This window comes from Stenella coeruleoalba (assembly GCF_951394435.1).
Source record: "Stenella coeruleoalba genome assembly, chromosome: 4".
NCBI lineage: Eukaryota > Metazoa > Chordata > Mammalia > Artiodactyla > Delphinidae > Stenella > Stenella coeruleoalba.
The window spans coordinates 143,558,864-144,712,296 of record NC_137149.1 but is presented as its reverse complement, the minus strand read 5'-3'; the positions used below and the strand labels follow the sequence as shown (position 1 = coordinate 144,712,296).

Sequence of the window (1,153,433 nt, the reverse complement as noted above, 5' to 3'; positions counted from 1 at the left end):
AATCTAGGCTGTTATTTTCAAGAAACAGAAGACTCAGGACGTTTTTCTTGTCATCTTCCCCTTTTTCTGTCTAAAAAAGAATTATCACCAGAGATAACTGCAGAGAACTTGGCTAGGCAGGTGTGGTGGGGAAGCAGGGCCTAGACATCAGAGTCCACTCTGCGTCCCATTGTGAACTGCATGGCCCAGCAAACATTTGTTTACCAAACTTTTGCTTTCCCATCTCCAGGTGAATTGCCTTCCTCCCCTTTGAAATCCCAAACCACTATCCCCAACATCCTCTTTTATCTTTAGCTGAAGATGGTCCTTAAGGTGAGGATTTCATGTATTTGGGGGAGCTACTCAGTTTTTCTAGGTATCTCCCATGCATACATATTGTTAAACTTTGTTTCGCTTTCTCCTGTCAATCTGTCTCATGTCAATTGATTTCTTAGACCAGCCAGAAGAACCTAAAAGGTAGAGGAAAGTTTCTTTCTCTCTCGAAAAAAAAATATATATATATATGTATATCTATCATGTATTTATCTATCTATCTATCTATCTATCATCTGTCCATCACCTATCTATCTATTTATCTTGATATAGTTACATCCTGTTACTCAGTAATGACTAGGCTGCTTTTAACACTTAAATTCAATAAGCTCCTCAGAATAAGAGTCTGTGTCTGATTCATCTGCATGATCTCTCCAGCCTGGTGAAGGTGCATATAAATTTCCCCCACTTCTTTTTCACACATAGTAGCATATAGACCCACTCTGCACTATAATTTGTTTTTGGCTTCTATATAACATCATTTCTTGTAGTGAATTCTATATCAGTATCTAAAGCACTTTCTTATCCCTCTGGCTGATGGTATAACATTCTATGTATTTTTTTCTACCAATCTCCTCTAGATGCATACTTAGGTTTGTCCCTATTGTTTACCATCATAATATACGTGTGGTCATCAAAAAACATTTTATTGTCTTTCCTTTATTTATTAACAGCTAACAGCAGGTGAGTACTTAGAATGATTTTGGTACCATGTGAAGTGTTTGACAGACATGACCTCTTTCAATTCTCATGCTAACTCTCTGAGGGTAGCATTGTTTTCATTACTTCTTCAGAGATGACAAAAATAAGAGGTTGACTAATTTGTCTAAAGTGAGAAAATGAGTAAGTGGAAAATTCAGCATTGGATTGCTAGTCTGTGTGTCTCCAAATATCTGATAACAGAAAATAATTATGTGTTTACTTGATATCCTCTGTGTATGCAACCTGCTAGGGAAATCATGCAGATGAATCAGACACAGACCCACAGTCTGAGGCGTTTATTGTCTGTAAGTGTTAAAAAACAGCCTGATCATTTCAGCGTAAGAGTAAATCAATTAATAATAGCTGATTTCAGTAAAAGTGATTGGTCAGTAGCAAAGATATTCTGTGTATACCAAAATTACAGTTTAAAATCATATTCTCAAGTTCACGTTTTATAATTTTACCTAAAGAGTACCACACTTATAAAGAAGTAATTACAACATTTAATCAAAACTACAAATCTGCTTTTGATATAATCACAGTAGGGTATAAACTTGAGAGCTAAATTTCAAAGATGAACACTTTTTAGAGGTGACCTAGGAAACAGCTCTAAATCATTAATTACTGCTAGAAATAAACTGTCCAACAGAGGAGAAGTTTAAACAAATATTAAGAAAATAAATGGCTTGGGAAGAATTCTGAACATGGCTTGTCTGTTTCTAGGACAGAAGTTAAGCTTCATTTGATTATCAGATTTTGGAAATTTCCATGTCATTTTTTTTTCACTGCCGATTTCCTTCATGTACAAAGAGTAGAAATATCAAAAATGACATATCACAGACATTCCTTCCAAATGTTGGGGTTTGTGTGGGGATGGAAAGTGTTATGAAGAAAACTGCTTTCAAATTTCCAGCTCAGTTTGGAAGGTTAAAAAGGAAAAAAAACAGTTGTAGTAAGAGCAAAAATCATAGTTTGTAGAGAAACATTTACATCTGAAATGTGGTTTTAGCAATTAGATTATTCTTCTCACTCTAGTTCTGCAGCTGCCCTTGAATTTACCCTAAGATATCAATGCTTGGCTGTCATATTTCGTATCTAATGATTCCTGTAATTTGCCTAAATGAAATTTTAAAAATAAGGTAGAATTAGAACATAGGAAAAATTTTAATTTTGGCCTTTGAACCATCAGTTGAAACAGCAGATATGATTATCAAAATGCAGATTCCTTTGCCCCAATCCTGACTTTTAGGACAAGGTATCCTGGAATCTGCATTTTGATCATTCTTGTGCACACAAGTTTTCCAAATGTAACTGAGCAGGACCCTATGGGGTCTTCCTGGGACAGACCCCTCCTCCCATGTCCTCTGTCTGCCTCTTGTTTGTAGGAATGCTGCAGTCTCTCACGCATCCTTGAGTCACAAAAGCCTGGCTTAAGAATTAGGGATTGAAAGGATGTGAACATGTAGTGACAAAGGTAGCAGTTGGGCCAGGAGAACTGGTAACAGTTTAAACAGTAAATTGGCCATATGGCAGCCACAGAATCTTTAGTTCCTCCCTGAAGTACCTAGGTAATGGTATCTGATGTACATTTCCTGAGCTGTTTTACAGTTGCTAAAACCCCCACCAAATGGAAGGAGTTAACTACTTGATGACTGTGAGCATGTAGTCCCCAGACCTACTGGAGACTGACGTCAAGCTCTGTGACCCTGTCCTGTTACCTCACCATCAACCAATCAGAGAATTGTGTGTGAGCTGATCACACACCCTGTGACTCCCCTCCCTCACCTTGCCTTTAAAACTTCTTCCCTAAAATCCATCAGGGAGTTTTGAGCATGAGCCACACTGTTCTCCTTGCATGGCCCTTGCAATCAACCTTTCTCTGCTCCAAACTCTGACATTTCGTCTTGTTTGGCCTCACTCTGCATCAGGCACACGAACTTGGGTTCAACAACAGAACCACTGCATTGAGAGATATGAAGGGATTGCCTATGACTTCTCCTCACACATTTAGAGACAAGCCAATGGGTAGAAAGTGCACCAACCCAAGAGTCTGGAGAAGTGTGTTCTATACACGACTCTGAAACTTCCTAGCAGACTAACCTTGCATGGGTCACTGAACATCTATGACCCCCCCAGAGTCCTCCTGTTCCTTGGGGTGATGGGGGGGCGGTTAAAATAACATATGTGCAGGCTCTTTCTCTCCTGCCATAAAAATGTGTGATATTCATAGTGTTAATCTTCTCAGAATAGGTTAAAGAATAATATGTTTTAAAAATATATACATTTCTATTTCCAACAAAAAAGAAAAGAATAAAAACCAAGGAAGAAATATTTTTAACTATTTGTACATTTATGACAGTATTAAATAAAATTTTCCCTAATTATTATTATTCGTAATTTAATAGCTGTTACTTGTGTTACTTTTTCACATGGAATCAAAAAGCACATTTGCTTCCGCTGATTAAAAATAGACAAGTTTCACTGTATAAAGCATTGTCTACTTTTTGATACAATTGCATTTCCACAAGTTCCTGAAAATCTTTTTTTGTTGTTGAAGCATGTATGCATTGGGGATTATAATATCTTTTGCTTTTTATTTCAGAAAAGAAGCATGACTTATTTTGACATGTGTGACTAATATGATCACAACCCTAGGGAAATTAAATTGTTTTCTGGAGACATCAGTAAGGAATACTGACTGGAACTATTCCTGTCTGACATATGGATTGTAGCACACCAAGGCTACAAACTGTCAGCATGAACAAATACTAAAAGGAATATATTTAGCTAGTTGCTCAAACTGGTCAAGTCACTGATGAGTCAGTAGACTCATTGGCCAGTTGCACAAGCTTCTCACCATTTTGGAACCTCAGGAGCCAGGTGGAAAATGAAGAAACAGGATCAGAAAATGAAGGCACCATCCAGGATCAGGGTTCTGTGATGTACCTGATATCAACATGATCTGAAAATAGGGATGCTGCAGCTAACAATAAAGGGTGGAGAGGAAAATTAGAAAGGAAAAGTCTAAAACTACAGAGAAATGAAAGTAAATTGTAAAGACAAAGTGCTATGTACTGCTATAACTGAAGAGAGAGGGTGAGGGAGAGGAAGGAGGAGAAGGAGAAGAGGAAGAAGAAGAAGAAGAAGGAGGGGGAGGGGAGGAGGAGGAGGGGGAGGGGGAGGAGGGGGAGGGGGAGGGGGAGGGGGAGGGGGAGGGGGAGGGGGAGGGGGAGGGGGAGGGGAGGGGGAGGGGGAGGAGGAGGGGAGGGGGAGGGGGAGGGGGAGGGGGAGGGGGAGGGGGAGGGGGAGGAGATGAAGAGGAAGAAAAGGAAGAAGAAAACAGAAAATGCAGCAGAAGGTTTAGTTTAAGGGAAGAATGGCCAGATGGCCTTGTGGTGAAGCATGAAGTCTTCAGAGACAGGCTGCCTCTGTTAGAATCACAGCTCTGCATTTCTAGCTGTGTGACCTTGGGCAAGTGACTTAGCCTCTCTGTGTTTCATATCTGTAAAATGGGAATAGTGCTAAAGAGTGCGCAAAGGTTCATTTTATCACTCAGTGAGAAAGCTCTCAAATGTTAATTTTATCAATGTTATTAAATGGATCATACAGTTAATATTCAAAGTTACCCATGAATAGTATCTGACATATAGGCACTTGGCAAATAAATATTGATTTAGTTATTATTATTTTTAATTTGAAGTCTCAGCTCTTCTAAGTTTTGTTCTGGAAGTTAATCTACTAAAAATTTGAAAATAAATTTTCTTTTGATTTTTTTAATGTACCTAGAATAGGAAGAAAGACATTTTCCCCTTATTAATCTGCTTTATTTTTACTCAGAATTAAATTATACAGATGTTTCAGTATAATTACTATCAACCTTATTCTAAGATTGCATAAATAAAAATCAAAAGACATGTTTTTAAAAATGTCAAAGGCCTATTTTAAAATTCTGATGGGTTGTTGATTATATTATTCCATTTAACTTAGATTTTTAAGGCCAAAATCACAATTCAAATGCTTCTGGGTGGATATATGACATTTAAAAAGTACTAATTAAATGAATCGATGTGAGCTATGCAGACTTGTGATTAACCAGGCAGATTTTAAAAGAAAATAAATGAGACAGTATTGTGAGTCCTACCTTGTAATTTTATGGCTGAAATATCTCATCAGTCTGATTCCGACAGGGGATTCTTAGTGGCCCTAGGAGAAGGATGAGTAGCCCTGTTGCTGCCTGTGGCTGGATTTTATAGATGTGCTGTGCAATTTAGAAGGGAAGCAAGGAGACTCGAGCTTGTTGCCATTTGGTTCACTGTTGCTGCTCTGGTCTGTGAACACTGCAGTAACTGCTCGTACATGTCACAGTATTATTTAATGGCCATGGGCTGAATTCATCAGTATTAAGAGATGAGACTGACAGAAATTCAAAACGTGATCTGTCTGGCATTAAAAGAATACCAAAGGAACATTGGCATGGCACCCACAACTCCTTTCCAAGGACATAATCGAAAGATAGTTGGACAGCCCACACCACCCACAGTTCCCAGGTGGCTAACAAATCAGCGGATCATTACTGAGCAGCAGAGCTCCATGATATTTGCAACAAACTGTCCATGACTATTTTTCAAGTTTAGAAACAACTAGGAATTCATTCTTTGACATATAAAGAAAAGCCTTCATTATTTTCAAAGGAAGAAAGTAATCTAATGTGAGGTGAGGATAAAATAATTTCTATTGCTTTGTGCTGCTACAGTTTTTCTCTTACTCCAGGCAAAGCAAATGACTTATTTGGAAATTTAGAGTGTTTGTATTCTATTTTACATAAGTTATATAATTTGATTAATATACCTCTAACCTTAACAGAATTGTGGCTCCAGGAATTAATAGGAATTTGTTGCACTTTTGCTAAAGTTAATATATTTCAATCTGTTTACACATGTAACAGATGTCATAGTTCAAGAGGCACGACTGGTTTTGATACAACAGAATTAAGAGAATGAATTAAATTATTTTAAAGTCACCTAGGCATAATTATATGGGCAAGCAATGGTTGGAATAATCTGTAATGGCTAAATGTTTGGCAACTTAAAAGTTTAAAAGTATATGGTATTAAGGAACAAAAATTTTTTTTTGAGGGGGTGGCTGTGTTGAGTCTTCATTACTGTGTGCGGACTTTTCTCTAGTTACTGTGAGCAGGGGCTACTCTTCGTTGTGGTACACAGGCTTCTCATTGTGGTGGCTTCTCTTGTTGTGGAGCATGGGCTCTAGGCACATGGGCTTCAGTAGCTGTGGCACATGGGCTCAGTAGTTGTGGCTCGCAGGCTCTAGAACGCAGGCTCAGTAGTTGTGGTGTGTGGGCTTAGTTGCTCCGCGGCATGTGGGATCTTCCTGGACCAGGGCTTGGTCCCATGTTCCCTGCATTGGCAGGCGGATTCTTAACCACCACACCACCAGGGAAGCCCCGTGGAACAAAAATTTTTTACATAGATATAAAAGTTGCCCTTCCTCTTTAGGTCCATTCTACATTCTACAATTCAATTGCTTTTTTTAAATAACAGCTTTATTGCAGCATGTATTATGTCAGTACTTCATTCTTTTTTTATCACCAAATGATTCCTTTGTTGACAAAAATACTGCCATGTAGGTACAGACCACATTTTGTTTATTCATTCATCAGTTGATGGACATTTGGTTTGTTTCCACCACTGGGCTATTGTGAACAGTGCTGCTATGAACATGATGCCCAAGTTTTTGTGTGGCATGTGTTTCTGTTTTCTCAACATATACCTACAAGTGGGTCTTGTTGGATCTTGTGGTAAATCGATGTTTAACATTTTGAGGAACCTGTAAAGTATTTTTCAATATGGTCCCGCTATTTCACACTTCTACCAGCAATGTATGAGGATTCCATTTTCCACATTCTTATCAACACCTATTATTGTCTTTTTAATTTGAACCACCCTAGGGTGTGGTGTAGTATCTCATTGTGGTTTTGATTTGCACTTCCTCTGTAATTAATAATGCTGAGTATCTTTTTGTGTACTTATTGGACATTTGTGTATCTTTTTTTTAATGCCTATTCAATTCCTTTGCCAATTTTTAAATTGGTTTGTCTTTTTTAAATTGATTTTTAAAAAACTTTTTTATGTTTCATAGCAAAATTGAGGCGATGACACAGAGGTATGCTATAGATCTATGCCCTGACACAGGCATCACCTCCCCCATTATCAACACCCCCATCAGAGTGGTACATTTGTTAAAACTGATGAACCTACATTGACACATCATAATCACCCAAAGTCCATAGTTTACATTTTAGTTCAGTCTTGGTGTTATATATTCTGTGGGTCTGGACAATAATGACATGTGTTCATCATCATGGTATCATACAGAATATTTTCACTCTCTGAAAACTCACTCTGAAAATTGTCTGTGCTCCACCTATTCATCTCCCACCAACACCACAACCCAACCCCTGGCAACTGCTTATCTTTTTACTGTCTCCATAGTTTTGCCTTTTCCAAAATGTCATATAATTGGAATCACACAGTATATATAGCCTTTTCAGATTGGCTTCTTTCACTTAGTGATGTGCATTTAAGGTTGTCCCATGTCTTTTCATGGCTTGATAGCTCATTTACTTTTAGCACTGAACAATATTCTATTTTCTGGATGTAACACAGTCATTTATTCATTTACCTACTGAAGGACATCTTAGTTGCTTCCAAGTTTTGGAAATTATGAAAAAAGCTGTTATAAATATCTATGTGCAGGTTTTCGTGTGGACCTAAGTTTTCAGTCTTCACAATCTATGAAGTAGGTACTCTTATTATCTTCATTTGTCTCTCCATTTTACATAGTTAAAAAGAAATATACACAAATAAGTGATTTATATTGGTAGCTAGGCTCTTAGATGGTCTTCTATAAAACCCTACCTCCTGTTATGAGCATGGTGGGACCTGTGATTTGTTTCTTACCAATAGAGTATGGCCTGGTGTTGGTATATCACTTCTGTGTTAGGATACATGAGATTGTAAATCTCATCTTATTACCAAACTCTCCCTATTGATTCTTTCTTGTCCTGGCTTTGGTGAAGTAAAGCTGCCATATAAAGAGGCCCATGTCACAAGGAACTAAAGGTGGCCTCCAGCTAACAGCTAGATGCTGGTGTCCTAAGTCCAATAACCTGTAAGGAACTGAATCCTACTAACAATCATGTGAACTTGGAAGTGTGTCTTTCCCCAGTCTAGCCTGATATGAGACCCCAGTCTTGGCTGACACCTTGAATTTCAGCCTTGTGAAATACCCTGGAGCAGGGAACCCAGTCAAGTCCTGCCCAGATTTCCAACCCAGAGAAACTATGGGATAATAAGTACATGACTTTTTAAGGTGCTAATTTTGTGGTTATTTGTCATACAGCAATAAATAAGTAACACTTGCCCAAGGTCATACATGTAGTAAATTGGTGAGTAAGGATATAAAACTTGGTAGTCAAGCTCTGATTTGGGAAGTTTATGCTGACTGCTGTAATTTTAGAGCTTTTTACATTCGGATTTTTTTCCTGTATTTCAGTGGTCATTTCTCTAATACTAGTTATAAAATGTCTCATTACAAAAGCCTAAATTAAGGGGTTAGATCTAGGAGTCAGATGACTCTCTCTGGTGGAGGTACTGGATATCTATTTACATCCATTGATGAATAGAGATTTTGAAGGTTTTCCTGGGTTGGGGCAAGACTTGGACTTCACCCATAACTAGTATTCAGATAAACGCGAGTTTAACAGAGGCTCCAGCAGCTGTCATTGCGCATGGGAGGTGATGGGGTTTCTGATACTGAACTAGCTATAAGACAGGATAGCATCTAGAACAATCGCCCACCACTCGGAGGCAGGTTCTAATGGCATCTATGTGCTTTGTGAAGAAGAGGACCCTGTGGGAGTTGAAAGAGCTGCTTCCCTTGACTCCACAAAGCGCTGGCACTTATGCAAACTTACTGTGGGACCCAACTGACCGTAAGACAGAGGATAGGATTTTTCTCACTTGACAAGTGTGTCAAGAGAGTTGCAGCTCCACAGAGCCGAGGCTCAGATAATTCTTCCCCCAGTGGCATCTTCACTGAGCACCCGGTCCCGCTCAGTGGTCCCACTTGTGGTGCAATGTCTGTGGGCTGCCTGTGCCCGAGGCAGGGGACCCCATCCCAGTGACTTTTGGCAAAGACCAGCAAACAGTACCCATAAATATTTGAGTGGAGGTGGTGATGGGGAACTTGGCAGTCAAGCAGATGAGAGTTTAAGGAATTCAAGTTTAATATAGTTGTAAGGACATTTTCTGTGTAGGCTGATGAAGCTGGGAGAAAATTAACCTATCGAATGCCACAGAACAATGACTCACTTGCCTGTGCATGATGGTGCCTGTGTACAATTGTTGATCATTTTCTGAAGAAAGTTGTTCCTGAATATTTTATGCTGACTTGGAGTTATCTGAAAGGACTAAACAAAACCATGTAAATTATCTTTGAAAATGAAAGTTTTTTACGTCAGTCTCCAGTCACTACTGATTAAGTGCCTGTTTGCTGAAGAGAGAGAGAGAGACAGAGACAGAGACAGAGAGAGACTTGGGAAGGTTGAGTAGATAAGGAAATATCTCCAGTAAGAAGTTTCCAACCCACTGAACCAGACTGAAACTGATGACTTGATCATGATATTTATCAAGTTAATGTCTAAAGACTGTAGTCTGTGAAAGATAGTGAAGCAGTTATGCAAATTTATGCATAAAAATATAAATCCCATATGTGCCTAGAGGGAGTGGTTTCCAGCCAAAATGCTAATGATATGAGATAACAATACTCAGCATCTCTACAGATTTTAGTTCACAGAGCTCAAAATGTATTACAAATTTATTATCTGCTAAATGAGAGTAAGTGATGTTATTTTCCTCTGTTATAAATTTCAAAAATGACTACATTTTAATTGGACAAAAATATACACATAGTAATAAAATCTTTGAAAGGAAAAACACCAGAAGACACATAAAATCAAATTTTTAGGATACAGAAAATCTCGGTGACCCAACTGAATCGAATACATGAACAAAACTGCATGCAAATTTTAACATTTAAAGATTATTCCATTCCACAGCATTTACATTTTTACCATAGAAGCTATAAAAAAATTTTAAATAGTGTGAACTGTAGGTTATGTGAACAAAATATAGTGGCTGTCTTAAGGTATTTACAAGCTAATGGAGAGAAGCGAATGAACATCTCTAAACTTAATCAGATGTTATGTGCTAAAAAGTTCTAAGGAGTCACCTTAAGGGAACTGAAAAGGAAATAATTATCTGTGCTTGGCAATGTAAAGGGCAATTGAGCCAGATTCTGGACTATGTAGAGCATTTCCCAGGTCTATATTGGAGGAAGTAAATTTGAGGAGAATAAAATAATGTTAACAAACTCCCAGAATGTGAAGTGTGATCAGTGGATGGTGGGGATCAGTGGATGGTGGGGGTGAGACTGAAGAGGGAGGTCAAGGTCAGACAATTTTGCTTTCTTTTCACTATGGAGAAACATAACATTCAGTTTGTTGGTTTTTGTATAAAATAAAATTTGATGACGTTAGAAATTATTATGTTTCACTTCTGTATTATGGGCAGAAAAATAAGCAGGAATAAAACGAAGCATGAGGAAAATAAAGACAAAAGAAAAGGAGAATTAGAAAAATAGAAATAGGAAAACAATTGAGAGGAAACAAGACACGTAAGGGGAAATTTGTAAATGAAAATGCATTGAACTTCTCCTCTGTATCAGGTATCCCGCATATGGTGACAGCATGTATTGGTTTTCCCACTCAAAACCAGCCCCCTCTTTCCCCACTGTCACAGCCCACCCCTACGACAGACATGAAAATTGCCAGATACTCACTTTTCCAAGTACCCTGACAGCTGTGGTTCGAAGGCTAGGACATAAAGAGATATATGAAGAGAAACCAGTCTTTGCTTGGTTGCCGTTGTGTGGGCAATCGGGCCTGGCATTTTGGCAGCCACCAGGCAGGTTCAAATCAAAGGATGACGCCTTCAAGATGGTGGAGGAGTAAGACGTGGAGATCACCTTCCTCCCCGCAAATACATCAGAAATACATGGAACAAACCCTACAGAACACCTACTGAACGCTGGCAGAAGACCTCAGATCCCCCAAAAGGCAAGAAACTCCCCAAGTACCTGGGTAGGGCAAAAGAAAACAGAAACAACAGAGACAAAAGAATAGGGACGGGACCTGCACCTCTGGCAGGGAGCTGAGAAGGAGGAAAGGTTTCCACACGCTAGGAGCCCCTTCGTGGGCGGAGACTGCGGATGGCGGAGAGGGGGAGCTTCAGGGCCGCGGAGGAGAGCGCAGCCACAGGGGTGCGGAGGGCAAAGCGGAGAGGTTCCTGCACAGAGGATCGGTGCCGACCGGCACTCAGCCCGAGAGGCTCGTCTGCTCACCCGCCGGGGCGGGCGGGTCTGGGAGCTGAGGCTCGGGGCTATGGTCGGATCCCAGGGAGAGGACTGGGGTTGGCAGCGTGAACACTGCCTGAAGGGGGTTAGTGCGCCACGGCTAGCCAGGAGGGAGTCTGGGAAAATTCGGACCTGCCTAAGAGGCAAGAGACCATTGTTTCAGGGTGTGTGAAGAGAGGGATTAAGAGCACCACCTAAATGAGCTCCAGAGAAATGCGTGAGCCACGGCTATCAGCACAGACCTCAGAGACGGGCATGAGACGCTAAGGCTGCTGCTGCTGCCACCAAGAAGCCTGTGTGCGAGCACAGGTCACTATCCACACCCCGCTTCCTGGGAGCCTGTGCCTCCCGCCACTGCCAAGTTCCCGGGATCCAGGGACAACTCCCTCGGGAGAACGCATGGAGCGCCTCAGGCTGGTGCAACGTCACGCCGGCCTCTACCGCCGCAGGCCCGCCCCGCATCCGTGCCCCTCCTTCCCCCCAGCCTGAGTGAGCCAGAGCCCCCGAATCCGCTGCTCCTTTAACCTCGTCCTGTCTGAGTGAAGAAAAGACACCCTCAGGCGACCTACACGCAGAAGCGGGGCCAAATCCAAAGCTGAGCCCCGGGAGCTGTGCGAACAAAGAAGAGAAAGGGAAATCGCTCCCAGCAGCCTCAGGAGCAGCGGATTAAATCCCCACAATCAACTTGACGTACGCTGCATCTGTGGAATACCTGAATAGGCAACGAATCAGCCCAAAATTGAGGCCGTGGGCTTTGGGGGCAACTGTACACTTGGGGTTTGCTTTCTGCATCTAATTTGTATCTTGTTTTATGTTTATCTTAGTTTAGTATTCAGAGCTTATTATCATTGGTAGATTTGTTTATTGATTTGGTTGCTCTCTTCCTTTATAATTTTTTTTCCTTTTTCTCTTTTTGTGAGTGTTTGTGTATGCTTCTTTGCATTTTTAATAATTTACTAAATTTGTTTTTAACAATTTTAAATATTTATTTTAATATTTTTATTTTTAAAATTTAATAATTTAATGATTATTAATTTATTTTTAATAAAAATTATTTACTTTTATTTTAGTAACTTTATTTTATTTTATTTTTCTTTCTTTCTTTTTTTTGCTCCCTTTTCTTCTGAGAAGTGTGGCTGACATTGTCTTGGTGCTCTGGCTGTGTGTCAAGCCTGAGCCTCTGAAGTGGGAGAGCTGAGTTCAGGACATTGGTCCACCAGAGACCTCCCTGCCCCACTCAATATCAAAAGGCAACAGCTCTCACAGAGATCTCCATCTCAACGTTAAGACCCAGCTCCACTCAATGACCAGCAAGCTCCAGTGCTGGACACACTATGCCAAACAACTAGCAAGACAGGAACACAACCCCACCCATTAGCAGAGAGGCTGCCTAAAATCATAATAAGTTCACAGACACCCAAAACACACCACTGGAAGTGGTCCTGCCCAGCAGAAAGACAAGATCCAGCCTCATCCACCAGACCACAGGCACCAGTCCCCTGCACCACGAAGCCTACACAACCCACTGAACCAACCTTACTCACTGGGGTCAGACACCAAAATCAATGGGAACTACAAACATGCAGTCTGTGAAAAGGAGACCACAAACACAGTAAGTTAAGCAAAATGAGAAGACACAGAAATACACAGCAGATGAAGGAGCAAGGTAACAACCCACCAGACCAAACAAATGAAGAGGAAATAGTCTAACAGAAAAATAATTCAGAATGATAGTAAAATCTTGGAAATAGAATGGAGAAAATACAAGAAATGTTTAACAAGGACCTAGAAGAACTAAAGAGCAAACAAACAATGATGAACAACACAATAAATGAAATTTAAAATTCTCAAGAAGGAACCAATAGCAGAATAACTGAGGCAGAAGAATGGAGAAGTGACCTGGAAGATAAAATAGTGGAAATAACTAATGCACAGCAGAATAAAGAAAAAAGAATGAAAAGAATTCAGGACAATCTCAGAGAACTCTGGGACACAATAACGCAACAACATTCGAATTATAGGGGTCCCAGAGAAGAAGAGGAAAAGAAAGGACTGAGAAAATATTAGAAGAGATTATAGTTGAAAACTTCCCTAATATGGGTAAGGAAATAGTCAATCAAGTCCAGGAGTGCAGAGAGTTCCATTCAGGATAAACCTAAGGAGAAACACGCCAAGACACATATTAAGCTATCAAAAATTAAAAACAAAGAAAAAATATTAAAAGCAACAAGGGTAAAGCAACAAATAACATATAAGGGACACCCCATAATATTAACAGCTAATTGTACAGCAGAAACTCTGCAAGCCAGAGGGGAGTGGCAGGACATATTTAAAGTGATGAAAGGGAAAAACCTACAACCAAGATTACTCTACCCAGCAGGGATATCATTCAGATTCAATGGAGAAACTAAAACGTTTATAGACAAGCAAAACATAAGAGAATTCAGTACCACCATACCAGCTATACAACAAATGCTAAAGGAACTTCTCTAGGCAGGAAACACAGGAGAAGGAAAAGACCTACAATTACAAACCCAAACAATTAAGAAAGTGGTAACAGGAACATGCATATCGATAATCACCTTAAATGTAAATGGATTAAAAAGTGCTCCAACCAAAAGACATAGACTGGGTGAATGGACACAAAAACAAGACCTGTATATATGCTGTCTACAAGAGATCCACTTCAGACCTACGGACACAAACAGAATGAAAGCAAGGGGATGGAAAAAGATATTCCATGCAAATGGAAATCAAAAGAAAGCTGGAGTACTAATTCTTATATAAGACAAATAGACTTTAAAATAAAAACTATTACGAGAGACAAATAAGGACACTACATAATGATCAAGGGATCAATCCAAGAAGAAGATATAAGAAATGTAAATATTTATGCACCCAACATAGGAGCACCTCAATACATAATGCAAATGCTAACAGCCATAAGAGGGGAAATCGACAGTAACACAATCATAGTAGGGGACTTTAACACCCTGGTTTCCGCAATTGTCAGCTCATCCAAAAAGAAAGTAAATAAGGAAACACACGCTTCAAATGATATATTAAACAAGATAACTTAATTGATATTCATAGGACATTCCATCCAAAACCAAGAGAATACACTTTCTTCTCAAGTGCTCATGAAACATTCTCCAGGATAGATCATATCTTGGATCACAAAACAAGCCTTGGTAAATTTAAGGAAATTGAAATCATATCAAGTATCTTTTCCGACCAGAACGCTATGAAACTAAATATCAATTACAGGAAGGATTCTGTAAAAAATACAAACTCATGGAGGCTAAACAATACACTACTAAATAATGAAGAGTTCACTGAAGAAATCAAGGGGGAAATCAAAGATACCTAGAAACAAACGACAATGAAAACACGAAGACCCAAAATCTATGGGACGCAGCAAAAGCGGTTCAAAGAGGGAAGTTTATAGCAATATAATCCTACCTCAAGAAACAAGAAATATCTCAAATAAACAACCTAACATTACACATAACGCAATTAGAGAAAAAAGAACAAAAAACCCCAAGTTAGCAGAAGGAAAGAAATCATAAAAATCAGATCAGAAATAAATGAAAATGAAATGAAGGAAATGACAGCAAAGATCAATAAAACTAAAAGCTGGTTCTTTGAGAAGGTAAACAGAATTGATAAACCATTAGCCAGTCTCACCAAGAAAAATAGGGAGAAGACTCAAATCAACAGAATTAGAAATGAAAAAGGAGAAGTAACAACTGACACTGCAGAAATGCAAAGGATCATGAGAGATTACTACAAGCAACTATATGCCAATAAAATGGACAACCTGGAAGAAACAGACAAATTCTTAGAAAAGCACAACCTTCTGAGACTGAAACAGGAAGAAATAGAAAATATAAACAGACCAATCACAAGCACTGAAATTGAAACTGTGATTAAAAATCTTCCAACAAACAAAAGCCCAGGAGCAGATGGCTTCACAGGCGAATTCTATCAAACATTTACAGAAGAGCTAACACTTATCTTTCTCAAACTCTTCCAAAATATAGCAGAGGGAGGAACACTCCCAAACTCATTCTATGAGGCCACCATCACCCTGACACCAAAACCAGACAAAGATGTTACAAAAAAAGAAAATTACAAGTCAATATCACTGATGAACACAGAGGCAAAAATCCTCAATGAAATACCAGCAAACAGAATCCAGGAGCACATTAAAATGATCACACAACATGATCAGTGGGGTTTATCCCAGGAGTGCAAGGATTCTTTAATATACGCAAATCAATCAATGTGACACATCATATTAACAAATTGAAGGAGAAAAAACATATGATCATCTCAATAGATGCAGAAAAAGCTTACAACAAGATTCAACACCCATTTATTTAAAAAACCCTCCAGAAAGTAGGCATAGAGGAAAGTTACTCAAACATAATAAAAGCCATATATGAAAAACCCACAGCCAACATCATTCTCAATGGTGAAAAACTAAAACCATTTCCACTAAGATCAGGAACAAGACAAGGTTGCCCACTCTCACCACTATTATTCAACATAGTTTTGGAAGTTTTGGCCAAGGCAATCAGAGGGGAAAAAAAAGGAATAAAAAGAATCCAAATCAGAAAAGAAGAAGTAAAACTGTCACAGTTTGCAGATGACATGATACTATACATAGAGAATCCTAAAGACGCTACCAAAAAACTACTAGAGGTAATCAATGAATTTGATAAAGTAGCAGGATACAAAGATAATGCATGAAATCTCTTGCATTCCTATACACTAACATGAAAAATCTGAAAGAGAAATTAAGGAAACAGTCCCATTTACCATTGCAGAAAAAAGAAAAAAATACCTAGAGATAAACCTACCTAAGGACAAAAGACCTGTATGCAGAAAACTATAAGACACTGGTGAAAGAAATTAAAGATGATACAAACAGATGGAGAGATATACCATGTTCTTGGATTGGAAGAATCAACACTGCGAAAATGACTATACTACCCAAAGCAATCTACAGATTCAATGCAATCCCTATCAATCTACCAATGGCATTTTTCACAGGACTAGAACAAAACATGCACAATTTGTATGGAAACACAAAAGACCCCAGAAAACCAAAGCAATCTTGAGAGGGGTAAAAGGAGCTGGAGGAATCATGCTCCCTGACTTCAGACTATACTACAAAGCTACAGTAATCAAGACAATATGGTACTAGCACAAAAACAGAAATATAGATCAATGGAACAGATAGAAAGCCCAGAGATAAACCCATGCACATATGGTCACCTTATCTTTGATAAAGGAGGCAAGAATATACAATGTAGAAAAGACAGCATCTTCAAGAAATGGTGCTGGGAAAACTGGACAGCTACATGTCAAAGAATGAAATTAGAACACTCCCTAACACCATTCACAAAAATAAACTCAAAATGTATTAAAGACCTAAATGTAAGACCAGACACTATAAAACTCTTAGAGGAAAACGTAGGCAGAACACTCTATGACATAAATCACAGCAAGATCATTTCTGACCCACCTCCTAGAGAAATGGAAATAAAAACAGAAATAAACAGCTGGGATCTAATGAAACTTAAAAGCTTTTGCACAGCAAAGGAAACCATAAACAAGACGAAAGACAACACTCAGAATGGGAGAAAATATTTGCAAATGAAGCAACTGACAAAGGATTAATCTCTAAAATTTACAAGCAGCTCATGCAGCTCAGTATGAAAATAACAAAGCAACTCAATCCAAAAATGGGCAGAAGACCTAAAGAGACATTTCTCCAAAGAAGATATGCAGATTACCAACAAACACATGAAAGAATGCTCAACATCACTAATCATTGGAGAAATGCAAATCAAAACTACAGTGAGGTACCACCCCACACTGGCCAGAATGGCCATCATCAAAATATCTACAAACAGTAAATGCTGGGGAGGGTGTGGATAAAAGGGAACCCTCTTGCACTGTTCGTGGGAATGTAAATTGATACAGCTACTATGGAGGACAGTATGGAGGTTCCTTAAAAAACTAAAAATAGAACTACCGTATGACCCAGCAATCCCACTACGGGGTATATACCCTGAGAAAACCATAATTCTCAAAGAGTCATGCACCACAATGTTCATTGCAGCTCTATTTACAATATCGAGGACATGGAAGAAACCAAGGTGTCCATCAACAGATGAATGGATAAAGAAGATGTGGCACATATATACAATGGAATATTGCTCAGCCATAAAATGAAATGAAATTGAGTTATGTGTAGTGAGGTGGATGGACCTAGAGTCTGTCATACAGAGTGAAATAAGTCAGAAAGAGAAAAACAAATACCGTATGCTAACACATATATATATATGGAATCTAAAAAAAAAAAAAAGGTTCTAAAGAACATAGGGCAGGACAGGAATAAATACGCAGACATAGAGAATGGACTTGAGGACTCGGAGATGGGGAATGGTAAGCTTGGACGAAGTGAGAGAGTGGCATGGACATATATATACTACCAAGTGTAAAATAGATAACTAGTGAGAAGCAGCCAACCTTGCCCGGTACTAGGTTGGCAACCTCGAACAACTTATATTTAATACCTCTATGGCTTAGTTTTTGACCTGCTCTTATGACTATGAAATGAAATTTTTGTGAAGTGCTTAGGAGTGCCTGGCACATGGTAGATGCTGTATAAATCTTCTTAACTCAGTCAAGTAAATACAAAGACACAGGTTGTGTACAAGGGTTCTGGCTTTTCTGATGTGTAGCTGGTGGACGATCATGCACTCACTGAGCTGAAGAATGGGGCTGAGAATCTTCTGGTTTTGTTTCTAGGAGGTTGGAGGAGTGGATAGGGTCATAGGCCCACAAGTGTTTCATTGAAGAAACGCTAGAGAGATGAAGTTCCAACGTGGAACTTGAACTTCTCAAAACACCTGAGAAGGCAGGTAAGATGACCGGAGAAATGAGGTCACTTTTAAAAAGCACATCCTGGGCTTCCCTTGTGGCGCAGTGGTTGAGAGTCCGCCTGCCGATGCAGGGGACGCGGGTTCGTGCCCCGGTCTGGGAGGATCCCACGTGCCGCGGAGCGGCTGGTCCCGTGAGCCATGGCCGCTGAGCCTGCGCGTCCGGAGCCTGTGCTTCGCGGCGGGAGAGGCCACAGCAGTGGGAGGTCCGCGTACCGCAGAAAAAAAAAAAAAAAAAAAAAAAGCACATCCTGACTATATTCTAAAAAAAAGTGAGGTCTTGTACTAAACAAATTGCTTTGCTATAAACCAGGAACTTCCAGTAAACATTGCCTACTCATCCTTGCACTGAAACAAATAAGATGCTGTAGGCTTGATTTCCCTTCTTCCCAGCAATGAGCTAATGTTAATTCAATTACCTTTTATCACTTTGTGACCTTAACTCTTACTATTTTACATGATGAAACAAACGAAAGAAATTCTACCAACAATATAACCAAAATTCCATGAATGCTAAAGACAAAGTCTCCATGTTAATAATGAACTTACCCTTATTTAAAACAAGTGTTAATTTCCCCTTTCCTTCAGATATATAACTACCTTCCACTGTGCAGGATCAGGATTGTAACAGAGTAAATTAAAAAAAATAATATTGTTTTTATATAATATTAATGTATATTATTATTATTAAAAAATAATAAAATTGTATTTCACCTGGGTGCTTGGAAGAAAATTTAACGTTTCATAGAGACATGAAAGAAAGATATATTTGAGGCACAATTATCCAAAATTATTATGTTAAGGGCTATAGAAACCAGCCTGAAATTTCTTAGCACAAATTGCTAAGAATCTTTGTTTTTGTCCAGTTGTTTATTTAGAACATGTTTTTTTGATAAAAGAGGAAAGATATGTGGGAGCATTGTCTCTGGCAAAATGTTCTGTCTCTACTTCAACAAACACATTTGGTTAATTGCATGGATCATTGATATGAATATTTTAGAAAAAAAGAAAGTCACATAGGGCTTGGGGAGCTTGTTTTATGTACTGCAATCCTGGAATGGAAAAAAAAGAAAGTCCAGCGATAAATTTTAACTGGTAATTGCATAGAAGAGAGTAGAAATTGTTTTAATTGTGTAAAGAGTCTAATTCCAGAATTCTGTGAATTTACACAGGATGAGAAAAGAGAAAATTGCATCTTATCTTCCCTTGAGCATAAAGTAGATCATCATTGCACAGGCCACTTTATTTACTCCTTATATTTCACATAGATTTTGAAGTCTAACAAGTGTCGTTAAAAATATTATTTTACTTGGTTCTCAAAAGAACCCCATGATGTAGATACAGCAAGGCATTATGGCTATTTTATAAGTGCATAACCAGGAATTAGATGTGAGGTCACATAGCGAATAATAGGAATAGCACACATCTGACATGAAATCTTCTGATTCCAGGACCACAGCTATTTTACTCCACACTGATTTACATATGTGTGTTTTCTTCATTGGATTCAAAAAGCTTGGACATTCTAGGAGAAACCCGAGGGCCTGATTAAATCACCAACAGCTTCACTGACAGTTTTGAAAACATCTTAGAACTAAATGTAATGATCCAGAGCCAGTTAAAGTCTTTATCATTCTACTTTTGGATAACCCTTGTTTTTAAAGCATCAAAGATTTTGTTTGCATTTTAATTGACTGTCCAGAAACAGGTACCCACACTGTACATTGTATGAGCCTGTCGTGCAGTTCATGAAACATGGTAGCAAAATATTTCCTTACTAACTGCATGAGTTGAAACACCTGTGCCTCAGGTATGGGCAGGTTACAGGCCTGCCACTTGTAGCCCAAAATCCCAGGGGTGAGACAGTGACTATGCAGGACTGAAGACATTCTTATTTTAGGGTCATTTCAAAATCTGTCTATTGAGAGCAGGGGACATATCTGGTTCAACATTGCACATCCAAACTGACTACAATGTCTGAGACATAACATGCAGTTAGTAAATATTTGTTGAACAAATGAATAAATGGGTTTAATCATTTTTGGCAGGTCTCTGACACCCATAAAAGACCACACACCCCTTAACATCCAATTCAGCAATCATCCATTCAATCAGTCAAAAGATATTGTGTACCTTTTACATGTCAGACTATTCTAAGTGCTGGAGATACATAAGTGAAAAAGCTCATTGAATTTATAGTCTAGTGACAAGAAGCAGAAATAAATAAGACAACATTTAAAATGGTAGTTGGTCATAAGAGCTAAAGAAAAATATACATCAAAAGATGGAGAGAGAAAAATATACATCAAAAGATGGAGAGAGTGTTGGATTGGTTTACATATTACAGTCAGAGTAGGCAAGAACCTCTTTTATCTATGGAAACTTGTTATCTCCATTTCCTGGCTCTAGCCACTAAACTGAATGTCTTGAAATTCACATCATTTTATAATTTGCAGGCTTCTAATGGAATGCTGATTTTTTTCTAGGCCCTTTACACATTCTTAAATGTCATGGAACTTGTCATCAGAGAACTTCCATTTTGAACGTTGTCCCCTAACAATGGCCCAGTATGACACCTGGTGTCCTAACATATCAGACTCCTGGTGTTGGGATGGTGTCCAGATTAAGCTTAAGCAGCTCACATTCTCAAACAGACAAATCAAACCTTCTGACAATGAAATTCTCAGATTTTATTTTTGAATAATTGTTTCATTCTTTTGAAGAGTTAAAATACTTATAAAAAATTCAGAATTTAAAATTTTGAAGTTTCTCCCTCACCATTATAATTCACAATTATTATTCAGTTTATTGTGTCCCTTCTACTTCCTAAGTATGTTAGCTCAGGCTGCCATAACAAAATGCCATAGACTGGGTGGCTTAAATAACAGAAGTTAAGAAAGTACAAAGTCATAGTGCCAGCAGAGTCAGGGTCTGGTGAGGACTCTCTATGGGCTGCAGATGGCCCCTCTCGTGTCTTCACGTGACCTTTCCTCAGTACACACACCTGGAGAGAGAGAGAGATCTCCCTTCCTATCCTTGTAAGGCCACCAATCCTATTGGATTTGGATCCAACCTTTATGAACCTCGTTTAACCTTAATTATATCCTAAAAACACTACTTCCAAATACAATTACATTAGAGACTAGGTCTCCAAAATATGAATTTTGTGGGGACACAATTCAGACCACAGCAAAGAGAAAACAATTTCTGAACATACAGTAAGTCCCCTACATAAAAACCTTCAAGTTGCGAACTTTCAAAGATACAATCATGCGTTCACATGTCCAATCACGTAAGTTAGTTCACGTGTCTGGCGTACATTATCACGTGCATGCACTTGCTACAAGTGGTCGTGCTTTTGTGTACTTTATTCTACAGTACTGAGAGTACAGTAGTATAGTATCTTTATTTCAAGCCCAGGATGTCTGGAAGCAAACATAAAAGCAGTGGTGATGTAGCTGGTACTGCTAAGAAGCGCCAAGTTATAATGATGGAAACATTGTTTTTGAGGCACAGGACCCAAACGTAGAACGGTACACGAAGGTTGTAGCTGCCGTTCAGAATGCAATCCAGTGCTACCGTGTCATCTATGACAAGAAAAACAGAGCTACTACACAGACATCACTGGATCGCTCCATCACTCCCACCTCCACTCCCCCCTCCAGTCAGTAACTCTTCTTGCCTGTTCACTTGATGCCAGCCCCTGTATGCCAGCTGTTGTACTGTACTACTGTACTTTTCAAGGTACTGTACTTTAAGATTAAAAATGTTTTCTTTATTTTTTGTGTTTGTTTCTTATGTGTTATTTGTGTGAAAAGTATTATAAACCTATTAGAGTACAGTATTACATAGCCAATTGTGTTAGTTGGGTACCTAGGCTAAATTTGTTGGACTTACAAACAAACTGGACTTATAAATGTGCTCTCACAATGGAACTCATATGTATGTAGAGGACTTCTTGTACTATTTTTAAAAGAATGCATACAATTTATTGAACCAATATTTATTGCGCCTCTCCTCTGTGCCAAACACTATTCTAGGCATTTAAGTTATATAGATGAACAAAGCAAAGATCCCTGCCCTCATGGAATGTATATTTTGTCAGGCAATGTTATTAAATGGATTTTAGTAATCTAAGTTATTTAATACCAGATGATATTTTTAATCTCTTATGGAAGTCTTGCTTGATAATAAATAATTTTTGAAATACCAGCAAAAGGGAAAAATCAGACACCTTGCAAAAAGCCAGACGTCGTTAAAAGTACCATACTAGATACGATGATAAAATATAACAAAAATCTGCTAAATATTGAAACTTGAGTCACAGAACTTCACTAAAATAAGCTGAGTTTATGGAGTCATAAGTAAAGAAAAAAATGTTTTTTCTTAGTGAAGAACTGAACAGTATTTCAGAGCATTTTTCCAGCAGGCACAAATAGTATTAGAAAGTCTTGGTAGAAACAAGAAATAAATAGCAATGAAACATTACATTTGGAAATCAGTGACCAGCCCAAGAATAACAGTGAAATAGCAAGGAAGCCTTTAAAGTATTACTTATTAGGGATTAAAAACTTTCTAAATGCTTATCTTATTATGTCACACAGGCTCTAACAAGGCATTTAATCTGAGAGACATAAAATCAGAAAGTATAAATTTCTTAAGACGTTTTAAAAAATCAAGCTGTATCACTAATTACATAGCATTTAACAAACAATAGTTGACAATATATTTAAACGTCATAACATTGTATCAAATCCATTTCTAAACATGTTTGGTTAAACAAAAGGAAAACTAATTTTGTCAAATGTGTTCATAGCTAATAACGTGATTTAAAATTTTCAGAGTTCAACTGACAGCCAGTCATATCTCTTTACTGGGAGAGCTCCTTCTAAGGCATAAGACGTGCTCCTATGTGTCTGAAGATCTAACTCTGCTCAGAAGACCCACAGCACTAGGTGAAACTCATTGGGAAAGGAAGGAAGAAGGAAGGAAAGGAGGGAGGGATGGAGGAAAGAAAAGAAAAGAAAAGGAAGGAAAAAAAGCTGTAAAGTATCCTCTAAGTCACCTTTCTTTCCCCTACCCCCATGACTTTGACACCATCAAAGCTATTCAAAGACACGTAATATGTGACCAGCTGTACTGAACACTGTGAAAAAAATGTTTTCATATTTTATTATTTCCACATTAAGGACCACTGTAGGGATGGTGGTTTTTGTGGTTTTTATCTCCTCCAATTCCAGCTGGTACAGAATGGTTGTCTTATTTTATTTGGAAGGTTATTAAAGCCTCCCCATCTTCCTTTCCAACCCCCAGCATCTGTTTTTAGAGTAAATTCCAGGGTCTGTAACTTTTCATTATTTAAGGAATTTTTTTTAAGTTATGGTTCATTACATCTTCTGTATTTTCTCTTAAATCCTTCTACATCACACATATTGCAGTCCATCTTCTGAATGGAAAAAAAAACTTAAGTGTATTATAAAGGAAAAACTTGGAGCATGCTATGTCAAACTTTGTATTCTTTCAATTATGCATTCTTAAATAAAATTTAAATTGCAGCTGTGAAATGATTGAGAATTTTTGTTCAATGGAATGTACCTTACTTCTGAGACCATTTCTTTCCCCCCAGCTTTATTGAAATATAATTGACATATAAGTTTAAGGTTTACAATATGATGATTTGATATATATTGTGAAATGATTACCATAATAAAATTAACACATCCATCAACTTCCATATTACAAGTTTTTGAAACCATTTAAAAATTTTATTTTTTCCCCCAATTTTTTATTGAAGTACAGTAAGTCCCCTGCATATGAACAAGCTCCATTCTGAGAGCATGTTTGTAAGTCCACTTTGTTCATAAGTCCAACAAATTTAGCCTAGGTACCCAACTAACACAACCAGCTATATACCGCTGCTTTTATGCTTGCTTCCAGACATCCTGGGCTTGAAATAAAGAATCTGTACTCTAGACAGTACTGTACAGTAAAGTACACAGAAGCACAACCACTTGTGGAGGATACATGCATGTGACAATGTACGCCAGACATGTGAACTAAGTTGCATGATTTGACATGTGAACGCACACTCGCATCTTTGAAAGTTCACAACTTGAAGGTTCATTTGTAGGAGATTTACAGTATAGTTGATTTACAATGTTTCAGGTGTACAGCAAAACGATTCAGCTAAATATAAATACATATATATATATATATATATATATATATATATATATATACACTTTTTCAGATTCTTTTCCGTTATAGGTTATTACAAGATTTTGAATATAATTTCCTGTGCTATAGAGTAGGTCCCTGTTGTTCATCACTTTTATATATAGTAGTGTGTATTTGTTAATCCCAAACTCCTAATTTATTCCCTCACCCCACTATCCCCTTTGGTAACCATAAGTTTGTCTTCTATGTCTGTGAGTCTACTTCTCTTTTGTAAATAAGTTCATTTGTATCATTTTTCTAGATTCCACTCTAAGGGATATCATATGATATTTGTCTTTCTCTGTCTGACTTACTTCATTTAGTATGACAATCTCTAGGTCCATCCATGTTGCTGCAAATGGAATTATTTTGTTCTTTTTTATGGATGAGTAATATTCCATTTTTTATATATATATATATATATATATATATATGCCACATATTCTTTATCCAGTCATCTGTTCATAGACATTTAGGTTGCTTCCATGTCCTCACTATTGTAAATAGTGTGGCAATGAACATTGGGGTGCATGCATCTTTTTGAATTAGAGTTTTCATCTTTTCCAGATATATGCCCAGGAGTGGGATGGCTGGATCATATGGTAGCTTTATTTTTAGTTTTTTAAGGAACCTCCATAGTGGCTGCACCAATTTATATTCCCACCAACAATGTAGGAAGGTTCCCTTTTCTCCACACCCTCTCCAGGATTTATTGTTTGTAGATTTTTTGATTGTTATTCTGACTGGTGTGAGGTGATACCTCATTGTAGTCTTGATTTGCATTTCTCTAATAATTAGCAACGTTGAACATCTTTTCATGTACCTATTGGCTATCAGTACGTTTTCTTTGAAGAAATGTGTATTTAGGTCCTCTGCCCATTTTTTGATTGAGTTTGTTTTTATGATATGAGCTGTATGAACTATTTGTATATTTTGGAAATTAGTTGCCTGATGGTTGCATCATTCACAAATATTTTCACCCAGTCCATAGGTTGTCTTTTTATTTTGTTTATGGTTTCCTTTGCTGTGCAAAAGCTTTTAAGCTTAATTAGGTTCCACTCATTTATTTTTGCTTTCATTTCCATTACTCTAGGAGACAGATCCAAAAAAAATATTGCTGTGATTTACATCAAAGAGTGTTCTGCCTATGTTTTTCTCTAGAATTTTATAGTATCTGGTATTACATTTAGGTGTTTCATCCATTTTGAGTTTATTTTTGTATATGGTGTTAGAGAATGTTCTAATTTCATTCTTTTATAAGTAGCTGTCCAATTTTCCCAGCACCACTTATTGAAGAGACTGTTTTTTCTCCATTGTATATTCTTGTAGATTAACTGACCATAAGTGCATCGATTTATTTCTGGGCTTTCTATCCTGTTCCACTAATCTATGTGTCTGTTTTTGTGCCAGTACCATACTGTTTTGATGACTTTAGCTTTGTAGTATAGTCTGAAGTCAGTTAGCATGATCTTCCAGATTCATTCTTCTTTCTCAAGGTTGTTTTGGCTATTTGGGTTCTTTTGTGTTTCCATGCAAATTTTAAAATTATTTGCTCCAGTTCTGTGAAAAATGTCATTGGTATTTCGATAGGGATTGCATTAAATCTGTAGATTGCCTTGGGTAGTATGGTTATTTTTAAAATATTCATTCTTCCAGTCCAAGAACAAAGATGCCCACTCTTGCCACTTTTATTCAACATAGTTTTGGAAGTCCTAGCCATAACAAACAGAGAAGGAAAATAAATAAAAGGAATCCAAATTGGAAAGGAAGAAGTAAAACTGTCACTGTTTTCAGATGACATGATACTATACACAGAAAATCCTAAAGACTCTCCCAGAAAACTACTAGGACTCATAAATGAATTTGTTAAAGTTTCAGGGTACAAAATTAATATACAGAAGTCTTTTGCATTCCTTTCTGTAAAATTTAGTTTTATTGATGTATAGCTGATTTACAATGTTGTGTTAATTTCTGCTGAACAGCAAAGTAACTCAGTTATACACATATATACATTCTTTTTTATGTTCTTTTCCATTATGGTTTATGCCAGGATATTAAATATAGTTCCTTGTGCTATACAGTAGAACCTTGTTGTTTATCCATTCTATATGTAATAGTTTGCATCTACTAACCCCAAATTCCCAGTTCTTTGCTCCCTCAACCCCCTGGTTTGCATTTCTATTTACCAACAATGAAAGATCATAAAGAGAAATTAAGGAAACAATCCTATTAACCATTGAATCAAAAAGAACAAAATACCTAGGAATAAACCTACCTAAGGAGGTGAAAGACCTGTACTCTGAAAACTATAAGAAACTGATGAAAGAAGTTGAAGACAACACAAACTGATGGAAAGATATACCATGTTCTTGGATTGAAAGTTTTATTTTTTAAATATAAAATTGAATATGAAAATTATGATACACAAAATTTAACTCAGTTCTATCTTATTAAAAGTAAATCCCTTGGGAATTAGCAAAGAGATAAATCACAGCTTCTGAAGTATCTGTTAATCAGTTGCAGTGATATTTTCTAGTGAATGACTATTTCAGTCTCAGATCATGAAAAACTGGCAGAAAACCATGAATGAATTAATAAAGAGAGCCTTCAAAAGAAAATATTGTACTTATTAAAAGTTGAAGTTTCGGGCTTCCCTCGTGGCACAGTGGTTGAGAGTCCGCCTGCCGATGCAGGGGACACGGGTTTGTGCCCTGGTCTGGGAAGATCCCTCGTGTCGCGGAGCGGCTGGGCCCGTGAGCCATGGCTGCTGAGCCTGCGCGTCTGGAGCCTGTGCTCCGCAGCGGGAGAGGCCACAACAGTGAGAGGCCCGCGTACCGGAAAAAAAAAAAAAAAAAAAAAATTGAAGTTTCACTGAAACTTCAGCCAAGACAGTGCCCAGATTCCTACTCACGTTAGATGACCTTGGCTCCAGAAGTCACGTGCCCTCTGGTGCTAGGGCTAAACCTAATAATGGCTTGTTTGTTGTAGCTCAGAAACAGAATGCTTCTGAATGTGCTGTGTCATCTTCCTTTATAAATTTATTTTGAGTTTACTGTTTAATGGCATTTCCTCAACATATTTTATTTATAGACTAGCAGACCTTATATCTTTTTAATTGAATTGTTTTGCTTATAAATATCACCCATGCTTTTTCAGTCTACAGGATGTTATTAAACTGCAAACAGTCACTTAAGAGGAGTAGGATGACGTGAGTTTTGTTGCAATCCATGCTTCCTAAATTTCCCTTACACTTTTTCCTAAAATTTTGTTCTTTTTTGCTTACAAAGAATTCCTCCAGGTTCTCATTCCTAAAGCTAATTCACAAACACTGGAAATACTTGGGTGATTGATGGAGTTTAATTTCACCCATGGAGGAAAAAACCAACCTGAAGCAACAGTACTGATGACTGGTGTGGAAGAACCAGTCAGAACATGCAGCAGTCTGGGACGTGCTTAGTGCAGAAAAGAGCAGATGCTCTCTACAGGGAGAAGGGTCACAGCTGCAAAGAGCAAGAACATGCACAAAATAGGGCCTCAGCGTCTGCACTATGAGGGGGAAATATGCTGGCCCATCCAGGACATCTTTGTTCCCACAGGGCAGCAATTTCAATCAGCAGGGTTATTTCTAGATTAAAAAAAAAAAAGCAATGGATAAAGCAATGGATAAGCAATGGATAAAGAAATGGATAAATTATATACATATTCATTTTTATTTCTGCCTAGTCAATAATAGTTTATTTTCCTGAGAAAAATCAAAGCCAAGGTTTTTCTTCCTCTTATTTGTCTTTGAAGAAAGTAGGGGAAGTGAGCAGTGTGTAATTTAGTTGGATTGCTGAATGGAACAATAACCTTCTACCCTGACCATTCTTAGATTCACATTTTATGATATTTATCAACTTAGGCTCATCGTAACGTCTGCCACTCTGTGGAAAGTTAGAGATGGAGTAGTCAATTTGCTTTACAAATATCCCAGGCCACTCTAAGGCAGTTTATCCTACAAACTAAATCTCCAGCTTTTAACAAAATGAAACAATACTGGCAAAATATGGCCCCCAAATAAAATTCCTAAACTTTGACTCTTCCCCTCGTCTCCATTCTTCCCTATATTCGTGTTCCTATTTAAATACTCAACCCATCCAGCAATCCCACTCCTGGGCATATCTCTGGAAAAGACAAAACCTCTAATTCTAAAAGATACATGCACCCCAATAGCAGTACTATTTACAATAGTCGAAATGAGGAAGCCACCTAAATGTCCATTGACAAATGAATGGATAAAGAAGATGTATTTATATACACAGTGGATTATTACTCATCCATAAAAAAATGAAAAATGCCATTTGCAACAACTTGGATGGACCTAGAGATTATCATACTAAGTGAAGTAAGCCAGATAGAGAAAGACAAACATCATATGGTATTGCTTATACATGGAATCTCAAAAAATTATACTGTTACAAATGAAATTATTCACTAAACATAAATAGACTCACAGATATAGAAAACAAACTTATAGTTACCAAAGGGGAAAGGAGGGAGGGATACATTAGGAGTTTGGGATTAACAGATACACATTACTGTATATAAAATAGATAAACAATAAGGATTCACTGTATAGCACAGAGAACTATATTCAATATCTTGTAATAATCTATAATGGAGAAGAATCTGAAAAAGAATACATTTATTAATATATATCAATATATGTATAACTGAATCACTTTGCTGTACACCTGAAACACTGTAAATCAACTATATTCTAATTAATAAATAAATCAATAAATACTCAACCTAAATACTTCCTCCTTGTAGTCTTCCCAAATTTCCCCAATCAGGATTATCCCGTTCTCCACAGTGTTCCTACAACACTTTGCATATGTTTCTATTATGATGTTTATTTCATTCTGTCTTAACTCTACCATATTATAAGAAATCTACTCTTACAAAAGTAACCAATGTCTTCTCTGTGATGATACCCTTGGACATCTTCATGCTCATCGAGCTAAGGATATTTCTCAGGACTTGATTTTCATTGTCATTTTCTTTGTTCTCCATTTAACTTACCTGGCTATAGTACCCAACAAATATGCATTTGGAATAAGTGATTCTGGGGGCCATTATGTGATAATTCTTTGCACATATATTACATTCAAAATTCAAAATTAGGAGTCCTGAGGTGTAAAATTTCCCTTGGCTAAAGAAGAATATACAAAATAAAGCATTGAATGTCTACTGGAATTTCATAGACAGTCTCCTAGAAGTGCAGCAACTGTAAAACTAATATCAGATTCTAAAAGAACAAAATTGGAAACTCAAACAGTCCTACCCAGCAAATAATTATCTGATCTGTAAGAGCAAAAGAAAGAAAGAAAAATGAATACTTTAAGGGAAGTCAATATTTCCACATAGTCTCATCCCTGTATAATGTTAGTGAAACCATAGAAGCTGCTTTTTCATATTACAGGCAACAGTCTATAACCCTGAGAGGCTGTGCTGAGACAGAAAGGAGAGAGAGAAAGAAGGAAAGAAGGAAAGAAGGAAAGAAAGAAAGAAAGGAAAGAAAGAAAGAAAGAAAGAAAGAAAGAAAGAAAGAAAGAAAGAAAGAAAGAAAGAAAGAAAGAAAGAAAGAAAGAAAGAAGGAAAGAGAGAAAGGAAGGAAGGAAGGAAGGAAGGAAGGAAGGAAGAGGGAGGGAGGAAGGAAGGAAGGAAGACTTCTTATATTTTTCCAATTGGCATAAATATTGACTAAAGGGAGTTTTGGAAGATGTTTTTATTCTATCTCCATGAATATCATAGGTAATGGTTTTATATTTTGATGCCAACAGTATCATCTGGAAATAATGGTGCTCTATAACTGAACAGTCCACATGTGATTACAACACAAGTGATTTGCAGAAGTGTTGTGACAGCTAACACATCCTGCAAACTTTGTTATTCTTTCATCAAACGTTTATTGTTTCCTTTGTATCTAGAACTGAGGGCACCAAGTTGCACACAATGCAAACAAACACATATATCCACATGCTCTTAGAAGACATCGTAGCAGAAGTGATTGATTTTGCTTCTAAGTATAGAGGAAAGTCTGGGAAAATAGGAGCAGCCTGACCTAGTTTCAAGAATGATTAGTTTGCCATGTAGGTGGAGATGTAGAGATGGGTGGGGAAAGAGATTTTCCAGACAGAGGGGATGAATACAAAGGCCCAGAGAGGTGAAAGGACAGGTGTGGTCAGAGAGCTCTGACTAGAAAGATTTTGCTGGAGCACAAAGTCCAATGGAAAGAATTGCAATTCAGGGAAGTTTGAGATGTAGGCCAAACATAGAGGGGCTTTCGTTTGAAGCTAAGGAGTTGGTCTTCAACCCGCTGGCTAGTGGTTCTCTTCAGTGTGTCAGAGTCACCTGGGGATTTTGTTAAAATGTCCAACCCCTAACACTTCTCATTCAGCAGGTCCAGGGTGTGGTCCAGAAAACCATTTTTAGCAAAAATCCTCAGTGACGCTTTTGAAGGTAGTTTTTGTTTGTACCTTGAAAAAATAGCAACAGTGATTGCAGGAATTTGAGGTATTCTAACCAGAAGCATGGCGTTCTGAAGGGTAATTTGGGGTGACGAGGAGGAAACTGGGCACACTTGGTAAGACTGACATCACAATTGTTTGTAAAACACTTGGTCTGGGATTGAGGAGACCTGGAATCCTACTTTAGCTCCATCACTGACTAGATGTGCTTCTTCCAGGCAGTTTTCTAATTTGTCTTTCACTTGCATTTTTCATTAAAGAGTGTAATATTATGAACCCTCCTTCTAAGTACATAAGTAATTAAGCTAAAATTACTTTTTAAATGCTTACACTCCATGCAACTGGAGTGGAAATATTTTTTTTAATTGAAGTATATTTGATTTACAATGTTGTATTAATTTCTGCTGTACAGCTAAGTGATTCAGCTATACATATATATATGCATTCTTTTTCATATTATTTTCCATTATGATTTATCAGAAGATATTGAATACAGTTCCCTGTGCTTGAATGTAAGTTTTATGATTGTAAACTATGCACACGTTACAGACTGATAAAATCAAGAATCTGACCCTGATTAGAGAATATGCAGTAATAATGCATACCAGCTAACACATAAATTTGTTTTTTTAAAAAATAATATCATTTCTTTTTACCCTTTTAAAAAAATTTTATTTATTTTTTTAACATTGCTTTACAATGTTGTGTTAGTTTCTACTATATAACACAGTGAATCAGCTATACATATACATATATCCCCATATCTCCTCCCTCTTGAATCTCCCTCCCAACTTCCCTATCCCACCTCTCTAGGTGGACACAAAGCACTGAGCAGATCTCCCTGTGCTGAGACTCCTTCCCACTAGCTATCTATTTTACATTTGGTAGTGTATATATGCCCATGCCCTTTCTGACTACGTCCCAGCTTACCCTTCCCCCTCCCTGTGTCCTCAAGGCCATTCTCTACGTCTACGACTTTATTCCTGTCCTGCCCCTAGGTTCTTCAGAATCTTTTTTTTTTTTTTTAGATTCCATATATATGTGTTAACATATTGGTATTTGTTTTTCCCTTTCTGACTTACTTCACTCTGTATGACAATCTCTAGGTCCATCCATCTCACTACAAATAACTCAATTTCATTTCTTTTTATGGCTGAGTAATATTCCATTGTATATATGTGCCATATCTTCTCTATCCATTCATCTGTCGATAGACACTTGGGTTGCTTCCATGTCCTGGCTATTGTAAATGGTGCTGCAATGAATATTGTGGTACATGACTCTTTTTGAATTATGGATTTCTCAGGGTATATGCCCAATAGTGGGATTGCTGGGTTGTATGGTAGTTCCCACCAAGAGTGCAAGAGGGATCCTTTTTCTCCACACCCTCTGCAGCATTTATTGCTTGTAGATTTTTTGATGATGGCCATTCTGACTGGTATGAGGTGATACCTCATTGTAGTTTTGATTTGCATTTCTCTAATGATTAGTGATGTTGAGCATCCTTTCATGTGTTTGTTGGCAATCTGTATATCTTCTTTGGAGAAATGTCTGTTTAGGTCTTCTGCCCATTTTTGGATTGATTTGTTTGCTTTTTTGATATTGAGCTGCATGAGTTGTTTATACATTTTGGAGATTAATCCTTTGTCAGCTGATTGGTTTGCAAATACTTTCTCCCATTCTGAGGGTTGCCTTTTCATCTTGTTTATGGTTTCCTTTGCTGTGCAAAAGCTTTTAAGTTTCATTAGTTGCCATTTGTTTATTTTTGTTTTTATCCATTTCTCTACGACGTGGGTCAAAAAGGATCTCGCTGTGATTTATGTCATGGAACGTTCTGCCTATGTTTTCCTCTAAGAGATTTAAAGTGTCTGGCCATACATGTAGGTCTTTAATCCATTTTGAGTTTATTTTGGGGTATGGTGTTAGGGAGTGTTTGAATTTCATTCTTCTACATGTAGCTGTCCAGTTTTTCCAGCACCACTTATTGAAGGTGCTGTCTTTACTCCATTGTATATTCTTGCCTCCTTTATCAAAGATAAGGTGACCAGATGTGCGTGGGTTTTTCTCTGGACTTTCTATCTGTTCCATTGATCTATATTTCTGTTTTTGTGCCAGTACCATACTGTCTAGATTACTGTAGCTTTGTAGTATAATCTGAAGTCAAGGAGCCTGATTCTTCCAACTCCTTTTTTCTTTCTCAAGATTGCTTTGGCTATTCGGGGTCTTTTGTGTTTCCATACAAATTGTGAAATTTTTTGTTCTAATTCTGTGAAAAATGCCATTGGTAGTTTGATATGGATTGCATTTAATCTGTAGATTGCTTTGGGTAGTAGAGTCATTTTTTACAATGTTGATTCTTCCAATCCAAGAACATGGTATATCTCTCCATCTGTTTGTATCATCTTTAATTTCTTTCATCAGTGTCTTATAGTTTTCTGCATACAGGTCTTTCATCTCCTTCGGTAGGTTTATTCCTAGTTATATTATTCTTTTTGTTTCAATGGTAAATGGGTGTGTTTCCTTAATATCTATTTCAGATATTTCATCATTAGTGTATAGGAATGCAAGAGATTTCTGTGCATTAATTTTGTATCCTGCTACTTTACCAAATTCACTGTTTAGCTCTAGTAGTTTTCTGGTAGCATCTTTAGGATTCTCTATATATAGTATCATGTCATCCGCAAATAGTGAGTTTTACTTCTTTTCCAATTTAGATTCCTTTCATTTCTTTTTCTTCTCTGATTGCTGTGGCTAAAACTTCCAAAATTTTGTTGAACAAAAGTGGTGAGAGTGAGCGACCTTGTCTTGTTCCTGATCTTACTGGAAATGGTTTCAGTTTTTCACCATTGAGAACGATGTTGGCTGTGACTTTGTCATATATGGCTTTTATTATGTTGAGGTAACTTCCTTCTATGCCTACTTTCTGGAGGGGGGGGTTATCATAAATTGGTGTTGAATTTTGTTGTAAGCTTTTACTGCATCTATTGAGATGGTCATATGGTTTTTCTCCTTCAATTTGTTAATATGGTTTATCACATTGATTGATTTGTATATACTGAAGAATCCTTGCATTCCTGCAATAAATCCCAGTTGATCATGGTGTATGATCCTTTTAATGTGCTGTTGGATTCTGTTTGCTAGTATTTTGTTGAGGATTTTTGCATCTATGTTCATCACTGATATTGGCTTGTAGTTTTCTTTTTTTGTGACATCTTTGGTTTTGATATCAGGCTGATCGTGGTCTCGTAAAATGAGTTTGGGAGTGTTCCTCCCTCTGCTATATTTTGGAAGAGTTTGAGAAGGATAGGTGTTAGCTCTTCTGCAAATGTTTGATAGAATTCACCTGTGAAGCCATCGGGTCCTAGGCTTTTGTTTGTTGGAAGATTTTTAATCACAGTCTCAATTTCAGTGCTTGTGATTGGCCTGTTTATATTTTCTATTTCTTCCTGGTTCAGTCTCGGAAGGTTGTGCTTTTCTATGAATTTGTCCATTTCTTCTAGGTTGTCCATTTTATTGGCATATAGTTGCTTATAGTAATCTCTCATGATCCTTTGTATTTCTGCAGTGTCAGTTGTTACTTCTCCTTTTTCATTTCTAATTCTATTGATTGAGTCTTCTTCCTTTTTTTCTTGATGAGTCTGGCTAATGGTTTATCAATTTTGTTTATCTTCTCAGAGAACCAGCTTTTAGTTTTATTGATCTTTGCTATCATTTCTTTCATTTTGTTTTCATTTATTTCTAATCTGATCCTTATGATTTCTTTCCCTCTGCTAACTTTAGGGGTTTTTGTTCTTCTTTCTCTATTTGCATTAAGTGTAAGTTTAGATTGTTTATTTGAGATGTTTCTTGTTTCTTGAGGTAGGATTGTATTGCTATAAACTTCCCTCTTAGACTGCTTTTCCTGAACCCTGTAGGTTTTGGGTCGTCATGTTTTCATTGTCTTTTGTTTCTAGGTATTTTTTCATTTCTCTTTGATTTCTTCCGTGATCTCTTGGTTATTTCGTAGTGTATGGTGTAGTCTCCATGTGTTTGCATTTTTTACAGATTTTTTCCTGTAATTGATATCTAGTCTCACAACGTTGTGCTCAGAAAAGATACTTGATATGATTTCAATTTTCTTAAATTCACCAAGGATTGATTTGTGACCCAAGATATAATCTATCCTGGAGAATGTTCCATAAGCACTTGAGAAGAAAGTATAATCTGCTGCTTTTTTATAGAATGTCCTATAAATATCAATTAAATCCATCTTTTTAAATGTTTCATTTAATGCTTGTGTTTCCTTATTTATTTTCCTTTTGGATGATCTGTCCATTGCTGAAAGTGGGGGGTTAAAGTCCCCTAATATTATTCTTTTACTGTCGATTTCCCCTTTATGGCTCTTAGCGTTTGCCTTATGTATTGAGGTGCTCCTATGTTGGGTGCATATATATTTATAATTGTTATATCTTCTTCTTGGAATTATCCCTTGATCATTATATAGTGTCCTTCTTTGTCTCTTGTAATAGTCTTTATTTTAATATCTATTTTGTCTGATGTGAGAATTGCTCCTCCAGCTTTCTTTTGATTTCCATTTGCATGGAATATCATTTTCCATCCCCTCATTTTCAGTCTGTATATTTCCCTAAGTCTGAAATGGGTCTCTTGTAGACAGCATGTGTACGGGTCTTGATGTTGTATCCATTCAGCCAGTCTATGTCTTTTGGTTGGAGCATTTAATCCATTTACATTTAAGGTAGTTATTGATATGTATGTTCCTATTACTATTTTCTTAATTGTTTCAGGTTTGTTATTGTAGCTCTTTTCCTTCTTTTGTGTTTCCTGCCTAGAGAAGTTCCTTTAGCATTTGTTGTAGAGCTGGTTTTGTGGTGCTGAATTCTCTTAGCTGTTGCTTGTCTGTAAAGAATTTAATTTCTCCGTTGAATCGGACTGAGATCTTTGCTGGGTAATGTAATCTTGGTTGTAGGTTTTTCCCTTTCATCTCTTTAAATATGTCTTGTCACTGCCTTTTGGCTTGCAGAGTTTCTGGTGAAAGATCAGCTGTTAACCTTATGGGGATTCCCTTGTATGTTATTTGTTGCTTTTCCTTTGCTGCTTTTAATATGTTATCTTTTTATTTAATTTTTGATAGTTTGATTAATATGTGTCTTGGCGTGTTCCTCCTTGGATTTACCCTGTATGGGACTCTCTGTGCTTCCTGGGCTTGATTGTCTATTTCCTTACCTATATTAGGGAATTTTTCAACTATAGTCTCTCCAAATATTTTCTCTGTCTTTTTTTTTTCTCTTCTTTTTCTGGGACCCCTATTATTCTAATGTTGGTGCATTAATGTTGTTCCAGAAGTCTCTGAGATTGTCCTCAATTCTTTTCATTCTGTTTTCTTTGTTCTGCTGTGCATTAGTTATTTCCACTATTTTATCTTCCAGGTCACTTATCCGTTCTTCTGTCTCAGTTATTCTGCTATTGATTCCTTCTAGAGAATTTTTAATTTCATTTATTGTGCTGTTCATCATTGTTTGCTCTTTAGTTCTTCTAGGTCCTTGTTAAACTTTCCTTGTATTTTCTCCATTCTATTTCCAAGATTTAGGATCATCTTTACTATCATTACTATGAATTCTTTTTCAGGTAGACTGCCTATTTCCTCTTCATTTGTTTCATCTGATGGGTTGATACATTGCTCCTTCATCTGCTGTGTATTTCTCTGTCTTCTCATTTTGCTTAATTTATGGTGTTTGGGGTCTCCTTGTCGCAGACTGCAGGTTTATAGTTCTAGTTGTTTTTGGTGTCTGCTCTCTGTGGGTAACATTTGTTCAGTGGGTTGTGTAGACTTCCTGGTGGAGGGGACTTGTGCCTTTGTTCTGGTGGATGAGGCTGGATCTTGCCTTTCTGGTGGGAAGGACCATGTCCTCTGTGTGTTTTGGGGTGTCTGTGAACTTATTATGATTTTAGGCAGCCTCTCTGCTAATGTGTGGGGTTGTGTTCCTGTCTTGCTAGTTGTTTGGCATAGGGTGTCCAGCACTGTAGCTTGCTGGTCGTTGAGTGGAGCTGGGTCTTAGCGTTGAGATGGAGATCTCTGGGAGAACTTTCACTGTTTGATATTACATGGAGCTGGGAGGTCTCTGGTGGAAAATGTCCTGAACTTGGCTCTCCCACTGCAGAGGCTCAGGCCTCACACATGGTCAGAGCACCAAGACCCTGTCAACCACAAGGCCTGGTACGTGGGGAGTTTCTTGCCTTTTGGGAAGTCTGAGGTCTTCTGCCAGGGTTCAGTAGGTGTTCTGTAGGAGTTGTTCCACGTGTAGATGTAGTTTTGATGTATTTGTGGGGAGGAAGGTGATCTTAAATTTGAATATAGGTTCTCAGACCAAAGCAGAAAGTTGTGGTCAGAACTTAAAGTTTTGTCCTCCTAATAACTTCCTTACCATTACTAATTAAAATAGCTAACAGATATTTATGTGCTATTTGCCAGGAACTATTATAAGCACTTTGAATAAACTACCTGATTGATCTTAAAACCCCTATAAATATGAATTTATCTCCAATTTTTCAGTTGGACACTGATGCACAGAGACATCAAGCAACTTTCCCAAGGTAAATTTAGTTGTTAGAAAGCAGAGCTGGGATTCGTACTGAAGGAGTCCAACTCTATATACACTTGTAACATTTCACTAAATGGGTAAGTCTCTCTTAATTTGGATGTGCAGGTGCAAATAGACTTTGCTGTTGATCACAAGTAATCACTTAGATTTTTACTAATATGTGATGTTCTCTGCCAAGGTAATAATTGTGGGCTGTGAATTATGTAAAATGAAATTACCATCTCTTTATTTTTTGCACAAAAAATCTATATTCATATATTTGAATGAATTCATTCCGAAGCCTATTTTAGAAGTGAAAACTTAAATGGATCCATGTGGAATAAAGACCAGATAGCTCTTCTCATACAAAGGTACTGGAGTTACTGGACTAAAAGTCAGGAAACCTAATTTCTTAAACCAGCTCTGCTACCAAGCAGCTGTGTGCTTTGAAGAAATCGAGTTATCTTTCTTTTCCTTCATTTTTTTTTTCTCCCATTATAATGTCACAGGACTGGACTAGGTAGCCTCCAATACCCCTTTTGGCACAAACATTTTATGATTCTGTAATTAGAAATAAAGAGTGTTGCCCATCCCTTGGGTTTAACATGAATAATGGATCATTTCGGATCTGAAAAATATGCCTTTAATCTCATGTGACACCTCAGCGTCTTGGGTATCACAGGAGAGCCAAACCAATCACATTTGGTTGCTTTGCTTCAATAGTTTATGGCCAGAATTGGTTTGCTTTAGATAACACACTCTTGTGCTGTGTCACTGTTGCTAAGATACAGTTTAGTAACTAAAAGTTATTTTAAATATATATCCTGATATGAGGAGGAAAAAACATGGAAAATTTTTGACCAAAGATTTAAACTACTTTTTTGAGAGGCTGGAGACAATGCTTTAGATAAACCTTTAAAAGGCCCATTTTCATGTGCATCCTAAAATTATTTTGCTTTACTCTGAAACTGAGTAAAGAGAGGCTAAGGACCCAGAGCAGGAGAGGTCCATCAACGGTTAGTAACTATGATGAATTGTTTTGCAGCAGTGTTTTGGCCAGTTTGAAAAGACACTGATATTGTTGCATCATGGTCTATCTGTAAAGATAATTTTTCCTTGATATTTATGCCTTTATTTTCATCAAAAAAAAGAGGGATTTGATTGTCATTATCTACAATAGATCAAAAAAGCCCTAATCTTAGAAATCCCTCTTGAAGGCTGAAGGGATTCCAACTGGACAGCCCTGTCCCAAAAGCAGGGGACATGCATGCTCCCTGATAGAGGTGGTAGGGCCACTTGTTCCCCAAGTGCTGGGCGTGGACAGGCACAAAAGCCGGTGCCTCCAGAACCTCCTCCACATGACCCACAATCCCACCATCAGTGGGGCATGTTTTAGAGCCCCAGCGATCTCATTTTTCAGGGACCCCTTGGATGTGTGAATGATGGGTGCTGAGGAAGGGGCATGTCACACTGCAGCTTAGGCTTTACAGGGGGATTTCTGTGCAGTCAGCTGTCAACAGGATAAGAGGGCGGTTAGACACAAGGGATCTAGAGGGTACCTTGGTTACCAGGCAAGGGAGAAAAGGAGCTGGCAACATACCGCAGGGTTTCGAAGTCAGATCTTGCCTGCTTTGCCCATTTCACCAAGGGTCAAGCCAGCTTCTCTAGCTTATATTTGGCTCTTTGAATGAGGCCTGTTCCCTCCACCTATTTCATTTGCTTTGTGATTCTAGGCAACATTCTTATCAGCCACATCTAAACTACCAGGCTTTGCATAATTCACTCCCAGTCTGAGCAGACCTGTCCTGTCTTTTCAGCCTGTGTATATTCAAGAAACGTAACTTGATCTTAAGTTGGTTCATCAAAAGTCTTTTAGCCTCCGATAAGCTTCTGAGGGGGGATTGAAAGCATAACCCCTGCTCCTAGGCCTTGCTAGGTCTCTGTGACATTGAGTAGTTCCACCCTGAGAAAACACCCCGTCACCCAGCAGCAAACAAGTCAGGAACTCTTCCACAATCTGTCACCAGAAGCAGCTCTTTGTTACCACCCCAGGGTCTCTGTTTTCTGTTACCATTACCATTATTACTATTATCATCATTACTATTATTACTACTATTATTATTACTATTATTATTGTTAATACTATGACTATTATCATTATTGCTATTAACATTTTCATGATTACCATTATTACTATGATCATTGCTATTATTACTATTATCATTACTACTGTTATTATTTCTATTCTCATTACTATTATTAATACTATTACCTTTATCGTTATTACTGTTGTTAATACTATTATCGTTGTTACTATGATTGCTACTACTATTATCATTATTGCTATTATTACTACTATTATCATTATTACTATTATTACTACTATTGCTATTATCATTACTGTTATTGTTACTATTATCATTATTACTATTATTATTGTTTCATGCCCAACTTCTTCACCAGAATCTAAGGCTCTCCAGTCATAGACTGGACACCACATGCCTTAGTACCCTTCCCTCTCCCCACCCCGCTCTCCTCTCCCAACCCCACTCCCCTGCCCAACCCCATCCAGTGTCAGCCTTAGTACTTGGCTCAGGGTTACCTTCTGGTAAACGTCTTCTAAGTAAATGAAAATGATAAGAGCAGCATATCATTTCACTGTTATTTGAAATAATGTCTGAAGGCAAGGGCCATTCTTAGTATTTCTCTCAGTTTCTTAGAAGGGAAAACAGGGCTGAAACCTTCAATCACAGTTTGGCTGATTCTGTATGTGCTGCTCTGAGTAATAAGGAGCTTAGATCCCATCACAGGAGGTGGAGCTCAAAATGGAAGGTGATGAGTGTTACTCAAACCCACAGGGTTTTACCACCCTTTGCTACCCTGGTTTTGCCCCAAGCTGTCCTTTTTGATTGTTTTCGTCCCATCTGACTCAGGATCACTCACCCTCTTGTCCTGTGTCTCTCCCTTGTCCAGGTAGTAAAAAAAAAAAAAAAGAGAGAACAGTAAAGAAATTACTCTTCTAGTAAATAAAATGTTAACATGGAAATCACTGACATCTGGACTGCTTACAAATCGTGTACTTCTCCTATATGTGCCCCTGGGAAAATCCCAGAGGAAAGTGTTGGACTATGGGATTCAGACTGTTTCACAGAAATGGAACTAAAACCAAAACAAGCCGCTCTCACTGCCAAAGAAGAATGTGGAATATAAACCTTGCCAAAAGGGACATTAAAAAAGTAGAACATAATAACAAACTCAGGAGTTCAAACTTACTGACTTAAAATAATTTTATGATTCTAAAGATGTGGATATGTTATATATAGCCATTTCCTAGAATTTTCAATAAGCCACACTCTATGGGGATGTGTATTTAAAATACAAGGTACTTGCAGTCAGCCGTACCTATGACTGAGAGTTGAGAATTTCCACAACGTACTAGTCTCATAGCCTTGGGTTTCTGAGCTCTTTAGCATCTGTTGAACATGAAATAAAGGACAGTTGTATTCTGTACAATAGAATTAAATGCTAATTGAGCCCTACGTGTGCTGGGCTCGATCCCACTCACATAAACTGCATTTATTCCTCATCGGGACCATCCTTTACACATTTTATGGTGCCATAGCTGAGATAAATAAAAGGTAAGTCACTTGTCCAAGGTTACACAGATGGTAATTAGGAGAACTGAGACTCAAGCCCAAGCTAAGGGCTGAGAACCCACTCTCTTAACTACTATTCTTTCAATCAATATGTTTGCAAAATCTTAGAAAGGGAAGACACATTATAAAGAGTCCAGTACAAGCTATCATTTACATGTGAGGAACCTGGGCCTCGGAGATTGGGTCATAGTCACCAGAGAGTGACAGACCCAGGAGAAGGTCTCTGCATCCACATGCGATCCTCACTCTGCATGGAGAAGGATGTCTTACACACAAGAGACACACCATGGGTAGTCTGAGCAGGTTCAAGAGAGCAGACAAAAGAGTATTTGTTTTGAGAAAAGGTTTTTAAATGGTTTAGATATTTTATATAAACTAGTAAAATAAGTTAGACCTGGCCTGCAGGAATTTCATGTCATCTGCAGCATCAGAATAAAAGAGTTGATAAAGCAGAAGGGGTCAGAGAAGAGTGGAAATGAACAGACATAGAGCTGTTTTATTTTTTTTATCTCGATAACTTTATTTATTTATTTTTAACTGGAGTATAATTGCTTTACAATGTTGTGTTAGTTTATGCTGTACAACGAAGTGAATCAGTTATACGTATACATATATCTCCTCCCTTTTGTCTCTCCCTCCCTCCCCACCACCGTCCCACCCATCTAGGTCATCACAGAGCACCGAGCTGAGCTCCCTGTGCTATACAGCAGGTTCCCAGTCGCTATCTATTTTACACATGGTAGTTTATTTACGTCAAACCTAATCTCCCAATTCATCCCACCCTCCCCTTCCCCCAAGAGAAAAACAAATATCATACATTAATGCATGTATGTGGAATCTAGAAAAATGGTACAGATGAACCTAGTTCCAGGACAGGGATAGAGACGTAGACGTAGAGCTGGTTTGAGTATTCATTGTATCTCCAAACATGAGAAGGTGTGGCCATTGGATTTTTCATCCTCAGTCCATCACATACTTACTAGAACTTTATCTATATATTAAAAAAAAATGAAAAGCTACAAAAGCCTTTACAGTTTTTCAACGCTTTTTTTCTGTGTGCAGGTTGAGGGATGTGTGTTCATTTTCCTCAGTTACCCCTGGTCTCCTGCTGGATGTGTAAGAACAGTTACGAGGATCTTTCACTAGAGTAGCTCAGGACCATTCACACTGTGTAATTTCTTCCTCACAACTCTTCTGGGACACGTGCAATGGAGATTCAATTGTCTCCTTTAGTCCAAGAGGAAAGTGAGAGCTCAGAGAAGTTAAATGCCATACATGATCTCTTGGAGGACACTTTCATTGACCACACCTCTATTTCTTTCTCCCAAGTGTTGTGGCCTAAGGCCCAGGAATGTACTGTAATTTACATCTGTATCTATCCCTGTATATTACTTTATAGTGTTTGTTTCCATCTTACTGATGATAAAGATAGAAAAATAATAGAGACAACCGTCATCACAAGTAGAGTTGGAACACACAGTTACTGCAGACCTTGTCACAACAAAGGCTAATCAACGTTATATTTACCCACAGACTCAGAGGCAAACTCAGAGGCAAGCGGTCATTTAATGCCTATAGAAATATGTACTGGCCAGAGATAAACGTTAACAGGAAAGTTTTCAATCACAAGTTTATTAGGTAGGTGTACATCATAAACTAGACTTAACTCAAACCTAATGCACCCTCAGACCTCTGAGCAGCAAGTTATAAGGGAAAGGAAAGAAGATACAAGTATGAATGACATCAGCCCAGCCAATCAGAAGAATTCCCACAGTACAATATCAGAGGGTCCAGTTTCAGAGCAGTGTCCATTTTCCTCCAGAGATCTGAAGACTTTTTGATAGAAATGCCCTGGTCTGCTTGTTGCTTAAGTAAATAGGCAAACAATTGCTATCTGACATAGTATTAATATTCAGGATTGTGTTGGGCTCTTAAAATAGTCTTTTTTTGGTTTGACATATTAATTATTGAGATATTTTTTGATTGGCATCATTTGCATTATTTAGGGTACAGGCCACGTTGGTTTATTTTTAATTAGGACATCACAAAATATTTAGAGCACTTTATTATGCTCACAGATACTATGGGTCAGGAATTGGGAAAGGACAGAGCAGAGATGGCTTGCTTTGTTCAAAGATGTCCAGTGTCCTGGCTGGGACACCGTGAAGATTCCGTGGTTGATGCAAATGAGTAGGAACAGGAATTGTCTGGAGGCTTCTTTACTGACATGTCTGTACCTCTGCCGGGAGGACTGGAGGGCTGGGAGGACCGGAAGACTGGGCTCAGCTGGGTTGTCAACCAGGCATCTACACAGGACCTCTCCATGGGGCTTGGGCCTAACACAGCAGGGCAGCTGGGTCCCACCAGCATCCTAGACTGAGCATTCTGGGAGAACTAGGTGGAGGTCACATGGTCTCCTCTTGCCAAGCCTCGGAAGGCACACAGTGTCACTTTTGCCATGCTTCCTCGATTGAAGAAGTCACAAGTCCTTCAGTGGGAGGGGACAGAGACTCCATCTTTTTATGCCATGTTTTAAAAACTGTCACAAGGGCTTCCCTGGTGGTGCAGTGGTTGAGAATCTGCCTGCTAATGCAGGGGACACAGGTTCGAGCCCTGGTCTGGGAGGATCCCACATGCCACAGAGCAACTAGGCCCGTGAGCCACAACTACTGAGCCTGCGCATCTGGAGCCTGTGCTCCGCAACAAGAGAGGCCGCGACAGTGAAAGGCCCATGCACCACAATGAAGAATGGTCCCCACTTGCCACAACTAGAGAAAGCCCTCGCACGGAAATGAAGACCCAACAGAGCAAAAATAAATAAATAAATTAAAAACTGTCACAAGGTACTTAAATAAATAAACACTCTAAAGGTGAACATTTGAGAGCTGGGGTTGGCTCTTCTGCATTCAACCTATGGTTTCCAAGGTTTCTCCAATTGTCACCATTTTCTTTCTTTTTTTCATATTAATTTTATCGAAATATAGTTGATTTAGGACATTTTGTTATTTTCAGATGTATAACATAGTAATCTGTTATTTTTATAGATTATACTCCATTTAAAGTTATAAAATATTGGTTATGTTCCCTGTGCTTTACCTTACATTCTTTCTTTCTTATTTATTTTATACCTAGTAGTTTATACCTCTTAATCTCCTACCCCTATCTTGCCCCTTCCCTCAGGCCTCACCCCACTGGTAACCACTAGTTTGTTCTCTATTAGTCTGTTACCATGTTGTTATAATCATTCTTTTGTTTTATTTTGTTTTTGATTCCACATGTAAGTGATAATAACAGAGTATTTGTCTTTCTCTGGCTGACTTACTTCAATAAGCATAATACCCTTCAGATCCATCCATGTCATTACAAAATTTCACTTTTTTATAGCTGAGTAATATTCCATTGTATATATATATGTACCACATTTTGTGGATCCATTCATCTGTTGGTGGGCACTTGTGTTGTTTCCATATCTTGGCTACTGTAAATAATGCTGCTATGAACATTGGAGTATCTTTTTGAATTAGTGTTTTCAATTTTTTTTTTTAGTGTTTTCAAATTTTTATGGATATATACCTAGGAGTACAATTGCTGGATCATGTGGTAATTCTATTTTTAACTTTTTGAGGAAACTTCATGTTATTTTCTACACTGGCTGCACCAATTTACATTTCCTCAAACAATGTATTAGGGTTCCCTTTTCTCCACAACCTCACAACATTTGTCATTTGTAGATTTTTTTGATGATAGCCATTCTCACAGGTGTGACTGTGATGTGATATCTCATTGTGATTCTGATTTGCATTTCACTGATGATTAGTGATGTTGAGCATCTTTTCATATGCCTGTTGTCTATTTTTGGAATAATGTCTATTCAGATCTTCTGTCCATTTTTTAACCAGGTGTGGGGTTTTATTATATTGAGTTGTGTGAACTGTTTATATATGTTGGCTATTAACCCCTTATCAGTCATATCATTTGCAAATATCTTCCCCCATTCAGTAAGTTGTCTTTTCATTTTGTTGATGGTTTCCTTTGCTGTGCAAAAGCTTTTGAGCTTGATTAGGTCCAATTTATTTATTTTAACTTTTGGTTCCCTTGCCTGAGGAGACAGATCCAAAAAACTATTGCTAAAACTTATGTCGAAGAATGTTCTGCCTATGTTCTCTTCTGGGATTTTTATGGTTTTTGGTCTTAAATTTAAGTCTCTAATCCATTTTGAGTTTATTTTTGTATACAGTGTGATAACAAGTTCTAACTTTTTTCTTTTACATGTAGCCGTCCAGTTTTCTTAGCACCAGTTATTAAATAGACTCTTTTTTCCATTGTATATTTTTGCCTCCTTTGTCACAGAGTAATTAACCATATAAGCATGGGTTTATTTCTGGGCTTTCTATTCTGTTCCATTGATCTCTGTGTCTCTTTTTGTATCAGTACCATACTGTTTTGATACTGTAGCCTTGTAAAGTATATAGGCTGAAGTCAGGGAATGTGATTCCTCCAGCTTTCTTCCTTTTTCTCAAAATTGCTTTTGCACTTTGGCAGTCTTTTGTGGTTCCATAAAAATTTACAGATGATTTGTTCTAGTTCTGTGAAAAATGTCATGGGTATTTTGATAGGGATTGCATTAAATCTGTATGTTGCATTAGGTAGTATGGACATTTCTACAATGCTAATTCTTCCAATCCATGAACATGGGATAGCTTTCCATTTATTTGCATTGTCTTCAACTTCCTTCATAGATGTCTTATAGTTTTCAGAGTATTGGTTTCTCACCTTCTTGGTTAAGTTTATTCCTAGGTATTTTATTATTTTTCATGTGATTATAAATGGGATTTTTTTAATCCAATAAGCCACCCTATGTCTTTTTTTTAATTTCATAAGTAATAGTTATTTCTTTAAACTTCTTTATGCTTTTATTTTTTATTTATTTTTTTGAATTTTATTTTATTTATATTTTTTATACAGCAGGGTCTTATTAGTTATCTATTTTATACATATTAGTGTATATATGTCAATCCCAATCTCCCAATTCATCCCACCACCACCCCACTTGCCGCTTCCCCCCCTTGGTGTCCATACGTTTGTTCTCTACATCTGTGTCTCAATTTCTGCCCTGCAAACCCGTTCATCTTTACCATTTTTCTAGGTTCCACATATATGCCTTAATATACGATAGTTGTTTTCTCTTTCTGACTTACATAACTCTGTATGACAGTCCTTAGGTCCATCCACTTCTCTACAAATGACTCAATTTCATTCCTTTTTATGGTTGAGTAATACTCCATTGTATATATGTACCACATCTTCTTTATCCATTCGTCTGTGGATGGGCATTTAGGTTGCTTCCATGACCTGGCTATTGTAAATAGTGCTGCAATGAATATTGGGGTGCATGTGTCTTTCTGAATTATGGTTTTCTCTGGGTATATGCCCAATAGTGGGATTGCTGAGTCATACAGTAATTCTATTTTTAGCTTTTTGAGGAACCTCCATACTGTTCTCCATAAAGGCTGTGTCAATATACATTTCCACCAACAGTGCAAGAGGGTTCCCTTTGCTCCACACACTCACCAGCATTGGTTGTTTGTAGATTTTCTGATGATGCCCATTCTAACTGGCATGAGGTGATACCTCATTGCAGTTTTAATTTGCATTTCTCTAATAATTGGTGACATTGAGCACCTTTTTATGTGCTTCTTGGCCATCTGTATGTCTTCTTTGGAGAAATGTCTATTTAGGTCTTCTGCCCATTTTTGCATTGGGTTGTTTGTTTTTTAATATTGAGCTGCATGAGCTGTTTATATATTTTGGAGATTAATGCTTTGTCAGTTGATTCGTTTGCAAATATTTTCTCCCATTCTGAGGGTTGTCTTTTCATCTTGTTTATAGTTTCCTTTGCTGTGCAAAAGCTTTTAAGTTTCATTAGGTCCCAGCTGTTCATTTTTGTTTTTATTTCCATTACTCTAGAAGGTAGATCAAAAACAATCTTGCAAAAAAAAAAAATCTTGCTATGATTTATGTCAAAGAGTGTTCTTCCTATGTTTTCCTCTAAAGTTTTATAGTGTCCAGTCTCACATTTAGGTCTCTAATCCACTTTGAGTTTATCTTTTTGTATGGTATTAGGGAGTGTTCTAATTTCATTCTTTTACATGTATCTGTCCAGTTTTCCCAGCACCACTTACTGAAGAGACTGTCTTTACTCCATTGTATATCCGTGCCTCCTTTGTCATAGATTAGTTGACCATAGGTGCGTAGGTTTATCTCTGAGCCTTCTATCCTGTTCCATTGATCTATATTTCTGTTTTTGTGCCAACACCATATTGTCTTGATTACTGAAGACATTCAGAAGATTACTGAAGTATAGTCTGAAGTCAGGGAGTCTGATGCCTCCAGCTCCGTCTTTTTCCTCTCAAGACTGCTTTGGCTATTCAGGGTCTTTGCTTTCTCCATACAAGATTTTTTGTTCTAGTTCTGTAAAAAATGCCATTGGTAATTTGATAGGGATTGCATTGAATCTGTAGATTGCTTTGGAGAGTATAGTCATTTTCACAATACTGATTCTTCCAATCCCAGAACATGGTATATCTCTCCATCTGTTTGTGTCATCTTTAATTTCTTTCACCGGTGTCTTATAGTTTTCTGCATACAGGTCTTTTGTCTCCCTAGGTAGGTTTATTCATAGGTATTTTATTATTTTTGTTGCAGTGGTAAATGGGAGTGTTTTATTAACTTCTCTTTCAGATTTTTCATCATTAGTGTATAGGAATGCAATAGATTTCTGTGCATTAATTTTGTATCCTGCAACTTTACCAAATTCATTGATTAGCTCTAGTAGTTTTCTGGTGGCATCTTTAGGATTCTCTATGTATAGTATCATGTCATCTGCAAATAGTGACCGTTTTACCTCTTCTTTTCCAATTTCTTTCCTTTCATTTCTTTTTCTTCTCTGATTGCCATGGCTAGGACTTCCAAAACTATGTTGAATAATAGTGGTGAGAGTGGACATCCTTGTCTTGTTCTTGATCTTAGAGGAAATGCTTTCAGGTTTTCACCATTGAGAATGATGTTTGCTGTGGGTTTGTCACATATGGCCTTCATTATGTTGAGGTAGGTTCCCTCTATGCCCACTCTCTGGAGAGTTTTTATCATAAATGGGTGTTGAATTTTGTCAAAAGCTTTTTCTGCATCTATTGAGATTATCATATGGTTTTTATTCTTCAGTTTGTTAATATGGTGTATCACGTTGAATGATTTGCATATATTGAAGAATCCTTGCATCCCTGGGATAAATCCCACTTGATCATGGTGTATGATCCTTTTAATGTGTTGTTGGATTCTGTTTGCTAGTATTTTGTTGAGGATTTTTGCATCTATATTCATCGGTGATATTGGTCTGTAATTTTCTTTTTTTGTAGTATCTTTGTCTTGTTTTGGTATCAAGATGATGGTGGCCTCATAGAATGAGTTTGGGAGTGTTTCTTCCTCTGCAATTTTCTGGAAGAGTTTGAGAAGGATGAGTGTTAGCTCTTCTCTAAATGTTTGATAGAATTCACCTGTGAAGCCATCTGGTCCTGGACTTTTGTTTGTTGGAAGATTTTTAATCACAGTTTCAATTTCATTACTTGTGATTTGTCTGTTCATATTTTCTATTTCTTCCTGGTTCAGTCTTGGAAGGTTATACCTTTCTACGAATTTGTCTATTTCTTCTAGGTTGTCCATTTTATTGGCGTAGAGTTGCTTGTAGTAGTCTCTCACTTTGTATTTCTGCAGTGTCCGCTATAACATCTCCTTTTTCATTTCTAATTTTATTGATTTGAGTCCTCTCCGTATTTTTCTTGATGAGTCTGGCTAATGGTTTATCAATTTTGTTTATCTTCTCAAATAACCAGCTTTTAATTTTTTTGATCTTTGCTATTGTTTTCTTTGTTTCTACTTCATTTATTTCTGCTCTGATGTTTATGATTTCTTTCCTTCTGCTAACTTTGGGGTTTTTTTTGTTCTTCTTTCTCTGATTGCTTTAGGTGTAAGGTTAGGTTGTTTATTTGAGATTTTTCTTGCTTCTTGAGGTAGGATTGTATTGCTATAACTTCCCTCTTAGAACTGCGTTTGCTGCATCCCATGGGTTTTGGATCGTTGTGTTTTCATTGTCATTTGTCTCTAGGTATTTTTTGATTTTCTCTTTGATGTCTTCAGTGATCTCTTGGTTATTTAGTAATATATTGTTTAGCCTCCATGTTTTTGTATTTTTTTTACGTTTTTTTCTCTGTAATTTATTTCTAATCTCATAACGTTGTGGTCAGAAAAGATGCTTGATATGATTTCAATTTTCTTAAATGTACTGAGGCTTGATTTGTGACCCATGATGTGATCTATCCTGGGGAATGTTCCATGCACACTTGAGAAGAAAGTATAATCTGCTGTTTTTGGATGGAATGTTCTATAAATATCAATTAAATCTATCTGGCCTATTGTGTAATTTAAAGCTTGTGTTTCCTTATTAATTTTCTGTTTGGATGATCTGTCCATTGGTGTAAGTGAGTTGTTAAAGTTCCCCACTATTTTTGTGCTACTGTGTCAATTTCCTCTTTTATAGCTGTTAGCTGTTGCCTTATGTATTGAGGTGCTCCTATGTTGGGTGCATATATATTTATGGTTGTTACCTCTTGTTCTTGGATTGATCCCTTGATCATTATGTAGTGTCCTTCCTTGTTGCTTGTAACATTCTTTATTTTAAATTCTGTTTTATCTGATATGAGTATTGCTACTCCAGCTTTTGATTTCCATTTGCATGGAATATCTTTTTCTATCCCCTCACTTTCAGTCTGTATGTGTTCCTAGGTCTGAAGTGGGTCTCTTGTAGACAGCATATATTTGGGTCTTGTTTTTGTATCCATTCAGCAAGCCTGCGTCTTTTTGTTGGAGCATTTAATCCATTCACATTTAAGGTAATTATTGATACGTATGTTCCTTTTACCATTTTCTTAATTGTTTTGGGTTTGTTTTTGTAGGTCCTTTTCTTCTCTTGTGTTTCTCACTTAGAGAAGTTCCTGTAACATTTGTTGTAGAGCTGGTTTGGTGGTGCTGAATTATCTTAGCTTTTGGTTGTGTGTAAAGCTTTTGATTTCTGCATCGAATCTGAATGAGATCCTTGCCGGGTAGAGTAATCTTGGTTGTAGATTCTTCCATTTCATCACTTTAAATATGTCATGCCACTCCCTTATGGCTTGTAGAGCTTCTGCTGAGAAATCAGCTGTTAACTTTATGGGATTTCCCTTGTATGTTATTTGTCATTTTTCCCTTGCTGCTTTCAATAATTTTTCTTTGTGTTTAATTTTTCCCAGTTTGATTACTATGTGTCTCAGTGTGTTTCTCCTTGGGTTTATCGCTTATGGGACTCTCTGCACTTCCTGGACTTGGGGGGCTATTTCCTTTCCCATGTTAGGGAAGTTTTTGACTATAATCTCTTCAAATATTTTCTCGGGTTCTTTCTCTCTCTCTTCTCCTTCTGGGACCCCTATAATGCGAATGTTATTGTGTTTAATGTTGTCCCAGAGGTCTCTTAGGCTGTCTTCATTTCTTTCATTCTTTTTTCTTTATTCTGTTCTGCAGCAGTGAATTCCACTATTCTGTCTTCCAGGTCACTTATCCATTCTTCTGCCTCAGTTATTCTGCTATTGATTCCTTCTAGTATATTTTTCATTTCAGTTATTGCATTGTTCATTTCTGTTTGTTTGTTCTTTAATTCTTCTAGATCGTTGTTAAACATTTCTTGCATCTTCTCGATCTTTGCCTCCATTCTTTTTCCAAGGTCCTGGATCATACTCACTATAGTTTTTCTAAATTCTTTTTCTGGAAGGTTGCCTATCTCCAGGTCATTTAGTTGTTTTTCTGGGGTTACATCTTGTTCCTTCATCTGGTATATAGCCCTCTGACTTTTCATATTGTCTGTCTTTCTGTGAATGTGATTTTTTTCCCACAGTCTGCAGGATTATAGTTCTTCTTGCTTCTGCTGTCTGCCCTCTCTACCCTATGTCTTTTGATTGGAGCATTTAGTCCATTGACATTTAAAGTGATTATTTATAGGCACGTACTTATTGCTATATTGTTACTTGTTTTCTGGTTGTTTTTGCAGTTCTTCTTTGAACTTTTCTTCTTCTTTTAGTCTTTTCCCTTATGGTTTAATGATTTTCTTTAATGGTAGGCTTGTAGTTCTTTCTCTCTAGTTTTTGTGTGTCTATTGCAGGCTTTTGATTTGTGGTTACCATGGGGTTTATATATGTTGACCTATATCTACTTGTTTTAAACATGTAGTCCTTTAAGTTCGATCACATTCTAAAAGATCTACATTTTTTACACTCTCCCACATGTTTTGTGTGTTTGATATCATATTTTACACCTTCATATCTATCTATCCCTTAACTGTTTATTGTAGGTATAGGAGACTTTACAATTTTTGTCTTTTAACTTTCATACCAGTTTATGTGAGTGGTTGATCCGCAGCCTTTTTATATATTTGCCTTTACCCAAGGGATTTTCCCCTTCCTCTAATTTTTTATTTCTTGCGGTAGCCTTTGCTTTTTCACTTAAAGAAGACTCTTTAACACTTCTTGTAGGATCAGTTTAGCATTGATGAATTCCTTTAGTTTTTGCTTGTCTGAGGAGTTCTTTATCTCTCCTTCAATTCTGAATGATAAAATTGCTGGGTAGAGTTTACCCTGTGCTAAGTTATAGATTTTTTTCTTTCAGCATATTAAATGTATCATGACACTTCTATCTAACCTGCAAAGTCTCTGCAGAAAAATCAGCTGATAGCCTTATGGGGGTTCATTTCTATATGGCTTTTTGCTTTACTCTAGCTGTCTTTAAAATTCTCTTCTTAAACTTAACTTCTGTCATTTTAATTATATGTCTTGGTGTGGGTCTGTTTGGGTTCATCTTATCTGGGATGCTCTGTGTTTCCTGTACCTGCATATTTGTTTCTTTCTTCAGGTTTAGGAAGTTTTCAGCCATAATTTCACCATATACAATTTCTACCCTTTTGTTTTCTCTTCTCCTCTAGGACTCTTATAATGGGAATGTTAGTATGCTTGATATTTTTGCAGAGTTTCCTTAAACTATTCTCATTTTTTACAATTTATTTTTCTTCTTGCTCTTCTGATTGGGTGTTTTCCATTATTCTATATTCCAGATCACTTATGTGTTCTTCTGTATCACCTAACCTGCTATTAATTCCTTCTAAGTTTATTTTTCATTTCAGTTATCTTATTCTTCAGGTCTGATTGATACTTTTTTATATTTTATAGTTCTTTGTTAAAATTCTCACTGTGTTCATCTAATCTTTTCCCACGTTCAGTTACTATTCTTATTACTATTGCTTTGAACTCTTTATCAGGTAAATTATTTGTTTCATTAAGGTTTTTTTGCAGGGTTTTTTTTTCCTTTTCTTTTGTTTGAAACATACTCCTCTGTCTTCTCACTTTGTTTAACTTTCTCTGTCTCTATGAAATTAGGTGAAACAGTTACTTGTCCCTGTCTTGAAGACATGTCTTGTGTAAGAGTGTCCCTATGCAGTCTGTGTGTGCCTAGTAGGTGGGAGAGCTGGATCTGAAGTCAGGAGTGGCTGTGTCTTCCCCTGGGATGTGCTGGCAGCTATCACCTTGGAATGAAGTGGAGATGGAGGGGCTAGAGCCAGAGCCAGGTGTGAGCTGCGGTTTCTCCTCTGCTCAATGGCAGTCACTGCCCTATTGGGGGTAGAAGCAGGGCCCAAGGGGATGGAGCATAAGCCCTGGGGGAGCTGGGTTTCTCAAGGGTGTGAAGGCAGTCTCTGCCTTGGTTGGGGGTTTGGCTAGGATCCAAGGGCTTGGTGTTGCACTTCATGCTGCTTTTGCTTTTTCCTCCATGTGCGTGACTTGGTTAGAGGTTTGGCTGGGGCTGGAGGGGTTGAAGCTGCACCATTGAGCTAGTTTTGTTCTCTCCCAAGTGTATGCATGCATTGGCAATGGTTGCCTCCACCCTGGTCAGGGGCAGGGCTGGGGTCTGAGTTGGCTCAGTTTCCTCCAAGTGTGCACCCTCTTGTTGGCAATAGCAGCCTCCGCCGTGGTGGAGAGCAGCATTAGAGCAAGAGGGGCCGGCGGGGGACCCCAGTGTGGGCTGAGGTGTGTGTGCTGGGGTGATCCTGGCAAGCCATCTAGAGCCCCAGCCAGTTTGCACTCTGCTTCCTCAGCGCTGGGACTGAGAGTGAACAAGCATGTGTCTGCAGTCTTCATAAGTGGAATCTTAGTTTCCTACAGCCCTCTGGTAAGCCTCACTGGTTTTCAAAACAGCCAAGGGGGCTCTTCTTCCTGGTTTTGGACGCCAGACCTGGGGTTCCTAATATGTGGCTCGAACACCTCACTTCCCAGGGAGGATCCCTGAGCCTGTGACATCCCCCTCCTGCTATGGGTGCAGGTTCTGCCCAAATCACTTCTCTTCCCCTCCTACCAGACTCTGTGAGGATCTTTCTTTACAGCTTTGGTTGTAGAAGAGCCATCCTGCTAATCTGCAGGTCAATTTCAGAGAGAGTTTTTCTATATGTAGTTGACGTTTTAATGTGTTTATGAGAGGAGGTGATCTCAGCATCCTCCTACTCTGTCATCTTGATCCCACCTCAACTGTCACCATTTTCTAGGCAACAGAAAGGGGAGCAGACAGAGTAAGTATCTGTGAGATGACCCAGAAATGGCCTGACTCAGATTCTTTCCTATCCCATCGGCTTGAACACAGTCAGATAGCCTCACATGACTGTAAAACTGCCTGGGAGAATACAATAAGTCCCCTACATGTGAACGAGTTTCATTCCAAAAGTGTGTTGGTAAGTCCAATTTGTTCGTAAGTCCAACAAAGTTAGCCTAGGTACTCAACTAACACAGTCGGCTATACAGTACTGTACTGTAATAGGTTTATAATACTTTTCACACAAAGAATACATAAAAAACAAAGAATAAAGAAAACATTTTCAATCTTACAGTACAGTACCTTGAAAAGTACAGTAGTACAGTACAACAGCTGGCATACAGGGGCTGGCATCGAGTGAACAGACAAGAAGAGTTACTGACTGGAGGAGGGAGAGGAGGTGGGAGATGGTAGAGCTGAAGGATCGTCAGCAATAGGAGACGGAGGGCCAGCTGCCATTTCACTCATGCCTGACGCTGACAGCACAGGTTCTGGTTCCTTGCTGGATTCAGTTCTATCTACCCTCTTGAAAAAACGATCCAGTGATGTCTGGGTAGTACTGTACCAGCTATATCACTGCTGCTTTTATGCTTGCTTGGACATCCTGGGCTCGAAATAAAGATATTGTACTACTATATTCTATACAGTACTACACAGTAAAGTACACAGAAGCACAACCACTTGTAGAGGATGCACACGTGTGACAATGTATGCCAGACATGTGAACTAACTTATGTGATTGGACATGTGAATGCACATTTGCATCTCTGAAAGTTCTAAACTTGAAGGTTTGTATGTAGGGAACTTACTGTAGTGTGTATTTTGCAGCTGTGAAGGGATCTGTGTACCCAAGTAAAGACTGGGGGACCCTATTACTAAACATAAAAAGGAGAGAAGGCTACTGGGAGACTGGCCATCAGTCTGCCCCTCCGTAAGTCCTTCCTCCCCTAGATTCTACATACTTTTTTCTTTCTATTAATACAACTCTCCCTCTCCCCACAAAAGACAAGTCAAATCTCATCCTGTTTCTTCATTCAGCTCACAGTTAGGATTTCTGGGTGATATTCTGTCTTCTCCATCAGATCTGGCTATGGCCCACCTAGTCTGGCAGACATCAAACAGGAAGATAGCAAAACATGCAGATGCTGAGACCCTGGTGGCTCTGGACACCTCACCTCTGGCTATTATGTGATAGAGGAATAAATGATCTTTTATTTTAACCCACTGTATTTTTCTCCTTCTGTCACAGCAGCTTAGTTTTTACCCAAACCAATAGAGGATCTATTACAAAATCACTTGAATTTCCTATATTTATTTCAGTTTTATACTTCCCAATGACTTCTCAAACAAGACTATGTATTTTAGCAACTTAAGATTCAGTGAAGTGGAATCTATTTTGCTTAATCTCAGTTATCTTGTTCAATGATCCCAGCAGACTCTATCATACAGAGCACAAAGAGAAGAGCAGATGGCCTGGAAAATGAATCAAAGGGAATTTGGCTCTCACTGTCACTGTCATTGCCACTTCTTTTGCTTTTAAATGAGAAAAATCATTACAGTTTTTGAAAACTTCCCTACAGACTCAGTGAAACCTGGGGATGTTCTGAGGTAAGGATTAGAGGGAAATCCTCTCATCCTTGCCCACTTCTTGTCCAATCCAGTGATGAGGTCACCTGAATATTGGGTGTGGAATAATTAGGTGAGGACTGTGTATGCCTCCGTTGACTTCTGCAGCTCCCACTCAACCCCTGACTCTCTAGGGACAGTTCAGACATGGGAAGTACATGATTTGTGTTGAAATAACTTTCTAGGCCTAAGATGCAGCCATCTCCACCCTGGGTGCCTCATTAGCAAACTGAAACTTAGGTGACTTTCATTTCCCTTTAGATGCTCTTCTTGACCAGAAACACAGTACATCCAGTCAGCAAATCCCCGAATGCCAAGCCAACTGTGAGTTCTATAGTTATTTCCTTGTTTCCTGTTCTTTACCCTATAAAAAGCTCCTGTCTTCTGCCCCTGCAGTGATCTGGATGCCTGGGGATGGAGACAGTCTGCTTCATGAAGTGTTAAGTAAAATTTGTTTGTATCACCTGCCTTGTCTCCTTTAATCATTCTTAGCAAAAGTTATGTTATTTTTTAGAAGAGTTTGTGTTTCTTGTTTCTTTGAAAGCCCTCAAATGTCTATTTTAAAATTCAGAGATCAAAATGATACAGTGAAAATTCAGTTCATCAGATTGCCTGCCTAAGGAATAGTCTTGTAACTAGAGTTTGATAAAATAAAACAAGTTATTTTTCATTTCAAAAATTGTCACAGAAAAAATGTTTATAAATTTATTAGTGAACCAGCATTTCCATACAGAATCTAGCTCCCATGACCCTCGCATTAAACCCACCTGGAGTGGCAAGGATGGAGGGAGCATCTATCCAGAGTCTAGTTAGAAAGCACCAAGATTCCTCTCCACGAGCAAGAAAAATCCCAAGAGAAAAAGGCCATCAAGAGCATGGACCAAAGTCTGAGAAGAATACTGAATACTGTTCTCAGAATCTCCTTTAGTTCAATCTCCATGAACCCACACCTCAGTCCTACATCAAGGGAGTTGCAATAAAAATAGACGAAAAAGAAAAAAAAAAGATCTGGGAAATAAATATCAAGCAAGTGTTTGGGCTTCAAATATGAGATAGGGCCAGTAGCATAGACATTGGCACCCTTCCCACCGGGCAGTGGCACCTGCTGACTGGACATCAGTGGACGTTAGTGACAATGAGGGCTGCCTTAAGATTTCTAGAGGGCCTGAGACTCAAAAGATTATGATAATTCTCCCACATAGACATGAAATAATAATAACTCCGAACTGTTAAGTAAATGTAAGAAAATTTAAATAAATTATGACTTTGCTCTGAAAACTAAATCAATGAATTTTTGAATAGCCAATGATTTACAAAAGTTTTCCTGATGCCTATATTTTGTTAGTGCTCTAAGCATATGCTTGCCCAGCCCATTGGGTAAACCAGGCTGGCTTCAATAGCAGTCTCTCTGGAGGGAGAGGGCTGGACATTAGTACTCTTGGCACAGATACCATGTTGTTCAACACAAAGACCCATAAAACACAGAAGGCATCAGTGGAGACAGAGGCACAGCCAGGGCAAGCTGGGCAGGAGAGGAGAAGTCTGGCAGGTACCTCCGGTGGTCAAGAGTACTAGTTTACCCAGCACACTTGGGAACCTACCTGAGGTCTCCCAGAACTATTCGGGAGGAATTTGTGAGGAGTCTAGAGTTTCTGCAGAGCAGTTAAAAGAAGAGAGGAAAATGGGTTTATAACAATTGTGATTCTATTTTTTACCTCTAGGTTGATGGGATTTGGGTTGCATTCATATTTATACATACATATATACACACACACACACACACACACACACACGATATGTATGTGTGATAGAAGACAAAGTATATTGCAATAATTGAATCTTGGTGATACAAAGTCTTGAGGTACCATAATCAGACATCTTTGAGCATTGCTTGTACTACAAATTAGCACAGATGTATAAAAAGAATATGGAGACAATTAGCTTTAATGTGCAAAGTGCCGTAACATGCCCTGAATGTTATTTTCTGTTATATTCAATTTTCTATCATCTCACTTTTGTTCTTATTGCTCAGGGTAGCCAACAATATTTCTGTTCATTGTTAATCACAATTTTAGGGCATGTGCTAAAATTTCAGTTCAATTCAACAATCATACATTGAGCACTTACCACGTGCCAGGTTCAAGGTGCCAGGATCCAGAGATGACGAACACATAAGTCTCTGTCTTCCTCAGCCTCACACTAAGAAGATACACCAAAAAAACACGATGATTAGAGACAGTGTGGTTAAATCTCATCACATATAAATGAGGTAAATAGAAGTGCAGCAGTAAAGTAGCCGCACATGGAGAGAATACGTAATTTAGTTGGGGGATATGGAGTTTTGCTAAGAAAATGTTTCTAAAAGGAGGTAGTAATTGATCTGTTCTGGAGGAAGAACAGAAGTCACCAGGCAGTTAAGTAGGAGCTGGGAACCACAGGGTTATAACAAAATCACAGAACGTTTGGCCTGGTGAGAAACTGAATGTGCTTTGGTGAAATTGAAGCGGAAGCTTCAACGTTTGGACATTTAGGGAGGTAAGCCTGGAAGAGTATCAGACATTTGAACTAATTCTGTAGGTCTGAGGAGCAAGCTAGGAAATGAAGGGAATGAATAGCATAATGGGATCTGCATGTGAGGAACTTCACCTGGTAGGTGTTTGGAAGGTACTAGGAACGGACTAAGATGCTAGTCAACACATGGCAGGGTTTCGAGGAAGGTTTTGACACTGAGGTAAGAAGATAGGAAAGACGGGGCTTCCGGGAAGATGGCGGAAGAGTGAGACGCGGAGATCACCTTCCTCCCACAGATACACCAGAAATACATCTACACGTGGAACAACTCCTACAGAACACCTACTGAATGCTGGCAGAAGACCTCAGACCTCCCAAAAGGCAAGAAAGCCCCCACGTACCTGGGTAGGGCAAAAGAAAAAACAGAGACAAAAGAATAGGGATGGGGCCTGCACCAGTGGGAGGGAGCCGCGAAGGAGGAAAGGTTTCCCACACACTAGGAAGCCCCTTCGCAGGCGGAGACTGCGGGAGGCGGAGCGGGGAAGCTTCGGAGCCGAGGAGGAGACCGCAGCCACAGGGGTGCGGAGGGCAAAGCGGAGAGATTCCCGCACAGAGAATCAGGGCCGACCAGCACTCACCAGCCCAAGAGGCTTGTCTGCTCACCCGCCGCGGCGGGCGGGGCTGGGAGCTGAGGCTTGGGCTTCGGTCTGAGCGCAGGGAAAGGACTGGGGTTGGCGGCGTGAACACAGCCTGCAGGGCGCTAGTGCGCCACAGCTAGCCGGGAGGGAGTCCGGGGAAAAGTCTGCACCTGCTGAAGAGGCAAGAGACTTTTCCTTCCCTCTTTGTTTCCTGGTGCGAGAGGAGAGGGGATTAAGACCGCCTCTTAAAGGAGCTCCAGAGACGGGCGCGAGCCGCGGCTAAAAGCGCGGACCCCAGAGACGGGCATGAGACGCTAAGGCTGCTGCTGCCGCCACCAAGAAGCCTGTATGCGAGCACAGGTCACTATCCACACCCCCCTTCTGGGGAGCCTGTGCAGCCCGCCACTGCCAGGGTCCCGGGATCCAGGGACAACTTCCCCAGGAGAACGCCCGGCGCGCCTCACGCTGGTGCAACGTCATGCCGGCCTCTGCCGCCGCAGGCCCGCCCCGCACTCCGTGCCCCTCCCTTCCCCTCCCCCCACCGGCCTGAGTGAGCCAGAGCCCCCGCCTCAGCGGCTCCTTTAACCCCGTCGTGTCTGAGAGAAGAACAGACGCCCTCAGGCGACCTACACGCAGAGGCGGGGCCAAATCCAAAGCTGAGCCCCGGGAGCTGTGAGAACAAAGAAGAGAAAGGGAAATCTCTCCCAACAGCCTCAGGAGCAGCGGATTAAATCTCCACAATCAACTTGATGCACCCTGCATCTGTGGAATACCTGAATAGACAACGAATCATCCCAAATTGAGGAGGTGGACTTTGAGACCAAGATTTATGATTTTTTCCCCTTTTCCTCTTTTTGTGAGTGTGTATGTGTATGCTTCTGTGTGAGATTTTGTCTGTATAGCTTTGCTTCCACCATTTGTCTTAGGGTTCTATCCGTCCGTTTTTGTTTTTTCTTAATAATTCTTTTTACATTTTAATAACTTTATTATATTTTATCTTACTTTATTTTATTTTATCTTCTTTCTTTCTTCTTTTCCTTCCTTCCCTCCTTCCTTCCTTCCTTCCTACTTCCCTCCCTCCCTCCCCCCTTTCTTTCTTTCTTTCTTTCTACTTCTACTAATTCTTTCTTTCTACTTTTTCTCCCTTTTATTCTGAGCCGTGTGGATGAACGGCTCTTGGTGCTGCAGTCAGGAGTCAGTGCTGTGCCTCTGAGGTGGGAGAGCCAACTTCAGGACACTGGTCCACAAGAGTCCTTCCAGCTCCACATAATAACAAATGGCGAAAATCTCCCAGAGATCTCCATCTCAACACCAGCACCCAGCTTCACTCAACGACCAGCAAGCTACAGTGCTGGAAACCCTATGCCAAACAACTAGCAAGACAGGAACACAACCCCACCCATTAGCAGAGAGGCTGCCTAAAATCATAATAAGGCCACAGACACCCCAAAACACACCACCGGACACAGTCCTGCCCACCAGAAAGACAAGATCCAGCCTCATCCACCAGAACACAGGCACTAGTCCCCTCTACCAGGAAGCCTACACAACCCACTGAACCAACCTTAGCCACTGAGGACAGACACCAAAAACAACGGGAACTACAAACCTGCAGCCTGCAAAAAGGAGACCCCAAACACAGTAAGAAAAGAAAAATGAGAAGACAGAAAAACACACAGCAGATGAAGGAGCAAGATGAAAACCCACCAGACCTAATACATGAAGGGGAAATAGGCAGTCTACCTGAAAAAGAATTCAGAATAATGATAGTAAAGATGATCCAAAATCTTGGAAACAGAATGGACAAAATGCAAGAAACATTTAACAAGGACCTAGAAGAACTAAAGATGAAACAAACAACGATGAACAACACAATAAATGAAATGAAAAATACTCTAGATGGGATCAATAGCAGAATGACTGAGGCAGAAGAACGGATAAGTGACCTGGAAGATAAAATAGTGGAAATAACTACTGCAGAGCAGAATAAAGAAAAAAGAATGAAAAGAACTGAGGACAGTCTCAGAGACCTCTGGGACAATATTAAACGCACCAGTATTCGAATTATAGCGGTTCCAGAAGAAGAAGAGAAAAAGAAAGGGACTGAGAAAATATTTGAAGAGATTATAGTTGAAAACTTCCCTAATATGGGAAAGGAAATAGTTAATCAAGTCCAGGAAGCACCGAGAGTCCCATACAGGATAAATCCAAGGAGAAATATGCCAAGACACATATTACTCAAACTGTCAAAAATTAAATACAAAGAAAACATATTAAAAGCAGCAATGGAAAAACAACAAATAACACACAAGGGTATCCCCATAAAGTTAACAGCTGATCTTTCAGCAGAAACTCTGCAAGCCAGAAGGGACTGGCAGGACATATTTAAAGTGATGAAGGAGAAAAACATGCAACCAAGATTACTCTACCCAGCAAGGATCTCATTTAGACATGATGGAGAAATTAAAACCTTTACAGACAAGCAAAAGCTGAGAGAGTTTAGCACCACCAAACCAGCTTTACAACAAATGCTAAAGGAACTTCTTTAGGCAAGAAACACAAGAGAAGGAAAAGACCTACAATAATGAACCCAAAACAATTAAGAAAATGGGAATAGGAACATACATATCGATAATTACCTTAAATGTAAATGGACTAAAGGCTCCCACCAAAAGACACAGATTGGCTGAATGGATGCAACAACAAGACCCATATATTTGCTGTCTACAAGAGACCCACTTCAGACCTAGAGACACATACAGACTGAAAGTAAGGGGATGGGAAAAGATATTTCATGCAAATGGAAACCAAAAGAAAGCTGGAGTAGCAATTCTCATATCAGACAAAATAGACTTTAAAATAAAGACTATTAGAAGACACAAATAAGGACACTACATAATGATCAAGGGATCGATCCAAGAAGAAGATATAACAATTGTAAATATTTATGCACCCAACATAGGAGCACCTCAATATATAAGGCAAATACTAACAGCCATATAAGGGGAAATCAACAGTAACACATTCATAGAAGGGGACTTTAACACCCCACTTTCACCAATGGACAGATCATCCAAAATGAAAATAAATAAGGAAACACAAGCTTTAAATAATACATTAAACAAGATGGACTTAATTGATATTTATAGGACATTCCATCCAAAACCAACAGAATACACATTTTTCTCTAGTGCTCATGGAACATTCTCCAGGATAGATCATATCTTGGGTCACAAGTCAAGCCTTGGTAAATTTAAGAAAATTGAAATTGTTTCAAGTATCTTTTCTGACCACAACGCCATGAGACTAGATATCGATTACAGGAAAAGATCTGTAAAAAATACAAACACATGGAGGCTAAACAATACACTACTTAATAACGAAGTGATCACTGAAGAAATCAAAGAGGAAATCAGAAAATACCTAGAAACAAATGACAATGGAAACATGATGACCCAAAAAATATGGGATTCAGCAAAAGCAGTTCTAAGAGGGAAGTTTATAGCAATACAATCCTACCTTATGAAACAGGAAACATCTTGAATAAACAACCTAACCTTGCACCTAAAGCAATTAGAGAAAGAAGAACAAAAAAACCCCAAAGTTAGCAGAAGGAAAGAAATCATAAAAATCAGATCAGAAATAAAAAGAAATGAAGGAAACAATAGCAAAGAGCAATAAAACTAAAAGCTGGTTCTTTGAGAAGATAAACAAAATTGATAAACCATTAGCCAGACTCATCAGGAAAAAAAGGGAGAAGACTCAAATCAATAGAATTAGAAATGAAAAGGAGAAGTAACAACTGACACTGCAGAAATACAAAAGATCATGAGAGATTACTACAAGCAACTCTATGCCAATAAAATGGACAACCTGGAAGAAATGGACAAATTCTTAGAAATGCACAACCTGCCAAGACTGAATCAGGAAGAAATAGAAAATATGAACAGAACAATCACAAGCACTGAAATTGAAACTGTGATTAAAAATCTTCCAACAAACAAAAGCCCAGGACCAGATGGCTTCACAGGCGAATTCTATCAAACATTTAGAGTAGAGCTAACACCTATCTTTCTCAAACTCTTCCAAAATATAGCAGAGGGAGGAACACTCCCAAACTCATTCTACAAGGCCACCATCACCTTGATACCAAAACCAGACAAGGATGTCACAAAGAAAGAAAACTACAGGCCAATATCACGGTTGAACGTAGATGAAAAAATCCTCAACAAAATACTAGCAAACAGAATCCAACAGCTCATTAAAAGAATCATACACCATGATCAAGTGGGGTTTATTCCAGGAATGCAAGGATTCTTCAATATACGCAAATGAATCAATGTGATACACCATATTAACAAATTGAAGGAGAAAAACCATATGATCATCTCAATAGATGCAGAGAAAGCTTTCAACAAAATTCAACACCCATTTATGATAAAAACCCTGCAGAAAGTAGGCATAGAGGGAACTTTCCTCAACATAATAAAGGCCATAAATAAAGGCCACAGCCAACATCATCCTCAATGGTGAAAAACTGAAAGCATTTCCACTAAGATCAGGAAAAAGACAAGGTTGCCCACTCTCCCCACTCTTATTCAACATAGTTTTGGAAGTTTTAGCCACAGCAATCAGAGAAGAAAAGGAAATAAAAGGAATCCAAATTGGAAAAGAAGAAGTAAAGCTGTCACTGTTTGCAGGTGACATGATACTATACATAGAGAATCCTAAAGATGCCACCAGAAAACTACTAGAGCTAATCAATGAATTTGGTAAAGTTGCAGGATACAAAATTAATGCACAGAAATCTCTGGCATTCCTATACACTAATGATGAAAAATCTGAAAGTGAAATCAAGAAAACACTCCCATTTACCATTGTAACAAAAGAATAAAATATCTAGGAATAAACCTACCTAAGGAGACAAAAGACCTGTATGCAGAAAATTATAAGACACTGATGAAAGAAATTAAAGGTGACACAAATAGATGAGAGATATACCATGTTCTTGGATTGGAAGAATCAACATTGTGAAAATGACTCTACTACCCAAAGCAATCTACAGATTCAATGCAATCCCTATCAAACTACCACTGTTTTTTTTTTTTCACAGAACTAGGGCAACAAATTTCACAATTTGTATGGAAACACAAAAGACCCTTAATAGCCAAAGCAATCTTGAGAATGATAAACGGAGCTGGAGGAATCAGGATCCCTGATTTCAGACTATACTACAAGGCTACAGTAATCAAGACAGTATGGTACTGGCACAAAAACAGAAATATAGATCAATGGAACCGGATAGAAAGCCCAGAGATAAACCCACACACATATGGTCACCTTATCTTTCATAAAGGAGGCAGGAAGGTACAGTGGAGAAAGGACAGCCTCTTCAATAAATGGTGCTGGGAAAACTCGACAGGTACATGTAAAAGTATGAGATTAGATCACTCCCTAACACCATACACAAAAATAAGCTCAAAATGGATTAAGGACCTAAATGTAAGGCCAGAAACTATCAAACTCTTAGAGGAAAACATAGGCAGAACACTCTATGACATAAATCACAGCAAGATCCTTTCTGACCCACCTCCCAGACTAATGGAAATAAAAACAAACATAAACAAATGGGACCTAATGAAATGTGAAAGCTTTTGCACAGCAAAGGAAACCATAAACAAGACCAAAAGACTAACCTCAGAATGGGAGAAAATATTTGCAAATGAAGCAACTGACAAAGGATTAATCTCCAAAATTTATAAGCAGCACATGCAGCTCAATAACGAAAAGACAAACAACCCAATCCAAAAATGGGCAGAAGACCTAAATAGACATTTCTCCAAAGAAGATATACAGACTGCCAACAAACACATGAAAGAATGCTCAACTTCATTAATCATTAGAGAAATACAAATCAAAACTACAATGAGATATCATCTCACACCAGTCAGAATGGCCATCATCAAAAAAATCTAGAAACAATAAATGCTGGAGAGGGTGTGGAGAAAAGGGAACCCTCTTGCACTGTTGGTGGGAATGTAAATTGATACAGCCACTGTGGAGAACAGTATGGACGTTCCTTAAAAAACTACAAATATCGCTACCATATGACCCAGCAATCCCACTACTGGGCATATTCCCTGAGAAAACCATAATTCAAAAAGGGTCATGTACCAAAATGTTCATTGCAGCTCTATTTCCAGTAGCCCGGAGATGGAAACAACCTAAGTGTCCATCATCGGATGAATGGATAAAGAAGATGTGGCACATATATACAATGGAATATTACTCAGCCATAAAAAGAAACGAAATTGAGCTATTTGTAGTGAGGTGGATAGACCTAGAGTCTTTCATACAGAGTGAAGTAAGTCAGAAAGAGAGAGACAAATACCATATGCTAACACATATATACGGAATTTTAGAAGAAAAGAAGTCATGAAGAACCTAGGGGTAAGACAGGAATAAAGATACAGACCTACTAGAGAATGGATTTGAGGTTATGGGGAGAGGGAAGGGTAAGCTGTGACAAAGGGAGAGAGAGGCATGGACATATATACACTACAAAACGTAAGGTAGATAGATAGTGGGAAGCAGCCGCATAGTACAGGGAGATCAGCTCGGTGCTTTGTGACCGCCTGGAGGGGTGGGATAGGGAGGGTGGGAGGGAGGGAGACGCAAGAGGGAAGAGATATGCGAACATATGTATATGTATAACTGATTCACTTTGTTAAAAAGCAGAAACTAACACACCATTGTAAAGCAATTATAGTCCAATAAAGATGCAAAAAAAAGAAGATAGGAAAGACATCTTTCAGAGGTAATCTTTGGGGGAAAGGGGCAAATTAAGATAATGCTCATTTTTTTAGTAACTGGTGGTTCCACTTCCTGATACAAGGAAAACTCAAAGAAAAAGATTTGGATTTGTGTTCAAGGCGAATGCAGGGGTAGCTGTCATGGAATGTGGAATTGCAATGATGTGAGAGGGCCATGTTGAGGTGCCGTGAGGCTCTTACAAAGGGGACTAAAGAGGAGAAGTCCAGGATGGAGAGAGAGATGTTATAACTGACCTTGTTGTATTTCACGTAGATTATCTTACATGAAACACCTTATCATGCTTTTATAACACGTAATGTAAGTAATTTACATGTAAGCAAGGACCATGTAAATGGGTTCATGATAAAAGAGACAGTTTTATCTAACTCAAAAAGAAACATGTGCCCCAATGTTTATAGCAGCACTAGTTACAATATCCAAGACATGGAAGCAACCTAAATGTCCATCGACAGAGGAATGGATAAAGCAGATGTGGTCCATATACAAAATGGAATACTACTCTGCCATAAAAAAGAAGGAAATAATGTCATTTGCAGAACATGGATGGACCTAGAGATTATCATATTAAGCAAAGTAAGTCAGACACAGAAAGACAAATATCATATGATATCACTTATATGTGGAATCTAAAAAAATGATACAAATGAACTTATTTACAAAACAGAAATAGACTCACAGACATACAAAACAAAGTTATGGTTACCAAAGGGAATAGTAGGAGGAGGGGAAAGAGATAAATTAGGAGTTGGGGATTAATGTATACACACTATTATATATAAAATAGATAAAAAACAAGGACCTTCTGCATAGCACAAGGAACTATACTCAATATCTTATAATAACCCACAGTGGAAAACAATCTAAAAAAGAATATGTACATGTGCATATATGTGTATATACACATATATAACCAAATCACTTTGCTGTACACTTGAAAATAACACAACATTGTAAATTAACTATACTTCAATTTAAAAAAATGAGAAAAGTACAGACACAAAGAGATCAAAAAAAAGGAGTCAGTTTTAGAAGTTAAAACTGCAAAGGCAGGGCTTCCCTGGTGGCGCAGTGGTTGAGAGTCCGCCTGCCGATGCAGGGGACACGGGTTCGTGCCCCGGTCCGGGAGGATCCCACATGCCGCGGAGCAGCTGGGCCCGTGAGCCATGGCCGCTGAGCCTGCGCGTCCGGAGCCTGTGCTCCACAACGGGAGAGGCCACAACAGTGAGAGGCCCGCGTACCGCAAAAAATAAATAAATAAATAATTTTAAAAAATGCAAAGGCGATGGCTGAGAATGAATCCTCCAATATATGTATAAATATATATAATCCTCCATGTGTAAACACAATATTTTCTTTAAAAAATAGTTTGAATTTTTCTATGCATTTCTCACATTGAAAGGCAGTGTGGGATTGAGGCTAAGGGCATATTTTCTGGAATGATCTGTGTGTTTAACTCCTAGTTCTGCCTCTCCTGAGCTGTGTGATCTTGAATACTTCACTTAAGCTCTCTGGGCTTCTGCAATCTCATATAGAATGAAGGTGATAACTTGGAGATAACATACCACACAGGATTTTTGTAAGAACTAAATGGGATATTACAGGGTATGACTTTTTTTTTTTTTTTTTGCGGTACGCGGGCCTCTCACTGTTGTGGCCTCTCCCGTTGCGGAGCACAGGCTCCGGACGCGCAGGCTCAGCGGCCATGGCTCACGGACCCAGCCGCTCCGCGGCATGTGGGATCTTCCCGGACCAGGGCACGAACCCGTGTCCCCTGCATCGGCAGGCGGACTCTCAACCACTGCGCCACCAGGGAAGCCCTAGGGTATGACTTTTAAAGGAGAGCCTGGCATATAAGAGTGTTCAATAAGCATTGTCTATTATTATCTTAGATGAAAGTATTTGTTGTTATTCTTTCAACATAAATTTACCCAGAATGGTGAAGAATGGTCTCAAACTTCTATTTATATCTATATCAAACGAACCCAAAGTTGGTACATGACCTAAGTAGAAATTGTGCTCCTTTGAAAAGGGGTTGGATACAAGGTGAATGCACAGGTCTTTCTTCAAAGGAAAATTAAAGCTCATTTAATATTTTTAAAAATATATGTAGTTTGGAGGAAATTTAACTGTTTGACATTGTTTACAATAATCAACCAGTTAATAGCTTCATCATAATAATGCAGATGCAATCCTAGTTTTAGTAAACCGACTGTGCAAAGGACAAAAGGGGGAAATTATAAAAGCTGGAAACCGAAACAAATGCAAGTAATAAGACATAACTGTAAAAAACAGAGGGCTCTATCTTCTGGGGGCCTTTCCTGTGATGATTCTGAGGCACAGCAACCTAGCTTGGAGGGTCAGCTGCCCAAGCAGAGGAAAGGATGCAGGAAGAAACCTGCAGCATCAGACGGAAGGGAAATTTCAGGAAAAGAGAGGATTCAAAAATAAAGTATGTCAAATCAGAAGTTTCAAATCGAAACCAGAGAAAGAGTACCCTTGCCCCTTCTCCCCCACCAAAAAAAAATTCCCATTTGTGTATCTTCTGTTAAAGGAAAGAAATAAGAGCTGTGCAGAGATGATTAAGAAGCTATGTCACCCCCTGTTAGGTGATGCTCAGTTCAGCTTCTGGACTGTAAAAGTGACCTAATTCTTTCTCTTAACTTTCTAGATGTTTATACGACTTCTTCTGAATAGTCAACAATTCTTTCTTCAAGTTTATGTCTTAGATTATAATTTTCTTGATATAGACACTTTGTTGAATATTATGTATAACAAGTGCAACAAAGCAGCCTCTGACAGTTTTTCTTCCTTCATACACAGATAGTATGCATTTGGTAATTCATTCCTGAGGAAGCTTTACTAAAAATAGTATGAAAGATAAAAGGGACAAGTTACAGTGTGGAGGATATGGAAGGGTGAAAACCTAAGAGGACACTAAAAGCATATTTCAATCTATTTAATATAGCTTCCTATATAAGACACAACAATTAGATACATCTTTTGCAGAAAACAAACAAAAAAAAATTCCACCATGTAGTACACTTAGCTCCCAGAAAACCACCCACAGTTCTCAATTTGGAAATTTATCCTTAGGGTTTTTTGCCAGAAATAATTTATCCTTTTCCATGGTCATGTTTTCAAAGAAATCTTTCTCTTTTTTCCCCTCTACTTTAGAGGCAGTTTAATGCTTATGAGCCCTAGCCCTGACCTAGCCTATGTTCTGATGCATTTTTCCAATGGCAAAATTCAAACTTGGCATTCACTATCTTTGGCCTCACAGAAAATTGGTCCAAGTGGATTCCAGGAATGTTGGCTGAAGAGGACTTTGACACGGAGACAGCCTCTCTGCCAGGTGTATGCCATCAGGATGACAGACACGGTCTAATTCAGATTCCAAACTTGCAGGAGAGACAAGAGATTAAGAAGAGCTGAGGTCACACATCCATCTCTGGTCCATCCAACTGTGGCCAGGCTTGGGGCTGGAGGGAGAACAGGGTGACATACTAAAAACACAGTAGCTTTCAGGGAAGCATGGCAGTGGGCTGAGGGGAAACTCCAGCATTATCCACTCCAGGTTCTAATCAGGGCCTATTCACCAACAGGATTAAAAGCAATCAGGGCAAGAAATTGTTTGGAAGAGATATCCATGGGATATGATCTTAAAAAAAAAAAAGAAAAAGAGTAGTCGAGTTGATCTCCAGGCTGGAGGGTTTAGTATTGTGACAATGACAAAAGAGAAAACCCAAAGATATCTTGGCTACAACTAGAAAGCTTAATCTTTTTTTAAAAAAAAAACATCTTTATTGCAGTATAATTGCTTTACAATGTTGTGTTCGTTTCTGCAGTATAACAAAGTTAATCAGCTATATGTATACATATAACCCGATATACCCTCTCTCTTGCGGTCTCCCTCCCACCCTCCCTATCCCACCCCTCTAGGTGGTCACAAAGCACGGAGCTGATCTCCCTGTGCTATGTGGCTGCTTCCCACTAGCTATCTATTTTACATTTGGTAGTGTGTATATGTCAGTGCTACTCTCTCACTTCGTCGCAGCTTAGCCTTCTCCCTCCCCGTGTCCTCAAGTCCATTCTCTATGTCTGTGTCCTTATTCCTGTCCTGCCCCTAGGTTCATCAGAACCCTTTTATTTTTTTTAGCTTGCATATATATATGTTAGCATATGGTATATGTTTTTCTCTTTCTGACTTACTTCATTCTGTATGAGAGTCTCTAGATCTATCCACAGCTCTACAAATGACCCAATTTCATTCCTTTTTATGGCTGAGTAATATTCCATTGTATATATGTACCACATCTTCTTTATCCATTCATCTGTTGATGGGCATTTAGGTTACTTCCATGTCCTGGCTATTGTAAATAGTGCTGCAATGAACATTGGGGTGCATGTGTCTTTTTGAATTATGGTTTTCCCTGGGTATATGCCCAGTAGTGGGATTGCTGGGTCATATAGTAATTCTCTTTTTAGTTTTTTAAGGAACCTCCATACTGTTCTCCATAGTAGCTGTATCAATTTACATTCCCACCAACAGTGCAAGAGGGTTCCCTTTTCTCCACACCCTCACCAGCACTTGTTGTTTATAGATTTTCTGATGATGCCCTTTCTAACTGGTGTGAGATGATACCTCAGGTTGTCCATTTTTTTGGCATATAGTTACTGGTAGTCATCTCTCATGGTCCTTTGTATTTGTGCAGTGTCAGTTGTTACTTCTTTTTCACTTCTCATTCTGTTGATTTGACTCTTCTCCCTTTTTTTTCTTGATGAGTCTGGCTACTGGTTTACCAAGTTTGTTTATCTTCTCAAAGAACCAGCTTTCAGTTTTATTGATCTTTGCTATCATTTCCTTCATTTCTTTTTCATTTATTTCTTATCTGATCTTTATGACTTCTTTCCTTCTGCTAACTTTCGGGGTTTTTTTGTTCTTCTTTCTCTAATTGCTTTAGCTGTAAGGTTAGATTGTTCATTTGAGATGTTTCTTGTTTCTTGACTTAGGACTGTATTGCTATAAACTTCCCTCTTAGAACTGCTTTTGCTGAATCCCATAGGTTTTGGGTCATTGTGTTTTCATTGTCATTTGTTTCTAGGTATTTTTTGATTTCCTCCTTGATTTCTTCAGTGATCTCTTGGTTATTTAGTAGTGTATTGTTTAGCCTCCATGTGTCTCTATTTTTTACAGATTTTTTTCCTGTAATTGATATCTAGTCTCATAGCATTGTGGTAGGAAAAGATACTGATACAATTTCAGTTTTCTTATATTTACCAAGGCTTGATTTGTGACCCAAGATATGATCTATCCTGGAGAACGTTCCATGAGCACTTGAGAAGAAAGTGTATTCTGTTGTTTTCGGATGGAATGCCCTATAAGTATCAATTAAGTCCATCTTGTTTAATGTGTCATTTAAAGCTTGTGTTTCCTTATTTATTTTCATTTTTGTTGATCTGTCCATTGGTGAAAGTGTGGTGTTAAAGTCCCCTACTCTTATTGTGTTACTGTCAATTTCCCCTTTTATGGCTGTTAGCATTTGCCTTATGTATTGAGGTCCTCCTATGTTGGGTGCATAAATGTTTACAATTGTTGTATCTTCTTCTTGGATTGATCCCATGATTATTATGTAGTGTCCTTCTTTGTCTCTCATAATAGTCTTTATTTTAAAGTCTGTTTTGTCTGATATGAGAATTGCTACTCCAGCTTTCTTTTGATTTCCATTTGTACGGAATATGTTTTTCCATGCCTTCACTTTTAGTCTGTATGTGTCCCTAGGTCTGAAGTGGGTCTCTTGTAGACAGCATATATATGGGTCTTGTTTTTTTTATCCATTCAGCCAGTCTATGCCTTTTGGTTGGAGCATTTATTCCATTTACATTTAAGGTAGCTATTGATATGTGTGTTCCTATTACCATTTTCTTAATTGATCAGATCAATACAACATTTCTAAAATATGTCTTCTGTGAGTGAGAAAGCAGGCTTCGTGTCTAATATCCACACCTAGGAAAACCAAGGGAAGATTTGGTTTTACTAATTCAAATCCCCTTAGTGGAAAATAAACAATTCCCGAAAACCTACAAGAGCTAAATACACTTCAGAATGGAAATCTGAAGCACTGCACTTCTTTGTTTGTAAACCTGCTCTTTGGATCCATTGATCTAGGTATTAGAAAAATAACCTGGGTGTATGAGTGGAGAACAGGCATTTGTATATGCCCTTTAAGAAGCAGTTTATGTTAAAGGTATGCAACAAAATTTATAGATCTCAATAAGGTCAAAGGGAGGTTGGTTTAAAAGGGTGAGGGGTTATATTTAATTCACTGCATGTGAATGCTTAGCCTTAGATTCAAAAGCTAGGATCAGTGAGAAGGAGAAAAATACTCCCTTCTGAATGGAAAAGAATGCATATAAATGATACACCCTGGGACTGCATTCATTGAATGTCCTTTTTTAACTGTAGCTAATTTGGGTTGAATGTCTTACTCTACCAAATGATTCAGACAAAGCAGCAAAGACAAATGAAAGCCGTGGATAAGTATTTCCAAGTTGTCCCAGAAAAGAAAACTAGGGTAAGCCAGCCTCCTTAAAATTTTCATATTCAAGACTCCGTTGAGATTTCTGATAAGAGCTATGGACTCTCTTTCTTGAAAATTGTGCTGCACTAAAATATTTACATATGAGGGGCCAGGGGCTTCTGAATCCCTGGAGATATTTCTGTGGACTTTACCATTTCAAGACCAGCTTGAAACTTCTAGTCATCCATTATTTTCCATTCCCAGTGTCACCATCCTAATTCAAGCCAATTTTATAACACTCCTGTTCTATGTTATTCTCTCCCCTGTGGAGTTCACACTTCCTGTTGAATATATCACTATCCAAAATAAAATTGCAAAGAGTTTTGCCTCAAGTGCAACCCCCTCAGTGTTTTGATCAGAGTTTACCTTATCTCCCTATAAATCCTACTGTTCTACCTGCTTTATTTCTTGTATATACCTAATAGAATTTTTTTCATCTCCATGTTTTTACTTTGAAAGTTATTTTTTGCTTTTAAATGCCTTCATCTGTTTCTCAGCCTATCAAGCTTAAGATTCAACACAAACATCAAACAGTCTTTAAAAAATGTTGCCCTCATAGCTTTCCATACTCTGTTTATAGTCCCATGACATTTAGCTTATGTCCTTCATATGGTATTGGGTACTTATTTATTTATACTACAATCATTTATATATATATGATTTCTCTCCTTTTAAGATAGTCAATATTGGAAACTCAGATCAAGATGGTGGAGTAGGAGGCCATGGAACTCACCTCCCCCCCGCAACACATCAAAAATACATCTACATGTGGAACAATTCTCACTGAAAACTAACTGGAGACTGGCAGGAAGTCTTCTGTACAACCAAGGCTACAAGCAAGACACACACATAATCATGTAGGAAGGGAAGAGAAGAGATCAGGTCGGGACCCGTGCCGCTGGGAAGGGACTCAGAGGAAAAGGGAGATCACATGGGCAGAGAGCCTCCCTGGGGAGAGAGTGGTTCAAGCCACACATTGGGTGTCACAGCCCTGGGGTCTGACACAAGGAAGATGAGCCCCCTTGGCTGGTGGGACTAACAGGAGGGCTGTGGGAAGCCTGGACTCTGCACGTGAGGGGCACAGGCTTGCTTGCTTGCTGCTGAGGGAGGGCAAAGAGGGCAGGCTGAAACCACATGTGGGTGGCTGGCTGGTTTCCCACAACTGCCCCAGCGTGTGCCCCAGCCTGAGCTGAGGGAACGCCCCAGCCCTGCTCGCCCCGCATCACAGCGCCACACTGGAGCGAGGGCTGCCGAGGACAGAACCCCGCTGCAAGACAGAGGTGGCTCAAACCCAAGTGGAGGCTGAGCAGGGGGGTGACAGCCACTATTGGCACTTACACAGGCGGCACATCCAGGGCAGACTGCCACACCTCACACCCCAGCCCTTGCCAAACACCCACACCAGTCCCTCGTGTTGCAGTACTGCTCCCCTCTAGGGATGAGGCTGGGGGTCCTGGGAGAGGGGAGAACACACACCTAAAGGGAATGGGCCAGCTTGGACCTGAACCTCAGGGCTTCTGCTTCAACAACTTCGGACCCACCCTCACCCCTGATAGTGTGGTGATGAGCACTGAGCAGAGGAGAAGCCCTGCCTCACAGCTGGCTCCAGCCCCAACCTCTCCATCTCCAGCCTCACCTCCTACCAAGGCGATAGCTGTCAGCACACCCCGGGAAAAGCTGTGACTTGTGTTCACGTCAGATCCAGCTCTCCCACCAAAACCACTGGGCACATGCAGTCTGTACAGGGATGCTCCTACAGAAGGACACCCATTTAAGACCACCATGGGAAACTATTTTACCTAATTTCACAGAGACAGAGAAAGATAAACAAAATGAGAAGACAGAGGAATTAGTCTCAATTGAAAGAGCAAGAGAAAACTAAAAAAAAAAAAAAAACTAGTGAAATAAAAATAAGCAGTTTATCAGATAAAGAATTCAAAGCATTAGCAATAAGAGTAATAAGTAAATCAGGGAAAAGAATAGATGAATGTAGAATTTTAACAAAGAACTAGAAAATATAAAAAAGAACAAGTCAGAACTGAAGAATGTAATAACTGAAATGAAAAACACACTAGAAGGAATTAATAGCACACTAAGCAATACAGAGGAACACATAGTGGAAGATAGAATAATGGTGATACTCAATCAGAACAATAAAAAGAAAAACAAATTTAAAAATGAGAATAGTAAAAGTGACCCCTGGGATAACATCAAGCATACCAACATTCACATTGGAGGGGGTCTCAGAAGAAGAGAGAGAGAAAGGGGTTGAAAATATATTTAATGAAATTATTGCTGCCAGTCAATGCTTTGGGTTTGGTATGTGTCTTCTATATCTTTTTTACCCACATTTACTTATTTAATAAATCTTTATTAATACTAATCTTGTGCTTGGTAGCAAAACATACATGGTACTTGCTATCATAGAACATACAGGTAAACAAACAAAACACATACAATAAGCTAACAAAGAAATAACTAATCACAAAATGTAAAATTCTATGAAAGAAAGAAATAGCTTGGTCAAAACTTAACAGAAAGGGACCAATTAAGAATGACCAGGAAAAGCCTCCCCAGGTAAGAGACATTGAATAGAGAGCTGTGGAGGAGCAGGGAGCTGGTCTAACCACAGCCCGGGGAAGAACATTTCAGAAGGAAGGAACAGCATGAGCAGAAACCCTAAGATGAGAAAAAGAAAACCTTTGGAATGTTCTAGAAACTGAAAGGGTTCATGTGAATAAAGCATAGTGAGAGAGAGGAGGAATTGCACCACATGTCCAGATGTAGTTGTAGAGAAGCAGGGGCTAAGTGTGAGCTTTTTACGTAAAAATGCACACAAGCTCTTATGTGGAGAATAAATTGAAGGTGCCAGAGCAGCAAAGAATCAGGGAAACTCAGAAGGCTGTTCTGAGTACATGTGTTTTGAATGAATAATATCAGGCAAAGTAAAAGAAGAACCCAATGTGGAGGTTTAGGTACCTAAATGGTACCAAAAATGGCCTGAATTAATGAAGAAAATATATTTGACATTTATTTAATTCACTTGTTTATGATGCCTCTATTGGAAATGAGCCTACATTGGATTTCAGATAGTGCTAAAAAATAACAATGTAACAGCAGAAGCAAAAGACCAACTGACACTAACATAAGAGCAATTGATTATGATATTAGTAGGTCATGAAATGATGTGTAATGAGTGTACATTAGTTAACTTCCTCAAGAGTTAGTTTTATTTTAACTTTTTATTTGGAAATAATTATAGATTCATAGGAAGTTGCCTTTCACCAAGTTTTCTCCAATGGCTTATATAATTATTATACTATTTCAAAATTAGGAATTTGATGTTGGTAGAATGTGTGTGTATAGTTCTACATCATAAAATTTCATTTTAAACCCTAGAAAAGAATGCCTTTACTTCTTCATAATTAAGATGCCTTTCCACCTATGCTGTTGGCTGAAATTTTCACAGGATAAAGCTGTTTTTGAATAATGGGCTTACTTCATGCCCTTGGTGTCATATTTCGCACCACTTAAGGTATTTCCAGCATTAGCTAAATTATATCCTCATCTGTCCAACAGACAGATTTTCTCCTATTTTTATACATAAAGTTGCTACAAAGAAAAGAAGCATTTGAGAAGTCCACTAAAACATTTTTTTGGGTGCTCTAAAGAATTTATTCAGACAGTATTCTTATATCGTGTATAATAGTTATCAATGTTAAGTAACAACTATTTATAAGCTCTTAAACTCACTTCTGTGTGTCACAATACAATTAATTATGGTAACAGGCCAGGAAAATAGCAGAACTATTTGTGTCACATTTAGATGGCAGTGCTAATTTGACTTAGAAATTACTACATAATATTATAGCCTAAACAGTCATTGACATTAATTTCAGATTATGCTTCAAATGAAGAATAGAAAAATTAAATAGTTATAAAATAATAATTAGAAAACAGGTTAGCACGTCATTTAAGACACGTTTTTTCCAGTTTTACATATGAAACTTTTTTTTTTTTTTTTTTTTTTTTTTTGCTGTACTTGGGCCTCTCACTGTTGTGGCCTCTCCTGTTGCGGAGCACAAGCTCCGGACGCGCAGGCTCAGCGGCCATGGCCCACGGGCCGAGTCGCTCCGCGGCATGTGGGATCTTCCCGGACCGGGGCACGAACCCATGTCCCCTGCATTGGCAGGCGGACCCTCAACCACTGCACCACCAGGGAAGCCCCATGAAACATTTTTTTAATGGTAAAATTAGTCCTGGAGCATGTTTCTATCTGAAGTCAGAACAGGTGTTTCAAATTCTATACACTATCAATTTAAAATTCCCTTTTCCTCCAGCTGCTCTGAGATCTTATCTGCTGCGGGATTGTTCATAGCACTTTCCTCTGCCACCCCTACTCTTGTGAAAATTCATTTTATTGTAATTGTTGGAAAAAGCAATGCCTGAGTTCCCATCAACACACAGAGAGGGTTACTGACCCTCAGCCTGCCTCCACAGCCTGGTGTGAAGGAAGAGCCCATGGCAGCCCTAAACCCAACCCAAACCCAACCCAGCCTCCGTTTACCCATCTCTAAAGTGTAAGTTATAAGTACAAGATCTTCCAAGATACTTTCTCTCTTTAATTCAATAATTCTGTGATGTCTCCAATTCAGGTGGCACATGCAAATTCAATTCCATAGCCAGCATCCCCTCGTGTAGGATATTATCAGCAGAAATGCAGTTTCATTTCTTTGAAAGGATACAGTTGATACTCTCAAGGCATCCACGGTAGCTTGGATGATGGGCCAGAGAATCTTTTTGGCTCTGACAGTCTGGCTTGGCCATGGCCTTGACTTTTGTACCCTGTAACCTTCAAGCTGTGCCAGGACACGAGCAGCAACAAATTGAGATTCCACTGCTCAACTGTTGAAAACCTAGGATAATGGTTGATTTGGGCCAGCCTTTCTATTGAATCCCAGCCCACCTCTCACCAGCTGTGTCCTCTAGGCAGAGATGTGGATCAGGAAGGAAGGAGGACCAGGGTAGGCCAACCCTGGACAAGCACAGAGATGGTTTTACCCTCTGCCCCATTTCAAACACCTTCTGGACAGAGCTGCTCCTGGACCCAGCAGTGTGATTTCCAGACAGGTAGGGGTCAAAGACCTGAGAGTGGATCCTGCCCTTAAAAGATGAAGTCGAGGGTGGGTAGGAGGACCTCACAGCAGGAGGGCACAAGCTAGGAGTACAAATGAACACGAGAATCATAGAGCTTCAGATTTGGGAAAAGGCTGTAACTAGAACTTAGTCCTTGACCTCCTGCTATCTCCTGACCAGTGGCAGTTGGTATTCTGCTTCAGTATCCCCAGTGGTAGGTAATTCACCACCTAGCAATGTAAATGGTTTACTTTTTACCTACTTAATTCAATCCTTCCCAATTATGGACTGTCTTTAATTTTATTCTATTTTCTTGCACAGTTGTTTGAATGGGAAGTAAAAGGGAGAATGGAAGGAAAAACAATAGCAGCCCTTGCTGAATCTTGGCCTCGTAGTTTGACAGCATCACAGTTTCACTGGTTTTATTTGCAGGAATAATTGCACCTCACAATCCTTAAATTGCTATGGATACGCAATTATTGGTGAGCATTTCCTTTGGACTGTTTTTGAATTGTATCACTTTAGAGAAAGCTATTTTGTATTTCTAAAAAATTTCACATTATTGTGACAAATTTTGAAAAAATTCCAGAACAAGTGGTTTCTTTTTTGTGTGTGTATCTATTTCAAATACGTGGCTTGACGTTTTCCCCAAGGTCTTGCTTGAAGTGTGAAATTGTTCCTCCAGCTCTGGTAATGCTCCTTAAGTTTCTCATTAGCAAAAGATAGAAAGCATATTGTCTAGAAAAAAATTAACTTTAATAAAAATGGTCAGTCTTAAATGGAACCAGACCACAATGTCTGTACCATATTCCAGATGGTTAATGGGAAGGATTTTATTCTTTCCTCAACTTGGAGTCTTCTTTGCATTATTCTCTATTTCCTTAGATAAGTGCAGATTGTATTTGAAGACAATCAGAACTGTTAAAAGCTAAGCGACTGCATTTCAGAAGAATAATTTGTGTTTTCTGTCACCCAGTGCCATTGTATTCTGATATCTAATATGCAGTCAGCAAGGATGTGCATTCACCATTCGGCTCTTCAATCTTTGCCCTCCAGAGAGGAGAAGCATTACTCATTTCTCTCCCCATGCACTTCTGGAGCAGGGTTACAACAAGGTTGAAGGGTCTAACTCTTAAGGAATCATCCATCCAGGAAATTAAAGGTATTTCAGGAGGCATTTTTATAAATACTAACCTACACAGTGAGGATTAGCATAAAGTCATATAAAAAAGAGAGCCGACCAGTTAAACATGACTTTTTCTAATAAAAGTTATTCATTTTAAGACACGAGAACAGGGCAGTGCAGAGTTTGAGAGGGAAGGCTCCAGAATCAGACAGTCCTGAGTTTGAATTCTGGTTTCACCGTTACTAACTATATGACCCTGAGCAAGTTTTTCATAGTTAAACCTAAGCCTATAATTTTATGCTTAAAGATAAAGCTAACGTGAGACGTCCACCCCATTGAATTCTGTGAGGAGTAAATGAGATAACACACAAGAACATCTCCTGTAGCACCTACCTACCACACAGTAGTGCCTAGTAAGTACAAGCACTGTTACTATATTATTGCTTAATCCAGGTTCTAGAAATATTTATCATGTCTGCTATATTCCAGATCCTGGGCCAGGTACTGAGGACACAAGAATTTGAAGTTTGTTCTTTAATTGTTTTCAAGATCTAGTAGAGACAAGCAAAAGGTAAACAAATGACAGGATAACGTAAGAAGTGCAGTGACGAGGGACATGGGAACACAGCTGGGGGCGGGGGGGGGTGTTAACTGATAAGACAGCATGAAGCTTTTGACAGGTTTACAGATGAAAGTCTTTCTGTTGGTGCAGAAATGTCTCTGGTTCTTTATCACCCATGCTAGACTCCCCATGGATAAAATTTCTGGGAGTAAATTATGTGCTTCTAAAATCTGCCATCATTACTTGAGGCTGTTAAGGATGCTGTCTGGGCACCATCCTAAGTGGCTGTCTTCAAGGTGCAGCCTCTGGAATCTTCAAGGTGTGGCCTCTGGAATCAGGCTCTTGGGATTAATTTCCGACTTCCCTGAGCCCTGGTTTGCTGTGTGCAAAATTCTCGATCTCTAAGTCTCAGTTTCTTCCCCTGTAGAGTGGGAGCGTAATGTTGCTTACTTTACGAAATTTTGTGAGGATTAAAGGAAATAATATATATAAGGCACTTGACAGATGCCAAGCGACAAGTGGATGTTGACTGCTGCACTTGGTTAAATAAGAGCTAAAAACTGCTCTCATTTCAGAAAAGTCATCATTTTCTGGTTGGTTTGTTAGGACCATGACCCATGAGTCAGAATTAAAAAGGGAGTAGTACATCTCTTGGCCAAAAGGAAAAATCTAGACATGATGGAAAGAACACCCCTATTTGTCTGTAATTTAGTTCTTTTCTATTTCCCTGGATGGTGAAGGGGGAAGGATCCTGGAAGTGTCAAATTAGATAAGGGCTGGTTTCCATTTACATTGCCGTGCTAAGCTCTATTTTCTGTGTGCGTGTTCATAATGTTCTCATTTAATGTGTAAATATGTTTTAGTCCTGACACCGTGTGCTCCTGGTTTTATGACCAAATCTGTTGCCACGCCGCCCATAGTTTTATTTTTTATACTTTAATAAAAATCCGTTGTTTGATCCTTTTTATCAGACTCTTGTGAAAAGATTCATGTGAGAATCACCCAGTGGTAAATCACAGCCCTTTCCTAAATACCCAGGACAACAAAAAAGAAAGGAAAGGCCTTGGAAGGAAGATATGTTACCCACAGAAGTATTAATAATACACTCTGGACACAGGAAGTAGTGGGAGTATCGTTCATACCAAGGTAAACATGCTGATTAAAATCTCCCTCACCGTGCCTCGCCTACAGGAGTCTCATTGTTACTTTCACCAGCAGCAATGCTGTACTGTCACTTTCTGATTTCTAGAGATTATTGTCTAAACTGTGTATTTTAGCTGAAAAAGCAGCCCCAGAATCCCCAACCACTCCCTACCACATGGCAATACAAAGGCAACCCAGTTGATGGGTGCTAATAATTATACATATATATAATATTTCACCAGTAAACCAGGCATAAGATTTATCCTTACCCCAAATTCTAATTATACTCAGATTTGATGGTATTTATGTGAGGTTTTTCTGCTTAAGCAGTCTTTTGAAAGCCATTTCAAAATTGCGAAACAGAACACACATACAGCATAATTGCTCATATAAGGTGTGATTGAAGAGCATAATGAATAATTATAAAGAGAACACCCAGAATGAGAACTGAAATAAGCTGCCCTCCAAGGAGTCCTCTGCCCCACTGTGTGCCTCTGCCGGATCCCGTTCCTTTCCTGCCGTTTGAGGTAACAATTGCCCTGATTTGACAGTAACACTTTAGCTATAGTTTTCCCAAATATGTGTGCATCCCTAAAAATGAGGTTTAGTTTTGTGTTTTTTTGAAATTCATATGAGTGAAATCATACAAAAGGTATGATTTCTTGTCTAGTTTCAGTTATTAAATATTATCTGTGGAAGATTTGGAAAGGAAACAGGGTTTATTTAGTTTTGTTGCTAGAAGATATCCTGATCTATGAATATATTATGATTATCCATTCTAATCGGACATTCGGATTGCTTCTAGTTTGGATAATTAAGGGCAGTGATGCTACAGAGAGTTTTTACATCAAATGTATTCTGTTCCACATGGGCAAGAGATTTTACAAGTTCTATCCTAGGGTTAAAACTGTAGGATGATCAGATATGCATTTTTTCAACTTTGCTAGCTAACCCCAAATTGTTTTCCAAAGTGGTTGTACCCACTTACACTCCCGCCAGCAGTGTAAGCAACTCATACCATTCCCATTTTGGCCAACTTTATGGGTGTGCGATGGTATTTTATTGTAGTTTTAATTCACCTTTTCCTGACTACTAATGATATTGAACACTTTTTATATGTTTAGCAACAAACTGAATTCCCTTTTTGTGAATTTCAAATATTTTGTCAATTTTTCTAGAGTTTTTCCTTTTTCTTAACAGTATTTTAAATGAAATATGGATATCAGTACATTGTTGTCCCCCCAGCTTTATTGCGGTATAATTGAAAAATAAAATTGTAAGATATTTAAAGTGTACAGGATGATGATTTGATACATGTATACACTGTGAAAGGATTCCGCAAAGAATTAATTCACACATCCATCACCTCACATATTTGTCTTTCTTCTTTTTTTCTTGTCAGAACATTGAAGTTCTCCTTTCTCAGTAAATTTCAGTTATTCGCTACAGTGTTATCAACTATAGTCATTAGATCCTCAGACTTAATTCACCTTAGAACTGGAAGTTTGTGCCCCATTACTGACCTCTTCCTGAATTTCCTCATGTGAGAACTACACTGAAAGACCTCACTCCCTGCTCTGTAGAAACACTTCTGTCAACAACAACAATAATGATCCTGAATTGGGTACTCGTTTTATATACCCATATATATACTCATATAGTTAAAAATGTGGACGTCTCCATTGGTGTATTGTCTATGTGTTTTACTGATTTATTTCTGTACCAATATTGTCTTAACTGTTAAATTTTGTGCTTAAGATGTTTTAAGTCATTATAATACAAAAACATATCTAGGGTATTACAGGCTAGTAAAAACCTGGATATCTTTCAGTCAAGTTTCATAATGATTAATGATCAAATTGATGATCAGAATTCCATGTAAGATGTTTAAATGTAGTTAAATTAAGAAGTCATTTTTAAAAGATGATTAATGATTCTTGATGATCTAAGTCTAGTTTGAGAAGATAATTTATAATAAAGAAGCAAATGGGGAAGCAGTGGGTCATAACCAGTGGAGCACATTAGAATAAATTGCAGAAGCTTTCAAAATTCACATATGATTGCTTAGTCCCAAGGAAGTCTGGGATATAAGCCAGACACATGAATTTTAATTTAAAAATATGTGATTCCAATCATCTATCATGTTGATAATTACTCCAGACTCAAAAAGTTGATTTCAAGTGCCAGGTCCACCATTTACTAGCTTTGTGACCTTAAATATGTTAACTTAAATTTCCAGTTTTTTCACCTATAAAATGAGGGACAGGTGTCCCCCTAAAACCTAAAAAGGCTTTTAAAGACTGGTAGGCATAAATACAACTTATTTCTCTTCCTCTTTTAATCTCGGTTTCCTCATCTGTAAAGTGGAGCTAATAATTATCTAGTGTGAAGAGTTGAAAATATCTAAATAAAGCAAACTATGTAGAAATGGTATATGAACTGCAAAACATTATTTAAGTACGAAGTATTTTCATCTAAAAAGTTAACAGGTCAAGGAAGAGCTAGGGAACAAGGGGTAGTGGATTTACTTAATACAAGGTATGAATGCAAATTTTAAGGGATTTAGTGTCAGACTTTAAGCAACACTGAAAATGGCCTTTCGTGCGTCTTCTGAGGCTTCATCTTCTTTTGTGTATGGCCATTTGTCAGTTAATATAACAGCAGTGACAGCAGTGGGCAATGCTCCTTCTTTAGCCCTAATATCAAGACAGCCATACTACTGGGTCTCCCTGGTGCAACTCACCTACAGGCTATGCCCCTTGATCTCCACTTAGTTTACTATTATAAAGAGACTTGGACAGCAAATTGGAATGAAATACCTTTGTCACATAAGTCAAGATAATTAGAAATAATAATAGCTGCATAGCCACAGAGAACCCCAAGATTACCGTAACTAGGAAAATTGCTTCTGTTCCCAAAACTGATTGTTTGAATAAAAAAGAATTTCCACTTAAAGCAAGGAACTTCCCTGGCGGTCCAGTCCAGTGGTTAAGACTCTGCCCTTCCACTGCAGAGGGTATGGGTTTGAAGGTTAAAAAAAAAAAAAAGAAAGAAGCAAATGAATGTGCCCTGAGTGTCACATGTACCTACCCCCTTTAAATTTCCAACTTATACCACAGATGCCCAGATAATACCACATCTTCCTCAATCAACCTAAATGTATTTAATCACCTCCTGATCCCATCAGTGACTGGACTTGGAACCAACATGTTCAAAAGAAGCAGGATTCTTGGATGTGTTAATTATTTTTCCAGTACTATGAACATCAGCTTCATTTACATTTGTCTTTTGATTAATGTTAGCTCCTTTCTCCACTAAAATAATTCTTGTTCTTATTAAATGTTTAAAGATAACTTTTGATTTGAATGCATAAATTTGTATAACATAGGAAAAGCAAAAGAATTCTGATAATTTTGTTGTATGCTCTATTACCTGGCCAAGTGAAGATCCTCCGTAATTCTTGTCACACAGTAGACAGACTCGTGCTGCTAATACTCTTACTCAGGTCCAAGGCTTGATTCAGGTGCCTTCAAGAAACTTCCTTCAGTTTTGAGTTAAGTACCTCCCAGAAAACTGTGACTATACATCTGGGGTTACGCTCACCATCTGCTACATGTTAAAAAGATGCATTTCTGTGTAGGTTTCCCATGGAACTTAACGCCTGTCAAGAGGGAGGACTGTCTTGTTTTACTGCCAGCATCTTCCACAGAACTTGGCTGGTACCATTTGGGCTACTCATTAAGTGTTAGTTGAATGGAACTGAACGGCTACTACCTTTTGCTGAGATCCATTCTTCAACTTCTCAGATAAACTGATAGTGAGATGAGCATATTCTGCTCAACAAAGGTTGAATAAAAATTCTTCACTTTATAGTCTGCTGTTTCTTCCTCACCCAGTCTCCAGCCAAGACCACTGTGTCAAATTGTTCAGACAAAGCTAGCTGGAAAGGGAATATGATGTCCAAACTACAGGAAGCATGAAAAATAAACAAAAGAAGTGTTAAGATGACTTAGAAACCGGGAGCAATTGAAATATTTCCAAAGTGCCAACTTTGTGATTTCCTCAAAAGGAAAATATGTGAATAAAGCTCTTAACTGAACCCTAGTATACAGCTTCTAGCATTTTAGCTTACTTTATTTTCCCCCTATTTTTCTTATTTGGGTGACTTTTTTCTAATACACTCTAGTAATACTGAGGTTTTTAGAGTCTTAATCATGGCTATTTAATTATAAATTCTCACTTTATTTGAAATGTGATTTTTAAAGTTTTAACACGTTATTTAATTATATTCAGGTGCAATTTTCCCTAACGAGACACTTAAATGGGAAGATGATATTTCCTTGAAAGAATTTGCACTTTTTTTTCAAAATTGTCTTGTGTTCTTTTTTTTTAAATTTATTTTATTGAAGTTTAGTTGATTTACAATGTTGTGTTAGTTTCTGGTGCATATAGCAAAGTGAATCCGTTGTACATATATATATATTCTTCTTCATATTCTTTTCCATTCTGGCTTATTATGGGGTATTGAATATATTTTCCTGTGCTATACAGTAGGACCATATTGTTTATCCATTCCATATATAATAGTTCACATCTGCTAATCCCACACTCCCAGTCCATCCCTCCCCCACCTCCCATCCCACTTGGCAACCACAAGTCTTTTCTCTATGTCTGTGAGTCTATTTCTGTTTTGTAGATAAGTTCATTTGTGTCATATTTTAGATTCCACATATAAGTGATATCATATGGTATTTGTCTTTCTCTTTCTGAATTGTCTTTTGTTCTTATTTAGCATTAAATATAGGCTAACCATAATATCTTGAGATTAAAAAAATAAGACTTACTGTATGCAGGTGCTCAAGCTGAAAGTCAAGTATACAACTTTAAAGACTTCCATTTGGCTTTGAGTGGGAAGTATAGTAATTCAGTGTTTAGGTAGGCATGCTGTGGAGTCGCTCAGATGTAGGATTAAATTTGCCTTTTGCAAATTGCTGTGACTTTGGGGGAATGTTCTATAGTCTCTGTGAGCTGCAGCATTCTCATCTGTAAAATAATAACATTATCCAACTTATAGCTTATTGTGAGGCACTAAATGCTCAATCGGTAACTATTGGTATAGCCTCTATGAAACAATTAGTCAATTGATAACCCCTTTACTCCATTCAGAATGAGATGGTTTTATTGCATTTGTTATTTGTTGTCATTTTGCATCAGTACTTTCTAACCGAATGTTTTCAAATTCCAAGACTTTGATTGGAAGACAGATCACAGTCTTCCTTTTAATACTCACTGCAGGTGTTCTCGATTTCCCTGAGCCATACCACAAGCCCTGGCCTCTATGACCCTACGCTTAGTATAACCCACATCAATTCTGAATTCCATTTTGTGTATAGTCTGTTAGTTTGGTCCATTTCCTTTCCTCTCCACAACCTCATTCATACCCAAATATATTTCTAAATATTTTGTTCTGTTCCAAGTTGCAAAATATCCTTTATATGACCTTTAAAAATATTGTCTATTTTGAAAACTAGGTGCATTTTCCTCATCAGCTCCCCTACACCTCCTGCAGTCTACCTCAGCCTTATGTTGGCATCTTCCCCGGTCTGCTCATGTACGGCACAGCCGTCTCTCTTACTTTGCTAAACCATGTCTCTATTTTACATGATACCTCCTCTTAAAGGATTTGTTATCTGTAGAATATTGTATAGCAAACAGTCCCTAACTAGGTCTCCCCTTTCTATTAACTCATTCCTAGATTTAATTAAATGGGATCACATAATTTGGGCACTTATATCTATCTTAGATATTATTTAGTCTAATCTCCTCATTTTGCAAATGAGAGCACTGAGGCCCAGAGAGATCGGTGCACAGAAAGTATTGCCTGTCTTTTCTTTCAATTAAATTAAATTTCATTTAAAATTACCCCTTGAAAGCAAAGATTACATTTTATGCATATCCCATGTGTCTATACAATCTAAGTTGCTTTGGTGCTAATAAAACAATTCAACACTATAAAAGATTTTGATGTAATTTTCATGCCTAATTATCAAAACAGTATGCCTATAACAGGTGATGCTTGTTTCAATGGATAATGGCAACAGCAGAAGGTTACCTGGAACTTTTCCTGAGCCATATTTCTATGGTTGTCCCCTGCCCTCTGTTAGGCCTTTGGATAAACTCTATGCCCATAAAGGGCAGTGTGTTATGTGATAGAACAGAGTTCATGTGCTTTGAAGCTGGATCTATCTGAATCAGAATTTGCCACTTGCTACCTCACGGCCTTGGTTAAGTCATAGTACCTCTATGAGCCTTAATGGGAACAATAATACAAACCTGAAGTGGGAATTAGAGATGAATTATAATAAGCCCCCAACAGATAAGTGTTCCATACCTGGCAACTCTTATTATTAAAGTTTATTTGCTATTACCTAGGGGGAATGCATGCAAAGGAGAGATACAGCAGTCTTCAGAATAGTCTTCCAAAAGGAAGGAAGAGAGAAAACAAAACTGATGGGACTAGAGAAAATGTCTGATACGGATGCTCACTCATTTCATTAATTTTTTTAAAAGCCATAAAATATTAAGGCTCAAGATGAATACATATCTACATACATAAAGGAGTGGGGACCACAACAACCTGTAAAATATAGTTTAGAAATAAAAACAGAAACAAGAAAAATCAGTCAGTCACACCTTTTTTTTCCCCCTTGTTATTTGGGAAAAGCACAATATTTTGCTTGATTGCTTTTACTACTCACTTTTCAACCAGTCGTATGGATTATACGGACCATAGGCAAAATAAGGCAACTGTATTATGTTTTTTAAAAACAATATTTCTTTATTTATTTTGGCTGTGCTTAATAGCTGGGGGTGATGGGTAAAAGGAACTGTGTTCAATAGGTTTTTAGGGACGCAGTGGTGAAGTGTGGGCGGAGAGCGGGTGTTCTACAGTCCTAAGGTTAGGTCTCAGTCTTTGAGTGAGTCTCTGAACTGTGAACTTTACAAGTGCTTCTCAGTTTGTTCTCCCCCCTTGGGAGGGGTAGGGTGCTTACATTCGGCTGGAGTTGGGTATTTCCCTTCTCTTATATGGAAGGCTAGAGGTAGCTGCAGTAGGGTGTTTTCCTTCCCCCAGGCCAGTTAGACTCTGATAAAAATCCAGCAGGTGAGGCTCTGATAAAATAATTCCCCTCAAGGGCAGGCCTTGTTATGAAGCACAGAATGTTCTGGCATATTTTAAAATGGCTCCTTTTCCCCTCGTCCTGCCAGAAGCACAAGAGGATTTTTTTCCAATATTCACGGTGGAAATGCGGTCAAGCTCCTGAAGGGAAAAAACACGAAGTGTGCTCTGCCCCCCACCCGGGACTGGTTCCCTTGGAGTTTTTAACTCTCCCATTTGTCCATTCTAAGCCTCTGCCACTTCACGTATCAGAGTTCAAGGTTTTCTGCCCCAGCACTTATTCCCGTGGAAGCTTCTGCTCCAGTAAGTTGTGAGTCTCTGTATCTGCTTGTCTCTCCAATTTGGGGCCAGCGTTAGTTGAAAACACTTCTAAAAAGTGAATTTTGGGCTTCCCCGGTGGCGCAGTGGTTGAGAGTCTGCCTGCCAATGCAGGGGACACGGGTTCGTGCCCCGGTCTGGGAAGATCCCACATGCCGCGGAGCGGCTGGGCCCCTGAGCCATGGCTGCTGAGCCTGTGCGTCTGGAGCCTGGGCTCTGCAACGGGAGAGGCCACAACAGTGAGAGGCCCGTGTACCGCAAACAAACAACAACAAAAATATATATGTATTCACATCCATACAATGTGTTGCGTGTACGCACGCACAAATACATTAATAAAGGAATCATTAAATGAAAGAAATTTGAGAAATCTTACTCATTTGCCCTAGAAAGCTATGCTCTCCTTCTCATAGGCTCCAACTCTTAAGTCTGACATTGTTGTTTGATGGCCCACAGGGATAAGTAGACAAAGAAAAGAGGGAGACGATGAAAGAATTCATGCTCACTGAGAAACTACATTCTAGAAGAATCCCTGATTGCTGAGAAAGCAATCCCAGCTGTGAGGAAAGACCTAGTAGTGCCCAGGAACTCTCTGAACAAGGCTAGCATTATCCCTGGAGTTTCAGCTTAACTTGGCCTCTTTCCACCACTTTCACTGTTGTGGAGGAATACTTTGTCAAAATACACATTTCCTTGGCTGTCAAATTTTGAAGATATAGTATAATGTGCATGTGTATATCCTTGGAAATTTGTGGACGAGAATATCCAGTTAACAGGAAAGAAATAAAGGTGGTATGAATAATCAAATACTATTTTAAGTGGAATTATCTGAAAAGGGAATTCTTGTAATCATCATGGCCATTTTCCCTCCACTCTTCCACTTCAGTCTTTTCTGCAGCTGAAATCAGAATGAAGGTGAATGGTATTATGTCCTAATAACGTCCCTTGTAAGGAAAGAAAGATAAATGATCTCCTAAAACTCTATCATAAGTTCGGCACACTGATGGGCTTGGTGTCACTGGCCAGACCTTAGTTTTGTTCCTGCTGCACCTGCTACGCAGGGAGGGGCTCAAATTTTTCAACTTGAGTTTCGGTTGTCTCTTCTGTAATGTGGTCACATCAGTCATGCATCCTCCCAGGTACTTAAGCCCTTGACATAGTACATGCACAGGTGTTTTAAAATGCTGGCTATTATCTTCTTCTAAATTTGTATAAGCTACATTATAATTATGCTCTTGTACTAAGCCAACAATTGAGTTTTATTCTAAAGAAAACCCAATGGTTTGTTTGTATTTATTTATTTTTTAAATAAATTTATTTATTTATTTATTTTTGGCTGTGTTGGGTCTTCATTGCTGCGCACGGGCTTTTTCTAGTTGCGGTGAGCGGGGGCTACTCTTCCTTGCAGTGCGTGGGCTTCTCATTGCAGTAGTTGTGGCTCGCGGGCTCTAGAGCGCAGGCTCAGTAGTTGTGCAGGGGCTTAGCTGCTCTGCGCCGTGTGGGATCTTCCCTGACCAGGGATCGAACCCGTGTTCCCTGCATTGGCAGGTGGATTCTTAACCACTGCGCCACCAGGGAAGTCCTGGTTTGTTTGTATTTAACATGCATGTTTATTTCTTCTTGAATCACAGTGGATCTGTGGTCGACCCTAGACTTTACCACTAGTTCATCGAAGTCTTTGGATAAAAGAGAAGAATTTGGTATTCAGGTCATTATTTATGAAAAGCTAAGGAATCAGCAGCCTACATGGCTAAATGAAGATTTTAGAAATGGTATCTCAGCAAATGTGCTATCAAGAATGCACCTGCATTTTCAGGCTGTTCTCAAGCAGCAGTTTGTTTCCATAGCACCTAAGTAGAGAAAGACAAAATCTCCCATTCATCCCCCAAAGCAGAAAACACCAGGTAGTTTCAAATTCCAGGTTTTGGTAAGGAAAGATGATGATATTTTCCAATACACATTAAAGGTTGGTTTTAGAATTTTTTTTCCTTTGTTAACTAAAAGTCATTCTTAGGCTATAATTTGAACTCATATTAACATTCAATGCAAAAGACTAATACTTGTCTTACAAGACAAATCGTGCAAGTTTCTAAAATCTAAAATGTCATTTTGCTTAGTTTAGAAAGTGACATAATAAAAGAGAAAACACCTCCTTGCTAAAGATGAACCTAGGAGGAGGAGTCCAAGAAAATTTCAGAATGTAAAGTCAGTACGATCAATAATAAGAGGGAAGGATTTGTGTCATTATTTATTCATTCAATTGTTTAAAAATTTTTTTTAAAAAAAAAACCTTCTAGGTACTTGGCACTTTGCTAAATGCACTGAGACACAGAATCATGTAAAACAGTCTCTTCATGAAGCTTCAGGAAGCCAAGGAGAGAGGCTGGACCATCAAGGGTTATACCACAGGGTAGAAAATGCTTCATCAGCAAGCAGACAGAGGATGCTGCAGAACTTCATGGGAGGGAAGACAAGAGGCTAAAAAAGGAAAAAAAAAAAAAGAAGAAGCTAAAGAGAGTCACAAAAGAGACTATTCAGAAAAAGCAGAAACAATTTTAATAAAGAAAATGTCTGCCCTTCTAAAATCAAACACATTTAATACTATGTCTGTATAATACATCAAAGATATGTCTTGTTCTTTAAAATATCTTCCCTCCCAATGATTCTGAGGCTCAATCATGATTACAGGTACATGAAATGAAGTATATTAACACGACACAACCCCTCAGTACATAGTGCATGATAGGTAAGATTCCACAGGCACACAGTTCACACAAGTTAAGATGAGCTACGTGAGGTGTCCTCAGTTTTCCTGTATTTACCCCTGCTACCCAGAGTGGACATTCTTTCAACACTGTACCTTGGTGTCCTTTGAAAGATGGACATTGAAAGTTAAAAATGAGTTAGTATATAGGCACTGATGTATAGAAAATACACTTTGTGGTTATATATATTGTAAGCTGGAAATAAATGCCTCTGAATTACGTGTGTATTTATGCTAGGAAGCTTGACAAACACTGTCTGTGAAGAATGGAAAGCCTCTTGACCATCAATTCAAATAAATATAATCCAACCATATGCAGCAATACTAATTTACTTGTTAAACGAACTGCTCTGAAATCATTTGGTTGTCAGGTACCAAAATAGTTTTAAAGTTAGGGAACTGCTGTCCCACTTAATCTTTGTGGGTGGCCCAATTCCCCAAGATATTCACAGCTGAGAAGTATTTTTAAATGTATTTTTTATCTTACGTGATAATCAATTAGGAGCAAATGAAATCCTGTCTTAAACTTTCAAAATAATGCAAATCACTTTTGAATGACTTCAGACTAGGCATAGAGGACACAGACTCTCTTTTAGCTCACACCCTGAATGCTGCTTTTGCATGCCATCACCTCTGTAACAGGCTGAAGCTTGACGCCTAGCCTTACACAGGACTGCCCAATCTACTGACGATCTCATCGAACAAGGATGGCCCAATCAAGCGAGAGCATCAGGTGTAGTGCTTCTGAAGTCAGTGAACAGTAATACTTTAAAGAAATTTCCTTCTAATAAATACAATATAAAAGCCTTTCTATTCTATGCATAAGTTTACAAAAAAGCACTTCAAAGATGTCTGGTCAAAACCATCACCAGAAGATTCCAAAGCCCACACGTTTTGTTGCAAATATAATTATGACAGCTACTACAAAAGCAGTAAAAAGCAAGACAAGAAAATCTTGATCTTTCTTCAATGATTTCAACCCTATTCCTTGGGAGAACAGGGAATTAAAGTCTTTGCAGGTTGTGCTTGGTTTTAAGCAGATGTCACCTGGGACCAAATGCTACGGCAGGTTCAGATTGTTTCATTATCATCACTGTGGATCTTTTTAAGCATGACTGGGCTTGGTTGCTTCAGAGACGTCTTAGAAACATCCGTGTGAATGGTGGACATGGCGATGGTCTCGTAGTCGTCATCCTGAGACCGGAAATCACAAAAGTTAAAGAAGAACTGCAGGTCTCTCTGGAAGTTTTTGTTCAGGAAGCCATAAAATATGGGGTTGACACAGGTGGAGATCATGGCTGTGAGGTGGCAGAGCAGGAATAACAGATTATGGTTGCACGTAGCAATGATCTGATGATTCCAGTCGAACACAGTGTTGAAGATGGTGAGCGGCAGCCAGCAGACCGCAAACGCCACCACGATGGACAGCAGCATGACGTTGATTCTTTTGGTTTCGCTGGACCTGTACTTACTGTCTCTCATCTTGTCCATCATGTTGTTTCTTCTTTTTAAGCGTATATATATCTACAGGAGGGAAAAAATAAAGAGTTCAAATAGAATCACTCATTGAATGAGGACTCTTGGAGAAAGAAGGTAAAAATGGAAATGGTGGCGGGGGGGGTGGGAGTTTTCTTACCTTGAAGTAGCAAATAAATATAAAACAGAGTGGGCCAAAATACTGCAGCACCAAGAGAAGAGTGGTGTAAGACAACCGGTGAGAGTCTGATGGAAATTTATCAAAGCAGACGTACTTGTCCTTGAACGCATCAAGGGTCACATTCTGGAACGGTTCATCCGTCAATACTTGGTAGATCAGGAAGGGCAGAGAAGAAGCCACAGCAAGGACCCAGATGACAGCAATGCCTACATAAGCATGTCTATTACTTGGTCTCCAGCCCCGTGGATTGATGATCAGCTGATGCCGTTCCACGGCAATGAGGACCAGAGAGAAGATAGACACAGTGATGGAAACACACTGTACGAAAGGGTTCAACTTGCACATTGCCTCACCAAAAACCCAGTGGTCCATCAACGTGTAGACAAACGTGAAGGGGAGACACATGATAGCAACAAGCAAGTCTGAGAAGGAAAGGTTCACAATCAGGATGTTGGTGACATTTCTCAACTCCTTTTGTTTCAAGATGATGATGATCAAGGCCAGGTTTCCAGAGACCCCAAGAATGATCACAGCTCCATAGGCAAGAGCTAACGTGAATATCATGGCCAAGGGCAGATGACAATCGTCATTTTCGAAAGCCAAAAACTGGGAATTCTTCTCTGAAAAATTATAATAGATTGAATGATTTTCTACCTGGGAAAATAACGTTGAATTCATTTTGACTGGTTTGGCTATTACAGATGACTTTAGACAAATGGACAATATGTTTCCTCAAAGCAGATCAAAGACTCAACTTATTTTTATTCTCCATATTGGAATCCATTTCTCAAAATTATTCTGAATTCTTCATTCCCTTGAACTGAACAACCTGTAAAGAGAAAATGACCAATTGCATTACTAATTCTATTGACGGCAGTCAAAACGAATTCTGATTCATAGTACTGTTTAAAGGGAAGACACTGAAATAAACAAAATGTATTCTATATATACATCTTCTTTTAAATAGTAGAAACAGTGCAAACAATTTGAAAAAACAACTTTAGTAATATTTTTAACTTGATGTTGCTTTCACATTGAGTTTCAGCAAAATGCAGTGGTCTGTACATTAGTAAGGTGTGTATAAATCTCATGCCCAAAGTCTTACATAAACGACCATCAGCACATTCCTAAACACTGTAGGAATATGAAGGTATAAAAAAAAAAGGACAGATTAAAACATATGAAAAAGATATGACACCAACAAAGGAAAACAAAAAAAAAATTTACCTAATTCTTCCTCTTACGATAAAAAAGAAAGAATTTATCACGTTGTAGTAACAGCCCCACCAACACTGAACTGCTCTTTAAGGAGATGATCGATACAGTGAAACATCAAGAAACTTTGTCCTGTGAAGGACTGCTGATGGAAAAGAAGACGTTTAATCCAGAAAAGACTCACTAGGAAGGGTACAAACATCTTCTCACATTGGAATGGGTAGCATGTGGTCCCTGGCTTGTGGCTCAGAATCTTATGTCCTCTCAAGTTAGAAGTAGGACCAAGGGAAGTGGATTACGTTAAAAATATTTCACGTCATTATGAAGAACAAAAGTTTAATCAAATGGAATGAACTGCCTGTAAACCAGAAAGTTCTCCACAAGCAACAGTTTGTAAGTACTACTCGAAAGGCTTGGGGAAGTTCTCACATTGTGTGGGAGATTCAACTGGGTAACTCTGAAGCTCTTTCTGACTTTAAGATTCTATAATATTACTAACATGTCAGAAGCTTTCAAAGGATTTCTAAGGTTTTCTTCATGGAAATATCCTCCCTCCCCACTAGACTGCATACAGATACAATGCAGGGATCTAAATTTTAGTCATACTTTTGATCTTTCACAGCATTTTGTGATAGGAATACTCTTTTCTTACCAACAAAACAAATCACAGACAACAGTCCTGTAGAGCTTAAAAGCTCCTTTAAAAAAAAATCTCTGATTTCCTTTACGTTATTAAGTAAATATATGAGATGGGGTTTCTTATGTTAATTAACAGGCCATTGTGCTTGCGTTAAGAAACAGAATCGCACTTCTTTCTTCTGTGAGAACAATAAAGAAAATCATGCAGAATTACTTCCATTGAAAAGGAGACAAGAACTTTAATGAACAAAATATGCTTTTGCCTTTTAAGTGATGCCACTATTGAACCTTTCCTTTTTGCTTTTGCTTTCTAGAATATGGGTACTTTTGCTCTCTAGAATATGGGGTGTTTTTATTATAAAACTACAACTTATAAAACTGAAGAATAAAAAGAAAGGTTGCTACCACTTAGTAAGAATGAAAGCATCTGGACTAGGAAAGGTATCAAGTGTGAACGTTATAGAAACGTTCTCCCCTCTTCTTGTCAACAGCCTGGAAAGACTCCTGAACCTCCCTGGTAACACACTTTTCTCTCAAGAATACCAAAGAGAGAGAATATCTGTGTCTCTCAGTGTCTGAGAACAAACCTGGAGCAAGCAAGCGCTAATCTAAAAATTCTTTGGAAATTTCGCACTAAAGAATTCAAGAAAATTTCGCATCATACGTCCTAGTCAGGTTGCTGGCAAGATAGTTAACGTCACTGCACAGGTATCTGAGTTTTTCTTCATTAGTAGAACTAGCATGACAGGAAAATGCATCCTCTAACGCCCTACCCACTGCTCCCCCTCTGCACACAGTGCCAGGTGAGACACACAAGGTAGGGACCACTGAGCCTCCTGGACCTGACACTTGAGGACCGCTACTCTGCCTTACACTCCCAGTCTAACAACCCCATGGGGCATGTTCTGTACCAGGTGGGCAGGTCCCTGCACAGTCACTAAGTGCCCTGGCCCGTTTTAGCTTCTGCATCTTCGCCTCTGCAACACCTCATCACGCATCCAAATTCTACCCATCTTTCAAAGCACCATTTAGTCCCTTAGATCCTTAATTGGCTCTTCACAACTGTAATATTGCCTCTTGAAGGTAGGTACTACGTATATTTCATACTACTTTGTGAATATTAGATTTAGAATAAAAGTGTGTTGATGACACAGTAGGTGCACAGATGGAATAATAGGTTCTTGTGTGATTGCTATTAACATCAATAGCTGAATTTTATTGTCAACTGAAAAAAATCCACAATCTAAAAGCTGAGAGTTATGTTTTATTCGGTGGACTTGCTGAGGACTCAAGCCCGGGAGGCAGCCTCTCAGATGCTCTGAGGGACGGCTCAGAAGAGGTCAGGGCGCAGCCAGGATATACAGGAGTTTTTGCAAGAAAAGGCAGGTAGCTGGAACTTCAAAAGATTGCTGTTAATTAAAGCAAACCAGACATCTCAAGTTAATGAATTTAGCACTTTTCTATGTATGGGAAGATACAAGAGTCTGGGCTCCACTGAAATATTATCTGGAGCCAGTATCCTGTTCTCTCCTATCCAGAATCCCCTCAGGTACACCGTCCAGGGTGACTGCAGGGGCTGATGGCTTGATGCCCACAACATCCTTTGTTTACTGATACGGCAGGCGGCAGGGGACATTCTTGTCCACACTATCATAGTCCTTTGACATGCCAAATGGATGTTAATTATAAGAGCCATTTTACTAGGTCAGGTACATGGTGTGTGGGGAGGGGAATGTTCCACTTTGTGCAAAAAAAAAAAAAAAAAAAGGAATTGTTTCTGAAAGAGAATTCATTCATCCAATAAATATTTATTGAACACTATTTTGTGTCAGGCAGGGTTTTAGTGGAGACAACAGTGAGGTTCCCACTGAGTTTCTAGTTTTGTGTGCAGAAGCAGACAAGAAAAAAGAAATCAGTAAAAGAGACAGGACACAAGACGGTAGTAAGTACCATGGAGAAAAATAAAGCAAGGAAGGGGACCTGGGACTGTTGTGGGGGGGGGGGGGGCGGGAAGGCCTCTGACTGCCGGAGAAGATGGCGCATGAGTTAAGACCCGACAGTGAGGGAGGAAGCCAGGCAGATGCCGCAGGGATGCATCCCCTGTGGAAATAGCAAACATGAAATCTTTACGACTGGAGTGTGCTTCGTGTGCTGAACAGATGAGAAGCGAAATAAATGAGGGAGAGACTATAGGGAAGTAGCAGGGAGGGTAAGCAGGGGAGAAACAGACGCTGCAGGGCCTTACTCCGTGGGACAGTCTTCGACTTTTTCTCTGAGAAAGACGAGGACTCCCTGGAGAGTCTTTGGTAAAGGCATGAATTTCTATGACTTGTTTTAAAATTATTGCTCTAGCTGTTGTTTGCAAGGACTTAAGACAGGAGAGAGAAGTAGGGAGATTCATTTAGAGGCTAGTGGAATAATCCAGGTGAGAGATAATGGAGGCACGGACCAAGGCGTTTGCAGTGAAAAGGAAGAAAGAAAGTTTACATCTACCAACTGACTTTGACAAAATTCACTGCATATGGGACTTAACGCAAACACTTATTAAATTATTACAATGTATGGGCTACAAAGTTTTCTTGCAGATGAATTTAGGTTAAATATACTGAAACTCTACTCTGATCCCTTTGAAATTATATTTGCTAGACATATCCTGTGAGAAATAGCAGTTTTCTTACTAAGTAGAAGTTAACTTAGCTATACAGAAAATGCAAACTTCACATTTTCTTAATGTATTTGAAATCAGACTCCTTTGCTAAGTGCATGTCATTCCAGTTGGGTAAAACAGTTCTGCATTGGATAAAATGTGTATTTCCAGCCTACCTTAGTATAATCTCAAGGATGAATAATTGTCGGAAAATAATATTGAGAAAGAATTTACATACATCATCTTTGACAAGGAAAATGATTTGATATTTACTATTCCAATATATATTTCTAAAGTAAGGTATGCAACTACAGGCACTGCAAAAATGAAAGGTTGCTGCATCTCACTATAGCTGCCATGTGCTTTTAGAGACAAAACAGAGACACTACATACATCCAGTTGGCAAATTAGCCCCCTTCCAAAGGGAAATTTGCTTCTCCGTTCCAATTTGAACGCTGGCCTTTACTGCCTGCTGTTCTTAGAGCTGTTACTGCCTGAGAATACAGCTCTCTGGTCATAACGTGCTGCAGATAAATTTTGTCATATACTCAGAACCGGCTACTTAACTCCCTTGTTTTTGGAAAAGAAATCAGCCTTGCTACCTGCATCCTCCCAAAGTTACTGCTAGTTTATTCACATGAGTTACATAATTCTCTGTTCCTTTCCCTTCCAGGAGGTCTTGCTCAACTGACAGCTGCCTTAAAACAATAAGGAAAGACTAATAAAGCAGTAGTCACCCACCGAAAAGCGCTCAGTCTTTGGTCATGGGTGAGGAACCCGGCCGACAGCTTTCTGCTCTCACCGGGGAAGCAGCCTGCAGTCCAGGGACTGACAGCCGCTGTTGCTGGGACTCCCCTTCAGGCAGAGCCAGGCAAGCTCCGTGCTCCCCGGCCCCCGCCTGTGTGCCACCCGACAAGTTATGCTCTCCCATAGGGTCCTGGTGGGCACGGCAAATCTGAGAACTCTTTAAAAAAAAAAAAAAAAGGAATGTCAAGACACACTTGCTCACTCTCCCCTCCCCTCCCCTAGGTTTTTCCTGAGTTACCAAACTCAGGAAATGGGATGTGTTAAATCAAAATTCCTGTCGGCACGCTTATGCGCCCACCCTTTTCATATCGTGTAACTAGATGAATTGCCCCAAACTGTCCTCATTCCTAACACTCCCTCCCTCCCCGCCCCCGCCATACACACACATTTGCCACCCATTTGTCAGATGTCTCTACCCATGATGATGAGACTGGCAAAGCAGAAAACATCTACAACAACCAGAACCAAACGAGCATAGCCCAAACTTAGTTGACTCTGGCCCAGCATCAGTCCTTAGAACATTCGCCTCTCTCCAATCTACCTGGAGACCACCGGGCCACTCTTAGGCCACTTCCCTCTCCAGTCCATCCACAATCTCCTACCCAGCCGCGCTCCACCACCACCGGTGTAAAGGAGCTGAAGAGGTGGACGATGGAAACTCGGAAGTAGGGGACAGTACGATGTCTCCTGGGGACGCAGAGCCAGGCTGGAGAGGCCAGCACCGGGGGGCAGGGCTCGAGGCAGCCCGCGCGCGGGGCGCCCACGGGGGCCCCGGGCCGCTCCCCGCGCACAAGTGCGGAGCGCAGGGCGAAGGCCGACCCGTGAGCCCTCCTCCCCCTGCCGTCCCAGCCGCGCGTTCCTCCGCAAAAGCTCAGCGCGGCCGCGCCGCAGAGGCTCGGGAAAGATGCCAAAGGTAGCGAAGGAGGGAGGACGACGTCTCACCAGAGCCAGAGGAGGGGGACTCGGACCCCGTAGGGAACCCCCGTAGAGAGGCGTCGGCCCCGCACCGCAGGCGGTCCTGGGTGGCCGGTGGTTTGGAGCACCTCGCGACCCGCCCGCGCGGGGACCGAACCGAAGGCTGCCTGCGCCCCCGCCGCTCCCCAGAGCTCGTTTCGGGACTCGCGTGCCCTTTCTTCCTCTCTCATCCTTCACCCCATCGGTGACAGATTCCTCTAAAGTCAGTCCTTTCAAAGGTGTACTCTTGGAACTTACCCTCTCTGCCGGATCCGTCTTTTAGCCCGATGATTAAAGCGGGAAGGGCGGTCGTGGAAGGGAGCGGAGCGGGAAGGAAAGCTCGCGGGTGTTTCTCCGGCTCAAAGCCTAAAGGTTGGTGGGGAGGGGAAGAGCCGCCCTTGAAGCGGAGCTCCACCTCGTCTCGGCCACGTGACAACCCCCGGGCGGCGCCGCAGACCCCCGCACTCCTTCCCGGGAATTCGGTGGGCAGCGCGGGAGCCGCGCGCGCTGTCGGACCGCGCGCCCGGGGCGGTGGTGCGCGCTCTGCGCTCGGCGGGGCCAGGAGGGAGGCGCTGCGCCGGGCTGAGGTCGCGCCCGCGCGCCGTCGCTGGCTGTCGGTGCCACCTCGCGGCGGAGGCTGAGCCGGCGGTGCGGGCAGCGGCGCGAAACCCAGCTCCGGGGAAGGGGACGCGAAGCCCACCGCGACTGCGCCGCTCGTGCGTGCCTAGCCTCTCCTGTGACGTCCGGAGGTTTCTCACGCCGGAGCCAGAAGTTTTTCCTTTTTAGCAGTGAACAAAGAGAAGACCTTAAAGAAGCAAAAGTAGCGAATCTCCGATAAGATGGAAGGGGCTTTTTTTTTTTTAAGTCCTTCTTTCTCTCCGCTAGAAAAATGCGTTGAGGCAGATTTGTTCCCGGCACCGAGCTGCTCCTTTCAGGAAAGCACGAGGAGAGGAACATTTTCTTGCGGGTCAGGAAGAGTCAGTGCCATTTCCTCGGTACTTAATCTGCTACCGTACGGAGCAATATGAAGGAATAAAAGAACAGAATGTACACAGAGCACGTTGACGGTGCAAAGCCATCCTGGTGCTTGATGGTTCAAGCTAATTGCTGATACACTGCCCTCAGGTGTTTTACATACTTCTACTCTACTTCGAAAAGCCAAAGTTGTGTAACACACACACACACACACACACACACACACACACAGAGTGATTACTGATGTAGATGAATACAGCTTCTTCCAAATCAAACTTTCAAGTAATAAAGAGTCTTCCTAATAAAGATACAGGACACTGCCTACGAGATGCATACAAGTTTCATTACATAACAACCATGATGGCAATCTGTCTTCAAACTAAAAGCAGAACAAAATTCTGAGACAAATGGAATTACTTGAACTTCGTTGAAAAATGTTTTATTTTTCTAGTTATTAGACTGAATAAATACTATTTAAAGCTCAGTAGAAACTCTAACTCATTCATTTATATAAATTATGAGGTACACAATCTCTGTTGTCCCCCCCCCGCCGGGAAAGGTTTCTAAAATATTTGTAATTAGGTATATTTTTATAAAGTTGGAAAGGGATTATGACCAAGAATCGGTATATCACAGTCAGGTAATAAATGCACTCTAACAATATATATGAGTGTATATTTTTTAAAAGCCCACTAGTGATTAAGGAATAGTAAAATGGCACATATATTTTCTTTCTTTTTCTTTTTTTAACCAAGGATGGAAATATAAAACATAATTTAGGAATTTCAGTTATTTAAAGAGCAATAACTCATTTAGGTTTCTATTCACTCTCTGTTTATCCCTTAAGTCACATTCTGTTCATAGAAGCAAATTTACCCCAAAGTCTTCATCATCTAATTGGCTCTTTTTAGTCTGCTGCAAGAATTACAAATGAAATAATTTAATTCTCTGAAAAGAATACATTTTTAGGTAAACATTTTTGCTATATCAGCAAATATTTTGGACTTAAGAATATAATTTGGACTCATTAAAAGACACTTTCCTTTCTGTGTTTTCCAAAAATACTAATAAAAGCATGTCTGCAAGAATACCTGAATTACTGTGGCCATTGTATTTTGTCATCTTATTAATTTTTATAAAGTACCCCCCAAGTCCAATTTACAAAGCTGTATTCTTTTTTTTTTTTAATTAATTTATTTTTGGCTGCGTTGGGTCTTCCTTGCTGTGCGTGGCCTTTCTCTAGTTGCGGCGAGCGGGGGCTACTTTTCCTTGTGGTGCGCGGGCTTCTCATTGTGGTGGCTTCTCTTGTTGAGGAGCACGGGCTCTAGGCGCACGGGCTTCAGTAGCTGTGGCACACGGGCTCAGTAGTTGTAGCTTGCAGACTCTAGAGCGCAGGCTCAGTAGTTGTGGTGCACGAGCTTAGTTGCTCCGCGGCATGTGGGATCTTCCCGGACCAGGGATCGAACCCCTGTCCCCTGCATTGGCAGATGGATTCTTAACCAGTGTACCACCAGGGAAGTCCCTAAAGCTGTATTCCTGAGACATTAATAACAAATACCAATCTTTGAAAGATCATTGCTCTCAAAGACTTTTTTTCTGTGTCAAATTTTGTGATATAAAGGGAAGTTTTGAAATGCTGAACAAAAACAGCAAATTTATACAATTCTCTAGGACTATCATTTACTAAAGACTCTTTCCAATGTGTAAACTAGAAAACTTAAGCATAGTATAATAACCAAATACAACATAAGATCCTTGTATAATGTAATCTAATGGAAGATTTGAAATAAACAAAGTAACATGAGTTGCTCAGAAAATATGTGTTAAAGAATAATCTGAATTCCTCAGAAGATGTGTTTAAAAGAATATGTGTGTTAAAGATCTTTTTTTTTCTACTCTTAAGAGAACAGTCAGTTGCATACTTTCCTATTTGGGATTCAAGCTAGATAAAACCTCACCTTTGTTAGAGAGAGAGAATTTTTTTGCATCTTGTGTATTTCCTTCTGAAATTTCACAGCAGCCAGAGAATTAAACTAAAGACTTATTCTCATGTTCTGATGGGCAATAGGTTTGTTCTGTCATTTAAACAAAGGAATAGGATCTACTCCTTAACTCTCTGTAGATCTTAGTTTTATCATATAAAAAATGGGACAACTTTATGGTCTGGCCCTTTAAATTCCATGATTCAATAATTGGCTAGATAAAATTATTTATCACTATATTTACTGCTGGAATTTATCCGCTGTAATTAACTTACTGGTCTCCTGATGAATTTCTGCTGCAAGGGTTAAAGTTCCTGAAATGCTGTTAGGCCTTGATTCATGAAAATTATCATAAATTATCATTCAGAAAAACCCTGATAGTCATTAACACATGTGAAAACTAAAATGTAGCTGATATTGATTAGGAGGAAATTCCATCAAGGTAGAACTTACTACGAAGTATGTTATTCTAGGAATTAATGAAGTGCCAATTTTCCCCTCTTTCAGTGACTTACCTATGGCATTTCTTTGAATCTACGATGCCATAGAATGTAAGCTGCAATGTTATTTTATGGACCACCAACAAAGAGAAAATCCTTCCAGTAGAGCAATGACTTACAGTCAACTGTAAATGAATCTTAAAGTTAGAGAATTTAAATGTTTTTAAAAGCCCTCATCTTAGGACCAATAAAATACAGTAGGTAAAGAGCTTTGACTAAATTGGTTAGTACAATCAAATAGTCAATACGATCACTTTATTCAACTGTCTTTTTGAAAGAATTAACTTAGCAGAAAAAAGTGACAATTAATTTAATTAAAATGTTAGTATACAAGTATATAGACAATTCAATTATCTTCCTTGTGTAGAAGACACCAAATACTATTTATGGATTCGCTCTTGATTTAAAATGGGAATGCACTTCAAGAAAGTTCTCATTTGGTTACATAGGCTACAAATTTAGAGCTTTTGTTATACAACTCTGTCAGAACAGATTCCATACGACCAGGATCTTAAAATTACTTAGTAAATATTCAAAAATTTTCCTGCAGATTTCATCCTGTTTGACACCCTTTAGACATTCAACAAATGTGTAATGTTATGTATTTCTTGCATGGTATAATGGAAAGACCTTTGCTATTATTATTTCTGACTATAATTATTATCACTCCCTTCTTAGGTGTAGGCATAGCTAGCTGGTGAGAAGGGCAAGTATGAATGCCATCACTGACCTTCCTTCATCCATGACAAACATCCTGCCCACCTCCACCCACCTCCACCCCAGCCCTGAAATCTCAGGGTTGACATTAGACCCCATCTCAACATCAACAGATCAGACTTGGCCCCATGATGTAAAGCTATTTCCCATCCTGAGATAGGACAATATTTCCCAAAGACAGGAGAAAGATTCCTTATGTGCACCTAAATAATATGACAGATGGGCACAGAGGTGGTGAGAAGTGTTGCCGGGTATCACTTTGCTTAGGTAACTATCCCTTATTCATCCCTTTATTTAAGGTCTAGCTGTTGCTTTTCTTTCCCCAGATACATATAAGTCTAGAAAGAGGTTATATAGCCAAATATGGTCTGTGGTATAACCCGATCCTTCTCATCCTAAGAGACTGCTTAGCTGCCACTCTCTGCTAGTATAGTATGTTGGTGGAAATTACTCAACTGTGCAGATTATTGCAACTACAAATTCAAACCCTCAGTTGAGCCTTCAATGTCACTCAGAAATTCTCAGGCTTGGATGACTCCCAATTCCTTTCCTCTTAGAAGATATTTCAAATAGCCACCCCTCTCCCCAGCCTCCCACCTCATACCCTCAGCCTCAGTGGACTCCTCCTTCCTTCTGAAGGGAGTAAAAGCCATAGGGTATTTTTTTTTTTACTGAAATATAGTTGATTTACAATGTTATGTTAGTTTCAGGTATACAGCAAAGTGATTCAGAGAGATATATATATATGTTTTCAGAATACTTTCCCTTACAGGTTATTACAAAATGTTGAGCATCATTCCCTGTGCTACATAGTAGGTCCTTGTTGATTATCTGTTTTATCTATTTTATATACAGTAGTATGCATGTGTTAACCCCAAACTCCTAATTTATCCCTAACCCCCTTTCCCCTTTGGGAAATTTGTTTTCTATGTCTGTGGGCCAATTTCTGTTGTGTAAATAGGTTCAGTTGTATCATTCTTTTTTTTAGATTCCACATATAAGTGATATCATATGATATTTGTCTTTCTCTGTGTGGCTTACTTCACTTAGTGTGATAATCTCTAGGTCCATCTGCATTGCAAAAATAGAGCTACCATATGATCCTGCAATCCCACTCCTGGGCATATAACCAGAGAAAACCATAATTTCAAAAGATACATGCATCCCAGTGTGATAGCAGCACTATTTACAATAACCAAGACATGGAAGCAACCTAAATGTTCACAGACAGATATAAGGATAAAGAAGATGTGGTACATATATGCGGTGGAATACTACTCAGCCGTAAAAAAGAATGAAATAATGCCATTAGCCATAGGGTATTTGTTCCCTTTCATGTCCCTCAGTTTGGCAACGGATCCTCCAGCCCAGCTGACCCAGTCTCCAGGCACTGAGTTGCACCAGCCCACTGAGTTTTCCCAGCTGATGCCCCAAATGTCATGTGACAGAGACAAACCATCGTCGTCGTGCTCTCCTGAGGTGCTGACCCACTCAATCCATGAGCATAGAGTCCATGAGTTTTTGGTTTTCCATTAAGTTCTGGGAAGTTTTTTACACAACGATACCATAACAAAAATACCTGTTTATTTGACAATTCATTTTTCTTGGCCCAACACTGAAAACAAAAACAGCAAGACAAAATTGCTCACTCTTCCTCACTGTAACTCCCTCACCCTTGTCACAGCTTCTCTAGCTGCCTTCTCTGTCCTGGTCTCTCCTCCAAGAATAAGGCACATTCCCTGTCCTCTCATTGCTTCTCATATGGCCCACTGGAACCTGCTTCTGCCGGGGAAAACAATGACTAAACCGGTGGATACAATTCAGACTTTAATTCTTCATGTTGCATTTGACTCTCTTGACCATCCTCTCCTGGAACCTTCTTTTCCTTTGACCTCACTAACTACATTTCAGATGGTTTTCTTTCCTTACTGGCTGTTTCTGTCTTCTTCCCAAGGATCTGCTGTCTCCATCTCCTCCCTAGGTGATTTGCTTCCTAGGATACTGTTATAATCAATCGGCCAGAGGTAGTCCCTGTGTATTAGCCTAAAATGTTCCCCATATTGTTTACCTCTTCACATTTGGCAGGACACAAATGCCAGACTGCATCAACCTCAAATTCTCACAAATCTAATTGCTTTATATGCAATCCAAATAAATACAGTTTTAGTTATTTAGAGCCTACCTACTTTATACACTCTGAGAAACTGCGCCAAACATCTGCTAACCGTGGATAAGACAAATCCTGTAGCCATAAAAGACGCCTACCTGACGCTGCCCTTCAGAGCTCTCTGACCCAAGTCTCCCCACCTTGCCACTGAGTGGTGTCCCCTAGACACTAAGACTCCCTCTGTTTTCTCCTCCCCGGGGATTCCCTTGTCCCATCCCCCTTCTGAATGGTAGCTCATACTACTGTCTCTGGAAGGTCTCTTTCTGGGAGAAACTTCCCTGTCATGCAAGCCTGTCCAGGACCACCCAAATAAAACTTGTGTGTCCTGCCTTTCGTGATCCTGTCTCTTCCCTGATCAGCCCTGAAATTCCCAAGTTTACCAGAGACCTCATTCTTAATCTTCTCCCTTTTTTCACTTTCAAACATAATCATACCCTCTGCCATCACTGACACGCTTGTACATTTGTAACCTTAAATCTCCATGTAGAGTGCGGACCTCTCCTGGGTTTCCTTGGCAAAGGTGCTTCACAGCTGGTGGAACCAATACAAACCAGTGTCGTCATCTCTACCCCTCAAGCCGGAACCTGAGAATCAGCCCAGTATTTCCCTCTCTCACACTCTCAAATTCAACTGGTCTCAAATTCATTGGGTCAGTTGGGAATCGGTCACACATTCCCACTGAATTCACAGCATAATATCTCTCAAATGTGTTCTTTTATATCCATCAAGCTCTAGCTAATTCTCTTCTCAATGGTCTCTCTGCCACCAACTGCTATCACGGTCAGCCAGTGATGTCACCGCCCAGCTTAAATCATCTAGTTGCTCTCCACATCTAGTTGCACTCTTCAGGAAGAGTGCAAACAATGTCCTTGTGAACCAACCTTTTCAGTAGCATCCTCTACCCATTTCCACATGGACTTCAATCAAACTGAACTACCTGCAGGTCTCTGAATATTACTCTCTATCACCTTCATGTTTCCCCCCACTTCTTACTTGCCCATCCCCTCCATCTGCTGGTTTAACTTTCACCAATTCTTCAAACTTCAGTTCAAGTATCTTCTCAACTACAAAGCCCTCTCTAATGTCTATCTGTCCATCTCCCCAGATCACCCCACAGGCTGAGTTTCTATTTATATTCCTATTTTTATTCCTACTGGTCTCTGAGTTTATTTCTAACACAGAATTTGTCACACTATATTGCAGTCAGTTATGTATCTGCACAGCTACACTGGGATCTCTGGAAGGCAGTGATTATTTTTTTTTACCTCTTAAAGCTTAGAGCCTAGAATAATATCTGGCATATCATAAGATACTGAAAACAGTTTTGTTGAGGGATTGAAGAAAAAGAAATAGGATAGGACTATATAAATTATAAACATCACAAATCAAGCCCATTTGTTCATCTCAAACATTAAAAAATATCTTTAGCACTTGTAGCTATGATGGATTATTGTTATTTTTATACATATGCATAACACATGTACATATTTATACATATTACTATTATACTTCTCTTGATTCTTATATTTTTGGATTTTCTTATGTGTTGAATTCTGCTTTCCCCATTCAGTGTAAGCTTGAGTAATGGACTTCACTGCCTATGAAAATGCATGTAATGTCTAGTAGAGAATACGTCTCATATATTTTCTACCTGCTGAATAACATACTTTTAAAACGTGAATTACCTATGAGCATAAGAGTAAGAATATGGTAACAGATGCAGTTTTAAGGAGTATATTATTCAACCATATCCGCTTTTGATTCTGAACTTATGCTTTGAACAGTTCTCTAAACATCCTTTTTAAAGACTATTAAAAACAAACTGACCTACCAAAAATAAATAAACTGTTTCCCTTTCATTTCCACTTAAATATAGCAAAGCTATATTTAGCTTTATAACTAGATTTAATTTTTTAACCTTGAAAAATTAGCTAAGAAATGGAAATTTATCTTAAGATGATATTGAGGCGATACTTATCAACTATACTTTTTGTGTGGAGTTTTAACCTACAGAAGGGAAGAATATATGACCTATGTATGAAATTGTATGATAGAATATTGTGTCTCCAAAGGAATCCATGTTCTCTTCCTTTATATATTTTGTAATAAAAATTTAAAATAATGTAATTAGATATAGAATGATTTGCTTTAAGACACCCACAGCTTTTAAAAAGAATGAATTAAATATCATTATATAGCTACTACTAGCTTCAGGGAAAAGAATGTACACTAATAGTGGGAAACTTTATCAACAATATTTCTTTCTTCTTTTTTCCCCCCTAATATGGAGGGGCAACAAACAATGTTTGTCACCATCAAATTTTTCTGAAGATCCAAAAAAGTTATTTTTCTGCCCATATATCTGTAATATGTGCTTGTTAATGGCATAAAGTCATAGGTTTTCAGAGCTAAAAGGGAGTTTCAGATCTGCTAGTCAAAATATTTTGTTTTATAGACAAAGAAAGTAAGGACTAAAAAGATCAAGTGCTTTGTCTAAAGACACACCATTAATTTGGGATAAAACCTGGCTGCAATCCAGATGTTTTGACAAACGACCATTATACAAATACGTATGTGATATGTGATTATATAACTATATACGTGGGTATCACACATAAATGTGTATATATTTTTAACGTGAAAAATTACTTTAGAAAAAGAACTGGAATCAGTCACTGCTTTATAGTGAATGCTTTAATCATTAGGGCATCAAAGAGAAAGATAAAAGTTTGCTTAAGTACCACAGTGTTGGTCAGAAGAAGACAATGAAATGTTTATAGTTCTCCCTTAGCACTTCAAAATTATGATTGAATTCCCTGGAAAAAATGACTCTATGCACGCAAATACTTTAGGTTAACTTATTTTTTAAAAATATCTTCTGTTACTTAAAAAACTGCTTGTATTTCACAATTATAAGTTAGTTCCTTGTTTTAAGTCCCGAATATTGATTATATAACAAATTATTATGATTCCAAAGAAATCAATGCAGCAATGAGTATCATAAAAATATTTGTAACACACAGAGATGGCCCTTTCCATACCTTTTAAGAATTAAAGATTTAAATCTATCATGGTAGAAACAACGGACAAAGAAATGTTTACTCTTCGTGAATATAACAAAAATCTTCAGAGGAAAAGAATGCAACAACTAAAATAATATTTTCTTTAGTTTATTCACTCCCACTATAACTAATATTCGAGATCACATATCATTTGAGATTACATCAAAGCACTTTAGTAACTGGCCTCCACAAATGGTAGCTGTTATTAAAATGCAGTAATAACTTTGATAAAAACAACAGACATTCCTCAGAGAAATGTTACCCCAGGCAGTGTCTGGAGAGTGTTTTATTAGTCAATAATTTGTCTTAGGAGTTACCTAGCAATTTTTAGTTTTACCTTTATAGATATGCTTCCTTCCATAATTGATAAAGAACTATGAGAACTGGAAAATAGCCAGTTTAATTTTGTAACACACATAAAACCCAACTTAATTTCCCAAATGAGCATTTTGCAAATAGTGAGAGGGAAAAGTACATAGAGCAGAGGTGGACGTTACTATTTTTGTTCCCGTGGTGGTACTTCCTCTGTTTGAATGTCACTCCATCAACTAGAAACGAAATTATTATGTTCTATAAAGAGTGATGATGAGTCTTGAATCCCTCCTGGGAAATTTGAAGATAAAAGCACAGTTATCTTCATATTTTCTTCTTTATGTAGCATATTGTTGGAATTTTTCAACTTGACAATTTTTTCAAAAAAAAAAAAATCCTAACAATGTGTTCACTCCATGTATAGCAAGCGTGTATTTAAAGAAGAAATCCGGACTGCCCTTTTGAGGCTTGCGTGGTTGTGTGTGTGGTGAGAAGAGAAATGGTGGGTTAACCAAAATCTTCATCTCAAAAACATGCTGGCCTTTTACTTTTACTCTAATAATGATAGTTACTTCAAACCTAAATCCACATCATCGAAAGAAAAAACCCAAATTGGCGGAAAAGAAAAAAATACAATTCATCTTGTATTTTTAATATACAAAAGCTTGTAGCATAGCCTAGTTGTATTTGTTTTTGGAAGCTAGTGTTAGGGCTCAGAGTGGGCCACCCCAAAATATGCCATTGGTTACTTCGAATTAAAGCTACTTAAGAAATAGGGGCTTCCCTGGTGGTGCAGTGGTTGAGAGTCCGCCTGCCGATGCAGGGGACACGGGTTCGTGCTCTGGTCTGGGAAAATCCCACATGCCGCGGAGCGGCTGGGCCCGTGAGCCATGGCCGCTGAGCCTGCGCGTCCAGAGCCTGTGCTCCGCAACGGGAGAGGCCACAACAGTGAGAGGCCCGCGTACCGCAAAAAAGAAAAAAAAAAAAGAAAGAAATGACCAGTGCAATAGGGACACTCTGACCCTCCGTTCTGTCTCTCTGAAGGCAGCAAAGAAATATGCCATGTGAAAGGGGCTGTCCGTGCATCTGGAGGTGGAAGGACACCCTCACTACCAGAGATCCGGAATTTGGCCGAGAAGCCTGTATAAACAAAGCGTTTTACTTCTTTACTTTACTACCCCAAGCCCAAACTCTGTTGAGATTCCTTACTTATTCAGCACCCAAAGCCTAAATTCCCTTGTCCTGTCAATTCCTCACAAATTTATTGTTTCTTTGTCTAAAAACTGTAAAAGCTGCTTGCTTTGGCCACTTCTTAGGTCTCATTTCTATCAGACCTCCATGCATATGAATTAAAATTTGTTTATTTTTCTCCTGTTAATCTGTCTTGTGTTCGTTTTATTATTAGTCCAGCCACAAGAACTCCGGGAGGGGACAGGGGGAAATTTCCCCCTCCCAAACAATAGTCACAATGGGGTTCGTTTGGAAGTTTTTTAAAGCCAATATGTCCTAGAAGTAGGCGTGTATTGTAACTGTACAGGGTATGGGAGGGTAGAAATTTATGTGGTAGGTGTGGTGCTTTACTGTACAGATGCTGGAGTTAAGAAAGTCTAAGAACCAAGCTTTCTTTTCTCCCCAGGCACTGCTTCTTGACACTTCCATCTTTCCCTTCACCCACTGCAGAATCCCAGGGCCTTCTCAAAATGTCTATTGTGCTGAAACAGCAATGAATGAAATAGGAAGTTTATATACTTGGGTATTTAAAGCTCTTGGATGACTCTGGCTGATACAACAACAATCTATCCAGGTCCCCTGAGTATCAAATACTAAAATTCAGCAGAAAAGGGCCACAGGAATTTTTTCTCTGGCTTCTGGGGTAACAGCTAGCATTTACTGCCCCCAGAAATTAGATTTACTAGTAGTATCACTCCCAAGGGATACAGTCCTCTGTAGTTTAGAGAGGGCTAGTCTCACAGGATTGCACTCATCACCACACACACGATGCTGTGACTGTCACATAGCCGTCTTTAGTTTTAAAGTGTACAATAAACACACCCCTTCTCAGTCTCGGCTATAAGCCAGTCTACTGACACTGGGCTGTGGTGAAGGAAACTGCAGCGTTTACTGCAGGCGCCAAGCAAGGGGAACAGGCAGCTCATGCTCAGAAGACCCCAACTCCCCGATGGCTTTCGGGGAAGGGGTTTCAACGCAGTGTGAAGGAGAGGGCGGCAGGGTATATGCTCAGCTCATGCACAGTTCTTGGATTGGTTAGCATCAAGGTGAGGTTTCAAGCATCATCAACCTTCTGGTTTCAACCGGTCTAGGGTCTAAGGGCTTGTGCTCAGCAGTTTTCATCTGGGGATCTGCTTCCTGTAAAAACAACTGAGGAATGTGTGCGGAGCCTTTATCTGTATCTTTCAGGAAACTGCGAGTTTGGTGATTTTGCTGTGGCTGGTTTATGGTCTAAATTGTCACCAGTTTCTCCACCCAACAGCTGTTCTTTGTTTCTGCATGTTCACGTTCCCAATCATTAACTCTGGAGCAGCCTTTAGAGATTCAAGGGAGGCTCCAGAGACTAAAGCAAAAGCCTTTTACTTCAAAAGACAGGGACCCAGGGGCTTGTACACGGTTTCATCCCAATCTCTCTTGCCTCTTCTCTCTTCTTTTTTCTCTCTCCCTGCCTCCCTCTCTCACGCGCGCGCGCGCGCGCACGCAACACACACACACACACACACACACACACACACACACACACACACACACACACACACACACTCACTCACTCACACACACAGAAAAGCATTAAGCACCTGACAACTAATAACTAAAAATAAGGCAAACCTGCGCGATACAGATTTGGACGCCCTGGGGATGGAAATCACGTTGCGCAGAAAATGAGGACAAGTTCTCTTTGCTTGGGACTTTTTTAACCTATGACAACTCTTTTCATCCCAGCCTTCTTCAGCTGCCACGCGCAGCCTGGGAAGCGTGGGCTCGCTCCAGCCTCCCGGGCCCCGGGCCCCACGCCCACGCCTGGTCCCCGCGGCTCCCGCAGAACCCCGTGCCTACTGCGCCCGAGCGCCTCCGCCACCCCGCGTCCCAGCGTCCCCGCAGGTCAGGCGGCCCCCCGCCGCCCTCCGGAAGGTGCGAGAAAGACCAGCGCGCTGCTTTGGTTTGGTTTTTATTATTATTTTTCGAACAAAGAGAAAACCTGGGCCTTGCGGCGTTCCCCGGGCGCCCACGCCGGCCGCGGACCCCGACTTCCCTGCGCGGCCTCGGCGGGCCCGGCCCGGGAGACGGGGTGCTGGGGGCTGCCGCCTCTCCCCGGCCCACGCGAAGGTAGGGGGCGCCCTGGGCGGACTCGGGGAGCAGTCGTGTGCCCGGGCGCAGCCTGCCCCCGTCCCCGCCGCCACCGGGCGCAGGAGCGGCCGCGATCCCGGGAGCCGGGGCGCCCCGAGGTACGGGAAGGGCCGGGGCTGGAAGCGGGGGTCCGGGCGACTTCGGGGCGCGGAGGGAGAGCGGAGGGACCCGGCGGGGCTCCCTGCGGCGCAGGAGCTCCCCGGGTGGGCGCGCGGAGCTGAGCCGGAGGAGAGTGTCGGGGGTCCCGCCGGAGCCGGGGCGGGGAAGACGCAGCCTCCGGGAGGGCGAGCCCGCGGCGGCCCGGCGGCGTCCGAGTCTGGGGTCCCGGGGCGTCGAGCACCTGCCCCGCCGCCCGCTGATGCCCGGGACCCCGAGGCAGCGCGCCCCGGTCTGCGCTCCGCGGACACATCCCTGCGCCTCGACTTCCGACCCCGGGAATTCATCCCCGAGCTTGCGGACCTTTCGGTTACCTTTTAAAGGGACCGAACGACCGCGTTGGATCGAAGCCCAGAGACTTTATGACAGACCGTGGAAATTGCCTAAGGCGCTCTCAGCGGAATTTGCAGCCCGAATGAAATTTTAAATTTCAGATTTCTCAAGGGAAGAGAAACTAGTGTTAGAAATGGGAAGAGAGGGTGGCTGTGCCTGCGTGTTTATCAGCTGAGCGGAGCAGTATTTCTTTCCGATTTGAATTTTGCCAGATTCTGGCTTTAAAAATAAATCGTGGGAATATTTTCGAACGTGGAATCTCGCCATTGTTCCAGGATCACAGCAAAGTAGGCAATAGTTGATATGTTATCATTGCCGGAGGGGAAAAAAATTACATGGATTTTATTCTTTTGTGTGATTGGCATCTTTTTTGAGATGAAAGATGTGCATTTACATTAAGGCAGGTAAAGAGCCTAACAAAGGGACCTTACTTAAATGTATACGCGCAATCCTTCATTGTCCTCTGAGTTCATGCAGTTCTTTTTGAAGAACTATCTATTCAACATACTTAAAGTCTATTCACGAGATTTCATTTCTGTTGGTGTCACATATAGATCAATTTTTATAAACAATTACAGTATAGCAAAGTTGCAATGTCTTTACAAGACATTGCTTTTTTAAAAACAGTCACCACAGTTTAACCAGGAAATTTTTTTTTTCACTTTTACTCTGAGGATTAAAGTTTGGTGTTTCAGCCTAGGAATTCTGAGGGTAGAGGGGTTAAAACTAGATATAAAAGAGAAAAACGAAATCTCGTAATTAGGCACCACAAAGGTTTCACACAGTCAGTATCAGATTTCTTCTAAAATAATATTTCATTTTAAAAACATTCTCTGTTTCATAATTTCTCTGGTGAGCTGAGCTGAAGTTCACATTTAACATTATTTTTTATTATGTATAAAATATTTATGTTGCATAAAATTGTACAACGTTCATTATGGCACTTGTTGCAAAACAGATCATTATTAAAGAGATTTTACATTTCCATTATAGGCTTCCTTATTGTACTTTTCAGGAAAAAAGGACGTGAAGGCCTAAGTTGAAGGAAAGAAATCCTGTGTGCTTTTTCTCCTTTTCTTAAACTTCTGTTGTCATTTCAGCAATCTTCACAGCATTTCTACCATCTCAAGATGGATCTTCTTGAGAAGATTCCATCTCAAGAAACCACTTTCTAAGTTCATCCATAAGAAGCAACTCCTCACCCGTTAAAATTTTATCATGAGATTGCAGCAGTTCAGTCCCATCTTCAGGCTCCATGTCTAATTCTAGTTCTCTTGCTGTTTCCACCACATCTGCAGTTCCTTCCTCCTCTGAAGTCTTGACCCCTCAAAGTCATCCATGAGGGTTGAAATCAACTTCTTCCAAACCCGTGGTCATGCTGATATGTTGACCTGTTCTCATGAATCACAAATATTCTTAATGGCATCTAGAATGGTGAATCCTTTCCAGAAGTTTTTCAATTGACTCTGCCCAAATCCTTCAGAAGAATCGCTGTCTATGGCAGCTCAAGCCTTACAAAAATGTGTTTCTTAAATATTAAGACTTGAAAGTCGAAATTACTCCTTGATCTATGGGCTGCAGAATGGATGTTGTGTTAGCGGGCAAGAAAACAACATTAATTTCTTACATCTTCGTCAGAGTTTTTGGTTGACCAGGTGCACTGTCAAGGAGCAGTACTATTTTGAAAGGAATCCTTTTTTCTGAGCAGTAGGTCTCAACAGTGAGCTTAAAATATTCAGTAAACCCTATTGTCAATAGATGTGCTATTATCCAGGCTTTGTTGTTCTATATATAGAGCACAGGTAGAGTAGATTGAGCATAATTCTTAAAGGCCTTAGGATTTTTGGAATAGTAAATGAGCTTTGGCTCAACGTAAAGTCACTGGCTGCATTAGCCCCTAACAACAGGATCAGCCTGTCCTTTGAAGCTTTGAAGCCAGTTATCAACTTCTCCTCTCTAGCTATGAAAGTCCTAGATGGCATCTTCCAATATAAGACTGTTTAGTCTACATTGAAAATCTGTTCTTTTGTGTATCCACCTTCAGAAATACCTTAGCTAGAGTTTCTGGATAACTTAATGTAGCTTGTATATCAGCACTTGCTGCTTCACCTTGCACTTTTCTGTTACGGAAACGGCTTCTTTCCTTAAATCTCATGAACCTCTGCTAGCGTCAGACTTTTCTTCTACAGCTTCCTCACCTCTCTCAGCCTTTACAGAATTGAAGAGAGTTGGGGTCTGGCTCTGGATAAGGCTTTGGATTAAGGGAATGTTGTCACTTTGATCTTTTATCCAGACCACTAAAACTTCCTCCGTATCAGCAATAAGGCTGTTGCTCTTTCTTATCACTCATGTATTCACTGGAGTAGCACTTTTAATTTCCTTCAAGAACTGTTCCTTTGCATTCACAACTTGGCTAACTGTTTGGTGCAAGAGGCTTAGCTTTCAGCCTATCTCGGCTTCTGACGTGCCTTGCTTACTGAGCTAAATCATTTCTAGCTTTTGATTTAAAGTGAGAGATGTGAAACTCTTCCTTTCATTTCAACACTTAGAGGCCATTGTAGGATTAACAACTGGCCTGACTGCAATATTGTTTGTCTCGGTGGGGGGGGCGGGGGGGAACAGGGAGGCTCAAGGAGAGGGAGAGAGATGGGGGCATGGCCAGTCAGTGGAGCAGTCATAACACACACAACGTTTACGGGTTAAGTTGTCATCTTACGTGGGGAAGTTTGTGGTGCCCCAAACATTACAATAGTACTATTACAATAGTACTATTACAATAGTACTATTACAATAGTACAATAGTACATCAGAGATCACTGATCACATATCAACATAACAAATAAAATAATAATGAAAAATTTGAAATATCGAGAGAATTACTGAAGTGTGACACAGAGACATGAAGTGAGCAAATGCTGTTAGAAAAATGGTGCTGATATACTTGCTCTACACAGGATTGCCCCAAACCTTCAATTGGTAAAAAACACAATAAGTGAAATAAAGTGAAGAACTATAAAATGAGGCCTGCTTGTAATTTAAAATTGTAAAGTGGTAAATCATCACAGTTGTTTATATAGGTACTCTTCATTTCATTTTGGGACCATCTGAAAGCTTGTCTACTTTCAGTGGTTCTAGTATATGTATATATGTACAGACATACACACACACACACACACACATATATATATATATATACCCATATATATACATATATACACATATAGTTATACTTTACCCTGAATTTGCCCATATTCCCAGGATGATTCATTTCTGTTATTTTAAAGCTGGAAAAATTAAACTACTTTTCTAAAATTATTAAGTAACAGATACTTACTTAGCATCCACTATGTGCAACATACTCTATTAAGCATCATTAAAATTATGAACATAATTAAAACATTTTTCCTTCTCTCCATTAGAGTCCAGCAGAGAGAACTGACCATGCATTTGAGGCACTCTGAGTTTTAGACTCAAAACCACATTCTTTCTATTACCATCAATTGTGCTGCATATCCTCTTACTTCAAATTGAGAACAGTGGGCTTCTCTGGTGGCGAAGTGGTTGAGAGTCCACCTGCCGATGCAGGGAACACGGGTTCGTGCCCCGGCCCGGGAAGATCCCACATGCCGCGGAGCAACTAGGCCCGTGAGCCATGGCCGCTGAGCCTGCGCGTCTGGAGCCTGTTCTCCGCAACGGGAGAGGCCACAACAGTGAGAGACTCGCGTACCGCAAAAACAAAAACAAAACAAAAAATAAACAAATTGGGAACAGTAATATTTTACTCTCGGGAATGTCATCCGATAGTTACATGTCCCAAGAAAGCACAAAACCATTATAGAATCGACTGCCCAGTTTCTACCTTGTCCTTGCCTTGGTCGTAGGGGAGGCAATCAGTAACTACTGAAGTATAACAAAAAAGGACTGTTTCCAAAAAGTGAGTCCAGAGAAGAATAAGATATATATATGTATACAAGGATCATGGTAACAAACAGCTTGTACAGATTATGAGTGTAAAGAGGGTTATGAACAAGCGAGATGGAGCCAGGGGGTTATCGGATCTCAGGAAATGAGACAAGAAAGCCAGTCTGGGCTTCCCTGATTAGGAGCTCACTGAGCTGTCCAGGGGAGCAGCAGGAAGGCCATTGACTGGGAATATGATGAGTGGGATGAATCAGTAACCCTGGTGAGTCAGTTTGGTACCAGTTATCTTTTTCAACTTGAGGCAACATCAATGTAAATTGTTGGTTAGAGCCTAAGAATAAGTCAATAAGATCCTGAGCTTTTGAATTCATTTATCTTTAAAGGAATATATTGATAATTAGCTTTCAGAAATTCAATCAATATAAAATCAGTTATAGAAATTGTGAAAAACTTACACTTCTAAATTTTCTTATAGCACAAAAATGCTTATATCATCCTATTTGAAAATTGCTATATATAAACTTAAAGTTATTTATGATGAATGTGTGTATACAGTAACATTTTCTACTTGGAAATTTGTTGGACCAGGACCTATACTTCCCTTATAAATTGAAGATAATAAGGTTTACTATTAATTTAAATATATATGTATTTTTATAGTTTTAAGTATAATTACCCAACTATAGATCTAAAAACAGGTTGATAAACCTACATTGATATGTAGTGAAAATGCCTTTTTAAGATATATATATATATATCAGGATCTCTATAACAAGGTATACTCATCAGAATTAACAAACTGTTGTTGTCCTGAGTATGCTGTAGGATATTCTTGTTTAAAAAAATGTAAGTGCTGGGTGTCCCTGGTGGCGCAGTGGTTGAGAGTCTGCCTGCCGATGCAGGGGACACGGGTTCGTGCCTCGTTTCGGGAAGATCCCACATGCCGTGGAGCGGCTGGGCCCATGAGCCATGGCCACTGAGCCTGCACGTCCGGAGCCTGTGCTCCGCAACGGGAGAGGTCACAACAGTGAGAGGCCCGCGTACCGCAAAAAAAAAAAACTGGAGGTGCTTGCTTTTTTTAAAGGGGAGAAAGCATTCCTTTTGCCTCTTCTTGATATATGATAGGCAGTTGTGTACTTCATTAGGCAATACTGTCAAATCTCTAATATATACCAGTAAATAAGTAATATCAGCAGAGTCAAGAGAGTGGACTGAGGGGATGCAGAGTTCATGTCTCCGCACAACTAGGGCACCTACCAGGCCCTGGTGGGGGACCACAGACACCTAAGGGGACGGGAGGACCCCCCGAGCGACTGGGTAGGATGAGGTGGGGAGGGAGGGGGGAGGAGAACTTGAGGCAGGATGGGACCGGCACCCTTGAGGGGCAGCTGGGGGAGGGGAGGGGTTCCCACGCCCAGAGGGGAACGGGGGAGACCCTCGGGAGGGCAGAAGATCGGAAGGGCATGCGGCCAGTTCCCCCTGCCCACTTGGGCCCCAGGGAGCTTGCTGAGGTCCCGAGCCTGATCTGCCCACTGGAACCCCTCGAGCCGCGTGGGTCCTGTGGGAGTGGGAGCGAGCGGGGAGGAAAAGTAAAGGCCGGATGGACAGGACTGGTGCCCCTGAGGGGCGGCTAGGGGCGGGAAGGGGTTGCCACGCCCAGAAGGGCCCACCCACAGTCAGGGGATGAATGGGGATGGGGGAGACCCTTGGAAGAGCGGAGGAACAGAAGGGAGTGCCTGGGCCCCGGAAAGCCTGCTGAGGTCCCGGGACTAAACCTCTGCCCTCTGAGGCTCACTCCCGCCACGCTGAGCCTAAGCCCCGCCTCCGCACCCCGAGCCCAGTGCCTTACCTCGGAACTCTGCAATCCAAAGCACACCTTTCCCAGCAGCCCAGGTCCTGAGCCTCCGCCCTAACCCCCCCGGCCCCCGCCTAAGCTCCACCCCGAACCTAAGCTCCACCCCACACAGCCCAAGCTTTTTCTGGCCTTTTTTTTTTTTTAGGTTGTGGTTCTGTTTTACCTTGTTGTTAATTCGTTTATATTTTTATTTTTTCTGATAAGTTTTTTATTTTTCTAATTTTATTTTACTCTTTATAATTTGTTACTGTTCTGCTCCTTTGGGCTTGTTCCCCCCACTTTTTTTTTTTTTTTTTCTGTTGTTCTGTTTTACCTTGGTGTAGTTGTTTCACTTATATTTTTATTTTTCCTAATATATTTTTTATTTTTCTAATTTTATTTTATTTTTTATTCTTTGTTATTGTACTGCTTCTTTTTTCTTTTCTTTTCTTTTCTTTTGCTATGCTGCATGACTTGTGGTAGCTTGGTTCCCAGGCCGAGGATAGGGCCTGAATTCCTGTGATGGGAGCACTGAGTTCAAACTGCTGGACTAACAGAGAACCTCAGATCCCAGGGAATATTAATCAGACTGAGGTCTCCCAGAGGTCCTCATATCGGCACCAACCCGGCTCTGCCCAACTGCTTGTAAATTATAGTGCTGCATGCTTCAGGCCAAACAACCAGTAAGACAGGTATACAGCCCTACCCATCAAAAAAAAAAAAAAAATGAAACGACAAAAAAATATGTTACAGACGAAGGAGCAAGGTAAAAAGCTACAAGAAAAAATAAATGAAGAGGAAATAGGCAACCTACCTGAAAAAGAATTCGGAGTAATGATAGTAAAAATGACACAAAATCTTGGAAATAGAATGGAGGCACGCATTGAGAAAATACAAGAAATGTTTAACAAGGACCTAGAAGAACTAAAGAACAAACAAAAAGTGATGAACAACACAATAACTGAAGTGAAAAATACACTAGAAGGAATCAATAGTAGAATAACTGAGGGAGAAGAGCAAATAAGTGAGCTGGAATGTAGACTGGTGGAAATAACTGCAGAGGAGCAGAATAAAGAAAAAAGAATGGAAAGAATTGAGGACAGTCTCAGAGACCTCTGGGAAAACATTAAATGCACCAACACTCAAATTATTAGGGTCCCAGAAGAAGAAGAGAAAGAGAAAGGGTCTGAGAAAATATTTGAAGAGATTATAGTCGAAACTTCCCTAACCTGGGATAGGAAATCGCCACCCAAGTCCAGGAAGTGCAGAGAGTCCCATACAGGATAAACCCTAGCAGAAACACACCAAGACACATATTAATCAAACTAACAAAATTTAAATTCAAAGAAAATATATAAAAAGCACCAAGGGGAAAGCAACAAATAACATACAAGGGAATCCCCATAAGGTTATCAGCTGATTTTTCAGCAAAAACTCTTCAGGCCAGAAGGGAGTGGCAGGATATATTTAAAGTGATGAAAGGGAAAAATCTACAACCAAGATTACTCTACCAGCATGCATCTCATTCAGATTTGATGGAGAAATCAAAAGCTTTACAGACAAGCAAAAGCTAGGAGAATTCAGCACCACCAAACCAGCTTTATAACAAATGCTAAAGGAATTTCTCTAGGCGGGAAACACAAAAGAAGAAAAAGACCCACAAAAACAAACACAAATCAATAAAGAAAACGGTAATAGGGACATACATATCAATAATCATCTTCAATGTAGAACGTTTAATGCTCCAACCAAAAGACATAGACTGGCTGAAAGGGTAGAAAAACAAGACCCATATATATGCTGTCTACAAGAGACCCACTTCAGACCTAAGGACACATACAGACTGAAAGTGAGGGGATGGTAAAAAATATTCCATGCAAATGGAAATAACAATAAAGCTGGAGTAGTAATACTCATATCAGATAAAATAGACTATAAGATAAAGACTGTTACAAGAGATAAGGAAAAACCCAAAATTAGTAGAAGGAAAGAAATCATAAAGATCAGAGCAGAAATAAATGAAATAGAAATGAAGAGACAATAGCAAAGATCAATAAAACTAAAAGTTGGTTCTTCAAGAAGATAACATAATTGATAAACTTTTAGCCAGAATCATCAAGAAAAAAAGAGAGAGAAGTCAAATCAATAAAATTAGAAATGAAAAAAGAGAAGTTACAACTGACACCACAGAAATACAAAGGGTCATAAGAGCTACTACAAGCAACTACATGCCAATAAAATGGACAGTCTGGAAGAAATGGACAAATTCTTGGAAAGGTACAACTTTCCAAGACTGAACCAGGAAGAATTAGAAAATACAAACAGACTGATCGCAAGTAATGAAAGTGAAACTGTAATTAAAAATCAACAAACAAAAGTCAAGGACCAGATGGCTTCACAGGCAAATTCTATCAAACATTTAGAGAAGAGATAACACCTAACCTACTCAAACTCTTCCAAAAAATTGCAGACTCTCAAACTCATTCTACAAGGCCACCATCACCCTGATACGAAAACCAGACAAAGATATCACACAAAAAAGAAAATTACAGGCCAATATCACTGATGAACATAGATGCAAACTTCCTCAACAAGATACTAGCAAACAGATTCCAACACCACATTAAAAGGATCATACATCATGATCAAGTGGGATTTATCCCAGCGATGCAAGGATTCTTCAATATATAGAAATCAATCAATGTGATACACCACATAAACAAAGAATAAAAACCATATGATCATCTCAATAGATGCAGAAAAAGCTTTTGACAAAAATCAACAAACATTTATGATAAAAACTCTACAGAAAGTGGGCATAGAGGGAACCTACCTCAACATAATAAAAGCCATAAATGACAAACCCACAGCAAACATCATTCTCAACGATGAAAAACTGAAAGTATTTCCTCTAAGATAAGGAACAAGTCAAGGATTTCCACTCTTGCCACTATTATTCAACATACTTTTGGAAGTCTTAGCCACAGCAATCAGAGAAGAAAAAGAAATAAAAGGAATACAAATTGGAAAAAAAGAAGTAAAACTGTCACTATTTGCCGATGACAAGATACTATACATAGAAGATCCTAAAGATGTCACCAGAAAACTACTAGAACTAATCAATGAATTTGGTAAGGTTGCAGGAATACAAAATTAATGCACAGAAATCTCTTGCATTCCTATACACTAACAGTGAAAGATCAAAAAGAGAAATTAAGGAAACACTCCCATTTACCACTGCAACAAAAAGAATAAAATACCTGGGAATAAACCTACTTAAGGAAGCAAAATACCTGTACTCAGAAAACTATAAAACACTGATGACACAAATCAAAGATGACACTAACAGATGGAGATAGATACCATGCTCCTGGATGGAAGAATCAATATTGTGAAAACGACTATACTACCCAAAGCAATCTACAGGTTCAGTGCAATCCCTATCAAATTACCAGTGGCATTTTTCACAGAATTAGAACAAAAAATTTTACAATCTGTGTGGAAACACAAAAGACCCCGAATAGACAAAACAGTGTTGAGAAAGAAAAACAGAGCTGGAGGAATCAGGCTCCCTGGCTTCAGACTATACTACAAAGCTACAGTAATCAAGACAATATGGTACTGGCACAAAAACAGAAATATAGATCAATGGTACAGGATAGAAAGCCCAGAGATAAACCCACACACCTATGGTCACCTAATCTATGACAAAGAAGGCAAGAATATACAACGGAAAAAAGACAGCCTCTTTAATAAATGGTGCTGTAAGTCAGTAAGTCAGAAAGAGAAAAACAAATATTGTGTCTTAATGCATATATGTGGAATCTTGAAAAATAGTACAGATGAACCTATTTGCAGGGCAGGAATCGAAACACAGAGGTAGAGAACAGCCATGTGGACACAGAGGGGGAAGGGGAGAGTGGGATGAATTGGGAGATTAGGTTTGACATAAATACACTTCCATGTGTAAACTAGATAGCTAGTGGGAAACTGCTGTATAGCACAGGGAGCTCAGCTCGGTGCTCTGTGATGACCTGGTTGGGTGGGATGGGGGGGGTGGGAGGGAGGTCCAAGAGGGAGGGGATATATGTATACATATATCTGATTCACTTCACTGTACAGCAGAAAGTAACCCAACATTGTAAAGCAATTATACTCCAATTAAAAAAGAGTAAAAATAAAAGTAATATCATTGTGGTATTAATATTACATTATTAATTTCCTTGAGGTGAAAAAACTTATTATGGGATGTTATATTAGTATCACTTCTACATTTAACTTTATGCCGTGTTATCTTCCTTAAAAAATATGAATTTATTTAATCTTTTTAATGCTGAAATCTACTTTCAATTTTTAAATTAAAAAATAAACAGATAAATTTTGTTTTTAAAAACACCAGTAGCCAGCTGCTTAGTGGTTTAATTCATGGTAATCTGCACCTCTCAGAGGACTGAGAATTAGTCATGAAATGATTTTGCCATCCAATTGTGTTCACATAGTCAACAGTACCATGTGGTAAACATTTATTGAGTGCCTACTCTATACATGTAGGTCATGGAATAGTGTTTCTACACTTGAGAAGCTCAAATCTGAAGATTATATGAACTGGATATATTTAGGATATTAGCTTTTTGTTTGAATTTCTCATTTCCCCATAAATATTTATTTTTGTTTGAATTTTTCATTTTCCCACATATATTTATTTAACACTTTCCATGGTGAAGTTACTGTGCCATGTTTTATGGTAGATACCACAGTGAGTAAAACACAGTTTCACTTTTCCATTGCTTATACATAAATAAGGTATACTGATTTTTATTATAATTGCAGTGCAAAGCAAATTGTGTCATGTAGCATCAGACAGCTATAAACAGAAATACATGGAGGTTCCAAAAGGTTCCAGTTGAACAGATGAAGGAACACTTTAGGGCAGGTGACTTTTAAGTTTGACCTTGATTGATGTAAGAGAGGAAGGAATGTTTAAGGTAAGATTATATGACTACAACATGTATCAGGTACCTTGACTGGGGAACAATATTAATTAGCTATTATAATCTTGAAGTTCTTATCCACATTTGTCTTTTCTGTCCCTTACATTATTTATACATAAATTAAAAAAAAAAAGTTCTGCTATTTTAACACGAGTCAACACACCATAGAAGTGATGATAGATTTACACTTACTGTAATTGTTATTGGTTGACATTTACACTGTACTTGTTGCCAGTTAAAGACTTCCCTAAACTTTTTAGTAAATGAATAAGGTAATGGGAACACATGGTATAATGTTTCCTTCTCAATGGATTAATTTATAGTAGTCATGGAGTTTTTTTTCGAGTTGCTAACTAATGTCTTTTTATTCCAAGCAGGAGAATAATATGGCTTCAGAGCTCAAGGATTATTATAACAAGACATTTGCTGCAGAGAACAATACTGCTGCCACTCGGAATTCTGACTTCCCAGTCTGGGATGACTACAAAAGCAGTGTCGATGACTTGCAGTATTTTCTGATTGGACTCTATACGTTTGTAAGTCTTCTTGGTTTTATGGGGAATCTACTTATTTTAATGGCTCTCATGAGGAAGCGAAATCAGAAGACAACGGTCAACTTCCTCATTGGGAATCTGGCCTTCTCCGATATCTTGGTTGTGCTGTTTTGCTCACCTTTCACACTGACCTCTGTCTTGCTGGATCAGTGGATGTTTGGCAGGGTCATGTGTCATATTATGCCTTTCCTTCAATGTGTGACAGTTCTGGTTTCCACTTTAATTTTAATATCTATCGCCATCGTCAGGTATCATATGATAAAGCATCCTGTATCTAATCATTTAACAGCAAATCATGGCTATTTCCTGATCGCTACTGTCTGGACACTAGGCTTTGCAATGTGTTCTCCCCTCCCAGTGTTTCACAGCCTTGTGGAACTTCAGGAGACATTTGGTTCAGCGTTGCTCAGCAGCAGGTATTTATGTGTCGAGTCATGGCCATCCGATGCATACCGAATTGCTTTCACTATCTCTTTATTGCTCGTTCAGTATATTCTGCCCTTAGTTTGTCTAACTGTAAGTCATACCAGTGTCTGCAGGAGTATAAGCTGTGGATTGTCCAACCAAGAAAACCAACTAGAAGAAAATGAGATGATCAACTTAACTCTCCATCCTTCCAAAAAGAGTGGGCCTCAGGTGAGGGTCTCCAGCAGCCGGAAATGGAGCTATTCGTTCATCAGAAAGCACAGAAGGAGGTACAGCAAGAAGACAGCATGTGTGCTGCCTGCTCCGGCGAGACCTCCTCCAGAGAACCGCTCAAGAAGGCTTCCAGAACACTCGGGCTCTGGGAAAAGTCAGCCCCCTTCATCCCGTAAGTTTATACCAGGGGTCCCCACTTGCTTTGAGGTGAAAGCGGAAGAAAACTCAGATGTTCATGAGATGAGAGTAAACTGTTCTATCATGAGATTAAAAAAAAGATCTCGAAGTGTGTTCTACAGACTGACCATCTTGATACTAGTGTTTGCAGTGAGCTGGATGCCTCTGCACCTTTTCCATGTGGTGACCGATTTTAACGATAGCCTGATTTCAAACAGGCATTTCAAGTTGGTGTATTGCATCTGTCACTTGCTAGGCATGATGTCCTGCTGTCTTAATCCAATTCTATATGGATTTCTTAATAATGGGATCAAAGCCGACTTAAGGTCCCTTATACGCTGTCTTCATATGTCATAATTCTCAATGTTTTCCAAGGAAAGTACAAGTATGGGGATCATCTAAAATATATTCACAGTGACTGTATATGTATAATCAACAAATTTTGTTAACTTACAGAATTTAATTTATGTGTAAGAACGCTGGATTTGGATATCAGTTCCTAATATATGGAAGATAACTTTAACATGTTATAATATGATAAATTCATTTAGTTGTATAAAGTCATTGTCAATCCAATCTGTAATTTCATTTTAAAGAGTAGTTATATTACCTTCCATTTCAGCTTGTCCTGTAAACCGATGAATTGTAAGTTCTTGTTTAAAATAAAAGTTATATTTAACCATCTCAGTATTTTTTGTTCAAAATTATAAGCAAAACCATTTCTCCTAAGACATTTAATTTCAGGTATGAGGAACATCTAATAATCTTCATTTTTACTTCACAGATTTCTTAATAGTTAGTTTCTGACAATACAGAAAACTTTAATATGACCAGCAAACCATAACTAAGTGACAGATATATGCCTAAGTCATAAATTAAATGTCAACATTGGGTACAGTTTTAGAACCTCTAAAGGAAAATTTTTATATCCTATTATTGATGATTGGTCAAATTGTCAATTTATTCCCCACTATCCTAGTAATACACAGTTAATTTATCCAATAAAAATAGATTTTAAATCTTTTCTAGACTTATACCATGACATTAAGCTATCAAACAAAGATTGTTTCATATACATCTTTTATATTCTAAAATTTGAAATATAAATGGAATCTATATTTCCAAGTATTAAATAATTGTAAAGAATACTTGAAGTGTCTACAGGGGGAAAAAAGTTTAGTTAATGTTTTTGGCCAAGATGAAGAATGATTAATATACTTTATGCCATTTCAGTACTGAGGTCTCATATGCTATCTTACTAGATTGAAGTCAGTCTTTTCAAGTGGAGCTTTTTATTTGTTTTAGTCAGTTTTTTATAGAACTAAGTCCCTGAAAATAATGAATGTTTTCACATGAGGCTCAGATGTGCAAAATAATAATGCTGTCTTCAGTTCCTTTCTCTGATTTAACCGTCTCCTGTATGGATTCCTGTTCATAAGGGAAAACAACTGAGCAAAACAAGAAACCGTTTAAGTTTTCAAACAGTAGGTAACTCTGGTCATTGTTTAGTCAATTGAAAGTCCAGACTCTCTACGGGGGCTTTTTTTCGGGCCTCTCCTGCTTCCCTAGGCAAGGCCTACACATAGGGGAAGCAGAAGATGGTGCTGGTCCCCACATGTCCTCTGCTGGCTCCTGCCCAGCTCCAGGTGAGAGGTAACTGTCTTGCCTGGTCTCTCTGTTCCATCAGCTTCTCCGTGTGTTGTAGAATGTATGGTCTATTCTCAGCAGGGTCCAGGCCTGAGGGTTCAGCCCCCGCGTTCTCCACCCCTGCTGATGTAAACTCACTGGCTGTAAGGTCCCTCTGAATCTCCACCACGTTTCCCAGTTTGTCCTGAGCCTGGGCTGTCTGCTCTGTGGGGTCTTGTCCCTGCCAAGGCCGGGGACACTTCAGGAACTTTATCACCAAGAACTCTTCAGAAAGGTATTGTCGACTATAAAGATATTCACAACCTGAGAGTTGAGAGTTCTGTTTTATTCGACGGGAAGTTTTAGGACTTCAAGCCCGGGAGGCAGACTCTCAAGTAACCCTGAGAGAACCGCTCTCAGGAGGCGGTGGGCAAAGAGTGAGGATATAGAGAAGGTTTGCAGCAAAGGGCAAAGGGAGCATAAAAATATTCTTGTTAATTAAAGAAAACCAGAAATCTCAAGTTAAGGAATTTAGCACTTTTCTATATATGGGAACATGCAAGAGTCTGTGCTCACCGAAATCATTCCTTTGAGATGCACCTCAGCTCTCTGGGGCCGTATCCTGTGTTTTCACATCCTGAGTTTCCTCGGGGCTCACAGTGGCTGCAGTCTGATGGCTGCTACCTGGCAGGTATTCTTTCCTTGGGAGTCCCCTCAGGGCTCGCTGTAGGAAGTGGCTGCAATCACTGACGACGGTGACATCTTTTGTTTATTGATACGGCAGGAAATATTCCGCATCATTCCAGTATGAATGCTTACGGCTCACGTAGCTCACCTAGAACTGAGGCAGCATGGACTTCCCCAGGCCTTCTCTGCCCAAACGCTACAAGCCACCCTGTCCACAGTGTTGTTCACCTCATGTTGCTGCCAAAGCATCTGCTTTCCAGTTCCTTTCTCGATTTTCAAACATGAAACTAGGTAAAGCCACCACTGCTTTTAGCTTCCCTCTAATCTACCTGGGGTTATATGAGTGTCCTCCCCAAGTTTTGATAGGAGAGCAGAAAAAAAAAGCGAAGAAACTTTGGTTCACTTTTGCTTTTCTCTTTCTTTCCTTCTTCTTATTCTAAGGGCTTCTGCTGCTTTCTGCCGACTAAGAATGTCCCTTGCTAATAAAATCTTTATATTTCTCTGCACTACGGCTTGGCTTACGGTAAAACTGTGTTCAGAATATCAAGGTTTGTATTTGGAAAAGGAAGCTTTTGTGATTTAAAACCCTTTTCCCCTTTAAATGCTTGGATTTAAGACTATTGTCTCACCTCAGACCCAAAACAAAAAAGTCTAAGTTGAAGAATGACTTCTTATTTAAAAGAAATTTTAAATTTTTCACTAGGGCAGTGACTTCAAGGTTTAACTTCAGTGGCCAAAGGGGGAAAACCCACCGACAAGGGCAAATATAAACACATAAAGAGGTATTTTATCCTGTTAGAGTAACTTACACTAGCAAATGTACAATAAGTGTCAAACTCCACAGATTTTATGGTTGCTGATAAATGAGTTTAGTTAAACTGGATAAACTAATTTGGGGCTCTTAAACTATTGAACTGAAAGGTAGCCATTTATCTTCCCTAACCAGAAATGACTGAATGTTCTTAATAATTAAGAAGAATAATTAATAATTAATTAATAACTAAGTAAGTAGAGAAGTTTAAATGGATTGGTGAATAGAAGTCATTAAGAGGGGGATTAATTGTTTTAGAAGGTTATTATGAATAATAATTTCTTCCATGGATACAGTTGCTCCAAACAGCACAGGTTTGAACTAAGCAGATCCACTTATATGTGGACTTTTTCAGTAAATATATTGCAAAAATTTTTGGAGATCCACTTATATGTAGATGTTTTTCAATAAATATATTGGAAAAAATTTTGTGACAATTTGAATAAAGTCGCAGATGAACTGCACATCCTAGATAGAAATAGCAAAAAAAGAAAAGAAAAAAATTAAGAAAAAGTTAGGTGTCATGAATGCATAAAATATATGTAGATACTAGTCTATTTTATCATTTGCTACCATAAAATACACACAAATCTATTAGAGTTAAAATTTAACAAAACCTATGCACACAAATGCAGACTGTACATGGCACTATTCATAGTCGAGAGAAATGTAAACGAAGGTAAAGATGCAGTTTTATATCATAACTGCATAAAATTAACCATAGTGCATATGTAGCAATTTTGCAGCCACCGTCCTCTTAACCATGTGACACTCATTATCTCCATGTGAGCAGTTCTTTTGTCCGGTAAATTGCATATCACAGTAAAAAGTGATCAGTCACACTTCTCGCATGTTTTTCACCTTGCTTAGTGCGATAGCATAAACCATGAATAACCGTAAATCCATAAGAAGTACCACTAGTGTTATTGGAAGTGCTCCCAAGAGGCAGAGAAAAGTCATGACACTATAAGAAAAAGTTGAATTACTTGATATGTACCATAGATTGAGGTCTGCAGCTGTGGTTGCCCACCACTTCAAGATAAATGAATCCAGTTTAAGGACCTTTTAAACAAAGAAAAGGAAATTCATGAGGCTGTTGCTACAGCTATGTCAACAGGCACACAAAACTTGCACTTCTTGTGAAGTATCTTTTTATCTCATGTTAAAATTACAGCTTTTTTGTGTAAAGATTGTAAGATTGCTATAAGAAAGGCACACCTGCGCTTCCCTGGTGCCGCGGTGGTTGGGAGTCCGCCTGCCAATGCAGGGGACACGGGTTCGAGCCGTGATCCGGGAAGATCCCGCATACCATGGAACAACCAAGCCCTGCGCCAGAACGACTGAGCCTGTGCTCTGGAGCCCGCGAGCCACAACAATTGAGCCCACGTGCCACAACTGCTGAGGCCCGCACGCCTGGAGTCCGTGCTCCGTGGCAGGAGAGACCACTGCTGTGAGAGGCCCCATGCACCACAGCAAAGAGTAGCCCCTACTCGCCACAACTAGAGAAAGCCTGCGGGCAGCAACGAAGACCCAACGCAGCCAAAAATAAATAATAACAATAAATAAATAAATAAAAAGAAAGGCACAGCTATAGACTGACATGAAGTCATTGTATGAAAAGTTAAAGCCAAAGGAAGGTGAAGCGTCTAAAACTGGAGAAGTTAATGCCAGGAAAGGATGGCTTGATAATTTTAGAAAGAGGTTTGGCTTTAAAAATGTCAAGATAACAGGAGAAGAAACTTCTGCTGACCAAGAGGCAGCAGATGAGTTCCAAGACATCATTAAGAAAATCACTGAGGAGAAAGAGTATCTGCCTAAACAGGTTTTTAATGCAGATAACAGTGTCCTAATCTGGAAAAAAAAAATGCCATAAAGGATATTCATTACTAAGGAAGAGAAGTGAGCACAAGGATTTGAGGCAGAAAGGGATAGGCTAAGTCTATTGTTTTGTGCAAATGCATTCAGGTTTATGATCAAGACGCCCCTTATCTATAAAGCTGCTAACTCCAGAGCCTTGAAGGGAAAAGACAAACACCAGTTACCCCTCTTTAGGTTGGACGACAAGAAGGCCTGGACAATTAGAACAGTTTTTCTGGATTGGTTCCATTGATGCTTTGTCTCTGATATATATATAAAATTTTATTTTTGTTTCAATAAATATCATGTTTGGCAAAAAATTGTGAAACAAATATTTAATTTATCAATATTTTATAATAATATAAACTATATTATTAATATATTAATTAATTAATTAGTTGTAATACTTTTCATAATTTTTTATAATGTGCTACCTTAGGTTGTATAAAACCTTACATCCATCTAGACCCAGAACCCTTGAAGGGGTTGCTTTTTTGCCCTTGAAGGAGTTAATTTTCTACAAACTTTCATATTTTTTCTGGTTTTAGACTATTCAGATTTTCTCTCGATCACATTTTTTTAAAAAGATATCTAGTTTAAAAAATATTCAAACTAATTTATATATATTTTTTCTTACAATTAAAACTTTTTTTTCTGAGTCTGATTACACTATCTCCTTACCTAATGTTGTACAGGTACCTTATCTAGTTTATTGTACATCAAACATTCCACAGGATTTTCCATCTTAAAAGACCAAACTCTTGGTTTTGTTTGTTTCCATTGACTTATTTTTTGCTGAAGTCTAGCATTCATATATAAATCATGGGTGTACAGTTCAATTAATTTTCACAAAAGGAGCACATCCGTAGGATCACCACTCAGATCAAGTGAGAGTAGCTTTCTGGCACCCAGAAGCTTACCTTATCCTTGTTACAACACCTGCCTTCTCCTCCAAGGTATCACTCTTCTGACTCCTATTACTGTAGATTATTTTTACTCATTTTTGAACTTTGCAAAATGAAATCATATAGTTTCTCTTTTGTGTCTACTTCTTTGTTCACATTATACATGTGAGATTCATTCATCTCACTGTGTGTATTAGGAGTTTATTTTCAATGTTGTTGTATCTCATTGGTTGACTATAGGGCAATTTATTTATTCATTCTAGAACTGATGGATATTCAGCTTGTTTCCGGTTTGGACTATTCCAAATAGCACTGCTAGGAATATTTTTGCACCTGAATGTATCTTACACATTTTGATTGAGTATATACTCAGCAATAGAATTGCTGGATCTTAGGCTGTACACATGATCAGCTTTGGTTGATACTGCTAAAGAGTTTTCCAAAGTGATTGTACAGGTGTACCTTCCCACCAGCCCTGCAGCATCTGAGAGTTCTATTTGCTCCAGATCATTGCCTGCACTGGGTATTGTCAGACTTTTCATTTTTATGTTTTTATTTTAAATTTTAGCCATTCCTGAAAGTGTCTAGTGTTATTACATTGTAGTTTTAATCTGCAGTTCTTTGATTATTAGTAGAGTAACACATTTTTCATGTTTGTCAGTTATTTAGATATTCTTTTTTGTGAAAAGCCTGTCCAGGTTTTTTCCATTTCTACATTGGGTGGTCTGTCTTTATTTATTGAGTTATTGCTCTTTATACATTCTTCCTATGAATATGTACCTTCCTTGGTTTCTCATTTTGTGGTTTGTCTTTTCACGCTTTTATTTAATAGAAGTTCTTAATTTAGTTAATTTGAATTGATCGCTCTTCTCCTTTATGGTAAGTTGCTTTTATGGTCTGATTGAGAAATTTTGCCTTAAGGTCACAAAGATCTTATATGTTTTCATCTAAAAGCTTTATTGATTTGCCTTTCACTTGTACAACCACAATTCACCTGGAATTATTTTTGAGTATGGCCTGAGATTTATTTTTCCCCATATGGGTATTCCATTGACCCAACACTATTGAAAAGGCCATACTTTCCCCATAGATTTGATAAGAGTTGATGTTTTGTCGGTAAGTTCTTCAGATTTGTTCTTCACCTTGATTTGTCTTTGCCCTTTGTATTTCTATAATAAATTTTAGAACTTCCACACCAGAATACAATAATAAAGTAATATATTTTATTATGTTATTATGAATAATGAGTAGGATTGCAATAGATCTATAAATCAGTTTAGTGGAATTATCATCATTACAATATTAAATTTTCAAATTCATATTTACTTAAGTAGTCTAAATTCTCTCAGCTACGTGTTGTAGTTCTCAGTATAGAAGTTTTGCATGATTTCCTTTAGATTTATTCCTAAGTATTTGGTGTTTTTGAAAGTTATTTTCAGTGTTAATTATAAAATTGTAAACATTTCATTTTTGAACTGTTTATTGCTGGTATATAAAGATATCGTTTTTATACTGATTTTCTAACCAGTCAATGTACTAATTTTGCTTATAAATTCTAATGATTTATATGTGGATTATTTTGGATTTTCTAGAGATACCATAATGTTGTCTGCAAATACTGACAGTTTTATTTCTTCCTTTCCCATCCTCATACATTTTGTTTACTGTCCTTGACACATGACACTAGCTTGTCCTCCAGTGTAATGTTAATAGATTTGACAATTGCAAGCATCCTTGTCTTTTTGCCAATCTCAGGGGGAAAGTATTCATATTTATTTTCTATGCACACAACCAAACCTATCTTTGGTATGCAAAACCTAAAATTAGGTAAATAAATGACTTGTCATGTCACCCCTGTAACACTACATACAGTGTCTAAGTTATCATTCCAACAAAATACAATATATGTCTTATTCACTTCACCTGAATTTATGAGGTGAAATTTGAGGGGTGGGTATTTTAAACATAATCAGACAGAGGTTTTAATGATTAGTGGCAACTAAATAGGGCAGGATTGAAAAGATAGTGCCAGCATTTGGGAATTTGCTTTCTCTTTGTATGTCAGTGCAGCTCAATGATTTCACAATTAATATGACATATTAGTTTTAGAGATTTACCAAACAGTTATTTTAACTATGTTACTAGATATCTTATACCTAAAGAAGGATGCAGTCACCATTATTTTTTTTTCCCTAGGTTGTTTAGCAGTCAAGTTTGGTGGAAAGGACATAGACTATGGACCAACACAGGTCTGGATCAGTATCTCACAAGAGTCATTCAACTAATGTGTAAACTTGCCCTGAGGACCCCATTTTTCTGAAACTCAGTATCCTGATCTATTAAATAGGGATAAAAGCAATAATATAGGTAAGTGTGAGCAGTAATCAAGATAACATAATAAAGCATCTAGTAATATGCTTGCTACAATGAGTAGAACCTAAATAAAAAGTATGTTATTAATGACAAAGGCAATAATAAAATATGTCTGAATTACGCAGTATAACATAATGACGAAAACCAGGCTCAGGCTGTGTGTTCACATGGATATGCATTTAAATTTCAGCTGCACCAATGACAAACTGTGTAAATACACAGAATACGTTCACACCTCTGGTGAGTTACTTACATTGTTAGCACCTCTGAAAGTAAGTTTCTGCATCTGTAAAGTAGAAAATGATACTCACCTTACAGAATTCAAATGAAAATTAAAGGAGATTGTGTGTAGAAGAAACTTAGAAGAGTTTCTGTACATAAGAAGCCTACAATCTATGGTAGCTATTGTCTTATCGCTGCTGTTAAGCATTGTAAAGATTAAATATGTGAGGGTATGGAAAGTTCTGGATAGGGTGCCTGGGTTAGGAAATGATAACACTATTGCAGTCACCTCCACCTCGACCTCCACCTCTACTCTTACAGAAAATTGACTCTGCAATTCCAAACTTCTAAAGGTCAGCATTGAACAAATGAGCACAATGCATGGAGGATGTCTAAAGGACAAAAGAATTCCGGAAAGTGTCTGCAGTCTCTGTACACTCACCTTGATCCTGTGGATTAACTTCTTATTGATAAACTTATATTCTCAAAATGCATTCTGTGGTTGTAGTTGTGACTTTTAAGTCCATATATAGAAACAAGGTCTCATGTGCTTGTCATCACAAAAATACCACTTGGAGTTTTCTACAAAAAGCTGTTCAAAACTGGCTACATGGGTGTCCTCACCAGAACCCAGCAAGACTATGAATTTTACTGTTCAGAAATATGGAAACCCTGGATTTTCTCCTCTTCAGCATCTTTAACCTGCTGGTAATCAGACTGTCCTGACCCTGGTAAGCTTCCCTGCTTCTCATTTAATGATCTGGGACCTTCCTTTCCTGAGGACTAGACACACATGAATGAATTTTACCTGTTAGGACACATTGAATTATTTTTCTAAGAAACCGCTGGGTTCACTACCTGGGCAAGCCACAGAAGATTTCTTCCTCTTTCATGCTGTGAAGCTAAAAGCAGTCTTTTTCACCAGTAAGTTAGAAGAGAACCTACTCTTAAGAGTGACTGAAGGAGAGTGAAAGGACCCTTAAAATAAATAATATACCTCAGAGGATAGAGAAATGGACAGGGAGGTTGGGAGACATAGTTTATTTTTCCAGTCGTACCTAACCATCTGGGTAATCTGACCCAACTTTCTCAACGGAGATATGTCATATTATGTTCTTGCAGTATAATGGCATTAATCAGAAATCTGAAACAAGGGAAAGAGATTAAGATGAACTATAGGGATATTAACACTTGTTGAAATTAAACTGAATTTTAACGTTTGTTGCTCTAGTTAATTGTGACAACAACTTAATGAGATGTTATCCTCATTTTATTTATTTTTTATTGAAGTATAGTTAATTTACAATGTTGTGTTAGTTTCTGCTGTATAGCAAAGTGATCCAGTTTTTTATATATATATATATATATATATATATATATACATTCTTTTTTTATATCCTTTTCCATTATGGTTTATCATAGGTTATTGAATATAGTTCCCTGCGCTATACAGTAGGACCTTGTTGTTTATCTATTGCATATATAATAGCTTATTATATATAAGCTCATTCCAACCTCTCACTCCACCACTCCCGCATCCCCTCCCCCTTGGCAACCACAAGTCTGTTCTCTATATCTGCAAGTCTGTTTCTTGTTCATGGGTAGGTTCATTTGTGTCATATTTTAGATTCCACATATAAGTGATATCATATGATATTTGTCTTTTCTCTTTCTGACTTACTTCACTTAGTATGGTAATCTCTAGGTCCATCCATGTTGCTGTAAATGGCATTATTTCATTCTTTTTTATGGCTGAGTAGTATTCCATTTTATATATGTACCACATCTTCTTTATCCATTCATCTGTCATCAGACACTTAGGTTATTTCCATGCCTTGGCTATTGTGAATAGTGCTGCTATGAACATAGGGGTGCATGTATCATTTTGAATTATAGTTTTGTCTGGATATATGCCCAGGAGCAGAATTACTGGATCATATGATAATTCTATTTTTAGTTTTTTGAGTAACTTCCATACAGTTTTCCATAAAGGCTGCACCAACTTACATTCCCACCAAAAATGTAGGAGGGTTCTCTTTTTTCTAGACCCTCTCCAGCATTTATTGTTTGTGGATTTTTTTGATCATGGCCATTCTGACTGGTGTGAGGTGACACCTCATCATAGTTTTGATTTACATTTCTCTAATAATTAGCAATGTTGAGCATCTTTTCATGTGCCTATTGGCCATCTGTATTTCTTCTTTGGAGCTATTTAGGTGTTCTGCCCATTTTTTGATTGTAGCACAACTTAATGAGATGTTATCCTCATTTTAGAGATGAAGAAGCTGAGACTTAGAAGACTAAATTGCTTACACATGTCAACAGCTGGCTAATAGCAGTGATGGGATTTGAGACTCAGCAGTCTAAGTTCAAGACCCCTGCTCTCTCTTGGTTGCATCCTATGTTTACTTTTTAAGAAAAATCTGGTACCTCCTTGTCCTAAATAAAACAACTGAGTTGATCCCCATCTAATTTACTATTGCATATATAGGGGGGGTAATTAAACTCCATAAGGATTATGGGCAGGTGGAAAATTATTCACCCCACGGGCAGGGAGAACATGCTGGAAGAGGTACAGCACCCAGACCACAGGGGGCCAGCTCAAGCTCCATGTTGTAAGGGCTGCAGTTCTGCTTGTTTGCTGATTCCTGGGCTCGAGGATATTGACCTCTACTCTCATTTGGAGCCTATGCCTTCTTCATTCTGGAAGCCTTCCTTATTTTGGAGTCTGACACTAACAACCTAAAAACTTTATTGAGATGAGCTGGGTACCAGACTGTAAGCTTACAGCCCATAGCTCTGATTTTATTTGATGCTCACAGAGAGACGATGACCCTTCTTACACGACAGTCTGTGATAGAAGTTTATTACCTTGTAGTCCAGGTAAGACCACTAGGATACATCTATTGCAGGTAGCTTTTTCTTTATGAGGATGGTATTTAAAAATCTTTTTGTTACTTGAAATATAAAGTCCCTGGTATTGGATAGAGAGAAGTGTGGAATACTGTTCAGTCAACATTTATCTCAGTTGTTTGTATCTAGGTGTGAAGATTTTACTCTCTTCTCTTGTCTTTCTGTACTACTCTCATTCTTCATAATGAGTGTGTGTTGTTTACATAACCAATTGAAGGTAAATCCTACCATAATAGTATAAATGGGGTCCACAAAATTCAATTTCTTAAAATGTATGTCATGTTAGTGAAATGGTAAGTAAAAAAAACCCCACTATTTTTCAGTTGGATTGCCTGGTCATAAATGTGCAAAGTAAAGACAGTAAAACCTTTAGTGACCCCAAATGACCTCACCTTGAATTGAGAAAGTCCCACCCCAAATAACCACAAGGCAGTCACTTCCAAGCAACCCCATATGCCAGCCTATCCCCATTTGAGCATGGATGTGGGGTAAGAATGTGCTCTAAACGACAGTCCCGTGATATCCAAATCTGCGTCACAGCAAAACGCTACTGAAGCGTTGTACTGTATTTACTTCCCTAAAATAACAACTTTTAGATGACAGAGGGTAAATGATGTATTAATTCAATTTAGAGTGTCTTTGTTAACTCATATTGTATGCCCTAATCTCTAACTCAAGTAATATTCTGTGTTTTGCCTGGTTTTGTTTGTGATGCAGAACCTATACAACAAAGAGAGCTAAGGGATAATTAAGAAGTAAGTCTAACAGGTTAAGTTGACCTCAGAGGGAGAAGAAGAATGAGAGACAGAAAACTGTACAGGTGGGTTTAGGTGAACATTGGGGGGTTAACCTCTGAAAGTCTCCAGACTACATTATGTATGAAATGGATGAGGCTAGAAAGGTATTGTTGGTTACAAATTAATTGCCATTAGTGCTCTAAGTTACTTGTGTTAAGTGTTAGTTTTCTTTTTTCTTACCCTTGGATTTCTGGACTGTGCCTGTTTGCACTTCACTGAGGAAAGACTGAGATATGTGGACTCAGGCTCATATTTGGTTTAAAATTCAACAACAATAAAAAGCACTTCTCTGGTATTAGCAATAAACCTTGTTTAAAAGAGAAATAGTGACACAGTTAGGAGTATCAAACTAGGAAATACCTCTACTCTGGTTTCTTTCAGATCCTTTATCTTATTTGTTCATCTGTTTTGCTAAAATTCCATGATGACTGCAATTCTTCATCAGGAGAGTTAATTCCTTCATTAGAATTTTTGGCTAATTCCAGAGGCTCTGAAATTTCTCTCTTCATCTCTTAGAATAGAGAAGATGTATAAGCTACCCCTCTGTAACTCTAATTGTTGTTTATAATTTGCTGCTGCAATGATCAGTTCAGGACTGAGAAAGCCATTCAGGTTTAAAGAAAAGGGCAGAAAATGTTGAGGAGACCAGTGACGCTAGGGATTACCGACCAGGACTACAAAAGCATGATGTCATCAAGACATGATGGCTGGTCCTTGCATCAGGACAGAGATGCCAGAGGATGGCTTCCCAGATGGTTTTCATAAAAAACTGAAATAAATAAATGAATAAATAATTTACTTATCAGTCTTTTTTTAATTAATTAATTAATTATATTTTTGGCTGCATTGTGTCTTTGTTGCTGTATGCTGGCTTTCTCTAGTTGCGGCGAGCGGGGGCTTCTCACTGTGGTGGCTTCTCCTATTGCAGAGCACGGGCTCTAGGCACGTGGGCTTCAGTAGTTGTGGCACACAGGCTTAGCTGCTCCATGGCATGTGGGATCTTCCCACACCAGGGCTCGAACCTGTGTCCCCTGCATTGGCAGGCAGATTCTTAACCACTGTGCCACCAGGGAAGCCCCTTATTGGTCTTTTTAAAAGAAGTACTCTTAATGCTGTGTTTCTCTAGAATTACCAACTTTTCTCTCCAATTAATTTCCAAGTACAGATGGCCATGTGGAAAATTTTGACTGAAAATCTACATTTTCATGTTTGGGAATTGTCATATTTTTGGTTTTTTCAAATTACTTTTTATTGGAGTATAGCTGCTTGACAATGTTGTATTAGTTTCTACTGTACAGCAAAGTGAATCAGCTATACATATACATATATCCCCTCTTTTTTAGACTTCCTTCCCATTCATGTCACCACAGTGCATTAAGTAGAGTTCCCTGTGCTATACAGTATGTTCACACTGTTTTTAATAGACTAATCAAAGCTATTTTAATAGATGGTTCTTTCTTTAAGAAAAGTAGAAAAAAAAAAAAGTAGAAGTACAGATATATTGAATTTTTTATTCTTTTATTTTTTTTTAATAAAAACTTGACTTGGAGAATATGAAGTTTTCATTAAAAATAAAAATAAATTTCACAGTTCCTTTACTATTGTTATCAGTTGATTTTCTCGGCAGTGAACTTCATTTTAATGTTTCAGAATAAATATCACATCACCTTTATTACATTATTTTATTATTTTTCTTTTGAGGCAAATGCATAGGGTTTTGAAAGTGCATACACACAAATGAGTAATATGTCTAACGTTTCAATTAAATATATAATGGCTTAAAATTAAGAATCTATTCAAAAGTTCAAGAGGACACAAATCACTTGCTTATCACAAGACCTCTTATTCACTGTAGGTGTTTTTATCTATTTGGGAAAAGAGAGCATCAGCTGTACTCCATTAGAGTTTTCTTGTTTCTCTTGCACACTTCATTTCAAATTCTTCTTGTGCTTTTACTCTTCTAAAAAGAGTCTTGCTGGCTTTAGTTCACTTTTTAAAGAAAGAGGTCACATATCACCCTAGCAACCTTGTGTGAGGGAAGGGATGTATCTTAAAACATAGTAAAGCAAAGCCAGCACCTGGAAGATTTATTATCGCTAGCCACTTCTTCTTAACTTGTCATGTTGTCCTGGTGAAAAGTGAAGAATGCCAGGTCCTGAAGAAAGGTGCTAGAAGTGTTTCCCAAAAGCACTACATGCAACAGCAAGATCAGCTAATTATTCTCAGAAGAGTACAAGTAGCTACTAGAATAGCATAAACTATCATTTTATTTAAGAAATGGAGTAACTGTCAAATGACATCAGGATGAATATAAGTAGGCACAGCCTGAGAACTTATAAAACTATGGATGTGACCTAGAAAGCAGTTACAAAGTGAATGATGCTCATGCAGTCTCAGAGTGCACACATTGTCTCTTTATTAAAGAAAACAAGAGCTCACATAAGGTGGCTATACATAGACATACTCACAAATAATACAGACATCCGATGCTAGTGCACCCTCAGAGTACACACATTGTCTCTTTATTAAAGAAAACAAGAGCTCACATAAGGTGGCTACATATAGACATACTTACAAATAACACTGACATCCGTTCTCCTCTCTCCTGTACTTCATTTTGTGGTACTGTGTCCCAGACATGTGTGAGTTTTCCCATCAGCCAAGGGTTTCCAATCATGGATTAATACTTTTGTTTTTCTTTTTTTTTCTTTACCTTTCTTCTGCAATTTCCAGATCAAGGTTAGAGCCAAAAATGTTTACACACTTCTGCACCAAACATGGAACAAAAAATGAGAAAGACTAAACAGAGCTATTGATTAAAAAGCAGAAACATTCCTCAGCGTTGTATATTATTCCCATTAATATTTTCTTTTTCTCTTTAGCATACAATTTCAGCGTGGTCCAAGAGAAAGAAAAAGAAAAACAAAGAAAATTCCAGGTAGATGAAAGAGGCACTTGGGCTCGTGATAGCCATATTATTGCAAAGCTGGCAGGCACCTGCTCTCTGGCAGCTCTCTGTAAAATCATCCCAAAGTGATAATTGTCCAATTTTCCCTACACTAAGGAAAAGACTATGTTATAGCAGAATCTCTGCTGAATTCCAACAGCAAATTACTTTTGGCCTAAAGCTAAATGGACTCTTAACCATCATCTTATCTGAATAGTTTCAATAATGATGGAGTAGATTAGAAAAGAGGACTCTCATAGTTTGGTTTATTAAGAGTAAAATTATAGAGTGAGTGCTCATGTCCTTTGTTTCCAGGATGATGTCATTGTGATTTTCATGATGTTACAGGGTAGGAATGTTAGGAGAAAAAGATTTTCACAAGAATCCAAGAACACAATAAATTCGTAAAAATATGCATGGCCTGTGTTCTCTGCAATCTGAAGACCAGTTTCATGTCCTAAGGCTTAGATTCACTGCCCACCTTCCTTCCAACCCAACTGTTTCATCTACCATATGGTGGCGCCTTTCCTGTGTCTAATCCTAGGAATCCCTAAAAGGTAGTAAGTGATGGTTTAAATATTGTCTGCTAACTCTGTGCATTTCTCAAAGGTCTATAAATCCATGCAGGATTTCAGGAGTATAATTTGGAAATACATTTCAAAAACTTTAGAAATGTTTATATTTTTTAATCCAGAAAATTTATTCCAGGAAATTCTAGTAAAGAAATAAACAGGAATGTACACAAAACTAATAATAAGATATTCATGGAAAGTTGTATATAACTTAAAAATGCAAATGATCAAAATGCCCATTAATAGAAGCTTGTTAAAATTAATTTTGGGGAGGAGATGATATCAGCAAAATGGCAAAATAGAAAGCCCTGAACTTTTCCTTCCCCCCGACCAACACACAGATTCAAGAACAATATAAGTACCAGTTCCCTTTATGAGGAATCCAGATATGAGTTGAGAGCCTCCTGTAGCCCAGGTGAGTATGAAACCAGCCCCAATCAGAGCTGGTAGGAAATTCTGAGACACTCTCTCACCATAGTCCCTCCCCTTGGCATGGAGTCATAGGATTGGGAGGAAATCCCCCAGTTCCCAGCTTCCCTCTGGGGAAGGAAGGAAAGGACTAGACAACATCTAACATATGGATTTTCCTGGGGGCTGCCCAAGGAACTGGCTTCTGTCTTGCCTGAATCTGAGCACTGACTGGAACTCTCGGAGCTCTCAGGTTGGGAGAACAAAGATGGTGATTTGGACCACTGTGCAAGCAGTCACCTTAGCTCCTCCCCACAGCTCAGGGTAGAGTGAGCAGGTGATCAACTCCAAATCCCAGCTTCACCCTTGGAAGGGAAAGAGACCACACATCAAAATTCCCTTTTCAAGGGCTGCCCAGGGGACTGGCTTCTGTCGTGTCTGTCTCGGAGAATTGCCAGGACTTGGTATACTCTAGCCACCTGAGAACCACTGAAAACAAAGATGGCAGTTTGGACCAGCAGGGAAGCATTTCCCATAGCTCCTCTTCCTGGCTCAGCACAGTGAAAGTTGCTGAAAAGCCTCAGATCCTAGCTTCTCCCTGGAGAGGAAAGATTTGGACCATGTGCTCACTATTCTATCTTTTCCAGTGGCTACCCAAGAGAATGGATTCTGTCTCACCTATCTTGCAGTGCTGAGGGGACATGGCATACTCCAGATGCCTGGGGATCACTGAGAATAATGGTGCTTTGGACCAGTATGCAATCATCTACCAGAGATCCACCTCCAGCAAGACTCCAAGCTCCTGGCTTTTCTCTGGGGAGGAAAAGAGAAGACTGAAATATACATCCAATATTTAGACTTTTCAGGTGACCATCCAAGGCACTGGCTTCAGTCTCTGCTATCTCAGGACCCAGCATACTCTAGATGCCTGGGGGCCACTGAGAACGGAAAAAGGGTTTGGAGAGTGCTGCTGCACCAGAGGATCCACAGTACCGCAGATAAACACAAGAGGAAGAAAGAGAGTACAAACTCTTGGAAATAAGAAATAAATAAACCAGCAAATTCCTCTAGTTGGGAATTTACACACACAAGTCCAGAGAATATACCTACACAGAGAAGGTCTGAGAGGCAACCTGAATCTCTTGCCACGCTGATTGTTGATGGTTCTATCCTGTATGGGACCAGTCCATGAAGACTGGTAGAGGTGTCTGCTTTTTCTAATGCATAGAGGCCAACACAGAGTCAAGGAAAACAAGAAACAGGGAAATATGGTCCCCAAAATGGAACATGATAAAGCTCCAGTAACCAACCCTAATGAAACAGTGATATAAGAATTACCTGACAGAGAATTCAAAATAACCACTGTAAAGATGCCCAATGAACTCAGGAGAAAAATGTGAACAATGTGAGCATTTCAACAAAGAGATAGAAAATATAAGAAGAACCAAATAGAAACCTTGGAACTGAAGAGTTCAATAACAACTGAAAAATTCACTAGAGGGGTTCAATACAGACTAAATCAAACAGAAGGAAGAATCAGAAGACTTAAAGACAAGTCACTTGAAACAATCCAGTCCAAGGAACAAAAACAACAACAAAAAGAATTAAAAAGAGAGAAGATATCTTAAGGGTCTTAAGAGATACCATCAGCAGAACAATATACACACCATGGGAGTCTCAGAAATTGAGGAGAGAAAGGGAGGGGGGACTAAAAGATTATTCAAAGAAATAATGACCAGAAAACTCCCAAATTTGGGAAAGAAAATAGACATCCAGATTCAGGAAGCCTAATAGTTCCTATGGACAGAAAGTATCTTTCCATTTATTTGTGTCTTCTTCAATTTTTTTCATCAGTGTTTTACAGTGTTCAGTGTTCAGATCTTTCACTGCCCTGGTTAAATTTATTCCTAAGCTTTTTATGTTTTTGATGCTTTTGTAAATAGGATTATTTTCTTGATTTCTCTTTCCAATAGTTTGTTGTTAGTGTACAGAAACACAAATGATTTTTGTATATTGATTTTGCATCTGCACTGTTAATACATTGGTTTATTAGGTATTTTTCTACCAGGTTTTTTTTGGTGAAGTGTTTAGGATTTTCCATATATAATATTATGTCCTCTGCAACCAGAGATAATTTTACTTCTTTTCTGATTTTGATGCCTTCATTTCTTCTTCTTGTCTAATTGCTCTGAGTAGGAGTTCTAATACAATGGTGAACAAGAAATGGCAAAAGCTCTTATTCTTATCTTGTTTCTGAACTTAAAGGAAAAGCTTTCATCTTTTCACCATTGAGTATGACATTAGCTGTAGGCTTGTCATATATGGCCTTCATTACGTTGAGTCATGTTCCATCTATACCCAATTTGTTGAGAGCTTTTATCTTGAAAGGAAGTTAAATTTTGTCAAATGCTTTTTTTCTGTAATTGTTAAGATAATTATGTTTGCTCTTCGTTGTTACCATAGGGTGTCATAATTATTCTTTGCATATGGTGAAATGTCCTTGCTGGTGATAAATCCTACTTGATCATGCAGTTAATCCTTTTAATATGCTGTTGAATTCAGTTTGCTAGTGTTTCATTGAGAATTTTTTCATCTATGTTCGTCAGATGCTTCAGTCTGTAATTTTCTATTCTTGTACTGTCTCTGGTTTTGCTATCAAGGTAATGCTCATCGCATAAAGTGAGCTTGGAAGTGTTCCCTCTTCTACAAATTTTTGAGGAGTTTGAGGAGAATTGGCATTAATTCTACTTTGAATGTTTGGTAGAAGTCACCAGTGAAGCCATCTGGTCCTGAGCTTTTCTTTGTTGGGATGCTTTTGATTACTGCTTCAACCTCCTTACTAGGGATTGGTCTATTTCAGATTTTCAATTTCCTTATGATTCAGTCTTGGTAGGATGTATATTTCTATTAGAATTTTTTTTTATTTCTTCTTGGTTATCCAATTTGTTGGTGTATAATTGTTCATAGAACAGAAACAGCAGACTTGAACAACACTATAGATCAATGGACCTAACAGACATATTAAGAACATTCCATGCAACAGCAGCAGATTATACATTCTTCTCAAATGTATACGTAATATATTTCCCAAGAAAGATCATATGTTAGGCCACAAAACAATTCTTAACAAATTTAAGAACACTGAAATCATACAAACTATCTTTTCTGAGCACAATAGAATGAAACCAGAAAACAAAAGCAGAATGGATATTGGAAAATTAATGACTATTTGGATATTAAATAATACATTCTTGAACAATAAATGGGTCAAAGAAGACAAAAAAGAGAAATTAAGAAATGTTTTGAGGCAAGCAAAAACACAGCATACTAAAATTTATGAGATGAAACAAAAGCAGTACTAAGATGGAATTTTATAGTAATAAACATCTTTATTATAAAAGAATAAAGATCTCAAACATCCTAACTCATACCTAAACTAAAAAGAAAGAACAAGCTAAATTCAAAGTTAGCAGAAAGAAATAATATGGATTAGAGTAGAAATAATTAAAATAGAAAATGGAAAAACAAGAGGAAAAAATCAACAAAAGTAAGAGTTAATTTCTTGAAAAGATTAACAAAATTTACAAGCCTTTAGAAGACTAAGAAAAGAGAGTAGACTCAAGTAAATGAAATCAGAAACAAAAGAGGAGATATTACAACTGATGCCACAGAAATAAAAAGGTCTGTAAGAGACTAGTATTAACAACTATACATCAACAAATTGGATCCTTAGAAATTAGATAAATTCCCAGAAACATATGACCTAACAAGACTGAATGGTGAAGAAATAGAAAATATAAACAAACTAGTAAGGAGATTGAATCAGTAATCAAAAATGCCCCAACAAAGAAAAACCTAGGAATGGATGGCTTTACTGCTGAATTCTATCAAACAGCTAAAGATAATACTAATTCTCAAACTTTTCAAAACAAATTGGAATTCCTCCCAAATTTATTTCATGAAGCCAGCATTACCTTGACGAAGACACTACAAGAAAAGAAAACTACAGCCTCACTTCCCTGATGAATAAACATGCAGAAGTCCTCAACAAGTTACTAGGAAACTGAATTCAACAACACATTAAAAAGATCACTCATCATGACTAGATGAGATTTATCCCTGAGATGCAAGAATGCTTCAACATATGAAAATCTGTTAATGTGATACTCCACATTAACAGAACATAAGACAAAAATCATATGATTATCTCAATAGAGGCAGAAAAAGCATTTGAAAAAATTCAATAACCTTTCATGCTAAACTCTCAACAAACTAAGAATAGAAGGATATTACCTTCAATGGTTTTCATATTTTAATATGAAAGACGATTTATGAAAAGTTCACAATCAGTATCATAGTCAATGGTGAAAAACTGAAAGCCTTTTCTTTAAGAACAAAACAAGTATTTCTCCTCTTGCCACTTCTATTTAACATAGTACTGGAAGTCCTGTCTAAAGCCATTAGGAAAAAAATATATATAAATGACATCTAAGGAAGAAATAATATTATTGCTGTTTTAGATGACATGTTCATACCCTAAAGACTTCACACCCAGCAAAACTGTTAGAATTAATAAATTTATTCAGTAAAGTTGCAGGATACAAAATAACATACAAGAATCAGTTACTTTTCTATACACTAACAATGAACTATCAGAAAAAGAAATTAAGAAAAGTCCCATTTATAATAGCATCAAAAATAATAAAATACTTAGGAATAAATTTAAATAAGGAGCAGAAAGACTTATACCCTGAAAACTACAAAATATTGATGAAAGACATTAAAGAAGACACAAATAAATGAGAAGATATCCCATGTTCATGAATTAGAAGACCTAATATTGCTAAAATGCCATGCTACCCAACGTGTTCTACAGATTCAATGCAATTCCTATCAAAATCCCAATGGTATTTTTTATAGAAATTGAAAAAACAATCCTAAACTTTATGTGGAACCACAAAGGACCCCAAATAGCCAAAACAGTCTTTGGAAAATAGTACAAAGCTGGAGACACCACACTTCTTGATTTTAAGATATATTACAAATCTAAGCAATTATAACAGTGTGATACTGGCATAAAGGTAGACACATATAGACCTGTGGAACAGAATGAAGGGCCCAGAAATAAAACTGTGCACATGCAGTCAACTGATCTCTGACAAGAGTGCCAAGAATACACAATGGAGAAACAATAGTGTCTTCAACAAATGGTGTTGGAAAAACTGGATATCTGCCTGCAAAAGAATGAAATTGGACTTTTATACCATACACAGAAAGCAACTCAAAATGGAAGAAAGTCTTACATGTAAGACCTGAAACTGTAACAGCCTTAGAAGAAAACACAGGAGAAAGCTTCATGACATTGGTCTTGGCAATGACTTCTTGTATATAACATCAAGAGCACAGGCAACAAAAGGAAAAATAGACAAGTGGGACAACATCAAACTAAAAAGCTTTTGCTCAGGAAAGAAAACGATCAGGAGAGTAAAGACTGGGAAGAAATATGGGCACACTGTATGAAATATGAAACTACTTCACAGAGGTTGCCAAATCTAATAAGAGAACATGTGGATGAGATCTGCGGCATCCTTCACTGGGGATGATATATGTTACATCCTGGTCAATGTACTAGTCAGAGTAGGTTTGTGTATATGTATGTATGGCGCTGAGAGTTATATTTGGAGGAATAAAAGGCCCAAATAGAGAAGGAAAAAAGCATAAGAGAGAAATCAAACCAGAGCAATTAAACTTTTTCTATTCCCAAGAGGTAATTGCCTAATACCAGTCAATTAAATTATAAAACTATAAAAAGTGAATTACATGCACTTATTAGGATGGCTAAAACCTGAAGGAGTAACACCAAATGCTGGCAGCCATGTAGAGAAAGAGTAACTCTCATTTATTGCTGGTGGGAATGCAAAATGGTACAGCCACTTTGGAAGACAGTGTGGCAAGTTCTCACAAAACTAAACATATTCTTATCATATGATCCAGCAATCACACTCCTTGATATTTACCCAAATGAGGTGAAAACTTATACCCATACAAAAACTTGCACGTAGATAATTATAGCAGCTTTGTTCATAATTGCCAACACTTGGAAGCAGCCAAGATGTCCTTCCGTCAGCAAAATGGATAAACTTTGCTACAACCAGACAATGAAATATTATTTAGCACTAAAAAATGGGCTATGAAGTCGTGAAAAGATAGGGAGGAGCCTTAAATGCACATCACTAAGTGAAAGAAGCCAATCTGGAAAGACTAAATACAGTCTGCTTCCAGCTATAAGAGATTCTGGAAAAGGTCAGACAGTAAAATGATCAGTGGTTGCCAGGGTTGGGGTTGGGGAGAGACAGCACAGAGAACGTTAAGGCCGTGAAACTATTCTGCATGATCTATAACAGTAGATATATGTCGCCGTACACTTGCCAAAACCCATAGCATATAAAACACCAAGAGTGAACCCTAATGTAATGAGGTGTCAGTGAAGGGTCATCAATCATAACAAATGTGTGTTTCTGACAGGGGATGTCAATGGTGAGGAGTTTGTATCTGTGTGGGCCCAGGGGGTACAAGGGAAATCTCAGTACCCGCTACTCAGTTCTGCTGAGAATCTAAAATCTATTTATATAGGTATACATGAGTGTTACAGAATGTTGAGAATAAGATGTTAAATCATCAAATTTAAAGGAAAGAACAACATAATCAGAAAGAGGGAACGTCTTCAGATACAGCGACATAGAGAAGAAAGAAAGGAGCAGGAATTTCCCCCCCAAAATGTTCCATAACTGATTGTTATCAAATATTTACTTGCCCTTTGAGGCCAAGTGCATATTTGTCTGCAGCAGATTTTACGTTGCTGGATCACTGTTGCTCATTGCCTCATCTCCTTTCATGCACTCCTGTAGTTTTCCAAGTATTCATCCTGCTTTTAGCTCGGTTTGTCTCATGTCTTTGTACTTGCATTGTCTCTATTCTCCAGCAGAAAAGAAATGGCAAGTGTAAACTCTAAACCCTGAAGATTCGGGGCATGTGGCTCCCAGGAATAAATGCTTCATGACAAAACACCCGTTAACAAGTCTCCAGTCCAAAATCAGTTACAGCTTTAGGTCTCTTAACTCACAAAACAGTATAGAAAACTGACATCCCCTTGAACGACAAAAGTGCAAACATTACTTATTCTGGAGGCTGCTGCTGTAGTCATCTCAAAGGAAAGATACATTTATTTAACAGGCTATTCTTTTCAGAAAGCACTGAAATGCCAGCTGAACAGAGATCCACATGGGATGCTATTCACGACAGACATAGGGACCGACTTACTTCTCCTTTGCCTCATAAAATAAAGAAAATGAAGATCTGATATTCTACACTGCCTTAGAAAAGTTGCCAAATTCTGATATAAGATATGTAGGTGGGGTATGCTATGAGCTTGGCTAGGGCTTATACTTGCTGTCTTCCTGTCAATGTGCTCCCTGTGCAGTTGGTATTTGTAGAATATTCCGTGCCACCCTCTGTTCTTACGCACTGCCTCTCACTGCCTTGGGACGGCACATGCAGAAGGTCAAGAGGCAAGTTGAAACAAGGTGATGGCCATCGGCATCTGGTTGCTGTAGGACTTCTCTGATACTTCAGAGGCCAGCAGAGTAACTAATCCTGTGCCAGCCAGCTAATTCTAGACTAAGGGAAGGATTGGCACAGCCAGTATGAATGCTCCAATTGAGAAGCTATGGTCTAAAGGACAGGGAGGAATAAGGTGTGGCTGAAGAAATATATGAAATCAGAAGAGGAAGTTTTCCAAAGGTGAAGGAAATCACAGCAAGTTGGCATGATGACGGGATGATTCAGGAGGAGGAAAATTACACAGGAGAGGGTGGAAAGTATGTTGAAGCCACATCCTTGAGAAGATGAAATACAGTGAGGTCTAGTGCATAAGCAGAGTGGTGACCCTTAGAGGAAAATTCATCTCTAGAAACAAGAAAAAAGGCAGAAAATATAATGGCCAGGTCATGGCTGGCTACATACCTTGTGGCCCAAGTGAAAAATGAAAATGCAGGGCTCTGGCCAAGGACAGAGAAGTCCATCTCCCCTTACCAGAAGCTGACGGCTCCAGCCCATGGTGAGTAAGCATAGTAGTCAGGATTCTCCAGAGAGACAGACCCAGTAGGGTGTTTACATGTATGCGTGCACATACATAGAATCATAAAGAGATTTATTTTAAGGGACAGGCTCACATGATTATGGAGTCTGGTAAATTCAAAATCTGTAGAGTAACCCAGCTGAGAGGCTGAAGACCCCTAAACAGCCAATGTTTCAGTTCAAGTCTGAGATGGTTAATTTAAAGTGTCAACTTCACTGGGTTAGGGGATGCTTAGATAGCTGGTGGAACATACTTCTGGGTGTGTCTGTGAGGTGTCTCTGGAAGAGATTAGCATTTGAATCAGTCAACTGAGTAAACAAGATCGCCTTCGCCAATGTAGGCCAGTAGCATCCCACCCGCTGAGGACTGAATAGAATAAAAAGGCAGAGGAAGGTGAATTCTCCTTCTCTTCTCGAGCTGGGACCCATATCTTCTCCTGCCTGCAGACACTGGACATCGGAGCTGATTCTTGGGCCTTCAGCCCCCTGGGTCTTCAGAACTGTGCTTTGGACCACCGTCTTTCATGGGGCTCCAGCAACATGGGACTTCTCAGCCTCCATAATCATGTGAGCCGATTCCCATAATAAATCTCCTCATATATCTTCATATATCCTATTCGTTCTGTTCCTCTGGAAAACCCTGACTAATACAAAGCCTGAAGCTCTTCTGCTGGCAGAACTCCCTCTTGCTTGGAGGAAGTCAGTCTTTTGTTCTCGTCAGGACTTCAACTGACAGAAACAGGCCCATCCACATTAAGGAAGGCAATCTACTTTACTCAAAGTCCACCCACTTAAATGTTAATCTCATCTAAACACATTCTCACAGAAACATCCAGAATGATGTTTGACTGCACCGTGGCCCAGCCAAGTTGACACGTAAATTAAACCATCATATGGGTGACTCCTAAGAGATCAGTCTCCCCGAGCTGTGCTCAGTCTTGGGATCAGGAATGGGATAGAGGGCTCCTGCTTGTTCACCTGCTGAAGGAGCTGCCAGACCAGCCATTGCCTCACTTTACCCCAAGATGTCACAGGTGTGAGCCCAGCCCTGACCCACATTGACCCAATGTCAGGTGTTCTGCCTGGGGCAGAGGCTGATGGTGGATTGCAGACTGCCAGCTCAACACAACTTGCAGCCCTAGCTTGAGGATGGCAGCAGTGGTGGCAGCAGGATGATAGGGGAGCAGGAGGGGTAATGAGAGACTGGGGGCAGGACTGAGAGATCAGGAACCATTTGGAGGAGATAGAAAGGCCATGAGAGTCAGGACCCAGGTTCTGAGCCCCTGAAGTGTGCTCAATTATCTTTTTGAAGTTGACTTACAAAACACAAATTCAAAGATGAAAATTATTAAGAACTACGTCTTAAGACAGGTATCACAGAACATGAAAGTCCCAGAGCAGGACCCTTCTGAGTGTGGGTCCCTGTGTGACTGCATTGGCCTCACACCCATGAAGGATGTTCTTGCCCAGATGGAGACAGATGAGCAGATGTCTTAGTGGAGTTTGTGGAATTCTTCTGATTACTTTTATTTTCTCAATAAATTAAGGTTTTTGAATTAGAGGCAGAAGGGGGAAGAGATGGTGGTGGTTTCAGGAGAGAGAAGAAATTTCAAAATCATTTAGGGAGAGTAGAAGGAGAGAAAATAAACCAGGAGATGTGAATGGATTGCTGGGCAGCTCCAGGGCCCTACTTGAGTTTAAGTCATGAATTTAGAGAGAGATCAAGTAGTCCTGAGGTGTGATTCTCTCCAGCAACACTCAGATGTGTGGGTGCAGCAGGGAAGAGTTGGATTTAACTCGTGCTGGAATTTTTCCAAGAAGCATGATGAAGCAAAAAAGGGTAAGGAAGTTGAGCTTGTAGGTAAAGAAGCTGTTAGAGTGTTGGAACATAGAAATAAATAAATAGATAAAAATTAGCTAAATAGATAAATAAATGAATAAATTAGTAAATTATTGCTTAGTAAGTTTCAAACATTTTGTGCCTGATAGATTTCTTTCATTATTTCATTTAATTTTCAAAACATTATGTGATATGATATTCACTTATTTTATCCAACAAATTTTTTTTGAGCACTATTCTGTGCCAAACACTTTTCTGTAGCTATGGCTTATTCATAGAGATGAAGTGTGCACCTATGGAGCAGGAAAATGAAAATAAACATAAATGCATGAACAGGATAATTTCAGGTAGTGGACAGTGTTTTGAAGGCAATAGAATTGGGTGAGAAAGTGGAGCTTGGCTGAGGTTGGAGAGGATATTCAATCAAGTAGTGAGAGAAAGTCTTTCTGAGATGATAACTGACTGAAGCAAGGATAAGAAGGTGCACACACACCACACACACATAAAGCTAATATGAGCAGAGGATCAAGAGGTAAGTCTTGCTGTACAAGAGCAGCTGTAAAGCAGTTAAGCAAGTGCATTCACAACTGAGTCTCAGTACAGTCTGTGTAAATGGAGCTCCCTAGAGACGAGCAGGGCACAGCCTGCACACCAACACTAAAGCGAGAGCTCATCTGTTATAGAACCAAACTTACATCCACCTTCCCACATGCAGTATGGCCAATTTACTGACTCCAGTTTGTGGTGAAGGAAAGTGCAGCATTTATTGCAGGTGCCAAGCAAGGAGTCTAGGTAGCTAGTGCTTAAAAGGCCCCCAAATCCCTGAAGGTTTTCAGGGAAAGGTTTTAAACACAGGATAAGGAGTGGGGTTGTGGGGTGTGTGATCAGCTCGTGGAAGTTCTTCTGATTGGTTGGTGGTGAGATAATCGGGAGTCAACATCATCAACCTTCTGGTTCCAATCAGTCTGGGGTCTACATGCTTGTGGGCAGCACACAGTTAACTTCTTCCTGCCGGGGGTTTCAGTATCTGCAAAACAGCTCAGAGGACGTGGCTCAGAATATTATCTACAGCCCTTGAGGAGGAAGTAAAAGTCCTTGACTTTGTTTAATGGCTCAACTATTATTATTTTGTCTTGCTTGACTGTTTTCCTTTCTTTCTGCATTTTCTCACATCTCTGGTTAAATTTATTCTTTGGAACTCAGGGAAGGCCTAGGAGGCTAAAGTTTTTCTACAGACAAGAGGCAGGCAGAGGACACTGGGGGATGGCAGGGTCTGTCCCAGGAAGGGCCCATAGGGTCCTACTCGGTTACACATCCTCGGCTGACTTCTTTCTTCCAATTGAGAACACATGATTGGTACTCATGTCAAAATCACTACAAAATACATATAATGACCATGAAATGCTGATTTCTAGTTCTCTAGGAATTTGAGAAAACCCTTAATCAAGTGAGGTTATGATAATCGCTTCTGCTTCTATCTAGTACCTATTTTCCTTCCTTTGTTGCTGAGCCCCACTGATTCTTGTGGGTGCTTTCCACATTTCTTCTCTCATACCTGTCTGTGCTTGAGTGCCATTTCCTTTTAGAGAAAGCTTATTTAAGTCTCTGCAGAAAATGACTGGTTTATAATCCTGCAACGACACACAGTTCATTTAAAGTACAGTCATTACCTATTGTATTGTTGGTGAGGCTTCCATTTTCTCCACTATGCTCTGCAAATACCTCTTGCCAGCCTTACAGGTGGGCTGTCTGCAAGCAACTCTGACTGGCTGGTTTTCTCTCTTCTAGTGCTTTCTACTCTTTGGCCAGATGCCCCAGTGTTCTCTGTTTGTTCTGTGCTGCTGCCATGAGAAGACATTTTATCCTCCCTTCCATTATGTCAAAGTTTGGCATAGGAGTAACTTTCTGATTGGGTATGAATTGAAAAGGAATCTCTACTGGGAAAAACATAATAGTTACAATGTAATACAGTTTATATCCTAAATTATATCTTCTCATGGATTTTTCTGGCTAACCATTGAATGGCCATTTTATCGCAGAATGAACTAAGAATCAAAAGGTCTGGACTCCAGTTCTATTGCTGACACTTATTAGCAAGCTACTAAACACTGTTGACTCTCATATCTTCTCTATAAATAGGTATGGGTCTAGCTTAGAGTGTTACTCTGAACTCCAAAGAGAATGTAGGTGGAAATGATTTGTACATGAGAAAAATGCTTTATAGCCCTAAAGCATTATTGTGCAGATAATTTTTCTGTTTGCTTCCCTATACTACTTTTCTTTTAAGATTATAATTAAGATAGGTCATAAAAGGGTACAAGTGCAATGATATCTCTACATGAAGATAACATTATGGGTTGTTTAAATATAACAGTGTCAGATTCCAGAAAAAAGATTTTGTCCTGGGAAACTCACTGGGAGACAGGGTTAAAGATATTCACAGTAATTGTGAACATGAATCATGAGAAATTGAATTGCCTTAATGTACTAATGGCTTAAAAGCCTATTAAGTGACCAACACACAGACTTGCACATGGGAAGAACATTATGGCCTTATAAAGTACTGAGGCCACATCCTTGAAAAACACAAAACTGGAAGAGATCCTACTGTCCTTTTTTTCCCTATTTATTGGAGGTTCTCTGAACAAATTAATTCTAAAATTAAAAACTAAAATGAAAAATGGATATGAAGGAAGATATTTAAAGGGTCACGGATATGACAAGAGTTCAAGAAAAATAAAGAAGAGTTGATTTTAGAAGTGAAATGACCCCTTTAAGTAAAATGAAACTCAGAACTTCCAACAGCTGGCATTGATTGGAGAATCAGCAGATTCTGAACCAAGGGGCACCAATTATGTCCTCTTGATTTTTGCCTTCTCTCTTTGGTTCTCTTTGATTCCACTGCCATGAATATGCTGGTTCCCAGAGCTTCCACTTAGCATACAAACACCTTTGCCATGATTCTCAGCCTAAATCTAAATCTGTGGAGCTTTTGTTTAAACTGACATCTGAGTTAAATTTGGAGTCTCAGAAGTAGCTACTCCCACCATGTTTCACATTCTTGACATCACTTGTTACAACCCAAGTACAGACTCCTAATATCTTCCCCAACTCATCTATTATTTCTACTCTGCCTGACAGATCATTTGTTTACATCCTGAGGCTCTTCATGGAATACTTCTTTTGCTGTCTAGAAAATTTTCCTTTCCAAGACTACCACTTTCCCTATAATCATCTCAAGTGGAGGCTCTTCCTCCTCTTAGAGTCAATACACCAAATATACCCAAGGACCAAAGAATGAATTTTTAGCCTGAGTCATATTAGAAGCCAGAGGGTTTTGGACAGAGAGGTGATATGACCTGTTGAATATTTTGGAAACACTCTGGATGTTGTAAGGGGGCAAGAGTGAAAGCACATGGAAGTTATGCCAATAATCTAATTGGTTGATAATGGTGTCTTGGACTAGAATGTTAATGATAGAGGTGATGAAAAGTGGTGAAACACTGAATATTTTTCAAAGTAATGCTGTCAGTAGTTGGTGTTGAATTGGATGAAGATGTGAGAGGAGTCAAGTATGTCTCCAAGTTTTTATGTGCATGTGTGTGTGCACATGTCTGTGTGAGTTCACGTTTAGCTGGGTGAAAGAGAGTGTCATTTGTTGAGATGGGGAGGACTGGGGTGGGGGGGATTGTTTGGTAGGAGTGTTGGATAGAAATTCAAAGGTGTCACTTTGGATATTTAACTTTGAAATGCCAACTAGACATTCATATAAGAATGTCAAAAAGGCAGCTAAATTTTCAAGTCTGAAATTAAAGGGAGGGTTAGAGCTAAACACATAAATTCAGGACTTTTCTACTCATAGATGGTGTAAAGCCATGAGATTGGAGATTATCCAGATAGCGAATAAATACATCTAGGGGGATTAGCAATGTAAGAACTGTACATACGCATGGAGAGGGGATGTGATAAAATGACAAAGGAGACTGAGAAGGAGCTGTTGGTGAAGTAGGAAAACCAAAGGAGAATGGCACTTTGGGGACAAGAGAAAAACTTTCAAGCCAGAGGAAATAAGTAATGCTGACAGAGCTGTATGAAGATGGAATGATAGATATTTTCAGGAAATATTTTCTTGGATTTTAGGAGTGTTCTGTGCAAACAGCTCGTTTCTTGCATTTAATTGAGAATCTTTATAGAATCCTGTCATTGAAGAAAGTCACGTTTTCCCAGCTACCAAAGACCCCATGTTAGATGAAAATCTAAGTATAAACAATAGTCAGCAACAATAGCAAAAATGATAACATAACTGGAAATAAAATAAGAAGAGGACAGGACCTGAATGAAAACAATGTAAAAGCTTTACTGAGAGATTTTATTTTGGGAAGAATAAGACCCCACCCCAAATTGTTTCTGTCCTATTTCTCAAACCCATGAAAAAATGATCTTGCATGACAAGAGGGACTTTACAGATTTGATCATGCCAAGGATCTTGAGAAGGGGAGATCGTTCTGGATTATCCAGGAGGGCCCAGTGCAATCATAGCACCCTTAAGAGAGGAAGCCAGAGGAGTCAGGGTCAGAGAAGGAGGTATTATGACGGGGACAAAGGTCAGAGAGAAATGGGGCCACTTTGCAAGGAATGCAGGCAGCCTCTAGGAGCTGGAAAAGGTCAGGACATGGTTTTCCCTCTAGTCTTGCAGAAGGAACACAGCCTTGCCAGTCCATTTTAGACTTATGACCTCAAGAACTGTAAAATAAATTTGTATTGGTTTAATCCACCATGTCTTTGGTAATGTGTTGCAACAACTATAGAAAAACAATATAGTACAGAGATTTTAAAAGATTTGAACCAATGGGAAGAAACCACTTATCATACATACATAGAGATAAATCTGTATAGCCTGGAAAGTTTCTTGAAGGACTCTTAATTGGGAAAGTAAGACTTGGAATAAGCTTAGGGAAGAACATTTTACTACATCTTTTATCCTACTGTGCTATTGGAATCTCTTTTTGAAAAATTAACTATACACATGTATTACTTTCTATATTTTTTTTGGAAAATACACAGATCAGATGAAATTAAGCCAATTCACTTTCAGTCACTGCAGAAGGTGATTTCTCTCAACATGGTCAGATTGCCTCTGTCACTGGGATGGACAAGAAGGCTTGAGCAAGAAATATGTGAACAGCTGGTTTGTACTGATGCTCCTAAAGGTAAGCAGTCATGCCTTACACCTTGGCATAGAAATATATAGAACATAGAATCACAGAAAATAAAAGAACTAAGGTTTTCAAGCTTTTGCCAGATATTCTGCATCCCAAATAATGAGGAATCATCAAATAATAGTGTTCCTTTACACTTAGAAATGGTAATGGCTTTGAAGCAAATTTCATATGCCTACCTCTTAGTATTTACTTTATCCTAGGGAAAAAAAATTGATATTTGGGGAAAAAGAGAGAATGGTATAAGGGTTTATGAATAATAGCTCAGTGGCTATGATAGAATTGGCATTTTGGTAGAGACCTGCCGTTATTCAGTGTATCGTATTTGCCTGAATGATAAGTCAGTGATTTGGAAAGGGTATAAATGTGGTTGCTTAGCAAGCAACATGCTTTTGCTTAATGCAAATCACTATGATGTAAATCTTTTTTGTAAACCTTCAACATATCCATTTTATTAAAAAATGACACCACTGACCATGATCAAAGCAATAACTGTGTGTACAACTAAAAATAAGAAGGTTCAATCAACAAGGCTTTCCTATTTGGAGACAATAAAATCATTTACAAAACTAATATTTGCTTATTCTGATAGAGGGCTGTTTCTTGCTTTTCTCAACCATAAATTATTCTGATTGCTGCACATTCACTATTAGGATAAACATTGCCATCCTTTCTCAGCAGGCTACACATATATCCACTGAAATAAATACACAACTGAAGAGTTGTGAGTTGAGTTTTATTCAGTGGCTTACTGAGGACTATAGCTCAGGAGACAGCCTCTCAGACAGCTCTGAAAAACTGCTCCCAAGAGGCCAGGGAATATGTGCAGTCAAACACATCTCAATAAAATTACTGCTAGTCACAAGGAACTGCTATTTCTGTTAATGATGTTAGTGCTTTTCTGGGTACAGGAAGGTGCAAGAATCTGGGTTCATTCATTTTTTTTTCCCAAGGTATCTTTAACTTTCTAAGAGGCTGGTTTTTTTCCAAAGCACAGAGTGTCTTATCCTGGTTTTTGTCCTGAATTTTTTTCAGGGTGCACTGGCGGTAAGTGACTGCAATGCTAATGACTTTATCCTTGTAGAACTGGATGGTGAGCAACATTCTTTGTTTTACAATTTCCCCCTTTGGTCACAAATTTGACAGAGGTTTGGGAGGCACTTCATGACCATTTTCTCCCATGGTGCTAGCAAGGCTCATTCCTACATCAGGGGAGGATTTCATTGATTGGCCACTCAATGTGCTATTACTAGACATGGTCATGTTAATGGTAGCATAAAAATCTCTGGACCACCTGTCTTACTAGTTTGTTGTGGTCCAGGAGAAGATTCTCCCTTGTTGCTTCTTCCCATATACAGAGTAAAACTATTACAACCATTTTAATCTTATACAAAACTAGATATTTCATCAACCGCTTCAAGCTGCTTAGTCATTATTTTTGTCTTAGGCTCAGTTACATATTGGGCAATGCAAGGAACAACAATCTTGCAGAATAAGGAGAATACAAGTAATAAAGGTAGTACCATTAATAAAGTCATAAGTAAGAATTTAAGCCACGACTTCCATTAGGTGCAACCCAGTATATCCTTGGTCATTTGACCCAGCCTGTTCCACGTTAATCGCTATCTTTAAGTGTAATGATATATTTCCCTTGTTCATAAGGCATCCAGTCTAATTTCCTAGTGTTATTAGACTGATTATCCTTGGTACGATTTAATTATACCCAACATAAGGGGGCCTTTTTTTTTTTTACATCTTTATTGGAGTATAATTGCTTTACAATGGTGTGTTAGTTTCTGCTTTTTAACAAAGTGAATCAGTTATACATATACATATCTTCCCATATCTCTTCCCTCTTGCATCTCCCTCCCTCCCACCCTCCCTATCTCACCCCTCCAGGCGGTAACAAAGCACCAAGCTGATCTCCCTGTGCTATGCGGCCGCTTCCCGCTAGCTATCTACCTTACGTTTGGTAGTGTATATATGTCCATGCATCTCTCTCTCGCTTTGTCACAGCTTACCATTCCCCCTCCCCATATCCTCAAGTCCATTCTCTAGTAGGTCTGTGTCTTTATTCCTGTGTTACCCCTAGGTTCTTCATGACATTTTTCTCCCCTTAAATTCCATATATATGTGTTAGCATACGGTATTTGTCTTTCTCTTTCTGACTTACTTCACTCTGTATGACAGACTCTAGGTCTATCCACCTCATTACAAATAGCTCAATTTTGTTTCTTTTTATGGCTGAGTAATATTCCATTGTATATATGTGCCACATCTTCTTTATCCATTCATCCGATGATGGACATTTAGGTTGTTTCCATCTCTGGGCTATTGTAAATAGAGCTGCAATGAACATTTTGGTACATGACTCTTTTTGAATTATGGTTTTCTCAGGGTATATGCCCAGTAGTGGGATTGCTGGGTCATATGGTAGTTCTATTTGTAGTTTTTTAAGGAACCTCCATACTGTTCTCCATAGTGGCTGAACCAATTCACATTCCCACCAGCAGTGCAAGAGGGTTCCCTTTTCTCCACACACTCTCCAGCATTTATTGTTTCTAGATTTTTTGATGATGGCCATTCTGACTTGTGTGAGATGATATCTCATTGTAGTTTTGATTTGCATTTCTCTAATGATTAATGATGTTGAGCATTCTTTCATGTGTTTGTTGGCAGTCTGCATATCTTTTTGGAAAAACGTCTATTTAGGTCTTCTGCCCATTTTTGGATTGGGTTGTTTGATTTTTTGTTATTGAGCTGCATGAGCTGCTTGTAAATTTTGGAGATTAATCCTGTGTCAGTTGCTTCATTTGCAAATATTTTCTCCCATTCTGAGGGTTGTCTTTTGGTCTTGTTTATGGTTTCCTTTGCTGTGCAAAAGCTTTGACGTTTCATTAGGTCCCATTTGTTTATTTTTGTTTTTATTTCCATTTCTCTAGGAGGTGGGTCTAAAAGGATCTTGCTGTGATTTATGTCATAGAGTGTTCTGCCTATGTTTTCCTCTAAGAGTTTGATAGTTTCTGGCCTTACATTTAGGTCTTTAATCCATTTTGAGCTTATTTTTGTGTATGGTGTTAGGGAGTGATCTAATCTCATACTTTTACATGTACCTGTCCAGTTTTCCCAGCACCACTTATTGAAGAGGCTGTCCTTTCTCCACTGTACATTCCTGCCTCCTTTATCAAAGATAAGGTGACCATGTGTGCGTGGGTTTATCTCTGGGATTTCTATCCTGTTCCATTTATCTATATTTCTGTTTTTGTGCCAGTACCGTACTGTCTTGATTACTGTAGCCTTGTAGTATAGTCTGAAATCAGGGAGCCTGATTCCTCCAGTTCCGTTTTTCATTCTCAAGATTGCTTTGGCTATTTGGGGTCTTTTGTGTTTCCATACAAATTGTGGAATTTTTTGTTCTAGTTCTGTGAAGAATGCCAGTGGTAGTTTGATAGGGATTGCATTGAATCTGTAGATTGCTTTGGGTAGTAGAGTTATTTTCACAATGTTGATTCTTCCAATCCAAGAACATGGTATATCTCTCCATCTATTTGTATCATCTTTAACTTCTTTCATCAGTGTCTTATAATTTTCTGCATACAGGTCTTTTGTCTCCTTAGGTAGGTTTATTCCTAGGTATTTTATTCTTTTTGTTGCAATGGTAAATGGGAGTGTTTTCTTGATTTCACTTTCAGATTTTTCATCATTAGTGTATAGGAATGCAAGAGATTTCTGTGCATTAATTTTGTATCCTGCTACCTTACCAAATTCATTGATTAGCTCTAGTAGTTTTCTGGTAGCATCTTTAGGATTCTCTATGTATAGGATCATATCATCTGCAAACAGTGACAGCTTTACTTCTTCTTTTCTGATTTGGATTCCTTTTATTTCCTTTTCTTCTCTGATTGCTGTGGCTAAATCTTCCAAAACCATGTTGAATAAGAGTGGTAAGAGTGGGCAACCTTGTCTTGTTCCTGATCTTTGTGGAAATGGTTTCAGTTTTTCACCATTGAGGATGATGTTGGCTGTGGGTTTGTCATATATGGCCTTTATTATGTTGAGGAAAGTTCCCTCTATGCCTACTTTCTGCAAGGTTTTTTCATAAATGGGTGTTGAATTTTGTCAAAAGCTTTCTCTGCATCTATTGAGATGATCATATGGTTTTTCTCCTTAAATTTTTTAATATGGTGTATCACGTTGATTGATTTTTGCGTATATTGAAGAATCCTTGCATTCCTGGAATAAACCCCACTTGGTCATGGCGTATGATCCATTTAATGTGCTGTTGGATTCTGTTTGCTAGTATTTTGTTGAGGATTTTTGCATCTATGCTCATCAGTGATATTGGTCTTTAGTTTTCTTTCTTTGTGACATCCTTATCTGGTTTTGGTATCAGGGTGATGGTGGCCTCGTAGAATGAGTTTGGGAGTGTTCCTCCCTCTGCTATATTTTGGAAGAGTTTGAGAAGGATATGTATTACCTCTTCTCTAAATGTTTGATAGAATTCGCCTGTGAAGCCATCTGGTCCTGGGCTTTTGTTTGTTGGAAGATTTTTAATCACAGTTTCAATTTCAGTGCTTGTGATTGGTCTGTTCATATTTTCTATTTCTTCCTGATTCAGTCTTGGCAGTTTGTGCATTTCTAAGAATTTGTCCATTTCTTCCAGGTTGTCCATTATATTGGCATAGAGTTGCTTGTAGTAATTTCTCATGATCTTTTGTATTTCTGCAGTGTCAGTTGTTACTTCTCCTTTTCCATTTCTAATTCTATTGATTTGAGTCTTCTCTATTTTTTTCTTGATGAGTCTGGCTAGTGGTTTATCTATTTTGTTTATCTGCTCAAAGAACCAGCTTTTAGTTTTATTGATCTTTGCTATTGTTTCCTTTATTTCTTTTTCATTTATTTCTGATCTTATCTTTATGATTTTTTTCCTTCTGCTAACTTTTGGGTATTTTTGTTCTTCTTTCTCTAATTGCTTTAGGTGCAAGGTTAGGTTGTTTATTCGAGATGTTTCCTATTTCTTAAGGTAGGATTGTATTGCTATAAACTTCCCTCTTAGAACTGCTTTTGCTGCATCCCATAGATTTTGGGTCGTCGTGTCTTCATTGTCATTTGTTTCTAGGTATTTTTTGATTTCCTCTTTGATTTCTTCAGTGATCACTTCGTTATTAAGTAGTGTATTGTTTAGCCTCCATGTGTTTGTATTTTTTACAGATCTTTTCCTGTAATTGATATCTAGTCTCATAGCATTGTGGTCAGAAAAGATATTTGATACAATTTCAATTTTCTTAAATTTACCAAGGCTTGATTTGTGACCCAAGATATGATCTATCCTGGAGAATGTTCCATGAGCACTTGAGAAAAATGTGTATTCTGTTGGTTTTGGATGGAATGTCCTATAATTATCAATTAAGTCCTTCTTGTTTAATGTATCATTTAAAGCTTGTGTTTCCTTATTTATTTTCATTTTGGATGATCTGTCCATTGGTGAAAGTGGGGTGTTAAAGTCCCCTACTATGAATGTGTTACTGTCGATTTCCCCTTTGATGGCTGTTAGTATTTGCCTTATGTATTGAGGTGCTCCTATGTTGGGTGCATAAATATTTACAATTGTTATATCTTCTTCTTGGATCGATCCCTTGATCATTATGTAGTGTCCTTATTTGTGTCTTCTAATAGTCTTTATTTTAAAGTCTATTTTGTCTGATATGAGAATTGCTACTCCAGCTTTCTTTTGGTTTCCATTTGCATGAAACATCTTTTTCCATCCCCTTACTTTCAGTCTGTATGTGTCTCTAGATTTGAAGTGGGTCTCTTGTAGACAGCAAATATATGGGTCTTGTTTTGGTATCCATTCAGCCAATCTGTGTCTTTTGGTGGGAGCACTTAGTCCATTTACATTTAAGGTAATTATCAATATGTATGTTCCTATTCCCATTTTCTTAATTGTTTTGGGTTCGTTATTGTAGGTCTTTTCCTTCTCTTGTGTTTCTTGCCTAGAGAAGTTCCTTTAGCATTTGTTGTAAAGCTGGTTTGGTGGTGCTGAACTCTCTCAGCTTTAGCTTGTCTGTAAAGATATTAATTTCTCCATCAAATCTGAATGAGATCTTTGCTGGGTAGAGTAATCTTGGTTGCAGGTTTTTCTCCTTCATCACTTTAAATATGTCCTGCCAGTCCCTTCTGGCTTGCAGAGCTTCTGCTGAAAGATCAGCTGTTAACCTTATGGGGATTCCCTTGTGTGTTATTTGTTGGTTTTCCCTTGCTGCTTTTAATATGTTTTCTTTGTATTTAATTTTTGACAGTTTGATTAATATGTGTCTTGGCATATTTCTCCTTGGATTTATCCTGTATGGGACTATCTGTGCTTCCTGGACTTGATTAACTATTTCCTTTTCCATATTAGGGAAGTTTTCAACTATAATCTCTTCAAATATTTTCTCAGTCCCTTTCTTTTCCTCTTCTTCTTCTGGAACCCCTATAATTCGAATGTTGGTGCGTTTAATGTTGTCCCAGAGGTCTCTGAGACTGTCCTCAGTTCTTTTCTTTCTTTATTCTGCTCTGCAGTAGTTATTTCCACTATTTTATCTTCCAGGTCACTTATCCGTTCTTCTGCCTCAGTCATTCTGCTATTGATCCCATCTAGAGTATTTTTAAGTTCATTTATTGTGTTGTTCATCATTGTATGTTTCATCTTTAGTTCTTCTAGGTCCTTGTTAAATGTTTCTTGCATTTTGTCTATTCTATTTCCAAGATTTTGGATCATCTTTAGTATCATTATCCTGAATTCTTTTTCACATAGACTGCCTATTTCCTCTTCATTTGTTAGGTCTGGTGGGTTTTTATCTTGCTCCTTCATCTGCTGTGCGTTTTTCTGTCTTCTCATTTTGCTTATCTTACTGTGTTTGGGGTCTCCTTTTTGCAGGCTGCAGGTTCGTAGTTCCCGTTGTTTTTGGTGTCTGTCTCCAGTGGCTAAGGTTGGTTCAGTGGGTTGTGTAGGCTTCCTGGTGGAGGGGAGTAGTGCCTGTGTTCTGGTGGTTGAGGCTGGATCTTTTCTTTCTGGTGGGCAGGTCCCCGTCTGGTGGTGTGTTTTGGGGTGTCTGTGGACTTATGATGATTTTAGGCAGCCTCTTTGCTAATGGGTGGGGTTGTGTTCCTGTCTTGCTAGTTGTTTGGCATAGGGTGTCCAGCACTGTAGCTTGCTGGTCGTTGAGTGAAGCTGGGTGCTGGTGTTGAGATGGAGATCTCTGAGAGATTTTCACCATTTGCTATTATGTGGAGCTGGGAGGACTCTTGTGGACCAGTGTCCTGAAGTTGGCTCTCCCACCTCAGAGGTACAGCACTGACTCCTGGCTGCAGCACCAAGAGCCTTTCATCCACACGGCTCAGAATAAAAGGGAGAAAAAGTAGAAGGAAAGAAGTAGTAGAAGAAGAAAGAAAGAAAGGAAGAAAGAAAGAAAGAAAGAAAGAAAGGAGGGAGGGAGGGAGGAAGGGAGGAAGGAAGGAGGGAAGGAGGAAAAAAAGAAAGAAGATAAAGTAAAATAAAATAAAGTAAGATAAATATAATGAAGTTATTAGAATAAAAAATAATTGTTAAGAAATAAAAGAAAAAATTTAAAAAAAAACAACGGACGGATATAACCCTAGGACAAATGGTGGAAACAAAGCTATACAGACAAAATCTCACACAGAAGCATACACATACACACTCTCAAAAAGAGGAAAAGGGGAAAAATTCATAAATCTTGGTCTCTAAGTCCACCTCCTCAATTTGGGATGATTCTTTGTCTATTCATGTATTCCACACATGCAGGGTACATCAAGTTGATTGTGGAGATTTAATCCGCTTCTTCTGAGGCTGCTGGGAGAAATTTCCCTTTCTTTTCTTTGTTCTCACAGCTCCCGGGGCTCAGCTCTGGATTTGGCCCCGCCTCTGCGTGTAGGTCACCTGAGGGTGTCTGTTCTTCACTCCTCACTCAGGCGGGGGGCGGGGGGGGCGGGGCACGGCGTGCGGGGCGGGCCTGCGGCGGCAGAGGCCGGCGTGACGTTGCACGAGCGTGAGGCGGCGGCCGGCGTGACGTTGCAGCAGCCTGAGGCGCGCCGTGCGTTCTACCGGGGAAGCTGTTCCTGGATCCCGGGACCCTGGCACTCGCGGGCTGCACAGGCTCCCCGGAAGCGGGGTGTGGAGAGTGACCTGTGCTCGCACACAGGCTTTTTGGCGGCGGCAGCAGCCTTAGCGTCTCCCGCCCGTCTCTGGGGTTCGCGCTTTTAGCCGCGGCTCGCGCCCGTCTCTGGAGCTCCTTTAAGCAGCGCTCTGAATCCCCTCTCCTCGCACACCAGGAAACAAAGAGGTAAGAAAAAGTCTCTTGCCTCTTCGGCAGGTCCAGACTTTTCCCCGGACTCCCTCCCGGCTAACCGTGGTTCACTAACCCCTGCAGGCTGTGTTCACGCCGCCAACCCCAGTCCTCTCCCGGCGCTCCGACCGAAGCCCGAGCCTCAGCTGCCAGCCCCGCCCGCCCCGGCGGGTGAGCAGACAAACCTCTCGGGCTGGTGAGTGCTGGTCGGCACATATCCTCTGTGCGGGAATCTCTCCGCTTTGCCCTCCGCACCCCTGTTGCTGTGCTCTCGTCCGCGGCTCCAAAGCTCCCCCCGGCCGCCACCCGCAGTCTCCGCCCGCGAAGGGGCTCCTAGTGTGTGGAAACTTTTCCTGCTTCACAGCGCCCTCCCACTGGTGGAGGCCCGTCCCTATTCTTTTGTCTCTGTTTATTCTTTTTTCTTTTGCCCTACCCAGGTACGTGGGGGGGGGGGGGGGTTTCCTTGCCTTTTGGGAGGTCTGAGGTCTTCTGCCAGCGTTCAGTAGGTGTTCTGTAGGAGTTGTTCCATGTGTAGATGTATTTCTGATGTATCTGTGGGGAGGAAGGTGATCTCCGCGTCTTACTCTTCCGCCATCTTCCCAAACTGTTTTTATGGGGGCCTTTAAACTTAAATAACCATAACCTGGTATTACCCATATAAATCAATCCCATAACTGAAGGATAGTCCCTCCTAATAATCAGGAGGTTATGGTTTTTGACTGAAATTTAGATCGTTGCTCTGATTGAGCTTGAGTACTTTTAAAGAAACTTTATATTTATGGCCAAGGTCAAAGCAAATATTATTGATTGACCAAGTGAGGGACTCCCATATAGTAATATTAATAGTCACCCCCAAAGAATTGTAACTTCTTTCCTCAAGAATAAATTTCCTAAGGGCAATCCAATCAGCGCCTTGGAGTGGATAAATCCACCAAAGTAAACCAAAGTACTGCACATAGGTAATCATGCATAATCCCAAAAATTGGATTGATTTTTAAACTCTGCATAGGATTGTGCCCATTATAGAAAAACATTTAACATGAAAAAGTCCAAGAAATCAAGAAAACACTATAAATAATCATAAGGGGCAGGTCCAGCATCTTAGGATAGCTGTCGACTTCCAATGTCAGATTCTTCCCACCCTGGTGCTGGTGTTATTTCTTCTCTGTTTGAATGTTGTTTTAAGGTGAACTTGAAGTCAACAGTCCTCTCTATAAACCATTCCCATTCAGGGCCCCTTTTTGAGTGGGAAATATAAATCCAAGAATCAGTTCCCTTCAGTTTTGCTGCCCATGAGCTAGTTTACAGTACCTGATAAGGGTCCTTCTATCTAGGTTGGAGAGAGTCCTTTAAATGATTTCTTTTCCAGTATGCATAATCTCCTGGTTTCATGTCATGGGGCATCTGATCTTCATTCAAAAATAGATTACTGTGATAAGCTTCAGAACAAGCTTAGAATGTCCTTTTAATAATTCAATTAAACCTTACAATAATGCAACATAGTAACATGGAACCATCTGGGAAGTGAGTCTCAGGCAGTAAATACAAAACCTCAAAGACCATTAGCAACACTAGAATTTAATATCCACTGGAACATATTTTTTTTTCTCTAAAATTACGCTCATTTCTACCAACTATAGCCAAATTGAGACTAATTTGCTTGCAAAATAAGTCTGGTTTCAATAAACTTGGCCTGATTATTTACATAGTGTAAATATGATCACATAGGCCCTTTCAAATTGTTTTGCTGTAACTTTTCATAAGGAATCTCAGGCTGAACTTTTAAAAGACCTCTTAAGGCCCAAAAAAGTCACACCAAGTACTTGCCATCAGATTCACCTGTAATACCTATAAATTTGGGTAAATTCTTCTCTTCTTGAGGTTCAAAATATCTTGAGGTTCCTGTACCTGCCAGGAAGTGGCCTTCTTTATTCACCTGATAATGTTACTGGGAACCCCGTAACAAGGTACCAGGATGTTTTTCCAGTGAGCATTCTGGGTCCATAAAGTCCACCTTAGTTCTTTAAAGCTGTCTGCTCATATCTGAGTCTATGCATATTCTCAATATTGATATTCCAGTCAAAGCCATGGTAATGTAACCAGTGTTTCCAATTATGTTTTGTATAAGGAGAACAGATTCTTTTGAATTTATGCAAATATATATATTGCCATGAAAACAAGAATACTCACGAAGAGTTTCCAAATTCTGGAGGGATCAGGTAGAGAGAAAAGGTAAATGTTTCAATTCTGCTTACAAAGGCATAATTTACCAAAATGCTGTAAGTCATTGATAGCTTAAGGGGAAATGTTTCCCTACGTCTGGAAAACAAAGATTAAAAACCAGTAGTGTTTTAGACAAAAAGTCATAAAAAATGTCATTCACCCCTATGCAACTAATTCTTGTTGATCTTGATCTTCTGTTAACAGTTTTACAAAGCTATCAGATTTTCAATTAGAATTTTTCAATTTTTTTACCCAGCTCAGTGGCATGATCTGAAAGTTATCAGAAATCTGTACTTGTCATAAAGTCCCTTCTATGAAACTTCTTGAAGATGAAGCACATTTTATAAAAGCATCAGAGTAAAATAATAACTGTCTATAAATAACAAATAACTAGAAAGGTACAGCTAAAGACCTAGTTACAATGCAATTGTCAAAGAAGTTTGTTTATTTAGTGACATAAAATATTTTAAAATAATAACTAGAATTATGACTGATAACATACCAGGACATATTCAAATTTTAGAACTTTCATATAATTTTCAAAACATTTATATTAATAACATTTACCCATACACTATAAACTAATAAGGTTTATTACCACTCATTTAACAATGCTTCACATGTAATTTAACATACCAAATAAGCCTAATTAGTCTAGTATGTCTCTTCGAGATATTTCAGGCCCTCTGAAACATCTCAAAGTTCCCCAGAGGTCAATAGAACTTTATTTAGAATTTGATTTGAAGAAGTTCATCAGAGATTCAAAAGGGTTGAAAACACTTGGTCAAAGGATCCATAGGTCACTGTGAAGCAATACTATTCACTTAACCAAGTCACAATAAAATATTTCAAAGGAAAATGCAGAAAGTTACAACAGGTTACTTAAAAGATAAAGACACTTTACAATCTGTTATCAAAAGCAGATCAAAATTCCCAGAAAACTTTGCCCACTTAACAGAGAAAAGCAAATTCCATTTTTGCACCAGCTTACTTTTAATATTAAAATTCATTCACTCAATTAAATTCATTCCAGTCTTTGCCCATCCTGAGTGTGGTGCTTCAAGGACAAAGGACGACCCTGCCTGAAAAACTTGCAGCATTACACCCCCTACCAGGCTCTTACTGGCCCTCCCTGCCATGTTGCGATAGTTACGAAATTCCTGAGCCTGGGGATGGGACCTGTCCCAAATAAGGAAAGGCATCTGCCCAGTCCCACTCCCACCCTATAGAAGGAAGGTATATGTGCCTTGACCAATCAGTAAACGAAATTTTCACCTCGGACCATTCCTTTGTTTTCTGTCTATAAAAACTGATCAATAGCACATGTTCGGGCTCGACTCTCCCAGACTACTAGGAAGTCAGCCCGCTGTTCTGGCAGCCACCCTTCCCTCTAATAAATTCTATCTTCTCTACACTCTGCCTTAGGTCTGGAAATTCTTTTCCAACTGGCGTTTGGACCACTGATCACATAAAAAACTCTTTCCTCAGGGTTTCATTTCCACAAACATTCTATAACTTCCTTTTTTACCTTCAGATTTTGTTCTATGCTTTCTCTCTCTTTTAAACTCTCTGTAGGATAAATTTATTTTCTTTTCCCTTAACAAAATGCATTTCCATTCCTTACACCTTCTTTTTTCTTGCATAAAAGATATTTTCCTTATTAATTTCAGTAGTTTTAATTTTAATTACATATACTACTTAGAATTCTCAACTCTCAAAAAATCTTAATTTCTAGTGAAAACTAAGTAAGCAGTTACAAACTCTTTTACTTTAGCATTCTGTAGATTGGCAAACTTATAAATACATTTATAATTCCTAAAAATGTGTGCTTTCTTATAGAAAATGTCTCATTGTGGCACCAAACATATTTATTAATAGTCTTAAATATCTTTAACTTCTCTGTACAAGAAAATCTATGTTCAGTAATTAATGTTTTGGTATATTATTTTATTTGGGAATGATCTAGATAGTCAATAAACTTCCATCATTTAACTTAATTTAGAAAAACTCTAAAGTTTCAAGTTAAAAAAATATGGAGAAACTATTTTTAAGTAGACATACCATAAAACATAATTATCCTAGAGTTCACCTAAAACTCTTATTTCATTTACATTTAATTTACTTACGAAAATTTTGTCATATTAAGCTACTTTTTTTGCTGACAAATTTTGTAACAGAGATAACATGAACTTATTTGACTTTTATTAAACCTAAGTACAATGAAAGTATTATACTTAATGTTGATGACCCTAAAAACATGTCTGTACTAATTAAACCAAACTTTATCTTTAACACTGAATATTAATTTAATACTATTTCCCAGATCATGTGAACCTGAAATCATTAGGGTTATTTTCTTTTATATTTTCTGAGAATTTATATAAGTGCTTAATTTCCTTTAAGCCAATTAAATATATTTATTCATTGTAAATAATTTACAAATTAATTTTGGCAATGTCATCTGAAGGTAGCAACATATATTTACAATGTTCGTACATAGACACATATATCCAGATAGACTCAGACAGAGATCTCATAGTTTAAGTTTAAAACTTAATCATGAATCAGGTATTAAAATATAAAACTCACTGGTTTATAAATACCAGTTGGAATAAGTTAAGTTTATGCTAGAACTTTAAAAGGCCTCTTTTTTTTTTTTTGTTAGTCTCAGGAATTGGTCTAGATAAGAGTTCTCTGACCTAGTAGAACATTTACATCTCAAAGGCACAGGCAGAGAAATGCAAACTGCTCCTAGAGGGACTTTTGTTCCCATAGGATCAGAATTTTGAAAAGATGTTTTGTCAAGCTGGCTTTTTCTAACTGCAAATGCAAAACCCAGTTTTGGAATGTCAGAAGATCCCTATCTTGGCCATTTCAGGGCGAGATTTCCTTAGTCCCCAGTTAAATAAGTACTTACAAGTATAAGTTTGTATGAACATAAATCCAGCAGGGGTATTAGCTGGCGGTTATTTGGTGCCTCTTCTTCTTCTGTTTTGATGGCTTTGTTTCCCATTTCAGGGTCAGTTTTTTGGCGTAAAATTAGTATTGAAAACTGTGTGGTGGGCTGGTGTGCTGCTTGTGAGCTTACTTCCTCTAGGTGTCACCCTAGAGTCGTTTCGGCTCTTTTAGGTGTCTCAGTTTCTCTGTCTGGCAGTCTAAAACTGCTGTGGGTGCTGGGAGGACTGGATGGCCAATCCTTATGTGTGCATCCCCAGATGAGCGAATTTTTTAATTAATGAGTGGGTTTCCCTATGAGACTGCTGCACAGTATGAGGACTCACTTCCACTACTCCTGTAAGTTTCTCAGTTGCCCGAGAAAGTTGTAGCTGGTTGGAAGGAGTTGTATCCCTTACCTTCAGAGCTGAAAACTCTCGTATGGCATCTCCACTTTTATTCTGACAAAACCCTGTTACGATAGCCAATTCGAGGAAAGACGTCAGGTCAGCCTTTTACGTAATTACCCAGTCCAAATGTCCTCAGTGTCTTTTAACTGAGCAAAGTCTTTCCAGTGCTTTTCATCTGGGGAATCCAGGTGCCTCTTCTTAAACTTAAGTTCAAGGAAAACCTACTCCTCATAGAGAGAAGTTTAACAACCATTGAATAAAACTAAGGATCATCAACCAAGACGGGAGATCCAAGACCAGGAGAGACTCACCCAACTTCGTCTGGATTCACCAAGGTGATGGACGGGCACGAGGGCCCTTGCTGGTACCAAGGCTCTGGATCTTTGTAGAGTTCAGGCAAAAGAGAGAAGGATGCTCTTCATGTCACTAGAACTGTCAGCTGAAGGAAATGCACAACTTAAGAGCTGTGAGTTGAGTTTCCTTTAGGGTCTTACTGAGGACTCTAGCCAGGGAGACAGCCTCCTAGATAGCCCAGAGGATCTGCTCCCAAGAGGTAGGGAAGTGACCAGCCTGTGTATGGTTTTGCTTAGGGAATACATGCAAACACATCTCAGTAAAAGTTACTGCTAGTCAAAGGATCAGATATCTCAGTTAATTATGTTAGTGCTTTTCTATGTATAGGAAAATACAAGAATCTGGGTTCATTAATTTTTTTTCCTGAGATATTTCTAACTATCTAAAGGGTTGTTTTTTCCCAAGGCACAGAGGGCCTTATCCCGGTTTACATCCTGAATTCATTTCAGGGTGCACTTTTTGTCAGTGACTGTAGTGGCTAATGATTTAATCCTTGTAGAACCAGATGGTGAACAACATTCTTTGTTTTACACATACTTTGCTGTTGCAGGCCCATGTTTTCCTCTGGTTACCTCACTTTGGTTCCATATCAAATTATATAGGATGGTGCAAGACTTCAGTTTTATTTGAGGACATTCAAAATTTATAACAGTTCATCAACCTGTATTCTCTAATCACCATTTCTTACAAAATTCCAAAGACTAACAATAGTTCTAATAAACAAACATAATTTTAGCATTTTACCCTTACACATTAACCTTTTATTCTGAACAAAGAAGTTTCATGATATTTTATAAAATTGACCTAAAAGACTAGACACACTTATTTTTAAATATGGAGAATTCACTCGAATCAAAAGTACTGTGTGCTTCACTACCCTTTCACAGAATTTAAATATAAAAAATACGCTTTTTGGAAACATGATGTATGTATCACAACCAAAGAATATCTTCTTTTTTTTCCCCATTGACATTAATCTTTATATTTCCAAAAGTTTTCATTTAAAGATAGGAATTTTAAAAGCTATGAAATAGCATTTAAGTGTTATTAGATAATAATAGAATTTAGGAATGCAAATTCGGAAGATAAATATTGCATAAAGATAGTGTTCTGGGTCCTTAACAGAATGCATTTTCTTCTCTTTCTACATTGCTATTCCAAAAGGAAATACATAATTAAATTGGTGCTATGCTCACTTGGCAGGGGTTTTTCCATAATATTCATTTTTCTTTATGAATTTGAGTTTCCAAAAATTTTCAAAAAAAAGCCCTTAGTTCTTTGCCTGTAATTGATGTGCTGCCATCAGGAGGACTGAAGCTGTGCCTTCACTGTAATCCACTGACAGCACCACCATAAGAATTTTACATGCTTCCCACTCAAGAATATTAATAAGCAAAAACATAAAGCATATAACAGTACCCAAATATATCATTTATTCATAAAACAATACTAAAATATGGAAGTTTCTAAACACACATGATTTCTAATTTAGTATTTTTCTCAATATTACCAATCTTTGCTAATATAATATTAAATTTTCCAAGCAGAAATAAATCTTACTAATGCAGCATTCTGCAAAGGGTGATATTGTCTTGTTCTGCCCACTTTAAACAAACATGATTGACTGCAACAGCCATTGACATGTGTCCCTGTCTCTGTATTTATGAGATGAGAACCCTATGCTGTGTAGAGTATAATTCACAAGCATAATTGAATATCAAACAATACAGAGTGGGGCTGACATTATCTAGAATTCTCCACACTAAGCAAATGATAAAAACTCTAAGATATAATGACTTTCATTCTGGCCTACCTTTATTTTCTGTTTTGTTCTCATTTTGGCTGATTCCTAGTTTCTGGGTATAATCTGTTCTTTTGGTGGTTCTCAGAAGAAATTGGGAAACTCCAATTTAAATGGAGAGCAGGTGTTACAGTGACCTAGGCACATTCAATAAGCTTTCTGGGACTGAGAGTTCTGTCCTTCAATGTGAAAAGGAGAGAAAAAAAAGTCTTGCCACACAGCTCCAAATATGTGGTCTTGAATGAAGCATAACCATTTCCTTTCTTCAGTCAGAGAGACACATTGAAGCTACTTTTTTTTTTTTAAGAAAGAAAATGGAAAATTTTATTCAAGCCAAATTTGAGGATTTTATAAAACCCGGGAGGAGCATCTCAGAAAGCTCTGAGAACAATTCTGTCCATTAGAAGTCAAGGCACAGGTATATGAGTTGAGACAAGAGAGCTGTACATTTAATGACGTATTGTTGACAGTTTACACAATCCATCATGGCGGTGGGTCATGTGGCCTCTTACAAGATAAAGATGGAATGTTATCTTTTAAGGAATTGCCTTGTTGATGCTAGGAGAATGCTGCTTTTTTTCATTGAGCAGTTATTTCTGCTGCTGGGGGAGGTTTGCTTGATGCCTAATGCAGATACACAATGCACAATCGTGGTGAGAGAGGAGGCCCAAGGGCAGAGGAAATTTTTTATGTTTAAATTTTTCTTGTCTTGCCATAAAATATGAATTTTATTTCACAGTTGCATTTCCTTGATGATATATGATGTGGAACATCTTTTTATGTGCTTATTTGCCATCTGTATACCTTCATTGCTGAGGTGTCTGTTAAATTCCTTGTTCTTTTTATATTTTGGATAACAGTCCTTTATCAGATGGCATTGAAGCTACTTGACCTTTATTTTAACTTCAGATCTTTGTCTTGACTTTTAGTAAAATGTTGTTTCCAATCTATATCATTTTTTTAAATGCAAAATTTTGTTATGCCTCAGTCTTTTTATTAAAAAAAGCCATATTGATATTTATTAATGAATTCATTTACACATTCTATCAACAAACATTTATTTAATGTCTACTACATGAAAGTATTGTGCTAGACACTAGGGATATAGAGGATAAGGCTGACCTGGTTCCTTTTCTCATAGAGTTTTTTATTCTAATTATTTATAGACATGAAACAACTCTGCTTTGCCGGCCTCAGTGATTCTCTCTGCTAGAGATTGCCTTCAGCACTTGAGATGCCAAATCTTAACAACCAGGGGGGAAAAGAAATCCCCTTTTTTCTCTTAGCATTACTCTTTGTTAAAAGGCTCCCAAAGTAGTGTTGCTTGGGTCCCCAAGTGTCATACAGGTACTTCAGTACAGGTAGTCTTCTCTTTGCATGGTTCTGTTACATGCAAATTTCAGTTATCATAATTTTTTTTAAATTAATTAATTAATTTATTTTTTTTGTGGTACGCGGGCCTCTCACTGCTGTGGCCTCTCCCGTTGCGGAGCACAGGCTCACGGGCCCAGCCGCTCCACGGCATGTGGGATCTTCCCGGACCGGGGCACGAACCCGTGTCCCCTGCATCGGCAGGCGGACTCTCAACCACTTGCCACCAGGGAAGCCCAGTTATCATAATTTAATTAAATAATAGTAGTTCCCCAAAAGCACAGTTCAAATATCAGTTACCAGGGTATAGTAACTTTGAGTAATTGCATAAAATACAAACTTCACTGCCAGCTCTTCAGACCACAGATTGCTATGTAGATAGCAGATGTGCATCATGATTAGCAATTGTGATGGATCAGTCACATCACTTCTTTCAAAGCCTGTTGGTGTTGGGTCACTGCACGTCTGTTATTCACTTGGTGCTCAGACAGCAAAGCATGTAGTTGTGTTGCCTCCTTGCCTCATAGTGATAAACCTACCTGACAGTTTACAAAAGTGGATAATTAAAAGAGGAAATTAGCCAATATAAGAAGAAACAGCTAATTATGGGAATGTTAACACTCCTGCTGTTTGAGGAGCTCTAGGTGTGTAGCCAGTGGGACTGATGAGGGTGAACTTCCCAACAAAAAAGAAGAAAATGATTGTGAGGAAAAGTACCAGTGAAAGTGATGCTAACAACAAAATTCACAGTAAAGAAACTCTCAGAGATATCTCATGACATTGAAAGCACTAAGGATAAAACATTGAAGTGGATCCATATGTAGAAAGAAATATGAAAACTAGCAAATCACAGAAAAGTAAATGCTTTGTGTCATTATACAATAAGAAGTTATAAAACAAGTAGGAGGCATCACTTTTCAAGCTACTCTGGATAAGTTTTTCCAAAGAAATGAAACATGTTCATTCTCAGTGTTTCTAATGCTTTACATTTCAGTGTACCAAATATGTAAATAAGTAAATAATCATTGACTTTACTATTTTTTATTTTTTTACATTTTTATAACCAATGGTAAAAAAATCTTTGATATTTTAACAAAAATATTTAAAGATCACAGAACAATTGTTATTTTTACCATTAATTTAAAAGAATTCTTTGCATGATTTCAGCTTGAAGTTTTTTATGGGCCTGCACTACAGAGAAGTGCAAAGCAGCACCTATCTGTATATATTACATCCCACTCTCTTCATAGGACCCATAATGCATGTGGGGATTTATCCAAGAGTGGTTTAAGTACTGACTGTCAGACTCAGAGCTCATATTCCTCTCCAATGACTAAGCACGAACAATGCTTCTCAGCTCTTCTGCAAAGATACTTTCATTGGACAATCTCACACTTTCGTAGGTATGACAAAATATGCCTGAAATGTGGAAGGACATACAGTTTAAATTATTTTTCCAGGCAATGCCTCAGCTCCTGTATAGACATAGCAGACGATTCTGATAGGCTTATCTCAGCAGGGTCTACACATTTCCAGTCATGACTAAATCCACAGTGGTGGACACTGCCCATCTGAGACTGTACCTGTTCCATGAGAAAAATGAACGTAAAAGAAAAAAAATATTGAAATAACATAAAGAATCCCAGTGTTGGAATCCCAGTGATCATTGCAGAAGTATTCCAATAGTGTTTATTTTGAGAAGAGTAGAAATATATATTTATTTTAGGACTTAGGGAAAAATGATCTTGATTTTTTTAATGTAGTATAATTAAATAGAACATATTATCTCTTAGAAAGAGATAGTCTTTTCATATTTTCTCATGAGTCGAATACAAATTTGTATCACACTGAATATTTTTTATCTTCTCAGTCACCACTTGAATAAAGTTTCTCATTTCCCAATGCCAAACCACTGAAAAAAAAGAGAAACTGTAATATCTTTTTATCTACTTTTTTGGGGGTTTATCCTTCATAAAATGGAGGAAAATCGATGTCTTTCTCTTCTCTAGCTAAAATATATTCACGTAATTCAACTTTTGACATTTCCAGAGATACAGCATTAGTCACTGCTTGACTGAGTCCCATTTGCTTGATTTTGAATATGTATCTGGGTATGCAGCCTTGAAAGAGATTACATACAAAACAATTTCCAATTGCGATTTGATAATGGAGGTCACATACTTTAAATTATGAGTTTTGTGGCTCATGGCTATAGTTTGAGAGGCTTGGAAATGAGTTGTGCCAGTTGATGGTTGTGTAAGTGGATAAACAAGGCTGGATGAGCTCGGCAGAGCGCCAAATCACCAGGGAAAGGATAACAAAAACAGCTTCAACCATCCAGCTCCTATTTAGCAGCTAGAAAGAGCATAAGACCTCAGGTTCACTCCCATTAAATACGGGCTACGTCTTTTTTATAGCAAATATTCTTTACCTTTCATCATAGGTAACAAAACGTGAATCCAAACATATGAGCTGTCCTTTAGATCGTCTTTTTAATGCTAATACTCTTCCAGAAGAGTAAAAAGGATTTTGGATTAAACTGTGAAACAGCAGCTGAAGCACATCAGCTGAAAACAATATGTTGAAAATTCGGAGGCAATATGCAGATTAAATAACTTTGCTATTTTTAACCAAAATTAAGATAAATTAAAATAAAAATCTTTGTTTAGCCAAATTCATAAAATTCTGCAACTCCCTTTATCAACAACAGTATATAACTTAAATTAGAGGAAGGACTTTGGGACTAGGGAACAAGGAGAAGATGCAAAATCTAGTCTCACTTTTGCCACTAATTAGAATTCTTGGAAATGAAACCAAGTCCCCGCCAAACCAAGTTCCCCTGCCAAGTTTATAGTTAACCTCTCTCTTCAAAACTTTATCCCCTTTCTTGTCCCCTCTCACCTCAGTCCTGTGCTAACTGACCACCAATCAACCAGAGTCAGATGACAACAATTGCTGTTGTCCGTAACATCATTAATGTACTAAAATTGCTGCTGGAGATATCACCATAATGTACAAACTCAGGCTGTTTCTCCAGGACAAGATGAACACAGGTCACAGGGTCATGGACCAACAGACCAGAGACTCATAAAACGTAGGCATCCTGATTCCTGAAACTACAATTAAGAAATGTCACCGACATGTCACAAGATGATGATTAATCCCAGCTTCTTCATTCTTCCCCTTTAAAACACCCTCAAGTCAAAGACCAAGTGGGAGTGGATCTGAGGCTTGTCTCCCACGCCCTTGCTTGGTGTCCTGCAATGAACCCTTACTTTGCTGAAAAATCCAACTGCCGGCGTTTGGCTTTCTGCACTGCAGGCACACGAGGCCTTGTACTCAGTTACAAAAGGAAAAAAGAAAAAGGAATTATCTTTCAGTGAGGATTTACTCTGAGTCGGGAAGTCAGACCTTTGGTTCATGCATCTCCTTTAGTTCTCTCAATAATCCTGTGAGAAGGGAATCTTTATCTTTATGTTACAATGATCAAGCAAAAACGCAGGACTTCCCATAGCAAGCAGGCAGCTAGTAAGGGGCAAACCCAAAATTAAAACTCAGATTCGTTACACTCTAAAATCTGTGCCCTTCCCAATAGGCTAAATCTCATTTCCTCTCAAATAATCTAAAATACAATGGATTCCTTTGTGCCATGAAATCGGTTTCAAATATAAATCAAATCTGAAATTTCTTTTGGCTTTGAGAGCTCCCAAATCCCACTCATGCTCTTCCCACCACATTATGCTGTCAGCAATATTTTATAATCTTAGTTATATTTAAATCATTGCATTTCATATTTTAATTTTTACCCTAAGTAAAAAAGGGCATCAGTATTTGCCTCTGAGTAGTAAAAAGGTCAATTGAAATAATGAGCATAAAAGTGTTTCAAAGATATAAAGGTAGTAGACAAACTGAGGTCATGATTATGCTTCCATTATGGAACAACAAAAAATTTGCTTTCCAAACTTAAAAATACCTTAGAAGCATGTACAGCAATATCCTTTATTCAATACCAAGAAAAACCATTAGAAAGACCATATTTATATGGTAAGAAACAGGAAGTCATCTGAGAGTGTAAGGGAAAATACAAATCAAAAATAAGAGGCTTAAAAAAAAAATAGGAGACAGTTCTCCCTGATGAAAATAAGAAAAGAACCCTTCCCTCCCAAAACATTTACTTTAGAAAACCTGCAACTGTGAGTTCTTTCTCTGTCCCTTTGAAATAAATGTGAATCTCTTTAAAGCTAAATAAGCCTCTCACCAGCTTTATGGCCCAGAAGTGTCTTTCTTAAGGACTAGGAAACATCTCTTTGAAATGTAATCACTCAAGGAGAGAGAGCCCCTATCTCCTGTGTCTGAGGGAGGGAGGAGCCCCAGTTTAGCACTAGCACTTTTTGCTCCCAATTGCAAAACTACGCCCAGTCACAAAAATATGAGACATTTTTGGGATAAAGCCAATTAGATAGCATAGATGGTCCCCCAACTACCAAGTGAATTTAGGGTGAACTATGAGACAAATCAAATGGCTTTACTTGAAGACTAATTATTGTTTATTTAGAGAACGTGTGTGTAGTGAGTTGTATCTCCTTCACTACACAAAAAGTGAGATTTCATTCTATCTTTGTAATCCGTTAGCTGATTTCCTGTGATATTTCTCACATTCTTAATGTATATTCAATAATAAAATTGTTTTCTTTCTTTTATGGAGAGATTTTCTGAATTGGGAAGAGATTTTGTTATTAATTATATTGCCCAATGAGAGAAAATATATCCTCAGAGAATCAGAAGTCCTTAGAAAATCTGAGTCTTGAATGCAGTCAGAAAATGGGAAATACTAGGATAAAAGCAGTGACCATTTATTTCATCAGAGGACATTTGAAAAGGTATATGTGACTGGCTGGTAAGAGGAACCCACACTGAATTTTTTTTTTTTTTGGTATTAGAGAGGTGTGCTTCATGCCCTTTCAGAAGAACACCAGTTAGTCCAATTTTCTATAAAAGATTTGATGAAATAAAATTCATATTTTATGCTAAGACTCTTGCCAAGGCTGTTGCCCTAGAATCCTACCCCTGCCCCTCCCTCGAATGGAAGGTCAATTATTCTTATCTAAGTTTGAGGAGGAAGCAGCAAAGAGAAGAAAAACAAGAACTGGTTAGAACCAACTAGGCCCAAGATGGCAGAAGATCTGACTTCCAGTGGACCCTGAGCCTCATTACATGCTCACTGTAATACATTACCTGCTAAATGACGCACCCACCAGTGCCATGACAGTTGAGATTGCCACGATGAAACTGAGCAGGACCCGGTGGGGCTCCTGGGCACAAAAGACTTTCTGGGTCCCCTGTTTCTTGTTTGTAAGGAAATGAGCTTTATTCAGCCTCAGTGACCTTCCCTGAGTTCCACAGGGCAGATCGAACAGTTGCTAATCAGGGAAGGGAGGGATGCAGAGACAAGGGAGAAGCAGCCACAAAACAATAGTGCAGCCTTGGGGCAGGGTCCTGGTTCCTGCTCAGGGATATACACAATATCTTTGAGCTGTTTTGCAGATACTGAAACTCCCACCAGGTGGGAGAAGTTAACTGTATGCTGCCCACAAGCACATAGACCCCAGACCTGTTGGAACCAGGTTAGTGACGCTGACTCCCAATTACCTCACCACCAGCCAATCAGAAGGATGTCCATGAGCTGACCACGCCCTGCTCCTCGAACACTATAAGACTCCTCACTACCCCGTCCAGGTCAGGACACACAGTTTTGAGGGCACTAACCCACTGTGTCCCCCTTTGCCTGGCAAAGCAATAAAGTTATCCTTTTCTACTTCACCCAAAACTCTTGTCTCCGAGATTCAACTCAGTACCGGTGTACAGATGCTGAATTTCGGCTACTATGACAAGAACCAGAAAAGCCCATAGAAGGACTGAAAAGGAGTATTGCATGAGTTCTGGGTCCACACCACAGCCTTGTTCTAGATAACTCACGAATATTCCTACCACTCTTTCCTATTCCCTCCCTTTTACCTCGGTCCTCCTATATATTTGGTGTCTCCACCTGAACTGGGCTGTGAACTAGGTTCCTGCTTCCCCATTCTTTGGCTGTGGAATAAAGCTTGTGCTGTTCTAGTCTCAGCACCAGTTTCATTACTGGCTGTGTGAATCTGAGCAGAAAAAGAACTTCCCTCTCTGAGACAAAGGATCTCTGTCCAGGCTAGGAACCCAGTAGGTCCAATTCGGTAACAAGACAAATATTTAAACAAAAATTTTTTCTTTGCTCTTTCGTGCCTCCTTCCTCCCCTTTAGTGTGTATTGAGCACCTGCATTAACCAGACCTCCTTAGGAGATAACCTTCCTTCCTAATCTTGTAGGAGCCACGATGACCCATGACCCACTCACTTTGTAGATCTGGATGTGTAAACTGTCAATAATACATCATTTAATGTACAGCCGTCTGTCTCAAAAAACTTATATAACTGTGCTTTAACTTCTAATGGGTGCCACAGTTCTCAGAGCTTTCTGAGAGGCTCTTCCCAGATTATAATCCTTAATTTGGCTGGAATTTAAAATTTTCCATTTTTTTTCTTAGATTGACTGATTGATTTTTTCGTTGATAGATTTGAATTACATTAATAGATGTATTGGGTATGGGAATGTGAAGGGTTACATATTTAAGTACAAAAGAGGGAAGAAAAGTGGTGGTTGGCGGATATACTAAACTAAGGCAGTGTTCACCAGTATTCATTCTCTTGTTGGGAACGAACAACGTCTAGCCCTTAGGATGTTCTGGGGGAAGAAGTTTTAGAGACGGCACGCCCTGTTTTAAACGTTCACAACATCCATGAGCTTATTTAAAGTTCTGAGATAACTTACAGTTAAGAAATTTGTCTCACTTTATTTGATCTAATTTTCTCTAAATATATTTGACCTTTTGTAATCAGATAGATTAGGGGGTCCCTGGAGGGAGATGACCAGGCATGACTTTCTTGACACAAGAAAAGCCATTTTGACTTAAGCCATTTTGTGAGCTAAGCCTGGTCTCAGTGCTTGCCCTTGGACAGGTCTCAGTAATTAATGATCTTGAGGGAACAAAAGAATGCAGGAATAAACGACTGTTATCAGGCAAGAGAAGTGACAACAGCAAAGATAATACATCAGTTGTAAGACTCTCAGTTCTGTTTCAGTGGCAGAGATTAGCCCAAAGCACTTTCTTGAGCTGTTTTGCAAAATTCAAACCCCTTTGAGCACTCAACCACCAGATGGACTAGAACCTAAGGGATGCTGCTGCCCGCATCAATCAGCTAAAACTTCGACCCTGTCGGCCTTTGCCCCAATTCCATGCAGCATTCTCCTTTGCTCAAGCCCCTTCATGAATACGCATGTACCCTTAGCTTAACACTTCCCCAATATTGCTGTTCAGGGCAACACTACTTTGGGAAAGATCCCCAGAGTTCTTACTACAAGGAGTAAATCCTTCCTTCTCCATCTTTAGCTTGGTTGTATCTTTTGGCTTGACACCCACCAAGAGGCAAACCCAGTTTTTAGGGAACTCTTTGAGAACACTTTATAAACTAGTTGTTAATATCCCCAATGAGGTAGTGTTCCACAGAATAGATGTGAGGAGTCACTGAAGATTTTTTTTTTTTAATATTGAAACTGACTACATCAGTGGAACATATTTTGGGAAATGCTGATTGAAGGCCAGCACTGAAAATTCAGATTTTCCAATTCCCATTAATTGGAAGAGAGAAAAGAGACACACATTTGATCAATCACGAAATGATGCTCTAAAGGTGTTTGCTTCAGAGTTTAGCATATGGCAACAGCCACAATTCAAGGCTTTTGGTTAATGGGAATTAACAAACAGAGCTGGAAGCCTCTGTTAATCACTCAGAAAGTAATTTGTCTAAGCAGCTTTAAAAGTGTTTCTTTTCTTGAATTTCTGGATTGTGCCTACTCTAATGGAAATGGATTTCATGTTAATTCTTGGGGGGTAAAATTGATATGATCCTTTTCTATCATTACAGGAATTATTTTAAATACAATCTGCTGACACAAGCGTTTTCCCAAGTTAAATAGAAAAAAATAAATAAATTCCCTTTGTGCTCTGGTGGTTGTTTCCCTGCAGTGTAGCCTTCAGAGTGAGGACTGAAGGCAACTGCCCATATTCCCTCTGACACTGAGGACTGAAACTGTTACCGAATTAGGTCGTATGGACCCCCCCACTTGGACACTAGCCTGGCTGAGACCCCTGCTTTAGTGACAGGGTGACAAGGAAGGTTCTTTTTCCGTTCAGATTCACACAGCCACAAACAAAACTGAAGCTGAGATTGAGGCAGCACAAGCTTATTCAGAGACCAGAGAATGGAGAAGTGAGAATTTAGCTCACAGATCAACTCCTTGCCTTAATGGCGACAGGGATTTGCTTTTTTTTTTTTTGAGGTACGCGGGCCTTTCACTGTTGTGGCCTCTCCCGTTGCGGAGCACAGTCTCCGGACGTGCAGGCTCAGCGGCATGGCTCACGTGCCCAGCCGCTCCATGGCATGTGGGATCTTCCCGGACCGGGGCACGAACCCGTGTCCCCTGCATCGGCAGGCGGACTCTCAACCACTGCGCCACCAGGGAAGCCCTGAACCACATTTTTGAAGTGGAGGTGTTGTCCCATGAAAAGCTTATTCATTTCCATTACCATGGTGACCCAAGAGGACATGAAATTGCCCGTGTTAATGGTTTCACTTAGGGGTCAATTTTTAGATTAATAGATGTGTTCCTTTTTGTCCCTACTCTTCTTAGCATTTACCCATGGTCTTAATATCAAGTTTTAGGGTAGATTGTCTCATTTTTTATCAGAAGGTGACATGTCTAGGAAACGGAAGCAGAGAAAATTGTATGACTCTGACAAATCTCCCAAAAGTAGTGAGTGAATACAGAAACCATTTCCACTAAGTGCATTTGCCTTGACATTGAAAAATGTGTCAGAGGCTGCCAGGGGTTCGTTAAAATCTGTTGTCCTCTTCTTTCCTGGCATAGGACAAGATTTCACTTCCCTGAAGTCAGATTTGGCTACGTGAGCTGGGTTCTACCCCATGAAACATGATTGGAGGTCACACGTGCCTTATTCAGAGAGGGCTCACAAAGTCTCCTGCGTAGCCATGTCCCTTTCCCCTCTGACTGACTAGGATGGCAACACCCTGTGTGACCTTGGATGCAACATTTCAAAGGTGGCAGAGAAGCTGTCAGCCAGTCAGTGAATGATCACATAAAGAAAAGCACTCTGCTGACCTTGGTATCTGCCTGTACAGTTACAGAGGACAGTAACTGTCTTCTTATTCTCTAAACCACTAATTTTTAGGGGTCTGTTATTTGCAGCCTAGCCTACCCTAATTCTGACCTCAGTCTTGGTGTGAGAGAAATGTGTCTATGTGTGTCTCATGTAGTCATAATCATAAATTGAGAAGAAATCTAATTATTAGGAACTTAAATTGGAAGATCCAAAAAAGGGAAATACTTTTGCACAAATTGCTTGGCCTTGCATAAAAATTAGAAATAACGAAAAGTGTATTTTTTGCTTGTATCTTTTGCTTAGCATAAACTAATCTAACATAGGTCTCAATTAAAGGATTTAGCAATTTAATCACAATTTCTCTAAACTGTATCTGTACATTTCCATGAAATCTCAGGTTTTTGTCGTTATTTGGAGTTCTCTATTTTCTTACTAATATGGGTCCATCAAAATGTGGCAACTGGCCAATATTTGATTATCATGACTATATCTCACAAGGCTCAACTGACACCATTTTGATATACTATCAATTCCAAACGAGCATATTTGCCATCAGGTAATAATACTAGTGATAATGATAACATTTAGAGCAACTGTCTCCACTCATTACATGCTACGATATTAATTTAATCTTCACACTAGATTTGAGGTTGGTATTATTATCCACATGTTACTGATGAAGAGCTGAGGTTCAGAGAGAGTTAAATAACTTGCCCAAAGCTCTGAGAAAAGCAAGTTGCTGGAACTAGGATCTGGACCCAGGTCTTGACTCAAGCGTCTGTGCTTTTAGTTCCCCACTGTACCATCTTAGAGAGCAGAGTACTCAGCACAGTCACTTTCCGATTTTCCTCGGGTGTTACGTTTTACAGACTATTTCATATACTAGCAGGACACTGAGACAACTCTGTATTGTAGCTCAGAACTGGGTCCTTAAATCCTTAGCTTTGTAGAATAGCTCTTTCGGATCAAGCACTGAATCACATAGTTTAAAAACAATGGAAAAAATTGTCTTCAAAACTAAAATAATTACACCTCTCAAAGTGTTAGAATTGTATAGTAACACCTTTGGTCCTTCTACAAACTACAGCAGACACCACATCTGATATCACACCCATTTTTATTTGTACAAAAACAGTCTGAACCTTAATCTTCAACTCCTTCTTCTAACTTGGGTTTCATAACATAATTTCAAGTATTTATAAGACAGTTCCCCCTGGACGTTATAGAGAAATCTTTAACTCAGCAGCTCATTAAACACAGCACACAATTGCCCTCAGAACTTGACTTCCCATCCTACCTTCCTGTTTATGTCTCCAATAAAGGAATTAATTTCTCAGGGCTTCGGGCTTCCATGTTACTTAGTTTGCACTGTATGTATAGCACTTACCAAATTCATGAATTGTAACTATTTTTATACAGGATCTACCTGCCCTGACTGCTTGTAATACATGCCATTTTTATGGATAGATCATTTGTTTAGAAGAAATTGACAAGTTCAGTGATTTATTTATTCAGCCACAGATTTACTTTAAGAGATAGTGTCATTTGAACTAGGTGGGAATTATAGCATTGTAGTCATCTTTATGCTTCCAAAAAGATCTGTTGTAATGCCCTGATTTTGACTTATCGTGGCAAATACCTGTTGAGTGATAAATCACATATAAATACATTAATACAGAACTTTAGTACTAATAGATAAGATAAATTCTAAAACATGAAAGGGCAATTATCTGAGACTAAAGCACACATGAGTCAATGCCCACTGGGCAGGGGGTAAGTGAAATCCAACTTATGATTCAGAGAAATCTCTACTTATATTATTAAGGTGATGAATAAGCATCTAACAAAAACATAACTAATGTACACAAAGCTGCAATCTTGGAAACTGTAACATTCTACAAACATGATATTTTGTAACGACAGGAGTTTGGGGAAGTTAATAAAGAACAGTGAAAATAAGAACAATCGAAGAAGAATTTGTTGATGTTTATCCAGAGGTAGGGACGACAGATACTCTGACTTATTTGACAGACGTGAGTATTCAAGTCATTTTTAGAAAAATATTCTCTAAAAAGGAGCAAGGGCAATTCTCCAGACTCAGGTCAGATTACTCACATCCTTTAGCCCACCTCTCTCATCCTATCTTTCATTTACCAGGTACATTCATGTTGAGAATTAGGTATAGCAGTCGGTGGATTTGAATATTAAGATCACTGAAAGCATAACAGTTATCTTTTATTGTAATAAATTTATTATTGTGAAAAAAGGCACAGTTTATGTGAAATCCTGATTTTATCACTAAGAAACTATATAATTTTAAGCAAGTTACTTAATCTCTCTGGTTTCCACTTTTCCAAACATCCACAAAGTGAAGACATGGGGCTGATAATGTCCTTTATTGCTTTAAAAAAAATCTGTGATTAGAGAAGTCTGTGTCCTTAAGTACTACCATTACCCCTGCCAGTCGAGATCTCTTCTGGCAAACCACATCTAGGACATCCCAAGGGAAAACTGAACATTTCTTAAGAGGAACTTGCCCTTAAAAGATTTGAACCCATTTGTCTCTTGTTTACATGGACTTAATTTGCTGCTTATAATCAGGGAACATATCTCCTCAACTTAAGTTTTAATTCAAAATATTAATCTATCTGCTTCTAATAACACAGCAAATGTCCGTTTGATTTTAAACACAAATGGTGGTTATAAGGAACTGTTAACAGCTGTGATCTTGTCTCCTTTCCACATACTTCTCTTGAACACAAACCAAGAAGATCCCATTCATTTTGAATGGAGTCAAGAAATCTGGTTCTGAATCTGACTTGGTGTAAAACCCAGCTCTATTCTAGTGTTCCCCTTGAGTTTAGTGTATTCCAGAGTCAGTTGTAGGACTTTTGGATCTATCAGACTTTAAAAAAACCCTGAATTTCCGGCAATTCCTAAACTAAGAACCAGATGAAATTGAATTATGCTGTATGGATTTCCCTATTTTTCAGGCCACTTCTCAACTAAGTTTGCTGCTATAGACTTCATACCTGAATAGCTTTCACTAGGCTATTCCATCAATTATCAGAGTAAAATAAGGAACAGCAAGCTTAAATATGAATAAAGGGGAAGCTCAGGGCAATTATAAACAACCTAAAAAGTCCCCTAAAGAGGAAACTTCCTAATCATTGTTTCTTTTTGATGACCAAAGGCAATTTGACTGTGTTCATAAACATTAGAACTGGCAAGCACAGTCCTCTGTATCTTTCTCTACTTTTGGCTGAGATCAACGTTACCTTTCATGCTAGTTTACCCCCAAACATAATAACATCATTATGAATCCAGCAAAATTTAGCCCCTATGTTATGAGCCAAATATGTCTCAACACAGTTGAAAGTCCCCAAATCTGTTAGCTACATATAGCTGGGTTTTCATGAAGCTGTGTAGGTGAAAATGACAAAAGTAAGTAACTTAAGGAAGCCATCCATCAACTAAGATTAAGAACTGGCACCATTAAATTATTCCTTTGTTAGTGAAGACTCTTTTAGGGGACACTTAAATTAGAATTTCCTGTAGTGAATCATAGGCATAGGGAGTGTTTGAACAAAAATGTCTGTGCTTTAATATCCATTCAACACAATTTAAAAACTATTTTTATGAATATATATTTTGTAAGTACCCTGTATATATATGACTTATGCTAATAATAGCAAATGCTGTTAGAGAATATTTCATCAAAATCAACTTAGAATCATTGCTTCTCTTCCTTCAGTCATAAACTTATACACTTTGAGGGCTCTGCTTTCCACTGTCCTCATAAAGGGACAAGATATAAAGATGCAAATAAAGATAAAGAAAGAGATACATAAAGACTTTTCCTTTAGAGTCAGTCCACTTTCTGGGTTACAGACATACTCAAAACTCCACTCTTTGTTTCTCAGTTCTTCAGCGTAGGCCTCAGCTTTGGTGGCAGGGTGAGATAGGGCCAGGGTCAAGGAGGTCTGGTCTCTGCGTTTTCCATCTCCAAAACTCAAGTTTAAGTGCTCACTCCAAGATTCTGAATCACATTACTATGTGCAGAGCCCCTGACCACAACATGACTTATAAACTGAATTCCAATTTATTTATTTCAAATGGAGGGGAAGCTAATACTGTCCTGGTCTAATAATTGGAGTCTATTATCTAGAGGTCAGTCCTTCCCTGATAGTTCTGGAAACTAAATGTTAGAGAAAAATGCTGTTTATTGAGCTTATTATTATAACCCATAGAGGCTCCTAAGGCACATCTGCTAAGCTTTGGTTCTCTCATAAATTGACTTTATGGAATTTAGAAATTTTCTGTATTTTGGTTATATCTGCACAACCAGGGCCAACTGTCTAGGATCAGAGCCTCTTTCCATTGTCACACACCGACCTGCACTCTCCCCACTGCCTTTTTGATCTTCCTTATCAGTTACTAACATTTCTGTCATTATAACACTCTCTCAAGAACAGGCTAGAGTTTCTAAGATGATACTTTATCTTCAGTTTCCAGGATTTGTGTCCCCCTGGCTTGTTGATTTAATCAATGAACTATCTCACAAGCATGGTCCAGGAAGAGTTAATATTTCTGGGAAGTTTCCTAAAAATAATTAAATCTGTGTGTAGTTTTATGGCTCTGGTGTTTTCTACGGAGAGTACATATTTTCTTTTATCCATTTACTACAGCTTCCATCTGTGTTTTTAACCAACACTTTTGATGTTAACAAAATACAAAATAATCTAGATTCATAAATATCTATGTGTAGTATGAAGTAACCATTCTATTATCCAATATTTTAGAAATTTTCACATTAGCATCTAAGAAAAAGACAAGCTTTTTATGTTGTGTTAGATGAAAGAATTACTTTAAGATGAAAATAATTTCAGCAGACTAGTATTATTTCAGTGAAAGATGGACATGATTTTCTTTCAAAGTGCCTGTATTACATTCTTTCCTATCTAGCTCATTTTCCCACCAATTTTAAAACATCATCATAAAGTTTAATAGACATAATATAGAAGGTACAGCAAAAGAACCAAAATATTTAACCTCAACTGCTGTCTTCCTCTACACTATATCAGGAAAAAAAGGACCTATTGATTATGTTTAATATATATTTGTATATATTAAATATATATAATATATTAATATATGATTATTTAATATAGTTTTAAATTGCATAAAATAAACATGAAGAAAGAGTGGCATGGAGGAAATATTAGAGACTTTGAAATCACACCCCACTAGTTTCCAATAGTAACTTCTGTCCTTACTGGGGTAGTCTTTGACAAATCCCTCATAGCCTTAATACTTGGCTTCCATACAAATAGTGGCTGTATTGATAAGTTGTTCAGGGATTTGAGAGGATATACATAGAATGAAGTAATTCCAATTTATTTGAGATTTGATGAGATTAAATTTTAATAACATCTAGCATATTATGGGTATTTAATGGGCAGCATCAGTCATTATTGTTGAGAGAAACTTACCTGAAAGCCTATAGACATGCAGACTCTTATTGTAGACCAACAGTCACCAATAAAGACCATGGTTTTGGAAATATAACTGAAAGAGAACAAAGTATTGCAGAAAATAATACTGGATAAAGAGAAATGAAGACCAAAATTTGGAAGTTATATTAACATATGCTTGTGTCATGTTTCTAACTTTTCAAATAACTTGCAGATCAACTGTAAAAAGGAATTTAGTCAGTAGGAACTAAGCTTTCATTTCATATCCAGCATCAAATAATGATGGAGTGTGACTGAAAAGACATATATGGTATAATTCCTGCCATGAATTACTTGCAGATGCACTAGGAGATAATGGAGACTTTTTTCTGAATGGAGACATCTTACACTCTAAGGAGAAAATACAATAAAGAACCAAAATGATGATAAAGATAGTAGATGTGAAAGGAATTCAGGAAAGCACATATCACGGGGTAGCCAGAGAAAGAGGTGGGGAGAAATGGCCATGAAGATAGGTGAGATATGGCTGTGGATACAGCGGGGGAGGAAAACCCTGAGTGAAACCACTGTGGCAGGAAGGAGCACTGTAGGTGTAGGAAAGATGATAAGATTAAATGTAGCAGAAAGGGGATGAGTGGAGAAGATCAGGGTCAGAATTAACATCATGGAGGAACCAGATGGTGGAGCTTCAGTGTTAATAGGACATGTCTGTTGTAGATCTGATAAGCAGTTAAAAACAACAATCTGGAATCAGATCTGAGTTCAGATGCTTGCTCTGACATTTCTTGGCTGTGTGACTTTTGGAATGCAGACAGACCTCTCTGACCTTCTGTTTCTTCATTCGTCACATGTGGAAAGGAATTCTTAAGTCAGAGGATTGTTGTATATATGATGCCAGTATAAATCTCAGAAGATTTTGGTCCACAAAAACAGTTCTTAAAAGGAGGCCAAGGACCAAAAACTTTAAATCATAAGCCTCATTTCACAAAGCAGACTTGAAAAATCAAGAAGGCAAATTGAAACGGAGAAGGACCCTATGGTCCTTCCCCTCCACATCTTCTGCCTGCCTTTTGCCTATAAAAAAAACTTTAGCCAAACAATAAGTTTAATCAGAGAAGTGAGAAAATACAGAAACAAAGAAAAACAGTCCAACAAGACTAAATAATAATGGTTTAGTCATTAAGCATAGTCAAGGGCTTTTAGTTCCTCCTCAAGGGCTATAGATAATATTCTGAGCCATGTCCTGTGAGCTGTCATGTAGATACTGAAACCCCTGCTAGGTGGAAGAAGTTAACAACATGATGAGCAGACTGTAGCCATGACATAAGCTGCCACAATTCTGAGAACTGGCCTCAAGCAAATGGGAAACTGACCCTGGAACTGAAGATTAACTGTACTTAGAAAAATCAAGATGACACTGATCAGACAACCAATGATCAATTTCAAGATGACTGTCAGAGCTGACTGTGCTGTTTCTGCATGTAGCCCCCTCCATCCGTCTCTTGCAACTGGCTGTGGGCAGGAGGAGGGGAGTCGGCCTTTGAACAGGAGTCCACCCTCCCCCACAGTTGCCGGCATCCAAAACAAAGCAAACTTTCCTTTCCACCAACCTTGCCTCTTTATTGCCTTTTGAGTGGTGAGCAGCCGGACCCCACTTTCAGTTACAAAATGACTCTCAAGAAATTCTTAAAGCTGAGTGATTGTCCCTGGTTCTCTGAACTCTCAGACCTGTGTTCCTTCCATTAAATCACATTTATTTTCCAATATGCAAAATTCCAAGTATACATGGAGCAACTTAGAAATCACTGAGCTAGTAGGAAATTACATTAAAAATAGTTAAAACTTTTATTATCTCTTATTTAATATACTATGATTATATTATACATTATTAATAACGTATATAAAGAGTCACAAACCAAAATAAGGATTTGAGCATTTGAACAGTAAATTAGATAAGAGCATTACTTCAATGTTCCATTTACTGAAGTTGGAAACTGTCCTGGGGTTATGTAAGAAAAATACCTTATTCTTAGGAAATCACACTGAAATATGTAGAGGTAAAGGAAGACAATGATATCTGCAACTTACTCTCAAGAGATTCTGCAAAAAGAATAAATATATATATTAATTCTCTTTCTCCCTCTACAATATATGTGTGTGTATGTAAATATATACAAAAGTGTAAGTATATATAGTATTTGGGTGTACTAACCTTGCACCTTTTATGTAATTTAAATTTCCAGATAAAGAGTTTAAGGAAAAAAAGCAGGGGAAAGATAAACACAAAATCCAGCCAGTGTGAGCCAGGTAGAGGGATCGGGTCAGGGAGGAGGGCCCAGAGTGCTGTGACGGGTTCATGTTGGCATGGCTGTTCCTCTAGTCACCCTGCTTTTGAGCTACGTATATGTTACCGACACTCTTGTGTGTGTACCATAGTACATGAGAAAGGAGATGAAAGGAAAAATAACTCTCTCTAAAAAATAAGGACTCGATCAAGAAAAATTACAAAATAATTCTGCCTGTAATCTTGTGGAAATGATGTAATGATATATAAGGAATATACTTAGAAAAGCTGAGACAGTTTATGGCAGATAATTGAATATCTGAGAGAGAACTTTCATGCTACCTGAGCTGTAAACAGACTTTCAAGGTTAAGGATGTAAGGGAACTGAGGAACTCATTTGCTTCACAATGACGAATTTGAAGACCTTGAAAGATATGCTTTGCTCAGCTGAGATTTGCACTGTTCTGAGAAAAATAACTTTCAGGAGATAAAGGCTTTCATGTTCATCTGATTCTCACATTAAATAAAACACAACAAAACAAAATATAGATTGACCAGCATTCACAGAATGATTACTTTATGGAAAGATCTGTATTAGAAATAAATAAAGGTAAAACCAGCATGATTTCTACCTTAGGGAACTTATGTCATAAACAGAAACAACTGTGTCATGAGGGAAAACGTGAGATGTCATAAAGGAACAAAGATTCGTGAAGGAATTCTTAGGAGGAAAAAGTATTTGAGGGTTCTAAAAAAGTCAGCGGGTCAAGAAAGGATGATGAAGAGAGTTGCTTATGAGTAGAGCTTGAAGGTTGGGTAGGATTGCGTACAGGTACATTTTACTGGAAGAACCATAGCAAGAAGTTCATAGCAAGCAGCAGGGTCAACGTGAGAAAGGTGAAGTTAACACACAGATGGATGAGGAATTGTCCAGCTGATTTAGAAAAGCCATGGACATCATGTAGACCAGGCTGGAAAGGGGGGTTAGAGCCGGATTTGCCAGGCATTGCCGGTGGGTCGAGTAAGGAGTATTTCCCAAACGTGGTGGGCACATACTCCAGCAGGACAGGCAGACCACTCAATGGTGAGATGCTAAGTGCTCTCCTTCTGCACGACCTGAATAGCCCCTTCTACACTGAAGAAACAGATGCCAAGCAGAGGTTCTCCATGGCCCAGTCACACTCACACCCACAACCCAGATGCCTTCAAGTAGGGCTCTCAGCAGGGTCTTTCTGAACTTCTTCATTCCTGGCTTATTGCTCTAGACTCAGAATTAGAGATACGTATTGTATCTCAAAGTTGTTTTTCAATTTGGTCTTAATTATTCTGTATGAGGCAGACATTATTTAACATGTTCGTATGAAATTGTAGTTCTTCCTTAAATTTCAGTATAGAAAATGTTTCTTCTCCAGTTCTCTTTTTCTTTTCTTTTCTTTTTTTTTTTGGTTTTGTTTTATTTTATTTATTTGTCCATAGGATTTTTATTTCCATTTAAATTCAGGTAAGAGAGTTAAACAAACGTGCCTGCACTACTTTGCCATCTTACCTGGAAGTCACATATCTTCTTCTTTGATTACATGCCATAGGAGACTGAGAAACATTCTTAGTAAGCCCCTGGCAAAAATTTAATTTTATTAGCTCCAGAGCATTAAAGAGAATTTCCTTCTGAGTGTGTTACTGTGTGTGGAATGAAGCATTCCCAGAGTTTCTATGTTAAATCAAGCTTTCCTTTTTCCCTCTGAATCAGGTTAAGGGTTTTGTAATAGATTGCTTGGTTGGTGCAGACAGGAATTGCTCCGACAGTTATAAAGATTAGTTGAACAGCCTTAAGTTATCCAAGTCTTACCCTCACAATTTAGAATACCCTAATTTCCATCAAAAGTGCAGGGCTTAACAGAACATCTCAATTTAAGGTAGCGCTCTCCTTTAAAGAAGAGGAAGTGATATTTCATTAGACCTGGCACCATTTTCCAAGGATTTTGTGATTTCCCCAGTGTGAAAACCTCTTGGTAGAAACCTCAGTAACTGGGTAAAGAGAAAATACTCTGACTAATCAGAATTGCTTAAAGTAAATTTCCTGCTGGAGTAGAACCCGGACACCATTACTAAAACTGTTGCTGAGTTATGATCATAAAATGCTAAGAGGGGCCATACAGATAATCATCTGGTTAAACTTTTGTATTGTAGCTTAAATCAGAGAAATTGAATAAACAGACCAAGGTTGACCAGAGCTAAATTAGGTAAGATTCAGAGTCAGTTTTCCTAACTATGCTCATTTTACTTCACCATCACAACTCCTGAGAGTAAAAGAATGCACCTACCGTTTGAATCTCCTGTTCCCTGGTGAATTCTTAAAAAAGACTAAACACCAATTTTTAAAAAATGTTATTGGAGTAGAGTTGATTTACAATGTTGTGCTAATTTCAGATGGACAGCAAAGTGATTCAGCTATACATATACATATATTCATTCTTTTTTAGATTCTTTTCTCATATAGGTCATTACAGAGTGTTGAGCAGAGTTCCCTGTGCTGCAGTAGGTCCTTGTTTGTTGTCTATCTTATATAGAGTAGTGTGTATATGTTCATCCCAAGCTCCTGATTTATCCCTCAGCAACGTTTCAAACACTAATTTTTTTTCAAACTAATTTTTTTTTTCAAACACTAATTTTTTGAAGTATAGTTGTTTTACAATGTTGTGTTAGTTTCAGGTGTACAGTAAAGTGATTCAGTTATACATATATATATATATATTTTTCAGATTCTGTTTCCTTACAGGTTATTCCAAAATATTGGTAGAGTTCCCTGTGCTATACAGTAGGTCCTTGTTGATTATCTATTTTGTATATAGTGGTGTGTATATGTTAATCCCAAACTCCTAATTTATCCCTACCTTCCACCTTGAAAAGCCAAACACTTAAAAACATTTGAAGTAGCCCCCAAACCATGTAAACAATGTGAAACTGGTAACAGTGGCTCTTGCCTCTAACGAAGAGAACTTATTGGTTGGGCAAGGAAGAGATAGGAGGGAAATTTATGTTTATTATATGCTCATTTTATGTCTTTTAAATTGTTTTTTCTTAAGTAATTCTTCACTAAACTAGATAAGTTGAAAGTCTGATAGGGAGAGAAACTTGTGTTTCTAAGGATTAAGGGTGCTAAACTGAAAGGGATGGGCTTGTGATAGTTACATTTATGTGGCAAGCTCACTGGGTGCCCAGATATTTGGCTAAACATTATTTCTGGGTGTGTCTGTTAGGGTGTTTCCTGAGGAGGTTAGTATTTCAACTGGTGGACTCTTTAAAGCAGATGCCTTGTCCTATGTTGGTGTCCATAATCCGATCCACTGGATGGAACAGAACAAAAGATGGAGGAAGGGCAAATTCAGGTCTTCTGCTGCTGTTGAGCTGGGACATGGGTTTCCTCCTGCCCCTGGAGTAAGACTGGCACCACTGGCTCCCCTGGTTCTCAGGCCTTTGCATCTGGACTGACGACACCACCAGCTCTCCTGGGCCTCCAGCTTGCAAGCACACATCGTGGGGCTTCTCAGCCTTCACGATTGTGGAGCTAATTCCTCATGCAAACTCTCTCTCTCTCTCTCTTTCTCTCTCTGTATTTTTCTTTCTCCCTCCCCATATACGTATTCTATTGGTTCTGCTTCTCTGGGAAGCACTGACTAAATAGAGTGTATTTACTATGCCAGCACATTATATGCACGATCTCATCAATCCTCGCAGGAACACTGGAAGATTTCTGTGTTACAAGGTAGAAGTTAGAGCATTGGTCTGTAATCCTTTCTTCCCCCCATAATTAACTGGGAACAACTCGAGGGAAATGTAAAAAAGGCAGGTGATCCAGTGTAATCTGCTTGTCAGCATGTTAATGGAACCTCTGAGTAAATACACTAAAAATATTTGCCAGGAGGGGATATTTATGTGTAGAATGTTTTTAACAGGATGAGCCTGGTTAAGTATAACATGTAGGAAATAAACCCCAAATCTGTGGTTTTATAGGCATGGCTCTGGGGAAAATGTCACATAAACTGAAACAGAAGTGGAGATATCCCATGTGCAGTAAACCTGTAGTAGTTGCTTTGAAACCTGTTTTTTTTTAAAAAAAATTTCCAAAGTACAGTTGTTTTACAGTGTTGTGTTAATTTCTGCTGTACAGCAAGTGATTCAGTTGTACATATATATGTATATACGTTTTTAATATCCTTTTCCGTTATGGTTTATCATAGGATATTGAATATAGTTCCCTGTGCTATACAGTAGAACCTTGCTCTGTTTATCTATTCTGTATGTAATAGTTTCCATCTGCTAACCTCAGCCTCCCACTCCATCCTTCCCCAGCCTCTCCCTCTTGGCAACCACAGGTCTGTTCTCTATATCAGTGAGACTGTTTCTGTTTCATGGGTAAGTTCCTTTGTGCCATGTTTTGGATTCAACCTATAAATGACATCATGATATTTGTCTTTCTCTTTTAGTTCACTTAGTATGATCATCTCTACTTGCATGAAACCTCTTGTGTCGTCAGGGGCCAGAGAGCATGTGTCTGATGCAAGAGGCAGGAACTTGAGCCACCTCAGCGTTCTAGAATTTTCTTTGCACTGCCTTGGGTCTGTCTTCCTGCAAAGCCTTTCTCACTTTAGGGCCTCTCAGGAGAAACTTCCTCACTCCTAGGCCACTCTTTTATGATGATTTGCAAGTAGAAATGTTGTTAGAGAGACCTACCTGCAAATGGGCACTCCTCTGGTTGTCTGTGTGAGAGAGAGAAAGGCAGTAAAAAGAGGTGGGGAGAGACTGGAAGGAAATGTATAAATAGGCTCCTAACGAAAGCTGACCGTTAACATCATTGCAAGGTATTACGTGGTCTTTTAAAGTGGAAAAAGAGTCCTATTTACTTGACTTGTGAAATCCAAGTGTTGAATTAAGATAGATACATCATCATCACAATCTCTAGAAGCTATAGCGTGTTCTAGTTACGAGCTTTGCCTCTAGAGCCAGATGGACTAGAGTTGAATCCCTGCTCTGCTACGCATTAGCTATGAGCTTGGCGGGTTACTTCATTCTCGGTGCCTCATTTTTCTCATCTGTGAAATGGGAACAATGTTACTAGTACTTAGCTCATAGGGTTGTTGTAAGGATTAAGTGAGATAATACATAGAAAGGGTTTAGAACAATGCCTGGTACATAGTAAGTGCTATTAGCTATTATTATTATTCTGTTACATCTGAGGTTCAGAAAAATCAAACATCTTTCACAAGCTCAGTCAGTGACAGGGTCAGAATTCCAATCTTGCTATGTGCTTCAATGAAATACAATTCTCTCTTGAAAGGTTTTGTAAATATTTTAAAATTAAAACTGTGCTTCATTCTCTGATCCCCGAGCACTTTGTGTGTGTATCTATTTTGCCACTTCATGGAAGGTATTGTGGTTTTGGTTGGTTCTTTTGCAGCCTTCTCTGCCAAACTGTGAATTCGGAGCAGAATTGTGGAGCATACATCTTTGTCTTACCCGTGCCCAGCATAATAAATATTTGGTAAATGAACACTAAATGCAACAAGTAATAATAAATATACTGTCAGGCTTGTAATTTTTTTTTTTTTTTTTTTTTTTTTTTTTTGCGGTACGCGGGCCTCTCACCGCTGTGGCCTCTCCCGTTGCGGAGCACAGGCTCCGGCCGCGCAGGCTCAGCGTCCATGGCTCACGGGCCCAGCCGCTCCGCGGCATGTGGGATCTTCCCGGATCGGAGCACGAAGCTGTGTCCCCTGCATGGGCAGGCGGACTCCCAACCACTGCGCCACCAGGGAAGCACCAGGCTTGTAATATCTTTAGGTCTGTAACTTTTTGACTCTTCAAATCATATTACTCAATTTTTTTACTTTATTATATGCAGTCACACTTGAGGATATCTTTGGCAGATCATTTTCAAAAACTTTAATGATACTTAGTGGCAAATAAAAGAAGACATTTCTCAAGTTGTGCTCACTTCCTTGATTCTCACCCTAACATTCCACTTAGCAAATGTCACTATGACTCCCAGAGTAGGGACTCAGATTTATCTCATTCCCTGATCAAAGGGACATATTATGTCATGTCCTATAAGGACATCTTCCCAGAAGTTGAGATCTTGAATGCTTCAGCTATGCTACAATAATTTAATTAAGGCTGTGACTGTCCTCAAAAATAACGAAATAAAAATAAACATGTATAGAAAATGCGTCAAACAAGAAAAAATAAAACGTTAATATAGTTGATCTTGTTAGAATTTTTCAAATGTTTTCAAGCTTGCCCACCATGGCAGCTTTCTGTTTTATGTAAATTGTACACACACACACACACACACACACACACACACACACACACACACACACACAAAACTCAGGTACACCCAAAATTATAGAATTTGAAACTATGAAAAATGAAAGAGTGCTGACTCCCTGATTATTGGAGGAATGAAGTGGGGACCATGTCAGTGAAGACTTACACGTTAGTATGAAATGTTTCAGGGCTGCAGTTTCTTATTGTGACTACTGCAGAACCTTTCTTTTTCTCAAGTCATTCACCAGGTCCACAGATGTAGTAAAGCTATACTAGTGTCTGGGGGCTTGGACACGCAGAATCTATCCCCATGTGACCCTTTCTGCCTGTGAATCTGCTTTCTTGGTTAAACAGTTGCACTTGGCCTACAGTTTCCCACTAACCAGAAAGATGTGCTCATTGGATAATCAAAACATGAGCAGAATTTGTGATTAGAAATGGTAAGCAGGCTCCACAACTAAGTGGAACACACTGATTATTTTAAAGTGAAGCTATAAAGAACGTTTAAAAGCACTACAAACCCAACTCTCAAATGTCTCCCTATTAAGGTAAGGCTTGGTATTTTGGCCTAAATTTCTGAGATACCAGGTGCTGGAAGTATTAAAACAAACCAAAATGGAAAGGACTATGAAAATGAATATAAATATATATGTATAACTGAATCACTTTGCTGTACAGCAGAAGCACACTTTACAACACTGTAAATCACTTTACAGTAAAAGTGCAAATCACTTTACAACACTGTAAATCAACTAGACTTCAATAAAATAAAATTTCTAAAGACACATTTCAGTCTTTCTCTAGTTAGTCAAACATATATGTTTAGTGTATGTGTGTAACTGTGTAATTGATTATATTATATGTGTATATTAGGACTTACTGAAAATGGGCTATTAAGAAATAAAATCAAGTAAAAAAAATGAAAGACTCTGTCTTATTGGGCCAATCCTTTGAGAATAAAAATGTCATTGAAGGTAAATTTTCAGCCTCCCATAAGCTTTATAGTGTATAACTCTTTTGTTTTGAATTATGAGGACATAAGCTTGGTTATTATATAAAAATGTAAAGAAAATTTTATCTAATAAAAGCCATAAATGATTAAATCACAATGTGCATTTAGATGGTTTTCACGTAGCAGAATATGTACATCTCATTATGCTAAATTGAATGCAAGCTCCTAGACAACACAGAGATCCCATTGCTTCATAAATATTAAAATTAATCAGGATGATATGTTGAACCTTGAATACATACAGAAGTATCTGTCATGTGTTTATGAATATCTCGGTGTCTAATGTTGAGCACAATGAGAATCTCATAATATAGTTTCTGATAAAGAATTGTCCATAATTAGTTTATTTATTTTTCCATTAGTAGGTAAATGATAAGAAAAAGCGAAGGCAGTTGAAAAAACATTGAACGATAGTAAGTTTCTTCACTCATATTTGACAGTGGGAGAAACACACACATGCACACACACTGACAAGTCATAAATCTTTTCTTTCTGCCATGTGTGTACAGTGGAGGTTCTTAACCTGCAGTACAAGATCATGCATAGAAATAAAAATTACAATTTTTTGCCTTAACCTCTAATTAAAGTTTGCATTTCCTCCAATTATTAGTGTACAGGAAAAAAAACACCACCACACCATTAGCAGTACAATAGAAATCAGGTATTTTCATATCACATAATAGTGGTTGCAAATATGTCTGTTACTACTTTGAAATTATTATAGTTATGATGAGTGGTTGCAATTATTATTTAAGCAATAATTTTTTTTTTTTTTTGGTGGTACGCAGGCCTCTCACTGTTTTGGCCTCTCCCGTTGCAGAGCACAGGCTCCGGACGCGCAGGCTCAGTGGCCATGGCTCACGGGCCCAGTCGCTCCGCGGCATGCGGGATCCTCCCGGACCGGGGCACGAACCCGCGTCCCCTGCATTGGCAGGCGGACTCTCAACCACTGCGCCACCAGGGAAGCCTAATTTAAGCAATAATTTTAAAAGTACACTTATTACTATAGCACACATTTTTTAAAACATTTTGATTATTGCACTTTAGTACAATTTTTTTCCATTGTACACTTATGAATTTTACTTTATGCACTTAAAAACATTATTCTGAGAAGGAAACCATAGACTTCAACAAAATACAAAGGAGTCTGTGTCAAAAACAGAAAAATGTCCCCTCAAACATCTCATGTCCTAATCCCCAGAATCTGTGCGTGTGTTACGTCACATGTAGAAGGGACTTTGCAATGTGATAGAGGTAAGGGTACTGAGATGGGGAGATTATGCTGGAGTATGTATCTAAGTGAGCTCAGTGTAATCGCAGTGTCCTTATAACAGGAAAGCAGGAGTGAAAGTCAGAGAAAGGAGGTGAGAAGCTGTCACCAGAGGTTGCAGTTATGCACTTTGAAGACAGAGGAAAGAGCCCTGAGCCAAAGAATGCAGGCAGCTCCTGGGAGTTGGAAAAGGCGAAGAAAACCAATTCTCTCCAGCCTTCGAAGGAATGAAGCCTGATGACAACTTGACTTTGGCTCAGCGAGACTCATTTTGGACTTCTGACGTCTACAACTGTAAGAATAGAATTGGTGTTGTTTCAAGCCACCATGTTTGTGAGAATTTGTTACAGCAGCAGTGGGACACTAATGAATCATGGCACCAGTCAGGAACTCCTGAGGGTCATGTTGGCCACTTGTTCCCATGTTCCTATGACTTAGGGGAAGTGCTTTCCCTGTTTCATATAGGAACATGGTCTTGGTCAAACAGACTATCACTAAGAACAAGTGCTTTGTTTTCCTGGAAACATTCCAGTATTAAAATATTTTTAAGGTTTTGGCACATTTACGTTGGCCTTACACCAAAAATTAAAAAGTAGACATGTTTTGTTTTGTTTTTAAATTCATTCATTTATTTATGGCTGTGTTGGGTCTTCGTTGCTGTGTGCAGGCTTTCTCTAGTTGCGGCGAGCGGGGGCTACTCTTTGTTGTGGTGCGCGGGCTTCTCATTACGGTGGCTTCTCTTGTTGTGGAGCATGGGCTCTAGGTGCACAGGCTTCAGTAGTAGTGGCGCGTGGGCTCAGTAGCTGTGGCTCGCAGGCTCTAGAGCGCAGGCTCAGTAGTCGTGGCGCACAGGCTTAGTTGCTCCGCAGCATGTGGGATATTCCTGGACCAGGGCTCAAACCTGTGTCCCCTTCATTGGCAGGTGGATTCTTAACCACTGTGCCACCAGGGAAGACCTATTTTCTGTTATTTGGGAATAATCATTGCTTTTCAAATCTCAAACTGAATATATGTCAGGCCTACTACTGACACAAATGGCATTCTTTACTCAAAGGCAATTTATTTTTTTTTTACAGAAAGTAATTTTAAAAGCCTTGATAGCCATTTGAATATAATCATAGCAATTTTTTTCAGCTGGGAAAATTCCACAGTGTTTTGATGCTTTATACATTCCACACAGAATTGCAATAACTTATTGAAGACCATGACCTGAACTGCCCTTGCCTCTCTTCAGAACACATTAACCAATACATTGACCATTACCTAAGACTATATAATAAATATAAGTCTGCAGACACCCCCTGGAATGACATATTCCTTGCCCTCATCGCCTTGATATACATGAGATAAATCCATACTGGTTGCTAAAATTTAACATTATTTGTATTTATAGATTATTTTGCATTAAATGATACTGTTTCTTATCTACCTACAAGTATCAAAAAATCACCTATCTCTTTTACAAAAGCAACTGGAGAAAACAGCATAATTTTGATAATGGAAAGGTCCTTGTTTTATGCGTTAGTGTAGCTCTTTGTGGAAACAGTTCAAAGGCAATTCAGTCATTTGTAAACAACATCCTTATAATGCTAGAGCTACTATTGCTTATTTAATTCATTTGAAATCACATTGTTATGATAACTGGTTCCTGGCAGTCAAAGTTTTTTTATACAATATGTTGGAAGGAAATTATTCTTTAATGACATGGGTTAATTGTATGTGTAAAAGCTTTGAAATCCTCCCAATAAATCACAGGTTCCGAATTGGCCTAGTGATGTAAACCTTTTTGTATTCAAGGTAATTCTATAGACCCCAAGTTCATGGCATGAATTCTACATAGATAAAAGCTTTATAAATTATATTCCTGTTTGTTTTCAAGTCAGTATGAGAGAGATCTGGTAGCTTTGGGAAATGTTCAAGTGCTCAAGGCCAGATTTCCTAGTTAGCCCTTAGTTCTTGAGCAAAAGCCTTATTATCGATGAACACATTGACCTTCTTTGCCTAGGAACGCTCACCACTCCTCATACAAATTACGAAAACTCTGCTAAAAAGGTCAAGCATGAGGCATGTCAGTCTGAATCACTGAGTAGTGATGCTGAAAATGATGTTAGAGATTCAGCCAATACATTCAATTTACACTTTAAGAAATGAAAATGTACAGAGGTTAAGAGACTTGTGTGAATGAACATAGTTAGCATAGGCGAATCTAGGAAGGAGGGGTTTCTGCCTTCTGATGCCATATTCATTCCATTAGATCATATTAGTTTATCTTCAGAGCAACTCAGTCTAATGTATTTGACTCAGTATAATTAAACACCTTTATGTGTCAGGAATTGTGCTGCATGATACAGACAAAAGAATAAAAGATATTACGTACTCTTAAGGAGAAAGGAATATGTAAATAAATAGATGGTATTAATTAGAAATCAGTGCTGTAATAAAAATAGGAGTTCAAAGAAAAAAGAAGTCAGCTAAATTCAGGAGTCAGTGAAGCCTTCACAGAAGAGTTAATTCCTGAAATGACTTTGAAGGTAGGTCAGTTACTTGTCAAACCAAATGGGAGGGTATTCCCAGGAGAAAGAAAGAGCAAAAGTAAAAGCAAGAAAGAACACATCCTTTTCTGTGAGCTTCCCCAGGCCACCACACACCCAGCAGGAGAAATTACAAAAGGAAAACAGGAACTTCCTGTACTCTAGGTGAGACGGCCCCTCCCCAGCCCCCATGACTCAGTCGGCAGGAATTGAGTGGGTACCACAGTGTCTCCTGTTGTGGAGTTAGGAGAGAGACCCACAGAGAGGAGAGTTCCAGGTAAGACTGCCCCTGCCCTGGCATCCACCTCGGTGTTAGAGGAAGTGAACATTACTCGGCATGCTTCTGGCAGGAGGTGCCCTGGCCCCAAATCTCATAGCCTTACTGCCACATTCCGCTTGAGACAGTTAGGGTTGATCATGTCACAAATGTCATGTATTTTATCCCTGATCACCTCACTCACTATACGAAGCCCAAGACTTCCAAATCTACCCTCATCCCTCAGCTTCTCATCCTAATAGAATTCTGTACATTTCCTTCTGGAACTCGTGCTGAGTCTACAGCAAAATCTTCCTTGGCCTCAAGAGTGCCATAGCTAAGTCACACTATGCTGCCACGCAGTTTTGAAAGGTACTCCTCCCTCCCAGTGTGACAGCTTCACATCAAGGCATGCAGGTTGGCTAGAGGGACCCAGTCTGGATTTTAGATTCCCCTGCTTCCTGTGCGTAACCCCTGGGGCAGAATACAACCTACACAGCTGTAAGTGGTGGTTTGGACCTTCAGTCGTTTCTCCGAAAGTCCCCTTTACCCTCTCCCTTTTTTTTAATAAACTTTAATAATTATTTTCAACATGCTCCAAAAGATAAAAAACTATATGAGCAAAAACAAAACAAAACAAAACAAAACTATATGAGCAGAAAACTGAACATTACAAATATCAAATGGAAATTCTAGGACTGAAAATAAAAATGGAAAGAAGTGAATATTCATGGGTAGATTTAACAGCACATTTTTTTTTAATTGGAGTATAGTTGATTTACAATGCTGTGTTAGTTTCAGGTGTACTGAAGTGAATCAGTCATACATACCTGGAGAAAACCATAATTCAAAAAGATACATGCACCCCAATGTCCATTGCAGCACTATTTACAATAGCCAAGACATGGAAGCAACTTGAATGTCCATCGACAGAGGAATGGATAAAGAAGATGTGGTACATATATACAATATACATATATATATGTATACATATATACAAGGGTATATTACCTTCTCCCTCTAAGGATTGCTTCTTTTGCATCCCTTTTAGAAGAATCTGTTTTTCTCTCCACTCTCTGTTTAATAATTGCCATAAAGGACTGCAGATGCTCACCAGCCAAAGACCATGAGAAAGAGGAGAATCAGAATTGGGCTTATTACTCGTTGCAAGAGAGACCAATGCCATGGGAAACAATGGGGTATCTCAGTAAGAGAATATTATGATGGGATTGTTATAGGATTGAGTTACGTCATTTTGAAGAGGAACAGAGAAGTGCGTTTAGCTCTGGATTCTATGATTTTTGTATCTTCATTTTTATCTAGTAGGTAGGTGGATTGGAGTGAGTTAAAGCTGTAATTGATCCTAGAAATAGTCATTCATCTGTGTAGCGCACAGAGGGGAATGCTTGGTTGTTTTCGCTATTTGCAGTGTTCTTCTATTTTCCTAAGATCAGAAATGATTAAGGAATAGTCGGTTTTGCTCACTCTATCACAGTCATTCACAGAGGGACCTTGGCTGACGTGGGTGTTCTATGAAGTTGTTTGTATTAAGGAAGAAAGAGCATAGCCTTGCCACGAGCAACAGGTCAGCACACAGCTAACAGTTGTCAGGATTTCTTCTTTGCTTTCTCAGTAGGCATCCTTGTCAGATCTTTTTTTCCTCCCATAATGGAAATACTTTAATGTTTCATGACTAAGTATGATATGTGCTGTAATTTTTAAGAAGGTTAAGAAATTTGACTTCTATTCTTACTAAGAATTTTTATCATAGATGGCTGTTAAGCTAACCCATTACAGAACAATGGCTGATGAACAGAAACATAAGACTGACGTGAAGGCCTGGATGACTATCTCTAATTTGTCCTATTTCCTAGGCCTCCTTAATCTTCAGACTCTCCATCCTCTAAACCATCCTCAACTTAACATTTTAATCACGTTTCTAAAATATAAATCATCACATTACTTTACATCTTATTCAATATAATTCCCTGCTACTTACATAATAAATTTCAAAATCCTCTCCATAAAAGTGTCTTTGAGTTATGATCCCCTATTTATATCTTTAACTGCACCCCTTGTAATCTCCTCATACACCTTTCAATTTATTTATATCTAAATATTCATTAATTTAACACATATTTGATCAAGTGCCAAGCAGGGTTCTAAGTATGATGAATACAGCAGTGAATGAAATAAATAAAATTCTTTGCCATTACAGACCTTATAACCCCCAGAGAGGGGGAGACTAAAAAATAACATCTATCATATCTCTCTTTAATGTTTCTTGTAGCCAATGTGAAAAACCTTTGAGTACTGGAGAATGACAGTGGATATAATGAGCTTAATGGGACGGTCACACTCCAATTGTTGCTGTCTTTACTGGGGCACATCATCAGAGCCCTTCACACCTCTTACAAATGATTTTCTTTTAACTAAGAAGTGGAGAACTCTAGAAGCAATTGGCTTTTACCTGGAAGGAACAGCAGGACTTCATAGCATTTTACGTCAGAACTATGTCAATTCTGACTCTTTGCTGTCATTTAATAAGCAGAAACGTGGATCACCTCACCATCCTAAGGACATCTTACTGTACTGGTGACATCATGCTAATTGGGCCTGGAAAGAAAACAATGTAAACATCCTACAATAGATACTTTAGTAAGATAGAGAGGATAAATCCCTGGTAAACACAGGAGTCTTTCACCTCATTGAAGTGTCTGGGGAGGAGGTGGTATAAGGGTCTTCAACTTATCACTTTATATCAAATGAAGTACATGTTTCTACTTGACTAAAAGACCACAATGCTTAGTATCATATTTACTAAATAATCTAAAGACTTGTCAGCTTTTAGTGGAGTCTAGATGAGAAAAGACTCTCCAGACGATACAGGCTGAAGTTTAAGCAGTTCTTCATTTTTGCCTCTATGATCCAACAGATCCAGTGATGATTCGATGCACTACGAAGACCGTGGCTGACTTTGTTAGGAAAATCACAACAAAGTCTCAGAATTCTGGAGGAAAGCCAAGCCATTTTGGGAATGTAATTCTCCTTCAATCCTTCTTGGATTGAACATCTGATCACTGGACACTGGGAGACATTAAGAACTGAGAAACTCATTATGAGCTGAGCTTTATGAGAGCAACTCAAACTGTAGATTATACACAGTAGCATTTCAGTGTTCACCTAGAATATACTTATCGGAGTATGTCCTGAAAGCTCAAGGAAGTTGCATCAACAGAATGTTCACACTTCTGTTGGTCTTGCTCTTTCCTTATATCCAAGCCTTCATGGGAAGTTCCTATGACCAAGTTTTACTGGAGAGTAAGTAATTGGAGTCTGGCTTACAAATAATTTCGCATGATGTGCTGGCATTAATTAGCAGTGGACAATGGCAGGAAAGTGAAGATATAGAAGATATGAATAACACTATCGACAAGTGTGAACTAATAGACATCTATAGAATGCTGTACCCAACAACAGAAAATAAATTCTTTTCAATTGTACATGCAGGAATCATCTGGTTAGACCATAATAGGGAGGGTTATTCAAAATACCTCAATAGATACTATAAAGCACAAAGAATTAAAATCACATGTGGTATATCTCACACCAGACACGAAAACTATTTTGATAGGGATCAGGTACCAAAGCATTAAACCCAGAGCCATAAGTCTTCTAGAAAACAGGAGATTATCTTTGAGAACCTGGCCTCAGCAAAATTTCTTGGAGAGAACATATAGAGCACTGACCAAAACCTTGAAAATTAATTAATTACATTCCATAAATATTTAAAATTTCTGCTCCTCAAGATACCACTAATAAAATAAATAAACGAGCCACAGACTGAGGAAAAATATTTATAACACATATGACAAATGATTTGTACCCATAAAGAACACCTACAAATCAACAGTAAAAATATGAACATCCCAACTTTTTAAATGAGCCAAAGGTTTGGACACTTTGCCACAGAAGATGTATTAATGCTCAATAAACACACGAAAGAATACTTAACATCTTTAGTCTTTGGGAGTTTGCAAATTAAAACCATAAATGAACTACCATCCCATACCCACTAGAGTAACTAAAATCAAAAGGACTAACTTCACTGCCTGTTGGTAAAGATGTGGAACCATTGGTAATGGCTCCTTGGATTTCCTTGGAGAACTAGTGCCCTGCACTCTCAGGCCATGTGTTTCGGGTAGAGTGGAATCTACCTGTACTTTAGGACAGGCAGATCTGAGCCTGGCCAACCAGGATCGCAGGAGATAATCAAGAAATATTACCAGATCTAAGCAGGCTCAACTAAAGTAAGTCGGCCTCGGATCTTTGTAGTTCTTGGGAAAGAAATGTGTTTGGGTTTTTGTTTTGTTTTGTTTTGGTTTTGGTTTTGGTTTTTGTATTGTCACCAGATCTGGCTGCTTATAAACCTGGTACAATTGGTGGCCATTGTGATCATCATCCTAGGAGCATCTTTGTAAAAAGAAAGCTAACAGTTATATGGCACCGTGAGGGAAAGACAGATTATTTAGGTACCAAATCCAGCATGCTCTAACCCTGGACTTGTCAGTTAGGAAAGTCAATAAATTCCCTTTTCCCTCAAGTGTATTTGAATTCTATATTTCATTTGCAACATAAAAAAAAAAACTTCATTAAAACAGAAATAAACTAGATTTCATATTTTATTTGCCATTAAGCAAAATCAATCTAGAATATATGTTAGAAATCCACCTGTGTATTATATTCTTTTTGATGCAAGATGGGGGATCATTAATTTTTTTTCTTTGCCTTATAATTAAAATACTTCAAAAAGTATAAAATACTTCTTCTAAAATGACATGATATACTATACTATGCTATACCAATTTTAAGCTGAGACTTCACTTCTGGGAAAAAAAAAATAGTAGTTAAAATGAATGTGCCCGCTTGATTAAACTACAAAGGAACCAGCAGTGCCACAAAAAAATGAAAATCCATTATCTAAAATGATTAGGGGCTTCCCTGGTGGCGCAGTGGTTGTGAGTCCGCCTGCCGATTCAGGGGACATGGGTTCGTGCCCCGGTCCGGGAAGATCCCACTTGCTGTGGAGTGGCTGGGCCCGTGAGCCATGGCTGCTGAGCCTGCGCATCCAGAGCCTGTGCTCCGCAGCGGGAGAGGCCACAACAGTGAGAGGCCTGCGTACTGCAAAAAAATAAATAAATAAAATAAAATAAAAATGATTAGGATGGAGAATGAACAGGATATAGTGGTGTGCATTACTTTTCAGGCAGAAAAAGTCAAAGTATAATCAAGTTATTCTATCCACTGGTCAAATGAAATCACTGGATTTAGAAAAATTCAATTCTAGAAAAGTCTGAAAATGTCTGCAGATGAAAAACTGATATAGGGCCCATGCAGAAATGTTACAGGGAACGTTCATCAAGAAAATATTTCCTTAAAATCATGTAATAGTTGTATTTACAATCTACTATAAATACATTTTCAAAGTAAAAATGCGTGACAGTCAGCCTATCAAATAACTCAATCAGTCAACTGAGTATAGTCCAAAATCCACAACAATCAGACCTAAAATATAATAAATAAATATAATCAATGATGTTATTTTGAAAAAAATTTAAAGGAGAAAACAAATTAGGCTGAAATTTTAATACTAAAGCACAGTAATAGTCTTCTGTTCATAGTATATCATCCTTGTATACATATCATCCTTGAATCTGAAATTTCTCTTGTTTGGGTTCTAAATCAGGCATCCATCCCAGAAAATAAAAAAAATTCTTTTAATTAGATTTTAATAATAATACCTGCTTTTGTTAGAAGGTTACTATTATTAAGCACTATGCTATTTCTTTGAATGCATTATTATATTTAATCCTTACAATAACCCCATGTTATAGATTTCATTAAGGTCATTGTAAATCTGAGGAAACTAAAAATTACTAAAGTCAAATCAAAACAAACAAATAGCACACATGGCATTTGGTCTGTCTCATTTCAGACCCCACATACAAGCCAAATAGCAGAAAAAAAAATTTTGAAATGAATTCAGACCCAAAGAGTGAAGTAAATGATTCCTAAATTTAGGAACTACAGAAATAAAGCTATACTGGTTAAAAGAAAGCCCCTTTCTCAAGTTTATGTAACTGGTGTTAGCTCAGTTTTAACAGATTTCTCTCTTGGGAAATGTAATCTGTATATATAAAATCCTTAAAAAATCAAGTGCTGATATTTCTTGCAACTCCTTTGGGAGAAATGAAGCTCAAATCCCAGTTTAAACAGAATTTTTGAAAATCCAGGGGGAGATCAAGATGCAGAGTAGAAGGACATGGAGCTCACCTCCCTCCACGAACACATCAGAAATACTCTACATATGGAATAATTATCACTGAAAACTAATTGGAAACTGGCAGAGGACTCCTGTACAACCAAGGCTGCAAGGAAGATCCACACGTAATAAGGTAGGAAGGAAAGAAAAGTAATCAACTCGAGACCTGTACCCCTGGGAGGGAACTCAGAAGAGGAGGGGGATGACACGGGGAGAGATCCTCTCTGGGAAGTGAGCAGTTCAAGCCACATGTTGGGTGCCCCAGCCCTGGGGTCTGACACCAAGAAGATGAGTCCACTTAGCTGGTTAGAGAACCAGTGGGACTGACAGCATGGCTAAAAGAAACCTAGACTCCACTTGAGAATAGCACACATGCTTGCTTACTGAAACAAGGCTGAGGAAACAGATTGAAACTGCCTGGGACTCTGGCTAGTTTTCCACAGTCACCCCGGCATGAGCCCCAGTTTGAGCGGAGTGCACACTCTGACCCCACTTGCTTCTTAAAGCAGCATATTTTTCAGCAGAAACTTTACAGGCCAGAAAGGAGTGGCATGGTATATTTAAAGTGCTGAAAGAGAAAAGCTGTTTAAAGTGCTGAAAGGGAAAAGCCTGCAAACTAGGATACTATACCCAACAAGGTTATCACTCAGAATTGCAGGAGAGATAAAGAACTTCTCAGACAAGCAAAAACTAAAAAAGTTCATAAGTACTAAATTACCCTAGAAGAAATATTAAAGGGTCTTCTCTATGTGGAAAAGAAGTAAGTATCTATAGGCAAGGAAAAATCCCACTAGTAAAGGAAAATATGTAGTAAAGCCTGAGTATCAACCATTTAAATAAGCTGGTATGATGATTAAAAGATTAAAAAGTATAAAATAAACTATAACTACAATAAACAGTGATTGATGGAATAAACATGAAGATGTAAAATATGACATCAAAAACACAAAATGTGGGTGATGGGATTTTAAAAATGTAGATATTTTAGACTGTACTTAAATGACTGCCAGTTTAAAATAAGTAGATATAGTTATAGGTCACTATATATGAACCCCATGGTAACCACAAATCAAAAACCTACAATAGATACACAAAAACTAGAGAGAAAGGAATATAAGCACACCACTAAAGAAAATCCACAAACCATAAGGGAAGAAGCCAAAAGAAGAAAAAAAGAATAGGGAAGAAATACAAAAACAACTAGAAAACAAGTAGCAAAATGGCAATAAGTACATATCTATCAATAATCACTTTAAGTGTCAATGGACTAAATACTCCAATCAAAAGGCATAGGGTGGCTGATTGGAAAAAAAAAAGACCCATCTGTGTGCTGCTTACAAGAGACTCACTTCAGAGCTAAAGACATACACAGATTGAAAGTGAGGGGATGGAAAAAGATATATTATGCAAACAGAAATGACAAGAAAAGGAGGGGTAGCAGTACTTACATCAGACAAAATAGACTTTGAAATGAACTATATAACAAAGACAAAGAAGGTCATTGTATAATTATAAAGGGATCAGTGCAAGAAGGGGTTATAACATTCATTAACATAGATGCACCTAATACAAGAGCACCTAAATATATAAAGCAAATATTAATAGACATAAAGGGAGAATTGACAAGAAAACAATCCCATTTAAAATTTCATCAAAAACAATAAAATACCTAGGAATAAACTTACCAAGGAGTTTAAAGACTTATACTCTGGAAACTATAAAACATTGATGAAGGAAATTGGAGATGATACAAAGAAATGGAAAGATATCCAATGTTCTTGGATTGGAACAATTAATATTTTTAAAATGTCTATACTACCTAAAGCAATCTACAGATTTAATGCAATCTCTATCAAAATACCCATGGCATTTTTCACAGATCTAGAACAAATACTTCTAAAATTTATATGGAATCACAAAAGACTCTGAATTGCCAAAGCAATCTTGAGAAAAAAGAACAAAGCTGGAGGTATCATGAGCCCTGACTTCAAACTATACCACAAAGCTATAGTAATCAAAACAGCATGGTAAGGGCACAAAAACAGACACACAGATCAATGGAACAGAATAGAAGAGCCCAAAAATTAAATCCACATGCCTATGGTCAACTAATCTACAACAAAGGAGGTAAGAATAATCAATGGAGAAAAGATAGTCTCTTCAATAGTGGTGTTGGGAAAGCTGGACAGCTACATGTAAAGAATAAAATTACAACACTCCCTCACACCATATACAAAAATAAACTCAAAATGAATTAAAGACCTAAGTGTAAGACCAGAATTCATAAATCTCCTAGCAGAAAACAAAGGCAGAACACTCTTTGACCTACATCATAGCAATATTTTCGAATATGTCTCCTAAGGCAAAAGAAACAAAAGCAAAAATAAACAAATGGGACCTAATTAAATTTAAAAGCTTTTATATAACAAAACCATCAACAAAATGAAAAGACAGCAAATAAGAAAATAAGAAGTAGATAAACAATTCAGAGAAGGTGAAGTTTAAACATTGACAAGCATTTGAAACGATCTTCAATGTCTCCAGTAGTAATGGAAATGCGAAATAAAACCATAATGAGATGGTACTTTTAACTCATCAGATTGGCAAAAATTAAGAGTGAAAACATCTCCTGCTGACGATGTTCCAGATAAATAAGAGGGAGACTTGATGAATTGTTTTTGGAAAGTACTCTGTCAATAATGCTAATGTAAAAGGACTCGTAATCTGTGACTCAGCAGCCCCATTTAAAAAAATCTCACCCTCTGAAGTTAAAAAAACACGTTTACATTAAAAAATGTATGTAAAAGCTGTTTTTGTAGCATGGAAGCAACTGAATGTCTACCAGTTGGGGAATGCTGAATAAATTATGTTACACCCATGCCTTGAAGCTGTAAAAAGTGTAAGCTATTTCTATTTCCATTGCCCTGAAGAGATGTTTATAGTATACTGTTAGTGAAAAAAGAAAGTTTGAGAGTATTGGGTAGAAAATAGCTGCATTTTAGTTAAAACCAAATTTTAAAATTTACATGTGTTATATATCCAAATGAGAGTACCCTGGGAAAGGCCATTTGTCTGTGGGTAGAGAAGGGCTGAAGGAATGAGAGGATGTATGTGGGGCTCTTACCACTGGTTACCTCAGGGGGCGAGAAAAGAGATGGGTTGACAAGTGTGAGATCATTCATTTTTTACCAAACTCTGGATGATTTTTCCCATGAAAATAAGTATCCATTATCTTTTGTAGTTTAAAATCTCAAAGACAAAGACTTTTGAAAAATGAAGCAGTAATAATGATATAAGGCTGAGGTCATGTCGAAAAACCCAAACATGATGTGAAGCCATTACGGTGAGTGAAATGTAACTTCAGGGTGAGACACAGAAGAGGCTCCGGGCCCTGCAATGCTGCCCTGTGGCTGGGCCCATGGCAACTGCACAGCATTCAGATTTGACAACCTTGAAGTGGAACTCTGTGTCAGCTCATCTCCAGCTGGAGTCAGCACAGAAGAGAGTTTTGGTTTCCTTAGCAAGAGTCAGAAGAACCTTGAAAGAGAGACAGTTGATGGAGCCAAGTTGTGGAGAGTTACGTCAGGTGGTGATGCGATCAGACACTTCGGAAACGGAGCGGGACCCTATGGTCTATGCCCTCTGTGTCCTCAGCCTTCCTTTTGTCTGTGGAAAAATTTAGCCAAAGAATAAGTTTAATCAGAGAAGTGAGAAAATGCAGAAACAAAGGAAAACCGTCAAAGGAGACCAAATAATAATAGTTTAGTCACTGAGCCTAGTCAAGGACCTTTAGTTCCTTCCCAAGGATAATATTCTGAGCCATATCCTGAGAGCTGTGTTGTAGATACTGAAGCCGCCGCCAGGTGGAAGAAGTTAACTACATGATGATCAGACTGTAGCTGTGACATAAGCTGCTGCAGTTCCGAGAACTGGCTGCAAGGAAATGGGAGCACACCGACCCTGGAATTGAAGACTAACTGTACTTAAAACAATCAAGGGACTTCCCTGGTGGTCCAGTGGGTAAGACTCCATGCTCTCAATGCAGGGGACCCGGTTCGATCCATGGTCAGGGAAATAGATTCCACATGCGTGCCGCAAGGAAGATCCCTAGTGCCCCAACTAACACCTGGAACAGCCAAATAAATAAATATTGAAAAAAAAAACCCAACAGTCAAGATGACCTTGATGAGACCAATTTCAAGATGACGGTCAGAGCTGACTGTGCTGTTTCTGCATGTATCACCCTCCCTCTGTCTATGAAAGTTCTTGCCCACTGATTGTGTGGGTGAGGGAGTCTGCCTGGAGTCCGCCCTCCCCCCAGGTTACTGGTATCCGAAATAAAGCAAACTTTCCTTTCCACCAACCTTGCCTCTCTGTTGGCTTTGGAGTGGCGAGCAGCCAGACCCCACTTTCAGTTACACTGCCTGCAGGGAGAGCCTTAGACAGGGGCTGGGACAGAGCTTCAGGAACGCAAGTCAAGGAGAGGAGGGCTCTTCAATCTTAATCCTTCAACAGTAACAAGTGACACGGACAGAGGGCTTCCTGTTGCCAGACGCCATCCAGAGAGCCTTAAACATTTAACTCATTTAATCCTCCAACAACTGAATGAAGTTGGTCCTATTATTATCTTCATTCTCCAGATGAAATAACTGAGGGACAGAGAAATTAATAGCCTACGGTCTTCCAGCAAGTCAGTGGTGGAATGAAATTTAAACCCAGACAGTCTGGCTACTTAGATTCTAAACAACTGGCTTCCTGTGCTTCCTGGAATATGTTAAGTTACTTGATACTTTCAAGTCTAAGAGTTTTCCCTTTGTGTGGAATATACTCTTTTCCTCATCCAGTATTAACATCTCCTTCCCCAATTTCTTTACTGCCTGACACCTGACACCTCTCATTTTTCACAATACCTTAAGCAACGCTTTCAAACTCTGCATCAGCACATTATAGTATTAGCTTAAAGATGACCAATTTGGACCTACAAAAATGACAGTATCATATGTTTTGATGTAATATCTACCTGTGTTTTATGAATATTACTTATGGATATTTCTTTCCCATTAAGGAGGAACCCACCTCAGAGTCCAAACTTTTTAAAATCACTGTTACTCGAAAGACTATCAGAGTATATGCCACATACTATATATTTATTAAATGATTACGGAATATAATAGTAAATGATGATGTAAAGAAATTCTGAAGTAAAAAGGCAGATGAGATGATGAAAAGGAGATGACAAAGCAAAAGACTTTGAGGACATTAAATCGATGATGCAGAAATCATAATTTAGCTAACTTCTTAAGGATAGGTATCAACATTGCTCATAAAATGTATAATATCTTTCTATTTCACTCTTAGGGTTAAGTCACTCCCAAGTCTGTTGATTAATTGACATATTTCCTATTTCAGTTCCACAGTATATAGTCATGTTGAAGGATACAAGTCCAACAGAAGCAGAAATCCTAAGTGGTTGGGAAATATGTTACCATACAATCTGAGTCAAGTAATTCTTTAAAAATGGAAGATAATGTGGGTCAGTATTATGACTGATTGGAAAGTGCACTTAAGATTAAAGAGATGATAGCAAATGGAAGCTTTCCGCAGAAGTGCTCAGCATGAAGACAGTGCTGTAGAGCACTGTTCTTTCCCCACTGAATACACGTGGGCAGAGAAACAGACTTTGAAAATAAGGGATGTGGCTAAACTACATAGAAGTTTTAAAGATAAATGTAAGTATAAGCCAACACCAACAGCTATAACCTATTTGTTTTATGAGGGAAGAAATGAATTTTTAAGATATACTAAGTGCAAATCTGCAAAGGGTCTAAAATAAAGATGACTGATATCATGGACATAGGTGACATTATGAGTTCTTGGGATTGGGATTTGTAGATTCTATAGTTCATGAACAAAATCTATATGGTCTGTTACAGACTCAGTGGATAACCTAGTCTCTTATATATCTGAGATCAATACTACCTTATATCTTCTTCTACTGTTGCTTTCTTTTTTTAAACTCAAATATCATTATCACTTCTCTCCTCACTACCTCAAAGCTTCTGTGAAGTTCATCCTTTACTTCTTAATTCAAAGACGCTCCTTCCTTGTGTGCTCTGGACTTACTGTATTTCTGCCTTGATTTTTAAAATTTTACAGTATTCTTTCTCCATTGATTTCTAAGCTGATCCGTATGTCTGTCTCCTCTAATCTTAAAACCCATGAACCTGTAACCTCTTTCAATACTGTACTACTAGTGGTAAGAATTCTCAAAAGGCTGGTCTTATCTCAGCGGCTTAATTTTCTCACCACTTACTCCATTCTTACCTATTTTCATCTGGCTTCAACCATCCTCCTCATACTGCATCTGCTCTCTCCAAGGTTTCAGGGAAAAAGAAAGGATCGTTCATGGAGTAGGTCTCAGAGAACATGAGAAGTGATGAGAGCAAAGGAACGAGGTGTAAGTAAGCCCTGGAAAGGGGAGACGCAGTCAAATTTATGGGAAATTGCCTGGAGAACAGCATGGAGAGAAGGGCTTAGTCAAGCCACGTCCACAAAGCAGTGATACAGTCAGCCTGTGGTGACACCACATTGGGACACTGCACAGTAGAAGGATCTGATCTTCATGAGACCCAGCATAGGAAAGACCGAAGAGTCAATGACTTGACTGGAAATTCACGAACCACTTTCATGACCAATAAAGAGATGTCAATACCACAGTAACGGAAAGTGTGGTATCTGTACAACAAAGTCTGCATCTGGTAGGGGCTGTGCCTTTACTGTACAATTTCAGATACTGTGGTTGTGATGACTGAAGGGAGCATAGAAAAGAGAGAAGGGTGAGTGAGGCCCACGAGCAGTATGTAAACTGGATGAGAGCCAGTGGTCTGAAGGCTCTGTGTGTTTAAGAATCCTCTACGATTTGCTATACTGAGGCCAAGAATCCAAGTCCAAAAAATTCTCTCTGTTAGTTTTCACCATAATATCTAAAAACTGGGATGAATTCTTCTTTTCTCCAAGATTCTGTATTTAGTAAGGCTCATTAACTGCCCTTCTGCTCATCCCAGGCCAGTGTTCTCAGAGGCCTTTGTGGGCACTGGTCCTGCAGTGCATCAGAATTTGTTGCTTGGAATAGCTTATCACACCCACCTTAATGACCACCATTCTCAAAGAAGACTCTCCAGGTAAAGGTCTGGCTGCACAGTGTAACCAATTAAAACTTGGTAAGAAGGAGGACAGTTTCTTACAGAAATAACTATCCCAAGATAAGTTGCCACAAAAAAATAGGCATATCTTATAACCTTTTCAATTCTGAGGAGAAGGGGGTCATGAGAATCAGACATTATTTAAAATTTTTTCACTTTAGTTTACAAAAGCAGAACTTATGAAATCATTTTTGGTTAAGAAATAGCTTCCTTATATATCCAGAAAAATAGGGTTAGGGTTAGGGTTAGAGTTAAAAAAGACAAAATCATAAATATTTCAAAAATGTAACCACAATAAATTTCCCCTCATCAGTTAATTCAGTGATTAATTGCTGTCCTTCTGGATCTGGTTACTAGTCAGAACTAAAACTGAGTTCTGGATATCCTGACTCAGTGTTATGGTCTGAAAGTTGTTGAAATGATGTCTTCTCAGAAGCCTGGACTCCGAGTCTATTCTCTGAATTGTCAACATCAGTCCAAGGGTTTTTTTCTTTTTTAATGTTTATTTATTTATTTATTTATTGGCTGCATCGTGTCTTAGTCGTGGCACGCGGGATCTTCACCGCGTCCTGCAGGATCTTTTTGTTGCGGCGCACGGGCTCTGTAGTTGCGGCGTGGGGGCTTAGTTACCCTGCGGCATTTGGGACCCCATTTCCCCAACCAGGGATCAAACCTGTGTCCCCTGAATTGGAAGGCGGATTCTTAACCACTGGACCACCAGGGAAGTCCCATTCCAAGGTTTTAAGTTACCTAAATATCTTGGAAATTATCCTCAAGCTGACATATGACAAAACATGATTAGTCTTTAAAAAAAGCTAATCAGAAAAATGATTCAATTAAGATGAATAAAATCTAATCTTTTATAATCATAAATATTATGTAACAGTAAAGTTAGCCTATTTGATCAGTAAACCTATTTAAGTTTAAAAAAAGCAAACTCAAATAGAATAAAACATAAGCTTGTTTTATACTTAACCGTGATGAATCAGAAGACATAGCTTTTTTTTTTTTTACTAAACTAAAATTATTAAACTGGTCTTGTTTGCCACAGAGTTATCTTAATTATGTTAGCCTGGAATCTCAAAACATTTTTGAGATAGTTTTTGTAGGAAAACACATTTTAGATTTATTCCGACCTTGGACTGGAATAGGATGACCTTTGCGGGCTCGAGTCATTCCTCAGACCAGCAGTTTGTCATGTCTGCCTGGTACGAATGAGTCCCCATTAATTAAAGCCAGTGATCTTGAATTTTTTTCCTCACCTTCTACCAGAAAATTAAGGTTACACCAAATTTTTTTTATTAATTTAAGGATGTAACTTCTGTCATATATTAATATTGCCTTTTAAATAGAAATTGTTATTTCGTGTTTGTAATATATCCATTGGAATTAGAATGACATATCAAACCTGAAAGGAACAAAGTAATTCTGACTAAATGAAGTGGGTTCTCTAAAGTTCAGGGCACCATGCCCTAGATTGTCCTAGATTGCAACAGGGGGACATTTAGCTCTGCATCTGCATTTAATATGTTCTGCTATCAAGAGAGAAGTTTTTATTTAATTTGTGGAAATAAACATCAAAAATAAAAGAAGTAAAAGTAAACGTAAGGTTTATAACAGATATATTTATTATTGTCTCTTAAATGAACACTTTAGAGAGTAGAATCCACAATATACCAAATTTAGGTTAATTCAAATCTAGTAAGTACATGGTAGAAATGGGCACCATCAGAGATAACAGAAATATTAAAGATGAAAAAGCAGAGAAATGGTCTACCAGTGACAACAAGCAGGAATCTTACCCCCAAAGGAAACAATGCATTCGTCTGTGCATTATCCAGGAATCTTGTCACAAGTCAAAGAAAACATGTCACCTGTGAGTCTAAACAAATAGCGCCGAAATATTAAACCATATTTTGGTCTATCAGAAATAAACATGGAACTTTTCACATCATCTGCCTTGAAATCATGCAGAGTATCATTTCATACTATAGACACAAGGGGATGAGAGTCTTTACCTTTTCTTTAATGAGGAGACTGGAAATGCTCTTCATAAAGTTTGAATATTCCATTTCTAAAATTCATAGATAAGGTATAGCGACTTGTCAGGATGTTTTAGGCTGGATGAAATAAAATGCTTCCATCTTCAGTATTTCTTACTGTTGTTTGGTTTTGCTTTCCTGAGATTCTAAGTATCAATGCTTTGACAATAGCTGAGAGATGGGAGGAAAGGACTTGTCAAAAAAATGTCATCATTGCCACCACTCCAACCTATAATGTATCTTGAATTCAAAACATACTCGCACGGGTTAAAATAACTTTCTGATTCCGGGATTTACCTTTACCAGAATTACCAGTAAGGCAAGGAAAGGCACAGTAACTCACTGCTGGCTCATGGTGACTTCAGTAATGGAGGCTTTGCCAGAATCAATATTTTGAAATGTTTCATTGTTTGGCCCTCTGAAGATGTCACAGCTGGCAGTGAATGAGAGCAGTAAGGATAGGTGAAAAAATGGACTTCTTCTGAAAAGTAGAAGAGAGGCAATTAGGAAAGAGAATACTGGAAAAATCACAGGGGTATTCTCAGGCCGATCAATTTTAGGAACAACGACATGGATTTAAGGATCTGGAAATAGATTTGCTCAAACTTGTCCATGCTTACATACCCACTTGCAAAGTCCTCAGGACCCCCTCCCCGCCCCGCCCAAGGTACATCAGAGTTTGAAGACTGTAAACCTAACTTGCTAAAATTACTTTAATGAGATCTCTTTAACTTCCTAAAGGACCTTTAATAATGTGATCTCTTTAAAAGGGAATATAATCCAGATATATTGATAATTGCATCAAGATGCAATTGAAATTTTGTGAAAATTGACAGCTTGTTTCTAAAATGTATATGGAAATTTAAAGGACCAAGAAGAGCCAAGGCAAACTTGAAAGCAAAAAGTAGAGGAAATAGAGAACTTAAAGTATTGAATTAAGACTTATGAAAAGGCAACAATAATTAAGACAGTGTAGCAAGGGCACAAGAATAAACAGACCGATGGGTTGGAAACAAATCTATACATGTACAGTTGCCTGATGTTAAAGAAAGATAACAATCTGGTACAGTGAGGAAAAGGATGGGTTTTTTGAAATGATGCTGTGCAATTGTGTCAGTAAGGACAAAACAAACATTGCATCTTGACCCCCAACCTCACACCACACACAACAGTCAATTCTGGATGAAAATGAAAGATATAAAGTTTGCAGAATGAAACACAGGAGAATATCTTCAGTAACCTTGGGGAAGGCAAAGATTTTTTAAACACAATACCAAAAGTGCTAACTCAAGAGGAAAAACCACTTCTGTTTTGACCATTTCTGTTGGTCAAAAGAATTCTTGAGGGAGGGAAATGGCAGTGCACAGAGTGTGCCCAACAAATGTGTGTATGCAAAATATGTAAAGTGCCCCAAAAAACAACAATATAAAAGCAAACAACCTATAGGGAAAAGAATTGAATAAGCACTTTCATGCGACCAGTGAACATAAGAAGATGCCCAACTTCATTAGTCATTAAGGAGATGCAAGTTATAACCATGATGCAATGCCACTTAAACAACAAACTCCAAGAAGACTAAAATAAAAAATATAGACAGAATCACAGACATAGAGAACAGACTGTTGGTTGCCAGAGGAGGGGACTGTTGGGGGAGGGATGCAGTGAGAGGCTGGGATTAGCAGATATAAACTTCTATGTATAGAATGGATAAAGAGCAAGGTCCTACTGTACAGCACAGAGAACTATAGTCAATATTATGTGAGAAAACATGTGGAAAAGAATATTAAAAGAAGAATGTATATATATGTATAATCGAATCGTTTTGCTGTACAGCAGTAATTAACACAATATTGTAAATCAACTGTACTTCAGTAAAAAGAAATATAGACAAAACCAGATGTTGACGAGAATGGGAGGCAACCTGAACTTTCATACTCTGATGTGAGTGTATAAATTAGTATAATCACTATGGAGGGGTTGCAAGACTTAGCAAATAAAAATACAGAATACCCATTTATGGAATAATACTTGGTAGTTTATACTAAAGGTGGACATACGTATGGCCAAGTGACAAAGCAATTACTCCTGATTTCTATAACCAATAGAAATAAACCCCTGTGTTCATCATAATACTGTATAGTAATGTTCATAGCAGCACTATTTGTTATAGCCCCAAACTGAAAACAAACCTAATGTTCGTCAGTAATTTAAATGGATAAATACGTTGTGCTATATTCACGATCTGAAATACTATACAGCAGAGAAATTTAATGACCATCGAATTTTTCATATCTACTGGTAGATATGAAAAATTCCATAAACACAATGTCTAGTAAATGAAGCCAGGTACAAAACCGTACACACTGTATTATTCCATTTATATAAAGTTCAAAACCAGGTAAAGGTAATCTATGGATTTAGGAGGTAAAATAATGGTTACTTTGAGGAAGAACTAGGAAACGATCCATGGGAGGGGGCAAGAAAGCAGCTTCTGGAGTGCTGTTATAATTCTGGCTTCAATATGAGTTTAGATGAGTGTTTCCACTTCATGAAAACTCACTGAGCTGTGAGCTTGTGCACTTTTTTGTGTGAATGATATACATCAAAATAATCTGTTAGTTTTTAAAATATACATGTGTATGGAAGGATTTAAAATACATGAAAACAATAGCATTTATGTGAGGGGTGGGTTGGTATAAACAGAGGTAAAGTATTCTAACATCCTTGCATTCCCCAGAAAGAGTAAAACTACCAATGAACCAAACCAACCTATTTCTAATAAATAGACTTGACTTGTACAGCTGGTTGAGTTAGGTGACTTTTTATTGTAATTACTATCTATTATATATTCAGCATTAATCTGTCACCTAGAGGGTAGATGCTATCAGAACAAATAGTTCAGGGAAGGGTGTTTAGTGTAGGTGAAAAGATGAAATAAAAATATACCTTTTAGGGTTCTAGGAATAGATTACCTAGTAATTTTCAGAAGACAGCTAACTTGGGCCAAAGGTAATTTTCCCATTCCTTTTTTTAAGCCTTCTGTGTATAAGTGGAGCTTTAACGCTCTGGTAAGTGCCCCAGGAGCAGAGCAGCAGACCTCATCCTAAAGGGGCAAACCTATAAGGCCAAGGACAGAAAGACGAGAGACATCGGTTTAGTAGCATCCAGGTGCCGAGGGAAGTTTATATGAATATTTCTCAGGTGTACGGTGGCCCATCTCCTGACAGGGAGGAAAGTCAGGCGTTGGCTTAGCGCAGGCCCAGGTGGTAGAATAAACGTGAGTTTGCTTCCCTCTGCTTCTTACCCTCCCAGAAACTGGTCACACTGATTAAGATGGGACCACACAATTGCTACTTGTTTTATTTTTATAAAATTAGTGTTTATACTGAAGAAAAAAATCTATTTGAATCAGAAACATAATTTGGGGGAAAAATCAAATATAAGTGAGATGAAGTATAATGGAATTTAATTTAGGAACAACTTGTTTAGAAACTTGTGTATTTAGAAATTGACAAGGAACATTTTTCTTTCTGGGACTAGGTTTCCTCATCCGTGAAATGGGGATAATAATAATATACATATTTCAAGATTATTGTGAGAATTATATGAGATACATAACTTTAACTTCAGGCTCCAGGACACGTTAGTTATGTGAACTTAGGCAAGTTATGAACACGTAATCTCTCTGCATTTTAGCTTTTTCATCTGTAAAATGAGAATATAGTAGCACTCATCATTCATATAGATATTTTCTTTTAAACATGTGGTATAAATAGTGTGATGTACACACACACATGAACATACAGGTCTGTATATGTGTGCGTCAGTTAATTTTCATGCTTAGTCTGCTTTTGAAATACACCAATCTATTAATCAGATGATTAATACACTAATGATAAATACACTAATCTATTAATCTATTAAATACACTAATCTATTAAGCAGATGATTGTTAAAATAACTTTTCATTGGGGAAATATATTGTGTCCAAGAAATTTTATGCACATTGTTCTCCCTTTGAAGGTATGAGAGGTAAGAAACTGGAAAACTCAGCAGTTTGCCTTTTGGAGGAAAACACTCCAACTCCAGAGCTCTGTGTGATTCTGTGTCTTCCACTCCACAGAGCCCTTCAGCCCAACTAAATGGTTGGTCACCTCTCCGTTGGGAATGCCAGTGAGTCTACGGTACAGTCCTCCTGGCAGCGTACCTTCTGATAGATCAGCTTCCTTCTTGGTAGGAGGTGCCCCTGCCAAGCTGGCTTTTGATTTTGAGCTTTACTCCTACCTATGCCCACCTTGGAGCAAACATCCCTCCACGGTGCTTGTAAAAGTGCCTGACAGTGGAGTGGGGACTTGGCTAAGCTTACAGCACACTGCATGACTGCCTTTTTGCCTTCGTGGAAATAAACACGTATTTGTTATATTTTGGTCTAACTGCCTGTATCCATTCCAGTGTATGACACGGTGATGAAGTTCTCTACATTTCAGAAATATTTGCACAAGTGAAATAAAGTTGCAGGCACAGAGATGCATCCGCTTTACCCACCTTCCAAACTATGGAAACAGAGTCTTCCAGTCAAACAAGAGCTACTTCTCCTCCCACCCTTCTATGGTCTAAAACTCTAGCTGCAAGTTGGAGAGGCTGGGAGAAGGGAAACCTAACCAGGCAGCCACCCACCCTTCCCTGCAGACGGGCACCCTTCCCTGCCAATTGCAGCCATTTGCTTGGGTAAAGTGAAGCAAAATCTCACTTTTAACGAAGACTAAAGCATTGCTTATAAATTAAGCTGAACATATTGTAGTCTCTGAGTCCAGATTGGATTTTCTTTTTTAACCTCTTTATTGGAGTATAATTGCATAACAATGTTGTGTTAATTTGTGCTGTATAACAAAGTGAATCAGCTATACAGTATACATATATCCCCATATCCCCACCCTCTGTGTCTCCCTCCCACCCTCCCTATCCTACCCCTCTAGGTGGTCACAAAGCCCCGAGCTGATCTCCCTGTGCTATGTGGCTGCTTCCCACTAGCTATCTCTTTTACATTTGGTAGTGTATATATGTCAATGCTACTCTTTCACTTCGTCCCAGTTTACCCTTCCCCCTTCCCGTGTCCTCAAGTCCATTCTCTACCTCTGTATCTTTATTCCTGTCCTGCCCCATACAGATTGGATTTTTATGATTTAAAATAGCCCTAGGGTCGGCTATCCCCTAAGGATGGATGGGAAAGTCAGGGGATCTGTCCAACTTTCCACTTAGAGCCATGCTGAAGACATTTGAAAGGAAGAGAAGGAAACAAAAAGTTTTGTTTTAATTTCATCATAAATCATTTTTATTCGATGTGCTTATAAAAATAATTCAATGTCATATTGAATTTATATTATATAAAAATATTGAGAATGATATTCTACTTCTTGGTATAACCGGTTTGACTGATGGGACACAATTTCTGTGTGTACTATCACAAAATGGTTTTATTTTTCCATTAGCTGTCATCATCTGTATTCTTTTGAAAATCCCTCTTTCTCTTTCCATTATATATAAGCATCTTTAATGTTGTCCCTAACTCATAGCACTTTCAGTCATTTTCAGTTATTAAAACAGCTTTATTAGGGAATTCCCTGGTGGTCCAGTGGTTCAGAGTCCAAGCTTCCATTACAGGGGGCACGGGTTCGATCCCTGGTGGGGGATCTAAGGTCCCACAGGCTACATACGGTGGCCATAAAACACAACTTGGTTATATTTTTAAAATTTAACTACACATCTTTAAAGCTAAAATCTTCAGCTCTCCCTGTCTCCCCAGTTCCTTCAGTGGGAGTTGAATAAAAGGGAGGTTTCTTCTCTTACACTTTTCCTCCATCCGACTTCCCAGTGGTTTCTCCAAATACATCTTTGTCTCCTCTCGGTTGAAAACCACTACCCATTCAGCCTATCTACGTAAACACAGCAACACTGGGGCCAACAGACCCTGGATTTAACAGCAAGTAGGTACTCTAAGCAGTGGTGGTCCCTTTCTAGGTGAGATCACACCTTCCTATTGTTCCCAAATTGCAGGCAGCACACAGAACTGCTCTGATGCGTGTGCCTCTTTACTCCTCAACATGGTGGCCTGTGACAAGCCTGCAACCTCCAATCCTTCCAACACTTTATAGTCAAAGATAGAGGTGGCTGTAAAGCCTGAACCTTAAGAGGCCATCCTTATCCCCTCCACCTGCATATGGTCACCCTCATCTGGCTCCAATGCTCTACCCCAGGATTTGCAAACTTCAGTTGTAAGAATCCAGAGAGTAAGTCCTTTGGCTTTGCAGACCATAAAGTGTGTGTCACAACTATGACTGATGTCAACAACTAACGTCAATGCTGCCTAGGTAGCTCCAAAGGTGCCACAGATAATAGGTAAACGAAGGAATATGGCTGTATTACAATACAATTTTATTCATGGAGATTTGAATTTCATACAATTTCCACGTGTCATGAAATACCACCCTTTAAAAATTTTTTTCAACCATTTACAACTGTGAAGTCATTCGTCGCTTGCAGTCACACAAAATCAGAAGGCTAATGGATTTTGCCTGCTGGTGTTTGCTATCCCCTGCTCTTCTCCATCCCTGCATCTCTAAGGTCAGGGAAGCAAGCCCATGTCTAAACCAACATCCAGTCTTGCAAGGAAATACTCCTGGGAATTAACCCCAAACCTTGTAAGCAATTCTCTCAGGGAAACTCTCCCCCACCCCCATCAGTGAAAGGACCGGGAAAGTTGGAGGAGATGATAGTTTCTAAGAACAATACACTCCTATCACAACAATGTCCCAGAACCTCCCTTACATATCACCATAGTAATGGCCACCAAAACAGCTCAATACTTCTCATGGGCTCCCCACCACACCCCCGACTGGGCCCTGGAGTATGTAGTAATTCCTGCAGAGTTCAGTAAACTTGGGGGATGTTAAATCTCTATCAATACCTCACATTATTGTTACATAATTTAGACATCAGAAACATTGAACAATTTACTTTTTTAAAAAAATTATTTTCCCAAATGGGTCCCTCAATTGACCTTCCAGGTGGCTTAAGAGCCACTGATGTATTTAGATAAAGTAAAATAAAAGTTTAATGTCCTGATTTCTTCTTTTGCTATCTCTAAGAGTCATAGAAATCAGGGAGTAACCTGAGAGCCATTCACCATCTGAATGATCAGTGACACTCTCGATGACTGATTGCTGGTCTTCGCTAGCAAAAGCATAAGCAAGGCAGCCGTTGGAGTCATAGCTGTCCCTGGAATGTCATCAAGCTTTCTTGATAATCTAGATGACATTCTTCTAGGCAAAACAATGAATAGGAGACCTGAGTTAACCCAGGGACAAGGTGTTCATCCAAATCAAAACTGCATCTTCACAAGCTTTAGTGGTCAAGGATTAGTGTCAGTCAGGACGACTCTCTGATTTCCATGGACACTTACAAGATCTACAGACTGATTCAAAGCTAGAGAATATTCAATACAACACAACTGGATCTGACTCCATCTTACTTGAAGAAGTGTAGACACAAGGTAAGAAGTCTCACCTCCTATTTCTTTTCTCTGCACCTGATAGCCACGGATTGACGCCCCATGGAACAACCTTTACAGGAGAGATTAAGGGCTTCCCCACCCTCCTACAAAAAACATTTTTGTTCCTCTCTGAGATTCCATTAGTCATTAAAAAGAAAAACCAAACCCTGATCTGCTGTTATTATTAAAGGTGTGTTTATGCATGTTTGATTGCAAACAGACCATCTTGCACCCCACATTCAAGTTACAAGCCATAAAAGCTGAAGCCCTTTCCTAGTATACACACTCAAGTTAGGACAAGTACTTTTGTGCTGGTATTTTATCTATTTATTTTACCCTGTTTCTGCATCAGTACTAGGGTTTGAAAACTTTAAGGATGAAGAACTGTTATTCAGTAGCAACCCACTCACAGATATATTTGATTGATGTTACTAGATGGGAATGACCATATTGGAAGATCTACAGTTAGAGATCACAGGCTGTAAGTGGATTTTTTTGTGTATCTGTGACAAATGAGGTAAATTTTTTGGTGCATTTGTATTTTCTGAATTTCTACAGTAATCCTATAGCAACTGTTTTAATTTTTACAAATAATTTTTAAATCTTAGGAAATAAACAGAGCAATTATCATGATGAATTTTCAAAAGGAGAAACCAGAACTGGCTCAGAGAAAAAGGACAGACAGCACTACTACCATCCTGAGCAGGCCCCAACTTCTCTGATTCCCCGGTTGGCAATTTCTGGTCTCTGCAATACCTTCTAGAACAAAGACCCAGAGACAAATTGGTTATGTCTCCAAAGAATTTAAAGAGGGCACTTAGTGAAGGTAATAAAACTAAGGAGCTAATTACCTGACAAAAAGTAATTTTAAACTTACTTTTGAACCTTGGGTCTGTGTTTGATTTTCCTGACTGGTACTTTGTTCTTGTATTCCAGTCACATAATCTATGTACTCACAGTGAAAAGCAAGGGGCCTGCTTCAGCCCACACGTTGTTTTCCAGTGATTTGTCTGCAGCTCGGACCTTTTCCCAGGATTACTGTTGGGGGACATGACTCTTTCTGCTTCTGGTTTAGACAGAAGGTTTTTCCTTATCAGAGAGAAACCAAGTCACACGTACATGGCATAAACTGAATAAAGCTATTGGTTTTTAAATACTTTATTACACTGACTCTAGTGTCCTTAGTAGATGAATATAATCAAGTTAGCAACGTGGTTTGGTCACTGAGAAAATGAAACATTTCTGAAACCTCACGAAACAGTGTAGTGTGCAAACTAGAACTAATCAGGCTTTCACTTCTTTACAGAACAGTCACTGCAAGCAGCACGGTACATCATAAGAGCTTTCACTGCTGTCCTTCAGCCTCTAAACTGCAGAGGAGAGATGAAGGCAAACTTCCAAGGAAATGCCCAGGGAACTGCAGTCAAACATTACCCAGGAAGCTGCAGGTAGGATGGCATTACATGAAAGCTCCAACTTGCTTCAAAACCTAGGCTACTGAAGTCTACAATGAAATTCACATTTTCTTTACATACAAAGAAATTACACACATTTAAAGAACTGTTACCCTATGTTAATTCCCAACCTGGTCGATTATTTGTAGTCTTATCATCAAACTTTGTATGAGGTGGTTGTTTTGTTTACTATTCTGTTACTTCAACTATTATAACTTGCTTTAATGATTCAGAAATGAGAGTGACATTTGTATATATAGTCACAGTTTAAGAGGTAGTTGACCTGAATTTCTGAATTAGGAATGAGGAAAGGTGTTAAATGGCTTTGTTTAAAAAACAAAAAAAGGCCCAACACTATAGATATAAATGATAGCTTTGTCACTACAAGCATGAATGTAATATAAAGAGACCAATGTTTTAAAACCAATGTGAACAGACTGACTTTTTAAGAAATCAGCTATTTTAGTTCATTAAAGTGGATTTCACAGCTGCTATGATGTGTCTAGCACTGATTCCAAACATATCCAGCAATTCGCTAGGTTTCCCGCTTTTTTTAGGCACTCCTGACACTGCCAGCTGATGAACGTGGATGCCAGGCTCCCCAGAGATGGCTGCACATATGGCTTCTCCAATGCCACCTTCTCAGTAGTGATCCTCCACCGTGATAACCCGGCCGCCTGTAGCTTTTGCACTGGATATGATGGTGGCAGCATCCAGGGGGTTAATGGTAAACAGGTCAATGACACAGATAGAAATACCCTGTTGAGAAAGAGCATCGGCAGCTGCTAAGGCTTCGGGCAGAGTAACTCCAGCTCCAATAACTGTGACTTTGTCATTAACAATGTGGTGGATGACCGTGGCCCGTCCCATCTCAATATTTTCTTGGGGGGTATAGATAACTGCAGTTTCTGACCAGCTGGTCCGAACGAAGCACAACCCCTTTGGGGTTGGCAGCCAGATAAACAGCACGCTCTGTCGAGACGGCATCACTTGGATTAAACACAGTGCAATTGGGGATGCTTCGGAACATGTCTAGATCTTCCAGGGCCATCTGGGAGGGGCCATCTTCACCAACGGACACCCCGCAGTGGGAACCACTAAGACTGACACTGGTTTGAGATATGGCTCCCTTCCGGATCTGATCAAACGCTCTGGTCAAAAAGGCAGCTGAAGTCCTAACAAAAGCAACGGTTCGACCACGTGTGGCACAGGCCAGTTCTGTTCCGCAGTAAAACAATAAGACGCTCAGAGTGATCTTTCTTGAATATCTCAGAAAAGATGGACTTCTTTGGGTCGCCATGCAGGACAATGGCTCTTTCATTTGCATGGCCCAGTTCAGCTAGAGCCAAACTATATGCTTTCTGAGTAGCTATCTTGTCACCTGCTTTATAATCAGGCAGGCAGGTCATTTTTATATCTGTGACGCTGACTGGAGGTGAGCCTTCAACAGGGGGTTTGGGTATGAGATTCATGTTGGTCCGTATCTGACTCTGTTAGTCTGATGACTTCATTTGCTCTTTCTTTTGGCACCGGCTTTCCATGCCAGTTCTCCGCATCCTCAACGTCTGGAATACGCTGGCCCCTGAAGGTCTTCGCAACTACGGCAGCGGGCTTGCTCTTCACTCGAGTCGCTTGGCAAAACGCGTGGCACAAGGCCTCCACGTCCTGGCCATCCACTCCCTACCCGAGTGTTCCACCCACAGGCTTCGCGGCGACGCCGACAGATGTCTGCGCGGTGCTTTGGGGGCGCCACGCCACTCTGTCCCAAGCGGTTCACGTGGAAGACTGCCACGAGGTTATCCAAACTGTAGTGGGAAGCAGAGCCCTCCGAGGCCTCGCCGTCGCCCAGGAGGCAGAACACCCGGTAGCTGGCTCTGGTCCAGTACTCGCCAGCATAAACCGTTCCACACGCGGCGCCCAACCCAGCCATCCTGTCGCCACATCGACAGACGACAGTCTCGGGGTGGGATGTCCCTCCGGGGCACAGTGAATTGTCCTCAAGTTCAGCAGGTTAGGTTCACTGGTGCCGCCCGCCTCCGCCCAGGCGGCACAGAGCAGTGGAGCCGCATGGCCCTATGGAGAGGACGAACCTGTCGCTGTCCGGCGGCTCCGGCTCTGTCTGTAGCTCATCGCGTGGAAGAAGAGCACCGACACGACCTCGGCCGCGCTGCACCACGACGTGGGGTGGCCCTGATGGAACGGATGCGCAGGTGGTTGGCCAAGTCCTGCAGGACCAGCACGGTGGTCGCGTCCTCGGGGGGTGGGGGTCGGTGTCTGCCACGTTGCCGTCTTCCCCGGTTTCTGAGGAGCGAAAGGGGCGGTGCTACGGCGGTTCCGTCACGTAACAGCGCGCCCGGGCCCCGCCTCCGGGGAACGAGCCGGGCAGCGCCGTCACGTGACCGCTGCCGTGGCTTCGTCAGGTGACGTCGCTCGCTGGGCCCGCCTCCCTGAGGAAACGGCTCGCCAAGCCGCCTTGGGTTCTCGCCCTGCTACGCCTTCTTCTTACGGTGAGTGGGTTTTTTACTACTTTGTCACTGCCATGTTCAACATTATGAAAAGTAATTAAATGTCTTTATACCCTAACTCGTGGTATAAATTCAGAAGGGGGCATTCTTCTGTCCGTGTGTTATGGGAAGCTGTTTGTTGAAGTCGTGCTGCTTTTCATTCCTCGAAGTCACGTCCGAGACATTTTCACGGTTCTGTAGCCGAGCATTAATAGGAATTATCCAAAGTCACTTTCAATCTAACCGATATGGCAGCTCTGTGTCAACGAGACTTTTCAGAGCAGCTGAAAATCCTGTCTGTGACTTGTAGATAGAAGTACCAAAAGGTGCAGGAAAGGTCAAATCTAGACCCGCTGAATGGTGGCATATCTAGAACTGCAATTTCCCAAGTATACCCTAAAATACTGTTAGTAATAATAGCTTTTAAATAAAATGAATTTATTTGCTTCAGTTATAAAACTAAACTTGTGCCATGGAACACTTCTGGTGGGCAAGGGTTATAGCTTATTGTCTAAAAAAACAAAAGCACAATGACAGCACTATATCCTCTCCCACTCTGCGGTGTTGAGCAGCTTGATTCTTGAGTAATTATAAGTTAATAATGATTATTAACTTCACATTAAAATCATCACACTGGACACAAAAAACAAGCAAAACGCCTGGACTCCACCTTAGGCAAGCCGAATTTTAATCTATGGAACTAGAAGTCTCGGACGCTATAGTTTTAATGCACCTTTCGATTCTCTGGGAGGAAAATCAAATGGTGTTGCTAAGAGAACTCTCCAAAATGGAGCTGGGAGGCCACTGAAGAAGTGATTCCGAACTTTTGGCCGCTGGTTGTCTGAACACCAGAACACCTGCCCAATGTTCCAGAAACTTAAGATGCTTGTTGGACCGTTACCCTAAGTAACGCTCATAGCCTATCACTTAAGGACAAATATCTCCTTCCTGCATGAGTGTCAGTCATAATTCTTGCCAGACAACTTTAACAACCTTGTGGCTTTTGTCTGTATAAGCCCCTGACTCTTTCTCTTCCCTGCACACTCTCTCAGTTTTACCCCAATCTGTGTCTCCAGAATTGCAATTCCTAAGACCTCAGTAAAGCTCTTTGTTCTTGGCAGCCTTGATACTGATTATTGTTTCACAGTTCTGATGTTTAGTCAAGGTTAAGAATCAGTCATCTGCAGATAGGCTTACACCAGTGGTTCTCAATGTTGGTAGTACTTGAGAATCATCTGAGGAGTTAAAAAAACAAATCTCATGTCCAGGCTGCACTCCAAAGCAATTAAATCAGAATTTCTGGGTAAAGGATCTAGGCATCGGTAATTTTTAAAACTCCCCAGATAATCTCAATGTTCAGTTGGGTTGTAAACAGCTAACTCAGGGGTCTTGCTACTCTTTATATATCTCTTATATCTCAGAAAAAATTTTAAATATTATTTGCCACTTTAATTGTACCGTTTTTATTTTTAAGAATACATATTAGAATAAACCATAATGGTATGACACTGACAAGATTTTAAGACTTGCTGAAGGAATGTTGGAGTCGGAAAAATTCTTAGAAGGTCATCTTGTATTACTCTGCATGCCCTTTACAAATTAGTGCTTGCTTACTAGATTAAAAAAGGAAGAGAAAATAAAAACATACCAAACTAGGACTGGGAGTACAGATGGAAATTAAAGAAAAAAATATTCGTAGTATCATAATAGCAAACTATTAGGGGCTGACAGGAAGGCAGTGAATATAAACATAGGCAACTCACTATTATTTTGGCTAAGGAGAGCTCTAATAAACCCAAACAATTGGTAAACGTGATAGTATAAAAATGGTCTATGAGGCAGTGTTTACCTGAAGAAAATGGGAGAAATAAGAGGTACTTAACATTTCTTTTAAAGTTCCCCAATTCTTCCATTCGTTTAAAGTATTGCACAACTATTTCCAAAAGTATTAAATGGAAAGTTCTTAACATTAGTAAAGATCAATTTTTTTAAGAAAAGAATGTAGTCTTGAAGATTTAATACCCTAGATAGTGAGTGTGAATTTCCCTCTGTTGTTCTGTGAGACCGTGTGGATTTCTTTTTTAACTACATAAAAAAAGAATGTTTTGTAAATTATCTATAAAATATTTTAAAGTGTTCTGAGATTTTTTAAACGAAGGAATGGAAATTTATATATAAATTATTAATATTCCTTGTAGGCATTTTAGTCTTTTAAAATATATTTTCAAATATGCAGCTGAAAGTAACCATATAAGTATAAAGTATGCATAATTTGATAATGCAGATCACCCAGTGTGGCCATGAACACAGCTTAGTCAAGTAAATCAGAGACATGACACCACATTCTATTTTCTCCATTTAGAAGAGACTATTACTGACAAAAGGCCAGCCCCCAAGTTTTAAGCCAACATGGCAAATTTTTAATTGTCTTGGAGAAAAGTCCATTACTCATTTTAGAAGTCATTTTGGAAGATAGTCAGAAGTTTTCTGCAAATAGGAAGAAATTATTCATTTGTTAATTTTGGTTTATACACCTAAAGTAGGGATTGGCAAACTCAAGTACCTACTGGAGTAGGGAGTTAAATGCGTAAATGAATGTAGGATATAATGTAAGAGGATTGGAGGGGCCTGTGACAAACTGGAGGATACAAGCCCACCTAAAGGCATTCAACATTGAAAAATTTGTGAACATTTTGTTGGGGGAAGAAGCCGTATCTTCAGGCTGCCAGTTTTTACCCCTGATTTAAGGCATGTTGTAAATAAATAAATATTTTGTTTTACCTTTGTTTAAATTTTTCACTATAATTTTTTCTCATAGTATGAAAAAGAATTTATTGTGTGTGTACTTCAAATGAAAATAAAACCCAGCCAGAGCACTAATACAGATAGCTATGGAGGAAAAAATATAAATAGCAAGAATTGGTAAGTGCAGTTTCTGAGGAAACAAAACACACCTACTGATTACTCAGGAGGTCTACACCAATTTGTGAAAATATACATTTCCACTGTTTGGGAGTGAGTTATATTTAGATCGGGAACACTGACATTTCGCTGATATCTGAACTGTTGAGTTTTGTTAAAATGGAATTTTATCAATGAAAGACACAAATGATGAATTCATCCTTTTTGTTCCTTTATTTGAATTTGGTTAGTTTAGTGGGCTGAGTATGGAGTGAGCGAGGGTAAGATTCTTGTGTAGGGCAGTAAGTTTCTTGGGGGAAGAAAGGTGCTCTACTTTCTTGAATTATTACTTTGAAATTTATGGCAGATGCTATCACTGATGGTTCTACTTTTTCCATAGTTTATAGAGTCCTTATTTTTTTGGTAGGAGAGAGGTAGACAGTAATGTATTAAAGAAGGTAGACCTACTTCTTAAAGTGCTTCTCAGATGAAGAAGTCTTGGGAATGTAATATACAGCATAGTGACTACAGTTCAAAATACTATATTGTGTATTTGAAAGTTGCTAGGAGGGTAGATTTTAAATGTTCTCACCACAGACACAAACACACACGCACAAATGATAACTGAGGAGATGGCTGTGTTAAATAACCTTATTGTGGTAATCATCTTGCAATATAAATGTGTATCAAATCATCACATTTTATACCTTAAACTTACACAATATTATAGGTCAGTTATACCTCAGTAAAGCTGAGAAAAAAAATAAAGTGCTTCTCTGCTAAGTCAGTTATTTCTAAATCTGCTCCTATTGCCTGTTTTCTCTTCGGACAGTGAGTTACCCTGTTCTGCTTTTTGAAATAGCTAGTAATTTAAAAATTAAATGATGGACATTGTTTGGGGGTGCTATATTTTATTTCATTAAATTCTTTTAAAGTGTTGGATTTCATTCTAGCAGACAGCTTGGTGCTTTACATTTTTTGAAGTTTGTTAAGACCGATACAAGGTATGCTTCACTCTGGTATTACTGCAAAAGCATAACCTCCCCTGGGGTCTCCAATGAAGGTCCCAGGTATTCAGCAAGGACCCTCTTCTCTTGGCCGGTCAAGTTTCAGTTGTGTCAGTCAGCGCTTTGTGAGCTCTGGGAACTGTTTCATTTACTGCCCTGAAGTTACGCTTTGCCTGGCCTAGTAGAGACCTCCAGAATTCTGCTGTGCCCTGTGTGAGACAGCCTTCCCTGCAGCGCTGTCTGCAAAGTGTCTCCAGGAAGATGATGTGGCTTACCTTGTTTGTTTTTATTCTCTAGGGATCACGGTTCTGCCCTGCTTGTTTTCCAACATATGAACACTATTGCTTTCTATAGTGTCTCTAGTTTTGTTGTTGTTTATGGCTAAAGGGTAAGTCTCATTCTAGTTATCCTATCGTAGTCTCAGAACAACACTTTAAAATATTTTGAACCATAATACCTTCCATGGGGCATATACTCTCCAGGTAACCTAGGTTTTGTAGAATGGGTATGATTTTGGTTACTGTAACCTTGATAGGAAGTCAAGAGCAAGGTTACAAAAGTAGAAAAAGAGAATTTCTAATCTGACAGGAAGGGAAGATTCATGCTGAGAACAGTGAGGGGAAAGCAGGAAGCCAGATTTTGAAAAGGCCTTGAAATAGAGCCAAGTGGGTTGTTTTTGAGTGTTCTTTTGTTCTCTTGCTTTTGGGTTGAGGGTGAAGTGCAGTGGAATGGGTTTTATCATCTGAACATCTTGATCACGGCAGTGTTTGGGAAAATTGTTCTGATAGTGTTAGGGGAGATAAAATGAACGTGGGGAAGGCAAGGCTTTGCAATGGTGCCAAAGTCAGACTAGGGAGTTCTTCGTCTTGTTACCTCCATGAAAATCTGTCCTAGTATGAATCTAGGCACCCCAGTCCTCCGGAGAATCCTGAGCAAGGAAAATGAAACTCTGACTACAGAAACGTTGATAGAAAATGCCCCTGCACACATAGCTGTAGTTAGGAACTTTTCTGTTTGCTACATGTATGGTACAAAAGTGTAGCAGAAAATTATAAGACAATTCGTGAATCAGAAACACAAATTATAATAGGGAAAATTACATTTCCAGAGTTAATTAGTGTCATGGTTTCCTTTGGGACTTATTTATTTCTGTTCCATTTATTATGTTCTTTCTTTCAGATCAATTTCCAAATGTTCTAAGTTCCTGTAAGTTTAACTTGGTGTGTAATAAACAAAAGTTTATTTGTTAACTCCAAAAAAATATATATATATATATAGTTCTGAACATTAAATTTAATGCAAGTAAGTAGAATTATCTGACAAAATTGAGAACAAGAAGTGGAGAAAGCAGTAGGTCTGCGGTAACAAAGGACCACACACTGGGGTTTGGGGGTGGGAGCTAAAACAACAGTGATGATCTCACAGCCATGGAGGCTGGAGGTCCAAAATCGAGGTGTCAAAAAGATTGTCCTTCTGAGGACCATGAGGAAAGGATCCACTCCTGGCCTCTCTCCTTGGCTCGTAGATGGCTGTCTTCTCCCTGTGGCTCCCTCCCCTCTATGCATGTCTCTATGCAAATCTCCCCGTTTTATAAGGACATCAGTTATTTTGGATTAGGGCCCACCTTAACAACCTCCTTTTAATTTGACTACTTCAGGAAAGACTCTCCAAACAAGGTCACGCTCTGTGGTAGGGCTTAGGACTCCAAGGCATCTTTTGGGGGAGGGAGGGGAGCAGTTCAAATGGTAACACTTGTCTTGTGGTCGTATAACTCCAGTATTCACACGACCTTCTCCTTCATGTGTGTCTATGTCCAAATTTCTTCTTTTTATCAGGACACTAGTCGTACTGAATTAGGGGCCCACCCTTCTCCAGTAATGACCTCATCTTAACTAATTACATCTGCAATGACCCTGTTTCTAAATAAGGTCACGTTCTGAGGTGCTACAGGCTAGGACTTGTGCACTTGAACCCTAAGCTTGATCACCAGCCCTTATGTTTCTGTTTGTATTAACACATCTCTGATGACACCACAGTCTTTGACCACGTTAATCATCAAATTCAGCTTTTCTCAATCTTCCTTTTTTTAATTGGAAAAGTTTTAAAAATATTGCTTTAAAAAATTCAAACACTAGAGAAGAAGAGTGAAGAGTTATTTTCCGAGCTCCCCCCACCTCAAGCCTCATCTCGTAAACTATTAACAGTTGATTGTTATCCTTGCTGATATTTTCTATACTGTCTTCCTTCCACAGTTTGTTCTAAGTGGGATTTCTTATGCACACTGTCTTATAGCTCACTTTTTCAACTTAACAAGTCTATAAAATTGCCCACATCAGTAAAACTGATTTAAATCATTTTTTAAAGCAGCAGCAAATAATCTTGACTTGTTAACTAGAGTAGCGAGATCTCGAGGATGTGACCACGAGATGGCACTAGCGCACAACCACCTTTTTGGGAGTCACTCCGACAGATTTGCACGGGGGCGGGGAAAGCCTCTCAGCGCTGACCCCTCCCAAAGGCAGGGTGGAGCCACTCTCCTGCAGGGTAGTGGTGTGGGCATCAGAGAGGGGAGACCCTAGGCCCAGGTAACTCCGACGAGCCGCAGTGGCTTGGGGTCTTTCACAGCCCCAGGGTTGATCTCGCCTACGGGTAGCTTATGCTGGGTGATGTTTCACAGGGTGTGCAAAGCAGGGAGACTCTAAATGGCAAAACATCTGCTCTTTGGGGCTATATTTCAAATAATCGGATGTGTAAAAGTTTGATTTTGGCACCAATCAGGCTTTTGAGTTGCTGGGTCCCAGCCTGCTGTGAGGAAGAAAACACGATACAACTCTATAGGGCGCCACCTTTAACTCTTCTGTATAACAACTAGCTCCCTACTGAAGGACATTTTACAGTTTCTCCGCCGCAAAAAAATGGTCACAGATCGTTCAAAAGAAAACTTACTAACCAATTTACATCATATATGACAAAAGGCTAATTTTATTCATGTAATCAGGATGCCTAACAATAAGTAGGATAAAATGGTAAAGAAGCACAGGCTCCTCAAAAACAACCCTGAAAAATGACAGCAGCAGGAAGGAATTGGCTGTTGGAAGTGAGATTACAACTGTGAACCCCCTAGGAAGATGGGAACTGGTGAGTCATGGTGGGAGGCAGTGGCCTGGGAGGAGGATGTCTGTCTGAGGATCTGGAGAGGTTGTTAACTTGAGCTCTTGTCTCTCTTCCTCACCTTAGGGATGGGGAGTATCACTGGTGTCCCAGTGGTGTGAGGCACTAGCAGAGGAGATGGGGCCCAGCTAAATAAGGAGAGACGGAAACAGGCACAGGATGACAGCTGCCCTCGGGCCCTCAGCCTCCTGCTCTCCTGTCAGCAGAAATACTCTGGTCCCTGGAGTCTCTCCTCTGTGATTTCACCCTCCGTGTTCTCAAACTTTCCAAGACTGACACAGTTGAGGGTGTGACTTTCGGCATGTCCCCAGTACACATTACAGGACAAGAGAGCTGACTCCGTCAGTGAAATGTGATGCTACAGGTTCAAGGAAAATACACACCTGAGGAGTACGACTCCTCGAACAGAAAGTTAAAAAATAATGAAATTGAACAACACATGCCACCTTAAGCAGAGTTATTGGAACAGATGAACCAATAGTTTCACATGAGTACAATACATGTTCAAGAGTTGAAGAAGAATATGGTAATAAAGCAAAGTGATAAACTCTTTTAGAAACAAGTGATATATGATATATATCTGTTAAAAGTAAGGTAGTTAAAATGAAGACACAAGGAATATCTAGCAGGATGATTACATGAAAGAATAAAAGGATAAACTGGGAGATGAAATTAGGAGTAATCTAAGGGGCAGCAGAAATAAAGAGACAGAAAATACAGGAGAAGGGCTAAAAGATTGGGAGAACAGAATTATCAATACCCAGATAATACAAATCCCCAAAAGGAATTGAGAGGCCGTGAGTATCAGGACACGTAAGGAAATACCAATACCTAGACACGCGATAGTAAAACTGCAGAAGAGCAAAGGCAAGAGAAATTTTATGAAAAGATTCCACACAAAAAGTAAACCACCCATAAAGGAACAACAATTAGCCCAAAGTGAGACTTCTCAACAGTAAAACTGGATGCAAAAGATAATGGAGTAATAACATTTGTGCTAAAACTTTTTTAACACTTCTTCCTGTGAAGTATAGCCTACAAACATAGAAGTGCATAAACCATAAGTGTGACACATGAAGAAAAATTATAAAGTAAACAGCAAGGTAACCACCACTCAGGTTAAGAATATCGCTGGCCACTTAAGAAAGTATATCTAGAAAATGTAGCTCATTTTGTCTGTTTTTGAACATTATAAATGAACTTTACAAATGAGCTTATACTGTATGCATCCTTTTGTCTATTCTTTTATATTACGATTAAAAATTAATGTTTACCATCACTGTAGTTTGTTAATTTCATTGCTGTATAGAATTTATCACACTTATTTTTCTATTTTTGTTGATGAACAATTAGGTTTTCTCTAGTTTGGGCTATTACAAACAGTACTGTTAGGAATGTTTTCGTATATGTATCCTGAGAGACATGGGCTGGAGTTCCTAGGGTATGTGTCCGGGAATGCCACTGCTGGATTAGAGGATGTACACCTTTCAACTTTTCAGATAATGCCAGAATGGTTTCCCAAAGTGGATAAACAAACAGAAGCTTGCTCTTTGAGGTCAGGAATAAGACAATGATATCTACTATCACTAGTACCGATCCACATTTTTATCATATTAAAGAGTAGTGTTCTATTCCTATTTACATGTATTTATAAAATCTAAAAAATCTGTGTTTGTAATTTTAACGTGGGAAGATATCTGAGTAGCATTTTTAGAGATGATGGAAATATTCAAGTTTTCTATTCCTCAGTTGTATAGGTTATATTTTTTTTAAGAATTTGGCTATTTTATTTAAATTTATTTGGTCATAATATCCTCTTAACGCTTGCATCATCTGGAGTGATATCACCTGTTTCAATTCCACTATTGGTTAATTGGGTCTACTCTAAAGTTTTTGAGTGGTCCTGCAGGAATGTATCAATTTTATCATTCTTTAAAAGGAACCAAATTTTTACTTTCCTGTTCTCAATTATGTATTTTTTCAATCTCAATAATTTCTGGTCTTCACTCTCTTCCACCTTCTGTTCTGAATTTCCCTTATTATTCCTTTCCCGGACTCTCAGTGCGGATTAGCTCATTAATATTCAGCTGTTCCTCTTTCCTAACATTTATGTTGAGGCGCCAATACATACACTAAAGGACCCAATTGCTGCCTCGGATGTATCTCACAAATCTGGATATGTAGTAGTTTTGTTATCATTTCAGCCCCAAATATTTTCCAATTCCCGTATGATTTCTTCTTTAACTCACGACTTATTTGAAAGTGTAATTCTTAATTTCTAATTATGTGGGAATTGTCCAGCTATCTTCTTCTTGTTGATTTCTAGTCTAACTGCACAGTGGTTAGAGAACACATTCTGTAGGATTTCAGTCCTTTCACATTTGTCTGGATTTGCTTTCTGGCCCAAAATATGATCATTTTTGATAACTATTCCATATATGTTGGAAAACACATGTATTCTTTCTTGCAAGCACTGGAAGCAGCGTTCTATGAGACCCATTAGGTCAAATTGTGTTGGTGGTCTAGTCTTCCAAATCATTGTAAATATTTTATCAGCTTGTTCTATTAATTACTGAAAAAGGTAATTTTCCTCCAAAGCTGTTTGTTTTCTACCATTATTTGAAATTTTATCAGTTTTTCCACTGTATACTTGGGGCTATATTACTACGTGAATATAAGTATATAAATTTAAAATGGAACCTTTTTATCTTTATGAAGTGACCTCTTCTAACTACCATAATACTTTTTGACTTACAGTCTATCTTCTATAACATTAATATGTCTGTACTTTTGGTATTTGTTTAGTATACCTCTTTCCATCTTTGACTTTTAATTTTCCTGTTTCCTTATGTTTCAGATGTGTCTCAATAAACAGAACACAGTTGTATGTTTTAAATCCAATGTAAAATATTCATTTTTTAAATTGCAGGCAGTTAGTCCATAATTATTGTTATATGGATTTAAATCTACCACCATATTTTTAAAATTTTCCCTACAGTCCTATGTTTCTTTTTTTTTATTTCATTGCTTTGAGTTATCTGAATATTTTATCATTTCATTTTCTCTACTTGTTTGTATCCTATTCAAAGTCATATACCCTGTTTTCTGTTCTTTTAGTGGTTACCCTAGAAAGTATTCCTGTATTATTATATCAGTATCTAATGTGAATCAATACTTTACCCCTACACATGCACATACACACACACACACACACACACACACACACACACACACACATGCCTTAGTACGTTTGTGAAAGCACAGGGAAACATCTCTAAAGATATCTCCCAACTCTCTACTGCGTGGCAGGGTGCAGGGGTGTGATATTGGGGGGGAGAAGTAGGAGGCTTCATTCTGCTTTTCACTGTGGTACATGTACACACTAAATTATGACCAAATATTAGTCTTCACTATTGTACTTTATATATATATAGTGCATTACTGTACTCTTACTTTGTATAACTCATTCTTGCATTTGCTACAGTGTATTTTGAACATGGTGTCTTGCCCATAATCAATATTATTTAGGGGTTAAATCTGAATGGGGAAAATAAAAAATCTTTTATTTTCAAACCCAAATTAAAATGAAAAAAAAATGAAGATACATGGTTTGTTGGATTGTTGGCAATTTGAAATTAAGAATGGGGTAGGAGCAGGTAGGGAATTTTGTGATCGGTAGAGCAATTAGTAACAGCTGAAATAGCCAGAACAAGAATTTAATGCTTACTGGATTTGCAGTAACATAGAACTCAGGATGATGACTTGCAGTGGGCCGGATTTCGGAAACTGGGTGGAGTGGGTGTTAAGTTGGCTTCACAGGAAGCGGTTATTGTATAGAAGTAGGGTGCGAATGTTATGGATTAACCAGAGTTCTCAATAGAGTAGTGCCTCCAGAGTAGATACTACAAGGGTGCCCCCCTTCATTGTGTAGATTCACACAGAATGCGCTGTCACACACTTAAAAGCCTTGCCCCTAGATTCAGGGATCTTGTGGTTACCCATTCTTGTTTACAATTTAATCTAGTTTTCAGTGGCTACAGTTGTTGATTAAATTCATGCACCTGCACGCATATACCCCACTTCTCCCCACCTGTAGCTCCTTGTCATGCCAGGTTTTCTCCTTTCATTCAGGTGACAAGATTCTCTCCTTGACCAAACTCTACTCAGGTTCCTCTGAACTCTTTTTTCAACTAGGCCTGGAATTTTGGATTGCCTGTTCGTATCTGATTGTTCAATTTTAGCAGGAAAGTCGGTTTAGCCAGAGTCCCCCATCTTCCACATCTGGTCAACCTCCATGTCTGTAACTCATCAGATTCCGGATCATTCACCATCTTCCAGGTGATGTCTGATCACACCAGCCTGCCTATTTCGAGAGTCCTGTTAGGTTGCTGTAGCCAGAATGCCCCGTTATCCCTAATGTTTCCTCTTAGTAATTTCCATCCACTACCCGCCACCCTGCTCCTGGGCTATAAATTCCCTCTTGTCCCCGTATATTCCGAGTGGAGCCCCGTATCTCTCCCCACTGCGGTGATCCTTATACAGATTGAGGAGGAGCCCCTTGAATAAAGCCTGCCTTACCTTTCCTTCAATTTTTTGCCTTTAACGTAGGTCTCTGCTCAACTCTTAACTTTCAAAAGCGGATTCAGAGACCAGCACGTGTGAAACAGCTTTCCTCCCTACCCTTTCAGCTTTATGTTTTTCAGAACAGTATGGTACTGGAAACAATATTAATTAGGTGTTTTTTTTTCACATGTCGCCTTGGAATATGAGCTGAGCTAGGGCAGGAATATCGTCGGCGTATTCCCAAGGCCTGGCACACAGTAGGAGATCATTCAGTGTTTGCTGAACGAATATATTGTCCACGGAATCCTCCCAAGTACAGATGGAACGAAGACTCACACATCGTGAGAACAACACAGAAAAACCGGGTGGGAAGGAGCCTCGAGTGGGCAGAGGGGGGCTTCACGGGTGAGGAAACAGCCTCGGGGGAACTTCGCTCAGGCAGCCCGGAGGCGCGGAGGGCAGGCCTGCGCCCGGGGGACGCGGCGGCCCTGGGCGCCACCGGCAGCGGGCGGCGTGCGCGAGGCCGGAGCCCGGTGCCGCCACGTCCGAAGGGGCTGCGCGGCCCGGGAGCTGCGCGCCGGGCAGACGCCCGAGACCCCGCGGGGCCGGGCCGCCACCGCCGGGAGCGCCGAGCCCAGGTCGCTGCCTCACGCCCGGCGCCGCCCCGTTCACCCTTAGCCCGGAGCTCCGCCACCCCGCCCACGGCGCCCGGCGAGCACGCGGGGAGCCTGTCTGCGCGGCGGGGTCGTGAGAGTCCGCCACGGCCCACAAAGGTGAGGTCTTGTTTCCGGGGACGTTTTAGGGAAGAACACTCGTCCCTCCCCCTGCCGGTCAGGTGAGCCCGGCTTCTTCCGCTCCTCGTGGATTTGGCCGGAGTCGCCTCGTGAGCTGTTGCCGCCGCCGACTCTGAGGTCTCGCCGTGTGGACTCGGGGGTCCGGAGGTCCCAGGCCGCGAGAACGTCACCATGGTGAGTCCCACCCGTTTCTGGAAGGCTCCGGTTGGCGGCGGGGAGGGCGGGCCGGCGTCGGGCCGCTGGGAGCGGGGTGCGGAGGGAGAACGGTGGGCGGTGCGCGGGCTGCGGTGCAGGCACGGGTTCCGGGCCGGGTCCTGCAGGGGTCTTAGGGCGCCTGCCGCTGCCCCCAGCCCGCGGGGAATCCGCGGGTTTCCGTGTACTCGCTCCTCAGCGGTGTAGGAGCGGGGGGCGGACGGGGCGCGTCGGGGACGGCGTAGTCGCCGGTCCTCGCGGCCGCTCACCACCCCTCAGTGTCCTACTCCCGCCCCAGACCTTGCCTCCACGCCCCTCATCCCCTCCGTCGCACTGACACTTGGTTTTTATTAAAAATGCAGTGGATGCAGAAGAGCGCTTATGTAGCACGTTTAAGTATAAACCGTATAAGGAACTCTCGTTTATCCGTTTTTCACTTTAAGAACACGTCTGTGTTCTCCTTGAACCTATATTTCCAGGAGCCACTCAGAGGTAAACAGTATCTAAATTATGCTTGCTTGTTTTTATGTTTACTCCTTATGTTTATATTACAAAACTGCTATTTTTTTCCTTTTTGCTTCTGTTGTTGAGAATAATTCTTGAATGGGAACATGTTTTGTAAATAGTCACTTTTCAATTAGTTTCTAACGAAAACAACAGCATAAAAAAGTTTATAATCTGGTAATAAGTTGTGATACTCTGGTCTCAGTGCCATTAGTCCCCTTTCTCTGTCACTTTCCATTTTCTCTTTTTCCTTTTCATTGTATTTTTATTTTTCATGTCTGTCTACAGTCTTTTTGCTTTAGATTATATACACGTTTGTGTAAATTAAGTCTTTTTATTTATCAGTATGTGCGGTGGCCAGCTGTTTATAATTTTCTTTTCTAGGCTTTCCTAGAAAACCTTGGCTCCCTTGTCTGGACTCCCGATTCTGTTTTATTTGTCTCTGTTTCTGTTTTTATGCCTATAAGCGTAGTAAGTATTAAAGCGATTACCTGCTAGTAAAAACTGGTTTCTGAGAGTTAGTAAAACTAAAGAAAAACATTAATGAAAATCTACCTAGTATACCAGCTTTGGGGATCATGTTACATGTACGTGGTTTAAAAAAAAAAAAAAAGAGGTTGTCCGTGAAATGTGTGTAATTTCCTTTTACTGCTGTGAAAAATTAATACAAATTTAATGGCTTGAAACAACACAGATGCATTCTCTTATATTCCTGGAGATCAGAAGTCCAAAAATGAGCCTTACTGAGCTAGAATCAAGGTGTAGGTGGGGCTGTTTTCCTTCAGGATGCTGTAGTGGAGAATCTCGTCCCTTTTTCCAGTTTCTAGAGGTTGGCTCTTGGCCTTCCTTCTCTTCAAAGCCATCAGTGTAACATCTTCAAATCTGCCTGAAGAGAAGGGCACATCTCTTTCTCTTGACAGTGATCCTTCTGCCTCCCTCTTAAAAGACCTTGCAATTATTTTGGGCCCTTGTGGATAATCCAGGATAATCTCCCCATCTCAGGATCTTCGATGGCATCTGTACAGTCCTTTTTGCCATGTGTGGTAACACATTCATGGGTGTGGGGGAATTAGAGCATGGTCATCTTTGGGAGGGAGGGCATTCTACCTACAACAAAAAGTAGGTCTGCCTCCAACTGTGTTACCTAATTCCCTAGCTCAGTTGAGAAACAACCACTGTTAGAACACAGTTTCTTAGATAATCATTCAGATATTTCATATGAATGTGCCAGTATATATGTCCTCTGACCTCCCTCTTTTTATAGAAGCAGTATGCTAGACACGCTCCTAATGCCCCTTGCTTTTTTTCTTCTACCTGATCTTAGACATCAATCTACGTGAGTACACATTGATCTACCTCTTGCTTTTTTAACAGCTGACATCCTATTGTTTGCTTTTACTGTAATTTATTTACCAGGTCTCTGATGGACACTTAAGCTGTTTCCATCCTTTTGCTATTACAAACACTGCTGCATTGATTATTATTTGTTTTGTACATGTGTAAATATGTCTGTAGGCTAAATTAATAGAAGTAGGATTCCTTGATCAAAAGACGTGCAGTTTTTATTTTGAACAGAACTATCAAATCACCTTCCAGAAGATTGTACCAATTTACATCCCGCTTATTAGTGAGACTACTAACTCACCCAGTGTCACTAATGCAGTGTGAATAAATAATTTTTAAAAATCTTTTTTATACATTAAAAATTATAGTTGATTGAGGTTTTAATTTACATTTCTTTTAAGGTAGAGCACACATCTTTTCAAAACCTAAAAGGCATTTATCTATACTCTTTCTTGTGACCTGTTTTTATTTTAGGTTACTAATCTTTTTCTCATTGATTTCATAATGGTGCGTGTTACATTGTAGGTGCTTATTAAATATCTGTTCATCTGAGCTTAGCCCTAGCCCCTTTTCTTATTCTATTGAAGAGACTCTTATCTCTGTGGCTTTAAAGTACCTCCTTTAACCCCACGTTATCCCAAATTTGTATCTTCAGCCCAGACCTGTTTTCTAGGTGCCAGACTCATAACTTTATTTACTTAGTTTACATCTCTACTTAGCAGTCTCCAGGGCATCTTAAACCAGTGGCTGAAAGTGGGTTCTTGATGCCCCCTGTCTCCATGTGCCAATTCCTGTCTTAGTCAGTGGGAGTTCTGACCACTTGGTTGCTTTGTTGCAAACGTGGGAGTCATACTGGACTCTTCCCTTTCCCTCACCGTCCATAGTCAGTTCTGTCATTCTGTCTTCAAAATGCATTTCATACCTTGCCATTTGTCTCCATCTTCACTGTCACCCTGGTTGTGCCACTCAACTGTCATCTTTTTCTTAATGACCTCAATACTTCAGTAGTCTTGCTTCTTACTGTATCCCTGTCCAAATTGTCCTATATACAGCAGCTCACATTATTCTTAAAAAACCAAGTAGGTCTCAAGTCCTCGGGGAGTCTCTTCCTGATTTCCCAAAGTTAGGTACGCCTATTATATGGTGGCCATTTTCTGGCCAGCACTTACTAAGTTATATAGTTATTCATGAGATAACTAGATTGTAAATTACGTAGTTAGGATATAACTAGACTGTAAGCAAGTCCATGTCTGTTTTTAATCCTGGAACCTCACTGCCTATTTTAATATATGGTAGTGTGTGCTCAGTAAGTTTGTGGGTTTTTGTTTTTTTTGGTCAGTGAACATTAGTATAAGATAGAGGTGTTAAGAGTGGTAGCAGAAGAATGGGAGAAATGGTTAATTCTGACTAGGTATCGATGGGTAAGTCAGGAATAACATAAAGTTGAGCCTGATGTTAGATTTTTGCATGAAAGGTAAAGTCGGCATTAGAGAATTATTAAGATATTTTCTTAATGTTAAGGAGAGTATTGTTTGTGAGGCTTTAAAATTATTTTTATATGAGGTATTTCACACGATTTTAAAGAACTTTTTAAAATATTTTTTACTCATAGTAGCTCAGTGTACAGTATACAGTAAAATATTCACTTGGGTCAACATCCCACTCTCTTTTCTTTCCTTCCAACTATTATTTTCAACCCAGTAGAACATGTTTGTAGTCTTCAGGGAGCTGCAATGTAGGAGATAAGCACACGTGTGGAATTAAATGACTGGTCAGTGCAGTATGTTAAGTGCTATGGGGGAAACGCTACCCAGAGAGAAAGGATACCGAGATGTGAAATGGTTACATATTTGTGGATGTCTTCACAAATACGTGAACTGGAAATGGTCCTTGAAAATTGAATGGGATTTAGCAAGGCTTATGTGGAGAACAGTTAAGTTCCTTTCTGGATGCTCTAACTATGTATTTGTCATTGACACTTGTCGTTGGCATCAAATTTATCTGTTAAGCAAAGGAAATGCCCTAGGGTTCTTCAGGGTAGAGTGCCTGCAAAAAAAATGGTGCAGGTTCTGTTAATTAGTTCATTACATTCCTGTTATGTCTTCGATGTTAAGTGACTTAGTATATCATATTCTAGAATTTATTTCGTGCTTTAGGGTATTTGGAGTTTAAGGTATTATATACTGTAAGCTTTCTCAGTTGTAGGCATGGCTTTACTCCTCTACATTTTTTTTTTTAAGTATTCATATACCTTTGTGTACCTTAAGTGTGTTTGGTGAAATGATCATTCTTCTAGGTTTCTAGTTGAATTGGGCAGTCTAAATGACACTTTTGTTTCTAGTTGAGCCTAGATTCTTTGATGGCTTTGATACTATTTTAGGAAAAGTTCCATTTTGTTATTTATGATTTTAACAGGAATATTTAAAGCATATTGCTCCTGAAATACCCCTCTTTGTTGCGGTGTTGTTTGAATAAACTACTTGTGTGTTTTCTTTGTTACTCTGAAGTATGAATCCAAAGACTAGTTTATAATGAATTTTCTGAAGTAATCACTAAAGATTGTATGTAAGAGAGACTTTTAATATCAGTTTTCTTTTTTTGTTTTTTTTTTAACATCTTTATTGGGGTATAATTGCTTTACAATGGTGTGTTACTTTCTGCTTTATAACAAAGTGAATCAGTCATACATAAACATATGTTCCCATATGTCTTCCCTCTTGCGTCTCCCTCCCTCCCACCCTCCCTATCCCACCATTCCAGGCTGTCACAAAGCACCGAGCCAATATCCCTGTGCCATGCGGCTGCTTCCCACTAGCTATCTACCTTACTACGTTTGTTAGTGTGTATATGTCCATGACTCTCTCTCGCCCTGTCACAGCTCACCCTTCCACCTCCCCATAACCTCAAGTCTGTTCTCTAGGAGGTGTGCGTCTTTATTCCTGCCTTACCCCTAGGTTCTTCATGACATTTTTTTTTTCTTAAATTCCATATATATGTGTTAGCATATGGTATTTTTTTTTTCTTTCTGACTTACTTCACTCTGTATGACAGACTCTAGGTCTATCCACCTCATTACAAATAGCTCAATTTCGTTTCTTTTTATGGCTGAAAATATTCCATTGTATATATGTGCCACATCTTCTTTATCCATTCATCCGATGATGGGCACTTAGGTTGTTTCCATCTCCGGGCTATTGTAAATAGAGCTGCAATGAACATTTTGGTACATGACTCTTTTTGAATTTTGGTTTTCTCAGGGTATATGCCCAGTAGTGGGATTGCTGGGTCATATGGTAGTTCTATTTGTAGTTTTTTAAGGAACCTGCATACTGTTCTCCATAGTGGCTGAACCAATTCACATTCCCACCAGCAGTACAGGAGTGTTCCCTTTTCTCCACACCCTCTCCAGCATTTATTGTTTCTAGATTTTTTGATGATGGCCATTCTGACTGGTGTGAGATGATATCTCATTGTAGTTTTGATTTGCATTTCTCTAATGATTAATGATGTTGAGCATTCTTTCATGTGTTTGTTGGCAGTCTGTATATCTTCTTTGGAGAAATGCCTGTTTAGGTCTCCTTCCCATTTTTGGATTGGGTTGTTTGTTTTTTTGTTATTGAGCTGCATTAGCTGCTTGAAAATTTTGGAGATTAATCCTTTGTCGGTTGCTTCATTTGCAAATATTTTCTCCCATTCTGAGGGTTGTCTTTTGGTCTTGTTTATGGTTTCCTTTGCTGTGCAAAAGCTTTGACGTTTCATTAGGTCCCATTTGTTTATTTTTGTTTTTATTTCCATTACTCTAGGAGGTGGGTCAGAAAGGATCTTGCTGTGATTTATGTCATAGAGTGTTCTGCCTATGTTTTCCTCTAAGAGTTTGATAGTTTCTGGCCTTACATTTAGGTCTTTAATCCATTTTGACCTTATTTTTGTGTATGGTGTTAGGGAGTGATCTAACCTCATACTTTTAAATGTACCTGTCCAGTTTTCCCAGCACCACTTATTGAAGAGGCTGTCCTTTCTCCACTGTACATTCCTGCCTCCTTTATCAAATATAAGGTGTCCATATGTGTGTGGGTTTATCTCTGGGCTTTCTATCCGGTTCCATTGATCTATCTTTCTGTTTTTGTGCCAGTACCATACCGTCTTGATAACTGTAGCTTTGTAGTATAGTCTGAAGTCAGGGAGCCTGATTCCTGCAGTTCCGTTTTTCGTTCTCAAGATTGCTTTGGCTATTCGGGGTCTTTTGTGTTTCCATACAAATTGCAAAATTTTTTGTTCTAGTTCTGTGAAAAATGCCAGTGGTAGTTTGATAGGGATTGCATTGAATCTATAGATTGCTTTGGGTAGTAGAGTCATTTTCACAATGTTGATTCTTCCAATCCAAGAACATGGTATATCTCTCCATCTATTTGTATCATCTTTAATTTCTTTCATCAGTGTCTTGTAGTTTTCTGCATATAGGTTTTCTTTCTCCTTAGGTAGGTTTATTCCTAGCTATTTTATTCTTTTTGTTGCAATGGTAAATGGGAGTGTTTTCTTGATTTCACTTTCAGATTTTTCATCATTAGTATATAGGAATGCCAGAGATTTCTGTGCATTAATTTTGTATCCTGCCACTTTACGAAATTCATTGATTAGCTCTGGTAGTTTTCTGGTAGCATCTTTAGGATTCTCTATGTATAGGATCATGTCATCTGCAAACAGTGACAGCTTTACTTCTTCTTTTCCGATTTGGATTCCTTTTATTTCCTTTTCTTCTCTGATTGCTGTGGCTAAAACTTCCAAAACTATGTTGAATAAGAGTGGTGAGAGTGGGCAACCTTGTCTTGTTCCTGATCTTAGTGGAAATGCTTTCAGTTTTTCACCATTGAGGATGATGTTTGCTGTGGGCTTGTCATATATGGCCTTTATTATGTTAAGGAAAGTTCCCTCTATGCCTATTTTCTGCAGGGTTTTTATCATAAATGGGTGTTGACTTTTGTCGAAAGCTTTCTCTGCATCTATTGAGATGATCATATGGTTTTTCTCCTTCAGTTTGTTAATATGGTTTATCACATTGATAGATTTGCGTATATTGAAGAATCCTTGCATTCCTGGAATAAACCCCACTTGATCATGGTGTATGATCCTTTTAATGTGCTGTTGGATTCTGTTTGCTAGTATTTTGTTGAGGATTTTTGCATCTATGTTCATCAGTGATATTGGCTTGTAGTTTTCTTTCTTTGTGACATCCTTGTCTGGTTTTGGTATCAAGGTGATGGTGGCCTCGTAGAATGAGTTTGGGAGTGTTCCTCCCTCTGCTATATTTTGGAAGAGTTTGAGAAGGATAGGTGTTAGCTCTTCTCTAAATGTTTGATAGAATTCGCCTGTGAAGCCATCTGGTCCTGGGCTTTTGTTTGTTGGAAGATTTTTAATCACAGTTTCAATTTCAGTGCTTGTGATTGTTCTGTTCATATTTTCTATTTCTTCCTGATTCAGTCTTGGCAGGTTGTGCATTTCTAAGAATTTGTCCATTTCTTCCAGATTGTCCATTTTATTGGCATAGAGTTGCTTGTAGTAATCTCTCATGATCTCTTTTATTTCTGCAGTATCAGTTGTTACCTCTCCTTTTTCATTTCTAATTCTATTGATTTGAGTCTTCTCCCTTTTTTTCTTGATGAGTCTGGCTAGTGGTTTATCTATTTTGTTTATCTTCTCAAAGAACCAGCTTTTAGTTTTGATCTTTGCTGTTGTTTCCTTCATTTCTTTTTCATTTATTTCTGATCTGATTTTTATGATTTCTTTCCTTCTGCTAGCTTTGGGGTTTTTTTGTTCTTCTTTCTCTAATTGCTTGAGGTGCAAGGTTAGGTTGTTTATTCGAGATGTTTCCTGCTTCTTAAGGTGGGCTTGTATTGCTATAAACTTCCCCTTAGAACTGCTTTTGCTGCATTCCATAGGTTTTGGGTTGTTGTGTCACCATTGTCATTTGTTTCTAGGTATTTTTTGATTTCCTCTTTGATTTCTTCAGTGATCACTTCATTATTAAGTAGTGTATTGTTTAGCCTCCATGTGTTTGTATTTTTTACAGATCTTTTCCTGTAATTGATATCTAGTCTCATGGCGTTGTGGTCAGAAAAGATACTTGATACAATTTCAATTTTCTTAAATTTACCAAGGCTTGATTTGTGACCCAAGATATGATCTTTCCTGGAGAATGTTCCATGAGCACTTGAGAAAAATGTGTATTCTGTTGGTTTTGGATGGAGCGTCCTATAATTATCAATTAAGTCCATCTTGTTTAATGTATCATTTAAAGCTTGTGTTTCCTTATTTATTTTCATTTTGGATGATCTGTCCATGGGTGAAAGTGGGGTGTTAAAGTCCCCTACTATGAATGTGTTACTGTTGATTTCCCCTTTCATGGCTGTTAGTATTTGCCTTATGTATTGAGGTGCTCCTATGTTGGGTGCATAAATATTTACAATTGTTATATCTTCTTCTTGGATCGATCCCTTGATCATTATGTAGTGTCCTTCTTTGTCTCTTTTAATAGTCCTTATTTTAAAGTCTATTTTGTCTGATATGAGAATTGCTACTCCAGCTTTCTTTTGGTTTCCATTTGCATGGAATATCTTTTTCCATCCCCTTACTTTCAGTCTGTATGTGTCTCTAGGTCTGAAGTGGGTCTCTTGTAGACGGCATATATAAGGGTCTTGTTTTTGTATCCATTCAGCTAATCTGTGTCTTTTGGTGGGAACATTTAGTCCATTTACATTTAAGGTAATTATCGATATGTATGTTCCTATTCCCATTTTCTAAATTGTTTTGGGTTCGTTATTATAGGTCTTTTCCTTCTCTTGTGTTTCTTGCCTAGAGAAGATCCTTTAGCATTTGTTGTAAAGCTGGTTTGGTGGTGCTGAACTCTCTCAGCTTTTGCTTGTCTGTAAAGGTTTTAATTTCTCCATCAAATCTGAATGAGATCCTTGCTGGGTAGAGTAGTCTTGGCTGCAGGTTTTTCTCCTTCATCACTTTCAGTATGTCCTGCCACTCCCTTCTGGCTTGTAGGGTTTCTGCTGAGAAATCAGCTGTTAACCTTATGGGGATTCCCTTATGTGTTATTTGTTGTTTTTCCCTTGCTGCTTTTAATATGCTTTCTTTGTATTTAATTTTTGACAGTTTGATTAATATGTGTCTTGGCGTATTTCTCCTTGGATTTATCCTGTATGGGACTCTCTGTGCTTCCTGGACTTGATTAACTATTTCCTTTCCCATATTAGGGAAGTTTTCAACTATAATCTCTTCAAATATTTTCTCAGTCCCTTTCTTTTTCTCTTCTTCTTCTGGAACCCCTATAATTCGAATGTTGGTGCGTTTAATGTTGTCCCAGAGGTCTCTGAGACTGTCCTCAGTTCTTTTCATTCTTTTTTCTTTATTCTGCTCTGCAGTAGTTATTTCCACTATTTTATCTTCCAGGTCACTTATCCGTTCTTCTGCCTCAGTTATTCTGCTATTGATCCCATCTAGAGTATTTTTCATTTCATTTATTGTGTTGTTCATCGTTGCTTGTTTCATCTTTATTTCTTCTAGGTCCTTGTTAACTGTTTCTTGCATTTTGTCCATTCTATTTCCAAGATTTTGGATCATCCTTACTATCATTATTCTGAATTCTTTTTCAGGTAGACTGGCTATTTCCTCTTCATTTGTTAGGTTGGTGCATTTTTATCTTGCTCCTTTATCTGCTGTGTGTTTTCTGTCTTCTCATTTTGTTTATATTACTGTGTTTGGGGTCTCCTTTTTGCAGACTGCAGGTTCGTAGTTCCCGCTGTTTTTGATGTCTGTCTCCAGTGGCTAAGGTTGGTTCAGTGGGTTGTGTATGCTTCCTGGTGGAGGGGACTAGTGCCTGTGTTGTGGATGAGGCTGGATCTTGTCTCTCTAGTGGGCAGGTTCACGTCTGGTGGTGTGTTTTGGGGTGTCTGTGGCCTTATTATGATTTTAGGCAGCCTCTCTGCTAATGGGTGGTGTTGTGTTCCTGTTTTGCTAGTTGTTTGGCATAGGTTGTCCAGCACTGTGGCTTGCTGGTCGTTGAGTGAAGCTGGGTGCTGGTGTTAAGATGGAAGTCTCTGGGAGATTTTCGCCGTTTGCTATTATGTGGAGCTGGGAGGTCTCTTGTTGACCAGTGTCCTGAAGTTGGCTCTCCTACCTCAGAGGCAGAGCCCTGACTCCTGGCTGGAGCACCAAGAGCCTTTCATCCACACGGCTCAGAATAAAAGGGAGAAAAAGTAGAGGGAATTAGTAGAAGTATGAGGAAAGAAAGAAGGAAAGGAGGGAGGGAGGGAGGAAGGAAGGAAGGAGGGAAAGAAGGAAAAAAGACAGAAAGAAAGAAGATACAGTAAAAATAAAAGTATAATAAAGTTATTGAATTAAAAAATTATTATTTAGAAAAAAAAGGGACGGATAGAACCTTAGGACAAAGGTTGGAAGCAAAGCTATACAGACAAAATCTTACACAGAAGCATACACATATACCCTCACTAAAAGAGGTAAAGGGGGAAAAATCATAAATCTTGCTGTCAGAGACCACCTCCTCAATTTGGGATGTTTCGTTGTCTAAGGGAGGGAAGGAAGGAAGGAAAGAAAGAAAGAAAAAAGAACGAAGGTAAAGTATAATAACGTTATTAAAATTAAAATTGATTATTAAGAAAAAATTAAAAAAACCATGGACGGATAGAACCCTAGGACAAATGGTGGAAGCAAGACTATACAGACAAGATCTCACACAGAAGCATACACATACACACTTACAAAAAGAGGAATAGGGAAAAAAATCATAGCTCTTGCTCCTGAAGTCCACTTCCTTAATTTGGGATGATTGGTTGTCTATTCATGTATTCCACAGATGCAGGGTATATCAAGTTGATTGTGGAACTTTAATCCGCTGCTCCTGAGGCTGCTGGGAGAGATTTCCCTTTCTCTTCTTTGTTCTCACAGCTCACCGGGGCTCAGCTTTGGATTTGGCCCTGCCTCTGCGTGTAGGTCGCTGGGGGGCGTCTGTTTTTTGCTCAGACAGGACGGGGTTAAAGGAGCCGCTGATTCGGGGGCTCTGGCGCACTCAGGCCGGCGGGGAGGGAGGGGCACGGCGTGCGGGGCGGGCCTGCGGCGGCAAAGTCCGGCGTGACTTTGCACCAGCCTGAGGCGCGCCGTGCGTTCTCCCGGGGAAGTTGTCCCTGGATCCCGGGAACCTGGCAGTGGCGGGCTGCACAGGCTCCGCGGAAGAGGGGTGTGGAGAGTGACCTGTGTTCGCACACAGGCCCCTTGGTGGCGGCAGCAGCAGCCTTAGCGTCTCCCGCCCGTCTCTGGGGTCCGCGGTTTTAGACGGGGCTCGCGCCCGTCTCTGGAGCTCCTTTAAGCAGCGTTCTTAAACCCCTCTCCTCGCGCACCAGGATACAAAGAGGTAAGAAAAAGTCTCTTGCCTCTTCGGCAGGTGCAGACTTTTCCCCGGACTCCCTCCCGGCTAGCCGTGGTGCACTAACCCCTTCAGGCTATGTTCAAGCCGCCAACCCCAGTCCTCTCCCTTCGCTCGGTCCGAAACCGAAACCGAGCCTCAGAGCCTCAGCTCGCAGCCCCGCCCGCCCCGGCGGGTGAGCAGACAAGCCTCTCGGGCTGGTGAGTGCCGGTCGGCACCGATCCTCTGTGCGGGAATCTCCCCACTTTGCCCTCCGCACCCGTTGCTGTGCTCTCCTCCGAAGCTTCGAAGCTCCCCCTTCCGCCTCCCGCAGTCTCCGCCCGCGAAGGGGCTTCCTAGTGTGTGGAAACTTTTCCTCCTTCACAGCTCCCTCCCACTGGTGCAGGTGCTGTCCCTATTCTTTTGTCTCTGTTTTTTCTTCTTCTTTTTTTTTCTTTTGCCCTACCCAGGTACGTGGGGAGTTTCTTGCCTTTTGGGAGGTCTGAGGTCTTCTGCCAGCCTTCAGTAGGTGTTCTGTAGGAGTTGTTCCACGTGTAGATGTATTTCTGGTGTATCTGTGGGGAGGAAGGTGATCTCCGCGTCTTACTCTTCCGCCATCTTCAAGGTCCAATATCAGTTTTCTTAACCAGAATATTTCTGTTGTGCCAGAAACTTTTGAAAGCTTCTGTTATTCAGAGTAGTCTGTGATGCTTATGAAAAAAATGTATTTTTGTTGTATCTTTGAGAGTTTAATTTGGTGCTTTTTGAAACATAAAATACTGAGTTTTAATTGAAAATACACCTTAAATCCCTCTCCCCCCAGTTTTGTTATATGTTTACATTCTGTACATTTTTATGAATTGTCAGATGTTTTACAAAATAAATTTGGACAATCCCTGATTGATGAAGATTAATTGCTTTTTAATTAAGAGATACTTAGCTTGAGTAGACCGTAATTAATAGATTAATTTTCATTGATAGGGTTTTACTTCACTTTTCCCCTGTTGAAGTATTTTGTTGGTTTTTATTTTTTAAAGTAATATATTGAAACATAAAATTGTTTTGAAATTTAATATTTTATGATACATGTTTCTGTGCCTTATTATATATTTATAACATGCCTTGAGGCAACCTTTTCATGAATAAATTATAATAAGAAATCATAGTCTACTGTTGAGTCAGAATATAAGTTCAGTTTTTTTGTATTTTCTTTGTACTAAGTCTTGGAGGTTCTTTAACTGAGATCTAAAGCTGTGCAGACATTTTTATACTCCAATGGTATCAGTATTTCTTGTCCTAAAGAAAGTTTTTAAATCTTTAAAGGAAATTTTTTTTAGACTTGGACATACTGCTGAACCGTTACACAGCTCTGTAACTTAAGTTTTACAGCTTCAGAAACCATCTTTTTTTCTTGAGATTTTTGTGACCTTGTTTCATTTTTTTAAGCATTTTATTTGTTGGAATAAAGATATCTTTTCAAAGAGATCTTTGCTTTATTTTTTGGTCTTGCATTAGTTATCTCTTTAACATGCTATCCCACAATTTATCAACTTAAAACAACAGAATTTATTATCTCATACTTTTTCTGGGTCACAGATCAGGATCCTTACCTGGATCCTCTCCATCAAGGTTTCTCACCAGTTTCAGTCAAGGTATAACCTGAAGCTGTGGTTTCATCTCGGCACAGCTGTGGATGATCCATTTCCCAGCTCACTCACATTTTTCTTGTTGGGATTCAGCTCCTCGTGGACTGCTGGACCAAGGGCCTCTGTTCTTCAGTGCCTGTCCGCCGAGGCCTCTCTCAGTTACTTGTCACAGGGGCCCCTGTGTATGTAGGGCAGCTCACTACAAGCCAGCTGGTCTCCATCAGAGTGAGCCAGAAGAGGGCAAAAGAGAGCGGGCAAGACCCGAGCCCGGGTCCTTTCATAACCTAATCTTGGGATTGATAGCTCATCGCTTTTGCCCCAGGCTAGTCAATAACGTGAGCTCACGCTCAGGGAGGGGGTTACAGGTGGGCGCAAACAGACTTGATTTATGTTTGCTGGGCACACTTCATGCACAAAAGTTCCTTCTCACACCTTCCTTTCTCCTTCCTCCCTCCCCACCACATGTGCAGAGAGACACACAAAAGAATGCACATACTCTTATGATGGTTTCACACTTTATACTCCTATACTTGTAACAGCTTCCAGGGGCATCCTGGGTTTCAGACTTGGAGTTAATCTTCTCTGGTCAGGTTTATCAAGAAGTGAGCAGTAAATATTAAATATTTCAGTAAATATTTGTTGATGAAATGAGTACATGTGTGAGGTGGTCATTTTAACTAATTCTGCCTGGAGAGTTTTACAAAGGAAGTGACTTTGAGCTACGTCTTGTCAAAGGACAAGTAAGGAAATGGATTTTGCAGGCAGAGGTAGCAACAAGTATAGTCTCCAGATGTAAATAAACAGCAAGGTATATTCTAGAATTGGTGAGAAGTTAGTAAGAATGGGATGAAGGATCTTTGGAAGAATGGGATATAATGCTGGAGAAGTAGGTTGGGGTAGATTGTTTTCCACGTTAAGGATTTAGGGCCTGAGTTAGTGCAGCTCTTTAGCAGGGGAGAAGGACTTTACTAATTAGTGTTCTAGGAAGATAAGCTCTGTCACTTCCAATGAAAAAGAACTAGCAGTGAGAACCTAAAGGCCATCCTAATCATGAAAGATCATGAGACTGAATTAAGACAGTGACAGTAGGTTTGAAGAGAATATTCTAGAAACATGACCTTTTTGAGAATTAGGTATGTTAGCTAATGCCTCTTTTTCTTCTGTAATCCTGTATTTTTTCTGAGAATAAAGATTATATTTACTAACTGCTTATGTAATCCTCCCTTACATATAATATAGATGGAATATGTGTTTTGATTTTCTTTTCCACTTCTCACTGGCTGGAGTGTAGACCTGCTTTTAAGCCATTTTGAACTCTGGATAGATACGAGGTTACAGCCTAAGGATAGTAGGATAACAAGGTGGAAGGAGTTTGGATCTCAGGGCTTTGTGGAACAGAACCTCCAGCTCCTTTTTACATGAGAGAGCTAAGCTTTATCTGGGTTAAGCCACTACTTTTTGGCTTTCTATTATAGGGAGCCAAACAAAATTCCTAAGTAATATAGGTCAGATATAGGATACAGAATTATGTAGGAATAAAAAGTTACTGAAATACTAGACAACTAGTTTAGAGGACCTAGTTAACTGGCATAAGGGTTGAATGGGATGTGCTAATTTCGAGATGGCTTATATTATTTCCTCTGTTCCTCATCTCCTGTGAGCCCAAGTTTGATTTGCTTTATTCACTGCCCAGCGTTCCACGTGTAGCTTCTGCAGTCGGGCTCGCATTAACATCCTGTGTTCCTTCTGCCCTCTTTCAACTTTCTTAACTTTGATGCAAATTTCCAACCGTGAGTCTTCTCACTATCTGCATTCTTTGTATCTGCTTTGAAGCTGGAACAGTTGAAGAGCTGGTTCATTGACTCTGTGCCTTTCTTTCTGTTCTTACATTAATGGAGAATAGTTCTGAATACAGTTGACCCTTGAACAATGCAAGGTTAGGGGCACTGATCCTCCATACAGTCAAAAATCTGCATGTAATTTATAGTCGGCCCTCCATATATGCAGTTCCTCCATAACTGTGGATCATGTAGCACCGTAGTATTTACTGTGGGAAAAAAATCAATCTGTGTTTAAGTGGACCCATGCATTTCAAACCGATGTTCAAGGGTCAACTGTATGTATATCATTTCTGTTAGGAGCATGGAAACAAAGACTTTGAGTCTGGCGTTTCTCCTGATTCGTAGTGTAGTATTTCTGACTCACAGTATTTCTGTTATATTACTGTTTTAAATTTTTATGTATAAAGAAAATTTTTTGAGAGAAGTCATTTATGTATCTGACTGTGTGTGCCATATGTTTCTCTACATTTTAGCCTAAAGCACCAAAGGGAAAAAGTGTAGGACAAGAAAAAAAAGTCATCCATCCATACAGTAGAAAAGCGGCTCAAATTACGAGAGAGGCCCACAAACAAGAAAAAAAGGAAAAGTAAGTGTCTTCATTGTTTGTATTATGCATTGGTGAAAAGCCCTGTTATATATTTATTCCTAATCAGTATTCCCTTTCTCTTCCTTTAATAAATGTCTAAGTATGTTCTGTGCACTAAGGTAAAACAGTGAACGAGGATTCAGCTCTTAAAGCTTACCTAAAACAGACAAATAAATATAAATGGGTTGTGATGCGGGCAGTGAAGGAAAATTTTAAAGGATTATGGGATACAGAGTGAGGGAGAGGTTCTGTTTTACGTAAGACAGTCGTGGAAGGCTTCTCTGAAGACCTTACATTTGAGCAGAGAGCTGAAAGGTGTGAGGCAGTGAGCCATGCAGACATATATTAGGCAAGTAGGTTAAAGTGCCCATTAGATGTGGAAGACAAGAGATAGAATGGGCAGTTGAGTGTCCTGGGTCTGGGGCTCAGAGGATAGGTTAGGGATGTAGACACAGATTTGGGAGCCATCAGTGTCTAGCTGGAACTCGAAGTCATGAGACTGGATAAGATCACCTACCAATTAAATGAAGATAAGAGAGAGAGAGGAGCATCAAGGATTGAGTCCAGAGGCCCCTACCATTCAGAAGTTGGAGAAATGGGGAGGCTCTGACAAGCAAGCCTGAGAAAGAGGGAAAAAAAGATAGCGTTTCAAAGAGAAAACACTGATCAACCTGTGTCATTTGTTGGATTAACGCTGAGAATTGATTTAGTAATTTGATTTAGTAAAATGGAGAGCACTGTATATATATATATTTTCTTGCATTGTTTTCTTAGTTGTTGCTCTGGAAATTTCAATTCACATCTTAAAACTGAAAACAACCTAGTTCAGGTTAATGTCAAGTTAATTTCAATAGTATAGAAAAAACTTGCTCCACTATAGGTCCATGACCCCTTTCTTTGTACTATTATTGTCATATAAGTTACATCTTTATATACCGTAAGCTTATAATTTCATAATTATCATTTTTATGCAGTTATCATAAGTTAGGACAAGAAAAGTGTTACAAACAAAAATACATTTATACTGTCTTTTCTATTTATTTACCTATGTAATTACCTTTTTTCATTGGTGCTCCTTATTTTTTCATGTGGATTCAAATTACTATTTACTGTCCTTTCATTTTGGCCAGAAGGACTCCCTTTAGTGTTTCTCATAAGGCAGGTCTGAAAATGACAAGATTCTCTCATTTTTGTTTATCCGAGAACGTCTTTAATTTTTCTTTCATTTCTGTAGACTGTGCTTCATTTTGCAGTTCCACTGTGTATAGAATTCTTGGTTCATAGCCTTCCTGTTCAACACTTGGAAGTCACCCCCCTTGGCCTTTGGCCTCCAGGGTTCTGATTAGGAGTCAGCTGTTAACCTTATTGAGGATCCCTTGTATGTGATGAGTCACTTTTCTCCTGATCTTTCAAGATATCCTCCTTGACTGTCAGTAGTTTGACAATGATAAGCCTAGTTGTGGATCTCTGAGTTCATCCACCATGAAGTTTGTTAAGCTTCTGAGGCATGTGGGTTAATGTTTTTCATCGAATTGGGAAATTTGGGGCCATTATTTTTTCAAATATCCTTTTGGTCCTCTCTCTCCTCTCCTGTGACTCCCATTATGCATATGTTGTATGTTTCTGAAAGGGTGTCCCCTTTCTGTTGCTCAGATCGGATAATTTCAACTGACTTGTTCTGATATTTGCTTGTCTTTGTCCAGAGGTCCAACCCTCTGGACTACCTCAGGAACAGTTTCTATTGTATGCTATTTTTAACCCCTGAGTATGGGCCCTGCTTTCCTGTTTGTTCGTGGGTCTCCTAATTTTTTGTACTTTTTTGTTCAAAACTGGACATTTTAAGCAGGTTGACAATCTTGTTAATCAGACATGCCCTACCCCCAACCTCAGTCAGGTTTGCTGTTGTTGTGTTGTTGCTGTTTGCTTGTGACTTTCCTGGACTAATTTTGTAAAGCCTTTTTGTTGTGTGTGGCCTTTGCAGTTTCTGTTGAGTTAGTGGTCAGCTAATGTTTGAACAGGGATTTCTTTAATTGCCTTCAACTAATGAGTCAGCCTTTATTGAGGGGCTATGTTAGTCTGTTGGATATGCTTTCAGTGTTCCAGTAGGCAGTTTATAGACTTCATTTCTCATTTGCACAGAGCCTCAGGGTTGCCCAGAGGTGAGAGAGTAGGACCATCTCAGATCCTCCTTTGGTACAAACACAGTCCTGAATGTACATATATCATTCTAGATTCCCAGGAGTATGTTGGAGCTAGCTTTTCAAAGCCCTCTATGGGCTTTGCATTCCTTAATTTTTCCTTTTAAATTTTTTTGGTCAGCCTTTTGTTAGCCCCCAACTGGTAATATCACTCAGGCAGCTGCTGTGTTAGACAGCTGCTGCTGAGATTGTTTCTGAGAAACAACCTGGGGATAGGGCTGCTTCCACAGAGTTAGCTCTGAGTTAGATGAAATAAAGTAATTCTGAGAACGGAGCTGTTCAGTCTGTTGCTGGTTGGGTCAGATGGTGACAACTCTCAGGATGAAACTTTTGGGGAATTCCAAACCCAATCTGTTCTAGTGGCTGCTAGGAGGATGGCTTTTAACAACTACCATAAGTTGCTAGTCTATTGGTTTTCAAGTCTACTGCAGAGCTGGGAAGAGGGGGATGGGATTAAAACACCATAGAGATTACTCTTCTTACTGAGATTGGGTCGTTTTTCTTGAGTAAATAAATGGACCTTGGATTGTTATAAGACTGGTTAATTTTTATACTTCTGAAAAGGTTGATTTTGACAAGTTTTATCAGTGTTCTCTTGCTTTTATGGAGGAGTAGATTTTTTTAAGTTCTTATTCTGCCATTCTGAAAATTGGCCTATATTCTTTTTTTTTTTTTTTTTTTTTTTTTTGCTGTACTTGGGCCTCTCACTGTTGTGGCCTCTCCCGTTGCTGAGCACAAGCTCCGGACGCGCAGGCTCAGCGGCTATGGCTCACGGGCCCAGCCGCTCCGCGGCATGTGGGATCTTCCCGGACCAGGGCACGAACCCATGTCCCCTGCATCGGAAGGCGGACTCTCAACCACTGCGCCACCAGGGAAGCCCCTGGCCTATATTCTTGATGTGAAGAATTCATAGGAAAATTTTCTTCTTAGGAAAATTAAATATGTGTATGCTGCCCCTTCTTTTCTCCCCTTCCTATCCCTTAGCCACCCTTCTCTGATCAGCATCCTGCACTGTACTTTGCCTATTTTCCCTCCATCTGTGGGCTCTGAGAGTCCCCAGGAACTGCTATGGGATCAAATTTAAAAATTCCTTAAAATGAAGTTATGAAATCAAAATAGAAATCATCATTTGGATTATTTTAGAATAGCGTTAGCACTATTTTTGGGGGGGTGGGGTTTGGAATATAAAGAGTACATCTTCATCTTATTTTATTTTTATTTATTTATTTATTGGAGTAAAATTGCTTTACAATGTTGTGTTAGTTTCTGCTGTACAATGAAGTGAATCAACTATATGTATACATGTATCCCCTCCCTCTTGGACCTCCCTCCTCCCCTTCCACCAACATCTAGGTCATCACATAGCACCGAGCTGAGCTCCCTGTGCTATACAGCAGGTTCCACTAACTATCTGTTTTACAGATGGTAGTGTATTTATGTCAAACCTAATCTCCCAGTTCGTCCCACCCTCCCCTTCCCCCACTGTGTCCACATGTCCATTCTCTACGTCTCTGTCTCTTCTTGCCCTACAGATAGGTTCACCTGTACCATTTTTCTAGAATCCACACATATGCGTTAATGTATGATATTTGTTTTTCTCTTTCTGGTTTACTTCACTCTCTATGACAGACTCTGGGTCCATCCACATCTCTACAAATGACCCAATTTCATTCCTATTTATGGCTGAGTAATATTCCATTGTATATATGTACCATATCTTCTTTATCCATTCATGTATCATTGGACATTTAGGTTGTTTCCATGTCCTGGCTATTGTAATTAGTGCTGCAGTGAACATCGGGGTACATGTGTCCTTTTGAATTACGGTTTTCTCAGGGTATATTCCCAGTAGTGGGATTGCCTGGTCATAGGGTAGTTCTATTTTTAGTTTTTAAGGAACCTTCATACTATTCTCCATAGTGGCTACATCAATTTACATTCCCACCAACAGTGCAAAAGGGTTCCCTTTTCTCCATACCCTCTCCAGCATTTATTGCTTGCAGAATTTTTGATGATGGCCATTCTGACCGGTGTGAGGTGATACCTCATTGTAGTTTTGATTTGCATTTCTCTAAATTAATTAGTGATGTTGAGCATCTTTTCATATGCCTCTTGGCCGTCTGTATGTCTTCTTTGGTGAAATGTCTATTTAGGTCTTCCACCCATGTTTTAATTGGTTTTTTTTTTTTTTTGATATTGAGCTCCGTGAGCTGTTTGTATATTGTGGAGATTAATCCTTTGTCCATTGCTTCATTTGCAAATATTTTTTCCCAGCCTTAGCATTTTAATGAATGCTACATACATTCGCATACTAGCTGATAGAAACCAGCACTTTCATTGTTAAATATTGATTCCTTGGCCAAGGCCAGTAGGGGTTAGCTGCTTTATAGTGATTTGGCTAGAAGTTTTCTTGAAAAGAATAGTCAAGTGCTGGGCTTCCCTGGTGGCGCAGTGGTTGAGAGTCCGCCTGCCGATGCAGGGGACGTGGGTTTGTGCCCCGGTCCAGGAGGATCCCACATGCCGTGGAGCGGCTGAGCCCATGAGCCATGGCCGCTGAGCCTGCGCGTCCGGAGCCTGTGCTCCGCAGCGGGAGAGGCCATAACAGTGAGAGGCCCGCGTACTGCAAAAAAACCCAAAAAACAAACCAAACAAACAAAAAGAATAGTCAAGTGCTATGATAGTATACTCGAATTTTCTTTCTTTTTTGTAAGGGAGGGTCTTTTTTTGTAATTAAGGGTTATTAGAATAATATTGTTTTAAAACAGTAGTTTTCAAACATCAGTTATCTATGTATCACTTTCATGAATTTTTTGTTTTTTTAACATGTTTATTGGAGTATAATTGCTTTACATTGTTGTGTTTCTGCTGTATAATAAAGTGAATCAGCTATACATATACTTATATCCCCCTGTGCCCTCCCTCTTGCGTCTTCCTCCCACCCTCCCTATACCACCCCTCTAGGTGGTCACAAAGCACTGAGCTGATCTCCCTGTGCTATGTGGCTGCTTCCCACTAGCTATCTGTTTTACATTTGGTAGTGTATATATGTCAATGCTTCTCTCTCACTTCGTCCCAGCTTACCTTTCCCCCTCCCTGTGTCCTTAAGTCCCTTCTCTGTCTGTGTCTTTATCCTTCTCTGTCTGTGTCTTTATTCCTGTCCTGCCCCTAGGTTCTTCAGAACCATTTTTTTTTACATTCCATATATACGTGTTAGCATATTGTATTTGTTTTTCTCTTTCTCACTTACTTCACTCTGTATGACAGATTCTACGTCCATCCACCTCACTACAAATAACTCAGCTTCATTTCTTTTTATAGCTGAGTAATATTCCATTGTATATATGTGCCACATCTTTATCCATTCAGCTGTCGATGGACACTTAGGTTGCTTCCATGTCCTGGCTATTGTAAATAGAGCTGCAATGAACATTGTGGTACATGACTCTTTTTGAATTATGGTTTTCTCAGGGTATATGCCCAGTAGTGGGATTGCTGGGTTGTATGGTAGTTCTATTTTTAGTTTTTTAAGGAACCTCCATACTGTTCTCCATAGTGGCTGTATCAATTTACATTCCTACCAACAGTGCAAGAGGGTTCCCTTATCTCCACACCCTCTCCAGCATTTATTGTTTGTAGATTTTTTGATGATGGTCATTCTGACCAGTGTGAGGTGATACCTCCTTGTAGTTTTCATTTGCATTTCTCTAATGATTAGTGATGTTGAGCATCCTTTCATGTGTTTGTTGGCAATCTATATATCTTCTTTGGAGAAATGTCTATTTAGGTCTTCAGCCCGTTTTTGGATTGGGTTGTTTGTTATTTTGAAATTGAGCTGCATGATCTGCTTGTAAATTTTGGAGATTAATCCTTTGTCAGTTGCTTCATTTGCGAATATTTTCTCCCATTCTGAGGGTTGTCTTCTCGTCTTGTTTAAGGTTTCTTTTGCTGTGCAAAAGCTTTTAAGTTTCATTAGGTCCCATTTTTTTATTTTTGTTTTTATTTCCATTTCTCTAGGAGGTGGGTCAAAAAGGATCTTGCTGTAATTTATGTCATAGAGTGTTCTGCCTACGTTTTCCTCTAAGAGGTTTATAGTGTCTGGCCTTACATTTAGGTCTTTAGTCCATTTTGAGTTTATTTTTTTGTATGGTGTTAGGGAGTGTTCTATTTTCATTCTTTCACATGTAGCTGTCCAGTTTTCCCAGCACCACTTATTAAAGAGGCTGTCTTTTATCCATTTTATATTCTTGCCTCCTTTATCAAAGATAAGGTGACCATATGTGCATGGGTTTATCTCTGGGCTTTCTCTCCTGTTCTATTGATCTGTATTTCTGTTTTTGTGCCAGTACCATACTGTCTTGATTACTCTAGCTTTGTAGTATAGTTTGAAGTCAGGGAGGCTGATTCCTCCAACTGCGTTTTTCTTTCTCAAGATTGCTTTGGCTATTTGGGGTCTTTTGTGTTTCTATACAAATTGTGAAATTTTTTGTTCTAGTTCTGTGAAAAATGCCATTGGTAGTTTGATAGGTATTGCATTGAATCTGCAGATTACTTTGGGTAGTATAGTCATTTTCACAATGTTGATTCTTCCTATCCAAACATGGTATAACTCTCCATATCGTTGTATCATCTTTAATTTCTTTCATCAGTGTTTTATATTTTTCTGCATATAGGTCTTTTGACTCCTTAGGTAGGTTTATTCCTAGGTATTTTATTATTTTTCTTGCAGTGGTAAATGGGAGTGTTTTCTTAATTTCACTTTCAGATTTTTCATCATTAGTGTATAGGAATGGAAGAGATTTTTGTGCGTTAATTTTGTATCCTGCTACTTGACCAAATTCACTGATTAACTCTAGTAGTTTTCTGGTAGCATCTTTAGGATTCTCTATGTATAGTATCATGTCATCTGCCAACAGTGACAGTTTTACTTCTTTTCTGATTTTGGATTTCTTTTATTTCTTCTCTGATTGCTGTGGCTAAAACTTCCAAAACTATGTTGAATAATAGTGGTGAGAGTGGGCAACCTTGTCTTGTTCCTGATCTTAGTGGAAATGGTTTCAGTGTTCACCATTGAGAACTATGTTGGCGGTGGGTTTGTCATATATGGCCTTTATTATGTTGAGGTAAGTTCCCTCTATGCCTACTTTCTGCAGGGTTTTTATCATAAATGGGTATTGAATTTTGTCAAAAGGTTTTTCTGCATCTATTGAGATTATCATGTTTTTTTTCCTTCACTTTGTTAATATAGTGTATCACATTGATTGATTTGCGTATACTGAAGAATCCTTGAATTTCTAGGATAAACCCCACTTGATCATGGTGTATGATTGTTTTAATGTGCTGTTGGATTCTGTTTGCTAGTATTTTGTTGAGGATTTTTGCATCTATGTTCATCAGTGATATTGGCCTGTGGTTTTCTTTTTTTTGTGACATCTTTGTCTGGTTTTGGTATCGGTGGTGGTGGCCTCATAGAATGAGTTTGGGAGTGTTCCTCCTTTGGCTATATTTTGGAAGAGTTAGAGAAGGATAGGTGTTAGCTCTTCTCTAAACGTTTGATAGAATTCACCTGTGAAGCCATCGGGTCCTGGACTTTTGTTTGTTGGAAGATTTTTAATCACAGGTTCAATTTCAGTGCTTGTGATTGGTCTGTTTATATTTTTGATTTCTTCCTGGTTCAGCCTCAGAAGGTTGTGCTTTTTTAAGAGTTTGTCCATTTCTTCCAGGTTGTCCATTTTATTGGCATATAGTTGCTTGTAGTAATCTCTCATGATCCTTTGTATTTCTGCAGTGTCAGTTGTTACTTCTTTTTCATTTCTAATTCTGTTGATTTGAGTTTTCTCCCTTTTTATCTTGATGAGTCTGGCTGATGGTTTGTCAATTTTGTTTGTTTCCACAAAGAACCAACCTTTAGTTTTATTAACATTTGTGGTCGTTTCCTTCACTTCTTTTCCTTTATTTCTGATCTGATCTTTATGATTTCTTTCCTTCTGCTAACTTTGGGGTTTTTTTGTTCTTCTTTCTCTAATTGCTTTAGGTGTAAGCTGAGGTTGTTTATTTGAGATTTTTCTTGTTTCTTGAGGTAGGATTGTATTGCTATAAACTTCCCTCTTAGAACTGCTTTGCTACATCCCAAAGGTTTTGGGTCGTCGTGTTTTTTCATTGTCATTTGTTTCTAGGTATTTCGTTTGTTTGTTTGTTTTGCGCGGCCTCTTACTGTTGTGGCCTCTCCCGTTGGTGGGGCACAGGCTCCGGAGGCGCAGGCTCAGCGGCCATGTCTCACGGGCCCAGCCGCTCTGTGGCATGTGGGATCTTCCCGGACCGGGGCACGAACCCGTGTCCCCTGCATCGACAGGCGGACTCTCAACCACTGTGCCACCAGGGAAGCCTAAATGTTTACAATTGTTACATTTTCTTCTTGGATTGATCCCTTGATCATTATGTAGTGTGCTTTTTTGTCTCTTGTAATAGTCTTTATTTTAAAGTCTATTTTGTCTGATATGAGAATGGCTACTCCAGCTTTCTTTTGATTTCCATTTGCATGGAATATGTTTTACCATCCCCTCACTTTCAGTCTGTATGTGTCCCTAGATCTGAAGTGGGTCTCTTGTAGACAGCATATATATGGGTCTTGTTTTTGTATCCATTCAGCCAGTCTGTGTCTTTTGGTTGGAGTATTTAATCTGTTTACATTCAAGGTAATTATCGATATGTATGTTCCTAGTACCATTTTCTTAATTGTTTTGGGTTTGTTATTGTAGGTCTTTTCCTTCTTTTTTTTTTCTGCCTAGACAAGTTTCTTTAACATTTGTTGTAAAGCTGGTTTGGTGGTGCTGCATTCTCTTAGCTTTTGCTTGTCAGTAAAGGTTTTAATTTCTCTTGTTGAATCGGAATGAGATCCTTGCTGGCTAGAGTAATCTTGGTTGTAGGTTCTTCCCTTTCATCACTTTAAATATTTCCTGCCACTCCCTTCTGGCTTGCAGAGTTTCTGCTGAAAGATCAGCTGTTCACCTTATGGGGATTGCCTTGTATGTTATTTGTTGTTTTTCCCTTGCTGCTTTTAATATTTTTTCTTTGTATTTAATTTTTGATAGTTTGATTAGTGTTTTGGCGTTTCTCTCCTTGGATTTATCCTGTTCGGGACTCTCTATGCTTCCTGGACTTGATTGCCTGTTTCCTTTCCCATATTAGGGAAGTTTTCAACTATAATCTCTTCAAATATTTTCTCATTCCCTTTCTTTTTCTTTTCTTCTTCTGGGACCCCTATAATTCAAATGTTGGTGCATTTAATGTTGTCCCAGAGGTCTCTGAGACTGTCTTCAGTTCTTTTCATTCTTTTTTCTTTATTCTGCTCTGCGGTAGTTAGTTTACTATTTTATCTTCCAGGTCAGTTATCTGTTCTTTTGCCTCAGTTATTCTGCTGTTGATTCCTTCTAGAGAATTTTTAATTTCATTTATTGTGGTGTTCATCATTATTTGTTTTCTCTTTAGTTCTAGGTCCTTGTTAAACATTTGTTGTATTTTCTCTGTTCTGTTTCCATGATTTTGGATCATCTTTACTATCATTACTCTGAATTCTTTTTCAGGTGGATGCCTGTTTCCTCTTGTTTGGTCTGGTCGGTTTTCACCTTGCTCCTTCATCTGCTGTGTGTTTTTCTGTCTTCTCATTTGGCTTAACTTACTCTGTTTAGGGTCTCCTTTTTGCAGCCTGCAGGTTCGTAGTTCCCATTGTTTTTGGTGTCTGCCCCCAGTGGCCAAGGTTGGTTCAGTGGGTTGTGTAGGCTTCCTTGTGGAGGGGACTGGTGCCTGTGTTCTGGTGGATGAGGCTGTATCTTGTCTTCCTGGTGGGCAGAACCCTGTCTGGTGGTGTGTTTCGGGGTGTCTGTGACCTTATTATGATTTTAGGCAGCCTCTCTGCTAATGGGTGGTGTTGTGTTCCTGTCTTGCTAGTTGTTTGGCATGGGGTGTCCAGCACTGGAGCTTGCTGGTCATTGAGTGGAGCTGGATCTTCACATTGAGACATAGATCGCTGGGAGAGCTCTCGCCAGTTGATATTATGTGGTGCTGGGAGGTCTCTCGTGGACCAGTGTCCTGAGCTTGGCTCTCCCATCTCCGAGGCTCAGGCCTGTCAGCTGGCTGGAGCACCAAGATCCTGTGAGCTACACAGCTTAGAGAAAGGGAGAGGAAAAAAGAAAGAAAGGAAAAAATAAGTAAAATAAATAAAATAAAGTTATTAAAATAAAAAAATAACATTAAAATAATAAAAAGGAGAACATCGAAACCAATAAACAAGTCCACCAACGATAACAAGTGCTAAAGACTAAACTAAGATAAAAACATAAAAATCTGAAACTGATCAGTCACTTACAGCAAACCCCAAGTCTACAGTTCCTCCCAAAGTCCACCTCCTCAATTTTGGGCTGATTCATTTTCTATTCAGGTATTCCACAGATGCAAGGTACATCAAGTTGTTGGTGGAAATTTAATCTGCTGCTCCTGGGGCTGCTGGGAGAAATTTCCCTTTCTCTTCGTTGTTTGCACAGCTCCTGGGGTTCAGCTTTGGGTTTGGCCCCGCCTCTGCATTTAAGCTGCCCTCTGGCATCTGTTGTTTGCTCAGACAGGAGGGGTTTAAAGGAGTGGCTGATTCAGGGGCTCTGGCTCACTCAGGCCTGGGAGAGGGAGGGGCAGGGAATGTGGGGTGAGCCTGTGGCGGCAGAGGCCAGGAGGATGTTGCGACAGCCTGAGCTGTGCTGTGTTTTCTCTTGGGGAAGTTGTCCCTGGATCACGGTACTCTGGCCGTGGTAGGCTACACAGGCTCCCTGGAGGGGAGGTGTGGATAGTGACCTGTGCTTGCACACAGGCTTCTTGTCTGCGGCAGCAGTCTTAGCGTCTTATGCCCGTTTCTGGTGTCCACACTGATAGCCGTGGCTGATGCCCATCTCTGGAGCTCATTTAGGTGGCGCTCTGAATCCCCTCTCCTCATGCACCCTGAAACAGTGGTCTCTTGCCTCTTCGGCAGCTCCAGACTTTTCCCCGGACTCCCTCCCGGCTAGCCGTGGCGCACTAACCCCTTCAGGCTGTGTTCACGCAGCCAACCCCAGTCCTCTCCCTGGGATCTGACTGAAGCCCAAGCCTCAGCTCCCAGCCCCCGCCCGCCCCAGCGGGTGAGCAGACAAGCCTCTCGGGCTGGTGAGTGCCGGTCGGCACCGATCCTCCGCGGGAATCTCTCCACTTTGCCCTCTGCACCCCTGTTGCTGTGCTCTCCTCCGCGGCTCCGAAGCTCCCCCCCTCCGCCACCCGTAGTCTCCGCCCGCGAACGGGCTCCTAGTGTGTGGAAACTTTTCCTCCTTCACAGCTCCCTCCCACTGGTGCAGGTCCCGTCCCTATTCTTTTGTCTCTGTGTTTTCTTTTGCCCTACCCAGGTACGTGGGGAGTTTCTTGCCTTTTGGGAGGTCTGAGGTCTTCTTCCAGCGTTCAGTAGGTGTTCTGTAGGAGCTGTTCCACATGCAGATGTATTTTTGATGTATCTGTGGGGAGGAAGGTGATCTCCGCGTCTTACTCCTCTGCCATCTTGAAGGTCCTCTCTTTTCTGTACCTTTTTGACATGATATACTACTTACATGATTTTGCTATCACCTATATCAGTATCTCACAAACTTTGGTATACATGAGATGCACCTGTAAGGTGTATTAAAATAGATTTTTGGGCCTCATTCCTAGAGGTTTCCATTCAGAAAGTCTGGGACAGGGCCAAGATGTTGCATTTCTGACAAGTTTCCAGTAATATTGATGCTGTTGCTGCTGGTTCAGGCATTGATGTATAGTATTCTTTAATTATATTCTTTAAAAATAATTTTCCCTCAAATATTGTTTTTAAAGGAGACATTTTATCTCTGTTAAAACCAAGTAGATACTATTGTCTTCCCTGAGTGGTTTGAGCTTGAGGCATGTTTGCTTATTTTTGGGGGAAAGATTTGGCAAAGGTTGGAAGACTTGTAAAATGAACTGACATTAAACTAAGTTTTCTCCTTAATGTAATCGGAAAGGGTGCAAAGAAAATGACGGGAAAAGTAACTTGCTTACCATTTGATTAAAGATTATTTAATTCTCTGTATATGAACTACCTAAAGTTACCTTACATAGTACCAGTGGTATACATGCAGTATTTTCAGAAATAACGCTTTAGAATATGATTAAGTACTTCAGTTCACTGTAAATACTTGTGATGTTTATATGTTGTTATTTATATTCAGGATCTTATGCACTGATTTAATGTTGATTTACAGTCAGCATTACAGAAAAATTACCTAAGGGTAAAGCAGAACAACATGCTAATCTCATATATAAAACTTGTCCTAAAGAAGTTCTGTTGTTGGCCAAGGTTCTATTTTAATAGTACAGAGTTGAACAATTTTTAATTTTTTGTGCTTGGGTGATGTTTTAAACAGGCTGAGCTTTCTCTTTTTTCTTAATTTATTTTAAAGAAGTCATCAGTGTAGCAGTCATGGCCCCAGAAGCAAACAAATGTACAGTTTTAATAGTGTCTAACATTTTATGAAACAGGCTTACACTTGTCATGACTAGCAGCATCAGTGACCGTGAGTCCTGTTCAGTTAAGTGGGAGCGTGGTCACAAATAGCATTTTGAAATGCAGCTCATCTCCCTGACTTAGAGCAGTACTTCCAGCAAGACAGAAATGGAGAATTGCATATTTTCAAAAGATGGCTGGTGACAAGATACTCAAACTGTAGTGGCAGCTGTAAGCAAGATGATAGAAGAGGTACCAACAGGACTTGGCCTTGAACGTCAGGTGCATGTGATGTCTTAGAAAGAAATAGCAGTTAGCAGGTACTGCTTTACTCAGCAGCTTGAAACAAAAACAGTTCCTCTGTCAGGAATCCCAGAGCCACTTAACTGGGTGCTTTGGGCTCAGGGTCTCTTGCAAGGTTACAGTCAAGGTGTTGGCTGCGGCCGCATCATCGCAGGGCTTGATAGGGAGAGGTTTTGCTTCCAGGCTATTTACATGGTGGTCGACAGACCTGTTGTGGCAGCTGTTGGCTGGAGACATCAGTTCCCTACCACGTGAGCTGCTCACCACGTGGCAGCATGTGTCCTCCAGAGCAAAGGCTCTGAGATAGAGTGAGAGGGGGTGACAGTTCCAGCAAGATGCCTGCAGGGTCCTTCATGACAGCCACCACCGACGGCCTTCAGTGCTGGTGAAGAAGGCGAAGGAAATGGTGGGGCATTGGTGTCACATGGTCTGGATTGGAAGGAGCCCCGAGCTAGGGAGGTGACGTGCCCTTCACCCAGCCCGCGTCCCCAGGGCCGACCCCCAGCTCAGGCTCTGGGGCCTGCTGCCAGTCCTCCGCCTTCCCCACCCCGTGGGCCCCCCTGGGCTGGGATCCCCTTTGCCCCTCTCTACAGCTCTCTTCAAGAAGGGCCCTTTGTCCTTCTCCACCCTGTGCCCCGTTCCCACCGTGCTTTGAAGACTGTGCTGGTGAGAAGAGGCCCGGGTGGGAGGCGGTCAGCAGGGTCTTCCAAGCGCCTGTACGCCCTACCGCCCGACACACACAGCTTCCCAGTGAGCGGCTGTGGGGGAAAGAGGTGGGGCCGCCCAGTTCTTACTCCAGCATCAGCTCCACCTACTGCAGAAGCAGGGGTTAGCCTTGCCCAGCCTTTAGGGATTTTGGTGGGGAAAACAGCTTTCAAGAGAGGAGGGTGATTTTAGAGAGGGGTGACAGTGAACCCTGGGAGGGTGGGAGGGAAGAGGAGGGGCGGCCGCCTGTCTCCCTCCCCTACCTTCCCCCCCCAATGGAGGGCGGAGCAGTTAGAAGGGAGGGAGTCTGTTGCCGCTTAGCCTCAGAATAAAGGCGCCTTTTACTGCCTCAGTTTAAAAAAGGAAAGAGAAGACAACGTTTGCAACGTCGTTTCTAAGTGACATCCATCACTGTTGCACTATTTTATTTGTTAGAAAAGAGTCATTAGGTCCAGCCACGCTCAGGGAGGAGAGGGGCGTGAGTATCAAACCAGCAAGAATCGGCAGTGGGGACCATCTTGGATATGACCACGTCCTGGTAGTGCCTGCCTGCCGAAGGTACTTGGTGTTACAAGGAGGAAGGGTAGCCAGGCAGCTGGAGGGTCTGGTCTCTGTTCTTTAACAGAGAATCCAGGGTTCTTTGTGCTACTTCCTAAGATTTATTTTTGGGGAGTGAGAGAGGTGGGGGAGGATATTGTTAGGGCGTAGAGCTGCGGGATTCGTCAGGTAGACTCTTAGAGGTGGAGCCTGATTACCTGAAGATACTGCATGCGTGGTAGCAGCACAGAGTAGAGCCAAATGCTCTTCATCTTGAGCATTTGAATGCTCTGGTTTAGGACTGTATGAAATACTGCTTCTGTTCCTATTCGTAGAAACTAGTGTGGTTTGAAGACCAGCACATTTCAAGTGGTGCACAGTTTATAGGCAGCAAAGAGTTATTCTGTATCATGCTTTTAGCTTTATTTTATGACTTCTCAGCATAGTGACATCTTGTTGCTGTGTACTACTCTCATATTTTGTCCCATTGGGTATGTAGCAAAGAACTCTAGATAGCAAATGAAGGTTATTTAATATGGAAAATCAACAGAGAGAAGCTAAGTGTAATGGGTAAGAATCTAGGAAACAGCTGTTTTTGAGAATCAGTCTCAGATTTCTCTTCTTTTCTTCATCGCAGCTCCACCCCACTGTAGTTCAGGCTCCCAGTGCGTTCATTCAGAACTGTAGCAAACTTGACTTCTAACTAGACTCTCTCCTGCGGTATAAATAAGATACGACAAAGCAGACATATTTGAAGCGTACAGCGTCTGGGTTTTGGCAATATGTGGTATAACCACTGTGATCAGTGTACGTATAGTGCATTTTCATCCTCCCCAAAGCTCTTCCCGGTCAAGTCTCAGCTCTCCGCCCCTAGCCTTGGCACCTGTTGATTTGCTCTGTATTTTGGTAGATGAGATTTGTCTTCCGTAGTGTTTCATGTAAATGGAATCATACTGTATGTAATTTTTGTGCCAGATTTTTTCAATTATACTGTTTGTGAAATTTGTTGTCTTTCTCTTTTATTACTGAGTAGTGTTCCGTTGTATGGATATATGCAGTTTTTTAATCCATTTACCTGTTGGTGGTCATTTGGATTGTTTATAGTTTTTGGCTCTTTTCAGGGTCTGCAAACTAAGTGGCCATCCACCTGTTTTTGTAAAAAAAGTTTGTTTTATTGGAAAGCAGCTATGCCCAATCCTTTCACGTTGTTTGCAGCTGCTTTGAGGCTACAGTGGCAGAGATGAGTAGTTATGACAGACCAACCACATGGCCCTCAAAGCCTAGTTTGTTACTAGCTGACATTTAAGCAAAGAGTATCAACCCTGCTGTTACATTTTGATAAAGCTGCCATGAACATTAGGGTATAGGTGTTTCTGTGGACATAAAACATTTTTCTTTCAGTTCTTAGAACTGGAATTGCTGGGTCATACAGAAGATATATGTTCAAGTAAATAAGAAGTTGAGTTTTTAAGAAATTGTTTAAAAGAATGAAGTCATGTGGTGGGGATAATGTTTAAGTATATAAAAAATTATCTGCAGTGATGGTACCATTTTATTTTTTTCCCAGTGATGTGTAAGAGTTACATTCACTCCATTTCCTCTCAAACATGTTGTATTTTCAGTTTTAAGACAGATTTTAGCCAATCTAGTAGGTGTACAGTAGTATCTCAGTGTGGTTTTAATTTGTATTTCTTTATGACTAATGATATATTTTTATGTGCTTTTTGTTCACTTTTATGTCTTTGATGAAAAGTCTGTTAAAATCTTTTTCCTTTTGGTTTTGAATTTTGTTTGTAGTTAGGTAGTAAGAACTATTTGTATATTCTTAATGCAAGTGTGTTATTGTTTTGTGAATATTTTCTCCATTCTGTGGCTAAAAAGTTTTTATTAAAAAGGCTTCATTTTAGTTCTCCAATTTTCTAGTTGTTTTAAGTGGGAGGGTAAATCTGGTCTGCTTTGTTAGGGCAGGGACAGTGGATTTATTTTTCTTCATTGCTGTATCCCTAGTGGCTAGCATAAAGTGTTGCAAAAGCTAGCATCCAAAGGTCTTTTCTGAATGAATTAGAATTAAGAATAACAATAATAGGAGGCATATATCACCTAGACCAGTTTTTTGAGAGTAAATGAGTTCTTTTTCTTTGTTACAATTCTTATCAAATGGATGAAAAGTAAACATTCTTTTGTTCTTGTTGAACTTTAAAAGGTGATAGTGATGCATTTTGGTCTTGGTGGCAGCACTCAGTCTTCTAGAAGGTCCTCATTATTTTGTGCACAAGTATTCTGCATATTACAAAATATAATCAAGCTTTCTTTTGTGTTCTCAAAACCAATTTGTTTTATAGGTATCATTTAGTCATTGCAGAGCAGGAAAAAAAATTTTTATTTTATTTTTTTTTTAAACATCTTTATTGGGGTATAATTGCTTTACAATGGTGTGTTAGTTTCTGCTTTATAACAAAGTGAATCAGTTATACATATACATATGTTCCCATATCTCTTCCCTCTTGCATCTTCCTCCCTCCCATCCTCCCTATCCCACCCCTCCAGGCGGTCAAAAAGCACCGAGCTGATAACCCTGTGCCATGCGGCTGCTTCCCACTAGCTATCTACCTTACATTTGGTAGTGTACATATGTCCATGCCTCTCTCTCGCTTTGTTACAGCTCACCCTTCCCCCTCCCCATATCCTCAAGTCCGTTCTGCAGTAGGTCTGTGTCTTTTATTCCTGTGTTACTCCTAGATTCTTCATGACATTTTTTTCCCCTTAAATTCCATATATATGTGTTAGCATACGGTATTTGTCTTTCTCTTTCTGACTTACTTCACTCTGTGTGACAGACTCTAGGTCTATCCACCTCATTACAAATAGCTCGATTTCATTTCTTTTTATGGCTGAGTAATATTCCGTTGTATATATGTGCCACATCTTCTTTATCCATTCATTCGATGATGGGCACTTAGGTTGTTTCCATCTCCGGGCTATTGTAACTAGAGCTGCAATGAACATTTTGGTACATGACTCTTTTTGAATTATGGTTTTCTCAGGGTATATGCCCAGTAGTGGGATTGCTGGGTCATATGGTAGTTCTATTTGTAGTTTTTTAAGGAACCTGCATACTGTTCTCCATAGTGGCTGTACCAATTCACATTCCCACCAGCAGTGCAGGAGTGTTCCCTTTTCTCCACACCCTCTCCAGCATTTATTGTTTCTAGATTTTTTGATGATGGCCATTCTGACTGGTGTGAGATGATATCTCATTGTAGTTTTGATTTGCATTTCCCTAATGATTAATGATGTTGAGCATTCTTTCATGTGTTTGTTGGCAGTCTGTATATGTTCTTTGGAGAAATGTCTATTTAGGTCTCCTTCCCATTTTTGGATTGGATTGTTTGTTTTTTTGTTATTGAGCTGCATGAGCTGCTTGTAAATTTTGGAAATTAATCCTTTGTCAGTTGCTTCATTTGCAAATATTTTCTCCCATTCTGAGGGTTGTCTTTTGGTCTTGTTTATGGTTTCCTTTGCTGTGCAAAAGCTTTGAAGTTTCATTAGGTCCCATTTGTTTATTTTTGTTTTTATTTCCATTTCTCTAGGAGGTGGGTCAAAAAGGATCTTGCTGTGATTTATGTCATAGAGTGTTCTGCCTATGTTTTCCTCTAAGAGTTTGATAGTTTCTGGCCTTACATTTAGGTCTTTAGTCCATTTTGAGTTTATTTTTTTGTATGGTGTTAGGGAGTGTTCTATTTTCATTCTTTCACATGTAGCTGTCCAGTTTTCCCAGCACCACTTATTAAAGAGGCTGTGCTTTCTCCACTGTACATTCCTGCCTCCTTTATCAAAGATGAGGTGACCATATGTGCGTGGGTTTATCTCTGGGCTTTCTATCCTGTTCCATTGATCTATCTTTCTGTTTTTGTGCCAGTACCATACTGTCTTGATTACTGTAGCCTTGTAGTATAGTCTGAAGTCAGGGAGCCTGATTCCTCCAGCTCCGTTTTTCATTCTCAATATTGCTTTGGCTATTCGGGGTCTTTTGTGTTTCCATACAAATTGTGAAATTTTTTGTTCTACTTCTGTGAAAAATGCCAGTGGTAGTTTGATAGGGATTGCATTGAATCTGTAGATTGCTTTGGGTGGTAGAGTCATTTTCACAATGTTGATTCTTCCAATCCAAGAACATGGTATATCTCTCCATCTATTTGTATCATCCTTAATTTCTTTCGTCAGTGTCTTATAATTTTCTGCATACAGGTCTTTTGCCTCCTTAGGTAGGTTTATTCCTAGCTATTTTATTCTTTGTGTTGCAAAGGTAAATGGGAGTGTTTTCTTGATTTCACTTTCAGATTTTTCATCATTAGTGTATAGGAATACCAGAGATTTCTGTGCATTAATTTTGTATCCTGCAACTTTACCGAAATCATTGATTAGCTCTAGTAGTTTTCTGGTAGCATCTTTAGGATTCTCTATGTATAGTATCATGTCATCTGCAAACAGTGACAGCTTTACTTCTTTTCCGATTTGGATTCCTTTTATTTCCTTTTCTTCTCTGATTGCTGTGGCTAAAACTTCCAAAACTATGTTGAATAAGAGTGGTGAGAGTGGGCAACCTTGTCTTGTTCCTGATCTTAGTGGAAATGCTTTCAGTTTTTCACCGTTGAGGATGACGTTGGCTGTGGGTTTGTCATATATGGCCTTTATTATGTTGAGGAAAGTTCCCTCTTTGCCTACTTTCTGCAGGGTTTTTATCATAAATGGGTGTTGAATTTTGTCAAAAGCTTTCTCTGCATCGATTGAGATGATCATATGGTGTTTATCCTTCAATTTGTTAATATGGTGTATCACATTGATTGATTTGCGTATATTGAAGAATCCTTGCATTCCTGGGATAAACCCCCCTTGATCATGGTGTATGATCCTTTTAATGTGCTGTTGGATTCTGTTTGCTAGCATTTTGTTGAGGATTTTTGCATCTATGTTCATCAGTGGTATTGGCCTGTAGTTTTCTTTTTTTGTGACATCCTTGTCTGGTTTTGGTATCAAGGTGATGGTGGCCTCGTAGAATGAACTTGGGAGTGTTCCTCCCTCTGCTATATTTTGGAAGAGTTTGAGAAGGATAGGTGTTAGCTCTTCTCTAAATGTTTGATAGAATTCGCCTGTGAAGCCATCTGGTCCTGGGCTTTTGTTTGTTGGAAGATTTTTAATCACAGGTTCAATTTCAGTGCTTGTGATTGGTCTGTTCATATTTTCTATTTCTTCCTGATTCAGTCTTGGAAGGTTGTGCATTTCTAAGAATTTTGTTCCAGTGATTTAAAAGAGAAGCATGGTATTCAGTGTTTCTTCATTAAAAAAAATTAATTTCGGGACTTCCCTGGTGGTGCAGTGGTTAAGACTCCGTGCTCCCAATGCAGGGGGCCTGGGTTTGGTCCCTGGTCAGGGAACTAGATCCCACATGCATGCCGCAACTAAGAGTTCGCATGCCACCACTAAGGAGCCCACCTGCTCCAGCTAAGACCCGGTGCAACCAAATAAATAAACAAAATAATTTTTAAAAATTAATTTCATATGCATAAAAGAATGATCTTTGAATTAAGGTTCTTTGGGTAGTTTTTGTTGCTTTTGACAGATTTTTAAAACTTGCTTTGGAAGTTTTCTGACACATACACACTTTTTCTCCCAAGACTGAAGAATGAAAAGGCGTTACGTCTCAAACTTATTGGTAAGTGGATATACTTATTTGAAGTTCCTCTCTATACCTATTTTCTTTTGACTCTCTTAGTAAAATACTATTTTTATCTAAGTGAATTTTCTCTACCAGACTTGATCAAAACAAAATAAAATCAATCAATAAGCTCTGAGAACAAACTGTTAATAATATCTAGCTCAGTTTTCTAGAAACTGTTTAGTACCTACCTACCTGTTTTTATCCATCCCCCCCTTCCTGTCTCTCTCTCTTTCTCTCTCAAGTTTAATTCTAGCTCCCTGACCATTAGAATTATGAAGGATTTTGAAAATAACAATTCATATTTAATGATGTGAATATATACATCCTCAGTCTGTATCTCAGTGTCATAGTCTTTTTGTGTGTGTGACAAGTCCTAGTCTTTTTGTGTGTGTGACAAGTCTGAGATTTCAGAAGAGTGGCTATTAGGCTTTATAACCAAAATGAGAGGTATTTGAACCATTAACTCTAATGCTTTATCAGGCAATAGAATAGTATTTCTAAACGGTTTGTCAGTAATCCTGGGTAGCGCCATTTCTTGATTTGTAATATTGAGAAATCTAATTGAAAGTGACACCGCGATGGTCAGATTTACTCATAAGGATGAAGTCTGTCAGCTCTGTGATTATAAATGTCAGTCATTCTGCACAGTATAGGGCAGATCTTGTATGCCTAAGATATTTACTAACTTTGAGGCCCTGAACAGGTTACTTAACCTGTCTCTTCTAAATGGAGATAATAATAATAATAATCCTCATAAGATTGTAAAGGTCTTGACATAGTGCCTGCTGCTTATTAAATGTTCAGCAGATGTCATCTTCTTCATTAATCTGATCAGACTCTCATTTTTGTTATTTCGGATAAGTTCTATCCTTTGCTTTATAAATACCTAGAACTTCATGTTCTGTTAAGAGTGTTCTTTCCTTTTTTAAATTTTTTGTATCCTTACGGGATAAGAAATATATACAGAAAAGCGTCCCTCCTACCCTTGTCTCTTGCCCCAATTAAAATGTGACAATTTAATTTCTGACAGACTGATTTAGTTAGCTTTGAGCCCACACAAAACTTTATATTTAACTTTGAAATAAATTTTGATACTGTTTTAAACACATTGATGTTGAAAATTATAATGACTACCTCTGCTTGAATGATGACTTGTGGTGTTAAACTGTCTTGGTACTTGTTGTTATAGGTGAAAAACTGCAGTGGTTTCAAAATCATCTTGATCCCAAAAAAGTAGGATATTCAAAGAGAGATGCTTGTGAATTAATTGAAAGGTAAACACTGGGCATGTTATGAGCAAAGGGTCAGTAACAGGAATTCCCCAGCTTGATTCTTCAAGATTCAGAGTTCTATTCGGGATTTATAGATGAGCAAATGAGCTTTGTTATCAAGACTTTGGATTCTTACACTAGCTTAGCCATTTTAGTAGCTTTGTAACCTTTCTGGGCCTCAGAGTGGTAGTTAGCCCAGTTTCTTGGCTTCCTGGAGGAATGTCATCTAAACTGACATCTAAAGATAGGGGTTAGCAGATTGAGGTGAGGTAGTTGGAGCCTCTAGGCAGAGAGAACAAGATCTGAAAGCCCGGGGTGAGAGCAACGTATTTAGTGATCTGCCAGACATTTAATAAGACTGAAATAATAGGTTCAAGGAGGGAATTGTGACAGGTAGGATAAACAACCAGCTTTTGAAAGATTTCAGATATCAGTGTAAGAGTTTGGACTTTATCCAAGGACCGTGGGAGACATAGTTACAGCAAGCACCTGCGATGGTCACATTTTTAAACTTTAGAAAGGTCTCAGTTGGAGGAATGAGGAAAATGGACTAGGGGGCAGGCTTTGGCTGGGAGACTGCTGAGAGGCTGATGAAGCAGTCCAGGCAAGAGGTGATGGTGGGAGCAGTGTGGTGAAGAGAAATGAAAGAGTGCAGACCTTTGAAGGAAGCGGAAGTCCCCATCTTTAATGAAGACTTAGATGTGGCGTAAAAGGGAGAGAGGCGAGGAGTCAGGGGGGGCACTCGCATTCCTCACTTGGGCAGCTGGATGAATGGTTGTCCCAGGGGATGGAGCGGGTCGGGAGGGGGCGCCTAGGGGCAGCGCGGAGGCAAGGCCAGGGGTGGCATGTTAAGCCAGATGGAGATGTCCAGGAGGTGGCTGAGTACGTGGATACGGAGTTTGGTTAACAGACACTTTAATGGCAGGCTTTGATGTGGTCACAGGAATTTGGAAAATGGTTAAGTTACCACGAGAAGGTCTGAGAACTTAAGGAACTCAGAGGAATATAAAAACTTCAGGGACAGGCGAAGGCTGGGGATTTATGGTGGGGTTTTTTTGGGGCGGGGGGAGATTATCTTTTAAATGAACTAATATAAGCCAAACAGAGACTCTGTAAGTCAGATCATTTTCTTGTTTTTCAGGTATTTAAATCGGTTCAGCAGTGAGCTGGAGCAGATTGAGTTACACAACAGCATCAAGGCCAGGCGGGGCCGGCGGCACTGCGCCCGAGAGGCGGCCATCAAGCAGACCACGGAGCGAGAGTGGCGGCAGTACAGGGGCTGCGGCCTCGGTAGGAGCGGGAGGGCGGCAGTACGGGGCTTGGTGTGTTCTCAGCGTACCTTCCCTTCTTTCTAGTCATATTTGGCTTTACTTATTCTATTTATTTAGTTTAGTTTGATTTTCTTCCTTTGATTTCCTTTCCTTTTGAGTGTTTGGAATAATTTTTGAATTCATCCTTTTTTTCCTCCTACATTCCCCAAACTGTCAGTGTTGACAGTGACTTATCTTTCTACTGTGACAGTAAGGTTTTCCTCTCCCTTCCAGTGTTCTTGATTTGCTTTGTTCTAGAGTTATTACTTGCCCGTCTCCAACCACATCGACGTTTCTTTAGAGTAAGTACTGTGTCCTCTTGTCTTTGTAAGTCTTGTAGTAAAGAGCTATACTTGTTGCAGCATTTCTTGAGAAATTATAGAAATCAAATTTTCTTAGCACTAGCATTTCTTACAGTTCCTGAAGACAAGTATGTTGTGGGCTTAACAACACTGTCTGAAGAAAGGCGCTTAGGAGGAGAGGAGAGGGCACTTGTAAGGGCTTGCAAAGCCCAAAGTCAGGTGATGACCCAAGGGCTACATGGCCTGCAAATGGTGTTTGATTGGCTTATTAATTGTCAGTATAAGAAAATCTGCTGATTTCACATGAAAAATGTAGATTTCTGGCTTCTCGTAAAACATGCGGTGGTCTGGCAGCGTCATCTGCTAGAGCAAAGTAGCGACTGTCCCTTTTAGACTTGAGCATTCAGTGGTTCCAAACCTTCCTTCATTCACATTCCCTGCCTGGTCCCTGTAGGCATTCCTGTGTGGATTTGCTTGGGAAGTACAGTAAATGAAATGCTTAAAGCAACATTAGGTTTTTAAATTTTAATAATAACAATAGGGCCCTGAAGCAGATACCCTGTGGGTAACTGTTGTGTTAGTCCCAGCCTGTGCATAGTGATGCTGTGCGCCAGGAAGGTCTGGGGTGGCCTCCACAGGCATTCTCCCCACTGGAGCCAGTGTTGTGGCTGGACCCCACCCTCGTGGTTCTTACTGTGATTGTAGCGTGCACCTCAGCAAAAACCAGCAGGGAGCTTTGAAAAAAACAAGATTTAGTGCTTAAAAGTCCTGGATGGTACAGGACATGCCTGAGGGCCACACAGCGAGGTCTCCAGTAGAGAAAGAGGGAGGGAACAGGGACCTGGGGCCCTGCCTTTGTTAGGGTCATAGGCGGGATGCCTGGGGTTTCATGGGTTCACTCTTCATAAAGGCGCCAGCAGGGGGAACGGGGTCACTCAGGTGGTCAGTTATCTGCGTTCCCCAGGGCTTTCTAATAGGGGAACTTCGTGGGGGAGGAGCCTGGTCCCTCACCTAGTTGTTTTGCTGGAGCTGCGTCAGTCTGGCCGTAGGTGGATCCATAGAGTTGGATGTCTTCGCAGCATATACCTCGACAGCTGGAAGGCTGGCATCAGGCACTTACCCTCAGTGACACTGTGAGCCCTGAGTAGATGGCAGTTCCTCCACATCATTCCTAAGCAGTGAGTGTCTTCACTGAAAAAACAACAGAATAACTTCAGAACTAGATAGATCTGGACTTAACCCCTTACAGCTTACTATATAACAGGGCAAGTTTCTTCCCACCCACTCCCTGGCCTTGTTACCTTCTATTTAAAAATAGAGGTAAATAGTGCACCTCCTTCCCAGGTTGTTTAAAAGTCAAGAGAGGGGCTTCCCTGGTGGCGCAGTGGTTGAGAGTCCGCCTGCCAATGCAGGGGACACGGGTTCGTGCCCCGGTCCGGGAAGATCCCACGTGCCGCGGAGTGGCTGGGCCCGTGAGCCATGGCCGCTGAGCCTGCGCGTCTGGAGCCTGTGCTCTGCGACGGGAGAGGCCACAACGGTGAGATGCCCACGTACGGCAAAAAAAAAAAAAAGATGAGATTTCACGTATCAAGTGCCTGACACAGAACCTACTGTAGGAGGTTGAGGGAGAGCTTCGGCCACTGTGTCCTTTTCACCTCAGTTTGTCTATGCTTGTAGTCTCCATTTTCTCATTTTTCCATTTTTATTGGAACCCCTTAATTAAGCTTTTGTAGCCACCACTCAACTAAAAGCCCTTGTCACCAATGACCTTTAAGTTGCTAAGACACATAGTGCCTGTACTGGGCACTCATGTAGTCAACTTTTCTGCAGTGTTCGATACAGATGATCCCTTGATTTCTTGTCACACTTTTTATTTGGGGTAGAAGCCCCTGACCTTCCCTGGTTTTCCTCCAAGTTAACTGGCCATGACTTCAGTGTCCTGAGTTGAATCCCTCATAGCCTCACAAACTAAATATTGACCCAGGTCCTTGTCCTTGGGCCTCTTCTCTTTTCTATTTACATGAATTCCTGAGTTGATGTCATTCAGTCCGGTGGTTTTAAATACCATTTAAATGCTCATAACTTCCAAATTTATATTCTCAATACTTGTCGCTAGAACTCCAGACTTGCATTATCAAACTTGGGTTTCTCAGAGTATCTACTTGAATGTCTTACATGCATCTCCAGCTTATGTCCCAAAGCAGAGTCCAGCTTTTCTCCTAAAACTTGCTTCTCCTGCAAGCTCCGTGTGTCTGTCAGTGATATCACCACTTGCCCCGTCGCTCGTGTCAGAAACCCTGCCGACGGTTTCTCATTCCACCCAGCTCATCAGCAGGATATACTTAAGAGTCTAATGGCTTGCCCTGCTGCCCCCAGCACCTCTGGCTCGAGCCACCACCATCTCAGCTCTGCCATCATGACAGCCTCCCAGGTGGTCTCTGTGCTCAGTCTGTTCAGCCTACAGCCGCCAGGTTAATCAACAGTAATTGACGGCACACTCCAGGTCAGACATCTGCTGGTGGTGGAGCCAGTGCTAAAACTCAGACCTCGTCTTCCAGTTATGCCACAGTCCTTATTCCAGATGCATGGAATGTATCTGGTGAAAAAAACTTTGTCAACTCTATCAAGTTTACAAGCATCTAGAAACATGTGGGCAGATTGTCACCAAATGCTGTGTTGATCAGGTTCAGAGAAGACAAGATAACTGACATCTCTCCCTCTTGCTCCATGGTGGTATAACTGTTCCTGACTCATTTTATTAGAATTTCTTAAAAAAAAAAATTGTGCTTAATTTGTACCTTTTAAACACCTGACCCCTCGTACTCATACTCTTATTTTCTGAAGCTATTGTAAAAGTCAGTATACAGTCATGTCAAACATTTTTATCTTTTTCATTAATTGATACTGGATTTTATTTAATATTTTATCCATTGGCCAGAATTTTTGCAGCAGTGTTCCAGTTTTTGTTAAACATGCCTCTGTGTTCCATCAACATGGATGACCCATGCATATAGGTTTATGATCCACTTTCTAATCATGATAAGGAGCTGTCATACACCTAGTTTTCATTTAAAATGGGTTTAAATTTTATTGAACTTTATTGAACACCTATTATAGTTTATTTGAAAAAGTTTTTACATTTTTAATAGTATTTTTTAATATTTAATAATCCTTGCATTCCTCAAACTCTACCTTGCCAAAGCGAACTATATGCTTGAAAAAATTGCACCTTTCACCAAGAAAATATGTAAAACAACTGAGCATGTTGTTGTAGGGGACTGATAGTTAGAATTTGCCAGGCACCTTTACTGTCTAAAAGGACAGAATTTATTTTGTTGATAGGTTTGTTTTATAGATTCTGTGGTAGAATACATTATTTAATAGTGTTCTTTTTGAATCACCTTCTTATAAAGTAAGTCCTTTATGCTTGCAAAACTTACTTTTCATTATAGCATTATAATCATGCTTCAAAATTTTGTTTTTCTTTGGATGTTCTTTCTGTCTGTCAGTTATTATTGTTTCTGAGATAATAAATGAGGAAACTATAAATGTTATCATAGAAAACATTGCCTAATAGATATAAATTATTTTCTTTTCCAGAGATTCCAGACATTTTAAATGCAGGTAATCTGAAAACTTTTAGGTGAGTCTGTCTCTTTTGTTCTTTGAAGCTGCAAGTAAAATACATAAGAGAGAAACTTTCTTCCCTTTTGAGTCTAGACGTCAGAGCTAAAAGAAAATTAGGAGGTTCTTTTTAACCTTTCCTCTTTCATCAGTTGAAGTAAGAATTTTCCTAAGTTCAGCATTTGTTTGAGATGCCTGATGTACACTGAAATGATAATGACCTGGTGCTTTTGTTTTTCAAAATACTTTAAAATTCTTTAATATAGTACTTAAAGAACATGGTATCCTTGTGCCTCCCTGGTTGTTATTATTTAAAAAGATAAATTGTCAGCAGCAGACTTGTTGGCTGAGTCCTGTCCCCATACTGTTTGCAGCACCCCCTTCTGGAGAAGGTGGCTAGTGGGAAGTGGTATGGGGAAATGGTTAAATCATAAAGAACCAGTTGCCCCAGTGGTCTCTCTAATAGTGCTGTGTGACCGAGAGACCAGTGAGTAGGATTTCCTGTTTTCAGTTTTCAAACATGGGTTCTTTGTCTTTAGAACATAATTTTTATTAATCATTTTGATACTAGCTAGACCATGTTGATCAGTCTGAAATTTTAATTGAAATTAGATACATTTAAGTCCATATTATTTGAAACCCTTAAGCTTATATTTTTATACTTCTGAATTCATAGAAGATATTTAATATTCATAAAATATTCGCTCTAATAGAATTCATTGATCATATTTAAGAAGTGGTTCACTTTGTAGCCTATGTACATGTATTTATAAGTACATGGAGCTTAAGATTGATTATACATTAATTTTTTTTGCCTGTAATGTTAAGTAATCAGATATATAAATGTTCTCTTTATTCCTAAAACAGTGTATGTTCTGCCTCCCCCAGAGAAAGCCAGAAATGAGAAGAAATTAGCCTAGACTGTTAGTATCAGAGTTCAGTTCTCAGAAGAATCTTCACATTGCTCTTAAAGTAATTGAACATAGGATTGTCACAGAAAAGCTGGGGTTGAAGAACTAAAAGTTTCCTATTATAACCAAAAAAATTGTTTGATTACTAGAACAATTGTGATTTACCATTGTGTGTGAAAAGAAAAACCTTTTCTGACTGTGCATTTTGGAGATTTTCCAGGATGATGTAGTTCCTACTTCAGAGATTCTTGATACCATATATGTCCTAATAGAGGGAAGTGTTTGGGTTAGGGAGAATAAAAGAATGGAACGGAGTTTGCTTGTAACTTCTGCCTAATATATTCCTGCATTGCTTTGGAAATTTTGAATTCTCTGTGCAGTTAACTGCTATTGTAGATTAATGAGAAAGTTCAGTTAAGTATGGAAAAAGCAAACCTCAGTTCTTGGGACATTTTTTTTTCTACTGCATTTATATTGTTTCCTTCTAGTGCATTTCAATCTGCTGTAAATTTGTAAACTTTCTTCTGCTTAGTTTTGAATATTGACTTTATTACTTCCCTACCTCACCACCCCTCACCACCCCTCTGCATTCTCTCTTTTGTCTAGGGAATGGGATTTTGATCTGAAGAAATTGCCAAACATTAAAATGAGAAAAATCTGTGCTAATGATGCAGTGCCTAAGAAGTGTAAGAAGAAACCTGTGACAGCTGTAGACAGAGATTTAGGAGAATTGGAACTGAAAGATGAATCAAGTGACACAGATGAGGAAATGACTGCAGTGGCCTAATTGTCTTTACTTGAGTTGAAAATAAATAATTTGAGAACTTCAAGTGACACTTGAATTGATTATGGTAAATAATTGTCTCTACACAACAGTTTGCTGTTTAGCTTATTCTCTTATATGAGAATCCCATTTTCAGTTTCAAAAACAGTGTTATGATTTTAACTTAAAAATGAATGTTGCTTTATGTTTATATAAATATGTTCAGACCCTGCTTAAAAACCCAGACCGTTATAAAATCTTAAGAACTCGGGCTTCCCTGGCGGCGCAGTGGTTAGGAATCCGCCTGCCAATGCAGGGGACACGGGTTGGATCTCTGGCCCGGGAGGATCCCACATGCCACAGAGCAGCTAAGCCCATGAGCTACAACTACTGAAGCCCGCGCACCTGGAGCCCATGCTCTGCAACGAGAGAAGCCACGGCAATGAGAACCCCACGCACCGCAACAAAGAGTAGCCCCTGCTCACCGCAACTAGAGAAAGCCCACACACAGCAACGAAGACCCAGCGCAGCCAAAAATAAAACAAATAAATAAATTTATATGTTTTAAAAAAAAAATCTTAAGAACTCAAGGCTGTTTGAATGTTGCAGATACAAATCTGCAGAAATCCAGGTAAGTTAGGCAAAAAATACAGAAACCACAACAAAGGTTTGGATCACTTGTTTAATATACAAAGTCTGTTTTTCACAGGTAATTATTTTCTTTTCCTTACTTTGTCTTAGTACACATTATTCACAAAACAGTAAATCGTTCATGCAAGAGAATTAGGTAAAACCGAAAAAAGTACAAATGCTCAATCCCTCAAATTGCACACAGTTAAAATAATTTTTCCTTGTTTGTTTTAATGCAGTTTCAAATGGGCTTTCTTCAGATGTGGAGGAAACACTGCAGCCCAAAATAACAGTACTTCCTTTCAACTGTATTGACAGGTAAAATAGCACCTTTGGGCTGACTTAAGGAAAACTAATTTTCATCTTTCTTCGTTAAAGTGTAAGTAAGTCCTACACAATTATCGTATGACAGCTACCATAATGATAATGATCAGGTTTAAGAGCTCTACTTTGTTCCAAAATATTCATTGTCATGGCAAGGAAAGGGAAATTGTGTCAGGCAGATGGAAAAACCTTCCTCCCCACCTCTCCTCCATGACAATTAGAGTATCTTAGTGATGTCATTGCTCTAATGAGCTAGTTTTCCAGCCCAAATAAGTAGATGTTTTGGGGACCTTCTGCAAAACAAGGTAAGTGTGACTATGTGGCCATCTCTCTGGAACTATAATCACATGTAACAGCAGCTCGGAGTGAGAATAGATAGTTTTAGGGACCTTTTGCAAAACAAGATAAATGTAACTATGTGGCCATCTCTGGGACTATAATCACATGTAACAAGCTCGGAGTGAGATTTAATCCTAGGGCATTTTGAAAGACTCCCGAGTATATATATACCTGTCTTCCTTTTATTTCTCCATTGCTTTATATCCCAAGTCGATGGGAACATTTTTGTTTTGTTTGTTTACATTTTGTTTGTACTTAAGTTTAATTGCCCTTTGGGCTTCACTTTAAAAAAAAAATACTGGATTTCGTTTCTTTACAATTTAATCTTCGATTTTACACAATTAGAGTGACAGTTCTTTAAAAAAATCAACAGCATAAATGTATGTTTTCTGGTATTGATAATACCACAGATTCATGATGATAAAAAGCCAAGATTTTAGCAGAACTGTAAGTTTATTCTTCAATTTCATTCTTTGTTGCAATTCCATTTTATTTCTTACATAAGCAGGTGAGCATGCTTCAAAAAATTGCCATTCCGGAGAGCAGTTTTTCTTTTTGAAGGGCATATCCAGTCTACAAAAGTGTTGTCACAAAGCCAAACCCGGTCCTCGAAAGGACAAGTGTACCACTGCCACACAGAACATAAAAGAAAAGAATCGACACTAGGTTTTAAATGCACATAGTTACTTCAGATTGTTTGAACTACCAACAGCCATTACAGGAAAACTTTTAAAGATTTAGATTCAGGAGTTCAGTGTTTAAATTTAAAGAATAGCAGAATAATGTTGACTTTTAATGTGTTAGGGAGCTATATTATTTTCTCATTTCAAGAAAGTCAAAGCCTATTCAAGTTCATTTTGAGAATTTACGTATGGTTTTAAAACACCATGTCATTTTTTATCATTAATACAGTAATGCTTATCCTTACTTTTCATTCTAGAATTTCTTAGTGTTTGGTATGCCCCTTAATAAATTATTATTTATTAAGCCAATCGTCTTCCACTGTGAAATTATGCACTTACCTGTATTGCTAAAGTTTGGACAGAATTTAAATGGTATTTATGGTATAATTCAGGTAAATAATCCTTTTCCTTACAGAGCAAACAAAAGAGAAATCAACATTTCTTTGTTTGCTGGTGGCTAGATTTTGTTCCTTCAGGAATATTTGTAAACAAGTGTTGCCATTGCTAAACCTCAGGAGAAATGGATTAGTAAAATGCTTAGGGAAATTATCAGAAAAGAATGAATCACATTTAATCCCTCGGGTGAGGTGCCACGGTGAAATCCCCTAAAGCTTCATTATCCGTGAGTGCATTTATCTTAAACCTTGAAAATGGAAATTTAAGGAGTTAATACGAAGTCCAGGTTGTTTAAGCTTCATATATTTTTAATTACACCACTATGTCTTTATTTGTGCAGAAATTTTGGTCGTTTAGTTGCCTCAACTTAGTTTTTCCTGTGCCTTCATTCCGCACTCCTACAGCAAGTTTTAAGAAAGATGGGTTTAAACCTTTTGTTTCCTGCCTGACTGAATACCTTGACGTTTTTCTCATGTATATACAGGAACAAACACATGCCACACACACACAAAGTTGATACTGTTGACCTTTGCTTTATTTCTAGGAACTGGGACTATTTGGACTCAGTGTCAGCCACTACTCATATCGAATCAGACTTCTCTTCAGTAAAAGGTTATTTCTCTTTTCTTTCCCTATGGTAACGTGTGAGTTTTGAAAAAGCCCACTGACAATTACAAAGTGCATCAATGTGATACCCAGATTTGTGCAATACGATACCCATGCTTTGGTTCTATGGCCATCACGGTTGCCTTTTCACAATAATAAATACGACAGCTAGCAAAAATAAATCACCTCATTTTATGTAAGACATCTCTCTTTAACAGGCCACACTATATTTATAATCATTAATCTAGCTCACTGCTATGTCATTCACATTTCAGTTTTACATGAATATGCAAAGAATACAATAATCAACTGAACTGTCAAACCTAAACAATTCAATTTATTACTTAGCACAGAATCTGTTGAATATTTTTGCCTCCCAGCTGAGCAAGGGAAATACTGTCAGCTTTTTAAAATACAGTCTAATGCTTGGTCATAAGTACTCATCTGTCAAGTTGACACCTCATAAAAAAAAAGGTACGTCTGTAAATTATTTTCCCTATTATAAGTGCTTCATAGTAGCAAATAAGTTAATTTCAGAACTTACCACAGGCAGATTGCTTTGTAGTTTTGTTTTTTCACCCTTTAGAGAAATGGTAACTTCACCTAACTCTTAACCAAGATATTTAATTTGATTAATTTAGTGCTTTGTAAAATAGTATTTGTGATACTTTGAATAAAAGTGAATTAAGCTGCTGTTTTGAAAGATTCAATTGTTAAATGAAGCAGAGGCTTTGTCTCTAATTTTAGGGCTGCACTAGCCAATAAGTTTAATTCAAATTGAGCTATGCTGTAAACATACTGGATTTTGAAGACTTGGTTCATAAAAAGAGCTGTAAAATAACTCAATACTTTTTTTATATTGATGACATTGAAATGATAACTTGGGTATATAGTGTTAAATAATATATGTTATCAAAATTCATTTCACCTATTTTTACTTTTTCTAATGGGGCTACTAGAAAATCTAAATTTGCATATGTGGCCTTCATTTGTGGCTCACATTATATTTCTGTTGGACAACACTGTTTCAGAGGGTCCAGGTGGAGTATACAAGGCTCCTGTGGGTATTTAACAGAGCTAATTAAACCCCAAAATCTCTGAAAATCATGATTTAAACATAATTCCAAGTATTAATATCTTGAAATGTGTATTGCATCTATTTTAAAAACATGCATCTGTCAAAACAACTGGACTCCACTATAGCCATAAAACCTGTTAGCTGTCAAAGTATGAATATCAAAATATGCATCTTCTGAGTTTGCTTCTGATGTGCCTTAGGGATAATGCAGATAATTTCAAGCTTAAAACCAAATGTGTTTGTCATTTCCAGATGAGAGAGTTAACATTACAAGGCCCTAGAAGAAAGACATGTTGCAATTCAAGTCTGTATTCTTGACCTTGCCCTGTTACTGTGAAGACTCATGGGTCTGTCCAGTTAGTCTCTCCTCATTGCCTGAAAGCATTCCTTGCTCCAGCGGTCCTTGTCTCACAAACCGTTCTCCAGCCAACTTTTCACATTTTCTCTTCACACTTGAGACTGCTTCATGGGATCCTGATCATTTGGTGTTTCTTCTCCTTTCTTTTTGAGCAAAGAAAGGACAAATGAGTTAGAAAGAGGAGAGAAGATAATGAGGGTGACTAACTCAGGATCACTTCTGTCACTTGTAGTGGCTGAGGGCCAGGTGATACTCCAGTGACACACTCCCGGCTGGCCCCATCACACAGGTATGACTTCGGGGGGGCCGCCCTCTGAAGGTGGCAGTGCGTTGGTCCCCGTTTGTAAGGCAGGCACTACTGCCCCGGCGTCCTTGGCATCCGTGTTCACCGTGCAGGAGCAGTTCTTCTCCAGCCTCTTGGCCGTGTCGGGGCAGTTCTGCACAAAGATCACACGGTTGTAGGCCTTCAGCCTGCGCCACAGCTGAACGTAGACCTTGCACTGTACGTACATGAAGACCAAACCTCCCGTGAAGCCGATGGCCACCACAACCAGTTTTGTCCAAAATGGCCATTCAAGGACACCTGTGAAGTAAAAGAGAGAACATTACCACCAAGTCTTTATTGATGGATTTGGTGATTCTTTTCCTGTGGTTCCTTGAAAGGATCATGCCAGCCTGTTAATACATAGATCAGGAATATATTCTTAACTAGTAAAAATTATAACCTGTTGCTTAATTGCCTTAAATATTCTCGCGGTATTGCCAAAATTGTACATGAAAAAATTCTCTCCCCTACCCCTGTAATGATGTCTCTCATCTCTCTTAGCCATCAAGAACCTACTGTGATCATCAGATACTTACTTCGACATTTATTCCTTACAGCTAAATCTTTAAGGAAGTGAAAGAATCAGACTTTAGGATCCTCTTAAGGTAATGTAATAGGTACATGTGTGGGATTGTACCCATGGGTTCCCTCCCCACCCTCATTACCTTTAAAATTAAAAAAAGAGAAAGAAAGAAGCTGCCACATCTCAGAATTCCTGAGTACAGACACGCATAAGATTTAGAATTTTAGTCACTTGTTTTATCAGTCTTACATTTTGTTACTGAGAACCATCTCTTTCTTAGACATCAATCAATATTTTCTCTTAATTTCCATCACCATAACTAGAAATGGACTTTCTTTCACAAAGAGTTTTTAAAACTATGTCACGAGCATTTCTGTAACTACAACAGTATTTACGCCACATATAATTACAAATGTTAAATATATGATGGTCAAGAGACCACCTCTTGCCAACATTAGGATGGTATGGAGGATGTGATAGCTGCCTTCATTCATGTGAGAGACCGTCAAGTAAAAGAGAAGGGTGGGTTGGAAACCACACTTTAGGGAAGTCGGGTTTTACTTACTTGTAACAGTGAATAGAGTTATAAGAAACATCCTGTCTATATTTTGTAAGAGTGACATTTATGAATACTTTATGCTTCTGGAAGCAAACTGGACCCCTGCCCCATTTGCCTCACGTTGAAGAGCTTGCCTTGTTCCTTAATCCTGTCTATGCCTGACTCACTGAGCTGGGGGGACCAGCAGCTTACAGCTGGGGGTAGTTGTGTGCCCTGGGCCACTGAGCAGTGTCTGGAGATGCTGATCGTTATACCTGGTGTTGGGCGGGTGCTACTGACTTCTTAGTAAGTCCTGTGATGCTGCTTTGCCAGCATCCCGCATTGTGTGGACAGCAAGGAGTTAACCTAGTCCAAAATGCCAATAGTGCTGAGGTTGAGAAACCCTGTTGCAGAAGATGATCACGTTTCTTTATTTAGAATTTTTGCTCTCAGCTGTTCAATTGAGCAGTAGTGTCTCCTTGTTTAGAAGGATGTTAACCACAGACAAGCTGAAGTGTGTTTTGTCTCCCATTTTTAGGGAAATCCCCATGGATTACATCTCATTTTCCCCTCTGATTCCTAAATGACACTACCACCTGTGACACTACCAGCTGTGCCCTGGAAGTGCCTGGAGATTCTCTCCTTCCAAGCCTCTGCCCATGATATTTCTTCTCTCAGAATTTTGCTTCTCTATTTCTGAATGTCTACCTGTCCCACAAAACCTGACTCAAATAATTTCCAGCTGGGGATAAGCGTTCTCACTCTTCCAGTTTCATGTTATTTTTACACCTGTGGCATGAGTCCCTCTCTGACATAAGTTATTTGTTCTCTGCTGTGCCATAACCTTGACAGTGCAGGATCTACGTCTGGTTGGTCTTTGTTTTCCACGCTGCCTTGCTCAGTGGACATTTTAAGGATGAAGGAAAGCTTTTAATATATATAAAGCTTTGATATATGTCTTTCTCTGTCTGACTTACTTCACTCAGTATGACAACCTCTAGGTCCATCCATGTTGCTGCAAATGGCATTATTTAATTCTTTTTTATGGCTAATACTCTATTGTATATATGTACCACTTCTTTATCCATTCCTCTGTTGACGGACATTTAGGTTGCTTCCATGTCTTGGCTATTGTAAATAGTGCTGCTGTGAACATTGGGGTGCATGTGTCTTTCTGAATTATGGTTTCCTCTGGATATATGCCCAGGAGTGGGACTGCTGGATCATATGGTAGTTCTATATTTAGTTTTTTGAGGATCCTCCATACCGTTCTCCATAATGGTTGTAACAATTTACATTCCCACCAACAGTGCAAGAGGGTTGCTTTTCTTCACACCCTCGCCAGCATTTGTTGTTTGTAGACTTTTTGATGATGGCCATTCTGACTGGTGTGAGGTGATACCTCAGTGTAGTTTTGATTTGCATTTCTCTAATGATCAGTGATGTTGAGCCTTCTTTCATGTGTTTGTTGGCAATCCGTATATCTTCGGAGAAATTTCTATTTAGGTCTGCTGCCAATTTTGGATTGGGTTGTATGTTTTTTTTGATATTGAGCTGAATGAGCTGCTTGTAAAATTTGAAGATTAATCTTTTGTCAGTTGCTTCATTTGCAAATGTTTTCTCCCATTCTGAGGGCTTTTAGTCTTGTTTACAGTTTCCTTTACTGTGCAAAAGCTTTGAAGTTTGATTAGGTCTCATCTGTTTTGTTTCATTTCCATTTGTGTAGGAGGTGGGTCAAAAAGGATCTTGCTGTGATTTATGTCGTAGAATGTTCTGCCTATGTTTTCCTCTAAGAGTTTTATACTGTCTGGCCTTATATTTAGGTCTTTAATCCATTTTTGAGTTTTACTTTTGTGAATAGAGTTAGCGAGTGTTCTAATTTCATTCTTTCACATGTAGCTGTCCAGTTTTCCCAGCACCACTTATTGGAGGCTGTATTTTCTGCACTGTATATTCTTGACTCCTTTATCAAAGATAAGGTGACCATATGTGCTTTGGTTTATCTCTGGGCTTTCTATCCGGTTCCATTGACCTACATTTCTGTTTTTGTGCCAGTACCATATTGTCTTGATTACTGTCTTGATTACTGTAGCTTTGTAGTATAGTCTGAAGTCCATGAGCCTGATTCCTCCAGCTCCATTTTTCTTTCTCAAGATTGCTTTGGCTATTCGGGGTCTTTTGTGTTTCCATACAAATTGTGAAATTTTTTGTTCTACTTCTGTGAAAAATGCCAGTGGTAGCTTAATAGGGATTGCGTTGAATCTGTAGATTGCTTTGGGTAGTAGAGTCATTTTCACAATGTTGATTCTTCCTTTCCAAGAACATGGTATATCTCTCCATCTATTTGTATCATCTTTAACTTCGTTCATCAGTGTCTTGTAGTTTTCTGCATATAGGTTTTTTTTCTCCTTAGGTAGGTTTATTCTTAGCTATTTTATTCTTTTTGTTGCAATGGTAAATGGGAGTGTTTCCTTAATTTCTCTTTCAGATTAGTGTATAGGAATGCAAGATTTCTGTGCATTAATTTTGTATCCTGCAACTTTACCGAATTCATTGATTAGCTCTAGTAGTTTTCTGGTAGCATCTTCAGGATTCTCTATGTATAGTATCATGTCATCTGCAAACAGTGACAGCTTTACTTCTTCTTTTCCGATTTGGATTCCTTTTATTTCCTTTTCTTCTCTGATTGCTGTGGCTAAAACTTCCAAAACTATGTGGAATAATAGTGGGGAGAATGGGTGGGCAACCTTGTCTTGTTCCTGATCTTAGTGGAAATGCTTTCAGTTTTTCACCATTGAGAATGAAGTTGGCGGTGGGTTTGTCATATATGGCCTGTATTATGTTGAGGTAAGTTCCCTCTATGCCTTTCTGGAGGGTTTTTTTTATCATAACTTTGTCTGGTTTCGGTATCAGGGTGATGGTGAACTTATAGAATGAATTTGGGAGTGTTCCTCCGTCACATTTTGGAAGAGTTTGAGAAGGATAGGTGTTAGCTCTTCTCTAAATATTTGATAGAATTTGCCTGTGAAGCCATCAGGTCCTGGGCTTTTGTTTGTTGGAAGATTTTTAATCACAGTCTCAATTTCAGTGCTTGTGACTGGTCTGTTTATATTTTCTATTTCTTCCAGGTTCAGTATCTGAATGTTGTGCTTTTCTAAGAATTTGTCCATTTCTTCCAGGGTGTCCATTTTACTGCCATATAGTTGCTTGTAGTAATCTCTCATGATCCTTTGTATTTCTGCAGTGTCAGTTGATAAGTCTGGCTAATGGTTTACTAATTTTGTTTATCTTCTCAAAGAACCACTTTTTAGTTTTATTGATCTTTGCTATTATTTCCTTCATTTCTTTTCCATTTATTTCTGATCTGATCTTATGATTTCTTTCCTTCTGCTAACTTTGGGGTTTTTTTTGTTTTTCTTTCTCTAATTGCTGTAGGTGTAAGTTTAGGTAGTTTATTTGAGATTTTTCATGTTTCTTGAGGTGTGATTGTATTTTTCCTGCATCCCATAGGTTTGGGGTCATTTTGTTTCCATTGTCATTTCTTTCTTGGTATTTTTTGATTTCCTCTTTGATTTCTTCAGTGATATCTTGCTTACTTAGTAGTGTATTGTTTAGCCTCCATGTGTTTGTATTTTTTACAGATTTTTTTCCCTGTAATTGATGTCTAGTCTCATAGTGTTGTGGTCGGAAAAGATACTTGATACAATTTCAGTTTTCTTAAATTTACCAAGGCTTGATTTGTGACACAAGATATGATCTATCCTGGAGAATGTTCCATGAGCACTTGAGAAAAATGTGTATTCTGTTGTTTTTGGATGGAATGTCCTATAAATATCAATTAAGTCCTTCTTGTTTAATGCATCATTTAAAGCTTGTGTTTCCTTCTTTATCCTTCTTTACTTTCATTTTGGATGATCTGTCCATTGGTGAAAGTGGGGTGTTAAAGTTCCCTACTATGAATGTGTTACTGTCGATTCCCCTTTGATGGCTGTTGGCATTAGCCTTATATATTGAGGTGCTCCTATGTTGGGTGCATAAATATTTACAATTGTTATATCTTCTTCTTGGATCGATCCCTTGATCATTATGTAGTGTCCTTCTTTGTCTCTTCTAATAGTCTTTATTTTAAAGTCTGTTTTGTCTGATACGAGAATTGCTACTCAGGCTTTCTTTTGATTTCCACTTGCACAGAATATCTTTTTCCATCCCCTCACTTTCAGTCTCTATTTGTCCCTAGGTTTGAAATGGGTCTCTTGTAGACAGCAAACATATGGGTCTTGTTTTTGTATTCATTCAGCCAATCTGTATCTTTCAGTGTGAGCATTTAGTCCATTTACATTTAAGGTAATTATCAATATGTATGTTCCTATTCCCATTTTCTTAATTGTTTTGGGTTTGTTATTGTAGGTCTTTTCCTTCTTTTGTGTTTCCTGCATAGAGAAGTTCCTTCAGCATTTGTTGTAAAGCTGGTTTAGTGGCACTGAATTGTCTTAGCTTTTGCTTGTTGGTAAAGGTTTTAATTTCTCCATCGAATCTGAATGAGATCCTTTCTAGGTAATCTTGGTTATAGGTTTTTCCCTTTCATCACTTTAAATATGTCCTGCCACTCCCTTCCCGCTTGCAGAGTTTCTGCTGAAGGTCAGCTGTTTACCTTATGGGGATTCCCTTGTATATTATTTGTTGTTTTTCCCTTGCTACTTTTAATATCTTTTCTTTGTATTTAATTTTTGATACTTTGATTAATATGTGTCTTGGCGTGTTTCTCCTTGGATTTATCCTGTATGGGACTCTGCACTTCCTGGACTTGATTAACTATTTCCTTTACCATATTTCAACTATAATCTCTTCAAATATTTTCTCAGTCCCTTTCTTTTTCTCTTCTTCTTATGTTGGTGTGTTTGATGTTGTCCCAGAGGTCTCTAAGACTGTCCTCAATTCTTTTCATTCTTACAGTAGTTATTTCCACTATTTTATCTTCCAGGTCCCTTATCTGTTTTTCTGCCTCACTTATTCTGCTATTGATTCCTTCTAGAGAATTTTTTTTTTTTTTTTGCAGTACGCAGGTCTCTCACTGTCGTGGCCTCTCCTGTTGCACAGCACAGGCTCCAGACACGCGGGCTCAGTGGCTATAGCTCATGGGCCCAGCCACTCCATGGCATGTGGGATCTTCCCAGACCAGGGCATGAACCCGTGTCCCCTGCATTAGCAGGCGGACTCTCAACCACTGTGCCACCAGGGATGCCCCTTCTAGATAATTTTTAATTCACTTACTGTGTTGTTCATCATTGTGTATTTGCTCGTTAATTCTTCTAGGTCCTTGTTAAACGTTTCTTGTATTCTCTCCATTGTATTTCCATGATTTTGGATCATCTTTACTATCATTTCTCTGAATTCTTTTTCAGGTAGACTGCTTACCTCCTCTTCATTTGTTTGGTCTGGTGGGTTTTTACCTTGCTCCTTCATCTGCTATGTTTTTATCTGTCTTCTCATTTTGGTTAACTTACTCTGTTTAGGGTCTCCTTTTTGCAGGCTGCAGGTTCATAGTTCCCATTGTTTTTGGTGTTTGCCCCCAGTGGCTAAGGTTGGTTCAGTGGGTTATGTAGGCTTCCTGGTGGAGGGGACTAGTGCCTGTGTTTCTATTCATGTATTCCACAGATGCAGGTACATCAAGTTGATGGAGATTTAATCCGCTGCTCCTGAGGCTTCTGGGAGAGATTTCCCTTTCTCTTCTTTGTTTGCACAGCTCCTGGGGTTCAGCTTTGGATTTGGACCCGCCTTTGCATGTAGGTCGCTGGAGGGCGTCTGTTCTTCATTCAGACAGGACGGGGTTAAAGGAGCGGCTGATTCGGGGGCTCTGGCTCACTCAGGCTGGGGGAAGGGAGGTGTATGGATGCGGGGTGAGCCTGTGGCAGCAGAGGCCGGCGTGACAGTGCACCAGCCTGAGGCGTGCCGTGTGTTCTCCTGGGGAAGTTGTCCCTGGATCACGGGACCCTGGCAGTGGTGGGCTGCACAGGCTTCTGGGAGGGGAGGTGTGGAAAGTGACCTGTGCTCGCACACAGGCTTCTTGGTGGTGACAGCAGCAGCCTTAGCGTCTCATGTCTGTCTCTGGTGTCCGCGCTGATAGCCGCAGCTCGCACCCGTGTCTGGAGCTCCTTTAAGCAGCGCTCTTAATCCCCTCTCCTCGCGCACCAGGAAACAAAGAGGTAAGAAAAAGTCTCTTGCCTCTTCGGCAGGTCCAGACATTTTCCCGGACTCCCTCCCGGCTAGCCGTGGCGCAGTAACCCCCTGCAGGCTGTGTTCACGCCGCCACCCCCAGTCCTCTCCAGGCGCTCCGACCGAAGCCCGAGCCTCAGCTCCCAGCCCCACCCGCCCCAGCAGGTGAGCAGACAAGCCTCTCGGGCTGGTGAGTGCCTGTCGGCACCAATCTTCTGTGCGGGAATCTCTCCCCGCACCCCTGTTGCTGTTCTCTCCTCTGCGGCTCTGAAGCTCCCCCCACTCCGCCACCCGCAGTCTCCGCCCTGCGAAGGGGCTCCTAACGTGTGGAAACTTTTCCTCCTTCACAGCTCCCTCCCAGAGATGCAGGTCCCGTCCCTATTCTTTTGTCTCTGTTTTCTTTTTTCTTTTCCCTACCCAGGTACGTGGGGAGTTTCTTGCCTTTTGGGAGGTCTGAGGTCTTCTGCCAGCGTTCAGTAGGTGTTCTGTAGGAGTTGTTCCACGTCTAGATGTATTTCTGGTGTATCTGTGGGGAGGAAGGTGATCTCCGCGTCTTACTTTTCAGCCATCTTGAAGGTCTCTCTCTCTCCTTAACTAGTTTTAATGGTAATTTTTATTGTGAGTAAACATGAATGATACATGTACAATTTGTATAAACACTTTGTTTCTTTTTTTAAAAATAATTTAGTATGTGGGGTTTTTTTGTTTTGTTTTTTTATAAATTTATTTATTTTTGTCTGCGTTGGGTCTTTGTTGCTGTTCGTGGTCTCTAGTTGTTTTGAGCAGGGGCTACTCTTCGTTCTGGTGCGCAGGCTTCTCATTGCGGTGGCTTCTCTTGTTTCAGAGCATGGGATCTAGGTGCAGGAGCTTCAGTAGTTGTGGCTCGCGGCCTCTGGAGTGCAGGCTCAGTAGTTGCGGTGCACGGGCTTAGTTCCGCGGCATGTGGGATCTTCCCGGACCAGGGCTCGAACTCGTGTCCCCTGATTGGCAGGTGGATTCTTACCCACTGCACCACCAGGGAAGCCCTAAACACCTTGTTTCCATTTATCTGATGCAAGGGCAAGTTCATGGTGTTTTTGGTGGTTTTGAAAAATGAATCATAGAAAGTTTGGAGAATATTCAGTCCAATTTAGTCAACAAATGAGAAAAGCAAGCTTCTGAGTGATAATTATTTTGTTGAAGATAACTAGCACATGACCAAGGCAAAAAGAGACCCTGTCCTTCTGATCATTTGCCCAAGTTGGTGTTTACCACTTTGGCGTTGTTAACAATAAGAGCATGTGTAATTACGTTAAAAAGGAATGTTTAAGCAACGTTGCTGAAAAGGCGAATATTATATGGATGGCAGGGAAGTGATTTTTAAGACATTCTCAAAGAAATGTTAACAGCCAGTAGGCACGGCACAGCCCTGGATGTTCTCGGAGGCTCACAGGGGAGTGAGACAAAATCAATTTCTTATTCTAGTCCCTCGCTTCTATGCATTTAAATGGTCCTGCGGCAGCCCTAACATCTATAGTCCCTTTAATAGACAGCATGGGGCTTTGCTGGTGGCGCAGTGGTTAAGAATCTGCCTGACAATGCAGGGGACACAGGTTTGAGCCCTTGTCCAGGAAGATCCACATGCCGTGGAGCAACTAAGCCCGTGCGCCACAACTACTGACCTGCACTCTGGAGCCTGCGAACCACAACTGAGCCCGTGTGCCTAGAGCCTGTGCTCCACAACAAGAGAAGCCACCGCAATGAGAAGCCTGTGCACCACAACGAAGAGTAGCCCCTGCTCACCACAACTAGAAAGTCCGTGTGCAGCAACGGAGACAAAATGCAGCCAAAAATAACTAAACAAATAAAAGACAGCATGAACTTTTGTTTTGTTTTCAGCACACAGATAAGTACCCTGGAGCATTCCTCTAGAATATGTAAAGAAAGGCAGGAGGAGTAATTGTTCTCCCAAATTAGAGTTGGCAACATGGATAACTTAGGGAGTTAGTTAAAGTTTCAAGTACCATGTATTTAGTTTTCTTTTCCTGTTATTACAGCTCAGAAGATGCTGTTTTATATTCGACCTCCACTCTGGTTAAAGAAGGCAATTTGTTCCTCCTCAAATGTTTTCAAGAGGGATTTAAAATATTTTGACTTTTAAATTATGCAGTTTTTTCCAAAACTTTAAAAGCCAACTCAGGATCAGCGCCCCCTGTTCCAATGCCAAAGGAAGATTAAAATAATAACTCACACAGATGCCCACACTACCTGAAAATGTGCACTTTGGGAAGTTAGGTGTTAAATACAACTTGAACTTAAGTGCAAAAGTCACCATGGTCCCATTTGAAATTACCCAGGTCAGGAGCTGTCCCTCTGGTCAGTGACTCTGTAGGAATAACCACGGGGACTGCTTTGTGATAAAGATCTTGCTTCCTATTTCAGAAGCTCTGAACACCGAAGATAAAAGCTATCTCATTTTCACTTGCTTTTAAGAAACTGAAAATAGGGACTTTCCTGGTGGTCCAGTGGTTGAGAATCCGTCTTCCAGTGCATGGGATGCCGGTTCGATCCCTGATCGGGGAACTAAGATCCCACATGCCGCAGGGTAACTAAGCCTGCGTGGTGCAACTACTGAGCCCACACGCTCTGGAGCTCATGTGCCACAACTAGAGAGAAGCCTGCGTGCCGCAATGAAGAGCCCACATGCCGCAACGAAAGATCTCACGTGCTGCAACGAAGACCTGACGCAGCCCAAAATAAATATTTTTAAAAACCTGAAAATAACTTTAAAAAGTGTATGGTATGGGCTTCCCTGGTGGCGCAGTGGTTGAGAGTCCGCCTGCCAATGCAGGGGACACGGGATCGTGCCCCGGTCCGGGAGAGTCCCACGTGCCGCAGAGCGGCTGGGCCCGTGAGCCATGGCTGCTGAGCCTGCACGTCCGGAGCCTGTGCTCCACAGCGGGAGAGGCTGCAACGGTGAGGGGCCCGCATACCGCAAAACAAAAACAGAAGAGGACACTGTCTCTGGAGAACTCCTGCCACACACATGCTCCAGCTACATAAAACACATCCTGGGGGGTCTGGGGTCCTGGTCCTTTTGAGCCCAGCCCTGTTCTGCCCAGAAGCAGCACCCAAGGAGCACGAGAAGGGCCCCCCCCCCCCGCTTTTGTGACTCCCAACAAAGAGACACAGAAGACAGAAACCTCTCCTTTAAAAAATTCTTTTCCTCCTTCCTTCTTTCCCTCACTGCCTCTCATCTTGTTCTTTCTTTCACCTTCTTTTCTTGAGGGAGACACAGACTTAGTGTTATCATCTGAACAAGTTCTCCTTCCAAATTCACTGCTGGTTTTCTATATATATTCCCCCCCCAGGGGGAGGCTAGGGGAATATTCCTCACTGTTTCACCTGCTATGATTTAGGCTACAGGCTAAAAGCCAGCAGAACCTGCTGGGAAACAGAACTGGGTACGGAGGTGAAGATAAGCCATTTTTGCTCCCGTTTTGAAGGACCTACCCATTGAAAATGTTACAACATGCCTCAGTGGTTTTAAGACATCTCGCTTTGCAGACTCCATACCATCCTTCACTGTCAAACTCAGCGCAGCAAATATTTCAAACTGCAGTGTTAACCTACTCTATCAAATTACAGCGTGCCAATCAATAAGCTGTACCACATCTCTGCTAACTGCCATCTTATTTGTGTGTTACAAGAAGCCGACTGGGCTGAATTAAATACAATGAAAGACCTTCTATTTTTACCGCTGTTTGCCTCTTCCCATCAGGCAGAACCTGATACTTACCAGCTCCTTGAAAAGCCTAAAGTGGTGCATGGCCTCTGTATATTTCTCCCCCACTAAGGTTTACTTGATAAATCTTATTTCTCAGCTTGGGAACCCTGTGTGCTCAGTGCTTTATAGTCCGAGCGGTCATCAATAACATAACCGGAGGGCTTCCCTGGTGGCGCAGTGGTTGAGAGTCTGCCTGCCAATGCAGGGGACACGGGTTCGAGCCCTGGTCTGATCCCACATGCCACGGAGCAACTAGGCCCGTGAGCCACAACTACTGAGCCTGCGCATCTGGAGCCTGTGCTCCGCAACGAGAGGCCGCGATGGTGAGACGCCTGCGCACCGTGATGAAGAGTGGCCCCCGCTTGCCACAACTAGAGAAAGCCCTCGCACAGAAACGAAGACCCGACACAGCCAAAAAAATAAACAAACAAATGTGGGATTTAAAATAAATAAATAAATAAAATAACGTAACTGGAGCAGACTCCGTCGCCAGTACTGGGTGTTGCTCATGCACCCAACATGCTCTCGGAAACATCTTCCCTGCCTGTCTCGGGATCCACGAGGGAAAGAGAATGGACACATGCTCTTACCATTATCATTGCCTTGCTTGATTTCCTCTGCTGTCCGATCAATCAACACGTACAAAGACCAGACCACGCAGGTGATGGCAATGACGTGGAAGGTGACAGAGCAGAATATCTTCCTCCTCTCACTCCTGGTCATCTGCAGTTTCTCCCACTGCAATTACAAATGAATCACACACAACTGAATCCCCAACCCGTAAATGCTGCTCCCCATTTATACCCCAGGCATAAATCGTGAATTGAGGGAAAACACTGAAGAGCTGTCATTTAGATGACACTATAATACATGTCTTTGTGTTTGAAAAGATCTGAAATCATAACCTGTGGAGTTATAATAACTTAAGCATACATTAAAATGAAAAAAAAATTCCTATTCTCCAAATGAATTAAATTAGGTCATTCCTGGTTTGCTACCCTGTAAGTTCCCTTGTCTGTAACACGAAGGGGCCAGTTTTATACTGTACAATTTTCAGAAATCATTTCCACTCAGGTGTCTGCATATTACTTCTCTGTGGTCCTAGGTTATAAGCAGTAATACATAGTCTCTTCTTGGATTAATACATAACCTGATAGAGTGTTGCATTCTTGAATGTGTCAACTTAACAAGTATTTGAATGGTATCTGTGAGAGAAAGTCAACATCTGTTCACAACTCTTCTAGAAGACAAATTTTATCCTCCTGGCAATGGGAGGTGGTCAGCTGCAACCCCTTCCAGAGCAGCCTTGCTTTTCTGCTGCCACTACTGTCACAACCACTGTCCCCAAGTCACACTCCTCAGAAAGTTGAGGGCTGCCCCCTCAGCCTTCGAAAGGGGGAGGGCCACAGTGTTTATAGTAAGAAGTCAAGGATTACATGAGGGAACATCTCCATTATTTACTTTGAAGTAATAAGCTCTCAAATGAAATTTTTGCTACCAAACAAAATTTTAATGTGTTGACAGTGACACTATCACTTGATTACTGTGTTAGGATTTGATCTTTATTTTTCTTTGCATATTTCTATAGGAAAATCAAACCACTATGATCTTATTAATCATGGATTATTTCAGTAATCCATGATTCTTTACATTCTTTTTTCTTAAAAATTGAAGTATAGTTGATTTACAATATTGTGTTAGTTTCAGGTGTACAGCAAAGTGATTGTTTTATATATATGTAAATGTATATATATATTCTTTTTCAGATTCTTTTCCATTATAGATTATTACAAGATATAATAGCTCCCTGTGATATATAGGTCCTTGTTATCTGTTTTCTATATAGTAGTGTGTATCTGTTAATCCCAAACTCTTTTTTTTTTTTTTAACATCTTTATTGGGGTATAATTGCTTTACAATGGTGTGTTAGTTTCTGCCCCACAACAAAGCGAATCAGTCATACCAAACTCTTAATTTATCCATTCTCCCACCCTATCCCCTTTGGTGACCAAAAGTTTGTTTTCTATTTCTGTGTCTATTTCTGTTTTGTAGATAGGTCCATTTGTATCTTTTTTTAGATTCCACATATAAGTGATATTATATTTGTGTCTGTCTGACTTACTTCACTTAGTATGATAATCTTTAGGTCCATCCACGTTGCTGCAAACAGCATTATTTCTGTGGCTGAGTAGTATTCCATTGCGTGTGTGTGTATGATATATCACATCTTCGTTACCCACTCCTCTGTCGATGGACATTTAGGTTGCTTCCATATCTTGGCTAGTAGTGTGAATAGTGCTGCTATGAGTCGTCACATTCTTTACCTGTTATGCTCTTGCTAAAGCAGAATTCTTAGAGCTTCAGAAGACACTCCTTTCCCATCCCACCCCACCATCATGCTCCATGAAGCCCTGGCTCTGCCACCAGCTCTGAGACATGGGTGAAGCCTTCGGTCTTTCCGGGCCCAGGTGCCTCATCTTCCTTAGAGTCAGAGATGTGACAGGTGTGGTGGAGAATACACTCCTCTCCTTCTCCTGCATTAACAGACTAAGCCTCTGAGGGTTGGCACTGTGCCAGCTGAAGCTATTTTCCCACCTTCCTGGCAGAGGTGACAAGGACTGTTTCCTACCGGTGAGATGTGAGTGGCTATCTCCCGGGATGCTGAGTTTTTGTCTTCCTGACATAGGAATTGCCCCTTCCTCCTTCATTTTCTCTCCTTTGCTATTAATTAGGAATTCCTAATTAATGGTAAAAGCCCCAACAGTCATCGTACAAACCTTGAGGAAAAGTCTTGAGAATCGGAGAGACCTCAGCCAGTCGACCACAGCTCACTCCCAGCTGCCTGTCATATGCGAGGGAAAGAAAGCCCCGTCTGACTGAGCCATTATTTCTCAGGCCTCTGCTCCTGGCTGTCAAATGCCATTCCTGATAGGATCAAATGGAAACCTCCTAACTTCCCTTCCGGTCTGAATGTGACGGTCCTATCACTTCTTTGTGAGAGAGCACAATGCTTAGAGTCTGATCATGACCCTCTAGAAAGCTTCTTAAACATTTTAGAAAAATAAATGTTTTATTTACAAACACTATCCGTTCCTCTCTTGCTGGCCGGTTAGTCATCACAGAGTTTTCCTTACAGAGTAGGTTAGAGCCAACTAACCATTCGTACCTCATCTTGGACTTTCTTTTCCAACAAACTATATGTTATATATTATTCTAACTAAATAATGGAAAAATCTTAGTGATGAAGCTATGGGGAAACCAGATGCTTCAATCTAAAATCTATTTTTAATCAGTATTGAATTGAGAAGATTTCAGGATGTGCATCTTAGCTTTTATCAAAACTTCACATCATAGGTGTGAAAGATTTTTAAAATTTCATTTTGTTATTGATTATGTTAATCTGAATAATTTGTGTGATAATAGAACAGAACATTATTGCTTGGCAACAGCATTTTGTGATTTAATAACTATTTCTTGGATTACCTCAGACTCCAGTATAACCAGATAGAAAGTGCAGGATGGTGCAGAAGGGCAGCTTTACATGTTCAAATTTCCTAAACGTTCCAAGCAGATGGCGATACCTTCATACTAAAATATTCATACCAAATCAACCCTCACTTGTAAGTCTGGCTTTGGGAAAAACGCTTAAAAAGTGAATCTTCGGGCTTCCCTGGTGGCGCAGCGGTTGAGAGTCCACCTGCCAATGCAGGGGACACGGGTTCGTGCCCCGGTCCGGGAAGATCCCACATGCCGCGGAGCGGCTAGGCCCGTGAGCCATGGCCGCCGAGCCTGTGCGTCAGGAGCCTGTGCTCTGCAACGGCAGAGGCCACAGCAGTGAGAGGCCCGCGTACCGCAAAAAAAAAAAAAAAAAGTGAATCTTCTTCAATCTAAGGAGCGTTTTGATGAAGTGGCTGAAACACATTCTTCAGAAGTAATGAGCCTCAAATAGAAAAATATCAGCGGGGCTGACAGGCATGAACCAAACTCCTTTTAGTTCCAGACAATAGAAGCTCTGAAGCTGTCACTTCCTAATCTCAGCAGCGTTTTAAGAAGTGGAGTGTAAAAGGACCAGCAAACGTTGCTATTTTTCTTTACAAATCCTCTCAGGGACCACTCAGGAATTCACCAGACAGCACACGAGTAAACGCGGTACCACAGCGCCCTCCTCCGGACGATCATATCACTGCACACGATACCCAGCACCAGGCATTCACTGAAACGTCATCAATTTCATAAAATGTTCGTCCACATTTTTGTACTTTCAGGTTTATATACAAAGTTTGAATAAGTTTCGCAAGCCCCCCAGTGAGAAGTGGATCGAGAAGGCAAAGATAGAAATCTTATTTTAACAAAGTTGTCACGAAAGGGCAAATACTAATTTATTATTTGGGATGCTAAAATTCAACACCATCAGTTCGCAAAAGATTTTGTGATAGCACAGCGCTAATCTGCACAAATGCACATTGCAGCGGGCTTCCCTGCCCAGTTTTATAAAGTAATGGGTGCTTATGCCCACAGACCACGTGTCCGTTGTGAAACCCCCCGACCTGTGGAGCATTAAGGGGAGGGAGCCTCCTGGGTGCTCAGTTTTAAGCGGACACGTCTCTGCAGGGGGTCTCAGAGGAGCTGGTGGAAGTGAGCAGACGCAGCAGGGCGGGAGGGGAGACCGCCTTGAGCGCCTGGGCCTCTTTCCTCGCCAGCCCTTGCCCTCCTCGGCCCGCTCGTTCCCTTCACCTGCAACACCAGCTTCACAATCTTAGCGCCTGGGACCTCGCTTCCCTTTACAGGATCCCTGGGTCTCTGGCACCTGTATACCGTCCTTAGCCTTAGGTCCCTTATCCAGACCCCTCAACGATAGAGAGAATTGAACAGAACTCCGTTATTCAACTTAGAAATATACAATTAGATCGTTCTGAAAAGACTTCCAAATTGGAGCCAAAATTGACGCAGATACTGTTTCTGTGAAATTCACCGTTTGCTCTAGCGAGATGAAACTGATCAAGTTTTCTAATTTAAATTACTTGTATTTGCCTTCTGTCCTAAAATATAAATTCAAAAGCACTGCCTAATGAGAATGCTTTTTTAATGTATTTTTTGTTGAAGTATAGTTGAATTACAACGTTGTGTTAATTACTGTGGTACAGCAAAGTGACTCAGTTATACATATATACACATTCCTTTTTTAATATTCTTTTCTATTATGGTTTATCACAGAATATTGAATATGGTTCCCTGTGCTATACAGTGGGACCTTGTTTATCTATGGGGCAGAGGTTCTTAAAGAGCTTCCCTAGGAGCATCAGGATCAACATGGGACTTGTCAGTGTGACATTAACCAAAGGAGGAGGCCATTTGGCTGACGTGGCTCAGTGCCTGGGCGCCCACATGAACAAACCAAAATCTAAGCCTCTAGACGTCTCACAATGGACACCAGTCAGAAAGTGTACACGATGCGAGCTGGTCCCTCAACAGAATTACAAATAACCAGGTACACAGACTGCCTGGTTTTCTTGCTAAGAGTCAAAACCTCAAATGTGACATCCATAAATGTTCTGTGGGTCTACCGCAATCTCCTGGAAAAACTCTCCCCCCCCCATAGTGTTGTTCCCTTTTTGTCCACCAATAATTACTACTTAGCATCATTTATGCATGGTCCCACGTGAAGGGGTATTATACATTTCTGATTGAATGCAGCTCCTCCATTTCCCATGGTAACAGGACAAGAGGAAATGGCCTCACGCTGCAGCAGGGTCTGGGACCCACATCCAAAGAACTCGCGAGCAGGAACAGTGCGTGTGGGCACGTGCAGTGAACTTGTGAAGTCTCCCGCTGAAATGTAACTATGGGATTGCCAGCTCTCATTGCACGACATTTGGAGCCTATGTTGATCTGGAGTTGGGGGAGGTAGTCATTGACATGCAGGGCAGGAAAGATAACACTGCAAGCAAGTGGCGGTCTTACTGAAAAGTGGTTTACAAATTTTCCCACAAAGAAGAGGAATACTTGGGAACATGGAATCAATGGCTTCATTTGCTACCACCCTTGGCATCCGGAACTACTGAGTAATGGGTATTACCTGGACATGGAGGGAATAATAACACAGATTCTTCAGCTCTGGGAGTCCTTATAAGTAGAAGTAGTTTTCAGCCTTGGCTGTCTAACAGAAGCCTCTGGGCAGGTAAGGTCCCAGCACACATACCAGACCTCAATGACTCCATCACCGAGAGCACACTTGGTCCGTGGTCCAAGCATGTCTGCTAAAAATGAGGGCTCTGCCACTACGTGCTGTGTGCCCTGGGCTGGGTTACTTTAATCCTCTGTCCTTCCATTTCCTTACCTGTAAAATGGTGATAAGAATAGTATCTACAGCAGCCACTATGGAGAAAAGTATGAAGTTTCCTCAGAAAACTAAAAATAGGTTGCCATCTGATCCAGCAATCCCACTCCTGAGAATATAGCTGGAGAAAATGCTAATTCGAAAAGACACATGCACCCTGATGTGCATACCAGCACTATTTACAATAGCCAAGCCATGGAAGCAACCTAAGTGTCCACTGACAGATGAATGGATAAAGAAGATGTGGTACAGATACACAATGGAATTAACCATAAAAAAGAATGAAATTACGCCATTTGCAGCAACATGGATGGACCTAGAGATTATCGTACTAAGCCAGAAAGAAAAAGACAAATATCATATATGATTATATGTAGAATCTAAAAAGTGATACAAATGAACTTATTTATAAGACAGAAACCGACTCACAGTCATAGAAAACAGAATTATGTTTACCATATTTTATCTATGAAATCGATAAACAACAATGTCCTACTGTACAGCACAGGGAACAATATTCAATATCCTGCAATAAACCATCATGGAAAAGAATGTGAAAAAGGATACATATGTATATGTATAACTGAATCACTTTGCTGTACACCAGAAACCAGCACAACATTGTAAATCAACTCTACTATACTCCAATTAAAAAAAGAATAGTACTACAGTACAGGGTCAAGTTTAAGTGAGTTAATGCACATAGTGAGAAGGGTATCAGGCACTTGGAAAGAATTCAACAAATGGTTATCATAACTTGGACCCTGCAGCACCACGGCACCTCAGCCAGTGAGACTCTGGTTGCTTTTTTTTTTTTTTTTACGGTATGCGGGCCTCTCACTGTTGTGGCCTCTCCCGCTGCGGAGCACAGGCTCCGGACGCGCAGGCTCAGCGGCCATGGCTCACGGGCCCAGCCGCTCCGCGGCATGTGGGATCTTCCCAGACCGGGGCACGAACCCGTGTCCCCTGCATCGGCAGGTGGACTCCCAACCACTGCGCCACCAGGGAAGCCCGCTCTGGTTGCTTTTACCTTCATGTTGATACCATCACTGGGGGGTGGGGATGAGTTGGGATTTGGTCATTTTGCAGAATTAAGGCAGTCAAAGCGCCCCACCCCCATCTATTTTCCAAGTACAAATAGATTTTTCTGAATATTGGCTCTCATAGCAGAGAAATACAGTTTGTTTTTGTTGACTGTTTATACAAAGAAGGGCAAGTGAATGAATTACTGTGCATATCCTAGGTGGACTCTCTTGTTGAAAGACTGCACAACAATACACCCTTTATTGTTAGGACTGGAGAATATATATCACAGGTTGCAATGTATGTCCCAGTAACTTCTCATTCTTTTTGTCTGGAAATTCAATCAAAATGTTATGTTAAAGCCACCTAAAGAAATACTGTTTTCGGTGACAGTTTTCACAGAAGGTTAAAGGGACTCAAATATTCCACATAAACTACAGCACTGATGCGAGCGTGCAGTTATAACTGTGTCTTCCCCAAGTAATGTAATCCACGAGAGGCAGCCTGGTGGGAAAGATGCCCCAGGGCTGCTGTTCTGCCTTCGGGATCGTAAAACCCAAGCGGCTACCTGAGAATGGATAAGTAAAGAAATGGCTCTTTTTCCTCAAAGGTAATTCACTTGGATTTCTATACATAATGACTCTTACTGTTTGCTTTTCAAAAACATGTTTTGAGGCCAGCTGACACAACAGGGCTTTACCCAGAGATCTCCCATCTTTTTACAGGATTCACAGTGGTACCTGGAACGGTTCCATTGAGTAGAAAGGTAGGGGGTGTTATAGTAGGGCCAATTCCACTTGTAACAAAAATCCGAGCATTACTGAAATATCATTTTAAAACTTGAGGAAAACGTGCACCTATTTAAAACAATAGCAGTACAAATATATTATACTGACATGCTTGTCACATTCATTTGCAATGGGATAATAAGTTACCATCCCAGTGCTGGTTTAGAGAGGCGTCAGCTACCTGATGAGAAACTGCCCAAATGCAAAGACACCAGTAGAATCAGAGGCCAAGGGAACAAAAGAGGTTGCGAAGAGCCTGGGTAGCAGGGGGTCTGGGCGGGAAGCAGGGGGTCCGAGGTGGTGGGAGGGGAGCACATTGGGACATTCAGGTGGAAAAGGCTGGAAGCCCGCTGCTCAGAGAGGCCCTGGAGTGAAGTGACAGGATGCAGACTCAGGTCTGGCACGGTGGATTAGAGCCTGGGCCAGGGAACCTCACCTGTCTGACTTGGGGCGAGGAAACTACCTCCTAAGCCCTCGTTTCCTGGATGGTACAACTGGGATGTGAAACTATCCCTTGTAAAGGGTTGTGGTTAGAATTATATGAGCATAATATCCATACACAGTTAGCACTTCGTAAGCCGTCAAGTAAATCAGGGATCTTTAGCTGGTTTATGAAACAAAGTTTCATGCAATTCACAGATGTTTAATTAGGCCCATAGTGGGCTTTATAAAATTATAATTATTCTTGAATTCCTTGAAATGTAACAAACTCAGTTTGCTTTAGTCTCCACCAGTCTTTGGTTTACACCCTGCCCACCCACTCATCTGTGTCACCTGCTTGGTGCCTGTGGGCAACTGAATTTGTGACTCTGGAAGTGATAGCATCAGTAAGCAAAGTTCTTCAGTGAGATGAAAGCCACAATGTGCAAAACACATCCAGAGCTTTCAGGATCTTGAAAAGAGCTGTCGAACGTAGAAGCCAACACGAGAGGTGTCGGAAGGGCCAGTAGGTTCTAAAGAGATGCCCAGCAGGGAGCAGTCAGGAAGATCCAAGTTATCGTACTGATTTGCTGGAAGGAGTGTATTAGGAAACTGGTGTGTGACAATATTAATCTTACAGGTATAAATGGCCTAAAAATACTGTGGCCAGTAAATCCAAGGTTTCTAAAATCTTTTAATAAAACAGATTAGCCATGTTCAGCCAACTTGATCAGGATTAAATTTTTCCCTATATAATATGTATGTATATTACACATTAAATGTATATCTAAATATATATGAATCTCATGTTCCTTGAAGCAATTTTTCTTATGAGCCTTTTCTTGATTTCCCACTGTTTCAAGGAGTTCACGAGAGATGGAATTTCCTAAAAGTTTTGAGCAAGGCATTTGTAATACAGAAGAAGTTTGCTGAGTGAAATCATCCACTAGAGGGCGCAAAAATATCACAGATGAAGGGATTATAGCGGAAAATAAAGAAACGGACACAGGATTATTTTATAGGTGTCCTCTCTAGAGGGAGATATACAATGTGGTTCTGTGGAACATGTGCATTGGAATTGCTATGGTAATAGCTAAAAGGTGATTTCCTAGGCTCTGTCCAGATCCATATCTGGGGGTAGACCCTAGGTATCTGCATTCTTAATAAGCACTCCAAGTGATTTTTATGTGTGTTGAAGTCTGAGAGTAAGTTCCCTGAGGGGGACAAGAAACCCAGAGAAATATTTTAAAGAGGAGCTGTAATTTCTAATACTTTTTCACAAGAGTGAAAATATTCCACCCACCCCATATCTGGGTTGACTAACATGTTGTCATGTAAGAACACAAACTACTTAAAGAATTAATAGATGCATTTAAACAAAGTTACTTCAAAAATATTTAACCAGGGGGCTTCCCAGGTGGCGCAGTGGTTGAGAGTCTGCCTGCCGATGCAGGGGACGCGGGTTCGTGCCCCGGTCCGGGAAGATCCCACATGCCGTGGAGCGGCTGGGCCCGTGAGCCATGGCCGCTGAGCCTGCACGTCCGGAGCCTGTGCTCTGCAACGGGAGAGGCCACAACAGTGAGAGGCCCGCGTACCGCAAAAAAAAAATATATATATATATATTAACCAAACTTGCTTGTCCGTTTTCCCTCAAAGGTTATGGAGAAAATATCATATGGCACATTCTGGAAACACTAAGAGTGTGTTACTGCTTCAGGCATGTTGAACCAGTGGAGAAATCTAGGGTGCTGAGTCCAGGGGATACTTAATTATAGGCTGAGACTTCAAGAAGAAAACAGGAAGGAAGTTGGGCTACATCTCGTAAGATGGGATGCCACCTCTTCCCCACGGAGCCAAGCCCTCGCCTGGGACTCTGGGACTCGCCCTGCTGTCCGCAGTGTTCTCCCCAGAAGCCTGTTTCTCTTTAGTGAGTATCCACAGTGCACACAGGGTCTTCACAGGGCAGGTACCAACTTGTGCTTAAATGATCATAGCCTTGCACTTGAGGAGAAATTGCCTGTGTGCTAAGTAGAACCAGAGACTGGCAAATTAGAAGACTTTAAAAGGACCCAGTTTTGAATTTGGAGTTAACAGACACGTTACTATATATAAAATAAACAACAAGGACCTATTGTATAACATAGGGACTATACTCAATACCTTGTAATAACCTATAATGGAAAAGAATCTGTAAAAAGAACATACATATATATATATACCTGAATCACTTTGCTGTACACCTGAAACATTGTAAATCAACTCTACTTCAATAAAAAATATATATGTTTAAAAAAAGACACATTTTACCTCCTCATTTTCTAGATGAAGAAACTGAGGCCAAGAGAACAATTGATTTACCCAGGGTAATACAGTAATTTTAGTAGATTTTTTTCCCTAGCTTTATTGGGTGGTAGATTTTTATCATCCAGAAGCTAACTGTTGAAGCATCACAAGGTATCGGGTATTTATTCTAGGTGTCAGGGAGCAAGGGAGACAAGACTCCTTCTTTTAAGAAGCTTACATTGGTGTCATAATTGTGGATTTTTCTGTATTTGCTGAACAGGGGACTGTATAATTGTCCATCAATCAGATATAATGGGCTTTCGTTTCATAAGCGCTTCTATCCCTTTCCCAGATGTCTTTTATTGTGTGTGTGTGTTTTCTGTACTTATCTTTCTAAAATATTCCTTTGGGTGGCAACAAAGAAAAAGAGAAGTTTCTCCCCGGAATCGCTATGGTGCAGTAGTGCCAGCCTGATTCTAACGACAGCCCACGGTCAATGCTTATTTTCATGTCTGAACGTTGTGTATAACGTAACTGGGTTGAGTTTTTTTGTTGTCTTTGTTTTTGTTACTGTTGTTTTTTACTCTCAGAGTATTTTAGTCAGATAAAAATTTGAAATAAATCAGATAAATAAATATATGGGCTCCTCAGCCTGAATGGCAGCTAATGAAGGTTTAATCTCTCTCAGTATTGATTCACATTTTGCAGATAATAATACAAATAAAACAAATCGTGTTTTAGGTAATATATTTTAAAATCAGTTTTATCAGTACTTTGACATCAAGCATAATTAATTGGCTCAATATATTACCTTTGAACTTGTTTTTGGCATTTTATCGACTCATCTTTTGCTAAGAATTTTGTCCTAAAACTGAAGACTTTTTATTAAAGAGTTTTTCAGACTTTTCAAGGGTACAGGCACACCTCAGAGGTGTTGTGGGTTCAGTTCCAGACTGTCACAATACAGTGAATATCACAAAACAGCGAGTCACACAAGTTTTCTTGTTTGCCAGTACATATCAAAGTAATGTTTACACTATACTGCAGTCTATTAAGTGTGCAATAGCATTATGTCTAAAAAACAATGTTCATACTTTAAAAAATACTTTATGCATAAAAAATGTTAACCATCATCTGAGCCTTCAGTGAGTTTTAATCTTTCTGCAACAGTAACATCAAAGATCACTGATCACAGATCACCACAAAAATATAATAATATTGAAAAAGTGTGAAATATTTCGAGAATTTCCAAAGTGTGACTCAGAGATAGAAAGTGAGCAAATGCTTCTGGAAAAATGTTGCCAGTAGACTTGATGCAGGGTCGGCACAATCCCTCAATTTGTAAAAAATGCAGTACCTGTGAAGTGCAATTAAGTGAAGCACAATAAAATGGTTTGCCTATATATAAATTCCCTAAATTTTATGTAAAATGCTGGGTGTATTTCCTTTTTCTGGGGAGAAGTCTGTAATTTGCATTGGATTCTCAAAGAGGTCTGAGACATTTTCTGGATTAAAAGCCCTTGCTTTAAACTGCTCTCCCTTGAATTGGTTTAATAGTACTGGGTACATCCACTTTTTACAAAATAAGGAAGCCCTGGACCGGGGAAGGATGAGAGGTACACAGAATCTCTACAGGCTGGAAATGAAACTTGTGGTCTGGGGACTTGACAAGTTTGGGAAATGAAGAATAACTGCAACCACAACTGACCAGATTTCCTCATCTGCAGAACCTAGAGTGGGTTCCAATCCCAAATGCTGCTTCTCAGCCTTCTGGGTGGTGGGAGAGAATGCGTGATGCTTGCTCGTGTTGTCACGGAGATGCTCATATAAGAGCATCTTTATAAGAAAAGCAACTGTTGCCATCCTACCAGCCCCACATCTAGTTTTTCTCCATTTTTTTTTTTTTTTGCGGTACGCGGGCCTCTCACTGTCGTGGCCTCTCCCGTTACGGAGCACAGGCTCTGGACGCGCAGGCTCAGTGGCCATGGCTCACGGGCCCAGCCGCTCCGCGGCATGTGGGATCTTCCCGGACTGGGGCACAAACCCGTGTCCCCTGCATCGGCACGTGGACTCTCAACCACTGCGCCACCAGGGAAGCCCTAGTTTTCCTCCATTTTATGAAGAAGTTGCTTTGACTAGGGAAAGCTTTTGGGTGGCTAAGCATCTCCTTTCAGTTTCGAGGACACCAGAATGGTGTGTTCAGGTCCTTGCCAAGGCGTCTGTTTCCTGAAACGATCCCTTAGGTCTGACTGCTGTGTGTGTGGAATTTCTTGGGACACACGTGAAAACTGTTCACATTCTAGAACAGATTCCACTTCCCTTCCTGGAGCTTAAGAGTGAGAAGTGAATATGAAAGAAGCTCTTATTCAAAAGTTCTTATTTAATAGTCTGTCATTTCCCCCTCCCCATCTTTATGGAAATCAAATAAAAATGGGTTGGCCCTGCTTCTTTCTCTATGTCATTCATTCCCAGTTATTAAATTTTTGAAAATAAACACCTTTCTGTGCAGCAGATTCACTATCAATTTCTCTAGCACCACTGAATCCCTGCAAAAGGACACAAATTAAATGGTGAGACAATCTAACATAACTCCAGTAATGTGTTCTTATAAAAGCAATGAGGTGGGGGGCTTCCCTGGTGGCGCAGTGCTTGAGAGTCCGCCTGCCGATGCAGGGGACATGGGTTCGTGCCCCGGTCCGGGAAGATCCCACGTGCCGCGGAGTGGTTGGGCCCGTGAGCCATGGCCGCTGAGCCTGCGCATCCAGAGCCTGTGCTCCGCAACGGGAGAGGCCACAACAGTGAGAGGCCCGCGTACCGGAAACAAAACAAAACAAAACAAAACAAAACAAAACAATGAGGTGAAGTTCAGTTATCCCCATTGAAAATGAAGAAGGAAGGTTTAATAGTCCCATTTAAATATCCCCTTGTACCAAAGATCATAAAAGCCTTTTGATGCTTGAGCTGAGTGTGACAAAGGGAAAGAGCACGAGGTGAACTTGCGGTTAGGTGACAATTTAGAGTGGTGTGGGGCAGATTTGTCTGAGGAAACTGCAAAGACTCTGTGTGAGTGCGAGGAAGGGAGATGGGATGCGACCGGGTGATGAAGAGCCTTGAGCACCAACCCAAAGCGTGGGAATCCGCGTCATGGGATTGACGCGGACGCATTAACACGCGGGGAGAAGTAGAAAATGTTCTTCCCAATTTCCTTCACGGAATCTGTTTGAAAGAGATTTCTCCACGACTAGTTGGAATGAAAAGCGAGACACACAGGACGTGAGCCTGGGCTGCTCTCTTTTTTAGTGTGTGTTAGTTTCTGCTTTATAACGAAGTGAATCAGCTATACATATACATATATTACCATATCTCTTCCCTCTTGCGTCTCCCTCCCTATCCCACCCCTCTAGGTGGTCACAAAGCACTGAGCTGATCTCCCTGTGCTATGCAGCTGCTTCCCACTAGCTATCTATTTTACATTTGGTAGTGTGTATATGTCCATGCCACTCTCTCACTTTGTCCCAGCTTACCCTTCCCCCTCCCCGTGTCCTCAAGTCCATTCTCTAGTCGGTATAGAGGTTCCTTAAAAAACTAAAAATAGAACTACCATACGACCCAGCAATCCCACTCCTGGGCATATGTCTGCTCAGGAGATAATTCAAAAAGATACAAGCACCCCAATGTTCATTGCAGCGTTATTTACTACAGCCAAGACATGGAAGCAACCTAAATGTCCATCAACAGATGAATGGATAAAGAAGATGTGGCACATATATACAATGGAATATTACTCAGTCATAAAAAGAAATGAAATTGAGCTATTTGTAGTGAGGTGGATGGACCTAGAGTCTGTCATACAGAGTGAAGTAAGTCAGAAAGAGAAAAACAAATATCGTATGCTAACACATATATATGGAATCTTAAAAAAAAAACAAAATGGTCATGAAGAACCTAGGGGCAAGACGGGAATATGGGCTGCTCTCTTTGAGGGAGACAACAAAGAGCTTGTCTGTCCTTCTGAGGAGGCGTGGGGATGGGGGGATGGAGAGAGTCCGGGAGTGGCTGGGAGAGAGGGCAGAGCCCTGGCTTCATGATGAGATTCCTCTCCTGCTATTGCACTCACCAAATGCTGAGCGTATCTGGGGACAAAAACCTACAAAGTGGCTGATTTCTGAGGTCAGATTTATATGAACAGAAGTGAGATAGCCTGTATGGACAGAGTATGTAAAAATAGGGGAAATAAGCTGCAGGTACGTGCAGAAAGCAGGAGGAAGATGTGGACCATCCCAGACCATGGATTGGAAGCTGGGCCAAGTTTAAGCAAGTTTCCCAAGGGTGAGGTGGAAAGGAGGTTAGGGTTTAGGGTTTAGGGTTTTAGAAAGCCCGTTCTTGTAGCTCTGTGGAGGGTGAACCGGAGAGAGGGTGATGAAGCAGCACCTCCTGCTACCAGTTTTCTCTCGTCTGGATGGACAGACATGCTGACAGGTGGGTCTTAGTATGACTTCTACTTTGGGGAACACTGATGCTCTCATGGGTAAACTCCCCTAACTTCCTGTCTTCAGACTTAATGCATCATACCCTGCTTACTTCCTTTCCTCTTATTTAAGCAGACAAAATGTCCCTCCACGGTCCAAATGAATCATTCCTCATGAACCTTCACCCTGTGATTGTATCTTTTCGTTTATTTTAAACTTCTCTCTCTCTGGATACAGCCCCTTTCCCTTCAATATAAAAACCTGCTTTTCTGTCTCTCCCAGATTTTATTTTACAGTAGTTTATTATTTTTATGTAACTGCATGTTCATTATAGAAAATGTGTAAAATACAGAAAAGTAAATCAGAAATAAAATCATTCATAATCTCATCGGCCATGTGTATCTCAATATTGCGAAGAGGTCAATTCTCTTGCAGTTTCTTTTTTTAATTTTTTTGCGGTACGCGGGCCTCTCACTGCTGTGGCCTCTCCCGTCGCGGAGCACAGGCTCCGGACGCGCAGGCTCAGCGGCCATGGCTCACGGGCCCAGCCGCTCCGCGGCATGTGGGATCTTCCCGGACCGGGGCACGAACCCGCGTCCCCTGCATCGGCAGGGGGACTCTCAACCACTGCGCCACCAGGGAAGCCCCCAGTTTCTTTTAAAACTTTGGTTTCAAGAGTGTCACTCTCCTCCACTGGCCCTTTGCCCCCCTCTGTCTGCTGCTGTTAATCTTTCTCTGCTGCCTCTTCTTTTCTACCTTCCTCTTTATCTTGGTCTCCAGGGCTCCATCTTCATCCCCATTCTCATCACACTTTCTCACTCTTCACTGACTCATCTGGGTCTGAAGCTTCCACTACCGGAAATGTCCTGATGGCTGTTTCTCTCTGCATCCAGACTCAAGTTCCCTGAGACTTGCCTCCTGTTCTTGGCTGACCACAGGCACCTCAAGCTCATGTGTCCTGCATGGGCTTCTGATGTTCTGTCCCCGGATTTGCTCATCTGCATGTATATTCTTCCCCAGTGAATAATCAGACTCTCCCCCCCGCCCCGCCCGTCACGCAAGGTAGAAAGCTGAGAGCCATCATGGGTGGTTTCCTACACCTCGTCCTTCATCTTCGGTCCTTGCAGTAGCTCAGGAGCTAAACCTCACCACATGCCTTCTCTCCATCCCCTCGGCTACTGCTGTACTGAAACATCTTCTTTCCTAGCTTGCATGTTGTACCTCGTTTGCTCACTCACACGGGCAATGCATCCTCCACACATGGCTGCGGCGCAATCTTGCAAAAGTACAAATATATGAATTCCTTACGTAATGCCCTCAAGTGTCTTTCCATTCCCTTCTGGATAAAATTGAAATTCTTTAGCAAAGCACCCTATATTACCTGACACTTGCTTTCTATTTAACCTCATCTATTATCTGTCTTAACAAGAATATTAATAGCTTTCTATGGTTAACTTTATTCTCACACCCATTCTATGATGGACACCTTGTTATTCCTCTCATTGTAGCTGAGGATGGGAGATTGAGAAACCTGCCTATGGTCATCCTCGCTGGCAAAGACAGCTGTTCTCAACTTGTGAATTATTCATACTCTACGCATGTAAATGCACTATTTTCTTGCCTAGAATGTCCTCAGCTCTCTAGATCTCACTGGAAGACATCTAATCACCGCTTATGACCAGTTTCAGTTCCCCCCCCCTCTCCTAGGAAGCATTTCCTAACCATCCAGCAAACACGATCACCCCTACTCTGAATCACAGAGGCAGTACAGGCTACCTAAAACCATAGACTTGGGCAAAATGTTGATCTGAGTCTGAATCCCAGGTCCACCGTGTAAAAATTTAGACCTTAAACAGTTTATTTAACCTCCGCTGGCCTCTGTTTACTCACTTCTGACACTATGATTAGAACACCTATTCTGACATGTTTCTTGGGAGGGTTGAAGGAGGTTAGGTATGTAACAAAGCACGCACCGCAGGGCTCGGCACCAGGAAGCAACCAGTGAACTCTGGCTGATTACGGCGGCCGCTAACATAATGCAGCTTAGTGTATCATTACTGCAGATGATCTACACCTCTACCAGATTTACTTAGTGGTAATCCAGGAGGAAATTTCCCTTTGGACCTCAGTGCCCTGATAATCTACGTATTTGCTGAAATATTTCTATTTGTATACTAAGAATTATTTAATTGACCACATTTCTCTCTTTAGTTTGGCTGCTAAACTACTGGAAGCACACAGCTCTTCCCATGCAAACAGCATACAGACTATGGTACGAATCTTCCTTGTGTTTGCTTTAGGATTTTACTTCACTCACCTTCTTTTCCTACAACCTCCTTATCTTTCGCTTATGTTTTGGAATGTACTTCCGAAAGCAGGCTCAAGTTCTTCGTGCACTGTGATGGGGTGCTAATAATCGCTGAAGGCTGCAATAGGAGAGGGCTGAGCTGAGCAACCTGAAAGGCTTTGTAGATGGACCGACAGGTGAATACCTGATCTGTCGAATCACAATAATGGGAAGAAAATAATGCCAATGCTTCAACAGCGGATATGCTAATCTGTACTATTTTGTATATATAAAACTCTTTATTGAAATAAGAAGGGCAGCTGAAAGGTGCTGAGGTGTGTTTTATCTAATAAACGTGCACCATGAAAATGCTCTGAGCCAGTAAGACCCATGCGGGAACTTCGTTGCAGCCATATTTGTGTCTCAAAGCTTTGGGAACTGTGAAATGAAAGACGGCTTCCTTTGACGGGATCAACTTTTGAGCAAAAATGTAAGGAGTGGGAAATCATATGACTTTTTGAAAAACTAACTGGAAACCCATGCCAGCAGTATTGCATGAGTGACTAAGAATTACTTCCAATTATTTACATAATTAAATGTAGCCTGTGAGTTGTATTGCCAGGACTAGGTTAAAAATAAAGTCTTCAAATGTGGTACATATGCACATATTCCATTGCATATTCTCCTACTCAGCCGTGAAAAAGAATGAAATAATGCCATCTGCAGCAACATGGATGGACCTAGAGATTATCATACTAAGTGAAGTAAGTCAGAAAGAAAAAGACAAATACCATATGATATCATTTATAAGTGGAATCGAAAATATGACATAAATGAACTCATCTATGAAACAGAAACAGATTCACAGACATAGAGAACAGATTTGTGGTTGCCAAGGGGGATGAGAGGTGGGGGAGGGATGGACTGGGAGTTTGGGATTAGCAGATGCAAATTATAAACAACAAGGTCCTTCTGTAGAGCACAGGGAACTATATTCAATATTCTGTGATAAATCATAATGGAAAAGGACGTGAAAGAGAATGTATATATATGAATAACTTCATCACTTTGCTGCACACCTGAAACTAACACATTGTAAATCAACTATATTTCAATAAAATAAATTTTAAAAGTCTTCGAATCTTTAAACCTAAGAATCTTAACCTAACCCAGTTTTCTTGTCAATAGTGAGCTAGTAAAAATAGTAAAATGACCCCTACTATTCTCCTCTTGAGATTTTCTTTTAAACCAACCTCTCGGGAGCCCAGATCTCTGGGGAGACACCTTCCCCCTTGATGTCAGTGTCTGAATTCAAGCGTGATGCTGTCATAGCTTCCCAGGGAATCGTGGAGTTAGCTCAATTACATGGAAAGAACTCTCAAAACTGGGTCTTGACTCTTAAAAAGGGGGGAAATATACAACAGGTGGGTGTATATTAACCCCAGAAAATACTTTGTCTTTTATGTGATTTAATTTCACAAACCATGAAAAAGCTGTTGACTGCAATCAATTTACATAGAAATTAGTTGAAATATGCCGACATTGTTACCACAGCTCCAAAAATGTAACTGCCTTTAGTAAACAACCTCACATCTGGAAGTGCACTGATAGGACACAAATGCTATGGGATTAACGTTAACACTTTAATATACACATTATCCCTCAAGTCAAATTCTTTCACTGTAATGACACGATATCTTATAAAAAAGTAATAGCTTTGTGCATGCAGGGGATGTACTGACCCTGTATATTATGAGAGATGATTGAAATTTAGGGTTTGCAACACTGGAAATGGTTTTCTAGAGGGGAGAAAGCAGTTAAGTGGGTTGCCTTGACAACATGGGTTAGTTGCATCAAGAAATCCATGGCAATGCAGGAGCTTCTGTTATGTCAAGATTGCAAACTATCTCGCAAGTTAGGTTAAAAGAAAACGAATCCCACTGCAAGGCAGTGTTACCTGACCTATGAAATATTAGTTCTCACTTTTTTTTTTTTTGTGGTACGTGGGCCTTTCACTGTTGTGGCCTCTCCCGCTGCGGAGCACAGGCTCCGGACGCGCAGGCTCAGTGGCCATGGCTCACAGGCCCAGCCGCTCCGTGGCATGTGGGATCTTCCCGGACCGGGGCACGAACCCGTGTCCCCCGCATCGGCAGGTGGACTCTCAACCACTGCGCCACCAGGGAAGCCCAGTTCTCACTTTTTATCATGAAGCTTGTTAGAAAATAGATGAAAAATGTAGGTGGGCAAAATAGGACAGGGGGACGAAAACAGAAAGTACAAGGGTTCTATTAAAGGGTCTTCCCCACTCTCCTTCACACCCCTGCACCCCCAACAGGGCTCCAGGGATCCCTGCATGTTCTCTGAAAGTCAATTCTGCTAAGAAAAGGTGTCTCGCCCCGATTCTGTTCATTTCCCCAGCAGTCTCCCACAAAGCCTCTCTGTGGGGAATATCCCACGTCCATACTGCATATTCATAAATAACGAGCGTAATTAGGATTACCACACAAAGCTGGTTATTAGTGGAAGCGAAAACCGAACCTGTTAACATGCATGCCCTCTAGTCCAATTATCCTGGCAGGGCTGAGGAGAGATTTATCTGCAGAGCATCAAGCCTCAAAGACAAAGCCTGTTACTGAAAACAAGCTTGTTTCTTCCCACCCTCCAGCAAGCAACCCTTTCTGGTCCTGTTCTAAGTACACAGTTTTGATATTCTGCTTCTAAAATCTCCATCAAGCAATTTTGAAGGAGGAGCTTGGGTTTTCCTTTCTTAAATCCTTTTTTAAAAAAGGTAGACAGAACTATGCTTTTCTTTGGTTAAACTGCAGTGTGAGTTTCGCTTTCAACGTAGTCCAAGGCTACGATTCACCTGCTATCGTCTGCGATGCGCCCTGAGCATCTGGGCTGCCCTTCCCTTCTGTATTTCCTGGCTGTAGGCTCATGGAGGGGAATGGGGACCAGAGCGACACATACTAGGAGCAGAGGGACTGCCTCTGTAGTAACAAAGTGGAGAAGAACTAGTCCAGACTCCTGCGAGTTTAGAGAGTACAAACAGGCAGGCGCTGGCAGCTCCCACACCTGCAGGGCCGAGGTAAACCAGCAGAGTGAGCCACTAAGCATGAAAGCCAAGAACGAAGACAGTTTTCGTTCCAAGGGGCGTTTGTTTTCTTTCTCCTGCAAAATAGACAGGAAAGGGGCTTCCCAGGTGGCGCAGTGGTTGGGAGTCCGCCTGCCGATGCAGGGGACGCGGGTTCATGCCCGGGTCTGGGAGGATCCCACGTGCCGCGGAACGGTTGGGCCCGTGAGCCATGGCCGCTGAGCCCGCGCGTCCGGAGCCTGTGCTCTGCAACGGGAGAGGCCACAGCGGTGAGAGGCCCGCGTACCGAGAGAAAAAAAGAACAAAACAGAACAGGAAGCCCTAACAGGTGGACCCATCCCCTACCGTAAAGTCCAGTGTTATTCACGAGGCTTTTTATGTATCTTGGAGGCAAAACCCATATCCCTTCAAGCCTATGAACAGCCTAGAGGGTGCCAAAGGATGCCAGGGACACTGCTCTTTAGGTGTATCTTTAGAAGTGACAGGTGAATGGGCAGCATCAACAATGACTCACTGGCCAGATACCAGGCAGAAAAATAGGCATGTCATTAGGGAAGTAGGCCAGAGAAGGAGTCCTGGACAGCTTCTGATTCAATCTTAAATGCTAGGATTTCTCAATCAAGATAAGAATATAGGGAACGCAAACAAACGTTAAGCCATAATTTGTGCTCTTGGCTAAGTCCTTTAACCCAATCAGTCGACAAGCCAACCAATGTATCTCCTATGCAAACACTCTTCTAGGACCATGGGAAACAGGAATTTCACCCACGAAGACAGGACTCATCTTTCTCCAATGACCTCTTTCCTCAAGGTATCAATAAATGGCCTACCTGTCCTTTGATCCACTCTGTGACCACACATGGGTCAGTCTCACATGGGGACTCTTTGGGTGAAATACATGAGTCTACCTTTGTGGTCACATTGAAGAAAACCCCTCTATTTCAGAGCAGAAAGTAGGCATAACTAAATAAAACCTACAACTGGTGAAAGGCAACGAATATGACACAGAAGGGAATCCTGTCTTCTGGTCCTCACTTTACACACGTGTAAGATGTGCAATAATCTTTGGGTCTTGTGTCTTTCTGCCCCTAAACAAGTAAAAAGATTTCCGATCTCTTTTCTTTAGAGGCCAGGGATTTCAGAGTCCCAGGGGCTACCAGAAGTCAAAGGGGACAGAGAACAGGAAGGCCTCGGAGTCCCCCTTCTGTAACTTTCCTCACTAGTCTAGGCAGAGTATTTCAGCTTTTACCCCTTGTTATTCACTCTTTTCACTCTTAACATTTTAATTTTGGAATAATTTCAGATTTATAGAAAAGTTTCGAAGACAATAAAGGCTGTATGTACCCCTCACCCAATTTCCCCTAATGTGAGCACCTTACGTTACTGTCATACATTTGTCAGAGGAAGAAAACAGCACTAGTACATTAATATTAACTCAACTCCAGACTTGTTAGGGTTTCACCGGTTTCCCCACAAATTTTCTTTTAACTAGACACTGTTCCCTGAAGAAAGTGTGGAGACTACTTTTGGAGTTGTGAGCGACAATCTAGTGCCTAAGTGAGGCTTTCTCTCTGATGGCATCAGGACGTCTTAAGATCCAAGTTAGGAATAAATTCTGCTTACGTGACTCCATGCTACAGAAAGCATGGTCCTACATTGGCATTACCTGGGAGCTGATTAGTTATGCAGAATCTCATGCTCCACCAAAGCTTACTGAACAATCAAAACTTGATATATTTCTTGAGATTTCCATAAATCTATAGGCAAGTTCATTTTAAAGACCATCTAGAATTTCATCGTATGACCATCTCCTGCTCTGCCCTATTGCACCCTTCTTTACCCTTATCTAGAGGCAACCACTTAAATGTGGTAGATGCTACTTCTTCTCTTCTTCAAATTTAACATATTTTAAAAAATTTATTTTATTGATGTATAGTTGATTTACAATGTTGTGTTAATTTCTGCTGTACAGCAAAGTGATTCGGTTATACATATTCATTCTTTTCATATTCTTTTCCATTATGGTTTATCACAGGATATTGGATTAGTTCCCTGTGCTATACAATAGGACCTTGTTGTTTATCCATTCTATATATACCAGTTTGCATCTGCTGATCCCACACTCCCAATCCATCCCTCCCCTGCCCACCCCTTGGCAACCACAAGTCTGTTCTCTATGTCGCTGAGTCTGTTTCTGTTTCGTAGATAAGTTCATTTGTGTCATATGTTAGATTCCACATATAAATGACATCATATGATATTTGTCTTTCTCTGACTTCACTTAGTATGATAATCTCTAGGTCCATCCATGTTGCATTATTTCATTGTTTTTTTGGCTGAATAATATTCCATTTTATATATATATATAATATATATACACATATATATGTGTGTGTGTGTGTGTGTGTGTGTGTGTGTATATATATATATATATATATATATATTCTTCCTCATCCATTCTTCTGCTGATGGACACTTAAGTTGTTCCTATGTCTTGGCTATTATGAACAATGCTGCTAGGAACATAGGGGTCCACGTATCTTTTTGAATGATGGTTTTCTCCGGGTATATGCCCAGTAGTGGGATCGCTGGGTCGCAGTTCTATTTTTAGTTTTTAAGGAACCTCCATACTGTTCTCCATAGTGGCTGTTATCAATTTACATTCCCACCAACAGTGCAGGAGGGTTCCCTTTTCTCCACACCCTCTCCAGCATTCGTTGTGTGTAGCTATTTTAACGATGGCCGTTCTGACTGCTGTGAGGTGCTATAGTAGGTGTTGCTTCTGATATTTACTTCCCTCATTTTCCGTAATATGCTTCTACTGTTATGACAACTCATTGATATTACACATCACCTGTTGACCTCTTATTATTGTTGTTGAGGATTTAATGCTCAGCCACAGCCCCGCCCACTCATATTCATCCTCCCAGGATAAGTGTAGGGCTAGTTTGATTACATCAATATAAGAAATTATAACTATATAAAATGGTATTCATTAAAGAAATCAAGTGTTACTTGAGAGCAGTGTTTTTCAAAGTGTCATCTGGGAATCCTTTCAAGAGATCAGTGTGGTCATAACGATTTAATAATAATTCTCAAAGATTTTTGTATGGTGGGATTTTCCAGAAGCTACATGAAGTAGGGCACATTCAGCAGACTGAATACGGAAGCAGACACGAGATTTCAGCTGTCTTCCATTAGACCAGACATTAGAGAGATTAGGCATTAGAGAGATGAGCGAAGTGAGAAACAGTGCAGCTCTTCTCATTGAATACTTTTTGTTTTGGAAATATAATTTTTCATAAAAATATAGTACTTATCTTAACATGAAATGTTTCTTATTATTTTAAAATAATTTAATAAGTGCATATTTGAACGTTTCTCAGTCTCAGTTCCTAACCTGGTAAATACTGGTAGATATAACGCACATAAACCAAAGCTCTCTGGTGTCTTCCATAATTTGTAAAAGCGTCTTGAGACCAAAATGTTTGAGAATTGCTGCTCTAGAGAAATAATTCACTTTCTTAATAAATTTCTGTTGCATTTTAAAGATAATTCCCTTTTAATTATTTGCTTAAAATGTATCTACTTTAATTTTTTTCTATATCCTTCAATGCATCTATCCAAAGCCCCTTAATCTTACTTCTGAAGCAAGTCAGATATCCTACCAAACTGATTTTTCCACTGACCTCTGACCCTGAGGCTTCTATCCTATTCCCCATTCTGAACACGTCACTGTCTTGGTGCACGTATTTCTTTTCCTCCTCTGCACCCTCCCCGGGGGCAGTCCCTTTCTAATAGTTTAGAAATGCTGGGTGCCCAGACCTTGTTCTGAGAGCGTCTTTGCTCCTCTGCTGTGTTGCTTCCTGTGCTTTTCCAATCTTAACTTTTTTCCGTGTCAAGTCCCTTATTTTGCTTAAGGATTCCCTTGAAAAGTTTCCTAAGAGGCCATGGGATGTAAATTTTTAGAATCCTCGCATTGTCTGAAAATCTTTATTCTACTCTTACATTTTGTTGGTATATTTGCTCAGTATTAAAATTGTGGTTGAATATTCCTTTAGAATATGCCAGTACGTACTAAGCCACCTCTTTATCACCAAATTATGGTAATAATTATCACCATAATTCTGATTACAATGGAATTCATCAGAACCTTCTGAAAGCTTCCTGAATTTACTCTTCATTTTTATTTATTCTTGGTCTTCGGAGTTTCACAGTAGCAAACACTTTTCTAAGTATTTCTTCATTTGTGCTGGATAATCACGCTCTTCATTTTTCAGAAGCACTCTTGCATTATTTCTTTGATAATTTTCTCTGCCTTTTTGTCTATTCTATGCCTTAAAGAATTGTTTTACTCCTTTTATCCTTTTATTTTAGTTTCTGGAATATTTGTTCAACTTTCTTTTTCAAGTCTTTCATTGAATGCTTTTTATTAGCTACTTGACATCTAAGGGAAAAGTGTTTACTTTTTTTAATTGATGCATGCCTAAAACATAAATATACAATTTAACCAGTTAAGATTTCTTTGTCAAGTTCTGATAGTAATGCTATGTCAGCTTCCTGAGAAATGCTGGAAACGTCAGTCTTTCCCTCCCCGCTGGACGTGTTTAAATAACACTGGTGTTACGTAAGTTACAGGCCCTTACATCCTCCAATTTCCACAAACATCAAAATGTTGATAAATGCTGGCCCGTGAGGGGCAGGAATTCTTCAGTTGTCAAGACTTTGGTCGGACTGTTCTTTGAGCTAAACTCAAGGGGTAAGTTGGGAGGTTAATTTCTGCTCTTTCCTCAAAGTTACCTGACAACTCTGTGATTCAGAAATTTGGACGAGGAGATGCCCAAAGGGAGGACAGAAGATGTAGGCTGTGAGGAAAGGTGGGTGGTTATTTTTCTTACAGAAACAGATTAATCCCTGAGCTTGGTCTCTTTCAACCCAAGTCCACCCATTAAAGGTATCTGGAATGCTTGGTGACATCAGGGCTTGGACACAGACCTTCCTCAAGAACGGTGTGCCTAAGGCAGAAGGAGACCAGTGCCGGCCAGCCTTCCCCTGCCAGGGCACCCAGAGGAAGAGATACGTATCTAGGCTGTTGGGATCATCTTCCCCAGGTAAGGCAGTTGTACAAATTGGTCTACGAGTGTCTCAGGGAACTGTGCCCAAGAAAGACCTGAGACTCCAGACATGTTTCTCGGGCATCATAATGCTAAGAATTCCACTATGAATGCCAAGAGGAGGCACCTCTGCTCAGGCTGACTCAGTGCCAGAGGCTCAGCTGCAGAAGCATCGGGACACCCAGGACAAATGTCTGCAGCAGTGGTGGGTACGGGGTCTCCCCTTCACTGAAATCGCATGGTTTGATGCTCCTGGCAAAGCCTGTTGCTGAGTTGTTGCACTGCTGTTTCTTCTACTTGGCACCCCGGTTCTTGAACCAAATCATTGGTACTAGCTCATCAAAGCTAGGGGTTGAAGTCAAGCACCCAATCTGTGTCTATGATCTTTTAGATTTCACCTTCCTACCCTCTCAGCTGTTCCAGGCTAGGCTGTGTGGCTTCAGCGAGGGTGCCATGGCTTTACTGATCCCTGGGAAATGCCACTGTCAATCAGGGGGCCACGCCCGAGTCACGCTGTAGTGTCTCCGTCTGCCCTGTGTCCTCTTACCTCTTTTATATTTTTGAATTCTAAATAGAATTACATTAAAAAAAGGAGGGGAGTTCTACTGCTTTAAACAGCTTTGGAAACCAGTTACAATTTCAAAAGACACTTCTTACTTAAAAATTCTAGGACCATAAACAAGGCTGAGAAGTTGAAATTAAAGTCACTTAAAATTTACATACACTAATAGTTAATATTTATTCTCATCATGTTCCAGATGCAGTGCTGAGTGCTTTTCATGTATTATCTCATTCAGACTGCCTAACAACCGTATCGGGTGGTACACACTTTTATTATCTCCATTTTACACATGAGGAAATACAGGCATGGAGAAATTGAGTAACTTGCCCAAAGCTCTAAAGCTACAATGACTGCTTTCAAGGTGCAAACACTGGCAGGCTGACTCCAGAGCTCAAGCCCTAATCATTACACAGTCAGGTAGAAAAAAATAAAAATAACCAGGCTATTGGGTTACTCTGTATCAGAAGTTTTTAAAAGAAATATTTCAATGCATCAATAAAAAGGATTAACAACTACGTCAGGTGTCCATATGCAAATGACTGCCCAGTACACTTAGCGGTCACCCTTCAGAAAGTAAACACGAAATAAATTTTGGTCAAATATGCCAGGCAAGGCTAATGATTTTCTTGAACATTTTTATGAACTCCTTAAGAGTTTTCAGTATGTTAATGATTTTCCTGCCTTCACCTTGCTTACATTATTAATTTGCTCAGCAAATTCTTTATAGATAAACTAAGTTGCAAACTTAAACCAGCATAACTCTTATGTGGATGACTAAACACCCCGAATCACTGAACAAATTAATCAATGCATGTACCCCTATAATCATCCAACGCTTTAGAAATAGTTCTTTGAAGATGTGCATGCTACTCTCTTAATGGTCTTCCAGTGAATTCAATGCTAAATGCTGATTTAGTAAGAATGGAAAAGTGAATTTGCTAGAGCATCGATTGGGTGATGGGAAACTGGGGAAGATAATAACACCGCCACTTTGTGGGACTTTACTGCTGACAAAGGACTTGTACTTACATCACTTTATTCCTCAGTACAAACTGAAAAGTTGGCAAAGTAGATATCAATATTATTGCCACCCTTCCTCCTTCCTCCTTCAGTTTGATAGATCCCATCTCAGGTCACAGGATGCACCTACAGCCACAGGGTGGCTACACTGGGGGTTTGACTTTCGCTGTCCTGCACACTCAGCCCAGGTTCTTTTCACTGCATCATGCTCTACTCCATTGGGGAGATATCTGCAAAGATAGATAGGCACTTCTACCCTGCAGAGGTCATAGACTCTTGGTCTGGGGGCTGAATCTAGCCTTCAGATCTGTTTTGCTTTGCACGAATAAATCTTGAGTTTGATTAGTTACGGTTGTTTTTTAAAAATCAGAAGAGATTAAGCTAAATCTAGAATTGTGGCTTCATCTGGAAAAGCAGTTGATTTGGCAACAATCAACTACTGTTGATTTCTCTGTTTAGAGTAGGTGTGTCTATTTCAGAGTGCCACAGTCTCTTCTACTCCTTAGCACATGACCGGTATTGCCTTATTTGCCATTTATCCTCCTAAGAACAGGCTGCTTCATTCATTCATCTTACCTGCCTGGCTCCCAATAGAAAGTGAATGCTCTGTGGGACTGAGAAGCTTTCCACAGACATGGGGTAATTTTCCTCAGCCAACTTGGGCACGATTGTCTCTGTGTATCTTCCCAGCTTTGGTTCCTCACTCACTCAACAACCTTTTCATTTAATTTTCTTTATTAAATTGTTCTAATGGAACAGAGAGGTAGTTGTGAAATTGAGGATTCAAAGAAGTCCCATAAACTTCCTTTTGATTATAATGTAATAGCTGGAATTTTATTAACCCTGCCCAAAGTTACTAAAAATATCTCTCATATAGTTTTTAAGTCTACTTCAAAATATTTTGACTAACTCATTTTCAAACTCTCAGCCTTCACCCCTACTTCACAAGAATGTGAATTAGGGGTGTGAATGAGATCAGAGGACTCTACTTGTTTATCACTATAATCTTACTACCAGGGACAGTGACTGGCACATAGTAGATGCTCAGTAAATGTTTGTTGACTGACTGAATGAAAGTGGGAGTAGTGAATCAGGACTGGGCATTCCTGGAACCCTCTCAGTGTAGTCCTTCAGACACAGTTGGCCCTTATCTATGGTGTGGTCTTATTTATGCAGAGAGTCTAGTAGGAGATTATCAGTCTCTTGGGAGATAACTCATTTCCTGGAGGCAGAAAAGATCTAGCTCAAAAATTTGTTAGCTTTGCTTATTGGTAGAAATACTTCATCAAAATATCAACTTTTGCAATAAACTGGCTCTACGTTTACAGAAACACTAGCCTTCAAGAAAACAGAATCTTTCTTAGATTCAACTAACCCTTCAGTCTACACTGGTTTTCTTGGTTGTGCAAAGAGAAGATGACTTTCAGCCCAGCCTGCCTCTTTTCTTAGGGCCAGGAGTCTTCCATGTAGCGGAAGCTTGCTGTCAAGAACCATTTGAATTTGCTTGACTTTTTTTTAGTTCTTAATGACCTGTTTACAACTTATAAGAAAGAAGAGTGTGGCCTGGACCCTCTAGCTTCCAGTCACCTCCCAGGACACCTCGGGTACTCAGCCACCCTATACACTCCCCTTTTCTCTCTCTGCTTCTTTCTTTCTCCTCTTCCCTCTCCCTTTCTTCTTCCCTGTCTTCCTTTAGTCATGCTTTTCACTGGCTTTCTTTTTAGAATGTGTAGAGAGTGTGTCTTGTTTTACCCACCATGATCTGCTCTAAAGGGTAACGAGATTGAGAAAGCATACACGTTACTTCTTCAGGACTTGAACTTGGACTCTGTTACTCAGCATCCTGTCCTGTAGAACCTGAGCTACTGTGGGTGTGAAGTTTTTCTTCTGAACATTTAAAATTCATTTAATGCGAGGTCCCTTCCTCCCTCCCTCCCCCCTTCCCTCCCTCCCTCCCTCCCTCCCTCCCTCCCTCCCTCCCTTCCTTCCTTCCTCTCTTTCAGATTCCTCACTTTGCTTTTTTGTGAAATCACAGAATTTTATGTTGGAAAAAACTTAAAAGATAATCTTGTCCAGACTCTTCGTTTTACAGATGAAGAAACTGAGGCAAAGGTCAGAGGGATTAAGCTTCAGAACCAGAATTAAAATCTGATCTTCTGGGACTTCCCTGGTGGTTCAGTGGTAAAGAATCCACCTTATGATGCAGGGGATACCGGTTCGATCCCTGGTCAGGGAACTAAAAGATCCCGCATGCCGTGGGGCAACTAAGCCCCATGTGCCACAACTACTGAGCTCCCGCACCTGAATTAGAGCCCACATGCCACAAACTACAGAGCCCACACGCCCTGGAGTCTGCGCGCCGCAACTAGAGAAGAGAAAACCCATGCTCCACAACTACAGAGAAGCCCGCACACCACAACGAAGAGCCCCATGAGCCACAACTAAGACCCAACGCAGCCAAAAATAAATAAAATAGATAAGTGGTAAGTAAGTCTTAAAAAGAAGAATCACATATTTCAAAAAATCTGATCTTCTGACGTGTAGCTCTTTCCTTTACTATTTGAATGGATTATTTGTCTTTTTAAATTTACTGTAACTCCTCTCTGTATATTTCAGTTAAAAGAGGATTTAAAGGTATGACTCATTCCTGACTGCAGGGGTCTCTGTGTTTTGGGAATGGAGTGTGAGGTCCCCTGGAGGAAGATCTCTATGATGGAAGCGCTGTTGTCTTCCAGGTCTTCCCTCTCCCCTTTGCTTCAGGTCTCCGTGTGGAGGGACCTCCCTTAGGGGAGAATAGCTTGTCTCTCAGAGAGAACGGGAAAGAGAATGGGGTATGGATTGCCCAACCTCTCTGCCTCCTGACCCACTCTCCCCACTTTTTATAATGTTCAACGCCATACATTTCACAGGGGCAGGTCCTGCCATATCTGGCTGGGGTAAATCAGCCTAATTTGGGGCAAAGCGTTCATATGCAGGGTGACAGCACTGGTATGATGAGGCTGTGGTGTATCTATGTGGGAAGCAAGAATCAGGAGCCACTTGATGGTACCAGGGAGAGAAGAGTAGAAAATTGGAAGGAAACTGGCTTGTGAAGGATTGGTCCTCTTTTAGAGTGAAATCTTCCAGCCACTGACCTCATGATAACGTTCATAGCATCACACACGCATGTTGATGGACTAGGTGGGGCTCGACACCATCCTCCCAGATAGATCATATCAAAGTCTCCCTCATTTCTCTCTTACTTGTCAATCCAATAGAAAAGGAATTTGACTTGGTTTAAATAGTTTTTCAAACTATTTTCAAAATAGGCCATGTTGATATTTTCAAAAGGCCATGTTGATTCCCAGTGCCTTATGTTTCAAAATATTAAACCAAAAAATTAGGGAAAATTTTTTCTTATGTTTTATGCCAAGATTTGAGCAATGAATTAAGAAAAAAATCCCAGCCAAGAAAGAAAAATGTTTAGTTGGAGGAAAATTTAAATATGAAAGTAATTTGATGATCATTCCACCATCTTAAGAAAAATGAAAGTGAAAGATAAATTTACCTCTTTCTGAGAAAAATAAATACCATATGCTAACACATATATATGGAATCTAAAAAAAAAAAATGGTTCTGATGAACCTAAGGGCAGGACAGGAATAAAGACAGACGCAGACGTAAAGAATGGACTTGAGGACACAGGGAGGGAGAAGGGTAAGCTGGGACGAAATGAGAGAGTGGCATGGACATATACACACTACCAAATGTAAAATAGATAGCTAGTGGGAAGCAACTGCATAGCACAGGGAGATCAGCTCGGTGCTTTGTGACCACCTAGAGGGGTGGGATAGGGAGGGTGGGAGGGAGGGAGACGCAAGAGGGAGGGGATATGGGGATATATGTATAGCTGATTCACTTTGTTAAACAACACAAACTAACACAACAATGTAAAGCAATTATACTCCAATACAGATGTTAACACAATATATACATACCTCTTTCCCATAAAAAACCCTCAGTCATAAGATGATGCTTTGGGGAAAGCTTTACTTGTAACTCTGTGTGTGTGTGTGTGTGTGCGCGTGTGCGTGTGCGCGCGCGCGTGTGCATGCACGCACAGATGTGCATCTGCTTTTGCACATTCTAATTTGATGCTTTTATGCTGTCCATATGGATCACTGCAACACTGATTCCATCATTTTAACCACAGTTTACGTTTCAAGTATCAAAATACACAGTATATAAAAGAAGTTCCATTCTGTGTGTCCCTTATCCTTGGCAAAAGGAAAATAGATCCTCCCAAGCAGGGCACTGTGTCCAGTTAAAGACTTCAGTAAAGAATATAATGTAAGTTAAGTGTTTCTTTTCATATCTAGAATACTAACACCAGGTAACGTTCTAACCAACCCGGTGAAGTTATATTCTTCAAGGGATAATGTTCAAAGAGAGAAACTGAACTAAATTAGTATACAATTGGGACTTCTAATAAGGAAGTCCTGAAGAGAAATGTTCCAGCCAACAATGATCATTCAGGAATAGTTTACTTCTGTCTCCTTTGGGAGACCTAGCAAATCCTGCTGTTTTCCCAGATGTCCAACTGGTAGCTAATACCTTCTTGATTACCCCAGGTTATGGGAAGCATGGAGAACAAAAGAGAAGAGACACTTTGCTATGTGTCTACAGTTACTGCAAAAAAAAAAACCCTCTTGATATGATGGTCTCACAATAAAGACCAAATATACGGTGGCTTGCTCTCTCTGAACGACCGTTCCCATTCCCACAGAAAATTCTTGATTCCCACACCACTACCCACCAACTACCATGCTTTTCAAATGTATTACACCTTATTGTAAGTTATTCAGCCTTTTCCATCCTTCTTGCAGGGGACTCTAGGCCCTCTGAGAGCAGGGGTTTTCTATCTGGTTCTCTACTGAGCACCACTGAGACGTGGTAGATCCTACCGGGAGTTGAGTGAATGAGTGAACTGGGCCCATTGGCACCTTTTCAGGACAACCATTCAGAACACAGCTGGCTGCGGCGCTGGGGTCCACTCTGCCTAGGGGGAGGCCTATTTATGGATGCAAGCTTCACAAAAGAAGAAGATCTGCTCCCCAGAGAAGAATATTTCTATTTTGAACCAATTATTCTATATTATTGAGCCCAGTTGACTACATAGTTGTTTTTCTGTTTTTGAAATTTTACAGACTAATTGACCTACGAGTGTTTCCTCAAAAGACAAAAGGATGAGGCCGTGTGATAATTCCCAGGTACCTATTAGAAAAATATGCGAGATGCTTGTATTTTCCATCTCATGATTATCTGACACAGACATGTTGGGACTGTTACCTACTCACCCTGGAATATTATTTTAATCGAAGTATCAACTGTAGTTCAATCGAGAGCATAAAACAAGTAACAGCAACAAAAACCAAGAAAAATGTTTTAGTACAGAAGATAATGCTCCCATTGAATTGAACTCCTTCTCTTTTCATGATCATCTTTTTGTTATCTGCTGGTTTCCTCACTCTCTCCCTTCCCACAGCAAGCAGTTAGGAGCCTGCTGGCCCCTCCTTCTCACAGAATAAAGCCCCTGGAAGGTAAGGGAAGTGCTAGGCTGGAGACAACGCCACCACTGGACAGTGAGAAATCTGTGTGGAAAACTTCCCGGATCATTTGGAGACTATGAGTTTGAAAACAGAATCACTTCCTAAGAGTATTCTAAATCACTGAGGGCTCATATAATAATGAAACTGAAACTCAGCAAGAAGATGGTTAAATGAGCATGCACTGCAAGTTATGAGTACGGATGTTCTGCAAGAGTATAAAGGAAGCTTTGTCTGGCCCTGTACTAGGGCAGAGATTTTCATTGCTTCCAGGCTTACATGTCTGTGAAGAAATGAAACAGCAAACCTGCTCCCAAGAACTGGGCTCTGACTATAAGCGAACAGCCTGGAGACATCAAAAGTTCACTTGCGGAGGGCTTTCTTATCATGTAATCCCAAGTAATTTGAGTCAAACTGAGAATTAAGAAGGATGCTATGGAGAACTCCAAGAACACTAGACCGGTGTCAGCATGACACGCCTGCTAAAACCCTTGCCAATGATCAAAGAGAATCACGCAGAAGTTCATCTAGAACTGACTTCAGCCCTTTATAGACCCAAGTCTATAATTTTGATTTTGTTGTTTTTGTTGTTTAAAGCGAAAAGGCAGTAGCAATGTAGTATGTTGAATAAGGGCTACTGGAGGAGGAGAGGAGTGAAGCACATGCTCTGAGAGCAGGAAGAAAGAGAAACTACAGATAGAAGGGCTTTCAAAGCACAGTAGGCTGGCAAATGGGAGTGAAGATAAACGGCCGAGGCTGCTGATGTTTTCAGCCTGCAAAATAACTGATGTTTATATAATGATGTAACTGAGTATTAGGAAAATATATTGGGTGAAACAAGCATGTTTAAAAAAGAAGGTTTTACAAGCTATGGTTACCAAAGAGGAAAGGGGGAGGGACGGATTAGGAGTTTGGGATTAACAGATACACACTACTGTATATAAAATAGATAATCAACAAGGACCTACTGGATAGCACAGGGAATTATGCTCAGTATTTTGTTATAGCCTAAAAGGGAAAAGAATCTGAAAAAGTTATATATATATACATAACTGAATCACTTTGCTGTGCACCTGAAACTAACACATTGTAAATCAACTATACTTCAATAAAAAAAAATTTAAAAAGGTTTTAGCAACCATTTTACTTTAGAAAGTTTTAATTTGAAAGATTTCCACTAGATAGTTTAAGTGAAAACTGAAGCTTTGATGCTTAAAGGGCAAGGTTCCCAGTGCTTATGGCAGTGAGATGCCATGCAGCCAGCACATGCTATGGAATCAGGAATCTCGGGGTGTGAGACAGCAAGTGGCTCATTTGCTCATCTGTAAAATGGGCTTCACGTGCCTACACACAATGGCGCTGTAATGAGATGAAATTAATTGAGAAATACATTCCAAATGCCTGGCACAGAGCAGAAAATTCAGTCTGTGGTGGTTGCATTAGTGAAATTGCAAATCACCCATAATGCTAAGTAAAGGATGCATTTTGAATTTCCTTTCTGTATTATTATGTATGATTATTCAATAGGGTGCTAGAAGCTGCTGGCTAGGAATCTGACTGCACCCTGCCTGGTCCAATGTTAAGGCTACGAACTGCAAGAGTTCCAGCTCAGCAGAGAATCAGTAACACCCTTCGGGTGGTTCACCTGCTATGCTAACTTGCATTGGCTCTTGGCTATTCTGAAAGATGGATGCTACCTCAAATTAAGGAAAGGGAAAAAATAACACAGTAGTTGTTAAATACAGTTCTTTATTTTCTGAAAATAGGTATTTCAACTAAAGCATTGTAAGTCACTATGGTGGAAATGTAGAAATATAAAAATGCTGTATTGCACAGGGAACTATATTCAATATCCTGTGATAAACCATAATAGAAAAGAATATGAATAAAAATGTATATATATGTATAGCTGAATTACTTTGCTGAACAGCAAAAATTAACGCAACATGGTAAATCAACTATCCTCCAATAAAATAAATTTAGAAATATCGAAATGATTATTCCTTTTTATTTAGCATAATAAGTTCTACAGAACTTACATTTATGAACTTACCAATCTTCAACTGTTTTTGATCTATAAAAATGACAAGTGCATATGGTTTGACCTAACTGCTACTAAAGCAAACGTAATTGAATTGATTCACTGCCTCATTTTATTTGCAGAAATGAGACGAGGAACTGATGCATGGATTTGCATATTTTGTATTATCTATTTTCAAATAGTTTGTGAATGGAAAACCATATAGAGAACTCTTTTAGGGAAGGACACACAGTGTCAGGAGTATTCTCTGTCCTCATTAAGCTTAGCTTTCTGTCCAGCAGCTGGCTTCTGCCATTCAGGAGTGAGATTCAGATCTGCCCCATGCAGTTCTTCAGCTTCAGAACAGATTAGTTTCCTTGTCCTGAGACTGCATGCAGTTGCAGACAGCACTTAGTCGTTGCTGCGCTTTCTGTATTTTTGACTTTTCTGGGCCCTGAGAATTATTTCTGATTCTTGGTAACTCAGTAGATTAATGAGACTTCTATTGAGTGTTATAAAAGTAGCTGAGCCACTGACTTAAAGGTGATGAAAACTGCTTTTTCTCAAATAAGGCCTTGCTTTTATTTAGGCTTTAAAGATTTTCTTCTGGAAACATTAGGATACCTTGATGAATTCACTAACTTAGATTTTAGTGTAGTAACAGTAGCAATTAATGAAGTAAGCTTTCACTGATATCTTTAGAGGCTATTAAGCCCCAAGGTTTGTCAGACTATGAAGATTTGTACCTTTCTACTTCAAGAAACCATTTCATCTCCACAGAATCTCCTGCCTTCATTGGCTAATGATAGAAATTCAGAATCATTAGCTAAATTAATTGTTTCATGTGGTTGGTCTTTAGAATGTTATAAACTGTAATAGAATTACTGAGTTGAGAGCAATTAATTAGATGTACTTTGAATATATTCTAATTAAATGCTATACCTGTCATTCTTAATGACCACTTGAAAACTACCAAAAGAAAACTGTTGATGAATCTCAGTGCCATGAAAATAAACCATCCAGAACCGTTATGCCTCATGTCTGTATAGTTCACATCACTTCAAAATCTGAAAAGTCATTTCAGATACTGCCATTGAAGTATTACCACAGGGCCCCATAATTTTAAGGGAGAAAGTGAAAGTGTGGAATCCTTTTTTTAGGTTTTTAAAGCCCATAAATCATAGAGGTAGGAATAGCATGTATATTTCTTATGTCTAGGACTGTGTTAGACCATGTTAGACCAGGAGCTGAAAATTCAGATCTGTATACCAGAGCCACAGAGAGATCTGATGCTCAGAGATCACTGAGATCTCATGCTCAAATGAGAGGAGATGTCTCAGGATCAGAAAGAAGGAGGACTGAGAAATGCAGGGCCCTTGAGGGCAAACAGCTTTACAAAGGGGCCAGCCTCCCGCTAGCTACACTGGTTGTTGTCTTACGGATATGTGGTTCCTGTCAAGCCAGATACAGTGGTTTTCAAACAAATACAGATGTGTGGGATTTTACATGAAATTATCACAGATTCAAATTTTCAGCCCTGTGGGTCAAGTAAAACACATCTGTGGGCTGTTGGCAAGCAGCCTCTGGATTAGATTCTGACATCCTCTGTAGGTATATATGCTATTAAAAATGAAGGATGTTGGGCTTCCCTGGTGGCGCAGTGGTTGAGAGTCCGCCTGCCGATGCAGGGGACGCCCCGGTCCGGGAAGATCCCACATGCTGCAGAGCGGCTGGGCCCGTGAGCCATGGCCACTGAGCCTGCGCATCTGGAGCCTGTGCTCCGCAACGGGAGAGGCCACAACAGTGAGAGGCCCGCGGAACCCCCCCACAAAAAAAAAAAAAAAAAAATGAAGGATGTTGACATGCTGCCCGCCCTTCATCAGTACTTACGACCAATCAAAGGAAACGTCTGTGAAAAGAAACTAGGGTATTTCATTAATCAACAGATAGGATGTGCCCACTAGGTTGCTGCAATATATATATTTTTAAATTTTTATTGGAGTATAGTTGCTTTACAATGTTGTGTTAGTTTCTGCTGTGCAGCAAAGTGAATTGGTTATACGTATACATATATCCACTCTTTTTTTTTCATTCCCATTTAGGTCATGACAGAGGACTGAGTAGAGTTCCCTGTGCTATACAGTAGGTTCTCATTGGTTATCTATTTTATACATAGTTGTGTATATGTGTCAATCACAATCTCCCAGTTCATCCCACCCCCCCTTCCCCCTTTGGTATCCCTAAGTTTGTTCTCTACGTCTGTGTCTCTATTTCTGCTTTGCAAATAAGTTCATCTGTGTCATTTTTCTAGATTCCACATATAAGCAATATTATACGATATTCGTTTTTATCTTTTTGACTTACTTCACTCTGTATGACAGTCTCTAGGTCTATCCACGTCTCTGCAAATGGCACAATTTTGTTCCTTTTTATGGCTGAGTTTAAGATTAAAAAGATAGATGTATTCGTAGTCTTTCTCTGGTTTGTAAACAGGTTGGTTGAGGAAAAAAAAGATCTTTTGAAAGGATTGTTAACTTATTGGGAATGGAATACTAAGAAAGGATCAAAGCTGTATGTCAGGGGTGATTCTAGAAAAGCTGAAGGTAGAAGACTTTCCAAGGTCCATACAACATCATGTACTGTTTATGATACAAAAATGGGGGAGGGGCACACAGTATGAAGAAGAGAAAATTAGAATATTTTATTATCCTAGATTGTTGTTCTCATATTGAAATACTATGTTTGAAAAGTTGAAATGAAAATTTTATACAGATGTAGGTTGAAAAAAATGGAGAACTGTACAGATGTTATGAAACAATTGGTACTTCCCTGAGGGGTAAGAAGAGAAATTTACAGAATCACAGAGCACAGTGTGTCATGTAGCGGCTCCAGAGCACACAGCATCCTTCAGCGGATAAAGCAAAGGGCAAGGAGGTAGGGTCCGTTTCTATTTCTGGCATCTATTGCTTCGGGACTTGGAGGATCAGAGTGTCACCTTTTGGCACTCAGGTCACCCCACATGTTAAAAAAATCCATAACTCAAAGGTGTTTTATGCACCAGTTTTGACATCTATAAACCACTGGCAGATTTTAAAAATCAAGGCTATCACAAAAGCAGGGACTGTTGTTCTCCCTCTCTGTAATTTACAGAATTCATGAAGACTTGCAATGGCCAGCCACCAATCAGATGTCTATTGGAATATTCTTGTTTGCTTTACATTTCTGCTCACCCTGGAACCCATCACCTTAATTCATTTTTTCTTTGCATGAAATTTAAATAAAAAAGCAGCTCTAGGCAGATTCATTATTTAAGTTGCCGTTTCCATACTCTCCTTTGGAAATTGAGGCATCCGTATACGTAAGGCTTCAGTTAGGCTAAAAGATAAGTTAACATGCTAAAATCCAGGGTCCCAGCTATCATGCATGAAGTATATAAAGTTCATTGTCTTTGTTTGCATCCTTTACAAGCTATCCTCGGCCAGCATTGATTTAGATGCTAACTTTATATTCAACTCAATTCTTACCTTCATTCTTTAGAAAAATATAACACATATGAGAAATTTGAAGATTAAATTTATAGATAAAAATACTTACCTCTCTCTTGCAGCTTGATGCACAATATGGAAAAATAATACATGAAAAAATAAAAATAATACATAAACTATCAAACCAAATCCCCAGATAAAGGCAAACACAAAAAAGAGTCCACGCCTTGTAGAAGACATCATTCTCTTCCATTACCTAATGCCTGGCTTTCAAGAAATTAGGTGAGTTCATATTGTTTAATCTATGGGATCTATTATCTAACCTTCTCGGGAAGTGACTTCAGTAAGTATCAATGCAATGTTCTCACAGTTCTCATCAATTCAATTACCTTGACCCACAGGTATATTTTGTGCACACACACACACACATATGCACACATGCACACACTTACATACACACGCACACACACATGCAAATGCTTTTCTTTGGCTTTGAAGAGTGAAACAAAAACCACAGGTCCTAGACCCTAAAACAGAAGTAGGGAGGATAATCTGTAAACACTTGGCTGCATTTTACATATTGAGCCCAACCCAAGATGTGTATTCTTAGCGGATACTAGCATGTTAGCAAAATCTTATTGCGGAAAAGAAATGGGTTTTTAATATGTGTGTGTAACTGAATCACTTTGCTGTACACCTGAAACTAACACAACATTGTACATTTTTACTGAAGTCAACTATACTTCAATTAACAAAATGCCTGCTTTGTCGGCTCTCTCACACCCGTCCCAGCGACACCCTACCTTGCGGAGGGGCTTGAGCTTGGTCTCCATGATGAAGTCGTACTTGCACAGCTCACAGCAGCGCGTGTCGGAGCTTTTGATCCACTGGTGGAGGCAGGCCTGGTGCACGAAGCGCAGGGTGCCCGTGCAGCGGCAGGGCGTGATGAGCGGACTCCCCTCATCCCCTTCGCAGTGACAGATCCTGGGGAGGATACAGCAGCCGGGTGAGATCTCTCCCTCGGGGAGCACACGGCATCCTCCTCCCACACATCCCAGGCTGTATTAGAAACTGCAACCTCACATTCAGACCCATGGACGTCACACTTCGGCTTAATGCTAGAGCTGAATCTATGGCCAATACTAATTTCCTTTCCCTTGCATAGTCGTTGCTGGACTCTTAAGTCATGTTCAAAGGCATTAGACACCAATACATCAAAAATGTGCGATCATTCCTACACGGAAGTCAATTTTAACAGCATAGCTATTGAGCTATGTCCCCACCTTCATCTATTAAAAGTCAATATCCATAGGCACAAGCTTGCTTTCATATACAAAAGTTACGACTTAGTATTCTAAGGAGTGCTGGAACCTGGTAACTTCAATGTTTTACTTTGATGGTAGTTTTATGGGGTGTATACTTTACTACATATGGTATCTTACCAATGTGGAAGAATTCTGAAACATTTTAACATGCTACTATGGAATAAAGTGAATATAGAAAGTCTCAACTAGGAAATATTATGAAGATTTTCCTAGGAAGATGCACACATATTTGGTCAAAACAAAAGGCCTAAACTGTCAATAATCATCGTCACAAAAGTTACTGGTTACAGAAAGTTCAAGTACAGTAAATCCTACTGTTTTAAAATGTTAATTACTACATCTTCCAAGGAACTCCTAGTTCAAGTAGTTTACTGAATTACTATGACTTCTAGTGTCACAGATTCATAGTCTATGAAATCTTCATTATTCTTTCCTTCAAATTAAAAAAAATAATTTGTTTTCCTCACTGGATAAGTTTTTATACCACCAGGTCACGAATTCAAACCTTAGAACTTCAATAATTCTTATTATATAACCAGCTGTTAGAAGTTGTTACTAAATTTAATTAGAAATATTGCTTGAACTCTGTTAGAAATATGAATGGAATGTTCCCAAAACACCTGTATATTAATTTTTTGGAGCAGAATCACAGTGGTAGGCTGGAAGAATGTTTGAATTGCTGCTACTTTCCTTTCATACCTCTTCTCCGGAAGCATGTTTTAAAGAGTGGATTTTAAAATATATTTATCTAGCTCAGCTGTCTCCCCAGGGGAAATGTGATGGTTGGTCAGATTGTTACTGCAATGAGATACAGGAATTGAAACCCAACCCTCCCCTAACCTCAAAATAAGAAGTATGACACAGTACACTAGTATCTTGGATCTCTTTTTCTTAAGTAAAGCTCTTTGGGTGGAGTGATAGGATGAGAACACAGGAAAGTTCAAAATCAGCATCTGCCTTTCCCTGGACAGAGTTAGGAGGTTATCAGTGTTGGATGTTGCAGCCCATGTCAAAGGCTGGCGTGGTGGGGAAAAACTAAAACTCATCTCAGAGCCTATTCTTTAATATGAAAGCCCGAGATATGTCCTCTCTCCAAACGTGTAGGTCCTAGGATCAGGGCTTAAGTATACTTTATAGCATACCTGTTGCCGACAGACTGTTGGTCAGTGGATGCTTGTTGACTAAAGGAATTGTTCAGTCAACAAACTGTGACTTATTATAAAAGCAACCAGTGAAAGCATATCTGGGTTTCTATAGCACATCATTTAATTGTAATATTTATTTTTTTGAGTCACTGAAACCTAACGCATTATATACATCACGAGCGGCTGAGATTTCTGAAGTCCTTTGAACCTCTTCTCTACCTGTTCCCACACAAAGATACTCCCTTAGGTCAGGGGCCAGCACACCGTGACCTGTTTCTTCCTGCTGCATGTTTCGGTAAAGTTTTATTGGAACACACCCACACACGTTTGTTTATGTATTATTTAGAGCTGTGTTTCACTATAACTGTAGACCTAAGAGTTGATGCAGAGGCCATGTGGCCACAAAAACTATCATCTTTACTACCTGGCCCTTTACAGAAAACTCATGTCTTAAACATGGTGATCCTGAGTTAAAGACAATGTCTGACTATTATCAACAATGATGAAAACAAGGTTCAGAAAATAAATCACCCCAAATTCTGCAAGTAACAAAAGCTGAAGTAAAGGTTCCAGAGAGAAGCACACAATAAAGACGAAAGTCCCTCCTGACCCACCACTGAAGCCCGCTGGTCCACAGCAGTCTGCAGGGACAGGGGGTAAAGTTTCTTGTTTGAAAAAGAAAAATTTGCAGTTAATGCCATCTCATAATTCGTCACCACAAAGGGGGTCAAGTGTTGCCCAGCTGCCAAGATGATTCTGAGGCTCTGAGTTTTTACTAACTTGAAGAAGTAATTCATCATAAGTAGATGTAAACAGGGACCGCGCTGATGACTGAGTTCAGACTGACCACAACAGTTCTCTGCTTGTAGTCAAGACTTCTTAAATCTTACAGATTCTTTTTAAAGAACTTCTGAAACTGTCACCCGAAGCATCACTGGCAATATCACTTTTTCATAAAGTTAAGATTATTTCCCATAGGAAAAATCAAAAGCTTGGTTCATTTCCATTTCACAAGATTTCTTTTTATGTGATTTTAGCATTTTGAATTTTTTCTAAATTATCCAACTCAGGTTGGCTCCTAAAGAGTCTTTTTCAAACTATGCTGATATTGTTCTAAATGAATTTAAAAGCTAAATATCAACTTCAAATATCTGCTAGAAATGAAAATAAAGTGACAGAGCCATTACAGGAAGCATTAAACAATTCTTAAATTGATATACTTCACACAAACCATAATTGCTAAATTATAAATGAAAGCATAGTAATAAAAATATAAACATGCTTTTTTCCAATAGAATAACTGTGTAGAGAAAGCGATTTCAATAATAAAATAAAAATGCACTGTAAAATAATCATAATTTTGATGCATTTTTACCTTATGGGAAATCGAGACTCGGGAATTAAGTGATTTTTTAAAATCACTGATGGTCTACATTGGTGTCTGTCACCTAGCGGCAGGAACAAGCTGAATTCACAGATATTACTGGCATTTTAGTATCTTAACTGGCTGCTTACAGTCCAACCACCATGTGTTAGGTTTTCACCATTTATGACGTGAATAAACATCTACTTCCATATAATTTCTAGTTTTCTGTAAAGAGTGGACCACAAAATGCTATTGAGCAAATTAAATTTTAGAAAATGTGTGTGTGTGCGTGTGTTTGCAGCTTCAAGTCCCCCCCTTAATGTTTGAGTTTTAAGAAAAGTTGGCTTTTTTTTTTTCAGTCATATAGATCTGAAAACGACCTCCACTGCCAGCCCAGACCCCATCCCTTGCCAAGGCTTCTTGGCTCAGGTAGAATAGTATTTTTTGTTATGCCTAAGTTTTTTAAAAAAATAATTCATCACTTAAAAAAATCTTTGTGAGGGCTGTAGTGATTATGTAACTTTAGAATTATTTTCATTCATTCATTCATTACTTAATTCATTCACATTTTCTTAGTTCTTGCTACATGCAAGGAAAATCAGACACTAGCATCTGCACGGAGGGTGACTTGAGAGGAAGAGAAGAGAACCTGAAGGCGGGGACACCATTTGGGCAACGATTACAAATATCTAGGTATTAAGAATCTGTAACAATGTGGTAACACTTGGGAGGAGATGGGAGACAGCCTGCAGAGAGTGTCAGGATCCCCGAGGGTCTTGCTTGGTTTCCATGACTACTAGCTTTGGCATCGAAGCACATCTACAACATGGGACTCTTCAAGGCAGTCATCCCTGTAACCTTCAGACAGCATTGCAACTCCTTTCCCATATTCCATGCCATTTTTTCCCCTTTCTCTATCCCCTCATTTCCCTACCTACATTTTCTTCCATCCTCCTCTCTAACTAAATAAGCTTTAAACACAGTACTAATGGACACTGCTATGTTTGTAATGGTTTAATTTAGACGTTAATCTTTACTCAAAACCAGTCATCATGCTTCAGAGTTTGGTGCCCATTCTTCCCCTTTCAAAGAACCAGTTTGGTTTTATTGATATTTTTCTATTTTTTTAACCTTTATTTTATTTATTTCCTCTCTGATCTTTATTATGTCCTACCTTCTGCTGACTTTAGGGTTTTTTTGTTCTTTTTCTAATTATTTTAGGTGGTAGGTTAGGTTATTTGAGATTTATCTTGTTTTTTGAAGAAGGCCTGTATTGCTATGAACTTCCCTCTAAGAACTGCTTTTGCTGCATCCCATAGATTTTGTATGGTTGTGTTTTGATGTCCATTCTTAGAATTCACTTTCTTAAGCTAAAAAATGATTAGAACACATGTTGGGCAGAAGCCATGTTGAAAGGTAGTAAGCAGTTACAAGAAATTAGTGCTCAAGTAAACAAGTGAGGAGATATAACCACTCTTTTTGAGAAGTATAGCACAGCAATGAAAGGATGGTGGACTAGAGAAAATTTTAGTTTTCACTTTCATTTTTTTTAACAGTAAAAGCTGACTGTGTTCATAAGCAGAAGTGAAGGTGCCACAGAGAGGGAGACACTTACAGAAATAATCAGGCAAGAGAATGACCCATTGTTAAATGAAGTTTATTTACTTTCTTGAGAAGTCAGGAGAGTGTGGGGAAAGAAAAAATGGTAGAGGAATATCTTTGGACAAGTGCAAGGGTATCCAGGAGGGAAACAGACACCATTTCCCGTGAGCAAGAGGCAGAGGAGAAACGGCAGGTGAAGATGGAAAGGAGGTGGGGGCAGGGAAGGTTCAGCCCCTGGGCCTAGGGGGGTCTTACTATCTTCCCCGATATAAGAGACAACAGGTAACTAAAGGGAAGGCAGGAAGGCACGGGGTTACGGTCTCACAGAGGCTGTAAATAATTAAAGAAAGCCACTGGGAGAATAAGATGGAAAATTAACCAAGCATGTATATCAGAATCATGGAGCAACCATGAGGTCCTCGGTGAGATGAGACAGCACGGATTTATGGTGGACGTTCTGGGACTCAGTTTGCTGAGCAGTCAGAGAGGTCCTACAAAGGGTAGCACAACCTCTCCGTGCCGAGATCACTAGGTCAGGCTGGAGAAGGATGAGGAGTGAAGGATTCTGGTGCATCAGAGAAGACGGTGTGAAGATAGTTGTCATAAAGTCTAGATGAACTGAGCAGGGAAGCTAGTGAAACCACCTCATGGTCATTGTATTATGAGAAAAGGATGGGTTTGAGAGACCAGAAGACACAGCGATGCAGAAGAACAGATGCTGAAAATAGGAGGAAATGGGACAAAGATTGTCCCTGTGTACAATATGCATTCATCTCCCTCGTGGATGAATTTGTATCCCTTCTGTTGTATTTTTTCCATTGTCACAGAAAAAATAAAAAATATAGACTTATTTGGTGCTTGAGGTTCACAAGCAAATCTAATCCTGACTCACATCCTTGTTTTCCCCTCCAGTAAACTGGTGAAGTTCTCTGTTTACTCATGTGCAAAATGAGGTCAAAAATAACTCTTAGGGTGTCATGAGAATTAAATAAAAGAGTACATGTCTGGCATATAGCAGGCAATCTAATACTTGTTAATTTTATTATGGCTAATTTGTTAATTCTGTCATGGGATCATGGGATTAATACTATTGCTACTACTATTATTAATGTGGTTTTTCTATGTTACTGCTGCCAATGCACTGGGACTAACAGCTTTTAGCAGCTAGTTTGTGAAGTCAGTTAAAGCAAGTGCTTGTAAGGCCAAGGTCATGAATTCTGACAGCATCCAGGTGAGTTAGTTATGACACCTTTGAATCCCCAAGTTAGTCGAGTCACAAACATGTCTCAAAGAAATCCTGGCATGGGAGTGTGTTTAGAGTAAACCTGGGATGGGATTCAGCTTCACTCTTCTGTATGTTGGGTGCTCTCAGACAAGTTTTCAGACAGTTGAGAGGCCCGTGTACCACAAAAAAAACCAAAAAAACAACAACAACAAAAAAAGAAGAGCATGCAGGATGATTGTAGGGACTGAAATAGTGACTACTTATGGAGGACCAGCCCAAAATGTCGGTATTCTGGAACCTGGAAAGATGAGAGATGATGGGGGAGATGATCCTATGATAAGACATAACAGGTGTGTTACCATGTGGAGAATAGTATACAATTCAGCATGTCTAAATTCATGGGTAAAACTCGTCTACCATAATTTAATATTGTAGGGTACAAAGCTTACCTCTTAAAGTATGAGTGTACTCATTTTGAGAGAAATAAAAAAAAATACTAAGTCCTACATTTAACATCTTGGAGGGGAAAAAAAAAGCAAGGAAGGGTCATTACATGCCAATTGTCTTTAGATATATGACAGGCTATTGTGTGAATGGGCAGCTGGTCTTATTCTGAACCATAACTGGATCCAGGGAGTACAAGTTAAAGAATATATACATTGATATATACAGAACTTTCCAAAGATGAACTGAGCTTGCCCAGGAGCGTGTGGATTTCCCACCATGGAAGGTACTCAAGCAACAAACATTAAGTTGTGTGATTACATGGCAGGCATAGTGTAAAGGAATTCAAGCAAGGAATTCATGTACTTAAACTACATGACCTAAAATTTCTAGTGTTGCGAGTCTGTTTTTCCTTCCTTTCCAACAGACTGATCTCCCTGCTCCACCCCCTGAAATTTCTTTGTCAGCATTTCCCCTCTGCTTATCCTGGGAGTTTTGTACTTAACCCTTTGATTTTTCCATTCTACGCTGACTGCTCCAGGGAGGCCATCCTGGACCACAAGTTCAAGCATTGCTCCTAGACTTGTGATTTTAAAATATTCATCTCCAAAAATCAACCGTTGCCCCTCCAACAGCAAGAAACCTCAGCCGGTTCTTACTGGTTCCTGCATCTCACCATCTCCAAAATAGCCTCTCTTCCCAAAGAGGCCATTCCATCAACATCAACATCCTGTTCTATTGCTTGCCTTTGTTTTGAGCCTTTCAGGTACTTCGTACTCTAAATTTAAATGATCAATATGCCAAAAATTTTTCTCCCTTAGTGTTTTGGTTTTTTTAAATTATTTTCCTCTTTTCATCCTCACTGCCATTGGTCTGGTAGTTTTGAATTGTCACCAGATACACAAACTGTCTTAAAGCCTTTGCTCCTTCCAAATCATTCTTTAAACATACAGTTATTCAGATCCTCTTAAAATACTGCCATTCTTCAAGAACCCTATCATCAATCAAATAAAATCCAAATTACTTCACCTGGTTTTCAGCTGACCTTCCATAATTTGGATTTACCTTACCCATCCTGCTGTATTTCCTCTTAATCCCTAACACACAGGCATAGCAGCATGCTACAGAATTTACCAGCTGAGAAGCTATGAGTTTTGCCACAAATAACTTACCACTGTGCCAAGATCTTGATTCCTCTCCATCTAGAGGGCATTTTAAGGGTCTGGGTGTGTTGTCCATTAATCCCAGTTAACTCACAAATGTTATCATGTTCTGCGCATGTCATGATGCAGAAAGTGTTGGGAAACACTGGTGTGCTTTTTAATAGTACAATCACCATTAGAACCCTAGTTCTGCCGGTACAGTTCTGTTACCTCACTTAATCTCTGGTATTTTCAAGTTCCTCACCAATAAAATAGGAAAATAGCAGTGTCTACTTCATAGGATTGTTTATAAGAATTAAGTTAATTAAGTGTCAACTGTTAAATACTGTTTTTTTAAAATTAATGCTCAGATGTTTATTTCCTCAGCCTACTGCGTTCTGTGACTGTGCTTCTGGGAATTTTCTCAAATATGATCCCAAACCCCTGAGACCCTATTTCTTTCTTTTTTTTTTTTTTTTTTTTTTTTGCGGTACGCGGGCCTCTCGTTGTGGTCTCTCCCATTGTGGACCACAGGCTCCGGATGCGCAGGCTCAGCGGCCATGGCTCACGGGCCCAGCCGCTCCGTGGCATGTGGGATCCTCCCGGACCAGGGCACGAACCCATGTCCCCTGCATCGGCAGGCAGACTCTCAACCACTGCGCCACCAGGGAAGCCCGAGACCCTATTTCTTGATCACACTTCATTTAAATTTAAGCTGCCCTAAGACTCACATCCTTCATGAAATAGACTCTAGATCTTCTTTCCCTACAGCGTTTGAGGTGTCACTGTTCTTAGCACAGATACAGATCCGGTCTTTGCTGTCTGTTGTTTCATCTATGCAAGTTCTGCTATTATGAGCTGAATAAATTCTTGTTTATTAATTTTGAGGGTCAGGATCTTCTTTGTATGGAAAGAATAGCAGGATATTAAGAGTAATTTAAGTGATGAGAGTGTTAAAAAGTCAAGGTGAAGATGGCTGATTCCCAGACCGCAAAAGGATTGGGAATGCTATACTTTAAACTATCGTTTCAGCATGTACAGACCAAAAGAGATAGCCGAGGTTAGTGAGATGATTTATCAATTCTCAGAAGATGTTACCAACTACCAGTGTTTTGTTTATGTTTCGGGAAAACTCACTTATAATGAAAGTGAGAGATGTATGACCCTTACAAGTACCATGCACTCTTTATTTGCATTTGAGGAACTAAACTGAGGTGTACCAGTTTTACACCCTCTCTGAGCATCAGAGGAAGTCAAGCAAACCGATCTGCTGTAGAAAGGAGAAGTAACTCTTATTTAATAAACAGAGAAGAAGATATGCAGTATTTAATATTAGTCTTAACGGCAGCTGTTTCCAGCAACTCTTATTGATATGGAGCCAGAATATATCTTTAGAATTAAAAGAAAAAGGCCTTGCAAATCAGGTTTCTAAGATTTCCCTACAGAGATGAAGATAAGTATTATAAGCTACCATTCAGCCTGAGATTTAAAATATTCTCAAAACTTCTATTAAAGGTACAATTATGACATAGGAATAAAAATATTTTGTAGAGAGCTGATACAATTTTTATAATCGTAGGATGGGTCGTTCTGAATCTACAATCTTTTTCTACAGATGAGTGACAGCTCTTTACACACAAGTGACTTTTTAAAGTGTTTTGTTTTCTCAGAGGAATATTTTCAACTCGAAAAACCTGGTATATACCACGACTTCCTGAGTTTGATTTCATGCCCTAATTTGTCACCACTGACTTGGTCAAAACCTCAGACCATCTGCACAGAGCTGCAGGGAAGGATCAACAACAAAGGCAGAAACATAGCAATGTCCCTGGTTCCTCACTGGGCCCTGGAGCAAATCCAAAGTCACAGCTCATCAGCTGTGTCTTCTTCCCATCGGATACCACACGAGGGAAAACAGTGCAGAACATAGTGATCACTTGTGCCAATGATGGAAGCAGAGGAAGCCAAGGCTTATTTGAGTTCACAGGTACTTGGGTTAGATGAGCTGCAGTGGCTTGGTAAGATGCTATCTGAATTGCTCCCCCTGCAGCCCTATCACCTCTGGTGACGGCTCGAACCTATTGATCCCAGGAGTTTAAACCCTGATTGGGATCGAAGGTTGTCATAAGAACTCCCCTATTAGTGGCTAGCCTAGTGATTCAATCTCATAGTAGCCTAGGTCCTCTTGGAGGGCTTTCTGAGACGTCTCCGTGGGCGCATGGAGTACGTGAGAGTTCTTCCCGTGTATTGGCATGTGTAGCCCCAGGTGTCCCAGCCCCAAGTGTACCCAACAACAGGATAGATCTTCCTCATTAGTCTTAGTATCAGCTCAGATGGTCCAAATCCTCCAGGTCAGGAGAGATCAAACGATGGGTTGTGCCCTATGGGATAACCCCTCCTTTGTTAGCCATCACCTTGCTTTCCCATCCACACTCTGTTGGTGGGTTCAGACAGAGCACGGTCTACTTCTGAGTAGAGAAATGGATTTTCCCCAATGGTGCTTACCTTTCAGATCCTACCTTATAATTTTGGTGACATAGAGATGAGTTAATAGATAATAAACACTGAATAAATATCCTGAGGTAATGATTCTCTCTACACTCTCACACATCACCAACATTCATTTTATGTCAGCTTTGAGACCTTTCTGCGTGTGTTCGCAAGATGGACAAAACTGAACTAGAGACATTTCTAAGCAGGAATTCTTAAAGTTGTTAGGCTCAGGGCTTCCCTGGTGGCACAGTGGTTAAGAATCCTCCTGCCAATGCAGGGGACACGGGTTCGAGCCCTGGTCCGGGAACATCCCACATGCAGCAGAGCAACTGAGCCTGTGTGCCACAACTACTGAGCCTGTGCTATAGAGCCCGTGAGCTGCAAGTACTGAGCCCATGTGCTGCAACTACTGAAGCCCGCATGCCTAGAGCCCGTGCTCCGCAACACAAGACGCGACCACGATGAGAAGCCCGCACACCGCAATGAAGAACAGTCCCCACTCGGCTGCAACGAAGAGAAAGCCTGCGCGCAGCAACGGAGACCCAACACAGCCAAAAATAAATAAATAAATTTATTAAAAAAAAAAGTTGTTAGGCTGTTTTTATTAGCTGCATGCGTTGAAGGGAAAAGGAAAAACAAAAGGACAGATAACACACACTCATTTGCTTTCTGTGTAGATATAAGCAAAGAAATATATTTGGTCAGATGCAGAATAGGGCTTTTGTACATGCATAATAACAGAGCTATCAGAAAACTTATCATTATAACTTTTTAGTCCTTTTACTTTTCTGCATGTGGGAGAGATTCTTAATTCAAATTGATTTTGTGATACCGCTTTTTCTGATTGCTTAGTGTTTGAATCCTCATAACCTCATCCTCAACCATGACTTCTTTCTGTTTTTGTCTATTCATTAATCTTATCTGGTGGAGCATTACTTCAAAGGAAGTCTCAAGTTGCCATGCATAACTGACAAACAAGGTAATTTATTTACAGATAACCAAGAATGCACTGAATGAATTAAAAATATGATTCTGCATATAAATTCTCCTACATAGGCAAGCGAGTGTCTTGGCAAAATACTGATGTCTTATAGTAGCTCCAGCCACCCTGAGTGAACTGATTCACTTTTGATTCATTTATTCACGTATTCCTTTATTTGTTTATTTATTCATGTAATCATTCTCTCACCAAATAATCTGTTGCATGTGTGCAAGGTTATACGAGGTGGTGAGATAAATGCAAAGATGAGTAAGTCTCAGTCTCTGTCCTTCAAGGAGCTTATACTTTGACACTTTATACATTGGACACCTGCACAACTAGCTGGAATCCAAGTCACCGTGTGACGTATGCCATATCAAATGCTGTGCAAGGCGGGGAAAGAAAATGTGTAGATTGGGGTGGGGGGAGGGTGGTTACAGCCTAATGGAAGATGTTTATAGGAAGTGGAATTGGGGCCTGGGGAGAATTTTTGGCAGATGGAGATGGAAGTTGGTAGAATATTCCAGACATAGAAGATCCTTTCAGTGAATGCCTAGAAGTAGGAATCACTAGGTAATCGGGTCAAGTATGAGGCTAAGTTTGAAAGGAACATGAAAGTTTGGGTAGGATTGCATTGGGATGTCATGCTGACAAATTAAGATTGTGGAGAGCCTAAAATACATTTCCTTCATCCAGCACCAACATTTACACACACACACACACACACACACACACACACACACACACACAGGCATGCACATAAAAAGTTTTAACTATCAATATATTCAGTCGGAGGGGGAACTCAATAAAGAATCGGATTAAGAAAGAAAATTATTAGAAAGATTAATCTGCCTGTGTAACCTCAGAGATTAGACAGAAAAAGAAGAGGATATTACAATCATCAAAATCAACAGTAATAAGAACATGCACTAGTGTAATAGTCGTGACAATGAAAAAAGATAACAGGAGATACTGAATAAGTAAAGTTGGTGGGATGTAGACACGAACTTGGGAAGAGGAACAGGGATGAGCCGTGAGAGGAAAGGACTGACTACATTGACTTCAGGGTTTTAATTAAAACTATGATACAGAAAATGGATCAAAAACAAGGTCCTCCTGTACAGCACAGAGAACTATGTTCAGTGTCCTGTGATAAACCATAATGGAAAAGACCATGAAAAAGAATATGCATAACTGAGTCACTGTGCTGTACACCTGAAACTAACACAACACTGTAAATCAACTCCACTCCAATAAAATAAAGAAAAAAGCTTCTCCGGACAGAGGCTCAAGATTAACCGACTTACAGGGCCTCTGAGCATTTGTGTGTCACCACAAGCACCACCTGGAAATGATAATGTTCATAATTTAATTTTTAACTTAGTTACACTGTATGGGGAGGGTCATTTTGAAAAGCAGAAGGAAGTAGTTCCACACATTCTCATAGATGCAATTTTCTTGGATTTGAGATATTTCAATGAATAAACATATTCGAAAGATGTTTTTCCACATAGCAACAGAATTACCTATGACAAATAATTATTTCAAATAACAAGCCTATTTGAAATAGACTTTTTTCCAATTAGCAGTAGAACAGCCAAGAGGTTTCTAAATATTAAGCCCAGAATTTTACCTTCTCTCTTCTCCGTGCATTAAAGAAAAAGACACATTCTGCACTGATATCAAGAAACTGGAGGAGAATATTACTGTTGCTCATATTATAGGTCAGCTATAAATCATCAGAAACCAAAACAAACTGGGAATTCATCATGAGAGTCATCTCCTCTTTATTTTATTTATCTTGCATTATGTATGGTGCAACACCATGCTTGAGGTTTTCATTTTGCACTTTTCACTTCTGTAGTTTGTGCATGAAAAAGAAATGTTCTACTTTACCTTTCATTAAACCCCATGTTGAAGTTATACATTTAAAATTTTTTAATTGTTTCTATCTTCACATAAAGACAGCTGCTTCAAAGACATAACAATAAAGCAGAGATAGCAGGAAAGAGATATGTTACTGCTTTTTATTTTCAAGTTATATTTTAATTTTCAAATAGCATCTTAAGGTGTATGTTCTCTAAGGAAGTACATAGTGAATATAAACTGCTAGTAGCTTCAGTTTGATTTCATACAAATAGTATTTTACTTGAGTCTAACTAAAACAGCTTTAACTATTATAGAAGATTACATATCTACTGTATATATACCCACATATACATGTTATAAACGTAAATGTATATGTTTCAGTCCATAAGGAATATTCACATTGTATCAATGAACCACACTGATGCAGGGTTTGCTGATCTCCACGCTCGATCCCTTAATGGCATCTGACAAAAAGTAAGGGAATTAAACAGCTGCAAAGGGAACAAAAGGCGTCTGCCTTATCGCTGCAACATATCATCGTGATAACCACAGGAAAATTAATCTGCAGCTAACTAACCACTGGCAAAGGTATGAAGAAGCTACATAAGCTAAACTCATTTGTGAGCCTTGTTTCTGCACAGAGTAGAATTTGGGCTAAGATATCTCCCAAGGGATGCTGAAGGCTGTGGCTTCATAGGTGGGAATTTGGGACGAATGCTCTTTTAGCTGAGTGGCCTCAACCTGTGGTTACACTTTGTCACGTTGGTTCACTGTGGGGAAGGTGAGTAGGGGTGGTGAGGAAGAAGAAACATATTCTCTTTTTATCCTATTCTTCAAAGGCTCTTCCTAAGCGAATCTAAGATGATTTTACCTCAGCCTTTTCTCTTCTTCACAAATGATATATTGTATAGACCATGCAAAATGATCAAAAATATATAAGCCATGAATTTTACGATACCTCACTGTATTTCTTATAAAATCAATAGGCTCTTGCAATGGCACATTTTAAGACTAAAATAAAATGTAAATGGAACACAACAAAGTAAAACCAAGCATGGTATCATTTTAAAAATCATCCTTGCAACAATGTGCAAGTTATTACATACCATCATGGGAAAGTGAAGTGGTTACACAAGAGAGGATTGATCTTGAGCTATTTCTCAAGAAAAAGTGCAGGCTGCCAGTGGACACGGACATTTGCTCCTTTGACATTCTTTTTCCCACAAATTCTGAGTATCTAGGGAGCTCTGGAGCTGGAGAAGCCTCCTTTTAAGTGCTCATCTTAAGGTAGCTCTCTAGTTTCTTGACAGGGCCCTAACTCTGTCTTCTGCCAAGCCTTGATTGTCAAAGAAAGTGGCACACGTTGCTTACATGCAGGTAGCCAAGGATGCCATCCACTATGTTGAAATGTTCTCATTATAAGGAAAGAAGTTTTGCTCATTCTTTACTAGCAAAAGCTGGGTTGCATCTGAACGCTCGATTTGCTTTTCTGTGAATCCTGTTTCTTTCTTTGCTTTGACCACTGTGCCTCTGAAAATTAAACTTGTAGTAAATCTCCATATATGCGTTTTTGTGGATTTAGTAGTTTTCTACCCTTCTTTTCATGTGTCCTGATTTTCTCAATTTCCTATTTTATCTGTTTTGAGTGTGTGTGTGTACACACACACACACACACACATATACACATGCATACCTATATATACACACACATATATATACGTGAAAAAGGGGTCAAATAATTTAAAAAGGACATAGAAAATTTTCAAATACAAACATGTATCATCATCTCCTTTACCTGCTTTGTGTTTTGCTGTCTCTTATGCATGACTTGCACTGGGATCCTTTTCCGTACCCTCCCCAGCACACTATGCTCAACCCATGGGGGCATGAACACACTCTATTACAACTGTCTGTTTTCTCCTCTGCAGCCTCTGCTCCAGCGGTTCCCAAACTTAAGCCTGCATCAGACTCACACAGAGGGCCGGGGCCAGTTAAACTAGGGGCTGGGCCCCCCTCCCAGAGCTTCTGATTCAGTATGTCTAAGTTGGGTCCCAATGGTTTGCATGTCGAACAAATTCCCACTTGATTCTGATGCTATGGGTGCAGGGACTATCTTTGGGAACCATGGATTTAGCTGGGTTTCATTTCCTATCCTGTCATTTTTAAGTGAATTGCAACTAGATGAGAAATTTGAGGTTTCATCAAAGATGAAAACTGTAAAAGACAATTGTATTTTTTATTTCCTCCAATCAAGTTGTCACGTTTGGGAACCCCTGTCCCAAACGGTTTCAGGAGCCAAGAGGAAATTATTTGTACCTGTCGTTCACCCCAGGGTCCATTCTACTGAGTCCAGATCACAGACGTACCACCAAGTGGGCTGCTACCCGAACTGTGATTCTTATGACACATGTGTCTTCTGGGGGTCAATTTGTTCACCCAAGATTGAGCTGGAAATCAGTGATTCTCAGCCCTCACTGTGCATGAGAATCATCTAGGATGCTTTTATAGATGTGCCTGTGCTGAGACATCGCTTCCAGAGGGATCTGGATGAAGCCCTGGCAGCAACATTTTTTTTTTTTTTAATTTCCCAGGTGAATCTAATGTGCAGGCCAGACTGAGAGCCACTGGGTGAGGTGAGCTCTCTAGGTCTTTCCAGCTCTACCTGGTAGGATTTTGAGGCTTTCAAGTGCTGAATGGAACCACGACTTCTCAACCATGGGACATTTTGACAGTGTATATGACTTCTATTCCATTCTAGTTATTATTTTTTCTTTCTTTCCTCCTCCTTAATTTTTTCCCTTGGTACTGGCTGAGAGTGTGGCAAAACACCTTAGTTAACACCCTCGGAGAGCTGTGAGCTAGCCTGAACCCCAAAATCCCTAAAATAAAGACACCAGAATTTGTTAAGGTGAGGCTCAGAGGGCCAAACAAGAACAAAGTGGTGCAACTTCGGCAGAAAAGAGGGAGGTTTTGATTATTATTTATTAGATAACCATGAAGGAAAGAGGAAAGGTTTTAGTCTAATGTCTAAAGTAAAGGCCATCTCCAAGAAGCTACCCAAACCCAGGACTCCGGGATTATGGCATCTTCAGTCTGCAAAAACATGCAAGCGAGTGGAGGGGAACCAAGAGTCCTCTGGAACAGAGGCGGGAGGAAGGTCATGGTGCTGAGTTTGAGACGCTCAGAGGCCTATGAACGGAAGGCAACTCCCTGGGGCTGCTCCAGAGCCATTTTAATTTCTGAACTGAATTAGACACTGTATTTAAATTTACCTATGTCTGAGGATGGGTGCAGAAGATGTGAAATGAATGTATAACTACTCTGCAACAGTTACAAGGAAGACGAGAACTCAGATATGGTGATTAAGAATGGAGGGGGAAAAAAAAAAGAATGGAGGAAATGCTCAAGCTATAAATACATTCTCAGAGACATATCATGATTTGGTAGCAACAAGCACTGTACCCAATATTCATCAGCATATGTACACAGTGTGCATTTCCTGTTTGCATAAATATATGAATATATAGGTTTAAAAAGGAACTTATGTGACAGAAAGAAAAAAGAGGAGGAGACCTTCAAGATGGCGGAGGAGTAAGACGCGGAGATAACCTTCCTCCCCACAAATACATCAGAAATACATCTACACGTGTAACAACTCCTACAGAACACCTACTGAACGCTGGCAGAAGACCTCAGACCTCCCCAAAGGCAAGAAAGTCCCCACGTACCTGGAAGGGATTAAGAGCGCTGCTTAAAGGAGCTCCAGAGATGGGCGCGAGCCGCAGCTAAAAGCGCGGACCCCAGAGACGGGCTTGAGACGCTGCTGCTGCCGCCACCAAGAAGCCTGTGTGCGAGCACAGGTCACTATCCACACCCCCCCTTCCGGGGAGCCTGTGCAGCCCACCACTGCCAGGGTCCCGGGATCCAGGAACAACTTCCCCGGGAGAACGCACGGCAGGCCTCACGCTGCTGCAACGTCACGCCGGCCAGCGCCTCACGCTGGTGCAACGTCACGCCGCCTCTGTCGACGCAGGCCCGCCCCGCACTCCGCGCCCCTCCCTCCCCCGTGGCCTGAGTGAGCCAGAGCCCCCCGAATCGGTGGCTCCTTTAACCCCGTCCTGTCTGAGCGAAGAACAGACGCCCTCAGGCGACCTACACGCAGAGGCGGGGCCCAATCCAAAGCTGAGCCCCGGGAGCTGTGAGAACAAAGAAGAGAAAGGGAAATCTCTCCCAGCAGCTTCAGAAGCAGCGGATTAAATCTCCACAATCAACTTGATGTACCTGCATCTGTGGAATACCTAAACAGACAACGAATCATCCCATATTGAGGAGGTGGACTTTGGGAGCAACTGTAGACTTGGGGTTTGGTTTCTGCATCTAATATGTTTCTGGCTTTATGTTTATCTTTAGTATTTAGAGTTTAATATCATTGGTACATTTGGTTATTAATTTCGTGGCTCTCTTCCTTTATTTTATATATATATTTATTTTTTCCTTTTGCTTTTTTTGTGAGTGTGTATGCTTCTTTGTGTGATTTTGTCTGTATAGCTTTGCTTTTACCATTTGTCCTAGGGTTCTGTCTGTCTTTTTTTTTTTTTGTATACTTTATAGTGCTTGTTATCATTGGTGGACTTGTTTTTTTGGTTTCGTTGCTCTCTTCTTTCCTTTCTTTTTTAAATTACTTTTTAATTATTTTTAATAATCTTGTCTTTTTATTTTAATAACTTTATTTTCTCTCTTCCTTCCTTCCTTCCTCCCTCCCTCCCACCCTCCCTCCTCTCTCTCTCTCTCTCTCTCTCTCTCTCTTTCTCCCTTTTCTTCTAAGCCATGTGGTGGACAGAGTCTTTGTGCTTCAGCCAGGTGTCAGGCCTGTGCCTCTGATGGGGGAGAGCTGAGTTCAGGACATTGATCCACCACAGTCCTCCAAGCTCCATGTAATATCAAACAGCAAAAGCTCTCCCAGAGATCTCTATCTCAACGCTAAGATCCAGTTACACTCAATGACCAGCAAGCTGCAGTGCTGGACACCCCATGCCAAACAACTAGCAAGACAGGAACACAGCCCCACCCATTAGCAGAGAGGCTGCCTAAAATCATAATAAGGTCACAGGCAACCAAAAACACACCACCGGAGGCAGTTCTGCCCACCAGAAAGTCAAGATCCAACCTTATCCATCAGAACACAGGCACCAGTCCCCTCCACCAGGAAGCCTACACAACCCACTGAACCAACCTTAGCCACTGGGGGCAGACACCAAAACAACGGGAACTACGAACCTGCAGCCGGCAAATAGGAGACCCCAAACACAGTAAGTTAAGCAAATGAGAAGACAGAGACACACAGCAGATGAAAGAGCAAGGCAAAAACCCACCAGACCTAACAAATGAAGAGGAGATAGGCAGTCTACCTGAAAAAGAATTCAGAGTAATGATAGTAAAGATGATCCAAAATCTTGGAAATAGAATGGAGGAAATACAAGAAACATTTCACAAGGGCCTAGAAAAATTAAAGAGCAATCAAACAATGATGAACAACACAATAAATGAAATTTAAAATTCTCTAGAAGGAATCAATAGCAGAATAACTGAGGCAGAAGAATGGATAAGTGATCTGGAAGATAAAATAGGGGAAATAAGTACCACAGGGCAGAAAAAAGAATGAAAAGAATTGAGGACAGTCTCAGAGACCTCTGGGACAACATTAAATGCACCAACATTCGAATTACAGGGGTCCCAGAAGAAGAAAAGAAAAGGACTGAGAAAATATTTGAAGAGATTATATAGTTGAAAATTTCCCTAATATGGGAAGGAAATAGTCAATCAAGTCCAGGAAGCACACAGAGTCCCATACAGGATAAATCCAAGGAGAAACACGCCAAGACACATATTAATCAAACTGTCAAAAATTAAATACAAAGAAAAAATATTGAAAACAGCAAGAGAAAAACAACACACAAGGGAATCCCCATAAGGTTAACGGCTGATCTTTCAGCAGAAACTCTGCAAGCCAGAAGGGAGTGGCAGGACATATTTAAACTGATGAAAGGGAAAAACCTACAACCAAGATTACTCTACCCAGCAAGGATCTCATTCAGATTCAATGGAGAAATTAAAACCTTTACAGACAAGCAAAAGCTAACAGAATTCACACCAGCGAACCAGCTTTACAACAGATGCTAAAGGAATTTCTCTAGGCAGGAAACACAAGAGAAGGAAAAGACCTACCAAAACAAACCCAAAACAGTTAAGAAAATGGTAATAGGAACATACATATCGATAATTACCTTGAATGTAAATGGATTAAATGCTCCAACCAAAAGACAGACTGGCTGAATGGATACAAAACCAAGACCTGTATATATGCTGTCTATAAGAGACCCACTTCAGACCTAGGGACACATACAGACTGAAAGTGAGGGGATGGAAAAAGATATTACATGCAAATGGAAATCAAAAGAAAGCCTGAGTAGCAATTCTCATATCAGACAACATAGCCTTAAAATAAAGAATATTACAAGAGACAAAGAAGGACACTACACAATGATCAAGGGATAAATCCAAGAAGAAGATATAATTGTAAATATTTATGCACCCAACATAGGAGCACCTCAATACATAGGCAAATGCTAACAGCCATAAAAGGGGAAATCGAAAGTAACACAATCATAGTAGGGGAATTTAACTCCCCACTTTCACCAATGGACAGATCATGCAAAATGAAAATAAATAAGGAAATACAAGCTGTAAATGATACATTAAACAAGATGGACTTCTCTGATATTTGCAGGACAATGCATCCAGAAATAACAGAATACACTTTCTTCTCAAGTGCTTATGGAACATTCTCCAGGATAGATCATATCTTAGGTCACAAATCAAGCACTGGTAAATTTAAGAAAATTGAAATCGTATCAAGTATCTTTCCAACAACAACGCTATGAGACTAGATATCAATTACAGGTTAAAAACTGTAAAAAAATACAACTACATGGAGGTTAAACAACACACTAATAAAAACCAAGAGATAACTGAAGAAATCAAAGAGGAAATAAAAAATACCTAGAAACAAATGACAATGAAAACATGACAACCCAAAACCTATGGCATTCAGCAAAAGCAGTGCTAGCAGGGAAGTTTATAGCAATACAGTCCTACCTCAAGAAACAAGAAAAATCTCACACAAACAACCTAACCTTACAGCTAAAGCAATTAGAAAGAAGAACAAAAAACCCCCGAAAGTTAGCAGAAGGAAAGAAATCATAAAGATCACATCAGAAATAAATGAAAAAGAAATGAAGGAAACAATAGCAAAGACCAATAAAACTAAAAGCTGGTTCTCTGAGAAGATAAACAAAATTGATAAACCATTAGCCAGACTCATCAAGAAAAAAAAGGGAGAAGACTCAAATCAACAGAATGAGAAATGAAAATGGAGAAGTAACAACTGACACTGCAGAAACACAAAGGATCATGAAAGATTACTACCAGTAACTCTAATGCCAATAAAATGGACAACCTGGAAGAAATGGACAAATTCTTAGAAAAGCACAACCTTCTGAGACTGAATCAGGAAGAAATAGAAAATATAAACAGACCAATCACAAACACTGAAATTGAGACTGTGGTTAAAGTCTTCCAACAAACAAAAGCCCAGGACCAGATGGCTTCACAGGCGAATTCTATCAAACATTTAGAGAAGAGCTAACATCTATCTTTCTTAAACTCTTTCAAAATATAGCAGAGGGAGGAACACTCCCAAACTCATTCTACGAGGCCACCATCACCCTGAAACCAAAACCAGGCAAAGATGTCACAAAGAAAGAAAACTACTGACCAATATCACTGATGAACAGAGAGGCAAAAATCCTCAACAAAATACTAGCAAACAGAATCCAGCAGCACATTAAAAGGATCATACAGTGTGATCAAGATTCTTCAGTATATGCAAATCAAACAATGTGCTACACCATATTAACAAACTGAAGGAGAAAAACCACATGATCATCTCAATAGATGCAGGAAAAAAAAAAACTTTTGACAAAATTCAACACCCATTTATGATATAAACCCTCCAGAAAGTAGGCATAGAGGGAACTTGTCTCAACATAATAAAGGCCATACATGACAAACCCACAGCCAACATCGTTCTCAATGGTGAAAAACTGAAACCATTTCCTCTAAGATCAGGAACAAGACAAGGTTGCCCACTCTCACCACTCTTATTCAACATAGTTTTGGAAGTTTTAGCCGCAGCAGTCAGAGAAGAAAAAGAAACAAAAGGAATCCAAATTGGAAAAAAAGAAGTAAAGTTGTCATTGTTTGCAGATGACATGATACTAGACATACAGAATCTTAAAGATGCTACCAGAAAACTACTAGAGCTAATCAATGAATTTGGTAAAGTAGCAGGATACAAAATAAATGCACAGAAATCTCTGGCATTCCTATACACTAATGATGAAAAATCTCAAAGAGAAATTAAGGAAACACTCCCATTTACCATTGCAACCAAAGGAATAAAATGCCTAGGAATAAACCTACCTAAGGAGACAAAAGACCTATATGCAGAAAACTATAAGACACTGATGAAAGAAATTAAAGATGATTCAAACAGATGGAGAGATATACCATGTTCTTGGATTGGAAGAATCAACACTGTGAAAATGACTCTACTACCCAAAGCAATCTACAGATTCAATGCAATCCCTATGAAACCACCAACGGCATTTTTCACAGAACTAGAACAAAAAAATTCACAATTTGGATGGAAACACAAAAGACCCTGAATAGCCAAAGCAAACTTGAGAAAGAAAAACAGAGCTGGAAGAATTAGCCTGTTCAGACTACACTACAAAGCTACAGTAATGAAGACAGTATGGTACTGGCACAAAAACAGAAATATAGATCAATGGAACAGGATAGAAAGCCCAGAGATAAACCCACACACATGTGGTCACCTTACTTTTGATACAGGAGGCAAGAATATACAATGGAGAAAAGACAGCCTCTTCAATAAGTGGTGCTGGGAAAACTGGACAGCTACATGTAAGAGAATGAAATAAGATCACTTCCTAACACCATACACAAAACTAAACTTCAAATGGATTAAAGACCTAAATGTAAGGGCAGACACTATAAAACTCTTAGAGGAAAACATAGGCAGAACACTCTATGACATAAATCACAGCAAGATCTTTTTTTGACCCACCTCCTAGAGAACTGGAAATAAAAACAAAAATAAACAAATGGGGCCTAATGAAACTTCAAAGTTTTGCATAGCAAAGGAAAACATAAACAAGACAAAAGGACAACCCTCATAATAGGAGAAAATATTTGCAAATGAAAAAACTGAAAAAGGATTAATCTCTCAAATTTACAAGCAGCCCATGCAGCTCAATATCAAAAAAACAACCCATCCAAAAATGGGCAGAAGACCTAAATAGACATTTCTCCAAAGAAGCTATACAGATTGCCAAAAAACACATGAAAGAATGTGCAACATCACTAATCATTAGAGAAATGCAAATCAAAACTACAATGAGGTATCACCTCACACTGGTCAGAATGGCCATCATCAAAAAATCTACAAACAATAAATGTTGGAGAGGATGTAGAGAAAAGGGAACCCTCTTGCACTGTTGGTGGGAATGTAAATTGATACAGCTACTATGGGGAACAGTATGGAGGTTCCTTAAAAAGCTAAAAATAGAACTACCATACGACCCAGCAATCCCAGTACTGGGCAATACCCTGAGAAAACCATAATTCAAAAAGAGTCACATCCCCCCCTGCAGCAGCCCCTCCAACCCTCATTCTTTAAGCTGAAATCCTACCACTGGGGTAGAGGTCTGGGAATAGGCATCTCAGAACACCTGTGCCACCCAGAGTCCACGGTGGGGCAGAGGTCAGCGTGCTCGTGAAGGACGGGGCTCAATGCCTCCAGCACAATGCTGCCACCGCCACCGTCCAGTCCTGGCCATGTGACAGCCCACAGCTGACTGGGCAGCAGGCCTGGGTTGGCTGGCTCAACTCCAGCCAAGGCTGCCTGCATACATTTCTCTGGACATCCTACAGCTAATTTTGTTACAACTGCACAGTGGCTGCTGCCATTTTGTATTAAACATTTCGTGAAGCAAAAGAAAGAAAAAATAGAGTCACATACCACAATGTTCACTGCAGCTCTATTTACAATAGCCAGGACATGGAAGCAAGCTAAGTGTCCATCGACAGATGAATGGATAAAGAAGAAATGGCACATATATGCAATGGAATATTACTCAGCCATAAAAAGAAACGAAATTGGGTTATTTGTAGTGAGGTGGATGGACCTAGAGACTGTCATACAGAGTGAAGTAAGTCAGAAAGATAAAAACAAACACCATATGCTAACACGTATATATGGAATCTAAAAAAAAAAAAAAAAAGGTTCTAATGCACCCAAGGGCAGGACAGGAATAAAGACACAGACGTAGAGAATGACTTGAGGACACGGGGAGGGGAGGGTAAGCTGGGATGAAGTGAGAGAATAGCATTGACATATATACACTAGCAAATGTAAAATAGATAGCTAGTGGGAAGCAGCCACATAGCTGCTTCACACAGGGAGATCAACTCGGTGGTTTGTGACCACCTAGAGGGGTGGGACAGGGAGGGTGGGAGGGAGGTACAAGAGGGAGGGGATATGGGGATATATGTACACATATACCTGATTCGCTTTGTTATACAGCAGAAACTAACACACCATTTTAAAGCAATTATACTCTAATGAAGATGTCTAAAAAAAAAAGGAGAGAGGGTGTTTTTCTTTTTCGCATATTGCCAAACAGATATAAGTTCATTAGAGAAGGGTTATAGTTCAAAATAACTGTAATCCTGAACACATATTGCTCTTAAATTAGAAGTAGATAAACTTGATCTAATCGCTATTCCTTCTCACTCAGTATTTTGCACTTTGCTGTGACTGGGCATTTAACAATCTTGGAAATTACCAAAGAAAAGATAAATGTAGCACAGTATAAAGAGCTTTGTAATATGTAGACATTGACTTTTACCTCTGAAGGAGATTTGTACTTCTATGTACCTTTGCCTGAAGCTTTCTGAGGTTGGAAAATTCCTGCGTGATTCAAATCTACTTTAAGACGTTTTTATAAGCGAAAAAATTCTGGTTTTTTTCCTTTCTAAATGTACTACTTGTTACATCATTTGTCTACAGAATACATATTCTTTCCAAAAATCAGAGTTACTTGGTTAGCCAAATTAGAAGGTAATGAATCAACCCACTTGGTTTTGGTCATGTAAGATAATTTAACAGTCAAGACAATCAGTATTATTGATGACACTGTCATTTCATTCCTGGAAAGATTATCTCCCAATTCAGAACAATTAGAAAAAAGCCTGCATGTCTTTCAAAGATAGAAAAAAAAAAAGATATAAATTGCCACTTCTGCTAGCCTTTCAAGTTTTTTCTTATATGTTTCATGTGTGTGTGTGTATATATATATCTCAGTGCCTTCATTTATTGTTTTTGTTCATTCAATATACAAATTACTGAGCTAAATGCTGAAATTCTATGTGAAATCACACCAAACATTTATAACATTAAAATGTGGTGTCATCAATGTTTATCTTTTTGAGAACCTTTACTCTGTGAAATAAAGTAGCATCGTGTATATCTGAATTTTTGCCGAGGACTGCAATGAATTCAATTATTCACTTGGAGGAAAGAAATTAGTTTTAAACATTGTATTAGACTAGCAACGCACCTATTTGCAACACACATCCATTTTTCTCATTTTTGATCACATAAATGAAGAGAGGGCCACTTCACCTTTTGCAGCCTGCCTGCTCTAAGTAGCGAGAAAGCAAGAATTGAAAGTGAGACCTTGTGACTCTGTGTCGAGTCATCCCGAGTAACTCATCTCTGGAGGGTCACCAGCAATGTTCATGCCTGTATTTCCTACCAACTCAGCCGTTATTAAAATGAACAGGAGAAAGGTTGTTATTAATTCCTACAAGACTCAGCAAAACAAAGGCAAAGGCATAAGGAAGACAATAAATTCGTGAACTTCCTTAAGAGTCTGTTACCTCTTGGAAATGAATGCTTCTCTTTAGGTCACTTCGGATAAACTTTCTCACCTGAATGTTGAAGACGGTGAACAGCTTATCTTTTACTCATGGAATGGATGTTGACAAAGAATGTCAGTTTCATTTTTTTTACAGAAAAACTAATAGAAGTAATAGAATATGTAACAAAATTTAAAAAAATCTACTACTGAGTGAATATAAATCTAGGACTAACAAATAGAAAATAGAAGGACACAGGCTATTAACTATTACAAAGAATTGCTTTCACAATTAGAGGCTCTGGAAGGAAAGAGGCTCCCAGGAAATGATATGTCCAAGGAAGAGATAATGTAACCAAGCAGGACCCTACGAGCGTTTCTGGGGATGGACCCCTCTACCATATCCTCTGCTGTAGCTCCTCTCAGAAATACTTGCATAACAGTATCTGATGCACATTTCCTGAGTTGTTTTACAGATGCTAAAATCACCACCAAATGGAAGAAATTAATTACTTGACAACCATGAGCACGTAGCCCCCAGACCTACTGGCACTAAAGATCGATAATGTTAACCCCTGTGACACCATCCAGTTACCTCACCGCCAACCAATCAGAGAATTGCGCATGAGCTGATCACATACCCTGTGACCCACTCCCTTGCCTTGACTTTAAAAATGCTTTGCTGAAACACACTGAGGAGTTCGGATTTTGAGCACTGGCTGCCCCGGACTCCTTGCTTGGCGTCTGCAATAAACGCTGCACTTTCCTTCATCACAACCCGGTGTCAGTAGATTGGCTTTACTGCGTGCAGGAGAGCAGACCCAAGTTTGGTTTGGTAACAATAGATAATAAGAGTGCTGATATTCAAGGATTCTCAAAGAGCAAACTGGAAAGCGACCTGGATGGTCCATGAATCTATGAACCCAGTCTTCCCAATGACCATCATAATTGCCTAAAAGGGGAAGGTAAAGAGAAGTATGCTTTTTCCTCTAAATACATATTTAGAGAGAAAAACTACTCAGTGAAATGTTATTTTGCTCTAAAAATCTTAATTTGTAAAGCATATTTGTCTTAGTTTTTATATTTCAAAATGTAAATTCAAAATGTAAATGTGAAGTGTGTCCCTGGGGACACATAGGGATAAATACATGAAACTGTGCTAAGTGTGAAACCTGGCTATTTCATGATGTCACTCCTTTAGGTCCCTGTTCAATTGCCCTCCTTTGGTCATATCTGCATTTAAACGACGAGCTGCAGAGGGAAATTGCACTTCCTGCAGCTGTGGCCCCATAAACTCAGTTATGAGTCTCAGCAGCACTTTCAATGTGCTTTTCTCTCTTGTTATTCTTAGCACTGCCAGACTTAGAAAAAATATACAGGATGCCCAGTAAAATTTGAATTTCAGATAAACAACGAATACTTTTTACTGTATGAGTGTGCCCCAGTGACAAACTATTTGTTGTTTATCTGAAATTCAAATTTCCCTATATGTTTGATCCTGCCAAACTCCCTCATTCCACAAGGCCATAAAAAGAAAATTTTATAATCTGTAGATCTGCATTTGTTCACATCTACCGTTTCCTTGTTCTCTTCTACTGGAAAGAAAGACACACCTATTTTCCTCACCACAGTGATCCTTCTATTTTGGGCTCTGGGTCCCATCCTTTTCTACCTTCCCTGTGGGACCTCAATAAATAAGCAATCCCCCCAGTTTCCTACATCTTCAACGTCTTTGAGCCCAAGGGTTCTCTAAATAAAAAGCACAAACAGGCCCCCCAATTCCTCTCTCCCTCCACCTGGTCTACTCTCTCTTTCCTTCACACAGTCCAGGGTTTCCACCTGCTCCTTTTCCTTTCCCAGGGCCATTAAATGTTGCTGTTCCATGGGGCTCCCCGTGCCCTTATCCTCTCAGTTTGCAGTTTTCTCTGGGAGATCTTGCCAATCACCACCTATCGGCTCAAGACCCCCTAGTCTTCATCTAAAGTTGCAATGCCACTTCTGACCTCTAGACCTATATATGTCTCTTTGATATCTCTCTTTGGATGTTTGTTTTGTGCCTCAAACTATCATGTCTAAAACTGAACTCCTCTCCTTTTCTGCTTCTCAGTGTGTTCTCTCCACAGTAAATGGTACTAGAATCTACCCAGTTTTCTAAATCAGAAACTTGAGATCAGATCTATAGGTACTTAATCATCAAGTCCTGTTTGATTTACTTTCAAAATACTTTTAAAAATCCACCTACTTCTTTTTATTCTCATGGCCACCATCACCTCTTTCCTGAGACACCGCGCTGGCTTTCTAACCGGGTTCATTCAGCTTCCGTCTTGCCCTTCCTATCTGTTTTCCAAAAGTAGCTTGAGTGTTCTTCCAAAACACAAAAGTGACAGTGTTGTTCTTTTACTTAAAAGTCTACGGAAACCTCCCCTTGTCATTGGAACACTGTCCAAACGCCTAACTGTGGCTGATAAAGACCCCGTGGTTGGCTCCCACCCCCTCATCCTGCTTCCCTGAGGGGCTACAAGGAATCACTCATCTCTGCGTGCTCACTTGTATCTCTTCTCTTTGCTTCTCCTTTGAATTGTTCCTTAATTATTAGTTTCACAGGGAAACCTGCTTTGTTCTACTAGATCAGTATGTTCCTTTAGCTTTGTTTATTCATGTTTTTTTTTTTTACATTTGCCTATTTGATTATTTGTTTTACCACCTGGAATATAAGTTCATTAGGGATCAGACCATTACTGCATTTTCCACTGTATTTCCAGCTTCTAGCACCTAGCTGTGATACAGAGTAAATTCCCAAGAAATAGTTGCTCAATGTGTGAATAAATAAGTGGGCACACAGATATGATGACAGGGATAAGAAAAAGGTCCATTTTAAGCACAATTTTCTTAGGGGCTCAGGCCTATGATTCAAAAATAATCTAAATCAATTTTCTAAACCTCAGTGCTTTGTCAAAACGCATGATTCTGTTGCTTTTGAAAGGCAGTCTTCTGCTATGAACACTTGGGAGTTTTAGAAATTTTGTCTCTACTTTCCCATACCCAGATCAAAATTATTGCAACAATTAAACAACTCAACATATAGACTATTTTTTATCATTTTCTCATCCTATTTGCCTCAAATTTTTTCTTAATGAAGGTGAAGGCTAGAGAAAAATAACATAAAGTATACCTTCAAGTTCACCATCCAACCCAAGATAGATCTAAAATATTACCAGGAATTATTATTTACTTTTGGGCTCTTCCTGTTTTAATGAAACCATTGAAAGAATTTAATATTCCCTCTGTCACCCAATTCCCATTATAGTACCCATGTTTTTTGCAAGTCTCCTCTCTTAGGTTTCACTGATTACAAAGCCATTCCAAAAGTTCCGTGTGAGCCACTGCTAAATTCCCAAGTTATTCTGAGTACTGCGTAGGGCACAGAATAGGTGTGAAACGTGAGTCCTACCTTCAAGGAGCTTGTTGTGTAGAGAAAAGGGAACCAACACACTTGAAACCACTAAAAAAATGACTGAATACTAAAGACGTGATGTTGAGAATAAAGGTTATGGGAATTGCAGGAAGGAAAATGTCACCATGGACCAGAATACTTTGGAAAAGCTTCATGGACGAGGATAAACATGAGAAAGCATATCTAAATATGGGCGTTTGGAGAGGAAGAGAAAGACATTTAGGAAGGAAAGAACTGCATTTGATGGTGGTTGAACACTACTACCTTTTTTTTTTTTTAACTGAAGTATAGTTGATTTACAATGTTGTGTTAATTTCTGCTGTACAGCAAAGTAATTCAGTCATACATATACATATATATATTCTTTTTTATATTCTTTTCCATTATGGTTTATCCCAGAGCATTGAATATAGTTCACTGTGCTGTATAGTAGGACCTTGTACTGCATTTTTTTTGTTTTTTCCTGCTCATAATTCTTTCCCCACTTCTTCCGGTATAGTGCTGTTCTTTTTGGTGTTCACGTGTTCTTTCCCCAATTCGTAAGGTTCTGAAGGGGTTGCCCATAGCCATATTTTAAATCCAACCTTCCCACCCAAGGACTGGGTCCAAGCATAACGACCCATGCCCTGGTGACAGCGATTAGCCCATGGATGTGACCTAAGGCAGGCGAATTCTATTCCTTCTCTGGGATTTCATGTAACTGCTTGAAGAGAACATTTCCCTTTTCTGTTAAGCCACTGCTGGTAAAATGTAAGCCTGCCACTGTCTCTGTCCACAATGTTTCTTCCCTCTGCTGTATAGAGGAAGCTTGTCTGCAGTCAGAGAAAATAAGAACCACACAGAGAAGGAGAGAGAGTGAGGGAACCACATTGCTTGACTCTCTGGAGGCCCTGAGGGCACCTGTGTACCCAGATTTTCTATTTCTGTGGCTAAGACATCAAGCTCATTTGAACTGGTTTCAGCCAATCTTAACCTGAGAGATGAGTCCTAACCAAAACGGGGGGTAAACGGTGGATGTGGAGAGAGAACAGACGTGTAGAGTCATAAAGGGATGGTGGTAACGGGTAAGAAGACCCAGATCAAAGCAGTATCTGGAGGAAGTGGCAGAACTTGGTTGGGACCAGATATACCCAATGAGAAGAAAACATTGTCAAAACTGGAATTCAGGGGATCTGTGAACTCACTGACAGAAGTGGGTATAGATGGGATGAGGAAGTGTGTTTGAAGGGAAACAATAGTCAAACCATGACAGCTGAGTTCCTGGTAAAGTTGGGACTTTGTCAGTCTATGGTTTTAGCTTGATGACCTGTCCCACACTGGTATGACAGCATGAAATACAGGAAAGTGATCTGATTTGGTGCTTTTTGTGTCAGCACTCCGCAGAGGATGACAGAAAACTCTAATTATGCTTCCCAAACTCAGCCTTTCCCACAGAAAGCCCAGGGAGAATCTGTAGCATCGAACAGTGGTTCTCAAAACGTGGTCCCTGGATCAACTGCATCTGTATCACTTGGGAATGTTTTAGAAACGCAAAGTCATGGGCACAACCCCAGAGGAAGGGCATCAGAATCGCTGGGGGTGGGGACAGTGGTCTGCCTTTTACAGGCTCATGAAGAATATTCTTTACATGGGACTCCACTGCAGGAGAGGTAATCCACCACTTACTGCTATGATTTCACATAGGAAGAATGACTCCCTTCAAAAAATTTATTTTCCCTAAATCTATTCAATCAAAGACTGTATACTGAGTATGTGCTATCTATCAGGCACTGTTCCAGGCACTTTGGATGCGGCAGGGAGCAAACCTGATACCGTCAAACACAAAAATACACAGATGTTGGCAATTAAAAATTATGTTATGGTAACTGAATCACAATGCTGTCCACCTGAAACTAACACAACATTGTAAATCAACTATAGTCCAATAAAATAAAAAAAATGATGCTATGGAAGTGAAGGGGACCTGAGTGTCAGTTAGGGAATCACAAAAGTTTCCCTAAAGAAATGACATTTAAGTCAAGAAAGAATGACCAGGAGTTAGCCTGGTGAAGGGCAGAGTAGGTAACGTGAAGGCATCCCAGGCCCTGAAAGGGACAGGCCTGGCTCTTTCAGAGACCTGAAGACAGACCGGCATGAGTAGGTCATTGTTAATGATGCTGTTGAAGCTGGGTAGGCAGGTCAGATAGATCATGCAGGCCCTTGTAAATCCTATTAAAGATTTTGAACTTGCCACTGACAGCAACTAAGAGGCTACTGACAAGTTTCACGCATGAGCTAACATGATTTTTTTTAATGTAAATTTTCTTTAAAAAAAAGGCAAAGCCTTTCCTACTCCACAAGTGTGGGTGTGATAGTATGATGATTTAAATTCCCTCTAAGTTATAGGAAGGTAGTAGAGAAACTTTCTCTGCGCGAGGCTTTGATGAAGGTCAAGAGTGGGTAGAGCGTCCCTGTGGGACTAAATGCCAGGAAGAAAAAAGGAAGAAGGGCTTAGGAGCTTCTGCTTTGTGGTTGTAGCTGAGACTCATCCTGCCTGTCCATGTCAAGCGGCAGGAGTGCGAGTTCATCTTCCTCTGTACGCAGGGGACCCCGGTGCTCGGGCTGGGTCCATACAGAGGCTTTTTTCCTACACATGATCTCATACAGAGACTTCATTCACTTTCCAGGCATCTCAGTCACCTCCCTGAGAATGATACCCAAATCTATATGTCCTCCGTGACCTTGAGATTTTCATTTTTAATATCCTGATGCGATTGCCCTGTGCTCATACATGACGCTAATGACCATTGCAAACACGCAGCTGTTTAGTGTTGGTCTGTGTATATAGTTCACTACTGCTTGAAAAATCACACAGACCCAGCCGTGACTGCCCTCCTGCATTTCAGTGACGTGACTCACGTTATCTGCTCGACAGTCGACCCTGGGACAGTCGACACCGTCACCACAAATAGCCTGCCTGCAATTAAACTCATCATGTCTTTCCCTAACCAACTGGCCTCTGACCTCCTCTGCCTCTGTCAGTAACATCGGCTTTTACTACCTCCCAGCTTCCAAGGTCTGGAGTCTTTCCTGACTTCTTTGTCTTCTGCCCTCACCGACTGCAAGCACTAAGATTGCTCCTGATGGCCTGGGGGAGGGGGGTAACCCTGCTCACCTGGGGGGATCCCACTCACCTGGGGGGATGCAAATGCCTGCATGCCATTTGTTCCTCCCTTTCGTTCCCCTTTACCATCCTCATCCTACTCACCCTGAAGTAGGCTGCTTCCACCACATCACCACTCCTCCTCCTCAATCTAGGTCCCTTTCCGGGTACATCACTGGTGTCACTGTGACTACTCTTACGAGTTGTTCTTCATCAAGCCTATTTGATTTAGCAAAGGCTGTTCTACATTATTTTTTTTACAGTGGAATCTTCTTTTTTTTCCTTAAAGGAATGTTATATAGAACCCCAACCCTCTGGTTAAAGATGGGCTAACGGGAACACAACTGCCTTGAACTGTCCTCGGCAGCCTCTTTGGCACCCAGAGGCTCAGAAAGGCAGTTTGAAAACAGGGGTGCACGGAACAGAGTTAAGCTCCTTGGAAGGATATGCATGTTTTCTTCACAATGTCTTTTTAAAAAATATTCTAGTTATCCATCTATGCAAACCTTCTAACCCAGTCACACAGTTCACAAAGAGTTCCCGGGTGCACAGTGGCATTCCCTAGTCCCTGCCTGGGCCCTGCCTTGAGGGCCTGGATGCAGGCCATGCATCTCTGCCAGGCTAACTTCTCCTTTTCTCAGCCCCAATCCCACCTCTCAAGGGGTTCTTGGATGATGTCAGCTCTCAGCAATTTTTCTTTCTTCAAATTCCTGTAGTATTCCTCTTCTTAATTAATTAATTAATTAATTTATTTTTGGCTGTGTTGGGTCTTCGTTTCTGTGCGAGGGCTTTCTCTAGTTGTGGCAAGCGGGGGCCACTCTTCATCGCGGTGCGCGGGCCTCTCACTATTGCGGCCTCTCTTGTTGTGGAGCACAGGCTCCAGACGCGCAGGCTCAGTAGCTGTGGCTCACGGGCCTAGTTGCTCCGCGGCACGTGGGATCTTCCCAGACCAGGTCTCGAACCCGTGTCCCCTGCATTAGTGGGCAGATTCTCACCCACTGCGCCACCAGGGAAGCCCAGTATTCCTCTTCTTAAACTTACCCTGTGCTATCTTGAACATTCATCTTTTCGGGTATACATTTGATTTCTTCCACTAGAAAACAGGCCACTTAAGGGAAGAATCAAGTCTTCTGTCACTTTATCCTCAGCTCCCAGTATAATATACGGCTCATAGGATTTGCTTAGTGGGTGTATTTTGACGATAACCCACAGTAAGAAATAAAGATTATAGGTCCATCGATCTCACTTTCATTAATAGAAGTCTATGTTAAATATTCTGTCTTTGAAAATGTTCCTCCAGAGCAGTGCTTTTAACTTCAGAGAGCCAGCCACTATGACTTTAATTACAATCATTACTTTTTTCTCCAATTACCGTTAAGCCTACAACTAGCTTTTCTGACTCTCTTTCATTAAATTACTCTGGAAGTAGATTTGGGGAATGACCACAGATGTCTATGACTGGGGAGTTCTTCATCTAGACTAGAAATAGTGTTTTAGTCCATCCCCAGACATTTTAGCAAAGTCACACTTAAATCATAGTCAACAGATTACAAGAAACTTACTCGTATTAGCATCTAAGTCAAATGGTGTCACTTCTGTTTTAAACCACTTAGCGTGTTTTACAGGGCGCTCTCCACCTCTCTAGCCTCAGCTCCACCACCTCCCCCCCACCCCAGCAGCATTCAGCTCTCAGTTCCCTGGAACCCTGCTGGCATGCTGCCTGGATGGCCTTCCCTGCTCTTTCCTTGATCAGTTCCTGTCATGCTTGAGCCTCAGTCAGCTTGTCACTTCCTTAAGAGAGTCCTTCTCTGATCTCCCAGAATAGGTAAACCTTCCACATTATACGCTCCTACATTCCTTATCACAATTGTAACTAACTGTGAAATAGCTTTCGTGTCTGTTATTCCCATCAGATTGTAAGCTCTAGATGTCAGAGACCCTACAAATCTTATACACTGTAATAGTTTCAGTGCCTGATGCATTATAAACACCTGAGTGAATAAATGAACGAACATTTTATGAATGACTATTTCATAAAACTTTCAGAGGAACAAACCATTACAATGTTATTTACATCCAGAGCTTAATCCTCCTTCTCGTCCTGCCCTGAATGTACATAGGAGGTGTTCTCTGGGTCACGTGATTCACATGAAACATACATGTTTTATAAAATAACTTCAACTTTCATAAAAATAAGCCCCCAAAACCAAGCATTATGCAACAAAAACATCACTTGCTCCCGAACAGAATCCAAGCAACTTAAATGACTGGGTATAACAGGAAAATCCAAAATATTTGTTTTGTTTAACATTGTCTTATTTGTGCATACTAGCCTGGATAGTTACATCATTCTTTTAAATTTTAGGTTATTTTGAAAATTGTATCCAGTCGGGTAAAAAGTGCAAACAAGCAGTCTCATAGCTATGAATTGTCTACACATTGAAAACTTTTAGTACACAATTATCACCAAAGTTAATGTGGTCTCCTTCCCCGAAGGCCCCAGCAACCCCGCAGACATGTCCGTGACTTGTTTCTGTGCCCTTTCAGTCTCGAATTATCCTGCTGAGTCAGATAACTGGAGAACAAATTAGCACCAACTGCAGAGGAAATTTTTCTGATACAAAAATCTGACCTTAAACCCCCCAAGCCCTGAATATCCTCTGTCAGAGTGCTAACAGTTCACCAGATTTGCACTGAAGAGTAAAGTTTCACGCTCTCACTCATGTTTCCTCCACAATTCTTGTCTTACCGAGAGTAGGGATAGGACAAACTCAATTGGTTTGTCAGTTTTTTGACCAGGATAAGTCATTATTCAGTTGAAAGAAGGGGGAGGGGAAAATCTAACTGTATTCTGGAACAGCATTCAAACCCATGGATACTTGTGCATTGTTCTTCCCAGCCCTTTGCTCGTTTTATCACCCTATATCCAATTGGACAGTATGAATAAAGTATGAATAAAGGTTATAAAGTATGAATAAAGTATGAATAAAGGTTATGTTTTGAGGGTAGGTGACACACACACACACGTAATTCACAGCAGGAGGAGATATAGTTGGATGTAATCAAGTCTTTCTCTGGAGTGACTGACCTGCATGCTTTTAAATGATCAGACCCATCATGGTAGGTGGCAGGAGGCTTCTGAAGGAATCCTGCATCCTCCACAGGCTTGCCATCTTCTTTGACTGCCAGCATTTCAGTGCTGGAATCTGTCTCTGAAAACATGCTCTTGATTGTTTCATTTTGCCCAGGCCTGTGCAAGAGCCGAGGATCCCTGTGGTGGTACCTGCCTCTGCTTTCCTCATCCTTCCCTGACGGTCTCTTAATGTCAGAGGACCGTCTTGGCAGGGAAACACTGCATCCTTGGTATGTTGTGCCTTTTCCTCTGTGGAGATTTAAAGAGTAGCTCTCACACTCGGTCAGCTCCGGGTGCTTTTTGTCTTTGGATCGTAAATGTACTGGATGGATTTCATTAGGAGCGGAAGACTCATCCAAGCTTCCACTTGGTTTCTTATTTCTCCTTCTCCGAGACAGGCGGAATTTCAGTTGGGCTCTTCGTTTTGCCTGAATCCAGTGACTCTCATCGGTGGACGATGAATCTGAAGAATCTGTGTCAGTCTCACTCCATCGGTGGCTGGGGATTTGGAGGTGAAAATCCTTTCTTCTCCCTTTCACTTGTTCTTCTGTGTGCTCGTACCTCAGAGCAGCCCTCCTCTTCCTCCTAGGCCTCTGTTTTACTGATTTCTTACCAGACTCCTTCCTAGCAGGGCTCAGCACCACGACAGGGGTGCTTTGCTCAAATGAGGCTTCTGACATGTCATGTAAGATGGCAGATCTAGACAAAGCAGCAGGCGAAGGATGGAGAATGGGAATGGAGAGGAAAGCCATGGGAAAACAGAGAGAGAGAGCGATGAAAATGACAGCACGGACGCAAAGTTGGTAAATAAAGATCAAATGAGGGAAATGCACTAAGGGAGAAAAATTAGGCTGGTATAAATTATCCACAGACAATGTAAGGCAGAGGCAAGAGTCACACAGTCTCAGCAAACACAGCAAGAGTACAAAGCACTGGTCTAAAAACACACCAAATGGGATCATTTGCTGGGCACTTACCTGCAGATGTCCTGAGTGGATGGACAGACAGACAACCTTGACTGGCTCCTGGGAGCTGTCCCTGTGGTCGGGCTGCTCGCCTGGAGAAACAAGTTAGATAATTTGGCATCTTGGTTAAGGTAATACATGGTCGATATCTTGCTTTTTTTCCACATATTTAAAAAATTACAACAAATGTGGCTGCCGGTCATGTTGCTCGTAAGGCAGCTCACAGGATATAGGAAGTCGGAGGGCCGGTTTTGCAAAAGTAAAACTGATTTGAGGAACTTGGAACAGCTGAGATGCTGTACCACTTTGCTGTTTCTTCATTTGTGAGAGAGGAAGATGATTCCAGAAGTTTCTATTCTATTTACTGTAAACTTTTGAGGGGAATGGTTCAATTTGCCTTGGGAACAAATAGGCAACCCTTGAATAGCCTATGATAGAAAGGACACAATGTCTATTATGTGACCAGGATGATAATAATCCGGGAAGCTTCAATAATCAAATAGCCCTTAGATTGCTAGATACTGCCTGGGGTTAACATTGTCACTTTAAGGCCCCATGAAATGATATATTTAAAAACACTTCATAATATTTAGAAGTCTGCAGTGATTATTATTATTTCATCATTGACACTAATAAAATCTATCCATTGCAACATTACTGAACCTTCATATCTTTTAACCTAAGATAAGAGAGCCTGGAATTATGCAGATTGTTGGCACAAATTTGAGTCCATTTCATGAAACTCCTATCTTTGAAACACAACATTTTCTTCACTATTTTGACTTATTTAACTGTTGTATTTAGTACAGACAATAATGACAAATCAAAAGCTAGACTGTGTTGAGAATTTACTGTGCGTAAGGCACGGTGCTGTGGTTTATCTACTGTCCCTTTAATCCTTACAATAATCTCACAAAACAGAAATACTAATAACTAACAGTTTTGAGGGAATATTATGTGCCAATCACTGTTCTAAGTAATTTTCATATGTTCATTCATCAATACTCACAAGAAACACATGTGGCGCATACTAGAATTATTTCCATGTTACAGATGAGGAAACTGAGAAATTGGTGCTGCTCTGTGCTAGTAGCTGGTAGAGCAGGGCTTTGGGTTAGAAATCCTGCTCCTCTATCTGCTCTCATTCCCAGCTAGAAAGGCACCCCTCTCCTTTACATAGAGGTAACTGAGGGAGTCCCAGGTCCAGATTTAGGCCATTCTGACTGCACAGATGAAGTTGCCACCAAGAAAATAATAGTAAAGGTAGAAAGATTAACCCCAAATTTCAAAATAGTTCTAAAACTCTCCATACTAAAGATATATACATAGAAATCAACTACAAGAAAAAACTGCAAAAAAAATTTTAAAAAACACCTAAACATGTGGAGGCTACACAGTATGCTACTAAACAACCAACGTATCACTGAAGAACTCAAAGAGGAAATAAAAAATACCTGGAGACAAATGAATATGGAAACACAATCATCCAAAATCTCTGGGACTCAGCAAAAGCAGTTCTAAGAGGAAAGTTTATAGCAATACAAGCCTACCTCGGGAAACAAGAAAAATCTCAAGTAAACAACTTATCCTTGGGCTTCCCTGGTGGTGCAGTGGTTGAGAGTCTACCTGCCGATGCAGGGGACACGGGTTCGTGCCCCGGTCCGGGAAGATCCCACGTGCCGCGGGGCGGCTGGGCCCATGAGCCATGGCCGCTGAGCCTGCGTGTCTGGAGCCTGTGCTCCGCAACGGGAGAGTGAGGCCCACGTATTGCCAAAAAAACAAAACAAAAACAAACAAAAAAACCACAACTTATCCTTACACCTAAAGGAACTAGATAAAGAAGAACAAACAAAAGCCAAAGTTAGTAGAAGGAAAGATATAATAAAGATCAGAGCAGAAATAAACAAACTAGAGACTAAAAAAAAAAAAGAAAGAAAAAAATACAAAAGATCAATGAAACTAACAGCTGGTTCTTTGGAAAGATAAGCATAATTGATAAACCTTTAGCCAGACTCATCAAGAAAAACAGAGAGAGGGCCCAAATCAATAAAACCAGAAATGGAAAAGGTAAATTACAACCAACCCCACAAAAATACAGAAGAGCGTAAGAGACTACTATGAACAACTATATGCCATGAAAATGGACAACCTAGAAGAAATGGGCAAATTCTTAGAAATGTACAATCTCCCAAGACTGAACCAGGAAGAAATAGATAATATGAATAGACCGATTACCAGTAATGAAATTGAATCCATAGTTAAAAAACTCCCAACAAACAAAAGTTGAAGATCAGATGGCTTCACAGGTGAATTCTACCAAACATTTAGAGAAGAGTTAATACCTATCCTTCTCAAACTATTCCAAAGAAATTGCAGGGGAGGGAGCACTTCCAAACTCTTTCCATGAGTTCAGCCTCACCCCGATACCTAAACCAGACAAAGATATCACACAAAAAAGAAAATTCAGGCCAATATCACTGATGAGCACAGATGCAAAAATCCTCAGCAACAATACTAGCAAACTGAATCCAACAGTACATTAAAAGAATCATACACCATGATCAAGTGGGATTTGTCCCACAGATGCAAGGATTTTTCAATATCTGCAAATCAATCAATGTGATACACCACATTAACAAATTGAAGAATAAAAACCATATGATCACATCAATAGATGCAGAAAAGCTTTTGACAAAATTCAACATCCATTTATGACAAAAACTCTCCAGAAAATGGGCATAAATGGGAATATACCTCGACATAATGAAGGCTATATATGACAAACCCATAGCTAACATCACACTCGATGGTGAAAAGCTGAAAGCATTTCCTCTAAGATCAGTAACAAGACAAGGATGACCACTCTTGCTATGTTTATTTAACATAGCTTTGGAAGTCCTAGCTTCTGCAATCAGAGAAAAAAATAATAAAAGGAATCCAAATTGAAAAGAAAGAAGTAATACTGTCACTGTTTGCAAATGACATGATACCATACATAGAAGATCCTAAAGACAACACCAGAAAACTAACAGAGCTAATCAATGAATTCAGTAAAGTTTCAGGATACAAAATTAATATACAGAAATCTGTTGCATTTCTGTATTAATAATGAACTATCAGAAGGAGAAATTAAGGAAACAATCCCATTTACCATCACCTCGAAAAGAATAAAAACTGGAATAAAACTACCTAGGAATAAAGCTACCTAAGGATGTAAAAGACCTGTACTTGGAAAACTATAAGACACTAATGAAAGAAATTGAGGACGACACAAACAGATGAAAGATATACCACGTTCATGTACTGGAAGAATTAATATTGTTAAGATGACCATACTACCCAAGGCAATCTACAGATTCAGTGAAACCCCTATCAAAATACCAAGGGTATTTTTCACAGAACAGGGACAAATAACTTTAAAATGTGTGTGGAAACACAAAAGATCCCCTATAGCCAATAATATCTTCAGAAAGAAGAACAGAGCTGAAGGAGTTAGGTTTCCTGACTTCAGACTATACTACAAAGCTACAGTAATCAAAACAGTATGGTACTGGTACAAAAACAGAAAAATAGATCAATGGAATAGAACAGAGAGTCCAGAAATAAACCCATGCACTTATGATCAATTAACCTATGACAAAAGAGTCAAGAATATACAGTGGAGAAAAGACAGTCTCTTCAATAAGTGGTACTGGGAAAACTGGACAGATACATATAAAGAATGAAATTAGAAAATTTCCTCACACCATATACAAAAAAAAAAAAAAAAAAAAACACAAAAAAACCCCAAAAAACCCTCAAAATGGATTAAAGGCCCAAACGTATGATGTATCTCCTAAAGCAAAGGAAATAAAAGCAAAAATAAACAAATGGGACCTAATTAACCTTAAAAGCTTTTGCAGAGCAAAGGAAACCATAAGCAAACAAAAATACAACCTACTGAATTGGAGAAAATATTTGCAAATGATATGACAGATAAGGGGTTGATATGAAACATATAAACAGCTCATGCAACTCAACATCAAAAAACAAACAACCTGATTATAAAAATGGAAAGAGGACCTGAATAGACATTTTTCTAAAGAGGACATTCAGATGGCCAAGAGACACATGAAAAGATGCTCAACATCACTAACCATCAGGGAAATGCAAATCAAAACTGCATATAGCACCTCACACATAGCAAGACGACTATCATCAAAAGGAAAACAAAAGGCAAGTTTTGGAGAGGATGTGGAGAAAAGGGAACACTCCTACACATTGCAGCCATTGTGGAAAACTGTATGGAGGTTTCTCAAAACACTAAAAATAGAATTACCACACACGACAGAGCAATTTCACTCTTGGGCATACATCTGAAAAAAACAAAAACACTAATTCGAAAAGATACAGTGTTCACAGCAGCATTACTTACAATTGCCAAGATATGGAAGCAACCTAAGTGTCCATCAACAGATGAATGGATAAAGAAGATAATATTCAATGGAATATTAGTCATAAAAAAAGAAAATTTGCCATTTGCAGAAACATGGATGGACTTGGAGGGTATTACGCTATGTGAAATAAGTCAGACAGAGAAAGATAAATACTGTATGATATCATTTCTATGCAGAATCTGAAAAATAACACAAAATTTTTTTATTGTCGTATTTTTTTATATGGTGAATATAACAAAAAAGAAACAGACTCAGATATAAAAAACAAACCAGTGGTTACCAGTGGGGAGAGGGAACAGGCGAGGGACCAAGATAGGGGCAGGGGATTAATAGGTACAAACTACTATGTATAAAGTAAGTACGCTACAAGGATATATTCCACAATGCAGGGAATACAGCCAATATTTTATAATAACTATAAATGGAGTGTAACTTTTAAAAATTGTGAATCACTACGTTGTACACCTGTAACTTACACAATATTGTACATCAAATATACTTCAATTTACAAAAAGCTAAAAAAAAAAAAAAGATAAAGGTAAATGCAGATGATTGTGGAATCCAGAGGAAAAGAAACTAATTCTAACTCAAAAGGTTAAGAAAACTTCAAGAGGAGGTACGGAAGGCTGAATAATACACCCCTTCACCCCAGCCAAGATGCCAACTTCTTAATCCCTGGAATTTGTGAATCTGTATCCTTACATTACAAAAGGGACTTTGCAGAGGTGATTAAGTTAAGGGCCTTGAGATGGGGAGATGGTCCTGCATTATCCAGGTGGGCCAGGTGTAATCAGGAGGATGCTTCTAAGAGTGAGGCAATAGAGTTAGGGTCAGAGAGAGAAGACATAAGGATGGGAGCAGAGGTTGGAGAGAGGGGGAGATGCTACATTTCTGCATTTGAAGATAAAGCGAGGGGGCTCTGAGTGAAGGAATGCAGGCAGCCTCTAGAAGCTAGAAAAGGCTACAAAATGAGCTCTCCCTAGAGGGTCCAGAAAAATGCAGTCTTGCTGATATCTGGATTGTAGCCCAGTGAGACCCATGTTTGACTTCTGACCTCTAGAACTATAAGATGATATGTTTGTGTTGTTTTAAGACAAGTTTGTGGTAATTTGTTATAGCGGTCACAGGAAACTGATATAGGAGGTAACATTTTAGCTAAGCTTAAAAGGAAAGTAGGAGTTATTAAAGAAGAGATTAAAAATATTCTAGGCAGAGGAAGCAGTGTCCTGACAGGGAAGGATGGCATCCTCAATGTGTTCTAACAAACTGATCTACATTTGTGCACTTCTTTTTAAAAAATTTATTTTACTGAAGTATAGTTGACTTATAGTGTCAATTTCTGCTGCACAGCAAAGTGATTCAGATATACATATATATTCTTTTTTATGTTCTTTTCCATTATGATTTATTGCAGGGTATGGAATATAGTTCCCTGTGCTATATGGTAGGACCTTGTTGTTTATCCATCCTATAATAGTTTGCATCTGCTAATCCCAAACTCCGAATCCTTCCCTCCTTCACCCCCCTCTCCTTTGTCAACCACAGGTCTGTTCTCTATGTCTGAGTCTGTTTCTGTTTCATAGATAAGTTCATTTCTGTCATATTGGAGATTCCACATACATGTGATATTATATGGTATTTGTCTTTCTCTTTCAGACTTCACTTAGTATGATAATCTCTAGGTCCACCCATGTTGCTGCAAATGGCATTATTTCATTCTTTTTTATGCCTGAGCAGTATTCCACTGTATATATGTACCACATCTTCTTGATCCAATCATCTGTCGATGGACATTTAGGTTGTTTCCATGTCTTGGCTACTGTGAATAGTGCTGCTATGAACATAGGGGTGCATGTACCTTTTTGAATTAGCATTTTGCCTGGATATATGCCCAGGAGTGGGATTGCTGGATCATACAGTAACTCTATTTTTAGATTTTGAAGAACTTCCATACTGTTTTCCCTAGTGGCTGCACCAATTTACATTCTTACCAACAGCGCAGGAGGGTTCCCTTTTCTCCACACCCTCTCCAGCATTTGTTATTTGTAACATCTGCCCCCTTCTGACTTTTAACTTTGAGTCTTTTCTGTCAACCCATGAACATTGTGTATTTTTAAAGTCTTTGAACATCATCTTTGGACACCAGTCCGTGTTCGATTATCTCCTTCAATATTTGTATTAAAACTCACTTATTTCAAGTTTTCTAATGTAGATCAACTTCATATCTACCCATCGAAAGCATAGCCAGTTTTTGTAAAAATAGAAGCATTTCTGTACTCGACGCAGTGAGCAGTAAGTTTTGTTAGATTGTGTACTGTTTATTTCATGTACACCCATTGAGGTTCATAGGAAGTTGTGCATACAGCAGGCACTGAATAAAAGCCACATGTGCGAAGTTTGCTCCTCATTCTGTTTTTAAAAAAGCAATGCACCAAATGTAAAATAGATAGCTAGTGGGCAGCAGCCGCATAGCCCAGGTAGATCAGCTCGGTGCTTTGTGACCACCTAGATGGGTGGGATAGGGAGGGTGGGAGGGAGGTACAAGAGGGAGGGGATATGGGGATATATGTATACATGTAGCTGATTCACTTTGTTATACAGCAGAAACTAACACACCATTGTAAAGCAATTACACTCCAATAAAGATGTTGAGAAAAAAAAAAGCAATGCAGCCCCAAAATGACCTTCAATCACTGATGATGTGACTATGAATGTGAACCACAATATGATGGCATCATAATGGGTATCCATGGCTACTTAATGGTGTGTTAAAACCAATTCCACGAAGTTGCACAGGCAAAGGTGCTGCAATAGACATCATCATGATAAAATAAAATTTATAACCTCACAGGTCTGGGCAAATGCATGTTCTGCAATGGGAAGGTGATTTATCAATTAATAATAACACAGAACATTAAAAAACATGCAGCTTTCCTTTGGAGAGAGTTTTGGTCCACCATGACACTAAATCAAATAACATTTATATCTATAACCCTGAAGGATTTTGAAGGGAACTGAAACTGTTCCTTGCTGCCGCTCAAGAGTCTTCAAGTAGCTCACATCCGGTGTTAGTCTATACATATTGAGCGGGTAGTTGGGCTGCTGCTGGAGCAGATGCTGCCAGTGCCTCCCTGGACTTTCGCCCTACCCTGAGTTCACTTGCCTGTGGACTGGTCCCCACTTGATTTCTCTGCCTGGGTCTTTCCTGGTACCACGTGCACATGCTGGGCTGCACACAGGCACAGCCTGAAGTGTGGGATAAGATAACCCCCTGGGGACAGTTCTTGGGTTGGAGTCAGTGGATAAGTGCCCTGGCTTATTCCATCTTCCCAGGGGCAGTTCTGAGAGGTGGCTACCAGAGTTTCTCAAAAGGTCCTGAGCTGGATCAAGGCCCATTTGTTCACAGGTCATCAACACACTCTTTATTGGCATTTCCCCTTTCTCTGTCTTACTTTTTTCATGCCTTGTGTGCTTCCCAGAAAAACCACCTGCACCTGACAAAGACAGCATCTAAATTGACTGGAATCTATTTGACCAGCTGATGGACATGAAATTAATCTTAGCTTGTGTCACTTTTGATTCATTTGCTCAGCAAACATGAATAAAGATCTATCATGTAATCAACACAATGCTGAGTTCTGGGAATAAAGAAATGGATGGCATCCTGACAGGGCTTCTTGTTTAGTGGAGAAGAGGTGTAAGTGAACAGGCAATTTTAATACAGTCTAGAGTATCCTGATAGTATAGTAGTGGGAGTTCCGATGAAGGAAGGGCACCTAATGGAGGGTGGAGCAGAGATTTAAAGGAAGTGTCCCAGAGAAGAGAAAACCTCAACTCAAAAGTGTGGTGTGGGTCATGTGGGTGAGGACCGTCCAGACGGGGAGAAGAGTGTGTCAGAGTAGAGTGGGGAGACCATGGCTTGTTATGGGAACCACAGAGACTCTGGTAATGGCTGGAGGGAAGGTGGTGAGGAAGATAGGAAGTGATACAAAGTCAGGAAAAAGAAGTGGATGGAGGTTTTATATGCCACATTGAAAAGCGTTGGTTGTATACCCAAATAAATGGAAAGTCACTGAGACAATCAGAAGCAAATGGAAATGATTAAATTTGGGCACCAGAAAGCTCACTTTGCCAGCTGAGCATTGGATGGTCCAGAACTAACTATAAATAGAATTAGGATTGTTATATCCAGGATACAGCAGGGAAGGAGGAAAGGAAAAGTTTAAGCAATACCACCCCAACTGGTTGTTTTATTTTTAAATATGATAAAAATCATTTGAAAGATCAGCTAAAAAAAGTAACATGGGGAAATATCTAGGAAAATTCTTTAATAAGAGCTAAGTGAAATCAGAGTACTTTTACCAAATACCAAACATAGTGTGAAGATTCAGAAATAAGAATATGTGGGTGGCAAAGATACATCATTAAAATAGAAATTTATTTATCTATATATCTATCTTTCTATGCCGTAGTACATAATAAAGTTGCATTTCAACTTTTCGGTGGGAAAAGGCTAGGTTATTAAATAAATAGCATGGGTAGAATTACAGGGGAAGATGGCGAAAGAGTAAGACGCGGAGATCACCTTCCTCCCCACAGATACATCAGAAATACATCTACACATGGAAAAACTCCTACAAAACACCTACTAAACGCTGGCAGAAGACCTCAGACCTCCCAAACGGCAAGAAACTCCCCCACGTACCTGGGTAGGGCAAAAGAAAAAAGAAAAAACACAAAGGAATAGGGATGGGAGCTGCGCCAGTGGGAGGGAGCTGTGAAGGAGGAAAGCTTTCCACACATTAGGAGTCCCTTCGCGGGCGGAGACTGCGGGTGTTGGAGGTGGGGAGCTTCGGCGCCACGGAGGAGAACACAGCAACAGGGGTGCGGAGGGCAAAGCGGAGAGATTCCCGCACAGAGGATCTGTGCCGACCGGCACTCACCAGCCAGAGACGCTTGTCTGCTCACCCGCCGGGGCGGGCGGGGGCTGGGAGCTGAGGCTCAGGCTTCGGTCGGAGCGCCTGGAGAGGACTGGGGTTGGCGGCGTGAACACAGCCTGCAGAGGGTTTGTGCGCCACGGCTAGCCGGGAGGGAGTCCAGGGAAAACTCTGGAGCTGCCAAAGAGGCAAGAGACTTTTTCTTACCTCTTTGTTTCCTGGTGCGCCAGGAGAGGGGATTCAGAGCGCTGCTTAAAGGAGCTCCAGAGACGGGCGCGAGCCGCGGCTAACAGCGCGGACCCCAGAGACGGGCATGAGACGCTAAGGCTGCTGCTGCCGCCACCAAGAAGCCTGTGTGCGAGCACAGGTCACTCTCCACACCCCTCTTCCGAGGAGCCTGTGCAGCCCGCCACTGCCAGGGTCCCGGGATCCAGGGACAACTTCCCTGGGAGAACACACGACGCGCTTTACACTGGTGCAACGTCAGGCCGGCTGGCGCCTCACGCTCGTGCAACGTCATGCCGGCCGCCGCCTCACGCTCGTGCAACGTCACGCCGGCCGCCGCCTCACGCTCGTGCAACGTCATGCCGGCCTCTGCCGCCGCAAGCCCGCCCCGCACTCCGTGCCCCTCCCTCCCCACCGGCCTGAGTGAGCCAGAGCCGCCAATCAGCGGCTCCTTTAACCCCGTCCTGTCTGAGCGAAGAACAGACGCCCTCAGGCGACCTACACGCAGAGGCGGGGCCAAATCCAAAGCCGAGCCCCGGCAGCTGTGCAAACAAAGAAGAGAAAGGGAAATCTCTCCCAGCAGCCTCAGGAGCAGCGGATTAAATCTCCACAATCAACTTGATGCACCTGCATCTGTGGAATACCTGAATAGACAACGAATCATCCCAAATTGAGGAGGTGGACTTCGAGAGCAAGATTTATGATTTTTCCCCCTTTTCCTCTTTTTGTGTGTATGTATATGGTACTGTGTGAGATTTTGTCTGTGTAGCTTTGCTTCCACTATTTGTCCTAGGGTTCTATCCGTCCGTTTTTTGTTTATAAAATTTTTTTCTTAATTATTTTAGTAACATTTTTTGTTTTTGTTGTTTTTTTGTTTCTTGTGGTACGCGGGCCTCTCACTGTTGTGGCCTCTCCCGCTGTGGAGCACAGGCTCCGGACGCGCAGGCTCAGCGGCCATGGCTCACGGGCCCAGCCGCTTCGCGGCATGTGGGATCTTCCCGGACCGGGTCACGAACCCGTGTCCCCTGCATCGGCAGGCGGACTCCCAACCGCTGCACCACCAGGGAAGCCCTTAATAACTTTATTTTATTTTATCTTATTTTATTTAATCTTTCTTTCCCTCCCTCCCTCTCTCTCTCTTTCTTTCTTCTTTTTCTCTCTTTTATTCTGAGCCGTGTGGATGAAAGGCTCTTGGTGCAGCAGCCAGGGGTCAGTGCTCTGCCTCTGAGGAGAGAGAGCCAACTTCAGGACACTGGTCCACAAGAGACCTCCCAGCTTCACATAATATCAAACGGCAAAAATCTCCCGAGATCTCCATCTCAACACCAGCACTCAGCTTCACTCAACGACCAGCAAGCTAAGGTGCTGGATATCCTATGCCAAACAAATAGCAAGACAGGAACACAACCCCACCCATTAGCAGAGAGGCTGCCTAAAATCATAATAGGTCCACAGACACCCCAAAACACACCACCAGACGTGGACCTGCCCACCAGAAAGACAAGATCCAGCCTCATCCACCAGAACACAGGCACTAGTCCCCTCCACCAGGAAGCCTACACAACCCACTGAACCAACCTTAGCCACTGGGGACAGACACCAAAAACAATGGGAACTACGAACCTGCAGCCTGCAAAAAGGAGACCCCAAACACAGTAAGATAAGCAAAATGAGAAGACAGAAAAACACACAGCAGATGAAGGAGCAAGATAAAAACCCACCAGACCTAACAAATAAAGAGGAAATAGGCAGTCTACCTGAAAAAGAATTCAGAATAATGATAGTAAAGATGATCCAAAATCTTGGAAATAGAATAGACAAAACACATGAAACATTTACCAAAGACCTAGAATAACTAAAGATGAAACAAGCAACGATGAACAACACAATAAATGAAATTAAAAATACTCTAGATGGGATCAATAGCAGAATAACTGAGGCAGAAGAATGGATAAGTGACCCGGAAGATAAAATAGTGGAAATAACTACTGCAGAGCAGAATAAACATAAAAGAATGAAAAGAACTGAGGACAGTCTCAGAGACCTCTGGGACAACATTAAACGCACCAACATTCGAATTATAGGGGTTCCAGAAGAAGAAGAGAAAAAGAAAGGGACTGAGAAAATATTTTAAGAGATTATAGTTGAAAACTTCCCTAATATGGGAAAGGAAATAGTTAATGAAGTCCAGGAAGCACAGGAAGTCCCATACAGGATAAATCCAAGGAGAAACAGGCCAAGACACATATTAATCAAACTGTCAAAAATTAAATACAAAGAAAACATATTAAAAGCAGCAAGGGAAAAACAACAAATAACACACAGGGAATCCCCATAAGGTTAACAGCTGATCTTTCAGCAGAAACGCTGCAAGCCAGAAGGGACTGGCAGGACATATTTAAAGTGATGAAGGAGAAAAACCTGCAACCAAGATTACTCTACCCAGCAAGGATCTCATTCACATTTGATGGAGAAATTAAAACCTTTACAGACAAGCAAAAGCTGAGAGAGTTCAACACCACGAAAACAGCTTTACAACAAATACTAAAGGAACTTCTCTAGGGAAGAAACACAAAAGAAGGAAAAGACCTACAATAACGAACCCAAAACAATTAAGAAAATGGGAATAGGAACGTACATATCGATAATTACCTTAAATGTAAATGGACTAAATGCTCCCACCCAAAGACACAGATTGGCTGAATGGATACAAAAACAAGACACATATATATGCTGTCTACAAGAGACCCACTTCAGACCTAGAGACACATACAGACTGAAGGGGGATGGAAAAAGATATTCCATGCAAATGGAAACCAAAAGAAAGCTACAGTAGCAATTCTCGTATCAGACAAAATAGACTTTAAAATAAAGACTATTAGAAGAGACAAAGAAGGACACTACATTATGATCAAGGGATCGATCCAAGAAGAAGATATAACAATTGTAAATATTTTTGCCCCCAACATAGGAGCACCTCAATACATAAGGCAAATACTAACAGCCATAAAAGGGGAAATTGACAGTAACATATACATAGTAGGGGACTTTAACACCCCACTTTCACCAATGGACAGATCATCCAAAGTGAAAATAAATAAGGAAGCACAAGCTTTAAATAATACATTAAACAAGATGGACTTAATTGATATTTATAGGACATTCCATTCAAAAACAACAGAATACACATTTTTCTCAAGTGCTCATGGAATATTCTCCAGGAAAGATCATATCTTGGGTCACAAATCAAGCCTTGGTAAATTTAAGAAAATTGTATCAAGTATCTTTTCCGACCACAACGCTATGAGACTAGATATCAATTACAGGAAAAGATCTGTAAAAAATACAAACACATGGAGGCTAAACAATACACTACTTAATAATGAAGTGATCACTGAAGAAATCAAAGAGGAAATCAAAAAATACCTAAAACAAATGATAATGGAGACACAACGACCCAAAACCTGTGGGATGCAGCAAAAGCAGTTCTAACAGGGAAGTTTATAGCAGTACAATTCTACCTTAAAAAACAGGAAACATCTCGAATATACAACCTAACCTTGCACTTAAAGCAATTAGAGAAAGAAGAACAAAAAAACCCCAAAGTTAGCAGAAGGAAAGAAATCATAAAAATCAGATCAGAAATAAATGAAAAAGAAATGAAGGAAACGATAGCAAAGATCAATAAAACTAAAAGCTGGTTATTTGAGAAGATAAACAAAATTGATAAACCATTAGCCATACTCATCAAGAAAAAAAGGGAGAAGACTCAAATCAATAGAATTAGAAATGAAAAAGAAGTAACAACTGACACTACAGAAATACAAAAGATCATGAGAGATTACTACCAGTAACTCTATACCAATAAAATGGACAACCTGGAAGAAATGGACAAATTCTTAGAAATGCACAACCTGTCAAGACTGAATCAGGAAGAAATAGGAAATATGAACAGACCAATCACAAGCACTGAAATTGAAAATGTGATTAAAAATCTTCCAACAAATAAAAGCCCAGGACCAGATGGCTTCACAGGCGAATTCTATCAAACATTTAGAGAAAAGCTAACACCTATCATTCTCATACTCTTCCAAAATATAGCAGAGGGAGGAACACTCCTAAACTAATTCTACGAGGCCACCATCACCCTGATACCAAAACCAGACAAGGATGTCACAGAGAAAGAAAACTACAGGCCAATATCACTGATGAACATAGATGCAAAAATCCTCAACAAAAACTAGCAAACAGAATCCAACAGCACATTAAAAGGATCATACACCATGATCAAGTGGGGTTTATTCCAGGAATGCAAGGATTCTTCAGTATATGTAAATCAATCAACGTGATACACCATATTAACAAATTGAAGGAGAAAAACCATATGATCATCTCAATAGATGCAGAGAAAGCTTTCGACAAAATTCAACACCCATTTATGATAAAAACCCTGCAGAAAGTAGGCATAGAGGGAACTTTCCTCAACATAATAAAGGCCATATATGACAAACCCACAGGGAACATCGTCCTCAATGGTGAAAAACTGAAAGCACTTCCACTAAGATCAGGAACAAGAAAAGGTTGCCCACTCTCACCACTATTATTCAACATAGTTTTGGAAGTTTTAGCCACAGCAATCAGAGAAGAAAAGGAAATAAAAGGAATCCAAATCGGAAAAGAAGAAGTAAAGCTCTCACTATTTGCAGATGACATGATACTATACATAGAGAATCCTAAAGATGCTACCAGAAAACTACTAGAGCTAATCAATGAATTTGGTAAAGTTGCAGGATACAAAATTAATGCACAGAAATCTCTGGCATTTCTATACACTAATGATGAAAAATCTGAAAGTGAAATCATGAAAACACTCCCATCTATCACTGCACCAAAAAGAATAAAATATCTATGAATAAACCTACCTAAGGAGACAAAAGACCTGTATGCAGAAAATTATAAGACATTGATGAAAGAAATTAAAGATGATACAAATAGATGGAGAGATATACCATGTTCTTGGATTGGAAGAATCAACATTGTGAAAATAACTCTACTACGCAAAGCAATCTACAGATTCAATGCAATCCCTATCAAACTACCACTGGCATTTTTCAGAGAACTAGAACAAAAACTTTCACAATTTGTATGGAAACACAAAAGACCCCGAATAGCCAAAGCAATCTTGAGAACGAAAAACGGAGCTGGAGGAATCAGGCTCCCTGACTTCAGACTATACTATAAAGCTACTGTAATCAAGGCAGTATGGTACTGGCACAAAAACAGAAAGATAGATCAATGGAACAGGATAGAAAGCCCAGAGATAAACCCACGCACATATGGTCAGCTTATCTTTGATAAAGGAGGCAGGAATGTACAGTGGAGAAAGGACAGCCTCTTCATTAAGTGGTACTGGGGAAACTGGACAGGTACATGTAAAAGAATGAAATTAGATCACTCCCTAACACCATACATAAAAATAAGCTCAAAATGGTTTAAAGACCTACATGTAAGGCCAGAAACTATCAAACTCTTAGAGGAAAACATAGGCTGAACACTCTATTACATAAATCACAGCAAGATCCTTTTAGACCCACCTGCTAGAGAAATGGAAATAAAAACAAAAATAAACAAATGGGACCTAATGAAACTTAAAAGCTTTTGCACAGCAAAGGAAACCATAAACAAGACCAAAAGACAACTCTCAGAATGGGAGAAAATATTTGCAAATGAAGCAACTGACACAGGATTAATCTCCAAAATTTATAAGCAGCTCATGCAGCTCAATAACAAAAAAACAAACAACCCAATCCAAAAATGGGCAGAAGACCTAAATAGATATTTCTCCAAAGAAGATATACAGACTGCCCACAAACACATGAAAGAATGCTCAACATTATTAATCATTAGAGAAATGCAAATCAAAACTACAATGAGATATCATCTCACACCAGTCAGAATGGCCATCATCAAAAAATCTAGAAACAATACATGCTGGAGAGGGTGTGGAGAAAAGGGAACGCTCTTGCACTGTTGGTGGTAATGTGAATTGGTACAGCCACTATGGAGAACAGTATGGAGGTTCCTTAAAACACTACAAATAGAACTACCATATGACCCAGCAATCCCACTACTGGGCATATACCCTGAGAAAACCATAATTCAAAAAGAGTCATGTACCAAAATGTTCATTGCAGCTCTATTTACAATAGCCTGGAGATGGAAACAACCTAAGTGTCCATCATCGGATGAATGGATAAAGAAGATGTGGCACATATATACAATGGAACATTACTCAGCCATAAAAGGAAATGAAATTGAGCTATTTGTAATGAGGTGGATGGACCTAGAGTCTGTCATACAGAGTGAAGTAAGTCAGAAAGAGAAAGACAAGTACCATATCCTAACACATATATATGGAATTTAGGGGAAAAAAAATGTCATGAAGAACCTAGGGGTAAGACAGGAATAAAGACACAGACCTACTAGAGAATGGACTTGAGGAATTGGGGAGGGGGAAGGGTAAGCTGTGACAAAGTGAGAGAGTAGCATGGACATATATACACTACCAAACGTAAAATAGATAGGTAGTGGGAAGCACGCACATAGCACAGGGAGATCAGCTCGGTACTTTGTGACCAGCTAGAGGGGTGGGATAGGGAGGGTGGGAGAGAGGGAGACGCAAGAGAGAAGCTATATGGGAAAATATGCATATGTGTAACTGATTCAGTTTGTTATAAAGCAGAAACTAACACACCATTGTAAAGCAATTATACTCCAATAAAGATGTAAAATAAATAAATAGCATGGGCGAAAAAGACTCTAGTCATTTAAAGCCTGATCCCTTCCTTACCATTTACACTGAAGTTTATGTGAATGAAAGACATAAATGTAGTAAAATAAACAATAAAAGTATGAGAAGGAAACATAACTGATATGATATAATATTGTGGAAGGGAATATCTCTCTTAGGATGATATGGAACAAAAATTTCATACAGGAAAAGACAAGTAATCATAATAATTTTAAAAATTGAAACTTCTAATGTATAAAAAGGAAGCACATATACCTACACACCCATACTACCCCAGACAAAAGTCAAAGCCATAAATAATGCCATATTTCATAACATATATGATAGCCAAATAGCTAATTTTCCTAGTATTCAGAGCTCTTCTACAGATCAAGAAAAATAAAATTGATTGCTCTTAGAGGCAAAGGAGTAAAACAGGTAGGTGACAGAGAAGGAATTCCACATTTGCAGAAGAAATTCCAAAAGCCTTGTGTAAAAAGATGGTCGATCTCAATAAGCAAAGAAATGCTGATTCTGCTAACAATGGCATTCACTTTCACTTATAAGATCAGCACTTTCAAAAAAAATTGATAATACCCAGTGTACCTGAGGTGAGGGGACCAAGCATCGCTATGCATTGTTGAACTAATCATATATTGGCATGACTAATTTGGAGGGCAATTTGGTAAACTATTAAAATAGAAATTGTCTATGTTACTCAAGTCAGAAATTTTACTCATAGGAATCAACTTTGATAAAATACTTGCACAACTGGCCAAAGATATGTTCATTATAACAAGAAATTGGAAACAACACAAATGTTATTTAAAATGAAATACATAAGCCATTAAAAGAATGAGATGCACACACATACAAACTCACACACACAGACATGTGAAGGATACATTTTTAAGTGAAAAGCTAAGTTTCAACATTTTATATAGTGGGATCTCATTTGGGTAGATAACACTTTCATGATGTATGTTATCATATGACTAGGACACATTCAGAGGAGTACACATCCAGCCACCAACAGTGATTATCTTTGTAAGGCAGGATTATAACAAATCTTTATTCTTCAGGTTAAATATATCTATAATATTTAAAATCTTTAATTTTAATAAAAGTGAAAAGAACTTTTAAATCATATTAATGATGATGTGATAAATCACAACCATTAAAATCAAGAATCAAGATTTGTGGGTGTTTTCCTCCAATATTTAAGTGATAAAGTCATTGCTTATTTAGCCTTTCTGAGCTCCACTTTGCTCCTTCAATTAAATGGAGTCAAGACACCATCTACATAAAAGGATTGTTAGGAAGAGAACATGAAATCATTGATCAGATAACTGCTTTTTGAGGGTTTAAGAGTTATAATAGGACACGGATTTTGAAACATTAGAATTTTTTTCTCTCTACATATAACTCAGTGATATCCCCTCTTTCAGAAAGAAGACATGTAACAACAGTCTTAATTCAATGGTTCTCAATCCTGGCTAAAATTTAGAACCACCAGGGAAGTTTTAAGAAAAAATACCTCCTTCCTGTGCCTAATTCCAGAATCTCTGAGGAATGGGGATGAGGGCATAGGACCTGACCATCAGTCTTAAAGCTGTGACTCCATGTATATCCGAAGTTAAAGCTTAGGTCAAAGGGGACACTAATCTACCTTAAATTTCATATTAGATTTTCCCCCTGAGACTCCGGGGGTAATATTCTTGAAATCCTGATTTTTTTTTTTTTTTTTTGAGAGAGTGAAAATATTTTCTGAATTCCCAAATCAGACTTTTATATATCTAGAAGAGATCTTGGACTTTGGTCATAACTTTACTACAACCTATAGTGTAGGGAGATAAGGGGAAGGACTTAAAGGAAATTTACAGTTCGCAGGAATAGGAATCACGCTCTGCTTACCACTACTTGTGCTGAAGGGCAGAACAGGGACAGAAGACCAGGGATGACATTCCAGTGTGTCTCCCTCCCCATTTATCCCCCAACAGTACAATTTGGGGAGACGTGTGAGGACAGAGCAGGGTACGTGGCAGGCTCGCCAGGATAGGCTTGGGGGAACACCTAGAGCGTGACAGCTCTTCCCTTCCTGGAAAGACTTGTCTTTCAGATCAGCTTCTGGGTGGCCACGGGCGGTGCCTAGCCTGGCACCTGCTCCGGAGGTGGAGCGACTGAGGGTGGGCCTGAGCAGCTCCCCTAGCTCCGCGTGGTGTGGGCCAAGCATCCGGAGGCCTTGTGCTTCTGCGAGTGTGTGAGATGGCCAGCCTGGGGGGTGGTAAGCGAGGGTCACCAGAGTTAAAGCTAACATGACGTCACACCAGAAGGCACAGAAAAGACTACCCAGGCAAGAGGCCTGGCAAGGGTGGTGAAAACCCAGACTGGCTGGAGGGTCAGCGTCATGCTCGACTGTAATACAGAGCTGGTCACCAGGTCCACCAGCCAGGGGTTGGTGCTTTAGCAACAGGGCTGGTAAAGACCTGTAGGATAAAGGTCTAAACAGAAGCCCCTGCCCCCGTCTATTCCGAAAACTGAAGGGAAAAGAGGAGAAACTTTAAAAGTCTGAATGTGATTAAGCTCTGAATGGGTAGAGACTGAGGTCTTTTTTTGAAAAAAAATCCAACATCTCCCATATCAGAGGTAAAAGGGCTTAAGAGGAAGATAGGGAGACTGAAGTTACTTTCAGAGTCACATGTTTTTTTCCCTATCTTGTGCAAAAATTTACCACACTACACACTGAGGGCCATGTGGGATCCCTAAGAAACTGGGTAGCACACATCCACACCATTGGCTGATTACAAAACCTGGATGTTTTGATAGAAGAAAGTAATCTTGAAGCTGAGTCTATAATCCCGTGAATTAAAACTGGTGCCTAAAAGGGGAAGCAGGCCAGACATAAAGCGTAGAAAAGAGCAGGGTGGCAAGTTGTCTCAGTGCTCCTTTTGGGACACTAAGTCTTGCAAGGAAGCAAACATCTTTTCAAAAGGGGAAAATCAAATCTACCCTTGGCAATTCATACCATTCGGAGAGAGGCTTAGAGCAGGGCTAGATCTGCAGGTCAAAAAGAGAAGCTGCAACCAGTGGTGCAGAACCTAGCCTGCCCTGAAAGGCCCTGGAAGGCCAGAGAGTGGAGCTGCAGGGGTCTGCAGAGGCCAGACTGAGCCAGCCTGTATGTCCTATTGGAAACAGAGATAGGGCACTGACTGTCAGCAGGGAGGTCATGGCCGGGAATCTCGTTTAAAGCACCAGCTTGTGTTACCCGCCAGTCCTCAAAGGCCATCCACTCCCATTGATATAGATTAGATCCAAGGTAAGCCTCGGCAGCAGTCAAGACCAGGGACCGGGAGATGATAAGTCTGATTCTGAGAGCAAGGATCGTCTCCTGGGGGATGCACAGGGACCATACTGTGAAGGAGTTGAGGACCCATCCTGGTACCCAGGCAATCTAGTAAGATGCAGGCATTCTGGGAGTGGATGGAGAAGCAGACTCAGACAGGTGTCTCTTGTCCCCTGTATCATACCCCTTCTGTCTATGTCCAATGGCTGCAGCCCTGGTGAACACTCCTTGTGAGAGTCAGCTGGTCTCATAGGGACAGTGACCCACCTCAAGTGAGTGCCACATTGTTTGTACTTCCAACTCCTAATTCCATGGGAACCCACTTGGCCTTACATAATCCTCAAGGCAAGGGAGTTCCTAAGTCCAGGAGTAGCCCTCAAAGACACAGGGGCCAGGAGCTTGTGGATAAATGACCCACCCTCCTATCCCTCATGTAGAAAATTCTGAGAGACATTTTGGATATTTCTCAGGAGTCCCATTAGAATCAGGCCCCCATAAGTGACTTCAAAATGCACCCTTAACTTGACTTTTTATCTGTCCTTGTTTTCTGCACCTTAATCCCTCATTTACGATTTCTGGGATGACCTCTGAAATATACCACCTGCACCAAAAGTCTATTGTCGCCACTACTGCTTTGAGGGGAGCCCAAACTGAGTCATAGCTGGTATCAGAAAGAGTGCTGGAAAGCAGACCCACGTAGAATTTAGGAGCTGGGTCACTCATGGCTCGACATAACAGGGAACCCTTTGCTGGTGGCAGGCAGGGCGGTGATAATGCCTAGCGAGCTGTAGCATCGCTATTCCTGGGCTGGCCGAGGTGCAGGTGGTGGAAAGCACGCAGGAGCTCTAGCATTTGTACAGGAAGCACCAATGGTAATTACAAGGACACGTAGTTGCCTGGCTCGGTTTCCCGCCCTGGCAGCTTCTATGAAAGAGAGTGGTCAGTTCAGCTTGGTCAGAGGTGCTTTGTGTATATCCCCAAGGGTAGAGATGGTACCGAGGCAGCCCTCAACCCAGAGGGGGCAGCAGCCGGAGGAAAAGTGCACCAGCCCCCAATAATTCAGGTGGTCAATTCTTGGCAATATTCTTTTTTTTGGGAAGTCTTGGACACTAGTTTTATTTTGTTCTGGGAGATTTTAAAAGCAAACAATTCTCTGGATGCCTAAAAGTAACGCCTAGGTTTCTGTTTTTAGGTATTTAAGCTGGACATAGAAAACAAACTTATGGTTACCAAATGGGAAACGGGGGGAGGGATAAATTAAGAGTTTGGAGGCTTCCCTGGTGGCGCAGTGGTTGAGAGTCCACCTGCTGATGCAGGGGACGCGGGTTCGTGCCCTGGTCTGGGAAGATCCCACATGCCGCGGAGTGGCTGGGCCCGTGAGCCATGGCCGCTGAGCCCATGCGTCCGGAGCCTGTGCTCCGCAACGGGAGAGGCCACAGCAGTGAGAGGCCCATGTACCGCAAAAAAAAGAAAAGAGTTTGGGATTAGCAGACACACACTACTATATACAAAATAGATAACCAACAAGGACCTATTGTATAGCACCAGAAACTATACACAATATTTTTTAATAACCTATAAGGGAAAAGAATCTGAAAAAGAATATATATATGTACGTATGAATATATATCTAAATCACTTTGCTGTACACCTGAAACTAACACAACATTGTAAATCAACTATACTTCAATAAAAAAAATGAAGATCAGGCAGGAGTCAGGCAGATAGCAGTCTTTTGAAAAACCACGGCACTTGTCAGATGCATTTGTATAGGTAGTAGTGACAATGGTAATTATCGCAACACTAGTAATAATCAGAAATAGTAAATATTGGTGATCATTTACTAAACCCTTATAATGTACTTTACTTATATATATCCAACATATACAACCTTGGAAACTAGGGATTATTATTATTATACCCATTTAACAGATGCAAAAACCAAGTCTGAAGAATTTGCAGGATTTGGCGACATGGTTTACGTTTCATAGGAGATCCTAGGGATTCAAACCCATCACTCCACCAGTGGCCTCTTTACACCCTTCTATCGGCTTCTCCCCCTTTTCTGTCTTACTCCCTTTCTCCCTCACTCCTGCTGCCTAGGGAACACTTCCCATACAGGGTACCCACACAAGTCCTTGTCCCGGGTCCTGCTTGTGTGAGAACAACTCAGACCCTGGAGCTCTAGGGTGGGCTGTACCTCAGGTAAATGGTTTGGCTGTCGCCTTCGCACCCGCTGGCCTGGACCACTTCCCACACTCCTGCTGCTGCGTGTATTCTCCACTGCCCAAGCCCTCAGAGACTTGCAGGTCTGCTGCCCAATCTAAGTCTCTCTGCAAGAAGATCAAGTTCCAGATCCTGGCCCTTCCCTTTCCCTGGTGCAGTTAACTGTCCAGAGAGAAGAAAAATATTCTTCTCATAATTCTCACTGCCTCCCGTTCTTCTCCATTTTGGTCTGTATTCCATGAGCTTTGAGATGTATCTTCTTAAGGGAGATTCCCCAGTCATTTTCTTTGTCTTATCAAAAGGCTTCAATGGTTCTTGACTGTCTAATAAATTAAATACAAAGAGACCAGTTTTGGGGATTTTAGGGCCTTTGGGTTCTGCATCCCATCTACTTTTCTGGTATTAAACATCAGTCAGTCCTCTTCATTCCCAGATTCCAGCAAAACCAAGCTTATTTGTTATTATCAAATATGTCCTGTACTTTTATTCCTATGCCTTTCTCCATAGAGAAAAGAGCAAAAGCAAAGGCTTGGAATTTTCCTCAAGGCCCAGTTAATTTTCCCAGCTCTATGCCAGCCATTTCCTTTGAACTCCAAGAGCCCTTCTTCTCTTATGGTATCCACCTTGCTCCAGCATTTATTTTATCAACCATGTTCCTGTCTAACCATTTCCAAACTGTCATAATGTTCTATGGTTCATCTTCTGTACCAGATTGAGAAAACAGGCCACATCTTCCTCATTTTGGGGATCTTCACAGTGTCCTCTATGTAGCAAGTATCTAATAAAGAGTTGTGGGGTTGAACTGAACTTGGTAATAGTTGCATTGAGGTGAACTGAGCTTGGGAGTAGTTGGACAGAGTTGAATTGACCTTGGTAAATCTCGTCCTGACTGTGGTGGAGATACAGATGACAATCGCATTACAGTGAACCAAGAAGAAAGGGCTTCCACTCTCTGTAAAAGAGGCATTTCTGCTCTGTAACAAAGTAAATGAACTGAGCCCTAAGTTTTATATATTTCTTGAGATCCCTTCCATGGACTTCGGGGTTAAAAAGTATATCAAATGCAAGATGCATGCTTTGTTTTCTTTTAATGATAGAGATTTCTAGTTAGGAAATGACATAACTATACTGTGTAGAGAAGAGAATGTCTTCCAACAATTTTTAAGCAGGCAGGGTCTGTTTAAAAAGAAGACATGGTAATTGAGGATAAAACTGAATTAAAATCTTTTAAATGCGTGGCCCTATTCAGCATCAATGAATTGTTTTAATTAGCTAGTTGGTACATTATGAGAACTTGGTAATTTGTTCATCCCTTTAATAGGTACAGAAAGAAATGTATTTGGGGAGGGAAAAATAACAATTGGCTGGATGAACAAAATAATATGTCCTTTGAAATGAACCATTCGTTGTAATGGATGTTTATTTCAGATGATTACATTGTACAATGCATTCAAATGGGAAAAACAAACAGGAGACCAGCTGCACTAATTTTATCAAAGTTATTTATATCAGCAGTATAATTAAAGGCAGTAATTTCAAATTAGGTTTTCTGAGAATCCATTTATAGGCAATACAAGACAACTCGTCTCTATGGCATCCAGGCCATGATTGTGCTCTGGGGGCAATGTTAACTATTGCCAGTTGGCCTTGGCATTTTGAAAATTAATTATTGTTTCGAAAGACGCTAAAGCTGTCGCTTCCTGCTGCTCTGACCCCCTCAGAGCCACTCCGCTGGGAGAACCCGATGGATAATTTACGGATGTGACAAAGAATGATCATGCATAACCATTTACAAATGGCTTCTCCTATTTAGTAATACATTAATAATACCCTGTCAGGAATGATTCTAGAACTTCCGACGGGAAGTGCTGTTGCAGGAGCTGCTTTTTAAAAAAGCCTCTGTTAATTTCAGCAGTAGTTCATGAGTAGCGTGTTCAAGACTTAAGAATTAGAGGAAATATTAAACTGGCTCTAGGGAGTACAAACTGAAAGACTCCTTTTGGTTGTGAAATGATATTTAATGACTATAAATAAATAAATTTAGAGAATATTTTCATGCAATCTCAGCACTAGGGGGAACTTTATAAAGGTGACCCAATTTAATCCCCACAGGACACTATTTATTCTCTTTATAACATTCTCAGTAGCTGATCACTCAGGCCCTGCTTGGCCAGTAACAAAATTTACTGTCTCCTGAGAAAGCGCCTTGCATTTCTCTAACTGTATCATCTGACTGTATCATCCTAGTATCACACTGAAGTCAGTTTCTCTGCAGTTTCCAGCACTAATTCTAGTTTTACCTTCCAAAGCCAAGTAAAAATTGCTTACTCTCTGAGTCTCTCTTCTATACCAGGGCCCTTTACTACTCACTGATCTTCATATATACCGTATTCTTGCACACCATCCTTGGTCCTCTTATGCAAGTTTATTAGAGTATACATGTGCAGTTTTATATGTAAGCTTGGAATATACATTTGGAGCAGTGAGTAATTCATTTTATTGGAAACAGGATGCTGGTGATACATCTTGTAAAGGAAGATTTTAGACAATGATGGGATTTCAATGTCGGGTTAAGTAGTGTTCTACATTATCTGATATGCAATCAGTGAAGGTTCTGATTAGGAGATAAAGATGATGATAACTCTTAAAAAATTAGCCTGTTGAAAACTGAAATTAAAAAAATTCTATTTACAACAGCACCAAAACCATAAAATAGCTACAAAGTCATCAATGGAACAGAACAGAGAGTCCAAAAATAGACTCACAAACACGATCAACTGACTTATGTCAAAGGTGCTAAGGCAACTCAATGAAGAAAGGAACATCTTTCAAACAAACAGTGCTGGAACAAATAGGCATCCACATGTAAGAAATGAATCTCAGTCCTTACCTTACAACCGGTTAGAAAATTACTTAAAATGATTTGATAATTTAAAAAAATCTAAAACTATGCCACTCTGAGAAGAAATATATGAGAACATCTTTGTGACCTAAAAGTAGGGAACGATTTTCTAGATGCGACACAAAAAGCAACAAATCATAAAATAAATTTTTGGTAAATCAGACTTTATATAAACGAAAACTTTTGTTCTCAGAAAGGCATTATAATGAGAGATAAAATGCAAGGTGTATATTGGATAAAAATATGTAAAGAATTCTTAGACTCTTATAGCTCAAAAATAAACAGACACCCAATAAAGACGGGTTAAAGATTTGAGCAGCTACTTAAAAAAAAGAATATATGAGTTTCCAATAAACATTTGAAAAGGTTCTTCTAAATCATTAGTCATCAGTGAAATGCAAATTAAAGCCACACTGACATACCGCTACATACCCATTAGAAGGGCTACAATTAAAACTGACAATATCAAGGACTGGCAGAGATGCAAAGCAACAGGAAGTTTTGTACATTTCTGGAGGAAATGTAAAAAGGAAAATCGTTTGGCAGTCTCATAAAAAGTTAAATATGACCTAGCCATTCTACTTCTATGTATTTACCCCAGAGAAATGAAATCCCATGTCCACTCACACCAAGACTTATATATGAATGTTTATAGCAGCTTTATTCACAACAGGCCCAAACTGTAAACTATCCAAATCTCCATTAACAGGTGAATGGATAAACAAAATGTGATATATTCATGCCTTAGAATAGTACTCAGTAATAAAAAGGAACAAACTACTGACATACGCAATAACACTGATGAATCTCCAAATAACTATGCTCAGTGAAAGAAGTTAGTTACAAGACTATATACAGTACAGTCTCATTTATAAAATGTCAACTAATCTTTGTGACATAAGCAGACTAGTGGCTGCTAGTGACAGAGGTGGAAGGTGGGATGGATGGACTCCAGTGGAGTCTAGAGCTTCTTTGGGGGGTTGATAGAAATATTCTGTATTTTGGCAGGTTCTAAGGTCAAAACTCTGTGAATTGAACAATTTAAAGGGATGCAGTCTATTGTTCTATTTGTTTGAGTTAGAACAATCTAAACTTAGTTTAATTAGGCAATATTGTGAAAAATGGATTATGGTGGGAAAAGACAGACTGGATTCCATAGAAGCAAGAATATTTCTATGTTGAAGGTCAGAGATTATTAATGTAGGCTATAGAATATGAGAAGGGGAATGCAGTTAAAAGCAGGAAATGACAAAAGAAAGAGGGAAAAAAGAGAGAAATGAAGAAAAAGTTAAAAATAAGAAAGATGAGTAAAGTTGGAATGAAAAAGAAATTGGAAAGAAAAAAGCTGAGGTCAGAAAAGGAGCAGAGAAAAAGGAAAAACAGAACTAAAATAAAATAATAAAAAGGAGGGATAAAAGAAAAAACAAAAAGATATTTATATTTATATATACTACACGTTGTGGAGAGGAGTCTGGCTGTCTACGGTTTTGAAAACTTTATTCACTCTAGCCTTTATTCCACAGTTTTGCAGGAAATCAATTTTTTTTAACTTAGCTGTATTGCTTAGTTATTGTTCTAAACTGGATCTTCTGAGACATGAAGCATTTAAGGCATATCTTAAAAAGAATAAACAGATATGCATGAAGATTCAAATACATAATATAAAATCAACTGCAGGACTTTAAAAGATATGTAGCATGGCTGCTAATTAGTTTGGAGAGGGTTTAAGGAATGGTGTCAAAAAAGGTGAATAATTAAAAAACACTACCTTATGTCTCTTCATATATCTCTTGCTCAAAAATGAATTTAAGGTAATTTACACAAATTAGATAAATACAAACAAAACATAAATACCAAAAGTACAGTTTTAAATATAATTAAAAGTAAATGTAAAAAATTATTAGAAGAAAACATAGAGGGAAAGTCTCATGACATTGGTTTTGGTAATGACTTCTTGGATATGGCATGAAAAGCACAGGAAACAAAGGTAAAAATAGATAAATTGGACTATATCAAAATTAAAACTTCTGGGCACACAATCAACAGAGTGAAAAGGCAGCCTACTGAATGGGAGACAATATTTGCAAATCATATATCATATAAGGGGTTAATATACAGAATATATGACAAACTTCTACAACTCAGCAGCCTCAAAAAACAAACAACCCATTTAAAAATGGGCAAAAGACTGATAAACACATGAAGATGCTCAACATAATTAATTATTGGGGAAATGTAAGTCAAAACCACAATGAGATACCACTTCACACCCATTAATTAGGTTGGTCACTATTGAAAAACCAGAAAATAACAAGTGTTGGCAAGGATGTGGAGAAACTGGAATGCTTATACACTGTTGGTGTGAGTGTAAAATAGCACAGCCACTATGGAAAATCCTATGGCAGCTTCTAAAAAAATTAAAAATAGAATTACAAGTATGATCCAGCAAATTCACTTGTGGGTATGTACACAAAATAATTGAAACAGGGTCTTGAAGATATATACGTATGCCCATATTCATAGTAGCATTATCCAAAATAGCCATAATGTGGAAGCAACTCATGTGTCCATCAACAGATGAATAGATAAGCAAAATGTGGCCTCTCTCTATATATATACAAGGAATAGTATTCAGCCTTAAAAAGGAAGGAAATTCGGATACATTTTACAACACAAATGAACCTTGAGAACATTACGATGAGTGAAATAAGCCAGCCACCAAAAGACACATATTGTATGATTCCACTTACATGAGCTACTTAAACGTAGTCAAATTCATAGAGACACAAAGCAGAATGTTACCAGGCGACTGCGGGGCAGGGGAGTATGAGGAGGTGATTAATGGGTACAGAGTTTGAGTTTTGCAAGAGGAAAAGAGCTCTGGATATTGGTTGCACAGCAATGAGAACGTCCTTAACACTACTGAACCGTCCACTTAAAATTGGTTGAGATAGCACATTTTATGTTAGGTGTATTTTAACTACAATTAAAAATTTTAGATATGTAAAAGAGGAAATGAGAGCAGGAAAGATGAGATACATACCTTTGGGTACACTGGCCAGAGCAGTAACCCCAAGGTGGTCCTAGGTTGTCTAGTCCCTGATACAAAGAATCACATAATTTGTACTTGCCATAGGACAAAAACAAACTGAATCACTAGAAGAAGCACAACTGCTGGTGCTGAGACCAAAAAGAACTCTCATGTCCTGCGTGATCATTTAAGAGAACTAGCAATGAACATTTATGCCCAACAAAATTTTTATCATGAATACAGTGATGAATTTCAAACACACATCCACGATTATTTTCCCAGTGGCATAATGTCAAAGTAGACTGCAGTGTGACAGGAAGAGTTTTACTTTGACACTATGCCATCGGGAAACAATAATGGACGTGTGTTTGAAATTCATTGCTGTGTTCGTTACAAAATATTCTTAGCTCCTTCCGCTACCCCCTCCCTTTTTAAATCTTCACTGCTTGTCGTTATCATGCTATTTGGATTGGCAGATAGTGCTACTTAAGGGAGCACAAGAAGTGGAATAGATTACAAAGGAAAAGTCTGAAAAGGAAATAAATAAGATCTAATAAGGAGGTGGAGTAAGGACAGAGTGATAGGGAGCTGAGAACAGCTTTGAGAGTTTTGTGAATAGACAAAGATGAGTCGCTGCTTTAATGAATGAGGACTCGGGGAATGGAGATAAGGAAAGGATCTTTTGGAGTCTTTATTGTATATTCTTTGCCCTGATTCCAACTTTATACCCACCTCTGCCTCTAATCCATAGACCATTCGAAAAAACCCTTATGAAAGAGTTCGTCAGCGCTGTCCGAATTGGAATTGCATTTCTTTTGAATGACATTTTGTGTCGACGCAGAACTTAAATTAGGCGCTAGAAGGCCTAGATTTCTTTAGTTTGTATCCAAGAAAAACAGCCCTACAAGAGAACAAGATATGAGATCTAAAGTCCTCTTTACTATCTGGTTTAGTTCAGAAATCAAATTTAGAGCACCTGGAAGAAAAGCTGTAGATCACATAATACTTTACAAATATTATGTATCATAAAGGGTGTTGATGAAGAGTTGAAATGAGTTATATATTCCTGGGCATATGCTTCCACGAAGCTAATCTGTGTGGCCAGTTAAATGTGGAGTCAAGACAAGGTCAATATATATCTTCTTACATATATTGAGGATCCTATCAAAAATGTGTCTGAATAAATATCTGGCAAACAGTCACAAGCAAATTAGGCAAAGGTTTACACAGAGGCAAGGCCAGGTGCTATCAGAAGAAACATCTGAGGTGCACTCAAGTGCACACACAAAAGGACAGATAAGATCTCACATACCAACACCATGGGCCAGAACTATAGATAATTTTATCCTGGAAAAATTTTAAAGTGTGTCCAATCACATCTTACCATGTCCATACAAAAATATACAGCAAACCACCTGCGATATATTTAGCAGCCTGAGCTATATCACCTTCTATTATAACCACCAAGTTCGACATCTTGCCAACTTCATGCCTAAGTCACTGCATAAGTTAGATTTTTATACAGGATTATTGACATTTCAAATAAGCAAAGCACATTAATTGGGCCCATTGTCCGTTAAGGCCATTCTTTTTCATTAAAATCATATTATCTGTATCAAAGACAATATTTACTTTTGTATTTCAAATGCCAAAGGGGTACAAATGGGCAATGAGATAAGAATGTAGAAAAAGACTGTACTATTAGTCTCAGTTTGCATACTTCCTTCATTTATAATTTGTGTTTTTACGGTTTTAACACAAAATCTCATCATCATGTCAACCTATAAGTGCATTCTCTTTGTTATCTCTAAAGTCATTTAGTCATCTTTAGCTTCTGGCATATATGATACATTTGCTTAATGTTATGTCATTCTTGCATTTCTTACAGGTTAATTTCTAAGTAGTGTCTGCTATAAGAAGCTAAAGAATATTTCTTAACATCCAGGTTGTTATTTCATCAAATCTGTCACTTTTCAAGGATAAAATGATAGTTTAACTTTGATTGAGAGAGCATAGGGAAATCAAGTAATACTATTCGGGAGAAGAAAGAGAAGAACTAAAGTTATTATGATTCTTGTAATTTAGTTGTTATGACTGGTAATCATATAAGAAAATGATGGCTGTTTGCAGGGAAAAAAAAGAGGTTTCTAAGGGAAATGAGTTCTTTCAATCTTCATAAATCTGGGTTTTACTGAAGGTCTTGGGATGTATTCCTTCAAGGGTCTACTCTATGTGATTATCACATATTAGACTAGGGGTAGGAAACTACAAGGAAGATATTAATTCCTGAACTTTTTCAGGAGTGAATAAGTATCTTTAAGCTTACTTCAATGGAAAGCAAATATATACATGCTAATGAGGGAGTCCTGGACATGCCCCAAATCTGCCTCTTTTGCATGTTCATTATTTTGAGGTAAAAGTTCTTGAGAAACAGCAGGTGTGAGAAAGGAGCTCTGACCTCCCCTTTACTTCCTGAAAGAAGTAGATGAAATTCCCACGTGACAGATGCAGTCCCAGTACGAGGAGGAAACAAACATTCTTACCACCAGAGACAGAGAGTTGAGGCCAAGAGAGATCACCTCAGCAAATAGACCTTGCTATAGTTCTTATCTTCCTTGAGTCTCCCCATGTATTTCAGTTACTTTTCCACAATTGCATCTCTTTGTTCCGCCTGGTATATGAGCACTGAGGCCTGGCCGCTTCTTTGGGGCTTCATTTTCCTCGGAGAACTCCCATTACTCGTAAGATTTGATTCAATACAATTTGTATCTTTTCCTCTTGTTAATCTGTCCCAGCTGGAAACCCCAAGACAGCAGAAGAGAAAGGTCACCTCCCCTACAGTGGGGACAGGGCGTCCCTCCTCTTGGGTTTTTGTTGAGAAACATCAATCCAATGGATATATTTAGGAGCCCCCCAAATCCCCAAAGGCAATGCTCTTGGGTGGTCCCTCTCTCTCTCTCTCTGATTTCCATGTATTTTCTTCTTTTTTCTTGCTCTTCGGTTCTTCCTCCCCAGACTAATGCCAGAGATCTGTGGTACCAAAACCAAAGGTGTTTTTATCTATGTTGGAATTAGGTATTTCCAACTTTGCTACTTTCTGTGGCTGGCTTGGCACTGTGTACAGCAGCTCAGAAGCTGCTGAATGAAGGTCACCAACAGAGACACTGTGTTCCTATTCTTAGGGGAGTCTCCCCCCCTCCAGGCCCACTCCCGCAAGGACAAGCCTGCCCGTTTTCCAGTGGTTGTGTTATCCAGGCTGATCTCCTGATGTGATCACAGATCAGATCACAAAGAGTTAGTAATTTGACTTCTTATGTGGATCAATTGCTCAACGGCTTTAACTGAGCTTAGGTGCACAGATCCTCATTGTACGTGGCCGTGCAATGATTGCACTCATTTTGGCCTTTCTCTTGAGGGTAATTTTGAGGGTTGGCTTTCGGTTTCTGTTGTTCTCCAGTTAAGAAAAATAGACAAATTCCTTGCGGTGGCTTCTCTTGTTGCAGAGCTTCAGTAGTTGTGGCACGCGGGCTCAGTAGTTGTGGCACACAGGCTTAGTTGCTCCACGGCGTGTGGGATCTTCCAGGACCATGGATTGAACCCGTGTCCCCTGCGTTGGCAGGCGGATTCTTAACCACTGTGCCACCAGGGAAGTAGTCCCTGACCTTTTAATAATCAAATTAAATTTCCTGGAGTCCTGGGTCACCTGGATTTATTTTTCCACTGAAGTGTATAGCTGTCACTGTTTGCATAAAAGTCACTTCAGTTCTGCGTGACCCATTCTCATTGGATTGATACATCATTACCTTGCATTCTGGTTGAGTTGATTGCATGTCTGTCTTTCACTAAGGAAACAAATTTGCTAGATCTCTTTGTAAAGTTGTTTCTGTAGCTACCGTTACAATTGGACTGTTTCCTATGCTCTGAAGCAAATGGATGGGTGATTAATGGAAGCTTACGGGATATACTATTTATCTGTCTGGTTTGCTCCTCCAGAACTGCAGATCTGCTAACCTTATTTTGTAGAGCTAGGGTATTATGTTTCTGTGGACTTGTCAAATAATCCTCCTAAAAACACCTCTATCTGTAGAGTGACAAAAGAATTATGTGACTACAATGTATGGAATTATTTAACACCATGATTAGGCAAGAAACTGAAAAGTCTTAGATTAAGAATAAGAAAAATATGCCTTTTTAAAATGTCTTTATTTATTTTTAATTACATGGTACTTTAGACAGTACCATAAAATGTGAAGAAATTAATCGACAAGTTCACACTTTCTCCTACTTCCTTGCTTGCCTTACATGTATCTAGCTTTTTCTTCCTGAATCCCTTATGATTTGTTTTTTAATCCTTGTAATTGTGTAACTTCCCCTAAATATATGTGTGTGTGTGTGTGTGTGTGTGTGTGTGTGTGTCTATTTTTGGCTTAAAACTATCATGTTTAATTCGTTTATGATTCTGTGGGTTGGTGACTTGGGCTGGGCTCATCTGGTTAGTTCTCTGTTGACTTTTGATGGGCTCATTCATGTATCTTTTATTTTTTTATTGAAGTAGAGTTGATTTATAATGTTGTGTTAGTTTCAGGTGTACAGCAAAGTAATTCAGTTATACTTTCCTGTGTCTCCAGCTTGCAGATGGCAGACTTTTCAACCTTTATAATATTTCAAGACAACTCCGCATAATAAATCACTTTCAGTTGGTTTTGTTTCCCTGGAGAACCTTGACTAGCACACAGTGGTGTGTTCTGAATACTCAGCAGTGATTTCAATGATTTACATTTTTTTAGACATTCTTTCCTTTTTGGGGGCAGATAGGTAAACAACTTTCTGTTTTTCAAAATTAGCTTTCAGTTTATATTTTGTTACCATTTTGTTATAACAGAAAGAAAGTGGTCAGAAGGAAAACATGTAGAAGAAAACCACATATATAAATATATATATATTTGCATATATATATATACATTTAAAATTTTTATTGAAGCATAGTTGATTTATCATGTTTCAGGTGTACAGAAAAGTGATTCAGTTTTATATAAATATATATATAATTTATCAGATTCTTTTTCCTTATAGGTTATTACAAGATATTGAATATAGTTCCCTGTGCTATACAGTAGGTCCTTGTTGTTTATCTATTTTATATGTATTGATAGTAGTGTGTATCTGTTAATCCCAAATTCCTAATTTATCCCTCCCCTACATATATTTTTTGTAAATAGAGGATGCAGATGGGACTGATGAACAAGGAATGTGTGGAAACTACGATGTTAGTGCATGATGTTCCTCCTATGCTATCTTAAAGTTCAAATGTGCTTTATCTCTCTACAGATTATACAGTGATTTTATAAGTGATACTACCCTTGTTTCTTCAAAAAATTTTTTTAAATTATAAAATTTATAACTTTTAGGTAAAGCCAATAAAATATTTCTATATTTTCTTTAGTACCATGTTTTCTTAATGTTTTAACCATTTTGGGTAAAATATTGTTTTCTCAGAAATGTCCTTCAAATGTATGTTCTCCACAAATACTGAAGCAAATTCAGAAGGCTGGTTGATAAGTTTTGATCTACAAAAAAAGAGTATCACCTAATAAAGTTTTTCTATTAACATGAAATAAAACTTAGGATTTTCCCCTTTACATTAGGGACCCATTAAAAAAATGAATCATGTAGTTAATAAAACTGTTTCCAAACTCCCTTTAAAGAAAAATTGTTTTTCTGAGTCAAAACGTGAAATTGAGACTAAGTAAATATTTATCTTCATATAGATCTTTGTTTCTAGGTATTAGGCTTGATTGTTAATTAGTGAGACCAATTTTAGATACAATATATTATCCACTGTGCAGAATATTGCCTAAGAATAATATATTTTATATATATATATTATTATTATTATATTATATTATGAAACAGTGAGTCCGTGATTTTAAGGCATATCTCCTGTGTCCAAACTTTTGGAGTCTGGTGCATGAAACTAGGCAAGTTAGTCATCTTTGCATCTCTTCTAGTTAATCGCGAAGACTTCATTCACTTTGTCATTTTACAGTCTTTATCAGGCGTCAGCAAACTGGCCCATTGGGCTAAATCCATCGAACTGCTTGTTTTTGTAAATACCATTTTACTGGAACACAAAACACTCATTCATAGACATACAGTCTCTGGCTGCTTTCACACTACAAGGCCGAGTTAAGTAGTTGTGACATATTGTGTGGCTTGCAAAGATGAAAATATTTATTATCTGGTCCTTCATAGAAAAAGGTTCCCGAACGCTGGGCTATAGTAAAGGTAAAAAATAATGGGGAAAAGCCCAGCTGGCCACCTTCAATGTCAGATTTAAAAAAAAAAGCTGGAGAGAAAAGAAAATATGTAATGTTGTGGGGAGGATAAAAATAATGGAGGAGCTAAAAATTATCATGGAGAGAAAAGGGCAGAGACATATAAAATAATAATGAGCATATATTAAAACTACAACCCTAGTACTAAACAGCAACTCAGAGAAGAATGGATGTGAGAGGGAAAAAGAAGAATGTTTGGGCAAAGTAACAGAAAACATATGTTTGAGATGGAAAAAAATTTTCCTCTACCTTTCTAGGTGCTTCCAGCTGATCTGAGAATGAAGTTGACATGAGACAGATTAAGAGAAGAAAATCCAATTTAATTACTTAGGTACAGAGGCCCGTAAGAATATGAGGCCCAAGGACAAGTCAGGCCATTGAGACTTAAATGCCCTCTGAGAGAAGAAGCGGGCAGGGGTTTGAGACTTCAAAGGGGAGGAAGGCAATTCACATGGAGATGGGGAAGCATATGTTTGGTAAAGAAATGTTTGCTGGGCCAGGCAGATCACAGTGGTACACAGAGTGGACTCTGGTCTCTAAGCCATGTTCCCCTGCCACATCTAGCCATGTTCTCTGCAGATACACCTGGTGATAGTGTTCTCCCTGGACCAGGCCCTCTATCCAAGTCTTTAGGCAGCTAACAGGCCAGTAAAAAAGAAAGACTTCCTCAGTCTTCTGTTTCTTAAAAATAATTAGTCTAAAATAATCCACAGGTTAGCACAGGGAAATTTATTTAATATGCTGTGATAAACCATAATGGAAAAGAATATAAAAAGTGTATATATATGTATAACTGAATCACTTTGCTGTACAGCAGAAATTAACACAACATTGTAAATCAACTATACTTCAATAAAATAAACTTAAAAAAATAAAATAATCCACACGCCAACGAAATACATTTTGGGATGGCAAATTTGCTCCCCTACACAAGCAAATACAAGTAGAACAATTAAAACAATCTCTTTCTGTCCTTGCCTGTTACGGTCTGAAGTATTGCTACAGATACCATCGCTGGGGAAAAAAACATGTAGGAACACAGGGAGTTCAATGCAGCTTTTTTTCCCAATGTGACAATATTTTGAGGCTTTCCTCAAATCATCATGGTTCTTGAGGGCAAACAGTGCTATTGATGTTGAATGCCTAGTACAAGATCCAAGCCACATGTGATGCATTTTTCTAAAATATGCTGAACTTAACTTCATTTCTGGTGAATTATGTACCTGGTTCAGCATATTTCCGAGAATGAGTTTTTCTTTGAGCACAGTATGTTCCATTAGACTGGATATTCCATTAAGACGAACGAATTCTCTGAAATAGGCAACTGGAGCCCTCACATCACACAAAAAGAATATTTCCTGGAGCATTTTTGGAATTTAACTACTTGAAGCTTAATTTCCTTTCAACCCAAAGGAACACCTCATGCAACAATGGAAGAGAAAGTTATGGGCAGAGAGTTATAAATCAAAACAAATTGCCCCAAAGAAAAGGATATTGGGGAAAACAGTTGGTGATAATCAATGCTTTTGTTTCCAAATCTCTTAGTCTGAGAGACTGATCTGGTGAAATTTTGAACAGATGTTTTTAGGACTTAAATAGCGTCTGCAACGTAAAAGCTGGGCCTTGCTGGTTTCCTAGTAGCTGAGGTTGCAGAGTCTCACCACACAAAGGTCTCAGAACTCCTCACTTCTTAGCCTGATGCCAGTTTTCAAGTGCATGATGTTAAAACAAACAACCAAACAAACAAACCCCCAAACATAGCATTCTTCCTCAAACACAGCTAACTGAAATGCCCCTTACGATACACTGTGGAGTCTCTCCTTGTTTATACCTGGCTCTGTCATTGTGTCTGTGATATAATCGCTTAATGGCTACACTCTCCACCTCAGGAAGACAGAGAGAATATCTCTGTGAGGATAAAGGCAAAATGAGTAGCTGAATAAGTACAATTCACTTGAGATTATTAGAACAGAGAATGCACTCCAATTCACCTTTATGAGAAGGTTTGCACAGGAAGGCGGCAACCAGGAGGCCTTTACTAAAGATGAGAAATGAACAGTTCTGGGTAGATCTCTGGGGTGCAAGACATGATTAGTGACAAGATATGGGTAGGGGTTAAAATTCACATGTTAGAGTGAAAAGAATGAGTAAGCATAGGAGATATAAAAGGCCGTGGCATAGGACTTCTATAAATATACTGGGTATCATTTTGTGAGGTCACTGAGAAGCATGAAGTGGGGATAAAAAAAAGTTGTGCTGAAAACTCTGAGATAACTAAACATAATCAAGCATTTAAGTCTTTTAAGAATAGCTGTTAAAGTAAGAAACTAATAAAAAGAAAAGAATTAAAAAGGGAAAACAAAGCCATTTTCTAAGTTTAACGGCAGAAAAAGATAAATATTTATACAATGGAAAAGATGAAAGTATCTAGAAATTATGAGACTCTGGCATGGACTCTGAAGTCAGACAGACTTATGTTTCATTTCTGCTCTCCAATTCACTAACCCTACACCTCCCAAGCCCCATGAAAGTGTCCGAATTTCCCCTGGTCTTGTTTCTTCGTCTATAAAATAGCGATAATATTCCTGCATTGTCTGTGCTCTAAAGCTTACATTAAATCCAGTATAAAGTGTCTAGTACACCTGCTATGTTAGTGCCCTTCTTCCTTAAATATGTTGCTGGGAATTGAACTCCACAGAGGAACAACGCAACGCCAATTAAAATCTTTTCATTCACTTCCGCGTTTACTTAATCTGAAAACAGATATCAAGTTTATTACATGTTAGGCATTTAAACATATTAACTTGATCTTCATAACAACCACATAAAATGGATACTTCTATGGTCCTATTTTACAAAAGAGACATGAAGCAAAGAGAGGTGACACAGTCCACCTAAAGCCACCCAGTATCAGAGCTGGGATTTGCACTCAGGAAGTCTAGTTCCAGAGTCAATAATCTAATCATCACCTTAAACTGCTTCAATACCTATTTTTCTAATAAATGGATAAATGAATGAATGGCTTGTTTCGACTGCCAATGGGAACCAGCCGGGACTGGTACCTTGGAGTTCCTCGTCATGTTATGAGTTTCTGTTTGTTAGTCTGTGTACTTACAAAATTTCCTCTCGTGTACCCTACGCATTTGTTGAATTTTCTCAGGACGTTCACACACAATTCGATCTGGATCTGAAGGCTTAACTGCTTCTGAAACAGACTTTCAACCAGTCCTAGAACTTGCACTCCCACCTTTGTGCCCACCTCCAAAGGCTGGCCTTTTGGGAATTCCTTGCTGGAAATGCAGTGGTTTCTTAGCCTTTCCCGCTGCAAACTTAGGTGTCAGCTTTCTTAACACTGCTTCTTCAATTCCCACAGCTCTATCTGCTTTTCAAATATCACAAGTTTTTAATGCTCTTTCCTAGTTTTTAAACGGTTTTATGCTTTTAAAGGAGTCCATTCGTTTTATTTCAGTGGCAGGCTAAAGAAAAGTAGAGGTAAGTAGTCGGGTTCTGCCACAGCATCTGCAACTGGAAGTTTAGGTCTTGTCTTTAACTCCTTTCTCTTTACACTATTTTCCACATCCAAGCTGTCATCAAGTTCTACTACCTTTTCCTCTTTACTATCTTAATCTATCCACATTTCTCCATTCCCTCTTTTTTTTCTCAATGACTTTATGTATTTATGGCCACACCGAGCAGCTTGCGGGATCTTAGTTCCCCAACCAGGGATCGAACCTGCGCCCCCTGCAGTGGAAACACAGAGTCCTAACTACTGGACCTCCAGGGAATTCCCCCCTCTTTTTTCAAAACTTAGTTCAAGGCATTCTTTCTTTTTTTTTTTTTTTTAATTGAGGTATAGTTGTTTTACAATGTTGTGTTAGTTCAAGGCATTATTTCTTGATCAAATGACATCAGCAGTCTCCTCATGGGAGCTTCTTCCAATGATACTCCACTTCCCTAAAGAAATTCATGGCTTTTTATTTTGGCTAACTAGGCTTTATGATCTGGCCCCTGGTTATCTTTGCAGTCTCTTCCCTCCCTCTCTCCATCCTCTGCTTTACTCTTTCTGAATTATTTGTGATCTTGTGATTACTATCTAGGAAGCTTTCTCTGATTCTCTTGGGCTGTTTTAGATGCCTCTCAAGTTTCTCCCATAATAGTCTGCACTTACTCCTACCATAGTCCTTTTTCACACCAAACTGACATGGTCTCCCCAAATTTAAACACCTCTATGGCTTCCTACTGTATTCAGAGTAACGTTCAAACTCTTTATGGTGGCTGAAGATGTCCCAGGTGACGTGTAACTTTGTGACGTCATCTCCTACAGTGTTCCCTTTACTTGCGCTGGGCCAGCCATGCTCTCTTCCCCTCTGAGGTCCTCCTGGAAGACTGAGTACATTTCCTCTCCCCTCTGGCTGTTATGACTCTCCTCCAACTCCTGGCAGAGTAGGTTCATTCTACTTGGCACTCAGCTTCATCTCAAGGCCCTTAATTGCTGCATCTAAAATAGTCCACTGCTCCTCTTGTCAGCTCACACATAACTTTATCTGCTCTATGGTACCTACCACAAATTTCAGCCATGAGAGCAGGAATCCCGCCTGTGTCTTTCAACGTATTTTTTATTTCTTCTAAATATTTCAGAAGGATCTAGAAATGTTTTACTTTCCAGTTAAGGGAAAGGAACCAGATAACTTCGTATGTGTACACACATTTCCAAGTGGTATTTTCTTTCTTTTTTAATTTTTATTTTTTTATGGAAGTATAGTTGATTTACAATATTATATTTGCTTCAGGTGTATAATATAGTGACTTAATATTTTTACAGATTATACTCCATTTAGAGTTATTACAAAACGATGGCTATATTTCCCTGTGCTGTACAGTATACCACTGTCGCTTATCTATTTTATATCTACTAGTTCGTACCTCTTAATTCCCTACCCCTGTCTTGCCCCTTCCCCATTCCCTTTCCCCAGTAGTAACCATTAGTTTTTTTTGGGTTTTTTTTTTGCGGTACACGGGCCTCTCACTGTTGTGAACTCAGATACAGACCCATGTGGCCTTGGTCCTCCACCAGCACCATTTGCCAAGGGATCCTGCAGTGGTCACACCCACCTATGCCCCAGTAACAGACTCACTGACCTCAGTCCAAGCTGCGGGCTCCGAGGGGGCCCATGACCCAGCTCCTGCCCCTTCTGCCCCATCCTGGACAGGAGACATTCCTACCCACCCAAGGACCCGCAGGGAGCCATGCCCGTCCGGGCTCTAGGGGCATGCTCTCCTACCTTGTTTCTACTGCAGATCTAGAAACGGCCCTGTACCTTGGCACCAGCCCCTCTCAGCCACGGGCTGGGACCACTCCTGCCTGTACAGGGACCCTCCAAGAGATATGCCATCCATGGCCCTGGAGATAGGCATGCTGACCTTGGTCTGACTGCAGGTCTTGAAGTAGTCCTGCAGTACAGCTCTAGCCTCTCTTAGCCATTGTCTGGGGATGGTCCTGCCCACCCAGGGATCCAGAGGGGGACACATCCATCTGCGGTGAGCGAATCACTTTTCAGTACATCCTTATGGATACCAGATTCTAGTCCTGTTCATTGTCTTTGAGGTTTGGTCATTGACCTGTAAACTAGACTGGAATTCTTCTAGTCTCCTTTGACGTCTGGCTATGACTCTACAAGCTTATGTTTCCAATTTTCTCCCACCCTTCTGACTTGAAATTACTCAGAACAAAAACTGCCTTTTTGGGAAAAGAATCTAAAAAAAGAGTGGATATATGTGTATGTGTAACTGATTCACTTTGCTGTACACCTGAAACTAACAAACACAACATTGTAAATCAACTCTACTCCAATAAAAATTAAACAAATAATAAAAAAAAAACTGTTCTTTTTCCCAAAGCCTTGAAAGCAGAAGCTGGGCAACTTGATATAAACTCCAGAGAAATCACCACAACAGTCCATGTATGCACAACCATTGTTCCTGCTGCTGTGTGAACCCCTCAGAAAGTTCACTGGAAGACCCAATGACATCACCAGAGGTATCCAAACTGCAAAGGATGCTTTCAGCCCAACATCTTAAAATCTTCGCTACAGGCTGCCCTCCAGACTTAGAAACTTTTTTATAGTCTTCTCCAATCATTAAGTTGTTTTTCTTCTGTCTCCATAGAAATGCCTGTTATTAAATACCTGATTTCTAACACCTTATAGGCCTAACTTTGATAGGAGCCCACCTTCACCATCACCTCCTGAAATGAGACCCAACTGCTTCACTGAACTGACCTATTTTTAAGGACTAAGAGACAGGTTCAGTGAGATGTGCAGCAATCTACCAACTCAACTTCTGGACTGTGAAACTTCCTGGGGAAGTTTCAAAGGCGGGAAATGAAAGGTAGAAGAATATGGCATCCTTAAATATGCCACTTTGGCAAAAGGATTATTTTGAGCTGAAGGCAACTGAGTAGAAGTGGGTATAAGAAAAAATCCTCTGCCTTCCCCCTATTTGACTAAAATCAGGACATAAATTTGCAAAGCTGTCCCTCTTCCCCCCTCTTCCCTACCATGAAGGACAAAAGCTCATCCTCAGACACAACTTTGTACTTTTATCAAGGGAGAAGGCACCCACTTCAATCTATGTAACAGATCTTACTCTTTTTACTGTGCACCAGTTATGGGGAGTGGTAATCTCCCCGTAACTGCCCTCCTCCACAGCTTTTTTTTTTTTTTTTTTGTCTTTCGCTGAAGATGGTATTTAAGTCAGAGTTCTAAGCCACTACTCTGAGTTACTCATTTTTCCTTAGGATATCCCATGTACACATGAGGTATACATGTTCATAAGCTTCTGTTTCTCTTGCTTAAAAAAAATAAAACCATGAAATGGGTGTGATAACCTAGGAATTGCATATAGAGATGAGAGGGAAGGATTACAACACTGGGGCACTCTGACATTGAGCTCAGAAAGGTGAAGAGGAACCCCTGAAAGAGACTCAGAAATAGGGACCATTTGGGTGGGAGAAGAGCCTGCAGACAGGGGGCCTTGAAAGTCAAGTAAAAGGAGAAGGCAGTTTGAGAAGGCCAGAGAGGACCACTGTGTTAGATGTCCTGAGAAGCCTATTTGCAACATGGAAATCATTGTTGCCCTTGACAGCAAGAGTAGAAGGCCTGACTAGAACACATTCAAGAAAGAGCTGAGATACAGGAATGAAGTCAGCAGCTATAAAGAATTATTTTAAAAAAAAAAAAAGGATGGAAAAATGCAAGCGGCAAGAAGAATTAGAGGCAGATGAAGTTTGTGTCAAATGTTGAATTTCTGCCTTTTGACGATCAGAGATTGTAAAAGCTACTCAAGAACGCTTTGGAGTCTCTCACTTTTTAATTATAAAATGTTGTAGGCATACAAAACGGTATAGAGGCCATTATAATTGAATGCCTGTGCACCCCACAGCTTTTTTGTCTGATCTTAAATTGGGGCTTCCCAACATTTTTCATGTGTTGATTTACATATAAAATTACAATAATATTTGTAGAAAGCAGGGTATATAGAGGCAGCCCCTGGACAGACTGGGTTACCTGGCTCAGGACCATGGCAACCCAAGGATCTTCTTGACTGAGGGATCACTGTGTTCGGACAGTACCTGTAGCATCCTCCTTGAGAAATGGCAAGTTAGATAAAGTTGTTTATTGCGTTGCTGGTATCTTGTATACGTTGTAAAGTTTTGTTTTTTTGATTTAGCAAGTACCGAGAGGGATGTATTAAATTTTTAATGTAGATTTCTCTTTCAAATTATTGTAGTTTTTATACTTTTAAGACTTACTGGTGCATACACGTTTAGAATTAATGTAACTTTCAGGTGAGTTGTTCCTTTTCTTATATGTTCCTCTTCAGCCTTAATAATTGTTCTTCTCATAAAGTCAATTTTGCCTGATATAAACACCAACTTTCTTTTGCCATTTATTTTCCTGTTATCTATTTTTCTATCTGTTTACTTCCAATCATTGTGTCTCTGACTTTAGGCGTGCCTTTTATAAACCCCAAACAGCTGAATTTTGCTCTTTTGAGTCCATCTTACAGTTTCTATCATTAAACATCAAGTTTAACTCATTGATATTAATTTTGATTAGTTACATAGTGAATTCCTATTTATTTCTATTATCTTATGTACTTAATATTTACCATTTTTTACTCATTTTTACTCATATTTACCATTTTTTACTCATTTTTCCCCTTTGCCCTTTTTCTTTTCTGCTTTGTAATTAAGTTTCCTCTAATCGGGCTTCCCTGGTGGCACAGTGGTTAAGAATCCGCCTGCCAATGCAGGGGACACCAGTTTGAGCCCTGGTCCAGGAAGATCCCACATGCCACGGAGCAGCTAAGCCCGTGCGCCACAACTACTGAGCCCGCATGCTACAACTACTGAAGCCTGCAAGCCCAGAGCCCGTGCTCCGCAACAAGAGAAGCCACCACGATGAGAAGTCCACGCACTGCAACTAGAGATAGCCCGCACGCAACAGCGAAGACCCAATGCAGCCAAAGATAAATAAATTAAATAAATAGGGCTTCCCTGGTGGCGCAGTGGTTGAGAGTCCGCCTGCCGATGCAGGAGACACGGGTTCATGCCCCGGTCCGGGAAGATCCCACATGCCGCGGAGCGGCTGGACCCGTGAGCCATGGCTGCTGAGCCTGTGCATCCGGAGCCTGTGCTCCGCAACGGGAGAGGCCACAACAGTGAGAGGTCCGCGTACCGTAAATAAATAAATTAATTAATTAATTAAAAAAAATAAAATAAAGTACGATGGTACATCTTAACTATTTAAAAAAAAAAAGTTTCCTCTAATCATGTATCCCTTTCTTACCTCCTTCCCACCTCCATCTGCATGGGTTTGGAAGTTATACATTCTACTTTTATTTTTTAAGTTCACTCTTAAATTTTTAACATGCATTCTCTGATCTCTTGCTAAATGTTTATCATCCCCTTTCATCTTACCAGTTATGGTTCCTCATTTTTCGTTTCACCTTGTTGTTAAAAGCCCTTAAGTTAATCATTATTATTGTTATAGTTCTTTAGCTCTATGCATACATTTCTTAATTTATTCAGTCATCATTTCCTCTTGTATCTCGTGACATTTTGTACCTACTTTCTTCTTGAATAAGTAAATTTTCTAGTTCTTTTGTGAAGATCTGTAGTAAATTCCATCAGAACTTATTATATCCTTTCTCTTCAAAAATAATTTAGCTGAGTATATAATTCTACATTGACAGGGTTTGTGGACTTTTTTTAGCTTTTACATGATAGTATTTCATTTTCTTCTGGATTTTATTCATTTTGTTGGAAAAAAATATGGGATTAGCTTCCTTGGAGGTACCTGTCTTTGCTCTATTTTGCTCTTCCCTATTGACTATGGTGTTCTGTATTTACTTTCTGCAGTCTGGATTTTCGTGACATTGACCTTCTTAAATCTAAGGATTCATGATTTTCATAAATTCCGTAAAATTATTCTTCCCCACTTCTTCTCACTATTATTATGGAATTCCAAGTGTTATAATTTTTCACTCTGATTCTTCCTCTACAGATAAACCACTTTCAGCTCATTGAGACGTTTCTTTTGGAATTTACCTTTGTATTGCTAAACATATATTATTATTGATATTATTATTTCTTAATTTGGATGTTATTTGTTGACTCCCTACTATGGAAATTAAGAAATTTACCTTTCTTACAATTCTCCTCCAGCCATACATCCTTTCCTTCTGTTCCCTTAATATAACTGCATAATCATTTTGGCTATACTGTATAAACACTGAGTCATGTACTACACTTTCTGCTACCACTTGACGTGATTCCATTTCAGAAGCCCTTGTCCTGGATCCAAAGTCTTCATTTTTCTAGATGCTTTCCTTCGTTGGCAAGGAATACAGATTTCAGTAGGAATCAGAGAATGGGCTGTAAGTCTGAGATTTTTATTTCTGAAAATATTTTAATCTACCTTGCCATTCAACTGATTGCTTGGTGGGATAAAAAAATTCTAGATTACAAATATTTTCTTTCAAAAAATTGAAGAAATTGTTCCCCTTTTCCCCCTAGAATCTAGTGTAATAATTGAGAATTTAGAGGTCATTCTGTTTTTTGATTCTTCGGACATAATCACTTATTTTTGGATGTGTAGTATACTGTCTTTGTCTCCAGTGCTTTAAATTTTTTAAATCCAATTTATTGGGCACTCAGTTTGTCCACGCAATCTGGAAACATATGCTTTTCAGATTGGGGATGTTTTCTTGAATTATTTCCCTGATGATTTCAACTCACTTTTCTTTCTTTTTACTCTCACATCAGAACTCTTATTATTTGGATGTCGAAGCTCCTTAACTATCTTTTCTATTTTCTTTGTCTTGTGCTTTCTGGAAGTTTTCCTCAAGATTTTCTTCCAAACTTTTAAATTATTTTTTATTTCTCCTCACATATTTGTAATATCAAAGCACTCTTTTCTACTCATTGAATCTTCCTTTTTAAGAGTTACCTGTCTTGCTTCAAAGACATAATATCCTTCCTCTCTATGGAGTGCTGTGTTAAAAATTTCCTTCTACTCCTTTCATTGGCTCTATTTTCTTCGATCCTTGGACATTGATTCATATTTAAGAATAAGTCACTAAAAAGCTATTAGAAATTCTATGTGTGCATTTGGGGCTAGTTGACAGATGGTCTTCTCCATAGGGTGATCAGGCTGGACTGTTTTGGGGGGAAATTTCCTCAACTCAATGTCTTCAGCTATTTTCTCTGCTTCCTCAGTTTCTTAAAAAAAAAATCTTGCCAATTCTTGCCTTAGGTCATATGGCTGATGCCAGCATTCTGGGACCAAGCACGGAAAGAGGACTCATCACCACTCAATGTGCAGACTTACGCTTAAACTGTTTTACAACATTAACTCCACCCTAAGCTGAGCCTGATTCCTAAATGCAGAATCCATGTGAATTATTTTGTGTCCAAGGTTGGGAGGGGACAGTCATCCAGACACCTGGGACCGGCGGAAGATCTGCAGGCCTTTCTGATTCTTATACACACTTACAATCCAGTTTCTTTTATTCAGTCCAATGGGAACCCCGTTTTCAAGGTACCAGTCACCTCTGATTCCTGGAGCTCCACAGCACGAAGCAGTTTTCTTCTTGTTCCTGGAAGCTGGTTTAGTTTTGGCTTTTCTCTCTTACAGTCAGCAAGATATTGCTTCCTACTTGCTGAGGTTCTCCTCACTTTTCCAACTTCCAATATTTTTGTTATTGTCTCCTTTCTCCTCTCCACAATTTTTTGTCCCTTTGTGTTTAAACTCTAAATAAAATATTTTGACTATAATATTAGTGAAGTTTCAAAAAGAACACATGCAAACATATGTAATCCATCTTTCTGGTTTAAGCAGAATTCCAGTTCTCTCTTAAGCTGTGTCTTATCTTCTGTTTAATTACTTACTGAGTTTTTAAAAACACATTTACTATATTCTTCAGTTTAGCATTTCTAATATTTTTTCAAACCCATTTTTCTGTGGTTTCATGATATTTTCTTATTTGGGGGTCCTTTTTTATGTCTTTAATAATTTTAAACCTACTAATTTGAAAATTCCTATTTAATTTATTCAAGTACTTGAAATTTGGGGGGATTTAATTCTGTCATTTGTTGGTACTCTTCCTCAGGTGTCTGTTTCTTTGTGTCTTTTTAAGGTTTGATTGTGAGCTCCTCAGGTTGTCATCTGGGGAAACCTGTTCATCCTTCAAGGAGGACCACCCTTCTGAGGGTTTGTGTTTATTTGCCTGGGGTTAACACTGGCCTGGAACAAAAATGTTTCTTAATTTGGGGGATCCTAGTTCATGCAGATTAGACAAATTTGTGTCCCCAACTGGAATGTAGCACAGATCCGTGATTAAATTTCTCAGAGAACATTTTTTTCCTTGTATACACAGAATTCAGGTCAAAAAAAGGACAAGCTTCTTCGTTTTTATCTTTCTGTGTGGGTTGGTTGGATTTGTTTTCTTTTCCTGGCAGATACTTTCCCTGAGACAGCTGTATTTTAAAGAGCCCCCCTCCCTTTTTTTTTTTTTTTTTTTTTTGCAGTACGCAGGCCTCTCACTGTTGTGGCCTCTCCCGTTGCGGAGCACAGGCTCCGGACGCACAGGCTCAGGGGCCATGGCTCACGGGCCTAGCCGCTCCGCGGCATGTGGGATCTTCCCGGACAGGGGCACGAACCCGTGTCTCCTGCATCGGCAGGCGGACCCTCAACCACTGCGCCACCAGGGAAGCCCCCCCCTCCCTTTTTTAAAGGTAGGGTTGGGGGGAGTTTAACTCCGCAGCCCCTGCAGGCCAGTGGCCCCGGCTCCTTTCCTGAGTGGGCGTGGCACTCACCACGTGATCACAGTGACCAGTTCCCAGGGCAGCCACCTGTCAGCTCTCAGGCCAGCTTCACTGACTTATGGCGCCCTCTTCCTTCCTGATTCCTGGAGATTGCTGTCGTCCTCTTGCTCATGCAGATGAGCATGGATAAGGATATTTGCTATTTTTTATCTAGTGTTTCTAAGTTTTAATATTAGGAATTATCTCAGATCCTGTCTGCAACACCACTAGTCTCTACTGTCTTATTTTTATCTTTGCCAACAATGGGTTTTACAGGCAAGGAAGTGGAAACTTGTGGACTAAATGACCAACCCAGGAGCAAGCAGTAAGTGGCAGAGCCAGGGCCACCTCTCTCCTGGTCAGTGTTCCCTCCAACACACTGTGTCCCTGGATCTCTTCCAAAGCCTTTTGACTTTAATATACACTAAGGTATACAAGCTAACGGTGCCAGACCCAGTTCCAATATGTGTGTGTGTGTGTGTGTGTGTGTGTGTGTGTGTGTGTGTGTGTGTGGCGGGGGGGTGGCAATTCTCTGACACAAGCTGGGCCCTATAACTTGACTCAATTCTGACTCTCTATATATAGCATCAGAGACCACAGGTTAAGGGATTTGTCCCACAAGACTTCCCTCTCTTCAGGTTTCAGATGCCAATCAAAAGTCCAGGTGGCTACCTGTACTTCTGACCAACGGGCTATAAATCAGGGGTTCCTACAACCTCCTCTCTGTCTTCGATTAATTTGCTGGGGTGGCTCACAGAACTCAGGAAACCTGTTTACTCACCACATTACCAATTTATTACAAAGGATATTAAAGCCCGAGGAAGAGCTACTTCGTGCCAGGTCCCAAACAAAGGAGCTTCTGTCCTGGTGGAGTTTGGGGGCCTGAGGTGGTTCATAACAAGTGTTCTAGGTCACCAACCTGGAAGCTCTCTGAACGCCCTCCATCTGGGTTTTTATGGAGGCTTCATTACATAGGCCCGGTTGATTAAATCACTGGCCATCAGTGAATGATTGAACCTTCAGCCCCTTTCCCATCCCCAGAGGCCAGGGGGTGGGATTGAAAGTTCCAACCCTCTGTTCTTGGTTGGTTCCCCTGGCAACAGCCCCCCTCCTTAGGTGCTTGCCAAAGTCACCTCATCAACATAAACTCAGGTGTGGTGGAAAGTGCCTTGTGACGAATATCAAGACACAGTTATAGCTCTTATCACTGAGGAAATTCCAAGGGTCTTAGAAGCTCTGTGACAGAACCAGGGATAAAAACCAAATAGATATTTATTATAAGTCACAACGTCACACAAGCTCATATTGATATCTATTATCTAACATTCAGAAGAAAGAAGTATCAAGTACACAGAAATTAATAGAAGCTAAAAATCCCGAGGCTTTCATACTTATGCCCGTATCTTCCACTCTGCACCTCTTATCTCTTCTGAAAATCTCTTGCTACTAGATTGTTCTTCAGAACTTTGAGCTAACATCACAGCTAAGGCAAGGCTTCAATGTACTTGCCAAAACAGGGTGGTTAAAAACAAAACAAAACAAAAAAACGACAAAAATACCAAAGAGCTGACCAACACAGTCAGCTGTGATACACGGATTTGCATTGTTGAACTGGCGATCGAACACTGACAGATAAAGTAAGAGTATTTACACTATCTTAGTTTTCACAGACAATAAAATTCAAAGGCACTTGTAATGCTGAAAAGGTCTGGCAAAAATGTTTTCTTTAATAAATCAAAGAGTAAAGAGTTTAAAGCGATGAACTTGTGTATCACCAGTCTCCATTTGTCTCTCCCTGGTAAAGAAAGTGAAGTACTCCTGTTCTTAGCAATCTACAGGCATGTGGAGCACATACTGCTCAGAAAATTCCAAGATGTTTACAAAAGATCAAGTTAATTAAAAGATACTTTGAAACACAGCAATCGACTTCTATTTGTAAACATATAAATTCTGTATTAATGATTTTCTATCTTTTTAAAAAAAAAGCAGTAAGGCTCATTTTTCCAAATTAAATGTTATCAAGGAGTCCTAAATATGAAATAGACTAAAGTAAAGTGTTCTCTTTGAAGAAGGGGAGGAGATCTCCTGCCTCCTGGCTGGTCGGGGCAGAGGCACCTCCAGAAAATTAAGGAGTCCTCAGAAACAGCTATGAATGAACCAAATCCTGGAGGTTTATTGAATCTAAAGATCACGTGTGAAGTTCCTAATCTGATGGAATAAAGACATATTCCATTTGCAGGGTCAGTGTATCGAGCAAGCACAGCAGGTGCAGGGCTTGAGCCCGGTGCTATTTTTAAGGGATCATGAAAATATTTTGATTTTAGTTTCTTTAAAATTAATATAATAAATATAAATGCATAACAATGAACCCAGATTAGATTATATTTGTCTTTATACTAACATGGTCATAAGGAATAATTTTAATTTTTGTTTTGGAGTAAGGGGCCCACCAGAGGCAACAGTGCTTTGGGCCCATGAGTCATAAGGCAGCCTTATGCATCTGCCCCATTAGTTACTGGACAGGATGCTGTGGTCTCAATCCCAACAACTTTGGAACATTCTGCAGAATTAAAGAGGATCGATTCTGTTACAAGTTTTAGTATACAGGAAAATTCACATGTCACTTTTTATGTCATAATATTTAGTAATACAGATGGAAGTAACTATACAGATACAAATTACAATGTATTTAAATTGCCTCAAAGGTTTTGTCAAGAATATAACTGAAATTACGCCATTTGCAGCAACATGGATGGGCCTAGAGATTCTCATACTAAGTGAAGTCAGAGAAAGACAAATATCATATGATATCACTTATATGTGGAATCTAAAAAAAATGATACAAATAAACTTACTTACAAAAGAGAAGTAGACTCACAGACATAGAAAACAAATTTATGTTTACCAAAGGGGAGGGATAAATTAGGAGTTTGGGATTAGCACATTATTATATATAAAATAGATAAACAACAAGGACCTACTGTATAGCACAGGGAACAATCTTAAATATCTTGTTAATAACCTATAACATAAAAGAATCTGAAGAAGAATATATATATACATATATATGTATAACTGAATCACTTTGCTGTGTACTTGAAACACAACATTGTAAATCAACTATACTTGAATAAAATTTTTTTTAAAAGGAATAAAATACTGCCCCAAATGGAAGCCTGCTCTGGTTGAAAACTTGGTTGGCTGCAGCCTCTTCTAAGAGCTGCAGATGCTCAGGTGACAGGGGAATTTAAAGGAGAAGTCCGGTCCTACTACCTCAAAGAAATCCTCTTCAAAGTGCATTTTCAGGCAGTAGAGATGACTAATGATGTTCTTCCACTCACACTATAGTTTTCTTTTATTACAACAATTTTTATATGTGTGATAGAAATAGTGTTCCCTGGAAGTATTGCTGGAGAGTGTGTAACATTTAAAGAAACAACCCTGTTACATAAGCCAGCTTTGTGCTTGAAGATTATTAAGGTAAAGTGTGAATTCATTCCCTTTAACCATCCTTTTCCCCTTTGTTGTAGCTTTTCTTTCCTCCATGAAAAAAAAACAAAAATGGCCCAAGCTAGGTAGAAAACTCTATCCATTGTCACCGCTGCCTGAGAGAGAATAAATCTGTGTTCTAGAGTCAACTCTCAAAGATACTCTACATTTTGTTATAAGTCTTCCTGAAAACATCTTAAACTGCTTTTCAATAGCTAAATGTTACCAGTTTTCTACTGCATTGGGCACACTGACGTAACCTCTCGGAAGGAGAGATTTCTGATGAACCTGAGGCTCTGTAACCAGGGGGTTTGATGTGAGTGACACGCCCACGCCCTTTCGGGCAAACATTCATGTTTATGCTGCATGCAAACACTCTCACTAAAATCTCATACAGTAAGTTAACATGTCTTATTTTACTTAATTCATTACTTTATTCCCATTGCCATTCTAATCCCAAGAACAAATATCAATAAATGGTCCAAGTCATGAATATTGCCTCGTCCATCTGATTCTACAGAACAAAATTAACCAGAGCATCGGAACCATTTGTCCACGAGTCTTCTGAAAACCATAAAATACATCATTTGATAGTATTACTTTGTTTGATGAAAGTTTTGGCCACTGTAACACACAGCTTTATGATATTATTTTTTTCTATTTTATGAGCTTCATCTTGTAGGTGATTTTGAAACTGATTTTGAAGAAATACTTTAGCATTAAAAAAGGCGTTTTTCACTTTCTTGCTCCTAACCAACTCTTCCTCTTTTTAGTTAGACACACACACACACAAATTAAACCCTCTCAGGTTTTGCACCAGTGCTGTGTAAATGCGGCAGCAACAGCGTTATTTAATAAATTTATTACCAGGAACTTGTCAAAGAAGCACACATGCAGATTTAGACCACCTGCATCTCCATAAACATGAAGCACTCGTTTAAAATAGTGACTGTCCCTTCTTCCTGAATTGACTGCTATGATTACTCTCAGTGAATGGGTTGACCGTCTTTCCATGGGTCTCCAGTATCAAGTTTATTTTCAGGGAGCAGAGCAATCAGACGACAGAGGCCATGTCACAAGATAGAATTTACAGAATTCTCTTCTGGGGCCTGTTTTCAGAGACTTGAAGGTTCTGCTTTGTACTTCCTGTTTCTAACCAGTGTTATATGTTCCCATTTAAAAATACAATTTAAAAACAGTTTAAATTCTGCTTTTAAATTGGCAAATAGAAATGACACTAAAACCACAAAGCCCTGAATTTTTGGAATCCTCATGTTAGACTCTAAGAACTCCAACTTTTTTGAAAGAAGGGAACATTTTTATCTTTTACTGTATCTTATCATTTTACCTTTTATCATTATTCTCACTTATTTTTTAATATTTTTATCATTATTATCATTTTACCTTTTATCTCATCGCATTATCCATACACTGCCTTGCCATCTTTAATATTTGGTGACTAAAATAATATGGGGAAGTCTTCTAAACAAAAAATTGGTTCGACACCATTTTTTTTTAAAGCCAGTTAGTTTGGTGCAAAATACTTTTTAGAAAACCCAGCAGTGTGACTACTTGCAGATGTTCTGACCAAGAACTGCAGGGGGTGAACTGAAGTTGGGCTGCAGGCCTGCTACCACAGACTCGCCAGCAAGAGAAAAGTACTGCACTTTTCAATCATTAACTACGTGTACTTTTCCTCTCTACACTGCAGGCTTGAACAACACCAACAATGCCCCATCATTTAGAAGATGTTGAAAACAGCCTTCTACTGATTGGGTCAAAACCTTTACTGACATCAAAACACGCACACTTACTTTCCTTAATCTTCAAGTAAGACTGGAATTATGTAAGAAGCCCCTAGAAGAGTGGAGAATTCCTTAGGAAATCTTTGTTAGTTTTAGAATGTTTTCTAAGGTTATATAGTTGTTGGATGCCCATTATAAGAAATGGACATCAAACAGCTTTGAAATTTGAGGGGAAAGTAATATTTTATGGTCCTGCTTTTTTAAAAAAGCTTATTTTGGAAGGACCTATGTTAGAATGAATGTATGCACGACCCCTATATGCCAAATATTTCCAGTTAGAAACACTGGTGGCACTTTGGTGATTGAACCATCTGATATAAATATATGACCAACTGATCATGAAATTGTTATGTCACTCTGTGTGGTATAAACAACGCTAATCTGGAGAAACTCTGCTATAGTTTTTTTTAGTATGTTCCCAACAAATCCAGAGTTCACAAGTTCACTGCCAAGCTGGATCCTAATCTCAGGGAGGCAGTGATCTAAGTGCAGGTAAGAGAAAATGAGTGAGACATAGTCAGTACCCACCCTCAAGAATGGCCAGAGTTTTACAAGTGAAGCAGATATGCAAGCAATTAATGTATACACTGCTTGATAAGGCTCACGCATATGACGGAGAGTAGCACAGGGAAGTGACTAACTCCAAGAAGGAAGAGGGGAATGATGGAGAAGAATGGACAGAGAAAGGTTAGAGCAATAACAAATGGGGTGGTCTTTAGGGGAGACCAGGACCTGCCAGATACACGTGGGAAAGAAGCCGAATAAGAGGCAAGTGGACAGCACCTTTATTCCCACTGAAACACGGCATCAGCAGAGCGCTGAGTGGTGAGCTGAAAGAGCAAGGATGGCTTGGGATAATACTTCTGAAGTTCAAAACCAAATCTATCAGAAGCAAGGTTTCTTTATTATTTCTCCTTAATCATTTTCCCAATTGACAGTGCAATGAAGGAATTGTAAAGGACAGTGTGAAACCCCCATATGTGCCCTCCTTTTAGTAGTATAACATGCAGAAAAGTCACCAAAATTAGCTAGAAGTATCACTGAGTTATCACAAAATAGATCAGGTCCGGAGATAGAACATTATGCTCATTTTAGAAGCAGGCTTCAGGCCCCCTTTTGGTCACCTACACCTTTTTCCTTCATAAAGAGAATAATTATTTTGTCTTTTATGATATTACCTTCTTTCTTTTAAAGAGTATTTTCAGCATCTATATATGTAGTCCTAATAACTATGATACAGCTTTGCCTGTTTTTAAACTTTATGTAAAGAGGATCGTATAGTATGCATTATGTTCTGATGGGTATCTCAACATTATATTTGAGATTAATTTAATTTTTTGCGTGTATAAGCAGTTCATCCATTTTCATTGCTGTACAGTGTTCAATTTTATAAACATGCCATAACTTCTTTTACGATATTTAGAAATTTGGGTTCAGTTTATTTTATTTAGAAATTTGGGTCCAGTTTTCACTATTAAAATTAATGGTGCTAGAAAGATTATTGTATGCATCTTGGTACAAATGTGCACACATTTCTATTGAATATATAAATGAGCGGAAATGCTGGGTCACAATGTATATGAATTTTCAATTTTAGGAGATAATGCCATAAGTGGTTGTTTCAATTAACCTTCCCATCCACTCCCATTGGTCCGTATCCTCTCCAACACTTAGTATTTTCAGTCTTTTAAATTGTAGCCATCCTAATATCTGTGTCACAGTATCTCTTTATGCTTTAAACGTGCATTCCTTTGATTACTCATTAGCTTGGATATCTTTCATACATTTTTTTAAACTACTTGGATATCTTCTTTTGTGACATGCTTTTAATTGCCATTTTTCTATTGTGCTGTCAGGTTGATTTTTTTCCTCCTTACTGAGTCATAGTTCTTTACATAAATCTTTGTCTGTTATGTGTGTTTAAGATATCATTTCATACTCTGTAGCTTGCCCCTTTACTCCATTAATGATGTCTTTTGATGAGCAGTTTCTTCATTTTACTGCAGTCCAATCAATCTTTTCTTTTATGGCTCGTGCTCTCTGCATCACAGTTTAGAAGTCTTTCACTGTTCTGAATTCATTAAGAAATTCTCTCATGTTTCTACATAACTTCTAGAAACCAAGAAAATAAGCCGAAGGACATAGAACGCAAGATCCCCTCCCTGGGTACTCTTGGTGAGAGACTCTTAGAAGTGATTGGGAAGATAGAAAGGAAGTCATAACTCCCCAGAGGCTTTTGCAGCTGATGTGTGGGCTGGCCTGAGCTTCACAGTGGCTTTCCAATGACCTTGAGATCCACCCATTTCTCTTCTGCAGATTGTGGTATCTGTGGGAACTTGTGAGAATTTCCTGAGAATTGTAGCAGCTTTTGAAAAGCTTTTGAGAAGTTCTACTTTGTTACTTGTGGCTGAGGGCAGTAATTTTCTGTGGTAGCTTCTCAGCTCTGTGGTCCTCCCTCCCATCTTCCAGGGTGGATGGAAGCCTCCAGGGCTCCCATTAAATGCTCTGTACCTGGAACGCATCCAGTAGCTGCTCTACTTCTGACTGAACCCTGACTTGGCTCTAGTTTTGTTGTCTTGTCTCTTTGTATGCCTGGTTATCTTTTTTGTTGGACGTTGTATTCCTAAGAGTGCTTTTTAGAAATAATTTGAGCCAAAGTGAGAATTTAGGTTTGTTCGTATTGGGCACCTAGTGTCACTAGTGATCCAGAATTGCATTAATTCTGTTCCAGGCACTGAAATGATGTGAAACAAGCTGCAGGTGCTTTGAGGCATGTCTGCTTCCTGCTCACACTTCATCCTAGGGTTGAGCCTTGAAGGGCCACCAAAGTGAGGGACGCTCACCAGGTTCCTGACTGGGTGGGCCCTGGACTCCTACTTTGGCCTCTCAGACTGCCAGCTGCTGGGCCACTTCTGAAATTGTTAAATACCTCTACACATATTTCCCTGTATAGGGAAAAGTAGCCCCAAATGCCAAGCTCCCCTCCCTGATTTTTACCCACTTTGGATCTTTGTCTGTTATCTCATCCCTGTCATGTTAATTCTCCAAATTCTTGCACCAAAAAATGATTTTTAAATATTTTTTCAGCTTTTCTAATTGTCTTTAGCGAGAGTAATGATCCAAATTACTTAATTAGTTATAAAGAACAGAAGTCACCTATGGTGACTTAAAGTTTATTTCTTTAAATATCATTCATTAAACACAAATCCTTCATCATGCATAATAATAAATTTCAGTTGAGTTAAAAAGGCTTACATAAAAAATTATAAAAGAAATGGAAAAAGTTATAATCTTAATATGATAAGGGCCTTTCTAAGTCAGACATAAAAACTAGAAACCAGAAAGAACAAAAAGAGAGGGAGAGAAAGAGATTCTACTATATAAAATTTAAATATTTCTGTACTTTAATATTTTTAAATTTTAATATTTTAAAGCAAAGTTATTTGGGGGGACAGGAGTATATGGGAAATCTCTATATCTCCCTTTCAGTTTTGTTGTAACCTAAAACTTCTCTAAAAAATAAAGTCTTTAATGTGAAAAAAATAGCAAAGTTAAAGGACAAGTTATAGACTGAGAATAAGTATTTGATTCATACATAATGACACATTCTTTATGTTATCATCTATTACTCTCTCAATTGCACTTTTCTTTTAAATTTTCTTACTTTGTACATTTTCTTTTCTTTTTTTTCTTATCTCAGGTTATTCTCTCTATAGCTTTACATTCATGCTTCATAGATTTTAAAGACTTGTTGTTACCCATTGAGAATGTGGAATACTTTTTGAAATGATTTATTCATTAATTTAGTGAGTATTTATTGAATGTCCACTCTCAGTCACACAAATGTTTTAGGAGCTGGGGATATAATTGTTAACAAGAAAGACAAATGTTCTTATTCTGATTGTCAATCACTGTAAGGGTTCTATTTTCCTTATGAAACTTGAGGTGTTTCCTTTCTCTTGTCTTATAGTACCTGGCAATTATAAGTGTGTTTTTATTTCTGTTTATTAATCTTCAAACGAGAGGAGGGCCAGGCAGACCTAGTGTGCCAACGGGAAGACCATGAGATTATCTTTGACATCATTCCTTCTGGGTTCACTTGTTTGCTCGTTAAATCCTTTCCCTTGCATTTAGCTGGATGGTTTATGGAGGTTGTTAGCTCATGGCTGTTTTACTCTTTGCAGTTTTCTGTCTTAGCAGTTGGATACATAGATGTTCTCCTAGACTTACTGCCTAGTTGTATAAATGGATGACTCAAATGAAAAAACAAAATCGTCACTACTTATTGTACCTAGGCTCTTGGGCCTTATCTCTTCCATGATTATAGCCATTTCTCTGTTAACCTGCCTTTTTGTTTTCTGGGAAATACAATTATCAATAAGATGTACTAAAGCTGAGAGTGACTGAGGGTGTTTGAATCAGCACTGGCTACTTCAGAAAGCAGGGGACCCACAGTAGAGGGAGAGCTGCCAAGATTTCGTTAGTAGAGAATTTACATGTTGAATAAGGGTTCAGGTAGAGGCAGAGTCTGATAGTTTTCTTTCAGCAAGAATACAATGTAAATCTTTCACCGTAGCATTTTTCTTTTTTTTTTTTTTTTTAGTGTAGTTCTAGTCTGGTAGTTTTCAGTATGTCTTTGTAGGTACTTTCCTTGTAAGTGTTATAGGGTGGGCCATATTAGGGGCTAATCAGATCCCATTTTCCCCCAGGGTTAATTTTTTAGTTCAATTCCTAATGCTACATTTTATCATGTGTATCTTTATTGGTATTTATAAGTAAATGTGTTGGTATTTAAATATACATACATTAGATTTGCAAAGCTCTGAATGGTATATAATCAAGTAGGTCGTGACATAATTTCATTCTCTAGACCATTACATACTTATAGAAAATCCTTATAGCAATTTACTTTGAAATGAGACAGGTGCTAATTTTTCTAAAAATTAAAGTGAGAATAGAAACTATTTTTCAAGGACCATCTCAACAGACTTTTAAAACTTTTATGTTTTTTTTTAATTTACTTTTTTCTTCATTTCAAAAGTAATTGAAGTTTACTGTTCAGATGAAGAAAAGAACATAAAACATGGACGTCTTCTACCACATAATATTATCATGCTTTATAAGTTTGCTTTGCTTACTGTCCAGGGTTATTTATGTAAAGAGGACTAAGAGTGCAGGCTCAGGAGTCTCATGTCCTGGTTTCAAATCTGTTACCTACTAACTGTGAGCTCCTACTGACTCAGTGCCTTAATGACCTCATCTGTAAAATGGGGATAGTATATCCACTTCCTAGGAGAAATAATTGAGATAATAATGTAAAGCTCTTTAAAATTTCCTGCTGCACATAAAAGCACTTAAAATGCAGCTATTTTCACTTGTAATTTCCTTGTTAAAAATGAGTTAACATTTTGTATGACTTTTTTTAATAACATAATATGAGCAGCACATAAAATATTGTCCTACAACACAATTCCAATGGCTGCATAATACATAGTTTTTGATGTGTCATTAATTAGTTAATGCTTTGTAGTTGATTTGTTTTTAACTTCTTCCTATTATGTACTTTATTAGTTTCCTATCGTTGCTTTAACAAATTACCACAAATTTAGTGGCTTAAAAAACCCAATTTATTATCTTACAGTTCTGGACGTCAGAGTCTAAAATCAAGATGTCGGCAAGGGTGTGCTCTTTAAAGAGGCTCCAGGGGAGGACCCATTTTCTTGCCTTTTCCAGCTTCTAGAAGCACCTGCATTGCTGGGCCCACCCACTTCTTCCCTCTTCAAAGTACATCGCTTCAATCTCTGGCTCTCCTGTTCCATGTTCTCTTCCTGACTTCAACCCTCTTGCCTCCCTCTTCATGAACCTTTGTGATTACACGAGGCCCACTCAGGTAATCTAGGATCATCTTCCCACCTCAAGGTCCTTAATTAAATGACATCTGCAAAATCCGTTTTGCTGTGGAAGGCAACATATTCATGGGTTCCAGGGCTTTGGACATGGACATCTTTGGAGAAACTAACTTGTGCGTACTTCTTCATTATTTCTTAGAATACATTTCTAGACATAAGTTTCTAGTCAAATAACATGTCCATTTAAAAATTCTGCTCAATATTGCCCTATTTAGGATTTAGCAAAAGCCTAATTGAGTGAGCATTATCTAATTAAATGCAAGAATGTCATATTAATTTACATTCTGACCCGGATTTCATGACAGCTGCATTTTATTTTAATGTTCAGCATTTCAAAATTTCCAAACTTTCTAATCATCTTAACACTAGGCTTTTAGTTGTTCTTTTCTTATTTGTTTAGTCAGTTTTCAATAACAAAATGAGGACTTTTCTTAGTTTTCTATATTGAAATACAACGCTAACAGAACAAAGATATCCTATTAAATGAGATTTGCTTTCCTATCAATCATAAAACAGCTATTCCATGAAATGCAGGTGACAAAAATACGTGAGATGTTGCAACATCCGAAAAAGGAAAGAAATAAAGTTGTGATTTCCTAGAGACATCCATAAACATAATATCATAAAAGGCAAAAGTTGTTTTTTTTTAAGTGCTTGCCATATGCCATAGACTTTGATATATTATATATTACTTTTGGAATCTGTCATGAGTATAATTCATGAATTGCAGTTGGAGAATAAAGATAGCATTGATTCAAATCAAAGAAATATGAGAAAAAAACCCAGAACTTCTACGCCTGTTATGATGGTGAGCTAGCATGAGTTCCTAGCCACTCCTTCAAAATCAAACTTGGAAAAACCAAAGATGAGAGTAGAAACATGACTTACAGGCATCACCTGTTAACAAACAGCCACCCCGACCTGACCCACCCCTAGGAGACTGCCTGGTGCCTTGACCCGGGAGTGTGGGAAGTGGTGAAGGGGACTTTCAAGTTCCTCTTTGCTTCTCCCCTTCATGCCTTCAGACAATCATTCTTTCCTGTCGCATCCTCAAACTCATCACCAACACCTGGAGGATAGTGAGTTCAGGTGCAATCAGGGCCGAAAAACATAACAGAGCCAAACACGAGCAACAGGGAGACAAAGTCATGGGCAGCCTTGCCTCCTCTAAATCCCCAGGGCAGGCGTCACACCGAGGAAGGAAGACTCCTCTTCACCCTCCTTGTTTCATCTCGAAAGCTGACACTAAACCCTGACCCATGAGTTTAACCAGAAGAGTGACAGCAGGTGGAGGTTGTCAGCAGGGGTTTGGGTATTGGGGGTTTCTGCTGTCCCTCATCCACGGCCCCAGCTAGTAGCCCTTCCCCAGAGCAACTGCTGCCTTCAGGGAAGCAGGAGCTCATAAATCAAATACTGGACACCTGGTAATACAGCCTTTGTAAAGAAAGGTTTAAATTGAACAGCATATACCATTCAAAGCACAATCATTGTAGTCATAATTTAAAATAAGTATAATATTTATGCTTGAGTAGAAAAGGTGAGACATCAGCAATAAGAAACAAGACAAATGTCATAAAATTGGAAACATTAGATATTAAAATATAACGGTTGAACATGAAAGGATGCTCAACATCACTAATCATTAGAGAGATGCAAATCAAAACCACAATGAGGTATCACCTCGCACCGGTCAGAATGGCCATCATCAAAAAATCTACAAACAATAAATGCTGAAGAGGGTGTGGAGAAAAGGGAACCCTCTTGCACTGTTGGTGGGAATGTAAATTGATACAGCCACTATGGAGAACAGTAGGGAGGTTCCTTAATAAACTAAAAACAGAACTACCATATGACCCAGCAATTCCACTACTGGGCATATACCCGGAGAAAACCATAATTCAAAAAGAGTCATGCACCACAATGTTCATTGCAGCTCTATTTACAATAGCCAGGACATGGAAGCAACCTAAGTGTACATCAACAGATGAATGCATAAAGAAGATGTGGCACATATATACAATGGAATATTACTCAACCATAAAAGGAAATGAAATTGAGTTATGTGTAGTGAGGTGGATGGACCTAGAGTCTGTCATACAGAGTGAAGTAAGTCAGAAAGAGATAAACAAATACCGTATGCTAACACATATATATGAAAGCTGAAAAAAAAAGGTTCTGAAGAACCTAGGGGCAGGACAGGAATAAAGATGCAGACTTAGAGAATGGATTTGAGGACACAGGGAGTGGGAAGGGTAAGCCAGGATGAAGTGAGAGAGTGGCTTGGCCATATTTACACTATCAAATGTAAAACAGAAGCTAGTGGGAAGCAGCCGCATGGCACAGGGAGATCAGCTTGGTGCTTTGTGACCACATAGAGGGGTGGGATAGGGAGGGTGCGAGGGAGACGCAAGAGGGAGGAGATATGGGGATATATGTATATGTATAGCTGATTCACTTTGTTATAAAGCAGAAACTAACACACCATTGTAAAGCAATTATACTCCAATAAAGATATTTTTAAAAAAAGATGCATCAGAATCGTAAACTGGAAATAAACTTAAAAAAATAATAAAATAAAATATAATGGTTGAAATAAAAAACATAATAGAAGGGATAAATACCAGGGTAGATATAGCTGAAGTATAAATTAGTTCCATAAGATAATATGGAACAACTTTTCCAGAAGACAGAAAAATGTACATAAAATATAATAATAAATACAAACTTCACAAGATTAAAGAAAGATGGAAGACTTGAGGGTGAAAGAATTTAGGATTCTAAACAAGGGGAAAAGGGAAAACAATTACCTAATAAATATAATTAAATTTAAGAAATCCAAGACAATGAGAGTGTTCCGGAAAACATTTAGAGAGAAAAGCAAAGTTCCATGTTGGAACAAGAATCAGGTTGTCAAACATTTTGATAGCTCACACATAATAAAACAAAAATGGAGTAATATTTTTAAAGTATTAAAAAATATCCAGTTGAATAATTCTTCAAACATGAGGACTCATGCATTGAAAATTTCAGAACTTTTGATAATGTCATACAATGAAAACATTCTTGAAGTAAGTACTCAAATAAGTAAAGAAAAATAAAAAAGAACCCCAAAGATGTTACAAGTATCAGGGAAAGAAGAGGTAGTCAAATTATTCAGTAACATTTAGTGTGTGTGTATGTGTGTGGGTGTGCATGTGAGAGAGAGAGAGACACGAGAGAGAGACAGAGAGAGAGAGAGAGAGAGAGAGAGAGAGAGAGAACAAGCACAAAATCGTAGGACCTAGTTAAACTAGTAAGTTTATCCATAAAAATTAAGTTCTAGAAAATATTAATAAAATGAGGGCTGGGGAATAACAAATTAGGTTTAAAAATGTTTTCTGCAAGTGACACTCCTAAAGCAAAAAGACAAAATCTTTTAAAAGGGAAAATATGAACAACATAAACCTGGGGTAGCAATCTGAAAACCTAACAAAATAAAATTTAAGAAAAAAATATCATGTGAGCACACAAGGATATGCTATACTGGAAAAGAAGAAAACTAGGAAAAGAAGGTGTGATGTTATAAACATATGTGCTCCTATAAGACAGACTCAAAACGTATACATCAAAACTTTCCAGGGAGAAACAGGTAAATGAACGAACGACTGTCATTTGAGATTTTACATATCCCTCTCAAAAACTGCAATCAAGTTTATAAAAAATAAGCAATCTGTTCTCCACACAGAACCTAGAATAATTGTTTAAACATGTAAATTAGATTATGTCTTTTTTTTTTTTTAACCACAATTCTTCTGTAGCTTCCTGTTATTCTTAGAATAAAATCTAGAGGGTTCTACACATCTCTCACGGCTCATGATTTGTTCCCTCTTATTTCACTATTTTCTCTCCCTTATTTATTACATTTGTGCCCGACTAGCCTTCTACTGGTACTTACTTGGAAGTTGCCAAGCTCCTTCTTGCTCAGGATTCTGGAGTTTATTGCTGGTGCAACAACAGTCTCTCACTTACATCTAGTGATTTTGCACCATTCAGGTGTCTCCTTAAAATATCTCTTTCTTGGCTATCGTAAATAGTGCTGCAATGAACATTGGGGTACATATACAGACTACTATATATAAAATAGATAATCAGCAGGGACCTACTGTAGAGCACAGGGATCTCTACTCAATATTCTGTAACAACCTATATGGGAAAAGAATCTGAAAAAGAATAGATATACGTGTATGTATAACAATCACTTTGCTGAGCACCTGAAACTAACACAGCATTGTAAATCAAATATACTCCAATATAATTTTTTTTAAAAATCTCTTCCTCAGAGAGGCCTTGCCTATTCATATTGCACTGAAAACAAACAAACAAAAAAAACAAAAACTCTTGTCCTCCCCCAATTCTCCAGGCCCATTATTTCTTCAACAGCTCTTACCACCATCCAATAACACAGTATGGCTTCTATCTTGACTTGTGTACTCTTGGTCTGTCCCACTAGAGTGAAAGCTCTGTCGGGGACGTGACTTTTTATCCACCGCACACGCCCACCCTTAGCAGACACGGCACACACTGTGTGTGATTCACATGCATCACTGAATAGGGCAGCGGGCAGAAGGGAAGGGCAGGGCCTTCGCAAGCCCAGATTTCCAGCTCACCAGTTGTGTCATTTTGGAGCTCTTCTGGCCTCAGTTTCCTCGTCTCAAATACTTTGTGTGTGTGTGTGTTTAAAGAAGTGAGCTAGATCGTAAGGATGAACTCTCTTATGAGTTAATTCATGTGAAAATGCCTAGAAAGGTGTCCAGCTTTTAGCAGATACATCGGAGATGATAATGAAGAAGCTTGGGTTTTCGCCCCTCCTTCCGTAGTTCAATTGCCCTTGATACAGGATTACCTGTACCACTATAAGCTAAAATGGCCACGGCAGAATTCTTTGGGTCTCTGCCCTTCCTTATTCCTTAGAGTAAAACACTAGTGTTACCTTCAGGTCAGAAAACCTCCTGAACTTCATTCTGATGATTGTGACAATGTTATCAGGCCTGCCAGGTTAGAGCCATCTCCAGCTCTGTATTGTCTCTACGCTCAGGCAAAGGGGATGCTGTTCACGGTGATTAAGTTATACGGAGTCTGCCCTGCCTCTTGCATAGAATTAACTTTGGTATAGCTTCCATTTCATTAGAGAAACGCTTTAAAACAGGTCAAGTGTAACCAAGACAAAATTGAAAATGCATTATTCTATTTTGATAGGTCCTCCAAGCTGATACGTATTTAATGCAATTTTAGAAGGAAGTTCAAATGTCAGGCAGACTCCTTTAAGGAAACAAATGTCTTAAGCCTCACACTCAGTAATTTTAGAATAAACACTCAGTATATCTCCCCTACTATCCTAGAACATTTTCTGGATGGAAAATAAGCCATTTGTGTGAGTTATGTGGAATGCAGCCGACAGCACTACACTGAATACTGTTTTCGATAACGTCTGTCTCTTTGGGACTCACTTTATGCTTTCAGGAATACCTTGAAGTTTTCTATATTTTCTTTCTTTGTATTGAATTCTTGGAATTATCAAAGTTTAATAAAACTTAGGTCTGTGCCTTGCTGCTCTTCCACGTATTAACATAATATAATTAAGTCTTATTCATCAGGTTATTCAATCAGCTGGGCAACTACAGTCGCTTTCAACTTTTCACTAAATGCAAAAGCAGCTCCATTGAGATGGAACCACTTTCTGCAGTTGTCAACACAACTTAAAAAAGGAACATTTTATTTCTACCACTGTCGTGATTTTTCAAAAATGAGTCCATGGACTAATGAGTGGTAGATGTTGGGAATCAGCGCTGGGTATGGTGGTATGGGATCTGGGCAAAGAGAACAAGGTGTGAAGTGGGTCGTGAGTTGTGGCCATGAGTCATTATCATAGTGTTTGGCTCTTGAAACATTCAAACCAATTGAAAGAGGAGGGGGTGAAATTACTTCCCTTCCTGCCAGCGTGCTTTGGGAGAATATGAAGTGCGAATTTCTGGGCTTAATGTTTAAACTTGTGTCATGAGTTTCAAAAATCACTGGATTTTCCAGGAATATGTTTCCAGATTTAAGGACACTCTGAGCTGATCATTTTCCAGAAGAAAATCTGAGTGTATATGCTGATATGTCTGTTTTATTCCCACAGCCCAGATCCCTCTGCCTAGAGCCTGCTGTCATTTAGAAAACCCCAGGATACCTCAACCCTGTCTTCTTCTACCCCTCTGTCCTCCTTAGCGGTAAGCGCAGTCCCTGCCCCACATGTTCATCCTGGGACTAAAGATGGAGACCTGAACAGCATCCTAGGCTTCTCCCTCATCTTGTCCCCAGCCTCCAGAGTCTTCAAGTCCTAACACTTGGCCTATAAAGGACAGCTCACATGTCTCGCCACCTCTGAAACTCCCATGTTTCACTCGGCTCAAATGCAGTTGCTTCGTAACTGATCTCTTGCTTTGTGTCTGTCCTGTTTTGAAACTGATCAACCTTACTGCTGTAGTGCTCTTACTAAAACTTAGATCTTTTAACGTTACTTTCTTGTTTTAAACCTTCCAACGTTTCGCATAACCTTTCATATCAGGCTCCACTCCTGGACCTCGTCCAGGGATCTTGGGTGATCTTGTCCATCCCACTTACCTCCCTAGCCCGGTCTCTGTCATCTATTCAAATGCAACCGCTTGCTCCAAACCACTGGCAGCTCCAGAGCACGCCACCCTCTCCTGTTTCTCCGTGGCTTCCAACACCTTTTAATCTCCCTATTGCTTTACCTTTACAACTCAGCTGGAGCTCAACCTACCCCAAAAGCCTCCTTGGATGCCACAGCCTAAATTTGAATTCCTCTTCCTCATGAAGCTGTAATATTCTCCTTGTGTCCTTATCAGAGAACCCAGGACCCTTTTCTAAACTTGAAGGTGGCCAGTGCTCACGTATTGGTCCAACCTAATAATCTCTCCTCAGTGTTCATCCTCCCTAAACTAAGGACTCTAAGGACTCTGGAGCACCAGCTCTTTCTGAAACAGTCTCCTCGCTGTGTTCTGAGGCTCTGACTCAGGTTTGCTCGTGTCTCTCTGCCACTTCTGTTCTTCCAGGGCACCTTCCTCTGTGGAACAAACGGTGCTCATTGCAACTCTTTTTTCTCACACCTTTATTCCCTGTGATTATCATTTCTTATATTTAGAACCACCATTTCTATGGGATAAACTCTGACTCTATTCTCAATCCAGACCTGTGCTCCAAACATTCCACTATGACTTGAAATTCCTTCATGACACTCGTCAGCGTTCACCATTATATATTTACATATCTGTATGCTCTTATAACTGTTTGAATAACCCATTACACTGTAGATGCCATGGCTCATCAGTATATTCCCAGTGCCTGATTTTATATACATATATATATATATATATATATATATATATATGAAATCAATAAATTCTGGCTAAATAGAGAATAATGACCAGATGTTATTGGGCTATGTTAAATGGGACTGTTTCTCTTTCTGAACTGCATCTAAAAACAAGTAAACAGTATCCCCATATTTTAAAGGGCTGTGCTACTGAATCTATGTAGGGCTTGTTAAGAGATGGCCCCCTCAAACTAGCTCTGTGACACTTCTAGATCATTAATCATCTTCAGGTTAAGATTGAAAGGGGAGAAGAGCTGTTTAGTGTGATTGAGAGAATGCGTCCATCCACTTCAAGCCAAGTAAGGAAACCTTGGAGAAGAATTTTCAGACTGGCATGTACAGTTGGGCAGGTTGTATACTGCACCCTAGGGGTGCCATTCGCATCACAGGCATTATAGTTTTGTATAGTTAAAAAAATGTTCAGATTGGCAGAAGTAAAATATTTTGTTCTAATAAAATTAGTAAATATGACGAGAATTTGATGAGGGAAGTATGATATCTTGAGTAAGTGATGCCTTTCTCTACTTTGCACAAAGGGCACATATGCACTGGTGGTTGGCCCGAGTTTGGTATTTACTGTCTAAATTTTGGAAGCTATAGAGAGTCTGTCTCTCATTTAGAAAAGTTTAAAGATGACAGACTAACTGAATCTAGGCACTACTGCTGAGTGAAGGGAGAAACCAGCTGGAATAAGATGGAATAAGAATAACTGCTAAGGAGCGTGGGTTCCTGTTTCCTGTGGGCTTAAGTTGTCTTGAAAGAAGTCAGGTCTTCCTTCTAGGACAACGTGACCTTCCTGGAAAAAGTCTGTGTGAACGTGTTCTACTTATGACGGCTAAGTGACATAGTATCCCAAAACTTAGTGGCTTACGATGATGACATGTATTTCTCTTACAAATCTGTAATCTGGACAGGGCTCAGCAGGAATTCCGAGGAGGCTCACTGGCTTACGTGTCCACCACTGGGGCTGGAGCAGCTGAGGCTCCTCGGGTATCTCTCTCTCTCTGTTTGCTGACCATGTGGTCTCTCCAACATGGTGGCCTCAGGGCGGCCAGGATTCTTCCACTGGCATCTCAGACTCTCAAGGAGTGAGTCATGGGAGACAGGTAGCTAGGCAAAAGACACACAGTAGCACTTCTGCTACGTTCAACTGGTTGCAGAAATTACAAAGGTCCACCTACTTTCAAGGGGAGGGAACCTGGGTCTTCCTCTTGGTATTGATGGACAGGTGGGGATGTCATGTTGTAGGAAGAGCACGTGGCATGGAGTATGATGCATTGGCATAGCCAGTAAATGGAGCTCTAGCAGGGTCAGGAGATGCTAGGTACAAAGTCTGTTGTCAACATCAGGGAGAATTCCAGTTTGGGCAGTCTCCAAAAATACCTGCTGTGCCTCAAGAGAGCCAAGATTTGGGCACCTGTCACACCAGCACCTCAACGCCAGAGGACAGAACACCATCATTTGATCTTTCTCCCAGGCTAGAATCTCTCTGTAAGATTCATTTCTCTTTATTTCATCCCTTGTTTCTAATTTTTAAAAAGTAACTCATTTCTTTATTTTAAATATCAATCATGATCAATATTTCTTCTTTCCCACTGTTGCTAGCTAGCCCAAGTACTCAATAGCTCAGATCCAGTTTATTGTTATGTCTCTAAGCATTGCTTTCTGCTCCGCCAATCTCTCCCACATATGGCTACCAATGTTTCTATTTTTTCTAGCATCATATGAAAAATGTCAACTATACATAAAACCTGAAAGGATTATGCAGTAACACCACTATACCAAAACACAGATTTCTAAAATTTTGCTAATTGTACTTTATCACATATTTAGCTATTTATCCATACCTCTATCCAGTTACAAATCCATATTTTTATGATTCATGTCTAAATAAATTGCATGTAAAAGTACACTCTATTGGTAAATAAGTTAGAATGTATACCAGTAACCAGCACTCAGTATTTGTGTACAATTTTTTAAGGTAAAATTCACATACAGTGAAATGCATATATCATAAATGCACCATGTGACAAGTTTACACAGCACTGTTTTTTAAATGCCATTTTTATGATGCTATTCCCCTTCTCAAGAAACCTAAATGGCTTCCCACCCTCCATCAAAGTAAGCCCCCCCAAATCTTCCCTTAATACAACCACATTCGTTCTCCAATTATATTCACAATCACCTCTCTTCCTTCTGTGCTGTGAGTCCTACATAATCTGGGATGGCCATTCACATTTCTGCGTGTGTCACACTGAAGAAAAGTCGGGAGTCCTGTGGAGTGGTCTGTCACTTGCGACCATGGATGAGTAACTCCTGGTGTGTAACACGTAGCTTAAAATCCAGGCTCTGCCACCAAATTGTCTTGTGATTTAGGGTAAACTACTTGATTTAGGTCTTAGTTTTCTAATCTTTCAATTGTAATCTAGCTAAAAAGGCTCACACTTATTAGTGATAATACGTGTACAGTACCAACTAGGAGGCTTGACACATAGTAGATGCTCAATAAATAACAGCAGGTGTCCTTAAGGATTCTTAGTAATGTTAATAAGACACAGCAAAGTTCCGACCTCAAGAAACTTAAAACCCAGTCCAGTATTGTGCTAATAACAAAAGAATTTTCAATAGAAAACAATATTTTTCCCTCAGATATATATTTTTTAAATATAATTTTATTATGCATTAAACAAGCAAAGCTTCTCTTTACACTGGGGCAGAAAGTACCTAAAATATACACTCACTGAACTATCTCTATCGTAAGGTCTGATTTTCTGAGTACCCACATTGAAAAACCTTCAGCTCCTGGGTTAAATGTTGAGCTCACAACATTTTTTTAATTGCAAACACATAAATTTGCAATAAAAGTTAACTATTATTATTATTGTTGTAATTTGTCCATTTAGAAAAGAAAAAGCAAGTCAAAGACTCAGCTGACATAAGAAAAACGCTTTTTCATACAGGGTATGCCCATGTAGAAAACGAGTCTGCCATTACAATTCACTGTGAAAAACCTAGGAATACAGGACTCAGTTGAAATATTTGTGGAACCGTTAAATAATTATTATAATTTTTATTACTTTTAGCTATTTGTTCAGTTCTCGGAACAAAGGTGTTTTCTCAAAACCAAATACTCTTCCATTAGAAGTGATGAAATAAAATTCCTATTTTAAGGCAAGACAACAAAAATTTAAACATAAAATTTTTTCCTGGCCTTTGGCCTCCTCCCTCCCCTCTGGTGTGCATTGTACATCTGTGTTATGTGTTCTCCAGACCTTCCCAAAGGCAGAAATACCTGCTCAGCCATAAAGATTCATTTTTCTTCTTCTGACGCCAGCCTTAGAAGATAACATTTCTTTCTCAATCCTGTCAAGGGTCATGATGACCCACCACTCGCCTTGTACATGCAGACATCTTTGGTGAACTTTATGTACAAAGCCAATCTATCATTTCTCTTAAAGATAGTGATTGGTGCAGGACAGACTGGTCAGACCACCTGGGGAGATAGTGGGCCACACCGAATGGAAGATTTTAGCTTAAATACTTATTTATGACCTGATGAATGCTACTCTCTTTATTACTTGTATTCTGCCTACTTTACCTGACTGTTGTTTCTTGCATTACCAAATGTGTGACTGAACCTCGGATAAAAATAATGATGGCTAGGCAACTTTAAACGACTGACCAAATAAGTTCTGTAAGATCAATGACTGTAACAGTGTAACTCTATATATGGGAAGAAGCAAAAAGAGGGAGCCGTTTCCTGGACCATAACAGACAAGTAAGACAGGAGGTCCAGGGATTTCTGGTTACGGTTGATAGTAATAGCACGTGGAGTGGTCTATCAATGCAATCTTCGCCTGGTCTGGGAATGAGCATTCCTAGCACCGTGGGACAAAGTGGTCATGAAATGCCTCCCAAAGAGTCATTGAAATTAAGAGTGAAAGGGAGGTGATCATAAGATAAAAAATGTTGCCCACCATTCCTGAGCTTTGCCCTGAGTTCCTCCCAGGGTGTACTGTACAAGTACAGAAGTTTGCTGAGTAAAAATATAAAACACTAGTTTACTGTAGTTTGGTCAGCAAAAATGTTATTTCTGAAGACTGAAGGCCTATGGTGAGCTAAAAGGTAATTAATTATTCTATTTTCATTTTTAAAGCTAAAAATCAAAAGCTATTAAGACTGAGAATTTCAGTATGTTGTGAGGGGAAGTATGTGTATGAGCTTTGGGTTTAGTGGGTGCAGGGTCCCCTCTTTCTCCCTTTCCCTGGTGGCGGCACAAACGATGTATTCTTACAACTTTTCCCTTTCCTCACTTACGGAAAACAATGCAAGTGGTTATCGAATTTCATTTTAAATTGGTGCTGTTTATACGTCACCATGCCTTCATAGAGCTTAGACTGTAAATTACAACAAAATGAGAATCAAATGAGGGAATAAACCATGCGTCTCTGCAGTAAGTAGTGAGACAGAGATTTGACAATTATCCAGCTAACCTGATTGGCAAAGACAGCCAAATTGGGTAGTTTAAGTCTCAAAGTGGATTTATATGGCCTAGTCAATCCAAACTGACTACGCACATTAATTACATTACCAACACAGCTGCCAACATTCTCTGAACTGTAGGATACATGGAAAGAGCTCAAAGAAAGGGGTGATGAAGGACACAGGAAGGAAAAAAGTATTAGGTGATAGCAAGTAAACGAATCAATGAAACTGAGAAAAGCAAAAATACAGGATTCAATTGTAACCTGCAAAAAAAGAAAAAAAAGCCAAGACCTGCCCAACAAACTTAAGCAGACAATTATTATCTAATAATGTCAGAAATAATAGAGAAGGAGAGAGACACAGAGGAGCAGTGTAATGCCATAGAAAATATGTCAATACAGCACCTTTTGTTTAAGTGGGTTAAAGATGATCAAAAACTTACTTCTTTGGCTTTTAATGACTTAAACAATGCTTCCTTTATTTACTTGTAGTATTTGAACTAGCATGTGTCTAAGTCCTTAAGAGATCAATCTTTATGGTTGCTGGAGCTAAATGCAGCCTATTGTCAGGAGTGGGGAAATCTCAAAATTAAACTGTTTCCTGAAATAAAATCATAGGTGAAAAATTCAAGAGGGTATCCATCAAACTACCACGTTAGATAAGATGAATTTAGGTACATTTGGTATAGCTTATTAAACGATCCAAAGTTTAAACATATCCAAAGAAAACAAACACCCGTTTGGCTTCAGGTCAATTTTTCTTGCATTGAACTTTTAGTGGAGGAAATCCAGAGGCAGATAGTTATGATTGCTTATCCCATCTCCTCCCCCCAGCCACCAGAATCTCAGGAAACTATTAATTCATGACCAGTTAGACTCGGAATGTATGCTCCTATTTCATCAGAGATTCAATAACTGGAATTTACGAGTATCTGCAAAAATTAGAAATACACTGAATGCAATCAGTCTCATTTAAAATAAATCCCTTCCTTTAGAAAAGAAACGACAACTGCAAGGTTGGTTTTTGTTTCTGCTCTGTAGAGCAGAAGGATGAGCAGTGATGTCGGATGATTTCCACCCTGGCAGCACAAGACTACGTGGTCTTCGTTCCCTTTCAGAATTGTTAAGAGAACCGAATACTGGCCCCCTTTTGCTTTATGACCCCATCTGGAGAAACTACTTCCCACATGACCACAGAACCAAGTCACAACCATTACAGCCCTGTCATTTGTCCCCTGGCACCTATTCATGATCAATAGTTCTTGATCTTCAGTATTTCTTGTTACGAGAATATTACATTAAGCCAGGCAAGGCTGAATGGCAGGCATCAGGATTTAAGAGCTTGCAAATTGTTGAATTAAGCATTATCACATATTATATTATCACAGATAATAACTGTCACAGATAACTAAGTATGATCACAGATTGGGCTTATTTTTCTAACTGTGCTGAAATTGTCTAGGCAACATTCACATACCTCTTTCCACAGAGGAGTCTGATGTATTTTCTAGAGCAGCAGAGTCTGTCTGATAGAGCTTTTGGTGACGATGTGAATATTCTGTCCCTATATTGTCCAATATGGTAACCACTGGAACGTGGCCAGCACAACTGAAGAACTTATTTTAAAATTTTATATAATTGCAATTAATTTAAATTTAGATAGCTACCCATAGCTAATGGCTACCATGCTGCTTAAGAATCAATAACCAGCTACTTACTACTGTAAATTCACCTGGATAGAATATTTTTTTCCATATGTGTCATAAAACAAATCTTTTTCATCTTGCCCCAAAGGACCCAGACTCTTTGAGACTGACTTCCCCCATTACTTGTAGGATGGATGAGAACTGTTTACATCATTAGACAGGTAAATGACACGATACCCTAAATTCATCTCACGAATCTATTAACTTATATTATACTAAAAAAAGAAATTAGAATATTCAAGTACAATACTGAAGAGTTTGAGTTAAATCGAACTGGTCCATTTCTTACATGTTTGGTTGGCCACTGCCAGTGTTACTTAATATCTTGGCACTATTCTCTCATTCTGCCTGTTCTCTCCCACTGAGTGGTTGGCATGACCTATTTTCTGAGTTTTTTAGGAGCCTGTACTTAGCTGGGCATTGGGTCAGGAGATCTGAGCTGTCTACACTCGTCATGATATCCAGAGTTCTTCACCTAAGGAGACCAAGGGTACACAGACTAAACGCCAACAGTGATTCCCACTCCCCACAGGTGTCTGATTCCCGGGCCAGCCTGCAGCCTTGTTTCTGAACTTCACCTCCACAAACATAATCCTTATTATCAACTAATTCTGTTTTCAACTAAAATTACTTTGACTCTGGACTTCACTTAAAGTGAGTCAGTCTTCTTACAGGATGTTTAGAGAGTCAATACGATGCAAACGGATTTGAAAGAAGATGACATCCATCTACTCAGCACTGGGGGAGATAAAATGTTACTGATCCTAACTTCTTAGTAGGTGTTCTGTCCAGGGATTTAATCACTGACAATACTTGAAAGTGGAATTAAAAGCAGACCTTAGAAACTATGAAGCCAACATAGTGGTGAATCCCTTTCACCACCACCATCCACATGTTGGTCACACTAAGGTACATTTAAAAAGTGTCTCCAAGGACGGCCAACCTCACCCCAGATCTCAATGACACTCCTACTCAGACTCAGCTCCCCGCCTGCCAAGGAGCCAGGCTGCACCCCGCTGGTCCCATGTTGGGGGCGGGGATGGAGGTATCAGCCCCACATTTCCTATTTCAGATGCCAACAAGCTGTGACCGAAGGCACGACAGGGAACACCGACACCACAAAGGAGCATAAACGATGGCTTGAAGGCCTGGACATATCGCCTTCCATGCCCATGCTGCTCCTGCATTAAGAAGCTGCCACTCGCTGTGTGAGACCTCTGGGCTGGAATTCTCCTCGAAGCCGGAGACGGTTCCCGGAGGATGATAATACTCAGTACTTTTCGGTGCAAAGATGGGGAAGTGACCCAGAGTCACGGGGTTGTTTTGCAGACAGAGGAGAAGAGGCTCCTGCTAAGAAGCCTGTCCACACAGACGCCAGATGGACCCCTGTGCCATCTCACCCCGACGACCCACACAACCTCGGGAGCACGGCACCCTGATCTGTGCTTACTAGTGTCTCCCCAAACCTGCTCTTCCCACCCTGCCCAGAAGCCCAGGGAGCATTCCAGATGACGCTGGCCACTGGAGGAAAACTTCTGTGAACTTTGCTTTTGTCTCTGACACGTCTCCTACCTGCCCACTAAATCCTGCCTCAGTGGAACATCTATCCTCCCACCTGGACCGTCAGTTTCTGCCCACCTGGCCTCTGCCTTCAGATCGGCTTGTCTCCAGCCCCAGTGCGCCCTCCAGTGGCGGCACTATTGCTGTGGGGCTGGCTGTCCTGCGCATCCTGGGTGTTCAGCAGCATCCCTGCCTCCCCCCCCCCCGCGAGATGCCAGGAGCAACCCCCTACCCAGCTGTGACAACCCAAAATATCTCCAGATGTTGCCAGATGTCTCAGGGGCTTTCATCTGGGCTGTACATTCAAATCACTTGGGAAACATCTTAAAAAACACCAATGCCTGGGCTCCACCCTACTTAATTACCTCTTAAGTAAATCAGAAACTAAAAGAAAAAAGTACCTCCAACTCTTCCTATTGTCAGAAGGCTTGACATGGTACGGTTGTTGAAAGAAACAACAACTAAATATAGATTACATAGTTTAGGGATGGAAAAAGGAGAGAGTATATTTCAAGCCCTCTGCTACCTATCGCTTGCCAGAATACACATGAAGCCACAGACATAATTTAATTGGATAACAAAAACCAGCTAGCATTACAGTATCCAAATCACGATCCTTTATCACCTCTGGTGTGGTCATGAGGTCACCTCAACCAATGGTCATGTCAACAGCCTTCCCCAGGCTGGCCCCCAGCACTAGACCACCATACCTTCAAAATGCTTTAGCAGAAGGCAGAGTTCACCTGTTACTACACCCAAAGCTTCCCAAACGTACGGCTTTTCCTACTTCTTGAAATCCAAGAGCGCTACGGAGACCCGTCCTAGAGGAAATTCCGAAAAAACCAACCAACCAACCAAACCAAAGCCAAAATAAACCTTTTAGCTAAAGGTAACAAACCAGAGAAATGTTCAATAATCCTAGAATATATATTTCATAATGGCCGTGACTATAGTAGCTCTAATAGCTTTGAATGTTTAGCATCTAAAATAATTTCTTGCATATAATAACTGGGCATTCTGTAACTATTCAAGGTATGAGTGAAAAATCATAGATGCCGTCCTATTCTGTTTTACAGAAAGTAGTAGGGCAGATCAACCCAGTTTTAGCAAACAAACAAACGAAGCTCATGATGAGCCAGAAGACTGAGCGTTCATGTGTATTTCTCTACAGATATGTGGAAACATCATTTTCATCTTTGCACATTTTTCAGATGATGAAAACTATGTAGTCTCTCCCCAGATGCATAAATATACACACACTCAAGTTAATTTGAAGTAATTTCTTTTTTTTTTCTGGACTTTCTAAAGCATTCTAGACAATTGAGAAATCTGGATCTTCTAAAAACATATTAGATGTCCCAGGGCAGATTATCTGTAGTAAAGAACCGATTCTGTCTTTCCCTCTCTTCCTCTCCCCCACCCTTTCTCTTTCTCTCTTTTTTTCTCTACAATCCTTTACGGACTAATACACTTGAAAATACTATTAAAAATTGCCGTGGGATATGTGTGCTGTAAGAATGTAAAATTGCTAAAAAGTTTCTAAGCTGCTTAGGTCAGATTCCCTAGAAGCGGAGCCTGAGACAAGAATTCTTGTCCAAGTGATTTACTAGGGTGGTGTTTTTAGAAGTGGAAAGAGGGGAGCAGTTATAGAACACGAGCTACAGAGCCAGGCAGAATTTTGTCTTACCTGAACGTTAGCTTCAGCTGATCCCATATGGCGGCTCTGACACCCACACTGAACCAAGCATTAATCCCACCTTCAGGCAAGGGGGTCAGTGCCCCCTTCCTTCCAGCAGCCCTTGACCTCGTGGGCAATAAAGTTCTTGCGTGGCCAATGACAGGTCTCTGGGGAGGGAGCAGCTGTGAGTTACATTATCAGCCAGCACTCACAGCAGCTGTGTGACGGGGTCTGTAGTAGGGATCTGGGTGGGGACTTAACAGCGTCCACTTGAGATGATGCCTTGGACCACTCAGATCCACCTGCGGTTCCCATCAAGTTCACCCCACCTTGACATAGCTTCTCCAGGATTCTGACTGGTTCCACTTTCAGGAGAGTCTCAGCAGAGGAGGTTAAGAGGGATGAAATATAGCCCCTGTTGCTGCATTTGGTCCAGAGATCATGGCTGATAACTCAACATCTTCCTGACTGCACACCCCTTCTAAATTCCTTTCACCTTTGTCAACCATTCTGTTGGTCTGGGTGGCTTGCCTGAGGGACTGAGCCGTGGTTACTAAGCCCTTATCAGGCTGTAGTTGTTCTACTTGCCCATTTACACAGTGAAAGGAACAGAGATGCTAGTAAATCACACGAGGGGCAAACATATTTCCCCCTGTCCCAATGTTGTATAAAGGTTAAGGATAAGGTTAATTGCTCCTGCTAGAATGGTAACAGATTTCTTTACTTGCTGGGATACTAGCTGGAGGCGCTCAAGGTGAGCAGACAGCAGTCATAGCTTTAAGTTTAGTGGGATTCTTACTGTGTCCTCCGGTGGGACTGTGTGCCTTGTGAACCAGCACTTAGAAGCCCACCGAGCCTAAAGTGATGGCTGTGGGAAGCACAAAGTCCACAAATGGATCACTGGAAGTAAGGTAACTGGATCTGTAAGAAACAAGGCACTGTTTCATGGGTGCTGGTTTCAAACACGTAATGTATCTTGTGGGATAGTGTCCCATTCTCCCAGGGAGTCTTCTCTAGGCTGATAGCTCGCAGCCATCTTCAAAAGTCTGTATGATTGGGGCTTCCCTGGTGGTGCAGTGGTTGAGAGTCCGCCTGCCGATGCAGGGGACATACGGGTTCGTGCCCTGGTCCGGGAAGATCCCACATGCCGCGGAGTGGCTGGGCCCGTGAGCCATGGCCGCTGAGCCTGCGCGTCCGGAGCCTGTGCTCCGCAACGGGAGAGGCCACAACAATGAGAGGCTTGCGTACCGCAAAAAAAAAAAAAACAAAAAAAACAAAAGTCTGTATAATTGCTGTATCAGACTGACAGCATCTGGCAGACAGGGTGTGTGCTGCAGGAGGCCTGTGAATCCCACAGTCACACACACACTGCTGCACCTTTCTGCTTTACACTGAGTCCCTGGGTCTGATGTGATGCTGGCAGAATCCTGCATTGGTAGATCAGATGCTGAGTTCGGACTGCTGGCAGTAGCTGGAAGCTGTTACATGAGGCACAGAGCCAGGACTCAGACACTCGCCTCAGGCATGCAATGTAAGAGGGCACTGAAACACTCAATAATCAAGAGAAAAAAAAAAACTTTAAAACAATATTTTAAAAAATGCAAAAAATCCATGATGAACAAATACCAAAAAATTAAATACAGAGAAAACCAGTAATACAGAATTTTCCCTTTGCCTCTGGCTGCATAGGGCCTGATACAGCACTGATCCTGTTTGTATTTAAAATCTTGATACCCTATTTATAATGGAGTTTTGGCAAGACACTTGTTTCCTCAAGTATTGCGTTAAAATTTATGTTGATTACTGAGGTTTTTGGCATCCCATTGCCGTTTGTGTCTGAGCCTAGTGCTCTTCTTACTTCACCCTAGTTGTAACTTTTCAAAAGAGGCAAACCCAGAAGGCCTGTGATGCAATCCAGCCGCTATCAGGGGCTGGTTGGTTTTCTTGATAAACGGTACTAAATGCAGGGGCTCGACATCAGCCTCTGCTTCTTCATGTCAAGTGTTCATTCAGCAAGGCAGGTGGCTGGATCACCCCTGGTGAAGAGGAGACCACGGCATCGTGCCCACGCAAGGCGTCCTTCTCTGCCACCAGAGCTATTCCATTTACGGGCTCTGGCACAGCAGTGGGGGAGCTTAGGACAAAGCCTGGCTGAAATCCACTGGATAAGCCGTCCTTTCCACCTATTTAGCACCTCTTCTGCAACAGATGCTCTTTGGTGGGTATTAAAGTATGATTTTTTTTTTTTTTTTTTTTTTTTTGCGGTACGCAGGCCTCTCACTGCTGTGGCCTCTCCCGTTGCAGAGCACAGGCTCCGGACGCGCAGGCTCAGCGGCCATGGCTCACGGGCCCAACCGCTCTGCGGCATGTGGGATCTTCCCGGACTGGGGCACGAACCCGCGTCCCCTGCATCGGCAGGCAGACTCTCAACCACTGTGCCACCAGGGAAGCCCTAAACTATGATTTTTAAAAATGCTCACATGTTATGTATCTAGGGTGAAAGGCTAGACTTCACCCACTTGACTTAGGGAAAATCTCTGAAGAAGGAGGCAGCTGGTGAATTACGTGAAAACACTCAGAGAAGCTGGGAGAAGGTGGCTGGTGTTGGGCATCTGGGTGGGGCATCAATTGCATCCATTATAAACACATGTACTTTCACCTATCTTGTGTGTACTGGAACAGTGAGTCATGGACTGGCCTGGTCCAGGGATCACTGCTCTGTGCACCCACAGATTCCACATTAGGAACATACATTCTAAAGCTAACAAAACAAAACAGGCTCTATTCTCTCATTCAGCACATATTTTTTGAGTGTATTTATCAGTCACATTTCTAGGTGCTGAGGAAGCAATACTGAACCAAGAAATGAAGTTCTTGCTCTCATAGACCTTAAACTAAACACATAAAGAAAATATATAATATTGCAGATTACAACACAATCCTTAAGGGAAAATAAAGCAGGAAAGGAGATAGGTCCTCACTGATAAGGTGGTATCTAAGTAGAAAAATCGAGAAAGCAAGCCATGTAGACATGTGGGGAATAAGAATTTTGAGCAGCCAGGGCAGAGACAAATGCCCCGAAGCAGAAGGGTTCAGTGAGTCTGTAGCTGAGTAACCCAGAGGAAGAGCAATAAGAAATACAATTAGAGAGAGACTGCAGGGACAGCTTAGGGATTTCTGTTTTACTCTGGGTGATATAGGAAACGACTGGAGGGTTGAAACAGGAGCAAGACACTATCTGGCATATATTTGAAAAGGATCATATTGGCCGTTTCATGAGAATAGACTTAAAAGGATATAAGGGTGGTCGTTTCCGTCATGTCACTTAATTTCTAGTCTGTTCCTGCTGAAATATAGTGGGCCAGGCACCCTCACCATCAGAGCAGACCAGCATGTGGTATGAATCTACTTTCCTAGAAACGTGTTCTTTCAATATTCATCATAAATGAGGATCAAGACCAATTTGCATTCACCTGGCATGGACAGCAGTACACATTCCTGGTCCTGCACCAGAGATACATCACAATATAGACTGAAAGTAACCTTAATTGTCTGACGGTTGTCAAAATCAGTTTAGTCCATTTTGTGATGATATCATGTTAATCAGGTCTAATGAGCAGGAAAGGCCAATAATCTGAAGGCTTTTTTAGGACACGAGGGAGGGACAAAAATTCCACAAACATTCAGGAATTGGCCAAACCAGTGAAAATACTGGGGATCCCATTTTGTTGTGCGTGTCAAGACATTCCCTTCAGACACATTTGGCATCTAATCTTGCTATGAAGAAAGACGCAGAATGCTTGGTAGGATTCTGAGTCTTAGAACAAGACAACACTTTGGAATAATTCTCAGGCCCTTTATCAGATGACTCAGAAGGCTACCACTTCTGAGTGGGGACTAGAATGAGAAAAGTTTCTGCAGCAGTGTCAGCTGCGATACAAGCAACCTTGATGCCAAAGCCGTAATAAGTGGCAAGCCCCATACTATTATCATTACCATGGTAACTAGGAATGCCAGGCAGGTTCTCTGTCAAGTCCCAAATGGAGAATTACAGTGAAAACTTCAGGGTTTTGGATCAAGGTCACACCATTGCAAAGTTCTGATAGTATAGAAAGCACCTCCTGGTATGCTAATTGGCTCTAGAAAGACTGGTCAGGACATCAGTGGACCACAGGAATGGAGCTTTCCCTCAAGAGTGACACAAGTTATGTGGTCTGGTAGACAGAGCAGCAATTCACTCAACAACAGACTTGGCCATCATGAGGAGCTAGGGTGGCTGCTACATAATGAGGAATCCAGATAAGTCTCAAACTTGGGGGATCTGCTGTAGCATTTTTCCATTTATCCAAACACAGGTTTAACTTCAAATCGTTGGTTACATCAAGCACAACCTGTTAAGGGCAAGGTAATCAGAGACACCTCACCAGCAAACTGCCTAGTCTAAAAGAACTGATAATCAAGAATGAGGTATATCAATACATAAGGCAACTGCTAACAGCTATAAAAGAGGAAGTCGACAGTAACAGTAATAGTGGGGGACTTTAACACCTCACTTACACCAATGGACAGATCATCCAAACAGAAAATTAATAAGGAAACACAAGCTTTAAATGACACAACAGACCAAACAGATTTAACTGATATTTAGAGGATATTCCACCCAAAAACAGCAGATTACACTTTCTTCTCAATGCACATGGAACATTCTCCAGGATAGATCACATCTTGAGTCACAAATCAAGCGTCAGTAATTTAAGAAAATTGAAATCATATCAAGCATCTTTTCTGACCACAACACTATAAGATTAGAAATCAATTACAGGGAAAAAACTGTAAAAAACACAAACACATGGAGGCTAAACAATACACTACTAAATAACCAAGAAATCACTGAAGAAATCAAAGAGGAAATCAAAAAATTCTACATCCCATTTTACTTCATCAACCTGTCAAATTTACCCTCTCAAGGTATGTAGTCTGAAGGTATGGCTGATTTATAGGTCCCTTATATGCAAACCAAGATGGATCTCTCACTAACTCAGAACATTAAACGCCTGTTCAGAGATGCAAATACTTGGCTCAGGGTCAGCTGAATGAACTCCCAATACATGTTAAATTGGGGGAACACATTCACCTTGACCTTGCTGGAAAACACACTGGAATCTTAAAGGCAAATCTGGCAAAACAGGAAGAGATGAAGACTTACAGAAGTAGAATCAAGGTATTTATCTGATCAAAAGAAAATACCTATTTAAAATGTACATCCTTAAAAATGTCTGTTGAATAAATTGTGTTGACTATACTATACACCTTTATTTATTGCAGAATAAGCTGGGGCACACAGAGAGGGAAAGGAAACACTTTAGCATTAATATTTCATACACTATGTACTGTCTTTACCTTAACATTGTATATGATATTTCTAGGTAGATACCAACTGAACATTTTAGATGACGCTTTGTCAAGTAAGTGAGGTCTAGGGAATATAATAGGGAATAATGGAAGCTAACTGAAACATCATTTTAAGGTAGTAGCTTTTGAATTTCTTTTCATAAGTAGATTAGATTTCATGAGCTGCTTCCTACATAGACCAAAAAGCATAAAGTGTTTTGTTTAAAAGAAAATGCTAGATGTTGATTTTAACTGAAAGTACAAGCCTTTCTTTCCTTTTGACAGTTTGCTCTTGAAAGGTTTTTCTTGTGAAATACATAATATACTGTTGCTAGTTGAATGTAATGAGGCCTCACCCTAGAAAAAAGAGAAGAAAAGCCAAATTTGGCTAATTTTGCTTCCCGAGGAGCCTATCTGTGAGCCATATGTGTGTTAAAAGGCAGCAACAAACACTAATATCAAAAGCAGCTTTTCAGAGGAAAAGTAAGTGAGGAAAAAATGAAAACTGGCATGTTCACACTGAGATATTCTGACAATCTCACATACATTGTTTTAAACTTATATAGCTTCTCTGTAGCTTTTAGAGCAGCGTTAACATATCCAAGGCACACAAATCCTATTAGAGTAAAAAAAAAAAAGAGTCACAAGTATATCTTATATTCCTAAAACAAGCTAGAAATATAAACTAATAAAAAACTCAAAGTTGGAATGACCAGAAAATTCAAAGTATAATTGCAACTGAATAATATAGGGTAGAAATACTGAGGTAAAGACTAAGGAGAAAAAGTTTAAATGTTTACTAACAATTCAACATTTGTTATTTATCCCACACTTGGATATTTCGTATTCACAGCAGCAAGATCACTCAGGACCTACACAATCCTGAATATCAAAAATAATAATGTTCCGTTTCTAATGTTCTGTTTACTAAAAACTGTCTCAAGGATCTCAATGGATTCTAAATCCATCTCTATGTTTCCAAGCCAGGGAACACTTGTACAATTAAAGAGAATGTATCCTACGACCAACGTTCCATGTCAAAGGTCCCTGAAGACTATTTTGAGTACCTTTCTTCTTCTAATCCATGTTTTCTGGCTTCCATGACTTGTACTTATATGCCTTTAAACATACTTTCCTTGTATTGGATCAAGTCACACCCCTCCTTCAAGTCCCTGTTTATATACAGTTCTTCCCTAGTGCTATCCTGTCACCAGATGGGAGTGGTCATTCCCTGAACTCTCACAGCCTGCGGTCTGTACTCTTTTGGCTGGAGCTCCAGAGGGTCCCATGACTATGCTCAAGGGCAGTGATCGCCTAGGACCCCTCATAGGACTGAACTTGTAGCCATATTCCTCCCTACGGTTTATTACAGTGAAAGGACACAAAGCAAAATCAGCAAAGGAAAAAGGCACACGGGGTGAAGTCCAGAGGACATGAGGAGCAGAGTTCCAAACTTCCCCAGGTTTACTCCCAGGGGAGTCATAGACGCGCTTAATTCCTGCAGCTGTGAGTTGTAACACCAGATGAGAAGTGCTGTCTACCAGGGAGACTCGTGAGAGATCCAGTGTTCCAACTTTTTACTGGGGGCTGGTCTTATAGGTACCAACTGTCTAGCATGTACCCAAACCCCAGATTCCCAGAAGGAAAGCAGGAATCTAGGATAAACTGGTGTTTTTGCACAATTTAGGCACCATGCGCCGTTCTTACCAGTTAGGGTGGTGGTACCCCACTACTGAAATCCCAGGTGCCGACCAAGGGCCAGGTCTTTCTAAAGGTGAGAGGCGCAGGGTTGCTTGCTCTGTTATCTTTTTTGCACATAGTTCTACTTAATATATATTAAATTATAATGTACGTATATATTAAATTACAAGTTATATATCTATGTCATATCTCAACTCCTTCACTGTAAGCTCACTGAGGACTTGGAGGGGATTTTTTCATTACTCCGTCATTCCCAGTATAGAATAAGATTGCTGATGGAGACATTCCACAAATACTAATGACTAGAAGTTCTGATTCATTAAGAAACTGTAGGAAACAGGCAGAAAAGCAGACTCAATGGCATGCAGGACGCTTCTGCTACCCCAGCCTGGATGGAGTCCTCTGAGCTGTGACTGCCCTTTATCAAAGGCTCAGGGATGCCACAAACTTGACAACAGTTAAGGAAGATGCCCATTATGAGTTTTAGTGCTACTGACCTAACAGAATTTTTATTGTTAAAAACACATGCACTTTTTAATGAAACAAGAATGTGCAGTATTTTTTCAATAAAATTATGTCACATCACAAACGTTTTACTTAATCCTAAATTTAACTTAATCCTGTCCAATCTGTTACTTATTCTTAGTCAGCCGAGAAAACAATATGTATACTATAACCCGTGTCACAAATTCACTTGCTCACAAAAAGATTACTGAGTACTTACCGTACTGTAAGACATCAGTATTAAGGGCCCCATAATAAGAGCAGCTCATACTTACACAGTGCTGGGTGCTGTGCTAAGTACCCCTCTGAGAGAGATATTGTTTGATACTCTTATTTTACAAATAAAGTTACTAAGGAAGTGTACTATGCTCCTAAGCAGTTACTCTGAATCCATACTCTTAATTACTCTATTATGCTGATTATCACACCCTTGAGAAACTTAGTCTTTTTTGACATAAAAATTATTTTGACAAAGTTAGAGAAAATATACCCTTGTTCTACTTTAATCTCTTTTTTTCCACCACTTTAAAAGTTAAGGGACTCGAGGAGACCTTCAAGATGGCAGAGGAGTGAGAGGTGGAGATCACCTTCCTCCTCACAAATACATCAGAAATACATCTGCACGTGGAACAGCTCCTATAGAACACCTACTGAACGCTGGCAGAAGACCTCAGACTTGCCAAAAGGCAAGAATCTCCCCACGTACCTGGCCGTGTGGCTGACAGGGTCTTGGTGCTCTGGGCAGGTGTCAGGACTGTGCCTCTGAGGTGGGAGAGCCGAGTTCAGGACATTGGTCCACCAGACACCTCCCGGCTCCACGTAATCTCAAACGGTGAAAGCTCTCCCCAGAGATCTCCATCTCAAAACAAAGACTCAGCTCCACTCAATGACCAGCAAGCGACAGTGCTGGACACCCTACGCCAAACAACTAGCAAGACAGGAACACAATCCCACCCATTAGCAGAGAGGCTTCCTAAAACATAATAAGGTCACAGACACGCCAAAACACACCATTGGACACAGTCCTGCCCACCAGAAAGACAAGATCCAGCCTCATCCACCAGAACACAGGAACCAGTCCCCTCCATCAGGAAGCCTACACAACCCACTGAACCAACCGTCGCCACTGGGAGCAGGCACCAAAAACAACTGGAATTACGAACCTGCACCCTGCGAAAAGAAGACCCCAAACACAGTATGATAAGCAAAATGAGAAGAGAGAGAAACACACAGCAGATGAAGGAGCAATGTAAACACCCACCAAACAAATGAAGAGGAAACAGGCAGATCACCTGAAAAAGAATTCAGAGAAATGATAGTAAAGATGATGCAAAATGAAATTAAATAAGGAAACACAAGCTTTAAATGACACATTAAACAAGGTGGATTTAATTAATATTTATAGAACATTTCATCCAAAAGCAACAGAATACAATTTCTTCTCAAGTGCTCATGGAACATTTTCCAGGATAGATCATATCTTGGGTCACAAATCAAGCCTTGGTAAATTTAACAAAATTGAAATCGTATCACGTATGTTTTCTGACCACAGCACTATGAGACTAGATATCAATTACAGGAAAAATTCTGTAAAAAATACAAATACATGGAGGCTAAACAATACATTACTTAACAACCAAGAGATAACTGAAGAAATCAAAGAGGAAATCAAAAAATACCTAGAAACAAATGACAATGAAAACATGAGGACCCAAAACCTATGGGATGCAGCAAAAGCCGCTCTAAGAGGGAAGTTTACAGCAACACAAGCCTACCTCAAGAAACAAGAAACATCTCAAATAAACAACCTCAGCTTACTCCTAAAGCAATTAGAGAAAGAAGAACAAAAAAACCCCAAAGTTAGCGGAAGGAAAGAAATCGTAACAATCAGATCAGAAATAAATGAAAAAGAAATGAAAGAAATGATAGCAAAGATCAGTAAAACTAAAAGCTGCTTCTTTGAGAAGACAAACAAAATTGATAAACCATTAGCCAGACTCATCAAGAAGAAAGGGAGAAGACTCATATCAATAGAATTAGAAATGAAAAAGGAGAAGTAACAACTGACACTGCAGAAATACAAAGGATCATGAGAGATTACCGCAAGCAACTATATGCCAATAAAATGGAAACCTGGAAGAAATGGACAAATTCTTAGAAAAGCACAACCTTCTGAGACTGAACCAGGAAGAAAGAGACAATATAAACAGACCAATCACAAGCACTGTAATTGAGACTTTAATTAAAATCTTCCAGTAAACAAAAGCCCAGGATCAGACGGCTTCACAGGCGAATTCTATCTAACATTTAGTGAAGAGCTAACACCCATCCTTCTCAAGCTCTTCCAAAATATGACAGAGGGAGAAAAACTCCAAAACTCATTCTTCGAGGCCACCATCACCCTGATACCTAAACCAAAGATGTCACAAAGAAAGAAAACTACAGGTCAATATCACTGATGAACATAGATGCAAAAATCCTCAACAAAATACTAGCAAACAGAATCCAGCAGCACATGAAAAGGATCATACACCATGAACAAGTGGGGTTTATCCCAGGAATGCAAGGATTCTTCGATATATGCAAATCAATCAATGTGATACACTGTATTAACAAACTGAAGGATAAAAAACATATGATCATCTCAATAGATGCAGAAAAAGCTTTCGACAAAAGTCAACACCCATTTATGATAAAAACCCTCCATAAAGTAGGCATAGAGGGAACTTACCTCAACATAATAAAGGCCATGTATGACAAACCCACAGCCAACATCATTTTCAATGGTGAAAAACTGAAACCATTTCCACTAAGATAAGGAACAAGATAAGGTTGCCCACTAGACCACTATTATTTAACATAGTTTTGGAAGTTTTAGCCACAGCAATCAGAGAAGAAAAAGAAATAAAAAGAATCCAAATCGGAAAAGAAGAAGTAAAGCTGTCACTGGTTGCAGATGACATGATCCTACACAAAGAGAATCGTAAAGACACTACCAGAAAACTACCAGAGCTAATCACTGAATTTGGTAAAGTAGCAGTATACAAAATTAATGCACAGAAATCTCTTGCATTTCTATACACTAATGATGAAAAATCTGAAAGAGAAATTAAGGAAACACTCCCATTTACCATTGCAACAAAAAGAATAAAATACCTAGGAATAAACCTTCTTAGGGAGACAAAAGACCTGTATGCAGAAAATTATAAGACACTGATGAAAGAAATTAAAGATGATACAAATAGATGGAGAGATATACCATTTTCCTGGATTGGAAGAATCAACATCGTGAAAATGACTATACTACCCAAAGCAATCTACAGATCACTGCAATCCCTACCAAAGTACCAATGACATTTTTCACAGAACTAGAACAAAAAATTTCACCATTTGGATGGAAACACAAAAGACCCTGAATAGCCAAAGCAATCTTGAGAAAGAAAAACGGAGCTGGAGGAATCAAGGCTCCTGGACTTCAGACTATACTACAACGCTACAGTAGTGAAGACAGTATGGTACTGGAACAAAAACAGAAAGATAGATCAATGGAACAGGATAGAAAGCCCAGAGATAAACCCACGCACATATGGTCACCTTATCTTTGATAAAGGAGGGAAGAATATACAATGGAGAAAAGACAGCCTCTTCAATAAGTGGTACTGGGAAAACTTGCCAGCTACATGTAAAAGAATGAAATTAGAACACTTCCTAACACCATAGACAAAAATAAACTCAAAATGGATTAAAGACCTAAATGTAAGGCCAGACACTTAACAAACTCTTAAACGAAAACAGACATCAAACTCTTAAAAGAAAACATAGGCAGAACACTCTATGACATAAATCATAGAAAGATCCTTTTGACCCACCTCCTACAGAAATGGAAATAAAAACAAAAATAAACAAATGGGACCTAATGAAACTTCAAAGCTTTTGCACAGCAAAGGAAACCATAAACAAGACCAAAAGACAACCCTCAGAATGGGAGAAAATATTTGCAAATGAAGCAACTGACAATGGATTAATCTCCAAAGTTTACTAGCTGCTCATGCACCTCTATATCAGAAAAACAAACAATCCAATCCAAAAATGGGCAGAAGACCTAAACAGACATTTCTCCAAAGAAGATATACCGACTGCCAATAAACTCATTAAAGAATGCTCAACATCACTTATCATTAGAGAAATGCAAATCAAAACTACAATGAGGTATCACCTCACACCAGTCAGAATGCCCATCTTCAAAAAATCTAGAAACAATAAATGCTGGAGAGGGTGTGGAGAAAAGGGAACATTCTTGCACTGTTGGTGGGAATGTAAACTGATACAGCCACTATGGAGAACAGTATGGAGGTTCCTTAAAAAACTACAAATAGAACTACCATATGACCCAGCAATCCCACTACTGGGCATATACCCTGAGAAAACCATAATTCAAAAAGAGTCATGTACCACAATGTTCACTGCAGCTCTATTTACAATAGCCCGGAGATGGAAACAACCTAAGTGTCCATCATTGCATGAATGGATAAAGAAGATGTGGCACATATACACAATGGAATATTACTCAGCCATAAAAAGAAACGAAATTGAGCTATTTGTAATGAGATGGATAGACCTAGAGTCTGTCATACAGAGTGAAGTAAGTCAGAAAGAGAAAGACAAATACCGTATGCTAACACATATATATGGAATTTAAGGAAAAAAAATGTCATGAAGAACCTAGGGGTAAGACAGGAATAAAGACACAGACCTACTAAAGAATGGACTTGAGGATATGGGGAGGGGGAAGGGTAAGCTGTGACAAAGTGAGAGAGTGGCATGGACATATATACACTACCAAACGTAAGGCAGATAGCTAGTGGGAAGCAGCCGCATAGCACAGGGAGATCAGCTTGGTGCTTTGTGCCTGCCTGGAGGAGTGGGATAGGGAGGGTGGGAGGGAGGGAGATGCAAGAGGGAAGAGATATGGGAACATATGTATATGTATAACTGATTCATTTTGTTATAAAGCAGAAACTAACACACCATTGTAAAGCAATTATACTCCAATAAAGATGTAAAAAAAAAAGAATTACCATACAACCCAGCAATCCCACTACTGGGCATATACCCTGAGAAACCATAATTCAAAAAGAGTCATGTACCACAATGTTCACTGCAGCTCTATTTGCAATAGCCAGGACATGGAAGCAACCTAAGTGTCCATCAACAGATGAATGGATAAAGAAGATGTGGCACATATATACAATGGAATATTACTCAGCCATAAAAGGAAACGAAATTGAGTTACTTGTAGTGAGGTGGAGGGATCTAGAGACTGTCATACAGAGTGAAGTAAGTCAGAAAGAGAAAAACAAAACTGTATGCTAACACACATATATATGGAATCTAAAAAAAAAATGTTTATGAAGAACCTAGGTTCGGGACAGGAATAAAGACACAGATGTAGAGAATGGACTTGAAGACATGGGGAGTGGGAATGGTAAGCTGGGACAAAGTTAGAGAGTGGCATGGACTTATGTGTATTACCAAATGTAAAATAGATAGCTAGTGGAAGCAGCCGCATAGCACAGGGAGATCAGCTTGGTGTTCTGGTCCACCTAGGGGGGTGGGATAGCGAGGGTGGGAGGGAGATGCAAAAGGGAGGGGATATGGGGATATATGTATATGTATAGCTGATTCACTATGTTATACATCAGAAACTAACACACCATTGTAAAGCAATGATACCCCAATAAAGATGGTAAAAATAAAAAAGTCAAAGGACTCAAATATTACCAGAATTTGCCACCTCCTTCTTGGTAAGTTATGTGGTCTAATGAAGAGTTTATCACTTAGTAATTCATTAAAAAGTAGTGAGGGCTCTACAGTGGATTTAGGATTTGTGGCTGTCATTCTGAATATAAGTAAAAGTAGCATTATATTGGCTTAAGTCTAATAAACTTAAGCACACTGAAATCTTTTCACCCCCATGGGTGTGTGATGGTTTGAGTTTTTGTGACTGTACAATTAGAATGACTGTTTAAGGGGAGAGCTTTTCTTTTCTCTCTGAATAGAATGCATTTTATCATTAATTGTCTCCCACACAAGCCTGCAATTAAAATGTATCAAATAAACTGTTTAGTCATAACTGAAAAAAAAAAGAATGAGTCTAGAACGTTTATGATGCAGTTTGGCAAACCGGTTAATAAGACCTGCCACTTCATGTTCCTAATCTAAGATAAATTACCATCAAAATGGATAACAACCAATATTTATATCTAATAGCTTTTGCAGGTCATCTATAAATAGAATATGGATTAGCAAATACTTGTTAGACTGAGGACAGCTCACACTTGTCTTACTGTCCCAAACTTGTATCATCTTTTTTTTTTTGTATCATCTTTGAATAAAATTTCTTCATACTACTCCTATTTTAAAAGTGTTATCAATAGTCTGTGAATACTGTTAATACAAAAGAAAAAAGTATTTCTGAGAGTAATAAGATGTACATGAAAGATATACATTAAACAGTAATAAAATCAATAGTTTGCACCAATAAAATCAAGAGTGTTGCTCTTGGAGAGGTAAAAACACACAAAAAATGTTATCAGAGCCTGGAAGGCGAATTCATAGAAGGGAAACTACATTTCTGACTTTTTCTTAAAGAATAAATGCAAAGGTAAAAGCTATAAAAGCTGCATCATGTCAAAGTCAAACAGCAGTTTGGAAACGCAGATACAATTTTACCCCTGGATCACGAAGCAATTGGCATGACAAAGGAGTTGTCAGTACTGCCTACAGGTTTCTAGGTCAACATTAACACTCACATTCAGAAAGATGATGATGCTCTGTAGTTGCAGGCAAGGCTCTCCATGATGTGATGGAGAGGACTGACATTTGAAAGGTATTGTTTTGATTTACAACCACTTAAGAAAACCTTCAATGACTGATACCATCGCCTCATGTCCCAGTGGAGGCAAGCGTGTCTCAGGGCGGTTAAGTGAGTGTCTCGGGTCCCATAAGTAGGAAGTGACAGTGATGACTTACACTCACATCCTCTGTCTACACGGCTAGTGCTTTAACCACTGGGCCACATGGGCTCTCAAATATTAGGAAGGCGCCCAGATTGCAATGTGCTTAGAGATGTACAGTTCCAACTACTGAGATACAATTCTCTGTGGGTCTCTTGCATCTCTGCACGTCTTGGAAGCAGAAACACTGACTGCTTTTGTTCTGGACTATCTTACTAAGCTTGTACAGTGGAGAGCATTGCAACACAGTGATGTGGTCTGCCTATGGAGCACCGGACAGGCATCCTTACTGTGTATTAAAAATACGAGAGTTTCCTAAGAGCAGGATTCCATTCCCATACTCAACCCAGTGTGCTGACAGGTGTCAGCTGACCAACTTAACATTGTCTCGTAAGAATCAGCCTCAGGAAACCCACTTAAGAAAATGCTGATAATCTGGCCACTGCTGTTTTTCAATGAGTAATAGAAGTCCTTTGTTTGTGAAAACAAGACAAAACAAAACAAAAACTTTTCTAAATTGGAAGTGGGTCTATGTTCTGTAGTGCCTATGGTTTATTGCTGTTTTGGGGGCCCCCTCGAAGGAAAATAATACAAAATTATGTTTACAAAATTGAGCTCAGGGCTGTGGTGTTGGCAAGTGAGGGGCCCTGCTGTGGAAGTTCTCGTCATGGTAAATTCAGCTTTGTCAGAATTATATTTTTGGAAGTCATAATTTTCCAATTTCACAAATGGCCCTAGATGATTTTTCACTCCCCAAGTACCAAGTCTATAAACTGCATAGTGCCTCATCTTAGAGAACAGCTCTTAATTTTTGTTTTCTAGGAGAAATAAAAATCTAGAGGATCGCTCCCATGCCATGGGATTTTCAACACCCTCGTGTCTTGCTTGGATTTATAGGCAGTCTAGGGAGTATTTTGTTTTTTTCATCCATCGACTCTATAAAGCAAGTATGACCAAACTAGTGTCTTAAATTAAATTGTTTTCTAAAACCTGTCCTGGTTAGATTCCAGCATAGTTGAGCCCATATTCCTGGAAAAACTGAATTCATGGGAATTGTACCATGATGTTGATAGAGTTTCACCTTGGGTGTGTGGTAGCTTTCTGAGCCGAAGTGAGAGAAGAAACATATTTTGAGTGACACTCGGAAAGTAGCAAATTGTCTTTTGCATACAGCACTGAAGACGAAAAATAGCTTCACTCATTTTGCTGTATGAAATCAATCACGGTAAACTCTTAAAATATTTAAGACCATTAACAAGTCATATTTGTGTATTGCTCACAGATAACAATAGCAGGTTAAATGTTAGAAAATATTTACTTGAACTCATAAAATATGTAAATTAATAAACAATTAAGAAAATGAATACAGTTCACCTACTTTTGAAATATTACTTGATCGACTTGCAGATCGCCCTGGGGATTTGTCGTTCTGAAAAATAAAATTAGAGACATTGATTAACAACAGCAGTATTCTTTGCTGCTGAGAAAAGAAAGCACAGCACAGGCCAACGTGTAGATGTCCTCTGTATTGTCCTAACAGACATAAAAATTGCTTACACAGGATGGTATTTCTTTTACCAAATTTTATTTCTCTAGTGTATATCAGTGTCCTTTTGAAAATGTTTCAATTATTATCAGGTTATATATCAGTCTAGGAATATTTATTTCCAGGAAACACTTATTTCTCTAGAAAAACATATGAAGTTCCTTTGAAATAGAATTAGAAATGAAAATATAGTCCATTATTTCCCCTTTTCTTCTTCTACCAGTAAATTCCGGTCCTCAGTGTCAGTAAATATTGCATACTGGGTACATGGTACATAACACCTAACTCCTGTTCTGCTAACATACATTTTATCTGTCTGTTCAGTTATTTTATTTTCAAAATTAAAAAAAAATTAAAGGTAATTTAAAATTTTAAAACATTTAATCATTTAAATTAAAAATATTGAGAAATTATTTTAAAATTTAAAACTTAATAATAAGTTTTAAAAAATTATACCTCAGTTCTTGCCTCTTAAGGAATTTCCCATTTCAGAGGAAAGAAGCATGAAAAAAAGCTTTTGAATAGATACATTTTTTTTAAAGTCATGCAACTGTAAAGTCGAATGGGTCCTTGAAGGGTGGCACTACCTCATTCAAAGCCTGGAGGCCTTCTGTTGCCTGTAAGCCGGGCCAGTCCAGGGCCTTATGGCCAGAGCTGGCGGGAAACTGACCTGACAAATCAGAATGTGTGGTACATATACCAAGAGATCACAGCACACCTTTCCTGCTGTGGAAAAAGTGTTGGAAGAGCCTTTTCCGGAAACCAAAAGTTTAGCACTTTAGGATTCTTTTTAAAAAACATTTCTGAGCATCTGGACTCAACACCACAATGGATCTGAGTAGACAACTACAGTACATCTTGACAGGGGTCTTTTTTTTTTTTTTTTTTTTTGCGGTACGCGGGCCTCTCACTGTTGTGGCCTCTCCCGTTGCGGAGCACAGGCTCTGGACGCACAGGCTCAGCGGCCATGGCTCACGGGCCCAAGCCGCTCCGCGGCATGTGGGATCCTCCCAGACCAGGGCACGAACCAGTGTCCCCTGCATCGGCAGGCGGACTCTCAACCACTGCGCCACCAGGGAAGCCCCGACAGGGGTCATTTTTGAGAACGAAGCTGTTATAACAACCTGTGGGTCTGAAATTGTCCTGTGATGACTGCTCGAGACAGTTTCAGAAACACAGGGTAAAAGTGTTATGCTGGAAACACAGTAGCTGCATTCACTGCAAGCTGTCACTGTCTGGCACAGGCTTGCAGACATTTCAGCTGAACAACACTTTTTCTTTTACATGCAACATCCATCTCATCCAGCCACGGACGGCACGGTGGAGCATGTTATTACAGACCGAGACGAGTCACAACTGTACGATTAGTTACACCTCATAACAGCCCCGTGATCCAGCTGGAGATTAATGTGTGTGTTCCCTGAAGACATGTTTCCTTGATTAGCTTCCTCTGGTGATGGAGAGAGGTGCTTTTCTACTGACATTTCAACTCCTCTTCTAGAGACAAGAAAACAAAACCAATCCATCTTTCCTTCTCAGTGAAATTGAGGATTTTGACACAGGACTATATAGCACAGAGGTCAATGATACATTAACAGGCTTTGAGAGGTGTTTGGTTGTCCTGGTTGTTTTACTATGTTTTCTATTTTTACATGATATTTGAGAACATGATCAAGGAACTAGAATTGAAAACTCTTCAGCAAGAACCAAGAAGTACTATTTGTACAAGAAATTGATCTGGCATCAGATTACTTAATTTTTCCAACCAAACAGGACTTTGTTGTGTTTTGAGATTAAAAACAAGGAGGGCCATGTCCTTCCATAACTGTGAATGAGTTTAGTGTGAGGTCGTAATAAGCAGATAATTCCCATATGCTTCAGCCTCCCCCAATCTAATGGGAGGAGGCCTCTGCTTTATTATTTTGTACTTCAAGAGACCTTTTACGTTGAAATCAGTTAGCTCTATTTCCTCTTAATACAAGGTTAGGCATTGAAGGAAATAAACAAGCTTAGGCAAAGGCTAACTTTTTGCCGTGGCTAAGATCTCTATTATTTCCATTCCAGTTTACACATGGGAACAGAGAGGTTACCCTATTGCTGCAACGGCGGTGATATAAAATGGGGTTTTGACTTGAACTAGACCTGTACCCGTGCACTCGTTCTAGCAGGAGTGTATTTGAGATCCCAGACCTCCAAATTCCTCACTGTGAAATGGGCAGATAATATATTGGGGATTGGATCAAATGAGTTATAGATGAAAACATTTTAGAGATTACAAGTTTATAATATTTCCATTATTATTCACAGGTAGAGTAAACACCCAAAGAGCCCCCTCAAAAATCAGGACAATCATCACAGGTTACTAGACCCATAATTTTAACATAAACACCTCTCTATCCTGCAATTCCACCTCTGCTGTGGATTAGATTCTGGCATATAAAATTCAAGGATGGAAAATCAAATTTCTCTCTACCAAAGGGGATTAAGGAAGTCTGGTCTGCCTTGCTTTTGAAGCAAAGCTCCGCAAGCACTTTCCCTCTTGGAACACTTCCAAAGCAATCTGTTCAATTTGCTACTAATTAATTGAATGGCTTGTCCCATTACTATTGCAATGACATATTCTTCTTTGTAGATTAGCCAAATATGGTTGTCATACCTCATTATGATCAGTTTAAATTTTTACCTTAGATTAAATAGAAGCTGTCTCAGAATCTAACATAACTTACTGGTACCCAAATTATAGTGACCTTGTGGGTCACTAAAAGCTGAAACCAACAAGAGTTCCAGATAAGTCCACATGAAAATTATGGGATCGTCAAGCAATAATTTTGATGAGCTATCTTAGTAGAACAATCTTAGCAGATTGTTCACAGTATGCAGAGGGAGAGACTTCTAGTTTCATAAGCATGTTTAAATCTTTTCAAAATTTCTAATTTTTGGTTTGATATGAATGAATCTGCTATTGTTACTTTTGTTTTGTGATTATTATTATTAATATAATAATTGTTTTTCAAATTTGACCTTACTAAACATGGTTGGATTTTTATTACCAGCAAGAAAAAAATGATTACCAAATGAGGAAATCGTTACTAAGTTGTTTTAATATATTTAATATTGTAATCTAAGGAAAGTGACATAGTTCCTTTAAAAGGGGCTGCTCTGTGTTAAAGAATGCATAATGCAGTGGACTTGTATTTATCTACAGAGGAATACTCTGTATATTCATCGATCAGAAGACAGCAGTAAGGAAGTTTGAAGGAGGGTTTTATTTATTTGTTTGTTATTTTTTATGTAAACTAAAGGAAAAAACAAATTACTTCTGACTTCAGAAATCAGAATAAGACAATCTCACACAGACCACTGCTATGATGCTATTCTGTAGTTTTCCTCCTTTGTCCTCTGCCCCACCCGCTCTCACCCCAGGCTAAAACTCAAGATATTTGAAAGGAGAAAAAAAAAATGAGGCAATTTTGAGGGTCATCTGAAAAATTCTAAGTAGACCATGAAACTATTTCTGTGAGAACAATTAAAGAATTAAAACTTGAAATAGAAGAAAAGTCTTTGAAAGCAATGTGGTTTGTAAACAAAAAATAAATGATACAGAGGAACTGAATAATACAATAAAACTCAATTAATAGACGTATTAAAAATCTCATGTCCTTTAAATTAAAAATACTTTAAAAATTTATGTGGCTTCAAATAATACCTCCACAAAAATCTTCAAGTAGAGATTTTATAGGGTACTTCTTTTGATATTGAGTCAGCAAAATTAGAAATAAAAATTTGAAATATTACTAATAAATCTTGATCATCTCAAAACTAACACATTTTAAGATAACGCTTGGTCCAAAGAAATAACTAACTGGAAAATTACAGACAGAAACTCTGGAAAATGTTATACTAAGACCTATGTAACACAACAAAAGCTATATCCAGATAAAAATTTATGACTGTAAAGGCCTTCGTTATTAAAGAACACAGTAACAAAAGAATGCAGTAAAAAGAAATAATAAAAAAGCTAAAACTCATTAAATGGATATAAATAAGAAGGATAAAGAAATATTTCTTAAAGCAGGTTTTTGAAAATAATTACAAAATAGATGAATTTCCTATAAGACTTATTAAGGAGAACAGAAATATGTAAGAAATAAGAAAGGATAATCAAGGACACAGAAAAAATTAGAAAAATTATAAAAGAATGCTCCATGTAATGGTATTACAACAAATTTGAACACCTAGAGGAAATGGACCACATGCTAGCAAAATAAAGTTGTCAGAATTTATTCAAGAAGAGGAAAATTTGAATAGATAATTAACAAAGAAGAGATTGGGTAAGTAAATAAAAGTCTATATGCCCTGCAAAGGATAAGGGCATGATGATTTCACAATTGAGTTGTATCTTACTTTTAAAGAACACATAATTCTAATTTTATTTACAGTATTCTTGACCATAGGAACATAAACTTCCTTAATCCATATTATTAATTCTGCATAAATTAATCTCCAAATGTGTTAAGACAGTATCCAAAAAGATATAAAGAGGGAAAAGAAAATTATGCTCTGGTCTTATTTTGGACTACTGACACAAAAATTCTTTTAAAATATTAGCATATATCTAATAGTAGTATGTATCTTTGATACACCAGCAGTGTACCAAAAAATGCTGAAGGAATAAAATAAATAGGATTTATTCCTGATACTTCCTTATCAGGAAATCGATCAACAATTCATTAGATTAATACATCAAAAGCAAAAAACTATGATCTTATAGTTAAGATGTTTAACAAACCTCGATAGTGTTACTAGAAAGTAAGCTCTGAGTAAAATAAAAATTGAAAGAAATCTTTAAAAGTGATAAAGACAATATCCTAAAAACCATTACCAAATATTATTCTAAACGGTAAAATACTAGAACTATGTTAATTAAAGAAATTCTCTTAGGGCTGCTTGCTCTTGCTCTTATTATGCAACTTGACTTAAGAGTTTCTAACAAATTTAACAACAAGAAAATGAAATACATGATAGAAAAAATTATTGAAAAAGAAGCAATAAACCAATTTTCTCTGATTGATGATATGATATTATAGAAATTCCAACTGCCTCTAGTTATAAAAGAAAACTGCAGTAAATGAGACTTTAGTACAATGGCTAGATACAGGATACATATATCATGGCAGAGTCTACTAAATTTCCTAAAACCCACTATCCCTTCTTCTGTCCTCAGAGAATAGTAATTAGGTATACATCACCCCAGTCACATTACATCTCCCAGGCTTCCTTCCAGTTACAGGTTGCCTATGGCCAAATTCCCTCCAGTGAGATGTGGACAGAGCTAACAACTGTCAGTCTCCTGCTTGTCCCGTAAATCTAAACTTTCCTCCATACTCCTTTCTACTGCTCTGTGCTAGGATGGTGTCTATCAGAGCAAGCCAGGAAGCACATATTAAAGATGGTAGAGCTGAATTCCCCTGAGTTCCTGAATGAACACACAGTGAAAAGCCATGTGCCAATTTGGAACACACACTCTAAACCATCACCAGAGAGAAATTAACTTGTATTTCTTCGGGGCCACCACATTTCTGGATTTATTTATATAGCAGTTTAGTCTAGCCTAATGGAAATACTGCAAAATCAATAGCTTTCTCTCTTCTAGTTTTAAATATCCAGAAATGTAAAAATAAAAACCAAATCTATAAAACATTTAAGAATAAATTTAACAAGGAAATCATAAAGTCTTATTAAAAATATAAAGTATAATATCTTAGGAGTATAAATCATGATCTGAACAAATTCTTTGATGGCAAGAATATTTCATAAAATATAAATCCTCTACAAGTTGCCATATAAATAGAATGTGGTTCCAGTGAAATCTCCAATGGGGTTTATTTCTTCTTTTTGGAAGTACAAAGGAGATAGATAAAATGATCTTAAAGAACATATATAGAAAAAGAAATGCCTGAGAATATTCAAAAAATAATGAAAAAAAGGACATCTTGTGCTAGGCACTGACCACATTAAGTCAGTGTGATTAAGTCAATATGGTATTGGCATAAGAATTAATTAAAAGTCAGTAAAATCCAGAATAAGAAATCCAAAAATAGGCATAAGAATTTCACATTTAAAAAAACTAGTATTCAAGTTAATATTGAAAGGATAGTTGATATAATAAATGCTTCTGGACAACTGGCTATCCATGTGAAAGAAAAAGTGAAACCCGTATCAAAGAATATATACAGTCATACTCCATATAAAACAAACTCTAAAATGTAAAAAATAATAAAGTTTTAAAAATAAGCGTATAGGGCTTCCCTGGTGGCGCAGTGGTTGAGAGTCCACCTGCTGATGCAGGGGACACGGGTTCGTGCCCCGGTCCGGGAGGATCCCACATGACGCGGAGCGGCTGGGCCCGTGAGCCATGGCCGCTGAGCCTGCGCGTCCGGAGCCTATGCTCCGCGGCGGGAGAGGCCACAGGGGTGAGAGGCCCACGTACCAAAAAAAAAAAAAAAAGCCTATATTATAAATGCAGTCTTGGAGTGAGGGAGATCTATATAACTAATACAGGAACCAGAAGCTATAAGTTGCTTTTGGTTAGATTATATTGGAAAAAATACAAAAATGAAAGTGAATAAACAAACAATTGAGTTAGAAAAAAGTACAACACAGAAGACTGATAAAGTTCAATTTCTATAATAGTCAAAGAGGTTTTGTCTAGTCACAACAAAAGGTAACAGAAAGAATCCCAATAGAAAAAAAATCAAGCAAAAGATAGGAAAAGAAATGCACAAAAAAGGACAACAGATTGTTAATAAGCATATGACAACATACTTAAAATCACAAGCAGGAGAATGCAAATTAAAGTAACAAGACATTGCTTTAACCCATTATGCTGGAAAAATGGAAAAGAGTGATAGCCTCTATTTCTGGTGGGGATAAGAAGAAAGATTTCTCTCAAAAACTGCTAGCAGGAGTGTGAATTTTTGCAGTATCATTTAAAAAAACATCTGGCAACATCTGTTAAAATTTTAAATATCATTTTATGCAGTAATCTCACTCCTGGGAATCTATTCCAGAGAAATAAAATCACGGGTACAAAAGGATATGCAAATAAGGACACAATACAGCTCTATTCTTAACTGACAAAAAATTCTTGGCAATAAAGATGTGCCAGTTGTTAATTTAATGTCTGGAACCTTTAAACCCATCCTCCTAAATTCTACTCTGAAGCCGGTACTCTGTGAAGTCACCCAGCTCCCTCTGAAGAAGGAGACTGCAGGGAAACTGGAAGCTTGGGAAAAGAAAACAGGATTTGCTTCCTGTTGGCTTCTTATCTGCTTCTTGTGTTTGAGCATTAGTCTAGGAACGATTCTTAACCGTAGCAGCAGCAGTTCCTTCCTGCAGCCACTGCTGAGCCTGTGCAGCTTTTCTCACACCTGCAGAAACAGGTTTTAGATACCAGCACCCGCCAGCTGGCTCCCTCCTCAGAAGTCTGAGTTTCGGTTCCATGGGGCCCCTCTTCCAAGCTTTTAATAATTCCAATTTCTTTCCTTTGTTCACCCAGACCTAGGGGGGACGACTGCTTCCTGCAATTCCAATTTGTAATATATTGCTGTTCTGTTTTTATTTTTTTCCCCCTTCTCTCTTACTTAGTGATCATTTACAGCCAGGCAATAAATCTTTACAATAAATTCTCTGTGATAAAACAAAAAGTCTGTTTTCTCTCTCCTGACTAGAACCTGACTAACAGAGTAAACAATGCTCATCAGTAGAGAAATGATTAAATAAGTTATAGTGGAGCCACACCTTGGAATATTATACAATAATGAAAAAGGATGAATTGGATCTCTGCCATTTGACCTAAAGGGATTTCCACCAAATAAGACTGAGTGTGAAAAGTAAAACGGGAAGTGGTATAATAGGACTATTTGTAAAACATATAAGGGCGACCCTCCCTAAGTGTCTGTGTGTGCACACATTAGTGTGTAGACATGCACCATTACCCAGCTATGTGAAGATGGAAAAAGTCACAGAAAGATATGCATAAATTTCTGGGGGTGTGGATGGGAGGGCAGATGGAGGAGATAAGGGGGAAAAGTCCTTATAAAGCAAAAGAGCATGTGGTAATTGTTTATGTAAAATTATATACGGATGTGATGCACACATAGAAATTATGATCACATATGAAGTTAGGCAAATGGTAATATACATGATATGATAAAGAACAATGTGTAGAGAGTGATTTCATTTCTTTAAAAACTAGTATATAGCTGGAGGGGAAGATGGCGGAAGAGTAAGACTCGGAAATCACCAGATACACCAGAAATACATCTACACGTGGACCAACTCCTACAGAACACCTACTGAACGCTGGCAGAAGACCTCAGACCTCCCAAAAGGCAAGAAACCCCCCACGTACCTGAGTAGGGCAAAAGAAAAAAGAAAATACAGAGACAAAAGAATAGGGACGGGACCTGCACCAGTGGGAGGGAGCTGTACAGAAGTAAAAGTTTCCACACACTAGGAGCCCCTTAGTGGGCAGAGACTGCGGGTGTCGGAGGGGGAAGCTTCGGAGCCGCGGAGGAGAGCGCAGCAACAGTGGTGCGGAGGACAAAGCGAAGAAATTCCCGCACAGAGGATCGGTGCCGACCGGCACTCACCAGCTGAGAGGCTTGTCTGCTCACCTGCCGGAGCGGACGGGGGCTGGGAGCTGAGGCTCGGGCTTCGGTCGGAGCGCAGGGAGAGGGCTGGGGTTGGCGGCGTGAACACAGCCTGCAGGCGGTTAGTGCGCCACGGCTACCCGGGAGGGAGTCCGGGGAAAAGTCTGGACTTGCCGAAGAGGCAAGAATCTTTTTCTTCCCTCTTTCTTTCCTGGTGCGCGAGGAGAGGGGATTAAGAGCGCTGCTTAAAGGAGCTCCACAGACGGGCGCGAGCCGTGGCCAAAAGCGCGGACCCCACAGACGGGCATGAGACGCTAAGGCTGCTGCTGCCGCCACCTAGAAGCCTGTGTGCGACCACAGGTCACTCTCCACAACCCCCTTCTGGGGAGCCTGTGCAGCCCGCCACTGCCAGGGCCCCGGGATCCAGGGTCAACTCCGGGAGAACGCAAGGCGCTCCTCAGGCCGGCGCTCCTCAGGCCGGCGCTCCTCAGGCCGGCGCGACGTCACGCCGGCGCGACGTCACGCCGGCGCGACGTCACGCCGGCGCGACGTCACGCCGCAGGCCCGCCCCGCACTCCGTGCCCCTCCCCACCACCCCCCACCCCCCGCCCCCTGCCCCGGCCCGAGTGAGCCAGAGTCCCGGAAGCAGCTGCTCCTTTAACCCTGTCCTGTCTGAGCGAAGAACAGACGCCCTCAGGCGACCTACACAGAGGTGGGGCCAAATCCAAAGCTGAGCTCTGGGAGCTGTGCGAACAAAGAAGAGAAAGGGAAATCTCTCCCAGCAGCCTCAGGAGCAGCGGATTAAAGCTCCACCATCAACTTGATGTACCTTGCATCTGTGGAATACATGAATAGAAAACGAATCATCCCAAACTGAGGAGGGGTACTTCGAGAGCAAGATTTATGATTTTTTCCCCCTTTTCCTCTTTTTGTGAGTGTGTATTTGTATGCTTCTGTGTGAGATTTTGTCTGTATAGCTTTGCTTCCACCATTTGTCCTAGGGTTCTATCCGTCCGTTTTTTGGTTTGTTTTTATTTTTTTCTTAATAATTATTTTTTATTTTAATAAATATATTATATTTTATCTTACTGTGTCTTCTTTCTTTTTTTCCTTCCCTCCTTCCTTCCTTCCTTCCTCCCTCCCTCCCCCCATCCTTTCTTTCTTTCTTTCTTTCTTCTACTAATTCTTTCTTTCTACTTTTTCTCCATTTTATTCTGAGCCGTGTGGATGAAAGGCTCTTGGTGCTGCAGCCAAGAGTCAGTGCTGTGCCTCAGAGGTGGGAGAGCCAACTTCAGGACACTGGTCCACAAGAGACCTCCAAGCTCCACATAATATCAAACAGCGAAAATCTCCCAAAGACCTCCACCTCAACACCAGCACCCAGCTTCACTAAACGAGCAGCAAGCTACAGTGCTGGACACCCTATGCCAAACAACTAGCAAGACAGGAACACAACCCCACCCATTAGCAGAGAGGCTGCCTAAAATCATAATAAGTCCACAGACACCCCAAAACACACCACCAGACAAGGACCTGCCCACCAGAAAAACAAGATCCAGCCTCATCCACCAGAACACAGGCACTAGTCCCCTCCACCAGGAAGCCTACACAACCCACTGAACCAACCTTAGCTACTGGGGACAGACACCAAAAACAACAGGAACTATGAAACAGCAGCCTGCAAAAAGGAGACCCCAAACACAGTAAGATAAGCAAAATGAGAGGACAGAAAAACACAGCAGATGAAGGAGCAAGATAAAAACCCACCAGACGTAATAAATGAAGAGAAAATAGGCAGTCTACCTGAAAAAGAATTCAGAATAATGATAGTAAAGCTGATCCAAAATCTTGGAAATAGATTGGACAAAATGCAAGAAACATTGAACAAGGACCTAGAAGAACTAAAGATGAAACAAACAACGATGAACAACACAATATATGAAATTAAAAATACTCTAGATGGGATCAATAGCAGAATAACTGAGGCAGAAGAATGGATAAGTGACCTGGAAGATAAAATATTGGAAATAACTACTGCAGAGCAGAATAAACATAAAAGAATGAAAAGAACTGAGGACAGTCTCAGAGACCTCTGGGACAACATTAAACGCACCAACATGCGAATTATAGGGGTTCCAGAAGAAGAAGAGAAAAAGAAAGGGACTGAGAAAATATTTGAAAAGATTATAGTTGAAAACTTCCCTAATATGGGAAAGGAAATAGTTAATCAAGTCCAGGAAGCACAGAGATTCCATACAGGATAAATCCAAGGAGAAATATGCCAAGACACATATTAATCAAACTGTCAAAAATTAAATACAAAGAAAACATATTAAAAGCAGCAAGGGAAAACCAACAAATAACACACAAGGGAATCCCCATAAGGTTAACAGCTGATCTTTCAGCAGAAACTCTGCAAGCCAGAAGGGACTGGCAGGACATATTTAAAGTGATGAAGGAGAAAAACCTGCAACCAAGATTATTCTACCCAGCAAGGATCTCATTCAGATTTGATGGAGAAATTAAAACCTTTACAGACAAGCAAAAGCTGAGAGAGTTCAACACCACCAAACCAGCTTAACAACAAGTACTAAAGGAACTTCTCTAGGCAAGAAACACAAGAGAAGGAAAAGACTTAAAATAACAAACCCAAAACAATTAAGAAAATGGGAATAGGAACATACATATCGATAACTACCTTAAATGTAAATGAACAAAATGCTCCCACCAAAAGACACAGATTGGCTGAATGGATACAAAAACAAGATCCATATATATGCTGTCTCCAGGAGACCCACTTCAGACCTAGAGACACATACAGACTGAAAGTAAGGGATGGAAAAAAGATATTCCATGCAAATGGAAACCAAAAGAAAACTGGAGTATAGGACATTCCATCCAAAAACAACAGAATATACATTTTTCTCAAGTGCTCATGGAACATTTTCCAGGATAGATCATATCTTGGGTCACAAATCAAGTCTTGGTAAATTTAAGAAAATTGAAATTGTATCAAGTATCTTTTCCGACCACAATGCTATGAGACTAGATATCAATTACAGGAAAAGATCTGTAAAAAATACAAACACATGGAGGCTAAACAATACACTACTTAATAACGAAATGATCACTGAAGAAATCAAAGAGGAAATCAAAAAATACCTAGAAACAAATGACAATGGAGACACAACGACCCAAAACCTATGGGATGCAGCAAAAGCAGTTCTAAGAGGGAAGTTTATAGCAATACAATACTACCTTATGAAACAGGAAACATCTCGAATAAACAACCTAACCTTGCACCTCAAGCAATTAGAGAAAGAAGAACAAAAAAACCCTGAAGTTAGCAGAAGGAAAGAAATCATAATAATCAGATCAGAAATAAATGAAAATGAAATGAAGGAAACGATAGCAAAGATCAATAAAACTAAAAGCTGGTTCTTTGAGAAGATAAAGAAAATTGATAAACCATTAGCCAGACTCATCAAGAAAAAAAGGGAGAAGACTCAAATCAATAGAATTAGAAATGAAAAAGGAGAAGTAACAACTGACACTGCAGAAATACAAAAGATCATGAGAGATTACTGCAAGCAAATGTATGCCAATAAAATGGACAACCTGGAGGAAATGGACAAATTCTTAGAAATGCACAACCTGCCAAGACTGAATCAGGAAGAAACAGAAAATATGAACAGACGAATCACAGGCACTGAAATTGAAACTGTAATTAAAAATCTTCCAACAAACAAAAGCCCAGGACCAGATGGCTTCACAGGCGAATTCTATCAAACATTTAGAGAAGAGGTAACACCTATCATTCTCAAATTCTTCCAAAATATAGCAGAGGGAGGAACACTCCCAAACTCATTCTACGAGGCCACCATCACCTTGATACCAAAACGAAACAAGGATGTCACAAAGAAAGAAAACTACAGGCCAATATCACAGATGAACACAGATGCAAAAATCCTCAAAAAATACTAGCAAACAGAATCCAACAGCACATGAAAAGGATCATACACCATGATCAAGTGGGGTTTATTCCAGGAATGCAAGGATTCTTCGATATACGCAAAAATCAATCAACATGATACACCATATTAACAAATTGAAGGATAAAAACCAGACGATCATCTCAATAGATGCAGAGAAAGCTTTCAACAAAATTCAACCCCCATTTATGATAAAAACCCTGAAGAAAGTAGGCATAGAGGAAACCTTCCTCAACATAATAAAGGCCATATATGCAAACCCACAGGGAACATCGTCCTCAATGGTGAAAAACTGAAAGCACTTCCACTAAGATCAGGAACAAGACAAGGTTGCCCACTCTCACCACTCTTATTCAACATAGTTTTGGAAGTTTTAGCCACAGCAATTAGAGAAGAAAAGGAAATAAAAGGAATCCAATTGGAAAAGAAGAAGTAAAGCTGTCACTGTTTGCAGATGACATGATACTATACATAGAGAATCCTAAAGATGCTACCAGAAAACTACTAGAGCTAATCAATGAATTTGGTAAGGTAGCAGGATACAAAATTAATGCACAGAAATCTCTGGCATTCCTATACACTAATTATGAAAAATCTGAAAGTGAAATCAAGAAAACCCTCACATTTACCACTGCAACAAAAAGAATAAAATAACTAGGAATAAACCTACCTAAGGAGGCAAAAGACCTGTATGAAGAAAATTATAAGACACTGATGAAAGAAATTAAAGATGATACAAATAGAGGGAGAGATATACCATGTTCTTGGTTTGGAAGAATCAATATTGTGAAAATGACTCTACTATCCAAAGCAATCTACAGATTCAATGCAATCCCTATCAAACTACCAATGGCATTTTTCACAGAACCAGAACAAAAAATCTCACAATTTGTATGGAAACACAAAAGACCCCAAATAGCCAAAGCAATCTTGAGAACGAAAAACGGAGCTGGAGGAGTCAGGCTCCCTGACTTCAGACTATACTACAAAGCTACAGTAATCAAGGCAGTATGGTACTGGTACAAAAACAGAAATATAGATCAATGGAACAGGATAGAAAGCCCAGAGATAAACCCATGCACATATGGTCACCTTATCTTTGATAAAGGAGGCAGGAATGTACAGTGGAGAAAGGACAGCCTCTTTAATAAGTGGTGCTGGGAAAACTGGACAGGTACATGTAAAAGTATGAGATTAGATCACTTCCTAACACCATACACAATAATAAGCTCAAAATGGATTAAAGACCTAAATGTAAGGCCAGAAACTATCAAACTCTTAGAGGAAAACATAGGCAGAACACTCTATGACATAAATCACAGCAAGATCCTTTTAGACCCACCTGCTAGAGAAATGGAAATAAAAACAAAAGTAACAAGTGGGACCTAATGAAACTTCAAAGCTTTTGCACAGCAAAGGAAACCATAAACAAGACCAAAAGACAACCCCCAGAATGGGAGAAAATATTTTCAAATGAAGCAACTGACAAAGGATTAATCCCCAAAATTTATAAGTAGCTCATGCAGCTCAATAACAAAAAAACAAACAACCCAATCCAAAAGTGGGCAGAAGACCTAAATAGACATTTCTCCAAAGAAGATATACAGATTGCCAACAAACACATGAAAGAATGCTCAACATCATTAGTCATTAGAGAAATGCAAATCAAAACTACAATGAGATATCATCTCACACCAGTCAGAATGGCCATCATCAAAAAATCTAGAAACAATAAATGCTGGAGAGGGTGTGGAGAAAAAGGGAACACTCTTGCACTGCTGGTGGGAATGTGAATTGGTACAGCCACTATGGAGAACAGTATGGAGGTTCCTTAAAAAAACTACAAATAGAACTACCATATGACCCAGCAATCCCACGACTGGGCATATACCCTGAGAAAAACGTAATTCAAAAAGAGTCATGTACCAAAATGTTCATTGCAGCTCTATTTACAATATCCTGGAGATGGAAACAACCTAAGTGTCCATCATTGGATGAATGGATAAAGAAGATGTGGCACGTATATACAATGGAATATTACTCAGCCATAAAAAGAAACGAAATTGAGCTATTTGTAATGAGGCAGATAGACTTATAGTCTGTCATAGAGTGAAGTAAGTCAGAAAAAAACAAATACCGTATGCTAACACATATATATGGAATTTAAGAAAAAGAAAAAAATGTCACGAAGAACCTAGGGGTAAGACAGGAATAAAGACACAGACTTTCTAGAGAATGGACTTGAGGATATGGGGAGGGGGACGGGTAAGCTGTGACAAAGCGAGAGAGAGCCATGGAGATATTATACACTACCATACGTAAGGTAGATAGCTAGTGGGAAGCAGCCGCATAGCACAGGGAGATCAACTCGGTGGTTTGTGATCGCCTGGAGGGGTGGGATAGGGAGTGTGGGAGGGAGGGAGACGAAGAGGAAAGAGATATGGGAACATATGTATATGTATAGCTGATTCACTTTGTTATAAAGCAGAAACTAACACAGCATTGTAAAGCAATTATACTCCAATAAAGATGTAAAAATAAAAAAACTAGTATATAGAATCTTTCTACATAAAAGCAGTGTCCAGACTTCTGAAAGAAAGACTGTCTCCTGGTGAGGGACTTGGCATTCTGTACAAGTTAGTGCTTGTGATTCCTAGCATGCAAACAAAAGGAGATGAGTTTTTTAAAAAGTTTGCACACTCCAGTGTTTCAAACCAAGTCTTATTTGGATGGAAAGAAAACTAAGATAGAAAAGTGATTATTGGCTAAGTTACCAGAGCACCAGGGAAAAGACTGTGAGGGTTTAATTTCCACATCTTTCCAGTTATGAAAAGACAGAGAATAAGGGGCACAGAATGGCTGCTAAATGCGGGAGGTGATGGCTTCAGTTCAGGGGCTTGTGTGAAAGGTGGTTACTACTATTTTTTTTTTTGTAATTACTTCTTTTTTAATTGAAGTATAGTTGATGTACAATATTATATGTTACTGGTGTACAATATAGTAATTCACAATTTTTAAAAGTTATATTCTATTTATAGTTATTATAAAATATTGCATATATCCCCCATGTTGAACAATATATCTTTGTAGCTTATTTTATACCAATTACTTTGTATCTCTTAATCCCCTACCCCTATCTTGCCCTTCCCCTCACACTTCCCCTCAGTGGTAACCACTAGTTTGTTCTCTATATCTGTGAGTCTGCTTCTTTTTTTGTTATATTCACTAGTTTGTTGTACTTTTTAGATTCTACATATAAGTGATGTCATACAGTATTTTTACATTATATAAAGTGAGGTCAGCATAAGCTCTTAGTGTACAGCAGTTGAACTCATAAAACTGAAATGTAAGCGATTTTGTTCATTCCCACAATTCTGTCCTATGTGACTATGTTCACATTAAAAGTGGGAAGCTCACCAACCTCAAGTATTCTAAGAATATACACGTAATTGACAAAACTTCTCAGATTTCATATTGATCCACGTATAAAATTACCTTTGGTCATATTCTTTCTTTCACAATAATATTCCTACTCCACTTTGCCAAAAGGAAAACCCACCATCAGTTTCCTTAAAGTTTTTAAAAAACATTCTTTATTAATTATTCATTCCCTATTAATTAATTGACTTTTTCTTATAATTAGTTAACATTTCACTGACTTTTAGGCTTTTCTTCCTGCCTTGGAATTTCTGACTTTCAGTAATAAAGACTTCATGTGTTCATTTGAGTTGCAAATGTATTTGCAGGCTTGCTTGCTATCTCATACTTGTCCCTTGGGATCCACGCCCCACTCTCCACCCTTCTCCGTGCCCAGAAGGTGCACTGGCAAGAATTTCATCACAGCCTCCTTTCTTCTCTAACTTGCAGTTTCATTCCACCATTGCAGAGCCCAGTAGGAGATTGTAGGAACAGAGGATAATGAGTTCAGAGGTCTTCGTCCCCTCCCTGAGACCTACCAGAGGCTGGCTGTGTCCCTCAGTTGGAGTCAGGTGGCCCTGTCCACAAAGCCCTCTCTGTCTCTGGTCCAGAGAATACTCCTTCTCCCTGGCTTTTCAAGCCTGTAGGTGGTAACCACCCACTGCTGCTTCCAGCCAGGGGGTACTGACCTATCCCTTGTATTTTCTTATACTGTGCTCACACTTGCTGTAAATAGACTCTTAATTCTCCCCTAATTACCCAATTTGGCAGTGCCATCTCTTTCTCTCTAGACCCTGATGAAGAAAAGTCATCTCTAGTATTCTTTGTCTAGCCTTATTGTTATTATTATTAATAATTTTTGCTTTTTTAGTCAAATTAAGATTTTAGAAGTTTACTCTGGAGGTACAGTCATATTTTATCAACCACAGTCTGCAGCTACTAGGAAATCTATCAAGTAGCTTTCGAGCCACTTTTGGTATAAGAGTTATATTGTTTTCTTCTATGGGTTTAATTTGAGATTGGAGACATGTTTATAAGACAGTATACACATTAGAGACCAAGCATTTAAAATGTGTCACTTGGTCAGATGCTTGCATTAGCATTTTTCATCTTCCATTCTATTGGAAGTGCATTAAAAAAGCACTCTAATGATTAAAACATCTATTTCTTAAGATATTGTCAGGGAGAATTCAGGCTAAGTTTTTTTACTAAATTCTGGAACAGGATTAACAAATTCTGAAACCTTCATGGAGCACACACACATATGTTTCGGCAAGTATATGTTTTGGCAATTTTAGGGTCTGTGCAAAGGTTGGCAATTCTTCCTTCTGTACTTGTGGAAGAGCCTCACTTTGTGATATTGCTACTTCAAGCCTGTTTGTCCCACTCTTGTGCCAGCCTTCCCCTATTTGTGCTCCCCAACTCTATTATGCAACTTTCTCTCTCCTTCCTCCGTCAGTAATTTATAAAGAAATGTGATGAAATTTTATCCCTGGGTATGTACTTTTGGTTTTGTAAAATAGCTGAGGACACATGAGATTTCCCTAGTTGGGCAAATGGGGACAGTGACCTAGACAGGGACCAGAATACAGTCACAGAAAAGGTGGTATTGCCCAGGTGTCACACCTTTCCCTCACTGTCATTTATTTATGGTCCATTTTTTTATAACGTCTTTATTGGAGTATAATTGCTTTGCAATGGTGTGTTAGTTTCTGCTGTATAACAAAGTGAATCAGCTATACATATACATATATTCCTCATTATATGATAACATTGGCCCACCAGGGAGTGTGGAGTTACAAAACTTGAGGCAACATTTTATGGGTTATTTTAGGAAAACAGCCTGAAAGTCAAACTTAGTTTGCATGAATGCAAATCCCAGCATGCACGCAAGAGATCACAGTCAAACTGTTTCTAAATCTTTATAGCAGCTTTAAGACAGCCTTTCTGTCTTCATCTTTTTCTATTTCTCACCTTCCATTGCTAGAGTAATCCCTTCAGTAGCTATTTAAAAGACAAGCACAGGGTTTCCCTGGTGGCGCAGTGGTTGAGAGTCCGCCTGCTGATGCAGGGGACATGGGTTCGTGCCCCGGTCCGGGAGGATCCCACATGCCGCGGAGCGGCTGGGCCCGTGAGCCATGGCTGCTGGGCCTGCACGTCCGGAGCCTGTGCATAAATGTCCTGAGTGGTATAACATGATAGTTGTTGATTAATTTGTTTTAGTGAGAAGTTCACATTTCAAGCATTTAAAAAGTTGGTGATAAATATAGTAGCACAAAAGAAGAAAACACAAAGCATGGTAAAAGAAACTTTAAAAATGGGAATTTAAGTGGTAATAGTAATGCACTTTCCATTCAATAAGTGGTTTAGAAAATTAATTTCAAAATAAATCCTCAAAATTTTCATAGTCTGTATTTGTGAGGCAGTATAGAACAGCATGTAAGGGCATAGAATCTCAAGTCGGAAATTCCAAAGCTGGAGTTCTGGCTCTATCATTTGCTGATTAGCTGCACAATCTTAGGACACTTACTTAACTCCTCTGTGCCTGTTTCTGTAATTGTAAAAGGTAAGTAACAATGGTACTTATCATTAAATACCTTTACTGTAAGAATTAAATGGGATACTAAATATTTTAGCCTATAACAAGTTAATATGTTTTTCATTTTTATTAAAACTATCATGTTTAGAATGACATTATTTTATTTTTCATGGCTTCCATTGATCTAATAATGCAAAAAATTTTTTAAAGGATGAGAAACATAAGTGATCACTTGTCCTTAACTTTTAATATTTCACTGCATTTTATTGCATAGAATTACACATTTTATCAAATTAATATTTTAAAAGTAACGCTGCACGAAGAAATATGCTAGCATGAGCCATCAGAGCATTCATTACCAAAGGCCAGATCTATGAGGAACCTTTTGAACTTTCTATTTTTACAGATGAAATAGATATGAATGAGTGCAGTAATCTACTCGAGGCCCTGGTTAACTTGTGGCACCTTGGTTTCTGCCATAAATCTAGCATTTATTCAGCTGAACTTATTCAATATTCATTATTTCATTTATTCATTCAACAAACACTTACTGACATAAATAATACCAGGTATCAGACACCCAGCTATAACCCTCTGTTGCTTTTTGACAATACAGTGAGTAAAATGCAAATGTAAAGGGCATAAAATAACTAACATTTATAGTGTACGTATACGTATAGTGTACGTATTTTATTGATGTTAAAGAATGTTTACTAAGTGATCTGTGGGGCTATCAACCTGAACTTCACAGAAATAGGAAATGATGAGAAGAGTTTTAAAGACAGTAAGGTCTGTGTGCCCTGTAACCTTCACATAGGAAAGAGAAGACCAGGAAAAATGATTGCCATGTTTCAACTAGTTGTAATCAGCTTGCTACCTATAATAGCAATAGTGCTATAAGACCTTTGGACCTGAGCACGTGAGTTTCCATTACATTAACCTCAATTGGGTGAGCCCTGGGAATACAATATAGTCATTTACCTCCCCGTCTTATAGCATAAAGTCATACAGCAGAACCGACGTATGTTTATGGGCTTATTTCATAAGTACATTGCTTCTCATTTCAAGCACAGACATTAAGAAAGCTGTCATTCAGGATTTGCACCCACACAAGCCTACGGAAACTGAAAACAGCCCTGTCACATCTTCCATTAGAGATGGAGTGCCCTTTTAATTATTTCTTTACTTGTTTAACTGCTGTTTTCTTTCTTCCATATCCAAACAGCATAACATGTACCTACTAATTGTGGTTCAGTGAGCTCTTGGCATCACACCCCCAAAAAAGTCAATTACTTTTTATTGCTTCTCCCCCTCTCAGTGCCACCTCCACCTCCATTAACCATGGTAACAGTCTTTTTGCTGACTTCTCCTTTTTCAAACTCCTAAAAGTTGGAGTGCCCCAGGGATTACCTCTTGATTTTCTTCTCTTCTTTACCTATACTTAACCTATTCGGCGAGCTCTTCTGGTTCTACGGGTTTAAGGATAACCAGTAACATGAAGGCTCTGAATTCATAACTCCTTGTCCAATCTCTCCTCTGAATTTCAGACTCACCTGCCCAACTTCTTTCTCATCATCTCCAAAAACTTACTTAGCATCTCTATATAGATATAAAATAGGCAACTCAAATTTACTTGTCCGAATCTAAGTCATCCCTACAATGATGCAGGACAAGAACAACTCAGATAACCTAGGACCTGCTCTAGATAATTGCACTTGAAAGGAGACACCACTGTCCACACCTTTCATGAAGCCCTTGGTGTTTAACCAAAAGAATAAATTTTAAAACCGAATTTTAATTATGTTCAGAAAAAAGTAGGATAAAGCTCCCTACGGCCCAATACACCACGACACATACACAATCAATTCTCCTCATGGCAATTAAGATGATTCTTTAAAAAGCAAATCAGGCCACTCAGGAATAGGAATCCTGTGAGCATTACTCACTGCAAGTTCTTGATTCAAGACTCAGTAAAAAGACAACAAACAATTTATAAAAAATGCAAAGATTTGAACTCTTAACCAAAGAAGACATACAGATAGCAAGCAAGCACATGAAAGATATGTAACATCATTAGTCCATCATTAGAGAAATAAAAATTAAAACCATAGTGAGCTACCACAAACAAATAACTAGTGTGGCCAAAATTTAAAAACAAAACACAAAACAACTGACCAGTATAAGTGTTGGCAGGACATGGAGAAACGGGAGACCTCATCCACTGTTGGTGGGAATGTATAATAGTACAAGTACTTTGGAGAATAATGTGGTAGTTTCTTAAAAAGTTAAATATACATCTACCATATGACTCAGTCATTCTACTCTTAGATGTTTTAACCCAAGAGAAATGAAATCATATGCCCATAGAAACACTTGTACACAAACATTCATAAACCTTATTTGCAATAGCAAAGAAACCTGGAAACAAGCTAAATTTCCTTTAGCAGGTGGAGAAATAAACTGTGGAATATTTATGCAATAGAATATTAGTCATCAATAAAAAGGACTGAATTACTGATGTGACACAAAGTGGATGATTCTTAAAATAACTGTGCTGAGTTAAGAAGCTGGATCATCATCAAAAAATCTACAAACAATAAATACTAGAGAGGGTGTGGAGATAAGGGAACCCTCTTGCAGTGTTGGTGGGAATGTAAATTGATACAGCCACTATGGAGAACAGTAGGGAGGTTCCTTAAAAAACTAAAAATAGAACTATCATACGACCCAGTAATCCCACTACTGGGCATATACCCTGAGAAAACCATAATTCAAAAAGATACATGTACCACAATTTTCACTGCAGCATTATTTACAATAGCCAGGACATGGAAGCAACCTAAGAGTCCATCGACAGATGAATGGATAAAGATGTGTCACATATATACAATGGAATATTACCCAGCCATAAAAAGTAACAAAATTGAGTTATTTGTAATGAGGTGATGGATCTAGAGTCTGTCATACAGAGTGAATTAAGTCAGAAAGAGAAAAACAAATACCGGATGCTAACACACATATATGGAAACTAAACAAACGATACTGATGAACCTAGGTGCAGGGCAGGAATAAAGATGCAGACGTAGAGAACAGACTTGAGGACACAGGGGGGAAGGGGAAACTGGGACAAAGTGAGAGAGTGGCATGGACATATAAACACTACCAAATGTAAAATAGAGAGCTAGTGGGAAGCTGCTGCATAGCACAAGGAGATCAGCTCAGTGCTTTGTGATGACTTAGAGGGGTGGGATAGGGAGGGTGGGAGGGAAACGCAAGAGGGAGGGGATATGTGGATATATGTATATTATAGCTGATTCACTTTGTTGTACAGCAGAAACTAACACAACACTGTAAAGCAATTATACTCCAATAAAGATATTTAAAAAAAAAGAAGCTGGACAAAAGAAGAGTGCACACTTTTTGTAATATTCCAATTATAGAATGGAATGTCCAAACTCTCGAATATTCAAACTACTCTAGAGATAGAAGAAACATGGGTAGCCTCCTGGAGATGAGAATGGTGGGGAGTGGCAGGATGGAGGAACTGCCCCGGGATACAGGACCTCCTTTGGGAGAAGGTCATGTTCATTACATTGGTTGCAATAATGGTTTCAACAGGTCTATACATATGTCAGAATGTATCCCATTGTACACTTTTAACATTGGCAATTTATAGTATGTCAGTTATACCTCAATAACAGTGTAAAAATATATTAAATCAGATCTTACCACTTTTCTGCTCAAAGCCCTCTGTTGCCTTCCCATTGTTTTGGAATAAAATTTGAAGTTCCTACGTTGAGTTAAAAGGTTCTACATAATCTGGCCCCTGTAACTCCATCTGGTCTCCCTCCTGGTCCATAATATATCAGACATGCCCCTGATCGGGAGCATTTACTATTCCCTCAACTGCACACATCTTCCCTACGAATCCTCACAGATGCTTCCTCACTTTCTTTATTCTCTAATCAAATGCCGCCTCCTCAGAGAAGTCTTCTTTGACCACAGCATTTAGATGAGCCCCTACAAACTCACCACATTCCACTCTTGATCCCATTACCCCAACCCATTTATCTCCCTGGCTATCATAACCACCCAGTATCATATTAAATAACTGTTTATTTATTTATTTTCCCCATTTGAAAGGACAACTATGGCAATGGAGAACCTGTATGTTCTGTTCTGTGTTAAAACTCCATCACCTGGAACACTAGCTAACACATTATGCACTCAATAAAGATATATTGATGCGATTCCCTAGACAACGCTAAACCTTTCGCTGTATGCTATTGTTCTGAAATAGCCCTTGTCACTTCTTTAAAATTTTCCTTTCCTTTTTTTTTGGTCATTCTCATGATATGCTGGAGTAGTTTATGTGCCAGGATTGGAATCAAGGGGGAAAGGGGGGGAGGGATAAATTGGGAGATTAGGATTGACATATATACACTACTAAATATAAAACAAATAACTAATAATGACCTACTGTATAGCACAGGGAACTCTACTCAATACTTTGTAATGACCTATATGGGAAAAGAATCTAAAAAAGAGTGGATATATGTATATGTATAACTGATTCACTTTGCTGTACAGCAGAAACTAACACAACTTTGTAAATCAACTAGATTCCAATAAAAATTTTTTAAAAAGTGTACATACTGCTCCCAACCTACCTTCTCCCAAAGTGAAAAGAATCATGCTGAAATGGGTAGTGATCTGTAAAATGTCTAGGATGTAAGGAAGCCTAAGAAATATAGGGCAAAAAATATGGGCTATTGTAAAGAAATTAAAAGGTGTAAAAATCAATAGTAAATGACACTAAGTTATACCATATCTAAGAAATATAATAAAAAATTCCAAAGTGCTCAACTAGAATGCTTTTATTCTATTACAGTTAACAGTTTTTGTGCATGTATGAGCAAGAAATTGTTTTTCATTACGAATAAAGTCTTGCATAAGATATACTTTACTTTGTTCATGGTCATTTAACTCTACATCCTTTCTTAGTTTTCTCTCTTAGTATACAAAAGTGAAAGGCTCATAAATTTATGATGGACCTAACATATTCAGTTGCAGGTGACATAAAAACAAACCATAACTCACACACGTGAAAGGAGAGAAACAAGCGTAGGGCTGTGTCTAAACTTCTTTAAGCCCCATCCTCATGGCTCAGGCACAGAGGCAGAGCCCTCTGTTCATGGAGAGAAAAGGAGGATGTGTCAGGAAGCAACCATTGTTCGACAGGGCCTCTGTCTAAGCATTTGTCAACTGGACAAAGCCTGTGGCCACGCCCCTTCGGTCAAATCACCTTCCAGCACTCACAGCTTTCTTTGTCGCTTCCTCTGGAAGCAGTTTAGGCTTCCTGGTGGTCTGGTAGGCATGCATTGAGGGTGCGTGGTAGGGTTCTGTGTTACTCTGAAGTCTGCAGGCTGGTCTGCCCTGTAGACCTTGTTTACCAAAGTGGTTCAGTTCTTTTTTTTTTAATTGACGTATACTTGATTTACAATGTTGTGTTAATTTCTGCTGTACAGCAAAGTGATTCAGTTATACATATATGTATAAACTTTTTATATTCTTTTTCATTATGTTTTATCTCAGGATACTGAATATACCTTCCTGTGCTATACAGCAGGACCTTGCTGTTTATCCATCCTGTATGTAATAGTTTGCATCTGCTAACCCCAAACTCCCAGTCCAAAGTGGTTCAGTTCTGACTCTCGGTGCTTCAGAAAAGGCTGAAGGAGATCTGAGTCTGTTTTCAAATTGGCCTTAATTAGTAGGGTCAACAGAAAAATTCCAAAGGCATATTTTATATTCAATTCAGTCCCTTGAAGCAAACATGAGTCTTTCTCAGTTGATTTTAGAAATTTCCACCAGAGAACCAAAGCCTTCTTTCGGGCTTTGAAAGAACAAAGCTGAATGCATATGGGCCTGGGGTTTTGTTTCACTCAAGCCTTATCAGATCCCAAAGTATATTTAGCATCAGAGAACTTTTACATATTTTTTAAAGATTATTTTCATCATCTATTATTGCCTTTTAGGTAATATGACACATGAGACTATACACTTTTATGCAACAAAACCTTCTTCAAATTGAAAAGTAATGTATTATCTGTCACCTGGTACTTCCGTATTAGATACCAAAACACACCCCAAATGTCTTTATGTACGTGATAAAGGGCTATTTTTCTTATTCAAAATGGTATTTTTAGAGAGTGCTTTATGCCAGGTGATTAACATCTCCCAAACTGCAGTTCTCACAAATGCAAAGCAGAACAGAATTTCATTCTTCTGTTCAGGATTTAGCCTGAGAAAAACATTTCACTGCTGTAAATACAGAACCACAGCTGGATAAATGGCAAAAAAAAGCACTCATGAAACTTTAAAATCTGAAGCATCTTTTTAAATTACAAATTGCTTCAAACATCATATATTTTCCTGATACTCAGGCACAGTAACTAACCTCTACCTCCTTCCTAACGAATTTCTAGTTGAGGTTTCAGTTGCTGCTGAGAATCCATGGATGAAAAAAGGAAAAGAGATCTGTAAGCCCATGGCTGAAATTTCAGAAGGCTTTTTTCTTTTTGTCAGATTCTTTTCAGATTAGTGATATTTGCCGTACGGAAGAAAATACTAGTCTGTCACAAAAATCAAGCAAATATTCTACAAAATCGAATTTGATAGCATTTTGATTTTCATTTCTTTTCTCTAAAAAAAGTTTACATGTGGAATAAATATTTGTTCACATCTCAACTAATCTTACAACCCTGTACAACACATTGACTGTAAATAGATTTTATACTCTTCTTCCAAGTGATACATTACAAAGACCCCGGGTAGGGTGGTCACTGAATCAGACTTTATACACTGAAATACGAGGACAACTAGACAAATCATAAAAGGACACAGTAGACTAGTTCATTGAACAAGTGATTATTCACAGATTATGGAGGCTAATTGTTATATATGGGAAAATTCAGTATGATGAAAAGGGCGTGCCTTCTCTTGACATTTATCCAGGCAGAATGACAAAACTGTACGTGTGAATGACAGAACGGTAATTTCAAAGTACACCATATCTTTAGTGAAAGAACACTAAATTGAAATGTCATGAACTCAAACCACTGCCCCACTCCACACACTTTTAAAAGCCTTTGAGAACACTATTTGGTATTTAACAACTAAAATAGTGTAAGAGATTATCAAATAAAATTCACTAATATGACATTCAGAATAAATTCTCAAGAGGAAAGTTTTCAGTCATTTAAACTTCTTTTATATGCTAATTTTCAGAGATAATTTCTATTCACACTTTCATGTTAAGATTAACGTCCATTTTCTTTAAAATACAGTAACAATCATCACTTAAGACTTCAAAGCATCTTGTCCTGTAGTAAAAACTCTATTTTTCTCATTTCTCAGTGAAGTCTAATTCCCTCTGATATGGCATTCCACTCATAGGTCAGAATGCCTGAATGGTGGTAAAAGAAATAATAAATTGTGATTCACTTTCTTCTTGTTGCAATCACTTTTTGCCATTTACTTACCAACATGTAAATTACCTGGTCATTACAGGCAGGCTGCAGGATTGACCTGACCTTGATTCACAGTCATTTGAAATGAGAGACTTGATGATTCCATACCAGCTGAGAGAGATCTCAGTTTTAGCCCCTGATAAAGACCGATAGCGTTGTAAAAACTAGCTAACCTCATCCACTGTCCCCTTCCTGCCAGGTTACTCTGCTCTCACTAACCCCCTGCAATGCAGGGCACCCTTGTTGGTGTCACCTACCATTACATGCTTTGGTCCAGGACAGGTCCTGTTTCACTGATGCAGGCAGAAGATGCAGGACTTGTGGATCAAAGACAAGGACAGTTTGTTACTTGGAGTCAGAGTACCAGCATTTATGCTGGTTGTGTCCATGGCTAATTTACCCTGGACAAAGCGGAGAGAGCCAGGCAGTGTCTACACTCAGTGGGATGTGTAACAGGAGAGCAGCCCTGGGCTTTAGGAACCCGAATCACTTGTAATGGCCGGAAAGCATGCCTGCTCGGTGCTTTGGAGGGACACATAGTCTCTCTCTTCCAAGGCTCTTCCTACATAGCATCCTTGGAGAGACGGTACGAACATAGTGCCTCTCCTAGCAAGATGCACAGAAATGCAAGAGACTCATGGAGACTTGTATTCCAACATTAATTTAACTTAATGTAATGCATTTTCGTTGTCTTCCCTGAATAGGTGAAGAGTGAAATGAAGAAACTCTAAGGCAGGTAGTTCACAACAAGCTATGCATCTTGCTACTCAAGAGCAACCAGAAGGGCTTCCCTGGTGGTGCAGTGGTTGAGAATCTGCCTGCTAATGCAGGGGACATGGGTTCGAGCCCTGGTCTGGGAGGATCCCACATGCCGCAGAGCAACTGGGCCCGTGAGCCACAACTACTGAGCCTGCGCGTCTGGAGCCTCTGCTCAACAAGAGAGGTCACGATAGTGAGAGGCCCGCGCACCGCGATGAAGAGTAGCCCCCGCTTGCCACAACTAGAGAAAGCCCGCGCACAGAAACGAAGACCCAACACAGCAAAAATAAATTAATTAATTAATAAACTCCGACCCCCAACATCTAAAAAAAAAAAAAAAGCAACCAGAAGACACATGGTGGCAACTGGAGAAAAGGAGATTCCACGTCATCTACTGCAAAGAAGAGCCTTGCCATTTCTAATAAATGACGCCTGTCAGTAGGGACCTCTCCTTTCTTCCACTTAGACCCTTGTCCTTTTGTGAATTATCTATTGTTTTTTCTTCTCTCTGTTACTCTTTTATCTACTACTCTTTATAGGGCAGAGGGTATGATGTAGAGCACACTACCTGGAGGTCAGAAGACTGGCTTCTTAACTCAGTTCTTCTACATATGAGTTATGTGACCTTGGTTAGTCATTCAAAATCACTGAGTCTCAAGTGTTCTGCTATGTAAAACAACACATTGCCATTTCCAGCCCCGTTCTATTACCCCAGTTATTCTTTTATCCATGGTTTCACAGTTTAATTGCTCAGTATTGTTATTATGTGTGTGTGTATGACGGAGTAGAGAATAAAAGAGAAGGGGGAAGACAGAGAGAGAGAGAGAGAGAGAGAGATTAATTTGCCTTTAATGTCACCCTTAATTTGCTCCCTAAGGAAAACCCAAATCTTCATTTATTTACTAACTTACTTCTTATGCAGTGAATTATGAAGAAACTGTCTGCTAGAAAGTTTTCAAAAAGGATCTATTCTGGGGCTTCCCTGGTAGCGCAGTGGTTGAGAATCTGCCTGCCAATGCAGGGGGCACGGGTACGAGCCCTGGTCTGGGAAGATCCCACATGCCACGGAGCGGCTGGGCCCGTGTGCCACAACTACTGAGCCTGCGCGTCTAGAGCTTGTGCTCTGCAACGAGAGGCCGCGACAGTGAGAGGCCCGCGCACCGCAATGAAGAGTGGCCCCCGCTCGCCGCAACTAGAGAAAGCCCTCGCACAGAAACGAAGACCCAACACAGCCAAAAAATAAAAAAATAAAAAGATAAAAAAAAAATAAAAGGATCTATTCTGTCTAGTAACTGTGCATAATACATTCCCTTGATCATTCTGATTGATCCTCACAAAAACCCTTGCCGGTGGGTATACCTCCTGTCACCTATAGGGGGTAGAATAAGGATTTGCACTGAAAGCAGAGACATGGATTCAGATCCTGAGTCTGCCCTCTTTGAACCAGTGATCTTAGATAAGTTACCTAACTTAACCTTTGTTTTTTCATTAAAACATCTGAATAATAACCTATATTATGAAGCTATTCTGAAGATTATACATTTTTTTGAAATATAGATGATATACAATACTATGTTAGTTTCAGGTGTACTATATAGTGATTAGACATTTGCACACATTATAAAATAATCTCCACAAGTCTAGTAACCATCCGTACCCATGGGTTTATGAAATGTTTCATGTAAATTACCCTAGTACATATTTGATGTAGATAAATGTAAACATTTCTTACCTCCCATTAAAAAAATTAGGAAACCTAACATCAGGGTGTTTAAGTGACTTGCACAAGATCACATAGCTGGTTTCCCTCCTATGTCATAGATGTTTCCTGAAGGAAGTCTGTCTCACAGGAGGTCTGGCCTTTAATAGAGGGGACCAGGACTGTGGTATGTTTACTCTGGCTTTAAGCTTCTCTCATCGCTCCAGCCAGCCACCACAGGGCACACCAGGTATTCTGGACTGATATGTTTGAATACTATTTCTACTTATGTCCACATTTTTTTTATTATGATCAAATATATAAAATTTACCATTCTAACCATTTTAAGTGTACAATCCACTGGCATTAAGCACCTTCACCATGTTGTACAATTCTACTTACCTTTATCTCATCCTGTCGTTTCTATTTTTATATATGCCTGTTATCTATATAATGAATCAACACAGCAGTGTATTCATTTTTGAATTATTTTTTAAAATATAGCACACTGAGGGTGTGCTTCCAAAGTTTTCTCATGCGTACATGACCCCAAATCCTGGAGACCACGGCTTACGGAAGTGCTCTTTATGACCCTAGACCATATCCACCCGTTGAGCTGTGCTCTCCCTTGGTACTCTCTCTCCTCATTCCTCTTCCTCTGGCTCGCTGGGAACACTGAATGAAGTCAAACAAACATGATAGGCAACCGACCAGTCCTAAAGGGGATTAACTCTCTACTTCTGAAAGATTAGGACCCGTCACATCACCAGGAAAGGTTGGGACAGAGAAAACCTGTGCTTCAATTTCGTTACCGCACGCGGGCTTTCTCTAGTTGCGGCGAGCTACTCTTCATGGCGGTGCGCGGGCTTCTCACTGTGGTGGCTTCTCTTGTTACGGAGCACGGGCTCTAGGCGCGCCGGCTTCAGTAGTTGTGGCTCGCGGGCTCAGTAGTTGTGACTCGCGGGCTCTAGAGCGCAGGCTCAGTAGTTGTGGCACACGGGCTTTGTTGCTCCGTGGCATGTGGGATCTTCCCAGACCAGGGCTCGAACCCGTGTCCCCTGTATTGACAGGCGGATTTTTAACCACTGTGCCATCAGGGAAGCCCTAAATGCCATTTTAAAGCTGACACACGCTTCTACGTATTGGCTGGAATTAGAAGCTTCGAAGGATTGAAACTAGAAAATGGGCATTTGAGGAAACAAAATATTTTCTGAATTTTAACATGACACTTGATGAACTTTTTTTAAATTAAGTTTTATTGGAGTATAGTTGCTTAACAATGTTGTGTTAGCTTCTACTGCACAGTAAAACGAATCAGCCATACATATACCCCTTCCCTTTTGGATTTCCCTCCCACTTAGGAAAATGGTATAGATGACCTTATTCGTCAAGCAGAAACTGATGAACTTTTTAAGTGAGGCTAGTGTAAGAAAAGTATTTACCTATGTAAATGAACAGTCTCTAGATGTGTGAAGTAATACAAATTCACTTTTATGTTTTTGTCATAGATCGCTTACTAATATAAATTAAATTAGTAATTCAAAATCAGTCCTCAAATACTTAGAATTATAACTAATCTCAGTGGAGGTTCTTGCTGACTCCTGTGTCCCAATAGATTGAGTAATTTAGACATTAAGGCATGTATTATTGATTCCAGTGACTATCCTTCTGGGCTTTAGAGGACAGGAGACCACTCTATGATTGTAGGCATGAGGGCTGAGGTGGGAGTGACGGTCCCTTTGAGGGAGATGGAATTCTCTCCATCTATCCTGGAGCAGGAAGGATGGAGCCTTGTCCTGCGGTTGAGAAGAATCCTTATTATAGTTGGTGTTAAGGAGAGTTTGGTTTTGGATCCTGATGTGAGAGAAGAAGGTCAAACAGGATTCCAGTGAAGGCGAGAGAAATTGGCCCTTGAAACATGGAGGTCGGCTACAAGCAAGGGAGAGAGAAGGCCTCACCTCTGGGAACATTTATGGCCAACAGGCTCCAGGAAAAATATGTGATTTTCAGTTTAAAGTTACATTTTTCTTTCCTTCCCTGATAAGACCAATTGCCAAGCTCTCAGTAATAAGTGCAATATGCATTGCTCTGCTTTGTGGAAAAAGGAGAAGTACTCACTTCTTCCTTTGGTGGCAGCAGACTGAGGAACTCCAGTCTGATCTCCAGTCACCACGCTCCACCCCCTCACTCATTACCCTCCTGATATTTCCAGCAACATCTCTAGGACTGTTATGTGGGCATTAGCTCCATGGGGATCCCTTATGAGAAACTCTCATTTACTCGATTATTCCTGGAGGGTAACTGCACCGTAGGAATGCAAACAGATGGGAACAGTTCAGATTGTATAGCTCAGTCAGTAGAAATCGGGACTAATAAAGTCAAGGTCAGGAGATTGTTCTCTATGGTAATCAGAGACAGGAAAATAAGATGATATATGAGAGAGAGGTAATATTTAGGCTCTTATCTCTGTGGCTGGTTATGGTAAAGTTCATGTATAAAGAAAAGGACACGAATTACCCCACCTAATTTTGCTTCTCCGTTTAAATAGATTCAATTATAATAATACAAAATGGAAAGGTGATACACCTTCTTTCACAGAGTAGTGCTAAACAATTTGCTGAAATTGGTCATCTCTCTTAGACTTAAAAAAATTATAACAAATAAATATACCCTGAATGTGGTGCTGAAAGATGCATTCTGTATCACAATTCAGACTCTCAAACGTGTGACAGTAAATTGTGGCTGTAGCTGCAGCTTTGGTTGTAAATCACCTTAGTTTTAGTGAGAAATACTTCAAATAGAATTATTCCATAAAATATTAGATTAAAAACTGACCTCTATTTTCAAATCAATTTCTACTTCATGAGCAGACGCTGGAGCAGTTTTCAAAGTGACTGTACTTAGCCCATTCTCTGGGAGCACTGATGGATTTATTAGTATGGGAATATTTTGTTACTATGAGAAGATTCCAAGGACCCACTGGGTGATTTTTCACAGAATTTTATTTGTATTATCAAACCAAAGTCTTTTTTCCCTATAGTACAAAAGGAAATAGACATCTTACTCTTATCTTATTCTGCTTAGGGTGATGCTTTGCATATTTCAGGTGCAGAGTTATAATAAAAGTCCACACATTCCAAGAATAACATGGGAAAATAGCATGTTATTCATCTGAGTTCAATAGACTCTCTTTATAATAAGCATTTCCTCAGGTCTTGTCTAGATAAATATCAGTCCCATGTATTGAAATGAGCTTGTATTATAGAGTCAGTTAGAATTTACTGTTACTTAAGCTCTCTGATCATCAGGTGTCTTGTCTGTAAAATGTAAAGAGAAATACCTAATTTGTTGGTAAATATTGTGTGAAGGTCAAATTTGTAAGATATAAATGTGCCTAGAATAACACCTGGCAGATGAAGAAGTGTATTTGTAGAGCATTTCCCCCCACGGCCGCTTGATCGTGTATGGTTTACATCACAGTTGAAAGGTGAGAGCCCAGCCATAAATTGGCCCTGAAGTAAAATGTAAGCCTCCTTTTATGTATGTGTATGTAGACTGCCTCATTTCACAAAGGACTGAGACAACTTATAAAAATATAGAAAACACAATAAAACTGAAAGTAAAATTGAGCCAGAAAATATACTGATAGACTAAAAAGTATAAAACTGGAGTAAGATAATATACAGATTATGAAAAATAGACATTAAGTTCTACATGTTTTCCACTAAATAAGGCTGAAAACTTGGCTCTGAGTGACCAAAGCCAAAAGAAAAACAAAACCAGTTTCAAACTTCGATTACCTATTTTAAAAACCTAGCAATCTCACACCAGAAATGAAAATTTTCATAATACTTAGCTTCAAAAATTGTTGTATGGCTTATTTTTCAAGGGACATAGTAATGTAGTGGGCGATGTACTCACTCACACACTCAAAAACATAGAGGGAATGGGATCCTGGGAAGATGGCAGAGTAGGAAGCTCCAAGAATCCGCCTCCCCACCTAGACAATTTCACTGGCAGAATCCGTCTGTTGGAATGATTTTGGAACTCTGGAGTCCATTAAAAGCCTAAAATTTCCAAGGGAAAGCTTGGATGGTAAATGATGGTTAATTCTGGTCAATTTCAGCTCTTAGCTCAGTAGCAGCTACCACCTCCCACTGCCTGGCCCTGTGACAGGTGGCTGTGCATGTGGTCCAAAAGCAGTTCGTGGGAGCCAGGGTGGGCAAAAAGGACCTTGTGCTCCAAATATCGGAGATCTGTGCTCTGACTGCCTGTTCCTGTTTCTGATCTCAGACATGAGGACAAAGAGGCAGGTGGCTACTGTTGCACCCCAAACCCCAACTGTTACACACACTTCCTCCTCCTCCAGCTGAAGGGACTCCCAGGGGATTTAAATGGTTGACATCCTTTCCCACTCCTTTTATTTTTCTCTTTTTTCTCTTGTGGGAGCCAGACAGTAGCGACTAGGACATTCAAAAGCAACTTCATAAATGGGAGAAATTAGAAAGTACTATATGTGCCTAGGGAAAGCAGCAGTCTCAGAAAAGACCTGAGATGACCTTGAGTTCACACTTCAGGCTGATCTGCAGCACAAAGACAGCCTACAAGAATAATTTTTAAAAATAAACAAACCCCCAAAATTTCAACAAATCCTGGAGAAGGGGGAGAATCTGATTTCAAGAGTTACCACATTATTAGATTCAAAAGTCCAGTTTTCAACAAAATACCCCAAGGCATACAAAGAAACAGATAAGTATGGCCCACTCAAAGGATAAAAATCAACAGAGATTGTCCCAGAAAAAGACTGGATGGCAGATCTACTAGACCAGGACTTTAAAACAACTGTCTTAAAGATGCTCAAAGAGCTGAAAAAGATGTGGAAAGAAAATTATGTATAGATAAAACAGAAACATCAATAAGGAGAAAATCTAAAAGGAAACCAAAAAGTAAATTCTGGAGCTGAAAAGTAGAGTAACTGAAATGAAAAATTCACTAGAGGGATTCAAATACAAATTTGAACTGCCAGAGGAAAGCATTAGCAAATTAGAAGTTAGGACAAAGGAAATGATCAAGTTTGAGAAACAGAAAGAAAAAATATTGAAGAAAAGTGAACAGAGCCTAAGGACCTTTTGAGTCCCATCAAGTAGACCAACATATGCATTGTGGGAGCCCCAGAAGAGGCAGAGATAGAAGGGGCACAGGGAAAACTCAAAGAGAGAATGGCTGAAAACTTCTCAAATGTCATGAAATACATGAATACAGGAAGGTCAACAAACTCCAATAAGATGAATTCAAAGAGACCTCCAGGGACATGTTATAATCAAATTTTTGAAGGACAAGGAGAAAAAAAAAAAAAAAAAAAAGAATCCTGAAATCAGCAAGAGAGAAGAAACTCATTACATACAAGAGTTCCTCAGTAAGACTGTCAGCAGATTTTTCATCAGAAACTTTGGAGACTAGAAGACAAGGGACCAATATATTCAAAGTATACAAAGGAAGATTGTCAACCACAAATTCTATATCTGGAAAAACTGCCCTTCAAAAGTGAGAGAGAAATCAAGACATTGCTAGATAAACAAAAGCTGAGGAAGTTCATTACCACTAGATCTGCCCTGAAAGAAATGCTCAAGGGAGTCCTGTAAGTTGAAATAAAACGATGCTAGACAGCTAACTGAAGCCATATGAAGAAAAAAGATACAGTAAAGATAAATGCACGGGCAATTATAAAATCTAGTATTTTATAACAATGGTTACTAATCCAGTTTTTACTTTCTAGATGATTTAAGAGATTAGTACACTAAAAAAAAATTACTAGTTTAAAAGCTAGCACTATTATAATTTTGATGTGTAATTCTACAATTTGTTTTCTACATAATTTTTAAAAAACTAATACATGTAAACAATCATTAGTGTAAGTTTTTGGAAACACAATGTATGAAGATATAATTTTGTGACAACAACAACTGAAAGGGGTGGGGATGGAGCTAGCTGTAAAGAAACAGAGTTTTTGTATGTTATTGATGTAAAGCTGGTATAAATTCAAATTGGTGTGTTATAACTTCAGGATGTCAAATGTAATTCCACAAAAAATTATTAGAACTAATAAATAAATAAGCAAAATATTAGGATACAAAGTGAACACACAAAACATCAGTTACATTTCTATACACAAACAATGAATAATCCAAAAAGGAAATTAAGAAAATAATTTTGTTTACAGTAGCATCAAAAAGAATAAAATACCTAAGAATTAATAACCAAGGAGGTGAAAAATTTGTTCAATGAAAACTCTGAAATGCTACTGAAAGAAATTAAAAAAGACATACAAAATGGAAACACATCCCATGTTCATGAATTGGAAAGCAATATTGTTAAGACATCAATAACTTAATACTTATTGTTTAGATGTCAGTACAAAGTGATTTGAAGATTCAATGCAATCTCTACCAAAATTCCAATTCTGTTTTTTGTAGAAACTGAAAATCCCATACTAAAATTAATATGGAACTCAAGGGGCCTCAAATATCCAAAACAATCTTGAAAAATAAGAACAAACCTGGAGGATTCACACTTCCTAATTTCAAAACTCACCACAAGCTATAATAATCAAAATAGTGGGGTACTTGCATAAAGACAGATATATTATTCAATGGAACAGAACTGAAAACCCAGATATAAACTCTTGCACATATGGTCAAATGATTTTTGACAAAGGTACCAAGATAATTCAATGGAGAAAGGAAAGTCTTTTCAACAAACGGTTCTGGGAAAACAATATCACATGAAAAAGAATAGTTTGACACTTACCTAACACCATACACAAAAATTAACTCAAAATGGATCAAAGACTTAAATGTAAGAGCTAAAAGCATAGAATTCTTAGGAAAAAAACATGGAGTAAAAGATTCACGACATTAGATGGGCAATAATTTCTTGGAAGTGACACCAAAGACACAGACAACTGAATAAAAAATACAATTGGACTTGATAAAAAAAAAATTTTTTTATGTATATCAAAAGCCCTGATCAACAGAGTAAAAGTCAACCCACATAATGGGAGGAAATATTTGTAAATCGCATATCTGATAAGGGATTAATATCCAGAATACATAGAGAAGTCCTAAAACTCAACAACAACAAATCCAATGCAAAAATGGCAAAAGACTTCCATAGAAATTACTCCAAAAAGATATACACATGGCCAATAAACACATGAAAAGCTGCTCAACATAACTAATCACTACTATTAAAACTACAATGAGATACCACCTAACATCATGATGGATTTAAAAAAAAAGAGAAAATAACAAGTGTTGGCAAGGATGTGGAGAAATTGGAATCCTTGTGCACTGTTGGTGGGAATGTAAGATTTTTTTCTAGCTCCTGTGGAAAATAGTATTCCAGTTACTCAAAAAATTAAAAATAGAATTACTATATAATCCAGCACTTTCACTTCTGGGTATATACCCCAAAGCATTGAAAGCAAGGTCTTGAAGATATATTTGTACACTTATCTTCACAGCAGCATCATTCACAATAGCTAAAATGTAGAAGCAGTCCAGGTACGCATTGATGAATGAATGAATAGGCAAACATGGTATTTACCACAGTGGAATACTACTCAGCTAAAAAATGGAAGGAAATTCTGACATATGCTACAACATGGATGAACCCTGAAGACAGTAAGTGAAATAGGCGAGACACAAAATCCAAATATTGTGTGATTCCACTTTTATGAGGTACTTAGAGTCGTCAAAATCATAGAGTCAGAAAGCAGAAGGAGAAGGGTTGTTGCTCGGGGCTGGATGGTTGGAGGAATGGGGTGTTATTCTTTATTAGGTATAGAGTTTCAGTTTTACCAGATTCAAGGTCTTCTGGAGATGGATGGTGGTGATGGTAGCATAGCATTATGAATCTATTTATGACCACTGAACCGTACACTTAAAGATGGTTAAAGGTGGTAAGTCTTATGCTATGTGCATTTTACCACAATTTAAAAACTGGAAAAAAAATTGTAGGGAAGATCCCTTAATGAGGCCATAATGCTAGGTTAACCCATGAACACCCTCTGCTGGAAGGTGGGCGGGCATGCTGACTCCTGGTGTGCAGCTCTCACAAAGCTCTGTACTGACCCTTCACATCTTCTCAGGCATTCTGCTCAAACAGTGCAGCATCTGATCAAAAGTGACATTCTTCAACTGCTCATCCCAGCAGCAAAAAGCCATGGGAAAACACTCGGGACCTGCTAATGCGGCAGCAAGGAGCATCCCGTGTGCAAGACGCTGCTCTCCCCTGCGGACTTTAGGAATTCCCTTTCCCTGAGAGAAGCTGGGTTGTTGTGAAGCTGGGAAGGTTCTGTAATAGACACCCTCATTTTTAAAAAAAAACTAAACTATTTTTGGAGCAATTTTAGGGCCATAGAAAAACTGAGCAGAAAGGACAGAGATTCCCCATATACTCCTTGATCCTACACATGCACACCTCCCCTACTATCAATACCCGCATCACAGTAGTACAGCTTACAACTGATACAACTGATGAACCTATATTGACACATCATTATCACCCAAAGCCCGTGGTTTACATTAAGGTTCACTCCTGGTGTTGTACATTCTATACGTTTGGACAAATCTGGAGTGACCTGTATCCACCATGATAGTAACATACAGAGTATTTTTCACTACCCTAAAAATCCTCTGTGCTTTGCATGTTTCAACCATCCATCTTCCTTAACTCCTGGCAACCACTGATCTTCTTACAGTGTCCATAGTTTTGCCTTTTCCAGAATGTCATGTAGTTGGAATCATACACTATGTAGGCTTTTCAGTCTGGCTTCTTTCACTTAGAATTTTGCATTTATTATTTTGCCTCAGGCTCTATTTCTTCAGAAACACAGGCTAAGGCACCTGGCACCCATACCATGCTACTCATAGGCTAGCAAAGTGACTTCACCTCAGGATCCCTCATCCTCATCATGGTACATCAGCAATGGGGGAGTTTTGTAGACTGAGGCTTCTTACTCAGAGGCACGAAGTAAGAAAGATAAGTAGACCATTAAAATGGTCTTTGACCTTGAGCATATTTTCAAAGCTGGGTGAACTTGATCAACATTTTCTAATATCGTACTCTGCCGAGGTACAGGAAACAAAGTTGAGTCTGCCAATGGCACTGTTTAATAGGAGAGAGACATAATTTGAAGCATTAAAGGATTACATTGCCAGTGTCATGAGGGAATAGAAAAATTTCATCTCCTTTCAGGGAACTATAAAGAAAATTGTCTTTCATGAAGCATAGCACTTATAAGAGGGGAAAAGTACTTTCCCCTGCGAATTTGTAACTATAACTACCCTGAATTCACATTATCTGGCTGGACCAAAATACCTCAAGCTGAGAATTTATTTCAAAGTGATCTCAAGCTGGTAGTGCCCTGAGGTACTGGCAGAAGCAAATATAAATTTTCTCTGATGGAACTTAGTTTTAGATCTCAAAACAATTCCCACAGGTAATATTCCAAGATATATGAGCTCACAGTCAAAACTCAAAATACACAAGATAACATGGTATCATATATGAGAACCAGCAAATTAACTGACAGCTGAATTTGACATACAAAGTCTTCAAATTCTGGAAGTATGAAATAAACAATATATTTAAAATGCTTCATAAAATAAATGAAGGAATTAAATATATGACTTAAGAAGAAAAGTCTATTAAAAATTATCCAGGGCGTCCCTGGTGGCGCAGTGGTTGAGGGTTCGCCTGCCAATGCAGGGGACACGGGTTCGTGCCCCAGTCTGGGAAGACCCCATATGCCACGGAGCGGCTGGGCCGGCCCGTGAGCCATGGCCGCTGAGCCTGCACGTCCGGAGCCTGTGCTCCGCAACGGGAGAGGCCACAACAGTGAGCGGCCCGCGTACCGCAAAAAAAAACCACAAAAAACAAATTATCCAGCAGATTCCAAGAGAGATCAAATTGAACTTCTAGAAAAAAATGATATATAATAATGTAATAATTTAAATTAAAAACTCTGGGATTGGGTTTAACAATAAATTAGATTTGCTGATAAGATAAATAAAGTTTATAGAATATGGCAAAGAAATAAAAATACAATAGAGAAGTGCAGAGATGAATAACTGAGTGAGAAGGTGTAAGATCTATCTAGCCAGAAAAGACAGATGAGGTATTCTAGTCTTTTACTTCTCCATGTATATTTTAGAATCCTTTTGCTAATTTCTAAAAAAAAAAAAAATCTTGCTAAGATTATTAATAGTATTGTATTGCAACTATCATCATATTGAGAAGAACTGGTATTTTTGTGATTTCTTGTCTTTAATCTATGAATGTGGCGTATCTATTCACATTTATTTAAGTCGTTTTCCCTGCAGGTGTTCATAGTTTTAGGTGTACTGGTATTGTGGATTATTTTGTTGACTTTATTCCCAAGTATTTTATATTTTGAATGCCATTGTAAATAGTATTGATTTTCTATTTCATTTTAAAATTATTTTCATAAATAAAGAGAAATATAATAGAATTTCTCCACCATCTGGTCATTTGTAAATAAAATGATTTGTTTCTTGCTTTCTGATTTTTAAGACTTTTATTTCTTTTTCTTGCTTCTTGCCCTGGCAGGGAGCAATAGTAAAATGCTGAATAGAAGTGATGAGGGTATTCATCCTTGCCTTTTCCACATCTTAGGCAGTTGTCTTCACCACTGTGTATAATGTTAGCTATAAGTATTTGTAGATGGTCTTCATTAAATTGGGGGATCTTTTCCCTATTTCTAGTTTATGGAGAATTTTTATCATGAACAGTTATTAAATTTTGTCAGCTGTACCTTTTGAATCTACCGAGTTGATGGTATGATGTGGTTATATAGATTCTCAGGGACTGTTTTGTGAAATCAGCCAACAGAAGCACTTAACAGAGGCTAAATCATTAATATATCCAAGTATTGGCTTCTGTCCTTGTCCTTTTCTATTTCATTCCTTTTGTCCCTCATTCTTGCTTCTTGTGAATGAAATGTTTAAGATGATTCTGCTTCCTAGAAATCCCAGGCCCAAACACCTTATACCTATTAAAGACACAATCAATAGTGAAAAATATTCTACAAAGAGAATACAAGACTCAGATGGCTTTACTTATGAGTTCTCTCAAACTTTCAAGGAGAAAATAGTTTCAAGCAAGACAGACTCCTCTGAAAAATAACAAAGGATGCCTCTGCCTCATTTTATGACGTTAGCATAACCTTGATACCCAAACTAGAATATTTAAGAGAAAAAATTAAAAGACAGTCTAATTCATAAACACAGATGCAAAATTCTAAACAAAATAATAGTAACCAAATCTATGGATATAGAACAAGATAATAAAATTACCAAATTTGTATTTCTCTCTGGTATGTAAGAGTAGACTAAATTTAGAAAGAATTTTTCCATTTTACCACATTACCAAATTTAAAGTGTTTATACTAAAAGATATAGGAAAATGATAAACGTCAGGATCAATTCAAGATAAATACTCTTTGTAAAATAAGAATATAATTGAATTTTCTGTAACTGATGTAAGAACAGATACCAAAAAAAAAAAAACCAGGGCATATTTATATTATACTTAATGTATAACACTAAAAATATTTTTTTCAAGATTAAGAACAAGACAAGGATATCAGATGCCACCACTTCTATGCAACATTGTCTTGGCGTCTGAGCCATGAAAAAAGGCACAACAAAAGGAAAAAAAAGACAGAAGAGAGGAGAGAAAGAACACCAAATAGCCATTTTTTTCAGGAGATACAATTATAAACAAAAAAATTCAAAAGTACCTACAAATAAATAATCATAATGAACTAAAAAAGCCTTTTGAAAATTCCTAGATATAAAATTAATATATGACAATAAAATGCAAATTTATGTACTACCCAAAATCATAATATATGATATATGAATAGATATAACATCAAATGACCAAGAGCTTTATGAGGAAATTATAAAATTTTATTGAAATACAGTAACATAGACTTAAATAAATAGTGAAAACTACCTAATATTCATGACTGAGAGATACAATATTGAAGAATATCACTTCTCAAGTGATACATAGATTTAATGTAACTTTGGCCTCACTTGCTTCATTCAAATATTGTGGGATCATCAAAAGTGTTAAACGTTATTATTATAAAAGGGAGAAAAGACAAATCACAAATGTGAATACAATGTTTGCAGAACATATAATTGACTTAACATATAATTGGATTAATATACAGAATACACATAGAATACTTAAAAAAATAATGAAATACAAAAACCCTATCAGGGGGACTTCCCTGGTGGTGCAGTGGTTAAGACTTCATGCTCCAAATGCAGGGGTCCTGGGTTCAATCCCTGGTCAAGGAACTAGACCCCAAGGGCATGTCACAACTAAGAGTTCTCATGCCACAACTAGGGAGCCTGCCTGCTGAAACTAAGGAGCCTGCCTGTTGCAAATAAGACCCAGCCCAAACAAATAAATAAATTAATTTTTTTTTAAAAAAAGCAATGCTGTCATGAGCACACACACACACACACACACACCTTTTCCCTGCCAGGAAAAATTGACAAAAATAGTCTAAATAGGCACTTCAAAGAAAAAAAAATCACAAGTGTTCAATAAGTACGTGAAAAGTCATTCAATCTCATTTTGTAATCATAAAATATAAGCAAATCCATAAGATAGTATTTTACTTCCTTTACGCTGGCAAAAACTAAATATTTTAAAAATATGAAATCTTGGTAAGAATGTATTGCTATGGTTAGTAGTCTGCAAGTGGAAATTTAAATTGCCACCACTTCTTTGCAAAATAAGTTTTCATTACCAACAAAGCTGAAGGTATGTGCCCTTTATGCAAGGTTCTTCAAAACAGTGATGAGTACGTGAAGTTCTTTCCATGTGTTCTGTCAAATACAGACATAAATATATATAATGAACGTTCTTTTGCATTTATTCATTTAATAGAAGCAAAATAAGATAAAATGGCTCCTTGGCACTACCTTGATCACTCAGATTTCTTCCTGTGTTAGGATACTATGGTTTTAAAATTTTTTATTTTAACATTTCAGTTATTTAATGTTCAGGGAAATGCCTTTTCAGCCTGTTGGTGCTGTTTTCTTCTCTGCTTTTAATCGTCACAATTCCATTTTCATGAAAGGGTGTTGGCTGTAGAAGGAGAGATGTTTTCATAAACACCCCCCAGAGACCCGGGGGGCGGGGATAAGGGAAGCCTAGATGGGCTCTAATCCTTGAATGCCGAGATTCACTAGCTCGGGGTTACATCACATGGCTGGAAGGCCTGCGGACAGGACCTGCTGAAGTGATTTCATAGGGTCTCTGTGAGGCAGAAGCAACAGTTCTCACGCTGAGAAGGCAGAGTGCGACAAGGACAAAGCGTGAGCAAGGTTTCCTCCTCACTCTACTATAGGTACGATACAGCCAGAGACGGCAATGCCCGTAGGAGTGATGCTTGCTGGCTTGGGAACTTAGAGAAGTACCTACTTTGTGGGGACATTGGTGTTATTGCACCAATGCCAGGACTAACAGCAATAGCAGTAGAACAGCAGATATCACCTAGGGAACCTGGAGTAGACGAAACAAGAGACAACTCCAAGGCGTATCAGAAATAACTGGATGTTTCTGTTAAGACTCCTGGTGGCAAGTGACAGAAAACCCAACCTGACTTGATTGCTATGTTGCTGTTGCTCTCCGAAGGTCAAACCCAAACTGACTTAACTGTGATGCTCCTGTTGCTTTCAGGTCAAACCTGCTATCAGGAGCAGCTGTCTCCCCTTTCTGCTGATTTCTGTCCTCCTCCACCTCTGGTTTCATTCTGAGACTCCACAGAGCTGTGATCATTTCAGACACCTCTCACCTACATTCTTCCAGGTTTAAGTCCAGCAGGAAAGGAAGCTTTCCTCTATCCCTACAAACCCAACAAAATCTCTAGTCTCATTGGATTAGGTCTGTGTCGTGGGCATTGCTCCTCCAGCCAGAGGTGGAACCCTTTCAGATCACCTGAACCAAGCGAGGAAGAGGGGTTTGCCTAAAAAATAAAATCTATGGCTGTTGCTGGAAAAAAGAGGACAGAAAGTGGGGAGGAAAACAACAAATCTCTACTATACAGGATGAGATTCGTAAGACTAGACGTCCTGGATTTTTCAGATGAGATCAGGTACTAGAGAACAAATTGGTTACTACCGATAACGACACCACTAATAATAAAAAGCTGATACAGAGGATGTATGGAGGCAAAATTTGCCATCCCAAAATGTGTCCCTTTGGCGTGGTAATTATTTCAAGCTGAAAACGATCGGAGGTAAAAAGACTCAGGAAGGACCTTTGATCTTCCCCCTGACTGGCTAAGAGAAAGTGGATAGAGGACCTGTTCCAGGAATGAAGCTGCCGCCACAGTTCACTAGTATGAACTAGGGTTGTGTACGGTGAGGAACTCAGCAAAGTCTGCTTGTTAAAATCCCTCTCTGTGTTCCACTGTCTCTGCCTGGCCCAGCCAACATTGGTTTACCAAACATTTGCTTCTCCACCTCCACGTGAATTGCCCCCCTCCCCTCGGAAGTCCCAAATCACTACTCAACATGCTCCTTTGCTTTTAGCTGAAGATGGTATTTAAGGTGAGGATTTGGGCCATTTTGGTGACTTACTCAGCCCTCCTGTGTCTCTCCCATGTAGACACGTTATTGAATTTTGGGTTGAGTTTCTCCTCTTCACCTGTCTCGTGTCAATTTGATTCTTAGACCAGCTGGAAGAACCCAGAAGGGGAGAGGGCCATTTCTTCCTCCCGAGGACTGGATTCCTTGGATAGCTGGCTGCCATCTGGGGATGATCTTTTGGGAAAATTAATACTTTTGTATGATCCATTTCTACCACCAGGACCTTGCAAAGGCTCAACACCTAAAACCCCACGATTAGAATTTGACTGCTTTGATTTAAGCCTATTAAGGACTCTGCTCCTAGGTAGAATGTAAAATGTCATTTCACACTTACGCAGGGATAAGAATTTGTTTTCAGAAGCATTGAGATGAGGGGGAGAAGATGGGGGGGAAGGAAGCAGCAAGGGAAAGCAAAGATCGCAAGGATAAATCCTGCAGTTTGGCTCCTGCCTCATTATCCCCTTTATTTTTTTGTTTTTGTTTTCTTTTCTGGCTGCGTGGCTTGCGGGATCTCAGTTCCCGGACCAGGGACTGAATCTGGGCCACGGCAGTGAAAGCCCGGAATCCTAACACTAGACCACCAGGGAACTCCCCCTTTATTTTTAAACTGGTGGTTTTCAACTGGGGTGGTCTCCCACCCCAGGGGAATTTGGTCATGTTTGGAGAAGTTTTGGGTTTTTCCAAATGAGTAGGGCTGTGATGATGATGATACTGGGCATCAAGCAGGTGGAGGCCAGAGGTGTGTAACATCCCATGATGCAAAGGAAAGCCCCTCACAACGAACACTGTCCAGCCAGTACAACGGGAGCGCTGAGGTTGAGAACTCTGGGCTTAGACTTATTGTCAGACGGCTGGATCCACAAACTACAGTGAGATTGCTCCCTCTCCTGGCTGGCTGACAGCAGGAAGTCATAACTACAGCTAATGAAGCTTCTCTCTCTCCTTCAAATACGGTACATCACGGGCTAGCGTTCCTTGTGACTCTGGTTTCCAACAGCAGGTCAAGCCTGTGCCACCAGCTCACCTAAACTTTAGGGCTGGGAAGTACCCACTTCAGCAGATGTTGCATGTTGAGTCCCTGACAACACTGGAACTTCTGTTTTTTTCTGTCAATTTGATTTCCAAACTTAACATCAGCAGTGAACACAACTGTCTGACCCTCTCTCAATTTGAGCAGATCATGCAGAAAGAAAGAAAAAGTGAGGCACAGAGCAAAGATCCAACTTTTCTCCTCAAAGAAAAGGACTCAAGAGGTGAAACGATTTGTTTGGCTGGTCCAAGCACCTTTGGACTATTGAGCATCTGAAAAGGAAAATAAAATCACCCAAATAATTGAGGAAGCAATGCTGTATTTCTATTTTAACAAGGGAGCTAGTAAAGAATAGAAATTCTTGGTGAGGTTTAGATTGCATGAGCAAGCTCAATAAATTTGGTGCTAGAGGAGAAATTTCCTAGAGGACATAGAGAACCAGGTAAAGGTGCACACGAGCTCTGTCATTCCAGGGAAGTAAGGGGTATTACAGTTGAATCCAAGTTACTGGGCCTTACCTACTATCAGATATATATTGGTGGCCACCTTATCCTTCCAATGAGTAAGGAGAGAGATTTTACTCTATGATGTAATCTGACCTGACCCATGGATGCAGCCTAAGTAATCCAGATGCTTTTCATTTTAAGGTTACTTGTGACTCCTCAAAGCAACTCAAATACTACTTAACACTTACAGCAACACTGAGCTTACAAATACTTTCACATACAATTTATATTTAGACCATCACAATAGCCCCTAGACAAGAATGAACATTGGCATACAGAGCAAAAAAGGATGCTTTATGCAAAGTCATAGAACTAGTAAACCTGGAGCCAGAATCCAACCCTGTCTGTCTAATTCCTATTCCAGGGCTTTTTCTACTGCACCAAAACAGCTTCTATTCTTAGAGAGATCAGTGGTATAAAAGGAAGTGTACACTGTTGGTAGGAATGTAAATTGATACAGCCACTATGGAGAACAGTATGGAGGTTCCTTAAAAAACTAAAGATAGAACTACCATACGACTCAGCAATCCCCTGAGAAAGCCATACTTCAAAGAGTCATGTACCACAATGTTCATTGCAGCTCTATTTACAATAGCCAGGACATAGAAGCAACCTAAGTGTCCATCGACAGATGAATGGATAAAGAAGATGTGGCACATATATACAATGGAATATTACTCAGCCATAAAAGGAAACGAAATTGAGTTATTTGTAACAAGGTGGAGGGACCTAGAGTCTGTCATACAGAGCGAAGTAAGTCAGAAAGAGAAAAACAAATACTGTATGCTAACACATATATATGGAATCTAAAAAAAAAAAAAGGTTCTGAAGAACCTAGGGGTAAGATGGGAATGAAGACACAGACCTACTAGAGAATGGACTGAAGATACAGAGAGGGGGAAGGGTAAGCTGGGATGAAGTGAGAGAGTGGCATGGACATATATACACTACCAAATGTAAAATAGATAGCTAGTGGGAAGCAGCCGCATAGCACAGGGAGATCAGCTTGGTGCTTTGTGACCGCCGAGAGGGGTGGGACAGGGAGGGTGACAGGGAGGGAGACGCAAGAGGGAAGAGATATGGGAACATATGTGTGTGTGTATATATATATATATATATATATAAAACTGATTCATTTTGTTGTAAAGCAGAAACTAACACACCATTGTAAAGCAATTATACTCCAAAAAAGATGTTAAGAAAAAAAAAAGGAGGTCAGTTTAAAAAATTAACAAGAAAAAATGTTTTGGACCCTAATACCAACTTTCATGTGTTCTGAGAATGACACAGTGAAATTTGAGTAAAATATTTAATATCCAGGTGTCTAATATAAACACTGTTTATGTTTAGATATCTAAGGTAAATTTGTTTAGGATTCTGATATTTTGTGATATATCTGAAGAAAAGAATTAGCAGAAATATTTCAAGTGAAAGAGAGCCAGGACGTGGAAAGAAAAAAAATGGAGTTGATGTTTCATTCGTCTTTCAATGCCTTTCATCAGAGACTTGCAGGCCTCGGAAGCCATAGAGGAGAGGAAACGGGCCTCCCATCTTTGTTATACTGAAGGCTTACATGGATTTAGGAATCACACTTGAGATGAAAGTGGAAATGAAACTCAACTCTTCCTACAATCCAAATCTTTATTAAATCAGTAATGTTTGCAAATTAAGATTTTGGGGGAAGTCATTGTGTCAAGTGGCACACACACAAACTCATTATCAGAGAACTTTCTGAATGAGCGATCACACATGTGCAAACATCAGTGTGAGCAGCTCTCCTCCCAGGGACTGAGAGGGTCTTGGTGTCCCTCCTGGATAATAGACCCCATGTCTGTGTGTGAAGAGACGGAAGCACCATGAAGCTAGGGCGACAAGGGACTTCATCAAAACACTACCTCATAGTAATTTATAGTTACTGCCAAAGAATTTATGAATAAACTGCAGAGAAAACGTGGACATAAGAAGCATTAGTAATGTTGATTGGGCTTAAATCCAGCTTGTCCTTTGGATCCCCTGTCCATTCCTATCTCTGGTCCTTAATAATGGTGTCACGTTTTGCATCCTAGGAATGTCAGTTTAGGGAATGCTAAAGACAATATTACCTAAGAAGACAAGTGTGCTTTTATCTATTGTTCAGCTCAAGGGCAGCAAAACGTTAAAAAGTGAGAGTTCTTCAAAAAGAATAGACCTATTATAGAAACATGATTTAGTTCAGTCTTGCCTTCATAGCTTGAGAAACAGGCATTTTAAATGAATTAAAGGTTCTGTTGACCAACATGACCATGGACCTTTTAGAATTTATGTTACATTTGTTTGACTAAATGGCCTTTTATTCAAATGACAAAATGAGTCAGTAGTGTAATTACACCAAGACAAGTATTAACACGCCTTATTATACTCATAAAGCTGTCATTGTTTACAGTAAAAGAGTTTAGGTCCAGCCTATTAAAGGAGTTAAAGTGATATTTCAGAGCAACTGCTCCTGCACTGAAATATATTTATTTAGTTCATGACTTGATTTTTTCATTAGTTACAGAAAAAATGGTATGATGAGATTCTAGAGAAAGAGATGACAAAATATTAATTATACTGATTAATTATAAAGGCCAAAAGAGTTTTATTTATTTTCTTATCTAGTATTTTTTCCTCTTTTATTAGTTTTCTTTTCCCATTAGTTTTCTCTTTCAAGAACAGATATTTTCAGGGACTGATTTCTTGGACTGGCAACTTGTTGGGAAATGGAGAAGCCTGGAAGGTAGGGACCCAGCTCGGGGTGCCATCTTGATAATTGCTGCTGGCTTCATAATTCCAAAAATCACATTTATATAAGACTGGACTGGATGGGGCTGGTGGGGAATCTCTGTCAGTTTTCAATCTGGGCTCTGAGGACCCTCAGGGGTTGCATGTAGAGGAATGTGACAATGTGAGTGGGACTCAAGTTTCCCCATCCCAGCTCTGAGTTCCAATTACTCATTGCTCTGAGGGATAAACCAAGGTCCAGAGAGCTTAGGTGTCTTTTCCATGGTCACCCCAGGAGCTGGAAGAAGACTCCTGACGTCGTGCAGTAAATCACTGAAATTGAAGCACAGGAGCCTGAACTGTGATTTCCATTCCCTCAGTGAGCACGGCAGGTTAACAGACACGTGTGACTGTCATGGGTTAAGGCAGAATGAATGATGCAATGCTCTCCACCTTGACATCTTAAAAGACACACCAGACAATCTGAGCTTGGTTTGGACCCCCTAAAACGCCGGCTTTGTATTCTCTCACAGTCTGCAACTTTTCAAACACAGATAGATGCCTCTTGCTTTTTCCTTGGATGTAGAGCATATTATAATAACTTAACTGATGCAAACTAAGGAATGTAGCTCACCATCCAGCCCTACTAGGACTGAATCATTAGCCACTATAGTCGCTGACCTACAGTACACACTGAAAGAAATTCAGGGCAAAGATCTGGATGAAGCACTATCCTCTGCTCTGGGAAAAAAGACAAAGCAGGCTCTCAGATAGTTAGAAATATTATAGGGGAAATTTTTATGAACTTGGATTCTTGCACCTTTCCATACTTAGAAAAGTACTAAATCATTAACTGAAATATCTGTTCCGTGTAACTAGCAGTATCCTTCTACAAAGATGCATGAACCACTTTGTCAAAATCAAATATACACTGGCCTGCCTCCCACCTCTTCAGAGCAGCTCCTCAGGGCTATCTGAGAGGCTGGCTCTGGGGCAAGAGTCCTCAGTAAGTCCCCAAGTAAAACTGAAACTCACGGCTCTCACATTGTACACTTTTATCTCAGGCAACGGTCCTGGCAACCATCAAGGGACCCAGAGCAGACTTTTCTCCTTCCCTGGAACTCTATGAAGATCTGGGGCCTTGGTACCAGTAAGGGTCCCTTGTGTCCGTCCACCCCCTTGGCAAGTCCAGATGAATTTGTGTGAGTCTCCTCTGGTTTCAGATCTCCTGTTATTGGTTGACAATCTGAGTTTTATTTGCTGGTTGATAAAAAGGCACCTGATTTCTCAGTTGAGACACTGAGGAAGATTTGCTCAGTTGAAAGACATTGAGTGGTTTGGACCGGATGACTTGGTAGGAGGCTGGCCTAACATCTTTCCTCAATTTGACAAATTCTGTTAACAATTTAACAGAATTTGTTAGGATAAAAGTGAACGTATTGTATAAGAGCTCTCTGCTCCAAAGAAAGGTCCTCCCACCTGGCTATGGCTTTCTCAGACACCTGAGAAATTTATGGGAGTGATAGAGGCAAGTCCTCTCTCACTGAGCAGCAGTCTCATAGGCAAACCCCCTCATTAATTAAAAGCTAGCTTCAGGGATGCATAATATAAGAGTTGGTCACTCAATGCTCCAAAGAGTCGCAGCTGTTTTCGACGGCTGGAGGGACATATAAAAGAGCTGAAATGACTCTAGCATGACACCTAGAGGAATTAAGCTCACAAACAGCACATCAGTTCACCATACAGTCTCACACAGTTAGTAATTTTATCCCAACAAACCAACATTAAAATGGGGAAAAATGTTTCTCAAATAGAGAAATGAGGGGTGTCAAAAGAGCCAGCCTCCAACTAACACCCCTGCCAGGTTTATGCAGATACAGAACTTATACTTGCAAGGACTTATTTAATTGGGGAAGCTATACTAAAGGAGATCCCAACCTCAAATGGGTCAAACTGGGACTCTTTTTACTTTTGAAAACTTATTTTTGCATATGCAATTAGACGAAGCCAGCTTGATGAAGCATCTTTTCAAAATTCTTACCCTAAGGGATAAAGTCCTTCTTGGAGGAGCTTACATTTTTCTCCCTGTGCCTTTGAGATGTAAATGTCCTACCAGAGCTCTCAGGAGCTCTTATCTTACTCTTATCTAGATCATCTCTAATTCCTGAGACTGAAAAAAAAAAAAGACAAAGAAAAAGAGAACTTTTTAAAACTTATCTCAACTGTTATTTATAAACTAGTGAGTTTTAATACCTCATTCACGACTAAGTTTCAAAATGAAGCTAAGCGATCTCTGGCTGTGTCTGTCTATATGTCTGGAGTATGTTATAGATATGATATGTCTCTACCTCTGGACAGTATTGACAAAATTAATTTGTAAATGAGCTCTATTTTAATTGACTTAAAGAAAATTAAGCACTTACATAAATTCTCAGAAATACAAAAGAAACTAATGAATTTCAATACAAAATTTCAATTTCAATACAGAAATACAAAAGAAACCAAATGAATTTCAGGTTCACGTGATTTGAGAAATATTAAATTAATATTTGATATTAAAGTTATTTTAATTTTGTTGGGGTCTTCCCTGTTGGTGCAGTGGTTAAGAATCCACCTGCCAATGCAGGGGACATGGGTTCAAGCCCTGGTCTGGGAAGATCCCACATGCCGTGGAGCAACTAAGCCCGTGCTCCACAACCACTGAGCTTGTGCTCTAGAGCCTGCGAGCCACAACTACTGAGCTCACGTGCCACAACTACTGAAGCCTGTGCACCTAGAGCCCGTGCTCCACAACAAGAGAAGCCACGGCAATGAGAAGCCTGCGCACCGCAACGAAGAGTAGTCCCCAGTCATTGCAACTAGAGAAAGCCCGCGTGCAGCAACAAAGACCCAACACAGCCAAAAATAAAATAAATAAGAAAAAAATAAATTTAATTTTGTTGGTTTAATTAATACAGACATGTCTTTAGAGTCATCAACATACGTACTTTTATTGTAACTAGGTTTTCTAGAAGTCAAATAAGACATTACTTCTGTTACAACATTTGTCAGCAAGAAAAATGATAAAATTTTTATAAGTAAATTAAATATAAATAAGGTAAGAAGTTTCTTTAGCTGACCTCTTTAGGAATAATTATGTTTTATGTTATGCCTACTTAAAATAGTTTCTCCAGATTTCTGGTAACCTGAAACTTCAGAGTTTTGCAAAATTAAGTTAAATGATGAAAGTCTATTGAATACCCAGATCATTCTCAAATAAAATGAGACGCTGAAACATTAATTACTTAACACAGGCTTCCTTTTACGGAGAAACTAAAGATATTTAGGTCTATTAATAAATATGTTTGGTGTCACACTAAGACATTCTTTGTAAGAAAGCAAGTTTTTAGAAATTATAAATTATAAATAATGTTTACAGGTTTGCCAATCTACAGAATGCTTATGGAAAATGCAGTTCATAACTGCTTACTTCTTAGTTTTCACTAGAAGTTAAGGTTTTCAAGAGTTGAGATTTCTAATTAACATATGTTTCAAGTTACCAAAAATCTGCACTGGACTGGTCTAAGGAGAGGACTGCTGACCTCAAAATCACCTTAAAAGAATGCTCAAACAGAGGATAAATGACACCCACACCAAGATAAGAAGAAGACAGCTCTCCTAAGGTGCCAGACCTGAGCTGTATGATCACTTACAGTGTTTTCTTAGACTTTTGCATATGAATCAAATGTTTTTCTATCATGGGCATGATCCTATGCAAATTTTAGAAATCAATCCAATTGTTGGGTTTATCGTCAATTATCTACATCCAGTACTTCTGGTTACCTTGGTGGATTTATTCTCTCCAAGGCTCTGACTGGATGGCCCTCAGAAAATTCATTTTAGAGGAGAGAAGTTATAGTTCTATTCAGGCCACTGTTGATATTACTAGATGGGATCCCATCACTTGGCTGATCAAAAATACCTTCTCAAACTCAGAACCAAGAGCTGAATCTCAGTCAAAAACCATAACTTCCTGCTTATTAGGAGGAACCTTCCTGCAATTATGCGATGGATTTATATGGATAACACAAGGCTATGGCCATTTGAGTTTAAAGGTCCCTTTATGTTGGGAACAATTAAATCATACTAAGGATAATAAGCCTAGTAACTCTAAGAAACTGGGCTGGGTGCTTTATGAAAAATGCCAATATATTATTGTCCTTAAAGATAGCAATTGGTGCAGGCTGGACCAGATGACAAGGGATATACTGGGTTGTACCTAATGGAACTCAACAGCTTTATGGTACCAATTTATGGCCCTGGCTGTTGCCAGGATGGACAGGAAGATGTACCCTAGGATTCCCTTGGACTCAAGGCTACTTGAGTGCAATTTAGATATGACCCCAGCAAAAGAAATCCTTACCAGACCTAGGAATGAGTCTTCCTAAGCCCCATGGGACAAATTGGTCATGAAATACCTCCCAAAACTTGGTTGATATGACCTACAGGGGGCACTGCAAACTAAGGAATGTCATTCACCATCCAGTTCTACAAGGATTGAATTATTAGCCACTGCAGTCTGTGATCTACAATACACCCTGAAAACAACGATGAGATACTCTGTGTTCTGGGGAACCGAGCAAAATAGACTCTCAGAGAGTTAGAAATATTTCAGAAGAAATTTTTATGAATTTCCTGGACTCTTGCACCTTCCCATACTTAGAAAAGCACTAAAGTCATTAACTGAGATATCTGTTCCTTGTGACTAGCAGTCACCGAGATGTGTGCTTCCTTCTACAGAGATGTGTCCTTGAATACACGTACCCTCCTTCACCAAAATCACATATATATTGGCCTCTCCCCTTACCTCTTAGGAGCAGTTTCTTAGCACTGAAAAGTTGTCTCAGGGCTATAGTCCTCAGTAAGTCCCTAAATAAAACTGACACTCACAGCTCTCACATTGCACATTTTTATTTCAGTCCACAATGATAACAATTGAAATGTCTTACATGTTGAATTTCACCTATAAATTTTGGAATAAGCAAATAAAAGTTTTTCAAATATTAGGAAAGTCCTCTTATTACTAGTGCTTTTAATTACTAGAATCCTAGTTACTAGAGTTACTAGTTACAGCTTGAAAGAACTGAAGTAAACATTCAATCAAATGATAAGTTGTATATGTACAAGCTGTTTCATCTTTTCTATGTAATTTTTAACTATCTTTTATGTTTCATTTATATTCACTTTATTTTTCTACGTAAGAACAAATTATTCATGCTGGTGATTGTTTTCAAGGTGTAAAGGTTTGGAAGGTAGGGGCTTTATTATTCTTACAGCATCAAATATGAGTTGGAATTACTTTATGTTGATGGAGAACAAAAGGTGGAAGCAGGTAAGTTCTTTTTCTTATGGTATGAGCTTTCCTTGATGTATGGAAGTATAATTTCAGAAAACACGTGGCTTTCTGGGGGAATTAATAATATAATATACATGCATGGATCATTATTTTATCATGTCAATATTTCCTTTAATTTAATCTCCCAAAAGGTACAAGATAATTTGGCTTAGATATATTCAATAATGGTTTATAAGCTTTTTCTTCATTTGGTCAATAAATGATTAAAAGCATTTTAAGGTTAATGATCTCACGACGTGATCAATCATTCTAAACTACAGTCTGCCACCAGGGCTTCTCATTTTGCAAATGACTTCTTGATAATGATCACAAGAAGCACATCTGTATGCTGGTTGAAAAGTTAATTAAAATGTGATTCCATCTGGTAGTCCTGTTGGGAATGTCACTATTCAATTTAATCTACATTGAGCTGAAATGAACTCTGCATAATCAAAAGATATAATGCAGTGGGAGACACGGGAAGTTAGTCAGTCAGTGTTGCACACGTTCATTTAAATCTTTTTTCCTTCTCTTTTGATTCTTTTATTTTTTATAAAAGTTAGAAACCTGGGAAAACAACATTTCCTTATGATTTTCTCATTATGGGCACACTTCCCTTTATGTGAATTTTGTCTAACTGCACACTTATTCTTATTTTCCCCATTGGTTTTTAGTAGTGCTGAGAGAGCTGATGTGAGCGCATCATTCTCTCAAAGCTGCAGACTTCAATCACTCATTCTGTTCTGATGCCATGTGTATTAGGTACCTATTGCTCTTGTAAAAATTTACCTCTAACTCAGTGATTTAAAACAACATAAATGTATTAACTTACAGTTCTGGAGATAAGTTCGACATGGGTCTCATGGCTAAAATCAAGCTGTAAGTAAGATGGTGTTCCTTCTAGAGGCTCTTGGAGGGACTCTGTTCCTTGCTATCCCAGCTCCTAGAGCCTGCTCACATTCCTTGGCCTGTGGCCCCCTTCTGTCCCCAAAGCCAGCAGTGAATGATCAGGTCTTTCTCATGATGCTATCTCTGATTAGGACTCTTCTGCTTCCCTCTTTCTGTTAAAGGACCCTTGTGATACATGGAGTCCACCCACATTATACATGATAATGTCCTTGTCTTAAAATCAGCTGATTAGTGACCTCAATTCCATCTGCAACTCTTATTCCCTCTTGTCGTGTAACATGACATATTCACAAGTTTTGGGGATTGGGATGTAGACATTTTGGGGAGGCCATTCTTCTATCCTCCACACATTGTTACCAGTTTATTCTAATGCTAATGGTTGGGTAGAGACTAGAATGATGCCCCTCCTTTCCGCTCAGAGTAATTTGAAGTGTTTTCCGGTTTGGCTGATGTTTACCAGTTTGCACATATGCTGACAAGTGTTTCTAGTTATAGATTTTTCCAAGGGATGAAGAACTGGAGATAAAACTTACGTTAAAAGATTCTTTCATTGGGTATTATTGCAATGTAGAATTGAGTTCATATAAAATTCCATTTCTTTTCATGGAAAGGCTGAAGTTTAAAAAAAAAAGATAACTCAGGGGCTTCCCTGGTGGCGCAGTGGTTGGGAGTCCGCCTGCTGATGCAGGGAACACGGGTTTGTGCCCTGGTCTGGGAAGATCCCACATGCCGTGGAGCAGCTGGGCCCATGAGCCATGGCCGCTGAGCCTATGCGTCCGAAGCCTGTGCTCCGAAACGGGAGAGGCCTCAACAGTGGGAGGCCCACGTACCGCAAAAAAAAAAAACCTCAGAAATTCAATTTTTAAAGCCACTAACTTTGTTATTATGGGTTGGCTAATATTCCATCTTATAAATTTATTTTCCATCTTATTTTTCTTTGGAAAGTGTTTATTTTTTATCAGTTAAATGTATTTCTGCTAAACTCAAATAGGTAGGACATTAGACTTTGCTTGTTGAATTTGCAATTTTAATCCAACTCTAAGTTTGAGGCTCCAAAGAAACTGTCTAACAATTTTCTGCAAATAAAATGTACCCAACAAAATAACGATAAAGGATTACTACTAGGATAGCGATAATGCAAGCATAAAATTATTTGCATTTGGAAGACAATCATTTTAAAACTAAAAAAATATAAGAAGTTCTGAGGCTAAGATGTTTAGTCTATCAATCAGTCATATTTTAATAGGCAGAGACATTAGAATATATATTTATATATGAAAAGTTTTGTTAGACAGGTTTATTTTTCATTTTTAAAAACCCATTTTATTAAAGTATGGTTAATGTGTAAAAAGCTGTTCATATTTAAAGTATACAGTTTGATGAGTTTGGGGATAAGTATACACCTGTGAAACCATCACCACCATCAAGGCCATGGACACAACCATCACTTCCCAAAGTTTCCTGCCATCCCCTTTATTATTTATTGTTACTACTATTTTTGGAGGCTGTTTTTTCCCCAGTTTTATTGAGAAATAATTGACCTACATCACTGTATAATTTTAAGGTGTAGCGTGACGGCTTGATTTACACCTATTGTGAAATGATTACCACAATAGGTTCAGCTAACATGCATTGACTCTGTTATACAACACAGATTTGACTTTCCACAATTATGGGAGCTGGTGAAGCAGTTTCTCGCCTTTATGTATCTGATGCTGGAGCTTAAAGTCTACGGAGCAGGAAGTGGAGGAGGAAAGACAGACGTGGAGAAGAGGAGGGTGTGGGTAAGCTGTAAGCTACAAGCGTGGGTTCAGGCCTAGGAGAACAGAACAGAACCCATTCAGCTCTTGCTGCCTCTGCCCTTGAAGATACTGGTGTCTTGCAGAATCTGAGGCCCTTTGTCATTGAGTCCAGGAGTAGGAGAAGCTAAAGGAAGACCGAGAACGATGTAAGGGCAGCTGCCTAGCCCTGCCTACTCAAGTCCCACAGTCGCCCTTTGCTGCTCATCTTACCTGGAAACACACAGTGCAGGGAGTCTGTGCAGCCTTGCCAAGTGGACACATTACAAAGCCACCACACACAGTCTGGGAGCACTTACGTTCTAATAAAATATTCATCTCTGGTGAGTCTTGAACCATAAGAAAAACACATAACCTTGCTTTGCCCCTTTCCCTTCTCCACACTCAGTGTGGGTACTGAGTTGTTTTATTGAAATACACATTATAGAATATTTTTCTTTGGGATAAAAAACACTGATAAAAACTTTAGATTTATCATTTTTCTTTCTCAGTATATTGTCAGATGTCATTGGTCTTTCAAGTCAAATAATAATTTATTCTATTTCAGAAATGGGAAATAAGGGAATAGGACAGGAATTTAGGTACCCCTTTATATAGTAGAGCAATACTTTTACTAGCTAAATGAAATAGAAAATTGAGGTATTATCTGTGTTATTTCAGGTTTTTCTTTAAAAAGCCTTTCTCACTTGAATTTTATTCTTCCGAAAAATAGCTTGCTTACTTTGTATTATTCAGATGTTTCCATTTATTCATTATTTTATTTCACATTTGTATGTCTGGCCTATATGATTAATACACAGCTTTTTATGAAACCAGCTTTCAGAAAATTCTGTTCTAACTATGGTGAAAAAAAGTATAACCTGGACTTTGTTTTAAAGAAAATGGCAAAAGTAACTATGAATGTGTTGTACATAATCAAAAGAAGAATTCCAACAATTACTTGGATCATGTACAAAGAAAAAATATCTTTTTAAATGGATATTTAAGGCAAAATTGCATTATTTGGGCTACTTTATCTTCAAAATTGTCCTGGTTGTCCAGATCCCATTATGTGCACAGAAAGTTGGACAGAAATATATACCTAGAATATTTATATAATATATAATATATTCACATAATATTTACATATTAAATTATTATAATATATATATTAGATATATGTAATCAGTCAATCTAAATGTAAGAATGAAGATTTTTATATTTTAGAATATTTTAGAAGAAAATACATCCTTTATTATCACTTATTTGATCATTGTAAATATATATTATAAAGATTTAAAATTATACAAATAGCACACTTTAATAATTAAAAAAATCTTTAAAAATGTTTCTAGCATATATTTGTTGAATATGTGAAACCCTGGTACAGCGTTTTATATATAAATATATATATATTTTATTTAGAGAGTTAATATGTGATCATGTATCTTAGCTGGACATTATGTATTGACTATTTTGGGGTTAATTTTCTTACCAGACACTTCCCTGATGTTCGTTACGAATATGATAAAAAGAGTGGGGCCACAATGAAAACATACATGGCCACTTGATAAGCTTACTCTAGTCTTCTTCATTATAAAATAATCATGTATCTCCCTACTACACATAACAAGGCTCTAATTACATTGAAATGTTCAAGGGATAACATAAACTTTGTTGTCCCTTTGTTGTCCCCTTGAGGCAAAAGGCAGTGCTCTTGGCATCAAATGTGCTTATTGCATTCTGAGCACAATTTTAACATTTTTGTTTTTTATACGTGTAGTGAAAGGGAAAGCTTAAGTGAGAAGACCTTATGATTCCTATTTCTTTAGAAATCTGTCAGGATGCAGCTCTTTCCTGCACTTGAACCTCTGCAGTTCATTCTACCCTTAATGATGTCTGAGGACAGAAATCAAAGGAAGCCCTAGGAAAGCCTCTGGTACTCGAGTAGATGAGTTCATGACCCGTGCCTGTCCTCGTTTCCATACCTGCTCCCGCATTATTGTTCACTGAGCATGTGAACACATATTGCTCACAGGAGCATGTTTATTTGCAGGGCTGCAGCATTCTCGTCCCGTCCAGGGGAGAATTAACCCTCCCCTGGCTTAGCATTCGTTAATTTTATTTGCCAAGGCTTGCCCAAACTGAGTTTCTCTGGAGCATTTTTAATCTGTAGACTGTAAAATGCCCTGTGTAATTCATGCAAAATTGTCTGTTATACGTGGATACTCATTTTTCTGGGGAGAGGAATCCAGGTCTTTATAAGACCCTCACTGGGACTCCGACCAACAAAAGTTTAAGAATCACCGCTTTAGAGCATGTCTGAACGACTTCCCCTGAGCATTCTACTGTCTGCTAATAAAGTCTTCACACACTGTGTGGCATTTCACAGTCATACCTTGTTTGGGGACATTTTGTACTGGAGAACAATGAAGGCTCTGATAGTAAGGACTCATAACTCTACTTTTTAACTGAGTCAGACTGTTATACAGGCAGTGAATTATTTAGTGCTAAACATCATGTATTAAGCGTGCAAGTAAATTAGACTCAAGGGAAAAAAAAAGTTAAAATCTGTTTTCAAATGATACCAGCTATAAGGCTAGAGTCACATAACCCCCATTACCCCACCTTTTTTGAAATCTGTCATTTAAAATTTTTTTTTTTGTCATTTTAAATTTTTCATGAAGAAATAAACACCATTCCAAGTCTATGCCAGTGCAGGCAACTAAGGCCAAAAACACAAGACTCTACTCCTTCACCACAAGGAATAGACCCAATTCATTTTCTTTTCTTTTCTTTTTTGGCCTGAGCCTGAGTCAACCCCCCTGAACCATACATTCATCAAAAGAGTCATTGGGGGCTTCCTAGGTCTATGTATTGTTCTAGCACTTTAGATTGTAATAGATGGTAATACTATTTAGGAAGAAGAAACACCAGGTTGTGGCAATTTACAAGTTGTAAAAATGAGGGAAAAAGAAGAACCCAGTATTACATCCAGGTTTCTTGCTTTGATAATTGGTGGACAGGAGTGACATTTAATAATATAGGAAGAAGAATATGTTAAAGGGTAGAAAGCAGAAGCTCCTTAAAATATTTTCAGTGGCTAAACTTCTTATTTTATTGCACTAAAAATTGAGGTCTGAGCACAGAGGAAAAATCTGTAAGGTTTCTCTATTTGCTAATTCTTTGGAGAAACAGTGGCACATGTGTCCACAGAAGAGCATGATAGAACTTCACTGCGAGCCATTGAAGGGGTTCAGAATGAGCCTCCCCAAACTGTGCCAATTCAGCAAGTGGATTATTTTGAGCTGAAGACAAGTAAGGCCGGAACAGGAAGAGCTTTTTATCTCCCCCTTAACTACCTAAAAGAATTTAGATAATGGACCTGGCTTAGAGAGAGAGCTAACACCAGAAACAACTTTCATCTGAATGACCTATCTGCCTGGCAGGACAAACATCTAATTAATAAACATCTGCTCTTTTTATCTTCCTGTGAATTGCCCTCATGCCCTCATCCTCTTTGAAGTCCCCCGCTCCTACCCCTTCCTTAGCTCAGGATTCATGTAGCCTCAACTGCTCAACTTGCCCTTGGGTCTCAAATCTCCGAAGCTCCCATATGTATGTACTTAAATTTGTTTTTCTCCTGTTAATCTGTTTTATAACAATCTAATTAATGTACCAGCCAAAAGAACCTAGAAGGGTAGAGGAAAATTTTTCCTACCCAACACCATTTTTCACTTTGAGAAAATTTATCTTTGTAGTGGAAATCCACAAAGATTAGAGAAATTCCTAAAATGTACCCTTTTCTGAATATTATATGGTCTTAAGGTCTCAAGTTCTCTGTGACAACTACAGTTACCATGTAAATGTGTCAATAGAAGACCCAAGAGGGGTTATAAGATTATAATCTAATGGAGATTAGACATAGTGGTGAGTCAGCAACTGAGTATTATTAGTTTCAACCATTTCCCGCTTTGTTGCAGGTTGTCATTATGACACCATAACTGGGACCAATAGTATCAGTATGTTGGAGCTGGTTTGTTTTGGCCCATGAGAGCCAACTGTTAAAGCTTCAGGAATATTGTGAGCAGTTGTTAATCACAGGCATTATTAAGAAGCTAAATTTCATAAAGTCACAACTAAATAAGTTATACTAAAACAAAAATAATAAACACTCAATGTCACTATTTCTTAAATTTTTACTACATTTTACTATTACCTAACCTCTTGAGCATATTGATGACTATTATATCTGTATGGTGGAAACACTATATAATGGTGTTTGCTACTGTGCTTCTTTTCTCAACTCTGCATTTAATGAGGTCACATTGGTAGCTTGATCTCAGTCATGGTGAGTGTATACCACTGAAATTGGCAAAAGCTACAAATCAAGGTTTATTGTTTCTTTGATTGTTAGATTTAAGACTGCAGAGAAAATGTTAATAATGGAGATTAAATTTAAAAGTGTGTTTTGTCTGTAGCCATTATAGTTTAAGTAACATAAAAATTTGAGGTTATATTCTTCCAGTATTTGAAGAGTATTCTCCAATTTACCAAAGAAAACATTCATCACTGACCATTGATGAATACGTGACCTTCCAACATACAATTTTCACTTTCATCTTACTGTCAAATAAAACAAAAGCATCAACCAGCATTTTGTCGGAACAACACTCATCTGTCAATTGCAGCCATAGGTTATCTATGGATAGAACATATCACAAAAAGTAATTAAAGCATTCTATGACCATCAATAGACTACATGGAATTTACAATAAAAGTATTACATATTGTATTATTATTTGTAAACTGTGTGCTACAGAGCTTTCATGTCAGTAAAGTTTGTAATAAATGTATATACGGATAGGTATGCAGACTTTTTTTTTTTTTTTTTTGGTGAATACCTATTAAACACCACTGTCTCAGACATAGAACCTATGGCTTGACCCCCTTCCTAGTGTACAAATGGCAACATTTGGAACTAGCTGGCTGTATTATGAAATAACTCAATAAATATTCATGGAATATTCCCTAGCTCTGCAGTCATAACTTTAAACTGATATATTAGAAGCAAATGAGATGGGTAATTAAAACTAAGAAAATAATATTATTCATATGAACATTTTATTGACACTATTCTCATATCATATAAAGTTTTCTCAAGTCTAATTGACTTCTCAGATTAGGGGCTAGAAGAGATACCTTCTATTTATATGGAATTTTCAGTTTTCATACATTTCTACGTAATCTCATTGATCCCCATAAAGTTTGTGAATAGACAGGAAAGTGTTACTATCTTAAGAGACACAGCTGAGGATATCACTGTGTGCAGCATAACTTGTGTTCAGCGTGCAGCTATTCCTTGCCAGAGCTGAGAACAGAACTTAGGACTTTTGGTGAACTTGCCACTGCCTGGCCACACAGATTCTCCTTTCTTGCATAACTGCTGACTGTGGGCTTGGAGCCTTCTTTCCCTGTGCCGGGTAAGAGAAGTGCAGTGGACCGAAGTGGTAAGAGCAATGGCATTGAAGGAGGTCTGCCATGGATTTCAGAGAAGGAATTTTTCCTCTCTGTGTTCTGAATCCTGAATGACAGGTCTAAGATTGCTTTTTACCTTAATTTATGTTTTGAGTTTCTTTTTATGATTATCAATGAGTATGCAATCATAATGAGTCAAACTTCAGCAACTTCCTGACAAGTTAGAAAACAATAAAATACTCCTAAATGGTATATCACAGGAGATGATATTTTTAAACCAGAGGTGTGGTGACACCTATATATCATCTAGGCATTCGTCTTGAGATTTCTATTCTCACTTGGAGAAACTAAAGGAAAAATGTACACAGAAAATGTCATCCAGAGAAAACAAATGTACCCTTGGAGAAATTAAGAAGACCCAGAAGTCTTCTGATGCTTACGTAAATTGGAGAAGAGAATGCTTTTCTGTCTCAATTCTTCTCACCCCATATTTACCCTTTATCTGCACTGCTAAAGGTTTGAGAATTTAGCACATAACATTAAAAGTAAAATATAAATGGCTGATCATGGCTTCTCAAGAAATATCTTTACTTGAATGCACAATCTAATTGCAGGTCTATCATGTTTTAAAATGAGCCCCTGGGAAAAGGGACAGAATCCAAAGTTCTGAAACTCCATCTCATCAGGTGAGTCAGTCTTAAGGAGGAAAAAGAGGTAGGGTGGCACCCCATACCTTTTAATAGACTAACACATCGCACCTTTGTTCTATTTCTGAGCAGCTGGGCATTACCCACAGGCTCATTATTAATGTATAGCTGCCAGAATAGGCTCACGATGGTATTTTCCCATCAAGAACCCCTCCTGGGGGGGGTTGCTCCCACAGGGGAATACTCCCCTTTGTTAAAAAATAACAACAGGGCTTCCCTGGTGGCGCACTGGTTGGGAGTCCGCCTGCCGATGCAGGGGACACGGGTTTGTGCCCCAGTCTGGGAGGATCCCACATGCCGCGGAGCGGCTGGGCCCGTGAGCCATGGCCACTGAGCCTGCGCGTCCGGAGCCTGTGCTCCGCAACGGGAGAGGCCCCAACAGTGAGAGGCCCGCGTACCGAAAAAAGAAAACAACCACCACCAAACCCCAAACGCCTAGAAAAGCAAAACAAACAAACTAGGGCCCAAAGATCTTTTACTTGGTTCTTCTTCACAGAGATGAGACAAAAGAGGCTTTTCAAAACCACTTTTAAAACTGCATTGATTTCCAAGTGTACATGTTTGACTTCCAATAACCTTAAATCTAACAGGCAGGTTCAAATTTACCGGACTGGGATTGCTTCTGAATTTCCTACCTCGCTGTGTGTCAGCGTTCCAAAGCAGCTAGTTTATCAGTGCCCCCCTCACAGGTCCTTGAAGAAGCTGCCTTCCCAGCCTTGTCAACCCAGTTCCCCTCTCCTGTCCACCACCTCCCACTGGTAGGCCACCCACCATACCCTGGGGCCCTGGCTGCGAATGGAAAGGCCTCTCCCCCAAATAAGGGAGAAAACCGTACCTCTGCAGGTTAATTCACTACAATCCTTCACTCAGTCACAGAAACACTGCACGACACAGGTTACACACCTAATAACAGGAAATGCTTTCAAAGGGACAATTAAACATTTGCTTCATTTTTCGAGCTAGATGGATTATTTACCTTTCACTAACAAAAAATCCTCTGGTATTATACAATGTTTCCAAGCCATGGAAACATTGCGAGTTTTCTTAATCTTTTTGCATCTACTATAGAAATGTCGAAACTTTTATCTCTACATAAAAAAGTTTTCCTCAGGGATTTTTGTAACGTAATACATAGATTGTTATAATCGGTTGTAAATATAATAATTACTATATGCCAAGCATTATGACGTACAATTTTTCATTATCTCATTTAACCCCCATGAAACATCTTCAGGGTACGTGCTGCTGTGTATTTTCAGATAGGGAGACGGAGATATGGCAAAGTTAAATGTCTCGCCCAAGGGGGTATAGCCTGTCAGTGCTGGATATCCGCCTGATTCTAAGTTTCCTTCCTAGAAATTCCACTCATTCCCACTGGGGAGGAAAAGCAATCTAGACAAGAGGATACTGCTTTTTTAATAACCAGTGAAAATATGAGGAATTCTGATTCTGCCTAGTTATCAGTAGAGAACACAGTGCCTTGTCTTCAGCCCCATTACTGCCATTTTTGACCCAGCGGTGACACCAAACGTTAGGCTGGCCTTTTCCCTGCCCTAATGTTCTGTTCTATCCTTATCTACAGATTGCGTGGTTTTATCTGTTCCCTCAAGTTAACATTAAAAAATTTGCTTCTACTTCTTTTATTTCAGTGAGTGTTACTAGACCTCAAAACAGGCTTTTCTTTAAAAAAAAGAAAAAAAGAAAAACCAAACTAAAAATGAAAGAACCTAATTTTATGTGATTTATAAATGTTGCTAAGGCATCATCTCTTTTTAGCAAGTAGGAAATTTGGGGTTTTACCTGTTCGGTTTAAATTTTCAGCTTGGGGCTCTCTGTATGGGAATGGCCAGATTTATCTAGAAAGAGTGCATTTATGAAACAAAACAAAACTTCTTCATAAAAAAAAAAAAGCTGAAAATGAGCAATCATATTTATTAAAAGATTTAAGGGAAAATTTAAAAAATATGATTCTAAGGTTTGATTTTCTCGATGTCGAAGTTGAACTGAATACTCTCTAGAGTGTCTAGGAGTTTGCACAACCTATGATAATGCTTCCTTGAAGCATTTTGGACTAGATTTTTTCTTACTTTTACTTAAAAAAATTTTTTTTTCACCCTTTGCCTGTAAGATCTTCTCCCCAGTTGGAGATCTTCACTCTGACTCTTAAAACACAATAAAACTCTCAGACACTCAGACCTGCTTCTCTCCCAAACAGAACAACATTCTCTTTTAAAATACCATTGTATTATTTTAAAAGGACAGATCCTGTTTTCCCTTTAAAATACCACTGTATTATTTTAAAAGGACAGATCCCATTTTCTCTTTAAAATAGTCCAAATGTACCAATAAGCAAAACAGGATCTAAGTATCTGAGTTGCATTAACTGATCTCCAGGATGCCTCATTCTTTCCCCACATAAACACAGAAAACAAATCTCATCTGGTTCTCTCTGCAGAGACACGGACCCTCTTGGCTTGTCTAACTTTCTCTTCCCGCTGTGTCATCAGACAGGAATTCCTCCAAAAAAAATTACAGGTGATATGTGGAATTGGATTTAATTTGGTTAATGTTAGGAAACATTGAAAAACCCTTTCAACTGCCACATATTCTTAAATTAAAAAGAAAATCAGACAGCTTGGCAAAAGAGTATAAACTTTCAGCTATCAAATGAAGAAGTCTGAGGATCTAATGTGGTAACTCTAGTTGACAACACTGTCTAGTGTAATCGAAATTTGCCAAGAGAAGAGAATGTAAATGTTCCCATCAAAAAAGAAATAAATGAATAAAATATGTGAGGTGATAGATACGTTTATTAGCCCGATAGGGGAACCTTTTCACAATGTATATCAAATCACCACGATGTACACTTTAAATATCTTACAATTTCATGTGTCATTTATAATGCAATCTGAAATTCTTAAAAGGTAGAACTAAAAAAGGTTGTAAGTATCAGTATAATGTGTTTAAACCCCTCATGTTGAAAAGAACACTATGAACACAACCGCAGTGAGTTACAGAGACACACTGTACTGGCTACATTAAAAAATTATGAATATATCATAAATATGATTCAAACTAGCTACAAGTATGGGTAGTTCTACTGATTTTGAGGGGAAAACAAAACAGGAAAAGTGTTGCTAACAGGGAAGGTCATTCAGTTGCCCTAAATCTAAAAAGTCAGGTGAAAAAAGTTTGAAATATTTTATTAATACAATGCTACAATAATTTCATTTCTTTTTTCTTCAGTAACATGTAGGTAATTATTGTTTTGCAAGAGCCTGAATAAATGTCAAAGACGGAGTGAGTCATCTTCAGTACAATGCTTATTATGGAACTATTCAGTGTCACTTTTGCACTTTGTAGTGAGCTTCTGAAAATTCTACAAACCAAATCGAGCCTCCTTTCTTTGGTTTGAGTTTTGACAAACAAGTAGCAAAGTAAAAACTTAAAGTCAGTAATTTTCCTGCCTGTAGAAATAGGATGAAGTTTCCTACACTTTCTTTTTCATTAAGCCATTAGCTCTTCAATTGACATTAAATCTCTATGTCTTAAATATCTGGACATCTTGGTGTCTACAACAATCCTGAAAACATTTAGTGTGGATACATATCTTAAACTATGTGAAAAGTCCCAGTAATAATAAGTCCTGTTTCTCCTCAGTTAGCAAAAGGCCACTGTAGAGAAAAGCAGACCAGGATATTTTAACAAGTGACTTATAGCTATATATAAATGTATATGTTAATTATATATATAGTATATATGTAAAAAAATATATATAAGAATTAATAAGAACAAACAAATTTCTGATCTAGCCATGCCTTTATGTCTACCCCTAAGATTAAGGAAAACAAACAGCCAGACAGGCACCACTTCAGGAGAAGTAAAATGATATTACTATATTATTAATTACTAATATTATTATTTATTAATAACAAAAATGGAATACTTTCCATGGGCCTAGTCCTGTGCTAATCATTGAACTTATTTTATTGCATTTTATCTTCACAAGAAATCTATGAGGTTGGTTCATCCCCTTTTCAAATGAGGTGACTAAGATTTAGAGAATTTACGTTATTTGCCAACATGGTGCACACAGCTAGAGTCAAACCCATGTCTGTCTACTGTGAAGACCATGTCTAATTCCACTCCTCTGCATTGTTTTTCCAAATAAATGCTAAGTGACAGACATGAGAATAAATGAGAGTATTCAGGCCACCTTTAACAGAGTGACTAAACTCTGCTCAGTAAACCATTTCTTCTAGGATGGCCTCTGGATTTGAGAAATTAGCAGTAGCTGGGATAGACTTAAGTTTTTTTCCACTTTTCTTTTTATTGAGATATAGTTGATGTACAATATTATAACTTTCAGTTGTACGATATAGTGATTCACAATTTTTAAAGGTTACACTCTATTTATAGTTATTATAAGATATTGGCTATATTCCCTGTGCTGTACATTACATCCTTGTAGCTTATTTTATACATAATAGTTTGTACCTCTTAATTCCCTACCCTTATCTTGCCCTGCCCCCTTTTCTCTCCCCAGTGGTAACCACTAGTTTGTTCTCTATATCTGTGAGTCTGCTTTTGTTTTGTCATATTCATTCATTCATTTTATTTTTTACTTTTATTTTTATTTTTGGCTTGCCATGCAGCTTGAGGGATGTTAGTTCCCCGACCAGGGATTGAATCTGGGCCCTTGACAGTGAAAGCATGGAGTCCTAACCACTGGTCCACCAGGGAATTCCCTGTTTTGTTTTGTTTTGTTACATCTTTATTGGAGTATAATTGCTTTACAATGGTGTGTTAGTTTCTGCTTTATAACAAAGTGAATCAGTTATACATATACATATGATTCCATATCTCTTCCCTCTTGCATCTCCCTCCCTCCCACCCTCCCTATCCCACCCCTCCAGATGGTCACAAAGCACCGAGCTGATCTCCCTGTGCTATGCAGCTGCTTCCCACTAGCTATCTATTTTACGTTTGGTAGTGTATATATGTCCATGCCACTCTCTCACTTCATCCCAGCTGACCCTTCCCCCTCCCCATATCCTCAAGTCCATTCTCTAGTAGGTCTGTGTCTTTAAGGGAATTCCCTGTTTTATTTCTTAGATTCCACATATAAGTGATATCACACAGCATTTGTCTTCCTCTATCTGACTTATTTCACTTAGCATGATGCTCTCCTAGTCCATCCATGTTGTTACAAATGGCAAAATTTTATCTTTTTTATGGCTGAGTAGTATTCCATTTGTGTGTGTGTGTGTGTGTGTGTGTGTGTGTGTGTGATTTCACAACTTCTTTATAAAAAATCTATAATAGATACACACACAAAAGAAAAAGGAATCCAAAGATAACACTATAGATAGTCATCAAATCACAAGAGAAACAAGCAAAAGAAGAAAGGAATAAAACATACCTATGAAACAACCCCAAAACAATTAACAAAATGACAATAAGAATATACATATCAATAATCACCATAAATGTAAATGGACTGAATGCTCCAATCAAAGAGACAGACTTAATTTTTTTTTCAGACTTAATTTTAAATGAGTAACTGCACCCACCACACAGACTATTTCACTGTGTACATATTTAAAATCATGCTTTTAGTGATTTTACCTTACAATTGTGTTTAAAACAGTTAGCTGGAAAAGAAAGGATTGTGCCTCGTAAGGAGGGCAAAATGAGGAGCTGAAGTTACTCAGATACACACATGGCTTATTTGCTAGATTGCCTTAACAATAAACTTCAACATGAAATATGAATTCAAAGGAGGCATTATTACTGGTGATATAGAAGCATGGTCGTCACAATACATTTTTCCTCACTGAAAACACACACATAGTCATCTAATAGTGATGGGGATTTACACAGACCCATAGAAAGTTGCAGAGTCAGATTTTTACTGATCTGTCTCATTTGTGGAGAGAAAAGTGTGACATGCTATTCAGCAGAGATATTTGCCAGAAGCAAAGGACCACTAAACTGGCTGGGAAAAAATGGGGAGGGGTTGGAAACAGTATTTCATGGTTCATGAGAAATGTTGAGGACATAATTTTTTTAAAAAGCACTCTTTTTCACAGCTTTTATCAGAGAGTTACAGTCTTTTGAAAAGCAGAAGAACTGCTAAGCCTTATAAAGGCATGAGTATTAACCAGGACTTCACAAATTAAAGTCAATTATTGCAAAGTTCAAACTGAATTAAGCAGGGATTGATTGAAAAAAGTTGCACTTAGAAATTAGTGTCTATCTAGATACTTTTAACTAAACAAGTCATGCTATAACTTTCATAGCGTATTTTTATGGATATACATTTATTCTATTTTTATAGAAAAAGAAGTGACTGAGTCCTGTGCTAAACATACTTTCAGTTATGTCTTTTCTAGATAAAGCCTAAATCAACAATCTTTGAAATTTAGAGCCGGGGGGGATTTTGCTCCCTGGGGGCATTTAGCAAAGTTTGGAGGGACTTTTTGTTGTTATGACTGGGGAGGGGGTGTGCTATTGGCATCGACTGAATAGAGACCAGAAATGTTATTAACATTCTCCAGTGCACAGGACAGCCACTCACGAAAAGAATTATCCATCCAAAACATCAACAGTGCTGAGGTTGAGAAACCCTGCTTTTGAGTAACGTAAGATGCATCTGAGGACCTTATTAAAGATACAAGTTCTTGGGCTCTGCCTCCAGCAGTTCTGATCTCAAGGGTAGAGATAGAATTCAGGAATCAGCACCTGGTTATTTTCCTCAGGTTACATTCCATTCCCCTCTCTCAGGTGACATTTTGAGAAACACCAGACTGAGTATGTAGTTACTTCAATCAAAGTCAATTCAACACTATTTGATGACCATTATCTAACTTATAAGAATGGTGCCTCAGAGGAATTACACATTTCAATAGGGTTAGTCATGCAACTACAAATTTTAGTTAAATTTCTTGAGTTATATCCACAAACAAAGCTATGAGGCATCCCCTGGAAATTGGTTTGAATCTCAAACCCCAACCTAGACTCACAGACGCAATCTGCATTTTCATAAGAGCCCTGGCTTTTGTGAAACTTTAAATAAAATAATACTTTGGCAGAATTTAAACATAGTGTCTAGCATATTCATTCACTATTAGAGGTGGTGGTGGTGGTGATGGTGGTGATGACAGTATAAATGAGGCAGCAAGGAGAGGTTGAAGACTGAAAACAATTTAATGAAAAGATTCCTAAAAGGAGAGAAGAATAGATGTAGAGTATATTTGTTTTCTATTTCTGTATAACACACTGCCACAAACTTAATAGTTTAAAATACCCATTATTATCTCACAGTTCTGCAGGTGTGACTGGGTTTTTTGCTTGGGGTACCACAATGCTGAAACCAGGTACCAGCCTGGCTTGTCTGGAAGCTCCAGAGAAGAGTCAACTTCCAAACTCATTCTTCTTATTGGCAAAGTTCAGTTCCTCGTGGTTGTGGGACTGAGGCTCCTGTTCCTTGAAAACTGTTAGCAGGGGTCTTCTCTCAACTTCTAACCACTCACATTCCTTGCCCACGGGACCCTCCATCTTCAAGTCAGCAATAGCTCACTGAACCTTTCTCAGGTTTTGAATCTTTGACTTTCTTTTCTGCCAGGAGCCAGATAAAAATCTCTGCTTTTCTCATGTGATTAGGTTAGGCACCCAGATAAACTCCCTTTCCTAAAGTCAACCATCCCATAAGTTTATTTTCCTTACCATGAAAATAAAATCCATATATTCACATCCACAGGGATTATGCTGGGGGGGCAGGGAATCTTGGGGGACAACTCTGCCTGTCACAAAGAGTCCCTGCAGTGATGAGCCCCACATGGAAGGGCAACCTCTGTGGCACCAGAAGAAAGAAGGAGATAGGAAGGTGTAATGGTAAACATAAATCTGGCTGTGCTGTGATGTCTGCAGACCTCTATTCTATTTGTCACGTTAGTGTTTAATTTGCTAAAAGTAAAGGGGAGCATTTCAGTTTCAAAGCTTTAAGGCGACTGAAAGTTTTAAGATGCTGCTACAGGCGACGGGGGAGAAGTTTAACAGAAATAAAATGAAAGAAATGTTGCCGGAGAGAGCAGAGATTCCAGCAGGAGGCGGGATGTGCCTCAGAGGAGCAGGGTGCTCTACACAAGGGGAGGAGCCGTCATGGGCTGGATGTTTGCTGACGTAACGGGGAGAGAAGGAAGACGCAGACTCCCCTGCACAAGACAGCCCAGAAACCTGTGTCCTCAACGGGAGGCTGGGTACCCCCAAGCCAGGTGATACCCCACATCCTGTGAGCTTCAGGATTTTAAGTAGGGGGATGACAGCACTGAATTAATCTTTTCAGACTTTTCTAAGCCACAGAATGCCACCACTTCATCCTGCTTCTTGGGGCTCTGGGGCCAGGGCTGGGGTTGCCCAGCTAGGAGTGAAGATCCTCTCGACAGGTTCATGGTAATGATGTTCAAACAACATAGAATAGAGGGAGATGACCTCATCTTCCCTCCCACTTCATTACGGGTAAGAGATGGGGGCTGACACCAGCAATGGGTGACACCAGCAATGGGTGACACCCCATTTGTCATATGCCTCACAGACTCCTGACCTTGGGGCTGCTCTGGTCCTCCACACCTTGCTTCCTGGCACCTGCTCCTTTGTAGGCGAGCAGAGGGCAAGGTTTCTGTCTTACCCCTCACCGTCAGGTCTCTCTGTTAATGGTGTGCTGTCTCACTTTGGGTTTAGATCCATGTTCTGCTTTTGTTTACTGAATAAAAATTTTAGAAAACGTTAAACAGGTTCCCATTATGCGCAGGTAGTCTTATAATGTAATTTAAAAAGTAGGTTTGAGTGTCAGTGGAAAAAAGAATTAAAGAATTCAAATTTATTATGGTTTTATACATAATAATCTCCTTTTTCCCTGGGTTCAAACTTCTGCCAAAATACTTTGCAAAGTGTTGACATTTTACATAAGGTTTTGAAGAAAAGTCTATTTGAGAATTTATCAGTGAGAATAAGACAAAGATTCTACATGTCTGTTTCCCTTAAGACAGGTTCATGAGTTCATTTACAATAAAAAACACTTAAAGCCATGAATGGTGCCTCGAAAACCGTATAAAACAGGTCAAGTCACTATTCACAGTAAGTTAGAATCATACCTGGTTTTGCAGCTTTCCCTTAAATCCAAATATTTTGGGGATTTTGCTTGAGATGACTCAAGATTGCATACGTAAAGCATAAGGACATGGGTATCTTTGGTATCTATCCAAAGTGACCACAGTTGTTGAGATGTGATCCCAAGACAAACATTATTACGGAGGGAGGTAAAGCTGATATTGACAAACGCACTTGTGATAAGGTTTAGTATTGTACTTTCAATAAAGGGTTCATCACGTGTTAGGCTTTCTGGTAAGTACTCATTTAATTCTCTCAATTTGACAAGGCAGTTGTTCTTTTCCCCATTTTTAAAAAAAGGAAAGTGAGCCTCAGAAATGTGGGGATATCTCATCATCGTCTAGGAGATTTGGAATTTGTGTCTAAACTTCGCTTTGATTTTCCCCCCTAAAGAGAAGTCATGCTGTGTCACGTCGCTGTTCCAAAGTCTCTACTGGATTCTCCTCTCTCTCAGTAACATCCCAAACCATTACTGTTTCCTACCAGGTAGGTCCTGAGTTAGCTATTGCTGCATCCCCACTGCCTACTTACGCCAGCTCTGCTCCAGCTACACTCAGGCAGGCTCCTGCTCTCAGCCTTTACATTGCTGCTCTCTCTCCCCGAATTCTCTTTCCACCAGCATCGGCATGCTTTCCTTGCTTCCTTCTTTCATATTTGTACTCAAATGTCAACTTACCAGACAAACCTTTAATCATTCTCCCCTTCCTTTACTTTATATTTCATCATAGTACTTATTTATGTATTTGCTGACCTGTTTGTTGTCTGTCTCCTTTCTCTCTGCATGAGAATATGGCTTTGTTTTGTTCAGTGCTGTGCCCCTTATTCTTAGAACAAAGCCTTTCATGCAGCAGTCACTCCAACATTGTTGCATGAATATATGAATTATTAATATTTTATAATATCAAAGGAGAACATGCATTATGTGTCCAGGCCCTAAAAGTCTCAAATTCAGCTCAGGAAGGTTTAACAGGAATTTGTGGCCAACCCTCAGTCCAGCCAGGGCTTTACATAGAGCAGATATAATTTTCAGGGACAGATTAAAGGACTTGATTCACTGATTTAAAGATAATAATAAGAATGGCAGGCTTAAGACAGATGTTAGAAAAAGTGCTTAGTTTGGGGTGAAGCAGAATATTTCCAAGGAGGAAACGGTGAGTAAATTTATCTGAGTCGAGTATAAAAGAAAAGAGGGGAAAAAAGGGGGAGACCAGGTGGTGGGGTCATTTAGAGCAGCTTGTGATGGATGGTCAAGGAGAGAGAGCTTGCACTCTGTCTAAAGTACTATCAGTGTCTGCAGGTGGTCAAAGTGGTTGTAACGCTGCAGTGAGAATGCAGGTGGAGAACCGCCCTGGAAACATTGCTAACCATGTCCTGGAAAGAGTGCAACTTTTGGCTATATTTCTGCCAGGAGGGCGATATAGATATGAAAGGGCATGGCGGGTGGCGGAGAAAAAAAGAAAACTAGCACTTTATTTAGATCCTACTACAAGTCAGTGTTCAAGCCCATATCTACTTCTCAGCATTCATTCCCCCTGTTCTCTCTTCTTCAGTTTTTGTGGTTGCTGTTTATATAACTGAGATTTGCCAACCTAACAGATGCTGAAAGAAGAAAATTTTAAAAAATGTGTATCCAAGAAAATGCTCAAATGTCCCAGTTGGAGTTAAGCTTTTACTTTATTTGAATATTTAATGCATTTTGCCTTTTGTGATGCTTGACTGTTCTCTCCTGCTTTCCTCTTCACTAGACTATCCATCCACCAGGGACTGACACATTTCTCACATGGCTCTGTATCGCCAAGACTCAGCATATCGTTTTATACACAGAAGATATGCAAATTATTTTCTGTGAAAACTAGGTAACATTTTAGAAACAAGACAATCCAAAGAGGTATTACGGAGGCAATTTGCTAATATCATCACTGCTGTAGAGAGGCTGGGTTTGATCACAGAATTTAGACTATCGAAAAAGATTTGAATTGAAAGTATAGATCCTCTACTAACATGTTGATAACATAGTCATTTGGAGAGATGGGAACAATCTGTGGCAATTTTTCTACCCTCAAGATACACTGCCACTGTACTCTCTTTAGGAACTCTTTTGCTCTAGCTTCTTTGGCTTTTTAATTCAACCTCTTTACAAAGGAAATCACTTGTAATTGATATTTAAAGGGACAATGCATAGACTTTCAATCCTTGTGATGGAGGTCAGAGCGTTTTATGATGATCTACCTCTAGGTCAAGACACCGGCTTCTCGGAAGCGTCGGTCGATGGATCTAGTCTAAGTTGCATGCTAACCTCCGTGAGGATGAGGTTGTGCCTTCCCTGAAGATAAATGGGCCTTTCAAATGGCAGCCTTGCAGCTGGAATTTAATGAGAACATAAATGCCACAAAAAGATATTTTCTTTGCTAATGATGGACCACTCACTCCTTTTTTTTTTTTTTAAATGATGAAAGGCTGTATTCTAAAATTAACAACACAGAACAGAGCTGCGTATCTATTTTTCTCTCAGATGTCTGCATTGCATCATTTTAAGGTCTCTCGTGGCTTCTGTGGATGTTTTGGGGTTGGCTTCAGAACTTCTATTGAAATATATTACATGCTTATTGTGCAAAAATTATACGGGTTATTATCAATTGATTCTTTAAAAAACTATTTTCTTAAGACCACAGTGATAAACACTGAAAACCGAGAGCTTGGGATCAGCAGAGAGACCATATGTTTTATTCAGGGATTCTGTTTATTTATTTTAGCATGTTTAGTTCTCATTTTGTGAAAAATGTTCAAGAGTATTAGGATATCAGGCACAAGAGGGAAGCCTATCCAAACATGCGATGATACTTTTACTTAAAGTTTTCCTTCACCATATTTTTGTACCGTTTTACTGTCAGTTTTATTGACTGTAATTTACATACAATATAACCAACTTTAAATGTACAATTTGCTGAGTTTTGACGAATGTATATAGTTGGGTAATGATCATCACAGTAATAATTCTGAATATTTACATCACCTCAAAAGGATCCCATGCTTACTAATGCTTGGCATTGTCAGTCTTCCAAATTTTAGCCATTCTAGTGGGTGTGTCATGGTATCTCACTTTGATTTTAATTTGTATGGCTCTAATAAATAACGATGCTGAGAATAGTTTCATGGGCTTGTTTGCCATCTATATATCTTCTTTGACGAAGTGTCTGTTCAAATCTTTTGCCCATTTGTGAGGACTATTTGTCTTCTTACATCACTTATTTTAAAAGAATGCAGAAAAGCCAAGAAAGTAACCCAAATTTGGCTTCAAAAGATTGACTTTCACCTGCCATTGTCCCCTCAGGTCTGCCACCCAAGCAACAAGATCTGGTCACTGAACTCCCACAGCCTAGGGACAAGTCTTGAGTAGAATTTTGAGAACTGGAGTCTTGAACAGACAAAATGATAGACTTCTTCATAAGGCTCTTGAAATACACATTAATTTCTCTCCCTAAACCTAATACTATCTCTAAGAAACCCCACGAGAGTATTTTTCTCTCTCTTTTTCTTACCATGTTACATCTGGCTGTGAGGAATCTTTTCAACACAAAATTCTGTTTATTAATTTACTGAGACTACTTCAGTGGCTAATTAGGCTATTCCTTACAGTTTTGTATACCTCCGATTGGTGTGTCTTCTGGTCGCAGTATGTTAATAATTTCTCATAAGTAAAGCTGTAAATTATATACTGCCTAGAATCAAGAATAGGGCAACCCAATCAACAGCTACTGGGCATTTCTTGAGTATTTAGCTCAGTAACAAGTATAAAGACGATGCTAAAAAATTATAGTTTCTTTTTCACAGGTTGATGTCACAAACCTGACTCCTCTTTACAATGAAACACTGGTAGCTCTGTTAGCTTCGCATTCCAACTTGAAGCATAGAAATGTAGGAGTATTCTAAACGGCAGGTAAAGGTAGGAATTGAACATGAGTTTTTAAAAACTTGTTTACACCAACCAAGCTACAATCCAGACATAAGTGACAAACGATGGCATTTACTTCAAAACATTTAAATGACCCTGGATCCATTTTACCAATGGCAACTTTTCCAAAGGTGTCATTATTCTGAAGTATTCTGCTGGCTTCAGAAAAAGGATTGGAATGCTGCCTTTTTTCTCTGTGCCCTGAAACCACTGTTTCCCTCCATCACCAATCCACCTCACCCCTGCTTCAATATGACTGGTGAAAGGTCCGATTAGAGGAAATTGCATTGGCTCATGGAGTTTTCAGCGGGCAAACTGACTCCACATAGATCATTAGATCAGACATTTCTCTGATTTACCCTTGAGAACAGTTATTCACCCTTATTCACAAATGTAGGGACACGTTGTTAGAATCTAACATTTTGCTAAACAAACTTCTCTCTTTTAATAGTCTCTCAAATATTAAAATGTACTCACAACCAAAACTAACTTCTAATAAAGGGGTCTGAGTCCTGAAAAGATTATTTGAGAATTTTTCTTATGCCTGTAATCTTTGTCCACAGGTAAGGAATAAATACAGGATGATTCTACCGTGTTTGCTTTTGCCTTCTTAGAATGGGACGCACAGGGAAAGTCACTGAAATGTAAGGTATAAGAGGCATGAATTCTGTCCTAGCAACTAGAATCATGCTTAGTACATATTAGGCACTCAAAAAGTTCTTGGACGCTTAACAGTGTCTTGGTGTCTTTTCCTTGTCTCCCACATGACCTATCAAGTTTTTAGAACTCATTTTTCAAGATGAAAAGAAATGTAACCGAGCAGGACCCTCTGAGGCCTTCCCAGGACAGACCCCTCCCCCCATGCCCTCTGCCTGCTTCTTGTTTGTAGCAAAGCTGTAGTCTCCCAGGCCTCCCCAGAGTCACAAAAGCCTGGCTCAAGAATGACTGATTGAAAGGATGTGAACATGTAGTGACAAAAACAGCAGTTGGGCCAGGAAAACTGATAAGAATTTAAATAGTAAATCAGCCATATAGCAGTCACAGAATCTTTAGTTCCTCCCTGAAGGACACAGATAACAGTATCTGATGCACATTCCTGAGTTGTTTCACAGATGATAAAACCCCCACCAAATGGAAGAAGTTGACTATGTAATGACCATGAGCACGTAGCCCCCAGATCAGCTGTAGCCTAAAGAATAACGTTAACCCCTATGACACTGCTCTGTTACCTCACTGTCAACCAATTCGAGAATCATGTACAAGCTGGTCACATACCCTGCAACTCCCCTCCCCAACCTTGCCTTTAAAAATGCTTTCCTGAAACCCATTGGGGAGTTCAGGTGATTTTGAGCATTAGCTGCTCTGAACTCCTTGTCTGGTGCCTACAATAAAGGCTGCACTTTCCTTCACCACAACCCGGTGTCAATAGATTGGCTTGACTGCGCACGGGCGAGCAGACCCAAGTTTGGTTCGGGAACAGATATTATTGAGGTTCTGCAGATTGTCCTTTACTGAATTGTGACTCTCAGGAAGCAGAATTGAGTATAAACCCCGATGTGAGCAGAATAATGAAAAAGTTAACTGATCAGATAATGGAGTCAGAGTCAGGCTGGGAATTCTAAATCTGCCATTAATTCTCTGTAATTCCCTAGAGAAAGTATTTAGCTTTTTCCAGACGTCATTTCTAATCATAAAAGGAAGCTATAACATCTTACAAGAACTGTTCATGAGGAGACTGTCTGCAGCTCATAAAAATAGGAAGGCTTACGATTCAGTGGTCCTGGACTTAAAGGTGAAGGCAGTGAGGAGAAAAGAATTTCCTTTAGGAAGTGGGGAACTTGGACTTGGATTTTACAAGGCTAGCTAGTTGGTTTATGTGAATGGGACACTTGAGAAGATCACATTTGAAAAAAGTGTGCATGGATACTGGGCAATGAGTGGATTGTTGTTTCTGATTTCCAAGCACACCTTCCTCCTTCTGATGAGAGAACCATCTTTTCCACAAGGAAATTATTTTCTTGTGAGGTCGGTAGCACTGTCTGCATCTCCTACAGTAGCATCCATGTGACAGAGCCCCGGCCAATCAGAGTGCTACACCTCACATCTCCTGACCACAGTTCTTGTCTGAGAAACAGCATGTGATTGAAGCAGGGTGAGTCAGGTCCCTCTTTGGTAGTTTTCTGCCAGAGTCCAAGTGGAAGACACCGTTTTACTAATGGGATCAGCAGGCTGGTGGGATATGAGCTTTGACTGTTGGAAGACATAAGGAAAGGTCAGTTTAAAAGAAGAGAGAAAACGTCTTGACCTAGATTCTGTCAGGCATGGAGCCAGATGTAGTCTTGGACTTTTCTGTCCATGGCCACATTTGCAGGGTGTGGAGGGAGCCTGTAGCATGACTTATCTGGTATCATTTTACGTTCTGTCATTTGGAACGAAAGGAGTCCTGACTGATGCCTTGGGCGGGAAGATGGGCTAAGGTCACTAATGGCCAAGGGGTTCAGGGGGTTCAGCTGAAAGTAGGATTCAAATTTGGCAAGTGATCCGTGTTTGCTAAAGGAGTAGGGAGAGGAAAAAATAGGCAGGAGTTGTATCGAGAGTAGTGAATTCCCACAGGCCATCTTGCACAGGTTCAGTGTGTTCTGCAGCAAGAATAAAGGAGAAAAAATAGAAAGGAGAGAGATAATAGGAAAACTTTTCTGATACAGGGCCCAAGGCCAAAGGAGACCAAGTTTGGAGTGGTCATATGTGAGTTATACCTATTTATGGTTAGAGATTGCCTTTACAAAGTTAAGATCTCCATCTGACCATTAATCTAACAAAGCCATCTGTGGCATTCCAGAGTCCTTACCCAGGTAAAGTTGGATAAGGTCAGTGCTTACATTCTGAGTCACTATAGATGGTGTTCATCTTAAGACCACTAAAAGTAATAGGTCCCCTCGTATCACAGTAACACTCTACAGCTTCTTTGTGCGTGTGTTCGACTATCTAGAAAAATATATGTATATATCTTAAAAATTAAGGAAAGCCCTCTTCCATGGTTACCTGCAGAAAACTATTACTATTGACTCAAAAGAGAAAAAACAATATGTTCTAAATGAGAACAGAATAGCTTTAGTATTATGACAACCCCTGAAAAAATGGGAATTAAGTAGGAAGTAGCGGAGGCACTCTGATTCAAAGACCTGGTAAACTCTCTGGGATGAGGTTGGTGCTCAGGGCATATCTTGTGGTAACAATGAAGCAGGTTGGCATTGTCCACCAGTGTGGCAACGGGCAGCAGATGACAGTCAAGACTGAGTAGGCACTGGAATGTCCTGCAAATGGCCATGGGCAAGCACGCATGTAGTCACAGGGATGGAGAGTGTGAACCCACGGGCGTGCTGTGAAGATAGGCATGTATCTAAGGGCATCAGGGAGAAGGAACAGGAAGTACTAGTACTGGGATTTAGGACTCCAGTCTCCAATAGCCATGCAAGGGAATTGCGGAATTTGAGTCTCATTGGAACCGAGGTGCCCAGTAGACTATCAATGAAAAGAACTTGGACTGGGAGGAAAATGGTAGAATAGAGACCCTGATTATTAAAATAATAGTGTCAGGCAAAACCAGGGACAAAAGAACAAGGGAGATTACGTTGGTCATTTTAAATTAGAGATAGGGCAAGATCCAGATGCATGGATGACTTAAATCCCCAAATTAATAGATAATGTTAACAAAACACAATTATCCAATGTATGTCTTGCACTGTGTTGTTATGTAAACGCTTAATTTTCAAAATAAGCCCCAAGTAACCCCAAAATGTAGCACTTTGGCATACTGAGTAATTTAAGCTAGAGGAATTTGAGAAATGGCTTGTGCAAGAAGGACTTTCTGACCTTCTCCTGAAGCAGGTTATGTGAGAGGAGCCCTCCCTATACCTGAGGGAAAGGAGCATCCTTATCTCCAAGATGCAGAGAGGAATCTGAAAGAACAGGCCTTGCTCTTTCCTCCACTTTACTACACTTAGCTCCTACCGCTTTTTGTCCTATCACATTTTTCCATGACTCTCCACTCTTCGTCACACTTTGCCTAAAAATAGTGAGGTTTAACTGCTTCTCTGAGTCTTCATTTCCATATGAGGGCTCCCATGCCATGTACAACTTTAATAAACTTATATTTAATAAATGTGTATGCTTTATTCTCATTAATCTGTCTTGTTTTCAGAGTGGCCCCAGCCAGAACTTAGAAGGGTAAACAAAAAAGATATTTTTCCTCCCCTACACCCGTAAGGTCCAATTATTATTACCCTTTCACAGATGATAGAATTGAAGCTCAGACTGAAGTAACCTTAATGGAAACTAGCAAATGGCAAAGTCAAAATTTCTGACCATCAAAGTTCTAAATTTTAGACAGCAGCATCTACTCCACCTAGCTTAAACAGGGAGAGATTTAATGTAAGATATGATGCAGCTCACAGAATCCTTGGAAAGGATGGGGTCCTCGACTATAGGTCAGGTTTATAAGACGGCTTCCAGAAACACACCACGGAATTGGCCTGACAAGTGAGCTGCAGACTCCCATGAATCAGAATCACATTTCTTCTGCTTTAATGATAAACCTGTCTCACCACAGCACCCAAAAACCACACTGCTTCTGCTGCCACCTGCACCAGTCATATCTTCCAGTTCACTTCTGAAACAAAGTCTGAGGGCATACATCTAAGGGTCAGAACCAAGGTAGGGACCAGGGAAAGGCAAGGGCTAGGGTGTAAAATTTAAGGAGGCACTCATTCTCAGGGTCATGCATGTGCCCGGTAAGCAATGGAGGGTGAGTGCTTCCTTACATTTTGTTAAGTGGGCTCCTTGCTTTCCTTATACAAGCCCAGGGCCCAGACCCCAGTTGTCAGTCTTCATCCTAGCCTCAAGAGAGGTAGGCAAGGTAGACTTTTTAAGAAAAAAGAATTGTTTTCTTTGTCTTGAAAGTTTAGAAATTTTATTGTAAGAAAATATCAAGTTGTGAAGAAGACATTTTACAGAGTCTTGTACCATTTCTTCTCGTATTGTTTGAAGTACAGGAGCGATTGGCTTTTCCAAGACTTCTTGGCTCTATATTTACGAACTCTCTAATCTTTCTGCTTGCCTGCAAACCAGGCAAATCTGGTCCCTTTCTTTAAGGTTTTGCTTATACATAGCACGGAGCAGCAACAACACACACCAATATTCTGGCTCTTTACAACTATTTTTCCTAGAACTATGGGCTTGCTTGGCACTAGGTCTGCCTTTCTAGAAACCACAGGTCATAGTGTCATCAAATATTTTACCCTGACAAAACACAGCTTATAGCTTTCCCGTTTGCAGTGTCTGTGTGCTTGCTGTTTGCAACCTACTGCATGACCATTAAACCAATGCTAAATATTTCAAGTTTTTGTTAAAGCGGCACCTCAATTCAAGATACACATTTCTGTATTATGTTCAATGAAAATATAATGTTCAAACCAGCAGAAGTTGTTTCTCACTCTCTAAAGTGGAGAGTTCCCAATTGAGAGGAAGTACCTTTCCATTAGGTCTGTGGGGACCCAGGCAAAGAGAAGGTATTCTGTTTTCAAACACGTGACTTTGAACATTGCTCTAGTCATCACTGTACTAGTCTGCAAATGGTGAACAAGGACACAGAGCCCGTTTCCTGGGAGGTCCAGTGGGTCAGGGTGAGAAGTAACCAACACACTTTTTCTCACATTCTATTGGGGAGAATTTGTTTACATAGCCATCTTTAACTGCAAGGGAGGTTTGGAAATAAAGTCTTGCATGTATGGAGTAAAAAGGAAAGTGATTTTGTGGAAAGCTAGCTATTTCTAAGGTAGTATTAATTGCACAATTTAATTGAATATTATGTAAATTGATTGACTACAATTATAAAAAGAGTTGCTTACATGAAAACTACGCTGTATTTTTGCAAAGGTACAAAAAAAGTTAGGAAATATTTACAAAAACACTGTTGAATAAAGAGTGTATGAAGAAAATATAAAGACTGGATTAAACAATGTTAATATTTAGAAGAATTTACATCTCAGAGTGGTTCTATTTTTAATAACTATTTTTAAATGGTTGTTTTAATCTAAAGAAACTAAAATTACAAAATTACAAATCATAAGTGGTCTAAGCAAGATGGCAAAGAACTCCAATTCAAAGGAAGTGTGTGTCGTCTAAAACTTAGTGAATGGGGGAAGGGGAAGGGTAAGCTGGGATGAAGTGAGAGAGTGGCATGGACATATATACACTACCAAATGTAAAATAGATAGCTAGTGGGAAAGGGCTGCATAGCACAGCGAGATCAGCTCGGTGCTTTGTGTCCACCTAGAGGGGTGGGATAGGGAGCGTGGGAGGGAGACTCAAGAAGGAGGAGATATGGGGATATATGTATACGTATAGCTGATTCACTTTGTTATACAGCAGAAACTAACATACTATTGTAAAGCAATTATACTCCAATAAAGATGTTAATAAAAACAACTTGGTGAATGACATGCATTTATGGAATTTTATTTTTAAAAATATAAGGTATATACAGATATTTTGTATTGTTACATCTTTAACCAACTTTTTCAATGAATCCACCAAACACTGGTCTTGATTTTGTTGGTGAAGAGGACAGCTACTCTATTTAATATTCATTAATGTTCTTTAGTTTGTAAAATTAATGTTTATGGCCAAAACTTCAGATCTCCTGAAATGTTTTGTCCTGTCTTAAGTGACAAAAGATGACAAAAAAGTTTCATTTTGAAAAGTATTACAATATCAGCTAACCTATACCTGTAAGAGGACCAAGTTCTTTCAGATGGTGTTATCCTCTCACTTGGGGTGTTGTTTGATACTCTTAGGAGGAAGGTGAAATTATCTGATGGATGGAAGAATATTTTTATTCCTTAACGAATCCTAAGTTTATGGAACTTTTTGGAGCTCCAGGACAAATTTGTTTTGGAGCACCACAGCAATTCAGCCAAGTCACAGACTGAAAACTCAGCTAGTAGGTCTGTTTCTACCTACACTGCTGACATAAGATCTTTGATAATTTGCTTACAATTTGGCTCTCCATTTCTGGAAAAATAAGAACTGGGAGATAATGCTATTTCATAGGGACTGCTGAAGTCCATAATTGTTAAAGACCTTAACTGCTTAGCAAATAAAGAATGGAATAAGCAATCAATACGTATGTTCTTCTAGTGATTAATTTCAAATGAGGGTTTTTTTTCCCAAACAGCAACTTTTGGTAGAAAAACCTGATTCCCACCAATAGATATTCCACTTTAGATATTCTTGATTTGCATATCTCTCCCCAGCACTCACTGAGAAATTCAAATACTACACGCAAAGATTTCTATCTGATCTGTAGGCCTCTCAACTTCATTCTTGTAAAACACGGCCTGGTCTCAATCAATATCCTTTTGTACCAGCCAAGATATTGACTACAGAGTGGAGAAATGTGTTCACAGCATTAGGACAAGAGAAATACCAGAGGAATAATTAGTCTTAAAAAACTCTAAAATAGTTACATTTGGGTTGCATTGAGTTTGTAGGTCTAGTGCTGCTAGAAATCAGAATCACAGATTAGAGAACTTAGCATGAGGAAAAATTAAGTATTTCAACTTGCAGTTCTCCACATAGGAAAATGACATAAATAGCATTAGTTCTCCAAATATATATTAATTTATAACTTGAAAATTTCTCCACAGTTTCTCATACAGAGGACCACAATTTACTTGCCCATGTCTATAGTTTGCTCTGATTCAAAGTGTGTCTCACGTATTTTATCTAAAGCAGCTGGTATTTCACACCCTGATAATCATAGCTAAGGAGGCTTTTCTAATAGAGGTGTTGTCAAATACTGATCTCAATTTATTCTTCTATTATTCTCATTTAGCTAGAACTGAAACACAATTAAGACAGTGGCTTTTTTTCTTCATTCTCAAAAAAAATATTTTACTTACGAAACACAATGTGAAAATACATGGGAGAACAATATTCCATTGCTGTTAGAGGCTATTAATTAAAGAATAAAGGATTCTGCTTTACACTTTGTTAGACGAGGCAGATAATACTAACATATTTCCACAGTGTCTGTCAAATATCTTCCCACAGTATCTGATTAAAAGTAACACATTTGCCCCCAATTTAATGGATGTCAGAGGAAGGAAAGTCACTGTTAATGGAAGAATAATGCCCCCTACAGAGGTCCACATCCAAATCTCAACACCTATGCGTGTTACCACACATGGTAAAAAGGACTTTGCACCTGTGATTCAATCAAGGATTCTGTGATGATGAGATTATTCTGGATTATCTTGGTGGGCCCAGTATAATCAAAAGAGTCCTCTTAGAAGGGAGAAAGGAGGGTCAGAGTCAGGGAAGGAGATATGACAGGAGGACACCAAGGGTGGAGAAAGAGAGGGGGTTGGTGGGGAGGGAGAGAGAGAGATTGTGAGATTTGCAAACTTGATGCTGCAGACTTTGAAGACAGAGGAAGTGGCCTGGAGCCAAGGAAAGCAGGTGGCTTCAAGAGGCGGAAAAGGCAAAAATGCATTTCCCTAGAACCTGCAGAAAGAATTCAGTCCTGCTAGCATCTGGATTTTAGGAGTTCTGACCTCCAAAAATGTAAGATAATAAACTCGTGCTGTTTCAGGCCGCTCAGTCAGTGGTTATTTGTTATAACAGGAAGCTCATACATTCACTCAATCACACCTCTACTTTTTGAATTTCAACATTTATAAATCTCTAATGGAAACTAAATTAAGGGTGTTAAAATTCAGATTATATATTTGGGATAGATTTGAAGATATAGACAATGAAAATTATTCCTAAAATGACACTTCAAACTAATTGTAGCAATTAAGTAGAAATCTTTTCTCTCTCTTACGTGTATATATATATATATATATATATATATATATATAAAATTATATATAATATTTAAAATTATACAAATTTTTCACATAAATAATGAATGATAATAAAATAGTAATGGAAATTATTAAATTTTCTTTTTTTTTGCAGTATGTGGGCCTCTCACTGTTGCGGCCTCTCCCGTTGCGGAGCACAGGCTCCGGACGCGCAGGCTCAGCGGCCATGGCTCACGGGCCCAGCCGCTCTGCGGCACGTGGGATCCTCCCGGACCAGGGCATGAACCCATGTCTCCTGCATCGGCAGGCGGACTCTCAACCACTGCGCCACCAGGGAAGCCCCTAAATTTGCTTTTTAAACATTGACAATAATAAGACATTATAGTAAATATATAAAATAAAAAGAGTAAATAAATATTTAGTGTTCACAAATTCATGAATTTTGCCAATATTCCTGGAAAACTAAATGTTAAACTTATTATACATTAAAAAACTTTTTGGCTTTCTAACAATTTTGGGTTACAAATACAGTAAAATGTTAACAAAGATGATAGAGTTCCTGTATTATCTTCTGACATTAACCCAATGCTAACATTTTACCTAAGTATATTTATCAAAATGAATAAATTTACATTGCTCCATTGATAGTAACTAAATTTCTGACATTATTCAGATTTCACTAGCTTTTCCACTAATGTCTTTTTCTGTTCCAGGATCTAATCAGGGATACCATATTGCATTTGTTCATCATGTTTCCTTAGTCTCCTCTGATCTGGGAAATTTTCTCAGTGTTTCCTTGTTTTTCATGATCTTGACACTTTATAAGTACACTAGCTAGGTGTTTTATAGAATGTCCAGCAATTGCGGTTTGTCTTATTTTTTCTTGGGAAAGGAACATCATGGAGGTGAAGGGCCTTTCTGATTGCATCCCACCAGCAGGGGCGCGCTATCAATATGACCTACTGCTATTGATGTTAACCTTGATCACTTGGTACAGTGTGTCTGCCAAGTTTCTGCAGAGTATTTTTCCCTAAACCCAGACTGCACTCCAGAGGTTGGGAATTCAGCTTCCCCTCCTGCAGGGAGCAGAATCAATGAATCCATGGAAATATGTTAGAAGCCTCACATGATTAATATTTTGGTGGTGATATTTTGAGGCTATGCAAATATTCTGTTTCTCCTCAAAGTTTTTGCCACTAATTTGAGCATTTATTCGTGAATCAGCAGCAATTCTTACTGGGATGTTCTAATGGTGATATTACATTTCTCTTATTGTTCTGCATTTTTTAATTGGAAATTTTTGTGCAACAATATGCCTCTTTTCATATATATATTCAGACATTTTTTAATATCAGCAGAGATTCATGGATATTTATTTTACTCTTTGGGTTATAATCTAAAACTATCATTTATAATTTTGTTGCTCTTTAACCTCATATTTTAAAACATGCAAATACTGTGGGATAGAAATATAAATGATATAAATCCTTTCTGTAAAATATTAAAAATAAATGTAAAGGTATGCGTGTCAGATTCAGCTGAGGAACCTGATAAAATGCAGATCCTTGGCCCTCCCTCCATATATTTGTATCTTTGTATTTGTATATTTAGCAGGTCTGTGGTGGGGTATAACGCTGGCATTTTAATAAATATGCCAGGTGATTCTGATATGTACACATGAAAAAGTTTGATATATATTGCTTGAAGTAAACATCAGTAATATCACTTGTTTAATATGTGGGAAAAAGTATGTACTTGAGCTTCCTTCTTTCTTTCTACTTGTGAATAAATGGATTTGTAAGAACTTGCTTGGAGGACCTTAAAGGGGAAATGTTTAGAAAAGGTCATGTATTAAGAAAAAGTTTAAGAATGCCATAAGTTCAGTGTTACATCTGCTTTATTTAATATGGTCATGAATTATGTAAGTAAAAGAGTAAAAGTTATTTCTTTCAAAGTTGAAAATAACATTGACAACTTCAAGAAGCACCAGTTCAGTAAGAACAACCACACACAAAAAATGTGCCATGATAAATATCTACGGTGAGGAGAATTTTCATCTTTTCAAATACTTTATTGATTGCCCTCCATCTTATTGGTTTCATTATAGCACTCGGTAGGTATAAGCAAAGGATGCTTACAAAAGGTGGTCATTCACTCACGGGAACTTTAAAAAGAATTATATGGACTTCCCTCGTGGCCCAGTGGTTAAGAATCCGCCTTCCAATGCAAGGGCCGGGGGCTCGATCCCTGGTCGGGTAACTAAGAGGGGCAACTAAGCCTGCGTGCTGCAACTAGAGAGAAGCACGCGTGCTACAACTACAGAGCCCGCGTGCTCTGGAGCCCACGCACCACAACTAGAGAGAAGCCTGGGTGCTGCAATGAAGAGCCCACGCACCACAACGAAGACCCAGCGCAGCCAAAAAAGAATTATAAATGGGGTTTGAGTGCTAGCTCTGCCTTTTGCTAGCTATGACAATGGAAAGTTATTTTACCCCTGTAAATCCCAGAGAATACAATAAGATAGTGCATTTAAATTCTGTACCAAAAAACCTGGCACAAGCCTAATATTTGGCAAGTTATTATTATTACTATTCCTATTATTCTTGATAACTCAATGTCTTAGATATCAACTTCATTTTTTTAGGACATATCTAACCAAAGACAAATTTATTAACACGAATTAGAAACATCATAGATGTATTTTTTAGCACTTATGTGCATAAGGTACCTCCCTCAAAGTTCAGTTAATGTGCAAGGACTCTGTGTGGTTTGCTAAGACTTATATTAGCTGGTGCTGAAGTTGAATTCCTGTTAAAGTTGTAGACTACACCCACTTCTTAGTCAACTTAAAAAGTTCATTAATACAATGTGAGAATGTATTTCTTACAGTTGGTACTGAAACTATGGAAACATAGCAACAGTTCCTGAAATGTATTTTAGCACATGTGTGTTGATGTACGTAGACCAGGTAAAAAGCCTTAACACATGAGTGTTCATATCTTTCCTCTTGACCCAATTTATAAGGAACAAAGATACCTGCTTTCTGTGTCAGCTTCTGGGCTTGAGTTGTTTTGAGAATTTTGATCAGTGGGTAAATCTCAGAGAGAAAGCAAAGAAGCCAGAGAAGCTAACTTGATGTAGCTCATAAAGGTAACAGAAAGAATACGGTGGTGAAGGTTGGCAGAAAGAGAAAGAAATGCAGCACGGCATGAGTTTGGAAGGTCATCTTGACATGGAGGTAAAAGTGAAGCATCAAGAAAGGGAGTCCTTGGGGTGGCTTTGGGTTCTTTGAGATCAGAAGGAATGAGAAAAGGAAGGTTTTGAGAAATGTGATGAGTTTTATATTAAATCTCCATTACTCTTCCTTGAGATGGTTAAATAGAAATGTAATATTTTTACTTCTGGGTGTTATGCTTTGAATGAAACACAAGTTAAGATTGACCCATGTAGGGCCTGGGAAGTTAGGTTACAAAATGTCTTATTTCACCTTTAATGTATATAGGCAGAGACCTTTCTCACTGAGAGTGTCACTGACTGAGAGCACAGTGTCTTTCTGTGATCTTGGCATTCTTGGGCCCTGGTGATATCAAAATATATGAGAAGTAAAGGTATCATAATTACTTGCTCAGTGTGTTCAATAAGGAAATTTTAAAAGAAGCTTGCAGCTTAACAGTGCTTTATTTTCCTACTGTTTTAATCTTCCCAAAAGGTCAGACAAGCCTTTATTGTTATTCATGAAATCAAATGTCCGTAGCCCTGAAAAGACAAATGGTAGTGGCTCTTTTAAATTACTTAGTGATGTGGATGAAAACTAACCACTTGACGGAAGATGCTGAAACAACAAAAACCCATGTCCTCCTTCTAACGTAGCTATTCATAGGATGGATATTCATAAGGACTCAGAAAGCAGAATATTTCGCCTCTCTACACAAACTTCACTTAGGTACTAATATGTCTCTTCGGTTATACAAAGACCTGAAATAAAAACCACCTGCATCTCAGAGTAATATCAGACTCAGCTCATCCTAGAAACTGACAGATTGAAAGAAGAGTTCTTAGAAAAATTGTTAGGGGAACCACTGACTGAAACCGCCCAACCTGGCCAGGCCCAACAGTAACCACTTGCATGAGTTCTTACAACAGGAGGTCCTGGTAAGGGATGTGGAACTCACAAGCTACCACCAACTGGAAGAATTCAGGAAAGGTCAAAAGGAGAGAGAAGATGCCAGCCCGTATGTCCTACCAACCTCCCAGAATCCTTTTGCTGGAATCCATCTTGGCTGAGCGATGTATGCACCACCAGGAAGGATGCTGAGTCAGAATAATTGTCCAGAGACAACTGGAAACTCATCCCATCACCACAAAACTGGAGACCACGAGCCATGTGGCACAGCAGTTCTCCTGGGGTCCCTTACCCTGCTGCTCTCTGCCTGGGTGCCCCTTCCCAATAAAGTCTCTTGCCTTGTCAGCACGTGTGTCTCCTTAGACAATTCATTTCTGAGTGTTAGGGAAGAAAGAGCCCACTCTTGGGACCTGGAAGGGGCCCCCCTTCCTGCAACAAAAGGACCTAAAGAAATGATGAGTCTGGACCTCTAACAGCATACATTTTTCATCCACTAACAGCACTGCTGACTGGAAACTGAACCTGCAGTGCTGGGGCCTGGGGGTAGGAGAGTGTCTTCTTAGGCAGCAGTGAAATGAGGAGTAGGGGATGACAGGGAAGCCACTTTCTCACACTGGGATGAGGGTTGAAAACAGAATATCTGTAGCGGCTAGTGACCTGGCTGAAGACGCTGTTAACATGCAAGGAATGTAACTAAGGGGCAAGTTTTTTACGTCAGAAGTCTCATTAACACCTCCTAGCAATGCAAATACCTCATTTTAAGTCTCCTTTAATATATGTTTGAAAAAGGGATGAGAAAATTACTCAGTTATTGATTCTGGTTTAGCATGGAAGGCATTCTGACAACGACTTCAGAATAAGAACATAAAACCACAGTACCTCAAGAGTTCCGAAGGTACAATGAAGAAAATAACATGGTAAGAGCACATTTACGCACTCCTTGAGCTACAGCATATATGAATGTTTTCTTCTTCTAGCTGAAAATGAACCACCTCTGATTTAGAGACTTATGACAGGTATGTGGCTATGTGGCCATTGTTATATATTTTGTGTACTACTGTTGCATTTATTCCATCACAGGTGGGTTTTCACCATAATGTGTCCCTTGTACAAACCAAGCCCATATATAGTATGATTGAAGTCCCAAAGGATGTCCTAGTGTAATTATTTTGAGGGCTACAGTTTCATTTAAAGGTGTTAACTAAGAACGCCTCCTGCCACATCAGTGAACGAAGGATGTTGCGGCCGTCAAGCCACCACATTACAGCCACCCCGACAGCGAGCCCTGAGGGAGCTCAGGATGGAAACAAAGAATGCCTGCCATGTAGCAGTCAGCTGCTGCAGTCACCCCTGTTGGTACCCCCTAAGGAGACTCAGGATGAGAAGCACAGGATACTGGCCCCAGATTCCTGAGGTGCATATCAAAGGAACGATTTCAGTGAGCCCAGACTCTTGCATCTTCTCATACATAGAAAAGCGCTAAATCCCTTAACATGAGAGAGCTGGTTTTATTGTATTGTATATTATTTTTTATTAACAGTAATCTTTTTATGTTCCGACCACCTGGTTTTGCTGCAAAACACTCCTATATACCCTGGCTGCCTCCCTTCCTCTTCGTAACAGTTTCTCAGAGTTATCTAGGATGCTGTGTCCTGGGGCTTAAGTCCTCAGATTTGTCCACCAAATAAAACATAACTCAACTTTTAGGCTGTGCACTTTTTTTCGCTGACAAAGGTAATTATATATGAGTCATAACACCTTAGCATTTTTCGTACTCTGGAAATCATACACATTCATATTAACTTCAGAATAACTTGTCAATCAGGTGTTTCTATGTTAGACTATGACATCATACCAGTGTAAACCTCACCCCTGATCAACAAGGGTGGGTATTACAGGACTACAGAATAAGGATTGAGGCCCTGGCTCCTGAACAGGGTCCCCTCCTCTTTCCAGAGCAGATCAAGTCACCCAGGCATTCCTTCCTGGCTCCAAAGACCAACACAACTTTTCCAACCTAATCTTGCATCTTCAATTTGTTTCTTTCCTTTGATTTACTCTTCACTGCTAAACTTCTCCTGTGCTTTCTGCTTTCATCGCCCACCAGTCCTTAAAAGCTTCCTCTCTGCGTTTATGCCCATGCCACTCTAGTAGACATTTTCTTGCGTTCAAATACGGATGCCCCTCAACTGCCCAAATAGTAACTGTTTCTGAGAACTTTTCTTGCTGGGAATCAAGAGGGAAAAAAAAAATGTGGTTCTTAAACCATGATGTCACCTTTTTTCTACTATCAAAACACTTCCTTCCACTCGCTGCTTCATAAAGACAGAATCCATGAACAGAATTTTCACTGTTTCATTCCTGCTGTTGCCACCAGTGCTTCTAGGTTAACAGATTATCACAACAAAGCTATTTAAATAACTCCTAAAGTCTACTACAAAGGATCTTTTCTTTGTATAAGTCTTTACATTCTTTTATTTGAGATGAAAAAAAAAAATCTCTGCAACAAAATGTAAAGAAAATGCTATCCAATTTTCAGTGAACAATATTTAGAGTCTATGGAGAATTTAGCAGTCAGCTTAATCTTAATTTGATGGCTTATAGATATAATTCATGTCTGCTCCTTTGCTCTTCTGATCCAACACAGACATCCTCTTATGTTCAACAAATGCATGTTGATCTTCAAAACCTAATATTTGCAATGCACATTTCACACAATCTACATCTGTAAATTTGTATTAAAGTATAGATATAATTCTTCCTTAGTGACATAACTAAATCCCCATCATATGTATAGCTGAATCCTAACTACTTAATTGGTATCATCTTCTAATGCACATGGCATGCGATTAAAACATTTGAATAACTATTTTAACTGAGAAGTAAAACATAACCAAGTCAATCCTAATTTAGATGCAATTTGCTATACATGGAATTTAGAATTAAACACTAAAAACCACACCACTTAAACCATGTATATTGCAATGCACACATACTGGTGTTTCACAAGGTGGTTGTTGTCAGTTACAGAGAAGAGTTAGACTAGGAATCCAGGGAGAAAGCTTGGAGGAAGAAGTGTGCAGCAGTGAAGAGGTCCTGGCCTGGGAATTAGGGCCACCAGCTCTGATAGACCCTGGTTCTATTGCTACATAACTTGATCTTAAGCACAGCAAGGTACTGAAATTTCTGTCTCCTCCTAAAATGGCACTACCGTCCAAGAGTCCTTGGAGAACTGAATGCAATGGTGTGTACGAACAACTCAACTCAATGCCTGACATATAGCAGGTGTTAAGTAGATTTTAGTCTCCCTTTGTTTGAACACCATTTGTCATTTTCGATTAAAAGGCAGTAAAAAAATATTATCCCTAAATGAAAAGTAGAACAGTCAAAAATGTCAACTCAATCTAGGGATGTAAGTTGCCATGGCAATGCAAATATCATCCTACTATTCTCTCTACTTAGGTAGTAACAGGAATATATTTCACAGATTGAAAATAGCATTTAGAAAAGTCTCAGGTGTGACTGGCATTGGTGGATTTATAAAGTTACTTGCTGGAGAACAGATCCATCCCCAGGCCTGTAATTCTTCCCAAGTAGCTGGAGGAAAAGATACGGACCTCAAGGGAAGAATTTCTCAACCTTTAAGAAATGTCCCCTTCCTCTCCCTTGAAAGATATTTCCTGGCTTTGAAAACAAATTTGATTTTTCTGATAGAAAGAACAGTGTAGAAAGTGTTCAGTCACACTATTAAGTTCACTATGCTATCTTCTCTCTCAGTAATTGTTAAAATAAATGTCATTTATGAAAATCATTGGGGACAGCCTCTGAGAGGGAATTGCTTACGGAAAACCCTTATTCCTTCATTTTAATAACTAACAAATAAAAGCAGCAGCTGTGGTGCAGAGTGCTGACGATTCAGATTGACATTAGTGCATGAAATACATGTTTCCTCTGTCTTCCCCCCCCCCTTTTTTTGGGTTACTAAAATTATATACTTCCTGCACATTATGTATCTTTCAGGGGATGTAACCTCTGATGCATTTTCAAGTTTTAGTTTCTAAAATATTGCTATTTCTGAAGAGAATTGCTTGACCAAGCACATCAGTTTCAACTATACTTTTTCATAATAAAAGGTATACTTTTTCAAAATTCCTAACACATCAAATAATAAATGTGTAATGGTCAATGAAAAAGTGTAACACAAATGGATATATAATAAAACAGTAATTCTGTAGAAATTCACAAACAGATGCACACATTTGCAGAGAAAGAGACTAGAAGTATAATGATATTCATGATGCTTAACCTGGATCCTGATGATTTTTATTTATTTGTGCACACTTTCTGTATATTCCCAATTTCCTTGATTACACATGCATTCCAGTTATATTAAAATAGAGTTTACTTTAAAAAGTGAATAACAATTATTGAGTTCCATATATAAAATGGTAACTATCCTCATTTTTAGTTGTCAATTCTGCAGAGCAATGAGCCGCAGATTTATACTGTTAGTTTAAAAAAAAATGTTCTGAAAGAGAGTACATAAAAATATATATAAAAACTAACTTGGGTGTTAAATATAATAAAACAGATTTAAGTCCACCAAGATTAAGAAATAGAAAATTCTTTGCCTACTTTAACCACTGCCCTTCATCTTGTTCTTCTTTTCCCAACATGTCTTGATTATTCTTCACCTATTTTCTTTCCATATATATTTGGGACTCATTTTATCAAGTTGCAGAACAAATTACATTGGAATGGAATTGTATATACAAATTCATAAAAATCTGTTTGTGAAATTGATTTTTTCTATCCAATTATATTTATTTAATCTTTTTTCAGTGTGTTTCAATAAAAGATGCTGCACATTTTTGGTTGGATTAATTTGCAGGTATTTTAAGAATATTTTCTAACAAATTTTTACTTGTATAGGCATACCTTCGAAATATTGCAGGTTCCATTCCAGACTACCATGATAAAATGAATATCTCAGTAAAGCAAGTTACGTTTCCTAGTGCATATAAAAGTTATGTTCACACTACATTGCAATAGCATTATGCCTAAAACATGTACATAACTTAATTAAAAATACTTTATTGCCTAAAAATGTTAACCCTCCTTTGAGCCTTTAGTGAGTCATCATCTTTTTGCTGGTGGAGGGTCTTGCCTTCATGTTGATGGCTGCTGACTAATCAGGGTGGTGGATGCTGAAGACTGGGGTGGCTGCGGCAATTTTTTAAAATAAGACAATGATTCTTCCTTTTAGGAACAGTTTCTCTGTATCACGCATGCAATGCTCTTTGATAGCATTTTACCAACAGTAGAACTTCTTTCCAAATTGGAGTCAATCCTCTCAAACCCTGCCACTTGCTTTATCAACTAGGTTTATGTAATATTTTAAATCATTTATTGTCATTTCAGCAACCTTCACAGCATCTTCACCAGGAGTAGATTCCATCTCAAGAAACCACTTTCTTTGCTCATCCATATGAAGAAACTCCTCATGTGTTAAAATTTTTCCATGAGATTGCAGCCATTCAGTTACATCTTCGGGCTCCATGTCTAATTCTAACTCTCCTGATATTTCCACTACATCTTTGATTAGTTCTGCCACTGAAATCTTAAACCCCTCAAAGTTGTCCTTGAGGGTTGGAATAAACTTCTTCTAAACTCTGGTTAATGGTGATATTTTAACCTCTTCCCATGAACCACAAACATTCTTAATGACATCTAGGATGGGGAATCCTTTCCAGAGGTTTTCAGTTGACTTTGCCCAGATCTAAATAAGGAATCACTTCTATGGCAGCTATAGCCTTATGAAATGTATTTCTTAAATAATAAGACTTGAAATAAAAATTACTCCTTGATCCATAGGCTGCAGAAGGGATGTTGAGTTAACAGGCAAGAAAACAACATTAATCTAGCTGTACATCTCCATCAGAGTCCTTGGGTGACCAGGTGCATTGTCAACGAGCAGTAATATTTTGAAAGGAATCTTTTTTTTTTTTTTTCCCTGAGTAGTAGGTCTCAATAGTGCACTTAAAATATTCAGTACCAGTACAATACTCTCTTGATTACTGTAGCTTTGTGGTATAGTTTGAGGTCAGGGAGCCTGATTCCTCCAACTCCGGTTTTCTTTCTCAAGATTCCTTTGGCTATTTGGGATCTTTAGTGTTTCCATATGAATTGTAAAATTTTTTGTTCTAATTCTGTGAAGAATGTCATTGGTAGTTTGAGAGGGATTGCATTGAATCTGTTGATTGCTTTGGGTAGTACAGTCATTTTCACAATACTGATTCTTCCAATCTAAGAACATTGTATATTTCTCCATCTGTTTATGTCATTGATTTCTTTCATCAGTGTTACATAGTTTTCAGAGTACAAGTCTTTCACCTCCTTAGGCAGGTTTATGCCTAAGTATTTTATTCTTTTTGTTGCAATGATAAATGGGAGTGTTTCCTTAATTTCTCTTTCTGATTTTTCATTGTTGCTGTATAGGAATGCCAGAGATTTCTGTGCATTAATTTTGTATCCTGCAACTGTACCAAATTCACAGATTAGTTCTAGTAGTTTTCTGGTGGCATCTTTAGGATTTTCTATGTACAGTATCATGTCATCAGCAAACAGTGACAATTTTACTTCTTCTTTTCCAATTTGTATTCCTTTTATTTCTTTTTCTTCTCTGATTGCTGTGGCTAGGACTTCCAAAACTATGTTGAATAATAGTGGTGAGAGTGGACATCCTTGTCTTCTTCCTGATCTTAGAGGAAATGCTTTCAGTCTTTCACCATTGAGTATGATGCTTCCTGTGGGTTTGTCATATCTGGCCTTTATTATGTTGAGGTAGGTTCCCTCTATGCCCATTTTCCAGAGAGTTTTTACCATAAATGGGTATTGAGTTTTGTCAAAAGCTTTTTCTGCATCTATTGAGATGATCATATGGTTTTTATTCCTTAATTTGATAACGTGTATCACATTGATTGATTTGCCGATATTGAAGAATCCTTGTATCCCTGGGATAAATCCCACTTGATCATGGTGTATGATCCTTTTAATGTGCTGTTGGATTCTGTTTGCTAGTATTTTGTTCAGGATTTTTTCATCTATGTTCATCAGTGATATTGGTCTATAATTTTCTTTTATTGTAATATCTTTTTCTGGCTTTGGTATCAGGGTGATGGTGGCTTCACAGGATAAATTTGGGAGTGTTTTTCCCACTGCAATTTTTTAGAAGACTTTGAGAAGGACTGGTGTTAACTCTTCTCTAAATGTTTGATAGAATTCGCCTGTGAAGCCATCTGGTCCTGGACTTCTGTTTGTTGGGAGATTTTAAATTATGGTTTCCATTTCATTACTTGTGATAGCTCTGTTTATATTTTCTAATTCTTCCTGGTTCCGTCTTGGAAAATTGTACCTTTCCAAGAATTTGTCCATTTCTTCATGGTTGTCCATTTTATTGGCATATAGTTGTTTGTAGTAGTCTCCTATAATCCTTTGTATTTCTGCAGTGTCAGTTGTGATTTCTCCTTTTTCATTTCTAATTTTGTTGATTTGCGTCCTCTCCCTTTTTTTCTTGATGAGTCTGGCTAAGGGTTTATCAATTTTGTTTATCTTCTCAAAGAACTAGCTTTTAGTTTTACTGATTTTTGCTATTGTTTTCATTGTTTCTATTTCATTTATTTCTGCTCTGATCTTTATGATTTCTTCCTTTCTACTGACTTTTGGTTTTCTTTGCTCTTCTTTCTCTAGTTGTTTTAAGTGTAGGGTTAGATTGTTTGAGATTTTTCTTGGTTCTTGAGGTGAGATTGACTTGCTATAAACTTCCCTCTTAGAACTAATTTTGCTGAGTCCCATAGGTTTTGGGTCATCGTGTTTTCATTGTCATTTGTTTCTATGTATTTTTTAATTTCTTCTTTGATTTCTTCAGTGATCTCTTGGTTATTTAGTAGTGCACTGTTTAGCCTCCATGTATTTGTGCTTTTTCACAGTTTTTGTCCTATAACTGATTTCCAATCTCATAGTGTTGTGGTCAGAAACATAGATCAATGGTACAGGATAGAATGCCCAGAGATAAACCCACACACATATGGGCACCTAATTTATGACAAAGGAGGCAAGAACATACAATGGAGAAAAGACAGCCTCTTCAATAAGTGGTGCTGGGAAAACTGGACAGCTACATGTAAAAGAATGAAATTAGAACACTCCCTAACACCACACAGAAAAATAAACTCCAAATGGATTAAAGACCTAAATGTAAGGGCAGACACTATAAAACTCTTAGAGGAAAACATAGGACAAACAGTCTTTGACATAAACCACAGCAAGAACTTTTTTGACCCACCTCCTAGAATAACGGAAATAAAAATAAAAATAAACAAATGGGACTTAATTAAACTTAAAAGCTTTTGCACAGCAAAGGAAACGATAAATAAGGCAAAAAGACAACACTCAGAATGGGAGAAAAATTTGCAAATGAAACAACAGACAAAGGATTAATCTCCAAAATATACAAATAGGTCAGGGAGCTAAATATCAGAAAAACAAACAGTCCAGCTAAAAAATGGGCAGAAGACCTAAATAGACATTTGACCAAGGAAGACATACAGATGGCCAAAAGGCACATGAAAAGATGCTCAACATCACTAATTATTAGAGAAATGCAAATCAAAACTACAATGAGGTATCACCTCACGCCAGTCAGAATGGCCATTATCAAGAAATCTAGAAACTATAAATGCTGGAAAGGGTGTGAGGAAAAGGGAACCCTCCTGTACTGTTGTTGGGAATGTAAATTCATACGACCACTATGGAAAACAGTATGGAGGTTCCTTAAAAAACTAAAAATAGAACTACTGTATGACCCAGCAGTCCCACTACTGGGGGTGTACCACAATGTTCATTGCAGCACTATTTGCAATAGCCAGGACATGGAACCAACCTAAATGTCCATCAACAGATGAACGGATAAAGACAATGTGGCACATATATACAATGGAATATTACTCAGCTATAAAAGGAAACAAAACTGAGTTATTTGTAGTGAGGTGGATGGACCTAGAGTCTGTCATACAGAGTGAAGTAAATCAGAAAGAGAAAAACAAATACCATATGCTAACGCATATATATGGAACCTAAAGAAAAAAAAATGGTACTGATGAACCTAGTTGCAGGGCAGGAATAAAGAGGTAGACATAGAGAATGGACTTGAGGACACGGGCTGGGAGAGTGAAGCTGGGGTGAAGTGAGAGCTGCATTGACATATATACACTACCAAATGTAAAATAGTTGGCTGGTGCGAAGCAGCCGCATAGCAGAGAGAGACTGGCTCGGTGCTGTGCGATGACCTAGAAGGGTGGGATGGGGAGGGTGGGATGGGGAGGGTGGGAGGGAGGCTCAAGAGGGAGGGGATATGGGGACACGTGTATGCATACAGCTGATTCGCTTTGTCGTGCAACAGAAACTAACACAGTATTGTGAAGCAATTACACTCCAATAAAGATCTATTAAAAAAATATTCAGTAAACCATGTTGTAAAGAGATGTGCTGTCATTCAGGCTTTGTTGTTCCATGTATAGAGCACAGGAAGAGTAGACTAAGCATAATTTTTAACGGCCCTAGGATTTTCAGATGGTAAATGAGCATTTGCTCAACTTAAAATCACTGGCTGCATTAACCCCTAACAAGAGAGTCAGCCTGTCCTCTGAAGCTTTGAAGCCAGGCATTGACTTCTCTTCTCTAGCTATGAAAGTTCTAGATGGTATCTTCTTCCAGTATAAGATTGTTTTGTCTACATTGAAAATCTGTTGTTTAGTGTAGCCACCTCCATGAATTAGCTAGATCTTCTGGATAACTTGCTGCAGCTTCTACATCTGCACTTGCTTTTCACCTTGCACTTTCATGTCATGGAGATGGCTTCTTAACTTGAACCTCATGAACCAACCTTTGTTGCCTTCAAACTTTTTTTTGCAGTTTCTTAATCTCTGCCAGCCTTCATAGAATTAAAGAAACCTAGGGGAAGGGGAAGCTGGGATGAAGTGAGAGAGTAGCATTGACATATATACACTATCAAATGTAAAATGGATGGCTAGTGGGAAGCAGCTGCATAGCACAGGGAGATAAACTTGATGCTTTGTCATGACCTAGAGGGGCGGGAGGGAGGCTCAGGAGGGCATATGGGGATATATGTATACATATCGCTGATTCACTTTGCTGTACAGCAGAAACTAAGACAACATTGTAAAGCAATTATACTCCAATAAAGATGTTAAAAAAGACTGGAAGGCACACAGGAAGGTAACAATAAATCAGTTCATCCCATTGGAGAATACATAGTAATTGGAGAATTTGCTAAATCTATGTAATTGGAGCAAGATGTGGAAATTTTCTAATTGTTAATAATAAACGGTAGTATCTTTTATTTGACCACACACACAAAAGAAAGTTAGGCCCTTGCTCTGGATTAGGCTTTGTCTTAAAGGGATGTTGTGGCTGCTTTGATGTTCTATCCAGACCACTAAAACTTTCTCCATATCAGCAATAAGGCTGTTTTGCTTTCTTATTATTTGTGTGTTCCCTGGAGGATCAATTTTAATTTCCTTTAAGAACATTTCCTTTGCAATCACAACTTGGCCATTTGGTGCAAGAGGCCCAGCTTTTGGCCTATTTCAGCTTTCAACATACCTACCTCATTAAGCTTATTTATTTCTAGCTTCTGATTTAAAGTGGGAGACATGTGACCCTTTCTTATAAGGTTATTAACTGACCTAATTTCAATATTGTTGTGCCTCTGGAAATAGGCCTGAGAAGAGGGAGAGAGATGGGGGAATGCCTGGTCGATGGAGCAGTCAGAATACACACAACACTTATTTTTATTTTTTTATTGAAGTATAGTTGATGTACAATATTATATTTGTTTCAGATATATAATATAGTGATTTAATATTTTTATAGATTATACTCCATTTAGAGCTGTTACAGAAGAATGGCCATATTTCCCTATACTATATAGTATATCCTTGTTGCTTACCTAGTTTATATGTAGTAGTTTATATCTCCTAATCCCTTACTCATATCTTGCCCCTCCTCCTTCCCTCTCCCCACTGGTAACCACTAGTTTGTTCTCTGTATCTGGTGTCTTTTTCTATTTTGTTATATATATTCATTTGTTTTATTTCTTTAAATTCCACATATAAATGATAACATAGAATATTTTTCCTTCTCTTAGTTTACTAAGCATAATACTAATTATGTCTATCCATGTTGTTGCAAATGACAGAATTTCATTCTTTTTTATGGCTAATACACCATTTTATATATATCTCAAAACATCTTTATCCATTCATCTCTTTATGGACACCTAGGTTGCTTCCATATCTTGGCTATTGTAAATAATGCTGCTATGAACCTTAGGGTGCATGTACCTTCTTGAATTAGTGTTTTTAGTTTCTTCAGATATATACCAGGAGTGGAATTTCTGGATCATATGGTAGTTGTATTTTTGATTTTTTGAGAACACTACATACTGTTTTTCACAGTGGCTGCACCAATTTACATCCCCATCAATGGTGCACAAGGGTTCTCTTTTCTCCACACTCTCTTCAGCATTTGTTATTTGTAGAAATTTTGATGATAGCCATTCTGACTGGTGTGAGGTGGTAACTCATTGTAGTTTTGATTTGCTTTTCTCTGTTGATTAGCAATGCTGAGCACCTTTTCATGTGCCTGATGGTCATCTGTATGTCTTCTTTGGAAAAATGTCTATTCAGGGCTTCTGCCCATTTTTTAATCATATTGTTTAATTATTTTGATTTTGAGTCATATCATTTGCAAATATTTTCTCCCATTCAGGAGGTTGTCTTTTCATTTTGTTGATGGTTTCCTTCACTGTGTAAAAGCTTTTAAGTTTAATTAGGTTCCATTTGTTTATTTTTCTTTTGGTTTCTGTTGCTTTAGGAGATGGACTCAAAAAAATATTGCTACAATTTATGTCAAAGAGTGTTCTGCCTATGTTCTTTTCTAGGAGTTTTATGGTTTCAGGTCTTACATGTAGGTCTTTAATCCATTTTGAGTTTATTTTTTGTATATGGTGTGCTAAAATGTTCTAATCTCATTCTTTTACATGTAGCTGTCCAGTTTTCCCAGAACCACTTAGTGAAGAGACTGTCTTTTCTCCATTGTATATTTTTGCCTCCTTTGTTGTAGATTAATTGAACATAAGTGTGTGGGTTTATTTCTGGACTCTCTATTCTATTCAATTGATCTATGTTTCTGTTTTTGTACCAGTGCTTTGCTGTTTTGATTACTATAGCTTTGTTGTATAGTCTGAAGTCAGGGGGTGTGATACCTCCAAGCTTTGTTCTCTTTTCTCAAAATTGTTTTGGCAATTTGGTGTCTTTTATAGTTCCATGTAAATTTTAGCATTGTTTGTTTTAGTTCTGTGAAAAACGTCATGGGTATTTTGATAGGGATTGCATTAAATCTGTAGATGGCTTTGGGCAGTATGGCCATTTTAACAATGTAATTTTTCCAATCCAAGAACATTGGATATCTTTCCATGTCGTTGTATCATTTTCAAATGCCTCCATCAGTGTTTTGTAATTTTCAGAGTATAAGCTTCTTGGTTAAGCTTATTCATAGGTATTTTACTTTTTTTTTTTTTTTTTTTGGCAGTACGCGGGCCTCTCACTGTTGTGGCCTCTCCCGTTGCGGAGCACAGGCTCCGGTCGTGCAGGCTCAGCAGCCATGGCTCACAGGCCCAGCCGCTCTGCGGCATGTGGGATCTTCTCGGATCGGGGCATGAACCCGTGTCCCCTGAATCGGCAGGCGGACTCTCAACCACTGCGCCACCAGGGAAGCCCCTATTTTACCTTTTTGATATGGTTTTAAGTAAGACTTTTTTCACTTTCTTTTTCTCATAGTTCATTATTAGTGTATAGAAAAACAACAGATTTCTGAATATTAATCTTGTATCCTACAATTTTACAGAATTCATTTATAACACACATGACATTTATTGATTCAGTTTGCCATCTTACATGAGCATGGTTCATGGCACCCCAAAATAATTACAATTGTATCACTGAAGATCATCATAACAAATGTAATAATAATGAAAAAGCTTGAAATATTGCAAGAATAACCAAAACACGACACAGAGACTGAAGTTAGTAAATGCTGTTGGAAAAATGGCACTGACAAACCTGCTTAACACAGGGTTGCTGCAAACCTTCAGTTTGTAAAAGATGCAATATCTGGGAAGCACAATAAAACAAGGTATTCCTGTATAGAAGTGCAATCTTGTTAAATATTCACATTATGTTGTTTAGGTCATTTTTAGCTTTATTGTTTTCTCCCTTCATCTATCATTTACTAATAGAGTATGTTAAAATTTTTCCCTTATGATGATGATTTATCAACTATTCCATGTAATTCTGTCAAGTTATGAAGAACATTTAACATATGTAAATTTATAGTTATCATGTTCTCCTCGGAAATTGAAACTTTTATCAACTGTAGCCAGGCTTTATCTCTAGCAATAAATTTGACTTAAAGTGTAGTTTGTCTGATATTACTACTGCCACACCAGTTCTTGTTTTTGTTTTAGCCAGGAGCAGAGAAAGGTTAAAGGGGTGATGTTTAGCTTTACATCCACCTTGCCATCTTTTGTCTTTTCTGTGTCAAGTTTTAGGTGCATCTCCTAAAAATAGTACATCATTATGTTTATGTATGTTTTAATATAGTCTGACATTTTTTCTCTTTTAATTAGTGAGTATATTTCATTTATATCTATTTTGATATTTATTCCCACCACTTTTCTGGACTTATTTTGGATTACTCCTCATTCTATTCTTTTCCCTTCACTCTTTGGTAATTACATTCTTTGCTCTTATTTTTTTTTAATTAGTTATACAGCTTTTAACCTTCCTACTTAATAAAGTATGAAGTATAAGAACACATTTACTTTCCTCCTAAACAATAAATGGCCTAAGAATGTTTTAAATCTGACCACATCTCACACCTTTATGCTAGTCTTATCTAATTCCTTCTATTTAGGATTATTTTTTAATGTCAGAGGCATACCAGCGAGTTTCCTTTCATAATGGTCTATTGGTAGCAAACTCCTTTATTTCTCTGTCTTTATTTCACCCCATTCTTGAAATGCAGTTCATATTTGCTGAGTTTATTTTTTTTCCTCCAGATATACTGAGGATATTTTTCTACTGCCTGAAGCTTCCATGTGTGTGTGTGTGTGTGTGTGTGTGTGTGTGTGTGTGTGTGTGTGTGTGTGTGTGTGTGTGTGTGTTTATTCCATTTGAGATTATTTGGGCTTCCTGATCTGGGATTAGTGTTTTTCAACAACTCGTGAAGTTGCCAAATTTATCTCTTCAAATATTGCCACATACCATTTCTCTCTATTTCCTTTCAGAACTCAAGATGGATATATATATTAGACATTAAATATATATTAGATATATAGAGATATATATTAGATAGTATTCACACTTTTGATTAAAATCTCTTTTATAATTTACATGTATAATGCTGCATTTTGGGTATTTGGTTTGATACTCCACTAATTTCTTGAGCTACATTTAATCTGTTTCTAACTTGTCCACTGAGTTTTTAGTCTTAATTATATTTTTAAATTTATAGAGTTTCATTTAACTGTTTTCTAATTCTGTTGATTTTTAAAATCATCTCTCCTTTCTTACACATAAGTTCCAGTTTCTCTTTTACTTTTTTTAACATAGGTATTTAATATTCTGTGCCTGGTCATGTCAACTTCTAAATTTTCTGGGCCTTATTCTGTGGTCCTTGTTGCTTCTTGCACACATTCTTGTGAGAGTTTGTGAGTTTGTGTTTGTGTGTGATTTTAATCTCAAAGCTCACATGTTTTGGAACTTTTGGAAGTTCCTGGAGGCCTCAGTGGAAGGTGTATTCTTTAAGAGTGGATATGTATTTGCACTTGGGAGCATTACGAAGGTAATATCACTTTACATTTGACTCTCATTTTGAGGGGGGTATTTGGACCCCTACATTACATGAGGTCTGGGAGATGGTTACACATTATCAGGGCAGACTTATTTCCCTGCACTCAACGCCAAATTCTAATCAAGCAAGTTCATTTCCATGTCATATTTATACTCAGGATAGAGCATTTTGGGAAAGAGAAGTAATTGTTGAGCAGCCTTTCCTGTCACGAAGGGAAGGAGAAAACAAAAGAGTAAATAAGTAGAAATAAAAGTAAAATGGACTGTTTAGTTAAACAAGAGAGAGAATTTTAGGGGAACATAAAGAGAGAACAGGGAACAAACTATAAAAATAGTAGAAAAGTCAACAAATCACAAGGATCAGCAGTACTGGTTAAGTATTGAATTACAAAAGGAAAGGAAGGAAAGTGACAAATACATCTAGTATGGACCAGGCACTATGTAGGCACCTCACCATTTTAGGTCATTTAATCTTCTCAGTGATAGTGTCAGGTAGTACTGCTATCTTAATGGAAGCCCTCTGCTTGATTTTTTATTATCTAAAGCTGCACTGTCCAATGCAATAGCAACCAGCCACATGATATTTAAATTTAAAGTAAATAAAATTAAGTATTTGTTTTCCTATTTGTATTAGGCACATTGCATGTGCTTGATAGCTACATGGCTAGCAGCTATCTTCCTGTGTAGTACAGACAGAACATTTCCATCATTACAGAAGTTCTGTGGGATCACACTCATCTAAGTGCCTTCAAAGAGATTCTTAGTGAATCACTGTCTGATGATTCTGACAAAGCATTGTCTCTGGGTACTCCTTAATTTCTAAGTTCTACTGATGAAAGAATGTACGTTTCCTAGCATGCTTGCAAAAATGTTGTATACCCTTCTAAAAGTGAATTAATGTCTGAGAATATTCAAAAAGGCACAAATAAAATAATAGATGTAATTATTTGCTAAATCAGGCAAGTATGAACCAGCAAGTATAAAGGTATATAAGCCTAAGTCAACTGAAGCTTGATAATAAAAAAATAAATGTCCACACCTGCTAATATTTGATGTTTCTTCATTGGATTCTAAGAAAAAAATTCTTCACAACACGTAATATCTTTACAGAGCTTAAAAATGAGGCTCTAACCATTATTTGATTTTTAGTCATGAAGAATTAAACTAAAAACTGTAACAGTCTTAATTTTTATTATTTTAAATTATGTTATTAATTATAAACCAGTATTTATTATTTTATTGGCACATATGGTGTCTTTTCAACATCATTTTCCTCTGGTACTCTATTTTATTAAAACATGCAACATATAATTCCTTTTCTCTTTACAACAGTACCTTAAATACAAATTAATAGGCATTGAGCCATATAAAACACCTCTCTCCCATCTCCTTTCAATAGTCTTAAACACAGGATTCTGGTAACAATAAAAAAAATATATAAACATAATTCTAGGCTATATTCTATGATAAAATATATTTGACTTCCTTTTCCCTACATTTAAGCAAGAAACAACAAAGTATCATCTGCTATTGAGACTTTAGATAATTATTCTGACATGATTTACTTTTATTTTTTTATTTTTTTTTGCGGTACGCGGGCCTCTCACTGTTGTGGCCTCTCCCGCTGCGGAGCACAGGCTCCGGACGCACAGGCCCAGCGGCCATGGCTCACGGGCCCAGCCGCTCCGCGGCATGTGGGATCCTCCAGGATAGGGGCACGAACCCGCGTCCCCTGCATCGGCAGGCGGACTCTCAACCACTGCGCCACCAGGGAAGCCCCATGATTTACTTTTAAAACTGATTTTTCAAAGACAAAGTTTTCTGACTCTGCAGAACATCAAGAATCTTTGCTAAAAGAAGTTGAAAACTTTTTAAATGATAATACCATTGTAGATGTTCCATCAGGGAAAAGATGTTGGGTAAGATGTCTTCAACTTCTCCAAACTCCAGGGAACAAGGCCAGATTTCACATCAGCAAACAAACAGATAATAACTGAGAAGCTCAAGGTGGCTCTGAAATCAGTGATCTTCCTCTTAAGTTCTGTAGATGAGCCCAGTGCCATGAACTGAAATATTCATGGGAAGAATACCACCTCGGCCATAACTGGCGCTCACAGAACACACTCACTAAACGCTCCCATCTTTCCACTGGAAATCTTAAAGAATCTGTAATACCATCACCATATCACTTGTGAATTAGAGAGAGAACAAAGTTTATACTTTGCTTTTGAAAGAAAGCCAAAAAAAAATACAAGCCACCTATACATTCTGGCTAATCTTTTACCCAGAACTTATAAAGGATAAATCCTAATTTTTTTTGTTTGTTTTTAGTTACAGACAATCCATGAATTTTTGATCATGGAAGGATTTCAAATGGACTGTTAAGAATCGTCCAAAAGTCAACACAGGGACGGGCTATAATATTTGAGGCACCAGTTTCTGAAGAAAATGTCCCTGGGTATCTACCTACCTACCAGTTTCCTGAAAATCTCTAAATAAACTCTGATTTTTGTTCTATTTTCATGATGCTATGTTTAAATATTTTGAGTTGTGTCACTGAAATAACTGGAATTACCTACAGTGACTTGTTTTCACTTTATTTTTTATTAAGGTATAACATAAATTTGGCGAGATGTACTAATCCTACGTATACAGCACAATGAAGTGCTACCTTTGTACACACCAACATGTGTAGCCAGATCAAAACACACATCTTCAGCAACGCACGCTTGCTCTTTCCTCTGCCCAGTCAATTCCTCTTCCTAAGAGATGACTATTAGTTGCACTTCTATCACATTCCATTAATTTTGCCAGTTCTCTAACTTCATACAAATAGAATAACAATGAATACACTTTTTGTGTCTGTTTTCTTTCACTCAACACAAGATCTTGAGAGTCATCCATGGTGTTCATGTGTATGTTCTTCATTCCTAGTTTTAATTGCTGTATTCAGAATATAGTTTCTCAGTTTCAGGATTTTTTACAGGAGTATTTTTAAGAGGATTTCTTTGTAATGGAGAGAAAGTATTTGAAATTGAAAAGCAAAAGTAATTTTGAACATACATTAGATACATTCAATTCTTGAGAGGAAACCATTGACCAAAATTTCCCTTGATTTGCCCAGGGTCTGTACTCTGTAACTTTGAACATAATACTAACAGGATCTTATTTGATTTATAAAAAAGACAAATTATTCTCTTTCCTCTGGTGAGAATAATAAGATGAATCAGTTAAAGAAATCTAGGTGCTTTGCTCCAATTACAGGGAATGCAGTGTTAATATAAAGTCGTTGTTCTGATGATTCTAATACTAATTTAGAACTTCTCTTTCACGTACAAAAAATGACTTCCTGCCTCACATTCAAGTGGTAAAGAAAACACTCATTTACTACCTGATTCACCCCATTAAGCCTCATTTTAAGGTGTTTCCTCTGACTCTAGACTTTCATGTCTGTTGAATTCTTGCTAAAACTCCAGCTGGAATTTCTGGAAGAAGTGGTCTTCATAGTTATGCAACATTGGGAAGTAAATCTATTTTGAATATTTTAAAATAATGTTTTCTTGATGTAAAACATGTATTCAAAGAGTCTCCTGAATTCAGGGGTGTCTCTAAACTGTGCATTTTAATTAGACCCGCCAAGTGTTAAATAGCTCTTAACTTTGCAATCACACTCTCCTTAATGTAATACTTGGCATACAGCTCAAGTGCAGTGCCCACTTGAGACTGTTATATTGTTAGTAAAAGGTGGAAGGCATCTCTAATTGAAGCTTAAGCCAGTCTTTCTCCCAATGTAACGGTCTTTTGTATCTTTCGTTTCAATTCCATGTGGATTGGGGGAGAACATTAAATTCAGTCCTTAATCCCCATTGCAAAGTCACGAATGTATTTTACCAAAATATCTCTATACAAGTATATTCTTATACTTACACAAATATAAGAGATTATCTTGGAAGAGTTGTTTGAAATCACTTGTAAACCAAGCATCGGATCTCTCATTTCTGCAGCTGAAACAGTAGCTTCTTAAGACACGCAGCATGGCAGGCATGGTTTTATTTATTTACTTCCAGTATGACCTTACTTTTCATATTAATGCTTAAAGTGCACTCTGACTGAGACAAAATCATCTTTGAGAAGCAGCTCTTGAGCCAAACGAAGAGCACAGTGGGACGATCTGTTTAAAGAACGGCCATTATGGAACCACAAGAGCACTACTCATAACATCGTCACTCACTCCTAAAACTGTATTCCTGTGGGTCCCACAAATTTCTAACTCTAAGCAGCCAACATCCAGAGACATGGTTGACTTTAAAACCAAGAACCGAAATATCTGAAAAGTAACCACATCAAGGACCTCTGTTTTTGGGTCACAATCAGTTTTCTGCAGCACTGGCTCTCTAGGTGTCGTCCTCAGATGCGCACTGTCAACATCATCTTGAGAACTTGAGAGGTACCACCCAGACCTACTCAATCAGAGACCCTAGGGTTGGGGACAAGCTCTCTAGGGGATTCGGAAGCACACCAAAGTTTGCAAACCACCGTTTAATAGAAATATGCAATGGAATATTACTTAGCCATAAAAAAGAAAGAATGCCATTTGCAGCAACATGGATGGACCTAGAGATTATCATACTAAGTGAAGTAAGTCAGACAGAGAAAGACACATATCATGTGACATCACTTATATGTGAAATCTTAAAAAAATGATACGAACGAACTTATTTACAAAACAGAAGCAGACTCACAGACATAGAAAACAAACTTATGGTTACCAAAGGAGGAGGGGAGGGATAAATTAGAAGGTTGAGATTAACATATACACACTACTATATGTAAAATAGGTAACCAACAAGAACCTACTCTAACAAGAACTATACTCAATATTTTGTAATAAGCTATAAGGGAAAAGATCTGAAAAGGTATATAATATATATATATGCATGTATAACTGAATCACTGTGCAGTACACCTGAAACTAACACAGTATTGTAAATCAATTATACTTCAATAAAAAAGAAAGTAGAAAAAATGTTTTAAAAAATCAAGTTGTATATAGTTTGCAAAACAAAATTCTCTATTGTCTATTACTTTGAATTGAATTAAAACTTTTCTATGAAACCTAAAGAAAAAGAAATATTGAACTATAAGAATATGAGAAGCTCTAAAAGAAAAATTAGAGGTCAGTAATTAAACTTTCAATTAAATTAAGCAAAAAAATCACCAGACTAAATCAACGTAATTAAAACTTTCCTGTTTTCCCACCTCTTGTGAGAAAATAGAAGAGTTTTTATCTCCCAGAGATCTATGACTATAATAAAATAACAGTCCATGCAAAGGTGAATGAGTCATTCATAGAGTAGAAATCCAAAGTTTGTACTAAGGCCCACTAGCTGGTGCATTGGAATAAAAAAAATGTAGAAATGACTTATTTGCACCTCTATTTTTCTTTGAAGCATTCCTGTCTGATCTGTTCCCTGTCCTGTCTTCATTCTTAGCTGCATGTCTGTCATTGCCTCTTAGTGCCTTGTGTTTCAAATCACTCACTTTAATGATAGAACACAACTCTTTTGGAAATTTCAATGACTCCAATATTGAAATGACTGTAATAAAGTTATGCATTCCGAAGGAGGCTTTGAAAAGCTTATTTTTTCACCTTTGGATAATGGCCCAGACAACTGGTTACCTGCATTATCCATGAAGGCAAGAAGGAAATCTGTGAATATACACACACACACACACACACACACACACAAACACACACACACACTCTTTCTTCAAGATTCAGCAAGTTGGCAAGTTGGTAATTAGTAAACCTAAAAATATGGTTTCTAAAAGACATAAGATCAAACATTCTTAGACTCAAAAGCAGCTACTGCCAAGCAAAATTTGGCATGGCACTTTTGAACCCCCAAAATTAAATTTAGCTTTTCTTACTGCAGGGCAGAAGCAACATGAAAAAAAGTGTTCAATATCAAATTTCAGTTAGATTTTCCTAATTGAAAAATGTGAGGACATGAAGTTCAAGAGATAAGACATGAGGCTCCCAACTTTCTTTATGCTGGTGAGCACGCACGTTTCACAGCTTTGGAGCACATGGCTGCATTCAGAATTCTGGCCTTAGGGCATTCCATGTCAGAATGTCAGTTGCTATGGACGGACAGAGTGACTGGTGGTTTAAAGTCACAGCACCAACACAAACTCAGGGGTCACCCGTAGAAGCCCTCCTTCCTTGTCTTTCTCTTATCTTGTTAAAATTCTTTACCCCCATCTTTTGAAGACTCTTTTAGGATTCTTTGTCACCAACCCCTTAAATAATGTGATTCTCCAGAGATCCTCCTAATTCTAGTTTCGTTTTATTCACTTTCTTGGGAACAATCTGCAAACTCGTAAGTGCCTGTCCTAGGGGAGATGCTTGGATTCTCTGCTTATACATGTGCTAGGCTTACGAGGGGGGACAGGCCGGAGCAGGAAAGAATGGGTTCAGTTTAGGAGTTACACGTAAAACCCAACTGTAGGGAAAATAGGCACATAGTTTTCTCCAATCCACTTTATAGGCAATGGATTAATGTGTCAATTGCCATCTATCTGGCATCCTCCTTTCTTTCTCAGTTGGCTTCACATTCTGGGAGAGTGGAAAGAACGGGAGGGATGACAACATGATTAGCAACCCCCTAAACTCCAAAAAGTGAAACAAACTGAAACAGAACATTGAAGGGAACGTCTCAGTCCCACCTCTGAGCTCCAGTCCCTTTCCATCCATCTAGCACCTTCTCATTTCCTGTTAATTGCAGCATCCTCTTTTTTTTTTGATAACTACTGCTGTTCCACTCCAGCCATGGGCTCCAGTGGGGACCACTAACCCTAGGAGCCTGGTTCTCTGGCCACTGGGGTAGACACATAACCCACGATGTGACAACTGACGTTCTTTCTTAAGAAAGCTTTAGCAGGGAGGGACTTATTCTCTGGTGGCAAAGCTCTGAAGATATAAACAGATGGGCACCATTTCCCCACTGCAAAGAGAAAATGAAACCAGGATGCAGAGAGGAGGAGAGATGGGAGACAGCATCCTGTCTGATTCCAACTGCTCCTATTCCCAGGTACAATGTTTCCCTTCCCAATTTTATAGAATAAACCTGCCCACTTTAGTCCAAAACAGTGTGATCATTCACAATAAAAAAATTCCAGACTAATAAAACATTACTCAACCAACTAAATTTCAGATAGGTTAAGGAGATAAATGTAAAAAAAATACCATAAAATCTAAAAGAAAGCAAAAAAGTATGTCTCGTAAATATCAGATGAAAAATTTTTCTCCAAGCTTAAAAATGAAAGATGATACAAAGGAAATGTCAGATAAAATGGAAAAACAAAAATAATAAGCACTTCTGTTTGTCACAATCCTAATCAAAAAACATAATCGGACAGAAGAAACATAGCACGATATTTACTAAAAATTTCAAGAAGTGATTACTCTGTAAAACGGTTATATAAATTGATAAAGGATGGTAACAATGTTCCCAGTATTAAAATGGGTCAGATATATAAAGAGACAAGTCACAAAGAGAAAGCATGAATGGCTAATAAACATTTAAAAATGTATCACTGATACAAAGAAATGTAAGGTAAATTACAGCTTTCAGTCAAATGTTGTATGCTGTGTGTGTGTGTGTGTGTGTGTTATAATTTAGAGACACACACATACGCATGCTTACATGTGAAATGAGCATTTTTATATACAATTTATGGATATATATACTGCTGTTTTGGAAGCAATTCAGTACTTTTTCCCAGCAGCCTTTACAATCTTCATTCCAATTATCATCTTACAACTTCATTTCTAGGAATCTATTACAAGAAAATAATGCAAAATTACCCAAAGAATTCTTATGCCTAAAGATGATTGTGGAAGTGACAAACTAGAAGTAATCCAAATGTATTATAAAAGGGGCACTTGAAATAAAATTTGACGTATCCATTTATTATTATTTCACTATTGAAATAATGTTAATGAAGAATTTATAGTAAGATTATAAAAATGGTTCTGCTTCAAGGTAAAGAAGAAAGGTATGGTATTATACACATGGAATTATTTCAATTACATTAAGCATAGATAAAGAACAAATAGTGGAAATAATATACCCCAAATTTAATAGTCCTTAACTCTGAGTAGTGAAATCATAGGTAATTTTTATTTGCTTCTCTATGATTTTCTTTATTGCACCCAATAAGTATTTACTATTTTTGTTATAAAATTGTTATATGCAAAGGTTTAACACTTTCCTAGGAGTATTTTTAAAACACTGCTTCTGAATTACAGAATCGACTCTGACGTGATTATTCAGAGTCTCGGGTAATCATAGTAAACTTCAGCCTCTTCCCTGGGATTCTCTCCCCTCAGTCCTACACACATTTCCTGAACTGCTAGCTTCCTGTTGTGCTAGTTTGTGACACAGTATTTTGAGAGAGAGAGAAAAAAATTACTTATATGCAGATACTGAGTGACATTAGCTTCTTCTAACTAGGCAATGTAATTGCAACAGAAACCACAGCTAACCAAAACCCAATTATAACTCCTGCTCACATAAAATAAAACATCCATTTCACTAATCACATCCTGACTGGACCGTCCTTTCTCCATGGCTTCTCTATATAAGCTTTTCTGATTCAAATACATAATCGGCAAGTTTGCTCCAGCTTGATTGACCTAGTTTAGCAGAAGTTCTGCAGCCTGAATTGGAAATGCTACAGCTGAAAGGAAATTTCAAATATAAGTATCAATTAAAACATCTTTTCCATTTTATTTTGGAAATTAAATACTGGTTAACAGACATACTTTTATATTTTTTTTAACTTTTTTTTATTGGAGTACAGTTGATTAACAAGGTTTTGTTAGTTTCAGGTGTACAACAAAGTGATTCAGTTATACACATACAAGTATCTATTCTTTTTCAAATTCTTTTCTCAATTATGTTGTTATAGAATATTGAGCAGAGTTCCCTGTGCTACACAGTAGGTCCCTGTTGGTTATCCTTTTTTTTTTTTTTTTTGCGGTACGCAGGCCTCTCACTGCTGTGGCCTCTCCCATTGCGGAGCACAGGCTCCGGACGCGCAGGCTCAGCGGCCATGGCTCACGGGCCCAGCCGCTCCGCGGCATGTGGGATCTTCCCAGATGGGGGCACAAACCTGTGTCCCCTGCATCGGCAGGCGGACTCTCAACCACTGCGCCACCAGGGAAGCCCCGTATCCTTTTTTTTTTTTTTTAAGATTTTTTTGATGTGGACCATTTTTTAAAGTCTTTATTGAATTTGTTACAATATTGCTTCTGTTTTATGTATTTTTGGTTTTTTGGCCGCAAGGCATCCCAACCAGGGATTGAATCTGCACCCCCTGCATTGGAAGGCGAAGTTTTAACCACGGGACCGCCAGGAAGTCCCTGGTTATCCATTTAAAATATAGCAGTGTGTACATTAGAGTCAGAGAAATCACTGATATCACTTGAATGAGGCCTAGGAGATGTGAAAACGAGGGACAGGTCACACGGAAATGCATTGAAATCCACTTTTGTATTTAAGAAGAAAATGAGGTACGTTGGCTGGGTGGAGGCCAGATTAGACCGCCTCGTTCATTTCACACAGAGCCAGGACCTCAAAGCTCCGCACCATCGCTGCCACTGCATCCCAAATACAGCAAGTCCTCCCTCCTTCTGCCTGTCCCCTTCCCTTCTTGTATCTTTGCAACTGACTCCCAGCTTTCACTCACCATCCCTCCCTGACTTTAACCCTATAGATGATAATTAACACATGATTTAAAATTTAAAAATGCTTTGTTACTGTTAAGCCAATTAAGACCTATTCTATGCGAAACCTTAAAAAGGGGCCATGATTTGTGTTAAGACTAGACTAGCTACGGGTTATGCAGAGTAGTTTACTAACCGCAAAAAGAAAAACTTTTTACCAGTGTTTATAAAGTGATAGGTTCAAGAAAAATCCAGCTGAGACCTCAACGTCTAATCCACTCTGCAGTCATATTTGCATTTTATAATGACATCTATAATATTTCACACTTGTATTTATTTCAAAATAGCACTTTAGTAATAAATACCAGTTCTGCCCATCTCTTTGGTATGAAAAAATTTCCCCAAGAACTGAAAATGTTAAATTGTTTGGTTCACTCTCTCTTATTATAAAGTCCTCCATGATTTCAGAATAAGTCAGAGGAAAGGTCACAATTATATTGAAAACCAGGACTGCATGAGGCACATAGCATCTGCTGATATTATTATGTGAAAAAGATATATATATTTTTTCTTTTCTTTCGTTTCCATTACTTTAATACATGTGTGGATATACATATAAGTTATATAAAAATCAAACACACACATATATATGACATACATGATAAGTTATTGGTCAAAATAAAAATATTTTAAAATAAGAATATAATTTTAAAATGTTAAGGACTGACTCCTATTGTATAAATAATGGAGTGATAGAAAGAAGAAAGGCTAGGGATTTTCACTGAGCTCAGTAACTTCTATAAAGCTTCACTTCTTTTTCTGTCTTTGGTAAGGTTTCTTGTAAATGATACCATTTTAAAAGCTCTGAGCAAAAACTCTCAGACTGGGAGACACCTTTAGTTTGAATGCTAGACCCCCAAGACAACCGGGAAAGACTGACATGGAGCCTAGCAGCCCACAAGTAAACCATTTACAGTGACTCTCCAGGACTGCCCTCCCAAGTGTGGACTCCACCTTTGATGTGGACAAACTGAGGTTGCCAAGGTTGTATAAAGTGAAGGAAAAAGAGGGGGGTAATGAGAAGAGTCAGTGTTATCGGTCTGAGGAAGCCCCCGCTCTGGGCTGATAAAGATCTTTAGCAATGTTAAACTCAGAACCATCATGGTGCTTTCCACTATCTGTAATTCAATAGTATTTTTTAAAATTGTTAATAATTTTAAAATGATGATAAATACATTTAAGAATACCCAGCAATATTTTGAACTTTCCCGTGAGGTCTTCTTTTTGCATTCAATGTTCTTTTACAAGGTAGTAAATACAAACTTTAACTCAAAAATGATCAGGTTCTGGGTAAAAAGTTAGATGAGCAAGTGCCAGAGCTCTGCTGTGCACCCTAGTGCCTGTAACTAACAGTCAGCGCTGTGCACTTAAAGTTGTGTTCAGATTAAGTATTCTTACCGTGAAAAAAAAAAAAAGAAGAAAAGAAAGCCAGAGGGATACTGGAAACTTTTAGAGGTGGAGGATATATTGCGTACCTTGATTATGGTAAAGGTAACACAAGTGTATACAGATGTCCAAACTCACCAAATTGTATATATATATTAATCATGTGCAGTATTTTGTATGCCAATTCTATCTCAATAAATCTTGAAAAAAATCAGATTCTACTGCTTCTCTGGAGCCTGAGCATGTGAAGTCGACAGGTGAATCCATCTCTGCCTCTGTGGCCCACAGTTGTCTGGGTTTACCACGTCCATGTGGTCTCAAACGGTTGAGCATATTTTTCATATGACAATAATTTTCATGATAGTATGAACGCTTTTTCTAGGTTAAAATTAAAATTGAAGTTCTTATCCTTAAAAAAAGTTGATTCACAGACCAAAATACTGCTTGAATTTAAAATTATCTAAGTATATTTTTGATTGTTTCATTATTTTTATAAATCTGAAATGTTAATATTTTTAAGAAATGTCTTTGGGGCTTCCCTGGTGGCGCAGTGGTTAAGAATTTGCCTGTCAATGCAGGGGACATAGGTTCGAACTCTGGCCCAGGAAGATCCCACATGCCGCGGAGCAACTAAGCCCGTGCGCCATAACTACCGAGCCTGCGCTCTAGAGCCCGCGAGCCACAACTACTGAGCCCATGTGCCACATCTACTGAAGCCCGTGCGCCTAGAGCCCCTGCTCCGCAACAATAGAAGCCACCGCAATGAGAAGCCCGTGCACTGCAACGAAGAGCAGCCCCTGCTCGCCGCAACTAGAGAAAGCCGCGCACAGCAATGAAGAACCAAAGCAGCCAAAAATAAATAAATAAAATAAATAAATTTAAGAAATGTCTTTGAATTCTTATCACTAATTAAGTGAATATAAATATGATCTATTGACAATTATAAAGTAATTTCACCCACGGTTAAGAAATCACTTTGAAGCCAACCTCCTTCACCTCATTTCCAAAAATACCCACAAAACCACTGAATTTGCTTGAGTAAATCTTTAAAGCAATAGTGACACAGGCACTACTGTCAACGTCAAGGAGTGGTAGTATCACTGCTTTTGTGTTTTATCGGTCACATCTGTGTTAGCCCAAAGAAGTTTCACTGCAGTAAAGGGCTATCTTATTGGAAATCAGTCAGTTTGCCTGTTTTTCTTCTCCAGGACACAATAGATGAGACCTTAAGTCTTTCATCTAGTCAAATCTGGAGTCGTTCCTCTCTTGACTTTTTCAAACTCTCAGAATGTGGTTTGTCTAATCTTCAAACTTTGTTCCTTTGCAAAATTATATTAATATTTATACATCAGACAGGCCCAAGTTCTAAGCTTTCAATCCACTCAACAGACTACTTTGGAGAGTCCCTGATTGCCAAAATAAATTTCCTAAATACCTTTAGTCTTCAGAAAACCAAAATGGAGAGGGAGAGGTGTAAACAGCAGAATCAAATTTCTGATGCCTCGGTGGCAACTGTACGTGGGCAGGAAAGAAGAATATAATTCAGTTGTAGGTAAAGGTCAAACCTAGAAAATTTATTAGAAGAGAGCTGACAATCTGAGGCATTGGGGAAACTCTAGTATAATTATCATGATTCCTACTTATTCAGTACCGAACAATGGACCAGGCGCTGTGCTTCACTTGGATCACGCCATTTAATCTCCACAACGACTTAGTAACTCAGCTGTGGTTTTCACCCTCATTCACAGATGAGGAAGCTGAGGCTTAGAGATATGAGACCTAGGTCCACAGTGTCTGATTAAAACCTTTTGGAACTAAATGATCTTTGAAATTCAGAAATGTTATCAGTTATTATTGTTTTTAGAAGGTAACATCATACATGAACCATAAATCGTACAACCTCACGATAGCATATAGGGTGATACCAGCAAACGTAGACTCTTCACACACTAAGTGGGATAAGTAAACATTATAAATAGCTCATGTCAGCTCAGGACGGGTGGTACTGTAGTCAGAGCATTGGGATTTCAGAGCTTTGTGGATTTCAGAATTGTGGACTTATCACATGCTGGAAGTTACATGACTGGTCATTGATAGATTTGAGTCTTAAACAGTCAGGCTGATTTCTAAGCCCATGCACTTGCCCCTAAGCCACTTTCAGTGGCTTCAAAGAAGAGGAATCCAAGGACCAGAGTGTTTAAGTAACCCTGGAATTCAAACCCATATTTGTCCAACCCCAACACGTAGACTCTGCTTTCAGACTCTTGGGTCAGTTTTTGTGCATGTTAGTTGATATCTTGCTTCTATTCTGCTAACGAACTTTATTACCATGGTTGGTCACCTGTAAATAAGCATTATTATTCATGGGACTATTCTGCCCTCAGATTTCCTCAGGACAATACGCAACATGCATTACTGCTAACCCAACCAAAATGCTATACTAGGGTATTACGTGGCTGTGACTTCTACAAAGCTTGTGTAGTCAACTATATTTTTAAAAAGAAATTAAAGAACAAAAGCTGAAATTGCATCACATCTGCCTATATTTTAATACATAAATTACTTTCACTCAATTTTGTTATGTACAAGATTCTGATTATTTTGTTAAGCAGTTTCATTCTAAAATAAACCTATAAAATGACTAAATTAGTTGCAAATACCACACATCCTAGAAGCCAATAAGTAACATATTTGAAAAAAATTACTTTCATATGACTAGAAAATTATTTGCTGTAACCACATTTTTTGGGGGGGAAGAAAACTTTGCAGTACAATGTAATGTAAATTGAGATGGACTACAAGTCAGAAGACTTATTATTTCTGGTTCAAAAGTTTCTTTGTCATGGGACTTTGGGCAAATCATATATTTTCTTTCTATTTTAGTTTTCTGGTCTGTGCAAAAAACTATCAACAAACACTAAAGGAGTGTGAGATGTTGAAATTATATAAACAAGTTAAAATAATTTAAAAATTCTATAATGCCAAAAAATGTATCTTTTTAGAAACTCATGATTTATTGTAAAAAAAATACATTTGTACAAGTTTGAAATTTTGAAGATTCTTTTCTACTGGTTTTGAAATTAAGTTTATCTATGCTAGAAAATGGTCAACATCATTTCTTAAAAGTTAAGATCGAATGAAAGGGCCACAGTTGTTAACCAGATATATTCACGAACAAAGAATTTTCTTTATTATGTTTGGCTTGTTTGTCCAGGACATAGAGTAGTAAGGGCAATATTATTATAATAAAGTTCAACTTGGCATTCTACCTTAAATCTTACATGAACACGTTAAACAAGAGTAAGTTTGGATACTTTACTTTTATTGTAACATGTTCTCACAAGTTTTCCATGTAAGCCAAGATTTTTAAAACTCCCAAAGATCCTAGTGAACATGTACATATTCATAAATAAAATAGTCTCAGTCTTTATTCCTTTAACACCCAAGTAACCATACTGCAGTTTTGAAAGAAACTTCTTTTGTGGCGGATCTAGAAAACGGTGCTATATTTTCTTACTGATAAAGAAAGGAAGAAATTTAACAGGACATCAATTCTGAGTAATGCCTGGTACTGTTGCATTATCCACACGATTGCATGAAATCTTCACAGCACACCTGGATAGGTATTACTAGTCCTAGTGTACAGAGGCTCAGAGAGATGAAATACCTTCATGATGATTCCACGGCTGTCTGATGGAAAAGACAGGAGTCCAACCCTCAAATACCAGGCCTAAGGTCCCGTTTCTCTGCAATCTGCCACAGTCTATCTTTCTGTGCTTTTATAGTTCCACACAGTAAGACTCTTCTTCAAAGATGTCAAAGATTTAGGGCTATCATAATCTTCCAAGACTCAATAATGTAAATGATCGGTCTATGCAGATTGTATAAGATATGAGAACATTATGTAAGAGACATTCCATACAACTCAGCCATAAAATAGAACAACATTTTGCCATTTGCAGCAACATGAATGGATCACGAGGGCATTATTCTGAGTGAAATAAGTCAGAGAAAGATAAGTACTGTGATATCACTTATATGAGGAACCAAAAATACAACAAACTAGTGAATAAAACAAAAAAGGAAGCAGACTCACAGATCTAGAGAACAAACTTGTGATTATCAGTGGGGAGGGGAGGTACAAACTATTGGGTATAAGATAGGCCAAGGATGTACTATACAACACAGGGAATATAGCCAATACTTTGTAATAACTGTAAATGCAAAGTGACCTTTAAATTGTATAAAAATGATAAATGATTAAAAAAAGAGACATTCCAGAAAAGTACCCAGTTCTTTCTTCCCAGAAAAAACTGTGGGAACTACCAGCCTAACAATTAATGCAGAAATGTGGGGAAATGAGCCAACCAAATGAAAACTAAAATAGCAACCATCTTTTTTTCAATCATATTAACTCCTTCCATCTTCCCTTTCTGTGGCTGGAGAAAAGTAAATATAATCTTCAAGTAATATTATATGTTCAAGGAAAATGCAAATGCACGTATTTACCAGACCAAAGTAGTAAACATTTGTCTCTACGGGTTACCAGAAATTACTATTTCATAGCAACCATACTGTACTCAGAGTTGCCTCATTTCTACTAAATGAACAATACCATGGGACTTCTAAAAGGAATGTCTGGAGCTTGAGCAATAACACAGTAAAATTAAGGGGATGTCAGTGGGACTAGATATTTGTAATTACATGTAAACTGCTGTGACGGTGGTGAAAACTAGCTGAGAAAAGGGAATAAAACCTGAGGCTGATCAATAAGCAGGAGAAGACTTCTCATATAGTCCTGTGCACTTGTTGGCAGATAATTACCACAAATTACATCGATCTTCAGAAAAGTACATAGACCACATCAGATGAGTGAAATACTACCTTAGTGAGATTTTTTAAAAATATCTTGTGGTTCAGCTAAAACTCTTTACCTTCATACATTTTCCCCTTCTTGACTGGATGTCCTAACCAAAAAGTCTTTAACGATACTATTAATAATAATTTATTTGTCAGTACTATTGTATAATTAATTTTAATACAATTCTACAAAGAAATATTTATTGGATACTGTGTATCAGGCTGTGTTCAAAGAGGAAAAGGTTTATTTAATTCTGATCACAGCCCACCGAGATAAGTGGTGTTATCTCCACTTACAGATGCGAACACTGCATTTCAGGAAGGGTAAATGACTTGCACAAGGCTGGGAAGTAACAGAGTTGGGGTTTGAAACCAGCAGTCTGGTTTCCAGGCGCAGGCTCAGTGATCACACTACACAACTTCTATGAGTGCCAGAGCAGTTCCTGTGTGCCAGACGCTGGTCATACCCTGCCCACATCACTTCACTTTACTGGCTCAGAAAGCAAGCTCCCAGTAGCTACGATGCTCTGTATTTTACTAAGGAAACTGAGGTTCAGAGGATTTAACAAATCTGCTCAAGGCCCATAGCTACCAAGTGGTGAAAACAGACTATGACTTAGGTCTTTCTGACCCCAAACCTCTTCCCTGTCTACTCTTCTGTGCCTTGGCTTTGCCAGTTACTTTCTCAGCAAGTTTACATTCGTTGCATGAGATCAAATGCCAGAATGGTTTGGAAATAGTCATAAGATGAAAAACAAGGTCAGACGTGTCTTTAATAATTAGGACTCACTCAAGATTGCAATAAACCAATGTCTGTTACACCACTGTTCACTGTGTTACCCTTCAGCTCTGGTTGCTCTCCTGTTTTATGTGTTTCATACGTTTCAGAAGCATATCATCTTTCCCTGACGTAAAATTATGCCCTCACCAGTATATCTCTTTACTCTTTAAAAGGAGCTAGTTTTATACAATTGTAAGCCACATTTCATGATCTGTTGCACTCCAGAATATGTCTGTGTCCAACAGAATAGCACCCAAATAGTGTGTATGCTCAGGTGGATTAAAAATACAATTTACATATCCATCAGGATTTGGTGGCATTTCTGTCAAGAATTTACATACATTTTGAAACTACTTGGGAAGGTATCTGCAATGAAATTATTACCCAGATGTTTTACTTTGTTCTATGTTGCTTCATTTACTAATATTTCAATATTTCCTATTTCATTATTATGTTTTAATCTGCTTCCTTTTTAAGGGGAAGATAATAAAAGATTATCTTGTTGATCTTATGGGATTTTGCAAAATATTCTTTTATCCACGCTTCACGAATCCTAACAGAGGTAAGGGATGCATGTCATAGTATCTGTTTTTAAATCAATGTGAATTAATATTTACTTTTAGCTAGAAAATTATCCTCTGATACTTCTTGATAAAACTGGAACATTTCAAATCAAGTACCATTCCCATATTGCTCTGTCTTCTTTGTCCCAAACTCAGGCTTTAATCCCTCCCCCTTTTCCCAAACCCTGCCATGTCACCCTCTGGAACTGCCATTCCCAAACCTGCAAAGCCCCCCTGTGTCGTCTCCATGTTTTAATTGAATTCTGGTTTGCCTCTGAAGAAACTAGTTTTTCAGTGTTGGCTATTTTCTCACCATCCTGTGAACCTCATGGTCAAGAAGAGAAACTGACGTTCTTCTTACTTTCACTTAGAACTCCCAGGCAGCTACTTCTCTTTTTGAAGCCCATGCCATCATGCTCAACACCTCACTCTTAATGTCTTCAGACAATCTGCTCACATTTCTACTTTCATTGAAGATTCAGGCACCAGGCTCACAGTTACTCTCCTGGCCCAGAGCCTGCTATTCATCTGCCTAAGGACGTTCCCCCTAATGATCCAGCATCACCGCGGCCCTTTGACCCCAGTGCGCTTCTCTATCTTGGCGCTTCAGACAGCACGCCAGAGTCACAGCTGAGACTGGTGGTCACCTCTAACAAATGCACTTCCAAATCCACCTTTATTATTCGACGACACCCACTGCAATCAAATCATTTCTAAACCACTCTTGGACGTCCCAGTCCTTGGTCCTCTTTATGTTCGTTCCTTCTCTCATTATCAAGCTGATATTCTATAGTTTTTTATTTTAATAATACACTTTCTGGTGTCTCAGCCTCTCTCTTTTTTCATCACATTTGATGGTGGAACTACTGGCTGTAATGAAACCCCCGCACATCTGAGTTCTGTGGTTTCCCCAGAGCAGCACAGTGCTGCTTTAGAGAGTTTCACAACAGGACGTATTCAATCCACTATAAATTAATGATTAGCAAACTCAGAAATGCCCTGAAATATCTTCTGTAGACCTTACTCTGTCTCTCTGAAAGCCTCCTCTCCAATTCACCACAACCATTTCAAAATTTTTTGAGTCTCATTATACCTCTGATAACTTTCTACATCTCCAAAATGGCACACGTCTGTGCAATCGAAAAGAAAATATATCTGAATAATAATTTTAAAAAACATAAAACTGACCCTCTGTTCCCCTCCAGCTAGTGCCCTCTCTCCTTCACAGCCAAATTCCCCAGAGGAGTTTTCTGTGCCCACCGTCTCCACATTGTCACCCCCACTTACTCTCCAGGCTATGCCAAACAGCTCTTGGTACGGTAAGTGCTGGCATTTACATCGTCCACTGCAGTCGATACTTTTCACTCTTCTAACCTGCCCTCTCGGCAGCCTTCTAGAATGCTGACCTCAGTGGTCCTTTTGAAGTGTTCTCTTCTATAAACCCCCACATCACAACCCTCTCCTGGTTGTTACGAATCTCCAGCTTTCCTCTCTGTCTCCTTTAGAATTCATCCTTCTCTACCTGGCCATGAACATTAGGATTTCCAGCTCTTCTGGGTCCTTTCATTTTCTCATTTTATTCTTTCTCACTGGGAAAATCATTCATGTTCACAGATTCGATGGTATACAAATATATGGCCACAGTTTGCAGGCCACTCTTTACTCTGCAAATCATTCACTCAAAGCCTACTGACGTCTCATTTCGAACATGCCAACTCATAATGCCTACCATGAATTTTACTATCTTCCTCACAGCCCACCAAACCTGCTCTGTTCCAGTGTTCTTTACTTCTAATAACGGTAACCCAGTCACCAAATTATGCTGGCTGGAAACCGAGGGTGGTTTTGCGTCTCTCTCCCTTCTTTCCACATCCAACCCCTCACTAAATCCTGTAAAGCTGACTTTACAAGCTTCATTCACATCCACTTCCTAGTTTCCACAAACCCCACCTCCCATGAATTCTAGTCCATTATCATCATCTGGGTTATTGAAATAATCTCCTTTCTACCCATTTCTACTCTTGTGACACTTCACTCTTTATGCTGCAGGAGGAGCTTAAAATGAAAATATAACGGAATCACACCATTTACCTGCTTAAAATTCCGTGTTGCTCTTAGTATAAAATGAAAGCTCATCGACCCAGCCTGCACTGTCCAACCTGGGCCCACCCCCACCTCTGCACCTTCATCGTGGACCACTCTTGACAATCTCACTGGGCCTCCTGGTCTTCAGATACAGTCTTCGTTTCCATGGGTGCTTGCACACGGTTTCCTTATTCTGGGGCACACTTCCCTCCCTTCTTTGTTTCGTGAGCTCTAACCCTCAGCTCTCAACACACGCCACTTCTTCAAGACAGTCTCACTTTCTAATTATATACGCTTTTACCTCAATCACCACTCCTCTCTAGTACTGATCACAATTTCAATTTTACATTTTGTGTGTGTTCAGTAATTTAGTTAATGGCTACTTCTCTAACTAGACCATGAGGTCAAGAACCATGTATGACCAGTGCTTAGTATAGGAGTTGGCAACAGTAGGCATTCAATGAATATTTGGGGAACAATATTAAATATAAATAATTTCAATTATCCAGGTTGATAAATTTGTGGTAAACTAAATCACTGACACTAAGAGGTAAATCAAAAATATTATGGGCCAAAATTGAGAAGTTCAAAGAAGGTAAACTGAAAATTAATCATGAAAATTTTATCACGATTAAAAAAAAATGACTGCTTTAGTTAGTTTTTAGGTTCTCCCTAATTTTCATCTCTTTCCTAATTCAATTGAGAAATGACTAGTTCCACAAATCAAGGAAAAGCTGTCCTTTGTAGAATAAAAGACTGCAAAAGTAGAAAATTCCAGCTTCAAATCCTGAACCTCTCATTTATTGCCCTGGAAAAACTACTCAGTTGCAATCCCACTTCAGGAAAGCATCATCTGTGGCTCTGTTGTCACAAAACAGAAGCTCCTTTGGCAGAAGAAAGCACAGAGCAAACTTCCCTCTATAACTTCTCCTCATACAGCCACCGGCAGCAGACATGCAAGGAAATTGGTAGAGTTATGAGATAATGTCATTAGATAAAATTAATAAAAGCATAACTTTGCATGACTTTTTATGCTTTGCAAAGACTTAATTACTTTACATTTAACCTGTTTTTTTTTTTTCAGCCATGTTCTCAACTTTGAATTTCTTAGATAGAAATCACTTGTTGTTTGATTTCTAAGTAGGGAATCTAAAGGAATATGTAACTATAGAGATTAAAGGCTTGCATTCCTTTTCATGAACATCTATTCTATGCACACATCAGATGATTATTTTTCACTAAGGAGGCTCACTCCTTCTTGCTGACCTTCCATTCTGAAAGTCACCTGATCTATAACTATTTCTACTCACTGCAACATGCATACACAACTGGGAAAATACAAAAGTAATTTTTTTTTTTTTTTTTTTGCGGTACGTGGGCCTCTCACTGTTGTGGTCTCTCCCGTCGCGGAGCACAGGCTCCGGACGTGCAGGCTCAATGGCCATGGCTCACGGGCCCAGCCGCTCCGCGGCATGTGGGATCCTCCCGGACCAGGGCACGAACCCATGTCCCCTGCATCGGCAGGCGGACTCCCAACCACTGCACCACCAGGGAAGCCCCAAAAGTAATTATTAAAAGCATCATTGCCATCTATTTATTTGCCGATTATTTGAACGGTAAGGCAAAAAAAAGAAGTGCTAGATTTTAAGCCAGTTATTTGAGGTGTGGAGGTGATAGATGTCATTGAGAATAGGATGAAATCTGTGACTCTTTTTTCTGGAAAAGCACTCTTCACGTACAATTTTACATAAAACGTCAGGAGACTTGTAGTGTCCTGAATTCCATTCACGGATCTGAGTGTAGAAGCCCTGTTAAAGACTGTAGACTCTAAGACTGAAACTACTTACAGTCTTCTTCACCTGCTGTTAAATCCACTGTGCTTCCAACACAAATAGTCTCACTATATGTTCGTTAGTCTTATGTCATCTGTATCCATAACACCTACAAAAGTGATAGAATTATAGACCCTCAAAAGTCAGAGGATTAAGGGAATGGACAAAGAATTTCCTTCACATGTCCACTTAGACCTCCCAAAGTGTTCTGATGTCTCAAGTTTGTGTCAAAAAACCCATTACAATGCTGAGTGCTTTGCCAGCTGCTCTGTCCATCTCACTAACTCACAGCTACCCAGCAAGAAAGGCATCATTACCCTCCTGTTACAGATGAAGAAACTGAGTGTCAGAGAGTTGAAGACAAGTTGGCCTGGATCCAGCCGCTGATAAATGGCAGAACCGGAATCTACACACAAATCTAATCAATTCTAAACATCTTGTTCTGTCCACTACTTGAATTTTACCTAATGCAAGATAAAAGGTATACATTAGGATAGTAGAGATTTAAGAGGACCATTACTTTTCTAATTTTACAGTAAAATAATGTCCTAACCAAATTCCTAATCAAATATAAACCATTGCTGTTGTTTTGAAAACCACACCAGTGGTCATTAAATTAGTCTTAGATAATTAACTGAGTTGATAGTTTTCTATCCTGATTCAACCATTTCAGCATTATCGCTGCTAGAGCATAAATATTTACAAAGCAGAATGATCAGAAGTAATTAAAGTATGCTGAGATAATGTGACCAGTAGGAAACTAATGATGAGGATGATCAAATAATGTCAAACCTTCAGGAAAATTATATTTCAGTTTCTACACTTAATAAAACACAATCAATGTACTTTGAGCCAAAAATACATTGAGAATTAAGCTAGAGATTCAACAACAGAAATTGAGAAAAAGAAATTATAGCCAGTGAGGATAATATATTCCCTTCTTATAAAAATCTAAAAATCATAAAATCCCCTTAACCTCAGTCTTTATCTAAAGGAAGAAGTACCTGCATCACAATTTCTGGAAGAGTAGAAATAAAACCAAACGATAACTTGAGGGGATGGGACTACCAAAAAAGCACATTAACAAATGAGCAATTAAGACTTAGTACACAGAATCAGTTTTTGATCATTCCAATAAATATTTAATGTCACCAAAGTTCATATATATATATATATATATACACACACACACACACACATGCACACATATGTGTTATATGTATTTATTTTAAAGTCATATAGAGATCCTTCTTGACTTACTGTGTGTTCATCCTGATAAACCCATTGTAAATTGGAGATATTGTAAGGTGAAAATGCATTTACTGCACATAACCTACTGCACATCACAGCTTAGCCCAGCCTACCTTAACCGTGCTGGGATCGCTTACATGAGCTGTGCTGTTTCTGCGTTTCTCTTTGCTCTCCTGGCTTTCCTGCTCTGGGACTCCCACCACCAGCTTCTCTGTGCTATTGATCTCGCACTTTTCCTTTCCATTGGTTCCATCAGATCACTGTACAGAGTCAGTATTGGATTATAAATATGTTCACGGTAGGTACTACAGGCTGTATGATTGGCACAATGAACACCTGTCCTGTTAGGTGTTGAGGGTCTGAAACTTGTTACACCAGTCCCCCCTTATCTGTGGTTTTGATTTCTGGGGTTTCTGTTACCCTCAGTCCACAACCACCTAAAACTATTAAAGGGATAATTCCAGGAAGAAACAATTCATTAGTTTTAAATTGCATGTCAGTCTGAGTAGTGTGATGAAATCTGACTGTCCTTCTCTGTCCCTCCTGGGCCGTGAATCAGCCCTTTGTCCAGCATGTCCTGCCCATTAGTCGCTTAGCAGCTACCTTGTTCATCAGGCTGACTGTCACGGTACTGCAGTTCCTGTGTTCAGTAACTCTTGCTTTACTTTATAATGCCCCCAAAACGCAAGAGTAGTGATGCTGGCAATTCAGATATTCTCTCACTGTACCTCATTTATAAATTAAACTTCATCACAGGTATGTATGGATAGGAAAAAACAGTAATATAGAGGGTTCAGTACTATCTGCGGTTTCAGGGGTCCACTGGAGGTCTTGGAACGTTTCCCCCACGGATAAAGGAGGCTACCGTTTATGAGAAACAGTAACATTGGACCTCATGTGTTTTGGGTGCTTTATGCTCTCAGTATCTGTATACTCAGAGGTACTTTTCCACTTTTTACCAGCACTGAACCTTATTTTGTTGATTTTCATTTGTCATAGGGAGCAGTTGTTAATATAACCTAGAGGTTTTACCACTCAGGAAGGTGCTTTATTATTTCTTTTTGCAATACTTCTCACTTATATAGGATTTTGCCTTTAAATTAATGAATTATCTTTGAACACAATCTGTCCTTTCTGGGCTTATAAACTATTCAATTCTAAAATCTTGAATGAAATATAAATGCCAACATAATACTTCATATTTATTTACACAATTGATCCCTTAAATTATTTATTTAATAATTAATTATTCTTCACTAAAACATTTTCCCCTTAAGGTATACTCACTGATTTCAGATTTTCAGTGAAATAATAACTTGAATCAGCTCCTACCAATTCCTCTTTCAGCTCTTCCTGTGATGAATGTGGGTTTATCAAAGCTAGTTATGTCTGGCTATCCAGACAGGATACATGTTCTCCTACACACTTCCTGTGGAGACTGTGGGACTGGATTGGCTATGGTTATGCAACCTACGAGTAAAACTACTTGTGATCAATGAGTGAAAATAGGGACCAGTAGGTTTTGAGCCAACCTTAAGCATCAAACACTGAAAGGTCTTTGTTTTGTCATGAAACTTTTACAGACATGAAATGATGAAAATGGACTAGTTGAAAAACAGTGTGATTTTATGAGATGTTAAAAATAACTGACAAAATGTGTTATTCTCTAGTTAATTAACCTAGTTTAATTTATTTAGATTATTATCTAGTATTTAACAACTTTTGTAGTACCATTTATAATCTGGCTTTGGCAATTTACTTGCATATTATATATCCAACAGCTATAAAGATATCTTAGAAAGCTATTAGTGCCCAAAAAGCATCAGAGAAGTCATTTCTTCTCTCTTTGGTTTAGGAAAAAGGCAACACAAGAAAAATAATCACAATTTATTATTATCTAAAAATTTCACTTGAGATTTTACATTTTCACTATCCTTCCTGATGAAAAATTTTGAAATATTTGATAAAGTGATTCCCCAAATTCATACAGTTAGGAAAATGAATACCCTAAAGTTGTACATAAACATAGGTTTCATTGAACTACAGAATATTCAAGTGGTATTTATTCATTTAATAAATATTCATTGAGAGTCTAGAAGTGTTGTATTAGGCACTAAGGTACAACATTTAGCAAAATCAACATGCACCCTGCTTCACAGAATTCACAGGGGAATACACAAAATGAAGACAATATATTGATTAAATAATTAGAAAATATAGTCAGTGCTATGAGCAAACAACAGGTATTGCCAGAATAACAAGGGCATCCCTACTTTGAAAGGATAGAAGGCTGCCATGAAGATCCAATATTTATTGAACTTATCTTTGAACAGAAACAGACTCACAGATATAGAAAACGGACTTGTGGTTGCCAAGGGGGAGGGAGATGGGGGAGGGAGAGATTGGGAGTTTGGGGTCAGCGGGTGCAGACTATTATATAGAGAATAGATAAACAACAAAAGTCCTACTGTATGGCACATGGAACTATATTCAATATCCTATGATGAACCATATGAAAAGAATATGAAAAAGAATGCATATATATGTATAACTGAATCACTTTGCTGTACAGTAGAAATTAACACAACATTGTAAATGAACTGTCCTTCAATAAAATAAATGTTTTGAAAAGATAGCAGTATTTATGCTTAGCTCTGTATCTCCATGGGTAATTCAGGGAGTGGCCGGGAAGTGTATGGGGTTGCTCCCAGCAGAGGAACAAAGGAGGCACAACAGAGAAATAAAATAGTATTAGCAAATTTAACTTATAAATAACAATACTGAGGCATTTCCCACAATTCCCAGAAAGAAAAACTAGGTAAAATTTATGGTTTCCTCACACTTTTCTCTGCAGAATTAATGACTACAGAATATTTTCTACAGTCTAAAGTTATATAAACTTATGTTCCCTTTGCATATAGAAGATATGAATACTTTCATTGTTTTAGAATGAAAAAGAGAGTCAGTAATAAAAACATATTTTTTTTTGCTGCCATTCCCAATGGAAACTAGAAGTATTCATATTATACTCATTCTTACAGCAGCTTTGAGAGGCAGATAGGAATGCATGTCTCCTTTTATCTTAGGTTAGAAAGAAGATATGTAGTGGTATAGAACTGTTTACATACAAACCTCTTCTAAGCATGTTGATGCTTTAGGGAACTTCCAAAAATCAGATTTCTGACCAACATATTGACTTTTTCCCCATTGAATTGGGAGAGTCAGGAACAGGGACCTCGACATTAAAGGCATCAAAAACTAGCTGAAGATTACAACACCTGACACTGCTGGAGGAGATTATTCTAATTAATTCCATTATAAAAATAAGAACATGTCAAATAATGCCTTTGAAAAAGCTGAGATTATGTTTCTACTTTCATTGACATGATTTATAAATTTGCTGAATACATAGATTGGTTACAATACTGATTAGTGAATTACTTCTGACATTGAATTAAATGTTTCCTTTTAGACTATAAGTTCATTTAAGGCCTAAGTTCCTTCGCTTCATGAAAGCAAGGCAAGGCCCTCAGGTGAGCCCACACCTGCCACGTGGTGAGTATTCAGTAAGGTATGGCTGAACAGAAAAACCCTTTTGCACTAGTTAATCCTGGGTATACTCCAAGGATGTTTTGTAAGTTACAGATAATACTGTTAATTCTTTGTACACTATTAATTGAACTTTATTTTGCAATGTTGCAATATTGAAATGGACCATACAATGAGACATACAGCCAATGAAAACAAGACCTTTCTTTTTCTTGGAGACTTTTCAATCAATACAGCTAAACAAGCACAAATCTGAACTGAAATCAGTGTCTGGTGTAAGTGAGTTTATAGAATGCACACCATGGGTGTCGATTCAGTGGATCTGAGAGAGGCACAACTCTGGGTATTGTGCAATCAGCAAACACACACTTATACACACACACTCATACACACACACAAAGACTCCTCATGTGACCCTCTGGCCATCCTGGTCAAAAACTTTTGCCTTTGGTTTACTTTGAAAGTGTTCTTTCTTTCTTTCACACTTGCTCTTAACTTTATAGAAGCACGTTGAGAGAGTCAAAGGAAACGTAAGAAATAACTGAGTCCTGATACTCCTCTGGTTTTACCTGATTTTACCTTTTATATTATTCTTCTTTTTCTCATTTTACAACAAGACCTAACGCCTCCGACATTATGGAATCTTGTTCTGTGGTGATTTTTCTTATATAAATGTGGCTTCTGCATGAGGCAGCTGAGTGGAGGCACATTTCAAGGGATTTAAATAAACATTTTTAAAGAAACTTTGGTAAAAATGTATTCATTGATGCCTGGAGTTCTTTTTGTAAGGCAAGAAAAGCTGATGTCAAGAGAGGGAGAAATAAAGGGGCATTTACATTAAAAATAGAAAAAAATATGTATTCAGTTTTATACGCACATACACACAAAGCCTCAAAAACAACTTACAAGGAAAAAATTGGTTGGTAAAGCAACTCACTATGGCCAATAAAACACCATATTAATTTCTCCCTCAGCCCTGAACCCCGGCTGTGAATCTGTGTTATACATTAGGAGAAAAGGGGTCAAAAAGTAAGTGCTTGGGTTCTAGATTTGTTTTGGAGACAAATTCATCAGAAACATTTATAACTTCACACTGTGAGTCTCCTGTGAAACAAAAGCAGAAGACAGTCTGGGGATTCCAGGCAGGGAGTACAGAGCTACTTTTATATCTGACTGAAGAACAGAAGCACATCTTATCCTGGTAATGTAATTCTCTACAGAGGAACAAACATACAGGCCCAGGAAGGACACACAAGGAGCACACAGATGGGGCAGGGACCCCCAGGCAGTCAAGCTGAGCAGCTGAATCAACCCTCGAGTCTAGGGGTGCTGCAGACCACCGTGAGAACCCCTTCACACCCAAAAGTGCAAGAGGAAAGGGCCCTCCAAAGAGAGATCCATTTTTATCAGCGTGATTTCTGACCGTCAGATGCATACTTTCTCACTCAGCGCCTAAGAACTCCTTTTACTAAGAGAAACCCAAAACAGTTTGTGAAACACCACCACACAGTAACAAGTTAGATGATAAGAATTTTGTCATATTTACTCTGCAATAAAGAGGCAGAGAAAGACTAGAAGACCTGCATCAGTTAACATAAAATCAAAATTCAAGTTGCTTGAATCGCACCTCCTAGAACCTACACTAGACACCATGTGTCACGAGCATATTTGTGACTCTCTCTTATGACTTACACATTTTCATATGTGGCAGTTCAAGTCACCCACTTAAATACTCAGAAATCACCAAATCTCCATACAGCTCTTGCCATGCTTCCCAGGGCCCCCTTCCCTGGAGCTCTACGAAGTGCACAAAGGCCCAAAGGAAAGTGCAGAAGGAAGGGAGGCAGCTCTTCTCCTGGACAGGATGGTGACCACATACACACCAGCATTAAAAACCCACACTTCCATTTGTAAATGCTGTTTCTGCCAGCATTACTTTTATAAGTGCAGAGCTACTTCATGAATTTAAGGTTTTCCCTACAGATCTGTACTGAGGGGAATGTAAGCATCTATGTTTGCGTGAAAATTAATTAGACAAACAATTGAACTGAAGGCCAGGCTGCACAGGAGATAACCCTCTCACCTATTCCAGCAGACAGGTTAATAACTTGGCCTTGCCTGACTTCCTAATTTTCTGAGACTCATTTTTTAAATAGCAGATAGATTGTATCTCGCCAATCCAGTTTTGGGCTTAGTTTTTAAAACATATTGTGTATAGCCTGGAGCAATGCTGAAATGTCAGGATTTTGTGAGTAAGGTCGAATTGTAAACAATTGAATTAAAGCCTCCAAAAGTTTAATTCAAAATGTGTGCGCTTCCTGGGAACTGTATTCATTTTATAGTTAAGTTCAGTTTCATATCTGCTTTACCAGTTTGGAAGATAAATACAAACTAGATCTAACAATGCCTGATAAACTCCCAAGTTTTCACATATTACCTAGGAATGTTTCTTTTTCTTCTTTTTTATTTTTCTGCTTGTTTTTAAATCCACGTATTTTGTCAGTACCATCATACCATATTGATGGGTCAAGTTGGACTAAAGGAGGAAACCCTATACCTGAAAAAAAGAAAGTACAGCAGGGAGAGGAAACGAACGTCAGGCTGAGAGAGTAGCTGCACGGGAGCTGGGGCTGGAAGGTTGCTGAGGACCCTGGACTGATTCCTTCAACCCGCAGTCCTCCCTCCTTCCACATCTGGAAAAGCCCCAAACTGCTTTTCCCAGATTCCCTTGCAGCTAGGGTTCTCAATGTAAATTAGGCCCATCAATTACACGCCATCCTGAGATCTGGAAAAGTGGAAACGAGGTCTCCTTTCTGTTGCTTGTGTGGGATGGATGTTTTCAGTCCTGAGTGTGAAAATGTTCAGGTGTCCCAACAGCAGCAGTGAAGTACCTGTTATGGGTTTTGGAGATGCTGCAAGGCAGCTGTGATAGTACAGATGGGGCTCTGGCTCCAGCCTGGTTCCGGACAAACAGTGACCTCTCCCTTATGGGGACAAGAGTGTGGTCGTGGGATTATGTCCAAGAAGCTCAGCCCAAATAGTTTTCAGCCCTTCCAACAACTTAAATCCCATCTTAACGATCTTCCTCGCGTCGTTTCTGTTTCTGGTACTGAACCCTGACTGATAAAGGGAGTGAGGGCCGGATGCTCTCAACGGAATTTTCTGTTCTTTGAACCAAGGAACTCTTCCTGGCCCAACACCCAGAGTGTTGTGATGCCGGGTTAGAACCACATCTATGGTTCAAAGTCAGTCTATGTACTAAATCCAAATCAAAACAGAATTGAAGGAAAAAAGAAAGCCAATGGCCAAAAGAGAGGTTTCAGGGAAAAGAGAAGCAGGGAAGCTAATTCATGTAGAAACATAACAGGCAATGGTCCAAAGGAATTTTTCAGCCCCCAGATTCATCTCTCTCCCTTCTGTACTTACTTTTTTCAGGTATAGAGTTTCCTCCCGCCAGCATTTCTGTGGTCTTTTTTGCAGGGTATGTGGCAACACTTTGGTGTGGCAGAGCTTGGGCCACTAAAGGAATGTGTGGTAGTCAATACAGAGCTTGAATTTGAAGAGCCTCATTCACACACCACAGTAACGAGCTCTGAGTTTGTGTTACAGGCAAAGCTGAGCATTGATGGTTTCAGAGCACTGGGGTCTATTTACTGTTTTGGAAAGACAACTTTCAAACAAAGTTCAAAACATATTAGAAACAATAACACCTAGCAACAGAAAGACAACTTAGGAGACTACGGAACTATTACAGGGCAGATATGATGGTGGCATGAATGGAAATGAGGACTGAAAAGACGTTATCAGGTAAAAAAGACATTATCAGGTAAAGAAAAAAGACGTTATCAGGTAAGTTTGATAAAACAGTGAGTGAGGGACTGGAGGTACACGACAGGAAAGGATGCACTTTCTAATTTGCACAAATGGATAAATTGTGATGCATTTTATAAAGACATAGAACAGGCATGGAATTCATGGGAATAAAGAACAAGGTAGGACTCAGCAAGGTAGAAAGTCAGGATTACATGATTCTGTGGCGGGTCTTGTTCCTGATGAGTTGTGTGAACCTGAATAAATCCCTTAATCTTCAAGGCCCTCTTGTTTGTATAATGGAGGTAAGAACATCTGTCCTCCAGCACACATGAAATTCATATGTGAAGAAAAGGAGCTAATGTGACAGGGACCTGAAGATTAAGTTGTTTTTTCTGATTGTGATTTTTAACTCATTTGGAAAAACTAGAAATGTTTGTAAAAAGTCCCCAACCTTGAAAAATTAAATTTCATTTCCTTCATCTAGCTCAGTTTAAAGTTTGATCCAAAATTGTTTTTAACCTCAGACCAGGAGGACTGGGCTCCTTTTGTATGAAAAAGAATAATGGAGCCCATTATTTTATTTAGAAAGACAACTGAGTAAAGTGGACATGAGTCAGAGATGTCCATGGAAATGGGGACAATTACCATGGAATAATGCACTTCGGTTTATCGTCCACTGCCTTGTGTAACATCAGTCAAAGCTTTCCAGAAGCAGTTAGAAACGCACAGTGAACTGCAACTTCACTATTAAGTCCATGTCCACAAGTAAGCAGCAGGCACACATGGGAACCCGGTCTCATTTTTCAGAAATTCTGACAAGCAAAAGGCAATGAACATAAGCCATTTTATGTGTTACAAAATTTGCACCATGTTTTTGTACTTCACTCCTTTGTTTCCGAAGAGAAAGAGTCAATATGTTCTTTACCAAGAACAAAACAAAACAAAAATTTGTAAGTCAGCACCTGAGTTAACATGTTTGACACAGAAACAAAAGCATGTAAAACAACAACCTTCCTTTAGGTACATCAGAGTTGTAACTTTAAGAGAATAAAGAGCAGGAACTGGTCCCTGATAAAACCTGTCAAATAACCTTACTAATTAGAGAAATTACACAGACTGCTTTGTGTACTCTCAAACAACTTTTGTGTTATATATAACTAAAATAGGACGTGCATGATATATTATGCCTGGTCAATTTGTGTTGAGACAATAAAACTTTTTTTCACATAGTAGATCTTAAGTCAATCTCTATATTTATACCTTGTCCTCATAGGCATCTACCCAGGTCAGGGCAGCTTTCTGGATAGGTAGACATATGCTGTTGTTAAAAATGCAAATAAATATTCAATACTTATAGTAAATAAAGTCCAGTATAATAACTAGGATAGAATACTTATTATCATTTATAATCAATGTATGGAACAGGTAAGGCCACATCCAGGGTTCTTAGAATCCCAGAGTCAGAAATCTTTATAGACAGGGCAGACAGATGAGTGATGTAACTCATTCATGGAATTGGGCTGTATATCTCCAACTTGAGGATTTCGCATGTGGTTTATAGAAGTATATATAATTACCTTACTTAAAGAGTTAATGTAATATAATTAAAGATTCTTTTTCTTTATTATTACCTGGCTTAGTCACAAAGAAAAATTTGCTTCAAACGTCTTCATTTCAGCTTCCCCATCTGTGAGATGGGAAAAGTAACATAACAATGAGCCTCTGGAAAGAAGAAATAAAAACGGACTGACTTGGCTTGGCACAGTTCCCTTGGACAGGCTAGTGATGAACAACATATGGTGGTCTTAGGCCAGATTGAATGAAATATTTACTTTTTTTTAGTGTCAGGAATCAGCATGAAGCTAACTAGAGTGTTTGCAGGAAGAGTTTCCATGTAACGGGAAGGAGCTGGCTTTGTAGGGACCCATCTTCAGATCCATACCTACCTAAGAGTTGTAATTTATCTTCTGATGCACACTGATTCTTAACCCTGCACTTAGGGCTTCTTAAAAGACATACCCCAGGGCTTCCCTGGTGGCGCAGAGGTTGAGAGTCCGCCTGCCGATGCAGGGGACACGGGTTCGTGCCCCGGTCCGGGAAGATCCCACATGCCGCGGAGCGGCTGGGCCCAGTGAGCCATGGCCGCTGGGCCTGCACGTCTGGAGCCTGTGTTCCTCAACGGGAGAGGCCACAACAGTGAGAGGCGCGCGTACCACCAAAAAAAAAAAAAAAGTAAACGAAATTCAGCACTTTAATTTTCACTTGATAAATGGTTTACACAGGGTCATGGAATGCCCCTTCTCGTCCCTCCTTACCACCATCCTCTTCACATCTCCAACTCTCAGTGTCTACAGGGAACTTGAACTGCCACAGCTGGACCAGCGTCACCTAAGGGGTCTTCTAACACCCTGTCTTTACTCCCTCTCCTATCCTACCTTTGACTTACTCATTTATTTGTTTTCTTCCCTAGATTCTTGAGGGTAAGGACTGTCTTTTTTTTCAGTCCTGTATATTTATTGCATAGTGCAGGGCTTCACACAAAGCCAACTATCAATACAGAGTAGTTAAATGAATAAATGAAGACACGTTATAAGCTGGGTGATAACTGTGATTCAGATAGCTCTGAATCACTCCATTTCCCCCGAGACTTACCCCTATTTTGTTCTATGACAACAGACAGCTCTGGAGTCCCAAACTGAAACTCAACAATGGACAGCCCTGGATGTCAAACAATTCATTCATCAGGCCTTTCAACGACCACAGTGATGAATTAGTAGGGTAGTTACTCTAGGTTAAGCAACATCATATTAAATGATGTGACTATCAAATATTTCAATGAACAAAATACACTCTATGAAGTAGCACAGAACTCTGGATTCCTGTTCTGCCACTTTTCTAGTCTTCCTGCATCTTCATTTCTCTGTAGGTGTCATTAGCACAGCAGTACTTGCTTTCAGGGTTACCAGGACATTCTGAGATACACATCTAAACTTGTCAGCATAGAACAGGCATTAAAAATACTCTTATTATGTTACTGGTAATTGTGTTTTGGGATATAAATGTATCTGAGCTATAAATGAACTCTATCCTATTTGAGTAAGAAGATTGAGTAAGAAGATTGTTGCACAGAAATAGCTTGGATTCTTCAGGACCACTCTGACATGTTCCACTTATTTCCAGGTACATTTTTTTATTCTGAGGCCCAAACAAGCTGACTTGACAAATATCACGTCAATGTGTCCTGCCTGGTCCCTTGCTATAAAACATGACGACACTCCCACAAAAACCAACACAAGGAAGACAACTTTGCTGTCTGTATCACTTCAGCCTGCTAAGAGTGGAGAGAAAGCAGGCAGGTCAACTCCACACTTGTCTATCTGGGTACACACAAAAATGACCATTGGGTCTCAGAAAATTAAATCAGTGCATTGGAAAATCAGTACGTTCTAAATACTATACAGACAGTAGAATTAAACAACTATTGAGAATTAAACATTTTTTTGAGGAGCTCACAATTTAATTTATATCTAAATGAAACAGAAAGACATGACACATTTTGAAAAAGAATAGCTCTGAATATGATCTGGTGACTTGCTCTGGAGAGGAAAAGATCTCTTCCTCTGAGGAGCATTTTTAGATCAATCATTACTATTGTGAATAATCATGTTTTGACACTGTTCAGTAGCTATACAATTAAAGTTAATGCATTACTTTAAGCTGCACGGCGAATGTAACCTTTCTTTGTGATGTGACGTTTGAGGCACCAGTCTCCCCCCCCTTTGCATTCTTCAGTTCAATCTGTTTCCATAAAAACCATTGGGGTATATTTTTAATGATTTACTTCCTTACAAAAATCAAAGCTCTTGAAACGCACAAGGTCTTTTATGTCATTTCCCTCCTTTGTTTTTTATAGTTATTCTAATAAAAATTTAGATTTCATTCACTATTGCCTTTGGCAGTACTTAGTAAAGGCTTTGTAATAGCAATTAAACGTAATAACTGATAAACAATCAAATAAGAAAGAATCCAAGGGAGGAAGAAAATGAGATTAAAAAAACCTTGCAAACTCTATCTGCCCTGACTTATTTATTTTCAGAATGTATAAAGGCCATCACACAATGAGCAGCTGGCCCACTTGCTCAGAGACTGAAAGAAATAAGGGTGAACCTATTGCAAATAAGTCAATATGTTTAATGAGAAATTTAATATACTCAAACTCCTCTTTTTATTTACCATTTATTTGGTTCCTAAGAGAGATTATGTTTGTAGGGCAATACCAGTCCATTTGCTGTAGGCAGATATATGATTTCCTTCAGCCTGCTAAGGCTAAAAATCGACTAAGGGGATGATTGGAAAGCAAGAGAGTAAGGAAGATGACTCTGGTAAACCGTAATCGGTAAATGTGTTTTCTTAATAAGGATGCATTGACATTTCATTGTCTCACGCACTGGGGAAGCTATCTGCAATATTTTAAATTCTTACCAAAGGGGAGCCTTATTCCAACGGAATGTAGCTTTTATAATCATGATTTCGGTTTCCAAAACTTTATGTATTTTTGTCGTAGAAACCATCTCAGAATTGTTTGATCTTTCAGACTAGTTCTTCCATATTTTAAGGCATAGGCATTTCTAGTAAGAGGGATTTAATATGAGATATCGTACTGAATAGAATTTTATAAACAAAAAATAATTTTGCTTTCTCTCAGTTCATGCTGTCTGCTCAAGCTGTTTATCCATTCTACAAATTTTATTCCGTTCCTATTCTGTTCAAAACACCAGGGATATAGAGGTAAACAGGACAGATCTTCCCTTTTCGTCTTATATCCTAGTGTAGAAAACAGAAAATAAACCAACATGCATTCATATTTATGTAACTATTTTCAGATTAGGATGAACCTATTAAAAAGAAAAAAGAAAATCAGAATTGGTGTAGAGAGGGAATTGGTGTAGAGAGGCACAGCTGGATGAAAATCAGGAGTAGCTCCAGTCAAAGTTGCTATGGTAGATGTGCCAAGTCTTGAAGGAAGAAGCTAGCCATGCAAGGATCTAGGAAAAGAAGCTTTTCGGCATATAATCTAGATCTATTAGGAATACACATATACTCCCTGTTCCTATCTCCTTCATTTGCATAATAAACATCATCTCCATAGTACTAATTTATGAAGCAGATTCCTTTTTCCCTCAGTTTTATTTGTTACCATTCTTGCATAAAGATAGTTGACTTGGATCAAATATTATGGTCATTGATCAAAAGGGTGTATTTCTTCACTCCAATTTAATGATTAAATATTATATATTACATTCAATACACCATACTCTAATCAATTCCATCAACACCATTGCTGAAAGTTACGCATAGAAGGCAAATAATTTAAAACATTTTGTTAATTTTTTTTTTTTTTTTTGCGGTACGCGGGCCTCTCAGTCGTGGCCTCTCCCGTTGCGGGGCACAGGCTCCGGATGCGCAGGCTCAGCGGCCATGGCCCACAGGCCCAGCCACTCTGCGGCATGTGGGATCTTTCCAGACCGGGGCACAAACCCGTGTCTCCTGCACCGGCAGGCGGACTCTCAGCCACTGTGCCACCAGGGAAGCCCCATTTTGTTAATTTTGAATATAAAATACTTCAACCTACTAGACTTGGATAATATGGCTATTTCCAGTAGCAAATGATATCAACATTACAAATCTTGGCATAGACTAAGGAAAAAGATGTTATATCCATCTGTCTATAGCAAAAGCTCTACCTGACTTTCTTTTATGTTTTCATCTAATTTTGCTCTTTTGTGATATTATCTTTGAAATGGTAGGATCACTTGTAATTAATTAAAGTTACATAAATTCTAGGCATGCATTCATTTTCTGTTTGATATCCAGTCATTGTTCACTAAATCATAAAGAATGGGATCCCAGATGAAGAAGTCTCAAGTTCAGGGGCTGATTTCATCTATATTACGCAAATGTCCAAGTGGGCTGGTTTAATATAAACCAAAGAAAATACTAGTAAAGTCTATGAGCAACAAGAACAACAAAAAAGCTGATGATGGGTATAGCTTTTCAATTAAAATATACAAAAAGAAGTAAAAATAAAAGTGCATCATTTTAATTTCTGATTTTTTCATAAGCTCAATAACTATGGAACTTTAACCTTCAACACAACTGTTCTATTTTGAAAATAAGGTTATGACGTAATTAAACATGAATCTTTTTAGCTGCCTGTTTCATTAATAAATACTTATCAGGCTATGTAAGGAGGTACTTAGTCGTCCAGTAGCTGAAAATTTGATCTCTAAAATGTGTATTATTAAGTTATATTATTCCTAGAAAGAGTTTATAGCAAGTTGGAAAAATCTTGGGATTTAAAATTAGACAGAAATCACAAATTCTGATTTGCCACCGGGGTGAATTCCTTTACCTTTTTGAGATACACTATTTTCACTTATATTATGCCAAAAACACTACCAACTTCTCATAATGGGTGTGGTATATAAATAACCTGGAAATTAGAAGTTCTGAGTCCTTATGATTTGGAGTGAACTATTTAATCTCTTAACAGCATCTCCATTTCACTATGTATTTGAATAATTAAATTGTATTGTGTACATTTCAGCAATATTCCCCAACCTTTTTGGCACCTGGGACCGGTTTCATGGAAGGCAATTTTTCCACAGACCAGGCGGTGGGATGGTTTTGGGATGATTCAAGGGCATTGATTGATTATGGTCTCTGTGCAGTCAAACCTCTCTGCTAATCATAATCTGTACCTGCAGTCGCTCCCCAGTGCTAGCATCACCGCCTCAGCTCCACCTCAGATCATCAGGCATAAGATTCTCATAAGGAGGGCGCAACCTCAATCCCTCTCAGGCACACTTCACAGCAGGGTTCGCGCTCCTATGAGAATCTAATGCAGCTGCTGAGCTGACAGGTGGCAGAGCTCAAGCAGTAACGCAAGCGATGGGGAGCGGCTGTAAATACAGATGAAGCTTCGCTTGCTTGCCCTCCGCTCACTCCTGCTATGCGGTCTGGTTCCTAACAGGCCATCGACTGGTGCCGGTCTGTGGCCCGGAGGTTGGGAACTCCTGCATTTCAGAATGGTTGTGAGCTATAATGACACAATGGACACAAAGACTGCTTGAAAATTATAAAGCTTTATAAATATATGTCTTATTACAAATAATTATATACATATATGTGTATATATATATAAAACATACTTCTCCTTGAAAGCTTTCTTATCTAGTATCTTCAGTCTTTTCTAGAGCAGCAAGTACCTCATCCCAGACCATGTACACAGAAGCCTGGAAAATGTGCCCGGAGCTGATGCATACATGACTGAAAGTGGCAAATCACCTCATCTAACACATAGAGTGGCACTTTGTTCTTCTTTTCTACCTAACCATAGTCTATTTAGAGCCTTAAAGAACCATCACTGATTAGAGGAAAGTAATTTTTTCTGGATGACTACCTAAAATGGCATTTTTCGATCTCCCTATTTTGACTTCCATAGATTTGTTTTAAACTCCATTCCTCATAAAATCTTTCACCTTCTTATTTCTATTTCTTATGATATCTTTTGCTCTCATTTTGAATTTAATGTTGAACTCTGATTTGATTCAAGCAATTGCTTAAGGGTATAGTCAGTATAAGGTATTTTTTTGTTTTGTTTTTAACATGTAAACTTGTGTTACAATAAATTTCAAAGGTTTCTTCCCTGCCTGTCATACAAAGGGCTCCCTCACCCCATAGGTTAAAACTATGAAGATGGTTGCTTAATAAGTATCTCTCAAACCCTTCAATGTTCTTACTCAAGGGATTTTAGGCTAAGTAAGCACTTTCTGAATTTAAAAAGCAGATAATTTGAACTGCATTGTAGATTAAAAAAAAGTGTTATTTTTTTTCAATTAGGTCAGTTATTGAGGATGCAGTGGTGATACTGGCCATATTTATATGTCAGTCAATGCAGAGCAGAGTAATCTAACAGACACATGTAATCAAGAGATTATAAAGAAAAGGCCCTATTTGTTTTTACGTCACACACTGTAATGTATTATTATCTCCTTTACAATCTTTCTGTTTAACCAAATGTGTCAACTCAAATGATGACTTTTTCCCCCAACCTGAAAGACAGGAGAGCAGCCCTCGGTTTTAGACTGCTTGGACTGTTGGAATCTCAGCTTCACCAGTCATTACCTAAGTCACTTTCAGCAGGTTTTACATTTCTCCGTAGCTCAGTTTCTTTATCCACAGCATAGGGATAATGATCATGCCCACCTCATCGGATCCTTGTAGCATTACAAACGGGAATGTGTGCGAAATGCTTAGAAACGCTCCTGGCAAACAATCGTCATCATATCTTCCTCATCCTCCTCTTTCTCTCCCCCCACCCCATCATCATTAGATGGGGTATGATTTGTACAGAAAAGCCTCAAATGCTCCGGGTGACGGCAGAGAGTAATAGTTAAATCCTGGGGATATAAAATGGAAAGGCAGGACAAAACTGCTACCACTCAAAGAATGAACGCATTTGTGGTAGAGGCTGGCCAAATGCTCTCAATTTCCCTATTCTGGTCATATAGGAAGACCTTATTTCCCATCATTCGGACAGATACACTGGGATGTGTCATTGGTTTCAGCCAACGGCATCAGGGTAGTGATGCTTAGCACTTCCAAACCTAAACTGATATCTACATAGTCACCCATTCATACTCCACCCCTTAATTGATAAACTCAATACCAGGAGGCCTGTGTTTAAGACAGCAGCCCTGGGAGATGGGAGGAGCAGAGATCTCTGCATTCACTGTCTGAGGATCAAATGTCCTGTATCAGACTGAGCCATGAGTGAAAACAAACCTTTATTATGTTAAGCCTATGAAATTTCTGAGTTCATTAAAGCTTCTATTCTTAATTTTCCATACTGATTACTAAGCTAATATCACTCAGCCCTAAATCCGTTCTCCTGTATTCTACACCGAGATGCTGGAGCTGGGAGCCTTCAAACCAGATGTCTCCTTTGATATTTACTTCTTGGTCAGGTTCTGCCAACGCTAGTGCTAAAAGAAACCATTAGACAAGAGGAGAGAGAGGACTCTGTTTCTGTTAGCGTTATCCCACAAGACTTAAGTCGGCAGTGGAAGGTGGGTCCAGTTTCTAAGCTTTTTTCACACGCCCTGAACTATGTTTACTGCACCAGCCCCTTCCCCCCACTTGAATATATAAGGATTGAGAAGTGCATCCCCTTCAGGAGTCTGGGTCCTAGATCTTCAGGGTCCTTCCTCCGAGCTCCAACGTTCCTTCATCAGCTGAGAAGCATCCCTCCTCAGAGTTGGGCTGCAGTTCTGAGGGGTCCCTCCATCAACCTTTTAGGTTTGAGTAGCTCTAGTCTCCTCCCTGTGTGACTCCTCTGTATGGGTGGTTGCTACTTCTTGAAGTTACCAAACTTGTGTACCTTTCTGACATTTTCAATCTTCCAATAGCAGATTAAATAATTTTTCACATTATATATTGTTAAAATTGCCTATTTCTGTTTTCTTGACTGTACCCCAACTTCTATAACTACCCGAATACAGAAATCAGTTAGCCAGAGTCTGTGCTACCATAAGAAAAGTCTAAAATATGTGGCATTTGTTTAATGTTTAAGCAACGGGGAGGGAGGAAACTGATTACAAAGGTAGAAAGCTATTTATCTGCATGATGTTTGGGCAAAACTATTGGCAAAATCTCTATTTGAATTAACTCAAGAGGCAGACCCTGGGCCTGCTGGGCTGGCAACACTCAAAACAGATTGAAAAACAGAACTTAATAATGTATGTTAAGTACTATCAGCTACATTCAGCAAGGTGTTACAGGAGAAATGTGAGCTCAGGAACTAAGCGGCTTGTGCGAAAGCAGATCTGACCAGGAATAGAGAGAAGCCGAAAGGTTCAAGGTTTGTTAGACCCCATGCCTGATTTCTTCTAAACCCCAACTGGTAGACCTGCCATTGAAGTGAGTGTTGAGTAACAAAGGTCCAATGAAAAGTTACATTTGAATAAAGTGACTCAAGGCTAATATGATTTTCAGAGCTGACACCGAGTGGACCCTCTCAGTTGAACAAAGCATCTCTGGACAAAGAGGTTAAGGATGTGGTCCTCCTGCCTGTTCTTCAAGATACGATCATGCTGAGATAGAGACATGGAGAAATGGAAATCAAGGGCAACCAAGGTAGAACTCTGCTAGGCACACGGACTACCGGAAAGCAAAGCGATCAGAGCCCTAGCAGATTGCAGAGGATGGTCGTATTGAAATACCGTGATTCCAGCAGTATGAGCCTTGAAATTCCTAAGACTTAAAACAACTCTTGGTTCCATAATCTTCCCCAAACAGGAAAATAAAATATTTTAAGGCTATACAAGTTTCCTTAGGCACTTTGAATGTGGACAAGGAGAATAATAGAAAAGGAAGAACTTCCCAGAGGGCGTATCCAGAGGCTAGAGGAAAGCAGGGACAAGGGAGATCTCCCAGGGAGCAGGGTCAAAGCCAATTCAAGGATCCTCCCTGACCTAGAGGTCAGGGAGACTTGACAATGTCTGTCTAGCAGGAATACACCACTGACTTCCATGTACATTTAGTTCTTTCTCTTTCCAAATATGAGTGTTTATTGTGGTTTCCCTTTTCCTACTCCTCTCCTTCATATTGGGTATATATGTATGTTGGGAGCTGGTTGCAAAATATAAATCGTTTATTTATAGGTGATTGACCATCATCATCATTAGATGAGGACAATGAATAACCAGAGACCATGAATTTGAACTGAATCCAGTGACTGAAAGAATGTTTAGTTATCTCTCTTGGAAAATAATAGCCCTTCTTAATGAAAGAGTGGAAACGTGACATGAATGTTTGGCGACCACAAGAGTGGACTTTGGCAGAGATGTCCTTATCTGCTTTTCCTGCCCACATGGCTTCCTGATATTCACCGGCCTCCCTTGCAGTTCAGATGGGGCTATGAGACTAGGTTGTGGCAAATGGAAGGATGTCTACACACTTCAGGTTGCTCCATAATAGCTCACGCACAATGGACAGCATAGCCTTTTCCTTTCCTCAGTGACCTAAGAGGCCATGTACTTAAGAAGGCAGCATAAGAAGAGGGATGGAGTCTTTGAATAATCAGTGAACCTTTGACAGTGAACCTCTAAGGAGAGCTGCCCAGACACATGAGCTATGACATAAGAAATATTTTATTTTTCTGAGATTTGGGGGTTAGGTTACAGTGACTGAAGACTACTGCCCTAATACAGCATGCCTTACCTTCAGAAGCCAGGCTTCTAGTAATCCTAGAAGTGACATTTACTAGCTAAGTGACACTGGGAAAGCCACTTAATTTCTCTGGGCTACTACACATTTGTAAAATGAAGCTAATATTAGGTTACCCAAAATTATAAGAGAAAGTCAGGCCAAATGTTGGCTCAAGATTTTTTTTAATGGTTTTGATCTATGGTTCTATGAAATAGTAATTAAGCACTAAAGCCACTCTAATGAGATCACAGAAGTAATATTTTTATTTAAAAAATTTTAGTTATTGCATGGTACCTACAAAATCCAGCTTTATGTATAAATATTGTGCAACATGTGTATTTAAATGGTGTTAACTCATGCCAAGCAGTTTTATTGAAAATGGTAATTTACAAAAGAGCATATGACTGAGATGAAACACTGCAGATAATAATTTCAAAGAATCTATTCCCTAGAACTTTGTCCAATCACATTGCATACTTTCTTCATACCCTCAGCCCTCTCCCTACAGTCTAAGATGATGGAATTAAACAGAATTCCCATTTCTATGTTTTATCAATTGAAAGCCTATTCCTTTCCATGGTTTCTCTTGAAATTCACTCTATAATGTTTGCTCAGGACCATTGTTTTTATGTAAAATGATAGAAATTATCAAATAACTCAAAAGTAAAAAAATAAACCTAAAACCTTTGCTTATATTTAATTATATGTTCATCAACTAATAAATCAGGCTAATGAAAGTACGTGTTCTTATAAAACGGTAAAACAGCAATTAAAATACAACTAACATGTCAATTTAAAACTTAGAGATTGAATGGAATTTTCCTTCCTTAAATCAAAATGAAGTATGTTGCAGCCAAAATCTAAACAAAGAACTTATAAAACTCCTTTTGCTAATGAGTTCTCTTTTCCTAATCACTGGGAAATAAAAGCTAGCTAAAGCCGAACATGTAAACTTAACGCAGAAAACAAAACAAGAAAGAGTATATTATTGATCTGGTCTTCAAATCATTTTAGCAATTCACGACTTTATATCAAAATTATAATTTTTTGAATCCTATATATTCTAAAAAATGCCTTTAAAAAGGATTCAATATAGGAAAATACAGAAGGTAGGATTCTGATTTTTCATTATTTTTGGATAACGGTACTCGTTTTCCTCCAATGATTCCATTACCGAAGTGTAGAATGCAAGGTATAAACTTTAAATATCTCTGTAAGGTCCCTGACATAACGGACGGGCGATGTCCAAAGAAACAAAAAGAAAAAAAAAATTGTTAATCTGAATTAAACTCTAGATTCTATGAAATTAAGACGTTTTTATTACTACCCGTTGATTAAGCGACGTCTATATGAGCAATATAATACATTGCAAAGCAGAGAACTATTGAGGAAGCCCTCCCCGGCCCCCTCCCCATTCCCTCCGCATCCATTCACACAAGCCATTGGAGGTACCACGGCTGCACTCACCAGTGTGGAGGTTTGCGAGGCGTCTGCCCATTCCTCTGAGCCCTCGGGGGTCCGCGTGTTGTTAGGGATCCTGCGAGGGTTACGCGCTATCGCTTCACACCAGCCCAGCATTTTCTCCTTCCTCTTATCCCTTTTCAATTTCTGAAATTCTGAAAATAATTTACATTCCCTGAAACAGGTCACTTGTTTTAGATGTCTGTTTTTGGAAAATGTACATCATTGAAATGAAATAAGCAATTTAATGTAATACCAGTGGAGGCACTTCATTTTAGCCAGGTGTTATAGGGAGGAAAAGAAGAATACGCTGACCATTAAAAACCTCAGAACCACAGGCAATGAAAACAGTGCACGTCTACTCAAAGAGCCTAACGTTTTACACCTCAATTCGTGACACTTTTAGATGGTGGGAATTCCTTGCATCAGGTTCTAAGTTATTTTCAAAGATCGGTTTCTAACAAGAAGTTCTTACCTTGAGAGCTAAGAACAGACTCAGTTCCTGATATATCTACATATTTCAATATCTAAAATTTGGCATAGCTTTTCAGCTGAATGTCCTACAGATGCAGAATGAATTGAACGCAGGCCAGTGATGAACATTACTCATTCTGGCAGTGGCATGATTATCTCTCTCATAAAATTCTGCCAACTAAAGAAGGAGAAATTTTAGGGCAAGCATGGTAAAATTAGTATATGACACCCATCACCAATCTATTAAAATAATAATTTAAAAAATATCCTTACTATATCATGAATAAAAATATTCCACAACTCTTTCTAGCTTTCCAGAACTTCCCATTTAAGGAATTTTTTTGTTTGGCTCTGAAAAAGTTATATCAACAATAACTTTTAATGTAATGAAGAAAACATTGTTTCCTTGTAAAGTTTCACAGCCTAGTTTTTCCACTCCACCACCCTCAGTAATTAGAAATAGTTCATTGCAGATCTTTAGTTAAATGCATTACACTGTCAATTAAATATAAAAAATAATGTGGAGTAATTATTTTTCACAGTATCCAAAGCAATTAGCAATCTGGTGGTTTATAACATTTCAGAGGTTCAAAATAGCACATTTCATAGGACTAATAAAAGTAACATTAAGAAAGGTTGCATTAATGGATTGATGAGTTATTACTGTAAATGACAAAATACTCAAGTGAAATGGATCTTAACAATGTAAATAGGAAATTATTTCTAAAAAACTTTCATAAAAATTAAGTCTAAGATACTCAATGGAATGGCCTTTTAAATAAGACTGGCAATCTTATATGAGTGAATCATTCATCTGAGGTGCAGGAAAATGGGGAGGGGAGCTTCAAAGCAATTGTGTGAATGAGCAACAAATTATTAATGCTTGCCCTTTCAAACACATTGCTTGAGATTTTATTTGAAAACTCTGATCTGTGTAATGCAAAATATGCATCTCCAACTAATTTGCATTCCACAGAAAGTAAATATTTCCACATTCCTGGTACACAGTATCTTGGTTAGTCATCAGTATTTAACTACATTTCTTGAAGTGTACTAACAGTTAATATAAATGAGTATCTTTATTCAAAAGCAGGGAGTGAAATGATACATAACGACCAAAACAGTTTAATCAAGTACAAACAAATGTCCTACTTGTAAGTCATTTGGCAATTAAAAAAAAATTTAACTCCATAATTAAATATATCACTTTAGTGCTTATAATAAAATGTTGAATTCATGCATGAATAAAAAGCATAATAAAGTAGCCCACAAAAATTATATCATCAGTACCCATTCTGGGATATGTTTTTAAAAGCAGTCGACTTCTTATTTCCTATTCAGTTTCTGAGATTAAATAAAGCAGTTTAATTTCATTTGTAGCCTTCTCTTGTGATGGTGGTGGTCATAGCTATATTCCTCCTTATTCAGTCAACATTAATCCTTAAGTATTTCTTGAGCCTCTACTATACTGTAGGTACTGAAGTAGGCATGGAAAAGCCATAAGAGGAAGATTACTTTCATTTTTGATTTGAGTCAGATTCAGTGCAATATTCTCTAGAATTTTAAAATCCAAGCATAACTAGGATCTTCCTGACTCCCTAATTTTTGAATTTGTGAACTTATATGCTCAACTTCAAGGTGACTGTCTGCCCCTTTTGATCTCAGACGTCCCCCCTGAAGTTTGCTTGTGCAAACCATCTTTCTGAACTGTTTTGTTGAACAAGTCATCATGACAGGGCTATTAAACTTTGGACTACACCTGCTGATGTAGTATAATAAAACGTCAGCTGCGTTTTAGTTTTTTTTTTTTTTTGCATGTAACAGACATTATCTTAATTCTAGGATGATTAACTAGGTTAAATAATTCAACCAGTTAAAATACATACTCTTTTTCCCTAAATAATGTGTTAATAATCATCAGCGAATATTTACCATGGACACTGTCCTGTCTGTTGTGGGAAAACAGAAAAGAAACATGATGCATGGCTACGGCCTGGAAGACTGGAAAGCTTCTCTTTGAACTTGGACATATTCATAGGAATATTCACAAAGAAAGTTAAATGTGTGAAATGACCAGAGCAATCTAACTAGACAGCATCACTTCACCTTTTATCATATGAATGAAGAATGTGTGAGATTATAATAAAGACCTCTGATGTTTACATGACTACATCTGGACATTCACATCATCTGATAAGAGAAAAGCTTTGTCTAATGACGTGCTCAGTATAATATGCATCCACCCACTTTACTAGCTACTTTTGAGTTGAAGCATCATATCTGAAAGAAACCAATGTTTCAGTGGCCTCCAAGGAAGCAGCACAGGTGTAGGTGAGTTGAAAGAGAGGGAGACAGGGAAGAAAGGAGAGCTCCACCGCACCATCCTGTAAATTCTGTGGGGAAGAGACTGTGACAGTTGCTAAAGATAATATCTTCTTCTCTATTATCACAAAACACTCCGACTTTAGGTTACACTTCACAGCGATCTTTTTGGCAACATGGATGACAAAGTAGAAATTCCAGAAACAGTTTAGGTTATAGATTTGAGACAACTGAAGGGTTAATAATGGTGACTGCTGAGCCTCTGAAGACCAGCATTCTTCCTACACAGGTCTGGAGTGCTCATCATATTCTGAGGTGTAAAAATATGCTGTCAGTCAGAAGGGTGGGCAAATTATAAGCATTTACAATTAACCCTAATGCACTTTAAACTGTAAGTATCACTAGTAATATATCAGAATGGAAACGTGGTCATTAAGTATTCATGTCAATTACCATCTAACCATTGAACCAAGCTAATATGAGATGCAGCAATGAGCAGCTTATATAATGATCACAGGACACTGAGATTTAACTAAGCTTAATTTTTAATATGCTACCCCTAGGAGATATTTAATTTAATAAATAGAAACACAGTGCATTCTCTGTGAACTAAATTGACAACAAATTAAAATTAGGAAGAAAAAAATGCAGGGCAATTGGGTGTATGTCATAGAGAATAGTTACTTTTAATTCAGAAACATTTAGCAAATCCTTCCTTTGTGCCAGACAGTGTGCCTGGAACTATTGGTAAAGGGATTAAAGCGATCTGGAGTTCCAGGTAGGGGGGAAACTGACAAGTCAATCAACTTCTGATAGCAGTGCAATGAGTACTATGAAGACCTTGAGAACAGATGTTTGACTTAATATCAGCTGAAGGAGACCATTGATTTTGGACAACTCTCCAAAGAAAATACAATTACAAATAACTTACATGAAAATTAAAATTCTTACTACTCCAAAGGCTGCCACAACCAGCTTTGCTACACAACGCTAGGGGGCCTCCTTCCCATTGTAATCCGTGTAAATGGCACTGCGCTCCAAGGGGTGCGCTCCACATAAGCGCCACGTGAGTGGCGCTCCTGCAGCTATGCTGCCTGGCGGAAAGAAAGCCCAGCCGACCTCTCTAGGTGAGCTTATTAAAATTACCTTACTGTACCCCGAAACTAATATAATTCAGCTAGTGGGAAGCAGCTGCATGGCACAGGGTGATCAGCTCAGTGCTTTGGATGGGATAAGGAGGGTGGGAGGGAGACGCAGAGGGAGGGGATATGGGGATATATGTATATGTATAGCTGGTTCACTTTGTTATACAGCAGCAACTAACACACCGTTGTAAAGCAATTATACTCCAATAAAGACGTTAAGGAAAAAAAAGAACATTTTCTTCTCACAGAAAAAAAAACGCAGTTGCCTGCCTCTACTTTGTCTGTCTACCTTCTCCACTCTCTCCTTCCTAAAACATCGCCCGCTCCCTGCCGCATCCAGTAGAGTATAGTTAAGGGCCTGGTCAAGTCCTTCCCTCTTCACCACATACATGGAACTGAGAAAGTCTCCCCCCACCTCCTCATGTACACCACCATCCTCAAATTGGTAACTTGAGGATAGTCCTTGTCTAAGAATTTGAAAGGATTTTTCAAACGAAAATTTTAGAGATTTGACTATATATTTCCTTAGCTAAGTGTCCTTAAGAAATATGTCTCAAGAATGGAACACTTTCCTCACCCCGCCAGAATGAACTTGAAGATCGATCTCCATTATGAAAGAAACAACTTGCAAATAAGAGAAGGAAGGGACCGTTAAGACCATGCTTCCCTTCCTCAGTAGGCTGCAATATCTCTGAGAATTAATGTTTGCTTTTTGAAAAGGTGCGTGTATGTGTGTGTGTGTGTGTGTGTGTGTGCGCGCTCCAAGAGTACCCCCTAGACCCTCAGAAGACTATAACATACATGCCTAAAAGTCACACCAACTGCTACGCTGGACGCCTGCGTGGATGTTTTGAAGCGCTCACACACAACTGTGAGTTGTCCTTGAAGACATGGAGTCCTAACAACCATCAAGAACTGCCTGCTGGGAAGTCTTCAGACCAGATGGTCCTTACACTAGGTAACTATTTATTAAATTTACTGCTATGAAATGGAAGTATGTACTGAGGGCCTTCTGATTTCTATGAGAAGGGTGTGAGGTTTCTCAAATGGACAGAGAGGTTCATAGCTGCCTTCTAAGATGTGGAACACTAACTGATATAGAACCCAATAAATAACTGCTGTAATAAAATAAAGGAGAAAATAAAGAAGAGCTCTCCCCTTTTGAGTAAAGTTTAGAAATGGGAACAACCATAACGTGACTCATAGAAAAGGTTTAAATTCTTAAATGCTTTTTTGCTTGGACTATAGGAAAGATATATTTAGTACATAGTTTTCTTTTTAAAAACTCTCCCTCTACCTTGCAATCCCTTTTAGAAGCAGCCATCTTTCTGTGAAGTCTTATAAGTTACTCTAGCCTTGTGAATGAAGAAATGGCACAGAAAAGGTAGGGGCTCCTATTCGCCCTCTGTTGGGGCAGTGCAGAGAGAAGGGTTTTGAAGAGACAGTCTTGGTAGCAGTATGAGCCGTAACACTGAGGTCATTAGTAAAGGAGGAAGGGGCAGCTTCCAGGTCAGCAACCTTGGGAAAACTATAATAGCAGGGACTACTCCAGTCTTAATACAGATGCAGATGAAGGGAACGCCACACACACATTTCCACACTTTAGTGATGGCTAAGAAGCCTCTTTATGAGAGGGTGGTAGTCACTCAGCCCTTAGCACATTGGTTGGGCCAATCTTCGAGACATCAAAAGTGAAGTGTGAGGGACTTCTAGTTTAAACACTGACATGTAAAGAGTGTAGAAATCATCACTCCCATCCTTACAAAAAGATAAACCTGAACAAACTGAAAATTAATGATATTTCTTGGAACCATCAGAGAATGAAGTTGTAATAAAAAACTACCACCCCCAAATATGGAGAGACAGATGCCTACAGAGGTGCATGGCCAATTTCAGAATACATGCAGAGAAGCTGCTAGAACCATAAACTGGTGTTAGCACACAGTAATTTTGATGTATTATTGGAGGCACAATATGGCCTAGCTTAAGAAGAAGAACTTCCTGGAGGCTGCATTCTTAGTGGAGGCCCCAGAGTTTCCTGGGTCTCACCACCAGGAAGCTTACCTCGATCTCACGATGAACAGCTGAGAAAGGTGCCACTGTGGCACTACTAGGGAGAAGGGAAGAGTAACCATCATGAAATGCCCTAGAACACTCCTATACAAAGACCTATTCTGGGCTTCCCTGGTGGCACAGTGGTTGAGAGTCCACCTGCCGATTCAGGGGACGTGGGTTCGTGCCCCGGTCCGGGAGGATCCCACATGCTGCGGAGTGGCTGGGCCCGTGAGCCATGGCCGCTGAGCCTGCGTGTCCAGAGCCTGCGCTCCGCAACGGGAGAGGCCTCAACAGTGAGAGGCCCGCGTACCGCAAACAAAACATAAAAAACAAAGACCTATTCTTCAGGGAAAATATCTTAACAGAGTCAAATTAACCTACCTGAGTGAAGGGCACTGTTCCCTCTCCAGGTAATTCTAGGCTTCCTGCCTCATCTAAGGTGGGGAGGGAAGCTAAGAAACACCTGTGAAGGCCATAGCCCAGAAACACAGGCCAACTAAGACTTGGAGATTTAATCATACCATTGTAGAATACTTTCCTTCTACTCTACTTTCCCACCATACCAAAAGGGCTTCAGGATAATACTAGCAGATTATAACCGAAAGCACTGCAAGATACTAACCCTCTTGGAGGAGGAGCACGTAGGGAAGGCTCAAAGCCAACAGACAAACACAGGATGCTAGAAGGATCTGAAGCATCTGGTAGTGACAGCAAACATTAAATACACCCTATTTCTAGCCAGGAAAATAGAAACGCAAAGGGTGTTTACTTCAGTTTCTATTACTTAATACAACATATGTGACTTTCAACAAAAAAAAAATTAGAAAACATACTAAACAGCAAGAAAAAAGTCTGAAAAGACATAAAAAAGCATCAGAACCAGATTCAGATATGAAAGATACTGGAATTATCAGATAGGGAAATTTAAATATCTATAATTAATGTATTAAGGGTTGTAATGGAAACAGTAGACAACAGACAAGGACAGGTGGGTGGGGTAAGCAGAAAGATGGAAACTCCAAGAAAGAAAAAAAGGGAAATGATAGAAATCGAAACACTGTAATAGAAATGAAGAATGTGTTCGACAGGCTCATCAATAGACTGGAAATGGCCAAGAGAAGTTATCAATGAGCTTGACGACAGAACAGCAGAAACTTCCCAAGAGAAATGCAAAGAGCATGAAGAATGGGAAAAAAAAAAAAAAAAAAGACCAGGACATCCAAGAACTGTGGGATTATTTCAAAAGATGTAACATATGCATAACTGGAATACCAGAAGAAGAAATAAAGATAACAAAGAAGCAGAAGAAATATTTGCAGGATACAAGGTTGATATATAAAAGTCAACTGCTTTCCTATATACCTGAAGGCCTATATACTGTCAGTGGACAACTGGAATTTGTGAAAATCAATACCATTTTCAATAGCACCAAAAGAAATATTTAGGTATAAATCTAACATAATACTTAAAGAATCTTTGTGGAAAACTACAATATCTTGATTGTAAAAATCAGAGAACATCTAAATAAATGCCAATAAATTCTGTGTTCATGGACGGGAGGACTCAATATTGTTAAGATGTCAATTCTTCCTAACTTGAGCTATAGCACAATCCCAATCAAAATTCCAATAAGCTGTTTTGTAGATATTGACAAACTTATTCTGAAGATTATATGGAGACGCAAAACACCTAAAATAGCCAAGGCAATAGTGAAGAAGAACAAAGCTGAAGGATTCACACTACCCAGCTTCAAAACTTAACATAAAGTTACAGTAATCAGGTCAGAGTGATATTGGCAAAAGAATGAACATATAAAACAATGGAACAGAATAGAGAGTCCAAAAACACTCAAACAAACTCATAGTTATTATTAATTCATCTATGAAAAAGAGCAAAGGCAACGCAATGGAGAAAAAAATAGTTTTTTCAATGAATGGTTCTGGAAGAACTGGACATCCACATGAAAAAAATCAAATCTAGGCACAGAACCTTACACATTTCACAAAAAATAATTCAAAGTGGATCATAGACCTAGTTTAAATAAAAACTATAAAACTTCTAGAAGAAAACAAAGGTGAAAATGTGAATGACTTTGGCTTCAGCAATGAAGTGTTAGATAAAACACTAAAATCATGATCCATGAAAGAAAAACTGATGTTAGAATTTATTAAAATTATAAACTTCTATTCTCTGAAAGACTTAAGAGAATGAAAACTCAAGTCATAAACTTGGAAAAAATATTTGAAAACTGCTTATCAGATAAAGGACTTGTATCCAAAATATACAAAGAGCTCTTAAAAATTAATAAGAAAACAAATAACCCAGTGAAAAATGGCCAAATTATCTGAACAGACACCTCACCAAGAGGGTGTACAGATGGCAGATAAGCATATGAAACATGCTCACCATCATATGCATTAGAGAAATGCAAATTAAAACAATGAGATACCACTACATATCTATTAGGATGGCTTTGAACCCAACTGATAACACCAAATGCTGGCCAAGGATGCAAAGCAACAGCAACTCTCATTCTTTGCTGGTGGGAATGCAAAATGGTGCAGCCACTTTGGTACTTTCTTACAAAACTAAATATTACCATACAATCAAACAATTGCACTTGTAGCTATTTATCCAACTGATTTGAGAATTTATGTTTCCACAAAAACCTATACATAAGTTTTTCTAGTAGCTTCATTCATCATTGCTAAAAGCTGGAAGCAACTAATATATCCTTCAGTCAGTGAATAGATAAACAAATTGTGGTACATTCATATAATGGTACATTATTCAGAAATAAAAAGAAATGAGCTATTAAGCCATAAAAAGATTCATAAATGAATCCTAAAAGCATATTGCCATGTTTAAAGAAGCCAGTCTGAAAAGGGCTACCTTATGTGTGATTCCAGTTATATGACATTCTGGAAAAGACAAAACTATAGGAACAGTAAAATAATCAGTGATAGGGCAGTGAAACTATTCTGTATGACACGGTAACAGATTGTGGGATTGTGACAGTCTACAGAATTTCACAGCACGAAGTGTAAACCTGAAAATGGATGCAAATTAAAACATGTCATTTAAAAGGTTGGGAGATCCCAAGATGGAATGTGAAAAATACAGTCTAAATACGTGACAAATGTACGAAAGGACCTCACGGAAAAGCATGAGGGAAAATGTGCTGACCTAAGTACTTTAGAAATAGTGGAATCTATTAGATTAAAGCAAAAAAATATTGTACATCAGCACTGTGCTCTAGTTCATATAATATTTCCCCACGGAAGTACGGGTTGACAACTCTGACACAGCTTGACAGGTATGCTGGGATTGAACAGCTAAATAAGTTGTTGGCAAGTAAGGAGGGCGAGGTTTCTCAGTGTTGGAGTGGAAGGTTACAGATAAACAGGGGGAGAGCCTGTGCCCAGCGACAAGAGAAGCCACTGCAATGAGAAGAGAGCACACCGCGGTGAAGAGGAGCCCCTGCTCGACGCAACTCGAGAAAGCCCGTGTGCAGCAATGAAGCAACCAAAAATAAATAAACAAGTAAATAAATATTTAAAAATGAAGAAAAAAGGCCATATGGTTCTAATATTTCATTGTTTAAACTTGCCATCTTCATTTCTTTAAGTTCTTAAATAACCAGTAATAATCATGGTAAGTATAAGATTTGTAAGCAAAAATTTTTAATATTAAACATATGGAAGCCTCTTTGTGGATTTCCTTTCATATATGAGGTTAATTGAACATACAGTGTCCATAATGCAGTAGAATTTATTTATTTTTAACATTAAAATGATTGCATATGACCTAATCAGAATTACATTTCAGTGTCAAAAATACGATGAGTATGCTATTGTATACTCAGTCTTATTTTTATCTTGGACACTTGACCTGACTAATAATTCAGATATCGACTACCAAGATTTTTTTTTAATAGTACAATTATTTGCCACAAACTAATTTTTGAAGTTAGAAATTTTGAAGGGAGTTATTTTTACCTTCTTAGGAGAAATAAATAAATAACTACAAGAGAATGGCAGAAGAGTATGTACTACTTGTTTGGGATTCAAAAGTGACCACATTGATTTTACCCAAATTTCCAAACAAAATAATCACCACTGGGTTGAAAATAGGCTAACTTCCAGCCTCATCTCTCTAGAAATGAGAGAATTTAGTGAAAGAGTGAAATTCATAAAATTGAGTGCAAGGCCTTTGAAGGATACATTTCGCTATGTGCATCAGACATGTCCACTTCCTCAAAAATTCTATTTACCAAGAGCATGAAAGTGAGATCGTATAAGAATGAAAAACAAAACAACAAAAAAGGAACTTTGGGTTTCTTGAGCAGCTTTATGAAGACATTTAAAGGTGTTTGAATAAAATATGGGTTTCCAAAGTTTTCCAGTGTGAAAACATTTTTTTATCTTTTTATCATAAAAATTTAGCAAACCATTGACTTAATACTATTAATATATTTTATTATATATATTATATTATATATATTATAATATATATAATATATTATATTAATATAATAGACTTAATATATTTTAAGTATATATTTATTAAGAAAAAACATTGCCATGTGAATTTTTTCTGACTGTAATAACTTTGTAATATATCGCAGAGATTTATATTTCACATCATGAAAGTCATTGAAATGTCTAGGTGTTTTGCTTAAAATTTTCAAATATACAGTTTTTACCATCCTCATTGGGCCTGAAAATATAGCTTCCAGGAATACTGGTTTCTTTTCTAATTCTCTTGGTCTTTGAGCTGCTTTCAAGATGATTGTGTCACGCATTACTCAAGGGAAGTTTCTGAAAGGCATATGCATTTGTAACAAGTAGCTGGTACTGAACATTTCACATCAAATATTTTAAACATTGTCTCCCTTAAAACCAAAATATGTCATTTAATGTCAATGAAATTCTGCATGGCTAACATATGAAAATATATGAGAATATAAATACAGGGATGCCTGGATTTCTAGGTTTATTTTGGGGACTTTTATCATTTATGTAAATGTAGTAAAAATTTCATAAACAGTTTCCTTGTTTTGTCCATGCTGTGGGACTGTGGATCTCTATTCCTTCCCTTTCCTACATTACCAGCTGAAATTTCTATTCAATTTTTATAATCAAAGAGAGAGTTTATCTTTTTGACACTGTAACTCTTTGAAAAGAGCTTCATGTTTCTCTCTTTACATGGGCAATTAGGGAACTAGAAGACAACTAACAGTATAATTTAATATTTTCTGATGTTTCTAGTATATATTTTATGTACTTAGTGTAACCCTGATCACTTGTTAATGTTTGAACCTTATCAATGCTCAGGGTTACACTAAGTACGTAAAATGTATACTAGAAACATCAAAAAATATTAAATTATATTGTTAGTTGTCTTCTAGTTCCCTAAATGCCTACATTTTTACCTGATGTTCCAAATATATCTTTGCAGCTCACTCAAACTTCTTTTGCAAGTTATAAAGGTACATTCAGGGCTTCCCTGGTGGCGCAGTGGTTGAGAGTCCGCCTGCCGATGCAGGAGACACGGATTCGTGCCCTGGTCCGGGAAGATCCCACATGCTGCGGAGCGGCTGGGCCCGTGAGCCATGGCCGCTGAGCCTGCGCGTCCGGAGCCTGCGCTCCGCAACGGGAGAGGCCACAACAGTGAGAGGCCCGCGAACCATAAAAAAAAAAAAAAGAAAAAAAAGGTACATTCAGAAAAACAGATTTTTAGTTGCAGGTATATACCAAGAATCATTAAACTTAGCGCTCACTCACAATGAACCTCCTTCTTCCCTTTCTATCTAGTCTCCAATTGTGATACTTATATAAATGAAGAGGGGCTTCCCTGGTAGCGCAGTGGTTGAGAGTCTGCCTGCCGATGCAGGGGACACGGGTTCGAGCCCTGGTCTGGGAAGATCCCACATGCCGCAGAGCAACTAAGCCCGTGCGCCACAACTACTGAGCCTGCGCTCTAGAGCCCAGGAGCCACAACTACTGAGCCCACATGCCACAGCTATTGAAGCCCACGCGCCTACAGCCCATGCTCCACAACAAGAGAAGCCACGCAAAGAGAAGACGGCACACTGCAATGAAGAGGAGCCCCTGCTTGATGCAACTCAAAGCAACCAAAAATAAATAAACAGATAATTTTTTAAAAATGAAGAAAAAAGGCCATACGGTTCTAATATTTCATTGTTTAAACTTGCCATCTTCATTTCTTTAAGTTCTTAAATAACCAGTAATAATCATGGTAAGTATAAGATTTGTAAGCAAAAATTTTTAATATTAAACATATGGAAGCCTCTTTGTGGATTTCCTTTCATATATGAGGTTAATTGAACATACAGTGTCCATAATACAGTAGAATTTATTTTTAACATTAAAATGATTGCATATGACCTAATCAGAATTACATTTCAGTGTCAAAAATACGATGAGTATGCTATTGTATACTCAGTCTTATTTTTATCTTGGACACTTGACCTGACTAATAATTCAGATATCGACTACCAAGATTTTTTTTTTAACAGTACAATTATTTGCCACAAACTAATCTTTGCCACTCCCAGAAATTACTTGTCCTTAAATATTCAGTAATATCTGGGTTTTAAATATCACAGTTTAATTGATTATAAACCGATATCCAAAATTCAAAGTGTGAAAGGTATATTAACTTTTAATAAATCACTTTTGAATTTTTTTTTCTGAGAAGCTGATCCTTGTAAGCCTCCTTGTAGCCTCCTTTTCTGTATTCATCTCCCTGCAATGTCTCTTCTCAGCTCTCCTAGTTTTGTCATCAGTCTACACTAGACTACGTCAGCAGTAACCCTGCGATATCTTGCCTGGTTCCTTACCTGCTTCCCTATCTATGAGAACTTGGTGGTTTATTTACTCCACCATCAGAGAGTCTTTTGCATTTCATGATTATTTGTTCATTCTCTGCCTCCCTACCTATGTTGAGGGTAGTCTGAGAAAGGGGTGAGGGTGTCTTCAAATAAGTCTCTTATATCATTAAGATCAAAACCAAATCATAGCACAAAGCAGATACTCAGTAATGTCAGATGAATATTGAAATAGGAAGAAGAAATGCAGGTTGTCAAAATAAAGAAAATATTTTCCATATGTTAATGAAAAGCAAAAACATTACTCAATGCTGAGCCATCTTTTAATACTGTCCACATACATTATGTATAAGAATGCCATAGGGACTTCCCAGCTGTCAGAGTGGTAAAGAATCCGCCTGCCAATGCAGGGGACGCTGGTTTGAGCCCTGGTCGGGGAAGATCCCACATGCCACGGAGCAACTAAGCCTGTGCACCACAACTACTGAGCCCGTGCTCTAGAGCCCGCAAGCCACAACTACTGAGCCCACGCACCCAGAGCCCGTGCTCTGCAACAAGAGAAGCCACCGCAATGAGAAGCCCACGCACTGCAAGGAAGAGTAGCCCCCGCTCGCCGCAAGTAGAGAAAGCCTGCGCACAGCAACGAAGACCCAATGCAGCCAAAAGTAAAAAAAAAAAAAAAAAAAAAGAATGCCATAAAAATGTAAGTTAGAATTAAAGTCATAAAGAGAGGTCATTTTGTGAGGACATGACAAAAACTACAAACTACTCTTATGACAAATAGGAAGTTGGCACCAAATCAGAGAATATAAGATAGAGAAAACTATTCAACAGTTCATTCTCAAAGGGAAAAATTAAAACTTCATTTGAATACATCAAAAAATTATGTCTATTATATATAGAATGGATAAACAACAAGGTCCTACTGTATAGCACAAGGAACTATATTCAATATCCTGTGATAAAGCATAATAGAAAGAATATGAAGAAGAAGGTATGTATATGTATAGCTGAATCTCTTTGCTGTACAGCAGAAATTAACACAACACTGTAAATAAACTATACTTGAATAAAATACATTTAAAAAGATATGAGCTTCTGCAGAGTTCTAATGCCACTAATTTCACCACAAAAGAGAAAAGAACATGCATGTATATACATAAGCAAATGTGTAATTTGGAACTGATTTCATGAGAGCTAATTTTGGGTATGTGAATAGTAAGTTTTAAAACAGAATCTGTGAAGATCCATCTGAAGATAAATTTGACATTTAAAATGTATCCTGCTCCATTGTGGAAAAAAACGTTGAACTGATGATAAAAGAAGAAGGAAACTTTGTTTTTGACACAATAAAATAAAAAGGGACTTTGGTGGACTTCATATCCCTCCATAGATTGCTTGTGTGATGACAAGCAAGGAGTACTGACCCTAAGAGCCTTTTTTTTTTCCAGAATAGGAAACAGAAAGTTCTAATATGACACTATGTCCTGCTGCCAGATTCCTGACCACACATTTTTCTGTAACATTTAATAGATCCTCTACAACATGCTAAATAGTTCCTTAAAATTTAATTCACAATGCACAAGAAATGTCTGAAGCTTTAAACAATAGCTTAAAAGGAACAAGGTCACTGTAGCCAAAGAAAAAAGGATATCTACAGAAAAACCCGGGAAGGAATTACATGACTGAGCTGAGGTATCATGCCTTATTTCCCAATCATAATCTAGATCCATGATAGCTTGATTTATGCAGGCCTAACTCGGGCTTCTGAGCAGCCAGGTGTAAATAGCAGATATCCTTTAGGGAATTTACTGTAAAGATGCTTCATGACCTTTGTCGATGGTAAATCCCAATAACAAGAACCACCCAATGGATTTGCTCGGACAAGTTGTATGCAGACTCAATGTGCTCATTCAGGAGGTTGAGAAACGTACCCTGACCAGAGATACTGCAGTTCCAGAAAAGGCGTAAGGTCTGCCTCGGGGCCATTCATCTCTTGCTTTCTTTGATCCCAGAATTCGCCACCAAATGAAAACACAAGTTACGCATTATATGTTGCTACTGTTGAAAACTCTCCTCATATAGTTTCTGTCTGACAACCCAAGGGGAATAGAATAATCCTGAAATAGAGCATTTTCCAGCAGTTTATCTATTAAAGAACATTATAAAAGTCTATTTTGTTCAGATAAGAAAACACCAGGGCTATTAAGTAATATGAAACCAACAATTACTCTATGTTACACAATATTATGTAGCTATATTTATTAGCTGCCTCATGATTTAGGTGAGTTAATATAACACCTTGTCCAAATTTTATACTGTTAAAGTCAAGACTCTCTTGTCATTACTATATATTGTCCATGCACCAAAATTTCAAGCTGGATTTTAGTCATCAAGCAAGAAGACTGGCGGAAATAATATTGGAAATAGGCATCTTGCAAAATAGTGAACTCTCCCAAGATTGTCTTTGAATATTAGAGAAATCTTAAGCCTAAGAAATGTATTCAATACATACTCAAATACTGGTCTTGTTCTAGGATTCTGAAACTCAATTTAGTTACTGAGTCAAAGGTCCAACATATAACACTTCAGACTGTTTAACAGTCAATTTTCCGGCTAAACAGAATTTCTATGTGATTCAAGTACAATAATATAAGAGGAAAAAATTCATAATAGAACGAATTATTTTTCAATTATGTATACAGAATTTTTCTAAATTTCTGTATTATATTTAAAATGTCTTGTGGTTCCAAATGACTATTGTCATTAAGATGCATCACAAACATGTTCCATTTGAAAAGCTTTGTCATTCAAGCCCATCCTATTTTCTATTACTCTTGTCATTGTGCAAATATATTTATGACATGGACAGAACAGAGCAGAGGTGTTGCATTGCTGCCTGGTACCCAAGTTTTTTGTTTGGCTTGGTTTCGTTTGTTGGCGTATTATGAATAGTGTTTTACGTACTGCAGACGGGAAATATTTTTTCAATTAATTAACTTACATGACAAAGAATCTGAAGTGCACATTTCTTCCTGATTGCTGTCACATTTACCCAACACTACAGTGAAGCAAAGTGGAATGAATTTAAAGAAACTGTCAGTCTAGAGATGTTGCCTTTCTCATCACAGCTCAGAGGAAGACTAAGGTGACTTAAAAGTTTTTTAAATCAATGAAACATAAATCATGTGTTTTCATATGTGAGAAACAAAGTACTTTTTTCCCCTTATGTATTATGGTAAGATTCTTATCCCCAGTCATATTTGAAGAGTCAGTACAAAACAGCATTATTTTTTACATGGTATGGTACAATTGGAGGTGTTTAGTGAAAGATCTAATAGGCGGAAAACTTGTTTGGGTAGAGGATAATAACAGGATTAGTATTTGACTGGTGTTATGCCTAATACTATCTATCCCAACATCAGCACTGCACTCCTTACGTTCCTTCTTGCCCGTGGTGCTGTGTAGGGCTCATTCAGAGAACTTTAAACACAGTCTTTGCTCTCTAGAGGGCTTCACAGTAAAAGGTGTAGAAAAGTGAAAGGCAGAATAGAAGAATGAATTGACACGAAAGACCCATTTTAAATTTGGTTAATTACATTAAAGTATATGTATGTGACTCTAAGAAACCACACACAGAAGGTAATAGTCACAGGATGTGCATTTGATATCTCCATGTGAATTAAATGAAAACTGTATGCTTCTTCCTTTATTATGTACTTCTGTACAATACATCTTCATTTGTCAGTATTTGAGACCAGGAATTCCCAGTTAATGACTAATCCAGAATTAAATGTAGGAAAAGTTTATTTTAGACAATTTATTAAAATGACTAATTTCATGACCTATAATGTCCGAAACAATTGAGTTTTATTAGCCAAGAAGGATATTTGATACTGGAGTTCGTTATTAATTTAGTCAAAAAGCAGCTTAAAGTATTCGAAATGAAGATGCTTAAGAGAAAAAATTTAAGAGAAGTAATCCAATAAAACCAACCATTACATGGAGTTGGATGTTTTACTAGACACAGCAGAACTAAGTTCTAAATATGTCGGTGTAAGCGATATTTAATTCTAATTCAAAATAACCTTAGGTATCCTGCATTCTTCTAGCCAATACTTACGTCATATGTAAAGTGAATAAAACATTCACTGGAGCTGTCTGAGCAAGTCTATCACCTTGAACTGAAACTAAGTTAATCGCCTTCCCAAAGGGAAGACCAAAACAACACTTGATTACAGTGAAATGCCGAAGAACACTTAACTTTTCATTTACATCTACACAAGTAGACCCTTGAAGAATGGTAACTCTGTATCCACAACAGAAGATGAAAGCAGAATCTTTGCCGAGTTGATTGGAAGCTAAAAGCTCTCAGCAAAGAATATACCTGATGTTAAGAAATACTTGATAATCATGCTTTCCTTTTCTGCAATAAGAAAGACACGTTTCGGGCTTCCCTGGTGGCGCAGTGGTTGAGAGTCCGCCTGCCGATGCAGGGGACACGGGTTCCCACATACTGCGGAGTGGCTGGGCCTGTGAGCCATGGCCGCTGAGCCTGCGTGTCCGGAGCCTGTGCTCCGCAACGGGAGAGGCCACGACAGTGAGAGGCCCGTGTACCGCAAAAAAAAAAAAAAGAAAGACATGTTTCCTGCTTATACATCAGAAGAGATATCACAATAATGCTACATCTTTAAGTAAAAAAATAAACATGGTCAACTACAAGTTACCTGCATTCAAAAAGTATTTTGGCCAAAACAAATAATTCATCTTTTACTTTCAAAATACTTTCAAGAAAAAAATGTGGAACTCACAGAGACAGAGTAGAATGGTGTTGCCAGGGATTGGGGGCAGGAAAGTGCAGATGTTGGTCAAAGGGCACATATTTTCAGTTATAAGATGAATTAGTCATGAGGATGTAATGTATCACACGGTGACTAGAACTAGTAACACTGTATCATACACCTGACATTTGCCAAGAGACATGTAACCATCTGCAGTAATGGATTGTGGTAACCGTTTTGCAATGCATACGTATATCAAATTGTCATCTCATATACTTTAAATATATACAGTTTTGTTTGTCTATTGTACCTCAATAAAGCTGTTTAAAAGTTGTTTAAAAAAAGATACATTCAAGATATTCTGTACCAGAATACCAGAAATGTGTATATATATGGCCATATGTTGTGATATTTCTCAGCATTTATTTAAAAATAAGAAAGTCATACTGGAAAGACCCAATTCACTGGAAATTTTTTTAAAAATCAACTTCTTAAGGTTCTTTTTCAGGTAGTAGACAATCTTCCTCTTTCTATCAGACTGACAACATTGAAGCCTAAGTCGTTTCCCTTTAAGCTTCCTATCTACCAGGTCCACAACTCACGCAGTGGTGGTGGGGGTTAGGCTGGGGTAGAGGTGACCGAGTTTAAGTGTTCAAATGAAAAGCCTCTTAGAAACTGCTCTGGTCCTTATTTATGTGTCAATCCAGGCTCCCTTGGCCCCTGGGATTGGGGGCCACATCAGAGCCCCTTGGCCTCTGCTACTACTGCCTCATTCCTTGACATCTCTGGTTGATCTCAGCTCCTTTCAAGACTGAGGCAGGGGTCAGGGCTGCACTTGGGCTTGGCGTCCACCAGGCTCCTTGTGATGGAAGCTGCAGCTGCTCTGACAGCCCCGGTCCCTGGTGCTCTGGATCCCCAGCATCTGCCTTTACTGGCCTGGTGACACCATCCAAAAGTGTGTGGGAATTAATGCCCAGTAGGGAAACTAAGATTAGTGAGAGATAACGTGACAAGAATTCCTTGCCCTTCCTCCCTGCTCAGGGACTGTTCTAAGGCACACTGGTTCTGCGTGTTCTACCTGGACACTTCCTCTGTGCAAGCCGACTGGTCACATTTTCTTGCTAAGCTATGGGAAGGGATAATGCAGTATCTTTATGTGTTTTCCCTCCCCCGTGCTGTTCTGCAATTGCACCCCTACTAAAGCATTAGTGTGTAAACCTTGCTTCAGCCTCTTTTTTCTAGACTACCTGGGCTAACACAAGAATTGAAACCTGAATTTTGATGTCAACTCTTATTTTTAAAGAATTTAAAAGAATTAAATTCAATTTAACAAACATTCCCTTCTATATACCAGGCATTGGAAGGCTATACACATGAATACAGTCCAGGCTGAGTCGTTATGGAGATCCTAGTCTAGCAAAAGAGATAAATAGAGGGATTAGAGCAAGAGTCACCAACTGAGTGACATTCAAATATTTAACGACCAGTATGGCATGAGGACTACCAATTACAGCAGATATTATCCTTTTGGATGTTGGATTACCAGAGATGCTACGGCAACCAGGTGGCCAGAGTTCACTCAGAAAGCTGAGGTCCACATTATTTATCATCTGGAACAGAGGTATTGCACTATTTTAATAGCTGGTCTGGTAGTCTGGTGTGTAGTATCAGTCTGCACACCAAATACGATAAGTCCCAAAGACACATAAGTAAATGGATATCCACGTGACTGAGATTTTATTGTGCAGAAGCATTGGATTACGTACACTCTCAGGAAACTTCTGCACTTTATATAATCGGCTTTATGTTGTCCTCCTTTAAGAAAAGTTTTCTACCCAATCTTCCTGAAATGGATCCAAATGTATAGAAAATAAAAAAAGAACAACATTTTGCACACACTTTGAGGTATGCACTTCAACCACAGAGATATGAAGTATCTTTATATGCAGTAAGATTTATGAATCTCTTCGGAAGTTTTGACTTCGTGTCTACATGATATCTCAATAATCTGCCTCTTCTGTGAGTTTTATCAGTCCAGGATAATTCATAATGGTGGACTGAGCTCTATTTTATCGGTCTTACCTGAAAACATGCATTGGATTTGATTTTGAATGCCCGCACTTCTTTATAACACATCACTGATGCTTTTTTGAAAATTTTTCTTCAGTTAGTCTTCAGTTAAATGTGCTCATACAAATGCTGTTACAAACACGAGTGACGCACTGGGAGGTCCCCCAGTTTTGAGTCTCTTGAAACTCTTTAATTCCAAAGTCATTGATGTGATAAAAAGCAACTCGGCAAGACTCAGCAGTGAAATATGCCAAATTTCAATAAGCTGTCACAATTTCTTCCAAAATTGCCTTAAAGTGGTGAAGATTAAAATCACAATCTGAAAGAAAATTCACTCCCTTAATTACATTCCCCAACACAGCAAGCAACGAGAACTGCTCACATATTCCACAGCATGACCCATCCCGCTCAATGACACGATGAAAATTGGGCTCATGAACTTTCTCTTTCGCTTTGAATAAAATGTTGAAACCTTTATTTGTCCTCCTTGTATGGCAGGTACCAACATGTGAAAACTGAACTCAGTTTTTCCATGTTTAAACCAAACTACAAAATCTTTACTGAACTGCTTTATTAGGGTTTTTATAAATTGTGAAGACTTGTGCAAACAATACTACAGTCAGGTTAATTCCTCTCATTCAACAGGCTGCCTGGGGGATGTTGCTTGTTCCCCATCCAGAGCAATGAGTACGTGATTCTGACCAGGAGAACGGAGAGGCAATTTATCACACCTTGGAAGGCTGAGTAACCAATTGGTATTTAGAAGAGGGAAGAAAGTAGATTTCAGGCAGAGATAATGGTAGAAAATTAGGGAACACAGAACCATAAAGACATGTGTAGATAAAGAAAAGCAAACTATTAGAATTGGAATTTTAAAAGCCCTTATTAGATAAATTACTGATTAGATATTATTACTGCTTATTAGCCCTTACTAGACACATTCTTCTCATTTTAAAGATGAAGAAATTCCCAGAGAAACTGTCTTGACAATCTCTAGACAGCATAAATTGACACGACACTGGAATACCAAATTTTACAATGTAGCTCTAACCTGTTTCCCCAAATCCAGACTCAACAGTTAACTGCAAATGTATCCACGTCAATGTCCTGTGTGGATACATTTGATACACACAATGTCCTGTATATTGACAGACACACACAATGGAATATTACCCAGCCATATAAAGAATGAAATAATGCCTTTTGCAGCAACATGGATGGACCTGGAGATTATCATACTAAGTGAAGTAAGTCAGACAGATACGGCTTATATGCAGAATCTAAAAAAGATACAAATGAACTTACTTACAAAACAGAAACAGTCTCACAGACTTAGAGAACGAATTTATGGTTACCAAAGGGGAAAGGTTGGGGGCAGGGGTAGATTGGAAGTTTGGGACTGACACCTACACATTGCTATATTTAAAATAGATAACCAACAAACACCTACTGTATAGCACAGGGACCTCTGCTCAGTGTTCCGTAACAACCTAAATGGGAAAAGAATTTGAAAAAGAATAGATACATGGATATGTATAACTGAATCACTTTGCTGTACACCTGAAACTAACACAACACTGTAAATCAACTACAGTCCAATATAAAATCAAAATTAAAAAAAAATATTGAATGTAATATGTGAAACTATCTGACTTGTGAAAAAAAAAAAGGAATGTCAGGATTACTATGTCTGAAATGGATTTACCTTCTCAAAATTGTTCTGTCACCTAAAACTTCCATTTTTGTTACGACTTCCCATCCCCTCAGGTTCCTAACTAGAAATGTGGATGCCATCCATGGTTACTATCCTCCCCATATGTCTAGTCAGCCTCCAGATTATAAAGACTGATTTCAGAAAGCATCTCAAATCCAGTTTCTTCTCTCCGTTTCCTGCTACCGCTGGCTTGATTCCAATTCCTCAGCTCTCCTTTGGGTTATTAAACAGTCTCCTCACTGGTCCCCCTTTTCTGCACATGGGGTGTGAGATGCCAGAAGAGCCTCCAGCTCAGCGGCAGTTTGAAGGGTGTGAAGTATTCTTGTGAAACAGGATGGGGATCAGGGATAGGACTGTACTTATTGGTACAGAAATAATGGTAGTTACTGGTATAGAAGTAATATTAGAAACCACAGAAATACATGGGATTGCCCCAAAACAGGATGGTGAAAAAGGAAGAGGTGAGGATAGAAATACAAAGTGATACCTTTTGCTTTTTTACAGTCTACTGCTGACTATATTCTCCCACCTTCCATGTGGATGTGGAATATTCTTTCATCAATTCACTAGTTAAATCAGAAAATTAACCAGCCAGACTTTCCAAATAATTACAAGAAGAAATATTGATAGTTGAAAAGACTACATAGAGCAAAATGTTAAGCTAATGGTGTTTGATGATTAATCAGATACTTTAAAATAATGTTATGGATTCAATCATAAATTTAATTGTTTCAAATCATTCTTTAATTAGCATCAATTCTTTGAAGTTTTAGGGAGCAGAAAATAGCCCCAAATTATATTTTAAAAACTCTACAGGTTTTGGAATAATAGCTATTATCTGTGCTTAACTCTATGGAGACTGTGTTAAGAACTGTACTGTATAAATGATAATGACAGCCTTATATTATAAGCCCCTTTCATCTGTCATCACTTGTGATCTCAAGATCAGTTATTTTCATCGCTACAGAAATGGTTTTGATTAAATGTCTAAGTGACAGAAGCATCAGTGATTTAATCCCAATACGTTCACCATTTATCTTTCTCTTCCTACATGTCCAGGGTTTAGTCCTCTTCTCTCTCTTTAACAATGTTTCTTAACCCTCGTTGCACATCAGAATCAGTCGGAGAGTTTAAAAAAATTACCGTTGCCTCAGTCCCATCCCAGTCGTTTCTATTCAATTAATGTGTATTTGGATGTGGGCGCTGTTTTTTTTTTTTCTTTTTTTTCTAATGAAAACAGGGCTGAGAATCACTGCTTCTACATTCTCTCCCATTTTCTGGAAAATAATCTATTACATTCTCAAATTTTATCTCACCTCAATGTCTTACTTTCCTCATGTATAGATTAATAAATCTAAGTTCCTCTTCGATATCTCAACTTAACATGTCCGAAGATAAACTCTTGACCACTCCTCTCCGAAATTTGCACTGTCCACCTTCTTACACGCACAATAGCTAAAAAGTATGGGATTTGGATTTTAGTTAGACTGCTGCCACCCTGATATCATTGCTTATATTCTTGTCCTCTGACAGCATAGTCTTTACAGAGCAGGCAGAGCAAACTTTTAAAAATGTAAATGATCCAGGTGAACTTACTTACAAAACAGAAATGGACTCACAGACGTAGAAAACAAACTTATGGTGACCAAAGGGGAAAGGGGGCAGGGATAAATTAGGAGTTTGGGATTAACATGTACACACTATATATAGAACAGATAACAAGGACCTACGGTATGGCACAGGGAACTATACTCAATATTTTGTAATAACTTATAAGCGAAAAGTATCTGAAAAAAATATATGTATAACTGAATCACTTTGCTGTACACTTGAAACTAATACAACATTGTAAATCAACTCTACTGCAATTTTAAAAACCATAAATAAAAAGTGTAAATTGGATAATGTATGCTTACAACCCTCCAACCATCTGCTTATACTGAGAATGAAGCCCAGTCTCTTCCCGTGGCCTTCATGTATGTCCATGCAAGTATGTGTGCACATGTAGAGGTACATATACACACAGGCATGAAAGTGCAGGGTAGGGAGAGGAGGGGATGCAGATGTACTTTGAGATATGGAGTCACAGGAAGTTTCTCAAGCTGTCTGAAGATGTTCTCTCCTATGCTTCTCACTTTTCTCTTCCAGCCCCTTTGTCGGGAGCAAAGAGCCCTCTGCGTCTTTCGCGTACTCCCTTTTTCCTTGACCTCACCTGGCAAACGTTTGCAGGAATTCTGCCAAATGCCCTGCGGTCACATACATTTTTGGCAGACGCTTTCCAAGAACAAGTTTGATTCTGCACAGCACCAGCTTCTTTACTCTGGTGAGCATTAAAGAGGAGGATGTAAGCAGCAGATGTGGGAGGTATTGGTGTTAAAAAAAGGATATTTGCTCACCCACTAGAATCTGTAATTGCTCTGACTTTGACCTGTGCTTGGACAGTGAGTTGATGGAAACTGTGACCTGCTGGTCAATCAAGGAGGCACAGCCTTGGGGCTTCCTGGGTTTTAGGGCATCATCCTGGCGTTCACAAGGCTTTCCTAACTCGGGATCTGGGAGGCCCTCGGTGCCTTTTTGGATTAATTCCGCCCCATGACTTTGTTGTGAAGTTTAGGCAGGACTGGGACATGTGAGTCCATTTCTCTGGTGGGTGCTGAGGAGGGCCGTAGAGCTTCTTCGTTCACATAACTGAAGGACTCTTTCCCTAAGCCATAAAACTGTCTCCTTGGCAGTTTTTGGCTTAGGTCGAATTTAAAAATAAATGATAGATGCCGTCACCTGTGCACCATCTGCAGCTGGCGTTCTGTACCAGCCACTGCAGGCTCACTGGGTAAATTTACTCTGGCTGCTACCTGACGCCCCTTTCCACCACGCGACGTTCAGGACTGGACTCGGATGGGGATATGGGCACCTTCACTGCAGTGGCAGCACATAATAAAGAGACTCCCAACACATCTGTGCCCCGAGAAATTACAGCGAACGAAGGACAACCTGGCTCCACAGTAAAACAAGATGAAGCATTCGACTATTAACAGAAAGAAATTTCAGACTCTCACCAAGAAAGAATTTGAGAAGGGGAACTCATTTTTCAGGTGACCTTGAAAGGGCTGTTAGGATTTGGTATAACTTGAGCACATCGTAGCAGAGTCCTGGAGACTGCCTGTGGGCCACACATTGCCTCTGTAGTTTCTCCATCAGAGGGAGGAGTGCAGGGTCCTGGGGCGACTGAGGCGATGAGATGGGATCCCTGCTGGGGACCAGGGTGCCTAGGACACCAGCATGGTTGTCAGGTGGCACAAGCTTACCCATATACCAGCTACAGTTATATAACATTTATATAAATATAACTTTCATGGAAGCATTATTTATAGTTATAGAAAAGTAGAAACAATCTAAATGTCCTTCACGGGATACAATTAAATCAATTTTACATTATAAACAAAGAAGGAGGCTGACACTCATGATGCATCGTTTAAAGTAAAAAAGCGAGTTTCAGGCTAAAGATAGTACCATCCCCTCCATTTAAGAAAAGCGTGTGTATGTGTGTGCATGTGTATGTGTGTGTGTTACATACACATGCAAATATCTAGGATGTTCTATATCAAACTTCAACAATAGTTCCTGGAAAAGTGAACTATGGAGGGAGTGGAGTAACCGAAAAGGACTTCAGATTTTATGTTATCTGCTAAATATTGTTTGAATTTTACAAGGAATATATGTCATTTTGGTAATTCATAACTAATCTATTAGACAAAGGAGTTGGAGTGGTGTGTGTGTGTGTCTCTGTGTGTGTGCGTTTATAGTTTTTAAAATCAAAAGTTTGAGGATAAAAGCTAGTGGATATAGTCTGAGAGGTACTTGGAGATTTCACTTGTCCTAAGGTTCCCACACACAGTGCTTGAGGCAATGACCATGGGCAGGGCATTTGCAATGGTCGCCCACATGGATAAAGAAAAATTTGCAATACTAAACAATTTATAATCTTCTTAAATGTTATAATAGTACATATATAGTACTAAAGTAAATACTATAAATACTTAATCAACCAATATTATATGCATATAGTATGTGTATATGTAAATGTGTGGATTAAGTTATATATGAAATCTGATGCTGATCAATACATTAGCAAAGAGGTTGATACAGAATTGAAAACTTTTATTTTTATAAAATTATTTAATAAAATGCCAGAAACTTTTCAGAAAATAAATTTAAAATTTTCACCTTTCAAATAATTTTGCTTTCAGATTTTGAAGTTTATAAATAAAATTTATAATTTACCTTTTAATTATAACAGGTAACTTTGAATATTTAGAAAAAAATTCTTAATATGAAAATAATTTAAATTTTACATTTACATTAAAGGACATTGTTATTATAATATATTTGAATTTTCTGTATTTTGAATACAGTTACATTTTACTCTTTTAATCATTTAGATTATTACTTTTGCTGAAACCCAAATTATATAAAAAATATTGATTGTAACAACATATTTTGCTGAAAGCAAGAAAATAACTTTTTGTGAATAAATACATAATAATATATGAATTAAGAAAGTTTTACAGCATTATTTCACCAAACATTGCTGATCATTAATGAGGAACATGTAGATGTGAGCAGAAATAGTTAAATTAATATGTCTGTGAATTTTTGTCAATTCATTGTTGTATAAAAATATAGCTTTATATTTCTTAAAAGCAATTTATTGCATAAAGTTGTATTTTTTAATGTAGGGGAAGAGGGTATATTTAATTTAAATGCATTCGCTTGATTTCAAACTGTTAAATATTCCACATATATCCTGAGTTTCCATTTGAGCTCGTGCTCCAAGTATCCCGTTCATGCCCTTGTGAGCGAGCCTCCAGACTTCCACGCTGACAGATGCACTTGAGGAGGAGGGAAGTATTTGACCGCAGAATGAATTAGACATAAATAGAGATAAAGAAAGGATTGAGGAGACAGGCACACTGACATTATCAGGACAACAGCACAGAGCAGACTTGGGGGAGCTGGAAATCTGCACAGCCTCACGCCCTCATCACCCATCACATCCGAGTGCACATTTACACTCAGAACATACCTGACTCACTCTGTGAAGTACGAGGAATAAGACCCTCCAGGAAACACATAACTGGTGCCCACTCTGTCCCTTTGCTGGGCTCTGGGGGAGAAGTCACATGACAGGCTTCCTGCCCTCAGGGTGTCTCATCTACGAAATAACTGAATGCATAACAAGGGGAGGGGGAAGAGAAATAATAAACCAGTCAACCTACCTGGGATCAGGGGGAGAAAAGATAAGGAATATGGGAAATATAGGAGCTACTCTATAGGAATCAATGAAAAAGATTTAAGAACAGAAACATATCTATGAACTTTACTTGGGCACATAACACCAATAATAAGAGTCAAAGCCATGTAGATAGACACGATTTATTAAATCTGAACACTACCTCTTGTACACGAGGAAACAAGGCAGTCTAATGTTTCTCTACTGTTATTCCCTCAAGGGAGTGTCATGAAAACAAAATAACTTGATTATGAGTCTACTCCAGTGAAAACATCTATAAAGAAAATCATCATGATTTTGTCACTTCATGAAGAAAGCTACATGAACAATGAATTGTGGGTACTGTCTGCAGTATCAGATCCTAGTTACTGATTTCTTTCTGCTTTCAACAGGTCAAGAGATTTGCTTCTTTTTCAAATTTGCAGAAATATAGTACTTCACAGGGCAGAGATGAAAAAGGAAGTTTTTGGATGTCTGGTTTTGAAACTGATTTTAAAAGAGTCAACCATTAGGGGAAGACTCTGTCACTGAAATAAACATAGGACTGCATCTCTGGGACTTGCTGGTAATATTAAGCCAGTGAGCTCACTTAACCTGTTTTTGCCAGTGCTAAGGTGACACAGTAATGCTTACCTGCACCATGGAGGATGATCAGAAAGTCAGAGCCCAACCAAAGGGGAGAGGTGCGGGGGGGAGGGATAAATTAAGAGGTTGGGATTAACACATTGCTATATATAAAATAGATAATCTGTTGTTGGACATTTAGGTTGGCTCCATGTCCTGGCCATTGTAAATAGTTCTGCAATGAACACTGTGGTACATGTCTTACAGATGAATGGATAAAGAAGACGTGGCACATACATACAATGGAGTATTCCTCAGCCATAAAAAGAAACGAAATTGAGTTTTTAGTGAGGTGGATGGACCGAGAGTCTGTCATACAGAGTGAAGTAAGTCAGAAAGAGAAAAACAAATACTGTATGCTAACATACATATATGGAATCTAAAAAAAGAAAAAAAATGGTACTGATAAACTTAGTGGCAGGGCAGGAATAAAGAGGTAGACATAAAGAATGGACTTGAGGACACGGGAGGGGGAAGTTGGGGCAAAGTGAGAGAGTGGCATGGACATATATACACTACCAAATGTAAAATAGATAGCTAGTGGGAAGCAGCCGCATAGCACAGGGAGATCAGCTTGGTGCTTTGTGACCATCTAGAGGGGTGGGATAGGGAGGGTGGGAGGGAGACGCAAGAGGGAGGGGATATGGGGATATATGTATACATATAGCTGATTCACTTTGTTGTACAACAGAAACTAACACAGCATTGTGAAACAATTATACTCCAATAAAGATTTATTAAAAAAATAGATAATCAACAAGGACCTACTATATAGCAAAGGGAACTCTACTCAATACTCTGTAATAACCTATATGGGAAAATGATCTGAAAAAGAATAGATATGTGAATATGTATAACCAAATCACTTTACTGTGTACCTGAGGCTAACCCAACATTGTAAATCAACTATACTCCGATATAAAATAAATAATTTTTTAAAAAAGACCCAAACAGCCTGAGAGCTCCTGGGTCCCAGGGAAACTCTTGTCTTCAGGAGGAAACATGCCCTTTTAGTCAGCTAAGCAGCTACAGCATATTAAAGGGATTATGAATGTATAAACAAATCTCTTCAATTTCATCATCTATAGAAATTGTCTAAATTATTGTCTATTTTGATTTCTGCCTCTTAAGACATAGCCTGTTGAAGACCACTGTTAGCTCACTTTTTTTGGTAAGTTTTCTTTTTCCTCTCACTATTATATTAGATGTTCAATGTTGAAATCACATAAAAATATTGAAAAATAATTTCATGAACACATAGTTTACATTCCAGAGGAGGTGAAATATACATAATTCAGCGCCTGGGAGCCAGCTGCGCAGGAAACAAGCCCATTGCTCTTGCCTCATACCGTAACTTCTGGTTGTCCTAGAGGCTTGGGAGTAGCTCCCTTTGCTATCACTGTGCCCTGCCTGTACAACTCCCCACCATTGGAAATAGACACATATACCTAATGATTAGAAAATAACTTTATTTAAAGGAGACTCAATCAACCACACATCATTCATACAAACTAAGATGCCCGGAGATGCTGGCATCCGGTTTGACTTTGGTTATGTTGTATCCGCTAGATTCCACTCTGACGTGTGGACATTGGCACCTTTCTGCCTGATCTACTGATTTCACATGAGAATTTGATGCCTGGTGAAGTCTGGTGGGTCAGATCTATTGCCTTCCTCCAAATAATCCATTTTCCTACCATGGCATAGATACCTAATAAACTCTGAAATGCATTTTTATACTTACACTTGAACATGCATAGGTCTGACTTTATAGAAATTTAGGGTGTTTTAAACATAGTCAAAGTCAAAAGTAAAACACATTCAAGATGCTTTGGATGGATATCTAGCTAAAAATGGGTGACTGCCATATCACAGATAAAAGGCTGGAAATTCGATTAAGAATTTGACTCTATATTTTTTAATGTTAAGCCTTGTTTTTGAACTGAGACTGGAAAAGGAAAGCAGATGTTAACATCTCTTTCCTTCCACTTTCCATCACTGAGTATGAACAATGGTAATACGTTCCATTCCACTGATAAATACAAATAAACTCCATTTAATTAACTTATTATTGATACTTATTAAAAAACTGAGAATTATATACAGAGGTACTTTTTCCATTTTACGTATGAAGATTTGAGGGCTCATAATCACCTAGTCATTAAGGTTTCTTAACCATATTCTTTATTGTTTCTTGACTTGCTGAAAGGTTCCAGTAAGCGATCCAACTCTTAATTAAGGAGTCTTAAGATTTGTTACAAAAAATGATCAGATATTGTACTATCTGGTAACAGAGTACTGACTGCCAATATTGGAAATTTTAGAAGGACATTATGGTTGTGATATTTTTTTCTCTGAGGCTTTAAGATAGGGTTGCCAGATAAAATATAAGATGCCTGCTTTAATTTAAATTTTAGATAAACAATGAATATTTTTAGTATAAGCATGCCCTAAATTTTGTGGGGGACATGCTTGTACTAAAAAATTATTTGTTTTCATCAGCTATTCATATTTAACTGACGTATTATGTTTTCATTTGCTAAATCTAGCAACTCTATTTACCGAGCACTGCTAGTAAATATCCAACTTATATATTGCCATACTGAGCTCTTTGCCTGCCCCTGTCTGTGCCTAATCTAGGGACATCTAATAGATTTGTCAAAAACTAGCGAATTGATGTTCATTGATGTTTGGTGTTTTTGAATTGCAAATACCATGATTACTAACCATTTCCTCTGGCAATTACTGTACTGAAATAAAAAACAGCTCCTTATTTATTCAATGAGGGAGAAATACCCGATTTACTAAGTTTCATAAATAGTGTCTGAAAACTGGTTTCTGAATAAAGAGATTGATGGTTGATTGTCACGTGTGACCAAGTCACCTAGTAGTCCAGGGAAACGTAACTTTGTAGAGTGATCCAGCCTGAGTGGTACCCTGAGAGGCCCCCATAACGTCCCCTGGAACCTGGGGCCCAAATCCTTGCTTAAAGTATTTCTAGAAAGAAAGGAGAAAGCAGTCATATTAAGAAAACTCAATAATTATCAAATAAAGGTATCTCGTGTCACCTGAATATAGACTGTTTTCTGTCTTAAAATGAACTGTATTTTATGACCATATTTGAGTATTCCTTCATTTTTCTTACTATTCTAAATAAATAAAATTTTAAAATGGAGGGTCTAGCCTCTCTTCCCTCTGGGAGGTCATGGGTACAAATGTGATAAAGTAGCACTGGGGCTGCACCTCTGTCCTATTCCCCTTGTCTCCATGTTTACTAGAGACACCGGTTCCAAGATCTCTTGGTACTGAGAAGGTCACAGGTGTTGCTGGTGTCACCAGGGTTTTGAAACATCAACATCACAGAGCCAACCGATTTCAAATTACCCTGAACACATTTAAAGAGACCTCTTTTATCTTTGTTCCAAAATTGCAATCCTGAAACTTGCAAACTTACATAAACATAGTTATTTGCCAGGAGACAGACCAAGCCAGAAGACAGACATGGTATAAATACACATTTTAGAAAATGGTTAATTATTGAAAAGACACTTTATCTAAAAATCAATATGATGATGAATGCTAAAGCTATTTTACTTTTAAGGACTTTTAAAGATATAATGAGAAAACTTCAAAGAAATTTAGTGACTGTCATTTTAAAGCTAATGCCCAAATTTCCAGGAGTGTGAATTACTTTCCTCTGCAGTTGGTGACCTTTGGGGATAATTTTGGAAAAGTATTCCATTTAAATCAGTGGGAGTCCACAGTAGAACAAACAAATGAGGCAGCGAGTAGGGCTTACGTTGAAAAAAATAGGTATGTACACATGTAACAACAAAGAAAACTAAGCTCTACTAAGCTGTACTAGTCGGTGACTGGCCCAGCATCCTCTCCCATGCTGGTAACACACATCACATGACCCAAGTTCTGGAGGACAGAGCATCCCTCCTGAGGAGGAACGGACAGTGGCTGCCTCACTCAGCCATTTAATTGCAGCATATTTCAACCTCCCTTAGTTTAGACATGCCCTGTTAAATGGATTTCAAGGTTATTTAATCTGGTTTAGTAAATTAACCTTCATTCATTGGACAAGTGGCTTATAGCTACCTTAAAAGAAACCACAGATTGAAAATAAACAATAAAGTCACACAAGCAAAAAATAATTGTAGAAAGGGATAGCAAGCCCTTCATCAGGCACATTACAGTTACAAAGTAGGGATGATTTAATCAGATCTTAGAGTCACAAAAACAACAGACTTTAGGATTATGATTTAAAACTTGCTTCCCGTCCTCTATGACCGGAGGTGTGCCCGGCTATCTCTGTGCTTTGGACTTTGAAATATTAACTAAATAATTGTATGACGTCATCATCATCATAAATAACATTTAAAATATAATAATATAATACATTTTAAATGTATAATTTTTTCACCACTATCTCACTTTAATTTCTATTTTTATGTGTTTTACAGTCTACCGAATGTAATGATCCACCATATAGCTTATTAACAAATATAGCAAAATAAAATATATTTGGAAATGTGTGATAATATTTTTAAAGAATAAAGAGACTCAATAAAAAAAAATTTGGAGGCCCCTAGTTTAAGCTATGGTGAGGCAGTTTGTAAAGAAAATAGATGCTAGGTAGGCATTACCAAAAATCACCCAAATCTTGAGATTAATTAAGGTCAGTATAGTAAGCAAAGAAGAGGTTGGGGGTTGGAGATTTTTCTGTTCATATAGAGAAAAACTGTAGACAATGCAAATGTAATTGAAGGAAGAAAAACCTTTTGTGACTGGAGAGAACCTACATAGGATTTCTCACTTCCAAAGTGAAAGGCAAGTTTCATTTTCCTTGATGAGGGTTTTGAAAGAAGGGGCGTTTAGCAGGAGAAAATCTGAAAGGTCCTTGATGCTAAAAAGTTCAAAGCCCATATCAGGTTTCAGAGACAAGGAACCCTCCCCCTGTAAGATGAAGAGGTCTTTTTGAAAGATAAGATGAAAAAGTCAAGGATTATCTAAACTTTTGCTCTGAATCCTCTTCTCACCCAGCCCCAAATTCTCATGCCTAAAAGACTTTTCCATTTCGACACCTTCAAATACCACACTTTCCAACCCCAAATTCTCCCTTATGTATTTCTACCTGAATTCATTCTTTATTCAACATGTATTTATTGAAGATCCTCCCAAACGTCTGTCCTTAGCAAGAAAACACACTCATCTTTGCACTCTGAGTATTCCTGTCTGTGTGAGAGTCATTTCTCACAGTTAATTGATAAACTGCAGTCTGGTTTCATTTATCTGATTAATTAGGTCAGAGTCCACTCCTGAGAAATGAATAAAGTATTGGTGTGTGTTCCAGTTCGTTTTCTAAGCTCTTAAGGCTGAGGATCAGACAGACAGTGGAAATGCATCAAGACACAAGACTTCTGCAGGTTTCTTGGGAGGTAGCCTGAGGCCCTCTTCTTGGAGAGCATAATATCGCTCCGATATCCTCACTGTTTTGTGTCCAGCAAGCACTGTGTTGTTTTTCCTGCGTAACTCCTGCACTACATGCCGGACATTGTGCTAGATGCTGAGGGTGCAAGATCATTCATTATGGTCCCTGTGAGCTAGAAAAATGTATCTAAGTAAATCAACATCCCCAGTAAATTGTGTCAACTATTACATATGCTATAATAAATGCTATCTGAGCTCTGAGTTGATGCCTTACCTGAGTTTCCATAACAAGCCGGAGTTAATGAGGAATCAGGGAATGACATATGTGAGAAAATAGAAAATCTACGTATTGGTCTTTGGCTCCCTTGTTCCAGGCGCAGGAGTCCAAAAACCCTTGTAACTTCCTAAGTGATAAGAGCATTAGAAGCATCTTTGGTCTGATGAGGCGACTCAGGGTGGGCTCCTGGATGGCTCCTGGAAGGGGGCTGGTCACCAGAAAGACCAAGCCATGATTAGAAGCTTGGAATTTTCAGCCCCATCCTCCATCCTCCAGGGAGGGGAGAGGGGCTGGGACAGAGTTCGTGATCCATCGTGGCTATGTGAGGAAGCGGCCATAAAAATCCCCATAGTGCAGGTTTCTAGGTGCTTCCAAGTGGCTCAATATATCCACATACTGGGAGGGTGATGCACCCCAAGTACACGGGGACAGAAACTCCCAGGCACAGGACTCTCCCAGACCTGGTCTTATGTGTCTCTTCATTTGGCTCTTCATCTGTATCCTTTATCATATCCTTTAATAAACTGGTAAATGTACGTGTTTCCCTGAGTTCTGTGTGCTGCTCTAGCAAATTGTTTGAACCAGAAAATGGGGCTGTAGCCAAGTCAGACAGAAGCTATGGGGAGCCTAGGGACCTACTCCTTGTGACTGGCATCTGAAGTGGGATGGGAGCAGTCTTGTGGGACAGAGCCCTCAGCCTGTGGGATCTGATGCTATCTCCAGGTAGAAAGTGTCAGAATTGAGTTAAATTGTAGCACACCCAGCTGTTAGCACAGAGAACTGATTGTTGGGGGGAAAACTCCCATACATCTGGCATCGGAAGCGTTGTACACGTGACAGCAGTGTGACAATAAAGCTAAGACCCAAAAAGGGAACTGTAGGCTTTTGCAAAACAAAACGTTAGGAGAAGGAAAAGAATGGAGAAAATAGAGCTATCTGGAATGAAATACCATGTTCTGGGGAGACAAGTGGTTTATCATAATTGAGTGTAATATTATGTATATTGCATTAAAATAACAAGTAACATTTATAGTCTTTACCATGTGCCACACACTGTTCTAAGTGCTTTATAAATATTAAACCATTTAATTATTTAATAATCCTATGAGGTAGATATTCTTTTCACCTCTACTTTAAGGATAAAGAACTGAGGTACAGAAAGGTTAAATATCTTGCTCAGATATAGTCTTAGAACCAGGACCGAAACCCAGGATGTGGCAGTCCAGAGGCTTCACTTTTAACAAAGAGGCTACATAATATGGTGATTTCTTACGTGTTCCTACTTAACTATAAATGTAATTAGAGCAGGAATTGTGTCTCACCACCATATAGTACAGCCAAACACATTTGACAAATGTATGTTACATGGTGGAAGAGGTTAAGATAATAGATAAAAGCCTGACAAAAGAGATCCTGATTAAATTTCTCAGACCTTAGTCCCAGGACTGCCTGAGTATCTCCTTAGTAACATTCGTTCCTCCCTCACGTGCAATGAGAATCATGTCCTGATCCTATTTCCCTTTTATACTCTATTTTATAGACCAGAAGTCCTGCATTCCCAAGCTGGTGACTCTGAAAACTGTATCACCCTCTTATTACACTTCTGCACATGTCCTTATAAAAAATCCACCTTTTAAGTTATTACTTCCAGACCACTATCTACAGATCAAAAAGAAATCTTAATAATAAATACCATATACTATTTTTGTGACAGTTTAAATGTAGGAATGTATGCTGTAAGTTCTGATGTTTTTGTGTCAGAATTATTAAGTAAAAATAATTTTCTCTTTATATTACAAAATATTCAGGGTGTTTTGAAATTTTAAAATGAGCCCCCTCCCCATTTTTATTCTTTATTGTTTCTTTCTTCGTTTTTTGAGTTCCCAATAAAATGCCAGACATAAGGTTTTAGAGCCAGACTGACTGTGATCGAACCCTGACCCTTGACCTCCATTAACTGTGTGACTTTGGGCAAATTACTTGATCTATATGTGCCTCCGTTTCCTCATCTGTAAAACGGAGTGAAAATGACTTCTTCATTGTGTTGTTGGAGGATTAAATGAATTAATATTATATAAAGCCCTTACAACGGTTTCTGGCAAATAGCAAACACTACTTAAATATTAGTTAGTGTTATGTTCATTTTTAAAGCACAACCAGATTTATCCCTTCTTTCACTCAACAAATATGTGTTAGGAACCTACTATATGCTGGACCTGCTTCTGGCAATGAGAATGTAGCATTGAATTAAAGAGAAAGCATCCCTGTCTTAAGAAGCCTACTTTCTATTGCAGGGACACAGACACTAAACAAATGAGTCAATATAAGTGTGTCAGCTGGTAATAAGTGCTGTGGAGATAAACCAATGCCTAGAAAGCAGGAAAGGGGGTTGGAGAATAGGGGTGTTATTTAATGCAGAGTAGGGAGTAGATATCTGAAGGAAATGAAGCAGGCTATCGCTTCAAGAGGAAGATTATTTCCCTGCAGAACGTATATCAGATTCACTCAGGAAAACAGAAGCCATTCTTTGTATTCCAAGTACGAAGTGTTTTCGTGTAAGTCACTAGAGACTTGCATAAGCTTTGGAAAGGCTGAGGAGGGCAGGTCAGGGAATCTGTTGCCAAAGATAGTGGCCATCAGTACTGAAGAGCTTTTTATGACTTGAATCTCAAGAACTCCAGAAGCTCTACTGGTAGACTCCAATCCAGAGCCATCTAAGGTAAGAGGTTTTAAGAAATGTGATGCTGAGGAATCCTTAGGAGGGGATAGAAATGATGTGAAGGTAACAACAGACATCCCGGCAAACAGAAGGAAGGGAAAATGCAAAAAGAACATGTCTGATAATGTTCCAGGAAAAGCAAGAAAACCAGTGTGGCCAGAGCAGAGGGAAACTGAGTATGGAATGGACAAGGCTTGGAAAGTAGTAGGGAATGAGCCAAGGAGCAGACATTTAACTTGGCAATAAAAGTTTTGCTCTAGTTACTTTGCTGTGATGAGGGAAGAAGGGCAATTTAGTAAAACCAATGAAGAGGCACTTGCAGTAATCTGGTAGAAAGATTACAATGGTTTGGGTAAGCAGTGAAGAGAGGTAGCCAGATTCTGGATTTATTTTTCACGGTCTGGATGTAGTTTGAGGGAGGTGAATAGAGGATGACCCTGAGGTTTTGGATCAGAGCAATTAGGACAATGGAGTGGTCATTTCATGAGATGGGAGCAATATAAAACATTAGGATTTGGGGACTTCCTGGTGGTCCAGTGTTTAAGACTCTGCACTTCCACTGCAGGGGGGAGCAGGTTCGATCCCTGGTCAGGGAGCTAAGATGCTGCATGCCGCTGATATAGCCAAAAACAAAAACAAAAACATTAGGTTTTTGAGAAGGGGGAGATTAGAAATTTTTTTTAACCATATGTAAATTTGCAGTGTTTATTAGACTCCACGAGGAGTGTCAAGAAGACAGTTAGATACTTGAATATAGATTTCAGGAGAGAGATCTGGGATGCAGCTATAAATTTGGGAGTAATGAGCATGTAGCTGAGTTTTAAAGCCAAGAGATGGATGAAATCGCTTAGGGAGTAAGTAAAAATAGAGAAGAGGTTTAAGGATTCAGTCCCAGAGGAGTCCACAGTTGATAAATAAGGAGAATGTGCTGAGCCAGTAAAGAAGTCTGAGGAAAAACAGCAGCTAATGAAGTGAGGAGAAGGTTAACCATGAGAGAGTGGGGTGTCCTGGGAGTCAACTCCGGGGACAGTTATAAGGAGGAGGAATTAACCACATAGATCAAATGCTCTGTCAGAAGACAACTGAGACTTGACCATTAAATTAGCAAGGTGAAGGTCACTGGTGACCATGACAATGCAGTTTTGATGAAGAAAGAGAAAGCTTGCTTGAGTGGGCTCAAGAGAGAAAGGGAAGGCATTAACTGAATGCAGAAAATATGGACAATTTGTGAGGATTTTTTTTTTTCTGTAAATGGGAATAGAGAAATGGGCTTAGCAGGAATGGTGTGTTGGGTTATGAGGTCTTTTGTTGTTGTTTAAGATGGGATTAACGGCATATGCTTGAATGCTGATGGGAATGATGGAGTACAAGGGAAATACTGATGATTTCTGGAAGAATTTCTCCAGTGACTTTGAGTAAGATGGAGGAAATTGTATCTAACACACAAGTTGAGGCATTGCCTCAGCTGAGATCGTGGACTCTTAACTACTCAGCCAAAGGAGGGGAGTGTCAAGTGTACGGACATGGATCAGTGGGTGGGTAGGTGATGGTGGAAGGGCTTGTGGATTCATGGAAGTTCTCTTCTGGTTGCTTCTATTCTGGTGAGAAACAAAGCAAGGGCATCACTTGAGAGGGAAGATGAGAGAGGAGGCCTCAGGGGTCTCAGGGTGAAGGTATAAAATAGCTGATTAGGTTAGTGAGAGAGTGAGTGAGCTAGAGAAATAGGGACTGATGATAGTTACTGCTCTATGGGTCTGCTTCTGGTAAGTGGCCAGGAAGTTAAAGGGAGGCGTGGGAGGCTTGTTTTTCTTCAGTCACATTCAGGGCACAGCTAAGTGTCCAGAATGGGCAAAGAATTAGATTTAACAAGACTTAGAAGTCTTCCAACCAAATACTAGAAGAAGAAGGGCAAGTAAGATGAATGGTACATACAAGGGAGTGATTACAATGATGGATCGAGGAATCTAAGTCATGTAAGAAGGACACTGAGAAGCTCACTGGGCTAAAGACAGTGAAAAGTGGTAAGATCAATGGATTCAAGGTCTAAGGGGAGGATATCTAAAGATTGTTGGAGATGGATTCTAGAGACAGTGAGCCAGAAATATAGGCAGGGTGGTCAGAGAGAGATGTACATGGCAATGAGATTAAGAAGTGGGTATAGTTATTGTTAAAGACAAGGTCTAAGCTGCACTGTACGAGACAGTAGCCACATGTGGCTATTTAAGTTAATTAAAATTCAGTAAAATTAGAATTCACTTCCTTAGTCATACCAGCTACATGTCAGTGCTCAATAGCCACAGGTGGCTTCTGGTTACTTGTCTTACTCTGTTCCAGCTGCAGTAATAGAGTACCATTCTCTGGGGAGCTTAAACAACAGCTATTTATCTCTCACAGTTTCGGAGGCTGGGAAGTCCAAGATCAAGTGCCAACAGATTCACTGTCTGGTGAGAAATTGCTTCCTGGCTCATGGATGGTCATCTCTTTGCTATATCCTCACATGGCAAAAGGGATGAGGAAGCTCTCTGAGAGCTCCTTTAGGGCACGGGCACTAATTCCATTCATGAGGGCTTCACCCTCATGATCTAATCACCTTCCAAAGGCTCCGCCTCCAAATACCATCACGTTGGAGATTAGGTTCTAACATATAAGTTTTAGGAGACAAACACTCCATCTATAGCATAGGTACAGAACATTCTCACCACTGCAGAAGGTACTATTGAACAGAACTGGTGTAAGATATAGCCATAAGAAGGGATGGCTTAGTTAGGATGGAGGCTAGGATACTGAAGGACAAGGAAATGATACACAAGATCATTGGAAGGATCAAGTATTACAGGAACAAATTTTAAGAGTGATACCAATTCTATACAGAATAGAGAACAATTTTGAAGATCGCTATCCAGGAGCTAACATGTTCAAGGAATAAGGGGGATAGATCAATGGCCTGTAGGTGATTATAACAAATAGAATTGGGCTTCCCTGGTGGTGCAGTGGTTGGGAGTCCGCCTGCCGGTGCAGGGGACACAGGTTCGTGCCCTGGTCCAGGAGGATCCCACATGCCGCGGAGGGGCTGGGCCCATGAGCCATGGCCACTGAGCTTGTGCGTCCGGAGCCTGTGCTCCGCAACAGGAGAGGCCACAACAGCTAGAGGCCCGCGTACCGCAAAAAATTAAAAAAATAAAAAAAGAGAGTTATTAGGTAGTACATTACGACAGAATGAGCTTTGATGCTAGTGTTTTTTTAGGGAAGAAGGAGGCATGGTGATCTGAAAGGAATTAGGAATTATATCACGTAACAGAGAGAGGAGTGAGGAATGGCTTATCAGCAATTCCCTTACCTGCAGCACCAGCTCCCTGCATTACACTCCCTCTGTTTAAATACTCAGAGCATTTTCTACTTTCCTAATTAGACAGATGCACATTCTTAATTATATATTTATTACATGCTTATTATTTACTTTTTAATTTTTCACTGCAGTTTTGGTCGATATGTCATATGATAGAGTAGGCTTGCTTTTTAATTTTATCTTGAATTTTATTATTTTTTTAAATAAAGCAGGTTCTTATTCGTTACCTACTTTATACACATTAGTGTAAATATGTCAATCCCAATCTCCCAATTCATCCCACCACCACCACCACCCTCCCCTGTATCCCCCCATGGTGTCCATATGTTTGTTCTCTACATCTGTGTCTCTATTTCTGCCTTGCAAACTGTTCATCTGTACCATTTTTCTAGATTCCACATATATGCGTTAATATACGATATTTGCTCTTCTCTTTCTGAATTTCCTTCACTCTGTATGACCATCTCTAGGTCCATCCATGTCTCTACAAATGACCCAATTTCATTCCTCTTTTATGGTTGAGTAATATTCCATTGTATATATATATACCACAACTTCTTTATCCATTCATCTATCAGTGGGCTTTTAGGTTGCTTCCATGACCTGGCTATTGTAAATAGTGTTGCAATGAACATTGGGGTGCGTGTGTCTTTTTGAGTTATGGTTTTCTCTGGGAATATGCCCAGTAGTGGGATTGCTGGGTCATATGGTAATTCTATTTTTAGTTTTTTAAGGAACATCCATACTGTTCTCCATAGTAGCTGTATCAATTTACATTCTCACCAAAAGTGCAAGAGGGTTCCCTTTTCTCCACACCCTGTCCAGCATTTGTTCTTGGTAGATTTTCTGATGATGCACATTCTAACCGGTGTGAGATGATACCTCATTGTAGTTTTGATTTGCATTTCTCTAGTAAGTAGTGATGTAGAGCAGCTTTTAATTTGCCTCTTGTCCATCTGTATGTCTTCTTTAGAGAAATGTCTATTTAGGTCTTCTGCCCATTTTTTGATAGGGTTGTTGTTTTTTTTAATATTGAGCTGCATGAGCTGATTATATACTTTGGAGATTAGTCTTTTGTCTGTTGATTCATTTGCAAATATTGTCTGCCATTCTGAGGGTTAGCTTTTCATCTTGTTTATGCTTTCCTTTGTTGTGCAAAAGCTTTTGTTTCATTAGGTCCCATGTGTTTATTTTTGTTCTTATTTTCATTATTCTAGGAGGTGGGTTTTGTTTCATTAGGTCCCATTTGTTTATTTTTGTTTTTATTTTCCTTATTCTAGGAGGTGGGTCAAAAAACATCTTGCTGTGATTTATGCCAAAGAGTCTTCTTCCTGTGTTTTCCTCTAAGAGTTTTATAGTGTCCAGTCTTAAATCCATTTTGAGTTTATTTTTGTGTATAGTGTTACGGAGTGTTCTAATTTCATTCTTTTACATGTAGCTGTCCATTTTTCCCAGCACCACTTATTGAAGAGACTGTCTTTTCTCCATTGATTATCCTTGCTTCCCTTGCCAAAGATCAGTGGACCATAGGTGTGTGGGTTTATCTCTGGGCTTTCCATCCTGTTCCATTGATCTATATTTCTGTTTTTGTGCCAGTACCATATTGTCTTGATTACTGTAGCTTTGTAGTATAGTCTGAAGTCTGAGCGTCTGATTCTTCCAGCTCTGTTTTTTTCCCTCAAGAATGCTTTGGCAATTCGGGGATTTTTGTGTCTCCATACAATTTTTAAGATTTTTTGTTCTGGTTCTGTAAAAAAGGCTGCTGGTAATTTGATACGAATTGCACTGAATCTGTAGATCGCTTTGGGTAATACAGTCATTTTCACATTCTTCCAATCCAAGAACATGGTATATCTCCACATCTGTTTGGGTCATCTTTGATATCTTTCATCAGTGTCTTATAGTATTCTGAGTAGAGGTATTTTATCTCCTAGGTAGGTTTATTCCTAGGTATTTTATTCTTTTTGTTTCAATGGTGAAAGGAACTGTTTCCTTAATTTCTCTTTCTGATCTTCCATTGTTTCTGTATAGGAATGCAAAAGATTTCTGTGCTTTAATTTTATATCCTGAAACTTTACCAGATTCATTGATTAGCTCTAATAGTTTTCTGGTGGCATCTTTAGGATTATCTACGTATAGTATCATGTCATCTGCAAACAGTGACCGTTTTACTTCTTCTTTTCCAATTTGTATTCCTTTTATTTCTTTTGCTTCTCTGATTGCCATGGCTAGGGCTTCCAAAACTATGTTGAATAATAGTGGTGAAAGCGGACATCCTTGTGTTGTTCCTGATCTTAGAGGAAATGCTTTCAGTTTTTCACCATTGAGAATATGTTTGCTGTGGGTTTGTCATATATGGCCTTTATTATGTTGAGGTAGGTTCCCCCTATGCTGACTTTCTGGAGAGTTTTTATCATAAATGGTGTTGAATTTTGTCTAAAGATTTTTCTGCATCTATTGAGATGATCATATGGTTTTTCTTCTTCAATTTGTTAATACGGTGTATCACATACATTGATTTGCATATATTGAAGAATCATTGCATCCCTGGGATAAATCCCAGTTGATCATGGTGTATGATCCTTTTAATGTGTTGTTGGATTCTGTTTGCTAGTGTTTTGTTGAGGATTTTTGCATCTATATTCATCAGTGATACTGGTCTGTAATTTTCTTTTTTTGTAGTATCTTTGTCTGGTTTTGGTATCAGGGTGATGGTGGCCTCGAAGAATGAATTTGGGACTGTTCCTTCCCCTGTAATTTTTTAGAAGAGCTTGAGAAGGATGGGTGTTAGCTCTTCTCTAAATGTTTGACAGTATTCACCTGTGAAGCCATCTGGTCCTGGACCTCTGTTTGTTGGAAGATTTTTAATCACAGTTTCAATTTCATTACTTGTGACTGATCTGTTCATATTTTCTATTTCTTCCTTGTTCATTCTTGGAAGGTTACACCTTTCTAAGAATTTGTCCATTTCTTCTAGGTTGTCCATTTTATTGGCATAGAGTCGTTTGTATTAGTCTCTTATGATGCTTTGTATTTCTGCATTGCCCATTTTAACTTCTCCTTTTTCATTTCTAATTTTATTGATTTGAGTCCTCTCCCTCTTTTTCTTGATCAGTCTGGCTTAAGGTTTATCAATTCTGTTTATCTTTTCAAAGAACCAGCTTTTAGTTTTATTGATCTTTGCTACTGTTTTATTTCTATTTCATTTATTTCTGCTCTGATCTTTATGATGTCTTTCCTTCTTTAACTTTGGGTTTGTTTGTTCTTTTTCTAGTTCCTTTAGGTGTATTGTTAGATTGTTTATTTGAGATTTTTCTTGTTTCTTGAGGTAGGGTTGTATTGCTGTAAACTTCCCTCTTAGAACTGCTTTTGCTGCATCCCATAGGTTTTGGATCATTGTGTTTTCATTGTCATTTGTGTCTAGGTATTTTTTGATTTCTTCTTTGATTTTTTCAGTGATTTGTTGGTTATTTAGTAATGTACTGTTTAGCCTCCATGTCATTGAGTTTTTTATGTGTTTTTTCCCTGTAATTTATTTCTAATCTCATAGTGTTTTGGTTGGAAAAGATGCTTGATATAATTTCAATTTTCTTAAATTTACCAAGGCTTGATTTGTGACCCAAGATGTGATCTTTCCTGGAGAATTTTCCGTCTGCACTTGAGAAGAAAGTGTAATATGCTGTTTTCAGATGGAATGTCCCATAAATAACAGTGAAATCTATCTGGTCTACTTTGTCTTTTAAAGCTTGTGATTCCTTATTAATTTTCTGCCTGGATGATCTGTCCATTGGTGTAAGTGAGGTGCTAAAGTCCCCCACTATTACTGTGTTATTGTCAATTTCCTCTTTTATAGCTGTTAGCATCTGCCTTATGTATTGAGGTGCTCCTATGCTGGGTGCATACATATTTATAATTGTTATATCTTCTTCTTGGATTGATCCCTTGATCGTTATGTACTGTCATTCCTTGTCTCTTGTAACATTCTTTATTTTAAAGTTTATTTTATCTGATATGAGTATTGCTACTTAAGCTTTCTTTTGATCGCCATTTGCATGGAATCTCTTTTTCCATCCCCTCAGTTTCAGTCTGTATGTGTCCCTAGCTCTGAAGTGGGTCTCTTGTAGACAGCATATATATGGGTCTTGTTTGGGTATCCATTCAGCGAGCCTGTGTCTTTTGGTTGGAGCATTTAATACAATCACATTTAAGGTAATTATCGATATGTATGTTCCTATTACCATTTTCTTAATTGTTTTGGGGTTTTTTTTTGTAGGTCCTTTTCTTCTCTTTTGTTTCCCACTTAGAGAAGTTCCTTTAGCATTTGTTGTAGAGCTGGTTTGGTGGTGCTGAATTCTCTTAGCTTTTGCTTGTCTGTAAAGCTTTTGATTTCTCTTGTCGAATCGGAATGAGATCCTTGCTGGCTAGAGTAATCTTGGTTGTAGGTTCTTCCCTTTCATCACTTTAAATATATCATGTCACTCCCTTCTGGCTTGTGGAGTTTCTGCTGAGAAATCAGCTGTTAACCTTATGGGCGTTACCTTGCATGTTATTTGTCATTTTTCTCTTGTTGCTTGTAATAATTTTTCTTTGTCTTTAATTTTTGTCAATTTGATTCCTATGTGTCTCGGTGTGTTTCTACTAGCATTTATCCTGCCTGGGACTCTCTGTGCTTCCTGCACTTGGGTGGCTATTTCCTTTTCCATGTTAGGGAAGTTTTCAACTATAATCTCTTCAAATATTTTCTCAGGCCCTTTCTCTTTCTCTTCTCCTTCTGGGACCCCTATAATGTGAATGTTGGTGTGTTTAATGTTGTCCCAGAGGTCTCTTAGGCTGTCCTCATTTCTTTTCATTCTTTTTTCTTTATTCTGTTCCACAGCAGTGAATTCCACCATTCTGTCTTCTAGGTCACTTATCCATTCTTCTGCCTCAGTTATTCTGCTATTCATTCCTTTTAGTGTACTTTTCACTTCATTTATTGTATTGTTCATCTCTGTTTGTTTGTTCTTTAATTCTTCTAGATCTTTGTTAAACATTTCTTGCATCTTCTTGATCTTGCCTCCATACTTTTTCCACAGTCCTGGATCATGTTTACTATCATTGTTCTGAATTCTTTTTTTGGAAGGTTGCCTATCTCCACTTCATGTAGTTGTTTTTCTGGGGTTTTATCTTGTTCCTTCATCTGGTACATAGTCCTCTGCCTTACATTTTGTCTATCTTTCTGTGAATGTGGTTTTCATTCCACTGGCTGCAGGATTGTAGTTCTTCTTGCTTCTGCTGTCTGCCCTCTAGTGGATGAGGCTATCTAAGAGGCTTGTGCAAGCTTCCTGATGGGAGGGACTCATGGTTGGTAGAGCTGGCTGTTGCTCTGGTGGGCAGAGCTCAGTAAAACTTTAATCCCCTTGACTGCTGATGGGTGAGGCTGAGTGCCCTCCCTGTTGGTTGTTTGGCCTGAGGTGACCCAGCACTGGATCCTATGGGCTCTATGGTGGGGCTAATGGTGGACTCCAGGAGGGCTCATGCCAAGGAGTACTTCCCAGAACTTCTGCTGCCAGTGTCCTTGTCCCCATGGTGAGGCACAGCCACCCCCTACCTCTGCAGGAGACCCTCCAACACTAGCAGGTAGGTCTGGTTCAGTCTCCTGTGGGGTCACTGCTCCTTCCCCCTGGGTCCCGATGCACACACTAGTTTGTGTGTGGCCTCCAAGAGTGGAGACTCTGTTTCCCCCAGTCCTGTCGAAATCCTGCAACCAAATCCCACTAGCCTTCAAAGTCTGACTCTCTAAGAATTCCTCCTCCCATTGCCAGACGCCCAGGTTGGGAAGCCTGAAGTGGAGCTCAGAACCTTCACTCCAGTGGTCGGACTTCTGTGGTATAACTGTTCTCCAGTTTGTGAGTCACCCACCCAGCGGTTATGGGATTTGATTTTATTGTGATTGTGCCCCTTCTACCATTTCACTGCAGCTTCTCCTTTGTCTTTGGATGTGGTGTATATTTTTTGGTGAGTTCCAGTGTCTTCCTGTCGATGATTGTTCAGCAGTTAGTTGTGATTCTGGTGCTCTCGCAAGAGGGAGTGAGCGCACGTCCTTCTACTCTGCCATCTTTAACCAATCCTTGCTTTTTAAAATAATTGTGTATTTTTAGATTTATAATATTTAAATTCTGGAAATGTCATTAACCTGGGACAAGCCAGCTCTCTGTTATCACTAGAAAAATTTCTGCTGGATCTCAAACCTGGCCTCCTTTTTTTCCTTTGCTTCCTAGTTCAACACCAGGAGCAGATTTGTGCCTAATAAATGAATAAATATTCAGAGAATTTTGTCAGGCAAGTTTGAAATATGCTACTCTTGCTTATATTCATTTTATTTTTCTGATTTCATACTACTTAGTATAATTAACCTATATCTCAAACACCAGAGACAATACCAAGCTTCAAAGCCCAGGGGACACCATGTGAGGAAAGAAAAGGTCATCAAAATCTTGTCAGGTCACAATTTTGATCGCTCTGTTGTATATGTTTTAGTAGTAATTATTTCCATGCTTTATCCTGGCAGCATACAAACAGTAATTAAATTTTCACCCTAAGAAAGTGAGTAACTGTCTTCCCAATTTCTTGCCTAGGTCCCATGAAGATAAATGGCTTCACTAGCTCATACGTTGAATAGTTTTAACACCTGATTGTCTAAGAGGAAAATCTAGAATAAAAGGTGTTAACTAAAGAACACAAAACTGACATTCCCAATTAAATTACTTGCACATTGTTCCTGCTTTGTGCTTTGTTTTCTCATTTTTAAAGTTTAAAATAAATTTCCAGTGGCTATAGATCCAAAGCATTTATTCCAAAATATGTTTCACAAAGGAGTACTTTTGCCTGTGGAAATTTATGAACTCTCTCAACTCACAACAATGAAACAAAAAACTGGAAAAGCAGTCATCATCGCACAGGACAAGCAGAGGCTGTCCATTGCTCCCCTGAAAGGTGTGCCCCGCTCCCTCAGGATGGGACCTCTGCCACCTGAGGACTGGACCTGATCCCCACTGGGAATTAGGGGAGCTTTGATTCCCTTCACCTTCTCAGGGCTAATCCAACCAGAGCCAAAGCAGGCTACGGCAGAAAGCACAGCAAACTGCCCTGCACTTTGTTTCTTCTCCTCTGACATGTATGACTTGATAATCATCCTCCAAGTCGTGATTAATAACACACGCAATTGCAAATAATCACTGTACAAGATCGTGTCCTGCTTTCTACTTCACCATCATCAAATGAAACTGGATGCAATTAACCTGACCCTGTTCAATGAAGCAGTAAAGGGTCTCCACAGATTAAAAAAAACAGAAACTAAAAAAAGAACCCTCAGCCCATTGTCATCTTAACAAGTTAATTTTGAACATGTAGAAAATTTTTAAAAAATGTCAGATGGCCTCATCTACTCACTGAATTTCACATTTTTAAGTTAACAAGGGAAATAAGGTGGGAAAAGCATGAGTACCAGTTCCTAAGCAGCTCTCTCCCAGACTAGAAACCTTTTACCTGCATCATATAGAACAGTGATTTAAAGCATTTCCTTGTTACATATTCCTTTATTCATTCTTTCTTTCTTTCTTTTATTCATTTACAGCCTGAAACATTAGACAGACATGTAACACATAGAACATATAAGAGTGGAACTGCCAGGGCTTCCCCCGTGGCGCAAGTCGTTGAGAATCCGCCTGCCAATGCAGGGGACATGGGTTTGATCCCTGGTCCTGGAAGATCCCACATGCCGCGGAACAACTAAGCTCGTGTGCCACAACCACTGAGCCTGTGCTCTAGAGCCCGTGAGCCACAACTACTGAGCCCATGTGCCGCAACTACTGAAGCTCACACGCCTAGAGCCCATGCTCCACAATGAGAGAAGCCATTGCAATGAGAAGCCCGCACACCACAACAAAGAGTAGCCCCCGCTCGCCGCAACTAGAGAAAGCCCGTGCGCAGCAACGACGACCCAACACAGCCAAAAATAAATAAATAAATAAATAAGTAAAATAAAATAAAATAAAAAAAGAGTGGAACTGCCATGTTTGAAATGGGACAGAACCTTCAAGTTGCTCACAATCCAACCACAAGGCCCACTGAGGCTCTGTACAGCTTAATTTAAAAAATACTCCTTAAGTAATATGCTGCTTGAGTTGGGAAGGTACAAGCTGCTATAGCTGTTATCATCTAGCAGATGTTTGTCAAGAAGAATACAGGTAGAAGGAAAAAAGACATATTAAGTGAGTTTTTTAAAAAAGAATTATTGACCTGATATTCTATATAGAAAACCCTAAAGATTCCACACAAAAACTATTCGAACTAATAAATGAATTCAGCAAGATAGCAGGATATAAGATTAATATATAGAAATCTGTTGCACTTCCTTACATTAACAATGAAATATCAGAAAGAGAAAGTAAAAAATAATCCCATTTAAAATTGTGTCAAAAAAATAAAATACCTAGGAATAAACCTAACCAAGGAAGTGGAAGACCTATATGCTGAAAACTATAAAACTATATAGGAAATGAAAGATGATGCAAAAAAATGGAAAAATATCCCATGCTCTTGAATTGAAATAATTAATATTGTTAAAATGGATATACTACCCAAAGCAATTTACAGATTTATTGTAATCCCTACATATCAACCATGACATTTTTCACAGAACTAGAACAAATAACCCTAAAATTTATATGGAATCAGTAAAGATCCAGAATTGCCAAAGCAATGGTGAGGAAAAAGAACAAAGCTGGAGGCCTAACCCTCCCAGACGTCAGACTATACTACAAAGCACAGTAAACATAACAGCATGGTATTGGCGTGCACACACACACACACACACACACAGAAGACACATAGATCAATGGAGAAGAATAGAGAGCCCAGAAATAAACCCACACAACTATGGTCAATTAATCAGCAACAAAGGAGTCAAGAATATACAATGGAGAAAAAAGTCTTTTCAGCAAGTGGTGTTGGGAAAGCTGGACAGCTTCATGTAAATCAATGAACTAAGAACACTCCCTCACACCATATACAAAAGTAAACACAAAATGGTTTAAAGATCTAAATATAAGACATGATACCATAAAACTCCTAGAGAGAACATAGGCAAAATATTTTCAGACATAAATCATAGCAATATTTTCTTAGATCAGTATCTGAAGGCAAAAGAAATAAAAGCAAAAAATAAACAAATGGGATCTAATAAAATGTAAAAGCTTTTTCACAGCAAAGAAAACCATCAACAAAACAAAAACACAACCTACATAATGGGACAAAATATTTGTGAGCAATGCAACCGACAAGGGCTTAATTTCCAAAACAGGCAAAGTGTTCGTACAACTCAATGTCTGAAAAACAAACAACCCAATCAAAAAATAGGCAGAAGACCTAAATAGATATTTCTCCAAAGAAGACATACAGACAGCCAACAGGCACATGAAAAAATGCTCAACATTGGGGCTTCCCTGGTGGTGCAGTGGTTGAGAGTCCACCTGCCGATGCAGTGGACACCGGTTCGTGCCCCAGTCTGGGACGATCCCACATGCCGCAGAGCAGCTGGGCCCGTGAGCCATGGCCACTGAGCCTGCACGTCCAGAGCCTGTGCTCCACAACGGGAGAGGCCACAACAGTGAGAGGCCTGCGTACCGCAAAAAAAAAAAAAAATGCTCAACATCACTAATTATTACAGAAATGCAAATCAAAACTACAATGAGGTATCATCTCACGCTGTTCAGAATGGCCATCATCCGAAAGTCTACAAATAATAAATGCTGGAGAGGGTGTGGAGAAAAGGGAACCTTCCTACACTTTTGATAGGAATGTAAATTGGTGGAGTCACTATGGAGAACAGTATGGAGGTTCCTTAAAAAACTGAAAATAGAGCTACCACGTGACCAAGCAATCCCAGTCCTAGGCATACATCTGGAGAACACCATAATTTGAAAAGATACATGCACCCCAGTGTTCATAGCAGCACTATTCACAATAGTCAAAACATGGAAGCAACCTAAAGGTCCATCAACAGATGAAGGGATAAAGAAGATGTGGTAGACTATATATATAATGGAATATTACTCAGCCATAAAAAATAATGAAATATTGCCATTTGCAGCAACATGGATAGACCTAGGAAATATCATACGAAGTGAAGTAAGCTAGAGAAAGACAAATATTATATGATATCACTTATATATGGAGTCTAAAGAATAATATCAATGAATCTATATGTGAAACAGAAACAGATTCATAGACATAGAAAACAAATTTATGGTTACCATGGGGAAAGGGACATGGGAGAGGGATAAATTAGGAGTACGGGATTAACAGATACAAACTAATGTACATAAAATGGATAAGCAACAAGAATTTACTGTATAGCACAGGGAACAATATCCACTATCTTATAATAAATTATAATGGAAAATAATCTGAAAAAAATATATAACTGAATCTCTTTGTTGTTCACTGAAACTAACACGATATTGTAAATCAACTATACTTCAATTAAAAAAACTGAAAAAGGGGAATTAGTTATGTATTATTTATTTATTTATTTATTTCACCATAAGGAAACAAGATGATGGTAGAAAAAAGGTAATTTAAGAGAACATTATGTCAAGAACCGTGAAGGGTGTATTTGCAAGCTAATTAGTTAGCCACTAATTTCATGGATGCTGGCATAAGACATGAGATTCCAGGATCAGAGGCAAGCGACTTCGTTACTCATAGCAACAGCCACAGCCAGAGGATTAATATTGGTGCCAGTTCCTTGAACCCAAATTTCCACACACGAATGCAAAGAGGATTTGATGATATCTGTACGCACAGTGGGTTGCCCAGCAGGAGAGGAACCCTGAACTAGGGTACCCAGATCTTTTACAAAAGGTAGTAAACCCTGGAGGGAGACATTATCTTTACTATAATGGACAGTAAAGAAACCTGCCTTGCTCTGGCTGGAGATACCATTTATACCTTTCAAAGCTGTTTGCTATACAAACATCTTTGAAAAGATAGTTTGGAACAAAGATAGCAAAAATTGCAAAATGTGCAGAAATGCAAGACACCCATGGATAATTGTCTTCCAACTCATTAAGCATGCAAATGGATAGGGAACCTGGGTAAATAATTATCAAACATTTACATAATATTCTCTTCACTTGTTTGAATAGCTAATTGCTATTTCTAAAATTTATATGAGGAAACATTAGGAAACTGTACTGAGCCTTTCACACATAGTTTAACAAATGTGTTTAGCATAAAAGTATGAATAAATAGCAATGATTTTTCTTTTAGGTTAAGATGAAGGGACACTTAGTAGCTTCCCTAAAACATTCACTGAAGTCTCATTACAGAGTGTAAGAGGGAACCAGGGAGCCGCCAGATGTCAGGCAGCCAGGAGCCAACATCATCAAAGAAGTGTTCACAGGCAGTGTGGTTGATTCAGCCAGAAAAGAAACTGATTACCTACTCGAAATTTGATCACTGGTCAAATGGCATAGGAACACTTGTGATGTTCCTCAATAACTTGGATTAAGGCTGACTTTAATCAAAGTACCTCAAATAAATTGTTTCACCCACTTCCTCATTTTTCTTGCATAATCCCAGAAAATAACACAGTGCAAGATGGTGACTCAGTATATATTCATTGAACTGTACACTTTAAATGGGGGAATTATATAATATGTGAAGTATGTCTCAATAAAGCTGCTTTTAAAAAAAGATGGTGACTCAGAATTATAAGACCGCTGACTCTCAAGTACAAATTAATATTATTTCCTATTAGGGACAGTGGGTTGAAGTCTGTCATCCTTTAGGACCCAGCTAACTGTGAGAGTAAACCTTCCTTCCAGGCTGGATTGGTTCGCCGATTTTCCTCTATGTTATTATAGTACCCTAACTGTAGCAGTTGGCACTTTATATCGTAGTTGTCTATTGTCTAAATCTCCACGTTATATAAGAAAATTTAAAGCAAGAATTGAACCATAATCTTGGCTAAATACCCCAAACATTCAGTACAAAGCTATTTGGATTTATCATAAATATATGCAGAATCAATGAATGAATGATCAGTTAATGAAGAGATAAGCTTCATTGCCAGCCTCTGTAAGAATGAAGATAAGTACCTACGGAAGGCACTTTAAAATCATCTTGCTGAAAGATAAGAAGTACACTCATTTATATATGCACACATATATGTAGTTTTACCTACGAACAAGCATGTATAACAATGCATTTGCAATAGCTAGAAAGTCTGCAGCACCAAAGTTTTCAGCAATTTAAATGATTAAGTTGTGTTGTGTACTTCTACAATTAGGGTAGCAATTACTTGGAATCGTTCAGCTTCATTATTGCCCCCACTACCTCATTCCTTTAACAGTGCCAATCAAACTCTCCACTAGAAAGGAATAAATCATTTTAGGACAAGCTGCTCTCCTGAGACAGCTCCACTTCCTGGGTGCTTGATGAACTGGCTCAAACAGTGACGGCTGGCCAAGGAGAAGCACCGTGTTTGCTGCGTACAACAAACTATCTCAGCCTACACCTAACACCCGCCACCTGGACCAGAAGAGGGGCTGAATGCATTTCTCCGGTTCCTTGCTCCTGTGGTCAGCCCCTGCCCTTCCGAAGTCTGAGGTGCACGGCGCACAGCGCAGATGGGGGCAGGAAGGACAGCTGATGGGTTTGAGGGTTTCCATCTCCAAGCCTGTTGTCCCGCAAACTGAGGGAAGTCTCCTGATTGATGCTCTTCTGTTCTGACCAGGTTGCACATGGAAGGTGGGTGTAGCGAATTTTGCTTTTTATTTTCCGGTTTACTGATTATAAGTAGAGGCTTTGACTGCATACACTACTGGGGGGATACTCAGTGAGTGCTGAGTTACCACTTGGATGCAGGGAGTGGAGGGACAATGGCCCTCGCCTCCCCCAGAACTAATCCTTGACTCTCCCTTTGGCCATCACTGTTCAGTCATGCAGTACGCACGACACCACCACCCAACGATAAACACACATGCAACTGCAAACAGGGAAAGAAAAGTTCCCGACAGAAGTGGCTCAATTACCTCACTGATAGACACTTAGAAATCACTGTTTTGTGAAACAAAAATGATTTTCTATAACCAATTATAAAATATAGTGTGCAAATATTTCCCTCTGATTATACTTATATATTTTCTTTTGATTGTGTCTTCTTGCTTTCTGTTGAATTTATGTTAGATATACATTATGCTAAAAAAGAATCAAGAATAATTTTCTGTTCAAGTTAGGGTTTATTAGCATGCGATTAATTATAACGACAACTATAGTGATGATAAAGCCAAGAACAGAAACTACAGGATTCAGCTGGGACTTGGTTGTGTTGTTTGTTCTATGGCACTAATAGTCAGGAAGGCTGAACTCTGGTTTCAGCTCTACCACGTTGGAATCAATCATGCAGTTCAGATTAATCATTTATTTCTTTGTGCTTCAGCTTTCAGATCTGGAAATGGTCAATATAAGGCATTCCACCCCTTATTGTGTTTAGGATTACTGAGAATCTAAGGATGGCTGTTCTCTTTTTGGAATTCCTTCCTTATACAGTGTCTTTCCTGGTTTTCCTCCAACTGTCCTGCTATGTCATCCCTTCTTCCAATACGCCTGTAACTTCTCACTCTCAGTTGTATAATAAATAGCCTTATTCTTGATCTCTCTCTTCTCCTCTGTCTCTAATCTATTTTAACTACAGTTGGCATATCAGTCCTCTGGATACCTATCTCTGATCCTGACACTATCCTAATAAAAATAGTTAATTTTCTCAAGTGCATCAAAAAGAGTACTGAACAAAATACGAAATTATTATCTTACCTGTACCATGGTGACTTCCCACGCTCCCACCACAGCCCTGGCACCACTGGATTGGGAGATGGGTGCCACCCATGTTTCTAGATAATTGTCCTGCTTTCCTCTCTGAATCTCCTCAGTCATCAAATGCATATCACCAAACCACACCATCCATATTAATTCAGGTACAACCAATTCACCCTTGGTCTACTCCACTTCATTTCTTGAATATTTGAGCTCTTATCTCATTGCTCATTCTCTCCACAACTCCTGAACATTGATAAGTTCAAAATCCATGGAGATAACCATTCCAACACAGCGGCCTCTAAGTCCCTTTATCTTATCTTCACCCTCCCAAGGCCAATCGCTACTGAGTCACCACATATGCATACGTACCTTGTCATTACATTACATCCTTAATCTCAAGGTCAGACATCTTACTCTTTTCTCAATAATTCATATCTTTCAACTCTCTGCCTCAAGTATCTGACCCTAACAATTCTTTAACCCCAGTGGGATATATAATTTATTGAACCCACCATCTGGGTGATCTTTGCTAAGTAAATTTGCCTCTTCAAATCTTACTTTTCACAGTCAAATGGTCTTTGACAAGGGACCAAAGGCAATATAATGGAACAAAAGCTGGCTTTTCAACAAATGGTGCAATAGCAACTGGACATCCATGTGCTAACAAATGAATCTCGACACAGACCTTACACCATTCACAGAAATTAACTCAAAATGGAACACAGACCTAAATGTAAAAATAAAACTATAAACTCCTACATGATAACATAGGAGAAAACCTAGTATGGTGATGAATTTTAGATACAACACAAAGCATGATCCATAAAAGAACAGACTGATAATCTGGATGGACTTCATTAAAATTTAAAACTTTCTCTCTGTGAAAAACAATGTCAAGAGAATGACAGGATAAGCCACAGGCTGGGAGAAAATAGTTGCAAAAATCACATCTGGTGAAGGACTGTTACCCCAAATAAACAAAGAACTCTCAAAACTCAACAATAAGAAAACGAAAAACCTGATTAAAAAAATAGGCCAGGGCTTCCCTGGTGGTGCAGTGGTTGAGAGTCCGCCTGCCGATGCAGGGGACACAGGTTCGTGCCCTGGTCCGGGAGGATCCCACATGCCGCGGAGCGGCTGGGTCCATGAGCCATGGCCGCTGAGCCTGCGCGTCCGGATCCCGTGCTCCGCAACGGAAGAGACCACAACAGTGAGAGGCCCATGTACCGCAAAAAAAAAAAAAAAAATAGGCCAGCACTTCCCTGGTGGTGCAGTGGTTAAGAATCCGCCTGCCAATGCAGGGGACACGGGTTCAATCCCTGGTTGGGGAAGATCCCACATGCCGCAAAGCAACTAAGCCCCTGCGCCACAACTACTGAGCCTGCGCTCTAGGGCCGCAAGCCACAACTACTGAGCCCATGTGCCAGAACTACTGAAGCCGCACACATCTACAGCCCGTACTCTGCAACAAGAGAAGTCACCACAATAAGAAGACTGTGCACCCCAAAGAAGAGTAGCCCCTGCTCGCCGCAACTAGGGAAAGCCCGCGCGCTGCAACAAAGCAGCCAAAAATAATTAATTAATTTAAAAAGTCTCCTATTTCTTTTTTTTTATTTGTATGTGTGTGTGTTTTATTCTATATTAGTCTCTTAAATCAAATAGAAAACAAAAAGTGGAGCTACAAACCTCAGTTACGATAGTACTAGCTTTTCTCATTGCCTGTCTATCTACTTTTACCAGAGGTCTTTATTTCTTCATAAGGCTTTGAGTTACTGTCCAGGGTCCTTGACTCCAACCTGAAGAACTCCCTGGGGCAGGCAGGTCTGGTGGTTAAGAACCCTCTCGACTCTTGATTAACTGGGAATGTCTTGATTTCTCCCTCATTTTCAAAGGGAAGTTTTGCTAGATATAGGATTCTTGGTTGACGGTTTCTTTCCTTCAACACTTGAAGTACATTGAGCCGTGCCATCTGGCCTCCGAGGCTCCTGATGAGAAATCTGCTCACGACCTTCCTGGCAAATCTTCTCTCAGCTTCACAGACTTTCGTAATGTACCTTATCGTGTCTTATGCAACAGAACATTTTGTATAGTATCGTGAAGTCAGTTAAGTTGTAACCTTATTTTGAGACCAGAATTTAAGGAAAAGGAATTGAATATTTCAAGTGTAGACATTATGAGGTTTTATTTTCAAACTAGAAATAAAAGGGCCACTGAAGTATCCTACAGATTTTAATCTATAACAAGGTGAATACCAATATCTAATAACACACGTACAGAAAAATTTCTTTGGGATCCTTTTTCCGAAGTGTAAAGGGGCCTTGAACTCAAAAAGTGAGAAAACCACTGTGGTTTATCCCCAGTGGTGATGGGTCCATTTCCTGCTCTGACCTCAGAGTGCCCCACTGTCATGTAATTCACAAGAACCCTAGAAGACAGTCCAGCTGGGCCCAGGTATTTTGGCCTTAGAGCCCAGGAAGCTGCTTTTGGTGACCTGACGGCCTTGGACCCACAGTTAGCTTGTTTTTTCCTTGTTTCTGCCATTTTGTTGATATATTTTCCTCTTTTCTCTACCCTTTTTTATTTTTCTTTGTTCTTTGCCTTTTTCTCATTTTTCTTTATTTTTCTCTCTTTATCATTTCTTTTAGTTTTAAATTTGTTCTTCTCAATTTTTTGGTGTTTCCTTTCCATTTCTTCTGCTTTCCTTTGTTCCTTTGTTCTTTTTCTCACTTTTATCTTAATTTTAGTTAGCACTGCAAGATTAGTACAGTTAGCATAGTCAGTATTGTTGATATAGTTAGCGTAGTTGGTATAGTTAATACTTTATTAGTATAGGTAGTGTAGTTAGTACTAGTTAGCGCTGTTGGTACAGTTAGCATAGTTAGCATTGTTAGTACAGTTAGCATTGTTAGTTAGCATAGTTAGCATTGTTAGTTAGTGCTGTCAGGCAGTGTAGTTAGCAGGTCACCATGATGGAGGGCCTCACAGTCAACTCCACTGACAAGGGTGCTCCTATTGATGATTACGAGATCCTCCACACCATTGGTGAAGGCACCTTCGCTAAAGTGAAGCTGGCCCGGCACATCCTGACCAGGACACAGGTGGCTGTCAAGGTCATTAAGAAAAGGCGTCAGAGCTTATCAACTTTCCAGGCACATTTCCGGGAAGTGCGCAGCATGAAGGCTCTGAATCACCCCAATATTGTAAAACTGACCTTGAAACGGTGATTGACACGGAGGAGACATTGTTCCTCGTGATGGAGTACCTCAGTGGGGGGGACATGTTCAGCTATTTAGTGAACCATGGCCGTATGACAGAGGCGGAGGCCCGAGGCCCGTCCCAGCAGCTGGTCTCCGCCCTGCAGCACTGCCACCAGAGGGGCATCGTGCACCCGCACCTGAAGCTACCGAATCTCCTCTTTGATTCTAACATGAATCTAAAACTGACAGACTTTGGCTTCAGCAACAAGTTTGATGACGCTGCCAAACTGGACACGATCTGCGGCACACTCCCATATGCTGCCCCAGAACTCTTGCTGCGTTGGACGTGTGGAGCCTGGGAGTAGTGCTCTACACCATGGTAACCACGTGCCGGCCCTTTGTGGGAAACGACTTCCACGAGCTGCGGACGCAAATCCTACAAGGGCAGTACCCCATCCCACCTTACCTGTCTTTGGAGATAAGGGGTCTATTACAAAAAATGATTGCCCTCAACCCCAGTGACAGAAGCACCTTACCTGACCTCATGAGGCACCCATGGGGGAACATGGGCCAGAAGGAGCCACTCCAGCCACCCTGTGAAGAGGACCTGGAGGTGACAATGGTGAGGACTCTGGGCATGACTCACGATCAGATCAGGAACCCAGAAACAGGCAGTGTGAGCTCCATGAAACCAATGGTAGGGACCTCAGTGGCAGTGAACGTGAGCCTTCTTCGAGCCCTGAGTTGTCCACCCTGATAATCAGATGGCTCTACCAGGGAGAAAATCTGCAGCTGCAGGAAGACCAGCAGGCAGGGCAGAAGACCAGTGAGCCTGTCTGGCCCCCTCCCAGCCTGCAGTCGACGACTGCCACCCCCAGCCCAGCCCACCAGTGTGGCCCTGGGACATCCCCCTCCACCAGCAGCAGGACTGGAGCCCCAGAGGGAACCAGCTGCCCCCCGGGGGTGTCTAACACTGGAAGGTCCTCCCACGCTGGGCAGCCTGAGAGTATGTCCTCATCCACTCCCTCTGGCCACAGCCAGAAAAAGCAAGGGGTGGCTGGGAGAATCTGGAAGTTTATATTAAAACACCTTTGTTGCAAGCTGCCCTGCAAGAGGCGTCATAATAAAGTGAGCCCATCTGAACCCCATGGATGACCGAGGCAGGAAGGACAGGCCCCCGCGCTCCCTGGGACCCCAATCCAGTGGAAGATGAGTGTGTTCTCTGCACGGCCTTCAGAAGCATCATATCCAAGACCCTGGCCCGCTCAGAGGATGGTCCGGAGCAGCCCAGGCGACCGAAAGAGAGGCCACCGTGGCTGCAGGTCCGCCCCTCAATCCCCACCTGGGTGAAACTTCAGAGACTGGACTGTTGTTCCTGGGGCACGTCTCCCCTCCCCCACTCTTCTGTCTTCCGCGTTGGTGGGGGAGGGGGATAGTTCTTGTTTGAAGAACTCCTTGGTTCTTCCAATTCTAGTTAATAAACTTGATGCTCCAGAAAGATGTATCACACTGTGCTTTGCATCGTCCCTGCACAGAATTGGGGCTGTGCATTTTCCAGTTAGACAAGTGTAGCCATGTAGTGCCTGGAGTTAATCAGAACAACTAAAGGGAAAAATGACCTAAGAGAATTAGCACAATGACTCCCAGCAGCAACAACTGCTGCACTGCAGGGCAGAAATGCAGGAAGTGTGAAATACCTTCCTGCACTAACATTACCGAACATTTTCAGAAGGGCTGAGGGGAACTTTTGGTCCCTGCAGCCTGTGTTAATTACAACAGAGAGGCCCATGAAAGGATAAGAAGGTCCCGCGAACCAGCCTGTGCGCGGTGTGGCAAGGTCCCTGTGCAGCTGAGTTTCATGACGGTCACGTAGCAGTTGGGCTCTCCTCTTCCCCCGTGCGGAGGGGCCCTGATGCATGGGTTTATTTTATTTTTTTGATGTACACCATTTTAAAAGTCTTTATTGAATTTGTTACAATATTCCTACTGTTCTATGTTTTGGTTTTTTTGGCCGCGAGGCACGTGGGATCTTGGTCCCCGACGAGGGATCCAACCCGCACCCCCTGCACTGGAAGGCGATGTCTTCACCACCTGACCGCCAGGGAAGTCTTTTTTAATTTCATTGTTTTGATGCATGGGTTGGACCACGGGGACTGGACGATTATACTAGATGATCACACTCTCAAAACACTAGATTTGTCAGCGTTACCTGGTTCCCTGGTTCAATAAGCCCTTGAACACACGGGTGACTGGAGCAGGGTCTTCTTCCCAGAGGCCTCTCTCTGGGGACACATGCTCTCGGAGGCATCACCTGCACAGTCCCATTGGCTCTCGTCCGCTTACAGGTCACTTGCCAACTGCGGAATCCTTCATTCACCGCAAGACACAGAGCACTCAGACCACGTGCCCGTGAACCACCTAAGAACAAATACTCGAGGGGCAGTCCCAGATGTTACAGGGCTGGACCCAGCCATCGGCTCCTGGAGGTGCTCACAGAGGGCCTCACTCACTTCCTGCCCGTTGGCCATTAGGCACTGGGGTCTCTGAACTCAGGCTCCCAAGTGGCCGCAAGTGGCACAACAATGTGTCCAGCTACCAAGCTCCCAGAAAGTCTCCAAAGCCCCACCCATCTACTGCACTTGTAAATACCACATTTCTCTGGTCTGGAGAGAAGTAAAGGTGAGAATCATCCATGTCCTCCAAGCCAGTGCTCCAGTCATATACTTGCTCTCCTTGCTCAGAATTTGTATTCACTTGGGATTCAGTCTCTCTCTCTGCTCTTTCTTCTAGCACTTTAGAAGTAAAAAGAGCTCCTGTGAGTGCATTAATCTTTTGCATAATGTAGTGGAATGGCACTGGATTTCACAGTGATCCCTCGGACCTGTTCATCCTCTCTGCTGTCCATGTACCTTAACTTGCGTGCCAGGCGGCTGGAGGTGATGCCATTGCAGATATAAGACAGTCAGCCAGAGTAGCTTTTCCATGGTCAACATGAGCCAAAACACAGATATTCCTGATGTTAGCCGTGTTTTTCTGGAGTTGAATCATCTTATCCAAACTATTGAGCACCATGGTCACTTACTTCCTGTGACGGCTGCCGCCGCCCAGCCAGCCCAGCTCAAATCACAGCACCGACCACCCAGTCTCCTATTTCTAAAAAAAAATAAAATAAAGGCCCAAATCCTAAGCAGACACTCACCAGAGAAGATCTACAGATGTCAATGAAGCACATAAAAACAATGTTCCACATCATGTGTCATCAGGGAGATGCAAAGTCAAACAAGACGCCACTATACAGCTATGAGAACGGCCAAACCCAGAGCACTGACAGTGAAACTGGAGGTTCAATTCAGGTCCCCTGCCTTCATTAATCAAGATCATTTTAAGAGTTGCAGGTCCTCCAAGTGGCACGTAGCCTAAAGAGTGAGATGTTTGCCTGAGTTGTTTTCTAGAAACTTGGGAGTCAGTTAATTAATTCTAGTTTGCCCTGAGCTGGTTAAGACTGGATGGGACCACTGCCCCGCTAGCCAGGCGTGCACTAGTGTCTGCTTGTAACCTCTTCCATGTGCAGAGGGCTGTGGCTTAGTTACACCTGTGCAGAAAGACCATTCCTGCACCTTCTGCCTACCGCCTTTCCCCACGCTCCCCAGGCCTCACGCCGCCCTGCCGCTTTATTCGCTATTCCATAATCCCAATCCCCTCACCTTCAGGGAGGCAGATCTTGTTCTCCCATCTCCTCGCTCAGCTGCCTTACAAGTAAACCCTCTCTTTGCTGCAGACCTCAGGGTCTCACTGTTTTGACTTGCTGTGCATCTGGCAAAAAAAAAACCTGGTTCAGTAACACCACCACCAAATGCTGGCGAGGATGGGCAGCAACAGGAATGCTCATTCACTGCTGGTGGGAATGCAAATGGTGCGGCCACTCTGGAAGAAGCTTGGCCATTTCTTACAAAACTAAGCATATTCTTATCCTAGGATCCAGCAATCGTGCTCCCTGTTTATTACCCAAAGGCGTTAAAAACTGATGTTCACACAAAATATGCACACATGTTTACAGCAGCTATATTCATAACTGCCAAAACTTGGAAGTAACCAAGATGTCCCTCAGTAGGTGAATGGGTAAATGAACTGTGGTCCATCTAGGCAATGGAATATTATTCAATGTTAAACAGAAATGAGCTATCAAGCCATGAAGTGACATGGAGAAAACTTTAATGCATCTCACTCGGTGAAAGAAGCCCATCTGAAAAGGCTACACACTGTATGATTCCAATTATATAACATCCTGGAAAAATCAAAAATTATGGAGACAGTAAAAAGATCAGCAGTTGCCAGGGGTTGGAGGCAGGAGGGAAGGATAAATATGTGGAACTCAGGGGTGTTTAGGTCGATGAAAATGCTCTGTATCCATGTCCACATCATGATGGATATGTGCCATTATACATCTGTCCAGACCTGTAGAATGTACACCACCAAACATGAACCCCAATTTAAACTGTGGAATTTGGGTGATGACGTGTCCGCGTAGGTTCATCAGTTATAAGAAATGTACCCCTCTAGCGGGGGATGGCGACAATAGGGGAAGCTGTGCATGTTTGGGTGCAGTAGATGGGAACTTTCTGTACCTTCCTTAGTTTTGCTGTGAACCCTGAACTGCTCTTAAAAAAATAGTCTTAATAAAAAAACCACACAGTTACCTTTCTTCTCGGTTGATAATTATACTATCTTATTGGGCTGTGGTAAAGACTTAATACGAGGTAAGTCAATTGCCTAGCATAAGAGGATTTCAGGGTATTTATTATTAGTAATAGCAGTAGCAATAGTGTGCATCCTGTTCTTGGTATAATACGGTTATTTGTAATACAGTCCTTGTTGTTTGCCTGTGGCTTTTATTAGATTTACTGCCCCTACCAGCAGGACCAACCTTCTCTCTTTCTGCAGCTCTGTAGAGCACCCAAGGCAGCACACTTACTCCACGCAGAGCTTTAATAAGATTTTGACCCTGTGGATATTTTTTCAGAGTTAAAAGTGTTATAGCAAAGCACAGACTAACAAATGGGCAAGAATGACGTTTCTCTTCCGGCTGGAGCAACTGCTGTGTCCTACTTCAAATATTCGGAGGTTTTTGCGAAATTTATGGGAACAACTAAATATCTACAGTCTCCCCTTTTATCTCATCTACAGAAGCAGTCATTTCAGGAACTTCAGAATAAACAACAGGGCAAATACAGCTCTGCCTCAAGTGTTTGGCTCTGTTATCTGGATGTTCAAAAGCTCTAGCTCTTTAAAATTAATATCAAGTAAATTCCAACACTTGCAGCAAACGGAACTATACCCACATCACTTCAGTGAGAAATTCTGCTGTAATGATGAGCAGAAAATGTTGCCAGTGGGGAAGAAACCCTGCCTGCTGCTATTTTTCATATACTCCACAGAGAGGGGTGATGAAAAGCCCATGGGAAAGGATGCGTCAAAAGCACTGTTACATTTGACAAGGTTCTAAAACTGGTGTTGAGCACACCTTTAACCCCACAGGGCTCTCTCAGTGAGCTCCAGCAGCTGTGATGTCCCTACATTACCATCACAGGAGGCTAATTTTTTAAATCTAATTAAATATTAAGAAGGCAATACACATCTTTTCAAGTGATTTGATGCCCTAATAAGAGACCGTTGATCACATAGACCAGGAGAACGCTATCGCTGGCTCTCAGAGTACCTTAAGTGGCACTGAAATGGTGAGTATATCAGACTACAGACATGAAGTGTTTTCTATGAACTGATTGTTGGCCCTTCTGTTAATCAGAAAATCTTTGAAACACAATTTCCATCATAATGTAATGTGCATACATTTGTTCAAACCACCTATTGCATCTTTAATGACTTTTTCATCCCTAAACAAAGAGCTTCAGATAGGAACTCCTCCGTGTGCTGTTCTAGAAAAGCCCAAACTGTCAGATTCCAGATTCCCTGACTGAGACGGAGCAACTAGAGCTTAGTCTTTCTATCAGAAGGAAATAATTATAATGGACTCTCTTTGTTTCTAGAAAACATCCTATTATTCACCACAATAAACATATGATTATTTGATTGTTACCTCTGCAAAAAAGTGCTCTGTTCAGCTCCCAAACATCATATGCCTTAATGCCCTGCTATACTTGTAGCTACACTTTCCAAAGCTATCTGTCGACTCTACCATCACGCCTGCTTTGGGGCTACAGTAAGAGCTGGAGCAAACGTGGGCTGTGGTCCTTCTTCTCCAAACCCTGCCTATTCCCCTCTGCTGGTCCTTACCCACCGCCTTCAACCTGTACACCCGCTGCCTCTCCCCCCTTCACCCTCTGCAGACTGTCCCCAGTGACCCCCATAAAACGATCCCTAATAACTACTATGTCTTCAAAATGGATTGAGAACCCAGAATTCTCAGGTTATTGTCAGTTCAGGCAAATTACATAATCTTGGAAGGCTTGCTTGAAGTCTCTGAAAGATAGTCCCAAATGTTTAACTTTTGTGTTGGAGGTGAAGTCATTTTTGGTTTTTAAATTATCTTTCCTATATTTTCCTTCCCTTATGCATGTGTACACACATATACTACCGAAAACCATGCTGAGAAAATAAAATATAAGCTCCTTCAGGGAAGAAACCTAGAGCCTGGGACCAGCTGATATAAATGATAAATAAATATTCTCTACTTTGGAATAGCGACTTGTTACCTGATAACAGACTTTCCCTAATAGCTACAGTGCCAAGGGCTGTATCACTTGATATGAATCTTCTCCAGCTGTGTCCAGCCTCCCCAGCAAACACTCCATTTCTCTGGCTGGACCTTCCTGATGTCTGAAGGCTGAATATTTGACACACCCACTATCTTGTTCTTCCTTTTTAGCTGATTGCCTTGAACACTCAGCACCTACCCCATTAGAGTAGATATTTCTCATTTTAAGATTTCTCTATGTATCTCCTTTCCAAGAATCTTAAACTTTCAATCCTACTACGGTCCTGACATAACCATGATAAAAAGGTTATTCTCAGGAGCTAAGAAACAGAGAAGATTCCAACTTAACTGAACATTTTAGAACTTAGCTAACCTCAGGTTAACTTGAATTTGTTCAGCATGTAATTTGGGGGGAGGTCTATAATTCAAAGAAGTTGTATTAAGATTTCAAGGCTGAATTCTAAAAGGGCTGCATTTGTAAGAATTAGCCATTTTAGCCACATGGAAAAGTTTCATGATTCTTACAAGTGTGACATACATTAAACAAAAAGTAACTGTATCTGGGTCAGGCTCTTCAGATGTTCTATATTTGTACTTTTTGAGTAGGACAGATTTGATTTAAGTACAATCATTTCAATTATAAATTAGGCATATTTTATTTAATTCATTACACAGTAAGAAGACATTTTAAAAGCTTATGTAGAATAAAAACCTTGTTATTCTACTGACTGTTGAATATTCTACATAAACTTTATGTTCATTACTAATTGGAGATTTTAGGTTCATTTATTTAAAATAGTAATACAATTTTCAACTACAACAGCAAACTGAACCATTGTATGCTTACCTTCCTCTATTTAAAAGAGTTAAACAGGTATTTCTGAAATCACTGCCGACTAAACCATCCCTAATTCACAGGAAAATCTTGAGATAGGCTGCATCCATTTCCAAGGCTGTAGTAAAACTTCGAGAAGCAGACCCAGAAATGAGTAAACCTCAGTGTCCCGAGCTGAAATGCCCTCATTACTTGTCTGCTCATCAAGGCTGCTGACACTGAATACAGAATGATTGCACTGCCTGCCAAGAGCTTACCTTGTGAAGATCCCACTACTACTGTGAATCAAACAGTCCTACACCCCATTCTGGATGGAGGAACAGTTAATGCATATTCTGGATAGTTTTAAATTTTAAAAAATGTATGTGTGTACGTATGCACTTTTAAACTCATTCTGAATCTCCCAGTGCTGGTTTTTGTGGCTTGGTGTTAACAGATGCATACGACTCCAATATTGTATTTCACGTTGCTTAAGGAAAGCAAATTAGAACCTGTTCTGCTATAAAAGCAAAAACATTGTTTCTATTCTTCACACAATTTGTTTCTGTATTTTAAGCGATGTCATTAATAAAAATTTTATGTTTCATATTTTAGAGCAAATATGTTAAGTATACTGTTCAATGCTTCTTAGGTGCCTCATGTTGATACTACTTTAATAAAGTTACGATCATCCATTTGAGGAGGTAGGTATGTCTAATACTACAGATGAAGAAACTAGGGCATAATGAACATTATTGTACTTTGATTTTGAACCAACAAGTGAAAAAAATTAAATAATTCTAAATGACAAGACTATTACGATTTTCAATTTCATTCACCAAATATTTATTGAGTGCCCATTAGGGACACTGACTCACATAATTAATGATCTATTTGAACTACCTACTGAATCTTAATCAAACTTAATATGCTCCTTTAATGATTCTTCTCTAAACCTTTTATCTAAAGCTTAATGGCTTGACTTCTGAAATAGAATATGACTACCCCAATATTGAGTTAACTTCAATCTGAAGTTTATTTTGCAAATATTTTCAAGGATATATAGCTGAGATATCACAGACAAAGAGGAAATAAAGTATTTAAAGGAGGAATTTCTGGTGAAAGTAGGGGTAAGGACAGTTCTGCTATGTAAATGATGTCCAGTCGAAATCCCTGAAGAGTTAATTTTTGATTGCCACAGATTCAGGCAACCTGTATTGTTGCTTTACTTGTGAGCATCTTCTGATGGTGATTGTGAGGTGTGAGAAGGCTAAGATGACTTTAGACTCCTAAGGTAATTGTTTGGGTGGGAAGATCCCCCAGTTACCAATGCTTCCTTTCCCATCTGATCTCTGGAAGAGAAACTGGATAATAGCGCGACTGAATGTATTTCTTCTGCTGACAATGTATCCCAGCCATAGAATCAGCTGAACCTGTTACCATCCAAACTTTATCATTGGCTCTCCCAACCTGCAAGGAAAACTCAAAAATGGTTTTCATACTTTTCCCTGTTAACGTATGTGGCTTAATCATTCGTGTTAACTCCATGCATCTCAGACAGATAAAAATATGGATACTAAATCTCTGTGGTATTTTGTGGAAAGCCTAAGATTTATCCAATGGATACATGAAGTAATATCACTATACTTTACCTCTGAAATTTAGTAGAACAAAGGATAGTTTATTTAGTACAAAACTGTTAGTGGATGTGTAGTAATTGTTTTTTTTTTCCATCTTCCACAGGAGGAAATTCTTGCTGACCACTGGCTTATACTCATCTTCTCCACCAACCTCTACCCACAGAGAATTAAGCATCTCTCCTGGGCCTTAATGTATAACTGGGGAAATAAAGGGGGTATTGAGGGAGAACCTGAGATGTATCTGGGCTCATTAGGATTTACCTTGGAGAGGCTAGAATATTGCTCTGGTTCAAGGTAACAGAAAGAAAAGAGGAGAATGGAGATGAGGAGATAAAGAAGAGAGAAGAGAAAGCTTGTTATGTATCTGGCTAGATTCCAAATAACATGTTTCTTCTTTTATCAGCAATAAACCAGGTTTGCATTTTGTTTTACACCTCAAGCTATGGACAGGAAGCTTAACTTTCTGTTGATGCCTCTCCAGGTCCTGACAACTAAAAAAATACCGCCCACCATCTGATTCTATCAGAATGAAGTCACTAGCCACTGTAGTTGCTGACCTTTAACACACCTTTAAAGTTCAGGGTGAAGATGAGGAATGAGGCCCTCTGTGCTCTGGAAAAGACTGGCAGAACAGGCCTTCAGATAGACAGGTAATTTCAGGAGAAGATTTTATGAACCCAATTTCTTCCATCTTCTTATATCTTCAGAAGCACTAAAGTTGTTAACAGAGACATCTGCTCCTCGAGGCTAGAAGCAACCTTCTCCTGAGCTGTGTGTTTGATCGCATGTACCCCCTTCACCAAAACCACATATGTACTGACCTCCCGCTACTCTTCAGAACAGTTTCTCAGAGCTACCTGAGAGATTGCTTCCCAGGCTATAGTCCTCAGTAAGCCCCCAATAAAACTGAACTCACAGCTCTCGTGTTGCATGTGTTGGTTTAGCCAACAGAGTCCTCAGTGAGAACACTGGTATTTGACAAAGACTATTTAAGTAACACACTATGTCTTGTATTTTAGAGATCAGGTATCTAAGGCCTGAATTTGATATCAAGTTAAACACACACACACACACACACACACACACACACGAAGTTACCAACATACTTTTATTCAGTATTAATTTAATCATTTGCTTTGGTTTTCCTTGAAAATCAATAGAATATTTTTATGAACATTTTTTGCATCTTTTACCACTCCATTGTTCAGATATTATCATCTACTGTCTTTAACTCTTGTTTTTGAATCCATGTGATACATTTCTTTACAGAATGCCAGAAACAATGGAGTTTCTTCAATAACGTATGTATTTTACCTGGTCTGATAGTAAAAATTACACAGCAGTCCTTTTTCCATACTTGCCTTGTTTTTGGAAGCTCACAGCTAAATTTTATGCTCAATCATATGAATTATTTTTTTCTTATACATTTGCATTTCGTATTTATGACTTTTTAATTTTATATTTCTATTGTAAGATCTTTGTTTTATACCTTTCTTAACAAAATAAACTGTAAATGAAAGGGATACACTTTACATGTCAGTAAAAGCTGGTTGGCTTAGTGTGTGTGTTTGTGTCATTTTGTTTAGTTGTTTTAGGAAAAAATAGGGTGTATACAGGAGAATGAGTTGTAAGAGCAGTAATAGCTTACAACATAAAACTCAGTAATGCTTTGAATGAACATGTATAGGTTAGGAGATGTAGAGGTTACCTCATTTGTCCGGCAATGTTCCCATCCAAACAAAGCACCCAGGTCATAACTGAATAAAACATTTCATTCTAAACCCATCAGGTACAATTTGTATAGAGATCTGAGATCAGAGCATTCTGCAATAACTTTAACTTCTAGACTGAATTTTTAATCAAATAAGATAATTATGGTGTATAAGGGAGAACAAAGTTTAGATGAGTTGACAGGCTGGAATGAATTGGAACTATTATTTCTTATTTGATCTGGTCAGTCTGCCCTGACCATTTTGGTTCATTTCTACTATTTAGAAATTAAATCAAACTGAACTATGCCACTTACTAAGAAATTCTTACTCCTAAATAATTTCACCAAGGTTTATTAATTCAGGACAATACATGTTGAAGATCATGCAAGAGCTCTCAGCACCTGGCTCACCCATTATATTCCAACATCAATGCAAGTGAGGTGCCTAGAGAATAAAACAAGGGACCTGGAGATTGGTGTTGGAATACATCTGTTGCATCCCACAACTCAAGCTGGCTACACAACACACTTCTCCAAATGCTACTCAGTTCTCAAATTCCCCAGACACTTCTCCAAATGCTGCTACAAGCCGATGTCTACACATGGCAGGCATATGAGAAGACACAGTGTTGATGCCTCATCTCACAGGATGAATTCAGCAATGTGGCTCAGTAATCAAGAGGAAGAAGATCAAAACTCAGCCTACATCTAACCCAAACAAAAGATTTTAATCAGCTAATAATATGAAAGTCTGCAACCGTCTTCTGCACATACCAAAATGAAAATTCACCTTGACATAGTTAATGGGTTTCAGTCAACAATATTAACCATGTACCCATGACATTCAAAATGTTTGTAGCATGCATTAATTAAAGATGTTCTATTGACACCATCAGAGAGAGAGAAAGAGAGTGGGAGAAAGAGATAGAAAGAGTAAGAGACCAAAAATATACTATACTAATTCATATTTTCAGTCCTAGATACTTACAAGCTAGAAGTGATATTCACAATGGCAAGATACATCCAGAAACCAGGGATGAGGCTGAAGCATGCTCCTTCCTGGACCACAGAGACTGGAAAAAACTGCATTCTAAGGGTAAGAGGAGCAGCTAAACTCCAACTACATCACTCCTCCCAGGCCGGCATAGTGACACTCCAAGGGGAACCAGCTGGCCTATGGTTTCTCCAGTAAGAAAAAAAAAAAAAAAAGAACCCAAGGTGAACATCCAGCTTCCCTAGCATCGAGGTGAACATCCAGCTTCCCCAGCATCGAGGGGCACTTCCTAGGAGGCCTACTTGGGTCTTGCCTCACAGGGATCTCTGAGGAAATTTGTGGGGCTTGATCATCTAGGATCAGATAGAAACGGAGAGTTGGGGCAGGCTTAAGGCAACCAGTGCTCAGATGTTGTCAGACCACATTCCTCCCTGAAGCTGCACCTGAGCGGACACCCCAGCCAGCAGCTCTGCCCATCTACACAGCAGAGCCAGTCTGGCCAGGGAGCTCAGTGGGCAGTTCTGCTTGATTCATGTCCAGTCAACGGGGCTACACTGGCCATGGAGACTGCTCTACAGTCCCACCAGGGCAGGGAAGCAAATTCAAAGCCTTGCCTACTGCTAAGTATAGCTTCCAGTCCAGCCTGACCAGAGAGCCTGTCCAGAGAACCTGGGCAGCTGTATAGCCCATCCTACACATATTTGCAGCAGCACCAAAGCAGAAATCCCAGCCAACAACTCGGCTCATTTGCAGAGCAGAGCCAGTGGCTCTGACTGGAGCTTGGTGGGAAGTCTAACACCCTGCAGGACATGGAAGCAAATTTGCAGCCTTGTCCAACAGCTGAATATAGACTCCAGTTCCATGCAACCAGGAAGCCTGACCAGAGAATCCTGACAGCTTCAGAGCCCATCTTACAGCTGCACTTGAGCAAGGAACTGAGCCAGCAGCCCACCCAGCTGTTAAGTACAGCTGCTGGCCCTGCATAACCATGGAGCCTGAAAGTGACCCTGGACAGCCTTAGCACCCAGTATGTTGTACAAACCAGCCATGAGGCCCAGACTACACCCCTGCCTTGCAGGACAACCCAGCCAACAACCTTGCCTGATTGCTGAATGCAGCCTGTGACCTTGCCTAGGCAGGGGGCTCAGCCAGTGACTCCATCCAATCGTGGAGCACACTGACCAGGAACTCTGGACCCTTGTCCAACTGAGGAGATACACAAAAGATTATGATAAAGGAGTCAAAGCATACTGCCACAAGTGGTGATCACATCAAAGAGTGCAAGAGAGGAAGCAAGGAACACGAATCTACAAAACAGCCAGAAAAAAAAATGAACAAAATGACAATAATAAGTCCTTACCTATCAGCAATTACTTTAAATGTAAGTGGATTAAATTCTCCAATCAAAAGACAGAATGGCTGAATAAATCAAAAACAAGATCCTACCATATGCTGCCTACAAGAGACTTACTTCAGCCTGAAGAACACACATAGACTGAGAGTGAAGAGAGGCAAAAAATTATTTCAAGCAAATGATAACCAAAAGAAAGCTATATCTATCTATCTATATATATATATCTCAGGCAAAAGACACTTTAAATTAAAAATGGTCAAAACAGGCAGTCATTATACATTCATTATATATATTAATGAAGAAGATATGACAATTGAAAACCTTCATGCGCCTAACATCAGAGCATGTACATATGTAAAACAAATACTAACAGGGCTAAAAGGAGAAATAAACAGCAGTACAATAGTAATTGGAGACTATAGTAGCCCGCTCTCAACAATGGATAGATCATCTAGACAGGGACTCAATACAGAAAGAGCAAACCTGAACAACACCATAGATAAATGGACCTAAAAGACATATATGGAGCATTCCATCCAACAGGAACAAAATACATATTCTTCTCAACAACACATGGAACATTTTTTAGGATATGTTGCATGTTAGGCCACAAAAGAAGTCTCAACAAATTCAAGAGAATAGAAATTATATCAAGTGCCTTTTCTGATCACAATGGAATAAAACTAGAAATAAATAACAGGGGGAAAGCTGCAAAATCCACAAATAAAGGGAAATTAAACAATATACTCCTGAACAACCAAAACGTCAAAGAAGAAATTGAAAGAGGAAATTTAAAATAACTTGAAACAATGAAAATGGAAACACAATATACCAAAACTTATGAGATGCCACAGAAATACAAAGGATTATAAGAGACTACTATGAACAACTATATGCCAACAAATTGGAAAACCTAGAAGAAATGGGTAGATTCCTAGAAACGTGAAACCCATTAAAGCTGAATCATGAAGAAACAGAAACTCTGAACAGACCAACAATGAGTAAGGAGATTGAATCAATCATCAAAACCTCCCAACAAAGGAAAGCTCAGGACCGAATGGTTTCACAGGTAAACTCTACCAAACATTTAAAGAAGAATTAACACCAAATCTTCTCAAACTCATCCAAAAATTGAAGAGGAAGGAACACTTTCAAACTCATTTGATGAGGTCAAAATTACCCTGATACCAAGGCTAGATAAGGACATTACAAGAAACCTATAGACCAGTATCCCCGGTGAATATAAATGCAAAATTTCTCAAAAAGACACTAGCAAACCAAATTCAAAAGAGCATTTAAATGATTATATACAATGATTAAGTGGAATTTGTCCTTGGGATGCAAGGTTGGTTCTACACACACAAGTCAATGAGCATGATAATTCTCAGAAACAGAATGAAAGGTAAAAAACACATGATCATCTTCATAGATGCAGAAAAAGCACTGACAAAATTCAGCATTCTTTCATGATAAAAACTCTCAACAAATTGGGTATAGAAGAAAAGTACCTCAACACATTAAAGGCCATATATGACAAGCCTACAAATTATATGCAATGGTAAAAGGGTGAAAGCTTTTCCTCTAAGATCAAGAACAAGAAAAGGGTGCCCAGTCTCACCACTCTCACCAAGATAACACTCGAAGTCCTAGTCAGAGCAGTAAGGTAAGAAATAAGAAGGGGGAGAACATGATTAAAAGAGATCATTTCCAGTTACCAAGTTTATTGATTCTATTAGCTTCTTCACCTGAGGTGAAAAAGCCCATTTCTTTAAAAGGTTTCAATTTCTGTAAATGGTTGACATGCTGATGAAATGGTCGCTATAGGCACAATGTATTTTTTCTGCAGGCTCTGAACAGAGGTAACATCACTGCGTCAAACTGAAAGGACAGTTGTAAATAGTGACTATGGGGTGTGTTCATGTATCTCTGGGAGTATGAACAGGCCAGGCATACCATAGAAAAAATCCTGTCCTACACAGAGCAAGTGTTCCTAGAATTCATAACTGATCAATACTTTTACATTTTAAATAGATTTCACAGTTTTCTTAGCCAGTAGCAAATATAATACATGGTCACTGTAGAAAATCAGGAAAATATAAAAGAAAAAAATGTAAAAGCCACAATCTAGGGATAACTACTAAGGATTTATATGTATATATATATATATATATATATATATATATATATATAAAATGTATATATACATATATGTATTTGTGTGTGTATAGATATTGCATTTATAATTTTATGGGCTTTTATTGATTTAATTGAAATTCATATTAAACCTCTTTTTAAATGGCTGTGCAGTATTTCATCATAGGACTGGATCTCAATTAATTTATTACCAAGGTTGATTTTTTTTATTATCATAAATAATCTATAGTGGGCATCCTTCCATATAAGTTTTGCATTTACATTCCTAGAGGTGGAATTAATGGATTTAAAGCCTATATACGTTTCTCTTAAACAGTTTTATTAACACACAGTAAAGATGTAACAGTCTATAGAGAATGTAAAACCAGTGGATCAATAAAGTTCATCTCATTCTGCCAGAATATAACATTAAGAAAATCAATAACACACTTCATTATTTTCTCTTTTTTAACATTATAATTTTTCCCAGTAATGCAGTTTTGTGTGGCACTCTTAGGCTTAAAAATTACTTTTAACAAGTGTTAATTTATACACTATAGTATAATACCCTTCTTTAAACAGCCCCTTCTGGATTAACCTAATTTAATTTAAATTGCTGCACAATGTAATTAAATTGTGTTCAGGTAGTGGTTACTATGGAAAACTACCAGCAATAAGAGAAACAGTAAATGTTTAAATGTGAGATGATAATAAACTCTGGTAGCACTCCAGGATCCTGATTTCAGAGGCTTAACATTATCTTTTATATGCATAAACATAGCATTTCTCTCATTGCAAGCCCATAAATTGTATCCCACTGTGGTAAATATGAATGACACCTACAATCATGTTTAATCCATACTCACACTATAATTACCATGAAACATTACAAATATTTTCAAGGGAGAGAGAAAGCGTTCTATGCCTGTAACTGAAAATGTTTGCCCTCTATAACAGAGTGGGTTCAACAGTCCAGTGGGAGGGGCATACTTTATTAATAAAACACTGACTCTCATTTTTCTTTCATTAAGCAGCATTCAATCAAAAGTTTTATTCAGATTTATGAGCTTAAAATAAAGGCTTATCTCCCATAATCTAATCTATTACACTAGTGATTGAAATCTGACTAGATTTTGAAGAATTAAAGAACTTTAATTTCATAGAAAATAAAATTAGGTAACCCAGCTTAAGTTACTTTAGAGATTTTTTTTTTAACTGTGCCCTGGAAAACCATCATGTTATTTGCATACATATATTTAAAGGAGAATTATCTGAGAGTTAGCTTGTACTTCATATTAGTGAAACTGAGACATATTAGTGAATAACTATCCTAAACCATTAATTCACTGAGAAAAAAGTTCACTAGCTACACTTTAAATCTGTTTAACAAATTATCAACCCATTTTCCCATTAGGGTGCAATGGAAATAAAAGTATCTAATCAGATCTTAACTAGAACACTGGATCCTGGCCTACATGAAAAGGCATTTTACAATTTTCTAAGCATTGCAGAACATTTTACATATAAGGACCAAAACCTTCTTTTGTGAAGAAATGTAGAATTCATCAGTTTATATCTGAATTAATCCATAAAAATTTTCTATGAATAACGAAATTAAACATAACCAATTACGTATGATAATTCGGCATTTTAAAGGGGCAAACTAATGGCTAAAAATGAAAGTATCACATATGACTCTCTTCTATACCCAGGACAGCAAATATTTCCAGAACAGGCCACAAAATAAGTATCTTAGGCCTTGTGGACAATACGTTCTCTTTCATAATGACTCAACTTTGTTGTCTTAGAACAAAACAGCCAAAGACCCTGTATAAACCATGTGTTCCAATAAAACTATTTGCAAAATAGTCAAAGGGCTGAAACTGCCATAGTTTGCTGAACTTGGGTCCGTGCCAACAAATGGACTAAATCCTGAGACCACAGCACTGCCAGTGGCTTTAAGTTCCAGCAATATGTTCTCTTCCCTATGTACTGTGACTCCTATAATATACCATCTCGAGTGCTCCAAATTTTACCAAGTTTCCCGAATAGTAATCTTCCAAAGCGCCTGGTGAAAAGTCTCTCCTACAAGAGACAGTTTGAGTAATTAATAATAACTTTGATAAACTCATAGGCCATGTGCTCAAGACTTCTGGCTTGCAATGTTATCGGCCTTTAATAAAAATTTAAATGCAAAATAAAGTTTTAAAAGTCAGTAGTACCAGGTACCTGAAAGGTAGTTTATCCAGCATTAGAAAAAAAAGAGAACGAAGTTATTTCCCTTAGCTGCATGTTTCCACGTGGAGAATTTTTAATGAGAGGACTCAGGTTTGTGCCTCTCTGCTCATCCCTTATCATCAGAGGGTGCAGTGACTGAGCGATCTGTCTGGTGGGTTTGGGAGAAGAAGTTCACACACATGTTTTAATGCCTCCGGCGTCCCATCTCTTTCTTGGAGCACAGGAAACACACTTCCTGTTCGCTCTTTACCCAGCAATGATGAACTTGCTAGGACAGGTTTTGCCTGCCAGGGGGTGGTGTGTGTGCCTAGACTGGGCGAGAAGTCAGGTTACTGAGGAGCAAAGACCTAGGAGGCCTTTGACGTCCAGACATCTAAGCCAGGCCATCTACCGACCCAGCTTCCATCAGTAATTACAGTATTTGAATATCCCCGTGTACTGTCAGGAATACGTTTGGCAACAGGTTAAAAAAGAAGAGAAGAGTTGCTATCAGTTACATTGTGTCCTGCCAGAATTCATATGTTGAAGTCCTAACCCCAGTACCTTAGAAGGTGACTGTATTTGGAGAGAGGGTCTTTCAAAAGGTAATTGGGGTAAAGTGAGGTCATATGGGTGGGCCGTAATCCAATACGATTGGTTTCCGTATAAGAAGAGGAAATTTGGACACAGACACACACAGAGGAAGACCACGTGAAGACGCAGGGAGAGGATGGCCATCTATAAACCAAGGAGAGAAGCCTCAGAAGAAACCAACCCTGCTAACGCCTTAACTTCAGACTTCTAGCCTCCAGAATTGTGAGAAAATAAATTTCCATTGTTTATACCATCCAGTCTATGGTACTTTGTTATGGCAGCCCTTGCAATCCAATGCAGAGTGGCTTAAGCAAGAGATATGGCTTCTCTTATGAAAACAAAATCTTTTGTCTGGAGCTGGTAAACCAGCAGCTGTGAAGGGCTCCTGTGAAGCCCTCAGGAATACAGGTTATCTCCATGTTTCAGATCCAGCCATCACATCTGCATTCCACCCAAGAGGAAGAAAAATCAGGAGAGAAACCAGGCATCCTTGGTGTAAGAGCATTTCTGCTTACAAACCGTCGGCAGAACGAAGATATATCACCACACGTAGTTGCTGGGAGGGAGACCGTACAATGTGGCCATTAGTTTAGGAAGTCATCTGTCCAGCTCAAAACTCAAGGTTCTCTTACTTAAGGAAAAAAAGAGAAGGGATAGTGACAAAAAGGAACTATCTTTCCCTTGGATCCGAACCAACTAAAGAAAGAAATATTACATAATTATCCCCTAAAGAACCAGTAACTTTTAAATGCAGATTTATCCAGAGTATTATAGGTAGCTCCATGGAACAGGGAAGGAAGTGATAATTCAGATTGTCTTCAAAGACAGATCTGAGTGGAAAAAGGCATTTGCACACAAGAAATTATCCTTAAAATCCACGACAGCTGGCTTTTGAATTGGACTTCAGCGAGGCTAATTTGATGGCTTTGACATTTTCCTGGCTATTACCATTTGCTTAGCTTCAACTCAATTATGTGGTGATCCACATTGATCATTAAGACAGCTAACCATCATTCTTCTTGTCTGTTATAGTGGAATAAGCAAAGCAGAACAGAACAAAAACAATCCCGTGGCCTGTCAGTGTAAGACTGGCATTTGCAAAGGTGTCTAGTGGCCCTAACCCTGGTCTAAAATCCATGCACATCAAAAAATAATGCTGCAGGAATAAGAGAAATTATTTAGGAAGTCACTATGGTAACGTCACATGAAACAAAGTGTGTAAAAATACTGTGACAAATAGAAATGTGTAAATTAAAAGACACATTATTATAAAGCAAATCACTCATTAATTTGAAACAAGTCATTTTTCCTACATAAATGACACATTATGAATGTTAAATTGCTTTTCATTACAGTTTGCAATCAAATATAAATTTCCTTTGTGGAACAGAGTCTGTTGATAAATGGTATCGGAACAGATTTTTGAGACATTTAGAGATTAAGGCCTTGGGTTTTTTAAATTACAAAGTTATACAAAAGTGGAAGATCCTATTACTTTTTTCTCTTTAACTAATCAAAGTGCCCCACGGGGCAGGGCTAGAAGGCCCATATGTTTTCTGCATTTTGTGTGAATTACACACATGTGTAATGATGTTCTACATAAGCTTGAGGGCTTGCTGTTCAGGTCTCTATTTTTGATGATTATAGGGTCCTTGATTAATGTTTGTGCCCCCAAAGAGGGATTTGCTTCTACTTTAGTTTGTGATGAAAATAAACACTGCCGTGTACTCAGAGTCTAGCCTTTTCTGAGACCGTATTGTGGAAACAGTAACTATCTTTTCCAGTGCTATATTCTCATGCCTAGAACCCTCTTCCTTTAACAAGGAAACTTTCTATTTTCCCTGCATACAAGTCTTGGAATCCCACTACCTCTGTGGAATCTTACATTACTCATGGGAAAGTGCCCAGAAATTCCCTTTGCCTTAGGCCACGATGTGCACTAAAAACTAGGGTATTAACCCACACAACTTGCTAGTCTATATTTAACACTTTCTTTTATAAAGAGGAAGATAATTGAAGAGAAACTGAGCTCTAGTCTGTAATGGCCACACTTTTATTGGATGTGTGAAGCTGTCATAACACCAATTTCACTGTTTTCTGGACACTGGTGCCCTGGTGTCCCTCTCCCTGACATTTCTTACTGTCACTGATTATAACTGTCACCACAGTCTAAGTGCACAAACCCAGCATATCTTGGGTATCAATAAATGCTAATTGATTAGACTTCTGCCTTTCCTTCCCCTTATACGTTTGTTTCTTTAACATTTGCACAGCGGGTGGTGGCAGGCTATTAACAGCAGACAGAGGCTGGTGACATCAGAGACCATAGCAAGGTGGTCTCCATTCTTGGATTTGTGCTTTGTGCATTTGTAGGAATAAAGATCTTTTTTTGGCAGTTATTATTCAAGTTTTACATAATTTATATAGTACATAGAAATTTTGTATTCTCTATTTAGGAGAGAATGGATACCAAAACTTATGAAAAATTCAACTTAAAAGTGACTTTTTACAACCTCCTTTACATCCTTTAAAATGTTTCTTAACTATGGACTAATGTTCTTTTCTTTTACAGACATTTTCATCAAATCTTTGGTAAAGTACCATTTCATGGAAGTGAGAATCACTTTTTTACAAGGGATATAATCTTGATAAACCTTTAAAAAAGGTTCTCAACTGTAATTCTGCCCTACTATAAACGAAGGGTTTTAAAGCTCTCCAGAAAGAAACTGCTTGACTTTTACAAATGTTTTCAGAAAGCAATGGATGTAAGAGAAGAGAATGCCTGTAAATAGTCATAAAACTTTAATCCTCTCCCTACATACTATTAAATACAGACATGCAATAAAACCGTCAATTATAAAAGGAGATAAATACAATTGTTAAGGTATGTAATTTAAAACATGGCTGCTTTTTCAATATTAAAAAAACCCAGAAAGTAAAAAGAATAGAGTATATGGTTTTATGATGATTAAGATTAAATTCAGAAAAAGAAATTGAGCTTTGTACCTTATTAAGAGTACATTTCAAGCGCATGCTAAAAATTTATAACAGATCACTCAGATATTAGGCCATTAAGAATGCCTAGAAATATTCCCCAAATCAGAACTTATACAGGTATAATATTTTAAACAACATAATAAAATAGAAGTTTATATTACGTTAAAAGTTCTTAAAATAAAACAGGTTCCTTTATTAAAAAAAAAGGCTTGTTCTTAAAAATACTTTTGATTGAAGAGAAAGCAAAGACACAGATTTTTAAGAAAATTATGATATCCAAAAAATTACAAATAAAACTTAAGGGAAGTGATCAGGCTATATTTAGAGTAAATTCTTTTTAAGTTTTTTATTTATAAATATATAAGAATGAATATAAATTAACAGTCATTTCAAAATACTAGGAAAAAGTCTAAAGAAGATATGAGAAAAGAAAGATTAAAGATTGAAAGCAAAATTAATAAGTTAAAAAAACAAGTATTTTTAAATTATTTTTTTAAATAATATTAATAAAAGTAAAATTTATAAATCAGAATGCTGGTTGTTTTGAATAAAAGAATTAAATGTACAACATTCTGGCAAGTATAATAAAACTATCAAATATTTCAAATTATTTTATAAATATAATGTAATTCCAATCAAAGTACCAGCAGTGTTTTATGTTTTTTTTTTTTTTCCTTTAAGAAACTGATGAGTTTCTAAAGTTTATGTGGAAAACTAGCAGATAAGAACACCTAAAACTTTGGGGGGAATAAAAGAATGATGAGTGAAGCTGGCAGACGATAAAAGCCTTGCTAAACAAATCTTCCTGTGTTTTGTTCAGACTTGAGTTCTGCTTCACTGTCATTTCTGCTTCATGGAGGTGTGAACTGTTCCTTAGAGCCTGAGTGTACACTGCGTATTATCAGTGAGTCCTTCAGCTGTTATTGCAGGATAACTATGCTGAATAATTGGAGCTGGTTGGTCTGAGGAACAGCACAGCTGTGGCAGAGTGGGGCAGGGGAGTAGTTGGAATAAGTCTGGAGAGATAGGCAGGGATCAGATCACCGCAGGGCACCGCAAAACAAGGGAGGTCTTTGTATATCTTGTTCTAAGAGCAGTGGGATGCATGGGTGGGGAGGGTGGCTAAAGGGGAAGAGGCTTTATTTCCTTTAAAGAAAAAAGTACATTTTGCTCTTATGTGAAGATTAAAATGTGAGAGAGCAAGATTAGAAAGGGGGAGTGAAGAGGAAAAGAGAAATAAAGAAAATTCCTAGGTTGATTTGAAATTTAAAAAAAAGAAATAGTTGCTTCGTTGATAAGATGTGATGAAAATGACACTTTATCTCTGTGATCTTCCTCCCCTAAACCCATAACCCCAGTTTAATTTTTAAAAAAATATCAGGAATAAATCCAATAGAAGAGCACCATACCAGTACACCTCAAAGCTGTCAAGGTATTCAGAAATGAGGAAAGCCTGAGAAACTGTCACAGCCAAGAGATGCCTCCGGAGACCTGACAACTGAATGTGATGTGTATCCCACATGGGATCCAGGAACAGAAAACAGACATTAGATAAAAACAGACAGTAGATAAAAAGAAAATCTGAATATACGATGGACTTTAGTTAATAATATGTTAATAAATGCTTATTAATTATAACAAATGTACCATATTAATGTAATATGATTTTAATAATAGGGGAAACAGTGGGAGAGGTATGTGGGAGCCCTCTGTGCTACCTGCTCAATTTTTCTATAAATCTAATACTACTCTAAAAATAAAGTCTGTTAATAAGAAATGGATACATAGTCTATTGAACTGTATTTAGTAAAATAGGGATTGCTGTTAGAATAGTTAGGTGGCCCCTAAAAAGGCAGCTGGTAGGATCTGTGAGCATGGCCTGATTTCCTACTTGACTAGTGGTTAGATCCAAAAACCTTTTAAGTACTAGGGTATAAAACACTTAATTCTAATACTCCACTGGGGGGTTATAAGAACAGAAATTAATTCTACCACTAGGACAGTCAGGTCTTCCCCCAAGGAACCCTGTCAGAATCTGAGCTAAATCTGTTGTAAACTTCTCAGATAAGCTATGGGGCTCAGAGCCCCTTAAACACCTGGATCAGGTAGGATTACCTGCATCTCTGGAAAAAAATGTGTATCAGTACCTGTAACTGTGGAGCTAGACCAAGGTAGGTAGAAAGCAGAAATCACTTTCTCATTTAATGTTAGTTTCTCACAGTCTTTCAAAAGATGGATCCCCATAAATTGCTCCAGGCACTAATACATTTGTCCCAGACCGAGGGACCTCCTTTACCCCACCCCTAGATCCAAGGTGAGGAAAACTGGTACCAAAATGAGGAGTTCGTCCACTCTAGCACAACAGAGGTCATTCGAAGAACCATGGCAGGCCAGACTGAGACAAGACAGGGGGCAGGTGCACAGGTGTGTGAGGGCACAGGAGTGCAAGTAGAAGGAATTAAGAGAAAAGGCAGTTCTGAACGTGTGGCTCCAAATGGCCAGAAATATGATCACTGCTTTTCTGATGGTCCCATGAGTCACAGAAACTAGCCCACTAAGTGGGCTAAATTCTCTATGGCCCTATCAGACAAGTCATGCTACAGGTAACTTCTCTGTGCTTTATTTTTTATAGACTTTAATTTTAGAGACATTTTAGGTTCACAGAAAAATGGAGCAGAAGGTATAGATTCCTCATATACCTACTGCCACCACACATACACACAGACTCCCGCCATGAAAGTCCTGCACCAGAGGGACACATTCTAACAATTGATGGACCTACACTAATAATACATCATTATTACCCAAAGGAAGGCCATAGTTTACATTAGGGTTCATTCTTGGTGTTGTCCAGTCTGTGAGTTTTGACAAATGGGTAATGATACGTACTCACCATTAAAATATCACATAGAATAATTTCACTGCCCTGAAAACCTTCTGTTCTTCACCAGTTCATCTTTCCTCCTCCCCAGCCCCTGGCAACCACTGATCCTTTTTCACTGTCTCCATAGTTTTGCCTTTTCCGAAATATCATATAGCTGGAATCATGCAGTGTGTAGCCTTCTCAGACTGGCTTCTTTCACTTAGGAATACGCATTTGAGGTTATTCCATGTTTTTTTCAGGCCTTGATCGCTCATTTCTTTTTAGCACCAAATAATAACCCATTGGATGTACCACAGTTTATTTATCCATGCACCTTCTGAAGGACATCTTGGTTGCTTCCAAGTTTCAGCAATTATGAATAAAGTTACTATAAACATATGTGTGTAGGTTTTTGCACAGGCATATGTTTTCAACTCCTTTGGGTAAACACCAAGGAGCATGATTACTAGATGTATTGTAAGAGTATATTTAGTTTTACAAGAAACTTCCAAATTGATTTGCAAAGTAACTGTATCATTTTGAATTCCCATCAAGCAGTGAATGAGAGTTCCTGTTGTAAGACATCCTCACCAGTATCTGGTGGAGTCAGTGTTTTGGCCATGCTTTTAGGTATCCATTGCTTTAACTTGCAATTTATAATGCTGAACATCTTTTCATATGTTTATTTGCCATCTATATGTCTTCTTTGGTGAGGTATTGTTTCTTTGGCCCATTTTTAAATCAGGTTTCTCATTTCTTGTATGTTGAATTTTAAGAGTTCTTTGTACATTTTGAATACAAGACCTTTATCAGATATGTCTTTTGCAAATGTTTTCTCCTAATCTGTGGCTTGTCTTATCATTCTCCTCACTGTGCTATATCTTTCATAGGATGGACTCTAAGAGAACACAAGGTGAGGTGGAGAAATATATGAAAGTACTTGTAATCAGCTAAAGTTAAGGAGGCCAAAATGTGAGAATGTTGGGGAAAATCTAGCATGTGTGGTTTGAAAGGTGTGTGGCAATAAAGAATGATGTGAAAAAACTGCATCTTTGGAAATACACCACTTTACTTCATAACTATGGACGTTTTTGTCCATCAAAATATGTCTAACATTTTACTCTTTCAGACAATAAAGAAGTTTATACCTGGAGTCTATTTGTTATTCATTCATTTATTTGTTGTGTGCTTATTTTTGCTAATGTGTGGATTAACTGGGAATTAACTGGTTAGAAATCATCTGTGAGGAGCAATGTATTATTTGTTCAAGATAAGCTCTGTGATAAAAAGAAATATACAATCTGCATCCATTTACATGTGTTTCTCCATCAGTGTGGATTTTGTGCAGGGATGGTGGTAATGGTTTGGCCTTAATAGATACTCTTTCTCCTGTGGTATGAACTCAGGAGAAATTAAGTTATTTCTAACTTTTTTTTTTTGTTTTTTTGTTTTTTCCTATAGGGAGATATGTTGTTGCAAGGTTATAAACATTTCTAAAGCAAAAGGCTACTATTTCCTTTTACCTTAAGAAACTATACTGACACATTGTCCACAAGGTGTTATTGATTTCATGAGCAGGAATCCAGAGAGTGGCCATGGACTCAAGGATGGCATTATGCATTGGATTTCATTTGAAGAGCAAATGTTAAAGCAGTTTTTGTTGGCTTAAAATCCATTGTGAAAATACTGGAGAAAGATGTTAGAGCTGGCCAGAGCTGATGAAAGAGAAGGGGAAGTCCTTCGAGAAGGTGAGAGTAAGTACTTCCATTAAGAAAACAATTAACAACACATGGGAAAATGGATGCAAACGAATGATTCTCAAAAAAGGAAGTAAAATATGAAATATCTAAAATATTGTACTGAAAATTACAAATTAACCAAAAAGATATTTTACCAATATGATTGGGAAGGATATAAAAATGACAATGTCTTGAACTGGAAAGTTTATGTATGTATTTCTTTTTTCCTGTGTATTTTACTTTATTTTCTCCAATTTTGTATGACAAATAGAAACTATTTATAGTTAGAAATAAATACATTAACTTAATTTAAAAAATTTAAAACATACATTTTAAAAGACTTCCATTTTTCCTGTCATTACACCCAATTATGTAGCTCAGTCTAATGAATTGTATATATTGTAGTATTGACATGAATTCTCTTATATCAATGCATTTATTTTCAAAAAAGTTTGCTAAGGTGTTTCAGTAACTCAAAATACCCAGAAATATTTTAACCAGTCCTTTGGACTGAGAACTGACTTCAACACTACGTCTTAAGGACCCCTCTATTTTAATAGCATTTAATATTAACTGGAAGACAGTAGATCTAGCAATCTACAGGAAAACAGATGTCTCACTAAGAAAGAGAGCACAACTCAATTTGAATCCAGCTCCTGTCAAGGAGTGTGATTTTGGTAAGAAATTAAATCTTCACAATTGTATATCTTTACCTTCAAAATGAGGATAATAACTAATATTTCATGGGTTTCTTAGAAAGATTATTAGAAGGACTAATTTAAAATGAGATAATCACATATGTAGGATCTGGTGAAGAGATGGTATTCAAAGGTAGATCCACTTTGTGGCTCCCAGATCAGTGAGGACATGGTAGATGGTATACTTAGAAATGATCGAAGGTCAAGCTCTGCTTTCTTTACCAAGAATAAACAGCCAGCTGGAAACATGGACTAAACATTGTCCACATGTAAGAACCAGGATACCCATGGATTTGTTCACTTTCTTGCAAGAATTAGTCTGCATAAGAACTCTCCTGGTTGGTCAGGAGATGCTAGAATTGGAAGCATTTTTGCCATAATGTCAAATTTTAATTTTATGTTGAGTGAAATGAATTAGTCTTCTTGCAAAAATAACTCTTAAGAATAACGATGCCTCTGTGTTAGAATTTCCAGGACTGAGCAGATTTTTAATTAGTGTGATTTGACCAATGTAAGAATCTTATAAACAGAAACTAGGGAACCATCGTACATTGTTGGTGGGGATGTAAATTGGTACAGCCACTATGGAGAACCGTATGGAGGCTCCTTAAAAAACTAAAAATAGAGCTACCATATGATCCTGCAATCCCCACTCCTGGGCATATATCTGCAGAAAAACATGGTCTGAAAGGATACATGCACCCCAATGTTCATTGCAGCACTGTTTACAATAGCCAAGACATGGAAGCCACCTAAATGTCCATTGACAGATGAATGGATAGAGAAAGTGTGGTACATATATACAATGGAATATTATTCAGCCATAAAAAAGAATGAAATAATGCCATTTGCAGCAACATGGATGGATCTAGAGATTGTCATACTGAGTGAACTAAGTCAGAGAAAGACAAATATCAAATGATATCACTTGTATGTGTAATCTAAAAAAAAAAAAGATAAAAATAAACTTATTTACAAAACAAACAGACTCACAGACTTAGAGAAGAAACTTATGTTTATCAAGGTGGAAGGGTTGGGGGGAGGGATAGTTAGGGAGTTTAAGACTGACATGTACACACTGCTATTTTAAAATGGATAATCAAGAAGGACCTAATGTGTAGCACAGGGAACTCTGCTCAATATTATATAACAACCTAAATGGGAAAATAATTTGAAAAAGAATAGAGACATGTATATGTATAACTAAATCACTTTGCTGTACACATGAAACTAACACAACATAGTTAATCAACTATACTCCAATATAAAATAAAAAGTTAAAAAAAAAGAAACTCATAAAAAGTACAAAGGATTCAACAAAAAACACCAAACTGGCTACAGTTTAGAAAATAAAAGTTATAAAGTTTTAATAATGTTAAATTTGAAAACAAATATAATTTGAAAAGGTGTAGCAGGTTTGAATCTTGAATTATATCAAAGCACTGTTCTCCAAACAGAATGATGGCAACTGTCTTTGTTTCTAAGGAGAGCAAAGTTAGGCTAAAACGATCGAAGATATCGAATAAGAGATTTAAATGAGAAGAAGAAAATAGCCTGATGAGGATGTTCTTAAACTGTTCATGATGCTATGAATTGTGATGGAAATCTGATTCCCCTGTGGATGTTTGGAAATTGAGGAGACCCTCATTCAGCTGCAGTAGCTTAAGGTTAATCTTGCCTGAGGATGACACTAAAAATCTTCTCATGGTATCAGACGTAGGACGTTTATGAGCCTATATTGGGGCTGATTTAAGTCACTGGCTCAAAAGAAAGCAAGTAGATCTAGAAGTTTACACTCATGCTATATTTTTGCCTTCAATACAAGGGTAATGTGTTGTGAATTCTAAAAATGGGAATTATCATGGATGGCGGTGTTCATAAACAATTTGACCATCATTAGAAGCCTTTCATGATGACTCAGAATGGTAACAGAGCAAAGTAAGACAATGTAATTATATTTAATAAGGTAAGAAAGAGTAAGAACACACTTCAGGGAGAATTCTGTGGTGTATTTTTTTCTCAGAATATTACAGCTGTTTTGGATTAAAAAAAGATATAAAGTTGATACCACGATAAAGAAAAAATCAAGTTTTGATTTTTCAGAATTGTTTAATTCTTGGGAAAGCCAGGATTAAATTTTGGGAGGGAAAAGGGATTGTTTTTTCTTTCATTCTTCTAAATTAGCTAGTATACTTTTAAATTGGGAAAAAATTCTCAGGAATCTTGAGCACTTGGAAAGGTACCTTGAACCTCCCACACCATATAAAAAAGAACACAACAACAACACTGGGTTTTTCACTTTAGACCCATTTTCGGTACTAAACAAAATAGAAGTTTCCTCTGGCTATTGTATAGTGAGTTGTGCCGGCCTACAGTACTTTACCAAAATGTCTCTCTAATGTATTTTCATAATGACATTAAATCGATATTTCAGCTAAATAAAGAAGTTCACGAAGAGTAATGAACTTCCTTTTAATGTCAAAAGACACACATCAACAGATATTCTTCACTGAGCAAACAACTCCTCTGCTCCCATTTTATCTCTGTGGAGTTGTTTCTTTCCATGGATACATAAAAGTGCATTTTCTTTCAACAAACTTTTCTTCAGCACTATTTTAGAGAAAAATCTCTCACCAGTAAAGTCAAATTCAGCTCAACCAAGTAAACCATAAGAAAATTTTATCCTAAGGAAAGCTAGAGAAATAGAGGAAATTTTGTCAAAGATGAAGAAATTCTTTAAGGAGCCAAATGTCAGACGTGTGTACCTCTTACAGGACTGGAAGAAAGTCCTTCTGAGAAAAGGTGTTAAAATAAGTATTTGAAGGGCACAGTAATGGTGACCCAGGTTGCTTAACAACACAAGATGAGTCTACTTAATAGAATAACCTCTTGGAAATACATTTTAGATGATCAGTTAAAGTCACTTCTAATTGCTCTCTTGAAATGACAAATATTTTCCTTCATATCAATAAAATATTCATTATTCCTTTATGTGTGCACTATAAAATCCCTTTTCAAAATGAATCATTTTAAAAAAAAACACTCTATAGATATATATGGCCAGCTTCCTTTCAATTCCCTATTGGTATTTCTTAATTTCTCTCTACATGCTTTTTGCTTTCTGCATATTTAGAGCAAGTCAAAAATACACTTTGCTTTCAATAATGCAAAGTTCTGTATGGAAAATATTTAGTAGTTCTTTTAAGATTGCTTATTGAAAATTACTTTTTGTTTCTCCAAGCTGAACATTCCAGTTTTTCTTACAAACTATTTATTGCACTTAGAATTAAGCAAGAGAGAGGGAAACTGTCTTACATGCTGTCTCTCCCCAGGATGTCTAAGGTCTACTGCTGAAAAGCCAGCAGATAAATCTATTTAATCAATTTATTTTAATCTATTTAATCTAAACTATTCAAAGATGATGGTGTGTTCTTATATTTCTAGGCTAAAGCAATCTTATTTTTGTATAAGCATTTACGTTGTTGCAATACTAAGCTTTTATAATTATAAAGGTGATGTACTGGGATTGTAGAGATTTCATCAAAAACTAAAAGAAAATTTAAATCACCTGCATCTTATAATGTAGACATAAATGCTGTCAACATCTGTGAAGTTTCTTTCCAGTCTTTTCAGAATAGATAGGTAGGAATTTATAGATATGTAGGTAGGTAGATAGATAGATAGATAGATAAGAGGTAAACAGATGGATAGATAGATATTTTATTTTAGAAAACTGGAGTCATACTGCTTATAGAGTTTTCTATCACTTAACATTATATCGTGAGTATTTTGTCCTATAAATAGATAGTCTTAGAATATTTCATTTTTACAAACAATATATTTTAGTTGTAAAATATATTTAAATCAAGATTCATTAATCCATTCAACAAGTATTTGTTGAGCATCTACTTTGTGCAAAGAACAGTGCTCAACTCATGAAGAATATAGAAGGATTTGCACATCTCCACAGACCTCTCATCTAGATGAAGTGTCATATTCAAGGAGCTATAACACAAGATAGAAAGAACTTAAATGCTATAGTAGAACAATAAGCTTTACAGTTGCAGAGGAGGAAGAAATTCACATCCTCATTTAGAGAGTAATGAAAGGAGTCCTATATTTGAGCTAAGCCTTTGAGGTCAGCTGGACCTTGGACATGCAAGGATGAGAAGAAGGAACATTCCAAGTGAAGGAGTGCAGGGAAGAGGCAGGAGGGACAGAGCATCTCAGCATCTCAGCAAGTGTGACATGATGCATGCAGGTTCGAGGGCACAGACGTCTTACAGAACAAGGGACAGCAACAGAAAACAGTGTAGTAACAAATAAAGGATTTTCCCTTTCTTTACTTAATTTCTGTGGAGGTTTCACTTATTTTACTTAACAAAGCACATTTAGAGCCAAGAAGTTCTCTTACAACTTCATAAACGTAAATTCACTTGATCATTTTGACACAGTGAGGTGGGTATAACATTTCAGATGAGGAAATGGCGGTAGGTGGAGAAGATGGAAACCTGAAGGGGTGGGGTACACAGCCAGCAGGTCCTAGAACTTGATGTCAAAACCAGAAAGTTCTGCTTCAAAGTCCAATCTCTAAAGCACTTGCTCTGCTGCCTTCCCCCCACCCCAACATTTATAATTAATTCATAATGTAATAAACTTGTGGAAAAAGAAATTGAACAGCAACATAATACATACTTACACAAAGTTATTTCCATAGATACCCCTTTATCTCCATGAGCCAACTGATTTTTGGTCTAGCCCTATGGGTACAGGTATAAAATAACATGACAATGGCTCGTACTGCAGAATCTCAAGTTTCAATGAGTTTTCTAACATCCCAGAGGCACAGGTTATTCCCCTGGTCTTGCTCTCCAGTGGACTTCAATTTGGTCTCTCCAGGAAGGACTGAAATCACTGATGAGCTTCTTTAAAGAACTTGTCACAGGAAGTGACCATGTTTGGCCAAAGACTGTCAGTTTTGAAATCTGTTTTTCTATCTACCTGACAATAATTCCTGGCACATACTCCATTCAAGAGAGAGAAGGATAAAGAAGATGTGGTATACACAATGCAACATTACTCAGCCATAAATAAGAATGAAATAATGCCATTTGCAGCAACATGAATGGACCTAGAGATTATCATACTAAGTGAAGTAAACCAGACAAAGACAATACCATATGATATCACTTATATATGGAATCTAAAAAAATGATACAAGTGAACTTATTTACAAAACAGAAACAGACTCACAGAAATAGAAAACAAACTTATGGTTACCAGAGGGGAAAGCAGGGGGAGGGATACATTAGGAGTTTGGGATCAATAGATACATACCACTTCTTTTATGTAATTCTTTACAGTAGAGACAACTGAAGCAAATTGCCTTTGCCAACTTCAACCATTCATTCCTTGTGTGTTAATTTACTTTTCCCTCCATGAACATTTACTGTTATCTCTAGGTCGCTCATCTGCTGTGTCCAAGGAATACAAACACACCAACACAGTGCCTTTGCCCCAAGCCAACACCCCAAGAGCGAGAACAAAACAAAGATAAGAGATAAAGCAGTATGACCAGTGCTGGGAGAAAATGAAAAGGAAGAAGAGTTAGGTATTGGGGCAGAGGTATCTTCTTAGCCTTTGTGTGAACTTTACAATTTTATAATTCTAAGGTAGTTGATATTTTGAACCAGGTTTTACAGATGAGGAAACTAGGACAAAGAGAATTTAATTGATTTGGGGTAATCTAACTGGCATCATCACAACTTCAGAAAGATCAGTTGCTATATTCTTGTTTTGTTTTTTTTTTTTGTGGTACACGGGCCTCTCACTGTTGTGGCCTCTCCCGTTGCGGAGCACAGGCTCTGGACGCGCAGGCTCAGCGGCCATGGCTCACAGGCCCAGCCGCTCCGCTGCATGTGGGATCTTCCCGGACCAGGGCACGAACCGGTGCCCCCTGCATCGGCAGGCGGACTCTCAACCACTGTGCCACCAGGGAAGCCCCCAGTTGCTATATTCTTTTTAACTGAAAACTCTGGCTAGAAGTGACATTTCAATTATGCCTGTAGCAGCCTTTGAACAAAAACTTTAAAATCCTGATTTAAGTCATGTATTAATATTATGAAGACTAGCTATGGACAAGTAATATGTCACGTAAGAAAATCAAGAAAAATAGCACATGCAGAGAGTGGTAAAATCTACTATAAGCATTTTAACTTCCTTTCACTGGGTTTTTAATTTTAATTATGCTTTTAAATATAATTTAAAAAGCGTAATTGCCTTAATATAACTTTTGAAAGTTCATTGATCTAATATTTTCTATACTTTAAGAATTGTCCTCAAGATACCAGTGGGACAAAATAGAAAAATAAGAGAGCTGTATTTCTATTTAAGTAACTTTGTAACCTTTAAATAGGGAGACAACATAACTTATGGTCCAAACTAGAATACTCTTGAGATGGAAAGGGGGCTTTAACAAAAATCATCCCACCACATCAGATGTAAACTGGGGTTACTCTGAACAAGATGGGATGCATGGTCAGGGGTGTAATCGGCTGAATTGTGTCTCCCAATATTTATATGTTGAAGTCCTGACCCCTAGTCATTCAGAATGTGACTGTATTTGGAGATAGGATCTTTAAAGAGGTAATTAATTTAAAAAGTGGTTGTTAGGATGAGCCCTAATCCAATATGACTGGTGTCCTTATAAGAAGAGGAGGTCGGGACACAGATAACACAGGCACAAAGGGACAGCTGTGAGGGGGCAGGCTGGGGAGGTGTCTGTCTATAAACTAAGGAGAGCAATCTCAGGGGAAACTAATTCTCCCAACACCTTGACCTCAGACTTCTAGCCTCCAGAAATAAAATTCTGTTGGTTAAGCCATCAGCATGTGTTATTTGTCACGGCAGCCCTAGCGCACAAATACAGCGTGCCTATCAGGTACTTCATTGCTTTCTTCATATTCCAAAAGCTAGAAAATAGTTGTTCTCAAACTTGAGGGTACAAAACTATCACTGGGAATGTAATTAAAATGCAGATTTCTGGGCCTCACTTCAGGCCTACTGAATCAAAACATCTGATTATTGGAGGATTATCTAAGGGGAAGGCTCAAGAATGTAATGATTAATTCTAGACAGTCTAGAGCCATATACTCTATGACTCTCATCTTCACAGGAATATTTTCTTATAATTCTGAAAAAGAACAATCCAAATATATTTTAACAGAGCTTAAGGAGAAGATTTTCTCTAATCAAACTTGCATTGTAATTATATTTCTTCTTTATCTAGCTATATTCTTTTTTCCCAGGTTTATTGAGCTATAAACAGCATTCAATATTGTGTAAGCTTAAGGTATACAATGCATTGATTTGATTCACTTATCTGTTGCAAAATGATGACCAGGGTAGGGTTAGCTAAAACCTCCATCATGTCACATAAAGCTGTATTGGTTTTGATAATTAAAATTATGGTATAGCAGTTATAAAACTAGATTACTGGGTACAATTCCCAGAATCAGCACTTCCTTCCTATGTATATTCAGACAAGTTGATTAACCTCTCTGAATATTTCACCTATAAAATAGAGATAATAATAGTGCCTTCTTCACAGGATTATTGTCAAAGTGAAATAATTACAGTCATCCCTTGGTATCTGAGCAGGTTGGTTCTAGGACCCGCCAGGGAGACCAAAATCCACAGATGCTCATGTCTCATAGTTGGTCCTCCACATCTGCAGCTCTACAGCCTTGGATCCAACCAGCTCTGGATCATGTAGCACTACAGTATTTATTGAAAACAATCCACATATAAGTGGACCCACTCAGTGCAAACCCATGTTTTTCAAAGGTCAACCTGTATATGCAAAGCACTTAAACTAGTGCCTGTACAGAGGAAAAAGAATCAGTGAATAGTAATATAATAATATAGTTGTATGTACATTAAACTTATCAAATATCTCTATCCTTTCTTGCTGCAGTAATTTGGGTGCTGAAGTGGTCGGATTGATTTAACAACCCTTTTTCAGGTTGTTCATCTTTGCCAATTAGATTGCTTTCTGTTTCTTAGAAGACTGCTCAAAATTCAAGTCAATTCTGGCACCTTCTAATGCTACTCAGATTTATGTCAATATCTCAATGGCAACATATTTCAATATATTTGGATAAATTGTATAATACCATGATAGATTACAAAATCCGAGAGTTTTGGAGCTGTAATAAATGGTGGAAACAGTCACTTACTCTTCAGACTGGATCTGAGTGACTGCTCAAAGTCACGTGCATCTTTTACAGAGTCAGTGCTAGATCCCAGGTGTCCTGACTAGAACACTGTTGTATACCTTTAGCATGACTGTATCGCTTACTGTTTAACTAGCATACTTTGGAGAGTAAAGGACAATGAGAGTTAAAAACACAATGGGAAAATAGACATAAATTAGGACAGTCCCAGGAAAACCAGAATTATTGCAATGGACTGAATATTTGTGTTCCCCCAAAATCCATATGTTTGAATTCCTAACCCCCAATGTGATGATATTAGTAGGTGAGGCCTTTGGGAAGTTATTATGTAATGAAGATGGAGCCCTCATGAGTAGAATTAGTGTCCTTATAAGAAGACACGAGATCTTGCTTCACTCTCTGCTCTCTGCCATGTGAGAACAAAGCCTGCAAATCAGGAAGGGGACTCTCACAGAACCTGACCATGCTGGTACCCTATTCTTGGACTTCCATTCTTTAGAAACTTGAGAAATAAATTTCTGATATTTATAAGCCACACCACCTATGGTAAAGACAGTTATGGTGTATCAGCCACCATGGTCTAACAGATAAAATAGAAACGGCATCAAATATTTTAATAAGCAGAACTAACATGGGTAATTTGTTAGACAGCATTACAGAACTGGAAAAACAAAAAGGGAAGAGTACAGTTAGACAACAGTTGCCGGAATCAACTATCACTTCCTGGAGTAGGGTGATTAAAGGAAAGATATTGAGATTTTTAATCCTTAGAAGTTCAGTGGAGGGGCGCCACAGACCTGAGATTCAAATTGTTTGGAGAAAAAGTACCACTGGCTAATACTGGTACCTCAGAAGCCCAAAGAAGGGTCCCAGAAGAGTTGGGACTCAGACCTTTAAAGATGATGTGATGTCTTATGTGACAACTGATTTCACATGTCAACTTGGCGGGGCCACGGTGCAGAGAAATTTGATCAAATGTTATTCTGGATGTTTCTGTGAACTGTTTGTCTATCTTATGCATGTCACACCATCAAATTTTAGAAGCACATAACTTGTGCGGCTTCACAGGTTCACAGCTGGAAGGAATTTTGCCTCAGGATGAATCATACTTCAAGTCTCACCCGTACCTGATTTAGATGATATTTAAATGTGACTTTGAACTTTAGACTACACAGTTGATGCTGGAATAAACTTTAGACTTTGGGGGCTGTTGGGATGGAATGAATGTATTTTCTGTGCAATAAGGACCCAGATTTTAGGGGGCCAGGGAATGCTATGAATTGAATTGTGTTCCCCCAAAATTCATATGTTGAAACCCTAACCCCCAATGTAACTCTATCTGCAGATAGAGTCTTTATGAGACTTCAGGGGAGCAGATGCTACCCCCCTGCTGCTGGGATCTCTGAGTGGGAACATTAAGGCTGGTTCTGGAAATGACTAAGAAGCTTGAGATGTAAACCAACTGCTGCTGATTGAGTGAAACACCATTTGCTAGGATGATACTGACATGAAAGAGATTCTTCTTCCTGCCTTTCCACCTCCCTCCAGGGTCTCTGGTTGGGTGAGCTCACTGGGAATCAGCTGACAAAGGAGAAGGTAGTTTTCAGAATCTCAGGTTCAGCATCTCCAAGCAGAATACATAAGAGTGGGTTTGGAACACAATCCATCCCCAGTCTAAACAGTACCAATTTTATGCTTCTGTATAACAAGTTGCAAATAGATTCATGTAAATGAAAGAACTCTCACCTGCTCCCTAAAAAGGGAGGTACAAAATCCAAACCATTATGTAACCATCTCTAGAGACAGTAGTTTACACCTCTCTAGAGATTTTCATTACTGCTCTATTTCAGTCACACTGAATATTCTGTAACCTAAAGGCTAAATTTTGGAGTAAACCACCAGCACCAAGTTTTAAGTAAAATAATAAATAAAATAAGGGAGAAGAAAAAAGAAATTAGTGAATACATACATACAAACATATATACACATGTATGCATACTCATATAGCCAAGTACTTAATAAAATATGCATATTGATTGCACTAACAGTTATTAAATGGAGTTATCATTTTATAACTGGTTATGAAGCTGTAACTGGTTTCTGTAACTTCTTTATTCTACTATCAAGTCCATAGACTTTTTGTCATTGGAAGCAATGACAAGTTTAGGCCAACCTAAATTTTCATTCCTAAAAATCCAAATCCTCAGTGGTCTTGTGCCCTTGGGTGGAGGCATCACAGATCATCTTTCAGGCTTGCTGACATATCAGTGACCCAATTTCTTCTTTGTAATCAGGATCAATCACGTCAGCCAGTGTAATAACCTGCCTTTTGGTTCATGACAGGAGAGGCACAAATTGGCCAGGTGTCAGTCAATTTCTAATTCGGTGAAACCATTGCTGTGTCCCCTGCTGAAATTTTTTTTCCCTTAGGAAATTAAAACCAGCAGTGTCTAAGTTATGGGAAAGAAATGCAAAAATTCTGCAAAAGGGTTATTAAGTGAAACAGTGAGTGATACCACTCATCCTACGCTCCTTGACAATCAGACCCATACGTTCTAGCTAGAGAAAAATGACATGATGTGTTGGTCACCAATTCAAAACATATTACCCATCCTACACAATAAAATTTAGTTTTCTAAGGGTATAATTTCTAAACTGCACTGTAATTAAGTTTTAAATAGACCATTCCAGCATTTGATCAGGCTGCCTACTTTAAACTGAAGGAGTGCATGAAGACCAGATAATTTTATGGGCATGAGCCCACTGGCACACTCCTCTTTGTGTGAAATGAGTATTTTGGTCCTAGGCAATGTCCTAGGAACATAATGAAAGTATATAAGACCATAGATTTTGGTGCTAGTAGAAGCATTTTTAACAGGGAAAGCAAATGTATATCCAGAATACAGTCCCATTTTGTAAGGGCAAATTACTGCCTCCCCCTGTTGGAAGGTATTCGGTGTAATCATTCAACAGCGAGGTGGCCGGCTGGTGCCCCTGAGAAAGCTGCCACGTTGAAGCCTGCATTGATCTCTGCAGTTCAGAGGGTTGAGAGCTGAGCCGGGGTGGTGGCCAGATAGGACACTGAAGGGGAGAACAAACCTGACTCCATATTGGATCTGTTTCTTTTACTTTAAGCTTTTTCTATTGTTTTTGCTACAAGTTAAGAATGTTGCCTGGTAGCCTGAAATATACAGGATAGCCCATTCTCAAGGCACTGACCTTTAAAGGTGTAACATTTTTCCATTCACACAGGGATAAAAAGTTGCAGAAGAGAGAATAACATTTGTCTTGCTGGAGGTTTACAGGAACACCATGACTTGACCTACAACCTGACCTGCATGGACAGCTGCAAGAACAAAGGATTCTGACAAACAAGTCTGCAATTTCCGACACTAACAAGTCTGCGACAACCAACCACACCCCTTCCCCTTTTAGTATAAAAGGCTCCTGAATTCTAACTCGGGGAAGATGGTTCTTTGGACCACTAGTTCATCATCTTCTCGGTCTGCTAGCTTTCTGAGTAAATCACTATTCCTTGTCCCAACAACTCAACTCTCCGTCTATTGGCCCGTCATGCAGTGAGCAGTACGAGCTTGGACTCAGTAGCAAGAGGAAAAAGAAGGGCAAACACTGTCTTCACTATGGTTGTCAAGACAGGCTTTGTGAAGGAGCTGGGGTTGAGCTGGGTGCTGAATGGAGGCAAATAAGGTAAAGGGAGAAAAAGTATATTGCAAGAAACCACAAGAGTGAAAGAGCATGGACCACGGTTAGGGCATGAACCAGTGCTGCGGATGTGACAGCAGTAAGGAAACACAGCCTTCGGGTTAGAAGTAGTTCTGTGTGCTAAACAGCAGTGAAGGACACAGGCTCAGATTGTGTGGGACCCTCCCTGCTCTCCATCTGTGGTCCTGCTACTCAGTTCCGTGGGACCTTTTTGGGTATTTCCCAATCCATACAAAACCGACAACAAAATATACTATTCTAAGTTCTGCCCAAAGGGCAGATTTCCCTTTATCACTGACTTTACAGAGACATTCCTCAGTTTTCTGGTTGCTCCTTGAAGAACAGTTTACCTAAGTAGCTCTGTTTTCTCATTTGTGGAAAGGAGTTTCACAGAGCTGTTGCAGTGATTAAAGGATTCAATGAATGTAAAGCACGTAAAACAGTGCTTGGCATATAGCAAATGCTATAAAAGTATTTTTAAATTACTATTTAAGTTTATGATTCAATTTTTAAAAGTGTTAACTTACATTCAGAAATACTTCAGATAAAAAAAAATAAAGTAAAACCTGTCTGCCTCTTTCCATATTATGTTTCTTAAGCCAAAGAACTTTCTTCTGTGTTTACTTTTTGGTCAAAGTCATATACACAATACATGAAATTCAGTGTGAAGGACTGGTTAAACTAGAAACACTTTCTCAATAAAACTGTTGTATTTGGGGTCATGAACAACAAAACAGCATGTTAAAATATTTATTTTCTATTGCTTTGTATTACAACTTTCATGAGTCATGGCCTGATTCTGTGAAATATCTGTGAAGCTGCAATGTTCCACATCATCTTCACCTTGTAAAAGTGGTCAGATTTACCATGGCCAATTTGGAAGTCATCCTCAAAGTGCAGTACTACAAAGTAGTAAAGTGAAGAAAGTAGTCATGGGTTTTAACAATCTCCTTCATATCCAGGAGTTCTAGAAACATGTCCTCCTGGCGGAGCCAGTTGTTTCTCTAATTGTAGCTCCTGTTAAGACTCACATCAAGATAATAAGGCGATTGTTCTGTAAGCCTCTTGGGCAGCTTCCTGACCTTGTACTATGTATGGTGACAGGCAGTGCTCTTGAGAGCCTGAGCTGATGGAATAGGTGTGATATTATCTGGGCAGAGAGATGGTGGTAGATATACCATATAGGGAAAACTGACAGGAAATCCATCCTCACCAGCCATCTTGCAAGCCGGACATTTTTCTACTCTATTTTTTCCTCCTGATGGGGATGAATAGGGGAGCACTCATTACCTCCCCAGATCTATTTTGGAAATTTTTTTTTGATAGAAAATTCTCCCTTATAATAAGTTGAAATCATTTCCTCTCAAATAAGATTTCTCCTTGTTTTCATACGTTAATTCCTTTGGATTCTACACTGCCCACCATTACCACCTTTCTAATGTGGAACTGTGTTTATCATTAAACACAGTTGGAGAACTCTCCTTCAAAAAAAGAACAAAATGGGTATACTGGTTCCTTCAGCATTCTCAGAAAGCAGCTCAGAGTACATCATCATCAACATCATCACAACACTGTTATTATTACCGTTATCATTATTATTTTGGATTAGCCTGGGCGCCATCTGTAGGGGACTTTATAAGCAACTCAACCAACTCTTGTCAACTAAGAGAAAATAAGTAAGGAATTCATTGGAATACTACTATATCACTCACAGAATCAAAGCAGCATCTTAACACTTAGATTTCAAGCAGAGCAAGAGCCCTGAGGCTTGAGGGCAACCTTCTCAGGAAGCTGCCACCTTGATGAATCAGCCTCAACTGCCTCTTTCCTACTCTTGTCATTCCTCCCAAAATTCAAATTCTAGGGGGAATGCATCTCACTGGTTTAACTAGTCTTACGCGCCTACATCTAGGCCAGGAGACAGCAGAGCACGGGACCACAACAGTAGGAGAGCTGTGATTTTCCAAAAGAAAATCAAGGTTTTGTTCAGGAGCAAAAAAGAGTTGGATTCTAGACAAACAAAACTCAACTCATAGAGTACCACTAATGGATACGCTGGCATTTGTGTTCTGTAAGTGCTTATAGTGTTTCAAACTGCATCTCTGTCCTTGGGCTGGTTCTAGAGACTTCCTGGGAATTTGACCTTGGGCTTAATTTGGCCACCACCATAGATTTTATGGAATGTTAAATCTTATATTCATCTTATAATTCACCCATTACCATTCATCCAAAATGCCTTCACGACAGTCCTTCATTACAATCTGCCATTTACTAACTCAGCGTAGCAGACACAGGAATACGCTTCCCTTTAAGGAAGGCTTCATCTCGCTGGGGTGAGCATGGTCCAGCTGTCACCCCCTTTACGGTCCGCTTCTGCAGCAGAAAGCCACCTTGCTGATGGCAGGCCCTGTCAGGGGCCGTTCACACCCAGTGACTGAATAAGCAAGGTGGAGGATAAACTCCCAGTGATTCCAGCTGGTCGTGGGACACTCTGACCTGCAGCATCCTCTCCTGAGATCTCAGCCTAGTCGGCCAAAGCAGTGTTGGGTCTGTACTGCAGCTCAAAGTCTTCCTCAACTCAACCCTGCTTCCTCTTACTTTCTTTCCTTTGTGTCAAGTGTCGATGTCTAAGAAACACCTTAAACCCTAAACTCCCCTTAACACCTGCTCCAGAAAGTCCAACGTGTAACACTTGTAAACTGAGGCAATACCCATAATGTAACTTTTTCAAAGTCACAATAACTAGAGGCAGAGACATAATTAGAACATGTGTCTCTTGACGGGAAATCCAGTGTTGTTTCTACTCTTCCATTCTGCCTGATGTCAGTCTTCCATGACAATTTGGTTGATTGAGTCTTGCAGGAATTGGTACTAAAATGATTAGATACAGCAGCAAGACAGAAATCATGAAGTCACCTGTATCAATTGACTATCATATCCATGGGACTCCAAGCACAGGGTGCTGGCCCACCCTTCCATCTCCATAAACCAATTTATTTATGGTACAGTCCTAGCGGTACAGGTAAAATACAAAATAATGTTGTCTTACACACATGAACAACACCCACAAAAGCTGAGTCTCAGCTATATGAAATGCCCCTATAATTCCTACATTAGCCTCTACTCCCAAAGATGTCAGGAAAATAATGTCTCATCTGTTATCTCTAGCTTTACAGAAAACTATGCTTTTCTCTTAATTTTCTTTGAACTCCTGGTTGTAGACCAGCCGTATGTTTTTCTGGGATTCTTTGTTATGAAAACTTTTGAGTTATTTTGGGTCACTAATTGGAAAGTAGGTGTTCCAAGGAGGAAAGAAGGTAGCCAAAAATTTCTACTGTCATGTAAGATGAGATATTTTATGATAAGCATAATATATATGATTGTCAATCTGTTTGGGGTTCATTATGGTGGGTAGGTGCAAGTAGTATAATTTTCAAATGGCATCAAAGATCATCACTAATAATGCTTCAAAATTAGCTTGTCTAATAGTTAAGTTACCAACGAAACCCCCAAAGCCTAGATCTTTCTGAATTATTGAGCTCATCCCCCCACAGTGCTGCAATCACAGATCTTTACAACAGTTTCAAATTTCATTAGCTCTATATACTAGCTTATTATTGGCAACTCAATATTTTGCATATGAATTTAATGGAAAACCGCACTGCCCCTGTGTACACCTAATTCATTTATTGAGTCATCTTGATATTTCAAAGGATAAAATAAAGAAAAAAGGGATGAATTCACCAGCGTATTATGGAAAGCTGTTAGAATACTCTGCCTTCTGGTCAGTTTAAGAAACAGGCTTTTGTCAGGAAAAGGTTTCTCTCTGCCTTGGAGAGTCCAGGATGGTTCAGCCTTAAAGAAGAGCCCAAACAGAGTCATCTTTCTAATGCTAAGGGGACAGTTCAGTGTGTCTCACAGCTTCCCTACTTCTTAGGTCTGGGGTATGGAAAATATGTAACTCAGCTCTTCACCCTGTACTTTTAGTACACTTAGGGAAAAAGGAAAAACCTAATCCTATATGGCATCAAATTGATGTTAAATCATTTACACAAAAACCATTAGGTTTTTGGGTTTTTTTTTTATACACCTTTATTGGAGTGTAATTGCTTTACAATGGTGTGTTAGTTTCTACTTTATAACAAAGCGAATCAGCTATACATATACATATATCCCCATATCTCTTCCCTCTTGTGTCTCCCTCCCTCCCACCCTCCCTATCCCACCCCTCTAGGTGGTCACAAAGCACTGAGCTGATCTCCCTGTGCTATGTGGCTGCTTCCCATTAGCTATCTATTTTACATTTGAAAAACATTAGTTTTAAAGTTGACTGTTTACAAAAGCATTACACAGAAAATGAATTCAAGTCATTCAATCATTCATTCAATAAAATTCAATAAATGTATATCAAGCTTCACTCTGAGCAAAAAATAAACAAAATAAACAAAAATCCCCATCATTGCATACTTTTCTTGTGTGCATGTGGGGTGGGGAGACCTTACACTCTACGGTTTTGTCTGTTTGACTGATTTTTAAATATCCTGTATTATTAAGCCTAAATTTTTTTAACCACCCTTAAAGAACCTTTTAATCTGACCCCACTGTGTCCATCCAAAATAGAGTCCATAATGTCCTGCTTTTCTTTTCACACTGTTCTTTTTTATCAACTGCATATCTTAGTCCAGTGTCATTTTCGCCTATCCAGCTCATCAATGTAAAGTGGTTTCCTCCAGAAAAGGTTGCTGATTCCTCTAATCCAAGACAATTATGTTTATCTCCCAATTTCTACTGCAGTTTAATTTACTCCAATATCTACCTAATCTCGCCAAATAGATTAGTAGAAAAGGTCATGCTTCTATTATTTTTGTGTTCCCCAAAAGGCTTCAGATTATGCTGAGCACGGTGGACGATGTTAATTAATTTATTTCTAAGTAATCTTTTGAACTTTATCTTTATCTGATTGTGGTCATGCTTTTGAAAATCACAGTAGCATTTTAATCGTCCCTCTCAGTAATTAAAAATGATTACATTTTCCATGATGTTTTCCATGGGATGAATTTGCATTACGTATTAAAATATCCCTTAAATACCGCTGCGACATTTTGTTGAGATGTTACCTCTATATCGTTAGAAAATTCTACCAAATTCTACAAAGATAACGAAAGTCCAGATCTGTATTTAAATACAGGTCACCTATTTACAGAATTTTTAAAATGTAGGCAGTGTTTGCCTTTCAAACATGTTTTTGAAATATGAATAAAAATAGCACATTCATCAAACAGTGAATAATTATTTGAACATTTCTGAATCAGCATGTGCACAAAGAAACGGTATAAATGTGGAACAACACATCTGAAGATTGTGACTTGTGAAAAATCATCACTAAATTCACTTGGAGAAAGGTATTTCACTTTATATGATAATAACTTACTAAAAAGATGGTCTAAAAATGGCAGATTTAAACATTTTTTGGTGACTCTTTTCCAGGTACTCAGAGTAGGAAGATGATGAGCTATGGTCCTTATACCCTTAGTAGCTATGGTGGCCAGAATATTGTTCCCCTACAGATGTCCATGTCTGAATCCCCAAATACTATGACTATGTTACCTTATATGGCAAAGAGGGTTTTCAAGTTATGATTAAGTTAAGAATCTTGAGATAGGAGATTATCTTGGATACCCAGGGGAACCCCTTATAATCACAGGTGGATCAGAGTCAAAAAGGGGAAATGACAATGGATGCAGAGGTCAGAGTGATGTGTTGGCACAAGCCCAGACAGGCATGCAGCTTCTAGAAACTAGAAAAGGCAAAGAAATGGGTTCTTTGCTTTAGCCTCCTGAAGGAACACAGCCTTGTAGACCAATTTTAGATTTCCGACATCCAGACCATAAAATAATAAATTTTTGGTTTGACTTAAGTCACAAAATTTGTGGTAATTTTTTACATTAGAAATAGGAACTAACAGCATAGCTTATATTGCCTTTTAGGTATTAGCTTAGTTTCCTTTTGCATATGCTGAGCCACTTTTAGTTCATAATTATTTATCTTCTTCTTTTTCACATCTGGGTACTAAAAGCTGTTTTGTAGTTATTATAGCTTCTTAGGAGAAAAATAAACATGATTTAACTGTTTCTATTTCTGTTGACTATTATCAAAATTCTAAAGGTATGCAGTAATATTCCCCAGTGCAGACATCTTTGCTTCCATCCTTGTAATAGGGAAGAACAAATCTGACTCCATATTGGATCTATTTCTTTTACTTTAAACTTTGTTCTATTGCTTTTGCTACAAGGTAAGAATGTTGCCTATAGCCTGAAATATACAGGATAGCTCATTCTGAAGGCTCTGACCTTTAAAGGTGTAACACTTTACATTCAAATAGAGATAAAAAGTTGCAGAACAGAGAATAACATTTGTCTTGTTGGAGGTTTATAGGAACATTGTGACCTGGCTTACGTAAACAGCTGCAAGAACAAAGGATTCCAAACCAAGAAGTTTGTAACAATCAACCACACCCACTCCCCTTTTAGTATAAAAGAAGCCTGAATTCTAACTCAGGGAAAATGATTCTTTGGGACACTTTTCCACCATCTTCTGAGGCTGCTGGCTTTCTGAATAAAGTCTTTATTCCTTACCCCAGCAACTTGTCTCTCCATTTATTGGCCTGTCATGCAGTGAGCTCTATGAGCCTGGACTGGGTAACATCCCCAACCATCACTGCTCCCTTTGATTACGTGTTCTGCCTTCTTACCATCTACTTTTCCATATTATGTCCTCTGCTACAGCACATTACTAGTCTACGTAATGTTCAAAACCAAAATCTAGCTATAAAATTAAAGGCACAAAACATACAATAGCATTTTAAACTAATAATCAGTGTCCTAAAATGGCAGTACATGGTGCAGTTTACGTTTCAATGGTTCACTAACAATACTCCTATCAAATCAGACAGTATCATTAGCTACACTTTTTTCATATTAAGAAGCAAATTCTTTGAGTTTAAGCTAATTGTAGCTGTCCTAATATAGTACAGAGAGCACATTTATTTTCATTAGAAAGAGCAGTCTTCTAAGAGTTTGCTACATGCCTAGTATTTTAGCACTTTAGGGAGCAAAAACTTTAATTCCTTACCTATGTGAAATTTACAATCAAGTCAGGGAAACAACACAAATTAGTGAAAAAAGTAGTACATGATGAATCGCCAGGTATTTCCGTCATAATGGTACGCATAAAGAAAGATGATCAAAGAGAGCGTGTTTCTCAGGAAAGACTTTTATGTAGACAGGACATGAGTTGGACTTAAAATTGTGTGCAGAAGAGGAGAGAAGATATTCCAAGCAGACAAACAACAAGAGTAAGGACACAGAAAAGCCTAAGCACAGGACTGTGACGACTCTGTAGTGTGGAGGAATCGTGGAAAATTAGAATAAACAAGAAGAGAAGTCCACAATTAGTGGAGCAGTCAGCAGCAATTTGGAAACACTGGAAACTTGAGCAAGAAAGCAGAAGTGATGAAAGCATTAAAAAACAATGATTAGCACAATGGGATTAAGACTGTGAAAACCAAACACCAGAAACCCCACGTTTAGGGAGTGTGAATGGATAGGAAGATTTTAATCCTGGAGCCGCCTGGCCCTTCATGGACCTACGACATGTGACACACGCAATTCCCATAGCTCCTGCTGTGATGCTTAACTATTACACATGATTTCTTAGGGTGATCAAAGATATGAATTTAGAGGGTTATTTGTATTTTATGACTGTGCACGTTTATTAATAGAGCATTTTCAAGAAATTAATCTAAATAAATATTTCTCCTTGACATGAGAGGCAACCTCACCTTGATATCAGCTCCACAGAACACTTTCCAAGGGAGGCAATGAGCCAAGTGACTTTTAATAATTTATAGATTACTGCAGTTATTGAAAAGGCTGAGATCTCATAGTCTTGGCCAGAGTCAAGTCACATGGACTGAACAGATTAGCTTGCAAAAAAATGAAAGCACATAAAAACATTACTTCACTCACTTTGATGGTATTCTGATAAAATCGTTAAACTTCATCTGAAATATTAGATGAAAAGAGGGAAAATTGATCTTCAAATCAAAAAAAAAAGTAGATAAAAAGGATCTTTACTTCTGGAAATAGTCAACTGTATTTGCACTCGTTCTTAACCATATCTGCAATTTTGTCTTTAAATCTATCATCAACTCCTACTCTCCCTCCACTGCCTTTAAATTAACACTTGTCCTGAACTTTCACCCACAAAACAGATAGCTATATAGATGCAAAAAACCATGAACATGAGTGTAACCCTGTGGAAAGGTTAGGGATAGTAGAGCTTGAAAAATGTGCCTATTGAAGTGAACAGAATTCATCCTTGTGGAAAATACACGGGCCAAAACTAAAACCAAAGCAAATACCAAGAAGAAAGTAAAGTCCTGCCAAATAGAGAGAAAAACTACATGACTAACTGAAGGTAGTCGTGAAATGAAGGCTCCAAGGGAGTGAGAACTGAAATCTGGGAATTAAGGAGGAGAAAGCAAGAGAAAAAGCAGAAAGATCAAGCAGAAAGGGGACCAGGATAATTGTCAAAAGCAAGTACTGAGGTTCACAGCTTGCTCTCTGGGTCCTGCCTGGGCAGACTGTGTGGAGGAGTCAGTTGAGTTTAAAGCTCTAGGGACAGCTTAGGTCATCCCAGAGTATCATTTAGGAAGGAACAGTTGGACTCATGGCTGTAGCTCCCCAAACATTTGCTGTTTCAAAGAGCTATAGCTAAAGGCACCTTAGAATAATATTTTCATAAGCAGACAGTCCCCAGGTTACTATTTCAAAATATGCTACATACAGTGAATTACAGAAGTCAACACTTTTATAAAATATTTCTTGCCTGTTTCCTCATTTTTCATTTCATCCTACAATTTAACATTTATAAAGGATAGAACATTTCTTAATCTTGGAAAATAGTCATTAGTAGCAACAAAAATTCTATTGATCTCTTACCTCTTTAAGACTCCATGAAAATTGCTTAACTTTCTCTAGATAAACATTAGGGCATGAGAACCATAATATTTGCATTTGATCTTCCAAATACAAAGTTATATTTTCCATCTCCTGAATCAAAGTTGAATGCTATCTAATATCATAGAACCTTTCACACATACTTTTATTCTTTCATTATCCTACTCTGTAGTAGATGCCAACACAAGGACATGTGAAATCTCTGGTAGGGTGTAACTTTCTCATATCATTTTTCTAACATTTACTGTAGACTCTTGTGCAAATGTTCTGGACTAATTTCTTCATTGTCTTACCTCAGCTCTTTCGGCTGTGAGGGATTCCTGAACCAAGAATAATTAAAATACCTAAAAAATAAGTGGATATTAAATATGACTGCATTATTAAGAGGAAAATGTAGATTGTGTTTCTCAACACTCTCACCAGCCAACACTCTGCATAAGGTGCTTAGTTGTATTAATGAAACACTCACCACTCCACCTACATAGTAATTATCACCCAGCTCAAATACTGTGACCAGATATAATGTGCACAGCATCTAAAGAGCTATGTGGCTGTAATCTGCTTTGAGAAAGTACAGAAGGCAATGGTGTATGGAGGACACAACCCCTATGACCTGCCTCCTTTGTCTTTTATTACAGCCCACTGCCAAGTACAACTGCTGGAGATTAGAGGCGCCTTCTGAAATTTTTCTTGGGGACTTGAATCGCCAGGTGAGCAGCAGTGAGTTTACTTTTTGAAAAATTTTATCCAAGAACAGAGACAGAAAAGTAAAAAGAAGAATGTGAACAAATTCTATTTTGGTCAGGCTACTAAGGCTAAAAATTACAAAGGGAAGAGGAAGTTAAATGAAGGGGAGCGAAAGGAAAGACAACGTCACATCCACTGGGAATTTAAAAGTGGTCTCCCATTTGCCTATTTTTCAGCCTCCAAATACCTCCTCCTTGGCTTTGCACCCCTATAATTGGATTGCCTTCCTCTACCTTCCAACTGCTTGTCAGAGTTCCACTCCGAGGTTCCAAACAAGCATTACATTCTATGTGACACTCTCCCTCATCTTCCTCTAAAAATGTATTGTTTTAGTATATTGTGTGCATTCCTGTTGGGTGAGTCACACAGCCAGTGTGGTATAGTGCAAATCTCTCAGGATTTGGAATCAGACTTGGATTAATTCTGCCATTCACTTGCTGAATGACCTGGAAAAGTTATTTAAGCCTCAATTTCTCTCATGTGTCAAATGGCAATGATGCTACTTGCTTCACGGGGGTGTGGTGAAGTTTAAACAAGATGAAGATATAAAATGCTGAATACGGGGGTTAGTACATAGTAGATTCACAATGACTTTTCATACTCTTTGCTTCTACCTCTTTCTCTTTCAGTCTCTGGTTTTCGTCTAAGATCAGCAAAAACATAAAGCCCACGTCATAGTTAAGGTACCAGGACTCATCAGGTTCCTAAGGAATCTATAGTCAGTAGTGAACCACTCTGAATACCCATTCATAGACTCAGTGACTTACATCAGAATCCAGCAAACCAAGCCTGCAGACCAGACCCAGCCCACCAGCTGTTAGGTGAAGCCCTCGAGCTAAGGATGGCTTTTACATTTTTAAAGTGGTTGAAAAAAATCAAAAGAAAGATAAAATTATATGAAATTGAAATTTCAATGTTCACACATGAAGTTTTGTTGGGACAGGTTCACGCTCACTTGTTTAGGTGCTGGCTATGGCTCCTCTTATGCGGAGAGGTCAATGTTGAGTAGATAAGAGATTATATGGGCTACAAAACCTCAACTATTTACTACTCAGCCTTCACAGAAAAAGAGAGCTGACCCCTGTCTTAGATTAGTAACAACAGAGAACTGAATCAGAATGATTCATGAGCAAGTGCTCCAGACTTTGATGCGAATTTCCTGAAGGCAAAAATCACTGTAGCTCTAACAGTAGTTTTGTATATAATAAGCCCTAAGTAGACACTTTTAAATATATAAAGAAATAATTAAAGGACACAGGTTCTATGAAAGGTAAATAATTTCTAACTTGCATTTATTAAAATTTCACTTAAAATACACATAGGGAATTATAGTTCTTGCAGAAATCATATAGAATATTAAGATATAATTAAATGCCCACGAAATTTAGAATTTTAAAAAAGTCATGTTTAACACAAACCCAAATATTTAAGTGGTAGTTGAAAGAATTTAGCATCTAACATTCCTTATCTAAAAATTTCTTGGAAGATTGATATAATAAATTTCATTCAGTCATTAAAAATGCATAATCAGAAGGAGTGAAATGTAATGAGGTGACATTTAGAGATGCTTAAAAACAATTTTCCCATTTGTCCCCTGCATGCTGTCAGGTAAAAATAAAATTCATATTGAAAAAGACCAAGAGTCATGAGCAATATTCTTTCCTTTCTAGAAGAATTTTAGCATGCACATAGTCTTGACAAGTTTTCTTCTTTTAAAAATAAATTATAGCCATGATTTTATTTTTGGCTATCACATTCTTGTTCATAAAAAATTTAAAATCTAATAAGCAGTGTCTTAAATTAGTGCTCCTAAAACCTGAAGTGCACATGAATCACAGGGGATTCTGTTACAGATGCAGGTACTGATTCAGTAGCTCACAGGGGATGCTCATTACACAGTGAGTTGCAAGGTCTAAACAATACTGGCTTCCAACACACACAAAAGAACAGCACAGCCTTGTTTGAAAATTTATAATTTTGTTCTTTTTACCTGGCATAAATTCAGAGTAAAACTCCTTCCTCTGTGGCATGACCTGGAGTTTCCAACAAACTATTATACTGTTTGGGATTTTAAAATGTTAATCCTTTTTAAAAGTCACACCTTGTTCTACATTTAAAAACCAATTCCAGATTGTAGCAACATTCTTTGTGTTCCCCTACTGTCTTCTGTTCTGTCCACATCCATTGTACTTTTTGTTGAGATATAATTGACATATAAAATTATATCAGTTTTAGATGTACAGCATAATGATTGGATATCTGTATGTATTGAGAAATGACCACCACAAGAAGTCTAGTTAACATCCATCACCACAAGTAATTACAATTTTTTTTCTTGTGATGAGAACTCAACTGTAGTCCCCATGCTGTACATTACATACCCAGGACTTACTTACTTTATATCTGTAAGTTTGTACCTTCTGATCACCTGCAGCCATTTTGCCAACCATCCAAGCCCCACTCTGGCAACCACCAATCTGTTCTGTGAATCTATCAGTTTGGGTTTTTTAAAATATATTCCACATACAAGTGAGATCATACACTATTTGCCTTTCTCTGTCTGACTTATTTCACTTAGCATAATGCCCTCAAGATCAACCCATGTTGTCACAAATGACAAGATTCCCTCCTTTTTAATGGCTGAATAATACTCCACTGTATACATATACCACTTTTTTTAACCCACTCATCTATTGATAAGCATCTAGGTTGCTTCTATGTCTTGGCTATTGTTAATAATCCTGAAATGAACATGGAGGTGCAGGTATCTTCTAGAGTTAGTGTTTTTATTTCCTTTGGATAAATACCCAGAGGTGGAATTGCTGGATCTTTAAGTAGTTCTACTTTTAATTTTTTAAGGAAACTTCATACTATTTTCCACAGTGGCTGCACCTACCAATTAACAGTCCCACCAATGGTGCACAGGGATTCCCTTTTCTCCACATTCTCGCCAACACTTATGTCTTGTCTTTTTGATGATAGTCATTCTAACAGGTGTAAGGTGATACCTCACTGTGGTTTTGATTTGCATTTCCCTGATGATTACCCGTTGAACACCTTTTCATGTGCCTGTTGGCCATCTGTATGTCTTCTTTGAGAAAATGTCTACTCAGATCCTCTGCCCATTTTCAATCAGCTGGTTTTCTTGATGTCAAGGTGTACGTGTTCTTTACATACTTTGGATATTAATCAACTTATCATATATATGATTTGCAAGTATTTTCTCTCACCAGGAGGTTGCCTTTTCATTCTGTTGATGGCTACCTTCACCGTATAGAACCCTTTTAGTTTGATGTAGTCCCACTTATTTATTTTTGCTTTTGTTGCCTTTGCTTTTAGTGTCCCATTATATTTCTTACTTGTAAGGAAAAATATGGGAAATTTGGACAATGGAGGTGCAATGTAGGTATGTTTTTACTGGTTATTACTAAAATTTACCTATGGAGAAAAATAACTTCTAAAAATGTTTATGAATGATAGCCTTAGTCTTAAAGTCTTTCCTAATCCTAAACATTAAGGGAAAATGAAACTTTGAGAAAGACACAGTGTTTTGAATAAAAATCTAATAGACAAGAATAACTCCCCAGAGTGATCCAATGATCTTATAACAATCACTGTCACCTAATATAGAGAAACATTTTTATAGGCTCCATTAAAAAAAAATTCACTGGTTCTCATTGCCTATGAGATGAAGCCCACACTTTTTCGCAGAACAGACAAGTCCTTCGGGATCTGAGTTCCCACTGCCCCACCCACCGTCCTACTCTCTCAGCACTCATCCTCTCACTCCATGTGCCAGTCTTATCAGTAACTGTGCCATGTTCCTCACCTCTGTGCCTTTGCACATGCTGTTCCCTGTCTGAATAACCCAATTTACCCGCAGAAGTCTCACTTATGCTCCTTCAAGACCTGATCTGTTTCCAGTCAGAGTCAGATCCTTCCCCTAACATCCTCCCAGTTCCTCTCTAAAGCACTTAACGTCATTGCTGGAATTATTTGCTCGCAGTAGATTATGAGCCCCTCTAGGATAAGAATAATCTCATCATGTTTATATTCCAGTCCCGAGAACAGTGTATTACAATAGACATTTAATAAGTGTTCAATGAGTTGATAAATAAATGAAACAGATTTCATTTCTGCATAAAATATATTAGAAATGCCAACCATTCAACTACTTGGACATAGATGTAAAAGTTTGCTTAAAAACTGTCTCAGGGGGCTTCCCTGGTGGCGCAGTGGTTGAGAGTCCGCCTGCCGATGCAGGAGACACGGGTTCGTGCCCCGGTCTGGGAAGATCCCACATGCTGTGGAGCGGCTGGGCCCGTGAGCCGTGGCTGCTGAGCCTGTGCGTCAGGAGCCTGTGCTCCGCAACGGGAGAGGCCACAATGGTGAGAGGCCCGCATACCGCAAAAAAAAAAAAAAAAAAAAAAAAATGTCTCAGGTAGAAACAGATAAGGGTACATGATGACTAAATCCAAGATTTGATCCTGGGGCATGAAAATAGACACGAATGGAAAAAATGATGAAACTCAAAAAAGTCTGTAGTGAATAGAATAGTATCAATGCTAATTTTCTTAATTTTGACAAAAACAATATATAAAAATTACAATTATGTAAAATATTAAATTAGGGGAGCCTGAATGATGGGTATATGTGAACATTCTCTAGCATCTTCATAATTTTTCTGTAAATCTAAAATTATTCCAAAGTAAAAAGTCAAAGAAAAATTCTGCTCAAGTCATAGTGACAAGCCAGAAATCCTCAACTCATTCAGTCATTCAATATTTATTGAAATGCCTACCATATAGTAGGGGCTCAAAGGTATTTGTTGAGTGGACCACTGCTACAGGAATAACACAGCACGTGATCACTCTGGAATTGGAAATCCTACCATTAAAGTCACTGTGGAGGCAGCCAGCGAAGGAAGTCAGTACCATTGCCAGAATGCCCCTGTTCTAGTGGACACGCCAGACAATAAGACCTTCAGCCCAGTACTAATTTGTAAGAAGATTTTTATCTTACTTAATTGCTTCTTTAAGCAACAAGTAAAAATAATACCAAGGAGAACATTTTCTATAAGGGCAACAAAATAAGAAAGATGTCAGTAAAATATACCATATTATTTTAATAGTAAAATTTTAATATATGATACACAAATTATTTTAGATAGTATAATTCCTGTGCTGAAATAACTGACAAATGATTTGGGGCAAAATGAACAAGTAGATTATGGAATGGCAAAGTGACTTTCTACAGTAAAGATCTATATAAGCATTTAAATAGTATGTTTATCATTCAATTTGAAATAATCCCTGTAAGGTTGTTTCTTCATCAGAAGACTTCAAAACTGCACATACTGTGATGGTTATATATTTAGCCAATAAGTATATAAGTGTTCAGTCAATAAGAATCTCTCCTGCTTACTCATTCCACTTATCCCAGAATGTCTGTCTACATTACATCTATATCATTAGAAACTCAGAAAATAATTTTTATTTTTCTCCAAATATAGAAATTTTATGTAGCTTTTATTACTTAAATAACTATTTTCAACTGTTTAAGAATTGTATTAAAGTATATGATAGAATTTCTGCATGTTTTAACAGACAAATTTGAATTTACTAACAGAAACCTCATAGTTACAGCTGAGAATAGTTTTTCTCTGGAAAAAAATATAGCTGTGTAATTAGACTGTGATACCAAATTCTAAATATTTTATTAAATTGTATAATCGTTAATGTAATGTGACAAATTATTTTCTGAAATTCTGTGTAGATGTTTAGTGACTATAATGAGAAGTTAATCTTAGCAGTGGTTTTAGGATTTCTTTTATTTCAGTTCATGAAACCAAAACCAAATTGGTAGCAAACCCAGTGGATGGCAGGAAACCATACCATCCACTGATTTCAAATTTTCTTTGAATATATGAAAACTCCTACCCAGAATGCTCTGTTTTGCTGGTAAGTCAACAGCTTGGCTCTTTTCTGCCCTTTCTTTTTTCTTTTTTTTTTTTTTTTTGCGGTACGCGGGCCTCTCACTGTTGTGGCCTCTCCCGTTGCGGAGCACAGGCTCCAGACGCGCAGGCTCAGCGGCCATGGCTCACAGGCCCAGCCGCTCCGCGGCATGTGGGATCTTCCTGGACCGGGGCACGATCCCGTGTCCCCTGCATCGGCAGGCAGACTCTCAACCACTGCGCCACCAGGGAAGCCCTCTTTTCTTTTTTAAGGATACACCTTATTATGTTGTAGGAAAAAAAAAAGTTATGAAAGAGGGAAAGATGATATCAAATTGCCTGAGCGTTTATTGAAATGTGTGCCAGATACAGTGTTAGTTCCTCCCACACATAAGCTAAACTCATGCTTTCCTTTATACTGAAACTTGCTCTTTTCCCATTATTCCAATTAAGGAAATAGCTCTTACTTTTCACTGAGTTGCCCAGGCCAAAAAGTTTTAAGTTATTTTGGACTATTTATATCCTTACACCCAACCTCCTTCTTGTAAGTAGATCTACTCTACTTTCACTGTATGTCGTGGATCTGACAGCTTGTTGTACATCCAAAAGCATCATCCACAGTCTGATTTGGATCATCACTTTTCCCAGACTCCTGTAAAAGCTTTCTAATGGGTTCTCTGTTCAATTCATGTTTCTCCAGTTTATTTTCCATACTGCCCTCAGAGAGCCTTTTAAAAACTTAAATGATTTCTAATCACACTTAGAATAAAAATCAGAGCCTTACAATAGCTTAAAATATTCTGCACGTCTGGCCCCTGGATGCTTCTCAAATCCATTTTCCTTCACAGTGCTTCAGCCATTCTTGCTAGAACATTCCAGAGCATTCCTACCATAGAACCTTTGCACAGAAGGAGCTTCCTCCAGGCACTGCAGATCTAACTCCCTAATTACCTTCAGATGTTCAAATTTTACCTTTTTCTGACAGCTTTAACCTACTTCATTTAAAATATCAAACTTTCCCTTCCCCAATTGCCTCTCAATCACTTTATCTTTTTTTCTGTTTTTAATAATAGCCCTTACGATGTGACTTAATACTTAAGTGTTTGTTAGTTATCTAATCACTAGGAAGTTATAGCTCTGAGGACTGTGTTAGGAACATTCTTATAACAAAGTTGGCGACTTTGTTTACTCTGTTTACTCCGGTATATCCACTGTCCGGAAGCTTGTAACATAACAGATAGTAAGCATGTAACAGATAATTATTAATTTTGTAAACCAATGAATTAATATATTCTCCTTTGATTCTTATACATTCCTGTAAGTTGTTTTCTTATTCATATAAGATATTGACTATCCTACATATTGAGAAAAACCTGGGATCATACAACATAAGCCAGATAAAATTTAGCCTTTCTCAGGAAAAGAGTAATAATCAATTTTAAAACCATATTCTTCACTCTGATTTTTTTTTCATTTTATGTTATTTTTTATTGCTTAGTGACCTAGGCTGGTCTTTTAAAGTGTACTACAGTCTACAATCAGCTGAAACTATTGAAAAAAAGAGAGAGTTCATTCCTGAAAATGTTGTTTCATTTTACCACACAATCTCCCAGTAGTTTCAGACTATTTTGAATGACCTGTTTTGACCAAGAAAATAGTGAAAGTGACATTCTAGGACCTCTGATTCTGAGCTTTCAAAAGGATTCACAGATCCTACTTTCACAAAGAGGAAACCCGTCTGCCATGTAACAAAGTCTAGGCCAGCCCATCCCTTGAGAATTAGAAACGTGGGAAGAGAAAGTCACGTGGAGAAAACTGTGGCCCTCCCACCAACAGCCAGCACCTGGGCCCCAGCGTGAGCATGGGGTCACCTGGGAGTCTCCTTGCCCAGCTGCTCTGCCCTGCACAACACCAGAGAGGGCAGAGAAGAGCTGTCCTTGCCAGACTGGACACAAATTCCTGATCCTTGGAATTGCTGAGCAATGAGCATGATGGTTGTTTTGAGCCAATAAAACTCAGAGGTTCATCCAGCAGCCATATCAGTCTCCTCAGGCTGCCGAATACCACAGCCTGGGGGTTTAAACAACGGAAATTTACTTCCTCACAGTTCTGGGGGCTGGAAGACCAAGACCAAGGTGCTGTCAGGGCTGGTTTCTGGTGGGAGCTCTCTTCCTAGCTTGGAGACGGCTACCTTCTCACTGTGTCCTCACCTGACTTTCCCCACGTGTGTGGAAAGAACGCTCTCGGTCTCTTCCTCTTCTGACAAAGACATCAATCCTATTGGATTTGGCACCACCCTTATCACCTCATTTAACCCTAATTATCTCCCTACAGGCCCTATCTGCAAATACAGTCACATTGCGGGGCAAGAATACAACTTATGAATTCTGGGGGGACACAATTCAATCCGTAACAGCAGCAATAGAGAACTTATGGCTATAGAATAGTTCTTAAGTAGCAATTAATCCCATAATGACCTTCCATATAATAAATGCCAAGCATGAATAGTCCTAGAGAGGACTAACATATGTGACATTGCTATTTCTTATATTTAAAATAAGCACTAATGCTTTCATTTAAAACGATAAAAGTCAAATATTTCTACCACTGCTATTGTGTGGGACTAGCTGAGCATCATTGATTTTTTTAACCACTAGTTCCCTTAAATGGAAGCAAAAAATAATAATAAAAGAAAGTTACATGGTACCATTCCCTTAAAACTTGTGATGTGCTACCCTTGCCCATAACCGGGACAACCTCTTATCCTATCACAGTTTGCCATCAGCTGAAGCAGCATTAATGATCAAAGTGACACTCAGCCAGCCTGGTCCAGAGCCAGAGACTTGCTTATTCATCTCTTTCTCAGCAAATGACTTTGCTATTCTTTGATGTAATATTTTATATAACTTCTTTTTGACTCCTTTTCACCAAGCTTAAAAAATAAGATTAAAAATACTTTCTCTTAAATACTGTACTTAAAAATACATCCTGAGGCTAACGGTACTAATGCACTGAGGATAACTGTGCTAATTTTCATTAGCATACTTGGAACTCCTTGATGAAAGGCTGTAACTAGCAGAACATATTATCATTTTTTAGAAGAGAATACTCATCGTTTCTCGATGCTCTAGCGATTCTCATTTTTTCTATTCATTTTACTAATATGGCCCAGATTTCTGGGGACAAAGGGGAAAATTTTAACATTCCTTTTTTACTTTGAAATTAGGAAACATTGTCTGTTAAAATGTTTAAACTGTCATTTGAACTAATCTGTAAAAATAGAATGTTTTAAAAGTTAATACTAAATATAACTTGTTGATATCTATGTTACATTTCATTTCTGAAATGTTTTTATAATATTTTCACCCAAAAAGCCAATCACCTAGGCTTTGCAAAGCTTTCAATTAGGGTAAGCTGCAATTAAAAAACTGACAGAGTCATCCCTAATCCAGGTGATCTCAGAAACTCAGGTACAAGTTGAAGTCATCTGGGACCAGGAATGCTTTCCATCCAATTAAGGAGGCAAAGGTTTTCATTCATTCACCAAATACTTATTGTGCACATTCATTATGGCAGGCCCATGCTAGATGCTGGAAGCAATAAGATGAGGAGGGGGTGGGGGCAACTTATAGGGAGTGCTCCGGGAAGGCTTCAAGGTGGAGGTGGCTGGATGAGAAAGATAAAGCAAAATGCCATCTGTGGAAATTCACAAGTCCACAGCCCCTAATTAACTGATGTAGAGAATGATTAAAAAATATACTATGACCGTGGCCTAAACTTGAATAGCAGGTAGTATAGTATACTATACTATAGTGTACTATAACCATAGAGAAAAATGTTCTGTTTAGGTATTCAAATCTGAAGAGTGTTTAAAAGAAAGAAACTGTCTAAGAAATAAAATATAAACATTCCCATTCTCTTTCATTTTAAAACCTTAGATGCTATAGTAATATATTAAAGAAGAGATGTTTTTGGCATTCTGATGATGAATCGTTTTATAAACATTTTAGTATAAATTTAAACATAAATATCCTTTACTACTTTTTTAGAGAATAAGCAATTTTTAAAGTAATTTTTAATTATTTAGAGCTTAAATTTTTATTTTGCTTCTTTGGTAAAATTTTAATGACTTTCATACAAGGAACAGCATCTGGCTTGATCTCATGAGATACTCTGAGCAAGAGAGTCTGTACATTCATAAAATTATAAGAAAATCCACATTTATTTTCACTCATCAGGACTTCCTAGAGGGCATTGCATTTCTCTACAGAACCTTATATTTCAAAACATCTGGGTCAGAATAGAACCATTATTCTCTGAGGAATAATGATTGTAATGGGCTAAAAGTTCCCCTAAGTACACTAAAATGAAGTTATAGGACATTATTGACTTTAAGAAACTTAGATACACACATGCATTGGTTATATATCACCACTTTGAGATTATGATTAGTGTGGTCTGATTATAGACATGAAATTAAAGCCAAGATGCTTCACCAACATAAGGATATATTTTTTTTCTGGGAGGTTGCTGGTAGTTTTATAACCTGAAGAGAAATTTCTTTGTGTATTTCAACAGTCCATACTGGTAACCAATTGAAAACCAAACGTCATGGGAGAGAAAATTGACGATATCCACTTTAGAGATATCTTACTGTTCTCCTTGGTGAATTACCATTTATGGAGGCCAGGTTGTAAGGTCATAAGAGGTGAAGCTGCAAGAAAGAACACTCCAGAGGTCATCCAGGCCGTAGCCACCATTTTCCAGGGTTTGTCAGCGACTTGTGTCACCGGTTAGTCTCCAGAAGATGGCCCTCCAAGCAGTCACACCTGTGTCCTCCCTCCCCTGAAGCTGGGACTTGACCTGTGACCTGTGACTGCTTTGACTCTGAGACCAGGACACTGGGAGAAGCCCAAGTCACGTGGAGATGTCCTGGACGCAGAGGGAGAGAGGTCACGACCTGTGAGTGAAAAAGTGCTCACTGAATCCATCGTCCTCAGATTTTTGGAGAACTCCGCCCAGCTGCAACTGAGACAGGCTGGGACCTGAGACCTGGGACCCTTTGCTGAAGCGCTTGCAACTTGGACAAATATCTCCTCAAACAACAAAATACAAAGAAACTGTAAGGGACTAAAAATAACTGTGTGCATGCACAGTTGGTGCAAATTATGGACAATAAGATACAAAAAGACCGAAAAAACTCAACTTCAGAAGTGTCTGAAGAGCCGAAAAGCAGGGTATCTGGAGCAAAAGCACATGCCCCCTGCATTCAGCACCACCAAAGGGGTGGTCAAAACACCTCAGCGACCCCTCTGGCCTGATACCTGGACACACCCCTACCTTCACCCCATATAAGGAACAAGCTCACTCCCTCCTTGGCAAGCAAACAAGCAAGGGAAACTGCTGTTTGTTCTTTCCCCCCTGGTGCAGCAGGGGCTCCAAAAAAGCCTTGCCTGAATTTTTTGTCTGGCCTCTCATCAATTTTTATTGATTAAGGAGGCCAAGAACCCTGGTCAGTAAGACCACGATCAGACTGCACACGCAGAGGAGATCCCAGGCAACAACCTCCCAGCTGAGCCCAGCAAACCCAGAACTATGAGAGATAATAATACATTGTTGCATCAGGCCACCAAGTTTGGGGTAATTTTTTTACTCAGCAATAAATCATCTGGAGACTTGCCTAGAAACCAGAGCTGGAACACGAAGATGACGACCCACTCCACTAAATTCTTATGTCCTGACTTTGTCTACAGTCACCTGCCATGTGGGTATCACCACCTCCTCTGAGTATCTATAGTATTTATTACAAAAAAATCAACATTTGATACTAAGCAAATACTGCTTTGTATGGTTAGCTGTCTATAACTTCTTTATCTCTAACAAGAAAGCAGAATATAGCTGCTTCTTCATCTTCAGGATGAGCAGAAACAGCAGAACCACATGACCTCCATCTGCAGCAGTTATGTAGAGATTACAATGATATTTTAAAAATTGTTTCATTACCTTTACTTAATAAGCACTGAACGTCAATGACTGTCTACCTGCCATCTGGCTAGGTTATGACAGGGGTTCCACCTAGAGGGCTTGTGAAAACCAGACTGGGGGACTCCATCCCCCAGAGTTTCTGATTCACAAGGTCTGAAATGTGGTCCAAGAATGTGCATCTCTAACAAGTTCTCAAGTGACGCTGACGCTGCAGGTCCCAGACCACATTTTGAGAACCTCAGGGTTAAGATAATGCCCAGACAGTATTTTCTAGGATTGTTAGTCCCCCCAGATTACAAATCAGGTAAAAATAAGTTTGTCTGCTATGCTTCTCCATTTCTCATCCTGGGCTGCGCCCCTTTGTGATTCCTCTGCTTTACGACCCTCTCCATGGGCAGTGCCTTTAGGTCATCCCTGCCTCTCCATGTAAAGTCCTCCAAACATACAGAACATGCCAAAATTCCCACTGCCTTCTACTTCTGATTCAGAAATACTGCATTAAATGATCAAGTTTGAGCTCATCCTGGGTTGAGATTATACCGGTATATTCTTGTACCAGCAGTGTCCAAGAACACAGTGCCTGATGTACAGAGTTGGTATCCAACTCTGTACATCAGGCACTGTTTTTAGGTAAAATTAAATAAAAATTCAATGTACAGTGTGACTTACTGATCATTTTGCCATGGTGCTACATGGCAAGGATTCTATACAAGTTTAAGAATTATGTCTGTGAACTGAAAAGGAATAAAACACCAATATTTGATTTTCAAGTGATTTAAAAAACAATAAAAAAAGAATGAAATAATGTCATTTGCAGCAACATGGATGGAACTAGAGATTGTCATACTGAGTGAAGTAAGCCAGACAGAGGAAGACAAATATCATATGATATCACATATGTGGAATTTAAAAAAAAGGTACAAATGAACTTATTGACAAAATAGAGTCACAGATGTAGAAAACAAACTTATGGTTACCAGGGAGGAATGGGGAGGAGGGATAAATCGGGAGATTGGGATTGACACATACACACTACTATATATAAAAGAGATAACTAATAAGGACCTACTGTATAGCTCAGGGAACTCTACCCAATACTCTGTAATGACCTTTATGGGAGAAGAATCTAAAAAAAGAGTGTATATATGTATACGTATAACTGATTCACTTTGCTGTACACCTGAAACTAGCACAACATTGTAAATCAACTATACTCAATAAAAATTGTTAAAATTAATTAATTAAAAAAACAAACAAAAACCCAAGAAAACAGAGGCAATGACAGACATTTAAGTTCCCGTGTTAACTAGAACCAGGGAGAATGATGAATAGGGCACAATCGCAGCTACTTACAGACTCGGGGAAGACAAGAGGGATGGATGAGATTTTGCTTTAAGCTATGGAGGTTCTAAGCACTCTGGTCAAACATAGAAAAGATCTCTCTTGTTAGAGTGAGGTATTCAGGCACATGCTTGCCACAGCATGTGCCTGAATTTTATATATTCATACTTTACATATTTTTTATATTCATACTTTACATATATTGACCCACTGAATCCTCATGATAACCCTGTGTGGTAGAGACTGTTCTTATCAGCATCCCCATTGCACAGATCAGGAAACTGAGTCACAGAGAATACGTTAATAGAATTGAACTTGGGCAGACTGGTCCTAGAGACTGGGGTCCTTGTGACTAGGCTGCAATGCTCTCTTTTAAGGCAATAAGACAGTACAATTCTGGAACAGTTCCAAATGGCAGCATTAAGAACACAGATCTGTCTCTTCCTTGGCTCCACTCCTATTGTACATGACTTTTTTTTTTTTTTTTTTTTTGCGGTACACGGGCCTCTCACTGTTGTGGCCTCTCCCGTTGCGGAGCACAGGCTCCGGACGCGCAGGCTCAGCGGCCATGGCTCACAGGCCCAGCCGCTCCGCGGCATGTGGGATCTTCCCAGACCGGGGCATGAACCCGTGTCCCCTGCATCAGCAGGCGGACTCTCAACCACTGCGCCACCAGGGAAGCCCTACATGACGTTTTTACCAGAACAGTTGACAGGTTCACCTCTAAAATAGCTCTGAATTTATAAAATCTGTACTATTAGCCTGAAAAGACTATAACACTGTATAGTTAAAGCAAGTTGATCCACACCAATTATCCCCAAATGGACAGGTTTAGGCATATGGAAAACCACACAGAGCACAAAACAAGGAGTCTGCTTTGTTACTCGTTTTTTAAATGAGTAACTGAATGAGTTATAGTAAAGTTGCATATGTAACGGACTGTGGTCCATTCACTTAATAGGTCCAGTATTTGATACCTAAGAGCGTATGCATTACCTCTATGTATACGTAAGGATACATGTATGTGGAAAAGGACATACTTTCATTTGTATTTCTCACAATTTTCAGTGTAATTTATAATATACCAGAGACTGAGATGTTAGACACAATAACGTAAAAATTATAAAATGTAAGTATATTTTGCATTTGAGGTCATGTGTTATTACTAACAGCTAATGTTATATATGTAGCTCTTGCAAAGTTATATTGATTTAGTTTCAAGGAGTTGAGATTATTAATATTTCAAAGGTTACAATTTATATCTAATTATACTAAACTTTACTACACTAAGACGAAAACATACAATCATACCATTTATAAATTGGTGTTTCCAATATAATTTCATAAGGTATTATCTTTATAAGTATAGTTATTTTGCATACAAAGAAGGTATTGTTTTATCTTAATTAGGTTATTTAAATTCTGAACCATTAAGGAAAACAGCATTCCGGTATAAAGCATGTTTATCATAGCTACAGGCAGTATCTTTTTACCTAATAATTAGAATGGAAACTGAGTATCCAATTTCCCAGTAGTTAAGCCTAATGACCAAAGCAATTTTTATGCTGATAAACATATAATGAACATCTATGTGACGTTTATTGGGCTAGGTGTTCAGCATTTAAAAATGAATGTGAACTCAGTAATTATAAGGGTGATCATGATAATGCCTGGTACATAACAGATACTCAATAAATATTTCTTGAAGAATCAATAGATAAATGAATTAAAGCTAATATTTTAGAACTCTTTTTTAATGCCAGGCACTGTTCTAAATACTTTCATGTATTAAAACATTTAATTTTCCTAACAATCGTACTATTTTCACAATTTTCCAGATGAGGAAATGGGCCTTAGGAGGAAATACCCTTCATGTCACCCAGCTATCACGTAGCACAGCTGAGTTTCCAAGCCAGGTTTGTCTGCTCCAGCAGAAAAATCAGCCTTGTACGCAGTGAAGTCTGCTAACAACTGGTGTGATGGTGTTATCACAGACATGCAAAAACATGCTCTGACAGCAAAAAGGAGGTGATTTTTCTGATTCTCTGGAATGGAAAATATTTTACAGCTGAGGGAAAATATTTTCCCTTTTTAGCTGGGGAAAAATTCAACCACCAAAGAACAGGAAAAGAACAGCCAGGGTAGAGGGGGAAATGCCAGCATGGCTGTCTATTCAGGCAGTTATCAGTAGATCAATAAGTTCACAGCAATCAGAGTGAAATGACTCTAGTGAGACCTGGAAGGAGAAATGTCTTTGGCATCCAATCATTAAGGGACCTTGTGTATCATGACAAGGAAATTAGATTTATTGCAAAAACAGTAGGAAGTAATCAGAGTCACTTAAGCAGAGGCGTGATATTGCCAAATGATCTTCTACGAAGTTAACCTGTTGACAGAGTCAAGTCTGGTCCTTGACAGAGAGGAGTCAGGAGCAATAAGCGGTGAGAGGAACCAAGAGGAAATAAGTGACCATGATCGGGGATCCATACTTGATCTCACTGTGCTACTGCACTCCTCCTGGCCCATTTGTTTTTCACTTTGAAGACATGCAAATCACTTTGGCAATTTGCATAACTAACACAATCAAAACAGTACCAGAGCCCTGCTTTAAACCACAGCTGCCAGTGTTTTTCCTGCTCTCTCACTTTCTGCCCTACCACCCAGCTAGTGTCCCCAGGCCTCCACGACTTCCTTCAGCCAGTGCAACAGAGAGAGAGACGTTCAAAAGCTAGTGGTGGTCATGTGGGTCAGTGTTCTCCAGAGAAACAGAACCAAGAGAAGATAAATATGTATATATGCATATAAATAGAAAATAGTATATATACACACATATATATACAGTGCATTAACACGCTGCACTTTGTATTATAGAATATATATCAATCTCTTTATATAATATAGAGAGATTTTGTTTGGTAAGGACATGGCACATGCAATTATGGAAGCTGGGAAGTCCAACATCTGCAGTATGGACCAGCAGGCAGCGATCCAGGAGAGCAGATATGGCAGATAAGGCTGAAGGCAGTCTACCAGAGAACCTCCTCTTCCTTGAGGAGTCCAGTATTTTCATTCTATTCAGGCTTTCGACTGATTGGATGAGCCCCACTCACATTATGAAGAGCAATCTGCTCACCAATTTAAATATTAATCTCATTGAAAAACATCCAATTCAACACATGGAATTAACAATCAAAGTGGTCGTTCACGTTTCTAGTTGATATGCTATCCATTAAGCATTCGTAAGAGTCCCCCTGGCATGGATGGGAATATCTTTCATCCTACTGGTATTTGCTGCTGTAGGTATTCATTTGCTGCAAGTATTCCCCTAGTGAGAGCATCAAATTCAAGGCTCCTTGGACCCATCTGCACGAGAATCCTTTATCTGCAAATAGCTTCTTGAATGCTCCTTGGACCCTATTCACTATACCTTATGACCCATGAAAAATGCAAGTCTTGTTTCGGTTTTTGAAAGGCATTTTAACGCTCACTTAAAGACACTCCTATTATGGAAACTGGGCAAAAATAAATAAAGTAAGAGGAAAAGTTAGACTTAAATTTCTACCTGGGTATTTCCAAATTTGGCATTTAGAAACATTTTACTACTTGTTTCAAAGACAATGATTACCACCATGTATTTGTTTTTCTCTGAATACAGAAAAATGTCCATCACTGGCCATGTATTACCATTATTAAATAATACTTGAAGCACTTAAAGCATACAAAGAGCATTAATCAAAAACACCATTACACTTCACCGACATTTGCTGAGCTCTTACTCTATGCCCAGCACTGAATAAAGGCTTTCTGCTTTCCGACAGTTCCGGGGCATCCTTCCAAGTTGGACACACTACTTCATTTGCACTTAAGAGAAGCCTGGGATTGTAGATGCAAACACCCAAATCCTAATATTTGGCAATCATTTCCTCTCTTACTCAGCACGACTCTCGTCCATCTGCCCCCCAGCCAACAAACAGCTCTGAAGTGAAATTAGCCCTGGAAAATAAAATGCAACAAAATAAAAAGTAGACTTCTTGGCTCAGGAATTGTTTATCCAAATCCACCACGTCTAGCCACAGTGCATTAATTAGGAGGGCTAAGCTTAATGACTCCCCCTGGCCCACGCAAAGCAGGGAGGAAGATGGCTTTGTGGCAGAACTTGGTCCGCAGGATTCGAGGTCCTGGGAAGAGCCAGGATCCCCAACTGACAAGGGAGAAGCAGCTGGGCACTGCAGCTAGCCATAGGCACAGGGTTGGAATTCATTCTCAGCAGAGACCCAGTGGGGCAGGGTGGGCAGGTGCTCTCCAGAGCGATCACCTGTTTCTCCAAGAGCTTTCACAAGAAAGGAGTGGGGGGCGGTTCCTGAGAGAGAGTCAGAGCCTGCACACTGCCAGAGAAATGGGATCGCACACACACACACACACACACGTGCACAGCTGGCGAACTGTTTGTTTGCATGTTCATGTGCTGTGCTGGCTCAAAATGTAAGAGTACCATTTCAATTAAGAAAATATAAGAGCAGCACTATGAAATTCAGTATGTTTCCTACGGCATTTTCTGCAAGTTAAAGCAAATTTTGTGCTGGAATAAAAATGCTTTAAAATCTGTTCAAAGAGATCTCAGTCAGAGGGGTGACATTTCAGGGAAGAAATAATGCTTTCTGGGGAATTGATTCTTGACAATAAAGCTGGTATGTGACAGGATAACAGGAATATGTATTTTAACAGTCTCCTTTTACAGAAACTTAAATTGTATTTAATGTAAAAGTGAAAACGGTCTTCCTCAGACTGGAAGTTCATCTTTCCATTATTTATCTTTCGTGATAAAGTGGCATACATTGAAGTCCATCTGGATGGGCAACAGATCAAAACGAATGACGTGAAACAGAAATATATGCTACATGCCACTTGTTTCTATGATCCAATTTTTCTTAAACTTGATGCCATGTAGCTTACTAATCAATGCATTTATCATTCAGCAAACAGACGTAGATTCGAGTGGAAAATGAAGTGGGAGAGGAAATGAACGGAAATCATTCATCTCATAACACATGTTTGGGGGAAGAATTAAGGAGAACAGCAACAAACAGTCTCAAAATAATCTGAAATGTGTGACCACTATTTAAATAAACAGGACTTATAGTCAAAGAAACAGATTTGTAATTAAATCACTTCACCAGAGTGACACTTGGCAAGGAGAAGGGCAGGAGGGTGATAGGACAGAGCAGGGCCCAGTTGTTCTCACTCATTCCAAGAGCCAGAAAGACAGAGCCTCGGACACAAGACACAACAACATCATCACTCTGACAGCGTGACACCTTTCCAGGTTCCGTTCATGTCATGTCTTCGTGGCGCTGGGCAGAATAGTAGGTGTACTATGGAGAACAGTACGGAGGCTCCTTAAAAAACTAAAAATAGAGCTACCATATGATCCTGCAATCCCACTCTTGGGCACATACCCAGAGAAAACCGTAATTCGAAAATGTACTTGCACCCCAATGTTCATTGCACAACTATTTACAAGAGCCAGGACATGGAAGCAACCTAAATGTCCTTCAACAGGGGAATGGATAAAGAAGATGTGGTACATATATACAATGGAATACTACTCAGCCATAAAAAAGAATGAAATAATGTCATTTGCAACAATATGGATGGACCTAGAGATTGTCATACTGAGTGAAGTCAGACAGAGAAAGACAAATATCATATGATATCGCTTATATGTGGAATCTAAAAGAAATGAAACAAATGAACTTATTTACAAAATAGAAATACAGTCATAGATGTAGAAAACAAACTTATGGTTACCAAGGGAGAAAGGAGAGGGTGGGGAAGGATAAATTGGGAGACTGGACTGACATATACACACTACTATATATAAAACAGACAACCAAAAAGGACCTACTGTATAGCACAGGGAACTCTGCTCAATACTCTGTAATAATCTAAGTGGGAAAAGAATTTGGAAAAAAACAGATACATGTATGTGTATCACTGAATCACTTTGCTGTACAACTGAAACTAACACAGCATTGTTAATCAACTATAGTCCAATAGAAAAGTAAAAAAGAAATTAAAGTTAAAAATAAAAATAATTCTGTGGGGTAAACCTACTAGCCTGAAAAGTTACAGTAAGCTGTGGAGCTCTATTTTTACTGCCTTGAGTATCATCTGACTGAGAACAGGGATGCAGTGTGATCCAGGACTACATCAAGCTGCCTGAGTGGAGAATCGCTCATTACTCTGCTCTCCCCTGGGTCCTGGAGGATCCTGGGGCCAATAAGACCACCCAGGAACTACAATGAATCATCCCCTAAGTCCTTCATGACAGATCAATCATGCATGGGGCATGCTTCAAAACACAGCAAAGCAGACTCTGGAGGAAAAAGAACAGGACTGTCTCCCCATTCGGAAGTTGAATCCCCTCTAGAACATTCCCTCCAAATCCTTTTCCTGACTGATTGACCCCCTCAGTGTCTCAGGAGCCCTTCTGCTTCATGAATCAGGACTTCTCTTGTCAGAATGAAACAGCCAGTTCTCAAGATTTATAAGTCCTTATGTATAGTGAAAAAAGATCCCACCTCCTTACAGGACTACTTCTGACCTCTGTAATCGTACTTCTCCCACATGATGGATGTGAACTCTATGAGCACCAGGAACTCGTCTGTGTGCAGAACAACTCTATCACCAAGTGCTACATGCTAGCAGATAGTTAGAACTCGGTACGTCTTTGTTAGCTGAGTGAGTGAATGAATGACAAATGAATGGAGTCTCAAAGGCTTGAAAGTGCTGTTTCATAGAAAGAACGTTAGAATGTAGAGAACAATGAGTGAGAGCCAGCAAACCTGGATTCTAGCTTTACATCCATCTCAAAACTTGTAATATCTTAAGGCATATTTTGATATGAACACTCTGGTTTTTTTTTTAATCTGAAAAGAGGAGTTTGGTTACTTTTAATCTAAATTATCATCAGACTCTGACATTGTGTCCTCTTAATGCTAGGTTATGCATTCTAGTACTAGATAGAACATATTTAATCCCTCCCCTAGCTCAACTCTCCAAATACTTGGGAAAAACTGTGATTTTATGCATAATATTTATTCTCTAAGACATACATACTCTACATATGCTCCTAAATTTTTATAGAAAAATCGTTTTGAGCTTCTTCACCTCCCTGGGTTGTCCATTTCTTGGAATGCTTTGGTTTGTCAACAGTGCTTTTAAAATGCAACAGTTGGAACTAAACCCAACACTGCCAGCAAGTTGCAAGTTCTGAACAGTACAGACTGAAGGAAGACCATCACGTCACGAGTGCTACACACAGTTTCTTCTTCCCACAAATATTTACTGTAGGGCTGCAATGCACCAGCCCAGCTCTGGGCGCTGTGGCTATAAACAAGGACAGAGGCAAAGCACTTCTTCCTTCTGTATCTTATTTTCAAGGAGGAGTAGACAGGTTAGGTAATTTTGGATTGGGATCTATATTAACCAAGTAAATAATACCAAGGAGTGGGACAGAAAGGGGGGTAGGGGGCTGCAGTACTAAGACAAATTCAGACAGGTGGGTAGAGCCAGACATATAAAGAAGTAGGGGGAAAGCATCACAGGTAAATGGAAACGGTAATCCTACCCCTGAGGCAGAACTGAGCTTCCTGTACCCAAAACTGAAGAAAAGCTCGCAGGTACTGGCCAAAGAAAACCCAGGGGACAGTTTTATTACATGTAACGTAATTGTAGTGATTGACAGTTAGGCTAGTTCCAGTTTATCACAGTAGACTTGCCAGACAGGTTGGTCCTGTTAGTGAAAATCCCACAGAACCAAATTTGGTGGAGAGCATGGGGCAAGGAAAAGACTTAAAACAGAGCCTTCACCCATGTACGTTTGAAAAAATACACTTTCCATGAAAAAGGTGTGCTGGAGAGCTACTATATTTAAAGGTCTAGGGGCTAGGTGAGAAGATTTGATCTCTTCAGATACTGTCTAACACTGAGTCTTCCAAATACGATATTACATATTTAAGATGTATGCCTTTTATATTGTCATTCAGAATATTATAAAAAGAGTGAAATATGAATTAGCCAAGGGAAAGAGCCGTGTCAAAAGGATTATGCAGTTTGCATTTGATATTGTTCAGTTTTTTAAAAAATTAAAATACACTCTAAAGTATTAGATTTATTCATATTGCAAGGGATAGTTGTACTAAAAAAAGTCTTAACTATTAAAAGATCAGCTAGGTATGGAAATCTAAAGGGCTTGATTTAGAAGAATCAGAATTAGTCACTATCAGAGTAACTGTTAACAGTTGTAAAGTTAATTTAGCAGCTGAGATTAACCAATCCAGCAATGGCAGAGATGATTTATATATATATATATATGTGGTATTAAAATAGGTTGTCATATCCTTTAAAAAAACAATGTGGCAAACACAAAATCTGTATTTAACCTCTTCAGGGACTCTTAGAACAAGCTGTACAAATTTATCAAGTGTGAAGGCAGGCTTTAGAACATAAAGCTTGACCATATACTGGTATTTTGAAGAACCCTAACACCAACCTTTAAGAGACTGTTAGTGACAGGTGGAAAGATCTCAAGGAGATTTGATCAAGGATGGGAAATTTAGGAAGAAACTGGTATTGGAGGTTGAAAAAAAGGGTGAACATTGTTAGTGGCAGAAAGTTTGGCAACACTCTCACATATGATGAGAAAGTAGCTGAAGAGATTTACAGGCTGCATATGATAAGATACCAATGTAGAGACAAATGGAAAGAGAACTCCAGTTTTGAAGCAAAATTTAGAGGAAATATAAGGGAACCAGGCCTTGCTCCTTTTGCTTAGAAATAAACTTATTTTTCTATCCTTAGTCTCTCCCAGCAGAAGAGTTTCAAATTAAGAAAATGCCTCAGTGCAAATCTCAAATCCTGGTTCCTCTCAGGTAAACATCTCTGAGTTAAAACGAATTCAAGGGAATGATTATAAAAATTCTTCAGGGGGACTTCCCTGGTGGTCCAGTAGTTGAGAATCATCCTTCCAATGCCAGGGACACGGGTTCAATCCCTGACTGGGGCATGGAGATCCCACATGCCACAGGGCAACTAAGCCCATGCGCCATAACTAGAGAGCCCACGCGCCACAACTACTGAGCCCACAAGCCACAACTGGAGAGGAGCCCGCAAAGAAGATCCTGCATGTCACAATTAAGATGGAACACAGCCAAATATATAAATAAATAAGAAGAAATTAAAAAAAAAAAACAACTCTAAGAGCTTAGAAGGATTAGAAGCAGTGCCTTGTAAACCCTTTCCAAGATCTTAAGAGCATCCCTGGAAAGTTCCCCCTGTTAAACATGGGGATTCTGAGAAGGTTAAGATCCTTGTCTCCAGCTGTCTCACAGGAAGCCAACATAGTTGAGTTGATCTCGAAGAAAATTTTGCATATGGCTTTTGTCTAATTAAATGGATTATAAATCAAAACACAGGAGACCTACAAAATGTTTAAGGAAATTGGTCAGCTTTGACTGAAAAGGACAGAGACAGTCCAAAGTGAAAAGAGGCCTTGGCCATTTTTTGTGAGCAGGAAGCAAGCTTGAGAGGGCTTCTCATCTGAAGGACAGACGGTATCTTATAGCAAAGAAAGAATAAGGAAAAGGGAATAACCAAGCGCTAGAGAGCAGAACCAAGAGCCTCAGGAAACTGCGTCTGGGAGGCAGGAACAAGCCTAGTCAAAGAATGTGCAACAAGTACCCAGATTTCAGAACTATTATGGACCAGGGTCTGCTGTGAGTCTCTTATTTCTTTCTTCATGAATAGGAGTGTCTAGGGAGGTGATTCAACCTTTAAGTGTTGAGTGTGTAGCAGAGAGACAGTGTGTTTCTTTATTTTAGAATTCATCATATTGAAAACAACCATCCTAGAAGTACTGCACCCAAGAAGCCTCACTTGCACCTAGATAGCTTAGATGACAAGATCCTGGACTTGTTAGTTGATGAAAAAATGGATTGAGACCTGAGAGGGCTTGGGGAAAGGAATAATTGTAGTTTGCACCCTGGAATGCAAAGGAAGGTGTGTAAGTAATTGTGACCACAGGTGAGCTGTGGTGGCTTTAAAACATGAGCTCCAATTTATTTGACACTACTTCCATCAAAAGGTGGGCTTGGGCTTCCCTGGTGGTGCAGTGGTTGGGAGTCCACCTGCCGATGCAGGGGACACGGGTTCGTGCCCCGGTCCGGGAAGATCCCACATGCCGCGGAGCGGCTGGGCCCGTGAGCCATGGCCGCTGAGCCTGCGCGTCCGGAGCCTGTGCTCTGCAACGGGAGAGGCCACAACAGTGAGAGGCCCGCGTACCGCAAAAAAAAAAAAAAAAAAAAAAAAAAAAAAAAAAAAAAAAAGGTGGGCTCTATATCCACTGTCCTTGCATCTAGGTAGGAATGTGAGCAGCTGCTTTGACAAACAGGTTACTGCCTAAGAGATGCTGGGTGACTTCTGAGGCTGTAAAATGAAAATCAATGCAGCTTCTGATTTGTTTGTTGGAAAACAAACAAATGTGTCTCCATGCAAGAAGTCTGGCTACCCTGAAGTACCATGCCTGCCGTGAAGATGCAGAGACATGAAGAGGTCATGTGTAGGTTATTCAGTGGGTGGTCCTAGTCTTCTAATAATCCCAGGTCAGGTGCCCAACATCGGAGTGAATGACCTCTCAGATAATCCCAGTCCCTAGCATTTGAGTCACCTCAGTGTCATCGACTGGGAGTCACAGACTGGAAGTCAGAGCCACGCACAGCAAAGCGTCTCAGTGTGTGCTGTCAAACACCTAACCCACAGAATTCATGGACATTATAAGATGGTTGCTTTAACCCATTAAATTTGGGGGCAATTCATTACACAGAAATAGCAACCAGAGTAGGATCTCATAGAGAAGTTGTGAGTTACCATGGAAAGCACATAAAACTATTCCTATTGGACATGTAGTATTTAACAATATTAGATATAATAACGATGATCGTTATAAATACATTTCATTATATATATTATATTAACGTCGAGATTAGAGAAAACTGCCTTTACCCTTATAGCGCATTCATTTAGCAGGCTGGGAAGAGAGATTATCTGTTAAGGCTGATTACCAGAAATTACATACTAAGCCCAGAATTTCTGCAGCTTGAGGCACCTGGGAGAACATGGTCACCTCCTTTGCTGACATCATACAAAGGCAGAGTAACTGACACCTATTAAATATCACCTGTAGTGTTAGCCAGTCCCTGTAAATCAACTCCCAAGGATCTCATATTCTGTTCTCCCAAGTCAAATTCAGCATAGTGGCTTTTTCTTAGGCATTTCTACTCTCCAAGTTATTTCACTGAAGTTGAAAGCACTAATGTCCCTAAAGAATATCAGAAGAAAAAAAAAATAAAACTTTTCATAGAGCAATTCACTTAGAATTAAACCAGGCCAGCACCTCAGGTAAATGCTGTAGGTTCGACAGTTGTAATAAAGTCTTCATCCTTCAGTTGAAGACCATTTAAAAGATCTTCAGAACAATTTAAAAGATCTTCAGAACAATGTTACTTTGTTAAGAAGAGTGTTATTTTGATTTAGAAAAATGAAAAAAAAAAAAAAAAGACCATTTCCCTAAGTGCTCAGATATTCACAAGACAATCCTATGCATGTAAACTTTCAACAAACTTTCCCTTTCAGTATCATTGGTTATTTTAGTTTTTCATAGCATGGGCTATTCTACATGATAGCTAAAGAGTTGTTAAAACGAAAGGAAATTGAGAGCATCACCCCCATAAAGATGAAGAAAAGTAAAAAGAATTGTCAAAGAGATATTTACAATACTTAAATTTAAAGGCCCATTAAATGTTGAGAAATAGTAGCATAAGTAAAGAACACTTGGCAATATGTTCATGAAACAGAAGTGAAAGATAGCATGCATTTTTCTACAAATTCTTTTGACACTAGAAAATTCTTGGTTTAGCAGCTGTGAGATTGACATTCAGACAGTAAAGAAAAGCCATAAGTTAGGTTTCACTTATCTAAGGCAAATAGAGAGTTTAAACACAGAAAGGTCAGAGTGTGGGCAAACTCTGAATAGCAATGAGCTAGCTTTTTATTTTCATTATTTTTTAACATCATCATTATTATGAAAGGCTCGATTTGGGTCTTCATCACTTCATCACTAAGGGAAGATACTAACTAATGGGTCTTATTCACTGCAAATAATAAACTATGTTGATGAAAAATAGGGATTTGATTCCTTTTCCCACTTTTATTTATCAAACACTTAATGGTATTTATTTTGTCTCAATGAATCTTCCTAGCATTTTAGAAATATTAACTCATTTTAATTCTCATAACTGTGAGGAATGTCTCACATTTGTCACTATTTACATATGAGGAAACTGTGGCACAAAGATGTCAAGTAATATTGCCGAGGTCCCACCACTAAAAGTGGCAAAGCTCACATTTGAACCCAATTAGTTTTCTTCCAGACACGTTTTTAACTACCTTGCTCTGTTGCCTCTCCACATGTAACATGCAAGAGATTTCTTCTAATTCTAAGCCATGACATTTCTATTATGTGCTCACTGGACACCAAACAGAATCCCTGAGTAAGAAGGTAACATTGCCAGTCACAGGCAAATCCTTTACTGTGTTATTGGCTAATGATAAGCAGATATCACTTCTTCCAAAACTTGAATGTACTACAGTAGTCGTTTCATACTAAATGGTCATAGAGAAAGTAGTTTTAGATTAAAACAAAACCATCTTGCTGGAATTTGAATTTTTAAAGCTTTGTAAAATTTACAATAACAAATCTCTTTCATATTTTGTAACTTTATGAAAATTAATTTTGAATAAAACTGGAAAGTAAAACTGCTATGGATCTAAGTCTGCACAACTGGAACACAACTTTCAGCCACCACGAAGCACTCACAGCCCTACACCACTGTGTGGAACTTGTTTAGCATTAAGTGTTTAGGTTTACAGGTAGGAATAATTACTCTCTGTTAAAAAATGTGACCATTTGTGAAAACATAGCCGGTGCCTCACTTAACAAATGTTTGTTCACTCTGTATCTCACGCCTGAGCTTTCCAGTGCCCTGCAGCACTGCGTGTCCAGCGGTTTCCTGGAGCCAGAATTCTTTCCTAAGAAGCTCTGTTTTTAATGTTGACATCAAAAGCACAAATCCTAAAGAATTCCAAGCGCTCCTGTGTATCAGAGCCTGTGTATTCTCTGGCAGCGGCTGGGGGAAGAGAGCCCTCTGCAATTGTCTTCTTTGCCTGCCGCATCCAGATTTGCACCAGATGATGAATGGAGCCATCACGTCAGGAACCCCACACCCAGAAACACTCTGCCTGCTTCTGCCTTTTGTTCTAAGAGCCAAGTCTCATCACCAGTTCCACCCTTGTGTCATGCCTATTTCAATTATTTAACAGGGTTGCAGAGACAAGGGAGAGAATTAGTATTGAATAGATGTCATTTCTCATCCCCACCTGGAGGTTATGAAGGCGGCTGCAAGTGGCTCGAGGTGATTTCGTGGAATGAGTCGGGGGAAAGCAATGCTCACACTGCCATCCTCCCCCTTCAGCGGTACCTCAAACCTAGAGATTCTAAATCCATCTTGGCATCCTCAGTGCTCCCTTTGTGCTGCAAAGAATCGAGTTAAATGTTGGGTAATCAGCAAGTTCTAAACATCCTGATTAATAAAACATGGGTAGCTACACCTGCTCCTCCCATGATCCTAGACACTTCCGCATCAATAATTTTGTTCTACAATCTTTCAAACACAGTGATCACACTGAGTCTCATTAAATCAGCCATAAATTCATAATAATTTCCAAAATCCACACCCGAGGAGTTTTAACAATCTACCTGCCTAACTGAGCCCACAATTTAAAAACTACCAACGAGGGTGTGTTGGCAATTACTTTTTTCATTTAATAGTCAATAAAATGTGTTATTCAGTCTTACTGATTAATGCAATTATCCACAACATCTGTTTTAAACAAGAAAAATTAATGTGAATTATGCTAATTTTGTTTCTGAAAGCAAATAATAATATGGAAGTTTCCTGGTTTTCATTATAGAAAAGTCTTTCAATACTATTAGCATGCTCAGTGGAGTTCACGCTAAGCACATGGGACTCTAATACACAATTTAGACTCAGGAGAGTCCTTGGAAAGTGTACTTTTGGAAAAATGAAAAGTGAATTAGCCTTTCTACCCCCTGGCATTCTCCCTGTAGCGTCGGGCTCATTCCTGCTCAAAATGCATTTCACTTAGATCAGAGCATTCTGGGTAAATGCGCACAGGTTATTCATAAATTAATGTTTGTGATGGCTTTACCTGGAACCCGGCTCTCTCCAACCTCAGAGGTCGGCTGCTACACTTTGGGAAAGAATCATTTAGGACCCTGTCATGCTGTAAGTGACTTAACATCCAAACAAGAAAATGGCTTAACCAATAAAGAACATATATTGAATCATTTTGTTTGGTTTTGAACAAGGTTTGGTTTCTAGCAAGAATTGACCCCATGGCTCAACTGCCATCATGTAGAACGTAGGTTTTCTTTCTCTCCTTCTGTCCTGCCTGTTTCCAAGTCAGATTCAGCATCCACAGCATCTCTGGTCCCCTTGAAACGCCAACCTTTTCCCTCACAATATCCTGTTACAGACCTGAAGTCCTCATACAAACCATTCAGAAGAAGAGAGCTAGTCTACTCCAGAGGTTTTCAGGAAGAGTAAGGCTTCTCTTCCCAGGAAGTTTACTAAAGGCTCCATGTGTGCTATCGATTCTGATGGAGCTATGTTTCCAGTGCTGAGCCATTTCCTATGACAGAGTATTATGATATACGATTGGTTTAAGCCCATCAAGTCTGTCCTGAGTCACCTGGCTGAACATGGCAGGGCTGGTTCTCTGAGCACTGTTACTAGAAGGCAGAATGAATGATGGGCAGCAGACAGCAGGTGTCCACTGAAGGTGAGTCCCACCCTGCCTTAGCTAAACCTGCCTTTGGGGACAACCGTGTCCCTGGGTGTCCAGAGTGAAGCACGGTCACATGGTTATATTAAAGGAGTAACAGAAGAAAAGAAAAGGCTCTCACTTTTGAAATGAGATCTAGCAAACTTACTTTTTTCTGCGTTTACCAGTAAACATACTTTTTTCTCTAGGGGACAAGCTTGAGATGTTAAGTGAGTTTCTCAAAGTTAAAAGGCTTTGGTGAAGCCAGGACTGCATTTCAGGTACTCTGAATCTCAGTACAGTATCCTCCCTACCAAACTCTTTTGAGCATTATTATTTAGTTTCACCTTATTTTCTAAATTTTAATAAAATTAATTCTAGGTATATTCTATAAATTGGACCCATTTTATATTGCATCTAACCTATGAGTCATGGGCAGCTAACCCTAACAACAAGAAACCCAAACTCCCCCATTCAGGGGTTAGCAGCTTTGAGGGTTACATGAACTCTTTTAAGTTTGGGGATTGTAATTTTGTGCCTTGAAAGAAAAAAATCAGTAAATTCAGTAATAATAGAAAGGACAAAGAAAATGGCAGTCAGAAGGCCCATGTTTTTGTCCCAACTTTACCACTAACTACTCATATGACGTAAGCAAGTTATTCATCCTCTCTGGGTTTCAACTGTGGAATTAAGAATTTTTAAGGGACTTTCTGATTCTGGAACCCTTTGATCCACAAATTTTGGTTAAGCAATGGGAAAAGTCTGTGGTACCTTAATTGTAAAGAAACACATAGAATTTGGAACTAGATTTGGCTAATCTCAAATTAGGCTCTGGCCCTGAGATTAAATATGTTATTTAACTTTTATGATTTTTCTATGATTTTTATAATTCTAAAAATAGAATAAATCTATAATATATCCACTATTTCAAAATGAAGAATATTCCAAAAGCCATATTTTTTTCAATTCGCCAAAGTTCATGAAGGGATTGCCAAGTAAGAGATCAGCCACTACTTGGAGTAAGGAAGGGCATCCCTTTGGGCTATCACTGGAAAGACAAACAGAAGATCTTGAAAGGGGTATCCTAGGAAAAAGGAAGGGAAGTTAAAGATTCTTTAAAAAAAAAAAAAGGAAAATTGAAGTAGAGAAATATCATAAAATTGTGAACGCAGGGAAGGAAAATGTACATATAAACAGAGGTTTATTTGTTTTTGTTTTCTTCTCCCCAAAACCCTTCTAAAGCACGGTTGTCATGCATGGTCAGTTTGAGAGTGAGGAAAAGTAGGAAGGAAAGGGTTCCAGCCTTTTCTCCTCTGACGTGGCCCCCATCATCTGAGGAATGATGGAGTGTGCTGATGGAGGCCTGGCAGCATGCAGGGCCAGTAGCAGTAACACTGGGCTTGGTCCCTGGTTTATCTCCACATTTGAAATACAATGGATCTTAGGGACATTTGCTTATAAATTCCACAAGGTCATGAGGAGTATGTGCTACAGGTTAACTAAACACTGGACTTTGTACAATCCTTATAATTTCCTGTTATAGAGTATGAAATTAAAATACTCCTGAGGTCTAAGAATTTGATTATTCCCCTTGTAAGAGACAGATGTCTTATAGGCCCAGATCCCTAGTGTGAATTAATTGCAGCCTAATAAGTGATGTTAATCTATGTAAAACAGAAGGAAAAGACTGGATTAATAGAAAAGTGGCCATTTGGAAAAGCATGCAGATGAGTGTTAAAGAAGCTAAACTGGTCAGTCTCTGTCTTCAGTGAGAGGAGGAGAGCTCTGGACAGGCCTGGAGCTATGGTGCTCATCAGAGGTGTGCTTCCCCCATGGCCTTCTCAACATCCCGGCTTTCTCCAGGTGTAGACGAACTAACCCCACCCCAAACCATCTGACTTCCCTCCTGATTCCATGCTACGAAGGACGGTCTGATTACGAATTTCCTTTCCAGAACTTTCCTGCTTGCAGTCAAGCATTTCATCACTAAAATAAATATCTCCAGGTACAAATTAATAAATTTGACCAACTGCATTGTACATATACCTTCTGTAATTTTGATTAGTCCATTCACTTCGTAAGAGATGGATCATCTCTGGTTGTGCTGATAAAATCTTGTGTGTGAAGGCACACTACCCTTTAACTGCCCAAGGACCTCCAGAGCCGATGTCTCTGGAAGATGAATCTGCATCCTTCCCTTGAGCACTAATACAAACTATGTCCAAACTGGATGGATTATGTTATTTTGTGTTTTGCACTTCCAGGGTTAGTTAACTAAATAGATAAATGATTATAATGTTATACCATGCAAAATACGTCAAAATGTATATGCATTATAAAGCTTGGGGTTAGATTTATTATTTTTTCTTTATTTTTATTTTTTTTAACATCTTTATTGGGGTATAATTGCTTTACAATGGTGTGTTAGTTTCTGCTTTATAACAAAGTGAATCAGTCATACATAAACATATGTTCCCATATCTCTTCCCTCTTGCGTCTCCCTCCCTCCCACCCTCCCTATCCCACCCCTCCAGGCTGTCACAAAGCACCAAGCCAATATCCCTGTGCCATGCAGCTGCTTCCAATTAGCTATCTACCTTACTACGTTTGTTAGTGTGTATATGTCCATGACTCTCTCTCGCCCTGTCACAGCTCACCCTTCCCCCTCCCCATAACCTCAAGTCCGTTCTCTAGGAGGTCTGCGTCTTTATTCCTGCCTTACCCCTAGGTTCTTCATGACATTTTTTTTTTCTTAAATTCCATATATATGTGTTAGCATACGGTATTTGTCTTTTTCTTTCTGACTTACTTCACTCTGTATGACAGACTCTAGGTCTATCCACCTCATTACAAATAGCTCAATTTCATTTCTTTTTATGGCTGAGTAATATTCCATTGTATATATGTGCCACATCTTCTTTATCCATTCATCCGATGATGGGCACTTAGGTTGTTTCCATCTCCGGGCTATTGTAAATAGAGCTGCAATGAACATTTTGGTACATGACTCTTTTTGAATTTCGGTTTTCTCAGGGTATATGCCCAGTAGTGGGATTGCTGGGTCATATGGTAGTTCTCTTTGTAGTTTTTTAAGGAACCTCCATACTGTTCTCCATAGTGGCTGAACCAATTCACATTCCCACCAGCAGTGCAAGAGGGTTCCCTTTTCTCCACACACTCTCCAGCATTTATTGTTTCTAGATTTTTTGATGATGGCCATTCTGACTGGTGTGAGATGATATCTCATTGTAGTTTTGATTTAGATTTATTATTTTTTAAGATCTTTGTCTATGTATTTTTTACAGCTTAAATCTTCTGGAGTGTAATAAGAGCTACGAAATAGTTTCCAAATTTTCTCTTTTTTTATATGCCCAAAAACAAACAAAAAACTAGATGTAAAGTTAATAGATTAGTATATTTGAAAGACTCTAAGTTTCTAAAAGAACAAATTAAATTGACTCACATTTAAATTAGCAAAGTCTTAATTCTGAAATTAGATGGTTTGCCCCATATGCACATGTATTATTTGGATAACTTTAGCACAGGCAAAATACATTAAGGAAACTTCAAAGGAAGATACGTCTCATTTGTTCAACCATTAGGAAATGTCCCCATGTATACCAGATGTATTGCCTTCCTTTGGAGAGAATCAAGACTTGAAATTACAGAAATCATTGCCCTGAATAGATTCTTTTTGCTTTCCACACACAGGGTATGCTGTTTAATTTATTCAATTTAAATGGCATTCACAACTTTTCTGGACTATCTATTTAGTCCATCAAGACAAACAATTTAATGGCTCATAAGACTTAACAGTATGTTTCAATATACTCTTAAAGAGATACTAATTAACTCCATCCTATAGAAAACTAAGATGTACTTGAACCTGAAATGAACTTCCCTTTATGATGCTCAGAACTGTCTCTTTAAGAAAGTAATACATAAGCTGGGAATTTCCTTTATTTCTCTCATAATTAACCCAATTTTCCTATAGAATGTCCACTGACTCAAACTGTGACATAGTAAGTGTGTTTGCCCCTGAAGAAAACACAGCTGCTCATAAACGGAAACTTTTTCAAAAGACTTTTGAGGATTTCTAAAGATGTGGCTTAACATCAATATCAGGATAAAGATCGTGGCTATTTATATTTGAGGTTGAATAATTTCATTATTATTTCTAACAAGGAAACAACCAAGTGTGATTTATTTAAAAAGTCACATAAGCCACTCGAGCTTTTTCTGACTCATTGCCAAGTAGACATGAACAGCAGGAGATTTCTGGTGGTGACATAATGCCAAAGAAGGGGGTGGGAATCAAAACAGTGTTTTCATTTCCAAATATGGTTCAGATGTTGATCATTATGGATATTAAACAAAATTGCCACCCAGTATTCTCATGTGAAGTTTCCTTCCAAATCATCTTAGGATCATGCAAAGAATCTAGATGATGAGTAAATAATGTATAACTTTCATAAATCTTGCTTTTAGCATTTTCATACCCATTTTCAAAATTGATCAGTGTCTCTCACTCCACTCCCCACCCAATAAACTTAAGAGATGGCTCTTTGATTGTCTAACAATCACATCACCAAGTCAAAAGAAAGCCATATCATAGAGAATAGTTCCAGTTAATACTTGGCTGATAAATTTCCTCACTTTGCAGATATTTCATTCTCAGAAACTCCACAAATACACCATGAGCCTACGGCAGCGCAATGACTGGAGTAAAAGTGTCTGTCACTACATGAGTCAGGCACATCTTCTGATGTTTCCTACAAACTCTAGACACGCCACGATCTGCTTGCTCTTCGATGACATTTTCAAAATCAGTACAAAGAAAGTACAAAGAGGCTACACATGTCTTTTCTCCCTTGAAGGTGATTCGAGTTCATTACTCTCTTCCTCTCAGGCTCTCCTTGACACTCCACTCCCTTTGTTTCTTTCGTTTTGGTTTTGTTTCATTGCCCCTTCTGTCCCTACCAACCATTCTTAAGAAAAAAGAATGAACATGCAGAACTAGACATGGGGAAAGTTCATTTTCTACAAAGCTAATGGGTCCTGAGGACTAGACAACAGTTATGTTGAGGGAACAAGAGGATTACAGATTCTAGCATTCTGTCTCAATATCCCTTTTAGGGGAACACAACAACATTTATAATATTTTCACCCAATATCCTTGAGTCTGCTCAATCTCCTTAAAAATGCTTTGAAATAAGTTCGCAGCATCTTTCAAGCAGTTTCACTTAGAACAGCCCCGGCTAGATTTCACTGCAAAATACAGCCTAAATGTAATAAGTTGAATATTCTATTTCTCTAGCCCATGTAAGTTTCAAATAACACTTGAAGAAAAACAATACAAATGAAACAGACATCAAACAAAAGTAATCCACATACACCCCTGAGAATGAATACGGAAGCAGTAGATCGTATGAGGCAGTGAAGTCCCGTCCTAATTCATATTATGTCATCAGCAACACAGCTGTCACAGCTCTTACTTCTCTGTCACTTCGTTAAGAAAGTTATTTTCAAACATTCTAGCTTAAAGGGCAGTGGGCAAAATTAGCAGGCGTCAACAGCCCCACTGTCTGAAAATGAATGACAGCAATGTCACAGCCATCCAGGGCAGCCCTGGGAGCCATCCGAGTCCAAAGTGACTCCGTAGGATGTTTAGACAAAGAGAAGTTTTTATCTTTCAAGCAGCAACTGTCCTCAAGGATTTGGTTCCTTCGTTCAGAAAATAAAGGTTACACTTAATACGTTTCCGTTAGTTACCAATGATTCCCTTCCAATGGACCATCACACACTGAGAGGGGCAGCCCAGCTGCTCTTAAGCCGTGGCCACTCCTGGGGGCACACAGAGCAGTGCTGGCTGCAGCTGGCTTGGCTGTCCTAGTTGATCAAATCAAACCTCCTCTTACCTCGACTTCCTTGTTCTTCTCTTTGTTTCTGCCCATTGAACTTCTCCCATTGCTGGCCGTCTCCCGGGTGGGGATTACGGAAATCTGGTGGAGGGGCATACTGGCAGGGATGCAGGTGGCCAGTCCCTGACTGGATGCCTTATCTCTTCACTCGCCCTGAGGGGCCCACCTGCACAATTGTTCATATCCTGGCTTTGCCAAGCTCAGTTCTAAACAAAAAGGGGGAAAAGAGTGTTTGAGACACTGTGCAGCAGAAGCCAGGGTCTCTGGCCAAAATGTCAAACACACTGAAAGGGAATGGAAAAGAAATGCAAGAGCAAATAATCCAGGGAGGGTTGCATCTCAAAAGAACGATTTACTGCAAGTCATAACTGCACCGCTTTGTCACTGGAGCATCCCCTCTCCCCTAAGAGCATTGTGGGAGACAATTCAATTTCTATGGTACCTAATAACTGTCATGGAAACCAAGGAAACGTAGGTCTCACAGGCCCTTATTAGCAACCGCTTCCTTTAATGGCACAGACTCCCATATCTGCAGCGGCTGCCACTTCTGTTTTTGTTTCTCCCTGATTCCCCAGGAGCCCGCTGAGCACCCAGAGACACCGCATCCTGCTGACTAGGTAAATAAGCAGAAGGCTGAAAAGCTTAGTGTCCTATTTGGAGCCAAATCTCTTCCTTGAAAGATACGGCTAGCTGGCTGTGCCCTTAATGCACCACGATAATCTGCTTAGGTTAAAGGATCTGCCTTGAAGTGAAGAGAATCCAACGACGTGTTGAAAAAATAAGAGACAGAGAAAGAGACTGGGAACAAGTGCAAATGTCTTTCTTTGACCGGTTATTAGAGAGAGCTGCCTACTGCCTGCACTTCCTCAGTGAGACATCAGCAACAGGAGTCAGGGCATCCTTACTCCGAGGCTTGGAGCCCCAAACTGCCCATTTCTGCTTTAACTGCAACTCCTGTGCTCCCGGAAATATATCTGTTAGGACCAAGAGTATTTTCTCCTTGCTTTTCCAGGAAGGGAGTAGACTCTGCTAAGGACTTTACTGTCCTCTTTATAGATATACAATTTGGAGAAAATGAATGGTTAATCCAAATTTCTGCCCTTCAAATTAAAAAAAAAAATCCAGTCTCTCAGTGGAGTGAATTCTCAAAATATATTAACTTTAAAAAAATCCTTTTTCTCCTGTGATCATGCTTTGTTAGATTTGCTATTCTGTTTTTAAAAGGACAGACTTTTCTTTTCTTATTTTAATACACGCAATTTCTATTCTCCAGACGTTATGAGTAAATCAAATCTCCCACTATCTTTTGTGCTTCTTCACCCCCAAAAAAGCAACATTCAGGAAATTTGTATTTACATGTCTTCAGGCATTTATGTGTTCAAATTTGTCCCTAATCACTAGGAGATATTCAAAGTAGTCTCTAGCTGCAATTCATCTCTAACTAGCTTTGTATTCTAACAATAACGCCATTTCTATACGACATTCCAATTTGTTTAAACTCGGGCAAAGATAAAAAGCGAAAAAGGTAGCATTCTCATTAGCAATTAAGCCAAAGATCATCAAAGATTGCTAAAACTTTAAATGTTTACTGAAATGAACACTTTGATGTACTTGCAAGTTTAATCTATTTTCAGCCTAAATTGGCCCCCTCACAGGAGCCCTGGCTCTCTGGCCACCAGGCTCATCTGGGAGATTTCATAACAGGGGGATGGTATTTGAGACTCACTTTACGATGGATTCAGGTTCAGCCTGTCTGCAGGGAAAATGTGAAGTAGATGCTTCTTTAATATATCACAGAGGATTCTAACATAAACCAAGTTTGAGAATCACCACAGCATATCAATAAAATAACCTTGGAACAATAAGCTATTGCAAGTTTACCTAGTGACAAATGTCTTGCTTTAAAATAGTAAAAAATAGAGTTAGATAACCCTAAACCTAGTATTTATTCATCATCTGAGGTCACAAAGTGTATCTGTGAAGCTTTAATGAAGGGACTAAAAGCCAAACTCTTCCAAAACGGCCATGTCCAAAGTTAAGTAGATAATGCTTAAACATTTCTGTAGCTCAAGGATCACATCTATGACCTGTAATTGTGAGGTTGGTATTTCCTTACTTTAAAAATAACTATTAATCCCGCTATCCAAAAGGACTGTCTTAATTAAGGAAAGGATGTAAACAGAAATCTGTAAATTTAATAGTGTGTGACAAATACTAAAATGTAAATTATGAACCTGTTTAGAAAAGTAGTATCGTCTGTGTTTACATCCATGAGAATTTCCGTAAAAAGCTAAGGCAGCTTTCCAGATAACTTAGAACTTAAATACTTTTGTTTAAAATATTCATTGAAGTTACAGGAAAGGAGATTTTTAGCTCGAATTAACTAAACTGGTGTCTTAATCCTTTACCTCATTATGCATGTGCTGTTATCCCTTGTTTGCTCTGAGGTTTTTTAAAAACTCAGATTTGAATTTCAAGTTAATTTTATTTATGTGGTTGAGTCATTTCAATTAGCTTTCTTTTATCTTAAAGTTTAGAATATAAATCAGGAAAAAGATTTACTTTGTCAAGTATTTTATACACTAAACAAGAGTTTAGTTCTTATTAACATAATAAACATGGTTTATCATGTCTTTTCAACTAAATGCTTCATATATAACAGGAATAATTAATAATCAGGATGTTTAATAAACACTTCCCTAGTACTGTATGAGGTACTGCCACAAATTAAGCTTTTAAAATTTTCAAATCAGGGGAAAAAAATGCTTTGAACACTCTGTGGGTTCTAATACTGTGCAGCCTTGGAACACTGGAACCTATACCAGCCAGTGTCAAGGATGCATTTATCTAACACCTTTGCTTAAGCAGCTCCCAGGGTGCTCTCCTAGCTAGAAGCATGAAGTCTCACTGGGATGACTCTTTATGTAACAATCCAAAGCTAAGAAAAAGGTAATGGAATGCATTTCTCCTGTGGGAGCCCAGTCTATCTCGCACACTAATTAAACCCTACGGGATAAACAAGAAGCAGCGCACTCAACAGCTCAGCACTACCAGACACTGGCCCCCATATCAGAGAAGAGCCCCAGATTCTAGAATCACTCAGCTGATTTGTCTCTACATACACAATCAATCCTAAGACATGATCCAGATTTCCAAACTTGATTTTTGTGGATACTACTGACCATAATTATTGTTGAAACCACCCTGGAATATTCTCTCTCTACCTGGATACTATTCCACACACACGCCTGAATTGCATTTCTTTTGGCTTCCAACCCCTGGCTCTGGGGACAGTACCCTAATTACTTCCTCCGGCTAATAACTGGGGTTTGCAGTTGATGATTCTAATGCTGGGACCTCCGCCTTTCTGAAGAGGTTCTGATTTGGTGCTTCTCCTTGCTCTCAATAGCCTCGGTTGTCTCTAGTTTAAAAGGAAAACAAAATGAAATATACATCTGATCCTCTACTATAAGACCTACCTCAGTCTTTGCCAGCTTCAAGAACTAAAAATGACCTCTAAAAGGTTTATTCAGTTTGATTGTAATTAAGCAAGAAAAGAAACACATTATTAGGCAAAGACAAGGAACCAAGTAAACATCTGCTAATGCTTTACTGGAGAAACTGATAATTGAACAAACATTTATTGAGCATCTTCTGTGTTTTCTGAACCATGCTAGGAATTAAGGAGCAGGAGGTAATATATAAAATTATGTGGGACAATCTCAGTAGTCAAGCAATTTGCTGTATCTTTAGGGGGATAGGACTTCCACAGGTAAGTCAGTTTGAAAAATACATGGTACAATACAATCAACATTCAGAACATAATATAGAATATTGAATGTAAGGGTCAAAGAAGGTTTGAGCACCAAGAAATCATTATAGGTCTAAATAGTTCATCTTAAGGAGGAATTGGGGTCCGGGTTGGGGCTTAGTAGAGAGAAGGTGATCAAGTCACTTCAAGTCATAGAGATGAATGTGAGATTGGCAGGTTCAAGTTCAGGACACTATTTTTAAAGCCACAGAAAATTTGTTTCAGGTTATCAAGTTGTTTAAGCCATGTATGGCCATTCGAACGTGACACTGATTGAAACTTGGGAGGAAGAAATCAGGCCAAAGGACTCAAACAGAAAGTCTATGCAGAGCAGTATCACAGTTATAAGTGCATTGCTAGAGGAAGTAATAAAGGTAAGAACTTTAAGAGAATTCTGAAAATGGAAACAAGACATTCTGAGCTGGGGAAAGGAGATTTCATAACGCATCCCTGTTGAATGGGAGGAAACCTGGATGGAATGACTTTTCGAGGTGCCATTGCACAAGGCACTGGATGGCCACTGTCACAGGTCATCAGGAAGAATGGATGAACAAGATAGCGTCACACAAAGACTTTATGCTAGCTGGTAAAAGAAGGGGAGAAAGGAACTTGGATTGAAAATGCTGTTTTTACTGGGGAAGTGTTGAACCATATGCTTATGTAGAGTTATGTAGGGTTAGGGAAAAACTCAAGCAAAATAAGATCAATGGGAATAATGAGAGGGGAAAAAAACGGAAATAATTAAAATTTCTAGTTCTGGGTTCATAAAAAATGTGCAATGTAATGAAGCATTTCTAAGATGGTGTGTTTTTCTGTGTTTTGTCTGATAGTGGGAATTCACTTTGTGATTATATTTGGCATATACAAGCATCTTTTGTAATTAGAAGAACATCCATTTAATGTAGACATTTTATCCCTGAAGATCTTTCAGAAGCAATCAGATGATCAACTTGCAAAACGGAAGACAGGATGATGGCTGGGATGAACTTTCAGAGTCCTTGATTTTATTCTCTGGAAAGCATTGGTCCTAATTTTGGACACATCTATTTTCTGAGGTTGAAGCAGATCACAACGAAGCCAAGGAATTCATTTCAGTCTTTTGGAGAATCAATAGCAGTCCTCACAGCCACATAAAATGTGTGATAATTACAGAGGCGCTGAAATAGTCAGTTGTACTAGTTTGTATTTTTATATTATGCTCATGACAAAAGAATATCATCAGAAACAGAATCTCCTTATTAATTTCATAGGACTGACCTTTGCTCCCTTCTAATTTGCTAAGGGAAAGTAAAAGAGGTCATTTCGTTAAATTATCTAAAAAAATGACAAGTTAAAAGTAATCAAAATTCTAAGGAACATAAGCATATATAATTATTTACTTAGCTTTGTGGACATAGTTTAGGATTAAATAAAGGCGAGTTTTTAATGTTCTATTTTTTTTTTCCTGGCCAGACAAATAGAACTAAAATTTTGTTTAAAAAACAAGATTTGTTTTGGAAAATAAAGTTAAACAGCCTTGCTCTCCCACCATATAAATCTACAAGTTAGTCTTTGCTAATGTGCTCTATAACTTTCAAAATATTAGTATATCTGGTTGAACAAGGAACAGATAAGAAAAAACAAATCTCTTAGGGCAAATATCTACTTTTTCACATATCTTCAGAAAATGGAAAGCAGTTATCCCAAAGCATGGCATCTAGACGGGAGACGGAATCACGGTACTGTTCAAGTCACTTGTTGCTTCAGAACCTTTCCACCCGGGTCTTTGAGGAATGGGGTGGGGGTCATTTTTCACACGGGTAGTGATGTTCTGCCCTCTGTATTCTGGAATGTCACCGTCAGCATCTCCAGGGTCTCAGGAACCCCAGCCTCCTCAGAGCCCAGCAGGAAAGCTACTCTCACACTTTCAATGACTTAAAGAAGGAAATAGTAGTTTCTCCTCATTCGTGTCAAAACTCTGACTTAATGCATCAGAAAATTAAAGAGCAAATTTAATTAAGTGTTTCTTGTATGGTTTTAAGATATTAAGCAAAGGACAGTTGGGCCCTGACATTCCTAATCAGGTGTACACACACACACACATATACAAGCACATGCACAAAAACACAAAACAAATAACATTACTTTGCACTCCTAAATAAAATTTAAGTCCAGATGTAGAGATACACATATCTGCTCAAATATTATTTATTTGAATTCTCTATAAATAAATTTTTCTTACTGGTCTTTATTCAGTGTAAATTGAAAATAGAATCATAGAATTTTATATTTGGAAGTAAAATTGGAAAGCACCCTAGAATTTTATAGATGACTAGATTAAGTCCCAGGAGACTGAATGTTGTCACATATTTGGAGACTAGCTGATGACAGAGAGAATGCAGAACCGTCTCCTGATTCACAGAGACTCCTCCCCTTTCACCATGATCTGGCCCAACCTTATCAGTATAAAGCTTAGTTGTGTTCTATTTATTTATTTTTAATTTTTTGAAAATCAAGGGTGTTTATTTGTAATTCCAACATGCACAGACTTAATCAAAATTACATGCTGTCTAAGCTAGAGATTTTTTTTAACATCTTTATTGGAGTATAATTGCTTTACAATGTTGTGTTAGTTTCTGCTGTATAACAAAGTGAATCAGACGTATACATATATCCCCATATCCCCTCCCTCCTGCATCTCCCTCCCACTCTCCCTATCCCACCCCTCTAGATGGTCACAAAGCACTGAGCTATCTACCTGTGCTATGCAGCTGCTTCCCACTAGCTATCTATTTTACATTTGGTAGTGTATATATGTCCATGCCACTCTCTCACTTCATCCCAGCTTACCCTTCCCCCTCCCCGTGTCCTCAAGTCCATTCTCTATGTCTGCGTTTTTATTCCTGTCCTGCCCCTAGGTTCTTCAGAACCATTTTTTCTTTTTTTTTTAGATTCCATATATGTGTGTTAGCATATGGTATTTGTTTTTCTCTTTCTGACTTACTTCACTCTGTATGACAGTCTCTAGGTCCATCCACCTCACTACAAACAACTCAATTTCATTTCTTTTTATGGCTGAGTAATATTCCACTGTGTATATGTGCCACATCTTCTTTATCAATTCATCTGTCGATGGACACTTAGGTTGCTTCCTTGTCCTGGCTATTGTAATAGTGCTGCAATGAACACTGCGGTACATGACTCTTTTTGAATTATGGTTTTCTCAGGGTATGTGCCCAGTAATGGGATTGCTGGGTCGTATGGTAGTTCTATTTTTAGTTTTTTAAGGAACCTCCATACTGTTCTCCATAGTGGCTGTATTAATTTACATTCCCACCAACAGTGCAAGAGGGTTCCCTTTTCTCCACATCCACTCCAGCATTTATTGTTTGTAGATTTTTTGATGATGGCCATTCTGACCGGTGTGAGGTGATACCTCATTGTGGTTTTGATTTGCATTTCTCTAATGATTAGTGATGTTGAGCATCCTTTCATGTGTTTGTTGGCAATCTGTATATTAGAAATGTTTTAAATAAAAACAAGCTATGTAATGAATACATTTATTTATGCACATGATGCATTTATTTTGTCAGTGTTACCTGTTCTGAGACAAATATATTTTATGGTATATTTGTGAATTACATATATCTCCTCTTTGGAAACCTCATTTTACTAAAAGCTTTTAAAAGTTTTCTGGAAGACAGAAAAATATGCTACCTTCAATAACAAGTTACCACTAATTTCCCAGTTTTCGTAGCTTAAGGGTTTGTTTTTCTACTCAAAATAATACAATCTGAGAAATAACTGGATATAACCCCAATTGAGCAATGTATTTTTACAAGACCATTCAGTGTACAAAACTCTCTCTTGATCTTTCTGAGAACAAAAGTGCTTACTCTAATTTTTTTAAACCAGCATGTATATTCCTTGCAGACTTTTAGACATAAGACATAGAATACCATCAGAACTTAATAATACCTCTTTTCAGTGAGCTACACTACTCCATGTTATGGGTTAAATTATGTCTCCCCAAGAATATATGTCAGAGCCTTAGCCCTCAGAACCTCAGAATATGATTTTATTTGGAGAAAAGGCCTTTCCAGATGTAATACATTTAAAATGAGTCATCAGCTTGGCCTCCAGACCAGTTCAACTGATATCCTCAAAAAAAGGGAAAATTTGGGCACAGAGATGGAGGGAGATGCCATGTGAAATTTGCAGCTCTGCTACCACAAGCCAGGGGACTGCCAAAAGCCTGGATCCAGCATAGATGCTGCCATAGGGTCCGGAGAAGTAGTCATCTCAGCTGACACCTTGTTCTTGGACTTTTAGCTTCCAGAATTGTGAGACAATACCTTTTTATTGTTTAAGCCATTCAGTTTTGGTACATTGTTGCGGCAGCCCTAGGAAACTGACTCCTACTGACAGGTCCTTTGAATCATTTTTACTATTAACCTTGTTCCAAAAGTGTATAAGTAATTTTTAATGAGCTACTGAAAATAACTGGGTATAACCCCAGTTGAACAATGTATTTTAAGAGACCACTGAGTATACAAAACTATCTCTTGATCCTTTTGAGAACAAAGTTGCTTATTCTTATCTTTTATACCAGCATGTTTTTCCTTGCAGAGTTTCAGAAATAAGTAAATGAAAGAAGAAATGAGCTACTCATTAATTGTGAGTAGCTAATGGAATGGTCCCAGAAGAGAAAAAGTGGACTAAATTCACTAAATATTCTCTTTGCATACACTGTGATTTTAATGCTCTAAATTATAATCTAATATGGATGAAAATATGTCAAAATTTGAATTTACCATTATAAAAACAATATCATGAATGGAAAATAAGGAACAACTGAAACCTTTACTCCCTATTGGTTGCTTACATATTTTGTTGATGAATTAATGCAATTTTGGCTAAACATTACCTACTCCATATTCAGACAGCTAAGATAGGTCTGATCTCTTTCTAGAAAAGAGGAAAGGAAGGATATATTCAAAGGATAAATTCCCATTTCTACATTTCAAATGCTGACTAAAAGAATTAATAAAAGCACTCAGATATCCTTGTTTTTAACTCTAGACAAAAGACTCTATTCCTCATCAAATCTAGTGACTTTTTTTTTCAAACTAGAAAAACACTTTCCAGTAAGAGGCAAATAACAGGTGTACAAAAATTAGAAAGCAATTTACTGAAATCTGAGCATCAAGAAAGACATGCTACTCAGATAACTGAGAAAATGGAAATTATATTCCAGGGGGCATCCTGGCTTCCGTATCAGGCAGGTGTGCTCAACAGGAAATGGCCCACGTAAGAGGGACAAATAGGGGAGCCTCTGAGGCACGATACATAAGACATGAGGGCTGACAAAGGGCCAGGCGAAGGCACATGGTCCTAGGGATGGAGTCTTAGCAGAAGAGCAGTAACTATTGGGTCCTGAAATGGCATACCTTTTGGGGAAATGAGAGTAACTATTAACAAGAACCAATACATTAGTCAGATGATAACAATGGGCCTCAAGTCCTGGGGAAACAGCTAAGGATAGAAAGAGGAGACCAAGGATAATGCAGCGAGAGCCACGGGCAGAAAAAAACAGCTTTAAAAGCAGCCTGGGGATGAAGAGTACACACCAGGGTCTGCATTTTGTTTGTTGCCTTATGTGTGGTTACAGGTCCCTGACAGAGCTAGAAAAAAAAGCATGGGAAGGGTGGTAAATGGTTGAACTCAAGTGGCCTGGCCAGCTGGTGTATTCTGAAATAACGGAACACATATTCCTTGCCTTGAATATAGTCTAGCAGTGAGAGGCCCATCTGAGTCAATACAAGGAGGAAAAGTATGACAGTCAGAGCACTGTGAAAATAAAAACAGGCTATTTTTTCATTCTACAGTTTAGGAACAAACTTTACTGATCAAATAGGAGATACACAACCCCTTACTGGGATGATAAAGGAATACACAAAAAATGTTTTTAGAGGCTGAATTCAGTAAATTCTGAAGTACTTTTTAATTGGGGATTCGGTGACATTAGATCTTGTGTTTATCCTTTGTACCTATCATTGTTCCTTGTATAAAGATAGTAACATTTCGGGCTTCCCTGGTGGCGCAGTGGTTGAGAGTCCGCCTGCCGAAGCAGGGGACACGGGTTCGTGCCCCGGTCCGGGAAGATCCCACATGCTGCGGAGCGGCTGGGCCCGTGAGCCATGGCCGCTAAGCCTGTGCGTCCGGAGCCTGTGCTCCGCAACAGGAGAGGCCACGACAGTGAGAGGCCCGCGTACCGCCAAAAAAAGAAAGACATTCAATAAAAAGATTAAAGGGTGTAAAATGTATGCAATACTATAAAATATTTGAAAATGGACTACTGAATAAATTTTAAATACACAGTATTACTGTAACTACTTTTTAAGAAGAATAAATCAAAAACTTTATCAGATGAACATTATATCATTTTTATAGGATGCTCTCTACATTCATGATTTGGTCTTCAAAGTCTGGTAAATTAGAGCATTATAGTAATCATTCAAATACTTTCTTATTTTTAACAGTATTAATAATCATCTAGATTTTTTTTTTTTTTTTTGGCGGTACGCGGGCCTCTCACTGTTGTGGCCTCTCCCATTGCGGAGCACAGGCTCCGGATGCACAGGCTCAGCGGCCATGGCTCACGAGCTCAGACGCTCCGCGGCATGTGGGATCTTCCCGGACCGGGGCACGAACCCGTGTCCCCTGCATCGGCAGGCGGACTCTCAACCACTGCGCCACCAGGGAAGCCCCATCTAGATTTTTTAACTTTCAAAGGCAGTAAGATTTTTAAATAGCATTAATTATTAACAGGAGTTCTATGGTAATACTTAAATAAATGAAATAATGCATGTCGACTTCTTAGCATGTGGCCTGTTATGGAGGAAGCACTAAGTAAGTGTTAATCATTCATATTTGATGAAGTTTAATAAATGTTTCAACCACAAAAAATGTACTTATACTTCAAAGAATGAAGATTAGTTTTTTAAAGAAATAATTGAGTATGTTCCTTCAAACTCTACCTAAGAAAGGAGTATTCAAACACACAGTAAAACGTAATATTTCATAAGTAAAGGGAATTATTTCCAGTGGTTGATTAAACTTAAATATGTATGCTAAGTTGAATTACACTCTTTAAAAACTAAGAATTATAAGAAAATAGCATACACCTTGTACCTATAGTTTATACAATGTAACTTTTCACGATCAGAGGGTTGCAGCAGCTCAGTTCAGTTATTATTAACCTGAATTATTACATTGCAGAAAATACCAATGATGACGATAGTAATTATTATTTGTTGAACCATCTACTATCTGCCAATTAATGTATCAGGCACTCTACATAGATACGGTACCTAACTTGGCTCTCACCATAAGCTTTCTAGGCAGAATAACTGTCCCATTTAACGGAGAAGGGAACTGAGGTTCTGACAGGTGTATGACTTGCCCAGGTTCCCACATATAGTCAATGACAGACTTAAGATTAAATATAACTCTGCCTGACATCAAACACTTTTAAAACAACATGTTAATAGAGAGAACGGACTGATGGAATGGAGAACAACTACGATACTGATGTGTGAGTGCTGATCAGATTCATCATGGTACCCTGGTTATGCCATCCTTGTAGTCCACACCACAAAGCCAGTCAATGGATGTTCTTAAAGCTTTAGTAACAGTGACACCCAGCTCAACGCATTCTATCATAACGTCTTTACTTTCATAGTAATAGGCAAACCAATATATCCATCACAAGCTCCTATACTGTTAGGTCATTTCCTCAAGAATGTGGAACCAAGAGTGTACTAAAACAGGTCAAAAATCTAGAAAATTAATTTTAAAAAGGTGGAAAAAATAAACTATTTTTATGCCAGATTATACATAATTGAACTGAAAAGATAAGTGTTTGGCAAGACACTATCTCCTGAAAATTTTCACAGATGGTAGTCACCCTGGATGTCAAATAATCATAAGAAGTACCTAAATTTTAGAAAACAAACTTAATTCGCTCCCCTAAGAGGTCTGCATACACACACACAGAGAAACCGAACAACTTCATCTAAACTACCAAAAAGAATAAATTGGATTATTTGTGTTGAATATTTACTGATACAATTACTGAGTTGGATGGAATTTAAAAATTATCTTTAGTCCCTGTGGAGTCCACCAAGGAAGAAAGAATACTTGAGTAGAATATTAAGAAGTACTTATTCCCAGACCACACAGTGGACAAATATCTATAATTGGTTTGAAAATAAAATGCAATCTGAACTATAATTCTATTATGAACATTTTACATAATTTAAAATTTGATATCCTTTCCTTCATAGAAGAACAACTACCTAAGAAATTGTTTACTACTGTATAAAACTGCATCAATATAATGAAGCAATAAAAACATAGATCTCTGTTTAGAATTTTAAAATTAACTGGTGATTTTTCATCTGTTGTAAAAGAGTCTGGAGCCCAAGGATCATTTTTCTAAAAACAGCTACAATTAGCAAATTAATAAGACATGAAAGAAAGTAATGACCATTTAGTTCATATTAAAATTACCACATAAAATTTCCATTTAAGAACAGAGAGTTCAATGCATCTACAATCATATTGTTCAATGACCTAATTTTTCTTTTAAAGAAAAGGCTAATATATATTTTATTCCTTAAATTAATTTAAAATAAAGACAACCATTTGCTGTTATACGGAGTCTATACGAGATGAATACTAGGAAAACATTTAATTACTTCATCTAAGGCCAGCACACAAAGAGTTAAAAAGCATGTGGTTAGATTATACAATATGTGTGAAGCACAAGATAGATCATGACACATTCTGGGCACTCAAATAATTTAAGTTACAAACACCTAGGAACAGAAAGGAAATCACAGAATAAGGTATACAAGAGGCAAGGTAGATAGGATGAGGAAGGAAGCAACGTGAGAATAAAAGTGATGGTGGGGAGATTTCTTTCTCAGTTGTTCTGAGGCTTTCTCTCCCACTGTATATAACTATATACAATTGTAAAGAAATATACAACAGGGGAAATACATTACACGAATGTTTCCAGGCAATGGACAATCAGGCAACACAGATCCATGATTTTTTTAAAAAAGGGAAACAATGAGAAGATTCTTACAATTTTCTGGTTTTCGGCCTGGAGGCAACTTCTGGATTCTGGTATAAAGAAGAACAAAACCAGGGCTTCCCTGGTGGCGCAGTGGTTGAGAGTCTGCCTGCCGATGCAGTGGACACAGGTTCGTGCCCCGGTCCAGGAAGATCCCACATGCCGCGGAGCGGCTGGGCCCATGAGCCATGGCCGCTGAGCCTGTGCGTCAGGAGCCTGTGCTCCGAGACAGGAGAGGCCACAGCAGTGAGAGGCCCATGTACTGCAAAAAAAAAAAAAAAAAAAAAAAAAAAAAAGAAGAAGAACAAAACCAGAACCTGGTTGTTTATCTTAACTGAGGAGATACAGATTGAGATGGAGGCAAATGAAGATGGCTGAAATTTGTGAACCAAAGAACCAGAAAGGACCTCAGAGAAAGAGCTCCAGAAATCTGGAGCTAGATGGTGAGAGCTAGAAATGGTATATTTATAAGTAATTATAAAAGACATTTCTTGTCTCATTAAAATTTTTTACTTAAAAATTGATTATTTAAAACATTGCATTGTGTTTATTATATACATATTATAAAATGTTTTTGGAAAACACCATACTTAATGTTAAATAAGCAAATAAACAAACCAAATGCTTTCTTCCCTGTGATCAGAAACAAGACCAGATGATTCATAATTCCTAGTCAATATTGTCTTTGTTTTTAGAAAACAGGATCAGGTAAGCAGACAAGCTTCAGGAATCTCACAAAAAAGCAACTAGAACTAAGTGAATTAAGACAAATTACAGAATTGAAAGTCCGTATTGCTAAAATCAATTGTATTTGTATATACTGACACAAACAATGATGAAATATAATTTTCAAACACCATTTACAATAGCATCCAAAAACAAGATTACTTAGGGATAAATATGAGATAAAGCATCTGTGTGTGGTGGGGATACATTTGAATCAAATCCCACTGGGGTTTCACAAACCCATTAACCTCACCCTAGACCTGAGTCAGTTTACAGACTTGCAGTATACTAACTTGGAGGGAGGTTTCGGTTATTTTGAAAAAATGCAACATGGCAACAAGTATACACTGTAAATCACCCCCCAAGCTTTCTCCAGAGGCAGTTTTGACCATTTATCAAGATGAAAAAGCTCTGGAAAAACAGCTGTATACCTAGACCTTCCGTACAATCTAAGATCCAGGTAAGACTGACTGACTGACAATTGGCCTCACCCTGCAAAGATATGGTGACTGTGGGACTTTGTATTTCTTCTAAGTAGAGAACGCATTTTTTCTGAAATTAATCAAAGGACAAAAACGGAAGCTGATTGGTAAAGAGAGTAGAATCTCGGGGGTATTTCCTCTAATCCACTTGCTTTCACTGTTCTTCCCTGTGTGTGCCCTGAAAGGATGACTTCTGTGGAATACGTCAATCAGGTCCTCCACCCTCTAGATCCCACTTGGGATGCCAAAGTAGGATAATTGTAGCAGGTAGTTAGAAGCAGATTGTTTTTCCAGTGGATACTTTCCTCATCAAATAAAGCTTCTCTTGGGCAGCCCTCTTCCAGGGTTTTAGCTCTTACTGGGTTGTGCTAACATCGTTTGACTCTCTGGCCGTTAACTCTGGTGAAATGGCAACCTGCTGCTGTAGTCTCTGGGTTTCCCCTTCCCTTTCTTATTTCCTTAACCCCTATAAATACTTTGATATATGGGTCTTCCCTTGAGTCTTTTCAGTTAAAAATTTTTGAATACTAAAATATTTTAATGTTGATAAAGTCCAATTTATCTTTTTTCTTTATTTTTTTAATTTATTTTTGCGGTACGCGGGCCTCTCACCGTTGTGGCCTCTCCCGTTGTGGAGCACAGGCTCTGGACACGCAGGCTCAGCGGCCATGGCTCACGGGCCCAGCCGCTCCGCGGCATGTGGGATCTTCCCGGACCGAGGCACGAACCCGTGTCCTCTGCATCGGCAGGCGGACTCTCAACCACTGTGCCACCAGGGAAGCCCAGCAAAGGCATTTTTAATGTTCTTCCTTAAAAGACTTTATTCTTATCATAAATTCTCTGTCAGTGATGAAATGCTGCTCTATGACAGCCTTGTATAATAATCTGCCACCTATTTTTGCATCCCCTTCAAGATCAAACTACCTGTTTACAGACACTAACGATTCACCTTAACACAAAAGATTCAGCCTAATCACAAATGACATGCCTGAGTGTCATCATCTTTTAACTACAATCCAACAACTCTATGGAATGTTTACTGAGTGTCCAGAATGGTATTAGGCACTGTGGGGTGTGCAAGAAAGCATGAGGATATAGCACTGCAGAGGAGTTCAGACTTATAAAACAGGATCTATTTAGCAATTAAGATAATACAGTACCACACATAAATCTGTGTGGATAATAACTGCAACATAATTTTCAGCATGAATGAATCAGTACGGTATAAGAGGTAATTTTTTTTTTTTTTTTTGCTGAGAAAGTGAGATTGGAGTGTGAATTGAAAATGTTGCGAAGAGAATGTTAGTAGATGGGAGTGAAGGAGATGGTAAGAGAAGACAATTTTGAGTATATGGGAATGCTGTGCTATACTTTATTCTACAAGAAAAAAAATGACGTCAGATATATGCACCCCTAAGTTCACTGCAACATCACTTAAATAGTCAAGATATGGAAGCAATGTAAGTGTCCATCAACGCATGAATGGATAAAGAAGATGTGGTGTGTGTGTGTGTGTATGTATATATTTATATATATATAATGGAATTTTACTCAGCCATAAAAAGAATGATATCTTGCCATTTGTAACAACGTGGATGGACCTGTATGAGACTCCCATGGGAAGCTGAAAGGGAATAAATGATGGAATCCACGGTGGAGGATGTAAAATTCTCATATTTTGTAGTCAAGAGCCCCAAGTTAATGTCTAATGTTTCTGGAACAAGAAATAGAAGATTCTGTATGTATTTAACTGGAAATGTTTGCATTTCTAACATGAGAATTAGTGATGAAATAAAAGCATTTAATGATAAAAAGTAAAGTTACAAAGCTATCAATAGAAAATGAATCACAGTAATCTCATTTAAAATATTAGAGTGGGGTGGGTAGAAATGATGGGTGCGGGGGTAGAAAACTAGCTACATTTCATCTGTCCTGGTGTGAGTCAAAGGCACTGGCAAGAATTAAAGTATAAGTAATGGAGATCGACAAATGCAGGCACTGAGAAAAGTAAAAGCAAGGATGGTTTTCAGTGACTGCCTTGAAACAAGGGACTGGAGTGGAATATTGCTCCTTTAGAATGTGTGCTTGCTTTATGTCAATTAAAATTCCAATGTATTTAAGTGTACTTCCTGAAAATGGGTGTACTACACCTAAAAAGTGTTCAAATTCAAAGATATTTTATTAAAAGTATATTTCTCAACATCTTACTTTATTTTTACTTTTTTATTGGGGTATAGTTGATTTACAATGTTTTGTTAGTTACAGGTATACAGGAAAGTGATTCAGTTATACATATATAAATCTATCTATCTGTGTGTGTGTGTGTGTGTGTGTGTATATATATATATATTCTTTTTCAGATTCCCCTCCCCCATAGGTCATTACAAAACATTGAGTACAGTTTTCCTGTGCTATACACTAGGTCCTTGTTGGTTATCTATTTTATATATAGTAGTGTGTATATGTTAATCTCAAACTCCTAATTTATCCCTCCCTGCCTTTCCCCTTCAGTAACCATAAGTTTGTTTTCTATGTCTGTAGGTCTATTGAAGTTCTGTACATAAGTTTATTTGTATCATACTTATATCAGACAAAATATACTTTAAAATAAAGATTGTTATAAGAGACAAAGAAGAACACTACATAATGATCAAGGGATCAATCCAAGGAGGAGATAAAACAATTGTAAATATATACGCACCCAACATAGCAGCACCTTAATATATAAGGTAAATCTTATTTACTTAAAAAAAAAAAACAACTGAAATATGTACAAGGAGGTGCAATGATTCCTGTGTGGCAAATATACTCTGGGCTCAAAAACATGCCTTTTAATCTCACCTTATTTTTGCACTTTTCCTAATGTTCCCTTGTTCATTTTTGCAACCAATTTTAACATATTAAAATGTGACTCACTATTCATCAGCTTCATAAAAAAAATGACTTTCAGAAAACATTGAAAATACCAAGTACAATAGAAAATCTTTTTGAAGCTAAAATGCTCAGAATGATTATACAGTGAAATAAGTTTTCACTGCCCAAATTATTAATTCTTTTGGTACGCAGATACTATTAATGTCATAAAAATATTTACCAATACAAAGAAAGAATAATAACAGTACATTTTAGTTGAGTCCTTAATACAACTTTTTTCTTGTGATGAGATGAAAGATCTACTCTCTTAGCAACTGTAGTTTGCAATACAGTATTATTAGCTGTAGTCACTATGCTGTACATTACATCCTCATGACATTTATTTTATTACTGGAAGTTTTTTTGGTACATTTTTATCCCCTTCACCCATTCTGCCCACCCCTCATCTCTGGCAAGCACCAATCTGTTCTCTGTATCTATGAGCTCGTTTTTTGTTTGTTTGTGTTTGTTTTTTTTTTTTTACATTTCATATATAAGTGAGATCATACAATATTTGTCTTTCTCTGTCTGACTTACTTCACTTAGCATAATGCCCACAAGGTACATCCATGTTGTTACAAATGGCAAGATTTCATTCTTTTTATGGCTGAGTAAAATTCCATTATACATATATATAGTTTATATAAAATTCCATTTCCATGTAAATAAATCACCAGGGCTGAAAAGAAAAAATACTGGCAAAAATATATTAAATGTTTTTAATGAGAGTACTAAAATCAGACACAGTGGATTCTCTGGTTCTAAGTAAACTTTATATAGATGAAAAAATTAATGGAATTAGATGAAATTAATAGGGTTTTATTACCAAAAAGAGTTGTTAAAAATGATATATGTTTTAGTTTGAATTAATGGTAATGAAGTTCTGGGACCTTAGTTATCTACCTCACCCATGGATAATCTCCCTTAATTACAGTTTCTGAACAATTTGACAGATACCATTAGCTTGTCAATGTTGTGTCTATAATACAGTTTGAGAGGGGTTCGAGAGACTGAAGAAAGTTTCTGTGAATATCTGTGTTTTCTGATGTTGCGAAAGCTGGACGGCAGCATGTAAATCACTGAAGTTAGAACACTTCCTCACATCACATACAAAAATAAACACAAAATGGCTTAACGAGTTAAATATAAGACAAGTCACCATAAAACTCCTAGAAGAGAACACAGGCAAAACATTCTCTGACATAAATTGTACCAATATTTTCTTAGGTCAGTCTCCCAAGTCAATAGAAATAAAAGCAAAAATAAACAAATGGGACCTAATCAAACTTATAAGCTTTTGCACAGCAAAGGAAACCATAAACAAAATGAAAAGATAGCCTACAGACTGGGAGAAAATATTTGCAAATGATGTAACCAACAATTTCCAAAATATACAAACAGCTTCTACAATTCAATAACAAAAAAACAAAACAACCCAATCAAAAAATGGGCAGAAGACCTCAACAGGCATTTCTCCAAAGAAGACATACAGATGGCCAATAGGCACATGAAAAGATGCTCATCGTCGCTAATTATTAGAGAAATGCAAATCAAAGCAACAATGAGGTACCACCTCACACCAGTGAGAATGGCCATCATTAAACAGTCTACAAATAATAAATGCTGGAGAGGGTGTGGAGAAAAGGGAACCCTCCTACACTGCTGATGGGAATGTAAATTGGTGCTTTATGGAGAAGAGTATGGAGCTTCTTCAAAAAACTAAAAATAGGGCTTCCCTGGTGGCGCAGTGGTTGAGAGTCCGCCTGCCGACGCAGGGGACACGGGTTCATGCCCTGGTCCGGGAGGATCCCGCATGCCGCGGAGCAGCTGGGCCCGTGAGCCATGGCCGCTGAGCCTGCGCATCTGGAGCCTGTGCTCTGCAACGGGAGAGGCCACAACAGTAAGAGGTCCGCGTATTGCAAAAAAAAAAAACAAACTAAAAACTAAAAATAGATTTGCCATATGATTCAGCAATCCTGCTCTTGGACATATACCCAAACAACTATACTTCAAAAAGATACATGCACCCCTATGTTCATAGCAGCACTATTTACAATGGCTAAGATATGGAAACAATATAAATGTCCAACCACAGAGGAATGGATAAAGAAAATGTGGTATATATGCACAATAAAATATTACTCAGCCATTAAAAAGAATGAAATAATGCCTTTTTGCAGCAACAGTGACTGACCTAGAGATTATCATACTAAGTTAAGTATGTCAGAAAGAGAAAGACAAATACCATATGATATCACTAATATGTGGAACCTAAAATATGGCACAAATGAACATATCTATGAAAGAGAAACAGACTCACAGACATAGAGAACAGACTGTGGTTGCCAAGGGGGTGGGGAGGGAAGGATTGGGAGTTTGGGATTAGCAGATGCAAACTATTATACACAGGATGGATAAACAAGGTCCTACTGCATAGCACAGGGAACTATATTCAATATCCAGTGACAAATCATAATGGAAAAGAATATATATATGGAAAACTGAGTCACTTTGTTGTACAGCAGAAATTACACACAACACTGTAAATCAACTATACTTCAATAAAATTAAAAAACAAATCTGTTTTCTTCTGATTCAGACAGCTAACAAAAGTAACTGTGTGATTTAATTGGAATACAGGGCTTGATTACAATTATAGTTAATGCTAAGAGCTGTGAATATACAACAGAAATGAAAATGTAAAATGATGAGCAATACATGTCAATCACCTTCCAGCTACCCTTCTGGACCCCTTTCGCAGTCCAGTAGGTCTCCTCTCCAGCCTTCCACTGCTGGGCACCACCATATGCTCTCTGGATGTCTAAGTCTCTCTAACCCCTCATATTCATTCCTCACTCTTCCTTCCTGCTCTCCTAACTAGAAAGCTCCCATTTTCCTGTCCAAATTACTCTAAACCCTCATAAATCCTATCATTTTTAACAGACACTAGTTCCGGGCACTAAAGATGAGCCTCATTGATGAACCTACGAATTTCCACCAAAAAAAAAATCTATACAAGTTGTGTGTTTTTATACATGACCTTCATACATCAGTCCATAATTTATGTAGAGCAAAAGAAGTGAATTCGTATAAAAAAGGACAATGTTTCATTACAGAAGAATATAAGCTTAACCTCCATAGCTTCCCTGATATTGTGATGCATTAAGAACCACAGTATTTCCTATCTGAATGAAATCTGTCCCATAAAATTGTGAGTGACAAGTACAGACACATTATTAATGTATAATTGTATTATAGAAAAAGAACCTTAAGCATAAACACTTGTGGGAGAGGCAGGGGACTCTGCCATTTCTCCTTCCTTTTCTTCCATGGTCAGTGCAGCACACGTTACATTCCTTCCTCTGTGAATGCATTCTGCAGTGTGTGACGCACAGGGCAAGAAGGCTAGCGGGAGCTAAAATGTAGTCTGTGTTTACTTACCACACTCTGCGTTCTGGCACTGGGCTGGACAAAGAAGAGAGATGTCTTTTTATTAGTGCAAAGGACACCTTTCTTCACCAAGCTGGGACTGGCAGGGCTGTGCCTAACTAGAAAAAGTGTGTAGCATTAGGGTCCCAGCAGGAAAAAGAAATGGTGTATTCATAGTTTAATTGAAGATAATTTATTGAAGGGAGTATTTACAGAAGTATGTGCAACATGCAGAAAATCTACAAGAGATAGGGACACACACAGGGGGCACAGACAATGGGAATTCATAACAATCCCTAACTATAAAAGGATGAGGTGAATGTCAGTAGATATTGGTAAAAGCAAAAGTGGTGGCAGACGGGCTGTCTGATAGAGGTTAGAACTACAAGTAGGACGATGTCAGAAGGGAGGGAGCTGGAATAATATAAATAGCCAGGCCCATTCTCCTTCCCACCTCCAATCTCTGGCAGGTGTGTCTCACTGCTGAGTCTACCTGCAAGCAGAGGGAAAGAGAGTTGGAATAATGTGGTACATCAAGGTCGGCCTCTCAGGGCACAGAGCAGAGCAAAGAAAGGCAGAGAGCGAGTCTGGAGAGCCAACCAGAATAACCAGCTGAAGATATATCTTTCCAACTCGTCTAATGCCCTAACCATGTTTCTAACTTCTGTAAACTCAATGCTTATCTGTCCTTCAGGCATGTACTGGACACACCTTGTTGCAGACAATTCAATAATATGCCTGAGACACTTGCTCTTGGGAACTGTGAGTAATAAACTTTGTTTTCAATAGAATTTATCCCCTGATATGTTGGCCTTACTGTACCTCTAGTTTTCTATTACTATAGTATATTTTTTAAACCTAGGTTGATGACCATCTTATTAAAATTTGTACAGGTGCTGTATAAGCTAGAAGTAGTCATGAAAAAAAAAATGGTCCTTTTTTTCATGTTAGACTTTCTTGATGATTTAATAGTTTCTCTAGCTCTACTCTGAATTCAGGTAGGAGGAGAGACCAACAAAGTATAGAAAATTGCAGGGTAGAATGGTTGTCTTTGGCAAACTCCCATCTCTCTCTTTCCATCTTTCTTATACCCATTGGTCTCAACTTCATCCAGTAACTTCTTCCTGTGTCTAGAGGACTGTTTGCTAATTTATAAGTAATACATTTATTAATCCCATGGCATTGTTTGATGTTTAAAATGATTTGTTATGAGTTGAGATTATGAAATTTTGTATTACCAAATTCATTATCTCCCATTGTATGTTTTCAAGTGATAAATCAATAATTTACATAATTGACTATGAATAAACTAACATAAAATAAAACAATAAAATGTGATTACAGGAGACCTGTAACCTCAAGTAAGATAAAGTAAGATGAAGGAAAACTCATTAATTCAACACATACCTTCAAGTTTATAGTCAATATGGACTTCTAACATATGGAATTTGAGCAGATACATATACACTAGATTAGAGAATAAAATAAGCTATTCACCTCTACTCATTCATTTAGAGAAATGCAAATAGCTCTGTATATTTGCTTTACTTTTAAAATTCAAATACAGTGATGTCTGCTAATTTATCTTTTGTTTTTATTGGAGTAAAATTGCTTTACAACGTTGTGTTAGTTTCTGCTGTACAATGAAGTGAATCAGCTATATGTATACATGTATCCCCTCCCTCTTGGACCTCCCTCCCACCCTCCCCATCCCACCCATCTAGGTCATCACAGAGCACCGAGCTGAGCTCCCTGTGCTATACAGCAGGTTCCACTAGCTATCTGTTTTACACATGGTAGTGTATTTATGTCAAACCTAATCTCTCAATTCGTCCTACCCTCCCCATCCCCCGCCATGTCCACATGTCCATTCTCTATGTCTCCATCTCTATTCCTGCCCTACAAATAGGTTCATCTGTACCATCTTTCTAGATTGCACATATACGTGTTAGTATACGATGTTTGTTTTTCCCTTTCTGGCTCACTTCACTCTGTATGACAGACTCTAGGTCTATCCACATCTCTACAAATGACCCCATTTCATTCCTTTTTATGGAGAACAGTAGGCAGCTTCCTTAAAAAACTAAAAATAGAACTACCATATGACCCAGCAATCCCACTACTGGGCATATACGCACATTTATCTTTTTAAGATGCTTTGAAAAGCAACAGCAGCCACCGGCTAGGTATATAACTTGACTCTCTGTGGAACTTCTGGCATCAAAGTAGCAACTTGTATTGATTGGTCACTTGATAACAGTGACCATTTTCTAAGCTAGGGATAATAGAATATAATAGGAAGCTCTGAATTGCTTAAGCTAATATCAATCTGAATTATGCTGAAAGACTACCTCGCTAAAATCGTGTGCATATTTTATCAAATATAAACTCACTACTACCTTTCCTGACACTGTGCAATTTTATTAGCTCTCAGATACTAAATTTAATTTAAAATCTCATAGGTATATATAATGACAATGTTAAAAGAATCGTAACATAATAAACCTATTACCACATATTATATTATGAAGCCAACCAGCTCCAGCTCTCAGATATCTGTCACACAAGCAGATAGAGAATTTCACGGCAGTACCTAAACATGCAAATCAAATATATCTTACATGGCAAGAAGAGAATCTGGCCATGGGTGCAGCTGTGAAACCTATCCTGGTCACCAGAACCTCCACACCTTGTAGATCTCTGTCAGATCCTCCCTCCTTTCCCCACCAGAGCCCTATAAGCTACATTTTGTGTTGTGACTCTTAGCCTTTCTATTGGAAATCATTGTCTTCTACATGCCTTATCTCTTCTTTGAGCCTGGAAGCCATCTGTGGATGGGATGTATGCCCACCTCCTCAAATTATCTGCCACAACTACTAGCATAGGTATGCCTTGGTTGATGTGTCCTTAGCAATTATTTGTGGAGTGGATGAAGACATTAATCACAGAGCCAAATTAGTACCTATCTTATAACAAAGCGCACTGTATTTTAGATTCGAATATTTAAATGTACTTTCTTTTCCATTCTACCAACAGCCTGGAGCTGTGGTTCTCACAGTGTGGTTCCAGCACCACCAGCAGCAGGACCTAGGAGTTTATTATAAATGCCAGCTCTGGTTCTGATATATTGAATCAGAAACTCTGAAGGTGGGACCCAGCAACCAATGTTTTCACAAACCTTCTGGGTTACTCTGATGTAGGCTAAGTTTTGAGAACTATTGGTCTAAAGATTCATGGCAGGCTTATAATCTTTCATTTGCTTTTCTTTGTACCTCCCATAGAACAGTAAGTAAGCTTTTTTGAGTTAAGTTTTTATTGGAGTCTAGTTGATTTACAATGTTGTGTTAGTTTCTGCTGTACAGCTAAAGTGAATCAGCTATACATATACACATTTCCATGCTCTTCTAGAGTCCATTCTCACATAGGTCATTACAGAGCACCAAATAGAGCCTTAGAATTAAGATGGGAATTGTGTAGGAAAAAAGATGGTCCCATGCCGGGTTTGAATGATCAATCTAGGCTTAGAAAAGGAAAGGCCCCTCCTCACTCCCATGATGCATCATGCCAGCGCTACCATCACTGGTCTCCAGTCGCCAACTCTGCTGCAAGGTGGCACAACCAGCCATTCTCACTTTATTTCTCTTAATGAATATTTTCTGAAAGAGTGAAATATGTTCATCATTGTCTTCTACCTTTTGTCCTCAGGACTGTTCATCCTGGCCAGGATCCAAGAATGAGACCCCTCTGTCCCTCCAGACAGAATAAGAATTCAAGTACTACTTAAAATGATTGTTCTATGAGAGGAGAGGTTAGCCTCTGAGGGAATGGATGGCAGATCATGGAATCAGGCCTGGGAACGTGGCTCCTAGCCTTCCTCTTCTCTCCTCCTCAAATCACCCTATATCATCGTTTTTTATTTTATAACATATTTCCCTCCGCTAATCCTAAAACAACTCCCCCAGGGCTGTCTGGAAGTAGATGGGGGATGGAACTGAGGTTCTAATGCTCAGCAGATATAATAAGAAAAGGTGACCTGTCCAGTAATTCAGGAAAATGGAGAGTAAAATAAGGACCGTCTAGGAGTTTGGGGGCTTACAGAACTGATGTGGCTCTGACTACATATATCTAAAATCACAGAAGTGGACATCAAAAGAAAAAGGAGTCAATATTACTGTATGATAACTGAAAACAAAAGTCAAAGCACTCCTAAAAATCTCAAAAAAACCCCTAATTAACCAACTAAAACAAGAAGACAACAAAAAAAGGACCCTTTAAAGAATTTTAAACTTTCTAAATGCATATAACTTTGATTAATTAAAAATTGATATCCTCTTGGCAAATTTTAGGGTTATGTTATTCAAGTTTAGTTTAGTTGTTTTCTTTTTAATGCAGAAATAATTGTATTACACCGATGAAAGTACTGCGGCTTACTTTAAAAAATCGCAAAAAAACAAAACAAATAAACAAACAAAAAAAACCCTAAAAACCTCCACCTCTTGATTTTCTTCTCTGTCATTCTTGTCTCAAATAAAAGCAACCCAAGATAGGTTAACTACATGAGAGTAAGGTACAGCTTCTTTTACCTTAGACGTGGAGCAAAGTACCTGAAACATGTCGAAAACAAGCAAGGGTATGGGTTTACCCTATTCGCAAGCTAACAAGCCAACCTGCCTCAGTTTCATGGATGCTGGCAGAAAACAAGGCAAAAGGCAGTTAATTACTCATAGCAATTGCACTAGCCAAAGTATGATCGTTCTCTTGTACCGGTTCCCTGTGCCCCACTTATCACAGGCTGACACAACAAGAGGGAGGTGACACCTGCATATACAGTGGTTTGCACTACAGGAACGGGACCTCAGGCTTAATCCTAATGTTTTATAACATGCCTTTGCCCCAGAGGGACACATTATCTTTATTACACTGGACAGCCAACACATCTTCCTTCTTTCCTAGAAGAGACACTATTTCTATTTTCCAAGGCTGTTTGATCCACAAATATTCTTGAAAAGATCATCCAGAACAAAAGCTACCTGTGCCTCTGCTCACAAGATGAGCAGAAACACAAAAGACCCATGGGGAATTATCTTCTGACACATAATAGGTGCTCATTCCAGTCTTCTATTAACTGATGAACATTTGCCCAATTATAAGCACTATTTCATCATATTATCACAGACTAATTATTGGTATATTCTTAAATGGCCAATGTGAATATAATAATTTTCATCTTTCCTACTAAAATAACTCATTAAATGCTTAATGTATCTTTCCCCAATACGAGAAATTATAGCTTATTGGCAGAAATCACCTCCTTGTCCTGTAATGAGTTTATAATTCAATGTAATAATATTAATAAAACTACAAATATATTGGACCTACTATACATGAATGAACATGAAGAACATTATTTTCAAGACACCACTGCATGTCTATGAATGAGAAGAAAGATAAATTACACAATTAGTGTAAGGATTAGTGAAAATAACTATAGAAATATGATCATCCAGGGCAGAGTGAAGGAGAACAGCCAGTTATTTTGATGAGAACTCACAGAAAAAGTTTTATGGATGAAGTACTTCCAGATCTGTTTATGAGAAAGGAATATTTTGCTGGAAAATAAGAAAATGCATACTAAACATAGATTAATATTTTTATAAGAGGGTTAGAATATGCTATATTAGACTTGAAACCTCAGGACAAAAATCACTGCCACAAAATTAAATTAAATAAATGCATATTCCTCAAGGAAATATAACTTTTCATAAATGTTATTAAATATAATGCATATATTTGAAATAAAAATATTGGCTTCAAGGCATATCCAAATATATATTTTTTAAAACACTCGTTTGATGATTCTAATCCCAGTGACATTCATATATATTCAGCCCCAGCCACAGGATGCCCATACAGCTGAGAATGACATTCAGCTGACAGACAGCAGGGAAACAGAGACCTCAGTCCTACAACCACCTGGCAATCATTATTTCTGTCTTGAATGAGTCTGGAAGCAGACTTTTCTCCAGAACCTCCAGATATGAGCCCAGGCCATCCATACCTTGATTTGAGTCTTGTGGGATCTGGAGCAGAGGACCCAGCTGAGTCCACAGGGACTTCTGACCTCCCAAACCATTAGATAGTAAAAGAATATTGTTTTAAGCCACTAAATCTGTGGTAAGTTGTTATGGCAGCAATAGAAAACAAATACAGTGACATTCTGTAAACATATCCCAACTTAATTTTGCAGGTTTTACCACTGCCCCCTGCCCCATATTTGACCACAGAGATATTCTAATTCTAATCTGTTCTCCACTTTTGTTTCCTGAACATACATATGTTCGTTAACCACTATTATTTTGTTTTTAAGTCTTCCAGAAAGACCTCTGTGGGCCATTTCTGCTGAATAAGATCATATCCATCCTTCAAGGCTTAGCCTAAATCCCAAGTAAAATGATTTTTATCTTTGAGCGTCTGGGCCTAAAGAAATTTCTAATTTGATAAACACCAATGTTCATATTACACAAATCCATTTGTGGGCAGATACTTAGTGCCTTGCACTTGTAACTATATTTTCTCATTTATTCACCTCATTTCCCAGGTGAGATTCGTACCTCCTAAAGGTGAATGATATTATTTTACCCTCTAGTAGCAATCTTCCTTCCCAAGGCAGTGCCTATCACATCCAAAATTCTCTCAGAAGCCTATGGTAGTTAATATATTTTTGGTTCTTTCTACTGAAAAAAGCAAAATCAAAAGACAAAACAATACAAAATCTCAATAGATATGCAATATAACATAAAGTTAATAAAAATTAAATGGTAAGAAAAATGGTCCATGACCTTTTGTTAGATGCCATATTCCCTGGTCACATGAAAAAATATATTATTACTCAGCTCCAATTTTATAAATAGAAACTTAAAAAGTCAGCTTAAACACATCTACACTTTTATTTTTGATTTACACTTTAAACCTACTAGGCAATTCCTTCGAATTCAGCACATAAAAACATAAATTTTGATGTTGAATATTGTTAGTCATTCCAGACTAACCCAGGAAGCATATCATGACAGTGCACAATGAAAATTCAAGAATCTAATATATAGTTTATTCTACACAGGGAAAACGTTAAAACTAATGAGACCAAATAAGTGATGGCTGAAAATGTTAAAGAGAATGTAAATTCAACAACAACAAAAACGTAATCACATTACCTAAAACATAGTCCTTATATTAGCAATACCTTCCAGCTCCTTTTTGAGTGCTTCCACAAAAATGCAAGAGCTGAAAGGAAGACAAAGGTCAAATGACCACCCTTTTGCTGCACATCTTCCTTCACTATGACCTGGTCAGACTGTTTGTCTTAGTGTGTGCTGGCTTTTTAAGGTTCTTTCAGAAACAACAAAGTACATAGCTGATTTGTACTTCTGAAAATTTCACTATGACTCTAGTTTTCTCTGGACATCGATATTATACTGCATCTATGGACCTTCAAAGTTCCTCTTCCTTTTTCACTTCAGTCTTCTGGTCTCATGCCTACCCAATCATGACATTGAAAGCATTTTCCTTAGAGGTTTTGCCTTTGACCTTTTAAAAATGTGCAGATCTCAATTTATCTAGTTTAGCAATTTCCTGAGGACTTTTATCTTAGTTATTTTTCCCACTGCAATAGTCCAATCAATACAAAAAGCTATTGAAAATTCCTTCCAGAATTGATTTTCAGGGTTTTTTCATCTTTTTTGCCTTAAATATGTTAAATCTTATCATCTTTTAGCTGACTTCATAAAAAATTTTACACAGCTTTACTTATTGTTTACCTACCTATAGGGAGGGAAAAGCACAGAAAAAAATCAACTCTATGTAATTGCCTTACACAAAAATTTCTAATCTAATGAAAAAATATGCTAATTATTAAAAGAGAATATTCACTGAATATGAATTAACAGATGGTAAGAACCTAATGTTAGTTATTAGGTTAAAAACACTTTCTGGTTTATTCTTCTCAACAATCTTGGGGAACACATATTTTAATCCATTTTTCACAAATGTTGATACCAGGGATCAGAGAGGTTAATTAACTTGACTAAATTTCCTCAGATATTAAGGATTAGAGCTGTTACTAAACCCATGACTTCTGACACAAAACATAAAGTCTTAACCACTGTGGTATACCACACTCATTTCTGTATGATACATTGAGAACATATCCTTGGCCACATTTGTTCATCCCTTTTTCTAAATGAAATTAACAGAAAATATCGCAAAATAATTACCTCACTTGTTTTTCCTTACAAACTGATGAATTAAAACATAACAGTTTAGCTCCCGGAAAGGAAATTATACCATCTCATTCTTGTCATATATACTGCACACCTGCGTACACACACATATACATCTGAGAAGCCTAATGAAGTTATATCTTTATTGCCACTGTTTCATTGCATCTTTTAAGAGAGGCACATATTTATAGCATGATACAGTCTCTGATGCAAGTATCTATCTAGACCTCTTCCCTGAATTCTGCATGTACATTTTCAAATGCTACTTAATATTTCCACCTGGATACCTGTTAGGCACCTCAAATTGGATATGTTGAAAACTAAAACTCTGACTTTAGCTCCCCTCCAACTCTTGCTCCAACTGTGTTCCACATCTCCATTAACATCACTTCCATCCCCCCAGTAGCTCTGATCAAGGACTTGAGGATATCATTCAGTCTTCTCTCAGTCTTGTGAACTTTACCTTCAAAATACATCAAACATTCGCACTTTCACTGCTGCGCTCTGATCTAAGACACCATGATCGCTCATCTCAATTACTGAAATTGTCACCTAACTTCTTTTTTTAAACACCTTTATTGGAGTATAATTGCTTTACAATGGTGTGTTAGTTTCTGCTTTATAACAAAGTGAATCAGTTATACATATACATATGTTCCCATCTCTTCCCTCTTGCGTCTCCCTCCCTCCCACCCCTCTAGGTGGTCACAAAGCACCGAGCTGATCTCCCTGTGCTATGCGGCTGCTTCCCACTAGCTATCTGTTTTACATTTGGTAGTGTATATATGTCCATGCCACTCTCTCACTTTGTCCCAGCTTACCCTTCCCCCTCCCCATATCCTCAAGTCCATGCTCTAGTAGGTCTGTGTCTTTATTCCCATCTTACCCCTAGGTTCTTCATGACATTTTTTTTTCCTTAGATTCCATATATATGTGTTAGCATATGGTATTTGTCTTTCTCTTTCTGACTTACTTCACTCTGTATGACAGACTCTAGGTCCATCCACTTCACTACAAATAACTCAATTTCGTTTCTTTTTATGGCTGAGTAATATACCAAAATGTTCACTGCAGCTCTATTTACAATAGCCAGGACATGGAAGCAACCTAAGTGTCCATCGACAGATGAATGGATAAAGAAGATGTGGCACATATATACAATGGAATATTACTCGCCTAACTTCTTGCTGCTCAAAGCATGGTCCACGGACCAGCAGGCAGCATCAGCATCACCTGGAAGATGGCTGGACATGCAGGGTCACAGGCCCACTGGACAACTGAAGGAGACTCTGCATTTTAATGATACACCATGTGGTCAGAGGCAAATTAAAATTTGATAAGTACTATTCTAACTCACATCCCTGCTTCCTCCCTTGCCCTTCTATTTGTGTGGCAACCAGAGTAATTCTTTTAAAATCAGAGATTATATCACACTTTTGCTCCATGCTGGAGATCAATTTGCTACCATGTTTCCAAAGATCTTAATATACTCACTCCCTTTAATCCTTTAATTCCATTCCTCAGATTCTATCGTGTATATAATGATGCATCTCAGACGTATACATAAAAGTATATATACATTTATGTGTGGAAATGGACTAAATGTAGTTAATTGGATTATAATACATCTTTGTGATATCATAATGTGTACCCACTGATAAGCATGTCTTTAAAAAAATTTTTTTAATATCTTTATTGGAATATAATTGCTTTACAATGGTGTCCTAGTTTCTGCTTTATAACAAAGTGAATCAGCTATATGTATACACATATCCCCATATCGCCTCCCTCTTGCATCTCCCTCCCACCCTCCTTATCCCACACCTCTAGGTCACAAAGATAAGCATGTCTTTTATAAAATTTTTAGCCAACCTGAGTTGGCTAAATGTACCTGACATACTTTTAAGAAGGAACAGTAGTTTAGAACACAGTAGGTGTGATATGGTCCATATGTGTTTGTGTGTCTGTATTCATGTAGCAGGTGTTCATGTGTTCATGTGGCAGATAAACCAGAATGTTAATAGAGCTTTTTCCTAGTGGGGAAAAATTTTAAGTTCTTATTCATGCTTTTCTATATATCCTAAATTTGTATTCTTAATCTAATGGGTAACTTTTTGCATGTTGACATTGGGCCAGACCCTCTACCAAGTCTCACATTTTGATGAAACAGGTTATATTATCTTCTCCCTTACCAGAAGAGGTACCCACTACTTACAGAGGAGAGGTAACTTTCCCAAGAACGTGCAACTAGTTAGCAGCGGAGTCAGCATTTATCTTAGGTCTATCTGATTCCACAGTTCAGATACTTAATTGCCATGTCATTCAGTAATGTTCAGGGAAAACAAGGCAATGCATTAGGGCTACCAAGGTCTTTAGACATAATACAAGATTTATAGAGAATTAGCCTGATTCCTTCAAAACAATGGAGCATTTTTGAATACTTTAGAGGACACTTCTACTTTAACAATGTAGCCTTTTCAAAATGTAAGACTTTTCATTTGCATCCGTGGAAAGTGAATATGGCAACAATGAGATTTCAGATATTAAAATCCTCATCAAGATATATATATACACACATATGTGTATCTGTACATGTATATGCATATAAATATACATATATATGTGTGTGTATATATATATATGACTCTGACCTACTGATAAATAGCTGAAGTCAAATGACAATGCTTGCTATTTTATTTCCACAAAAAAAAAAAAAACCCTGGTTACCCATGTTATAAGACAATTCTCTGAGATGTTTCTATACATCTATGACAGCTTTTTTTTTTTGTTCTGTATTATCTCTTCAAGGACATTTTCAAAGCACACAGCCTTGGAAGCTGACGACTGTGTCTCTCTCAAATCAGGATAATAAAGATAATGCCTTCCTCCTGGGCAAAGATTGGATAGGTTTGCTAGAAGCCCCTTATAAGATTAAAGGTTTCCCAAGTTCAGGGTTCCTTGGCTGTGACACAGACCTACTATGTGCACAGCACCCACCTGGGCTGCTTCTCGTCACTCCCAGGAAACGGAGAGAAGAAAACACGGATGCTACAGAAGCCCATTCTGCCTGCTGTGCTGCGAATAGCAGCCTTTGGTCTCTGACCCAGTGGCCTGTGTCTTCTGCCAGCATCTAGAAAGTGGCAGGATAACTTGTTATCTTGCAAGCGGGTAAATCTCATGCCAGTTCCTGACAGCAGGATGGGAAATCACAGTAGTCACCAATGGGGGTAAAAACTACTTAGTAGAATCGGACTAGAGGTACTTAAAATTATCCTAGAGTAGAACCATGAAAGGAATCAACTGTAGAACTCTCCTTCCCAACAGTGGTTTTCACACTCAGGTGGCCTCTTTGCTTTTGGCTCTTACAGTTTCTTCATCTTTTCCACTTTTGGAGTTCTTTCAAAAGAGAATGTAATTAAATCTTATTTGATAGTCAAAAATAATAGAATTATTAAATTCTCCAAAATATTTAGCAAATCATTGGGGGAGGAAGCATATTGATTTAGAAATAAATTTGGGATTTATAACATACAGTGTACAGTGAAAAACTTTTTTAAATTCGGTCTGAAGAAAGTCTATTTGAATTCACAAAAAAGGCAGGGTGTCCTTTGATGTTTCTTTCAAAGTTATCAATGACTATGTCTCATGGACTTAGATTAAACCATATGAAATTCTTGACTTTTGAGCATTTTTGACCTATAATATCATTTCAATGGGACAATCCCATACATATGATTTGAGAAATGAAATTTAGGAGGGAATTCCCTGGCGGTCCAGTGGTTAGGACTCCATGCTTTCACTGCAGGGAGCCCAGGTTCAAGCCCTGGTCAGGGAACTAAGATCCTGTAAGCTGTGTGGTACAGCCAAAAAAAAAAAGAAATGAAAATTAGGAGTCTGATGATATTTCTCGTTCAATGATGCCATGTTTGAATATAGTAAAAGCCCTGGCACAGGTAGTGACTGGCACACATCATGGTGACAGTGATGCTTGGCAGGGCAACATTTGCATGTGATTAAAAAGCTTCAAGCATAATCCATCTCCTGGTTTTCTAGTTTGTCTACAGTAAACTTCTGTTTGACTAGCAATACTTAAATCTCAGGTTTTAAGGCCCAGGACACTTCTCCTCTGAAAAAGATGGTTTTCCTAACTGTGCCTAGCCCTTGGGAAGCATTTAAAGTAGTGCTTAACTGTCTTTTCCACATGCTTCTTCCATTAATCTTCTGAAACAGCCCTGTTTCGGCCCATAAAGAAACAGTTTAAGTACCTTGCCATCCTTCTTTGTTTTACTTTATATTTTTTCTTCTTCTTTTACTAATTTTTTTTGGGGCTTCTACTCTTGAAGATGAAAATAATATTTAAGGGTATCTCACACAACCTCATTCTAATGCAGGAATCGTCTCTTCAGCATCCTAAGTCAACAGTCAGAATATCTTTGAAAAAGTGCAGCGATAAACAACTCACTGTGTCATGAAGAAGGCCACCTTGATTTGAGATGGCCCTAATCATTAGAAAATTATTCTTTACAGCATCAGGTGATATGAAAGTTGTAAGTGACTTTGGATATTATTTATTTATTTATTTATTTTTGTTTTTGTTTTTGGGGTTTTTTTGCGGTACACGGGCTTCTCACTGTTGTGGCCTCTCCCGTTGCGGAGCACAGGCTCCAGACGCGCAGGCTCAGAGGCCATGGCTCACGGGCCCAGCCGCTATACGGCATGTGGGATCTTCCCGGACTGGGGCATGAACCCGTGTCCCCTGCATCGGCAGGCGGATTCTCAACCACTGCGCCACCAGGGAAGCCCTGGATATTATTTAATTCAAGCCTCTGTTAAATCTGTTGGGGCTTACGTGATTGGGGGGGTATGAAAAAATAAACAAGTGAGCAAATGAAAAAGGTACAGTAAGTTAGTGAAAACTACAGTGAAGGCAAAAACCCTAGACCATGTGATGAGACACTGGGGAAAGGGAAGCCCCTTGGATTGTGGAGGGTCAAGGGTATCATCCCCCCTGAGCCCTTCTCTCCCAGAACGCAGGCACCAGGTACTAAATTAATATTTATTAGATGAGCAAATAAGTAAACTGAAAAGGAGAAGAGTTATAAATAAATGTAGATTTATACTGAACTTTTAGTCCACTTAAACATATTTTCTTTTTGGTTTAACACATGTTAAGTAGCATGGATTAGGGAAAAGAATACAGTCCCAGAGTAATGGTCCTCTGGGGACTATTGCTTTGAAACTGGATTGAATCTATAGTTACTCTATAGGAAAATGCACATATACACATGCATGCAACACTCTCCAGCCTCCGTATTTTATATCCCCATTATCAACTGTGCCAGATGGGGCTTGTAACAAGAAGAACCTGATTTCCTGAAGGCCTCTGAAGGTTAGATTTCAATGTTAGTTTTTTTGTGCGAGAAAACTTGTTCTTCTTTAGTCACATCTGCATTATTGATGCTGCTCATTTTCGTCACCAAGGAAAGGTGCAAACATCCACCGTGCAGAAGTAACCTTCGAAGAATTTGGCTATAAATCAATTGGCTATAGATACCTGCAGCAGAAAAAAAAGGCCAACCATTGCCTGAAAAGCAGCCATCCAGTTTGGGATGTTACTGCAGGACATGCTTTTGGCGCCTGGGCCATATCCCCTGTGCCTGTCACCACTTCTGGGGCCACAGGGATATGGGTCCCTCTGCTTTCTCTCCCTCAACCAGCATCTCCCATCTCTCTGCTGAAGGGCTCCCCAGTCAACCCTGGCTGAGTGCCACTGGGAGAACAGAAAGTACTTATTTTCCTAGGGGGTATCCCCGAACTGGGGACTGCCCGGTGTGGGCAGACATTTCTTAGCTCTCCTGTGGTCCGGTTAGGACACCTCAACAGGTCTGGCCTACACTGACTCAGAAGTACTCCCAAGTATATAAGACAAGTTTCCCTTGAGAACTTGTAGACTGTCACTTGGGTGCCTGTACTTCCCACCCCACTTCTCCAGGCTCCTACCACGCTTCTCTGGGAAGACTTCCTAGTGAACCACTTTCACAGGAACTCATGTCAGGGTCTGCCACTGGAAAATTCTACCTATACGTATTAATGGTGTTATCAGTTTCCAACCTGTTCGTTTAGAGTAACTGACTGGGTAGAAGAACTCATAACTGGTGCTGACTTTGGGGGCTTGTAACCAGTGTAGGTGCACAGGGCTCCATGCTCAGACAGGGATCCCATGACGACATTTGGGGTTCGTACTCTGTGGTCGCCATCTTGAAATTCTTAATAATTTTATCTTTGAGTCTATGTTTTGTTAGCAAGGTACGACGGGACACTGGAGCAGTAGCAGGGTCCTGGGGCCTCTGCTTACCTGTGGTCCTGCATCCTGCCCCCTCAACTCCCTGGGGCAGACAGGGTCTCAGCCCCTCCCTTGCTCTCCCACACTGACTCAGCAACTGCAGCCTCTGTGCCCCCATTGGGGCTTGAGTGTGGACTCTGGGAGGGCTGCATGGAGTTGTAGGCTGGGTTGCCAGCACGTGTGGAATTTGGTACTCACCTCAGGAGTATCCTTTTGCCAGGGGAGCATGACATTAAATAGCCAATAAAAACACAATGACATTTAAAGAGAGAGACTGCAGAAGAAAGCAAAAAGCTTTTTTTCCTGCTTTAGAACAAGGCACCTCAAATGTTCATATTGCAGTGGACACCACAAATTAGGTAGCTGGCCCTGATCATACTTTTTTCTTTGTAATAATTATAATAAAGACTGCAGTGCCTTGAAAAAAAGTATTATCTCATTAACAACACAAGAATATCCACTAGTTAAGTCAAGCTAAGAAGAATTGCATCCAGCAAATTGCTCTGAATCAATGTGGTAGAAACTGCTAGTTGCTTAACCCAACTCCCATTTCATCCACTTGTTCTTAGTAACAGCTACCTATTTTTATAGACACATAATTTTATATAATTCAGATTAGATTTTCCTGTCTCCCTTGTATCCGGATACGGTCATGTGACTAAGTTCTGGCCACTGACACCTAAACATATATGTGTTGGGGGGACTTCCATGAAAGTTGCCTTATAGCTGAAGGAAATTTTTCTGCCAATTTGTCTTCCATCCTTCTTAGAGGTTGAAACTCAGACATGAAACAACCATCTTGGCTAACGAGACAGCTGTGTGAATAGAAACAATGGGTGAGGATAATAAACTGGAAAGACAGAAGCCTAGATCCTTAATGGAAATGCCGTATCTCTCTGGATTGGCTACATCTGTACTTCCTTTATGTAGGCAAACTTAACCTTAGCTGACAAAAAAGGCAATTATTTTCCCTTAAAATGTCTAAAATCTAATCAGTCTCTTGGAGACACATCCACTGAAAGCCCATGTTCATCCATGACAGTAAAAAGGAACTTCACATTTTATGCCATGTCTTGATTTAAAAAAACACCTCTTGAAAATGTGGTTATTCAAACCCGTTTCTGACGAAACTGACAACTTTCAGGACAACGGGAAAGATGGATTTGGAGGGGTTGGCATAGTCTTTGATGCAAATATTCACGGATATAGAAACCAGTGAGTCACAATGATGCCTGTGGAACTTCTCTGTTCCCTAAAATTGTAAATTCAGATATGTTGCCAAAAACTGCAGGTGCTCCGTCTATTTAGAGTAACAAGATTTTCTTTCCAGTTGAAGTCTGGCTTGGCATAGACATTCTTCACCATCTGAAGACACTGACGTCCTTAACAGTTTGCAAAGGGGACCCATACAAAAGGAGATCTTTGTAGATATTTTATGCTTATACATAAGAGCTGCTTGTACTAAGAACATTGCAGGGTTCCTTCCAGTTGTATACTGAAGGAAAGTAACTACCAATTCCTCCATCATCTGCTTCAAAATATTAAAGCAATATCAGGACTGGAGTAAATGATGTCTTGTTATAGAGGCATTGATTTGGCTTCCTTTCTCATAAACCACACTGGTATTTCCAGGGCATATGACTTCACTGAGAGCTTTTCAATTGCGTACACATTCTTCCTCTTAGCAACGTGACAGGCAGTTCTGTAGGATACTTCAAGACAAGGCTTTTGTGTTTAGGCAAATTCAAGTTTTGATAAAGTTCTCGCCTTTTCAAATTGATACTCCTCATCAAAAATTCCACATGATTTATACGTCTTCAGGATGGATTAAAAAAACATGGTTCTTTGGCTTTCTCAGCATTATATGAATTTACTGGCAAAAAACCCTGGTCATGTAAGAGGCATTGCAGCTTTTGTGCACCATCAAGCTTAGCAATGAAAATGAAATTAAACATGTGAGCTTTGTTGTACTATTTTTATGTTTTCCAATCAAGATTAACCTGATGTAAATAAATGCAGATGTCCACAATCATCATGGTGGGTACGTTTTGGTAGCTCCTAACGAAGGAATCCACTCTGAATGGCACACTATGCGAAACTCACAAATCTGCATTATCTGATGATTTACAATTGTACACTTGTTTTCATGTAATAAAATTTGATAATAAAATTAGACTGTGATTTTTCATAAAGATGGGCAAAATTAAGTAAACAAAATATTTTTGCAACACACTCAACATGGGAGGTAGGTAAATAACCCCTTTGTTTGCATATCCAGTCTGCCACTTCTTATTGATATAAACATTGTCAAGCTGTTTATCCTCTTTGTGTCTCAGTTTTCTCATGTGTGGAATGAAAATTCTGTCAAAAAGTAAATTAGATAATTTAGTATATAAGTCAATTTGCAAAACCAAATAATTTTAGTTTTTTTTTCTGGGTCACATTCTGCTTATAGTGTACTTTTTGTACAAACACAATAAAGGATTTTTAAATCAAGTATGGTCCTTTTTTTATTCCCCAAATATCCATATTTTGATACAAGATCCATAAGTATAATGTAAAATTAAAAGAATTTAACTAAGGACTTGCACTTTAATCTTACTATCTAAACAATGGTTTAGCATAACCATATATTTTAAAATGTATTGGAGAATTTAATAGAGAGTGACCTCACTGGAGAACAATTTTCTGATACGATTTCAAGTTATATGAACAGAAAGCAGAAGCTCAAATAAGGGAGATAATCATACACTATTCTAATTTTATCAGAGAATATTTATTATTTTATTTGTAGTCCTGGAATGAGATGTGACAAAGCGTACAAAAATATTTTGTGACCAATGGGTATTAAGAATGATTGCACACAAATGCAGAACCATGTCATTTAATAATGAAAAAAGGATAAGGATGTGTACCAGGACAAAGTGGGAACAATCACGAGAGCTTTCAAATATTTAAATGGCTTTCATTTAGAAAATACAGTCCAACATTCTTTATAGCCTCCAAGGGAGAGAACCAAAAACACTAAGTAGAAGTCTCAAGGAGATAAATTTCCTTCAATAATCTTAAGAACTTTCTAAAAGTCTGTAATTTTCTAAAGATGAAATGGATGTTTAGAATGACTACTGGAGATGCTCCTCTCTGCACTTCTCCTAAACCATGTATTTTATCCTTTTCATCTATGCATCACATTCTGATTTGCCACACGTATAAACAGTCTCCTCCCCATTCTACCACTAACAAGAATGTTGAAGAGACAAGTTACCTGACGCTAAAGGGTGGTCCTCTAAGTTACATCAATTTATTAATCAATATTGTCTGACAATGGTTGTTGGATCACTTACAAATTCAACCAACTAACCTAACATTGTGCTCTCTTTCATCCATTTGTTTTGCTAAGTCATCGTAAGAGATTATTATACGTCTTGATTATATATACAAGATATATATTATCTTTCTACATCTACAACAGCCCAACAAGTTATGAGTTGAACAACAGCAACAAAAGACCAAAAAAAGGCTAATTAATCACGTCATTCACATCAGAACCTTGTTGGTTCCCACTTACAATGTTGTTATTTCTACTTGCTCATAAACGATTTTTTAAAAATAATTTCTTTCATAAATTGTCATGCTTTTTGGGCACTTTGCTTCTGAATTCCAACTTTCCCCACTTTCACTACCTTGGTCTTTCATTAATTCTTTCACTCACGATGTTTTCCCAAATAGGAATAACTGGCTCATCTTCAAAACTTCAATCAGTGCTTTAGGATGGAATTCATTGTTCCTACAATTTTAATTCACTTTGGAATATTTCCATTGAAGTAGTCCAATGGGGAAAAAAAGATAAGTAAATTTGTAGTCAAGTAGCTTGACTTTGCCACCTGTGACCATTATATCATCTAGCTCCTCATAATTAGCCTAGCCCCTTTTTATTTCTCTCAAATTCAACAAAAGTTAGAGCCTATTTCACCATGCTTAAATTTTTCTAGGCTTTATTTTGAACTCTTATAATCCAAATACCATTCTTAACATTTCATACTGTACTTTTGCCCTCTCTACATCAGTATAGTCAGAAAAACTGAGTTGTAGCAAATAATGCCCCAAAACATGTAGAATAGATATTTTGAAAGAATTTAGTGTCGTGGCATTTAATGTTAAATATATACTTAAGTGATATGTAAAGGCCTTCAGTATTAATGTACCCTATGTGGAGAAAAGGGAACCCTCCTACACTGTTGGTGGCAATGTAAATTGGTACAACCACTATAGAGAACAGTATGGAGGTTCCTTAAAAAACTAAAAATAGAACTACCATATATGATTCAGCAATCCCACTCCTGGGCGTATATCCAAAGAAAACCGTAATTCGAAAGGACACATGCAATCCACGGTTCACAGCAGCTCTATTTACAATAGCCAAGACATGGAAACAACCTAAATGTCCATCAACAGAGGAATGGATAAAGATGTGGCACATATATACAATGGAATATTACTCAGCCATAAAAAGGAACAAAACTGTGCCATTTGCTGAGATGTGGATGGACCTAGAGACTGTCATACCGAGTGAAGTAAGTCGGAGAGAGTAACAAATACTGTATTTGTACATATAACAAATATCGTCTATATGTGGAATCTAGAAAAATGGTACAGATGAACTTATTTGCAAAACAGAAATAGAGACACAGATGTAGAGCACAAACCTATGGATACCAAGTGGGGGGGAGGGGCAGGTGGGATGAACTGGGAGATTGCGATTGACACATATACACTACTATGTATAAAACAGAAAACTAATGAGACCCTGCTGTATAGCACAGGGAACTCTACTCAATACTCTTTGGTGACCTAAGTGGGAAAGAAATACAAAAAAGAGGGGATATATGTATACATATAGCTGATTCACTTTGATGTACAGCCAAAACTTACACAACATTGTAAAGCAACCATACTCCAATAAAAAAAAAAAATTAATCTACCCTATGAAAGTTGTGGAGGTCACTTTCCACCCAGAGGTTTGAGATGGTACTCATGAATGTGATAAGGTCCTTAAGTAGAATTTTACTAAAGTGTATATGTATATAAGACTAAAAGGGAGTTCATTTAAAAGACTGATCAGTTGGAGACGTGGGAAAGGTTTCAATGTGTCTTCTTTGCAGAATACAACCGCATGTTCTGATTTCTCTGGGATGGCCCACGTCCATTCCAGTTGGCGCACCATAATATCTAGTTACTACTCCTTTAACTCTCAGTAGGATCCTGGTTAGATGACAAATTATACATTTATCCTGACTCTATAACAAGGTATTCTTCATTTGGAAGAACTTTTAAGAAGTGCAAAGAGAATTCTATTCCTGTATGTTAATAAGCAAATAAATACCTGTAATGTAGGCAGAGTCACAACATCCTGTTTATGCCAGACTACATGCCCCAATTCATTCTGTTAGGATATTCAGTTACATGATGTAAGAATCTATTTTGACCTTGATCTTTGAGCTACAAACAAAGCCAAACATCATTCTTCAAATTTAAAAAGTAATAATAAGTAAGCAGCATTTCATGACCCTTTCAGAGTAAACATCTGGGTTTTTATTGTATGTGGTAATTTAGTTTGATACTAACTATAAATAACTATTCTCAAAAGAATATACCAGTGTTTTCAAATTTAAAGGAAACAGAAAATAATCATAATTCTTCTCTATCAGTTGAGTTGTTTTGCTTTAGACTATATATAAAAGTTTTCACAAATGAAAACTATAAGTAAAAAATCTACATTTTCTCTATTATTCACTTAAAAACAAAAATTAATAGTGATTAAAAACATACTAGTTGGGGGAGACCTTCAAGAAGGCAGAGGAGTGAGACGTGGAGATCACCTTCCTCCCCACAAATACATCAGAAATACATCTGCATGTGGAACAACTCCTACAAAACAACTACTGAACGCTGGCAGAAGACCTCAGACCTCCCAAAAAGCAAGAAACTCCCCACATACCTGGGTAGGGCAAAAGAAAAAAGAAAAAACAGAGACAAAATAATAAGGATGGGCCCTGCACCAGTGGGAGGGAGCCGTGAAGCAGTAAAGGTTTCCACACACTAGGAAGCCCCTTTGCGGGCGGAGACTGCGGGTGGCAGAGGGGGAAGCTTCGGAGACGTGGAGGAGAGCACAGCCACAGGAGTGCGGAGGGCAAAGCAGAGAGATTCCCGCACAGAGGATTGGTGCCAACCAGCACTCACCAGCCCAAAAGGTTTGTCTGCTCACCCGCCGGGGTGGGCAGGGCTGGGAGCTGAGGCTTGGGCTTCAGTCGGATCACACAGAGAGAACTGGGGTTGGCGGCGTGAACACACGCTGAAGGGGGCTAGTGTGCCACAGCTAGTCGGGAGGGAGTCCAGGGAAAAGGTCTGGAGCTGCCGAACAGATGAGACTTTTTCTTGCCTCTGTTTTCTGGTGCGCGAGGAGAGGGGATTAAGAGCGCTGCTTAAAGGAGCTCCAGAGACGGACGCGAGCCACGGCTAACAGCGCGGACCCCAGAGACGGGCATGAGACGCTAAGGCTGCTGCTGCCGCCACCAAGAAGCCTGTGTGCGAGCACAGGTTACTATCCACACCCCCCTTCTGGGGAGCCTGTGCAGCCCGCCACTGCCAGGGTCCCAGGATCCAGGGACAACTTCCCCAGGAGAACGCACTGCGCGTGTCAGGCTGGTGCAACGTCACACCAGCCTCCGCTGCTGCAGGCTCGCCCCGCATCCATACCCCTCCCTGCCCCCAGCCTGAGTGAGCCAGAGCCCCCGAATCAGCGGCTCCTTTAACCCCGTCCTGTCTTAGCAAAGAACAGACGCCTTCAGGCGACCTACCCACAGAGGCAGGTCCAAATCCAAAGCTGAACCCCGGGAGCTGTGCGAACAAAGAAGAAAAAGGGAAATCTCTCCCAGCAGCCTCAGGAGCAGCAGATTAAATCTCTACAATCAACTTGATGTACCTGCATCTGTGCAATACCTGAATAGACAACGAATCATCCCAAATTGAGGAGGTGGACTTTGGGAGCAACGATATATATAAAATTTTCCGTTTTCTCTTTTTGTGAGTGTGTATGTGTACACTTCTTTGCGTGATTTCTCTGTATACCTTTGCTTTTACCATTTGTCCTAGGGTTTTGTCTCTTCATTTTGTTTTTTTTTTTCTTTTTAGTATAGTTTTTAGTGCTTGTTATTATTGGTGGATTTGTTTTTTAGGTTTGGTTGCTCTCTTCTTTCTTTTTTTGTTACTTGTAAGTTTTTTTAATAATTATTTTTTATTTTAACAACTATTTTATTTTATTTTATTTTATTCCTTCTTTCTTTTTTTCTCCCTTTTCTTCTGAGCCATGTGGATGACAGGGTCTTGGTGCTCCGGCCAGGTGTCAGGCCTGTGCGTCTGAGGTGGGAGAGCCAAGTTCAGGACATTGGTCCACCAGAGACTTCCCGGCTCCATGTAATATCAAACGGTGAAAGTTCTCCCAGAGAGCTCCGTCTCAACGCTAAGACCCAGCTCCACTCAACAAACAGCAAGCTACAGTGCTGGCCACCCTATGCCAAACAACTAGCAAGAAAGGAACACAACCTCACCCATTGGCAGAGAGGCTACCTAAAATCACAATAAGGTCACAGGCAACCTAAAACACACCACTGGATGTGGTCCTGCCCACCAGAAAGACAAGATCCAGCCTCCACCACCAAGACACAGACACCAGTACCCTCCACCAGGAAGCCTACACAATGCACTGGACCAACCTTACCCACTGGGAGCAGACACAAAAAACAATGGGAACCTCGAAACTGCAGGCTGCAAAAAACAGACCATAAACACAGTAAGCAGAGGAAAATGAGAAGACAGAGAAACACACAGCAGATGAAGGAGCAAGGTAACAAGCCACCAGACCAAACAAATGAAAGGAAATAGGCAGTCTACCTGAAAAATCATTCAGAGTAATGATAGTAAAGATGATCCAAAATCTTGGAAATAGAATGGAGAAAATACAAGAAACGTTTAACAAGGACATACAAGAACTAAAGAGCAAAGAAACAATTATGAACAACACATGAAACTTAAAATTCTCTAGAAGGAATCAATAGCAGAGTAACTGACGCAGAAGAATGGATAAGTGACCTGGAAGATAAAATAGTGGAAATAACTACTGCAGACCAGAATAAAGAAAAAAGAATGAAAAGGATTGAGAACAGTCTTACAGACCTCTGGGACAGCACTAAATGCAACAACATTCCAATTATAGGGGTCCCATAAGAAGAAGAAGAAAAAGAAAGGGACTGAGAAAATATTTGAAGTGATTATAGCTGAAAATTTCCCTAATATGGGAAAGGAAATAGTTAATAAGGTCCAGGAAGCACAGAGAGTCTCATACAGGATAAATCCAAGGAGAAACACACCAAGACACATATCAATCAAACTATCAAAAATAAAATACAAAGAAAAACTATTAAAAGCAGCAAGAGAAAAACAACAAATAACATACAAGGGAATCCCCATAAGATTAACAGCTGATCTTCCAGCAGAAACTCTGCAAGCCAAAAGGGACTGGCAGGACATATTTAAAGTGATGAAAGGGAAAAACCTACAACAAAGATTACTCTACCCAGCAAGGATCTCATTCAGATTTGATGAAGAAATTGAAAACGTTACAGGCAAGCAAAAGCTAAGACATTCAGCACCACCAAATCAGCTACACAACAAATGCTAAAGGAACTTCTCTAGGCAGGAAACAAAAGAGAAGGAAAAGACGTACAAAAACAAACACCAAACAATTAAGAAAATGGTAAAAGGAACATACATATCAATAATTACCTTAAATGTAAATGGATTAAATGCTCCCACCAAAAGACACAGACTGGCTGAATGGATACAACAAGACCCATACATATGCTGCCTACAAGAGACCACTTCAGACCTACAGACACATACAGACTGAAAGTGAGGGGATGGAAAAAGATATTCCATGCAAATGGAAATCAAAAGAAAGATGGAGTAGCAATTCTCATATCAGACAAAATAGACTTTAAAATAAACACTATTACAAAAGACAAAGAAGGACACTACATAATGATCAATGGATCAATCCAAGACGAAGATACAACAATTGTAAATATTTATGCACCCAACATAGGAGCACCTCAATACATAAGGCAAATGCTATCAGCCATAAAAGGGGAAAGCAACAGTAACACAATCATAGTACAGGACTTTAACAACCCACTTTAACCAATGGACAGATCATCCAAAATGAAAATAAATAAGGAAACACAAGCTTTAAATGATACATTAAACAAGATGGACTTAATTGATATTTATAGGACATGCCATCCAAAAACAACAGAATACACTTTCTTCTCAAGTGCTCATGGAACACTCTCCAGGATAGATCATACCTTGGGTCACAAATCAAGCCTTGGTAAATTTAAGAAAATTGAAATTGTATCAAGTATCTTTTCTGACCAAAACTCCATGAGACTATAAATCAATTACAGTAAAAAAAATCTGTAAAAAATACAAATACATGGAGGCTAAACAATACACTACTTAATAACAAAGAGATCACTGAAGAAATCAAATACAAAAAATACCTAGAAACAAATGACAATGAAAACACGACCACCCAAAACCTATGGGATGCAGCAAAAGCAGTTCTAAGAGGGAAGTTTATAGCAATACAATCCTACCTCAAGAAACAAGAAACATCTCAAATAAACAACCTAACATTACACCTAAAGCAATTAGAGAAAGAAGAACAAAAAAACCCTGAAGTTAGCAGAGGGAAGAAATCATAAAGATCAGATCAGAAAAATATGAAAAAGAAATGAAGGAAACAATGGCAAAGATAAATAAAACTAAAAGCGGTTCTTTGAGAAGATAAACAAAATTGATAAACCATGAGCCAGACTCATCAAGAAAAAAAGGGAGAAGACTCAAATCGACAGAAATAGAAATGAAAAAGGAGAAGTAACAACTGACACTGCAGAAATACAAAGGATCATGAGAGATTGCTACTAGCAACTACATGCCAATAAAATGGACAACCTGGAAGAAATGGACAAATTGTTAAAAAAGCACAACCTTCTGAAACTGAACCAGGAAGAAATAGAAAATATGAACAGACGAATCACAAGCACTGAAATTGAAACTGTGATTAAAAATCTTCTGAAAACAAAAGCCCAGGACCGGATGGCTTCACAGGCAAATTCTATCAAACATTTAGAGAAGAGCTAACACCTATCTTTCTCAAACTCTTCCAACATATAGCAGAGGGAGGAACACACCCCAACTCATTCTACGTGGCCACCATCACCCTGATACCAAAACCAGATAGGGATGTCACAAAGAAAGAAAACTACAGGCCAATATCACTGATGAATATAGATGCAAAAACCCTTATCAAAATACTAGCAAACAGAATTCAACAGCACATGAAAAGGATCATACACCATGATCAAGTGGGGTTTATCCCACGAATGCAAGAATTCTTCAATATAGGCAAATCATTCAACGTGATACACCAAATTGACAAACTGAAGGATAAAAACCATATGATAACCTCAATAGATGCAGAAAAAGCTTTTGACAAATTCAACACCCATTTATGATAAAAACCCTCCAGCAAGTAGGCATAGAGGGAAGTTAACTCAACGTAATAAAGGCCATATATGACAAACCCACAGCCAACATCGTTCTCAATGGTGAAAAACTGAAACCATTTCCACTAAGATCAGGAACAAGACAAGGTTGCCCACTCTCACCACTATTATTCAACATATTTTTGGAATTTTTAGCCACAGCAATCAGAGAACAAAAAGAAATAGAAGTAACCCAAATCAGAAAAGAAGAAGTAAAGCTGTCACTGTTTGCAGATGACATGATACTATACATAGAGAATCCTAAAGATGCTACCAGAAAGCTAGTAAAGCTAATCAATGAATTTGGTAAAGTAGCAGGATACAAAACTAATGAACAGAAATCTCTTGCAGTCGTATACACTAGTGGTGAAAAATCTGAAAGAGAAATTAAGGAAACACTCCCATTTACCACTGCAACAAAAAGAATAAAATACCTAGGAATAAATCTACCTAAGGAGACAAAAGATCTGTGTGCAGAAAATTATAAGACACTGATGAAAGAAATTAAAGATGATTCAAACAGATGGAGAGATATACCCTGTTCTTGGATTGGAAGAATCAACATTGTGAAAATGACTCTACTACCCAACTCAATCTACAGATTCAATGCAATCCTTATCAAACTACCAATGGCATTTTTCACAGCAAGAGAACAAAAAATTTCACAATTTGTATGGAAACAAAAAAGACCCCGAATAGCTAAAGCAATCTTGAGAAAGAAAAACGGAGCTGGAGAAATCAGAGTCTTTGACTCCAGACTATACTACAAAGCTACAGTAATCAAGACAGTATGGTACTGGCACAAAAACAGAAATATAGATCAATGGAACAGGATAGAAATCCCAGATGTAAACCCACGCATGTACGGTCACCTTATTTTTGATAAAGGAGGCAAGAATATACAATGGAGAAAAGGCAGCCTCTTCAATAAGTGGTGCTGGGAAAACTGCACAGCTACATGTGAAACAAAGAAATTAGAACACTCCCTAACACCATACACAAAATTAAACTCAAAATGGATTAAAGACCTAAATTTAAGGCCCAACACTATAAAACTCTTAGAGGAAAACATAGGCAGAACACTCTATTACATAAATCACAGCAAGATCCTTTTTTGACCCACCTCCTAGAGAAATGGAAATAAAAACACAAATAAACAAATGGGACCTAATGAAACTTAAAAGCATTTGCACAGCAAAGGAAACCAGAAACAAGACAAAAACACAAGCATCAGAATGGGAGAAAATATTTGCAAATGAAGCAACAGGCAAAGTATTAATCTCCAAAATTTACAAGCAGCTCAATATCAAGAAAACAAACAACCCAATCAAAAAATGGGCAGAAGGGCTTCCCTGGTGGCACAGTGGTTGAGAGTCCGCTTGCCAATGCAGGGGATACGGGTTCGTGCCCCGGTCCGGGAAGATCCCACATGCCACGGAGCAGCTAGGACCGTGAGCCATGGCTGCTGAGCCTGCGCGTCCAGAACCTGTTGCTCTGCAACGGGAGAGGCCACAACAGTTAGACGCTCGCATATCGCAAAAAAAGAAAAAATGGGCAGAAGACCTAAATAGAAATTTCTCCAAAGAAGATATATAGACAGCCGACAAACACATGAAAGAATGCTCAACATCACTAATCATTAGAGAAATGCAAATCAAAACTACAATAAGGTATCACGTCACACCAGTCAGAATTGACATCATCAAAAAATCTACAAACAGTAAATGCTGGAGTGGGTGTGGAGAAAAGGGAACCCTCTTGCACTGTTGGTGGGAATGTAAATTGATACAGCCACTATGGAGAACAGTATGGAGGTTTCTTAAAAATGTAAAAATAGAACTACCATACAACCTAGCAATCCCACTACTGGGCATATACCCTGAGAAAGCCATAATTCAAAAAGAGTCATGTACCACAATGTTTATTGCAGCTCTATTTACAATAGCCAGGACATGGAAGCAACCTAAGTGTCCATCAACAGATGAATGGATAAAGAAGATGTGGCACATACATATAGTGGAATATTACTCAGCCATAAAAAGAAACAAAATTGAGTTATTTGTAGTGAGGTGGATGGACCTAGAGTCAGTCATACAGACTGAAGTAAGTCAGAAAGAGAAAAACAAATATCATATGCTAACACATATACTTGGAATCTAAAAAAAAACGGTTCTGAAGAACCTAGGGGCAGGACATGAATAAAGACACAGACGTAGAGAATGGACTTAAGGACACGGGGAGGGGGAAGGGTAAGCTGGGACGAAGTGAGAGAGTGGCATGGACATATATATACTACCAAATGTAAAATAGATAGCTAGTGGGAAGCAGCCGCAGAGCACACACAGGGCGATCAGCTAGGTGCTTTGTGACCACCTAGAGGGGTGGGATAGGGAGAGTGGGAGGGAGACACAAGAGGGAGGAGATATGGGGATACATGTATATGTATAGCTGATTCACTTTGTTACAAAGCAGAAACTAACCCACGATTGTAAAGCCATTATACTCCAATAAAGACGTTAAGATAAAACCAGAAACATACTAGTTAAAAACACAGTAAGAAAAACAAAGTGTTTTTGTCCATCAAGGAATAAAACTATAGTTATTAATCTCACTTGTGTTTAATAAAAGATTGTATTTTATTTTATATGCTTTTAAAAATTAATATTAATAAAGCAAACACAGACAATGACATTTGCCCAAATTAATCCAACTTGTTATAATCAATGCTTAAACTTTTGTTTTGTTCCTTTGAGGTGCTTTGCTGCTTTGATTTCTTTCTATAAGACACCTCCTCAGGTTGTTACTGACAACCCACAGCCCGTGATGGTAAACTTTGCTTTTAAAATTCTCACCCTGCTGTGTGTTTCTGGCCCCTGCTGTAAGTACACACTATACGAAATGAAACTTTCCTCCTTCTTCTTACCAGCTACCTTACTCTGATCTGAAAGAGAAATACTTCATTGTATCTCTTAGGCATTTTTTAGTGCAGCAAGAAAGTGGAATGCATATCAAATAGATAATTCCAATGCTAATAATAGGAGCATGCATTTGTAGATTTTTTTTCAAAAGATACTGAAACCAGAGAGAGGAGTAACAAAAATGTTTTTTTGCTCTGCACTTTGAGCTGGTCAAAATCTAGAAATCTAGAAAAAAAAGTAATTTCTGACAAGCAAAAGCCTCGACTTCTTCCCTATTTGATGCTTCGTAAGAGATATGCAATTAAAGTAACACAGAAACTGCTGAGGTTAGGTCATTTTTTTTTCCTATACCAAATATAAAAGCTTAATTATTTCCGAATGTTTATTCATGTTTTCCTATCAGCAGAATTATTCACTCCTCAGTGCCTTCACTAAAAACAGATAAACTTTAATTGTTCTCATTTCTTTGAAAGGAAATTGAAGCATTATCTCCTTTACAAAAATGGGAGCACTAAAACCATGAAGTTAAATAAGTTTCTCTAAAAAACACTTTATTAGTGCCCTAGATCCTTGGTTTCATACGAAAATATTAATTGATAAAAATTATGTATTGAGTACCTATTAATGGAAGTTATTACATTAGGTGATAAAGAAGATACAAACAAGTATGAGAATTTTGCACATAATTGATCTGGTCAAATAGGATAGGAAAAAAGTTAGCATATGATATCAAATTGGTAATAGTGATAACAAGTACATATAATAAAAATTCATAGGAAAGAGTTTGTTGGTAACCAGCCTTAACACAGAAGATGAAAACGAGTGAGTTTTGAAGAATTCACATAGAAAGGGAGAAGGAATTCCAGAAAAAAAAAAATAATGTAAATAGTGTCAGGAGCAAAGTTTCTCTGTAGTACAGTGTCTTGTGCAGACATTATGAGTAAGTTATGATGCATGCCTTGAGTTTATGCTTAGTACACAAATGTACACATTAGGACAGAATAAATATGAGAGTCTCTGAATATCAGTTAAATACACTCATATCATCATTGCTATACTGAATGTTGTATCTCCCCAAGATTCATATGTAGACACTTAATCCCCAGTGGGATGGTTTTAGGAAGTAAGGTCTTTGGGAGGTGATTAGGTCATGAGGCTGGTGCCCTTATGAATGGGATAGATGTCCTTACAAGAGAGACCCCAGAGCTCCATTACCCTTTCCACCACACGAGTACATAACGAAAAAAAAAAAAAAAAAGTCTGTCTATGAACCAGGAGGAAGATTCTCACCAGACACTGAATCTGTCAGTGGCTTGATCTTGGACTTCCCAGTCTGCAGAACTCTGAGACATAAATTTCTGTTGTTTATAAGCCACCCAGTCTATGGTATTCTGCTACATTTTTAGCCTGAACTAAGACAACCATGTAGAATATTAAATGCCATTGAGTTTGGGTTTTTTTTAACATCTTTATTGGAGTATAATTGCTTTACAGGGGTGTGTTATAGTTTCTGCTTTATAACAAAGTGAATCAGCTATACATAAACATATATCCCCATATCTCCTCCCTCTTGCGTCTCCCTCCCACCCTCCCTATCCACTGAGTTTTGATAAAGGGTAATATAATGAACACACTATTTTAGAAAGTTAAACTTAAGTGAGTACACAATAATAGCTAGTATTTGCTGAGACCTTGCTATGGATTAATTATTTTGCTAAAATCTTTCCATAAATATTTAATTGCAAAAGCAATTTTTAAAAAATATATAAAATCACAATGCAAATTAAGCATTAGTTCTTAGATGACTTTTTCAATATTAAAAGACTGAATATACAGATGAGCAATGCCAGACCCTATATGGCAAGAGACTTCTGATCACACAGTAAGTCCTGGAAGCCAAGCCACAGGTTCTGCAACAATCAGGCCAAACAGCCAAACCTCTGCAGCTGCTGATCCAGAATAGTCAGGACTTAACCAACAATCCACAAGTGATTTTTCTTTTCCCCTGCTTCCAACTGAGGACCAATGAGAGAAAGCTAAATATGCTCCCAAACCAACCACATACACTGCTCAGCTGCTACTCAGCCTGCCTCCAATGTTCCCTTGCCAATAACCTCCCGTCAGAAACCTCCCCTTTCTCCGTAAAGCTTTCCCATGTGCCTGACTGCCTCAGCATCACTGCCATGTGCAGGTGATGATGACTTGATGCCCTGTGCAAACATCCTCCACTGGTTCTCACTGGAGTGGTCCTCATTCATTTCTAGAGTGTGCAAGGGGTAAAGATTTCCAGGGGCAAATATAGAAATATGTATCACATCCCTGAAAATGGGTATAAATTTTAATCAATTTGTCTAATTCAGTGAACTCATCCTCAAGAAATTAATACAAAAAAGCAGAAAAATCTATATGAATATTCCTTGCAGCATTATTTATAATATTGAAAAACTTAGAGCCCATCTATCTAAAAATAGGTGTTTGGCTGAAAAAATTGTGATAAACAACAGAATAAAATAACATGTAGTCATTAAAAGTATGTAGTAGAGGAGTATTTATAGACGTGAGAAGCTTTCCTCAGTGTTGTTTTTTTTTTTTTGCGGTACGCGGGCCTCTCACTGTTGTGGCCTCTCCCGTTGCGGAGCACAGGCTCCGGACGCGCAGGCTCAGCGGCCATGGCTCACGGGCCCAGCTGCTCCGCGGCATGTGGGATCTTCCCGGACCGGGGCAAGAACCCATGTCCCCTGCATCGGCAGGCGGACTCTCAACCACTGCGCCACCAGGGAAGCCCCCTCAGTGTGTTTTGAGGTGAAATGAAAACAAGTTATATACAGTATGAACAGCACTATCCTATTATTTTTTAAATCTACCTGCAGTGATTTCTCCTAGATGCTTTAGGCTAAGTACGGTTCATATTTTCTTCATTGTATAAATCTATATAGTTGATGGTCATTATAAGAAAAAAATTAATATTTTATCTAATTATAAGAACAAAAAAATGCTACCCTGTTTGGTCCAACCAATTCACCATTTGTAATGGTAACATTATATGTGCTTTATTTTGATGACATCTGCCTCAAAATGTTAAAATAGATTAATAATTATAGAAAGGAAAAAAAAATAAATCAATGAAAACAGGCTCTGTTCTCTCAGGCTATTCTATTTGAATCAAATAAACCAAAGAAAACAGCAAAAATATTAAATAAATATAAAAACAATAAACTTTTTAATAGCACCACAGAACTGAAAAGATAGTAAGAAATTACTGAGGTAAGTTAAATTGTAAATTATATCCCTATTCTTCAACTCCAAGTGTATCCACCCCTTTGTCACACGGCAACCCTGGACCAATTCCACGCTGGCAAGCATGCTCTAAGCAGGAGCTTGAAAGGTGCTTATGGCTTTGGATTTTCTCACTTGTATTGGAACTGGGGCCATCATCAGTTAGATCTCTTGAACCATACCTTGCTTAATAAATAATAACCTGAAACCACCTTCACTGACCAAGCTTGCTTTAATTGTTCCTGTTAATTGCATACCTCCTAAGCTTCACGAAGACTCCTTAGCAGCTCCCTACAGACAACTCCTCTGAGCTATGGGGCACTATAGTAACAGTTACTTAAATAAGTTTTTAGGAAGCTGGAGTCAGCTCTTGTTCAGTTCAGGTCCCTGCTGGTTAAGACTAGTTGGGATGGACACCAACCCTCCAGCTGTCAGAGGGTCCAAAACTCCACCCTCAGATCATGCTAATGCTGCCATTTTCTGAACATGCATAAAATAAAGAAGCATGTAACTCAGATATGCTGCACAGAACACCAATTACTTCACCTTTTTCTTACCTCCAATCACCTTCCCCACACCTCAGACCACCCTGTTTCTGTATCACGTAAATATCCTGGGCCTTTTACCTTCAGGGAGGTGCATCTGAGATGTTCTCCCAACCTCTCTTGGCTGCCTCGTGAATAAAGCTTTTCTCTGCTGCAAACCTTGGTGTCTCAGTGTTTGGCTTGCACACCAGGCAAAGCAACCTGGTTCAGTAGCAATACCTTCTGTGGTAGCCACGAGGGACACACCCAGGCCCGTCCTGTACAGTCCCAGGCAGAGGATGAGAGCCATGAGTAACAGCATCAAATCACCCCAGTCCTGCCAGCTGACCCCACGCAACTGAACAAACCCCAGCAAGATCCTCGGAGCCGCCTAGCTGACCACTCCAGATACGTGAGCAATATGTGCCTATTTTTATATATCACCGAAGTACTGTGATTGTTTGTTACATAGCATTATTACAGGAATAGAGAACAGATATCTAAGCCCAAGTCCAATACAGAACAGAGAGCCCAGAAATAAACCTACACACTTAAGGTATTAATCTCTGACAAAGGAAGCAAGAAAATACAATGAAGAAAAGACAAAGACAGTCTTTTCAACAAGTGGTATTAGGAAAACTGGACAGCTACGTGTAAATGAATGAGATTAGAACACTCCTTCACACCATATTAAAAAAAAAAAAAAGCTCAAAATGGATTGAAGACCAAAAACTCCCAGAAGAAAACATAGGCAGAACACTCCTTGACATAAATCGTAGCAGTATTTTTTTGATCTGTATCCTAAGGCAAAAGAAACAAAAGCAAAAATACACAAATAGGACCTAATTAAACTTAGAAGTTTTTGCATAGCAAAGGAAACCAATGACAAAATGAAAGACAACCTACTGAATGGGAGAAAATGTTTGCAAATGATATGACCAGTAAAGGGTTAATATCCAAAATATAGAAACAGCTCATAAAACTCAATGTCAAAATAACAAACAAACAAAAAAACCTGATTAAAAAAATGGGCAGAAGACCTGAACATATATTTTTCAAAAGAGGATTACACATGGTCAACAGGCAAATAAATAAATACTCAGCGCTAATTATCAGATAATTGTAAATCAAAACCACAATGAGATATCACCTCACACCTGTTAGAATGGCTACCATCAAAATGTCTACAAGTAATAAATGCTGGAGAGGATGTGGAGAAAGGGGAGCCCTCCTACACTGTTGATGGGAATGTAAATTGGTGCAGCCACTGTGGAAAACAGTATGGAGATTTCTCAAAAAACTGAAAACAGAACTACCATATGATCCAGCACTCCCATTCCTAGGTATATATTTGAAGTAAATGAAAACACTAATTCAAAAAGATACACCATTGTTCACAGAAGCATTATATACAATACCCAAGATATAGAAGCAACCCCACTGTCCATTAACAGATGAATGGATAAAGAAAATGTGGTAAATATACAATGGAATATTAGCCATAAAAAGGAATAAAATTCTGCCATTTGCAACAGTGTGGATGGACCTAGAGGGTATTATGCTTAGTGAAATAAGACAGAAAAAGACAAATTATGTCATCACTTATATGTGGAATATAAAAAAAAATAAAACTATGAATGTATACAAAGCAGAAACACACAGATATCAAGAACAAATTTAGTGGTTACCAGTGGAAAGAGGGAAGGGGGGGGAGGTGCAAGATAAGGGTATGAGATTAAGAGATACAAACTACTATGTATAAAATAAATAAACCACAAGGATGTATTGTATAGCGGAGGGAAATATAGCCATTATTTTGTAGTAACTTTAAATGGAGTATAATCTATAAAAATATATTGAATCACTATGTTGTACACCTGAAACTAATGTAATATTGTAAATCAACTATACTTCAATAAAAAATAAAATCTAAGTGACAGTTGGAACTCAGATGATTAATTGGACCCATAACTCCATTTTGTCCTGAGGGTATTTGCCAAATTGAATGAATTTATGCTTTTTTTGTATGTATATATTGCAATATGATTACCACAATGAGGATAGTTAACACATTCATAACCTCACGTACTTTTTTTGTGTGTATTGTGAAAACTTTAAATCTACTCCCTTAACAACTTTCAAAATACAGTAATATTAACTATAGTCATTGTGCTGTATATGCTTTTATTTTGCTGTATTTACAGGGATTGGGAGAGACCAGCGTGTGCCCCAAGGTAGGGGTGGAGTCTAAGAGGCCATCTCCCTGTCGTAGTGACTGAGGTGTTTGAAAGAGGAAGATCAAATATCTTTTTGACAAAAGACACCTTTTGTCTTAGGACTCAAAGAATCCCAACAATTTTCCAAAAAAATAATAACAATAATAGCAATAATAGGCAGCTCACAAGAAAAAAAAGAGTTAAGTACATTAGGAAATAAGAAACCATGGACAAAACCTATAAGAAACAAAGAGCAAGAAAGGACTTGGAAATACATTAGATAGTAGAATTCAAAGAAAACTATGCTTACTGTGGTCCAAGAAATAAAAGACAATATTTAAATTAATACCAGTTAATAGCAAACTATGAGAAATAACCTAGTCTTTCTGCAAAAGAATTATATATGACTTTTAGAAACAAATACTATAGCTGAAGTTAAAAATTCAAGGACTAGCTTATGAGCACATTAGACATGACTATTTTACTTTCTTCATTAAGAAATGTTTTTGGTATATTTCTGGGTCTAAAATTCTGTGTTGATGCTCAGAAATCACATTTACAATCCCACCAACAGTATATCAGTCTGTTTTTCCAAAACCCTTGCCAATTTTATAGATAGTAATTTGTATCCCATTATTACTTTAGTTTGCATTTCTTTTATTTTAAAAATAAAGGTTTGAGCATTTTTTTAATCCACTTATGGCCTTTTTCATATCTTCCTCTGTAAGGTGCTTATTGATATTTTGTCTCTGTTCCTATTGAATTATGTACTTGCTTCTTATTCCACTGTAAAATATATTTTATATTACGACATTAACATTCTGTGTTTTACATATGGCAACTATTTTCCCCTTGTTCATTCTTTGTCAAAAAATGGTTCTACTGTTTCAGGAAGACCACTATTCTAAGAAACACAGGGGAAAAATCAGTGAACCAAAGAGAAGTTTGTATTTTCAGCCAAATGGAAAATGGAAGTCAGATGATCACAATGATTATACTTCTTCACCATAAAGTAATCAACAATTGTAGTGACTGCCAAATCCAGTAATTTTATAGAAATTCTATTCTTTATACTGTTAATAAATATGTTTAATTTTTATTGTAATATATTTGTCTAGACAGCATGTCTTTTTATTATTAGTAGAGTTCTTTATGAACTGGATACCTAAGAAAATATTACCAGAACTGTGAATAAACCTGGGGCCTCATATAACTTCTAATTTAATAAAACAGTAAGAGTTTCCAACATAGAAATTCGATGAATCTTCTAGTTTAGAAGCTTTGGTAATTACTTATACTCATTTATAAAAGGATTAGTGTGTTTTTTCTTTTTGGTAAATTTTATCTACTTTTCTATGTCTATTCATCTACTTTGCAGTAGTCATAATTTGACCATTTTCAAAATAAAATAAAATTTTACAACGCAATTTACACATTTTACAACACAATACTAAAAGAAGTATTTACTTGCATTTTAAGTTGCATATCTTTCCATAATATTAATATTACAAATGTATTATGGAAAGAGTGAATAATGTTATACACAATACATTAGTACCAGTGTGGTTGTCTATTACATTGGTAGTTCATGATGAGTCATTGCTTAGTATTTATGCCTTACTGAAATCAAATTCTCTTGATTTGGGGCTCTCTCTGTGGCTCGTTTTAATTAATAAAATACAGTTAAATTGACAATGTGCAATTCTTACCCTAAGCCTTAAGATGCCCTTATAGCTTCTGCTTTTGTGGTCTGGGGAGCTCAATGACACCAAGTGAGTACTTTGGCTATCTGGCTGAAGAGGCCATTCGGATATGACACATAAGAGAAGAAGAGGTCCTCAGACTATGTGGAGTAAGACAGATTCCTAGGCTTTCTGGCATCGGAGCTAAGCCCAGGCCTTAGCTAACACGCCAACTGATTTTAATCACATGACTGACCACTGGCAGGATCAGCAGAAGCATCCAGCTGAACCCTGAGCAAATTGCAAAATCATGAACACAGCAGTTAATTTATTTAAGCTAATAAACTTTGGAGTGTGGGTGGTTATGCATGATAGATAAAATCTTTATTGTATTTCCGAATATCCAATTACATGTTTTTATTGTATTCTCATTATTTCAAAAATGAGGGAGGGGAAGGTTGAGGGAGAGAACGGAGCATAGATTTTCACAAGAAGAAATTCTTGAGTCATAAATTATATAAACCTTTCCACAGAATCTCTTCCTTCATTTATCTTTAGGGAACCACAAACTTCTACTAAGGCTTATTCTCCATTATCTTTCATTGACTTCAAAGACTCTTACTTAATAGTAATCTATTATATATTGTTCTGTTTTATTTTGATAACGGTGAAATGTACATTCTTGCAACACATTAGCAGAAGAGTCCAAAGTAAATGATATAAGTTCATTTGTTTAGATTCCACATATAAGCAATATATATTTGTCTTTTTCTGTCTTACTTCCCTTAGTACGATAATCTCTAGGTCCATCCATGCTGCTGCAAATGGCATTATTTCATTCTTTTTAATGGCTGAGCAATATTCCATTATATATATGTACCACATTTTCTTTCTCCATTCACCTGTCCATGGACATTTAGGTTGCTTCCATGTCTTGGGTATTGTAAACAGTGCTGCAATGACCATTGGGGTGCATGTATCCTTTCAAACCATAGTTTTCTCCAGATATATACCCAAGAGTGAGATTGCTGGATCATATGGTAGCTCTATTTTTAGTTTTTTCAGGAACCTTCATACTGTTCTCCATAGTGGCTGTATCAATTTACATTCCCACCAACAGTGCAGGAGGGCTCCCTTTTCCCAACACTCTCTCCAGCATTTACTCTTTGTAGACTTTTTGATGATGGCCCTTATGACTGGTGTGAGGTGATATCTCATAGTTTTGATTTGCATGTCTCTAATAATTAGCGATGTCGAGCATCTTTTCATGTGCCTCTTGGCCATCTGTACGTCTTTTTTTGGAGAAATGTCTATTTAGGTCTTCTGCCCATTTTTTGATTGGGTTGTTTGTTTTTCAATATTGAGCTGCATGAGCTGTTTGAAAATTTTAGAGATTAATCCCTTGTTAGTTGCATCGTTTGCAAATATTTTATCCCATTCTGTGGTTTGTCTTTTCATTTTGTTTATGGTTTCCTTTGCTGTGCAATAGCTTTACAGTTTAATTACCTCCCATTTGTTTATTTTTGCTTTTATTTCCATTCTTCTAGGAGATGGATCAAAAGATATTGCTGTGATTTTTGTCACAGAGTGTTCTGCCTATGTTTTCCTCTAAGAGTTTTATAGTATCTGGTCATACATTTAGGTCTTTAATCCCTTTTGAGTTTATTTTTGTGTGTGGGGTTAGAGAATGCTTTAATTTCATTCTTTTACATGTAGCTGTCCAGTTTTCCCAGCACCACTTATTGAAAAGACTGCCTTTTTTCCATTGTACAGTCTTGCCTCCTTTATCAGAGATTAATTGACCATAGGTGTGTGGGTTTATTTCTGAGCTTTCTATCTGGTTTCATTGAACTATATTTCTGTTTTTGTGCCAATACTATACAGAAACAGACTCACAGACATAGAAAACAAACTCATGGTTACCAAAGGGGAAAGGCGTGGGGGAGGGATAAATTGGGAGTTTGGGATTCACATATACACACAACTATTTTTTAAATAGATAACCAAGGACCTACTGTGTAGCACAGGCAGCTCTGCTCAATATTCTGTAATAATCTAAATGGGAAAAGAATTTGAAAAAAGAATAGATACATGTATATGTATAACTGAATCACTTTGCTGTACACCTGAAACTAACACAACACTGTAAATCAACTATAGTCCCATATAAAATAAAAATTTAGAAAGTAAAAGATATAAATATTTCAAAAGCATGAAAAACACAGAATTCCCTAATTTTCTGGAGATTTATAAATGAAATTTGCAGTTACTTTCAAAACCAAGGCAACTCTAAAAGTTACTGAACAAAAGTCAAACCAGTTATTACTGGACAAAGGTCAAACCAGTTATATCTAATTTTGCACATCACGATTTAAGAAAGACACACTAGATAAATTCTTGAAGTTGAGAGATATTATTTACATATTAAACTGTTCAAATCAGGAACGTTACTGATTCAGAAGAGCACACAAATATAATTATGCTAGCAGATTTTGTTCACTGATTTTATTTAAGTTTTTATGGAAAATGATACTGTTTTAATATGTAAGCACTTTTTGGCATAACTTAGCAAAGAAAGATTTTTGTAAAATAATAATAACTGTTCTGACATGTCCCTAAATAAAAAATAATACTTAAAACTTTTCCTTGCTCTTCTCAGAATCCTAGGATCTCCAGGGGTGTACAGGGATTTAAACATATTGTGAGTTCTCCTCTACTCATCACTTAACAGCACAGCAATCTGTCTCTTCTTAGTTTTGTGACAAAAGGAAAAAAATGCCTTTCCTGTAGGCAAGGTTTCCTAGCTTGATTTGGAAGTCATGAAAACACACACATACACACACACACACACACACACACACACACACACACACACAAAAGAATGCAGAATCCAGATCTTGGGTCCTTCTCTTTCCTCATGAGCGCCTGGGAAATCTGGTAACTAGACCTTTACCTACGGACATGTTTAACCTTTGGTTTTTCCCATTATGGTTGCATTTTATCCACGGCTCTACTAAAGCCATACTAGAGTAACAGTCAATTTGACTAAAACAAGCGAATGAAGACATCATCTAATAAGGAAACTGTCTCATGCCTTCTGGCTGGTAAGTGTCCACAGGCTTGCTCACTCTGTCCTGTGCATGTCATCCTGTCTACCTCATCAGCAGAGCAGAGCAAGTTATTCATGTATCAGTGTTTTCCAAGTTATGGCAACAGCCCCAGGAGACTACTTTCCCCAAAGCTTCCTCCTCCCCCTATATGCATATGCACATTCCCTGTAAATGTCAAATTCTCCAAAGAACACAAGTTTGCTTTTCTCCAGTGAAGCCTGGCTTCTCATTTCACCTTCAGCCTTCAAGAGTTTCTCTTTTTCACAAGGTATGAAATTATGTATTAACGAAGTAAATTTTCCTCAAGAACACCAGGAACAGATGCTATATTTCTTATTGCCATCAGTTTAAATATATTAATTTATAGACCCCATTACTTTTTAACAAAAAATCTGCAGAATAAGAAGTGAAGCAACAGATGAAAGACCTTTACAGTAATTCTTATCTGTGCCCTCCCCCCCAATTTGGTCTTCAATATGTCTTTGAATTTGTTTACAATATTGAAGATGCCAATTTTACAGGGAATTTTCAAAGAAAAAGCAGAAAGGGATAGCAAAAATTTCACTTCGTTAAAAAGCTTCACACATTTCCTAGAAAGCAAACATGCAAACGCTATCTATACTTTAACCTAGATAATTATTTTGAGGCCATTCTACAAAAAAAAAAATCAAGTAACTGGGCATCACATTATTACTTTCATTTGTTTAGAGTAATGGCAAAGAAATGTCTGTGCTAAAAATAGACCAATTCATAAATTGTATCTCATTTTCAAACCCATGAAGCAAGCAATGTGATCGTTTCTGAAATGAGCCAAATTCAGTGCCTTCATCCTGATTTGCAATCCATTTTAAGCAGAGGAGAAACAGGATTGTAATGAAGCACATCCTCACAGATCACTGCTACAAATCAGCACCAGCCATGTGGAATACTTAAATTAGAATCCACATTAAAAACTCATGTTGCCATTATTCTACCCTGAATCTCAAGTCTCAGAGCCCTTCTTACATGTTGAGATTTCTTTTTTCCTATATTTCACTAGAAAAGATATGTAAATGGTGGCTTTGAAGGGAAGGTCTCCCATTTACTATACTTCCGGCCTTCCTTCCCCTCACTTGGAGCACGTGGCATTTTACCTATACTCTGAGGGGACAAATGACATCACCAATGTGATGCTTCCACTGCCTCTGCTCAGAAAACTGAAGGAAAGGAGGAGCTCAGGTGGGTAAGAGATGAGAAATAGTCAAATGAGGTTGGATGCAGCTGAAAGTTTTGTGGTTTTGGTTCCCTCCCTCCCTCCCTCCCTCTCTCCCTCCCTTCCTCCCTTCCTTCCTTCCTTCGTTTCTTTTTGCAATAATCTGGCTTTCTCTTGGACCGAGTGCCATAAAAAAATTAAATCGATATGCCGACGATTCATGTTGGCACGTGCTAAAGGGGCATTTTAGGGGCGAGTGCTGGTGTGATGGCTCCATTCCCGGCTCATAAAGGGGCAAAATGGAATCGGTACCAAGGGCATGAGGGCAGCGACAACAGCCAGGCAAAGGAAATGCCCTGCTTTTATGCAGAAAACAGTATAGATGCAAGAGTCAAACAGATTATTCCAAAAAGAATACACTTTGTTTTTTAATGGAGTGAACTGCACAGCATTCCCCCAAGTCTAAGCTGCATCCGATGATCTGGTACAAAAAGGCACTTGGTTAGATCCCTAAGGAAACAAAACCAAAGTGAGCAAATGTTTCTGGCGGCCTTATTGAATTCTAGCACCACCTAATTCTGCTTCAGTCACATTTTTAAAAATCTGATTCCACATTTTCACAGAAGAATAGACCTAAAAGGACCCCTATGACTAATTTCCAACACTATGAAATAAAACATAAAGGTACAAAAACAGAAAAAAATATAGAAATGATTTGTAGTACATTTCTATTTCCATTAGCCATACTTCTTTCAGATTATTTTAACCTAGGGATGTGATTTTTTTTTTTAACACGTTTTAGCATCTATGGTGTATTCTCCATTACCCTCTCATAGCAAAATATCTCTGACTTAGCAAAGGGGCTGCTAAAGGGAGCATTTATCATTTACTAAGGACTATGTTAGACACTTGGGTATAAGCTTATCTCGTTGCACCATCACTGCATCATCAGGGAGCTGTGATTTATCCCATTTCACAGGTAAAGAAACTAAGGATCATAAAATAAGGATAAATTAGCTTCCGTCATACAGCCAGTAAGTGAAGTTGAAATTATGTTCTCTCTTATCTAATTTTCTAGGACAAAAAATTTCTGTTTTAGAGATGTTGAACTTGCATTAGTAACTGTAATTCGTTGTAATTTATTTAAGGTATGAAATCATGGATTATTTATTATTTTTCCCAGCTATACCAATTCAGTTCTTGGCTATAAAGGTATACAATAAATATTTGGTGAATTAAATTGAATTGAATTTCCATACTTTAGATAAGGCACATTTTAGATACCTTATCTTTAAGATGAAGTATTTAAATAAGGAAGAGAGAAGAATTTCCATACTTTAGATAAGAAATACTTTCTTAATTTGGAGAATAACTTAATTATACAAATGCAATAGCTGTTGCAGAAGCTTATTAAAATAAGCAATTATTATTTGCTATTCTAAGCTAGTATTTTACATAAGTCATAAATTTGCCAGCTTCCAAGATTAAGTGTTTATAATTTGCTCTTCTATTGTTTTATATGAATTATATATAGATTTGCAGACTTCCAAAATTCAAGTAAGAAATACTTCAAAGTGAGCACCACTTTATCACTGTTTTAATTGTGAGACGTGTTTGTATTTCACAGCTTTTTACTCTAAGATTCAGTTCTTTAGCTTTATTGCTTGAACCATTATGAATGTCAAAGAAACAAACCTCAGTGATGATTTTATGAGAATATATAAAATGAAGCAATGCTTCTGCGACAGTAAAAAGGTTAATGATGATTTTTTTAACAAATGAAATCAAATATTTATACTTTATATTTTATTGAAGGAATTCACTTATTAATAAGACCACAGAGCCCACAGAAGATCTTTCTTTATGCTGTCACTGGCCACCTCCTATTGCTTAATTACATAATCTTAACCTAGGGACCATTTACTAAGTTTTCTCTCCATTTCTCCTTTTAATATACTTCTTTCATCTAAAAAATCTAATTTGACATATCCAAAAATACAGGATTATTTTTCCAGCAATTGAAATGTTTTCCACGTAGTGGATCTATTATTTGAGGTAGAGAAAAATTTGTATGTCACAATTCTATTTATATAAGTCTTCATATCAATCTAAGATATACTTTGATTTCTAATTTATTTAAAATCCCTAATAGGCCAAAAATATTAGTTTTATGAGATTTTTTTGAGGCAATAAATTGCCAAGGTTTACTCCAAGTTAAATTTGCTGTTACATAAAGAGATTTTCAATGCTTTCAAAACCATGTGTTATAGGAGAATCTCTTGTTTATCTCACTACGCACAGGGCCATAATGGAGCTAAGATTAAAAAAACAAAATTCTGAATATCCAGATCCAAGAGGATGATATTCTTCAACCCAATAGTACAAAGTCATAATAATAACAAGTCACATTATGCTCTCAACAGAGCACTTTACCTTTTAAACACATCCTACTGTCATTTCATTTGCCAAATTCCGATTGACATTAAGGAACAGACTAAAGAAAGAATATTGTAATTTAAGAGCTTTTGTGCATTAAAAATAATACATAGTTATCAAGAATAAGACTCCTGGGCACTTAAAAAGAAGTTATTACAACTTTCTCAAAGGCAAATGCCATTGATTTTTTTCTTCTTTATATCTGCAACAATTCTGTATTGCAATTCTTTTTTTCTTTTTAACATCTTTATTGGAGTATAATTGCTTTACATTGTTGTGTTAGTTTCTGCTGTATAACAAAGTGAATCAGCTATACGTATTCATATATCCCCATATCCCTTCCCTCTTGTGTCTCCCTCCCACCCTTGTCTTGGTGTATGAAAATCATATCTATTACGAAGGATAATTATGATTATGCATTCCTCACCACTGTTCTGGGTAAGAGTGAGATGAGAGGATAAAATGGGAACAAGGTAAATATTGAACTGTGAAAAAAAATCTTGCCAAACATCCTTGTTCTACGAGTTACAGAAAAAGTATTGTATGGGAATGAGTTATTGTATTTTTACAAGGAATTGATGACTTTGGTTAATAAATATAACTAAAAAGAAGGATAAAACAATTAAGAATAAATGATATGCCTTCTGGAAATACAATCTTCCAAAATAATGTTTGGCTGGTTCACTTTAGATCTTGGGATTTATAATATTATTAAAGGCTGAACACCCCTAGCCCTAAAGGATGAAAATTTACTTTTCTTTTTCTAAATATGCTTCAGATTTAAAAGTGTTGGTTAGGTTTGACACACCAAGGCAAACTTTTATTTCCTGTAGCTAAGACCACTATATAATTTTTATGAATACTGGCTAAAAATATACATTTGCCATGGAGGTGTATCATGGACCTTATCAAACAATTATCACTTGAAAAACATGCTGTACTGTGATTCTTCTGAACTAAACTTTTGTTTCAAGACATGAAGCCATTTTTTAACGAATATATAGATGGCCAACAATAATCTTAGATTCTTAATGAATATAATACATTTCACATTTAGTCATGCAAAGTTCAACATGCTTTACCACTGTAAATACCAGTTATTAAGATTGATGTTCATTCAGTGTTAATTGCGTATTGCATATTATCTCACTGAACTCTTTCATCTATCCAGTCTACAGATTAAGAACCCAAGTGTTTGGATTAGCAACCACATAGCTAAAAAGAGGCAGAGTTGATATTCAAGTACAGAATTTATACTCTGTTTTTAATCAGTAAAGCACACAGCACTTTTTTTTTAAGGAACTGACAGATGTTAACTGAAAGTACTAATTAAAAATGTCAATTATCATCAAGAACTCAAAATAATCTCTGTTAATGATTTGCCATCATGGATGTGGACTGAAATCACTGATATAATTTTGGGAAGATGGATGGTGGCTTGAGAAGAGGCAGAAGTATCTGTGAAGTGAATGAAAGGAAATATTAAAACAATAGTCACAAAAGGGAAGTTATTAAAATCATAATGGTATGAAAATTAACTTTAAAAACTTCTTTAGAAGGTTTTGTTTTAATGAAGCACCAATCACAATGTGTGGAGCGTAGTATTATATAATAAATGATTATTTAATGAACGAAAGCGAAAATTACTATGTCTTAGCAACCGTAGATGTCCAGTGAGACCAGTGCTGCCACACGACTGTGCCTCAGAAAAGAAGCACAGTTAACTCAGCCAGCTGGATTTGGATGTTTTGGAGACTTACTGATCTTTAATCTATTTTGCTAAAGATTTAAGGATGCTGGAAATGAATCAATAACTGCAAAAGTAGCACATTTCTATGATTAAATATTTTCCTCTTTCTCTACTACTGCTGGCTAGAACTATTCTCTATTATGTGCAAAAATATATTTCATAAATATTTGAGTGATGTTGTGTAAGTCAATTACCATAATCAGACTCTTAAGAAAAAAGTTTGTAGTCTTCTTGTAAAGTAGCTATAATTGTTATGAGTGAGAACGTAAAGAGATAGCAATACAGCCAGGCATCAGGGTGACGGTGGGATAGGGAGGGTGGGAGAGAGATGCAAGAGGAGGGAGATATGGGAATATATGTATATGTATAGCTGATTCACTTTGTTATACAGCAGAAACTAACACACCACTGTAAAGCAATTATACTCCAATAAAGATGTTAAAAAAAATAAGAAAAGAAATACAGACAGGCAAACTGTATATGAAGAATCAGTGAGAAAAGTAAAATAGATCATGGAGTGAAGGGAGTTACGTAGACTCTCGTGATGCCCATCAATTAGGTCAGTTAGGTTGTACCCGTGGATTAAAGTCAGGGAAACACAAAGAATCAATTAAAATTATACAAGATGGACATTCTCTACTCACAATTTACTCCTAAGCCAATACTATCTTTGTCCCAAGTTTCCAGCTATGTGAACACCAGTCTTGGATAAAATAAGTATTTGATCTAGCATAAATCCAAGGGATTTTAGACAAAATGACTCTGTAGTGTCATCAAGGAATAAATCCTCATTGCAGTCCGTAACTAAGAGTTTTCTCAGACCCTCCAAACTAAGAGACACAAAACCCAGCTAGGATCTTGGAAAAATGGAAGCGTTTGTTTGGCCCTCATCACTCCAGTAATTCCAGAGTTGTTATTACACTTGAAGGAGAGGATGCTGACCCTGGAATACAGAAGAAAGTTAGAGGTGTCGAATTGCGACATGACCTAAAAGGAGTCTTCTAACACATGAAGGGATTTAGACACAGAGAAAAGCACTTCCCCTCCCTAGAACCATACATCAGGAATCAGAAGCAGGGATAATTAGATGTCAGAAAACATAACCAACTTAGTTAACAATGCATTTGTGTGTTTCTCCCAATGTACTTAGTCTTTAAGATAGATACTTTCAGAATCTGTTACTTATAGATTGATAACATATGTTTAAGTATTACTCTACTTCAAAATAAGGGAATAGATTAATTGGCCTCTCCTTCAAAGGTTCCTATGAATAAAGCTTGATAATTCTATAGGTTGAAAAGTTAAAATATAATTAATTTCAGTGATTTAATGTTTTCCTTATTAAGATTATTGTATATTTATAAATGTTTAAAATTAAAAAGTATTTATAATCTGGAGTTGTAAAGGTTCAGAGGGCATCTGTTTAAAGTCTGCAAATCTAAAAGACAACTTGATAAGATAATCATGAAAGTGGAGAGACAGGGTTTTTTGGAAAAAAGTATGTTTTACACAATAGAGATTCCTTTATTTTAAATTACATCTAAGAAGAGATATATGCTGATATGGAAACAGAATCAACTTATAAATGTATGGAAATTTCTTTTTCTAGAGTCAACGTCAAAGACACAGTTTTAAGCTGCATGAAAACACACGTCTGACCTAGAATGACCCTGATAGTGCTCCTAGGATTATATTCCTTACAGCCAATTAAATTCTCCTAACTATAAGAGATACTGTCCAAGGCAATAGTGCCACTTTCTTGTAAAAAACGGATAACATTCAGTTCACAATGTTTTGTTTTCTTTCTCTTCTTGAGGAAGAACCAAATAAATATGAAAATATCACATTAATATTGTCCATGCAACTAAATATTAGATAACAAATTTCTGGGTATGCATCTTCAACAATCTTCAAGAATTTTAGCAATCAAACATAAATTAGATGTTATCTTCATACTTATATTCATGAAAGGTGGATACATGCTAATTAGATAAAATTTCTGCTAAAATTTTTAAAAGATGTATTTCTGTACAGAAATAATAAAAGACTGGTAATTCATATGGAAGCCGAACATTTACTGATAAGAAATATTCTAAAAGTCAACTGATAAAGAGCACAGCATGTTATCACACAACATGCTAAAGTGGAAACACAAGGAGGAAACAGTGTGAATAAAGCACAAAAATCACTAAAAATAATACAAATGAAATCAATGAAATATCATTTTGGTCTTGCAATTTGGTATGAAAATAATTTCAACAAAAATTCCAATACAGCTGAGAATTATTGAAACAAAGGCTCTCATGTGGTATTGATGTAAGCATAAATGGAGTCATACTTTGTGGAAGAAATTTTCTCACTATATAGCAAAGGCTCAGAAATGTTCATATTAAATGACTGAGTCATTCTACTTCTGTGAATTTATTCTAAAGAAATCTAAAATAGAGATTTCTACAAATGACTTTTGTCATTCTGCTTATAAGCATTAAATTTTGAAAATCCATGAAAGAGCATATCTAAGACATAGTAGGAATCCATTAAAATTGATGTTTGTAGAATTTTGGTTGAAAATATAATCTGTTATCTTTTGAATCGCTTTCTCCAGCTTCATATTAACATACTTATGAAAATATTAAAACGGCAAAGACTCATAACACAGAAGATACATGATAACAACCAATACAGTGGCCAAATCGGGGTGAAATTAACTAACTCGAAGATTGAGAAAATGGGATAGAGAATGAGTGGCCAATCATTATTAGGAACCAAAATATCAGGGCAGACACCAAGGTGGCAAAAAACTAATCAGAAAGTATATAAGGTTCACCATTTACCACTGCAACAAAAAGGATAAAATACGTCAGAATAAACCTACTTAAGGAGACTAAAAACTTGTATGCAGAAAACTATAGGACACTGATCAAAGAAATCAAACATGACGTAAACAGATGGAGAGATATACCATGTTCTTGGATTGGAAGAATCAACACTGTGAAAATGACTATACTACCCAAAGCAATCTATAGATTCAATGCAATCCCTATCAAACTACCAATGGCATTTTTCACAGAACTAGAACAAAAAATTTTACAACTTGTATGAAAACACAAAAGACCCCAAATAGCCAAAGCAATCTTGAGAAAGAAAAATGGAGCTGGAGGAATCAGGCTCTCTGACTTCAGACTATACTACAAAGCTACAGTAATCAAGACAGTATGGTACTGGCACAAAAACACAAATCTAGATCAATGGAATAGGATAAAAGCCCAGAAATAAACCTATGCACATATGGTCACTTACCTTTGACAAAGGAGGCAAGAATATACAATGGAGAAAAGACAGCCTCTTCAGTAAGTGGTGCTGGGAAAACTGGACAGCTACATGTAAAAGAATGAAATTAGAACACTCCATAACACCATACACAAAAATAAACTCAAAATGGATTAAAGACCTAAATGTAAGGCCAGGCACTATCAAACTCTTAGAGGAAAACAGGCAGAACAGTCTATGACATAAATCACAGCAAGATCCTTTTTGACCCTCCTCCTAGAGAAATGGAAATAAAAACAAAAATAAACAAATGGGACCTAATGAAACTCAAAAGCTTTTGCACAGCAAAGGAAACCATAAACAAGACGGAAAGTCAACTTGCAGAATGGGAGAATATATTTGCAAATGAAGCAACTGACAAAGGATTAATCTCCAAAATATACAAACAGCTTATGCAGCTCAATATCAAAAAAACAAACAACCCAATCCAAAAATGGACATAAGACTTATATAGAAAAATCTCCAAAGAAGATATACAGATTGCCAACAAATACAGGAAAGGATGCTCAACATCACTAATCACCAGAGAAATGCAAATCAAAACTACAATGAGATATCATCTCACACCAGTCAGAATGGCCATCATCAAAAAATCTAGAAACAATAAACACTGGAGAGGGTGTGGAGAAAAGGGAACCCTCTTGCACTGTTGGTGGGAATGTAAACTGATACAGCCACTATGGAGAACAGTACGGAGGTTTCTTAAAAAACTAAAAATAGAACTACCATACGACCCAGCAATCCCACTCGTGGGCATATACCCTGAGAAAACCATAATTCAAAAAGAGCCATGTACCACAATGTTCACTGTAGCTCTATTTACAATAGCCAGGACATGGAAGCAACCTAAGTGTCCATCGACAGATGAATGGATAAAGAAGATATGGCACATATATACAAGGGAATATTACCCAGCCATAAAAAGAAATGAAATTGAGTTACTTGTAGTGAGGTGGATGGACCTAGAGTCTGTCATACAGAGTGAAGTAAGTCAGAAAGAGAAAAACAAATACTGTATGTTAACACATATAAATGGAATCTAAAAAAAAAATGGTTCTGATGAACCTAGGGGCAGGAAAGGAATAAAGACGCAGATGTAGAGAATGGACTTGAGAACATGGGGAGGGGAAAGGGTAAGCTGGGATGAAGTGAGAGAGGAGCATCGACATATATACACTACTAAATGTACAATAGATAGCTAGTGGGAAGCAGTCGCATAGCACAGGGAGATCAGCTCGGTGCTTTGTGACCACCTAGAGGGGTGGGGTAGGGAGGGTAGGAGGGAGGGAGACGCAAGAGGGAGCGGATACATACAGCTGATTTACTTTGTTATGCAGCAGAAACTAATAAAACACTGTAAAGCAATTATACTCCAGTAAAGATGTAAAAAAGAAAGTGTATAAAGTTCAGAGAAAGCTGGTGGGGGAGGGAGTTGGCTGTCATTTGAACACAATGAGTAAGACATCAAAGCTAAGGGCAGAAGAAGATCCTGAAGAAAGGTGAAGACCATTCTCTCTGGAAACCCCACTTGATGGACTGGTCAAGACCCTGGCTGTGGTCCAAAGAAATCACCCCATTTCAGAACAACAGAGCAACCTTAAAAATGCCTGCAGAACACAGGAGCTGGGCTAGGCTCTGCACTCATGCTCCAGCTCTAGGAGATAATGTAACTGGTATCCAAATGGAAAGAAATCAGGTCACTCCAAATAGTCTGGTAACAACTACCAGCATTTGACAGAATGGGACATTTGAACACATCTCTCTCAGGCACTGATAGATCCTGTCGATTAAAAATAAATAAATAAGAAATAAAAGATATAGATTATTTTATGGTATCTATTTGATTTAAAAATTATACATCAGGTACTGTATTCTATAACAGAAATATACATATTTTAAAATGTTGAAATATTTTCTAACACAAAAGCCTTCAAGCAGTAATTCAGAAAATTTCAATAAATTCCAAAAAAAACTTAAAATGTCATATTCTAAGAAAATAGTTTAACAAATATATCTAATAATGAAGTTTAGATAGGCACTCAGAAAAGCACAATCACTTGAAAATTTAAAATACATAATACTCATGGTCTAAATAGTAAATGCAAACTATAAAGTAAGTACTACTTGCAATCATTGTCAATAATTATCAGTATAAAGTAATATGTGACAGAAGAGGGCTAGCAACTAGAGATTGAAAAATAAACAAGAGATGGACTGTCTACAAATATTTTACAGTCAAATTGGGCATGCTGTTTAAAAGACAATATAGTGTTACAGGTATAGTGTGGATATTATGTGACACACAAACATCATCTAACTAATTCTTGGAATTTCAGGGAAACCTGTAGGAGTAAATGATATCTAAGCAGAGTCATGAAGTGCTAACAAAGTGGGGTGTGTGTTTGTGTGTGTGTGTAGGATCTCAAAAATCAGGTGGAGAAGTTTTAAATGAACCAAAATGTGAATTTTTGTCATCTTTTTCCACTCACCCAAGAGTGAAATGGGTTAGAGTGTAGCTATGTTGGCAGGGGTAGAAGCTATACATAGCTTAACAACATGGTCTTTCCTCTTTGAGGCTTGTCTGGCTACCACGGCTGGGTGCCTAACTCGCCCGCAGCAAAGACCAGTAATAAGTCCTCAATTTTGCACCAGCAAGCCACTTGGCAGTAGGTTAATTACACTGAATCTCCTTCCATCGTGATACAGATAGGGAGTTGTACTCACTGGAATAGACACTTGTTCTGAATATGCATTTGTCTTCCCTGACCAAAATGACATCTATGAACTTATCAGGTCTGAATACCATTGTGGATCCCATGCAACACTGGTTTGGACCAAAGAACAACAAAGGGTTTATGTCAGGGAATTCACTTTTCTCATGATGTACCCTGTTACTCAGTGGCCGCTCAGCTGACAGGATAGTAGAGTATGCTGTTGAAGGCTCAGTTCAAGAAATTTGTGAAGCTGGAGGGCAGTTTAATAGGATGTGTTATATAAAGTAAACAAGGTTAAATGCTCTAGCCTAGAGCTAGAATACTTGGGTCCAGAAATCAAGGATTCAGTGGAAGTGATTCCTCTATTAGACCTAATAACCTACTTGCAGAATTTTTACTTCTATTACTCAAAATTTTTGCCTTTGATGGTTCACAGTTCTTGGTTCCTGAGGATGTAATGCTTTCCCCAAAGGATAAAATACTGTTTTAATTTAGTTGGACGTTGAAACTGCCACCAGTTCACTACTGAAATCTTTTCCCGTTGAGCTAACTGGTAAAGAAGAAAGTACTTTACTGGTTAAGTGGACTGATCTCAATTAACAGAAGGAAATTGGTTTACTGATATATACTAGGACAGGAAGGATTATGTCTGGAGCCCAGGGGATTCTCTGGAGCTTCTCTTATCATTCCATATTCAATGGTGAGTGTTAATGGAAAACTGGAACAGTTCTATAAATTCTTGATCACAGAGCTTAAAACCTTCTGGAAATAAAGGCTTGGGTCACTTCTCTGGAGAAGAACCTTTACAAACTAGGGTTCTGGCTAATAACCGGGGAAGATGAAGTTCATGGTGAATAAGCAAGTTATAGAAATGAGAACATTAGCGGTAAATTTATATAGTTTCTTCCTTATTTATTTGAACATATTAATTTACTTTTCCCCCCTTTTTTCCTCTAATATTTTATACTTTAAAATGTTTTTTAAGTTAAAATAGATCCAATGGAGTATTACTAAACCACAAGAGGAATAACTATCCCTAGAGATAGACTTGAGGACTGATTAACATTGTTTCTTCCTTTTGGGGAAGAGGGTAAAAGCCTTTCATTTGTATGACAGTGGCTTTATCACATCAGGCAAAAACATGAAAGTGTTGTTATTGTTGCTTGGAAATTATATACGCATAGAAGGCTAAGAACAGACACCAAGAAACCTTTCATCCCTTTGCTCTCAACCTCCATTCCTACCTCCTGTGCTCTGTTATATTATAAAGCCTCTGTGACACCACAAAAGGCACTTCTAAGATTTTCTTGGTTAAGTTTCCAATAGGAGGCACATATTAAAGTTTAGAAGGCAGAAGAAAGAGAAATGTGACTCTCTTCACTTCACGTTTCTGGAGGCATCTCCAGCAGGACAGCGCAGGAAAAGTTTCAGCACTGGAGGGGAGAACAGTGGCAGTGAGGGATCCAGGCAGCTGCTTTAGACTAGAATAAGCTCGGGGCATCTGGAATCCAGCAACAGAAGCCTTCTCAGCATGGCACCCTTAGTGTATGGGAAAGTGTTTGCGTCTCCAGCCCAGAAAAGGGAAACCAGTTACTAAATCTTGAGTTGCTTTATCTTTTCTTCTTTTTGCCCCATACCTTTGTCTTATCTCTTTTGTTCCTCCAGTTCTTCCAACACTGTTATAAAAAATACAGTATTAATTTAATATTTCTCTGTTTGAAGCAACTACACTGGATTTTGTTACCTAACTGACATGTGCCCCAATTCACTCTTCTAGGGTTCAGTCCAAATGAGGGAGGGACACACCTGATTGATTGACAGGGATACTTAAGATCTAGAGGTTACTTTCAAATCACCATTTTGGACTTCTTATGTCTGCTGTTCAGGACATGCATGTAAGAGGAAGGGTAGCCCAGAATGCCAAAAAGGGCAGAACTGTGGTGAGGCAAAGGAAAGAAAATAATCTGTACTTCTAAGCCTCTCTCATTTCTAAGCCACTCCCACATGGCAGACTGCTGGCATTAAAATCAGTGTACACACCTTTAGGTCAGCCATGTGGCAGGGGAGAATGATGCTGTGGCAGCATACAGGTATGGACCAACTGAACTAAGACTTCAATGGGGGAAAGAATAAAGGGTTACACAATGCAACCCAGTCCAACATGCAGCCAACTTGGCCCAAGAGGGCTCTAACAAAGTCCAGAGAGCACAGAGTAAGACTGGCATCCAGTGATGCCAGTAATCACATTTTAGTCATCATGAATGTGATACCACAGGGTATATGTGCCCTCCTTTTTTAAAACCAATTCTCAGCTGAAAGAGCAAGGGTGTGCAAATAAGAGACCATGTACAAGTAGTCCCAAAGACAGACAATTACCTAATATGATTTTGATATAAAAGCCTGCCAAGGATTACACAAAACATAAAGCTACTCAAAGATTATAAATGCAGATATTAAAAGCAAACCTTATGCAAATTGAATTCAGAGCCATGACTAAGGGCCATTTACTGCTAGATTGAAAAAAAACACTATTAAGCTATTTAGAAACTTATCAATAAAATGTAACTTTGATTCAAAAGAAAAAAAGGATTATGACCATCTTGCTGCTAGAAGCCATTTAATAGTATTCAGAACACATTTCTGAGAAACATTCGGAGTTCAACAGAAATATAAGAATACATTTTACATTATGAAGTATATCTCTATCATAACAACACCCCTCCCCCAAGAAATTTTAATACTAAACAACCAAAAGCAATCCTATTTAAGTCTGAATATAGTTAAAAGATACCCATAACATCACTAACGCTTTACAATGGTCTAAAAGCTTTAGTTGATGCAACAAAACACTAACCAGAAATAATACATTTAGGAGCTGGAAAGGAGAAAATAAGTTATGAGAGGCCTCATGGCATAGAAATTAAGAGCTCAGACTTCAAAGGCAGATGACCTGTGTTATACTCCAGAGTCTTGTCCTCTCTAGCTGCCACTCAAAGAACTTTGTGACCTTGAGATAATCACTTGACCTCTGTACTTCAGTTTACTCATCTGTAAAATACGGCTAGTAACAGCACATATCGAAAAGAGTTATTGTAAAGATAAATGAGTTAATATAGATGAAGTACTTTTGAAAATGTGGTAACTGTTTGCTATTACAAACATTTCATATATATATGAACTCATTCATATATATATATGAATTCATATATATATGAATTTAAGCCTGGAAACAAAGATTCAACTGATAATCTAATAAAGCTAATATATGTGATTGCAGAAAGTTGCCTAAAGATCTCATTAAACATATGGATATTATTAGCAATAGCTGGTTAAAAATATAATTTAAAAAGTACTCCTTTGTGATAGCATGAAAACTTAAAATATATAGCAATAAATAAGATATCTTCAGATCCTGCATTTCAAAAATTACAAATCTTTACTAAGAAAAATAAATTGAAAAGAGTTTTATAATGCTTTTAAATGGGTGGAATAAATATTATAATATGTAAATTTTAAAATAAATTTAAATATAATACAACCCAAAATGTTTTCCCTATTTTCAAACTTGACATAGGTCAAATTTATGATTTCCAACTTTGATACGTATCACTTCTATAGTTTGAAAGGAAAATAAAATTACGATTAATATTGTTATTTGTCTCATACCTCATAGAAGGCAATGATATGGTGAAAAAACTTTACTTGGTTTTACTTCTGCTACCAGTGATTAAACCTTAGACACATCATAAAGCACTTTGTTCAGGTGTCTCATCTTTTAAAAAGAGATGACCATTAGATCGATTTAGAGTACATGTAAATATGCTTTGAAAGTTAGAAGGGCTAGTGCAATAAATAAAGAAATCTTTGCCTTTTGAAAGACAATGTATTTTATAAAGTTTATTCCTCTACTTTTATAAAAAAAAAAAAAAGAAAGTGCACCCCAGAGAAACCAAATGGATTTTCCCAGGTGACAACGTCAGTGGCAAAACCCTGACAGGGACCTATATCAAGTACCTTTTGGACCACATGCAACGCATAATGAAATGCTCCAAACTTGAGGTATTTGGGGAGAATTCAACACCTCTGAAAACTGGTCAGAGACAAAGAAGACCAAAAGTGATTAGTCTGACATTACAGAATACATAAAAATTACTAAAGACCCACAAAGCACCCAAAAGGAAAAAAACATAGAGAATCAATGATATATTGGGAGAATTTATGTCCATATTACTTGGGAAATGAAAATAGTGTCATAGAAAATTTTAAAAAATAGGTTAACATTCAGAAGACTTATCAAAGTAATTGCCACACTATTTTCAAATACCCTTTTAGTTAAATATTTATGATGTTTAATAAATTAAAATGCCCATGGCATTATATAAAGAAAATCCAACTGACATTTATTAAGGCCTGCTCTGTGCCATGAAAAGCACATAACAACCATGAAAGGATGAAGACTGATCATCACCATTTTACAAACAGGTTCAACTGGGCTGATACTGAGGAAGTACTTGGTCCAAAACCCAAGTCTACTCAGTGAGAAAGGATCACAGTCAAGATCTAAATTTAAGTTCCTTCCAAAGCTTGAGCTTTTCATTGACCTCATGGTGTTAGAAGGGTTAATATAATCCACTGTAGTCTACGTACCAAAGTGGTAGAATAAGGTTGGTGCTCCTACCTGGTTTCCAATCCAAACCCTGTTGGGTGGTAATGGCATTACCTCAGCCAAGTTATTTAACTTCTCTACATTTGTTTCTTTTTTTTTTTTTGTAATATGAAAGTAAATACCAACAATAATTATTCCCACCTTAAAGGAATTAAATGAATTGATACAGAAACCATTTAGAACCCTGGCTGACACTCATCTTTTATTTTAGTGGCTAAAACATATACAACATTTATGTCCTTAAATAGAGGTAAAAAGCAACATTGAAATGATAAAACCAAGCTTACTGCACACCCAGAGATGGGAGAAAGCTGGCACTAGGCACAGCCCAGCAGTCACAAACGAAGGTTTAGACCAGAGGGCTGAGGAAAATTGTGGTGGTGGAGAGTTATCTAACTTCAGCCAGGAAGAATGACAGATTGGAAAGCTGGGTGAGAAAGAAGTGACAAAGGTCTGGATGAGTGTACCATCTGGGAGGAAAGGGTGCTCTAATATTCAGAAGCCAGCTACATAGGTTACACAGTGTAAATTCTACTACTCCATCCACCAATGACAAAAAGGGAAATTAACTTTAAATGACTGCAAAAACAGCAGTCGGTCCAACATGAAACCTCAGTACTATGATGAACATGCCATCAAGAATCAGTTCCTAAACATTAAAAAAATCAAACCAAGAAAGACACAGAAAGTCAAATTGTGAAAGAATTTACACCTGAGAGCACATCTGATAGAGTAACCAGAATTGTTTCAAAACCACTTAATTAAATATTGGGCTACTGATTTTCCTATAATTCCCAAAAGCAGATACAGGAATTATGAAAGTCCACAATTCCTTATTCATCTATAAAATACTTTCATGAGGTGTAAAATTAAACATCAAATAATCTATTATCATTATAAGAGGAAGACAACATAAAGTATAAAGCCTTAAATTCTAGAACAAGCACCTTCTGTTTCTTCCATGTAACCTTAGGCAAATCATTTTCCCTCACTTTGTTGGAGCTTATTTATCCATAAAATAAAGAGAATAAACACTTCCCTCTCAGCACTATAGTGTCAAGATTATCAAATGAAATAATGTATATTAAAGTGCTTTTTAGATGTTATAATACAATTAGAATAGATTATAATTATTAATTCCTAATTGCGAAGAGTATCTGTTACTGTAAACAAGTCACCGAACTTGCTACCTCTGAGAATATTCTAAAAATAAGGTAATAATAGAAACTCAGCAAAAATTTTTAATGTATTATTAAAAATCGTGCCTCTATTCATCTGTTGATGGGCATTTGGGTTGTTTCCACACCTTGGCTATTGTGAGTAATGTTGCAATAAACATGAGTGTGCATATATCTAGTCAACATCTTGTTTTCATTTCCTTTGGGTATATACCTAGAAGTAAAATTAATGGATCGTGTGGTAGATCTATTTTTAATTTTTTGAGGAACTCCCATATTGCTTCCCATAGTGTTTGGACTAATGTCCATTCCCACCCACAGTGTATTAAGGACTCCCTTTTTACCACAACCTCATCAGCACTTGTCTCTTGTCTTCTTGTTGATAGACATCCCAACAGGTGTGAGGTGATAACTAGTGGTTTTTATTTGCATCTCTCTGATGATTAGTGATGTTGAGCATCTTTTTATGTGCCTGCTGGCCACTTTTAATGTCTTTTTTGGAAAAATATCTACACAGTTGACCTGTGAACAATGCAGGGGTTAGGGCCATCTACCACCACGCAGGTGAAAATCCACATGTAACTTTATAGTTGGCCCTCCATTTCCACCGTTCTGCATCCACGGATTCAACCAACTGAGGATCGTATAGTGCTGTAATTTATTGAAAATAATGTGTGTATGAGTGGACCTGCACAGTTCAAACCTACGATCTTCAAGAATCGACTGTTTTCATTTCTTCTGCCCATTTTTAATCACATTGTTTGTTTTTTTGTTATGAAGTTGTATTAGTTATTTATATATTTTGTACATGAACCCCTTATCCAATATATAGATTGCAAAAAATGGTATATGTACACAGCAGAATAGTATTCATCCATGAGAAAGGAGGATATCTTGCCATTTGTGACAATATGAATGGACCTTGAACACATTATGCTAAGTGAGATAAGTCAGACAGAGAAAGACAAGTACTGTATGACACCACTTCTAAGTGTAGTCTAAAACTAAGTTAAAACTGTAAAAAAGCACAGAGTAAAATGGTGGTTACCAGGAGATGGGGGCTGAAGGGGTAAGACTGATGGTGTTTAAGGATACAAACTTGTAATGAGTAGTAAATAAGCCATGGAGATCTAATGTACAGTATAATGAATATAGATAATAATATTGTACTATAATGATGTAACATGATAAATATTACTTCAATGACAATCATAGTACAATATATAAATGTATCAGGTAACACACCGTATACCTTAAACTTGCAAAGTGTAACATGCTAAATTTATCAAATACAGAAAAGAAAAGAAACGAAATTGTACTCTAGATTTCTTTTCTTAAGAGTATGCAACAACAAAGTTGAACACAAAGTTTAAAAAGGCCAAAGTTAAAGAAAACAGAATTTTTTAAAAAAAGAATGAGACAAATTTGACATTCTATACTAATATTGAATATTATTTCACTTTGTATACTTACAGCAGTATCTATTTAATAAGCTGTGCAATTACTCTGCAGTTTTATTGCATGCAAAGAGAAAAATTTTCCTTATAAAATATAATACAGATTGAAAAAAATTCATTTGAAAACATTTAATAACTGTCATACTCAGGAGTCTAAATGGCGCTATTTTACTACGTCTAAACTGTGAAAAAAAAATCATTGAAGCCTTCATAGCAAGAAGAAAAATCCCGGGACCCTACTAACAATTTAGTGTGGCCAGTTCTTGTAGAATGTTGATTTTACTTTTCACAGAGACATACCGAGATGCTGTTCATTATGATTAAGACTTTATAACTATAAACAGGTAAAAAAATTAGTGTGAGGTTCATTATACTACAGACATCCTTTAGCATGTGATGGCATCTAGACCTCAAAAATGTTTCTTTGAACTTTTTACCTTAAAAAATAAGTACAGGTAAAGATCACTCACAAGAGAGTCTGTGACTCCAAAGGAGGGATACTATCCTAGGATTTACAGATCTTATCTACGAGAGGTCAATGAATAGAACAGATCTGTGCATGTGTATTGGGGAAAAAAGTCATATTTTCACTGAATTCTAAGTGAAAATTTATCATTTGCTTGGATTATGATGTTAGTCAACGACGCACAATAGGAATAGCAGTATTTATGAACTTTTCTTCATACAAAGTATATTTTCATATATTTTATTACAATTACGTAAAGTATGACTTAAACTCATCACAGCTTCAGAATTACTCTTATTATTAAACATTTGCCTAGACCTTATTTACCATATTATGATGCCTGTGTTTGACTACACCACAAATTTGATTTCTCGTGTTTTGATGACTGTATTCTAATAAAATTGATTCTCTGTGTAATCCTCTGCATTTGATTATATGCATTTAAAATATTAAAATCATTATTTTGAAAGGGGATGCATAAACTTCATCAGACTTCCAAATGGACCCATGGCACTGTGGTGGCTCTGTATTGTGTCAGCTGGGCTAGGACAAACAACATTGCTCAGAACCCCCTACCCTGTATGATTCCAGTTAGGTGGGTCATGGAGACAATTTTTTGAGATTTGTGGGTACCAGTGAAGCAGCAGCCATGTTGTTTTTTATCTGGAAGGGCAGGGCAGAGTCATCAGGTGCCTCTGTAGATCACGCACAGTGCATCTTATCTATTCAGCCTCCTTCAGCCTCTCCTGCATCACATGTGTGTTTAGCTCTGTAATGATCATGGCCCCAGTTTCTCCTGAATGACATCTGTATCACCAAGGTTGAAAGCAGTGAAAAGTAAGAACTGACATGACTTCCAATCCATTTCCCTTGGTTTCAGCAAATGCTTGTGAGTTACAGCATACTCTTTCCCACATTACATCCACCTTCTCTTCCCAGCTGCCTGTCCTGTGGATTTAAACTCTAGACACATGCAAAGACAGCGGCCCTATTGACATCTTTTAACCAGCTCCTATAATTATGTAAATCCTTATAAAAAGTTCTTATAACAAATATATACTTTTTTCTAATTTTTCAACTTCTCTGATAGAATACTAACTGATACAGCACAAAAATTATGTTAAGAAACCCTGTTTTAAAACAATTTTTTTGAATTATCACAAGACACTGATAAGTATAAGGCCATTAACTTAGCTAACATTTATTCTAACTTTAAAAGTAAGTACTGGCTGACATTTTCTGGTCGAGAATGTATGTAAGTTAACTTCACAGTAAAACAATTTAATCACAATTTAGTCACATATTTAATCACATACCACGTATCTAATGGTTTCAGGTCAGGATATGTCAGAAGACAACCCTGAAATGGAGAGCAGAAGAAGAAAAAAAAACCCAGAAAATAGTCCCAGAAAGTGTTTGTTTCAAAGGGTGAGAATGAATTATTGAAGGGCAGTTCTAAAGTGCCACGACTCAATTCAAGGGGATAATTTAATTCTGCTTCTAGTTGAGTTCATAACACACTTCAGTCTTATCCCATGGCATAATATTGAGTCTTATACATCAGTCTTACTCTATAGTTGTTTTTTAAGAAATTTATGTGATTTTTTTGTGCCACAACACAAGTGACAGAATAACATCACTGATATATAGGAACATATTCCCAGCCATTTTAGAATGGAGAGCTTTACATTCCTTCTTCAATCATAGAAGAGAGACATACTCAGAACAAGATCTGAATGTGATGCAAAAACTCTTTTGACTGTTTTTGTGCAATGGTTGAAGCTGAATACCTACATTCCTAACTCTTGTCTGTGAACATGAGCAGTAATGCATTTAGACACATGACCATTTTGCCTTTAGACTAATAACACTGAGGAACTACTCAAACTAACCCTTGGAAAAGTACAGAAAACTCTACATCATTTGGAGCCGATTTTTCCCCTTTGGGCTCCAAATGATATAGAGTTTTCTGTACCATTGCAAAGCAGAAAAGACAACCTTTTGCAGATGTAGCATTTGAAATATGACCAATGTTAGGTTTGGGTGGGGAACCCTCAAAACACAATTAAATGCCTGTGTTTGTCACCATCAACAATGCTTCGATCCAGTCTTCTCAAAATACAACAGAAAATCTGAAACCAGGATTCTAAGCAGCATTAAAAAAAAGGTCTTACTTGTACACATTCTTTAATCCACAGAAGACTCAGAGAGTTGGCAAAGGTAGAGGAACAGTCTGGAAAAGTCTATTTCAGCAGATTGATATTTATGTACTATTCTGCTCCCATGTAAATTTGCAAGGAGCTCATTTTCATTTACTTAATAATAGAAAGTTGGGATGTAGACCATTAACATTAAAGAGATTTGAGGCTACGTGCAACAATACTAAATGTCCGTCGGTCTGTGTATAAAAACTTTTTTTCAATTTCTGTAATTTCATATATTTGTCAAAACATCTTCCGTGTTCATAATGACTTCACTGAAACAAATTCAGTTTGAGATAAACTCTATTTCTTGGGAAAGTCCCTCTCATTTTCTCAGAGAAGTATTATATAAGCTACTGTAACAGGGCCAATTATCTGAAGCATATTAAGAAGCAATGATGCATAAAACCTTTTTCAATATCAAGTTCAAAGCAGGACAAAAGGTGAATTCATTAATGTGAATGTTAAGACAAATGAAATAGAAAGTCACAGTGGTTAATTATGCCGAGGAAACAAATTAGAGTTTGTCACACTTAAAGAAAGTCTTTTTTAAATAACTAAATTATTCAAAAGGCGAGTTTTGTCAATATTGTTTCTGAGGCTATAATGTCAGGAATGTGTGTGTGTCTATGTATGTATGAATTTTTAAAAAACAATAAAAATGGAGAAACTAATGATTTTTGTTATATTTTCTTTTTTTAATTTTTAAAAAATAATAATTTAAATATACTTGTTTATAATGTTGTGTTAGTTTCAGGTGTGCAACAAAGTGATTCAGTTATATATGTATTCTTTTTTTTACATTCTCTTCCATTACAGGTTATTACAAGATATTGAATATAGTTCCCTGTGCTATACAGAAGGTCCTTGTTGGTTATCTATTTTATATATAGTAGTGTGTATCACAGATGCCCAATGATGCAATTGATGGTAATTATGAACAAAGAAGAAGAGATGTGTCTCTCTGCTAATAAGCAAGGACCACTGGTACAGCTGAGGAGAAAAAATAACATATAAAATTTTGCTGTTTTTAGAACTGATGCTTACTGTGTTGATCTCTATTCTATACATGAATATCTAACTGAAAAGAAACTGACTTTTCCTTTTAGTGACTTCTAATTTTTACACTTAAACTTACTTGCTTGTACTTACATTACACAGTAGTTTTTTTTTCCCATTTAGAGGCATTAAGAGCTTTACTCCAAATAATAAAAGAGCCATAACTTCCTAGTACAGAACACAGATAAGGAAAGAAAGAGTGGGTGAAGAGCACACACTTCCATCACTCTACTTGGACACGGTGTTTCCCTAGCAGATTCATCACAATGGAATTTCAATCAGATTAAACTCCTTAAGAGAGCAAACTTAGGTTTTACTATGTTGATAATATTTAGTGTATCTTTAAGATCTTCTGCCGTATCTTTAAGACAGACATACAGCACTTTTAGATATCCTTTTAGCACTCTTAAGCATTTAGAGTTCCTTCCTGACAAAAATTTTCATCCTGCACATGGGTACCTCAACTTCTGGTGATAAATAGAATGGCCAGCAATATGTGCTACCAAAGAATATGTGTAGCTAAGTGAATGAATTGATAACCTTTAACTTTCACAATGAAATGTCTTTATTTTCAACATGGCTGATTATCTATAACACAGAGGTGTTTTTTCATTCAGGAATGAAACATTCCCGCCCTTCAGATCCTCAGTAGAACTTCACTTATGAGTTCTCTGCCATAAAACTCCTACCTTAAACCTGCTGGAGACAGCTGATGTTCAAGAATTGTCTAAGGAATAAGTTGTCAACTACTTACTCCTCCACAATTCTTCAGGCTCTTCCCTGTGTACGGAGATAATCAGAAAGCTACCATAATCATTTTGTTTCTTTGTGTAATTGCATTTAAGTTTTGTTCAAGGTGACTACCAAAGCTCATACAAGAAACAACCAACTGTATGCGGAAGACCTTTCACATATTTTAAAAAGCTGCTGTTGAGAATGCGTGCCATTATGTGGTTCAATCGTATAAACATCCTTATAACATATGGGGGAGAAAAATGATTCTCTTGATGAACTGTTATCCTTTCTTTTAGACAAGGTTAGACTAACAAACTTAAAGCTTTATACTGAAATGCCATAGCTTTCTCCAACATATTTATTTGTTTTGTTTGGACATAAACAATCTCTAGTCCAATTCTGTGCTAAGCTCATGCCCTTCATCATATACCAGTAGTTTTTGGCTCACAGTTTTTATTTTTCTTGCCAATCATCAAATAACTTTTAGATTAGAAAATATTTAACAACATTAAAAATACATTATGATATACATTAAAAACAAAATTGTGAAAACAGATGAAGAACAGATTATGAGAAATTAGTTTGTCTTGCTGAAATCACTGTTATCAATTCTAGTCTCTCACAACTGGTTGCAAAGGCCCCAAAAGAATCCACATGGGCACATCTCCCTGTGCTTCATAATCCTCTTGAAAAGTCACTGATAAATATTTTTATTCTAAATTATTTTTCACTGACACTTTGGGAAATATTAAGTTGTTTTCCTTTTATGTATTTATGTCAACTTCCCTCAGTAGGTAGCTATACCATCTGTACTACTCTCTTTTGTATACACTATGTATATTTTTACAAATGTTCCTTGAATCAGGGCAAGCATAGTTCTGTCTTCCTCAGAGAATGTCTAAGTTGTTTCTGGCCACATCATAAATAGTTGCCTATTAATGGATGAGAAAAATCAATACATGAAATGACTAGGCCTCTACCTCATAGTTACCTCTTTCTGACCAAGCGTCTCTGTCTTTTAGGAAAGTAAGAAGAATCTTTGTCAATAGAACAAAAAAATCAAATCCATTTTATTACTACAAAGTGTCCAAACTTATAAAACAAACTGTTCAATGTCTATAACGAAGCAAATAATTACTCCTGAATGTCAACTCGGGACTTTATGTGAGTAAAAGTTACTCCAAAATGAATGAACACATCTTTCACCATTTCAATAATTCCTGTTTATTCACTTAAAAATTCACTTTTAGGTAAACTAGAGGTGCAGTGACAGTATAAATTATAAATGAATACAAATAACCCTTTTTTTTTTTTTTTTTTGCGGTACACGGGTCTCTCACTGCTGTGGCCTCTCCCGTTGCGGAGCATAGGCTCCGGACGCGCAGGCTCAGCGGCCATGGCTCACGGACCCAGCCGCTCCGCGGCATGTGGGATCTTCCCAGACCAGAGCACGAACCCGTGTCCCCTGCATTGGCAGGCGGACTCTCAACCACTGCACCACCAGGGAAGCCCCCCATTTGTTTTACTATCAAAAATGCCAATAACATTAAAAGCGAAAAGAATAGGTTTGAGATAAGAATATGAGTAGAGATAAGTCACTCTTGGAAAATAAGCTGAGGATGTTTCAAAATCGGAAGATTTCACCACTTACATCAACCTTACCAACTGCCCTCTTCACCCCAACCTCTTAATTTTCATATTTCCATTCATCGCACATTTTTTCCACTTATTCAGAGTTAGAAGTATGACATAGTCTTTGATTTTTCTTCCCCCCATGTCAGTTATTCAGGAATTGATAGGAGAGGATTTCACTGAAATGTCTCTGGTGACTGACCCTCCCACTGAATAAAGTATAGGCTGCCCAGAATGGAGTTAAGACCTTTCCTCGTTTAGACCAATCTTACTTCTTAGCTTTGCTGCTCACTACTCATTTTATAAAATTCACTTTCCAACATCTTTAAAGATAGAATCTATCACCATATCCTAAGTAAATTCTTAAGCCAAGTCTCTTTTTACTCTGTCCGATCTGTGATGTGAGTCCCTTAGTTTTTCCTATGTTTCATTTCTCAAATTTAATTACATTGACTCTGAATAACTGCAGCACTTCATTCATTCATTCATTGTTCTTTTCTCCATCTCTTTAAATATGTATGTGGCATACAAGGGTACACTTAACATGTTGCAGGGTGTCAGAGAGCTATAATACAGTCTGAGTTTTTTACTGACTTTAATCCTACATTCAATTTTTATATAATTGATTTTTTCTCCACAATGAAACTGTAGCAATTTGGAAGCACTGGTCTTTTGCAATTTTCCTTTATTCTCCACAGTTCTTAGCACAAATATTCATTTGATTGAATTAAATAATTCAATCATTTGATTGAATTAAAAAATCTTACAAAACATAGTGCTGATTTCATCACTACTGAGTTTCTTGGAAAAGAAAGTCTATAAAATAACTAGCATTATAAGCCAGAAGATAGAGTGATTTCTAAGTTAGAATCATTCATGACCTAAAATACCAGAAAAATAGCCTCTATTGATAGATATTACCTTGTGAAATATAATCCTCTCTTAAGGGAATAGCAATATTGGACAGCAAAAAGACAGCTATGAGTTTTGGGGTTTTTTTTTTTTGCTGTACGCGGGCCTCTCACTGTTGCGGCCTCTCCCGTTGCGGAGCACAGGCTCCAGACACGCAGGCTCAGCGGCCATGGCTCACGGGCCCAGCAGCTCCGCAGCATGTGGGATCTTCCTGGACCAGAGCACGAACCCGTGTCCTCTGCATCAGCAGGCGGACTCTCAACCACTGCGCCACCAGGGAAGCCCCCTATTTTTTTTTTTTTTTAATGTGCTCCTTAAAAATTTGTTTAAATGACTTCCAGTCAGATGACATGAGTAGAGCTCCCAGGGAGGTTCTCATTCCAAAGGCAGAGGGTCCACTTTGATCATCCTTCACACCCTTAGAGAAAAGTGTACTAATTCTCCATTAGCAACTAGACAGTATTCAACTGGGACCACAGCGGAGCAGGAGATGTTTTGCTAAACCAGTTAGCTTCCTCCTTTGTACGGTCTCAGAAAAGCAAAGTCAATGTTGACTGAAGCTAATGACTTATTACAGAATGTAAAGCAGCAACCAACGTATGATCTCATAATCCTAGGTTTGGAAAATTTCATGTTGAATTAATTAGCATTTTTTCTCTCAGATAGTCTCTACAAGATAGGATCTGTGTTGCTTGAAAAGTCTTTCAAAATAAGGGATTTTCAAACGTGTATCTATAGCTATTCTAGCACTTAAAAATTCTCTCAGCATGGAAATCTGCACTATTAATAGTCCAGGTTTTTGAATTTTTTAAAAAATCAGTACAAAATAAAGAATGGGTCACATTTTTGTAAGATTTCTTAATATACACTGAAGAATAGTATTCAGTTATTTCAGTATGTTTTCTTTTTCAAATGGAATTATTCTACTTCCTTAATTTTTTTTTATTGGAGTATACTTCTAGTACTGAGAATATTTAATCAAAATTTTTATTTCTCCCCTGTACCTTCTTGGTACATTCCAGATTCTTCATTAGATGAATAAACTACAAGTGCTCAGAGAAATCAAGAAGAGTGTGATCCAGCCAAGAATACATTTGTGCCTGGTTCTTAAAAATCTTTCTTATTAATCTAAGTTCTAATAATACGTCCGTAGTTCCCAACTTGGATTTCTTAGAGCTGTAGGGATTGATGTAGTAATAGGGAAACAGGAAACTCCTGTGAAATCCTAATAGAAAATGTATGTTCACCACTGATCAGATGGCACAGGTCATATTCAACACTAAATTTCTTTGCCATTTTTCATGCATAAGGCTTGATACATAGTAAATATTCAACAAATATTTCTTACTAATATAAAATTGTATAAAGTCATTTAAATGCTGTTGCTATTCAATGATAAACTTAGAATTTATGAGGAAGATACATACATAGAGAAATCCTTAACAAAAATAGAAAATTGAACATTTTTATTAAATGCAGTGTTTTAGGGAGAGAATTCCCTGGTTTCCATTTAGAAAAATAATAATGTAAATGGACAGGGCTTGAAAAAAGTGGAATTGCTATATCTTAGTTTAAATTTAAGATAAAGATTTTTTGTTAATCTTCTATATAATCCTTATTTTTTGTCTTCTATATAATCCTCTATATAATCTTATATTTTTTAATCTTCTAAATAAATCCTTATTTATTTATGAGATATGTTAATATTTATCTTTACAAAATTTCCAATTTTGTGAGTGATTCACCAATTTCAAGATCTTTTTGACTGATTTATGCCTTCCAAATTACTATATACATTTCTAAAATCTATTCTAACTTTTGAGTGTGTTTTTCCAGTTACCATACTCCATATTAATCCAGCTTGTTCAAAAATACTGGAGCAACAAAATACCCCTGCTGAATGCACTTGGAATAGCCACTTCGCTGCTGATTACAGATCTCCACGTACATCGCTTCATCCAGATGACCCTCCCCCATCCACTTACTATGGGGGGACATAGCACAATTTTTTTCTCTTGTTTATTGGGAATAGTTTACTTGAATAAAAAGCACACACACAAAAAAAACACAGAAAAGAAAAAGTTGCAAATGTCAAATTACATGAGGTGTATTACATCCTCAATCTCCTGAGTCAGTCATAGAAAAGTAACTAGAGGCAAGGGGGTTATTCTGTATCAATATCAGAAGAGAGCTTGTAAAAGAGGGAGAAATTATTTTGCTTTCTACTGTGTTTTAGAAACTGAAATAGCAAAACTCTCAACTTTGAGGTAATCAGAAGGGTTGTAAATTCAAAGTTTCAGGAAACATTCACTTTAATGTCACTCATGACTCTCCACACAGTAGCTTTTCTTTGCCTCACATCATGTAAAATTCATGAGTGTTAGACAGATTTTAGTACATCCAAACAATGTGGTACACATCTCATCATAATGAATAATCCAGGAATGTAAAAATCTAAGTTTTAGTAACAAAAAGAAAATCAATATGTTTCCTAAAGAGGCTCAGTATTCAGTTACCTTCATCAGGACCCAAGAGGCAGCTGTTACAGATCAAATTGAAAGTATTCGTTCAGTGAAATACAGGACATTATAATTACCAATATATTCACCCAGGCCAAATCAGTATTACTGAGAGCACTGCCCATTTAAATTAGCTAAAAAACTTATAAAGTTCCTCTCACAAGTCATTAAAATATTGGATAATACATACAATGAAACAGAGTTGATCTAACAAAGAAATGTTTTTCACTATCCATTGAAATTGAATAAAATTTAGGTAAAAGAAATCTTGAAAAAATAAAATTGTCTTCTATTAAATCAAATTTGACACTAATTCCAAATTAAAAAAAAAAACTGGTTCTCTGCAGCAGAAAATCTTCTTTACTAACATAAAAATAGATAAACTTACGAAATACAGCAGTGTCTTGTTTAATCCCAGCAGAACATCTGAGGACATTCTCTCAGAACTCCTCGCGGGTACATTTCCTGAAAAAGAAAATTGAAATAAATAAACTTAAAGGGTGCACTTAAAAAAAAAAATTAACTTTAAGGAAACTAATTCTGCGTAATGGAAAGATCCCACAAATGTACAAATTGTGGGTCTATCTAAATAGTCTTTATAATGTAATAGGGAGGGTTCCCAGTGTCATTTGCGTCAACATTCAGCTCATGTGGAAGAATTTATACCAATATCCATACAGTTTCAAAATGTGTAAATACTTTTAGTATATTAAGAAGAGAAAGGTGCTGACTATCCAAGTGGGGAGATTGTTAGTAAAGCGGCTAGAATGGCCAACCCGAGCACCAGGAGAGGAAAAATGAGTACAATTGTAGCTCGAGGCCGGGGGAAGACGGCGGAAGAGTAAGACGCGGATATAACCTTCCTCCCCACAAATACATCAGAAATACATCTACACGTGGAACAACTCCTACAGAACACCTACTGAACGCTGGCAGAAGACCTCAGACCTCCCAAAAGGCAAGAAACTCCCCACGTACCTGGGTAGGGCAAAAGAAAAAACAGAGACAAAAGAATAGGGACGGGACCCGCACCTCTGGGAGGGAGCCGTAAAGGAAAAGGTTTCACACAGTAAGAGCCCCTTCGCGGTCGGAGACTGTGGGCGGCGGAGGAGGAAAGCTTCGGGGCCGCGGTGAAGAGCACAGCCACACAGGTGCGGAAGGCAAAGCGGAGAGATTCCTGCACAGAGTATCGGTGCCGACCGGCACTCTCCAGCCCGAGAGGCTTGTCTGCTCCCCCGCTGGGGCGGGCGGGGCTGGGAGCTGAGATTCGGACTTCGGAGGTCGGATCCCAGGGAGACGACTCGCGGCATGAACACACCCTGCAGGGGTTTAGTGCGCCACGGCTAGCCGGGAGGGAGTCCGGGGAAAAGTCTGGACCTGCCGAAGAGGCAAGAGACGTTTTCTTCCCTCTTTGTTACCTGGTGCGCGAGGAGACGGGATTAACAGCGCTGCATAAAGGAGCTCCAGAGACGGCGCGAGCCGCGGCTAAAAGCACGGACCCCAGAGACGGGCATGAGACGCTAAGGCTGCTGCTGCCGCCACCAAGAAGCCTGTGTGCGAGCACAGGTCAGTCAGTCTCCACACCCCCCTTCCCGGGAGCCTGTGCAGCCCGCCACTGCCAGTGTCTCGATATCCACGGGAAACTTCCCCGGGAGAACGCACGACGCACCTCAGGCTGCTGCAACGTCACGCCGGCCGGCGCCTGACGCTGGTGTAACGTCACGCCGGCGGCGCCACACGCTGGTGCAACGTCACGCAGGCCTCTGCCGCCGCAGGCCCGCCCCGCACGCCGTGCCCCTCCCTCCCCCCGCCCCCCGCCCCCCGCCCGCCGTGCCCCTTCCCCCCCCCCCCCCCCCCCCGCCCCCGACCTGAGTGAGCCAGAGCCACCGAATCAGCGGCTCCTTTAACCCCGTCCTGTCTGAGCGAAGAACAGACGCCCTCCGGCGACCTACACGCAGAGGCGGGGCCAAATCCAAAACTGAGCCCAGGGAGCTGTGCAAACAAAGAAGAGAAAGGGAAATCTCTCCCAGCAGCCTCAGAAGCAGCGGATTAAAGCTCCATAATCAACCTGATGTACCTGCATCTGTGGAATACCTGAATAGGCAACGAATCAACCCAAACTGAGGAGGTGAACTTTGAAAGCAAGATTTATTATTTTTTCCCCTTTTCCTCTTTTTGTGTGTATGCTTCTGTGTGAGATTTTGTCTGTATAGCTTTTCTTTCATAATTTGTCCTAGGGTACTTATACGTCCGTTTTTTTTTTAGTTTTTATTTTTTTTACTTTTTAAAAAAAATTTTGTTTCTTAGTAATTATTTTTTATTTTAATAACTATCTTATTTTATCTTACTTTATTTTATTTTCTTTTATCCTCTTTCTTTCTTTCTACTTTTTCTCCCTTTTATTCTGAGCCATGTGGATGAAAGGCTCTTGGTGCTCCAGGCAGGTATCAGGGCTGTGCCTCTGAGGTGGGAGAGCCAACTTCAGGACACTGGTCCACAAGAGACCTCCCAGCTCCACGTAACATCAAATGGCGAAAATTTCCCAGAGATCTCCATCTCAACACCAACACCCAGCTTCACTCAACGACCAGCAAGCTACAGTGCTGGACACCCTATGCCAAACAATCAGCAAGACAGAAACACAACCCCACCCATTAGCAGAGAGGCTGACTAAAATCATAATAAGTCCACAGACACCCCCAAACACACCACCAGACGTGGACCTGCCCACCAGAAAGACAAGATCCAGCCTCATCCACCAGAACACAGGCACTAGTCCCCTCCACCAGGAAGACTACACAACCCACTGAACCAACCTTAGCCACTGGGGACAGTCAACAAAAACAACGGGAACTACGAACCTGCAGCCTGCAAAAAGGAGAACCCAAACACAGTAAGATAAGCAAAATGAGAAGACAGAAAAACACACAGCGATGAGGGAGCAAGATAAAAACCAACCAGACCTAACAAATGAAGAGGAAATAGGCAGTCTACCTGAAAAAGATTTCAGAATAATCATAGTAAAGATGATCCAAAATCATGGAAATAGAATAGAGAAAATGCAAGAAACATTTAACAAGGACCTAGAAGAACCAAACATGAAACAAGCAATGATGAACAACACAGAAGATGAAATTAAAAATACTCTAGAAGGGAACAATAGCAGAATAACCGAGGCAGAAGAATGGATAAGTGACCTAGAAGATAAAATAGTGGAAATAACTACTGCAGAGCAGAATAAAGAAAAAAGATTGAAAAGAATTGAGGACAGTCTCAGAGACCACTGGGACAACATTAAACGCACCAACATTCGAATTATAGGGGTTCCAAAAGAAGAGAAAAAGAGAGGGACTGAGAAAATATTTGAAGAGAGTATAGTTGAAAACTTCCCTAATATGGGAAAGGAAAGAGTTAATCAAGTCCAGGAAGCACAGAGAGTCCCATACAGGATAAATCCAAAGAGAAACACGCCAAGAAACATATTAAACTGTCAAAAATTAAATACAAAGAAAACATATTAAAAGCAGGAAGGGAAAAACAACAAATAACACACAAGGGAATCCCCATAAGGTTAACACCTGATCTTTCAGCAGAACCTCTGCAAGCCAGAAGGGACTCGCAGGACATATTTAAAGTGATGAAAGGAAAAAACCTACAACAAAGATTACTCTATCCAGCAAGGATCGCATTCAGATTTGATGGAGAAATTAAAAACTTTACAGGCAAGCAAAAGCTGAGAGAGTTCAACACCACCAAACCAGCTTTACAACAAATGCTAAAGGATCTTCTCTAGGCAAGAAACACAAGAGAAGGAAAACACCTACAATAACAAACCCAAAACAATTAAGAAAATGGGAATAGGAACATACATATCGATAATTACCTTAAATGTAAATGGATTAAATGCTCCCACCAAAAGACACAGACTGGCTGAATGGATACAAAAACAATGCCCATATATATGCTGTGTACAAGAGACCCACTTCAGACCTAGAGACACATACAGACTGAAAGTAAGGGATGGAAAACGATATTCCATGCAAATGGAAACCAAAAGAAAGCTGGAGTAGCAATTCTCATATCAGACAAAATAGACTTTAAAATAAACACTATTACAAAAGACAAAGAAGGACACTACATAATGATCAAGGGATCGATCCAAGAAGACGATATAACAATTGTAAATATTTATGCATCCAACATACGAGCACCTCAATACACAAGGCAAATACTAACAGCCATAAAAGGGGAAATCGACAGCAACACAATCATAGTAGGGGACTTTAACAACCCACTTTCACCAATGGACAGATCATCCAAAATGAAAACAAATAAGGAAACACAAGCTTTAAATGATACATTAAACAAGATGGACTTAATTGATATTTATAGGACATTCCATCCAAAAACAACAGAATACACTTTCTTCCCAAGTGCTCATGGAACATTCTCCAGGATAGATCATATCTTGGGTCACAAATGAAACCTTGGTAAATTTAAGAAAATTGAAATCGTATCATGTATCTTTTCCGACAGCAACACTATGAGACTAGATATCAACTACAAGAAAAAATCTGTAAAAATATAAATACATGGAAGCTAAACAATACACTACATAATAACCAAGAGATCACTGAAGAAATCAAAGCGGAAATCAAAAAATACCTAGAAACAAATGACAATGAAAACACAACGACCCAAAACCTATGTGATGCAGCAAAAGCAGTTCTAAGAGGGAAGTTTACAGCAATACAAGCCTACCTCAAGAAATAGGAAACATCTCGAATAAACAACCTAACCTTGCACCTAAAGCAACTACAGAAAGAAGAACAAAAAAACCTCAAAGTTAGCAGAAGGAAAGAAATCATAAAGATCACATCAGAAATAAATGAAAAAGTAATGAAGGAAACGATAGCAAAGATCAATAAAACTAAAAGCTGGTTCTTTGAAAAGATAAACAAAATTGATAAACCATGAGCCAGACTCACCAAAAAAAAAAGGGAGAAGACTCAAATCAATAGAATTAGAAATGAAAAAGAAGAAGTAACAACTTGACACTGCAGAAACACAAAAGATCATGAGAGATTACTACAAGCAACTATATGCCAATAAAATGGACAACCTGGAAGAAATGGACAAATTCTTAGAAATGCACAAGCTGCCAAGACTGAATCACGAAGAAATAAAAAATATGAACAGACCAATCACAAGCACTGAAATTGAAATTGTGATTAAAAATCTTCCAGCAAACAAAAGCCCAGGACTAGGTGGCTTCACAGGCGAATTCTATCAAACATTTAGAGAAAAGCTAACACCTATCCTTCTAAAAGTCTTCCAAAATATAGCAGAGGGCGGAACACTCCCAAACTCATTCTACGAGGCCACCATCACCCTGATACCAAAACCAGATAGGGATGTCACAAAAAAAGAAAACTACAGGCCAATATCACTGATGAACATAGATGCAAAAATCCTGAACAAAATACTAGCAAACATATTCCAAAGCATATTAAGAGTATCATACACCATGATCACGTGGGGTTTATTTCAGGAATGCAAGGATTCTTTAATATACACAAATCCATCAATGTGATACACCATATTAACAAATTGAAGGAGAAAAGCCATATGGTCATCTCAATAGATGGAGAGAAAGCTTTCGACAAAATTCAACACCCATTTATGATAAAAACCCTTCAGAAAGTAGGCATAGAGGGAACTTTCCTCAACATGATGAAACCCACAGCCAACATCATCTTCAATGGTGAAAAACTGAAAGCATTTCCACTAAGATCAGGAACAAGACAAGCTTGCCCACTCTCACCACTCTTATTCAACATAGTTTTGGAAGTTTTAGGCACAGCAATCAGAGAAGAAAAGGAAATAAAAGGAATCCAAATCAGAAAAGAAGAAGTAAAGCTGTCACTGTTTGCAGATGACATGATACTATACCTACAGAATCCTAAAGATGCTACCAGAAAAGTACTAGAGCTAACCAATTAATTTGGTAAAGTAGCAGAATACAAAATGAATGCACAGAAATCTCTGGCATTCCTATACACTAATGATGAACAATCTGAAAGTGAAATCAAGAAAACACTCCCATTTACCATTCCAACAAAAAGAATAAAATATCTAGGAATAAACCTACCTAAGGAGACAAAAGACCTGTATGCAGAAAATTATAAGACACTGATGAAAGAAATTAAAGATGACACAAATAGATGGAGAGATATACCATGTTCTTGGATTGGAAGAATCAATATTGTGAAAATGACTCTACAACCCAAAGCAATATACAGATTCAGTGCAATCCCTATCAAACTACCAATGGCATTTTTCAAAGAACTAGAACAAAAAGTTTCACAATTTGTATGGAAACACAAAAGACCCCAAATAGCCAAAGCAATCTTGAGAACAAAAAACGGAGCTAGAAGAATCAGGCTCCCTGACTTCAGACTATACTACAAAGCTACCGTAATCAAGACAATATGGTACTGGCACAAAAACAGAAATATAGATCAATGGAACAGGATAGAAAGCCCAGAGATAAACCCATGCACATATGGTCACCTTATCTTTGATAAAGGAGGCAGGAATGTACAGTGGAGAAAGGACAGCCTCTTCAATAAGTGGTGCTGGGAAAACTGGACAGGTACATGTAAAATTATGAGATTAGAACACTCCCTAACACAATACACAAAAATAAGCTCAAAATGGATTAAAGACCTAAATGTAAGGCCAGAAACTATCAAACTCTTAGAGGAAAACATAGGCAGAACACTCTATGACATAAATCACAGCAAGATCCTTTTTGACCCACCTCCTACAGAAATGGAAATAAAAACAAAAATAAACAAATGGGACCTAATGAAACTTCAAAGCTTTTGCACAGCAAAGGAAACCATAAACAAGACCAAAAGACAACCCTCAGAATGGGAGAAAATATTTGCAAATGAAGCAACTGACAAAGGATTAATTTCCAAAATTTACAAGCAGCTCATGCAGCTCAATAACAATAAAACAAACAACCCAATCCAAAAATGGGCAGAAGACCTAAATAGACATTTCTCCAAAGAAGATATACAGACTGCCAACAAACACATGAAAGAATGCTCAACATCATTAATCATTAGAGAAATGCAAATCAAAACTACAATGAGATATCATCTCACACCAGTCAGAATGGCCATCATCAAAAAATCTAGAAACCTAAATGCTGGAGAGGGTGTGGAGAAAACGGAACACTCTTGCACTGCTGGTGGGAATGTGAATTGGTACAGCCACTATGGAGAACAGTATGGAGGTTCCTTCAGAAACTACAAATAGAACAAACATATGACCCAGCAATCCCACTACTGGGCATATACACTGAGAAAACCATAATTCAAAAAGAGTCATGTACCAAAATGTTCATTGCAGCTCTATTTACAATAGCCAGGAGACAGAAACAACCTAAGTGTCCATCATCGGATGAATCGATAAAGAAGATGTGGCAAATATATACAATGGAATATTACTCAGCCATAAAAAGAAGCGAAATTGAGTTATCTGTAGTGAGGTGGATGGACCTAGAGTCTGTCATACAGAGTGAAGTAAGTCAGAAAGAGAAAGACAAATACCGTATGCTAACACATATATATGGAATCTAAGGAAAAAAATGTCATGAAGAATCTAGGGGTAAGACAGGAATAAAGACACAGACCTACTAGAGAATGGACTTGAGGATATGGGGAGGGGGAAGGGTAAGCTGTGACAAAGAGAGAGAGTGGCATGGACATATATACACTACCAAACGTAAAATAGATAGCTAGTGGGAAGCAGCCGCATAGCACAGGGAGATCAGCTCGGTGCTCTTTGACCAGCTAGAGGGGTGGGATAGGGAGGGTGGGAGGGAGGGACACGCAAGAGGGAAGAGATATGGGAACATATGTATATGTATAAGTGATTCACTTTGTTATAAAGCAGAAACTAACATACCATTGTAAAGCAATTATACTCCAATAAAGATGTAAAAAAAAAAAGTCAACTGAAGTTTTATTTTCTAATAAAATAGTTCATAATGATCTCTTCTAGTGTAAGACATAAAAAGGCTGTTTATGCCATTTATGTGCTGCTGAACAGCCAAGACACTCAGCAAAAGCCCCAAAGACAGATGACAAACTAAAAAAAAAAAAAATCAGACTATAATATCTGGCTCCAGTTTAATACAGTTGCTTTATAAAGATAGTTGGAAATTGATAGAATGTTTTTTATATATATATAAATTTATTTATTTATTTTTGGCTGCCTTGGGTCTTCGCTGCTGTGCCTGGGCTTTCTCTAGCTGCTGTGAGCTGGAGCTACTCTTCATTGTGGTGCGCAGGCTTCTCATTGCAGTGGCTTCTCATTGTGGAGCATAGGCTGCCATAGTTGTGGCATGCAGGCTCAGTAGTTGTGGCACACAGGCTTACTTGCTCTGTGGCATGTGGGATCTTCCTGGATCAGGGCTCGAACCTGTGTTCCCTGCACTGGAAGGTGGATTCTTAACCACTGCACCACCAGGGAAGTCCTTGATAGAATGTTTTAAACATAATGAGGATGAATGAAAAAATGAAGCACTTGAAGGACAAGCAAGAGACACTGTGTGAAGCTAAACAAGTTTCATTTTGGGATCTTTATATATTCAAACAGCACATCACGGGGGAATAGTCACCAGGGACTTCCCTGGTGGTGCAGTGGTTAAGAATCTGCCTGCCAATGCAGGGGACATGGGTTCGATCCCTGGTCTGGGACGGACCCACATGCCGCAGAGCAACTAAGCCCGTGCGCCACAACTACTGAGCCTGCGCTATAGAGCCCGCGAGCTCCACAAGAGAAGCCACCACAATGAGAAGCACGTGCACCGCAACGAAGAGTAGCTCCTGCTTGCCCCAACTAGGGAAAGCCTGCAAGCAGCAACGAAGACCCAACGCAGCCAAAAATAAATTTAAAAAATAATTAAATCTATAAAAAATTATTTTAAAAAAGGAAATATTCACCAGCCACGTGATTCACAGTCTCTTGTATCCCCAGATATAACACAGCAGCAACAATTTCTTATTTGTTTTAGGGTCCACTCCAGTAGAAGGCAGAGCTGACTACAATATACGTTCCCCCAAAAGATGTATCTAAGAATGTTTTTAGCAGTATTATTGGGAATAGACAAAATCTGGAAACAACTCGTGTACTCAGTAATGGGATAAACAAAGTGTGATATATTCATGAAAAAATATTGAATTGCTTATGTTTGGTTGAAGGGGCTAAGAATGCCAATTGTCCATAGAGTGAGCTGGTATCAACCTCTTAAGACCTCACTATATTGTTTTTTTAAATAAAGAAAGATCACAAGATGGTATTTTAACAAACTGGAGTAATAGAGACAATTATTGGTCATTTTTCAAGGAATGCATAGAGCAACACTGTAGTTGTAGGTAAAATATGACATTTTCATATCAGAGTTGTATCTATTTACAGAATTACTGTGGAGAGGTGTTAGGAGAGGTTGTGTAATAGTTATCTAAAATAAGCGTGCCTATGGAATAAGTTGATTTACGAAAGTCGACTTCTTCCACCTGGAAACACATTGTAACCATGACTATGTACAACAAATAGAATGTCAGATAAATTAGAGAAATAACAATAACAAGAACAAAACTGTTTCCATAGAGACCTTTGAGAATTTCCTTCAACTTTTAAATATTTTCAACGCAATTCCAAAAATAGGTCATTGTTATTATACCTTCTTTCACTATTTTTTTAATAAATTGTGCATTTTTAACTACCCCTAAATAAAAATAGTGTTAGCATTCAAACATCCATCAACAATTGCGAATGACATCTTTATGAATTAAAGAATAGTATCCGTCTTTGGCTCAAAATAGTGCAACTACTGTTATCAGTTTTAATTCTGGCTAACTTCAGTTATGCTCAAATTAAATTGAATAACTTTAAAATTTTCCATGTTTCAAAGGATCATTTTTACAGATCATATAATTTAAATGGAATTTAGATATCCAAATCCGAGTTCCAAATACAAAGTACCGTGAAATATCAATGGATCAATTAGCATAATGAAAGCAAACAGAAACCCCAGCAAATTGTGCAAAAATTATGTTGTCATTAATTGCTTGAGTGAGATTAGTATTACACATTCTACTGCCTCATCATTGTAGGTTCTGCAGCTGTTTTTCCGTCTTCATAGGTACCTGTCCAACATTTACTTCTTCTTGTGTCATATGGCAAGAGACACAATAAAGGAGAGAAAGGAGGAAGGAAGGGAGGGAAGAAGAAAGGGAAATAGGGAGGAAGGGAGGAAAAAAAGAGCAAAGCTCACATAAAGAGAGATGTATCTGGAGAAAAGAGAGACTTTGAGACTAAACTGTGGTCACCACAGGTGTTCATATATATTTGGGCATTTTGTGAGGTGGGTGTGAAAAATATCTTTGATGGTGACTGAGGAGAATCCTGAGACAGAACTAAGCGAATAGAAAATTGAATAGATAAGTTTATCCTTGAAATAAATTACCCAGGTGGAAGTGGGGAGATGTCAAGATTTAATCAACAGATGGTACATAATGATTATACATGAGATTTATCTTCCAAACCACTCCCTGTGACTGTTGAAGATGTTTTTGGAGGGAGGAAGAATGTAAGTTAAAGGTGAAACTATTGTTTCACTAAAAACGTGGGATAGCATTTGTTCCTCAGATTGAGCCCAGCACATCTAAGGGTGCCTCACTCATTGCAAACATTTTTACTTGTATATTTTTATTATAAATATCTAATCCAAAATAGGTGATTTGCATGTTTATTATGACAAACTTCCAGTAAATGGGATAAATTGCTCTGCTATTATAGAAGGATCAATATACATCACTTTACTTGGATTGACAAATGAGGAATAAGTTTGCTAAACTAAAGATTTGATAAACAAAAAATAGTGTTGATTGAAAAACATCTACGATAATCTGTGCTTCTAAACAAGTGGCTGGGTTTCAAATTGCTACAACCATCAACCTTTCTATCATTCTATTTTAATTCGATCTGCTTGATCTATCTACCTCTGTATCTAATCTATCTACGGTTGTATGTATGCACGTATATATGTATATATATTCACACAATTAAAAAATCTCTCATTGGTGTTAGTGCAATGGCTATACTTAATACAATTTTATGGTAGTTTGCACCATCTGGTTTTTGCTTACTGAAACATAAAGATATTGCTGAGCCCCCAATTAAATATGATACAAATCATTACATAAGTGTTATTAATTAATCATTAATAATCCAAAAGTAAATACTAACATAGGCTTAAATTAAAATTACTGTATAATGATCCACTCATTATAGCTATTTTCTTAGTGTAAATAGTTGGTCAGTACCACTATTAAATGCTGTGTTAAAAGTTGCTGTTTATTTCCAATACAGGTTATATATTAAAGCATATCAAATTATTTTATTATTTTCCCTAAATATTAGAAACACAAAAAAATTTACGATAAACTTATTAGAATACAATCATTGTAATAAACGTATTTTATTATAATAGAAATCATTGAGACAAGTAAACAAAAAGTGGAAAACCTTACACAAAAAAATATAAAGGAAATTATTTGGAACATCAAAAATATTTTTGAAGAATGAGGATTCAATGATCAAAAAGAAAAAAGGAGCGAGAACTCAGAGCTATTAATTTTAGCAGAATGTAGCATAAGTCATCATTTATGGAGCAGGATATGATATTATCGCCCGTCTCTTAGTCTGCAATGACTAGTGACTTTCAACAAAAACTAGCAGAGAAAAAAATCCTAAAAAAACCACCAAATCAAATGTGTTCCCTTAAAATCCCAGAATGTAGACATATTTTAAAATATTCATCACTGAGCTACTCTTGCTGAAAAATCATCCATTTCATAAATGAAAGTTTGACTATACAAAAGATAGCTCAGGTTTTGGGATATTTGTTACACTCTGATTTTTTCAAATGAAAAAAAAAATGACTATATTCTGGTTCCTTTATGCAAAGCAACTTGCAGTTAGTCTGAATTTCTGCAGATATAAAATCTCTGAATCAGTTGAGAATGAACAAAATCAATTATAGGCAGTGAGTAAACATGAATAAAGTGAGCTGGATAGCTATCACAGTGTTAGGTACTTAAAATTAAAATCTAATTTGTAAAAATCAATAACTATTTTTGTTGCAGAACAGACCCTAAATGAAAATAACAAAGGATAAGTTCTTGATCATATAATATACATAAATTTGGTTTTGGCAAGGCAACTGTGTACAGAATATCATCCAAAGAAATTTTATGAGAGTTATAATGGAAATTTTCAGCATTTGGCACAGATCATAGTAAAACTTGTTAATATTATGAAAGAATGTTTATTCAGACTAAGAACACTAGCATCAATTAGTATGACACATCATTTAACGAATGATATACCAAACTGAATAATTAGATTTATTGCAAAAGTAATGAATCATTCATTTGGAAGGAAATGCTAAATGTTACTCAAATTATTTTACATACAGCTCATACTATAAGCATTGTATAACAAAATATAATTATTGAGAATTTGATCATTTGAAATTTTGACTTTTTATGTAAACATTTTTGAGATATTTTTTTCCAGGAGGTACAACAACAGGTACATTTTTTGTAGATTCTTGAATTCCAAATATAGGGGGGAAATCTGATGGCTAAGCAGACGCCATAGCTGCCACAAAATACACAGAAAACATAATAGATTTCAGCAAAATTTTGATTTCAGGAGAAAATACTCAAAGAAAAACTGAGGAATTTTAAATTCTTTTGCTGTCTAGTCTGTAAGCATGAATACTTAATAACACAGCACAAATTTCTTCGGACATACCTGATTTTGTCTTATAAGGTTGAAGATCTTAACTTTCCTTGGCTTCAATTAAATTTTAAATGATATTGAATATTCGTCAATCATAAACATTAAAACATTACAAATATTCCATGGGAAAGTTAAATCGATGCCTACACACCACGAAAAACTCAAAGTTTATCATGCACTGTTTCAAATAAATCTCTTGATGACAAGGCTAGATGATGGTACACCTTCCAAAATATCTGCTTTTAAATTTATTTCTTAATTCTGCATGCTGTATTAAGTAAAATTAACATTTTAGAGCAGGAGTCTGAAAACTTTTTGTGAAGAGCCAGAGGGTAAGAGCCTGTAGGCTTTGCAGACTGCATACTGTCACAACAATACTGTTGTGTTGCACATTCTGTGTCTGTATTTACGATCCTTTAAAAACATTTTAAAAATTCTAGCACATGGGTCATACAAAAGCAGGCCATAGTTTACCAGTTTATGTTTTAGAGTTTTTCTAATGAAGTAGTCACTAGCCACATGTAAATTTAAATTTAAGGAATAAAAATTCTCAAGTTCTCAATAATTCCAAGTCTCGATAGCCACATGTGGCAACTGTAATGAACACTGCAGAGAGAAAGCATGCCAAGAAAGTTCTATTGCACAGTATTGTTTTAGAGGAAAAAAAAAATGCAAAAAGTTGGTGTGTGCATTTGTGTGTGTGTGTGTATCCCTTGAAAGCATTAGGAAGAACCAAGGTAATAAGGGCTGAATCTCTTGACATTGATACTAATCTATGCCATTTAGAAAATGCCAGAATTAAAAAGATGGCTTAATTTGACCATGAATTCCATTGTTAGTCCATCTTTATCCAAAGTTATAATCCATACCAACATGCCAAATCAATGTTTCTTTTAAATAATAGAATAATTCATACTTCCAGAGAATATTTTACAATACTAAAAAATAATAACTTTCTCATTATTTTAGGTCAATGCTTTTCCCATTTTAATGGGCATACATATCATCTAGGGACCTTTATAAAATGCGAATCCTGATCAAGTAGGTCTAATCAAGAGATGATTAGGAAAATTTTGATTAAAAAAAAAAAACAGTGATGAGCATTGTATACAGTATTTATTTGTGAACCTAGTCAAAAAGATAGGTTGGGACATTTGTGGAAGAATTTAGTAAGGAAGGGTTATGAACTTAGATACAGTACAAATAACAGTAGAAATAATTACAGTAGAAATAATTAAACTAAAAAATGAGAAGACAAGGAGAAGGAAAATACTAGTCTAATCCCTGTGTAGGAAGAGGTAAATAATGGATATTATTTAATGCTAATCCTGACAAGCCAAATAGTAGAAAGATAAGTGAGGGGAAAGTAGTGATAGCATGGTAACAAGTCTTAGAACAAATATAATCACTAGAAAAAGATGCAAATCCCATGAAATATAAAAAAATAAAAAATATATAAATAAATGTAAAGATGCTTAATTCACTTTTGTATTTTTTTCTAAAAAACTAAATACAATTCTATTTTGTATACAAGAGCCACAGCTAAACAAAATTGTTCAGAAAAGCAAAATATTACAAGGATGTGCAAAGGTGCTCCACCCAATGCAAATCAAATAAAATGCCAGCCAAATGCCATTAGTTTTTAATTCTGATGTAAGAAAGTAAAATTTAGATAGCAAAACACTAAAACAGGCAACAAAGAACATTTTGTAATGCTAAAGACCAAAAATAAAAATGAATTTATAAGTTATAAATATCTGAATGCAATAACACTAGAACCACCTTCAAAATAAACAAAACAAGTAGATTCAGGAAGAAAGTAATAGGAAAACACTAATAATACAAGACTTTCAGACCAAGACCCAAGTGGGAAACATATTTTTAAAATATAAATGTATACAATTTATATATTAATAAGCATTTTATTAATATGGGTTAACTACTAAGGATTTTTTGCATATCCCCCCAAAAAAAGGCACATCTTCTTCATACTAATAAGAAATGACCATATACTAGCTCCTTAAAAACCTTAGCAACTCTTATAGCAGAAATAAGACAATCAATATTTTCTAGTCACAATGAAATAAAACTAAAAATTAATACCAAAAATTATTAAAGTCTCTGTCACCTCAAATTTTAAAAAATCTTACTTATGCAATTTTATTTAGAAGGGATAACTTACACCAAAATTGAAATATTTCAAAAAATAATGATAATGAAAATTAGGATATCAGAATCTATGGGATATAATAAAAGCATTAATCAAAGGAAAGTCATATCTTTAAATCCATAGGTCAGTATATATGAAAAGTAAAAATAAGTGCATCAAATATTAAATGCAAAATTTGGGGGAAAAATTAAGCCAAAAGAAAGCAAAAGAAGAACATATAAAGATAATGCAAAAATTGAAATTAAAAAAAAATTTTAAGGAGTAATAATCATCCTTTGAGAAAAAATTAATAAAAACAACAAAACCATGAACTAAGCTAATGAATAGAAAACAGAATCATAATGACACCACCTGAGAAGTAATAAGGAGGAATAACTTTTGAAACTGATAATGTTCAAAAATCTTGACTCTTTTCACAAGTTTATGTGAATTTGAAATTCTAGCTGAAATGGATAATTTCATAAGCAAACATATTTTTAAAAATGTAACAAAGCACAGAAAAATGCTTACGTGGAGCTATTTCTACAGAAAAAATAAAGTCATAAAACAAATACTACACACAAAAGAACCAGGCTCAGATATTTTCACAAATGAAATCAATCAAATCTGAAAAGGCCTAATAAAGCCAAGACTATTTAAATTGTTTCTGAGAATACACAAAGAAATATTTTAAAGTTATTTTTATGAAGTGAATATAAGAGGTACCAAAGGTTGATAAAATTGCACTGCATAAGAAACTACAGATCAATCTATATATGCCCATTCATGAAAAATCGTAAGTAAAATATTAGCAAATAGAATCCAACTGCACATTAAAAAAACTTAATGCATCATTATAGAGTGGGATTTACTCCAGGAATGCAAGGTAGTTTAATACTAAGAAATTCATTAACAGCATTCATCATATAAATAGATTTATGGAGAAAAACTTTACAGTCATCTTAAGTGCTGAATATGTTTTTGTCATTCAACATCCACTCTTAATAAGAAAATTATGGATAGGAATTGATAAATACATACTTAACATCATAAAGTAAATACATCTCACCCAAAAGTCACTGTAACTCCTACTCTACATTGTAACCTCAGAATGACAGCCAAGCTCATGAGACACAATAGGCTTTAACCAAGACCAATCTCTAGTTCATAAATCATGCTGATTGCTAAAAGGTCCAAACTTTCAGTTATAAGGTGAATAAGATCTGAGGATGGTGACTAGTTGATAACACTGTATTGTAGAATTGAAAGTCGTTTAAATGTTCACACACACACACACAAAAAGCAAACATGTGAGGTAACAGGTGTTAATTAACTTGAAGGGGAAATTCTTTCACAATGTATATGTATATCAAATCATCATGCTGTACAATTTAACTATTTTACAATGTTATTTGTCAATTATACCTCAGTAAAGTTGGGATAAAAAGGGAGAAAGGGTGTATAACAGGCAACACAGCATGCATGTCAAGAGTCTTGTAAATCCCAGTCACCACTCATTTCTAGGAGGCACATGTTTCTGAGAAATGCGGTTTGGCAGGTAAGGATGTGAACCATCTCAGCTCAGGGAAGCCAGTGGATTGGTAGCCCTCAGTTTTTATCCTCTCTTCTCATTCTCTTGCACTGTTTGCTTCACGTCATGAATTACATATTTACAAAAAGACAATTCCAACTACCTGGTACAGAGTACTCAGCTCAGTAAAGAGAAATTCACATTTATGTTGAATCTGGTATACTGCTATATATTCCCTGAGTTAATGTTACAAAGAGTTTGAATAAGCTTGCTTTTCAGTCAGTAAGGTCAAAGGATTCATTTTGGTTCTGTTCCCAACCCATTCATTCCAGGCAAAATCTTAATAGAGAATTATCAAGCTTTCTCACTCAAGTTAGGAGCAGGACAGTGGTGCTCACTACTATTTGATTTAGTAGCCAAAGTAATCAGATAGGAGAAAAGAACTAGAGACATAACATTGAAAAGAAAGAAGTGGACTATGCCTATTTGTGGGGGAATGGTTTGCATGCAAAACCCATGTGCTGAAAGAATGCTACAACCCATGTTAAAACCACACATTTAGTAAGATAGAAAAATGTAAAATGGACATTGAAAGTCAATGGTCTTGCTGCATATTTCCAGATATAATGCAAGGAAATATCTCAGTTACAATAAAACAACAACAATGACAAAAAGATCAAATGGTTAGGAATAAATTTATCAAGGAAAAAGCAATCTATATAAAAAAGACTTTAAATTACTTATGAAAGATGCAAAGTAAACATAAAACAATAATTTTTATCCAAGTTAATATATGCATTTTTAATTATCCCCACAAAATGATGAGAGGTTTATCTTTTCTTCTTTCGTGTTTTTTTCTTTTTTGTTTTTCCTTCTAAAGCTGGACAAGTTGACTCTCAAATACAAGTGGAAAAATCAACGGTGGAGAATAGCCAGAAAACATTTCAAAAGAAATGAGAGTCCTTAGCCCTAGTGAAAGTAAGATGTGTCATAAGGCCTCTATAACTGAAACAGTATTGTACTGGCCAGAAATACACCCAGAGAAGACATTCGAGAATCAGATTCATCAATATAACTCTGGGAGAAAATGGACTTTTAAATAAAACTGTGTAGCCATCTGGGAAAAGCTGGATCTATACCACTACAGAGCAGAATTACTTTAAGTAGATCAGACATCCAACTCAAAAGCAAAAACAAACAAACAAAAAAACATGCACCAGAAGAAAACATGCATTAATTCCTTATAACTTTGAGGTCAAATTTTCCAAAAATGACATAAAATCCAGAAGCAATTAAAGAAAACACAGATATATTCACCTATGTTTTAAAATACAGATACATTCACTTACGTTTTTAAAATAATAAAATGAACCATACACAAATTCGAAAGATAAATTATAAGCTCTTAAGACAAATAGCTGTGAGTACTGACCACATTCTTTCTAACTATGTTGAAAAGTATTTAAAACCCCCAAATGCCTGTAGAAATGCTCAAAAAGTATAAACAGAGGAGTCACAAGAAAAAGATATAAAAATGACCTTTAAACACATGAAATCATGTACTCATAATAAAAAAAATACAGTTTAAAAATACCCAAAGATACTATCCCTCATTTCTCAGGTTAGCAAAAAAAAAAAAAAAAAATTATTGAGAGCACACCTCAGCGAAGCTGTAAGGAAGCAACGTGTGCGCACACACACACACACACAAACACTGCTGATGAGAACTCAGCACGACGGCACCTCTGCAAAATCCTACAGAAGTGTTCATGGATTTACACATCAACCGAGTGATCCCACTCTAAACTGAAGATACTCCTTTGCCAACATGAAAGAACATTCACCATCTCTGCTCCATTTCCTCTCATGGACGTCCCCTCTACGGGCTCCAAAACCCGGCATGGAACTGCCCCTTGACGTGGCCCCCAACACCCACACCTCACACTCCATCACGGCCCACTTTACCCTTCCTGAACTCCAAGCCCTGCTCTGTCCTCTCACAGCTCAACCTGCCCCTGGAACAGATGCCCTCCTTGTTTGGTCCCATCTAATGGCTTTTGAACTAGATTTCTAGAAAGAGAAGGGAAATGAAGGGAAAGCAGGGGACAATAAAGAATGTAGATCTTGATTTTTAAATACTTCTCTCAACTAAAAGGCAGTAGGGCTCCTAGGAGAAACGGTTGACACAGAGAAACTGAAAGTGTTACTGTAGCAAAATATTAGCCCATCTGGAAATGTAGATTTTTTTGTGATTTTCTCTTTCTGTTCTACAACAGAATAGTAGTGATTAAGATGAAGGAGGAAGAAGTTCCTGTCACAACAGATGTAATTTGTCATTTGGAAACTCAATCTCACAATGATAAACCTAATTTATTTTAAAACTTCATAAAATGTTTTAGAGTGGCTTGGTAGTACTCTTTAAGAAAACATATAGCTTGAAAAACTGATTAAGGAAACCAATTAATATAATTTACGAGTACGAATCTGTACTTTCCTACTCTGATTGTTTGCAGTTAAGCAAAAATAGAAAAGTATTTGAGACTCTCCTAATTTGGAAGCTGGAATGAATTATCTGAGAATAAATTATCCAGAAGGCTGTCATAGTCTCTCAGAACGGCCATTGAAAAGTTCGGTGATAAGCACCTCCAACTTCTTATATGAACTTTTCTCAATATTAGCTAATTATATAATTGTATTATGTACTCACAATATGATTTTACTCACTATATGATTTTTATTATATACAGAAATATTGGCTCAGTGTAGATTTTTCCCAGTTTCTTCCATATCAGTTGGCACAATCAAATGTTGGGTTTTTTTAATGAATTATTGTTCTAAGTAAATTTCTAGTTTAAAAAGTTTTCTAAAATCATCACATTTATTTTAGAAACTAAATCCTACGCTACTGAATTTTGATCAAGTATATTTACAATTTACAATCTAGAGTGTTGTAAAAGCATATGAAATAAATTAGCATAATGTTTTGGTTAAGACTCATTAGAATGCAAATGTCACACATTACTTTTATAAACATAATCATTCTAACTTTAAGCACCAATGATAACATCTGAAAGGAAAAAGGGAATAAAAATTTTAAAAAAATAAACATGTCTTTTTAAGCACATATGAATTTTAGTTTCTTCATAGTGGTTTGTCACAACAGCATGCTAAAGCATTTTTCAAAATAATTATGATTTGAAAAGTTATTAAAATATGGATGTGTATTCAAAGGTACAAAAGCAATTTTAAATTCAAATACAGAGTGCTTTGGTTTCATAAGACTACATAGAAAGCAGTTTACTGCTCCTTTCTCGTGATTTCAAATGCCAACAATGATTTCATTTAGAACTTCACTCATTTCATTATTTTGAATAAAGTGCTTAAAGCTACAATATCATTGTTATGTTTTAATTGTGTACAGCTTACACTTATTAAATGTTGAAGAGGAGAGTGTAATAATAAACCCTGCATAGTGCTTTGTTGTTAACGAAAAGCTTTTGCTTGTTTGTTTGTTTGTTTGCGGTATGCGGGCCTCTCACTGCTGTGGCCTCTCCCGCTGCGGAGCACAGGCTCCGGACGCGCAGACTCAGTGGCCATGGCTCACGGGCCCAGCCGCTCTGTGGCATGTGGGATCTTCCCGGACCGGGGCACGAACCCGTGTTCCCTGCGTCGGCAGGCGGACTCTCAACCGCTGCGCCACCCGGGAAGCCCACGAAGAGTTTTTGTAAGAATCTCCCATTGTCTTCACAACACCCTGCGAAGTTACACCCATTTTCTAAACTGGAAAATTGAGGTTTAGAGAGAGTAAATAACCTCTAAATAATTAAAGCTGTAAGTGACCCCCTGGGAAGATCCTAAATTGACTGCTTTGGGCTCACAGTTCCTCCCAGGACCCATAGACCTCTCAGCAAGAATTAACAAGTTAATGATATAGTTATGTATTATAAGTAAATGGACTCGAATTTTTCTCTTCCCCCTAAAATTCTAAATGTATAAACTTTTCTTTCAAGTAACTTTCTAGGAGAGAGACTTTTTCACATTGATAAAAATGATTATCTCTTTGTCTACAGACAGGAGAGTGGTGATGTTGTGAAATAATGGGATTCATCCTCTTCTTTGGAATTGAAACATGATTCACAAACCATATGAAAATCAAGTACCTTCTTATCCATATAAAGGAACATATATGCAATCATGGAAATTGTGGAAGGGGTCCTCACCAATCAAGCCCCTTCTAAATTAATGAAAAATGCTGTCCTTGAAGTGCTAAGGTGGTTTCCCTGGGAGAGACTAGCTCACTTGGGAGTCAGGGAGCTAAAATGCCATTGGGGGTTGCCATGGGATACAGTTTTATAAGGACATTTGCAGAGCAGATGGAAGGAAGCTAAATAAAGTACATGCAGGTATGAAAAGTTTTCTATTTAATTTGCCATTAAACAATGGAAGAGCTTGAATATTTGTCTACAGGAAAAATTTTCTCCTGTCAGAGCAAATTACATTTGATGTTTAGAAATGTGATCCCATAATTGTAAACCTAATTTGTCGTAAAACTTGAAAGAGCAGTTTTTATGATGGTGGCGTAATGCTCATTAAGGAAAAAGTTTCTAAGCACTGGTTGAGAAAAACAGATTAATATTACATTAGTAATATGAATTTATACTTGCCTCTTTTGTAAGGTAACGGGTAAACAGATTAGGAAACTATTTGTGACTGTACTTTTATAGTCTGACGCTGGAAATTCTAAGAATTAATTATCAGAGGGAAGGATAGCAAACCTTTTAAAATTCTACTGATGATGGCCCTGTTTGCAAACTAGTTTCCTGCATCCGCTACTCTGAGTAGCTCATAATATTTCACTCCTTTAAATAGCACATTTTAATTAGCACAGTTCTTGAGTGGCCTTCAGTGAATTAACTAGCTTTACATAAAAATGTAACTTTTCACGTGAAGTTTCTATACTGAATACATATAAGACATGTCATATAAATTCCTATTAAGAAAAGCAAATGCTTTTCTCCGGAATGCATTGAACGACTATTCCTTGCCAGAAGAATTACAAGAGGACATTTACTTCCAAGTCTTACATATTAACACTAATTTTTAAATCACCCCTTGAAATGTACTAAATTCTAATAGTAAGAAATCCTACACATAACAGCCAATAGAACAAAATAAACAAAAACCGGTAGCTGTCTGTGTGCTTGGCAGAAAAAATGATTCATACATCAAGAGAGAAATTGTTGTAGGGCAGAAATAGAGAGGAAGAAGGTAACCTTCCCACCTGTCCTCCCTCCCTCCCTTTTCCTCCTTCTTGCTTGGCTCTGGAATGGAGTGTACAGGCTTCATTAGATTCAGGTTAACATTATTAGCAAGAATACTAATAATTTTCTTCATGATGCATCATATCAGAAAGTGAAAAATCATCGCACTGTCTATATCCCACTATTACTGATAGTCAACTGTAAATGTACTCATTTGGCTCACATGATGACGGCCAGTTCTGTAGTCAATGTACATTTTCTCTCTGCAGTCTGAGCTGGATGTGCCAACATTTTAAAATCCTGCTCCCCAACGACCATCTATATGATGGTTTTAGCACTGAACGAATACCCTTCCCTGAATCAGGTATGAATGTTGAATTTCTAATTCGATCATTCCATAGACTTTTATATCTAGCACATCTTTCACAGAAGTTATTTTGCCCCCTTCTCATTTATGTATGTATGTACATACATAGGTACACATGTAGGTATTTATTATGATTAGGGTTCGTGGGTATTTTATACCGTATATTATAATCAATTGTAGACATTATCATTTTCTGATGCTCAAATATCTCATAATTTATCCAGTAGGAACATCTTCAAACTGGGTCATCGTTCCTCTTAACGTGATCCCATTAGTCTTTGAGCTCCCTTGCTTTCCCGTAGAATACAATGTCCGAGGCACTACTTGTACTATAGTTGCCCCAGATCTGAAATTAACTTCCTATCAAGGAAGAATAATAAATGTGCCTGATTCCTGCACCTGGGAGCAGACCCAGGGAAACTGTAGCTTGGTCACTTTAGGGTATCCTTCTAAGGAGAGCTCATCAGGATACATGCATTCTGGGTGCTATGCAACAGATAGTGGAATTTTACCTAAAGAAAGATGATATGTTTTTGACCTACATAAATTCTAACGCCCAAAGACTAATCAGTTATTGATAACTTTACCAAAAATAAATTACATAGGGTGTTGGTAAGGGCTAGTAGAAGTACAGCCTAAAAGAAAACTAAAATTCTTGTACTTTGGTATGTACTAAAGGAGCATCTGGGTCATCCCAACAGTGGGTATAACCCATCCACCTGTTATTGCTGGTGGTCCTCTCATTAACCTGGATAAGCGACTGCACTTTGCCAAAAAAACAAAGAGTAGGTTACGTCTGAAGAGAATCTGATTCACAGAGGCCACTTACAATGGTCTCACTTTCTAAACGGGTACTGCATTAGACAAAGACTATTTTTTTTCACCTATGTGTCATTTCCTAAAGATATTAAAAGTTCCTCAAGGGTGTTTTATAACCCTAGCATAGTATATTATAAACAGTAGATATTCAATTAAAGTTTTGTTTTCAAAGTCATTCTTATTCAATAATCAGTTATGAACTTCACCATTTTGGGGCCACGACTTTTTTTTATCTTTCTAAAACCATTTTGGTTTGGTATCACAAAGAAATTTCATGAATGGATCAAGGGAAGCAATTTCCCCTTTTACTTTCAACTTGCTTTCCAAACACATTACTACAATAAGGTGCACAGTGACCTTCTTCTGCCAGAACAAGTGACTGCTTACCAGCGTTGCTACAGTCTCAAGAGGGCATATTAAAACTCAGATAAATTTCATTATGCTTAAAGGCACTCTCATTTAAATGTCTGTTGTCTGCTGAAAGCAGTACCTGCTTTAAAATTCAGACATCTCTGGGAAAGAGAATTAGTAGTAAGATTTATATTAAGGTCTTGTTGGGTCCCAGAGGAGTGTATGAAAGGAAATAATGGTCTAAATAACCTGTTCATATCTAAAGGGAACTAAAAACTTTATTTTGAGATTTAAACCATATGACAAAATTTACTTTAGTCAAAAATATTGCTATTTTAATTCTCTCTATTCAATTCAAATTTCACAGCTCTCATGATTTACCTAAGTATTATGGTAATTTTTACCATTGATGTCTACTTTCTATTAATTCTATACCTTTTCCAGCTTTAAAGTTGTCAGGACTTCTGTTGTTGTCTTCTTAACAGACAACTTTTTTACTTAGTAGACTGAAAACCCAGAATATGTCAAAAGGAGAAGCATTCTGAATAAAATAATTATGTTAATATATTTCTATGATATCATGATAATAGAACATGACAGACAAAACTTGATGATAAAGTACGTGGTAATATCTTTCATGCAACATCAGCAGAGTGATGATGTTTTCAATAGCAGCAAGGAAAATTCAGCTATCAACGTCCTTTCACGATATTAATGACTTGTAAGTTTCAGATTGCTCAACCAAATGCTACGGATTAGGTTCGTCAAGCCACTATCTAATATGAATAACTCTTTTTGTCCAGAATATATCAAAATATGTATTCCTGGTAAAATATGTCACAATAGAAAAGAAACATTCAGTATCTTATTTTTGAGAATGACGCGGAACAGAGTACGTGGTTAATGATGAAAGGGTAAATTCCAGTTTGACATCTAATCATTTGTACTATTTCCATAACTTTGGGGGAATAGTTCCCCTCGCTGTGATCACACCAAAATCTTTAGGCTACAAATAAAACAAACAAAACAAACATACAAATGACAAGAAGTTAGTCAGAAGAACTGATAGCAGTGGAATTCCTGAAGGGGGGTTTTGAGGAAATGGTTGTGAAGTGAACCCAACGTAAAGGACTTGAAAGCACGCTCGTCCCTAGCGGTAATTTCTGAAATTCACAGCCGTTTCTTTGCTCCTTGGTCATCAGGCTGCTCCAGGGCCTTCTCACTGCAGTGAGGACAGAACCAGGGCCGACTTCTCAGGGTCAAGTCCCTACAGCGACCGCAGCAGCTGTGAACTCGGGGATAGGACATGTGTATGTTTCTTAGAGAACTTCCTGGACCAAGCAAGACATTTTATGATTTTAAGTTCTTTTTCTTCTAGTTTATTAGTTTAGTTTTTTACTGATCTCTCACAGGATATAGCTTTTCTTTTCTTTATGTAAGTGTAACCTTTACTTTCTTTTAATCCTAGAAACTAGCAATGCCGCTATATAAGCCGAGCCTGTGTCAAGGGGCTACTGAAGTTCGGCAGCTCGCACACCGCAAAACTAAGATATCTGAATTGAACTCACTACACAAATAACAAGTTGTTGACAGAGAAGCCTAGGCTAGATGTTGTATATTTTTAGTATATTTAATTCTTTCCCTGGGGCTTGACTTAAAAAGATATTATTCTTTCCGACTGCCAAGGCAATGTCAGTAGTAACAGCTAAGCTTTCTTGAGTAAGAAACATGCGCGTCTGATACTGTTCTAAAAGCTTTTTATGAAATATTTTCAAATATCCTTACAACACACTAAGAAGGTACCATTAGCATCCTCATTTCATGGATGAGAAAACTCATGGTGCAGGGTGCGAAGTAACCTGCTCACATCTGCGTCTGACATTCTTACACACATGAGAACCACCACCCTCATACCTCTGTGTCAGCGATCATGAGCATTAAAGGTAGCAGCCCAGTAGCCTTGAGATTCTACTACTATTTGCTCTAAAGCAGCAGTCTTACCTAATGCAAGACTCTTAAGAAACAGTTACGAACTCACGGTTACCGGGGGGTTGGGGGGAGGGATAGTTAGGGAGCTTGGGATTGACATGTATACACTGCTATATATAAAATAGATAACCAACAAGGACCTACTGTACAGCACAGGGAACGCTGCTCAGTATTATGTAACAACCTAAAGGGGAAAAGAATTTGAAAAAGAATAGATACATGTATATGTCTAACTGAATCACTTTGCTGTACACCTGAAACTAACACAACATTGATAATCAACTATGCTCCAATATAAAATAAAAAGTTAAAAAAAAGAAACAGTTACACAAAAAGACATCTATTTACCAAAAATGGAGGCATGTTTACTGAAAGGAGGATACAGCAGTGTGAGGAGAGTCCCAGAGATAAAAATCACTTTGTCTCTGTCCTCATAGAGTTTACAGTGTAATATAAAGACGGAAGTACCCAAAGGATTAAAAAGCCAGGGACACAAGAGAGGGTCAAAGGGCTGTGTGGAAGGTCTGTGGGAGAAGAGATTATTTATGGCGAAGAGATCAGGAGAGTCTATATACTTATTAACAACAGTATAATTTTGTTAATAAACAACAACAAAAACAAAATATGCTTGTTAGTTAAAATTTTTAAAAGAATATAGAAAAAAAAAAGAATATAGAGACCCACAGACATAGAAAATAAACTGATGGTGACCAAAGGGGAAAAGGGGGAAGGATAAATTAGGAGGTTGGGATTAACAGATATACACTACTATATATAAAATAGATAACCAACAAGGACCTACTGTATAGCACAGGGAACTACACTCAGTATCTTGTAATAACTTATATGGAAAAGAATCTGAAAAAGAATATATATATATACACACATATATATGTGTGTGTGTGTATATAACATCTATAACTGAGTCAATTTGCTATACACCTGAAACTAATACAACATTGCAAATCACATATATTTCAATTAAAAAATATAAATTTTTACAGGATATTTAATTTTTTTGTTGTTGTTTGATTGGTTGTATGCTAACCTTGAAGCGCATAACCTATGAAGGAACTATCATTTTAAAATTACAACTAGTTTGGGCTGCAACTTTGGTTGTGCCTGTGGAATGAGTCTCTTCTTTAGTTCTGAAAAACTAACTTGAGAAGGCTCTTTATTATCTAAATATAAAGAGAGTCATCTCCCATTGTGTCTGGAGAAGGTCATCAACATGAATGCATCTTTGGGAGGTTTTCCTTAATTTTGTATTAATTTGACTACTGCTTGTTCAGTGTGTATGCACGTGATTATTTAGAAGTTATTCCCTAAATAACCTAGGCTGGAGCCCCTGAGACTTCAGCCGAGATCTTTAGAAAGACATTTGTTGAAGGAAAGACATTAAAAAGAAAAGTGTCTGGGCTCCAGTGAGCCCAACCTGCACTATAAAACCATGTCCCATGTATGATGCTCCTTGCCAAATGCCATTCTGGGAAACGTACTGATGTGATTGTCCACAGCACTACTGTGATTCTCACAAGAGGGATAAAGTGTCAGTGAACCAAAGAAGAGGTAGATGCTGCAACCAGAAGTAGGAGTGAAGAGAAAGGCCTGACCCTGGAGGCTGGGTCACTCCTGAGACTCAGGGTCCAGGCTCTGAGTACAGTTGTGTTTGTAGGACAAGCAGCCATGGTGTGCTTGGGATGGGCCAGGACATAGACATAGATGGAAGATGAGTGTTCTCTGTGGAAACCAACTCTACACCTACATGACGATTGAAATTCAAAGAACACTATACACAAGTATGTGTATTGAATGCCTATTGTGAATGCTCAAAAATAATGTATAATATATATCATGAACTATATTTACTTTTAGGAAATAAGGAAATGCTCAGTTAGATCCAGATTCACTACAATTTCTGGACAAAAGACGACATACCTCACTTCATCTTTTTTCCCCTGCCCCCAATAACAAAGGTTTGTTAATTATCCTATTTTATCAGGTATAATCTATGTCATGAATCTAAGGACCAGTTAACAAATCAAGGTCTCCATCTCTGGATTAAACCTTTTATCTTTTGGACTAACAGTATCAACATTTCTCCATCCATATCACCATAAAATATACCCTTGGAGTTAAGGATATAGATATTTATTACCTGAACTCTAGCTGCTAAGAGTGACTCAGGCTACACCTATAGCACTACACCCTCATCCATAAGGATATCTCTAACTAATCATAACATCCTTCCTCAACAAACCTGAACATGACCTTCTAAATTTTGTCAAGACAGTGCCCTAACACTGTCCTGTCAGGAAGTCTCTAACGGTTCATGAGGGTTAGCAGAAGAATTGAAACCTATGTGCTACCCTAAGTGTTGAGGGGTTTTTTAGTAACAGGCCCCTATAACCTGACGCTATTCTTCTCAATGGGAAGTTTCTGAAATGGGCTTCATGAAGTTGTTCACTTGGTGAGTTCTTTAAGAGAAAATGGAGGAAAACATTACCAGCTACTCCCTGTGATGGAAGCAGCAGGAAACATTGGCTTCCTGACCTTTCTTTCGGCAAACGAACCCCACCACAAGCATTCTCTAAGGGTGAGGGCTTCTAGAATCTTTCCCTGTCCAATATTATTTTAAGATCTGAAATTTGTCTCTGCAACAGCTATTGACTCCTTCTTGATGGGATCAATCAGTGTTAATTTTTATCTGCTTCATTTAGAAAACAGTTGCAGCAAGCTTCTCTTAGCTCTCTTGTGGTAACTCCTTATAAAGGAAAGCCTTATACAGAAACTTCTGTAGAGAACTTCTCCCATCCTCTCCATTAGGATAACAAGTCTGTATCTTACCAGACAAAATCACACTATCTTTTGTCCCACCTTCAGGCAGTGAACTTTTCACACTAAGGTTAGTTATTTTAGTAATAATTTTAAAAAACATGCCTACTAGTTGCAACACGGAGTTCATCATTCCAACTGGTAATGTGCAAGATTTAGGTAAGATGGCTACTTGGTAAAAATACAAATTCTTCACATTATCCTTCCAAACAGTACAGAAATAACAGTTTCAGTGACCTTTAGACATAATGCTGGTTGTCCCATGTAATTATTCAAATGAACACAAACTAAATTTAAAAAGTCATTCTAGAGTTTAGCTAAATATAGGAAAGAATAACCAACAGAATATTCAAATATGGTAACAATTTGATAAAATTATAAGCATATTTAAATTTTTTATAATCAAATTGAATTAAGATATTAGTCATGTTCTGAGAATAAGTACTCAGTTCTTTTAATTTCTTATAACAAAAATATCTTGAGCCCAGGTAAAGAAGACACATATGCATTTAACTGAGGCAATCTATTTAACAGAGGACCAGTAGGGGATGCTGACATGGTGTCAGTTCACTGGATTTTGCTCAATCCTTGACTATAACTCTAAAACGAGTCAGTGTGAAAATAACACTACTTGACTAATGAGAGCAGATAATTCAGACTCTTCAGAAAAACACCATAATCCATAGATCCTAGCTAAGTAACCTATCACTGCTAACGATGGACAGCCATCTTCTCCTCAGCTAATCACCACCCCATTCTACCATGTCTTTACCCCTCTCCTACTTTCACTGTTCAAAACTTAGCTTTCCCAATAGGTTTTCAGTCTGTAAAATCCTTGGGCGAGCAGGGTTGCTTCTACACTGCTTCCACTTAAGCCACTGCCTGAAGCTAGGACTCCTATAGCATTCCATGAAGGTCCTCAAATAGAAAGAAAACTTGTCATTTTAACAAAAATGCAATTAACCAAGCCAACGACTGTTAAGTACATTTTAAGGCCTTTAGAAAACTCTGGCTAACTGACAACTGTGCATTGTGAATAATACTTTTTTAAAAGAAAAGATTAATCCCTATATGTGATTTTAGAGATTCAAGCAAATGTTGCCTTTTCTTCCTTCTGTCCATCCGTAACAATTAACATGGGCAAAGACACTAATGTAATTGTTTTATATATATATATATATATATGATATCCTAACATGATATTTAATTTCCTACAGGCAAGGATCAGGCATATGTGTTTAATGTAGCCTGAGGACTCTAGACTTCCCTGAAACCTTCACATTTGAAAAGTGAATTGTTATTAAATCTAACAGATGACATCTTGGTGAATATCAGAACATGGATTACAGAGAGTCGAGTAGAAGACAGTTTCATGGCATGACAACTCGGGATGGGCCAGGCCTGAAAAAGTTGATCACTGCATATCAGCTTCCCTGAGAAATGGCTGCTTTTCAGAATTTTTCTCCTTTTTAACTAAGAGATTTCGATGATATTTTCTCTTCATTTTCCAAAGCTCGTTCCTTAGCAACAGCTTCAAGGACTCTTTCAGTAAAAACAACTATTTTTAGATTTGAGTCAGTAGTAAAAATTCATGCTTTTGGTCAGGAATACCATGAATTCACATAGTTTTGGACATAATTAAGTCAGATAAACCAGAAGCTTCCCCAGTGTAGTAGGTGTTGGATGAGTGATGTAAAGAAATTCAGACAGCTTGTTTGAGGTATGGATTATGTTATAGATTTCTGGATATTTAATAAATTCACCTCAAGTGTTCAAACTTTTGACATTCAAACATCATTAATCATGGCTTTTACTGTAGTTATGTGTCTCACTTGGGCCTGCCTCACATGAATAATAATCTAATTTCCTGATTTATTGATGGAAATCTCTCTGTTATTCAATAGGATAAATATTTGTGCCTAGAATTTTTCTACTTAGATGCTATATTATTGCCTCATAAAACAATATGATGGAACAGTTACTGACAAAAACAGTAAAAAATAAGCAACTGTTGGTTTTGCCTGCACACAATTATAAAGTGAAATTCCACTGCCAGTTAATTACAGACATTAATTCTTATTTAGAATCTACCACAGAGGGTCAAATATATGAGTCATTATTAAATCTCACTTGGACAGATAATAACGATTTCAAAAGACTTGTTATTAATTTTACTTTCTAAAAACGTTGGAAGTGCCTGAAGTGTTGTGTTCTTTGCAAATGTAAAGCACTAGCTCAAACGTTCCCACTAAATGCAGGGACGGTACCAAAAAACAATGTATATAAAGTCCTATCTGAGACTTGTGTGTCTGCAAATAGGTAATTACCTGTAACAATGAATGGGATTGCTTTCTTCACAAGAGAATAGGTATTTCTTCTAAACAGCAGGAAGTCGAATTGGAAAAAAACAAGTGCAGCTGTGACATTTCTGACCTCATCTCATTCCAGCAGCCGTGAGATTGGTCCTCTTGGAAGAATAAACTGACTAGAAATAAACAAAGGCTTAGATGTTCTTCTTTCCTAGATCTAGGCCATTTCAACCACACATGAAAGTAGAATTGTCCCTTTTCTAGAGATGTGCTCATTTTTAGAAAAGCTCAAAGCTTTATAAATAAAATATATAATGTGGTAGGCAGAATAATTGTCTCCCAAAGGTGTATGTTTCCTGATGCCTAGAATCTACGAAAATGTTAATTACATGACAAAGGCGACTTAAGGTCTCAGGTGGAGTTATTTACGGCTATTAATCAGCTAACCTTCTCTAGATCATCTGAGTGGACCCAATGTAATCACAAGGGTCCATAAGTGGGAAGGGGGAGGCAAAAATGTCAGTGTCAGAGTGATAAGATGATGTGAGAAATACTTGGTCGGCTACGGCTGGATTTGAAGATGGACAGGGGCCAGGAACCAAGGAATGTGGGTACTTTTAGAAGCTGGAAAAAAAGCAAGGATTCCCCTGGTTGCTCCAGAAGGAACACACTGTTGACATTTGGTTTTAGCTCAGTGAGACCCATTTTGTACCTCTGACATCCAAAACTGTAAGATAATAAATGTGAGTTATTTTAAGCCAGTAAGTTTGTGACAATTTGTTTCACCAGCAACAGAAAACTAAGACAAGGAGGAACAGGAGAGTTAAGAGAGTTCTGAAGAGAAACACATCACAGAAACCCCTCCATTTGGATTTTGAAAGATTGGCTAGGAAGTCCATTTGCTTGTAAGTTCAAATGCACAGTATGAAAACGGCCACCCACGCCCTCTGTCGATGGTGACAAAGCTGACAGCCTTGGTTCCTGGGCAAAGCTTTATTCTTACCTATGATGTGCTGTAACTGAAAGGCAGAACACAATTAACTTTCTACAGTGTGAAGAACAGCCCTTTCCTGAAGTAAGATTTCCTATTGGGCACTTGCCCCAGATGGAGGAAATTGTGCTCAGAATTGAGTGTCATTGAGAATCAAAGGTCCCTCAAGTCCATTTCTGAACTCTGCTGTGCTCCCGGATTTGAATGAGAACTCCTCAGCTGTGTCACCTTCCCCAAGGTCATCCAAGTAGCAGGAGCAGGGTTCCCTTCTCCACTGGAGCTGCTACCAGCAAGCCAGGCACTGGCCTAAATGTTTTCTACATTACTTCATTTTGTGCTTTTATCTAAAATAGGAGAAGACTAAAGTGCTTTTTTCTCACATACCCCAAGTTTTATTTGCTAACACCCTTAATCTCTTTTTTTTTTTTTTTTTGCAGTACGCGGGCCTCTCACTGCTGTGGCCTCTCCCATTGCGGAGCACAGGCTCCGGACGCGCAGGCTCAGCGGCCATGGCTCACGGGCCCAGCCACTCCGTGGCATGTGGGATCTTCCCGGACCGGGGCACGAACCCACGACCCCTGCATCGGCAGGCGGACTCTCAACCACTGCGCCACCAGGGAAGCCCACACCCTTAATCTCTTAACCACTAATCCCATGAAATATTTACTTAGCTTGTTATAATGTTATAAATGTTATAAATGTCCTGACCTTCCCATTCTTTAGGTGTTTTTGACTCTCACCCTTCACAACCCTACTGTGAATAGCTGGTTGAGTGGACGTTAGCACATATGACTTTAACCGTATCCATCCATTCATGCATTTGCCAAGCACTGTTCTGAGTCCTGTGGTTGCCTGTGGTTGCAATGATGACTAAGGATGGCAAATTCGTTCTCTAATGGAGTTTTATCTTCTAGTGGGAATGTGAGAAAGACAGAAACAAAACAACAAACAGGCGCTTTCATTTAGACATACACACCAAATTATAAGTTCAGGTGCTGATGAGTAAAATAAAACAACGGGAACCAGACTGACACAGAGATTATTTTAGGAGATTATTTTAGCCAAGATGGTATCAAAATTATTTCTAAATTTTTTAAAAACTATTTCATTTTGTCACATGCCTTTAAAAAATACTTTTCTCCCCCATCCTTCCAGAGAATTTGAGAGAGTATAGGCAAAAATGATTAGATTACACACACACACACACACACACACACACACACACACACACACACACACACAGAAATACACAAATATGCACTAACCCTCAATGACTGAAGCAGTAGTTCAAACCATCTTAGAGTTACAAAATGAATCTGTTATTGTAACATACCTATTCTCTGCTTATCTACTTTGAAACCACCCACATCCTTTTAAAGTAAAAGAAAACTTTCTAAAGCAGTTTGTGCAAGGAATAACTCTACCTCAAGTACCTCACCAGGGAGTGTCAGGGATAAATAACCTTTGAGAAAAAATCAAATATATAAATATGACATGTTAAATTAAAAGTCTGAAAATGTTGAGAAATAGCCAAACACTATTATTTATATTTACAATATCACCTGTGTATCTCTATATCACCATATAGATATAATACTCCTTTTAATAAAGAAATTATACTCCAATAAAAACATTTAAAAAATAAATGAATAAATAAATAAATAAACAAGAAGCAAAAAAAAAAAAAAAAAGAAAGCATGCCACATATGAAGGAAAGTATCTATCACATTTGAGGAAAAATGGCTTGACTTTTCACAGATCACCACTTAGGAATAAATTTGATTTTTATGCAAGGGGCTCTCCACGGACAAAACATGCTGACTTTCAGAATATACATAATACAAATCACCAAAATTAAAAAGAAAAATCCATCACAGATTTTTCTTTTCTTCTTTTTTTTTTTTTTTTTTTTTTTTTTGTGGTACATGGGCCTCTCACTTTTGTGGCCTCTCCCATTGCGGAGCACAGGCTCCGGATAAGCAGGCTCAGCGGCCATGGCTCACGGGCCCAGCTGCTCTGCAGCATGTGGGATCTTCCCAGACCGGGGCACGAACCCATGTCCCCTGCATCAGCAGGCGGACTCTCAACCACTGCGCCACCAGGGAAGCCCCATCACATATTATTTTAAACAGTCTCCTATTCTTGTGTATTTAAAATATAATTTGATATTTAAAATCTTAATTCAGATTTTTAAAATACATATACTGTTAAAAAATCAAATAAAACATGTCTGATACATACAATATAAAAAATACATTAACATATTCATGTATTTTTTGAAGTTCTAACTTTACCTTAAGTGAGATGACACTTTCAGAAATTGCTCTGTAAACTATAAAAAGCCAGAGAAGTATGATTTCTCTATTTATCAGTTCTATATTATTTTGTGTCACTCAAGAGCTAATATAAATGCGAGCAGGATACATTTCATACATTGTGACTTATACGTGTGAAATGTTTTGTAAATGAATACTCTTTAAAAAACAGTATAATAACTTACCTGTACTTTTGCATGTTTCATAGAGTAAATTCCGGCAATAACAAACTTCAAGAATAGCTGTTTAAACATGACAAATGTTTTGTCATTAGGCCATTTTAAAGACAAAGAATACATTTCTAATCATTTGGTAAAATCTGCTAATGGATGCTTTGAAAATCACAGGTGTAGAATTACATCTTTTATAAATGGAATGAAATCTAAAACTTATTTAACTTCTAGTCCTCATTTTCCAGATGCAGAAACAGCACTAGAACAAAAAATTTCACAATTTGTATGGAAACACATAAGATCCCGAATAGCCAAAGCAATCTTGAGAAAGAAAAACGGAGCTGGAGGAATCAGGCTCCTTGACTTTAGACTATACTACAAAGCTACAGTAATCAAGACAGTATGGTACTGGCACAAAAACAGAAATATAGATCAATGGAACAGGATAGAAAGCCCAGAGATAAACCCACGCACATATGGTCACCTTCTTTTTCAAAAAGGAGGCAAGAATATACAATGGAGAAAAGGCAGCCTCTTCAATAAGTGGTTCTGGGACAACTGGACAGCTACATGTAAAAGAATAAAATTAGACCACTCCCTAACAGCATACACAAAAATAAACTCAAAATGGATTAAAGACCTAAATGTAAGGTCAGATACTGTAAAACTCTTAGAGGGGGGGCTTCCCTTGTGGCTCAGTGGTTGAGAGTCCGTCTGCCAATATACAGGACATGGGTTCGTGCCCAGTCAGGGAAGATCCCACATGTTGCAGAGCGGCCATGGCCTGTGAACCTGTGCTTCCGGAGCCTGTGCTCTGCAACGGGAGAGGCCACAACAGTGAGAGGCCCACGTACCGCAAAAAAAAAAAAAAAAACTCTTAGAGGAAAACATAGGCAGAACACTCTATGACATAAATCACAGCAAGATCCTTCTTGACCCACTTCCTAGAGAAATGGAAATAAAAACAGAAATAAATAAATGGGACTTATTGAAACGTAAAAGCTTTGGCACAGAAAAGGAAACCATAAACAAGATGAAAAGAAAACCCTCAGAATAAGAGAAAATATTTGCAAATGAAGCAACTTACAAAGGATTTATCTCCAAAATTTACAAGCAGCTCATGCAGCTCAGTATCAAAAAAACAAACAACCCAATCCAAAAATGGGCAGAAGACCTAAATAGACACTTCTCCAAAGAAGATATACAGATAGGCAACAAACACATGAAAGAATGCTCCACATCACTAATCAGTAGAGAAATGCAAATCAAAACTACAATGAGGCATCACCTCACACCAGTCAGAATGTCCATCATCAAAAAATCTAGAAACAATAAACACTGGAGAGGGTGTGGAGAAAAGGGAACCCTCTTGCACTGTTGGTGGGAATTTAAAATGATACAGCCACTATGGAGAACAGTGTGGATGTTCCTTAAAAAACTAAAAATAGAACTACCATATGACCCAGCAATCCCACTACTGGGCATATACTCTGAGGAAACAATAATTCAAGAAGAGGGCTTCCCTGGTGGCGCAGTGGTTGAGAGTCTGCCTGCCGATGCAGGGGACACTGGTTCGTGCCCCGGTCCGAGAGGATCCCACATGCCGTGGAGCGGCTGGGCCCGTGAGCCATGGCCGCTGAGGCTGCGCGTCCAGAGCCTGTGCTCCGCAACGGGAGAGTCCACAACAGTGAGAGGCCCGCGTACCGTAAACAAAAAAAAAAGAAGGGTCATGTACCACAATATTCATTGTAGCTCTATTTACAATAGCCAAGACATGGGCGCAACCTAAGTGTCCATCGACAGATGAATGGATAAAGAAGATGTGGCACATATATACAATGGAATATTACTCAGCCATAAAAAGAAATGAAATTTAGTTATTTGTAGTGAGGTGGATGGACCTAGAGTCTGTCATACAGAGTGAAGTCAGAAAGAGAAAAACAAATACCGTATGCTAACATATATATTCCATATATATGGAATCTAAAAAAAAAAAAGAAAAAAAGTTATGAAGAACCTAGAGGTCAGGACAGGAATAAAGACACAGGTGCAGAGAATGGACTTGAGGACACGGGGAGGGGGAATGGGAATCTGGGATGAAGTGAGAGAGCAGCATGAACATATACACACTACCAAATGTAAAACAGATAGCTAGTGCGAAGCAACCGCATAGCACAGGGAGATCAGCTCGGTGCTTTGTGACCACCTAGAGGGATGGGGTAGGGAGGGTGGGAAGAAGACGCAAGAGGGAGGAGATGTGGGGATATATGTATATGTATAGCTGATTCACTTTGTTATACAGCAGAAACTAACACATCATTGTAAAGCAACTATACTCCAATAAAGATGTTTAAAAAAAAATAAGTATAGGAATGACTGAAACATGCTTTTGAAGAATCACCCAAAAAACAGCATTAGTGAACAATAGTTTTTACACAGAACTGTATTCATTATCCTGTAATAAAACATAATGGAAAAGAATATGAAAAAGAATACATGTATATATTCTTTTTCATATTCAGTTATATATATAACTGAATACTTTTCACATACTTTATATATATAACTGAATCCCTTCGCTGTACACCAGAAACTAACATAACATTATAAATCAACTATACTTGAATAAGAAATAAATTTAGAAAACAATAGTTTTAAAATTGACGTTAAGATAATTATTTTAACAACTTTGAAAGACAACTTCTGGGCATAACATTATTCAGGATAAATCAGAATATTTTCCTTAAGAAATTGAAGGCTTCATAGTTTGTGAAAATAATGCAGACTACTCTGTATTGGAAACTAGAACTCTGTGCATCTGATTTATTCCACTGCACATTGTATTAGCTTTCTAGGTTTGAAGATAACAAGACACCACAAACTGGGTGGCTTAGAAGAACAGAGACTTAGAGTTTCAGTGCTCTAGATGCCAAAAATCAAGGTGTTGGCAGGCCCACGGTCCCTCTGAGGCCTATAGGAGAACCCTTCCTTGCCCCCTCCCAGCTCCTGGTCTGTCTGTAATCTTTGGCATTCCGTGGCTTCCAGCTACATACCTCCAGTCTCTGCCTTGCCTTCTCATGATGTTTTCTGTGGGTGTTTATGTCTTCACGTAGCCATCTTTTTAAAAGGACACAAGTCATATCAGACCAGGAGCCCATCCAACTCTAGGACGATCTCAACTTAATTACATTTGTAACAACACAATTTCCAAATAAGGTCACATTCTGAGTTACTGTGGGTTAGAATTACAACATATCTTTCTTGGGGGGAACACAATTCAACTCATCACACACATTTAAAACATGCAGCTTCACAGCTAATTCTTTAATGTTTCCCAATGCTTTCTTGGACGAGTCTTCAGAAGCATCTTTCAGTCATTACCACGCTCAGTAGTTCTTCTACATTCACTTGGCTAAATTCATCAACAGCATATAGGGAAGTATGTGTATGTGCTACCAGACTCAGGTTCGGCTGTTTGCTGCTCAAAAGCCAATGTACAGGAGACAAGTGTTGGTAGGAAAGGAAAGGTTGCTTTTTTCAGGAAGCCAGCAACCTGGGAAGAAGGCAGACTCATGTCTAAAAGCCAGTTCCCCTGCTGCTGATCAGGGGGGAAAGGTTTTTAAAGGGGAGTTTCAGGGGAGTATAGATGGAGGGAGGGGGCTACATGCAGAAAAAGCACAGTCAGCTCTGACAGTCATCTTGAAATTAGTCACGTGGCGGTCTCATCAGCATCATCTTGATTGTTCTAAGCACAGTTAATCTTCAGTTTCAGGGTCGCTTTGTTGCCATTTCTTTGAGGCCAGTTCTTAGAATTCTGTAAGATGGAGCAGCGTATGTCATGGCTACAGCCTGGTCATCACGTAATTAACTTCTTTCAGTTGGTGGGGAGTTTCAGCATCTACAACACAGCTCACAGGATATGGCTCAGAATATTATGATAGCCCTTGAGGAGGAACCAAAGGTACTTGACTTTGTTTAATGACTAAACTATTATTATCTTGTTTTGCTTGATTATTTTCCTTTATTTTCTGTATCTCCTCATTTCTCTGATTAATTCTGTTCTTTAGCTAAAGTTTTTCTACAAACAAGAGACAGGCAGCAGAGCTGGGAGTTTGTATCCCAGAAAGGGCCCATTGGGTCCTGCTCCATACATATGCACTTGGTGCTATACTTAAAACACAGCAGAAATGACAAGTTCTTGTTCTTAAAAATTATGTTTAATCAGTGTCACACTTAGAAATAAGTCAATGTTTTCATTGGCTAAAATAGACTCTGTTTCTACTATATTTCAATATCTAATCAGATGAGCGCTGCACTCTTTTGTGGTCATGACAAGTACAATTTTGATGAGGACAAATTCACTTAAAAATGATAATGCCTATGTATTTTGTACTTGCAATCTTATAAGGAAATTTAAACCAAATACATGGAATATAGAAAATGAAAGAAGTTTCTAATTGCAAAATTATCCTATCTCAGTGTCCCACAGCAGCCTCTCCCCAGCCAAACTGGCCCATTTGTTTCCATACCTGCTGTTCCTATTCCTCCATCTGTTCCCCACTATCCTCCACCAGGAATCCTGTCACATTGACTATACCACTGGCCCAGCCTCACATGCCTTGGACACCAAGCTACTTTTATTAGTGTTTTCTTTGGAAAGTATGCCAGTTACATAGGTAAAGAAGGCTAAAGACATACGCTTATTTTTTTATGTCTTTTAATATATTTATTGACTATTTGTGCTTCTTGTGATAACTGCCTCCATATATCCTTTGTAAGCTCTTCCTTCACTTGTTTAGCTTCTTTGATTTGTATGTACTTCTGAAGTATTCTGGTTAATAATCTTTTTTTAAAATTTTTAGTGGAGTATAGTTGCTTTACAGTGTTGTGTTAGTTTCTCCTGTAAAGCAAAGTGCATCAGCTATACGTATACATACATCCCCTCTTTTTTGGATTTCCTTCCCATTTAGGTCACCACAGAGCAGTGAGTAGAGTTCCCTGTGCTATACAGTAGATTCTCATTAGTTATCTATTTTATATATAGTAGTGAATATATGTTAATCCCAATCTCCCAATTCATCCCAACTCCGCTTTCCCCCCTTGGTGTCCATACATTTGTTCTCTGTGTCTCTATTTCTGCTTTGCAAATAGGTTCATCTGTACCATTTTTCTAGATTCCACATATATGTGTTAATATGTGATATTTCTTTTTCTCTTTCTGACTTACTTTACTCTGTATGATAGTCTCTAGGTCCACGCATGTCTCGGCAAATGGCACAATTTCGTTCCTTTTTATGGCTGAGTAATATTCCATTGTGTATATGTACCACATCTTCTTTATCCATTCCTTTATTAATGGACATTTGGGTTGCGTCCATGTCTTGGCTATTGTAAATAGTGCTACAATGAATATTGGGGTGCATGTGTCTTTTTGAACTATGGTTTTCTCAGGGTATATGCCCAGTAGTGGGATTGCTGGGTCATACGGTAGCTCTATGTTTAGTTTTTAAGGAACCTCCATACTGTTCTCCATAGTGGCTGTATCAATTTACATTCCCACCAACAGTGCAAGAGGGTTCCCTTTTCTCCACACCCTCTCCAGCACTTGTTGTTTGTAGATTTTCTGATGATGCCCATTCTATCAAGTGTCAGGTGATAGATACCTCATTGTAGCTTTGAGTTGCATTTCTCTACTGATTAGTGACGTTGAGCATCTTTTCATGTGCCTCTTGGCCATCTGTGTGCCTTCTAAGACATACACTGATTTAGATCACCATTCATTTCTCATACCCAGAAGTGTAAAATTAATTAAATCAGTAAATACTTTGTACTGTGTGCTTTTTAATAATGCTCATGTTAGGCTTCCACCGTATAAACTTACTTAAACATGACATGCTTATATAGGACACCGAATAAGATTCACCACAATGCTTTTAAACCTCACTGTAATGTAAGATCTAAGAGGATGGTGACCTTGGCTATCGAACTTATGATGGAATGACTTGCCAGCTCTGAAATATATCACCTGGCTCAGAGCCAATGTTCAGTACATATTTGCTGAATGAGTACATAAATGAATGAATTACCTCTTTGCTATTTTCAGTGCCTAATATAGGTCTTTATCATATCTTGCCTGGTCTGTTACATAATTTTCTAATGGTATAGCAGGGACTGGCTAAGTGTTCACAAAACCACTCCCATTTTCTCCTGAGGATATGGCCGGCCATCCTTTTCCAGAACGCCTTGCAGTTATAGATGTGGACTTGTTACACTGTTGGGTCAGTAGAATTTGCGTAGAAGGGGAAAATATCACCTGGTCTGTGACATACACTGCCTGGTTAGGGCTACAGTTAGGGCGAGGTTTAGGGTTAGACAAAAATCTTCCACCTTCCTTCTCTTCTCTTCTGGTCAGATCCAGAGCAGTCATAAGATCCTAGAGGATGAAGAGTTTTTGGGTGAAAGAAACCTAAGACCCAAATTGACTGCATGGAGTGGAGACTAACCCCCGCACAGTTGCCAACCTACTCTGGACTGTGACGTGAGAACTAAGCTCCCAGTGCATTAGCAGATGAGATTTTTGATTGTTAGTTAGAGTAGTTAACATATAACTAGTACCAAAATTGGTGCCTTCAAGAAGGGTTTTGTTCTGTAAAAAAAAAAAACCTAACATTGGACTTCACTGTCAATTGTCAAGAGAAGATAAACTGGAAGCTGAAAAACATGGTGACCCACGTTATGTGATGGCAAAATATCTGTTCAAGCTGTCACCTGAGACTACTTGGAAGGAAAAACATGTGCCACTGAAGCTGGAGCTTTGAAGGCATTGGTTGGCAAGAATTCTAGTTTTGTGCGTTTGACTTCTGTTGACTCTCTTTGGCAAGATATTAAAAAAATGAATGAGCTCATCAATGAACTGGCCAATGTACAGGTTGAAACCAAAATAGTGGACAGGCTGGGAAAAAAAACCAAACTTGGAGCACTTAAGATTGGAAAATCAATTTGCTCCTATATTCCAAGCTATTTGAAAATAAATGAAACTCAGGGTTACCAGGGGTAAAGTGGAGGGTAGGGAGGGATAAATTGGGAGATTGGGATTGACATATATACACGACTATATATAAAATAGATAACTAATAAGAACCTACTGTATAGCACATGGAACTCTTCTCAATACTCTCTAATGACCTATATGGGAAAAGAATCTAAAAAAGAGGGGTTATATGAATATGTATAACTGATTCACTTTGCTGTACACCTGAAACTAACACAGCAACTATAATAAAACTGTAAATCAACTATACTCCAATAAAAAGTTTAAAATACACAAATAAAGTTTTTAAAATTTAAGTAAATAAATAAAAAGGGTCTGGAAGTCATAGACTATAAGTAGCAGAGATTCTACCTCTGTTTCTGGCTCTGAGGACACAAACTATCACGAATGCTACAGCCTCAAGAAAATGAATTTTGCCCACAATCTTAGAGAGCTTTGAGGCAGAGCTTTCCTTCGTCAAGCCTCTGCAGAGTGGCTGACACCTTGATTTAAGCTTTTGAGATCCTTAGGAAAAAACCCAGCCGAGCCATGCCTGGACTTCTGTCTTACGGAAAGTGTGAGACAAAAAGGAATGCTGTTTTCAACTGCCGAATTTTTGACAGTGTGCTACCCAGCAATAGACAACGAATACATACTCCTTCCAAGGATAAACACTCCTTGTTCCGTCACATCGCTACCTAAAACACAGAATATTACTTCTGGGCCTTTTCCTTAATGGTCAGGTTCAAATGCCCTTCCCTTTACCTACCTGGCCAAATCCTGTCATCCCTAAAGGATCAGCTTAGATGCCATTCTTGCCTCCATCCCCTGCACCCCCTGCCCTGCCCTACCCACCACACATGGAATTAATCCTTTCTTCTCTATCGCCCTTGTTTCGGTACTTTGATTACACACATTATTGTTAGCTGTTTATGAGTTTATGCACTAATCTGTGAATTCTTTCAGAGAAAGACATATCTTATTGATCTGCAAATTCTTACCACCTGGTACAGGGCCTGACCCTTAGCAAGTGTTAAGTAAGTACTTGTCCTCTGTGATTTCCAGATTCTTCTAATTTTCCATTGGTTTTGCTCAAACTCTGATGAGCTCTTGTCTGTTTCTTTTCTCAATTTGGCCAGTATTTTCGTTTCCTTTATTTGCTTCTACTCTTCGTCAGAGATTATCCCAATAATATTTCCTTTTCATTGTGGCTCTTATTTTTAAAGACAACTGTTTTGACACCATCCGGTTTCATAAACATAGATGTTTATAAGTTTGAAGTCTGAAAAAATGTATCACTTAAGCAGCCAACTAACGTAATGATTACAGACACTCTTCACAAGCCTGAGTCTCAATAATAATCACAGTAGTCAGAAATGTTACACGTATATTTCTAGAAATATTTATGCTGCTTTATGCCAAGTATCATGTGCTTCAGATTTCAGCATATCACTGGGGTTGAGAACTCAGGCTCTGCCTTCAGACAGACTTAGAGTCCATTCCCCTAATTCTTGCGTGACAATGGCCAAATTACTTAATCTCTCCAAGTCTCAGACAATAAAGTCATTAACCTCATAAGGCCACTATAAGGGTCAAATACCACACACGTGGTTGAAGCTAAAAAAAAGTGTTACCGTGAAACTACTGGGAATTATAGATTAGGTGCAATGGTGCATTTATTGTATCCCTGTTAAATAAATTGCATAGCCACAGATGGCTTTCTCTACAATAAAACTATTTAAGATAAATATATATAAATCTAATTTTTTTCTTTGAATAAATGTTTGTCACTTTTTAAAATAAACAATATGGATAGACACGAATCAGGAATAAATGAAAAGGAATAAATTCATTAGGACTTTGTTCCTATACTTTATTCTGAATGGTGACTTTTTAAAGCATGTTGGAAATGATGAGTAAAGTAGTTGATAAAGACTTCCCTCACCTCAGGCAAACAAGAGGACTTTCTTAGGTTGCAAATCATTATGAAATATTCTCAGTATAAGCTTTGCTTTAGCCCAGGTGATATTTGTAAAGGTGTGCAGAAAAGTTTGTAAAATTGGTGTGAAAGAGCTATAAATGAAATATTTATGATACATTTCTAGGGGAGATTATTAGACATGGAAAAATGTTAGCGAACAGGAAATACAGTGTACTAGAGAGAGAAGTGAACTTGGACTCAGAGAGGAGCTAAACCGTGTCTCTGCCATTGAGCGCTGCCTGACCCCAGCAGATCCTGTCTCTGATCTGGACCTTTTCTCCATCTGTACCCTGAGCACAGAGAGCGTAATCACTGTGGCTAAATATGCAGCTGTCAGCGTTTTGGCCTGTAAAATGCTTCTGCAAAACATGACTTCTCCTTCAAGACATCCTTCCTACTGAGCCAGGACCTAACCCTAGTATCCCTCGTAATATTGTGCTCAAGAGAGCCATTACCATTATGTTTATTATTATTGTTAAGTGGTATAAAATATAAATCTAATCAGCCATCCAAATTACAGATAAATTCTGAAGACTTTCTTACTTTTTAAACTCCATATTTCATAGGAATATATTACAATTTCACTATGATAATCTGATTTTATATTTATGATGTGAATATTAAAATTAGAAAATGTTTTGTACTTAAAGAACTTTAGAATATCCATTATCAGAAAAACTTGTTGCTTAGGGAGATAACTAACATCAAAAAAAAAAAACTTTGGGGCTTCCCTGGTGGCGCAGTGGTTAAGAATCCTCCTGCCAATGCAGGGGACATGGGTTCGAGCCCTGGTCCGGGAAGATCCCACATGCCGCGGAGTAACTAAGTCCGTGCGCCACAACTACTGAGCCTGCGCTCTAGAGCCTGCAAGCCACAACTACTGAGCCCACGTGCCACAACTACTGAAGCTCGCCTGCCTAGAGCCCATGCTCCGCAACAAGAGAAGCCACTGCAATGAGAAGCCCGTGCACTGCAACGAAGAGTAGCCCCCCGCTCACTGCAACTAGAGAAAGCCTGCGCGCAGCAACGAAGACCCAACACAGCCAAAAATAAATAAATAAATAAATTTATATATAAAAAAAAAACTTTGGATGAGATATGATTTTTTACATGCTGCTTTTAAAATAAGGGAAACAGCATGATCCAAACTGAACATATGAATTCAACCACTGAAGGCTAGTGCTCTTTCCTTCTTTTCTCATTACAAAACCCCAACTGACAGGTACACTTTCATCACAATTCAGCTTAAGGCTTACCTTCTCCATGAAACTTTTAAAGAATAACCCACGTAAAGAACTGTAAAGATCAGAGAGCATGTAACAAGATAACAGAGGACAGACCACGCAATTAAAAGACACAGAATCTCAGATTCCATATAAGTAAAATCAACTCTATGCTCCTTACAAATGACACAAAATGACAAAAGGATAAGAATAAAATAATGGCTGCTGTTTTCAGCGTTTTTGCTAACAAGATATGCTAAGCAACCATTCAACTGAAAAAAAGTATGAATGTTGGATAAAACCTAGGGAAGCATATTTTTAAATCTCACCATAAGATTTAAACTAATAATAATATAAGAATAATGATGATAGTAATATTGCTCAGGCCAAACCTCAGTGAAAGTGGGAACTAAAATGAAGCACTGATGATAGCTTTCATCTTGAAGGTAACTGTTAGACCTCATAAACTTGAGTTGATGTTTTCATGGCCTTCTATAGCTTAAAGGTTAAGAAACAAAGCCTGGAGCCTCTCTCAGTAGAGGATCTAAAAGAAAAACTTCACTCTAAAGATCTAGGACACCAATGGCTATAAACATAATGTAAAAGTGAATTATATACACCTGTCTTATTGCTAATAATTAGCAGTAATCATGAACCATCCCTCATATGACCTAAATTCCAAGAATAAATTTTAATTTATAGCGATCCTTGATAATGTAGTTCACTGAGGGACCTGGCAGAAGAAAAACCAATCTTTTAAAGGAAACTGTCTTTATCCCAGGACTCAGAAAATGTCCATAAATTAAATTCCAAGAAATATGAATTCACACTCAAAAAAGCACAAAACACTAAAAGAAACAAAGCATGAAAGAGGCAATGAAAACACTGTCAACAGAATCAGACTCATGACGACTTCGAGTACAGGATCCATCCGGCAGCATAAAAAAGAAATATGTTTTGTAGGTTCAAAGACGTAAACCGGGAAGATAAAATATAAATGAAAACCACAGACTATATAAATCAATTACCAAACAGATTTGATAAAGAACCCAATAGAACTTTTAGAATTTCAAAGTATAATCATTTAGTCCAAAAATCAGTAGAACTAAAGAAGTAAGATTTGAACTGGAAGGAATGACTCAGAATGTAACACAGATATAGAGACACCAGTTATGACAGGCAGGTTAAGTGGCCCGGAGACTGAGAGAGTCATGCACATTGGTGTGAGTCAGAGTCTGAATTGGGAACAGTACGGTCCAACTGGGCAGTTTAGGGAGAGGTTAAGAATGGCCATGTATAAATCTGGGGCCATAGTTTAAGGAAACTGCATGTTGCATTTTAATATCCCCAGGTTAGTACCTGTGGGGGGGCACTACCTCCTTAGGACCAGTGAGGAAAGGTAAGGGAGCAGTGATGGAACCCAGAGAGGACAGCCATAGGGAAAGGGCTGCCTGACAGGAGCATGCTTTCAGTAAATGGTCCATCAGCCTGGCTGAGCAGCAATGGTAGTAAGTGGCCAAATTCACTTTCCTCCCTCTCTCTAATCCACTGCCTGTGCCTTACCTTCTTTGTACATCACTGGAAACCAGAGGGCAAAGGAGGTCATTACTGCAGTTCATACAAGTCAGCCTCTTAGAGATGAGTCGATAAGAGGTCAAAAAAGATATCCAGGGGCTTCCTTGGTGGCACAGTGGCTGAGAGTCCGCCTGCCGATGCAGGGGACACGGGTTCATGCCCCGGTCCAGGAAGATCCCACGTGCCGCGGAGCGGCTGGGCCCGTGAGCCGCGGCCGCTGAGCCTGCGCGTCCGGAGCCTGTGCTCCGCAACGGGAGAGGCCACAGCAGTGAGAGGCCCGCGTACCGCAAAAAAAAAATAAATAAAGATATCCAGAATAATATATACCTGAGTTCTCAGGCAAAATGTAGAGACAATGCCTAAGAATTTTCTAAACTGAATGAAAGACCTAATTATCAGATACAAGAGCTCAGAAAATTCAAAGCAGGAAAAATAAAAAGAAAACATCATTAAGCAAAATCACAAGGGAAGAGCAGAACACACACAAAAAAGACTCTGATTTAAGCAGCTAACTTTTCCAGAGCAACACTGGTAGCCAGAAAACAGTGGAATATTATTTTCTATGCACTACAATAAAATAAATGTCAACCTAGAATTCTATACTCAATGAAAATATCACTCATTAATGAAGATAAATTAAGAAAATTTTAGAAAAATACTGACAGATTTTGCCATAGACCAAATTCATCAAAATTGCAAAAAATGGTTTTTTGTTTGTTTGTTTGTTTGTTTTGCGGTATGCGGGCCTCTCACTGTTGTGGCCTCTCCCGTTGTGGAGCACAGGCTCCAGACGCGCAGGCTCAGCGGCCATGGCTCACGGGCCCAGCCACTCTGTGGCATGTGGGATCTTCCCAGACCGGGGCACGAACCCATGTCCCCTGCATGGCAGGCAGACTCTCAACCACTGCGCCACCAGGGAAGCCCACAAAGAATGGTTTTGAAGCAAAAATAAAGTTACCCTACACAGAAGATCCTAGATACAGGAAGAAATGAAAACCAAACAAACTGATGGCTATGTGGTAATATTTGAAAATAAAAACGGATTTATAAAATTATAATAATATTGAGGTAATCAGAAACCAAGATAAAACTAAAATACAAAACCAAAATAGCATGCAAGTAAGGCACAAGGTAATTGGAGATAAAGTGACTGAGATTTCCCTGCAGTGTTTGGAAGGAAGGTTATGATCCTGATGGATGTTTAACTTTAAAGTGTGTAAATTAAAGGTTTAGAGCAAGTGCTAAAAGAATAGTTCTATTATGTATCACTTTCAGATTAGTAGAGGGAAACAGAGAGAAAAAGATAGTAAATCAGTCCAAGAGAAGTCAAGAAGGAGAGAAAATAAAAATATAAAAGACAGGACAAACTGAAGTTTCAAAATTCATAGAGCAAAAACTTACATTATGGGAAGGAAAAACAGACAAATCAAGACTCATCTGAAGATGTCAATACCTTCTTTCAACAAATGATAGAGCAAGTAATCAGAAAATTAGTGAGTACACAGAACACTTAAACAGTATTATGAACCAACTTGACCCAGTTGACATTTATAGCACACTTCACCAAATAAGAACAAAATATACATTTTTTTCAAGATAATATGGAACATTTACCAAGATAGACCACATCTGGGTGACAAAATAAGTCTCAGATAAAAGATTTGCCATAATACAAAGTATGCTCTCAGACTCTAAGGAAATTAAATTAAAAATCAATAGAACAAAGATATCTACAAAAGTCATAAGCATTTGGAAACGAAACAAAGTAATGTTGATACATTCTAAATAACCCATGGGCAAAGGAGAAATCAAAAGGAAAATCAGAACATATATTGATCTGAAAGTAAATGAAACAAAAATATATCAAAATTTGGGAGAATGCTGCTAAAGCAGTTATTAGAGGAAATTTACGGGACTAAATGCCTATATTAAAAAAGATCTAAGGCTTCCCTGGTGGCGCAGTGGTTAGGAGTCCACCTGCCGATGCAGGGGACATGGGTTCGTGACCCGGTCTGGGAAGATCCCACATGCCGCAGAGCGGCTGGGCCCGTGCGCCATGGCCGCTGAGCCTGCGTGTCCGGAGCCTGTGCTCCGCAATGAGAGAGGCCACAACAGTGAGAGGCCCGCGTACCACAAAAAAAAAAAAAAAAAAAAAAAATCTAAAAAAAAACATGGCTCTGAAGAACCTTGGGGCAGGACAGGAATAAAGACGCAGACATAGAGAATGGACTTGAGGACACGGGGAAGGGGAAGGATAAGCTGGGATGAAGTGAGAGAGTGGCATGGACATATATACACTACCAAATGTAAAACAGATAGCTAGTGGGAAGCAGCCGCATAGCACAGGGAGATCAGCTCGGTGCTTTGTGACCACCTAGAGGGGTGGGATAGGGAGGGTGGGAGGGAGGAGTTATGGGGGGATATATGTATACGTATAGCTGATTCACTCTGTTATACAGCAGATAATAACACACCCTTGTAAAGCAATTATACTCCAATAAAGATGTTAAAAAAAAAAGGGAAAAATAAGATCTCAACTCAAAGACCTGAGTTCTTTCTTAAGAAATGAGGAAATGAATTGCAAATTAAACCCAAAGAAAGCAGAAGAGAGGAAATAATAAATATTAAAGGAAAAATGATGAAATAGAAAATAGGTGAAAAAATTTAAAATCCGTGAACTAAAAGCTGGCACTTTGAAAATATTAATAATATAGGTAAAACCTCTACCTGGACTGATCAGGAAAAATAGAGAGAAGATACAAATTACCAATATCAGGAGTGATAAAAATGACATAATTCAGATACTGCATATGATAAAAAGATAACAGGAGAATTTTATGCACAATATGAAATATGCTGAGATTATGAATAAATAAACATTCAGAGCCAGTGAGTAGAGGAACGCCTGATAAACTCTGTCCACATTCAGAGATGATATAAAAAGGTTATGTATACGAAGAAGAAATGCTCAATGTTCACAGCAATTTAGCGACTGAAATGCGTTGTACACTAAATCATATACACAAATAGTTTGTGGCTTCAAGTGTGTAGCACTGTGGTCTTGTAAGAAAATAATGGTTCAATAACTCTTTAATTTGGTGGTAGAGAAACCTCTGTGGATTGACAGGATAATCAAGCCTTTGAATGAATATGAACATGGGTTTGAATCATGGCTCCACTAGTTTCTAACTGATCCAGAAGAAGTCATTAGTCTCATTTACAGATAACTCTATCATATAGTGCTTTTGTAAAGATAAAATGCAGTAGTACATGTAAGGATGAGTAGCATTATTCTGTGAATAAAATTTATTTCTCTTACTCTAATAAGAAAATAGCAATGGGGGAAGTAAGACCCTCCCCAATTTCCTTCCTCCCTCCTTGACTCATTCAACAATTAGAAGAAAGCATCCATTGATAGAACAAGAATCATACCATCATAAGAGAAAGAAGCCTGGCTGTGGCCAGGATTGGAGTCACCAATATCAGTAAAATGTAGAAAGAACAGGAAACAACCAAGAGAAGGGGATCCGATGACTTGAAATGCAAAGAGCACATGTTGGAAGACTCAAGGATTCTGTGAATAGGGAGACAGAATCTTTAGCAGTGGTTCTGTGATTAGGGAGACAGAATTCTGGATTCTGTGAATAGGGAGACAGAATCTTTGAGCAGTGGTTCTGGCAATCCTTCTGATAAAGGCTCTGGGCCAGAGACAATTGTTGATTTACAATATCGTGTTAGTTTCAGGGGTACAGCACAGCAATTCAGTTATATACACATACATGCACACACACACACACACACACACACACACACACACACATATACTTTTTCAGATCCTTTTCCCTTATAGGTTATGACAAAATATTGAGTATAGTTCCATGTGCTGTATAGTATAGTTCCTTGTCAGTTATCTTTTTTATATATAGCAGTGCATATATGTTAATCCCAACCTCCTAATTTACCCCGCCCTTTTTATATATCTATTGTTATGGCCCAAAAGTCATATACTGAAGCCCCAACACCCATTGTGAGTGCATTTGGAGACAGGGTCTTTGTGAGCTGATTAAGGTTAAAGGAGATCATAAGGGTGGAGTCGTGATCTGATAGGGTTAGCACCCTTATAAGAAGAGACACGGGAGAGCTGTCTGTCTCCACCTCTCTCTCTGTGCCCCCAGTGTCCCATCCCCTCCACCTCCTGCCACGGGAGGATATGGGGGAAAAGGACAGTCTGCAAGCCAAGAGGAGGGATCTCACCAGAAAGTCATCATGCTGGGACCCTGATCTTGGACACCCACCCCCAAAACTATGAGAAAATAAATTTCTATTGTTTAAGCCACTCGGTCAATGGTATTTTGTAATGGCAGCAGACCTAAGACACCGCTAGCTTTTATTTTCACTACATTATGCAGATTGTGCCCGGTGAATGAGGATTACGTATTAAAGAACCTTTTGTAGAACAAAAACACGAAGTGTGCATGAGCTGAAAGGTCCTGCATTTTGGATCAACACTGGGGTAGACACGGAGGGGATGTGCGGTGACTTGAGTTCTGTTTTTCCTGGTGACCCCAAACCCTATGTCTTGCTTCTTTCTTTGAGACCATCAGCTGAGCTGGAACGCCCCTCCTTCTCAACTCCCTCTCTCTCCTGTCTTTACTACTCCAGTGCATCACGTGGCTGCCATGTCACCAGTCTGATCGCAGACCCTGGTGAACAAAGCAGCACAGGAGTGAAACACCATCCAGTTGCTCCTTCCCTTTCCCGTTTGCTTGACTCACAGAGCAGAGTACAGAGTCTGAATACACACAGCAAATAATGCAGCAATTCATGTGCAAAGAATTTTTAAAAGTTAATTCATGCAAGGAACAGAGCCTGATATGCCCAACTCTTAACAAGACCCACTCTCACTGGAATCTGGGATAAGAATTTCAAAGAATTTTATGCCTATCAAAAATCAACCTGGGGATAGAATTCCATCAGCCTAATCAGGATCCCTGCCTTTGAAGTGCTCCTTTGTCTTTTATGCCTTTTCCTCTGGTGCCTTTATTTCATGCACAAGATGATACATACATAGGCATGTTGGGTGAGCTTGTTCAGTGTAAGAAAACTCCATCAAAGTCCAAATGAAGTGTGAAGCTAGTTAAAGGCTTTTCATTATTTCCTCACTTATATCATCAAGTTATCCAAAAAATCGTATATCAAAATGCTGAGTGTTTTCAAAAGACATGTATTACAAAGAAAATACTAGTCTCTACACCTGTCCTTAATTTTAAAATGTATTCTGTTGGGATAATGACAATTTATAAACCCCCAAAAAGAAATGTAATTTTTTTAAATGTATGTAATGTCAAATAGGTATAAAAGCAAAGAGTTTTCAGCATATATAAAAGAGGGTATTTATTGAAACAATAGAAATTGGACAAGACCATGAGAACCCAGGGCTGTTGGACACTGGTTGCATTTCTGTCCCATGGGTACCTGGCGTCAGTTGCCCAGTTTTCCCCATTTACCATCTTTACCTATGAGAATGACTCGCTCACTTAGTAACCTATACATCATTTTCAGGCAGACAGCACAGCCAAGTAATTTGAAACCACTTGGAGAATTAAAAATCTATCATCTCACAAATACACATTTACCCTTCATTTAGCAAGGGCACCTCACATGCCATTTCCTGGCCAGTTTTTCTTACCCTTACTGCTCCCTGTGTTTTTGGCACTGCTTAATTGGACTCAGGAGTATTTTGAAAGCCAGAACTCTTAGCTATCTTCCCAGAAAGCCAGGTGTCTAGGAAAACCAAACAAAAGGAAAAAGAAAAATGAAAAGATAGCACTTTAGGTCCTCTAAGTATGAGCCAGCTCTTATCATGAAAATTTAAATTTTCGTATTTTGATGGAAACAGTAAACACATTTTGAAGAAAATGTCAGTGTGCCATTCTAAGAACATAGAAAGTTAAACTACTTTGTTTTGGCCATAAAAAGCCTTAGCATATGTTGCAAAGCTATAGTTCAGGAAGCTTAACAGGAATTAGCTGCCTTTAATGAAAATACATTTAGAGTTGTTATAAATGTCAGCGGCACCTATTAAATGGGTGACGGAGTTTACAACTTTTTTTTTAGACTGATGCTTCCAGGCTCACCAGGGACATTATTCATGTCATAAATAATATTTCAACGAATGTTTATTGTATTTGGGTCAGGGATAGCGTTATCTTCCATAATCACTGCTGCCGTGAAGATTAAATGAGATAATGTAACCAGATAACGGACATGACCATGCCTAGCACGTGTTTAATGAATATTGGTTTATCTACAGTTCCTGCCCTCAGAGAGTGTACAGTCTGTTAGGGTTGCCCAGTCAATCACTGACCACAGTGACCTTATGACTGATGGGAGAAGCAGGCCCAGTGGTGCTTCAGGAGCACAGCAGGGCAGAGGCGTTTAAACATGATGAACAAGAGATTACACTTAAAATTAATTTTGAAGGATACATAAAATTTAGGTAAATGCCAGGAAGAAATTTATTCAAAACTGGTGGAGCAAATCCCTGTGGAGGTGAGAGTAAATGTGATCCAGACACAGAAGAGAAGCCATTAGGATGTGCCGACTGGCATGAAAAATTCATTCACACTCACAGGCTACCGATGTTCACGAGTAACTGTGACGGCTCCGTGTGCTTTAATAAAGACATCAAAAAACTCTGATGAAATTCACCTAGAATTATATCACTCATTATGGCTGGCTACCAGTATATGCCCCCAACTGGAAAAAAACAAATGTGTATCCTTTGATGCAACCAGTGTTTTAAAATGTTTATTCTTTGATTCAATAAATGTTACAATGAATTGAGTGGTAAGTGTAGCTAGCCTACCAGGAAAAAAGGTCTTATGATGTATCTGCACTTCACAGTACTTTTGCCCTTCTAGTAAACATTAATTGTTTCACCATTTATTTGAAGATTTCCTTTCCAATGGGAACAATGAAAAATTTACAAATTCCAATCATCTTAAATGGTGAAAAGAGAGAGTGATTATTTATGATCTTGGGTGTTTCCATTACTGTAATTTACTCTTGACTTAGAAAAATGATTATATAATCAAGCAACATTAAGATCCACAATAGAGTAATAATATAATTAATATATATGTGTTTATGTCTACCTACCTGCCTTTAAAGTGTACTGCCCAGTGACCACAAATTATCACCATGCTTATAATGTGTCATATTAAGTGAATTAAGTGATTAGGCGATTCTAGGAATGATAATTTATCAAATAATAGTTAAAAACAAAAAAATGTGTCAAAGTTATACTATTACGCCATTAAAAGGAAAAAGTAAGGGTACATTATTTTTTCCCAAAACTTATTAAGGAAAGCAAATTACTGGAATCCAAAGCCTAACAGAAATTTAAGTACACTTTTGTAAAGAATAAGAAGTTAGAAAACAAAACTCATTATCGAGTTCCTCAGTATACTGAGTCTTCCTGTCACTTATAAGCCTCACGATATTGGGAATGAGTGCTGAGAAAATAAAAATGCATTAGACTGGGCTTCCCTGGTGGCGCAGTGGTTGAGAGTCCGTCTGCCAATGCAGGGGACACGGGTTCGTGCCCCGGTCCGGGAAGATCCCACGTGCCGCGGAGCGGCTGGGCCCGTGAGCCATGGCCGCTGAGCCTGCGCGTCCGGAGCCTGTGCTCCGCGACTGGAGAGGCCACAGCGGTGAGAGGCCCGCGTACCGGAAAAAATAAAAAATAAAAATGCATTCGACTCTTTAAACTTCGCTGTTCTGGAGATTTCCCAACCAATATGCAAATCTGAGTTTAAGAAGACAATGCTGTTACAGCAAACCCAGTGTTTCTCTAGTTTTTCAATGGCTCTGTAAGAACGACATTCTGTTTTGGCTGGGGAATATTCCACTCTATTCAGCAGAGTTTACCATTGCCTCCACCCATAAGGCCTGGTCCATGGTCTCCACATCACAGCCATGGGGTAGAATTAAGATGCCAAACGTGAGCCCTGTGTTCCAACGTGGAACCTTTATACTAATCGCTTCCTTCCCCCACACTCAGATGCTCAGTTCTGGTCTAACTCATGATCATCCATCACCCCCCATTCTCTCTTGTCTGTTGGAGCAGGAATTACAATTTACCATCTGCGTGGCCTTATTCTTCTCCCTAGTGACTAGAAGGGAGAGTACAAGTAAATTAGTTCCTCAAAACCTATAAGGAAATCGAATTATTGTTTACCAGTCTGTAATCACTTTACGGGCAGCAAACACAATACATCATTTCTAGTAATCACTTAAAAGTTTGTTAAGTTAGAATGATGCTCAGTAATATTTTCTGAGCATCAGAGACCTAAGTTAATTTTTTTTCTCTCATAAGAGATTACTATAAAACATTCAAGCCTTGCCCACTGCTTCTCAGAATATTGTAAGCTCATTGAGTTTACTAAGTTAATTCTTTATCAATGTCTTCCCATATACAGACTAGGCAATGACAAATTATTTTTAGAATAATAATAATAAATCTCCAGTAGCACACACAAACCAATATTTGAGTTAAAAGTCAATTTGCCGCCTCCAAGTCTGTAATTTATATCCAGAAACAATATTAGATCATAGAAGAAAGAGCTTTGCAAGTTACACATTGTAAAAGTTACACATTGTAAAAAAAAGTTATATTTTCCCTCCCTCTTCATCACATACTCAGGATGCACAATACACTATCTCCATTCCCATGCAAGAATTTCTTTTTAAAGAAAATTAAGGGACAAAATTAAGGTGTTTTGTATATATATATTCTTTAAAAATAGATACACTAATATTTAACAGTAAATAGTTGTATAGCTGTGCCAACTACCCACACAATCTTAAAGTTCTACTATTGTTGTGTTTTTGATAGATTACTATATAAAAAGCAATTTTTTAAAATACCGCTATAATAGTTATTTCACAGAATTCTCAAAATTGAAATCTAATGGAGTGACAACTGACAAAGTACAATGTTCAAGTTATGAGTAAAAAAGAAACCAGCTATTTATTTCCAAATATTTAGGTTTTGCATTTTCCATTTAGACTTCTTGGAGTAATTTTTATAAAGTTCCAGAACAAATAAATCTTTTAACCTGAAGAGTAATTTTTTCGTGATGCCTATTCTAAGGAAATCTAATGTCAAATATGATTGAGTTTAAATGAGAACAAATAAAATTAACAATTGGCCATAACACTGGCTACCCAATTTTACTTGGCCCAAAATGCACCTTATTATGACTGGTTCTTCTAGTCATTACTTTCCAACAAAAGCTGCATGAGGTTGACTATTTGTACTGAATGGCATCAATATAGATTACTTTCACAACAGCAGATCAGACACACTGTTAGGTTAAAGTAACAATGATACATGCAATCTCCATCCTTTCTCATTCTTAAAACATGTTTCCCAAGTTTATAACGGGTCATTCCACGTCTAGGGAAAATTTCTTGCGGGATTTTATTTTTTATTTTTGAGTTTTTTATTTTTTTTTATTGAAGTGTAGTTGATTTAAAATGTTGTGTTAGTTTCAGGTGCAGAGCAAAGGGGTTCAGTTATACATATACATGTATCTATTCTTTTTCAGATTCTTTTCCATTACAGGTTATTACAAGATATTGCATATAGTTCCCTGTGCTATACAATAGGTCCTTGCTGGTTATCTATTTTACATATAGCTGTGAGTATATGTTAATTCCAACCTCCTACTTTATCCCTCCCCCCCTCCCCTTTGGTAACCATAAGTTTGTTTTCTATGTCTGTGAGTCTCTTTCTGTTTTGTAAATGAGTTCATTTGTATCATTTTTTAGATTCCACAGATAAGCAATATCATAAGCGATTACTCTGCAGAAATTATCTAACATGACAGAGTCCACCAATCTTCTAAAATTGGAAATTGATCGGTATTACTTTTTGCATTAAAATAAGAAAGTTCAAAGATGGTAAGTATTTTTCACTATGGCTCAGCACATGCTGAGCTCCAAAGGTGCAATCTTGGGTCTCACAATGTGTGACAAACCAGTAGCAAGAGATGCAGAGGAACGATAAAGGAAGACAGCTGAAAAGATGGCATCAGCGCCTGCATCGCACTGATTCCCTTCTCCGGAGCCTCTCAGCGGCTGGGAGGCCAATTACACCAGTAAGAGTGTTACAGAAGTAAAGAAGCAAATTGAAGGGAAGAAAAATGCAGAGCTAAAAAGTGAGTGTTTCTAGGAATATTGCTTCCTTCCTAACTTCCCTCCTTCCTTTCTCTCTGGAATGACTGATTCAGCACTATACACTGGGTAAGGCATTAGAAATACAGCTATGATGTTGTTCAGCCGACAGAAAGACTTGAGAAAGATCGCAGCCACAGGTATGAAGTAAGCAGTGGTGAGACATTCGAAAAGCGGGCAGAGCAAACTCAACCTTATTGTTGGATCTGTTGAGATTACTTCTCCAGGCGGTCACTCTCAAGGTGGTAGAGATGTCAGTGAAGAGTTTCTATGAAGCTTATGAGGCCTGAAGTTTTTCCCCACAGCTTAAAGGTCAAACTGAAAGTATCTTATTCTAAACCAGTTCTTTAAAAATAGATACACTAATATTTAACAGTTAGTAAATAGTTGCATAGCTGTGCCAACTACCCACACAATCTTCTTAGAAAATACTGACCAAGAAAACTAATCTGACAAATAATTAAGGAGCAAGAAAGAGTCAGCCCTGTTTAAAGGCATTAATAGCTAACTAATTGTTTCTAATTTGGAGGAGAGTTTCTCTTTATAAAAATTGGCTATAATTGAATTTGACATATGTGTGAGTACTTTGGTATATATATATATATATATTGCAGAGGATATAACAGAATTAAGGCATGTTTCTTATCCCCATGCAGCTAAGAATTTAATTAAATGGACAGCATAAATAGTCACATAAATAATATACACTAAAGTTAGACAGCCTTTTCTAATGTTTACCTTTGTACAGTACTTAAGTGTCAAGTGTACTGCAATGAAGCTAATGGGAATTAGGGGCTTTGTCGTGATCCATCCTCATTCACCAGCATCTGGAATAGGACCTGCGTGCACATAGAAGCTGCTCATAAATCCTGATAAAATGACTGAATGTATGAATCATTTCATATGCATTATTTCACGCAAGTAACTTCCCTGTGGTCAAAAGAGAGATCGTTTTACAGGCAGTCAAATCAAGACAGAGATGTACAGTTATTTGCTGAAATCACACCATTAGGAAGGGGCAGAACTGAATACAAAACCCAAGGTTTCTGACCTCCAGTACCGTGCAACTGCCATGCACCAAGAATTGCATGGCTTGTAACCACCAAAGGAGATGAATGTGGAAAGAAGCAAATGTCCAGTGTTTCAGACTCAATACAGACACATTTTCTAGTGTTAAGGTTGAACTAAGAACAGGTTCTTCTCCCTCTAATAAGGTGGGTCTTTTAATGAAGAACGCACACTCACCAGATGTGAGTTAAATGAAAGCAAGTTTTAATGTTGACACCTAGGAAGTACTGTATTTCTTAAAGTGGAAAATGGATGATCCCAAACCCAGGGGAAATTAAGGGCTGCAATTTTCACAATTTCAGATAGAATACCATGCTGAGATGCATGCAGATTTGTGTGTATGTTTGTGTATAAGAGAGAGAGACGGAGAGAAGAGAGAGAGTGGGAGAGAGAGCCTGGCCATAAGTGTAGTCCTGGCCCCCTCAGACCACAAATAAGCATTGCACCCACACTGACTGGTCAGGGAGGGACAGTAATTCCATCACCAGAGTCCTTCAGTTGTAACACTCTGCCCTAGAGAGATGTCACAGAACACTTTTTCTTGTGGATATAAAACAGGGCATTGATGTGCAGTGACAGTTTCACAAATAACCCCTCAGTTTTCTGAAAATACATCCTTGAACCCAATTACACTCATAATTCAAATATAATACCTGCCTCTACACTCAAATACTCCTCTACAATAAAGCTGCATCATATCTTGCTTGTAACTCTTGTGGAGGGTCTTCCTTAGCAAAGGGATAAAGTCTTTACACAAAGTAACTTTAGCTTGGAGATGCCTAGACCCGGCTGATGCAGCCAGAGTAGATAGGAAAGCTTCTGGAAAAGAGATAACACTAACAGAGAGGCTGAAATGCAGGACAGATGGAGGGAGGAGGGGGGGAGGAGGGCCAGGAACAAAGTTATGGGTCCAGGAGAGATCTGGGTTTTCTAAAGGAAGATGGGTAAGCCAACCTGGTGGCAGGAAAGGGTTCAAGATGGAGATAGTGGGAGTGAGGTTTCCTCACCCACTTTAATTTAACAATTGGAACTAATGAGATGACAGAGAAACAACTGTAATTATTTAAGAACTTCCCATCAGACTTAAGGAGCTCAAGCAGTAATTGATGTACGCTCCCAGAATAAATCACAGATTGTCGATGATGCTATTCTGTATATAAAAATCTATACATCACTACAATTTTTAACCCTATACCATATCTGAGGAGTTGGTGTTTTCTCTTTTACAATGAAGATTTATGTCAGATAATGATAAAATTTTGACTTATTTCAAAAACAGTGATCTATTTAACTACAGAAGTTAAAAGAATGAAATGTAACTCAAGGAGAAAAAATAAAAGTGCGGTAAGAAGAATATAATCAGGGCTTCCCTGGTGGCGCAGTGGTTGAGAGTCCGCCTGCCGATGCAGGGGACACGGGTTTGTGCCCCGGTCTGGGAAGATCCCACATGCCGCGGAGCGGCTGGGCCCGTGAGCCATGGCCGCTGAGCCTGCGTGTCCGGAGCCTGTGCTCCGCGACGGGAGAGGCCACAGAAGTGAGAGGCCCGCGTACCGCAAAAAAAAAAAAGAAGAATATAATCATTCTGTAGGCCTAGAGATAATGAGAATTACAAAGACATGGAGCACTGTTTCTCCTGTGAATTGAAGAATTTTGCCTCATACTTGCTTGCTGGCTTTTTTTAAAAGGTGAGGCGATGTTATCTACAGAACAAATTCCAGGCCTCAGTTTTCAGAGGAGAAAAGCACACAGCACCAGCCGTCCCTGGGATGGTGGTGTGTTCAGGAAGAGACCTGTTCGTCTCCCAGCACCGCCCCAAGAGTCTTCTGGGTCCTTACGTGGTTTCTCAACCACTGAATTACCAGGTAGGTAAACCCAGGAAGCAGAAGCAGCAGGTGATAGATAAGGAGGAAGCCATGGGTTCTTCTTTCTAGAGTTCAATAAAAATAGTTTTTAAGAAAATCACTTAGCATAGGGTCCTGCATATAGTAAACTCGCATTATCTCTAACCTAAAATTATTAAGAATTAACAAGCACCACTTGCCAACAGCCTTGTAATGTAATTTCTTTACTCATCAATTTCTCATAGCCATGTCTTCATGGCAAAATCTGTAATACTTGAAAAAATAAAGGGGAAAAGTAGCAGGTCGTATGAATTCTAAGATAATACATGAGTATAATAATATTGAATAGCTTTAAAGTCCACAAAGTGGCACAGAAACCATTGAAAAATGCAATTTTCCTAATTCATGTTAGGAAGTAACATAAAAGTCAACTATAAAGATTAATTGCCTGGAATTAAAACATACACACACACACACACACACACACACACGCACTGTAAAGGGCACTTTAATGAGGAAACTTTGCACATTCATTCTTATAGGCTATTATGACCTATAAAATACTGTTAGTATGCCTTCTCATTTGCAGTTAATTACTCACCATCTGGTAAAATCTCTAGGAGACATTTTTCTTCTCAAAAGAAAATTTTGCATAAAAACAATTAGATGGCCTCTAACCTATAAAAAGACAAAGCAAGATGGGGACGGTATTGAGAAGAAAGTTTTGCTCAACCTAAAAATATTCCAGTAATTTCCAGAGGGAGGAGAATTTGAACACTGGCTGATTGTTTACAGCAAGGACAGACTTGCAAACTATAACTCCATACTAGATGTTAAAACTCTTAATGTTGAGTGTTTTGCTTCCTTCACCACTGAATCACCAACAGTGACTAGTATTTGTATATCGTTATGTGCTGAATAACTGTTTCTTGATTTAGATCACAGGATGCTGATAATGGTAGTATCCTTCAGTAGTGACTGCAATGAACTCAAAGACAAGTACAATTTTTCCAAACTTTAGTTGTCAAAAATGTCATGATTAGGCACATTACTTATACATTTTGAAAGTTAGGAATTTATATTGAATTATGGATTCTGCTCTCGTAAGAATTTCATTAGATATAATAAATACAGATTTATTAGATAAATTCAGTGTGTGCTAAATTTGAAGATACCGAATTTTGTGTCATTTAATTTTTTACATAAGTTTGTAAAATACCCTTGCCTAAAACTGAAGATTAGCACAACAAACCTTTCAAGACATCAGTTACATAAGATTGCAATCTACTAGTATTCCAGCAGTCAAATTTAATGTACATCTAATAATTTAATTTTTAAAAAAATTTTATTTATTAATTTTATACAGCAGGTTCTTATAATTTATTTTATACATATTAGTATGTATAGGTCAATACCAATCTCCCAATTCATCCTGACCCCCTCCGCTTTCCCCCCTTGGTGTCCATACGTTTGTTCCCTACATATGCGTCTCTATTGCTGCCTTACAAACCCGTTCATCTTTACCATTTTTCTAGATTCCACATATATGTGTTAATATACGATATTTGTTTTTCTCTTTCTGACGTACTTCACTCTGGATGACAGTCTCTAGGTCCATCAACGTCTCTACAAATGACCCAATTTCATTCCTTTTTATGGCTCAGTAATATGCCATTGTATATATGTACAATATCTTCTTTATCCATTCATCTGTCGATGGGCATTTAGGTTGTTTCCATGACCTGGCTATTGTAAATAGTGCTGTAATGAACATTGCGGTATATGTGTCTTTTTAAATTATGGTTTTCTCAGGGGATATGCCCAGTAGTGGGTTTTATGGGTCATATGGTAATTCTATTTTTAGTTTTTTAAGAAACCTCCATACTGTTCTCCATAGTGGCTGTATCAATTTACATTCCCCACCAACAGTGCAAGAGGGTTCCCTTTTCTCCACACCCTCTCCAGCACTTGTTGCTTGTAGATTTTCTGATGATGCCCATTCTATCAAGTGTCAGGTGATACCTCATTGTAGTTTTGAGTTGCATTTCTCTAATAATTAGTGACGTTGAGCAGCTTTTCACGTGCTTCTTGGCCATCTGTGTGTCTTCCTTGGAGAAATGTCCATTTAGGCCTTCTGCCCATTTTTGGATTGGGTTGTTTTTTTAATATTGAGCTCCATGAGGATTAATTTTGGAGATTAATCCTTTGTCCATTGATTCATTTGCAAATATTTTCTCCCATTCTGAGAATTGTCTTTTTCATCTTGTTTATAGTTTCCTCTGCTGTGCAAAAGCTTTTAAATTTCCTTAGGTCCCGTTTTTTTAATTTTTGTTTTTATTTCCATTACTCTAGGAGGTGGGTCAAAAAAGATCTTGCTGTGATTTATGTCAAAGAGTGTCCTTCCTATGTTTTCCTCTAAGAGTTTTATAGTGTCTGGCCTCACATTTAGGTCTCTAATCCATTTTGAGTTTATTTTTGTGTAAGGTGTTAGGGAGTGTTCTAATTTCATTCTTTTACATGTAGCTGTCCAGTTTTCCCAGCAACACTTATTGAAGAGACTGTCTTTTCTCCATTGTATATCCTTGCCTCTTTTGTCATAGATTAGTTGACTATAGGACATGGGTTTATCTCTGGGCTTTCTATCGTGTTCCATTGATCTATATTTCTGTTTTTGTGCCAGTACCATGTTGTCTTACTATAGCTTTGTAGTATAGTCTGAAGTCAGGGAGTCTGATTCCTCCAGCTCTGTTTTCACTTAAGAATGCTTTGGCTGCTCGGGGTCTTTTGTGTCTCCGTACAAATTTCAAGATTTTTTGTTCCAGTTCTGTAAAAAATGCCATTGGTAATTTGATGGGGATTGCATTGAATCTGTAGATTGCTTTGGGTAGTAGAGTCATTTTCACAATATTGATTCTTCCAATCCAAGAACATGGTATATCTCTCAATCTATTTGTGTCATCTTTGATTTCTTTCATCAGTGTCTAACAGTTTTCTGAGTACAGGTCTTTTACCTCCTTAGGTAAGTTTATCCCTAGGTATTTTATTCTTTTTGTTGCAATGGTGAATGTGATTGTTTCTTTAATTTCTCTTTCTGATCTTTCAATGTTAGTGTATAAGAATGCAAGAGATTTCTGTACACTGATTTTGTATCCTGCAACTTTACCAAAGTCATTGATTAGCTCTAGTACTTTTCTGGTGGCATCTTTAGGATTCTCTATGTATAGTATGATGTCATCTGCAAACAGTGACAGTTTTACTTCTTCTTTTCCAATTTTGTATACCTTTTATTTCTTTTTCTTCTCTGATTGCCGTGGCTAGAACTTCCAAATCTATGTTGAATAATAGTGGTGAGACTGGACATCCTTGTCTTATTCCTGATCTTAGAGTAAATGCTTTCAGTTTTTCACCATTGAGAATGATGTTTGCTGTGGGTTTGTCATATATGGCCTTTATTATGTTGAGGTAGGTTCCCTGTAGGCCCACTTTCTGGAGAGTTTTTATCATAAAAGGGTGTTGAATTTTGTCCAAAGCTTTTCCTGCATTTATTGAGATGATCATATTGTTTTTATTCTTCAATTTTTTAATATGGAGTATCACATTGATTGATTTGCGAATAGTGAAGAATCCTTGCATCCCTGAGATAAATCCCACTTGATCATAGTGTATATCCTTTTAATGTGTTGTTGGATTCTGTTTGCTAGTATTTTGTTGAGGATTTTTGCATCTATATTCATCAGTGATATTGGTCTGTAATTTTCTTTTTTTGTAGTATCCTTGTCTGGTTTTGGTATCAGGGTGATGGTGACCTCGTAGAATCAGTTTGGGAGTGTTCCTTCCTCTGCAATTTTTGGAAGAGTTTGAGAAGGATGGGTGTTAGCTTTTCTCCAAATGATTGATAGAATTCACCTGTGAAGCCATCTGGTCCTGGACTTCTGTTTGTTGGAAGATTTTTAATCACAGTTTCAATTTCATTACTTGTGATTGGTCTGTTTATATTTTCTAATTCTTCTTTCTCCAGGTCCTTTAGGTGTAAGGTTAGATTGTTTATTTAAGATTTTTCTTGTTTGTTGAGGTAGGATTTTATTGCTATAAACTTTCCTCTTAGAACTGTTGTTGCTGCAACCCATAGGTTTTGGACTGTCGTGTTTTCGTTTTCATTTGTCTCTAGGTATTTTTTGATTTCCTCTTTGATTTCCTCAATGATCTCTTTGTTATTTAGTAACGTATTGTTTAGCCTACATGTGTTAGTGCTTTCTATGTTTTTTCGCCTGATAAGTTATTTCTAATCTCATAGTGTTGTGTTCTGAAAAGATGCTTGATATGATTTCAATTTTCTTAAATTTACTCAGGCTTGATTTGTGACCCAAGATGTTATCTATCCTGGAGAACGTTCCATGTGCACTTGAAAAGAAAGTGTAATCTGCTGTTTTCAGATGGAATGTCCAATAAATATCAATTAAATCTATCTCATCTATTGTGTCATCTAAAGCTTGTGTTTGCTTATTAATTTTCTGTCTGGATGATCTGTTCATTGGTGTAAGGTGGTGCTAACGTCCCCACTATTATTGTGTTACTGTTGATTTCCTCTTCTATAGCTGTTAGCAGTTGCCTTATGTACTGAGATACTCCTATATTGGGTGCATATATATTTATAATTGTTATATCTTCTTCTTGGATTAATCCCTTGATTATGTAGTGTCCTTCCTTGTCTCTTGTAACATTCTTTATTTTAAGGTCTATTTTATCTGATATGAGCATTGCTACTCCAGCTTTCTTTTGATTTCCATTTGCATGGAATATCTTTTTCCACCCCCTCACTTTCAGTCTGTATCTGTCCCTAGGTCTGAAGTGGGTCTCTCGTAGACAGCATATATACAGGTCTTGTTTGGGTATCCATTCAGAGAGCCTGTGTCTTTTGGTTGGAGCATTTAATCCATTCACATTTAAAGTAATTATCAATATGTATGTTCCTATGACCATTTTCTTAATTGTTTTGGGTTTGTTTTTGTCGGTGCTTTTCTTCTCTTGTGTTTCCCACTTAGAGAAATTCTTTTAGCATTTGTTGTAGAGCTGGTTTGGTGGTGCTGAATTCTCTTAGCTTTTGCTTGTCTGTAAAGCTTTTGATTTCTCTGTTGAATCTGAATGAAATCCTTGCCGGGTAGAGCAATCTTGGTTGTAGGTTCTTTTCTTTCATCATTTTAAATATACAGTGCCACTCCCTTCTGGCTTGTAGAGTTTCTGCTGAGAAATCAGCTGTTAACTTTATGGGAGTTCCCTTGTATGTTATTTGTCATTTTTCACTTGGGCTTTTAATAATTTTTAATTTTTGTCAATTTGATTACTATGTGTCTTGGCATGTTTCTCCTTGGGTTTATCCTTCCTGGGTCTCTCTGTGCTTCCTGGACTTGGGTGGCTATTTCCTTTCCCATGTTAGGGAAGTTTTCAACTATAATCTCTTCAAATATTTTTGGGGGTTCTTTCTCTCTCTCTTCTCCTTCTAGGACCCCTATAATGTGAATGTTGGTGCATTTAATGTTGCCCCAGAGGTCTCTTAGGCTGTGTTCGCTTTTTTTTCACTCTTTTTTCTTTATTCTGTTCCATGGCAGTGATTTCCATTTCCACCATTCTGTCTTCCATGTCACTTATCTGTTCTTCTGCCTCAGTAATTCTGCTATTGATTTCTTCTAGTGTACTTTTCACTTCATTTATTGTATTGTTCATCTCTGTTTGTTTGTTCTTTAATTCTTCTAGATCTTTGTTAAACGTTTCTTGCATCTTCTTGATCTTGCCTCCATTCTTTTTCCAAGGTCCTGGATCATCTTCACTATCATTGTTCTGAATTCTTTTTTTGGAAGGTCACCTATCTCCACTTCATGTAGTTGTTTTTCTGGGGTTTTATCTTGTTCCTTCAACTGCTACATAGTCCTCTATCTTTTCATTTTGTCTATCTTTCTGTGAATGTGGTTTTCATTCCACTGGCTGCAGGATTGTAGTTCTTGCTTCTGCTGTCTGGCCTCTGGTGGATGAGGCTATCTAAGAGGCTTGTGCAAGCTTCCTGATGGGAGGGACTGGTGTTGGGTAGAGCTGGCTGTTGCTCTGGTGGGCAGAGCTCAGGAAAACTTTAATCCACTTGTCTACTGATGGGTGGGACTGGTTCCCTCCTTGTTGATTGTTTGGCCTGAGGCAACCCAACACTGGAGTCTACCTGGGCTCTTTGGTGGGGCTAGTGGTGGACTCCAGGAGGGCTCACACCAAGGAGTACTTCCCAGAACTTCTGCTGCCAGTGTTCTTGTCCTCATGGTGAGCCACAGCCACCCCCTGCCTCTGCAGGAGACCCTCCAACACTAGCAGGTAGGTCTGGTTCAGTCTCCTGTGGGGTCACTGCTCCTTCCCCTGGGTCCCAATGCGCACACTACTTTGTGTGTGCCCTCCAAGAGCGGAGTCTCTGTTTCCCCCAGTTCTGTCAAAATCCTGCAATGAAATCCCAGTAGCCTTCAAAGTCTGGTTCTCTGGGTATTCCTCTTCCCGTTGCCAGACCCCCTGGTTGGGAATCCTGATGTGTGGCTCACAACCTTCACTCCAGTGGGTGGACTTGTGTAGTGTAATTGTTCTCCAGTTTGTGGGTCACCCACCCAACAGTTATGGGATTTGATTTTGTTGTGATTGTGTCCCTCCTACCATGTCACTGTGGCTTCTCCTTTGTCTTTGGATGTGGTGTATATTTTCTGGTGAGTGCAAGTGTCTTCCTGCCGATAATTATTCAGCAGTTAGTTGTGATTCTGCTGCTCTTGCCAGAGGGAGCGAGTGCACTTCCTTCTACTCTGCTATCTTGAACCCATTCCACATCTAATAATTTTTAAATTATAATTCAAAGTCACATTGACCATGAAAATTATATAGCGCTTGGTAACAGTAAAATATTTTGAGGTGTAAGTTTTGTTAAAATATGGTATCCGCCTGCCATATGATACTACAATCCCACTCCTGGGCATATATCCAGACAAAACTCTAATTCAAAAAGATACATGCACCCCAATTTTCACAGCAGCACTATTTACAATAGCCAAGACATGGAAGCAACCTAAATGCCCATCAACAGATGAATGGATAAAGAAGATGTGGTATATATTCACAACAGAATATTACTCAGCCATAAAAAGAATGAAATAATGCCATTGGCAGCAACATGGATGGACCTAGAGATTATCATAGTAAATGAATTAAGTCAGACAGAGAAAGACAAATACCATATGCTATCACTTATATGTGGAACCTAAATTATCGTACAAATGAACCTATCAATGAAAGAGAAACAGATTCACAGACAGAGACTTGTGGTTGCCAAGGTGGAGGGGGTGGAGGAGGGATGGATTGGGAGTTTGGGATTAGCAGATGTAAACTATTATACATAGGATGGATAAACAACAAGGTCTTACTGTACAGTATAGGGAACTATATTCACTATCCTGTGATAATCCATAATGGAAAAGAATATGAATCAGAATTCAGTTATATATATATAAAACTGAATCACTTTGCTGTACAGTAGAAATTAACACAACATTGGAAATCAACTATATGTCAATAGAATAAATTTTTTAAAAAATGAAAAGATGGTAACTGCCTTGAAGCTCCTTTACTTTATAAGGAGGCTTATGTAGCAGAAGAGACAGTGGTGATATACATCTTTAAGCAGATAACGAACTTTTTATTTACATTAAGATAGCAAATATGTGTGCAGGTATCCTAAATCTACCTGCACCTCAGGGACAAGTTAGATTACTAAGTCTCTTACAAGTCACTCTAAATCTTACTGTTTTGTAAGTAAGCTTTAGTAAGTAATTAATTAGGAAGTAACTAAATTTAGATTAATGTAGAACTTAGTATTTAAGGGATGAATGCCATTCGAAGTGCAACGTTCACCTACCATCTCTAGTCCCACTGCTCTAGTCCAACCTGCCAGCTCTCACCTGAACCATGCTACTTGCATCCCTTCTAGGTACCACTTGCCTCCCCTAAAACTTACTTTCATTTCTGTAGCCAGAGAAAGCTTCCCAAACTAAAATCCTCATCACCTCATGTCCTTGCTTAAAATCCTTTACTAGACTCTTATTGCTCTTAGGACAAAAGCAAAATCTTAGTATGGGCTGCAAGCTCCCCATAGTGCTGGGTCCCTTTCGGCTCTCCCACGTCAGCCCCCTAAGCCTTCCTCAACTCTTCACCACCACCAATTTTTCTTCTCCTCAAAGCATTTGCTGGGGTACTTCCTCTGCTAGAGTACATGAGCCTCCTTCACTGACTGGGTAACTCCTACTCAACCTTCAGTTTTAGCTCCCAGCATAGTCCTGTGTATCTTTTGTATCACTTTTGCATAAACATTTATGTGTATATCACACACGCGCGTGCGCACACACACACACACACTCGCACACACATATAGTGAGGAATATAAGATATATACATATATTAATTATATACATATACAATGTGTGTGAGATTATTTGATGAATGTAAATCTACTTTACTAGACTGTAAGCTCCATGAAGGCAGAGGTTGTACCTACTTTTCGTTCATAATTTTATCTCTTCTTCCACGCCTAATTTCTGGCACATACTAAGGCCTGATAAGTATAAATTATGTCAACTACATGCAAGAACTACAAAAATTCCACAGTAGGACGGATTAGATGGCCAAAGAAAGGACTCAAATTTGAGGGCACAGAAGAGGCATCATAATTCTAAGTCTTGTAAAACAAAATCACTTCCAAGTTATTTATTTCCACCACAGTTTTCTGATGAATTTTCTATAATGAACAGTGTGAAATGATGATGCTTCTTTGGGAAGGTGATTATATTTTTAGTACCGTCAAATAGATGGCCTAAGTACTGCTTAGAACATGACAATATGGTCCCAACTCAAAGATGTTCTATAATTAAATAGACTGTGTTCTTTAGATATGTCAACTTGTTTATAAATTGCTGCAGCACAACTAATATTATTTTTAAATTCTGTGTCAAGTTAACGTATTTTTTGCTAAGAACTATGTCACAGCTTCTTGAAATTCTATTTTTAGTATCACATTACAAATTCCCTGAATGTAAACAGAATTAATCATTTGCCAACCTACACTTCAGGTATGTTTTCTCTTCTTTTCTCAGAAACTTATTAAAATGAACTAAGAACAAAATCCACAGATAGATGTTTCATTGCCAATGAAATGATTAATAGCTACACGACTCTAAGAAGGCAATCATAAAGACTTTAAAATTTACACCAAGTCAGTGTGCCTCTAGTGCACTTCCCTGGAGGGCATTGTGCAGAGGGAGACGACCACAGGTTAATAAGATGAATAAAGGAAGGATAATGTAGAGACGATTGCAAAATACAGTCAATATATTTGACCAACAGACATATAGCCAATTGTATGTCCTACTAATGTTCCCATATAATATTTTCAAAAACAAAATTGAGCACCTTAAGATACAAATAATACAAAAATATATCTCAAAAAGCGAAAGTCATACAGAACATATCTTCTGAGGTAGATGTAAAGGTATCAGGAAGATTAAATAAGCCACATTTGTAAGTAAAAAAAGCAACTTGAGATGATGTAAGCTCATTTCTTTTACAAAGAAAACCTTTCTTTCCCTCCCTCCCTCCTTTCTTTCCTTCCTTCCTACTTCCCTTTCTTCTTCTTTTTCTTTCTTTCTTGTTCTTTTCTTTCTTTCTTTCTTCCTTTCTCTTTCTCTTTTCTCTCTTTCATATGTAATATACACACTTTTAGTACATGCATGTAGATTTATAAAAATGTCTGATGTATGTGCAAGAAAAAGCAGTTACAGTACCATAACGACCCTTGCAAAGTAGGACTGAAGAAGTAGGAGTCATTTTTTCCTAACTTTATACACTTTTATACTGCTAGAGGTTGTACAATTGTATCTATCATTTAAAATTAAATTAATTAATTTTAAATAAAACAAAAAGGGAGGTCTCAAAGTCAACTACCTGGAAATGTCCGACACATGTAAGTTGGCCTGTTTTTTCAGAAATGGATAATTTGAAATCCTCCCAAATCTAACATCGTATCTTTCCTTTGAAAATTGAAGCCCACATTGCTTTGAGCTATTCTTAGTGGAGAAAGAAAATATTTGGATATAAAACTTTATAAAAACCCTTCATGTCAAATGATAAGGTCTCAGAATTTGAAGTAACCAAGAGATCAAGGCCTAAATCCATCATTTTTGAGTCAAAGCATTTAAGCCCGAAGACTGTTGCCAATTTACCTTTACCTTCCCTCTGCCTGTTATAAACTCGCCCCACTTCTTATACTTTCCTCATATTTTATATTTTTAAAACTTTAAACATTTTCCTTTCTCTAACTGTTGTATTACTGAATTTTAATAGGTGATATGACTTCAGGGTTCAAAGACTAAAAAGTTAAAGAGTACTCATCACTGAATGTTGAAAACTTCACCTCACATCCTGGTTCCTGCCCCTGCAATTCACTCTAGGTAATCTTATTATTTTTTATATTCTCTCCCCACAGATTGTAGGTATCAACTTGCAAGATTTGATTTGAAATAAGCTGAGAAAATAATATCTCCAGTGAATATTATTTATATGCTTTCACTACACACCTCATTTAGGTTTTCCATCTTCACTACTGGATGACTGGGAATCCACTTTTAGCCTCCACAACAAAGAGATAGTAACCCTCTCTACCCGAAGTTACACATCCCTTGTTATATACACAGAAGGTTACGGGCTGCACTGAAAATGCTGACTCAGCCAGAAATGAAGACTCCCGCCTCTACTCAATACTCTGTAATGACCTATATGGGAAAAGAATCCAGAAAAAAAAGAAAAGGGGATATATGTGTATGTGTAACGGATTCACTTTTCTGTACACCTGAAACTAACACAAGATTGTAAATCAACTAGACTCCAATAAAAATTAAAAAAAAAAAAGAAGTCTCGCGAATGCTGAGCTGCAGCCTATTGACAGAAGCAAAACCTTGCCTAGAAGCTAGTTGATGAAAACTCAGTAGAGGATGATACACTTAAGCAAGGACATCATCAAACATTAACTCCCTTGGGGGAATGGCCCCTGAAGCAACAGTGGACTTCGATGTGGAGCTGACCATTTGGTACACAGAGGGAACGGAGCCTGATTCGAACAACTGTCTCCTTGTTCTCAGATTAGCCTAAGTTCTTAGCCATTTTGAGTTGGACACTAACACCGAAACCTGCATGGAGTGTGCTGTATTGGTATCGCAAGATGAAAAGTATTCTGTGCATGGACGGTGGTAAAGACATCAGAGCAAGTCAGAGTACTTAATGCCCCTGAACTGTATACACAAAAATGGTTAAGATAGTAAATTTTATGTTATGTGTATTTTACCACATGTTTAAATCAAAATATAAAATTAAAAAACAAAACAAAAATTTTAAAAATTGTATTAAAAAGTATAAGATTCTAAACAAACCATTTCATTGCCCTCCTAAAATTCTTTAGAATTTATATTTAGCTACTCAGGATGGGTGGTAAAAATGTGGGAAAAAATACCACATAAACTCCTTCTCTGAGGCTTGTCTCTGTTTGGACTAGCTTTATGTTGTATTAGCGTACAAAATTAGTTTTGACCAAGGCTCTAACGCTGACATTTGGTGATAAACATATGGCACACGTAAGTCATTTAGGTGACTGCTTATTTTTATTGAACTTTGCTTTTACTTCAATGACAAAAATACTGCAATTAGTACCTTCAATAACTTCGTTAGGAAAATTTATTTGCAAGGTTAATCAATCTCTAAGTTCTGCACACAGCAAAAAGGTTCTTATCCAATGTTACCATGTATTAATGCAACAGATTTTATTATAGAATCATCTACACTTTGAAGCAACATTAAGTACTTAGATGCATAAGGACTGTTGGAAAGCAATATATTTCAACAATTAAATTTCCTGCTGGTCTTCATGTCATCTGAGACTCAGTTCCTTTAAAGGAAGAGCAAACCTTTGCTGTAAACTCTGGGGAGATTCAAAAACAAAACCTTTTTTTCCTCATTGAAATGAGACTATACCCAGATGATTTATAAAAATAGGTCATTTATTTTCCAGGAAAGAAAAAACCCACTAAAACTGCTTTTATATTGTGGGAGATAGAACTAGTTACAAAAAACTTTTCAGGCCACTATCTAAATTTCCTTGCAACAGTCTGTTATGTTAGCTGAGGGTTTAATAGGACAAGTGCTGATTTCTGGTTTCAATAACCTTTGGAAACATAGGGCAATCCTAAAGCCCCACAGTGTTCAGGATCTTTTCAAGGATAGGAAAATTGCCTCAATCAATTGTTATATTAGTATACAGCTCTCACTTTAAAAACCTATCAACCTAATAGAATGTGTATCATTGTTAGGCAAGCTCTATGTGACCCGGTTGGGTGAAATTCTGAGAACAGACACTTTGCTCCTAACTTCCTTCCACCAACTGTCATTCAAGCAGTGATCACCCTGTGGACCAGTCCATCTCCTGGGCTCTTATTTGGAAGGGAGCATTTCTTAGTATCTACCGCTACCATCACATCCTCTTCAGAGAGGAAATGGTATAATCTGAGAAGAGAAAGAGCTCTCCCACTTTTAATTAAAAACTATGCACTATTTACAATATCCACGACATGGAAGCAGCCTAAATGTCCATCAACAGAGGAATGGATACAGAACATGTGGTACATATATACAGTGGAATATTACTCAGCCATAAAAAAGAACAAAATAATGCCATTTGCAGTAACATGGATGGACCTAGAGATTGTCATACTGAGTGAAATAAGCCAAACAGAGAAAGACAAGTATCATATGACATCACTTATACGTGGAATCTGAAAAAAGAAAAGAAAAAAAAGATGCAAATGAACTTATTTACAAAAGAGAAACAGACATACAGATATAGAAAACAAACTTGTGGTTACCAAAGGGGGAAGGTGAGGGAGGGATAAATTAGGAGATTGGGATTAATATATACACAATAGATTGCCAACAAGGACCTACTGTATATCACAGGGAACTATACTCAATATTTTGTAATAACCTATAATAGAAAAAATCTGAAAAAGAATATACATGTGCATATATATATAAAAATATATATATATAATTGAATCACTGTGGTGCATACCTGAAGTTAACATGACATTGTAAATTAACTATACTTCAATAAAAAAATTAAAAATTTTGGGCTTCCCTGGTGGCGCAGTGGTTGAGAGTCCGCCTGTGGATGCAGGGGACACGGGTTCGTGCCCCGGTCCGGGAGGATCCCACATGCCGCGAAGCGGCTGGGCCCGTAAGCCATGGCCGCTGAGCCTGCGCGTCCGGAGCCTGTGCTCCGCAACGGGAGAAGCCACAGCGGTGGGAGGCCCGCGTACCGCAAAAACTAAAAAAAATAAATAAATAACTTTAAAACCCAAAAATAAATAAATAAATAAACGTACAATCTGCTTAGATCTATGTCTTTATACACTTTCTTAGTAGTGAGGGGCTCACACGAGTAAAAGCCTCAGGGCAAAGCTGAATTACTCAAGGATTCTTAGGTTTTAGCTCAATTAAAGATCTCAGAAAAGTTCATTCTTCTCTCCTCCCATGTAATTAGGTGTTATCGGTTTCTTTATAATACAAGGGATAGTCCTCAATTTGCTACCTGTGGACAGGGCCTTGCAGGTATGTGCCTTAATCTCAATACCAGCGGGGCAGGTGGAGGTTAATCCAAAGGCTTTGGCCCAGATCTAGAGTGTCTAAGTGTGTCAGAGTTGCTTCCATGTTTGTAGATCAGTATATATGAAATTCTCACCAAAAATAATATGACTTGAAATGTTTTCAAATAGCCTTAAACTATGACTGAAGCGATCCTCATTTGAGGGCAGATCCATGTTATAATCGAATATTGCTCAGACCCTCAGCGTCTGCACACCATTTAAGGGCAGTGGATGCACCTGTGCAGGGAGATAGTCACCACAGGTCTGGCGTTTCTGCACACCTGAGCAGAGGGCTTTGACAGTTCTGTCCGAGGACATCTGCAATGCTGCTGTGGGGCAGGGACAGATCTGCTTCTGTAGGAGGTGACTCGAGTGAAACTCCCCGTCTCTCCGGGGGATATTCCAGGTCAGAGTGTGTCGCCTGGGTCAGAGGGTGGCTGGATCATGTCTCTCCCTGGAATGGAAGACCAGCAGGCTGCGCAGCAGTCCCCTAACGACTCAGGGATTTCCGGAGCTTCTCCCTGTGACACACACCCATCTACTCAACCACTCCACCTCAGCGACTGACACGAACGTGAACGTGAAGCTCATGCCGCCTACTGTGCTGAGACGAATAAACTAACTAAATCATTTGGGCTGTTGTCACCTGCCTGGTTACATCAACAGAGCCCGGGAGGTCAGCCCAGCATCTCCAACAGTGCTGATGTCAGGACCTGCTGAGCGCTTGGCAATGTGGGTCACAACTGTAGGTGAATTAAAAGAAATTAATACAATGTTCAGCAATACAAAATAAATCATAATCTTTTGCAATGACTGTCACAGTCGTTTCATATAATGATAGTTGTATTGTTTATAATCATGTTCACCAAGGAAGATATTTTCAACTTTCTCAACAGCACAGAGCTTGTACCTCCTGTCAGATTCCACATCTTTTCCCTTTAACTACACAGATTAGAAAATCTAATTTCTTAACATAAATTACTCTAAGTAGTAATCATTTTTGGCACTATAAAGCCCTTCCGAATACCCAGATTGAGTTTGGAAACACCTAGAAATTATGAGTGTTTTCTCACTGAGGGTCATTTGTAGCACTCCTTCAGATGCAAAGTCACTGAACAAGGCACATTCAAAACTAGAAGGCTAAAGGTTTTCTTTTAGGAGAAAGGGCTGTGTATGGAATTCATATCTGATTTTTGACTGCTGACAGCCCTGGAAATAATTTCCCTATGCTTTTGCTACATTTCATTGTGGTTCTTACATATGCCCACACATATATAAAAAATACTTTCTCAAAAGAAAAATTTTTAGAACGAGGTCAGGAGAGTGTCAAATTCTTGATTATTGAGTTTCTTCTTCATATGAAATCCTGATATCATATCAACATGATAAGAAATCTTTCTCATTAGGTCTTGATGCAATAGGTTTACACTTTGAAGGGTTTCAGATACATTACTAAGATAGTTAATTTAGGACATGTCCCTTGAAATCATAGAACTTCTCTTTACTTGTGTTTTTGTTATCAAGAAGCAATTGTTTTAATGTTTGAATTTTGTTTGTTTCTTTTCAAACATTTGAGAAATTGTCTTTACCCTCAATGGTCAGCTGACCTCAGAGTAGACAAGCAAAGTTACATGGTCTCTTAGCATACTGAAAAGAATAATATTTGGTGGTAATAACTGGATCACAATAAGAATTTTCATTATTTCCTGTAATATGCAATATAACCAAAATTCAGTGCAAAATCCTCTCAAAGTAAATATATCCTTTCTTAATCCTCACACAGGCAGGGCTGAATCACCACTGAACACTTCTCCCTCGTACTCTGGAAACCTGCCCAGAACTGATTCATAATCTGCACATCAATTGATAAATCCAGCTATAAAATCAAATGTCTGTTAGAATACAAGTTAAAAAGTAGTTACTTTTCTACAATGTACACAATTAGTACAGCATGGCACTAAGCAGTGTCATGTAACAAAGATATTTTGCTAACTTGTTCCACTTTTTCTCTGAGTACAATATTTGGAATTACCTTTGCAATTGTTTCTACAAATTTCTTGGAAATAGTGTTATTTATTCATATTTTCTGTTTTGAGAAGTGCAGTTTTGAGCAATGACTCTGAGGTTTGCCCCTTCTCTACAAACAATTGCAGAATTAATCAAATTTATACTGGAAATGTGATTTTGTACTTGTTCTGAAAATCACTACTTGGTAAAGTTTTATGATAAGTAATATGTTAGAGACGTGAGGTAAATGGGTTGTTTTAAACCAATACTGTCCAACTTTTTATAGTAGTAATTGTACTTCCTATTCGCCCTATATTTAAATGGGTTTCTTTGAAATAGCTATAATCACACTCACTGATAGATACATATTCACTTTCTGCATTTTTACTTAATCCTGTTCACTTTGAACATCATATGGACGTCTCATGGATGTTCTCTGGGGGCAGATACCATGTCTGTTATTATTTCACCTTCAATGCTAGAATAATCATCATCACATCATAAGCATTCAATAAACATTTGGTGAATGAACAAATGCTGCCACGAATCTTCCAGCCCCTGTAACTAGAGTCCTCTAGGGAGATCTGTAACATTCAGGCCAGTAGTCCAGTTCCTCGGATGATCTCAAACCGAGAGCCTTACAGTAAACAAGTCTGTCTTTAAGAAGCAGCTGGCTCTTGGTCAAATACCCCAAGAAATTTGATTTCTGTGGTTAAGAGTTCTAAATCAGTGTCTTTAACGGTCTAAAGATTTCTAGACCAAAACCCGTTTTTGTTGTTGTTTTTTTTTTTTGCGGTACGCGGGCCTCTCACGGTTGTGGCCTCTCCCGTTGCGGAGCACAGGCTCCGGACGCGCAGGCTCAGTGGCCATGGCTCACGGGCCCAGCCGCTCCGTGGCATGTGGGATCTTCCCGGACCAGGGCACAAACCCGTGTCTCCTGCATCGGCAGACGGACTCTCAACCACTGCGCCACCAGGGAAGCCCCCAAAACCCGTTTTAAAGATCCTGGTGATCGTGGTGATTCACAAGGATGAGTTGTCTCTTTCAAAAATAGGTGAAATCAAACAGAATCATCAACAAAATAAGAACATCAGGAAACTGAGTTCAAGACATAACAAGGTTTAGCTGATGAGTGAGTCATAAATTAAACTGTTTGTCCTCATGACTATATTACACACAAGTTCCATTTCTTTGCGAAAAGAGTAAAGGGCAAGAAACATAATTTTAGTATCAATTTGGTATTTTTTCTTCATCTAGCAGTTTCTGCCCATGGTGCCAACAAAGTATTAAACTTTAATGCCACAGTATTCTAATTTCTAAAATTGCTTTCCGAAACAGATTAAGGGCTCTGCAGGTGGGAAGTGCATTATGACTTCACTGGGAGCAAAATGTGAGAACTGCCTGATGGATGAACAAATCTCTCTAATGGGAAATATCCCCTTCCATTTTTCTTGGTATCATAACATGAAATAAAACTTAATTCAGTTTTTTAAAAAGAACTATTTTCATTTTAATTTTTAATTACCTGGTGTCTGTCAAATCTTGCAGTTAATTATCTTTTCATACTCACTGTCTCCATCTCTTAATTATATGCTGTCATTCCACAGCAAAATTTAGCACGATACTCTTGACTAACATCAAAATGTTAAGGCCGTGTTCTGTGAGTATTTAATGGATTTCCATACGAAAGAAGAGAAGCATGGTTTTAACCATTTGATATCACATAGTAAAATTCAAAATTTTAGTACTTCATAAACTCTAAAATGAATTATGTTATACTAAACTCCAACTCACCAATGTACACACGTTTGCTAAAAGGTGTGAAAACTTTGCTGACTGTGAAAAGAAAACGTATTTTCCCTGCAGCACTCCATTCATTCTAAGTTGGTTGAGGACATGATTCATTTTTTACTAATCTTTGTAACCAAGCCTCCATCAGTATCTAACCACTTCTTTTTCATGTAACAAGCATATGTTTACTGAATGAATAAAAGGAAAGTGTTCTTCCAAATATAATTTTAAGTGTTAAAATCTCAGGTTTCTTATGCTACTATTAAGAAAATAATGAAGAATTTAAAAAGTGAAATCGACTTTTTATATTAATGTTTTCATGGTAATATGACATATTTAGGATATTAAAAATATTTTAAACAGACTTATGAGGTAAAATATAGTGAAACTAAGTATATACCTCAAGATCTCCAAAATTTTTTATTCCAACAACTTCCAAGTCAAATAGAAACAGAAAGTTACTTTCCCATTGTGTAGCACAAGGGACCCTGGATTACACAGTCTGTACCCTCATCCTATTCTTCAACTCTCTGTCCTGTGCCCAGGATCTAGAATTCAAATGCTCATGGTCTCATTTTCATCATTGAAAGAACTAGGGAATTTCAGAACTAAAACGGACCTGACAGAACATGGAGACCAGCAATAAAGTTGAATGTAGACCAGCAACACTTCAAATACATAAAGTCTTACTGGGTTTGGAATTAATCAAAAATTATAAATCTTTTTTTGAGTTTTACTGACATGCTGTAGACTTTTATTTTTATACATGGTGTAACTTGAGTTATTAGGGACTACTGAAATCTGATATTAACAACTAAAACTGGTTTATGACTAGAATTTATTGAGGTCTCCAATAACAATAAAAAACATCAGTCGGTGCTGAAAATTCAACTAGAATCTAGTTGTGCTGCTGCAATTTTCCAACAATCAATACATTGATAAATACCTTGACTGATAAAGGTATCACTGACGATGCCCTGAGTTAGATCATAGTGTTTAATTGCTGTTATTATTACTATCAATTACTGTTATTTATTATTACTCTCTGAGGATATCTCTTTGCGTAATGTCCCCGAGGATGCTTCATTGGTTCTGGACAATGATTTTGCATCATTTAAATAATTTGCAACATATGAAAATAAAAAGTATATTAAGTTTCTTTAGGCTTAAAATATAAAATCAGGTATAAAGCACAATATTCTTTTCCCAAAAAAGTACATAAAATTTGCTTTAGCAATAAGTTCATTGTAATTTGTTTTATCTTTTTAACATTATTTTCATTGTAAATTTGTTTCTTTCTATATTTTTCTTTTTTATCACTGAGCTTATTCTACTTGAAAACAAGAGCAAGAAGTATTAATTGGACTGTAGTGTCTTTCCCTCTATAGGAAAGAATTTAAGAAAAGAAAAAGAACAGGACTTCCCTGGTGGTGCAGTGGTTAAGACTCTGAGCTCTCAATGAAGGGGGCCCTGGTTTGATCCCTGGTCAGGGAACTAGATCCCACACTCATGCTGCAACTAAGAGTTCGCATGCCACAACTAAGGAGCCTACAAGATGCAACTGAGTCCACCTGCCACAACTAAGGAGCCAGCCTGCCGCAACTAAGGAGCCAATTTGTCGCAACTAAGGAGCCCACTTGCCACAACTAAGACCCAGTGCAACCAAATAAACATTAAGAAAAAGAAGAGAATGAGTGAGAGAAAAAATATAATTGATAGATAAATGCTCTAGAAAGCTGCTGTCCTAGTTAATATTCACCATTCTGATGTGTGAAGAAAATAACAGGTAACATGGGTCAAGCAGAAAAATTATCCTAGCATAAAATCTTCCTTGCAAGAAGCTATGTGTCACTGGAGATGAAAAGAAATGGTACCTGGTGCCCACGATGAATACTTGTTAACTGAACAGACAACATCTCTCAATCCTATTGTCACTTGTCACAAGTACCCACTACTTCTTTGTTTTAGGAACCTGGAACCAGATGATTTATCTTTGAATCTATACACTACATGAAAAGTAACCTGAGTATATTCATAACAGAAAATAAATAACACAGTGAACATAAAAAGACATCTTTTTGGTAAGATTTTCTCTCAAATGAAAGAATAAGTAAAATGCCAAAATCATCTTTTTAAAAGCTAAGTATATACTTCACTGGTGTTTTCCAAAATACCTAACAATACAGGCTGTCTTTAGGTTGAAAATATTTCAAAAAGCTCACAAATAAACCGCTTGATTTGTAATTGGTAATTCTAGTGTTAAAAATATCATGAATTCTCCATTTCTCACTTATAATGTGATCTCAGTTGTACCTGTTCTGTCAAATCATAACGAAAACCGTAAAATTTAACCAATTTTACATATAGCAAAGTATATAGGAGTAAAATTAAAAAGCATATATATCAATTTAGAGAGAAATAATTTTCTCCTTTCTGAGACTTCTTTGTGTTTAGTAAACAAAGAAAATAATATTACTGGTTTTCATCAGTTTTTCCACAAGGAGCTTGAGATATTTTTCAGCAGGTACTAGGCATGTGTACTATATTTACTAAACACGCTATATTAAAAAAGAATATTTCCCTAAAGTATTTTTTCACAGATGTATGGGACTTAGGGGAAAACATTCAGAAAGAAGATAAGTTAATACATTGGTCCATTGAGAAGAGCTAGAAGAGCAGACATTAGGGATTTGTGTCTGAGCCATAATCCCACCAGTAAATAGCTCCAAAGAAATGACACAGGGGGCTTTTTTTTTTCTTTTTGGTCTCATTTTTCAATCAGTGAATTGAGAATAGAAGTATCGTTTTGTTTCATATTATAATATATAACATAACCAAAAGGGGAAGACACAGAGCTAAATGGTTGCAATTCTAAGCAAATATAAATACATTTCCTGAAACCCTTACTATAAAGATATGAGCAATAGATTCAAATAAAATGGGAAATAGTAAATAAAAGTTATCCCAGATCCCCGCAGTAAAATTTTTGTCGATTTTAACAATCTTATTCAGATTGCTGACTTATATGTGCTTAGATTGACTGTGTGTTCCAAATCCTATAACCCACACATAGCAAGAGAGCATTGAGATAGTCTAATGAGCTTAAGTAAGCTATCTCAAAATAATGTCTCAAAATTTGCCTAGCTTATATCCCAAATATTGCCATTCTGTACATCCTGACCATCACTACCAGGTTTCAGACCTTCAACATTCTCTTCTACACAGCTATCCAATAAACTTCTGATACTGAACTTCACCCTCCTGCTTTGCTCCCCACAAATCCATCTACAATACTAACACAAAATGATACAGATGAATGGATAAAGTATCTTTGGAATATTCCATTACACAGTGGAATATTACTCAGCCATAAAAAGAATGAAATAATGCCATTTGTAGCAACATAAATGGACCTAGAGATTATCATACTAAGTGAAGTACGTCAGAGAAAGAAATATACCATGATATCACTTATATGCGGAATCTAAAAAAAAAAAGATACAAATGAACTTATTTACAAACAGAAACACGCAGACATAGAAAAAAATTATGGTTACTAAAGGGGAAATGGTGGAGGAGGGATAAATTAGAACCATGGTCCTAACTTATCCCTCCGCTGCCATTCATATATAAATATAAATATATATATATATATATATATGAATCACTTTGCTGTACACCTGAAACTAACACAACATTCTAAATCAACTATACTCTAATAAAAATATAAAGAACAGATATAACCCTTGCTTAAAATTTCAGCAGCTTCCCAACGTCTTCCCAGCCATCTTAGCATGACACATATGGTTGTCTGTGTCCTGGGGCATATGCATGTGTTCAGTCTCCCCGCTCATCACACAGGACCCCCAGGCTGTGTGTTCCAGAGAAACAAACTGCTGAAAGCATCCTCAGAAATGCCCTACTTTTGCACCTGTGTGTCTTTGCCCCTTGTGCTTTTCACCCAGGACCTCCCTGCAATCCCTAGTTGCTTTTGGTCACCTTCTCCTTTAAGAACCACTTAAGATATCACTTCTGCCTAAGCCTTCCTGGGAGATTCTGGTCTCCAAGTAGTGCCCCTTCTCTATGCATGCAAACATGGTGCCCACATCTGTACGCTGCAGTTACTACATTTATATGTGCTATGGGTCTGGTCATCCCTCTACAGTGACTTATCCATCATATTATTTTTGTTTCCTAGTGCCTGTCGTGTTATTTTTTAACTAGATATCTGTAAAATGTTACTGTGAACATTGAACAGTCATTTTGAGATTTTTCCAGAAGTATCAAGGATGACATAAACTCAATATGATTAAAATAACTGAGAAATAAGGGACACCTTGCCTCTCCACCCTCTGATGTGTCAGGCTCTGAGTTACATTCAGATGGTGACTTGCCATTTTCCAAGTTTATCTTGTACCTGTTTCTAGTTCATGTACCTCTTCCCTAACTAGTTCAATTCCATTCATCTTTCAAGGTATGGTTCTATAAAGTATTTCTTTGTTCATGTCTCTTTTTTCTACCAAGTCCTCAAGTTCTCTTGTCAAATACAAAGATACTAAACAAAAGTTTGTAAATTAAATTGCTCCCACAATTATCTTTCTACAAAAATGGTATATTTCTTCAAGAATTCATTCTACAAAAATTGAATGTCTTCTACAATCCCAGCACTGAGTTTCCAACAGTAAATAATCCAGAAAGATCCCTGCTTTGATGGATTTTATATATCTCGGTAAGAGTAAGTAGAAAAATAAATAAGCAACAGGGTTTCCCTGGTGGCGCAGTGGTTGAGAGTCCATCTGCCGATGCAGGGGACGCGGGTTCGTGCCCCGGTCCGGGAAGATCCCACGTGCCGCAGAGCGGCTGGGCCCGTGAGCCATGGCCGCTGAGCCTGCGCGTCCGGAGCCCGTGCTCCGCAACAGGAGAGGCCACAACGGTGAGAGGCCTGCGTACCACAAAAAAAAAATAACTAATAAATAAGCAACAAAAATAGATAATTTCAGACAGTACCAAGTGGTAGGGAAGTGAAGAAAACAGAATGATGCTCTAGGGAGCAACTGGAGGGTCATGCAGACAGATGGTTGGAGATCTTCCCGGGAAGGTGACAGACAACTGAGCTAAGATCCCTGAGCGTGTGGGCCAGAGAGCTTTCCAGGCAGAGTGAACAGCCAGTGCAAAGGCACAGCACAGCAACAGATGGGATTGTACGGGGACAGAAAGAATGCCAGCTCAGCTTGGCTCAAAAGAGTGAGCCACAGGAGTGAGTGGTGGAAGGAGATAAGGATGCTGAAACTCATACTGGCCTTACAAATCACCAAAAGGCATTTGGGTTTTATCTTAGAATGACAGAAGATCCTGACATCTTCTCGGCATGAAACCTGATTTACGTTTTAAAAGACTGCTTTCAGAAAATGGATTTTTAGCAGGACCAGTGTTGGGAGGCTATTGCCCTAGTACAATCGAGATGTGTTAGTGGATTCCAAAAGGAAATAACGGTGAATTGGGAGGTAGAGTCCGGATGAATTGTTGATGGGTTGCATATAGGAGGCAAGGGAGAGATTTAAGAACAACATCTTGATTCTTGGTTTGAGCTAGAGGGACAGTGCTGTCATCTCAATAGGGAAAAATGGGAAAGGAACAAATTTGGGGGCAGTAACTCAGAATTTTGTTTGTCGAAAGGATAGTTTGGCTTTAATGTCCAAATTCCTTAGTATAACGTAGAAGGTTTTAAATCTTGCAAGCCGCCTTCTGCTTTTACCCCAGTAAAAATTCCCCCCATCCAGTAATGGACGCGACTTCTCTGGCCCCTTTCTCTCGGACCAGTGAACCTCGCCCGGGAGCGCTCCCTAATAAAGCTCACTTGAAGCTTTCCTCTGTTTCGCGGTGCCGTTTGTTAAGATCCGACCTTACAACAATAATCATAGTTCCCAAATACTTCCAAATATTTGCTTATGTCATCTGCAGAACATAAAAGCATTCTCCAAGGTGCTTAAAACTAAAGTTCCATGTTTCTCCCTTTGAATTTCCTTAACCAACCTATAGTAATTGTAATGGAACAATATTTTGAAGTAGTCAATGTAATTTTCATTCCTTTAGTTCATTTTGACCTATTCCTGTCTACCATTAAACCAAAACAGCAACACACACACACACACACACACACACACACACTCAGAAAACAAGAGAGTGGATTGAGTTTCTGATTTTTGTTTTCATTTGCTTTTTCTTTCTCTTTTTCTGTCTTGATATGGACAATAGTCATGAAGCCCTGGATTTCGATTCCTATAATCAGGTACTTACTGGGTTTTAAGGGATTTTTAGAATAGTCTGCATGTCAAAAACTTGCAAACTCAAGCAAAAATGATAATTACCACAGAGAAGAGAGAATATAAAATGCAGCCATTTTTCTGAATACTCAGGGAAGAGGGAGGAAAGAAAGAAAGAAAGAAAGGAAGGAAGGAAGGAAGGAAGGAAGGAGGGAAGGAAGGAAGGAAGGAAGGAAGGAAGAAGGGAGGGAGGGAGGGAGAAAGACAGGCAGGCAGAACCTTCTGGACTTTAGAAGGGTCTGGAGAAGACAGAGGTCGTGTGGGCCCCTGCTGTGCTGTACCCTCTCCTCAGGGTCAAGGGGTTAAGAGTAAGTTGATATAAAACTCCAAAGAAACTTAAACTGGTTAGGGGAGGTGAGTTAGTCACAGTTCTCCAGAGAAACAGAACCAACAGGATTTATTTATTTTAAGGAATTGGCTCACACGATTGGTGAGTCCAAAATCTGATGGGCTACACTGGCAGGCTGGAGACTCAGGGAAAAGCTGCAATTTGAATCCAAAGCCAGTCTGCTGGCAAAATTCCTCTGTGCTCAGGGTGGGCTCTATTCAGGCCACCAGCTGATTAGATGAGCCCCCCACGTACATCTGCTTTACTCAAAGTTCACTGATATAAACGTTAATCTCATCCAAAAACATCCTCACAGAATAGAAATGAAAAGATGCTCAACATCTCTAATTATTAGAGAAATGCAAATCAAAACTATAATGAGGTGTCACCTTACACCAGCCAGAATGGCCATCATCAAAAAATCTACAAAAAATAAATACTGGAGACAGTGTGGAGAAAAGGGAACCCTCTGGCACTGTTGGTGGGAATGTAAATTGATACAGCCACTATGGAGAACAGTATGGAGGTTCCTTAAAAAACTAAAAATACAGCTACCATATGACCCAGCAATCCCACTCCTGGGCAAATATGTGGAGAAAAACGTGGTTCAAAAGGATACATGCCCCCCAATGTACATTGCAGCACTATTCACAATAGCCAAGACATGGAAGCCACCTAAATGTCCATGGACAGATGAATGGAGAAAGAAAATGTAGTACATATATGCAGTGGAATAGTACTCAGCCATTAAAAAGAATAAAATAATGCCTTTTGCAGCAACATGGATGGACCTGGAGATTATCATACTGAGTAAAGTAAGTCAGACATAGACAAATATCATATGATATTGCTTATATGCAGAATCTAAAAAAAAATGATACAAATGAACTTATTTATGAAACAGAAACAGATCCACAGGCTTACAGAAAGAACTTACAGTTACCAAGGGGGAAGGGTGGGGAGAAGGGACAGCTAGGGAGTTTGGGATTGACACATACACACTGCTATATTTAAAATAGATAACCAACAAGGACCTATTGTATAGCACAGGGAACTCTGCTCAGTATTCTGTAATAACCTAAGTGAGAAAAAATTTGATAAAGAATAGATACATGGGGCTTCCCTGGTGGCGCAGTGGTTGAGAGTCCGCCTGCCGATGCAGGCGACACGGGTTCGTGCCCCGGTCCGGGAATATCCCACGTGCCGCGGAGCGGCTGGGCCCGTGAGCCATGGCCGCTGAGCCTGCGCGTCCGGAGCCTGTGCTCCGCAATGGGAGAGGCCACAGCAGTGAGAGGCCCGCGTACAGCAAAAAAAAAGAATAGATACGTGTATATGTATAACTGAATCACTTTGCTGTACACCTGAAACTAACACAACATTGTTAATCAACTATACTGCAATTTAAAATAAAAAGTTAACAAATTAAAAAAAAAAAGAAATACCCAGAGTAACACTTGACCAATGATCTGATCTGAGCGCCGTGGCCCAGCCAAATTGACATACAAAGTTAACCACCACTGGAGGATTTTGAGAGTCAGAGATTTGCCTTACGTTCAGTCCGGAACATTTGGGGAAAACACCCTCACTGAGAATAGACATGTTGGTGGAGGAAAACTGGGGAGAAAGTGAAGAAGATAACAGACAGACCTGTAAACCGGAAGTTCTGAGTTACTTTAACTTGTAAAATTTGCTTCATTCAACTCTCATGTTTAAATACAGATCCACAGATAAGCTAATTTGGGTTATAAGCAATAACTTATTTATGTATTAACAGGTGTGTTATATTCTAGAATCATCACTGTAGTGTCTGCACAACTCTGCTGGCCCCTGTTCGCTCCACTGTAAGTGTTTTGAGGTGATATTTTCCCCCTAGATGTGAGGAACAGGCTATATTATTTCTTTATGTGTCCAGATACGGTTGATAGGTGCTAAATAAAAGCTTCTTGCATGAAGTTTCATTAAGTGGAAAAATTCCCTAGATGATGTCATTCACTCAAAGTAAAAGATGATATCCTTCGATTGTTCACCATTTTGAACATAGTTAAAAGAACAAACATTAGAAATCAACATATAACAGCAGTCAAAAAATACCCCTGTTTTTCACTTACAGAAATTCTTTGGGATGAGGAATGTTTTCCTCCTGACTTTAGACATGTACCTCCATAAAAGAACCTGTTCTTAAAAATCACGATTTTACTTTTTGCTCTTTGAGTCAGACAAGAATAGGGAAAATAATACGAGCCTTTCATTCTGTGTGAGTCACATTTCACCGTAAATACAGAGCAGAGTTTGTCAGTGAAAAATGACATGAAATGTGTCCTTCACCATTCAGTAGCAATGACCCAGTTATAGCTAACCATTCTGGGTTAAAAGCTTTCTGCTTAATAAAATATGCAAGAAGCTTGTCTGATTCAGAAACCCTGGAATCCTGAAAATGCCTCCAGTGACCGGCGTCAGAAAGCCAGTGATGGTGGAGGCTGTGAAAAGAATGTCAAAGGTAATGATGGAGGTGTCAAAGGGTGTCCTGAGCAGAGGACTCAGGGCTTTCTCTGCAGCAACACTTCCAGCCTCATTCAGCTTTGTCAGAAGGTAATTTCCTCAAGGACTTGCAAACGTAACTGGGAGCATTAAATATTTAATTTTACATTTACAACATGAAACTCTCTCCTCCCATTCCAGTATTTAGATGTCTCTGTGCAGTCAAGAAACCTAATTTCTTTCAGTATAAACAAAGTTAAACAAAATAGTATTCAATTATTTTAAAACAAAAATTATCGAAATGTCGTGAACATTTTCTTTGAGGACATGTTTTAATTTTCTCTAGTGTTTTACTGTATTCTTTCCTTCAGTTTAATAACTTAAAATCCTGTAGTCTTTTTTCATCTTGAATGAAAACCTTATTTTTAATTCTGTACAAAAAATTGTTGCCTGAGAATTAATTACATTATTAGCCATTGACAGAAAGAAAAACAACCTATATATTAAAACTGGCTACATTTTAGCACTTAATAACGTCCCAGAGCTTATATTTACTGACCAGTCAATATGTTCCCAACCTAGGCAAAGAGCTTTTATTTTATACTTAAAACAACACAGTGATATCTGTATTTGAAAAATGAAAATGAAGTTTGTTCAGGATAAGTTGTCCAATCACAAAAAAGGACCCAGGCTGGAACCTTGGTCTCTACAATAGCAAAGTCCCTGCTCTAAATTATTCTGCTCCTTGTCTCTTTCTATCAGGGATTAAGATTATGTAATAAGAAGAAGGATTTTAAGTCTCTCACTGAATTTAAAACACGTAAAAGTGTTCTAAATGAGTACTCACATAGGTCTACCCTGCCTGCCCATTGAGAATTCGGTGATGCTACAAAGCGATGGCTTTTGTTTGTTAGTTTGCTTTGAAACACTTGCTAGAAATTTGAAATATTCCTGTGATTTCTCAGCTCTGACTATCTAACTAATATGGTAAACCAAAATTCTCTACTTAAAAATAAAATCTTTCTAATTGTTCTTGAAATTCAATTAACCTAAAGTACTGTAAGATACCTCTACAACCATAAAAGGATAGTAAAAATAAATTGTAAGGAAGCCAAAGAAAACTAAAAATCTAACCACGCTACACTATTTGATAAAGCTTTTCAGAATGATATATTTCTTAGTAATATATTCCGAAGGGGATACAAGTGAATTCATACTTCATCAACAGTGACCATTAATCATAGGCTCAGCTGTAATAATATAAACATAAAATTTAAGTTCAAGACTGAAAACTGCAAACGAGTCACTCTACTCTGGATTATTAGCTTTCCGCTCTGACACCCCCTCCCTCACTTACCTTTGGCAAGAAGTGAAAATGAGCAATGATGAGTTTTTACTTTATACCGCACAGACCAAGGGAAACCTTTGTACTATTTGCTCACTTTCTCTTGGATGGGGCCAAAGTTGCTCCAAAAAGCCTTACTCATTAAAACCAAAACAAAAAGAAGTTTCAATTTCCCAAAATTTTTAAACACAATTCTTTTCTATGTCAGACATCAAACTAAGAATTAGAATATAAAAGAAGAAAAACTTTTGCCCCTTAACTTATTACAACACAGCCTTCACATTCTTCTTTCTTTCAAATAAAGTCTATTTAGTTTTCAGAGTCATAAAACTCCTTTGAACTAGTGCCTCATTCTTTTAAAATTAATTATTACTAACAACTAGGCTACAATTTTTCATATAGGTAATCATAGGATATTCATATATTTAATTGGAATATAGTCAATATATGTAATAATTATATAAAACAATTGCTCAAAATAAGAGTTTAAATCAATAACAAAACCAAAAAACACTCTGCAAAGTAAAATAAGGAAAAAACAAATTTAAAATTATGATTAACAAATGATTTTACCAAATAAAAAATATACTAATTTATCATTAAAATGTAGCATATATACCAAATAAAATTTTAGTAGAATGGAAGCCATTCTCAACGAAACTGAAGAATAGTAATATTTATGCCAACACAAGTCATCATTATTTTGCATTTTATAATGCATAGAAACATTATTTCCTAATACATTTGTGTAACATGATCACACTGGTATAGCATTGACAATGTGGAAATGTTTAGTCAATTGTGGGCCAATAAATTTACTAGACTGTCAACTTTCTGTTTTAACTTCATTCACCTATTCATTTTAATAAATATTTCCTACTACTAGGTTACAGACAATGGGGACAAACGCAGATGGGAATAAAACACACAGCATTGAACAAATTATCCCAAAGCCAATTTACAAACACAAACTGTGATAGCTTCAATAAAGGAAAAGCATACTTTATTAAGAAAACTTATTAAAGAAAGAAACAATGTTGACTGAGACTGAAAGAGACAAGATGTCACTAAACACATGATATTTAAGCAGAACCTTGAGAGAAGCCTCCCCGTGATCGTTTCTGGGAGGAGCATTCTTGGGGTCACTGCCTGTGGGAAATCCCTGAGGTCAGAGAGCTCTGTATCTTCAAGGAATGAAATAATCAGAGTTGCTGAATCAAAATAAAGGAATCCTGAGAAGAGGCTGGAAAGGCAGGCGGGGGCCAGGGCCTGGTCATTAAAATTCCACATTAAGACTGTGGAATTTGACTCAGATGCAATGGGAAGGTATTTGAAGGGCGTTTATGGAGGAAAGATGGCTTCTTAAGATTTCCTGGGCTAGATTCTTCCTGCCTCTATTGCAAATTGAGAAATATGAGCTTTACTTAATGTCCAGGCCGAAGGATCCAGAAAGGAGTTTAACCTGAAACCGAACTTTCATGGACCAACTGCAGAAGTTTACCTTAAATTAAATCTGAGTCCAGTTTCTAGATGTCATTTAAATATATCTCCCAAGAAGACACAGTAATCTTTGCCTTCCCACTTGTATCTGCCTACATAACATCAGTCTGGGGATAACTGCCGTTCCCCACAAACCGAAGAGATGATCAAGCAACAGCAAAATGGTTAGAGTCTTGACAGGTCGTATCATATAAAAACAGCGTCATTTCAGAAGGAAGTGAGTAAAAGCTCTGAATAATGAACATTGAACATTTAAAAGCTTCCTTGTATTATAAACCTTAAATGAAAAAGCAAGAGAGTCAGGTCACCATTTTATGGCATTAACATTCATTAAGGTGATGCTATTGTGACGGCTGCAGCTCCAAAAATCTCAGTGGCTTAACTAACATTAGTGGATTAACATTAGTTTCTCTGCTCAAGTCAAGGGCAAAATGTTCTTCCTGATCAGACGACTCTCCTCCAAATGGTAATTCAGGAATATTTCCTTCCAAATGATAGCTCTGTCATCTTGAAAATGTGATTTCCAAGATCTCCCTGCTCACCTATATATCAAACCTCAGAAAGAGCAGGAAACATCAAACAAAGGATATTTATATGGCCCAGGGCTGGAATCTTTTCACAGTTCACAGTTCAGAATCCACTGGCTAGAACTCAGTCCTACCTAAACTGCACGGAGTCTGGGACAGACAGTCTGTCTGTGGACTCAGGAAGAAGAAGAGGTGGGCTGGATTAGTAGCCAGACAGTCTCTGATACTACAAGGCTGCCTCAGGACATATACTTCTGGAAATTCTGCAACACAAAATGGCCAACATTAAGGCAAAGTGATCCATATTTCTGGAGAATAAGGAATGGCCAAAAACAAAATGAAACAAAACAAGAGCTATTTTGTCCCATTTGCAGCAATGTTCTTATCTGATGCCACCTGTAAAGAGTCTTGCCTTTGCTCATATGCTTCATTATTGGTTCAGTTTGTGAGAAATGGCAGTTATGCCCAGCTGATGTTATGTAGGCAAATCCTAGTGAGGAAGCAAAGATTACTGTGTCTTCTTGGGAAATATGTTAATCATATCAATGATTTTAATTGTTCCCATTGTATAAATATAGCATTACAAATTGCCTCTTTCCTTCATGAGTCACTGCCTCCCCTCCTATAACCAGTCCTCTTCATTTAACATGTATTTGTAATTGGAAAATTTCACTAATATGAAAAATCTCTTAATTAATTTTACTGAGTGGCCTCTAGAAGAAAATTTGAGTCTTGTGAAAAGCATGTGTAATTTAGAATTAATAATGAGAAGTATCTCAACCACTAGAAGAAGAAAAAAAAGTGTTTAAAAAACACAGTTAAAAAAAAGAAATACTTAGGCCTTATTGACGCTGAAATGAGCTAGTTGAATAAACATCTTGGTTAGGCAAGTTCCCTATAGTTAAATGTTTTTTACTTTTTTTCTTGAAAAGTATTTTTCTATGAGTAGTGCAAAAGTAAGTTCTGCTGTACTATTTCAGTTTTCAGTTATAAATTAAAGAATATGTAAAGAAAAACTGATATAGCACTCTGCTTGCAGTATGGAGTACTGATTAGAAAGAGACAAAAGGGGAAACAGATTGACTGATAAGCAAATAATTACATGTGCCTAAGTGTGAGAGGGGTTGCATCATTAACCAGCAACTCTGAAGATGCAGAGAAGTTGATGGCTCAAAGCTACAGAACATTTTAGAAGCAGCACTGACACAGTGTCATGGCAGGTTCCATAGAGGAGGGGAGGGAGAGAGAAATCAAGGCTAACTGCTCAGTTTCTAGCATGAGCAATGGGATGAATGTAGATTCCTTAAACTGAAATGGAGAAAAATAGAAGCTAGATGTGGAAGAAAGAACAAGAATTCAGTTTGGGGCATACTGAGATACAAATATTTGCATACCTTGGCATATAAATAGTGTTTAATGCTATGAGAGTAATTAACAGAGCTAAAAATAAGTAAATCCAGTACTGAGCCTTAACAAAGTTAGAAGTTGTGGGGGTACTACTTGCAATTGGCATCTGAAATGGGGGGCAGTCTTATGGGATGGGATGGAGCCCCAAACCTGTGGTGTCTGTTAGTGCCGGAATTAAATTGTAGGACACTCAGCTGAGGTCACAGAGAATTGCTTGATATGTGGAAAAACCCCACACATCTGCTGACAGAAGTACTGTATGTGTGAGTAAAGGAGAAACACAGCCAGAGAATTTGTCCAACTCAGAAGCTATACGGGAATAGTGAGTCAGAACTGGAACGAAGAAATTGAAGATGACCTTTAGGCAATTATTTTAGTAAATTTTGCCTTGAAGGACCCTTGGGCAGGGGTCCCCAACCCCCGGGCCGGGGACCAGTACCAGTCCGCAGCGTGTTAGGAACCGGGCATCACAGCAGGAGGTGAGCGGCAGGCAAGAGAGCAAAGCTTCACCTACCGCTCCCCATCTCTCGCATCACCGCCTGAACCATTCCCCCCATCGCTCGCATTCCCGCCTGAAACATCTCTCCCCTCCCCCGTCCATGGAAAAATTGTCTTCCAGGAAACCGGTCCCTGGTGCCAAAAAGGTTGGGGACCGCTACCCTAGAGTGAGTGGGAAGAGGTAGATTTAAATGAGTATTTTTTCTTAAGTTGGAGGACAATACAACTTGTTTGAATACTTATGGGAAAAAAATTGTAAAGAGAGAGATCAAGGAAATAATGTAGAAAAACAATGGAGCAAAGTCCTTGAGAAGGAAGAATATTACTGTGGTGACATGTGGTGTTTGATTTCATTTAAAAGCAATGAAGAGGGCTTCCCTGGTGGCACAGTGGTTGAGAGTCCGTCTGCTGATGCAGGGGACATGGGTTCGTGCCCCGGTCCGGGAAGATCCCACATGCCGCGGAGCGGCTGGGCCCGTGAGCCATGGCCGCTGAGCCTGTGCGTCCAGAACCTGCGTTCCGCAACGGGAGAGGCCACAACAGTGAGAGGCCCGCGGACCGCAAAAAAAAAAGCAATGAATAATAGCAATGATGACGATGATGATAATGATGAAGATGATATGAAGAAGAAGGAGAATAAGAGGGGCTACAACAACATTTATTGAACACTCACCATGTTCTAAGTGCTATGCAAATCTCTTGACGGACATTTCCCTCATTTATTCCTCATGACGGCCATATAAGGAACCATTATTTCTGCCATTTTACAAGGGAAAAAAATGAGGAAACCTAAGGTGTCTTACATAAGATCATCCAGCCATGATGCGGTGAGTCAAACACTGAAAACGCCACTGTGTCCGTCTCCAGAGCCTCTGCTACTTAACTAAATATGTTTTTCTGTTTTCTAGCTTTCCAGAGATGTTAACAGATTTATTATATTTTAAAATTTTTGTTATTTCATGGGTTGAGAGAAGACACACGTTTGTTTCACTACCTTATTTCACATTAGATATAGATACAAATATAGATATAGATTCACACACATTGAAAGATAGGGCAAAACAGCAAAGGGCAAACATGTGACTGATGGCAAACAGGCAAATGACAAGCCTGTACATACGTATGTGTGCTCATATCATATGTGTGTATTTTTATGTCACATAAAAATCCCTATCATCAGTAATTCATTTCTTGACTCAGATAAATTTTCAACGTGCCTTTAATCACTTTTCTCTGGAATTTTATTTTCAAAGCACATTGATAATAGGCAACAAAAAAATGATATCAGTAATATATAAATATATTCTAATAAAATTACATTATGTCACTAATATTTTTAAATGTTAACACTAGAAGCTAATTTCAGAAAAATTTAGAGTATATATCAAATATGTGACGTTATTTGGGCCCAATAAATTAGATTATCCTAAAATGTTGATGCTCTGCTCTATGAGAGTACATTTAGAAATGTAAACATGTACATGATAAATAATAAATATCTTATGAATTAAAATGTAATTTGATTCTGCACAGCAAAGGAAGCTATCAACAAAAGAAAGGCAACCTACCAAATGAGAGAAAATAATTGCAAATCAAGTATCTGATAAAGGGCTAGTATCCAAAATACCTCATACAACTCAACAGCACAAAAACAAACAATCTGATCTTAAAATGGGCAGAGGACGTGAACAGACATTTTTCCAAAGAAGACATACACATGGCCAAAAGTACATGAAAAGCTGCTCAACAGCGCTTATCAACAGGGAAATGCGAATCAAAACTACAATGAAAGAAGATATAACAATTGTAAATATTTATGCACCCAATATAGGAGCACCTCAATACATAAGGCAAATACTAACAGTCATAAAGGGGGAATTCGACAGTAACACATTCATAGTAGGGTACTGTAACACCCCACTTTCACCAATGGACAGATCATCCAAAGTGAAAATAAATAAGGAAACACAAGCTTTAAATGATACATTAAACAAGGTGGACTTAATTGATATTTATAGGACATTCCATTCAAAAACAACAGAATACACATTTTTCTCAAGTGCTCATGGAACATTCTCCAGGATAGATCATATCTTGGGTCACAAATCAAGCCTTGGTAAATTTAAGAAAATTGAAATTGTATCAAGTATCTTTTCCGACCACAACGCTATGAGACTAGATATCAATTACAGGAAAAGATCTGTAAAAAATACAAACACATGGAGGCTAAACAATACACTACTTAATAACCAAGAGATCACTGAAGAAATCAAAGAGGAAATCAAAAAATACCTAGAAACAAATGACAATTGAGACACGACGACCCAAAACCTATGGGATGCAGTAAAAGCACTTCTAAGAGGGAAGTTTATAGCAATACAATCCTACCTTAAGAAACAGGAAACATCTCAAATAAACAACCTAAACTTGCACCTAAAGCAATTAGAGAAAGAAGAACAAAAAAACCCCAAACTTAGCAGAAGGAAAGAAATCATAAAGATCAGATCAGAAATAAATGAAAAAGAAATGAAGGAAATGATAGCAAAGATCAATAAAACTAAAAGCTGGTTCTTTGAGAAGATAAACAAAATTGATAAACCATGAGTCAGACTCACCAAGAAAAAAAGGGAGAAGACTCAATCAATACAATTAGAAATGAAAGAGAAGTAACAACTGACACTGCAGAAATACAAAAGATCATGAGAGATTACTACAAGCAACTCTATGCCAATAAAATGGACAATCTGGAAGAAATGGACAAATTCTTAGAAATGCACAAGCTGCCAAGACTGAATCACGAAGAAATAGAAAATATGAACAGACCGATCACAAGCACTGAAATTGAACCTGTGATTAAAAATCTTCCAACAAACAAAAGCCCAGGACTAGGTGGCTTCACAGGCGAATTCTATTAAACATTTAGAGAAGAGCTACACCTATCCTTCTCAAACTCTTCCAAAATATAGCAGAGGGAGGAACACTCCCAAACTCATACTATGAGGCCACCAATGCCCTGATACCAAAACCAGACAAGGATGTCACAAAGAAAGAAAACTACAGGCCAATATCACTGATGAACATAGATGCAAAAATCCTCAACAAAATACTAGCAAACAGAATCCAACAGCACATGAAAAGGATCATACACCATGATCAAGTGGGGTTTATTCCAGGAATGCAAGGATTCTTCAATATACGCAAATCAATCAGTGTGATACACCATATTAACAAACTGAAGGAGAAAAACCATACGGTCATCTTAATAGATGCAGAGAAATCTTTCAACAAAATTCAACACCCATTTATAATAAAAACCCTCCAGAAAGTAGGCATAGAGGGAACTTTCCTCAACATAATAAAGGCCATATATGACAAACCCACAAGCAACATTGTCCTCAATGGTGAAAAACTGAAAGCATCTTCACTAAGATCAGGAACAAGACAAGGTTGCCCACTCTCACCACTCTTATTCAACATAGTTTTGGAAGTTTCAGCCACAGCAATCAGAGAAGAAAAGTACATAAAAGGAATCCAAATTGGAAAAGAAGTAAAGCTGTCACTGTTTGCAGATGACATGACACTATACACAGAGAATCCTAAAGATGCTACCAGAAAACTACTAGAGCTAATCAATGAATATCGTAAAGTAGCAGGATACAAAATTAATGCACAGAAATCTCTTGCATCCCTATACACTAATGATGAAAAATCTGAAAGTGAAATCAAGAAAACACTCCCATTTACCATTCCAACAAAAAGAATAAAATATCTAGGAATAAACCTACCAGGAGACAAAAGACCTGTATGCAGAAAATTATAAGACACTGATGAAAGAAATTAAAGATGATACAAATAGATGAAGAGATATACCATGTTCTTGGATTGGAAGAATCAACATTGTGAAAATGACTCTACTACCCAAAGCAATCTACAGATTCAATGCAATCCCTATCAAACTACCACTGGCATTTTTCACAGAACTAGAACAAAAAATTTCACATTTCCTATGGAAACACAAAAGACCCCGAATAGCCAAAGCAATCTGGAGAACGAAAAACGGAGCTGGAGGAATCAGGCTCCCTGACTTCAGACTATACTACAAAGCTACAGTAATCAAGACAATATGGTACTGGCACAAACACAGAAATATAGATCAATGGAACAGGATAGAAAGCCCAGAGATAAACCCACGCACTAATGGTCATCTTACCTTTGATAAAGGAGGCAGAAATGTACAGTGGAGAAAGCACAGCCTCTTCAATAAGTGGTTCTGGGAAAACTGGACAGGTACATGTAAAAGTATGAGATTAGAACACTCCCTAACACCATACACAATAATAAGCTCAAAATGGATTAAAGACCTAAATGTAAGGCCAGAAACTATCAAACTCTTAGAGGAAAACATAGGCAGAACACCCTATGACATAAATCACAGCAAGATCCTTTTTGACCCATCTCCTAGAGAAATGGAAATAAAAACAAAAATAAACAAATGGGACCTAATGAAACTTCAAAGCTTTTGCACAGCAAAGGAAACCATAAACAAGACCAAAAGACAACCCTCAGAATGGGAGAAAATATTTGCAAATGAAGCAACTGACAAAGGATTAACCTCCAAAATTTATAAGCAGCTCAATAACAAAAAAACAAACAACTCAATCCAAAAATGGACAGAAGACCTAAACAGACATTTCTCCAAAGAAGATATACAGACTGACAACAAACACATGAAAGAATGCTCAACATCATTAATCGTTAGAGAAATGCAATTCAAAACTCCAATGCGATATCATCTCACACCAGTCAGAATGGCCATCATCAAAAAATCTAGAAACAATAAATGCTGGAGAGGGTGTGGAGAAAAGGGAACCCTCTTGCACTGCTGGTGGGAATGTGAATTGGTACAGCCACTATGGAGAACAGTATGCAGGTTCCCTAAGTAACTACAAACAGAACTTCCATATGAGCCAGCAATCCCACTACTGGGCATATACCCTGAGAAAACCATAATTCAAAAACAGTCATGTACCAAAATGTTCATTGCAGCTCTATTTACAATAGCCCAGAGATGGAAACAACATAAGTTTCCATCATCGGATGAATGGATAAAGAAATGTGGCACATATGTACAATGGAATATTACTCAGCCATAAAAAGAAACGAAATTGAGCTATTTGTAATGAGGTGGATAGACCTAGAGTCTGTCATACAGAGTGAAGTCAGAAAGAGAAAGACAAATACCGTATGCTAACACATATATATGGAATTTAAGAAAAAAAATGTCATAAAGAACCTAGCGGTAAGAGAGGAATAAAGACACAGACCTACTAGAGAATGGACTTGAGGATATGGGGAGGGGGAAGGGTAAGCTGTGACAAAGCGAGAGAGTGGCATGGACATATATACACTACCAAACGTAAAACAGATAGCTAGTGGGAAGCAGCCGCATAGCACAGGGAGATCAGCTTGGTGCTTTGTGACCACCTAAAGGGGTGGGACAGGGAGGGTGGGAGGGACGGAGACACAAGAGGGAAGAGATATGGGAACATATGTATATGTGTAACTGATTCACTTTGTCATAAAGCAGAAACTAACACACCATTGTAAAGGAATTATACTCCAATAAAGATGTAAAAAAAAAATTCTTTGTGTTTGTTGTCAATATTTATAATGGTTTTTGTTTTCTTGCATGATGGATGAGCAATACACTGAGAGATTTTTTGTGAGCGGTACTCTTGCATATTTGGGAGAAGGAGAAAGGACGGCACTATTTTAGCTAAATTAAAGTGACATCACTAGGACTCCAGGGAATACCTCAGCACAGCAGTGACTTCCTCTACTTTTTTCTTCATCCCGGAAACTCTTTACTTTCCACTTTTAATTGAAGTGAGTAAAGAAACTCAATGGGAGAAATACTCCATCGCTGATGGAGTCAGTTCTAATGACCACCACTGTTGAGTTTCCTCATCTTTAAAATCGGCAAAATGCTAAAACCTTAGTTCATAGAGTTGTTACAAAATTTAAATGAGCTAAAGCAAATAAGGTACTTAGTATAGGCCCTAAAATACAGAAAGAAATAGTAGTATTAGGAATAGAAGATGCAGCAGTAGTTTTGGGTGGGAGCCACTCAGATTTCTGACCTAAGAGCTGTGAGATAATAAATGCATGTTGTTTTAAGTTACTAACTTTATGATAACTTGTTACACAAATTCCTAACAACTTCCTATCTGGTTAAAATGAAACCACATTGCACTTGCAAGTCTACAATCTATTTTTTAGTATAAAAAAGTTTCCTTCTAAAACACACCTTTGGTTATAGTGTCTCCCTTCAATGAACCCCCATTATCCTCATGAAAATGTCCCTACATTTTAACTGCATATAACTACATTATATTATCATATAATATTATATCACATTATATGATATAATAATGTACTATCAAGCCACGATGAAAGAGTTTGTAAATGGCAAATCTAGATCCAATTCATAGCTCTACCATTATATTGTGACATTAGACTAAGGGCTTAAAATTCTGATTTTCAGAGTCTTTGTCAGTTTAGAAGACAAGTCACACATTGGTAGATTGTTGGGCAACTTCTGGCCAAGAGTCTGTTTTTTGTTTTTGTAGAGTTTTTTTGGTAGACAGAAAGTTTTAGTACATTTTTAATACTTTAATGCATTTTGGTAGGACACACATTCCAAGATTCACCATAATCTCTACCAATTCCTCCTGTCTTAAACCTTTATCATGTTTTCTCATTACTATTCAACTCTTTAAATAATTAGATTGTGCTACTCTGGCCAAGAACTTCAAACAACAAAATTAAGTGAAGTTGAGAAGAATCTAACATTTAAGGGATTTGAGGAGGAAGAGATAAGGCTGATTAGGAACAGTCAGAACACTAGGGCAAAAATTTTAAAAACTGATAATTATCCTAAAGAACTGTATAGCACTACCAGGGATGAGTTGTGAACTTGAATATACTTTTCTAAAGTAACAACAGTAAAAACAATTTTCAGTCAACCATGCTAGATAAAATTCTGAACTATCTTTTTCTATAAAAACTGATACAATAAAATTACTGAAAAATAATTAGAAATGCTCAAAGTACAGTGAAAATATATGAAAAATATTACTTTTGTGTTTAAGTTGGTTCTCATATAAGGCCTATATAGTTAATGAGGATACTTGGGACTCAATTTTGTGTGGGGTCAGCAACATAGGAAATGTTTCCCATGGTTAGAAGTCTGCCTGCCAATGCAGGGGACACAGGTTAGAGCCCTGGTCCAGGAGGATCCCACATGCCCCGGAGCAACTAAGTCCATGTGCCACAACTACTGAGCCTGAGCTCTGGAGTCAGCAAGCCACAACTACTGAGCCCATGTGCCACAACTACTGAAGCAAGCACGCCCAGAGCCCGTGCTCCGCAACAAGAGAAGCCACCACAGTGAGAAGCCCACGCACTGCAGCGAAGAGCAGCCCCTGCTCGCCGCAACTGGATAAAGCCTGCATGCAGCAACAAAGACCCAAAGCAGCCAAAAATAAATAAATATAAAATAATAATAATAATTAGTATAAAAATTTTTTTAAATGTCTTTGTGAAAAAAATGTTTTTATGATGATGCCAACATTTGAATACATGAAAGTATTTCCTTTTATGGCTTAGCCATTTTCTCCCTTGACCTTTATAAAAGAAAACACCATAAGTATTAACAGTGGCAGTTGACTCATTTGTTTAAAAAAAAAAATGTCTTTTATAAGAAATTGTCAGGTAGCCAAAGGAAAAATGATGTGCAATTACAGCTTTTTATTCTAAATGTCTTGGAAAATAGCATTGTTAAACATTCTTTTGAATCTGAAAGTCTCATTAGTATTTCATTAAATCTCCCAATATAAGGTGAAAGGGTATGTGATGCTAATAAGGGAAAAAGCAGAAAAAAGTATGCTTTATAAGAAAGGGCAGCAGATTGAAAAACTAATTAAGTGAAAATTTAATTAGTCGGAGCCCAATTGCTAACAATGGAATGATCACGTTTAGTTAATTTTTCTATTAATAAAGTGAAGTCATTTCTTGGATTAGATTAATTACTGACAAAGAAAAATATTTAAATTTTAATTATCCTGAGCTTCATGATTGAATATATAGTTAATTCTCAGTTTTTACCTCTTGAAAAATAAAGGGATTATCTATGGCCTACAGGTGTCACATTCTATGAGAAAACCATTTGAAAGCAGGGTTCTTCAAGGGTCTCTGCTGCTGCAGGGAAAATTCCTGACTTTAAAAAGATGATAATATTTCCACCTTTCTCTGTGATCTATGTTAGTTAACTACTGAAATCCAAAAATATTAATTTTTAATTAATTTTTTAAAATATATAACTACACATTACCAAATGTGCTTATAGACATATTATAGAAATATTCAGGATATTTTAATTTAACTGATAGCATGAAAATAAATATACCTTGGAGTACAAATGCAGAATTAGAACTACTAGAAATAAATGGAAACCTTTATAGCAAGCACCTTTTTACACTTTAATCTTTATTAAAGATTACAAATTGTCAATGTTTCAACTGCTTGCCAACAATTCTTTCCTATCATTGAACAGAATTACACTACTCCAGATTAAATATTAATACTAAATTACCACTCACATATGATTAGCCTATTTTTTTTTTGATATCCTCATTCAGTCAGACCAGATAACTTCCCAAAACTATTTTGGGAAAAGTATCCCTTGCCTATCCCACTAGCTAAGATTCTGATGTAGGCATTAATTTATTTAGCTGGGAATAAAATAAGAATTCTCCTAAAGGCAAAAAATGTGAGATCTTTGTCAAACGAACAAACAAAACTCTGATTCTGTGTATTCATTTATCATTTATCAAAGGCTAAAAGCTCTCACCACCTATCATGAATGTACCAATATTACAACTACACGTAGAACAACTCTCTTTGAGAACAACCTGATGACTAGCAGAACAGCACTTCTACAACCAAGGATATAAAGTAAGAAGCACACAGTGTCTGGTAGGAGGGAGGAGAAGTAAACTAGTCAGGGCCCACACCCCTGGCAGGTAACCCAGAACAGGAAGGAGATGTCACACACTCAGAAGTTCTCCTTAAGGAGCGAGTAGTTCAAGCCCCACATTGGGCACCCCAGCCCTGGGAACCAGATCAGGAAGATGATCCCCCTTAACTGGTTTGGAAAAGCAGCAGGATTTACAACTGGGAGAACCCGAGGGCTGTAAGAAACTTACACTCTGCACTTAAAGGACACATGCACAAACTTACTTCCAGTCACAGCACAGGGGCAGCAGAATGATAAGCACTTGGCAAGGTTGCCCCAGCACATCTCCAGGCCCAAATCTGGCTCTGGCTCCAACCCCACCACCGAGGCAGTGGCCCCAAGCATGCCCTGGGAGAAGCCCTGCCTGCACAGGGCCCTGACTCTATCCCCACTGGCTCCAGTTACCACCAACGTGGCAGTTTCCAACACTCCCTGGGAGAAGCCTTGGCCTGCATTGGGCTATAGCTCAAATCCCACCCCCTCCCCAACCCAGCAAAGGAAGTTGCTTCTGACACATCCCAGGAAAAGCCCCAGCACCCACCAGGCTCCACTTCCAATTCGAATTATCCAGCCAAGATGGTGGGTCCAACATGCCCCAGGAGAACCCACAGTCCACGCTAGATTCAGACCCAGCCCTCCCACCAAAACCACCTGGCACACACAGTCTGCATAGGGATGCTCCCACACAAGGACATGTTTTCAAGACCTGAAGAAGTAACTGTTTCACCTAATTTCATAGAGATAAACACAGAAGGTTAAACAAAATGAGAAAACAAAGGCATATGTTCCAAACAGAAGAATAAGATAAAACCTCAGGAAAAATACCCAAATGAAATGGAGATAAGTAATTTACCCAATAGAGTTCAAAGCTGAGATCATAAAAATGCTCACCAAACTCAGGAGAGAAATGGAGGAACCCAGTGAAAACTTCAACAAAGAATTAAAAATATATAAAATAACCAACGAGAGCAATTGGAATACAGTAACTGAAATGAAGACTACACGATAGGGAATCAAGAGTAGATTAGGTGATAAAGAAGAATGGATCAACAATCTGGAAGACAGAGTAGTGAAATTAATCCAATCAGAAGAGCAAAAAAAGAAAGAAAAATTTAAGTGAGGTCAGTTTAAGGGAATTTTGAGACAACCTCGAACATACTAATACTCACATTATAGGGTTCCCAGAAAGAGAAGAGAAAAGGGGGCTGAAATTTTATTTCATGAAATAATGGCTGAAACTTCCCTAATCTAAAGAAGGAAACAAATATCCAGGTCCAGGAAGTACAAAGAGTCCCAAACAAGATGAACCCAGAAACACTCACACAAAGACATATCACAATTAAAATGTCAAAAGTTAAAAATCAATAGAGAATTTTTAAATCAGCAAGAGTAAAAGAGTCATATACAAGGGAACCCCCATAAGGTTAACAGCCGATTTTTTCAGAAGAAATCATAGAAGCAAAAGGGAGTGTCACGGTATATTTAAAGTACAAAAACCTTCAACCAAGGATACTCTACTCAGCAAGGTTATCATTCAGAAATGAAGGAGAAATAAAAAATTTCCCAGACAAGCAAAAACTAAGAGTTCATCACCACTAAACCATCCTTACAAGAAATGTTTAAAAAGTGTTCTTTGGGGCTTCCCTGGTGGCACAGTGGTTGAGAGTCTGCCTGCCGATGCAGGGGACACGGGTTCGTGCCCTGGTCCGGGAGGATCCCACATGCCGCGGAGTGGCTGGGCTCTTGAGCCATGGCCGCTGAGCCTGCGCGTCCGGAGCCTGTGCTCCGCAACGGGAGAGGCCACAACAGTGAGAGGCCCGCGTACCGCAAAAAAAAAAACCAAAACAAAACAAAAAAGTGTTCTTTAAGCTAAAAAGGTCATAACAAGAAACAAGAAGGTATATGAAAGAAAAAATATCACTGCTAAAGACAAATATATAGTAAGGGCACTGGATTACCCACTTAAAAAGCTGGGATGAGGATTAAAACACAGAAGTCAGAAAAGCACTGATAACAACAATAAGTAGTTAAAGGATACAAAGAAGATGTAAAATATAACATAAAAAACATAAAACAAGAGGGGTAAAAAATGTAGAGTTTTTACAATGTGTTTGAACTTAAATGACTATCAGTTTAAAATATATGTCTATGTACGTACAACACACACATATATGTCCATATACGTGTGTGTGTGTGTGTGTGTGTATATATATATATATATATATATATACACATATATATATGTAACAACTAGAGACTACTAGAAAAGGAACAAAATGGCAATAAGTAAGCACCTATCAATAATCACTCTAAATATAAATGAATTAAAAGCCCAAATCCAAAAACAAGGTGACCAAATAGACAGCAAACAAGACACATCAATATACTGGCTACTAGAGATTTAATTCAGAACTGAAGACACATAGAGATTGAAAGTGAGAGGATGGAAAATATATATATAACATGCAAATGGAAATGAATAGAAAGCTGGGGTAGCAATGGTCATATCAGACAAAATAAACTTTAAAACAAAAACTGTAATAAAGACAAAGAGGGGCACTACATAATGATAAAGGGGGTCAATCCAACAAAAGGATATAACATTCATAAACATATATGCACCTAAATATATAAAGCTAATATGAACTGACATAAAAAGAAAAATTGACAATAATACCACAATAGTAGGGGACTTTAACACCCTGCTTACATCAATGAACAGATCATCCAGACAGAAAATAAATAAGGAAACAGTAATCTTAAATGACATATTAGACCAGACAGACTTAATAGATAACTAACTGCTCAACATTCCATTCAAATATTGGAGAATATATTCTTTTCAAGTGCATATAGACATTCACCAGGATAGATCACATGTTAGGCCACCAAACAAGTCTCAATACATTTAAGAAGACTGAAATCATCATTAATCTTTTCTGACTACAATGGAATGAAACTAGAAATCAATTACAGGAAGAAAATTGGAAAAAAGCACAAATACTTCAAGACTAAAACCATGGTACTAAAAAAACCATGGGGCAACAAAAAAGAAAAATACAGAAATACCTTGAGATGAATGAAAATGGAAACACAACTTTCCAAAATCTATGGGATACAACAAAAACAGTTCTAAGAGGAAAGTATATAGCAATGTAGGCATAAATCAGGAAATGAGAAAAATCTCAAATAAGCACCTAACTTTGCACCTAAAGGAACTAGAACAAAGCTTAAAATTAGCAGACGGAAAGAAACAATAAAGATCACAGTGAAATAAATTAAATAGCAACCAAAAAAGAAAAGATCTATGAAACTGAGCTGTTTTTTTAAAGAAGATCAAAAAAATTGATAAAACTTTACCCAAACACATCAAAAAGAAAACAGAGAAAGCCAAATAAAAGTAGAAATAAGAGAAAATGTTACAACCAACACCACAGAAATACAAAAACAATCATAAGAGAATAGTTTGAACAATTATACTCAAACAAATTGGAACACCTAGAAGAAATGGATAAATGCCTAGAAACATACAAATCCAAGACTAAAACAGGAAGAAATAGAAAATATGAAAAGACTGATTGCCAGTAATGAAATTGCATCAGTAATTAAAAAAAAAAAAAAAATCCAAACCAACAGAAGTCCAGGACCAGACTGATTCACAGGGGAATTCTACAAAACATTTAAAGAAGACTTAATACTGATCCTTCTCAAACTATTCCAAAAAAAAAACATATAGAAAAGAGGACACTTCCAAGCTCATGCTACAAGGCCAACATTACCCTGATACCAAAACAACACAAATACACCACAAAAGAAAAAAAAAAAGGAAAATTATAGACCAATATCACTGATTAACATAGATGCAAAAATCCTCAACAAAATGCTAGCAAACTGAATTCAATAATACATTAAAAGGTTCACATACGGGGCTTCCCTGATGGCGCAGTGGTTGAGAGTCTGTCTGCCGATGCAGGGGACACGGGCTCGTGCCCCGGTCCAGGAAGATCCCACATGCCGTGGAGCGGCTGGGCCCGTGAGCCATGGCCACTGAGCCTGCGCGTCCGGAGCCTGTGCTCCGCCACGGGAGAGGCCACAAGAGTGAGACACCCGCGTACCGCAAAAAAGAAAAAAAAGGTTCACATACCATGATCAACATGGACCTGGAAGGTATTATGCTAGTGAAATAAGTCAGACAGAGAAAGACAAATACTGTATATTTTCACTTATATGTGTAATTTAAAAAAAGAAAAAGAAAAAAACACAGAAAACAAATGAACAAACAAATGATCAAATATAACAAAACAGAAACAGTCTCACAGAACAGAGAACAGTGTTTGCCAGAGGGGAGGCGTGTGGCTAGCTGGGTGAAACAGGTGAATAGGATTAAGAGGTACAACTCACCAGTTATAAAATATATGACTGGGATGTAATGTACAGGACAGGGAATATAGTCAATAATATTATGATAAATTTGTATGGTGCATAAGCTATAAAAATATCGAATCACTATATTGTACATCTGAAACTAACATATAATTGTAAGTCAACTATACTTTAATTTTTTTTAAAAAAAGCTATAATCCTAAAATGTCTATGTAAAAGTTTTTTGGAAAAGTGCCAAATAGTATTGTTAAGGATTGAGGATAACCTATTAGTATGGAAAAAAATAATTCTTCCCCAAAAATTATTTTAAAATAATCACCATCAAATAAGTAAGGAGGGGGCTTCCCTGGTGGCACAGTGGTTGAGAGTCCGCCTGCCGATGCAGGAGACGCGGGTTTGTGCCGCGGTCCGTGAAGATCCCACATGTGGTGGAGCGGCTGGGCCCGTGAGCCATGGCCGCTGAGCCTGCGCGCCCAGAGCCTGTGCTCCGCAACGGGAGAGGCCACAACAGTGAGAGGCCCGCGTACCGCACAAAAAAAAAAAAAAAAAAAAAGTAAGGGTTTCCCAGGGATGACTATGTCACCTTGGGTGATAAAGACTCATCGTCAGATGTCAGTACTGAAGGCTTACTTGTTTCTCAGGAACATATTCTGCCCAGACATTTATAAGTGTTATTAAAATAATTAGAGAACAAAGTGGAAGAACAGACCCCTCAGCTCCAGTACATGTCCATTCTTATTAAATTTGAATATTTAGTCCTGTTGTAAACACTATTAGTGCCTAAAGAACAATAATAGGATGGCTCAAGAACAAAAGACCCATTCATAAACAAAATGATACCTGTCTTCCCACACGCACAAGCTGTTTTTATCCCAGTTTTGAAATCAGTTCAGAATGTATTTTTTATCTCTCGTCTAAAACCAATGATCTTCAAATAAATTTTCTTCAAAACAATATGGTAATAATATAAAGAACACGTATCAAGTTTATCATAATAAAAGCAAAATAAAATCAAGTTGTATAATAGAAAACTTGAAATTCCAGCGTATTTACATTTAGGTTGGGGCAGTTTTTCATTTTATGAATTTTAGAGTGATGGATCATTCAAAATTTCAGTTCAGTCTCACTGATAAAATGTTATCACAAAGTAGGGGGTAATATCTGGGCTATCGTTCATAATACTAAAATGATTTAGAAAACAAGAGCTCTCAAGTCTCAAAAGGACCTAATGAAAAATTCAATACCTCTGTACATTTTAAAAAGTTATTAGCTGTAGAGTGTATCTGACTACCCTCTTAAAATTTAATTAAAACTCAGGAAAAAGAAAACAAAAAACTATGGTGGGAAATATGTTCTTGAAGTCCTGAATCTTTTTTTTTTTTTTTTTTTTGGCTCCACCGCACTGGCACCTGGGTTCTTACTTCCCTCACCAGGGATCGAACTCACGCCCCCAGCAATGGAAGCGCAGAGTCTTAACCACTGGACCGCCAGGGAAGTTTGTTAGCATTTTTTTTTTTTTTTTTTTTTTTTGCGGTACGCGGGCCTCTCCCTGTTGTGGCCTCTCCCGTTGCGGAGCACAGGCTCCGGACGCGCAGGCTCAGCGGCCACGGCTCACGGGCCCGGCCGCTCCGCGGCATGTGGGATCTTCCCGGACCGGAGCACGAACCCGCGTCCCCTGCATCGGCAGGCGGACTCTCAATCTCTGCGCCACCAGGGAAGCCCCGGAAATATGTTCTTTTACATTACACCATGACATAGTTTAACAAAGCCACTCAAGGATTACTTAAATCCACAAGAGAATATACCTATGCTTGTTTTTTCCATTTTTATTCGAATACAGTTAATTATAGGCAGTATGAAGTTACATGTTAACTTGTAGATTTCTGTCCAGTAAAGAAGATACCCCTAAGGTTATGGTTTAATCACCTTGTAAGATACAGTAATCAACTTTGTGTGTATCTAACCTAGCAATCTTATTCTAACATTTTAAAATACTTTACCAAAATCCCTGTTTCTCAAAGGTACTTGAGACCAGATTTACCATCTTGTCCCTACCTAATTAACAATTTGAATAAAATGGTTATCATCTTGTATTTGAATGAGGGCTATATTTTTACTTTCTGGAAATTACATTTTCTGAAAAGTATTGAAAACTTTTTGAAAATTATAATTGCTCATCTCTACAGATCATAGTCAAAGTTATTAGAAATGAAGTCCATTATATTAATAAAAATAAAGCAGTGGGGACATTGAATAATAAAATTTTAGGGGCATTTTAGGCAAGAATCTTTTCCTGCCTCAAAATATTTTTGTTCGTTCTGCTTTTCCTCCTAATGGAGTCTGAAAGAACTGTATGGGGGGAAAAAGGGATAAAGACAGAACCTCTCCTCCCTTTAAAACTGGTCTTATCCTTCAAAAGATGTAGTCCATAATTTTAAACATACACTATGGGAGATTATCACATTTTATACAGTCGATTTAGGGTGTATATAACTAGAATAGTCTATGAATTTGCTGGTGAATTGTTGACAGTAAGGATATATCTCCACACTGAAACCATTCTTGAAACACAAGGGAACAAATCTCTATATTACTGTGTTAAATCTATGTTAGACTAAACATTATAAAATATCTGTGCACCAATGTTCAGAACATCAGAGATGGCAGATATCTAATGGACAAAGCAGATATTAAATAAGAAATTACATTAAAAAAATGAACTATAACTGAGGAGAAACACAGGATATTATGGTAGTAATTATGGGAAAATTAAATAATAACAATTCTGATATATCTGATATAAGAGTAGAAAATAAAATTCATAAAAATATAGGATTATGTCATTTTCAGAGTCCCTTACATTCATGTAAACCATAATTAAGTAAAAAACAATATATAGCATTAAATTTGCATCCAATAGAAATCATCTTTGTTGAAAATATAACCAACCTGCCTATGAAATAAAACAAATAATAGTTTATTTTTCTCATGCAAACAGACATCCAGAGATAGAAATCCAGGGATGGTTACAGATGCTCAGTGATGCTTTCAGATACACAGGACTTTTTTTTTTCCTCTCTCCTCCACCATCAATATTTTGTTAGTTTTTATGCTATTGCTGTTGCCTCGATCACACAGCTGCTGCTACCTTCTGAACATCAGAGTTCCAAGCAGAAAGAAGAAAGGGAGGATGGCTTTACTATCTGGCAGACGCTGTTTACATTCTATTGGCAAAAACCGGGTAACATGTCCATTTTCAGGTCAAGAAAAAATGAGCTTACCAGGACTGGTTTGGATCAACTGTGATCTTTCTCTGAACCACATTCCCTGAGCTCAAGGAATATATGCCTGTATTTAAAAAAATCAGCGTTTAGGCAGCAAAGAAAAAGACCTGGTGAGGCAAGAGGGTGGGAAAACAATAGTTGGTGTCTGCTATTAAACAGCCTCCAGAAATTGACTATAATTGAATAAGCTAGAAAGCTTGAAAGTTTATGTAGGTGACCTTTAATTCAATCTGTTAGGCTTTATTATTATACTTTATTATTACACTTTATTACGACACTCTCTGTAGAAAGATAAATGGGAGCTGTTGTCATTTTATTAAAAAAAAAATAAAATGTATTTGAATAACACCTGTCAACACTCTTTAGAATAGCAACTGGTATTTAGCATTTTAGATTTTAAATCGACATGTGTCTTTTTATTTTCTCTTACCTTCTTGTTCATTTAGATTATGATTTTTACGCTTTATGTGTTTGAGGAAATTAATTTATGGGAAATATTTCAGAAAGACATCATAAAAATAGGCGGTTCTTCAGGTATATGTATGAAATATATGATTTATGTATATTATGAATGAAGGCAGACTGGATTGTGAGTAAAATAATTTTGTAAAAGTAAAAGGACTTACTAGCATAGACCTGTATTGATAACAGAAATTATAAGCCCTGTTGGCATCTTCAGGCAAGATAGCTTTCCTTCAGATTTTCCTAGGGAGCATTTCCCATAGGGAGTTCTAACAGTGTCTGCCAGGTAGAAAAACAGGAGAGAGAAAGGGAGAGATGAAGGGGGGGAGGATGGATCATTTATAACAAACATCTGATTAATCAAAAATAGTAAGGAGAGACTGTAGATTTTGATGACACTTTTACAAATTATGACTGTTCAGTGTTTATGATATGTGTTCCACTACCCGAAGGGCAGTATTTGATAGAGCATGTGTACTATGTATCAATTAACTCAGTAGTAATAATAAAGTATGTGGGGAAATTTGAGGAAGACCTCAAAGGGCATATTGTAGAGTTGAGCCAATAATGAAGTTTTAGAAATGCAAAATGACAGCAGTAAACCTACAGGGAGGAAAAAACGCTTGTATTATTGCATTCTTAATTAACCAGAATAGTGAAGGGACAAGCGGGAAACTGGTGAATGCATACACATGCTGAAGGTTGTGACTGCTAACAGCAATGTTTGAGGACTTGAGCATTTCTTGAAAAGGCACCAGAGAAGTCAAAAGATTGAATCATCAGTGCAATAACAAGCTTCTTGGAAAAGCAGATGAAAAACACTGATCTCATTCATTCTTCAACCAACAGATATTTACTTGAGCTAGGTCCAGTGTTTTGGGAAGAAGATCCAAAGATAAAAATTTCACCGTATATTTTAACAGTGAGCAGATAGGCTCACCCCAGTGATTTTTTATGCCCTTCAAACTGAGTTCAGATTCCTCAGCAATCAAACCCCTTCTGCAGAGATTCCCATTTTCCAAAGTGTGTTTCATGAACTACTAATCCTGCTCTTTAGAAAGAGCGTTCCTTGGTAAAATATATGTAGGAAACATTTATTAACATATTATATTCTCCTTTTAGAGAATAATGACACACACTAATAAGTTAAAGGCTCTAAAAATTCCTGAAAAACATTTTAAAATCTGATTAACTTATTCAGCTGTCAAATTTATGAATTTATTTGTACCCAGAGCACTCTTTCCTGCTACCCACTAGCATCCGAAGAAACCAATATTTCAATTCAGGAAATTTTAGTCTTGCCTCAGGACATTTCCAGGATTCTCTTCCACAGCACCTTTCCATATACACTATTTCAGGGAAGCAGAATCTCCCACCGCAAAATATGTCTCTTTGGCATACTAATTATTTTAAGCTGGTTATTTTCTAAGAAACTGCAGACACGAGGGAAACTCTGAAAACTAAGTAAGAGTTGCCCTTTCATAAGAAATATCGTATAAGGGAACTCTCCATTTGTAACGGTGTTTCCCTTGCTGTACCGGTAAGAGGAATATGACCAAATCTCTAGAATTGAGATAATAATGAAGGAGGCAAGGACTGAAACTCTTAATAATGAAGGAGGCAAGGACTTAAATCTGCATGACAACCTTACCCTTCTTTACCGAGCTTTTCCTGGTCACCTCCCATACCTGCCTTTCCGCCATCAACACCCTCTTTTGTCTTTAGCTGAGGATGGTATTTAAGCTAGGGGCTTTGGCCTTTTTGGCGAGTTACTCAGTTTTTCTGGATCTCTCCCGTGTATGTGTGTTATTAAACTGTAGTTTGATTTTCTCCTGTTAATCTGCCTCATGTCAATTTAATTCTTAAGACCAGCCAGAAGAACCTGGAAGGGTGAGGAAAATTTCTTCCTTCCTAACACTATTAGTCAAAGTGGAGGACTAGATACTCTCCATATATATCTTAGATTTCTTACCTCTCTTGCTATTTTAATTTTGTGTTCTTCTCTCATTTGTGCTTACTTACATTCCAACCTCTACCTTCTCTCGCCAATCTACCTGCATATCACTAGCATTAAAAACTTCCACAGGGGGGCTTCCCTGGTGGCGCAGTGGTTGAGAGTCTGCCTGCCAATGCAGGGAACATGAGTTCGTGCCCCGGTCCGGGAAGATCCCACATGCCGCGGAGCGGCTGGGCCCGTGAGCCATGGCCACTGAGCCTGTGCGTCCAGAGCCTGTGCTCCGCAAGGGGAGAGGTCACAACAGTGAGAGGGCCGCGTACCACACACAAAAAAAAACTTCCACAGACTTTGATCTAGTAGCCTCTTCCCTAATAATCTCTCCTATAAATATGTAAAATGTAGAAAATGACTTTACACGAAAGGATGTTCAAAATGTAACTTATATTAGCAAAACCTAAGAGATTACCTAAATGTCCTATAGGAGAGGGCTGGCTCAGTATTTAGAATATTCAGAAAGGTGGAATAAACAACCATTAACATTATAATAATTATTAAAAAGTTTTAAAATACAGTGCAACTCTTATTTATCTAAGTTAATATGATATTAATTTTTAAAAGCAGCATATAAAATTATAAGCATACTATTCTCTCAAATATATGAGGCAATGAAATGCAGCAGGACCCTGAGGGGCCTTCCCGGATACAAATCTTTTCCATATCCTCCGTTTCTAGTTTGTAGGAAATACGGGTTCGTTCAGCCACCTTGACCTTCCCTGAATTCCAAAGAGCTGATTCAAACAGCTGCTCATCAGGGAAAGCAGGGAATGCAGAAACAAAGGAGAAGCAGTCAAGAAACAATAGTGCAGCCTTGGGGCAGGGTCCTGGTTCCTCCTCAAGGAACAGACATAACAAGATCTTTGAGTTCTTCTGTAGGAACTAAGACACACCCCCCACCCAAGTGGAGGATGGTAACTTCAGGCTGAGCACAAGATTCCTGGAACACTGCCCTGTTACCTCACCACCAACCAATCGGAAGAAAGTCTGCACACAGTGGAAGATAAAGAAGACTCTGACCCCCTCCCCAAATGATTAACTTCCTTTTCTCCCTTTAAAAACTTTCATGGTTGAGCAGAATCTTCAGAGTTGGTTTTTGGAAACAAGTGCACCTTCTCTTCAGGTTCCCGGCCTCCTGAATAAAGCACCCTTTCCTTTTCCAGGCAACACTTGTCTCTCTAGTATTGGCTTTTGAGTGGCAAGTAAATGCACCTCAGTCTGGTAACAGTAATACAGAGAAAGGCTAAAGTGAAATATGCTCAAGTGTTAATTATGATTTTATCTGGGTGGTGAAATCTAAGACTTGTTTTTTTGCTGTTTTTTAAAAATTTTTCTAAGCATCTGGATTTTCAAAATTTTTTACAATAACATTAATTTCATAACAAAAAAATTAAAACCAAATAAACAAACAGACAAATCCTTATGCATTCTTCAGGGACAAACTGATTTTCTTTGTTGTCAGGAAGCCTTCCCTAATTCCCCCTAACAGATGTCATTGCTTCTGCCTCCCAACTCCACAGCTCTGTGGGCTATGTCTCCCATGGTACATTTCACCATCTACTTTGGACCAGAGATAACTGTATAATTGTCTTATCCTGCCTGCATCAAATTACATTCTATTTTGTGTCTGCTGCAGTGTCTAACAGAATGCCTTTTATAAAGTAGACATGTAAGAAGCATTTGTTCAATGCATAGATTATTTTCTGTCTCAAATTTATTCTCTTTTGTCAATATACTTTTCAAAGAAACTTTATGAAATCGAATGGTGTAAGATCAAATGGTATAGGCATTCAAGAAACTTCGCCAACTGCCCATTTCTCTTTGCCTATGGCATCCCGCGACAAGATTGATATCCTCTTAAGGGGTTCTTCTGATCGTTGAAACTGAAGATTGTAAACACGGAAGAAAAGTGGAAAAATGCACCAGGACTAATGAGCATATCAATCATAATTATATATTCTCTTCATATTACTTAGTTATTAGACTGGCCTCTGACTTCATTATTCCTTCTAGGTCATCCTACTGTATATCAACGATCAAATGAAAGGGTGTGCCTTTTCTAACTAAGAAGACCTGCTACTCACGCTTCCTATGAGTTATTCAAAGTCTTATATTTTCCACTACCTAAATACTAGAATTTATAATCTTTCAATTTAAATTTTAAAACATTTTTTTAAAAAACTGACTAAATCAAGTCCTGGTGACAACGTGAAGCAACTGGAATTCTCATATATTACTAATAAAAATATAAAATGCAAACAGCCACATAGAAAAAGAGTTTGGCCATTTCTTATAAATGACACATACTTCTAATTCTTCACCAAGTTTGCCAGGCTTAAGCAGCCATTTGAAATATTTCCCACTGGTTTTAATGCATGCCATAAATTTAAGCATAACTATTATTTTCTGCTTTGAGTATCTCCTTATCCTGATTAAATTTCAGTTATTCCATTCCATCTTGCAGGGAGGTTATTGATGGAAATAGTCTTAGGAGATCAAGAACCAGCAAGTGCAGGAGGGGTTTTACACCATCAACTGTAACATAATGCATTTTATACAACCAACTCACTTCTATCATTTACTGTCTTCCATTTCTGGTCTTATTTCTTTTCTTACATTCTACTTATTTTTCTTTCCTCTTTGTCCTTCTCTTTTGCTTAGGCCAGTGATCCTTAATTCAAGATGTCCCTCAGAACCACGTGTAGACATTTTTAAGAATAAAGACCTGGGCTCCACCATGTGATCCATGCATCTGTATGTTTCAGAGACTCCACATACGAGGTTGATGCGCTCAGCTCCTGGGGGATGCTGACTTAGGGTCTGCATAGGGAACACTGCCCCATGCTTTAGATGTTGACGCTTGCTCTGCAGAAACTACATATCTGCTGTGAGCATAACAAGTATATGTTTACCGTTCCTTTACGTAAACACCAACTTAGCTTAGGAAAGTGAAAATACTGGCAGAGTACATGAAAACTGAGGTCACAGCATGACCCTCTTCCATTTACTACGATTTACCAGCTCTTCACCTGAATATCCATTCGCTCACTAGGAACTCATTCCTACTCTCCCTTTTATATCAGCTTTTTATCTTCATTTGAGATACTGGAACATAGCAGACGCTCAACAATTCTTTTGTTTGTGTTTGTATTGATTCATTTACATTTTTTTTTTTTTGCAGTACGCGGGCCTCTCACCGCTGTGGCCTCTCCCGTTGCGGAGCACAGGCTCTGGACGTGCAGACTCAGCGGCCCAGCCGCTCCGCGGCACGTGGGATCTTCCCGGACCAGGGCATGAACCCATGTCCCCCGCATTGGCAGGCGGACTCTCAACCACTGCGCCACCAGGGAAGCCCCTACGTTTATTTTACACTTAGTTCGTATAGTTTTAGCTACCTGGATACAGTACTATATAATTATTTTTAAGCCTCCCTGAAACTATGTGTGTACAGCTGAGGCTGCAGCTCTGTAATTCTGACTTGGGCTCTCTAAATGGGTTCTGGAATTAAAGTGTTCTCAGCTAACCATGGCCAAGAGCAGAGGCCAGGAGACTCCGCACTCAGAAAACACACCCCTGGGTCTATCCTGCTCCTGGCTGTGCTCTCACCCCTGCAACCAGTGAGCAACAACATTGGTTTTCCATAACCTACATTTAGACTTTAAATGCACTCTAGCTGCCAGTGTTATTTAATATAAAATTTTAACCACAAATATAAACTGATAGCCTCAAATTACCAAAAAGTTAAAGAAAATTAACATTAAGAACAAGAGGGACTTCCCTGGTGGTGCAGTAGATAATAATCCGCCTGCCAATGCAGGGCACATGGGTTCGATCCCTGGTCCGGGAAGATCCCACATGCCACAGAGCAACTAAGCCCCTGCATCACAACTACTGAGCCTGTGCTCTAGAGCCTGTGAGCCACAACTACTGAAGCCCGCGCGCCTAGAGCCCGTGCTCCGCAACAAGAGAAGCCACCGCAATGAGGGGCCCGTGCACCGCAACAAAGAGCAGCCCCCGCTCGCCACAACTAGAGAAAGCCCGCAAGCAGCAACGAAGACCTGACGCAGGCAAAAATAAATAACTAAAGATCTTGGTGAAAATGAAAAATGTTTCTTTAAAAAAAAAAAAACAAGGGAAGTCAAATTTTGCAAACAGGCTAACTTCTGAACAACACCATCATTAATAAAGGAAGCAGAAAAAACTCAGTAAAGTAAATATAATACCTTCCAAGATATTCAGAAGGCTATCACCTCCACAAATCAACAACAAAGATAGTTATGAGAGAAAAAAAGAAACTATTCTTAGAGTTGTCTGGGGAAAAAATCTGTTTGCCAAAATAAAAACATGTGGAAAACAAATAAAAGAACAAGAAAAATCAGTTGAGGAGTAGACTAAATCAACTGAAAATCACATTTCTGAGATGAAAGATTGACCCAAAAGATTCTTGCAAAATTCAGTGTGGAAACACAAATGAAAAATGCGAGAAAATAGAGAAGAGACACAGAAGACAGAATAGGACATTGTAAAATATGTCTAGTAAGACATATATATGTGCAGTATATATACACACACATATACACACACATATTTATCCATTTACATATGTGCACAATATACAAATACAGATGGGGGTGAAGGCAGCAATTACATATACGTAAATACACCAGATGTTCATGTATGTGTCTACATGTGTGCCTATATACATACATGTGTGTATATAAATGTAATACACCTTACTAAACATATATATATAACAGAACCTTGTATAATAGAACATAATATATAGAACTGTGGACTTAATGTATAGAGAATACAAACAACACATTTCAAAGAGACATGAACCACATCAGATGACTATGCTCTATATGTCTTTCTCCTTCCAAGCTCCCACTCCGATCTCTCTGACATTAATTTCCAAGGTTTTCATCCGTAATGGCTGATAGAAAGTATAGCCAAAAAGCCAAAGAGGTTTATTAATGAAAATATTGAAATGCAGATTTTACTACAATATAATTTTCCCCAAGGAATTAGTGGAGAAACAGATGTAAGAGTCAGTAAATAGAGATTGGGAGAAGTACCCCCCCGCACCCCATTTTTATCAGCATCCTAAACACAGGAAACAAGGAACACTGAATAACAAAGTTGTTTACAGTGATCCAAAATCTGTGGTCAAGGATGTGAGGATGTCAAAGAATTTGAAGAGAATGGCATTTGCCAATATTTGATGACAGGAATACTTCCTTATACAAACTATGCTGGGGATAAAGGAAGTGATGTTGATGAATATATTAAAACTAGTCAAAGGCATTACATTACCTCTGTGTTACCTTATTAAAATTTAAATATATGTATATATATATATATATATATACACATAGTGTGGAAAAGGAGGACTAGAGCGGTGATCTTGTAGTGTTGGATATATCCCGCCATCTCCTGGTGCGCCCACCCAAGATTGCTAATAAAAAACCATCTATATTTATACACTCAGCCAATTTCAGGACCTCCTCCCCTTGCTAAGGGTTTGAGGAGAAGACAAATACCTTATTATGCTGTGAGGAACGCTGTGGCCCTGTGATAGAGCCAGGAGGTGGCTGGTAAAGGTGGTGTCATACATGGAGGAAGCTCTATGGTATAGTCAGGGGATGAAACGGCAAGGTAACTTGAAAACATAGGTACCTCAACAACTCCTGGACTTGAGTCCCCTCATTGTTCCCTAGAAATGTAACCTTAGACAAGCCACCTAATCTCTCTATGCCGCAGTGTCCTCATCTCTAAAATGGGTTTTTTAAGGGGACTGATTTATAGACATGTTTTTAGAGTTAAAACTGCAGAATGTTTGTGAAAGACTACTCACATAATAAGTCTTCAATAAATGTTGATGATTTTGATGATAGCGATAATGGTAACACTTGAGGAGAAGCACCCAGTCAGCTCAGGAAACCATGTGATCTAAATACTACAGAGATTCCAGCTTAGCTTCGGGGCACAGACTCCCCCCTTGGTGACAGGAGGTTGAATTTTCTTTGCTATTCCTATATTTTATTTATTTGGCCCTATTATCTTAAATATTCCTTAATCTATTAGAGAATAACCATAGACTGAATTAAACACATGCATTTCCTTAATTGGGTTTAATGGAATGTTATAAGTAGCTTTATTCTACTAATTATCATGGTTAACAGCCTTTACTTCGAAAAGTTCTCTTTAGCAGTTAATCTTCATGTGTGACCATTTCGTTTACCATGGAGATTACTCCAAAAAGCACTAGACTGAATGATGGACAAATCTATAAGATTTAGGCAAAAAAATGTTTCCCTTAATCCTAATGCAACTACCAGGAATAAACTCAGAGTGTATATCTATTTCTTTTTTTTTAATTATTAAAACAAAAACATTTGGGGAAATTCAGGGTCATCCACAATTCCCTTGCCTTCAGATATTGCATAGGAAAGGATATAGTTTTATTTTCGAGTCCCTTTGCTAAGGATTGCTTGAAAATTTTTAGCTCATGTGAACAAATGCGTGTAAACCTATTGCCTTTCTTGATCACGGAAAACAAACAGATGCCTCTGGGACCGGTAGACCAAATCCCCATCTCAATAGAGGGAGAAGAGGACAGAGTAATAAAGAAAGCCCATAATGAAATCAATAGACAAAGAAAAGTTGGCATTTAAACCAGAATCATAAGAGGAAGTAAGGGAAAGATGGATAGCACAGTTTTGTGAGGATGTCTAAGGCATGGGGTTCTGTGGGCATCAGGCAAACGTGAAGAAGAAAGAAAGGGAAGTGACCTAGAACTAGCTTTGTGCTTATAGAGAACAGTGTCTAATTTATAATAAGCTCTCACTAAATGGTAGCTATTATCAATAGTTGTGTCATGTAGTTTTTAAATGTCCACAAATTCCTTAATACTTCTCCCTTCTTGCTTGCCTCCCCTTGAGCGTGGGCTAGCCTTGGTGCATTGCTTCCAATGATAAATGGGATAAGATGCATGTGCTAGTGTGTAATTGCAGGGACTGGGACACAAAAGCCATCTCTGCGACTCTGTGGCTTCCGTGGTGCTCTCTCTCTTTGGATCACTCACTCCAAGGAAAGTTAACTGTCATGTCCCAAGCAGCAGTATGGAATGGCCCACATGACAAGGAACTGAGGCCAGCTGCCGACAGCCAATGAAGAACTGAGCCTTTGGTCAACAGTCACATGAGTGGTCCTTCTTGAAAGTGGAACCTCTAGCCCCAGTTCAGCTTCATCTACTTATAACCCAGAGTTACAACTTTTTTAAAAATTTATTTTTAAATTTCTTTGGAGAAATGTCTATTTAGGTCTCTGCCCATTTTTCAAACTGACATCTTGACTACAATTGCATTTGAAGACTCTTAGCTAGAAACACCAAGTTCAGGCCCTCTTAAGTTGTTTTGAGTTGCTAAATTTGAGAGTAATTTTTACACAGCAATAAATAACTAATGCACGTTACTATTCTTACTTTTGGTAAAGAGTTTAAATGTGCATTTGCTTTTACTGCATAGTGTACTGATTTATGAGATAATAATGAAGTGTCGTTTCAAATAAGTATAGTACTAAAATTTTTAAATCTCTGGTATATCAGAATAATCCTATCCCTGAAAACATTCCTGCCTAGAAATCTGGGAACAATACAAATATAAAAATAGAACACAAATGGTTAATGAATCCTAGTTTAGTGAACAAGATGTGGATGGATATAAAAGTTTGGTACTTAAAGTGAAGAGCAAAAAGAAATGACGTATTTTCTTCAGCTTGTTGAGTTCTGTCCAAAGTCTGTCCCCAACACTAATTCTATGTTGCTTTGATGGGGAAAGGAAGGTCATAAAAGGGATATTTAAAAGAAGAAGAAAAAATAATTTTAAAAAAGTTTTGAGGTGGAATAAAAATACAAGCCATCAAGTTCAGCCTCCAGAGAATTTTCTTCCACAATATTTGTGACATATCTTAACGCAGCTCACTTCTTTCATAATTCCATTGATGGAGAATTGGTCAATTTACTTTTTAAAGCATGATAAAATTTAGAAACCCCAAATGTTAGATTCTTGGTAGGTTCGAATCCCCCTTTCCGCTTGGACATACTTCTGCTATTCAGATGGAAATAGAAAAAAATTAGCATGTAAATCCTTCAAATTTGGAGTAGTTAACATGTCAGCTTTTAAGTCCAACAAAGACGTGTGAAAAGGACATTGTGAAGCACTGGACACACACACTCCTAAGTGAGAACAGAATTAAAGAGCAATAAATGTGTGGGGGCATTTTTATGTGCAGTGTGAGACTAAAAGCTGGGGATCCAAATTCATGGCTTTGGACCAAATGTCTGTCTTTTGTTCCCAGTTCTCAGCCCAAATTACACATAAATGCCCAACATTAAACTGTTGAAAAAGTATTGATATATTCTCCTCTATACTCTTTTCCCGGAACCTCTAATATTATAGGTCAGACTCATAAAGGTTAAGAGAGGATAATACATTTTGACAGGAGAATAAGTTCTTAAATCTATAACCAACTCTCATTTTGGACACATCACTGATTATGAACAACTTATATGCTCTAATTCTATAATTGTAATGAAAGTGATTGAATGACCTCTAGTCATATCATCAATAAATGTCTTGAGTTAGCTCATATAACAATATCATAAAACGTATAATAGAATGACTGACCAGTGAGAAATTTGGGAATTAAATCATCATATTATTTCATTTACATAAAGTCTATTCTAAAGAAAAGAAGGCAACCACTTATATGACAAGCTTGATTAGCACACAAAGAACAAAGGCAGTACTCATTTTAGTAAAACCTAATTTTAATCAAGCAACACCATTTTCATTCATCATCTTTTGGCTATAATCACTGTCTTCACTTGAATGCTGAACAAAAATGATTGCTAATGTTTGAAGGTTAATATAAAGAGTTATCAAACTACACTTTCGTCCATGGCTATAAAACACCAACATTCCTCACAATGCTTAAATATTATTCTTGGGACTACAGCTGAATCTACCTAGGTGTCTTTGTATATATAAAATCTTATCTCACACACACACACACACACACACACACACACACACACACACACACGTAACTGAAGTCAGGGGAGTATATAATGCCTTGTGATGACAAAAGACGGTATCATGACAAGGAAAAACACATGACAGGGCTCAGACACAGACATATTGATATCAGCGGATGATAACCAATAAACCAAAAAATATAAATCCCTGTTTCTCATATCTTGAAGATTAGAAAAACTATTCCTATACCACAAGTTCACCCTTGGCCTATATGCAGCCATCAAAGGATTTATAGATTTCGATAAAATGTATTTAATATGTGGTTATACCTCTGACCCATGAATAATGTGCTTAATATATTAAATTAAAAATCCAGGTCTTCAATGATATCATAACAAAAATATTTTCTAGTGTGTTATATTGGATTGTGGCTATAAAATAATATATCTTTTGCTTAGCTGATCAAGGAGTATTTAAGTTTAAGAAATCTTGTATACATGCAACTCAAGCTGTATCTTCAATTTCAGTGCAAGATGCAATAAATGTTACACAATTATACACACACATGCGTGCGTGCACACATATATAAATGCATACTCGTGCTGTATTATGGCCCATTTTATAGAGCGTCTTGCTTAGTTAATATGAGATTCATTCAGCACTGTGTGTAACTACTGCCTTTGTCAGGTCTTCCTCATCTCCTACCTCTGCAAAATTCGCCCTGAACCCCATTTATAGGCTCAGCTGTACTTTAGAAATAACTCTGGAATTATACAGGAGGTTTCTAAGCACCTAATAATAAGTAGTATTCTTGGATTCAGAATCATAACAGAGTATTTGGTATTTAACAGTATCCCTGTAAGTGTTTGTTAAATACAAGAATAAAGGTTATCTGCAAGTTTAATCTCTAACTCTTAGCTTGGGGTACAACTCTCATAACGGGATTTCTGCTTATTTCTACAGTTCACAGGGTACCAATAACCAATCTTGCTCACTGCTTCAAGGTTGCAGTCTTATCAACCTGCCCAATGACACCATCTCTCTGGGTATAGCATCCAGACATTTTGCTCAACGTCCCAAATCCCTAAAGAATTCCCCTAGTAGAACTTAGGGTCTGGGATCTTGCCAAGACCAGAATCTGTATGCACAGCTGCAGGGCTGCTTTCTATTCGTTTCTCTTCTTACATCCATCAGGGCCTGTCTCTGTTTACCTGTCATGACACACCTGGACGTAACCCCTCAGGGCCCACAACGCAGCAGGACTGGGGCCTATGGATGGTGTCCACACCTTTAAAATCCAGGCAATGAGCAGGCTGTCCCCCCACCGGACATCAAACTGTGTGTCCTGTCCCTCCCAGGGGGCCGTTTTCCTCTTCAACTAGCCCAACCAAAAAGGGCAGATCCTGAAATATTACTTCCCTGGTCAGTTCAGTCTGTAGAAGAATAAACGTCTCCTTCATCTTATATATTTGAAAACTGAATCAGGTTTGGTGAACTTTAAGGAAGGATATACCAATACCATCACCACCAAGAAAGAAAACTAAGCATAAAATCTAAATGTTACCTCTATAAAGTCACTTTATAAATATCTTAATTAACAAGAAATTAACTTGAATTAACAAGAAATCAAGTCTTCCTTATAATTTAGTTGCCACATGAATATTATAAATTGAAGTTCAAATCAGATGGGACATTATTTCTAAATTTTTTTTTTAATGAGAATTTATGCTTCTGAAAATTCCAGAAATTTTCTCTTTCTGGAGTACCTCTATCAGTTGAGTTCTACGTGACTCTATGAATTAAGATGAAGTAGAGAATCTCTGGGAAACTCTTATCAGAGTTGTCTCCTATCAAAAATTACTATGAAGGACAAAACTTACCTCCTGGATGATGTAAAATGGCTTAACAAGCTAGAGTTATTTATATCTGGGTAACCAATAGAAAAATATTTAATATTAATTATTTGATAGGCTTCTAATACCTTTTTATGTCTTATAATGTATGCACACGCTGAATAAGTTATACAAGAGCTATTTATGGTACCTACCTACAAAAATATAATGTCATGCATATTTACCTTTTCTGATATATTTTGCCAAAAACTTCAAATGAAATATAAAACTGTTAAAACCTTGCTTTAGCCAGTGAAATTATTTTACTGATGTCTGTGATAGTCCTAATAAATGACCAATACAGAGTCTCAGACTACTTGTCCTTTTTTTCCTTGACAAAATGCGTAACTAAGAGGAACAGTCAAAGATAGAGGTAATGAAAGTTTATAATAGATTTACTTGGAATAAGCTTTTTCATGAGATGCCGTGGTATTAGAACTAATTCTCCATACTCTCTTAAACCCACAGAAATAGACAATGAAAATGATGTGATTTTGAGGCACCATAAGATCAAAGACAGATACAGAATTCTTTTAAAGATTTCCAGCATCAGATAAAATGGGAAAGGTTTCCACGTAAACTACCCTTACCAGGATCCTTCTTTATCTCAGCATCTGAATTTCTACCCAGTGGTACTACTGAGTTAAAGAGATTCTGATAGTCTTTGCTGGGACAAGATGAAGAGCGAAAACGTGAATTTATACCAAATTAAGTGAATTTATACCAAATTAATTACTCTTAAATTAAGCTGAGGTATCCATACTTTTGTAACACCTATCCCATTTTTCCTTGTACAGTTTAGCTCTAATTTCTAACTTCCCTTTCTTCACACCTCTTTCTCCTCACATGCCTTAAATAAGGACTTTCCCTAAAACTGTCCCCCTAGGCTTCCCCTTTCAGATCACTCTCTCCTCATGTGTACATTGTAAAGTTTCCAAGAAAATATTCTTGATTACATCCAGCTCAGTTCCTGCCTTCCCCACACACTAGGACTGTGGGAATAGTCCCCATTTCCCTGTATCTCAAATTCCAAATCTCAGGTGGTGCTGCAGAACAAAACTATACGAAAGTGTCAACTCACTCTTCAGAATATTGCATTTTACTTTCTATTAGTTTTAATGTATTAGATCTCTTATGTGGGGAAAAAATAATAATTCTCCCTCTTCCCTTCTTCTTGGCTGAGACACGCCTGTAATAAAAAGACAGACTGACAGAAGAGAAACAAAGGTAAATTTATTAACAAAGGTAAATTTATTAATTTATTATTAAATTTATTAAAGGTAAATTTATTTACAAAGGTAAATTTATTAAATCAAATTTATTATTTATAATAAATTTATTAAATTTATTATTACCTTCACAAAGATAAATTTATTAAATAAATAAAGGTAAATTTATTAATACACGCCTGTATACCTGGGAGAGACCCAGGAAAGCTGAGTAACTCCCTGAAATGGCCTAAGCCATCACCTTAAATATCATCCACAGCTAAAGATAAAAGATGTTGGCAGGAGGAAAACCTGTTACGGGAGGTGACCAGGAAAAGCGCAGCAAATGAAGGTAAGGCGGTTTATGCAGATTTAAGCCCTTGCCTCCCTCACTGATAAATTGCTAGAGATTTAGAGTCATCCTCCGCTTCCTGGTACAGGAGGGAGACACCTTCCAAATGGAGATTTCCCTTATACAGAATGTAACTTTTTCTCAGTTTTCTCAGCTTCACCTGTGTCTGTTTCTTAAAAATAACCAGCTTAGGTGGTTAAGAAACAGACACAGGTGAAGTTCTGAGAAAACTGAGAAAAAGTTACATTTTGTATAAGGGAAATCTCCATTTGGACATCAACAGATGAATGGATAAAGATGGGGCACATATATACAATGGAATATTACTCAGCCATAAAAAGGAACGAAACTGAGTTATTTGTAGTGAGGTGGATGGACCTAGAGTCTGTCATACAGAGTGAAGTAAGTCAGAAAGAGAAAGACAAATACTGTATGCTAACACATATATATAGAATTAAAAAAAAATGGTTCTGAAGAACCTAGGGGCAGGACAGGAATAAAGACGCAGATGTAGAGAATGGACTTGAGGACACGGGGAGGGGGAAGGGTCAGCTGGGACAAAGTGAGAGAGTGGCATGGACATATATACACTACCAAATGTAAAATAGATCGCTAGTGGGAAGCAGCCGCATAGCACAGGGAGATCAGCTCGGTGCTTTGTGACCACCTAGAGGGGTGGGATAGGGAGGGTGGGAGGGAGATGCAAGAGGGAGGGGATATGGGGATATATGTATACGTATAGCTGATTCACTCTGTTATAAAGCAGAAACTAACACACCATTGTAAAGCAATTATACTCCAATAAAGATGTTAAAAAATAATAATAATAACATAACCTATAGAGGTGAAAAAAAATAAATAAATAACCAGCTTAAAATCATCAAGATGCCAAAGAGGCATATTTTGCTCCCCTTCAACTACAAGAGAACATATATTTCAGGAAAATTCTTGAACCTAACCTAAAATTTTGTCCTAGTATTTTTCCCCTATGATAAGTGCTGAGATTCAGAACCTCATCAGAGTAAGTTTCTTGTAATTAACTTTCTAAGTTCTTGTCTAATTTCTTTACTGCTCTTCTTCTCCACCAAAGCTATTAGTGAAGAAACACAGTCGTATAGGGAATTTGGCTATATTTAGCTAAATCCATTCTTTCTTTTTGCCTCCTTCCTCCACTTCCCGTCCTGGCCTTTTACACAAGGGGACACGGCATCGCCTGTATTATGAAATCTAAACTAAAACACCATGTGTTTGTTACCTCACACTCTCTCTGAGGGTCAGGAATTTGGAACTGCCCCACCCAGTGGCTCTGGCTCAGAGCCTCTAAGGAGTTTGCAGTCTTCACCTGATTACTCCTCCTCTCAATCATTTCTACCTTTTTATCACAGAAACCTTATTTTATCACCCCTTTCTCCACTTAACCTTATTTGGTTTATTAAATGCTGCTGAAACTGACGAACAGTCTGTGCCGTTCTGTTAAATTCTCAGAAGGATCTATATTAAATATTAAGAAAGCTGTCGTGTGTTGAGCCCTCTGATGCAAACAGTGGTAACTTGAACTTGTCATGTGATTCCTCTTTGGTGAGCAGAAGAGCTAGGCAGAAGAAGGTTGATCTCAAACACCCTTGTTCCATAGTTCCTACAAAAACTACTATAAAGCTCATTGCTTTTATTTAACCTATTTTATTTTTTATTTTTGCTTCTCTACCAGGTTTTCTAGCTTATGATACAAACAGTAACATTATCCCAGAAATGCTTATAGGAAAAATAGTTGAACCAATGAAACAGAAGGCTGAGGAAACATTAAGGAATTGTTCAGAATATTGACCACATTTTAGAAAAGGATGTGCACTAAAGATACAAATTCAGATGAAGAAAACACACATCCTGATATTCCATTATTTATGGCATAAAACATGATAAAACCATTTAAAATATTTTTTAAAAATATTGTTTAAAAATCATTTTAACACACAAGCCACTTTGAATGGCTCGTTATCTGAAAGATCCATAACAACTGAATAAATTACTGTGAAATTTCTTGCAAATAATCCATTTGAGCTTTTGTGGACAGATAATAAAATGCATTTTCTTTGCTTTAATAGAGAAACTTCTAAAAAATGTTTTATCAATAACCATGTCCCCTACTCAAAAAATAGTTACATTATGATTATGGCAGAATAAAACACAGACCTGAGAAATAGTTTAAAGGATCATCAATATTCCATTTTAATCACCCATCTAAGTTTTGAGCTGTTTATAAGTACACTCAGTTCTTGTCATTGGCAGTAGTTAGGATCTGAACAGTCACTGAACAAGAATTAGCAAACACTGAACCTCTGTTTCTAGGGGAAACACTGGATTAGGTCCCTGCAAACACCTGGTCACATTTCTACCAACTGATCAATAAATAACCTTGCTTTAGGTCTGTTTCTGTTGAAAGACACTGTCAGAGAGGAGGAAAATTTCCTCTACCCTTCTAGGACCTTCTGGCTGCCCTAAGAATTAAATGGACATGAGACAGATGAACAGGAGAAAATCAAACAGAGTTTAATAGCATGTATACGTGGGTGAGACCCAGGACAAATGAGTAACTCCCCCAGATGGCTGAAACCCTCGCCTTAAACACCATCTTCAGCTAAAAACAAAAGAGGACTTTGGGGGTAGTGGTTTGGGACTTCAAAGGAGAGGAAGGCAACTCAGGTGAAGATGAAAAAGCAAATGTTTGGTAAACAGGTGTTTGCTGGGCCCTGCAGATCACAATGGGACACAGCGTGGACTCTGGTGTCTGGGCCCTGTTCCCCTACCAAACCCAACCCATATTCTTTGCACATATCTCTGGAGATGAGCTCTATACCAGGAACAGAGCCTTTATCTAAATTCTTTAGGCAGCTAAGCGCGAGGTAAAAAGAACATTTCCTGAGCCTTCTGTTTCTTAAAAATAACCAGCTTACCTTAACCCTCATGCCACAGGTCGGGTGGCAAACTGTGCTGCCTTCTTTAAGGACACCTTCTTTCATATATACCGTTGCTCCATTAACACAACTCACAGCCAAAGCACTCTAACTCACACCTGAATGATGCTTGTCTCACCCATGTAACATCTGTAAAAGGCACATGGGAATGCTACTCAACACTTCAGCACTAGGCTTGGGGCCATTTTAAACAGTGAAATCACACACGAAACTCACAAGTGTGAAAAACATGGCACTAAATAGACTGCAAAAGGGAGGCTTGTCCACAGTAGAGACTGAAGCTGAAACACAGCAGGACCCGGTGGGGCTCCTGGGCACAAAAGTCTTTCCTTGTCCCCCGTTTCTTGTTTATGGTAAATGGGCTTCCTTCAGCCTCCTTGACCTTCCCTGAGTTCCAAAGGGCAGGTTCAAAGAGTTGCTTATCAGGGAAGGGAGGGGATGCAGAGACGCAGGAGGAACAGTGAAGAAACAATAGTGCAGCCTTGGAGCAGGGTGTGTTCCTCCTCAAGGAATACACATAACAAGATCTTTGAGTTCTTCTGCAGGAGCTAAGGCCCCCCACCCAAGGGGAGGATGGTAACTTCAGACTGAGCACCAGATTCCTGGAACACGGACCTGGTACCTCACCACCAACCAATCAGGGGAAAGTCTGCACACAGTGGAAGGGAAACAATACTCTGACCCCCTCCCCCAATGATTCTGCCTCTAAAAACTCTGATGGTCAGCGGAATCTTTACAGTTGCTGTGGCCTTCTGACTACAGCAGCCCTTCCTTTCCAACCAACACTTGTGTCTCGAGGTTTGGTGTTTGAGTAGCTGAACCTGAGTTTGGTAACGTATCCAGAAGTCAGCATGTCCCCTCGTTTGACCTCAGCTGGGAATGTGTGCATCTGGCGCTCACGTTCTTAGCTCCTCTGTGCATGTGGGCAACAGTGAGAGTGCTGAGAGTGCTGCCTCTGGGGTTACAAATCCATTTTAGTGACTACATGAATCCACAAATACAGAACCTGTGAACTAGAACACATTTCAAATGCCCTTGAAATTTAAAGACCCTATTTTTCTTCGCCTCCTACAAACTGGGTTAATTTGATGTATTCCCAACATCCTCGTATTTGACCATCCCCGCCTCACTGGCCATTGTGCATCTCTGTCAACTGCAGGCCAGTAACTCCGCCACGGCTTTCGGCATCACATAACTGCTCCGCCCTCATCTCTCTCATTTGGTTCTTCAAATTTCCACATCCAAGCATTCCTTTCAAATAGACTCAACTTCCTACCATCTTGAACAACTTTTTCTGAGACTGTGCCATGTTCCTTAACTGTTATTCATTTTCTTTCTGTTTTATGTTCAAATCTTTGAATAAATCACTGATATCCGATAACATGACTTCATCTCCCTATTAGCCCTTAATTCTTTAAAAATCTGCCCATTGCATCCAACACCCAATTAAAATTTCATTCTTCACTGACATCAAAAACCTCTTTCCTGCCAATTCTGAGGGCTTTGGCTCAGATGTTATTTAAACACGGGGCACTTGCTGCCTCGTGCTCTTTCCACGCATACATCATGCTTCTCCTGCTTATCTGACATTTGATCTTTGATGCTGCTGCTTTTCTATCTCTGTAACCATCTCCTCTTTTTCTTCTCTCCCACTATCTGTAGGCATTTCTAAGACCAAGGACATTCAAACATTTGGACTATCTTGAAACCAATTTCTAGGCCCAGGATGGAACCACTCCCATCCAGGGTGCCACGTCAGCCAAGTGAACTTGCCTGTTCCTGTAAATGACCAGAAGTGCAGTACACTTAGTCAGCCAATCCCCAAATGCCACCAGCTCTGGGCTCCACACTTACTTCCTTGTCCCTTGATCTTTCTACTTAAGGTCATATACACAACCTCAGGCATTCACGCCAGTTCCGCGTTGCCACTTTGAACATTCTATAAAACTCATTCTTGTCCCAAATCCCGCAGAAAGAGGGCCCCAGTGCTGAGGCACTGTAGCCCCCAACCCGTGGATTGTTTTCCCTTGAATAAAGAATATCAAGGTGTTACTAAATTGTTAGTTTTGCATTTAACTACAACCCACAATATCAAATACGTGTTATATCATGACTTACTGCATGCACACACACACACACACGCACGCACAGAAACATGAAAATACTTGATATAAAGGGTTGCAAAATAATTCTCCTTATTAACTGCAATGCACTCTGATGCTCCTTTCCTAGTCAACTGTATTCTTTTTCTGTATTTCTATTCCTATAATATTCTACTTCTATAATATTTTCTATAGTGTATTTATATAACACCTCTCAAAAAGTGTTTGTTTCTGTCCTTAAACCTTCCCTCTAAAATGCAGCTCAGTGCTTTGTGCTTGCCCTAGAGACAGGCCTAAATGTTGCCAAAGACACAATGAAAAACATTTCAGATATGGCGTCTTTACAAACATTAAAAAGGGCGAATGATTCAAGAATACGTTTTCTTGAAAAGATGAAAATGCAAACCTGCTATATATCTTTTTTAGATGCTAAAAAATATTTTGGAGAAAACAATAAAAATTCCAGTGGGCTTTTGCTGATAACTTCCCATAACTGTATCCCCATCCTCAACATCTTTTCTCTTTAGCTGGTGATGGTATTTCAGGTGAGGCTTCCCATTTCAGGGAGTTTTCCTGGGTCTCTCCATGTATACAGGAGGTATACATATTATTAAACGTTTGCTTGTTTTTCTCCTGTTACCCTGTCTTATACCAATTTAATTATTAAACCAGCCAAAGAACCTAGAAAGGAAGAACAGGAAAGTCTTCGCCCCTAACAGTGTACACAGCTGGCAGGACACTTCACTGGCTGGATACTGCTCACCCTGGAGTTTTTGGAGCTCAGGGATGTCGGGGTCTTTGGCAATATGGGTGGTCACCACCTCCATCTCCCAAATCTCTGCCTGCCTGCAGGGCCTAATGGAAGAAAGAGCGGTGAGACTCCTCTTCATTTTCTAACTTTAGATTAGCAGGAGAAAGCATCTGTGGCGCTAACTGCTTGGGGAGAGCGACTGTGGGAAACACTTGTGAGGAGCGCTCTTGTTTTCTACTGACCCCAGCGACGGCCATTGCTGTCTTTTGTCTCTCCCATGGGGTTTTACATCCTGAGAACTTGGCTGTATGACCAGTGAGAATATTCTTTCCAGTCTCCACCAACTGGAGAATTAATGTACTGGCCTGTATCCAGCGGGCAGCTGGATAAGCTGTGGATTCAATGAGCCATTGGTTAGAAGCACAGGTGACAACCCGGGCATGTGACTGGGATCTCTGGCCAGGCCAGCAATAAGGGAGTTTGTCATAAAGGGCTCAGGTCTGCAAGGGGCTTTGTCGTCTCAACCTTCACTGTCTCGTTAGTTCTGGAAAAGTCCCATGCCAGTAGTGCCTGCACGATGTCACAGATTAAGGGGTCTGTTACTGGAGGCACCTTACACTCCCATGGGAAGCCAAAGACACCATCTGCACTACACCATTCTTACCACCTGTGACAACAAGGTCTTCACTTTCTTAGAGCATCTTTGGGAGTGAATTTTCTGGATCTTGTGAGGTTTGCTTTCTTTGTACTCTCTTGTAGGATGCCTCTAGCATCCTTGGTGAAGCCATAAAAAGGCTTATTGGTTTGAGTCACTAGTGAGATTAATAAATCCAGACGATGGATGCTTTAAATTGGCTATAATCTTTAAAAGTGTAGAAAGCTTCCATCCTAAACAACTGTCTCGTTGGTACCTTTGGAAAAAAGAAATTAAAAAGCAGATGCAAAGAAATATAACCGCTAGCCTTAAAGACTCCCTTAACAAGATAAAAGAACAGAAATTAAACTTAGAATAAAAATTAAAATCCACATCTAATGTAAATTCCACCCTTTTCTATGCCCACTTATCCACAACTCCCTGACCCAACCCTCCAGAAGATCTTTTTGATCTCTGGGTCCCTTGTCTAAACACTCCCTCTCAAAATCCAGACCCACTGCCTTAGCAAATTCCCTTAGAACCCCAAAAATCTCCAACTTCTCCAGAGAATTCCTTAAATACCCAGCTGCCTGTTTTGATTTCCCTCCCTTTAAAAGATTTACAGAGAACACTCCAGCCTGATCTCCAGGCCTGCGATATACAAGCTACTAGTGTAAACATTAAAATCCAGGAAACAAACTTAGCAGAAGCCTCAAGAGGGGCAGTAGGGCTTGCTTTGCTGTCCTTTACAATTCCTCCTACTTCCCAGGGCTCTGTAATCAGGCTCTGCCAGCTCCAGGTCTTCCTGTATGATGTCTTTTGTGGATGTATCCTGGGTCCCCACCACAAAGAATTTATGTCCCCTGGACAAGAGCAGATCCTCAATAAACTATGCACACGGAGAAAAAGAGGCAAATTAGAAATAACAGAGTTGGACAGGCAGATCAGGCCATTGATACCACTCAGGCAACAAGCCAATTCTCTGAGGAATTAAAAACAGCTGTCCTTTGTTTTACAAACCTAGTCTTTACAGAAACAGAGGTGTGTTTCCAGAAACAGTCTCACCCAGCCCAAAACCTCCCCTATTCATGTCAAAATGCTTGCGGATACTGAGACATCAGAAATAGAATTGTCCTGCACTTAAGAAAAAGAAGAAGAATTTTAAACAATAACTAGCCTAGACCTCTGAAAATAGTCAAATATGCCCCCAAAATTCCACTTTGGAAAAAACTTAGGTACTTTCTCTGTGCGTTTGTGATATAGTTCTTCTACCCTACCTGCTCTAGGACTTAAGAACCATTCTTTGAAATTCTAACTTTAGGAAAATTATTCCCTTCAGGGGGAAAAATAAAGGGGGAAGGGGACTATTTGGAAGTTGGGCAAATGAGAAATCTTAAAAATCTTCTCCATATATTTTAAACAAAAGCATTAGCCACAGACGTTGTAAGATCTCTGTTTGCATCTATCTGTATGTTTCTCTCTCTCTTTCTCTCATATATATCTATCTCTCATATATATCTATATATCTATATCATATACAGATATATAGATATATATGATGTGTGATATTTTTCTATCTCCAGATGGTTTTACCAAAATTAATTTATAAAGAGGTCTATTTAGTTGGGTTGAAGGCAAGTGCTTGTAAGAATTGGGTATTCTTAAAATTATCAGAAATATAATAGAAGCTAACCAACCCAAATGCTTTTCAGGTTCACAAGATTTGAGAAATTATTTGGTATTAAAGCTACTTGAAGTTTGTTGGTTTAATTAAAATATGCATGTCTTTAGAGTTATCAACATTGGTTATAATGCAGACATACAACTTTTTCTCTTCCTGAATTCATTAGTCAAATAAGTTCATGTTATCTCTGTTACATAACTTGTCAGTAAGGAAAATAACTTGGTCAGAGGACATTTTCATAAGGAATCTAAACATAATCATTGAAAACAAGTAAATTAAATAGATGTAAGTGATATAAAAGTTTCTAGGTGACCTTTTCAAACAGTTTCACCGTGTGTTTTTGAAAACCTGAATACTTAAAGTTTTGTTAAGTTAGATTAAATGGTGGATAGCCATTGAATACCTAGATCATTCCCAAATAAGATAAAATACTGAAACATTAATTACTGAAAATAGGTTTATCCACTTTGGCTTCCTCTTACAAACAAACTAAAGATATGTGGGTTTATTAATAAACATATTTGGTACCACACTGAAAAATTTTCTATGAGAAAGCACATTTCCAGAAATTATAAAAAGTATAAGTTTGCCAATCTGCAGAATGCTAATGTAAAAGACAGTTCATAATTGCTTAGTTTTTAGTTTTCATTAGAAATTAAAGGCCTCTAAGGGTTAAAAAAAAATCTAATATATGTGGTTAAAGCTACTACAAACAGTAAGGAAAACATCTCCACATGCAAGGAAAGAATGATGTGTGTTTTTAGTAAAAGAAAATTCATGAAAAAGGAGTCTTTGGAAATGAATTTCATTTGTGGTCACGACTGGCTAAGATTGAACTAAATTTAATTAAGTGAGTTTTAATATCAAAAGTTAGATCCCACCAAAAAAAAAAAGTAAGATCCCACAAAATTAGAAAGAACAAAGTTTTTTGGGCTATTGGTCTGCTCTTGATAACATACTGTAAAAAGTTTTTCTGCACCTTTTAAAATAATCTGTCTAAAAACAAGATTTTGTGTTTTGTCACAATTTTCTGTGTTCAGAAAGCTGAATCTTCTCTATTAAAAGAACTACGTTTTTTGTTTGTTTGTTTTTACAATGATTTAACTTTCTGTATTTGCCTTTAACATCTTCTATCATCACTCTGGCTAAATGACAAACTAAGCATTGTTTCACACTGATCTATGAGCCTATCTGACCAAGTATTTTAAAACCTTTTTGATATTTTTGACAAATTTCTCAAAATCAAATTCTAAATAAAGTCTTTTTTTTTTTTTTTTTTTTTTTTTTTACCTCAAACTAACTTCAAAATCTTCCAGAGGGCCCCTGGAACATTTCAAAAGATTTGTTCCCTCTCCCTATAAAAAGAGAGATGTTAAACTAATTAGGCTTATATGATATGTTAAAATACATGAGAAACATTGTCAAATAAGAAGTAATACACAACCTTCTTTGTTTTGTGTTTATGTAGGTATATAAGAGTTTCAGAAGTTATGTGAAATTCCTAGAAATCTGTTAGATCTTGGTGTAATGTTATCAGCCATGATTCCAATTATTATCTTAAAATGTGCTATGTTACAGAAATAACCAAATTTCTTTGTTAATTCCATTACAATGATTTCTCATCAGATCTTTAATCATGGCAATTTTTAAGTCTTTTGTCATTTACAGAGAGTCACTGTTTTACCCAGATGCTTTTGTAAAAATATTCCTGCAAAAATGCTTCAATCTCAAGGAGATTCATGGAAAGGAAATAACACAGGTTTATGATAAATTTAAGATCATACCATTGAACTGGGTAAGAATTTACAGAATTCTAATGGAAAAACTGGATTCATAAAACTGCTAATGAAAGATCAAGATCAACAGGAATTAATTACATAGCCCTGAATGAGCTAAGATGATTATAATTTTACATTGCTCATTTTTTAATGTTTTATTTCTCCAGATTTAATGAAACTCCTCTTTTCTCTTAAGCTACCTATGACCTAGAGCAATTTGGTAAAATATACCTTTGTGGACAAAGATGAAACATTTATCTTTGCTCCTTACCTGATCCCTCCAGAATTCAAAAACTCTTAGTATTTTTATTTTCAAGACTATATATTTATTTGCATAAGTTCAATAAGAACCTGTTCTCCTTGTAACAGAACACAATTGGAAACAGTGGTTATAATTCCAAGGCTTTGACTGGAATGTCATATTTGTGAATGACGTGCATGGATTCAGATATTAACCCACAGCTTTAGGGAACTATGGTTGGCTTTATGGAGCCAATAAAGACCCTTGGAACAATTCGTCTGATACTTTGCTTACAGGGTTCCTGGCAGCCTTACCAGGTGAGTAAGGAAGATCATTTCCTGGCAGGTGCAGGAACCTCAGGATTTTTCTCTCAAGAAGAGAGAAATACACCCAAATCTATAAGTATTTCAGGCACAGTCTGATGGCAAGTATTTGGCCTGGTTTCTTGCCTCAAGAGGTTGTTTGTTTAAAGTTTAAATAAGAGATTCCTTAGAAAAGTTCCAGCAAAGCAGATTTTAAAAAGCCTATCCAATCAATCACTATTCTTGCTACACTTTTATAAATAACTAGGCCAAGTTTATTGAATCTAGACTTACTTTGCAAACAAATCAGTCTTAATTTCGCTATCTTTGGTAGAAATGAGGATGATTTTATAGAGATATATTATGTTTCAATAGCACACCTCTGTGGCTATTAGATTACACTGTTGTTCACTGTCGTTGAGATTTTGTTGTTTATTGTAAACGGTCCAGGATCCTAAATTCTTCTACTTTCCTCCAACATCTGGTTACAAGTCTCCAAATTAACATTTTCAATTCTCTCTTATATTTCTGACTTGGAATCATTGAGAACTAAAGCTGCCCTTTTTCCTGAAGCTCTGCAAACTGAAGCTGAACGACTTGATATAAACTTCAGTGAAGTCACTACAACAGTTCATGCTTAAACAATCTTCTTTGTGCCTGTTGCTGTGTGATTCACTCAGAAAGTTTACCAATATACTCCATGACAGCAGAGACAGTCTAACCATAAACCAGGAAAACCTGTCAGTTTGCCACTACCTGCCCTCACTCCATCTGAAGATCCTTTGAGCCTGACATCTAGAAATCCCCTCCTCTGGCAGCACTCAGGACCCAGACACTGGGTTTATCATTTGCTTCAAATCATTAACTTTTGTTTTTCTTTTGTTTCCATAGAAATGCCTCTTACTAAATACCTAACCTTCGAAGCCCACATGCAAGACCATCTCCTGAAATGAGACACAACTGTTTAACCGAACTGAGCTATTCTCAAGACTGAGACGGTTTAGTGATATATGTAGGAATCTGTCAACTTAGCTTCTGGACTATGAAACTTCTTGGGGGAAGATTCAATTTCCAGAATTTGCCGCCCCAGAATATGTCCTTTTGGTATGAGGATTATTTTAAGCTGGTTATTCTTAAGAAACAGCAGACACAGATGAAGCTCTGAAAACTTTTGAAAGAGACATTTACATGTATAAGGGAAAATCTCAATTTATAAGAGTGTCTCTCTCACTGTACCAGGAAGCAGAGATGACCTTATCTCTAGAACGTCTTATCGATGCAGAAGGCAATGACTTAAATATGCAAAATAACCTTACTCTTCTTTATATAGCTTTTCTTGATAATCTACCATAACTGGTGGGGGGTGGGGAATTGACATTGGGTTGGCTCATCAGTTACCAGGGGAACCAGCAGAAGGGCACGCCCCTCACCACCGCTTTGACAAGTATAGTGAAGAGTTCTGATCTAAAGCTGGAACGATCAGTAGCTGGGTTCTGGGGCAAGTATGTAGGAAGGTCAGTCTTGTGAGTAGGTGTAGGTGAAGCAGGCACTGGTCGGGCAGGGGATGGACAGAGAGCAAGAGGACAGCCACCTTGAGTGACCTGACCCATACAATGCTTTTAACAAAATATGGTATAGAAAGATATTTTTAGAGTCGAAACATTACAGGTGAATCTAGAAAACAGAGTTACTGAGTTTCCAGAAAAAGAAACCATGTCTCTAATGAAACAATGTATATTTATAAACATAAAATAAAACCTTAATTAACCAAATTCTGATCAAGTTTGTACTGATATTTCTGATTAAAAGACGGACTTTCTGTTAGTGTCAAATCTTTTAATTTTTAAAGTTTTCCTGTCATTCTTCCTAATCTGCAGACTGAGGCTCTATTTAAATCTATATCAATAAGGGTGAATCGGCTCTGAGTGAGGGGCTACGTGGCTGTGTCACGATCAAGACATTAGCTTTACTTCAAGAAGTTTGGAACATCTGTTTTGTTTGGATAAAGGCATAATTTTACTTATTTACTAATTCCTGCCTGTGTGCAGATACTGTAACTGAGCAGGACCCTATAGGGCCTTCCCTGGACAGACCTCTCCCCCCACCCTCTGCTTTCTCTCCTCTCCGAAGTACTTGGATAATAGTGTCTGACGCACATTTCCTGAGTTGTTTTACAGATATGAGAACTCCCACCAAGAAGAAGAAGTTAACTACTTGACGACCATGAGCACATAGCCCGCAGACCTACTGGAGCCTGAGGATGGATGACCTTAACCCCTGTGACCCCACCCTGTTACCTCACCATCAACCACTCAGAGATTGGTTGCATGGGCTGATCACTTACCCTGTGCCTCCCCTTCCTCACCTGGCCTTAAAAATAATTTGCTAAAACCCATCGGGGAGTTTGGGCTTTTTGAGCATTAGCTGCCCTGGACTCCTTGTCTGGCACCTGTAATAAAGGCTGCACTTTCCTTCACCACAACCCAGTGTCAGTAGATTGGCTTTACTGCCTGTAGGCAAGCAGACCCAAGTTTGGTTCAGTACCAGTACTCGAGGCCTTACTGTGGTTTTAAAAAACATCATTCCAAAATCTGCCAATAGTTAATTGTTTTATTATGAGACTTTTCAGTATTTGAGAACTTTTTAAAAACTTCAGTAGTATGTCAAAAACACAAAACACGCCTCCCCAGAGATCATCTAAATCGTGTGGTTTGACATGACTAGAGTCAGGCTGTCCTTGATATCTCTGATTTTCCTGCTCGATTACACAGTGTTCAGATCGCTCTGTTGGGAGGCAGTACATTACCAGTAATTCAAACATGTTTTGAGCACAAGAAAGTGTTTTGACAAAATTTGAAAATGCCTTGTACTTAGAGACTTTGGTAACCCAGCTAAATCATGACTCTGTCAACATTTCCAGTAATAAAACTATCACATCTTAAGCAAGCATTGATGTTAAAATAGACCGTCTCTTGAGAAACTGAAAACTCACAGAATTTTTTTTAAAGGTGTGTGTGTGTGTGCCATGTTTTTCTTTCATACCTTTGACTTCCTTAGCAGTTTTCCAGAACTTAATACTGATTTCATATTGATGAAAATCTTTCTGACAGCAAGAAAGCATTCTTAATTAAACACTATTAAACACTATTATTATCCTATGAAAGCATTCCTTTCCTCCTTATCTTGTATTGATTAGTACACATTTAAATATAGCAATAGAGCATCTGTGCTTTAAACATTTATAGTGTGGTCATAGCTATTTGTTAATTCAATAAATGCTCATCAGGCACTTTTTAGGTGGTAAGCCTTGAGGTAGACACTAGACTTATAGGACAAGTAAGACAGACTTGGTCATTCCAAGGACAGTATGACCTGAAGGGACACACCCAATAAGAAGCAGGAGACTTGGCCTCCTGCCCAGCTGTACCATCAATCAACCATGTTGCTTTATCCCCACCCCTTCAATGAGTTTCTTCAAGCTCAGTTTTAGATCACAGAATTTTTCCATTAGAATATAAGTAGTAAACAAGTCATTAGAAGTGACCACTAAGTACCAGCATGTGAGGTAACTTGAATATAATATTTTGTTATTTATTGTATTTGGTTTTGTACTGAAAGAACTTTAGCCATGTTTTTTAGAGAGCGTTTTCCACAATAAATACTGCTGCCTGGACAAGTTTCCAGGACCAATTCCAATGGAGACTTTTCATTCTTCATCTCACTTTACATTCCTGCAACATTCGAACTCTACTTCCACATCTCGCTCCCTCCCGGGTTTCTCCCAACACTCCCAGTGCTCATTTTTAATAAGAACTATTTCTTCTTCCTCTGCCTGTCTCTTAATTCCTTAGCCAATAAGTGGTCCTAAGCCATTCTTACCTTAGTTTCCACCAATCACTCTACAAACAAATGGCATCCACTAAAATAAACTTATAATTTTCACCTTTTGCATTTGATATTTTGGCCAGTGGTCACTCAGAACACATTGATGCCATGAGTTTAAGCCTTAGATAGTTTAATATTTGGCCACAGTCTTAATTTTGCTTGACAATAGTTTGTCAAGATAATATGTGTTTGAGGTTTTGACAAGAGACCTACAATTGAGAAATTCCTCTTTTCTACGTATTGCATTTTGGGTTTAGCAAAAAGCAGAGCTTGAAGCATAGACTCATATGTTACTAATTTATAAGGAAATGCAATCCCAGGCAACACCAGTGCTAGACAAGGGGAATGAAATGGGACAGAAGCAAGAGATAATGTGAGGTTGCTCTATCAAACTAGCCATGGCAATGTGACTGCAATCTCATAGAATTCCCTTGTGAGTAGCCACAGAAACTTCACCTTAGGACATTCCATCTGGAGGGGGAAAGGGGAAAATTGTTACCTACTGCCTCTCTTTTCCACGGGTCAAAAGTGTCTGTGAGGGACTGTTAAATCTCTCACACTTGAGTTTTGCCTGCACGTGTGCTAAGCACCCCACACTTTGGAGTCAACAAAGCAGCTCTTGGGCAAGGAACACAGTTATGTAGCTGGGGCACAAGGTGAGGGGTTGTCATGTTGCACCTGAGTGAGTCTACTGGCACCTACGTGGACCTGGTTGACTCAGTACTAGTTGAAACAAAACAGCCCAAGAGCATCTTTAGTGACATGCGATGGGTGTCTGATCAAACATGGGACATACATGTCGGCTAGGAGACTGAGTCTTACACGACACAAATCTAGGAGATCCAAGGTGAGATCTACGTTGTCATGATTCAGTTCTGCCATATTCAGCACAGAGGGAGAAAGTAGGGAGGGTGGAAGGAGAGAAAGAGACAGAGAGAGGCAGAGACAGAGACAGAGGTTTAATCCTCATTTCCTAAACTGTCCTCTCAACTCTTCTGATTCTCTCCTTGGAGGTGATTACCCACTCTCAACAATGTGGTATATTCCCTAAAAGGCTATTTTCACTCTTTTACACACAGATTTCCTTTGTGCATGCACACATACAGACACACACAGTTCTTACAAAAATGGAATTATGGCATATGTATTGGTTAGAATCTTGCTGTTTTCTTCAGAGGTTTATTTTAACTCTTTTACTATTACTCGAATCAACCCTAGGAGGAGGGGTAGCGAAAGAAACAACTAGACATAGAGAGCCTTCTGAAGGATTCTGGGTAAGGTCAGGGACTTCCCCTCCCCCACCCAGGTTGCTGTCTTCCAGGAGGCTATCCTCTGTATCAAAATAAACTCCAACTTCTGAAGTTTCTACAGAGATCACTAATCACGATGGGTATGTCCCAAATTCAAAGATCCCTGCCCATTGGCTGCTGTAGGTACTTTACAGATCAGTGCTTACACTCCAGGTTTTGTTGATCCAAATGGGCAGAATTTGTGAGGGAGATGACTGATCTCATGGAAAAGACGTGCAACTAGTCAGGCTGCTGACACCCTGGGATAGGATGCCCCGTGCATAAGAAGCTCAACATGCATGGTGGTGGTGTCTCTGTCTCTACACTTCCACTATCAAAACTTCTCTGCTCCAGGAGAGATCTCAAGAGATAGATAGTAGGACAGTTTTTATTTTGTCCAAAGTGTTTAGTTTTACCCTCTGTTCAAATCATCTACTGCTGCATAAACAAGTTCCCCAAACTTAGTAGCATAAACAAAAACCATTTTATTTTGCTTATATATTTTTGTAGGTCAGGAATTTGGACAGTGTGCCGTGCAGGTGGCTTGTATCTAGTATGAGCTGCCTGGGGTCTCAGACGACTCAAAGAGCTGGGGTCTAGAATCATCTGGAGGCTCCTTCTCTAATGAAGTCTGGCTTTAGAACCGGTATGACGTACAGGCTGAGCTCAGCGAGAACTGTAAATGCTACGTGTGGCCTCTCGGGAAGATGGGAATCTAAGGATGAGGTGGGGTTCCCAGAGGGGAAATCTGAGAGGAAGAAGGGTGAGAGCTCCAACAGACCAAGGGAGAAGGGGCCGGACTTCTTCTGACCCGGCCTGGGAATTCATGCAGCATCACTCTTGGACTGTTCTATTGTTTACAAGTAAGTGACTAAGACCAGCTTAGATGTCAGGCGAGCAGAACTACACCCTTACCCTTGATGGGAGATGGCAAAGTCACACTGCTCAAGAGTACGTGCAGTATGAGATGCTGTTGAGGCCATACTGAAAAATATCATCTACCCATATCATCCCATAGTAATCCACACTTAGTAAACATGGGAGGTCATCAGTGAACACTATCACACTCTTAAAGATCTAGAAATTAGGGCTTCCCTGGTGGCGCAGTGGTTGAGAGTCCGCCTGCCGATGCAGGGGACACGGGTTTGTGCCCCGGTCTGGGAAGATCCCACATGCCGCGGAGCGGCTGGGTCCGTGAGCCATGGCCGCTGAGCCTGCGTGTCCGGAGCCTGTGCTCCGCAACGGAGAGGCCACAGCGGTGAGAGGCCCGCGTACCGCAAAAACAAAAAAAAAGACCTAGAAATTAAAATGATTTGCTTACAGCTATACAAAGGTCAGGCCCTAGAGAAATTAGCAATTGACCTATACTACATCTGCAATACTGCCCCATACATCAATCACAGCATACAATTTTTTCATTAAACACTAGTGGAAGAGTAAAGTTATTGTGACCGATATAGTTAAGCTAGTAATGTAATTTCATGGGTTCTTTCTCAAACTCTGTAATTTTTTTGTGACCTTGAGCAAGTCTTTTACCATCTTGGAACTTCAGCAGCTACATTTAATAGGCATCAGTTCCAAGGTGCATGGTGAGAGTAAATGTCCCATTGTTAAAGCCTTTTAAATGTCTGCCTAGTAATGGTTACATAATGATTGCAATGGTGATGGTGACATTGATTCTTGGTTTAAAAATGATTATAACGCTTGACTTAGAAGTTGACTTTTGTGCCTCTCATTATTTCCCCTTCACATTATCAAAGGTTCCAGCAAATCCTCAAGCAGCTTCTGAAACTCAACCTAAATTTCCATATGAAAAATAATTATTTTATATGTCAAGAGGGGAAATAAGCAGAACAAGAATAAATGAATAACTTTTTTTTTTTTTTTTTTTTTGCGGTACGCGGGCCTCTCACTGCTGTGGCCTCTCCCGTGGCGGAGCACAGGCTCCGGACGCGCAGGCTCAGCGGCCATGGCTCACGGGCCCAGCCGCTCCGCGGCATGTGGGATCTTCCCAGACCGGGGCACGAACCCGTGTCCCCTGCATCGGCAGGCGGACTCCCAACCACTGCGCCACCAGGGAAGCCCTGAGTAATTATTTTTAATAATCAAAATATATATGCAATATATTCTGCATTGGTTCCTGGGGATGATAAATTGCCCAGCATTTACAACTGGCAATGTAAGTTCAGAAGAACATTTGCCGAAAAGGTAAAAAACATTAATGGGGGTATCTTATTTTTAAAGCAATTGTTACTTATTCCTTTATATTTATTTCTTCTTGCAACCCGGAGGATTAAAAAATAAAGATCATGGTATACCATACTATTATATATATATGAGGAAATTTTAAATTTCATAATAAATTCTCTGGAATATGTAAATAAACCAAATCTGATCCCTAAAGACATGATTATTATTTTTCAAAGACAAAACTATTTACCAAGTGTTGCTGACATTTTGTTCAGAAATTACTTCGTGAGATCAGTGAAAAAAGAAATGAACTCTAACCTTAACAATTTTGAAACGAGATGTATCTTTTTTAATTAAAGGTAAGCATTTTCTCCCTCATTATTCCAATCTGCTAATAATAACATTAGCAACAACAAAACCAAAAACTATAAATTGAATTACAAAGATTTTTGTTTGTTGCAAGTGCATGTGTGTTACACATCACTAAACATCATTCGTATTCCATGACTATGATGTTATTCTTTCATATTTTATGTTTTATTTTTAAGTTATTACAAAATAATAGCTATATTTCTGTGCTGTACAATACATCTTTGTTGCTTATTTACTTTATACATAGTACTTTGTATCTCTTAATCCCTTACCCCTATCTTTCCCACCCCCTTCCCTCTCCCCACAGATGACCACTAGTTTTTTTCTATGTCTTTATAGATAATCTGAACAGATCAATCCCTAGTAGTGAAATTGAATTTATAATAAAAAAATTCCCAGCACCTGATGGTTTCACAGGGGAATTCTACCAAACATATAAAGAAGAACTAATACCTATCTTTCTTAAATTCTTCCAAAAGGTTGAAGAGGATGGAACACTCACAAATTCAATTTTTTAAAAACACTTTCCTGTTTATTTATTTATTTATTTTTTGGCCATGCCTCCCAGTATGTGGCATCTTAGTTCCCCAACCAGGGATCGAACCCATGCCCCCTGCATTGGAAGCACAGAGTCTCAACCACTGGATCACCAGGGAAGTCCCCCAAATTCATTTTAAGTGGCCAAAACCAAACACTACAAAACCAGACCCTGACACCAAACTAGACACTACAGAAAAAGAACATCCTTTCATATTTTATATAAGACTTCTGAAACAATTTATAATATAAGCGTTGTTGGAACACAGGCTAATACTATCAGGGTGTTAAGTCTCTTACTTAGAGGAAAAGATCATGGATTCATAAAAGTTACCACTATCACAAGATGGTACCTTAAAATTTTACGGCATCATTCTTCACAGAAACTCGAAAAGCTTTCAATTACATGATCTCATTTAACCCACCATATTCTTTTGGTTGGGAAGATCCAGAATATTCCCTTCACTTAACCTAACAGAATGTGTGGCATAGAGATTTAATGACCTCGTGGTGATGGATCACGGCATAAAGGAAAGGCTGGATCTGGTTTTTGGCACAGATTCCACTGTTTCCTGTTTGGACAACTAATCCAAGCTCTGGAAGCCTTGAGCCTTTCTTCCTCTTGACTCTAAGATGGGAGTTGGGGTAGTTCCAAAATCTATGGTATCCTGCAGCTCCACTCCCTCTTTATTGCACTCAGGAAATATTTGTTGAACATACAAGTGTGTGAATTAATAAACAATTGAGTACATGAAAACCCTGAGACTAAAATTCAGCATGGTTAGCTTTCAGCCCTTTCCTCTGTCTTCAGCTTTTAAAAATATAAACCATTTACCATGTAAACTTTCATCAGGATAGTAAAAGCTATGCTATTATTAATAATACAACAAAACCAAGTAGTAATTAAAATTAAGACATTCAATAATTATCTCAAAGTAAATTAAAGAAAAGCTACCAGTTAAGAATTCAGCACACGCACACACACACACACACACACACACACACACACACACACAAATGGCTAACTGTATGTCTTGGGAACTGAGAAACCAAGAATGTGCAATATTTATGTTATGCAAAAATCCTAATGCAAAGTTTCTGTGGTAAAGCTCCTAATTAGAGCTTAAATTATAGAATATATTTGGAGTACTGACAGAGATGTTCTTTTTTAAAGGGCAGAATATGTTGTGGCTAAATGAATCACTGAAAAGTATGTTTTAAAAAAAATTCCTCAAAGATCATAATTTCATCTGTTAGACAAAAATGTTAAGTATATTGGCAATTATAACCTTTTCTGCATATCATAAAACATGTTGAGAATAGTTCATTCTAAATAGTTTGCTGCCTCTTTAAAAACACATAACCTACTTTTGTCAAAAATGTGAAAAACCTTTCAGTAAAGTTGTTAAGAATTTAAACCACTGTTAAAACATCATTGAATATTTATGGCAATAAAATCTGGAAAATCCCAGTTCCACAAGACGTTTATGCAGAAATAAATATTGTTCATGAATTAAAAATTATCATCAATTAAAATATTTCCTCTCCTATGATGTGTCTTACTGAATGGGAAACACCACCTTACTAAGGTTGCTTAATAAATATATCATTTGAAAAACATTTTGCAAAAGAAACAAAGGCATGATTCTCACATTTTTAACTTGACTCTAAATTTTTTAAGATCCAACTGGCTTAGTACTTCTGAGTGTAAATTCAAAACCACAGTAAAAATAAATTCATTCAGCGTCTCAAAGTATTTTATAAGCAATGAGTGGCAAATGTTGAGACCACTCTCATACTACAGAAAGTCTACTATAACAAGGACTGCACATTTTTATTGCTATATTCATTAATTTTCCTCACAAATTTTCTTAAATCCTTTTGGGAATCACATGAGTGATAACTAAATCAATACATATCCACTTATTTATTCAACAAATGTTTATGAAGTAGTATAGGAAGAGTTTTATTTATTACCCTTGAGTGAATTCCAAGATGAAGATATGGATTCTGCCATCAAGAAACTTATGGGGAGAGAGGACATATAACTAACATAAAGCAGAAAGTGGCAAATCATACAGGTGAAGTGAAAATTCAGATTGAGAAATAATTGCATTACTGGAAATCACTAGAAAGGGGGAAGGCTCTGAGTTGTACCTATAAAATATGGGTATGATTTTGGTCATATGGGCATCAGGAGAAAGATGCTCTGAGGCCCTGAGGAGCATAAACAAAGAGTCTGAGAAAGGAAATCACGTGGTGTGTGCGTCTCATCGAAGTGGCTTCCTGTGATGTGAGGCAAGGTTTGCAAAGAGAGCCGTAAAGACAGAGGGGAAATGCCTAGGTACTGCACTATTGAGGGTCCTGAATCTAAAACAATGCAAGTTGGACTTTATCTTGTAGATACTGGGGAATCTCTTGAAAATTTATTAGTAGTGGAAGGACACTCAGAACTGTATTTCAGAAGTTCTTCCTAGCAAGGTATAAAAACTAAATAAAGAAGGAAGAGCCAGCGGTCAGGAAGAACAGTAAAAGTCAATTATGAAATGAACCAGGCAAGTAGATCCTGACCCAGAGTATAGTCACTTGGGATCAAAGAAAAGCAATTGGTGGGAATTCATGGATTTGATATGGGAGGCAAGGAAAAATCACAAGCTGAAAAATGATGATCCAGTGAGTGGATGGCGGTTGCCCTGAGAGAAATGGAAAACTCACTCCTCGGAGAGAGGGGGTCAGGGAGGGAAGAGTTGGCCATAAGAGCAAACAACTACTGGGCGCCTCCAGACACAATTCTAAGCATGTCCCTGGTGTTACCTCATTCAGCCTCACACTGGCTGGGAAGCTGAGGCTGTTCAGATGACTTGCCCAAGATCACTTAGCAAGTGAGTGACAGATCCAGGAAAGATCACAAGGTCAGCTTGAGTCATGCTGAGTTAGAAGAAGAGGTGTAAAATGCAGGGGATGGTATTGGGTAATGAGTTTGGAGCCCAAAAAAAGGCAGATCCAAGGCAGATTTTGAGTGAGTCATATGCACAATACAAGCCATTAAGTTACAGAGCTTTAATGATATAACATAGCATTAAAACAAGGAGGGAAGAGAGGTAGTCAAAGAAAATAGACGGCAAATATTTGTAAGGGTAAAGAGTTAAATGAGTCATTACATCTTACAGATCTTCACTTGTTACCAGATTTTAGAATTTTTCTCTCACAAAGCAAAGATAGAAGATGCTCTGAATGTAGAAAATTTAAAAGAGAAAATTGCATAGGCCAAATAGTTCCAGTATTACTGTGATGTCATTGTGTAAACTGGCAAATAAATCTAGAGGAAAAATGGTAACACAATTTTCCACCTCGAGATTTCTTAATTAATAAAACTAACATCACATACATTATATTAATAAATGATACTTATTTTAATTATATTTTGAGAAATTATTTCTCATCCCAAGGTCATCCCAGGTTGATTAAGTAAATCAATCAATAATTAATCATGTTTCATAAAATGATAAATTGGAGTTTGCTTTTTTTAATTACTAAAAAACCAATAGCATTTTGTTACAACTAAAGCAGTTTAACTTTTTAAAATTAACTAGTCTCTAGGTAAATAGGATGAGAAAGTGCTTTAACAACACTCGAACAAGAAAAAGGAGGAAATATAATGTAAAAGGGAAATGGACAAGGAAGGATCAATCAAGGCCTTCAAATCCATCAACCAGGAGTATCTCAATGCGTCCTAATCGAGTGAATTCATTATTCCCTACCTGTTTCATTCTGTTCTTTTTTAATCTGGGAGAGGAGAATTGAGAAGACTTGAATGATATCATTTCTTACTAATGTTTAGTAGAACCACAACAAAAGTAGGGAAATATATTACCATGAACAATTATTAGTAGCATAATGATTTAATATAAATAAAGGGTCAACAATGTGCTAGTCATTATACAAAATTAAATACTTAATATAAGACTTATGTTCTTCTTTGCTGAGTTATTCATTTGTGAAATGTATTTCCCTCGCAAAATCTATTTGAACTTGCTCTTTGCTTAACACTGCACAGTATGTCATTCTTTCCATAGTTCTAAGGCATAATACCACTTCAAACACAGAACGTATAATTATATTTACCCAATTCAAACTCACAGTGTTTTACTGCCATTTCATGAGATGATCAATAGAAAAAAGATATAGCGTAAGCCATGAGACTGAGAAATTTGAGGATGCTTATGTGTAAAGAAATGTAATGTCTGCCCTGGCAGATTTTCTTTCTTGGCCCTTCCCCTCCTAGTCAAATCCTGCACAACCAAAGACATGCCAAATTTGAGCCTCAGGCCAAAATAAAATTCACACGGAAACGATGATCACTTTCAATCCTTACACTGTTGCTTTACACCATGTGTAAATGGATATGCCTTTGCACTTTACGTGTCAGGATGATGGTAAAGGCAAATTACTTTATGTAGTATCGATAAAACGAAACTTTTTATTGCTCCCTCCTTTATAATGCACAGTGATTTTGAGAAATCCAAGACCTGGCTTAAATAAACACACTTCTGTATTGCCTTACCATCCCTTCCAGCAGAATTCTCCACCTAGACAGCGACAGAATACACCATGGCCGCATACTAACACATACACCCTTTACAGGATGGAAATCACTGGGGAAATAAAAAGATACGTTTTAAAACTGACAAAATAATACACTGATAACTCAATTTTAAGAAGATTAAGAGAGAAATATAAAATATAATTATTTAATTGTATTCAAAAAAGGCACAAAACACCCATGGATTTTTTAAATGATTTTGATTGCTTAAAGGATCAGTCATTTTCATCTTAGATGAAGCAACACAAAATAATATTTGGGGAAGAAAAACACACAAATTATTCTAGAGATAATATGACTGCTAAACCAACGTCAAATAGATTTGAACTTTTTTAAACTGCCCTGTATATGGATGCCAAGAAAAACTCCAAAGAGATTTGATTATCCTCTATAACTTAAGCAATAGAATAAAGAAAGAGAGTTTACTACATAACTAAGTATAATTTAGGCCACTGTTACTAGGAATATGTCAAAATGTTTGGCTTATAAGAAAATTAGGCACAAGCTAGATTCTCCCATTCTTGCACCAAACCTTTAGAAAAGGTAGAGGAGATACACATTTTTTAAATTAATAACTGTATACATCCTTAAAAAAAGAAAAAGAAAATCAGTAGAGGCCACCCCAGGGAAAGGGAAGAGATGTGGCCCTAGCAATAAACTTCCACCTGGAAGCACTGGGACTTCCTCTCAGTCTATCCTCACCCCCATAGCCGTGCCCATGCTCAGTACCAGCTTCAGTACCGAAGAGGCACAGCCTCAGAGGTGTGCCATTTGGGAGGCCAAACACTATAGAAAGACCAGCACTACAGAAACCATATACAAGCCACTGTGTCCCTGCCCTTTGCAGTTAAAGCCTTTTGCTTTAGTCTCTGGAGCCTCGCCTGAGTCTCTAAAGGCTGCTGCAGAGTTAATGATTAGGAATGTGAAGATGTAGAAACAAGGAATAGCTGTTGGGTGGAGAAACTGGTAACAATTTAGACAATAAATATGCCACGTGGCAGAATCACCGAATTCCCAGTTCCCCGAAAGTTATAAAGGTATAACACGCGTTCCTAAATTGTTTTTACAGGAAGCATACCCTCACCAGATGAAAACTGCTGACCACAAGCACAAAGACGCTAGACTGGTTAAAACTAGATGGTTGGGACTTCCCTGGTGGTCCAGTGGTTAAGAATCTGCCCCCCAATGCAGGGGACATAGGTTCAATCCCTGGTCAGGGAACTAAGATCCCACATGTCGCGGGGCAACTAAGCCTGCATGCTGCAACTACTGAACACATGGGCCACAACTAGAGAGCCCACATGCCGCAACTACAGAGCCCATGCGCTCTGGAGCCCATGCTCTGCAACTACTGAGCCCATGCGCCACAACTAGAGAGAAGCCCATGCACTGCAACAAGGAGCCCCTGTGCCTCAACTAAAACATGACGCAGCCAAAAATAAAATAAATAACTATTAAAAAAAAAAACTACATGGTAGATGATGCTTGAAACCTCACCTTGATGCCAATCAAGCTGAGAGCTGTGCAAGAGCTGATCATACACCCTGCAGCTCCCTCCCTCACACTGCCTGCAGCTCCCTCCCTCAAACTTCCCTCAAAGCCATCAGGGAGTTGGGGTCTTTTAAGCATGAGCTGCCTGTTCTCCTTACTTGGCACCTTCAATAAACTCTGCACTTTCCTTTACCACAACCCAGTGTCAGTAGATTGGCTTTACTGGGCAATCTTGGTTTTCGGCAAGTTTGGTTGGTAACACTATCGAAAGAATCAACAAATTTCACACAATAAACACTTAGACACAATAAGATGAATCAATCAATCAGTATTAACATATTAAAATAAGTAGGTTAATATCCTCAGAGAAAGGAGGGAAAAGTTTACATGAAATAAACCTAGAAGGTAATGCAATAAACATCTAACCGTAATAAAATGTTTACAAATGAAAAATATAATTGTTATAGTAGAAACTCAATAAATGACTGAAGAAGGAAATGGGGAACATGGATTCACAAGTTTCCAAAATCTATCTCTAAGTAGCTCCCAAGAAGAAAAAAGAGAGAATATAAGTGAGAATGTAAACTAATTCATATTTGAAGGAAGAATGCCTGAGTGCTTTCCAAGCTGGGAGGGGGGAAAGGACAGGGCAAGTTCTCCAGTTGAAAGACCCCATTGCCTAATGAAAAGGATGAAAACAAATCAATAGGGCCTAATAATGTAGTCCAAATGCAACTTGAAAACAAGGGATAAGAAAAAAAACTAAAAGCTTTCAAACAGAAATGATTAACACCAAATGAAGAAAATATATGATTTCAATCTTATGATCTGCAAAATTAAATACAAGAACTATTGAAATAATGTCTTTAAAATGCTGTGGGAAAAGAATTTAAATCTAGAAATCTCTAATAGTCCAACTTTTATTCAAGGGAGATAGGCTCAGTAAAGGCAGCTGCAGACATCTGAAGACGTGGAAAATAGACCACACACAAAACCTTTCCTAAATATAAACAAGAAGAAAAAAAATGCTAGAAGAAAATAATAAGATGCAAAAACAGTAAAGCAAGTGAATGAATAAAATCTATTGTAATACTTAAATAGGTACCAGTTAGAAACAATGTTTTTAAGAAGTTGGAACTAAAATTCCAGACAATAGGATAATAGTAGTGAATTACAACAAAAGTACAATCTGATTATTTAGTATATTCAATATATTGATTTCTTTAGGGGAGGATATGACTATTGATTAATCTATACATAGTTTTAAAAGATACAAGATTAATTTTGTATTAAAAATGTAAGCAGGGCTTCCCTGGTGGCACAGTGGTTGAGAGTCCGCCTGCCGATGCAGGGGACACGGGTTCGTGCCCCGGTCCGGGAGGATTCCACATGCCGCGGAGTGGCTGGGCCCGTGAGCCATGGCCGCTGAGCCTGCGCGTCCGGAGCCTGTGCTCCGCAACGGGAGAGGCCACAACAGTGAGAGGCCCACGTACCGCAAAAAAAAAAAAAAAAAAAGTAAGCATATTCCTAGGCATTTATTCTAGAGAAATGAAAACATATGTTCACACAAAAATCTGTTCACAAACATTTGCAGCAGATTTTTGTAATAGCCCCAAACTGGAAATAATCCAATTTCCTTCAAGGGGTGAACTGAATGGATAAAAAGAATCTGGGACACCTATACAACGGATGCATTACAAAGGAAGAAACTACAGACTCACACAAAATTTGGATGTAGAATGAAAAAAAAAAATCTCAAAGTGTACAGACTGTATGATTCCATTTTTATAACATTCTTATCAAGACACAATTGTAGAGTAAAGCAGATGAGTGCTAACCAGGGGTGGGTGGAAGGTGGAGGTGCTATAAGGGGTACTATGAAGGGATTCCTTGTGGACACAGCAATTCTGTATCTTGACTTCAGTGTTGCTTATAAAAGTCTATACACATGATAAATGTCATACAACGACACACTCACATAATTGAAACATACCAAAACAGTGAAATCTAAAGTCTCTTTGATTATATACACCAGTGCTAATTTGGGGGTTCAATGATGTGCTTTAGTTATGTTAAATGCTACCATTAGAGAAGACTGAGTGATGGGTACATGGATATCTCTGTACTGTTTCTGCAGCTTCTGTGATTCTATAATTATTTCAAAATATAAAGTATAAAAAATAGAAACAAAAATCTAAGCACAGCCCCTAAAAGAATATAAAATATTATTAAAATAAGTTCTAAATCTAGTTTATGTGGATAACATTTTTAAAAATATAAATCTTCAAAATAAGTCCAAGAATAAATTGAAAACATGGCTGAAACAAGTACTGTAAAATAAATTAGAAGAAGACTTCGATAACTATGCCCAAAAAGCATACTTAAAGGCAGGAATAGAAGGTGATACAGACAATTTGGTGTGTATTTTGGTCATAATTATTTTTTAAACTTTCATACCCCATCACTTACTAATTTTATTCCCAAGTGTACTTTATTTAAAAAGGAAGAAATACTTTAAGATGGTGAGGCTGTAGGGGAAGCTGATGTATTCATAAATCGATTATACTAGTGTATTTGTCACAACTCTTGTAAAAAATAACCTAACAGTACACACCAGGAATCAAAGATTTTCATGGGAAGATCAAAGATAATCAGAGAAATTTATCCTTAAGATGTAGTCAAAAGAGGGAATAGCTACCCATAAAGTGTTCATCACGTAATATATCAAAAATCGCAAATATCACAAATATTAATCAGTAGGTGAATTCTCACTTAAAATTTCAATGCAGTTCCTCAGTGAAACTCTAAAATGTGATGCAGAGATAAAAGGTTGCCTATTCAGGTTGGTTCCATGGGCTGGTGGGGAACAGCCACATAGCACAGGGAGATCGGCTCGTTGCTTTGTGATGACCTAGAGGGGTGGGAGGGAGGCTCAAGAGGGAGGGGATACGGGGACATGTGTATGCATGTGGCTGATTTGCTTCGTTGTGCAACGGAAACTAACACGGTATTGCGAAGCAATTATACTCCAATAAAGATGTATTAAAAACGAAAAGACAAGAAATAACAAGCGTTGGTGAGGATGCAGAGAAAAGAGAACCCTAAAAAAAAAAAAAAAAGTTTGCCTATTCAGAAAATAAACACAAGCATGTCTACACCCAGACTGATCGATATCTGTTTATACCCTTAATTTTATCTTAGAATTGAAAAAAAGAGAGGTACATAATTAGATGATTTATCTTGTTTTTCTTATAGACACAATAAATTTTATAGATTACATTTTTCCCTTTGTATGACTATTAAAAACCTTAGATCTATATTGGAAGCCCAATCACAAAAAAAATTTGATTGTATGTTATAATAAATTACCAGTGCCACTGCATGTTCCTTTTTCCTTTCTAACATATTTGTTTTATATTTTATTAAGCTAACTTTTATTATGACCTAATAACTATTTGTTAATGTAACTATTTTGATGTAAAACATGGGTTAGCAATAAATAAAATACGTATATGAAAAATTGAAAATACACAAAATATAAATACACAATGTATAAGGTATTTTTCAATATTTAGCAGAATGCAAAAATGAAAATTGTAATAAATGTAATTGTGCATATGGCTAGGTTCTGCAGGAAAGTACAGAAAAATAAAAATTGGTAAATTTTTATGATAGAAACATCATACTTTGTAAACTTCGATATTTTCATGTTTTGTATGATATAAGGGAAAGCTGGCATAAAAGCAATAAAACAGAGCCACAAAGCAAGCGAGAGAGAAAGCTTTTTTAAGAAACGTAGCCTGGACTCATAGAAGGCAACACCATCTCAGTAAGACTGGGGAGCTCTGAGTTCTGGTTTCTGTTCCACAGTTAAATAGGGTGTGACACTCTCTAATTCAGGGCTTTAGTCATCTTCTATCCTAGGGATCCTAGTTAACCTAACTTTTGAGTCTTAGTGTTCTTGGCCACTGGATGGCAATTGTGAAAATGAGTTTTTGCAATGTGTGAAGATCATATCAAGGAAATGCACTTGGGGCTCATGTTTTGGTCATGCAGGCACTTATAATCCATTTCCATTTTCAGCTTCAAAATACAGTGTAGCCCTTTAATTATAAATATGTATTCAAAAAAGGTCTGGATTTATTTTTCATCATTTTTCTCACTTTAATAGCTCAAGTTTGATCATTCTGGGGAATTGTTATCTTTAAAGTCAAAGGCTTTTATTAACAGTGAAAAATAATGACATTTCAGGATTACAGAAGCAGGTACTAACCTTTGGGACCCGAAGATATTTCAGTATTTACAGACCAACATAAATGAGATTATAAAATCAAGTATATTGTCATTAAAAGTTGGTCCGTCCTTTATGCCAGATGGTTAATTTATTAAAAAAAAAAAAAAAGCAGACAAAAACCTACTGAGGACTTCCTATACAATAGGCACCAAGTTTATAATATTTAAAGAGGAGATTTAGGTATATTCTTAACAAAAAAATTAGCAATAAACAGTAAATCTGTATTAAATTGAATCTCCCATGGTGCAGAGGCTGACCTCAGGCCATCCCTGTGAATCACCTACCCATCAACACTGGTTCTTCTGTAATGATTAATCAAGATGCATAGTTGCAATAAATGTAAGTAGGATAACATTTCAGCAGTTTGCACTATTAAGCTTTCTGGTTTCTTCCAGAATGGTGAACGTCTGTGACCCTTGAAGAAGGTTACATATGTAAATTCTGTGTGACCCTTGAAATAAGTATATGGACATAACCTCTGGCATTTGCATAGATTTAGTCACTTTCCAGTAACCATCAGGTTTAAAGGTGTTCAGCTCTTTGGAGATAAGTTAAACTACGTTCAGTTGCCATTCTGTAATTCACATGCCACCAAAAATCTCTGGACTACATTAAAAAGAATAAAATAATGCCATTTGCAGCCACATGGAAGGACCTAGAGATTATCACACTAAGTGAAGTGAGTCAGACAGAGAAAGAAAAATATCATGTGATATGACTTATAAATGGAATCTAAAAAAATGATACAAATGAACTTATTTACAAAACATAAACAGACCCACAGACATAGAAAGCAAACTTGCCAAGGGGGAAAGGGGGGGATAAAGTAGGAGTTTGGGATTCACATATACACACTACTATATATAAAACAGATAACCAACAAGGACCTACTGTAGAGCACAGGGAACTCTACTCAATACCTTGTAGTAACCTATAAAGGAAAAGAATCTGAAAAAGAATAAATATGTATAAGTATCACTGAATCACTTCACTGTACACCTGAATCTAACACAACACTGTAAATCAACTATATTTCAATAAAAATTTAAAAAACCCAAAAAACCCCTGGCCTTAACAATGCTCTCAACCCTGGCTGCCAGTACACCACCCCCAGCAATAATTCAATCGACTTGGAGCAGGGCTGAGCATACTTTATAGAAATCTCCAGGTGATTTCTAATATAACCAGGAGTGGGAACCAGTGACTAAGCTGTAAAAAGATAATATCCTAGAATGTGGAGGTAAGTTCTTTTCTTGACTTTGAGAAGAATCTAACATAAAGTTTGATCTTCTATTTTCCTCTAACTCAGGGTCATCAGCCCTCAAGCTTCAGTCTCTGTGTTCACAGGTGCTGCAAACACGCACATCACTATTCATATCCCACTTCACGCTCTGTGGCTCAGAAAACTCCAGATATTCGTAACCTATAAACCTCCAGAATAATGAGCCTACGGGGTTGAATAAATTGCTTTGGTTTGAAGCAGCGTTAGTCCAACGTAAGAGAAAGATACATCTGTCAATGGCATGCTCTTTAAGATGACTTAAAGTTTGTGGAAACTGCAGCTGAGTCTTCGCTCCAGCAAATGGTAAATTAACCCTCTGTCCCTTTTCCGTCTCTCTCCAGTTGGGTTCCACCAGTTTTGCCAGTAAGGGCTCCACCTGGTGTGCTTACCTACCCACCATGCTCCAGGGCCTCACTAGATATTTCTCTTGACCAACCTAACAGGACACACAGCTGAGCTCAGCAAACCCTAGCTGACAAGTTCACTCATGCTACTTTCCCTCATTCAAGGTATTTACGGGAATAAATATGTATGACCACAGATACTCACAGAAACATCAACTTTATTAACATACAGACTAACTGTGTAACAGTCTATACAGGACCAAAGAGCCTTCATCAGATATTCAATACCTGGAGTACGCAAAGGTCCCACGCCACGAGCTATGAGGGAACAGGGACAGGAGATGAGTCACTCTACCTTTCACAAGCTACACACCTACCAGTAACACAAAGGTATGGCTATATATGATAAAATAAAAAAGACTGAGTGTTTTCTATTTGGAAGCTATTTTGTTAAATTCTTTACCTATACAATTTCATTGGATCTTCACGTTATAGGTGAACTGTGCTCCCACAAAATTCATATAACGAAGTCCTGAGGCCTAGTACCTCAAAATGGGACCTTATTTGGAAACTGCGGATGTAATTATGTAAGATGAGGCATTGGCTGAGGGATCTGATCCATTGTGAGTGTGTAATTATTTTTTAAAAGGGGAGGGGGGATTTGGACTCAGAGACAGATACATGGAGAGAATGCCACGTGAAGACTGGAGTTCTACGCACAGGTGAAGGAACTACCTACCAGAAGCTAGGAGAAAGGCCTGGAACAGAACCTTCCCAGCACGTTTGCAAGGAGCATGCTCTGCGACACCTTAATCTTGAACTTCTCGCATCCAGAACTGTGAGACAATCCATTTCTGTTAAGTTCATTTTGATATCCTTTGTTAAGCAGCCATAGAAAACAGGTACACTTTATAATCAGTAAGGTAGATACTAGCATTATGCCCATTTTGCATATGAGGAAATGATGCCTCAGAGTGGGACCTGTCCAACACCATCCACTCTTGACCCACTCCAAGGCATTCTCCTTTCAGCAACTTTCAAAAAGTGTACTGCAAATCATGTTAGGTCCTTGCTTAAAATCTTCAATTGGCTTTCTCTTTCCACAGAAGAAAATGCAAACTCTGATCACAGCTCTACGTTAACTCTTTCTTGACTATCTTTGTGATACCCTCTTGTACCCCTCTCCTCCTCAATCATTATGTTCTCCCCAGAGGGGCTGGGATTACCAGCTTAGGTCCTTTGCTCTTGCCGTTGCTTCTACTTGAAATACCTTCCCACCCACTCTTCAGAGAGCTAGCTACTTCAAGGATTTGGTCTCTGTTCAAATAGCACTTCTACAATAACGGCTTCCTGAACACGAAGACTGTTTTATTTTGTAAGTAAAACAGAATGTGTTAATAAATGTATAAATATAGAATCCTAGTTCTTATACCAACCTAATATATTATCAATTGATAAAAACTTTTTTTGACTGTCCCTTTCCATTAAAATGAGAAGAATGCCGCATGCGAGAATGAGTCTTAATGATTTCGTGCACCTCCCTAGAAGTGAACATATCCCCAGAGCCTGGAATAGTCCGTGGTATATAAAAAGTGCTTGTTAATAGGTAATGATGCAACATCGTTAATCAACTGTGCTCCAATATAAAATAAAAATTTTTTTAAATAGGTAATGCATGACAGTGTGACAGATGTGGGAAGGAAATATGCCTCAGCTCACCAAAATTAGATCCCCAACAAGCAAAGATCCTGCTCTGTCAGTTCAGCTCACCACCCCCAGTCAGGCCTGAGTCACTTTGTATCTTTAACCAAATTATTTTTTTCCAACTGTAGAAATAAGATTATGATTGTGAATGGGGAATCAATCTCTTTTCATTTTGTAAGCATGGTGGACAACTCAGAACCAGCACTGGACTTTGTTGAACTTTGGGCAAGTGGGATGCCAGCACTTCTTTGGGGTATGAAACAGGGAACCAGAGTGTTCAGTTTTAATGATACTCAAGTGTGTGTCACAATGGCAGTTATAATCTCTCAATTATAGAAGGTGGAGGAATAAGTGGGTATTCATTGCAAGTGGGGTGGATTTTATAGTGAATCAAAGAAATACTGTGCCTTGCTCCTGCATCCATGGGAACCAAAAAAATCTTGTAAAGATCAGGATAACAGAGAAGAATAGAAGTATTTATGCCCCTTTCTTGTGTGACACAGTGAGTTAAAATGGGGACAAGAAGAGATGAGAAGGATGGGAGCCCACGAGGGCTGACTTTATTAAGGACATTTGGGGGGAAGCTATAAGAAAAAGAGAAGAGGGTACTTTTCAAGTTGTGTGTTCATGTGTATGTGTGTGTGTTAGTAAGTGAGAGACAGCAGACAGAGGGAAACCTGGGAAGACCAGGAGATGAGAATCACAGGGAAAAGTTGAGGCAGAAGAGACACACTTAGAAAGCAATGGGCAGGAGCGGGGAGCCAAGAAGTGTGTGCTCTGAGTGTAAACCACAAAACCACATTTGATATTTGCAACTGTATATATCTATATATGAATATATATTAAAAATATATATTTAAACAGTTAATATGCATTCATATATTCTTTATCCTTTTTAAAACGAAAAACCATGCGAAGATTAGATAAGGCAGCTGCACTCAATAATACAAACACTTACTGAAAATTAAGCTCTTCTTATCATCTGCAGGGTAATATGAGAAACACTTTACTCTTATTCATTCCTTTCTGCTGACGAGGAAACTGAGGCATGGAGAGTTAGGAAGTGTCCAGATTGAGATATAAGATCTGCCACCATCATGTTGCAAATGTTCCCACTGTTGAGGCAGTCAGAGCTGCTCCTAAACCAACTTTAATTCTGTAGAACTGCTCCTCAGTTTGATTTATTTCATAGCTTTGCTCTTAGCAAATTATTAACCCTCAATTCATTATCATTATTTCATATACAAACACAACAGAACATATTATCACACTCCTGTTAGAAATCTCGTTCATAACGTAGAGGATAAGTTTGTGATTTTTGCCTTAATTTTTTTTGAAATTTATTTTATATTATATATAGCAGGTTCTTATTAGTAAGGATTTTATACATATTAGTGTATATATGTCAATTCCAATCTCCCAATTCATCACACCACCACCACCACCCCACTTTTCCCCCTTGGTGTCCATACGTTTGTTTTCTACATCTATGTCTATATTTCTGCCTTGCGAACAGGTTCATCTGTACAGTTTTTCTAGATTCCACATATATGCGATATTTGTTTTTCTCTCTCTGACTTACTTCACTCTATATGACAGTCTCTATCTAGGTCCATCCACATATCTACAAATGACTCAATTTCGTTCCTTTTTATGGCTGAGCAATATTCCATTGTATATATGTACCACATATTCTTTATCCGTTCATCTGTCGATGGGCATTTAGGTTGCTTCCATGACCTGGCTATTGTAAATAGTGCTGTAATGAACATTGGGGTATATGTGTCTTTTTGAATTACGTTTTTCACTGGATATATGCCCAGTGGTGGGATTGCTGGGTCATATAATAATTCTATTTTTAGTTTTTTGAGGAACCTCCATACTGTTCTCCACAGTGGCTGTATCAATTTACATTTCCACCAACAGTGCAAGAGGGCTCCCTTTTCTCCACACCCTCTCCAGGATTTGTTGTTTGGAGATTTTCTGAAGATGCCCATTCTAACTGGTGTGAGGTGATACCTCATTGTAGTTTTGATTTGCATTTCTCTAATAATTAGTGATGTTGAGCAGCTTTTCATGTGCTTCTTGGCCATCTGCATGTCTTCTTTGGAGAAATGTCTATTTAGGTCTCTGCCCATTTTTTGATTAGGTTGTTTGTTTCTTTTAATATTGAACTGCATGAGATGCTTATATATTTTGGAGATTAATCCTCTGTGCATTCATTCATTTGCAAATATTTTCTCCCATTCTGAGGGCTGTCTTTTCGTCGTTTGTAGTTTCCTTTGCTGTGCAAAAGTTTTTAAGTTTCATTAGGTCCCATTTATTTATTTTAGTTTTTATTTCCATTACTCTAGGAGGTGGGACAAAAAAGATCTTGCTATAATTTATGTCAAAAGTGTTCTTCCTATGATTTCCTCTAAGAGTTTTATAGTTTCTGGCCTTACATTTAGGTCTCTAATCCATTTTGAGTTTATTTTTGTGTATGGTGTTAGGGAGTGTTCTAATTTCATTCTTTTACATGTAGCTGTCCAGTTTTCCCAGCACCACTTATTGAAGAGACTGTCTTTTCTCCATTGTATATCCTTGCCTCCTTTGTCATAGATTAGTTGACCATATGTGCGTGGGTTTCTCTCTGGGCTCTCTATCCTGTTCCATTGATCTTTTTTCTGTTTTTGTGCCAGCTCCATATTGTCTTCTTTACTGTAGCTTTGTATTATAGTCTGAAGTCAGGCAGTTTGATTCCTCCAGTTTTTCCCTCAAGATAGCTTTGGCTCTTCGGGGTCTTTTGTGTCTCCATACAAATTTTAAGATTTTTTTGTTCTAGTTCTGTGAAAACTGCGATTGGTAATTTGATAGGGGTTGCACTGAATCTGTAGATTGCTGTGGGTAGTAGAGTCATTTTCACAATATTATTCTTCCAATCCAAGAACATGGTATATCTCTCCATCTGTTTGTGTCATCTTTGATTTCTTTCTTCATTGTCTTACAGTTTTCTGAGTACAGGTGTTTTACCACCTTAGGTAGGTTTATCCCTAAGTATTTTATGTGAATGTGGTTTTAGTTCCACAGGCTGCAGGATTGTCTGCCTTAGTGTTAATGTTAAGTTGAAATAAGTTATTCAGAATTTGACAAAGAGATTGAAGATAAATTTATATGCTGAGTATTCAGAAATTTTGAAATTACTAAGTAATTAGAAATTTTGAAAATAGAACAGAAGACAATTATCATTACCTATTTCACAGCCAATTATAATTCTGCCAAGAAGTATAGATAAAAATCATTGCAAGGAATTCATAAAATATCCCAATGACACTGTTATGAACACCATTTCTGGATTCTTCATGGAAGAAATTCTGCCAATTTAGAATATTTGTGTCATTCAAAGTAGCTAAAGACTGTAGCAGGCTAATAGTAAGCACTAAATATTTGTTAAATATGAACACCATGTATGTTTAAATTACATTTTTAAAAGAACTTTTTACATATATATATTTGATAGACTCATGCTTTCACTCACAGCTTATACTCTCGGTTGTCTGTATTTACATTGATATCCTAGCTTGGTCTGCAGGGCCCAAGGCAATGTGAACCTACTGACACCTCCTGCTTCATTTAACAGCACTTTCCCCACATCACTCTGATACAGCCCCTCCGACAATTTGCAGTTCCTAGACCAGGACAAGCTCTCCCCATATTCAGGTCTTTGTACCTGCTCTTTCTTGCCTAGACAATTTTAACCCTAACAAATTACTAATTATCAATGATAATTCCACTTAAGTGGCACTGATTCAGGGGAGACTTCCTTAACTGCCTCCCCTCTGTGTGGTCATCATATAGGATCTCACCATATTTATAATTTTAAAACAGCTGGAAGGTTTCATTATTTAACATCAGCTTCTGCCATGAAGGCAGGGACCATGCCTGTTCTGTTCACTTCTACATACAGTCAGTAGAGTTCTTGGAATATTCAGTAAATGCCAAAAGAGTACCAGATAAATGAGTAAGTAAGTGAGTCGATACCTCATGTTTAGAATAAAGTGCTAAAGGGGTCACGAAAGCTCTACTCACACAGGTCATTCGTGAGATATACATATCTTGTCCAGTCTACCTTTTCCTGGATACATGGCTTTGATAAGTCCCTTAGTCTCGTATAACTTCAGATTCCTCAGTGGAATATTATTCAGCCTTAAAAAGTAAGGGAGGGGAACCTTCAAGATGGCAGAGGAGTAAGATGTGGAGATCACCTTCCTCCCTACAAATATATCAAAAATTCTTCTAAAAGTGGAACAACTCCTACAAAACACCTATTGAACGCTGGCAGGAGACCTCAGACTTCCCAAAAGGCAAGAAAAACCCCACATATCTTGCCGTGTGGCTGACAGGGTCTTGGTGCTCCGGCCTTGTGTCAGGCCTCAACCTCTGAGCTGGGTGAGAGGAGTTCAGGACATTGGACCACCAGAGACCGCCTGACTTCACATAATATCAATGAGAGAGAGCTCTCCCAGAGATCTCCATCTCAATGCTAGGACCCAGCTCCACCCAATGGTCAACAAGCTCCAATGCTGGATGTCCCATGCAAAACAAGTAGTAAGACAGGAACACAATTCCACCCATTAAGAGAGAGGCTGCCTAAAATCAAAATAAGGTCACAGACACCCCAAAACACATGACCAGATGTGGTCCTGCCCCCCAGAGAGACAAAATCCAGCCACACCTACCAGAACACAGGCACCAGTCCCCTCCACCAGGAACCCTACACAAGCCACTGAACCAAGCTCACCCACTGGGGGCATTCACCAAAAACAATGGGAACTAAAAACCTGCCCTGTGAAAAGGAGACCCCAAACACAGTATGTTAAAAAAAATGAGGAAACAGAGAAATATGCAGTAGATGAAGGATCAAGGTAAAAACCCACCAGACCAAACAAATGAAGAGGAAATAGGCAGTCTACCTGAAAAAGAATTCAGAGTAATGATAGTAAAGAAGATCCAAAATCGTGGAAACAGAATGGAGAAAATATAAGAAACGTTTAACAAGCAGCTAGAAGAACTAAAGAGCAAACAAACAATGATGAACAACACAATAAATGAAATTAAAAATTCTCTAGAAGGAATCAATAGCAGAATAACTGAGGCAAAAGAATGGACAAGTGACCTGGAAGATAAAATAGTGGAAATAACTACTGCAGAGCAGAGTAAAGAAAAAAAGAATTAAACGAACTGAGGACAGCCTCAGAGACTTCTGGGACAACATTAAACGCACCAACATTCAAATTACAGGGGTCCCAGAAGAAGAAGAGAAATAGAAAGGGTCTGAGAAAATATTTGAAGAGATTACAGTTGAAAACTTCCCTAACATGGGAAAAGAAATAATCAAGTCCAGGAAGTACAGAGAGTCCCATACAGGATGAATCCAAGGAGAAACACATGAAGACACATGATAATCAAACTATCAAAAATTAAATACAAAAAAAAATATTAAAAACAGCAAGGAAGGGGCTTCCCTGGTAGCGCAGTAGTTGAGAGTCCACCTGCCAATGCAGGGGACACAGGTTCGTGCCCCGGTCTGGGAAGACATGCCGTGGAGTGGCTAGGCGTGAGCCATGGCCACTGAGTCTGTGCGTCCGTAGCCTGTGCTCCACAACGGGAGAGGCCACAACAGTGAGAGGACTGCGTACCACAAAAAAAAAAAAAAAAAAAAAAAAGGCAGCAAGGGAAAGCAACAAATAACATACAATGGAATCCCCCTAAGTTTAAGAGCTGATCTTTCAACAGAAACTCTGCAAGCCAGAAGGGAGTGGCAGGACATATTTAAAGTGATGAAAGGGAAAGACCTACTACCAAGACTACTCTACACAGCAAGGATCTCACTCAGATGTGATGGAGAAAATAAAACCTTTAAAGACAAGCAAAAGTCAAAAGAATTCAGCACCACCCAACCAGCTTTACAACAAATGCTAAAGGAACTTCTCTAGGTACGAAACACAAGGGAAGGAAAAGACCTACAACAACAAACCCAAAACAATTTTAAAAATGGTTAGTAACATACGTATCGATAATTAGCTTAAATGTAAATGGATTAAATGCTCCAACCAAAAGACATACACTGGCTGAATGGATACCAAAACAATACCCGTATATATGCTGTCTACAAGAGACCCACTTCAGACATAGGGACACATACAGACTGAAAGTGAGGGGATGGAAAAAGATATTCCATGCACATGGAAATCAAAAGAAAGCTGGAGTAGCAATTCTCATATCAGACAAAAGAGACTTTAAAATGAAGACTATTACAAGAGACATAGAAGGACACTACATAATGATCAAGGGATCGATCCAAGAAGAAGATATAACAACTGCAAATATTTATGCACCCAACATAGGAGCACCTCAATACCTAAGGCAAATGCTAACAGCCGTAAAAGGGGAAATCAACAGTAACACAATAATAAGTAGGGGACTTTAACACCCCACTTTCACCGATGGACAGGTCATGCAGAATGAAAATAAATAAGGACAGGTCATGCAAAACGAAAATAAATAAGGAAACAAAAGCTTTAAATGACACACTGGAAAAGATGGACTTAACTGATATTTATAGGACATTCCATCCAAAAACAACAGAATACACTTTCTTCTCAAGTGTTCATGGAACATTCTCCAGAATAGATCATATCTTGGGTCACAAATCAAGCCTTGGTAAATATAAGAAAATTGAAATCGTATAAAGTATTTTTTCTGGTCACAACGCTATGAGACTAGATATCAATTACAGGGGGAAAAAAAGTGTAAAAAAGACAAACAGTTGGAAACTAAGCAATATGTTACTAAGTAACCAAGAAATCAATGACGTCAAAGAGGAAATCAAAAAATACTTAGAAACAAATGACAGTGAAAACACAATGACAAAACACCTAGGGAATGCAGCAAAAGCACTTCTAAGAGGAAACTATAGCAATACAATCCTATCTCAAGAAACAAGAAAAAATCTCAAATAAACACCCTAACCTTACACCTAAAGCAAATGGAGAAATAAGAACAAAAAAAACCCAAAGTTAGCAGAAAGAAAGAAATCATAAAGATCAGATGACAAATAAATGAAAACAAAATGAAGGAAATCATAGCAAACATCAATAACACTAAAAGCTGGTTATTTGAGAAAGGTAAACAAAATTGATAAGCAATTAGGCAAACACATCAAAAAAAAATCAACAGAATTAGAAGGGAAAAAGGAGAAGTAACAACTGACATTTCAGAAACACAAAGGATCAGGAGAGATTACTACAAGCAAATATATGCCAATAAAATGGACAACCTGGAAGAAATGGACAAATTCCTAGTAAAGCACAACCTTCCGAGACTGAACCAGGAAGATATAGAAAATATGAACAGACCAATCACAAGCACTGAAATTGAAACTGTGACTAAAAATCTACCAACAAACAAAAGCCCAGGACCAGATGGCTTCACAGGCAAATTCTATCAATCATTTGGGGAAGAGCTAACACCTTTCTCAAACTCTTCCACAGCATGACAGAGGGAGGAACACTCCCAAACTCATTCTACGAGGCCACCATCTCCCTGGTACCAAAACCAGACAAAGATGTCACAAAAATAGAAAACTACAGGCCAATACCACTGATGAATATAGATGCAAAAATCCTCCACACAATACTAGCAAACAGAATCCAACAGCATGTTAAAAGGATCATACAGAATGATCAATTGGGAATGCAAGGATTCTTCAATATATGCAAATCAATCAATATGATACACCATATTAACAAATTGACAGATAAAAACCATATGATCATCTCAATAGATGCAGAAAAGGCTTTCAACAGAATTCAACACCCATTTATTATAAAAACTCTCCAGAAAGGAGGAATATAGGGAACTTATCTCAAAATAATAAAGGCCATATATGACAAACCCACAGCCAACATCGTTCTCAATGGTGAAAAAATGAAAACATTCCAGTAAGATCAGGAACAAGACAAGGCTGCCCACTCCCAACACTATCATTCAAAATAGTTTTGGAAGTTTTAGCCACAGCAATCACAGAAGAAAAAGAAAAAACAGAATCTAAATCAGAAAAGAAGTAAAACTCTTACTGTTTGCAGATGACATGATACTATATATAGAGCATTCTAAGGATGCTACCAGAAAACTACTATAGCTAATCACTGAATTTGGTAAAGTAGCAGGATACAAAATTAATGCACACAAATCTCTTGCATTCGTATACACTAATGATGAATAATCTGAAAGAGAAATTTTACCATTGCAACAAAAAGAATAAAATTCCTAGGAATAAACCTACCTAAGGAGACAGAAGACCTGTATGCAGAAAACTATAAGACACTGATGAAGGAAGTTAAAGATGATACAAACAGATGGAGAGATATACCACGTTCTTGGATTGGAAGAATCAACATTGTGAAAATGACTCTACTACCCAAAGCAATCTACAGATTCAATGCAATCCCAATCAAACTACCAATGCCATTTTTCACAGAACAAAAAATTTCACAATTTGTATGTAAACACAAAAAACCCCGAATAGCCAAAGCAATCTTGAGAAAGAAAAGTGAAGCTGGAGGAATCAGGCTCCTTGACTTCAGACTGTACTACAAAGCTACAGTAATCAAGACAGTATGGTACTGGCACAAAAACAGAAAGATAGATCAATGGATAGAAAGCCCAGAGATAAACCCACACACATATGGTCACCTTATCTTTGACAAAGGAGGCAAGAATATACAATGGAGAAAAGACAGCCTCTTCAATAAATGGTGCTGGGAAAACTGGACAGCTACATGTAAATGAATGAAATTAGAACACTCCCTAGCACCATACACAAAAGTAAACTCAAAATGGATTAAAGACCTAAAGGTAAGGCCAGACACTATAAAACTCTTAGAGGAAAACACAGGTATAAGACTCTATGACATAAATCACAGCAAGATCCTTTTTGACCCACCTCCTAGAGAAATGGAAGTAAAAACAAAAATAAATAAATGTGACCTAATGAAGCTTAAAAGCTTTTGCACAGCAAAGGAAACCATAAACAAGAAGAAATGACAACCCTCAGAATGGGTGAAAATATTTGCAAATGAAGCATCTGACAAAGGATTAATCTCCAAAACTTACAAACAGCTCATGCAGCTCAATATCAAAAAAACAAAAACCTAATCCAAAAATGGGCAGAAGACCTAGAGACATTTCTCCAAAGAAGATATACAGATTGCCAACAAACACATGAAAGGTTGCTCAACATCACTAATCATTAGAGAAATGCAAATCAAAACTACAATGAGGTATCACCTTATACCAGTCAGAATGGCCATCATCAAGAAGTCTATAAACAGTAAATGCTGGAGAGGGTGTGGAGAAAAGGGAACCCTCTTGCACTGTTGGTGGGAATGTAAACTGATACAGCCACTATGGAGAACAGTATGGAGGTTCCTTAAAAAACTAAAAATAGAACTACCATACGACCCAGCAATACCACTACTGGGCACATACCCTGAGGAAACCATAATTCAAAACGAGTCATGTACCACAATGTTCATTGCAGCTCTATTTACAATAGCCAGGACATGGAAGCAACCTAAGTGTCCTTCGACAGGTGAATGGATAAAGAAGATGTGGCACATATATACAATCGAATACTAGTCAGCCATATAAAGAAACGAAATTGAGTTATTTGTAGTGAGGTGGATAGACCTATAGACTGTCAAACAGAGTAAAGTAAATGAGAAAGAGAAAAACAAATACCATATGCTAACACATATATATGGAATCAAAAAAAAAAAAACTGGTTCTGAAAAACCTAGTGGCAGGCCAGGAATAAAGATGAAGATGTAGAGAATGGACTTGTGGACACGGTGAGGGGGAAGGGTAAGCTGGGACGTAGTGAGAGTGGCATGGACATATATACACTACCAAATGTAAAATAGACAGCTAGTAGGAAGCAGCCGCATAGCACAGGGAGATCAGTTTGGTGCTTTGTGACCACCTAGAGGGATGTGATAGGGAGGGTGGGAGGGACACACAAGAGGGAGGCGATATGGGGTTACATGTATACATATAGCTGATTCACTTTGTTATATAGCAAAATCTAATACAACATTGTAAAGCATCTGTACTCCAATAAAGATGTTAAGAAGAAAATAAAAAGGGAAGGGAAGGGAATCCTGCACCATGTGACATCATGTATAAAACTTGAGGACATTATGCTAAGTGAAACAAGGCAGTCACGGAAGGGCAAGTAGTGAGAGATTCCACTGATTTGAGGGATCCCACAGAAACAGAGTGGAGTGGTGTTTCCAGGGGCTGGAGAAAGGAGGAAGGGGAACATTATTAACCAATGGGTATAAAATTTCAATGAAAGAACATGAATAATTTCTAGAGATCTGCTTATACTGCATTATGCCTACAGATAAGAATGCTGTGTTATACACTTAAAAATCTGTTAAGAGGGCAGATCTCACGTCAACTGTTCTTATCACATTAAAATTAAATAGAGACTAGGAAACATGGACCATAGCATAGCTGTCTTGCCCAACTCAAACTCTTACAGAGGATCAAGTGAGATGAATGAAAACTGGCATTGGAAAACTGTAAACCCCTATTAAAAGAAAACTGCCAGTTGTTAGTATCATTAATATTATTGTTACGATCAGAAACCAATGACATTTCCAACTAACAATATCAATATCTATGACAGCCTTGAATCACTTGTTTAGGTCATTCTCTAAACACACGTCTGCTCACATAGTGACTCCGAGATTCTAATCCAGAGTTCTTGGGACGCACATTTACCAGTATTGTGCTAAGCAGTGCCAATGGGTCTCATATCCCACCTGACTCTTTGACTTTCAGGTTTATTTCTCTAAATTTGCAAATTAAATATTTATTTTTGTCATTCAGAAAAGGACACAGGATTGATGAATTCCCTCTAACGGTTGCCCATTTCAAGAGGAACTTTACATATGAAAATAGGGGTCTGATATACAAACTGAAGGCTGTGACTCAAACAAAATCTTGACAATTTATTTTTGCCTTAAACATCTGTATTCTAATCTAACGCAATACATGGACAAAAGCAACCTTTAATAGAACCATTCACTAAAATACAGACATGATGAATTCTTCCTGTTAGCTGAGAAACAAGGGAGGTATGATACTAATTCAACTCCACAATTTAAGAAACATTCATTAAGAGCCACGTACGTGCTCAGGATTGAATAAGCTGCTAAGGTTTGGTGACATGAAATGCTGTGAAAATCACAGTCCACCATTCATGACAAATCAAGACAGACACAGATTCTAACACAGGTCTGTGATGAGAGAGAAAATGGGAGATGGGAGAATGTAGAAGAGTCATTTCATACTAGAGTGACCAGAGAAGATCATATTGGAAGCCCTGAATAAGATATTCTGGATAAGATACTGTGGCTGGTTCTAAAATAGCTCCCAATGATGTCTGTCTGCTAGTAGTCATGCCCTTGTGTGATCCCTTCCCACTGAATGTGGCCTAGACCTGGTGCGTTACTTTTATTCGGTAGAATATAACAAAAGTAATGAGATGTCACTTCCAAAATTAGGTTATAAAATATTGTGACTTCCCTCCCTCCAACCTTCCTCCCCTCTCTTTCTCCCACTTGGTGGCTCACTTGGATGAAGTCAGCTGTCCCGTTGTGAGCTGCCCAATGAAAAGGTCCATGTGCAAGAAACTGAGGAGTACCTCTGGCCAGCAACCTGAGGGAAACTGAATATAGCCAAGCATCATGTGAGTAAACTTGGAGGAGGGCTCACCCCCAGTCAAACTTTGAGATGACCATAGTAACAGCTGACACCTTGAGTCACATGGCGTGTGGGAGGTGCGGGGATGTGGGGAAGCAGGGGCACAAAGCCAGGGTTCAAAGTGCAAACTTGGTTTTGAGATCCTCACATAAATGCAATGCACTCAGCGAAAGTGTGAACTAGAAATAAAAAGTAAGTAAATGCTGACAGACAGACAGCAAGTTTTCCCATGGCCCCAGCTGCCAGTGGATAGAGATTGGTCCCTGTGTGGTTTGTAAGCAAAATTCAGCTCTCAAACAGGTTTCAGCCTGAACTCACACTACCTGTATGTTGCCCAAACCTGCAAGTTGAGAATTTAATTCCAAGTGGTCTCAGGTTGGTAACTGTCCAAAGTGTCTGGTAGAGATAAATTCTCTCTGGAAGAATACCCCATCCAACCAGACCTCCAGAAAACCTATATATCAGGTTGCAAAGACCGTGAGTCTCTGACGACAAAAATCACAAAATACACGCTAATGTAACAGAGAACAAACTTGACTCCATACTGGATCTATCCCTTTAGCTCTAAACCTTGTGCACTGTTTGTTGCCTGTGCTTAGTCATGCTGGCTCTGCACCTTCATAAAAGAATGTTGCCTATAGCCTGAGATATACAGCATAGCCCTTTCTTAAGGCTCTGACCTTTAAAGGTGTAACACTTCCATTCATAAAGAGTTGCAGAACAGAGAATAACATTTGTCTTGCTGGAGGTTTACAGGAACAGGTGACCTGACCTACGTGGACAGCTGCAAGAACAAAGGGTTCCTGCACCAAGAAGTCTGCAACAACCAGCCACAACTCCCTCCCCTTTCAGAATAAAAGCAGCCTGAATTGTAACTCGGGGAAGATGGTTCTTTGGGATACTTGTCCACCATCTTCTCGGTCTGCTGGCTTTCTGAATAAAGTTGCTATTCTTTGCCCCAACAACTAGCCTCTTGATTTACTGGCAGCCGGGAGTACAGCTTGGACTCGGGTAACACTAACACAAGGCGACAAGCGTTCTCAGAACCACAAGCGCAGACTCAAACCTGAAAACACTTCAAATGTCTACATTATTAGATATAGATTATAAAATAATGTTAATGTGGTTAAAAAATAAAAGAAGGAATCAAACTTCTGAGAAAAGAACAAGAAAACCCTGTTGGATGCCCAGGGTGCCACTTCCATTCCCGTGTAAGCCTGGGAACTGTGTTGACCCAAGTCTTCCTCCACGTGCATTGTTGCAGATTTGAGTTTCCTAATGAAAGAACCTCTTGAAAGCTGGAAGGGAAAGTGAAGGGAAGGTCTTCGGATTCTGGATGTTTGGGATTAGCTATGGCAGCTTTGGCAGATGTGATGGCTTGCAGACCCCTTCGTGAGCCCTCACTGTCAGTCTAGGTGGGATTTACAAATTCTTCAGAAATCCCATAAGCTCTAGTTTTTGTACCCATTCTCTGGTCTTTCAGGCTGAGATCTCAGACATAAAACAGAGCTACTCTAATCTTCTCTAGCTGCTTTCCTGAGGTCTACTTCCCCGAGTTCTTCCAATAGTCATATAAGCCCCTAATTAATATGAAACTATGATTACTGGAATATGTACCATGGCTTTTGTTTTCCTGATCAGACTCTGAGTAATATTAGAGTACAAAAAGACTGTCCAGAAAGGTATGAAAAAAAACTACACATTAAACTTTTGATAGACAGCTAGTGGGAAGCAGCCACATAGCACAGGGAGATCAGCTCGGCGCTCTGTGACCACCTAGAGGGGTGGGATAGGGAGGGTGGGAGGGAGATACAAGAGGGAGGAGAAATGGGGATATATGTATATGTATAGCTGATTCACTTTGTTATAAAGCAGAAACTAACACACCATTGTAAACCAATTATACTCCAATAAAGATGTAAAAAACAACAAAAAAAGAAACTTTTGATAATGAAAATATGTGTAATTGTTTGGACTAGGGTGATTATAGTGGAGGTGATGAGAAGTGGTTCAATTCTGAATGTCATGTGATGAAACAAGCAGTAGGAAACCTCAGCAACTTGATAGAAAAAGTTGCCATTTACTTGGAGAAAAGACTGGTAGTGATAGTGTAGGGAAGGTCTGAATTTCTGTTAACTTTGATATGTCTATTACAATGTACTAGCTTTTTTATTCCTTCCCATTTTCTAATGATTCAGGGATTTATATTCTTGAAAGGGATATGCCTTTAATTTTCTTTTCTTGTACTATTTTTATCTAACTTTAATGGGCAGATTATATGACTATCATAAAATTAGTGGAGAATGTGCCTTATTTTCTGGTCTCTGGAAGAGTTTCTGTGAGAGTAAAATTAACTGTTCGTTACATGCTAGAACTCTCGCGTGAAACTGTCTGAGCTGGGTTTCGTTTTAGCTTTCCTTTTTCGGTTGGAGAGGGGAAGGTTTAACCTACTAATTCAAAATGAAAAGATAAGATTCAGATTTTCTATTTCTCCTTAATTCAGTTTGGGCATATTCCTTTTTTTTTTTAGTAACTTGTTCTTTTCACGAAACTTTTTGCAATAGCCTCTGAATGGTCCCTCTGCTTCTGCTCTGGATGGACCCTACGGTCGAGCCTTAACACAGAGCTGGAGTGTTCATTTAAAACATGTAACAGATTATGCCACTTCTTTTGCCCTAGAATCTCTCATGGTTTCTCATGGTATTTATAGTAAAAGTAAAATCCTTGCCTTGGCCTGAGAAATGGCCCCCATCTGGTATCCATATATTGTCTGTCCTTATCTCCTCCTAACACCCCCGGGGCTGATTCTGCCACTATCATCCTGGCCTCCTTCCTGTTCACTAAAATCTCCAAGATGCTCCTACTTCAGGGTGTTTGCCTTATGGTTGTTTCTGCCTGGAAGATTTCGCTCCCAGATAAACACAGTAATTGCTTTCTCATGTCCTTCAAGGGCATTCTCAGATGTCCTGTTCTCTGAGAAAACTTCCTGATCATCTTATTTAGAATTACAGTCTTACACTCCCACGCTCTCTCCTACTTTAATATTCTGCATTTTACTTATCATCCTTAATGATCTATAAATATACATGTTTATTGTCTGCCTGCAAATTCTGGAGTATAACTTACATAATGACAGGTATTTCTGTTTGATTTACTAGTATCCCTAAAGTATTTGTAACATAATAGACATGCTCAATAAATATCTGTTGAATAAATATCACATTGGGTTTATCCCTGAATTCAAGGTTCTTTCAATAGTTATAACTATCCATAAATGTAAAATATTACATTAACTAATTAAAGGAGCTAAACCATATCACTACCGCAATAAAACCAGAAAAGGCAGAGAAACATCTGATAAAATTAAATACTCATCCATGTTAAAAAAAAAAATCTTATCAAACAATGAAAAAAGACACGATACACCCTATTTGTGAATAAAACAATAAAACTCATAGCAATAACAAATTTTCCAAAATTTATCCAGAATTTAATTAAATTCCTATCAAAATCATAGCAGAATTCTTCTTAAAACTTGACAAAATGATTCTAAAATGTATATGGAAGAAAAAAGAGCCAAAATGGTCAAGTTACTTCTAAAGAAGAGGAAAAAGAAAGTAGTGAAAACTTTAAAATGAGTCTTGAGACTTATTTTAAAGCTGCAGTAATAACTCCTTCCAGCATGATGTACGAATACAAGTAAACCTATGGAATAAAATAGAGGAAAAGACCATGCTTAACTGAATTTTGATAATTGATAGGAATGCCACTGCAAATCACTAAGCTAATGATGGAGAATTTATTCAATGATGTTAGGGCAAGGGATGTAATAGGCAGACTTACAGACTTCAAAGATGTCCACCCCCCAAACGTGGAACCTGTGAATATGTAACCTTATATAGTGAAAAGGACTTTTCAGATGTGACTAAGAACACACACATTGAGAGCCACCACTGATGCAGCTCCAGCAGGAATAAGCCAGCTCTCACATGCTGGGCAGGACTGGTTCCAGCACCCACACCTTGAAGGTCTTTCCTTCTGTTTCCTGCCTAGAGAAGTTCCTTTAGCGTTTCTTGTACAGCTAATTTGAGAGGACCTTCAAGATGGCAGAGGAGTAAGACGTCGAGATGACCTTGTTCTCCACAAATACATCAAAAATACATCTAAAGGTGGAATAAGTCCTACAGAACACCCACTGAATGCTGGCAAAAGACCTCAAACTTCCCAAAAGGGTCTTGGTGCTCTGGCCAGGTGTCAGGCCTGAGCCTCTGAGGTGGGAGAGCCAAGTTCAGGACACTGGTCCATAGAAACCTCCTGGCCCCTTGTAATACCAATCAGTGAGAGCTCTCGCAGAGATCTCCAACTCAGCACTAAGACCCAGTTCCACCCACAGACCAGCAAGCTCCAGTGCTGGAGACTCCATGCCAAACAACTAGAAAGACAGGAATACAACCCCACCCATTAGCAGAGAAGCTGCCTACGATCATACTTACTTCACAGACACCTCAAAACACATCAATGGACATGGTCCTGCCCAGCAGAAAGACAAGATCCAGCCACATCCACCAGAACACAGGCACCAGTCCCCTCTACCAGGAAGCCTACGCAACCCACTGAACCAACCTTACTCACTGAGGGCAGACACCAAAAGCAATGGGAACTATGAACATGGAGCCTGTGAAAATGAGACCCCAAACACAGTAAGCTAAGCAAAATGAGAAAACTGAGAAATACACAGCAGACGAAGGAGCAAGCTAAAAACACACCAAACCAAACAAATGAAGATGAAATAGGAAGCCTACTTGAAAAAGAATTCAGAGGGACGGTAGTAAAGATGATCCAAACTCTTGGAAATAGAATGGAGAAAATACAAGACACATTTAACAAGGACCTAGAAGAACTAAAGAGCAAACAAACAATGATGAACAACACAATAAATGAAATTAAAAATTCTCTAGAAGGAATCAATAGCAGAATAACTGAGGCAGAAGAACAGATAAAGTGACATGGAGATAAAATAGTGGAAATAACTACCACAGAGCAGAATAAAGAAAAAAGAATGAAACGAATTGAGGACAGTCTCAGAGACCTCTGGGACAACAATAAATGCACCAACATTCGAATTATAGGGATCCCAGAAGAAGAAGAGGAAAAAAAAGGGACAGAGAAAATATTTGAAGAGATTATAGTTGAAAACTTCCCTAACATGGGAAAGGAAACAGTCAATCAAGTCCAGGAAGCACAGAGTCCCATACAGGATGAATCCAAGCAGAAACATGCCAAGACACATTAATCAAACTATCAAAAATTAAATACAAAGAGAAAATATTAAAAGCAGCAAGGGAAAGGCAACAAATGATATACAAGGGAATCCCCATAGAGTTAATAACTGATCTTTCAGCAGAAACTCTACAAGCCAGAAGGGAGTGGCAGGACACATTTCAAGGGATGAAAGTGAAAAACCTACAATCAAGATTACTCTAGCCAGCAAGGATCTCATTCAGATTCAACAGAGAAATTAAAACCTTTACAGACAAGCAAAAGCTAAGATAATTCAGCACCACCAGATCAGCTTAGCAGCAGATCCTGGGGGAGCTTCTCTAGGCAGGAAACAAAAGAGAAGGAAAACACCTACAATAACAAACCCAAAACAATTAAGAAAATGGTAATATGAACATATATATTGATAATTAGCTTAAATGTAAATGGATTAAATGCTCCAAACAAAAGACACAGACTGGCTAAATGGATACAAAAACAAGACCTGAATATATGCTGTCTATAAGAGACCCATTTCAGACCTAGGGACACATACAGACTGAAAGCAAGAGGATGGAAAAAGATATTCCATGCAAATGGAAATCAAAAGAAAGCTGGGGTAGCAATTCTCATATCAGACAAAACAGACTTTAAAATAAAGACTATTACAACAGACAACGAAGGACACTACATAATGATCAAGGGATCAATCTAAGAAGAAGATATAACAATTGGACCTATATAAGCACCCAACATAAGAGCACCTCAATACATAAGGCAAATGCTAAGAGCAATAAATGGGGAACTCGACAGTAACACAATCATAGTAGGGGACTTTAACACCCGATGTTCACCAATGGACAGATCATCCAAAATGAAAATAAATAAGGAAACACAAGCTTTAAAGGACACATTAAACAAGATGGAATTAATTGATTTTCATAGGACATTCCTTCCAAAAACAATGGAATACACTCCCTTCTCAAGTGCTCATGGAACATTCTCCAGGATACATCATATCTTGGGACACAAATCAAGCCTTGGTAAACTTAAGGAAACTGAAATCATATCAAGTATCTTTTCCGACCACACCACTATGAAACTAGATATCATTACAAGAAAAAAATCTGTACAAAATACGAACACTTGGAGGCTAAACAATACATTACTAAATAACCAACAGATCACTGAAGAAATCAAAGAGGAAATCAAAGAATACTTAGAAACAAATGACAATGAAAACACAACGACCAAAAACCTATGGGATGGGCTTCCCTGGTGGCGCAGTGGTTGAGAGTCCACCTGCCAATGCAGGGGACACTGGTTCATGCCCCGGTCTGGGAAGATCCCACATGCCGTGGAGCGGCTAGGCCTGTGAGCCATGGCCGCTGAGCCTGCGCGTCCGGAGCCTGTGCTCCGTCCGCAACGGAAGAGGCCACAACAGTGAGAGGCCCGCGTACCACAAAAAAAAAACAAAAAACAAAAAACAAAAAACTATGGGATGCACCAAAAGCGGTTCTAAGAGGGAAGTTTACAGCAATACAAGCCTACCTCAGGGAAAACAGAAAAATATCAAACGAACAACCTAACCTTACACCTGAAGCAATTACAGAAAGAAGAACAAAAAAAAACCCCAAAGTTAGCAGAAGGAAGGAAATCATAAAAAACAGATCAGAAATAAATGAAAGCAAAATGAAGGAAATGATAGCAAGGATCAATAACTCTGAAAGCTGGTTCTTTGAGAAGATAAACAAAATTGATAAACCATGAGCCAGACTCATCAAGAAGAAAAGGGAGAAGGCTCAAATCAACAGAATTAGAAATGAAAAAGAAGAAGTAACAACTAACACTGCAGAAATGCTAGGATCATGAGAGATTACTACAAGCAAGTCTATGCCAATAAAATGGACAACCTGGGAGAAATGGACAAATTCTGAGAAAAGCACAACCTTCTGAGACTGAATGAGGAAGATATAGAAAATATGAACAGACCAATCACAAGCACTTAAATTGAACTTGTGACTAAATATCTTCCAACAAACAAAACTGCAGGACCAGATGGCTTCACAAGCGAATTCTATCAAACATTTAGAGAAAAGCTAACACCTATCATTCTCAAAGTCTTCCAAAATATAGCAGAGGGAGGAACACTCCCAAACTCATTCTACGAGGCCACCATCACCCTGATACCAAAACCAGACAAGGATGTCACAAAGAAAGAAAACTACACGCCAATATCACTGATGAACATAGATGCAAAAATCCTCAACAAAATACTAGCAAACAGAATCCAACAGCACAGTAAAAGGATCATACATCATGATCAAGTGGGGTTTACTCCAGGAATGCAAGGATTCTTAAATATACGCAAATCAGTCAATGTCATACACCATATTAACAAATGAAAGGAAAAAACCATTTGATCTTCTCAGTAGATGCAGAAAAAGCTTTCGACAAAATTCACCACACATCTGTGATAAAAACCCTCTAGAAAGTAGGCATAGAGGAAACTTACCTCAACATAATAAAGGCCATATATGACAAACCCACAGACAACATCATGATCAATGGTAAAAAACTGAAAGCATCTTCACTAAGATCAGGAAAAAGACAAATTGCCCTCTCACCACTATTATTCAACATAGTTTTGGAAGTTTTAGCCACAGTAATCAGAGAAGAAAAAGAAAGAAAAGAAACCAAATCAGAAAAGAAGATGTAAAACTATCACTGTTTACAGATGACATGATACTATACATAGAGCATCCTAAAGATGCTACCAGAAAACTACTAGACTAATCAATGAATTTGGTTAAGTAGCAGGATACAACATTAATGCACAGAAATGTCCTACATTCCTATACACTAACGATGAAAAATCTGAAAGAGAAATTAAGGAGACACTCCCATTTACCACTGCAACAAAAAGAATAAAATATCTAGGTATAAACCTACCTAAGGAAAAAAAAAACACCTGTGTGCAGAAAACTATAAGACACTGATGAAAGAAATTAAAGATGATACAAACGGATGGAGAGATATACCCTGTTCTTGGATTGGAAGAATCAACATTGTGACCATGACTCTACTACCCAAAGCAATCTATAGATTCAATGCAATCCCGATCAAACTACCAATGGCATTTTTCAATGAACTAGAACAAAAAATTTCACAATTTGTATGGAAGCACAAAAGACCCCGAATAGCCAAAGCAATCTTGAGAATGAAAAATGGAGCGGGAGGAATCAGGCTCCCTGACTTCAGATTATACTACAAAGCTACAGTAATCAAGACAGTATGGTACTGGCACAAAAACAGCAATATAGATCAATGGCACAGGATAGAAAGCACAGAGATAACCCCATGTACATTTGGTTACCTTAACTTTGACATAGGAGGCAAGAATATATAATGGAGAAAAGACAGCCTCTTCAATAAGTGGTGCTGGGAAAACTGGACAGCTACATGTAAAAGAAGGAAATTAGAACACTCCCTAACACCATACACAAAAGTAAACTCAAAACGTATTAAAGACCTAAATGCAAGGCCAGACACTATCAAACTCTTAGAAGATAACATAGGCAGAACACTCTATGACGTAAATCACAGCAAGATCCTTCTTGACCCACCTCCCAGAGTAATGGGAATAAAATCAAAAATAAACAAGTGGGACCTAATGAAACTTAAGAGCTTTTGCACAGCAAAGGAAACCATAAACAAGAAGAAAAGACAACCCTCAGAATGGGAGAAAATATGTGCAAATGAAGTAACTGACAAAGGATTAATCTCCACAATATACAAACAGCTCAATCAGCTCAATATCAAAAAAAAATAACCCATTCCAAAAATGGGCAGAAGGCCTAAAGAGACATTTCTCCAAAGAAGATATACAGATTGCAAACAAACACATGAAAGGATGCTCAACAATACCAATCATTAGAGAAATGCAAAGCAAAACTACAATGCGGTATCACCTCACACCGGTCAGAATGGCCATCATCAATAAGTCTACAAACAATAAATGCTGGAGAGGGTGTAGAGAAAAGGGAACCCTCTTGCAGTGTTAGTGTGAATGTAAATTGATGCAGCCACTATGGAGAACTGTATGGAGGTTCCTTAAGAAACCAAAAATAGAACTACCATAAAACCCAGCCATCCCACTACTGGGCATATACCCTGAAGAAAACATAGTTCAAAATGAGTCACCTACTTCTATGTTCACTGCAGCTCTATTTACAATAGCCAGGACATGGAAGCAACCTAAGTGTCTATCGACAGATGAATGGATAAAGAAGATGTGGCACATATATACAATGGAATATTACTCAGCTGTAAGAAGAAACGAAATTGAGTTATTTGTAGTGAGGTGGATGGAGCTAGAGTCTGTCCTACAGATTGAAGTTAGTCAGAAAGAGAAAAACAAATACTGTATGCTAACACATATATATGCAATCTAAAAAAAAAAATTGTTCTGATGAACCTAGGGGCAGGATACGAATAACGACACAGATGTAGAGAATGGACTTGAGGACACGGGGAGGGTGAAGGGTAAGGTGGGACGAAGTCAGAGAGTAGCATGGACCTATATACACTACCAAATGTAAAATAAATAGCTAGTAAGAAGCAGCTGCATTGCACAGGGAGATCAGCTTGGTGCTTTGTGACCACCTAGAGGGGTGTGATAGGGAGGGTGGGAGGGAGACACAAGAGGGAGGGGATATGGGGATATATGTATACGTATAGCTGATTCACTTTGCTATACAGCAGAAACTAACAAAGCATTGTAAAGCAATTATACCACAATAAGTATGTTAAAAAGTAAAGAAAAAACTTAAAAAATAAAAGAATACACACTTTGAGGTGTGCACATTTTCCTTGATCATCCAGATGTGTTCAATCTAATCACACAAGTCCTTAAAAATGGAGACCTTTTTCTTATTGAGGGCAGAAAGAGAACTGTAACAAGGAAAAAAGGGTCAGAGAAATGTGACATTGCTAGTTTTGAAGATAAAGGAAGAGGACCATGTGACAAGGATGTGGGCTGTCTTCAAAAGCTGGAAATGTCAAGGAAATGAGTTCTACCCTAGAGCCACCAGAAAGAAACCCTGGTGGCAACTTATCTTAGTCCAGTGAAATTCACCTCTGACTTTTCACTTGCAGGACTATAAAATGGTAAATATGTGCTATTTTAATCCACTTTATGTGTTACAGCAGCTATAGAACAAGTGGTTATCTATATGTGAAACAATTGAACTGCATCACCTGTCTCACTCCATAAATAGAAATGAATTCAAGATGGGTTCCAGGAAGATACTGAAAGCTTTTACATAAAAATAAATAAGAATTTTTGTGTTTTGATAGGCCATAAAATAAGCAACACAAACATTAAAGTGGAAAAATGCATTTATGACTGCCTTAAAATATAAAGCTTCTATATTTTGAAGACACCACAAAGTGGCAAGAAAAATTATAAACTTTAAATCCTCGCAACATATATAATGAATGAATATATATTCAGAATACTTAATATAATGGATTCTCAAAAATCAAGTAAAAGGAATCGTAAAATGGAAAAGGTGAGCAAAATACATAAACAAAAAAGGAAAAAAGAATGACTAGTAAACATATGAAAAGAAGCTCACTCTCATAAACAAACAGCGAAATGCAGATTATAAGATATTTATTTGTGTTGTCTTCAATTTGGTTCATCAATGTCTCACAATTTTCAGAGTATAGGTCTTCACCTCCTTGGTGAAATTTATTCCTAGGTATTTTATTCTTTTTAATGTAATTATAAATGGGATTCTTTTCTTGATTTCTTTCTCTGATAGTTCACTATTAGTATACAGAAATGCAATAGATTTCTCCATATTAACTTTGTGTCCTGCAACTTTATTGAATTCATTTACTTTGATAGTTTTTTGGTAAAGTTTTTAGGTTTTCTATATATAGTGCCATGTCATATGCAAAGAGTGACAGTTTTATTTCTTCCCTTCCAATTTGGATGCCTTTCATTTCTTTTTCTTGTCTATTTCTGTGGCTAGGACTTCCAATACTATGTTAAATCAATGTGGTGAGAGTAGGTATCCTTCTCTTGTTCCTAATCTGAGAAGAAATGCTTCCAGCTTTTTACCATTGAGTATGATGATGGCTTTTGGTTTGTCATATGCGACCTTTATTATGTTGAGGAACATTACCTCTACATCCACTTCGTTGAGAGTTTTCATCATAAATGGGTGTTGAATTTTGTCAAAAACTTTTCCTACATCTCTTGAAGTGGTCATATGATTTCTATTCTTCAGTTTGCTAATGTGATATATCACACTGATTGATTTGCAGATGTTGAACCATCCATGCATCCCTGGAATAAATCCCACTTGATCATAGTGTATGATCCTTTTAATGCATTGTTGGATTTTGTTCGTTAATATTTTGTTGAGGATTTTTGCATCTATGTTCGTCAATGATACTGGCCTATAATTTTCTTTTTCTGTGGTGTCTTTGTCTGGTTTTGGTAACAGGGTGAAGCTGGTCTTGTGGAATGAGTTCTAAAGCATTCCTTCCTCTTCAATTTTTTGGAATAGTTTGAGAAGGATAAGTGTTAAGTCTTCTTAAAATGTTTGGTAGAATGCACCTGTGGAGTCATTTGTTCCTGGAATGTTGTTAGTTGGGAACTTTTATTACTAATAATTCAATTTCATTATTGGTAATTGTTCTACTCCTATTTTCTATTTCCTCCTGATTCAGTCTTGGGAACTGGATCAGTTCTTCTGTTGGGAACATATCCGTCTGTCTTATTTTATTTGACTCTTTCTCTCTGCCTCTATGAAATGAGGCAAAACAATCACCTATCCCATTCTTCAAAGGCTGTCCTTGTGTAGGAGCATCCCTATACAGACTACATGTGTCCATTGGCTTTGGTGGGAGAGCTGGATCTGAAGTGATTCTGGGCCAGGTTTTTTCTGGGAAGCACCAGGGCCATTGCCTTGGCAGGGGTGGGCTGAAACTGGTGAAGCGGGGATGGAGCTGGAGCCTGACATAGGTGGGTGCTTCTCCCAGGGCACACTGGCAGCTTCTGCCTTGGCAGAGAGTGAAGCTGGAGCCATGGGAGCCTAGGCTTTTCCTGGGGTTCCCCAGAGCTGCTGCCTTGGCAGTGGTGGAAGGACTGAAGCTAACCCCACTTTGGGCTGAGGGATGTTCTGGTGTGGTTTTGGCAGGCCAGCTAGAACATCAGGCACTTTTCATTCTGCTACCTCTGTGCTGGGATGGGGAGTGAGTAAGATTGTGCAGAGCAAAGTCTGTGTCCTTTAAGAGCAGAGTCTGAGTTTCCTACAGCCCCTGGCTCTCGCAGTTGTAAGCCCGCTGGTTTTCAAAACCAGCTGGCCCCAGGTGCTTCCCAGGGGCTGGGGTGCCCAATGTGGGACTCAAATTACTTGCTCCTTAAGGGGGACTTTCGAGGTTGTGATATCCCCTTCCTCTTCTGGGTTGCCTACCAGGGGTGTGAGTCCTGACTAGATCACTTTTCTTCCCCTCTTACCCATCTGGCTGTCGCTTTTGCTTTATATGCATAATTGTAGATGAGCCTTTCTGCTAGTCTTCAGTTTGTTTTCAGAAAGAGTTGTTCTGTATGTAGTTGCTGTGTTGATGTGTTCATGGGAAGAGGTGAGCTCAGGGTCTTCCTATTCCACCATCTTAATCCTGCCTCGAGTTAATGTTTTAATAGAATTGTTGGTAAAGAATAAACAGAAAGTTGTAAACCATCTATGCTAAGACATAAAACTCATTTGGTTAGCTGTAAGATAGAATATGACCTCCTAAGAAAGAAAATTAACTGGTACAAAACCGTAGAAAATGTTCAAGTTATTGATCTTAAACCGAGCTATAACACTAATTACAGTAGAATAATCTCAGTAAGATAGGTGTATATGTTTCACTAGTCACAGTAATTAAAATTTAATGAAACCCCACTGGTGGTGTTTTCAATCAAACAATTTCTGAAGATGTTCCAGCTTATTCACAGAAGCAAGCCAAGTCCCTAATACCATGAAAAGAAAGAAGAAAACAGGCAAATGAGATCTATTCCAATTTTTTTTGAAAAAGTAATAAACAAATAAAAATGTTATTAAAAGAGGAATAAAGAAATCAATATTCAGCTCAAACTGACAGTATTTCAGGTAACCTATCAGAGGCCACCAACCCTCAGAATCACTGTTTTTGGCACGAGGCTTTACAGTAGAGAAGACAATATCTTACGAAATAAATCACAAAGTTAAATTTATCTCGTCTAAAACTAGACAGTGATGGTAAATTATTTTCTACTGAAACAAACAAGTCTTATTTACTCAGGCTCTACTCTATCTGGAGCTTTTCCTTGTGGGTTAGCAAGTGGGTAGAAAATCATAATTTATGCACATGCAGCTTACCCATCCTTTCAGCAGATGAAGATGACTCATAGGGCCTTATCTCTATTTCAAAGTTTGCTTATAGCAAGGAGTAGGTTCAATATCTACCTCTAAAAGTGCTTAAGCCTGCAACATTTCCCTGAATGATTAACAACGGGTTAGCTGGTTCTTCACTGAATACTGGATAGATTACTTTTCTTAATAAAGGGGATTCGTACGGATCAGCCAGGAAAAAATTATTAAAAGAAAAGTCAATTTGAAAGTTATATTACATGTGAGAAGACCATTCTCAAATCCCCTGTGGTTCACGGCTGTTCGTGCAAGTAAAGAATGCCAGTGTTGATTAGGTTTGAAATGTCACCATTGGTCCAGGATTTATGAACTCTCTGCATGACACACGGCGTGTGCTTTAGAATCCACTTTTAAAAGTAGATACTATTCTGAAAGTTGTAAAAATGTAATGAGATAAGACTTATTTGCCCTTAATCTAAGTATAGTAACTGCATATCAACAAAGAGTTCCAAGAAAATAAATGGAAAGTAAAGAAGGATGGGTCATTAATCATGTCATATATTTTAAATTATAAGAGAGGAAATAGGGGGCTTCCCTGGTGGCGCAGTGGTTGAGAGTCCGCCTGCTGATGCAGGGGACACGGGTTCGTGCCCCGGTCTGGGAGGATCCCAAGTGCCGCGGAGCAGCTGGGCCTGTGAGTCATGGCCACTGGGACGTGGGAAGGATTTTCTGGAAGTTGTGTTCCTTTTCTGCTGTTGCTATACAGACTTCCACAACCAGCTGTTCACCTCCTTGCTTCTAATAAAGAGCTAATTGACTTAATGATAAACGTTAAGTCGGAAAGAGGTAAGGGTCGCTATAGATATTTTTTATCCTACTCTGACATTAGAATAGCCCTTGGGGGGAGAAAAGTTTAAAATCCCCACTGGATAAGTGTTAATTAATTAATGATGATTGTACTAAACAATGTTTGGATAATTTGTCCTTGTCCTTTGACATAAAGTTGATAAATAACACAGAAGTGAGAAAGGGATTAATGGTTTATTAAAATCCACTCAAGGACTTAATAGTAGCTCCTAAAATTTAGCTATTTATAAACTGTCATGCATTGTAACAGTAGGTAATATGTAGATTTCTTTTATCTTTGGTGAAGAGAGACTGAAGCATGAATCATTGAAGTCAAATACTCAACTAAGAGAAAGATAAAGGCATTTTCCCTTTTTCCTTAAAAAGCAACATCATTAATTAAATAGAGATTATTAGTTGATACTGGAAAAATACATTTAAAGTGATAACAATAAATGAATTGATTATTGTGATGATTATTAGAGAGATACTGCCTCTACAGTTGTGCCTCCACAAAAGTTTATAGTATTTGCCAAGTTCGAGTTACCCATTAAACAGTATTATTAAACTTCCCTTCTTTCATTTGTATATTCAACGTCTCCATCTTGATTGGATCTCATCAAGTTCTAAACATAACACAGTCTTTCCCATTAAAAACAAACAAACAAAAACTTCCTTGATTCTATAATCTCCTTCAGATACTATTTTAGTCTCTCCTTTTCGTATCTTTGAAAAGTTTTCAAAAATGTAGCTAATTCTGATGCTTTCCACTTCTCGTTTCTCCATTCTAATGGACTTGGCTTCCGTTACTCCATCAAAACAGGATTTAGTAACCCTCCAGTCACTAAACCCAAAATAAGTTGTTCTTATCCTTACCTGTCAACACCATTTAATGATGAAACCACTGCCTTCCTTTTTCCTTGAATTCACACAACATACTTGTGGCTTTTTTCTCCCATCTTCAGAGCAGCTTCATCTTTCTCCATCCAGCCATAAAATCTTGTCCTCATCTGTTTCTCCCCTCACCCTACGTTATCCCTGTAGCCTATTTTCTTCATGTCCACTTCTTAAATTACTGCACATTACAAGCGTGCATGCACACACATACCGTGAGAGCTCGTCAATGCCCTCTGAGCTGCAGAGTCCAGAGTCAGGACAGCTGGAACTGTTTCTTCTGGCTGACGTGTATTCACCGCTCTTCGGTAACATTCATTTCCTCCCTGGATCTCCTCGTTTTCTTCAGATTCTTGCTTACATGTCACTTCCTCTGTGAGGATTTCTCTGACCTATTACACACTGCATTGCATTACCAGCAGTATGAGGACAGGTTTTTTTGGTCTGGTTTAGTCCCTGCTGTATTTCTTGTGCCCATAGCAATATCTGATGAACAGTAGGCACTTGATAAGTACTTGTTAAATGAAGTGATAAATTTAAGTCAGATCATGTCACCCCTTTTAAGCACTTCTTTGGCCTTCACATTGCATGGAGAGTAGAGGACACATCTTCTCATACAACATAAGGCCCTCCACAATGCAGACACCCTCTCCCTCTCAGGCCTCTTTTTAACGCCCCTTCTACTGGCTCTCAACATCCAGGCCATTCAGACCTCAAAGGCCACTCAGACCTTTCCACAGTTCTTTCTACAGACCTTGTTTCCCCTGCTCGCAGGGTCTCTGCATATGCTCCTCCCCCTGTCAAAAAGGACCTCGTCTCCACTTTGCCTAGCGAATCCCTGCTCAACTTTTCGTCTCAGCGGAAGATCCACTCTCTTTGCAGTCACCCCGGCCTCCCACCCATCTATTGTGTGCTCCCATATCAGCATGCACTGCACACTGTATGTACATCAATTGCACTTTCACATTTAACAATTTATATTTCCCATACCGGACTGTAAGTCTCCTGAAAGCAGGGACTCTGCTTTTGCTCACCAATAATTTGTCCAATGTTGACTGCAGTACCTAGCACTTAGGTGTATTCAATAAAGGTTCATGGAACTTATGGTTGCCAGAGGGGAAGGCTGGAGGGAAGGGGTAGTTAGGGAGTTTGGGATTGACATGTATACACTGCCATATTTAAAATGGATAACTAACAAGAACCTACTCTACAGCACAGGGAACTCTGCTCAATATTCTGTAACAACCTAAACGGGAAAAGAATTTGAAAAAGAATGGAAACATGAACATGTATAACTGAATCACTTTGCTGTACACCTGAAACTAATACAACATTGTTAATCAACCATACCCCAATATAAAATTTTTTAAAACGTAAGGGTTCATGGAATGAATGAGGAAAAGAAAGAGTTGATGTATTTTTCAATCAGGATAGCGGGGCTCATATACAGAAAGCTGGCCAAATTGCTGTAGTGCCTTCACATTACTTCCCAATTAAGGGGAATCATCATTAAAAGGCAGGTTCAAAATTAATAAATAAGAATTTTTAAAAACGTAAAACAGAAAATTAAGCAAGAAATTAGCAGAAAAGATTTAAAGCTTTCTCCAAAACCACTAAATCAACCTAATAAAGTTAAAATTTGATTTAGTGTTCACGAAATTATATTATGTATCAAACATATGTCATTAATCAAATGCTAAAATAATTCCTGGATTAAATGGTATAATGTTAGCTTATGCCAGAGCTGACCTTGAAAAATCTTTCAAATATGGTTCAGTGTGATTGGAAGTTACATGTGAATATGTTTTCCTAAGGATCTATCAGCAAGGCTTCAGTGTATGTTTTTGAAATAAAATGTATCTGAGTAGCAGCAGATAAAGTTACTCTTGGATCCCCTTTTGTTAGCAGTAGCTTTTGAAACATGTATGATAAAACCCAATATGGATTAATTCCTTTTGGGAGTCAATCTGTTATATGAACGAAATATTGAGGGGAGTGGAGAGTTAAAATAAAATAGTTGCTTGGCTCTAGAGACTTGATTTCTTATTCACACCATCTGATTGCTGTATCCCCACCCCTCCCCAAGGTTAGGAAAGGTAAAAATAAACCCACAGATACACCATACACAAATTTACCAAAATCTCCATGTATACATGCATATACACACCTAATAGTATATTAGTTAAACCCATTCACAGTTTTTGTCACTATAACTCAGTTTTCTATTTCACCTAAAAATCAACATATGTTTTTACATGGTTAACCAAAACCTGTATACAATTTAAAATTGTATATACAAACAATTTAAAATTGTATATACAAACTCTTAGTTTAGGGGGAAAAAAAGCCAAAATTTAGACTATATAAAAATTAAAGGATGCAGCCAAATTTCTAACCTGATAAAATTTTACACAAGATTTAAAATTTCTAACCTGATAAAATTTTATACAAGAAAAAAATGGGGGGCTTCCCTGGTGGCGCAGTGGTTGAGAGTCTGCCTGCCGATGCAGGGGACACGGGTTCATGCCCTGGTCCGGGAGGATCCCACATGCCGCGGAGCGGCTGGGCCCGTGAGCCATGGCCGCTGAGCCTGCGTGTCTGGAGCCTGTGCTCCACAACGGGAGAAGCCACAACAGTGAGAGGCCCTCGTACCACAAAAAAAAGAAAGAAAGAAAAAAATGACTGAACTAATCATTGAAGAAAGATAGAAAGAAAACAAAATAAAAAGAGTATAAAGATTTTTTAAAATAAGTGCATAAATTAATATATTAGAAAAAATAGGAAAACAGAATTGATAAATAAGAACAATATAACACCTCTGTCAAAACTAATTTAACAAACATAAATAAAAGGTGTTCCATTCATAAATGAACATTTTTCAAAATGAGAGAAATACTATTTAAAGTTGTGGAATAATAAAATTATATGTTCATAAATTGCACAGTTTTAGATAAGTATACCAGACTTAATTAGGAGGAAATAAAAATTGTAATGGATAAAACACACAAGGGGTAATTAAAAATTTTGTCTAAATATTGCTTACCTAATCATTGTGTGTAGCAAAAATTACCTGAATACTAAATACGGCAAAAGAAACAAAATCAAAATTCCACAGACCAATCTGAATATTGAATACAAATGAAAACTCCTAAATAGAATATTATCAAATTAAACCAGCTTTGTAAAGCATGAACCAAATACCCAACTAAGTATGTATTATTCTGGAAATTTAAAAATAGTTTATCTTTTGAGTATTGATGAGAACAATTTATTACATCAATAATTTGAATAATACAATTATATATTCTTTTCCCCAGGTGCCAAAAGCAAAAAAAAAAAAAAAAGGTAAATTTTTATATTCTTGCCCTGTGCTAGAAGTTAGAAACATAGTTAAAAAGGTAACATAATTCCTGCACTAATGTACAGTCTATCAAAAGGTTCTTGTAGCTTTTTCAAATAAATAAAAGACAAAATAAAACTTTTATGTTATAAAATGGAAGAGTGTAAGTTATCTATGCACAAGACAGTCTACCTGATAATCCAATCAGTACAATGGAAAACTTCTAGAACTAAGAAAATTTAGGAAGGTGGCAGATGACAAAATTCATATTCAAAAAGCAGCAACTGGGCTTCCCTGGTGGCGCAGTGGTTGGGAGTCCGCCTGCTGATGCGGGAGACACGGGTTCATGCCCCCGTCTGGGAAGATCCCACATGCCGCGGAGCGGCTGGGCCCGTGAGCCATGGCCCCTGAGCCTGAGCTTCCAAAAAACAGCAACTTTTTATCAGCAATAATCAGCTAAAAATAAGACTTTAAAATTTGGGTCCATTTTTCAAAGACAACCAACATTATTTTATACCAATAAATATATATATTAAGGAATGTAAAGGCTCTTCTAATTTTACTGAGGGATATAAAAGTAAGAAACACACCATGTTTTGGGGGAACTCAAGTTTCCATCCAATTTACCCATAGGTTTAATAAACCTTAAACAGAATGCCAAGAAAGCTTCTTTGAAAACTTTACACAGTGATTCTTAAGTCTGTGTGTTAGTATAGACGTGAAAAAATAGGAAAAATTAAACCTTAAAACAGAAGTTAATTGAAGGGGCATTGTCCCATCTCATAACAGATTAGGAGATTTAATGGATCATTGGATATTTAATGTGTGCAGAAATTATACTAAGTATGTACATAGATTATCTCAGTTAATCCCCTCAATAATTCTACAAGAAAGATTATTGGTATACCCATTTCATAATTATCTTCATTTTAGCACTGAGTAAACTAAAGTTTAAAAAGGTTATTTCCTCAAATTCACAAATCCAGCAGAAAGCAGAATTGAGGTTTAAACATAGGCCCATATGACTTCAAACACTGAAGTCTTAACAACAACAAATCACTGTCCATAGTGACTGATGCAAAGATGGGCACATAATGCAAATAGGGTCAGAGTCACTTATAAGTGACTGAAGAGATCTCCTTTCTCTAAGGCCATGGATTTTAAGGATTGTTTAGGTCTAGTTTTATTGGGGAGTCATTCTCACTGCATGGGAATAACACTCCAACAGAGGAAGAGAGAGCATAGCGACAGAGAGACAGAGCCTGTTGATTGTTCTAGAACCTCCGGATCCAGCTGCTCCGGACTCTCAGATTTCCAAGTTTTGAGAAACAAATTTCCCTTTTTATTCAAATGAGTTGTGTTCCTGACACTTGCAACAAAGAGCATTCTGACCAAAAGACCAGCTGTGTGTTTTTGAGGGAAAGAGGGACAAGAGAATTGAGGGCATTTGCAAGGGAGTGTTTGTAATGAGGACCTCTACGGGTAGTGAAGCAGGACAGTGGTGACACGTGGTGAGGCCATATGGGTAAATGTACTGGGAGTGCTGATGGGCTGGAAATATTGCTCCTACATAAAGGGAGTTGGTAGGCGGTGGTCTGAGTGCAAGGTTGTTGAAACTGAGATACTGGACATAGTGGAATGATTGGTGATAATAAGAGTGCAGGTGTAATCACACCAATGGGTGACCGAGGTGGATAAAGGGGAGGAGTTCAAGGAGCTAGGAGGCCAGGATACGGAATGATAAAGTTGGAAAAGATTTGAGTAGAGTCGAAATTATGGGTGGACTGGAGAGTTGGGGACGACGTTTTTTAGCGAGCAGAGAGTGGTACAAACGGATGGTCGGAGTGCTGACAATGCCAGGGACTGGAGAAGCAAAGAGTCCAAATGACTTGAAAGTGGTTATTGGCAGCAAGGAGGATCCTTCCATGACACATATGATGTGAGAGAGAAGAAACAAACTCCATTAAACGAAATTCAGTTCATGCAAGAACGTGATGTATGAGAGAGTTTATAAATTAGAAACTAAGAGGCCCAGGGGGTAGAGCAAACAGGTGAAGGAGGGAAGCAAATCAAATATGAGACACTGGACCCTCAGATGTCCAGCGTAGCTGGATGTGTAGCTGGTCTCAGGATAATCTTACAATAACTGAAAGTCAGAGAGATCTAACGTATGGGTGTCATTCAAGCTTTCAGAAGTGCTGGACGTTTTGCGATTAGTTCAGATCATCTCTTAGAAGGAGGAGGACCAATCAGCTGCCCCACAGCCCGCAGTGACGTGTGTGATGTGCAGCCCAGGTGGCACACACTGTGCCCCCTCAGTGGTATTTCACGGTGCCCTCATGACACAGTGACGAGTTTAACATACCCCATGGGTTCTTATGATCCAGATCCCTGAACCTCGTCTCTAGTGACCTCTCAGCATTGTATATTCCAGTCCAGTCCTGCTGAACCCCTCTGAGTTCACCGGAATACTCCACAGCCTCTCTTGCCTCAGATCTATACACATATTTTTCTTCTGCCTGAAAAGGCCTTTCCCGCCCACTCCACCTTCCTGGTTTTGGTTGACAACTGTAGTCATCATTCATGATTCAACTTTGGCATCACCTCCTCAGGGAAGCCTTCTTTTACTCACCAGTCCCAGATCAGTGCTCCCGTAACATCTTTTATCCCTATTACAGTACCTGCTACACTACGTCATCTTTGACTTTGAGCGGAAGCTCTCGGATGGAAAGTATTATGACTTGTACACCCAGCCCTTAAGAAAAAAGGCATGTGGTAGTTAGTTATTCAATACTTATTTATAGTATGAATGAACTGAACAAACTAAAAACAGTCATGACACAATCAGGCTTCTGCTTGAATATTTCAGGTAACTGATCTCACTACTCTGTGTCGTTACGTATTTTTGCAACACAATAAACGATGCTCACGTTCCTGAAGATTATGTGCCACAATAAAGACAAAAATATAATAACTAGGACATTGAGAGACAACTGAATCCAGATGCCCCTGAGTATTCAGGTTGGTTATAAGCAATGTATTTTTTTCCATATTGTCCTGAGACATAAAAGCTTTAGAAGACATCCCATTCAGTCCTCTCTTCATTCCCCAAAGTACTGTATAATTGCTCAACGATTCTCTTAGTCATCACCAGTTTCGTTCTAAAAGAACCAGGGAAATTTTCAGGAGTAGAGAATTACAGCCAAAATCTTTATAGTTAGGTAGCATGAGCTCAGGGATAGAAAAATAAAAATATTTGTTCCAGTTTTATCCATTGGCTTCCCCACTATCTAAGCACTTAGTATAACGGGTCTAATAATATTAGAAAAAAATAAATTTTAAGACATTTGAAATGGAAACCAGAAGTCTGAATTTATACCTTAAAGGGCCTCATACCTGTTCCTGAAATGTACCTAAATCTGTAAACAAAACATCTAGCCTTCTATTTGCTGGGCCAAGTTGACAAGGGTAATAAATTTGCTTTCAATATTTGAATATAAATCTATAATCCATCTGGAGTTTATTTTGGTTTATGTCACAAGGAATGAACCAATGTTATTCTTTTTCCAAATGGTGAGCCAGTTGTTTAAACACCTTTTCTTGAATAATTCATTTCTTTCCACTAATTTGAAATGCCACCTTTATGATATACTAGTTTCTTTAATTGGGTTCATTGCTACATTTTCTATGCTATCCCATTGATCTTTCTATTCTTGGGGAAAAACAGTCTATATTGTCCCAAAAGCCTACTTCTTTTATTTATTAATTTCATTTACCCACTCTGCATTCAGTATGTCATGATTTTCCTCTCCTCAATATCAAATACACCTTCCCTACCACATTCACACCACGTATAGGCCACTTTAGAGGAAATTCCTTATCTTTTCTTCACAAAGTCTATCTTTTTCTACCCTTGCCCTCAAGGAAGATGCCTGGAAAATGAGGAAAGATGGCACAACGCAATAAGAGACAGAACACAGAGAAAGAGATGGAGGTCAGCGGAGTAAGAGCGTTGTTTGCAGCAGCGCCAGCAGCCCAGGAAGTCTTGAGAGCCCATCAGTATATATACGTGCACTCACTGAAGGCTTTGTAGGCAGTCCGACAACCCACAGAGATTTATACAGTAAGAAAAAAGCGGAATGGGACTTCCCTGGTGGTCCGGTGGTTAGGATTCCACCCTTCCAATGCAGGGGGTGCAGGTTTGGTACCTGGTTGGGGAACGAAGATCCCACATGCCACACGGCGCAGCCAAAAAATAAAAACAAAAAAAAAAAAAAGAAAAAGAAAAAAGCATAATGGAGTCCAGACACACCAACAAAAACCTTAAAAGATGTTGCCAAAAAAAAAAAAACAAGCAGGTAGAAGAAGATAGGAAAAATTCAGGCAGGAGTGTATATGAGGGTGATGGGATCAGGAAACATCAACGGCAACCAAGGGAAGAAGGATTTTTTAAAAAGATTCTGAATTCTGATTTGGTCTAGTATATTATGATGTTTCTCTGCAAGGAACTATTTTGTTATAAACAGAAGAAACAGAAATTATTTTCTGATTCAAACAGTTATTAAATGTCAAACTCTACTTGAGGTTAAATAAGAGAATGCCATTTTAAAAAGACAACTGATTCAACAATTAAAATTGTTTGTGGTATGTTTGAAATCAACTCCATTGGAGAGACTCAGCAATGAATTGGATATAAAAGATACTGAAACTGAGGAAGGAGATAATAAGATTTTGGATGGATGGCTCTCCAAATCACCTCACAGATGTTAAAAAAAACAAACAAACACATTCTTAGTTTGGATGTGACGCAGGATGAAATGTTTTTGAAAATTCATTCATTTGAGTATTCTGATGCATATGTAAGTGTAGACCAAATGTAAAGAGATTTAGGAGGTCACTCAGTTTGTCTTTACTCCAGTCCTTAAACTAAAGAAGACAAAAAAAAAAAAAAAAAAAAAAAGATAGTTGGTCTATTTCAATTCACTGGAGTAGGAAAACCTCACAGGAAATGGGGTGTCCTATACTGTTGCTGGACACCTACACCTTTATAAACCATATCATGGCAACTAGGTAACTAAGGCTTTGAGCATTCAGGTCATCGCTACATATCTTAAAACAAGCAACTCACTTTGGAGGAGCTGAAAAACCAACTCAGATTTTTTAAAAAAGAAAACCTTTTACTGAAAATAAAATAAAATAAAATAAAAAAGAAAACCTTTTAAGTAGTTTTACATAGTTTCCACACACTTGGGAACAGATGAAAACCAAGAACAGGCTGGTTCCACTCTCTGACTTCCAGGAAACTCTCTATTGCCTCTCAGACGCCTGCTTGGCTCCAGTAACTACCTTCTACGTTATAAGACAACTGGGTCAAAACCACAAAGATATTCAACCACCACAACAATTTTCCTTCCTTGATACACACTGAGAAGTAAAACGAGTAGAACAACATGTATATTGAGCACAGCTTTTCCAAATACAACATGGGAAAATTAGATACAAAGTCGTCCAAATATGTTTGGGTTTTTAACTTACAAAAAGTGAAGCCTCGGGCTTCCCTGGTGGCGCAGTGGTTGGAAGTCCGCCTGCCGATGCAGGGGATGCAGGTTCGTGCCCCGGTCCGGGAGGATCCCACATGCCGCGGAGCGGCTGGGACCGTGAGCCATGGCCGCTGAGCCTGCGCGCCCGGAGCCTGTGCTCCGCAACGGGGAGAGGCCACAGCAGTGAGAGGCCCGCGTACCGCAAAAAAAAAAAGTGAAGCTTCTTTCAATGACCTTAGCTAAAATGCATACTCATTTATGGTGGCTGATTGTTTCTCCTTCATGAACCGATCACATAATAATAGATAAAATCAACTGCCGTCTCTTCAGCAGGTGTTCATTTTACAAAAGTGGTTTTACTACTTCAGGGGGGAGTGCAAAATATTATTGACAACAAAACAATTACCTGACCCTGCTGAATTAGAACACATCTATGATTAAAATGTTAAGAACTGTGAGAACTTCAGAACAAAGACAATTATATGAGATGTGACTAGGAACTATTATTTCATTATAACCAAAAAAAAAAAAGCCTAAAAATTGAACTGCTATTTACTAATCAAGCTATTTTACTTTACGTTTTAAATTGAATATCCTAGTAATTGTGTCATCTTCACTGTAGTTTTTTAAAAGAGGCCAAACTGAGGCCACAGATTATATAAAGTGAAAATTTAACGGTAATGCTCTCCCAACAGAATATCTGATAAAAAGTAGCCAACTAGACTACTCTCTGGTCTCATCTCATCCTTACCAGCACTCCTGGGGAGGAGTAAACATGCAAGTAAAACAATGACAATATATTAATTTAATTTAAACATGCAAGTAAAACAATGACAATAAATAATTTCTATATTTTTAAAACAATATAGAAATCTAAATTTAACTCATAAGAACAAGGAAAATACTTCAAAAACTGTAATCATAACGACAAACAGCTATGGAACTTTTTTACCCAGTATTCAGCAGAGCAGTCTACTTGTGTTTGACTCCCCAAAAGATAAAGGGAAATTTTAATCATAAGCCCTGGCTGTGTGATTTTTATGAAACTAGCATTTGAAAGTTCATCATGTGAATAATAAAAAACACCACAGTATCTAACCTCGAAGTTTTTAATATATGTCCATCATTTACCTTGAGTATTATACATATATTATCTCACTTATATAGAATAAATGACAGCTTCCCTGGCGGCGCAGTGGCTAAGAATCCTCCAGCCAATGCAGGGGACATGGGTTCGAACCCTGGTCTGGGAAGATCCCACATGTCGCGGAGCAACTAAGCCCGTGCACCACAACTACTGAACCTGCGCTCTAGAACCTGCAAGCCACAACTACTGAGCCCACGCGCCACAACTACTGAAGCCTGTGCACCTAAAGCCTGTGCTCCGCAACAAGAGAAGCCACAGCAATGAGAAGCCTGTGCACTGCGACGATGAGTAGCCCCTGCTCACCACAACTAGAGAAAGCCTGCGCACAGCAACAAAGACCCAACACAGCCAAAAATAATAAACAAATAAAATACAGAAGAAGTGAGATAATATTTCATTGAAATATTATACAATGAAAGCAAGGTATTCCATTGGAAACAAGATACACATAATTTAAGTTTTAGTCTTAAAATAAAACTCTATTTTTCACTTATCTTGTTTTTCCTAAGGGCTTACTTATTGCAAGTTTACATGATTAACAAATAATTCCATCAGGAATGAAAAAAATACTAACACAAAACATTTTACCTAAATTAATTTAACAAGCTAATAAACTAATGACCTGACAGGACTTGTTTAACGATTATTGTCTTCTGTTTTTCGTGGAGAACCATAGAGTTATAAGGAAAAGCTGGCACAGACAGAGGCAGTGTCTTTCAACATGTGTCATGAAGTCTCTTGGATGACAGGTCATTTTTACTTCAAACACAATTGAACTTTCATTCTCTCTCTCTTTCTGTTAACTGACAAAATTTAAATTTTTGCCTCATCTCTTTGAAATAACACATCAAATTTCTCCTTGATTCTCTTAGAGGAATAATTTGTCACCCAAACCACATTCATTTTTAAGGAAGGCTAATTTTGAGTAGAGCTCTCCATATATCCTGACACCATTGAGATTAAAAATAAATATTCATCCCATAAAGTGAACAGAAAATATACAGCTTTGTGAGTTCACACGTGTGGATTTGGTCACCTTGGTTTAATACATATGTTTAGGAAAGAGCTGATATATAATAAAATTAAAGCATGAATACCTGGAAAATACAAGTATAAAAACCTTTTCCAATATGTGTAAACTCTTACTCGTGATCGTTTTTTTAGTCTTCCCTCCCCTTCCAAAAGTAGGAGTTCATCATAATCCTTGTAACATTATTCTCATAAGTAGCAATGTGCAACATGATCAAGCAGAGTTAAGTGTGTTGTGGTCAAACTCTGGATTCAATGATTAGACACAGGGACAAATACTAGAAACAACACAATAATGAAAACAATAACAATAATAAATAAACTATGTGGAACTGACGATGAGGACAAAGCCTTCCTAAATTCAGTAAAAAGACTCAGAGACGGAAAGGACTCAGACTCCACTCCTTTGCTTGAGAATGGCATGTAGCTCCGTAGACATCATGTTTTGGGTAAATAAAATGTGATTTGGAAATGTTTCACAAGTCCCACACATGACTCTTATGATCAGTATGTTTGGAAACACATCTCTCAGGCAAGCCACTTTCCAGCAAGGGATCAGAAATAATTCTTAACTGGTGAATAAACATGCACAGGAGTAGGGTTGCCAGAGTTAGGAAATATAAACACAGAACACCCAGTTACATTTGAATTTCAGACTAAAAAGGAATAAGTTTTTTAGTATAATGTATCTCAAATATTGCATACATACACACAAAAAGTTATTCATTGTTTATCTGAAATTTAAATTTAACTGGACCTCCTGAATTTTATCTGGTACCCCTACACAGGAAATCAGTACACAACATTATTTTTTTTTTTTAAGTAAAATGTTTCCCCCTCCACATGACCATTACTGTACAGTGAACTGTGTCATTTTTTTCCTTTATCAATCCCTCAACATCCTTGAAACTAGCTACTACCTATAAATGTATTCACATATTTTAGCAATGTTTAGTGCCAATTAATTTATAATTATGGATCATTTGTTCCAACTATTTTCTCAGAATAACAAATTTCTTTAGAAAATGTACAAAGCTCTAGAGGCACACAGAAAATTGATGCAATTCTTTGGTATCATGAATCTTAATCCCTCCTTAAAGAGCCTGAAAATATATCTTAGATGATTTTATGTATTATTTTTATGTGCATATGTTATATATTGTTGTAAAATATGTTATATCATACGTGTGTATAAAATTACATTGTATAAAACGCAAAACGGTAGAAGTCTACATTAAAGGTCATTGTATCGCTCAGGTCAAGGGTTCTGCAAAGTCACTGCCATCAATAGTCAAGTATATGACAAGGATTTCATGGGAATGGAAACAAGGGAAAAACAACCCATCCTCAGGGCAAATGAACTCATTTTAAGGGCAACTAGTCAAGGACTACCTGTCATCGTTTTCACTATGAAGTTCCTTGCCTGTCACTCCAAAGGAGAGCCTCCAGGATAAGCTAAAAGACAACACAATTTAAGAGGGAGTAGCCATGTTATAACACAGATCTCAGTTTCAGAGCAGCAAACATGTTGCTGGGTATATAGATTAAGAGAACACACTCCAAGGCATTCCTTAGAATCAGTCAGTCAAATCTGTAAGTCATTGAGACTGCATCACTTTTCCCGGCTACCATGAGTGCAGCCTTCGCAGAATTTAAATGAGAAGTAGTCCTTTATTCAAACTTCGAGATCTGCACAATCTCTCTCACTTTATGATGTGCAAAATAAAAACATCTTTTTCATCATTGTGATGGCAGTGGTGCTGGTACCGCATGAAAACTAAACCAGCATCTTTGTCTTCATAAGAATTCCAGGTCACCTGAGAATAGTTCCTTGTTGACTGTATTATGTAAGGTTTTGCATGCAGAAACAAGTTCTTAGAAATGTGTTACTAAACCATTAGATTACAGTGATACACTTCCCTGAGAAGCTGAAAATCAGAGCACACTAAAATGAACTCTACAACTGTTAATATAAACTGGCCCAGAAAAAAAACAAAAATACAATTTTAACTAAGGCTGCTATGGGAAGCTTATGAGTACCTAAAAAAGAAATGTTGTGTGAGTGTAGAAAAGAAAGAGAAATGTCACAGGCAAGATTAAATCCATGACCCGTATGGTTGGAAATCCTGGGTTGCAAATCCTCAAGGTAAGAGACTTGGTGTTGAGGTCTGAGTTTTCAAACTCTAGAAGCAGCCACTGTCACTGTGCACAGGATAAAGAAAGATAGACATAAAAAAGCTTACCACAAGAGCCAGAGCTACTTAGAATACTTTAAAATAGGTTAAAATAAATTTTTTTAATTTTTAAAATGAGCATTTTTAGTAGGGGTTGAAAAAGTGAATGCACTGGAATGAATTCCAAGAAATGAAGTGAAAAAGGAAAGCAAATGTTGCCGAGGATGTTCACTGACAGCCCCGTGGGTCACGGAGGAGTTCCTCCCAAGGGTGGAGATCAGACCACGGTGGTATTCAGTAGTATTACAAGACGGGTGGCTATATGAACAAGAAATTTAAAAAGGAAGTATACAGAACGACAATTTCTAGGTGTGAAAGCAGAATTAATGCAAACTAATTGTGAGTGAAGATAAAACAGAAAGTCATCAAGCCAGATGAAATGTAAAAGATAAGAAACACAAAAGAGATTTCCCTCCCATTCAATAATCATGATTCTCTCCTCATAGTTATATTATTATGTAAGTACCAGTGAAATTGTCACCTTTCACCACATTTCTAGAGACCTGCTCTATTCATTGGTGGAGTCCTTTTGAAATCTTTGGGAAAGACTCAAGATAAACATGAGGAGTTTCCACCATTAAATTCTCAGAAATCACTTAACATTCCTAAATGGACTGTCTTTGAAGTATATACCAATTTAGCTCTCCATCAATAAAGAAAACTTATGAACTAATCCTATTACTTCCTATTACTTCCAATTCTCTCCTTCCTTGACTATCCAAATTGTTTCACTGTACTTGTTAGAATTAGTTAGGTCAAAAGTACTCAAATCTTGAATGCTTGAGACTTGGACTATTCCAGATAAAACACTTGATGGATATTGAGGGGTTTTGTTTCTGGGATTTTTTTGGTATGTGCTATACTGACTTTTTTGGGGGGGGGTAGTTTCTTTTTTTTTAACAAACACTGAGCCAATTTATGCTAATTAAGTTGATGTCCTCATTCGTTTATTACAGAGATTTTTCTGGCTACGTATATATCAAGGCTCATTTATATAAAACAAATTCTAGTAACTGGGGCATTCTGCATGGGAGCCTAACAGTGAAGTGACACCCACTCTTGGTGGTGTTTGATACCAGTCCCAGGAGGTCTGGGAACTTCCCAAAGGTGGCCTTGCTCGTGGCCCCGGTCTTAGGACAGATTTCTATGTAGCTTGATATTCTGTGGTTTAACAGATGGGTTTATATTTTTTGATATCTGGATTTTGGAGTTTTCTTTTAAATGAACGTGAAATACATCAGTCATTACCTGGGGTTTTATAATCACTATGAAACAGATTTTTAAATGTTGGGCTTGACTTGCAAACATATTTTCATGGATGTAGCCAGTTTTGTGTAATGGAAGGAGGCAAGGGGTTGCAGGAGGGAAGTTATGAGTCTGGGGGAGTGATTAAAGAAAACAGACTTTCTGTTTTCTTTATGATGTTCAAACCATCATTCCCCTGATGAAGCAATAACAGAGTCAACCTTGCCGTCTACCTCCCTTACCCCACATTTGACCAGACTTTCATAGGCTACAAATCCTCGTGTCTCTATTCACTCTCCACCACCCCATCCTCAATCCTGTTCTTACAAAGACCTTTCAAAAATCTGATCGTATCACACCACACGTTACACACCTCAGTGGTTTATCATCAATATAAATATAAAGATCAAAACACTCAGCTCTTTCTACTGTAATCCCTTCTTTCTAGCCTCATCTACCACTGGGGTCTACACTTCTGCTGTAACAAACGACCTGCTGTTTCCTAGTAAGTCTATGCCTCCATGGAATTCTCTTATGTCTGTTTCACGTCTCTCTGAAACTGTTCTGAAATCCTTCAGCGCACACACACACCTTTCTTTCCCTGTGTCCTGACGCACATCATATACGTCTCTATAACAGCATTCACACAAGGATTGGAACTATTAATCTGCATATCTATTTTCCCCACTAACAAATGTACTCTCAAGTTAGAGGCATTCTTGGCACCTTCACTTGTCCTTGGGGCTGGCCAGTCACTCAGTACAAGTTTGATGAATGGATGAATAATGATGTCTCTAAGATTACATAAAAAAATCAAGGAGACCTACCTCTTCTTTCTTAGGTTACTTGAAGTTTCATCAATTGAAACAAAAAGATACTGCATTACAAAACACATTATATAAACTTTTGAGATTTACTAACTTCCTGCTTTTCAAAAGTCAAAACCATTCTTAAAGTTCAAAAACGAATCCTCTCTATTTTAAACTCTTGTGATATCATTAAATTAGCACCATGATTGGGGAAAAGAAAAAGACTGCTTCAGAAGAAGTTAAGAACTCAAGAACGTCCCCTCTCCATATATATATTCTTACTTACTTGCCTAATGTTTGCTAATTTATAAATGAGAAGCTCAATTATGTGGCTTAAAGATAAAATGCATCAATGAATATTTAATCATATAGTTCAAAAAGGAAATGCTGACAAATAATGAAAATAATTTGAAAAGTATTCATACTTCATTTTTGTGAAAGCTAAGAATTGATTTTATGCTCAGTATCTCAAATTGTCATATAATAGCTCATGAAGGAAAGATCATGAAAAATTATCCTTAAAATCTATTTCTGTTTAACTTCTAGAAATATACACATTTTTCAAACAAGGACAAAGAAGATAGATCTAAATAACTTGAGCTTCAGATATGTCACTAGTGTCTTCCTTTTACATGTGTTAATCTTAAGTAGATATTTTTTTAATATGATGATTATCTGTAGTATTACCATTGTTTATTTTTCCTAATTTTTAAACTGAAATTAAAAAAAAAATACTTGGTAACCCTGAGACTATGATTAAGGATCAAGGAACTCAAACTCTGCTGATGATAAGGCATGTCATCAGATTACAATTTTTTAATACCTAAGAATTTGTGAAAGATTGGTTACAGCTTTTCCATTCTGATTTTATAATTCAACACTATAAGTGAAGTTCTTGATCACTTGGATAAACTTGGATTGCAGTAATAGAAGAAGTCTGTTTTAGAGAAGATCTAATGTAATAGATTTTCGCTTACAGACGGTCCTCAACTTAAAATGGTTCAACTTTCTGATGGTGAGACGGCTATACGCATTCAGGACAAACCTCACTTTGAATTTTGAGTTTGAAATTCTGATCTTTTCCTGGCTGGTGATATATCGCAGTTCCATGCTCTCTAGTGACACTGGCAGTTCAGCTCCGGGTCAACCATGCGAACACAAGGGTAAACAATTGATACACTCAGAAACATTCTAGACCCAGACGACCATTCTGTTTTTTCACTTTCAGTATAGTATTCAATTAATTACATGAGATATTCAACACTTTATTATAAAATAGGCTTTGCGCTAAAGGATTTTGCCCCACTATAGGCTAATGTAAGTGTTCTAAGCATGTTTAAAGTAGGTTAGGCTAAGCCGTGATGTTCGGTAGGTTAGGTGTATTCAATGCATTTTCAACTTACTATACTCAACTTACAATGGGTTTATTGGGATGTAAACCCACTGTAAGTAGAGGATTATCCATACATATAAGTAAAATAATTTACTGCATATTATTTGTAGTGCTATGAATGTAAACACAATAAATTTTCTTTAAACTACTGGTTTACAGAATCACTGTTTTGGTAACAAAATTATCTGATTTGTAAAGAGTGATGTCTGGATTACCATTTTATATACAATAAAATACAATTACATATTTCCTTGATGATTCATGGATTCTTTACATGTATTATATTCTCTCAGGTATTTTAATGTCATTTATACTTACTATAATTTACTCATTCATGCCTTCCACAAATACTATTGAGACTGTCGTATAAATTCTGCTGAAGTATCAACTAAGAGCGATTCTGGTTTACATAATGCTAGCTACTAAAGATTTTCCATATTTGACTGAATTTAAGATGTCATCAATTATAAATATCCCATTATTTCATGTATCACTAAGGAAGGAAAAACCACATCTGCTATTTAAAATTTTGACCTTGTAATTTCTTGTCACTCAGAATATTTAATTCTTACTGAAAAAGCTCTTCTACATTTACTTGTACATAGACTACTACCAACTCCTGTTGAAAAATAAATGCAAAATAAATTGCTTAAGATTATTTCTAAAGCTTTTTCATATTCAGAATCTAAAGTCTCTGAAACGTTTTACAATTCTAAGTGATTGATTTTTTTTTCTTTCATACAGAATGATCCTCTATTCCACCAAGGAAATTGATGAAGCATTAGTTCTTAAAAGAGCGTTCTACTATTGTCTCCAAGCTTCTTACACCCACACTACAGGTTTTGATGCTGACGCTTTCTTGATCTTAGCAGAAGATGTCAATAAACAGTTTCCAGATAACACACAGGAATCATTTTCCCCCTTAAATGGTTTTCACATGGGTTGTTATAAACTGCCAAGATGGTGCAGTTGTACTGTAATGCCCCCAGGAGTGACCCATGCCGTAACTCAGTCTACCAATGTAAAGGCAATAAAAACTGTATCTCAACTTCCAACTGGCCAATAGCAACTACAAGTTTGCATATCAATTGCAGAAATGTCAAAATGTGTATTATATGCACGTCTTAGAATCACTGAACAACAGCGGCCATGAATTCACATTAATATTATTATAACTAACTTTTTTCCATATATGTTTTTATGATGATAAAATCAAGAGTATGTGTATTTTGTAACCATTTCAAACTTTACTGGCAAACTGTTTTTCATATGTGTTGCTATACGATGTCACCGCTCCCTAAAATCTTCTAGTAATCTTGTAAGATCCGGGATACTATATATATATTAATATACTATATATTAATTTTTTCTCCTAACCAATCATTCAACCATCCCATCAGTTTTCTTTAACAACACCCATGAAAGTCAAATTTGAGTCACTGTCTTTTCTTAAACAATTATTTTCATTGTTTTTGTGTATAAGAAACCATTTGAAAATGAAAAAATATCATGTGTTCCTATATGACAGTACAAATATTTTAGTGGTCATTAATCAAAAAAACCCCATAATGACAAAAAGCTACTATACACTTAATAAAAATAACAATTCTGATATATAAATTTTTTAATTACAGTACATATGATCCAATGATATTATTTAAAAATTAACAGAATGTTTCTTGTACCTGTAAACATGAAGGACCCTTGTAAGGGTCCTTCAGGAATCTAAGGCCCAGAGTAGGAAGTCACTGCTGAAAACCAGCAATTCTCAACCTGATGTCATGTCACTCTGGTGTCATGATCAATGATGAGAATTTAAGCAACAAGAAAGGGAGTAGCTTGAAAAGATTCTTACTTTTGCCTCGATCCAAACATGTAAATTTCCCATGTCAATACATGTTCCATGACAAAATAGCCTGAGAATTACTGCTCCAGATGCAACTCAACCAATTCAAAGCTCAGTGCCCCCCCCATCCTTCCTCCTGTGACCTGGCTGCATTACAAATCAACTGTATCTCTCTTTCCTTCTGAATCCTGTCATAGACTCAACATTCTTCTCACACGTGGTTCAGTCACAACCAACTCACTAGAGTCAATACTACAAGTAGAATCTATTTGCTGTCCCAAGTCTAGACTATATATTTTTTCACATGCTACATAAACCACCTGGTTCCTAAGGTTTTCTAAATTTTTCTTTCTCTCCTTTACAATCCCCTTCTTCTGTCTTCTCTATGAAATCTTTTCAAATCAAGAAATTTTTAGCAGATTCACACATCAATTAAGTATATGCATTGCACATATTATACATTCCAATTCAATTTAATATTTATTGAACTTCTACTTGACATGCCCAGCACTGTCACGGAAATTGTGAACACAAATAAAATATCTCACGATTCCTGGTCTCAAGAAATGTACAGAGTGGTATGTACTTAAAAATAATTACAAAGTTTTTAAGGGTGCAACAACTTAAATACTTACTATATCATAGAGGACACTAGAAGACATTTCACACAAGAGAACAGTATGTGAAAAGTCATAGAAAAATAAAACAAGATTTTATTTGAACTAAACTAGATTCAATATTGTGGGAGTATAAGATCCCAAGAGAGCATTTGCTGGATTAAGGTAGAACCATTGGACAGGTCTCAAGTTTTTAAACAACTTGGCATCATATCTTTGAATATCAATTTTGCATATGACAGGAAGGCACTGGAACTTTTAAGAAAAAATGCCCCATGATCAAGATAGCTCTCATAAGAGAAAAAAGAAAGAATAGTAGTAGGAAGACCAGGTAGTGAGTTGCAGCATTTGCTAAAGAAATGGAAGAAGACAACCTAAACTAGTGCAAAAGCGGTCGAGGAGGGAGGGTATTTAGACAGTTAGTTACAATCAATAGCACTTGGTAATCGATTAGATAAAGAGTGTGTTGTGGAATGAAGAGGAATTAAGGATGAATCAGAAAGCAAAACAATTACCACACACACAAACTATCAATTACAGGAGAGAAATCTGTCTGGCATTTCGACAGAAAGTAGGAATCACTTAAACAGAAATGTCCAGCTTTGTTTCTGTATAGCTGCATAATTAGACTACCTTTAATAATCTCAAGAAGAATTTTGAAATTCTCAAGTACAATATTTTGTTTTAACTTAAAGTGACTAGTGATAACACTAGTTTTGAGGTGGTGATTGTTGTTTTATGACCCAAGACTAGTGTCAGAAACATCAATCAGTGATGCTTAAGCCCATCCCAAGAGTCTGGGGATCCTTGGCTTGCTGAAGATGAGTCACATTTCTTCTATATCTGTCATTGCTGCTGATTCCTCTAACCAACACAAATATTCCACTGATGGTTAAAGAACTTTTAACTGATGAAAGAGCTTCAACAACCATAATTTAATATTCATGCACTTGTATATAGCTGCTTTGTTACACCCTTATCCCACATTTACCTCATATATATGATTGCACAGCACTTGTCATGGAAATAGTCTCTAGAAAAGGTGAATTTTCAAGTTATATAAACTTTTTGATATACAAATACTTGCCCCAAATATGAATCTTTGCATATAGAGGGAACCAAGAAGCCAGAACAAAGAGTATGCATAAATTTCTCATGGCCAAATTTGGTGAGGTTTGGGGTGTCTATCAGGGAGGCTATGTAGCCTAACGGTTCACAGCAAGGGCTGTAGCGCCCAGTAGACCTGGTTTACGCCCTCGTTCTCTGTGACCTTGTCAAATTGCTTCATCTTTCACTCTAGTTTCCACATCTGTAAGATGAAATAATAACCTCTATTTTATAGGTCTGTCATACTAAGAGAAACAATTGATATACCATGTTTAGTATAGTGGATTGAATATAGAAAGTAGAGAAGAAATGGTAACTATTAAAATTCTCTTCAATGTAAGCAATAAGGAAATTTCCTCCATATAGTCCCTGAATCATTAAAAATAGGTAGGGAGCCTAGAGTGTTGGTTGAAATTTAACCCTTCCAAAGAAAAGAGTATGGGAAGGGCAGGGAAAGGCAACCTGAGGGTGAAGAGACCTGGTGAGCAGGCCCCTTTCCAGGTGACCCGATGAACATGAGCTGTGATAAAATCATGTTGATCGAAGGGACCCCTGTGGGGACACGATGGGAACGGCACTGCCCCTCGGCAGTGTTCCTCATGAGAACATCAGACAAACCCAAACTGAGAGGCATCCTACAAAAGAGCTGAGTAGTACTCCTCAAACCTGTTAAGTTACGAAAACAAGGAAAGATGGAGACACTGTCACAACCCAGCAGAGACCAAGGAAACACTAAACAGGACGCAGTGTCCTGGATAGGATCCCGGACTACAAAGGGGAAACTAGGGGAAAAGCCTGTGAAGTGCAAATAAAGCCTGGAGTTCAGTTTACAGCAATGCAGTAACGCTAATGGTTTCTTAGTTTTCATCACGTGGACCATGGTTGTGGAAAACGTTAAAAGCTGGAAACCTGGAGGGGACGTGTATAGGAATTGTCTATAATTGCAACTTCCTTGCAACTTCCTTGTCTATAATCCTTGCAATTTCCCTGTAAATCTACATTTTAAATTATTTTAAAATAAAAAGTGTATTAAAGTGAGTGGGGCCACTTCACACCAACCCAAATGGCCAGCATTAAAAAGTCTACAAATAATAAATGCTGGAGAGGGTGTGGAGAAAAAGGAATCCTCTTACATTGTTGGTGGGAATGTATATTGGTTCAGCCACTATGAAGAACAGTATGGAGGTTCCTTAAACTAAAAATTCGGCTTCCCTGGTGGCACAGTGGTTGAGAGTCCGCCTGCCAATGCAGGGAACACGGGTTCATGCCCCGGTCCGGAAGGATCCCACATGCCGCGGAGCGGCTGGGCCCGTGAGCCATGGCCGCTGAGCCTGCGCGTCCGGAGCCTGTGCTCCGCAACGGGAGAGGCCACAACAGTGAGAGGCCCACATACCGCAAAAAAAAAAAAAAGAAAGAAAGAAAAAAGAAACTAAAAATAGAATTACCATATGATCCGACAATCCCACTCCTGGGCATATATCTGGAGAAAACCATAACTCAAAAAGACACATATACCCCAAGGTTCATTGCAGCACTACTTACAATAGTCAAGACAGGGAAGCAACCTAAGCGTCCATCAACAGATGAATGGATAAAGAGAATGTAGTACATTTGTACAACAGAATGTTACTCAGCCATTAAAAAGAATGAAATAATACCATTTGTAGCAACATGGATGGACCTAGAGATTATCATATTAAGTGAAGTAAGCCAGACAGAGAAAGATAAATATCATATGATATCACTTATGTGTGGAATCTAAAAAATGATACAAATGAACTTATTTACAAAACAGATATAGACTCACAGATATAGAAAACAAACTTATTGCTACCAAATGGGATAGCACGACAGGGGGCAGATAAATTAGGAGGTTGGGATTAACATATACACACTATTATATATAAAATATATAAACAGCAAGGACCTACTGTATAGCACAGGGAACTATATTCAATATCTTGTAATAACCTATAATGAAAAAGAATACGAAAAAGAATATATATATAACATATATGTGTAACTGAATCACTTTGCTGTACAATTGAAACTAACGCAACGTTGTAAATTAAATATACTTCAATTAAAAAATAAAAATTTAATCCAGAAAGCAGTGGTGGGAAGCCATAAGATATACAAACCATGTAACTCAGTTTACCTAAAGCATGCTTACTTAAGTATTAAATAGATACCATGAATCTCCTCATTTTGAGACCTTACGGCTTTGAATTCATATAACTTCACAAGACAACTCAGGTCTTAATCCACACAATCTAAACTAGTAAAACATCTTAATACAGTGCCAAATGATATGGGTGAAAACACAAGACCCAAATAAAGCTTAAAAAGACTCAACCAGATATGGAGGGGACCTTACAAATGGAGGAGGAGTGAGACGTGGAGATCACCTTCCTCCCCACAAATACATCAGAAATATATCTACATGTGGATAGGACACCTACTGAACGCTGGCAGAAGACCTCAGACCTCCCAAAAAGCAAGAAACTCCCCACGTACCTGGGGAGGGCAAAAGAAAAAAGGAAAAACAGAGACAAAAGAATAGGGACGGGACCCGCACCTCTGGGAGGAAGCCATGAAGGAGGAAAGGTTTCCACACACTAGAAGCCCCTTTGTGGGTGGAGACTGCAGGTGGCGGAGGGGGGAGCTTCGGAGCCGCGGAGGAGAGCGCAGCCACAGGGGTGCGGAGGGCAAAACGGAGAGATGCCAGCACAGAGGATTGGGGCCAACCGGCACTCACCAGCCCGAGAGGCTTGTCTGTTCAGCCGCCGGGGCGGGCAGGGCTGGGAGCTGAGGCTCAGGCTTCAGAGGTCGGATCCCAGGGAGTGGACTGGGGTTGGCTGCATGAACACAGCCTGCAGGGGACAGTCAGCCACAGCTAGCCGGGAGGGAGTGCAGGAAAAGGTCTGGAGCTGCCGAAGAGGCGAGAGACCACTGTTTCGGGATGTGTGAGGAGAGCGGATTCACAGCACCGCGTAAACGAGCTCCAGAGTTACGCACAGCTGGGGCTATAAGCGCAGACACCAGAGACGGGCATGAGACGCTAAGGCTGCTGCTGCCGCCACCAAGAAGCCTGTGTGCGAGCACGGGTCACTATCCACACCCCTCTTCGGGGGAGCCTGTGCACCCCGCCACTGACAGTGTCCCGGGATCCAGGGACAACTTCCCCGGGAGAACGCACGGCGCGCCTCAGGCTGCTGCAACGTCACGCCGGCCTCTGCAGCCGCAGGCTCACCCCGCATCCGTACCCCTCCCTCCCCCCGGCCTGAGTGAGCCATAGCCCCCGAATCAGCTGCTCCTTTAACCTCGTCCTGTCTGAGCGAAGAACAGACGCCCTCAGGCGACCTACACGCAAAGGCGGGGCCAAATCCAAAGCTGAACCCCAGGAGCTGTGCGAACAAACACGAGAAAGGGAAATCTCTCCCAAGAGCCTCAGGAGCAGCGGATTAAAGCTCCACCATCAACTTGATGTACCTGCATCTGTGGAATACATGAATAGACAACCAATCATCCCAAATTGAGGAGGTGGGCTTTGGGAGCAACTGTAGACTTGGAGTTTCCTTTCTGCATCTAATTTGTTTCTGCTTTTATGTTTATCTTAGTTTAGTATTTAGAGCTTATTATCATTGGTAGATTTGTTTATTGATTTGATTGCTCTCTTCCATTTTTTTAAATCTTTTTATATATATATTCTTTCCTTTTTCCCTTTTTGTGAGTGTGTATGTGTATGGTTCTTTGTGTAATATGTCTGTATAACTTTGCTTTAATCATTTGTCTTAAGGTTCTGTCTGTCCATTTTTTATTTGGGGGTTTTTTTTCAGTATACTTTTTAGCACTTCTTATCATTGGTACATTTGTTTTTTGGTTTGGTTGCTCTCTTAAGTTTTTTTTGAAAAATTTTTAAAATTTTTTTACTTTAATAACTTTATTTTATTTTACTTCTTTATTTCTTTTTTTCCCTCCCTTTTCTTCTGAGCCATATGTCTCACAAGGTCTTGGTACTCCAGCCGGGTGTCAGGCCTGAACCTCTGAGATAGGAAACGAGATCAGGACATTGGTCCACCAGAGACCTCCCGGCTCCAGGTAATATCAATTGGTGAAATGTCTCCCAGAGATCTCCATCTCAACACTAAGGCCCAGCTCCACTCAACAGCCAGCAAGCTCCGGTGCTGGACACCCCATGCCAAACAACTAGCCAGACAGCAACACAACCCCACCCATGAGCAGAGAGGCTGCCTAAAATCATAATAAAGTCACAGACACCCCAAAACACACAGCCAGACGCGGTCCTGCCCACCAGAAAGACAAGATCCACCCTCATCCACCAGAACACAGGCACCAGTCCCCTCCACCAGGAAGCCTACACAACCCACTGAACCAACTTTACCCATGGGGGGCAGACACAAAAAAGAACAGGAACTATGAACCTGCAGAATGTGAAAAGGAGACTCTAAACACAGAAAATTAAGCAAAATGAAAAGACAGAGAAATACACAGCAGATGAAGGAGCAGGTTAAAACCGCACAGACCAAACAAATAAACAAGAAATAGGCAGTCTACCTGGAAAATAATTCAAAGTAATGATAGTAAACATGAACCAAAGTCTACAAGAGACCCACCAAGTTTTCCACTGAAGTTTTCCACTGTAATCTCTTCAGATATTTTCTCAGTCCCTTTTTTTTTCTCTTCTTCTTCTGGGACCCCTATAATTTGAAGGATTATAGACTTCAAATTACCAAAGTCTACAAGAGACCCACTTCAGACCTAGGGACACATACAGACTGAAAGTGAGGGGATGGAAAAAGATATTCCATGCAAATGGAAATCAAAAGAAAGCTGGAGTAGAAATTCTCATATCAGACAAAATAGGTTTAAAATAAAGACTATTATAAGAGAAAAAGAAAGACACTACATAATGATCAAGGGATCAATCCAAGAAGAAGATATAACAATTGTAGATATTTATGCACACAACTTAGGAGCACCTCAATACATGAGGAAAATGCTAACAGCCATAAAAGGGGAAACTGACAGGAACACAGTAACAGTAGGGGACTTTAACACCCCACTTTCACCAATGGAAAGATCATCCAAAATGAAAATAAATAAGGAAACACAAGCTTTAAATGACACATTAAACAAGATGACTTAATTGATATGTATAGGACATCCCATCCAAAAACAACAAAATACACTTTCTTCTCAAGTGTTCATGGAACATTCTCCAGGATAGATCATATCTTGGGTCACAAATCTAGCCTTGGTAAATTTAAGAAAACTGAAATTGTATCAAGAATCTTTTCTGGCCGCAACACTATAAAACTAGATATCAATTAAAGGAAGAAAACTGTTAAAAATACAAACACTTGGAGGCTACACAATACACTACTAAATAACCAAGTGATCACTGAAGAAATCAAAGAGAAAATCAAAAAATACCTGGAAAAAAAGGACAGTGAATATAGGACGACCCAAAACGTATGGGATGCAGCAAAAGCAGTTCTAAGAGGGAAGTTTACAGCAATACAATCCTACAGCAAGAAACAAGAAACACCTCAAATAAACAACCTAACCTTACACCTAAAGCAATTAGAGAAAGAAGAACAAAAAAAACCCCAAAGATAGCAGAAGGTAACAAATCATAAAGATCACATCAGAAATAAATGAAAAAGAAATGAAGAAAACAATAGCAAACATCAATAAAACTAAAAGCTCGTTCTTTGAGAAGATAAACAAAATTCATAAACTATTAGCCAGACACATCAAGAAAAAAATGGAGAACATTCACATCAACAGGATTAGAAATGAAAAAGGAGAAATAACAACTGAAACTCCAGAAATACAAAGGATCATGAGAGATTACTACAAGCAACTATATGCCAATAAAATGGACAACCTGCAAGAAATGTAAAAAGTCTTAGAAAAACACAACCTTCCAAGACTGAACCAGGAAGAAACAGAAAATATGAAAACACCAATCACAAACACTGAAATTGAAACGGTGATTAAAAATCTTCCAACAAACAAAAGCCCAGGACCAGAAGGCCTCACAGGCAAAATCTAACAAACATTTACAGAATAGCTAACATCTGTCCTTCTCAAAATCTTCCAGAATATAGCAGAGGGAGGAACACTCCCAAATTCATTCTATGAGGCCACCATCCCCCTGATACCAAAATCAAACAAAGATGTCACAAAAAAAACTATAGGCCAATATCACTGATGAACACAGATGCAAAAATCCTCAAACAAATACTAGCAAACAGAATCCAAAAGCACATTAAAAGGATCATACACCATGATCAAGTGGGGTTTATCCCAGGAATGCAAGGATTTTTCAATATATGCAAATCAATCAATGTGATAAACCATACGAATAAACTGAAGGAGAAAAACCATATGATCCTCTAAATAGATGCAGAAAAATCTTTCAACAGAATTCAACACCCAATTATGACAAAAACTCTCCAGAAAGTAGGAATAGAGGGAACTTATATCAAAATAATAAAGGCCATATATGACAAACACACAGCCAACATCATTCTCAATGGTGAAAAAGTGAAACCATTTTCACTAAGATCAGGGATAAGACAAGGTTGCCCACTCCCACGACAATTATTCAATATACTTTTGGAAGTTTTAGCCACAGCAATCAGAGAAGGAAAAGAAATAAATGGGATCCAAATTGAAAAGAAAGAAGTAAAACTGTCCCTGTTTGCAGATGACATGATACTATTCATAGAGAATCCTAAAGATGCTACCAGAAAACTAGTAGCACTCATCAATGAATTTGATAAAGTAGCAGGATACAAAAAAATGCACAGAAAACTCTTGCATTCCTACACACTAATGATGAAAAATCTGAAAGAGAAATTAAGGAAACACTCCCTTTTACCACTGCAACAAAAAGAATAAAATACCTAGGAATAAACCTACCTAAGGAGACAAAAGACCTGTATGCAGAAACCTGTATAAGACACTGATGAAAGAAATTAAAGATGATACAAACAGATGGCGAGGTATACCATGTTCTTGGATTGGAAGAATCAACATTGTGAAAATGACTATACTGCCCAAAGCAATCTACTGATTCAACAGAATCCCTATCAAATTACATATGGCATTTTTCACAGAACTAGAACAAAACATTTCTCATTTTGCATGGAAACAAAAAGACCCTGAATAGTCAAAGCAATATTGAGAAAGAAAAACGGAGCTGGAGGAATCAGGCTCCCTGACTTCAGACTATACTACAAAGCTACAGTAATCAAGACAGTATGGAACTGGCACAAAAACAGAAATATAAATCAATGGAACAGGATAGAAAGCCAAGAGATAAACCTACGCACATATGGTCACCTTATCTTTGACAAAGAAGGCAAGAATATACCATGGAGAAAAGACAGCCTCTTCAATAAGTGGTGCTGGGAAAACTGGATAGCTACAATTAAAAGAATGAAGTTAGAACACTCCCTAACACCATACACAAAAATAAACTCAAAATGGATTAAAGACCTAAATGTAAGGCCAGACAGTTTAAAACTCTTAGGATAACATAGGCAGAACACTCTATGACACAAATCACAGCAAGATCCTTTTTGACCCACCTCCTAGAGAAATGGAAATAAAAACAAACATAAACAAATGGGACCTAATGAAACTTAAAACCTTTTGCACAGCAAAGGAAACCATAAATGATATGAAAAGACAACCCTGAGAATGGGAGAAAATATTTGCAAATGAAGCAACTGACAACGGATTAATTTCCAAGATTTACAAGCAGCTCATGCAGCTCAATGTCAAAAACTCAAAAACCCAATCCAAAAATGGGCAGAAGACCTAAATAGACATTTCTCCAAAGAAGATTTACAGATTGTCAACAAATACATGAAAGGTTGTTAAACATCACTAATCATTAGAGAAATGCAAATCAAAATTACAATGAGGTATCACCTCACACTGGTCAGAATGGCCATCATCAAAAAATCTACAAGCCTTAAATGCTAGAGTGGGTGTGGAGAAAAGGGAACCCTCTTGCACTGTTGGTGGGAATGTAAAGTGATACAGCCACCATGGAGAACAGTATGAAGGTTCCTTAAAATACTAAAAATAGAACTACCATATGACCCAGCAATCCCAGTACTGGGCATATACCCTGAGAAAACCACAACTCAAAAAGAGTCATGTACCACAGTGTTCATTGCAGCTCTATTTACAGTAGCCAGGACATGGAAGCAAGCTAAGTGTCCATCGACAGATGAATGGGTAAAGAAGATGTGGCACATATATACAATGGAATACTACTCAGCCATATAAAGAAATGAAACTGAGTTTTTTGTAGTGAGGTGGAGGGACTTAGAGACTGTCATACAGAGTGAAATAAGTCAGAAAGAGAGAAACAATTACCGTATGCTAACACATATATATGGAATCTAAAAAAACAAAAATTGTTCTGAAGAACCTAGAGGCAGGACAGGAATAAAGACACAGACATAGAAAGTGGACTTGAGGACACAGGGAGGGGAAGGGTCAGCTGGGACGAAGTGAGAGAGTGGCATGGACATATATACACTACCAAATGTGAAATAGATAGCTAGTGGGAAGCAGCCACATAGCATAGGGAGATCAACTCGGTGCTTTGTGACCACCTAGAGGGGTGGGATAGGGAGTGTGGGAGGGAGGGAGACACAAGAGGGAAGAGATATGGGAACATATGTATATGTATAGCTGATTCACTTTGTTATAAAGCAGAAACTAACGCACCATTGTAAAGCAATTATACTCCAATAAAGATGTTAAAAAAGAAAAAAAGTTAATAAGCTACCTCCAAAAGAATAATGAATAAATTAATTAAATATTTATGTACATATAAAAGGAGGGCAACACATTAACAATTTTTAGTCTTATAACTTGGATGGTTCAAGTTTAAGCATAAATGCATCTTTTTTTGAACTGCTCACTACCAAGTCGTATTTTTATAGCAATTTCAAATATGGAAGAAGTACATAAAAATAAATGCTAAATAAAAATAGATTAAAAATAAAGTCCCATCCAGAGTGGCTTCGCATTGCAAAGAGAGGTTAAATATATTGAACAGTTTAATGAAGTAGCACTTCTCTTTCTGAGTACAAGTGAAAACGAAAACAGGAACCCTATGACCATGAAATCTTTCCATAACAGATATTTTCTTCAAAGTTTGGGCAGTGAATACCCATGGGAAGTAACCCATTACCACCTGATTTACAGCACAGAGTATGGACAATTCCCCTTTGTATACTGTATACAATTTTCATATTTTGCTTCACACAGTAGGATGTGGCACAATACCTTTGTATGGATTTACAGTCATCCCTGAAATATTATGAGTCTGTCTCTCTAAAGGCCTTTCACGTTGGTTTTCTGCAATGTTACACTCAACTCTCACCAGAGCTTAAAACAGTCTTTGTCCTTTAGTATGTTTACAAAGGCTTTACCTCTCTAAGGTAATAGGTAATATATTATTGCTTCTTTGAATAAATGACACCCCGGTTACTGGAAATACTTGCTCTTCTCAGAGTATCTCTAGAAAGAGGTTATACTTTATTGTTCTCCAAGTTAAATAAACACAGAGATTGAAGCAAAGTGAGGTACTCTGCTATAGTTATAAGGAGTTAAGTGATAGGAGATAATTCACTTTCCTTTCAGGTAGTATCCTCTATAGAGTAAAATGCTAGATTTTTTTTTTTAGGATAAAAAGGTGTAAGTAAAATAAGGTATAGAAAAACTTCATTTCAAGTGTATTTTCCTTTAAATCTTGACATATTATACAAAATACATCTTCAAGTATGCACTCATTCTAGCCCACAATATATTCCTCCTGACATATTCATACTCATCCAATACCTACTCAAAATTATCAATTAAAAATATGTATTAAGCACATGTTCATCCAACAAATATTTATTGGGTGTCCACTATGTGCCTTCTTTATGCAAGAAGGTAGCATTATTTTCATTCCATTAGAGCTATGTTCCCTCCATTAAGAGCACTTCCTAGGCCAAATTCCTTAATTGTCCACAATAACTTATAGTTCTCAAATCTATTTTTAATGGAGGGGGAAAAAACTAGAACTAAAGTCCTGACGACTTTAACACGTTGAATAGAAATCTTAGAAATAATGTAATGGGAAGAAATCATTGCACCTGAAAGCTGCAGGCCTTAACATAGTAAGAGAGAAATTTAGAACTTGCCTTTATTATTGAAATGGGGTATTAGCTTAAGGAAACAAATCAAGTAACCAAAAGTATATGAGACACAATTTGTTGGAGGTTAAGGAAGTTGGATTTTTGTGGCCTGAATTAAATCTGATAAGCTCAATCTAAGCATTCCAGCCGGGGCTGCAAGATCCTAGATGTACAAAGGAGTTTTCCTATTTGGTGCAACTGATGAAAATAACCTAGCTCTCAAATACTGTTCCAATCTCTGTTCCCTGATTTTCCGAGGTTGGGCCGCAGTTGAGCTGCTTGTCTAGTGGGCCAGTTTTCAACAGATGTCTAATTCGAAGTAAAATATCTCAATTTTCCATAGAATTCACACACTATCTAACAAAATTCTATCGACAGATGTGTTCAGTGGAAGAAAAACATCTCAATCAATAAATATGGCACCCACTTGTAGCCTGGGAACCCGTAAACAACCGAATAAAAGTCAAAACTTAAGTTACCTAAGCCTAATCTCCCAGGACCAGGAGATTTATAAAAGACTAGGTGTTGAATTCAGCCCTAAGTGGCTCTCTCTCCCCCACCTACTCCTTCCCCCAGCACAGAATATCATTATCATTATAATCATCTTCATTATCACAAAGAAGCTGCCTTAATGGCTGCTCTCAGCTCACCTTCAAAACCCTCTGGCTGAAACAATATTTCAGACGATGAACCGTACACCAGGCTGACTGGAGCCAAACGGTGTATCCTTATGGGAGTTTACTGCTGGCCATAACGAGCTTTTGAGATATCTATAAACGCTAAAGCCTAGCCTTCTGTCTGTCCAAGGAGGTCTCAATATAACCTGAAATTTCAAAAACGGCAATTTCCCCCAAGGCCCAAATCTCCTCTCTAGAGATTTTCCAGTCTCCTGACAATTTCCACTCTTTGAACTAATATCTTTACAATACTGTTGGAGAAAATCATGCATGAAATTAACAGTGATACTAGTTTGAAGGTAATAAGTCCAATCAGTGCATCAGATAGCTACATGCAAAATAATAAAAGAGGGAGATTTACTCATTTGCCAAATCTGACTCAGGGTGGTGACAAAAAAGAGGTGGCATTTAAAGTGAACATTAAAGGATAAGGAAGATGTGAATAGAAAGGGGAAAAAAGATGGGAAAACAAAAGAAAAAGCTAATCCACACAAATGTGAATATGTGCCTGCCTAATTTGCCTAGGATGGGGTCTTTGGAGAGAGATCATGAATAACAAACACACTAAAAATTAAGGTGAGACCAGAACTTAAAACGCCCAGACACATAATTAACTATTTAATGTGCTGACAACGGGAGACATTTAAGTTTTATAAAAGAGCACGAACTTCCAGGACTCTGAGACGATGCTAAAGGAGAAAAGGCATTAGAGGTTGGGGAACCAGATATACTGATCCATGGCAGTGGCAGTAGAAATGAAAGATGAGAATGGAAGACAGAAGTATTTTGAAGATATAATTGCCAGGAACCGACAAATAAGGAAAAGAAAGTGGAGCACTATGTATTTTCTAGCTTGGGTGAAAAATAGTTACAAGAAACAGAGTAACTGTAAGGCTGTCTTAAATTAGATTTGGATCTAACGGCACTGAATTCTGTAGAACAGAGAGGGAATAAGTTCATCTGACAGAAAAAGTATTCTCTTTGGAGCTAAGTGGACAATGCTGGATCTGTGCATTAGGGATGCATGAGCACAGTGCTGATAGCTAAGCCTTGGGAGTGGGTGCAGTTACCCAAGGAGAAAACACTGAGCCAGTAAAAAAGGCCAATGTCAGAAATTTAAAGAACTCATATATATATATATATATATATATATATATATATATATATATATATATATATTTTTTTTTTTCCCCCCTGTACACGGGCTTCTCACTGTTGTGGCCTCTCCCATTGCAGAGCTCCGGACGCGCAGGCTCAGCGGCCATGGCTCACAGGCCCAGCCGCTCATCTACTTAATGAGAGTCAAAGAGTCAAAGAAGAAAACCAACAGGGGAAAAAAAAAAAATCAATGGAATAAAGGAAGAATGCCAAAGGTTCAACATCACGGACGGCAAAAAGAATGAAAATGTGCCAAAGTGGAAGAAAAAACACTGTAGAAGGGTTGAAGGCTGGCAGAGTTCATGAATTTGGCTGACTTTGACAAAGGAGTCAAAATGAAGTGTGACACAAAAACGTATCTGCAACTCCTAAAAAATTGAGAAGTTCAGTTACAGAAGACAAGGCTGGGAGGAAGCCTAGTAACACTTTTTTTTTATGTTTTTGAGTTCTATTATAAAGAATATTCTAATTAGGCCTGAATATTATTTTAAGAATATTCTTTAAGAATATTCAATGAAGGCCTGGAGAAGGACTCTCTCTGCAAAAGGAAGTTCAGTTAGACATAATTACAAGCATATGTTCATGCTTACAGATATAAGGCTTCAAAATGAGATCTTTAAAATCACTAATAGATGTTTATCTTTCTGGAGTGGGAAGAGTTGGACACCAGGCATTCCACGCTGGGATCTGTAATTTTCTCTCTGCCACTGGAGCTGAGCGGTGTTCTGTCTCTGGTTTGGAATACAGCATGCCTACAGGCGAACATACAGGCTGTCAGCTGCCCAGCTCCTGTATGCCTTCCTTCTTTCCATAAGGGGTCCCTGGAGCTCAGTAGGCCCCTCTCTGCATAATGATTTGTGACCAAACTTTATGATTTGTTTCTGTAGGATAATCTTAAGAAACTCAATCTTTTAATAAGAGCACACATTTCTCTTCTAAGAAATGAGGACTGTCTTTATGGTGAAGGAGAGTACTTTCTGGAAGCACCCAGAGGAAAGGGGCCAGCTTGGACAGGTGATCTAACTTTCTGAGTCTTTGCTTCCTTTTCTTCCTCCTTGATACCTCACAGGATGAAATGAGGGATCAATGAGATGGTGTGTGGACCACCTGTCAGTGTGCCTGGCACAGAGCAGGTGTTCACAAATCACCATCCTTCATCCCTAGAATTCCTACAGGGAATTGTAGTCACACCCTTTCACCTGTTCTTGGACCACACAAGTGATATTAACTGAACACAGGGCTGGGGAGGTTTGACTTCACTCCACCAAGCCCTCACTACCCCAAGTACCCACGCCCCATGCCCCCGACCTCCACCACCAACACACCCACACACATTTCAGGTCTGGGATCTTAAGTGAAATTCATGAGGGCGAAGTAAAGGAAATTTGATTTTCTTAGTTGCTGTTAGGAAAGAAGAAACTTACAGCCTCCGTGGGCATTACTGTGATGATCAACACCCTGAGTGATAAGTCTGAACAAAGCTCCCCTACCCCTATCCACTGCTGGCATTTAAGACATCAAGCTGAAATGCTATTGAATCCCTTCCAAATGGACTATTGCAAGCTATTTCATTCTAAAACATATTCTTAAAAACAATCAAATTATGAATGAATCCCTAAAGACTTGAAGATTGCAAGCCACGAAACAGTACAGAAGCTTGCAATTAGGATCATCAATAGGAGATTGCAGAAGAGATGCCAGAAATTATGTTAAATGATTAGCTATAACCAGAGGGAGAAAAAACAAGTGTAAACGTCCCAGAAGATAATCCCTGAGCTCAGAGCAAGTTACAGGAGGAAAATGCAAACTGTGAGATCTCCAGCCACAGTTGATTACATTCCAAAGAAGCAAACCAAGCCAGTACCATAGAAGATGTGTTACTAATGTAAACTAAGAGCCTCTATCTATACTGCAAGTGCATTTTGAAATAAATGAGAAATCATGTGTGACCTGCCAGTGACTCTCCCTGCCACTTCGTGTCTTTATTCATTTTGAAACTATTTAGAGCCAGTCAGCAGCAGTAGTCAAATATGGCTCAGACTTCTTTAAGGATAATTTCCAAGAATTTACATAAATTCTCAGAGTTACCTATTTTGGATTTCAAGTGTTAACTCACTCCAATGGAAATACCTTATATTGAGATGGGTTACAGCAAGGCACATAACAAGATACGTAACTTCCCTAAAGTACAATGAAAACACCTGTGATCCTAGAACTTATGAATGCTTCCTGATTCCTTAAATACTCACTTCAAAATTTTATGTTCTTGAGGCATCCATCATTTTCTCATGCTAGGTCTTTATAAAGTATGTCCTTGAGCAGCAGAATTGTGTGTTACGGGGTCCACAGGTTTTTGTTTCTTTTGTTTTGTCTGTGGGAAGAAGAAAACTAAATTTTGTAAATAAACCATTTTTATTTAGTTTTTGTTTAGAAAAGTTGCTTTTTAGATTTTTAGGTGTTTGGTGAATCTGAATGTTTTCGTCGAATAGATTTATGAATGTGGACATAGTCTAAGTTTCCAACATCATTTGTAAAACCCCAAAACACATTGCTTTGATTATAGTGGACACCCTCATTCACCAAGTCACACCTTAATTTACTCATTGCAAATTTCATGTGCACTACGTATGTCAGACACTATCCCAGGAAATGGGAAACAACTGTAGTCCAAAAAAGGCAGGATCCTTACCCTCAAGTAGATTGTACTCGAGGTAGGAAAACAGATACTAACCAAATAAATACAACATACATGCAGATACAAAATTAACGAACTATGAGTCAGTACTATGAAGGAAAAGGAGACTATTTTGAGAAAGACTAACACTGTTGAGTGGTGGCTTCAGGATGAAGCTGTTATTTAGATGAAATCAGACAAAGAAGTAGGAGCAGGGGTCCAAAAGCAGGGAGAGAACATACAAACAGCAGTGTTCTTTGACTAGAATTATAGAATTCTAGGAAGTCTTGAGAAATTATCTACTAAAATCAAACAGTCTCATTTTTTAGAGAAGAAACTGCATTCCAGAAAGAAAAGGTGACTAGTCCAAGGTCACAGTCCAAGTCAGAAATCAAGCCTTGTTTCATAGTTGTTGCTAAACTCACTTCCCCTTTCCTTTGCCACATCACTCATCCTCCTGCACAATCCAGCTTTAGGCAATTCTCTCCCCACTTGTTTCAGGAAATCATGAATACTCACTTGATTTCAAGTTACCTCCTAGACCCTTCTCTAATATTCCTCAAACTGAGATTATAATCTATACTTGTGACAAACGGTAAAATATTCCTCTTAAAACTGAGGTGAACAAATGGTGATTAAAAGATGAATGAATGTCAAAATGTAAGTCAGTGCACATCCAGAAAGTTTATAAATTAAAACAAAACAATAAGTCCTTTTGTGCCCACCTATCACCTCTCTGGAAAAGAGGGACAATATTTAATAAAATAAAAGAGAAAATATTAATTTAGCCTCTTACACAAAAGATATTGATTAAAGGTTAGGTATTCAAGGTGCCATAAATTAATCATCGTCAATGAAACATCTACTCATTGAGTAATTTTAAATGTTGGGAGAGGTAATATTTAGGGATGTTACACACTCGTTTTCTGTATTTTCTTACACTGTGGCCCTCTAATCTTGAATTATTTCCTTCTGACTTTTGAATTTTAAGCCCTCAGGGCTGGATGAATAGGAAAAACTCCTGCTTGAACAAAACATCTAAAGATTCGGGTGAACACAAAAGGAATAGAAACTAGATGCCCTCACACCCACAACTCATGTCTTGTCCAGCAAGATATAGCTTCTCTAGATTTTCTTAACTGAGGACAGAACTCTAAGATGAGTTTATAAATCTAGGGAAGAGGGAAAAACTGAGCTGTGCATTTCAAAGATTTGGAAAACTATACTCCAGTATTTAGGTAGACAAAGGCTCCCAGAGGTCCTTACAGCCCAGCATGATAAGGGGGTAACCACATGAATTCTGATGCATCTAAAGGGGATGGATCTGAAGGGGCTCTGAGCTCAGGAATGGAAGGGAAAATTAGCAGCAACGGGTTCACTCCTCCAAGGCTGAGATAGTGATGGACGTGTCAGTGGTCCATGACTCTATGTGTGGCCATCCCAACCCCATGTAATCCCTGTATTACCCCACTGTCTCCTACCTCCTACCCCCAACCCCCTGGGCAAAAGGAAGGAAAAGCCTGAATCCAATGCCATTGCATTTCTGCTACTCAAGGAATAGAGACCCCCATGAGAAATTAAATTCAACAACAGCAACAGAAATATTGTTTGTGGATTGAAGACGGACACCCTCTACATAAGAGACTGTGCTAAATGCTAAAGGTACAGATTAATTTAAAAATAGATCAGGGAACTCTACTCAATGCTCCATGGTGACCTAAATGGAAGGAAATCCAAAAAAGAGGGGATATACGTATACATATAGCTGATTCACTTTGCTGTACAGTAGAAACTAACACAACATTGTAAAGCAATTATACTCCAATCAAAATTAATTTTAAAAACAAAACAAAAAAACAGGTTATGCCCTTAAATTGGTGCCACAGCTAGGAGACAGAGTATGGGCACAACAAAAATATAGGCAGGGCTTCCCTGGTGGCGCAGTGGTTGAGAGTCCACCTGCCGATGCAGGGGACACGGGTTCGTGCCCCGGTCTGGGAAGATCCCACATGCCGCAGAGCGGCTGGGCCCATGAGCCATGGCCACTGAGCCTGCGCGTCCGGAGCCTGTGCTCCGCAATGGGAGAGGCCACAACAGTGAGAGGCCCGCGTACCGCAAAAAAAAACCAAAAAGCAACAACAACAAAACTTAATTTAAAAAACAAAACAAAACAACAGGTTATGCCCTTAAATTGGTGCTACAGCTAGGAGACAGAGTATAGGCACAACAAAAATATAGGGAAACGTGTAATGTAACAAGACCAAGAAGCTCTAAGCTGGTGCAACTCCCTAATGTGCCTCCTTTCAGGAAGAATATATGAGTTCAATGTTCAAGTCTTCAAAACTATTGTGCTGTAATGCTTTCAAATCATGTGTCTTCATTCACATTATTGGCCACTTGAGCCTACTAAACATGTCAAATTTTCAAGTTGTCTTATAGCTACACTGACTCTTTTATATCTGCCAGATGGGGTAGCTATACACTAATGAATAAAGAGCAATATATGAAAAAAGCTGGGGTGACAGGACCAGAAAATGTGTCTCTCTACTTAGATCAAGCATCCTTTCAGAAATCACAAAGCTTAATAGGATATCATTAATTCTAAGTAGAACAAAATCACAATGATGCCATGACTTGACATAATTCACAGAGGATCTTGACATTTCATTGAAGCCTAGCATTGAATGTGAGATATATCAGCAAATATTAACTGAGAGTACTTACATTAAACTGTGAAGCATATGTGGAGGATAAATTATCTGCTATTTTCCTTTCTGGATTCCAGGACAAAGAAATCAGTAGAGAATGGTAATGATATCATTGGTGGAATCTATTGATTTCAAATCCCGCTCTCTAAAGATGGATCTGTGAGCCTGGTTTTCTCAGAAAAGCAGCTCACTCTTCACTCCTTGTACTTCTCTGATTACCCAAGCTCCAGAAGAGATCAACTAATTATGTGAGATGATTACAAAAGCTATTATTTAAGAAAAAGCAAAGTATAAATTTTTTAAAAGACGTATGATCTCATAAAATGATCACTGGATAAGAAACAGAGAAAAAGAGTGTTGTCTAGGCATCATATAAAAATTCCAGGGCTTCCCTGGTGGCGCAGTGGTTGAGGGTCCGCCTGCCGAAGCAGGGGACACGGGTTCGTGCCCCGGTCCGGGAAGATCCCACATGCCGCGGAGCTGCTGGGCCCGTGAGCCATGGCCACTGAGGCTGCGCGTCCGGAGCCTGTGCTCCGCAACGGGAGAGGCCGCAACAGTGAGAGGCCCGCGCACCGGAAAAAAAAAAAAAAAAAAATTCCATATTAGTAAAAATAGATGGACAGATAGATAATAAAAATATATATTGTGCAAAGAGAACATCAATTTAGGCATAAGGAAAAATTAAGCAGCAAGAACAAATAAACTTGAAAACAGGATAGAAATATAATTATATAGAATTAGCTGCCCTGGATATTTTTAAAGAAGGTCTATTTTACCATTGATGTACGTGGCAAAAAAATTTTTAATCCTTTTCTATAATTCTGGGAAACTACCAAGTGCTGGTTACTTCATAACCAGGACTTAGTGTGTGTGTGTATACACATACATACACACACATATACATACATACAGAGTATATATACATAAAGCGTCTTGTGTGAGCGTGTGTTTGTATCATGTCTCTGCTTCTCTGTGTCTGCCCTATTCCACCCTCTGCATTTCAGGAAAAAATCAATGGTAACAAGACCTTTTTGGCAGAACCGTCCCTGTGGGTCTGAGAGTTTGCTTACAAGTCTACAGACGGTGTGCTGTGGGTCAGCAGTTCACCTCTGGGTCAAGACCATGAGGCACAGTATCCTCAAGCAGCGGGCTGGGTGCAAGGCAGTATAATTTAGAAAAGTGGCTACTGTGGCAGGCATCACCACTGTTAAGAATTAATAAACTATGACGTGCACTTTTAACACGTTTATAGGTACCTTGAGGACAGAAGAAATTCCCGTCTTCCTGTACTTTTTTATTTCTATATTCAAGGCTTAGCACAGCTCAAGGACATAGTAACCAACCAATAACTAGCTGTGGAATTGAATCAAGTTCAACAGAATAAGATCCATTTGATGGTAAGCCCAAAGATATTAAGGGGGAAAAGAACTAAGCCAGAAACTGAATATGTATGAGGAATTTCTAGGCAAGCCAGGTAACGGTAACTCTGTGCTTTGTTTAATTACTTAACAGTGAGTCACAAAGAGCGATTACGTTGCTTGCTCTTTCTCTGATGCCTGACAGCTCCCTTCTCAGGAAGATGTGTAAAACCAAACTCAGGCAGTGCAAAAATGAACACATAAAATGATGTTCCTTTTAAATTATTTTCCAACTCATTAGGAAGAATAGAATTTGAGTTTTACTGAACTACCTTGAGAAGAAAGTGTTTTTATAAAGAACATGTTGATTTAAGAGACCATTAAAACCATTGTTTCTGAAAATGTCTTTGTATCTTTATCAGAAAACTGAAATTTATTTACAACAGTAGATGATATATTTATTATTTCATGGTGTTTAGTCCTTTACCATGTGTAACAATTTTCCCTGCAAGAAATTTAGTTGCAAGAAATTTAGTTGCTTAAATTATTACCTAGCTCCTTAATTTTAAATCATTAAACAAAATAGTAGAAATATAGTTTCATAAGGAAACTTAGAGAACAAAGCAAATGAGATCATTGAAAAAATATAAAAATATATTTATCACACAGTTTAGAAATTTTTCTAATAATGACAGTGGATAGTGAATATTGATTCTTTTCTTCTCCATTTAGCAATCTGTGGGTCTACATTAAAACCTGAAACAGATTCAATCTTAAAAACCTAGATTCAAGATTGTGTGCTCAAACTTTCCACTAAGAACCCTTTCCTTCTTATGAGGTTTTGCCTTAGAACTCATTTTAAAGAATTCCAGGGAAAGGAAAAGGTGAAACCATTCCAAAAGCTCTGTACATGCTGCATTTGCCTCCAGGGACAAAGAAGTTGCTCTTTATCGTTTATTTATGCTAAAAGGTGAGTGTTCTTGAATTAGTTATTCTTTTTCGTTGACTGTGCTCTATACTGAATTGTAGACAGACATGTATTGAGCTATCATTATGAGGATTACTATTCAAAACACCCAAGATTCTCTTAAACAAGCTCTCAGTCACTCTCTAAGGTAATCTTGGGGCAGAAGAAAGAAAAAAGACAAAATATGAATTTCAGTTACAGAAATAGCTTCTTTGGCTTTATGGCTCAATATGAAAGTAACCAAAGTTAAATATTTTGGAACATCTTGGAATGGGATACATACAATTAACTGATGCCTCTACTATGCATATTTTAAGGAAAAATAACATATTCTTAAAGAGTACAATTCATTGAACAATTCTTCAAGAAACCGTTCCACTGACCATCTGTCCAAACCGTGTGTTTAAATTCTGCAACATTTAAAAAGAGATCCGTGTAGTTAATTTTCAGTTGCTATGGAACTAAGAGAAAAAATTATGGTTCCAAATATTATGTTAGTCACATTTACCTTGGTGATTATTTTGTGTGTGTAAACATTTTTTTCATAATCTGATTAGATGAAATTTGTCAAGGATTTGCAATCTCATCTGGGTTACAACTACTCCCAAAAATTTTTGGTGCAGATGTGTTTCACATAAGAAATACATATTTACATGGAGACTAGGAATTAGATGGCAACAATGTTCACGCATCAAGTAAGAAAGCCCCTATCTAATGTGACTAAATGTGTCATGAAGCTCTTCCTGAGATGGACAGAGCTTTATGGCTTTCTCATTAATGTTTTGAACAATGATTCTCTTGTCTTTTATTTTATTTTTTTAAATTTATTTTTGGCTGCGTTGGGTCTTCGTTGCTGCATGCGGGCTTTCTCTAGTTGTGGCGAGCAGGGGCGACTCTTCCTTGCGGCGCACAGGCTTCTCATTGAGGTGGCTTCTCTTGATGTGGAGCACGGGCTCTAGGCACGCGGGCTACAGCAGTTGTGGCTTGCAGGCTCTAGAGGGCATACTCAGTAGTTGTGGCGCACGGGCTTAGTTGTTCCACGGCATGTGGGATCTTCCCGGGACTGATGAACCCGTGTCCCCTGCATTGACAGGCGGATTCTTAACAATTGCGCCACCAGGGAAATCCCTTGTCTTTTATTTTGGATCAATTTTTTTCCATCTTGCTTCCCTTTGATCCCCAAGTTTCAAGTAAGACCCATAATGATAATATCACCAGCTTTAAATAGCTCCTCAGCTTAATGAGTTTCCTCTCCAAAATCATGTGTATTTTAAAGGAAACTAAAGCCATGAATAACTGAATGCATCATCTTCCCAAAAAATCCCTCTCCCTAGATTGCCTAACTTGGTGAATGACAATTAAATCGACCCAAGTCACCCATTCATTCCAGCAACCTGAGAGTCAGAATGAGCCTTCTTCCCCCACATTCAATCAATTATCAAGGCCTGGCATTTTTTTTTCTTATTAATAATTCTCAAATTCACTACTTCTCCTATATACCTATTAATCTGCCCCAGTTCTGATCTTTGTTATCTTTTGCCTGAAAGAAAACAGCTTCCCCAGCTTCAGTTGCATCCATTTTAATCCATTCCCTATTCAGATGTCAGAGAAAGGGCTTCAAACAATATATCAAATTCCAACATTCCCCTGCTTAAAATCCTTCACTGCTTCAAAGATAAAGTTAAATCCTTCAGCTTCTACACAGAATCCCTCACTTAACGCTCATGCAGCGTGTTCTGTGACTGTACCCTCTATCCCAACTTGCTCCGTGGTACTCTCTGATCTGTTTCAGAATGGATCATTTCTTTCATCATGCCTTCTGTAAAGACTAGAGAAAAATACATTTCTGTCAAGTTCAGACCTTAAGATGGAACGTTCATCACAACTTGTCTCTAGGGGTAATTATCCTTGGTCTTATTTGCTAGCATGACAGAGCCATACAATGAGAGAACTAACCGTACCGATCTTGTGCATCACACTTCTCTAGGGAAAGCCACCTGGAAATAACTGGTCTCTTTCCACACCACCTAAGGGATAGAAGGAAGGACTCAATGTTTATTTTACCTAAGAAGTTTTCTCAACTGTATGTGAGCCACTGACTCTCAATAATTCACTTTGCTCTGCTATGAGCATCGCTTTACTTTGGGAACAGGAGTTTTGCCAGTCAATACTTACATGTGCACCCACTGGGGTAGGTGTGATTTTAACCCTGAGAACTCCAACCAAACTAAAATACACTTAATAATAATAAGTGTTAGAAAATTTACTATATTCTAGACACTACATCATGTGATGCAATTTTTAGACCATGCAAAAATTGTACATAAGTATTTGTTAGTCCTTTGTTAGTAATTTATTCATGTGGCCCTTGCCATCATGCCTTTTATTTACCATCTCCTAATCACTTCTTATTCATATAGTTAACATATCTTGAATCCTGACTGTGTGCTATGTTCACTATGTTTACAATGCAATGGATTTTATTCCACTATGCTAAGCGAAATGAAATCTCTCAGGTCCTTTTCCCTTTACTCAGTCAAGAAATTGTTGGAAAATTTATACTTCGACTACTTGTGTTAGGTAGTGGGTCAGAGATGAGCAGGTCCCTGCCCTGTCCTGGTTGGGGTCATCGTTTCCTTCCTCACCTGGACACTGGGGATCAGGGCATGCCCAGAAATCCTCCCTCTTGTGGTCGAGCACCACTAAGTTTCCAGCATTGTCAGGACCAAGCAAGAGGAAGCCGCCAGCACAGGTTGGCACAGGTGCACCAAGACCCAAAAAGTGGCTCAAAGTAACCCAGGGTTCATCATGCCATATTTGTAATAAATTAGCATTGCAGTTTTTGCCCCGCCATGGGTTTCACTTGGGTGCTTATGGGTAAGCACCTGTGCACAAGCAGAAAAGTTATATAACCTAAAGCAGTTGGTCAACTTGTCAATCAAATGATACAGGACACAAGGAGGGACTTTCGACCACTCTGAAAAGCCAACCCTACCCCCACTGTGGGGCTGCTTCTGCTTTCTAGACAGCCCACTCTCCTTTTTCCGGGAAGCATGCTTTCACCTCGCTTAATAAAACGCTTGCTCCTTAAAACTGCTCTGTGTCTCCTGATTGTATTCTTTCCTTCAGGAGGACAAGGACTGAGGAATTGCTATTTTGCTGCTAACACTTGCACTAAAAACCTTTTTCTATGACAGTGACAATACAACTTTCAGAAATGATTTTAGAAGTCACTTGCCAAGTAAATATCAAATAGGGTACAGGAATGACACTACTGAGCAATTTACTTGGGTATGGCAAGATGCTGAGGGAGCTGGCCAAGCTACATTTTAAACACTAAGCACCAAGATTGTCCATGCCCCACAGATCATTTCAGATCTCATTAAAACCAAGTGAACAATGCCAATAAGACCATCTAAGGCACACTTCAGCTTTCTTCTGTATTAGGTTAATTCAAGAAAAAAGAAATTCCACAGACCTTTAACTTTCAATTACAATACCATCTTGTGGAAAATACTAAAGCAATGCAAAAGACTCATTACCATCTTGATACAGCAGTTAGCAAACCACTGCAGAAATATGGTAGATACGTGAGAACTTAATACACCAATGGGAAATGTTTACATCAAAGTTTTCTAATTCTACAAGGTAAAAAACACTCCAAGATGCAAAACCATGTTCCATACCATTAAGGTCCAGCCAACCACATTATCATGAGGAAGGGAGGTAGTCACACTGCAGCGAGGAAGAAAGCATATGGAGAATCGCGGCAAGATGGCGGAGGAGTAAGACAGGGAGATCACCCTCCTCGCCACAAATACATCAGAAATAAATGTACATGTGGAACAGCGCCTACAGAACAACTACTGAATGCTGACAGAAGACCTCAGACCTCCCAAAAGGCAGGAAACTCCCCACGTACCTGGGGAGGGCAGAAGAAAAAAGAAAAAGAAAAAGGGACAAAGGAAACGGGACTGGACCTGCCCCTCCGGGAGGGAGCTCTGAAGGAAGAAAACTTTCTGCACACTCGGAAGGGCCTTTACTGGTGGAGGACAGGGGGAGGGTAGTTTCAGAGCCTTGGAGGACAGCGCAGCAACAGGGGTGCAAAGGGCAAACCAGAGAGATTCCCGCACAGAGGATCGGTGCCGACCGGCACTCACCAGCCCGAGAGTCTTGTCTGCTCAACCACCAGGGCGGACGGGGCTGGGAGCTGAGGCTTGGGCTTCGGAGGTCGGATCCCAGGGAGAGGACTGCGGTTGGCTGCGTGAACACAGCCTGAAGGGGGCTAGTGCGCCACAGCTAGCCGGGAGGGAGTCCGGGAAAATGTCTGGAGCTGCCGAAGGGGCAGGAGACCATTGTTGCGGGGTGTTGGAGGGGCAGCCCACCATAGGGGTTTCCTTTTCTGTGCACTCACAGACAACAAGGACACACCTACGCAAGCACGAGCACAAGCTATAGCTGTTATCTTGGACCCCAGAGGCTGTCGCCGATGTCCTCAAGGATCGTGTGTGCAAGGCAGGTCACCGCCCACACCTTTCCAGCAGCCTGTGCAGCCCGCCACGGACAGGGTCCCACGGTCCGGGGCCAACTTTCCCAGGAGAACACACGGCCCGCCCCAGGCTCTTGCAACTTCACGTCGGCCTCTGCCGCCACAGGCACTCCCTGCACATCCCAATTGTGACTGCCATATCCCTCCCTCCCCCGGCCTGAATGAGCAAGTGAGCCCTAATCAGCTGCTGCTTTCACCCCCTCTTGCCTGCGTGGGGAAGAGACACCTGACAGCGGCCCACACACAGAGGCAGGGCCGCCACCAAAGCTGAACCCCAGTGACTGTGCTACCGAAGAAAGGAAAGGGAGATATCCCTGTGCGGCCTCAGGAGCAGCAGATTAAATCCCCACAAGCACAATCAACTGGGTGAACCAGGCACTAGTGGAACACCTGAACATACAACGAGTGTTCCTACAACTGAGGCTGCAGACTTTGGGGGCAACTGTGGACTCTGGGGGCAAGTACACACGGGAGTAACGCCAGATGAGAGTGTGAACGGCCCCCTCAGTGGTCACAGCAGGTCCAGAGACCTACCTATAATTACTGGAGGGCATTCTGGGCAGGCAGGGGTTGGCTGGGGCTCACTATGAGGGCAAGGACACTGACAGTTAAAGCCACAGGAAAATACCACTGCTTTCTTTTGGTTGTTTTTTTTTTTTTAATTATTCTTTTAATTTTTTATTTACTTTTTCTTTTCATTTTATGCTTTTATTTTTAACATATTTTTTATTTCACTTTCTTTTCCTATTTCTGCTGGACTTTTTTGTTATACTGCGTTTTTTCCTCGAGTTTGTTTTTTTATTTGTTTTGCTTTTTTTTCATTTTAACTATATTTCCCATTTTTCTGCTTTTAATGTACTACTTCATTGTTTTGTACTTTTTCCTTTTGTTTTCATCTTTCTTTTGTCTTTACCTTTATTTTTTTGATTGTTCTTGTGTGTTTGTTTTATGCTTTCATTGCCTGTTTTTTAGTTTGCTTTCTGTATTTGAGTTGTTTCTGGTTTTATGTTTTTGTTAGTTCAGCATTTAGTGTTTGTTTTCATTTTTGGGTTTCTTTATTGGTTTGCTCTCTTCTACTTTGTTTTCTCTTTTTTTCTTTTATCTTTTCTTTTCTTTCTGTGAGTGCATGAATGTATGTTTCTCTGTGTGATATTATTGTCTGTTTAGTTTTCTTTTTATCATTTGTCTTGCGGTTTCGTCTGTTCATTTGTTTGGATTTTTGTTTTTTGTTTTGGGGTTTTCTTTTCTTTTTTTCTTTCTTTCTTTCTTTTCTTTTTTTTCTGTTTATTCTTCCTTTTCTTCCCCACCCACTGTGGCTTGCAGAGTCTTGGTGCTCTGGCCGTGGGTTGGGCCTGAGCCTCCGAGGTGGGAGAACTGAGTCCAGGACATTGGACCACCAGAGAACTCCCAGCCCCATGGAACTCTTAATCAGTGACAGCTCTCCCAGAGGTGTCCGTCTCAACACTAAGACACAGCTCCACCCAAGCTGCATTGCCGGATGCCTCCATTGTTGGATGTCTCACACCAAACAACTAGCAAGACAGGAACACAACTCCACACATTAGCAGATAGGCTGCCTAAAGTCATACAAAGCTCACAGACACCCCAAAACACAACACCAGATGCTGCTCCGCCCACCAGAGTGACAAGATCATGCTCCACCCACCAGAACACAGGCACCAGTTCCACCAGCCAGAAAGCGTACAGTAGCCACTGGACCAACCTCAGCCAGTGGGGACAGAAAACAGAAGTAAGTGAAACTACGAACCTGCACCTACAGAAAGGAGACACCAAACACAGTAAGTTAAACAAAATGAGAAGATGGAGAAATACGCAGTAGCTGAAGGAGCAAGGTAAAAACCCACCAGACCAAACAAATGAAGAAGAAATAGGCAGTCTACCTGAAAAAGAGTTCAGAGTAATGATAGTAAAGATGATCCAAAATCTTGGAAATAGAATGGAGAAAATACAAAAAATATTTAACAAGGACTAGAAGAAATAAAGAGCAAACAAACAATGAGGAACACAATAACTGAAATTAAAAATACTCTACAGGAATCAATAGCAGAATAACTGAGGCAGAAGAACAGATAAGTGAGCTTATCTGTTAGATAAGCTCAAGATAGAAGATAGAATGGTGGAAGATAACTGCCATGGAGCAGAATAAAGAAAAAAGAATGCAAAGAATTGAGGACAGTCTCAGAGACTCTGGGACAACATTAAAGGCACCAACATTCAAATTATAGGGGTCCCAGAAGAAGAAGAGAAAAAGAAAGGGTCTGAGAAAATATTTGAAGAGATTATAGTCAAAAACTTCCCTAACATGGGAAAGGAAATAGTCAATCAAGTCCAGGAAGCGGAGAGAGTCCCATACAGGATAAACCCAAGGACAAACATGCTGAGACACATATTAATCAAACTCTCAAAAATTAATTACAAAAAAATATTAAAAGCAGCAAGAGAAAAGCAATGAATAACATACAAGGAAATCCCCATAATATTATCAGCTGAGTTTTCAGCAGAAACTCTGCAGGCCAGAAGGGAGTAGCAGGATATATTTTAAATGATGAAAGGGAAAAACATACAACCAAGATTACTCTACCCAGAAAGGACCTCATTCATATTTGACAGAGAAATCAAAAGCTTTACAGAGAAGCAAAAGCTAAGAGAATTCAGCACCACCAAACCAGCTCTATAGCAAATGCTAAAGGAACTTCTCTAGGCAGGAAACACAAGAGGAGGAAAAGACTGACAAAAACAAATTCAAAACAACTGAGAAAAAGGTAACAGGAACATACATATTGATAATTACCTTAAATGTGAATGGATTAAAGGCTCCAACCAAAAGACACAGATTGGCTGAATAGATACAAAAACAAGACCCATATATAAGCTGTCTACAAGAGACCTGCTTAAGACCTAGGGACACATACAGACTGAAAGTGAGGGGATGGAAAAAGATATTCCATGCAAATAGAAATCAAAAGGAAGCTGGAGTAGCAATACTCTTATCAGACAAAATCAACTTTAAAATAAAGACTATTACAAGAGACAAGGAAGCACACTACATAACGATCAAGGGATCAACCCAAGAAGAAGACATAACAATTATATTTAACCACCCAACATAGGAGCAACACAATACACAGGCAAATGCTAACAGCCATAAAAGGGGAAATCAACAGCAACACAATAACAGTAGGGACTTTAACACCCCACTTACCCCAAGGGGCAGATCATCCAAACAGAAAATAAATAAGGAAACACAAGCTTTAAAAGACACATTAGACCTAATGAACTTAATTGATATTTATAGGACATTCCATTCAAAAACAACAGAATACACTTTCTTCTTAAGTGCACATGGAACATTCTCCAGGATAGATCACAAATCATGGGTCACGAATTAAGCCTAAGTACATTAAAAAAATTGAAATCACATCAAGCATCTTTTCCAACCACAACTCTATGAGACTAGATATCAATTATAGGAAAAAAACTGTAAGAAATACAAATACATGGAGGCTAACCAAAATGCTACTAAATAACCAAGAGATCACTGAAGAAATCAAAGAGGAAATCAAAAAATATCTAGAAACAAATTACAATGAAACATGATGACCCAAAACCTATGGGATGCAGCAAACGCAGTTCTACGAGGGAAGTTTATAGCAATACAATCCTACCTCAAGAAACAAGAAAAGTCTCAAATTCACAACCTAACCTTACACCTACAGCAATTACAGAAAGAACAAAAAAAAAACCAAAATTACCAGAAGGAAAGAAATCATAAAGATCAGATCAGAAATAAATGAAAAAGAAATGAAGAAAACAATAGCAAACATCAATAAAACTAAAAGCTGGTTCTTTGAGAAGATAAACAAAATTGATAAACCATTAGCCATACTCATCGAGAGAAAATGGGAGAAGACTCAATTCAACAGAATTAGAAATGAAAAAGCAGAAGTAACAACTGACACTGCAGAAATACAAAGGATATGAGAGACCACTACAAGCAACTATATGCCAATAAAATGCACAACCTGAAAGAAATGGACAAATTCTTAGAAAAGTACAGCCTTCCGAGACTGAACCAGGAAGAAATAGAAAATATGAACAGACCAATCACAAGCACTGAAATTGAAACTGTGATTAAAAATCTTCCAACAAACAGAAGCCCAGAACCAGATGGCTTCACAGGTGAATTCTATCAAAGATTTAGAGAAGAGCTAACACCTATCCTTCTCAAACTCTTCCAAAATATAGTAGAGGGAGGAACACTCCCAAACTCATTCTACATGACCACCATTACCGTGATACCAAAAACTAGACAAAGATGTCACAAAAAAAGAAAATTACAGGCCAGTATCACTGATGAACATAGATGCAAAAATCCTCAACAAAATACTAGCAAACAGAATCCAATAGATCCTGATTAAAAGGATCATAAACCATGATCAAGTGGGGTTTATCCCAGAAATGAAAGGTTTCTTCAATATATGCAAATCAATCAATATGATACACTATATTAACAAATTGAAGGATAAAAAGCATATGATAATCTCAATAGATGAAGAAAAGCTTCTGACAAAATTCAACACCCATTTATGAAAAAAACTCTCCAGAAAGTGGGCATAGAAGGAACCTACCTCAAAATAATAAAGGCCATATATGACAAACCCACAGTCAACATCGTTCTCAATGGTGAAACATTGAAAGCATTTCCACTAAGATAAGGAACAAGACAAGGTTGCCCAATCTCACCACTATTATTCAACATAGTTTTGGAAGTTTTAGCTACAGCAATCAGAGAAGAAAAAGAAATAAAAGGAATCCAAATTGGAAAAGAAGAGTAAAACTGTCACTGATTGCAGATGACATGATACTATATATAGAAAATCCTAGAGATGTCACCAGAAAACTGCTAGAGCCAATCAATGAATTTGGTAAAGTAGCAGGATACAAAATTAATACACAGAAATCTCTTGCATTCCTATACACCAATCGTGAAAAATCTGAAAGAGAAATTAAAGAAACACTCACATTTACCATTGCAACAAAAAGAGTAAAATATCTAGGAATAAACCTACCTAAGGAGACAAAAGACCTGTATGCAGAAAACTATAAGACACTGACGAAAGAAATTAATGATGATACAAACAGATGGACAGATATATCACGTTCTTGGATTGGAAGAATGAACACTGTGACACTGACTATACTCCCCAAAGCAATCTACAGATTCAATGCTATCCCTATGAAACTACCAATGGCATTTTTCACAGAACTAGAACAAAACATTTCACAATTTGAATGGAAACACAAAAGACCCCGAAGAGCCAAAGCAATCTTGAGAAAGAAAAATGGAGCTGGAGGAATCAGGCTCCCTGACTTCAGACTATACTACAAAGCTACCGTAATCAAGACAGTATGGTACTCACACAAAAACAGAAAGATAGATCAACGCAATAGGATAGACGTCCCAGAGATAAACCCACACACATATGGTCACCTTATCTTTGATAAAGGAGGCAAAAATATACAATGGAGAAAGGACAGCCTTTTCAATAAGTGGTGCTGGGAAAACTGGACAGCTAGATGTAAAATAATGAAATTAGAACACTTCCTAACACCATACACAAAAAAAAACTCAAAATGGATTAAAGACCTACATGTAAGGCCAGACACTATAAAACTCTTAGAGGGGGACTTCCCTGGCAGTCCATTGGCTAAGACTCCATGCTCCCAATGCAGGGGGCATGGGATCGATCCCTGTTCGGAGAACTAAGGTCCTGCATGCCACACCGAGTGGCCCCAAAAAAAACTCTTAGTGGAAAACACAGGCAGAACAATACTCTATGACATAAATCACAGCAAGATCCTTTTTTGACCCACCTCCTAGAGAAATGGAAATAAAAACAAAAATAAATGAGACCTATGAAACTTAAAAGGTTTTTCACAGCAAAGGACACCATAAACAAGACAAAAAGACAACCCACAGAATGGAAGAAAATATTTGCAAATGAATCATCTGACAAAGATTAATCTCCAAAATATACAAGCAGCTCATGCAGCTCCGTAACATAAAAACAAACAACCGATCATAAAATGGGCAGAAGACCTAAATAGACATTTCTCCAAAGAAGACATAAAGATGGCCAACAAACACATGAAAAGATGCTCAACATCATTAGTCATTAGAGAAATGCAAATCAAAAGCAAAATGAGGTATCACCTCACACAGGTCAGAATGGCCATCATCAAAAAGTCTACAAACAATAAATGCTGGAGATGGTGTGCGAAAAGCGAACCCTCCTTCACTGTTGGTGGGAATGTAAATTGATACAGCCACTATGGAGAACAGTATGGAGATTCCTTAAAAAACAAAAAATAGAACTACCATATGACCCAGCAAAACCACTACTGGGCATATACCCTGAGAAACCATAATTCAAAAAGAGTCATTTACCACAATGTTCATTGCAGCTCTATTTACAATAGCCTGGACATGGAAGCAGCCTAAGTGTCCATCCATCGACAGATGAATGGGTAAAGAAGATGTGGCACAAATATACAATGGAATATTACTCAGCCATAAAAAGGAACGAAATTGAGTAATTTGTAGTAAGTCAATAGACCTAGAGTCTGTCATACAGAGTGAAGTAAGTCAGAAAGAGAAAAACAAGTACCATATGCTAACGCATATATATGGAGTTTAGAAAAATGGTACTGATGAACTTAGGGTAGGGCAGAAATAAAGATGCAGATATTGAGAATGGACTTGAGAACACAGGGGGGGGAAGGGGAGGCTGGGATGTAGTGAGAAAGTTGCATGGACATATATACACTACCAAATGTAAAATACATAGCCAGTGGGAAGCAGCAGCATAGCACAGGGTATGGGCTTGTTGCTTTGCGATGACCTAGAGGGGTGGGATAGTGAAGGTGGGAGGGAGGCTCAAGAGGGAGGTGATATGGGGATATATGTATGCATTTAACTGATTCACTTTGTTTTACAGCAGAAAGTAACAATATTGTAAAGCAATTATATTACAAAAAAGATGTATTTTTTTAAAAGATAGCATATGGAGATAAATGTGTCTGGTGTCTGAATTCATAGTCCGTTTTGCTGATGATTTAGAACTTGTTCTAGATGTTCCAGGCCGGCTAGTGACCTGTATCAGAGAGCTGAAGGCTTTCAGTGGCCTCAGGAAATCTTTTTTTAAGGAAATCTTATTTTCACAAAATACCTGGCTGGTTCACTGGGAGGTATTGGAAAATCGTTAGTTATATGAGATCAAAACCAGGTCATACCCAATAACAGTCTAGCTACACGGTGTTAATAACAAACTCTGAAATATAAGCTATCACAAGGACTGGCTAAGAGCCCTCCTTATTTAAGAGATGAGTAAACGGTCTTATAGAGGTTATATACCTTGAGGTCCGAAGTAGAGGTGATGAATGCAGGATCTGGACCAGATGGGTTGAGTGTAAGTCTAGCTTCTTTACTTTCTAACTGTAAAAACTTGAGCAAATGATTTAATCTCTGACTCACTTTCCTAATATGTAACCTGGAAGTGATAATACTCATCTTGATGGGTTGCTGTGTGGACTCAATGAGCTAAAACCCACAGAGTGTGCAGACAAGTGCCTGGCACCCAGGGGTGCTCAACAATGTCAGCAACTACCATTACTCATGGTCCTCAGTGGTAGAGTCAGGACAGGAGGTCATGTTTAGTGGCTCCTGGATCCAACTAGCCAGTCGTGCCGAAGGTGGCAACAACTTCAGTGTCTGGGGTAAGGTGTTGGTAAAAATGGGGATGAATAGGTCACACGAGCAACAACTTGTGAGAACAACAAAAGACTTTTGCTCGCTAGTTAGTATTCAGATCTCAGTTGGCTCACGTTTAGGGAACAACAAATCCATAAGGGATTTAGGAGGAAGAGAGAGGAAAGAAGAGAAGGTAAGGAAAGTTTTGCTTAAATATTAGTACCAATATTGTGTTTTTAAAAATAAAGAAAAAATTAAAAAATAACAAAACCTATCTAAAATATTTTAAAATAGCCAAATTCCACACGTCCTATGTTAAAGCAACAATAACGCAAAGAAGTTTCCTAAGAGAAGTGAAAGATACCTACCTGTAAGAGAACAAAAGAATATCTTTTTGTTGAAAAAGTACTTCTTTTATGCTGAGTTATTCTAATGTAGCCTTGATCACTATACTTTCTTTCTGGTGGATAATGTCCGGAAGACATGTCTTTGATAAATACTATTTTCTTTGAAAAGCAATACAAGTAAAATAAACAAATTTCTATTCCAAGATTAAGCAACTAACTCTACTTTAAACCACAGCACGTGGAAATTACTCTTAACCTGTTTACCTGATTTTCTATTGTCCTTTTATTTTTCTATTGCTCCAAACTCATCACTTCTATTGATACTTAGAATGAATCAGTTAAGTTCAGCTGGTATGATGCAATGAAACCCAAAATAAGAGTTGCTGCATCAAGACAGAAGTTTCTTTCTTTTACATTTAAAAAGCCTGGACATGTGGTGTCCACGGCCAGCAGAGCAGTCCCTCAAGGTTGTCCTCAGATCCAGCCTCCTTCCAGCCATCCGTGGAGGATGCCCCATTTCTTCATGGTCTAGGATGGCTGCCAGACCTGCAATCCTAACATCCACCATCCGGCAAGAGGGGGAACAAGGAGAATAGCCTCATTCCACACCCTGAACACACCTGCTCGTGTCTTATTGACAGGAACCCGGTCCCCTGATCGCTCCTACGAAGAAGTGGAGCTGGAAACTAGCTTGGCTGAGCCCCACTTTTGCTCAGGAAGGGAGAGTGAATATCGGAAGACACGCAGCAGACTCTGCCTCAGGAAGGACATCAAATAATGCAGAATAGATGACCCTGTTGCAGGCGGGCAGGATATCAGTTGTATGGGTCGTGGCTGAAAAATCTGAGAACCAAAGGATGCATAGCTCTGCATAGGCTTGAGTAAATGGGAGACTGGATTGTGTAGATTGTGTGTTGATTCTCTGCTCACTTGTACCTTCCTCGTGAGGCACTTATGGTCTGGCTAAAAAGCAATTTTCAGGATACAGTCATCAGCCATAAGACCCAGGTGATAACATGTTCAGACCCAGGTCTGTGCAATTTCGGATCGTTTTCAACTAGGATTGAGGACTCCAGCCTGATTCCATGTTCTTTGTCTAAATATATCATTACCATTGACAGGACAGATATTGCACTTTACTTTTAACTCCAGAAAGAGTGGAAATTCAAGGTCTTGAGAGGCGTCGGAGTGTAATGGTCATAAGTGCAAACTCAGGAGCCTGATTGCTTGAATTTCAATTCCAGTTCCTCTTTTTACTAAAACTGTGAGTTGGACAAGTTATTTAATTTGTCTCCACCCCGGGTTCCTCATCTACAAAAATGGACATAATAACAAAATCTAATTGATAGAGAGTTGGTGTAGGAATTAAATGAATTTACAGTTGTAAACATTTATTATAGGGCCTTGCACATGGTATTTGTTCAAAAAAAAATGTTAGCTCTTATCAACTGCAGACTTGTATTCTGGAAAAAAACAGTGCACTGTAGCCTGCAACTATGCGGTTGATGGCTAAAAAAGTAAAAACCACAGTCTGAGGAAGTGTTTGATGTTAGTGGGGGAGATATGGGTTTTGTCATACTCAATCTGGAATTTATTTTTTTCTTCTGAAGAGAGAGCTAGCACAAAATCTTCAGACTACCACAACATAATTCAGAAACTGGGACGTGGAAATGACTGGATATTCTGTGGAAGGACACAGACGCTGATGTCAGAGAGAAATAGTGCCCTACAAAGAGAGAGAACATGTTATAGGACAAAGGAAGCGGCATTCTTCAATGTGGTAAATACAGAAGGAATTGCGTCAAGTTGTGTACTGTGAGGGACTGGGATAGCTGGTCTATAGAGATGCATTTGAATGCTGACTGTGTAAAGGAGAACCTTGAGCCCTTTTGCTGACTGTGAAGTCTAGGCGGCTGTTACTGGAGGCCCTGAAGCAGGAAGGGATGTGTGTAATGTGACAAGGACAAGGTCGGCAGACCCCGCAGAACCTGGATTACAAAGGACTGCCCTTACGTTTCACTTAGCCACTAACGTACTTTTTTTTGTTTGTTTTTTAAAATTTATTTTATTGAAGTATAGTTGATTTACAATGTTGTGTTAATTTTTACTGTACAAAAAAGTGATGGGTTATAAATATATATATATACATTCTTTTTTATATTCTTTTCCATTATAGTTTATCACATGATATCGAATATAGTTCCCTGTGCTATACAGTAGGACCTTGTTGTTTACCCATTCTCTATGTAGTAGTTTGCATCTGCTAAACCCAAACTCTCCATCCATTCCTCCCCACCCTGCTCCCCCTTGGCAACCACAAGTCTGTTCTCTATGTCTGTGAGTCTGTTTCCGTTTTGTAGATAAGTTCATTTTGTCATATTTTATATTCCACATATAAGTGATATCATATGATATTTGTATTTCTCTGTCTGGCATACTTCACTTAGTATGATAATCTCTAGGTCCATCCATGTTGCTACAAATGGCATTATTTCATTCTTTTTTATGGCTGAGTAGTATTCCATTGTATATATGTACCACATCTTCTTTACCCATTCATCTGTCGATGGACGTTTAGGTTGTTTCCATGTCTTGGCTACTGTAAATAGTGCTGCAATAAACACTGGGGTGCATGTATCTTTTCTAATTATAGTTTGCTCCATATATATGCCCAGGAGTGGAAATGCAAGATCATATTAGCCACTGAAGTACTTTTTATAGGAGAAATTGAAATTTAATGCCAGAATTCTAATCTATTTCATTTGTAATATTTTGCCATATGAGAACACATATATTTTTATTCTTAAATTAATTATATAATCTTCAGCTCACCCTGTGACCTGATAATACCCATCTTATTTGGTTGTCATTATAAAGTATGGAGTTAAACAGCCTCTTCAGGTGTTGTCTGGACCTGACTGAGTGGACTCCCAAAGACAATTACACTTTCCTGATGCCACAGTGAGCAAACAAAACAGGCAGCACCTCAAACAGAGGAGCCTTCCCCTGGCTGACGGCCCCTAACTGTGCTACATGCAATAGCTCTTCCAGAGAAAAGTGAGAAAAAATATTTTAATAACAAATGTTCTATTTTAATAAATCCATGTGTGGTAGATCTCTTTAAAACTGTCATTAATAAGGCTCTTTGATATAAAGAAAGAACATGAAAAACGTTATATTATTAAAGTTCAACCTCATGTTAAAGAATTACTTTTTACTTCAGATAATTTATTTGAAGAGGAAAACAAAGACAGAGATGAGATACCAGGCTTTGTGAATGATTTATACACTGTTTGGGGCCATGCCTGGGTCATATTTATATCCCAGAATGAGAAGAGCAAAACAATATGCAATTTTTTCAGTCAATTACTGAATCCAACTTTACACTCAACATGTATTTATTGGCATTTACTTTATGCCAGACATTATCTTGGATGCTGGGGAAATAATGGAGACGAAAAGAATCTTTCTATCTTCATAGAATTTGTGTTCTACTTAACGTGTATAGAAATCACAAACATTTTCTGATGAGCTAGAATTCACTCATTAGGGATTTAATTCCAGAATTCTCTGCCAGATATTTCCCAAAATCCCTGAGAGGAAAGGCCTAGGAGAACACCAGAAGCAGAACTAAGGAATTCTTGCTCCTCAATTTATGAGAAATAGTGGACAAGATGAATTCCTTCTCATAAAAATAATGTCACAGAAGCTACCCAGCTCTGAAAGGAACAGAGCAAGGCTGTCCTCATACCCCAGTCTCCACCTGCAGGCTGAGAGCCACCAGTAAGCAAATATAGGCTTCTGGTCTGATACAGGTTTCCTTCATGAAACTTACAAAATCTAAACCCTTCACCGTCCCAGATATACATGAACATTACATGCACAGGCAAAGAGAAGAAGACTGAAAACTAAAAACATGTCAATTAACCATAACATGGGAAAGATCTAGGAATTCAGATATTTTAAAGAAACCCAGGCCCTTGAAACTGGTGATCCCACAGTAACAAAAGATTCCCATAGGTAAATCTATAGTCATGGCCTTAAAATATGATCAGGGATATAAAATTTAGAAAACCAATGCTCTGGGGAGATGGCCTTCAGACATGGCTTACTGCCCCTCCATTCCCAGCTCCAGCTTCACTGTCTCTTCTGAGCCAAAGGCCAGCCAGGTATGAGGTGTTGGTTAGAGTCTCAAGATAGAGAATTGGTGTGGTTTTTCTCAATGATAGATTGCGTGAGAGTCTGGACACAGCCTCTGAGAGTGCTGGGGTAAGGACCCGGGAGATCCTGGGGATCTGACCCACGTGAGACAGTCGTCACTTGGGCTGCTCCAACAGAGATGATTTTCAAGTAACCTAACAGGATATTTAAATTTAAAGGGACCCAATAACCATGAGAGGGAGATAAAAATAAGCACATGCCAGTGATAGAGAACCACTGGAGAAGACAGCTGATGACTTCAACAAAAATTATAATCAGAATACCTAAGAAGATGCATTCACAGGACAAAGAAAAGTCTTGCTGAAGAAAACACTGCTTAACAAAATCATTTTAAAAATTAAAAGATTCCAAAAGTAAAGGATTCAGTAGATAAATGTAAAGAGTGCACAGATCCTGTTGAGACCTGTTTTAATAGCTTGAAAAATCAGGTAAAAAGAAAACATTTTAGTAATAGAGAAAAGATACAAGGGGAAAAAAATCATGATACATCCTGGTAAAATGTCTGATTGCCAAGGATAAAAAGAAAAAACTATTACACTATTCCATATACAAAGAATAAGTTATCTGCAAAGGAAAAGGTGATCAGATTTGCATATGATTTCTCACCTGCAACATCAGAAGCAAGAAGGTATTGGAAAAACACGAGAGACTGAAATTCAAGGACAGCAACCCAAGAATCACTCTCATTCATCTGTTAGCATTAAAGGAAGACTTTTGAAGCTAGGCAAAGGATCTGCGAGTACATTACTCATGTTCCCCCAAATGAAATAAGAACTGAAAAGAAAGCACAAGACACCTGGAGATGGGAAGGTACATAGGACAGTCAATAAAGGTGACCAATGACCTATAACACAATTACTAACAGATAAATCCAAGTGGAAAATCGTGGACTTAATGGTAATAATTATAGCAAACACTTACTGACTGCTTACATATCAAAAGCAATGTTTCACGCACTTATTTTTCATTTAATTCTCACAACAAACCCATAACTTTTATTGCAGTGATTTCAAAATAAGGAGTTGTGGGTGGAAGAATACAGTGTTAAATGTTTCAGCCTAGAAGGAGTCAACAGAGAAGTAAAAATATTCTAAATTTGCTCTGGTGTGTGCAGTGGGTGCAAGAAGACAGTTAAGGAAGGACAATTTCTTTTGAGGGAATATAGTTTTTATCCACGAAAAACATGTATAAATGCAAACAAAATAACACTAGGATGGCAATAATATTATCAGATCACATGGTGCCTAAGGTTTATACAGTAACATATGTAAAGCGGAATATTATGTAATTAGAAGAGACATGATGCCTATAAACCTGAAGATACCAAAAGATAGTAGTTAAATATGTAAAATAAGAAACATCTTTTCATGTGCCTATTGGCCAACTCTGTGAGTATATGAAAAACCACTGAATCAGACATCCTAAATTTGTGATATTGTACAGTATGTGAATTATATTTCAAAAAAGCTGTTACCAAAAAAATAGTATTTAAAAAGAGAAATGAAAAGAACAACTGATATTAAAAACAGGAAAAATATAAATGGAAATCATAAATACAAAGAAGAATTTACTTTTAAAAATCAGGAAAACTGATTTAAAAGATATATATAGAACCTTACATTCTTCAATTAGAAAATTTATACTTTTTAGTATGTTCGTGGGTAAGAACAAAGATAAATCACATAGTTGGCCAGAAGGAAATCTTGTGGGCTTTTTCTTAATGAAGATCTTATAGATAAGAAATACTGACCATATTCCAATAAATTTAAAAATGTCAAATAATCTTAACCAATTTCAAACTAACAAATATGTTCCTAAGATAACCCCTGGATCAAAGAGGAAAGCAGAACTGAATATAAATAATATGAAAAGCATACAAATGAGTAAACACCATCTCAGAATACATGGGACATAGAAGAAGCTTGAGTTAGGAAACAATACAGTTTTCATGCCTTTATCATTATTAAAGAGGAAAAGCACATAAACATAGAACTTATAAGAAACATAGATACCCTTTAACAAGATTTATTTAAAAAGTTGGAAAAGAAAACAAAGCAGAAATTAATTAAAACTAGAGAGGATAAATAAATCAAAAACGTCTATGAAGATACAAATAAAGCAGATAAAACCTTTGAGTAAGGAGTGGTTAGATAGCAAAAAATATAGAAGATAAAGGTTGAGAAAAGAGACATAACCAGCTATTACATTGCATGATAAAATTTATAATTGAAACTATGTCAATAAACTTTTTAATGAACAGGAAGTAAAATGTTTCATAGCAAAGTCAAAATTTCCAAGTTGGACCTAAGAGAAGTATATAGAAATTTTGGAATATATCAATTACCTATAAGGAGACTGGAAAGGTGATGAAAAATATTTTTAAAAGAATCTGCATTAGATGGACTCATGCCAAATTCAATCTAATCTCTAACCTTTAAAGAACAAATATTTTCAGTTATTTACAATATTCAACAATGTGAAAGCGCATGGAAAATTCTTCAGTTGATTTGAAAAAGACAGCAAACTTTAACACCAAAACCTAATAAAGATCAAACCAAACAAAAAGAGACCAATTTAAATTATTTCAATGCAAAATTTTAAAGAAAATATTAAGTAAAATCTAGTCCGGTGTAAAACAATTAATATCCCATGCCCCAAGTAGGGTTTATGCAAAGAATATGAATTATTACAGATTACTATGTTATCAGATTTCCTGAAATTGAATCACTCATATACAAAAAATATGCATATGAGTGATTCAATTTCAGGAAATCTGATAATAATCATTTTTACCAATCAACAGAGGGAGAAAATCATATAATCATATAATTATGGGTAGAAAAGGCATTTGACACATTTCATATATTCCTAAAAGGGATTCTAGGTAAAACAGAAATAAAAGAACACTACAGATATATAATGACAATTACCTAAGAAAAATCAGCAGCTAATATGATCCCAAATATTGAAACATTAAAACAATTTCAATTACAATTGGAGATTGCACAGGAAATCACAGTATCATTCAACATTACCTTGGAAGTTGTAGTAAATAATTAGACAAGAAAATGAAATTACCTGTATAAAGAATGGAAAAGAATATACGAAACTTTGTGTAATGAATGAATGACATGACTTTATTCTTTGAAAACTCAAGAGAATCTAGGTTTAAAAATTGTTATATTAAATAAGATAATTGAATAAAGTTCTGCATATAAAAATAGCTTGAAGAAATCAATATTTATTCTCTATTTTAGCAATAAATAATTTGAAGGGAAAAAAGAAAAATATTTGCAAGAGCAACAAAAGTATAAAATCTTTAGTACTAAATTTAACAAGAAAGTCACAGGATCTATATGAAAAAAATATAAAATAATTTTGAAGGACTCAGAAAAATATGTAATGAAATGAAGATGCATTGTATTTTTTTGGATGACTTATGTAACAACTTATATAATAATAATAAATTAATATATAAATTTAATGCAACTTGAATTAAAATATCAATAAATTGTAATTAAATAAAATGATATTGGAGCTCATATGGAAAAATAAATTTCCAAGAATATCCAACAGTACAAAACAAACAAAAAACAACAAAAAAAAAAAAATATATATATATATATATATATGAAAGGGAAGAGATTTGCCTTATAAGATATTACAGGATAATCATATTGATATGTTACTAGCATAAGAATATTATATGGATGTGTGTATACATATATATATCTATATAGGTGTTGAGGAAAGTTGTGGTTGAATACAGGTTTTTTTAATGATAGATTACATATAAATTATTGGCTTAACTAGCTACACACTTTTAAAACTGTTACACTGGAGCCTTATCTCACTCCATATACAACAATTAATTTCAGATGATTTGAAATTTAAATTAAAAATTGTTGAATTTTAAAAAATTGTTTTAAGTTAAAGAAAACTTACTTACAAAACCAATTTAGGAAGAAGGGTACCAAATAGCTGAGAGATTACATGTACAAATCACACCTTCTTGACTAAAAGAGGAAACCCGGGATGTATAAAAATGTGACAGAAACATTCTACTTTATAAAAAATTTATAATATAGCAAAAGATACAATACACAAAATAAATGATATCTAGTAGCAAGAGGAAAAATAAAAGCAGAAATAAAAAATTGTTTCATTAAGATTTAAAAACATATGGAACAGTGGCTATGTACTAGTCACATTTCATCACTTTATATTTTTATTTCTATTCTAAAGTTTTCAGTTATAAGTGCTTGAAAACTTTTCTTAATAGTAAGAAAATCCATAATATTTTTCATTTCAGACTCCCAAACCATCATCTTGTCTCATCAGTCAGCAAAATAAAGCTTGCTATTATTTTAAGTTTCAAACTATGTTTTTTCTTCTCACATCTCTCTTCCATATATTATCCTTGCCTTCACTAGGATTACAGCTTTCCTTTGAGGATACCATGATGGAAACAGCAAGTTCTTAAACAGGGTTACATGCAACATCAAAACAGTCTGGGCGTGGTCACAGTTACAGGACATTGAGATGCAAAATGGCTGGATCTTTCTGTCCAGACCATCTTCTGACCTCCAGAAACAGCCAGCAGGTCTACATCACATTCAAAAGTAAACTTAAATTCTGATGAAAGGAAAGTTATGTTTTAAAAACAAGGATTAACTGGATGCCTGGAGAGATAAAAGTAATAATAAAGGTAATAGAACGTGTGACTCTATAGGAATTTGCTAGGAGAATTGTGGCTGCTAGAGGGGAAACTGTACAAAGGAAATGGGCAAAGGCCCACGAGTTGGAAGGTAGGAAATTGGGAGCACAGCAAAGTGCTACAGGAAGCTAGCATGTGAGGATACACAGAGTAGAGCAGTGCCTGTCTGACATGTTCAAGGTGTTGTCTGTACAGTTTTATTTATATAACCGAGATTGGCAATAACTACAGATTTTCTGAAGTAACTATTAACCAAACCACAAAGTTCACTTATTCATAGGTATGAGTTAAAAGAATAAATTTTGGAGCCAAATAAAAAGACTGCCTGTAGTTTCAGCTCAGATTCTCTGCTGACTTGTTGTTACCCTGGGTATTTTACTTAACTTTATTGTGTCTCAGTCTCTGCATCAGTTAAACAGGGTTAATAACAGTACTTCCTTCACTGACTTGCTGTAAGGGATTAAATGTGAAAACACGTATAGGGCTTAGAACAATCCCTGACACGCATAGGTACTAATAAATGTGAGTTATTGTTACTATCTTGTATTCAGACAGCAGAAATATATTTGAGAGTCTACTATATATCAGATGCTATACACTCTGGAAATACAAAAGTAATAGGAAATACAACCTTAACCTCAAGTAATCTAATGAGGAGATGGACAAGTTGACCAGCAGCTACAAGTCCTCTGCTGGATCCATGCAGAGTCTGAGAAAGCAAAGGGGTGGCACAGATCAATGACAGTCAACAAAACCCCCTGCTAGATGTGACTCTTGAGATGAGCCTTAAAGAATGAAGGAAAACTGAAGAGCACAGTTTGTGCAAGCAATGAAAGACTGAAGCATCATAGCATTAAAGAGCAAATCTCAAGTACTTTTGTAACAGCTGGAGTTAAGTTGTGGGCAAGAGGGAGGAATGTGGTAGATGGCTGGGCTAATGTCAGTGAGAAGAGCAGAGGCAACCTAGGAAGGATATTGTACATCTGGGAATCTGAACATGATTGTGAAAGGCTTGAAAATCAAGGAGTGACAAGTTCAGATACTCCTGAGCTGTGGGTATGAAGGTGACGCTGGGAGCAGTGGCCACTTGGAATGACACGCCAGTAATTTAAGTAGAACTGAGGATAGCTATGCTAAAGCAGTCAGTAGAGAGAAGGAAAAACAAACAAAAGGCAGCAACAAAGGAAACCGGTCGTTAATAATACCAGGATTCTAATTTGATACAGGAACTCAGGAGAAACAAAGGAATCTATGACGACTTTCCAGCTCAGGAGGTTTCTAGCCTGTGCAGCTGGAAAGCTGGTGCAGGCATCCCGTAAACCAGGACGAGGAGCAGATGGGAAGGAGCCCAGGGTGGGGCAGGTCCTATGCGTGCTGTATGCAGGGAGTCCAAGTAAAGATGCTTAGTGTGGTGCTTCCCTGGTGGCGCAGTGGTTGGGAGTCCGCCTACCAATGCAGGGGACACGGGTTCAATCCCTGGCCTGGGAGGATCCCACATGCCGCAGAGCACCTAAGCCTGTGCGCCACAACTACTGAGCCTGCAAGCCACAACTACTGAGCCCACCAGCCACGACTGCTGAAGCCCGCACACCTGGAGCCCATGCTCTGCAACAAGAGAGGCCACGACAATGAGAAGCCCGCACACAGCAACAAAGACCCAACACAGCCAAAAATAAAAAATAAATAAATAAATTTATTTTTTAAAAAAAAGATGCTTAGTGTGCAGTTAGCATCGGGGTTGAGACCCAGGAGTTAAAATCTGTGCCATCCCGATGGAGGATATACATTCTCCTATACCCCGTAGAAACAGAAGAGCAGAAGGCTAACTGTGGAGCATGGATTTTCCAGGGGCTTTACAAAGATGTGGAGAAAATTCTAAAATTAGATTTAGAATATTTCACTTAAAGACGTTTTCTCGTATCTGAATAAGTAAAGGAAAAATGACACAACAAACCAGATGTGTTCTGAAAGATAATGAAATGTTCACAGCACTCAAATCCTTATTTTTTTATTTTGAAAACAGCAAGACATAATATTTAGATTTATGCATCCCACAACTGTATATCAAATGCAAGGAGATACTTCCAAAGCTTACAACGGTTAAAGAAAGAATGTGTTCACTCAGTCAGGTGTGAAAAATTTATGGCAGTGTCAGCCTTTATCTAGTTCTTAACGCTCAACATGGCAACTGAAGAACAAAGACCCAGGGTAGAGCTAAGTCGGTGTACCAGCTTATGTGCCATATATTTCAACAGACAAAATATCTACTTTTTAAATTAAATGTTAATTCACATCATTCAATGGTAACACTCTACTGGAGGAAACCACCAAAGATCCCTGGTTTCAGCATCCCTGTCACAGAATAAACTTCCAGTAAAGATTTTTCTCCTGGTAGGTTCACTACTGTGTTTCAATCAGCTTACCCACCTGAGCATGTGTAATGCACTGTATGTTTAGAACTTAAATATCCCTTAATGATTCGCTCAACATTCTACATTTTTACCTCATTGTGGAAAGAAGGGGACTTACCACCCCAGACAAAGTTCTGTCATGTGATTACTGGAAAAGAGATTAAAAACTGCCAGAGAGGGCTTCCCTGGTGGCGCAGTGGTTGAGAGTCCGCCTGCCGATGCGGGGGACGCGGGTTCGTGCCCCGGTCCGGGAAGATCCCACATGCCGCGGAGCGCCTGGGCCCGTGAGCCATGGCCGCTGAGCCTGCGCGTCCGGAGCCTGTGCTCCGCAGCGGGAGACGCCACAGCAGTGAGAGGCCCGCGTACTGCCAAAAAACAAAAAAACTGCCAGAGACAAATAAAATCCTCATTAGCGTCAGAAATTAACAGATGTGCTTTGGCAAAAGTAGACCGTCCTTGACCTCCACGATGATCTTTTGCTTATGGAAACTGTGACAACTGATTCTTTTGAAAGTTATAAGCTTTTCCTGCCCAAAGTGTTAAAACAGTATATATTTCAATTAAAATATAAGAAAAGTAGTTGATGTGTTCCAGGTTTCACCAGCTTAAGGAAGGAAGGGAGGGAGGGAGGGAGGAAGGAAGGGAGGGAGGGAGGGAGGAAGGAAGGGAGGGAGGGAGGGAGGGAGTTAGTGATGATTTATATTAACTGGCTTTTTAATGGCTCAGGGAAATTCTGCCCATCAATCTTTCACACCACAATGAGAATGAAATAATCTCCCAAAAAGTAAAGGAAGATAAGGAAGGAAAGAAGGAAGGGAGGGAGGGAGGGAAGGGGGGGAGGGAGGGAAGAAAGAGGGAAAGAAGTCATACTTGTATCAATGTCCTCCCTCCTCCCAGGGTCCCGGTGTTCCCTGGGGCTCCACTAGGACCTCTAGCTCACACACCAGTCTGCCAGCTGCCCCTGCAGACAGCATCTGTTTGGTTCTCCTCTTTTGCTTCAGCACCTCCCCTGGGGTGACCACAGAGAAAGCCTCTTTGTGAAAATGCCAAGTCCAGGCCAGGGGCGGTCTCCCTGCGCTTCTGAAGCCACACGACTGGCTGTCTAGTCCTGTGGGAGACGCGGGAAGAAATGGCCTTTCCAGCTGCACACCTTATTTTGTCACCTGAACCACAGGGCAGTTGCGGTGTCTGCTCAGGGCCCATAGAGCCTTTCCAGAACAGTCTGCTGGGAGGACACCTCATCCCCTAGGCGCAAGGACAAGCCCGCTTCACAAGGAGGCTGGGACTGCATGTGTCTCACGCCCTCCATCACTCACTCCATCACTCCCTTTGCTCAAGGCCGGTCGGCGGCACATGGCTCTGAGTGTGACAGACGTACAGGGATCCCACCACCAACCATCCTCTTGAAGTCCCTGTGGGCTTCAGACTGTGCAAGTTGTGTAATTCAGGATAATTAACCCATCAACTAGAAAATACAGCTGATATAGACTTTCCCTTACAAATACAGTAAGTGCCCTACACACGAACCTTCCAGTTGCAAACTTTCAAAGATGCAAACGCTCCCAGAGAAAGGATGAAGACAGACAAGAGGAAGAAGAAGTAACTGAAGAACCGAAGAGATTCACGACGCAGGAAGTGGCAAGGGGATTGTCTTTATCTGAGGAGGCACAGTGAGTTTCTGAGGCACAGGACCAGAATGTAGAATGGTACACCAAGGTTGCAGCAGCCGTTCAGAATGCAATTCAGTACTACCAGGTCTTCTATGACAAGAAAAAAAAAAAAAAAGAGCTACTACCCAGACATCACTGGATCATTTTTTCAAGAGGGTAGACAGAATTGAATCCAGCAAGGAGCCTGGGCCATCAGCATCAGGCGTGAGTGACATGGCAGCTTGCCTTCCATCTCTTACTGCTGACGATCCTTCAGCTCTATCATCTCCCACTTCCTCTCCCTCCTCCAGTCGTAACTCTTCTTGTCTGTTCACTAGATGCCAGCCCTGGATGCCAGCTCTTGTACTGTACTACTGTACTTTTCAAGATACTGTACTGTAAGATTAAAAATGTTTTCTTTACTTTTGTGTTTGTTTTTTATGTATTATTTATGTGAAAATATTATAAACCTATTACAGTAAGGTACTATATAGCCGATTGTGTTAGTTGGGTACCTAGGCTAACTTCGTTGGACTTACAAACAAATTGGATTTACAAACTCGCTCTCAGGAACAGAACTCATTCGTTATGTAGAGGACTTACTGTACCCAAAACAGACACTGCTCAAATGTGAAGATGTAGTAAAACTACTGCAAGAACATGGTGAGAAATATACACATGGTTGGTTTTCTGCATGGAAGCATTAAGGGGGTCTCCAAAAATGCAATATTGACTAATACGGAATAGGATTCCAGTAGGCAAAACACCACCATCCTACTTGGCAATAGAGCTCTTGTCTGGAGGATTAGTCAACACTATTTGGGTTTTTTCCCACATTTGGGGAAATGAAGCTATTCCCAACCATTCAAACTATACCTGTATTTGTTAAAAAATATAAATCACATTTTTGCCAGAGGTAGCCCTAGATATAATGATGATCCAGTTCTATAAAAACAATTCTGAATGTTACTTGCAGATACATAAAAGCACATCTATTCCTGAATTAAACCTTTACATTCTTTGTGTGTCAGTAGATAATTAGGCTGCTTGAAAGCCTGAGATATTTAACCATTAGCACTTTTCTGATGAAACCATTTCTTTTATATCTCGTTAATATTTCTTCTATCCACTTTCATTTAAATATATATATTTATACATATACATATATATTTTTTTCCTCTCCTACATAAATAGTATTACCTTTTGTTACAATCTTAGAGAATTTACTGGTGGCAAAGTAAGAGGAAAGTAAATAGTAGACCATTCAAAATAAGTAACATTAAAAAATAATATAAATGCAAAATTTAATTATAATGGTGAATAATTAAGGTCCCATGAAAGAAAGAAAAGTAAAATGGGGTGAGTTAAAGCATCCTTTCAAATGCTTTACAAAGCAACCTTGAAACACAAGATTTTGAAGAAAAAGATGGAAAGTGCACATCTCTGATTCTAGACTCCTCGTTTGTACAAGTGGATTTTAGCATTTTAATTTCTTTTGTACAGCCTTTTACGTTTTACATGCATATTTGCATGTATTTCTTAGGTATTATTACCAGGCCATTAAAATGCCATAGGAGTGCATCTCCATTCTTTTTGTTTAAAATCATGGGTCTTAACGGGTCACTTTGTAAAGCATTTGAAAGAACGCTTTAATTCACCCCATGTCTCTTCTCTTTTTGCCACATTTATATATAGTGTTATAAGTGTGTGTGTGTACATACTACCTCTATATGCATACATCTATAATTTACAACTCTCAGGATAAATGATTTGCACACTGGTAAAGAGAAAAATCTTCCCCGAATACCTCTTTCAATCTTCTCAATCTCAACATCACCCCTTTCATATTATATTTATACCCTAGCTTATCTTTATCTTTATTACATAACATTTCAAACACATACAGTAGCAGAGAAGACAATAAAATAAACTCCCGTTCCTATCATAAAAAATCATTTTAATAAAGACACTTTTGTTCTTTAGAAATATGCCAGGACTTTACAGAGTTGCACATACCATAAAGAACCCATCTCCTTCCTAAATTTCCCTAACCTCTATCTTTCTTTTCTACCTTGTATTCTTCCCTTCTAACTTATTCGTTTTCTTATCCTGTCTGTTCCTACTGAGGTTATGACATGGAAAAATGACAGGTGTGCAAATAGAAAGAGAAGAGAGAATAATGGGCTAGAACATGCCTCGGCCATGTCTTCTTTATTTGCCACTTTCAAAACACACAGATCGCACACATTGTGACCCAGACACACAAATGGCTGCTGTTCCAGTTTCCATCTCTGATATCCCTGTTTTACCTGCCAAAGAGTGTTATCAAAAATAATTAGAGGGCTTCTTCAAGATGGTGGAGGAGTAAGACGGGGAGATCACCTTCCTCCCCACAAATAGATGAAAACTACATCTACATGTGCAACAACCCCTACAGAACACCTACTGAACGCTGGCAGAAGACCTCAGACCTCCCAAAAGGCAAGAAACTCCCCACATACCTGGGTAGGGCAAAAGAAAAAAGAAAAAACAGAGGCAAAAGAATAGGGACGGGACTTGCACCAGTGGGAAGGAGCTGTGAAGGAGGAAAGGTTTCCACACACCAGGAGCCCCCTCGCGGGCGGAGACTGCGGGTGGCGGAGGGGGAAGCTTCAGAGGCACAGAGGAGAGCGCAGCCACAGGGGTGCGGAGGGCAAAGCGGAGAGATTCCCGCACGGAAGATCGGTGCCGACCGGCACTCACCACCCCGAGAGGCTTGTCTGCTCACCCGCCGGGGCGGGCGGGGCTGGGAGCTGAGGCTCAGGCTTCGGTCAGAGCGCCTGGAGAGGGCTGGGGTTGGCAGCGTGAACACAGCCTGAAGGGTCTAGTGCGCCACAGCTCACCGGGAGGGAGTCCGGGGAAAGTCTGGACCTGCCTAAGAGTCAAGAGACCATTGTCTCAGGATGCATGAGGAGAGGGGATTCAGAGCGCCACCTAAATGAGCTCCAGAGACAGGGGTGAGCCGCGGCTATCAGCCCGGACACCAGAGACGGGCATGAGACGCTAAGGCTGCTGCCGCCGCCACCAAGAAGCCTGTGTGTGAGCACAGGTCACTCTCCACACCCCCTTTCCGGGAGCCTGTGCAGCCCGCCACTGCCCGGGTCCCGGGATCCAGGGACAACTTCCCTGGGAGAACGCACGGCGCACCTCAGGCTGGTGCAACGTCACGCCGGCCTCTGCAGCCGCAGGCTCACCCCCCATCCGTACCCCTCCCTCCCCCCGGCCTGAGTGAGCCGGAGTCCCCGAATCAGTGGCTCCTATAACCCCGTCCTGTCTGAGCGAAGAACAGATGCCCTCCGGCGACCTACACGCAGAGGCAGGTCCAAATCCAAAGCTGAGCCCCTGGGAGCTGTGCAAACAAAGAAGAGAAAGGGAAATCTCTCCCAGCAGCCTCAGGAGCAGCGGATTAAATCTCCACAATCAACTTGATGCACCCTGCATCTGTGGAATACCTGAATAGACAACGAATCATCCCAAATTGAGGAGGGGGACTTTGAGAGCAAGATTTATGATTTTTTCCCCTTTTCTCTTTTTGTGAATGTGTGTGTGTATGCTTCTTTGGATGATTTTGTTTGTATAGCTTTGGTTTTGCCATTTGTCCTAGGGTTCTGACTGTCCGTTGCTTTTTGTTTGTTTGTTTGTTTGTTTCTTACTATAGTTTTCAGTGCTTGTTATCATTGGTGGATTTGCTTTTTGGTTTGGTTACCCTATTCTTTCTTTCTTTTTTTTATTAAATTTTTATTTTTAATAATTTTTTTCTATTTTAATAACTTTATTTCATTTATTTATTTTTTCTTTCTTTCTTTCTTTCTTTCCTTTTCTCCCTTTTCTTCTGAGCCACATGGCTGACAGGGTCTTCGGGCTCTGGCCAGGTGTCAGGCCTCAGCCTCTGAGATGGGAGAGCTGAGTTCAGGACATTGGTCCACCAAAGACCTCCCGGATCCACATAATATGAAACAGTGAAAGCTCTCCCAGAGATCTGCATCTCAATGCTAAGACCCAGATCCACTCAATGACCAGCAAGCTACAGTGCTGGATGCCCTATGCCAAACAACTAGCAAGACAGCAACACAACCACACCCAATAGCAAAGAGGCGGCCTAAAATCATACTAAGGTCACAGACACGCCAAAACACACCACCAGACGTGGTCATGCCAACCAAGAAGACAACGTCCAACCTCACCCACCAGAACACAGGCACCAGTCCATTCCCCCAAGAAGCCTACACAACCCACTGGACCAACCTTACCCACTGGGAGCAGACACCAAAAACAAAGGGAACGACAAACCTGCAGCTTGCGAAATGGAGACCCAAACACAGTAAGTTAAGCAAAATGAGAAGACAGAGAAATACACAGCATATGAAGGAGCAAGGTAACAACCCACAAGACCAAACAAATGAAGAGGAAATAGGCAGTCTACCTGAAAAAGAATTCAGAGTAATGATAGTAAACATGATCCAAAATCTTGGAAATAGAATGGAGAAATTACAAGAAATGCTTAACAAGGAACTAGAACTAAAGAGCAAACAAACGATGCAAACACAATACATGAAATTAAAAGTTCTCTAGAAGGAATCAATAGCAGAATAACTGAGGCAGAAGAACGAATAAGCGACCTGGAAGTTAAAATACTGGAAATAACTACTTCAGAGCAGAATAAAGAAAGAAGAATGAAAAGAACTGAGGACAGTCTCAGAGACCTCTGGAACAAAATTAAACACAGCAACATTAGAATTATAGGGGTCCCAGAAGAAGAAGAGAAAAAAATAGGGACTGAGAAAATATTTGAAGAGATTATAGTTGAAAACTTCCCTAATATGGGAAAGGAAATAGTCAATCAAGTCTAGGTAGAGCAGAGAGTCCCATACAGGATAAATCCAAGGAGAAACATGCCAAGACACATATTATTCAAACTGTCAAAAATTAACTACAAAGAAAAAATAGTAAAAGCAGCAAGGGAAAAGCAACAATTAACATACAAGGGAATCCCCGTAAGGTTAAGAGCTGATCTTTCAGCAGAAACTCTGCAAGCCAGAAGGGAGTGACAGGACATACTTAAAGTAATGAAAGGGAAAAACCTACATCCAACATTACTCTACCCAGCAAGGATCTCATTCAGATTCGACGGAGAAATTAAAACCTTTACAGACAAGCAAAAGCTAAGAGAATTCATCACCACCAAACCAGCTCTACAACAAATGCTAAAGGAACTTCTCTAAGCAGGAAACACAAGAGAAGGAATAGACCTACAATAACAAACCCAAAACAATTAAGAAAATGGTAATAGGAACATACATATTGATACCTACCTTAAATGTAAATGGATTAAATGCTCCAACCAAAAAAAATTGCTGAATGGATACAAAAACAAGACCTATACATACGCTGTCTACAAGAGACCCACTTCAGACCTAGGGACACATACAGACTGAAAGTGAGGGGATGGAAAAAGATTTTCCACGCAAATGGAAATCAAAAGAAAGCTGGAGTAGCAATTCTCATGTCAGACCTTAAAATAAAGACTATAACAAGAGACAAAGGACACCACATAATGGTAAAGGGATCAATCCAAGAAGAAGATATAACAATTGTAAATATTTATGCATGCAAGATAGAAGCACCTCAATACATAAGGCAAATGCTAACAGCCATAAAACGGGAAATCAACAGTACCACAATCACAGTAAGGGACTTTAACACCCCACTTTCACCAATGGACAGATCATCCAAACTGAAAATAAATAAGGAAACCCAAGCTTTAAATGATACATTAAACAAGATGGACTTAATTGATATTTATAGGACATGCCATCCAAAAAGAGCAGATTACACTTGCTTCTCAAATGCTCATAGAAAATTCTCCAGGATAGATCATACCTTAGATAACAAATAAAGCCTTGGTAAATTTAAGAAAATTGCAGTCGTATCAGTATCTTTTCTAATTACAATGCTATGAGACTAGATATCAATTACAGGAAAAAACCTGTAAAAAATACAAACACATGGGGCTTCCCTGGTGGCGCAGCGGTTGAGAGTCCACCTGTCAATGCAGGGGTAACGGGTTCATGCCCTGGTCTGGGAAGATCCCACATGCCACAGAGCGGCTGGGCCTGTGAGCCATGGCCGCTGAGCCTGCACGTCCGGAGCCTGTGCTCCACAATGGGTGAGGCCACAACGGTGAGAGGCCTGCATACCGCAAAAAAAAAAAAAAAAAAAAAAAAAAAAAAAAAAAAATATATATATATATATATATATATATATACACAAACACATAGAGGCTAAACAATACAGTACTAAATAACCAAGAGATCACTAAAGAAATCAAAGAGGAAATCAAAAAATACCTAAAAACAAATGACAATGAAAACAAGACGATCCAAAACTTATGGGATGCAGCAAACGCAGTTCAAGGGAAGTTTATAGCAATACAATCCTACCTCAAGAAACAAGAAACATCTCAAATAAACAATCTAACCTTACACCTAAAGCAATCAGACAAAGAAGAACAAAAAAACTCCAAAGTTAGCAGAAGGAAAGAAATCATAAAGATCAGATCAGAAATAAATGGAAAAGAAATGAAGGGAACAATAGCAAAGATCAATAAAACTAAAAGTTGGTTCTTTGAGAAGATAAACAAAATTGATAAACCATTAGCCAGACTCATCGAGAAAAAAATGGGAGAAGACAAATCAACAAAATCAGAAATAAAAAAGGAGAAGTAACAACTGACACTGTAGAAATACAAAGGATCATGAGAGACCACTACAAGCAACTACATGCTAATAAAATGCACAACCTGAAAGAAACGGACAAATTCTTACAAAAGTACAACCTTCCGAGACTGAACCAAGAGGAATTAGAAAATATGAACAGACCAATCACAAGCACTGAAATTGAAACTGTGATTAAAAATCTTCCAACAAACAAAAGTCCAGGACCAGATGGCTTCACAGGTGAATTCTATCAAACATTTAGAGAACAGCTGACACCTGTGCTTCTCTAACTCTTCCAAAATATAGCAGAGGGAGGAACACTCCCAAATTCATTCTGTGAGGCCACCATCACCTTGATATCAAAACCAGACAAAGATGCCACAAGAAAAGAAAACTACAAGCCAATATCAATGATGAACATAGATGCAAAAATCCTCAACAAATACTAGCAAAGAGAATACAACACCACATTAAAAGGCTCATACACCATGATCAAGTGGGGTTTATCCCAGGAATGCAAGGATTCTTCAGTACACACAAATCAATCAATGTGATAAATCATATTAACAAACTGAAGGAGAAAAACCATATGATCATATCTATCGATGCAGAAAAAGCTTGACAAAATTCAACACCGATTTATGATAAAAACCCTCCAGAAAGTAGGTATAGAGGGAACTTACCTCAACATAATAAAGGCCATATATGACAAACCCACAGCCAACATCATCCTCAATGGTGAAAAACTGAAACCATTTCCACTAAGATCAGGAAAAAGACAAGGTTGCCCACTCTCACCACTATTATTCAACATAGTTTTGGAAGTTTTAGCCACAGCAGTCAGAGAAGAAAAAGAAATGAAAGGGATCTGGGCTTCCCTGGTGGCACAGATGTTGAGAGTCTGCCTGCCGATGCAGGGGACGCGGGTTCGTGTCCCAGTCCGGGAAGATCCCACATGCCGCAGGGCGGCTGGGTCCGTGAGCCATGGCCACTGAGCCTGCGCGTCCGGAGCCTGTGGTCCGCAACGGGAGAGGCCGAAGAGGGGAGAGGGCCACGTACCACAAAAAAAAAAAAGAAAAAGAAATAAAAGGGATCCAAATCGGAAAAGAAGAAGTAAAATTGTCAGTGTTTGCAGATGACATGATATAATATATAGAGAATCCTAAAGATACTACCAGAAAACTACTAGAGCTAATCAATGAATTGGGTAAAGTACCAGGACACAGAAGTAATGCACAAAAATCTCTTGCATTCTTATACACTAATGATGAAAAATCTTAAAGAGAAATTAAGGAAACACTCTCATTTACCACTGCAACAAAAAGAAAAAAATACCTAGGAATAAACCTACCTAAGGAGACAAAAGACCTGTATGCAGAAAATTATAAGACACTGATGAAAGAAATTAAAGAGGATACAAATAGATGGAGAGATATACCATGTTTTTGGATTGGAAGAATCAACACTGAAAATGCCTATACTACCCAAAGCAATCTATAGATTCAATGCAATCCCTAACAAACTACCAATGGCATTTTTCAAGGAACTAGAACAAAAAATTTCACAATTTGTATGGAAACACAAAAGACCCCGAATAGCCAAAGCAATCTTGAGAAAGAAAAATAGAGCTGGAGGAATCAGGCTCCCTGACCCCAGACTATACTACAAAGCTACCGTAATCAAGACAGTATGGTACTGGCACAAAAACAGAAAGATAGATCAACGGAACAGGATAGACATCTCAGAGATAAACCCACACACATATGGTCACCTTATCTTTGATAAAGGAGGCAAGAATGTACAATGGAGAAAAGACAGGCTCTTCAATAAGTGGTGCTGGGAAAACTGGACAGCTAAATGTAAAAGAATGAAATTAGAACACTCCCTAACACCATACACAAAAATAAACTCAAAATGGATTAAAGACCTAAATGCAAGGCCAGACACTATAAAACTCTTAGAGGAAAACATAGGCAGAACACTCTATGACATAAATCACAGCAAGATCCTTTTTGACCCAGCTTCTAGAGAAATGGAAATAAAAACAAAAATAAACAAATGGGACCTACTGAAACTTAAAAGCTTTTGCACAGCAAAGGAAACCATAAACAAGACTAAAAGACAACCCTCAGAATGGGAGAAAATATTTGCAAATGAAGCAACTGACAAAGGATTAATCTCCAAATATACAAGCAGTTCATGCAGCTCAGTATCAAAAAAACAAACAACCCAATCCAAAAATGGGCAGAAGACCTAAAATAGACATTTCTCCAAAGAAGATATACAGATTGCCAACAAACACATGAAAGGTTGCTCAGCATCACTAATCATTAGAGAAAGCAAATCTAAAGTACAGTGAGGTATCACCTCACACCGGTCAGAATGGCCACCATCAAAAAATCTAAAAACAATAAATGCTGGAGAGGGTGTGGAGAAAACGGAACCCTCTTGCACTGTTGGTGGGAATGTAAATTGATACAGCCACTATGGAGAACAGTATGAAGGGTCCTCAAAAAACTAAATATAGAACTACCATATGACGCAGCAATCCCACTGCTGGGCATATACCCTAAGAAAACCGTAATTCAAAAAGAGTCATGTACCACAATGTTCATGGCAGCTCTATTTACAATAGCCAGGACATGGAAGCAACCTAAGTGTCCATTGACAGATGAATGGATAAAGAAGGCATCACATATATACAATGGAATATTACTCAGTCATAAAAAGGAATGAAATTGAGTTATTTGTAGTGAGGTGGATGGACCTAGGGACTGTCCTAGTGTGAAGTCAGAAAGAGAAAAACAAATACCATATCCTAACACATATATAGGGAATCTAAAAAAAATGCTTCTGAAGAACCCGGGGCAGGACAGGAATAAAGACGCAGACGTAGGGAATGGTCTTGAGGACACGGGGATGGGGAAGGGTAAGCTGGGATGAAGTGAGAGAGTGGCATGGACATATATACACTACCAAATGTAAAACAGATAGCTAGAGGGAAGCAGCCGCATAGCACAGGGGGATCAGCTTGGTGCTTTGTGACCACCTAGAGGGATGGGATAGGGAGGGTGGGAGCGACATGCAAGAGGGTGGAGATGTGGGAATATATGCATATGTATAGGTGTTTCACTTTGTTATACAGCAAAAACTAACACACCATTGTAAAGCAATTATACTCCAATAAAGATGTTAAAAAATTGTTTTAAATTAAAAAAATTTAAGATGTTAAAAAAATAAAAAAGGTTGCTTTTCAAAAAATGATTATTTCTAATTCATGCATTTGGTGTATATTAGTCCAGGTGTGGCCTTTCACAGTCAAAATTGACTCTGGACATGGGACTCTGAGAGAAGCAGATGTTTCCCCAGGGTTGGGAGTACGGGGCAAAGGGAGGTGGTAGGCAGCAGGCAGAGACTATGAGCCCTTGGGGCAGGATACAGGCTTGAGCTGGTTTTCAAGATGCAGAAAAGAAGATGAGCTTTATTGCATTTTAAAATCTACTTTAGGGCTGGCCTTGAGCACAGGAAAGAAAAGCCCTGATTTCAGCACCTAGAACTCAATGCAATTAGTGCCACACTTGCATCTTGATTAACTGGCCATCTGTGATACAGTCTGGATGCCAACTCAGCATCGTAAGATTGTAGTTTTGAGTGAGAGGTTCTGCAAGTGGACTTAGAAAGGGAACACTTCAATATAATTAGTTGGTTAGAAGCTGCCTCTATTAACTGTGCTTCCAATGTTACTAATTTTCAGGTAGGATTTTGGAATTGTGGGTATAGATATTTAATAGTCTTTGTATTTTAAAAGATATACTGAAATATATGAGTGAAATGAAATGTCTGGGACTCCTTCAATATAATCTGGGGGAATGGGAGGAATGTGGAAGAAAGACAAAAAAAAAGATTGGCTGTAAGTTGATCATTGTTATGGTTGGGTAGCAGAAACATGGGTGTTCATTTTACTGCCCTCTCTGATATTGTCTGTGTTTCCGATTTTACATAATAAAGATAAGATACAATGTAAACATTATAAAATTATGTATATATATACATATACATATGTATATATTCTCTCCTCCAATCACCAATCAGGCAAGCTTAGTAATGTATACTATATAATATTTTCAATAGGAAACTTTTCCTTTTTCTACTTAAAACAAGTAGTTGAGGAAAGAACAGAGTTACTTGTTAATGGGAGTAAATGAACTTGCATTTGCTGTACCGAAAGACAACATTAGTATCAAATTCATGAATATAAAATGCTGAAGCAGAAAGTTCACAGCTGTGAAACGGAGAATTTTCTACCCGGACCACCAAAGAGAAAACAAGTGCCCTCTTTGTGATAGATGAGAGACTAAACAAGAAAACTGACGATTCTGAGACTTGCCAGGATGCCTGAAGGAGAGCCCACATCAGGCAGGAGTGTTCAGTAAACAGCAGGGAGTGGTCTTATAACAGTCATGTAGTATCGGTATTTGGTTGAGGCAAAGAGAATGGAAATATTAACCACAAAGGATTTTGTCTTTCGGGCTAGGTATGGGATGTGTCATATCCATTGTAAAATAAACTACCAGCCTCAAAGGGCCCAGAGATCACTACCATCATTTTTTCATATAAATCAGTTTCTTAACTCCATTTATTTTATTATATGTAGCAATGGTTATAGGATAAGTTGTTTTTTCTCTCCTTTTAAAGCAAATATTCATATTTTAAAATAATGAATCTTGGAAGCTGTAACCAATCTATTGAAGGAACATTTGCATTCACAGTAGGAGTTGCTTATACTTGTATTAAGGCTACATTTGCTCTAAGGATACAGTCTGTGAATATTGTCAGCATAAGGGCCACCCTCTTCTCACCTCTTTTTGCAGGTGTGGCAGGTGAGCTCTCAACGCTTACTCCCAGGTTGCTTCGTTTTTCTGCTCTTGTTGAGAGTCAGAGCAAAGGCTGTGTCCCATCACAGGAAAGGGGTTCAAATAAGGCTGGCGTCATACAGAAAGCTTTCTATCCGACAAGTTAGGGATGATTTATATTAACTGGCTTTTTAATGGCTCAGGGAAATTCTGCCCATCAATCTTTCATACCACAATGAGAATGAAATAATCTCAGGGAAGGGAAGGGAAAGGGAAAGGGAAGGGAAAGGGGAAGGGGAAGGGGAAGGGAAGGGAAGGAAAGGAAAGGAAAGGACAAAGGGGGGAGGGAGGAAGGAAGAAATAAGGAAAAGAAAGAGGATCTAGAAAGGCAACTAGCTTTAATGGACCAGTACACAGAAACGAATTTGGAGTCGGTTCTGTTGTCACTACTTAACTATAAATTCTGGCGAAACCTAACCTTTTGGTCCATACATTTGCACACCTACAAAATAGGTCTAAAAGTGGCTTGTTTGCAATCTCGAGAGCTCCCCAAGTGACACCTGAAACTGGCCCTGGAAACAAAGAGCAAGGAGAGACAGAAGAGAGAGCCACTCCAGATCGGCAGGTGGCAGCTTTAATAAGCAAGAGAACGAACATGTGAGGCTTGTCGTGGGCACCACAAGACAAGTAGATCTCCACAGCCACCAGCCAAAATCTGCAACGTTTGTACAGAGGCCTTAACGGGGCTCAGTGCCTACTCCCACATTCAGTCTAGATGGTCTCAGCAACACACTGCTCTCTCCAGGCTGCGTCCTTGAAAACAGCTCCCACTCTGGGAACAGGGGGTGGAGCATGCACTCCAAGGACAGGGAGGGTCGGAGGAACCTGGATCCCTGGGACCAGCTCATGGGTCAACCTGTGGTCACGTCCTCTCACTGACCTCCTCTAACAAAAGAACACACCCACCCCAAACCCACCACCCAGTCCTACAAATTAAGGAGACTGATTATTAAAAGAAGTCTTTTGTTCTCTGTGTTTCAAAAGTTTGGTTCTTCATAACTAAAGGCAGTTCATTGACTCATTTAGTTAATTTTTCCCTGTGGGAAACCAGTAATTAAACAGTTTTCATGTGCCAAGCACCTTGCTAGGTACTAAATCTATAATCGATAAGCCATGACTTTAAATCGTTTCTGTAATACCATCAAGCGATGTCACTCTGCTTACCACTGTACTGTGCACTGTGGTTAACTGCAAATATTAATGTTAGGATTTGGCTTCCCTATTAAATGCAATTTTGTTATTTTATCATCTGTTGCCATTTTCTCCAAGTTGTTTTTTTCCTCACTTTCACCAACACTAAAGTATTTCTGAGTTCCAGAGCCTGATAATACATTGCAAGTATTGGAAGATCTCTGAAGAGTTTAATAAGAATATACTAAAACCTGTTTTAATGATTCTCACAGTAACAAAAATCATTCATAATGCCTTCATTAGTAATTAGGTAAGTAAGATCAGATATTTATATAAAGACTGTTTTAAAAATAACATGAATTTTATCAGGCCAATGGTTTGATTGAGACAAAGTCACATTACTTTAAGAGCTAATCTGGTGAGTATGCAGCCCATGACCACACATACCTGGGTTGCAGAGCTGAGATTCTGTTCTCCTTAGTTCTGAATACATGAGCTAAGTGGAACTAAACAGATAATGCCGAGATATATCAGGATATAGGAGATGAGTCTTCTAGGAGCTGGGCTCAAGTAATAAAGAGGCAAAAGAAATATTGGTATTGAATAGGTAGACTCATTGCCATAAAAATCCCCTATACTTTTAAAAAGCAAATATGTTTTGTGATTCTCTATAATCCATTATGTTTTGAAGAGACTATGTATCTAAACTGCATTGTTCACCTACAGTTAGTCTTTAAAGATTATGTGCAACGGCTAGACCAAAAGGCCGTGGAGGCCTGGGTCTCATCTTCCGGTATCCCTAGTACCACGTGCTGAACGATCCTGTCAAAGCTGATATCCCCAAACCAGTGTGCATATACTCAAATATAGTAAGAAATGCTTAGTCTTTTCACTTCAGAGATGCTGATGCATCATTTTAAAAGATGGATTCATTGTGCAGCACCTAGCCCTGGTACCTGGCACGAGGGTTAATAATTTGTTGAATAAATGAATGAGCAAGTGAGTGAATGCAGATTTACAAAGAGCTATATGCATTACAGTGACTTTCATCATGTCTAAGTGACTCTGGACTACTCCTCTTTACAGGTCCTTAAGAAAACAATGTAAATGTAAGTAAAAACTAATTTAATTCTTTAATTTAAATTTTTTCCACTTTTTTTTTTTTAAAGACTTATAAGTCAGCATTCACATGTCTAGATTTTTTAAGTTCATTCTATGCTAGAATTCACAATTGGGATTACCCTCCGAGTGAGTGTGTGTTGGGGAAGAGCGGAACTGTGTTATTTACTGATGCTTTCCATGCTCCTTGAACTGGGTCTGGCCCATCCTACGTGCTCCGCATTTGTGGAATGAATAAATGAAGAACACGTAATTGTAGGAAACAGCTTGATTTTGGACTAAGCTGAATGAAGAAGTTACATGTGTTCCAGAACATCTCCTTCAAATATCTTTATTTGTATTTAATCCTTCACTTTGCATTAGCAGAGATTCCGCCCCTTATTTCTATGTGTCCTTCCAAACTTGGCTGAGCGAGAGCCGCCCCTGGTGACTTACCAGCTGAGGAATGGCCCACAGAGCTGAAGCAATGGAGAACTGGGTAAGTTCTGTTCTTTGCCAGAAACAAACGTCTCTTTTAGCAAAGGGGACAGATGTGGTTCTCAATCACCACTCTCTTCCAAGGGGCTGCTGCACCCCCTGTGTCATGTTAATGAATGATGCTGAATTTATCTCGTTTGCCTGTTCTTAGCTACTTTTATTTTATTTTCATTTATCATACTGATAAAAGGCAGCTTATCCCATTTCCCAAAGTGGGTAAATTATTTAGTTCTTGTATCTGCACTATGCTATTTTTTTTAGAAGAATTAAAACATATTCCTAATCTTAGTCCCCAAAATGAAACATATGATAAAACACTTAATAGCTGCTTAATGGAGAGCAGTACTAAGGAAAATTGTTATTTATGAGTTCTGTAGTCCCTGAGGAGTTTCCGTGCTTCGTAGACATTAATTTCGAGACAGCAGAGTAAACTGAAAGCCAGAATCAAGGTGGTCAAAGGAACAAAATGAAAAGAATCTATTTTAGTGCTAAATAAAGTGAATAGAAAATGTTTGTTCATGACATTTAACACAATTTATTCTATACATTCGTTTTGTCCGTACGCAGCATTTAAGAAGTTAGCCTTGTCTGTAATCCCATTAGACTTCAAAATATTGTTTTTAAAAGGGAGAACAGGTAGAATTAAATAACAAACTAAATTAAATGAAAGCAAATTGAACACTTGCCTGTGTTGGGGGCAGGGTGGAGACTGGTAATCTGATATTTCTGCAGTTTTCTAGGAGCAGGTAGAAGAGGGAGAGATAAAAATCTAGCATTTTGCCCAATGACTGGCATCAAGAGAATCTGCCTGACTTTCTTTATAGAAAATCAGCCTTATTTAAAAGCAGAAAGCTTGTTCAGCGGCCCAGACTGCACTTCAGCCGGTGCTGATTTATAAACTGCCTTTATTTGGGGGAAATGGGGCGAGTTCATACTGATTAGAAGTAGAGGGATAATCTTTATTTAATTAAAATACTTACTTATGAGAACAAGGCTCTTCTACTTCATATGTTAAAGTTGGGATTTCTCTCATCCCAACTTCTTCTGAGATTCATGGTGTTCCCATGATCTGGAGGCACCAAATACACAGATATAAGGATAGCTTGTTTATAAGTAGACATTGCTGTGCTAGGATCCTCACAAAGGACCCAAACAGAAGAGAACACACTCTTCTGAGAAGGCGTAGAGCCTGGCCTGAGAGCCACGAAGTTCTAAACTCCATGGGGGTTAATAACAATATCATTTCTACATAGAAATGAGACCAGGGTCAGAGAATGAATTAATAATAATAAAGTGAGCATTATAAAACAAAGCAAAAAGAAAAACATGGATGTGATTCTTACCTAAACTAATATATGATCTCCTGGTCTTTAGCTGTAACGTGACCATGGCAGTGGATGTTTGGCCAATTCATTCATACATTCAAACGTCACTTATTGAGACACTACTATATTTCACGCACCTTTCCAGATACTGAAATACCATCACAAAGAATAAGCCAGACAAGCTCCCTGTGTTACAGCACCTTATACTCTAGTGAAGACTGTTAATTTATGATCAACAAAACCTGCTTTGAGGTTCTAACGGTAAGCAAAGCTTTCGTACACCAGAAGATCTTCTTCTACCTGGGACTTTACTCTTCCTGACACACAGGGATGGTACTGATGCACACAGGGCAGAGGGCAATAGTGGTCGGGGAGAAGATGAAAGCCCTCTCTCTGACAGAGCTCTTGAATCAATTCTGGAGATCAATCTACTGTTAGTTTCCAAAAAAGATCTGTATTCCCACTCACGAGTTCATGCTTAACTTTATGGTATCTTATGTATGTTCCTCTAAAATCAATACCAGCGACTTGAAAGAGTTCTTTGCACTTCTCAAAATGCAATCTGCTATGAACTACAAGAATATTTTCTAGTCCAACTCCTGAATAGAAGCAAAATTTGAAGAACGTTAACAAGGCCTCTGCATTTTCAAATTCTTCTCATCTCCGACAGTATTATTAAAATAAAGCACAAAGTTAATAATATCAAAACACCAGCCACTCAGCAGCTCCCCATTGTGAAGTACCCTTTTTCCACTAACAATCTTATTCAGAACAACCAATCTTGATATAAGAAACGCTGGTGATTATTTTTTTCCTAGTATATCCTTTTCAGAGTAGAGTACTTATTTTCCAGTGTTTGTCCAATAGTGTAGGTTTTATATCCTTTTATAGGAATGCTTCTGGAATTAATGCAATTTTAGAGAGTAAGGATTTTTATAAGACTTCAAATACTCTATAACTTATAGAACTCGAATATCATAATCAGAGCCACTATACTTATAGAGATGTTTTATCAATACACAGCAGTTACTTGCTAAAGAATATAACACGAAAGGTGAAACAGGAGGAAGAAGAAAAAAATATTTCTTTAGCATTTGAGGTAAAACAGTAAAGTCACATGTAATAGTGCATTTCAAATTTATCACCTTATATTGTTCAGAAGGTTTCAAGAAATTTCAAACATACTGAAGACAATGTAACACGGTTGCCAAGTAAATATCTGGCTTTCGAAGTCAGAAATACCAAAGCTGGAATTTCAACTCTATCACCTAGTGATTGAATGACTCTGGTTAACTAAACCTCAGTTTCCTCATTATAAAATTGGGATGACAGCACGTATTTCACAGAACTGAGGATTCACTTGTAATCTTTGTAATGCATTTAAAACCTATTAATGATTCGTAATAAGCACACAAATATTTAAGCAAACACACATACACATATTTTCAATAATCCTAGAAAAGAAAAAGCTACTATTACTTGTATTATCCTGGGACTGTAAATATCCAAACTGCCTGATCTGTGCACAGAAGCTGTGTTTAAAAATCATGTGCGCCAATCCAATTTCACATCATACCAAGTACAGTAAAATATTGTCTGTCATCTTCAGGGAGAGGCAAGTCTAATGCTGATTGTATTCATTTCCTAATGTTGCTATAATACTCATCATAAATTTAAAATCTCAAAACAACACAAATTTATCATCTTATAATTGCGGAGGTCAGAAACCCAAAATCAGTTTCCCTGGGCTACAGTTGAGGTGTTGGCAGGGCTGGCTCATTCTGGAGGCTCTGAGGACATATTCTGTTTTCTTGCCTTTTCAGCTTCTAGTGGCCGCCTACGGTCCTTGGCTTGCAGCCTCTTCTTCCCTCTTCAAAGCGTTATCACTTCATTCTCTGCTCTGTCATCACATCTCTTTCTCTAACTCAGATTCCTGCTGCCTCCCTCTCATAAGGACTGTTGCAATAATCTTTGGCCAACGCATATAATCCAGGATAACATCCCCTTCTCAAGATCCCTAAATTAATCTCACTTACAAACTCTCTTTGGCCATATAAAGTAACCTTCACAGGCTCTGGGTATTAGGAAATGGAGACCTGGGACCAGGGAGCCATTATTCCGCCTACCACATCCACATAAGACATATAAGAAATGCCAATTCAAAAAAATTATAATATAATAAAATACACTTAAGAAAAAATTCTGATTATAGTTCAATCAATTTTCAATACAGAAGAAAGTCCAAATCCTACAGTGAGAGAGGCATTGGAGAAATGAATGTGAGTTATCATTTTTTCCTAAGTACTGAGTGTCAATCGGTAAATATCTTGTAACTGATAAAAACTAGGTTTTTTCTGTCTTTCCCAATATTGACAAAACAAAACTTTCAGCTAAGTATTAAGTCTGTACAAAAAAGATACTTGAGAAATAATTTTTCCCCAAAACTTATAAGAAAAAGGAAGTATCCATTTTCTGGAAGGGATCATAACATCAGGAAGAGTTTCAGATTCTCCTGCAGATTCTGTAAATTCCCAGTGCTCAGGTGACGGGTGGCAAGATGAGAATCATAAGAAAGAGAGGGAAAGACTGCACAAATTTTACACTGTGACTACATTTTTCTAATAAATAGAATACGAATTACTCCCCAGGAAGGCACACACATCTCCCCTACAACAACTCTGAGATTACAAAAGTCAGTCCACAGCATACAACTAGAGCCCAAGGTGTGACTCAGAACAGACTGCAGAGCATCCTCTGCTAGGGAATATCTGCTCCTCGGACAGGGAGCCCGGGGCAGAGTGAACAGTTAGATGGGGGCCAGGGGCCCCCAGGATCTCTTGGCATGACTACAAGTAGAGGTCATAAGTGGATAGCCTAGAGACAACCAACGTGACTGAGGGGCATAAAGGCTGAGAAAGTCACTGGCCAAGTAACATTGAATATGAAGCAAAGGGAAGCTTCCTTTGTGCCAGAGAAAGAATTAGAAGATAAAAGAAACCTTGGCTTGGTTTAAGAACAACATATATACAATGGAATATTCCTCAGACATAAACAGGAATGAAATAATGCCATTTGCATCAACATGGATGGACCTAGAGATTATCATACTAAGTGAAGTAAGTCAGACAAAGACAAATATGATATCGCTTATATGTGGAATCTAAAAAAAATGGTACAAATGAACTTATTTACAAAACAAAAATAGAGTCACAGATGTAGAAAACAAACTTATGGTTACCAAGGGGAAAGGGGGGGGACGGATAAATTGGGAGATTGGGATTGACATATACACACTGCTGTATATAAAACAGATAACTCATAAGAACCTACTGGGGACTTCCCTGTTGGTCCAGTGGTTGAGACTTCATCTTCCAATGCAGGGGGTGTGGGTTCAATCCCTAATCAGGGAGCTGGGATCCCTCCTGCCTGGCAGCTAAAAAACCCAAACCACGTAGCAGAGGCAATATTGTAACAGATTCGCTAAAGACTTTAAAAATAGTCCACATCAAAAAAAAAAATCTTAAAAAAAAAAAAAGAACCTACTGCGTGCACAAGGAACTCTTCTCGATACTCTGTAATAACCTATTTGGGAAAAGAATCTAAAAAAGTGTGGATATATATATAACAGATTCACTTTTCTGTATAGCAGAAACTAACACAACACTGGAAATCAACTATACTCCAATAAAAATTAATTTTAAAAAACACAATGGTAATGCCTTAGTTTATCTTCATGATCAAAATGCAAAATTAGAGAAGTGGGGACTTCCCTGGTGGCGCAGTGGTTCGTGCCCCAGTCCGGGAGGATCCCACATGCCGCGGAGCAGCTGGGCCCGTGAGCCATGGCCGCTGAGCCTGCGCGTCCGGAGCCTGTGCTCTGCAACGGGAGAGGCCACAACAGTGAGAGGCCCACGTACCGCAAAAAAAAAAAAAAAGGAAGGCAATTCCATTCCTTTGCACCCAGCTGTTACAGAACCTTTGGAAGATGTGGACGTCTGCATCGTGCCTTTAAGCATTCTATTAACTCCAGTGATGTGTGTCATCACGTGGGTGTTGGTTCTGAGAGATAGTGTTCTACTCAAGAAGTGATGCCTGGGGAGGAGTTCACGCTTTCTCTCATTTGCCATTGTTTTCAATATTGCTGTGTGAGGCATTTAAAAGCTCTAAACTTCAGCAGGTCTGTCTGAAGTGAAACCCTTCGATCAAGCTACTACTTCTGCTACACACCAAGACAGATCCCTTAGCTGCTGCTTCTGTAGAGAAGAAAGGTTTTCTCTGCAGTCCTTACTCCTGGCGTGCTGTAAATAAGTCATGGAAGACCATAGTCCCTAGTCTACACATGGTGAAAATACAGTTTAACCAACCGTACCTGCAACAGAATATTCAAATTATTTATGCTGCAATTTCAATGTACTAGCTGTGCTATGAAATAAATAAGGCACCCTCTAGAGCTTCATTTTTCTTCCTATAGCGAGTTCTTTGCTGTAACAATGTCTATTTTTTTTAAAAATAGCCTCACAAGTATGGGTAGTGCTACCACACAGGTGCTTACATCGTAGCTGTAAGTCCATCTCTCTGGGAGACACAGGCCACTAGGAAAGTGACAGACTGTTGTTCTCACTCAAAATGTCAGAATCCCTGGCTGTGGGACCCAGGAATCTGGATCTTTAGCAGCTCTACAGGTGACTGTGATTCACACCAAAATCTGAGAACTACCGATACAGACCTGTAAATTAAAAATGGCATTATTTCAGAGAGTGGCATTATTTTAGCAGCCAATGTGAGCAGGAACTGAGGACCATCCATGTGACCAGTGTGCCAGGCAGGTACCAGGCCTCAACTGCTGCAACATTTGCCCCAGGAGAACTGTACTGTGTAGTCACTAACAAGAGCATCATAACGAAGACTCTGTGACCCAGCAGAGCCACTGGCTTTCCACCCACTGGCTTTATCTTACAAGATAAAAGCTTCCAGCTTTATCCAAAGGGGGGAAAAAAAAATTTCCTTTTTCTTCCAAGTTTTGCAATATGTTTAACACAGCAGGTGGCCTCTTGCCAGGCTTCCAGAGGCAGAAGGCTTCTCAGGCATATGGCCCTCACTGAGGGAGAAGAAGAGGAATTCTTAGTCCCCAGAGGATCCCTAACAAACATTCCTGGTATTTGTAGATCTTTACGTCTCTATTATTTCCTCACTTTAAAACAGTTTGAGAGAGAAGGCTTAAAAGAAAAATAAGACAAAACAGAATGCCCCCAGTAAAGCCATGGCATGTGGTCATACACAAGCAGGAATAGGCTTTATTCTATTAAGTTGTGGCTCACTATATACGTGTGTTACCGAGTCTAAGCTCATACTGCTCACCGCACGACAGGCCAATAATTGACAGATGAGTTGTTGGGACAAGGAAGAGCAACTTTATTCGGAAAGCCAGGAGACTGAGAGGATGGTGGACTCATGTCCCAAAGAACCATCCTCCCCGAGTTAGAATTCAGGACCCTTTTATACTAAAAGGTGAGGGAGTAAAGTCAAACACTTCCTGATTCCCATCAGCTTTCCGAGGGGGTGTGTTAATTTCTTCCTCCCTGCAGGCATTCACAGGTGGGCCTGGTCAGGATGTTTCCTGTTTCCTGTGAGCTAAACAAAGGTATTTTAGCTTATATTCATGACCTGGGAAGCAGGGTTCCTAGAGATGGGCCATATGTATAATTTAAGCTTATAGGCAACATCCTTTTAGTGATTAACTTGTAATAGAATACAAAATGTTCTTCCTATTACAGACGCATCCCCCAGAGAGATGGTTCAGTGTAGACTTCTCAGCTCCACCTGAAGTGCTGGCCTGGGAAGAGGGCTCTGCATTTTAACGGCCCTTCTAGAAGTCTCTCCATGGATGTGCTTGGGGAAAACATTGAAGAAATGGCCCTCGGCACTGTTCTCCCAGCTATGGGCACCAAAATTTCAACTGCAATGATCATTTTCATATACTTATTTATAATAAGAGCTGAAAGCATTTTCTAACTCTGAATTTTATAAAAACAGAAATACTTAGTGAAGAATACCTGCACCAACAACTGACAGTAAACCATGTGTATATGGTTTGTTGACAAATAACTTAAGCAAAGACACATAAGCTGAACCTAATGACATGCATTGTTCTGGTCCTAAGGATCAGTTATTCACATAAAGGACACTTGGCTAAATGCGGCTGAAGCAGCTCAGCCGTGACTGTATCCTCGTCCCCCTCTGGTCTTTGATTAGCTAATTCTCTTCCCTTTCCTACAGTGTCGTATGTTCCACACTTGCTTTTCAAAATAGCTACTTCCTTACAGCAAACCTTTGGTACTCATTACAAGAATTCTTATTCTCTTTGTTTACAGTTATTTAAAGTTCAAATTAAATTAAATCCTTCATCAGCCACCCTCCTCCTTTCTCTGCAACTGTTGTCACACTTCCTAATTTACTATTACACGGACTGGTACAGTATAAATCCATAAGGGGATTTGTATCCCTCCATTATGGACAATACAAAATCTGCAGTGTTTACTGCAAGTGCTACTTATCTGAAAACAGAGTCAGTTTCCCTCTCTCCTCTTTCTTGAGCTCTGCCTCTGTAATCACTCTCTAGTTGTTTTTGCTAAGATATAATTGACATAGAACAACATATTAGTTTCAGGTGTACAACATAATGATTCAATATTTGTATATCCTTCTCTCAGTTTTTTAGACATTCATGCTACTATGAACTCTGCCTGTATTTCACTACAACTATAGGAAGCTGGTTTGGGTAGGGAGAGGTGAATATACCAGAAAGAACACTTCACCATGAGAATTTATTAATCAAACATTAACCTTTGTCATGCCTTTCTGAGATTTACTTTTTTTTTTTTTTTTTTTTTTTTTTTGTGGTACGCAGGCCTCTCACTGTTGTGGCCTCTCCCGTTGCGGAGCACAGGCTCTGGACGTGCAGGCTCCGCGGCATGTGGGATCTTCCCAGACCAGGGCACGAACCCACGTCCCCTGCATCGGCAGGCGGACTCTCAACCACTGCGCCACCAGGGAAGACCTGAGGTTTACTTTTAAACATGGACAATTTCAAAAGGTAATTTACTAAGGCAGAACTTTGCCTTTAATGATATGAACTTTTGGAATGGATTTCAAAATTACATACATTAACACTGTACTGTAATAACCACAGAACACATAGTTTAATTTCAATTACAAAAATGAACACGAACAATTCTAATCATGTATCCCTACAAAGTATCCCCCAAAGGTACCAACATAAATCCAAAATGTTTGGAGCACACTGGGTACATTAAGCATTTGTAGGATTCTAAGATTGACTCTTCATGTTTTTCCCCTCAGTGAACATCAAAGGGCTTTATCACCAAATACACAGTTTAAATTTAAGTATGCCTCAGGTATTGAAGTAAAACATAGTGGGTGAACAAACAAAGAAATTGACTTACACAGAAAATATTTTCTAAGGAACAATGAATACTATATAAAACCTATGGACAGTTATGTGTGTAATACACAGATACACATCCTTTAAAACACGTAATCCTTCAAACACATGTGAACGATCTATTTTGTTTTCAAACGGCCAACTCTCTATTTTCTGAACTAGTGGAAGAAAACAGTGGTGTATTCCACACCAGAAGGATCTAAATGAACAATTGTTTTGGTTAGTGTAAATGTCTGAGGGACATGAGTCCAGGGGCATATGATTTATGTGGATGAAGGTCAGGGCCATACAGGAGCCATAAGAAGTTCTGCCTACATCACTGGCCTGCACCAAAGTTTATAGACACACAGACACCTAAGACAATTGGACTGGAAAACAGGCACCTTTTATAACCCTGAGGAGGTCAGGAATGTTCCTTTATAACATAAAGTAATAACCAACACAACTGAGGTTCAAATGGTGTGCTTTTGTCACTAGTTAAAATTTAAATAATTATCTGAGATTTATCAAAGGCTGGTCAGGTATGACAGGTGAAGATACTATCAAAGATATAGGGCTTCCCTGGTGGCGCAGTGGTTGAGAGTTCGCCTGCCGATGCAGGGGACGCGAGTTCGTGCCGTGGTCCAGGAAGATCCCACATGCTGCGGAGCAGCTGGGTCCGTGAGCCATGGTCGCTGAGCCTGCGCGTGCTGAGCCTGTGCGTCCGGAGCCTGTGCTCCGCAATGGGAGAGGCCACAACAGTGAGAGGCCCGCGTACCACAAAAAAAAAAGATATAAAAAGGCAGGGAGTTTGCATAACAAGATTTAACACAGTTTTGTGAACAATAGAGACAAACAGAAACTCATCTACAAATATCACCTACAAATAGGTGTTCCTCTGTTCCAATTCTTATTTTGAAATTTTATTTTCTTTTACTTACAGTCCTACCAGATTGTCTCATTTTTGCTCCAACTGTTTTTCTGGAAACATGTGTTTCTATAAAATGTAATTGCTAGAATCATTTTTCACAACAACAAAAAAATTACTGACTAGGGTACGTAGACTCTTGTTGCACACACAACTGCCATAGTCCCTAACAATCCAATACTCCAGGCAGAAAAAGACTTATTAATAGTAAATTCCATAAGAAAACAATTTAGTATACATAAAACATGCTCCATTAAAACATAAAACATGTTCCATTCTGTTTCAAACTTACATGTGGCAAACTTTTACATAACCAATAAATGCTACAAGACATTTCCAGATGATGTAAAATAAAAAATTTACTAAATATAGACAGAATCTAAAAAAAAAAAACAGGGCAGAAATCAGGTATATTTAAGACAGGCCAATTTTCTTTCCCCTGAGAAGTGAGAAAATCTGAACATTGAATATTTGACAAACAGCTTAAAGCAAATATAACTAGTTCTTATCTTTTGAAAGAGGATTCCAAGGTCCCAAAACAAACACTTGCAAATTTTCTCTTGTGTAGCTGGCAAACTAAGAGAGGATCACAGATAAGAGGATAATGTCAGCAGTTAAAAGGGATCCACAGGACCCCATCAGAAGAGAAGCCACCAAAGTTCACCTCCAGCGTTCCAGGGCATGAGACTTTGGAGGAAGAAAGAACAAAAGCTGAGTCAGGGCTATTCGAGACTTAAAAGAATTTAAATGATCAGGTGATGACTTCGAACCAGCTACTGAACTGTAAACAAGACTGGCATTCAATGTAATTGCCTGTATTTCATTATTTAGCAATTATATTAATATCAAGAGGCATATGTGTGAGTGTTTCCCTATATTGCATACCCTGGGTCTATAGCATATGCCACCTCACTGATTCTCCTGTTGAATAGAGAGTGTGGAGGTGGTCCAGTGAGATCAGTGATGACGACCCAGCAAGCACAAGAACAGGGCTCTTAATACAAAAGAACACTTTCTGCCAATGTTTACCAGGGCAAGATCATTAACCTTTCTAAACAAATTTCTCATTCATAAGAATAAGAATAATCCTTCTCCTGCCTACTTCATAGGGGTTCTCCACCCCAACAAACAGTCCACTGAATTTGTCCCTGATAATTAACTGTGGCCGGGATATGGGTGGGTTCTAAGGATATATAATCCTGGCTCTTCTAAAGTTTACCTTCAGCTGAAGGACCAGCATGTAAAAGACTGTAGTTATAACTACACTGAATAATGCATGTGAATATAATCTCTTAGAAAATTAAATAATACCATAAATGTAGGTTAAAATTGTGTGATTCTTTTTCTTACGTGGCATGTGTTCAAATTCACAGGAGGCAAGGGTCTGTCTTATATCAACAGGACTAGGCCTGACCCTTCTGCATGGCCACATAACACATACTATGATTTGGGGGAAGCAATTTATTAAAAAGATGATTTAACAATATGAAGTACATTTTTAAAGGGAAAAAAAATCAACCATAAACTTATCATTGTAACAATACATTTACAGTTTTGCCTAATACTTGCCAGTTATCTATATAATCGCATTCATAGAGTACACATTTTAGTACACTTTTTAACATATCTTTTTTTTTAGAGATTTATTTATTTTTGGCTGCGTTGGGTCTCAGTTACGGCACGTGAGATCTTCGTTGAGGTATGCAGGATCTTTCGTGGCTGCATGCGGGCTTCTCTGTAGTTGTGGCGTGCAGCCTCCAGGGCATGTGGGCTCTGTAGTTTGTGGCACACAGGCTCTAGTTGAGGCGCTTGAGCTCAGTACTGGCGGCACGCAGGCTCTAGTTGAGGTGAGCAAGCTCAGTAGTTGTGGCACATGGGCTTAGTTGCCCCGCGGCATGTGGGATCTTAGTTCCCCGACCAGGGATCGAACCAGCGTCCCCTGCATTGGAAGGCGGATTCTTTACCACTGGACCACCAGGGAAGTCCCAGTGTATCTTTTTATATTTTAAACATTTTACATGTTTATTTAAATGTACATGTTATTTACATTTGCAAAAAAAATTAGGATGATTTGTTTCTAAGTGTTCGAGAGCAGGTTAGTTCAAAATAATTTCCTCATCGTTTGTGTTATCACTAACTACAACCACATAACATTTGTACTCGAATTCAGATCACTTGCTATAGCAAAGTCCCATGATTATCTCATAATCATTTCTTCGGTACTTTCAGGTGCAGTCTAGTTACCAAAGAGAGACAAGCTTGTTACAGAATGACAACTGTTCAGAGGGCCCAGGCACCACAGGAAGGGAGAGTGATCACAGGAGCCACTACCATGCCCTGGGATAGTCAGATTTCAAAAAATAATAAATCTGCCTACTCCTGTCCAAATTTCTGCTTATTTTATTTTTCTTAGTTTTTGACCACCACATAGAAAAATACTAAATGATAATGGTGATAGTGGAGATTTTTGTATTATTCCTAATCTTTCACAGAAGGCATTCTGAAATTATAACCAGTTAGATATATATTCATACATGCTACAAAATTTTCTTCTATTGTTTTACTAATCGTTTTTAACCAGAAATGTATTTGTATATTTTCAAAAATCACCTGAGCAACTATTGAAAATTTCTGGCAATTTTATCCTTTAAATGTTCATTGGATGAATTATATTAATAGGTATTCAAAAATTAAACTTTCTTTGTACTCCTAGAAATAACCCCATTTTTTCATACTGTTACTGTTTTAATATACCCATATATGTTATTTTTCCAGATATTTTGTTCTGAATTTTAACACCAATAATCATTTGGTAGAAATGTCCAATTTGCTGGCATAGAATTGTTTATAGTAGTCTCATGTCCCTGAAGTATTTCTGTGGTATCAGTTGTAATGTCTCCTCTTTTATTTCTGATTTTGAGTCCCCTCTCTTTTTTTCTTGATTAGTAAAATTGGACCCCTAGATCTTACATTACTCACAAAAATTAATTTAAAATGGATTAAAGACTGAAATGCAAGATCTGAAACCATAAAACTCTTAGAAGAAAACACAGGGGGAAAGCTCTTGATATCGGTCTTGGCAATAAATTTTAAATGTGGCACCAAAAATACAAAATAAATTAACAAAAGCAAAAATAAATTAACCACTGGGACTACCATTAAACTAAAAAGATTCTGCACAACAAAAGAAATAATAAAATGAACCTACAGAAAGGCAACCTATGGAATGGGAAAAATACTTGCAAACCAACTATCTGACAAGGGGCTACTCTCCAAAACATGTAGGAAACTCATGTAACTCAATAACAACAAAAACAGTAATAATCCAATTTTTAAAATGGACAGAGAACCTGAATAGATATTTTTCCAAAGAAGACATACAAATGGCCAATAGGTACATGAAAAGGTGCTCAACATCACTACTGATCAGGGAAATGCAAACCAAAATCACAATGAGATATTACCTCACACTTCTTAGGATGGCTGTTATCAAAAAAGACAAGAGATAGCAAGTGCTGGTGAGGATGTGGATAAAAGGGAACGCCTTTGTATACTGTTGGTGGGAATGTAAGCTTGTGCAGCCACTATGTAAAACAGTACGTAGGTTCCTCAAAAAATTGAAAATAGAACTACCATAGGATCCAGCAATTCCACTTCTGTGAATGTAACTAAAGGAAATGAAATCACGATCTCAAAGGGACATCTGGACCCCATGTTCACTGCAGCACTATTCATAATAGCCGTGACATGGAAACATGGAAACAACCTAAATGCTGATAGATGGCATGGATAAAGAAAACATGAGAGTGATATTAATATGTTAATATACATGTGTATGTGTGTATTTTGGAACATTATCATAAAAAGAAGGAAATCCTGCCATTTGTAACACTGAAACTTAAGGACATTATGCTAAGTGAAATAGGTCAGAGAAACAGATGCTGCACAATCTCGTTTATACGTAGAATCTAAAAACCCAAACTCATGTAAACGGGGAGTAGAATGATGGCTGCCAAGGGCTGGGGTTTGGGGGAAATAGGTGAAGAAGGTAAAAGGGTGGAAACTTCCAGTTGTAAGTTAAATAACTCCTGGAGGCGTAATGTACAAGGAGGCGACTATAGTTAATAATACTGCCTTGCATATGTGAAACCTGCTAAGAGAGTAGATCTTAAATGTCTCACCACACACACAAAATAAACTATATGAGATGATTGATATGTTAACTAAACATATCATTTCACAGTATATACATGTATTAAATTATCACATTGTACACCTTAAACTTATACAGTGTTATATGTAAATTATATCTCAATAAAGTTGGAAAAAATATATATTTTTAATAAAAATTTTAAGTATAAATGCATGATAATAATATCTATATCATAGGATTGAAATGAAGATTAAATGAGCGACTAAAGTATTGTCTTTCAGAAAAGTTAGTTCTTAGTAAGTTTTAGTAATTATTGTTATTACTATTTTTATTATAAAGATACAATATAATTATCTACCTAGTCTATAAAAGAGAACCTCCAAAAAATCTATTAGAAAAAAATGAAACAGTTTAATAAGTTTGCTGGATGGAAAGTCAACATGTAAAAATCAATATCCATCACCAATAACCATTTAGAACATATATCTTTATGAATATCTCATTTACAATTATAACAAAAATGATAATAATCCTGGGAATAAATCTCAGAAAAAAAAACTAAGCCAGATCTTTATTTTAAAAAAAGTTTATAACACATGGAAGCACACATCTCGACAAATAGAGATGTGTAACATATATATGGGTAAAAAAGGCTCTACCGTAAAAATGACAATTCTCTCAAATTAAACTATAAGATCAAAATGCACTTCCAATCCCACCAGGGTGTATGTCAGAAGCTTGAAGGAAAGAGATATCACAACCAAAGGGACAAAGTGCTGAGATGTGATGGTAGTTAAAAGAAGGATGCTGTTGGGACTTCCCTGGTGCTCCAGTCCAGTGGTTAAAGACTCCGCGCTTCCACTGCAGGGGACACGGGTTCGATCCCTGGTCAGGGAACTAAGATCCCAGGTGCCACGCCATGTGGCAAAAAAAAAAAGGATGCTGTTCTCTATCCCTTCGCTACTACAACCACCACTACCTCCCACGCTTGATGGGACAAAGGGAAGGTATGGAGTTACAGAATCCAGATGGAACTGAAGCTCTGTAGCACAGCAACCTCCTTTTATCCACCTTGGATATGCTCCAAAACTCCCAGTGGATGCCTGAAACTTCAGCCAGTATTGAACTTCCTATACACTATGTTTTTTCCTATAGCACTAACAGACGGGTAGTGTATTCAGTGCAGATACGCTGGACAAAGGGATGATTCACGTCCTGGGCAGGATGGAGCAGGGAGGCACAAGATTTCATCACACTACTCAGAATGGCGTATACGTAAATCTTATTAATTGTTTTTTTCTGGAATTTTCCGTGTAATATTTTATGACGGAGGTTGACCACGGTAACTGAAAGCAGAATCCTGGACAAGGCGGGGGACTACTGTGTAGGGCTTGCGGGCATAGAAGTATGCATTCACTGCCACGTCTGCTAAGGGCCAGCGAGGAGGCCTGAAACGTAAATTCCCTTACCTCTCTCTTCTCCACCCCAATCTCCTGCTGCTGTCTCGCACTGGCTAAACTCAGCCACTAGTCAGAAGACAAAGCAGCACGAGGGATGCAGCTCCATGGAGAAATGGTCAAAAGAAGCAACCAAAGAACATCCATCCCACAGAATGCCTTATGGAACTGAACAGGCAGACTCTAAACTAACACGGACAAGTTTATAAGGGCAGCCAAGACAATGAACAAACATAAGAATTAGTGTTACTGAACCAGGCTTATTTGCCTGAAAGGCAGCAAGCCCAATGCTGAGATGCTAAGGTCTGTTTGCAGCCAAGAAAGGGAGGATTCACGAGGCAGCCAAGTGAGATGGGAGAATAAATCTCAAATCTGCCTACCCGAAGGTGAGGGGCTCGGGTTATTTATGGGATAAAGCTCAGGCACAGGGAAAGGTAACTGCAGACAAGGAAAAGGTGAGGTAATCATTCTGTGAAGACGTAACTAAGTTACAGGCTTCTCCATGGGAGGCAGGCTCAGAAATCAGCATCCGCATGCTCTGAGGGTGGAGTTTGGGGCCCTCTGACGTCAAAAGGTCACAAGCGGACCCTGGCGCGAGCCCATTTGCAGGGTTCATGTTCTTAACAGGCTCAAGCTCGAAGTGGACACAGCGGATTCCCAGTTCCTAAAAAAAACCTGGGCAAACATCTTGTTGTTTAGGCTACATCAGGGGTCCCCGGTGCCCCGGCCTCACAGAATGAGGGGAGCAGCCGGAGAGCTAGCGAAGCTTCGTCTGCCGTCCCCCCCCTCGCCCCCCATCGCTCTCGTGACCGCCTGACCCATTCCCCCAGCCCCGTGCGTGGAAAAACCGCCTTCCACGAAACCAGGCCCTGGTGCCCAAAAGGTTGGGGACCCCTGGGCTACGTGACATGTGGAAGGCATGCGAGTTTTTATAAAAACAATTATCAAGGGGCTGATTAGTGCAAACAGGTTACAGTTTATTATTTATTAACGGCTAACTGATAACTACACTCAGTTTCATAAGGACTGGCCTTCTTCATGGCTAAAGGATTAAGGAATTAAGTTTTGAATTCGCATGAGATTAGACAAACAGGTCAATGGAACAGAAGAGAGAATCCAGAACAAACCTATAAGTTAGCCTTACAAATCAATGAGAAAAATTAAACTAGGACAACTGGCTGTGCACATGGGCTGCAAGGGGGAGGAGAGTGTGGGTTTGTACTTCAAAATAACAACAAAAATGAATTCCAACTTCCAACTACGCTAGAGACTTTAGTGCAAAACGTAGTTAAAGCTTCAGGAGGAAACTAGGGGATATCTTTATAATCCCCAAGAAAAGACTACTTGAACAAGTAAAACCAAAATTTATAAAGGAAATTAATAATAAAACTGAGAGTAATAAAATTTCGAAAGCTCTATAGAATAAATATTGTAATAAAAAATTTTTTTAAAGGGCCATCTGCCAGAAAATATTTTCAACGCATATAAATGATAAAATGTTAGTGCTCACAATGTACAAATTTTAAAAATCCAAACTGAGGAGTAAGAAGAACAAAGTATTTGAAAAACCATTTACAAAAGAGAAGAATTAAAAAGTCCTTATAAATATAAAGAGATGCTCAACAGTACCAATCAGATAAAAGAAAATAAAACATCAACATGTATAAACATGTACATGCAAAAAATAAGAAGTCTGATAATACTCCATACATTGCTGTAGGGCATGTAAACTTCTACAACCATTATGGAGAGAGACTTTGTAATATCTGTGAGGACAGATAGGTCTATGAGGATCTACTGAAAATAGAAACTGCTCTCTCAACACTGTGACCACATTTTCACAATTCTACTACATGTTTAAGTATCTGTAACTAATATATAGAATTACATTTTTGTATGTAAAATTGTGAACGTGATATAACATTATAATTATCTTTTACAACCTTCTTTTTCACTCAAGCTAAATTTTACAGCTTTATCTACCTCGACATGTAAATTTTAGGTCATTCATTTAACTTCTATATAGTATTCAGTTGCATCGAGATAGCATAATTGATGATTTTTAGAATTTTTAAATTAATACAAAGATACTCTCATAAACTCATGTCTCTTTGTGCCCACATGCAAGAGTTTTTCTAGAAATTAAATCGCTGAATACTCCCAGAAACGTAATGTCATACAATTTGTAGACTATACTAGTAAGATATCCAAGAGATACGATAAAAAGATAAGGCACAGCCCAATACATGTTTAGTAAAAGGTGTGTGTTCTAATACAGCTGAGCATAAATATATAGGATATATACGAGCATAAAATGTCTATATTTTGGCTACATCTCAGGAAGAAAGTCAATACATTTGAGTTTGGAGGGAATTAAAGAGGGCCTTTCACTTTTTACTAAGATATTCCCATATTGTTTAAACTTTTTACAACAAGCCTGTTTTACCCTGTAGTTTTATAGCTACAAAACCATTGAAAAAATCCACATTTGTTCTTTTCTTTTGCATTATGTTTATTATCCTACTATGATATAGTAACAATACCCTTGGATATCAGATTGAATGTTTGTTGTCTATGATTCACAAACTAATAATTAAGTAAATAATCCATCTTGCAAATAAAGTTTCCTTCATATTGCTATTATCAAAGTGTTATGCTCTCATCATTGAAAGTTTTAAAAATAAAGAGAAAAAATGAAAAATAAAAGCACTCACTGTAAATTGATACCAATTATGAATACATGCATTAATTAATTCATTTGGAGGTGGTAGTGGTAGTTGTTGCCAACTTTCTTAGTTTCTCATGCAACTAAATCTTTAAATTTCATCCACACCTAAAAAGTACCAAGACAACATAGAGAGTATCTAATACTAGTTTTAATAATGGTATGAACTACTTTTATTAAATACCTACTATTTATTAGGGAATTTCCTTACTACCTTTGATCTTCATAACAACCCTAGTAGGAAGGTACTATTATCCATGGTTTTTTCTGGTTTTTGTTTTTTGGGGTTTTTTTTGCGGTACGCGGGCCTCTCACTGTTGTGGCCTCTCCCATTGCCGAACACAGGCTCCGGACGCGCAGGCTCAGCAGCCATGGCTCACGGGCCCAGGCGCTCCGCGGCATGTGGGATCCTCCCGGACCGGGGCACGAACCCGCGTCCCCTGCATCGGCAGGCGGACTCTCAACCACTGCGCCACCAGGGAAGCCCTATTATCCATGTTTTGCAGATAAGGAAGCCAACATTCAAACATGTTAAGCAATTTGATTAGTGTACCTCACTAATGAGTGGGGATTTCAATGACTTAAGAGTCTGAGCTTTTTCCGACTACCACTGTATACCATTCCTCTAATAGGGATACTGAGTCTTTCTGTTTAAAACAATTTTCAAATTTTCTTTATATAACAAATATTAACCTAAGTAAAGTATAATAATTTTTCACTCATCGAGGAATAACTAATGTAAAAGTACTGCATGTCTAAAAGCATGGACACTCCTATCACCCACATGGTGAAGTGCACATGATCAAATTACACCACAGCTGCTGAGTAGGACCCCAATCAGGGCTAAGGGGCTTGTGAGTTCAGAGTGTGTAATCCACACAACTGTTACCACCATAAAAAAAAAAAAAACAGAAGGCAAAAAATGTGGAGAAGTCTTTGCTCTTCACGAAAACACATAAAATTTGGCAATATTAAATTGTTCTCTTACTTATTAGGACAAGTTAGGATAACCAACAATTTCCTTAAAACAATTCATTTGAAACAAACATAATTTTGGATCCCAGTAAGAAAAAGCCAAACATATGTTGTCTCTTACACTGTTGAGAGGCACATTATTCAAATAATTTTTGCACTAGATGTATCACCATAGAGGGTAACTTAGCATGAAATAGAAGATTCCTTTCACATCATTTTTTCTCTATGATTAATTTTATCACAAAATATATATATATCATGCAGAAAAGTATTAAAAAAATAACAAACACCCACAAAAAGAACCCTTCAAGTTTAACAGAGGTTATCACTTTGAAGTTTGCTTCAGGTATTCATTTTTTCCATTCAAGAAGTATTTATTTACATTTTTATTATGAAAATAAATCACACTTATTGAAAAGTTATTTGGAAAATAAAAAGTAGGAAATCAACTAACCATACTCCTATGACTAATACCAATATTTTGAAATACTTCCTTTCATTGTTTAAAGGAAAACAGTTTATTGTAATTAGACTTCAAATACTAAGATCCCTTTAACATGTCCCCAAAATATAGTTTTGGGCTTTTTGGGTTACTGGGAAATATGTGATAAAAAAAAATTTAACACTTTTTGCATCATTTTTAACAATTTCTGTAAGTTGACAACTATGGTTCATCCCCAAAACAAAAGTCCATGAAAATAATATCTATTGTCATTGCTTTTAAGACTTGTGTTCTTACTTTTGGTCTACAAAAAATAGGGGAAGGGATTTTTCTAAGTTTGTTTTTCTGAGCCTAGGGGTGCTTATCCTCCACCATCATAAGGAACAAATCAAAGAGTCCCAGACTTTAGCTTTTATACTTGTTATTCAATATCTTAATAATCTGTCCAATTAATTCCTCCATTTCTGTCTAATTCTCTGGAACAAATCCTTCTTTCATGTTGTGCTTGCTAAAGCAATATTTGTATATCCATTTATTTAATAAACTTTTAAAAATGAGACATACAAGATTAAGAGATTTCATAAAAGATTAAGTTTAAAAGTAACACAAAAATAAACCAAGTTATCTCATCAAGAAGAGAGAATAACTAGCAAGAGCTGTTATATATATTATGCTAAATCTTAAAGGGTCATTTCACACTGTGTCTGGAATATAACTTTGGATTGTATTAAGGCAAAATTCCTGAGACATATCAAAGGAAATATGGTTCTAAGTGGAAAATAATTTGTCTCTAGTCCCTTGAATTTTAAATTAGAGAGAAATTAGCAGAACCAGAATCCAAACTTCCAAACTTATGTGGGTACATAGGCAATTTAACTTTATTAAAATCTCAGTGCAGGAAGTGACTTGGGACTGGGTAATTAAATGTGGCCAGGCACCGTGCTGCAGTACATCTGTGTAGATGCCTTCTATGTTACACTGTTAAAAGCAACCGTATGTAAAATTTTTGTTGAAAAGTCTACCTACAGTTCTACCACCCTACAAATCGACAGATAACTAGTAAAGGTACATAAATTTTATAGCAATGTAAAACTACTTAGATACATAGAACTTAAAAAGCCTTTTATACAGTTTTTAAGATCTCATGAGCTAGGACAAATAAATAGAGCAACAAATAAATGAATATCTCACTCCCTTTTTTTTCCAACTTTTTTTAGAAATGCACTAATTTAGAATGATCCGTTTCTACAATTCTCACATTTTTCAAATATTCATAACTTTTACTATTTGTTAATCTATATATAATACAGCGTTCTCCCCAGATGCCTCGCATATTTCTTTTTTGCTACTACAGCCTCTCATTTATTTATGAGGCCCCTCCTTACTGCCACCATCACACACAAACACAGTTACACACACACATGCACACACACTTCAGTCGTCGACATCTGGAACGTTCTGGGACAGCCCCTCATATGTGGCACATCTCCTCAACCATTTCACACTCCCTCCTTCAGGCTGCCTACGACTCCTTCAAAACTGTCAAACTTCCCCCAACAACAGGGCCCTGAGCACAGTCCATTTGTCCCTCTGTTAGAAGACTCTTTCCTCCTCTAGCTGCCTGATTAACTAGCTCTCACCCTTCTGCTGTCAGCTCAAGTGTCCCCTCCTCAAGAAGGCTTGGCCAGACCCCTCCTATAATAGCTGAACTAAGTCAAACTCCCCTGTAACCGGCTTTCTAATCAGTGTGTACCTGTCCTTCAATGCATTCACTCTCCCATAGGTGCAATCTGCTTGTCTGAGTGTTCAATTAATTTCACAAAATAAAACTCTCCAAAGAGGCAGGAATCATGCCACATTTTTCAATCATCATATCACCAGGACCCAGCTGAGTACAGGATGTAGAGTGGATCACCAGTAAATATATATTAAAAGGAAGTAGAAAAGAAGGGAAGGAGGGAAATTAATCATTAAGTCAACAGGTGATCTCATAGTTACTAAAAGAATTATTTAAATGGCCCCATTTGGTGACTTGGAAAATGATGACTTTGTAAATAAAATACCTTTGAGAAATATGTTGTTTTACTTCTTCCTTATCACTTTTCTCGCATTGTAAATGGATGTGGCTTAGGATTTAGTCCTGATTCTTTTTCTTTTTTTTTTGCTTGTTTTTCATTTTCCTCTAAAGAGAAGCTAATTTACCACATATTTCAAGCCAAGCTTCCTTCAAAAGCAGTGGCTGAAATAAAAATTTATGTGCAAATAGTATAAGGTGATATCAGAGAATAAGAAAGAAGCCCCAGGTAAAGTGAAACAGGCACAGAATAAAAGCCACTACGGGTGTATGGAGCTGGGTCATGATCATGGCCATCTGAGGTTCCACCCAACCTGGACCTTCTGAGGCCCCATAGAAAGTCTCTCAGAACTGCCCACTTGTCTCACTCTTCCCACTTCTAGGCTGCACTGCACTTCCAGGGGCAGGGGTAAGACATGCTGGTAAATCACAGACCAGAAAGGAAAAGTTCTCAGCACAAGCTTAAGGGGCAAAGTCAACACAACTGAGTCACAGCCTTCTTACAATGTCTGCCACAGTCACAGACAGAATCAGAAGTGAGGCTGAAGGGAGGCCAGGAAGGGCCCAAGAGGCATGTGATATGCCTGTGAGAATCAAAGCTCTGACCTTCAGAGTGTCAGCCCCAAATAGCGAGCCAGCAACTCCACAGTGCCTGCTTTATCGCTCCCACCAAGCATTATTCAGTTTCCTGATGGACCTTGGGACACTGAATAGAAGGCAGAAAAAGAGTTCATTCTGGGCATTCTCCAATTTCCACCTGATTGTGTCCCAAAACTTCAGTGGTTTCTTACATGTTACCTACTAGAATATATAATCACTTAGAAATAGCATTACATATTTTAGTTCACCTTGAGTATCCATCCATCCACAGACAGATTCAATAAAACTTCTAGGCTAATCCATAGAAGTATAGTTAAATTAGGTCATGCTTTAAGTATATTGTTAAAGACATTATTTCTAAAGCAACTGACCATCATTTGCAACATTTCTTCTGGAAGAAATATATTCTGAGTTTCATCGATATACCAATAAGAAAAAACTTGCTATACTATTAACTTGTTAACTCTATTACATGCATATGACAAGCTATCAGTCTGTATCTTTGCTTTCCAGAGTAACAATTTGAAAAACAAAAGACAGTTGTTTCTACAAAGAACGAGGCTCTAGACTTCCCACATTATTCATTCCTTTTATGTAGAATTTATTTGTAAATTAAGATGAGTCCTAAATCATGGGGTGCTTATGTTCAGAAAGGACTGTTATTTTTTATACACACGTGTGTGTGTGTGTGTGTGTGTGTGTGTGTATCACTCCTAAGAGGAAGAAGTTTCGCCAATTTATTGTGTTTACTTACCGTGAATGTACATTTACTACCTATTTGAATCATTGTCTTTCACTGTTGCTAAATTCTATCTCAAAAAGGAAATAGTCAAACTGCTTCCAAATCATATTGTACAAAATGTGACTACAGTATAATTATAATATATAATTAGTAGAATCTGACCTCTTTTTATGACAACACTTTTTTTTTTTTTTTTGCCTTACGCGGGGCTCTCACTGTTGTGGCCTCTCCCGTTGCCGAGCACAGGCTCCGGACGCGCAGGCTCAGCGGCCATGGCTCACGGGCCCAGCCGCTCCGCGGCATGTGGGATCTTCCCGGACCGGGGCACGAACCCGCGTCCCCTGCATCGGCAGGCGGACTCTCAACCACTGCGCCACCAGGGAAGCCCGACAATACTTTTTTAAATCAAATGGGTTTGGAGTTAGCTGTATTGCCTAGGAGCCCATAAGGCTGAGATTACTGAGATTACTAACTCCAGCTTTATCACAAAGTAATGATCTTGCATCTCTACACATCTATTTTGTACTCAGTGAAAAGTGATGACTCACTTCAGCTGAAAGTTAAGGTGAAGTAACTCGCAGTGACCAACATTACCACCTGGAACAACTAGAAAAGCCAGATATAAGAAAAAAATTTGTTAAAAACTATTGAAGATCTTCTGAAGAAGCCAAGACTAGAGGCTTCAAGACTCCAGATAAAGGAAGCACTGAAGAAGTAAACTGAATTGTTGAGGGTGCTTTTCTCCCCTGGAATGGAGAACAGGGGCATTTGTCATTCTAAACACATGGCAAAAGGTTGAGAATATGGGCTTTGCCTGAGCAAAGGACTACTGAGATGGGATAGAGAATCCAGAAGAAATTTTTGCTTTGAGGGTGAAAGATAAAAGATTAGATATAGGACAGGCCAAGATCCCAGTGAGAAACAAATGATGAAGCACCAAACTGGCACATGCCTGGTTTTACCCACATGCTCGTATGATGTTGCATGTATGATTAGAGGCTAAGACAGTAAGAAGAAAGCTTCTGAAAAGAAGAGCAGGATTCTCTAAACACACCTGCCCTGACTGTGTTTAGTATTTGTGAACGCACCCGTGGCAGGCTCTGGATGTCCGTGCCTTGGCAGCTACGTAACCCTGCAGGGGATGAAGTCCATCTGCACTGGAGTTAGCTCTGTCACCCACTGGATTACAATGACTGTCCACCACTCCATTTTATCTGCTTAGCAGAAGAAATGCTGACAACTCTTTAGTCTTGGATGAATTTGCCTGGAGCCTCTACAATTTTTATACACAATTACTAAAATCAAGAGTAAAGAGAGACACTGAAAAGAAGCTCACAGTAATCCAGTTATTGGCATTAGCATAAAAAACTTTAAAGTAATTTTGATTAGCATGGGCAAAGTAACAGGAAAAGATGGAGAAAACAGATAAATTGGTATCCATAGAAAAGAATGAAATACACATTTGAAAACTGGAAAAAAATACAATAATTAGAGTAATAACCCATAGATGAGCCTGAGAGCATAATAGGCATAGTGTAGGTGATGATTAGTAAACTGGAAGAAAAGGTCAAAGAAAAATTTCCAAATAAGCATAGAGAGAAATGAAGAGTGGAAAGTAGTGAAATAAGTATAAGAGCCAGGCTGGGCACAGTGAAACAATGTATTAAACATATAATTGAGATCTCAGAAAAAGAAAAGAGAATGGAGTAGAGTATCAAGAATGCACTACGGGGCTTCCCTGGCGCAGTGGTTAAGAGTCCGCCTGCCGATGCAGGGGACACGGCTTCGTGCCCCGGTCCGGGAAGATCCCACATGCCGCGGAGCGGCTAGGCCCATGAGCCATGGCCACTGAGCCTGCGCGCCCAGAGCCTGTGCTCTGCAACGGGAGAGGCCACAACAGTGAGAGGCCCGCATACCGCAAAAAAAAAAAAAAAAAAACAATGCACTACGAATTTCATTTGATGAGAGACATCAACCCACAAATTCAAGAAGTTCTGCAAACTCCAAGGAAGTTAAACCAAAAGAAAATCATATCCAGGCGCATCATAGTAAAAGTGAAAAAAAAAAAAATGAAAATTTTAAAGTCAGCCAGAGACAAAGACCCATTATCTTTAAAGCAACAACAAGATTGAGAGGTCTGATGGAAGCCAGAGTCAAAAGAATAACAAGGTAAAGTGTTGAAAGAAAACAACTGCCAAATAAAAGTTTTATACCCAGCTTAAATATTCTTTAAAAATAAAGGCTGTATAAAAATATTTTCAGACACACACACACAAAAATGAGAGAATTTGTTGCCAGGAAAGTTGCAATAATAAAGATATATAACAGCCTACTTAACAATTTTTATTAAGATTCTAATAAATGAGTTGTCAAGAATGCCACTAATTAAAAATACCAGACGTTTAAAGTAGAAATCACAAACCAAATTCACCTTTATATAAATTTACTTCTTTAACTGAAAATACCTGAAGTTTAAAAGTTAACTAATAAATAATATTTCTTAGATAGTTCTTCCTCTATTTTTAAAGTCACTTTTGCACATTAGCTCATTTACTATACACCACTCCCTGTGAGTAAGGCAGAGCAGATACTATCTTTATTTTATGTAAAATGAAAGTGTTATCCAAGAAGTTCAGAGACTTGTCCTCAATTAGATGACAAAGTCAAAGCTAGAACACATTTCTCTTACCCAGTGCTCAACATTCTTACACTGGGAAGTAGAAAATGGATTAATAATATCAAAGGAGTCCATTAAGTTGCAAAATGTGTCCAATACATAAAAAGGGGATAACTTTAGCTTATGAGGATTTTTTCTCCATTTTTTAAAAATTTTATTTTTTAAAAACTGCACTGGCAAAATTACCTTACCCCTATAAATGTCATCACACTCCTGAATATTTTCAACAATTCCATATTGTTGGTTTTCACTCTTAAATTATAATTCCAAGAAAAGGCTGAAATGCCAAAACCTTTCAGCCAAAAGGCTTCTACTAAACAACTTCAATATCCAAGGCCTACACAAAAGTTAAAGTCATGATGCTTTGTGAGCCATAAAGCATCCTTAAGCTAGAATTTGAATTACACTACAGAAAATACCATAAAACAAACTTCTGATTGGGTTCAAGATTTAATTTAGCCTCAAGGAAGGTGAAGAGACTTCTACTGTATCACAGAAATCCTACATTACCTGTTCAAATCAGACAATTGAAACAACAAACCAAGAGGCCACCAAATAGTATAGACTTAATCCTCATACATAATCTTTTCTTGGAAATCTTCCAGTCTTCTGACATAGTGGTCCTTTTCCATGACCTTGAAACATCACTGTTGCCTACTCTGGGCAACATACTATAGCTGTGTTTTTGTCTTACAACTTCCTCTTCTTCCTCTCATTTTTCCCAATTCAGAGTCCTTGTGTAACAAAATAGCCAAGATATTTGTGAAATATGTTAAAGAACATTATGAAAATATTACTTCATATATTTTTTAAAATAATTTTGTACTGCCTATCAAATATATTAAACAATATAGATTTCTAAGAGGCTTACACTATCTGAGGACTTTCCTCACATATTCCAGTGTGTGTGTAGTGAAGCATCAGAGCATTTTTACCTGCTTGGATAAATATTTTTGAAATAAGAGATTTCAGACATAAAGTATAACCTGCTGCCTTAATGGACATTTTCATTCACCATATAAAGGGAGTAAAATATCTTATCGTTAAAGGAAATATCATTTGCCCAAAACCATGAGCCAAATACCATATGCCTCCTGCTTATCTCTGCTGGCTGACTGTCAGATCAGGATTATATATTTTACATAAATGTACATTATCATGTCCGGTGCACATCATCACATGAGCACATCAGTAAACAGTACGTTCACTGGGCTAGTTTCAAAGAGATTTTGGTATTACTATATTTAAGGAGAACAGCCAGTATGAGCAACAGGCTCTCTAAGAACCTTCATGTAAAGCTCCTTAAGCTTTACTACAAAGAGATGAGCACAACAAAGTTACAAAGAGAGAAAACTTTTGAAGAAACTGGTGGAGCCCTTTCTGATACGAACTCAGGAAACAAATAATGAAGTAAAAATTATTTCTGAATCACGGGAGAAAATGTTGCTTCCAAACCCAGAAGTTCTGGATAAAGATAGGCTCTCTTTGGTTAGTTATATCACGGGTCTGCCAACAGAACACAACACAATCAAACATTTAATTATATCCTCCCCAGAAAGAGACAGCAGCATGTAAAAGCCACAATGAGCAAAACTGATGTGACATCCTCTGAGACCCATCTTTGTTCCACGGCTTATATTTAGTAAAACCTCCCTCTATAATCTCACCTAGCTCCTTTTTCACTTCCACCCCATTTCTTACTCCAACAATTTTCTATCAAGTCTGTTCTGAAAAGACCTCAAGTTTATCACAAGAGCTTGCACTGATCAAAAAAATTCACTTTGATGCTTCCGTTCTGGAAAAGTTTACTTAGGAATGCCTGTCTTTAAAGGAAAAGAAATATTCTAAAGGAAAACCAGCAAATCTTTTTTAATAAAAAGGCAATAAAATGACCCTCCGAATTATGACTGTGATTACTTCCTTATACCCTCGTACTATGTTAGATGCTGGAATATCGAATTCGTATACCAAGAATCTCGTTAATACTCCGAGATAATTTATTATACACTAAATTCATGAATATAAAATAGCTCTCAAAATTTTAAATATCTTACATGGCAACGACAGTAGATGAAACTCCAAAACAAAGTAACTGAACCCCAAAGTGGCAAACTTTCACTTTCTTTCACCTTTTCCACCAAGTGTTTCTTTTGGAAATAAAATGACTTTAAAATCAAATATTCCAATAGGTTTCGCTACTTCTCTACGATCTGGAAATTGGACTCTCCCCAAACAGAAGAAATTCACGGGTAAAAGGTGCGTGGAACCCCCAGGCAGCGAGGAGGCGTGGGTGTGGGCACCGTGGCTTCCAGCTCTCAGAGGCAGCCCAACTCTAAACGAAAGGACGTCAGCAGGTTCCCACTCTTTCCTCGGTCAGCCCACAAAGCTCTGTAACAGAACAGATTCCGACCCCAAAAATATTTAGCAAGCGGACCTCTTCCGCCACTACTGAATAACAAAAGGGATTGCCAGGAAGACGTAGATCTCCCTAACTACATACTGGACGTGCCTCTAACTGCATCCACCTGTCACAAACAATCCTCAGGAAGAGCGCTTCGGAAACCAGAAAACAAAGCGCGAGGGAGTCCCGCTAAGTTTGCCCTTTCACTCGTATCACCTGGGGACAGAACTTGGGCGTCTTTCTGCCTCCACCGGTCACTTCACTTCCTGGAGCTTAAGAAGCTCGCTCTGCACCTGGACAACTGCGACACTCACCCTCGGGCGCAAGACCCTGCTGAGGTCTCAGTCCCAACGGCGGCAAGAACACGACGGCATCCCCGCCGGGCGGGCGATGCCGGGACGCGATCCCCCTCAACAGAGGCCGAGAGCCCGCGCAGGGCTGAGCGCCCCGGCGCTCACCCGAAACAAAGGCTGCGCTCGGCGGCCCGCGGCGCGCGCCCTCCCCGGGGAACCGGCGTCTGAGCCCCTCAAGCCCGCACTCGAGCTTCACGAGGGACTGGCATCGATTCCGCGCTGCCCGAGGGGCGCGGTCGGGCACTAGCACGAAGCCGGTGTCAGCGGCGGTCGCGCACCGGGGGGCCCACCAGAAAGGGCCGGCGCACAGGGCGAGCGCCGGCGGACGGCGGAGGCGACCGCCCAGGCAGCCGCCGAGGAGGCGGGTCCTAGCAGCCCCGCGGACGCCGACCCGGAGCTCCCGCTCCCGCGCGGACCCACCGGGCACGGGCACCTGCTGCCTGCGCTCCCGGGCGGGCGCCGCGCCGAGCCCCGCTCGGGTCGGAGACCCAGGCTTCCGGGACAGCGGGCTGAGGGGCTGCGAGCTCCCACCGGCGCTGCCTGGAGGGTCTTCGCGGTCACTCACCGGCGGAGGGAGAAGCCGCTCAGGCGGCCGCCCGGCTGCGCGGAGCCCGCCTCCCAGGGCGCAGGCATCCTCCCATCCTTTGTCAGCAGCGGGCGGAGCGCTCCTCTCCGGCTGGCGGACGGCCGGCCGGCGGCAGGCAACCGTCTCAGGCTCCGCTTCCCAGCCTCTCCCCTCCTCTCCCCCCTCCCCTCCTCCGTCCCCCCGGCGGAGCCGGCACTCACTCGCTCCCATGATGTCATCCGGCGGAAATCTGCCATGCTCAAAGACTGGATAAGCCGGCGCGCACGCGGGGACGCAGCGCGGGCGGAGGCGGCACGGAGCCCGAGGCGCACCCGGAGCCCTCCCGGACAGGGCCGCCGGAGTCAAGGGCAGTACGGGGAGGGGTCTGCCGCGCGGCGGCTCTGAGGGTGAGTGCGGACAGGGCGAGAGTGGGTGGAGCCCAGGAGGAGGAGTGCGGTCGCCGCTGCGAAGATTCCTATCTCGGTGCTTGGACTGACGGCAGATGCGTAGGGTGAGGAGAAAGTTTTTTGGCTTCTCAGCAGCTCATGTGCCCTAGCACGCGGACGGACACCTATGTTCCGGTCCGGTGAATGACCAGAATCCCCGGGACACCGGAGCCCCAACCTCAGCGAGAGAGTTTAGGTTGTCTGGCCGGCGGCAGCCTCAGTGACGAGCTGCTGAAAGGATGAAGAAAGGCGTGTCCTGTTTATGGGTGAAAGAATCTGAAACAAAGCATTGGGAAACTGGGGGGGCGCGATGACCCAGGAAACTAACACGGAAAAACCTCGGCTCCCTAGAGAGAAGCTAATGGCAGAGATTCACCCGCGGTCTTAGTTTGTTGCTCCTTTCCTCCCCACCACTGTTGGGCACTCTTGAGGTGACTTCCTCGTGGCCTCACCCAGGGACTGCCCTAGCTGGTAAAACCATTTAAATCACAAGAGGTTCATTAAGAGCCATGAAAGATGTAATATCAATTCTTTTTACCTAACATTCTTTATAAAATCAATAAATGTTTTATTAGAGGAGTGAGCAAACAGTACTTTTGACGATTTCCCTGTATTAAGGGACACACACACACACACACACACACACACACACACACGCACGCGCGCGCGCCAGCCAGAACTGAGACCCAGCCCTACATCAATCTAGGGCAGCTTCATGTTAAAAACTCTGGCTGTACAGAGAACAGGGTCTGACAAGTGAGAGTTTGTGCTCTTATTAATCAGCACTTCAGGGAGTCTATCGAGACCCTCAAGATTATCCACCACTCTCACCCCTGGAAGAAACCAAGGTTGCAGAGGAGACCACCAACAGCCAGTGCCAGTGAGGCAGACTGTCCTGAGCCATGGGCCTCTGCCTGCGGGTTCATCCACCATCATCCTTTAGAAGGAGAGACTAGGAACAGCATTTATTGTAAATATGGGTACAATGAGGAAGTCCTTAATCTTTGTAAATACAAGGCGGAGGACTCAATAGAATAACAACCTGAAGGCTATGTGCTGTATTCAACAGCTGTTGTTATGAATTATGAAATTGTGAAATTCACTGGGACTTTCCTTAAGAAAAGTTAATACACTGTTTGAAAGCAAGATCAGAAATTATTTTTTAAAAAATATATCAAAAAGGCCATGAAGTACGTAGTTTGCAAATAATGCAGGAAATCTATAAGTGTTAACTTGCATTTATTTATTTTCAAGTTAAAATATTTTGGGTATCATTTATATATATATTAGAAATATGTATTTTAACATCCTCGTTAACAACTCTTACTTTTTTTAGATTAAAATAAACTTTTAAGGATAATGGCATTCTTTCCTTCAAATCAAAGAACAAAAGGACGTATAAAATGCACAAACAACTTTTAGAAACAAGTATTTTTAAATAGCAAAATAATGAAGATTTTAAAATTCAGGGCAACTAGGAAATAAACTAGATAGAAAAAACTAAGAGAGGTAAGAATTTGGTAATGTAAGCAATACCGTCTTGGAGAATAGAAGAACGATCTAATTGCTTGAAAGAAGGTAATTAGAACTGCTAATGATGCTGTTCTAAGTATATCAGAAGGTCAAGTTGTAAACCTTCCTTCCTAGATTGCTTCTCTGATCCCCATCTGTCTTCATTGCCTCAGTTTATCTTGACGTTCTTCACCGTTCTCTGGACTAAGACACAAGTGTAGAGACAAGAAGGTCATAGGGACTTAGCAGATCTGGGAAACTGAGACAAATAACCAAAATGATCAGAAAATGTGTCCCTCAACTTTTATTTTTTTATCACTGCTCTAAAGGGTTAAAGCAAAACCTCTATCTCTTACTTTAAGAAAAATGAAATGCATTCATATGTGTTCATTTATTTGGTCCTATGGGAAAGTCTCCAGTTATATAATTCTGGCCTTCTTTGAGAATTAAAATGACTGTGCTGTGGTCTTCGCTCTGGCCCTTGATCTTAGCAAAGTGAATTGACTATATCTCTACTAGAACTTTTTCTCTGTGTGTTAACCTACCAAGATCCTTGCCTCTGTCACTGACATTTCCCACTTCTAAACATGCTTTTTTCTTTACTTATAATTTTTTAAGTCATGCTGTTTGAATATTTTAAGATATTTTTATCCAAATGGATGGCTATAAATAACTAAGATAAAACATCCAATTTTTACCTTGAAAAAAGTATCACAATTCTTAGAAAAAAATTACATCTGAAGTCATATCTTATAAACCTTACGTTAGAATTTCATTTAAATGGTGAATATATTAAACGTTGAAACTGAAGATTCAGAGGGGAAATATTAACTTTGCCTCATTTATTGATGCTTGGCTGCACTATTTTCATATTGATACATGATTCTCTTCACAAAAACAATGACTGTTCAGGGGAGAAATAAACACATTTTAGAATTTTCCCTTGTGGATTTCCTGAAATGTAAAATTTTTACACTCTGGTTTTATCCTAATTAATAGACTCATTAATAGCTAGTGACATTTTGAAACAAGCTTTCATAGATACGAATTTGTTAATGCATAATAAGCAAAACTAATATTATTAAGCCCTTATTATATGTCAAATTCTGTGCTAAATGCTTACATGCATATGCCCCTTTGATCGTTAAAATTGCCCCATGACATGAATGTCTTATTAGCCTCTCTTGAAGATGAGGAAACAGATACCTAACGGGGTTACAAAAGTTGTCCAGGCAACTAAACCAGTAACTAGTCAAAGTTAAGATTTTATTATATCAGCCTAAACACATAAAGCCTGCCCTCATAATGGTACACTAGCAACTTTTAGATAATTTTTCCTCTGAAAAAGTAAAAGCATGATGATTTTCTATATACGTATCCTATTTAGTGAGGTGGACAATATGCCTTTGTGAACTTTGCCATCAGTTACTAAATCCATCACAAAATTTATTTCCATTATCCCTGTTAATGAAATGCTTCCAAAGTTATTTACAAAGAAAAGGAATCTCAGGATACCAAATACATTTTAGTTTCTAATGTATCCTTAAAGAGTTTCAGACAGAAAGCAAGGTGCAGTGATTTTATACTTGGAGACAGATCACTGTGAAATGAAATAAAAAAGAAAAAAAAACATTAACAATTTAAACAAAGACAGAGACTACCTCAGCAACTATCTTCTCTATATAGTTAGTCCACTAGTGGACCTGAGAAGGCAAACTCCGTCACCCACCCAAACAAAGACTTCCCTCCCTACTGTGGATATTAACAAGGAAAATAGATCATTTTACACATTGTATCTCAAAGGACCCATACGTTTTTTATCATAGAAAATAATATTCCCTGGGCACAGATGTATAACCAAGCTTCTTTAAATAGAAAGTTTTAGTATACAGATTTTTCCAAAATCCTCTTTTATCTCACCTTTTTGATAATTGGTCATGTTCAGCAACTCTGCTAACAAGGATTATTTGAATAGATTTGTGGAAAGGTTAAAAGGTACACATCACAGGGCTCCCCTGGTGGCGCAGTGGTTGGGAGTCCGCCTGCCGATGCAGGGGACGTGGGTTCGTGCCCCGGTCCGGGAAGATGCCACATGCCGCGGAGCGGCTGGGCCCGTGAGCCATGGCCGCTGAGCCTGCGCGTCCGGAGCCTGTGCTCCGCAACGGGAGAGGCCACAGCAGTGAGAGGCCCGCGTACCGCAAAAAAAAAAAAAAAAAAAGGTACACATCACAGATTATTCTTCAAAGGTATGCTGCTAACCTAGCTTTTTGTATTAATTTCTCATTTATGAAATAAAAATGTAAACAAATAATGGGACTCCTTATATTCATAACATGTTAGCAGACCAACTAATCTATTGCACACATGTGATATTAATGTTATCTTGACTCTGGCTTCAGAAGGTTCTTCTGTCATTAAAGATGCTTATTTTACAGGACAGGAGGCTTGTCCCATTCTTATGCTCATTTTCCAGGTGCTCTGTCTATGGTGTCTGTAGCAGGTCACTGGCACTAACATGACATAGAAATGGTCATAGAGGAACCACTTTTGCTTAAAGGTGGACGAAAGGATAAGGGAAAGTTCTCTTGAAATGGGCATTCTGCTTGTGAAAGGAAAGGGAAGTTATGTATAACAGCAGCTGGCTTTGAAAAAGTGTATGTATACAATCTCTTCTTAAAGAAAAGTATTTGAGAAGTAGAGAGGCTGATGTATCTATGCATATGTTAGTTCTTCATCATAATAAGTGGGAATTTTTCTTAATCAAATGCTCATGGTATTCAGCTGTCATAATAGCATGAATGATCTGCCTCCAATATTTCCACCCATATCCCATGATCATGTATATATCTTCAAATGACTTCAGTTACCTTGGCTGACCCCATTTATAAGCGTGGAATTAAGGACAACACAGAATGAAATATTCACAACAGGGAGATAGTTCTCTGATTTTTGAGTTATAGTACTTCATCTTTATAGCATACTGCTTTTCTAAGGCTATATCTTTTTTAACTATTATGGGAGAAAACACCAACCAACATATTTACCGAGGAAAGACCCTAATAGGCATTCCTGATTTTCCAAGTCAACTTTAATTCCTGAAGTACACCATACACTGAGAGCCATATGGAAAGGGCTCAGAGTGCTATGACCTTGCTTCTGGATCTGACTCTCTTATTGATGTCTTTTATGATTTAAGCAATTTATTTAACCTAGCTACCTTATCTTTCTCATTTGGGGAAAGGAAGTTAATGACATCTGTCGTACTTGAGAGGATTTTATGAGAAAAGAAAGTAGAGTTGGAAGTGTGATATAAAGGTAGGGTAATCGTTTTAATAAATCTAAATGGGCCTCCTGAGCTGTGTCTTGTACAGATAGAATGAACATTCAGTCATGTGTGGTTGATTTTGGTGACTAGAACAAGAAGTAGGCGAAGGTAGAGGAAGAGAGAAGAAAGGAAGATCTAGTCTGTTGGGAAGCTTTCCAACAGATGTAAAAATAGAGCAGTGAGGGCTTCCCTGGTGGCGCAGTGGTTGAGAGTCCGCCTGCCGATGCAGGGGACGCGGGTTCGTGCCCTGGTCCAGGAGGATCCCACATGCCGCGGAGCGGCTGGGCCCGTGAGCCATGGCCGCTGAGCCTGCGCGTCCCGAGCCTGTGCTCCGCAACGGGGAGAGGCCACAGCAGTGAGAGGCCCACGTACCGCAAAAAAAAAATAGAGCAATGAAAAGAGAGTGGCTTTCGAAAAGGTTCTAACTCCAGTTTTGCCATTTACCTTGATTAATATCTTAATCTCTCTGAACCTCACTTTCTCCTGTAAAATGCAACTAAAGTTATCTTTTTCTTAATTTATTGCAATGTTTCTGAAATCAAGATATGTGTGTACTTCTAGAGTAATTTTAATATAGTGTTATTTCTCACCACTCCTAAAAAGTTATTAACTATAACAAGAATTGGTGATAAAGTCTCAAAGAAATAAGATTCTATCTCAAAGAAGGAAGGAGAAGTTAATTTGCTTTATTAATGCTACACCCAAACACCCTGAACAGGATCTGGAAACTCTCGGTTCAATGAATGAATATATGACTGGATCATCATGATGATTAAGTAAAATAACAGAATGATAATACCTAGGATGGTGTCTGGCATTGAGCAGCTGATCAGTAACTAATATAGCCCCAAATCCTGGATTCGGAGACTCACTGCATTCTAAAAGTTTTTATTCATTTATCCTTTTAGAAAGAAAAGAGTATATAATGTATTTTGTGTAATATCCCCACAGTGGTCTAGGTAAGCACCCTGAAATCAAACACAGCAACATGTCTGCAGTAAAATATTGAAGGTTCACATCCATCTTGATAGAAGAAGCCATGAGTCAATTCAGGTCATGTTGTACCAAATGAATAATGAAAATGTTTTCAATATTCAGAGATTTCTAGATTTTAGAATTTAGTAAATTAACTGTGAATGATAATGGGTAACATTTATTAAGTACCTACAATGTGTCAGGTCCTGCTCTAAGCACTTCACATGAATTAATTAAACCTCACAACAAATTTCTAAGGTAGGTACAATTATTATTCCCATTTTATAGAAGAGAAACCTGATGCACTAAGAGGTTAAATCACTTGCTTTATTTGGTTTATGAACCAAATAATTCTGGAAGGATTTGTGTTAAACATTATAAAAATAAATTTAAAATTAAATTAAGAGGAATATATAGGTAGCCATTTATCTCAGTAGGAAAGGACTTTCTAAGATATAAGCAATGAAGGAAATAAAAAATTAAAAGAGTAATGTATTTTATTAAATAACAAAATTTCTTGAATATCAAAAATACCAAAAAATTTTTTGAATATCAAAACTTTTAAGTTTAATAAACTGTATTAAATATTTATAACAAATTGTTGATATATTAAATATATAAAGAGTTCATACAAATCAATAAAAAACACTAAGACCTCAATAGATGAGAAGGAAAGACATAAAGAAATTACAAAAAAAGAAATGCCAGTGGCAAAACAAGTGTGAAAATTCAAGTCTAAAGTTCAAAGTTAGAAATTGAGGTAAAAATTTTCAAGTATCAAGTAAAGATTCTTATAACTTATAACATGTGCCAAATGCTTTAAGAATTTCCACAGCCTTTGAGGCAGTGAGTTGATTTTTTTTCAATCTACCATAGAGAAATAACCAGAAATAGAGGAGAAAATTTTTATCTTCCAAAATGTTCATTAAAGAGTGATTTATAATATAAAAAAAGGAAACAAGTGCTTTTAAGGCCGAGAGTCATGTTGTCAATAAAATAACTTCTAACCAATGAAAAATTGTTTGGGGCAACCAACATGCCATTTTTCAAGACACTGCTGAGCCTAACAGAATTGCCAATGTTGTAAAATCATAGTTTAGTTCCTGATGTCACATTAATAAGCTCTCTGGAGTTGTTGCCAAGGAACCTGAGACCCTGAAGCCATATATCTAAGTGGGAGAGTTTTCTCTGAAGTTGTGATCAGGTGGGAGGGTAATTTTTAGTGCAGACACATTTTTTCCACAGTAAGTGATGACTAACTGTAAAATTCTTATATTCCACTGTGGACTTGTATGCTGTCCCTCTCTCCAAAAACGTTAGTACTGCAACTTTAGAGCAGTATTAACTTTGAAGCCTTTGAGAACTAAATTAACCCAACTAGAGTATAATAAAATAGCAATTTTAACCGTTAAAACTGAATCTCATGCATCTTCCTTTTCTTAACTCCAACTCCAGCCCTTCTTCCTTCCTGCTCTGCCTTCTGTAATTCTTTTCTTGGTAAACAATTCCACCATTTGTCCAAGTTTTCAAGTAAGAAATCTAAATATCCCTGCAAGATCTCTCCTCTCACTGCACCCCATTGGAGTAATCCATATTTCATATTATTTAGCAGATTATTCTATTTTGATTAATTAAATGCCAGTCCTTTTAAACATGTCTGACATCATACGATTCAGTCATCATATGTTTTCCAGCCAAATGCTATCACATGAATTAGTAGAGTCTTAAGGGATGGGACGTAGTCATCAAGTCCTACTTGATGGATCCTACTTCACAAAAATCTCTGCTGGGTATTCTTCTTCTCCCCCTTGCCATCGCCTTCATTTAGACCCTTTTCATCTTGGGCTGGCTATTCTCTCTGTCTCCCCTCCTACATCTATTCTATATTCTTCTTTGTCTTTCTCAGTTCCCCAGAGAGTTGACTCCCATGGAGTTTTTTTTGCCCCCTGCCTTCTGCTTGGGTTGGGTTTGGAGAGTGGGAAGAGAGAGCGCTGAGTCAATATTTTCCCCAGTCCCTCTCTGTTTCAGTGTGATTCTGATGGATATGACTTTGCTTCATGATTTCAGCTTCCCCCAGGATTTCAGCCCTCAAACAGCCTCCCATGATACCTTAAGAGTAGGAGGGTAGTAAGGCTTAAGGGGTGGTAGTGGCTTCTGTTCTTGCTAGTCCTAACCTGTTGGTTTCTTTAACTCTACTCACCCATCACTAAGTATTTCCTTTACTAAAAGGTCTTGTAATAAACCCTAGCAGATTGTGCCCTTTGTTTCCTATCAAGACACACACAGGTACATAGCCCTTTTCCAAACCACTGAAATGGCCTCTAATTGATTTCATGCCTACAGCCTCACCCTCTCCCCAGCCCTTTTACTGCACCTCCTTCAATCATGCAGAGTACCCTTTCTCAAATGCAAACCTAATCATGTCATTGCCCTGAACAATACCTTCAGTGTTTTATGTCATCATTGGCAGTAGTTTCCAACCAGATGTGCTACAAATGATCTGCAAATCCTTATACACCCAAGAATTTTCTGTGAAATAATCAGTCTCATTTATACACAAACTACTATTTTTTTAAACATCTTTATTGGAGTATAACTGCTTTACAATGGTGTGTTACTTTCTGCTTTATAACAAAGTGTATCAGCTATACATATATCCCCATATCTCTTCCCTCTTGCGTCTCCCTCCCACCCTCCCTATCCCACCCTTCTAGGTGGTCACAAAGCTGATCTCCCTGTGCTATGTGGCTGCTTCTCACTAGCGATCTATTTTACATTTGCAAACTGCTATTTTTAAAAATTAGGCTACTGTGATTAATTAAATGCCTGCTCATTTAAAACATGACTGACTTCATACTGACCTTGTCATTATATGTTTGCCCAGGCCATTTAATCTTCCTTTATGTGTATTTTTAAAACTTCATATTCAAAATAAAGTCTAGACTCCTTCTAATTTTCTAGCTTATTCTTCTATCGCTCGCCCACATGTACTTACATTTTACTTAAGTGCCACGCTCTCTGCATCTCTGCTTTAGGTAATTTCCTTCCCATTTCTGAAAGGAACTCACCTACACTCCATAAACTTTTCATGGCAAATTCTTTCTCATTTTTCATAATAGAAACATTATATTAAAACCAGTAGGCTAGAGTTTAAGTTCTTTGTATGCATTATCTCATTTAATACTCATTATAATAGCTGAGATGAAGCTTAAAGGGTTTGTACAAGTTCACCCAAACATAATGTGTAAAATTAAGACTTAAACCTGACTTCAAACCCACACCTTTAAAACTAAACTATACTTGGGGCTTCCCTGGTGGCGCAGTGGTTGAGAGTCCGCCTGCCGATGCAGGGGACACGGGTGCGTGCCCCAGTCCGGGAGGATCCCACATGCCAAGGAGCGGCTGGGCCCGTGAGCCATGGCCGCTGAGCCTGCGCGTCTGGAGCCTGTGCTCCGCAACGGGAGAGGCCACAACAGTGAGAGGCCTGCGTACCGCCAAAGAAAAAAAAAAAAAAACTAAACTATACTTTCTCATAAGATGCTAGTCCAGAAGGTCAAAAACTTACATATTCTTTGCAATCTCCCTCACGTGCCTCTCCTTGTGTTTATTCCCATGCCACTTTATACATACCTCTTCATAGTTTATTGCCGTGATCTGTTTACTTGTTTATCTCTCCCATCAGTTTCAAATATTTTAGGGATGAAAACTTCATCTTGCATTCTGTTTGTTCTTTTTTTTTACTTTGCATATTAAAATTTAATAGAGTATCTAGTTATTAAACCTAGAATAATTTCTTAATCAAGTTAATGCTTGATAAATTAATGACACTGTTTTTAATATTAAAATGAAACCATTTGTATGAGGAATTGTTGCATTGCAACATTTCCAAAAGTGCTTATTTTATTTAAATCCTTGATTCAATACTGGCTTGATATTTATACAGGGTGTCTCTTCTGACCATCTTATTGTGGCAACTGACCACTTTTTCCTTGGTTGCCCAATAATGATTAACTAATCATACGTGCTAAGAAACATCAATTTTTCTGTTAACTTAGTTGACTTGGTTCACATATGAATGCTGATAGTAATTACTTTTCTGTTATCAATATTATATATTGTAAATCAGCTGCAGAGTGAAAAACACTGTCTATCTGGATGTCTTCGTTTGTAATTTATGTTGTTTCTTGTTTAGTCAGTCACATATACCAAATTTAGAAGATGTGTTTGGGGGTGGAAGAGCAGCCAAACTTATAAAAAAGCAATGCGTAAGAAAGAAAATAAATACTTAAACCACGTCCTTTGGCCACAAGATTTTTGTGAACAAGATAAGGTTTATCAAATATCTGATTGCAATGTAATTAATGCCATGAAAACATGTAATAATGACAGCTGACATTTAATGAGGTTTGTTATGTGCCAGGTATTTTTCTAAATACCTTACTTTCATTAGTTAATTTAACCTTCACAACAACTTTATGCAACAGGTATTAATAGTTCCCATTTTGTAGATGAGAAAACTGAGGTGCAGAAATGGAAAGCAACTTGCAAAGTCATGGAACTGCTGATGTTCCAGGTGGTATTTAGAACCCAGGAAGTCTATCCTCTGAGCTTTCTTAATTACTATGCAATATTGCCTTTACTTAAAGAAATAGCTAGTTGAATCAATTATTATTAGTGAGGACACACACACACACACACACATAAAAGCATTAGAAAAAAGGGTCCTGGCCCATATTCCTGACCCTGGCCTATATTCCTGACCTGACTGGTTCCTGAGGCAGGATTCTGGTTCCATCATTTTCTATCTGTGTACTTCAAGTTTTTTACTTATAAAACAAAAACTATGGGTATTTATTTTATAGGTTTGTTGTGATGATTTTATCACCTAATATATATATGAAGCACTTTAAACAGTGCCTAGCACAGACTAAATGCTGGTTATTAATCATTTCTGACTAAAATGAGCATTTATCCTCTTGGTAAGCATTCATTTAGTTACTTTTTAATATGAAAATTAATAAAATTTTATTCCAATTTATAGATCAGTCTATTTGTATACTTACTAAACTGAATTTTCTTCCACAAGTTCTGAAGTACATGCAAGGATGAGACATAATATTAGACATGGATTGACTGATAGGTTTTAACTTGTGAGCCATCTATAAGAAATTGATGGCCGTTTCTTGGGTAGGCAGTTGAGATTCCTCTAGTCACATAAGTGTACAGCAGGAGCAAGTGATTTGCTGGATTCATGTGCACTTGGTTCAGGGAGGCTGGGTTCAGCACCACGGACAGCACTTTGCAGGGACACACTATGCTGACACAGCTCAATCACTCACGGTCTTCAGCAAAGAGGCACGATAAGAAGAAGCTTGTGGGCTTACCACGTGGTGCAGTGGCTGAGAGTCCGCCTGCCGATGCGGGAGACACGGGTTCATGCCCCGGTCCGGGAGGATCCCACATGCCGCAGAGCGGCTGGGCCCGTGAGCCATGGCCGCTGAGCCTGCGCGTCCGGACCCTGTGCTCCGTCCGCAATGGAAGAGAAAAAAAAAAAAAAAAAAGAAGAAGTCATTTTCTAATCTGATATATTCATTATGTATTTTATCCTTAAAGTAATCATATCTTGTGTAAGCATATTTCTTTGGGACTTCCTTTTGTAGCAAGCTCCCACCTGTGGATTTAAGAACGTGAGAGGGTTTATTTTAAAAATTAAATCCTTTTAAGAGGAAAACATAACACTAACATTTTGGTGGTCAGCACACCAGTCATTAAACAAACTTCTGCTGATAAATGTTTATACTTTATTATTACAGCTTTTCATAACATAGCACTGGAATTACATTGTCATCTATTTTCATAAAAATCTCAACACAGCTTGACAATTTCATAGAATTTTAGAATATTAAGCTCAAAAGGATCTCAGAAATTATTTAGACCATATTTAGATAAAATAACTAAGGCCCCAAAAGGTTAAGAGGTTTTTATAAGATTCTGTGGTTACCCCTGGCAGAATTATGACTCTGACTTAGAGTCACTTTACTAAATAGTGAATTTTCAAAACCTTTATAAAGAAGCCTTCTCAATTTTACTTAGTAGAGAGAACATATACTATGGTGATATGTGGATAGAAGGAAAAATATTTTACGTCAAAACTAAATAATACTTTAAATTGAAACAATATACCCATAATTAAGTGGTGTTGCATTGAGCTTTAAACAATTAATTCCACAATATGCTAAAAAACACACTATTTTAAAAAATAAAACATGAAGAGTATCCAGTGTATCAAAGACTACCTAAAGCAGCTAAACATACTGCATAAAATGTTTATCTTCCAAATCAGATATTCATTCAAAAAGGAAATTAATGAAAATTGGCCACTAGCAGCTTTCTGTGTCCAAAAGTCATCAATAATATAAAAATTTGTGCGCACACACACACACTCTGTAAAATAGCTGAGTCATCTTATGTCTAAGGTTTCTTTTAAAAGAGAACTACATGAAAATATCAAAACATAAACATAATTTTTTCTTATTTGAAATGTAACTATATTTGGGAGTATTATATTTTTTATAGCCAAATTCTTTGGTTCTTAACTTGTCTCATATCTATTCAATGCTTTCGGTAAATAAGAGTAATTTTTTTCTTCTTTTGGAAAGCAGTCATTACTCATCTGCCACAAAATCATGCTGGTGGAAAAAGAAAAGTATAGTATGAGATTAAATAAAACAGTCTTAATAGAATTTGAGTTCCATGACACCCAAATAGAAATTAGGCATTCTATGTAACGAATTATACAGGAAAAACCCCATATAATATATAAGCAACAGAGAGGAAAAAGGGAGAAATATTTTTATTTAATTTTATTCTTTGGCATAGAATACATAAGAAAACCCCTTATAGGAGCAATTCACAATATGTGAATCAATTTTATGTTGATCTATGTAGCCATGAAATACTGAGTTCAAATTTATCAGGTTCTACTATGTAGGAACTCATCTGGCGGCCAGAACAGCTGAGAACCTGATGCTGGGAATTTCAGTGGCCTTCACGCCAAGTTGTTTCTAATTCCATCCTCAGAAGAAAAACAATTTTGGGGGGGGGGGGGGGGTTGGGGTTTTTTTTCTGCTGATAAATTGCAGGCTTTTATTTATTTATTTATTTTTAAAACCAAAATAAAAACACGGAGAAGTCCAATTTTCTTCCTTCCTTTGAGCCATAATACAAATTCCTGAAAATTTTATAGATTAAAAAAAAAACCCAGAGAAACAGAAAATTACATGAGAGTTACGACTCCCCTGGAGAGACTGGTGTGAGCAGCGTGGATGACGCCCCCTCTTCCAAGGCTAAGTGGAGGCCTTCACAGAGCTGCAGCAATAGCCACCTTACATGGCTGGACCATGTGATGCCACATCTGCTATCTCATCCATCTTCCCTCCTGTTGGGCATCTGATCACCAGGCTTCGCTGTGATCATAAGTGTAAAATATCTGACTCTCCTAGGATTTGAACCCATGAATGAACTCCAACACCTGTACAAAACTCATTTATGAGACTTGATATCTGAGAGCTGTTTCATAACGAGTGTGTTAATTACTCATTCAATAGAGAGGCATCACTTCTGACATTGCTTCAAGCTTGACCATCAGGAACAAAGTTTCTGCACAACTTCATCTTCACGCCTCACAGCTTGGACTCTGCTTAGTTACGATTCAGTGTCGAACCCTCCATCTTTACGGAGGATTGATTGACTAAACAAACAAACAAAAAAGATTGCACTGGCTTTCCTTACTGATTGTAAAACTGTGCTTCAGGGTATTGTGCCTTCTGTCATTAAATGCCCTCCATCCAAGGACACACATGATCAACTTATGCTTTGGTTTAGTTAACAAAAAAAAATCATCTGCATAGATAGATGTGCCTGCTTTCTGTTGCCACAATATAAAAGTCTTTAAATCTGAATGAAAACAGCATCATATTTACTCATCAAACAGTGTAATTCAATTCTGGTCCTGAAAACTTCACTTTTTCTGGTAAATTTAAAGGTACCATTCAGGTTTGTTTTGTTTTGTTTTTTCATAAATTTATTTATTTATTTTTGGCTGCTTTGGGTCTTCATTGTGGTGCACGGGCTTCTCATTGAGGTGACTTCTCTTGCTGCAGAGCACAAGCTCTAGGTGCGCGGGCTTCAATAGGTGCAGCACGCGGGCTCAGTAGCTGTGGCGCGTGGACTCTAGAGCACAGGCTCAGTAGTTGTGGCGCATGGGCTTAGTTGCTCCGTGGCATGTGGGATCTTCCTGGACCAGGGCTCGAACCTGTGTCCACTGCGTTGGCAGGCGAATTCTTAACCACTGTGCCACCAGGGAAGCCCACCATTCAGTTTTATATTTCCAATACACATTCTTGAACTCTTATCAAATCTGTATACTTCCCATGGCTAACTCCAGCCACACTGGCCTCCGGCATTCCTCCAATCAGCCAAGCATGCTCTTACCTCAAAGCCTTTGCATTGAATGTTTGCTCTTCTTATGATATTCTTTCCCCAGGTATCTTCTTCCTGATTTTATTCAGGACTCAGTTCAGATGTTACCTCCTCTAAGAAACCTTCACTGGTAAAACCATTGAAAAGAATGCCTCAAGTCACAATCTATTTCCTTGAATTCTTTATTTATTCCATGTTAGTTATCATTACCCACCACTGAAACAACCAGTAAATCCAGTCAATTTTGCCATAAAAATATCAGCCAATTTCATGAAACATCCAACCTTTCACTCCTGGCATCATAAAAACAGAAAAGAAAACAATGCATTACTTTTTAAAGTTTATTTTGACTTTGGGAAGACAGAGTGCGATCAGCATTACCTCCAAACTCTCTCTTTTAAAGAACATTTTGTGAAAACGTTATAAAGCATATTATGTGAAATTCACAGTTGTATTATGTGGGAAACTCAGGGAGATAATTTTCAGAGAGAAAAAAATGCCCTTCTCACATTTTTTGACACAGAACTGACTGTCTTTTCAAATGCTAAATATGCTTATACCACATCTAAAAATCTCATTTCTAACATATTCATCCCACTCATAGCATTCAGAGACAATTTGTGGGAAAATCTTGCTCTTTTTGGTTGAACCCATAAACAATTTGGACAGTATATTGAAATGTTCATATCCTCTTTTTGACATGAGTGTTAACAGAGGAATATGTGGAGTCCAAAACCCAGAGCTTGAGTCTTGGTCCATCCTTCACTGGGTCTGTGATTTTGAGTTAGTTATTCAATGTTATATCCTCAGTGCTCTCATTGTTACAAAAAGAAAAAAAAGAGCAGACATTTTTGAGATACTTTGTAAAATGAAATTATCTGAAAACTGGGAATTTATTAGTAATCTAAAATAAATCTTGAACAAGTTTTATACTACGGTTGATGGATAGAAATGATTTGGATACACATGATGACCTATAACTGGCAACAACTATTTATTTAGGTGCAAAGTCATATACCGGGTATTTTGCCACAATATAAGACCGTAACATTTTTGGAGGGGTTAATATGTTTCTCAAGTCCCTATGTTACTACTATATACAGAGGTGTAATATAGAAGGAAGAAATTGTTGCATATCCAAAGAATATTGGCTGATACAGTAAAATAAATATATATGGTTATTTATTTACATAAGACTTTGCTTATAATAGCTTCAAAACCCCAATATTCATGTAGCAGTTACACCAGGGACATGCCAAACAAGGGAATTATTCTTGTTTTATAAGTTTTGTCACTTATAGTCCAGCTGATGTCTGTCAACTTGCCTAAAATCACCTGATAAATCAGCGATAGACTAAAAATAAAAATAAAGAAAACAATTGGGGCTTCCCTGGTGGCGCTGTGGTTGAGAGTCCGCCTGGCGATGCAGGGGACACGGGTTCGTGCCCCGGTCCGGGAAGATCCCACATGCCGTGGAGCGGCTGGGCCCGTGAGCCATGGCCGCTGAGCCTGCGCGTCCGGAGCCTGTGCTCCGCAACGGTAGAGGCCGCAGCAGTGGGAGACCCGTGTACCGCAAAAAAAAAAAAAAAAAAAAGCAAACAATCGATGCTTAGCATAAGTTTTAGGACAGAAATTTAATTTTTCAAACACGTTTAACACTAATTCTCTTTACCAATATACTCATGATGTAAGTATATTTGTAAATCCCCACCTTCTAGCATGACCCTTTCCAGTGTCCAGTGTCACACATGGCATAGCTTATCATCTGTGAGGTGACACTCCCCTGCCTCCTTCCTCCTCTTCAGAGCATACTCGAACCATTAGAAAGTCACTCTCAGCACTTTTGGTGCTGTTGTGGTGAGATAATGAGCTTTTCTCTTCGGATATAAGAATTTTACTCACATACAGATTATGCTGTGGCTTTCAGGCATGCAAAGCTGGCTGCTTCTCTAATTGGGATAATTTCAAAGAAACTCATACATTTAAGAGAAGATGTGATCTTTTGGTGGACACATCTAGCTTAAAGGATGGTCTCATGATGCAATTTATTAACCTCTTTTCACCTTTTTCAATATACCCCTGTTAGGAGTCTTCAGAACATTAGCATTTGCCCAGGGGTAATCACTTTTCGAGTTTGGCTTGATAATCAATTCTACCACGAACAACATTAAGATTAAAATAGTTGAAATTCAGCTTCATATGTACCTTGTGCATTGGTACTTTTTCCATGCTATTTAATGTTGTGATTTTCCATTTTCATCTCTTACACTAAAAGAGAATGAGCTGGGGCTTCCCTGGTGGCGCAGTGGTTGAGAGTCCGCCTGCCGATGCGGGGAATGTGGGTTCGTGCCCCGGTCCGGGAGGATCCCAAGTGCCGCAGAGCGGCTGGGCCCGTGAGCCATGGCCGCTGAGCCTGCGTGTCCGGAGCAGAAGAGAGGCCCGAGTACCGCAAAAAAAAGAGAGAATGAGCTGATGTAATGTGAAACAGTTAAGATATTTTCTTACATGAGGGCTAACTACCTCATAATTTTCTTATAGCTATAGCTTCCTCTATTTGGGTAACCTATGGAAAACCATCTTCTGCTATTTGCTTGCCTTTGCCTTTATCCAAAATATGAAGGAGGCAAAGCTGATGTTCCAAATCTGATCAGATGTCACTATCAAACCTCTCCCTTCCAGAACTCCATGACAGGTAGCTGATTTAGTCATGTTACCTCCCCATGACTGAGGACTACCAACATCAAGGCAAACAAAACTTCAAGATTTCAGTCTTTCCTGTCTCCTTCTCTCACCATTGCAAGTTACCTGGCCCTGTGTTCCATTTTCTCCAGATCCTTCTTCATCTTAAGAAATGGAGAAAATCATTGTTCCAAGGTAACAAAAACTAATGATACCCCACCCAAGAAACACATATTACTAGATGCCTTTAATGTGACAACTAAAATAAAGTTCAAAAATAGAACCGCAAGAGTAGGAGAAGTTCGGGAAGGGAAATGTGTGTGTGGTGGTTAGCGGGGGCTCCTCAGTTGTCTTTGAAGCACACTGTGTATGCCTGACTGACCTGCTGGAACATAGATTGGCCTAATTTATTTAGCTTGAACTTTGAAGATAGTTCACCAGGATATAGGAAAGCAGTAAGAACTTTTATGATTACCACATGGCATAAATTTTCCAATATCCCCTTTTGATTTTGAATAATCTCGTCTATGAGCCCAATGAACTTAACTCATAAGTTCATGTATTTCCATTTTTGTTTCAGAACAGATATTATGGAAAACATTACTAAACTGATGATTCAGCACCAGATTCTTGCATTACATTACTACTGGAAAATATCAATGGCCATTTTCTCATATGGAATCATAAAGAGGAAATCGACAGTAACACAATAATAGCGGGGCACTTTAACACCACACTTACACCAATGGAGATCATCCAGACAGAAAATTAATAAGGAAACACAAGCTTTAAATGACACAAGAGACCAGATAGATTTAATGGATATTTATAGGACATTCCATCCAAAAACAGCAGATTACACATTTCTTCTCAATGGCACACGGAACATTCTCCGGGATAGATTACATCTTGGGTCACAAATAAAGCCTCAGTAAATTTAAGAAAACTGAAATCATATCAAGCAGCTTTTCCGACCACAATGCTATGAGATTAGAAATCAATTACAGGGAAAAAAACGTAAAAATACTAAAAACAAAAAGAATTAGGTCTTGACATTGGTCTTAGTAATGATTATTTAAAATTGATACCAAAAGCAAAAATAAGTAAGTGGGACTACATCAATAAAAAGCGTCTGCACAGCAAAGGAAATCATCAACATACTGATGGGAGAAACTATTTACAAATCATGTATCTGTAAGGGGTTAATATCCAAAATATATAAAGAACTCATACAAATCAATAACAAAAAAAACAAACAACCCAATTTAAAAATGGGCAGAAGACCTGAATAGACATTTTTCTAAAAAAGACACAGATGGTCAACAGGTACATGAAAAGATGCTCAGCTTCACTTGTCAACAGGAAAATGCAAATCAAAACTACAATGAGATCTCACCTCACACCTGTTAAAATGGCTACTATTAAAAAGACCAGAAATAGCAAGTGCTGGTGAGGGTGTGGAGAAAAGGGAACACTTGTGCACTGCTGGTGGGAATATAAATTGGTGCAGCCACTATGGAAAGCAGTATGGAGGTTCCTCAAAAAATTGAGAGTAGAGCTACCGTATGATTCAACAACTCCACTTCTGGGTATTTATCCAAAGAAAATGAAAACATTAATTTGAAAGGATATACACACCCCCATGTTCATTGCAGCATTATTTACAATAGTCAAGATATGGAAATAACCTAAGTGTCTATTGATAGATGAATGTATAAAGAAGATGTGATATGTATGGTATACATATTATATATATATCAATATATAATATTCCACATATATACACACAATGGAATATTATCCAGCCATAAAAATAAGGACCCTGAGGTCATTATGCTAAGTGAAATAAGTCAGACAGAGAAAGACAAATACCATATGACCTCTTTAATATGTAGAAGGAATCAAAAAAAACAAAAAGTTCATAGATACAGAGAACAAATTGGTGGTTGCCAGGCCAGATGGGGTGGGGAATGGGCAAAATGAGAGAAGGGTGTCAAAAGATATAAACTTTGATTTTTTATAAATTAAATAAGTCCTGGGGATGTGATGTATAGCATGGCAACTATAGTTAATAACACTGTATTGCATGTTTGGAAGTCTCTAAGAGAGTAGCTCTTAAAAGTTCTCATCACAAGAAAACCATTCTGTAACTATGTGTGGTGATGGGTGTTAACTAGACTTATTATGGCAATCATTTCCCAAAATATACAAATATTGAATCATTATGTTGTACACCTGAAACTGATATAATCTTCTATATTAATTATATCTCCATTAAAATAAACAAGCAATTGGGGGTTAGGAAGTAGCTGGCTGTGTCAAATATTAAAACATATAATATAGCTTCTGTAATTAAAATGGTGTGGCATTAGAGCATGAATAAGCGAGTAGACCAATGGAAGCAAATTGAAAACACAGAAATAGAATCAATATCATATAAAAAGTTAGCACATGATAAAGGCTGCATCTTAAATCATTGGGGAAAATATGGACATTTTAATAAATGGTACTGAAATAACTGGACAGCAAAATAATAGAATATAAAATTCAATCTGTCCCTGTATACTATGATAGATTCTAAATAGATGGAATATTTAAATGTAAAAAATATAATTATTCAAGTATTACAAGAAAACATGGCTAAATTCTTCTATAACTTGGGACTGGAAAAAGCTTTTCTAACTCTACTCAAAATCAAGATGCAATAAGAGAATGATTCATAAGTTGGACTAAATAAAATGTTAAATTTAAATAAATTTTAAATTCCGTACTCTTGTGTATGGAAACATTGTATATTATCACGATCAAGATAAAAAAAATGAAAACACAGAAAAATATTTTTAACTTTTTTAAATTTATATGTCATATATTCAACTTATAGGATATTTTATCATTGAAAAGGATTTTCTAAAATATTTATTTATTTATTTATTTGGCTGTGTTGGGTCTTAGTTGCAGCATGCAGGATCTTCACTGTGGCATGCGGGATATTTTCATTGTGGCACGCAGGCTTCTCTAGTTGTGGCGCAGGTTCCAGAGTGAGTGAGCTCAGTGTAGTTGCAGCGTGTGGGCTTAGTTGCCCAGCGGCATGTGGGATCTTAGTTCCCTGACCAGGGATTGAACCTGCATCCTCTGCATTGGAAGGTGGATTCTTAACCACCCAACCACCAGGGAAATCCCTGGTAAGGTATTAATAATCCTAATATTTAAGTAGCTTAAAACAGAAGGAACAACCAACCATCAGGTAGAAAAATGGGCATGATATGTGAACAATTTGTGGAAAGAGAAACGCAAATGGTCCTTAAACATGTAATAAGATGTGCAATTGATCTTGAGCAATCATAATGGAAAATGAAATTTTAAAACTGCTCCGAGATATCATTTCTCCTCTATCAGTCTGGGAACAGTTTGAAAGTCGGACAACAGATTTTTGTTAAAAAGAGCTCAGTACAGCATTGCAGGTAGCGGCAAAAACTTGGAGGCTATACAAATGTCCTCCAGTCAAATTTTGTCCTTTAGTTAAATTTTGATTCATTTATTCAATGGAATAGAATGTGACCATTCAAAGGACAAAAAAATATATAAGCAAAATCTCTGGATTTCTACCTTTAAGTGCTATTTTAGCCAGAATTTTCTGTTTGATTACCTGACCCAGGAAAAGGCATAATTTTTTAAAGAGTGTTTTAAATAAAATCAATAATCACCACTAAAAACCAATATATGCTTTGTTTTTAGGCTTTTTAAACACCACCTATCACTCTAAAATCTTCTAAATAACGGCTGCACTTAAGTTTCAGTGAGGTATACAAAGCCATGTGTGGGGCCTCTAAACAAAGTTAACCAAACACAGTGAAAGTGCAAAGTGACAGAGTTATTCATGATGTGGAAATTTGAATCAGATGAAGAAGAACCTTGATTAGGTTAGAGACCTGAATCTATAATTTACATTCAACAAGATGAAAATCAACATTGCCAGGAGTATTATAATCAGTAACCCAGGGATGCAGTAACCAGCTCGGGGGGTGTGGAGGGGGAGAGAGATAGTCAAGTCATCAACATTTTGTCTTCTTAATGTCAATCTTACCAGCACATTTTCTTGAAAGGAAACACTAACTAAGAAACATTCATATTACAAAGTCACGCATTTTTAGTTCAGTTTGAAAGTCTGCGTTAGACGTATGACAAGACACGTGAGAGTCTGGCATAAAAAAATCAAGTGCTATCACTCATTCATTAATAAACCATCTGATTGGTTTATCTATCATACCAATGGTCAAGCTTTGCACTAGGGACTGGGTATTTGAAGTTCCCTGTTGTTGACAAATGATTATAAATCAGTGTGATAAGTTCTATATAAAAGTACATTTAAAAGACTAGGAAGAAAAATTGAGACTGTTAAGAATGACTTCATAAGGCAAAGAGTGTGTGAGCTGTGTCTTAAGGAATGTTTCCTTCCTTAATCTATTCCATAACCAGATGGAAGAGAGGAAGACTGTCCATGCAAATAGATTAGCAAGTACAAGGGTACAGAGCATGATATTGCATGCTCTATTCAGGAAATGCAAAATAGTTCTGTGCTAGCAGCATTAACTGCAGTGAAAGTGGGTGCAAATGAGGCTGAAGTGCACCATGAAGCCACTGGTGAAGGCTTTCACTTCTACCAGGATAAGAAAATTGTGAGCTATCTGGAGGAGGATGAGAGACCACCTAAGGTTCTTTAGCAGGATGATCAATTTATTTGGGTTTTACGAAGAGAACTCTAAGGCAGTTTTATAATTGGATTGGAGAAGTGAGACACTAAAGATTTTTTCCTAATTATCTGTTAGTCAACAGGTCTTGGTAATTAATTGGGTGTTTAAGGTAAAGAAGAGAGAAAAGTCAAGGATGACTCAAGTTCCTGTCTTGTAAATTAGTGGAACATCCAGGAGACGCTCAGATGACAGTTGAATATAGGAGTTTTAAGCTTGAGAGAGAAATAAAGGCTAAAGACACAGATCTTGGAGTAAACAGCTTGCTGGTGATATAAAAACTATGGGGGAAGAGGGTCAACTGTATAGTGATGGATGGTAACTAGACTTGTGATGGTGATCATTTTGTAGGGTATACACACACCCTACAAATCATAATGCTGTACACCTGAAACTTATATAATAAAAAATGTTTTTTAATTATGGGTGAGGATAGATAATATTGACAAGAAAAACTATGGCAAATACAAAAGTAAAGAGTTCCAACAGCAGAATAGAACTTTGGGTCACTGGTGTTTAAAGGACAAAGGGAGGGAATCTAGAGAGAGGTGGAGAATCTGTGTCATAGATATCAAGGGAAGAGAGAATTTAATGAAGTACACGTTACTGTCAACCGCTTTACCCTAGTCATGAAAATAGAGACTAAAATGTTTCCATTGCAAACTTGGGGACCTTATAAGAAGAGTCAGTGATTGACGGGGGAGTAAAACTTCATTTCAGTGAGTTAAAAGTAAGTGGAAGAAAAGCAAGTGAAGATAGTTTATGATACATTTCTTGATAAATTGCATGATGAGGAAATGAGAGGGCTTCATCTATATTTTAAGGTTGAGTTCTCCTTCCCTAGTTTTACAACAAAATATTGTCATACTAAAACACAGTTGAAATATTTAACTTGCTTGCTTCATGTGAATAGGTTTACATAGCGGAAAATAGAAACAAAATGGTCGTTAACTACCCTCTTCTTCAAAGTGAGATAAGAATTAGAATCGATTAGTCACATAACATGAGCCCAAATAGGTTTACCAGAAAAATCAACTTACTACACTGTAATATCCACAAAGATTCTGAGACCTTTGAGAAGCCCTTCTCTGGTTTTCTCCCAAGAACTTTCCTTACCCTGATCTGTAAGAAGCTTAATTCTTCCACTAATGTGCTCCTTTTAAGCTCTGGCACAAACTTTAGGAAAATTCCCAATTTGACCACAAAAACTTCCTCACTCCTTCCCTCCCTCCTTCCCTCCTTTTTTTTTTTTTTTTTGTTTTCCTTTTTTCAGACTTTAGGCTGAACCACATTTATTTTAAACACCAATCTTTTACCCTTTCTCAAAGTTCTCAACCCCTGAAATTCCTACACCTTCTCCTTTCCTGTTTTCTTTCATTTCTGTTTTCAAGGAAATGGCTTATCACTGGACTGTTCCCTAAGTTCCTGCATCTAGCCTGGGTTTACTTCTGGTTCCCATGTCATTTGCAAAGCAGAGATGATTGATATTTCCTGAGACCAAGCATGGTTAAGCCTTTCTTTTTTCGGGTCCCAATGTCCCTGATTCTTTAAATGCTTCAAGTGCCTTGCTAAGGAAAATAGCCCTTGAGAATTCTACTTATTAAAATGTTACCACATATTCTACTTAACTTTTTCAACATCAGTGCAAAGTATTCTTCTCACTAGATTTCAAGCAGAAATTACAAAAAATATAAAATTGTCCTGTTCTTTCTTAGATCATATGATTTACTGTCGGTATCTTGCAGCTTCCCTCCTTTCCAAGTAAAATCTCTCCATTTGAAGGGGGACTCAGCAAGCATAAGCTGAAACTTCTACTCCTAGGATCCAGCATATGTGCTTTAAAGAATATGCACAAGCACAACTTCAGGCCTTTAAACTATTTAAGTGAAAGTAGTTTGTAGAGGAAAATAATATATAAAACTGGATCAGTTAACTATTGCTGTATAAGAAACCACCAATCGTGGCTTAAAACAAGAAAGATTTTACTTGCTCATGAACAATTTTGGTTGAGCACAGATGGAAGGGTCCTCTGCTAACTTCTCCTGAAATCATCTGATGGTTCGGTTGGGGCTGGAAGATCCAAGATGGCCTCAGACACGTATCTGGCAGTGTGCACTGGATGTTGCCTAGAGTGCCTTTGTTCTCTTCCACATGGTGTCTCATCCTCCAGGAAGCTAGACAGTGATTCTCCCTATAATGGCAGACATGTTTCAAGAGAGCAAGAGT

At 38.6% G+C, this 1,153,433-nt stretch overlaps 5 protein-coding genes and 1 long non-coding RNA gene across 26 annotated transcripts; 3 read left to right on the top strand and 3 right to left on the bottom strand.

Moving 5' to 3' along the window:
• Nucleotides 1-90,092: 90,092 nt before the first annotated feature.
• Nucleotides 90,093-99,036, bottom strand: NPY1R (neuropeptide Y receptor Y1). 2 transcript variants are annotated; one of them, XM_079919868.1, is made up of 4 exons: nucleotides 98,455-98,648; nucleotides 97,447-97,669; nucleotides 92,184-93,033; nucleotides 90,093-92,071 (listed from the first exon to the last, which is right to left on the bottom strand). In XM_079919868.1, exons 3-4 carry the CDS (start codon nucleotides 92,880-92,882, stop codon nucleotides 91,619-91,621), a joined length of 1,152 nt encoding a protein of 383 aa, XP_079775994.1. In that variant the 5' UTR covers nucleotides 92,883-93,033; nucleotides 97,447-97,669; nucleotides 98,455-98,648; the 3' UTR covers nucleotides 90,093-91,618. The 2 variants fall into 2 exon arrangements, with proteins under 2 accessions (XP_079775994.1, XP_079775993.1); XM_079919867.1 differs by lacking the exons at nucleotides 97,447-97,669; nucleotides 98,455-98,648 and adding an exon at nucleotides 98,725-99,036.
• A 23,966-nt stretch (nucleotides 99,037-123,002) lies between these two features.
• On the top strand, nucleotides 123,003-124,733 carry NPY5R (neuropeptide Y receptor Y5). The gene has a single exon (XM_079920357.1). It carries the CDS (start codon nucleotides 123,130-123,132, stop codon nucleotides 124,498-124,500), a length of 1,371 nt encoding a protein of 456 aa, XP_079776483.1. The 5' UTR covers nucleotides 123,003-123,129; the 3' UTR covers nucleotides 124,501-124,733.
• Nucleotides 124,734-163,517: 38,784 nt separating this feature from the next.
• Nucleotides 163,518-200,276, top strand: LOC307185754. Its single transcript, XR_013828162.1, has 3 exons — nucleotides 163,518-163,801; nucleotides 163,889-164,000; nucleotides 198,594-200,276. It is a non-coding gene; the product is annotated as an uncharacterized lncRNA (long non-coding RNA).
• Nucleotides 200,277-225,348: 25,072 nt separating this feature from the next.
• TKTL2 (transketolase like 2) lies at nucleotides 225,349-240,998 on the bottom strand (the record flags this gene model as incomplete). Its single annotated transcript, XM_079919851.1, is given in 12 exon segments — nucleotides 225,349-226,527; nucleotides 226,531-226,830; nucleotides 226,832-227,120; nucleotides 227,122-227,379; nucleotides 227,381-227,565; nucleotides 227,567-227,814; nucleotides 227,817-227,958; nucleotides 227,960-228,004; nucleotides 228,010-228,077; nucleotides 228,080-228,332; nucleotides 239,196-239,254; nucleotides 240,368-240,998. Coding segments are annotated over 12 exon segments (2,658 nt in total). The 3' UTR covers nucleotides 225,349-226,347.
• On the top strand, nucleotides 240,393-285,505 carry TMA16 (translation machinery associated 16 homolog). The gene is made up of 8 exons (XM_079920623.1): nucleotides 240,393-240,999; nucleotides 256,247-256,359; nucleotides 276,300-276,337; nucleotides 277,533-277,617; nucleotides 278,756-278,904; nucleotides 282,827-282,869; nucleotides 284,368-284,612; nucleotides 285,394-285,505. Exons 1-7 carry the CDS (start codon nucleotides 240,997-240,999, stop codon nucleotides 284,546-284,548), a joined length of 612 nt encoding a protein of 203 aa, XP_079776749.1. The 5' UTR covers nucleotides 240,393-240,996; the 3' UTR covers nucleotides 284,549-284,612; nucleotides 285,394-285,505.
• A 3,714-nt stretch (nucleotides 285,506-289,219) lies between these two features.
• MARCHF1 (membrane associated ring-CH-type finger 1) lies at nucleotides 289,220-1,130,017 on the bottom strand (the record flags this gene model as incomplete). 20 transcript variants are annotated; one of them, XM_079920614.1, is made up of 10 exons in its annotated part: nucleotides 1,129,042-1,129,071; nucleotides 838,141-838,217; nucleotides 750,012-750,220; nucleotides 611,504-611,644; nucleotides 465,764-465,814; nucleotides 375,149-375,228; nucleotides 374,127-374,870; nucleotides 339,594-339,774; nucleotides 300,894-301,041; nucleotides 289,220-289,521 (listed from the first exon to the last, which is right to left on the bottom strand). In XM_079920614.1, the coding sequence occupies exons 3-10, from the start codon at nucleotides 750,108-750,110 to the stop codon at nucleotides 289,220-289,222; spliced, it is 1,746 nt and encodes a 581-aa protein (XP_079776740.1). In that variant the 5' UTR covers nucleotides 750,111-750,220; nucleotides 838,141-838,217; nucleotides 1,129,042-1,129,071. The 20 variants fall into 20 exon arrangements, with proteins under 20 accessions (XP_079776740.1, XP_079776744.1, XP_079776728.1 ...); XM_079920618.1 differs by lacking the exons at nucleotides 374,127-374,870; nucleotides 1,129,042-1,129,071 and adding an exon at nucleotides 1,129,263-1,129,273; XM_079920602.1 differs by lacking the exon at nucleotides 374,127-374,870.
• Nucleotides 1,130,018-1,153,433: the final 23,416 nt, after the last annotated feature.

Bases quoted from the DNA above. Each gene is read 5' to 3' on its own strand.
- TMA16 (XM_079920623.1), top strand. The intron at 276,338-277,532 runs GTAAGTGGATAT...TTGTTGTTATAG, and splicing joins GTTACGTCTCAAACTTATTG to GTGAAAAACTGCAGTGGTTT. The intron at 277,618-278,755 runs GTAAACACTGGG...CTTGTTTTTCAG, and splicing joins GCTTGTGAATTAATTGAAAG to GTATTTAAATCGGTTCAGCA.
- NPY1R (XM_079919867.1), bottom strand. From the start codon at position 92,882: ATGAATTCAACGTTATTTTCCCAGGTAGAAAATCATTCAATCTATTAT. The intron at 92,072-92,183 runs GTAAGAAAACTC...TCCCTCCTGTAG, and splicing joins TATTTATTTGCTACTTCAAG to ATATATATACGCTTAAAAAG.
- NPY5R (XM_079920357.1), top strand. From the start codon at position 123,130: ATGTCTTTTTATTCCAAGCAGGAGAATAATATGGCTTCAGAGCTCAAG.